The sequence below is a fragment of the Aquila chrysaetos genome, chromosome 6 (assembly GCF_900496995.4).
Source record: "Aquila chrysaetos chrysaetos chromosome 6, bAquChr1.4, whole genome shotgun sequence".
Lineage (NCBI taxonomy): Eukaryota > Metazoa > Chordata > Aves > Accipitriformes > Accipitridae > Aquila > Aquila chrysaetos.
In genome coordinates this window covers 44,453,044-45,331,222 of record NC_044009.1, presented here as the reverse complement: position 1 = coordinate 45,331,222, position 878,179 = coordinate 44,453,044, and the positions used below count along the sequence as shown (strand labels likewise).

At 39.2% G+C, this 878,179-nt stretch overlaps 3 protein-coding genes and 1 long non-coding RNA gene across 11 annotated transcripts; 2 read left to right on the top strand and 2 right to left on the bottom strand.

The window, feature by feature from the left end:
• Positions 1 to 19,402: 19,402 nt before the first annotated feature.
• Positions 19,403 to 58,731, bottom strand: SLC35F5 (solute carrier family 35 member F5). Of its 6 annotated transcripts, none has more exons than XM_030017371.2 (18): positions 58,630 to 58,712; positions 57,328 to 57,891; positions 55,800 to 55,870; positions 53,549 to 53,630; positions 49,394 to 49,535; positions 48,104 to 48,247; positions 45,169 to 45,231; positions 43,538 to 43,619; positions 42,051 to 42,241; positions 40,300 to 40,381; positions 39,414 to 39,501; positions 38,765 to 38,829; positions 38,293 to 38,397; positions 37,666 to 37,825; positions 34,283 to 34,373; positions 28,834 to 28,988; positions 28,286 to 28,374; positions 19,403 to 27,338 (listed from the first exon to the last, which is right to left on the bottom strand). In XM_030017371.2, exons 5-17 carry the CDS (start codon positions 49,526 to 49,528, stop codon positions 28,293 to 28,295), a joined length of 1,443 nt encoding a protein of 480 aa, XP_029873231.1. In that variant the 5' UTR covers positions 49,529 to 49,535; positions 53,549 to 53,630; positions 55,800 to 55,870; positions 57,328 to 57,891; positions 58,630 to 58,712; the 3' UTR covers positions 19,403 to 27,338; positions 28,286 to 28,292. The 6 variants fall into 6 exon arrangements, with proteins under 6 accessions (XP_029873231.1, XP_029873232.1, XP_029873230.1 ...); XM_030017372.2 differs by having other exon boundaries at positions 57,328 to 57,812; positions 58,630 to 58,690; XM_030017370.2 differs by lacking the exon at positions 58,630 to 58,712 and adding an exon at positions 58,045 to 58,419.
• A 15,543-nt stretch (positions 58,732 to 74,274) lies between these two features.
• On the top strand, positions 74,275 to 105,693 carry ACTR3 (actin related protein 3). The gene is made up of 12 exons (XM_030018051.2): positions 74,275 to 74,478; positions 91,208 to 91,263; positions 95,465 to 95,589; positions 96,151 to 96,261; positions 97,834 to 97,929; positions 98,482 to 98,589; positions 99,756 to 99,899; positions 100,630 to 100,803; positions 101,622 to 101,714; positions 102,186 to 102,311; positions 104,289 to 104,372; positions 104,777 to 105,693. The coding sequence occupies exons 1-12, from the start codon at positions 74,435 to 74,437 to the stop codon at positions 104,870 to 104,872; spliced, it is 1,257 nt and encodes a 418-aa protein (XP_029873911.1). The 5' UTR covers positions 74,275 to 74,434; the 3' UTR covers positions 104,873 to 105,693.
• A 128,291-nt stretch (positions 105,694 to 233,984) lies between these two features.
• DPP10 (dipeptidyl peptidase like 10) lies at positions 233,985 to 799,406 on the top strand. 2 transcript variants are annotated; one of them, XM_030018079.2, is made up of 26 exons: positions 233,985 to 234,224; positions 558,158 to 558,272; positions 565,493 to 565,588; positions 643,678 to 643,772; positions 654,497 to 654,571; positions 718,868 to 718,920; positions 719,020 to 719,101; positions 742,342 to 742,462; positions 746,921 to 747,075; positions 750,445 to 750,542; positions 760,515 to 760,638; positions 762,765 to 762,803; positions 764,119 to 764,226; positions 768,570 to 768,661; positions 770,182 to 770,229; positions 770,948 to 771,069; positions 774,961 to 775,008; positions 777,092 to 777,190; positions 777,299 to 777,368; positions 786,783 to 786,977; positions 788,554 to 788,608; positions 792,829 to 792,928; positions 793,691 to 793,749; positions 793,838 to 793,910; positions 795,547 to 795,620; positions 797,146 to 799,406. In XM_030018079.2, the coding sequence occupies exons 1-26, from the start codon at positions 234,165 to 234,167 to the stop codon at positions 797,281 to 797,283; spliced, it is 2,394 nt and encodes a 797-aa protein (XP_029873939.1). In that variant the 5' UTR covers positions 233,985 to 234,164; the 3' UTR covers positions 797,284 to 799,406. The 2 variants fall into 2 exon arrangements, with proteins under 2 accessions (XP_029873939.1, XP_029873938.1); XM_030018078.2 differs by lacking the exon at positions 233,985 to 234,224 and adding an exon at positions 502,049 to 502,359.
• On the bottom strand, positions 608,235 to 669,278 carry LOC115342881. 2 transcript variants are annotated; one of them, XR_003923943.1, is made up of 5 exons: positions 669,199 to 669,278; positions 664,530 to 664,639; positions 638,035 to 638,146; positions 636,313 to 636,437; positions 608,235 to 608,307 (listed from the first exon to the last, which is right to left on the bottom strand). It is a non-coding gene; the product is annotated as an uncharacterized LOC115342881 (long non-coding RNA). The 2 variants fall into 2 exon arrangements; XR_003923942.1 differs by lacking the exon at positions 608,235 to 608,307 and adding an exon at positions 620,868 to 621,204.
• Positions 799,407 to 878,179: the final 78,773 nt, after the last annotated feature.

Here is an 878,179-nt window from a genome sequence, read left to right as displayed (position 1 = left end):
ATGAACTAGAAAAGCAATGGAACAAAGATGATATGCCAAGATTAAAAATAGAATCTTGAAAAAATATAGTGGTGGTAGTTAGTTATTTACCAATCCCTTTGGGGTAGCCATAAAAGATTTTTGTTAGGCACCCATATAAAGACAAACTCAAGCCAATTTGCTGCTTCTCCTGACTTTCATCCTCAAGAGGTCCTGAGATAGTACAACACTATCCAGATCTCATCGACCTATATTTGCAGAAATCCTGACCAGGCACAGAAGATGAAATAATCTGAAATATTATCTCCATGAGCTTGAGCAACCCACATACTACCAGGTAAATGGATTTTTAATTCCTGATATTGTCCTCTCCCTGATGTGTATCCTTTTCCTTCTGTAAACTACTCTCCTGTTATCCCTTTTCTCTAATGAGAATCTGGCTTAGGCTGCTAAGCCTGTGTCTTTGGCAGCTGTAGGCCAGGAAAGAAGCTTTGAAAAGCAAGAATTTAAAGCAGCCTAGCTCTCATGCAAACTTGCAGTCTCTGAGTGGCTCAGACTATCTGCTCCCTCTGTAATTCTTCAGCTGTGAGGCTGCTAGCAAGAATTACCTCTAGACAAATTCTTATTTTGCTGTTCTATTCTATGTTTGTTTTATTTAGTTTTCAAGAAAGATAATTTTTGGAGCAACAGCAACTCTGGCCATTTGAATTCATTTCCTTTTTTATGTAGAAGAGCAGTTTATACTACTGCTAATCCTATCTGAAAGACTATCATATGTGATGGACACGTTCTTTCTTGGTAAAAAAAGACTACAGAAAGATGTATGTCATTGCTAAATTATTTTGTATTTAAAACTTTATAGTTCAGGTCCTTTAGCTCCTCCCTTTATATCTTCAAAAATTTTTACTAAAGTAAAAACTTGTTGCATTTGAACAAAGAAGCCAATCTCGCTTCCTCAGAAGATCATGATCCATGGATCATGGACTCCTTCCACTGGAGCCATTAGGTTTGTTTCACTTTCAGAGTCTACTTACGCAATCAAAAATTACAAAATCCTATCATGTTCAGTCACCTCAGGCCTGGCTTGCAAGACAACACAATGTCCTGCGAGAAAGGATGAGAAAGAGGCTTTGAATTTTAAAATTCAGTACGCATTTGTACATTAATCTTCTGTCCTAGTTTCAGCTGGGATAGAGTTAACTGTCTTCCTAGTAGCTGGTACGGTACTATGTTTTGAGTTCAGTATGAGAAGAATGTTGATAACACTGATGTTTTCAGTTGCTGCTAGTAGTGTTTAGACTAATGTCAAGGATTTTTCAGCTTCTCATACCCAGCCAGCGAGAAAGCTGGAGGGGCACAAGAAGTTGACACAAGACACAGCCGGGACACCTGACCCGAACTGGCCAGCAGGGTATTCCATACCATATGACGTCCCATCTAGTGTAGGAACTGGGAAGTGGGGGCGGGGAATCGCCGCTCGGGGACTAGCTGGGTGCCGGTCGGCGGGTGGTGAGCAATTGCACTGCGCATCATTTATACATTCCAATCCTTTCATTATTGCTGTTGTCATTTTATTAGTGTTATCATTATCATTATCCGTTTCTTCTTTTCTGTTCTATTAAACTGTTCTTATCTCAACCCGTGGGTTTTGTTTCTTTTTCCCGATTTTCTCCCCCATCCCACTGGGTGGGGGGGGAGTGAGTGAGCGGCTGCGTGGTGCTTAGTTGCTGGCTGGGGTTAAACCACGACAGTCCATTTTGGCGCCCAACGTGGGGCCCGAAGGGTTGAGATAACGACAAACCTGACCAGAGCTCGTTAAAACAAATTTGTTATAAGCATTCATTATATTGGTCTTATAGTCACTGGTCATTATGTTGATTTATGTGTTCTTAGAGTTGTTGCTCTGGTTTTTAAAGTTCTGTTATGTATCACCTCGCTTGCTGTATGTAGTCCCTCTTCTGCTGCTTATCATCCGTGGGAGGTGGATTAAGGTTTTTGCTTTGATGTATTGTATAACACTGGTTTATGGTATGATAAAGTCATCAGTTGTGGAATTAATCCGGTATTTGCACTCAGCATTGTCACCTTTATACTGCGGGAGCCATCTGTGGGAAACTATTAATAATTATACCATTTACCTTTCCTCCTTGGAAAACCAGTCTATGAGTGGGATACCTTTTTTCCCCTCTCCTTTCCCCTTCAGTCCAGTTACAATGGTGTTTGGGAATTTTGGAAAATTTGAATACTCTTGGGATGTTGACACCAGCACGGTCCTAGCTCTACTGCTGGGAATTAGCATGCTTCTGAATGTGGTTCAGCTCTTGTTTAAGGTTAAACAACTATTTAAGAAGATCACCCAGAGGTCTGCCCCGAGGCTGGATAATTATGAGTGGCAGGGTGTGTGGGGTAGTATGGGCAAGTACCTAGAAAAGTGGGCACCTCCAGTGTTTTGGAAATTCACCCCTGAACAAATGCAGAATCCAGAAGAACTAGTAAAATATTTGGAAAAGGTATGCTGTCACCCCGGCAGCTCCAGAGAGATACAAATCACTGCAACGTGCTGGGGCCTGGCCCATGCCTATCGAGCCCTGTTCGACACAACTCAGCACCCCCAAGGGGAAGAGAAGGTCTCTGGACCTAACAACAAAGCAATGAGCACTGCGGTCACCCAAACCCCGGCAATGGGCGCTGTGGCCCCTCCAGCCCCGGCGACGAGCATTGCGGCCACCCAGACCTTGGTGACAGGTACCGTGACCCCTCCAGCCCTGGCAATGAGAACTGTGGCTACCCAAACCTCAGCAACAGGCACTGCAGCCCCTCCAGCCGCAGCAACGAGCACAGCAGCTACCCAAACCCTGGCAACAGGCACTGCGGTCCCTCCAGCCCCAGCGACGAGCACTGCTGCTACCCAAACCTTGGCGACAGATGCTGCTACCCAAACCTTGGTGACAGACGCTGCGGATATCCAAAACCCGGCGAGTGATACTGCAACTGAACCAGCGGATCAACCTGCACCAGTATCAGTTGCCCCCGTACAGAAAAAGAAATATAAAAAATCAGCTCGCTTAGCAAAGGATGAAAGTGAACCAGGGCCATCACGGGAACAGGAGGAAGAGGCAGAACCAGAGGTAATAACCCGGTCCCTATCCTTGAGTGAGCTGCGAGATATGCGAAAAGATTTTGGCCGCCGTATAGGTGAGCATATTATCACCTGGCTTCTCCGATGCTGGGACAATGGGGCTAATAGCTTGGAATTAGAAGGTAGGGAAACCAAGCAGCTGGGATCGCTTGCCAGGGAAGGTGGCATTGACAAGGCAATTGGAAGAGGAACACAAGCCATCAGCCTCTGGAGGCGACTCTTGTCAAGTGTGAAGGAAAGGTACCCCTTTAAGGAAGATGTTATATGTCAATCAAGCAAGTGGACCACCATGGAAAAAGGTATCCAATATCTGAGGGAATTAGCTGTGCTAGAGACGATTCATCATGACCCGGACAACCCACAATTACCCAAAGATCCAGACGAAGTCCAATGCACACGACCCATGTGGCGGAAATTTGTACGGAGCGCACCATCGTCCTATGCCAACTCACTGGCAATAATGACCTAGAAAGACGAAGAGGCACCGACAGTGGATGAAGTGGCTCGCCAACTCCGTCAATACGAAGAAAATCTCTCCTCCTCCCTACAAGCCTGCATTTCGGCTGTGGAGAAGCTGTCCGAGGATTTCCAACAATTCAAAGAAGATATGTCCTATTGCCCACCTGTAAGGACCAATGTCTCAGCTATTAGGAGTGAGCGCTCCTCTGCCCAAGAGAGAGAATATAGAAGGTACACACCGCGAGGTGCCCTGTGGTTTTACCTATGTGATCATGGAGAGGACATGAGGAAATGGGATGGAAAACCTACCTCGGTCCTAAATGCACGGGTACGTGAGCTGCGAGGAAAAACCACCACAAAAGGAGATTCTACTAGGAAAAATGCCGCTCCAGTTTCCAAACAGAGCAGAAGGGCTGATCTTATTTCTGATCCTCTTGAAGGGACTTCTGAACCAATTTTACGAGAAGTGAATACCGGATACTCTGGCCAGAATTAGAGGGGCCCTGCCTCCAGCCAGGTGGAGGAAAGGGATAACCGGGTCTATTGGACTGTGTGGATTCGATGGCCTGGCACGTTAAACCCACAGGAGTATAAGGCTCTAGTAGACACCGGCGCACAGTGCACTCTAATGCCATCAAGTTATAAAGGGGCAGAACCCATCTGTATTTCTGGTGTGACAGGAGGATCCCAAGAGTTAACTGTATTGGAAGCTGAAGTAAGCCTAACTGGGAATGAATGGCAGAAACACCCCATTGTGACTGGTCCGGAGGCTCCGTGTATCCTTGGCATAGACTATCTCAGGAGAGGGTATTTTAAGGATCCGAAGGGGTATCGATGGGCTTTTGGTATAGCTGCCTTGGAGACGGAGGGCACTGAACAGCTGTCTACCCTGCCTGGTCTCTCTCAAGACCCTTCGATTGTGGGGTTGCTGAGGGTTGAAGAACAACAAGTGCCAATTGCTACCACGACGGTGCACCGGCGGCAATATCGCACCAACCGAGACTCTCTGATTCCCATCCACAAGTTGATTCGCCAACTGGAGAGCCAAGGAGTAATCAACAAAACTCGCTCACCCTTTAATAGTCCCATATGGCCAGTGCGAAAGTCTAATGGGGAGTGGAGACTAACAGTTGACTATCGTGGCCTGAATGAAGTTACGCCACCGCTGAGTGCTGCCGTTCCAGATATGCTAGAACTTCAATACGAACTAGAGTCAAAGGCAGCCAAGTGGTATGCTACAATTGACATTGCTAATGCGTTTTTCTCAATCCCTCTGGCAGCAGAGTGTCGTCCACAGTTTGCCTTTACTTGGAGGGGTGTCCAGTACACTTGGAATCGATTGCCCCAGGGGTGGAAACACAGCCCCACCATTTGCCATGGACTAATCCAGACTACACTGAAAAAAGGTGAAGCTCCGGAACACCTGCAATACATTGATGACATCATTGTATGGGGCAACACGGCAGAAGAAGTCTTTGAGAAAGGGAAGAAGATAATCCAAATCCTTCTGAAAGCCGGTTTTGCCATAAAAGAAAGTAAGGTCAAGAGACCTGCACAGGAGATCCAGTTTTTAGGAATAAAATGGCAAGATGGACGTCGTCAGATCCCAATGGATGTGATCAACAAAATAGCAGCTATGTCTCCACCGACTAATAAAAAGGAAACACAGGCTTTCTTAGGTGTTGTGGGTTTTTGGAGAATACATATTCCAAATTACAGTCTGATTGTAAGCCCTCTCTATCAAGTGACCCGGAAGAAGAATGATTTTAAATGGGGCCCTGAGCAACAGCAAGCCTTTGAACAAATTAAACGGGAGATTGTTCATGCAGTAGCCCTTGGACCAGTCCGGGCAGGACAAGATGTTAAAAATGTGCTTTATACTGCAGCCGGGGAGAATGGCCCTACCTGGAGCCTCTGGCAGAAAGCACCCGGGGAGACCCGAGGTCGACCCCTGGGGTTTTGGAGTCGAGGATATCGAGGATCCGAGGCTCGCTATACTCCAACTGAAAAAGAGATATTGGCAGCATATGAAGGAGTTCGAGCTGCCTCAGAAGTGGTTGGTACTGAAACACAACTCCTCTTAGCACCCCGACTGCCAGTGCTGGGCTGGATGTTCAAAGGGAGGGTCTCCTCTACACATCACGCGACTGATGCCACGTGGAGTAAGTGGATTGCACTGATCACACAACGGGCTCGCATAGGAAACCCCAGTCGCCCAGGAATTTTAGAAGTGATCACGGACTGGCCAGAAGGCAAAGATTTTGGAATGTCGCCAGAGGAGGAGGTAACGCGTGCTGAAGAAGCCCCGCTGTATAATAAACTGCCAGAAAATGAAAAGCAATATGCTCTGTTCACTGATGGGTCCTGTCGCATTGTGGGAAAGCATCGGAGGTGGAAGGCTGCTGTATGGAGTCCTACACGACAAGTCGCAGAAACTGCTGAAGGAGAAGGTGAATCGAGTCAGTTTGCAGAGGTGAAAGCCATCCAGCTAGCGTTAGACATTGCTGAAAGAGAAAAGTGGCCAGTGCTCTATCTCTATACTGACTCATAGATGGTGGCAAATGCCCTGTGGGGGTGGTTACAGCAGTGGAAGCAGAGCAACTGGCAGCGCAGAGGTAAACCCATTTGGGCTGCCGCACTGTGGCAAGATATCGCATCCCGGCTAGAGAATCTGGTTGTAAAAGTACGTCACGTAGATGCTCACGTACCCAAGAGTCGGGCCACTGAAGAACATCAAAATAACCAACAGGTGGATCAGGCTGCCAAGATTGAAGTGGCTCAGGTGGACTTGGACTGGCAACATAAGGGTGAGCTATTTATGGCTCGATGAGCCCATGATGCTTCAGGCCATCAGGGAAGAGATGCAACATATAGATGGGCTCGTGACCGAGGGGTGGACTTGAGCATGGACACTATTGCACAGGTTATCCATGAATGTGAAACATGTGCTGCAATTAAGCAAGCCAAACGGTTAAAACCCCTGTGGTATGGAGGACGATGGCTGAAATATAAATTTGGGGAAGCCTGGCAGATTGACTATATCACACTTCCACAAACTCGCCAAGGCAAGCGCTATGTGCTCACAATGGTGGAAACAACCACCGGATGGCTGGAAACATATTCTGTACCCCATGCCACTGCCCGGAACACTATCCTAGGCCTTGAAAAGCAGGTCTTGTGGCGACATGGCACCCCAGAGAGAATTGAGTCAGACAACGGGACTCATTTCCGAAACAACCTCATAGACACCTGGGCCAAAGAGCATGGCATTGAGTGGGTGTATCACATCCCCTATCATGCACCAGCCTCTGGGAAAATTGAGCGATACAATGGACTGTTAAAGACTACATTGAGAGCAATGGGGGGTGGAACTTTCAAACATTGGGATACACATTTAGCAAAAGCCACCTGGTTAGTCAACACCAGAGGATCTGCCAATCGGGGTAGCCCTGCCCAGTCAGAATTTTTACGTACTGTAGAAGGGGATAAAGTCCCTGTAGTGCACACAAAAAATATGTTAGGGAAGACAGTCTGGGTTACTCCTGCCTCAGGCAAAGGTAAACCCATTCGTGGAATTGCTTTTGCTCAAGGGCCTGGGTGCACTTAGTGGGTGATGCGAAAAGATGGGGAAGTCCGATGTGTGCCTCAAGGGGATTTAATTTTAGGTGAGAATAGCCAGAATTAAACTGTATGATACTAGTTGCTATATAACCCTGCTACTGTATGTTATCATTACTATAATTGTTATATGCTATATCCATAGTACTATAGTAAGAATCACTTAGATCAAGCAAGAAAAACTGTGATAAAACTGAGCGAAGCGCAATAGTGATGGAACCAGAACTGACTCCAGCATGCAACAATCCAACGGTACACACCATCCTCCTGCTGCGTCCAATGTCAACTGCTCGTCATACTGCACTGAAGCCCAACTCTGCTCTACCGACTGAGAGGACTTTGCACCATCCCTCCTGCCCAGAAAGACTGGTATGACGGATAGAGCCCAGAGTCAGGAACTAAATGAACTCAATGAACATAACCCATAAACTAAAGGAATGATATCTCTGTGTATGTATATATATATATATATATATATCATTGTTCATATGTCTCAAAGTGATAGATAAGGTGTTGATGATTGACCAGGATGTAACTAAAGGTATGGGAACTGAGCATGACGTCAATGGTATAGAATAAGGGGTGGATACTGTCCTAGTTTCAGCTGGGATAGAGTTAACTGTCTTCCTAGTAGCTGGTACGGTACTATGTTTTGAGTTCAGTATGAGAAGAATGTTGATAACACTGATGTTTTCAGTTGCTGCTAGTAGTGTTTAGACTAATGTCAAGGATTTTTCAGCTTCTCATACCCAGCCAGCGAGAAAGCTGGAGGGGCACAAGAAGTTGACACAAGACACAGCCGGGACACCTGACCCGAACTGGCCAGCAGGGTATTCCATACCATATGACGTCCCATCTAGTGTAGGAACTGGGAAGTGGGGGCGGGGAATCGCCGCTCGGGGACTAGCTGGGTGCCGGTCGGCGGGTGGTGAGCAATTGCACTGCGCATCATTTATACATTCCAATCCTTTCATTATTGCTGTTGTCATTTTATTAGTGTTATCATTATCATTATCCGTTTCTTCTTTTCTGTTCTATTAAACTGTTCTTATCTCAACCCGTGGGTTTTGTTTCTTTTTCCCGATTTTCTCCCCCATCCCACTGGGTGGGGGGGAGTGAGTGAGCGGCTGCGTGGTGCTTAGTTGCTGGCTGGGGTTAAACCACGACATCTTCAAATCAGAGAACACAGCAGACAAAAATTCATTTTTTGCTGTTACAAAAAGGCATGGTTTGGGACACTGAGCTCTACCCAGGCAGTCAGAGAACATGAGTAGGAGCAAGTGTGCAGGATGGAGAGAGATCTGTCACCCATTTGTCTCTGCTCTGAACCTCAGGCTGGATTGCTAGCGAGGGAGCAGACAGGGCATACCTCGTCCAGGGAATGCCTTTCTTCTTACATCCCTGTGCAAGAGCTTAACCCAGTGAGGTGCTGTTGACTGAACCCAGATTCAGATTTATGTGTTTAGGGACAAAGGCAATCTCTCTACCTGCAACTTTCAGCCTGAGCCTTAAAATCTTCCCAGCGCAGGGCCAAGCTCGATTCTGCCAGCAACCTGCTGCCCACCAAAATCTGACCAAGCCAAGCGAATACATGCTGCTGTCACCAGAGTAATAGGTATTGGGGGTGAATTCTCAGGCTTCGTAAAGAAAGCACGTACTTGCAAACTCCCCCGTGCAACGAAACCATGCCAAGCCAAAGGCACCGCAGGGCATATGGGAGGAATATAGCTCCCAGTCTATGAAAGCACACACATACTAAGTAAGCAAACTAGTAATTTCTGTAGTGTTTTTCTGAGCTTATTTACATGATCACAGCATGTCAGCTGTGTGGGATGGTATCCTGCTAAAGCCAGTGGTAAAATAAATTTAGTAGGCATTTATGTAGGCCACACTGTAATGTCCAGACGAAACAAAGACAATGTTAAAGCAAGTCTGTAGAGACCGCATAAGTAGATCAAAATGAAACAGCACCAATATGAGCTTATGTTAATAAGATTATGATTTCAAGGCCATATTTTGGCAGGTCCTTGAGAACCACTTCATGTCATTTAGGCAACAGGCAAAACACTTTGTCCATGAGAACCCGTGGGTGTGCGGTCGTGACTACAAGGCCACTGAAGGACAAGGTTATGGAAAGACACAGGGAAAGAAGTTTCCTCATGGGGAAGGAATAAACTAACTGAGCCAGATACCTATTCAATGGCTTAGCCAGCTGCTTAACTGCAAACTGCACCATAAACCCCCCATACCCCCCCCCACGGGCCCGTGATAGGAGCCTCTGGAGTTTACCTGGCTCTCCTGGCGTCTGGAAGCCGAGGCGCAGCCGCTGGGGCTCCCTCTCCACAGCCGTCAACACCAAAATCCTCCAGAAACGTACCAGACTCGAGACCACAACCCAGAAATCCTGCTGCGCTGGGTCTGCGTCCCCAGGTGCTGGCTGCGGGAGCTCCTCTGTGAGGAGAGGCCGGGGCTGCCCCATCCCGGACCCAGCCGGTTCCGGCCGGTTCCAGCCGGTTCCAGCCGGCTGTGCCACGGCCCCGCCGCAGGGCACAGCTGAGCCCGTCAGCGACGCCGGTGGCACCTCTGGGAAAATGTATTTAAGAAAGGGCAAAACGCCACAGAGGCAGTGAGGTGTGAGGAAAAAAGTTTGAGAAACAGTCCAGTGAGTGCCCGGGTCTGGGAAGGAGGAGAGGGAGGAGGCGCTCCCGGTACCCGAGCAATAAGTTAAATTCATTTTCCCCAAGCTGAGTCTGTTTTGCCTATGAGGGTGACTGGTAAGCGATCTCCCTGTCTTTATCACGACCCGTGAGCTTTTTCCTCTTATTTTGTACCCTGGTCCTGTTGAGGAGGGGGAGCAAGAGAGGGTCTGGGCGGGCGCATGGCCCTCAGCCCAGGCCGACCCACCACACCTGCCTTGTGATGCATGCAGGCACCTCTGGCTTTACATGTGGACAACGAATTTTCCCTTCATTAGGCAGAACTTAAAACAGTGGTTATGAACTCCCAGAAGCCTCTTCATCCACACAGGTCACTGGCAATGAACTGCAGCTTCTCACTCACTCGCCTCCGTCTGACATTTAAACCCGGGAGGCTGAGCACAGCCGTAAGGATCTTGCTCCCTCCTCAACTTTCTGGAGTGCTGGGTGCGGCACAGCTGGCTTGCCAGTGTGCACACTCCACCTACCATCTCCAAGAAAACAATAAAAAAAAAATCAGCCAGGATATGAAAGTGGGACTAAGATACAAGGACATACATTTATGTAAATTTAGCGAAACAGTCCTCTGAACTCAGTGCTTGAAGTGATTAGAAAAGATGACGGGGTCTAACAGCAAAGGCTCTTCTTCTTGTTTCTTGATGGAGAGAACATTTGGTGGCACTACTTAGACTAGCATCACAACGGTCAACAAGAGTACCACGTTAGTACTCCTGCCTGGGTGAGCTCACTTAGTGATAAACTCTACGACACTGGCACAAACTCTGTGGGCTGGAAACCATGAGGGCTGTATGGAATACCTATACAAATATACCCACTTGGGTCTGTCTTTGTCATAGTATTTTTACTTAATTTCTATTACACCATGTAGAATTGCAAATTCTATGCATTTAAGCCCTTCAATGTCAGTCAATATTACATATGATTACTTCATTATTGCACCTTACATACCTAGACCCGTTTCCTAAAGTGAATTTGAATGACACACTTCAGTATGATGATCCATTAATGCAACACATGCGTCTTCTCCCTTTCTGACTGGCCATGTCTTGCTATCTATAAGGCCAAGGAGGAATACTAAGCTGAACACCAGGTGTTGTGTCAGCTATCAAGCTAGGCTTCCTGCATTTATCTTGAATATTTTAGAAACTGTGCATAATACAATATTACTATTTAGATAAATCAACTCATACAATGTATATTTGATAATGTGATCTCTGGTTGATAACTAAACACCTGAAGAGTGAATCAGCTTCCTAATTCTTGCAGCATACTTCACTACAAGGTGTCTTCACCTTTCTTTCACTTGGGACAAATGATAATTGAACTAAGTGAATAAAACTAGACTCAATACCGGACCAGCCCGCTAGCCTGGAAAATCCTATACTGCTGTTCGAGCAAGATGGACATTTACCAGCCATCGACTAGAGCCAAGGGGCTCATTTAGTTGTATACCTTTCTCTCAAGCAACTGCAGGCATGGAAATTTTGCCAGCCCTGGATTTAAAATTAAAGAACAGACTACCAGTAAGAGATCATCAATAGCCACGAATAAAACTAGCACGTTAATTAAGAGTAAATAATGATGCCAGTGTACGCAACTGATTCTTAGAAGAATGCTCTGCAGACAGAAGAGTTAAAATAGTAGCAAGTACCTACCTACTTTACAAAAGGTTCAAGACTAGTGACATAAGAACCAGTCCCTACAGCAAAACCAACAATATTAATAACGGTAAGGGGCAGCCTCCCCTTCTGCTCTCCTGGCATATTGTGTTAAGCCACATCCAAAAATTTATAACAAGCCTGTAGCCATGAAACTACTAAAACCAAGAAGCTATGCACTTCAGTTACTACATGATTAGGAATAATATAATTACTGTAACATGAATATAATTAATAAAAAACTATTTTTTTGAAATAATATTAAAAGACACCACTCCAAGTACAGTACAGAGAAGAACTGAGGCAGTAATTAAGATAGAAATGGAAGGATAAAATTTCAAACTCTGTTACTTTTGGGGGTGTGGGCAACAAAGAAAACACCCTAAGTTAAAGAATTAACTCAAGTGATCCACATTGCCTCATGCAATCATCAAGGAGGAAGACAAATCTCTGTTCCTCCTCCTACTCTCACTTTGCTGTAACAATGAGCCCCAGGTATATCTCCCTCTTCCAGTCATATAATTTTTAATTTGCTACAAAAAAAAAATATACAGAAAAGTTACAAAATCAAATTAACAGAAAATAAGTACCATAATGGCCACATTTGGAGGCAGTTACTTACCCACTGTAGGGCTTAACTGTGGATTATCCTTTAAAACTGGCTTTTTTAATTGATGTAAATTAGCACAGCTCCAATCAAATAAATGGGGCCATGCCTTTTTGTCCCAGTTGATGATCCAGCCTGTAATGTGGAAGAAGTGGGATTGTGTTCACCTGAACAGAGACTCAGTGGGATGCCTGTGAGCTCAAAAGTTGTAAGTCAGTGTTCACAGCAAGCAGAGTTTCACACCACACCTGCTGAGATATTTCAGCTATCCTGAATTCTCCAAAAGTCCACTTTGTCTGCAAAAGAAAGTAAAAAAACCCTCCCAATACAGCAGCAAATTAAGAAGGAGGGAGGGACACCCTATTTTTAAAGCCCATAAAGTGCAGAGAAATCTCAGCTCGGTGGGAAGGTGAATATGTGGGCGAGGGGTAATTTTTGAGATATCTTCAGAGAACTACAATTTACATGTAAGTAATTATCCCTTTAGTAAAAGACACACATTTCAGACTCCCCCAACTTCTGGAAGCTAGACTATCTCCGAGGAGCAAGTTTGTGCATACAAAGATGGGGGAGAAGAAAAACACAGTAGGTTTGTGGGACTACCACGTGATTAAAAAAAAGAGACAAAATCCACACCAGGGTACCACTGTAATCAGTCCATTTACCAGCGGAGGAATTTCTCCTACCTAACCTGAGCTTGGTGATTTGCAGAGTGCAGCAAAAGCATTTTTAGAGGCACATGAATAGGTTTAGAGGGAATAAGGTGGCTCAGAGGAAGCAAACATTCAGTCTCAATAGATTGTGGGTGGAGAGTGATGAAATATTATTGCTACCAGGATGTTTTCAAGAGGTTTTTTACTATATGCAGATTTTTCCAAGACAGAAAAATAAATATGCAGACACCTCTTGGGTGTTTTAATACTGCAAGGTGCATCTGAGCTAAGGGGATGCTGACCATAAAAATTACTTCACTGCTTTAAAAAGGAATAGCTCATAGAATAATTAAACATGGAAAACACTGCGTCTAGACTGGGCCTGGTTTTGTCACATTCTCTGTGAGTTATCTCCTGGCTATGAAAGCAGCTAAGTAGGTGGGACTCATACTAGGATAAATCTGTTGTTGAGGTCCAACATTGCAACATTAAAGGCATAGCTGTGCAGAAGGGGATGCTGAGGCGACTCTCCAGAATGAGACATATCTCTGCACGTAGATAAACCTAAAATCAAAAGTGCCATGTTCAACACAGTCCAACTGGTATTACAGCATTTGGCTAACTCCAGAACCTGAAGATCAGGCTCTGCTTTACTGCACTTTGACGGGGACTGCTGCTCAGCATACCATGGAGTGCCTTGACTTCATCTAAACATTGCACCATGACCTGTTCAGTTCCTGTGCATTTGATGTAAATGTTATGTCCTCTCCATATATTGATATCTCCAGGGATCACCTCGTCAAAGTCAAGTTAATCTACAGAGATGTCCTGTATGAAGGAGCTTTCAGACTTGGGCTTGATCTGATCCATCTCTTACAGCTTCAGGAGCTACTGATAACTACCTTAAGAGGCAGAATTAGAGATAGGCAGATGGACAGGACTTGCACAGCCTTCACTTTGCATTTGTGCCACCGTATTTACCTCTCTCTCCTCCTTGGCGTATTCCTTTTCCTAGTCTCCTACAGATGTGTTTTTCTGGGAGCCTAGGTCAGTTCCTCAAGCACTGTGAACCTCAGCCGCAGCTTCTAACTTTTCTACATCTCCACTGCTGTGGCTCTGCTACACTGGTCCCTTTGATACAGGCATAGCTTCTGTAGCAGCAGCAATCGAGATAAACTGGCATTTGTTACATTGAAGAAATAAGTCTTTTAGCTGTTTGGAGCAATCCCTACTCTCTTTTTAAACAGCTAAAAGACTTCCTTTAAAAATCTAACAAATAGTAGTTAATCTTCATTGGTGTCTCTCTAGCGGCATCTGTATTAAAGGTCCTGGCCCAGCACTGGCAATAGCACTGATCTATTAGTGTTGGCATCTCTAGTGAGGACTGATTAAGGACTTTGGGAAGTGGACTGACTGCCCAAGTAGCACAGGGCAGGGAGGGCAGGAGGAATTAGGGAGATTTAAGGGAATATGAGAGAAAGATGGCAATGTTGCTGCGGGGCTTGGTCTGAAAGCTGTAGTTATTACTTCCTTAAGAACTGAGGCATTCTTAAGGAAGTATGAACTACAGCTTTCTGCCCAAGCCCCGCAGCAGCATTGCCAACAATTGGTTATCACATTTTTACCTCATGAAAATAGAAAATTATAATCACTACCATAATTTTAGGACGGGGAAAACCCAAACCACTGAAAGGTGAAGGGACTTTCCCAAGTATAATCAGTAATGATAGGGAAGGGGAAGAGGTAGTATTGTGTCCACTCTCAACATTCAAAGCATTGCAGAAAAGATCCAGTCCTTGGTACAGGTCACATTCAGAAGGAACAGTATGGAGTTGACTGTAAGATGGCAGACTTTCTTTAGAGTCCATTTTGTGCTGAGTTTACACACAGCAACCTTTACCTTGAAACTATTGTCCTCTACTGGAAACAAAAGTAAACAAAAAATACAATGTTCTCTAAATGTAGAATAGCAAGCTCCCAAATATTGTTATGCAAAACAAGAAGCTTTGTTAAGAGCTTTCTTGAAGATACACTTCAAGGCCAACATACACTTTCATATTTAAACAGTCTAGTATGTGAGGAGAAATATGCAAAGCCAGTATTCTCAACTCCTCTGTACTTGTGCCTCTTCATTATACTGCTAGGACACCTCTGTTGCCAATTTTGCAAACAATTTAGAACTGAACAGTCTTTTTTTAAACCTGTGAGGGGAAAAAAAGAACAAAGGGAAAAAGGAAGAATTTAAAGGGAGACATAAATGTGCCAGGTTTAGAAATCATCTGCAAAGGGAGGAGGTAGATTGGCAGGTATAATGGCAGACCAGAGCCAGAAAGCAAAGATGCATCATCAAAAGCATTAACTAGATGTTTTGAGGAAATACTTTGGCAGAGAGCCAATACAACATTAGTATTATTTTATGACAGACTCTATGTGTTACCAAACCTTTATATCAGTTAGACCCCTAAAAGCAAATGAGTGTTTTTTAAAATAATGAAACACTTCTACCATTTAAGTTCTTGGGTGTTTTGAAACTTTTAATCCATGAGAATTTGAAGCTTATTCATCCACTATTAACAGAGCAGTTGAGATTCTCACAAAATTGTTCTGTCTTGAAGCTTTATCAAGAGCTCCACCTCTTACCCTACTCTCAAGTACAAAACAGACAAGGATAGAAATAATTTCAACTCAGGCTGACTCCTTTTGCAAGAGCTCAGGTATACCTCATTTACTGGAAATCCATTATGCATCTCCCAGGTCCAAAGGGCTCTTCATTCCCTTACCATAGCTCTCCATCAGCTCCTGGTAGATGATCACTTTGTTCTTTTTCTTCTTTAGGTTAGGCTGGTCCTGACCGCCCCTTGGCATCTCAGAAAGGACACTGGCTTAGTCCATAACCATTTCCTTGAGAAAAATACTTTGGTAAGACTCTCTTTTACCCTATTCTAGAACATGTTATTCAGGAGCATCTCTTCCTACACTTGAAATTCACTATGGCCTACAAAGTCCTGTATGAACAGTAATGAATCCAACTTCATTTTAAGCACTTCTTGCTTACAAGAATGAGCCACTTCAATTAAACAGCACCAGCTACTTAAGTGAAGACATATTTCCATTCACTGGTGGCTGATCATATGCAAATTATGGGGAAAAAGTCCCATGCAGAAGAGTGACAGATGGAGATAGAGCAGCTTCTACCCAACAGTGAAGAGGGGAGGCAGAAGTCAGTGTCAGCACTTTTGTCAAAATGTGTTTTCAAAAAAAGACTTTTGTTAAATTACTAATACACTTCCATAATATTCTTTAAATATTTATACTATGAACTAATGATGTCCTCTCGATTAGTGAAAAGAGTTTCTGTACTTTCCTTTGGGAGTAAGGAAATACATAAAAAGGCAAGGAGGACTTGGGGAAAGGTATGCACAAGACGAAACTCCATTCATCAGTGGTCCTTGCATCAGACTTCTTCCTCATCTCCCATTCCTCTCACATCACCACACACCCCATGGTCAGAAACCACTCTTCGGGCATTGCTTGCCTGTTGGCCTGCAACACCACAGCCACAAAAGCCATCTGCTTATAACCTGAATTTTTAAAAATTTTATTATTTTTTCCTTCCAATGGGATTTAAAAAAAAAAAACCCAAAACAGATCTACTGGCAGATGAGCTTCTTTCTAAATGGGAACACTGTTACAGATAGACAGAATGCGCCTTTATGTTTATGAGGCTTCCTTCGCACTGTGTAAATGCACACTTGCAGGGTAATCATCAGTTTTCCGTCATCATTAGCAGCATGATCCTAGTAGTTAAATCAAAAAATCCTAGTAAATGACAGAACACTGGAATGTTCCCACAAAGAAGAGCCTATTTAGATAATTAAGGAATCTTTATGGTATGAACATCTTCATGTCACAGCAAATTGTAACACTATAGATAACACCACCAAAAGAAGTCCTGAAAGCCTGCAAACCCACAAATTAGAACTGGGTTTTCTTTTACATAAGCTTGCAGTAGGGGTTGAGAGCAGAGAAGGGAAAATGAGGGGAAGAAAGGAAGACAAGTTCACATTGAGGTAATAAACCATTGTTTCTTTGGAAACCTTAAGCTTTGTCAAGTTTTTTTAAAATCAATATAAATGGGATATACTTGGGTTCCAGATATAAATAAAACCCAAGAATGTCTCCCACATACATACTATTGATAGAAGAAGAAAAAGTTTGAAAACAGGGTTTAAATCATCTTTCTCAGAAGCTTTAAACCTCACCTTCTAGCAAGTGACATTGAGCTTCTGGCAAGAGACAGTTTCATGTAGATGTGTCTCCTAAAACTGAGTAGTATACAGAGTAGAATAAGATAATATGCCAACAAATTACATCCTAGAGATTGAAAGCAATCTAGCTAGCCTGCACTAGCTTATCCCATTGTATACAGAAAGAACTAGGTGCCAAGATATCACAGAAAATAGTTTAGATCTTACTAGCCTAACAAAATAAAAAGACATTGATTGATGTTTTGGATAAGAAAAATAAAAAAACCCAACAAAAAACAAACACCCCCCCCCCCCCCCCAAACCAACAAAACAAACCACAAAACAACTTGTCATCTCAGTCATTTACCCAGTAGCTCCCGCGCTCTCAGGGCTAGTGAACAATGGCAAACCATTGTCGACTCCCAGCATTCCTTATGGGCCTCCACACATCTTTATCAAAACTTCCACTGAAAAGCCTATTTCATATGGTTTTCTGACCACTTGCCCTGGCCATTTATGCAGCCAGTTGTCCACTTGGCATAACTCATGAAGTACTGATATAGCCTAAGAAAGTGATAAATTTTAGGTTAAGTTTATGTTTTAAGGAGAGAACTTGCCAAAAATAGAAAATTATTCCACATTTTACATATCTCTATGACTTAAAATGGAGGGATCACACAATGACTGGGATTCTAGCCATCAGTTAGGACACTAGAAAGAAGAACAGGCATGTTATTGCCAAGTGGCCTTTGCAAGCATATAGAAATTTTTTAAGCCAAGTTGCTTCAAATTCTTAATTTGAGTTCCAGAATTCCTGTTGCTTGTCATGGAACACTATGACATGAACTCCATGTTAATTAGTTAAAACATCACCCCAAAACTGTAAGTACTGAAATGCACTATAGCCTTGACTAAATTTTACTACATTAAATGTCTCTCAAAGTTCTTGCCCAAGTAAGATAGAACAAAGACCTTTCGACATTGCAAAAACAGGGGCACATATGATACTCTTCCGTTTGGTGTCAAGAGTAAATTCTTGCATAAGTGACAATTTCAGTGGATTTTTATAAACACTTTTTAGAGTAGAAATGTTTTTGAAAGCAGTTAAGCAAGCAAGTTTCTTACAATTTATTAGTCTACTGTAAAAAAAAAAAAAAAAAGTCACAGGCCTATTATTCTTCGATTTTAATAGTTCTTCCCGGTCCTGGAACACTCACAAGACAGTGCGGTCACTGTAAGAGCAGCTTCCATGAAATAACTGTTCTGATTACATCATCCTTGTTCATTACAAGTTTTCATATTAGACATTGGCACACAGCAGTTGCAGGTAAACCCATGGCTCTTCCCAGTGGATTTGTGTAGGTGAAGATGGCTCAGACAGGAATCCTCCCTGCCTTACACCCTCCCAAGTCCTCAGCTAAAATGCCATTTGTTTCATGCACACTCTTGCTTCTCCACATTGTGATTTATATTTGGCAGGATGTCTTTATGCCTATGCTTATCATTTTTCTAAGAAACTTGGTCTAAAACTTAAGATTCATCTATTTGCTACCTGCATTGTCAGTAACATCATATTGCATTTTTGCATATTTTAGATATGGCACAGCAAGTATCCCCTTGTTTTTGTGTAAAAATCTGCTTCTTGCTACAGCTGTGCAGCAACATTGATTATATCAGTAAACAGAATTCAGCTGTAGGTAATCCAGAAAACTCAGAAAAGCCTATGAGGAAAACACTTTTTCTAATTTTTCTATTCAGCATTGAGATAAATGTCTATCAGCCCCAAGAGATTTTTAATTATTAAAGACACTGAAAGTTCAGCTGCATGAAGGAAGGTCAACATCTAGTTCTGGTTAACTCCAAGAATCAGGGATGATAAACAGATAAGTTAATTGTCTTTTTACTGCTTATATAATTTCTTACACTGGAGTTCAGGAATGCAATAGATAGATGGATACTACAGTAGCTCCCCCTGCTGATGAAACAATCTTCTTGTATATTTTATAATTCATGTATTAGCAAGTAAAAATCACCTGCAGCCATGAAAATGGATTAAAACTTGGTATTTTACTACTTAAATTACCAGACCAATCTGAGAACAAATTATAACCTTTTGGCATCCTAGCTGACTTCCGGTAAAACGAGACATCCTGAGACTCACTTTTAAGGGCAGAAGAGGGGAATTAAGTGGGTCAGTTGAAGACCTTTTTACCACTATGCTATTCTCCCGCAGCAGCCCACCCTTAGTGACCATTCGTTTTTTCTTGATAGTATAAAATACATTAAGCATTAACCCCAACCAAATACTAATTCCTGTTAAGAAAATAAGATTTATAATTTTTATTGTTTACTTACATATAATAAATATAATACAGAACAAAAACATCACACCCATTGATTGTATTACACAGGCTGTTCATCAGAATACATTACATTTTCTTTTCATTAGCCCTTTTATAGGGTTTTGGTATTGGATCTTAAGAATTTCAGTTTATAAACCTATCAACACAAGAACAATCCTCCAATTTTCACCTTTACGCATGTTTCAAATTTTCATATATATATACTTTGTTAAAAATATATAAGCATTGTTCAATATTTGCAATACAGGCCTTTAATTTCCATTCATTAAATCTCTATTAATATAGAGAATTTCAAAATAATTAATAGTTTAAATTTGATTTTAATTAAAAATACTTATTCTATATTTCTCATTCAAGTGATCCCCCTCAGAAAATGAAGTGACAGGACAAAGACACTCCAGGCAAAAGCCAATGTTCACTTTTAAAAAACAAAGGGTAAAAGTTCTGGTCCTTGCTTCACCTGTATAATTCTGGAATAATGGAGACATGAATTTGGTATAAAGAGGGAAGGAAGAAACTAGAAGCCAGAGTTTCTGAAGAGACATGCATCTTCATTTCAGATTTACTACTGCCATCCTGCTGTTTTCTTGGCTTAAAATCACTGCATCAAGCCATAATTATATGTTTTTCTCTGCATGAATATACTTATCATTAAATGGAAATTAGATAAAAATGCTACATTTCTTTTTTATCAAAAATAGATCAAGGTTTAACACACTCTGAAATCAGGTATTTAAGTGCAAATGCAATACACATCACCAATCCACGTTCTGGTCTCACTAAGGAAAATGGTTAAGATTATACATAAAGATGTTTCATAGAGGATATACCTGGAACTAGCTGTGCACTCAGAACATCTGAATTATCAGCAAACCGTACAGACTTCATGCAAACAACAGTTTTCTTCACTTGAAAGTTCTTCAGTTAAAGCAGCTTCTGCTTTAAAAGTGTTATTCAGAATTCACTGAAATTTAGTACAAAATGTAATGCCAAAAAGACCATCAAAACTACTAACTATTGGTTTTGTGCATCTTTTAATGCACACAAGCTTTAGAAGTTTCAAAAATCAATCTGTATAAACTAAGAAAAAATTTCATAAACCATTTTGTTTTACTAATACCCACTCCAAAGAGAACTTACACAAATTTTAAATCATTACAAGGACCCCTTCAGCTGTACAATGCTGAAGTTGTATCACATACATTATACTTCTCTAATTCCATTCAGATAACACCAACTTGAACAAATGGCTAAGCTTTCAATATAGCTTTGTGTATATATCCTCTCATGATTTTCAATTAATAGAGCATTTATTTGTAACTGGATTGTATGTGGGACTTTTTAACACTTCACAAAAAAAGCCCCTAAAAACCCCAAAACACAGAGAAGAAAACTCCTTAGTATGTAGTCTCCAAATATAATTTTTTCCCATTTTTTTTTTCTTACAATCACAGGGCTTAATTTAAGCATTCAGCTTCAATATGAAATGATTATTTAAAATACCTACATTCTATATTGAATCAAGATCAACCAGAGAGAGATCAATCCAATACACCATTGCCTAAGCAATTCCTATGTATAATTGGGCTATGTAAGAAATTACCCTGATGATTTTACAGCTGATCCTATATGCTGCCCAGTAAGATTGTTTATTTTCAATTAAGATTAAGTTTTATTTTTTAATTTTTTTTTCTTCTCCAATAGGAAAGGGATACTGTTTGGCTGGAAAGCTCCTGCTGTTCCCCTAGCTAGAGGAAGAAGGTGGTGATTCTAAAAATATTTTAGAAATTACTCATTCTGGTAGAGAAACTAGTTTAATTGGCATGCAAAAGGTCCGATTTTAGGTAAAAGAGAAGCATCACTTATAACACAGACAACTGGGCTGGCAACATCAGTAATATATTGAAGGATATCTCTAATGAAAACACAGTAATTTGCATATTATAAAATTAGTTCTATGCTAAATGGCTAATTCCCCTCAGCTTGATAAATGTGGGGTTTTGTTTGGTTTTGGTTGGTTGGTTTTTTTAAAAAACTGTTGAAAAACTTCAGGAACATATGTAAAGAACTATAGAAACACCCCTGAATTATTATTTCTGAGGCCGTTCCGGTATCCAGTCCTATTTCTTCTGTGGAACATACACAAAATTTGTGCACCTTCCCTGACAAAACAGTCAAAAGTTCATTAAAAAATAAAAATAAAATTGGATGCAACTTTATGAACTGAGATGCACTTAAAGAACTCTGCACTTGTAGAACTAAACAGCAGCTTTCTACAAAAATCCTCAGAGAAAAGTCTTTTATACTTTTAAAAAGTAGGAACTGAAAACTACATGAAATTCTGGATGTGTTCCACATCACAGTAGGCATTCCAGAAAAAGTCTGGTTAACTACTAATACCAGATGTAATGATGCAAAACTTTACCTTGGAGGAGAGTGAGAACACAGATAACTAAGCGGTCACATTTATATATTAGATTTATGTTAGATTTCTAACAATACAGAGAACTGGGACAGTCAAAATACAATTAATAGTAGCTTACCTAGAGAGGAAATGCCCTGTTGCATTCTTTGCAAAGTGAATGTAAATGGAAATGTCAAATCAGAAATCATCAAGAGGAAGTTGATCCTCAAGGCTATGATGACTATGATCACATATTCTCACTATTGACAAAAAATTCTCCTACAAGTATACAACTAAGTGAAGTGGTTAACGTTTCTTATACTGCCGATTTTAAAGGAAATTCATGTAGCAAGACAAATTCACCTTCTAAATAATTAAGCTGCGTGCTGGCTATAGGGAAATATTTTTGTGACTAGTTACAGTAGTATGTTTACCATTTTTACCAGCACTAAAATCCCTCAAATTTATATTACTGAAGTCTTAAAGCAAACCACTTCAAATGTATGCTGCAGACAGAAATACTGCAAAGGCATAAAGGTCAACCTGACTGTGGAGTTTATTTTCAATAAAGTTTTACTTTATTAATGCTGTCTATGACTCCCATGGGCTTTGGATCAAATCCCAGTCTAGCCAAAGTAACTTTACTGGAAGAACAAACAAAAATCCCCAAAGTGAACAGACTTTGTAAAAATTTAATTATATAAATGAATATATATATATATATATATGTTAGAAGATTTATACCGGTACTCTACCCCAGAATCAGATTATGTATTACTATAGCATTGCCTAACCCTGAAATTTAATGTCACTGTCATGCCGTAAGTGCAGCTTCAAAATCAGCAGTGCAGCTATTAATTTATATAGTGCACAGTACAATAAAGTAGAAAAAAACATACATAACTTGCAGCATCAGTTTAGAATGGATGTTTGTCCAAAAAGTAAAAAAGTGTTGGGCAGAGTGTATTTTACTGACACCTTTAAATGCTGTTAACGTTCTCATCATGATTTACCTGACAAGCCTAAGGAAGTTCAACATGAAAGTTACGTGATGTGAAATGTTTGAAGTGAAACCTGAAAATATTTGTAACAATTTTAAATGCAGGAATTAGTTATCTGCTCTCACAATACATGGTATCATCCGTATTTCCCTGAGAAATCATGCCTTGCAATAATCATGTAAAACAAAATACAGCGTTAATGCAATCCTGGATTAGATAGGAAAAAAAATAATCATGCATACAACTGTTTGTGAGCCAACACTTAAATGCTACTGCAGTTATAACTATTAAATTGCAGACACTACATAAGACATAACAGAAATTGTAACTAACTCAAAACTTAACCCAAATAAAGAAAACTGATTAAAAGTACCATCCTATAGTTAGCCATATAACTCAACGTTGTGATATTAACATTAGTTTCTGTTTCTTGATTTTTGAGTATGCCACTTCTTCATTTACAAACATACAAACACTCTGCCTCACCGAAGCCTATTTTCATAAGAAATACGAAAGTGTGTCTATAAACTCAACCTATGTCTAAAATTTAACTTGTTTTCCCCCTCCTCTGATAGCTTGGTTTAGCTCAGTAACTTCATTTCCCTAAGACAGGAGGATCTTTTAGTAGGCAGTAGGAATGATAACATTCAACACAGAGAGAGATGGAACCAAGAATTACAAAGAAATCGTTTTGCCACCTTATTTAAAGCAATCATAGTTGTGAATAACAGTACCTAGGCACAATGGGGATTGTGAAAGAGAATGACAATTACAACACCACACACCAAGAAAAGTAATTTGCAGACTCTCCTATTTTTGCTAGTACATTACAAGGAGGTATGCAATGCGTATACCAGCATACCAGGTCAAGTATCACATGGAGCACCATGGTTTGTCATTCCTACAATACCATTACTTAACACTGTATTTCTGCAAAATACTTTAGCATTTGCAACACCACAGTGAGATAACCAAGCAGTGCCTTAGCTTCTGAGTTTCAGTGTGCGGTCCGCTTTAGCCCAACGCCATGACAAGCCAAATCAGTCACATACTACAGCCCCCACCCCCTTACATGCATTTCCACAGGCAAAAAGCCAACAAGCAAGATGCAGTGCACACTGGGCAACAGAAACATTGGGCCCTCAGTGTCTTCAGTGGCATTCATGTACCCCATGCTTTCTAAGTAATTGTTGAGTACTGATGTTGCATGTATTTCAGTCCTTTGCTGAATCAGTGTCACATCTACGGCAGCCCCTCATAGTGAACACATTTTCACCACAACTGAAACCTAACAGAAAAGTAGCCAGAAAAACTGAAATCCTTTTTTCCCTTTGTTCTGGAGTACAGTACACAGGACATCAAACTACGCAAGACTCACCAAAACCCTGAAAGCGAAGGCATGCTACGTGGCATTTGGCAAATTATCATAATTTCCTCCACATATAAAACCCAAACAGCTCCAAAACCTCAATCACACACAGAAGAAATTGTTGGTTGTCTCATAGGATTACAGTAATTAGTTCAACTGTTTGAGAGAGCAACACATGTAGTATTCATTTTCCATTTTGAAGGCATGGGAAATCACTGTTCCTTAAGCATCTAATGACATTCAAAGAAACGCTTGAGATAAAAATTCCGTTATTTTTTTCAAAGTGTATGTGCTTCCTACAAGAAATAAATCGAAATAAAGGCATTCCTAAATTGAAACAGTAAGAGCAATGACAATTTATGCTAGCACACAGAGGTAAAGCATTTATGAGAGAGCTCCTTCACATTCCAGTTGTGTCATGAGGAAGAAAAACCCAGCATGTCTCCATTACGTCAGAGGTACCTGAGAATCAAAGCTAAATCTCTTGTGCATTTACCAAGCACCCATTAGAGAGCTACACAATTTACATTTCAAATTAGATAATATATTTATAAAACATTATTGTACTAAAAAATCACATGACTTCATAGAAAAAGCTCATCACATTCTATTAAATGCAGGAACAATGTTACATGTCATAGCTTCTGTAATTAAAACGGTAACACATTTCTTGTAACTACAGAGGCAGCACTGTTTAAAAATCCTTTCAGGAAGGACAGTTTGCTTATTCTTTAATGAACTGTAATTTAATGCAAAAAGACTGCTCAAGCTACCTAGTGTCATGAGACTAAAATATTTAGTATTTAAAAAAAAAAAAATTAACACATTTTTTTAAAAACAAAAACAGTGGGAAGGCCCTAACTTTGAGTTTACCGAACAAAAACATTGTTCAACATTCCTGGGGTCAGAGACAGAAGAATATTCCCCTAGTACCTGGGGACTATGATGATCTTTCGCTTCAAGCCATGAACATAAGGGCAAATATGAATAGCAATTGCCTATTATACATTACAGCTCCAATTCTATCAGTATGACCAATTTCAAAAGACAGTATTAGAATATTTCACTAAAAATACTGTAATTGCCCATCCGAAAGCATACTCAGTATTCCCAGGCTTAGTTTGCTGGTGCCACAAGTCTCAGCTGATTCAAATTTCTAGTTAATGCCTGGTATTATATATTCGGTATGATTTCATTGAAACATATCATTAATTGAAAACAGACATTAGCTTTTTATTGCCAGTAGGCCTTAACATTACTTCTTGGAAAAAAAGTTGAAGCTAACATCCTCTAATTTGTCATAATTTAGAAGAAAAAAAAAAAAATCCTTAAAAACCAACTAAGGAAACTCCACTTCCCAAAAAATCCCTGAAAGTTCTACCGAAGTCAAATGTAAAATTAGTTCTACATACTGGATTTTTAACCCCTCTACTTGTGGGGTTTGGGAATTGAAATGTGAAGTTTCTCAAAATGCCTACATTAATTTAATAAACTTTTTGTTTGTTTTGGTTTTGTGGTGGGTTTGGTTTTTTTTAATTCCTATTTCAGGTGTCCAAAGAAGGACTTACTATCTCATCTCAGAGAGATGCCTCAGATCACTGAAACTTGTAGTGTAATCCAGTATTAAAAACTGGAAGGAAAAATTTGAGAAAGGTGCAATATTTGACCAGAATAGCCCCCAGGTTCATTTTTTTTTTCCTTCTCTACTTACAGATTTTTACATGAAATTCTAGCTGCTGGCTAATCAATCCTTCTAAATGTATAGCTAAGCACGTTGCTTTCCTGCATTCCCTCTCATCTAACAGCTGTATCACCAAACTACCAAAATTTCTTTTGGAAGGATCATTACTGAGTGTCAAAACATGAAAAGGCATTTGTGTTATGTCATCCTTCTGTATTTTTGTGGAAGGATTATTATTAATAAACTTGTTATGTGGAAGAGAATACTGTTGGCCGAAAATCCATCCTACATTCATTATTTAAAAAAAAAATCCATCAAAACCCAAAATTAACTTTAATATAAGTGTCTTATAAGCTAGAAGTTGGAAAATGGCACTGACTAATTTCAAATATTCCTGAATATAATTATTCATGACTTTTCAGAATCACATAGGACAGAAGCACTGCACTGGAAGGAAGATACAAGTTATACAGAAAATGATCAATTTTAGGATAAATTTATTAATGCAACTGGAAAAAAAAAATCAATGCAAACACCTTTATCTTTCAGACTGTTTAGCAGATTACTGTAGTGCCAACCCATTGACTGAAAACTTTCTCAATTAATTTGATCTCTTTTATAACTTGGCAGCTATACATGTGAAAATTTTCAAATTTAGTTTTCCATGTGAGATAACTGGGAATAAGAATGGGTTACAGAATCAGTCTGTTTAAAACAAATATTGATTTTGAGAATGTATACCCAAATGTACTGTAATTAGAAATATTTTGCCATTCACTAAAATTTTAAACATTCCAGATTGTTAGGTAACAAAAGATTTTTAAACATCGGCACCCATTACAAGGCTTCTCAAAACGGCATAAGACAATATATATGTAGTGTTCCAGGACCATACAAAGATCCTGCCTCAATAATTACAAGAATGTACTTAATAAATTATTTTTCAATTTTCTTCTATTAATATGCAAATAGTTTATACAACATAAAAAAGTTAACTTGTACCTATTACAGGTAACACATCTATTTAGCTTTTCATCTGAAAGCCTGTAAGACTTGATGACCTGCAAACTTATTTACATAACTCATTTGAAAGTATTTTTTAAAAATAATATTTTCCAGCATTTAACAAAATTGTGAGTTCAAAAAAGAAAGAAATCACTTAACAGCATTTGTTTTGTTGATTTTGTCAAGTAACTTCACAAGCTCAGTGTTATAAGGCAGGTTGGTTGCTCAGATGGGCTAAGACTCCCTATGGTGATAGGCATGTAGTAAATTTGTTCATTTATAAAACCAGATGAAAGCAAGAAAGAGGAAAAGTTTAGAGTTTCAAAAGAACTGAAACTTCTTATTTTTACTACAAATTCAGAATAGGCACTGAAACATGATTCCTTAGGGACTCTTCCAGAAGATTGTCTCTTCGCTGGGCATTATTCCATTTTTAAACTAAGAAAAAAAAAAAAATTATCAGGGCTACATAATTAAAGATTACAAAAAAGGAATCGCCATATGTATTGCTTCCATCTTATTAATAAAGGAAATAACTTGTGTCTGTTAAGCTTAAGACAACACAATTACTGTTTTGCTTAGAATATTTTTAATTTCATTATTAGATCGAGGCAACATTGGAAAATAAAAATATACTTCTCATCATGTAATTCTGCATGCATTATTTGAAAACTAAGCCCTGAAGCATAGGGCTAAGAGAGTCCTAAACTATGTCTATCTTTATGCTCCAAGACAGTATCAATAAATCATGTAATCTTCCTGTTAGATGTTTGTGTAACCTCCTCTTAGAGAGGGATATTTTGCAAACAGCCTAGCTATTCTACTCTAGTTTCCCTATCCTTACCACGAGAAATATTTTCCCTAATATTTAATGCAACTTAATAATGTAATTCTTGTCAACCACAAACACAAGGACTCCTTCCCATTTTCTAGATCCATAATAATAAAGTCTGGTCATGTCCTCTACTTCTTTAAATGGTCGATGTTTTTCATGAACTGCAGTAGCCCAAACTAAGACTTCAGCAGCATTAAAAAGAGTGAAATAATTACTTCAGATCTCTTCCACACATATCATACATACCAAGAAGTTGTATGCCTCTTCTGGTTTATTGACTTATGCCCAATTTTTGATGAACGTTGTAATAGTCTTAAGTAAAAAACTACTCTACATTTCAAAACCACTGACCAAGAACTGTATCAAGGTGAGAATAATGCTTGGTAATGAATAATAATAATTTTGAAGATACCCTTCAAAACTCTACCCATCAATACAGAACAAGATTAATTGTATGCTCTGTAAAAATGTGTGCTTATACAACCACAAATGCCATCACGAAAACCAATCCTTACTTTTCTCTGTATTGTTTGAAGTTTATTAAGCATACCTTTTGCCTACGAACAGCAACTGTCTCCATCTTGTGAAACACTATGCATAGGAATGAGACTTTCACACTGCTCACTTTCTTCTGGCATTCTTAAAAGAAACAAATTTATTTATTTAAAGTTATACAGTAATACTAAATTGGTTGTTATGAAGCCAACATAAGCACTAAGTATGCTAGTTGTTTGAACTGCAGCCATTAAAAACATACAAAGACCCCTTAACTTCATAAAGTATACTCCAGTTTGCACAATTTTCACTGCATGTTCTGGGTACAGCAACTATCACAGAGGCATTAAGGGAAGGAAAAGAGAACTGTGACAGTCACTAAGAAACTTTTTTTAAAAGGTAAACAGACTTCACATCTTTCCATTTTCTGAGCATTACATAGGTTAATAAATGGATTGGCAACTACTACTATTAAGAAATTAGTACACCTGAATATAAAATTTGATTAGAATAAACACAGTATGAGTACTGTGGCTTATAATAGAGTATAGGATATTGGAAAGGCTAAAGAAGAGACAGGATAAAACTTTGTGACTGCCCTACCTCTGAATTCGATGTTTTCTACAAATAAAGGCAAAAATTCTTCTGATTCCCACCATCACTGGATCCCAGTTGTTATAGTGACATAAGAGAGTTGCAATGAAAAAAGAAAAAAATACAGGGACTGCCCCTGCAAAAAATAACCAGGAAAACTGCACCTGGAATTAAAACAGAAGCATCATTCACTCAAGAGACAAAAAAAAAAAAATTGGCATACTGTATATTTGTAACAATTATTTTAAGTTTGAGATGAAGTTTCAGTTCTTTTAAATTGGGTGAAATATTACAAATATTTTTGTAAGTTATATGGTACAATTTCTATAGCCACTGCTACTTCTAATAAATGAATAACCTTTCTTCACTGTTCCCTTCTTTACAATGGCACATACTGATTGCGCGGTGGTGTGGATGAAGACTGCTATTTCCAAATAGTCTCATTTTCAGGTTTTAGATGTCTGACTGCTACCAGTGAGAAAGTCCCCTAGACACTTCAAAAATTCCTAGTAAAAGATCTCACCTGAAAGATTTGTGCACCTGTTTATTCACTATGAATATACTGTCACTGAATGGCAACTGCTGAAATCAATGCAAACAGAAAGACTATGCTACAGGGAATTTGCAATAATTCTCTTTTCCATTTAAAGAAAAGACAGGGTGCATTATTTGCTCAATTTAAACTAAATTCTACTTGCATCTGTACTACTACTTGTATCTATCTACTACTACCCTCAGAAGCGATCATCTGAGGCTGTTTAAAACTTAAAATTACAGAAGGTTAGAGAAACCAAGGGTGCAAGAACAACAACTGGACTCCGAACTGCCTGCAAGGCTAACAGAGCCATGGACCGTGAGCGCGGCTCCCCCTTGTGGAGAAAACTCCCAAAGTTCAAGACTTGGGAGAAAAAAGGTAGTTCTGGTACCTAGCACTGAGGTTCACTCTCAAAAATCTAATAAAATGCAAATGTTAGAGCCTTATGTAATCCTTACTGATTTCTAACGGAAATTCATAAACACCTAAGTTACCAAAAGGATTATTTCACTAGTGTTAAAAATTTGGTTGTAATTTCTTAAGAATCAGATTTATGTCAGATTATTACAGAATAATAAAGACTCAGGAAGCCAGTAATTACACATATTGTGCAGTTAACATACCATTTGACAGTCATATGAAGACTGCATATAGTCATATTTTAATATTTACATTATTAGCCATGCCAGTGGCATTGTTATGTAGGTTCCTTTTAAGAAAACTGAAATGTGGTGTAAAGACAAGGCTGGCCAGAAGCACCAACTGGAAAGCTTGAAGTTGGAAGCTTAAATTTCTATCAGCCTAACTTGGACACCTGAGGCTTCCGTGAGCGTAGGGCTTGGCTTAGGATATTTTGATGTTTGTATTACAGAGACATACTTGCACAAATCATAGAATCATAGAATGCCAGGTTGGAAGGGACCTCAAGGATCAGCTGGTCCAACCTTTCTCGGCAAAAGCACAGTCTAGACAAGATGGCCCAGCACCCCGTCCAGCTGAATCTTCAAAGTGTCCAATGTTGGGGAATCCACCACTTCCCTGGGGAGATTGTTCCAATGGCCGATTGTTCTCACTGTGAAAAATTTTCCTCTTGTGTCCCATCGGAATCTCCCCAGGAGTAACTTGTACCCATTAACCCTCATCTTTTCCATGTGACACCTTGTAAAAAGGGAGTATCCATCTTTTCAGCCACTCTTTAAATACTGGAACATGGTGATAGGGTCTCCCCTAAGCCTTCTTTTCTCAAGGCTGAACAAACCCAGTATTCTCAGACTTTCCTCATATGGCAGTTTACCCAGTGCACTGATCATCTTTGCGGCCCTTCTCTGGACCCTCTCCAGCCTGTCCACATCTTTTTTGCATAGCAGGGACCAAAACTGAACATGATATTCCAGGTGTGGCCTGACAAGTGCTGAGTAAAGTGGGATAATGACTTCTTTATCTCTGCTGGCGATGCCCTTGTTGATGCAAACCAGCATCCTGTTGGCTTTCTTTGCCACAGCAGCACACTGTTCACTCATATTGAGCTTGTCCACTAGGATCCCCATGTCACTTTCCAAAGAGCTGCTCCCCAGCCGGGTAGATCCCAGCACGTGCTGCACTCCTGGGTTATGTTTTCCAAGGTGCAAGACCTTATGCTTGTCCTTGTTGAACTTCATAAAGTTCTGGTTAGTCCACTCTTTCAGCCTATCCAGGTCTTCCTGCAGGGTGGCTCTCCCTTCTGAAGTGTCTGCTTCCCCATGCAATTTTGTATCATCAGCAAACTTCATCATAGTACACTTGATCCCATCATCCAGATCACTTATGAAGATATCGAACAGGGTTGGGCCCAATATCAATCCCTGGGGAACCCCACTTGTGACAGGTTGCCAGGTTGAAAAGGAGCTATTTACCACCACCCTCTGGGTGCAGCCTGTCAGCCCGCCCCCCACCCACCACACAGACCACTTATCAAGACTGTAACACATCAGTTTCTCTAGGAGGAGGCTGTGGGAAACGGTTATCGAAAGCCTTGGAGAAATCCAGGTAGGCAAGGTCCACTGCTCACCCCACCTCAACCAAGCAGGTTACTTTGTATACTTGTACAACCAACCTCAAAGTCTACAGGAGGTTGCCTTTAATTAGGGTCACTCATCCATGCTTCTAATACTAGCAATTTATTTTAAAAAAATGAGACATGTAACTTGCTCTTGTGTTACCAACACCAACTGCAAGTCATCCAACAGAACCTTAAAGATGTTTCTGCTTTTTCAAATGCCTCAATATTGCATGAGTACATGAAGAATAAATTAATTTTAAAGATCTGGACTCTGTGTTTACTCAGATTAAATAGCCTAGGGATGAAGTTGTTTACTGAGAATTAGAAAAGCATACTCCATTTTTCAAGGTATTCCAGAAGAAAGTTTAGATGAATCACTTCAGAAGACAACCTAAGCTTTTCATATATTGATAGATGTAACTATATATATACACATATCTAAAAATGTATTTGCACACACACACATAAAATATATATAGATGCACACATATACACATACAAAATTTTTATTTTTTGCTACCAGCATTAGCTCACATATAAACCTAATTCCACCTCTCTAAAGTGAATTTTTGGGGGAGAAATCTACAGATTTGTTTTCCTTGTTTACTTAATAGCTATCATTAGTTATTTACTTTCTTGTTACAATTTATGTCCCAAGTGTATATTGCAGATACTTTAAGAGCAACAGAAACACAGTTATCTTACCAATGAATGCTTTATTATTGTTGGAATCACTGCAAGGTTTTGCTGTATTTCCATGTTGAAATATTCAGCTAATACTAATATGAAACGTACTGTATCTCACATGTTCGTTACACAAGTATTTATTCAGGGTCTGACTCTCCTTTTATTTTCCAATTTGACTTCCCTTTTTTTATTTTTATCCTTTTATTTTTCCACTTTATTTTCCAAAATCCACACTGACGTTAAGTAAAAGTGAAACACAAGTTGTTTTTTTTCCCCATTTTGACATGCCTGCCAGCTAATTTCAGAAGTCAAAAGGTTCTCATTAAAATTTACACTTTGCTTGTGAAAACACTGAGCAGTAACTCCTGCAGCTTCTCCATACCACATGACTATATGCACTTTTAACATCAATGAAATACAGGTGTCACCAATTGTCAAAATGCACTGTCCTGGTTTCAGCTGGGATAGAGTTAACTGTCTTCCTAGTAGCTGGTACGGTGCTATGTTTTGAGTTCAGTATGAGAAGAATGTTGATAACACTGATGTTTTCAGTTGTTGCTAAGTAGTGTTTAGTCTAAAGTCAAGGATTTTTCAGCTTCTCATGCCCAGCCAGCGAGAAAGGTTGGGGGGCACAAGAAGTTGGCACAGGACACAGCCAGGGCACCTGACCCAAACTGGCCAACGGGGTATTCCAGACCATGGGACATCACATCTAGTATAGGAACTGGGGAGTGGGAGCGGGGGATCGCCGCTGGGGGACTAGCTGGGCGCCGGTCGGCGGGTGGTGAGCAATTGCACTGCGCATCATTTGTACATTCCAATCCTTTCATTATTGCTGTTGTCATTTTATTAGTGTTATCATTTTCATTATTAGTTTCTTCTTTTCTGTTCTATTAAACCGTTCTTATCTCAACCCACGGGTTTTGCTTCTTTTCCCGATTTTCTCCCCCATCCCACTGGGTGGGGGGGGAGTGAGTGAGCGGCTGCGTGGTGCTTAGTTGCTGGCTGGGGTTAAACCACAACATGCACACAAGCATGTGATGGGAAATGCTTATATTTTAGCCAAGTGACAAATACACCTGTGTCTACACTGAGAAGTGTCAAAAGGCATAGCCATAGTGGACTATGTGGGGATGCCCTGCCAAAAAAGAAGGGCATTATCACTGTAAGAAAAATTAAGCTTGCTTTAACAATAGATGCATTATAAAATCAGGTTGAAAACCATTTCAAAGAGTTAAACAGGTGGTTTAACTTTCAAATTAAAATTTTAGCAGTAGGGATTATTTCAATCCAAAATAAAGAACAGAAACAAGTGATCCTGCCTTCAGGAAATAGGAACAGTTATGTGACTTTGATTTAAAGGAAAAAAAAAAACCCAAACCCAAAAAAACAATAATTGCATGCTTGCAATATATGCTAAATAACCATTATTCACATGAAATTAAGAATCTGATATTCCTTGCCACTGATTAAATATTAAATTCAAATATTAAAAGTTAGAGTTGAAGTTCATAGATAATTAAATATTTAAAACTGAGAATTCTACCCCACCAGCATGAAAAGTATCTATACAGCTTGAAGAGTAATATAAACTAGCTTCATATAGTTCCTATTCTAAACTCGTATTATCAGATTCTTTTCTTTCTTTATATGCAAGGTTCTTCCACAGCTATCAGGGAAACCAGACTAACTTAAAGGAAGACAGTTAAATGGAAGTCTAACGTCCACATGAATCTAATAATGTACAATTAAGCCTTGTAGCTGCTACATTCCTTTGTGGTAAACCTGCAGATTTTTGGTTTTGTCACTAATTGAATATTTTCAAGACAGGCAGTCTGTAACAATTCTATAATTGTAAAGATAATAATTTAAGGTGTGCTGTACTTGCAGTTGTTGTTTAATTCTGGAAAGTGCCTGTTCAAGCTAAAGCATTTGACCAGGCATTGCTGATGACTTTGGGTACTTTTCATACAAGCTGCATCTTAATCAAATATATTTAAGTGTGCAAGTGCACACTTGCAAGTGCAAAATTACTGTAACTGTCAATATCAAGAGAGGATTAATTATGACACAGTTCAGCAATTATTGACAAGTGACAGAAGTAAAATACTCTTCATTGTATACATTGTTAAAAATAACACTGCCATTTAATCCAAAGAAATTCTGTTAATAATGCTCAAAACTTAGTAGTACATTACCTTTTGCATGCACATGTCAGCTATTATAGACAGAGGTATTGTAAGGCTTAGCGCAAGTGTGCCTATCAGTGATGAGGTAAGAAAGCAGCCCCTAAAAATAACAAATAATAATAATAATTAATAATAATAATTAATAATAATAATAAAGAGGGCTTATTTAGATGTTAAAAGACAACTAAAGTAATACATCAAACTGCAGAAGACATTTGATCAAGCTTAACCGTTAGTCATTGTTTGGTTTAATAAAAAACTGAGATACCCACAATCGGTCATAAATCTGTTTAAGAATTTTATGCAGTTTTACAGACTATTGAAGTCTTCTGGAGTGGGGTTTAATTCCCATACAAACCTTTTGAGATGACAGAAAATTCACTACATCCCATGTAGTGACTTCACCTAGAAAAATCCGCATTTTGTTTCCATTTTGAAATAGTTTAATACCAGCTTATAGCAATTAAATGTGTTTTGCCCCAGTCTGGTTAATTAAAAAAGAAAGGTTACCGATGTCTAGAAATCCTACCCAAAAAGAAAAGTATTTTTTACAAACAGACAATTCTTAAATTAACAGACTCTGCTTTTTAAACCTCACTCTAAAACACACCCTTGAAATCATTCTTTGGAGTCTCAGCAAGACTTCTCTGCATTCTACAAGTGGTCTCATCATATTTCCTAAGCAGGAACACAGTCGTTAGACTTCTCTAAATCATTGAGTCAGAGAAAGCCATTACAATTTATGTAAGTGGCAGAACAACGAAACTACATGCATGTCAGAGTAGTACTCATTAACAGCCATATTTAGTTTGCAAATGACTGATTCACTGAATTAAGTTTTTTTAAAAAATAGTAATAAGAGAACCGTAAAGTATATGTAGGACAGACCTAAGAGAACACATAAGCTCTTGAGATCTTTGGCATTTCAATATAAATATAAGGCTCTATAAATAAAACATGACTAGCCTGAGCCATTTTGATACCAAGTGAAGTGCATAACATCCAATATATGCAATTCCCATTCTGTGATCGACCAAGACAAAAGTTACCAAGCATAGTGAGGCTTGTTAGCAAATACTCCTCTATGAAATAGCCTATTCTGCCATATGAAGAAAAGAAATAAAAAGGGGTATCTACCCAATTCAAATCAGTAATGCCCACTACTGAGTCAGCCTCTTATTTCAAAGGCACCCAGAATTTATTTATTAACAAAAAGGCAATTCTCATCCTTGGCAAGTACTGAAAACGGTACCAGCTATGCCTTTTTGTGGAACTGCAATCAGTTCCACACACAACTAATTTTAAAGAAGCAAATATCTTATAGGTGCAATTTTTGCTAAGAATTCTGAAATTTGTTTATTACCTACTCAATCTTTATTCTGATTACTGTAAAAATTAAACAGATGCAGCATCACTGAAACTATATTAATGAAATGTGATTCACTGAAGATGATGCTATTTTAATTCACCTCACAGAAGTTTGTTAACACCTTTTAAACACAAAGATTTGAACACACATTTGGAAAACATTTTCTAGAACATGACTTCATGCATGTATTTCTCTAATTAAACTAGAAGAGTACTCCCAAACCAAGCCATTAGGTCCTCCCATAAGACTGACTTTCAGCCAAGCAAAAATGACCATCTTGGATATTTGTAATCACTTTCTGTTGTTCTGTGTCTTTAAAACAAAGAAAAACATATGCAGATGAGACAGGAACAGAAACGAAACAAAGCATTTTAGATACTCTGCATTTTTGCAAACTTCCTCCCCAGTATTCTAAATCCCCTTCTATACCATAAGAGAATACTTCTGTATCTCTGCACTGACTACTTCTGAATTAGAACCAATCTGTCCACCAGCACACCATAAATGAGTAAATGGTACAGAATCCAATGAAAACTTTTCAGCAGGTTTAAAAAAAAAAAAAAAAAAAAAAAAAATTAATTAAGAGTCACATCTACCACTACATTATTTAGTTGGCATTATGTGGAATAAACAAGTAGGTTAAATGATATTATTTACTTCCAAAGAAAGAGTTCTCTGGGTTTTGTTTTGGGGTTTTTTTTTGTTTATTATTTTGCCTATGCTGAAATTGCACTTAACCTTTTTACCAGCTGATACTGAACTGTAGTGTAATCTTACAAGATGGCATTAACATCACAAAACTATTCCACCAATAAACAAATTAAATTACAAAGGAACATATGCTGCAATGCATTTGTAACTAGGACTGGTCTAAGAGTTTGCCAATAAACAAAAAATGTCATGATTAAATTTCCTAAATAACTTTAAACTTGTCTGAAAACAAACAACAACAAAACCAAACCAAACCAAACAAATGAACAAAAAACACCAAAAAAATGTTTTCATGGAACTTCACCTAGATCTTTTGTTGTACTATTGTCACAGAACTTAGGTCCTAGGATTACAGACATCTCCATTTCAGAGTAGCTATCCCATGAGGTTTTCCAGTCTCTCTACCACAGAGTTGAGAGGCTGAACACCAAGGGTTCTCAGGCCCTAACTGCCTGAGAAACTCACTAACTGCCACACCTATTCAAAATATTGCACTAAAACTGACATCATTCACTGAGCAACTGTATGGCATTGGAAGCATGTCTCTTTTTGGAAACTCTTCCTCAGTGTTTCCAGAATAAAATAGGACTTCTCAACTTGTAGAATTTTCTGTTACACCCCTATTTTAACCTAATGCTGGCCCAGAAGAAACTCAGACTCCCTGAATTCTCTCAAGCTGGGAACCCTGACTTACCAAACAGTTCTCGAACAACACTGGCCTTCTAACAGCTACACAAAGGTTTAAGTCTGCTACAGCTTTTGAGCCATTCATGTAGAAGTCACATGTTCAATCCTCTGTTGCCAGACTATCATAAAATTAAATTACTAAACAAAAGCTAGGCTAATTTATGAATTGCTGTATCTTCATGATTAATGCATTCTGATGAGATATAGCTCGTTAAGTCTCTGAAGATTTAAACAAATGTCAACTATAGAATACTGGATTCTGACTCATATATATCCAACATGCACAAGGCCTTGGAAACTGAAGAACTGTTAATTACTACTGCAATTCTGTATCACAAAGTCTTTTCATCTCAAAATGTTAATTGTAGAATGAGCTAAGCACACAGTATCTTAATGAATATTACAAGATCACATCACCTGCTTTTTAAAGTTAGCTGTTGCTCTTAAACAGGACATTATGACGTGATGGATAACTTCCTCTAACTCAAACTGCATATGTGGACGGGGTGGGGGGGGGGTGGGGGGGAAAGGCAAAACCCCCTACCTGGACAATTTGACATCTCAACATTTGAGAACACAGGCAAGACAATTTATGTGAAATATATACAAAGCATGTAGTACATACCACAGCCAGAGGAACTCTGACAGAACTGTTCCGATAAGGCCATTAATGACAATGCACATCCATATCAGTTTATTGGGAAACTCAAATGCTTCAAACCCAGTATAGTGAAGCAGGAAAAACCCTGGCCACAGCAGCAACAGATTAAACAGCCCTACAAAACCTGAGTATAAAAACAGTATTAAGTAAATCACAATAAATATCCTTGAACATAACTAGAATCTCAGCTAAACTCTGCTATTTTGACAATATGCATAGATAAAAGCAGCAACAAAGCCATATTTTAAATCTTTCAGAGGAAAGGAATATAAGAAACTACCTGAAAGCCACAAACAATTACACCAGATATTTACAGGTTTGCAGGAAAAAAAAAAAAAAAAATATCCATTGAGTCAAAGGGGCTGTCTGCATTCGAATGTTAGTGTTATCTTTCACTGTTAAGACTGTAAACAGGAAACAATTCACACAACCAGTCTCTAAAGTACTCATAACCACGGGAACAATAGGCTTTCTCTACTTCCTTGGCTTTTCTGAGCCCCTTTACCACTCATACACAATTCAGTGCCTGAAAGAAAACAATTTAATCACACACTGAATTAAAACTGTCAATAGATTTATTTTTAGTCTTACCAAAGAACATTGGTATGTCAAGTTTATCTTCTCTATCTACTTTCCTTTTTATCATCACTATGTACACAGCATACAGCATTGCTCCTACAAGAGACCAAAGGGAACCTGTAAAGATGAAAAAAACACTCACTTAAGACATGCCAAACGTGTCATGCACACTAGGATCAACTCTCCTAAACATACACCTATTATAAAACTGTCAGAGCTAAATTGTTTATTACAGAATCCATTACTGTATGAAAATGCAAAAAGCTCAAAAATGTAAATAGTTTCCCAATTAAGCTATATACATGGGGGAAAAAAACCATCATAAATGTCCAGTTTCAGAAGTTGAAACTAAAAAGCCAGATTGTGAAATGTTACATGAGTAAGAAATATATAGCTTGCTAGATTACCTACTGAGTATTGTCAAAAGACCAAAAGATAGTACTCATCACTGCATATTCTAGGATTAAAAAAAATAAGTAAATACCTATTGTATCTTTTCCAGCAGATTTCTCAGATCCAGAAAGGTTAACAAGTACCACACCACCAATGCTAGCAAAAAAAGAAGAAATGCAAAACACTACTTGAACCCAAGAATGTTTTTACAAAGACAGAAAAAAAGGGGGAGAAAAATACAAAAATACAGTTCTATCTTTAGGTATCTTTAGTTAATCAAAACCCACTTTTGGAAAAGCCAAAAGGAGTTCTCTATTGCTAAGGCCTGATCCTAAGCTAAAAACAAACAAACAAACAAACCCCACTTTTAACTTCCCTGAACAATGCACAAGGCATTTAATGAAACAGGCCAACAACATTGAATGTCAAGTCTCTTCCTTTTTCCCATCTACACAAAAACAAAGAAACCGTAAGTAAATAACAAGAAAATAAGTTCACATATTTCCAACAGAAACCTGATTAATCTAATTTCCTACAGGAGCATGAGATTAGGTAATTGTTCATGATATGAAGTATTTTAAAAGACTTAATTCACTTGCTCAATTTATCTGTGAAACAAGGATTTTTGAAAAAGTGAAGTCTATCATATATTGTCACAGATACCATAGGTATAGTAGGTATAGTTGTCCTCTCACTGTATCAGGGAGTTTTTGAACAAATGTTCCATCCCGTTACCTTACCTTAAAATAACAGCTAATAATTTCGACAGGGTAAACCTATCTCCACTGTTACTGGGAAAGACTGCAGCTAAGATTAAAGTAAAAAGCCCTGCAAGAGAAATCAAGAAGAGTTTATACAGTCAAGTTTTGCTACTAGTTTGTTCAGAAAACTGCACAGACATTTCCTCCTTTATATTTCACATACTTGTTTTAACTACTTGATCTTAGCATCCCTAATATTAATCAGAAGTATTTTGAAACTATCACCTTGTGATGTGAATCCTCAGATGAGCAAATACATGCTCAACTTCGAGAAAGGCTAGCCATACTAACAAAATAAACTGCAATAAGCCTGAAAAGTCAGTGAAAAATCATGTAATTGTGCTTTTAAAACTGATTTTATAAAACAACAAAAGTTATTCCTCAAAACATGGACTGTCACATAGTTTATATACTTTAAAGCTCATATTACAGCCTTGCATAAAACCTGTAAAGCAAGTGATATGCATGATATTTAGGTGGTTTAAGTTCTTTACACCTAAAAGCATTTTTTAAAAAAATGGTACTTAGCAAGAAGACTTTACTCTGAATTTATCTATTTTGATAAAAAGTTATACCACCTTTCCTTCAAAAGCACTACACTCCCAATATATCTCTTTAATACACAGACATAACCGCAGAAGTACACACACAAACTTGAAAAGCAAAAAGCAGGGGAAGCATGAAGATAGCCTAAACCCCTGCAAATACATAATGAAATTTTTAAATGCATATATTCAGTGGCTTTAAGCCCTACTATTCCCCCCAAACCACAGGTGAATCATTACACAAGTCCATTGTAACAAAAAAGATTTTTATGTTATAAACAGCCTTATAATGCACACCTGGTGCTGTAAATAAAACTTACCAGAGGTTGATGACAAAATATTAACTATAGCAACTTGGGTATCTGACAGAGCTTCTTGGTAAGAGAAATTTGCCAAGAACCACTGGGGGAAAAGAAAAATAATGTTGTGATCATATGGATAGCAATGACAGAGTTTAAGTTTCTCAGTGCAATAAAATCCTACTTAAAGGAAAAAAAAACCCACCTATTTATCCAAAAATAAAATCAGAAGACTTTTACCTCAAATATATTCCTAACTTCCATTAAAGTGGCAGATATATTAAATGACAGGGAAAATTAGAACTGGCACAAACCAACCACATTCAACTACGTGTTTAATAATGAAATAACACTTCAGAACTTAAAAATAATTAAATAATTAAAATGACATTATAATAGCTATTCTATAGTAACTAAAGGTACTTTTAACTTGTTTTGCAAGTGCTTCAAGACCCTAACTGCACAAGGGCTGCAAAGAAATTTCACAGATAGAGATACATGGGACATTAGTCAGTCTAAGGAGGTTTTTTTAGAGTACCTAAAACTGGCACACATCTCCACCCTAAAAAACAAGCATCACTTACATTCAATACCTCAAAAATATTCTGGAAAGATTCATGTCTGTTAATTCCTCCATAAAGGAATCAAATGGCAAGTGTTTTATCATTTCTTGATTGAGATCTCATTAATAAGATCTCAGATATATCCTCAGGGAAGTTACCACTCTCTAAACTCTTAGGTGGAAGTATTCATACAGTCCAAGAAGAAATACATATACATGCCAGTAGTAGCATCATCCATGAAAAGCATAAACAGGACTTGTTTTGAACATCAGGACTCTAGCCTAAAAATCCGCATGTATATATATAAATACTCAAACACACAGAATTTTAAATCATTTTTAAAAAAGCTATTTTGTCCGTCCAAAAATCACTAATGAGTGCCTTATTATTCTCTTGCTGCTGTGTGCAGGTTCTTTATGTATACACACAGAAAATTACATCACTGTTTTCTGGCCCATGCATCAACAATACTAATACTAATACTAATTATTGTTGTTGTTGTTGTTATTATTATTATTAAACATTTAAAGAGCACTACTTCCCGAGGAAAAGCTGTGCTGGGTCCACATTACATATAACGTATTCGGCAGTACCAGTGAAGCTACTTCTGGAAAAGATATCACTGACCTGCTCTCTACTTTTTTACTGTCTCTCAAAAATCATGCTACCACTACATCTCTCTCCCTGTAGAACAGAGGCATGATGCAGAAACACCAGCAACCAACAAATTCATAAGTAAATCTTGCAGCCCTCAATGGAGCTGAAGGACAATCAACTATCTTCTCTCCATACTGCTGGAAGGCACAATGCCACGGTGAGGCATAAGATGGCACTCTGTGATGGCCCAGAAAGAAGTCATAGTGATATTTACCCATTTCATGCAGTCTCACTGCAGCTATTAACAGCCTGTATACATCTGATCCCAGATTTTGCTGTACCAAACATACCCAACACTGGACAACATGGCACAGAAGCATGGCGTATCTTACAACTGACATCACAGTTAACTACACACCCAGGATCTCTTTTTATTACCCTCCCTTTAAAAAGTTGCATCTTCACGTCCAGCACGAGGAAAGTTTTACTTCTTATAGTATATTTATAAAAAAAGGCATAAAGAATACAAGTCATCTCGATACTGTTTCACTATTATTATACAAGTTTTAATTGCATCTATACTTAAGTTTTCTGAAAGAATGGAGAACATACCACAAAGCAAAAGAAAAAGCTAATTTTTGCTACTTGAGTTGCAGTGAGTTTTCCTACAGTTTTTAATATTGATTCCTGCTCCTTAACCGTTGGATATGACATGCGAGACAACTTTGCTTCCAATGCATGGCTCGATGGGAGTTGTCGAATCTCCATAATATTACTGAACCTTACACGAGGCTTTTTGGGAGCTTAAGAAGAAAAGAGAAGAAAAGAAAGAAAGAAAGAAAAAAAAAGCTGCATGTTATCATGAAACTTTTCAAGCCAACACAATATGCAAATAAAACTATGATGATTATGATGTTCTAATACAGCATTGATTATAATACTTCACAAATAATAGGTTTTTATACAAATAGAAGACATGCCATTATTTTTATTTATTAAACTAGTATTTTGTTATTTGATAGGCCACTAACAAGACAAAGCACAATTACTGTTTTCAAGCAGTACAGTTGTCCACCCACAAAAACCTCACTGAAAAGCACCATCCCCTTCCGTGTCAAAAAAATCCACACAAGGCAACAACAAATTTTTAGGTAGGAATTAGTCTGTATTGATAAATATTACATGTAAGATTTTATTTAATTGTTTAATAGTCAAACCGCCAAAAACTGCACACAACTATACCTAACTGCAAGGACAGCGTTTAATTCAGAGGATGAGTGTCCAACAGACCTCAAAGCTTAGCAGAGATCATAAGGTCACTTACTCATTTGAAATCCACCCTCTAACTAATCTCACAAACCAGGATCAGATTTTTTATTATTTTATTTATGAGCCTAAGTCAATATGAAACAATACCTAAGTTCCTAAAAAAAGTGAAGGGAAAAGCTACAGCTCAAACAACCCTGAAGTGATTGGTGCATGTTATCACAGGACAGCAGAGCCTACCAAAGTGGTTCTTAACACGTGTCATCTAGAAATTAGCAGAGACTTTCCCTTTTATAAGCAGGGATTCTTTTGCTGAGGATCAGATAATTGGATTCTTTGACAGTCAACTTTTCTATAATGGTCTGGGACAGCTAGGCCTGTTTCAGCTACTATCACAAGATAGTGAGGCTTCAATAAAAATCAGAATGCACATAGACTTAAAATTCTTACTTTGACTGCTTTGCTCCTGCTCTAAAAAGGACAATAGCTTGTTTTTCCAGAGGCTGACTCACTGCTGCTGGTCATACAAGCCCAGAAGGAAAGAATCACAAGTACTGAACCCAGTTGGTCCCTTGAGATAAACATAGGCTGGATCTGTAGTGACCAAGAAAGGTAAACTGAACGATAGGCCTATGTTTTCTCCACTTGAAAGTAAATACATGAAACTGCAATTCATGCAATAAGAGATTTAAAGAAGGAAAAAAAAGAGAAAAAAAAAGGGGGTGGGGATAAAAGGCAAGTCCTGCAACATGACAGCAGTTATACCAACAAAGAGGAAAGTAATTCCTTCACGAAAGAACTAGTATTTCAGCATTCCAAAAGTCTTTACTCACTTTTCTCTGCATCACTATTATTACTGCCATTTTTTTCAGTTGGCAAATCGTGAAACTTTACAGGAACATATAAAGGTTCACTCTGAAATGAATCAGTATAAGTAAAAATATAGTTAAACAGGATATTTAAATTATAAGCAGTAGAATTAATTTAGCGAATTACAAAACTAAATAAAGAAAAGCTTGGTGAATATTAAAAGAATCAAACAAAGTGGTTTTGCACACAGTGGATAGGCTTGTCAAAAATGCTCATACATAATCTATATTTTATGTTAAACATATTGGTAAAATGCAGTACTCAAAAATAACTGTGTGCTTTTGTGTATATCCTCATGAACACAAAACTCATCCCCAGAAAATTCAAACCTACTGATCCAGAATTAAAAAATAACTCAACAAAATCACAGACATTTCATTAGATCTATAGCTTCTGTCCAAACGAAAAACTAGAAACATAAAATACAGAATATATATACAAAAATGAATACATACTCATTTTCCTCTCATGACCCTAAAAGCTTGTGAACTAGAACTAAAAGTCAAAAAACTTTGGGAAAGGAACTCCAATACATAAAGCACTTAGCAGAAGCTTTAATTGCTTAAAATACTTCTAACAAGACAAGTTTTCAGCTGCTTGTTTACATTAAATTAATAAACTGTAAGAGTGAAGTAATGAAAAAGATCTGGTAGCTGCATTTTCATTAGGCTCCTTGTTTAGGACCAGAATTTTTGTGGATGTTTAAATTAGTGCAAAATTGTCCAAGTTTAACAATGAATCCTGATTCTAGAGTCAGATGACCTTAATGAATTGAGCAGACTAAGAAGATTTTATTCTTAAATGTAGATAAATAAAGTTGGAAAAAACCCAAAGAATGAAATGAAGACTACTTCTGAAAAATCTCTCTTCAACTCCCTATTCAGTATAAAATACCCATATGGTACTTCATCAACAATCAGTTGCCTCCCCCTACTCTATTACAGAGATGGGGCAAACCTTCAAAGTTTTGTGTTTTGGATACATTTCTGCATGTGACCTCTGATTTAGGTATGCAGATTAAGCAGCAATCTGTGATCAACAGGGGCAAAACAAACTGCCATTTATGGATTATGAAAATCACTACAAAAAAGCCATCTGACAATGCAGCTTATCAGCAGAATACCAGTACTGATATTTGATTCAGTAAACAGTAGTTACTCCACCCACTGGAAGGAAGAAGGCAGTCCATTTCTCTGTCAAAATGCAATGCAGGATCACAGTACACAAGACACTCAACTAACTGAATGATTCCATTGTGGATTTTAGTCTTGAAAACTGTTTGGCTTTACCACTAGCTCTGCACATTTTGCTTTGGCAACTACTGAGCTGAATATGTAAAGGTTTCCTTTGTACAACATAAGTATTTATTTCACAAACTACTACAGAAACTTTCAAGTTTTTTATTGAGCTGAGAACCTGTATTTTTCATAATAAGCAATGTCATTATTTGCAGCACTTATTAGCAACATACAAGTTACCAATCCCTTTTGGAAAAACTATTGCATTTAAGACCACCATATTTTAAAAACAGTAAGTCAGGATAATGGTGTCATGTTACTGTAAAGTACTGACCTTCACAAATTAAGGCACTTACCAGAGAACTGTTTACAGTGTTATCTGTTGTACAAGGAGCAAAATAACCTTCAGCATCTGCAAACTAATTACAGAACCTTAAATGTAATAATCTATCAAGGCAGAGTTATTAATAACTGAAATTTATTTAGAATAAGTTTTTTAATGCCTTTTTCCATAATTCTATCACAATTCCCTCCCTCCCTCCAGCCCTTCTCCCCAATAAACAAGAGGGCTTACAAGTTCAGTAAATAATTTCAGTAATTCTTTGTACCTCTTGGAGAACCCCACTTTAACTCAACTACCCAGATATCAATGCAGGATCAGGCTGTTAGAATGCCAAAACCTGTGAAGTTCAGACTTCACTAAATTATTGTGCATGTATTAACAACAAACCTCGTTTCTTCATTTTACTGAGGCAAAGTTCCTTTGCATAAAAACCTGGAACTCTGCCTTAGTTTTAACAAGGCTTAAATTAGGATGAGGTCAAGTATCATTTTTCCTCTTTCTTTCTGCATCTCAGCAAGCACCACTACCCCTGTTCCCTGACCTGGAGCTTGCTGTTCTACCATGCTGGTAAGAAGTCTATTAAACAAAGCCTCTAACGTGGAAGCGGGCCTAAAAGTAAGGTATGAGTGTTTACCTAAGCAATCATTATCAAAATAAAAATCTATAGATGTATAATTTTTGTTCCAGATTAATAAACACAAGACATTTTAAAGACATTTGTAATAATTATACAGTTGAATATTTAACTAAACTCCTTGGCGGGGGCAGGGGGGGAATCTTCTAACTGTACACTACAGTCCTGTCTCTGCACTGTTCTTTTGAAATATGCTGTGCTGGTTTTGGCTGGGATGGAGTTAATTTCTTCATAGTAGCTAGCATGGGGCTATGTTTTGGATTTGTGCTGGAAACAGTGTTGATAACACAGGGATGTTTTCCTTACTGCTGAGCAGTGCTTACACAGAGCCAAGGGCTTTTCTGCTTCTCATCGCACCCCACCAGCGAGGAGGCTGGGGGGGGCACAAGAAGTTGGGAGCGGACACAGCCGGGACAGCTGACCCCAACTGACCCAAGGGATATCCCAGACCATAGGACGTCATGCTCAGCACATAAAACTGGCGGAAGAAGGAGGAAGGGGGGACGTTTGGAGTGATGGCATTTGTCTTCCCAAGTCACCATTAGGCATGACGGAGCCCTGCTGTCCTCGAGATGGCTGAACAGCTGCCTGCCCATGGGAAGTGCTGAATGAATTCCTTGGTTTGTTTTGCTTGCATTTGCGGCTTTTGCTTTACCTATTCAACTCTCTTTACCTCAACCCATGATTTTTCTCATTTTTACTCTTCTGATTCTCTCCCCCATCCCACCATCTGGGGACTGAGCAAGTGGCTGTGTGCTGCTTACCTGCCAGCTGGGGTTAAACCAAGACACATGCTAATATCAAAAGTAATGGCTATTTGCTACAAATTACTGTAAAAATTACTTTTTATAGGGTTAATAAGAAAAAATAATGAGATTCCAGTAGTGGTGCCAGAGTGCCACACACAAAATGTGACAGACTGAGCAGTCTTACTCTTTGCTGTCCAGTTCATATAATCTCTTTCTTTGACATAGCACTGCACGAGATTCAGTTGGTCAATATAACCACCACAATTCACACTAGGTAATAGCCCCTTACTCTACTCATCTGCTCAGATTAATACATTTGTTCAGTACAATTGCCCTATACAGCTAATCATCCTTTAGTGCTTTCATCATCTTTATTTGTCATTACTGCCAGTAAAAAATCTGTAAATTCTGTTTATTTCCCGATTATCTTATGAAGATCCTGAATGGCATTAAGTCTAACATGTGCCATACTATACACAGACACTTGGTATTAAAGGCTGATCTAGCAAAAACTATTTCAAGGTATCAGTCAACTCTAAATGTTTTATGTGTTTAACACAAGATTTTTTTATTTTTTTTTTAACAAAAGGTTTAGTTGTTTGGGTTTTGGTTTTTGGGGGCTTTTTTGTGGTGTTTTGGGTTTTTTTTTAAATAAAAATAATTTGGCTTAATGTCATGTAACACTTCAATTCCAGTATGTTACGCCTACAACTGTCGCTATCAGTGAAGTCTAATATATCCAGAAGAACTGAAGTCAGTTCCTTTCATACAAGCTATTTTCTATAAAGACATGTTGATTAACAGCATGTTCTTGGATCACATTTTCTGTTATTTTAATGTGAGATTAATATCAGGCCACATGCCTTACTGCTTCCTGAGTCCTGCTGTTCAGCATTCTGAAACACTGGCACAGAACAAGTGCTCTTCCCAGCATCTCTTAATTTCCTTGGAAAAAAGTACATATTTCTGTAATATGACAATAATTTTAGACTCTAGCACAAACTATGCCTAGTTCTAGAATGGGCAACATAAGGTCACTCATGCATAAAGGCTGTAAGAATACAATATTAACAACAACAAAAACATAATTCTACCATCTTTCCTAAATGTAACTTTAAAAATCTCAAAACCTCTTAGCAAACAGCTCACAGTTCTACCAGAGACAAAAAGAGCCAGTAATAAAAATCAACTACAATACTGATTCCATTGGTTACAGGGAACTAACAGCCAACTGTGGTGAGGCTCATAAGCTCTTCTTAGAAAGAATTATCCTCTGCAACTCTCCAAGATAAAACACCAGGCTAGATGTGCCAATGGTCTGGCTCATTAGAGCATTTCTTATGATTCCTGATACAGTTCATATTGCTTTTTCCTTTCTTTTCTTCCTCTCACAAGGCCACTATTATGATTGCCATGTCTTCCTGTGCCATGAATCAGTTTATACTTGCTTTTCTGAAAGCACTACTTCACAAATATGTAAACTTTGCTTTTCTCTAGTCCCTATTTTAAGTTTTCTATACAAACTTCCACAAATACCAAAACATTTACAGAGTTAAAATACTTACAAAAGTTGCATGCCTTCCACGAAACCCACGAGTACACTGTTGCCTCCATGGTTTCCAAACAATAAATCCCAAGAGGTATAGAACAAACATGGATGTTTTTGCAAACGTACTGAAAAAAGGTTTGTTGTACTTTGTAAAAACATACTGTGGAAAGAAAATAATTGCAGTATCCAAAATTACCAATTAGGTGAGAATTCACAAAAAGAATGCACAGGTTTAAGTATATAGTCTAGAACAGTCGGGTTCCCAAAATGACAGTGCTGTAAGCATTGGCATGTATGACCAAAAGACACAAGTGGCCATACCTGTTCTGGGGGTACCCTCTCCTAAGCTATCCTAAATGCCGACAAGAAGGCACTGAGCCATTTTGTAAGATACAATGGCACCGGAGAAAAGCTACTCATTACTTGTATCTAACCAAGCAACTTATTGATATGCCACTGACCTCAAGTAGGACTGAACATACATTTACGTACAAATATTTCCTAAATTAAAGACCCCTTTTATAAGCAATAGCAGAGTTATCACAAATTAGAGAAGATTACTTTGTTTAAGTAACATTCCAGTATCCACAGTGATCCCACCAGCTCATTGGAGAAAACGTTTTATTAATATAATAGCATGTTAAGCACAAACATTTTTATATGCTTAGTTTTGAAACTGATATAGAACATAACAACTTAATGACAGTTCAGAAACCTGAATTTGACAAGAATTTATTAAAAACTCTATTTCCATTGCGAAAGCTCTGCTTTAAGTCCTAAAACTTAAGATGAAGTAAATACCAGATCAGTTTCAAGATGGTGAATATATGAACTAGATTATGACAAACTTGTCTGCAATTATAGGGCTTAAACTCCATGACCCGAGCCCTTTCATCCCAGACTTCTAGATGTTCTGAACTATAAAAATCTATCCTACCACCTAGCCTGCAATGTTACAGCTCATTTACTGCTTCTTGGGAAATATATGGGCATTATTTTAATCAATATGGCAACAAACAAAATGAACTCCCTAATTACAGTACATAGTTATGAGCTTTTGTTGTTTAATTTGAAAGTCATCTGTAACACCTTCTGTCTTGAAAGCAACAGTCACCGAGTTGTTTGTAACTTCTAGTGGATACAGGTTAGTTCACTAACCCAAAGGGTACCATCTTCCCCATACTGAAAAGGTGGTTAAACATTATACTAGAACACTCACCGAGTGTTTGAGTGACTATGTTTCTGCTGCATCTTTCTCCTACATAGGCTTTTATTTTCCTTTTAAGATGCATGGAACAATACTTACAGAAGTGAGTTCTGAAGAGGCAACCCATATCACGTCAACGAGGAGAAGAATGACAATTCCTAGAGCCATTCGCCTACGCTGAGTGGATGAACTGCTCTGGGAGCTCATTCGGTTCATGATAAAAACCCACACCATTTGTAACCTATTCAAGATTGATAAAGACATAAAACCCAAAAGATTACAAACAGTGACAAAAACAAAAAAAAAAAGCACCCAAAACCAAACCAAACAGTGGGGACAAGTGTTTCATGTATATGAAATGGACCCAATATGCCAGGGAACACGTGCTTGTCTGTTAAAAAGCAGATCTTTGACAGATCTGGCATGAGATTTTCCGAGACATTAGGGGCAATTAGAAAGTAAATATTGACTTTTCAAGAATTTATCAACTGTTCTACCACTGAAGTAAGCAAAAGTAGGTAACACATACAATACCTTTTTGGAATTTCTATGCTACGAATTCTGCAAAATTTGAAACCACTACGTTTTGGTAAATTCAGATACTCTAAGCCAAAAGCAGAAATTAGTTTGATGTGTTGCATCAAATACAATTCTACTAAAGGTAGTCAGAAACATGTTTAAACTTAAGCATTCAACAAACATTCCCAAAAACATAGCAACACATTTGGGTAAATCATGATCCCTTAATGCATAAAGTGATTCAAGAAAAAACTGCAAAGAATATTTAATTGTGAACTTTCAAAATCAGATTACACATGCACTTGAACTCTAAAGATTTATATATCTATGAAATACAGGCATGCACCAATTCTAGTGAAAACCTATCAAACTAAGAGTAAGCATACAATATACGCAACAGAAAGCTTTGCCTATTGCAAAAAAACCAAAACATTGATAATGATTTTGACTGTGGCCTGGTATGTTACACATCAGAATAATCAATTCAGAACACTTCATATTCTGAGAAATCAAAACTACAGCAGTAAACTAGCTTTAAGCTTGCCATCTAGTACAAAAGTCATGCAGACTTGCCAGAAATTACAGCATAAACAAGTTCAGATTTTGACCCATACAAACCTATTTTCCTTTTCCTATACACACCTCAGAGCTCCTAGAAGTCTTTGTTCAAGGTAATAATAGAAACGTGTCAATTTAAGCAATTCTAGTGAATTATCTGAAAAGCACTGCTGGGTTTAATGCTTATAGCCAACTGCTTTTACATACTGGAAGAGTAAGAGTACACCGCTCAACAGAAAATTCTGACGATATGGCTTGAGCTGCAAAAATTAGTATTAGGAAGGAGACTATCTGCAGTTAAAACATTAACATTTATGCAGGAGATGAGTACTACAGCAGTGTGTAAATAGATCATGACCAACCTTCTTTCCTTTTCCTTCAGTAGGCAGAGTACTTCTGCTTTATTCAATGCACAGAGTAAACACAAGAGAACAGAACTGATATTGTTTGGGTTGGCCAAAAAAGTGGTACATTGTGATTTTTAGAGGGCTCGACTTTGCACAACTTGCACTAAAAATAAGTATTAACATTACTGAAAACACTAAAGTTACGTTAAAAGCTCACTAAAGTACTTTCCAAAAAATAAGAAAGCAAGGCAAACAAGATTTTTAAAAATGTTTCTTGTGTTTTAACTCAAAAAAATTACAAGATCTGCTGGACCTACTGCAAACAAGTGCTAATCATGAGCATACCAGACCTACATGGTCTTATATCCACTAGTGCTACTAGAAGGGGATTCAGATTTGTGATACAGCTTTATGACTGCCCATTAGAAGACCTAAATTTAGGAAAACCTTCAATTTTATTATTAAAAAGCTTCAAATACAAGTGACAGAGACTGATGTCTCATTCATCGGTCTATTTGTATTAGAATTTTTTACATACTCTCTAATGAACCTCAGTAAGATATGTATATGGTAGTTCTATGATTAACACTAACTTATTTATGTAGGTATTTTAAGAAACAATTTACTAAGAGTTAATTCGCTACAGATTACATAACATACCTTGCTATTTATCATCATAAACTCAAACACTCACTATATTTGAGAGAACTCCTCAAGGAACTGAAATCTAATTCACCTTTATGGAGCAACTCCTGACTCTCCCATTAAATAGAGGTGATATGCTTTGCTAATACAGTTCAGTAAATTTAAATTATACTTTGTCTTTTCCACACGTGTCAACATACAAACACATACTGTCTTTTAATTATTTACAAATTATTTATGAAAGAGACAGTGCCACAATGACTTCAGTGGCTACATTTTTTTTTTCCAGACTAGCCTATTCCTCAGATTAATGATTTAAATGCCTAGATATGCACAAGTGCATTTGAGATCACTACACCGTTTCCTGCCTTTGACTCATGCATCTCCTTTGCACTACGGCCTCTGCCATGTTCAGATCTTGACCCTTCTTCCTTCATTTCTCACGGGGCTTCTTTCCAAAGAAAAATCAACAGGCAAAGTTCCTGAAGTATAATTATACCACTAGATCTATGCTGATGTATTCCATGTGTGGGCATCAGTTCAGGATAATTATTCTGCTTTTCTGATAAAATGGTGGCATTGACAAAAGAAAGTAGAAGTCTGTAAGTAAGGCGGGGCAAAGTTATAAAAGACTCAGCAAGGAATTGCAGTTCTTATTTGATATGGAATAAAGGAGAAAACATTTGTTCTCAAAGAGAGAATAAATAGGGATATTATCTTAAACTTGAATAAGCTAACAGAAAGGTTTTCATGCTTGAAAGCTTATAAGAGTTTTTCCATTTTTTTATGAATTGGTCTAATAGATACTACGTATTATACTCTACCAACTTTGTCTTCATTTTATTATGACTAATAGCCTACAAGCCATTATATTAAGTTATATTATATACAGCCTACAAATTGCTCATGTGTTTGCACAACATGCAGCAAAAATAGAAGCTGGGCATAAAAGAGTTCCAAAGGAGCTAGAAGGAGGAAATCTCATTCCTTGTCAGGCTACAGCACGGCACATTGTCAGGTATTGGAACTGGCTGCCCAGGGAAGTGGTTGAGTCACCATCCCTGGAAGTATTCAAAAAGCGTGTAGACAAGGCACTTCAGGACGTGGTTTAGTGGGCATGGTTGGACTCGATGATCTTAAAGGTCTTTTCCAACCTAAATGATTCTATGATTCTATTTTATGATTCTACAAACAGTGGTAAGGTATACCAGAAATGGAAGCCACTCCAGCCTTCCACCAGTTACATGCTGCAGGTAGGAGGGGGAGAGGCAGCTGGAGACAGGAAGGAATTGCAGTAGCCTGATCAATTTGACATCTCTACATCAGATGCTCGCATCCCTAGCTCTTCTGTCCTCACCATGAACTGCTTCAAAGCATATAGCACATATACACTGTGTGTAGAGATCATGCAGATATTGTGCATATTCTGTAGTTGCTTAATATTGTACTGAACTTGTCTACATTAGGCTTGTACAAATCCCTTGCTTTAAGATCCCTCAGCAGGATGGAAGTAAAGGATGATAGAATATCTAGTACTTCTTAGATAAGAGGTTACATATGAAGTTATTCAGAGTGTAAGTACACATTGTACCATTTCTTTTCTACCTCTGATAAGTAGATTTTAAAATTCTAATTAAGGAGCCCATACTTATGTCTTGAAGTTAAAGTTTTTTATAAGTTACAGTAATAGCAGCTATTACTTTCTCACCTGACTACAAAGTGTCTGTTTAACATTTCTGTGTGCCTAATATAGCCCTTTGCTTGGTTCTTCCATAACAAGGAAAAAAAACTTAACAAGAAAGGGTGACAACAAACTCTTCATCATGCAGCACGATACACCTTCAAGCTAGTAGTTGAATAAAAAAATTACAAAGCGGCAATACTAAAATGCCTGTAATGTTCAGCAGAAAAACAGAACCCTATTGAAACTTACATATTAAGTTTTAGGACAGAATTAAAGCCTGTAAAACTTCACACAGAATGCAAAGACAGATAGAAACTACTACTTTGAGAAGTTTTAGACAAGACACATTATCCCATTTATTAACAAAGTACCAGTATTCATGAACTTGTAATGAGATACAATTCCACACATTTCTTTATATTTGGCATCTGTACATTGATGGCAATATGCTCTGATAAAAATGAACACAGAAAGAACAAGATTTACTTTTCTCATACATACCTTTCACAATAACTGTAAAAAAAACAAACAAAAAATGCTGACTAACAAACTTCACACATCATGTCAAAGTGAAGATAGTCTCCTAAAAAGAAAAAAAAAAAAAGCAAAGTTTGAAAAATTGCACGTGTGTGTATACTATGCACTTATCTTTGCAAAACATTTTCTAAAATTCCAAGTTCCACAAGTGTCTGCTGCAGCTCAAGTCCTAAATGTTGGGGACATACAGATATAGAACCTTAAGAATTCATCCACATCAAAAATGCTAGCCGGACAGCACTGATATTTCAAAGAACATGATCCCTTCCTTATTAATTGAATGTAAGAGGTTCACATGAGAAAGAAGAACCTGATGATGTTAAGTTCTAACTTTTTAAGCTATGCAGAGAAAGGCCCTGTTTCTTAACCCAACATTCCTAGGGAAAGAATTTAAACATTAGAATTAGGAAGGTAATGGAAAAGCATATAGGCTTTTGGACCTTAAAATAATCTAGAAAGGTAAGACACCGCCATGCTATTTCTTATGGAAGCCCAGTATCTTTCCTTAATTTGATACAGCATTATTACTGTATCAAAAAAAAAAAAAAAAAAAGAAAACCACAACACCCTTACATAAAACTTTTTTTTTATTTTAAACTCAGATCCTATAAAGACATTCAATAAAATCCACTTTAAATTGTTATATAGGGAAAGAAACATTATACATAAAGGACTTTGGAAAAAATGTTATACTAGACCCATCAGAAGCCCATCTAATCTGCAACTCTTTGCAAATCCAGATGTTGGCAAGTATATGGCGCTCCAAGAGAAGGCACAACAAAACTGGAACTGACAACCAAGAATAATAAAGCCGTAAGTTTTATTGCCTGGAAGCGCTGGAATTTTTTCTTTTCTTATTCATGTGAAACCTTGCTAAGCTCTGTTTTACGGATATCCTGTATCAACAGGAGCCATACCCTATATTAATGAGTCACAAATTAGTGCGCAGAACACAGGTAACAGTAAGGACAAAACTAAATATTTACCCTAATTTTGCCTTTGATTACCTGTCAATCATGGTGGAAAGTTTATAAACTGTGAATAGGAGGCAAAAGTTAAACTGATGCTTTTCATCTACTGCAAATTAGATTAAGAGGTAGACTATAAAGATGGACCACACAAGCCTGTGATTCAGCCCCCACTGAACTCATCAAGACTTACACACTGCTTAGCATCCAGCAAGTTCAAGCCCTTTACCACACAGTTTACCAAATCACTCTAGCTGGTTAAAAAAAAAAAAAAAAAAATTGAAGATGTAGTTTTAAGACACAGGCATGTGGTTGTCCATCTTCTCTACCACAAAGCCTATGCTCGCTGTAGATCCTGAACACCTATTTAGTTCAGTACCCTCACATACAAACAGTAGCTGCTGGTCATATTTTTCTTACACTACCAACCTAGAGATTAAGATCAGTATCTCAGACAACCAAAACTTAAACCAGAAGACTTTTATCCATACAAAGCTCGAACAGTTTGTGCATGCCTAATTTATGCACCCAAAAGAACTGAATATAAGAATAACAAATACAATTAGAAAGCAAAAAAGATGCTTAAAAATTCTTCCCTCCATTGGGAAGTATCACTATGAGAAAGATACTATTCAGTTGCTTACTTTCAGCCCCCACTTAATCCATATTAGCTATACTCAAGTAACCAGGTGCAGAACTTGCACCTAAATTCGGTTATTACGCAAGACATATACCTCACCCTCTATCAGCATGCAAGATCTGCTGTGGGCTGTAATCCTGACTGAGGCTGATCACAGAGAACCCTGTTTAATGCTTATTACCAATAATTAACCCATTGCAGAATAAGGATAAAAGTTTAGCATATTAATATAACATCTGACACCTAAAATGAGAACTGTACAAGACACTTCTCTCTAAGAACATGGTTTTAACCTTAAAAAACATTTAATTCATCAAGTACACAGAGTTATGATAAATTCAAGACATACAGGCTGAAATAGAAATTATGGTTTAAAAGTAAATGCCATTTTCTACTCTATTAAATACAGTAGAAAGTTCAGCATATGTTTGCCTTTTGTTTCCACTATTAGGAAATAAATATGCCTTCCACATGGTGTAACTTTAAATATTCCAGTTGAAATATGACATTTGAAGGAACATTAATTTAAAAGGCACTTCTTAATATCATAATTTTCAGCAAATAGCATGGAGATCTTTTTAAGACTTTTTTTTTTAATTGTATTTACCATTTTAACAGCGTTAGAGTTGGTGCTGTCATCTTGCAGAACCATTTTTCAGCCAGTTACATGAAGATCTTCTGCAAAAAAACATGAAAAAAATATACTTAACTTTCCTTGTCATGACGCTATTTTGTTTTTAAAATGTTAAGGTATCCTAGATCACTTAAGCTGAGTCACCACTTTAATTTATGATATAGAAAAAAGATAAAAATTGGTCTCACTATGTAGTCTACAGTGTATGTTCACGTAGCTGATTACACTAAAGCCAACAGGCTCAATAGCCTGTCCAACTCTAGTGTTCTGAACATGCAATAAGTGACTTCTGAGGACAGGATGTATAACTCCACCATTGATACTTAATGCACAATCTTATTTCTATTAGCACTAAGTGTTTCTTTGTGCAGATTATCACTTTTTTCATATTACAAGTTCCACCCTAAAAGAGGAAATCATATGAAGTTCGCAAAATATGAAATAACTTTTATTGTGTTGGCAGTTAGGGAAGAGAACATTAAAAGAACGGCCAAACCATTGCAAAACAGGGGTATTGCTTCTAACTGCTCTGTGAAGAAAATACACACACTCCAAAAAAAAAGTATGTAATAACAAGAATAACAAGAGACCAGAACAGCACCTCAGTCACAAACCATGGTGCAAGCAACTCAACTTGAAATTCTTCCTTGTATTTACTCAAGATTATTTCATACACAATTTGAAAGACAACATACCAAGATAAGGTTTGCACACAGAAGAAATTGTTTTAGTTTTTCCAGTTATACCGGCTGCTCCAATAATACAAGTTCTGGGATATAACCCCTCCCCCCCTTAATATGTAATGTCATCAGGTGACTCTCATTTCATATTCGATTACTTTCGAGATAAGATAAAGCAAGACACTGCTTCGACTCTAACCAGAAAAAAGCCGAAAGTAAACTGACAGACATTTTACACCCATCCTTCTAAATCTGGAAATGTGCATTAAAGACACGTTAATTTAACACAACTTTGACCTCCACTCAACTTCCAAGGGTTATCATAGGATAAGAGCAAAAGCAAGAATCTTCAGAAGGCATGGAAAGGTGAGCCCTATGCAACATGACAATGATATTCACTACAGCCCTGTAATCTTTACTCAGGGAAAGTTTCCTGTAGAATCTGTAGAATATAGTGAAGCAAAAGACACAAAAATAGAAACTGAGGCGAAGCTTTCCATGCCAGTACTGAGTACTGCAAGTAGAGATCACTGTTCCTAGCTAAATAAAAAGTTATACAAGACCAAAGTTTGCACAGAAAACACATTTATTTTAGTACCAAAATAAGAGAATTTAGCTTAGCATAAAGGGATGTTTTAGGGATCTGGCAGTGCACAATATAAGTCATACTTACAAACTTGAAAAAGTTTCCTATTCAGCACTTACTCAAAATTCATGAAACAAAGCTTCAAACAAATTTTCTTATATAGGAATAGTATACCAGCTACCACACTAACCACATACTTCTCAGGTCCATTCACACAGCACCCCAGCATCAGTACCTTGTTGGACATGAACATCTATGACCACATCCAGCTAGAAACATAGTAGTTTCAGGTTAGCAAAGCGAAAGTTGACAAGTGGAACTGACATCGCCCTCCTTCTTGTGCTCTCCCAATAGGATTAGAAGAAAGAACTTCATGTCAAGCTGCCAATGCCTCTAAGCGTTACCACGTACACAGCGACCTCTTAGCCACCAGTAGCTGTACATTTAATATTAGCTAAGAATTACAAGTGACATCCTACATCCACATGCTACCCATCTGATCTTGTCTAGTGCAAGATCTAAACATATCATGCTTTGTCACAGGATAAACAGCCCCAGATCTCCGATAAGAACAAGCACAGCAGCCTTCAAAACTATGAGTCACTCTTGCATTTGAAAGCCGAGCCTTCCAGGCACGCTAGAAATCGGCAAAATCACCGCATTCAGAAACGTGCTTTCAGAGTGCATGGGGTCTTCTCCTTCCTTCCTGCCGACAGGTATCTTTGCGGAAAAGCAGCAGCGACACAGAAGAGAAGGTAATCAGTAAATCTCCTTAACACACTCAGAAAAAAGTGGATGCCTGAGGAGAAAGAAATATGGCTCAAGCCCTGGGGATGACAGAGGAGGAAGAACGAGTATCCGTCCTGCACTCGCACGTAAAACAAACACTGGAGATCGGGGGGGGGGGGGGGGGGGGCAGAGAGACGCGGCCCAAGCCGGGGGAAGCACGAACCTCCTCGCACCGCAGGCGGGACACGACAGAGAACTCGTCACCTGCCAGCTCGCTCCCGGGAAAGCGGAATCCCTCCACACACACACATCCCCTCCTTCCGCGGGCAGGGCGGGCACCCTCGGCTGACAGGCGTGGAGAGGAAAGCGCTCTCTCCGACACCGCTGGCACAAACGTGCGTGGGACGGGGCCGAGGTCCGGCAGACGGAGCGGAGGGGACGACACACGCTGCCTCCGACCACCGCCGGACGCCGGCAAGGGCCGGCGGGAGACGGGTCACACACACGGGCGCACGGCCGCGGCACTCCCCGGCCCGCCACGGGCAGGCGCGGCCCACCCGCCCACGCGCGACGTGAGGGGGCAAAGTTCCCCGCCCGAGGCGAGGCGGGGCCCGGTCTCGTCCCCCCCCCCCCGCCTCAGCCCTGCGGGCCGGGGACGGGGCGGGCAAGGCCTCCTGCCCGCGACACCCCCGGCGACAGCTGACAGGCGCGGCGGGGCTGAGGGGGCAGCAGCCGGCGAAACCCGCGGCCCGCCGCGCACAGCCGCTTGCGGCTCGCCGCAGCCCCGTCCCCGCGACGGCGGCGGTACCTGAGGCCGCGAAGGGGCCCGGAGCTCCGTCCGGCGGCGGCACCGCCCGCTTCGCTTCGCTTCCCTCCCCTCCCTCCCCGCCCGCCCTCTAAGATGGTGGCGTGCGCGAGCGGCGGCGGCTGCTGCGCCGAGAATCCATCCCCGAGGCCGCGAGCGAGCGCCGGCCCCGCCCCGCCCGCAGGTCGGCCCCATCGAGCCGCTCGGCCAGCCGCTCGCCACCCCTGCCGGCCGCCCCCCGTCCCTCAGCGGGCGCGGGCGGGAGGGCGGCGGGTGTTCCCGCTCGGCGGCCTGGCACCGGAGAGCGGTTTTTTTGGGGTTTTTTTTGGGGGGGGCGGGGGGCGCCTCCCCCTCCCCATCCCTTCTGCCCGTTCAGACACGGAGCCGAAAGGTTTCGGCGCGCAAAGGCCTGAGGTGCCGGTGCCCGCGCTGCGGTGTAGCCGGCCGCCGGCCCCTGGGGGACGGGCAGCAGGCAGGGCCGCGGGACGCAGCTTTCCTTCAGGGCTGACTTGGAAAGCCTGAGCGTTCGCCCCGCGGCCGCGCCGGTGCCGGGCTCGGCTCCGGAGGGGTGGCAGCGGAGGGCCCCGCCCGGCAGAGGCGGCCGCGGGGTCCTGCCCGGAGCCGGCTGGGAGGCGGCGGGGCCGCCGGGCGCTCTCCTGAGCGGCGGGAGTGAGGAACGCGGAGCCGCTGCTTCTTAGAAGGGCGAGAAGGCGCCAGCGGGCTGAGCGTAAAGGGTGGTGAACGCGGGGTTTTGCTCGTATCGTCAGAAGCACGGGTCATCGCCCTGCGGCTGGGGAGTTCCGCCTCGGCTGCGGGGAGCGGTGCTGGCTGCCGTCCGCTGCCGCAGCAGCACCGGCTGTGCTGTCCGGGTTGGCCGTCTTTAACGAGAGAACGGGTAGAATAGGTCTGACGGAGGAGAGCTGCCTTCGGACAGACGAGCCGTTACCTAGCATTTGTACAGTCTTTTTCAAAGCCGCGAGGTAAGCAGGTAAAAAAAAAGAAACCAAAAGATGGAGGAACAGAGAAGGCAGAGGAAGGGAGCCCGAACTGAAGAACTGGAGATGGAGAAGTGGGATGGAGCTTGAAACTAGTCCGTCAAAAAGAAGGAAGGAGTAAAAACCAAAGCGAGCAAGACCCTTGAGAAATGTCCTAAAATGCAGAGACGGTGGAATCTTGGTTTCACAGTTACCGTAATCTTTACGCTCTGTGATACAAAATCTCACAGGACCGGGAATTAGTGGCAACTAATTAAATTCTTAAAATAGATGTCTGCTTCGCTTTCAACACACTTTTAATAGCGTAAAAAAAAGTGAAACTGTATAGACGTATAAGCTACATTAAAGCACAGTTACCTTAAATTTAATTTTGAGATGCATAAGTTATTGGCTAACCAAGCTGTAAAAGGAAATATTAGGCAAAGTTAAAATCTACAAAAAAATAGTGGGTAAAATAAACTAGCATAGGCTTAGATGAAATGACAAAATCAGGTTCTGGTCTTGTTTGTGTTGGTTTTGTAGTCCACTTTACCTCCTTGTAGTCTATGTTGATTAGTATTTATGAATTGAGCTCATAATACCAACCTAAAGATAACCAATGGTCTATGTAATGTGTTGCAGATTATTCAGTAAATGCATCTTTTTGCGAAATTCAACTCTTAACATATTTTGGGAATTTTAGAGTAAAAACTGGTAGGAAATAATAGTAAGCGATCTATACAGATGAGTGGAACGGTAAATGATATTTAATTGTAATTAGGTGATACATACGATATAGCTGTGAAATTGTGCTATTCACACTTGCAAACTGTTGAAATAAAACACGATATTTAACCCTTCCTACAAGTTAGTGATTGAAGAGATCCATTATCTCTCATATAAAAATGTTATGTCTTATCATCATATGTCTGGATGAATGTTACTGTTGGACTTGAATTATTTCCTGTATATAAATAAAAGTTACTTCTTGAAAAGAAAAACCTTTTAAGAACTTTTAGTCTGAAACTGGTTTGGGTTTTTTTGTGAGCCTTCATTTCTTAATATAGCTGTATTTTTATTTGCATATAGTAGCGCTAAAAGACTTCCAACAAGCTTGATGCCTCATTAAACTGGTTGTTAGAAGTAGTAAGATACAATCCCTACCCTGAAGCATTTATAGTCTAAACGACACAAGGAAATGTGGTGAATTATGGTCTTGGTTCAAGCTGTCTTTTTTGGATGTATTCTGAGTATATATTATAAATGATACTGTATTGATTTGTTGTGCTTCTGTCCTCACTGTCTTCTGCCTTGAAGCCAAAATTGCCAAAATATGCAATACATATTTTATACTTTACTTTTTTTAAATTTTTACTTTACAACTTTGGAAAGAGATTTTAGGTAAAATTAATTTCTTAGACAAAACTGCCGGAAAATAGCAGTCCTCTTGAAATGGTGCTTTCTGTGGAATTTGGAGGAGCTGAAAATTATATAAAATATAATTACAAAAATATGTATAAATCTCACAGCATTTAATTTTCTTAGGTCTTGCACATCTAGGTATTTATACTGAGATTCAGTAAACTTACATGGCTTATCCAAGGTCAGTTAGTTAATAAGCAGCAAAACATGAGAAGACAACCAAAGAGTTACGACTACAGTACTCTGACAGAGAAACTAAACATAATACTTTTTTATAGCTAATAGTGCTTTTACTAACTAATATCTTGAAAATAATTATGCATAATTTATATTAAAATGGAGTGAATGTTTTATATTTATAAAAAAGCTGCATGTGTTCTTGTGAACAGGGAGAATAAATAAGGCAACAGGGAAGGTGCAGATTCTCAGCCTCTTCTGTCTTACCTGATCACACAGTGATAGAAAAGCTCTGGAAAAGGAGAATTCACCTCTGAGACCTAGCATAATAAAGCTCAGCTTGGTTTGCTTCCCCTGCCAAGTGCTGTCCCACAGTGAGTGGCAGTAGCTGGTGCTAGGGATGGCAAAATACCTGGAGATGCACAGATTTTATATCTTTTTTTTTTTTTCCCTTCAGTCTCCTTTGACAGTGGAAAGCACATGAAATCCCAACTGTGAATTAAAACCATCTTTCTGAGTGTAGCTCCACAAGTCCTCTCTTGCATGTGAGTTTTCTTGTTTATTTTTTATAAGGCTGTGCAGCTTGCATCTCAGTGCGGTCACACAGCTAAATCCAACTTGTTAATGCTTTGATTTTAAACATTTTGACTGAGGCAGGCAAACGGGAGAAAACTGCAGTTCTTGAGGTGGAGTGCCAGGCTTCTCTTTGTCACAGGATGAGGCACTTATGCAGTGGTTCCTGAGGCATTTGAAGAAAAATGGGTCAACATTGTCAGAAGCCCAGAAGTTTGTACTTTTCACACTTAGAAATATCACAGGACTCCTGTATTTTTAGCTCTTGACTAAGTAATTTACTTCCTATTGTAAAAGTTCACATTATGATCTTGTGTCTTCTCTGAAAGAAACTATTACAAGAATGATTTCTTTTCCCCTTTTTTTTACTGTTCCTTTTTTAGGAATTAGAGTTTCAGTAATCATGTGTAATAAAACTATATGTATCTTGCAAATATACACATATTGTATATTTATCTTTCTTGCTGTGAATATTTTAGTTACATGAATAGCACTTCTATAGGCAAAGCAAAATTATATCTACTTCCCAGCAGCACTGTAATATTTTCATAAGAGAAAACATCCTGAATTTTATTTTACACACCTGCTAAATTGCACTTATAAAGAAAATCTGAATTTAGTTTCTCCTCATGTATGTTCTACTTAGGAAGACATAATAGCTGATTTGGATAAATAGATCAGATCCCAAGAAGGAAATTTAATACTCTGTAGATCCCATAATAGATCTCTACAAAGGAATTGAATCTACTTATTTTAGAGAAATGCTTCCTTCGGAAGGATTTGGATCAGTTCTTTGATGAACAAGAGACTTATGTTGATGAACAAGACAAAGCAGCAGAAGAAACTATTAAAATTTAAACTGACAAACTCAGTTTTGATCAACTTCTGTCCTCCTTAGGGGAAGGAGGTAGTCTAACTGTTCAGGACTAGACTTTGCATAGGATGCATGACAGCACAGTTTTCCCCTGTTCTGTTAGGTTAGACCAAAAGTTCATGTAGCTCAGAACCGTGTCTCCACGATGACTCGCAATGGATGCCTGGGAAAAGGGTACTGGAAACAAGGCACTTACAGGGTAGTTGTTTCCATGGTTCATCCTTGTAGTTTTTAGAAATAAATGGTTTACAGGATCCTTATCTGGAAGTCTGTAATTCAGCCAATATATTGAATAGCTCTTGATGGACCTATGAACTTGTCTAATCCCACCTGTGAACCCAGTTGTACTGTAAAACATTAGCTGTTAAGGGTTTATTTAGGTAGAGTCTTGTGGTGTAAAAGAAAATGCTTTGCCCACTGGTTAATAATCTTATCACATAACTTGTAATAGTTATTCCACTTCACCTTCTTTGCACCATTTGAGTTTTCATGTGTCTTACAGTTGTCTTCAACTGCCCTTGGAGGGTCCTTGCACCCCAAGTCCCACTTTGCAGGAAGCCGTTTGTGATGGAAGGGACAGTTCTATTGCTCAACTATCTTCACTGCTTTCCCCTGCTCCCAATCCAATTCTTGAGATGCTGAAATGAAAACATCGAAATTTGGGTATATTATGACTTCAACTGTGATAGTTACAATTTCTGTTTTGTTCTCAGTCCTCTTTTGTGTATTTACAAACATTTTGTATTTTTGACCCTTGCTGAGCTGTTACACGGCTGTTTTCTTCACTGTTTTACCTTATGACAAGGCTCTAAGAAACTTGAATGCTTAAAACTGTACTATTTTGAATAAAATTTATGCTGATTACTATGAAAACTACCAGTACTTACAGGAAAAAATGTTATGCTGCAGATGTATTAGAAGCAAAAACCACAAATATTTTTGCCGTGTAGCTTTTTATCAACTACTACTTTTAATAGCTGTAGAAAATGAACTAGAATCGAGAGGTTTTTCTGCTTCCTACTGAACATTACTTGCAAATTTTAGCTAGTAATAAGATTACAGATTAGTAAAAACAACTCATTTGGGAAACTTGTCATCACCTATTTCAGTCTTTTTACTTTGCTGATTTATAATAGTAAAGAAAACAGGAATCTTAATTGGCAATGGGATTTCCCAGACTGAAAATTACTAAATTGCTATCACTAAATTATTTTCAGTAGATTAACTATGATCATAATTTGTTAAAAAAAGACGATTTTAAAAACCATTTGGAAGCTTATCCAAGCAAAACAAAAAGTAAATGGAAAGTAAACCTTCAGAAGTGTTCCAAATTACAAAATTACCATGCCACTGAGAAAAACCATATGCAGGAGGGGACCACATGCATAACCTTCATGTGTGTTGACAAGTAGAGAGTCATTTGAATGCTGTAGCTAGCAGAAATGCATGTGTGAGCACAAGTACCTGTTCTGTCAGGAGATGCAATCCAAAAAAACAAATAGGCCTTAACATAGAGTCAAATGTAATTTTTACTTACACTGAATATTCCCATAAAAGCAACTTTCTAAAGGTCAAGTCAGGCAGTTTTCCCAGCACAAGGCTGAACAGTTGGAACTGCATGTAATCTGACCCTGTATGTTCAGGAGAACACAGAACAGATTTTGATATTTGTGCTTTTTGCACATTCCTGTATGAATAATCCCAATGATTCACTAAGGCTCATTGCAACATAAGGTACTATTCAAAGTTAATTGCAGTATTGCCCAATATGGTAATAGTTAACTGATCCCTTGCTGGGCATGCGTAATATTCAAGATAAGTCAGGTATACTCATAAGAAGGGCCTAAATCAAAGGAACAAATGTCCCATATGATGAGAAACGTACTGTGTATATATAGGTTCTACACATAGAGCATGCAACTGGATTAAACTGGAAGTTATTCTGCAGGGAAATACAGGAGGGAAAGTTTCTGGTTTTTACGTCTTGTAATGTTAACAAGTACCTTGTTACAATGTTAACAAGTCTTTCCAATGCAGATGCTCTTAAACTGCACCAAAAATGAAAGTTTATCAGATGAAAAATTGCACTGGCAGAGCTACTGATTTGGGGCTTTGCCAGTGCATTGTTTTCAGATAGTAAGGTTTCAAAATATGTTGTCCTTAAAGGTCAAGTTGGTTGTCTTGTTAGGATGGGACCCCAACTTGAAAAGGCATGTAGTGCTCCAAATAGGTATTTAAATGCCCCTATTCTTACAATAAGGGCTAACATAATTCATGTAATCTGTTTGTCTATAAGATTTTGCCTGATTTACGTATTCATTAGCATTGTTTGCCACAGTGTTTGCTTTTAGTAGTTTTTCAAAGAGGCAGAGTGAGTGAAATACTTGGATAAAATGTTTCTGTTAGTTTTGATGTATTTCTGATACTAGATATGTGAGGAGCACATTCTTACAAATTGACTGTAGTCTTCTTCAAAGACATGCATATAACCCTTACAGTGGCTGACACAGCACTGTAGAATTGCAAATCAGCTTTTATACTTTTTGATGATCCATTAAGGTATTATTTCAGGAAAATTTCCTACAGTCTTTCAGCAGGACAAGCAAGAAACCCCAACTTTACAGAAATTAGTTAACAGTTTCTTTCTCTATATATTATCAAACAGCCTGAATAAATCTAGTGTGGAGGTACCCAGCATTCAGAAATAGTGTTTTGAAATTGTTTCCATATTTTATGCATGCAGCATTGTCACTAGGAAGATATTTATTTATTTATTTATCTATTAAGGAACACAGTATTTTTTTCCACTGTTGACTAATTTGACTATTATTTTTCATTGTTTCTATTAATTCATGCATTTTAACAAGTAACTTGAGCTCCAGATAGCTGTGATAATTGAAAAAGATACTGCACAAGCTGTTCATTGCTGTCCCCCAGCACTGCTGGAGAAAGCATGTTCCTTATTCGGCTAGAGAGAACATTCCTCATCCTGCTAGAAAGAAGGCAGCCAAATTATTTAACCCATCAGAGAGGATATTTTTAGTTATGTCTCATTTTGTCTGGAGACAATTAGGGAGTGCTTATTCATGCTTCTGCCAATAGAACTGTGGATGCTATAATATCCAGCTGATTGGAAAGGCTGGTACCATTTTCAAGCAGCACACTGCTGCTTCCAGAGAAGGACATCTGTCTATGCGAGTTCCAATTTCTCCTCCTAGTTCTCCTCTCCTTCCTACATTATCTTGAAGTACAATAAGAGTAATATGGCACAATGACCGTAGTTGTGATATAGTAGCCTTTAACATTGTCTTCTAAAAGCTAATCCGAGGAATCAACAGTTTGGATCAATGGAAGAAAATGTATTTTTTTCAAAAGTCACAAAACAAGGAAAAACCCCAACAGGTATAATACACGTGTTTCTAAACAATCCTCTTATGACAAGCCATTTAGAGTGAGAGGTCAAATATTAGCAGCAAAACCCTCTCAAAGGTTAGTTAACATCTGTTAAAGACTGAACAAGTGTCTCAGAACAGAAACTGATTTGTTTACCTGTCATACATTCATTGCTTGCAGTTTCAAATGTTTGAATAGCTCAAAAATCCATGGTGCTGTTGCATGCTCTATGACTCTTCATGCTACTACTTTTGTGAAATGACCCACTTAGGGTCATCTTGATCCTCTTTTCTAAGTGTTGATGATCTGGCACTTTTCTTGCTCTTATACTTGCCACTTTTTTAAGGCTTGGTTTTACCCCAGTGAGCTTCATCGCTCTGCTGGAAGCCTCACCGGTTACAGATACCTGCAATGGCTGCTAAACTGCAAACTAGTGACATACTGATTTGATTTAGCACATGGATGACATCTTTGAATAAAAAATAAAAGATCACTAAATTAAAAATGGTGGTTTTACATATGTTTGCAAGTTATCTTGGGTTTTACTCAAATTAATGGTGCATGACATGGTGAACATGAAAGTTGATGCCTAAAGTACAACTGCTAAGGCAGGTCAGATACTTACAGCTGCGATTGATTTAGGTTCTCAGTTCTGTTGAAGTATACAATAAGTCATACAAAAAAGGTAGCAATACACATTTGTTCCAGCCAAGGAAGTAAATAGGTACAACTGTGAACACATAATACTGTTTCAATTACACAGGAAAGCACAGATTTTCTGATCACGGCCAAGCTATGTATTACTGTTACTTGGCTCCCAGGTGTGACCGTGTGGAGCCTGTGCAGTATAGATACAACACAAAGGCAGAGGTTTGTATCCTGCTTTGCTGTTGTAGGAATCCTGCTGCCATCGTCCTGCTAATTCACTACAGAAGCTTTATAAAGGAACAAGATGTATTTGTTATGAGAAAGCACAGAATAGCAACATAAACAATTTTAAATGGAAAAGCAAGCTGTAAATAGGAATGCAGTGCTTCTCTGAACAGCATGACTTTTGCAGATTTTGTCTCTGCCCAGAACATCAAGTTCCTATTTAAGTCATCACATTTTTAGTCAAACTCTTCCTTTATATTCTCTAGATTTATCTTTTGACACACATTTTGCTATTATTCCTAGCAAATATAATGGGCAATGGTGGTGATATCATCGTAATAGTCCAAGGATATAAACAAGCCCCAGTTTATAAGTTTCTCTCTCTCCTTACATAACTTGTTTTAGTGTACAAAGAATCATAATTGGGTTTTTTTAATTTGTTATTTAAAAAAATAAATATGGTTGGACTAATTATATTTTGGAAGTTAATTGTTTTAGTTGCTCTAAGTCAGAACTCTTGGAGAGTAGCCACATCAAATGAGATCCTGGTAATTTGCCATGACTTCACCATGTGCAGCTCCATGAAATTACATGCCTCCCATATGGCTGTTGCTATAGCTATGCAAAAATCAACCAATAACACTATAATTTTGCTTGTGGCCCTTCCTGGAAGAAATCTACATACAACTTATATCAGGGTAGATAAAACGTTTTCTTCCTTAGCTCTCTGTAGTATTCCACCAACTATTGGTAAAACGTACTTATATTGAAACACTCAGAACATGACGGTTAAATGATCAAGCAATGTACTTTATTATAAATACTTACATTAAAGTGAATATTGTCTAACGGGTAACCTAGACCTGATTTTCCTTGGCTGTTTCTCTAGCTTTCATTGTCAGCTATACCTGGGCTTAAGGGATGTTCATTGTGATGTACTGGATATTAACCTGCCTTTAAATTCAGTTTATACCGACCTAAATGGCAACATGCTGACCAGGGCAAGATTGGATTCTCAGCCATCATAGGCATTTCCAAAATCCCTTCTGTGAGAGACTGAAAGAGTTAATGTCTCAAACATTGTGGTGGGGCAAGTTCTGCTTAAAGACAAACCCTGCACAGCAAGGAACCAAGGTGAAAAGCCCATCAGCTCAGACATCAGCAACAGGAGGGGGAGGGCATGCTGGAGGGTGTGCAGCTCCCTCTTCTGATAAGCTGTTCTGATACAAAGATCAAACAATGGCCCTGTCTGCAGGGAAGGAGAAGTTACTCCACAAACAACCCCCAAGCCCAAAGGCTCACAAACTGTTCATTAACCTGACGAGTTCGGGTGCCCGCCCGAAGGAGGGGCAAGGATGATAAAAGGACACCAACTGAAGCCCCGGGTGTGCAAGCCCACCAGGACTGGACCCCTCGGCTGACTGAACCAACGCTGGACCCAGGACCAGTGAAATCTTTCTCTCTTCCTTTCTCTCTCTGTCTTCTTCTCACTTTCCTTTTCCTTTTCCACAATCCCTACACCTCATCTGTTTCAAGGTATAAACCGTTGACCAAGTGTGAGACTAAGCGTAGATCCAGCCGCCCCTAGACCCTTCTCTGAGGAGGAGTCTGGAAAGCAAGGGGGTCTGCTCTGAACCTCTTGACTCAACTTTATTCCCTGAAGTGGTGTATATTGTCACCCTGGGTTACACGGTTTACAGAAGTAGTCTTATGCCAATTGCTGTTGTGAGAAAACCCTGCCACCTACTACCATGCCTCCCCAGTTCAGCTTGCTTCTGTCATGAATAAAATCTTTAACTGATCGTTTGGTGTCATTTCACCTTAATTTAGCCCGAGTGACTTTCGAATTAAACATGACTCCCTGGTCTGTCCAGTCTGGGTCCTGACACCTTCTCCGCTGCAACTTCTACTTCCTTTTGTTTTTTCTTGTTCCTTGCACTTTACTGTACTTCCCAGGCCTTGATCTATATATGGATTCACAGAGTTCTTTCTGCATGCTCAAGGGCAGGCTATTAACTGCATGAAAACGATCCAGAATGAGCAGGATGCTGAAAAGCTTCCCACATAGCTTAGCAAGTGATTTGTAATGCTTTTATCTAGGTATGCACTCGTTCAGGCTGAAGGACTTGTGAAATTTTAATATGTAGTATTGCTGGAGCTAGTAAATCATACCTCCATCACAGAAAAGTTTGGAGCCCCAAGACTTATTTATATAAAAATTGCAGAAAGTTGTCTGAAAATTCCCTCCATCCGAATCAAACTGTTAGACTGCTCCTGTATTTACTTGTTGACTAATAGAAGTACTTTCCTTCTGAACTTTTATCTTCTCATACCTTATGCATTTGTATTCATCTGCATTCTCTTGTTTTATATTTACATTCTAAACTGCCTGGAGGCAGACAGCAACAGAAGGAGGATGCTCTGCAATGGTAATTACTTCTGTTATCATGGATATTCAGGAAAAGATCACCTGCAACCCAACTGTGTTTATAAAAGCTGGACTGTGATGCATCTTAGAATGATGATATTGCTGGATTATGTGTGCTGTATAGGATGGTACCAGATAAAGGCAATTTAGGGTTTTATTCACTCCCATTCCATTGGTAAGATTGAGAACATGCTAAGACACTGCCTCTACACATTAGAAATTTGATTTCTGCTACACCCTGAAACAGTGAAAAGCTTTGCATAAGTTTGGAACTGAGATCTGGCCAAATGAGGATAAAAAGATTCAGAAGATTACACTATGAAAACAGACTGGGCTTTTCCTACTGTTCCTGTACTGAAGAAGTACAGAAGGGTTGGAAAACATCTGAATGCAAGAAAGTTTTGAAATATATCAATCAGCACTGCAATCCTGCTGGATCTAGCTGAATTTTAGCTTTATAAGCTCAATTTTGTAATTTGAGTACAAGACTTCTACACTGAAAATATCCATCAGGATAATCTAGATGTCAATGCACGAAACTACAAAGGGTCTATTGAGGAAGCAGTATGGAAATTTAGATTGATCTATCTGAATTTTGATGAGTAATATGCCAAACTTGTGTTTATGGTACAACAACGTGAGATAATATTGCTTAAAGAGGAATCTTGCACCTTCATTTTATTGGACTGATGCCTGGGTCCACAGCCATCTGAAGAACTGCATCTGGCAAGACTAATAAAATGAAACATGAGATCTCATGGCCAGGGAGTTCAGTCTTTCAACTCCTTCCCTTGCAAAACTGTGATTGACTTGGCACCTTGATATTGACAGAAATCCTATGCTTTTTGGTCCTGAAATGTAAATTCCACTGTAATTCAGTAAACCAAAATGCACCAGCACTGATCTTTTTCAATGTCATTCTTAATGCAGACTCAGGAAGAACACAAACGGATAGCAAGAGATCACAATGGAGTTAGTTACTTAACAGATTTGTTTCACTTTCCATATGAACTGCAGTTTTGTTTTTTTGCTGCTGAGTGTCCTACCATTTCGCAGAAAACACTAGTACTCACAAGGAGGAAAAAAATAAATCCAGCTATGGGAAATTTTCTGTAGAGTGCATTACAGTAAGTGCTTGTGGGTATGATTTAATGTTTTATAGTGAAGTGATGCTTCTATTAGCAAAGAGTCATCAGCATACTTTTATAGCAGTTCTACTATCTGTCTTTTGACTTTGCTATTAAAGCTTAGCTAGACTAATCAGGAGCATTATTTGGAAATATTAAGTAATAAAGAACAGTCAGCTATGGTACAGTACTGATTACACTCTTCAAACCTCATTGCCTGCTGGACATACTAACTTGGTGGTGCTGATCCCCTCTGTGCCAGCTCTATGAGCTGTGTAGCCAGGACAAGACCTGCCAGCTCCATGCTTTCTGCATGCCACAGTTTTTTGGCCCTTCTCTCATGGTCCTCTGAGGGGGTTACTTCGACTTCTGCAACTGGAGCGCTAAGCCACTTTCTCATTCCAGGACTCCATCTGCCAGATGCAGATGCAGATGCAGAACCTGCTGCATGTATAACCCCGAATACCAGGTAATATAACCAAGAAGAAAGTGAAAAGTCCACATGCTACTTTATATACTAACTGTATTTATTTTAGATAAATATGTACCTATGTACACACACAGGCATGTGCATTAAAAAAAGTTTCTCTGAGAAGCTTTCAGAGATACTCATCTTTCATATTCTAGCACAGCATGTCTCACAGGCTACACAATATCCTGCAGAAATCCCTTTCATTATCTGTAAACTGCCTCATAATGTTCTATTCATAATTTGCTTTGACATTAAAATAAAAATGTTAATATTCTCAGTATCTCCTTTCCTTATGTTCCTCAGGAGGATCTGGCAGTCCCCAGAAGCCAGATGGTGGCTTGAACTTCACAACTGAACTGTCTAGCTGCTGCTACAAAAAGGGATGGTTTTGCTCCCTTGCATCTCAACCCGAAGGGCGTGTACCTAGCCCTTCCTTTGCACTGACACTGACTCTTGTCTAACCTTACAGTGAACTCAGGGAATGAACCTATTAATTAGAGATAGCTTAAATTAAGTGAGGAGGACTAATGCTTGAAGAAGGAAGCAAGACCACTGTGAGGATAGCTCGAGGGCTGGCAGCTCCCTAAGGGACATGGAGCCACTCCAGTAACACGGCCAGCAGGGCTGGGGACTCACCAGCTTGGGCACATCCCACAGGACACAGTTGAGGCAAGGCGGGCAGACCCAAAGATAGCGGCCAGGTTCAACCAAGAGTCCAGGTCATTAGACAAGTTCATGGTGGTTGTATTGGCTTTGCGTGGTCAGGTTTTGGTAGCCAGGGGGCTACAGGGGTGGCTTCTGTGAGAAGCTGCTAGAAGCTTCCCCCATGTCCAACAGAGCCAATGCCAGCCGGCTCCAAGACGGACCCGCCGCTGGCCAAGGCCAAGCCCATCAGCAATGGTGGTAGCGCCTCTGGGATAACAGATTTAAGAAGGGAAAAAAGTTGCTGCGGCACAGAAAGTGCAGCCGGAGAGAGGAGTGAGAATATGTGAGAGAAACAGCCCTGCAGACCCTCAGGTCAGTGAAGAAGGAGGGGGAGGAGGTGGTCCAGGTGCCAGAGCAGAGATTCCCATGCTGCCCGTGGGGAAGACCATGGTGAGGCAGGCTGTCCCCCTGCAGCCCAGGGAGGTCCACGGTGGAGCAGATATCCACCTGCAGCCTGGGGAGGACCCCACACCGGAGCAGGGGGATGCCCAAAGGAGGCTGTGACCCTGTGGGAAGCCTGCACTGGCAGGACCTGTGAGCCCGTGGAGAGAAGAGCCCATGCTGGAGCAGGTTTTCTGGCAGGACTTGTGACCCCGCGGGGGACCCACACTGGAGCAGTCTGTGCCTGAAGGACTGCAGCCCGGGGGAAGGACTCACATTGGAGAAGTTCATGAAGGACTGTCTCCCATAGGAGGGACCCCACGCTGGAGCAGGGGAAGTGTGTGAGGAGTCCTGCCCCTGAGGAGGAAGGAGCGGCAGAGACAACGTGTGATGAACTGACCGCAACCTCCATTCCCCGTCCCCCTGTACTGCTGGAGGGGAGGAGGGAGAGAAAATTGGGAGTGCAGCTGTGCTCGGGAAGAAGGGAGGGGTGGGGGGAAGGTGTTTTAAGATTGGGTTTTATTTCTCATTACCCTACTGTGGTTGATTGGCAATAAATTAAATTAATTTTCCCCAAGTCAAGTGTGTTTTGCCCGTGATAGTAATTGGTGAGTGATCTCTCCCTGTCCTTATCTCGACCCACAAGCCTTTTGTTATATTTTCTCTCCCCTGTCCAGCTGAGAGGGGGAGTGATAGAGCAGCTGCGCAGTGCTTAGTTGCTGGCTGGGGTTAAACTACAACAGCGGTGAAACAGGTCCAAGGTGAAGCCAGGATGCCAGTCTGCAGACCAGGACTAGGGCCACTGATGGTAACCAAGGAGGCCCATAGCGACAAGGCAAGTCTAATATCAAGCCAGAAAGCAAGGCTAAGACAACACACACCTACAGCATAATTTAGACAAAAACTGAGGGCCCAGGGCTGAGCTTAAATGGGTCTCCTGTGTCCTTGGGCAGGGAGTGTGGGGTGGAGGCCCCAGGTGAGGCTGATTATGGCCATTAAGGCCCATTAGTGCAGGCTGAACCCTGGCAATTACTCTTTTTGATGGACTACCAAATTTGTCCTCAGTGTGACATTGGATTGTACCACGAAGCTTTCATTTCATCCTCACATTGCTAAAGCGTAGCAGCAAGCAAAGGACTGAAAATACCTGAAAGCCCCAATACCAGGACTGTTAAGACATCAAAATACTTTGAAAACAAAGAAAAAATAGCGTGTGGCTACAGTACACCATGGGGCAAGAACTGGGCCAGGCCTGGTGGACACAGCAATCTGTCCTTCAAAGCCTGAAGGGCTGTGAAAGGTGGAAAGAGAGAGAAAGAAAAGAGCAAGCCCTTGAACAGTTTTTTTTTTTTTTTTTTTACTTTATCCAGCTGAATGCCAGAGCCCCAACAGCACACACCCTTGCCCCCTTTGGAACCAAAAATCCTCCAAAAGGAGGACGGGGGCCTATGGCTAAACCCAAGCAGCGATGGATGCCACCGATCCCATCGGTGGGTGTGCTGGGACAGCCGATCGGGGCAGGGCCACACGGGTTTCCTCCATTTATGTGGGAGCGTGGCACAGAGATGGTGGCACAGGCAGCGTTCGGGCGGGCGGCCAGCGCTGGCGGGAGGCTGGGAAAAGCCTTTTGCTCGGCTGGCCTGGCAGCAGCACACCACCCCGCCTCAGGCTGCAGGATTTTAAAGGGTGGGGAGCGTGGGGTGTGGGTTCAGTGCTCCTGTGGAGATCTATGGCTGAGACGGGCTGGAGGGTTTCCCTTCAATGCAGCTGAGGGGAACCGGGTTTCCAGGGAGGCTGGGCTGCCCAGGGCTGGTGCTGTGGGGTGCCTTCCCCAGCAGGCGTTTCGTTCGCCAGCTCAACTAGTGTCTGGCAAAGCCAACGAGCACCAGGAGGAGCGTGGCCTCCTGCGTCTCCCCCTCGGTGACAGGTTTTCTGGGGAGGGCTTTCGGCCCCTCAGCGGCAGGGCCTGCAGGAAGTCGTCCCCTCGTCACGTTCAGCACCCTCCTGGCACCTCACAGCCCCTCGCCCCGTCTTCCCTCAGGTTTTCAGCGTTACAATACTACCCCAGCCAGCCGCGCTCGCTCGCCGCCCCTGAGGAGGCCGGCGGCTGGCGGGGCGGGGGTTGGGCAGGAACCCGCCCTCCCGCCCGCTCCGCTTCTGCACCGCCTCGCAGGGGCGAGGCCGCGAGATCGGACGTCACCGAGGGCTGGGGTTGTCGCGCCCGCCCTCGCCGCCGCGCGCAGGGAGGGGCGGGTCAGCCATCTTGGGCTCGCCGGGCCGTGCCTGCGAGGGAGCGGGCGGGGGAGGGAGCGCCCGCCTTGCGGAAGTGCCCTCACTCCCCGCCGCCGAGCCCAGCCGGAGCGCGCCCAGGGCTGCCCGCCGTCCCCAGCACCGCCGCTACCGAGGAGCATGGCAGGGCGGCTTCCGGCCTGTGTGGTGGACTGCGGCACGGGGTGAGCGACGGCCGGGGCGGCCGCTGACAGCTCGGTGCCGCCCGGGGCGGGGCCGGGCCGGGCCGAGCCGGGCGGGTTCCGCTGCTGCAGATGGCGGCGGGGGTCGCGCTGCCCGCGGCGGGGCCGGAGCCGGGCAGGGCAGGGCAGCCGCGCCCGGGTCGCCGCGGTGCCGGTAGCGGGAGGGCCGGGCCGGGTCGTGGGGAGCAGCCGGCAGCCTTCCCTTCCCCTCCCCTCGCTCTCTCCGTCGGGCCCTTCGCGGCCGCCCGGCGGGGCGGGGTGTCCCGGCGCGGCCCCGCTCCCCCGCCGTCAGTCCGCGCCTCCGGCAGCCGGGTCGCACCGGCGCCGCGCCGGTCGCTCCCCCCCCCGGCTCGCCCTCGCCGAGCCCTCGGGCCGCCCCGCCGGCCGGGGCCGCTCGGAGCAGCCGCCTTCGGTTCCTCGGCCGGGGCGCGGGGGGACCCTGCGCGGCTGCCGGAGCCGGGGGCGGCGAGCGGGGAAATCATCGTGCGGCTGCCGGCGAGCTCCTGAAATGCCCTCGCGTGGAGGAGTCACCGCTCCGTCGGGTGCCGTCTGGGGGGGGCTCTTATGCGTTTATTTTTAATTTTTTTTTTAATATGCGGATAATGTCATTTATTCTGTGTTACTTCTCTCTGTGGAAGGAAAAAACCCCTCCCCCTCCATGGAGCAAGCGCAGAGGAACTTCCTTAGTTTTGTCAAAGCCTCTTCCTGCTTTCGGGCTTTTATACCTTATAAGGCAGTTTTCAGTGTCAAACCTGAACCAAATCCGTTTTAGAAACTCTTCTTTTTGTTTAGCAGCTACCAGATGATGAAGAGAATGCGGTGCCAGTGACACATGGCATAAAAAGTGATTCGGGAGAAGGCCCTCGGGATTCAGACTCCCTTTTCCGCCGTGGCATGGCTCCTGGAGGCTTTGGGTTGGGGAGCGAGCCCTTAGAGGTGTCTGTAGGAAGCCGACCTGGAAGGGTTCCGTGGTACCGCTTGCAGGAGCACGCTCAGGAAGTGAAAACCGCTCTGTGACCTGCTGTCTGCGGTGTGATTTTTAAGACGAAATATTTCATTTTAGGCATTATGTATCAGTTTTTCATTGGAAAGTACTGGTGTATTTTCAAGGCCCTTCCTCTTTAGCTACTGCTGATGGCGTGCAGATTCTTTAACTCATCTTTTGGTTTCACTTCTTGTCCATCTTGCTAAAAGTAATCAAAGAAATTTCTCAATGAATGCGCTATATGTACAGGTATTTACAGTACTCTTCTGAAAGGGCATGTTCTTTTGAAATCCAGGCACTTGTTTTTTTGAAAGCACATGCTCATCTTCCCTTCAAGAGAATCTATTTGGTGTAGGACATTAATAAATTGGTCTTTCGGAAGAGCAGGTATATATGTGTCTATAATGTCTGCATGTTTAACAGTTGTATGAAGAAGTCATACCTGTAGTTAGAGCAAGAACTAAAACCTTGAATTTTGTGGGATGAAGGAAGGTTAGTACAGCAGGAGTGAGAGTGTGTAGCTGAGTGTAATGGAAGCATACGTGAGTTTAACATGATGTGTATATGCACTGTTAATCTTTCAAAACAAAAGATCTGTAATGTAATCTGCTGCATGCCACTAGAGGCTTTTTCCCATCCCACATGTTTGTGCATTGCAGGTAGTCCCATTAAAGACATAATTACTGACTTTATAGGTTTGCAAAATATAGGTTGTGACCACTGGAGTAGAGAGATTCATTTAGAGATTTCAGTGATGCCAAGCAGGAACAGCATGCTAGCATGTAGCTGTGTAAGAAACAACTTAGTCTTTTTAGTGTGAGAGGCATACAGAGGGACCTGAGTGTTAAATGTTCTTGGGGAAGATCTGTGTGCAAGTTCTCCATTAATCAAGTTCAGTGCACAGGGCATACTCTGTAAGGTTCTTGAATATGATGTTAACCAACTCTTGCTCCCGTTTTATTTATTTATTTCCCTCTGGTCTTCAAAGATCTCTCTAAGATACTGTTTTATTGTACACCTGTATTTTTTTTTTTTTTTTTTTTTTTTAAAACACAGTCCAACCTATTCTGCTCTCCAGGCTTTTTTCTTTCCGTGCACTTCATAGTCCGAGGTTGTTCTTCCCTGAAGTTCTGCTTCAGGAAACTGGGGGCAAAGATTTTTAGCATTGGAAACATTACAGAGCGTTGGTGTTGGAATTCATTGATTTCAGTAGGCAAAGGTATAAAGTGGTGAATTTACAAAGGGGAAAACCTAATACTTGAGATAAGGAGCAGGTGGGTAGTAATGCAGTGGGATGTGATAGCATAATCATGTTCATAGCTGCTTTTTTTTTTTTTTTAATTGGTGCAGCCCTGCCAGCCCATCTCATTTTGTGTATATAAGTGAGAACATGGCACATAAATTATGTCAGCCTTGTGCTCCATGCAGATCAGTTGAGGTCTCACCTAGGGTACTGTCTTGTCTACCAAAATGAAAGCAAGCAGACAAATTAAAGATAGCCCCTGAAAAGAGGAAAAGAGAGGTTTCGAAAATACAACCAAAGCAGAAAGCTTGAAAGGAACTGCCTTGTTTAGAACAGGCAAGGCTTTAAAACTGCACAAACTTTCCAGTAAGTAGGGTTTTTTTAGAGGGAGAGGATGATAATTAATTTACAGTCCGAGGAGAATTTACCTTAATCAGCAAAAGGGCAGATGTAGGAGAGGTATTAAGGGTGTCTTCCTACATGTCTTGTGCCTGTAGCCACAGGTTCAGTTTGTTAATCTGAGTGGGGTTTTTTTGTGTGTGTGTTCCTTTTTGCCAGCTGAGATCGAGGGGGAAGAGATGGGTGGGAAAGGTGGCGGAGTTGTGCTTTTTCAGCATCAGCCTGCACAGATTAGATAAATTTTAAGAACCCCTTTCAAAGCATAGAGAGACCAAAGCACAGAAGAGGTTGGGGAGATCATGTGATCCCTGTCATTTGAGGTTTTAACAGGTTAGTCAAACATTTTTGGGGTCATCCAAGTACCTGTCATACAGCTGGAGCTGGCAAATGGGTGAAGTCAGTGACATGGCAATCAGATTATGGGTGCAGCAAAAATTCTTCCAGTGTTACATTTGTTATCTTGAAATTTGAATTCTTTGCTTAAGCAAATGTGGTATCTGGAAAGTAAGGTAACTGATACCTAGTAAGAGCAGGTAGATACTTAATTGTGGTTTAAAAAAGCTACTTGTCTGAAGCAGTGTCCTCTTAATTACACTACACACATGGAAATGAAAAATCTGAAAAGCTCAGTTAATTTAACACGATTGTTAAAACCAGGATTATTCCTTTTTCTAATTGATAGCATTGTTTGGTTTAGTTTTAAGTATATTGTTGTTTTATTGGGAAATTTATAAAACAGCATTGTGGACCTTATTGTCAGGAAATCTTCGTCTATGTTAATACTGAATTCGATTTCACTTGGCTGCTGAGCCCCTTTCCTTCCCTTCTTTCCAGAAAATGTGGGTACCATGTCCCTCAACAATGAGCTATGAAGTAGCACCTGTGTGCTGTTTTCTTCATATCTTTCAAACACTGGTAGATTTTTATGATGTTCGCTAACTTAGTATGTATGCTGTGAATGAGACTTACTTCAGACTGTGGTGTATCTAAGGATTACATGCATTTTAAAATAAAAATACAAAAAATAAAAATAACATGGAATTATTTCCATAAAGTATATGAACAACAGACCAAAGAAAGAAAAATGCCCTTACTCATTTTTTAATCTCCGTAGGCTGCAGTCTTTTGCTCTGTGCCTTTTGGGTATTTGAATAGTTCTTGCTGCCTGTTCTACAGGCGAGCACAGTACAGCCTGCAAGTCATGATTAAAAGCTCTTCCTACGCCACTTCAGAATTTAGCTTGATTAGGTTGACAAGTAGATTTTAGCTGTGTCTTTCTGTGTGAATGCGTTTTTTGTTTTTTTTTTTTTTTCTTAGTATAAACTTGTATAACACTGAATTAACTCTTCTGGGTTGGCACATAATTGCAAGTGTTCAAATTAATGGCTCTTCAGCTGAGCTGAAGTAAGTGGCTGTGTAACCTACTGCAGTTCCAAAATGAGAACTTAATTTTAGCGATGAAAGTGATTTAAAGAAAATTATTTGTATTTTCTACACCTAGGCTTTCTGTTTCTATAGGCTTGCGTGCCATTTTTCTGTGGCTTTCAGGTGGATCCGTTCAATACTTGAGTGTCACTGGTGATGAGATTCTCTAATGTACCTGAGTCTTTTCTTGGTAGGATCATGTATGTTGGTTAGCCTTTTCTTGAGTAAATTGGTTATGTGATTGTGTGGAAAAACTGTTGTCTCGCATCTTGCTTTCTTATATCTCCTCTCATATGCCAAGCGAGGCCCCTTTTTCACTTCCCTTACAAAGGTTACAAGAATGGATGTGTTTGGGTTGTGGTTTTTTTTTTTTTTTAACTACTTCTTTCCTGAATACTAGGGGAGAATTAAGGGTTTCACAGTTGGCTGGAGAAAGACTTGCTGTTTGTGATGGGAGCACAAGAGTCCCTCGACACCTCCCGGCAGTCTGGGTTTCCTCTGAGCTGAGAGCCTGGAAAATTGAGGCTGCTCAGGATTTCCAAGCTTTCTCGGCATGAAGTTGCAAGCTGGACTCTTTGGAATGAGTCACATATATCTCTGAGAGTTTCTTGGCTGTTCAATTTCTATAACCAGTTCTGCTGTAAAAGAAGGAAGGATAAACTTGGGCAAGTGAAACCTCGGGAGAAGCTGAAGTTGGCTGGTGCTCAGGTGGTGTGCACAGTGGAGTGAGCTTTGCGTTGGGGGACTTCTATACAAACCCTACTTCTCTAGTTAATCTTCATGCAACACCTGTATAGCTTCATGCTCTTAAGTAGAGCAAAGTATTTATGGACTGAGTGTCTTCTGATGTGAGAAGTTATGACAGGATTACGTTGTTCTGTTTCTCTTGTGGGTTTTGATGTGTAGTGTAAGTAAGTACAAGATCCATGAAAAGCTAATAGTTTTCAATAGACAGCAAAGATATGTGAGATGAGAAATCCAGTGCTATAAAAACAGGGTAAGGGGAAGTAACAGCCTCTATTTTGTTTGCTCTGCAACTTTTTAGTATCTTATACTGGACCTTGAAATGATTTTTCTTTCCTAATGTTCCAGACATGGGTTATTTCCACAGACTTTCAAATCGTAACTTCCATTTAGTATAAATATTTCAGTCCTGTGATGTTCTTGCAGTTAATATTTAAACTGGATATCTTGTCATGACCTTTTCTGGGTTCCAGCGTTCATGAAAATGTTCTCTTTTGGGATGAATTTCCTCTATGTTGTGTCATCCCAGAAGGAATTTTTCAGTATGGAAAGCATGAACAAAATAATTCCTTGATGGAATATGGAAAAAATACTCTTCCAGGATTTTAAGAGTATCTTTGGCTTGCCAGTAGCTGAATTGGTTAGGGAGGGAGGGGGAAATACTTCATCCTTAACGTGGAAAAAGGAGTTGTGCTAGATTGAGAATTGTGGTTTACTAAATTTTTAAAATCATTGCAAATAGTTTCTGAAGACCCATGATGGTCTGTGGTATCTTGTGTCTTTTAAATGATTCTAATACATCACAGTCCATGTTGTAACACTAAACGCACAAAGCATACAATATAATGAGGAATAATAGGAATTCAATTAGGAATATATATATATATTCCTATGCACACACACATATATGTGTATTTTGGAATTCCACTATAGGAATCAGTTTATATCTTATTTGAATGCACGTCAGAAGCCATCCAAGATGCACGGCACCTTCCAGTCCTTCTGTTTCTGCTTTTCTTTTCCCGTGTCCCACTTACACTTGACATCAGTTCCTGCTGAAGTGTGCATGGGAAGCTTGCGCAGTCACTGAGGCCAGGGAACGGCCTTGGTAGTGAGGAAAGGTTTGAGGGAGGGTAGGGGTTGCGGGTGTGCGTGGGTGGGACAGGGCAGGTTCCCTTCTTGTTTCTTGGTCGGTGTTAAGTACCTGGCTTCAACGTTCTGCCCAGAAAGTACGTCGATTGCACGAGTCTGGTGGACATTTGCTTGTCTAAATTAGTTGAAAATACAGTTTCTAGGAGTTCAGAAATACTGTACAAGTTCCTGTGTACTAATCCATCCTCTGTATTATTTTATAGGCACATGTAAGAAAGTTTGCAGTTGGTCTTTTAGTTCATGCAATTTAAAAGTTTCAACATGATGTTTCAACATTTAGTTTCATCATTGTAGTCTTTCTTTGGGAAATGCAAAAAGGCTTTGACAATTTCAAACAAACTTTTTTTTTAACTTTAATTTTGGACAAACATTCTTAATTTAAAGACTTTAAGGAGAAAACATTAAATTCAAAGGTAAAATAATGAAAAACATATTTCAGTTTGTCCCTAATGAAATTCACGAGTTCTTTTCTGCTCTGTGTAGGAAAAGGAACCTCTATTGCTTTAATTTTTTAGTTTTAGTCACTGAACTAAAATATATTTAGGTGTACCAATCTAACAAAAATCATCCTTGGGTAGATGCTTAAAAATACCAATTTAACTGCGAACTTGTTAGTGTCCATAGCAGGATTATTTTAACCATCAAGATGAAGCATCTGACCTTTCCAAGTGCTAGTGCTGATATATTGCTTTTTTTTTTTTTTTTTTTTAAATCAGTTGTCAAGGAGGATTGTATCCAAAATGGAAAAAGTCATCATTTCATCCACTGACTTAATGTAGGGTATAACATAATTAAATTTTTTCTCTTTTTGTTCAGATTGTGAGTTTGCATTTTTAAGACTAGACATGGAAAAACTCTGGATAAATTTAGGTTTGGTTTTTTTTTTTCTTTTTTTTTCCCCTGGTGTTTCCTTTTTCTCTTTATTATTCTCTTGTGGTCATTGCAAGTGGTTGCAGCTGTGCACAGGATGTGTTTTGGCATGCTCAGTCTGTAGAGAGCAAGATGCAGACAGGAGGTTGTCTGTTGATACTTTATTTTGATTGTACCCTGCTATCAATGAATGAATCCAAATTTTAATTCTTTAGTTGATGCAGTGTCTGTTACCTATTTTTTCAGTATTAGCATTTTATTTGTCATGACTTGCCTTAGATTTATCATGCTGTTTATCATCTGCAAGAGCTTTCACAACATGACTGCTTGCATATTTGTAGTCAGACTTCAAAATCTCTGTGATCTTATTAAATGAGACCTGCTTTTTATACTAAACAAAATTCAGTGGTATGGTATTGTCCACAGCTTTGTGGGGCATTTTTTTCTACAAGACAACTGTTTCTAATTGGAAGCTGTCTTTTATTAGAAACATGGTGTAAAATGATAAATAAATAAACTGGTGTTTTAATGCAAGCCTGCTCTTGATGGAAGACATTTGGTTACCTACTGAACTGCTGGAGTGGTAACCAGTGCGCTGGACAGATTGGAAGTGTGCTGAGAGTCTCCTGCAGTGCCTGCTGCGTGCTCCTTCTCTCCTGTCCATGCTCTGTCTATTCGGTTTCGTCTTACCCTCTGCTCAGATTGGTGTGGTCGGGACGATAGCATACTAGCTATTGGTTCAGAGCTGGAGCTCTCAAGTGCTGAAATTGTGCAAATAGTAAGGGCAAACGCTCAACTTTTTTAATGTGGAATAACTTAGTTTTAGCCACTGTATTGCATTTGTTTGGAAAAACTTCCAAGTTAAGTCACGTTTATATCAGCTATGGCTCTGCATCATATGACTCAGATTTTGCCTATTTCATTTCTTCAAGTGAAAGATTTTGTTTATTTGGAAATTATGTATTTGTTGATTCAATTGATCCCTCCTTGTTTTATCTGTTGAAATGTATGTATAGTTAATCTATTCTCCTGGGTTTTTTCTTCCTGTTAAATGTCTGTGCAATGTTCACCTTATTTTGGGCAAATGATGTAGAAGGTTGCCAGATTAATCTCCCCCTCATAATAAGTAATTTATACTATTAAATAATTAGTCATGCAGACTTCCAAACTTTTGGGGCATTCTTTTCTCATTATTTGGAAATATCACATGGAGTAGTCAGGATGTGGAAAATGCTCAGAAAACTTGCATAAAAATTTATATTTAATTTATTAAAAAAACCTAGCAGTGTAGGTTAGTATTGTGTGGGTGTGGTGTAACACAGAGGCGCTGTTAAGACACTTGTTAAAAGGAATTAGTCTAGAAGTCTCAAAGGAAGCAGTAAGTAAAAAGAGAGCATTCTGCTTTTGCCAACACAAACTACTTTTCATTATACAAAGATAATATCCAAAGCTGTTTGCTCTTCTTACTTTGAGGAAGATGTAGTCAAAGGAAGGCTAACTTTATTTTCTGTGTTAAAGTACGTCAGCATTAAATATTTGAAATGGATTTTACAAATACAAAATTGACTAGGATTACAAATTTAGATGGTAATTTAATCAGGATGCCTGAACTGGATTTTGTTAGTCTTGAAAACCAGCCTGTGTTTAATTGTTTAAGTACGCTTTTCATGACTCAATCATATGCTAGAGTCTTTTGGTAATAAATGCATCTTATCTTCCTGTTTACTTATAGGAGAAGAGAACTTTACCAGAGTAAAGCTATCAGTGCTGCTGTTTATTTATTTATTTTTTGAAAGTTTTGATGCAAGTAAACATAGAGCAAATTTGAAAGTAGAGTCTCTTCTACTCCATCCAGATGTTAGTAAAATTAGAAGCTGCACAATGTGGTAGCTTCCTCTGTTCTCCAGACTGGTGTAAAAACTGTCACTTGGCGACTGTTATTACAATGCGTGTTAATTTATTCTGAATGCTGTGTAGCAGAGGCTGCTATTGCCTCTATGTTCCTCTTAGTCACGCACTTGGAGGCTTCTGGTCTGGCTATTTGTGACCATGACTTTGCGTTTTTTTGCCACCCATTTTAGCTAGATTTTAGTAGCAAGCATTACAGTCATGTCTGTGCTTTGAGTTGTAGATGTAGCTGCTGATAAAAAGCAGCACTGGATAAATATTCTAGAGAACAATATAGATACTTTTAAAGATAAGTTAACTTTTTATAGAGGGCTTTTTTTCCCTATTTGGGAAATAAATGTTAGAAGCATTTGTCTTCCAAGCTGCTTTTGAGCTCATTTTTCAAATTGCATGGCACTTCAGTCTGCTTATGGTTTGTTTTACTGTGACAGTTATAGTATGTGGCAAAGAAGTATTTGTTGTCAAGGTGAAAGTTCTTGTTGGAGTGGACTGATATTTTTCGGGGGAAATATTGTAAGAAAATAGTTTCAGATACATAGTAATGCAGTTATTTCCAAGGCCAAGGTTGCAGACTGCCAGATTTGTAACATCTCTGGTGTCTAGGGGTCCCGTATGTCATTGAAATATTTGCTTTTTACTATCCCTTCACGTGTTTCATCTACAGTTTAACAAGATTCTTCATCTGAGACCACTTCTAATCTCGTGTGCTTTTTCCATTTATAGAGCTAATTCTTTGGCTTTCACTATTGATGACTTAAAACATTTTTGATCAACAAGTGTTTTAAAACTTGACAGAAGCAGTTGCTATTTAAAAATGCAAACTAGTGATGGGTAAAAGGTAATATATATATTAGCTAAAGATAGAAAAATATGAAAAGCATGACTCATTTCAAAGTCTTTTGCTATCTTATGTTTTATCAAGGACGTTTGAAAAGAGATAGTAAACTAATTTATTAATACAAGTCCCATTTTCCTAATATAATCAGTTCCTTTGGGGACTTCTGCTGCTGCTTAACCAGTTTGCACCTGATGCTAGAGCTGGGACCTTTTTTAAAGGGGCAGGATGGCTTTCCTCTCACCATTTTCTTATTATTTCGCTTTATGGGGATTTGAAAAGTAAATACTCCCTAGGCTTTTCAGTCTCATCCGTTGTACAAGAAAGATTATAGAAGAAAAGCAACAAATAAAAACAAAGGTCTGTTCAGATTTTCAGTAGCATGAGGCTCTGTGTGAAGACTAAGGGCTGATCCATCTTTCAGAAGTTTTCCACTTCTTTTTAAAGCAGTTTTATTATCTTAAGACATCAGACAGTAAAACCACTGTATGTATCTTATAAATTCTGTCTATGTAGAATTTATTCAGTTAAAACAGGAAAGGATATTAAGTGCTTTTTGATGAAGCATTTGATGGACAGACCATCTGTAAGGAGCTGGGAATTGAAGAGCAGAATCCCTTTCCATTCTGTTTAAAAACTTGAAGTTTTTCCCATTTGATTTATTTCATGTCCTTTTGAATATATTACCACATGTGTGTGTCCTCCTTAGAATCTTCCCACTTTCTGAGCTTCTCTGTAGTGCCTTCTACAACCTGCTCACTTAATTACAATTTTCCTAGAGTTATGGTAGCTTAGCCAGCAATGAATTTTGCTGCTGTATGCACACCTGTAACAAAAAATTTACATGCTTCAATGAACTTAAGTTGCATCTGCATTACCTTGCATGCCTTCACACAGGCGCCTGCTGTGAAACTGTGAAATTGTGAAATTGTAAAATAACCTTTCTTGGTTTTGTATCTCTTATCTTGAGCCATTCATAATAATGTTAGTTACTTAGTAATTTATAAGTAATGCTTGAAATGTCATAAATGGAAATATTAAAGAGAAGTACTCTTTTGTGCAATCATTTTAACTGTTTCTCTGTAAAACTTGTTATGTAGCAAAGTGTCAAGCTATGATGGAGGAGATCTGCATAGATAAAGTTTATTTTAGCAAGCAGATTCACTTACAAATATTGTAACAGTCCTTGCTGGTGTCCAAGTAGTATATATGGAGAATACACTGCTGTGTTGTCTTGAGAGAAATGAGGTTATGAGATTGGATTTAAATGGCGAGATGGTTTGCAGACCATGCAAATGAAGGCGATTGATGCGCAAAGGCAACAGACTTAATAAGATTCTTCACTATTCTTTGTTTTACATAATTGAGGCCTCTGTTTCTGGAGTTTCTCTTTGCTCTTGGTTGTTCTGAAGAAATGGCCCCATGCAGCCTTTTTCTCAGTTGAATTCTTTGGGTTAGACCCATGAAGGAGCTTCAGAAAGCTGTGGAATGAAATCCAGGTTGGTGCATTTGGCTGCTCAGCACAGGATTTGGAGACGCTAGTGTGAGTGGGAATTGTCTAAGGAAGACAACAGAAATGCCAGGGTGCATTTAAAATTTCCACGTCATGGGCATCTGATTTCAAACTGTAGGAAAATAGTTTAATCAAATAATGATTTCCAGGCCTGAAACTCCTGGGCTCTGGTATCAGTATTGCATTCAGAAATTAGCAGGAATTACTTCTTTTAAACCACTCAACTGTTACTGTTTCTTTTAAATGGCCGGTGTGCCATTGTGTGCAGCTGTTAATGTGTGGTGATAATTTTTGACTCCTCTTGGCACAATATCACTTGGAAAACTCAGAATTTCTTCCAGGAAGCAGTACATAGCATGTCTTTAATGTATCTACATCCATGCCTGTACGGTCATGGAATAAAATAATTAAGCAGTCTTTGGAGTAGGGATCTAAACTCTAATCGTACCTCTTTTAAGATGTGTGTTCTGGTTACTGGGTAATGAGCTTGCTTTTTGTCTTTGGCCCTCGTTTCTTGGAGTCTTTTCCACATGGTTTCAGGAAAGAAATGCAAAGCACTCTTGCCTCAGGAGAGTTTATAAGCAAATGGCAAGAGGCTCTTACGGAATACAGGAGATTGGCTCTAAACCCATTTGGATGGAAGAGAATACGGACTGCAGATCTCCTGCTGCCTGGGCAAGTGTGGCACCTTGCAAAAAGGCAGCATCAGTTTACTTCTAAGAATAAATGCAGTTTAACTTTGTAAAGCCTAATCTCATCACTGAATGTTAGACCTGCTTGGAGCATGACCCCTTGAATGGGTTCTGCATAGATAGGACTTATGCAGAGGTGTGTTTAGTTAGAGAAACCTTGCTGGGCTTGGTGCACAGGCTGTGGTATGTGCCAAAGCAGAATTTTAGGACTTAACACACACAAGCTAACATGTATGCTGTACAGGTTATTGTATTTGGGAAGCCCATTGCATCTGCAAGGTAAGATACAAGGCAATGGATGTGTTGCATTTTGAGTGAGAGCTTGCACAGCATTGCTGTGGCTCAGATGATATACAGTAATTCAGAACGGTCATGAAGAGACAGCAGTTGGATGAGCAAAAATGACAAAAAAAGCCCCCTGAAAAAAATATCCCTCTACATATATATTTGGGTTTTTAACTTTATGCACCTTGAAAGTAAACCAGAAAGAGACCATTTTGATTTCAGTGTAGTCCTGACTTTCTTTCCAGAGAGTTTCAGGTTTGTTACTCCCACTCCCATAACTCTTCTCTCCCCACAGAAAAGTGGTTCTTCTTTGTATGTTTGCTTTTAAAGTTGCAGTGCGTCTTTCCAGTGGGGCCAGTGTTGGAGGTACATCTTATTCCTGTTTGTGTGTACATTTAAAAAAAAGTGTCCTATGCATGAAATTGCTTTTAGTCCAGGTCATTAGGAGTAGCTGAGGGGTAGGCTGTAACCTGAATTTGCCCTACAGAAGTTGAAGATGAGGTGACATTTGTCCTCTAGTGCTTTTCTCTGTTTGTGCTTGGCTAACTCGTGTCTTTGCATGGATCTGTCAGCACAATTACAAGGATACAACTCGTGTTGGGCCATCCCATTTCTGTTGTACTTCTCAGAGCACCTAAACAAATGGATTGCCCGTGAAACAGTCGTCCCCCTATTCGTCACCCTTTCGTTAAAATTGCAGTTGTGCTAGAACTAGGGTGTATAACTTGGGAGAATATGTACAGAATGACATCTGTTGTGGACAGGAAAGAAGTAGAGCAAAGGCGCATGGTCATGGTTTGTGGTTTGCAGGCGGGGTTCTGTTAATGACATTCTCATTAGAAGTTCTTATCCTAAGTGCTGTTTCCTTTTGGCTTTAAAATTGTCTGCATGACTAGTACGTAAATAACCTTCAAGTGACATTGCTTTCATGTCATAGCCTCAGAAACATCTATTCTAGGTGAGAGAGCACATACAAGAAATCCCATTAGTGCAGTTGAGAACATTGTGGAAGGCCTTTTGGCTGTCCTTCCCGAGATGTTTCGGGCAGATCAGTGCGCAGCCACTTTGCAATTTCAGGGTGTGAGTTTGAGGGTGTGACACTAGAGATATTTCTCCATTGATAGTTGACATGTGGATTAGTAGAGTTATCTTAGAAGGAACCTTCATTAGTTGCTCCCGCCGCCCCATTTGTGGTATGAATGGCCCCTACAAAAAAAATCGTGTTTTGTTTGTCACATCGTTACATCTGCATAGGCCAGAGGATGGTGTGTGAGACCCCATTGCCTTTTGAAGAAGTTGCGGGGAAGTCACTGGGGAATACCAGCACCATATATATGTATATTGATAGATAGTATGGGGGGGTATGTATATGGTTCTCTATATACCTATATGCACACATTTATTGAGACTCTATGGACTGCTTTTGGATACTTTGTAGCTTATATTCTAAAGTAAATCTGAAGGTCCTGGTTATCCAACAAAATTTTTTGCCATGCTTGTTTTTTGGGTGTTTTTTTTCTCCTTTTCTACTTAAATGAGCTAATAGGCTTACAGAAACACTTCAGGTAGCTGAATGTGGAGAAATAAAGGAAAACATCTGAATGATCAAGGTTGAATTCAGGTTTTCACCTTTGGGATTTTGTAAATCAGTTCTGTGTTACAGATTTTAATAGAAATCTGCTTATACTTTTATACCCATTTGTGCAGTGCCTTGCTCTCTTACTGCTGAGTGCCCCAAATTCAGTGTGGGAAAGCTGAGTTCATGTCTCATTAAATGACACGTGCCTGCCTGTCTCCATGGAAGTCCCTCCTGCCACTCTTCAGTGCTATCTAGCAAGCAAGACAAGCTGTGATTTAGTGGAAAACTGTGATCCAGTATTAGTACTGCCTTATGATATCTTTAATATCAGGATTTTTTCCTGTAGTGGCAGTGATTGCTGCTCTGAAGAAGACAGGGTGTGCCTCGTTCCCCTGTGAATCATACATTAGTCAGACATGCTTTGCCCTGTATGAACTGCTTGTGGAAACTGTATACTTGTGAAATCTAGCTTGCCCACGGTATCGTTTTTTTCGTGTGTGACTTAAATATTTGCTTCAAGTGACAATGGTAGAATAGATCTGATCAGTCTGAATAAAGCCTCACCTTTGCAAAAGTTAATTTTTAAAAAACCCTACTGTTATTAGATTGTGCATTTGGAGAACTGACGGTTTTTATCAACTTTTATTCATTTTTTAACTTACTTTTTTGTCTCACCTATCACATTTTTAAACTCCATTTTAACTGACCAATGGGCAAGCAGTGGTGGCATTCCTGATGCAGAAGGGAGAGTGTGGCAAGGAGGTCTTGGTACACTAGAGATGTGAAGCATTGTGTTGGAGACTACATTGCAGACTTGCTGATATAATACTTTAATATTCAGAGACCAGAAGCCATGTGGGGTTCCCCCCCCTTTTTTGGAAGCCTAAAAATGTGACTTTTTTTTTTTTTTTCATGACTCAGGAAACTTCTTGCTGAGTAGGCCACAGTATTTTTATATATGCTGATTTTATGTCTGAATATGGTCTTTTTATGTAAAATGCATCTTTCATTTGACTGTTTTTGTTTCAGTCTGCTGGCTGCGTGTGTGTGCTGGGCAGTCTCCCACACCACAAGCAGCTAAGCAGCCTGTTATGTGCAACAGTTTAGCTTTTGTTTTCTTTGAAATACTGAGTTTCATAATCAAACAGTTTTAACTTTTTTGCTTGTTAAGGCACTTCTGATCTAGTTGTAGGTTTATGTAGCCTTCGGGCTCTGAAGTTCCTGTGTAGATTTAGCTTTAAAATCTACGTGCCACAGTTCCTGATTTGCAGGGGAAGGTAGAGGGAGTAGAGGGAGTGAGTCAGTACTTGCTGGTTTTCTTAGTAATTTTCTTGTGGCACTAAAAGCCTCTTAAAACAATATAGATACAGTGAACAGTTTTATTCTGCATGACAGGTTATAGAAGCACCAGTTTGTGGAATTTTTGATATTTCTTTTAGGAACTATTTAAGAAGAAAATAAAAAAACCCTTGTAGCTTGAGTCTGCAGAATCAGAGTTGCGTGTCCTCAGTTCAGGCACATACAGTGCATAATGCTGATCTCTTCATGATGTGTGGATTTCTTTCTCATATTTAGTTTCTTTTTTCCATATTTATCTTACTTTGCCTGTGAAGCTTTCTTTTTCAGTAAACATTCCTGTTGATCAACATGAAGTCAAGTTTTTTTTTGTATGGTTACTGTCAACTGCTACAGTGTGTTACAGACAAGATCAGATTTACAGCTTCAAAAATGCTTTGCAAGAGAAGTATTTTTGGTGTTAGATGAGGTCCTGTGCTGACTGCTTTGTTATTTAGAGAGAAATATACCTTCCTTTTGAGGATACGTTTCTCTTGGCCCAGCACTAATGTGTGTAATTAATGTCAGCGATAGAAATTGTGTAGGCGTTAGCGGACATGTGAGCAACTTGTGAACCGCTGCATCAGTAGCATCACAGCAAAACCTACTGCAGCAGCACTCCTCTTCTAGCCTGTAAAAACCACCCTCTTCCTATATTTATTGCCAGGCATTTTGCTGTGTTATTGACATAAATTTATGGATTGTTAAAGTTAGTACTGCCTTATACCGCCTAAGATCTTTCAGGTTTATATCAGAGTGCTGAAATTCTAGAGGTGCTACTACAGTGTTTCATGCTTTTGCTGATGGTGCTAATTTAGTTAGTACAGCTGTCTGACTGTATAAAGAAAATGAGAACTTTGTCATGTCTGTGTTAACAACTTGTGCATAGGCTGTATCTCTTTAATGTAGTGTGTGGTTTGGTCTACATGTTTTAGAATTTGCCTATGCTGCTGTTAACTATTTTGTAGCAACATTTCTAGCAGCTGGATAGTTTTGGTACTGTGAGTTTTGTAGTTATTTTTCATGAACACATTGGTAATTTCTTAGGTTTTCTTACATCATGACAATGAAAATGCTGTATATATCCATAGTACGTTCTGGAAGTTGGGTGAGTGAAGGTGTGTAGTTCTCCTCCTCTTGCTTTCCTTAGTCTTATTAAACACATTTTCAAGACTGTTTTCTGTTTGTTAAATGGAATTTCTTTTGCTATCACTGTCATTATCAGAAGTCAGTACCTGCCACCTACAATAGTACATCTTGAGAAATGCTTGTGAAGTAATGATGGCCAGCCCTGCCACATGCCCGGTTGGCAGTCCGAGGGCAAGGGAATTTTTTCCCCTGTAGATAGCAGTTACAAAAACACTTCTACCACTAACACTTATATGAAAATATTTCTATAGAAATGCTAACTGCTGAGCAGGGGAGAACTATTTTGACTCTAAATTGCACTCCTAAGCTTTGATAAATTGAACTACATACTATGTGTTCTGTAGTAAAATTTTACTTGAGTAGAAGTTACAATGATGCTTGATTTGTGGTAGGGAGCATTGTTTTATCTTTTTAAAAAAAGAGAAGTTCTTTAAGGGTTTTTTTTGTTTGTTTGGGTTTTTTTTTTGTTTGCTTTTTTTAAAGGAAAGTCGGTGGGTCTTTTTGATATGGGAAGAGAGGTATATTCATTAAAAGAGGGAGATGTCTTTGGTATTTGTAGTATTAAATCTTATAACATAACCTTTTTTGTCTCAATAGGTATACAAAGCTTGGATATGCCGGTAATACTGAACCCCAGTTCATTATTCCTTCATGTAAGTATTTGTTACTTGTGTATGAGTGCTGAAGTTACACTTAAGAGTTTCTATAACATGCTGTGTAAAAAAAGCAGTTAAAAACGAGTAACTTGAAAAAACCTGAGTGATGACAGAGTGATACCATGGTTCTGTTCTGTTTTGCTATGGATGCTTAATTTAGAAAGATACATTCATTAAAATAGTATACTAATATTTGAAGTGTCGTTAATTTGTTGGAAATTGAAAACATATTAAAATACAGTAGCATGACTATATTTACTTTTTAGAAGGTTCTTCCCCTATTAGTGATTTATCAGGTAAAACTTTAGTTGATTATAACTAGAAAAAAAAAAATTGGATGGTTTGTTTTCAGGGTTTAAAACGTTATACTTGCCAGGTATTTTTCACTATTACAGCTATGTTAATTTACTGTGTTTTGCAAATAGAACAAGAAAACATTTAATTTTTTTTTTCCCATGTAAAATTGCTTATTTATTTGCTTCCTGTGTTCTGAACTGTTTCTCCCAGTTAAAGTGATATGGCTCTACTCTAGAGAGTGGAACTCATTCAGCTTCCTTTAGAAATGCTTCACCTTTTGACCTCCTACACCACTTTGCATTTTGTCATTGTTCATCTGTGCCAAAGTAATCACGTATTACATCCTGGTAAAAAGGAGTAATTAGTACACCCAGTTTTCCTTGTAAATGCCACAGGAAAAGAGCTAGAACTAATAATACTTAAGCACAGTCAATGTAAAATAAAACTTGGTAGTTCAGGCTCTATGTTAATTTTTCCAGAAAACATGGTTCAAAAAGCAATTTTCATGGAAAGCTAAGGTTAATTCACTTAATGCATTCTCCTGTTTTCATAGAAGTGAGAGAATCCTTTCAATCTCTTCTATATTGGCTTCTAATATGTAGCTCTTAATTTGTTTAGTTTTCCAAAAGAACTTCATTTCATTTATCTTAGTGGCATATAAAATATACTCCTCAGTTTTGTTTTTCACGCAAAAACTGGTTTTAAAATTAGATTTAGAGAGTTACTGAACCATTGGAAAACAACTTAACATTGCTTTTTAAACTTCGTAGCAGTATTTAAATTAAAAATGGGCAAATGGTTATTTTATTTAATTTCAGATAGATGGAGTTTACATACTTTTTCTACATCTTCAGATTTTGTTTATTTATTTTTAAAATCACTTTCTTCTTCCAAAAAAAGAGAAGAGATATCATGATGCTTTAAACAAATTCTGGGAATGAAATGACCTGTCAGATCATTAAGCAGAGAAATTTATACAACAGGGCTGCTATTAAAGTAGAAGAGAAAGGGGGGAAATGAGATTTTTTGACAGCTTTTTGATATAGTGTGGTGTATTTAAAAAAACAAACAAACACTCTAGTCTAGATGCTCCTACAGCTGAAATGGTCCTTGACTGCAATTCTCTTAATGAAAAAGGCATTTTTCTCATTTGTAGTGTAATTCAAGTTAGATAATTACACTAACTGCATGAGTTTGCATTAATCCTCAGCCTCAAATGAAATAAAATAGTACTGGTGTAATCTACATTAGAGAAATTAAAATAGAGTATAGCAGTACCTAGTTTCAAAGTAAAATGTTACAAAAAACTGTGGATCTTTTCAAAACACTTTGGTGTCTTTAGTTTCCTTAATATTATCCCCAGTGGAAAAATTGGTTTGGTTTCTCCTTTGACTTCTAGCAATGGTGGTTGCATTTTTATCAATTTGATTCTCTGAAAAATGTTTGCTGTTAAAACAGGTTCGAGCAGCATTCCTTCTGCCTTGTTCACTTGCTGCTTATCTTATTCACTCCTGCTCTTAACAAATTTTTATCTCCTTATGTTGTGTTCTTGAGTTTATTCTGAATATGCTTCTGTAGAGATGCTAAATGCTTGCTTGAAAAATGAAGTAAATAAGAATATATTGGGCCAATTTTTTGAAGAGATGTGGGTTCACTGCTTTCTTCCCTGGCTGCTTTTTAGATCTTAGCAGATCATTAATTTTGCCTGATTTTTATTCACTTAATCCTTTTTTTCTGTCTGTATGTTAAAATAGGAGTCAACTTCTTTCCATTATGCAGTAGTACTGTTGATTTGTCATCTATTTCAGTTTATCTTTGTTAGTTTACGTGTTAGGTGGCCCTTTCTTTACCTTTAAAAGAAGAAAAAATGGGTTGAGTAATTGATTTGATGCAAGTATGTCCTCTGTTTTCTAAAAGCTCTTAATTCTCGTGCCAAGCAAACCAAAGGCAAGTGCTCTGAGATACCACTGGAGTGCTGCCCATCTTCAGCCTAGCTCTGGTTTCAGCAAGATTTATTTTCCCATTTGTGTTTTCAGGATATGATGCTTGATTCAGGTTGTTTCCTTCTCATTTCTGACTTTCAAAACCAGGACTGAACAGGCTAGTGTTAAGGTCAGCAAAATATTGAGAGCTCTTGTTTTAGGCTTTTAACAGGGTGGAACCACTTTGACTTGAAAGTTTCTATAATCCTCTGACAAGAAATAGTATTTTAGTTGAAAATTCTTGAAGATAACACCCATCTGGACAGAAAAATTTCCCAAAATGTGTAAGCTCTGTAATGATGACTTGAAAAATATTCGGCAAGATTCTTGTTTTCACTTGCAGCAAACGCTGGCCTTGCGACATCTCCTTCCCCACGATTTTAGCTTCTACTTCCTATTTACCCCCCCCCATGGTATTTGGCTTCCTCCAGCCTTTTGCTTCCTCTCTGCTGTCCTGTAAGCTGCTACAGAAGTTACAGTATGATTCAGTTTTCTTCCTGAAGAGCTCAAAATAATGTCTCCTGTTTTAATCCTGTTCAGTCTTTCACAACGCTTAACTTTTTAGTTTCTCTGGCTGCACAGCTCTGCTTTTGTTGCTCTTTATGGGAAGAGAAGGGGGAACTATGAGGAGCATCAGTGAACTAACGGTGCTTTACCCTAGCATGCTATTGATTTCCAAATGCGATACCTGTGCTGCCCCGTGTCCGGTGGGCTTGAGGCTGCAGCAGCTGTTTTCATCACTTTTTTTAATCTTAGTTGTGAGCAAACAGAACTTCTTACTGAAGGTGAAAATAATTCTGCCTTTGAAAGAGCTTGTGGATTACATCCTTTGAATAATTGAGGCTGATATTAATGCTTCTTATATATATGAATTTCGTCGTTTGTGTAAAGGATTGCATTTAAAGGCAATTAGTAAGACTTGAAAAAATACAGCAGGTATTGCTGGCGCTGCAACCCTGGTAGCCAGGAGGCTGATGCAAAAGATGAGAAAAGGGAACATCTGTGTTCCTGTGATATCTAATCACTGATCGTGTGTTTAGCCTTAGCCAGTATTTTTCTGATAAAAATTTTCTTCTTTATTTATGATGAGTAATTATCCTGGAAGGAATAAATTGTCAAGATAAAGCTCTTAACTTTTGCCAGTTATTCCCTGAAGTGAAGGAAGAGATTTATAGTCTTTCTTAAATGAAATTCTCCATCCTATTCTTAATGATAAGATAGGAGTAGGATTTAAAGGGAGAAGTTAAACATAGGCTTTGTGAAAATCTGTTTTGAAGCTTCTAAAGGTGCATCATGTGGCCATACAAATTTCTGTCCTTTTAAAAATACTCCTTTTATTTCTGTCTGATTTTCTTTTTCTGTATGCCTTACGTTTTCTCCTACTTCTTCCTTCCTGCCTTCTTTTGTACATGTTATTTACTTACTTAGTTGCTATTTAGTCCCTTTTGTGTGCCATATCTCACTTTCATAATATGTCCAGAAATCAAATTGGTGCAAGTGAAGTAAAACATCTGTTTATATAATGGCAACATGTTTTCTTTCTTGTTCTTTATACGACTTCTATGACTGCATTCTTCTTTTTTATTAGCTGAGTGTGCAGAAGATTAGCACACTTTTGAATAAGATGAGATCTGTAGGGATACCCTAGCTTATTGATTCTTTTTATATTTTATCTCCCTGATTGCATGTTGAGTGTCTAACAATTAAATCTGTATTTGGGTCTGTACTTTATAAATCCTAATTCTGTTTACCTATGATTGGAATTCAAATTATCTGTGTTTTATTTAGCTCTTCTGTGCTTATGCCTGAAACAAAGGATGAATACAATTACCTTGTGTTCCTATTTTTGAATGTTGGGGTTTTCTCCTTTTTAGTGCAGGATATATGATCTACGCTATTGTGTTTGTTCTCTGTTAAAGGTATTGCTATCAAAGAATCAGCAAAAGTGGTCGATCAAGCACAAAGGAGGGTTTTGAAAGGTGTTGATGATTTAGACTTCTTTATCGGGGATGAAGCAATAGAAAAACCAACTTATGCAACCAAGGTATTAAGAGAAATGTTTTAAAATAATTTTCCAATACTCTTCAGAAAGCATCAGCTATACAGTAAACAGCTTCTTAACAATGCTTTTTGGTTAACTTTAATCTTATTTTCTTATTAACTCTGTTTTAATGGAAAATAAGGTTTGGTATTAGTTTTGTTGACCTTCTGGAGCCTGTGGGAATTTGCAAAACAGTACATGAATGTGTATTTCTTCTGAAGTGAAGGGAGGCTAGGACAGTGTTAAGCAGAAATAACCACATTCTTTCATGTTCCTTGGGATCCGCTATCAACAGTGTCAGAGTCGGGATACTGGGCTAGGGGGAACCTTTGGTTTATCCTAGTGCCACCATTCTGTTGTACTGAGAAAAGCGCAGTGTATTGTCTCTGCTATTCAAGGTTGGAATCTGAATCTTGAATAGGTGTCAGATCAGAACAGGGAAAACCTAATGCAAGGTTTCTTGCATCTGTAGAAAATATGCTTTTACTGCAGTTGAAAACACTGATTTTTATTTTTTTTTTTTTCTTATGTTTCCAATTCTATTTTGATATTCTTCTGCAACAGTGGCCCATCCGCCATGGTATAGTTGAAGACTGGGACTTGATGGAGAGGTTTATGGAGCAAGTAATCTTTAAGTATCTAAGGGCAGAACCCGAGGATCATTATTTTCTTTTGGTAGGTAAAACTGTGTTACTTATGAAATTGCGTATGATTAGTAAGAATATTTGTGCTGCTTTATGTAATAATTCTTAAATATAAATATGCTTATTTTGAAAACTAAAGTAAATATGAATTACCTGGAACTTTCCTGATCTGGCTTATCCCATCCAGGTTCTTTAATTTTCTAAAGATGTCAGAGTGTCTGAACTGCAAACTTTTTCCTGTTCTCTACTTGTTTCCCTCCAAACTGTGTCTGCTTCATCACTTTTTTTCTATTGCTTATCCACTGAATTCAATGATCAAGTTTACATTTTTGAGGCAAAAAAGTACTTGTATGTTTTGACTTTAAAAACAAAATAATTGCAATTATGTACAACGCTGCCACCTGGATGATGTGTCTAGAGTGAATTTTTTGGTGAAATCCATAAGATTGATTGTCATATTTGGGCAGATTAACATTGACCTTAATTCAGTTCTATTGTGAAGCATCTGCTATTCCTTAGTATTTTATCTGAGGCCATTGAAATAGACAATTTGTTTTAGTGTGACATTTGTAGAGCAAGTTTGGAATTAGAGGTGTTGGCCATACTTGTTAAAAAACATCTAATGCAATGATCTTCTCGAAGCAGGTCTAATGAGGTCCAGTTGCTCAAGGCTGTGTCCAGCTAAGCTTTGAATATCAACAAGGATCAAGATGCCATAACAACTCTGGGCCCCTTTTCCAATATTTGACCACCCTCATGTTACCTTTTTTCCCTCTTAGTACCTACTTAGGATTTTGCATGTTGTAGTTTGTCTTCATGGCCCCTTGTCCTGTCACCTTTGTGAAGAGTGTGGCTTCCTCCTCTTATTACCCTCCTATTACATAGTTGATGCAATGCAAGAGTGGTAATTTTTTTTTTCCTCAAATATTCTGTAGCACTAACCAAAATCCTCTTTCAGAGGAGAGACTTAATATTAAGTGTGTTCGGTATTTTAATGGAAATTATAGCATAGTATTGTAGCGTATTGTATGTTATTGTTAGCTTCTCTCAGTTGGGTACATTTCTACAGCTGATCATGTCAACTTGTTTTATAGTGATTGCTATCTGAAGAAAAACAGCTTTTTTTCTTTGAGTCACTGAAATATTTTTTAAAACAACTGTCATTCTTTAAATGTGCTAAACTTCATCCTTTGACCTGTTTAGATTGATAGTCCTTGGTTCTTTCAAGTGAAATCAAAAGTTGTAATGGGCTAACCAACCCACAAAGGGGACCTTCGATGTAAATTCTTAAGCAGTAATTACTATAAAGTTTTTATTGCACTTCTGTTTTTCTGTTTTCACTCAAACCATCATGTTTTTGCAATGCAGTTTGCATAAATTCTGTTATTGTCAGACGAGTTTCTAGATTTTCTTAATTGCACCATTTGCCTTTAAATGCACCCTTTTCACATTACTATTTTTACATGCTATTGTTGTTGAATGACTCATCTTTCAAAACTTAGGATTTGGTGATTTTTTTTTTTTTTAAAGTCAAGTGTTTGATTTGAATGTAAGTAAAACTTGGCTTTTTTTTTTTTTTTTTTTTTTTTTTTGTGTCTCGCAGACTGAGCCTCCATTAAATACTCCAGAAAATAGAGAATATACTGCTGAAATCATGTTCGAGTCTTTCAATGTTCCAGGGCTATATATTGCTGTTCAGGTAAGGGAAAGGCTGTTGAAAGTTAGAGCCTACAGTATTTCTCCTTGAGCTAAAACGAATTTCACTATGAAAATTATATGACTGGTGTTTGGAATACTTTTATGTACTTTTGGTTAGCAGTTTCACCACTATGTTTGACACGCATTGATTCTGTGGTACTGTTCTTCTGTTACCTGTATAGAAGGCCTCTAAGCAGTAGAGTATAATATCTGTTGCATCATAAATAAATAATAATAAAAAACCAAGCAAGCAACACACCACATCATAATAATGGTATTAGGCCAAGAATTGAATCCCTCTCATTATGAAGTAGCAAAAAAGGTGTTTGAACATGGCTAAAAAAGCATCAGGCAGGAGTCAAAAAACTACATTTATCCAGCCTCTTTTTCATAAGCTCTTGTTTACCATATATAATAATACTATATCAGTTTCCATGCTGTAAATGACCATGAGGGTGTCAGTCTGGGTATTCTTTGGAGGGGTAGTAGAAGGTGGAATCTGCAATGCAGTGCTTTTATTAAGATCTGTTTTCTGTGTGTGTTCTTTTATAAGGCTGTCCTTGCCTTAGCTGCATCTTGGACGTCAAGACAAGTAGGAGAACGAACGCTGACTGGCACAGTTATAGACAGTGGTGATGGTGTCACTCATGTTATTCCTGTGGTAAGTATACATCAGAACTATAGAAACAATTTAACTTGTGAACAGTTTGTCCTGTGACTTCTCTGAAGTTTACACCTACACAGACTGAAGTATAGCTAGGAATGTCAATAAGATGTAGGAAACAATTGATAAGTTAAACCTTCTATAGGTAACTTTTTTTAATTGTACTTAGTAGTTCAAATTGCTGTTTAAAACGGTTGAACTTTTCCTGATTTGTGTTTTTTTTTTTTTTTTTTAACTGAAGTTAAGAGTAGGTATTCTATATCACTTGAACCATTAAGCTCCTTTGTAGAGTGACATTCACTTGACTTCTGGAATTTTTAAACATGTTGAACAAATTGACAGCAATAGCATATCACTTTATAATGAAATAGATAAAGAGGAATTAACAAACACCTCTGTAGTGAAGCTAACAATAGTGGTACATTTTTACTGACTTTATTGTTTTCTGTGTTAGAAAGAACTTTTTATAGGAATGTAAGTTGTATATAGGAAATTCTAAGCATTTAATATTAGTGTGATATCTGGATTTATCTGTTTGAATGTAGCAGGTCTGGTGAGGTTGAAGGCCAGTCTTGAACACTTTTGGTTTCTGCATTTAGACAAGATATTTTTAATGCCCCCAGGATGAGTGTGACTTAAAGGGTAGACTGATGGATGAATACGGGCCAGTCTGATGTTCTAAGCAGTCTCAATGTGCTGAAATGATGCATTTTCTCCCTGCTTTCAGAAAATTAATTTTGGTTCATGTGGATTGTAACGTCTTACATCAGTGGCTGTGACTGCAGAGCCACATCATTTATTCTAAAATAATATTTCGCGATACAAGGTTCCTTGACCTTTTTGGTAAGAGTAACCTCATTTTGAAGAGAAAATAAAGGCCAAGGAACAGTGAGTATAGCTATTTGTCTGCCTTATGTACTAGTGACCTTTCTGTTCCTCCTAACCTTGTAAGAACAATGAACCAATGCAAAGCAAAATACTTTAATAAGTAAAATAAGGCTACTGAAGAATTGGATTTCTGGTAATTAAATGAGCCAGTCTTAAAAGGCTTCAATCTCACAATCACAGGTAGTGAATAGGAGTTTAGACTCCATGTCTTTCTCTCTCCTAAGCTTTGGAGGAGTTCTTGTCAGTATCTTTCTCCCAATTAATTTTATTTATAGGCTGAAGGATACGTGATTGGCAGCTGTATCAAACACATTCCAATTGCTGGGCGAGATATAACATACTTCATTCAGCAGTTGCTGAGGGAGCGAGAAGTAGGAATTCCTCCTGAACAATCCTTGGAAACAGCTAAAGCAGTGAAGGTAATGTGAACATTGCAGGAGTTAATGTTATTTTAGACCAGAGCTTGATATCTATTTTTAAAATACAATAATCTCTTAAAATCATCATCCTTCCAAGTAATGGTGCTCTGTTTCTAAATAATATAAAAATGTCTAGATAATAAAGTAACGTGAAATACCTTAAACTTAAGATTGGGTTATACTCAATTTGGCCTAGAATTTCACTCTTTAGTCTTTCACTCTTCACTTCTCCCTTTTTTCCTCCCCTCCCTTATTATTACTATTGTAACATTCAGTAGGAAGTGTTCTTGGTGGGATGTGTAATGTAAAGAGCTGTAATTACTTTTTTATACTTTCTGAATGTTGATATGTTCTTTTTTGTAATGCAAAGCTATTCTGAAAGACATTCAGCTTAAAGTACACTTAAACTTGTTTCTATGCAAGTTCTTCAATATACTTTAGAACTCATTTCTCGCTGTTGTAGAAGTTTAGAGGAAAAATAGAAGAAAAGTAATTTAGCTCAGCAAGCTGTGCTGCTTTCAGTGCTGCACAGAAATGATTTGTAGTAGCAGAGCCATTATCGAACTGTATACAGTAAGTGTCAGTTCACCCATTTTTGAGGCCTAGTCTGTATCTGCCAATTTAAAAATCTTATTTTTTAAAAAGTGTAGTTATTTAAACTTTAAAGTTCATACCATCTTCCCTGCTCTACTTAAGAAGATACTTCTAACTGTACATATTCAATTTTCAGGAACGCTTTAGTTATGTTTGCCCTGACTTAGTAAAAGAATTTAACAAGTATGACACAGATGGTACAAAGTGGATTAAACAGTATACTGGAATTAATGCTATCTCAAAGAAAGAATTTACCATTGATGTTGGCTATGAGAGATTCCTGGGGCCAGAGATTTTCTTCCATCCTGAGGTAAGTTGATTTGAATTGTCTACACATTTTGTTTTAGGTGCATTTTAGATGATAGCACATAAATAGTATTTACAAACTTGTAAAGAAGGGGTTATCCTGACTTATATTTCTCCTTATTTGTAAATAGATATCAGCTATTGTTGTAAGTCAGTGTGTTTTTGATCCTTGATTGCTAGTAATCTTTATACAAATTCAGGTTGATACCTAAACAAAGCACTATATTTTAAATTTTTAAAGTAAATGGATTACTAACCCCATATTTTCTTCTTGCAATTTTTAATAGAATATCCAGGTCTCACCACATAGTACCCTGTTTTCTTACCTGTCTGTTGAAAAGTCAAGTTTCTAAATATTCTGTTTTCTTGCCTTTATACCCTCAGTCTCTCTTCCAGTGTTGGGAAAAATTAAAAGTGAATAAAGCCTTTTTTTTTTTTTTCTTCTTTCTCCCCCTCTTCCTGCCCCGAATCCCTGTACCTTCTTCTGTTGCAGTTTTTTTCACGTTACACTGTTTTGCCTTGGTGCTCAGCATCTGAGAAGGGCATATATTCTTTGACCTATTACAGCTAACAAAAACTATCTAAGAGAACAGCTTATAGAGCTTATATAAAACCTAAAGAGATACTTTAGGTTTATTATTCTATAAAATCTTTTATAAATGGCAGCAAAAATAGCTAACATAAGTAATTCTATTATTAGTTTTCATGATGTCTCTAGTATAATAGGATGGTTCTTTCCATTCCCTTTTTCTCTCTGCTCCCTTTCTTTTGCAATACATGGTCCTACAAGTTGACTTGTCTTGATTTTATTCTTGATTGTAGTTTGCTAATCCTGACTTTACGCAACCAATCTCAGAAGTAGTAGATGAAGTTATTCAGAATTGTCCCATTGATGTTAGACGTCCTCTGTATAAGGTCAGTAGCTATAATGATTTTTTTAATACATGTTTTAGAAAGATTGTGTTTTTTATTGAAATATGTATTTGAAACTCTATTTAAAAAAAACAAACCCCAAATGAACCATTTTTCTAGAAATAAGTCCAATATGCAGAAGGCTTTATGTTGTTCACTTACACTTTTTCAGAATGTGATGTTTCATTACTCAAAGTCTCATTTAAAAGAAAAAGAAATAAGGGAAACATAAATCTGAGCGCAGAGAGTGAGATGTATTTAGGTATAAATGGATTTTAAAGCACAGCCAATTTTGATGTGACAACCTCTTTGTGAATTCGTATTCTGTCTGCTGAAGTGTTAGATAATTTAAAACAAAGTAAAAGCATACCTGCTAACTGTAGTTTTAAAAACTATGTTTAGAATTTAAGAAGTGGGTAAAGTTGAAGACTTGTGTTTTTGGAAGTGATTAATAAGTTTTGTTACTCAAAACAGAATATTGTCCTCTCTGGAGGCTCAACCATGTTCAGGGACTTTGGTCGCCGTTTACAGCGAGACTTGAAAAGGACTGTTGATGCCAGACTGAAACTTAGTGAAGAGCTTAGTGGTGGCAGACTGAAGGTTAGTTCTTGTAGCTAATGCATTTAACGAGCATCTTTCTCTCCCTTGTTACCTGGAAAATGCAAAAATAAGATATTGCAATGATGTTCTTGTTTGTTGAAATGTCTTTATTTTCATTTAAAGTTCTTATAGAAGCTTTTCAGAGATTTGTATGTTGTAGAGAAATGTAGACTGGTATTGGAAAATATTTATATAATCCTTTCGTTGTAGGAAGCTACAGTACTATTTCCCCAGCTATGCACTTGTGCTGCCTGTCCCTTATTGAACTGAATCAGTCTCACCTAATGAAAGGATGGGACTTACACCTGTTATGTAAAAGCAGTTGGTCGCTCCCCAGCTTTTTTTGTGCTTAGTGCTTATTGATTACTTGCAAATCATTGTCCTCAGTCTTTTGAACTTAATAAGAGAGATGGAGCAAGCTCATTGTCAAGCCACCAGGGTAGTCAGAGGGCTGGAGCACTTGCCCTGTGAAGAAAGGCTGAGGGAACTGCCTTGTTTAGAGAAGAGAAGGCTTTGGGAGTCCTAATAGCAGCCCCTCGGTATATTGTGGGAAGATTATGGAGAAAGCGGGACCAGGCCCTTGACAGTGTTGAGTGGTGGGTGCATGAGAGGCAAAAAGGTATAAATTGAAACAAAGGAGGTCCAGCTTGGATAAAATGAAAAACTTTTTTACTGTAGGGATAATCAGGCATTGGAACAGACTGCCCAGAGAGGTTGTGTAGTCTCTGTCCTTGGAGGTTTTTGAGATTCAGTTGGATAAAACTCTGAATAACTTCCTCTGACCTCGTAGCTGACTCTGCTTTGAGCAGGAGGCTGAACTAGAGACATTCTGAGGTCCCTTCCCACCTAAATTATCCTATGATTCTATGAAATGACTTAATATTTTCACTAAACTGCGTGATCCTTAATTTATGTTCTTTCCACGTTTGTCCTCTGATCTAACTTTTCTGTTTTTATGTATGCAGAGTCAACAGAAAAAGATACCAGCAGAGCTAAAATTTTGTGTTTTTTTCCTTTTAAGGCAAGATTGAAGTTATTTTCCTCATTTATTTTTTTTAGTAGTAATCTAGCTAGATGAGCTCAAACAATCCTTAAAACCCCCAGTATAGCTTCATAACATGCCATGTAAACAACTCTGAAATTTCAGTTATATACAGCTCTCTGCTTGAGGTAACCTAGTTTATTCTCAGTTCCCCTTACTAGACTTTTACCACTGAGTAAGGAAGCAGGGTATGAATAAGGAAATCTGATGCGATTTTTCCTTGTTCAGCTTACTAGGCATTGCAAGTAATCACCGGCTTGAATTTTGAAAAGGTATTAAAAAAGATTTTTAAATACTGTTTCAAATTGTTCAGATTTCAGCAGGTTGTACTGGAACAAACAAATTATTTCTGAAACTGTTACATACGCTGCCATTTTTGATAAGCACAAGTAAGGAATGAAGGTTTGTGTGGATATGGAGGGAAAGGGGCTAACTGGAATGAGTGTTGTAGTTTTGAAAAGCATGACTGTGTTGGTCCTAGATAAACTTTCAATCTGCAACTGATGCTTTATTAAAATAATGATATGAAACTTAAAAATTAGCTTTCTAAAGTGTTTTTTTGCAAGGACTAAGTAGTATGGTTCTATTCTTACAACTGCATAAACAAACAGTCCCTCAAGAAATTCAGCAGAAAAAGAATGTGGATAATTGGAGAGGAACACTGTAGTGGAGCTCTTGGGAGAAAATTGGGGTGAATGCAAGTATCTCTTAATGTCTGATAAAGTAGGTAACTGGCGATGTATAAGCAAGAGCTATTTCTTAGTCTGGGCCGTACAAGAGAAAATCTGATGCTATAGTTGTAAATTTACATACCCAGCATTTAAGAAAATACAAATTTGTGAAAAGCAAGCTTGGAATATACGCTCCTTTTTTAAAAGATCTAATTTTTACCAGCAAAAGTGACTTTTAATGTGTTCCTTTTTTTCCTTTTATAGCCTAAGCCCATTGATGTACAAGTCATTACACACCATATGCAAAGATACGCTGTTTGGTTTGGAGGATCAATGCTGGCTTCCACAGTAAGTTAGCTATAAAGCTGAGCATGTTTTAGTCATTCTGGCTATGCTTTTGGAGTTCTCATCTCTCCTTTACTTCATATTAAATGTAGTTGGGGGGTTTTTGATAAGCCTCAAATAGGAAATATACCCTCCCTGCCCCCTTTGAAGTTTTTGCATTAGACTTTAAAGATTTGAAAGAGCAAATGAGAGCTGAATTACAGATTTGAGTTGTTAAATAGTGCATTTTAGTTTTGTGGCAAAATACACTGTTTGCATTGGTGTTTAGCCATGTGTGATGTAAAGTTAATTTCACGATTTCCAAGTTATCTGTATTTGGTTTTTTCCACTTGCTACATAAATGTTAATATTGTTAAAATAAGGTGTAGTACTGTTGACTAATTTTTTTTTTTTCCTTCCCTTTACAGCCTGAATTCTACCAAGTATGCCATACCAAAAAAGATTATGAAGAGATTGGTCCTAGCATCTGTCGTCACAACCCTGTGTTTGGAGTCATGTCCTAAAACTGACCTTGGAAGGGTCAGGGATAGGGAGGTGGGGAGGAGGAGGAGGAGTAGGAGTCTTTCTGATTACTTGTTTGTCTGATGGCTGGTATTAAGATAACAAACATGACTTGACAATAAGAAAAAGACCAAACACAATTAAGCAGGATTATTTTAATAAGTGTCTCAACATGCGGATGTAGTGGAAAGCCAAAATGATCACGTTTTTTCTTTAGATTGATTATTTGAACCTGTGCGTAACAAAACAAAAAAGTGGATTTTAGTTCTTTCTGTGCCCTGATATTTTGTATATTAATGAATTATCCAAGATTTGATGGGATTTGATGGTGTGTAGATAGTCAGCTCTCTAATGCTTCCGTTGTACCCTTTCATGGGTGCAATGCAGGAGCTTGTTTATATTTCATACTTTTTTATACTTTGAGGAAAAATATGAATTAAAGAAACTGTAATATTTGAGGTAAAAAATTTACCAGTGACCAACTTGAAAGTAAATTAAAAGAAAAAAAAGTCATGACTCATGCAACTAGTTCTTGCAAATCATGACCAGTCTAAATCCTGGGTTCCATACAATGCGAGTGCTTTTGGAACTAAGAAGCTAGTATCTTGGATTAACCGATGCCTGCTAGTGCTTTCTGATTACTTGGTGCATTTTCATACTATCTCTTGCTTTAAAAAAAAAAAAAAAAAAGTAAAGACAAGACTGTTGGACCAGTATTGCAGTTCTGTAGTGTCATTTCTAATTAAACCAAATAATCAGGTTATCAAAATTGGTGTATTTAAAGCCTAACACCATTCCAATAAAGGCACAAAATTTCTTTTTATGTTTGTGTCAGACTTGTTAATCTCATTACATGGGAAATTGTGAGCATGGGTTCCTACATATCCGCTATGATTTTTGAAGAGTAAGATTGGTCTGTAAGGTAGAGATCATTATGTGCGTTGTGTAAACTGAAGTGTGAGCATTTTAGAACTGCAGTTTATATGTTCATCTAGATAGCACTTACCTATATAAACCTAACATCTCCTCCATTGTTAGGTTTGTTCATCTACTTTGTTCTGTAACTTCCCCCCCACATACTTTCTTTCAAGTGGTGGTATACAGGAGACAGCACTGCGTTTTAAATCTCTGGTTTTTCTGCAAGAAAATACCATGTAGATAAAAATAAAGTGAAAACAATCTCTTTCTCATTCTTTCTAGGAAGAATGCTTCATATATTGAGTGGAATTACTTACAATTTCTGTTAATATTTGGTGAAAGAAAACTTAGACACTTCTGAACTCACAAACGTAGTTAAGGTTGTTTACATAGAAGACCACAAGAGGGAGATCTCTGGGTTTCTACTGGGTTGTAAAGATGCCTCAGATTTTTTTTCAGAGAAGTTTATCAATTGCCAGAGCTTCTAGTTGCTTCAAAGCATGATAAATGAGACTCCAAAACAAGGATAAATATGGGAAGGTATTTTTACAGCAAGCATTATAAAACTTCACATGCTGGAATCAAATAGAATCTTAGTGCAAACAAGAAAATGTTAAATAATTGTATTACAAAACTGTATTATTAACATCTCCCTCTCAAGGATACAATTTTTTAGAGTTTTTCAAATAGTGACTTTTTGAGTCATAACTGCTGACTGATTCATGTGGTAAGAAAGACTGATAGGCAAATATATGTAAAATAAAGAAGTTAATTTAAGCTGTGCTTTTCCAACAGTCCTCTGGTTCTGCAACTGTATCGTGCTCTAGTGACTGGATTTCTTGATACACTGCAATGGCCTGAAGATAAGACAAGGTTGTGTTTTTCCCCTCTAGGAGGTAGAGTCTTAAAAATTCACTTGAAAAACTCAAAAATTCCTGATACATAGATACAAAGCATAGTGAGAAAATGTAAAGAAACAGAGTGAATACCTGTTCCTGTCCCCCACAGCTATATGTAGATCTCTATAATTATGTGCAAAGATGCACAGAATGTATAGGTACGGAGATGCACTGTTAGCTGAAGGACAGGGCTGGTGTGTATTAGCTGAAAGTTGTACTGCAGCTAGACCTAGATATAATCATAGCTCTGGCTTGTGGATCTTTTGGAACCCAGATTGGATGTGGTTTTCCCCCATTTCGTTTTGCTGTCATGTTCAGGGCTCTGCTGCTGCATCTTGGAGGAGCTGAGGCAGCCAGTGAAAAGGCACCAGCAGAATTCAGTTATGTGCAAGGAGCCTGAGGGATGGGAGCTGGGGGTGCAGGCGCTGAGTGAGTGGTCGTGGATGACTTGGGGAGGCTCCGAGAGGCGCTCCGAGTGAGGCTTTCTAAGCAAATCTGGTTTCTTACAGATCCTTTAAATTGTTGAGATGCCCTGGGCTTGGGTGCTGGGTGGATCTGCTTTGCAAACAGCTGTCTGGATTAGAGAGGGGTGGTGTCCACAAATACAATTTGGCTGTTCTTGGGTATGGTGGGTAACAAGGAGAGACAGGCAATTCTCATGTACTGTTTCAGCAGCTGGGCTCTTGCAGGAGCGGGGAGGGGGAATAGGAAGAAAATGGGCTGCACCAGGAGGGGACGGTGTCCGACGGACTTGCTGCTTCAGGCAGGTCTGTTAGGTTGGTGTTTTATAGAAATAGGCACTGCCTAGCGGTGGGGAGCCCTCTAGAGCTGGACTGTGTGTATCTGGTGCAATCATAACTGGGTTAGCAAATAGTTGGTATGTCAAGGAAACAAGCCAGCTCATATATGAGCTCTTTAATGGGGGGAAGAGTTGACCTTTGAGCGTGAAAGCTGTCAGACTGAGAGCAGGAGTTGCTGCCAAGTGTAAAATAAGATGGGTTTTGCATTCCAGCTGTATTCAGTGGGGAAGCGTAGGTACTACTTGGGGTTTTTGTTATGAATTCAGTATGTTCGGGAGTAAGGCCAGGAGCTGCTCTTCCTAGGTTGAGGGATCCCTGCTGCCAAAACTGAATAAAAATAGCTAAGCAGCCCAGGACAGTGTGGTTTTAGGCACGTTCTGTACCAAACTCTCAATCCTGTGTATAGAACTGGAAGTCTCATGCTCCGAAGAGAAGTTGTGTTGTCTCACTGATGGGCCTCAGCTGTCAGAAGAGGTGGTGTGTGTGCCTGAAGTGCTGCAGAGCAGCCTGTATGTTGCTTGACTTGCTCAGGTGAGACACGTACAATTTTATCTAGCTACCTGCACATTAATTACAAAATCAGGGATGTAGGAGCTTAGTCTTCCATTATACTTAAATGTTCCAATAAGTGTTCATCTTCCTGTGGGTCCAGGAAAGTTGCTTTAAACTTCTATTAGTCATTTGTGTAGAAAAGAAAGGATGGGAAAGTACATGTACCCTTACACAACAGTAATTTTCTTGTAGCTGTAATTTAAAATGATGTTAAGCTTCTCATAGAATGAAGTAAGTGGGAGTTTTTTGCAATGTGTTTTCTATATTTTTATGCTGTAGAGATCATTTTGGAGAAGGTATACAGCCATGGCTGATTTCTGATGCGTTAGGAAACTAAAAATTTATGAGCAGCTCCCATTAATGACTTGGACTGAACGGGGAGTCATCAATACTTAAACATACCAGATCTAATACTCAATTACAGTCTTGTATGCTGGGAGTAACTCTTTGGGAATGGTTCTCATCAGTGTTCTGCACCTGTAACACCAGATCTGGATCTGAGGTGTCGTTGCTGGTGGAGGGGCTGAGCAGCCTGTGGGCAGGTCATCTCAGGGCTCATGTAAGACACCGTACAATGTGAATAAAAGGCAATTTCAGAAAAACCCTTTGCTCTCCCTAAACTTGTACCTCCCGTTGTTGTTCTGTGTTGGGTTGGGTTTAAAGCATCCAAGAGGTTAATTACAAAGGCAAGTGTTTTAAAAAACAAAACAAAATCAAACCACAAAAAAAAAAGGAAAAATAAGAGGTTAGTGCTAAATGATATTTTTTTTCTTCTAAGGCTCATCATTCGGGAGATTACATAAAGGCAGCAATTACAATTTGCACCCATGTACACATTTAACTTTTTTTTAAATGTCTTTGTTTCTAAATCCTGTTGTGTTGGTAATTAACATCCCAAGAATACACAAAATCCTCTACCTAGTCTCTCCATGTTTCTTTGATAAAGAAGCACAAATGGACAACCTGGCTGGAGATGGATGCAGCGTGCAGCTCTAACTCCCTTCCCCTCCCAGTGCCGAGCTGGGTGCAGCCAAGGGCAGAGCTGTGGCTGTGGGACACGGTGGGTGACTAAGCTGGAAGCATCCAAAACACACGGAGAAACATGAGGTGGTAAAAAAACCTATGTTGGTGTTTCTTCTTAATCATCAAATGTGCCACACAGTCACTATGCTTATTGTGTAATGGAGGATTTAATGGGACTGATGTTACGAAGCAGCATAAAGGAGACTCGTACTTTCATTGTCCCGGTGACTGCTGGGTGACCCGAAGCAGTGCTGTTTCTGCACAGAAAATTGCAAGGAGCACTAAAAAGTTGCAGACTGGCCGGCCTGAACTTGGCTTGGTTTTCTGATCTCCAGGAGTTCGATTTTTTTTCTGCTAAACAAAGTAGGACTCTAGGTTGAATTGGCTCTGCATGGTTAAAAGCTTGTATTTTCATGCAGCTGAACTTAGAATAAATCCAAGGTCACTGCCAACTCAGTTTAAGCTCATCTCTTCATTTTGTGAAAACATTTATGACCAAACATTAAGGTACTGTTGGGATGAATGAGTTATTGAAAAGCTGACCACGGGCAACTGCTGGGCATGCTGAGCTGCGTCTGCTCCTGCTGCCAGCTGGTGGGATAGTACTGTTTGTTTGCCGCCTGATAACCGTGTCATTTTTTGTGTAGGATGAAAATTTTTTTGCGAAACTTTTGTGGCAGTAAAATTAAGAGAAATACACGAGTTGTTATTGTCACTTAATTCATTTTTTGTTATTTTCCCCTGCAGAAGCAAGTGCTGGAATAATAGGCTCCCAGTGCCAGTCACCCTCCCTGTTCTAGTATAAGCCTTTGAGTTTCCTCTTTTAAACAGCACAGAGCTGCCCAGCTCCTATGTGGATACAGCAGATGTCACTTTCGTCTCTTAAAATTTTTATCAAAAACTTGATTACCAAAGGCAGGGCACAGCCTGACCTGTGCTAGCTGTAGGTGTGTTTGGGTGTACTGCTTTCTTGTGAATCCCCATACCAGCGGATAGGTGGCAATTTCTGGAATTTTGCTCTCGCTCCCCTACCTGCTTTTTCCCTTATTGTATAGATGATATAAATTTTCTGGTAATTGTATTGTGCGTTGCTCGGGTGTCTTTCATAGATATCTTTCATGAGTGATGTTACTCCGACTGGCAAACACCTTTCTGTATCTTTCCTGAAGCTGGACTAGAGGGAGATCTGTGAATTATGTTTTGGATGAAGGTTCAAGATGTTTCCTGGGTTTTCTGTTTTACCCCAGTGGCTTGGAAAGCCACCTTGTCTGCTCTTATTCACAGTAACGTGCAGAGTGGCTGCAGGTTTTGTCCCCAAACTTGCAGGGTTTTTAGTGCAAATGTATTTAATGCTGGAGAGACACCCAGACAATACAATAATGAGTTTATAGCAACTGAAGATGGGCTTGATATAGAACACGTAACACTGATGCTTGAGAAAAGAAAAGTTGTGTGGGGTTTGTTTTGTTTTGTTTTGTTTCTTCTTTTCATGAATTAAAAGATCAGGAAAGGTGTATCATTTGAAAGGCAGACCAGCACAGAAGAAGCCATTTTCACTTTTCCAAAGCCTGGAAGATGCCCTGCTTCGTGGGCATCCAGGATGAATCTTTAACATCTTGTTGAAGTTGTTCCAATTTTTGTAAATAAACATTAACTGGAGCAGGGGCTTAAATGCATCTCTCCTTCCCAGCTAAATGCCCTGGCTACCAAGCTATATGGTAAGTTTTCTCCCTGGTCCTGCTTGTTTGGGTGACTAATCCTGGGAGAAAGCTTACACCTCACGATTTGGAGTCCAGGCTTGCATCTCCCTCGGTTTTGAATTGGGTGCTTAATCCCTTTTCACCAGTGAACCGGGGGACCGGCTGTTCCTTCTGCCCTTCCCCGGCTGCCGGGGGTGAGTGGCTCCCTGCTCTGCTTGCTGCCTTCAGTGGGGCTCGGCTTGGCACTGCCCGCGGGGACGGGTCCTCAGGGACCCAAAGTCCCCCGCAAGGCAGAATCTAAAAACTTGGGAGTGCAAGAGCAGTAACAACCCACAGCTACTGCATTCACCGCTGCTGCCATTCTGCTTGAGGCGTGAAATGCGTGGATGGCAGGGGCGGCTCTGCAGCCCTACCTGCATCTGCTGCTGGGACGTCAGCCTCGGCTCCCACCCCTGAGCTGCAGAGCCCTGTGTAGACCTCCTCCTGCTTGCGCAGCTGCACCCTGCTCCTCCCGCACCCTCCCGGCTAACCTCCACCCTCTTTTGGTCACATACACTGAATGCTGGCTCTCTCTGCCGTAAAGTGTTGCTGGAAAATTCGTGTTTTGGCGAGTCCTGGCAGCCTCAGATAGAGGCTTTGCCGAATCCTGGTGTGTCTGTGCTGTTGGTTGTTCTTGTGGTTTAGTGCGTTTTACCTGTTGAAATGTTCCAAGCGTAGGTAGCTTCAAGGTTTAAATAAACATGGAGGTCAGATTAAGATGTTCTCTTGATCTCCTTTCAGATGGAAATCCTGTAGATGTGGGCTCAATACTCTGCAGCAGCGTAGAGGTGTCGTGTCTTATGAGAGGTATTTCTGATGTACCGATACCTAAAATTTAGTGATTCGAGGCGATGACAGTCCAGCTCTTCTGAAGATGAGGTATTTCCTGAGCTGTGCTGGGTGCCCAGGGGAGGAGGAGTTTCTAAATTGTCTTGAGTTGGGAAGGCAAAAATGTGTCTAGCTTTGCATATCTGGGCAGGCATACCAGAATTGTCCCCATCCCTGCCTTGCGGCAGAACCCTGAGGCTGGCTGCTACTGCCCGTGGTGTGGCAAGGGGTCTGTCGGCAGCGGCTCTGCTCTGAGATGAAAATCCCTGAAGCCCTCCATTCGGCAAGGCGGTGTTTAGTTTTGGTTTGTTTTTATTGTTTTCTCCAACTTCCAAACTCTGGGATTTAGCCAGACCCTGTTAATGGTGAAAATAACAAAAACTGTGGCCTAAAGAATACTAACTAACAGATAACAAATACGAAGCATCCAGTAAAACTCCCAGGAAGCCAGAAAATAAGGAAGGTGCACGAGTCTGTTATATTGCAGATTTGCTGCTGAAACACTGTGGGGGTGGAAGGTGGGCAATTGGCCTTATTGCAGCATGGCTGTGCTTGAGGATATATTTACTAGTTATATTATAGGTGTCTGAGGAAGCTTTGCCTGGCGTGAGTTTGCAGGCACAATGCAGGCAGGGTTTCACACTTAGCCACGGGATGGCACTTTCCAACAAGAAATCCTGCATCGCTGCAGCCTGGAAAACCCTTTGGCACAACCTGCCTTGAAAAAAGCATCTAACTAAAAGCATCTGATGGCAAACCTTCATGGAAAGGCTGACGCCTTCTAGTCACATCAAAGTGAGGAAGATTAGAGCCTTGTCTTCCTATCCGGAGCCAAAAAATCAGCATCTCCATGCAGATGTGGGTGCTCAGAAGCCTGCACAATGCTCCAGTCAACAGAAGTGGTGTGAGATCACCTATGGATGCTGCGCTGGACCGAGTCCCTCAGCACAGGGAATGTCAGGGATGCATTGGAGGGGAATCAATGTGTGGGGAGATGTCACATGCAGTACATGAAGCCACTTCAGGAAACAACTATGAGGAAGTTTTTGTGCTCTCATTGCAATTCACATCTGAATTAATTCAACCTTTCTTGTACCTGGTCATAGGGAGTGCACAGGAGACAGCCTGGGGATGCTGTGGGCAATGCCAATGTCTTGTAAGACCTGATCCACCCACAAGCAGAGATAAAGTAGGCAGAGCTCTGCTCTATCAGAGTCTTGATAGAGATTTGTTGTAACTAGGTGCCATTAGCACGTTGTACTTGTCATCCACAAAGTGTAGATAATGATAATATTACCCTAATGTGATGATACTTGCTGCATGGATGTCACAGCAACATTGTCAGTATAGCTCGTCAGGCGTTTCTGAGCAAAACGTGGTTTTACCTGAGAGCTGGTTTGTAAAAGAGGAATGTTTTTGCAGGCATTTACCATCAGCATGATGTTTTCATCAGGAAGGTTTTTCTGGTGCTCGATCAAATGTCCTGCCAGCATCCAACCCCAGTGCAGCCCCCGGCCCGGATCCTGACCCTATGCTTCTTAATTCAGGTTGACGAGTGATGGTGGGGAACCTGTCATTTCTACTTTTGTTCTGTTTCTGACTAAATATCTTCTCTGAATGCCTGAGAAATGTTCTGGGACAGCTGTAAGGCTTCCCAGTTTTGCGTAGGCTGCAGAGAACCTCCCGTGGGCTGGGAAGCACCAGCCCGCCTGCCTGCACGCTCATCCCGCCGGCAAGGTGGGACGCTCAAACCCTGGGGCGGGTGGGCAGCGGGGACGGGGCTGAGCCTCCCCCAAATGCAAACAGCATTGTGCGGCATAAATACGTCCAAACTGTGCCAGCCTAAGCCGGCTCAGTTGTTTTTGCTGGAAAGGGCGTCGTGAGCGGGATGGGGAGGTATCTCCCTGCCCATCGCTTTTGAATCTGTTCTAGGCTCTTGCTGCCATAGCTGCTGCAAAGCCACAGCTAAACGTCACGGTCCTGGTGGGTGCAGGGAGGAGACACGGTGCGGGGGGAGCCGGTGGTGGTGGCCCCCACGCAGCTGAGCTTGCCCGGCTGCGGTCACGCAAGCCTGGGAGCCAACCTGGAGCAAAGGCACTGGAGTCGCAGGGGAGGGTCAGAGGTCTACAAAAATACATTAGGACTTGCTCAGCAAGAAATGCGGCATTAAGGAGCCATGTGGCAAAACAGTCTTCACCCTGCAGCCGTCTTTTGGGGAGCTGAGCCATAACCAGGCTGTTTGGGTGTAGTTACAGTGCTCAGCCTGAGCAGACGCCCTGGAAGTGGTCCTGGGCTGGGGCTGGGCAGCAGCCGTGTGTGCCTCTTGCCTTTAATAGACCTCTGAGTATTTTTAGAACTCCTCCTCTAATTATTGCCTAATGCACTTTGATTTTATTAAAGTCATGACCTGACAACCTTCTGCTCCTCTCTCACCTCCATTAACTCGTCTGACTTACAAAATGTTAAACGTGGCTTATTTGCCAAACCGTGCAAGCTGACAGCAAGGTTCAAAACTGGAAAATACACGTTCCCTCAGCTATGAAGCACCTTGAGGCGGGGTATGATTTTGCTACATCTGTGCCATTGCATCCAATCGATTGTCCTTCAGCTCCCCTTTCACGTTCTGTAGGACACAGCTCTCTGCAGAACCCTGGAAGTTGCTGAAATCTGTCAAAGTGAGACGAACGGGGGCCTGTCTCTGTGGTTAGGGGGAGAGTGCCTGATGCCTTGGGAGCTGAGCTGGAGGGGCTGAACGTGGGTTATGGAGTGGGCAAATGGGAGCTGCAGGGATGTGGTGCCGACAAAGCTGCAGCCCGTGCGTTTCCCTGGGCAATACCGCTGGTTCTGGGTGCCCACAGGGGTTTCTCCGGTGGACTCGGTCACTTGGTAATTCAGGTCCTCACTGCACGGATGTGCTGCACTGGCAAAAGCAACTGAGCTCGTGCATTGGGAAACTGCAGTAACGGCAGCTCTCTGATGGCACAAGTACTGCCTGTTAAATACCTACAGTCCCTCGCTCCCTCTCCTTCTTCTGTAGTACCTAGGGAAAGGCTTTCTCATTTATCATCTTTGCCCTACAGAGCTAAATAGGTCAAAATTAATGATCGAAGGGATGATAGGAGACGATGCTCTACAACCTGTGGGTTGGATGTCTCATTTTGTAGCACTCTGCAAATGCCTTTTTTCTGTGTTTTCCTTTTTTTTTCTTTTTCCTGTATGCCCATCAGTCCCTTAATGAGCAGGGTGGATTTGCTGTGGCAATGGCATCAGAGCAGAGCACCAGGCTGAGAAACTGGAGACAGTGCTGAGGACCAGGGGGCTCTGTGTCGTTTGTGGTGAGGTCCAGGCCACGGTCACCGGCCAGGCACACTGGCTGTATGCAATGTTCCCTGTCACGTCCGCTCCCCACCTCCTATCCCGGCTGAAAATCCTGCTGAATAGCAGGGCTATTTAAATACTTTCTCCAGGTAGTGGCTGTCAGAGATCACATGCTGTGACCCAGTCCAACCTTAATGAGAAATGCAGCGGAGGCTCTTCCAGTCTCTAAAAGACAGAGAAACCGAATGTCACGGTGTTTTCCAATGCTCTGAAAGTTTAAACATGTAAAAGGGGGTGTTAGAAGGACAGATAAAATATACCTAGGGCTTGTGTAGATAGAGAGGTTGGTATGCAGTGAAATGGAATTTGAATCGACAAGCTGCACGGCTCCAGTGCTCCCTGTTTCAGCATGGCAGCTGGGCTTTTCACGGTTTTCCCAGCCACAGCCCCCATGTGCAGCCTGGATCCCTGGCTTTCACCCAAAAGGTTAAATATGCTTTAAATGAGAAAACTGTTTGCCCCCCCCCCAGCAGTCAGAGCAAGATTAAGAAGTTGCATGGGGCTGAATCCTGCAGATCGATGCAGGCGGGTGCCCAGGGCCAGCCTGGGAAGAAGGGGCAGATTTACTTGCTCACTCCTCAGCCCATCCCAGCATCTCACCTGCCAGCTTTCCTGACCAAAGACATGCTTTCTGCTATGTACGCAGGCTGTTGGTTGTTAGGAGTGGAATTTAATTTTTTTAAATGCATAGCCAAGTAACAATTCATTAATTTTCATGCAATTCTCGGTCTTTTGGACAGGTTGGTGTTAGGAAATCACTTAAGTGAGCTGGAGTAGCTTAAATAAAAACTGAGGGAATATTCACAGGAAAAAAAATAATTGCTGTTAAAAGTTTCATTCAAAACATACTGGAAATCTGAAATGCTGTTGGCAGAAAACACTTGCACCTGTCTGATTATAGCTGCAAGATTTTTCTCTCTCTGGTGGGCAGCGCTGGCTGCTCCCAGCAGATTCAGCCCTGATCTAGCCAGAGGAGGTGCTGCTGCTGCTGCAGCAGGACCGTGGGCTGTAGGGCTGCCACGAGTCCCCCGAGGCTCCTTGTAAGCGTGACCCCTGCCTTCCTGCTAGGGCGGCTAAAGCGAAAAAGTAATGAAAGTCACTTTGCTTCTTTTTTTGCTCTCTTTTCCCCAAGGAAAAATTATTTTATTGTTTTATAGTTGGAAAACTTCAGGGGAATTAATGAAAATGCAGGATTTATTTTCCTCCATTGTGAAAACTTTTTTTTTAGGGATGGATGATGTTTGAAATCAGAGAATTTCCTTCTCTGGGAGCAAGGCACGTGCATATATCTGCCACAGGGCTTCAGAAAGTGGTGTCTGTGCAAACTGCGAGGGGCACTTAAAAGGATTTTAAAGATGCCAGCTGAGCAATCAGCTTGGGTTTGGCTGCAGGGGCAGCAGCATACACCAGGAGCTGGAGACTCTCTGTAGGTGACTTGACTTACCCCTGATCCGGGGCAGAGACAGCCCCTCTCTCTTTTGGCAGAGTGGATGGGAGCCCCCAGGATTGTCTCTTTTCACCTTTAAGCCCTGATTCACATCGGGTACTAGGTAGTTTTTTTTTTTTTTTTTCTGCCTCAGCTCAGAGATAACTTCACATACTTTGTTTTGGGTGCATTTAGCAGTGGAGGAGAGGAGGGGGGACTGGGAATTCCCAGAGACCGTCCTGAGGGTGGGGAACAAATGCCCACACATAAAGAGGAAGGTAATAATGGTACAGGGGCTCCTGCTCACCCGATTGGGATGGTAGGGTCGAGAAAGGCACTTTTCCAACACCTGGGAAGTGATCAATACCCGCTGAGGAAGCAGAAGGCAGGGGCTGCACATCCAGGAGACTCCTTGCTTCAAACCACATGCCTCCAGCTTTCGGACAGCCAGTTAGTGTGGCACCACTGGCCCAGCCCGGTGACTTCCATCTCCGGCCACCCTTTCGCCCAGCGCTTTGCTAGTGAGATCCAGAGCCACCTTCTTGGGGCTTTTGCCTTTTCCACTGCAGTGAGGTTATAATTGGAAGTGTCAGTATTTCAGCAGAGGAATGGTGCTCGACACTTCACATGGGGAATAAAAAAGGAGCAGGAGAGCATAAAATAAGACGCAACTGCAAAGACATAAAAACTGAATTAAGTTTTTCTATAGTACTTGTCTTAATAACAGCTTTGGCTTGCCTCTGAAATAGTGTGCTGGCTTAAGTGAGCATATAAAATGCGCGTGTTAACTGAGTAAACAAAACTGACTTTTCAATATTGTCTTTATATTGATATGAAAACAAAACTGTGTACAGGCAGTATTGAAGTGAAAGGACATTTTACTCATTCATGGCTGGATCGTGCACCATGAAGCTAATCATATATATTAGACTTTAGATAGCAGTGACTCTAATAACTCTATATCAGCCCTTTTAAACTAAAAAATTAAGATGTGATGGAAAAGACCATTTAACAGCCAAGTCTTTACATGACGAGCGCAAGTCTTGTATGACTTGCTGCATAATGTTTATTTGCATGCTGCCTCTCTACCATAATTTTTTAGCTATTACATAGAAATAAGGTGATAATTAAAATCCAGTATGGTTTTTGAGTAAGTCACGCGATAGAGGACTGGGTCATTTATGGCACTAAGATGCCTGAGCTCTTTATACATGAGTGGGGATGCTAATTCTGCAGTGTGGACAGCTCTTAGCCCGGGAGCTTCATCCCACACGCATGACAGCTGAGACCTGCTCCCTGCTTCGGCGTGTGTCCTGGCCCTGCTATCAAACAGCACCTTGAGGTCTTTTGGGAGGAAATGCTGAGAAAAGCCAGCAATTGGGGAAAAGCCCAAACCAGGTCATTGGTTCTTTCTGAGGTTTTTCAGTAGGATTTATGGTTGACTTTTTTGGTTTGTTTTACATTTTGGTCGTTCAGTGCAGAGGCTGGATAGTGGCACTGCATATCTTCAGGGGTCCCAAGAAATTCATATTTCTCCAATAATAGCAGCATGTTTTCCCACGGCCCAGCAGCACTGCTAGAAATTTCTGTAGTATCTCATATGCTGCATCACAACCAGGTTTTAGATTGTTACAAAGCAGATCTGCCTAAGGAGAATGCATCGCTGGCACCAGCACTTCATCTGTTTTCATACTGTTGCTTTTGACGAAAATTTTAACTAAAAAACTAGGGAACCTTGCCAGTGACGTGTGCCAGTGATAAAGGAGAGCTCCCCCGTGTCCCTCACGCTTGCTGCTCTGCTCTCCCACCAGTGGGTAAGACGCAGCTTCCAGACATGAAGCAGACGAGTAACTCACCTGAGGTACCAAAACAGCCCAAGGTACTCCTGGGTCAGCTGAATTTGAGAGGGAGTTTCAGTTAAGCAGCTCCACAGTAAAACCGTGAAGGTTTTCACGGTTTTTCAATACTGCCTGTACACACACACAATCAGGAGGAAAGGAGGGGAGGGAACTGGCTGTCATTGTTCTTAGTGGCTATAAAATAATAACAGTAAATAGAAATTTAAATTAGATTGCTGCCCAAGATTACTACACAATAATTGGTCAAGGAGCCGCATAACTTAGAGAAATCTAATTTTTATCTTTTATGTCTATAAAATATCTCTTGATGCATCTTCTCTCTACTCTTACCTTGCAGGAGCACAGACTATTTTATCTGTTAAGTCTTATGTCAGATACAAACGCTAATACCACTTGGGTCGTTTGTCTGTATGTGTTCATTGTGCAGCACTGTTTTGGGGAAGACCACAAAGCCTTCAGGATACAATGTACTGCAACAGCAAAACTTCCTCATCCCTTCCTTGGCTCACCTGAGTTTAAAGTACAATCTTCTCTTAAAACAACCCTGTAGACAGCTGGGTGTAATTCAGCCCAAAGCTTGTACTGCCGTAATTCACAAAGATCAATTTACAGAGCCCAAGCCTACAGCTAACGTATTTCAGGTGGTGGCTTCCTGGGGCGGGGGGTGACAAATACAAGTGGCCTGAAACAAATCAAAGGATAATGCTATGCTGCAGAACAATGTCGGATGCCTTCTGTCTGCGGGTATCTAATACAGCTAATAAGCAGCTAACGTAACTGCCTGATCTGGCAGGAATTATTACCTGCTGAATAACTTAATAGATTTCTAGTCCCTATGTGTATAATTTTCACTAGTCCCCAAAGGAAAGCTATATAACGTTTGCCACAGTTGTTTGTAGAATTGTGATGCACCACGGGTGGACTTTGAACTTCATAAACTGCACTAGATTACAGCCCATTACGCCTCTTGTGGGGCTGTAATTACTGTGAGCTCTTCTGGGGCAGCAGTGGCTACTTGCGATGTGATTTTCCAAAGCAGGACCTTAATCTGCCTGGCCTCTCTTTGTCCCTGCAGTATTTGTGTTGATTAGCTGTAATGCATGGGCATTATTATATCAGCCCAAATAACTCCTGGACAGCTTTGAAATATGTTTAGTGTTTTCATTCAGAGGTTTTTATGAGGGCTATGCTTTTAAATAAAGCAGGATCTTGAAAAATGGTCTTGAAGAGCTGTGGACCTTTTTCAATAGCTTTAAAAAATAATATACTTAAATAAACAACATGGTCACAGATTTAATCATTTAGGTAGCCTACCTTATAGGAAAATAATTCACTATTTTAGATTCTAGCTCAAGAAGAAGAAATAGATTTTAGCATTTCATAGAAATCATAAATTAGATTCTGACAAGATGCCGTATATATCTGTCCCTATATTAAAGGGGGAATGGTGTGATGTGGGTGTGAAATGAAGAGAAGGACCCAGTCATTGAACAAGGAGGGGTCCTGCTCACATTCATTAATCAAGATGATTGCAGCAGCCAAATATTTGATTAAAAGAATGTATAAAAATAGACATTGAAGAAAATAAGCCTGCTTGGGTCTTTGGCTGCGGTGTCTGGGAACACCATAACCCTGGAACTGCGGCGTGCAAAGCAAGTGAGGACTCTCTTAAGTGCCCACCTCAGGGACCAGTGAAAATTAACGGCACAGCAGAAAAGCTCTTTAAAGGTCAGCCAGAATTACATGTGGAGGCTTGCATTTGAAAGTAGTCGTTTAGCACAGGACTGCCTATTGCAATTGTTTTTCATCAAAGGGGTTTTAATTACAGTAACACTTTGCTCATCTGATAGAGCTTTTTGTCCGAGGAGCTCGAGGAACTCTCCACCTAACGAATCATCCCCACTCACTGCCTGCTCCACATCAGTGCATTGCTGCTATTTACCGGCGGTTAAACAAAATTGTATTAGGACTCATTGACCTGTGTAGCCTCATGCACTGTGAAGGAGGGTATGGTTGCATCGAAGGGGATGCAATGGGGGGGATTTGTCTGCTCCATCGTCACCCTCTGCAGCGGGGCTGGGACATTGGGGTGCCCCATGCCAGCTCCCTTTGCAGGCAAGGGAGAGAAACGGGGCATAACTCATCTGATCCTAAAGGAGCCATCTTACACTGCACCTGCAAAGCGACCGTAAGGGAGGGTGAGGGGCTTGGTTTGTGAGGGTACCCTGGCTGCTGCCCACTGAGCGCTGATGATGGCACATATGAATCCTACATCTCGCATCTGACCGCTCTGGCCAGGCTGTCATTCCTGTACCCCAGATGGTACCCCCCAGTACCTGGGGTACTACCAGGTACAGACAAAACTATACTTGTACAAAATGGATACTGCCATGACCTGGAGATGTTGCTTGTGAGATGACTCCTTAAAACATACCAGAAGTAGTCCTGAAAAATACTGCCTTGAAAAAACAAGCAAGCAAAAACATTGATGCTCTAAGGGCAGGAATGAGGAAAATCAAAGAGCTGTAAAGGGTCTTTTAAAGCTTATTTTTGTTACAACTGCTACTATCATTGCTAGAGCTAGCTTAAAAAAAAAAAAAGCCCACATCCAATGGTTTTTGCAAGTAAGAAACATAATGAAAACCCAAACAGCCATTTAATGGTGAGGACAATCACTATTTCTTGTGAGGAAAAGCATGTTTTCTTGCTATGGAAAAAAAGTAGAAATGCCTAAGATGTCATTTCTGTAAGGGTTTTTCATGCTGAAGCTTCACCAAAACTGTGGAAAAGGGCAAACAAGAATGTTTTCATTTTATCTTGAGATAAGTGGGAAACTGCCAGAGCAACATTGGCTTGGGAGGGCAGGAGGTTATCTTTGTGGCAGCCTGGAGGAGGTGGCTGGGCCAGGGCTGTGGCTGTGCCTGGGTACCAGTGCCCATGGGGAGATGGCTCGCGCTGGCCCAAAATGAGTGCATGATGCTCCCATCCCGCCTCTTGGAAGCTGCAGGACTTCAAAGACAAATTGATCTGGCTGTCAGGGAGGTTTTCCTGCTCTTCCAGCTGGCTATTTTACATTCCCTCCACACATAGCTATATTGAAACCTGCTGGCATTTCTTTGGATACTCCCATTTTGCAAAATCTTCAAGCATGTAGCTGTCATGTCTCCTGCCTAGCCCCTCCAAGACCATTCTTGCTGCCCCTCAACAGTCCTTGCCATCCTCCTCCCTAATCCTACCAGTGTATCCATGCAGTGTTTGTACCGCCCGCCTGTATTTCTAGTGGGACAGCAGAGCCTGCAGCTATTCCATGGAACAGCCCGGAGGCACGGTCATGTTTTGGTGACATCTACCATTTTCTGCTTACACTTACTTTATTTATTGTCCATTCTTGTTCTTGCACTACTTCTCTGTTACTGCTTTCCAAGTTTCACTTTCTTTCTGAATAAAAATACCACATTTTGGATTATACTTCCTATATATACAAGGCGGCCTTTTTCCTTTCTCATTTACCTGATATCTGTCTAACTTCATTATCCTCTCTGGACTTCTCAGCCTCTGAATTAGTCTCTTCTACAAATGTCATGAATCTGCCACTAACTCCACTAGCCGCATGGCGAGGGAATGTATTAAATAATGCTGGTCCTAAGCAGTCCCATTGCTGTCCCGCTAATGCTTTAGCCAGTACTATTGCATTAAATAAGAGGCAATGAAGCAACCCAGGGATGTCTTGCCCTCCATGGGAACTCGGCAGGTGCTGGAGATGCGATGAGAGCAGCAACTTTTTCTTTTTGGGGCCGGGGGAGGAGGCAGCGTATTGATGTAGCTCATCCTGCCAGCCCTTTTCCTTTTCTTAAATAGGTAACTGAGGTCTAAAACCCACACTCTGCTCAGAGACGTGGAGCAGGGTGCTGGGGAGCTGCTGCCCTGGACTACGTGTACAGCATTGCTTCACGAAACCTGGTGTGCAGTGTGCTGCCTTGCAGCTCTGTCCCCACTGCTGGGTGATGCTCCCTCTGAGCATTGCCATCAGAAGGGAAAGCCAGATTTCATTTGCATCTTTTCGTGGTTTAACCCCAGCCAGCAACTAAGCAGCACACCGCTGCTCACTCACTCCCCCGCATGGTGGGATGGGGGAGAGAATCAGAAGAGTAAAAATGAGAAAACTCATAGGTTGAGATACAGACAGTTTAGTAAGTAAAGCAAAAGCCGTGCACGCCAGCAAAGCAAACCAAGGAATTCATTCAGCACTTCCCATGGGCAGGCAGGTGTTCAGCCATCTCCAGGAAAGCAGGGCTCCATCACATGAAATGGTTACTTGGGAAGACAAATGCCATCACTCCAAACGTCCCCCTTTCCTTCTTCTTCCCCCAGCTTTATATGCAGAGCATGAGGTTGTATGGCATGGAATATCCCTTGGGTCAGTTGGGGTCAGCTGTCCCGGCTGTGTCCCCTCCCAACTTCTTGTGCCCCCCCCAGCCTCCTCGCTGCTGGGGTGGGGTGAGAAGCAGAAAAGCCCTTGGCTCTGGGTAAGCGCTGCTCAGCAGTAAGGAAAACATCCCTGAATTATCAACACTGTTTCCAGCAAAAATCCAAAACATAGCCCCATACCAGCTACTATGAAGAAAATTAACTCTACCCCAGCCAAAACCAGCACACACCTTTAACCTCTAGGTCATTGTTTCTTGCTTTTCTCTGATCATTTCTAAAGATTCCTTTGTTTATCCCAGGCGAAAAGAATGGGAGCTCCTGAAGCCTCATTAATTCCCTCAGAGGAAAATGCCAAATCTGTCCTGCAAGAGAGAAAGGACGTGAAGGGGAGATTATAGCATTCGGATGAGGTTAAGAGATGGGATATCTGAGACTCATGGGGGGTGGACTGCTTTTCTCTGCATCTATTAACTGACTGCATTTCACATGTAGTTGAGCTAGAGGAGAAACCTTAAGTCTAAATAATAATAATAATAATAATAAAAACCCAATAATTCAACAAGGAATACAAATCATGGGAGCATGAGTAAAATGTAAAGCCTTTTTGCTAGATGGACTGCAGAGCCTCAGTGTATCCTGGAGAATTTCATAAATCTAATGAAGCTTTCACACCTTCGGGGACAGAGCTTAAGCTGCCAGGCTTCCTATCCATCTTGGGATCAATAGCGCAGTTAAGTAAAAATCACCTGCAAATAAAGAACACAGAGCTGGGAGTGCAGCTCATCTCTCACAGAGGAAACAGAATAATAATCAAAAAGCCCAAGCCAGTGATTTTCAAATTCGCAGCTTCATCTGTGATGGTTCTTTTTCTGGGATGACCCAACAATAAATCAGGAAGATGATTGTGGGGGTGCAGGTAATTTCACATGTGGTAGGACCCTCTACTGACACACGAAAAAAAACAAGTGTGAAGATGTGTAGGAAACACAAAGGCAGTTTGCAAACTCCCCTGTTCTCCCCTCTCACCTGCTGCTCGCTGCAGCCTGCTGATCCTGCAGTCCTCTCTGTGCAACTGCTCGTGGGGCTGCCTTGGAAACAGGCTCCTGAAATTGCTTAAATGAAGATCAATTCTTGCTTTCTCATTTTGCAGAAATGGGGAGTCAGAGCTCTCCGCCCCTGTGGTCTTGCCCACCTGGTGACCACCTGCTCTGGGAAGTCCAGGGCTTAGCTCCGGTTTAGGGATGGGATTTGGCTCACAAGTCACGTTTACCCAGTCCCAGGTGTGCTTGCAAAAAGGTGCTTACTTTGCTAAGGTGTTTGCATGGTAGCCTTGCCTAGTCCCTGGCTTTCAGGCTCAGCTGCTTTTCCTTGGGGTCGCAAGCCCTGTACACCCACCTGCTTGGGCAAAGCTGGCAGCTACAGCCCCATCCCCAGAGAGGGAGGCCGTGAAGGTGTCGGACCATGGAAACCCTCTGAGGTGGGACATGGCAGCGGAGGGATTGCTGGTGGGTGTTTAGGGGCAAGTTTCCTTCTGCTCGCCCATCTCCCTGTTGGCACGTCAACTTTGGGGGCTACAACTTCAAGGCACTTGGTAAAGAGCAAGGTCTCAATCGAGTCACCAAGCCTGGCAGAGCCGGTGGGGAAGTGAGAGACACGGGCTTGTGTTTGTTGTTACCTGTGTAGGTGCTAGGCGTGAACCTTAACGGTGAAATGTCTGCAGGCACGGGCAACAAATCTGTGGTACACCAACATTCAGATCTTATTGAGGTAGGACTCATCCTTCCATTCCAGCCCAAACACAAAAATAACTCAGATTAATTACCTAATGACCAAGGTACCTTACAGCACAAATTATTTTATTTCCTGTGACTCTGGAATTGCTTTTCTTTCTCTCACACCATGCAGTGTGGCCCTGACAGTGGGTAAGTGCTAACATAATGGAGTGGGAAGAGTCCTGCTTTAGGAAAGCAAATTAAATTTTTGCTTTTGCCTTGCAGGGGCAGGAGAGCTATAAATTAACTGATCTCTAAGAGGTCATCACATGCCAATGTTCTGCCTTCTGCTGAAAAGAAAAAATAAAAGTTATGTTCTAGAGGGTGAATAGTAAGGGAGCCGACTGTACTGGTTAAATATATCATGTGTCCCTGGGTTATCTAGTTGACATGAAACTGTGTGATGCCCAGAAGTGAAATCACAAGATCCTGTTAAGGGAGAAATCAGCAGAAAAAGGGACAGCAAAGTAGAGGACAGGGGCGGTCAGCTTTGGGGGGCAGGTAACCATGGGGAGGACATCAGTGAGGATGCAGGGACCTCCCGCTGGGCCACCTGGTTTTCTCCTCTGGGCTGGCAGCCCCAATGAAAGGGGATGTTAAGCTTCGACCGTGCTGGTGTCGGGGAAGAGGGAGGGAGAGCTGGTTGTCAGCCCACTCGCATGGGCTTTCAGGGAAGCAGGTATGCTGCAGGAATGACAGTCCTGTGTCTCCTGGCCAGAGGTAAGAGCTAGCTGGGCTGGGGAGAGTGCAGACAGCTTGAAAAGGAGACAGAGGTGTGAGAGGGCCCTGCTCAGGGACCTTGGAGGTCTCACTCTTTCCTCTGCATGCTTTACACCTCGCAGGGAATGAATATCTTCATGCTTTCTGCCCGAGTAATAATCTTGTGTTGCTTTAATCATCTCTCAGGTCCTGAATCTCTGTAGAAAAAGAGCAGATGGGTAAAAAATTGGCCTTTTTCTGTTAACACTGGCTTTGTTTCTGTTTGCTAACTGCAAAACCTGTCCTTTATGAATTATGTCTATCTGGAACTGGAGTGAAGGATGGGAAATTAAATGTATCATTGATACAGGCTCAAATTTCATGGACCATCAGCGTCCCTTGGTGCGTAGGGCTGCATGTCTAAGGTTGTCAGTGAAGTGGCTGTTCACAGAAGGAAATGGGGCTTAGCCATCACGCCTTCTGCCAGGCTGGGTCTGTCTGCAGGCAGGATTTTATCTGAAGACACACAGATTTAAAGATAACTTTTCCCCCCTCCTTTTTTTTTCTTTTGCTTTGGCTTTCAGTCTGGCACCAAAGCTAGAACATCTATAGCTTGTCACAACATACAGGGAGAGCTTGTAGAAGACTAATGACCGAAGAGCACAAGATCTGCTGGTAACTGCTTAATAACAGAGTGTTTTAAAATGCTTCTGTGACGCTTCCATTTTTTATTTATAGAATGCAGAGTACATGCAAATAGAGTGTCTTTGAGATTGCATGCTGAGCCCTGGGGCATTCACAGATCCCAGCTATAAATCTGGAATAAGGCAACACATACCGACTGTGGTATCATTACTGTTGTAATAAACATGATGTGTTTGTTCTTTTCATTCTTTTTCTCATTCATGATACTGCAGATTTCTACTGCCCAGTCCAGTACAGGCACCCTTTGAAGACTTCAGGGCTCCCAAACTGGCAGGTCAGCCCTGAGCTGCTTATTTCCCCTTAAAACTGGTGGAGATTAGGGCTCAAGTTCTCAAAGGTACATGGTCACCTAACCCATGTTAATAGCAGGTGGTGGCAGCAGGAATTATTTGGTGAATTGACACCAAAACCTTGCCAGCAAAATAAGTTAAAATGTAAAATATAAGAACTGGGGAAAGCAGAAGGTGAAATATAATCAGTGGGAAGATCATATAGTCGTCAGGAGGATAATGTAAAAAATGGGACTAACAGAAATGGCAACTGCCTGGAAATACAAAAAAAATGATGTGAAATAAAATGAGAGGAGATGTGTAGGACTGTGTAAGGTATGATAAAGTCCTGCCTAACAAACTTAAAGAGACAATAACATGTAGCCTGGTGTAGACATGATAAAGAAAAGTGATGGTGGAAGATTTAAAGTGAGGATTTCTTGGGCTGCAGTCATAATTAAGAGAGATGCTGTAGCTGACAGAATGAGATAGAAAAATTATATAATGCAGAATTATACAGAAAGCGGTATATTATTCTGCCCTCTCCCAACTATGAAACAGACTCAAACTTCACACCTGATCACCTCCAGAATTTGAAAAACTTGTCTCTGAACTCCCCTCTCTACAGCCAGCTGAAATAACATCCAGAAAATCCCAAGAAGTGACTGTAGCATTTGATATCACTGCCCACAGCATGGACTAAGGTGCAGGTAGGAGCAATGGGCAAGGTGTGGCATTTTTAATAATCCTTATTGTGCCTTTAGGTTTTTCTCTAAGCAGTTTCATTGGTTTTTCCCACTTGAAAAGGTGATCTCGAAAGCAACGCATGACAAGAAATCTTTGCTCAAGGAAGACCTCAACTGGGACCACGTGTCTTGGCTAAGTCCCCTTTTCCTTATTATGTGCCTCTTTCCCAGCTCCACACTGACCAAGTGCAGTGCTGGTGATTAGAGACAGCTAGTGAAGGCTTTTGGCTTTTAGTCACTCAGACATACCCTCTTATGGATATCTCCTCACCCTTACAGAATAAGTGAGTTGGTCCGTGTTACAAAGAAGCTGCATGTATTTCGTGTATTTTATAGCAGCAGGGAACAGGTCGCAGGACATCTGTGCCATTTATTCATCCTAAGCAAATGGATATCAGGAAAGTTAACAGTGAAATTAATTTGGAGTTTAAGCAATTAGGAAAAAACCCCACAATTCAACAGGAAGATTTTCTTAAGTAGTGAAAATTTTTCCATCTAATAAAAAAACTTCAAGACGTAGAATATGTTCAGGGATCTGTTTAAATAATATGTCCAAAAATAGCAATAAACTGTATATCATGTCGTAGTTCTGGCTGTTTTCCTTCAGAAATGAAACTGCCAACAACATTTCAGAGAAAAGGAGGGTTGTGTCTTTGAATGGATTACTGTTCATGCCTTCACAGGGTGGCTTGGATCATCAGAGAATGCCTCAGCTTAGAAAAAAGTGCTCAGAAATGTCACTTGGCAGCCAGGTCCATTGCTGAAATCCTAAAAGAAATGTCTTGCAGGCAGTAACCAGACCAGGCCTTAATTGGCCCAGCTGAAAGATCTTGCCTGGGAATAGTGACAGGCAAAGTCATCACTTGGATCTGTAATTTGTATCCCGGGATGACTGTTGAATGATGTTAAGGTACGAAATGTGCATTTTTGGAAACTGTGCTCCCCTGTTACAGTGCCAGTGGGGCAGCAGACATCTGCAAGGTGGCTGCCCAGGTCAGCTGCTTCAACACGGGTATCTGCTGCATTTTGAGATGGCCCACGGAGCACCCTGCTACACCTTCAGCAGGGTGGGTATCCCTGGCTCTTGTGCCACATCTGCCTTGAGGATGTCTCAGATGCCCTCGAATAACCCCACAGATGGCACTAGCCCTTCAGGCAGCTGAAGGAGCCCTTGATATCATTGCCACAGGGAGTAGGCTCTTAAGATGACAAGACACCAGTGCATGATACGCCGAATCTGTTCACACCGAAACAAGAGCGGTGAGTTACTGGCAGAACTGAAGAAAGCAGGTCCAAGCCTCTCTGTACCACCTTCCCAGGACGCTCCCTGTTTGACATCACTCTGGCTGTCCCCAGCACTGGGTGTTGAGCCTTTGTGCTTGGCCCCTCTTCATCGCCAAACCATCCTGCTATCAACCAGGGAAGTGTTAAACCTGCCTCTGCCCCTCACCTTGAGGGAGAAAACAGAGGAGAAAGACCATTTGAAATGGAAATGGCACACACAAGGTTGCTGTCTTGCTTGCTGTAAGCTGTGCATTATTAAAGGCCCAAGTAGTGTTTGTCCCAGGGCTCTTTGCTGGAGCGGCAACATGGATAGACACAGGAATGAGGGCACAAGAAACCCTTCCCTGAGGCAGCCCTGGGGCTGTGCGTCATCTCTCCTCAGTCAGCCTGTGCCCCAGCACTGACAGTATGTTGAATTTCTCTAGTGCTTTCCAGGCAAGTCTTGCAAAACTTTTGTTTGAGGCTCACAAACACGCCCACGGGGGTAAGAAAACCCCCTTCATTTTCCAGTGCTCCGTGACAGATGTGTCCGAGGAGCAGGGAAGGCAGCAGGGGGGAAACACAGGGGCAAAGCCTCTTTTCTGCTGCCTGGGCCACCTTCAGCAGCTTTCAACGGCCAAAAACATTTCTTCATGCGATTTCTGAATACTCAGAGATAAACTCTTAAGTAGGAAGAAGCTGATGTCTGTCCAACTGCTGCCCTGGGGCCTCTCCTTCACTGTGCTCTGGCCCTTGCGAATGGGTCTGGGAAGTGTAACTGAGGAGAGAAGGGGAAGCTATTTACCTTTTTCAGGTGTAGACACCTGCCCATGGCTCTAAGTTAGACAGAGAGTCCTGGGGCTCTGGGGCTTGTGGTTGGAGGCATGTTTTGGAGCCAGGACCCTCCAGGTGATCATTCAGAGCCCCTCATTTGGTTTCAGCTTGGAAGTGCTCACCTGCCTAGAAACCTACAGAAAGCTTAAGCACAAACGTATATTTAGTGATAAAACACAATTAAGACAATATGCCCTATAGCCCATCCAAAATGTTCCATCTGAGTCAATGGCAATGTGGGGCTCAAGGGCAGCAAAATGGGAACATAAATGAAGAAGTTGCCATGCCCAAGCTGACCTGTGCCTATGGTTTGTGTGCATGGTCTGAGCCCGCAGGAAATACCAGATAGCTGGACTTTGCTCATCTTTCCCTCTTGTAGACAAAACTAAATCAATATCCTCCTGTTTGACTCATGCTAAAAGCATGGACATGGACAGTTCCTGCAGCCAAGCTGCTCTTTGTAAACTTTCCAAGCCAGGGTACCTTGTTTTTGTATCTGAACCCCTATTTAAAGTCTGATGTTTTCCGCTTACTTCTATTTCTCTAAATCTCAGCATGCTGTGTGAAAGGAATCAGTCTACTTATCTATAACTGAGGTCTACAGAGTGAATTAAATGTGCTGTGTACTGATTGGTGATCTTGCTGAAAGAAAAAGCAGAAAAACATAGAGAGGATAAAGAATGATCAGGCTTGGTATTTTAAACAATTAACATTTTGAGGCCCTTTAAAATGGAAGAGAACATCTGTTAATAAAAGAAGAAAATGAGAAAACCAAAACCCCTAAAAACAATTATGTGAATCAGCAGCGAAGACTCAGATCTGTCATATGTTGCTTTGAATTTTCTAGTAACTTTTAAAATCCTGAATGCGGAGCCACAAATCGATTTATTTGCATCTAAAGCAATTTCCAAAATGTGAAAGGTGACCAGCATGCACAGAGGCAGAAGAATAAATGGGAGCTAGACAGGAGAAAACAGGCAGCGTTTGGAGAGGCAGCGCTCTGGCCACATTAAAAAACAAAAAAAAGGAGAAACTCCAAGCTCATCAGTCCAGCAGAACTGATGGAAAATGGAAATTTCCATCCCAAATGGAAATCAGATTTTCAAGGAAAATCTGAACTGTACTGGGTTAAAATAAAAATAAAAAAAAAAAGAAGTGGAACTACCTGCCCGAACACAGCAAAGTATTGACCTAATCATTGTATCCAAAGGGAAATCACAGCAAATTATTGTCTCTGCAGTGTGGCTGCACCTTTAGAGACCCATTTTCCCCTCACTACAGCCATCTTCCCCCATACCAGGGAGCTCCCTGAGTTTTGGCCCGATTAGCTACAAACAGACGAGCTGCCCCAAAACACAGTAGTGGGGCACCGGTGCACTCCCGAGGCTTTCTGCCAGGGCTTCGCTTAATGCCACTTTTTGCTTTTCTGCTGCTCAAGATATGCATTTCTTGTAACCGCTGCTCTTCTGGCAGCAAAGAGAGCTAATTTCTATAGCTGCAAAATGAAAAATATGTTCCAAACTTGAGAAGGCAGAAATGTAATGGCTGCACCTCTCAAGCTGACAGGATGACCTAGAGGTGGAGTAATTTGAATTAAAAATCAATTCCAGTAAGTACCAGACAGAAGAGTCCTTGTCCGGGAAAAAGAATAAAACCAGAAAGAAGTTTCAAAACTGTTAAAAAAATATGTTTCATTTGTATTTGAAAGATTAAAACTGTTCAGACTTTTATTGCAAAGTGATAGGGAAAAGGAAAATATATTATCTGTCAGCCCACACGTTTCTAGCCGTGGATGTCAAGTTCACTGCACAGGTAACTAACAGAAAGACCGACCTGACTTTCAGCGCTCCCCCGTGCTGTTTCACACACTCAGCGCTCCAAGGGAGGTGCATTTCATCGAGCATTAAAGCTGCTGCTCTTGGTTGCTTTAACTCCATTAGCAAATAAAACAGTAAAATTATTACAGATGTGTGGTTGGAGGGGGAGGGAAGGAAAGAAAGAGAGTTAAAATATGTTAATACTGTACAGTACTTTAGACCATCTGCTTTAAAATTGCTTGCCACACTGAGGGCTGAGTTGGCTGTATCATGTATCCTCCGGCGCTGTACCAGCGCTTTCCCTGCACGGTGGAAGGGGTGGACCCCGCGCCTGCTGTGCTGTGCCACATAGTAGTCACACCAGCCAGCAAAGAGGCAAGGAAGAAAACTTGGCATTTGGCAAGGGTTTCTCCGATACTAAGTTTGCCTCCAAAAAAATAACTCCTAAAGCATTAACTCCCCCCTCCCAGAAGGTCAGGTGAAGCTTTCTATCATCTTTAGTTATAAAAACCTAAATATTAACTCAGACTTTTCTTAGTGTCGACCCCTGTGCACCACTAAGGAGGCTGTGTGTGGCCAGAATCCAGCCACCGCTGCCCATTTTCACACTTGCTGTTTACCTGCTTCTCTGCCAGCCACTCGGCTCTGCACACACGATCCTTTATTCGCCAAATTATAAGCTATGATAGGTCCCTGAGTAATGGCTGACCTAACTTAAGACAACATGAGAAACAAGGAGCTGTAGAGAGCTTCCTACAGAGGCTGTTTCCCAGATGATTTCAGTGATGGAAAGATGCTGTCCTGTTATTTCCCTGAGGAAACCCAGCAGGCTCTGCCTGGCACTCCCATTTACAGGAGCTGCCTTCTGCTTAGAATGGCAATAGTGTCTTTCTGGCACTTGTTTTATTTTTATTATTTATTTTGGCTGTGGTTTCTAATTCTGCAGCTGCAGATCCCATAAAATGTAGAAGCTAAATCACATTGCTCACTCCTGACTCAAGGAATGCATAAAGGTGAATCCTGGGAGGGATTTCACAGGGCACATTCTGAAAATATAAACAAATCTTTCATTGTAATCCCATTTTCCTTAATTCCCCCAGAGACAATCAAAACTCCATTGAATTATAAATACAAGCCACAGCGGGATTGTGGCTGCAGCCCTAGAGACATTAGGGTGTGGAATCCACGTTTCCTCTTTTACATAGTTGGAAGTCCAGAAGGTCAGGCGTGTAGCCATCGCCAGCACTGGGTCTGCAAAAACCACGGCCGCAGGTGCAGCTGGTGGGATTGCACGAGGTGGTGGAGGTGAAGGAGAGATGGCAGAGGCAGAGAGCAACGCTTTTGCTGCCACCCCTCTGCCATCCCCCAGTCTTTGTTTTCTTGGTGTCACTCTTGTGTGGTAAATAGCAATTTTAGCTAAGCTATTAAAATTAATCAAGGAGCTATTTCTGAGCCTTTAATCTTGAACGAGCTGGACACACCAACACTACTGGAAAGAAAAAAAGATAAGGCAGCTGTAAAGGTACTGTGATGAAAAAAATATGATACCTATGGTGGTTTAAAAAAGGAGATCTCTAAAATGTTGAACAGCTGAAGTTGGTCTCAGCTTTACAATTGCTCATTTCACATCTCCTCACGGGTGAAGCGGTATTGGTATACAGCAATGTGAGCTCTGACTGCACCAAAGACCTATCAGCAAAAACGCTGTGTAGCGTGCCTTGCTTGTTTTGTTTATTATGCTGCCTGCATAGAAAATACCTCGACAAATGTAGAGGAATGTAAATACCATTGTACTACATACATCTAATGGCTTTTGTGAGGCAGGAGGGATGGCTGGAGCTGATCCAGAGGGGTGCAGGGGCCGCAGCTCACGCGACCCAGCCAGCTGCACTCTGCAGGGTCAGGTACAACCCCAGGCAGTCCCTCAGCTCACTGTCATGGGAGGGATAAGTCACAGCTTTGCAGAATCAGGCTGGGAAAAAGGCAGATGTCACGTGGGATCTTATTAAACGTGCAATGCTGCAGCGCTGCATGCAGAGCTGCCACCTGCCCCAGGTGGCTCTGGGGTCAGCGGAGAGGAGCAGCCCCCCAGCACTACCGCACTTCATCAAAGTAAATATCAGAGCATGATATAATATAAGCCACATAAACCTGTGGCTGGTGCAAAGCGAGAACTAACATGAGGAATGGGAAATCTATTACAGTCTTGCAGATCACTTGGGAGGCAGGGCTTATTTGGGCAAAAAGCATTTTAATCTGATTTTAATGAGACTGATATTTTAAAAAGGATGTTGAAGAACACTATTGGGGATATAGAAAAAAAAGCTGTACACAGAATTTCAGGCTGCAGAATTGTTTAGGCTCCATCTGAAAGTGGCAGCCTTAAAGAGTTTGAATTGTTTAGAGTATCAAAAAGGAGATGGAGAGGTAATTTGATTACGGTGGAAATCCACAGGGAAAAAATAATGGTTACTATAGAGTTAAGTGGCTCAGGGAAAAAAAAGGTATAAAAAGAACGAATAGCTGAAAGCTGAAGCCAAATAAATTCAAATGAGAAATCCAGCACAGTTTTTAGCAGTGAGGATGATTAATCACTGGAACAAATTACCAAGTGAAGCAGCTGATTCAGACTCTCAATGCTTTCAAATCGAAACCAGTTGTCTTAAGCCCAGAGTGGACATCTTCAGTTAAACAAAAAGTATGGGGCTTAATAGAGAGGTAACAGAGTGCTATTTAATTACTCACAGCATGAGTGGTCAGGCTGGACCTGCAGGCTTTTGTAATCAGATGCGAAACCACTCTTGCCTCCATCCTTCATCCCAGCACTGAACTCTGCACGCACCCAGCCACACTGCTGACCAGGGATGGCAGGACCAGGCTGCCCTCCCCGTTCCTGCGAGGGGTCCGGGGATGGGGGCTGGCACTGAGACCAACAGTGTTGGAAGCAGGCACAGAGGCTGCCAAAACTCCCCTTAAACCTTGCCTCTTGCAGTCCCTGTTCCTGCCAGGGCCCTGCTCACCTCCTGCAGCCATCTCACGGCTCTCCGTGACACCCCATCCTGCTGGACGCGTCGTCGGGCACCTCTTGAGAGCTGCCTGGCTCAACTAGTCCAGGGCTTGTTTGGAAACAAGTCTGGGCTTTACCTCACTGTTGCATTGCTTGCCACTTTTTGCTGGGTTTGTTAAACACAATTATGTTTTAAATATTACACAGAAATTTGGACTGGAGCTCTCTCTGGCAGGAAACCCACCCAAATGCACTGAAAAAGAGAGATTCTCACATCCAAGGCAATAAGAGACAACTTCCATCCTTCCTCAGCTGCATTGCTACATTTATAATGTTAGGTGAAGCTATGCGAGGAAATAAATGCCAGAGCCATCCTGCCACAGCCCAGCATAGAGTCCATTAAGAAATCCCGTTGGCTCTCTGGAGAACACTCAAAGCACAGGCACTAAGATGCTGCTTTTAGAAAGATAATGGGTAAAGATGAAATCAGTTTTTCAGATGAGTCTTCCCTTTCCATAGGGGCCGTCTTTATGGTTTCAATGATGTAGAATAAAAAGAAAGAGTATTCACTTCCTAATGAAATGAAAAATTTCATTAATTTTGGGATATTCATTCCTTTAAGAGCTTCACTCCTTGAGTTCATTAACTCTGCGGATGTGGCTTGCGCTGATGCTGCCCTGCAGTCCTTGCCAGCATTTGCTTTCTCTTCTCTGGTCTTGGCCAAGATGTACAGTTTGCCAAGCCCCAACATAATGCCTGTGGTTACCCAGCAGATACACAGAGATATCTCCTATTGAACGATGAGAGAAAAATCCTCTGATATCCTCAACTGCTGTCAATCTCAACAGTTCGATCTGGCTGACTTCTGCAGCAATTACAGAGCTCCTCCTGGTCTTGCAAACTGTCCAGAGCTTGGTAATTCATGAAACTTTCAAGGAAAGTTTTGTAAGCTCGTTTGCTGTGAACCATGCAAGGTGTGGCAGCAGTCTCAGCCGAGCAGCCCGGGAAGCCTGTGTGCAAGTGCTCTGCAGATCTGGGGAGCAGCTCCGTGGGGCTCCTGGAGACTCTCAGTCACGCAGAGCCCCATAGCAACACTGAGCAGTGGCTTTTGGGTTATTTGATGTAAGTAGCCTTCAGTGTGTGTAAGGTTTCAGCAGCAGCATGAGATTTGGAGAGTTTTTCTGTTTTCAGCATCAGGGCTGGGCCATAGGATAAGCATAAATATTTCAATTACAAAAAATGGTATGTGAAACTGTTTTCTATGTAGTTGAAATGATGAATAAAAAACTGGTGAAGAAGAAGGTGTTATGGAGGCTTAAAAGTTAACTTCTGATCATCACATTCCTCTCTCTTTTTTGTCCCCCATTTCTCTTAAAACACTTAGCATTCTTGGGGTTGCATGGTGCTTTCTTAGCATTAGTTAAACAATTTTTTTCTTACTTGCCTTCAAGGGATAACAGATTTTCTGTGATAGAGATGTGTCCACCTGTAAGTTGATTAACATGCTTGCATAGCTTTGCATTGCGGAAATCTTCACGGTAAGATTCTGCAGTAAAAAATCTCTAAATATCAAAACAAATACCATTCTGGACTGAAACCTGCTATTCTTTCTTAAGCAAAAATATAACTTCATTGAGTGGGTGTTCTACTGCTGCAAGATCAGCAGCATTTGGTCTTTTGTATTCAAAGTAAGTGTCATGTGATATGTATGTGATGTTTTGTAGTATTTTTGGATTTTGTTTTCTAAAACTAATAAATTATGAAAATGTGCTTCCAGGAAGCTAGACTTTGATCTAAAGAAAGGCCATCTATAATAAAGCCAAAGGAAAATGCACTAGAGGGAATAGATTCTGATGATGAACAATTTTTTTTATTTATAAATGTATAACTCTCTGTTTACCTCTGTCTATACATACACACAAATCTCTCTATATACATATAGATAAGTGTTTTCTGTTCTTGTTCCATCAATGTTAAAAAACCAGGAATTACTAAAGTATGTTCTTCTGGTTCCAAAATACTGTGATTATTTGCTTCTCGCTAAACAACAGTTTTGTGAGAACCTGCCCTCTTAAACATCTAGAGTAGAGTGATTCAGCCTATGGAAAAAAAGGTGATGTGAAAATCAAAAGATGGTCTAAAATCTAAATGTTGGAAAGAGTATCTTTGGTTGTAAAGTTGCTAACAAGTAAATGAGATTTGGGACTGACAAGCTGATCCTTGGACAAAGACATGAGAGGAAGAGGGGTGGTGATGTGAATTTGCATAGTCAGGGTACAGCATTGGGAAGGACAAGAAGAAAAACTGAGGTTCATTTTTACAAGCACCTTAGGAGTGTGCATACTACCCTGGGGGTTGAGGAATGAGGAAGAACCAAGAAAGGAGCTGTATAACTACTTTGAGGTCCAGAAAGTAGTAGGCAATAAAGCCACTTAAAGTCCTTGGTTAAATGTGAAAGGAATGAAGGATAAGGGTGTCAGTGGTAGGGGCCAAGGTAAGCGTATCAGGTGGATGGGACCTCAACAAAACGAAATAGCGTCATCTGAAGGGAGGACTGGGATTGATGAGGCACTTTATGGGAGGGAACAGACTGCTCAGGGACACAGACTGAGGTTCCACAAGTAAGCTGGAGACAACTTTGGACAGAGAAGCTGAGAAAGCAGGGAGAAGGGCTCGGCTAGCTTTGAACTGATCAGCACAGGGGACTTATTAAGAATAGGATGGTGAAAGGCACTTTTGTGATCATGAAATGATAGTGATAGTGTTCTTGGGAAGGCAAAGAGGGAGAAAATAATAAAGAGGATGAATACAAGACAGCACACTTTGATTCCCTCCAATAACTGGTAAGATTTCCACATGGGAAACAAATCTACAGAGAAAAGGTACTCAGGAGGCTTGGCTGTTCCTTAAGGAATTTAAGAGCAAAGTATCCTGCTGTGGAGAAGGGGTAGGATGTTAAACTGTGAGCTTTTTAGTGACCTGAAATTTAAAAAGGAATTATTATAGAAAGTGGAAAGCAGGTGACAAATGGTGCTTCTAAAAAGGATCTTTGACCCACACTGAGTTATCTTCCAGCTGTTCTGCTATGTCAGGGAAATCACAAACATCATACTTTTGCACCTCCTCTTCTCCACCCCAAAATAGCAAATACAGCAATATTTAAGGAGGAGTGTGGCATTTAAGATGTCTGAAGTAGTGTGGACACAGCGCTCTGGGAAGGTCTCACTGGTGTACTTAGTGCTGTCCTTAGTAATATGAAGTGGACCTGTCCAAGGGAGTTCAGAGCTACCGAAAGTGAGATGTATGAGCAAAGACTGAGGTGCTGTATCTGTGTCCTATAGAGGAGAGAGGATCGATGGAAGATCTCAGCCCTGAAATATAGCTGAGAAAAATATTGCAAAGAGAAAGAAACTGTTTCCAGGGATATGACAACTAAAGGAAGAAGAGTGGGACTTTTAAATTGTAGCAAGGGGGACATAGGCATTAGCAAGATGTTTGTACTTCTGGGCTAGCTAACCTAAGCACAAGGGCACTCTGATTCTGTCAGGATGCTCAAAATACATCACGGTGTGCTAAATATAGCCCAAGTCAACACTTCTCAGACTGGCAACTGGCTAGTCTGTCAGTTGTCCCTGGGAAGTGTTCATGGGCAAGGATTTTCTTCTTTTTTCATGTCTCTTTTTTATTTGAACTGCAGTGAAAAAGGCTATAGGATTTCCACTGCTGAGGTTTAAAGGACAGATTAGGCAGAGATTTGCCAGGATTTTTTCTGCCTGTGTGGGTTTGATATGTAGTTTCAATCCCAAGTGAAGAAAACCTGCAAACTTTCAAAATTTCCTACCAACTGGAAATTCTAAGAAAAAACCCAAACACCCAAGTAAAGGAGGCTCCTTTTCAGCCTCAGTCCCACCCTGCAGCAAGAATTTGGAAGCTGTCGGAGCCCAACTCCATTCAGCACTCGTGGGGCTTCTAACCTGCAGAGCTGGAAGGCCATTTTCCTGAGTGTATGGCAGAAATTAAAGTCTTGGAAAGGCTGACAGGACTAGGAGATAACATCCCTCTTCAGAGGAAGTCTGCCTTGTGGCAGATCTGCCTTAGGTCTAAGGATCCTGGCAAGGTTTGCCTGGAAATCAGCCCTGCTCCGGGTGCCAGGCCAAAGATTCAGCAAAAGTCCCCTGAGCTAAAGATGTTTAGAGAGAAATATTTCAGCCTCTGTGACCGTAGCTATCTTCTGATGAATGCTTCTGATTAAATTTGACTAGTTTATGGCATGAGCTGTTTCTCACCTCTAATCTCAGAAATGCATCATTTAACAGCACTGAATTCCCTAGAAATCTGCCGGGTTTTTTGATACGAGGAAAGACTCCTATCCCCCGAAGCGCTACGACGCACGTGTGCCTCGGCCGTTTGCCATACAAGCACGTTCTGAGCTGGCTCCCGTCCATTTTGAATTGTGCCAGAACCACAGCCTGCGGTGCAGTGAATAAAGGCCCGCTGTAAAGACAGAAGGGCCAATAATCCTAAACGGTGTGTCTCTAACGGCGGGGAGGAGGGGTACAAGACAAATCTTGCTGTAAATAATTCAGTCAATGGGTTGAAGTAAGATATCCACCATTTTGGCACATTGAAGTCGTACTTTGCACACGTCGGCTGTTGCAGCCAGCCCAGGACAGCTCCGCTCTGCTGCTCCTTCCTCCTGACACGTTTCCCCCGCTCCAGCGTGGGCTCTCCACGGCCTCAGCTCCTCTGGGGAACGTTCACCCGCTCTGGCACGGCGTCCTCCATGGGCTGCAGTGTGGGTGCCTGCTCCCCCGTGCTCCCTTCACGGGCTGCAGGGAAATACCTGTCCCCTCCTCCTCCCCAGACCCGGGCACTCGCTGGGCTGTTTCTCACACTTTTTTCCTCACTCCTCACCGCCTCCGTGGCGTTTTGCCCTTTCTGAAGGGCCGCCTGCGTCGCTGACGGGCTCAGCTGTGCCCTGTAGTGGGACCATGGCACAGCCGGCCGGAACCGGCTGGAACCGGCTGGAACCGGCTGGGTCTGGCACGGGGCAGCCCTGCCTCTCCTCACAAGAAGCCCCTGCAGCCAGCACCTGGACATGCACACCTGGTACAAGGCTTGACTGAAAACACTCAAACTTTTAGTCACAAGTGTAAAAAGAGAGGGTGATAGGCGAGCATGGGAGAGCTGGCAGCCCAGCTGGCTGCCCCAGGAGCTGCCCTCCAGCAGGTCACTACCTCCCCATCATCTGCTGTAAGTTGATATTTATTTTTTTTTTTACTTTTCCTTCCTTTTTTTCCAGTTCTTTGATTATTCTCAGACATCTCCTTTCTTCAGGAGCTAAGTTTAGGAAAGCAGTGCTTCTTTTGCAGCCATGCCTGCGGCTGTGACTAGCTTGGGGCTCTTTCCCTGGTTATCCCTAAAGAGGTGCTGCCATCTACCACCCTGCTGGGGTTATGGCTGCCCCCTCAGGGCTGACCCCATCTGGGTCGTTACCCATCGCCAGCAGCACCGGGGCTTGCCGGGGTGGCACAGGCGAGGGGAGCTTCGGGAGGGAGGGACGGGGGGTTTCTGAGTCCCTCTCAGGCAGCTTTGTGTGGTCAGGCCTTGGGAAGTCGGCAGCAGGGGCTGAGCCAAGCCTGGAAAGGCAGCGCTGCCTCAAAATGGAGAGATAAAGGTATGTGCGTGTGCTCTGGGTGCCTCTGTCCCCCTCTCAAAGCCTCTGAACAAATGTTGAACTGTGCCACTCCCGAGATTTCCATTGTCAGCGGTCAGTGACCTGCTGGTGTCAGAAAGGTTCTGGGAGAGAAAGATGTATATCTGCAGCCAATATCTGCAGCCACCTGTGCGGTGGACAACCAAATTCCTGCCCACAGACGGTGGCGGAGAGAGAAGCACACCAGAGGGGCCGTGTGGTGCGGTGACCGGAGAGGCGTGGGGGGGACTGGGGGCAGCTGGCCCTGGCACAGCCAGCACGCCCAGTTGCCGATAGCGATCTCTTTCATTTCTACCCCTTCCTTCGAGTGGATCTCTGCATTATAGCAAAGGGAAAGAGCTTGCAAGTTGTGGAAGAGGCGACTACTTCAGGCACGCTCAACTTGTTTCAAACTCGTATGCGCTGCAGCGTTTCTCACTGATGCTAATGCCATATTCCCAACAAAATAAGGCCACAAAAATGATTAGAGAATATCTTTGTGAATCAAATATGCTTGTCCATAATTATAAAAGATACACAGTTAAAATGACTGTGGAGCAAATACGGCTGAAAGGTAGCAATTAAGACTTTTAAACTTTAAATTTGTATTAAAAATTGTCTATGGAAAAAATTGAACCTTAATTTATTTCATTAGCTGTATGGAATCAAAAGTTTCAGATATTTCCAGTTTTCTCATGGAGAAGATGGTACCGTTGAATGCAAGGAACTGGCATGATGTCACAGCTAGTCTAATTAAACTTGTCGTTTCTTCTAATGTTAGATGTGGTCTAGCATCCAGACCGAGTGTTGTAACAATTTATCATCAGTGTAGGCATTTCCAGTAAAATAGAAAATCTAATAAACCATAATTACTTCTTGGCATTGGAATTGCTATGCTGAAACTCATTATAGTAGTCATTGATTTCTGTCTTTAAAAACTTGTAGTATTTGTTTAAAAAATAAAAACATTGGCAAAACAATTTACCTGAAAAATGTTAGATTTTTTTTCTATGAAAGCGTGTCAATTGTGGTACAAGAAGTTGTGGGTCTGAGTGTCTGCAGCGTGGCCCCAGTTCTGCATAGGCCGGGGCAGCAATTCATTTCATAAAGCTGAAAAAAACAGGATGCCATCCAAATAGAAAATACTATAACTGGTAACAACTTTCTAGCTTATACATTTTTGTTTTCTTTAATTGGGTAACTTTATTCTTTCTTAAATGCTTTAATTCTTTAAGTGTTCTTGTCATTGTCTACAAAACACCTTCAACTTTGATCAAGCGTTTGCTTTAGCTTCAGTTGTGATCTTATGCAGTAGGGCGGTAAATAAGCTGTTCTAAACAAAAGCCAGTGTGAAGATGCATAATAATAAAATGAAGTTTCAGAATGCATGAATGTAAATATGCAAGCTATAAATTCCAATTTCACTGGTTGAAGGGAAGCAGAGATTTTATGTTTAAGGTATCAGAATTTTTTTACATATTATCCTAAAATGAATAGACATGTTTAAGGTCTGCTACCATTTGAATGCTATTGTACTGAGAACCTCAATTCAGCAAACACTTACCACTACCTGCCACCGAGTACTGCAGGATTTAAGCACTTACTGATAGCTAGCAGATCTTTGGCACCTGTTCTGAGCCTTAACAGCCTGGGATTGCCTTTCTGTCAGTAACATGGCAATTAAGTTACCCATACCAAAATTCCCTCTTGACCATATCTTAACAGATAAATATGTATTGTGTGCTAGCCAGGTGCGATAGCAACAGTACTTTTTCCTGTAAGACTCTTCTTCCTTCAGTGAAAATGGTGTATTCATCCAAAAGCAGTTCTGGATAGAAAAGCTTCTGACATTTCCGCTTTGTGCTTTCAGAGACTGCTGATAAATGGAGTTGTAAATGGTTTTATTTTGTGATTTTAATGAAAGTGATGGCCTAGGTGTCTATACTCTCTGACAAGCTCTGTAGTTCCTTCTGGCTGGTGAAGCAGTTAGCATTTCCCTGGTGGTGCAGCAGCCTTGGGAAGACACGACGCTAATGGGATTGCAATGGGAAAAGGGGTTTACTGGATTGCTGCAGCAAAACACTTTTCCTTCTGAAATTATTCACCAAGTGCCACAGCAGAGATTGAGAGGACCCTACTTATCCCCTGGGGACATGGACAGCAGCTGCTCTGTTTTCCAGTTGTGTGTGGGGGGTGCGTGCACATATGGGTCGGCTTCTCAGTCTGGCTGGATGCAGCAACGAGGAGCGCTGAGTCATCTGAAGAGACTTTCTCCAAGTTTCTTTAAAAATAGAAAGGGAGGGGGAGAAAAATATTGTTCCTAAGTGGTTGCTTGGAATTACTTCTGGTAGGGGCCAGATTGCAATTACAGATGTGCTGAACGCAGTGTCAGCTCTCTTGACAAATTCAGTATTTGTGCTGCTGTCCACAGTATCTATTTCAGACAGCTTGAGCCATAAAGTGTTCTGCCTGTAAGACTGAGTGTGAGCAGAGCTTGCAGATGCTGACAGAGCCTCGGGTTTGTGTTCCTCGCGTACATTCACACTGATTGCTGTAATGAGGGGACCAAGCAATTTTAAAATCAGGGCACCATCAATTTGCACTTTTTTCTGCAAGCTCTATGCCTTCATGTAGACTGAATAAAAACTGAAGCTTAAAACTTCACCTTTCTTTGCAGCTAGACTGTTCAGTCTTTATATTCTGAAAGAGTAATATTGATCTGATACATTATTCTAATTTCAGGATTTTCTGTCACATTTTCTAGGCATCCAAGTGTTTGATTAGTTTTTTTTGACCATTGCTGTAGCCTGGAGCAGGGATTTTTATTGAGCTACTCAGGAAGATGCTTTGTGAATTTAGAGTTATGCAACATGTACAGGTAGCTCTTGCAAATGTATCACCTGCATTAGCCAACACCAATACTTATCTGCCCTATGTGAATAAAGAGGGTAGCTAAAAAATTGAAACCTAGCTTCCTAACAGTGAATGGTCGTAAGTGTATGATTTTCATATATGTTAGAGATAAGGAAAGCTGATGCTTCATAAAAGCCACTTCAAGAATTTTAACTAATCTTAACCCTGCAGATACCACTTTTTTGATGTCTTCACTTCTTATCGCTTTATGAGAACCTTGTCTTCCAATTATAGTTGATCCATCCATGGCAGAAAAAACATAGCTGGCTTCGTGAAACATTGCATGTTGTAATTTTTTCCTGAAAGCAGATTTTAAATGTTAATATGCTTGGAGCGGGAATTCTTTCTGAAAGATCCCTCAACACTGTGCAGGTTTTTCAGGCCTCCAGAAAACAACCCTCTAAGACCAATTCTTCTAGCTATGAACTGATTTCTTATGAGGAGCTGTGCATTCAGACTTGGTTTGATCATTGTTTCATTTCCAAACACAAAGTAAATGAGAGCCAAGATGCTCTGCTATGCAATAGCACCCTTTCCGCACTCCTTTCTGTGTTACTCTTGAAATGGTTTATACAGACTGCGAGAATAACAAACAGATGAGACTGCATTTGGTGTCAGCCAATAGTCAATAACTCACCTGTTGTTAAGTGAATTGTTGCTGAGCAATAAATAACAACCTAGACCAAATGCAGCCTCAGCTGAACTGCAATTGGGAAAAGGGAATGATTGGAAAGGAAATATCCATCAGAGGTCAAATAGGCCTTTCATCAAAACATTTATTTTTTAATGTACTCGGAACCTCTAGGTGAGCTGATGCTGCTTCAGAAGTAAAGGGAAAGATATGAAATACAGAGAAGTGTTTTATGTTCTGGGACATGGAGAAGGATGGAAAACTTATCTTTCACTGCCTTGGGTTTCATAGGTGCAAAATGGATCTCAGGATAGCTCAGTGCTGACTGGAAATACCCTATGCTTTGGGTGGGTGAGGGCCAGCTGCCTGAGTCTGAGGATGCAGATTCAAGAGATGAGGAGGTGCAATGACTCCACACCACCAGGAAAGGGGAGTTTGGCTTCTGGTGGTGTGCTCTCCTCACCTGCCTTGTACCTGCTCTGGTCCTCGCTGCATTGGTTTCTGCAGAAAGGCAAAACCAGCACAGGGAAGCGGCTAGTGGTCTGTTACTTTAAATGGTTTGGTGAAGGGTGAAGCTCTGGAGCTGGCAAAGGGAGGAGGGAGGATCTGCACAACTGTCATGAAGAAGAGGGAGGTTAGAGAGTGTGGAGAGCAATGTTGCCCTGCCATGTCAGGGTCATAAACTGCTAAATGAGCTCTACTGCCTGTGAAACCTTTGCTAAGCACCTAGTATGTGCAACTCAACAGGTCAGAATAACATGGAGGAGCAAGGAAAATGTTCTTGTTTCCTTATTAAGTCCAGTCAAACATGTGGCAATTAAAAGCACTGAATTTAGCCAGATGGGTAATGCTGAATACCAAGGAGGTCTGTTTCTATGTCTTCTGGAGGAGTTGGACTTGGTCTTGGTACCTAGTGGCAGCAGTTTGGTGCAAGGCAGTGGGCTTCTCGCTTCTCGATGGTTCCTGACAGCCTCAAGGCGCTGAAGGGGGACTCTCCCTCATGATCATTTTCAGTATTTACTTAACAATGCTATTGTAACAGAGAGGAAATTTTCTGCTAAGTTTGTATGTGGGTTTTTTCTAATTACAAGAGATAACAGACACCCACCACATTAGACATGAGCTCTCTGTGAAAAACAGCTTTTGGACTTGTATGCATTACTTCTTTTATGGCTGTGTTGATGTTTTTCTCAGCCACTCGTACTTGACAAAGAGGTAAAAAGCGATTCTAATTTAAAAATAAGTGTCTCTGAAGCTTAAAACTACTGAAACACTGTTTTTCCCCACCTTTTTTGTTAAGGACCATTTGCAAGTTTCATTGCACTGTTATCCTCAGGTTTTTCATGGTTTACAGCCTGGATTGAGTTGAAATTTTTGATATATTGGAGCTGAAATTTCTAAGTCTGTCTTCCTAAAGTGTCTGTCTTACTTTTAAAGTATCATTTGTATTAGCACTTCAACTAAAGTCAGAACATTGTTATTCAAGACACTTAGATATTTAGGACATAATTAGAAATATGTGCTCATGTTTAGCTGTCAGTGACTAGTTATAATCATCTGTTCCATATATGGGTAAAGATGTGAAATATAACATGCAGACCTAAAATTTTAAAAACTGTCTTGCAAACAACAGTAAGTTATGAGCATTTTGTTAATTCCTCATTTTCCCATAAAGCTACTTCACTTCGATCTTGTCCTCCTCTGCTGTTCTACTGGCACTGTGAAATATCTTTCAGTCAAGTTGCCCTCTGCTTATAACAGTCAATATAGAAATGAACGACATTACTGAATTGTGTCTACATGGATACCTTTTCTGCTCCTCTAGCCCTTGTGTGATGTGTGAGGTTAGCCTTGAGGAAATGCTTACAGAAATGCTTACAACACAAAGGCTTGTCAAAAGAAAGACGTGTTGACTGCAGGCATGTGTCCTGGGGACCTACCTTTAGGGATCAGAGTATGAGAGACATACAATCCTGTTTTGTCATCAGAAAGCCTACAGTGAAGTTTCATATGAGTAATTCAAAGTTGTTGAAGTGTTTTACCTTGATACAATCTTTCATATGACCTTGTAAATATCTGCTAAATGCCACTAGTGAAGACACAGAACAAAATATTCATAATAAAGCCAGTGCTGGGTCTGGCTGGGATGGAGTTAATTTTTTTCATAGGAACCTGTATGGTGCTGAGCTTTGGATTTGTGACTAAAACAGTGTTGATAACACACCAGTGTTTTCGCTGTTGTTGAACAGCGCTTGCACAGCATCAAGGCCTTCTGTTTCTCACAGTCCTTTTTGGTGCTCAGTGTAGAGTACAAGGGGTTTGAGTTAATGATGAATTGACTGGAGTGGGCTCAGCTGAATCTGTAGTTGTTATACCTGTTCAGCTGGATCCCACAATCAGGAATGAGAGGCTGAGGAAGCCCAGCAGCTGGGATCTCTCACTAGGGCCTGGAGGACTGGCAGAGGGATCGGCAGAGGGGCAGCAGTCTGCAGCCTCTGGAGGTGGCTCCTGCTGAGCGTGAAGGCAAGGTATCCCCTTGTGAACTACTGAGGCAAGTGGACCTCCACTGAGGGAGGTATCCAGTGTCTGAGGGAACTAGTGGTGGTGAAGATGTTCCACAGTGACCTGGATGACATCAGCACAGGTCTGTGCGGCAGAGGCCTGTGACAGCACACAATGATGTCGTAGACCATGCTTCAGAATGGGGCAGGCTGGAGGCAGTAGCTGTGGGCAGACCAGCCTGCCAGCTCTGGCGAATCTCCCCAGTCTGCAGGCCTGTGTCTGGCTGAGGACAAACTATCCCAACAGGTCCAGTGACTCAAAGAGAATGGCAGTTATTTGGGCAGGGGACAGGGGATGCTGCAGTTAATTTGTGAGGGAGTGCCACATCAGTTTTTGGGTGTGGGTGGGACACAGTTAGTTGTGTCTAGCAACTCAGAGAATGTTTTCCTCCCCTCCCTGCAAGCTGCCATCTCATCTGTCAAGAGCAGCAGATGCAGTTGGCCTTTCTCTGCTCAAGGGAAAGGGGACCATGGTTGCGGGCCTGTGTGGTTCTGTCGGTGCCACTGCAGGGAAGACATGAGGAAGTGGATGGTACACCTGCCTCAAACCTAGAAGCCTGCGTGTGGGAATTGCGATGAAAGAGTTCATCCAGGAAGATTAGTATTCTGGTTGCCATCGAGCAGTTCCCCAGACGCAGTGGGAGGGTTGATTCTGCTTCTGATCCTGCTGAAGGTACTTCTGGTTTGCAATTACAGGAGTCAGGTAATGAATGCTCCAACCAGGAATAGGGGGTTCTACCTCCAGCCAGGTGGAGGAAATGGGCAACTGGGTTTACTGGATTGCATGGATTTGATGGCCTGACACTTCAGACCCAGGAGAGTCCAAAGCCCTGGTGGACACCAGTGCACAGCGTACCCTAATGCCATTAGGATATGAGGGGGCAGAACCCATCTGGATTTTGGGAAAGACAGAGGAATCCCAACAGTTATCTGTTTTGGAATCTGAAGTAAGCCAAACAGGGGACAAGTGGTAGAAGTATCCTGTTGTGGCCAGCCCAGAGGCCCTGTGCATCCCTGCAATGGACTGTCTAAAGAGGGGGGTACTTCCAGGACCCAAAGTGGTACCAATGGGCTTTTGGTGTAGTTTAATTTGCTCTGTATCCACAGCAGGTGCCAGCTGCTACCATGATGGTGTGCTGGGGGCAATATGGCACCAGTCCAGACTCCCTGGCTCCATCTGTGGCCTGGGTCCTTGACTGGACTGGCCAGCAGACAGATGTTCTGGAGCATTGCCAGAGGAGGCAACTCATGCTGAAGAGGCTCCATTGCATTACCAGAATTAACAGAAAGTGAGAAGCAATATGCTGTTTACAGATGGGTCCTGTTGTATTGTGGGGAATCATTGGCAGTGGAAAGCTGCTGTATGAAGTTGTACTTGACAAGTCACAGAAAATATTGAAGGAAAATGCAAATTGAGTCAGCAGAAGTGAAAGCCATCCAGCTGACCCTAGAGACTGTGGAGAGAGAACGTGGCCAGTACTCACTCTCTATACTGACTCCTGGATGGTGGCAAATGCCCTGCGGGGCAGGCTACAGCAATGGAAGCAGACCCACTGGCAGTGCAGAGGTAACCCCATCTGGGCTGCTGCATTGTGGCTGGATGCTGTCCTGGTAGAGAACCTTGTTGTGAAGGTACATCATATAGATGCTTGCACGCCCAAGAGCCGTGTCACTGATGAACACAGAAACGATGAGCAGGTAAACCAGGCTGCCAGAATTGAAGTGGTTGAGGTGGACCTTGACTGAGAACGAGTGAGCTATTCATAGCTCGGTAGGCACATGACACATCAGGACATGTAGGGGACAATGCAAGGTACAGCTGGGCTTGTGATGCAGAGGTGGAATTGACCACTGACACAGTTACACGAGTTATCCGTGAATGCGAAACGTATGCCATAATCAAGAAAGCTGAGCATGTAAAGCCTCTCTGGTATGGAAGATGGTGGCTGGGATATCATTATGGAGGGCCTGGCAGATCAATTACATCATACTACCACAAACATCACATGTTTACCATGCGGGAGGTGACCAGCAGATGCTTGGAAACATCCCCTGTAACCCATACCATCACCTGAAACACCATCCAAGGCCTTGAAAAGCAAGTGCTGTGCCAACATGGCACCTCAGAGAGAACTGAATCAAAAAATGGGGCTCACTTCTGAAACAGCCTCAGACACCTGGGCCAAGGAATATGGCATTGGTTGTGTGTATCATCACATCCCCCCTCAGGCATCAGCCTCTGTGAAGATTGAAAGATGCAATGGACTGTTAGAGACTACACTGAGAGCAATGAGTGCTGGGACAGGCAAGAACTAGGATGAAAACTTAGCAGAAGCCAGGTGTCTGGTTAACACTAGAAGCTGTGCTAACTGACCTGGCCATGCCTAAACCAACCCACTATGTATGTAGTGCATGGAGGTGAGGTCCTGGCACCTGCTGGGAATGACCATGTGGGTTCCTTCTTCCTTGGGAAAGAAGGATTGCTTTTACTCAAGGGATTGCTTTTACTCAAGGACCAAGGTACACTTGGTGGGTAATGCAGAATGATGGGGAAATTTGATGTAAACCTCAAGGGGGTGTAATCTTGGGGAAAAAGAACTTGTGATCTGAGTGAGGGCCCACGGTCATCTGGGGCTGTGAGGGGCTAGATGTGAGTACAGTTGTTGGGGTCCAAGACTGGCCCCAAAAGTATTTGGGTTCAGGGACTGGTCCCTCAGTCATATGGTACTGGTGAGGGCAGCGACAAAATTGTTGGGGTTGGGGTTGTGTCATGAGATTATACTAGGGTTGGGGTTCTGTTAGGAGATTTCATTGGGGTCAAGGAGGTGGGATGCAACTTGTTTGAGCCAGGACCTGGCCCCAAAGTTTTTGGGGTTGGAGCTGGCTCCAAAAGTATTGGGAGTCAGGGGGATGGCCCCACAGCCATTTAGGGATGGAGGGGGGATGGCTCTTCAACTATCTGGGGCCAAAGGGAGCGGCCCCACAAACTTTGGTGTCAGGGTTGTGTCATGAGATTGTATTGGGGTCAGTGGGGTGGGATCCAACCTGTTGGAGTTGTGGGGAGGGATGGCCCCACTGTTGCTGGGGTTGGGAGACAGCCCCAAAAGTAGGTGCAGCATGTGTTTGGCAAATGGGCATAAACGCCGTGTCCCCAAAGCCTGTCATTGGTCACCAGGGGACTCCTGGGTTGGGTGGGTGTGAGGACTTTGTTGTCCTGCAGCACTGATGATGCCGTCTTCCTGGTCCTTGCTCACTCTTGGCTCTCATGTGACTGAGAAACAGATACCAGATTTTCCCCAGAAGCTTTGTTACACATGTGTTCACACACTTCCTTATCTCTAAGTATTAATCTGAATTTTGAATATCTTTTAAAGGCAAAATGCAGTTCTTCATATGGCGCCTCTTAAAAGTTGGTGCCTTTGTTAACAAAGCATTGAAATAGGATCATAGGGCTGCAGAGGTGCACAATGAACATACCAAAGCTTGGTGCAAAGTGGATGCTTGTGAGAGACAAGTCATGCTGTTGGAAGTATATTTTAAAACGTGTTTGTTATTTCCTTGAAGAAACCTGGTATGAATTGTCTTCTCATTGATATTCTAATGGACTTACATGGTACAAATATTCTGATTAAATCAGAACAAGCACAATGACTTCATTATCAGATACATTTTTGTTCTATTTAAATTCATCCATCTATCAGAAATACTTGGTGAAATACTAGAAGGGCACTCACTAGTTGCAAAATAGATTAATTTCAAATTCTAATGGAGAGGAATAGATCTAATCATCACTCCAGGATTCTTGGAGAATTAAAAAAGCAACCAAAACCCCCTCAGAAGTCAAATGTTTTAATTTTTGGACACTGATAAAGGTCAATAACTACAAAATATGGAGAAAAATCTTTTCCCTTGCACTGATTTTAAGATATTTGTCTACGTATGAATTGTCTACATGAAAAAACCCAGCTTCTTCCTTGTAATAAAATTGTAGAATATTTTTTTCTAGTTAGATAGAAAAAACAAGCATCATAGAAACTATGTAATTCCAGCTGAAGCTAGATCAAACGTGAGACTGTGGCTTGTCTTGGATGAATGCAGAATTTCAGAGCATGAAGGCTGATTTGTGCACTGAATCAAGGGTTCACTGGGGAACCCCTAGGACCTGGGTTTCAGTCCCTGGACCTGTGACTGCTGCAGAAGTACTCTGTGAATGGGAAATGCCTGGGAGATGTCTGTGAAGGTAAGACCAGGAGAAGTTTTTGTCTGTGGAGAAGCACCTCAAAATGTGCAGCGAACCTCGTGAAGGGCTGGGATTGTGGGCACAGCTCCTTTGCTGGTGGCAAGCTGGAGGGGAAATGTACCTCTTAGGTTTCTTCTTTGTGGTACACCTGTGAGGTACACAATCCTCTCCAGTAGGTTTGGCTTTGATCATGTGAACTTAATCCATACTGCTAAATTTTAATGGTCTTCAATGGTCTTCACCCTGTTTTCAACAGGGTGGTCTGATTTTTGGAAACCTCCTCTCCTTCCTTCCCTGCTCTCTGGTCTGTCTCAGCCTCAAACCACCTTATCCTGTTTCCCCAACTCAAAAATATTTTGCATTCCTGTGAGTTGGTCTTGGGTCCCTCAAACCCTTTCCTCCTGCCAACCAATTTCTCCCACGGAAATTCTCGCACCTTTTCAAATCCTTCCTTGTTGCCTAGAACCCACTCTAGGCAGGGACCCCACAAGCTCAGGTTCCAGTAGGTCCTTCCCACTCCTGGCAAAACGCTCCTAACCTGCCCAGGTAGAGAATTGCTGGTGGACCTGCCTTGTCCTGCAGACAAGTTGCAGAGTGGCCTCCTGGTGAGCCAGCTCCTCTCTTGGGAGACATTCAGGCTTGCTGCCAACAAGCCAAGCTGGAGTGAAGGGGGAGATCTCCAGCATGTGTGTGCATGAACGGCAGTGGAAAGGAAAATGGGCAGTCAGCAGTTGAATCAAATTTGTCTGACGCTCTTTGCAGTTCCCTTCTCACATCTGAGAATGTCTCAAAATATCACTGAACTTTATTCCCTTATGGGACTATTACACAGCAGTTAACAAAATCTGTTTGCATTTTTCTAGTTGCTCTTTTAAATGTTGTGGACAACAGATAACTGCTGTATGGTCGGCATCATCCATTCTGCTACACTTTGGTAACTGCTTAGCCATGGCATGGTTACATGTCCAGTAAGAACTAATAGAAGTTCCCATTTCTACCTCATAAGTAAATGCATGAAGTTCACCTGTGTAGTTGCAGGCTTTTACTCTTGTTACTCTTATCTCCCACCCCTACTTCAATGCCTGTTACGCTCATTTGCAATTACATTGCATAGACTCAATATGATTACTTTGCACAACTGATCAATATCTAACACCTGCTGTACTTCTAATTTAAATAACCACGTTAAAATTATTCATGAGAACAGTATTTTGCTGATGCTTCTCTTAGGGCTAATCTTTCCTTTGGCAGTACAGGTAACAGTGCCTGGCTGTATGTTTGTTTCTGTCCTTAGGACCATGCTTTCTGTTGCTTATAACTTTGTCCAACTACCAGTCCTTTAGTGTGTCACAAGACATGCTTTTCTTAGGAACGCTTTAACTGAAATTGTTGAATCAGAACAAAGTTAAAGGAAAAAAATCTTATTTTGTTCATGCTAAAGGTGTTCTTATAAAAATTTTCAGCAGTGTTGGTAGGCTTCTTGGTCATATGCAGGCAACAGAGCACTGAAAAAGTCAACCTTTTATATGAAGAGATCTAACCTCAGTCAGTAGCAGGGGAGATGTTAAAGCAAACCCCAGTGCAATCATAAACTTTCCCAGAATTTCAGAGCTTAGGCCATTTCAAATGACATTTCACAGGTAGCACGGGGACAAATCATCAGCAGGGCAGTCATGTTTAGCTGCTCATTAATGAAATCAGTGTTGTGAAGCATGGATTGGCAGAATGAACAAAGCTAAAGCAATTACTAAACTCTCTGCAGAAATGTGTAGAAAATTGAGGGTCTCATTTAAATTGTTAACATCTTACCAGTATTAGGTTTGAACCCAGAAACAATTAATTTGATCATCTGCCATCCATATTAATTATAATGATGCTGAAACAATTGAGAAGAGCCTTATCTTCTCATTTGGTGGGAAAAGGAGGTAGGAAAATAATGTAATATGTAGTTGGTAGGGCTGCTCTTAAACTGGGAAAAGTGTATTGAATAATTTTCTCTCCTGTGCATCAATTTCCCCTCCTGGTGGGAGGGAGAGCACACAGTGGAGGAGCAAAGGGAGGACACACAGAAGATGCCACTATGCTGCACTTTGCTGCCTGTGTCTCAATTACTGTCACTCCTGGTGATCTCTGAGCAGCAGGGTTTGCTCATCAGAGCTAGCTAATCACCAGCAAAGAGCCTTTCTCAGGTGCGGGAGTTGCGTGCCCACCAGTTGCTAATCTGAAGTCCCTTGCAGGAGACCAGGGTAGGCATTACTAATGTCTCACACCACACCAGCCAAGTCATTAATTTTCTGATTAACAGCAGTTCTTACAAAAAGAGACTAAACTGTGCATTACTCTAAACATAAATCTATTGCAGTGCCACTAAATTGGGTAGGAGCGAGTGAAACAACCCAAATGAAGCTCATACCTTGCTAACAGGCCAGTTAGATAGACAGGCCATAACTTTTGAACAGCCTGGAACAAATCTGTGGCATATATAGTTTCCAAAATGCCTACATTATCTATTGCTTAATCAGTAGTTGTGTAAGAAATCACTGTGGTTATTGGAGCATAGGAAACAGCTTTACTGCTTCCATTAAGAAGTACCATTATGCTATAGCGACGCGTTATCTTCATAAATCATTTGTACTGGGAATATATTTGTCAGGTTTCAAACAGATTGTGTAATTATCACGTAATTTTATTTCAAGGGTTCATAACAGGGAATTAGATATGACATTTGGTAATATAAACAGTACACTTGACTCGCATAGCAGTTAGCCATAAATGTTTAAAGAACTTGGCTCTAAAGAATTTTCATAATGCTGTTTGACAGCAGGTTCTCAGGATTCATATTGTACATATAACATATACAAGAGCAGCTTGTGAGTCATTGGATAAGCAATGATATGTTCTGAGTGTTGTAAGGTGAGCACGAGTGCTTTGCAGTGTGTCGGAGCTGCCAACGTGGTGTCCACAGTACTTCTGGTGTAAAAATTTAAAGGAAAAAAAGAAACCTAGGAAAGGTTAGAACTCTAAAACTTCTTACATTTGTTACAGAGAACCACTTAAATGTGGAAGGTTCAGAAATATGGGAGGACGAGAGGAAATGTCTTCAGGTTGTGCCAGGGGAGGTTTAGATTGGATATTAGAAAAAATTTCTTTACTGAAAGGGTTGTCAGGCATTGGAACAGGCTGCCCAGGGAAGTGGTGGTGTCACCATCCCTGGAGGTGTTCAAAAAACGTGCAGATGTGGCTCTTCAGGACATGGTTTAGTGGGCATGGTGGTGTTGGGTTACGGTTGGACTCGATGATCTTGAAGGTCTTTTCCAACCTAAACGATTCTGATTCTATGATTCTATAATGGACCAGTAGTACTTACAGTGTTAATGAGATCTACCAACATGTTAATATTACTTTGTATGTTAGACGTGTTTATGCAGTGTTTTGCAGAAATACATAGACTGATATAGCAAAAGAACCAGTGATTTTTCATGTCTACCTGTATGTCACGTGCTGCTGAAACTAAACAATGTCCAGAATCTTTTTTTCCTGGGAGTAATAGGGTTTTTCATTTACTGTACCCTCAGTATCTTAAGGAGCTCTAATATGGCATATGGGGTCCCATAATGTCACTTATTTGCTGAAGTGTCGCAAAATATCCTTTAGCAAGTTTCTTGATTTAATGATTACTCAGTTTGTTCTTCTGTAAAACGAATGTGAAATATTTTGCCTCCTGCAGGTGCCCAGAGAAGCTAAACTAAGTGAAGTCTTCAGATAACTACAGTGCAATGTAGTCTTGTTTTCACAAAGCAACAAGGCTATATGGCAAGTTGACAAAGGGAAAAGTTAATGTCTGGAAACAGTAAGCATTTTCCCCAGCTCTTAGGCCAACGATAAAGCTGGATATCCACACTCATTACTGAGCACATCCTGCTTTCTGATTATTGTATTACATTGCTAAGTCTGAATGTATGATCTTTCCAAAGTAACAGTTTCCCCATCTTACTCTCCTGGTAGCCCTTTAAATCTGTGATCCACAACCAGGGAGCTGGTAGCTCTGAAATTGTTATGTTTTTCTGAAATGTTATGATGAATTGGTTATTTTTTTAATAATCCTAAAGTAAGGATTGATGTCAAAATGGACATCTGTTGTTGGACTGCACTCACTGGCGTGACAGCAGGGTGCAAATAAAAATGACCATTATTAAGCTTTTTTCTAGATAAGTTTTGCTTGGAAATCCTGGCCTTCACTGCTTCCGCATCACATGGTAAGGGCTAGATGTTTCATACTTCTCAGCATTTACAAATTAAATACCAGTGACTTCAATTATTGTTACAGCTTTGAGTAATACAACTTCAACACAAAAGGCGTTTCCTCCTTTACATTTAGGTAGATGTTTTAATACCTTAAGTTATGATAAAAGGGTAGTGCATTGTATAGCTGAATATTCGAAATACAGACTTTTGAGGAGAGGATACTCTGGCAGTGGTGCTCTGGACAGTTTGCTTTTCACCTGGGTCCCACCTGATCTTACCTGGTCTTAACTTGTAGGACAGGAGTGGTTCCCTGCTATATATTGCATCTGGCACAATGCATCTCATGACACTGAAGCATAATAGTACCATTGTAATACAAATAAACAATAAAACTTCTTACTTTGTTTAAAGCAGGTGCACAGATTTCCAGGTAATGTTCTTCACTGCTCATGTTGTTAGTAGACTATAAGGGGAGGGCAGCTCTTAAAGGGGTAGTCGTGGATGGTTTCTCCAGGCTAGCCATGTGTGCAGATACAGCCCATACTGTATATCCAGATACACACCAGAGCCATGCAGCGGCACTTAGGATCAAGTGCAGTTTGATATTTTAGGCCTTACCCACACAAACATGGCTGTGTTGCTTTGGGTTCAGTGGGCTGGAGGCAGTACAGTCCCCAGACAGGTAAGCCTGCCTCGGCCTCAGTTACATCCAGGCTGCGCTGGCTCTGATGTTTTCAGCTGTGCTCTCCTCCTGGTAGCACTGAGGAGAGCTGGCCCCATCACTCTGTGGTTTGGATTAACTTTGGGTTAACTGGGTCCTTGTGGCCACAAGCTGGCAGTGGCATGGTTGCAGGGAGGGTGTCTGCTGTGGTCACCCTGTGCCCAGCTTTGTTTTGAAGTCGGTAAATTCCTGGGTGTGGGGGACCAGGTGCAGATTTTTGGCCAGGTCTGAGCTGATTGGGATGAGTTTACTCTGTTTCTTGCTCTACCTATATTCTGAGGCTTTCAATTTCCTGAGATATCTCAGTCCCCTGTTGCTCTGGATAAAATTACCAATGGAACGTGATGGCTCAAGAAATACTGGGAAGCGTGCACATCTCTCACTGCCACTTACTTTCAGCATTATTTGTGCAGCTTTTATTTCAGAAATGCAGATCATAGCTGGCTGCTGCTGAAGCTTTTGCTAGTTCATTGTTTACCCAAGGCAATTTGTTTTTACTTCTGTCACTGTCAATTACAGCAAAATCCATTATCCTCATGATTAACAAGTGGGCTTTATTTCCATCTAAAGGCTGCAGCAAGGAACTTGGGAGCTTAGCAAATTGGGTTGATTGCAGGAGTGACACATGGGTGATGTCCTTGACACCAACATACAGATGGTGATACTGCCAAACTCTTTATGTCTGATTAATTGAGCAAAGGCCTTTTGATAAACAGTGTGTCCTGAAGGCACTACAACTTGCATCTTTAATATATTGTTCCAATCACCTCTCTGGAAAGATGGTTAGTATTTTATTTTTAAAAAGGCAAGTAGTAGACAACTCAATGGCAGAAGTTTTAAGTGAAATTGCTGCAGGCTAATAAGAAACAAGCTGTAGCTGCTAACTGGTCTTTCTATTTTTTCAAACATATTTCATTTAATTTTACATAAAATCACATAATAGTTGGTAAGCCTCTGTCTTCCATCAATAACCAGTGGCCAAAAGCAATTCAGGAAACCAAGAATCCTAATTAAGGAAAACAACATATAAAACTACTGTAATAAAAATGCATAGTAACATACAAACAAGAACAGAAACAGCATCTGTCCTGGGAATGTAAAACGTGAAGAAACTCTAGTGGTTGGCCAGCCTCACCCAATCTCATTCCGTAATAATGGTGAGATAAACCTCACCCAATCTCATTCCGTAATAATGGTGAGATAAACCTCACCCAATCTCATTGAAAATCTTTATTCATTGCACTCCAGCTGAACAGGAGTTTGGGGTCAGGGGAAAGGATTGCAACGCCGAACCCTTCCTTCGTTATCTAACCAGTGAGGTAGCACTTTGGTTACATAACCAGTTGTGCGTAAGGCAGACCCACCTAATCCTGTCCCTGTTTCCAGATGTCCCAGGTCTTGTTTCAGACTGCCCTTGCTACCCCCCAAATGCCCGAACTGTGCCGATCCCATCCCTTGGATGAAACCAGCTTGGTCAGGTATGAGATGCTCACCTGTGTCTGAAGCTGCTTGACTGTGAAAGGGGCTTTTCCCCAGCATCTTCCTGTTCTTCTGCTAAAGGCTTTAATCTACATTGAATTGTGTTCTTATAAACCATGGTAAGGCCTTCTGAATGGCGTACAGAAGTCTGTTTCCATTACTGCATCGCCACTGGTCTTTCCATATACTTTCTGCTTGCTTGGGATGGTTTGGCTCTCTATTTGCACAGCACCCAGGACAAGGGGCCCAGACTCAGAGTCAGCCACTGCTGAAAAGTTCACAGGTCCTCTGTGCAATGTTAATGTGAGCAGCACTTTGCTTGTGAGGGTGAGTGAAAATAACTAGTTTTCATGCCAGCTTCAGCTACATTAGGTCACTTATAGGGATGTACCTCTTCTGTGTGAGATACGTGTGGAATTGTAACACCCCACATTCTGCAGCACTTCTTATCTTGCATTACTTCCAGGTATTTAGCAAACCATGGGTAGAATTTTGTGGTGTGTAGGAGGCAAAGTACAGAAGGGGCAGCTCAGGGAGAGAGGGATTAAAATGGCTTTGACTGCTCTGCCACCCTCTGATTATCCACTGCCCTGGAGCTGTGCCATTTGGGCCACCGCTGCCCACCGACAGCAGAGCTGTGTGAAGCTGCTCGATCCCGACGTGGCCTTTCCAGCAGTTGCATTCCTGGCACATCCCTGGGTTACGGTTTGCAAGAGAGTGGCCTGTGAAGAGCCTCTGTTAGGGCTCCTCTGTGCAACCCAGCACTTTTATGTGTTGTTCAGAGACTACTTGAGCATGGCAAAGATCTTGCCTTTTCTAAGTATGTGCAGTGCATAAATAATGCATGTCTCTGTGCAGCAGCAGCTGGCAAAAATGTTTGCAGGACATCAGGAGCTAAAGGATATTGGTGTGGAAGATGCAAACCTAAACATTTAATTGTAGCATTTTGCTTTATTTTTTGCTTATTTTGATGTGCATTGAGGGTAGAGAACCTTAACTTCTGCATTATTTTGGCCTTGTCAGACAAGATCAACATTTTATACATTTATTTGGATTATTTTTTTAAAGATACAACACCATGCATGTCTTGGAAAAATCTCTGAAATCCAATATAGAGCAGGTCTTTATAAATTCTTCCCCAACCCTACCCCAGATCAAATAACCCACTAATAATGTATGCACCAAAATAATTCCCAGTATTGCTGTTCAGTTTCCCACCACTGTAGTCTGTTTTAGGGCAGTGGTGTAAAGCTACGTTTGGCAAGAGTGACTTGAAGGTTTATTGGTCTCTGGTTCATAGGGGACTGGGTAGATAGGAATTTCAAAGGTCAAGGACTCTAAAGGAGAATGTCTTTTTTCATACTGACAATGCTCAGCTCATGAGCTCGACTACAGCCCCAGCAGTTGTGTTGCTAGGAAATAGAGAGGTGTGAGGGTAATTTAGGGCTTTCTCTGATAAAACCAACATCTTGAGTCATTTGGGAACCTGCAGGAAGCAGGCTTATACTGCTTACCACATGGGCTACCAAGTTCTTCAAGATTACTCCTAAAGCATTTAATATAGACTGTTTTTAAGATGCTAAAGTCCTAGGTGTTTATTACTTGGTTTTCCTTTGTGAGAAGAGGTGCCAAGCGTTCAGGTGACCTTAGCTAGGAATAGGTTGCCTTGGCTGTGGTATCTTCTTGGTCCTTCAGCAGCAACTGAAAGCATATCAGAAGCCCAGGAGGCATGTCTTTAATTAGGCCCTTAGAAATATGCAGTGTCTGGTTTTCCCTTATTACCAGGATAAGGTCATCTAGCAGCCTGTCTGTGCCATAGAAAAGCTATTAACTGGATAAGCAAGGGTGGGGGAAGTACTGGACCTCACTACAACCTTTACAATATTCTTAATCAAAACCAGAGTATACTCAGCCTAATCTTATCTCATATTTACTTTGGTGCTTTCGTTTAGAGGGATAATGAAAGAGATGTGCAGGAATATTTAGTTTGCAAAGAGGAGTGATTGGCGTTGTAACAGCAACGACAGCACTGGGGAATAGCAAGGGAATAGGAACATACTGTCTGAGTGGCAGATGATGCTCTAGAGGAACAAGGTTTTCTGGTCTCTAACTGGGGGTGAATGCTTGAGCCTAAATTTGCTGAGCATCCAAACTGTTTTCAGCAAGTGCTGGAAGAAAAAACTTGAGGTTGCGCTTCCACATTTGCAGCCTGCAGAAGGCTGTGTACCTGTGCCTGTTCAGCCCAAGGCGGCTGCTGTGCACTCCCAGCGTCTTGGTAGGTGTAATGTGTGGTTAACACTGGACAGACAAGCTGGCCTGGACTATTGCTGCTCTCTCATTACGTGCAGCAAGCAGCAAACGACCAAGGGATGTACAAGTTCCTGCGTTACCCATGTGTAAGGCAATGGGGAGGGGTAGAGGGCAAGCTTTGGTGTCCCTGCTCCCTGGCCTCCACTCTCCCAACAGCAGAGATGTAAAATCACGTCTTGTCTCTTAGCCTGCCTCTTAAAGTAAGGGAAGTTATTGCAGATAAGCCCTCATGAAGGCTCTGTCAACAAACATATGGGGAGTTAAACCAAAATCCCCTTCCTCTAGGGAAAATTCAGTACAAAATGAATGTTACTAAATAATTCCTGCCAGAGATGATTTTGCCCTGGTAAATCATAAAGTTGACAAAGAACAAGTTTTTGTCAGATTGTACAGGATTATAATCTCAGTTTTTTAACAGGATATTTTGTACATAATTCCAAACTATCATCTACCCCATTACTCCCAATTGTGTTTAAAGACACAAATTGGACCTGGGGCTTACTCATGTCCTTGGCACATGGGCTTTCTTTTAAAATGAACATTTTTGGCAAATTTTACTCTAATTTCAGTGTGGTCCTGGTGACGGAGGAAGTTCTTTGGAGTGAGAAATTGGAGGAATAGGTTCCCCCATTTCTTGCTGTACCTTCACCCAAGCACATCAAACTCTGTCAGAGACCAAGGAGGGTTTTACAGAAGTACCTTGTAACTCAGTAAAAACTACCGCAACACTTTGTTCTGGATACCTCGCACAGGACTTTAGGCATTGAATGTAAATGTTGAAAATCTGAAATGTCTATGGGCAATGACCAGACTGCAATATTTGCTGTCACTGTAAAGGCATTATTCCATGAATTTCCATATGCAACAAGTGGACAGAGAAGCACCTGCTTCATAATATAATAAGCATATTTCAGTTCTTGTATTACATGTTAAAGCAGGAAAAAAAATTAAAGTGTCCTAATTTGCTGTGGAGCTGTCAGTGCTAGACACGTTAGAAAGCTGTTCTCAATTTTAAAATTAGGCCTTAAGTTCCCCTAGTTTGCGTAGCCAATATCACGTCTCAGTCATGTTTTAATATACTGACCTGCTGTCTACGCAACAGCTGTTTCCAAATCCCAAATAAAAGAAAAAGCTCCACACAGTGTCTCAGTGCCATTCTTTCCCTGAATTTGAAAACTACCTCCAATATGGGCTAAAATCTGGATGGGGCGAGAGGAGGGTGCCGGGGAAGGAACAGTCAGAGGAGGAATGGGCAGTAATGGGAGATGTGGAGCTGCCTTCCCCCCTCTTTTTCAGCACTCACTCACCCTGCCCTTGGCTGAGGCTTTGCCCTGTCACCATGGGCATGGGTGCCAGGCTTGCACCCAGCCTCACGGGGGGAAGTGGGTGCTCCTGGGAACGGGCGGCTGCTGGTTGGTGGTGATGCTGAGGGACCCTAGTGCAACGGGGAGGAACACCTTTGCTTTGTGGGACCTGATAGGGCTTTTAAAGGACAATTTTTTGCAGGGACAATCTTATGCCATATATCCAAACAATACAATGTGAGCTGCCGGCTTGTAGGGTTTTCTTTCTTTTACATAGTAATATGTATTTAGAAGCAATTGTTTTAGTGAAGGTAGGACATTATTGTTCAAATCTGTTTATGGAAATAACGTATATAGATAAAAGTAACTTGAGTATTGCCTATAACTACATTTACTCAAAAAAAAAAGTTTTTAAATGTATTTGTTTCTAAGTAGATAGCATTAAACAGACTAAAAGCCTATATTTAGCTCAGTCTATACAATGAGTTGCTACCCCCAAAAATTGACTGAACAGATTACTCAGGGACATATAATACAATAAATTAATGTGTAAAATACTTCTTGAGGAGACACAGGAGCAAAGAAATATAATTATGTGTGAAGATGAAACTTTAAATGATGGCAACCTTTTACAAGAAGCAGCTTATGCTGAATTTCCATTCTTCTAATGGAGTCCTGGTGGATGGCAATAAACACTGTCAAGATCTATTTGTGTAGCAAAATCACAGCAAGTGAAGCTATTCAGAAATTTTATGTCAGAATATACCAATTTGTTTCTTTGTCAGAATATACCAATTTGTCATAAATGAAACTTTTCATGGAAACGTATTGAACTGGATTCATCTTTCAATGCAGCACAGGCTTTGTTGGAAACCCACCCAGTGTCACGCCAGTAGACACACCAGGCTGCTGCTCTGAGCCAGGACCTGGCAAGTGCCCGGAGCTGGCCCAGGCTGCACAGGGCGCTCCTAGGAATGTATTGTAGTTGGAAAGATACTTGCTTGAGAAGATATTTTCTTTCTTTGAGAAATGTAATTTTCTTTCTGGAAATGCTGAAATATCACAGAACTAAATTTTTGGGGGTTTTATCTCAATTTCGTTTTCTAGACAGTTCTAACATAGAGCTTCTTGGAGAAAACAGATTTGGGGATTAGTCTGACCCATGCAGCAGACGACCAGAGAGGCAGTCTCTGGATGTAGATATTCTCCCATTTGATTATCTGTTTTGCACTGCCTGTACTGTGGAGCAGTATTTACTATTGCTGGAATTTAAGCCCTTCCACAAACATTGGGAGGGGAAGAAACATAATTATGAGATTCAGATTAATTACGCCAAAGAACTTATAGAAACACTCATTAGATTTGGCAATGAATCAGGTTTGTCAAGGGTTGCATAACTTTAGAATTTATTTTCTAAAATCATCCCTAACATTTAGTTTATTGGCAAGATGGTGTTTGACAGCAGTTCCAGGTTTCAAAGTTGTATGTTTGACTCCGGCAAAGTGGCAACAACAATGCATGTTTACAATTGAAGAGAAAACATTAGTGTATTTATCCAGTCAAATGTTTCATCTGATTAGTGTTAATCAAGCCAGCAAGGGTGAACTAGTAAGATGTGGTTAAAAGGTTATAAAGTTTCATTTAGAATAAAATGTAACCAGCAAATACATTAAAAGAAATACTGAGATTTAATTTGGCAAATAGCTTGCAGGAAATAATTAATCTTTTATGGTTACATTTATTGTTCTCCTTCTATAATAGCATCTCTCAAAACGTCATTGTACAATCCTTGTCTCTGTCAGCTTACTGAATTAAGCTGTATTTTGGAAAATAAGCACTGTGTTATTACTGCTTTCTGCTTGGTAGCTGCTCACAGACATGCTGGGGGGAGGCTTGGCTCTCACCAGCCTGTGTCTGTCATCTGTTAGTCACTGTATGTGTTGGTGACACTGTGTATCTGATGCCACCTCATGCCAGTCAGCTCAGTAACACAAGAATATCAAACAATACAAAAAGCCACTCAGAGAATGACAGTTTGGCCCAACAACAAGTCGTTAGCTTGGCTTATCCATTTAGCCATGTTTTCCCATTTTCCCTTGCTGCAAAGAACAAGGTGGAGGCAGCTGTACAGGGGCACCCATGTAGCACCCGCCAGTGCTGCTGGAGGAGGCTGCTGCCTGCCCGATCCCCACAGCACATCTCAGCCTCAGACGTGCCGTGAAACAGCAAAATTCAGTCTTGCCTCCTCTTCCCTTTGAAACTGCTGGAACTGGAAGGTTAGCAAAAATTAGAGAGAAATGAGGGATTCAGTCCAAGCTTTTTAAATGCGTGGTGACAGTCAGAAACCACTCACTACCTCCCAAGAGTTTATGATTACGTGCTTTTAGGAATGAGGCCATATGAAACTTTCAGAAACTCACAGTGAGTGGAGCTTTGCCTTCAGGAGCCTTAGAAACCCCTTGTCTCTGTGTTTTGAGTTATGCCCCTCAACTGCCAGGGTGCAATGTGTGAACTATAAACTGGTGCCAACCCTGTGTGCACCTGGGACATGTCAATATGATGTGTGATCGGTGTGTGCACAGTTGCCACGGCATTGCTCGGTGAGTGAGACTCAGCGTGGGGAAAATAGTCTCCAAACAGATTTATCTTTGTCTGTGGCTGACAGGTATGTCCTGCAGAAAACATGGGTTGTGGTCCTACGCCTCAAAGTAATTGTCCAAAAGTTTTCTAGGAGCATTCAGATGAGGGTTGTACATGAGAGCAAAGGCTTTCAGGGAACAGCTGTATCACTGGGGCTTTTCTTCTGGCAAAGGAGTTCATTTGCCTTTTGGGTTGTTGCTTTCTGTATCCAGGAATATCACAGCTTTGTAAAAGTTGGAGGAGCCCCTCCTGCACTCCTGTGCAGATTGACTCCCCTGTAAGTAGCTGCGTTGCTGAATGCCTCAATCTTTGAAAACGGTGGATTTTTTGGTAAACATTTCTTAAATTACCTGGCAAAACGTGTAGACTAATAAGAGGTGAGTAAGGCATGTACTCTTTACTCCTGCAGTGAAACCAGCTGGTTATAGATTTAAGAAAATGAGTTGTTGTGTTCTGTGTCTTAATCCTTGTTATTACTGTGTAAATGACTCTATCCAATTAAACTGTAATGTGTTGACTTTATTATGTGATGGCAGATTGTGCTTATGCTCTAACAACCACTGTAGCTCACTAGAAAATAGGTGTGCTCAAAGCATGATAATGCTTTGTTCAAACCAACGGTGCAAGTAAAATTGCTTTCTCACTGTGCATATTATGGGGAAGATCTTAAAAGCCTCTTCCCATTGGCTTGCCTGTGCTCGTACTGCCATCAGTAGGAGCTTTGCCATTGACTTTAAAGGGAGCAGGCAGAGGTCAACAGTAAACACTTCTCGAAAGCGGCACTCTGCATGACACCAAGGGGCACTTTGAGTAAGGACAGTTTTACTACCAAGGCCTTGGATGGGGCTTGGTAAGGAGCTGGCTCAGGTCCCTGCTCTGGGGGAGACTTCCCTCCTGGACCTTGCTCGGAGATTAAATTCTCTGTCAAGTGGGCTTAAGGCTTTTTCCTCTCATTTGTTTGTCTCTATTTAGACCATGCTCTGAAGTGGTCTTACTGTGTCTATGTGAGCTGCTTGATCTTTTTTCCCAGGTGTGAGGGAGGCTTGGTTGTAACATACATTGCTCTTAAGCCCAACTAATCAAAGCATCTTCAGAAATTTCTAGAGCTAAAGTTATCCAGATATTAGCCTATGCCCCTATAGTATACATTAAAATTTGAAGAGTCATGAAAGCTGTTCATAAATATATGCTCAGTTAATGTATAAATGTGTCACTTCCTGAATTTGACAACATGCACTGTACTTAATCAGATAATGAAGTTGCAACTGCAATTTATAAAAATGAGTACTTGAAAGTAATTTCTGCAGTTGTTGAAATACAAATTAATTTTGATCTGCTAATTTGCTTAAAAAAGTAGCTCTTGGAGTTAGCATGTGAGTCCAAGTGGATACTCACTCATCCAAATCTCTGCAACACCCAGTAGAAACTTCAGATCAGAAACTTCTGTGTGTTAAGATTGTATCCAGCTACTTGAACTTGCAAATATTTCCCAAATTCATTGGATATTTACATGAAGTTGGAAGAGAATATCTTCAATAGAACAGTTTCAAAGCTGGATTTTTCCTTTCTCTTGCTGATCAATACACAAGCTTGTTCTCAAATCAGATCTAAAACCCCAGTAGAAGTTCAAAAGGAATAGTTGTGGTGTGTAGAAGAAGGGTTCATCCCTGTGAGAGGCTGAGAGGCTTTGATGGGGACTGTGGAAACACTGCTGCAAAATATTACCTTTTCTCATGTTTGTTTTAAACTGCTCATGCTTCTTCACAAAGCAGGCCATCCCCCTGTCAGGTGCAGGCGTTTTAACTCTGTCAGCAAGTAGTACAGTGGAATCTGAATATTAGGCAAAACTGGGTGATTTGAAACTTTTCTGTTAAGATGCAGGTTGGGAGCTTTGGCTGTCACTTATGCTTGCCTGAGTGTCATCTCCAGTGCTCGTGGCTGTCTGCTACGGGAAGGTCTTGTCTGAATGAATAATTTTCATGGACTGCGTGGGCCAGTAAAGACTGGGTAAATATTCCGGCAGCCGATGGAGATGCTGGTTTAGCTCAGAGGCTGAACCCGTTTGCTGCAGGTGTGAGTTAGCCTGGAATGGGAGGGCGCTGCAGGCGACAGTGAGGCCAGTGTCATCACCTGGGACCGCACATGACTGATCTCTCTGTACCTCTGCATGGCTGTTTTTCACAAAGCTTTCTAGAAATCTAGGCCACTATCTTCAAATAGGGCTGATGAAGACAAATGTTTAGATTCTATTTGGTTTTTAGACTTACTGCAGACTGATTTACATGTGTTTTCTTATGTAGGGAAGCAAGCTTTTTAGAAACTGTCTTCTCAGTGGTGTAACTGATATTCATTAAGCTGGACAAATCTGGGAATCTAGTTTTTAATGTAAGTTCATGCCACTATTTTCTGTAAACTCTTTAAAAAAAAAAAAATCAAGTGTTGTATTTGAAAAAGAGCTGTAAGATGTAAATGATCATAACTCCAATTCAAAAACAAAGTCTGAAGTTCATTTATTATATGTCCTGGTCCTAGGTGGTTTAGTTAAGTAAACTTTCATCATTTTACCTATTGTAATATTTGAATGGGACTTGTAAGGCATTATTTATGCATGACTTTGCTTTAAATATATAACCAGCAACTTATTAATATTTCTTAGTTCAAATGTACTTAATCACTTGTGTTGCATTATGAATCACCCTGTTCTTTCCTGTAAGTTTCCATGGCAGAGAGGGATGCTCAGGGACTACTAATGGTACTAAGAGATGCAGAAAATCGGAGTACGGAGCAGTTCTCCAAATTTTGCACAGATTCAAATGAAATATTCCCTATTCCTTCTAGGTCATTAGTTTAAAAGGTCCTTAAGTTAGGATAACTGTGTTAGTCAAGAGAAGGCTGTATTAAGCAACTTGAAAATTGAATTTATTATCAGTTTTATGAAGATTGCTTCAAGGGTGTGGAATTTTTAATAACTTTCTTTTATGTTGATCTGCCTGCTGCAGCCTTCTTGGGGAGAGAAGGAGCTGAAGATTAAATGAATGCTAACGTGTCTGCTTCCCAGCTTTACCTTAGCAATTTTATAACTGGCAAGAAACACAAAATCCCTTTTCTGCTGTAAATCAGTGTCTTTGAAAAAAAGCCTGGGATGGTACAATGGGTTACAGTTATTCTGTACTGCACTAATGGAAAACAGAACACCAAGTTAATTGAAAGAGCAATCACACCGTATTTCTGAAAAGTGAAGATAAAATCATTTTTCATAATGAAAGAGGAAATAAGGAACATTTCTGGCATTCGACACAGTCAAGCTTTTATCTAGGTTTCTGCTGACATTAATCTTTGCGCACAGGCTACTAAGGTTGAAATGTCTATCACAACTTACCCGCAGCCCTGCATTTCCCACAGAGAGAGGTTTCCGAGCTCGAAAGGGACCTTGCTGGGAAGGAGTATGGGGGAGGCAGCTAAGGAAAGCAGCAGTTTTGCTCATCAGCCCAGGCTGGTGCAGGCGCAATCGCAGGAATCTCTGAGGCTGTGCTGCAGCACACAGTGCCGGGCACAGGAAAAGTGTCCAGTGCCCAGAGGTGCCCTGTAGCCAGCACCAAAACATACAGGCCGTGTGTTTGGGGGCTGATAAATAACTGTGAAAGAAGCATTTTTTACATTACTGAAAAATTTTGTTTCTTGTTTCTTCCAAAATATATTGTTGGGTTTCAGTTATTGTGAGTTTTCTGTTTAATTCTTCCCCCTGCTTTTTCTTTTTGTGCGTGTTGGTTTTCTTCCATGTGACCTTAGCTTATGCAAAGTCTTAGAAATCAGTGCTCAAGGAGCTACTGTTCCCTTCCGTGCTGGCTTCATAGCATTAGTTTGAGAACTGGCACTACAGAATTTGCAGGGGTAATATAGCATAATATTTAATGGTTGCAGATCTATTGCTGGTGCATTTTGATGTATTCCTGCTTTAAACCCATCATATTAAGGGCTTTGAATAACAAAGTGGGGCAGGATTCATATACAATTTAGGAAGTAGTGATGCTGAATGTTTTCTTGGACTCAGAACAAAGCAAGCTCTCTTCCTTTCATGGTCGGCTCTCACTGATTCTTCACTCTTGACACAACGTCAGATTCACTCTGAGAATGCTAAATACAGCTCAGACAAATGCTGTTTCTCAATTCTGACAGCTTTCTATATGAAGCACTTCTGTGTTATATACAGGCTTATGATGCCTGACATATCTGAAGTGTGTTCAGAGTTTTCAGAGTTTGCTTAATTAAATGTGGTGGTATGAATGTTGAGAGAGAATCCAGGCAGAAATAAAACTAACAGTGCCTTAAAAAAAAAAGAGAGAGAGAGAGATGTAATATGAGAGTAACCACAGAATTGAAAATATTTGCTTAGTAGCAGTAACTGTTAAAATTTTCAAGGCCGTTCGTGCAATTTGAACATTTTAAGCATTGTGCAAGTAGTTGCAACTGCAAATCTAAATCCTCTGTCCAGCTTTGAGAATCTCAGCCCTTTGGTTGTCACAGAGGTGTGGCTCACAGAGGAGAGGTAACTACAATTTTTTTCCCCCCTTTCTGATATTTAAATAATGAAATGGTTGGTTTTGCTACTGACATCTGGTAAATACATCCTATTAGGTTTCTTAATGAAAATACGGTTTGGGTGGAAATCTTCATGTATTTATGGGAGAACTCTTCTCAATGCTGGGCAATAATGTACTCAGACTCATTTCTCTATGTGGATAACAGGCTTCTTTGCTCTGTTTGTGACACTGCAGTTGTCTGTCAGTGCGGGGACTTGTGTGTGCCTGCCCACTGCACCTGCTGCCATTTTGTTTTCCTCTTCCAAGGCTAGTTGGGAAGCATCAAGAGCTAATTCATATTAAAGTTTGAGGAAAGCCACAGTGAAGACCCTGATGGCATGTATAGCTTAAATTTTAAAGGTTGACTGTAAACAGCCATCCAACAAATTCCAAACATCACTTTGAAAATGGTTGTTAAGGTAGCGTTAATGTTTCCTGATGGTTTCTGGATGAGTTTTCATGTGAGCTCATTAAACCTACTGTTTTCTTGGTATTGCTACCTGTGGATTTAACCTCTGATTTCAAAGACTTTCCTACTTAACCCTGAGGAATTTTTCTTTCCTCCTTGAACAGGAGTTGCAAGAGCAGGAACACTAGGTGTTTTCTTCAGACAAAACAGATTCAAGCAAGAAAATAAAGTACAAAACCTGCACTTATTTAAAAGGGGTTCTCTGACATGGTCTAACAGATGAGTGTACATGACATATTTTTATATCTAGAATACATATATTTATATACTTGTATACCACTGCAGGTGTACAACACTAAATTGGGGCTTTGGAAGTACAAATCTTTAAAAGTATAATTACAGAAAAATAGTCTTGATATGCAGCTATTCTATCTGTTTCTGACAAGGGAATCTCTCTGAAGTGCCAGAATAGCATGCAGGTTTATACTGGCCCACTTTAATGCTATGTATAATACACATGCACGCATACATAGGTATATAGTCATGTTGCTATATATGCAGTGTGTACTCACACTTGCAGGTTAGTAGATGACAGCCCTTCCTTGGGCTGGATTTCCACATCTGCCTTCAGGGTGCAGTTGCTCAAAGTCAGAATTTGCTTGGAAAAGTACAGTAAGTAAAACAGGTGACTGAAGATGAAAAACCATTTCGTAGCTTCAGAATTTTCTCAGATTTTCTACCCTACTTTTAGTGTGATCTTCAGTGATCTATGACAGAAATGCCTGATGTCTGGTTTTTTCACAATCCACAATACTTATTAAATGCTCTTAACTTTAAGATTCAAGCTGAAGAAAATCCCCCAGTACAGAAATCTGATAAGAGACTGCTGATCCATGAAGTCCGTGATGCCAAAGGGCAGCATTTGATCACAGGTTTCTCCTTTGTGGTGGTTATTGGCTCACATTGAATAAATACTCTGCATGTGCAGTTTGCAGCTCAACGGTAGATTAATGTGCAGAGCAGTGAAAATTTAACTAGGAAGAGAATTTGATCTCTCATCCTACAAGAGACATCCCACTGCTAGAGCTAAATGCAGCCTGAATTACTATCAGTTTAGATTTGAAAACCATTACTCCTTTCCAGGACTCTCATTTAGTTTTATCCCCTCTCCATGCCAGTTTAACCAGTCTTTTCTACTCTAAGGTTGGCAAGCAGAAAAAGAGAAGTTAGAAGTCAGCTGTCTAGTTACTACCAGCAGAGAAAAAATATGGGACTACTGAAGTTCTTGTGAGAAATATGATCTTGGAAGGTTTTCACTTACTGTTTAAGTCTCAAAGGATTTGGATAACAAGAAGAGAAACAAAATTCTTAGTGAATCAAGACTTGAAACTTTAATGCTTGTTTCATACTGTTAAGTGAGGAACTCAAATGACATTTGAGTGTTTGTTGCTCGATACACATGCTTAGGATACTAGCTGGGAAGAAAAGAGGTGGAAAATTTTGGATTAACTGAAGAAAGATGCAATATTAACAAATCATTGAAAGCTATTATACAGCTTTTCTATCCTCTCCTTGGAGAGGTCCTGCTACTTTTCTAGTTTAAAAAGCATTGGAGACATGGATTTATAGTTCCTTCCTATCCCAAACTAGCTTATATTTTTAAGCCATTTGACACAAAAGCAAAGATTTTGGGGACTATTGAAAATAACTTTGTTGCATACTTTGTAGTTGAGACTTTGATACCTTTCAGTAAGGCTGCTGGATTTTTCTTTTTCTTGGACTTCTCAGTCAAAGAAACAGAAAGCACTTAGAATGTGAAACAGCCTGGAAATGTTTTCTCTTCCATCAAGAAACACAACATGTCCTTTCAAAGCTTAATTGAGCAGCACAAAGCTAATTAGCTGTCCGAAGACATGCCATTTAATTCACGATCCAGCATTAATTTGTTCTACACACTGAGCTTATCTCATATATAAATGCCTTTGCCCTGTGGCTTTCCAAACAGCTGCAATATACAAAAAAGACTGATAACTCTGTCATTTAAATGTTGCTTGCTTCCTTCACTGGTGCATAAAATACTGAACCGCATGTGAATTGTAACTGGAAAGTTTTCATGGTCACAATGAAAAAATAATTTGTATTTTTATTTCCTTCTAGCTGGGAATAATGTTATCACTCTGGGATGCAAAAGCCATCATTTGAGGTTTGCGCTAGATTATCATTTACAACCTGCTAATCTAATGTGTAATTTTGATGGTATGTTGAATAAATAGTTTCAAAGCTTTTTGTGGGTAGTAACTAATTGCCTTATCACTTTCTCTTTATTGTAAAAATCCAAAGTATATTTGTTAAGCTATTATAGCACAGAAGAATTGCTACAGTTAATATGAAAGAAGTTTTATGTTGCTAATCTTTGAAGCATATAGCATCATTTTCAGAGACTATTTAACAAATTCTCTCCCTTCTCCATCTTCAGTAAGAAAGTCATGATTTTCTTAGGGTATGTAATGAGTGAGTTCATGAAGTATGACTTCTCATGCCCAAATACTAAAGCCTATAATGTTACACTGGGTGTCTTGCTGAACTCATTGTTCTAGCAAATGTTTGCAATTAACTTCCCCTCATCTTAGTACCAGTTGATGCCTTTGTACATTATACAATTTCTGTAAAGTCCCATTAGGAAAGTAGTTTGGCGCCTTTTTCTCTTTGCAGAGGCCAAATGATACACTTGATCCTTAAAACATGTTTGCAGTAAGGATTTTTTTTTCTCCTACAAATTTTTCTTTGAACATCCACGTCAAAGAATTTGGAGGTGCTCATATGGGACCCTAGGCTTCTCCCAGGCTCTCATGCATTCTCAGGAACCAGCCTCCAGCAGAACTTCCCTTTTAGGATGAGCCCTAAAGGCCAAAGGGACAGAGCTGCTGCCTACCTGGGCTGCCAGGGACTGGGACTAGGGAAGGAGAATGTGAAAGAGGGGAGGAATGAGAGAAAAAATTTATTACAGAATGAGATGGAAAAGACGACTGTGTTAGTAACAGTACTTTTGCCAGTGTAAGAGAACTTTTGCCAGTGAAGTGAGATGTAACTTCCCCAAATTTAACCCTAATCCGTATCAAGTGACTAGGTGTAGGAAATAAATATTTATCTCTTCTATCAACATTTTTTCGTGCAACCCTTTCTCACAGATGGCTTGTTCTAATGGTCCATTCTGGTTGGTGACTGAGAAGGAGTGAATATTAATCTGCTGCCACCTGTGACCATGCTACACTGCAGTTGACTGTCCCATGTATCCTCACTGGCATCCTCTCTGGCCCATGTGTCTTTATCCTCTACTCTGTGGAGTCCCTCATCTGCATCTTCCTTGGCCTCAAGTTGGTCAGCTCTGTGAGGAAATAAAAAGTAATGAAATCACATTATTATTTGCTCATATAAATTGGTTTCCTAGTGTAGACTAATGGAGTGCCAGTGATTTATAAAGCTTATATATCAAGAAAAGAGATAATGGAAAGATATTTTCCATTTTTAAACATTAAGCAAAAAAAAAAAAAAAAAAAAAGGCATCCCTATGAATTTTATTGCTGGGTCATAATGCATCTTTCCTGTAGTTAACTTATTTCTATATTTAGAGAAGCCAGTATTGAATTTCAGGATTTATAGGAAGCTGTGGGCACTGTCCTCCCAACCTCAGCTTGCAGCTGCATGCCTGGATGAGGTTTCTGGGGCAGGCAGAATTCATCCAGTGACTGCTCCTCAGCATTGTCTGGTCCTGCGCTCTGCTTCCTCCATCCCCTTACCAACCCAAGGTGAAGGAGCTTCCTGTGGGGTTGTGGTCCCCTCTCTGCCATTCTGCAAGTGGAGAAGTGGCTCCCTCTCTCCTGAAGGACAGAAGTGATGATCCAGCTGCCAGCTGGCCATTATGCAAATGGAAAAGAGTATTTTTACCTAGCTGAAAGATAGAGGATGAATAATCACCTTCCCAGTATAACAGGTGGGAAGACAATCAGTCCATCCACAGATCAGTTTTCCTGGGAAGATGATCTCCTGCTCATACATGTTGTTATTGTTGGTTTATTGAGCTCCTGATCACCCTTTGCTGCTGCAGGGACTGTGGCAGCTCTGAGTGCAAGGCATGGGGTGAGTAGCTGGGAAAGGGCTTTTCTGCTGCTGGTGTAAGGAGTGCTTTGGGACAGTTGTACACACTGTGCACTTTGTCTTGTTTCACAAAAAAGAAATGTGATGAGAAAATGTGAAATATTTATAGAATCCTGATATATTACAAACAAATATGGCACTCATGTCACTTTGAGATGTTAAAGTTTGAAAGTGGTTAAGCAATGCACAAAGGTCCTTTAGTTGTGGAGAAACTCAGGGGTGGTCTATGCCAGGACAGAACGCTGAAAGGGGTGACCTGGCTGGAGTGAGAGGTGAAACAGTGATTTTGGTTAAGACATTTCATTTTGGTTGTCCTGGCTATTCCTAGAGACTGCGTGCATGTTTTTCTGAGTAAGTGCTTGATCACTCCATCTAAATACAAACCATGTCTTGCAGAGAGATTAATATCCAATAGTTCTTGCTGACTGTGTTTGAAAGCCTGGCTTTTCAGACTTCTGTTGAATTTTTTCAGCTACTCAAGACAGTAACTTTTTATCTGGTATGTGATTTTAAAAATGTGGTGCATATCTGGCTGTGGTCGCAAGATTTGCAGACTTTTATGAAGTAGCAATCTCCAGTTGGTTGTTTAAAGTTGACATTGAGCTCAGCAGTAGATTGAAAAAATCCAGAAAGAGCGAACTCTGGCAACAGCCTGATGGTCTGAGCTAAGCAGGACAGGACTGAAAGAGGAATGCTTCTTTGGAGATCCTCAGGGTTTCCTGGGTGAACAGCTTATAGCTATTTTGCAGGTGAAGTATGAAGAACATTCAGCCTTGATTTTGTTGGATTTTTTTTTTAAATTTAATTTGTGTTTCTGACTAATTTTTTGTCTTTGAAATACTTGGAGAATGAGTTAGGATTATTACTATTTATAGCTATTTATATTTCAGAAAAGTTTGGATTATCTATTTTGTTACAACTGAATTAGTTCCTTTTTGTTGCCAAACTGTGTTATCTACACAAATAACTTCACTGCACATCCTCAGTTGCAGCAATCCTTCATACTGGCACCAACTTTAATATTTTTTATTCTTATCTATTATGTTGCATGTGAGATTAAGGAAAGGTTTATTTTTTTATTAAATGGCAACAGTTATTGTTGATGGATGATAATTTACAACTCTGCTACCAGTAAGAAAGAAATAAACCTTTTGTTTTTATTATGCTCTTGGAACTGATTACTAGTATAAAAGAAATAAAACAACTCATACATCCAGGAAAGCTTATTGCATTATCAGGCAATACACCTGCCTAACTGATGAATAGGACTCAGTCTTGCAGTTAATAAAAAGCTGGAGTTATTTCAGGCTGAAATATAGTAGAGTAAAACAACGCAAATATTGTTCATGACAATTTCACCAACACAAGAAAATCGGAGGTCTTAGCTGTGAGTTGAAGGAAGTCAGTGTTCTGCTCTAAGTCTAGGCTTCTGGCTTTTCAGATTAATCTTTTGTATTGTTTTTTAAATGTCAAAATGGCCACTTTATCTTTAAAATATGTCCAGTTTGAAGCTGAAAATGTCTCCCTACTAATGTAAGCATTGTAAATATATAAAATCCTATGAATTTTTCATTTAGCTTTTTCTAAAAAAAAAAAAAAAAAAAAAAAGTCTGGATAACAGACGCCAGTCTTCCTAACAATAGCTAATTAACAATTACAAAATTTTGCTCAGCAGTATTTCACAGTCCACCATTAGACTACCATCTTGTGAAAACAAATATCCCAGCAGAAGCAAATTGAACTATTCCCCTTCCAGGCCTCCACCTTTGCCCACAGCAGCAGCACTGTGAAATAGGCTAAACAAATTCCACAGATGAGAAGAAAGGACAGGGGAGCAGAATGGAGAGAGTTCATAAAGAAGAAAGCAACCCAAACCAACTGCCTTCCCCTCCTCCAAGCTCCAAAGCATCTTTTCTCTAAGACAGAAATGCTCCAACTCCTTATGATACTTACTGACTTTACTGACCTTTTGGCAAGACATCTGTGCCTTGGCCAGGACCTGAGTTTTGCAGCTTGTCAGTGCTCCAGGACAAGCTTTGCATGCCCTCCTTGTCTTCCTCCCTGCTGACTTCTTTGCCTGGTTCTTCAGTAACTGAAGATAGGACTAGACTCATGAGGTGCGGTTTGAAATTATCCAAGTGTCTGGTCTCATTTAAATTTTGAGGGAAGACCAGGCATGTGGCAGTGTGTGTCATACTATTAATGGGAAACACAAAGCATTTTGTTATGCTAGTCTACACATATTTTATAAATGATAATTCTCAGCTCATGGTTTCCACAATTGTTTGAATTAAATTTGAGGGAGAAGCTGACATTACAATTTTTAGGTAGGAGAAATTTATAAAGGCTTTTTGTCCTTGTGTGCCTAGAGCCAGATTTCTTGGATGATGTTGCAAAGGAGAGTTGGACTTGGCAGCTTACAAGTGCAATGAAAGTGTTTCTTAGTTTTTTGCCTCAGATACATACACCTTCAAAATAAATTTTAAGTAATCTTTTGAGCTTTCCATGCCAATTATTCTTGTCTCCTTCTGCATACAGAAAACCTTAAAAGTATAAATTAACTGTGCCTTCTTTACCTCCATCTTGTTTCATTAGATTTTATGCTGACTTTTCATGATTCCCATTGGAGACTACATTCTAATTCCTGTCCCCTTTGCATGGGTGAAAACACATTTACTTGGTAAATAGATGCTTTTCTCAGTTTAATGTAATTCAGGTCTTTCAGGTCACAGCAAGTCAGCTCAGTGAAAGAACTGCTAGGTGACTTCTGAACCTTTTAAAAATGAACTAAAGAAATTATTGGGAAGTAGCTGTCAGATTCAAAGGTATTTGGCACTACATGGTATGTTTGCAGCCTTCCCAGAAGCTAAACAAATTGGTGGTTATCAGAAAAAGAAAACTAGGTCTCAACTCCCATTTTCTTTACATCATTCTGAAACATTAACACATAAATAATTGTGGAAAACAACCAGATTGACTATTCAATGAAACAGAATAATTATCCTCCGGAAAGAGCATAAAAATTACAAATCTTTTAATCACTTTTTTCTAAGACCCAGTCCCATTACTCTACCTGACACATTCTGGCTTCTCTTTCAGTCTCCCTTAATAAAGAAAACATCCAAGAATGCCAAATACTAATGTGTACATGGTGTTCTTGGTATATTTGGGGAGCATGGTGCCCTCACAAATCAAATGCCTGAATTACTGAAGTAGGATTGTGGTGGGTTGACTTTGGCTGGCTGCCAGACTTCCACCCAGCTGCTCTGTCACTCTCCCTCCTCAGCTGGCTGTGGGGAGAAAATAGGATGAAAAAGCTTGTGGGCTGAGATAAAGATGCGGGGATCATTCACCAATTACTGACATTGGCAAACAGACTCAACTTGTGGAAAATGATTTAATTTGGAGCTGGGCTGCAGTTCCTGTCAGGAGCACCTGCTCCAACATGGGCTCTCCACAGCTGCCATTGCTTCAGGGAATATCCACCTGCTCTGGCCTGGGGTCCTCAGTGGGCTGCAGTGTGGATATCTGCTCCAGTGTGGTCCTTTCCACAGGTTGTAGGGAAATACCAGCTCCAGTGCCTGGAGCTCCTCCTCCCTCTCCTTCTCTGACCTTGGTGTATGAAGCATTGACCTTGGTGCTTCTGACTTCTACGCAGAAGGTTCAGCACAGGGAGCCTCTCTGTGAGAAGAGGCTACCCCTGCAGCCTTCCTACTGCCAAAACCTTGCTACCTATACTCAGTGTGACTACAAAAATAACTGTATATTCAAAGCAGTTCTCTGTTCACAGGACTTTGCTGTATGAAGACTACTATAGTGTTTCAGGGCTTGTAGGGATCTGTAGAGAGCCTTCATGGGTCAGTTTGGTGGAACCTGAGAACCGGACACGTTCACAACTGAAACTCAGGCAAGTTTTAATGCTTTTGACACTAAAACATGTTTATTGAAGGTAACATTGACTCTCTTACAAGGCTTTGTAGAAAACTGTCAATTGAAAAAGCTGTTAGTTTGTATCCTGTCTTCTGGATGGCGTCTAAATTGTCCTTGTGTTGAACTCCCATCGCCATCAATGAGGCACACCAAAGGTGAGCACAAAGAGAAGCTGTTTGTTTTATACAGTTGATGCTGCAGAGTTCAGACACAAGGCTGTATATCATTTCAACATGCAGTTCCTCTCAATTTACATTAAATAGGGTTCACTGGAGAGTATTCTGTCTCTTGTCATTCTTATAATGGACACTGAGTTTTCTAAAAGAAGTCTGACCTAATTCTCTTGGCACTTGCGATGGTCTTTCTAAGGCAATCAAAAGAGTATAAATGAATCTATCTCCTCTGATCATAAAAATCAAAGCAAGTACCACTCATTAACAGCAGACTGTGACCCCAAAGTTTCGGTAATCTAAGAACAGTGTGCATCAGCCAGGTTTTTCATGTTCAAAGTCTTCAGCCAAGCCATAAGGCCTTGAGTAGGGTCTTATGTTCTTTGTGAAGAACTGACACTTAGATTTGACAGAGTAGGATACTGAGGATTAGGAAAGTCCAGCTTTTCCTGGTTCAATACCACAACGAGCAGCATCAACACAATACTTGTCAAACGTTCAGCTGCTTTTGTGTAAGGCCTTCTCTTGTTTCCTTTTAGCTCCTCATGGTACTGCATGTTGACATATTTATTCTTGAGAGACTGTGATGAAGTTTCCTCCATAAAAAGAGATTTTCAGCATCTTCAGATGGTTCCAAAGAAATAAAACAGCTTCTGCTAAGGCTTGGGCTGTCAAACAGAATAGAGGGGAATGTACTTTCTTGTAACACCTTCCTCCTGTAAAGATCAAAGCAGATGAGTTTTTTTAATCATTAAGCTCATGAGGAGGTTTCTCTTCCCTTGTTTTGGAATTGCAAATTTTCTTTGATCAGAGGGAAAGAGATTTTCTGAAAGATGCCTGTTTTGTACAATGGTTAACATGTGATAACTTCATTTGTTCCTAGCATGACATTTCTTAAAATAATAGTAGCAGCTTTAACACTCACCAGTTTGACCTTTCCTTATTGCTTTATGGAATATATTTATAAAAGAACATGCTAGAAATGATTGCGTGTTTAAAACACTGCTTAGATAAGTGCAAGTACAAGTTTTAAAATCGGCAATATATTGAAAATTCTGGAATTGCAATGAAGTTATTTCATAAACTTGGGGAGAATCCTAAGCATCAACCTGTACATAAGAGTAGTCCTACAGTAATAAATCATTCGCATGCACATAATAAAATGCAAGAAATACTATAGTATTTTTTTTAGGCTAGGGAAGCAACTAACTTCCAGAGGGTTTTAGAAATAAGACTGGGAGAAAAAGAAAATGGTTTTAAAAATGAGGAAATACATAGCACCTTGACAGTGTTATTGAAAACCTAGCAGAAGAAAAGCTGACTATACGTGTTATCAGTGAGTGCTCCCCAAACAATACAGTAAATTTACTGGTTTTTTCATTTCAGTAGGCAGTCTCTAGCAAGGTACATTGCTACAGTTTTTTTCAGATGTGATATCATTTGGTCCTAATGCTCAGTCATGAGGTCATTTTACTGTATGTAAGAGTGAATGTTCTGAGAATAAGAAATTCAAGTAATTAAATCAGAAATCAATTTCAACCGCTTAATCAGCTGAACGTTCTTTGCCAAGTACAGAAAATGGCATGTGGTAGCTTTTTGTGAGATCTATTTATTTAAAGAATTCTCCTATGGAGTTGCATTTACCCGTTCTTGTGGTCTTGTATCTGCAACAAGCTCTTTCTGAACTACTAACATACTGCATGCGTCTCCAGATAAAATTATGCAATTGGTTACAGATTTCTTTTTCTCATGACTTATTATTTCTCCTCATATAAAGTTTTAGATTTCCTTAAAATTTTGCAGCTCCTGAATGAGAACATTTCTTCCAGGGAATTTGTAATGTCTTTTACCTGCACAATGAGTTAAGGTTTACCAGCCCTCTGGACTTTGCTAGTTTGTCTTTGCCCACTAAGATTTCACTGCAAGCCAAAATATTGCCTGAAAAAGATCTGCGTTTTTTTTTTAGCTTGGTACATTTCTGTGATGTTGTTATTCAGTAATGTGCTTGTCGGCACAGGAGCACTCCTACTGGAGCCTCAAGGGGACTATACACATGCTTAAATGTTTTGTTGAACAAAATGAGGAGTGGATTTGTATTACATATGTGCTTTTCTGTTCTAGAAATTGCTGTAAGTATTAACACCTACTCACATTCAGGACTTATTGAACTAGAGTAAGTTTTACCCAGGGGCACTAAACCCACCAGTTGTGAAGGGGTTACATTTTGTTTCCGTGGCTCTTGCAATGCAGTAATGCACAGCTCAGCAGCAAACTCAGCTCTTTGCTTAACACCCCTATTAAAAGGCAAAAAATTCTCAATATGTGCTAGAAGTATGTTTGGTTTAACCTTTTTTGAGTGATTGGTTGGATCCTTCCTGCCTTTTATACAATGATACTGTTATTAGCTCCTCAAGTTTTATATTGTACATTTAAAAATGTGTTAGAAATTATGATTGTGCAATGGATCTTAAGCTAATATTTTTAAAGTGGGCCTGGCAGTCAGATTTTGTTGACTTTCCATGGGATCCTAGCTATGTAATCATTTTTAGCCCATTGCAAGTGTAAGGTAAAACATATCAATGTAAAATCATGCATAAGGACACGAAGTCTGTGAAGGGCAAAACTCAGAGTGCAGCTTGCCTAGTGAGACCAAAGACAGCATCTTTGTCTGGCAGCAATATAACCATGACAGCCCGGGCGGGGGTCAGAAACCCACACAGGATTTAGTGCAAGTTTTCCCAGCTGGCACCTGTGCTGTGGCAGGAGTATCAGTATCAGTACCTTGCACAGTTATCTAGTGCAGAGATGCCTATCTGAATTACAATCATATCTTTGACTGAACTGAAGACAAGTTCTGAGCATTGAAGTCACTTTTGAAAATGAGATTTAGCCGAGTTCGAAAATTGGATTTCCCTAGTCTATTGACAGGCTTCTAAAGGACCAGCCAAGTGGGACGGAAAACAGGTTTATAAATGAAATATGTTATTTACTGGCGGAACATTAGGGATGCCTCTGGTGAAGTGTTTTGAATAAGTTTTCCACTGAAATTATTAGTGAGCTGAATTCAGAAAAAAGTAATGGCTTCATTAGTTGCTATGATACAAAGTAAAGCAAAAATTCTCACACTGTTATTACTGTAACATGGTGTTGTAAAATAAAATGCTCTGCATCTTATGGATACTGCATGTTTAACCCATATTTGCAAAACTTCCTGGAATATATAAACAACTATTCTGTATTCCCACATTGGGTGCTTGAAAAGCTTATTAGAGCCTGTTTCTGGGGTTTAGCAGCTTCTCTATAGTACAGTGACTGGTGTTTGATATATGAATAAATCAGACAAGACTCACCACAGAATATAAAAGGATCAAAAAGGGAATGCTCCTCATTACCCCTGGTATGTGCTCTCAGAGATGTAACAAATACCTGACTAGTACTGGAAATATATGCAAAATTTCATGCATCAATAGGTTTCTATGACTCTCACCAGTGAAGTGTTTAAACTAAAGCAATTCTTTTGTACAAGCATATAGATCCCTGAAAGTGTTTGTATCTTAATCTGAAATGAGAAATTCTCACATGATTGGAGAAATGCCCAGTGTCCTAAAAAATGACACATCTTCATGAGGAAAATGAATTTATTATTTGCATGGCAAAGCACTCAAGGCCTCATCTGAGATCAGAGGCCCCATTGTGCTAAGCTGTTTATAAGCAAAATTATAGACATTTCCTTCTCCCAGTTGAATGTGTTTTCCTCTAAATGATGTTTCCTACCTCAGCAGAATTTCTAGACAAGATGCAAGAGCCATTTGGTGAAGTTCTGCTTTGGGTGTTGGACCCACCTTACCTTGAGCCAGGTGAAGATGACCTGGAGGAGGAAAACAGTAAAAGTAGTTGTTAGCAGAGAAATCTTAGAAAAATGCTATGTTCCTCCTTCAGATGAAAAAAACAATTATTTACTGCATTCATATTTTAATTCATAATTGTTATTTTCCCTATTGCATTTGTCTGAGACTGAGACATCCTTACATAAAAGACAATGGCACCATAAAATGTGTGTTAGCCTGTGGAAGACCTTAGTGGAATTTCCTGTATTTTAGCTGTGTTTAGGAAACCAAAGACAGTTTTTCAATGGATCTGCTGAGAGGGGCTTCAAGGAACTGCATAGGAAAAAAAAGAATATTTTTAGGTGTATATTACACTTCGATCATTCTCTCCACTGAATTTCAGAGTGCTAACCTTTGTTGGACTGTTTCTAAGAAGACTGGAAACAAGTATTTAGCTAACCTGAAAGGTAGAGGGGAAGATAAACTCTTTAACCTTCTTAAACTGCCCTCTTTAACACAGGGCAGTCAGACTTTGATCTCTCTTACCCTGGTATAACTGCACAGCATCACCACTGATATATGGAGTGATACTGTGATACCAGGTGTTGTAACCTGGCTCAACATATTAAGTTTGGTACAACAAAATCAGCCTGTACTTGAAAGCAAGTAAATCTGTTAGTGTGTTCAGGACTTGAAAAACATCGTATCCGAGGTGAATTTCCCTTGAACACTTGAAATCCTTGAAGACATGGATGGTGGTGTGAAAACAATGGGCGAGGCCTAGATCACACCTGCTTTATAAACCCAGCTTTTATACTTTAGAAAATGTAATAGCACAGAGTGACTCTGGTACATGAAAAAGTTTCTCCGCTCCTCCCCCGCCTCATATTTTTCAGATAGTGAATCTATACAAAAAGTGGTCAAAAAGTCATCAGTTTCCAGATGAATTCATATCTTCCCGGTTTATAGGTTATTCAGCTACAGGTTTTGATGTGTACTGGAGATACTACACTTTCAAACAGCCTTATGGACTCATGTTACTGATGTGCTGTGCCTGAGTGCTCTCTACTGATGCCAGGTTACTAGGGGTGATTATTTGCTGGATTGTGCTTGTCTCTCTTTTAATTGATCACTTGAAAAATACTGAACAGGAACAGATGGAGTGATTAGATGGATTGCTCCCCTCTGAAATGTGTCAACTAGTCAGCTTGGATGTCCCACACCACTGAAGGTGAAGATTTTTAGTCTGTTGGTCAGTAAGTGATTCAGTCTTCATTTTCCCAGGATTTTCTGTAGCCAGAGAGTAATTTTGGAAAACTGGTGGCATCTTGTACCAGAGGCTGCCTTGTCTGTTCCTCCACAGGTTGGCTCCCATAGTATCAGGGAGTAGGTTGACTCACGCAGGGTAGGACAAGCTTTCTGGAAAATTTGTGGCTGGTAGCAGCAAATCCTCCTGCCTCCTGGTGGGTTCTTCCAAGGGCTCTAGGAATGGAAAACAGTGCAAAAGTAATCAGAATCCTTTGTATAGAAGGAGGGAAAACGTCCACTTAGTTGTGTGGGTGCTGATGATGATCTGCACATTATTTCATTGAGATGTCTCTTTGTGTCTTGAAACGTAGATTCATCTTTCTCTTATGAGTTCTCTCAGAAATTACTCTTCAAAAAAGTGTCAAGCCATGTAATAGATTTGTGTGGCTATGACAAATTACAGAAAGGAACAAAAACATTTTTTTTCTTCTTACTAAAAAATAGGTCAATTTGAGACACTTTTCAACAGGAATAGTTCTAATTTAATGGCATCTCAGTAGTCAGATCTTTTCAAAGTGTATTCCATGACAAAACACGCAACCATTTGCAGTGGCCTTTGTGGCATTAAAGAAATTGAACATATTTAGTCTTCCTGATGAATGCTCCTAAAATCATTTTTCACTGCTTCTAAGACTGCAACAATTTTCAAAGCAGTTACCTAGGATTTCATTTCAGAGAACACTGAAGTTCTTCACTGTTACTTCAATGTGCCCAAAGATTTCAGCAGTTTATGGCATTCTTCTCAAATCTGTGCTCACTGAGAGATGCCCATAGAAGTGCAAACATTATGGTCTCGGTGCAAAGAGGTGTTCAAACACTTCGGATGGTACCATCCAGTAGAAAATTACCCTAAACCCAATGGATGATATCCCAGAGGACATCAGGGGTGCAGCCTCTGTGGCTGCTGGACTGGAGCAATTGTATTCAGTTTTGTGCTGCTGTCTGTGGGTGGTGTCAGGAGAGCGTCCATGACTTCTCCGAACTTCTGAACATCTTTGGACTGGAGGTACCTCTGGTGATGAGAGATGCTATGGCTGTTCCACCTGCTTCTGGGGAGATCTTGCTTATGTACCTGAGGAAATGGGATTTTGTAGGTGGTGTTAGCAGTACTGTTTTCATCTGTTACATGAACCAGCGTCTAGGATTGCTTCTATCCCTGCATGACCCATCTTCTGATTAGGGTGGACAAGGGGAACCTCTTCTGGAGTTGCTGATATCTGCACATTTATATCTGTCCTCTGTGTGACAGCATGTTGGGCAGGGGACATGGGCACACTGATATTTCTCCAGGGGCATGACACTAGACCCAGATGGTGTGAGCAGAGTCTACTTGCCCGTGCTGGGTTAGCAATGAGGCAGACAACCAGGAGGCAAGAGGCCTGAAACAAGTAGTAGATGCCTACAGGGTCACTCACAGGGTATCAAGGGGATGCCACGGATCTCCCATGAAACAGGGCAGCAAGAAGCAAGGCCAGAACTGCCTTCAGTCCCCTCTTTGCCTGCAGCCCTGGGGAGAAGCAGGCTTCAGGAAAGTACATGATCGCTATGGGTCAGTCCCTGCCCATGGGCCGTGTGGGGCAGCTCCCTCCTCCGACAAATGCACAAGCAGACAATTATATTTAAAAGGACTTTCCAAAACTGACTTTCCCCTCCTTGCTACCCTGTTCACCTCAGGTCCTGCAAATGGAGGGAATTGTTATTCAGCTATTGGCCAGCACACTGCTGATATGCTGCAGGGAATATTAATTGGGTGAGGAAACACAAATTTTTCCTGGGGATGAATAAATTTCTTCTGGTCTTTTCCTGCTACTGCTGGTACTTGTAGGAGAGCATTGACCAAGAGTGAAGTATTTCTGGTGGAAATACTGATACTCAGGTGGGCCGAATGACCCCCTCCCGTGCAGGTGTGAGCACATCTCAGGTTACAGGACCTTCCTCTGGTCCAAGGTCTGATCGAACTCAGACTTTGACCTGACTCCAGTGAGTCCATTTGCTTTTTTTCTGAGAAGAAAGCGTGTGACGAAGCTTTGTGGTTCTTTTGAAGGAAATGGAGAGACCACAATCCAATGAAGTTAATTTAAAAATGAACAGACTTGCTGGAAAGGAAATTGCTGGTGTCAGAAGAGCAGCTTGTGGAAAATCCTGAGGGTAAAACCATACTAATTTTGAGAATATGCACATTCACAAGCTAAGGTGGTTCTTGCCAGCTGAAGACTTCATCTTAGAAATACCTTCCTCCTACCTGACAAAGGGAAGAATTGCTCACACAATGATAAAAATTTCCCTCTTAGCCCCTCAAAAGATCATATGTATTTGTTAAAATGTCAGTATGGCCACTATCACTCCAGTTTTAAGAACTTTTTATGAAGGCTGCAACTAAAACATCCTAAACTTAAAGAAAGAAATATGAGATGGTACCCTCCGGTCCTTTATTCCTGAGAAAACTGAAAATCTTTGATACTGTTTTCTGGTTTGGGAAAGACGAGAATAAAGGTTAGGCATGTTCTGCTCTCTCTATGCTATTTGTAAGCCTAAGCATGTCAGTGTCAAAGGATTTTGAAGGTTTTTTCCTCTTGATTTTCAGTATATTCTTGAAAAAAGCAAAGCTAAAAGTAAAGGATCACTGAGGCAAGCTTCGACACATATACATTCTTACTAAAATTTCTGTGTCTTGAATACTGATTTATTAGTACAGGTTTGCTTATAATCCTGTACTTGTCATTGAAATGTTTTGCTTATCAGAAACATGACAGAGAAAATGAGTCTTCTTTAAAAGAAAACACAAAAAATAAATCGGTAAATGTTTGCATCATGAATTCTGAGAGCTTTCTTCTTAAATTTTTTTTTTTTTTTTTAACCGCTGAACTCAAATAAGAACTCTTAATTTCACATCATTAGCTTCTGAAATCTCTTTGGTAATCCTGGCTAGTTGTTGGTGCTGCCACTTATCCAGCCTGATTTACAAAGGCTGTCAATGCCTTCAGCTCCCTGTGACTTAAATGGGACTTGCAGATGCTCAGCAGTTTTAAATATCAAGCCAATAATTTTTTCAGCAATTTATTTTACCCTTTGATTTTTCTAGTCTTTTGTGAAATAGTATTTTGGCTGAAGATCTTCACTGTTGGCTTGGATCCCCTTTCCCCCATGGGAAAGAACTGGCTTTGTAGCCAACTTCAGTTATCTCATCCAAAAGGTATATTTTAGTGCTAAGAATAAATTAACTTAATCATCATAATAAGCAAAAAATCTATCAGCAGCACTCAGTTCGTTATTCCATGAGTGTCGTTCTTTTCTTCTTTATTTTTGTTCTTCTTTTCTTTTAAATCCCAGTTCTTTTAGTTATTTTTTGCTTTTGGACTGTTTTTACTACTACACAAAAGTGTGATTGGAAGATGTCCGGAAACCATACAATGTCATACTTAATGCTGTATTTAGTATGTGACACTAGTTTATTTAATATCAGGGTTGTAGATTTTGATACACCTAAAAAGGCAGATGAGTCTCTGGTGGATTTTTGAACTGTAGTTATCTGGATCCCTACACCCCTAAATAGTTACAAAATTATGACCCTCGAGTTGTAACTTTTTACAAAAAATGACTGAAGTCACTGGAGCCCTGTTCATGTTACACCAGCCCAGGAGCTGCCTTGAAGTGCAGAGGTGTGCAGTCAGTTAATAGCTCTCTCAAATTTTGTTTCTTGATAGAAACTTTTCTGTCTCAGCCTGAGTAGCAGTAGGAGCAGACTGTCTGCTTGCTAGGATTTCTTCTAGACGAGTACTGGGTGCCCCAAACTGTCATTTGCACCCATTGCTTACGCTGTTTTGTCCTTTCCCATGAATGGTGCAGATGTGCTCATCATTGGAGGAGTAAAAGAAACATTGCTTTTTATTTCCTTCTTGAAATACCCCAGTTGAAAAGCAAGCTTTGCATTTTCAAGACTTGTTCTCTATATACCCTTCTACAGACCAGCGTGTCCATGACAGACTTGTTTCTGTGTCATGACAGACATGTTTCTTATATCAGGACAGTATCAGTGGGGTGAGCTCAGATCTGCATGCAACCACCATTATCAACTCACCCACAATCACTTTGCTGCTCCTTGGATTTTATCTTGACTTAGGTTTTTTTACTTTGTATGCAGATTCTTAAATTGTCTCTTCTTATCCCAAATTATTCAGCTTCAGAAGTGTATTATTGAGTTTTTGCAAAATGCTTGGGGGTGCAGTTTTAATGAAAGGTATATTAGAAAGCTTTGTGGGATTGTTCAAGTAATGATCTCCCTGAAGTGATATTCAATTCACTCTGTGTCTACTTTGCTAATGATGGTCTGAGATACTGGTAATTAGATCTGTGTCTGTTTAGTTTTTTGGCTTTTAAGAAGAGGAAACCAGGAGAAGCTGACCTGAGAAAAAGAAAAGGCTACATGATGGCCCTAGATTTGAAGTTTTTCAAAGTGTATATAGACAAAGGTCCCTGTCTTGCTGGTCTGTAATGCAGACACAGGAGTAACAGGAAATCTTCAGAAGCACATTTAGTGGGACGTAAAAAAGCCTCAGTCAGAGCTCAGCAACTGCAAGGTATTAATAAACACCCAATTTTCATTGCATATGCATTCACGTCAATAACAGATACTTTTATGCATGTATGTAGCAAAAGGAGAATGTGTGAAATGTATGCTGAAAGGTCTCAATTCAGATACGACAGTGAACTGAAAAATTGGAGATGAGAGAAGCAGCGAGGGAAAATGAGGAGAAGTCAGGAAAGAAAGATCAACTCAGATATGGGTGTAAAGAGGCAGAACTGGGAATAGGAAGCTTAAAGTACAAGAAAGGTAGAAAAGGAAAATAACAGTAGAGGAAATGAAAGAAAGAAAAATTGTAAAGAAAGTGGAAAGAAAATAATGGGAAAGAAGAAAGATAGGAGAAAATAGGGCATATTTGTGTTGCTGCCAAAAAGCTATGCACTGGCACACTACAAAGATTTAAAAAAAAAAAAAAAAAAAAAAAAAAAATCCCTTTTTTCTTCTGCAAGGAACAGCTTTGTGAGGCTGAGGCTGGAAAATGCTGTTCCAAGCAGTGATTTTGGGCACAGTGAAAATGATTATTTGGCCCTAAAAATTTAGACATGAGCAGGAGTGACACGGTGGAAAAGTCTGGTGGGAGAGTGTGGTCCTAGTAATGCAGTTGTTGCTCTGAGTAGCCGTGTTGCCTGTAAATTAATTTCATTTATGAACAGATAAAACACCAAACTCTTATTTAGTGTTGCACATGGGATTGAATGATCAAACCTGCTAATGCTTTTATTTATCTATTCAGGATTTAGTTTTGGCTAGGCATCAGCTCCCAAACCCTCTCTAGCACTTTTGGCAGCCCCAGCTGCACTATGTGGCAGCACAGGCTTTTGGCAGGTAGCACTTGCATAAAGCAGGTTCCAGCTCCAGAGCCGAAGTACAGAAGATGCTGCTGGAGCCCATCTCTGTGGGAGAGTGACAGGAACCAGACACATTAGACTGCAGGTGAGATTTCCTGTTTTGGGCTTCCAGGAACTGCATTTTGGGACACATCAGGAAGCTGCATCGTTTATATGGCAGTTGTCCATCAAGAGCAATTGGGGCATGGATGTGTGCCTATCTTTGGTGGCTGCTTTGATATTGGGATCTTATAAACTACTACTTGGTTTTCCAGCTGTAGGTTTAAATCTGATCAATCTTTCTGAGGTTCAGATAGCACCATATGCTCAAATGGAAGGTCACCTCTATGAAGGTGTCAAGGATTTTCTAATTTTTATCAAAACTGTATTTGTCTTGGGTTTGTTTTGAAACTCACTTATTCATGATAGAATTTATTTTTTTCTTCCTAACATGTTCTAGAATTGGAAAGGACTGTTTCTTTTAGCTTTATTAAGATATGGAAATCTACTTGTGACAACTGGCATGTAAACAGTCTGCCTGGAAAGGCATGTAGGAAGGGAGCATGTGAGGAGTTAACACACTTAACAATTTCTGTGGTTGTCAGAATAATTAATGCTTCCAATAAACATGCTAATTAGTTGACATGGAGAAAAATCTTCCTGTGTACATGTTGGACTTTTTCATATTATCCTGAATGCAAACACCACCTTATCATATCCTTACCTTTGAACACTACCTCTACATCATTTCCTGGGTTTAGACACTTGTTATTGACTATACAAAGAGCAGCAAAAAGACTTAATAAAATCTGACAGCAGGCAGCTTTTCCTGCCTGGAAAGATTAAGCGCTTAGCACTTTGCATTTCAATTACCTAAAACTAATGGAAAAAATATTTTACATTTTAGCCCCTTATTTGGCAAATTGCTCGAAGGAAAAAATATTTCTGATCTAGAATTACGTTATTCTTTTAAAAGTGGTTGAAAAGTGGATTAATCTATTGGCTGCAGTATATAACACTGCTTTTTTAATTAAGCAGATATTATGCAAATTTTAATCAATACTATTGTGTGTCTTCTCTTTGCTAATGCAGCCACTGCCAGAATTTTAGCATTTTCCTGATCTAAAAGTATATTTTAGAACTGCTTATATAAATTGTTTCCTATAAGTCAGGACTATTCCAATCTTCATAAATTAGCTAAAATAGTTTCTTATCCTTACCAAGGCCCATAAATGAGTGTAATCAGTAGAGATTTTTCTATTTGAATGGTCATTGTATGGAATAAAACACCAACTTGAATTCCAGTTCTTCATTTGTTGTTTGAACTCAGATTTTTTCATGCAGAAGGATGGTAATTTAAAGCAGCACATACAAACGACTTGAATCAAACTGTTTACTGAATACTCTCCATAAATTATAATTATATCCTTCTTTTTCAGTATGGCATATTTCAGTTTTAACAAGTGCAATGAATCTCTTGGATTATGGATAAAGGACTTGCCAATTTCAATATTTGAAATGTTCTCTTGCAGGGCAATCGTGTATTTCCCTGCAGGTACATCATAGTTTAAATATTGTTAGTAAGAGTAAAAATATCATTTTTAATCATGAAATGAATGATGCAGAACATGGCTTGAAATTATGTATGAAGTATAGTGTAATTTTAAAGGCAGAGGCCTTGATGCTTCTGAGTTACTTACTCAGTCAAATGTTCCCACTGTAGCTGATGATGGTATCTCTTGAGTGATATTGCCCTTTTAGCCTGGGCAGTTGCAAGTCTTACTCTCATTTATTCTTATCCTTTGGGAGAAGAATTAATAATACGGGTCAAGTACGCCTCTGGAGCAGCCATATTTATTAACACAGATTCCACAAAAATCTGTATCTCTGAATGCAGTGGAAATGGACTGGTTTTAGTGATGCCTCTGCAGCAAGTCCTACATGAGAAGGGACAAAATTTACTCTGCCCCACACTTACTACTGCCTCTTTCTTACTTTGTTTTTGGCATGTTCTTCCTGCAGAGGTGAGGTTATCTCACAAGCGGTGAGCAAAGGCTATGACTTTGGGAACCCGCTAGACAATCACCTAAACAACGGCCAGACAGAGATGTTGGGGTTTAAACTGATTTTCTCAGTAAGAGAAAACTGGCTTTTAAGAAACAGAAATTTGAGAGAATTTGATTATTTTGGAAACATTTCTGCATAACAATGAAACTTTTCTTTACATGAAAAATGATTGAGACAAACATCCAGTCCAATGTGCCTGTTATCTGTGTGGTTATGGAGCTTGTTGAGGATGGGAGAAAAGGCTCCAAATCCCCTCGGTTCCCTGGTGAGAGTACTGTCTTCAGGTCACCCTTGTACAGCTCTTGTGAGTCTGCAACCCTGGGGTCATCTTGAGTGTCTCCCCACATCTCTGCTCATAGCCATCCCACTTCTCATAGGTACGTTGTTCACCAAGAACGTCTTGAGACAAGATTTCTCTTTCAAAGATGAGCTGGTCTTCCTGTGTCCAAATGAATAGTTGTGTGCAGAGTCCTCCTCTCCAAGAGGACAGATCAGCTCTGGTGCAACAGTGAGGATCCCGGTGATAGGGGAGATCTGGGAGCAACTCCTTGCCCTTAACTCGGGCAGCACAGGAACACAAACCAGTTTCTTCTGCCTCCTGGTTTCCAAGTGCAAGGCATGTCCAGCTGCCAGCAATTCATGCACTGAACCAAAAGATGTTTCCTTTAAAAATTCCTGCCTAGCTTTGTTTTAAGTTTTCTGCAGAAAAACTGCAGATGTATTTTTATAGCTCAGAATAATAAAATTATGACAGAAGGTAAAATAGGACAGTTTTGATATGTTCTGGTTCTGTACAGAGGAGAATCAAGACCTCCCCTCCATGGAGCCAGCTTTTCATTAAACCTTCTTGAATCAAAATTTTCAAGTTAATGATATGCAGTTTAAATAATGTCTGGTACCTCCAGATTATTTCATGAAATAGAAGAGTTACTTCATACATAAACAGTAATAAATGAAGATTTTATAAACTGCCTCACAAGGATCCAAGCAGTAGTCTGTCAGATGACAAGGCACAGTGGCTCGTGAATAGCTCTGTGCCTAGGAAATGGATGATGGATCACCCAGTCACCAACTCCCTGAACTATCGGGCTATCTGCTACTATATATATTTGAGTAATTTTCAGTTAGGGAGCATGTAATCTGATGATCATGATTGTTCTGAAAAAAAAATAGCATAGCACCAAGTGAGAGATCCATCCCAGAAAGAGGCATTTCCTTGTGGTGCGGCTGAATACAGGTTTTGATCAGTTAATGACTAAGTGGACTTCCACTGTAGCGAAGAGTCAGTTAACATTTTGTAGCATTGGTTGAAGTGAATGGTGTGAAAATTATAAAGAGGGATTTTGTGAGTAGAAAGCTTCTCATTCCTGAGTTTGCGTTCTGTTTAAACTGGAGATATACACTTATAACTCAATGGACTGTACTTCATGCAAACATTTTATACCAGTTGAACCTCTCTCTACCTCTTCTACTTCACTGCACAGTCTAACACAAAATACTCATTTTCAACCCTAAGATTTTAATCAGAAAGGCAAAGACATTTAATTAATACTTCAGTAGATACATTACTCTTCAATGGAAAGGGCTGCATGCAAATTTATTAGGCAGTGTTTGCTATACATTTCCCACTTGTTCCCATGTATTTACTTCAGAGCCTGCATAATAATCGATAGTTAGCAATCTGCAGCATGGAAAAGATAATGGAGTGGTTTGGGATTGCTGTTTTTGACAGGATTCCATTCTCTTATCATCTTTAAATACCTCTACGGAGATAGGGATGGTAATAGGGAAAAAGGGGTGTTCCTCAGGCGGAAGAGCTGTGGGCAGAAGCCAGCTGATAATCTCCAGTATCTCATAAAATGCTCTCACTACTGACAAACAAAATGGGCAGAGAGTACTGTGTAAGTGAATTACGGCTGCTATCACCTACTTGTCATGGCAACACGCAAGTGTCACCTCTGAGACCACAGCCTTGAAGCAAATAGATAGTTTCAATTATCTAATTTTCACAATGAATGAGGCCTGTTTATTGGAAATCTATAGGTCGTTGGCAATGGCAAATGGTAACTGTGAATGTATCCAGTTCAGTGCTAGTTAATTTACAACCTCTTCTGAACTCCAGAGTAGCAATGTTATTTCTTGAAATGAACAGAGGCAGTATAAGTACCTGGGGCAGAATAAGCAAACTTTGTCTTTCTCCTTAATAACTTTAAGTTGTTTGAGTTTGTATTTATTTATAAGTGTGCAGTGGCTGGAGATCCTCATCTGGGGGACAGGACCTTTTGTGCCACAATGAATAACTGGAGATAATAACTGTTTTTCTGAAAGTTTGGTTGAAGTTTATAACAAGATGCCACATGTGAAACACAAGCAAGTAAGGGTGACATTTGCCACAGTAACAGCTTAATAGAATCAAACAAATAAGCTGTCAGTAGCTCATGACAGCTTTACTATGAATTGTTCTCAAATATGCAGTGACATTTCACTATTAAACAGCTCATTGTTTTCTTCAGTTTTGCATGTGGATTTGTGCTATAATCCCTAAGTATCTCCCAGTTTGTTTTAGAATTATGTGCGCGAAAAGGATGGCCAAAACCTTATTTTGGCCTCTATTTGGCACAGAGGCTTTTATGCAGTGAAATATCTAGCTCAAGTCAGTGGGGAAGTGCTGCCCCTTGCCCGGGAAGCCCTTGTGACAAGAAGTGTCTTCTAACCTGTGAAACAGATTTTGAGCATGGCCTTGATCCTGAAGCTATGGGAAATCTCTGAGATACGCGAAGGCATTGATAACTTGAGGGTTAGGACAGGGACACTTTCTGGGAAGCCACTGGAGAATGGAGGACATCCAGGATGGCTCATAACAGCCTGTGTCCTGTACTCCCCTCCTGCATATCGATGGCTCCATGTCCAGATAAATTGCCGCACTGTTGTACAGACAGGAACACACCTAAGAAAGGGATGCAGATTGGTGCTAAACCACTATCCAATAAAATGAAATCTTCTAGTCTACAGGGGTTTATAGAAACAATTAGTCACTGTTGATGCTGTCTGACAGGAATGGGGGACTATTTGTTGTCTGTGCTGGTCTGGGTGACCATGACAGGCATCAACCACAGAAGGGACCAAGCTATGTCTGCAAATGTTTCACAATCCTTTTTCCTGCCCAGTGGTGTAACTCCCTAATGGTGTGGATTCAGCTTTAACTGTTTGATCCTTACTGGTGGATTGATCTTCCGTGGCTCCTTGCAGGACTAGAGGGTGTATCATCCACGTCTTGCTGGCAGGGGAATTCAGGTAATGTCAAATTTGCTTTTGGTGGAGATATTGGATAGGACTCCATAAACCAAGCAAGTGTGGTGTAAGCGTGGTTTCCCTTCACCACTCCTACAAAACATCTTTAAGGTTAGGAAACAGTTAAAGAAATTAGCCTATTACGTTGAAATTGAGCTCAGGGAGACCTGCAGCATCTCCTGACCAGCAGCACAGGTAGGTAAAGGATAAGCCTTAATGCACTGTGGTCTGACAAATGCTGTGGGTCTGGCTTGCTACCTGCAGAAACTTAAACCCTTAACTAGCAAGAGAGTGAAGTGTTTGGGACTGTGGCTCGTTGTGAGACTTAACGTGGACATGGCTTTATATCTTGTGTGTCCCTGTAGACTTAGGGACTTAAAACAGCTCAGGCAAAAGGCATTTTCTTATTTTCAAAGTAGTTGCTTCCTTTCATGTGAGATCTTGCCAATATAAGTGCTGAAATCTCCCAGGATGAGTCTGGGTATTTCACCAGCAAGGCTGACAGTGCATCCCTGAATGTCTTCTGTGGATTTGTTTACTCTTTGGTCTATAAATGAACATCAAATAAGTGTGGTACTCTTGTAGGAGACTCTCAACTTCACATCCCCTGAGTAGCTATTATTAAAGCCTGTCAAGAAACCTATGTGAGCTTTGGTAAAAAAATACAAAGGTGGTCAAATTCTTTGAGAAAAATATTAGAAAGGCAGATGAATAAAATTCTGTCTGAGCAAGACAGAAAACCTAGTGTAGGGTCTACAAGAGTGACGAAAATCTTTGCAGAGCCTACACAGGTACCTGCATCTTTGGGAGCAGCACATTCACACAGTGAGCACAAACCAGCTACACACAAATTTTCTCCTGTGTACAGCAAAGGACCACCAGTATTTCTGATTGCCTTTGCAGAGTGGCTAGAAGACTATGTCTTCTGCCCTTTGTGGGGCCTTTTCTTCATGTCAGCTGCACAGCTTAGACATGATGAACGCACAGCTAAAGCAAGTATGCTGGTTTTTGTTTTTCTGATTATTTTTAACCTCAAAGTGTATAACTCTCAGGACATTAAAAGGAACTTCATACATAAATCAAAACCAAAGGCAGAGATTAGACATGGGCACTTCTGGTACACTGATGGCAGAGGGCAGTTAGAAGAACTAGGGTTGCTTATTTTGTTGAACAATTAAAAAGAAGACCCTAGAAGCTGCATTTAATCTCCAGTTTCAGTTATGACACTCCATGTATTTGATTTCAGATGTATTGATCTAAAACTGATCATCTTTTTTTTAATGGCAGATAATGACTTAAAGAACAGTGAGGGAAGTGATGTCTCTGCTAATGGTCAACATACTACCCCTAAAATAGGAGCTGCCTGCATTTGTGCTAAGTATAGGAAGTTTCTTATTGATATCTTCTGTCAGTTTAGATACAAAGATAATCAGTCTTTCTTTCAATAAAATGGCAGTCTAACGTCCGGATCAATAACTGTGTCCCTCTCCGTTTGGAAGACAGAACAGATTCAACCTTTTGCTGATATTTTGTTTACAGATATAGAAAATGCCATCCAAAGGATTGCATCTGCCCGACTTTTACTGAATACTGATCAAAGGAGATCTAGTGTTTGTTAACCAGGGAAATGGGCTTGAAAAGAAAGAGAAATGTAAATGTGTTCAAGGCAGCAGAAGGTTCAGAAGTGAATCAGTCAGCAGCAAGTGAATATTGCTCCTTTACTGGGGGCACTGGTGGCACAGGTCAGCCCTGCTACATTTCCCTGGGTCCTGCTGCCTGCCCAGAGTGGGGGGTGTGATGGGACATGGATCCTCTTTACATGAAAAGTTGACAATGTCCCCTGTATAGCACTCATCATCTACGGGCACTTAGATCATAGAAAACTGTGTTCTCCCCTTCTGCGTGCAGTACAGAAAAGAAGAGATGCTGGGAATTATTTTTTCAAATGTAAAATGTGGGGGAATCCTTCTGTTCAGCAGCAGCTTGTCCATGAAAATGACCTCAGAGGGACATAGTGACTAATGTATTTTCTCTAAGGATTAGCCCAAGCTTTAACGTAGCAGTCAAGCTGCAAACTTTGCAGTGCTTGGATCTGTTATTTCTGGCTTTGCCTTTTTTCTGCCTTATACAGGTCACAAAATTTATTAGAATTTGATATAATTACACCTTTGACCCATGAAAATCTTCATGGATAATTTTAAAGTCAAGGATGGTGCAGCCCTGAGATAAAATCTTTAAAGCTGGCTGTGAATTACATCAGTTATAAATCTTCATGGGATTGATATATGATGGAAGAGTGTAGTCTGTCATAGCACAGTGTGAGATTTGCCACTCTTACTCAAATTTAGTAAGTACTATTGCATTCAGAGTCTGCTCACTGAAAGCAGACAGATGACGAAACATGGTCCTTTCCAAAGAGCATCCCAGAAAGGTGCATAAGTAAGTACTGGAACCCACTGGAAAATAGTTGGGTGTAGGTAATGCTTAAAGGTTTATGCTGTATCCTGCCAAAACACTGGATACTTTAAGATAACATGAGGGAAGAGTGGTCTGTGCTATTATGCATTTAGTTTCATTTTTATGGCACAGTTTTTCATACTGTACATGATAACTGAATGCAGCAGCTGGATTAAAAACATTTATGTCTTGTTTCCTATGGAGGGAAATCAATCCTTTCCTTTCCTTGATGTATTTCCTATGGAAGAGAATCAATTTAATGTATTTTCTTTTATGTGAGTTGGTTAGTGATTGTAGGAGGGGGAAAATGCTATGCTTTACGTGAGTGTAATGAAAGCAAATTCTTATGGCTGGCAATTAAAATAATTACATTTAGAATGAAAACAAATATCTTTTTGAGAAGTATCCAGGAATACAGTTTCTCTGACATCTGAAATGAACTTCGTGGTGAGCCAGGACAGTCATGTGTCAGCCAACAGAATTAATTCAAGGAGACTGCAAGGAAATGAGTTTTAGTGAAAGCCAAATTTGACAGGTGCCCAAATGCCAGTTCAGCCTCTTGAGGATGTTCCTCTGGTTCTAAGTAAGGGATAAGAATAAAACCCAGCCTCTCTGACAAACATCCAGAAGATCTTTATAAAAAAAGATGCTGCTGTCCCTGCAGTGTGATTGCCTTGTTTTCTTTTCCCCCAAAGAACAGATGATTGAAAACAGGGACATAACTCGTCGTGGTCCAGTTCAAGGCAAGAAGAGGGGATCATGCAGCAATGAAAAAAATATAATACAAAATAAAAATAGCCTGATCAAAGCTAGCTTGATCTTCGATGAAAACAGAAACTGCACCATGCTGAAGGAAATGAAGTATGGAAATTCAAACACCCCAATTGCAACTGTGGCCTCCCTCTCTTACCCTATGCTGGCGAGCGTCCAGCTCTGGGCGTGCACATAAAAACCAAGAAGCTGCAGCGAGGTGCCTTCCTATGGGGGACACTTAGCACAGTAAATTGTTTCATTCTGCAGCAAACTGCTTAGAAGTAATACTGTTAATGGCTAGTAAACTGCAAAGAGAAATTTGTGTCTATGATGATTTAATAAACATATGGCAGAGGCTAGAGACAGCCTTGACTTCTGTGAGTAACCATTTCTTTCAATGGAAACTGATTTGAAATGGAAACTTTCTGTTGAGAAACTAAGTTTTTTCAGGAGAAGTTTCCCTGGACAAATTTCAGTATTCTGAAACAACCAAACAAAAAATGGGTTTCACTGGAGTATTCCTCTAAGGCAAAAGCAGACAGATACACTCTCTTTATCTATGGTGTCGACAACAGTGATTTTTCAGGCATTCACAGCCACATTGCTGCTTTTTCCACTGGTAATTATTCAGTTTTAAACAGCAAAGTATTATTTATGTAGTGAGGTAATGTTCTTTAAAGTAGTTCTCATAAAATGGCATTAAACTTTTCTAGGCTTTAATATCTTTTAATTTCTTTGTAGCAAATCTGCTGAGTTTATGAGTAAACATTTTAAACGGTTTTCTTCGCAAATCCACAAATCAAGATGCATTCTGCCTGACAGTACCTCATTTGTAAAGATGTTGTCAGTCAGATCTTGTCTTCAGCAACATCTCTCTTATAAAGCTGTCATTTGGGGGAGTTTTCAGTCAAGAGGAGAAGAGACACTAGAAATTAGAGTTCGGGATCTGCATGTAATATGCAGATGGAAATATAATGATAGCCAGGAGTGCTCAGCACCCACGACTGGGGCATGGTAGCACCTCCTGTTAAGATAAGGCACGGTCACAGGTTTCCCTTTGCTTTCTTAGAGCTGCTTTTGTTACTCCCAGCACTGCTGAGGCTGGGGTGATGGGGCCAGCCTTGAGTGGGCAAGGGGAGGGGGAGAGGGCACCTGGAGGGGTCTCACTTCTGGACAGGACACCTTCTCCCAGTGTGTCTCCAGGAGAAAGTCTCTCTCAGGCCTATGCCCTGTAACCGTTGCTCACTGCTTCTCAGGGCAAAGCTTCAAATACCTCCACTGCTGTGTTTCCCAAGGAGCTGGGAGCTGTGCCGGCCTTTGAGTGCCCGCTGCATGCTGCTTGCTCGGGGTGCATTGATGATACACTGCCCTCATCAGCTTAAATCTAAAATACCAGTGTGACAGAGGTCGGGAAGACTCGATAGGCTTTGGCTCAAAGTTCACAGGAGAAAATAGCACTTATGGTGCTTTATATGCCTCGGGGCAGTATTTAGCCAGGAAACCTCTGTCTTCTGGGTCCATCCATTCTCTCAGCTGAAAAAAAATTGCTGATGTTCATGTCTTGAAGTGCTGTAAAAGCCACCCAGCGTTTAGACATCAAGCTTCAGAATTGAGGTCAGGCAGTTCATGAGGGGGATTTAGCAGGCGTGATGTCCTGTGCTGCCTTTTGGTCCTGCTTTGGGCAGGGCCTGCGGTGTCCCCACTGCTGCAAGACCCAGGTACATCCCTGGGAAGGAGTCCTCCTCTTCCCACCATCAGTAGCTGGAGTGAAACCTGGTAACTGCAGTGATCTCTTCCCTCCCTGCCAAGTGAGTGTATGGACAAAGGGAAAATCCTATCTGTGACTTGATTTATGAGAAAAAAGTTATTAAAAGAGACAGTATAGAAAAGAGGAGATTGTGTGATTTCCTTTATATCGTTTTCCCTGTGACTTGATGCTTGTGCCTTCTGCAGAGAACAGCCTACAGGGTGCAAAGTCCCCCAGATTTTTGTGGACAGGAGGAGGAAATAGAGAAAATACTGCACTATCCATGAATTTAGTGGCAAAATTTTACCGTTCTCCTTCCCTCTCAGACCACAGGATTTTTTTTTCAGTACTCAGACACTTTATTTAAGTAATTACACTAAAGCAGATTTGGTCCTCAGTGTTTCCACTGGAAAGTTTTAATTTATCTGGGACTAATGTTTCACATGGTGTATAGAAAATAATGAGGGCTTTTTTCCTAGCTAAATTAAAAAAGGAGCTAGCGTTAAATAACTGTGTTGGGTGATATGAAAATTTTGGTTTGTGTCAAGGTTATTGTTTCTCTACAGTGATAACAGAAATTAAATAACCTGCAGAATTCATATTTTGGGAAAAAACTCATTCACACCTAACTTATTATTAATGACATAGTTCAGATCATTGATTTTACATCCCATGCGGTTAGCTAATGATTACAGAAAGGCCTTCAAAGAATGTATATTAATGACATCAATTATCGCAAATGATAGACTTTATGGATTGTCATGAATATCAAGTGACACTTAGGATAGGAACAACAATAGCATGTGACGTATGAAGTTATGTGAAGCAATTAAGGTCATGAAAACTTAGCTTAGTAACTCTTTTTAAAAAAGGTTACTCGATTATAATAATGGTCAATTCTCAGCAGACAAAAAAAAATCCTTCATCTGGTTTCCTCCTGGGCATTTAATAATGGAGCTCCCACCTGCTGTTTAACATTTTATCACGTCATTACCAGTGAAAACAATTTGCACTGGCAGCACTAATTGAGTAGAAGCTTTCACACATTATTTTTATAGGAATAGGTACCCTGAGTTTTGCATGCAACCACATTCTTTGCTGTCAAATTCCTCACTTGTAATAAGATTTTTTAAAAGTCTAATTTTACTCATTTTTTAAAAGACCAAAACCCAGGCAATAGCTGATAAGGGAGTATGTGATGCTGCTCCATGACCCCATTGTGCTGGGCTATGTATTTTGCTTGTGTTTGGCCCTGACACACCACTGCTGTGGTGGCCTGGCTTTGCTTGGACGAGCTGAATTTCACAGCATGTGTGTGCAACAACATTGTACAGGGACCGTCACGCTGCATTTTGCAGCGGAGGCAGAGTGAGAATTAGCGCTCATGATTAATTGTCCAATAATAAACGTTTGCAGTGAACCTGCAATCAGTCAAATTTCCCAGCTCCCTGTCATCTGCCCAGGGACCTGCCTCGTGGCATCTCCGCAGTGGTGGCAGAACGTGATGTGGCTGCCTCAAGGCTAAGGGCTGAGCAACTTGCTGCCCTTCTTGTCGGGCAGCGGTGGGGTTTGGGTTGCAGTAGGACAGTCGTGGGGGGCACTGAGCTGGGCAAAGGCGGGGGGGGGCCGCCACCCACGGGGGCTGCTCTTCCTTTGGGGGCTGCTGCAGGCTTCCTTGCAACAGGACAGGCTGCTTCCACTGGCAGCGGAACTGTGCGGGCATAATCCATCTGCCTCCTCCTGGGTGAGCAAATGGTTTCTATGTACCCCTGAAAAGCAGTGTAAGAGAAATAAGGCGATGTGGTGTGTGAACTGGTTCGGGTTGTCCTCAGCGCTGAACTCTGTGCATGGGAGTGACCAAGATACCTGAGTTATCTTCACTGTGGGCTTTAGATAGCGCACAGCTATTATGGTATTTCGGTGCAAAAAAAGAAGCTAAAACTGAGTCTTTTTTTAGCTGAGAAGATGAACCGTAAGGGTTTTGCTCTTAGGAGGCTTATAAATGCTTATGAGCCCCATGGATCTGTTTGATGCTCCATTCCACTGCGGTTTCCCTTTGAAGTGAGAGACTTTTGATAAAAGTGATGTACTTTATGCTTGGAGCAAGTGTGATATTTGTGGTAAGATGTGAAATGCCTTGGCCATGGATATGGAGCTCGCTGTACAAGTTCTTGTGGACAGACAGATACAGGCTCTGTCCTGAGGAACACCCAGGCTATGCCAATTGTTATAAACCTTCTGCTCAACTGAAAAAAACCCAAACTGTGGTTAAGGGCTATTACACTTCCAAAGAGCTCTTGAAAAGTGGAGTTCATCTATTCCTATGCCTTTTCTCCACGGCCTAATAAGAACCCCAGCAAATACATCAAATGGGAGGTAAAGGGAGCTGCTGTGGCAAAAGCAGGGTTTGCTCCAGCTGGGAGAGATAGACTGAAACCAGATTGGTTTGGGGATTAAGGGATTCATACCCCCTCACATGTGTGTTGTTAAAATCATGTGCAGAGATGAACTGCACTGCCTTTCTTGGCATTACATCATTACTAACATTTGCCTACAGTTTCTGCCTTGGATCAATCCATTGGCTCTGCGTATGCCTGTAGGGATGCTAGTCTAGAGAACATTTTGCCAGAGCTAAGTATCTACAGAATTGCACCGGCCAAGTTCCCATGGATGGCTCTGCCGTGAGGATGTTTGTTCGCTTCTACAGACTTTCAAAAGAGTGATTTAAAGTGTTTGCTGACTTTGTGCCCAGTGACACTCCTCATGAGGAGTCACTGCCACTGCTCAGTTTATAAAAGCACAGAAGTTAAATCACATTTTGGGCTCTGGGACAGTTGCTCTGTGGTTTCAGGAAAGATGCTTTGCTGCTGTCTGTCTCCTTATTTGAGGAATGGAGGGCAGTGATGTTTGCCAGCTTCACATAGAGTTTATGGTAATTAACGTTTGAAGATGAAGAGCTACTTGATTTTGTAACAGGATTTTGGCTTATGTGTCTGCTGATGGGAGACAAGAAGAGCAATAGATGAAATTGTGCAAAGACAAAATCCAAATAACTTCAAACTCCACTGAGGTTTAAATAAAGCCACTGTAGCACATTCATTTTTCTTAGGGATATGTAATAACTTAGAAAAAGTATTATAATGGACAAATATAGATTTTAAGTCTCACTCAGCACTGCACTGCCTCTTTTCCTGTGCAATGAAGCTATGAATTTTCACTTCAGGCTGCCAACCACCGATTCATCTTCACATCATCTCTCGCCATTAAACTCTGGGTGAGTTCAGTTTTAAGGCAAAACTCTGAAGCAGGGGTTATAAAGGAGATGGACCTCTTGAATTTTGTCTTTGAACTCTGGTTGTCCCACTTATCTTTTTAATGTTTATTTCAACCGCAAACTCTTTTTTGTGCCCGATGGTCCAGTATATCACCTTGGATCCAAATTAACAAAAGTACCCAAGCCATCTCTAGCTCCCTGGCTTTGACATTTTGGCACTGCCTCATTCCTCATCTGAACTTACTCTGTGGCTAAAAATTGTAGTGTCATCCACAACGGTGAAAAATAATTTGGTTCAAACAGATTTTGGTCCCTTCAATGATCAAAAGCATAATAGATGAAAACACAGTAAGTTAGAGGGTTTGAGTGTTGATTTGAAACACGTCAGACTCAAATTACCTGCTTCTTTCTTAGAATTAAAATGAAACACAAAAGATACACCAAGCAGAATTTGAAGTAAAATAAAGGGTCTTCCAACCATGCTGGTAGAAATATTGTGTTCTCTGATCCCTTCCCCTGAGCTTGTGCTGATAGTTACTTAACACTTTTAGAAATGCTTTCTTTTGTGTGCATGCAGCTAATATGGACTAGCCTATAAGAGAAATCTGAGCATTTGAAGGTGTATGCCTTGACACAGCATGACGGTGCTCGTGCAGAAAGACATGAAGCAATTTAATGTTATTAATTGCTAGCTGGCTGATTAGATTTACAAGAAATTGTCAAACCTTAAAACCCCAAATAATCATTTCTCACAAAAAAAGAATTTATTATGCCATTAACTTTGTTCCTAGCAGGTTTTCCAAAGTGAAATCACTAACTGCTATAAAACTTTTATTGCACATTTTAATTTATTTCTCCCTCCAGTTAGGAAATGTCTTAAAGACTTATTTTGGTGTTCGCTACTGTCATTATTTTTCATACATAAAGAAAAATATTTGTAGCTACTTATTCCATCTTGTGATTTTGAAACCTGTGTCACTCTCATCTCCTTTCTGGTCCTGGAAGGTCAGAGATGATAGAAATCAATGAAGAGTTTAGTTTTTAGAGGACTGAATGGGAAGGACCAGATGCCTTCTGCACATCTGCGGCAATACAAAGGAAGAGGATGAACGTGAAGGTAAGACAGTAGCAACTCAGGGCATTTTAGTGCTAAGACTACATTAAAGGAGTATGGATTTACCTCACCTGAGGCATCCAGATTAGGAAAGTAATTGTACTGGGATCTCTGCATAGTCAGTGGAGAGACAGAGGTGCTTCCAGGGGAAATGATCATCTTCTGTGGATTACATGGGGTCATCAGCAACTACATTTCTACCTAAGTACTCTGAGTGCCCAAAGCTAGGTATTCTTGGTGCTCGATATGTTACTATAAGTCGTATATGCTCTGCTTAACTGAAGCAGCTGAGGGCTTAGGTGCCTGTGCCTGAGTGCCCACTTTCAGGAACTCCACAATACAAATTTTCACTGGGGTAAAAATTTCCTCTGAGTGAAAACCATCTGTGAGAATTACATGGGCTTAAAATATAGTACTGGGCTTGCTTCTTTAGTGTTACGTGGATAACTATGCAAGGGACCTGGGGAAAGGGATCAAATACTTTAGAGTGAGACCAACTGCTTTTTGACCTCAGCATAGGTTTAATACTTGGTAAAAGATGCAGCAGTGGTGAATCAACTCCAGTACAGGGGGGCTGCAAGCTATTGGAAGACTAAATTTTCAGTAAGGATGTGAAATTTCAGCATCAAAAGCAGGCTCTGATACTTACAAGAGAAATGTAAAAGCTTTTGACGGAGAAGTACATAAACAGAGACCTGAGAGTGGTTTTTAGTTGTATAAATAATGAATATTTCCCAAGTGCTTAGTGAAGGGTTCTTATTTCCTACAGTATAAGGAGCATCTCTGTGGATAAAATATCTCAGGTTTTGTCAAACCATTTATCGTTTGCAATATTCCTGGAAGATTTCCATCCAGTTGCAAGTAGTAGTTGATGTAAGAGAATACAAAAAGGATCAATATTAAAACCATCTTCATAGCTCAGAAAATCTAGTCTTGGAGTCAGATTAATCTGAGCTTCAGAAATATTGAAACAGTGAAATGCTGGTTGCCTCTCAGTGCATTTGGCAAATGGACATTTCCACTCTATCGACCAGGCTGCCAAACCCTTGAAGCTTTTCCCCCATTAATCTGAGTTTGCCAGCCCCTGGGCAACCATCCCAGGTCACTCTGGTCCCAGGCACCCAGGTATTTTGGCCCGTGTGGCTGTGGGCAATTTCTGCTGAAAGTTTCTGCTTTTCACTTCAGGTTCACTCATAAGGCTAAACCACAGGGCTATATGGCTGGTCATGTGCTTGTCAGAGCTGTTACATGCTCCTGTGTTCTTCTGATAAAGATATGATTTAGTGGGCTACAGGAATTGCTGCCAGAGCTAGGGGTTTTTGAAAAGGGGCGAGCATGTCCAACAGCTGGCATTGTTAGACTCCAGCCTTGCCGAGGAGAGTTTACAGGATTGCCTTTGAAACTTACTGCATGGGTCAAATTCAGCCTGCTTTCTCTTTCATTCCTGTCAAAAACTGACAGACTGTGTTTTCCCTGCAGCTGATTGTCGGTATGAGATACCAAAATAGGAAGAGTACACTTTCATTATTTACATGTCAGACAGAGGGATGCGTAGCAAAAGGAGATGATGGGAAGTATTAAATCCTTTGAGCTAGATGCTTAGGAAAGCATTAAGGCACTGCTAAAAGCAGCTGAGTGCTACGCCTTAGTGCACCAGCTCTGCACCCACACTGCAGGCAGAAGGTGTTTTTGTAAGAGAGGATAACGCATATGCGGGCATGGTGTTAAAGAGTGACTCGTTCTCTAAACTGTCACATTCTTCATCCCGTAATGGATTATATATAAAACAATGTTTTACAAAGTGTAGCGTTGCACTGCATTACCGGTGTGCCCAGTCTTGGCCCATAATGCTCTGCTGCTCCTCTGCTTTCGCTGCATCGGCTCACGTCTGGCAGTGCCACTGCCCAGGGTTACTCTCGCTGTTGGGCTGGCAGTACTGAGTGGGACATGGGTGGAGAAGGAGGAAAGGTAGAAATTGTGGCTTTTACAGATAATGATCCTTTAATGCTGCATAATTTTTCCTTTATGTATGTTAGTGTAAAGTGAAATTCAAGCAAAGTGATGATTTAAGAACTGTATAATAGCCCTTGTGGAGAAAAAGATTGATCAAAGCTGCCTTGTGCAAAGGTACGTCTGTAGCTGCTGCACCTCTGCCTTGCATTTCAATGTCCCTCAGAGGTGACAAACCCAAGTGACACACAAATTGCACAGCAGGAGACAACTGCAAATAGGTTAAAGCCCTCAAACTGCTCTGCTTGCAGGTTTGATTTCTGTCTTGGTAAACTTTCATTCTGACCAGCAGAAATGTGTTGTGTGGGTGGATGGGTAGAAGATGGCAAAGTCCCCAGACTTTGCATATGTAGCACATAGGTGCATCCGGCGTTTTCTGAATGGCCCCTCGGGCTGTGGAAATGCATCCAAATCTGGCTGGACTATAGGTTGCAGCGTGAGAGTAGTTCTGGAGCCCAAACCCATAAGACCTCACTTTTGTACCCGTGCCTGGTGTTACTGTATGCTGGGGAAGAACTGCGATGCTGGCATGTATTCATTCCTTTGCTGCAACCATTTTTTAAAATTGCTTTGTTGCTATCTAGAGCTGCGTTTTTTTGAGGGGACAGACTCAGAGCATGCTGTGCTGCCTGTGCACTGCAGTGTGACAGGTACCGCTGTGTCCCCTCCTCCGACATGTTCTTCTGGTTCCTTTTATAAGCAGATGAATTCTGAATGGATTTCAGTTGTCAAAAAAAACCCAAGAAAAACATGACATTGAACATCATGCAACTCATGGCATCCAGAAGTTATTTGAAATTTAATGGAAGATTATTTCCCACACAGCCCACACAGACATCCGAATCTGGGTACTGTCAACTACTGCAATGTTTTACATGAGAGCGTGTGCAGAATGTTTTTAAAAGAAGAAAAATCTTTCCGGCTTTTTTCTTTTTAAATCTTTATGCAGTTGCACAATTAGCAGTTTCAGCACTGAATCTGCAGTTCATGAGTACAAATGTTTAATGTGCAAATGTGCAAATACTATGAATTCACTGAAAGCTAATATAATAACATGATAGGAGCAATACATATATTCTTTAGCAAGAATGAACACATGTTTAATTTTCTCTCATCATGAGAGCTCTTTTTAATGTCATTAATCCTTTTCTAAAGATGAAGTGTTGACAACTGTTATATTATTTGCTATAAGAATAAATGAATATTGATTAATGTGGGTGACTTAACTGAAACTGAATTGTCGTGTCATACCATTTAGATTTCTTCTGAGTGATTTTAAAAGCAAGACCAACTTCAGTGTTACACAAATACGTGGCTATTTATATTTATTTTAAATTCTTTCTTGGAGCTGTCTTCTTCAAGGCTTTCTTCATCTGTATGCATGAACCTTTGAGCCTTGGTAAAACTCTCACGTAGTAGCTTTTACCCAACTAAACTTGTCCTTAGTGCAACACAGTAGAACATGTCATTATAAATATTATTCCTTCCTTTCTATATGTGTCCATATTTTAATCATTGCATTAACCTTGGCCAGACACTACAAGGCTTTCTGGGGGTAGGGTGGTAAATGTTTAGTTAAATTTAAAAACCTTTATGGTTTTGATATGTCCAAAGAATTTAAAAATTTGTATTTGCAATGCCTGCACTAAAGTTGTTATAATGTGATTCTCTCAATTCCTTCTTCACCTGTGTTTATGTAAATGAAAAAGTTCTTTATTTATGTCATATCTTAACATTTTCCTGTCTCTTCTCACACATATGAAAGAAAATAGCATGCTATGTCATTTAAAAAAAAAAGTGTTCTAAGGTGTAGACACTGTGAATGTAGTGTGAACCATTGGTTTGTTTGGGTTGTTTTGAATTAGTCCTTTGTGGTGTCAGGTAATACTTGAAGGAGAGCACAAAAATGAGTCAGTGTTTTTTAGGATTTTTAGAAAACTGTTATAAATACTACCATGGGGGAGAAGGTTCTGAATCTCTCCCGAGTTTGAAAGCAGAAAGATTAGAAGGGATGGTGTAGGGAATGTTGTATAATTTCTCCATTTCCAGGGCAAAACTGGCAAGAATGAGAGTATAAGTAGAATAAGAAATCTTAGTGTTGCCGTGTGATAGGCACAGACTGTGTCGTGGTGCTCTGTAAATCTGCCATGACAATGACTTCCTACTTTTTGGGTTACATTTTCCAGATCCCAAATCAGCTAAGGAGCGTAATCACATGCTAAGTCTGTCTTTATTGAAGATGCTCTTGAGGATGCTTATCTTTCAGAGACTTCAGCGGGACCGAGCATATATTCAAAGATGAGCACATATTTAAGTGTTTTTCCAAAGGGTGATGCTTTCCTGAATCAGAGCGATGCAGTGAAACTGTTTTGGAGAAGGATAGAACTCCCTGCTATCTGCGTCTGCTTGATCACATCCTTTTTGATCTGCAGCTGTTCGTACTTTTTAATGGACTCCTTTCCAAATACGCCAGTGAAATGTTGCTTGTCACTGCTGAAGAGCAGTGCAGTTTGGCATTGTGGGGAAAGCACTAGTTTGGGAAACAGAAGGTCTGGGTGCCCCTGCATAGCTGTGCCTGGGAGGCATTGTGTGGCTCGGTGTAACCCAGTTGCCTACAGCTCTGATTCCTTTCCAAGCACTGTAACACAAATAACTAATAATAACAGAGCTGCTGTTGGGGGAAGGAATCACCCTTGTATGGGTAAATTCACATCAGATTGAGTGGGATGCTTGCAAAGTTGAAAATTAGACTGGGGAGAACAAAGCGGAAACCATAAGCTTATTAGATTTGCAGAGGCAGTTTTGTATGAGTTTTTCCAGCTTCCTGTGAGAAGAAATATTTTCAAAATGGGTTTGATTGCTAATCTGATTATGGCAGCTCGGAAGTTAAATTGAAACATGAAATAAATGAAGGCTTTTGGAGTTATGAATTAATTAGAAAACTAATTAGGACAGATAAAAGAAATGCAAGTCGGTGAATTGTTTTTCTTATCTTGGAATAAGAACATTTAAATTGAAAAGATTATATTAAACAAAGCCTACAAACAACTGGAAATCATGTTAGTGGAAAGATAAGTACTAATCGGGGATTTTTTTTTTTACATCATGATATGGCTTTTCAAAAATTATTTCCAAAGAGGGAACAGCAGCTTAGAGGAGCGGATGTCTATAGGCCCTGGGACAGCTGGAAGAGAAATGCTGAATGGAGACTGAGTAGATGGGGAGAGAGATTGGGTTGGTGAGTCTCAGCAAGTACTCCACTGACATCTGTTAAAGGAGTGCCCGTGGGCTGGCCGTGGTTGCACACTCCAGGATTTCAGGGCAGGAGCATTTCAGTGTGCATCGTGTGGTCCTGGCACCCAGCTGGGTGGTGGGGCAAGCCCTGGCCCTGGGCCATCCCTGCCTGCACCAGGGACTGGTCCTGCGCCACCGGTGGCTGCAGGCACTCGGGCTGCCTCTTGCACCAAGAGAAAGAGGGGGATGTTTTCTAAGTCACTAGGTTGGAAAAGTTGCCTTAAGACTTTTTGTCTTGGAGCAAGTCCTACAGGAATGTACTGTAATTGCCTGAACTGCCTGTCCGTAACACCTTTGGTACGAAAATGTTACTGGGCTGTTTCACATATGGTAAGACTGACTATAAACTGCAATGAATGATGAAATATCAGTGCGCTGACTGGAGGAATCAGAGATAACTTTCAGAAATCAGATGAGAAAAAACTTGTTGCTCTCAAGCACTGGAAAGCAGCTAGAGGGGAACAGCCAGGACACAACACACTGAAACCTCGCTGAGACCCATGGTCACCGCATCTCCCACGCTGCTGTTGGCACTGTTAGCATGGGTAATAAATTATGAAGGAGGGCCACTGGTGGTACTTGCAGCCTCACATGGTGAGGACCACAGGATAGGGCAGCAGTGCTACGGCCCCGACGGGCGCAGCCAGGCTCTGGAGAGCATCCCTGGCATGGTGCTGGGGGCAGAGAGGCAGTCACGCTGTGCCACCCTGCCCTGCGGGGTCCTTTGGGTGCTCACCAGCTTGAAAACTCCGTGAATGCCTCACAGACCCTGGGCACCCCAAATTTATACTGCTTTAGACAGGTTACTAAATCCATTACCACTGCTCCCTTAAAATACAAGGACTGTCACTGTAATATGTTTTAAAACCAGAATGAGCTTTAAGCCCAAATGGTCTAACCAGTAAGAAAGAGTCCCTCCTCTGAAAAGCTGGAAGCAGGGTAAGTATTAAGGAAGTATAAAGTGATCATTAACATTAACATATTTCTCTCATCGCCTACATGAACATGAGAAAGAGAACCATAGAGGTGATGTATAATATTCATATTGCTTAATGCATTACAGGAAAGTGTTCAGACACTGCAGTGAAAAGACAGATAAAAGGACCTGTACAGGAGAGTAAATGAATATGCCCCTGAAATGTGTTGCAGTATTGGGTGATCACTCAGCCTGGAAGACAGAGACTGTGTGGCAGCTACCTGGCTCTTATTTATTGAATTACCTGGCTAGTAGCTTGCAATTCCTTGTTGAATTATATGTTGGTAAGCAACTTTAAAAAAAAATAAAAAAGGGAAGAAAAATAATTTCCTGAAGTAGTTTCAAAGATCACAGTGAACAGCTTACAAACAACATATTCAGGGAATTATGAATAGCCCATAGATTATAGCTTCTAACAGGTGAAACTGTTGCAATGGTTTCTGCAAACAGATAACCTGTTCGTATGGTCTATCAAGGGTTTAACAATGATTTAAGCCCAGGCAAGAAATTGTGATTAGGGTGGGAGTCAGATGTTTAAATAGCTTTGAGGACTGGCACTTCAGCCTTTCAGCCAAGCCCATGCATTCAGCTAACCTAGATGATATGAGCCTTTGTGGGTTTTGTATGTGTGTTCTCCAGCTTGGTGATCTGGGTTTATACTTACCAAAATACACATTTCTGCTGCAGGTTCCCTACACAGAAAGGCAAGCGCCGTTTTCATGATTTGGATGTTGCTGGAGAAGTGACAGAAACTATCTGTGCTAATTCTTGTGAGAATGTTTCCATTTGTTAATTATTTTTCTTGGTGTTCGCCTGTACCTGCTGCCCCTTTACCCTTGTGTGTAGAGGAAGTTGCTGATTCTCTCTATTATCTCCTCTCAGCAGCGTCTGCTCTCCTGATTTCCACCAGTGACTGCTCTCTTGCATGCCAGAACTGGTGACCGCAGCTTCTTGTCAAGGCAAGAGTCACCCTCCCCTCTACATAGTGCTGACAAATAGCTTATTTTAATCAAGAAGAAAAATGTTGTTTTTCAGATAGTCATTTTGTGGAACTTACTGCCTTGGGACTGTGTGGGACGCTAACATTTTATTAAATATATTTAAGGAGTATAGGTCCACAGTGGCTGTTAAAACACGGAGGTTTTTATGCAGACATGGACTCAAGAAGGTTTTCTCCTGAGGCTGTAAAATAGAGAAATAGTCTATGTATGTCCTGACCCCTTGCTGCCAGCATTTGTCAGATGGCCTAGTCACTGATCACTGGTGGTCACTGGTCTCACTGGTCTCACCCACATCTTAGGAAAGCAGTGTTCGGTGATAGTTCAGGTTATATACATGTACATACATGTGTGTACACATCCATCCACTGCCTCAGCTCCTCTCACCCTGGCTCCTCCACCTCCATGCACAAGGCCATTATCTACCTCTCTTCCCCATAATGTTTTGTAGTGCCTCAGAATCACAGTGCAACACGTGCAGGAGTGTTTTGCAGGCTTTAAAGGCCATTGGTAGAACAAATCAAGGATACAAGTCAAGTAGGTTTTTTTGGATTACTGCTTGGATTTAGATAGGATCAGGAGAGAAGATGGAAGGCTGAACTGTGCAAATGGTAAATGTTGCAAAGATAAGTGCTGTTATACAGAGACTGAGCTTCCTGAGTCCACCGAAGAACTTAAAAATGGATGTCCTTATGCCTTTTGTTTTTTCCTGAAAATGCTATATGTGTATAAAGGGAAAATTCTATACCAGTACAGTACTTAGTCTTCATTATTGTTAACTCATTATTAATTTTTCATCAGTAGATTCATATGTCTTGAGTTATTCCAAATGCCTTGTGCATTAGTGAACTCCAGCAAATTTTTAAATTAAAACTCTTCTGGGTTTAGGAAACAAAAAACATCTTTAAAGTTCTATAAATAACTGGGGTTGCAGGTGCATGGGCCAGTAACGGGCATGATCCTGATCTCTGGGTAAATCACTTAATGTGTTTTCTGTTTCATTTTCTGATGTGTGAACAAGGGACAGAGCTGAGAAGCTACCAGTAGCTATTCAGACAGACAAGCCAAGCTGCCGGCAACTGGCTGCTGCACTTTTTGCTTTGCGTTTGCTGGATAAGCAGTTGTACAATCAAAAGCTGCATCTGCTCCAGTTTCACTATACTCTGAAGTGCCTCTCTTCTGCATTTCAAGTGCTATAAATGAATTATAGACAATAGTAAGAGGATCCTAATAATTCTCTCTGAGTTAACAGTCGACTTATTTTTGAGTGTGCTCAAAATGTTATGGTATCGTAGGGGAGTAATTTCTGACATACAGCCCAAAAGGAGAGAGGAGTCCCATTCCCCAGCACCTTGTGCCTGCCCATGCCTTCAATCTGTGCGTCCTAGCGGAGCACTTTGGGAGGCTAACTCTGGTACGAACGGCCCGGGAAGGAGACAGGCACACTATCCTGGCATGGTCTTTGCCTTGCTACAAGTGAAAAATGGGACATGGTATCTTGCCTGAGCTTGCAACATCACTCTGGGGACTTGCTTTTGGAGAGGGCTGCTGTGCTGTGCTCCCTGTGTGGCTTCCTCATTACTTGTGATTGCAGGTTCTTTGGCAGCAACTGCTTCAGTTGAAAATCTCAGCAGCCCCAATGAATGTCTGTAAGGGAGGAATGTACCAGGGAGTCACCGGGGAAATCAAGAGGTGCTCTGGAATAATAAATGTATAAATGTTTTTCTTTTTTTCTTATATTTTGCCTGTGATGGGGAAAGTTATCCTTCCCCTGAACAGCATCATTAATAAATACTGTCTCAAACATGCCCACAAAACCCGTCTTTCCCAGCAGCTTGAAGTTAATCCTCTTCTTTTGTTGCTCTCTTTTTCCTTCAAAATAGTGAGTTGGTAGCTACCACCCACCATAGTTTACCTAGCACCAACATGACGCTGAGTCAGTGGCATTTTGCAGGAGGGTTTGAATTTAGTTTCACTGAAAACGGAGGCAAGTGGTGTAGCCAACTCTTTAAAGGCAGGTGCAGTCAGCACTGTCACACGAAGGCATCTGAGGTAGCTTCAGAAGGGCTAGGCTGGATACTGGAGCATGGCTATAAAGTTCAGAGCTAATGTAACCCCTTCTCTTGCAGGGCAGCTGATTTTAACCTTAGCTTGGATATCTCTCAGTTATGCTGTAGCTGTGTGGAAGGCACATGAAATGCTAGTGGCTATATGAAACAAGGTAGTGGCTTTGAGACAATAGGTTTCCATGCCAAAATAGGCAAAACACCCTCAAATCAAGAGTTGTGGCACACCTGAGGGAACTGGCAATGCTGGATCAGTACTGAAAAGAGGGTTTAATAAGGAGATCATGCCAACACTGCAGTTTAAAAAATAACCCTGAAAGAAATTCTGAAGAAGAAATTTCTGACTGGTTGGAGAGGAAAACGATGTAAGGACCTGGTACCATGAGAATATCCATCCCTTTTCTTTTGTCACTGGTACTGCTCGCAGGTACCAGCTAGCATCTGAGTCAGGAGGTAGCATGGAGAAATTAGTAAAATAAGCCCCTCATCACCCATCAGCCCCAGATCTGTTATATGTGGCTGCAAGGGGAAATTGCTCCAACCTGGTCCTGATTTAGGAGGATCATGTGTCCTTGTCCTTGCAGCCACTCAGGCTGCCCCACCGCTGCTACCCACCACAGAGGAGCTGGAGCAATTCCAGTTCTGCCATACGCCTTGCAGATAATAATATATAATTAATAATACAGCTATAATGCCCTTGCTTGCCTCCAGCAGATGCTGAGGAGTGACCTGAAGACTGCTGAGCCTGTGGTGCTGGTGCAGAGGGATGTGGCACTAAATAGCACTGACCAGCAGGAAGGGACTCCTGCAATGAGAATACGGAGTTAATAGTGTTTTCTGGCTAGCTGTGAGAAAAAGCATGAATGGACTTGTTTTGGGAAGGGAAAGGGAAAAAGGTCTGTCTGAGGAAAATCCCATGCATCCCTGAGGTAGAAGATCATGGAGAAAACTCCTTCTTGCAGAGTTTTTATAAAATGGTGTTATTAAACTACAGAGCCTTATGAAGCAGTCTACCTCGGTGATCTAGGAGTTTTAAAAAAAACAGACAAACTTGAAGGAGAAATGCAACAAGAAGAATTACCATAATAAAATATACTGTAACAAGCCTGAGAAACTGAAACTTGGCTTAATTGACAAAAAGGGTTAGTGAATAAATAACATGGTTCAATAATTGATCTTCTCACATTTTAATATTTTAGTCCTAGTCAGATATTGCGGAAACTGGAGATAGCGAAATACTTTTTTTAAACTCTCTGTTTCTTTTAAGTTTATGATAGGTTCATAGTTGCTGTTCAAAACATTTTTTTTCATCGTTATAACCCCCAGAAAGTAACACAACTTCATTTGGTTTTAGGAGTTTCATGGAGAATTCAGACAACTATCAGATTGGTAAGTTATGCATCGTGTCTAAATGAAGTAAATCCTGCGACTCTACAAAGATATTGCAGGAAAATGTGATCGGAAACTACCTAGATCAGTAGGAACAGTAATGGCAGTCAATGTCAGCTTTTCAACAGTAGAAGTTCTGTTCAAGTTAAGCTCACTTATGCTTTGTGGAAGAATTCAAATGCTGTGCATATTGATTGGATCAAACAAAATGGGAAAAAGGAGGATTTCACTTCTGAGTTTATATTTTTAGCCCATGCAAACCAGTCTTTTCTGAACATAATCTACACAATAAGTTCACCACTGCTGGAACTTCAAGCTCAAAAGCATGTAGAAGTGCAGTATGGAGATTAGTCAGGTTTTTAAAAATCCCTACAGCTCCCAAAACTTTCTCAAATGTTAATCTCCAAAGGGCCTTTCTAAGTTGCATTCACTTAGTCTTGTTTTTTAAAGTTAAAATACTGAAATAGCAAAAGAAAGAGCATTTTTCTTACATTTACAGCTATTGCCTCCAAAATAGATTTTGGTTTTGCATTGGCTATGGGCTAGCCTATTTTATGTCTCTTTTAGAGTGTTTATACCCTCTGGGTGACCAAAACATGTGACTGGAGCAGCTATACGTGGTATTTTTAACACATATTGTCAAAAATATTTAGAAGGCCTTTTTCTTTTTGGCCAAAGTTATGGCCAGCAAGGCTAGGTTTGTTGTCTGATAAGGGGTAAAATGAAAAAGGCTCTGCCCAGAACCTCTGATTTGCCTTCCTGTCCAATACTGTAATATTTATTTCAAAGATATTTAGAATACTATTAAAGAAGACTTAGAATACAATGCAGAGTAGCACAATAATGCTACAGCCACAAATACAGTTTGGAAATAGTCTCAAGTGCAACTGGAGATAATATAAATTACCTCTGTATCCTGAGAGAGTTTATGAGTGTAGCTGGAAGAGCAGTATAGCTATATTAGGGGAGCAGAGACATTGCACAGCACTGGCGAAGCCACTGGGCAGCTTGAATATGCTCTTGAACTCAAAAAAGTGTCTTTGGTTGCCTTGTCTGAGCATATGAAAAGAAACCAGGACATGGACATGCTACGTGAGCTCCTGCCCTGCAAAAGCACCGAGTAAGAGTCACAGTCGATGGTCCACGGTCCTGGTCTAGGGCTACCTGGATGTTAAATAAATAATTAGCCAGAGCATGAGCTCCAAGGCTTGCTGAGTTTGTGCCGAGCAAGACAGGCAAATCCTTGCTGCACACAGCTTCCTGCAGGCAGGGGTTAAGCTGTGCTGCAGTGGTGCCTCTGCCATGCCAGGACTAGCGCTGGGGAAAGTGCCTGCCGAACAGCACACCTGTGCACCGCACAATTCATGCGCCATAACGATGCTGCAAGCTCTATTTTGTTTAAAAGGACATTGTTTTAATTTTTTATGAATTTTTAATTTTTTTTATATAGAACTATTTTCTGCTTTTTTAAGATCAACAGGGAGACTCGTCATCATTTTACCATGGAGACAGAAAAGGAGAAGGGAACTGGGTTTTGAAGCACTAGACCGTCACCTGCCATTTGCTGAGGCTTACCACATAGTAAGATGCAATATTCGGATACAATTTTGTGAAGGGTGTGCTGCATAGATGTAGCATGCATTTTCAAATTGATTTTTTGACACTGTAGAATTATAATACAGGAAATAGCCTTATTCCACTCCACAGATCATTATGCCTTATGTTGAATATATGTGTATATATAAGTATGTATAAACATAAACTGTGTTTGAATAAACTAACTTATGCTAGAAATCAATGCTAAATCTACTTAGTGTCAAAATAGTGAAAGTGATATTAAACCATCAGCAATTTTCATTCATTAACCTGATTTAATGCAGTACCAGAGGACAGAAACAAGCTCTAACTGGATAGCAAACACGTTTAAAGTATCTGTGCTAAATTGCCACAAGCAGAAAACACGTCCTGGCCTTTTAACTCTGAATCACTCCTGGCTCCTTAGAAGTTTTTCAGAAACAGTTTTCTGATTATCATGCAAGGATAAAATACAACAGATATGCACTGTTCTGGAATGATTTGTTTGATAAGCCAGATAATCTACCTCTCATAAAACTTTGAGAATTCAGAGTGATCTTTTTGTAAAGTATAATTTAGCTAATCAGCACATGCCATCCTGGTAAGCAATGAATTGAATCACTTGTATTACAGATGATACTAACAAAACCTGTACTAGTTAATAAAACAGAATAGTTTGCTTACTCACCTTTAAAAAGCAGAATGACTGGTAGTTAGCAACTGCTTTACTGAAAGTGCTGTATAATGCTTATGAATAAAATAGGACTCAATTTAGGAGACTGTTGCCAACTTGAGAAGGAGTGATAGTAGAGAAACAAATTAGCTTCCATGTGTTTTGTGTCTCCAAAGTGAAGAGCATTTTGCACAGTCACATTTACTTTTATTTCTAATAGTTCTATGCAGCAGATTAGTGTGATTGCTAATGATACGGGGCCTTTTCTATATTTATGTGTTATGTGCATTACACCCATTAAGTAATTTTGAAGAAAGAGGTCATACAATTAAGATTAAAACAATCCAGCAAGCATTATTTAGCCCTATACGTGGTTCATGCCCTTTGCAATTTACATTGAGTGAGTAAAGGATCAAAGCTATTTCTAGGATCAGCTCCAAAGGAATAACAAATCTATCAGTCAAAGTGTGCTGTGCATGGTCCTAACTCCAGAACCACGTTCATGAAAATTCTTGCTCAACTGTTGCCTTGCAATGGTGACATCTAAACTGCATGCAGCCTTTCCCCCAGTTAGCTACACTGAATTCATCAGGAAATGTCATAAACAATGTACCATATTTAAATATTTAGAAAGAGCATTAAAGACAAGTGACCTCATAAAGTCTGTGTTCATTTCCCATGGTAATCCTGGAGGTGCTTTAAAAGCTACCCAGAGGTGTGAGAAGACCTGGGGTCTGAAATGGGCCAGGGGGAGGGCCCTGTATGAGCACACTTGCCAATGGGCGCTCTGGAGTAAAATATGCCGCGCGCTTTTCACCAGAAATCCCACCAGAAAGTAAAAATTGCCTCTGGTAAATCAAAACTGACATGTTGCAAGACAAGAATTAATTTCTACAGACTGGCATTTTTTTATGGATAGCTGTTTTGTTGGAAACTTTATGACCAGCTGCAACAACAATCCTTTAGCCTCTTTGGACGAGGTGCAAGGGCGCTAACTCTGCATGGACACTCGGGGGAAATACATCATCAAAAGCACATGCCGTCCCTGTAACTGGGGGGCAAGTATTGTACAGATGGATCTGACAGCATCTATCCAAGAGGAGGTAATCCATGCCACTGAGATGTTTGGAAATCCTTCTAATTACAGATGTTTCTGACAACAACATCACTTGTAGCTGGATTCTTCACCAGAAATAAAACTGCGGTATTAAGCAGCTGATCACTTTGCAAATTACCATCTTTTTGTCATCTAGTTTGGGTATGTTATTTGATAATGGATAAGTGACTCATACCTTACTTTTTGCTTTCAGAACAGGTACTGAAGTTTGAGGCAGAACGTCCCCAGTGGGACTGTGATAAAGTACATCATTTCTGAACATTCCACAGGCTCAGCCCAGTCCCAGTGCTTGTGAGTCCTTCTTTAAGGATGCAGCCTAAGAGAAAATGCAATGATAAAGGACTTGTTTCTGCTGGCTCATTTTATATCCAACCTTTTGTTGGCCTTTTGAAATGTAGCATTGTGCCAGAACTTAATTGCAGCGCTGTTAATTGCATGCAGAGCCATAAACACTGAGTTAATATATTGCATATGATTGTGCGCAAATGTCAATCACAGATTACTTAGCTACCTTTTCAGACATTTAAATTTGTGAATGTTTCTTAGGAAAGAAACCTTCGACAATATGAAGTCTTTCAAGCTACAGTGAGGTTTAAACGATGCAGAGAGCTTACTTCCCCCACTGCAAACAAATTAACATTGGCATGGAAAAGTTTAACACATCAGTCAAAGATAGCTAATCTCTGGGTAAGATTCAAATATATGTACCTGTCAAAATTAATGAGGAATATCTCTTACTGGTTAGCAGTAATATTTTAAGAATGCTGACAGAAATAATTTCACAGAAGAGGTGTGCTGAGCTACTCCAAATCATGGCCAGATTTAAATATAGCATTCACAGATGTTTGCTTCTCCTGCAATTTTTACTTCTGTCATCTTTGTAATGTGTTAGCGTCATTCATTCAGCATGCTCATCTGATCATTGTATTTTCAAACATAACAGCAGTGTCGTACGTTGCACTGCCCCAACCCAGCACAGTTTCTAGAGATGGTGTTCACATCCTGAGTACCAAACTGAATATGCTGTGCATGGGGCAAAGGGAAATTTGCTTCACCCTGTTGGTGTTGTAGGATTTTTAAAATCCATTTTCATTATGCATGAAGCCAGGTAGGGTGTGTCAACTTTTTCTGTCAGAATTGTCTTTTACTGGGGAATTGGTTTGCTAGTTAAACCTTTTTTTTTTTTTTTTTTTTTTTTTGGTGAGAAGTGTCTGCTTTCTGCCAAACCCGAGGTCTTTTGTTTGCTTTTTTTGTTTTAAATCTAGAATTGAAATATAAAACATTGAAAATGAAAACATTTAATCCAAAACCTGGAATATTTTTATTTAGAAATGCTTCATTTTGGAACAGCAGCACCACCAGTTTAGGACTGTCTGTTACTACCTCCTGTTATTTTAGCACAGGTTTGTTTTCAGCAGCTGCTGCTGCTCTGCCTCCATGCTGGCCTCTGGCTGGCTGCCAGGCTGCATTCCCGGATTCCCCCAAAACTACTACCTTTCTGCAACAGGGGTTTGCTAGGGGTTCCCTTCCTTTTTGAACCAGAAAGGGGCCAGGTGTTTCCTGGGCTCTTTGCTGAATTGTCACCTTCCAGCAATGCCTTGTTTAGGGAGGTGCTTTCTAAATTATACACTGTACACAGTTTTAAGTACTTGTGTGCATAGAGCTTACAAGCATTTATGCATCTGGCTTTCCTCAAAACAAAATGTTATCTCTTGGGATAGAATTGAATACATTCCACTTCAAGTAATTTGTCAGAGAATTTTTCATGCAAAGGAAGGATGCATTTTAATAGTCTTCTGCATGCATTCGGATCATTCCCATGGAAAGATAGAGCCAAACCAATAAAGCAAAACCCTGCTCTCAAATTTCTCAAACATTCTCAAATATTTTTTCATAATTCACTTTGATCATTTTCCTGGCTTATTTAAGAGCATTCAAATTTTGTCTGGGAAGTGAATTTTAAAGTTAAAACTAACAAACAAGATTAGATATTTGTGCATGCACACATTCTTACTATAAATCCTTATGCTTGTCTAATATGGGAACAAAAATACAGAAAGGAGGCCAAAATACACCCAATTATAAATTTCTTATTATTCAGGGGAATTCATACTACGGAAGCTGGTCTAGAACATGTAGTGAATTTGGTAAAATACATAAGTAAAGTGGACAGAAATAGGAGAGAGTTGTTTTTCTCAGGTTCATCATAACAAATTTTATTTATTTGGCTGCTATATCATTTGCCAGTAAAACTCAGGGCTAATAAGGCATCTTTAAGGCAACCGCTTGCTAAGTATTGGAGTCTTCTGTTACGGTCAAGACAGGCCTGGACTTCAGAAAAAGAGAAATCAGTCTTTCAATCATAAAGACATCCACAGGCGCAAGATGTCCACAGGGAAGGATCAGTCAAAATAGCTGAAAAATTAATTGTTCCGTATTCCAAGGTGTAGATCTGTGGTGCAGGTTAGGAGAGCATCAGAGGCGTGGGCAGCTCATGGGAGCCCATCACAGTGCTCTGTCTGCAGCCAGAGCGGCAGCCTCCTGAGGCTGTAAAACACACAGTAAAGGGACGGCGCAAAATGCACTTGGTGGGTCAAGCCCAGAAGGCACGATGCCCAGACGGCACGATCAAGCTTCGAACACGCCAGCCCTCGCATCCCTGTGTGGTGCCTTGCAAAATGTCCTAAAGCAAAAACCAGCCGCGCTGGGGCAGTGCCAGAGTGACAGCACAGCAGTGGTGCAGCTCTAAATGTGAGAATAATTTAGCATATAGATTAGATAATTTTGTTGAAACAGAATGGTGGTGCCAAGAAAGCTGCCGCTTCTTGGAGGGAGCTGAGAGCTTTCTTCTCTTCCGACAAAAGTCCCGTGGTATTTAGGTGCAGGAAGTTATTACGGTATTTGGAGAAAGGGGATTTGACAATAATATCAATTATGCTTTGTTTTGTGAGCAATTTCAGGAGCATAGTAAGGGTCAGAGAAGAGGACACGTCTTCTTCCATTGTATGTTTAGTATGGTGTTGCAGAAATACTTTCCTCTTTCCCTGCCCTCCCCTCAGTTAAAACAAAAATGCGTCATTAAAACCAGTAAAAGACACTGAATTTTTTATGCACCCATAAATTTGCCATTGCTTTCTGTCTTCCTTGTGAGAGCTCTGACACACTGTAATGATTCAAATCTGTCCTTTATGTAACTCTATTTTCTTCAGTTAAATTAAAACAGGGGGGAATTAGCCCCTTTGATATTTCTCTTCCAAAGCTGGTTGGAAGTGTTGTACATGTGGAAAATGAGCTTTTAAATGGAAGGAGAATGACTCATATTAATTTAAAACCCAAACTAAAGAGATAATTGCATATACTATAACTTCTGTTATAATGAGGAATTAGTCATAAGTGATTACATAAATTTTAGAGTTCAAATGCTTTTTAAAAACATGTTTAGGGTTAAATCCTGTCCTGGCTGGAACAGAAAACAAAGAGGCATCCTGCCTTTTTGGCAGAGACATTGCTGCTGGCCAGACTAAAATTTATTGGGGTGGGCTCAGGGATTTGTTGAGGAAACATTTTGTTGTTTACCCCAGTCTGCTCACTTATCCAGCCAGTCTCACTGCTTTTTGGCCAATATGGTAATTATTCCTTACTCCTTAGAGCTTCCTGGGCTTTGTGTTCAGATTTGCCCTCTGAAAGCCAAAAGTATTGGAATTTCCCTATTATCTGCCCCTCTCCTTTTTGACCAAAGGTTATCTCTTAGTTTTTTAAAAAAGAAATTCCTAATGTGGAATAGCAATATTCACTGTAAATACTTTTTCTGTATGAACTGTGGAAGAGAGGCCTCGTTCTGTGGACATCCAGCTCCTTATTCAAATAGACTTACTGAATTGATTCGAATTAAAGTGGTAGGCTTAATGAGCAATAACTGAGGAAAAAAACGTTATGCTTTGTATCAGCAAGCCTATATTCCAAATGCCTTGGCAAAAACTTATAGGTGGCTAAACCATCATATGGGTATGAATCATGCAGATGGCTGGCAAAATCATAGCAATGCTATGTGTTAGTATTTATTTTGAAATGTTATATACGTTGGAGTCTCATCTCATCTTAACACAAATCAGTCTTGCCAGTACTGATGAACGAAGCTTTTTTTCAAATTTAATGTTTTTTTGAATGCTTATACTTAGATCTTACCAAATTCCAAATTCTTAAAATAAAACAACAAAGAAACATCTCTCCCCAACCCAAAGCCTGATGTTTTGTATGTACCAGAGTAATTTTGTTTTAAAAGCACAGCTTAGATTTGAAATGTCTCAGTAGAGGGGCATTTTCTTTTACGGTCTTTACAAAGCTTAGTGTAACAGCAGCTCTGATATTTTCTCAGGTCTTACTCATATTATTAGAAGTATTTCAGTGCTCTTTACTAAGTTATCCTGTCTTCAGTCTTGGCTCTTCTTGTTTGTGACACATACCTCAAGGAACGAAACAACTAAAAATGTTTCAGTAACTTAGAAGGGCATGTTCCCACCATTTGGCATTCAGACCTTCCCCTGACATAAAAAGAAATTTTGCTTTTAGGAAGATGTCAGTGTGACAGCTCTTACAAAATAAAACTGATAGGCTGCTGCTGTGTGATTTTTTTTCCGTAATAGAAAGATTTAGTTCAAATAAGTGGCCCTGCATGGAATCACATTGCTCATCTGGGCGTTAGGATGAGGACTCACAAATTTTTCTAGTGAGGGACATTATGGTGCCACATGTGTCCTATCTCCTTCTGAATAAGGTTTTCTTCCTCCTGTGATGCCACAAGAGGTGCCTTCATCCTCCTGGCCCAGCGTGATGCTGAGCCGAATGCCACTCGCTGGCACCTGCGCTCAGGAGGGCGTCCGGGACCTCAGAGGCCATTGCTCTCTTTTTCAGCCTTTTCTTGGATCTGGGGCAAATGATGAGGCTCCTCTATTCTTCTGTTTCTGGATTTTGTTTTTAGGAGGTGGGATGGAAACAGTAATGTCCTGGGTTGTGATGGAAATACCAGTTTGTTTGACCAGGCGGGGAAGTTCCTTAGAACTAATGAGTTGTGTCACCATTACCAAAAATGAGCAGCACCTGAGCTCTGATAGGGATGCTTTTATACAGTCGAACAGTAAATAGATACATATGTTCATCTCAGACATTTCTGTTTTCTCTTACAATTTGTTATACACTAAATCGATTTTTCTTGCTTCTTTTTCTTGCAAATTCTCTCATTAAATTAAATAGTCTAAGAGGAATAGCCGTTAAACATTCATTCCTTATTAATTAAGTGGTTTAAAATCTAGGTCTTTGAACACTTAACTAATTAATTGTGTAAAGCTGGATACAAAGTTAACAGGGAATGAAAGAGTATTACTTTAGGGAAGTGCTTTACAATAAACTAGCAAGCTATCTACCAAGTAGTGCAGAAGCTGTAAGACATTAGCATTCTTACAGGCTGGAGGTGGAGAAGTCTCCTTCCAACAGTAGCTGTGACGGGAGTGAAACCTCTCACATTTATGTCCTGATTATAAACCTATGTGATACCAGGTGAGCTCCAAGTTATTAAATGCTGATAATATCTCTGTGTCCATCACACAACTCCTGTGTCTTGTCCTGCCCTGTTCTGCCTTCAGCCTCCTCTTCTTCCCTTCCACTTCTCCAGCATTTTCAAGAGCTCCTTTAAAAAATGTGAAAAAAATTCCTCTTGGACATTTTGGGTTCTGCTTCTCCTGCAGCCAAATATTTGGTCTGCCCTCTCTCTTGCACCTTCTCAGTTGCGGATGTCACGTTTCATTGGGGATTTTCTATGACGAGTCCCTTTCATTGCCAGCGTGTCCAGCTATTCTATTTCCTACCTTTCAAGAAACTTTAATACTTGACATTTTTCAGTTTTAAAATCTATGTTACTCTGCCAATTGATTTACATAATCCAGCAGTTCCCAATATTATTGACTACCTCACTAGTTTTTAATGTTACTATGAATTTTATTAATGATCACTTATATCTGCTTCTAAATGCAATGTACAGCAGCACTGAACTAAGGCAGATACTTACATTTAAATTTATGCTTTAAGATCTACCAGTTCTATAATTTTAATCCATTTAGCATGAACTTTGTTGTGTAGTGTCATAGTGCTCTTTTCAGTTAGACCATCTTCTGGAAGCAAATCAAATGAGATACAGAATTTTATTCCATCAGCACAGCTACTTTTACAGCCAAGTTTGTACTTTAATGGTAGGACAACTTGCATTTTGTTTGAGAAGGCCTATTTTCCATACAGCCATGTACACTGTAAATAAGTATATTCCTAAATCCTAATTCTTCATTGATTGCATGTCATTGGATATTTTTTGATACTGAGATGCTTGTTCTTTCCCAGAGCCGTGGAGCTCCATGTGTTTCACAGGCTGCTATGATGCATGGGAAACACACAAACTCTGTCTCTCGAAGATCCCAGTGCATGGGAGAACATGCACAACCGCCTGGCCCGAGCACAGCACGCCATGGTGCACAGATGTGTTTTGGAGGTGAGTTTGCACTCATGCCACTGCCCAGGCACCACCCAGGGTCAGGCAGTAAACACACACAGCCACTGAGGCAAAGCAGTCTCCAGTTATATCAGGATGTGAAAGGTGCAGATCTGTGTTAGGTGTATATGAAGGATTAATTTTTTCCCCTGTTTAGCTGATGTGAGAACTTGTGTAGATTTGCTGTTCAGAAATGGGGCAAGGGGAAAACGGTGCTTCTGAATTTTGAAGAATTCAGCTCCTTCTAAACAACCTTTTCTCTTAAGGGAACCTAATACAGTAAAGTTGTGGCTGAGCTTAAGGATCGTATTTGGGCCTGTCTCTTTTCTCCTTCCTTCCTTCCTAATACTTTAATATCCCGAGACTGTAAAAGACACTTCCATCAAGAGTATGCCTGGTACTGACTGAAAGTTTCTGTAACTAGAAATAAAACTACAGGACATGAAATGTCTTATGACAGAACAAAGCAATCCATCAGTTTATAAAATGGATTTTATTATCTGGTCACCTGCAATAGCAAGGGACTGGACTGAATACCCCAGAATGTCTTCCCAGTCCAGTGTACTATGATTAGAAACATAGGAAGCAGCAAATATGTACTCCCTGTTATCAGGTCTCTGCAATGATTCTTTATTGAACTCCAAAATTGGTGCAAGACCTATTGTGTTGGTAATCAAAATCCCTGCTATTGCCAGACTAACTTCTCACAGCAGCTGCACTCCATGAGAGCAGTGAAACCACAGATGAAGATTCGTGGGACCATTAGGGTCATCTAATACACTCCCTCGCAGTTACAAGCTGCATGTTATAAATCATTTTCATAAATATATGAACACAGAAGATAAAACTGAACTATGGTATTAATTCCCGTCTGCAGTAAAGGCAATGACAGCCTGTTCTATCCAGAATTTACTACAGAATCTTACTCCTTCAGTCCAATTTTTTTTTTGCCCTTGCCTCCACTTGCTTTCACAAATCCAGTTGTGAAGTGTGTTCTGGCTTAGATGCTCTGGAGAGAATGGGAGAGAAAGAGACAGCGTTACTGGTGACACTTGGCTAATACATTTCCAGATCCAGGCTAGTCCCTTGGCAGTTATATGTCAAGAAATGGGGATGAATGAAGCAGATTAGCACAGGGCGAGATTCCCAGGTGGTATAAACTGGCATAGCTTTTTTGGTCAGCTTTTCTACTAAATGAAATTGTTTTTCACTTCTTGAAGATGTGAACCCCAAATTGAAGCAGTATGAAGATTGAAAAATAAATAAACCCTATATATTTGCTGTTTTAGTTTCAGAGTTTAGCCCAAACCAGTCTCATTATGAGGTCTGCTATTTATTCACCTCTTTTTCTTTGGCATCTGTCTCTTAACAGATGAGAGTGAATTCTTGCAATTTCTAAGGACTCTCTAATTAAAGATGTTCATTTTGTTGCCTCTTTGCCCCCTAAAAAAGTAATAAGGAAAAGAAATCCAGTGTGAGGCAATGCAATCAACCATCTCCAGCATCCCATTATGAAAACTGCTTGAATAATTCACTTGTCTCGAGTGTCGTTAGTGGATCAGCTGTCAGCCCAGCGATCATGAGGAAGAGCAAAAAAATTCCCACCCAATCACTTCTCTCTCTGTACTTTCACAGCAAACTCCCGTCTCCCTGCTGAGAGAAGCTGCAGCTGCCACCCGGGAGTGAAACAGAAACGTGGTGCCATGCGGGCAGCAAAAATGGTAAGATTTCCCCCAATGTTATTTTATTAAAACAAAACACCTCCCCTCCCCAACATAGCTTTTCCTCCTTCCTAAGCCAGTAACACTCCTGATGACGAGCAGTGAGGCCAATCCTTTTCACTGATCAGATTGGCTGCAGATACAGTAGCCATGCCGATGAGATGCTGCAGTCCTGTTGTATGTATTGTTCTCATTCAATCCACTAAAGATCCTGTATTTCCCTGACAGGCCTATATACATGTTTTAGTAGAGAAACATGTTACAGAGGGCTGAGCAAGGGAAAAGAGTAAGTTTCCTACCCTTGAGACCGAAGTGTCCTGTGGCATTAAGGTATTTTGATTCAATTTCCCAATTTTAAAATGTGGTAAAAATACATAGCTGTCCCTAAAAACGCTGGGGTTTGCAATGATCTCTTTGGATCTGAAGACTGCCAGGGAGCTTTGCTGTTGCTGGTGTCCATAACTCACATTGCAAAAGAGATTTTGTTGTCCCCAAATTTGCCTTTTGGGGATCCTACAAAGTGAACAGCTAACACTCTCAAAGTTTGTGTGTCTGCATTTTGAAGACCGAGGAAAGCCAATGCAAAATCCATGTTTTATAATATAGAAAGTAATAATATAGTCAGTAGCCCTTCTCCATGTGAAAATTGCCTTGAAAATGTAAATGGATTACCAGTTAATTTTGAGAAATACATATCCATTCAGTTCCCCAAGCTTCCTTTCACCCAGCGTCCCAGGGGTGCAGTTTGAGGATTAAGGAACCAGCAGCTATTTCATAGCTATGTTTGAAGACCAATTTGTACTTGCGTGGCCTGGTGCTATTGACAGTGTTAGGACTCCAGCAAGCACCTGTAGACTGTCTGCTTTAATTTGCTGAGCAGCTGGTAGGTAAATGATGATATTTCAGAGCTAGCACAGAAACAGCAAAGCTCTGCCTGTATGCCAGTATTTACCCAGAGCCTGGATGGATCAGAAAGAAATTTGATAAAGGAAAAGGGAAGTCAGCATTGAAATTGAGACCTTTTTCCTCTCCAGAAGGATGTGTTAACCATGGTAGTGCTTCAGACAAAAGCCTCCTGAAGCTGCGTATGTCTGATGGGCAGTGTTTTATCAAGTCCTTTCCTCTCTTAATTTCTCAAAATCATCAACTGAAATTAAAGAAAGGTTCAGAACATGCCTGTCAATGCCTAGACTATTCCCAAGCTTCAGGACAGAAGGTTGTAATAGATTTGGTTCACACTGCTAGCAGGATAATGGGCATGTGTAAAAGTTTTGGACTGCAAAGATCCGCACGGTTTAGAGAATCCCTCAATTCCCAAGTAGCTCCTTGGCATTATTGTTTTCATATCAGCCACATCTATATTGCGTATAAATTGCTTTGGGTTTCTTGGGGTGAAGGGCTTTAGATAAGCGTAAATTACTGCGTTGCCTGTAATTATTTTGAAGTGGTGATTGCTGGTCCATGCATTTTATTTGTATTGTGGGGGGTTATGATTCTAGTATAGAGATATGGCAGCTTCGGAATTGGAGAAGAAATATGTTCTGAGACTTTGATTTATGTTTTTCTATTCTGCTCTTTGAACATAAGTAGGAGGGCAAGAAGGAGAGCACGAACATCTAGTGAACGTGCTCCTGCGGTGTAATTCATCTTTGAGACTGAAACAGCAGGTTTATAAACTTGGTTAAGCAAGCTCCAATTTCTCTGCTCTTTTTCTTACACCTGCTGGAAGCACTTTTGACAAATCATGGACTTTAATAAAACCATATTTTCAAAATGATTTGGAAAATATACTGCAATCAAAATAATGGTTGGATTATGTGTTTGGAGCTCGTGTCCTTTTATTGTGTGTGCAGGATGGCTATGTTACATTTGTCTCCGAAGTTATAAGCAGATGTAATGAACAGCGCTTGCCTACAGGTACTGTAGCTGTTAGTGAAGCCTGCATTTGAGGCCTTCAGCATCCCAATAAGCATAAATTGTAGTATTTTACCTAAGCTGAGAGCAGGATAATATAATTTCTGGATTTAGTTATTAGAAGATTGCACAATTGCTGGAGAATATGTAACTGCACATGAGACTTAGTTGTTCTTGACAAATTCCTCCCAACACTGTGAGTCCCACAGGTCCTCAACAGCTCTCTGGGATTTACTAAAAGGCTCACAGCCCAACAGAAAGAAGAAATCATTCTAATCTCCTATCTTCTTCCTTGATTAGTTTGAGCATTGCGACACTGAATGTAATTTCCATTGAAACAGTCCTTGGTTCATTGCAAAGTACAAGAGTGGAAGATCCACACTGTTTTTCCTCTTGTAATGTTCTACTTCTTTATAACCAGAATATGAAAAGGATGCTAAAATATAAGGAAATGATTTCTATGCATGTTTAAGTGATATTGGAATGAGCAGCTGGCAGTAACGTTGCATCTCATTAGCAAGGTAGTATTTCCTAACTAGTTGGATATGATACTTGATGTCACTAAAACTCACTGATGTGTATGTGTGAAGGTACATTGGTACATGGCAATGAGATGCAAACACCTCATAATTCTAACAAAAGGAAGTAAAACTGTTCACAATGATTTTGGGCAGCCAAAACTTTCACAGCTTGTCAGCTGAAACGCAGCAGCAATCATGGTGGCTGAGTAGTGTGGGCTTATGACTGACACACTTGCGATTGAAAAGAAAGAGAGAGATAAGGGTGATTTCAGATGTTTTCTTATTGAAAAAGTATCACAAATCTGAAGAGACTGAGAAATGTTACACATGGAAGAAGAGGACTGTCTTCCAGGAACATGCTAAACAGCAGCATTTATGGCTATAAGCAATAGCAGTCTAGGGCATAGCATGGCCAATTCTGGTCCTGGACTGCAACCGCACCATCATCTTTATATGTAGGGATTATATCTAAACTGTAAGGTTTATTGCCTCTTTCGTTACTGATGCTTTGGCCAGGCTCTTCCTTCAAGTTCCTGTGGTCTGTCTTCTCCCACCTTCATTAAAGTAGTGGTTTAAGCTTTTTCCCCACCAGCGCCTTCCTTGTACCATCTTGCATTTTCATTTACTGAAGCAACGGTTAGAGACTGTGCAGAATCCTTAGTTTACCAGGTAGGTTCACTCTCAGATATCAACACTACCAAAACAACTGCTAGCAGCTTGCGTGACGCTGCTGCTGTTCTCAGGTTGCTCTCTCTTGCCCCAGAGGTGGGGAGACACAGCAATGTCCTTGTAACAGCCACCTTGGAAATCCAAGCTGCAGTGCTTCTAACTGCGTTGTTTGCTATCCCATCTTTCACCTTGTTCAATTAAAATGATGGCTTTTGCCATGACAGACACATGTATACAAACTATGCCCAACCAATAAATTAATACTGTGAAGAAAGAATAAACCAGAAGATTAATCACTAACCTGCTATTTTATACATGTGGCAATGAGTTAGAGCTTTCTTCAGCATCCTGGGAATCTTATAAAAATATCTTTAAAGTGAGGAGACAGAAATGCATGTCTTGTAGGGAAAAGAGACTTTGGATTGGCTTGAGGAGCAGAAAAAGCATCTTTTCATTTCTGATGGCAACCACTCCTTGTTGCTCCTCGAGCAAACTACTCTGCAGTGTTTTAGGAAAAGTACTCATTTGATTGGAAATTATCTTTCATCTGTAAAACCCCATCATGTTATGTGCTATTAGATTTACACTGAGTGAAGGAAGGGAGTTTTGGTCTGTTATTCAGTAACATTGAAGCATAATGTTGGGAATAATTATGGTTTCAAGTATTATTCTTCTAAAGTAGGTTTTTTTTTTCTTACGCCCACAGGTGTTAGCATGCCTCTAAATTTTTGCTTAGGTTTGTAGTAACCCAGATAGATGAAGGAAAAAGGTCTACAGTAGCCAATTTGCTTTCTCTTTTTTTGCTGTTGTCATTGAACTTTTCTGTTTTGTTTAATCTGGAAAGCGTCTTTCTTTCCTGCAGCCTCTGAGATCTAACATAAAAACCCCTACTCCCCCACTTCAGTCTCCGTAGCTACAAACTATTAATTAAAACTTCAAACCCTTTAAATATGTGAACTTTCCTTTTTTTTCATTCGGGCTGATTTCAAGATGCTACCTCGACACACAAACAGCTCGGGGTAAAATTTCTTAGCCCAACACAATGGCTCAGAATGAATTTTGCTTGCATGTGATATCTAGTGCAGATATCCCAGATGCAGCAGAAATTGCGGGGTAACTTCTTCATGTTGAGGGAACAAAGAATTTGATCAGATCAAGTTCTGTCATAGTAAGCTTGGCAAAGTCTTAACAACTTTGCAGGACTACCTATTAGGTACATAAATACTTGGAAAGCTGGACTGACTGTCAGTGTAGGAATTCTTATAGTGTTTCAGAAGTTTAGCTACCAGCTGGGGTCTGATCTTTAAAAAGGGGGGGTTGCTTCTAAGTGGCTTGTTATATATACTGAAAAGAAAGGAGAGGATCCTGCTTAGACAGAGTACCCTCGGTCTTGCTTGACATTTCACTCAAGCTTGTGTCCTAATCTTGAACCTTCAATAAAACCCCTCTGGACTATGGATTTTGGATATGATCTCAACCCAGAAATACGATGCTCAGGCCTATCTTCAGTGAGCAAAAATGTCCCTGGAGGATCAGGGCTGTGATGTTCTTGCAGACTAATTGTTCTGCATGGGGTTCAGTGTTTTCCATGGCAAGCAAGATTGTAAGGCTTAAAGAAGAATAAACTTGTACAGAAAACCACTTCACACTACTTTTGGCATGCCTCCAGTATTTTGTGACAGTTCCTGGGTGCTGTGCTATGAGACTGGGAACATGGCTAAGCTCATAGGTAGGGAGATGGTTAGCTGTGTTCCTCTAAGTCTTCACGTGTGCAAAAACATTACTAATCCTGTAGCTCTCACATGGTAGAAATATTGAATCCTGTTAGCAGTGTGAGTAATAGTTATGCATGAAATTAAATCTACTTCTCAAATCAGCCAGGTTCGCCTTTTTCTTTTCAGAATGCAATAGCTCCTGCAGATAGAAGGCTAAATGAATACAGTAAGATGGAGCATAGTGCTCCTGGGCTCTACTATGGACTTCATGTGAGATTGAAGAAAAAGGATTTGTTCTTCTTTCCTGAAGCTCCTCATGTGTAAAGTATGTGTATCTGTCAATTTCTTTTTTTTCTATTTCCTACATTTTTGAGCATTTTCTGGCTAGTTTGTAAACGCTATGCGAGTGGTACATTCACACTGCGCAGAGTATAACTTTGGTCTCTGATGTTTAAGGAATGACCGCAATGTAAATACTTGTTCTTTCCTCATTCCCTGTCTGAGTCTGGTAACAGGCATACACACAACAGACTGAAGGGATCCTAAAGATACTCTTTGCTTCTGCCACTGCTTGTGATTCATCAGAATTCATTCAGCAGTCTAGAGAGACCTGCTAAGAGGTGCCCTGCGAAGTACCACTCATAAAGTCACCTACTGTCTGTGCAGGTTTTTGCAGGCAACACGTTCAGTTCATTCAGGCACAGACCATTTTCTCTTGCCTCTGCTTACAGCTTCCTATCTCAAAAGCCGCTGGCTTCTCTTCCCTGGTAACAAGGCAGTTGTATGCAGGCTGTTTTTCACTTCCATCACTTCTCACAACATAGTCCCCGTACTGAGCCAGTGATATGTAGACATTACTGATCCTATTTTCATGACAGCCCGTGTTTGCAGGCAAAATCTTGTCAGAACAATTCATTGTTATTGTAACAGGGAGGATTTTTTCATCTTCTGGCTGTAACTTAATACAACTCACCTTCACTTTTACAGAAAATTAATTGAAGGAATCATTGTGCATGTACCAGAGTATTTTAGAACACCTTTTGTTTCTAAAAAGAGGTACAAATATTTAATCTAAACAATTTCTATTAAAGTAAATGTAGTGAATAAGAGCAGCAAGTAATCATAACAAATGTACCCATATACCTCTGCGGATATTGGCTTGTAAAAATGAGGAAGATCTATACTTGTTTCTTCATCAGTTTCCATATATTGGACTGGATATTATGAGTTTTGAGCATGTCTTTAAGCAATGGTGTGAATTCTCCTTGGTTTTGTTCAAAATATCAATTACTGAACCACACTGGGCTGTTCAGAAAACACCCCTCAAAACCTGAAGACAGTAAGCTGTGAGGGAATTTTCGGCTAGTAAAAGGACTGGAAATACATTCAGTGAGTAGGACAACACATTGCAGAGGTAACGCAGTGCTTTCTCAGTGGGAGAACTGTCCACCCTGAGGAATCCCTCATTCCAGTAACCAAACATTGACATTGTGGGCTAACAGAGCAGCAGCAGTTCCTGGCACTGCAGCCAGACTGAAGCCTGGCATCCCCGCTGATTTATTGAGTCTGTCTGAAGTTACGCTTTACTTCAGGGATTTCTCCTTCACGTTGCCTCCCTCAGCTGCAGCCAGACCGCCAGCTGCAGGGGACGTGGGGGTGGGCACATATGCACGCACGTGTGTGCATATGGCCTCGTTGCCATCCTCCAGAACAGCTTTTCCTGGGGTACCTTGAGCTGCGTGTGAACTTGCTGGCCACGACCAGCACTGTACGATAGCTTCTGGCCTTTCCATTGACAGCTGTGTGGGGTAAGAGGAAAGAAATAGAGGATTTTTGCACAGTTGACTGGAGGGAGGCTATTGCCCTGTCTTTGTTTCACGCAAGCCCAGTGTCGACGCACAGTGCAGCTCCCTGTAGTTAATAATTCTGAGGAAGCCGGCAGCCTAGCAGTGATCCCGAGTCAGCCTTCCTTGCAGTATAAAACTTCTTCGTCCATAAACAGAGAAGTCTGTAATCTGATTATGAACGGTTGTGAATTAGAAATTGAGTTCACTCATGTCAATAGCTGCCAATGTATGCGAGTGCAGAATTATGCCCTAGGTATGTGGAACAGCAGTAAGAGTAATGTTATGTACTTGCATAAAACAGAAAAGAAACAGCTATAGAAAAACAAGTTGTCATGAAGTATATATAATTACCAATATACACTTTAATTTTTTATTTCTCAGAATGGTGATTATACAATGTAATTCATGAAACGTGACTTAAAAAATGAAGAAAGGGTTGTGGGGATTTTTTTAAAGAACATAAGGCTTAGAAAGCAAGCGAGCAAGCAAGAGGCAGGAAAATGTGTGGCCAGGGAACTATATTGGGAGTTACTAACAGCAGGTTACTGCAGGACTTGAATAGTGATCAGGAACCTTTGGGAAACGCCGTCTCCAGCAGCAGTTCGGTTGCCCATGGCCACTCATGGTGTTTGGACAGTGGGGCAGGCAGGGTTTTCTGTCAGAAACAGGGATTCTCTTTTCATTTAAAGTTTCTGGAGAACTTAATCAATTTTCCTGGCTGATCATGTTGATTTCTTACTCATTTTAAATATTCAGGAAGGAGGTTTGTTCAGTGCGCTGAGGGGCTGCTCCGACACCAGCAGGTACCACCTGCTCTATTGCAATATGTAAGAGAGGCATCTGCTCACAGCTTTAATATTCTCCAGCATATTTTGGTTATCACTCAGTTATTTAATTGCACCCTAAAGGCACTGAAATTTTTGAAAACCTCCTTGCAGGGCTAACGTGCATACTCACATTAGCAGTCAACATCCAGGGTGAACTGCATCTTGCTAAGCAGCCAGTTCCCAAAGAAGATTACACACTACGGAGGATTAACGGCTGCGTCGAGGAACCAGAGGGATGGCAGTGAATGACATTACTGGAGAAGTAAACAGCAGAGAGGTGCTCTGGAGGATTTCAGTCGGCATGTTGTGGAATCCCACTCTATTGATCTAACTTGTTTCTGAGATATTATGTAATGACAAATGATGCGCTTACAGAGTCATTACAACTGCTGATCACCCTTCTTAGGTTCATACTCTAATTAGGTTCCACCTTCCGAGAGCAGGAGGTTAATCAGCAAAATTTATGCTTTCTAGGAATAGATATGCTAAAATTTGTGAAAGTTCATTTAAAAACAATGCCAGCAGATTATTGATCTTTTCTCTGTCTTTGGCAGCCTTTTTACCCAAGCTGCTTTTTCTTTGTTATTATAAGGAAGAGATTTCTATGTTAGCTTAAAGCTGGTTTGGGGGCTTGCATGGAAGGTCAGCCACTGTGAAGCATAAAATCAAGCATAAAAACTTGACGCAAAGTTCTCATAGGAGCTTATAAAAATCCACAGATACTTAGTCCAACTAAAAATATTGTGAGTTCATTCTTTTGGCTTAAAGTAGTTCCCATCTGAGATTGTTAAACACAAATATATTTCAAGATGAAGAAGAAGAATGTCTTTGAATCCTGCAGGTTGCCTCTGCTTGCTTGAGCTCCCGGTGCCAGTAACTCGAAGTCATCATTTTCTTTTCAGAACAAATGTTTGGGCACAAGGCAGAGTATGGGGAAAGTTAGATGGTTAGCCCTTTTCTCAAACAGTCGTTTACTCATTCCCTTCTTCTCGATACCAACCGAAGAACCTTCAAGTCGAATCATAAGTCTCCTTTTTCTGTGAGTTCTTTTTCCCATCTGTATCTATTAAGTTTCACTCCTGCCTGCATACGAGGGAGGAAGGTGAAAGAGCTCTGCTGAGCCCCTGATATGCTTGCTAAATGTGTTTTTTATTGCTCAAAATCCAATAAATCTGATAAGGTGAAGGAGGGTAATGCGAGCAAGTCCTGCAGGCTAGAGGCCAGCCCGGATGCCGCACTTGTGGTACCTGGAGGTGACCGTGTCTGGGCCAGGAGGGACCCTCTTGCTGCGCCTTTACTCTGCATTCAGCTTCCATCGGAAATGACATTTTTCTGGGTATTACTGGAGTAAACACTGTCTGACTGCTCTCCCCTCTCTGGAGGGGATGTTTCTACCCAGGGCTGGTTCCCGTACTGGGCTTCCTCGGCAGCTTTCTGCAGACTGAGCAGAAGACCAGTCTTTTCCTCACCAGCTCAATCTTTTTTGCCGTCCGCTTGCAGCAGTACCTGTCTTTGAGTTAAGATGTGCAAAATGAATTTTTACTTTGGAGATATCAGATTTGAGATGATTTAAAGCAGATTTCCTTCCAGGAAATTCAAATCTTCTGAAAATGAACCCCACTTAAAAGAGCTCAGGTGGACATCTGAAGTCATGACAAGATTTACAAGCACAGCTCAGGGTCCCTGTAGTCCTCCTGGAGTACACGTTGAGCTGCGAGCACAGCAAGCTCTCAGCCTTCTCCCTTTGCCTGTTTCTCCCTCGCAGAGCGAGATGGACCTTCGCTGAACGCAGGTGCCTCTGGGCAGGTGCTCGGAGGAGATGAGTGGCTGCCTGGCAGTTCTTCATGCCGCTCTAAGCACAGCTTGAAGTCTTTAGCAAAAGTTTTGTTTTCTTGCATCCCTACCTTTTTGGACATGTTTTGTACAGTTTCTTCAAATTACTTAAAAAAAAAGGGGGGGTAGGGAGGAAAACCAAGAGACAGAACCTGATAATGAGCTCAACCTGGGGCCTGAATTTTTAAAAGTCATTTTATTTTTGAGCAATAGCTTCCTGCGCTGGGAGTGTAGCTTTTGATACGGTATCAAATAGTGCTCAACAGCCTCCCTCTTGAAAGAACAGATGCTTCAGAGATGCCTGAAGCTGGAGTCTCACGCAGCGAGAGACTCCAAATCAGCAGTTTCTTTGGGAGATTTGTGCCATGGCTTCTGGCTCTAGTCTGTCCTTTTTCTTCTTTGCTTCCTCCTGAACCGACTTTACCTGCCCTGGCTGCAGTTTCATGCACCCCTCAAAGACGTCCCTGGAACGCCTTGGTTTGTGGCACACTCTGTCTTGTTTTACTGGGAGGTTTCTCTAAAGTAAGAGATCATTTAAGAATGTTATCTATACACAAAATATTGCTTGCTCATTATCAGCCTGAGGTGTCACAATCTGCTCACAGAGCTTACCAGCTTCCATCCCCAAATCCTCTGGCTTTGATACCAGCTCTGGGCTGGTGGAAAGAGCATTTCGTAGGATTCTGGCAAGTCCTGCTCATGAGACTGGAGAGGATGGTTTTTTAGACTGCACCACGAACAAACCCGCAAAAAGTTATTTGGGTAAAAGTCTAATCAGAGCGGCATTTCTTCTGATCTATGGGGAAGCGTGGAGCCGTTGCAGTACTTAACAAAGCCCAGAGATTTCGGGAATCCCCGTGTGTGCTGAGGCTTGTGCCTCGTACCTGTGTTACACAATAACTCCTGTCTCCCGCTACCGCAGTGGGCTGGAGTCGGTTTAGAACCGAAGGAAGAGGCGGCAGAAGGGAAAGGAGAAAGTGCCGGGCAACAAGCAGGAAAGAGCAGCCAGCATAAACTTTCTGTTGCAATCTTACTGATTTCAGCCACGACCACTGCGGGCTTCGGCTTTCACGGAGTTGGGGCTGATCTCGCCCAGCCTCTGCTGCCCGGCCCCGGGGGCGAGGGCGGCGCTCATCGGCTGGGCGACCCCCGGCCCCGGCTCGGCTCGGCTCAGCCCCGGGCCCGGCGGGCGGTGCGGGGCGGTGCCGGGCGGGGCGGAGCGGGCGGGCGGGCGGCCCCCGCCGGGCGGAGCTGTCGCGGCGCCCCGGGGTGCGGAGCCGCCGGAGCCGCAGCCGGACCCGGATTCCACCGCCCCCCCCCCACCCCCGCCCCGGTCGCTCCGGAGGCGCCGGGAGCCGCGGGCGCCCCGTGCCCTCCCGGCGCCGCAGCCCGCAGCCCGCCGGAGCCGGCGGCGGCAACAACATGAACCAGACGGCGACCGTGTCCCACCACGTCCAGTGCCAGTCCTCCCGGGCCGTCAAGGTAGGGTCGGAGCCCGGGCACCGCCGGGCTCGGGCGGGCGGCAGCGGGGCTCGCCCGGTCCCTCGGCGGGAGCGGGGCTGCCGCCTCGGCGCCCTCTTGCCTGGCGGCGTAGCGGGGGAGGAACCGTGCGGGGCACGGGGAAAGTTTGCTCAGGGTCAGGGCGAAACGCCGCAGGGGCGGGGGGGGGGGGGGGGGGGGTGTTGTTGCTGACAACTTTGCCCGCCGGTTCCACCGTGGCCCCCCCGGCCCCGTCTCCCGTGGGGCCGGCGCTCCGCTGCTGTCGGCTGCGCCGCCGCCGGCTCCCTCGGCGGGTCTCTTCCCGAAGTTTGCCCCGGGGGAGGTGGCTACTGGGCACGGAGCTGTTGTGGCCTCCCTAATCGTTACTCTGTAGTGACGGTGCGGTTAAGGGCTGGGGTTGAAGAATGCCGTGTGAAATCGACTCGGGAGTCCCGATTTTGCCGTTGCCCGCTCGGAACGATCCTGGAAGATGGGAGGTTGGGCGTTTGCTGGTTTTGTTGCCCTCAGGTGTGAGAGATGGGTGTGGGTGCGGTGGCTGGACAGGGGGGAGGATGGGGGGGGAGACCCCAGGGGAACAGAGGGCTCTCTCCTTCACTGCCTTCTTCCCCAGCCTCGGGCACGATCCTGCCGCAGCATTGATCGAAAACTACTTTCTAGCCGAGTTCCTGCTCTCTACAGTGGTAAAATGAAATCCCTAAACAGATTTGTATTCACTAGGCAGTATCTCTGCACAAGTAAGTGGGGCTTTTCCTGAAATAAAATAACAGTGCGATCAGTGACACTATTTGATTATTGATTCTCCGTTCTGAAAAAACAACAACAAGAAATTTTACACCAGCTATTTTGTTTCATAAAACGACGAGGAAGCCTGAAAAGTTCACTTCAGCGCTTTGCCGTCGGTGACTCAGGATCGCCCAGTGCGAGGCTGGCTCCATTTGCTGGCAAAGTTGGAGGGTTTGGGCTTTGTTTGTCTTCTCAGAAGGAGCAGCTGAACTGCCCATCGTGTTAGAAAACTGTCAGTTGGGCTTTATCCAGTTAGTGCTGGGAAAAAAAGTCATGACTTAGAGCTGAGGCAGGAGGGGATTAGAGGTATAAATCTTCTATTAGCACTGTCATTTTTATATAGGCTGCATTACGCTTCGCAGTGTATAATCAGTAATGCAGAATGTCTGTATGCTCGGGGACGAGGTGGGGGTTGACCTGTGGCTCTAATGACCAGTTGTGTAACGTGTAACTGCATCCATCACACCATAAACGGCCACTTAGTTCATGCTCAAATGGGCAAGGTCACAGGAAGTGATGAATTACAATTGCCCTGGCCCACTTCAAAGAGTCAGCGTATATAATATTAAATTGCTTAAAACCATTTCATCCTCTCTAGGTCTATCTCTGAAAGTACAGGAGAACGGAGAGCAGTGTGGTACTTGCTCTGGGAAGTATTCTCCTCTTACATTTGGGACAGCCAATGCTAATTTTTCACTGACAGCAACATTTATAAAATTCATTTGACTGGCCTTCCAAACCAAAACAACAACCGATATCAATATGCCATTAAAAAAAAAAAAAAAAGACCCAGATGAGTCAATAGTCTTCAAAAAGAGAGAACATGAATCAGAGCCTTCCAGACATGAGTCCATTTTACAACCGACACAGTAATACTGGCACCATTAGAAAACTGTCTCATTTTTCTGCTCTTAATTCAATGTGTCAGGTGTAAAATGTGCTTTATAAATAGTTGCAAGTGCTTCCATGCTAGGCAAATAGATACTCCATGAGAAAGTATTTATGACCATAGATGAGCAGTAACTGCCATATGGTAGTGAGGACCTTGTCTTGGAAATCACTTCAAAAATACGTCGTTAGTGACCAGACAAATGTAAACTGTGTATTAATCATAACTTGCCAAGAAACAGTACTAGTTCCAGCAATTACGGAGATTCAAGAAAAAAGGTTACAGGAAAACTTCACACCTGCTGGAACGAGATCTATAAAACCGCTTCTTTTTTGTCTTTTTGTTATACTTTATGTTTCTCTGCAACCCACTAACCCATGACATCTTGGCTCCTGTGCGTTACGATCAATGTAATGTTACTTCTCAATGTTTTTTGGCTCAGCTACTCACTGCTCTGTAACACAGCATAAACTTTTGAATCCGTGTAAAAAAGAGTAGAATGATCCACTTGTCCAGTAAATTGAATTGTGCAAACTTTATCCGTGACAGCTCCTGCTCTGAATCACCCTGGGGCTGCAGGAGGGCCAGTGCTCGGATGTAGGGACATCCCGTCCCTTTCTCATATCCTTCTTTGTTGAGGGAAGGGTGCAACTTTTTACATCCATGAGCACTTAGAACTGAGTGTACTGCATCCGAAGTAGCGTTGGTGATGGAGGAACAAGCTGACAGAGGAAATCTAATAAAAAGCAAGAAAAAAAGCCCAAAGATACCAAGCCCCCTGGATAAAATGCAAAATCTCCTAATAAAGCCTTCTTTTACCTCTAAGCCTTTTTACAGCTTTTCTGAAATGATTGCAAATCTTACCACCTTGCTGGCACTACTGTGAATAATGATCTTTCACTCAGATCTGTAAGAAAAACTTTTAGGGTCTAGCTGGGAATGCTAAAAACCTGCCTTATTTCTGTATCATTACAGCCTCAACTTCAGGAGTCCCCCCCCAGGGCAATGATCCTGGTTTTATTCTTCACACTCTTGGCTCATCTTGTCAACACGACAAGTAAATTAGGTCTTCCAGGGGAATCACTCTGTTGTTGTGCACTTTCATGTTGCACTGATGGCCAAATGATTTTTTAATTTTTTTTTTTTTTTACCCTGACAGAGAAAAAGTCTGTTAAAGCATTGTTTTCCTTGTTAGGAGGAAAAAAGAAAAAAAACCACAACCCAGAAATAGAAAAGAATTATTATCTTGGCTGGCTAGGGTCTGCCTTTATAAATTCTTTCAAACCAAACATTTGTACTGAAATTACAGGGACCATGAAACAGAAATACTTATGTCTTGCTCTTAACACAGTCAGGACTACAATTTGCACTTAAAAAAAAAAAAAGAGGAGTTAAGCTAATATTTCTGTGGCTTTCTACATTCTTTAATAATAAAACATTCTCTACCAGATCATGACTCTCTGCTGTTATCAACCTAATATTGATCTGACTGTGAGCTGGATTATGGAAGGAGTTACTAATTGGCATTTCAGAAGCACATAATTACTGTGTAATATAATATGTATGTTATACCCTTTTATTCTACTCTTCCTTCTTCCCTGCCTTCCTTTCACTTTTATTTATTCATTAGCTTTTAGATTGTAAACTATAAAAGGCTAGTACAGATACGTCCTTAGCAAAAATTCTGCAGCAAGTTTCATCAGTACCCAGGGACAGTATCAGGAATTTTTACATGTCAGGTTTATTGTAGTAGTGTTTTAACACTCACTAATTGATGAATAGTGGTGTACTAATAGTTTTCTTATTTACAATTAAGTTTTCTTATTTACAGTTAGGTCAAGGAGCACATATTTAAAGGGGGTTTGTTGTGTTCCCTGTGGACTTAGATGTGTCTTTACAGCAACTAAGATTTTTACACCAAACCTGCACCTGAGCAGGAAACATCTGCCTGCTCCTGCAAACTGCTATACACGCACCTACTCCTAAAGGGAGTGAGATACTAATATGTAGCTGTTCCTGTTCATAAAGGCTGCTCGGTAATACTTTTCAGGTTGAAACTTCAGGTAGTTCGATCTTTAAATGCCTGCAGGATGTGCACAAAACAGGCTTTGTGCAGGTATGGGAATCATTCAAATCTACCAGCTGTTTAGGAAATAAATCCCTATAAAATGAGAACAGCATTTCTGAAATCCATTACATCAAAAGCAAGTCACTAACAGATAATCTCAGTGAGTGTTCAATTGTGAATTATCCAGGATAATACGTAACAAAGGGCAGAAGTAATACAGGGCTGTGTCATTGTTGGGAAGGCAGTCTATGGCAGCATACTAATGCAAAAAACCCAAGAAAAAGTGATACATTTAAAACTAATAGGTTTGCGTGGTATTTTGTTTAAGGCATTAGATGATGAGAGCGCTGCCGTGCCCTGTGGAAACACGTTTATGTTGCCGCGTGAGGAGCCACAGCTCTGGGGAAGCGCAGTGCGGAGGTGGCAGTGGAGGCTGGAGGCAGGCTGGCGGTGGGGAGGGCAGGTCGCTGTCACGCCTCTGGACCTGGCCATCTCAAAGTGCATGTTTAGAACAAAGTAAATGTTTTTATTTTTGTAAATGCTGAGCAGATGTACGATGCCCTTGTGTTTATCGTGTTCTTGACACTCAAGTGATATAGCACTAATCAAAGAGGCTGGCTTGGAGCATGATAGAAATGCCTTGAGTCTTGATCCCTAAAAGCATTTTGGGCTCTTTTGCATCCTCATCGTCTGCAGTTGCTTTTCTTCTGTTCTGGCAAACTGGTTTTGATCACATTCGGGTTGAGTGGAGTTGCTGGTGTGATTTATTAGTATTTTGCAGACCAAAAATACAGCCATGATGACACATACGTATGTATGGGGAGAACAAGCTGGAGGTCTCTAGATGGAAATTTGAAGAACTAATCACAACTTGTAAATCTTCCCATTTCCATGTATTACCTTTGTGTATTGTTTCAGTCTCCTTGCCAACATCTGTACTACCAGAGAATAACCAGTGCGTTTTCCTTTTAAAAACAACCCTTCCTTCATCGTAAGAAGATGCACAGTTACAAATAAGAAGCCGCAGGAATGAGTTAAAAAGCATTTGAAATACTTATCTTTTCCCCTTCCAGTCTATGAAGACACAGTTGCTCTTTGTCAAAGGTAACATCAAGATTCGTTTTATTTAGGTAACTTCCAATGGGTACTGTTGTCCTAAAAGCGGATTCGTTTACCCGGTGTACAAGCCAATAATACACAGAGTCGAGGTATTTTCAAATTAATTTCATTGATGCGCATGAATGGGTGCCTGTCTCAAGACAGCACACCTTTGTCTCAAAAACTCGCACATTTATATACATAAGTAATACATATTCATTATTATTTCCCTTAATGATTGGTTTTCTTCTTCACCTTTCATGTAAATTAGTGCACAAACTCCGTCTTCTTCCTTCATTGTCTTCTTTTGAGTAGGTGGTATCATCTGAGTAGGTGGTCAATGAGTCGGTGGTCGCGATCTCCCCCTGTAGGAATTACCTTTTACCTACTTCTTCCCTAATCTCAGGAGTTCCAAGCGGTTCTTCAGGGTTTATTGGCCAGACCACAATCCATTACCTTTTCTGACATAAAGCCCCATTGTCTAATAGTTAGTTCCTAAACCCTAAATCATGCCTAGTTATTGTTTCCCTATTTTAAATATTAACTGATGGGGGCTGTACGCAGGACTTCAGCAGTTTCCTGGTTATTTCAATCATGTTATACATATTAACTCATAACAGTACCAGCTGGAACAAAACCAATACTAGTAAAAAAACCCCCACAGTACTAGTTAAAAAAAAGAAAAGAGAAAGGGAAAGAGATGCCATCAAATCCCAAGTTCATGCTGTAAGGCGTGGTACAGCGTCAGCGTAGTTCTGACGCTCAGGCACAGCGGATCCCGGCAGCAATTGCTCAGCGCTCCTCAGCAGAGATGGAGGTGGCCGGGGTCGTTCCTCGCAGGGGAACGCGGTTCCATTGCCTGCTGTGAACTTGCTGGTGGGTTACATTTGTTGGCTCTTCCTTGCATGTACAAATTGTTAATATGCTTTCAAAACTTTCCGTTCTTAATTCCCCGTTCTTTTCATAAAACTTAAAAGCAATTAGCAAAAAGTGTAAATGTTGGATATTTCTATATGTTTAAGTACATATACCGATTCTGTGGTATAGATTTGATATATATATAATATATATAGCCACACACACCAGTGTATTCTAATACATATACAATTTATAGCTTTCAATTTAATGATAATGCTAGGAATTTAGAAGGCAGTCATTTTAAAACTAATATACACAAATATACATGAATATTACGATAAACTATATTTAATATTAGGTTAGTACTTTCCTGGCTTGTAATCATATAAAAATTTTCCTACTTCATATCATTACTTTAAGAAATATGGCATTAAGTTTGATTCTCTTTGAAGCCACTTGAGATATGGGTCTGTGAGTGTTAGATAACACTTTTCTGAAAGGATACCACATCATGAGGAATTTAATCTTTCTCATTCTTAATCCAAAACTGTTTTACTAAACATATGTAAAGATAATTTAGTCATTATTTTGTTCAGTATTTCATTCTTAAACTTAGCATGGTAAGACTTGCATGCTGTCTACCAACTGAACATTGTTTTGGAATTTATTTAGGACCTTTCATGTTTAAAGATTTTTATCTGAGGTCCTCAAATTGAATTATAAATGTTAAATTATGCAACATCCAGGTTAGTGATTGTGTTGTGTTAATCGTTTGACAGTTTTTTGGATCAGTGACTTCAACTTCTCACGTGTTGACAACACCCAGTGTACTGGCATATGTGCCAGAAGCAAAGAATCATCTTGGGGGCCTACAAATTAACCTCTACAGTTCTTAAAAATGAGGCACCTGATAATGGCAGAATGCCTCAGGGGCTTTTTGTTTCAAAGAAAGAGAATTAGACATGCAGGTTCCTTAGACTGTGAATGGAGTTAAGAGTGATTCACAGCAATATACGCCAACCCAAGGTACCAAAGGGAAGGCAACAGCTAGAATCAGAGTCATCAGCTTAATTAAAGAGTCTCCAAAGTCCTAAGCTGTGAAGTTAATGCAAGTGCTGCAGATGAGGGTGTGATTTATTTCATATTAAATTTAACCGGTAAAATAGTTTGAGTGAATTGTGCTTTAAAATGCTAATTTCTCAGTGTTGACAGCAAAGGGAGCACCAGCTAACAAGCTGAATGGTGGGCGGGTGCTGTGAGCATCTAATGGGTCTCATCCCCACATCAGAAGTGCCAGAAGGAGGGAGGATGCTGGTGCCATCCAGGGGCCTCAAGGGAAATGGGATAGAGTCCAGAGATGTTTAAAGCTTAGTGTTAATGATGCTGGTCTTGAGCTGGTGACCTCTTCCCTGAGGATATATCAGAAAAATAATCTGAAATTTTAGTTTGGAAAGAGGGAGACTGGTACTGAACCGGTTTGTGACTCTACAACACAGAGAAGGCTGTTCAGTTTGAGTCTGTGTGTGACCTTACAGAGGGAAAAGGATGTGGAGGGCGAGCCCTGTGGAAGTTTTACAGAAAGTTGAGAAGGAAACAGAGGTGATATCTGAAGGACACCTCGAGGTGGTGACAGCGGCTTGGCAGGAGAATGCAGAGACACAGGAGTCGCAGGAAGATGGGATCTCAGAATGCGACTGACTTAAAAGGCAGCTGGCAAGTCAGGAAAGATCAGGTTGTAGTATTGTATTTTAGCTTCAGCTAAAAGACGTTACTAGGGGTATTGGCTGTTAGATTAGATTACGTTGCTAGATCTGGCCAGTCACGGTAAAATTGTTACAGAAAGTCATGGCCTTAAAGAGAAACCAAGAGACAGAGATAATGTACTTTTATTGAGAAGTGTCAGAGGTGAGGTTTGCAATGTTATCTCAGCGTGGCCCCTAGAAGCAAGGTAGCACAGTGTCCACAAACTTCATGCTGGGGAAAAAAAAAATTAAATAGACTTTCTACACCTAGTTTTATTTACTTTACACATATATATATATATATATATATTCTCTCTCTCTCTGTATATATTTGGAAGAGTTAGGCAATAGGGGGAAGAAACCTAGAAAAATATAAACATAGGGTTAGTTACAGTTAGGTCCCTTGATTTGTGTAGTAACATAGAAACATTAACAAAAAGAAGCCAAAACCATGAGTTTGTTGAAAAAGTTATGACAATAATTATGCAAATTTTTGCCCTTAAAAAAATGTTTTGGAAGCATACAAAGATAACATTTTAGTAATCTTTCTCCAAGTTTAGCTGCCTGTGCAATAATAGTTTAGCACTATGAGAGGCAATGACAGTACGTAGGTGTTAAATTCTTAGTCTTTTCAAAATTATAAGTGGTTTTAAACTTATTCTGTAATGTTTTAATTGATGTAGCTTATAAAAATGAATATTCCAATAATAATAATAATAACAATAATAAGCCTATTATTTCCTCTAAAACCTGAGCTACCTTTGTAAGTAAGAGATGTCAGGTATAGTAATCCAGTGACATTTCTGCTCACAGATTTCTAAGAATTTTTACGTTGACACAATTGTGGAGAAATCAAAATTAAAGCTATTTATGTAACAAAGGTGTGCAAGCTCCTGTGATTTACAGTAGCGAACATCAGAAGTGCTTAGCAACTTGCTAAGCATGGAAAAATTGATGCTATTGTATTAAAGGACGACACTTAGGATGTTTTATTTTCCTATAGCTTGAGAAAGTTACGACATGCTAGCACTTAATATCAGATTTGCTTTAAAGTTTGTATTATTAAAAAGATGAACTTTGTCTTCAAAGGTGGGCCTGTTCTTTAAGGTGGTAATCCTGTTCCTCCTCCTGCTGCTGACTCCTGGGCAAGCGCTGTGTTTGAGCCCTTCAGTGATCCTAATTCTCCTTTGTGCTAATTGTGCTTTGCCGGAGGAGGAGTCCCTGTCTGGCAATGTGTCCTGTGGTTGTTCATCAGAGAGCCCTGGTTTTCATCAGTAGACGCGGTAGGTAGAGACTTTTCTCACCTTGTGGATAAGTGAGATGCAAACATTTTCGGTGCTGACAAAACCAAGACCTGCTGAAGGTTTTTTGTGGGGGAAGGAGGAAGCAGGGGCAGACGCCTGTGCCCAGTGGTCGCACTGGTGACAGTAAATGCTCCATTCATGCTCCTGCCTAAGGTGGGGGAATTTCCTGGGCAGGGGAAGGTACTGGAGCTTTGCTCTGAGATCTCCAGTGCTGTGCGATTCAATACACCAAAGTCCATCAAGCTTAAGGGAAGCTGACCTCCAAAACCGTTAGATGTCAGTGGTGAGGGCTGAGTGCCCCTCTGGGGACCCCATTTCCTCATCGTCTGCCATTGGGGAAATGATCAGTCAGTGATCTGGCAACTCAGTGCGCTCGGTGCTGGATTTACTCTTCAGTACAACTGTCAAGGCATGAAGAAACTTTATTTAAATAATCTTGGTTTATGCGCCTTATTTATGTTTTTAAAGTTGTGGTTTCAGCAATGTAAAGGTGAATGTCTATCCCTTGGCTTAGTTTTCCCTGGATGTTATAGATGAATAGCAGGTTTACATTTTGAAATAAACTTTTTTTCTTTTGTAGAATCAATTGCTTAGGCAGGAGAATTCCTGACTTCCCAATTAAGCAATTTATCTAAAAGAAATCTTTTTTTCCCTTCCCTTTAGAGCATTAAACACTTACTGAGCTTGAAAGCCGCATCAGTCTGCCAGTGTGGGATTAATGCCACAAACATTTCTCTTCATATTTGCTGCAGAGATGACCTGCAGACATGAACATCATGTTAAAAAATAGCTTTTATAATTCTTTGTGCGTGATAACTGAGAGCCAAAACCTGCCTCTGTTTTCCTTTACTTCTTTCTACCGGCTAGAGGAGGGGAGCAGGCGTGAGACCCGGTGCCCCCTCCCTGATGGCCCATCCATCCCCCCGCCCAGCCCCGTGCCTCCTCGGGCTCGGGCGGTTGCTGGCACTGCTTTCTGGCTGCGGTGGGTCTGCCTTTGCCGTGTCCCCGTCCCTGCGTGCACCGTGGGAGCATGGGCACACGCGGTCCCCTCCGCGTTCAACCTTACGGGCTGCTTATGAGCACACACAACCTGGCGTTCTAAAACCTGAACGGAGGCTGGTCCCACTGAACAGCAGGGAAGAGTTTGGGCTCACTTTAGCTTTTTGGAGAAATGTAGGGAAGGGAGGAGACTTTTTATTTTTTCTTTAACCTGCTTGCCCGTTGTCGGTATGAATAAGTTTGGACATGTTCTGAGATTACCCTTGCAGCTCCTGAATGCTGAAAGGAATCAACCCCCAAGCTTTTGAGCTTTCCCATCACTCACTTTTTACCTGTACAAGCAAATCCGTGTGTGGCGCTGAGCAGCATGATAGTCTGTTTATTCAATCTCTGTCCTAACCTTGCTCCTCTGTGAGGTTGGAAGGAAATTGCTGTGCTTCTGCATTGGCCCCTTGTGGGACGTATTAGTTTCTGTTGCTTGTAAGGATCCTTCCCCTCGCCGCTAATCCGAACCCATAAAAGCATTTTAGCAGTGCTGGAATGATTGCCTAAAGGTTTTTCTTGCTGTAATTTATACACATATCAATAATTACTTAGTTGACGTTTTTCTGTCCAGGACACAGTGTCTAACGGCTGGAGCTAAAAACTGGAAAATTGGAATTTGGGGTAGGCTGAAAAGCTGTGTTACCTCTGGCAGTAACAGTCTTCATCCAGGGAGAGATCCTGCACCTGTTTATTTAGGGTGAGCTTTTCCACATAATTAAGGCAAACTCTTTGGGTTAACTGCTTCTCTTTTGGAGGTGGGAGGAAACTTTCTGCTCACTTACCTCTCTGACCCAGCTTGCCCGAAGGTCAGAGTAGCCTTGGCACTGTGGCAAGGGGAGCTGAGACCTCTCGCTTTCTTTTCCTTTGCACTATAGTGTGAGGGGTTTGTGGCTTTGTGTTTCCTCCTGGGTGCGAGTATTTGTAGGTTGTTTGCAGGGAGAGTCATGAGCAAGTGAACGACTGTGGCATAAAATGAGATTATGCCAGCCACTGGACAGACTGGAGGGAATCGACTCTGGCTTGGTCCCTGTGTCGCTCTGTTCAGCCAAGCCTGGGCAGCACTATGTTTTGGGGGAAAGGGAGGAAAGCGAGAAAGGATGACAAGTGGCAGGAAAAGACTGAATAACAAGAAGAGGAAGAAAAGTGAATCCCTCAGAGCTGCTCTGGTGACCTCAGGAGGCATGTCCGTTGATGGCACATCATACATACCTTGCTCATGTGTGCACCTGTTAGACTTCGTTTGATTTTTGCTTTCAACCCTGAGGTGATAGGATTATGCTCATACAAGAAATATTTTCAACTAATTTTTCACACAATAGTATATCTGACTTCTGGCAGTCAATACAACCAAGGATTTATCTGTTTAAAAACCAAATATATGCTACCCATGACTCTCTTTCCCTGTGATAATTTTTGAGCTGTGAATTCCCCACAGTTGCCTTCAGTAAAATCTCAATTTACATCCATGAGTACATATTTTTTGTATAGATTTAGTCTTGAGTTTGAAAAATCTCAGTTTTATAATTCAACAGCTGTAATATGTTTTCTGGGAACATTAATGTCTTTGAAACTTGATTATGCAAATATTTGCAGAGGGCAAACAAAAGCTCAGCAAAAACAAATCCATAAAATAATTAAGGAAACATCGGTGGTTTTCTATTTTTATAGTATTTGCTCCTCTCTAAACATTTCCCAAACTTTCTGGATGCTTCTTTCCCCTCAGTGATTTAGAAGTCTCTGGTGACACTAGTTGCATCCTAAGTGAGGTCACGTTTACTGGAGAAACCCACGAAGCAGCTGATGCCATTTTAAGATATTTTTAAGATATCTTTGGCAATATTTTATAGTTTCAGATAACCTTACCAGCATCATCAGAATTATGACACTAAGTACTGTTCAGATTTGAGGACTCTTAAGGAATGAAGAAAAAGAATTTTAGATGGCCACTGAATTTATCCCCTTGGTTATTGGTGGGCAGCTGGGGTTTCCAACAACTAGTACTTAAATACCAAGTCATTGACTTGGTGGTTATTTTGGATTTTTCAGTTGTTTCTTGTCATACATGTTGGCTTGAAATTCTGTAGGGTCACTGTAGCAGTCCGGAGGCAGACAAGTTAAATTTGGATTGAGCTTCAGACACATTGAATCAAGCTGTTTGTGTAGCCAAAGCACTGGCTGAAGCCCCAGGTAGGGCTGCCGTTGCGGTGGTCTGAGTCAAGGACTCAGCTGGGCACTGCCAACTTGTGAAAGTCAGTTGGTGGGGAACCGTGTCAGGTTGTAAGAGATAACATGGGAGCTCTTCTCTATTTTATGTGATAGCTTTGGAAGTAAGAGACTTATTCTTACCTGGCCTTGTGTTCCTAGCACCGCTGTGTAATTTTTGTTCTGGGCTGGAGCTGCACAAAATAAATGTATTTATAGTCTCAGGCAGTGTTCAGAATGAGTGTTATGCATAAAATTGCTTGCTGAAGTAACTCTCCTGATGCCGCAAGAGAGCCGGGCCAATAGAGAATTTGGGTCACCATACCTAAGAAGATTTCTGTAATTAAAACAGCTTTTATAGAGCATATTTGCATTTTTACATGGAATAGTTGAAAAAGCTTTTAAGTTTCAACCAATCTACCCCCTTTCCTCCTGAAACTATTTTTATAGCTCCAGATCTAAATCATTTAGCACGAAATTCTGATAAAGAAAAAAATCATCACTGCAGGATTTTCAAAAACTTATTTCTTGGGTTGAGAAAGATTTATAAACATGTTTTTTTCTGCATGTGTCATCCTCTGAGTACTCTATGTACAAAGCCCTACAGAATGAAGCTGGCATGGGTTACATGCCATGGAAATAAAAAAGAACGAGTTTGAATGAAAAAAACATTTGAGACTCAAGATTTTTATGTTTCATTTTTAAACTGTAATCAAAAAAGTACTGTATACTCTCATTTGATGAATGCTGCACACACTGCAGAAAAAATGCATTGCAAGATTTTGGAAAAGTGCCTGCAACTGATACAGTTGTTTTGGACAGAATTTTGTTTTTTATGGTACAGTATTTTTAAAAACACTAACAATTCTCAAGCCTTCTTCTTGCTCAGCTCAATTATTTTTTGAAGAGCATTGCAATGTGCTCATTATTTTCCAGTATTTCTTCTAGCAGAAAGCAGACAGTACATATCTGAAACCTCACAGATCAGTCTTTAATTATTTCTAGATTTAGAGCAAAGGGATGAAACGACTAACATTACAGTTCAGCACAAATTTTGGCTTCTACTTAATAACTGCTTCTAATGATGACCTGTATGATCATGCACACTTACACAATTAGCATTTATATTTTAAATTCTTAAATTAAAATGTTGAATACCTACCAGTATGGAATATATAGAGTAGTATGTGATAATGTAAGAGTTCTCCAGAATAGTACTATGAATGTTTGACAAAGTCTCATAATGTCAAAGTTTAAATTATTGAATAGCTACAGTTCTGCTGTAGGAAGTGCAATGTAGATTAATAGACATAAAAGGAAACATGTTCCAGATGAAGTAGCTGAGTAAATATATCATCTAAGTGGTTGATAAAGTAGCTAAATTACTGTAAACAAACAATAAAACATCTTAGAGGAAATATCTCAGAGAAGTTGCATATTGGAAGAGTAAAAAGATAAATGCAAATTGTAAATATATAAAGGGAAAAGGCTGGATGGCAGGTTTTCAGTATAATATGTAGGTTCTCTTGGCTATCTGTCTAATAAAGTTGGTGTTCTTGAACGCTAATGACTATTCCCTCTGACACAGAGTAACGCATAGCAGATGACAGTCAATATAAGATGGATACAATCTATTTCTGCCATTAAAGACTTCTAATGGAAATATTTCTGGGCATTGTAATATGAAAATGTTCAGTAAAAGTAAAATGTTGAGACTGTATACATCATTAATCAATTATAAACAATCTTAATGCATAATGGAGTGAGAAATTGGAGTCCCTAGATATTTGTTTTATTAGTGAGCCCAGTCCTGCAGAGTATCAATTCACTGTATACCATGCAAACAGTTTTTGGTTTTTTTTTTTTTTTTCCCTTTATCATTATCTTTGATAGTTCTAGTTTCCAAGAAAATATCCAGGCTGGAACTGATCACCCACTACCCCTAAGGCTGAAGATGTCAAATACATGGTTTTATGCCAAAGGTATTTGTGGAAGCATCAAAGTTCTTGTCTGCCAACCAGTGGCTTCAATGCCATCAGCAGCAGAGAGGGCTGGGAGTTTTCAAGATGTAGCTAAGGTAGAGCTGTGTTGTAAAGTAGTCTTACTTACTTCACAGGGTACACCTGGAGTACTGCATCCAGCTCTGGAGTCGTCAGTACAGAAAAGACATGGACCTGTTGGAACAAGTCCAGAGGAGGGCCACAAAAATGATGCAGAAGGCTGGAACATCTCTCCTATGAAGACAGGCTGAGAGAGTTGGGGTTGTTCAGGCTGGAGAAGAGAAGGCTCTGGAGAGACCTTAGAGCAGCCTTCCAGTACTTAAAGGGGGCTTATAAGAAAGATGGGGACAGACTTTTTAGTAGGGCCTGTTGTGATAGGACAAGGGGTAATGGCTTTAAACTAAAATAGGGTAGATTTAGACTAGATGTAAGGAAGAAATTTTTTACGATGAGGGTGGTGAGACACTGAACGAACAGGTTGCCCAGAGAGGTTGTGGATGCCCCATCCCTGGCAGTGTTCAAGGCCAGGTTGGATGGGGCTTTGAGCAACCTGGTCTAGTGGAAGGTGTCCCTGCCCATGGCAGGGGGGTTGGACTAGGTGACCTTTAAAGGTCCCTTCCAACCAAACTATTCTATGATTCTATGAAAAAGGTGAAAATTAAAAGTACTAGCAATGGCAGCAGAGTTGTCAATAATATCCCCTCCCAGCTAACAACAGGCATCCTGAAAGAGATGGAATAATTTGTGTCTTGTGGGATTGTACCTTAATTTGTGCTAAGTTTTTCTCTTTTTACTGTATTTTTCATCCTACTTCCAGTGGAGAACTCTCATGTAGATCAAAAGGTAGTGGTAATGAGCTGAGCTGGTGAAGCTTTCGGAAGAAAAGGGGAGCAAAAGAGATAAAATACTGTAACTGTTTTCAGTAAGGGGGCTTGCTTGAAAATATTAAATTTCTGATTCTCAGTGTTTTCTCAAAATGATGCTTAAAAAAAGATGATAAAAAGTTTCTAAGAAAATTAAGATAGTAAGAAGTAATACTAAAATTACACTGATAACTCTTCTAAATTCAGTATTATTTTATGTAACTAATTTATTCATTATGATTTATGGAGAACATTGATGGCTACAAAAGCTAGATAATAGACTGGTTTTATCTTTTTAATAACAGACCTAATCCCACAATCATTATTTAATCAGAAGTTCTTCTTTTCAGAGGTTTTCTTGCATTTGTTTTCCTGAGTCAGGTCTGCGATATGTAAAATTTTCTGTAGGTGACAATTTACATTTTCAAAAAACACATGAAGAAATGGTCAAATTCTTGCCACATGCCAACATGATGAACAATTAAGCACTATTAATTCCCTTTTACGATGGGCATTGAGGCGAAGGAAACTTAAATGTCTTGCACAAAGCTGCTGAGGAATGAGTGTTAAAGATGATGAGACCTTGAGGATTCCTGTCTCTTTTCAATACCCAGCTGAGATACAACAATATTCAACAGGAAAAGTACTGACATAACAGTCTGTAAAAATCCTAAGAAAAAAGAGAATCAGAAGATGGAAACTCAGCAAAATGAAGGAGCGCCCCATTTTGACCCATCCTTTCCACCAAATGCCAACTCCCTGGTCAGCAGAGACTCATCAGGTGTCTCATCTGGGTGGAGAGTGTTTTAATCCTTAGCATAATTGCTCATTCATCCCAGTTATCTGTTGGGTATATTACCCAATAAATAATGACTTTGTCCTCTTACACTGTGTATATCTGACTTATAGTCTCCTTGCTCACAGGAAAAGTTGCCTGAACAATGAGACCCAGAGAAGGAGCGTTGCACATCTTTATATGATCAGTCTCTGAAACCCCAGTCTTGCTCCTTTTTAAGAGAAAGTGGCAAAAGTCCCATTGATTTGTGACAGGACAGAGTCACTGGATAGGTGAGTTCTAAATTCTCCTATTAAAATACAATTATGTTATTTAAGTAAGGCAACGGCCTCTAAGATAAATCATACCTGAACATGGAAGGACCATTGGTGGGCAAAGTATATAAAAAAATCTCCGAAGTCTGAACTTGAATGGCCTCTAAAGCTTCATCTAGAATTCAACATTTGCTGCCAAATTTTCAGGTATCTGATGAGCTATAGGTCAGTCTTAGGCTTTCAGACAAGGTGTAGAATAATGCTGCTAATGTATTTCTCCCTGTTGCTGTTTCCCGCAATGTCACCAGATATGTCTGTTTGCCAGTGGCACAGCACCCACGAGGGAAGAGTCGCTCCTGGCCTGGTTTCCTCCTATTTGCATTCCTTAGCAAGAGCCGAGAGCTCTGCTGGGGCAGCGATGGAAGTGCAGTATTTGTGCATGAGAGAAGCTGAAACAAATGCCCTTTGGGATCACATACTTCTCATTTGCTACTGTGTTGAGAATTGCTTATAAACGTTCCACTTTCAAATTACCACTTCCTTCTAATTTCCCATTTTAATTTATTTTTGGTCTTCATCAATAATGGTTTTGGCAATCCAGACTATTTCACTTTATTTCCCTAGATACTTTTTATGGCTTGCATTTTTAGAAAACAATATCCCATTGAATAAAGTTTAGCATTTGTGCCTAGTTTTCTTGAAGATGAACAACAAAAATTACTGTGGCACTCCTATGTTCAAAGTACTGTTTGTTTTTTTGTCTTTCAGCCAGGATTTATATTACTCGTATTCACCTTTCCTAAAGAGATAGAATGATATAAAATTTCGAGGAAATATATTCTGTAAATAAGGAATAGTGGTATGAATAATTTTTAATTATCTTTGCATTGCCAAAGTAATGAACTATGTAGTTATGATCTTCATTGCTGTGTGAAGAACAGAGTACAGATTCAAAAAATAAGCAAGACATCTAATGAAAGTCTTCCCTGTCCAACCACATTTGATTGATGTGCTTGTCTTTCAGTAAGAAATGCCACAGTGCTGGAAAATCTGTCTGACTCTGTCTCTGCTGAAGGAGTTTGAGTTATGTTTCGTAATAATGTAGCTTTATATTTAGTGGCGATGTAGAAAGATTTTGCCCCTTCTTTCCCTGAAGGCAAGATATGATCCAAGTTGCCTGATCAAATGAAAGCTGGTGTTGAGTGTAATCAACGTGTGTTCAAATGATCTTATTAGGCAACTTGATAGTACAACTTTCTTGAGGCTGACTCTAGGGCTTATTGGATATATCCTTTCTCTCTAGAATACCGAACATGCTGGAGGAATATACAGCATGTATAATGCATGCCATAGTAGCATGTTGATGAAATGTGGATGGAATGAAATAGTAAAACTGAAGTAATTGTTGAAATCTGCTGCAGATCCTGAGTCCATTTGATAAATAACTGATAACCAGAGTAGTAACAGTTTTGTTACACAAAGATTCAGTAGAAGTTTATGTTCTAAAGGGAAGTTCAAGTATGTGTGGTGGTGTGCTGCCTGCCCCCAACCTGACCTTTGCGGTCATAATGGATGCATCTGGTTGTGATGGCTGCATCCAGCTCAAAGTGGATTCGGGGGAGACAGACAACACCACAATAGCCAAGGGCTAATTTGAACAACGTGCCCACCTAACCACGGTGCAGGATGGATGCCGGATGCAAGCCAAACTTGGAAGGAACTAACACCTGTAGTTGGTATGTAAATATGACTAGTCAATTATCTTAGTCCATAAATAGTGGACAGCCCAGCGCCCGTTGAACTCGCCTGCATGGCAGCGCGCTGCACGCCAGGATCGCCCCTTGAGTAGGGACACCTCTCAAGGTTACTCCTCGAGGTTGAGAGAATCCTTGCCACAACAGAGTCTCGGTAAGTGATTAATAGTATGCTAAACTTTGAAATCCTAACTAAGTGATATAAAGGATTAATTGTGCACATATAATCCTTTAGACATAAACTGCTGACCAAGTCTGAGACTAAGTTTAGATCCAGCTGCACCTGAACTCCCCTTGGAGAAGGAGTTTAGAACGCAAGGGGGTTCTTTCTGAACCTCATGACTCAACGGGAGGGAGGGCCTCCCTGACAATTTCATCTGACCCTGTCCTCTGTGCAGTAAATATCAAGTGTATCTTGCCATTGAATCTTGTTAAACCACTGTCACATTTATTATCAAACTTTGTTAAATCACTGTTTTATATCAATAAATATATTGCTACTTCTATCTTATAAGAGAAGTGCGTCACTCCATCTGCAACAGTATGTCTGGATTTTTCTCAGGTTTCAATAGCAAGGCTGCACTGCAGCTGCTCTGCGTTGCCTTTTTGCTGCACAGCAGCCTCACGGAGCCATGCTGGGAAGGGGAACATGCTGCACAGCGACTTTTTTGCGCTCTGGTGAACTCGGTTAATCAGGGCTGGGTAGGAACACACAGAAGGTTACACTGGCTCAGCTGATGTGTGGTGACTCTGTCGGCTGCCAGAATGGGATCACATCTGACCGTGGGTTTGTGCCCTTTGTTACTTGATTGCAAAATGGTTTTGAAAACATGTGATTGCACTGTTAATGACTACACTGAGAGCAAGCTTAGGTGGTCTCTCCACTATGGCAGAAAGACTTCTTGAATGTTTAAGCACATTAAGTTCACACAAAGTAATGGGTGACTTTATGATTTAGTGTGATGATAAGCAACTCCCACTGATCTTCTTCTTAATCCCATTTGAGTAGGTGGCTCTTGGACAATTAAGACTAGTAGCCTGCCAATGATTACGTCAATTTGAATGCCAGCTTCTAAATTTTATTTAATTACTGTGAGATTCACTTTAGGTTTCCGATCCAATAACATTTTAGTAATTAGTGACTTAACAGGCATACAATACTGCAACATTTTGATGATTTTCTTGGTTAAAAGATCAGGCACTTTTGCTATAATTAAGTGTGACTATGAAAATGGAGGACCAGCACAGGCAGGGGAAGAGAGAAGATCTTGCTTCTGTAGATGTGTGCTGGTAGGGCAACCAGGCCTGTCAGCCAGAGGGCCAGGCAGCTAGTGAGGTGTCTAAGGAGAAGGGGTAATTACCACAAGCTATCAAGACCTTCAGCTCCTTAAAGAGCAGCTGATGAGATTTACCTGTCCTCTGGCTGAGGTCTCCTCTGGAGATCTCCTAGGGCTAGAAGGGACTCAAGATAGGTCTTTTGAGAGAGTTGGAAGGGGCATTTGCACCTGCAGCTAAAACTGCAGTCCTAAAAGAGGTGTTTGTGTGGGCAGGGGGTGATAAAGCTGGACCCTCCCTATGGACTCCTGGCCCCCGAGGACGTTTCTTACACAGCAGGAAAAGGCCGCCTTGAAGTCTGGGATAGCAATGGGGCAGGGCTGAAGGTGTAGCCACAAGCTCTGGGAAGGAACCACTGGAGTCAAATGTCATGTCATGTGTTGCTAAACTGGAAATTTGCAGAAGCCTTTCTAAAACAGAGGTTTATATTAAATCCCCCCCTATCTGTGAGAATTAAGAAGTTGCTAGTTTTCAATGAGTAGTTTTGTTCCAAAGAAATTCCTTGGGGAATAAAATGAAGGAGATTTTCTCATTTTTTTATTAATACTTCAGTGAAATATTTATAAATAGAAGCTTCTGTGTTGTACTTTGAAGCCAGACTGTTTCCTAGATAAGTGTTAGTGTCCAAATCTGTCACTGTAACATCCTAAATCCTTTAATTAGGTTTGCCAGTTCATAAGCAAAATAAAGTTTCTACATCAGATGTTTCTTTGAGACACAGAGGATGTTTCCTTGATGTTTTGGGTTATTTAAATTTTCTGCAATGCAAATTCTACACATAGTCTTACAGAAGGCTAAATCAGCTTGAAAAATAGAGGTCATGTCAAAGCTGGTGTAGAGCTGTGGCTTGCTGGTTTTGGCTTTTTGTTGTTTCTAAATAAAAAATCTTGCGAAATGAAAACTCCTCCTTCAGCTCAAGAGTTCATACAGTAGAAATTGCTATGAGACTTCTCTCATATGTGGCAATAGGCTTCCTTTCTTTCTTTCTTTCTCCTTCCCTTCAAAATTTTTACCCAGCTACTACAATATAAAATTCCCTATAAATTAACAATACAGGAATATACTTAATTGATACACCTCTCTACATTTTCCAGAAGGAGCTGTAGCATTTTATAGCAAGACCATCTTCTCTGTGGATGGGAAGCTTTTCAGATTCAGGGTTGTTGGCTGTGGTACGAAACAGCATAGCTAATGCGATGGAACAGTCAGAGAGTCAGCATGTGGCATGGCTTCCTACTCCTGACAGGGCATATGCCAAAAAAATATAAAAAATTTAAAGAATGATGCAAGCTTTTACACTGCATGTGAGCAAGTACTATTCCACTGGGTTCTACCAGGTATGTTGTTCCAAGAAACAACATTTGAAAGAAAAAATGCTGGTTTGGCTCATCTGAGGGTCCTGAAGCTCCAAAGAATAAGCAGTATTTTTCAATTTGTCTAGATGTAAAAGATATTTAAGCGGGAGGGCGGGGGGGGCAAGTTTAAGAAAGATTTTAATGAAAAATATTTTCAGAGCACTTGTCTATTTTGCATTTAGTCTTACCTTTAGAACTGCAACTCTTCTATTTTTTCTCTAAAATAGAAATGGAACTTTAAGTAGAAGTACTTGGGCTTTGCACAACAATACACTGTCATATTTTGCAAGTTCTTTGTGTTGAACTGAAGTCAAATTTCATGTGCTGATAATGATACAAAGATTCAGATTGTGGAGTAAAGTTGATGATCAGTAACGGCGGATTTTGGTAACCAAGTGAAGACTTCAGAAAATGTTATTATTTGAGAATAGTTCCAGCTCACATTTAAGAATAATTTAACCAATTCTTGGAACAAAACCCCAAACCAACAAATGAAAAATAATTTGGCAAAGAATTTGTTGTTAATGTACAGTCTTATACATAGGAATTAAATGCAACAGTATTTGTCTTGAGTCTAAAACACTTTACATGATTCAACTGAAATGTTCGATACTGCCTTCTCTTCTAGTCTTTAAGCTGATACAAGCTCAGGGAAGACTGACGAGCATTTACTTCATTAGTGATCCCCCATGTGCTTCTCACTGCTAAGTTTCAGAATAATGTGACTCCAAAAAAATTATGCTTATCTGTTGACCTGGAAGAAGGATAAAATACAATGTAAATATAGCTATGCAGAGAAAATCACATGGGAGAAAACCAGCATTTGTTTTGAGCATGGATTATTCTAATAAGACTTTAATTGTAATAAGACTTATATTTTTGAAGACTTAGAGATTAAAATTCTGTAAAAATTAAACTTTTTGCTCTATAAGGAATAAGTAATCTCAAAGCTGGTTTTGTAAGTCAAACTTAACAGCCTGCCCCCCCAACTTAAAGCAATGGGGGATGTTGAGACATTTTAAGAGTAAACAAATAAATATTTATTCTCTTTCCATCCCCTTAATTTCTTAGTTTGTAGGATTAAACAGGTGAGCAGCAGAAGGCTTACAGGCCTTTCCAGAAGAGGAGCAGAAGGGTTGCAGGCAAAAACCCCTTTGGAACTTTGAAAATGCCAAGTACCTTTTAAAGAAAAGGCAGTCTTACTAAAGTTTATTTTACTCAAAATGGTGATAAAACACCTAATGTGCAGTGTGTGAAGCAGATCTTTCGACATTAAAGATTCAAAACAAATTCAAAATACCATAAAATTGTAGTGCTTTACAAAGTGTTAAAAGACTGACATTTTCCTTCCTCTGCCTGGGACTGTCAGGAGTTTCTGAATCTGACTTCTAAAACTCTTGTTACTGCCTTACAGCACTGTTCACAAATACAGTCAGCTCATGGGAGCCTCTCTGAGGATTTTTCTTGGAGATAAAAATGATGTTTTCTTTCGATTCAATCCCATGGCAGCCCTGAAGATATTTTTGGTTAGTTTCTTATCGGAAACTGGAGACTTAAAAAGGTAGAAACAACACTTAGCGTTTCTCTTCTAAAAATGACATGATTTCCAGCTTCCAATGAAGATTTAGCATCAGTATTGGATGAATTTGGTCTAATTTTTTCCCTTCAGCTGGCTACTCAAGATGGCCCAAGTAGGTTTATGACAGGAGCAGTTGCTGCTGCTCCAGCTCCAGCTATATCAACTTCAGCCAACCCATCAGGCTGCAACCATGTGCAGCCACGTGTTGTCTGTCTGTTGGGTGTCAATTGAAGAGGCTTGGTCTAATTCTTGGTGTACAGTAAATTAATTAATTAATTTGAGAAGTAAATAAAGTTTAAGAAAAATTGAAAAAATGAGCACCTGTGCATTGATCTGGAGTTTGCTCTTCTGTGGTAAGAAAATTCATGTAAGATAGTTTTGGAAAAGGACGAATCCCCTATGCTGCCTAGCACTGTATCAGTATATGCAGTGAAATGCAGATGGTTGAAATATTCCATCAGAAGTAGCAAAAATCTTCAACAGCAACAGGATTTGTATAGAAGCAGCTAATACAGCTATGGCTGTAATGGACATATTTTTGGGCAGTCCTGTGTTACTTATGACTAGCTGTCCAGGGAGGCAAAATTGAAGGCACATTTCTTAAGCTGATTAATAATGACATATGCGTAATCTTTAATAAGCTATTAATTAGAAAGGTGCCTGCATTTACAGCTTCAACAGATACTGCAAAACTGCTCTGGAATATCTGCTTATGCATGAGTAGCATAGACAGGCTGAGCCGGAGGCAGACAGAAACCGTGGGCACACAAATCCCCTCAGCATTTGAATATATGCAAATAATGCATTAGCTTTCCATGTGGATTTTGTGGTGGAATTAGCATCCAGGTCACCAAACTGCATTTTTTTTGTCCCAGGCTGATCTGCTCACGGAGAAGAGAGGTGCCTTGCGCCATTGCCACTCCCATGCCGCTCTGTGGAAGACTGTCATTAGTGATTACAACTTTCATGTCTTTAATTACTGAGATACTTTAATTCAATCTGATACAAAATGAACTTAAGGCTCTGTGGATTCTTATTTGAGCTTTTTTTAAAACAGGGTTTCATAATGGAGCCTGAAATTTAGTTCACTGTGAACTTTCTAGAGGTTGCCAACTGTCAGTGAGTTTGGGCCTGGTTGTGACCAAGACAGTTTATGACTTTCAGGGAAAACACTTGAAAATTTCAGGGTTTGGAGGAGTTTCCTCATTCTCATTATTTCATGTCAGAAGGGAAAGCCCAGGATATTAATTTTTTCAGGTACTGTTGTTTTTTAGCCCAAGTCAGTAATTGCTTCTGCCCACAAGGACCCTCCAAAACAGACAGTCTGTATCTTCATGCTAAACAGAAAAAAATGGCAAAGAAAATATACATACGAAAAGTGATTTATGAAGATCATAAGTTGATCAATGGTGAGGCCAGAAATACTACTGAGCTACATACACTACTTTTTCTCCTTCTCTGTCTCCTCCAGTCCAAAGCCTTCACTGAGCCTGGCTGTCTCTTGACTCAGATGGGTTTAAGCGGTACTGATGTTTATTATATAGAAATACATATGTAATATAACAGTATTATATTGACAGCTGTCTAATTTAAATAGGACTCACTGGTTAGTGTGCCTTACTGTAGAAACACATGTATATGTCATTCAAGTTAGATACAGGACTCCACAGTAACAGGCACTGCACATAAAAAAGGAAAGAGAGGATCCCTGCACCTGAAGAACTTGCCATCAAAGACAAGAGGGGTAGGATTGAGCTTCCTACATATGGGTATTCAGTGTCATTTAAGATAACCCTGGGTATCTGAAATACCTCTTTGGTTGGCACGTATGACACAGTGCCTACAGGAGACCCCTGTCCTTCTGGGGCATCAGCTGGAGGCCAACCGTGAAACCCTGAAGCATATAAAATGACCCTACAGACATACATTTAAGCACCAGGTTTAGTCCAGGGATGTCCTGTGTATACACTCAGAGGGAAGTGTTTGCAAGAAAACAGACATCATCTAAGTATAGAAGTAGCTCAACTATTGTCAAGTAGTAGGTGTCACTACAGGGTAAAGTTTTAAAGAACGTGTCCTTCAAACATAGCTGTGTAGATGTTTATAGGGAGCTGTCTAGCAAGGGAGGCAGTACTAATTTATGTGCAGAGTCGTAATGCATATAAGCAAAAAGATTTTCCTAAATGCAGTTGAATGGCATTATCATATAGGCCAACTAATGCAAAATAGCAATCTGATTATCTTCCTTTTGTCTTGTGGCATTCAGTATTGATCTAACAGAAAAGTAGGAGCCAGATAAAGAACAGCACTGAGTTAAGTGACTAGTGTAACTCATCATCTTTTAGTTAAGTATTTCAAGAAAGAAAGAAGTGCTTATTGGGAATCAAAGCTCCAACCGTCTGTAAACTGCTTAAAGAAATGCCCTTGGTGCAGTGCTTAGAAGCATGTTCTTAATTTTGCTTAAAATATGGATGCTTTGCTTTGAAATGCAAAGAACATAGCATAAAAGTAATTTTAGAACAACATAATTAAAGGTACCCAGATATTCTTTATTTTGCTGTGGACAACAATAATGATATACTCTGCAACCCTATTGCACCTGCCAGGCAAAATGGAGAAACAGTGATGGATGGGCTTGCTGAAAAATGTCAAGAAATGGATGTATAAATTACTGAGGGTATTTTCTGTGCTCTCCTTTGAGGGTCTTGCTTCAGGAGGGACCTGTGCTTGGAGTGAGGGACTACCTACAGCTAGCTAATGGAGTATATTACAAAAAAAGGGTTTTCCTTGAACTTTTGCTATCCGTTTAGAGCTTGTAGGAAGAAGCATTCAGTTGCCACTTGGAGACCTGAGGAGCAGCCGGACCAGCATGTTTTCTCAGCAAATGAGTTTTGAAGAGGAAACACCTACAACTTCATTTTGAGGAGCTGAAAACCTATTTTGTGAATGATGCGCCATGCTGGGTGTGCGCCATGACATGAAGACCATTCCCTGTGGCGTGGGGCAGCAGGGCTACATCCCTGCTGTACCCCATGTTGCTCCTCAAACTGGTCTGTCTCTTTGGGCTCTCAGTTTGTCCCAGTTAAGCCATTTTCTTGCTATGCTCCTAGAGTAGCCAAAGTTGAAGCCCAAAGACAAGTAATACAGACACATAACACATATGGGGAATCCTTTAATGATTGTGTATCACCAGAGACTACTGTTTCATGATAACTAACCAGGATTATCAATATACAAGATTTTTTACTCTCTGCACATACATGTCAGTACCATATAGGAATCAGTACAACATTTTCTGAAACTAGAACCTAAGAAAACTGTCTGGCACTGCATCTTTTTGTTCCTGTCAGCAGCAACAGCAGAAAAAGCAGGAGAGCATGAAAAATGTGGTCTGTGAGCCTTTTGAGGAGAGATGAAGTGGGAGAGGAGGTGCCAAACCTCAGGTGTAGATAAGGTATTTCTACAAGGGTCAGCTGACAGCCTGGCACTACAACATACTATAAATCATTCCTGCCTATAAGTTAGCTACTGTTTTCAGCTGCTTCTGGTGAAAGCAAAAAGTGCAAGTTACCTTACCATTTGCAAATACATAATGAGTTTTTCTGCAGAAATTGACATTTTTGTTGCTTTCATTCTGCAATGAGGAACAATACAGTACAATGCAGTTTTCTATTTTTAATCTTTTATTTTGCTCTGATATTATGCCAGAATCTGCTGGGAAATGAAATATAAATCTCTGTGCTCTAACATATAGTCAAATAGGATTTTTGAATATGTAAATTGTAAATCTAGGTGGAACTGGAAGTTCATTAGCTCAGTTAAAGGTTCTTTTCAAGAAATCTTTAATATACTGTAACCACTAATCTTATCACTGGGTTGCACTTGCTACATGTATCAGTGAAATTTAGGAAGGCTGAATAGGAGGAATGTGTCTTGGGTTGACAAGAGCAGTACTGCACTGAAAAAGAGAAGATGCAGTTTATAACTAACTGCTGCTTACAAGGCAGAGGAGAAGATAACCTCAGTATAGTCAACTAAAATCACCTGAAACCTTTTGAGGAAAGATGTCAGGTTTCCGTAGCAGGTTGGCCAGTCTCCCTGTGTTACAAGGCCTTTTCCATACAGCCGTTACTGTTTCTTGCTGGGGCAGATTGACACTAATGGTGCTGGGAGGCTGATTTGCTGCTTCTCTGGTCTGTGGCAACTATTTTTATATTCTGAGAGGGGATGAGTAAAACTACCCAACTTAAATTTTCAGCAATCTTCATTATTTTATCTGTCTTCACCTTTTCAAAACCAACTATTCCTGTTATTCTGATTTTTCCTTGTGTAGTGTCATAAATTTTATGCTTGGAGGCTCATCCCGTCCCATCTCCTGTAGATAGCAGGCTTTGAAATGTGTTTAATTACTTTTGTGTTATGTCTGGTAACTTAGGTCGGGCTGCACCACAGAGGTTCTTGGGAGTGTAAATGCTCAGTTTGGTCTGCACCAACAGCGATGCAGAGAGACCCCCATGTCCCTGCCCCTCTGACCTCACATCAGTCAACTGAAATTTTGGTCTGCTTTAGCCGACATGGTTCACCCATCCAATGTCTGTCCACTCCTGTTGTGTTGGGTAGGAGTGGACGTGTGTGGTGAAAAACAGAGGCAAAGGAGTTTACCAAGCAGGCTGTTAACTGAGAGATGAAAATAGTATCTGTACTTTGTCATCTAAAATGAAACTGTTGAACATCCCTGGACCAAGATGTTTAATTTTATCTCAGTTGTATAGTAATCTATGCTCTCCAAGACACGTTAAGGCACCATGAAATCTTTAATTTTGATGCCACCAGCCTGAAGTCTTTCCTAAGGGCTGGGTTCCTAGACTGTGCTATAAAGAAGAAGAGAGGGAGAAAGAAAGAGAGGTTTAAAACACTTTAAGACTGCTATCCTGTGAAACTTTAAGGGATTATAAACCATATCAGTAGCTACTGAAATCTTTAGTCACAAGTATTTTTTACAGAAAATGTCAGAAAAACATCACAGAATATGCTAACTGTGGCTTTCTCTTACCGCATGATCCTGAGTGTACGTGCAAGTGTTAAAAAATGAGTATTTTAAAAGAAAAATTGGCAGCAGAACATCTAGCATTTTCATGAGAAAATGCATATTTCTTTTCATGTGGATCATGTGTTGGCAAGGAGGGATAATGAGAAAATATATTCACTCAATATCATATCATATGTAATTCTTTATAAATAATTTTCATCAGATAGATAGACTAACACACTTTGTTGGCATTACCTGTTGCTGCTATGGGGTATGCTTGCAGCTGTAATTTCAGGTCCTTAATGTTTGTTCTGTTACCCTCTGTTTTGACGTTATTAAATCTTGCCTGATTGTTTCAAAAGTTCTCCAAAATTTTTTATTCCCATATACATACTCTTCCTGGTTTTGCACAGTTTATTAAAAGCTCATATAATATTACATGTTAAATCATAAAGCATTTGTGGTTTTGCTAAAAATTGTGCCAGTAATCGTGTCCAGTACTTCAAATATAGATCCCTTGTCTAGCAGGAATGTGACTAGACTAGGGATGTAAAAGCTTACTATCTTTGTGTTAGAAGAAGAGCATTCAAAAGTCATTTGGGCAAAACACTTTGCAGAGAGCACAAGCCATTGTACAGGTGAGCACTCCATAAAAGCACTCTCTATATGTAAGCTGAGACACTAAAGAAACACTCAAGAAAAATTTGAATTATTTATTTCCACACGTTATCCTTTAAAAGCACTTTTAAGATCACTCCAAAACACTCTTGTCAGCACATAGTAATCTCAGAAACAGGAGGAGATGAAAGACATACTGCTTGGGAGAGGCTTTGGAGAATGGAAGTGCAGATAACTATCGCTTAAATGAGCCAGCACTGTCTTTCTCTAGTTCTTTAGACACTGTGATAGGACCGAGACATTTATTTTAATTCTGCTTTTGCAAACAGTTTTGCCTTCAAAATCCCTAGGCCTTAGTGATCACCACATGACACTGCCTAGCTTTGATCCACACAGAGAACTTGTCCGTCCTCAAAATGGGGCTCAGCTGTGCAGTTAGCCCCAAACCTTTCTTCCTGGTTGGACGAGCTAAGAGAGAGTGGGTGTACAGGCCCCAAGTGGATGTGAAAGTGCATGGCTCATCCCCCATTTTCTTCGAGGAGAGACAGGATGGGCAGCATCACAGACCCTGAAATGAAAGAAGTTCTTTCACTGCCTAGCGCAGGCAGCCCCTTGTTCCCTCATGCCATTTTCAGTTCGGCCTCCTTACTGAGTAACTTAAAACAATTCTCTGAAAAATGTGAAAACAAACCTGAAGTTTTACTCCCCTCTAGGTGTCTGCTGGGGCCATGCAATGTTCCCTCTGGATCTGGCAATCAGGCTTGAAAGGTAATGAAACAGTATGTCAAAGGCGATCCTGAAGGGTCATTTTTGCAGTTTGTTGTGTTGGTGGTCAAGATTTGTGGCAGCATTTATTGGCATAAGTACAGTCCCTTACCTTGCTTTTGTGTGCTCACCTTGCTACCAATGTGTGAGGGCGTGCTCAGGTCTCTGTCACCAAGCTGTCTTCATGGCTTCTTCATTCCTTTTCATCTGCTTTGTATTAACATTTATTTTCTTCCTTAGAAAGATAAAAGGAGTAGATCAGACAATTTATTCCTACCATATTTTTAGATTTCTTCTGTCTGTTATTTTAAATAAAAAAGAAGTGAAGAGGATGAAATTGTGGGAGAGTAAGTTGGGTGTAAATGTTTATTGCTAACAAGTGTGAAATTCTACAATTCTAGTTTACAGTGATGCATTAACCCTAAGATTATGTTTTTTTAAATTGGCTTTTTCATAGTGCAGAGAGACTGCTGTCAAAACAATTATTTATGTGGAGTTTCAAAAATCATAGACATGACTTACACTCTATTGAAAATCAGTGGGATACGTTTAAAGTACTGTTGTGCTTTTTAAAATCCCACCAAGGAGGTGGGCTTCCAAGGATGCCAAAGTACTAATTCAGCTACTTTGAACTACAGCATTGTTTTGAGGTGAATATCTTGCTTGCTCTATGGGAAAGGAAACACATCTGTCTGTTATTGACAATCCCCACTGCAGATCTGAAGGCACGGCTGAGACTGCTGATTACACTTATGTCTGTCTGGTGTTCAAATGGAGTCTGTGGCTGGTTTGCCTTTTCTGTCAGAGCATAGTTTTATGTTAGGTGATATTGCCAAGGTCACAGGAGAGAATACCATAAAAGTTGTATAGTTTTGCATGGTGATTGAAGCCATCTTTTTTCTTAAGTGGCAAAGCCATTCCAGGAGTATAATTGAACCACTGATAACCTAATTTGACCTGATTTTAACTGTCTGAATTTCCCATTAAACTCTATGGCATTTAGTACTATTGAAAATCGGAGAAAATATGTGTTACAAGAGGTCCTCATTGGAAAATACCAATTTGTCAAAATGGGAAAGGCTTCTTTTCAGTGTGTTGCCTTGCTCATGAAATACGAGAAAAAAACTTTGAAATTGTGGGAGTATTTTATTTAAATAATTTTATGAAAAAAATCATAATTAGTATCCTCTCATAATTCAATTTGGTGATTAATATATTTCTAAAAATAAACTGAAGTCAAATAAAGCATTTATGAATTATTGAAAAGGAACACTTGCCTATTTCACAACTTTTTTTTTGTATTTTAAAAACTTCTCACCCTGGTTCAGAATGAGAAAAAAAATTGTCTCCCTTAGCTCTGCCAGACCTCTTAAAATGTAGGTGATTCAGTACATAGATAATATCTGAAAGCCCTTGAGTTTGTCAAGTTACAATATGCAGAAACATAAAGTCTTACCACAAAATAAGAACAGAATATGGATTTCCTAGAAATGCAGTTGAGCTAAAAAAAGCAACTCTCCTCCTCCCACCAAAGAACCCCGTGCAAGTCTCTTACATTGCTAATTCAACAGTGCACTGTAATTTTTTAGAGATGACCTTACAAGGATTTCATTTCCCCAGGTTTTCCAGTAACCTCTGCTCATAGGTTAAATGAGCTTTTCTCTTCTGTAATGGAAATATCCGGAAGACAAACCTGCGATATTTATTGCACTTTACTGAACAAAATCTGTATTTCCCTCCTGAAAAGAAGCAGCTGAAATTATTGCTTGCAGGATGGTTTACAGACTATAAAAGATCAGTTGTGGAGAAGGCTCTGTCCCCTTTTAGGTGAACAAATTTTCATTTGAAAGGAAAGCTATACAAGTAGGTAATAAACTAAAATAAAATGCAGTTTGCTTAGTTAGAACTTTATTTTCCAGATGTACCACACATCATGTTTACAAAATTTAACATTAAACTGGGTGCAAAAATTTTAAATATGCATTAATATTTAAAAGTTATGGTAAGTAGCCCAACAGTTGTGCATTTGTCTAACAAGTTAATGAACTACCGTTGTCCTTACCTGCTCTGATGGAACTTCATAATTGAAAAACTAGATAAACAAAACCTTCCGATGTTTTGGGAATTACTCATCGGGTTGCACTCTTTTTTTTTTATTTTTTTCTACATAGAATTTAGTCATACCTAGATTGGTATAAAAAATGGTAAAGGTCTTTGTGTATCACTGTCATCTTCCCTACATGTGGGTGATTAAATTTTAACTCTTCCGGAAATAGAAATAGCATTTACCAAGCAGTGGAAAAAAACTAAAGAAATGGTACTGCATCTACTCTTGGTTTAAACTGGGGCTGCTGAGCTCAGTGAAGAGTCCTGTGATTTAACAAGATGAAAATTAGACTCACTGAATTTCATTTTTTGCCTTGAATTCTACCTGTGTCATTCACCAATTTTTAAATATGGAAAACCTATGGTTCTTTATGGTTTTCCTGAGAAACAAAGCTTTTTAATTCTCATAGCTTGCAAGATGGTCATTCTGTCAGCGAGTTTAAATCCAATGGACAGAAAATGCCCCCAGAGAAAGAAAAATGTCAGTGAGCTCAGTCCTCATTAAACAACACTGAGTCCCCAAGGAAGAAATTTTTTTGCTATGATGCCATGGAGGAGCATGAGACTGGGCCTCCATTCCCTTGGATCCAGCAATATGACCATGCTCAAAAAAGTCTGAAAACCCCTTTCATCAGTTTTGCTGCTCCGGGAACTACCTAATTACCTATAAAAATGGTATGATTAAAGCATATTATGAACACCTGTAAATACAGTCACTTCATTTTGGGGCCAAAGAGGGACCTGAGTTCTTCTGATAGTCTTAAAAATTACTCTCTGACATGTTGCTGTGCATTTACCCATAATCCATGTGTTATGTTTCTGACAAGGGGTGCCAACATAATAGCCCATGATGTGGCTGCTGCTGTCATCCTGTGTTGTTACTGTGAAGCTACAGGATTAACCTCTGTTCAAGACATTTGTAGTTCATACTACAACATGTCCTTTTCTCTCTAGAAAGTTAATTTGAAATTCGAGTCATTTGCGTGGATTCAATATACCATTGATCAAAGAAGCACTGGATACTACCATATGTCTTACTAGAGACATGACAGTCTTGTCTTATCTGTGTGTCTTGTTAGGGCAGGTAGATGCCTTTTCTTTTTATCCGGCTATCTTCAACTTTACAGTGGTATATTCGGAAGCTGAATAAACTAAAATTAAGTTATACCACCCCCCCCCACCAACTTGCCCTCAAAACTTGCTGGCAAAATAAGGGCAATGGTGTCATTAAATAGATCTACATAAACCCAATTTGTACTTGCTCATGAATCATAGAATCATAGAATCATTTAGGTTGGAAAAGACCTTTAAGATAAGAGAGTCCGACTGTAAACCTAACACTGCCAAGTCCACCAAACCATGAAGGTCATTTTGTCAAGGCAAAGGAGAGCAAAATAACAGTGGCAGTCATTATCTACAGAACCACCAGTCCTGTTTTCCGATAATTTAAAACACTTTTACTGATGTTAGATACTATGGTACCAAATATTCCATTGCATTTTGCAGCGCATGTTAGGAAATGCAAATTGAATTTACTTTAAAAAGTGCAGTTATCAGTACAGAATGAAATGGTAAGTCATCCAGTCAGAGAGATGAGGATAGGTATATTCTTAGGATCTCTGTCTGAATTTAGTTTGAGGAATAGGGTTAATGAGTCAAGTAAAAATCAGGGAATTACCCCTGGGCTAAAAGGATTCCAGTTCCCAAGATAAAATTCTCATGCATTCACCTGTTCTAGCAAAATTACTTTAGAATAGGCCTTTCTGGGTTTTGATTTGATTTAAAGCCAACATAATTCAAAAAGGCAGAGGTGTGGATTCACTTTCTCCCTCTTCTAATATATAACATTTCGTTCTTGTTGCAGAAACTGCAAATGCTAATTTTGACCGGTTTTTCATGGGGGCTCATGGTTAATGTTTGATACTGAAAGTCTAGCATGCCAGCATGTTGTCTTGCCATTCTGAGGTTGAGACAGACTCTGTGATCAGGCTAAGATTAATTTCAAAGTGATAGATGGATATTTTAGTATAAAGTATCTGATTTATTAATACTTAGAACATCCACTAGACTTAAGTTGGTAAATGACCATTTCCAGCTTGCAAATGCTGTCGAGATTTTGATTTAGTGAAATATCAGTAAAAGTAAAGTAGGTATTTGTAATGGATAGAAGGAGACTTGAGTGAAGTCAAGAGACATCATGAAAGGCTGGGCTTTAAATCAGAACGGGAGTTGAAAAAATGAAATACTGTGCGATTCACTTTCCATACTTCCTTATGATAACTCCTTGAGCTATTTTACCATTATATGACATAAAGAGTTATTCTCTATTAGCTAAAAAAGCCTATCCTTTTAAAAAGCAAGAGAAGAGTTTATTATAACTTGCTGTAATTATTATGTTTCTTCACTATATATGGATGGGGCAAAGAAGAGTGTAATAAGGAGATTAGCCTGGCAGATGAGAGCAAAGCCTCTGCTGGGCAGAAGGGGTGCGGAGGAGAAAGCCCATGCTGGTTACCCACCTACCTGGGAGCTGCAGATAATCCTCCTCCATGAATACCCCGACAGATCTGCACTCCTCTACTGCATTAGACATCTCTAGCTGAGAAGCGTGACTCATTGCCCATGAATTGTACAGATGGGCAGGAATTTTCTGGAAAGCGTACTTCACTCCCTGAGAAATGCCAGGAGGAATTCTCACCTTCCAGTCTCCTGCCAGGCTACCTGGTCCTCGGGCAGCCCGTTAGAGCAGGTAAGTGTTTGCTGGAGAAACACCTTCATGCCCTCTCCAAATTTCAGACTACGGGGCCCTGTTCTCCCTGCCTGACAGTGTGGACACTGTTAGTTTTCTTCCAAAAATTAACAGAAATCACATGGGAGTTTATTTTTCATTAGAAAATGCAACATTTTCTACAAAAAGGAAAGTTTGATTGCCATGTCAGGCATGTTGCATCAGGTCTCCTTATTGGCAGTTGTGGAGCACTGTAGGAAACACACGGCATCTCCCTGGCCCTGCAGCAGCTCCTCTCTGGCTGACAGCTTCAGGGGAGGCACCAACAATGAAATTCATATGCTCAGTATTTTTTGAGAAGAGCAACAGGCTCTGCTTGAGTCGCAACAGGCTCTGCTTGAGTCTCAACAGGCCAGAGATTGCTTAAGTGGGCTTCTCTGCAGGCAATTTTTACCCTTGTATGAAAATCTGTAAATCTTTAATGGCAGCTATGCTCCTTTGCTTTTGCTGCCCAATTATTTTTCATGTATTTGGGTGTGCCTGTTGATTCTGTGAAATTATTTTCACGTGTTAGTTTAGGAAATAATGCTTTGAAAGATAAGCTTTTGCTCTGTTAGCTGGAGCATTTCTTTCTTCCCGTGCAGGACAGCATTTGCTGTTTTATAGATGTGTCTGTAGTTCAATCCCCTGGAAAAAAAAGGAGCAGGGAAGACCATTTAATAGTCTTACCACTTGCTCACCCACCTTTGAACACACATCAAAGAAGCAGTTCAAGGGGGAAGGAATAACTTTCATTTTTGTAGAATAAGTTTGTAAGGGCAACTTAGTAGTCTGGTAACTGTGGCAACAAGGGAGTATGTTTGCTACTTGCTTTCACGTAGACTAAAAAAAGGAAGTAATTTCTTCTAATAAAAATGTGGGTTTTTTCTGTTGACAAAATTATGGAAATTGTGCAAACAGATTTAGAGCTGCTAAAAATGTTTTAATGCATTGTACCACATTGTAACTGGTACCTTCATGCAATGTTTTCTTTAATTCTTTTTAATTTCCCAAGTAATTTCTACCTGGAAATTTAGAGGGATGCCCTGATTAACTTGCACTAGAATGCTCTAAAAGGTGAAAAAATAATATTGCCCTTTTATGCTATACTGTGAATAAATATGACAGATTAAGGTCAAAACAATTAGCCTAAGACTGCCAAACAAGCATGCTAAATTTGGTCACTTTACTCAGGTTAATTTTCAGTGCAGAGTACAGGCTTTGATTTAAGCAGTTAAAAAGAATCTGATGGCCAAAAATTATAGTTCAAATCCATGCATGGCCAAATGATAAAAATAATACCAGTGACTGAAATTTCAGTGGTGTGGCTATAAGATTTGTCTCATTGTTAAGTTTTTAGTTAACCTTTTGTCCGTGATTATTGGCAGAAAAAGTATGCCTTTAGGAGACTTGACTATGTTTTGAAAAATACATTAGTCAAATGGCAGGCTAAAAAGTGACTGAAAGAGTACTTTTGGTCTGCAAAGAATACCTATATACTTCTTTCACAACAAGTGTTTTATCTTCCACCCTGTTCAAATATCAATAAAATAATAGTTAACTTCTGATTACATAACATTTGCAGTATTGAGGTGTTAGTACCATGCTTCAGGTGTTAGCACTCAGTATCTCCTTCTCTACCTAATCAGGGAGTGCCCATAAGAAAATTGCTCACTGCCTTGTTTCACATTATCAGTTTAATTAGCTAAGGAGGATCACCTTGCAAACCATGCAATATAACCACCTTCTAAGAGTATGTTGCTTTTTGCCATTCCTCTCCAGACTTTACTGAGGGCAGACTTTCTCCTGGTAGGGAGATTTGCTAATACAGTTGCTACTGTTTACAGCTATCTGGCTGGTAATTAGACAATTTGGTGCAAAAAACCAGGTTCTATCATCGCTGTCCCTGAACCAGAAACTTCCTTGGAAGTCTGATCCTTGCTGCTGCCTGCATTTGACCTGCTTGTGAGTGAGCAATTATGATCTTCTAAGGTACAGAACAAAAGTACATAGGATGCAATTTGGTTTTCGTATTGTATTATTCTGTGCTGTAGCTTAGCTGGTACTGGTGAAAGTACCTGATTCGTAGCACTGCATGTAGGACCAGATTCAGATTTTTTTTGACTTGCAGGCTCCGCTCTCCCAAAATTATTCTACGTTTATTTTTCATTTGTGTTCAAGCAAAATAATCTACAAAAGGCAGCCTAAGCAATCCAGTGTTTCTTGAAAGATTTTGTTCTCTAGCTGTTTGAAATTTTTCAGTGTGGACCTGCTTGAGGTACGTGCTACTGTAGTGCAGAGCAGGCAGGAAGGACATTGTAATTATGATACTGAGGGCTTGTTTGGTTGATATTCCTTGTCATTTGATACTGTACTGGAAAAGGGATTAAATTAGCCAATTTAAATGCAACTATGCAAATAATTTTTAGTGTATATGTGGTTAGAATTCTGTGAATGCAGCTTGTGGAGTCTGGGTGTTGTTTAAATATGCTGTGATAGGGGAATATAGTTTCTTGTAGCTAAGCCAAACTTCTGTCTCTAATATTGATGTATTTAAAATGCAATGGGAAAAATCCAGTTATCTGTGGTATCTCATGGAGGCCTAGGGTAAGGAAGATAAAGGCAAGTATGAACTTGATGCTTTCAGCTCAGAAAAAAAATGCTTGTAAAAGCAAGCAATATTATTTAGCTGCTGAAGAGATAGGGTGCCTGGTTTTTGGTTGTGGGTCATATAACAGAATTGAATGTTAGAGCTACTGAAAACTCTAACTTTTGCTTTAGTTTTGAAGGTGAAAGCTTCTATTTAATTATTTTTTCTCACCAGAGTGCATGGTTTAACCTATAATACGATGTTAATTTTGCTCTAAACTGTGAGATAATTTGGAATGAAATGTAACATCTTAAAATAGGAAGATATTGTTTAAGTATTTATAGTGTCTAAGTGATGTAGCTGCTTGTGAATTTATGTCCACTTTGAAAATGAGAGGTAGTTTTAGAATTAGGATTTTTTAAAATATTCTTTTTCTGGTCTGGAATATTTTCCAGAAATAAAATATTTTTCCTTAGTTCAGAGCTCAAAAGCCAAATCAAGATGGCGTATCTGTCAAAGGCTTGGACTTTGGTTAAATATGCTCTCTATATAAGTTTCAATGCATGTACACAATCCACTTTCAGAATATTTTTTTCATGTTTAATCTAAAGGACAGGAACACATCCCCACTGCTGAAGAAAGCAGAAAAGGAGACTCCCTTTTGGCAGGCACAGGTGCTTGCTCTTTGGGCTCCTGGTATAGCTTGTGACCTGACTCTGCCAGTCCAGATACCAGTAAATTTATCTGCAGCTCTTTCTGTCTGAAGCTAAAAATCTAAGTTTTTTATGAGTGATCCTTGCCAGGAGCTAAGGAAAAAAAAAAAAGCTCCCCTGTAGCACTGTAGTAATAGCTATGGTCTGGAACAATTTCAGTGTAGTTCTGTAGGAAGATCTATACTGGTATACCATGTTGTTGTGGTTTAACCCCAGCCAGCAACTAAGCACCATGCAGCGGCTCACTCACTTCTTTCACAGTGGGATAGGGGAGAGAATCAGAAGGGTAAAAGTGAGAAAAAAATCGTGGGTTGAGATAAAGTCAGTTTAATAGGTAAAGCAAAAGCTGGGCATGCAAGCAAAGCAAAACAATTAATTTAACATGTCCCATGGGCAGGCAGGTATTCAGCCATCTCTGGGATAGCAGGGCTCCATCATGCCTAAAGTTTACTTGGGAAGACAAATGCCATCAGTCTGAACATCCCTCCCTTACTCCTTCTTCCCCCAGTTTTATGTGCTGAGCATGACATCTTATGGTCTGGGATATCCCTTGGGTCAGTTGGGGTCAGCTGTCCCGGCTGTGTCCCCTCCCAACTCCTTGTGCCCCCCCAGCCTCCTCGCTGGTGGGGTGGGGTGAGAAGCAGAAAAGCCCTTGGCTCTCTGTAAGTGCTGCTCAGCAGTAAGGAAAACATCCCTGAACTATCAACACTGTTTCCAGCACAAATCCAAAACATAGCCCCATACTAGCTACTGTGAAGAAAATTAACTCTACCCCAGCCAAAACCAGCACACATATGTGTGTTGTCTTATTCAGAATTGAGTGGATTGTAAAGAATGAGCTCAGTGAAAGTATGTTAAAAATGGTTGAATAGATTTTAAAATTCCTGAAGTTTTCCTTACTTTAAGTTGAATCTAACAAATCTCGGAGAAAGCTTGGAGGAAAGGTTTAGTAAAGATTAGGAAAGTTTAAAGAATGGAGTTCAGCATTTTCAGAGAACACCATTTTCGGTTTTGATTTGTTCATGGAAAATAAGTTTAATTCCTATATGGACTGAGTTCACAATTGCTGGAAGACCTCACCAAAGTCAGAGTGTAAATAATATTGTAGCCAGCACCGATAACTTTATAGGTGCATAGTAAACCAGATCAATGAGCTAAGGCGGCATTGGAAACTAATGTGGCTGAAAAACCCAGATGATGGTGCAGTGCAGGAGACCTCAGGAACCATTAGTTTGTGGTGGAGCTATGGCAGCTGGTTATGGGGACACAGCAACTGGCAATAGCAGTTTTTTTGATGGAGCTTCCCGTAGATTGGTTTGGGGATCAAACATGTTTCATACATTTATTAATGACTTTGGCACAGATATGAGTATGCTTCCGTGATTTGCTGAAGATGCAAAGCTCAGAGGGATTGCCAATAAGGCTCGAGATGCCCTACAGGGAGAATTGTATGACCTTGATTATAGTAATAGAAATGAAATGAAATTCAATAGTACAAAGTGAAAGGTCCTTCCCCTGGGCGTTAATAGTAATAATAGTAGGTATCTGCTGGGAGCTAATTTTGCTGTGGGATATAGGCTTTTAAGGTACAGTAGGTGCAGTCAAGCCTTTTTATTCTTACACGGGTCATCTTTTAAGCTTATGAAGCAAGTTTTGTGATTATGAAAGAGTTAATGCATGTTGTGTTTTTAATACTTTTCCTTATGACAACTGTTAGTTGTGTGGCTTATCTGATTTGTAAGCTATTAGGTGCATATGTAAGTATGTAAACCTGATGGGGTGAATGACAGAAGAACCTATAAGCTATTAGGTGTATATGTAAGTATGTAAACCTGATGGGGTGAATGACAGAAGAACCTATCTCCTTGTATTTACCTGAGAGAGTGAGGGGAAAGAAAGGGAGAAGCAGCATGGAAATAAAATTCAGCATTCTTAATCTTGATCAGCAGCTCATTTACACATTAACTGAATGTGTTCCCCCCCCCCCCTCCCCCAAGATCAGAGGGCTCCTGTAAGAGCTCGAGGAAAGCTTTGAAGCTTCACTTCAATGCTCTCATCCCCAAACACTTCATGTGCATAAACACTGGGGCAGCACTGAAAGGTCAACGTAGCCCGTGGGTGTATGGTTTAACTCACCAGCGTGGGCTCTCCACAGGCCACAGCGCTTCGGGAAACATCCACCTGCTCCCCCGTGGTCTCTCCAATGGGCTGCAGCAAAATACCCACCCCAGTGCCTGGAGCTGCTCCCCCCCCGCCCGACCTTGGAGCTACAAGGCTGTTTTTCACACTTTTTTCCTCACTACTGGGCAGCGTTTTGCCTGTTCTTAAATACCTTTTCCCTGAGGTGCTACTGGTCTCACTGAGGTGGGGTGTCCGGCAGGGGCAGCCCCGCCCTTCTCCTCACAGAGCCCCACAGCCCCCGCTGCCGACACACGCGCACCGGGGAGAGTGGTAATGAATGTCAGGAATTTGGGAAATCCTCGGTCCCGAGGTGTGTGCCTTACACCCTTTTTGGCAGAGCACAAGAGGAGATAGAAAATGGTCCGTGACTCGGGAAACGCCGTCCTCCTCTCAGCTTCGAGGTGGGAGATGGCGGAAAGGGAGAGCGTGGGTCCACTGCCTGTTGGGGGACAGCTGATCCTGATGTTGCTGGAGGCGAAAAGGCAAATGCAAGCCCAGCTCACATTTGGTGGAAAACCTAACAAGATAGGTATGTAACTAAAGTTGCAGTGATATGTGTAGTGTTACCGGTATGGCGCATATTCAGAAGACCCCACCCTTCACCACCACCACCAGTAATGCTCCTCTGGCTGTTTGGTGAGCTGGTTTGGTGGACCAATCCAGGTGATAAGGTAGAGACATTTTATCAGGACAGGACAAGGGGTAATGGTTTTAAACTGAAAGAACATAGATTTAAACTGTGTACAAGGAAGAAATTTTTTTACGATGAGGGTGGTGAGATGTCAGAACAGGTTGCCCAGAGAGGCTGTGGATGCCTGAACCCTGGCAGTGTTCAAGGCCAGGTTGGATGGGGCTTTGAGCAACCTGGTCTAGTGGAAGGTGTCCCTGCCCATGGCAGGGGGGTTGGACTAGGTGACCTTTAACAGGTGTCTTCCAACCTAAACCATTCTATGATAATGAATGTGTCAGGAAAAATCGGGGTGGTTATGCTTCAGACTTGTTTAATGTATTTGTTAATGGCCTTGACATAAATATTATGAGCATACTTACAAAATTTGCTGAAAATGCAAAACCAAGAAGCTCTAGAGGAGTAAACCTGCTGGCCTGGAGGCCTTGCTCAGTTTGGGATGACCTGAAATTAATTTTTCATCTTTTTTGGTCGTTGAAGTGAAACTCTATTTTTCACACTGTCCTAGTAAGAATAGCATTTATTTGCAACACACTTTCCTGCCTTTGATATAGTGCTGCTAGCAGGAGCAGAGAGGAACTATGAACACAAATGTTTGTCTATTTCTGGAAGAAAGCATAAGACCAAAAGAAACCTAATGGGGAGAAAGCATGTTCAAGCTAGTAAATAGTAAACACCATGGGGGGAAAAAAATGTGATGTATTTTGCTAAAGCATCCCCACATTGATTTATCACAGTGGAGAATTTCTTCAGGAGCAAAAGTCAGGTTTCTTAAGTTTCTATCAAGGTCTTTAAAAACACATATAGTTGCTACTGTAATAATTTCAGATATCCAGTGGAAATTTTGAAATTACTCAAGTGTAAAACTGTGTGGTGTGAGTATAATTCCTCACCAACAGTGACCTGTGATTATCCTGCTTCACCTTGGATATGCTGGCTCGCAAGGGGGGATTAAAGTCAAAGCTCTGTCCTCACTATTTGCTTAATAAGGCAAAGGAAGTTAGTGAACACGTAAATACACTATTTTCTCCCAAAATAGATACAGGGATGAATAGTCTCTAGATGATGGGGGCTCCTGCTCGTTCTTGAATTTGACTCCTTCAGCAGTCCAGGATCTACCATAAGACATGGTAGATGGATAATAAAGCACTGATTTATCTTGAAAAACTTGGCATGAATGGCAGGGGAGAAAGGAAGGGGTTGCTTCTGGCAGGTTATTGGACCCCTGTGAGGTGTTTTATCTTTTTGCAGTTTTGACCGCTGCAGGCATAGCCACAGGTAGGAACCAGCTGAGCAGATGAAAACCCCAAAGGGGTGCAAAGAGAAATGGAAGAGCAATGAGGGAAAGGGCAGGGAGGTTCAGAAGTAACCTCCATAGCAGGTTCATACTCATGCTGAGGTGTTGATCTGTGTGGTTTTTTTTGTTTTGGTTTTTTTTTGTTTGTTTGTTTGGTAAGTGTGCTTACCAGTGTGATCCTGGGCATGGTATGGAAGGTCTGATTGGGGTTGTAGCATACTTCATGGCTTTGGGTTTGAGTTTCAGCATACTTCTGGCTCTGCAGTCACCTGAGCTAGCAAGCAGGATATATTTTGCTGGACTGCTTTAGGATCAGCAGAGGTGACCCATGTTGGTCACCATGGTAAGAACTACTTAAGGGCACCCTAAAATAGTATTATAACCTTTATGGAATTTCCACTTAAAAAAAAATATCTTACCAAGGGAAGGTTTCAGTACTGTGCAACAGGTGTGCTTTGGTAAGTGTGGGCTTGTATCTGATGGCTTTCAAGGTCATTTTTCTTTACTGTACATTTATAGCAACTGTGTAACAATTATTGAATAATGGATATCTGCTTTCTCTAGAGTATGCAGAATTGATTTTTTTGGTGAATTACTGATTGGATTGATTTTATGCTTAGAACAGTATTGGACAATTAAGTGTGTAAGTTACTTTGATCTCAGACACTTTGCTTGATCTATTGTGGCAAGCTAAAGCTTTAGGCATATTTATCATGACAATTACAGAATCTAGAAATGGAAAAGGCCTCTTCACTCATAGTCCTTCTGACTGGACAGGAAATTTGCTACTATATGTTTATTACTGGTTTCCTCCTTCCCCCCTACCACCAGTCCTAGAATTAACTTGTCAAGGGATGTGATTATTTTTTTTTCTTCTCTCAGTAGATTTTTTTTTTTTTAACAAGATATCAGTAAGTGGATTATGTTAAGCACTTAGGTGAAAATTTCATTGGAGTTTTCTCTGCTTCCTTTGGGACTAAACTTCATCTTTAGTCAGGATGATTTTCCTGATACTCAGATTCAAGTCTCTGTTACAGTTTTGTTTGTTGCCTTTTAGGTACTCCCAGAGGATGGTGGTGAGGTGGGGTGGCCCTGACAGTTATTACTGTTAGTGGGATGGAGAGCTTGTTATTAGATTGGAAAAGAATTATACAGATGCTAAAGCAAAAGACAAGAAGCTTGAATCCATAGAAAAGATAAGGAGGAATTCTCAACAGATTTGTCACAGTGTGAAGGGTACTGAAGTGTCTGTATTTTCTTTGTGTGTTCATGAAAAGGGACAGGAGGTGACCTCCTAGGTATGGTATCCTACCTTCTGAGGGTGGATTTTTCACATGCTGATTTCGTATAAATAAGTAGACAGCCTTCTGTTCTAAGTTGCTAAATACTTCTGTGTTTACCTTCTGGACTCTTTCTCTCACTCTGGTACTTGCACAATCATGGTGGTGTGTTGTATTATTGATAGCACCCTAACATCCAGTTGCTTCTTTGCCATCAGTCTGTCCTTCCTCCATGGTATTTATAAACTATTACTGCAATATCCAAACACCGCACAGTCTTTATTGTTTTTTCCAGTTCCCCTACGAATTAGGCAAATGCAGTTATTCTCAGCTGAGAAGTACAGGACTGAGGCACTTGAAAACTAAAGGCCATAAACTGGAAGATATTTAGGCACCTAAATGTGTAAAGTGCCTAATGTGATTTTCTAAAGCATCCAAATACATTAAGCAACTAACTCCTGCTGACTGCGATGGAAATTAAGTACCTAACTCATCTGGATGTTGTCAAAAAGTGTGGATGGCTGCCAATCTGTCTGTCTTCATATTTAGTTACATAAATATTTGAAAATACAAGTCTAGATGACTTGCTCTATGCTACACAGCAAGACCCCCAGCTGATAACCTATTACATTAACATTTTTTTCTTCAGCTTTTCAGTTTTATATCAATTGGTTATTCTACTTATAAGATCATTTGTAATACTTTATCCTAAAATATTATAAACATGGTACTTTAGCTATCAAGTTTCTTAGCAATTCAGCAACCATACCAAACTTAGATTGAATCATATTTAGATGATATCGCTCCTAAACCAGCTATTTTCTTAATGGCATTTATCAAAGCATTTTTGAATCTGTTATGTCTAAATGCAGAGTGTACTTTTTCAGTTAGTAGGTGAGTAGGTAGGAAGGAGATTGTGTACTGACACTTAGGTTTCTGGATAAAAGCTATGGTTCATATTTCTGTTTTTTAAACCTCAATGGTATTTGATAAAGTGATAAAATATAACAGCTGCATTTTACACTCCTGAATTAAATCACGTAAGTCTGGGACACTGCATTATTGCATCTTTATTGCAAAGTTTCTGGAAGCCTTCAGAGAGCCATGGGTGTGACATGTATCTGAAGGCTGTGTGAAGCTCCTGCCAGAGTCCCCTGTGCACTTGTGTACTCTAGCAGCTGCTCCATTTGCACTTCAGACATTCTCCATGAAGTTTCTGTCCTTACTTTTGTCATCATCCTCCTGCCTCAAGGCAGAGCAGGAATGAGAAGCAGACCCCAGACCCTGGGCACATCTGTTCTCTGGTATGTACTTGCATTTTGGAGGTCGATATCTGACCCCACTGGACCAGCTCACCCCAATGCAAGCATTCAACCTGCAAACTCCATGGCTGCAACAAATCAATGCCTGGCACTGGCCTCCTGCCGTCATCTATCTTCATGGTGCATGGCCTCTGTTTTAGACGAAGATCAGTCTTGGGCCTTAAAACCTTCACCCCCCTTTGTGTCCCCAGAGCAATTGAAAAGCTCCTGGGCAAAGACTAGCCTGACTTCTGGGATATCCTGAAATGAGGCATTTAGCTGTGCCTGAGTCATGTCTGGGCTATCTGAGCCTGGGGTGAGGGCTCTGGGCAGAAAAGGGACAGGGTCAGGAAATGGCACTGGCACTTGGCTTGCTCTCTCCAAATTACCCCCAAGAAACTGTTGGATTGGGTTTCTGCACTATTATTTATAGAACATTAGCTGTATCAACTATTAGATCCGTTTAGCTGTAAGGGCCTTACATTCAGGTGGTTAAGGGCCTAAAAAGCAGTTACAGGTGTTACATCAGTACCACTTAATGGTAACTTTACTTTAGACTGAACTCCACCATCTAGTAGCTTGGAAGCAGAAAGCTACACCTGTCCCCTTTGCTGCAGGTACTGGTCTCTGCGCACCCAGTGGGGCTTGTTTGGTGCTGGCTTTCTGATCTACCACAAAGATAATGCAATTAAAAATTACCTGCATATGTTTAATATCGTATCTTCCTTTTGTAAAAAACAGTTCGCTCGAGATGAGAGATTCCTGAGGGTGCTCTGATTTTTGTTATTTCATACTCAAACATTTAAAAAATTTCTTCCTCCTCTGTATCACACTGTGGAAGGGACTTGCACTGAAAGATTAATATTAAAGGGGCTGCCACTTGCTAAAAGAAGTACCAAGTCACTTTATCAAGCAATAATTTGGTTTCCAAGTGGCTAAAACATGATTGAAGTCAAAATAATTTACAGCACCAAGCAACACTTCTGCCATTGAATTCAGATCTATTTATAGCCTACAGCATTAAAATTGCAATTAAAACCCCCATGCTTTCTTTTAGTGAAATAATTATTCATCTTCCACTCTCCAATTAATAGAATATCATTGTGGTTTTTTTACTAAGAAAATTTCTTTATACACTACTGGAATTAGTTAATGCTGTATTTGATTTTAGCCACCTATAGGATACGATAAAAAAAATCTATCTTAAAAATAATTTTGTGGGTAGCCCCTTCATATTGAATTGAAGTCACACTTCAACTTGAAATAGCAAAAATCTACTCTGGCAGTGGATTGCTTGCATATTTTTATGTGGATAGAATTTAGGAATTTTTTGTAATGATTGAATAACTTTTTCATGTTTTCTGCTGCTGGACTAAAACTGAATATATCTTTTAGCCAAATTCTTAAGACAGGCTATTCCTGAAATAAAGAAATGAAGAAAATCGAAACTGTAAAAACTGACTGTGCCTCCCGGTGGCAGTACGGTGCAATTCAACTTTCCTGTCTACTGGAAGGCATATGACTAACTCAAGTAATAGATTATGGAGAGTACATTTTGCTGCATGCAACTCAGATTTTATTTTTTTTTTTTTCTTAACTCTGAAAGCAATCGCCACCACTTCCAATAGATAATCAGCATATTTTGAATTTTGCATGTGGCTTTCATATTTAATGATGTCATCTTTATACTCATGAAAATAACTTCATTCTTTTGTCTTTTGGAATTCAAGTCTGTTTTTATTCTAAAATATGGCATCTGCATGTGAGAGTATATTAAATGTGTCTTGGCTCTGTATGTTGCTGGAAATCAATGCCTATGATGCTGAAAGGAGATGGTCACAAATATTTAGCTGCAGTTACGCTGCCATTTTACTCTGACATAGTGCAGAACAGCCCCATGCCCCTCCCAGAGGAGAGAGGGTCCATGTGGTCATCCAGTAGGACCAGGGCATGGTTTGGCAGAAGATTGATCTGTCAAAAAAGCCTAGATTTCTGCTGGGGTGGGAGAAGGAGAGGGGAGAGGTGTCTCTTGGCAACAGTGGCAGAGTTCTTTTCTATGGTGAAAGGCTGATGCCACTCGCCATGCCATGGACCTGGTGAGTCCCATGGTGTGGGACACTGCTGCTGCCCTCAGGAGACAAGACCTGCTCCTCCAAAAGGCAGTTTTTATGAATGAAATGAGACTTCTACTTTGAAGTGCCAGTGGAGCCTGTACATCTTTTCCCACTGACTGTAGATTAACCATTTTGCAGACTCGATCCAGGTTTTCAAATATCCTCCTGGAAGTTCATGGAGACTTTGAGATACTAAGGCAGATATAAGAAGGCTGGAGCAGAGGGAGTTTGTGCACATAGTTTTCATAATATTTTACAGGAAGAAACCTGCCTTCAGCATGCACTGTGGCTACTTTCTTCCCTGAGCACATTTCACAGCATTGTTCCCGTGTCATGTTCACACAATACTGCACCAGGTACCAAAAGACAGTACATCTTTCTGTAGGTTGTTTTCTATCATGAAAAAATCTATGCTTAAAATAGAGGGTCCAAGAGAGATTCTGGAGATAGAAGCAGAGAGGCTGCACATACCTCTTCTTAGGACGAAGTCTGGTTTGAGTTGCATTTTAGTGTCATCTGATTTGCCTGAAGCATTTCTAAAGCAAGTAGAAAGACTAGGTCGTAGCAGCTGTTGTTTAGCATTTACCATAAACAACATCATGCTGTAATATCCAAGGTAATGGAAGTGTTTCTTACTATGTAATGAAGCTTGATATAGTGCAAGGTCTCTAACTGCTCCTGAAGCCTTCAATGCAAAGACCTGTTTTGCTGTACTGATCTTGCTGATTCCTGCGCTTTAATTCTTTTACAGTTGAATAGTCTGTAGCTCGTGAAGAGATGAGATTCATATTTAATTGTAGAATGAAAAGATTGTTCTTGGCAACAGTTGGGAGGCTCACAGCAAATGTGGAAAAGCATGCACCAAGAGCTTGCTTTGGAAAGTACTTAAAATTTAGAATTTCACTCTTGTAGTAGGGATGTGTTAAATAGCTAAAATTTCTTTTTTCATTTGTTGTTCTTTCTCTGAATATGAAACTGTCATTCCAATCCCAGTGGCTAAAACTTACTTGCCTGGAGATTTCCAAGTTGTTTCAAGTAACTGTTACGTGTCATCTATAAACCTAAACCACTTCACAGTTTTTATTCCTCCTTTTCCAAAATAGGCCATGTTTCTAAGGTCAAAATGCATAAAGTATACATAAATGAAGAGGACTACCAAAATATACTTACCCTGTTAAATATTAAGTTTTCTTCCACTAATTCAGTAGATCTTTAATTTCATCCATAGGAAACTTAATGTGAAAAGATAGGCAAGATGCTTTTTTCTTGAATTGTGTGGCAGACTTTCTGTCTGTTCATAGCTTTTCGGATATGTTGCAAGTAAAGCAACAGGAAAATTGTTCTATGGAAATAAGTTGCACACACGGATGTGTAACCATGCTGCTATGGCAGATAAACACTTACATTTGACTTTCTCAACTATCCAGTACTATTTGGAAATAAGTCAAGACCATTTCCTGTGGAAGAACATACAGGTAGGGCAGACATATTTGGTTTTTTTAATGCTACCTCATTAACTGAGGTTTTTCAGCTGAAAGGTGTGCTTTGTGAAACAGCAGTTACTTATGAGGCATAGCTGATGTGGTAGAAGTTTGACTTCTGTAGTTGTGACATCAGTTGTTGGAGATGGCTAAGATGGTGCTCACCACACCTATAATGATATTTTTTTTTTTCCCAGAGCAAGTTTTCAATTATGTTTAAATCATCCCTATTTGAAAAAATAAAGCCTTCCATATCTAAAGTATATCATGCTCTGGGGATGAGAAGTACTTGCTACTCTTCAACCGATCGAAGTTTGTTATATTGTATGTTCATAGAATTACTGTGGCTGCTCAGCTGTGTCTCTTACCTACTTGCCTTGAAAAGGGAAAAAAGAGGAGAGCTGTTTTTCTCTTGGGAGTGCATCACTGAGTTTCTCAGTGGGCAGCTAATACAGACTGTGAGATGGTTGTCTTGTGGAGAAATGGTTCAGTGCGTTCTGGTGAGAAGTGCTGGACCAGGTTTGGGTAATAAACTGCTGTTAAGGAGTATTTTTGCCTAGCTCTGAAAGTTGATGCTGGGGCTGCTGTTGGATCAGTAAGTGAAGAGGCGCATAGGTTTGCTTTGTTGTTAGTGGTCCTCACCTGTCTCTTAGTTTCTCTCATGTATTTGTCAGATTCCAGATGAATTTTTTTTTGTTGTTGGTCTCTAGTTAATTTATATCAGTTAAATTATGAAACATACTGCCCGTGGAGGCAAAAAAGCATCCAGAAGTTACTGTTTTAAGTTTAAAAATATATACACATTTCTTATTCTGTGACAGCAGTTTTGTCATAAGTTGACTGAACTACCCAGAGGGGGAAAAATTGCAGGGTGGTTGCTAATGCATCTTCCTTGAAAGGCTGTTGGAATGTCCTGACCTGTTGGAGATCCTGTCTGGTTATGTAGTAGGGAAAAAAAAACTTGGAAAGGGAAAAAACCAAAAACATTTCTTTTAACTATTTTGAAGAGTCTTTGTATTCCCTGAAATTGAGAGGACTACAGGTTTGTCTCAGTATTTCTGAGTAAATAAAAAACAGCCAGCTGTTTGCATTTCTTGAGCAGATTCATCCTGCTACATCATAAAATGCTTTTAATCTATGTTCGTATGTGGTGTGAAAATTACTGTTGCTTTTGTCTTTTTTGAAGATTAGAGGTGAAGATTAAGTTTTCCAGGGAACAGTAGAGTAACTTCAAGGTCATAGAAATTTCAGATCAGATTGGGAATTATTCTTAGCACTCCTGGAATGTGAGGTAGTGAGGGGCATATTCCCAGACATTCACACTTTCATTTTGTGGGTGTGGTTGGATTGAGAGGCAACCTGAATACTTGTAGCTCCGTCTGATTGTGAGAGCATCAGACAATTAGAGTAGGAAAATTTCCATATGTGCCATCAATCGGCTCTGTCATTGCAAAAATGTGAATGTAGGCATTGCCTTTGACGTTTGATGCAATGGCTGTTGCTGTCACGAGGAATCTTTTCTTTCGGCTTATGTTACTGGATTTTGGGTCAGAGCCAGGGCCTTCTCTAGTTAAAAGTGTACCTTTATTTGTGAATGATCAGAAATAATCCCAGTCTTCCATGTATATCTAATACTATTGGCAGTAGTCTTATGTAGCATGTTGGGTCTTTCCCTTTAACATCTAGAGTTAGATTTGTACTTCAGTGGCAATAAATCAGGCTCTGTATCCATAACCTAAGCTTATGGAGCATACATCAAAGTTTCTTTTCTGTTCTGCAAAGCCTTTTTGCTTTTTTAATATCTCTTCTCACTATACGTTTCCTGCTGGTTATATCTTGCCAACTCTCAATCAGCTGTTCTCATATACACTTTTCATCACATCTCATCATTACATCCTTTGTCATCTTGTCTTCAGTTGAGGTATTTTATCTACTATATTCATCTGCTGCTTAAATTCTTCAGAGATGTGAATGACTGTATGGCCCTCACTTCATTTCTAGAATGACATCTCTTTGCCCAACCTTCCAGATATGTTTTGTTTGTCTTAGATGGGATGAAGGGCTACCCCTTCCTCACAGTACATGCTCTTTTGGTTTTTTTCACGTCCAAAGTCAGTTAATTATCTCCTTCCTGTAGTTGTCACAGATCAGTTCCAGGCAAAATCTTACGTATAGAAATTATAGCTTTGACTGCAGCTACAATCTCTTGGTTTTGTTGGCACACTGTGTTCATGGGGAGATGCAGTAGAGGAAAATGACAGATTTCTAGTGACTGGAGTCATAAAATAGCATTCCTGATGGCAAGTATTTGTGTGAGTTGTCTTTGGGCTGTGTGATTTTGTAGTCTTCCTGGGAACAGACCAGAATTTGTGGAGAATGACTGAAGCTTGTTGCTATGAGAAATATTGACAATGGGGAAAAAAAAAGGTGGTGTTTTCTTTATTTTAAAATGAGATGTTGAGGGAACTTAGTCAAAATTATGAAATACTGAGGTAACTGTACTACATTGCAAAGCTGATTCGTGTAGAGCATCCCAAACCTGAAGGTGCTGTTCCCTGGCTTCACCCTTCTGATTTCATGCTAATATGGCCCTGTGTAATTCTTTCAGGAGAGGTGCTGTTGCTGTGTTTTGTTCTTTTGGCAATCTTTGTCCCACAGAGATCCCCACTTGTACTCCTCTTTTTCTTCCACTTCTGTCTGTATTCCCTCATTTAATCTTTCTACTCCCTATTTCTGTTGTCCCCCTTATTCTCTTAGTCCCTTCCTAATGCTCCTAATACCCTCCTGTCACTTCTGGCAAGTGGTGTCCCATGGGGTGATGTCCTTGTGCATGTCTCCTCTACGTGGCTCAGACTTGCCTTTTTTTCTACCTGCCCTATGGCACTATCAGGAAGTTGCAGGTGACTCTCTGGAAACCTATTTCAGACATCCTAATAATCTCTGAAGAACTCCACATCAACAAGAAAGCAGAAGGCAAAACAAGGGCATGGTCATTTAAATGGAAATGCTGAACAACTAGCGAGTTGGAGAAATGCGCTTTAAAGTGCTGCAGTTAATCTGAATTCCTCTTTACCTAGATGTACAAAAATGTATTTAGAAGCAACTGTTTGAAGATGCATGTAATATTTAATGATATGCATTTAGTCCTTGTGAAAGTTAATTATCAGAGCAGCCATTATAGCCAAGAACAACATATGTTTCCTCTGGAGTGCCTTTCTGAACTTGTCTAAATATTTTTATTCTAAGAAAGTCATGCAGGAAAGTCTGTCTAGTGTGTGATGTCTCCAGAGAACTGTGGGCTAATCTTCCCTTGCTCAGACGGAACCCAGTGCTGTTGGGTGTGCATTATTAGGGTTTATCACCTTCATCTGTATGGGGCCACTTGCTTCTTCCTTTCTCAATTTGGTAATTGAGCAAGGTGATTTTGTAATTATCGTTGTTAGCATGAGAAGAAGACAATAAAATCTTATTTGGTGTCAGAATGGTTCCTTTCTGAGCTCTAGGTATTTTTGCTTTTTGCTGATACTTTACTTTCTTGATGTGCAATGTGCTATTTCAAATAAAAACAAGAGAAACAGTTTGTTTTCAAGGAAAACAGTCTAATGGTTGCACTGGTCTGTGCTGTCACTTACAGATGCCTGAAAGTAGATGCATCCCAGCCCTGAGCATCACGAAGTGCTTCCTAGGCACAGAGGTGTGATACAGAGTTTATAAGAGTAACTTGCTGTATTGCTACCAAAAAAAAAAAAAAATCACCCCAAATAGAGCAGTATTAGCTTGCAGCGAGGCCAGTGAATACATGCTAGGTATTTATATCTTTGTTATGACTTTTTCAGGGAAAGGAAGTGTGCTATTAAATAGATTATGAAACCTTTTCTGTGGGGTTGTAATCATCTATGGATATTTGGCAGGCCTACAAGTTTCTGTTGAACTCCTTAGGTAACATAGGTTTTTCCTAATAAAATTTTGATTATTTGTCTAGAGCCTCATTGGTTTCATTCTTACTACAATCTAAAGGATTTTTCCCACAAAAGTGACCCTCTGGTATACTTATGAAGTGAAAAAGGGCTCACAAGTTTGAGATTACTGAACCATCAAAGTAGTTGGAAAGAAATATCCAGTCTTTACTTAGAGTGACTGAACTGTAAATTTACTACTAAAGGATAGTTTTCTTGGGAATTAATTTCTTTAGAAACTCTGAGATTCAGAACCTCCTATACAGACTTTTAATTGTGGCTAATTTTACCTTCTGAATGAGAATCTGTTTGGAAATGAAATTTGGTTGCCTGTTGCTGGCAGTAGCGCACTCCTGTTGAAATGTTTTCTGGAAAGTTATGTTCTTTCAGCAGTCTTTGCAGTTACTTGCACTAGTCCAGTGCAATGAGATGTTCTGAATTTAATTTGATTAAATATTTGTCTTGAATATAACGGTTAGAATCGGGAAGTAAATGAAGCTTCCATAGACACACACTGTTGAAGGATGTTTTATTTATTCAGTTTATAAATCAGCCCTGTTTTGTGCTGCTGAATACAATCCAAACATTGGCAAAGAAAAATAATGATAACATACATCATTGCTGCATAATTTTAAGGCATTTTATAGCCTGGAAAATGTGGTGGATTCTATAAAAGTGACAAATGACACAACACTAATAAATAGCCATAGTTTATGCATTGTGAATTGGAGTTTAGATTCAAATGGAAATTCTTTTTCAGCAGATTGGATATGAATTCAATCTCAACCTCTCTACACAAATTATTTTGATTTCCATATATTTTTCTGTATTCTAATCAACAATGCTATGCACATTCTATTAGATATACAGTAAAACTTATTCATATTTAAAAGGTATATGAAATAGGTTGCTGTGAATATAATACATGAAAATGTATCTTACATGTGTATATCTCCAACAATAGGACAAACTGTCTTGACTTAATACATAATGACTTTGATTCATTGCCTGTTTAGAATGTTGGGCTCTTATTGAGTTTGTAAGTGAATGATTCAGGTATGTGCTGCAACTTTGTCATGATAATTAAATCCGTCTTACCGGAAAAAATCCTATTTCTACTTTCACTTAACATATAATATAAATATTTACAAGAATAAAGGTGTTTGAAACTCTTAAACTTATTGAAATGTAGGATGACTCTTCTGGAAAACAGTGTTCCAGTGGTAGTCTTATTAACATTGGACAGATGGATTACAGTTGGAATATTTGCAGTTGATTTTTTTTTTTATTAAATGCAAATACATTGGTAAGTATTTTTTTGGCTGCAAAGAATTGTTAGGGGGTAGAAAACTGTGAACCAATATTAGACTTGATACCTCATGGCTAATTAAGCAATGTAATAAGTAATCATAAGGTTCAAATAAAATCTGTGGGCTTTGCTAAATTATTCCATGGGTAGCTTGACTTATACAATATCACCTAATTATAGTTTGTGTGGAATATTTTCATGACTGCATAGTTCTTCCCAAATGAAAAGTAAACTTTGGCTGCAATTATATTACTGTTTACCAGACTAGAACAGATTCTACTCAGCCTTGAACAAAATTAACTTCTAATGGTACATTGCGTTCGGGTTCAAAACCTCACCATTGTGGCTGAATCAACTTGAGTTGGTGTTAGTGGCACAAAAGTCTTTCAGGTAGGCTCCATTTAAGGGGAATATGGCAAGTCTGCATAATGCTGATACACTCCATGAAAGATAGGAAAAATACACAATACTAAAAGAAAAAGGTTTCTAAGCATATCAGTAACCAGTATGGTTGGGTCACAACATCTGTTTGCAAGACTGCAATGTAATGTATCTGAAAATGAAATACGCTTTTTGGAGAATGTTTTGCATAGGAGTTGTCATATCAGGCTGGGCTGTACCAGATCTAATCGGGTGTTTTGCTGGTGCCTGTTGTGAGCAACACGTCGGTCAAGAGAAAGGTACAAATAATCCTGTTATAGAAACTGTAAACTTGCCTTTGGAAAACTGGTCCCATCTCCCAGAGGTTACCTTAAACTATGAATCATTAGTGTTTGTAAACTTCAAAATTTTTTATTAAATCCTTAGTTGTAATTCTAGATGTTTCAGTAAGCTTGCTACTGTTCTAACCCCCCCTTCTGCCATGTAGGCTGCTCAAAATTCCATCTACACATTGAGGAATGAAGTTGAGGAAAAGATCCAGTATCAGCAAAATAATTACTCATATGGACTGGAGAACTAATATTTTGGATAAAGTAGTAAAACTAACATTGAAATGACTGAGAAAATACATCGGAATGTTTAAAGTCTGCCTTTCAAATGTTTGTAAATTAAGAACCTATGCAACTGTAGTGATGTGTGGTTTTAAGAGTTTTTTGTTTTACTGTAGCATGTGTAAATATGGGGGAAATTGCCAAAGGATTAAAGATGTGTAAATCAGGTTACTGCAGGATATAGGGAATAAACCACCAAAATGAAATCTGCAAAAGAATGGTACGAAACATACTGGAGAGTGTCCTGATCCAATGTCAGGGAAGGTTTCGATATGATCCCAAGAGTGAGATTAAGACACAAATGAGGTCCAATGCCGTATAGTCAAAAGAGCTTTTATTATCAAAAGTATCAAAAGTGGAAAATGGTGGCAATAGGATAGAATGGAAGAAAAGCTAGAAATTAAGCAAGCGGTTGGAGGATAGTCACCACCACGGATCCAGCGGTGTCCCGTTGGTCCTCAGGCAAGCAGTCGGTGGTGGGAGTTGCAAGGACGGTCACCACCACCGATCCAGCGGCGTCCCGTTGGTCCTCAATCTTCAATTCTTTGGTGGTGAAAAAGGCTGCCACAGCTTGTCTCTACGGGTTTTTATAGGGCATATTTCGATGATGTCATGCGCTGCAGGTTTCGTCTGTCACATGACCTTTGTGTGATCGACACCAGAAACCAATGTCTTACCAGCTCCAGCCCTGTTTCCTCCCCTGGATGCCTCAATGGCCTGGTAATCGTCCTTATGGACAGAGGAGTGTCCCGCTTAAACCGGCCATCTTGGAGACAAAGGGCTCACGATGAGCAGTTCACAGTTCCTTGATGACAGCCCAGTCCCTCATACCTAACAATCTTTGAGGCAAATGGTTCGAGATAACAATTCAGTCTCTTACAGAGAGCACAAAATTAATATGAAATTCTCCTGTACTAGTGCTCTGTATCTTAGGAAGTTTGAAGTAGCACAGTGCTCTACTAAGAAGGTTACTACAGGTTTTCAATATAGCAGTGTTTAGAAGCCAGTAAGTGTCCTTTAAAGATGTAAAGCTTCCTGTGATTTGAATGCATAAATCCTTAAGGACATGCTATTCCAAGTTTTGTGACTGTTTAAGCTCCAGGTCAGTAAGTCACTTGATCTTGTGGTTCATTCATTTTAAGAGGGCTTATTTGAATGTAAGTAGAGCACTTTGACTCAAGGCAGAGTATGTGCTCAAATGTTCCCTGAAATCAATGTAATTTGTTTGACGTCAAATCGCTGTACTTTAAGAATTTTTTCCTTTAAAGGCAGTGTAGTTCTGCACTTTGAGTGCTCAGAGCCTCAATTTCTAAGCAAAAGTATCCAACCCATGTAATAGTGTCCAATGCTTCCCTGATACAGGAAAGTGAAAACAGTACCTAAAGCAGAATCTTTTGGACTTGAAACTCCAGGGGCTGTTAAAGTATATTTTTCACTCAAGCATATTTTTGACCTATTGCACTTATTCTAGAACGCCAAAGCACCAATAATTTTAATTTTTAACTGTCCATAACAACCATGAACGGAAACTAAAAATGTGAATAAATGTATTGACTCTAAATGGCCAATTAAAAAGTGCTGTAGAAATGGCATGTTTCTTCGTGTAAATAACTAACCTGGTAGATTGAGCCAATAATCTGCAAGCTTCAGAGCCAGCTGATGTGGTGTAGCTCAGTGGCCTTGCACACTGTTTCCTGGCAGTTCTGAAGCTGGATTTCAGAGCTGATTGAGGATGCTAAAGTCCTGCTGGATCTGCAGGAGGGCTCTGGCTCTGCTGCCATCTGCTAACACTGGTAGCCAGTACTGCTCCATAGTTTGAGACAAAACTGCAAGAACAACCTGGGTAGCAGAGCAACGGTGATTTTTTTTTTAAGCTTTTATGGTAAGTGTTGTATATGATACTATATTATATATTTAGATGTTCTTTTGCATACCATTTTTCTCTCTAGAAGAGCAATATGTTTCTCAATACATGCTAATAGTTTTGCTTCCTGTATCCAAACCTGGAAGGATGACCTCAGTCTAGAGGCAGTTGGGAGATTTTTAGAGTACTTCATGTTGCATTTCTACAACTAAGAGGTAAGAAGGAGCTATGTATCTTGTGTTCCTCCTCATGTTACTGGCAGAAAGTAATATAAAGTAATGCGTCCTGAAAGCTCAACTGGTTTTTGTGCTATGTGCAACTGCAATACTGAGGTGCTTATATCTTCTTTTATGTTTTTGAAGATTTATTGCAAAATTAAATTCATGCGGGTTGAGACTTAAAGATAGCTTTTATTCTTGTAGCTGTAAGTAGTTGGTGAAATGAAAGTTCACTCATAGTGAACTTTCTTGAAGACTTTGCTATTTTTCCTTCTAGGAGGCTTGCTTGGTGTAAAGTAAGCTATTTTAGAATGTAAGTGTATAGTTGTTCATTAAGTATGAAAAAAGAACATCTTCAAATGTTGACATTACAGGGTTTTTTTGAAGTAAAGGGAAATTCACCCTGCTGTTCTCTTGCTTATACACTCATAATTTGTCTTGAATAAATGATCAAATGTATTTAAATATGTAATGAATTATTTTGCTTCAAGAAGAGTCTTCATGGAATTATTAGCTGCTTTTATTTTTGCTGCTATTTTAAAATCTTTTATTTTATCAACTGGCAAAGATGTCACTGTGCCCAGATCTTGCAGCTGTGTTTCTCTTGATGGCAATTCTCATTTCAGTTTTTCAAAGCAATCTTGACAAGTAAAAATGCATTCTAGTACTTTACTTTTTCATAAGAAGCAGTTATCTAAAATGTCCATTAGTGAAAAGCTTTTCAGTTCCTTAACAAACCCCTTAGCTGAGCATCACTAGGGATCTGATGGGGGACGGTAAGGAGGAAGGTGGCATTTAGATTTCAGGGGGGCTAATATCTACTTCCAGAGCAAACAGTCACAGGGCAAGAAGTGGGGGAGACCCCACCTGACACTTCAGGTTTAACTGATCTCCAGGCTATATCTAGCCAGGATTGTGCAAGAGCAATCAGTCACTTGTCTCGCCTTCAGGCATATTGCAAATCAGCTTTTTTCACAAGAACACTAGTTTCATCAGCCTTGAATATACAAATGAAATTTTAACACTGAGTTAAGGTGTTGAAGCAGTTGTTTTTAAAAGGACACAAAGAGCTGGTATAATTAAGAGTTGAAACTGCTGTTCTCTTATCTAACTTTGGAAATCTTGATGCTGTTAAGGGCATTACTGCCCCTGTGAAGTAGCACATAAGACAACACATGCACTGCTGAGATTCAAAAACATCCACGTAAGTGACAGTAAATACCCTACCTTGTGTCGGAGGGATTTATGGGTGGAGGCCAGTGGGAGTGGAAATTATTTAATGCATAGCTGACATGAAGGACAACCAGAGGTTGAAAGAAAGGGCAGAGAGGAGGACTTAGGTTAAAAAGAAAAGGCCTATGGGAAATAGGAGGTGATAGTGTGTTGAACTTCTTTGATTTAGTTGCTGCATTCCTGGCAGTAATGGACTTATCTCCAGTGTATTCTCTGGGGGGATAGGTACAAAGCATGGATCTTCTACTGTTTTCTAAAGTGGCTTTTTGTGACTGGACAGTAAATTTAACAGCAGAGTTTAGGAGAAAGTTAGAAATCGTGAAGTTGAGATGCAATTCAAGATGAGACACGTGAAGGAGGAGTGGGGCAGGTCCTGGTGTAGCTAACGCTGGCGGCACTGGCCGTGTCTTCCCAAGGAAGTGGTGCAGCTGCATAGCAGTAGGTCTTTACAGTGGGAAGAGGGTGGTACTGGCATCCACGCGGGACACCTTTTGTGGGCCGTGGTTGCGGTCTGGTTGTGGGACTGAGCACCCATCAGCAGCCTGATGTCTGCCTTTGGGGTGCCCTGGGAGTGTGCCAGCCTGCCTACTTGGTGCTGGAACCCCAACTTGTTGAGCCAGGTGGCGGGCAATGGGATTCCCTGAAAAATGCATTCCAAGCCCAAGCTGAAATGTTAGTGTAGACTTATCCGTTAAAGCTGTAACACAAAAATTTTGCCTTTGTGACCTCGTCTTGTTTTTTCCCCCCTCTTGGCATCTCTGTTGAGACTGGAACTTTGGCCTTAGCAGTGGGTCTAGAAGATCAGGGCAAGGCAATAATGTTTTTGTTTCACCACTTTCTGAATCCCTTTACTTCTATGTAGTGAATCAGTGGATCTAATCAATTGAGTAATGGCTTGCTGATGTATACAAACACAATTTGTATGTGTATCTCTATATGCAATATAGATATATTTGGAAAATCAATTTTAAATTTTATTGCAGCAAATTTTTACTGTACCAAAATATCTCCTTTCTTGAAAAGTATTAATATCATGAACTATATTAGTCATCTGTATAATCATTGCTTTTGCAAGATGAACCACTATAAAAATATATATTCTAATAATTTGTTGAATTCTTAAAATGTAAATTGACTAAAAAGGCCTTGGGCAAAATTAAAGATGATTGCTGAATTCTTGTAATTAATTTTTAATTGTACAAAAAAAATAGTACCTGGGCCTTTGCCTTATTATGCTGAGGGATTAGAGCTGCACAACAAAGCCCTGGAAGTAAATTTGACATCAGTTTTGGATGATGTCCTACACGAGCACTGCTAATGCAGTTCTTATGATTAATTCTGCTTTCTTAAACTCTTTCTTATAGCTCAGTAACAGGAGTTTTGAAAGAAATTCTACAGCAGGCTGTGTGCTGTACTTCATGTACAAACTGTATTTCAGGTCATAACAGGCCAGAAATGTCTTGTCCTGAAGCGGGGGAAGCCATGGGAAGGTGCCTGTTTTAATTGAAAGAATTAATGTCAGAAAATCAGGACTTTATCACAGTGTCTTTCAGGTAGGTTCAGGTGTCAGCATCCTCCCTACAGGAAAGCTGCTGCTTTGTGTAGAGCCACTAATGGGGTACCTGGGGAAAGAAGCTTGCTCTTGTGCTTTTTATTAAAACCACTTAGTAGCCTGCTTATTAAGCCAACAAGAATGTTAGATAAAGGACTGTCATTAACAGTGAACATATACCTGAAAGGAACTAAGAGGTCAAATGAATAAGGCCTGAATCTAAGACAGTGGGCAAAGTTCAATAAAATGTCTGAAAGACCTAAAAAGAGATTCCCCACCTCCACAATGAGAAGAGGGCAGGGAGATCTGGCCCCGGTGTTTGGGAGTGGTGGTAGCCCTCCAGTGTGGCTTGCTGTGTGGCACGGTCATGTACCTCTGCTATTCAGGGGCACCTATTCTTCCTCAGTGAATTTTCTTGTAGAAGGATATAAGCCGAAGTATATAAGTCAAATTATACACATGCTAGACTTTTGCCAGGCTTGGTGATTTTGGGAGAATTCCCTCTTCATGCGAGAATGGCATGATCACCAAAAACTGTGGAGGAGCATAGAAAGAATTGCTTCTTATCCAGTAGTAAGAATAAAAGAATAGTTACTATTTCTCAAAGGTATAAAATATCTTTACTTGGCTATTGAGATTCTGCCTACCCTTCCACTTGGCTCCTTGTTAGACATTTAACACACAACCTCAGAAGTAAGTGGTTATTTAAAAATAATGTGAAAACAAGCTGATAACTATGATACTTCATTATTATAAGTTCATTGGACTAAACTTGTGCTTATGAGTTTGATGTAGTTCTGACATATACAAAACTGTATCCTCAGCTTGCTGTAAATCTGGGCAGGATTTGGGATCATGTACCTCAATATTCCAAACAGTTTTAAAATGTTTCACACCTCCATTTTGTCACAGAAAAGTGAGCTTTGGTAGTTTCTGCACAGTCGTGTGACAAAACAGTGGGGAGGGTGTTGGGCAGAGGCATGTGTCTCTCTGCTCTCCTACCACATTCCCAGTCCCTTTGCAGTTATGGAAAAGGACAGGATGGAGGTGGGTGGTGCTCACAGGTATATATGGTCAGAGGAACAGGAGTAACTTTACCAGTATGAACTCTTCCTGGCAGGGAGTAAAAAGGGTCAGAGCAGGCATGACTCTTATTCTCTGACTGCTGCTCCTGCACTTCCCTAAGTAGAAATCCAGTCCTATGAAGACCAAATTGCTCCATAGACCTTTATTTTAGATACTGCCAGATGGCTTAACCTTGTACTTATTTATCCAGATAATTTAAATAGTTTTCCTTATAAGCAACTTGACTGGTTAGAAGAATGTGTCCTGTTCAGAAATGACATCTTTATGCACACTTTGGCATCTGTTGTACAGGATGACAAATTCTCCGTGGACATCATTCCAATAGGCAACAATGGAGAATCAAAACAGCAGGAAATATGTTTTAATTTTTATAGCTGGTCTAAGATGTAGTTGTACAAGTCAAGTAATGTTAGGCCAGCCAGAAGTGACAGATCCACTAATGCATTTATGATTTTATGTTGAGGAGATGTTGAAGGTTAGATATTGCTAAAGCAAATGTATGCATATATGTTTTTGGCTAATAGGGTCTATTTAGATGGATTTGTTGGTGGAATGCAAGATTTTCCCTTTTAAATGTTACTTTAACTAAATTGCCTGTGGTAGCATGGGAATGAAAAATCTTATTTGTTACCCACGCTTAAGAGTCAGATAACGTTTAATAATTCTAAATTGCCAGTAAATTTATACTGGCTTGAATTGTAAGGATGAGATTAAAATAATCTCCTATAATGACAGAAGGTAGTTCAACATTTATAGGGCCTCAATCATTCTGCCATATGAGGAAAATGCGTTTTATCAATTTGCTTTTTTTTAAACTTTGATGTGATGGAGTTTGGTTTGGCTGATTCATTTTGGTTCTCATGTTTCACATGAAGGAGAGAATCACCATGATAAATCGATATATTATGGATTTGATGAATGGTTACTTCCTATTCTGTATAATTATCAGGGAATAGTTTCAATGAAAGATGCTGGGGAATGAAACTTTTCACTTCAGATAGCCATCCACCCTGTCTGGTAAGAAAAATGAATCTCTATTTTCAACATATTGCTGTGGATCAAGGCCAACAGAGGGAGGGCAACTGTTTGTAAGTTGTGAAGGATAGGATGGATTTGAAAAAGTGCCTGTCTAAATGAAGTTGTGAAAGAAATTCTGATGACAAATATGTGTACATGCAATGTTGAGAAACCTGATTATTTAAGAAAGCTGGTTTTAATTCATATCTGGCAGGGAAGGGATTAACCATTTATAAAAGGCACCCAAATGTAATGGTAGCCATTACCTCTTATCTATATGATCAAAAATGTATCTCATCCATTAAGAAATGGGTAGGCTCTTAGAGGGGTGCCAAAGGGATTCTGCGTGTCTTTCAGAGGGCTCTTTACAGCCTGTGGTTCTCACAAATAAAGGCATCATCTGTGCCATCTCACAGTGCTCACAGAAGTTGCTCTGATGCTACTTTTAGGGTTATTTGATCCAGAATGTGCAGATGGTATGCTTGGAAGAGCACACACTGTTTTTCCAGATTTTGAGAGATGGTTGTGGGGAAACATGGTGCAAATGGAGCAAATAGAAATACCAGGACTCAGTCTGCTTTCTCTAAATGGTACTCAGCCACTACATTTGTGTTTGTATTTTCAGATTTGCAAGTGCTTGGATAACAACGGAGGATTTTGGAGAACGTGACTGTTCTTAGAGACATTTTGGTCTTATTACTGTAGTGGGTTTGTATGCAACTAGCATATCTAATAGTAGCACATGAACTGAGTTTACTGTGAATGAAAGTAGGATAAGAGGTGGTTATATTCAGGTGAAGCCTACGATAACATTAAGTTGTTTGTTTCTAATGACTCCAAGTCTCAAGGACAGTTTCCCCTGTTAGCAGAAAGCAAAATTTGTCATCTTCAGTGAGAAAAAAGGAATTCCTAAGTGTTAAATATGTCAGGAAATGTTTATAAGGATTAGTTCAGGAGGAATAAAATTAATATTTTGTCCTGGATTAGTTTAGAAACAGTCATCTATGATTTTACTATTTTAGCTTCATGTTTCTAATTTTCAGTTTGTTTCTAAAAAGGCTTGTGTTGTAATGTCAATTGGCTATTATATTGCATTAAAAGCAGGAGAAATAGCAGACCAGGTAACAGCTTTGCCAGTGTTTACTTCACTTCTTGTTATAAATCCTGTTAGAGTTATAATTTTGCAATGTTTTAGGGAACAGGTTTTTTTCTGCAGCATTGTGCCAAGACTTACAGGAGTTGATTTTGCCCTTTCCTATGTTAAGAACCATTACAAAAGATAAAATATTCAATTTGTACAAAAATGTTTCTCTTCAAATGCTATCTTATGAATTAAGATATGGCAACGTTCTGCACTATAAAAATAATTTTGGGAAAATGTGTTCATCTATCAATTTGTGAGGACTGAGATAAGTTCTGTGTTGAGCTCCACCAATTGAGTTATGGTGAATGGGAATGGGTGCTCAGTGTCTTTGGCATTATCTAGTCGTTTCCCTATAGATCTTCATTTTAAACTACCTCTAGATTTTATTGCAGCTTAAAAAAATAATAATTTTTATCTTTTCAATTTGTCTCCTTGTTCTTTTAAAGCATATTTAGAGCAAATCCAGTAGAACAAAAAAATCACTTTTTTCTTTTCAATTTTTCTTAGCCTTATAAAAGCAATTAAATGGAGGGGGGGAATATTTCTTCTTTTCAATTTGTCTTTTCATTCTTTTAAGCCTTATATATAGAAAAACTTAGAAAATAATCTATCCTTGATAGTATTCTACTTCTTTAAAGGACCACCCATTCTGTGGAGTGTACATATACGTAAGCAGAGAGATGAGTAGTGAAAAGTGTTTTAAGATTGTATGTGAAAGTTATTTTTAAAATGTTTTTCTTAGTGACTGATATTTAGAAACATAAAAAAATCTTTCCTCATAAATTCTACTGACTCATGTGAAAGTTGTATGTGTGTGAAGGAAGGTTTAATGCATGGCAGCTAAGTGAGACAGTTACCACAGTGGGGTTTCTTCTATGATTAGGTAGAACGGAACTGGTTGGGTTAACAGCTGTGCTGTCATGTAGTAAATCTTTATTCAGGACTTGCAGGTAAACTTTTGTGGTTTAAAAATATCTAACTATGAGAACTTAGTAATTTGTACCATGGAAGAGCTTACAGTTTATCAGTAATAGATGGTCAAGAAAAACCCGTAATCAGACTAACTATTTATAATCATATTTGTCTAGCAGTCCCCAGATCTGGGCTGTGGTGATCATTTAGCAAGTGTTTCCACTAGCAGTGACACCACAGAGGCCTGTTATTCTGTGATTTTATAGCCTGAGGATGAGTTTATATGTTGATTTCCTCATCTATAGTGAAGTGTGAACCTAAGATGCAGCCTTTCAGCAGGAGCATTTTCTCTGCTCTTTCCTACAGAAGATGGGAAATTTGTTGCCAGATTTAGTTGAGACTTGTATAGGTCCAAAATACGTTGGGGTAAGGAGAAAATGACTGATGGACATCATAGGCACCATGCCCATGTGCAGAATTTAAGCCTGATTTTCAAGCTGCTCCTATGCTTTTAAGAATAGATGGAACAGGAAACTCCACACTGAAATGTTGAAAAGGAATTATTACCTTATGGTGTGATGTTCCAGTAAACTGAAATTTATGACAGCTGTTCTATTAGAGGAGAAAAATAAAGGACGATCAACTACAATATCTGTACTAGAGATATAGTACTGCAGGTGAAGCTTAAGGATATAATAACAACATGGAATTATTAAAAAAAAAATTGCAGTTATTATGAAACAATAATTCTCTTAATACAAGGATTTGGTTAAACTTCAGTTTGAGTAAACTAAATGAGGCATATCATATTTTAACTATATGGTAGTATAAAATACATATTAGGACAAGAGTGAATTTGTTTAAAAAATAATAACAATTACATAAAAACCAGAAAAACCCTACCTACTCTTACCTTCTTTATAGAGCAGTGTAAGAACTGAGGAGAATTGCCGTTGCAGAACTTGTTATTGTGATGTGTGTTTTGATAGAAAAGTATAGAAAAGAGTTTTTTTTCAACTTGAAACTATCTTTGTGTTTCTTTTGTAATGAATAACAAATGTTCTGTAACTCAGTTTGAATGAAAACTGAGTGACTAATTATCTGAATTCCTGTTAGTATTAATTTATATTTTTACAGGAATTCTATTACGTAGGACTTTTGCTTTCAGGGAACATAGTGGTAGATTATTTTACTCGCATAAGTATATGTTATTTTCATGTTCTGTGGATTTTGAGGAAATGAAGCAACAAACTGCAGTGATGAAGAAAGAGAAATGGCTATATTGGCCATACGATCAGAAATATCATGCTGCATACTGAGTAGCACATTTTCTGCAGCCTTTGTAGGAGATGTAAGAAAGAGGGATTTAAAGGATGACAATTATGCGTGTTTTCAAATGTAAATTAATGTCACTGTCTTTGTAGACTTTGCTGCTTTCTCAAGTCGCACACTTTTTTGAATTCCACAGACTCTGGGCCTCATTTCACAGAAATCAGTTCACCACAATTTGGATATTAAAGGTCTGATGTTGCAGGTCTGCCTCAGTCGTTATTTTGCTTCATTCTATGGTTCGTATCATACCCTTAATATTCTATTTATTAACAGAACAGCTGCTTATTCCGTAGGGTTTCTCTGGAAGCGTGCACTGGTCACCTTTCTCCACTAGGGTGTAGAAACAGCCTGTGCAACTCCAGGCAGTGGGATAAACATGATCTTAATTCTGCATAAATTTCAATAGTAACAAGCCAGCCCAAATTAATCATTATTCTCTAAAACAAGCAAGCAGATGGGAAGATGTTGATTTCTGAAGCAGAAATTTCTCAAACAAAATCCAGAATATGTTGCATTTCAGAGTAAATTAAAAGCATATATTTCAGTCTCTACAGCCCCTGGAAACTTGACGTATTGTGAATGTTACCATGCATTTCAAAGCTCTTGAAAGCTACCGTCTATTATGCCAAGATTAAAGGACAGAGAGCATCATTTGAGTAAATCTCATACAAATCTATTTTGAGTGGATCCCTCAAACATGTTGAGTAGGATAGTTAAAAAGTAGATATCTGTCTATACATATAGGAGTACCAATCTTTATTCCTCTACTGGAATTAACCTGAATATTTTGATGATAAATAGGATAAGAACCATAGCTAGAATGTGTAAAAGCAAAGTCCTCACAAGTGACTACTGATTTGATGACTTGAATTTTTATTTCCTCAGCTTAAGTTACCTTTAAAGGCTTATTTCCCAGAGGATCCTTATTTTACAGTTTGATTTGAACCACTAGCTGCTTTAGTATATACTACTGAAATGGTAGCCCACTGCATGCTGTGTTCCTCTATTCTTTATTCAGGGAGGCTGTGCCTTCTAGTTGTCTTCCCCGTACTCTCGCACTTGCTAGCTTTACTGGGGAGCTTGTAGACAGTCTGCTGTTGCTGGGAAAACTCATTTACTGCTCCCATTTAGTGCCCAGAGCCTGGTACTTATATGCTGTGTCTGAAGCGTGGCTGTCTTGGGCAGGGAAATTGAGATGTGTGCTATAAGATATTCAGGAGAAGCGGGGTGTGTGGGGAATATGGGGCCTGAGCTGATGAGAAAGTGGTGTCCTGGATTAGGAGGAAAGGGAATGCAAGTGCAACTCAGTGTTGGTCAGTTCAGCCTTTTTGGACCACTTGCCTGCTTGAGTTAAGATGTTTTTATGCACAAGACCTGCATTTTCTGTGCCCTATACCCAGACCTACTGTGGGGTGGTTTTTGTTCTGTTTTGGTTTTTTTTCTCCTGATGTAGCATTTTATGCATCTAGACTGAGAACTTTAATGAATTAAGGATATCTGTCTTTCCTGTTGCGTTGCCTAATTTGGCATATTCAAATTCAACACCAGTGTGTGGCCCACACACTTGAAAGCTATTTAGAAGCAAGAATACTGAAACATAATACATCTGCTTTTCTGTCAGAAAACTTGTAATTAGTCATACGGAGACACTTGAACATTAAGGCCAGTCTTTAGGATTTGAGGAGGAACGTGAGTTCAGAGTCCAGTGTAATGGTTCTGGCTGCACATTTTTTTGGAATTCATTATCAGCTCATTATTTTAAGCTGATAACTGATATTTCAGCTGAAAAATGAAGTTAAGAGGATGCAAAAGGCATACATAAAATTGTGGGAAATACCAGTTTGCACTGTTTTATTTCCTAGCTGAAAGGAGTAGCTTGTGCTTACTTGGAGCAGTGTTGTATGCTTACTTGGAGCATACTTGGGTGAGCAGGAATTAGTTAAATAATGTGATGGAGAAGTCAGGAAAGAAGTGAAATAGTCATTCTCAAACTTTAAAGTTTTTTCCTCATTTTGGGAAGGTGCTCGGAGAGGACAAAAGATGAAGTATCATATTTTATTTGAATCTAGGTATTACATTTTCAGAGCATATGTACCTTCATTACACATACATGGGGCTATTAGCAAGCTTACATAGTGGCTAAGCTGTGCTGACCAGTCTGTTAATAATTTGAAATGGAAGCAGTGCAGGTGAAAGGGGACTATTGGGCTTCATTCTAGCCTCTGGCTAAGTGGCTGAGATGATGCAGGTTTTTATGTATTATTGAAACACATTTATTGTGTCTTATTTTAATAGTTTTCTCAACTTCAGCATGACAATGATTTTTTCCTCAACCAAGGAAAAATACTGGGGGGGTGGTGGTGTAGCCCAGGGTCAGGTTGGGCAGCACTCCTCAAGCAGTGATGAGTATGTACCTGATGGGTGAAATAAAACCCGTTAAACGTGGGTCATGTGTGTCTCACAGCATGTCAGTCTTAGCCCACCCTTCCTCATTGCTCAGCTCTACCAAGACAATGGTTCCTCTTCTGGGGCAGTGCATTTGGTTGCTGTTGTAGAAACATGTTCTCACAGATACTAAGGACAGCTTAACAAGCAGCAACACATATTACTTCATGTTATATTGGATGATTGTGGGTTTAGTTTTCCACCTGAAGACTGTGGCCCATAGTGTCATGAGTCCTTTCCACCTCTCCCCATCATTGCTGTGCTGGGGAAGAGGTAGCAACAGAGGGCTGGTGCTGCCCCTTCTCCCTGGGAAAGGGCATGGCTGTCTGAGCCTCTATCAAAGGCAGGAGTAATAGCTGTTAAGCTGGAAAGCATTAAGTGTATTGTAGAGAATGGAGGAAATAAGACTCATAAGGGGAGAGATGCACAGCATGTGTTTGTTCAGCTAATTTCAACACTACCTTTTTTCCAAGGGAGAAAGAAAGTTGTAATCAATTAATTTAATTATAGATGCTCAGAGCATTAATATTCTTAGTTTAACTTTTCATCTAAAAGCTCTAATACAATGTCATAAAAGTAGAGAAATTGTCAAAAAACAACTCTTGAATTCTTTATGCTAAAATATATAGCTAAATAGTCTGATTTCTGACATGGGTCACAGCAAATTGTTTTACACTGATATATGGAAGACACATGGGTTTTGGAGAAACAGGTAGTTTGCTTGTATGTCCATCCACGTTAGCAACTGTAAGGGAAATAAAAGACTCATGATACCAAGGTGGTTTTGTCACCCCTTTCTAATCCATTTTTATGACTTCAGGTGGTTCTGTGCTTTTTGTAGTGTATTATAAAAAATGAAACATGAAAGACAGTCTTGGCTAAATTTGAGGTAAGATCAAAGCCCCTATTTTTTCAGTAATACTTTATTTTCTAAAATGTGATTTAGACAAAAATAGAATGAAGCGTCCCTTCAATGAAAATATAAAATAAGTTATATTCATAATAAAATATTGAAATAATCTACTCTGCACTCCTTTCTCAAGATGTTTCCAAATGCTAGTAACAAATACAGTTTATTATTAAATTAGAACTGAAGATTAAGGCAGCTGTCTGTAGTGCACTCTACTTGTGAATACATGAGTGCATGTATGATGATGTGGTTTTCAAGAAGACACTAGTAGATTTGCCACATTCTTCATTTGAGATATGTTCATATGCAGTGTTTAATGTGTCAGAGTAATGTATTTTTGATCAATACTCTTGATCTGTGAGGAATTTTTCCATATAGGATTATGTGAGTACTTTTACGCTATACTTTATAAGCAACTCTACCTTCTTAGAAGTAGAAAATAGATTAGAAGGATAAGCATATTTCTTGGAGAATTAGTTACCTACTTCTACCTCAGCAGAAGAACAAAAACTTTATGCCATCAATTTCTTCTCAAAAAATGTCTTCCGTTATTTCTACTTTTGTAATGCCTTTCACAGGGATAGAGAACTGCTGTCAGTTACTCATTAAGTAGGGTCAGTTTGGATTAAATTGTAGATATTTCTTGAATTTAAAATTAAATAAAAAATAGAAGGGTGCGTCTCAGCTTCCATTTTATAAGGGTACAGCTCTAATGTGTAACTGGAAGCAAACTAATCCTTTTGCAATGCTGTTCTAACCAAAACTACTTTTTTAATTGTGGCCTGTAGGCACAAAATATATTTAAAATATACAAAGACACATTTGGACATGTAATAAGTGTAAAAATAAGTGTTTTCAAATTATTTTTTAAATGTTAAAATAGTACTTCTGAAAGTAAATGAATACAGTGAACAGTAGAAGTATTAATCTTTTACAGCATAAAGATTGTTTTGAAATAGTATCTTCTAAAACACATAGCACTTGCTTTTTCCTGAAATTATTATGTTGGTAAGTAATAACTTCATAGCTGTTCTACCAAAAAAATTCTGTCTTATTTGTGACTTGGACTATAAACCTGCAGACATATATGGGATGCACTTAGCTTTTAAGCCCATTCATGTGAATCCGTTGCCCCACTAAATGGGGAAAATGATCCAAATCATACCTTTTTAAGCAAAATCACTTTTCCCCTGATGTATATCTCCTATATATTGAGTAATTTTTAGGCTGGAAAACAGCATGGTGGAAGCTGTTGCCTTCCTTTACATAGTGTTATGGCATAGAGTTGTGAACAGCTTGCTGTTGGGATGGCTCTGTGCTAACAGTGGAAATAAAAGGAAGTAGGAACTGGAGAGGAGCGTTTCTGACTGATTGCAGATACAGTTCTTCCTTCTGCATTTGTTCTGCACCACTGTCTTGTCCAGTCATGCTTTGCTTCATACAGAGCTTATAAACTCTTGGGGAAAAAGACCATCTGCCTCTTCTGTATTTGGAAAGTACTTAACACAACAGGGTCTCTGGGTAAATAATGGATACTTTCTCCCTTCTCAAGCTTTCTTGTCATCCTTGTTTGCATGCTATGGTTCAGCTGGCTGTGTGGGAGATGTACATTAATCAGATGGATGAGAAGGAACTGAGCACTAGCATTTGGGGGTAGATTCCAGGTTGCAATACTGTAAGAGGCTGACTCTGGGAATTGAAGAAAGCATAGCCAGCACCAGACATGCTGGCTGAACTTGCTTATGCACTCATTTCGCCATGGCTACCAGTGTAAGACCAGAATTTAAGTCTGGTCTCGTACTCTCTGGGAAGTATTTTTAGGTGCTTATGCAGTGATTTTTTTTTTTTCTCTTGTTGACATTTTTTTGGAATTTCCTAGCTAAATTTATGCACTTTATTTTAAACTTTAACTGCTACTTATTCAGCATATAAGCTGGAAATGAAATACTGGAGAATTTTAAGAATCCATATCTTCAATATTGCAGGTCACCCTGTTGGGTGGATCATGAGAAGGGTCTCTGAAGTGGTAGGATGGGTTTAACAAAGAAATCCTGTTACTTGCTGAGATCTGAAAGTATGTGTTACTTGGACCACAGGATTTTATAACAGCAAGCACAACAAGGATGCTACACACTCAGAATTAATTCAGTCAGCAGAGAGGAAGAATTTTATTTTCTCATCAGTCACTCTTAGTAACTGTAATAGAGAGTAAATGAAGTATGGTCTGAAGGTTAAAATGCTGTCTGGTGAATTGGATTCCATCCTCTGCTCTGAGTGACACTGAAGTCAAATTTTGTCTTGTCTCCCTGTTCTAGGAGACCACAGAGGTGACTTGTGTATGTGAATAGTGAAGTGAAAAGCGTGAATTAGAGCTCTTAAAGATTTCGATTTACTATGCTATCTTGAAACCCTTTCTTTGAAACTCTTCAGTGAGTGCTGTAAGCATTTTTCATTAGGCTAATATGTACCTAAACTTAAGGCAGTGTCCTGGTTTCGGCTGGGGTAGAGTTGATTTTCTTCCTAGTGACTGGTACAGTGTGTTTTGGATTTAGTGTGAGAATAATGTTGGTAACACACTGATGTTTTAGTTGTTACTCAGTAGTGCTTTTCCTAAGTTAAGGATTGTTCAGTTTCCTATGCTCGGCAAGCAAGCAGGTGCACAAGAAGCTGGGAGGGCCCATAGCCAGGACAGTTGATCCAAACTAGCCAAAGGCTAGCCAAAGGGATATTCCATACCATAGAATGTCGAGCTCAGTATATAAACTGGAGGGAGTTGGCCGGGAGGGGTGGATCACTGTTTGGGCATCAGTCAGTGGGCAGTGAGGAATTGCAGTCTTTCTCTTGAGTTTTATTTTTTAATTTTATTTTATTATATTCCTTTTCATTACTATTAGTATTATACTTTTATTATTATTGTTAGTATTACATTTTATTTTACTTCAGTTATCAAATCATTCTTGTCTTAACCTGCGAGTTTTACTTTGTTTTCTCTGATTCTCCTCCCCATCCCACCCGGAGGCAGAGAGTGAGCGAGTGGCTGCATAGTGCCTAGTTGCTGGCTGGGCTTAAATTACAACAGGCAGTTACACTTCTTGTTTTTAGTGTCATGGGAATTTCTTGATTCTATATTTTTATTCTAGTCATATTGCGAGCAAGTGAGAATTCTGATATATTTGTACTCAAAGATGTGGAAAATTCAGCACTTGTGGAGTTTGCCTAGAAATTCTTGTAAATGAGAATTATCTCTCTACTTTGCAAAGTGCTGCTAACTACATATTCATGATAGTCACAGGTTCTCAAATCACCTGTAAACCTTAGTTTAAACAGCCTTTTTCTTCATCAGGAATCTTATCTGTTAGTGGAATGAGCTGTCTCAAAGGCCATATTTATTGTCCTATTTTTCCCTTATGCCCACTCTTCTTCCCTACACAAATACTCTTGTATCCGGATTATCACCTAGCAATGAGGATGAAGTAGTGGACCATAAACAGGTTTTGTAGTATGTTTCACTTAATTGTTAAAATAATGCTAAAATATTTAACATTACAGGATACCAGAGTGATCAGGTCTCCGTTTCTGATCCTCAAGCACTGGTCACCATGCAACTAATGTTTGTGGGGTTTTTTTGGGGGGGGGGGGGCTGGGGGTTGGGTTTGGTTTTTTTTTTTTTGGTGGGTTCTTTTTTTTTCTGACAGCCTAAAGACATCTCTGCCTAAGCTGTTAATGGGCAGCTTTAAGAGGTTTGTAGTATTCTGTAGGTAGGTTGTTTGGCCCCTTTACAATGGCTGATGGTCTCCTATTAGGAGACTCCTGTTTTTTTCTTAATTAAGATAGTTTCCTGATAATGCTTTCCAGATGTGGCTTCCTAGTGTTTTTCTTTAATTGCCCTCAAGATAGAGTTTTCTGATTGTGCTTCTCAGGTATGGTTCCCTAATTGCTTTTCCTTAATCACACAGTATGCATGCAACAGTAAGGTTGCTTGAATAGGTCATGTCTGGCCAGGGATGTCAAGGGCAATAAGAAAAGCTTCTATAGGTATATCAGTGATAAAAGGAAGACTGGGGAAAACGTGGGCCCTCTCCAGAAGGAAACAAGAGACCTGGTTACCCAGGACACGGAGAAGGTTGACGTACTCTGTGACTTTTTTGCCTCAGTGTTCACCAGCAAGTGCTCCAGCCACACCACCCAAGTCGCAGAAGGCAAAGGCAGGGACTGGGAGAATGAAGAACTGCCCACTGTAGGAGAAGATCAGGTTCAAGACTATCTAAGGAACCTGAGGGTACGCAAGTCTGTGGGACCTGATGAGATGCATCCACGAGTCCTGAGGGAACTGGTGGATGAAGTGGCTAAGCCACTATCCATCGTATTGCAGGAGTTGTGGCAGTCCAGTGAAGTTCCCACTGACTAGAAAAGGGGCAACATAACCCCCATTTTTAACAAGGGAAAAAAGGAAGATCCAGGGAACTACAGGCCAATCGGTCTCACCTCTGTACCCGGCAAGATCATGGAGCAGATCCTCCTGGAAACTATGCGAAGGCACATGGAAAATAAGGAGGTGATTGGTGACAGCTAACATGGCTTCACTAAGGGTGAATTGTGCCTGACAAATTTGGTGGCCAACTACAATGGGGTTACAGAGTTGGTGGATAAGGGAAGAGCAACTGATGTTACCTGCTTAGACTTGTGCAAAGCATTTGACACTGTCCTACATGACAGCTGTGTCTCTAACTTGGAGAGACATGGATTTGACAGATGGACTACTTGGTGGATAAGGAATTGGCTGAATGGTCACACTCAAAGAGTTGCAGTCAACAGCTTGATGTCCAAGTGGAGACCAGTGATGAGTGGCGTTCGTCAGGGGTTGGTGTTGGGACTGGCACCATCTAACATCTTTGTTGGCAACACGGACAGTGGGATTGAGTGCACCCTCAGCAGGTTTGCTGATGACACCAACCTGTGTGGTGGGCCTGGAGGGAAGGGATGCCATCCAGAGGGACCTTGACAGGCTTGAGAGGTGGGCGTGTGTGAACCTCTTGAAGTTCAACAAGGCCAAGTGCAAGGTCCTGCACATGAGTCGGGGCAATCCCAAGCACAAATACAGGCTGGGCGATGAGTGGATTGAGAGCAGCCCTGCGGAGAGGGACTTGGGGGTGTTGGTTGATGAGAAGCTCAACATGACCCGGCAATGTGCGTTTGCAGCTCAGAAAGCCAACTGTATCCTGGGCTGCATCAAAAGCAGCATGACCAGAAGGTTGAGGGAGGTGATTCTCTCCCTCTACTCCGCTCTTGTGAAGCCCCACCTGGAGTACTGCATTCAGCTCTGGGGCCCCCAACATAAGAAAGACACGGACCTGCTCAAGCAGGTCCAGAGGAGGGCCATGAAGATGATCAGAGGGCTGGAGCACCTCTCCTATGAAGACAGGCTGAGAGAGTTGGGGTTGTTGAGCCTGGAGAAGAGCAGGCTCCGGGGAGACCCTATAGCAGCCTTGCAGTACCTAAAGGGGGCCTACAGGAAGGCTGGAGAGGGACTTCTTACAAGGACATGTAGTGAAAGGATGAGGAGTAATGGCTTTGAACTGAGAGAGGGTAGGTTTAGATTAGATGTAGGGAAGAAGTTCTTCACTGTGAGGGTGGTGAGGCACTGGAACAGGTTGCCCAGAGAGGTTGTGGATGCCTGAACCCTGGCAGTGTTCAAGGCCAGGTTGGATGGGGCTTTGAGCAACCTGGTCTAGTGGAAGGTGTTCCTGCCCATGGTGGGGGGGTTGGAACTAGATGATCTTTAAGGTCCCTTCCAACCCAAACCATTCTATGATTCTATGTATACATTTTTTGGTTTAATTTCTTCAGAATTCATTTTACATTACCATGATTCATTAAAATAAGAAATATATAGAAGTAGTTTTTAATTTATTAATATCTAGATAATCATGGTATTGTTTCTAATGTTAGCAATTTTTTTACTTAAGTTCATTAATTCTTTTCAGGTTCAAACAATACCTGAACCTGTATTTTTACTGTAATGTAAGCAAAGGTGTTGAGAGTCTACAAAACAAGGTCATGACATTAATTACCAGAGGGATGTCTTTATTTCCTGTCTCCTGTCAGAAGGTCAGAGTTGCAGGTGTTAGCTGTGGTTAACATGGCCAGGATCTGTGGATAATATTATTAGTTTTTGGCAAATTTTTACAGACGTTAGATGAAAAAAATACAGTATGGATGAGAGGAAAGGGTCATATGAACTCTCAGAATGAGATATCTGTCCATATCTAAACAGCTAATAAATAAGTAGTTAATATAATAAATGGTTATTCAGAAGGTGTTTCTGGTTTTGTCAGACTAGTAGAATTTATCCTTTGCACATGTATAATTCATCATGTCTCCAAAAATACATTATCTTTTGCTGTTTCCCTTGTGAGATAGGCAATTTGAAGCCCCTGGGGCAAGATCAGGAGAATATCACTTTATTACTTCTTATTCTAGTGGCAAGAGAAAAAGACAGACTGCTTCAGATTCATTTTTCTTGCCAACAGGTCAAGCAAGAAATATGTTTTTGCTTATTTGTTTTTGTTAGATTTAAGTTTTGGATGCAGAATTATTTCATTGCTAAGCACTAATAAGAAATAAGCATTACAGCCTTGATAAATACGCTTAGGACTAAGGATCACACCAAGAAAACTCCTTTCTTGAACAATAGTGGATGGAGACACATGTACAGAGGCAGCACATGGGTTTTCTCATGCTGTGGCATGGAGTGTAGCTGAGTAAGGCAGGGACCTGCCTGGGGCATCAGCAGGCTCTAAAGTCCTTAGCCCCATCCCCAGCTCTCTGTGGTAGCAGCTAAGATCTGAGTGCAGGTCCAGCCAGATACGAGTATCAGCACTTGCAAGTACTCACTCACTAGTCTCAGGAGAACAGGGCTCAACCAAATGATTGAAGTTTGGAAGAGATGGGGACTCTTTCGTCTAGGCAGAAAGTCGATAAAATACTTCAAGAGTTCACAAACTGGCTAAGCTGTCACAGATCTGCAAAGCATCTGAGAGGAACTTAACATTGTGAATGTAGTGCAAGACTGGGAAGGAATCAGAATTCTTGAAAAAGTGTTAAAAAAGCCACTACTTCCCCGTGCCCGCCCCCCCGCATTTGACTAGCCCATATCCATGGGTGCAGCATAGCCTGGATTAATCTCCCAAATTTCAAGAAGCTATCTGGGGTGACTACAGCTTTCCTGTATCTTTGATACCCAGAGATCTATGGCTGAATTGTTCTCTAAAAGTGCATTGCTCGCTCTATGGGAAGAAACTATAAGCAATTTGCTTCCTAATTCAGTTGCTTTAGAGATGAGCCTGGTGACAGGTGGGAGAAGTCTGGGCCTTGTTGTCCCATAGCAGTCAAAGGCCATTGGCAAAATGCCCTTCAATACCTGCCTTTTTCCCATTGCTGTCAGGAAATGACTTACAGCTTGTTGATGCTCTGCATCAGCTGGTTCCCAAATAGGTGCCTGCACTGATGACAGTGGTGCCTTCCTGCTTCCTTGTGCTGTTTGAAATGGCTCATGTCTGTCCTCCCCATCTCCAATGTGCTGCCTGTCCCAGTTTGTCTTCAGAGCAGCTGTAGCTCCAGTGTACAGATGGGATATACTTTCTTCCAGAAGAAATCTCTATAAAAGTGTTTGCTGCAAAATTGTGCCTGTGTTCTATTATTTTTGTGCTGAGAATGAGCACAGACTATCTTGCTCTAACTGTAGTAGAATTTATTGAAAAACACCTTTTGGCTTCAGCGTTGCCCCTCTTGGTGCCAACTGGATGGTCTTGTGGATTTATTTACACGTGATAAGCACTTTGCCCTGATGTTATTTAACTTATGCTCTGACTTGAAAGAACAGCTGTTGAAATATAGGCCTGCTTTTATGTCTGTATCTCAAAGGAATATGTTCTTTAATTCAGCAGTGAAAAGGTTTAATAAACTGCCATTGATCAGAATCTAATTGAATTTGCTCAATTAGAAAAAAAGCATTGAATGGGTTTAAAATAAATTATATAATATTGAAAAATTAAGCTTTCAGAAATAAATTTTAAACTAGACACCAAAGAACACTTTTATCATCTTCCCATTATTACTTAAAAAGGGAATTGGGAAAAAGGGAGTTGGATTTAAATGGGTTACATGAATGAGCTGAATGTGGAAAGCCTACTGCTCTGGCCCCGTGCCTACAGGAAGGGAGCAGCAGGGACAGTCAACAGGTGGGTCCGGTAGGTATGTAGCTTATGTTGAACTGCACAAGTTGCAGTTGTGCTAAAGCTATTCTTGATCATTATGCCTTTGTACAAAGTGCCTTTTTGTTTTTTACACTCCCACCTTTTTCATGAATAGTAGGAATATACTGGCAGGGTTATACTGGATAGACTCTGTTATGAAGTTTTCCCTTAATAGGTATGCACAAAAGGTCAGAATATGCAGGGTTTGATTTTTATTGGTTTAAAATGCTTTTAATAGCATTGCCTAATTGATATATTAATTACATTCATGTGGTGCTAATTTAATTGGAGGGAAAAAAAAAAAATCTAATAGAACACTTCCGGATTTCTTGTCAACATAAAATAGATGGCCTAAATAGAAGTTGTGCTAAGAATACATGACTGAAAATTAGGTCTAATTTTATTTATGGAATTATTGATTTTGCATGGTTAAACATGGTATTTATACATGAATTTTAAGTTATGTTAATATATAATTGAGTATGGGTATGAAGACTTGCATTCTTTAGGTAAAATGGGATAGACAATAAATGAATCGCCTATAATAGCTTTAGTAACTTGACAAATTAGTATGGCATAGTTAGCCGTACTTGTAAACGGGCATGCCATGACTGTTAAGTCTACTAGTGAGAGTACTGTGACTTAGCTGGTACTGTTCCTAAGCCTCTTGACTGAGGCACTGAATGATGTTAACAAATGTAGAAATGAACTCTGCCTCTTGATACTTTTGCTATCATCACAACAAATTCTTTATACACATGCCTAACTTTAGGAATGAGTGGTTCCCTTGAAGATTTTTTTTTTTAATGCTTTGCTAGATTAACAAATCTACATGCTGTTCCAGATGTGCCTTATTTTCAAATGCTGAATCTTGTTTGGTGTGGATTGACAATTACTAGTCTTTAAAATAACAGAAGGTGCAAATTGATAGCAGTACAGGGTAAGCCTCGAACCTGTGTGAACTAGTGCAACAAGCCATAGTATCTGTAGTTCGTAACATTTCGCTGTTGTTTGTAATGTTTTGCTGCTGTTACTGGTTGAGAATAGATTTAAGCCTCTGTTTTGGAGGGTAGACATTTAAATCATTCAATGCCTAAGTCCTTGTGGATGTTGTATAATGTAAGTTGGTATGTTGGGTAAGATGCATGAAGGATTCTTGCTATATTCAGCAGTGATAAGAGGCTGCATTCAGTTCTGAGCATCATGTTTTGTGAAATAGGGAAATGGAGAATTCACACGAGGCCAACAACGAGAAGTTTTGTAAACCATGAAAGAACTGTAGCTTATAAGGGGGTGTGGGGGAGGGGGGTGGGAGGGGGAGTAAAGCAAGACACATCTCTAGTCCTAAGACATACAACATGGAAAGAAATAAGCTACGTACACTGTGGATGAGACAGAGGGTAATGGGATTAAATTTAAGTGTGGGAGACTTAGATTTGATGCTCTGAAAAACTTTCAATCAACAATGAGGATAGTGAAGTGTGAATAGGTTACATGGGGAGGCCTTAAAGTCTGTCACTATGGACTGTTAGAAATCACATAGGTATGATAGCAGGGGTTGGACTAAGTGGCCTCTTTTTTAATTATTTGCAGATACTGAACTGTGAACATTGCTATATTGCTATGGGGATGCCTATGGGTTAGAGTATGATCTCAGCATGCAGCACAGAGTTAGGGGCCACTGAATTTTACTACTATTTGGTGTATCCTTTGGGTTTCTAAATTCTGTCTCTGCTGCTCAGTGCAAAGCTGCCCTAGCTGTATTTGGTGAGAAGATGCTGGGAAGAACAGGGAATATCACTGTCAGAATGTGATCCTGCTGAAAATGCTTTTATATTTGCCAAACAATTGATCAACAGCACAAAGTTATATAATGATTTGCAGAGATCTGAACACTTTAACAAAAAAACTTGCATGCAAATGAGTGGGGCCTTTTAAAAGTCAGTGAATTGCCAACCCATTCAAAAGATCCAAATATTTTTTTTCTCTTAGTTCTGTATCACTTTTCACAATTGCATTGATGCCACTGTTTCAGAGGATAGCTGTATCTCATGTCAGGAGTCCTGACATGTATTTGAACCTTCAGGTTTTTGAGTGCTCTTACCTCCTGTGCTCTTGTGCTAGTGGCACCTTTGTAAAACCTGCTCTGTCACTAATAGTTCTAACTCTGGATGGATAAGATGATCCCACTGCTAGTGAGTGCTTTTAATAAGGATACCCATATGCCATAAAAGAATCTGAATAGAACAGACACAGGCAAATCTGAATTTGCTTCAGTGATAATCCTGTTTGACCCTTCCTCTGACAGCTATTTATTAACATTTAGTTAGATTAGTCCCATGTGAATGTGGAGATTTGCTGTGGTTTCACAGAAAAGGAGACACTTAATCTCCTCAAGATTTAACCTGGAATCTGCCTGAATGTTATGATTTTGAGGACTGCATTGGCATTGAGTTTCCTGGTTACTAGAAAGCTGGTGGTTTAGTACGACTTTTGTCAGGTCTGTGATAAGGCTTGCATATTTATATAAATGTGTGAGTTCTTCAAAGACTGTTTAGACATTTTTAAATTCTTTAAAGAGAAATTGCATTTAAATCTGTAGTTGTGATACATAACTGATGAAAGCAAAACTTGTGTTTTAATTTGGCCGGAAATAAATCCTGATTCCCATGAAATGCTTATGTTGGGTGGTTCTCAACTGAAACTTATGTCTGTGGCCTGAAGTTTTGGGTCAGAAGCGTGGCACTGTTCTGCATTGACTTGAGTCTGCTCTCGCTGAAGATGCTGAAAGTAGAAACAGCCCAGGGCTGCTGCTTTTCAAAATCTACCAAACTTTGGGCTTGTCCATGCTGTACTTTGGAGTGCAATGCATAGATTTCTGAGCTAGTTAGTAACCTAGCTTTGGAGCTGAAATTGGTCCTAGTGAAGCAGTGACTGAGCTGCTTCTGGGAGATAGGCTAATTACCTTAAGTGTAGTACTGAGAAAATATAGTCATATAGCCTTCAGGTCCTGAACTGATAACAACACAGTACTCCATTGAGCCGCATGGTTGTACTGTAATAAGTTTGAATTCCTGTTGGGATCTTGGCACCTTGCTCTATTGCATGTTGTAAATTCTCCCTTTATTCTCTTCTGTTTGAAGATGACCTAAAGTTTTAGTACTTTCTGTTTTTACCCGGGGAGTTTTTCTGCCAAAAGGAAAAGCATCATTAAAATAAAACACAATTATAGCTCTTTCACTTCTCTTTGGTCTATGAAACACTAAATACAAAACTAAAAACCAGCTAGTCCTCCTTAACAATAAAATACAATTTTTTTCTGAGATATATATTGTGTATTAACAATAATGTTTGGAATATTTAATTTTAATGTGAACTGTAACTGTGATTTGCAATCTCATCTGGTGCAATTTTTCTTTGTTAATATTTATTCATTACAGCCAGCTAGTGTGTGATGTATACTATGACACGAACTTTAAAATAAAATATACGTGCAGGTGTTTCAAGTTGCAGTTATTCTGGAGCCTCTGTATTTGGTTATTATTAGTTTCACTTACTTGTAACAGCAAAACCTTATGGCTGTATAAAAATTTTGAACATTGTAAAACTGACCTCCTCAGTGGATAATGCATGAATTGCAGTTTATGAATTGGGGATAAGTAGTAAAACTCAACTTAGAGTGAATTTGGAGATGAACAAGTTGCTGTAGGTCACGTGTAGAGGTGTATTTAACCCTTGTGAGAATCAAACAATTTAGAGGTGGCAAACGATTTAATGAAAGGGAGGAATTAAGCTATTAAGATTGTCTTAGTCTTGTTTCTTGGCAGGTTACCATTTCCCTGGTGGGTACAGTAGGTTAGTGTTGCTGCAGCAGAAACATAGTAATTGGAGCCTTGGAGTTGATTTGTGAGAGCTGTGAAGATGATGGGTGTGCAAGTTTGTATCTTTGCTCAACTACAAATATAACTCTGGAATTTATGATCATGTAACCTCAATGTGTGCCACTTCCACAGCTGTCTATCCAAAGTGAACATACTGACTGAAATCCTTTTAAACTTTTGTTCTCTTTCCAAATACCTGTATTGCTAAGGGTGGGAGAAGGAAAGAAGTTTGCATGTTCTACATCTCTAAGCGTTGCTGGATCTTTTATTTTCTCCCATGTGCTTTGCCTGCCAGAGTCTCGCTCTTCTCTCTTGCTCTGCAGTTGGAAACCCCATGAAGGCTGCTCCATTATCGCAGAGAAAAGATTATTTAAGATGCTTTTACCTTCTGGTTACTTCTTCCTTGTTTTCTTTTTCCCTACTACCCGTAGCATAAACATTTACCTCTGTAGCCTGAAGCTCTGTTTACTTCCTTGCAAGGGAAGACAGAATTGTCTTTCTCTTCCTAACATGCTGTCAATCTTTATCTTCTTCCAAGGTCTTTCACTTGATCTTTTTTCCTCACAGATCTTGCTTTTTCTTTCAGCTGCCCAAAGTTTCTTTCTTTATTGCAATGCTCGTAGGTTCCTTTAATCTCTGCTCTTTTTGCTTTAAAGCCTCAGGGAACCTGTCTCTGCTTTGCCTCTGTGTCCTCTGTGCAGCGCTACTGCAAGGGCCTTGAGCTGTCTAATGACATCCCCTCCCTCTGGTGCCAGTGGGCATCTTGGAAACTCTCTGCAACCACTTCTGGGAGTTGGGTGAGTATGTACATAACTTGATGTACTCAGGGCTGTAGCTAAGCTAGGCACAGCCTGACATAGAAGTACAGGAAACACATGAAAGCATTAAAATCTTGGAGCACATTTAAAAGTTTTGGATACATAAGGGTCACAATCTGAGGCTTCTTTCATTCTGTGTTGTAATGAATATGTATGTGGTGGTAACACACTGATTTTTATTTCAAAAAATTTTAATATTTCAATTACTACAAAAAAGTGAGCTCTGCCACCCAATCCACGGTAAATGTTGTAGAACATTTTTATAAGGCTTTCTGGCTAAAGCAAAAGTCTATTTGAAAGTTATTAAAGTTCTATAATAAGCTACCTTTCTAAGCTCACCGATAAAAGTATAATATTCTGTGGCTTAATATAATAATTCAGTGAAATTAAGCAAGTAAGTGGTCAATGAAGCAAATGATTAAAAAGCAGAAGATTGAAAAATGAAGATTAAGAAGGGATAAAATTGCATTTTCTATTACTGTACATTTTGTAGATCATAATTAAAGTCCACTGCATAAAGAGTAAAACCACCCTTTTAAAATGTGCAAAAGTACGTAGGGGTGCTCACATTTTTGCCTACTGTATCAAACTATGTATGTGTTGCTAACTTTATGCAGTGTATGTAATAGGAGTTAAAATCTTACATTCATTTCTGCTTCCACTGCTACAAAACAGATGTTCAGCTGTATTCATTGGTGACTTCAGTGTTTTATATTTCTGATAAGCACTTTTATTTTAAATTAAGTATACAAATTGTCAAAACGGAGAGTACATTAGCTAGAACACCTGCTCGTGTTTCATGCTCATATGTAAAGAGAATTACAAGGTTTAAAACGTTTGCAAGAGAATCTGCAAACCAGGAAAAAAGTGAATAAATTAGTGAAATGGTCTTAAGCAGCTGTTCCAGCTTTCCTGCCTTTCTACTGGTTTTTGCTAAATATCTTTAGCTGGGGTATACTGGCACTGTAGGGTATAAGGATGGCCAATATACTTGAGGACAGAACACTTTATTCAATTGCTCATATGAATATTTAGGAAGATTATTTTATTGGCCCACGCTATAAGATCTCTTCCTTCTTATTCAAGCACTGAGGAATGATTGTTGTAAAACTACTTAGTGGTTTGGAGAGTTGCATCACATTATTTTGTGCAGTGGGACAGGTTTATCTTAAAATCAGCAGGCTGCAGAATAGTGACTGAGATAATTCTAATTCCTACATCGCTTATGTCAAGGGTTATTTCAGGAACATGTCATGGCTATCTCATGGCCTTTCCTCCCCCCACCCTGGGAGTCTTGATGTGCTGAGGGCGTGTACCTGGAGACATGAAGAGTCCCACAGTTCAGGTGGACATTGTAGGCTACATTTCAATAACAGACATCTTAACGTCTGGGTTCTTCTGAACATACTAACAGGTCCTTTAGCACTAGCACCCTCTGATGCAGAGTGCACTGTGTGCAGCACAATTTAACACCAGCTACGTTGCCTTTTCCTGATCTTGTCACAACTGCATGTATTCACAGTACTATTGAGCTTTAAGTGTGAAAATAGCATCAGTATGTTTCTTCCTAAGTCTTCATAGAATATCTACCAATAAGCTTGGCACTAATTTGCAGCTTTGGTGATCCCAGAATAAATGCTAGGATGTTAGAGGTAATCTATTCTGATCAGTTTTTATTTGATAGGATTCTGTCTCTGGGAGTGCTAATTCATTATTTTATGCATTAAAAAAATATTTACAGCTGGGTTCATAGGCCATTTTAAGGCCATGTTCAGCCCTGATATTTTACATAGAGACAGGATATTTGAAGAAGCAATGGGGACACACAAAAAATAACGCCCCCCCCCCCCCTCCAAAACCACCCCAAGCAACCTCCAAATTCTTTGCAGCATTGGTTTGATACGAAGCAAGGGTGGTGGGTGTGCTTGTGTGAATGGAGCAGCTAAAGGGAAGGAAGAGACTCAGGGTTAGAGATCTTGCCAGAGGGGATGTCAGTGGAGATGTGTTTGGAAGTCAGCAGGAGCTGTAACTTGACAGGCTGGGCTAATTCTTTTAAGAGGTAGCTGCTCTTAAATACTATTAATTGTCACTCAGAAAATTCCTTTTTCACTTCACAATGCTGGTGGTGATAAGCAGCAGCTCAGAGACTCTCAGATGTGCATTACTGTCATTTTTTGGCTGTGCTACTTGGTTGACCTCATGCAAAGACACTGGTGTACAGGCTTGGTGTACATCGTCTTTGGATAGTGCCTCCTTGCATTGATACATATATCTGGACCTTTGCTTTTGTCCTATGACTGGAATTTTTTTAACTTTGTGTACTTGGCACCAAGAGTGATTTTTAGTTCTGTGCATAAATTAATGGCCTGGATTTTATCAATGTCAGACTTCCTCAATTCCTGCTAGTGTCAGTGGAAATCATTTGAGCTTAACATGCTGAACTTCAAGCAATTAACTTTAAATATGTAAACAATTGTCCTCAGGCAATTGGGTGTAAATGTAATGGCTTGAGGCTTGTAACAATAGCTCTATAACCAATTAAGGACTATTACTCAATAATTTTGGCATTATTAATTTTTTTAACTAATATTTACCAATATTTCAACACTATAGGTATTACATGGGAGTCTTTGAAAGTCTCAGTCTATTCAGTTTTCATACTTAATTATGATTTTTGTGGTTACCTTTAATATCCCAACTTGGGGACCTCAATTGAATCTAATTATGATTCAATTGAAAATAAGATATTCTACAGACTGAAGCTGTAGATCAGGGCTCATTACTAAAGCAGCTCATTATTTTTAATGAGCAACTTCATTATATCTGATTCTGCAGAGAACAAGACATAATTCTGTCGATGCAGAGAAGCTTGTTAAACTGTGGTAGCCAGCGGCATATGACTAACAGCCTGAATTGGGCAACAAAGATTAGTAGGGTTAAAGAAATTACCTCGTAGGATTGTAGCCTATCCCCACAGGTGAGTTATAACAGTCTGCAAAATAATTTTCTGTTTCTTTTCTGTTGGTGTGAACTTTGTTAGGCTGGAATAGTTTTATACTGCTTCTTAAGTGGTCTGTTTTAGAAAAGGAATTGCAAGGAAAATTCACGATAAAACATATTTTTCAGGGAAGTTCTACTCTAAAGAAGGTGGTAATAACATCTTTCTGCCAATCTGAGTGCCTGCTGGGAGTGTTACAATATGCATACTGTTCCCTAATGTAGTATTTTGTGTTTGGTCTCTGAATTAGCTTACAAATGTGTAAAATCATGTTACCTGACAACTGTCTGGGGAGGGTACAAATTAGCAAGGTATCTCAGGTAAACATACTGTTAACACAGCATGATGCAGGTATTTGTGTGCCTCCTGGCAGGGAGCTCCATGCTCTTCTGCTGCATGGAATCTGTCAGGGATCCACTGTGAAGGCACAGGAGTTTTGTCCTCTGCGCTGAGAGGAAGAGTCTGTGGGTCTGCAGATCTGCTCCTGGATTTCCATAAAGCATTCTTAAAAAGGAACAGGTATTATTAAACAGTGAGGATATAGCCAGAAAATGGGCTTACCTATAAGTCTGATCAACCTTTTTATTGTCTTGGACACACAAGCTATTTGGTGAAAAATTTGAACTGAATTTATTAGGGTCTTCTAGCTTAGACTTGTTAGAGTCTACAACAGTTGATGTTGTAGCATCTCTGGCTTTCATGTTCCAGCCCTGTGTGGGTAGTTGTCCAGGGTGTAGAGAGCTCGGCATCAGTTTGCTCCCCTTTCTGCCCAGGCAGAGTGGAGCTAGCGCCAGCCCAGACCTGCTGATACTAGGTGATTGGGCTTGCCTTTGTGCTCTCATACCTGTACTTAAAGAAATATTTGAAGACCTGGGTGATAAAAGCAAACTGAAATTCTGTAAACTGATTTTTTGTGAAGTTTTTAATTTGGGCCAGTCTGAGCACTGGTTAGCTGCAGGCGATTAAGACAGATGGTCTCTTCTCCTTGTGCTGTGCATCCTTCCTGCCCCAGTGGTGGTAACATAAAGTATTTCTGCAGAAGTTAGAGCTGCAGATGTGTGCTGACTGCTCAGTCAGGGGGACTAGGAGAGACTAGAATAGGGATATTAAGTTTTCAAAGAAAAATAATAAACACCATAATTCATATTTCTTCATCTTGTTCTGGGAAACAGTTGAATTATTTGTGAATGAGACTATAACACCCTGAAGCAGACATAGTGCATACATTTTAATGCGGTCACTTTGGCAAAGTTTTATAAGCAAATGAAAGCAGGGCTTTATAATAGGAAGTGCCTTAGCAGACAGTCCTATCAGCCCTGTCCATAATCTTTGTAATGATTCAGATTCTACAGAAGAATGGCTAGGTTATTACACACTCAGATGGCCATCTTATTTAAAACTCAGTCCTGTTTTGTTTTTTTTTTTTTTAAATAAAATCTATACCTATATAAGGAACTGGGACAGCTGCAATAACAGGTAATGCAGAAATGGGCTGGTAATACCAAAACAGCTGCCTTTCTGCAGAGAAAAGATTAATTATGACCAGATCCTTTAATAATTTAATTCCAAGAAGGGGAAGAAAACATAGATGTGAACAGGAAAAGAAGTTAAACTCTGCTTCTATAAAAGAAATTTCAGATTGACAATTCTTGATGAAAGTTTCCACAGAAGAAGGAAGCAAGCAAGCTGGAATTTTAGAATCACTAATCGTTATTTTATTATCTACAGATTATGTGTGTGGGGGTAAGGAAGATAAGGGAGGTCTCTGAAGATTCAAGAAAGCAAACAATATCCATCTGAAGTGGAGAAGAAAAGGACTAAGGAAATTGTGTGCAAGGTAGCCCTTATGTTGAATCTCTAGAAAGACTCTGGAGTAATTCTAAAACTGTCAATATATAAGCAGACAGGGAATGACAAAATGGTTAAAAAAAAAAAAATCAACAGTGTGGCTCAGGAAGGTGGTACATCAAACCTGTGTTTACTGCCTTTGTGGTTTGTGGTTAAGGTCGAAGCAGTATGTGATATGGCAATGCTATTAGTTGACTTGGCAGATATAATCTAGATGAAATCACTGTAAGGAGATCTCAGAGGATTATGAAGAACCACTGTAATACTGTTTGCCAACTGAGAGTTTTGGTCCCCCAGGGATTTCTGAATCCAGCCCTATTCATAATTTCATTATTTCATAAGAATTTGGCTAGTGGAGTAGAGAATACATTTAGTAAATTTGTAGGTAGTATTTGAACTGAATTCACTTATGTTGGAAGAATCTCCTGACAAATCAGAGAGAATATAAAATAACCTTGATAAAATAGTGACACGGTCTAAAATCAGCAAGATGAGAAACACAGTAAACACAGTTGTGTACTGTATCTGGAAAGGTGAAGTTAAATGCCCAAATAGAAGATGAGGAGAGCTTACTAGGCAGCAATAGAGTGGAAATTTATTTGGGTGTTAGCAGAAAACAAACTAAATATACATCAACAGTTTAATGATGGTTCAAAAAAAGAGACCTGATACTGGTCAAGCTCTTTTATTAATAAATGAAATCACTTTTCCATGTTTGGGTAGAAGTTTTGTGTACTTTTCCGTGAAATAGGCGCAAAGATTTGTGCCTCCCACTTCTCATGTCTCTTCTTTTTACATGTCATCTTAAGTTACTGGAATCAGTAACTAAAAGAAAAACAGAAAATAGAGGGCTTTCCTTACTACTGTGAGTGGACTTTCTAAAACATCTGACTCATACCCCTACTTATGTGGGTGATAAAGCAAAATACAAAGTATTTAATGTGCAATGTGTTTAGTATTCTATTTTTTCCCCATTTTAGGGATGTTTTCTGTTGCAGAGGTGTTAATGCAGCGTGTATAAGCATACCAAAATCAGTTAATCTTGCAGTACAGATAATTACAACACTGAAACCACTGTGTTACAACTTACATGAAGGGCAGTATAACATTTGTCTGAACTCTCGAGTGCTCCTTAGGCATTGAGCTTAAGTCCCACCTAATCTAGCAAAATTCTGCTTTGGTGTCACTGAAGTTGATATAATTATCATTGTAATTATTATTATTTCTTCCCATCTGCAACTTTAGACATCAGTTAAGACTCTGAAGTGCTTTGGGATCTCGTTGATTTTTAACAACAGAATCAAGCCCTAATTACATTGGCTGCACTGTCTGTCTCAAATCAGTTTTGTGATTTGGTTTCTGTGACTGGAATTAATATCACTGACCACTGGTATCACAGTGTTTGTATTTTGCGTACATGAAATTTTTATGCAAATCCCTCAAAGCGGGTAAAGACCAACAGGAGAACTACAGGAGTATGTTTTTTACATAAAAAGGAAACAGATTTATTTCTTACCTCACAGGTATGTTTTCACTTTCTTTGAACTTCAAGTACATTTTTACTATCTCTTAAGCTCATGATAAAACCTTCTTTCCTGTATATCTATTCTATTTATTAATTTCTCTCCTTATGACATAATAGAGCAATTCTACAACATATAATCCTCAAAGTCATTTCTTCTCAACCTAAAGCTGACTGCACACAATTTCCATTTTGTTGGAAAGGTTCGTTCAAATTTTTTTCCAAATCAGAACATGTCAGAACCAGAATTGAACAGAAGTGATGCTGTCCATTCAAGTCATAAGCAGTTATCAGTAGACTCAAAAGATAACAGTATCTGCAGAACAACGGCAGCTGGTAATGAGTCTGAAATTACATTTAAAAGGTGTACTTCATGCACTGTTTTGATATGCTATAAAATGCAGCGAATACATGTACTGGCTTTGTAACAACACCTGGTAATGTAAAATTTCTGATCTCTAATAAAATTTCTGATCTCTAAAATTCTTGTTATTTTGGCTACACTCCTTGAAAATCAACCTATAACCTTGGAAAAAGTTGGCTCTTGAAATGAAACAGACCAATACAGAAGTCTGCATAATACAGATACTTCTCAAAACCTATAAATGTGATAAAACAGAAGTCAGGCATAATAAAAGCTAGTCTTTTCTGTCTGTTTTTAATTATATCTATTTATTTCTGTATGGAAATAGAAGTTGCATGAGTCTTGAGGAATGCTATAAAACTGTGTAACAAGAATTGGCAAGTTACTTGGGAAAGAAAATGTGGAGAAGAATAGTTCACTGCTCCAAATATGGAGCTTCTGCTTCCTTGATCCAGCCATAGGGTCTGTAACAGGAATGCTTTAGTCTTAGTTTTGACACATCTCTGAATTGTTCCCACTTACCAGTATGGAGTGTCCTCAGATCTCAGACTGGATTCCTTTCTGATTAAATGGCTTGAATACATGCTCTCCAGGCGTGGAGCTATGGTTCTAACTCCTGAATGACATGCACAGCAACACTAGACCAAAAGAAGTCCCTGAAATGCCTATACTGTGGATGTTGGCTTCTCAACATTTTACTCTACAGAAGTGTAGACATTGACTGTCACCCTTCAGTGCTTCTTGTCTGAATAGATGAGCATTACAGACAAGTGTTGTTGATACCTTGTGATTATTTTAACAATGAAAAGTTCATGCTCCAGAATTCTCTTGCCTCTGTGCAAACCCTACTAAATATTGTGCAACACAGTTTTAACTTTTCAATCTTAATTATTCCTTTCGTTACCCAAAATAAGTATTAATGGCAATGAACAAATTAAATGACAACTATTTGATGTGTAATCAAATAACAGTTCCATCTTAAAATCTGAATCTTTAATATATTTTTCATGCAAACCGGGATTATTTTTTCCTTGTCTTCGGTAAGACTGCTATTGAACAATAACTACACTTCATTTGCTATGTTTATGTGATTTAATTTCTTTACCTTGCCTCAATCTAATAGTCTTTTGGAGTAGACTATACTTACAATGTTTTATAAATGGTAAAACCCCCCTTATATATTAAAAAAGCAACTTTGGTAGTGCTTGTATAAGAAAAATTTCTGACTTCACTTTCACCATCCTTCCCTTTTGTGATATAAAACCCCTTTTCCTGGATTCTGAACAGGAGATGGAGGAAGGTTTGGTTTATTCTATTACTTTAATACTAATGAACACGCAATCACCAGTTTGATCATTAAGCTTCCATTTTAATACACATTCCTGTGTTAAGGTACACTATTTTGAAGTATTTACAGTTAAAGATTTGCATGGAAAGCAATGCATTTTGGAATTCATTCTCAGATTTTAAGAAACAGAGTAAATAAGCCTGTATACTCCAAGGTAATACTGTGCTATTAATGATGCCCAGTTCCTACTGGTATTTCCATGCTAGCCTTTAATCTCAGCATGGATATGCTATAGGAAAGAGATGATCAAGTTTGGAAACCTGGGGAGTTATATATTTGAGAGGGTGTTTGTGTAGTAATCTACTGAAAAGAATTAATTTCTCTCTTGGTCTTCGTGTGACTTGGTGTAGGAGCCACAACTATATATACAGCTACGAAAATGAATGTCTCAAATGAGACATGCATATAAGAAAAATACAGTTTGAGTAAGAATGATTGTTTTAATTCATTTCAGGGCAGGTCAGTTGAGCTATAGTTGGCTCTAATTAACATTTTTGTAAGCTCTCTGTGCTTTCATTAGAATGGCAATCAAATACCTGAGGCTTCATTTACTTGCCTTCAGAATCATTTAATGGAGGGGGAAAAAAAAAAAAAAAAATTCACCCTCGTTCTGACAAGCAACAGTCTTTCCAGTCATCAACAAGTACCCAGACCCACCAAAACTCTGTATTTGGAATGCTGAAGTGAAATAATCCATACTACCCAGAATCAGGTATTATATGATTGTCCTAGTTTCAGCTGGGATAGAGTTAACTGTCTTCCTAGTAGCTGGTACGGTGCTATGTTTTGAGTTCAGTATGAGAAGAATGTTGATAACACTGATGTTTTCAGTTGTTGCTAAGTAGTGTTTAGTCTAAAGTCAAGGATTTTTCAGCTTCTCATGCCCAGCCAGCGAGAAAGGTTGGGGGGCACAAGAAATTGTTGGCACAGGACACAGCCAGGGCAGCTGACCCAAACTGGCCAACAGGGTATTCCAGACTATGGGACACCGCATTTAGTATAGGAACTGGGAAGTCGGGGTGGGGAATCGCCGCTGGGGGACTAGCTGGGTGTCGATCGGCAGGTGGTGGGCAATTGTGCTGCGCATCATTTGTACATTCCAATGATTTTATTATTACTCTTGTCATTTTATTAGTGTTATCATTATCGCTATTAGTTTCTTCTGTTCTATTAAACCGTTCTTATCTCAAGCCACGAGTTTTACTTCTTTTCCTGATTTTCTCCCCTATCCCACTGGGTGGTGGGGGGGGGGAGTGAGTGAGCGGCTGCGTGGTGCTTAGTTGCTGGCTGGGGTTAAACCACGACAATGATGTATGTAGTTTAACTTAAAAAGCATAGTTAGTTATCAATTCTGTTCTAAGTGGGGTGAAAAGAAATAAAATAGTATTAATTTTTAATTTTAATGACTAATCTGCCTGAGAAATAGAAAGTATAGAATGTCAATATGATTTTATGTTTTGAAACATTTGTATAAATCAGTCCCCAGAAAAGTGGGGAATGTAGTTGGATGGGTGACAGTCTAGGAAGAAGAAAATGTTGTTGTGGGTCCCCTTCCATAGTTCTGCTGTCGTTCACTTGTTCTGAAGGTACTGTCCTTTTGAGTGAGAAATATATGAAAAAAATTCCAATGAGTTTAATTTTTTGAAATTTATCAGAAAGGAAGAACTATAGTTTAGAAAACATGGACACAATCTTTTACAAAAATTTTAGGAGGAAGATCTTTATAGGCAGTTCATAGATTTGGAGGGTAGTTTGTTTGCTTAATTGAAATGGAAGTCATTAATAGCTATCTAACCTCAAAACCAAACAAAAAGCAAAAAAACCCCCACCCACTACCAAACCCCACAAAAAACCATGTAAAAGCCCCCAAAACAAGGCCCCCAACTGCAGCAACCTCAAACAGAAAACACATTTGAACATTATTTTTAGTGTAATATCTGGTATGCAGCAAGGTATAGAAAAAGCAGATAAAATTAGTATAGGAAATCTTAAAGGACCAACTCCCCGCTTGTTTGCATATTGTTCATGTTTTTGTCAGTGAGTTACTTAATGTGAGAGTTTCAAGACCAGGCCATTAAAGTGGGACTCATGGAAAGAATCAGTATTATCCTTGCAAGTGTTTTTCTAATATGGCCTAAATGAATTCTGAGAATTCAGTGGGAAAATTCTTACCAAAAAAATTATTAGGATGGTGTGAGACGTGTTTTAAAAATACATTGCTAAACCAATATGTCTTTATTTGTCTTTTGCAGTTCTGTGGTAGGATTCACGCTCCTGGAGTCAGAAAGGGCTTATGTATGGTGTGTGTTGAAAATTGTAAAATACATGCATTTTATTCATAGTACTAATCTGGAGAGGTGGTGCTCCATATTCAGTATCCTCTATAAATATATACTGCATACATATGTGTTTGTGCAAGAACATTAACAACATTTGTGCTTACCTGATTGCTGACAGTTGCCTGACAGATGTGTAGCACTTGGAATATTTAACCTGAAGTGTTTTACTGTGATTTTTGTGCATGAATATATAAATATTTTTTACCATTTGTTTTCAGATATAAGCGGACACTTCATCATGATTGTAATGTGAATAGATATTAGTTTTTAAATGTGGTGGAAAGGGTTTGATTCAGTACAATCATGAAGTATGTACATGCTGAAATTGTATGAAAGACTTATCTATGTGGTCTATGAATACTGTTGCTTTGTTTTGAATGGCCCTGTTCCAAATATTCCAAACATCTATGGGTGTTTAAATCAAAGGATCATAATAAAATGAAGACCAAAAATTCAACTAAGCGTATCAGACTTAAAGTTGGGTGGAAATATGGGTTTCTGTTTAATGAAATAAATTGGTTTCTGTCAAATGATAGCAGAAGGCTCCTCTTCTAATTTGTTGCAAATTACCTGTAACATTTTTTAAACATGGACTTGATTATAAAAGAAATGGATTGGCATTTGACTTTCAAATGCATAGTCCATCGAACTATCAAATGAATATTAAGTAAAATTAAGCTTCATGTTTTGAAAATGCTTCTATATGCAAAAATCAGAATTATACAGCTATGACAAAATGAAATGAGCAATTTCTGTTAAATGCAGGTATGTGAAAGATGTGGTGAGCTATCACTAGCAAACTTCAGTGACAACGTTATACATAATGCACCTGATCTACTCAAAAAATTTAATTAAAGCTTGAGAAAAGCAGGAAAAAAGTTCCTAAATCTGCTTGTAAAGGTGATTTTTGAATGTGTTTATACTCTGAAATGTATAAAATGGTTATTACTTATCAGTAACATGAATTACATTAATTCATATTAGAGAGGTTTTTATTTCATAGTTATATTAAAAAAAGATAATTCATTCCAATTTCAAATGCCAACTTGTGATTTTATGTATGCAACACTTCTTCTGGATACCTCATACTTTTCATATCAGCTTTTCTTGTTTTGTGCTAAGATTCCTCTTCCTGAGAAGTTCCTTCAAATATCTTTAAAGAGATCAGAAGTAAATTAAATCTAGGGGGAATAATTATAACTGATTCAACCTTTCAGGCTGATTTTGCCCTTTCTTCATGTGACTGTGATCCGTATTGTTCAATGATAGTGAATCCACTAATCTATATCTAAGTGAGCTGCAAGAAGAGACTATTGACCTAATGCTTTTCCCGCCATGTCCCCTAGGTTGTAGCTTCTTCAGGGGGCTAGGTACCCTGAAGAATCACTTAAACTGCAAAAGCAGGCAGATCTGGACTGACAAGCATTTCTCCTGTGACTTAGAAGTCCTCAGAAACTTAAGCTTTTCTTTGAAGAAATTATATTGGCAACTTTCTCTTACACCTAATGTAAGACTGGCTCATCAGAATTTCTGTTGGCAGCCCTGCAGGTTTCTTGTTTGGACCAACAGGTTGTCCTTGGCACTAGCCTACTTACAGTTTGTCTTGCATATATTGACAATTTTAAGACGATGCTTCAGTACAAGATACTACTGTGCTTGTTTGAAAGGTTTTCTTCAGATTTTCCTTCTTTTTTGTAGCAATAATTTATTGCCACAGAATGTTGATATAGGTTGCTGACAAAAAGGAAGATCTGGGTATTCTACATATGTATATTAAAAATTAACAACAAATTGCTGTTTCCAATAATAGTGAAGTCAATGAACTAGACAATTCCTAACCACCTTATAGAATACTTGTGCTCAGTAAATACTGGTTTGTGTACTATTATTCTCTAAGTAGAACTCAATGGGTGTTAAGTAAATGCTGTAGCTGAGGTGATAAGAGATCACTCAAGAAAATAAATGCGCAAACAAATGGTGTGCATTTTTGAGGAAGACAGTTATGTCATTGTTAAGAATAAAACAAACTTCTTGACCAGAATTTTTGGAAAAAAGAAGCATACTACTTTTTCAGGTGTGCTGTTTAGTGTTTCTCAGAAAAAAAATTATATCAGTTGAGTAGTAAGAAGGGGTTTTTTTTGCTTAAATTAATATGCTTTTACAGGTAGTTTATGTTAACAACCAATCAAGTAAGTAATTTAAAGAAATCTAAGGGAAGGGAGCCTAAAGCAAAAATTGAGAAAAAGCAGAGATTTTTCTTAAAGCAGGTTTTGAAAAGAAGTGCTACTGTACCAAACATATTATTCTGAACTTCAAGAACACAGGTTGTCATGCAGAAACCTGAATTCAAGAGCTAGCTCATGACTGGCAGTAGGACAAACTTTATGGGAAAAAGTTAAAATTTGTGGTTAAGTTAGTAGTGACCTTGTGCTATGCTGTGCCATGTAGAATTGCGTACTGAAACACAAGCACTGCAGGGGCTTTTGCAGACAGAAACGATTAAAATAGGTGCCTGAGTGGCATCTGGCCACGGAAATCCAAAGGAAAAAGGGAGCTAATCATTATCGGATTAGAGTTTCTTAATGTAGTCTATGGATTACTGCAGCTGTAAATATTCTTTGTGAAAGAGCCATGCTGCCAGGGTCTTGGTGATGAATAGCTGCCCTTGGAGTTCTCCTCCAGGGAGTATTTAGAAACTGTGAAGGTAGAAATAGCATAAATAGAGCACACTCCCTTTTCAATAACTTATCCTGGCTTCACATACTGAGTTTTTTATTGTTTTGGGTTTTTTTCAGTAGGGAAAAGCTAGAAGAGTCCAAATAACCTTCAGCCTTGCAGTATCCTGTGCTTACAGCTTCTTTTTGACTCGAGTCTCATGGAGGGTTTGAAGAAGGGTGCCACTGGGTCAAAGAATATCATAGTTCTGGTGGCTCCTTCACCAGAGATACCCTGAGAACAACCTGGCATTTTCATTTTTTACTTTTCTCAAAAGTTATCGTTTTGGTAGAGGAAAGTTTGTATTCAGAATTAAATAAGTACCAGAGCTGAGAAGTCTCTAGATTCTTTTAATGAGCTGTATTGGGTAATACCACGCATTTAGGAATTGCGTAGATTCCTATGGACTCTTGGATAATCTCTAGATATATCTCAGGAAGATAGCAGTAGGCATCATTTGAATTTACATAATCTCCATTTGCTCAGAGTAGTAATGTTAGTAACTTTTTAGAGTTAGCAACAGCAGATAGCTGAAGATTTATTTTTCTTGGCAGAAACTGTGGTACATAAAAATCAAAATTTATTTTAAATAATATATGGAGATCAATAAAAGCATGTATTTCTATAAGCTGCATGTTTATATTTTTATTATCAACTTTACATTTCTTTAAACATTACTGGAAAAATAACTCTGACAAAGGAAATATGAAATGGTTTTGTGCTTACCACATGATACATGTGATTTATGGAATTAATATCAATTAAGTTCTCAGAGGTCATTGGCTTTAAAAAGCAAAACTATGTACTAAAACTCTTCTAAACTTTTTATATTTAGAGATTAGGATTTTTTTTCTGCCTTGCTCTTGATAAAAACCTTCCTGTAGTTCTACCAGTTTTCTATTTTTGTCTCTTTTTATATAATTTCAGAACTTTGGTGTTCTCAGCAGGGTTAGCTTTAACCATTGTAGGTAAAGCAGTATGACTTTTTTTGCAAACGTGGACCACATACTGACTGTAACTCCTGTAGCAAGAATATGCTGTAGGGTGATTTATAGAGGCATACTCTCAGGAATTTTGACAGCCTGGATGGGACTGCAGGCCACTGTCACCAAGCTGGCAGTTAGCAATTTAAACCTCTCCCTATATAAGGGCTTACTACCTGCCTGTATAGCAGTTGCACAGAGGAACAAAGTACCAACTGATTGCAGCTGGTCAACAAAGAGAAAGTAATGTTTTTTTTAAAACATGAAACTATTTCAGAAATGTCACTTGCCCTTCTCTTTTCCTCTTAATAAAATGTTCAATTAAAACTCAGAAAGGTCCATGATAAATAGGTGACTTCATCAGAGATGTACGTTACAAGGGAGATCAATGTTCCAAGTCTTCATTCTCAGCAGAGTAGAGACTTTCTGCATAAATGCAGTCCAAGCTGGATAGCCTGGAACGAGTACTTTCTAGTGTACTTCCTCTGGTCAGTCTCTGATCTCACTTTTTTCTGGAATTATGCTAAAACTGTTTATATCTCTTTTCCTAATTTAGAATGAAAACATGTCAAAAGCTCAACATTTTTGTGTGAAATAAAATCTTGGTTTCTGGTCACCCCTCTGCTGATACATGTGGCAATTGCTTAGTATTTACTTTGTGCAGTGTCATGGTTTAACCCCAGCTGGCAACTAAGCACCACACAGCCACTTGCTCCTTCCCTCCTGGTGGGATGGGGGAGAGATTCAGAAGGGTAAAAGAGAAAACTTGTGGGTTGAGGTAAAGACAGTTTAATAGGGAAGGCAAAAGCTGCATGCGCAAGCAAAGCAAACCAAGGAATTCATTCAGCACTTCCCATGGGCAGGCAGGTGTTCAGCCATCTCCAGGAAAGCAGGGCTCCATCATGTGTAATGGTTTCTTGGGAAGACAAATGCCATCGCTCTGAATGTCGTCCCCCCCCTTCCTTCTTCTTTCTCCAGCTTTATACGCTGAGCATGAGGTCATATAACATGGAATATCCCTTGGGTCAGTTGGGGTCAGCTGTCCCAGCTGTGTCCCCTCCCAACTCCTTGTGCCCCCCCCCCCCCCCCCCCCAGCCTCCTTGCTGGTGGGGTGGTGTGAGAAGCAGAAAAGGCCTTGGGTCTGCGTAAGCGCTGCTCAGCAGTAAGGAAAACATCCCTGAACTATCAACACTGTTTCCAGCACAAATTCAAAACACAGCTTCAGGCTAGCTGCTATGAAGAAAATTAACTCTACCCCAGCCAAAACCAGTATATGCAGTAAAACCTGATCCAGAGAAGCTATTAAGGATGTGTGTAATATTAATTGAGTAGTCCTTTTGATTTAAATGGGGTAATCTTAAAGTGTAGCCATTTAACTACTACTTGTACTGAGACTAGTTCAGGGAATCTAAATACATACCAGCAGCTATTTATGAATCTGCTCTGTGAGCAGTAATTAGTGTCTTCTTAACTGATACATCATGAAAGGATAGACAAACCCCAAATGTATTCCCATGTGGATTTCGGTATTTCTGAAACTTCTTTAGCATCTATAGCAACATCTCTTGTCTTAACATCACCCTGTTCCATGCAGCACTTTGAAATCTGGTTGCAAGATTGTTCTGCAGTGGGAATGCACATACAGCCAAGAAGTTGCATTTTGTTGCCTGTGTTGTGGCCCTGTAATTTAATTGATGTACTGCAGCCTGTTAGCTGACCCTGTAACTCTCAAGTTCTTTTCTTCCCTTATATAATTAGTTCACGATGTGTACATGATTTAAATGTCTACTCCGTTTCCAAAACATCTAATGCCTCTTTTGCTACCCTGCCTGTTAAGTTTGGTGCCTGTGGTGGTTTTTCTCTTGTATATGCTTTGCTGGCTTATCATACTCCTATTTTTGTTCACCAGCATAAATATAAATAAAGGCCTGGCTGTGTTTTCCATTTTAGATACATTTTAAAACTTTGTATCTTTAGCACAGAAGTTCTATGCAACCTGAAATTTGATAAAGATTGCCTATGAGAATAAAAATACTCTAAAAATTCAAATAACCGAAAGCCTCAAACTACTGCATTTGTCCTGAATTTTCAAAATAGGAATACATCAGCTTCTGAAAGTCTAAACTGAGGTTCCTTCAGATTATGAATTTTAATGATCAGTGTGTTCTGAGAAACAGTACCTGTCTCTGAGCATCTGAAAGCACTGAAACTACTAGTAGAATAAAGTATCACGCATGGAAATGTGAGTGGCAGAATTAGATTAGCTAATCTGCCTCTTAAATTGATTGCTGTAGCATTTTTGTTGCTATTCATTGCAACTTTTTGTCATATATATTCAGAAAGTTATATGATCTTTAAAAGGGAATGGCACATTAATGTCAATATTGCGCTTCAAGCTTGTGTTATGGTTTAACCCTAGCTAGCAACTAAGCGCTACACAGCTGCTTGCTCACTTCTACCCCCCAGTGGGATGGGGAGGAGAATTGGAGAAAAAAAGTAAAACTTGTGGGTTGGGATAAGAACAGTTGAATAACTAAAATAATTAAAAAAATAGAATAATAATTGTAATGAAAAGGAATATAACAAAAAGAGAGAAATAAAACCCAAGAAAAGACAAGTGAGGCACAATGCAATTGCTCACCACCCCCTGACTGATGCCCAAACAGCGATCCGACCCTCCTGGCCAACTCCCGCCAGTTTATCTGCTGAGCCTGATGTTCTATGGTATGGAATATCCCTTTGGCTAGTTTGGGTCAACTGTCCTGGCTATGGTCCCTTCCAGCTTCTTGTGCACCTGCTTGCTGGCCGAGCATGGAAACTGAACAATCCTTAACTTAGGATAAGTGCTACCTAGTAATGACTAAAACATCAGTGTGTTACCAACATTATTCTCACACTCAATCCAAAAGACACTGTACCAGTTACTAGGAAGAAAATTAACTGTATCCCTGCTGAAACCAGGACAGCTGGGAATTACAGAATCACAGAATGGTTTGGGGTGGGAGGGGCTTTAAAGATCATCTAGTTCCAATGCCCCTGCCATCGGGAGGGACGCCAAGATTATTTAACTGGTCCAGTTTACCTAGTTGACAGTGAATTTTACATTTGACTTCTGTAAGAAATTAGGTAATAATAATGATCAGGCTGGGAAATAGCTATTGGGACTTGAAAATATATATATCTACATGAATAATATATACATACATATATATTTATGCGTAGGTATATACATATTTTAAACACATACAACTATCACTAAATACTAACCTGAATATGATTATTTGTTTTTTCCCTTGGGGAAAATAATTATAATAGCTGTAGCGTTAACAAGATATGTGTATTTGTCGGTTTTGTTTATTCCTGCAGAACTCATTAAAATGAGATTTCTAGCCTGACTAGGATGTTCCATTTTAATATAATACTTAAAGAAAAAAAATAGCTAAACTACTCTAATAATATGCTGTGTCTTGCTATCCATCTTCCTGTTTGGTTCCCTGGGTTGCAAACATTTTAGGCCAATGACTATCATTATCTGCTTTTACAATGCCTGAAACAATGTAGCACTTAAAAAGAATTATAGATAAAATAATAATCACTTTATAACTCAAAACTATGACTCTGTTTGTGGGTCTGTCATTTCCAACTTGCATCTAATTGTTTTTCATCTGCTTTTATGTTTTGGCATTAGGACTGGTATCAGTATTTCTGCTTTGAGGGTCAAAATGAAAGTACTCCTGGAATCATTGAAGAGCATCAGATTAAATTAAAAATGAGGCTTTCTCTGTACACACTATAGGTTTTGCTTTTGTCTTGGAGTAATTTATAAACCCTACTATTTAGGACCTAATGTTAATTAGGCTCCTTGCTCACTTGGTCTTTTCCAGCCTACCTGCCCTAGCCTTATTCTAAGCCACTGTCAGTTTGGGCAGGCAAGGTGCCTGTTCCCTTCCTCCCGCCAGCACCACCTGGTATGCAGCAGACAGGTCTCCTTGGCTGAGAACAGGACCCTGCTTTAAAAAAAAAAAAAAAAAAAAAAAAAAAGGAGAGACTCCTTCCCCTTGGGAATGACCAGGACTGCCCTTCAGACCTGGCTGATTCTTGAGGAGATGCAGGGGAACAAAGTTACTGGTATCCACACAGTTGGTTACTGGTAAGAGATGCGAGCAGTTATGAGCTGCTACCCCTGAGACATTGAGGTAATCTAGCATGTGCACCATCATCTTCCCTGCCTCCCAAAGCAGGCCATGTTTTTATCAAGTATATGGACTTGACAGTCCTGACTAAGTGCCCTCAGAAAAGAGAAAAGAAGCAGGTATTTCTTTCCCTCTCAGAGCTGAGCCAGCTATCAATGTGAAGGTGTGTAAGCAATAGCAGGGAAGGTTCACTCCAATTGCTATATTTTAGTTTTTACTCTCTGTTTGAGGATCTTATGGCACTCTATAACCCTCTCAAATTTAACATGACGTTCCCTGAGGTAATATTTGTGCCCCTACGTGTTATGCTGTGGAATTTAGGTATGTTTCAGCTGCTTTAAGGTAGTTAGATCTGATTGTGGCTTCAGGAGATGAAACTTAATAAAGGTTTATATACCCTGTTTTCTACGATCTAATGTGTAGACTTACCTACGACGTCCTCTCAGCTGCTCGGTGGTGCTGCAGGTGCAGGAGTTTGCTGTTCTGGGGCAGAGAGGTGAGAGCTAGGCTGTTACAGGAGGAGGAAGAAAATGGTAATAGAGAGGGGATGGATGGAGAGAACTGGAAATTCAGACTGACAGCTCTCGTACCACACGCTTTCAGATAGACACTGACCTCCTCCATGGCACCCCATGCCCCCAGGAGGGAGGAGCACCCTTCAGCCCAGCGCTCTGGCACAGACAGAGTGGGCAGCTGTGCTGTGCTCATTTTGCTGCCCTCAGCAATCCACGGTCCCAGGCATCTGCCCACTTTTTGCACAGAGAGAACTTTGAACATAATTTTAAAAGAGAATTGGAAAAAAACCCCAATAACAAAAAAACAATGGATCATATAAAGCCCAAATTTTGAAAATTAAGTTTTTTAGGAGTTCTGAGTAAATCAAAAGGTATTATCAAGACATTCTTTAGTGCAGAATCCTTTAATTCATATATAATGTTTTGCAAACACGAACACCAAAAAACCCCCAAACCCTTTCTCAGACAAGAGTAGCAGTAATTAGTGGTGTTGCTTTTGTAGCCTGACAGTAAACATACTGGCTGTTTTATTTGCTCTGTAACATGTAATGAGTATTCCATTTGGATTATAAAGCAACGTGATGAATGAATTGGGCTGTATCGATTGAACTTCTGTACCAGTCAGTAATCATTTTGTTTCTCAAGCTTTTATGCCCTTAGAGTGGGAATTAAAAAATGGTTTAATTAGAACATAGGGAACTATCCCCTTCAGTCAGCATCTGCTAACAATAAAGGGCTTAAAGCAGTAAGGCCCAATGACTTGTTAAAGAAGTGAGAAGTCATGAAAGATGGCGGTGGTTGTTTCTTAATCAGACTCTAAAAAACAATCATAATCTCTTTTACTTTTTTAGATTTTCCTCATTTAATTATAGTGTCATCTATTTAAACAACCTACTATTTTTCAATAATTGGCCATTTTTTAAAGACTTTTAATGAAATTGTCGGTATTTAATTTAAACAAAAATATTTGGAACATCTAGTAATAGAGCATTAAGAAAATGAGTTCAAAACTAAAAATCTTTTACCGGTAATCTCTATGACTAGCCTGTATCTAATGTTCCTGTTTCTTCTACAAGTTAAAAAAACCAAACCAAAATACAGCTGAATCCTTTAGAAGTTAATGGGATGTCCTTTCTAGTACTTTTTCTTACCATTGGCTTTTCCATAGAGCTGTTGACTAACAAAAACATGTTTTTATCAAACTTAATTCCAACAGAGAGTGTTCATTATAGGACTAAAATAATTAGATTGTTTTAGTTTTGCATGGTCTGGTGATTTTGTGTCCTAGCAATCAGGAAGTGCCTTCTACTGTGTGTGCTAATGACATGCACATGGAGGGATACTGGATTTGCCCTATGCACAATGATCTATCTCTGCAGCACCTGCAGTTCAAATTCAAGAGAGATTCAAAGCTTTTATTTTGGAATCAGCATATTTTAAAATACATTAACTTGGAGCTGATGAAAAAATCAGCAGTGAAATTTAGTCTGCTATGGGACACCTCACCTTCTGTAGCATCATGGGTCTTTTGAAGACCATTTGTTAGAGGTGAAAGTCACCCTAAGAGAGGAAGAGCTGTGAAATATAGCAGCTGAATTTTTGGTGTGGAAAACTCACCTAGTGACAAAAATGAGTAGCAGGTTGTTCACTTTTCTCTGTAATAGAATTCAGAAATAGCTATTTAATACCCCCATTCTGCTTTTGTTGAAATGACATTGGCTTTCTGTGCTTTGAGTTCATTCTGGTCTGCAATAGCACTGGTGATTTTTCTTTTAAAAAAACTGCAACACAATACCCCCTCAAAAGCCCCACTCTCAAATTGGATTGGAAGTGATTTCACAAAAAACAATAAATTCAGAAGTATATGACTGAAATATGGTTTTCTCTAGGTTATAACCTAGCTGAGGACAGTAGGTGGGAATTAAGACTCAGTGAAGAGCACAAGGGGAGCAGAGGTTCAGCTGGTGGCAGCCAGAGGTTATTTTGTGTTGTGCATTTTGGGGCCTCCTGCTCCAAGGAGCCCTCGGCGCTGTTGCCACTGCAGGAAGGCTAACAAGGCAGGCCTGCGGTTTGGGGTACAAGGAAAGGAGAAAACCAGCAGGGTTTTAAGAAAGGTTGAATCAAGAAGGTTAGGTCTGTTTTACTCCAGGATGATACTTGTTCAGTATCAATTCTGGCTGCTGGGGGGATGGTTGGAAAAGAGAAGAGAGGGACACGTGCTCAAGTAATGAAATTTAAGATGAAGCAATAGCGATTTTCAGTAGACTTTGTTGAACAGCCTGGGATGGGGATGCAGCGATGGCAGAGTATGTTACCTAGCAACTGCTGGAAGGTGATTAACTCTTTGGTACCCATACTTTCTGCCTCTCCAATAAACTATGTGTAGAAGCTGAATTTCTACAGTGAAAGATTGGGAAGGTTTCAACTATTTGCAGTGTAATGTTTCATAGAGGCTGTAATTAAAATGTTAGTAAATAAAAATAAAATAGCCCTGAAGTGTTGTAGTTCCTGTTTAAACTACCGTAAGTATTTCAGGGTTTATGAGTAGGTTGTTCATAACCATGATTGATACGTCTATCACCAGCTATACCACTCCTGTCCTGCATTTCTGCATTCACACCGCACATGTACATTCCCACTGCACATGTAACAAGTAACGTGCAACATGCATGAGATGTCAGTCATTTACTGACCTTCTGTAAATGTGAAACTCTTGAAGATCAGAGATTTTTTTGCTACAAATAAAAAGTATAGAATACATGAGCTCTATATTGTAGATCAGACTCCCAGCAGGAGTCAAGATTCTCCAGTCAAGAACAACGGTTGTTGCTCCAGTTAAATCCATTAAATCCAGTTAAATCGAAGTACCTAAACCAGCTGAGGATGTGACTGATAGTATGGCATTACTGGGTAACAGAACTGTTGTTGAGATGAAAACTCCTTTTAGATGCTATGGTTTTAGCAGGTTGCGAAGTAAGATTATATGAAATGTGCAGAAAGATGGAGGTTGTTTAGAAGGCAGTAGAGAATATCAGATGAGACTCAATTATGAGTATTGTAAACTAAAATACAGAGAAGTTGATCTTAAATTACTACTAGTGTAGGTTTTTTTGCCTAGTCTGCATAGCGATCAATATCTTTGTCAGGGTGCTTGTGGATATGTGATATTTTTTAGGTATTCCAATTGCCGTATGTTTTTTTAATTGCATAGAATGCATCTGCAAAGAGGTACCACACAGGGCAGTCCATCGATTCCCCTGTCAACAATGGGGGAAGGAATTCCACTGTCCGGTGGGTAGATACGTATATATTCTTACATATTTACGTATAAAGGTGAAATAAGAGGGAGTCGTACACAAATGAACATACAAAAATTTCTCCTAGTAGCATTCCCACATAACTGTATCACCTGCAAATTTATAGTATTGAGTTGCAGGCAGTGTGTCTTAGCAGTCTGTTACTAGTAGGCAGTCATCAGAGCTGTTGGTTTGGGAGCCTCCATTCTTTTAAATGTTCTCATGAAAACTGAGATGCAGAAAGTTAAATGGTTTCTCTTGGTGTTTTTTTTTTTTTTTTTTGCTTTCTTGCCTTTTGTTAAACTTGTTTAACCTCTTACAATTTTCTCGTATCTACTAGGTGAGCAGGGATTTAATAATAGTAGACTTTATTATGCAAAAGCAAAGATTGGCTGAAAACAGGGATGAAAACTCCAAAGAATAACAGGAATACGATGTGCTAATAGCTGCATAGACAACTTTAAATTACATCAACAAACTGTAATGTTGTTACCGTCTGTATAACTGAATATTGACTTTGATTTTGATTGTGTGAGCTAATATTTTGTTACAATTTCTCGTATGAGAAACGTAGCTGAAATTCTAACTTCTGGCATGTCAAGCATTATTCATCTTTTAGGTGACAGTTTAGGAATCTCAAACAAGAATATTTTTCCTTTTTTTCTTTATTATTCATGATTCTGTCTGACCTGGCTGGCTCTGCACTCAAGCAGAGTAAAAGTGTTCACCTGAAACCTCAATTACAGTTTACTGTGTCTATAATGGAGGTAGCCCAGTCTTTCAGGTGAGATGAAAAAGTTCTGAGAGAGTAAGAGCAAAAAGAACTTTGTGTTCATCTTGTGTTTGCTGTAGCTGATGATGACAAGGAGATTGTGGGGTGGTCATTGAGATAATTGCCTCTGTTTTTCATTTTAATTTTGAACATAAATATAAAGCTTTGCAATATGTAATTTTCTTTGCATTGTAGCATTAACAGGGAGCTATTTTCAAGAAATGTACGCGTGTGAAAGGATGGGCGTAGTAGTTCTACAGGGGTTACAAAAACTCAAAACTAGAGGACTGCAGGAGCTATAGAAGTGTAACCACTTCACCTTCAGTTACATTGTGCAAGCCCTGCAGAAACATAAGCCTAACAGAGTTGGCAATGTTTCTGTCTGAAGCATGGCATAATAAAATGTCTTGTCTGGATTTATGGCCATCTGTAATTCCAGTACTGGGAAAGGGGCACATCTGAAAGGTGGAGCAGTTGGGGTGCTGGCTATAACATGTCCACTTTCAAACTGTATTTCTCCAAATTTGTTAATTCCTCTGAGCAATTTGACTGTGGAAAGAATACCCCTTTGAAAAGAACCACAGTGCCGTCATAGGGTCCAGCAGAACTCCTTTAGGCTGAACTGGGGACTTGTCCTGCGCTTTTGTGGATTCCACCTCCTACATCACTTCAACTCCAGTACTGCAATACCAGTAGGGTATATCCAACCTTTCCTATGATTTTTCCTCTGCAACTGAGACAGGTATTGGAATTCTGTTATTAGTTGTTGACATAGGCTTTTGTTGCACTCTAATTATTTTTTCTGACTTCATGGAATGCATTTAATAAGTTTAAAATTGGACATTTATTGTACACAGTTTTAGCAAACTTGAAATTTGTCTTATTTGACATTTCCCATTTTGCATGGTGAGCTGTAGTGAATAATATCTTACTCTCCAAGTGTCTCCTGCTTTTCCTTCCCACACAGAACGGACTGACAGTTCTGGATTTACACCTTACAATTCCTAATTTTCCCACAAAACTCAAAGATGTCCAAGGTGAAAAGAAAGTAGAGAGTCCTGTAAGATGATACATGCCACTCTGGCTGCTTAATTTCTGTTCTTCCAAGTCTTTTGTTTGAGGAATATTCTTTCTTTGATGTATTTTATATAGTACTTTCAGATAGTGATCTTTTTAAATTATTGAGGTGTCATAGCCAAATAAAGCAAAACATTGTAATCCATTTCCTTTCTATCTTATTGACATGGGACTGGCATCTTCTCTCCACCATTCTTTTTTACTCACATGAGCATCTTGGGACACTGTCCGCTGTTATTCCCCACTCTGTGAATAACCCAGAGCGAACCTACTCCACCAGGCAGTTGTGCAAACACCACCATTCTTTGTTTTGAATAGCTTTCACTATGGTGTGACTGCCTTCAATAGCAAAATCGTTCTAGAAATAATTTCAACAGAGGAAGAAATAGTATAAACCCTGGAAAGAGAAAGCAAATCTTTCTTCACATCCATCAGGACAGCATTTGTGTCACTGTGACTATAATCTTTCCAGTTCCTTTCTCTCATGTTTCAGGACTGTCTCTCTTACCACAAGTGGAAATCTGTAGATGAATTTTTAGAGGCATATATATCTATAGATGAATTTTTTAATGATTCAGTTATATTCAGAGACTATCTAAATGTCTGTTTATGCCATCCTTTCTCTTTTCAAGACCATTTCTTGGAAACAACTATTAAAATTGGAGATGATCTACCTAAAACTATCAGACATTACAGAAGAGTCTCATAAATAGATTTACTGAATACTTCCTAATTTTAAATTAAAACATATGGGATTTTGAGATGAATTATTCAATAAGGATCTACTTATATTTACTGTCACTGTATGGATTTTTAAAAATAGTCAAACAAGACTGAAGTCATAAAACATTTCTCAAACATAAATTTGAAAGGCATCAGTGGTTACTGAAGACAGTCATGGAGACAAATTTCAGTTTTTAGGTGATGTAGATGAACTTACTTGCCTCCAGCTGCATCATGCTTTTTTGTTTAAATACAGTGAAAGTTAGTTTTTGAAGATTTACTGATAAAGTGGAATCAGGATGTTCTTGATGTTCTTCCTTCTCTTTCTGCTGAATCAGTAATAAACAAGATATAGAAGGACGGAACAAAGCCGATATTAATTGCTCCTGTTTAGGAGCAGTTTAGGATGGCTGCAAACAAATGCAGCTATCCAGGGACATCCTTCATTCTCTAAGTTGGAAATACTCAATCAGGAAAGATGCGTCGACTAACCCAATCTTAAGCTGCTTCATCTTACAGTACAGATAATAGGACTTTAAAGACAAATTTTTAATTGTGAATCCTTGCGTGAAGCAGCTACGTTCCAGGGTAGCAAAACCTGCATTTGTGTGATTTCTATGAATCAATCATCCTCATCCTGGTGGAAGACTGGAGGCTGATAGAGATCAAAAACAGAGAGGAAAATAACAGTGTTTTATTTCTCACTCTATTTGCTCTGCTTTGGGCTCTGTTTAGACAATATAGGAATTGCCAATGAAAGTGATCAGTGGTTAGTTTTTGAGTTGTGACTTGTTGGCTTTTGGGAAACTGTGATGCTTCCTTCTGATCCTGAAAGGCAAACAGTAGGAAATTCACACTTACCCTGTGCCTGGCAGCTGGGTGCAATGAGTGCTGTTGGCTCTGCTCCAACTTCCTGGGCATTCACCTTTTTGATCCTGCATTGAGACTGGTACAGTAGGACCTTTCTTCTGAGAACCAGGGGGACGGTCCTCAAACAAGGAAATCAATCAGATAAATACTCCTAATATTTTGTCTAAAATGGCATTTCAAATTTGAGGTCTTGCTTCCCAGTTCAGTCCTGCTGGGTTCAAACCTTTAGGGCCATACCTACAATCACACATAGGAAATGTACCAAGTGATATTTATTTCACAGAACTAATCAATAATATAGATAATTGGCATATATGTGATGAGTAAAATGGAAATATATGTTTTTGCCTTGTCATGATCCCGCCAGCAGCTAAGCACCACACAGCTGCTCACTCCTTCCACCCAGTGGGATGGGGGAGAGTATTGGGGGAAAAAACGGTAAGGCTCCTGGGTTGAGATATGAACAGTTTAATAGAACAGAAATGAAGAAACTAATAATAATAACAATACTAAAATGACAATAATAATAATAATCAAAGAATTGGAATATACAAAAAAAGTGATGCACAATGCAATTGCTCACCACTCGCCAAACAATGCCCAGTTAGTTCCTGAGCAGCGATCCCTGTCCTGGCCAACTCCCCCCAGTGTATATACTGGGCATGACGTCACATGGTACGGAATAGCCCTTTGGCCAGTTTGGGGCAGCTCTCCTGGCTGTGTCCCTTCCCAACTTCTTGTGCCCCTCCAGCCTTCTCGCTGGCTGGGCATGAGAAGCTGAAAAATCCTTGCCTTAGTCTAAACGCTACTTAGCAACAATTGAAAACATCAGTGTGTTATCAACATTCTTCTCATACTGAATCCAAGACATAACTCTATACCAGCTACTAGAAAGAAAATCAACTCTATCCCAGCCAAAACCAGGACATCCCTGTACAATAAGGCTTTGTTGGGTGGTTAATTTGAAGAAATCATAAAGGTCCATGAATTTTAATAGTAATTTGTTCAGCTCAGACTAAAATTTTTGCTTTATATTTCATTTAATGGTTCAAATTTAATTAGAGACATGCTTTGGAGTTGACCAGGAAAAGCATGGACAGATGTGACAAAGCTATCTTTGTACATGCCTCTCTGATTGTGCTGTAGACTGGTCTTCTACAGAAGCAGATCTCTCCAGATTGTCTGTGGATGTGTAGTGTTGAACAGTTTTGGTTTTTTCTGTGGCTTTTCAGTATCTGTTGTAGGCTTAGTGTTTTTGTTAATGTGAAATGCTCAAAATAAGATACAATTTTCACAACAGTAATGTAAAGAAAAATTTCCGTTACCCACTGTATGGTATCAGACTAAAGACTAGGTTTTTGCTCTCCCTCCTTACAGTGTTCAGTGAAATGATAATTATTGATGATTCTGTCAACATCCTACCAAGTAACTATTGCATTTCAAAGGCACATCCCAATGTAGGATATTAAATCACAATAGGACAACAGCGAATGTTTTTTGGTGACTATTTGAAATGCTAAGCTACACAGATTTCGTTCCTTTCTGATTTTTCTCATTGTCCTTTCACAGACATTAACACAACACAGGCTTAGAATATAACATGACATGAGGCAACAGCAATATAAAAGAGGTCTTTGAAGCTGTTTCTTTTTATCATGCTTTACCCTTAACAGGGTTTCTCTGGTCTAATTCCTTTGCAGTTCTAAAGAGAATTACATTTCAAGTTCCATAATTGCACCAGGGAATTGAAACCTTGTTTAAAAAAAAAAATTGTTAAAGTATTCTGTCCAAGATTGATTTTATTATCAGCTAGTGTCGATGGTGATGTATCACAAGAAAATGTTTTGAGCGTTATTAAAAAAATCCTGCTTGTTATGAATGTCCATGAAAAGTACAAGAAACATTTATTTAACTACTTTTGATACACACTTTTTGACCTCACTGGAATGTATTTGAGAAGTTACATGCTAGCACAAACACCACAAACTTTGTAATCCTAATATTTTTACTGAAACTGAATTATGACATTCATTGCTTATTATCTAAAATGCGATGTTTGTGTTGCTGCTTTGTCTATGTATTGTTATAGTATTTATGCACTTATCAATTTACATTTACTACTAGTTAGCTTTATAAGTACAGATGGATATTCACGGTTTTTATGAGCTTCGTGCTGAATTGAGTGTGACTTTGCAATAATAAATATTTCACTACATTACCTGTTTTTTTGTAAACAATTGACCATGAAAACGTATCTGTTTGTGCTTTTTGGAGTTTTTAGGAGAAACTACTTGAAATGGGCTTGTCGTATTTGGATTTCCAGAAGAGCATATGGGGTTTGTATTTCCTCAGAATCCTTAGCTGATACAATCTCCTTTTGGTTGTCCTCACAAAAAGGCTTGGTGAGGCTCTGCTGTATTCAGTCAATTTACATATATAGCTGCTTTACAGATGTTGTAGGTCTTCTTTATCTCTCCTGAAAGTATGCAAATAATGTTTTATGGGTTTTTTTTGTCATAACTGGAAAAACCTTGTGTAGGTCAATCCAAATATAAATTTCTTGAGAAAATGAAAAACCTTCCTGCAGCTGAAGCACATGATATAGGGGACTATATTTGAAGCTTTTTTCTTTTTTAAGGGGAGAGCTTTTTTGTCTCCTGAGTAACAGTTGTGGAACTGAAATTTATTTATGGTGCTAAAAAAGTGTGTGTTCATTCTTTGCTTATTTTATCATACAAATGGCATCAGAAGACTTGCTTCTCTTAAGGAATACAATAGAGATTATATTACAGCCTCTAGTGTCAGTTTTGAAAACTCAGGCTGATCTCTGGCCAAAGAAAACCATGACAAATTATTCTCCCCAATTTACAGCTATGTTGTTTTCAACAAAAGAATAGCCAGGTATACTGCAGGTCATTTGGCTGCCACTCTTAATTTAAAAATGCAACTAAAAAATCAGGATATTATCTGTCCTGTTTAACAATAAGGTCTGTTTGTTTTGAAAGGTGATACTTCAATACTTCAGTTCTTTGAGAACACATTAATTTACATCTATACTAGAAAGTTTATTTAAACAGTTGGTAAATATAAACAGGTGGTAATTCACTAATTAGAGTTTCATTTCAATGAAAAAGGAATAAATATTGGAAAACTACAGATGGTCAAACTATTCCAGATACCTTGTTACATAGTATTATAACAGAGGTACTGAAAATTTAATTTTGCTTAAATGAAAATTACTTATAGCTGCATGAACTATGAAAGGTTAAGTCTTGATGTCTTGGTGTATAAGAAGCAAACTATGTACCTTCCATAGAAATATTTCCATTCATCAGCAGAAAATCCTGCATATTTTACTTCAGCTTCAAAGGGAGAACTCCTATAGACATACTCTGAGTGGTAGATACTGTCAGAAATAGATGCTTTGTTTTAGGGATGTCGTGGTTTAACCCCAGCCAGGAGCTAAGCACCACGCAGCCGCTCACTCACTCCCCCCCACCCAGTGGGATGGGGGAGAAAATCGGGAAAAAGAAGCAAAACCCGTGGGTTGAGATAAGAACAGTTTAATAGAACAGAAAAGAAGAAACTAATAATGATAATGATAACACTAATAAAATGACAACAGCAATAATGAAAGGATTGGAATGTACAAACGATGCGCAGTGCAATTGCTCACCACCCGCCGACCGGCACCCAGCTAGTCCCCGAGCGGCGATCCCCCGCCCCCACTCCCCAGTTCCTATACTAGATGGGACGTCATATGGTATGGAATACCCTGTTGGCCAGTTTGGGTCAGGTGCCCTGGCTGTGTCCTGTGCCAACTTCTTGTGCCCCCCAACCTTTCTCGCTGGCTGGGCATGAGAAGCTGAAAAATCATTGACTTTAGACTAAACACTACTGAGCAACAACTGAAAACATCAGTGTTATCAACATTCTTCACATACTGAACTCAGAACATAGCACCATACCAGCTACTAGGAAGACAGTTAACTCTATCCCAGCTGAAACCAGGACAGGGATAATATGACAAAACCCCAAGTTTTCTAGGTAACATCTTTTTCTTTGCTTTTAAAAATAATTCCATTTCCATGTGCTGTGAGTGAGGAAGGATACTTCAATGCAAATAAACACACGGCTCCTTATTACCCTGTGGGTATCTAAATAGACACCAAGCTATATAGAAGTGGCAAACTATATTAGAACATGAAATTCTTTTTAAATATTATACTGCAAAAAAAAAATTTTAAATGTTGCAATACTGTTAACAGAATTAATTGTAGAGATGCATGGCTGAATGCCATGTGAGTCTGCATTATTGTTCCAACACAGGGATACAGCAAATTACTTAGGTAAGTATTTTTGTCCTTAAATGGGGCTGTTGAAGCCCGTGGCATTCATTATTCACCAGCTAAAAGCATACATGAGCTTAAATTTTTACATGAATTAGAGCTATATGGATCAGTATTTCTGATTTTATGTAACACATTTGTTCCAGTATTCACTAAAGGTATTACTTCTTGAAAAAGTAATAATGAAGTGTTGTTTTTTCTCTATCTGTATGCGTTTAAGTGCAGTCTCTTAGTTTACACTAAGATTGCATATGCTGGGATGTTTTGGCCTGCAGTGCATAGGCCCCATTACATTAGTTCCGAAGTCTGTAATTACAGCTTTTATGTGATCACAATTCATGTAACTGTGTTCATTTTGGGGAAGGACACTTAGATGTAGTTGCATACATCCTTGCCTCCCTAAACCTACCTAGAATGATATTTTTGCCAGAATCCCTCAAACAAATTGAATATTTGATGGTTTCATACCAAAAGTGCTACATCTTGTTGCATCCTGTCTGTTACTGACCTACTTGTTCCTTTCTTCCTATATTATGAATATGTTATTTTCACCCATTTTCCTGATTTCACTGTAAATGGCTAATTTCTGATGTCTCTCCTAAGTTGCTGGTTCCCTCTTTGATAAATAAAAATTATTTGTAGATGACCTGTGCATCCAGCAATAGAGCTCCATTCAGATTATTGGAGAAATGACTGAAAACCAGCAGAGCTGTGTACTGCCGTAGCACCTTTTCTGAGCACAGGTGCAGGTATTGTGCCCAGCTTCCCCGCTTACACCAGGCAGCTTCACTGCTCTGAAGGAAACATCAGTTCCTGAACTGATCATGCTGACAATTCAGTGCAGTAACAGAATTGCCCCTTTTGTGATTTGGATGTGAAGTTAGCCTACAGCCCTTTTAAAAATCAATTATATACAGTATATTTGAATAAAAGACTATAGTCACAGGAGAAAAATTTGAATTGCTCATAATGTTTTCTGTAGAACTCAGGATTTTTTATTATCTTCCATGCAAATCTCTACACTTAGTGTTTGGCTTTTTTCTTTAGAAGCATTAAGCTCTTGCCTGTACCAGGAACCCAGTGTCTGCAAGCACTGAGACTCTAAAATAGAGCATCTTATTTTATTTAACAGTGGGAAAAATCCATTGAGTAAGATTATTCTGAGAAACAGTGGATGGCACTGTTGGTTTGCAGCTATGAATCTGCAAAAATGAAGCAGGACAGGGCAACCTTAACAAAAACAAAACCAAACCAAAAAACCAAAAACCAAACTCCCCAAAAAACTAAAAAAATACCCCCCCCACCCCCCCCCAAACCCAAACTAAACCATAAAGCAGCATCTTCTTAAAATGAATGGAGTCATTCTCAGACGCTGCGTCAGTGCTCAGAAATTCTCAGACAGATGAAGATTCATAAATTTAAACAAAAAAAATTAGTAAATTGGGTTATTGCTGTCTGTTAGCTTGACATTGTGGTGTCACAGGAGAAAAAAAGCCCAGCTGGCTCATGTCGGAGTTAATGGTGGTAAATTAATTTGGTAAAAGCACTGGAAGAGCAATGCCTTCTTCACTCAAGGCAGGTTTGTTAGTATTTGTGGGTTTCGAGGCTTACTGCAGCAAGATCACACCTATGCAGAGGAGCAAAGGGAATGTGTTCAGTCATTTGGAAACTACTTACAGATGTTGTCTAGGAAATAGGTTGCAGTTATCAAGTCTGGTTATTGGGGGTGTGTGAAGGAGTGATGTGGGCTTGAAGTTTATGAAGAAATAGGCAGCCTGGGTTTTAAGACCCCCGTCAAAAGCAAAATGAGACCTGTGAGATTCCTCTCATTGATTGTAGTGAGCTTTGCATCAAGAGGTTAGATGCATTTGAATGTTTGGTTCCTTGTTTTTGAAAAGATCAAATGCATGTAGATTTTGTCTAATTTTATTTTAAAATGCGTGGTACACATTTGACCAATGTGCCCTGGAGAAGTCAGGAATGGGCATGGCCAGTCTCCTCATGAATGTGCAGTAATCAGTCCAAATCATATACACAAAAAATCTAATACTGAGCAAAGAACTTGCTATGTATCAGCTCAATGCCTTTACACTTGGTTATCAAACAGTGAAATTTAATTTAATTCCTATCATGTAAATGTCATTTAAAGAGAGAGTGAATCTATTAAGGGGAAGTATCACCAAAAGATGAATATGACTGTCATTATCACTAATCCTTTATTTCTGATAATAGCAGCATCTCCAAAGAGAGAGAAAATGTATTTGCAAAAGTTTTACTCGATTTTAAAATGATGAATTTAACGTTACAACATTTCTACAATCCATGAAATATCTAAGCCCTTGAGAATCATATAGATGCTCAGTAGCTAACATGCAGTGCTGTCAGTCTTTTATACTTTTTTAGAAAAAAGATGCCTGTTGTAGTTTGTAGCAGTGATGGTAAGAGCCCATTTAAAATTATGAGAAACTATTGGTTGACTAATTCACCACAAAAATAAACCCAATGGCTGGAAAGAGAAGTACCACCCTTGTGAATAATACCAAATAATTGAATTCTGCCTGGTATAAATAACCCTACAGCACTTCTTGTGGAGGATGAAAGACAGGATATGAAGTATGAAGTTATCATTCAGAAGTGCTTTTTATAATTTGTGTTTTTAAGAGGATTAGCATCAAATCAAGTTCAATATTAATGAATTTGAAATTCAACCTTTTCCTAATTTTGTCAAAGAGAAAGACACAGTGGATTTAATGAGGCAAACTGTTTACTTCTTGCCTAAATGAGACATTTCAGTGAAGTGTATGTATGTGTATGGCAGTTTTGCTCTTCAGTTCAGTGTCCACCTTGCTGCTGACAATGCATAGAGACCCAATGAATGCAAAGAGAAATGGCTTAACTCACTGTGAGTTCTTAATTTTTTTTTAAATGAAGGCACTGAATAAATCCCATAACATGACAGGTGGTGACTGTGCAGTACTCTGCAGTCAGCACATTGCATATGGATGTAAGAGTTGCTGCTCTTCATCCATTGCTCCATGTTGACTAGAGGTAGGAAGCTTAAGATGTGAGGAGTAACAGGCAGGCATTGTATGTTACTTTGTTCTGTTCTTGTGAAAACTTCTGGTCATGATTGTATTTCTTCCTGTAATTAGATCTAGATAGTTCCACAGTAGTGGTGGAAAGACTGACTTAGCTAGTTATAGGTAAACAGTATTTTGACCAAAGGTAGCAGTGTTAACTATCAACCCATTGATAAGAGACTCCTTCCTGCTATATGCACACACTGACTCCTTCCTCCTATATGCACACACTTCTATGAAAGCTATACCTCAAAAGTGATAAAACCATTCATATAGGTTGATAAATTTGTATTTTAAAAGGAATTAGGTAGTTATCATTGGACAAAAGTTATATTTTCAAAAAAAGTACTGGTGCATCATTTGTGTTTGCATTCTCTTTTAAGGTTGCACGTGGTTTAAGAAGGGTGGGCCTTGTCCTAAATTAACACCTTTTAACACTGGAGTAGTACATAATATTCATTCCATAGCTATTTAATCTGCATCCTGTAATCATCAGGAAAGACAGTTTTTATTTACCTAAACACATTCATAGTCTAATAATACATTGCGTTTAGGAGATGGTAATGAAATTATACCACTCTCAGTGTTAATTTTCCATATCTGAATTCCCTACAACATCTCTCTAGCATTTGTGCTAACTCCAGAAATATCACACACACCAGTCATCCTAGCTGCTTCTGGAGCATGTTTTTAATGTGCTGTGGGGTGACAAGGGATGCTTATGCTTCACCTGCCAAGGGGACAGTGCCACTTTTGCATACTCAGGCCATGATGTGAGCAGTTCAACCTACTTTTGATCATTTGTATGGATCCTTATTGCTTGTATAAGAATAAAAATTACTGATCTGTTTGAACTAGTAAAACCTTATCTTTTCCAGCCTGGATGCATGTGGAACAGACTTCTTTGGCTACACGAACATAATTCAGGATTAGGTGCTAGGGAGCATTGTAACAGCCAAAGAAATCTTACACTGATGTTTGTTTTTCTACTTGGTTAACTGTAAGTAAATACCCACCCCAGGAAAAAAAATGTATTTGCACTTTTAGTGTTGTGTAGGAACTTTGGCTAATATGTTACCTTTGGCTTTCCTTTTACTTTGTTTTTGTACTACATAAAACCAAAATGGTTTCTAATGCACAAACTAAGGTTTCTTATTTTCAGAGTGACATGCCTTAGATGAGAATCCTTTGAGATGATGAATATGGTTGCTAATTAAAAGACTATGGAAGGAAATGAAACAATTTAGTCATGGAGGAGGATAAGAAAAGTGCAGTGGTGCAATTCAAAGAAAGGAGAAAAAAAAAAAGATAATGATGAAATAGCTAGCTGAAACTAGCTTCAAAATTTAAGAAGAATGCCGAGCCAATCCCCTTTTCTGCTCAAACTCCCGGAGAGGAAATTGAATGCAGCCCTCTGAAATGCTAGGGGAAATAGGCTGTGCTAATAGAAAAACCTCAACATGGATATCAGCCAGCAGTAAAGTAGAAAAATATGGGTTTGTGCCAAAAAATCAGGCTAGAGATATTGAGTAAAAATGCAACTTCAGTGTTGCACTTGTCCAGCTTATAGATCCTGATACATCTTGTTTCTAAATATGCTTTTTTACACTAATTTGCAAATATGCTGTGATTTATGTTGTTTGTTATTTAATTTGTTAGAAGTGTAATATCTTCAGGAGTAGCTATGATGAAGGCAGAAACTCTAAAAAAAAGTCTGGTTAGACTGAGAAGTGGCATTACACAATTTATTGATTCCAGATTATGAAATATGTATTATTATATGCTACATATGTATGATTACATAATATGATCTATCTGGGTAGATGAAGTGTTTCCATTACATGAGTGAAATCTTACTCCAAAGAGGGAGTCTGTTTAAAAGCCTGGTTGCACCAAACCAGTACTTGGTTAATATTCTGGGTATCACTTTTAGTTAAATCCACAAAATCCTCACTTCAGAGTTGATACAGATAAATAGGGCTTTCCAGGAGGTGGTATCCACAGCAGAATACACCGGTCAAGTAGAGGTTCCAGAGCTGAAACCATTGTTTGCTTTCTGCATGGCTATGTTGAAGTGTCTATTTCGTCTAATGATAACAGTAATTTTAGGGAAGAAGAAAAAAAAAGTCAGCAATGATACAAGTAACAAACCTTGAAAAGGATGCAACAAGTAAATGGTAAGTGTGCCCTATTGGCAATAGGAAGACCTAAATGTTGTAACAGTTTTTCAAGTATAATTCCTGTTTGCATATTAGCAGTCACTCTGCAGATATCACCAAACTTATGTTGGGGTAAATTTGTTATAAGCAAAACTAGATCTTATGATTTATTTGTTAAAGCCATGTTTGGTTTGGGAATTTCTGAAGTCTAGGTTGTGGTTGGCTAATACATAGGGCTCCATAGAGGCGTGACCCTGAAGAAGACTCTAGTATATAGTCTGATCTGGTAAGCAGTTAATTATAGTCTTAAACCAGATGAGCAGTTGTGCTGAAGGCTGCAGGGCTAGTTATGCTATTAAATCTTTGGAACGTGATGATGAGATCTGTGCGAGCCAGGAAAGGTAAATCCAGTTGCCTTCCACTGAGGTCAATGCTTCTTACTATTGATGGCCTTTTCCTTTCATTATATTTTTTTCCCTTTCCTCCCATCTTTTCCAAAGTACTTTAAGAGTCCTGGGATAGTCTCTCCTTTACTGTACTAGTTTCCAGACAGGGAGATGTGGTTCAACAGTGTGATTCTATCCAGAACTGGTCCTCTGGGCTATGCTTTCATAGCCCAGTATTCATTTTTACTTTTTCCCTGTTCAGACCTATGTCTCTATTATGAGAACTGTTTGAAAATTTTATAATTAGATGATTCTTGAAATACATCAGTGTGTTAAAATAAATGTTATGTTGGAAGGGTCTAGCGTACTTCTGTCAAGAAAGGTTTTTTGGGCCTTGGCTGGCCTTCCTGGTTAAAATGTGAGATTCACCTGTGTTAGCCAACAAGCTGACAGGTCAGATGGGTAGGAGATATAAAGCCTAATAAATCTCTCCTACAGGAGCTGTCCTGCTTAGTGGAACTCTATTTTTATTGAAGCAATGACCTGAATCCTGGTTATGCACATTTGCCACATTCCTAATCACTGAAGAGTCTCTTCTCTTTCTCTTCTTTCTCTCTGCTTTCCTGTGTATATAATTTACTTAATAGGCTAGAGGAGAAACTGCAAAATAGACACAATGAATTGGGATTTCTGATCTGTGATCGGGACTACCACGTTGGGAGCTCTGGTGACCTTTAAGATCCCATCTCTAAAGAGCATGTTGCTTCTTCTGGTTAATCCTCTTTTTGTTTTGAAAAATTGGGAAATTTTATGCTTGTTACAGTGCAAGATGGAATATTTTTAATGGTTTGAAAGCTAAGGAATACTGTTCGTGTCTAGATGAGAAACGTTAGTGGTGGTTTTTAGGACCAAATGCATTATGTGTCAGATTGACCCCAGCCAAAGGAGTGGTGTTTGTGGTAAAATGACTTCATGTGAAGATAAAACCCATTATATCATTAAGATAACATCAGTGTCAATGATATGAGAAAAATGGGGATGGGGAGGAATTACATCATAAAGAAAGAAAACCTTTTAGAATTACAGAAATAGAGTCAACGTACTAGAAAAATAGATTTCAAAAAGCTAACAGCAAATGGCTGAGTCATTGAACATTAAGTTCTAGAGAGCTTTAACAACACTTCTACAAAATGTTAAGATGTATTTTGATATATACAGCTGAACATCAGGAGATGGCAGTAGTGCTTGCTGAATTGCAAAATAAGAATATTGGGGAAAAACCCCTAGAAACTAAAATAAGCCATTTTATAAGTTTGCCAAAGCAGAGAACAGTATTCTAATTTATTAGATCTGTGTACAATCATCCTATTTTAATTGCAAGTTTTATTGACTATTTGGTATGCTTAGTGTATAATTTATTATTTTTTATTTAAAATCATTGAAAACTGCCATGTATGTTTATTGATAACATATTAATATTAGGATTTTGAAAGACTTTCTGGAACAAATGTCTCATTTTATCCTTGGCCAATTTTGTCATTTATGTCTCTTGAAAGGTTAAAACATCAGTCTTATTCAGATTAGCAGCTTTTAGCAGGTACTACATAAAATAGTAATCGCTCCTTCCTAGATGCAAAACTATACTGCTTTATATACAGTCATTTAATTTTACTGAGTATGTGTGTGACTCAGAAATATGTACTTGAACTCATTCTATAAAATAAGAAAAAGGGAAGCTCTTCTTTTGTGTGCAGAGTCCGCATGTGATCTTTGCATTGTAAAGTACCTTTGGTTTTCTTCAGCATGTATCCGATACTTAAAATTTATTTTGGAGGCTAATCACAGTTTAAATGCTTTGAAATGCCCCAAAGGGGAAAAAAATATTTTTATGAAGTTAAAGGAATCAAATTTCAGAGGAAGTGGAGTTATGTTTTATTAGTGAGTTATAATTCAACAATAAATGTTGAAGAGTAGCATATAATGTGTCAGTAATGAATAAATGAGGCTATGCAGTTTCTTTGCATTTATGGAGGAGAAAATACTGAAATGCTCAAAGTATTGTGACTTTATGTGGAGAAAGTATGTTTGTAATTGCTCATTACTCTAAGAATATTATCTTTATCCTTAAGACCATGAACAGCTTTGGATTTTTAAAGAAAAACATATCCATACATTAAGAAGTTAGCAGTATTAAATAACAGTCCCTGCAAAATACACCTTGGTATTACCGAGCGGGAGGATAGGATATGGAAGGTAGCCTTTTGGTAAAACGTGTGCACCAGTCCAGGGCAGAGCCACCAGCAGAAGTTGTTCAAGCTGCCACATGGTCGGGTCAAACTTGTCTGTGCTTGATCCTGTGGCTGCATAGCAATCCAGACCAGGGATATGGATCCTAGAAAACTGAACATCTGTTTGTTTTTTTTTTCTAGGGTAGGACATGGAGACAAGGGTGGGACCTTCTCTTTTGGAGGCAGGCTGCACTTGGGTTGGTTTAAGTCCATCAACAAGGCTTACACAGCTATGGCAGATCTAAAAACTTGTGGGCTGAGCCCTTTGTGCTGTTCTTTCCTCCCAGGCCTCAAGCTGGTTGCTCTTCCATTTGTGCTGATTCAGCTATTTAGAGACCATACTTGAAACTGTATCGTGGAAAGTTCAAAGGTTAGAAAGGAATATCAGAAAAAAATAGCAGTCAAAACACAAAATATCACACAACTTTTAGCAGGCTGCAGCGTATGGGCTTTCTAAACTGGAGGAAGTTGCATTCAGCCTATTATTTTAATCACTGTTGAATTTGTATAATCAGTTTTTAAATCCATCTCCATCATTGGCTGTGGGAATCAATCCAATAATTTATTTACATGTGTGTGAAAAAGATTTTCCTTTTGTTCTAAACCTGCTGCCTGAAAAATTCATTTGGTGTCCATTAGTTCTTGTTTTATGAGAAGTAGTGACTAATCATTCTCTATTCATTCTTTCTGACTTGAAATTTTTCCTCAGTTGAGGAGTATGACTCTATTTAAACTCTCCTCATATTGAAGCCTTTATGTATCTCTGATGATCCTTGTTGCTCTTCTCTTTTATCATGTCCTTCCTGAGATGGAACAATCAGAACTACATGTGCTGTTCAGGATGCAGGAACAACATGAATTTATGTAGTGGAATAATGGTATTATTTTTGTCCTTTTCTCTATTCCTTCACGAAGAATTTCTGGCATTCTGATTGTCATCTTGCTGGCTTGTGAATGATGTGCTGATGTTTCAGGGAACTATCCATGAGATACCCTTCCTGAGTAGTATGAGCCAAATACTGTATGGGTGTAGTATGGTTACTTTTTTCTCCGTTTACAGTGTTTTGTATTTGTCAACACTAAATTTCATTTGGTATTTTATCATCCAGTCTCTCAATATTATGAAATCCTCTTGCAATTCTTTGTAGTCTATTTTAGGTTTTACTACCCTGAATAATTTTGTATCATCACTGGATATTATCACCTCTCTATTCATCCTCTTCCCAAAGCACTTATTTGTGTCTCAAATAGCACAGGTTCCTGTACAAAGCTGTGAATGTGACCTCCATGTTTTGAAACATCTTTTACTCCTGCTGTTCCTCTACAGCTCTGTCGTTTATCCCTTTCAGCTTTTGGGGGGATAATGAAGTAGGAAAAAGGCTTTTAAAGTCACAGCTGTTAAAGTAGTTTGTTTACTCTCTCTGTTGTGTTTTAGTTCACAATGTTTTAGTCTTCTGGCTATTTGTAATTTTCTTTTGGTGAGTTTTGACGCTGTCATGCACTTTCTCTTTTTGAAATGAAACTTTTTTTAGTAGGTGTTTTTTTTTTTTTTCCCTTTCTTTTCATTTCAAGGATGTTGAATTTGAATACCATGTAAGAATACAGTATCAGAGTGGTTACTTCCTGAGACATGTCTTGCACAATATTTGTGCATAAATCAAGAACTCTTGGGATTTTCCAACTAGTTGCTTCAAAAGAATCATTATTTATGTGTTTAAAGATATTTTTTTAAGATTTTTTTTTTCTGTGATCTCGCTTAACATTTCAGACTCAGTGCATTAGTTGGTCGTATTTCACTTGCACAATCCTTTTTTTCTTTATGCAGGTAACAAAAATCTATGGGAGTACTGCAGTACTCGTTACACTGAATTTATTATATTTGGCTGTAGGCTTTCTTTCACAATAAGGCATTTCTCTGGCACAACCAATGCCGTCATTCCTACCAAGTCAGTTTTGAAATATTAGTGTTCCAGTTGTTTTCAGAGAAAACAATTTTGCAGTATTTTTGTCATTAGATTATAACATAGTTGCTGAAAGCGTTATTAATTTTGTAGTGTGAAGACCTGACATCATGTCAGTATTATATCTCTTTATAACTGGACATTTGGAAAGATATATGTGGTGACTGAAAGCTGTTATATCTGTCCATTCTTGGCTTCTCTCTGTCAGGGGTTTATTGACTTATCAGGAGAACTGGAAAAAATTTTTGATCTAACTGTATAACACTGGTAATTTTTTTTTTCCTTAGGAGAAAATATTTCTATGTCCAATCCTGCTATTAACTACAAGACTGAAGGATTTTTTTTCCCTAGCTTAATTCTTCCTTTTTTAATACTTCTTTTTACAGCAGGTGTAGCTGGAAGAGTTTGGAGAATGGCAGATGATGTGTGTTGGGCTGTGTTTGACAGCGCAGCTAAGGAAGGCAGCCAACAGACATGGCAATTGGCTGTGCACACAGAGGGGGGACAAAATCTTGGCCAAGGACACTATACACACGTTCAACAATGGTGGTGACAGACCACAGAGCATACGTGTCAGGGGCCTTGACTCAGTGAGCTACTGGTCTGTCCTGCCCAGGATGCAGCTCTTTAGGCTGGGGTGCAGGGAGTGCCTGGGGCCTGTCACTGAGCCTGGGCAGGGGGAGGTGGTCTTCTCGTGTGCTTACAAGGTTGGGGAACTGGAAGAGTCCTGTGACAGCGAAGGCTGGAAGCTGGTGTTTTCTTGCACCAGGAGGAAGTCTGCCCCTCTGCCAGCAGATTGGCAACTAGAGAGTAGGTTCAGTGCTAAAACAGCAGGTGGGGGCCTAGGATGTCAATCCATCAAAGTGTCTATGCTGGCTTAGCGCGAGCCATGCATGACATCTGTGAGGAAGAGGTGAGTTATCATTCTGGGAGACTTTCTGCTGTGTGGGAGAGAGGAACCCATCTGTTGACCTGACCAGCTGTCTCGGGATGTTTGTGGCTTGCCCCAGGGCCTTGGATCTGGGATGTTGTGGAAAGACTGTGGAGACTTTTCTGGACCTTGGACTATTATCCCCTACCATTCTTCCATGTGGGCACCAACAGTACTGCCAGAGGAGACATGGAGCATATCAACTGTGACTGCATGGCTCTAGGGGTGATGGTCAACAAACAGCATAGGGGCCCATCTGGCTTTCTCCTCAATCCTGCCCGTGAAGAGAAAGGGTTTGGGGAGGAGTAGATGGATTCTGCAGGTCAACAAATGGTTGCACAGCTGATGTCAACAACAGGGATTAGGCTTTTATGAACATGGGACCCTCTTTGAGAATCAAGGGCTGCTAGAAAGAGGGACAGGATCCATCTGACAAAGTGGATCCACTCCACTAAGGAGTAGAATAATATCCTTTCATGCCCCAGGTATCTATAAAACCATATCTTGCTGTGAGAAGCAGGATCAGAGCTTTCAGGAAAGGAAGAATTTCCTACCTACTTCATGGGATGGCCTGCTCAGGTTTGGGAGTGTTTTGGTACTCACTAGAAGTAGACTTTGACAACAGCAAGGTATATTTTCTACCAGGTTCCACTAATGAGGTGTTTAGTGCTATAAGGGGATCTCTCGTAATGCAAAGCTTTAACCTTTGTAGATTGTTAAATACACGACAATGTTATCAATCTGTCAATGGGTAAGAATTTTTTTTTTTAGAAATTGGGAGTTATATTCCTTGGAATGAACAGTTGTTAGTTCCTAACAAAAAAAAAAAAAAAAAAAAATTATAATTGTTACTTTATGCTGATAGTAATGTCAAATATTGTCTTGCCTGTGATTTTCTTTTAGGGAACACTTGAAAAAAACATGGCAAAATGTTATACAGAAGTCTGGTTTCCTGGAATCTTTTCAATTTTAGTCTAATTTTTAATTGTGACAAGATTTGGGTCTGTTTAAGCACTGCATTGCTCAATAATCTTCTCAGGCCAATGACAGATAATGTTAGATATTCCTGCTGAGTAGTATTATTGGACATGTTCTCCTACCAGTAAACATATTGCTCTGCTAAACTAATTATAATGCTGCCTTCATGTGGACGGCTTCTAACACAACAATCATTAACTAATGGTTCTGCATCTAAGTTACAATCCAGTAAACTAAATATTGGAAAACTATTTTCACGAAAGTATTAGGACACTCTTAAAACCTGAATAAAAGTTAAGAGTGTGTCTGAGTACAGAGTACATCTTTAGCAGGCTTTTTTTTCTTCTTTTCTGATCTCATTTCACAATTGCTTACCACTGAGATTTACTTAGAAAGTTCCTCGTTCTCTGTATCTGAAGTGAATTTTGGTACAGAAAGCTAAGCAGGTTGGTTTGGTTCTCTCCTCTGTGTCAAGACTTGCAAGCTCTCAACAGAGAAGACCATTAAATGAAGATTGCATTTTTCCTTTCTGTTCCATATTACCACATTACCATCATCCATAGATGATGCTGAAAGTCTGAAGTAAGAATTGACATAGAAGATGGGTGGAGAACCAACCCCCCAGCCTAACAGGAAAAGAGGGAATCAAAAAAAGAAGGTGAGGCTTAAAAAAGCAAAATAAATATACAAAAGAATTTTTTAAAAAAGTGTACCTTTTTCATAAGACCTCTCAAGTCTGCTGCTCTTAATGCTGTGGTCCTCAGCTGCCATGTCCTACCACAGAGGTGTCTGACTGCATGCTCTCATTCTCACTGTTCAGTCTGTTACCTTCTCTCTTTGAGCTATAAAGAAGGAATGGCAAATGATAGATTGATCTGTAGACTAACTGATGCTTTTGCAACATGTCAGAAGTACTATGGTTTTGCTCCAGACCTTGCTTACATCAGCATTACTTCACTTAAAAAAATGAAGATAGTCATGGCAACACATTTTCTTAATAGGTGTCATGGTGAGTAGTGAGCACTTCATTTATATAGTTAGACAAATCAGGCTCTGCATAATCTCTATTAGTGCCAAGTGCCTTTGGAGTGGTCATTTTCTGTGCTGACCTGATTAGGAGACTTTCTCTTTCTCTTGGTAGAGATGAATCCATTTGTTGTACAGTCCATAACAATGCTTACATTCATACGTAAAGGAGCACTCTCTGGGCAAGAACAGAAATGTTTATTTATATGATATGCCACTAAGGCAGGTAAGAAAAATTTTATCACTAGTCATAGTTTAATAAAGATTGCTGAATGCTTTCTCACGTATCCTTTTCTGTACAGGCACTGAATTCATGTTCAGCCTTGATTGAGTGAAATCTTTAAAGATCTAACATCTTTCTCATAGCATTTTCATGAATATGAAAATGTGGAATACATTTCAAATGATGAGTAACAGTGAAACTATTAAGAATAATAGTGTGACTGCATTGTATGTGCAGGGACATTGTCAAAGTGAGTAAAATCTGTTTTACTATATTGACTTGATTGGCACGTAACCATGGTTTCTGCCTTCTTCCTGCTCTCCATTCACACACTTTCATTTACTGGATAAATAACCCGGACTACAGGAAAGAAATTGTTTTTACACTTTTAAGGAAAGAGAATCAAAGCATAGCATTCCCAGAGACTGAATGGCTAGAATCATGAAAAAGTTGCAAAAAATACTGTATAATTATTCTAAGGAGTTTTTGTCACAGCTGGTTGGAGTGACATTACCAATGGCAAGACTGGCAAGCACGTAGTCATGTGTCATTAAAATGGTGCCAGAAAGCTAAAGCTTTAAGCTCAAACTTGAGCTTTAGGCCAACTATCAAGGGCTACATGTATGCCCCAGAGGCAGCTATTATTCAAAATTCCTTTCTATTCTCTTGTTGAATTGTGGCTAGTGAAAAGAGAAGTTTCGCTTTTAATTTCTAAATAAGACCTCAACAAATACAATGATCTGAGTAGCAAATATCCAAGTCGTATGTTAAGGGTCTACTTTACATTAAGTAACAAGGAATTTTGTAGAGCTTTGTATTACTAGGTGCTGTTTTTCCTTTTTTGTCTATGAAGTATAGCTAAAGATCTGATTAATTTTAATTTTAAATGAGAATAAAAATAAAATCTACACAAAAAAATCCTACCTTTAACTAAGACTCTGAAGTATGCACAGTTCTCAGAATTCAACCCCACAGCTTTCAAAGTCTGTGATAAACTTCCCCTTGGCTTTGATAGGATTTTTTCAGGCACTTACAGTTACATTTTAACTTTGCATTAAGACATTTCATGGCATAATACATATTGGCCAGTTATTTTTCATGTGCTGTCTACTGGTTTTCTCATTTTTTTTAACTTTGCTAGACAAAATAATTCTTGATTTCATCTGATTCCTTTGTCATAACAATTATTAATATGGAAAAAGTGCAATAGCAGTCTCAATAGCAAAGCTAGACTTTTCAATCAGTAATTAAAATTGATCTGATTAACATTCATTTTAAGTTCAGATCTTCACAATAGAAATAATTGGCTGTATTTAATATTCTTTTTTAGATATTAGCCTTTGAGATGTTGGTTGAAGTAATCTAAACATTCAGAGCTTTAAAGTTGATTCTTTCAACAAGATAAAGCAAAGATCTGGCATCTAGAAAGAAACATTTCTTTGGGGTATACTGAGCTTCGTCTGTCTCAAACCTCTTGAAAATGTTAATTAGCACCAAATAAAGAACAATGAAAAATGTCTGCAATCTTCCTTGGAGACTAAGATTTGGGACAAATAATTTTGCACATGAGTTGAATATACAAGTGTAAAGAGATTTAAATAACTGGTTTTAATAGGTTTCATCCCACTGGAAGAGACACTTTTGATTATCTATGACCTATGCCAATTATTGTGATTCTCCCTGTAGGCTAGCCATAATTTTAATAACTAATCAAACTGAGCCTGAAGGTTCTGTAAAATGCCAAATATGTACTTGCACTCTTGCTAGTTACAGAGCTCACACTTGCTACCTGACCTTGTTTCAGTTTCTTAAGCTACTTATTCTCTATCCATTGAAATATTTACCTTTTAAAGCAGGATTTCTTGGAAAGCAAAATAAAATTGATAACAAATAGTTACTTTTTCATTTTGGTTTCAAATCAAGCATAGTCATAAAATAGTGTTAGATTCTCCGTTTAAATGAATGTTGGCTTGATGGGTGCTGAGGCATGAAGTGGGTCAGTAGTGCAATGGTACAAACTAAGTGAAATTCTAAAGCAGTAGCCCCATTAAAATCGGTATGCAGTTGACAGTACTGAGCTCACCTTGTTTTTTAGGTCAGTAGCATGTCTTGTCTATTAGTATATACACTAAGAGGACTTTCTTCTGCAAAGTGGCCTTCAGTAAGCTCCCTAGAATCAGAACTGAAAATAGTGCTCTGCTGAGGCAAGAGTCAGGACTGCTCTTCTGAAAATACATTGGCTGAGCTGAAACAGGAAATTTTGCATTTATTCATCACAGTGCTCAATTCAGGAAAAGTTATTGGGAAGCTTTAGGCAGTCTGTTTCTCTGTTCAATCTCTGTGGCCCTGTGTCTTGGTAGTATGAATTGGAGGAGATTTTAACATCATCCCGTAAGAGACAGCGTGTTGAGCTTATGCTGGTGTAGGTCTGGATAAATTTATAGAAGCGCAGTATAGTAAACAGTTTCAGCTGTGTGTACAGTGTTGCATATATATCCTGGAGTCAAACCCATTTCTTGAGGTAAAACATTTTTAGAAAGTCCCGGTTGAAATACTGTTCACAGTTGTATATAAGGTGAATGCTTGTCAAAGCTCTTCACATAAGTTAGTAGAGTTATATATAGTGAAAACTAGCATTTAAATGAAAGGAAATATTGTCCTTCTTATTCTACTAAGCTTTGTGCATATGTAAGAACACCTGAAATATATGTATTTATAAGCATGCGTAAATGTAGGGGTGAAGAAGAAAATTCGGGGTTAACAGAAATAACAGGAAAAAAGACTATTGAAGGGAAAGATGATGAAATCAAGGAAATGAACAATGGCTAATATTCATCTGTCTCACATATGGCTATAAATACCAATTCTGTACATTTCAGTTGATCTCTGAGCTCCAGACTCACCTGGTGGGTGAGCTCAATGTGAAGATGTATGACTACACATCATATTAAAGGTGGAACTAAGCCACACCTGACGTTGTGTCTGTTTGACACCTTAATTGTGTCATTGTAACAATGGAACAGAAAAATCAGGATGATCAATTACTGGGTTTCAGTTGCTCAAGGTGCTCCTCATGTTTTTCTGTTTCCTGTATCTCTTTTTACTTTTGTATCTCCTACATACAGGGTTCATAGCTCATCTGTGGTTGCTAGTGCTCTTTCCTCCAGCATGGCTGTACAACACAAAATGCAGAGACTTTCTGATTTTAAATTATCTCCAATTCAAGTCCTAGTGTTTGGCCATGGTAGTGGCCATGACATTCATATTCTTTGTCCAGAAATGAAAGAGGAATTGGTTTAGGTCTCCCTGGACTGCCAGAATTTCTGCAACAGCCCCAAGGAGAGGAATTTCCAAACCTGGCAGCTTGCTTGTGTGTGCACTTGTCTTTATCTCTTTCCTGTGCAGACTGTGTGGTGTTTGGGTATGATGGAAGATGAAAGGAGCTCCATTTTTCTCTGTCATTCCAGGACAGTTGTGTATTTGGTTTGACTGGAGACTGTGGTAAGTTGAGTGCTGGAGAGCTGACGCTAAATGCCTCGTCTTTTACACCCAGTGCCTCTTGGTGTAGAATACATAATCCATAGTAATCAGTAGCTTTGTAGGAATCTTTTCACAATTATAGTTTCTCCATGTTTGCAGTTTGTCTGGGTCTTTAATCTTACCTTGACTAGGTTACAAGATTCTTTGTATAAATTACATCACTTTTTTTCTGTTCCTCTGCTTCTGTCTCTTCTACATGCTTCTCAGCCCTTTCTGTAGATGCCACTCCTGTTTGTGTCTTCCTGTCAGCTCTCTTCTACTCCTATCACAGGAGCCTGTTGTCTCTTTACTGTGTTGCTACAGACTGTGCTTATGGCTGTTACAGCTAATGCTTCATGGCTACCTCTTAGAGCCCTTTTGGTCTTTTCTACCTGTTCTTTTCAAGCTACAGCTTTTCATGGCCCATTCTGCATTCTATTCTATTCTATTCTATTCTATTCTATTGTTATGCATGACTATAGCAGCACCAGACTGTGTCCTGTTGCAATACACTTGTTACCAAAAATCATGGTTATTGCACTCAGAGAATGCAGACCTTGAAAGGAGGTTTAGCTCCATAAAAATAAAAATCAAGCCCATAAAGTTTTACAGATTTCAAATTTACTTTCATGCATGCTCCCATCCATAAAAAAGTAACACTTCTATCTCAGAATAATTAGAGGTGTTTAGGAGTGTAGCATTTTTAAATGTTAGTATTTCAGGCAGTAAAGTTATGCTAGCTACTTTCTGTTCTCTATGGTAGATTTCAACACATTCTATACTGACGTTCAAGGCTGATACAGTCTTGAAAGTTGGGGAGGGACCACTGAGACTTTTTTCCCCTCCCTGTACACAAGGCTGCTCAGCATTTCAAAATGTAATCCATGTCCTTTTCTGTCAAATGCGTGTCCTCTGCTTGCTCAGGGGCCCATGAATAAATGGTAGTTTTAAGACTTGCTTTTCAGGAACAGTAAGGTCTACTAGTGCTGGAGTGAATAATATATCTTAACTTTGATTTTAACTTTACAGGACTCAGGGTGGGGACCTTAGGTTTAGATTCAGTCTTTATCTGCCAGAAAAAACGCCAACAAAATGGCTTGAAATTCGTTCCTTTTTCTTTCATTTTCCTGTTGAAATAGTGTTGCTGGATTTACATGGATTCTGTGTATATCTAGATATATTTATTCATGTGAATAGCACCATTGATAAAATCCAGCACAACTCGCAGTAAAACCAGTGAAAACCAGCTTAATAGTGGCATTTTCAGAACACCAACCTACAAAGTGCTCCAGTGACACTCCTAATGCATTGCTGGCTTGCTACTGATCAACTTGACCTACAGGCAAAGGAACTCCAACCTTTCTGCCCGTCCTTGTATATGTACTACTGTAAATTCTGCATTAATTGCTACATTCTATAGTTCAAAATATTTCCCAGGTGATGCCCTATAAAATACTGTCCTGAAATCCAGGGAGATTATATCTACTGTATGCTTTTTATCAAGCAAGTCAATTATCCTTCAAAGAAGATATCAAGTTTATCTGGCAAATCTACATTTGCTAAATCTACATTGGCTTTTATCTCATTTTCTGTTTACTTTCTTGTCTTCCGTTGCACATTCCTTTAAAATGTTTTCTAAATTCTATGTGTTAACAAAGTCAGACTAATGGATGTGCAGCTGGATGATCATCCCCTCCTCTTTTGAAAACTCAGGTACTTACTCCCTGTGCAACATTTGCCTGCTTTACCTGCAGCTGGCTTGGTCAACTCCCTTTAGGGTCAGACTGCTCCAAGTGTCAGACTGCTCCAAGGTCATAAATCAGAGTTTCTAGACTTTTTGCTGCTATGCCTCAAGCATCAGAATTCAGTCTCTGAGACAGAGTTGTGTATCGGTAAAACAAAACATTTCAATTGCTGAGAAAAGTTTTTTCATCCTTTCAAAAGAAACTTAAAAATGTTTATTCCTTAATGGAGAACAGAACATAGTGCTTTGGGTTCTCCCTCTCCCTCCCCCACCTCCCTGAAGGTGTTCCTGATTAATAGAAAATGCAGAAAGGTTCTCTGACTGAGAAGGTGTGAGTTTTCTCTTAACTGTTTCAGGCAACAGGATGGCTGTCATACGCAAAGTTAGTCCAGAATTTGAATTACTGTGGCCCAATGATGCTTGTGCACAAGTGCACTTTGAACAAAGAAAGTATATAGCCTGTTAGCTGAGACTCAGACTCTGACTGAATTTCATGTCTCACCCTTAATGGAAATAAACATTCCCTAATTAGAAAGCTTTGGCTATACCAGCACATGCTTTTGGGCTGCTATTTGATTCACTTTTCGGTGTGTCAGCCAAGGCAGTACGTACAAAAATTACTTCACTTCTCCATTAATAATTTATAAATCTTAAATGCACACACAGATTTTACTAACAAGATTGTTGGGTTATTAAATCATTTGGCCAAAGCTTGAAGTCTTCATTGCTTCCTGAATCATGATTTCAGAATTTGGCCCATTGATTGGCATATTTAATCAACCATTGAAGAACAGGAGCAATTTGAAAAATAGTATACACTAGAGGTTTAAATTGTCGTCATCTTTGCTTACATTAGTGTACGTTAGTTTTTATCTTAAGAGTAATTTAAAATGCTCTTTCCAATTATGATTGTGTTTCAATTAACAATCTTAATTTTGCATACATTTTGTGTAGCATTTCATATTAACTTAGTTTTGTTTGACCTTAGGGCATTCAGTGAGAAGTATGCCTAGTTAAATGATATTTCATGGAATATTTATAGATAAGCCTTTTTTTAAAGAACAAATAATATGCCATTAAAGTGCATTAAGCACCATATAAAAATATATTTAAACTAAGAAAAGTTTCTTTGTTTTATGGGACATTGATTATAATATATTGTAAATATTTTGGTAAAATGGAACAAAAAGAAATAGGATATGGAGTTATGTGGAAGGATATACGTGGAAGGATATATGCAAGAAGTGGTATAATAGATTTTACTAGACCAACTAAGGTAATTGGAAAAGACTTGCTGCCACTGAGAATCAGGCTGACATTTTGAGAACAATGCACAATGACTTTATTGCTCAGTTACTCATTATCGTGATGCTCTTTGCATTTTTTTTTACAGTTAGTTCTAGTTTTGACTATCAAGAATAACTTTTACATTGTTCCAACACTTTGTATATGACAAGAGACGAACTTTCTTCCTATCCTGGTTTACCTGGTTTACTTTCTTCAAAAATACAGGACAGAGTTTCTCAAAAGATCTCAACAATTCAAGATATTTACACATAAATGTAAGAGAACTAATTTTAAAATAGCAGAGTCAATAGGGGAAGAGTGTAAAAGGAACTCTTACACAAAGAGTTAAACATCCAGCTGAGCACTTCACTCCTGAAGTGATTTGAGGTAAATATTTAGCTAAGAGCAGTAGTAATATCACTTAATCTGGAAGGAAAATAATGTTTTTAATGTTCAGAAACCAGTTTGATTTGAAAACCCAAGAGAACATAAGTTGTTTTTTCAAACTCTTAGTAATTTCTGAGTGTTACTGGTTTTACTCCAAATATTTGGTCACAGGGTGAGCATTATGTTGCCTATGTCTATATAATTAGTGCTTCAAAGTCAGCATAAAGTAGAATTGTCTAATATTTATAAAATCCATTGAGTAGATTTTGAATATATTTAGGTACTTATGTATTTTAATCCTGATCATCATAAGTAAGATATTGGAGTTTTAGCTCTAAAACTAACCCAACACAACCCATAACAATGTCATGGTTATCGTAAATGGGGCACACTGATGGTTATAAATTGAATACTACATTTCTGAAATTTTGTAAGAGTTTTGGAATGATTTGGCTACACATCATTTGTAATAATATTAATTTTTCACCAAGCCTTGTAGCAACAATGCAGTGGGATGCTGAAGTGCTATTCCTTAGTGAGAATGTATTGAGCAGGGTATTTCTGAAACTGAGTCACCAAAGCTGAACAAGAGCCAGTATCAGCTGCCATCACTCCATGAAGCCAATCAATAGCCTTACTGCTTATCTTCATTTTACCAGACAGTCAGAATCAAAAATGTATCAGTTCTTCATTGCTCCTGAACAGCTCAGTTTCAGTAATGTGGAATAAAATGATATGTAGAGCTGTAGTGTGGGGTTGGTTTGGTGTCATGTTATCAGTGTCATGTTATCCAGAATAGACAGTGATGAGACTCAAACATAATATCAGCAGTTTCTGTATAAGGGTCCACTCCCTTTAACAAATCTCTTCTGCTCTCTTTTGCTATATTTGTACTGCTAAATGGAAGAGGACTGGGGACTGATTGCGGAAACTAAGTGGCATGGCCTCATCATTCCCGTACTATTTAGGGCTGTCCCTCTTTGGAGCAGATTTGTATTGGAAAGAGAGAACTGGACCTGTCAAAACTGAATTAGGGAGTAAGCTAAGAATTAAGCAGTATGGATGATCAGAGATCCAGTGTTTTAAGTTTTTCAGCAGAAACCTTTTTTTATTTATCAATGCAGATATAGCTTATGGCATCACCTGAGTGTTGAGTAAATAGTAAATATATTTCATCCAGTAATCATAGTCATATTTTCATAATCTTGTTTTGGGACTAGTTAGTACTGAGCTAGTCATGCTCTGGAGTTGTAGGCTGCTTCGTGTTTATGGCAAGGACTTTGTTTCTTCATTTTGTCTGATAATGAACCTTTCTCTTTGTGTGCGTGTGTAAATATGACACAGGAGACAGGGCTGTAGAAGTAGCCCACCATGCTGCTGACACCTACATAGCTCTCCAGCCCATTTTAGAGCTCTTCTGTCAATAATGCTATCCTTTCAAGGACACCTGATCAGATACTTTAAGTTGTTCAATACACTGAATCAGAGACCTGCCAGAAATCTATAAAATGTGCTGTGCAGAGCTTATGAAATCCAGTTATTTTCTCAAAAAGCTGTCTCAAGGTGAAGTGTAGGTCAATACTGGAATGACCAGGTTTAAAACTGCCCTGAATATCCCAACTTTTGGCACAGAGTGCATCATTGATTTGAGACGGTACTTCAGGAAAAAAGACAACTGTCTTCTCAGGAACCAAGAGCAAAGTATCACCACTTAGGTTGCCGTATGTGACATTATCAACCAGGGCTGCTTGGGACCGATGATAGATTGCCATATGGTCTCCTACTCAAGAATGTACTTGTATACCAACAGAGATAATCCTACAGTAAATAGATTGTGTATCTCGTGTAAGCAGTAGCCTCACATAAGAATAGTTGACTCCCTGTGCAATTACCCAAACACCTCAATACAGTTAGGACTGTGTTAAAGAAATGTGTGATCTAGCATTGGCATAGTCGATACCGAGTTAGGGCTAGACCTGACAAACAAGGTAAATTCCGGAGTTTTTGTATGTAGTGACTGTTACCATTGGGTGCAAACAGAACATTTTTCAAATGGAATTATTTTAAGAGAAAAAGGGGAGGGGAACAGAAACCAGTCAATCTTTCAGTACATATTAGCAAGGAACAGTGAAATTCTCTCATCATAAGTAATTTTTAACTAAAATATGCTAATTACTGATTTTAAAAGGCTATCTGTTGACTATTCCTTGTAAGTGAGGATGTGGGTTTTTCCATAGTGAAATAACAGAAGTTCTAATATTTGTAACCCTAATTGTAACACTAACTTGATTTGGGGGAGGATGTGTATGTATAGATCAGGTATTTTCCAGAACAAAATAGTGTTTACAGTAATCACTGTAACACCTGCATACTTGAATTTTTGTTCTAGAATTGACCCTGCAAAACAGGCCTTGTTGCATAATTGAAGGAAAGAAGCATTTTTCCTGTTTGCTAAGGCTGTCCTTGATTTGCTGCTTTATGTGAGAGGCAAAGGTCTGCGGTTTATGCAAGTTGTTTTCTTGAATGCTATTTGAAATTCTTTTCTCTGAGTTATGGTCTCTCATTAAGCCTTTTTGCACTGAAGACATAAATTGTGAATGATACTTCATTTAACTTAAAAAGATTTGTATTTCCACATAATTGTCACTATAGTGCTTGAAATATCTGACTGTTTGGTTTTGGTTTTCATTTCCTTCCAAGCTCTTAAATACACGTGTCACTTAAACATCTTTTCAAATTTTAAGATGACTGCGAGTGCTGCTCTGGCCTTTTCAACCTCATCACTGTGAATCTTTCCATTGAAAAATACAGATTTTTATTTTCTCTACTTAAAGAAGAAGAGAGAATCTCCCAAACAAAAACAATGGTTGAATGTCTCAATGTACCATGTAGTGTGCACCTATGTCTATGTGAATGCTTCACAATAGGACATAATGCAAAATCCTCAATCTAGTTTTGTAACTGAGAATCGTATAACCATGTTTACTCTTGGATGTCTGCATATGCATATCTTGGCTCAAGGTTACATATTTATTTAGCTTTGAATTATTTGGGATTGAAATAAATGCCCAAACAGTTGACTTGTGTTGTGCCCAATTCAGTAATTAATCGTATTAGGGAATAACTAGTGAATTATACAGCAGTCAATGTTTCTACATTAGAAATAAAAAAGAGTAGATTTGTCCAATATATGAGCCCAAGAAGCAACTTAGTTATTCTGGCCCCAAATCAGCCAACTTCCATCACTTCATCAGCAGTGTGAATTTAGGAATCTTGTAACTCTCAGGACACTATGCTCTCCATGGGACAACTTATGTCATAGATGTCACCAGAGGATGAGTGAGATGGATTTCTGAACTCTTTCTGAGGTCTGTGTCTCTGTATCTCATGTATATAGAAGCTCTTAACTTGTGTACCTTAATCAAAAACCTGAAGTTAAGTGGGTATCTGTTTTAAGCTTAAACCATTATCCATAATCTGTTTTGTTATGTGTCTATTTAAATTAATACATGTGATAAATAGAAATAATAAACTTATAAATATTCTAGAGCTGTTTGGTTCCAGGATAAGAATTTCAAGCAATTTCCTGCATTGTTTTCTTACTATATGGCCTTGACGTTGATGGGTTGCATTTGTTCACAGTGACAAGCTAACTCGGTGGAGGCTAGCAGTCTAGTTCTTGAAACAGAATGAATGGTAAGTGTGCCTTAAATTGTTTGAAATGATAGATACCTGCCACTGTATGGTAAATTCAATTTGAAATTACATTGTGGATAGCACATGCACGTTTTGATTTTGAACTTAGAAATGCACAAAGACCCAGTGCCTCCAAACGCTTCTTGTGTCAAGTGTTGTAATAAAGGTAACTAGATCCTGCTCTAGTAGAATGGCATAAATCTAAAATAATTGTCCTCAAGTTGGTGGAGTTGCACTTCAGTAACTGCATTCCAGTTTTGGTGTAAAGTTATTGTTCCCCTCTGCTTCTTAAATTAGAATGACCATTCTTTTGTAAGGTTACTGTATTCACATGGTGTCATGTAGAAAAGTAGAATCGATGAATAGGACTTTACTAGTGCAGTTGAATATAATGGAAGATGTTTCTCTTTGTAGTAATGGGCAGTTGTATAGAATTATATGTTCAATTAAAAAAAAAAAATCCTCGAGTTGGGCTATTCAGGTCTAATTAATTCTTTTTTCCTTCTCCACTGACTTATCATGTAAGTCATCTCTTATTCAGAAACTTTTTTTTTTTCTAAATTCCAATTAAAAAAGCTGCATTATTATATTAAATGCAGATGCAAGTTCTAACTTTGATTTGTCAGCAATCAAGGTGAGTCAAGGTCCAGCTACCTGATGGTTATCCCAGGCAATCAGATAATAAATCACTAATTCACCACGTTTCCCCCAAGACACATAATGAGAAAGAGGGTGAACTACTTAGTATTCCAGTATGTGCAGGGCAATTTAGGTTGAATGGGACAAAATCCATTTGTGCATTTTGGAACTTATTGGAATGAAGAGTCCCAAAGGAGTTGCTACGTAAGAAACTTGTTTACTTTGTTGGCAGTTAAAACTGATGCTATGTCCTTGAATTTGTGGGTTTTTTTATTTTTGGGCTTGCTAACTGCAAACCCCTAGCCCTTTGTTGTGAATGACAGTATTTCACAGTGCTTAGTTTATTTTGTAATACCTGGTATACCTAGTGTACATGTAGGCCCACAGGAAGCAAGATAGAATCTGTGAATTAGCACATGCTATTATATTGAGTCCATATAAGTAAACTTGCTGCAGAGCAAGTAAGCCTGTCATTTAAGTACAGATAAGTAATATATCTGAGTAATGTATAAGTAATAAGTATCATATCGAAATGAAAATTTATTAAAGTTGGCTTTAGTGATTAAACAGTTATGGCTTCAGTCATCTCCTGCAGTTGTGAAAGGGCTACCATGAATATTTATGAAGTAAGGCATGCATTTAGCTGGTGTTTCACTGAAAACCATGAGCAGAAAAAGACAAAGGCATAGGAACTTTTAAAGATTACTATGCTTTGAAGCAAAATGTGGATTTTGGATGCACACAGAAGACATACCTGCCTTACTGGAATGCTTTATTATAGTGGAAGTAGTTGTTAAAAATGTGCCTTTTTGCAGTAGGACTTTATCTTTCTGTATTCAATATGAAATGCAGAGAGTGAGGATGGTATCTCAGTAGTGCCACAAACAGCCCAGAATGTACACACACAGTCAAAGCCTTCAGTAGTACCTGCGTATGTTTCCATAATGTAAACTTGTGTTGAAACTGGTTGAAAAATGCGCGTTTTCTACAGTCTACAGTTCTCACATATTTTTACTGCAGAAGATTGTAGAAAGTATGCATTTTCAGAAATATTTCCTCAAAAAATCCTTTAGTTCTCTCCAGGATTGTATAGGGACTCTGTGCAAATTCCCCCCAGTAAAATTTGCTTTTCAGCCTCTCTGTTTTACTTAGGGGCATTATCCTCAAAATACCAATCTGCATTTCATTGCACTACTACACTGTACTGCTGCATGAAAGAATACAAAACTTTTCTTATTTCTCAGCCTCACATCATGACTGCTTTCAGCAGTAATCCGTGGTTACAATATAAAAGGAAAATACATGATTGCAGAGGAAAGTTTTTATAGCGTTTCAGATATACCAAATTGTCCAGATAAGAGAAGCATAATGTGCATTTGTGCCCAAATGCTTGCTAAATATACTATAATTGTGGTAAGGAAATGTCACTTGCCACCTCCTTCTGCTTAGAAAAATTCAGAAGAAGAATTAGAAAGGCAATGAGGATTACTGAACTATTAAACTTTCATAAAAAGATCAACTGTATGTGCAATGAATATAAACAATTGATCACTGGAAATTTGGAATACCTTTGTTATGTCAGTTAAGATGATAATAACATATGAAATAAATATGAACACTTATGATAGGCTGTTTGATTTATGCTATATTCAGGTGTTGTTCATCAGTCACTTCTGGCATGTAGATGGAGGCTTGTCTCTGGGGATTTCCATGGCAGAGAAAGATGTCTGACTATAGCTCATTGTTTTGCTCATCAGGTCTCTGTCACTGCTTTCAAATTCACTTGCAGGAATCCTCTCAGGATGGCCCATCCCCATAATAGCAATTGACTTGATAAAGATGACTGACTATCTGTAGCTTCATTCTATATTTCAAGACAAGATTTAAAATTTAAAAGTTGATTCAGTAAGTGAAATAGCATTATATTACAGTGCATGTGATGTCACCTATACCTCAGTGCATATATGAGCATATGACATAAATTAAAAAAATCTAAACTTGCTTCAATTTGATCCCACAAAGGTAAAAAATCTCACTAGCTTTGTGTTGTGATGTTACCGCATCACTAATACTGAATGTCTTCTTTTGATTGTCGTCTTTTCAGTGTTATATGTGCAAGATAAGTATCATGAAGAAGTTAACACTCTCTCTGTCATTGGTCTCATGAACTACTTAAAAATCCTAAAATAAATTATTCAGCAGATTCAAGTATTTTTGGATTTAAATATAGATTATTTATTTACTAGTTCAGTAGTCATTGGGTTTCAAGGCTGGTAGATCCCCAGGGAGGCTTACTCAAAGCTGCAGCACTGAGCTCTCAGGTGTCTTTGATCCAAGTTGCCTACATTTTCAGTAAAATAGTTAATACGAGTTAGCCTAAGAACGAGACTTGCAAAGGTCTAGATGCTTGGTAGGGAACCAGCAAACAACTAGCTGTTAACTAATCAACACAACTAATTCCATCTTCTTTTGTAATATGGATGTTTAACTTCACTGGAGATACTTAATTCTTTTCTACTCAGATGCACTTTCAATTCCTTTGCATGTACAAGGAGAAGAAGAAGCTGGAGGAAGATTTCCTTAAGGAGGGCCAGGTGAAATGTCTGCAGTCATGATCAAATTTTGAATAAAATAGCCCAGTCTGCACCATCTCAAATAGTACAGAGGTGGGATTTGTTATTGTTCTCAGTACTACAGGGTACTTAAGTTATAACAGCAATGTGTCTATTCATATTGTGGGAAATGAGTGAACTTTTCACCCTTTTAATACTAGTAGAGATCTTTGAACATTCCTTTTCTGCCAGAGTAATTCGGCACAATTATAATTGCAATCAATAAAATTACTCGTTTATAATTAAAAAAAGGCAGTTAAGAAAAATAGAAATAGACTGATTTACAACTTGAAATGTATTTGATGTTTTTGGGGTAAAGTAATTTTATGGTGGTGAATAAAATTCAGCATTTTAAAACCTAGTTTCATTGTGTTAGGCCTTAGTCATAAACAGGAAGCCAAGAACAGTAAATATTTAATTGGCTTATCTATATCAAGTGAACACGGAGATTTTGGTGTATAGTATAATATTTCAGAGCTGTTATTGAACTTTCTTTTTAGTAAGAAGAGTTTCTGTTGAATTTCTGTTTCAATACTGGATTTTTAATATCTACTTCAGTAGGTAAAATGTTCCCTTCGGTGAAATACACAGTAAATCAAGAAAGCTTGGTTCAACTGCTTGAGTGTGCTATAAGCACGGTAATCAAAGAAATAAGGAGGTAATATTTCTGGTACTAACAGTAATATTTCTTTTGAAACAGATAGGACTACAATACATGGTGGTATTTTTGCTTTTCAGAATTTCAAATACACTGCTACCTCACTAGCAGGTTTTCTCTAGCAGGATTTCTTCTGAGAATGAATTTTCAGAGCTGTTGAATATTATGGGGAAGAAAGCATCTCTTGCAGTGTCATTTTTGTTTCTGAATATGGTCTTCTTGGACAAAATGTCTTCCTACCTCCCTTGCGTTTGATATACTGTGTAATGTTTGATTCTGATCATAGCATCAAAGAGATGCAACTCCTACGCTTTCCTATGACTGTAAAGTCTTTGTTTTGCATTGGGACTTTGTCTTCAACCTGAAATATACCATATATGTATACAGTAGTGATAGGTATCATTAAAGATGAGGTACTGAGATAAGTCACTGTTACCCATGTCTGTATTAACCTACCTGGGTTACGTTTTATTTCTTTAAAACTGGAATGAAAAATCCCCAGCATTTAACATCTATAAGAATAGCTAATCAAAACCTAGTAGATTTTTTTTTGTCTGGGAGAGCATGGCTGGTAATGGATAAGAATACAATTCCAGCAGCTGACTAGTTCAGTACCAACTTCTAGAGAAAGCATGAGCACTGAAAGCTTAACAAAGGGAAAATAATATTTGAAGGGACTGATGATGGAATGCTGTGGGCAGCTCAGATGTCTGACTGTATTAAGCAATCATGGTTGGAATCACTGACTATCCTTTCAATAAGCTCAGATGCCAAGGCAAGTAAGGGGGCTTATTATGAAAAAAATCCAAAAGGATTTAACCTGATTCTGATCTCTAACTATTAGAAAAATGTTCTTATTCCTGTAATCAACAGCAAATTTGTGTGATAAGGAACTAATGTCTAGTCTTTTGAGGAAAAAAATATTATATAATGGAATATTAGTTCACTGAAGATATGGGGGTAAAATCCTATGAATCTTCTCTGGGAGACATGTTAATTTTTCTAACCTCATGCTTTAAGAGGTGGACATTTTGTGATGTAAGACTCCTCTTGAGACTGTAAGTTAAAATAAAACAGTACTTGATAACTAATGCAAATAGGAGACTAAACTAACTTTAAGATGGAAATATTCTGTCTTCATCCTCGTTCATGCAGTGAAAATAAAGACCATCTTTGAATTTACCTTTTGAATACTTCAGATTCACTTCTGAAACAGTGTACATGATAAATTACAAAATTTTAGCCTAAAAAGTCTTACTGTCTTGCTCTTCCACTAAGAAGCTTGAAGGTTAGTTTAATTGCTTGAATTACACTAACCTCAAATATTCTGAAAGTTAGAAATAATTTTTCCTGCATGCCCTGGAGATCTGAAGACAATTCTTAGGTCAGTTTCACGAAAAGAAATTAGATTTGATTACCATTAAATGTCACGCTAGCCATGGTGCACTAATATGTGAAATATTCTGCTACATAACACTCCTGAGGAGATAATGCGGTAAGACTGATTAACTCGCTTCAGTACTGCACTATGCCTGATGAAGGAACTGAACGATAAAACGAAATAGGTGCACACAAACTGTGAACCTTAGATGCTGAAGTACAATAGATGAAGTTGCTACATGCAAAAATTCAGATACCCAAAGCCTGAAAATACTAAATATTGCCTGTATGTTTTGTAGCTGTGCTGCATATTAATAGCTAAACGTAAGTAGAACTTAGTTTCCTTTTTGCATTGGTTATTAAATTAGAACGGACAATGTTCTCTGAATCAGAAGAGACTGAATACTCTGGTTTAGATTTGGGAAGATCACAGTTTATACCTGAATAGTCATCTTGCTATAGTCTTGGTCACTTTGTTCAAAACTCATGACTGATCAGTTCTCTTCCAATGTTCTTACATTTGGTAGGTATTGGATAAGTTCATGTTGTTACAAAAATGTCATGGTATTTTAGTTTCTTTAGTTATTGTTCATATTGTGATCTATAAAGCAACATAAAAATGTGGAAAACAAAAATTATAAATAAAACCTCCTTAGCATAGAACTTTTGAGAGTCATAAACAGGAGCCTTATGGAAATTGATGTTGAATGAATTAGGAACACCAAATGAATCAAAATTAAATTTTCTCTCATTTATAAGACACTTAAGTTTTGTTTTCATTTCACCTTACTGCATGCACTTGCCTGAGATCTCGAAGTTGAGTCTAGCCTCTCAGTAGCTCTTCTATAATCCAGAGAGAGGTAAGCACTTGTTCAACTTAGATAAGAAAGACAAGAGGAGGATCTCCTTACTTATCTGTCATTCTTCCCAGAATTGAAGGGGCAACAAAGGTGACTAAGTGGCCTGTTAGATTACACAGGACTTCCTGCACTGTCAGACCCCATTGGGTACCTGCAGTTGTTATGTTCTGCTCTGTGTATTTAACTTTTTGTTTGTTTGGTGTTTTTTGTTTGGTTTTCCCCTGAGGAAATTGCGGCACATGGTTGGAAAAAGGGGAACAGCATTCTTGCAGATCTCTTGATTCAGAGCTGGCATGCAAGGTGCAAACCTGGGAAGCGCTCCCAATTTCCAGAGCTTACAATTGCCTCAGTTTTTTTGACTGTTGTTGTGACGTGATTCATAGAATGATTCTATACTTGTAATTTAAAATTCTTTGCTTGCTTTGGTTTTTTGAGATTGTTGGGTGTCGTGGTTTAACCCCAGCCAGCAACTAAGCACCACGCAGCCGCTCACTCACTTCCCCCCACCCGCAGTGGGATGGGGGAGAGAATTGGAAAAAAACCATAAAACTCGTAAGTTGAGATAAGAACAGTTTAATAGAAGAGAAAGGAAGAAACTAATAATGATAATAAAAACAATAATAAAATGACAATAATAATAATAAAAGGATTCGAATATACAAAACAAGTGATGCACAATGCAATTGGTCACCACTCGCCAACTGATGCCCAGTTAGTTCCTGAGCAGCGATCTGGCCCCGCCCCCGCCCCCCAGCCAACTCCCCCCAGTTTATGCACTGGGCATGACGTCACATGGTATGGAATACCCCTTTGGCCAGTTTGGGTCAGCTGCCCTGGCTGTGTCCCCTCCCAACTTCTTGTGCCCCTCCAGCCTTCTCGCTGGCTGGGCATGAGAAGCTGAAAAATCCTTGCCTTAGTCTAAATACGTCTTAGCAACAATTGAAAACATCAGTGTGTTATCAACATTCTTCTCATACTGAATCCAAGACATAACACTATACCAGCTACTAGAAAGAAAATTAACTCTATCCCAGCCAAAACCAGGACTTTGGGGTAAAACTAGAGGTGGACAAATATTTTCCATTAACAACCTTAGACTTACGTGTAATGTAATAGAAACATGCTTAATTAAAAAATGATTAAGTACTAAAGATGAAAGAAAAAGCACTAAATATTTGGATTGGTTCAAAGTATGTAAAAAGGAATTTAATAAACAGGCTTCTCATTCTGAATTCCTATTTAAAAAAGGAAAATCTTGGAAACTGTATTTATTGTACATGCAAAATGTATAATAGCTAAAATTTGATGATATAAAAAAGTACGTCATCTTTATGGCAAGTTCCTAAAAGCTTTTGGAGATTTTTTTAATGCTGGAAATGTATCTTTATTTGTGGTACTCCAATTTACATGAGTTTACAATGGGTGAGATTAGCATAGAAAACTGTTCCTGGTGAACACCTTTGTGTACTCTTAGTGCCAGAATCATATGCTGAACCATACAAATAGACATACTTTACTTATACTTTATAAGTCTGTTTTTACATAGGGTCTTAGGAGATGTTAGTATAATTATGCTGCTCTTATGTTTGATTTCAGTGGATTTTTGAAAAGTTTAAACACTTTGTTATGTAAAATCCCATTCCTTCACTCAAAGTACCTTAATTCATTGCCTTCTTGCTATGATAGTTTAATTGAGTGTAGGGTATAAAGCTAATTTATTTCTCTTTTGCCATCGTAATAGTTCTCACTTTCTTTATTGAAAAAGTAATTACTGCCTTTCGATACAATAACTGGGAAATTACTTCTTCTAATAACTCAGGTTATCATATCATCATCATCATCATCATAGTAAAAATCATTGATGCACCAAAAAGAGGGTTTTGTGACTTCAGAGCAGTTTAAAATAGCTGATATTGCTATAAAAAGTTATATTTGTATGGTCACCATTTAACCTTCTGCAACAGACTTCAGTGTTCTGTACAGAAGGTCACAGACTGGGGAAATATTGACAAGTTTACTTTTCTGATATTTTACCTACTATTTTTATGTGTTAAGGAATGTATCCAATTCTTTTAGACTAGATTTGCTGTTTTCACAGAATTTATCCCTCCATCAAACATGTCTGAATGATACAAGTTAAAGAAGGATTTAGTGATCTAAAAGCAGATCTCTTCTGCAATTACATAGATATATGCCATAAAAGAAGGTTTAAGTGTTAAAAAAGAACAATACAGTGTTGATAATGGCTTAAGATGATTATGTGAGGTCTATGTTAACTACTTTAAAAAATGAGAAAACTGACACTTTTAAAATGTGTATCAGAAGAATTACTATGTAAGCACTTACACACTAGATATGGGAGCAATTAAAGCTGATGCAAGAAGTTTTTGATTGCTCAGCTTTTGCAAATTGAAGGCCCAATAAGTAGTATAGAAAATAAAATTGTGACTTCTAGTGTATATAGAACATACAACTGAATTTTCCTCTTGCACTTGCTTAATTAAGTAATTCAGTGTAATGCATTTTTATTAACATGTTCATCAGGCAAAATGAGCATAAATTGGATTGTTTTCCTCCCTTTGGTTCTGTTGTCAATAATTATTTTGCATGTAATAATTAAATGTCTTCCTTTAGAGGACTGTATGTCTTAGGGTAAGCTAGAAGGAGTCATTACACAGCCAAATGGGAAAGGGCTGTGCAGGACAGGTAGAGTGTGACAGGCTCCAGGTGTCAGATCTGAGGAACTTTGTAGCAAGGTGTATTAAATGGAGGGAACTAGGTGATGATAAAATTCTATAAATAATAAAGAAAAAATTCTGTCATCTATGTTTAGGACTCATTGCCTGATCTAGTATTCAGTCTTTCCGTGATTTCCACTGGGCTAGAGTCCAAAAGACTCAAGTTTTTAGGTTTGCAAAGAATAATATACAAGTACATGTTCCTACACCAGGCATCCTATGAGTGCTCTTCTCTAGAAAGACAGCCATGAATTTTCAAGGGAAAACTCCGCAACACAGTATAATTTCATCTGATAATTATAGACCATTAGCAAGCTTGCTTTATTAATGGTTATTACTGTCATTTGGCAGAATGAGGTCACCTGACTGATACTTAGGCACTGTTTTAACAATAGCTGTATTAATAATAACAAGAAAAGTGATGTCCCACCAGGGAGCTGGAATGAGTTTAGGGTCTCATTATTGAAATTATTCATAATCTAAAATTAATAACAAAAAACCCCCAACTCTGAATCTTCTGGGTGACAAAAGTGGTCATCCTCTTTTTTGTTCAGAAAGGTAACTGATTAGATTTTCTTTCACTCTAAATTAGTCTCAGTCATGAAACTTGTTCCTTTTGGGGACGGTTCCTAATATGAGTTTTGAGGGTGCTGTGCCGTTGTTGTGAGTCTCTGTAAATCTCCAGCTTAACATTTGTATCTCGAGCAGCTGCTATCTCAGTTGCTTTTCCAATGTGTGCACAGTCTAATAGTCCCACTGGACATGTTGAGGAGAAAGTTTCCAAACAACATACAGTGTATGTGTTGTCTGAGTCATTGCAGTTCAGGTACATGACATTGTCCTTCAGTCTGTACTGAACCTCAGTTCCTGTGACAGTATTAGCCACTATTTCAGTGGTGCTCTCTCTTAGCACAGGCAGAAAACTTAGTTCTTGGTGCTTCTTATCATCAAGGATCTCCTCATGGCTTTCCACAAGTGTTGATTTGATCTCATACCCTTTACTGCCATTTATAATCTGATATCCAGCGTGAGATGCATCTGTTTTAAAACCTGGGGCTCGGTACTGAATGCACTCTGTGTCTCTCTTGTGTACATATTCGTTGGCTTCCTATGCAATCCATTGCATAGAAAGACTCAGGGCAGATGCAATGTGAACACAGGCCACATTTCCTGCTGGTCTGAGCTCTGAAATCTGTAGTCTCAGTCACCCTTGATTGGCCTCAACATAAAGGATCCTCTGTGCCAGGAATGGAGAAGTCGGAAGAGAAGTCTTGTGACTTGAAGTTGCCCCATGCCAGTTCGAAATATCCACTTCCTAATGCTCAGTTAATACCACGTGTCTGTTACTAATCAGAAAACCCAATTTATTTGAGATACGGCAGCACTGGGCCAGTGGGTCCAAGCCTGTGTTATGATACCGTTATAGCGTCATGCAGTTGCTGTGTTTTGTCCCAGAAGTCGGTGGATTTCAGTGGCAAGGAACTGATCTATTTAAAGCACATTAGAATGGGAGGTAATGTGAACCTTCAGTAGCTTTTGTAAAACAAAGTACCTTGGATGTTGCTTTGTGTCGGGGATCCTAAATTAGTCTCTGTCTTTGTATGTGGCAAGATTAATAGAACTGAACAAAAGATTATAGAGTAGTTTTGTTGTCATATGGCCACCTAAGACCTAACTTTTCTCTATATTGTGGTCTCTTACAAAATACCAAAAGAAAGTAAAATCACAGCATATCCCTTCTTTCTGACAGCGTTTCATCTCTTTGGAGACATAAATTTAGTAGTATGATCTTTATTTGTAGTATGGCTTCTCAAGACTTAAGCTGATCATAATCAATGGTTTGCACAGAAAGATGTACAATTATCCATTGCTATTTCGTGATACAATTTTAATTAATATCATGTAACGTGTAATTGCTTGTCCTCATCTTTTTGTATTTTTACTCTTAAATCCTAGACTTTCTGTTCTTCCTACCCTTCTCTGCAGCAGTGCACACATCAATACTAGTGGTAGAAGAATTATGATGCCACTACATGCTTCCCAGGAGCTTTGGCTTAGTTAATGCTGGAAGTGTATATTTCTCTTCTATTGTGCAAGGTCATTCTCTCTTCTTTTAGTGGTAAAAGCCACCAAATGCTATGTGCTGCTTTTTGCCTAGCATATTGGCTAGGAAATATGACACATCTCAGCTCACAAATTTCCCAGTAATAAACTGTATGTTTTCAGTACTTCCTAAGTGAAGAAGATGGCAATATCTTTGAATCAAAGACACTGCAAATAGAGGTCTTTCCCTAAAGACATACATATCAAACATTTAAAACGGAATGGGAAAAGACAGTAGAGTCCTATCTGAAACATTTTGCAATGAACGCAGTTTACTTCTCTAAAGAACATTGCACTGTGTGTCACAGAGACAAGCTAAAGCTTGTGTTCTAATGACTTCAAATTGTAAAACATCACCAGGGTAGTTTATCCATGGCATAACTCTGTTGACTTCAATAGCCTTATGTATTTTGCACCAAAGCTCTAATTTGCCAGAAAGAAAGGAGTGCATATTGTGACAGTTATTTTATTCCAGGATATTGCTGGCTTCAAAACATAAAGAATAATGGCAGGGATGAAAGAAAGAAGCTTTGATGCTGTTCATTACTGTCCTAGTTTCAGCTGGGATAGAGTTAACTGTCTTCCTAGTAGCTGGTACGGTGCTATGTTTTGAGTTCAGTATGAGAAGAATGTTGATAACACTGATGTTTTCAGTTGCTGCTAGTAGTGTTTAGACTAATGTCAAGGATTTTTCAGCTTCTCATGCCCAGCCAGCGAGAAAGCTGGAGGGGCACAAGAAGTTGGCACAGGACACAGCCAGGGCACCTGACCCAAACTGGCCAACAGGGTATTCCATACCATGTGACGTCCCATCTAGTATAGGAACTGGGAAGTGGGGGCGGGGAATCGCCGCTCGGGGGACTAGCTGGGTGCCGGTCGGCGGGTGGTGAGCAATTGCACTGCGCATCATTTGTACATTCCAATCCTTTCATTATTGCTGTTGTCATTTTATTAGTGTTATCATTATCATTATCCGTTTCTTCTTTTCTGTTCTATTAAACTGTTCTTATCTCAACCCGTGGGTTTTGCTTCTTTTTCCCGATTTTCTCCCCCATCCCACTGGGTGGGGGGGGGAGTGAGTGAGCGGCTGCGTGGTGCTTAGTTGCTGGCTGGGGTTAAACCACGACAATTACAAGTAACAGGAAAACAGTTGACTGCATGAACAATGTAGTTCTTACTATGAGATTCAGCCAGTAAGAACGTTTATAACTTTATTAGGCACCTTTAAGAACAAGCGTAGAAAGGTGTGTGGTCTCTGCACATTCATTTCAGAGGTGCTTCAGCGCTGAGAAGAGTTTGTGTGTCAACACCCTACAAGCAGAGGTCTGAGTGGGTTGAATTCTCAGATCTCTTGAGGAATGGAACGAGACTCTCTGGGGAGCTGCAGATATAAAAAACTTAAACACCTGTTGCAAACTTGCTCATTCATTTGAATGTGTGTTGGATTAAGTCTTAGTAGCTCAATAAGGATTTTTTTCCCCATGTTAATATACTGCGAAATTCATGTTCTGCAGGACATTGTTTCGTAATTGTGAGATTTTAACCAACACCATTACTTTCTTAAGGAGCATGTGGGAAAACACATCAGAGAACCATGCTTGCTTCTGAGTTTATTGATGGGATCATCTGGAGATGTATAGCTGCTTTGAAGTAAAAACTCTGACTGACTTTTTTCACACTGTTTTTACTGCTGTTTAACTGAATGTATGTGTACAATTTAGTAAATCTGTTGGCTTTTAAATTTGGTGGGCTGATCTGGTTTTAGAATGAGGTTTCTGATGATGAGAGCTGTTACAGCATTGCTTTATCAGTATTCGTAATAGTGTGGAATGTAATTGCTCCAGACATACTAATCGAGATCCAGCCTCTGTTATGCTCAACAGAAAACAGGCTCTGACCAGCATTTTTAACCAGCTAAGGTAGTTTTTGAGGTTGACTTACTGTCTGAAAAAAACATGAAAGATCCATAAGGCCAGAGAGAACGTAACAGGCATCTTAAGACCATAGCCTAACATCTGCTTGAAAAAGTCCTGGGCACTACCTATGCATATTTCATTCAGGACCTCAGCAACCGCATCTACCTTTGAAGTTAGCCCTGCTTTGAGCAGGAGGTTGGACAAGGTGACCTCCAGAGGTCCACTCCAATCTAGATTTTTCTGTGATTTTGTGATTTTATGTTTAAACAGTTGTTAAATTAGATTATTTTCTAATTCCTTTCTTTGGTGCTCTGACCTGAGTTACTGGAGTATGCTATGCAGCTAATACTATTAATAACCAGGGATGCAAGCTGGGAGAGTAGAACAAATTACTTTGATTTGATGTTTTTATAATAAAGGTTCCCAGTCTCTCTTGCATGTTCTACATAAGCAAAAAGGTTTTAAATGTTTAAAAATTGTAAAAACCTGGAAAGTTCATTAAGTACTAAGCCTGAAAATATAATTATATCATACTACAGTAGTACATCCTTTTAAAGGCCAAGTCACAGTTCAGCATTTAGCAGAGTGTGTCTTTGAAGCTGCCAGCCTAAACATTTGAGCTATGGTGCAGGCTCATTTGGTTCTGAAGTACAAAAGAGGATGACAAGAAATAAGGGCAAATAAATCTCAGTCATGGGCTAAGTGGAGTGTCTGGAACAAGAAATCCTGCCTCTGAGATTTGGCTGCAAAACACACAGATAACTATTTCACCTGCTGTGGCTCTATAGACAGGAAAGAAATGATAAAGCTGGCATGTTACATCATCAAACACAATATTCTTTATGGTTATATTCGTGATTTTTTTTCCCCATAGGGAAGTTTTCATGATGTAGAGGCATAAACTCAAACCACTTGGAAAGTGTATGCTCTGTATGTACAAACTGACCTTTAATCACCAAAGATAGTGGAATATAAAATCTACATTTGTATGAGGATTGTCACGCTGGCAGAAAAGGAGTCCCTTTGTAGCTTATGTCCTTTCTGACTTAAAATTTTATAACCAGCTTTAATGCTACTGCTGTGTCAAAGATGAAAGTGCATGGTTTAATGTTAATGAAAAGCTGGACGTTAGGTATTCCCCAGATAACTATTCTGAGAATTTTAACTGTATTAAAAATCGAAGTAGTTTTAGGTACATTTGCTATTGAATCTCACTGTTTCCTTCAGTTCTAAATTTTAAAGAAATGATCTTATGCAAAATATTTTCCATGTTTGCCTCAGTCAAAGTGGACTTGCAATACGTGCTGCTCCTGCAAATGTCTTTCTCACAGTGTACTGCAGCCACTACTTTTTTTTTTTTTCTCTAATTGTTTTGCAAAACATTTTTCTGTTGTGACACACAAGAAGTGGGTTGAATGGCGATGGGTAGGGTGAGCCACAGTTTGGTGTAGTTGGTATTATTAATTTATTGAGTTACAAAAATAAAAACTATAAATGCTATGAAAATAACTGGAGTGATCAAAGGCTTGATACGATGCCCATTCAAGCAGCGGGAATATTCCTGCTGATTTCTGTCAGCTTTTGATCAGGCTCCTCACTACCTGTTGGGACCTTGTATTTATATCGTCTTTACAGTTGTTACTGCCATCTGCTCCATTCACTTGTCATGTCATGTTTAACATTAGATTGTAAATTCTTAGGGTGAAGGTGACCATGTCTTCCTTTGCTTCTACAATAGCAAATATGATGGTTCCTTAATCTTGACTAACAAATTTAGGTCCTACAGGGATACAAATAATAATAATTTAATTAACATAATTTTATACATCCAAGTGTGCTTGTTCACGTCTGCTACATATACTTTAAACTTATATCTGTATCTGTTCAGGCTTGTACAGGCCACATGCAATTGCTTGTCGAAACAGGAGGTGATGATATGATGAAATTGTGTATATCCTTAGAAATATAACTGGTGTCATTCAACTTCATCCCTTTGCCCAGTTCTGTTGAATATAAGCAGAACTTGTTGACAGGAATTCAGTATGTAGTATCCTAAATTAAGCCATGTAACCAGTCTTAGCAAAGACTTAACAAAGGTTGCAGTTGTGCATTTTCCAGTTTGGGTACAAATATTGTCATGGAAATGGATTAATGTCCTGCCATTTTCTGTCCTTGTTATAATCTTTTTTTCCCACAGAATGTCATATCAGAATTTTAATGTCTTGTATAATCTGTGAATTATATCATTGTGCTCTACTGCTTTGACCTTTTCTACACGCTGTAATTTGATTGAGTAGCCATTCCACTGCTCTCTTTTTTAACTGCTTTATTATCCCATAGGGAATGTGTAGACTGGGCAGACATTCAGAATACACTCCACCCTCATTTTGACATCAACTGTCAGCCTTTTCATCGCTTTACAGGGCTGTTACTCAGGCTTCATATTCACTAATTGGTATCTAAAAGGGAAGTAGGCTTATCAAGGAACATTATAAAGAGAGGAGCTTTGAAGGAACGACGTGTACCAGAATACTGAAAAGTCAAAGTAGTGTTGCATAGGTAACATATTTCTTAAAGTAGTGTAACTATATATGTTCCCAGATGACATAGAATTAATCTGTGCTATGACAAAGGTGATATCAAAGTGGAAAAAGAAATAATTTTCACCAGTTCTCATTATGATCTGGAGATAGTACACTTGTGGCCTTAAAGCTGTAATAATAGCAAAAGGTATGATGAATGGGGAGATAGCACCAGACATTACATTTTGAAAGGATATGGAAATAATGTTACAATGTTGTGAATGCCATATCTGTGGCTGAACGACATCTAAGTATTAAAACTGTAAGAACAATGATTCGATTTCACACTGTTTTCATTTGAAGGTTCATCATGAGAGTGAATTATTTCACTTCGATGCCTTTACAGAGTGATGTCAGTATGCTGTGCAAATGCTTGCTCTCTGGCATGTGTCAAGAGTGCTTTAGGTGTATTTTGTTCTATTTTGTTCAATTTACTCTAGCTTGTTTACTGTACAAAAGAGTTTCATGAGCTCTTGTACTTACTGTACACTTTGAAACTGAAGAAAATCATAGAGTTCACTGACTCTGAAACATGGTTTGAAAAGAAGAATCAGTTATGGCTAAGGAGAAACTATTTTTGAAAAGTAGAGAGAGATTATGAACACAAGTTATTTGTAGTGTACACATAAAAGTTTATCAGTGGAGTTGACTCAGAATCAAAATTCTTAAATCTTACCGTTACTGTGCTTTCATCACTTAAAAAGTTTGAAACAACTTTTAAGTAATAGGAAAAAGTGTGTATATACTATTGAAAGTAAGCCAAGATATTTCAAAGTTTGGGAATGTAGTTCTGACTCTTCATGCTACTTCAGAAGAGCAAATATTTTGAATTGCCAGCAACAGAAGTATTCATAATACAGAGAAACATCTCCCTTTCGCATCTGTTGCTGAGTGACTTCAGGAAAATCTCAACCTCTAGGCTTTTTCTTCCCTTTGTGCTTTGTATCATTCCTTTCTTACCTTGGAAGCCCTTGAGTGCAATGTTTTCTTGTGTGAAAGAGAGGGCATAAAGAGACTCTGATTTAGGTGTGCCTTTAGGCTGTACCATAATACATACAATTAATCTAGTCAAAATTTACTTAGACTTCTGTGTGAAAACAACTTTGATATGGAAGCCTTTTCTTGAGAATTGGTATATCACAATATATGTGGGACACAATAGTGTTCAAATACATTGTGCATATAGTCATACTTCCTATCAAGTGCATCGCATGAACTAGTTGCTTTTCTGTAGCTAACTACACAAAAGTTGACAACTTTGCTGTGTTATGTAAGAATTCATGATTAAACATATTTGGTAACATCAGAGTCTGTTGAAGCTTTACCATGTGACGCTGTCCTTGTTCTAAGTAATATACAATTTTTTGTGAAAACACAATTGCTACTCTGAAAATTTTGCAAACTAAATACATATACAAGTAAAACTAAAAAGCAAACCTGATTAGGTTACTGAGGTTAATTTTTAGGTAATTGGTAAAAAAATATTTATAAATTGCAAGAAATATACTTTTGATTTTAAGGAGAGTTGGAAAATAAAGCTTCTGTTGCCAAATTCAGTCTGTTTTAAGGGATTATGTCTTTCTCTTCTGACCATACTCTTCTCACTCTAATGAAACTTGCATGTACTGTATATGAGCCAGAAGCCAGTTAAATTCAGATTAATTTGGTTAAAATCATTGTCCTGTTAAATTTCAGTGACAATCCTGTGATATAAAGACCATGATAAAGCTATGCATTAGTAAATCAAAATATGAAATGTGATGATGCAAAGAGGGATTTGAGGAGAAATGAAGACAGTAAAAATGAAAGGGAAGTTCAATACAGGAATATAAATGCAGGAGAATGCTTACAATTAAGAAACCATCCATCTTAACTCTTCCTATCAAACCCCAAAGATTTTCAGCTACTTTGCAATAAATATTTTGGTAGCACTCCTTTTGCAGATAAGAAGCAGTAACAAGGGTTACAGAGCTGCCATTGTCCATATACATTGGCATTGTAAAATAATTGGTTTTTGTCTTTTAGGCTAGCAGCCCTGGCTCTAAGCTGGAGCATCTACAAAGCCTCTTCTGTCTTGCTGTTTAATAATACGCAAAGGAAGCTGAAAGTCTGTGTAGGAACCAGGCCTAAGGCTGAGCTCCCTACACACTGTGTCCAAATGTGCTTCACTATATAGATGCTGTGACCTGGCTTTTTGAGAATTGATCACCCTTCAGTTACTCTTTGGTGCCTCTGAACACAGATAATTATTCCCATGTTTACATGTTTCCATGGGGTTAACGGTTACAGACACAGAGGGTTTGAAAAAGAGACGACCTACTTGGTGGATGCACAAGGACTTTCCTTGCAGTCACCAGGACTCTTTCCATTGTTTTGACTGGGAATTTTGTTCAGCACTGTTCTTTGCAGAGACCAAATCAGAGGAGAGGGAAAGATTGTTTTTTTACTTGTAACTAGAAAACAAAAAATGTGTTCCTGGGCTAAGAAGGATGTCTTACAGTTTCACTCACTTCTTAGGATTAATGTTAAACAAAAGAAACTTTAGGAGCTTCTTTGTCTGACTTCAGTTTGTTCTTCTTTAATGTATTCCTTCTCTTTATTGCTATCCATTTTCTGTCTTTTCCTCATCTTTTGTACACTTACTAACCAATCAATGTCTCTCTAAAAACTTCCCTAGAAGATTGTCTTTTACAATAATTTGCTATAATCACCTATCTTAGTGATACACTGTGGAAGGCACAATAGCTCCAAAAACAGACAGACAATTGGTGCTTATTTTCAGACCATTTTCATTTATGTGATTTTTCTTTTTTTTTTGTTCTTTCAAATGCCCATAACTACTTGACTCTTTCAAGGTCTTTTCGATGTGACTCTGCCTTAGGAAGATGAATCATTGTTCTGACCTTCAGTTCTCTCTCCTCATTTTGATGAGGGAACTTTCCATTTTGTAAAACAGAAAGCTGTTTTCACTTGCAAAATCATTTTATTGTGCCAGTCAAATTGCACAAGTCATAGCAGGATGAATCTCTCTGATTTACCATGAAGGCTAAGGGAACATTTAAAGAATCTTGCTTTGTGTGCATGTGTATTGGGCTTTTCTTGTTTGTTTTTGAGAGCCAACTCAAAACATTTGCAACAAAAATTCTTTTTTGTTTTGGTTTGGGTTTGTATTTTTTTCATTAACTAGTTGAGTAATTTTGGTGCAGATAGCTTTTAGCGAGCATTTGAAAGTCCTGAATATGCACAATCATTTCCCTTTGGTAAGAATCAAGTGTTCTGACAAATAGACATGTAAGATTTTCTTGATTTAAGATTAAGAGAAACTACAGTTAACATTGAAAAAAATGGTCCTTCTCTTCATGGAGCCTACTAGAAAGCACACATATTCCACACAGAGGATTCTGTAAAATTGCTAATGTTAATTGTACGTGTTATTGTGTTGAACTTCTAGCTGTAAAAGGAAGAAAAGTATTTATTAGAATAAACTTCAGATAAATTTGGAGGAAAGAAATGCATCTGTCCTTATAGTTCAAGTAGTATTTCAAGAACAGTTTCTTACAGACTTCTGTGCTTCCTAATATTTTTATTTTCCATTCAAAGACCTTAGAAAAATGTATTTAAGCATCCACTGCTATTTTAAACTTTACAGAAATGAAGAAGCTGGGGTACTTTACTCTGATCCTTTTAACCTTTCTGTAATTGCAGACTTACACTGTCCCATAAAAAACTATCTGAATTATCAAATTTTTATAGTGATTGCCATTGCCAGTACCACTGTGTTTTGCTTGTTACAGTGCTAACAAATTTTGTGCTGTATGGCTGATCAGAGACATATCTTTGTCAGTGCACATAGGTAAATGTACTTGACTTGATTTTTGGCCATCTTTAATCAGGGAGCACCTGAATTATGCTGAATTGTTTGGGCAGACTTCAGGTATTTTTCTATCTGGGGAAAAGATGAAAAAGAGTAAGAGCATCTCACTTGCAGGAACCAATACTCGTCTGGCCAGTGATGTGACTCCAAGCCAGAATAACAGTAATTGCAAGTCAGTTCCATTTGAGGATTTTTATAAGTCTTATTCCGGTTTCGTGCAGTTTCCATGTAAAGCTGTATCAGTTATATATTTTGTGACAAGAGTGAAGCAAAGTATTGATCTGGCAATGTTTAGTTGACAAAAATCTAGAATGGTTTCAAGGTGAGTTGTAATGAGGAATTAAGTTTTTCCACAGAGAGTACTACATTAAGCATGTGTGTTGAGACAGTATCATCTATATGTGCACACTCTATTTCCTGTGGGTTGTCTCAGCCTGACAGATCAGGTCTACAGGGTCCAAGAGGGACGTGTGTGACATGGGTTGCTGCAATACCAGAAATATGAAGACACTCTGTACACATGCCCTAATGGTGATGGCACAAAAATAGCACCAGGAGGAAAAAGATTGCCTTTGGGATGTCTTCTCAGATGACATTCACAGTGACCGCTTTTAGGATATTATCATGTGTTTTATGATATTTTGTGCTTTTCATGAAGTACTTTTTGATTGTACCCACAGACTTCAAAATGTGAATCTCAGATTTATTCAAATTAAAAGCCAAAGTGAATGAATTACAAGTTAGTGTTAAATCTGAAGAATTTTAAGTAATTTTCATGATCCTTTGAAGCATGTTTCTTGATACTTTGAATTGTAATTATGGTAAATTGTTATGTAAGTTTTGTTTCTTCTGAACTTCCTGTTCCTCTGCAAATTATTTCTCACTTGCACAAGTGAGAAACTACTTCTCTCTTCTCTTTTCTCCCCTTCTCTCCTCTTTTGAAGAGGAATGGTAAGTTCTTTAATTAGGGTATAATACTGGAGAGAGAGACAAACAAAATTAGCAAATTGTATTCTATTAAATCATCATCACTGTTTTTTTGATTGCAGTGGGTTCAAGACATTTGCTGTTGAAAACCATCACCCTCATTTATTAGAGAGATCTCCCATAGTGCCTTGTTTCCCATATTATTTTCTTTCTTCACTTTCCTCATAGGGAGCTATTTGTAGTGCATTTTATTAGCTGTATGATACGTAATAAACACAAATGCAGATACCATTCTTTCTCACATACACGGTATTCCAGTATTTCAAATTTACGAAACTGGCTTTAAACTGGCTTTTTTGTTTTCATACTTAGATTGCCCTAATTTATAGTTCTGTTGAGACCTATGTAATAGGCACCTAGTGTGAAGAAAACTGTGTTCTTCTGAATCCTGTAGAGCATTTCACATTTTCAGAGAATTCTTCTCATACGCTTAGTTTTAATTGTTGTCCCCATGTTCCTGACAGAAAGAGCACTGTTGTTATTTGAGTGCATTTTATAATTTTTAAAGTTGGGGGGAAGACTCTGGAAGATTATAAGAAACAGAAAATGTATTAGTTATTTTGTGCATATGCTTTTTCCAGCAATGTGAAGGCACAAGGTTTCATCAAAGAACAAAATCAGAATGCTACTTAATGAAGGAGGAAATGAAGTTACAGAGAGATATAAAGTCATTAAAATACTAAATAACACTTTAAATGATTTTTTAGAGAAAACTCTGAAATTGGGCTAATGGTATATCTTGATAAGGTTTTTAGAATAATATGTTATTCATATCTTATAGAAAACTTCAATAACAAGAAGGGTTCTGTGTCCTTTATGCTTTTCCTCTGTTGAATGCTTTACTTCTCATTGTCTATTGCATTTTTGGATTCTTTAGCTTTTTAAAAAGCAGCTGCACGAGAAACTCATTTTAGATGCCTTTCTAGTTTAAAATCGTTGCTGTCTTATGCTTTAATAATTGTTGGTGGTAATTTATTTGCTGTTTGCACATAGACCCTCTGGATTTGGTAGTTTATGAATGTTTTGAAAGTTAAATGGATCGATTTTATCTTTTTTTTCATTATTTTAATTAGATTATATGAACTCCCTTCCTTCTATGGACCATAATCTTTGCACACGCTGGTTTTTTTCTGTTTTCTCAGTTCGGGAGTATAAATCCAGATGCTAGCATACACCACATCATTAAAAACTGACTTAATGATCATTGCCTTTCAGACCCAGATGACAGGACATTAAGAGAAGATGGAGCATCTTACTACTTCACGCCCTTCCTTCCCCTTCAAACACTTCAGCTGATGGCACTCTGTTTGCATAACAGAGTCACCACATCTCGGAAGGAGATTGTAGCTCCCCTGTTTTATCTGCCAGTAACATCACTGTACCTGATCCCAATCTAATATCAAAGAAAGAATCAGATCTGTTGCACTCTCTGTCCTGATTGCTGCACCAGACTGTGGTTACTTGTTTGGGAAGATGCTGGACACGCTAGGCTCTTGAACTGATGTAGGAATCCCAATACCTTTCAAGTGTAGATTAGAAGTGAACATGCACAATACTTAGTTTAATTTCTTAAACAATATAACACCTTGCAACATGGTTGTCTGTGTCTGAAGCTGACTCTGAGGAGTTGTTAGAGCCTACTGTGAAAGGAGCCACATCACTAGGTTTGAGAGAGAAACTGCTTTTCCCCACTCGCCCATTTCTTCGGGGGGGAAGGCTTTTCTTGCATGTTGAAAAGTATCGGCTGTGCAGCCACTCTCTTTTCTTTTCTAGTATGCTTGCTATATATATATGAATGCTTGCTAAATGGAAAAATAATGATGTGAATTATTAGACTGTTAAACTGGTTTGACCTGGTACAACATACTATGTTTAGTGTACTATCTCTTATGAGCTCTGAAGAAGGACATCTTTGTATTTCTGCAGTGGATTTTATTGGTTATCTCTAAAACTCTTCAATTTCTGCAGTATCCCTAGCATGGTTTTCTAAGGAGCTAAGACACTTATGGTTGCACTCTGTGTCCTATACTCCCAAAGCTTTTAAACCTGTCGGCTAATTCCATCTGAATTTGACAGAAGTTTTGATGACATTCAGTCCCCATATGTTCTGTGAAAAAATTGGTGGTTGGTCAGAGAGAGGGTAAAGACTGAATGAGTGCTGCAGTGGGAAAGGCAGGCAGAACTCAGTTTGTGCGGGGGCTGTAACTGTGGGCTGGCAGCCAGTGTGTCCGCAGCCCTGTCTGCGTGCTGTAGGGTGGCTGCTGCCAGCTGTGTCTTCAACTTGTAGTAGTATCTGTGGAAACGTTAATTAATTGGGAGTCTTCACAAATCAGGTGTTAACTTGAAGCTTCTAGAAGAGTGTGTTTCTTTTTGAGTGTTCAGGTCTGTATTTCAATTGTGGACCTGTTGTGAGTGTGTATAATGAAATCGTACTTTTTTCAGTGTTACCTAGATCACTGATTTTCTTCCAAATTCAGTAGCCATTCCATTCATTTTATTTTTTCTGTGCTACTTGGAGGCATAGATGCACGGATAGTTACATGTGTCTCAACCTGTGTGAACACTGAAATGCTCATACTGTATCATTACGGGCGAGTAAGAAAGTCAGCAGTATCTTCCCTTGGAGATTGTGTGATCCTTGCAGTAAGATTAGACTTTTTCTATTAGAGTTTCTGACTGAACTAATAGTTATCCTGAGCTGAATCCTTACCTCTTGCTAAATATACCCTCCCTTGAAAAATTGTAAGGACAAAATCTATAGGAGTATGTCTTTCCTTTCTTTTGTCCAAATTATCTCAGGGAAGGGGATTTCCTTGGGATTTAGGTATAGTCAAACCAACAGTCTTGGGAGGAGCTCTTGATACCTGGGTATCTCATTAGGTGATCCTTGCCTGGCACAGGAGATTTGCTTCCAATATTTCCTTTCTTCTGAAACTGATGACCATCTTTTGTCATTGATTTTGGTAGGAACAAGGTTCCAATCTTAAAAAAAAGTAATATAAGAAAAGTATATAAAGTTGTGCAAAGCTAAAGAAAGAATGTTGGAAAATGTTGGGATGTTTTTACATCCTTTTCCATGACCGTCTTCATGAAAACTACTTTTCTGACATCCAGATTTTTTTTCCAATGGACAAAAATCCCCAGTAAAAATCTGAAAATCTGTGCAAAGTGGATGGACCCTCCCTCTGGTGTCCTGTCAGAGTGAAGTTTCTGTGCAAAAATTTCACCCAGAGCCCTAAAAACTCCCACAAGGAGTTAGGTATAGAAGTCTCATATTTTTCTAGTAAATTGCTGTCTGTCTACTGTCTGATTTTTTTATGAATCTATATTTTTCATTCTTCCTGCTGTGAAACTAAGCCCACTAAAATCTGGAGGGAAGGAGGGGAACCGTAGCAGATGGTAGATAATGTTGAAGACAATAAAGCCCCTTTCATTTCTTCTGTATTACTTAGCCATCCATCATTAGATGCGTTCTGTTTGGATTTAGGAAATACAGTTTGTGCTTTGTTAAATCATTACTTGATCACAGCCCAGAGACATAACTTTTAATGTTTCATTTGGTGCAATTCCAGTTGAAAGGGAGGTAACTTGGTTTAAGTGGAAGCTGAGAGGTGAAAACCCCCAATAGTTAGAGGTAGTAATTACTGAAAACTGCTCTTTTCCTGCAAGAACATTGGAAGGTACCCCGAGTATGCAAAAAAAGGTTTCAAAATGTGGTGCTTCTAATGCATTGCAGTGTTCCTGATCTTGGTACTGACCATAAATCTGTCAGGTTGCATAGATATTTATAGGACTAATATCACTGCCTGACCTGTGATGAATATTGCATCTAATAATATTTGTGAAAAAAATCAATGAATACTTTTGTTTTACACCTGATGACTCATCATTTCTGGGGTTCCAAGCAGCAATGCTGGTTGCTAATCTTACACCCATTTTCTATCAAGAGAAGTGTAAAAATAGCTAAAATAAAATAATTCCCCCAGTTCTGGTTCAAATCACACATATTTGCCGAGGTAAGAAAGAGAACCATTTGCAGTAGCAGAAACTCCGGCTTCCAGTGAAGTTTAGTTGTCGAGCTACATCTAGCCTTTTAGAAAAGGTATTCTAAAAAGAAGTATGACTTACTGTGGAGCATCCTTATCTTCTTAAGGCATTGTCCTGCCATTAGGTGATCTGGGTGCAGTGTCTAACCTTGGAAAGGTTTGAGGATGATGTAACATGTTTTAGATCACAGTTTGACCTTATCTACCAAGCTTCAGGAATGAAGGGTCTCCTAAATAGCACTATTTGTTGAATGCTGAATGTATTTGAAGAATGCCTTACCCAATGGGCTAATACCTACATTAACATGTGCAGCTTAATGAAAGTAGTAATATAAGTCAAATAGCAAACCATAAGAAGATATGAGCTATATGGATGAAACACTTTCCTCCTGTGTATTTGAAATTCAGGCTCTATAAAGTCACTTATAATTTGAATTAATCATGTGCTTCCTTACTTGCAGTTTAGTTCTAGCTCAGTCTGTTAAGGCGCCTCAACTTTTTCTTCTTTGAGCAAAGACAACTGAAAACAGTTTTGAAGGTAAAAGTGAAATTCTGTTGGAGTGGTATGTAACTGAGTTTCTTGTATGTTTGCTTCCAGTTCCTTTTGACAGTCCTTTTAAGCGTAAAAGACAGTTGCATGTCTGCCATGAGTCTGATGTAAGGAAAATGATCCTTTCTATCTGGGATTATTCATTACTACCTTGTGGAGTTGCATCAAAAAAATCCTGCCTTTTCCTCCCATGGTGTGCATCTGAAAAGGAAGGTGCTGTAATTTGAGGGAGTGGAGACCATTATTTGCTTAGATGCTGTGCTGATGGGGCCACAGAAATATTTCATGGATATTTAGATATCTTTGATTGTTACAGTTTATTGGAAAAAAAGTATTAGGGGAGATCTCAGAGGCTTATTCTTAATGTTGCTTTTATTTAATTTGAATTCTGATGGAGGAAGCAAGTGTAAAGAATTGAATTCTAATGATGCCAAACTCCTCCCTCTGTAAAACAGACACAGCACTGAGCTCACGTCTGGTAGCAGTGATGTTTAGAAGAAATGTACTTTATAGGCTGTGCTGGGACCTTCACTATTGGCTGTGTGGAAAGAAATTAGTAACTTACTTGAAATGCGTTAGCTTCTTGAATGTTGATATGCAGAGTGCTTGATATGGAGAACTACATTTTCTGTCCACACTCACAGAGCCTGTCAAACCAAGCTGGGTAATGTCATGATTCTGTAGAGGCATGGGACTGTGTCCCCTGCTGACTTACTAGGCAAGAAGAAGGGCAGTGAAATTTATTCCCAGCACTCTGCCAGAGTCTTTGTCCAAAGTCATGCTCTGGTCCTATCAGTAGTGGTGTTCTTATGTGGACACATACATTTATGAAATCTAGACTCACCTGCTCCTCCGGTCAGAGGTTATGTTTTCAAGTCTCCTTTTGGGAAAGTTTGATTCCAGTTGGGGATTAAAATTTGATAAATAGAAAATACATGGCCTCTACCCTGAGTTTTATGCATTAAAATCCCGTGAGTTGTTTGTGTAATGAACATTTCAAGTTAAACATGTTCTTTCTTTCCCATTTTTAATGTACTTCAGTTTGTTAGGAATCAGTAAAGGAAAAGGTGTGCAATGCTGTGCATATAATGTGAGTGTGTATTTGCCATGATGATGTGCTGGACCTCCCTCTTGAAGTAATAGGGTATACATGAATTTGGTGCACAATTAAACATGAATTTTTGATGTTCCTCTAAGCAGCCATTTTAATTTTTGTACTGTTTTAAACTACTGCTTAAATTAGCAACATTTGGTGGGACTGGTGTAACAATAGTTTGAAGATGATGAAGTCAGCCCTCCTGGGTATTCTCTCTAGTTTGGGTATTGGCTTACTGTGTGAAATTTTAAACTGCTTAATCTCTCTTACATACTCATTTTTCTGATTCTAAAGTGAGGGACCCAATACTCACCTCTGTGGAAAAGCTGTGCTTCTCTAATGAGTGTTATTCCAACAGTTATTAAAGGCTTTTGGTATGCACTGAATATTTTTATGCCTACTTAAATAGCCAAGCATTGACTGGTTTTTCTCTTTATTTTCACAAGTTAAAAATTCTCACTCAAAAATCCCATGGGTTCTCCCCTGCACAAAATATTAGCTATATGAAGAAGCAGTACAGAACAAAACTGTAAAAGCAGCATAACAGCTTGGCAATATGCACCAATACATCTCTTCTTAATGGCATCAGCATACAGTTTGTGAAGTGTCCTGAGTTTCACTAGCTTCTTTCTTTGTGGTCTTAGTCTTTCAGATACTGTGATAACACTTGAAGAAGTTGTTGAAGCATGTCAGAGCCTCATCTCCCTTTTCTACCTTCCTGAAGTTCCTTGGCTCAAATTAAAACAGAGAATCTGGGAGAACATTAGAGGCTCAGGAAGAAATCTGTTGGCTCATTTAAGCCTATTGTTTTTCCCTGCTTTAAAAGCAATTTTATTTTTTTTATTTTTATTAGTCCCTGGTCTTTTTTTTCTTGAATAGTACAAATCCAGAGAAGAGACACTCAGAAAAACAGAACCTGTTTGTCACTTTTGGGACCCAATGTTCATGTGAGTGTCAAAGCATTTAATACATTGGTTGCAAGTGTTAGTTAAGACAGAAGATTGCTTTGATTAAACAAGTTTTCAGACTGCTGCTCTTTGTAGCCCTGCTGGTGATAAATGATGGGAACAGTGTTTGATAAAAATATCAAAGAACTAATTTATTGATTTCTGCTAAATCCTGCTGAGGCAGAGAGATGTACAGACTTGGTGGGAATAATACAATCAGGCCTTCGGTGACTTGAAGGTCAGCCCTTGAGGACTTAGTGATACTATTCCTTGAACAACAGCTGTAGTTAAAAATATTGTGTATGTTTGTAGTAATACAATAATTTTTATTGTTTCAGAAACTTTCCTTTGGTTATTAAGATGCATAAAAATCCAGAATATCGTCAGGAAACCCAGATCTTGGACATTATAGGAACTGGAGCCCATTTTCCTACCTAGAGAAGAGGGAAGAATTCATTTTTCTCTTCTTGGTCCAAATAAATTTTCCTGGCACTTTCTTATAGCCCCATCAGATACACGGCATATCCCCCAAAGGGCTACCCTGTAGTTGCATAACATTGCACAACCTTTAAGTCACCTTGACAGAATAAAGGAGTAGCAAAACATGCCAGAAAAGTCCCAAAGCCACTTTTATGGTATATATGCCCTTACCTGGAAGGGCTGTGCTATTGCCTGCTTGCAGCTGCTGCCGCAGGACTGAGCAATATCATCCTATTCCACTTCCTAGGAGCCTCCGCTGGTACTTTCTGCAGAATTAAGTCAAGAGAAGAATAAAAGTAAATTAGAAAGGGAAGGAATATATGGTCATTTTAATCCAAAATGTTCTATCTTTATATCCTTGTTAAACACCTTTAATCACCCAGTGCAGGTTTATGAGCAGTCACACAACTGTGGAAGAGGCTATCTAGATCAGGATTTTTAAGGCAGCTGCTCCACAAACGTTTACTTTGTTCCTTTTCTTGCGTGGAACTGAAACTACTTGATTTGATGACAGTTGCCAGGTTTTCTCTGGGAAATTCTCTTTATTTCAAGTGGTTGATACTGGCATTTGTAGACGAGGATTTACATTCAGTCATTGATATCTTGGTGAAATTCCAAGTGGCCATGGTGTGATAAATGTGAAATCTTGCGTGTCCACAGCTGTTGCCCTGTATAAAACTAAATACATATCCCAAGAGCTTACAGTCTGCTGAGCAATTGTGGAGTGTGCAGACATTTGCAAAAGTACAGCAATTGCACCTAAGTCAATTAAAGGTGGTTAATTTTAAATGAGTTTTACATGGTTGCATTGATTGGTTACATTCACCTAAATCACAGGAAAAAAACCCAACCCAGCCACAGTTAGCATTTTATGCTTAACTGCAATAAATAGTCATTTTACTTTTATTTAGAATGGCTGATGTTGTTCAGTGTAGAAAAATTATTTGACTACAAAGAGATCAGTCAAATGAGGACAGGACCCCAGTGTAAGAAAATAAAGTGATATTGGAGAACATCAGGACAGTATGAGTTTTATCCTGGATGCCTTTTACTTTTTCTGGCTCTCTAGGTTTAGAGTTAATCTATAAAAGGATAGCTTTTTTGCATTAATTAGGTTGCCATCTAGAGCTCTGTCGTGAAATTTGCAGAGCAATTGAAGTTAATGAGTTTTCTTACAAATGCAGCTGTGTCCTCCTTTACACTACCATTGGTACAGTCAGCCACAAGCAGGCACTGGAATCAGAAGCCAAGGGAATTACTTCCTTTGTAGTAAATAAGTAATGGCAGGTGCTTATATATAAAATATGTGATACATGTGTATATATACATGTATGTATATATATTTATATATACACTGAAATGACTATTTTATATATATATAAACCAATATACCTATATTTTAAGCATTTGCCAGTACTAATTTATATATAAATATGTATACCTGCACAGTGAATCAGAGAAAATGACATTTTATTCATTCAGTAGATGCACTCAAGTAATAAAGCAATTTTGTGGGTCAAGAACAGTATTATGTAGATACCAGTTTTGCCTTCTGGCCTCATCACTATTGTCATCTTGTTAAAATGACAGAACTTTTGTTTTTTTGCTAAAACTGTCTTATCAGAATGTTTCAGAAGATTCCATGGTTTAATTGCAGCTTTTCTAGCCACTTTTAATAATAGCGTGTAAAATGAAGCATGTAAATATTTTTGTTCAGTACTGGACTCTACATTTTCAAGGAAAAGAAATTAGCTGCCACATGAGATAGTATTACAAATACAAGCTGTTTCTATAATAAGTTATATAAAGGACAGGTATCTTATTCTAAATATTGTAGGCATTCTAATAACCATGTGAAATCATTGTAATTCTTTTATTACCTTAGCTCATTCATTGGAAAACAAGTAATATAAAAAAAAAAAAAGAAATAGAATTTAGTGTAAAACAAAGGACAGGAAATTTAAGAGCTCAGAAAGGGAGTTCTACTTAAACAAAGCAAGTATAATTCTAGAACATGCAATTGAAAGGGAAGAACACAGGTTTAATTATAGGATTAGCTGTCTCTGGTAATAGTTCACTTTAGAATATATCAGCATATTACAAAAATATCTTGTAGTACTTCAAAAATGGAAAGAATGGTAATTACACTGATCCCAGATTTTAAAAAGGAAAAAGGAGGTGTGTGTTAGGGAGGCTACAAAATGTAGTCAGTTTAGGAAAGTTAAATTACATGACATCTTAAATGTTATAGGTAATGTCTTTTCAAGTTAGTGTTTCCAGCCTAATGCAGATAATAGGATAATGAGGCATTTATGGAGATTATATTTTAAAAGTTACAAATGTACTACTTTCTAGCCAGCAAGATTGCACACAAAAACAGTGGGGTCATTCAGGAAATAATTAGATATGTTCATAGTGTAGAAGAGAAGAAATTGAACTTTGTTGGGCTTAATGGCTTTTCCTTGTGTCCTAAAGGCTTATGTCCTCTTTAAAAATAGTTCTCCCTTCTATAGTGCAGTTACACTGTGGTTTTAAAATGTGTTCTTCATCTCCTCTGTCACAGGGACCAAAATTTCAGACATTTTCAAATCCTTCTTAGTCCTGTAGATCCTTTTGAAAGACAGGGTTATTTGACATGCCTAATCAGCTGCAGAGAGGCAGGGGTTTGCCAGGTAAGATTTTTGCCATCAGCTGGTACCTCAAGTGGTATAACCTGGCATGAAGTCCTTCATGTGTGGGAGCCCTGCCTTGTCACACAAACTCATCTAGGCCCTCTGACTTGTTTATTTAGCTCTGCAAACACATTATGCAGTTTTAATTTCCCATCAGAAAGTTATTGCGTGACTTAGAAAACTGAATTTCTTTCAAAAAACCCAAGAGGTCAGAGTTAGAAAAGTTTGTTAGTGTTCTTCCTCAATAGACTGGAGAAAAAAAGTTGATGCAGAGAATATAAAGAGTAAAGAGAGATGTTGTAATACATCCGAATGTGTAAGAGCTGCACTTTCCATTGACTTAGTATTTGGATCTGGTCATATGTGAAGATTATGGAGATAATGGTACATGACACAGAAGGAAAAATAGAGAAAAGATGAGGAAGTTAAGAAAGGAAAGCATCAGACAAGAACAGAAAAAGCACCTATTGCAGCAAATAGAGATACGTTTGAAGAGGATGCTAGTAACCGTGCCTCTTGTTGTGTGATTGTCAGTGAAGGACTTAAACCAGAATTGGACCAGACCTTAGATTGTGACTGATCATGGCACAGGTTAGGTTTTGATGAGGGCAGGGGGAAGCACTTATTGCACAATAACATGGAAGTCGTCTTTTTAGTTTCATTAATTTTGCAGTTACCTTTAAAGTAAAATAGTAGCTTCAAAAATGCAACAAGGCATGTGGATAGGGGTTTTTTGGTGTTTTAAAATATTTTTTAATAATTTTTTTTCTCTTGACATTAACTAGGAGTAGCTACCTATATCACTGAGGTGAAAGGTATATACAAATTCTCCTAGATCATGAAGAGGGTATAAAGAATACTACCTTCTCACTTGCTGTCCCTTACTGCTAGGATGGGACTTTTCAACCCCACCATTTGCCATCAGTTCAAAGGGCTTATTTATCTTGAACCCTGCTTTTTCTTCTATGTATCTTGAAGATTTCACTTTCTCCAGTTCGCTTCGTCTTATTTCCTCTTACAAATGTATTATCAATTTTCCACTATTTTCCGCAAATAGACCCTCAAAACCCATTTGTTGTTCTCCTCTGGATCTTGTCCTTGCTCATGGCACCTTGTCCACGGCTATTCTTAGGAGACTGTTTTTAACTTGGAAGAAAGTGGCTTAATGCTGCCTTTCAGATGATTTCTTAACTCCTCCTGACCTCACTTAGAGTTGAGCTCTTACACATCTGTAGTGATGGAGCCCAAACTGTCCTCTTTGATCATCTTACCTGACCTTCAGTATGTCACAAACCATTACATTTCACCCTGTTTTAACTGAATATCCTTCCCCCCATACCCACCTAAGCATATCTTCTCAAAAAAACATTCAGTTTAGATTCACAAACATCCTGTACGTTTTCTTGACCACTTGCACTTTGGCTTTTAAAAATGTGTTTTCATTTTCCAAGATGAATTTATCTGAATATATCTTGCTGTCACGGTTTCTCTGTAATGCGCTGTTCCATTTGGTAAGTAAGACATAGCCCCTGACCCCATGCACCAGGGGAGGTTTAGATTGGATATTAGGAAAAAATTCTTCAGTGAACAGGTTATCAAGCATTGGAACAGGATGCCCAGGGGAGTAGCTGAATCACGATCCCTGGAGGTATTTAAGAGACATGTAGATGTGGCACTTAGGCACATGGTTTAGTGGTGGACTTGGCAGTGTTAGGTTTACAGTTGGACTCGATGATCTTAAAGGTCTTTTCCAACCTAATTGATTCTATGATTCTGTTCTAAGATCTCTGAAAAACGTCTGCTTGACCTTTAGAGGTGGAATAGTGCGGTAATGGGTGTATGATCAGGTACTTAAAACATGAACTTTAAAAAAACAAAACTGGCAAAAACCTATTTTCTTTTAGCTCATCCATGTTGACACTAGAGACAGTCTCTAATTGTTATGTAGAGGAATTATTCATTCCTTGCAGTCTACAGCAAGCTATAGGAATTAAATGCAGTATTTCTCTTCTATGTTTTCTCTTTCAAGAACAAATATTAAGACATTTAAGGAGATAGCTGCATCTTTAAAATTGTTTTCTATGGTGACTTCATTTCAAGTGTAGGTTTTTACTTTCTAAACCTCTCAACTGATGGTGCACTGATATTAATGTTCAGAGTATCATTAAGGACATATTGTTACAATAATATATTAAGTGTAATATTACCAATGTAATGTTCTTCTGATCATATATCAATGAATTAATCATTACTCTGAATTATTTGGTGTATCAACGAAATGCATCATTACCTTGAACCATCTGTATTTTTTGCAGTGTAATACATCATTGGTAAGGTGAAGCCCTAATGATAAACTAGCATGCAACCAGGCTTCATTATGTTAAATTATCTAAAGCAAGATTCTTTAGCTTGATAAATATATCATGTAAGCCACCTCATCAGCTGGGAGACTGAGAGATAGAAAAGATTGGTGAATTACCATATGTCTGAATGTAACAGGAGAGCAAACAGCACAATTTGATGTGTTTTGGAAATAAAATATAAGCCTAACATGGCTGTGGAAATAATTGGATAAACCACCACTTACTTCAGTCATGAAACTTGTTGCTCTGTAATTAGCTCTTGAGTTTAGCATTATCATGTTGGTCTGTCAAATAAGAAATGTGGAATGGTAACTGAAAATGAATATATGAAAAAGTCAGTATTTCTCTATACAGACATGGTCATTAAGAAGAGTAAAGACTCTGAAGGTACAGTCTCCTGTATTTGCAAGAAAACAGATGACATTTTAGTCACAGAGAAAAGAGAAATTCTGTCATTTACATTAAACCAGAATATAATATATCTACTTCCCTCACAGATAATCTCCAGTAGCTGAAAGTGGCCAACTTCCATACACATTGAAACATTATCTGATTGATATGGAAAATAAACCATGTCTATGTGCCTGTAACTTTGCTACATTATAAAATGATACCATGAATTCTGACATTTCTCGCATCGAAAGCATAACTCCATCTGTCATTGAGTTAAGAAAATCTCAGGTGGTACTTTAAAAAGTAGCAAATTGAAATAGTTGCTGTCAGAAGACTATTAAGAGAGGGACAAGCAAGTACTTTTAGTCATGTATTTAAAGAGAAATCATTGCTTATCTAAATATATAAAGCAAAAATTTTCCCATTAAAACCTATTTTAGTAAAAAATGTAATTTTTCACAGGAAAGGTGATTTTAACTTTTATGGGAAATAATGACATTTTTATTTTTCACATCGATTTTTGATGAGACAAAACGATTACAATCGGAACAAAATGCAAACAGTGACTTGTTTTTTTTACTTCAAAAATCTATTGTGAAGAATTGAAATTTTGAATAAAAAAAAAGAGAAGAATTTCCCTTTTAATTATTTTGTAGAATAAGGAAGCATTTTTGAATCAGCCCTAAACAAAAATAACGATGGTATTTTATTTACATAAACCTGTTGGAGTACAATAAGGTTAGGACTAGATTCAGTCATTGCTGATGAAATGTATTCTCCTCTAAAACTGGCAACACCTTCTTTTTTCCTGTTTAATTGTTTTCACATAAATATTTGTCAGACTATATGAAACAGCAGTGTGATCTTGGAGAGGTAGACAGTTTATTTCAGTGGGACTTACCTACAAGAACATGGATCTATTTGCAAAGGGAAAACTTAATTCTGAAGATTGAGCACATGCTTCTTTGTAAACATTGTCTGATACTTCAAAATGCTTATTGACATAGATAAAGCATGCGAATAATCATTTGGGAGATCAGTAGTCAACGTACTACTCACGATGTGAAAAGGTGAAAAATCTGGCCTTTTAGCAAGTATCGTTTCCTGAATTTTAAGTTACAAACTTTGCAAAAAAATTCATGCAGTGGTGTTCTGTATGGAACAACCATACAGGGATTCCTTTCTCAATTCATTTTTGTTAGGAAAGAATTTTTCTTATGTAAGAATATCTCAAATAGCCTTTTGTGGTGTTTAGAGATTTGAAAATTGGTATGTATCCTTCAGAAAATGTTGGACGGCAAGGTAGCATCAAACAAAATGCATCATTTTGAGTCAGTATCTTTATTCATGTCCTGAATTTAAATTTGAATATTAATAAGGTTTGCAGAAAGTAGTTAACTAAAAAAATCAAATCTAATTTAAAAATTCATAGGCTGCATAAGTAAAAGGGTTTGTGGAATATCGTTAAAGAGTCAAACCTAATTAAAAATACCATATGACATTAAAAATGAGGGAAATGTTTTCATGATAAGTATACTCCTGCAAATAAATTAGCTTTTCCATTAATACTATGTGTTTAATGTTCTCCATTAAGCTAATGAAATGCTGAGAGATAATTTGGGATACATAGTTTTGTGAATTTTTCTTTTTAGCCTAATCCTATGTGTGTTTTAAGGTCCCACACTGGTTATTTTTCAGTAGGCTGTGAGGCTTATATCCAGTAAAAAGCCCCACAAAAGATGATCTGAATCAGCTATCTAAATATATTTGAAATTTAGCTCTGTTAAAAAAAAAAAATGTTACAGGTCTCAACAATGACTGTTGGCATTTATTTATTTCTACAATATTTCTACATATACAAGCAAACAAAAGTTATCATTCAGAACTGGTAAGCAAAGTGTGTGTGTGCGTGCATGTGTTTTGTGTCTACAAATATATGTGTATGTATTTTAAAAAAAGCATATTTGCCACGTCCTGATGTTTCTCTTACTCCTCAGGCTACTGCCAATGAGAACAGAGAGGTAAGAGTTGATGGAAAGGATCACACTTGAAATCTGGTTCCATGGACACCTGGGCAATTAAACACCTTTACAATTCTCTTCCTTTTCTATTTCTTCTATTACCATTTGTTTACAACAGGACCCAGAAACTTTAAGCAAAGATCATTATTTCTTTTAGACTGGCATAGGCAGGATTTATTGTAAAGAAAACCTATGCCTGATGCCACATCTATCTCTCACCTTCATCATCTTCTAAAGAAAAAAAACAAACCCAAACCAGCTCAGTGGTTCAGACCTGAAGAGCTGAATCCAGGATATAACTTTGACCAGTCATAATAATATACCTTTTTTTCTCACGAGGAAGCAGACTGTCTTAAATGGAAAAAGCCCAGTACAGACAAAGAGGCCACTAATGTTTTAGCTATCCCACGTTAAATTAGGGTTGTTAGGCAAGAGTTTAATTACAAATATGTAAGCTATTATTTGAACTATCAAGCAAATAAGCATTAGAAACATTAGACAAATTCTGTGTGATTATGAGCTATGCAAGCTGTTGGTTAGGTGGTTAACATTAAGCTGAAAAAGGCAGCCAGAGAATTGTTTTGACATTTTTTTACCCTCTTCCTGTCACTTATTGATACTTTTTTAAAGTTTCCACAAAATAAAAATAGTTAGCACCCCAAAAAAAGAACCAAGGCACTGTTTTAAAAAAAAACTGCAAATCCTATAAAAAGCCCACATTTCTGGTATCGCAGAACACATCTAGCTGTGAAAAATGTATTGTTTGTATGCAATGGATTAGTAGTACTACATAACTCTTTCTGAATATCAACAGTCTAAACAGTCTAAAAATCTACATATCAAAAAATCAATAGAACGGAAAGTTAGAGCTTGGTGTCCTGTAGCATCATCCCTATTTGTTTGCTTTGGTAGTATCTGAAGAATGAAATGGCAGAAGGAGGAAATGTGGAGGGTGAGTGAAGAGCCACAAGGGCTTTGTCTCTATATGGTATGTGTGTATGTATGTCTGTATGCACACAGATACACACAGAGAAGGAGCCAGTATGCACTGTGGAGAAGAGCTTTTGTGCTTAAATTGCATCATTGAATTTTTCTTTTCTATGCCATTTTGCCCCTTTACTTAATTTCTTTCTTTTCTCTCTGGAATCTCATCAAGAAACTAATCGACAGCGTAAAAGAGCATTGGCTTAGAGTACCTTTCATACAGCTATTTTAATCAATCTTCACTAGTGTATATGGATTCATATAAGACCTTCAATTAACTTGCACATTAACACTGGTAAAACAATTTTAGATCCTTAACTTATCAGGAAAGCTGTATGCAAGGGATTTGAATAGCTGAGCAGAATTTGTCATCAGACATATTTCATCACTGTGCTCATATTCTGCTGGTCACCAAACAGAAAAGGAAAGAAATGAACTGAGAATGTTGCTTTTCTGAGATTTTCCATTCTTTAAGCATAAATGGTATCTGCATATTACTGTCTCCCAAGTTCAAGCAGGTTTTCTAAAGGGAGAAGTACTTACTGTGCTGTTGACCTCATTCAGAATTGAGGGTATTCTCTAAGTGAAGAAGCCCACCTCATTTGGTTTTGTAGTGGTTTGTAACGTTTGGTTTCCTCTTAATGTTGCACATTATCATATCTCTTACTAGTAGCTATCAGGAAACTTCAGTTCTAAAACAGTGCTTAACTTTACCCATTTGAACAGCATTACAAAAGTCAATGGAACAACTCATACAGAAAACCTCTACCTGCATTGAGTCACTTGCTCTCTTGGGAGTAGAAGTTGTTGCCTAGACGTGCACATAAAATGGCTAATGCATCTCATCTCACTTTTCACAACAGTTAACTGATGAGATTAGATGCACTGATTGCTATTCAGCACTTAGACATTTATTTTAAAATTTAATATGTCAGAAAAATCTACTAGAAAAAATGAGCTATTTTTGTGCTTTCCTACTTATTTTAATCACTGTATTAAAAATATTTATATGTCTTACGCTTGTTTCTAGGGCCTGATAAGAAACAGGAACCTGCTATAGTATAGACCGTAAAAATGCATAGTACCCACTAGTCCTCACCATGAAGGACCTGGATCATTTTACAGTCTGGTTTAGTCTTTTGATGTCAAATTCTGCTTGCAGAAACTGCAAAGTAAATCCAAATCCCATGAATTAAGAGTATTTTACTGCACTGAATATGAGCTAATGCTTCTAATTATTCAAAGGTGCCTACAGTATTTTAACCTTTAGTGCATTAATTTCTCTAAATTATTTTGTGTCCAGTCTAAAATGACCTAATAGTCCTTTTCCTAGTCAGAAAGATAACAATGAGTGAGTTTCAAATCTAATTATTCTGTTATCTGCTCAAAATTTCTAATGACTGGATGACATTATTATTATGGAAGTTTGCAAGGGTACCTGTTGGGGTTGCTGTCATTGTAGCAATGGAAGATAATTGTTTGTTATTTTGGAGGTATGGCAAGGACCTTCATGTAATACTCATTGGTGACCCTGTTGGTTTTGAAACTAATTCAGCTCTGAGTGGGTGTGATCAGGTCCACTCAAGTGAAGTGTGTTAGACACAGATTTGGCCCCTGAGGTTGGAGCAAATCTTTTTTGCATTTAACTTATTGGAGCGATTCTGTGACACAATAGCCATATGCTCATACAATGAAGACCAATGAACTTTAATGGAGTTTATAAATTTATGAGAAAACTGCACAGCATCACAAAGCACCTTTTGGTGGAACTGTATGAGATTTATTTCTTGACTATACTCCCTACAGAACTCAGGAAATACAAGCTTGATAAAATCTTTGCACTGGTTTACTGATGGTTTTCAGTCAGGTATGATGAACTATGTATAAAACTGAATCCCTGTCACACATGTAACTAGGAAGCTTGAAAACTGTATGCAGTTACCAGATACAAAAAGAAGGAAATTAAAGTAGTGCATTCTCAACAGAGAAATGCATAATGTGCTAGAGACTAATTAAAGATGTGAGCACACAGATCACTAGGAATTGCCCAAGAATAAAAGTTCACTTGAAAATAAGGTAATTAAGTTAATCTTCTGATAGTGGAATTTTGCAGTAAGTGCATGTATCAAATATGAAAGTAAGGAACTTAAGAGGTAATTAAAAATAATTCAGGCATTAAATTAAGCTTCTAGCTATATGAAGTGGTAGTAATTACAGACATCAAAATTAGAACCATATTGTAATCAGAGTAACTACAGTGTTATTAATGTACCTACATCACAAACTATCTACAAAAGTAAAATACAAGGTGTCGGTTTCACAGAAAACCTTACTGTTTTAACTGGAGAGCAAGTCTGTCAAAACTCGGAGCAGACATCAGTACCCAAAATACAAAGCAAGCTGTCTGCGCTGAGGATATGTACCATTTTCCAAGTGCTGAACCAAAACTCTGCCCTTGAGTTTCCAGGAAGTCTGTAAAAGATTGGCATCCTCACCTGATTTCACTGTCTGGAGGTATACTTGTACTGTGCATGAGCTTTGCAGACCACCTGGCGAATCAGGAGTTGCAGCTCTGTCTCAGGCAGGCAGAGCCTCTACAGTTGCTTTCTGCAATTAGGCTTGTCAACATCTCTCTCAGGAAAGCACTACTGGCTCATTAAGGCTAATTGCTGGCAGACACCTGATTCCCTTAGAGGACCAGGAGAGGAGCCAGGCTGTGGGGAGGGCTGTGATGGGTGAGGTTAGGAGTGCCTACCAGGCAGGTGGATGCACCTTTAATCATTCCTACAATTGACTTACAGCTACAGGAAACTTGACCTTTTCTTTGATTAGAATCTGAGCTGATGAAATTCCCCTTCTTCTCTGCAATCAGTTGCCACATGAATTAGGCCATTAGATATGTGCATCTACCTGTCTGCTCTAGGCATGTTGTTAATGCTGCTGTGATTAAAGTAATTTATTACAAATTATTGTGTGTGAAAAGGGATCTGATACTATAAAGTAGTATTTTAAAGTAGACATTCTAAAAGGTACGGTCAGTGTCATGCTTTGTTTTCAATTGTTTTATACGGCAATCTTGATGTTTGTATCGCTGGCACAAATGGTAGATTACCCACTACAGGCCTTATGTTACAGGGCAACTTGTACATGATCTGTGAAGCAAATGGAACTAAAAAAAATCTGATTACATCTCAGTCTTAGCAGAGACTGTACCATTTTCCTATGCTGTAGAAGCAGATTAAGCACTATAAGCCTCCTGGAAACTATGCTAAGGTACATGGAAAATAAGGAGGTGATTGGTGACAGCCAGCATAGCTTCACTAAGGGTGAATTGTGCCTGACAAATTTGGTGGCCATCTACGACGGGGTTATAACGTTGGGAAGAGCAACTGACGTCATCTACTTGGACTTGGGCAAAGCATTTGACACTGTCTCGCACAACATCGTGGTCTTTAAATCGGAGAGACATGGATTTGATGGATGGACCACCTGGTGGATACAGAATTGGCTGGGTGGTCGCACTCAAAGAGTTGTGGTCAACGGCTTGATGTCCAAGTGGAGACCAGTGATGAGTGCTGTTCGTCAGGGGTCAGTATTGGGACCGGCACCATTTAAAATCCTTGTCAGCGACACAGTGGGATTGAATGCACCCTCAGCAAGTTTGCTGACAACACCAAGCTGTGTGGTGGGCCTGGAGGGAAGGGATGCCATCCAGAGGGACCCTGACAGGCTTGAGAGGTGGGCGTGTGTGAACCTCTTGAAGTTCAACAAGGCCAAGTGCAAGGTCCTGCACATGAGTCGGGGCAATCCCAAGCACAAATACAGGCTGGGCAATGAGTGGATTGAGAGCAGCCCTGCGGAGAAGGACTTGGGGGTGTTGGTTGATGAGAAGCTCAACAGGACCCGGCAATGTGCGTTTGCAGCTCAGAAAGCCAACTGTATCCTGGGCTGCATCAAAAGCAGCATGACCAGAAGGTTGAGGGAGGTGATTCTCTCCCTCTACTCCGCTCTTGTGAAGCCCCACCTGGAGTACTGCATTCAGCTCTGGGAGCCCCCAACATAAGAAGGACGTGGACCCATTGGAGTGGGTCCAGAGGAGGGCCACGGAGATGACCAGGGGGCTGGAGCACCTCTCCTATGAAGGCAGGCTGAGAGAGTTGGGGTTGTTGAGCCTGGAGAAGAGCAGGCTCTGGGGAGACCTTATAGCAGCCTTGCAGTACCTAAAGGGGGCCTCCAGGAAAGCTGGAGAGGGAATTCTTACAAGGACATGTAGTGAAAGGATGAGGAGTAATGGCTTTGAACTGAGAGAGGGTAGGTTTAGATTAGATGTAGGGGAGAAGTTCTTCACTGTGAGGGTGGTGAGACGCTGGAACAGGTTGCCCAGAGAGGTTGTGGATGCCCCATCCCTGGCAGTGTTCAAGGCCAGGTTGGATGGGGCTTTGAGCAACCTGGTCTAGTGGAAGGTGTTCCTGCCCATGGCGGGGGGGTTGGAACTAGATGATCTTTAAGGTCCCTTCCAACCCAAACCTTTCTATGATTCTGTGATTCTATGAAGTTTGATTTCTATGTATTCCTTTATTCTAGAGTTAAGTATAAGCTGTTTTGAGTTTCAGGAAAGGTTTCTTGCAGGGTATTCCTCTCTCTTCCTTTTTTTTCTGTGTCCTAATTTATTTCATGTATTTGCCTGGAAAATATTCAAGTTTCATTTTATTATTGAGCGTTTAGCTGCATCTATTTACATGTGAGCAAGAAGTCCAGCACTTGTCCCACCATATTCATTTCAAGGATTTTTACTGTAGAGCTGGCAAATATTTGGCCCAAGGCTGTTACCATGCAGCTAGACACACTGAAAGCACTGGGGTGGTGCAGGTGTACATGAGTCTTCATAGTGTCAGTCATACATCTGAAGGTTGATTTTTCAAGCTCCAAGTGTTTTGAATGGTTTGGAGATCTCTAAGGATATGTTCAAGCACAGCTCTGTTTTGCTCTCTGTAAGGGGTCAAAGACGCTGTGAGCCACTGTAATGCTTTTGTGTTTCTAGGACTACTCTACAGTTTGTTATTGACTCTAGCTGAAAAGATGCGAATTGCTTTGTGTAATTACCCAGCTGAACTACTGGAATTGCCTGAAGGATAGATTGTACATCACATTCATGGCTTTATTACTTCTTTATCTGAGTGAAAAAAGCAGCAGATTACTGTATAAGTCTGATCAAAAATAAGCACAAAACTGTATTTATGTCATGAGTTAACACATAGCATAAACAAGATTCATTGAAAAGTCTGAATTTTACCTTAAAACTTGTTTGATTACTGCACTGTGGTGTGTCAATGAAAAAATATTGCTGTTTTTGTAATTGTGGATTAAAGTAACAGGATAATGAATGTATGAGCAAAGAATCTGAGAAGAAAGAGATATATCTTTGATTTAAAGATGTGGTTAATTCAGTAAAGTGTGACCCTTCCATATTTTCTAAAAGATAGCTATTTTTGTACTTGGACTGTAAGCTTTTATGAGTTGGACACCTGTCCAACAAAACTGGAAAGAAGTTATTAACTCTTCTCCTGAAGGATTTCTTTCCTAGTTCCTGTAAAATTGTTAGACATCTTAACAAAACAATCTATTGTTATTTTTTGATGATTTAGGGAGCCACTTTTTTTGTGAATGAAAATCAGAAATAATACAGGCTTATAGTTATTGTTTTGCATGCTTTGATCATAAGGACTGAATTTTTTCTGTTTCTGATCTGAAAATGTGTATATGTTACTAATATAGGAATTCTATCTGAATACTTCAATTCTACTTCTCTTTCTAATTTTGTTGGTGAGGAGAATGTAGTGGTTTAAGACTTGGAAGAAAGCATAACATCTTTTCATAGTCAAAGGCTGTATGTTTTCTCACTATTTTATTCAAAACTACAAGAAATTGACTCCATATTGAAGAGCAGTGAGGAAAAACATCTGGGTTGCAGGATTGTTGCAAGACTGGACGTTGCCAGAATTAGTGGCACTGAAGTTCTTGCAATGGTTCAGAGGCATGTAGCTCTTACAGAGCCCTGGAGCTATAGGAAATACACATGTCCCTAAGTTCAAAATACCCTTACTCTGCATCATAGTTGGACAAAGTTGTAAACAGTGGGGGCAAGCCAGGGCTTTGAACCTGCAATACCTATAGGTGTGACCCATCTGCTTTGAATTAGAGCATGATAGAAATTGCTGTTCATTGCACGGGTTGCACAAAATATAAATTAATAATTTTTCTAAAAAGCTTGACTGACCATTACAGTTTTTATTTCCAAGGGCTGCAACCTGGCTTGTAGGATTGTGGCCCAAATATTGTGAGTGCAATGAATTGCAGGCACACAAACCAGACATTGGATCTGCAGGCATAAAGGGCAACAGAATTTATATGTGCAACTGAGTGCTTTTGCAATATTGCAGGTACTAAGTGAAAAGGAGGTTGAAGACTCTGGAAAATGTGGTACTAGCTACAGGTGTCACCATGGAATAGGAACTGAGATTTGTGGGCAGTGGTACTGTCTCTACGGTGGATTAGTGCTGTGTAAGGGTTTGGAAATGCCATTAGTGTGTTTCACTCTTATGCTTTAGTACGTGTATCTGGGAAGTTGCAAGAGGTTAGGGATAATTTGCTGCTTTTGCTATTCTCATCTTTTTCCGGGAGTTTGTTCCAAAAAAATTTTAAGTATAGTTCCACTTGCCGGTATTCTAGAGTTTACTAAGCAGGCAGTTAAAGCTGTATGAAAAAAAGGTCCCTTTGATCTGATTCTAGGGAGTCTAATATGCTGTACAGAAGACTTCAACAGGTTAAACAGAAGCAGGTAACATCATTTATTTACAAAAGAGCATAAGCAGTGGCTTAGCCTTTCTCCTTTATTTTCTATATTGCCTTATTACAATACTAAAGAAAACCTTAGTGCATCTGTGTGCTGTAATTTGGAGTGATGGATACAAAATTTTTGAGAAACCTAATTTTTGCACTGGAGGTAACACAACTGGACATTCCAGGCCATGTGCTTCTAAGGAACAGCTGCTCCCACTAGGAATTAGATTATTTCCTGTATGTCCATGGAAGCACTGGTGGGTACCTGGAAAAGTTGTGGAGCAAGGAGGCAAATTGTGTGACAAGGGCTTTTAGGAAGAGCACCTGAGCATGTCTGCTGTTGTACCCTGTACAGCAGACAGTTCTGTTAGAGAATATATGGATGAATGTTTGGAGTTGAGTTCTGAATAACAAGAAAACAAACTTAATGGGTTTTTCATTTTTAGGGACTTTAAGGTCTGCAATTCAAACTTTTCCTCAAAATTATGATAGCGTAAAAGATCTAGTGGATTTTTTGTAGTTCTGGTATTTTCAATCAGCTGATGCCATAAATCAGATTTAAATTTTCAAAATCAGAAACATTGCATAAGGCTTTTCACTTCCATCTTAGATCTAGCTGATGCACAAGGAGCGAAGCTGTGGGAGCATGGGCTGCATCTAACTCGAGGTGCAGGAATGGTTTCAAAGTCAGACCCGAAGCCAGATTTGCTAATTGTCTGCTCTGGGTCCTTAACATTGTCCTCACGGTTCCAGAGCAAACAAGCCAGTACTTCAGAGGTTGCTTCAGAGCACGTTTGTCTGCAGTGTGGGCAACCTCTCATATAACCCATCTCAGTCTTGTGGTGATGACATGTGTATGGTATTGGGCAGAAGATCCACAAAAGCCCCAAAATCACCTGCCACGAGGAACAATGAAATTTATGAACAGTCTGATGCTCTGAGTTTAGACTGCCTAGGTGGACAATGTGGATACACAGAACAAAATTTTATGACTGCTCTGGGCTAGTGGCTACTTCAGGCCAGTGCAGTTCAGTCTGGATTATCTCTTTCTTCTGCCTGACTCAGACACCTCCGCCCTAGCTGGAACACGATGCAATAGGGCACCTGGGGGCACTTTTTGCCTGATACATGAAATTGAATTGAATACCTTCCCTTCATACAGTAATGAATAGTAATTTCATTCCTAAATCTTACCACATGTACGTTTGATAAGTGAGCCCCACTTCATACAAATAAGGTAGCAATCACTGATCCACCCCCAATCTCTTTCATTTTAACGTTGTATGGTATGAATTAAAGTGTCTCTAGAGTAAGAGCTTTGGATGCCACGTTAGACTGCTGTAAGGTTTCTTTTCTGCTTCCCATTCCAGCCTGAACGGCTGGCTCTTGTACGGCATGACCTGATCACCAGGACAGGTCAGCCAGAATAGAACTTCAAATTGGGTTGGATGTATCTTGAATTTAATTAACTCCTGCTGTTTAGGCCACTTAGACCTCACTTTCTGAGCTGAATGGTTTATTCCTCCACTTTCATCTCTTCAGGATGAGAAGCTGGGTCCAAAGACCAGTGAATTGAAAGGACTTCAGGAAACTTTGTAGCCTGTTACATTAATACTGGGGGGAGGGATGGCAGAAACTACCTTTTGAGCAGCTACGCACCAGGTGAGAGCAAAGTCTCTAAAGCGGAGGGCAAGACTACTGGAGTGCGCCATTCCTTAACTTTTGTTCCTGGAGCTGGAGATGAATAAGGCCAGCTTCTGCTCTCTGCTCCACGTGCAGCCAAGACTTTCCAGTAGTGAGCAGAGGAATGGACTAAAATGAATGACAGGCTCCCAGGTTAGTTAAGGTCTTCTTGATTCATCTTTGTTTTGTTCCTTACTACAGTCACAACTCAACAAACCTGTGTAACCAGTGGTGCTTTTAAAGTCTCAAACAGTAGAAGGCCGCTCTCCTGCCCCCAAATAAAAGGCTGTGTTGGATCTTTAGAAGGGGTATTCATATGTATTTGGAGGACAATACTTGCAGTTCACTCTGTCATTGACCTGTCATTTGTAATGCTATCAGTTGTATTTGGAGGGTGTCCACGACTGCTCTTGCAAGATGTTAGGGGCCACACTGATGCAAATAGAAGAGAGGGCCATGTGTAGGATATATGTAGCTATTTTCTTCCCCGGACTGGGCTGTTATTAACGTGTTATCTTTGCTAATAAGCAGAGTTAAACCCACAGAACTGTCTCCCCAGGTTCTAAGGAGCTACTCTGTGGGTGAGGTGATGACTGAGTGGCTCTGCAGCAGCTGAGGCTTCTGATTCCTGTACAACCATGCATCTTCATGAAATGGGACAGACTAGGGGTAGCCTGTTTCCCTTCACAATCTAAGGCTACTTTGGACAGATCATTCAAAATTTTCCCCTTTCAAACCCAACTTTCAGCATCCATATTCCTAATCAAGGAAGGATTTAGGCTTGGATAGAGGCTGAATGCTCTCACCTGCCCAGAGGGGTTAGTCCCATGTTTGAGCTTATATTAAGCTGATAATTTATTGTAAGGGATGGTGTTCCTTCTGAGTGAATAAATAGATGTCCACATTATACCTTCACAGTTATGTGAGGTGTCTTCCTTTTTCATAGATCTTTTTACGTATTTTGTGTGATTTTTTTGCCCCACAAATTTTGTGCCATATGTCTATTTCTTTCTCAGAATAAATGTTTCAATAGTCACTTAAAAGTACAAAAAAATAGTGTCTGCAGCTGAGCTCTCAAGGGCAATAATCTAATAACAAATGTGTGGGTGAAAGGGAAAAAGAGACTTGATTATGCATTTCTAAACCATTATGACAGACAACAACAGTGAGGAAATGTTTTTAACCTATGAAACTTAATTAAATTTTATCTTCCACTGTAAAATACTCTGGCTGTGATCCAGAAAGGACTTGAGCACAAATGCCTCTTTCCTCAGTCCCTGGCTTCTCAAGTGGGTTGCATGACCCTGTGTTAAGCAGTTTGGCTCCCTAAGCACATCATGAGAAAGGGCTTGGAAGCATCAGGCTGTAATTTGAACACTGCTTTCAAATGTTGCGCTGGTTTAAGCAGCCCTGTTGATACTGTTTGCTCCTGCCCCTCTCTCTATTACCTTTAATCTGCATCAGCTCCTGACAAGGTCTATGATGTGGCTATATGCAACGTTGTACACTTGCATCTCTGAGGTGATGGGGGCATGAACAGAAGAAGGGCAGAGAGCAAAGGGCCACTGAAACCAGCTCTGCTTCTCAAAGGCAAGCCTAAGCAGGGCTTTCTCCTTGCTTTTATATGGAGCTGGAGAAAGAAGACAAAGTGCTCTTCCTCATGAAAAGGGTCTCCTAGCCATTTTTTTTTCCCCTATTTTACATAAAATAAATAATTTACTTTGAACCATCACTAAATAAAACATGGAAGTATCCTTGAAGCAGGACCTGGATTGCCCTTCCTAGCTATCAGGGAGACCTTTCTCCCTCCGTGCTCCTGCTTGGGCACTTTTGCGCATGATGTCTTTTCCACTACGTGGAACAGCTTAAGGGGGACACGTAAGGAAGTTGAAGCTAGAAAATAAAGTACCATGGAATTTGGGTGAAGTAGAAACTGACATCGTAGCTATGTGATTTTGGTGTTAGGTCCCCATGTTCTACCCAACTCCTGCTGTGGATGTGTAACTTCCTTTGTTAAACAATTGTCTGGGTTTTTTTCTTGTTGTTGTTAAAAATACAACTCTAAACTCAGTTTCTCAGCGGTATTTTTCTAGTCGATGGTGGTCTTCAGGAAGAAATGGTGAATTTTTAGAATTACTTAAAAACCTGTGATTCAAACTTTGGTCTGAGTGTCCTTTTGGTGAAACACTGATGTGGTGATGGACTATTTATATGATTTGAGGGCCAAATGTCCTCCTCTTTGTTGCTTTGAAATTCTCTATTGGTAATCAGCAATTCATTAAAATCCTCTATCTATGACTGTGTAATGTATATTTAGGTCTCACACCTTTCATGTTTTGCATTTGACTGATGGTATCATAGTAACATAGATACGGGCAATAGCAAAAAAAAGTTAATGATAATATTTTTCTAATGGAATTCCGATGCTACAGCAGGTGTGGGTAGGAAACCAAAAGGGTGGATGAATGGTATTTCAGACTTAATGGAAGGAGATTTAGGCTCAGCATCTAAATATGATAATGTTTTGTTAAGTAGTCCTCCTGACAGCCAATGTTACATTGGAGCACTGAATAGAGGAAAAAGAAGCCCTTGGGAATGCTTCCTTGCATAAGACAAGTATCATCTTATAGAAATAAAAGACAAGAATAGATACTCTGATATAAATTAGAGCAGATGGGAACTGACTAGGCTTAACTGTGTTCTCCCAACATTATAAACCACTTAAATTATTTTTCTAGTTGTTTTATGATTACTGAAGCTCTTTAATGACAATGTGCTTATGTAGGTGTAGTATCTTAAATGATTAGGCATAGTAAATTTTACCTTTTCTTTCAGTTCTATTATTTAGACAGTGAGTGGGAAATCTGATAAACATTCTTGTAGGATGCTCAGAGAAAAATGTTTGCCACTTGCTATATGTTACATACCTAATACTATAGTAAAAGAACCTGAACAGTGTCCATCATTGAAGAGAGATATGATAGGCAGTCTACTCACAGCATACTAACCCTGCATTTTATTGACTTTGGGGCTTGTAAGCTTTGTAAAAGTGTCTTCCTATACAAAATCCATTTTCCACAAAATATTATTTCTACATTTTTTCCCTCTGTGTGAGATACCCAGACAAGACAGTGAAAATGTAAATAAAATAATGATGGTGTGGCAATTGTATTGTGTGATTTTTCAAGGACATGTAAAGGGTTACTTCTGTCATCTGAATTTAAATTAGTCTCACTGCAAAATCCATGCCATGTACATTGCCAGCCACAATTTTTAATAAGTTCTCTGGTTGGTGGGTAAGGACTGTTATCCTCACTTTATACCCATGCCCTAAAGAGAGGAAATGAGTTTAGTCAGACAGTGAGTCAGTGGCAGAACCAGATCCAGAACACAATTTTTGTGCATTTAGGTTCCTCATTTGGATACAGCTGCTGAAGCTTTTCCAAAGCTCCAAGATGCTTCTACCACTAGTGCTGTTGCAAGCGTACCACTGAGATGATCTCTGCAATACAGAGTATTGTACTTTATAGGTAATTTAACTGTTAAGTGAACAGAAGTGTTGCAGTAGAGAAGGAAAACTTTAAAGAAGTTAAATAAAAATAGGACAGAAATCTGCTACATGGGGAACTTCCTGTAAATCTTGAGCCCCATTGAAATACTGCCATGTATGTGCAGTGCACATAGCACGTAAAGGAAGTTAGTCTTAAAATAATTTTGTGTCTGCCAAAAGTAGGTTCTGAAATATGTTCCAAGGCCAGTTCAGGGAAAGGGAGAATAACATGAAAACTGTATTACAGAAATTTGAGGCAAAGTCTGCTCTGCATTGGAATGGAATATCTAATGGATGTTTGTAATACAAGTGTGTAAGTGGAAACCTAAACTGCACAAGAATTTTTGACAGATCAAATGTGGAGAGGCCTCACAACTTATGCCATTAGGAGAAACTTTTTCCACAAAACCGGGATTTAAAAAAATAAGTGGAGAAACCTTTTCCACAAAAACAGGATTTAAAAAAACAAGTTACAAGAATTGTTGCTACAGCAATTGGATATCACAGTATAGAAGGACTAGAAGAGCAAATGAACTCACAGATCTCTCTCCTTTGATTTGCAAGATTAAATGCATGTGAGAAAAGCATTATTTCCCATACAGGGGATGAAATAGAGGAGGCTGTCTGATGCTAAGCAAGTTTATTTAATGCTAAATACTTGTCTGTACCAGGGACCTCAAAAGATTGTCAGAGCTGTTAGAAGAAGAAGCGCGTGTGGTTTGTGCATTTTTATTCCTTTGGGAAACTTCTTCTGGAAACCACTACTTTGGTTGCATGTAGCCTAGGAGGTGTCACCAAAAAGTAAAATGTGATTTTAATGATTCCAAGGTTACTAAGGCTTCTATGTATGATCATTTAATCTGAGATAGAAAAGTGTAAGTGGTTAATTAAATTCTCCATGCAATTTTAGAAAGAGTACCCATGTAGTGGGTAAGGCAAACCAAACCTGCCCAGGTCCAGAATTAGGTACAAGTGCTTAGGTATCACAAACAGTAACATTATACTGGTGTGATGGGTTGACCCTGGCTGGTTGCCAGGTGCCCACCAAAGCCGTTCTATCACTCCCCCTCCTCAGCTGGACAGGGGAGAGAAAATATAACAAAGAGCTTGTGGGTCGAGATAAGGACAGGAGAGATCACTCATCACTTACCGTCACGGGCAAAACAGACTCAACTTGGGGAAATTAACTCACTTTATTACAAATCAACCAGAGTAGGGTAATGAGAAATAAAACCGAATCTCAGAACACCTTCCCTCCACCCCTCCCTTCTTCCCGGGCACAACTTCACTCCCGGCTTCTCTACCAACCCCCCCAGCGGCACAGGGGGAACGGGGATGGGGTTTACGGTCAGTTCATCACATGTTGTTTTCTGCCGCTTCATCCTCCTCAGGGGGAGGACTCATCACACTCTTCCCTGCTCCAACGTGGGGTCCCACCCACGGGAGACAGTCCTCCACGAACTTCTCCAACGTGGGCCCTTCCCACGGGCTGCAGTTCTTCGCGAACTGCTCCAGCATGGGTCCTTTCCACGGTGTGCAGTCCTTCGGGAGCACACTGCTCCAGCGTGGGTCCCCCACGGGGTCACAAGTCCTGCCAGAAAACCTGCTCCGTGGGCTCCTCTCTCCACAGATCCGCAGGTCCTGCCAGGAACCTGCTCCAGCGCAGGGTTCCCACGGTGTCACAGGCCTCCTTCGGGAAACCCACCTGCTCCGGCGTGGGGTCCTCCACGGGCTACAGGTGGATATCTGCTCCACCGTGGACCTCCATGGACTGCAGGGGGACAGCCTGCCTCACCATGGTCTTCACCACGGGCCGCAGGGGAATCTCTGCTCCGGCGCCTGGAGCATCTCCTCCCCCTCCTTCTTCACTGACCTTGGTGTCCGCAGAGTTGTTTCTCTTACATGTTCTCACTCCTCTCTCCGGCTGCCGAATCTGCCTGTCCCAACTTTTTTTTCCTTCTTAAAAATGTTATCACAGAGGCGTTACCACTATCGCTGATTGGCTCGGCCTTGGCCGGCGGCAGGTCCATCTTAGAGCCGGCTGGTATTGGCTCTCTCTCGAACACAGGGGAAACTTCCAGCAACTTCTTACAGAAGCCACCCCTGTAACCCCCCCCGCTACCAAAACCTTGCCAGCAAAACCAATACAACTGGTCTGTGAATTCAAATGGAGGTGGTGACTTGGAGAAGTGATCATTGGGCTCAACGTGAAGTGTGAAGTTTTTTCTTTTTGTCATTTCTCTTTCCTAAGCTGTTTATTGCTTATCTTGGCTGTGTTCTTCTGGAAATGATCTAAGAATGCTAGGAGCACTTTTCAGGTTAGAGAGGTGCAGATTGTAACTCTGGAACAAACTCGGAAGCAATTTGATAGCAGTAGGTACATTTTAAAGAATACTTTAACTTCCAGCAAGTTTTGTTTAGCATTATGTAGTCAGCTAAAGACAGAACAAGTGCACATTAGATTTAATTTTATATCTTGGTTGCTGAATTGAAAGATTCAGAAAAGGTTTTAGATGAAACAGTGTTGTCTATTTTTTAGGGTTTGCATTTGATTCTCATCAGACAGTACCAAATTTTATTGTTGCTTACTTTAGAGACACAGTAGCTAGGCATATTTTTCAGTTCAAGCAAAAGCTTGTGTTTTGCACAAACTGATGGAACTGCATAAAAAATGCAAATAATCTGGTTTTGTAGGTCTTCCATTGATACACTAAATTTCAGTCTCTGGGAGTTAAGTTGTACTGCATAAGGCATGGCAAGAACACAGAAAATAAATGCAACAAGCAATGAAGGAACAGCTGTTGCAGAAGATGGATGTTTTGCTGTAATGATGTTGCTAAGATTATTAATTTATTTAATAGAATTCAGAAAGGATTCATCTGTTAGCTGTCATGATTTTATCACTGGGAGTTTGCGAGTTGCCATAGGCTATGGGCATGCTGTTTGCCTGTTAACAACATCCAAGGGGGGTCAACTGACAAATAGCTTTGTTTATTACCATTTGGTTTATAGTTCAGGATTGATTTGGAATGTCCCAGCTAACATTTGGTCCCTCGGTTTCCTAATATTGCTGACACCAGCTGTAACAGCAGCCTTTCTCTCCTGGAAAATCTTTCTTCCTTTGATGAGCTTGTTCCCATAATTAGTTAGGTTGCTTTTTTCCTCCCTAGATTTTATTAATGTTTGTATTGCAGGGGTACCTGCAGGCCAGTTAGAAAACATGATCTTGCTATTCTAGCTGGAGCCTGTACACATCACAAACACATATGTTGTTCTTCAAATGTCTTATGTTTAAGATGAGACAATAGGTAGATAAAAACAGGAGATGCAAGGGGCACAAGGTAACAGTGAGATGATAGCAATTAACATAATAAGCTCTTTGCTTTTAGTCACTATCAAGCAGTTTAATAAGAATAACTTATTATCAAACATTTTGAGAAAAAATGATGAAAATTTTTCTTAAATACTGGGTGAAGTTTATGGGATGCCATGGTTTTGTTCACTGCTCCTTTGCTGTTATTTTTGGGTTTTATCTTTTTGTCAGTCTTTCAATGCCATGTAGTAAATTGAACTTTTTCCACCATAGCAACATGTGCCTTAAAGTATGCTGGTATCATTTGCAGGCAGAGGTGTGAAGGTCACAGTAATTTATCCTGATATGTGTACTGATGGCATCCATATAACCTCAGTCGCCAGCAGTTATTGATTGTAATCTGGGGCTGTAATTCAAGTGGTCTGATTGAATATGAGGGGTGATAATGCTAGGCCTCATTATTATTATGGAGAAAAAATACCAGCAAGTGACCATGTAGTCATGATTCCCTCATCATCTGAAAACTGTGTGAACCAACACTCTCTGATTTGATTTCTGGGAAGCTAATGGAAGAAATTGTGGAAATTTCTTGTTCTTTATTTCTCTTTTTATTTCTTGTTCTATGTTTAAAAAAAAAATATAGGAACCTTGAATGTCCATCCTTTATCTATAGTATCAGAAATCTGACATAGCTTTAGGAACTAATTTTACTTTAATTTCAAGTGATTTGTTTGTAAATTGTCTAAGGAGGGATGTAAATAACGTAGCAATTTGAGCCATATCATTAGGATCAACTTCTTACGGCAACTCAGGCAGATAACCCAGTTGAATTATCTCTGTGCTTGTTGAAATATGGCACAGTGATTCATAAAACTAAAGAAAAGCCACAAGTTACAGGAATTACAAATACGTAAATACTTGGCAAATAAGGAAGAGAATAGAACCTAAGTTTATCAAGTTGATGAAAGAAAAACAAAGAAAGTGGGAGTGCTGGAAAAAAACCAAACCCAACAGCTTCATATTTGGAAAAGGAAACATTTTAGGCAGTGTTTCTAAATTTCATATCCATGTCCTTACAAGGTTCAAACACATCATCATCAGTCCCAAGACCAGGCTGAATAATGCAAGCTCTATAGCTTGAGCTTGCATTATTGGGCTGCTCTGCTAATGTCCTTGTCATTGCTCACCTTGTCTTCCATCTTCCCACGTTCCCTGGCAAGCGAATAGCACAAAACTGTGACAAAGGAATTTATTACTTCTCTGACTTACATATTGCAAACAAGTGAAAGGAATTTATCAGAATTTTAAAAGTACTGTGAAGTGACAAGTACTGTGTCAGCCTGAAAAATAGCTGTACCCACAAAAATTAATCAGAACTCAAGTGACCTCTTATCAATGTGCCTTGAACAGTGGAGCAGGATCTGTCAAGTCTTTCCCTGAAACTCATCTAAGGTGGCTGGCAAGTCAGATGGTCATATCCCAGTGATTAAGGTGGTACTCACCAGCTTCATCTGGTTAATTATTAATTGAAAGTGCAAACAGTTTGTTATTATTTGGTGCTATTCTTCTGAGATATAAAAGCCATGAGCTTCAAGTCTTTGGTCTTTCTGCACCAATAACTATGCTGAACACTGGGAGACTGGGGAAGGATGGTCTTTTGTCATCTCTTTGCTTATTTCAGCAAAGCATAAGCCCAGCTTTCTGGAGACCCCTAAGTGTGGAAAGGTAGGCTTGCAGAAAATGGCAGCCAGTTTGTCAGTAGGGTCAAAGAACTTAATTTAGCTATTCAAAGCTATTATTACAAATACACAAAGAAGAAATAAATGCATTCAAGTAATGGTTCCATATATTACAATATTTTTACCGTTACTGGTTTGAGTAAATGGATTTTCCTTATAAATATTGTGTGGATACTAATTGCATAGCTAAAATACAACCTGCTGTGGTGGGTTGATCCTGGCTGGGTGCCAGGTGCCCCCCAAGGCTGCTCTATTACTCCCCCCCCCCCCCCCTCAGCTGGACAGGGGAGAGAAAATATAATCAAAGGCTCATGGGTCGAGATAAGGACAGGGAGAGATCACTTGGCAATTACTGTCCCTGGGAAAACAGACTTGACTTGGGGAAATTAATTTATTACCAACCAAATCAGAGTAGGAAAATGAGAAATAAAAACAAATCTTAAAAAAACACCTTCCCCACACCCCCCTTCCTTCCTGGGCTCAACTCCACTCCCAATTTTCCCTACCTCCTCCCCACCAGCAGCGCAGGGGGACAGGGAATGGGGGTTAGGGTCAGTTCATCACACGTTGTCTCTGCCGCTCCTTCCTCCTCAGGGGGAGGACTCCTCACTCGTCCCCTGCTCCAGCGTGGGGTCCCTCCCATGGGAGACAGTCCTCCATGAACTGCTCCAGCGTGGGTCCCTTCCCCCGGGCTGCAGTCCTTCATGAACTGCTCCAGCGTGGGTCCCCTCCATGGGCTGCAATCCTTCAGGCACAGACTGCTCCAGTGTGGGTCCCCTGCGGGGTCACAAGTCCTGCCAGCAAACCTGCTCCAGCGTGGCCCTTCCACAGCAGCACAGTGAGGAAAGGTGACTGGCTAGGCTGAAACTTTTTTTTTTACCTCCTTCATCTCTTCTAAGGCATTATGTATTTATTGGGTTATGAAGTAACTTAGGACGCATGGGGTTTGTTTCTTCTCAAAAAAATAAAAGTAAATTTGAAAAAAAATTAAATTAAAATGAATAAGTCTAAATGATTGGGGTGGAAAAGCCACACTGATTAACAGAGTAAGAAACATGACACATATTTGGACATAAATTGTATTTTAGAGGATCTTTCATAAGATACTCCCCTTAAGTGAATAGCCCTATCTTTATATATGTATGCATAAGCACAAAAATGTGGACCCATATTTCACTATTGTATCTTTTTATGTGAAATAGCAGTATTCTGTTCAAGTGATATAGAATACCTGACAGTTATGATAATATAAATTGTATTTCTAAGGATTTTCTAACGGATATATGAAACTCAGAAGAGCTGAAACATAAAGGTTTGGTGGTGAATATGTTCTGCCTTCTGTGTCTTTTAAAAAGGGAGATTTAGAGACCCCTTTGAACTTCTGGAATATTGGGGTATAGTTTAAAAGAATATTGGAGAGAATTTAGCTCTCATGGTATTGAGAGACGTAGGATTATAACGTGCACCTGGCATGGTGGAGGTGGACAGAGTCAGCTCCACACATGGATTTCTGGTGGTGCTCCTCAGGCCTGACCTGTGCCATGGTTTTTATTGCAATCTGAGTGTTTCTGAATAAGGTAAATGTCTCTTATTTTGTAATGTATTTGGTATAATAACTTCAATATATTAAATCTTACTCTGAATTTGCCAAAACATCATGGATGTTTAGGTCCTGTGTTTCAGTTTGGGCTTGTTTCTGCTTGTGATGCTGCAAGAAGATCTGGCTAATTTTCTGGAGAGAGGATGGGGGAGAAAGCATGAGGGGATGCTTAATGAAAGATTGGGGATGGAGAGAAGAAAAATCTATGTCATCAAACCAGGGCATCATTAGTATTAGTCTATTTCTTATTTGTTTTGTCTTCAAGATCTGTACCTAGATTAACAAAATTATAATATCTGAAGAAAGTTTTTGTGAAGGATGAGGGAAGAGGACACATCTACATAAATGTCATCTGTAATGTAATAGAGCAAAGCCTAATTTAAGTGTTAATCATGTTTTTGTATTTTTTGTAAAATTTTGTCTGAGACAAAATAAAGAATATTGTCTCATTAAGAAATCTGGCAGTATTACTGTGACAGTAATCACATTTTCATTCTATTTTCATAACCGAAGCTTCAAAGCAGCTTGAGAAATACTCATTACTGATGCAAGCTTGAACATGCAAGTGAATAGCTGTATCAGCACTGTCATATATAATTTCAGCAACACTATCAAGCACAAGAGAAGTTTAGCTAACTGCAAGATAAAAACAATGGACTGCTGGGTAAGATTAATGCAAAAGCTTCTTTAGAAGAAAATAAGCATCTTGAAAACAACAAAACAAAGCAAATGGTAATTTTTTATTAAAGTAGTAAATGCTGCTGTTTTATTGTTTGCTATTGATAAATTCTTTCCTCAAGGAATGTGGTCTCCTGGATCTTAAAGATATATTTTTATATATTTTTGCTCTGAGGGGAAACAATGCAAAGAAAACAATAATTCAATAATTTGATTACACCTTTTATGTTTAAAATCAAATGTGGATTCTATCTTTATTTCTGTTTTTCCTTTAGAATTTTTTGTCATTACTAGGTGAAAACTCTGAACTCCTCTAAAACCTTTGCCTACAGTAGAAGGTCCTCCATGAGAGTCTTTTTACTTTGCTGCCACTTTCCCCTATGCCTTTTCATACCTAAACTTCACCCTTCGCAACATTTTTGTTTGCCTGGCTCTGTGCTCTCAGCTTAAGGAATAAGCAATAATCCTCCATGTTAGTTTTGGATCTTGTCTGGGTTTATTTAAGTTTTTTGTCATATATTCTTTATATACTTATGTTTGTAAGTCTTATTCATTCATTACATAAAAAAATATAAGGTGGTTGCAAAAAGTTTGCTTCAAAGTTCACTACCCAAAAGTCCTTAATGTAAAATGAAAACTGAGTGTGCAATAGGCTGATGTTGCTCCCTGTGTAATGTATAGTTGGTTGCTCACACCCTTTTGTATTATTTCTACTTAACTATGGTAAATAGAACTTTAAAAAATGCGACTAGAGAATAATTTTCTTCAGTTAAAAAAGGAAACGTATGAATACTTTGTGGTTATGCAAAAGCTCAGAATATTTATAATTACTAGGACTAACACAATCTCCTTGGTTCTGGGCTGTATTCAAAAGTAATCCTGATTACTTATAAATGGAAAAGACCATTGCACTTGAGCTCTGAAAACGCAGAGCTCTGCTCTGTTTCTACCGAGTCAAGGTGTCAGCTTTGAGACATACATATATATATGTGTATATACATATTGTTGGTTTTTTCTTAGTAGTTTCATCCTGAGTGCAACAGAGCATGATCCTTACAAAGTTTTGTTGGTTTCGACTACACAATAAGTGTTTTTAAAGTAATTTATCTTCTTTTGATCCACTTTCATCGATTTAGGTGACCTTGTTCACCTTCCCCTCATCATCCCTGTTGGTCTGATAGGATCAGCAGTTAGGTGATGAGCAGTTGGTTAAACATGTGATACAGTCTACCTTTTCCTTGTGTTAATTAGAGAAAATAAGGCAGAAACTACAGTCCCAGCTGTAAAAATCTATTTTTATCCATTAGCAAAGGGCAAACTTCAAAGGGGTTAGAGGTTTTGCCAATTCAGGAAAAGAAATGTGATGCTCCAGGATACTACAGGTTTGTGGTGTGCTCTGTGGCAAAGGCACAGAATAACACACCGCTTCAGATTGAGAAGCATAATGCAGGGGTGACCACGGTCACCTGTGAGGGGCTGGGGAAGGATACAGCTGCCCTGGGAGGGGAGTACCCCGGCACTCTGAGATGTGCTAGTAGATGTTGGTGAGATGTGGTGATGGTGAACATCTTGATTTGGCTCAGGCAGTGGGAAAGGTCAAGGGAGAGTTTGTTTTTCCTTCTACAGTACCACCGGGTTTTTTTGGCTGGTTTTCAATTTCCTTCATTAACCTAGAAGCAGGAATTAGGCTACTGAAGTTAGACATACAATTTTAAAATTATCAGGTGCTGTGGAGTTGCAAAGAGAAGGAAGGAAAATGGGAGATGAGTACTATTCTTTTAATTTACATACCCAAAGGATCCAAGGGATGCACAAGAAAGAAGGTAAAATTAATCCCCACCATGGAGTCACCCTCTACCCATTCAGGGTTGCACAGTTGTAGTTGGACAAATCTAATGCTAAAACTGGTGGTGATGTAAAACTATGATTTAAATCACATTTGCCTCTGAGCCTGCCTCCTGGCTTAAGTTAAAACAGTTTTAACGCTGCTGTAACCAACATTTGACTCCATGTAGCTAGAAAGGCTTGTTTAGAAATGGGTAGTACCTAAAAACGAGCAACATTTTGGCTGTGGCTCTAGTATTCTACCTTTTCCTGAATCTATGATGCAGAGGTGGGAAGTAAAGTGGGAATGGCACCACTACAGGAGCTCATTTGCACAGGATGCATCCTAAAGTGTGCTGCCACTTTGGCATATTGTTCCATCTTTTCAGGGATATTTTTCTGAAGGTGGAAATTAACCTTAAATTACAGGGTTGGAATTCTCTAAACTGCTTGAAAGGGGGAAAACCAGTAAATTTGTCCTATTTGTTTTCTGTTGGAATTACTAAATAAAGGAGGTGGAATTCGTAGTACTATATTTTTAAAACTTGAGACTAAATATAGTTCCATAAAAAGTAGTTCAGAAAATTTGCAGGGGTTTTTAAACCAAATAATTTTCCTGGTATTGTTCCAAGTGAAGCTTTGCTGTCACTTCAATCGTCCGCATCAATGCAAACCAACATACAACACTGTGAACGTGAATGAGAGGAGCAATGTTTTCTAAATCATATTTATCGCTGTCAAAGATCGTAACAATTAGTGTAGCTATACCCATTTCTGTAAATCTGTTATGCAAGCTAAAGCTACAGCTCTGATTTATTAACTTTGAGGTCAACATGTTTTACTTTGGAATGCAGTAACTTTTAGGAATTTTGGCTTTAAAACACAACACCGTGGTATGTCCTGGTGGCAACCTTGTCTGGCAAAAAGCAATTACAACACATTCTTGCTTTTTCTTCTGTAGTTGTCACCAGAGTCTGATGTGATGTGATGTCATTAGCATCTGATTGTGCAGCCTAAAGACCTGGTGGTCTTCCAACGAACATGTACAAATTTCCTATGACACTCCATTTCTCTGCTGTTTTCCCTCTGGGACCTTAGTCTTCTGCGGGCTGTGGTTTCAAGGTTTTTGTCTCCTTAATATTTAATGATAGTTATAGCAAATGGGAAAACAAACTTGTGACATTCATACTTGTTACTGAAGAAATGGTTGCAGATTTACAACTGTGTATGTTTAAGGGTACCTAGTGAGGTAGTGTTTAGAAGTGCTAATAAAAATTTAACTGCTTTTGTCCTTTAAATCAGTTTTTCATGGTGACTGCAATTCTGCTTCTATTACAAATATTTAAAGAAGTCAAATTAAACAGGTGGAGTGGGAAGCAGATATAGTGATGTGGGGTTAAGAAAACCCAGCCTTGACATACTGGAGATTTCATAAATAGTACTGTATGCTTTCTGCTCAGCTGTTCACTGTAGCAAAATTGTCCTGTGTCCTGGGCTGAAATAGATATTAAAGGGATCTGTAAAGCAATGAAATATAAGAAACTGTTATAAGCAGTTTTCTCAAAGAGTAACCCTGAACAGATTACCCTACATAGGGACTGTATTTAGAAAGGGATTGTGTAAATGAAAAGAAGGTAGGAAGGATTTTCAGTCAAAATTAATTGCGGTGGGGTGTTTTTTGCATGAAAAGCTTCACTCCTTTGAGTTAAATTATTTTACTTTAGCACCAGCTTATTTTTCAGACATTTTTTCCAAAATTGTAGTAAGCAGCAGACTCTGTGAAGCAGCGGTTTTTATATAACATTCTCCACATATCAGAGATTGCTGTGGTCCCACACAAACTGCCTTGTCACATTTTACATTACTTCCCAGCTCATTACTAATAGATACAGTAGGTGCTTTCCCAATATTTAAGTTTTTTGGAAGTTACTGCATACGTTGCACAAGAAAGCTGGATCTCTGATATTCAAATGCTGTACATGATTATGACTGGGAAGTATGAAATAAATGAGAGCCTCTATTCAGTTGCAGATGTACTGCAGCTCTCGGGATGGGTTGCTATGTAGGAAAGGACTTTCCACTGGTGTAGGAGATAATGGAAAATCCTTTCATTTGGATCAGGACTTGGAAACTGCACATTGGGTGACTTCTGCTAAAAAAAAAATTGAGACCTCATTTATTCTACAGCAGCTGTGCTGAATATTGCCGAATGTTTTTCTTTGGATGTTTTTGCTTCTTTTTAAGTTCTCTCTTCAACAGTTGCCAGACCCCGCTGAGCACCTCCACAGCACTCCTTGGGTCTCCTGTGGGGTGTGCATGGCTCGCGCTGTGCTTGCACACTCGTGTGGGTGAGAAAGACAAAGCTGCACGTGCTTGTCTATGCTGCTGCAAAGGGCTTAGTGCTCTGCCCTGCCAGAAGTGGGCACAGCATGAACTGCTCTAATAAATGCCATATTTGGGGCATTAGCATGCATAGTTTCCTGAACCAATAATCAAATGTTACTTTCCTATTGTGTTAGTGTTGCCTTCCCTGGGCCTGGAAATAACAACCAGCTCTGAGCTTGAAAACTTTTTTTTTTCCTTTCTAAATTTAGTTCACTCATCTCAGTTCTCTGAGAGTCTGTGTTGTGCCATTTCTGTACGCTGACTGTAGCAATGTTTCTCTATGTCTACCAGTTACTGAGCTACTTTTGTTTTGAAGCCGACCTCTAGCAAGGAACAGATCCTACTTCACTCCTCAACAGTATTTTAAACGTTTTAGAGAAGAGTGAACATTATTTTGCCTCCTGAGTCTTCTGCAAAGTCTTGCTACTGCCAGTCACTCCTAAGTTTTCTTACTCTTAATTCCTTTCCTTTCCTTTCCTTACTTCTGGGCTTTCCAAAACAGTGCAAGATTCATGATGTTTCCCAGAATTATTTTTTAAAGAAGTGTATAAGATATGATGACTGTCTAGGGCTGATTTGAACTTGCAGGGTTTACTGAGAAACATTTGTAGAGAAAAGATGTTCTGGCTCTTAGCTGTTTCCAAAGAAAGCCCTGTTTTTCTTGTGCTTAACCTGTGGGTTTTTTATAGACTTTATCTGCAAAATATTTTATAGTGGTCCCTTAAAATTTGTCTGGTCATAAGAGAAGAAGAACGGATTAAACAAAATTAAGTAGGATCTTAGTTAAGACTTGGACAGGTTAGAACAGCAAAATATCAAAACAAGTGAATTCTAATCTAGCTGACAGTTTTAACTGCACAGGAAGACAGATGAATGGTTGGTGTTTATGTGTGCATGTATATATATATATGACTTTCTAGTACATTTGTCACTAGTACTGAAAATCAAACATTGCTGAAAAGGAAGCAGACTCATTTAATAAATGAAGAAAGATGAGACTAACATGGCTTGCAAATAGCTGTATGAATAAATTGCACCAAAAATACAGGAAAGAGACATTGGTGATTCTGGAGTAATGAGAACCTTGGTAACCCTGAGAGAACTGAGAAACTGAGAAGTGTGTATTTGCATGTAAACATAAGAGCAACAATGATGAGAGCGTATCAGTGGTCGGGCCCAGTAGGAAATCATCTAGCCATGCTGTTGATTTTCTTTTTTTTTTTGGTAATTCTGTTTCTAAAATTGGGAGGTATTTAAGTCCCTATGCATTTGATTAAACGGACAAAAAAAAAGTGGAACTAGCTAGAAAGGGATCAATCTGTTACCTAGTAAGATCCTATGTTACGTATTAAAATAGTGGAATGCATGTCAGAAAATAAGGTCTGGAATAACGTAGGAAAAATATACTCGTGAGGAACAAACAGTTCGAGTACAGTGATTTGAGCTCCCATGTCCCATTAAGCATAACATAATACTGGCCATACTCAACAACTGTCTTGGCTAGTATAGCTGTTACTGGCTATGCTGACATTATTTCAAGCCAGTGAAATGAATACTTGTATTGCCTTCTTGTATTCCCAGCATCCTCCCGTCATTTAAAACTTATCTGGACACTTGTCACGTGGTGTAGTTCAGTTCTAGAAGTGATGGAGGATGGCCTAGGTGACCTAAATATGCCTATTGTATCTCAAACTTTTATAATTCCATTAAAAGTTTTTTTCTCTCTGTGATTGAGCAATGTAGAGATGTCTCTAATCTGTGTTCTTCCATCTTGTTCTGAATGAAGTGTAGATGCTATCTGGGAAGTAACTACCCTCGTGGTTTTGCTCCCTCACTGTAGTTCTATTTCTGAGACCTCCAGTTAGTTTTTCCCAATATCATTTGTTCAAACATGAGATTTGTCTGCTATCTCCAGAGCCCAGCTTTCACATTTACAGAGAGTTTAGCATTAAGGACTAAGCCCAGGCTCATATCATTCTGATTTTGTGCTTATCAACACACTCCATCCCTTTGCCATGAATGTAAACTGTTGCGGATGTCTGGCACACACTGGAACAATCTTGAAATATTACCAGGTAAAGGCACTTTTATCTGCTTGCTTTATACATTTTCTGATAAACAGACAGGATTTGTCACTGTATTATTTTAACTAATTATACTGCATTTATATCAGAAAGTACAGTCATGCATTAGAGGGTGAATACTGTATTGCATTAGCAAATAATTTATGCTGTTCCTTCAGCATCAGGAATGTTACATCTCCTCAGATTTAACAGTGAACTTATTCACCTTCTGATTTTATTTGATTATTCTGAGTAATGCTTTTATCAGAACTTTACTGTCGTCAACTTTCTGGCATCCTGTTCTCTGGCTTTTCTTTTTAAATTCAGTAACCCTGCACTTCTAGTTACAGCAATAAATGCAGCACAAAAATTACACTTGATAAGTGTGTAGGTAGGCAGGGCAGAATTTTGGCCAAATTGTCCAGTTTTGGTTTGAAGTGTCATGCTTCTTCAGGCTTTGTCATAACAAAACTACAAAATTCTCAGTTGCTGTTGCCACGATGACCTTAACGTTCATTATTGATGTAATAATTATTGACTTCTCTGAGGTGCAGGTTAAATGCTGTAAACAGTAGAAATAACAGCCAATATTAGCATTGACACATGTTTATAGCATCGATTTTACATCTCCTCAGCCCAGCTTGCAATATATTTGTTTGCAGAGCATTTAACCTGGCAAGGCGTAAGTATTTCTTTTTGGCCATAATGTTGAGATAAAAGGTTAGTGGGAAACTCACTGAGAAGCTTCTCTTTTTAGCTGACCTTCCTACATCATTTTCCTCCTTTCCTTTCTAATCTGCAGTCTTTCTTTTACTGCCTACTTCTTCCCTGCTGACTCTGAGTACAGGCACACTGGAACAGACTAATGGTCCATCAAGTCTATTATCCACCTCTGGTGGTGACCTGTACCTGGGATCTTGTGTACTTTGTGATATTTTTGTTTTGGTTTTGGCCTTGATGTTTGCCAGAGAATCATCTTGTTACACAAATGCATTAAGCAGTCTTAGCTTTCAGTTAAAAAAAAAGGTGTTTGGACCTTTCAGTTATGTAGAAATCATTTTGAATACAAATGGAAGGTGAATTGTAGCAGCTCTGCGTGCATGGGTTTGCTAGTATTTTAAAGCAACAAAAATGTCTTTACACTTCAGGGAGGTTTGACTTCAAAATGTAATGGTTGCATTATAAATATCACCATGACCACAGCATCCAAGTTTTTCCTTTGACTTTTAATACCTAATTTATCCTATTCAAAAATCTCACACCTACTGTAGTGATAGTGGCCAACAGACAGGAATCCCTTGACTTTTTTGTTTCACCTGCAAATAATCTGTGTGCAGGACCTTGCAAGCTCTTGCTGACAAGCCTTTCTGCTTCCCTATTGGACGTGCTTGGTTGTGTTGCATCTCACAAAGGGAGCTAAATGTGGAGAATTTTCTAAACTTTATTGAGATTGCTCATTTTATGACCTTCTGTCTGTTGAGGGCAGATGTCTTAGTCACCACAGGACCTTTCTAAAGAACGTGAGGTATGGGTATGAAATAAATAAATACAAGACTGTGTCCTCAACCTCTTAAAATGTAATGATTATAAGGAACAATGTCTCTTGTTTCCCTGTGAGGAATCTCATGTAGGGTTCCTGGGGTTCCTCAATATAATTTGGTTCTTGAGAAGCTCTTAAATACAGCTCTTTAACTCTGTGTGACACTGCTGTCTGCTTGAAAGCCTCTTCTCCCCGAAAGGTGTGTGCCATTAAATAAGATCTTGTTGCAAGCCACATCATGCCAGGAAAGCTGTCCTAGAGGTTGCATGATTTTACTCAAAGGTGCAGAGAATGAAGCCTGCTCCCCCCCCCCAACAGCTGATGTGAGCATTTGGGTGTGTTGGTGTGGACTGTGAAAGAGTAATTTCAGACTTGGTTCTCTTTTCTAGAGGTATGAAAAAGGAATAGTTTCTGCTGTTCTCCAAAGACAGTAAGTTGCGTGTGCATGTTTGAGAGATATGTATATACAAAAAGCAGAAAATAATGCTTTTTATACTTTTCTGCTATGTACTTTTGTGCCAAAGCAAGGCACAGTCTGCTTATAGCACACAAAGTCAATCACTTTGCTGCCTTTTATTGCAAAGTGTTTCTTTCTGCTTAGGATGATGTATGCTGAGTCCTGAATGGATTGTCCCTTTTCTTGATGAAACAAATGGAGATTGTCAATAAGTGAAGCAGAGATAAGATAGATAGTAGCTTGTTAGTGATTTGGGAGTGAAGTGATATGGCACAATAGATTAATGCTTTGCCTTCATTTGTTGACATTTAATCTCTAGACTTTGGTTTGTATTCAGTACACAAAGTAACTGAAAATCTCTCCCATTTGGTACTTGTGAAGTTGATACTAGATTCACAACCAGTTTGTTTGCTCCTTAGTATTTCCTTTTTTTAATACGTGTTTTAATCTGTGTTTCTGAAAACTGGCATAATTTCACCATTTTCTCCTCAGGGGATTCAGTAATTATGACTCCGTAGTATACCTTTTCTTTTTCGACCTCCTTCCTCCTTTCTCCCACCAGTCTGGTCAGAGGCTTGTAGTTTTGCTGTATTACTCACTGCACTGCCTGCATTTCCCTCATAACCACTTGTCCTTCCTTGCACGACTCCTGCATCTAACGAGGCAAGGACCCTGAGGCAGAGGAGGCTGTTCCATTTCTGGACATAGAATGGATGATGGTGCCAGCCTACTGCCTTTCCATCTGGATGGAGCAAAACTTCTAGGCATTATTTCTGTCTCAGAAAATCCTGAAGCCCTCTTAAAGAGAAATATTCTTATTATTCATTGATACCTTGGTATATCTGTTGAGTCCGAGGACTTCCTGGTTTCCAGGTGCCCACATGAAGGAATGAAGGTAAGTCCTATGAAATAGAGCCTTTCTGTGCAGATATCCCACCGCACCCCACCCCTAGCTCTGAAAGATATAGAAGCATGCATAAGAGCAAAATTATATCTTTGTATATGAATCTCATGACGATACAGGGTTGTACTCTTTTTCTGAAATGCTATTAATAACAGTCTGATGCTGAGCTGATCATGAATTCAAGTTGGGAGACATAGAACCTCTACTTAGAACTCCTGCTGAAAGCATACATGGCATTCTCTTTTTAAAAGATGACCATTACAGGTGCATTTGAGAGAGAAGCCATCTTAAGATCACTGGTGATCAAAGTTGCATTTTACTCAAAGAATCTGTGCAGTCTGGGCAGTAATAACTGTATGAGTGCAGCCTGCTCATTCCTGTACCAACAGACTTCATTAAGCTCTAGAGAGTTGTGGTGGGTTGACCCTGGCTGAAGGCCAGCTGCCCACCAAAGCTGCTCTGTCACTCCCCACCTCAGCTGGACAGGGGAGAGAAAATATAATCAAAGGGCTCCTGGGTCGAGATAAGGACAGGGAGAGATCACTCAACCAATTACCATCACGGGCAAAACAGACTCGACTTGAGGGAAATTAACTTAATTTATTGCCAATCAAACCAGAGTAGGGTAATGAGAAATAAAACCCAATCTTAAAACACCTTTCCCCCACCCCTCCCTTCTTCCCAGGCTTAACATCACTCCTGATTTTCTCTACCTCCTCCCTGCCAGCGGTACAGGGGGACGGGGAATGGGGGTGGCAGTCAGTTCGTCACACGTTGTCTCTGCCGCTCCTTCCTCCTCAGAGGGAGGACTCCTCACTCTTCCCCTGCTCCAGCGTGGGGTCCCTCCCATGGGAGAGAGTCCTCCATGAACTGCTCCAGCATGGGTCCCTCCCCCGGGCTGCAGTCCTTCAGGCACAGACTGCTCCAGCGTGGGTCCCCTGCGGGGTCACAAGTCCTGCCAGCAAACCTGCTCCAGCCTGGGCTCCTCTCTCCACGGGGCCGCAGGTCCTGCCAGGAGCCTGCTCCAGTGCAGGCTTTCCCATGGAGTCATGGTCTTCTTTGGGCGCAGCCACCTGCTCTGGCGTGGGGTCCTCCCCGGGCTGCAGGTGGAGATCTGCTCCCCCGTGGACCTCCCTGGGCTGCAGGGGGACAGCCTGCCTCACCATGGTCTTCCCCACGGGCTGCAGGGGAATCTCTGCTCCGGCGCCTGGAGCACCTCCTCCCCCTCCTTCTGCACTGACCTGGGGGTCTGCAGGGTTCTTTCTCTCACATGTTCTCATTCCCCTCTCCAGCTGTAGTTGCTGTTGTGCAGGTTTTCCCCCCCCCTTCTCAAATGTGTTCTCCCAGAGGCACTACCACTATCGCTGATGGGCTTGGCCTTGGCCAGCGGCGGGTCCGTCTTGGAGCCGGCTGGCATTGGCTCTGTCGGACATGGGGGAAGCTTCTAGCACCTTCTCACAGAAGCCACCCCTGTAGCCCCTCCACTACCAAAACCTTGCCACACAGACCCAATATAAGAGTTTACATCAAATACTGAACTAGAGAGAACAATTAACTCTGCAGGTCTACTGAAGGGTGCTAGCCCTGTTGATGGATCTGATGACGACCCTCCTCTTCTGGGAACTGCCCCCACCATCAAGAGGTTTCTTACTTGGCAGTGACTAGGTGACCTATTCCACCACAGGAGAGACTGGATAGCAGAGAGCAGGGCTGAGAAGGGGCTCTGTGACAGAATGCAAAGAGAGAGAGGGAGCTGTATAGTGCTTCCTCTTCCCATAATATCTTTCTCACACAAATGATGATGATAGTCACAACTGTTCCTATCCAGCACACAATTGTCTTTACCATTGCCAAGATTCTACAGGCACAACAGATCCCTAAGAAAATAAATGAGATGGCAAAATCAGGAAACCGATTTTCTCTGCTGGCACAGAAGAGCGTACAGAAGAACCTTGTGCAGCATGCTGCTGCAATGTGTCTTGCTTAGAGCTAATGCTCTTATTCATTTAGAAAATATCAGTTGAGGCAAAAAGCCAGTTCATTCATATATTTGCTAGTGATGGAAACAGACCCCCAGATATTATCTTGTCTTAATACAAAATAAAGGAATGACGATCACATGCTCTGGATCAACAGAAAAATAACATTTTGCAAGGATGATCCCTTTTCTTTGAAAACAACTAGTACTTGACTCTTTTTATTTTAACCAAACTTTCTCAACTATGTCTGTACCTTCTATAGTAGATTTTTCTGTAGCTAATATGCATTACCATATTTGATTATTAATTCATCTAGTGTCTCCTAAATCAACCTTTTGTGTGCAGAAGAATGCTAATAGATTTTGTTTCTAAATCTTTTAATGTACCGTGAAAAAGTCTGCTACATGGCTGGCTTCTGCCTCTTAAATATTTAAATTAATGTACTTCTGTCTGCACAACTGCTTTGCATGACCATTGTTTGGATATGTAGCTACATGGCTATTGTAAATACTGCAAAATCCCATAATCACCTGAAAGAGCCTGCAAAATCTTTTGAGAGACAAGTTAAAATAAAACTTCATGAGGTTTCCACTCAGTTCTGCTTGACTTTTTTTAAAAAAAACATAGTTCACATTCTTTTTTGTTTATAGAAGTATATATTCGCCATATCCTCAATGGCCTCAGGTTTATCTTGACCTCCATGAGATCAGAATGTATTGTAGTTCTCCAAGGCAGCATTTCCTCTAGTTTCTCGGAAGGTCAGTTAGGATACTTGTTTCCATAGTTCACCCCTCAGGACTTTGTTAGGTTTTAAGCTCAGCACTGTTTCTTCCATTCCCAGAACTAATTGTAATGATGATTTCCACAGAGTATCTGAAAAATTATGCAGAGAGCAGTTTTCTCCTTCTTAAGCTGTTTGCTGCTATATGCTATATTCTCTCTTCTCCAGCCTCTTCTCGGGTGCCCACCATGCCTTAGGAGCTCACCTGCGGAGAGGTTGGGGTAGAGTGGCTCTGACATCCTCCTGCTGCCGCCTCGGTGGTTTCCTCAGGTTAATGAATATGTTTGTCGTTTTGGTACTGATAATGTTCCCCGGTACCTGCTGTTAGGAGGGAAGTGGAGGGCACCACTTGGCTGCCAAGTACTGCTCTTTTCCTCTGCACTTCCCCGATCCAGCATCAAGATTTCATCTGAGTTGATAGAATGAGTTACCTGTTTCTAGTCTCAAAACAACCCTTGTTGCCTTTGACACTACCAGTTTACTTATAGTGGCTGATACACAGTATTTTAAGTAATGACATTAGAGGGGTTGTGTGTAGCTGCTCAAACTCCCCAATAACAGAAGCACCAGCTCAACCTTAGATGCAGAGACCTTGAGTTGTTATGTGCTTTTGTGCTATGCCAAGAGTAGATATGAAACCTTAAACAGTATGATTTAGCAGTATGTGTTTAACACCCTGAAGAGGATCCTTCTTTGAGGACTTCCTTTCTCTGTTAGCCACAGTACAATCTGGAAAGCAGGATAAGCAGAGATGTGGTGCTTTTCATGTATTCTGCATCATCATTTTTATTTCTATTCTAGCTTTTTTTAACAGCACTACCTGCAAAAATTCTACATTAAATTACTTTTATACAGAAGTTCTTTAATTGTCTCTTTTGGATTTTGGGTTGAGTTTCACACCCCACCCTCCCCCCCCCCCCGCCCCTATTTTTACACTCTATTCCTTAAATCTTGTTTTATTTATTTTTTCTGCAATCCTTGCCCCAGTCTGATTAGATGGACTAACTTGGGTTAGATGGCTGTATACAGTTTGAATCAGAGCACACAGCTATTAGAGGCTAGACACCTATAACACTATTGCATTTCCTGCAGAAGAGCCAAACTACGAAGAAAACAGCATTCTAAAATAGATTTTGCTCCAGTGCAGATTCGATAAACAAACTCTGCCAAAATATTTGTGATGCTGATTACAGGAAGGCTTGCAAAAATGAACAAAAAAGGTCACTTGCTGCTGCCTTGTGATGTTCATGACTCATTAATCAGAATGCAGAGTTTGCATTTGTAATTGCTGTAATCAGACAGTGAAGTCTTGAAGGAGCAGGGACCGTTGGAGTATATAACAGATTTAATACTAAAATGGTTAAACACATGTCAATTCAGTGTAAATCAGAGATTTGTGGAGGTCATGCTTTCCTCTGGCTGGGTAGAGAGGCAGTACTCCCATACACTCCCTAGCAGTTGATTTAAAGTTGAATTACTGCTTTAGCAAAAACTGTTAGTCCTTTGACCTTTGAGGTCAGTGCTGTGATGCAGCAGAATATAGATAAGGAAGAGAGGAAAAACTTAAAGGAATATGGGTATTCTTTTAAAGTTTCAAATCATCCATTCTGCAAAAGAAGGTAAATCCCATGCAGATGACTTTTTTTTTGTTTAAAGACTTAGTTCACTAATTGAGGCTTTGCAAGTCCCTTAGAGGATGCCTTACTAGGTCCTTTGACATGGAGAAGTAGCTGGCTACAATGTGCTTTTGGACATGCAGAGAATAGATACAGAAATCCAAGTTTATATTAGGGTTTGGTTTGTGGTTTTTATGTCTTCTGTGGCCATGTTGGCTGTATTGGCTTCTTAGCCTATCAAGCCTCTGAGCAACCTTCAGAGGTTCATGCCAACCAGATTATTCTATGATTCCGTGACAATGTTTTTATTTCACCTTAAAGTGGGGCAAGAAGTTTAGGAAAAGAAGGAGGTGGTTATGAAATGTGAATTTGTTAAGGATTCATGTTTGAGCAAAAGACTTTACAGGGAATTAACTCTGTTGACCTGTTAACGTAAGCCCTCTGTTCCCTACCGTGAGTTCAGAGTGTACGTTTAGTAGGCTATACGTCTCTAATGCAGTTCAGTAATTGTATGGCTGCATGGATAAAACAACACTGATATGGTTTTAGGGGATCTTTGTGAGGACCAACTTCATGTGTCTGCTGCCAATTTTAATTTATATAATACGTTCTCTTATATATATTGGCATAAATATAGATCTACATTTGTTATTCCTCATTATTTTGAATAGAAAATTCTCCTTGCTTTTATAGTGGGGAGAGTCCATGAGGACCTGTTGGACTTCTAGTCTATTGTAAGATTATGGGTTGAGAGGCTGTTAGTGAAGATGCTATTGTGTGTTGACATTTGTACATGTTTTCCTATCTTAGTTTGGCCTGTTCCTTTAATTTTACTGCTTGCTGTTCTAAATGTCTTTGCACAGATCCTTTCAAAGAAATATTTAAATCCAGCTAGCTTAGATCCAAAGATGGCAGCAGCCTGCTGCTGTTCCAATATATTTGCTTCAATACTATAGGAATAAGATAAATAATGTAAAAGGTATGTTAAACTGATTTTACATTCATGAACATCTACATACACAGTCTGAAGAAAGAAATCTAGATCGCAGGAGAGGTATCAGTATGTCCCTCTTCTTTTACCTTGCCTACCGCCTTACATTTCATGAGTATACAGTGAACTTTGCTGACCGTGGAGGGGAGGCTGCTAATTCCCTCGGGAGATATGCCTACAGAGCTCACTGCTTGTCCACTTCTGGGCTGCTTTTTCAACTGCAGATAATGTGTGAATGTGTGCAGCTGCTATCTTCCTCCCTTTCTGACACCGGGTTGAACGAGGGCAATTTTTCTGAAGAAACCCGAGTGACTGGGAAGTTTGCAGATGTTAGGTCTGTGCGTGGAGAGCGAGCTCCCGGTTGCAGGCCACCTTGGAAGCCCAGAGCCTGGTGTCCGTATTTCCCCCACTGAGCGCGTGGAGTACAGTCTGCTAACAGGTCCCCTCTTGCAGCAGGCAGTATTGTATGCATTTTGTAAGATTTGTTTAAAATGGAGAAAAAAAAAAATTTCCGATGAAGCTTCTGATAGCTGCGAAGATGGTATGCAAGCTTTCCAGAAACAGTTGACAAGCTATTGTAGCTGTTACATGCATCATTTTAACCCAATACTGTTTATACCTAGTAGATAAAATTCAGCATTTCATTATAATGAATATTTAGAGTATCTGCTGTATGTGTTTTATGAAAGAATTGTTTTTTCTTTACAATACTGCAAAGGAATGGATACTGTTTTCAAGAGTAATTACTAAACTTAGTCTTTTGCGTGAAGGAATTTATAGAAATTTATAGAAATCAATTTAATAAATGAAAATGACATTTGGAACTAATTTTAAAAAATTATCTTTTGCTCTATCTTTCACTCTGATTCTGGTCTCAGATTTTATCATAGCTGCATTCTTATTTCAGAAATAATTATTCTCAACTCTACGCAGTACATAAAGGTTTGGAACCAGATTTGAGTTCTGTAAGCTAAACCAAAATGCCAGTCTGAAATCTAGGTCCTTTTCTCAGGATCAAGCAGTAATACTTCTCTTCTAGTATAAGTAAATCTAGGTATTCAGTCTAAGCAGAATAGGAACGCTATGTTAAGTACTTTTTAAATGTGTGGGTTTTTCAGTGTTCACCAGGGATGCCCAACCCAGTGCCCTTTGTTGGTGACTATTCTGAGCAATAACTTTCAGAGAGGAATCCCTGGCATGAGCACGGCAGGGTGCTGTGCTGCACAACCATGAACTATGAAGAGATCTATGTGGTGAAGAGCCACTGCTGTGCAGGCTGACTTAATGTCTTTTATCTTTATATAGTTATTGCAAAGATTTGTGGTTTTTTTAAATTGTAAGCATAATATTTTTACGTTTCTGTGTATGTCTAAGAACTGATTCTTAGTTAAGGTAATAGAAATTACTTAGAAAAGCTAGGATGGTAAAGTTTTGACGTACATAAAACACGAGAATTTCATCGACCAAGATGCATATCTGGACCACTTACATACACTAATTATGGAAGATGCAAGGCATCGACTACCTCCTCCAGCTCCATCCTTCTGCAGTTGTGAGGTTTTACCAAATCAAATTCATTTCACAAAGCTGCTTAAAGTTCTCTTTGATGTGCAAACCTTTGGAAACAGTGACTATCTTGTTATGTTCTCATTGATGCACTAATCAGCTAAAGGACAGACACATGTTTTATTATAAGAACAAACAAAGTGCATCTGCTTGAGGGATCAGAGAGAAAGATGCGAGGTTTGACAGCTGTAGACTTCTAAAACAGGCTGGACTAAAATGAAATTTTACAGAACAAGAGCTGTTACTGTTGTGATAATCCGTTTTCATCTACATAACAACATTTGCACCAAAGACATCTCTGAAACAGTGACATTTTAATAAGATATCTGCATGTTCGCGTTTGCGCAGTAATATAGTAGAGCTACAAATGCTCTATCAAGATCTAAAAATTGATTTTGTTGTATGTCAGGAGAATGTAAAGGAGATAAAAAAGAAATTAAAATGCCAAGGTTAAATAATAAAAAATAATAAGTGGAAGCACAGTCGTGAGAAAGCCATCACGGTATGATATTTACCTTACATTGACTTGGGTTAAGCTCCACAAGGTTAAAATGTTAATCTTTTTCAGGTGTCCCAGTAAATTTATTAAATCCATATTTCAAGAGACATGATTTTTACACTAAATATGTTCTTCAAAGTAAATAACACTTTCTTTTTTTGTAAAATTCTTATTCCTGAGGTAATTAACTCCACTTTTAATGCAAACTTCGCCGTGGTTCACAGAGCCACTGGGATTTAGTGGTGCCACTGAGCTACAAAACACATCTGTAGGCCAGCATTTGGACAATAATGCTATATAGCAACTGACCTTTTGAGAAAAAGAACAATAAATTTATTCTTTTGTAGTCTCAAAACCTCTTTATAGTGTGTGAGACTTGGCATTTCTGATGGAATCTGGCAGAACAGAGGATAAACTTCTGCATTTCCGTGCAGTGTACTCATTCAACTTAAGTACAATATGGCATTTTGGGTTTTTTTTTCCCCCAAAAAGAGTAAGTTTGAATACATCGTTCTTCAGTATAAAATTTTTTAAAACATTCTATGTATTTCTGAAATACGCTGTCAATCACTTCACGCACAGCCAGAAAAAGAGAGACCTAATAAAAAGTGGCAGCTGAAAACTAATATTCCAAACTGTCACCAACTAATTAATTTTCTCATTCGTATTCTAACTACACTCCCAACTCACATGGACTGCTGCCAGGGAACTCGACAATAAAATGTTCATTTAAAATTCCTAACAATAAGAAAATATTGAAAGACTGGGAATAAACAGACTAACCTTCGATGAAGCAGTCTGAAAATTCTATATTTGCAAATATACAAGAGACTCGCCACCACTTTGAAATAATGGTAAAACTATAGCAACTGAGATTGCCTTATATTTTAAGACAAATGGAGTTGCACCATGTTAGCGTAATTTTAGACTTGCAGAATTTATTGGGTTTTTTTTCCCCCAAGTCTTTAAGAATATCAGACAAACCAATTGTTCATCATGCTTTTAAAATTTAATATTGCTTACATTAAATGATTTATACGGAGACTGATCTGCAAACTTGGTATCCACCTACAAGTCATTATTTTAATCTGCAGATATTGAATTCAGTAACAAGATTTTTTTTATGTACTGACGTACCTAAAGGTGCAACTAATGAGATGTTTCAGAAAACATCTAAGGACCTAATTCCCTAAACACTGAAGTACTTTAGAAACTCCTTGAGATATTACCTGCATCACTAAATATCTGTAAAACTCCAGCACTACAACCCATATAATCGTAGATTGCCAGGGCCTGGCTGTGTTCTTACTTTCCCCTGTGAAATCCCATTCATTTAATTATGCAGTGTATGAAATTTATACTCATTTATGTATATGATACCTGGAATTATGCACTGGTGTTCATCAGGAAACCTGTCTGTAGAATTTCTGCATTGGTAACTTTTGCGTAGTGGTTTCTCGTGGTGTTTTGCTGTCTGGTTAAACAATGTATTTGTGAGAGCAGCATTGTGCTGGGATCTTGTGTGACACCATAAAAATATACCAACAAACAATATATTTTCTGACATAGCAAGGAAAAAAAATCACCTAACTTTTTCTAAGATGATGCTTGGTTTGGAAATTGAAAAATTGCTTGAAACTATGCTAAGAATTGAAAGTAAATGAAATGGAAATACAATATATTATAATGAGACAGATGTGAGCTCATTTTCCCTAGTGCAGGTTCATGGACTGTGCATTCACTTGGTCCGCCTGACATTTAAATTTGAGTAAATTCAGTGGTTTATAAGAAAAGCATCTGTTGTTAGAATGACAATAGCAAGATACAATACCAAGGAAAAGAAATCTAATTGTTATTAGATATTACACCAGAATGTCAATGAAGGGGCTTTCATTGTGTTGAGATTCTGGCATCAGCCTGGATATTAAATTGGCCAGCTCATCAGGGAATATAGCACATTAGTGAGTGATTCAGCTGTGACTGAGTGTGTGCATCAAAATGCGTGACTTAGAAAGTTTCTAATGCCATAAATCAAGAAGAGACTTAATACACAACACATTAATGAAGGGAATATAATATGAATTACTGTGCTTTATGTCTACTAAGTTTAACCTTTAATCACATTAGGCTCAACATTTAATTTTTTATAATGATCTTCGTTTTATTGTCATGTTTGCTGTCCACTCTATAGCACAGGTAAAACCTTGAATTTTGCCATATATTCAACCTGAGCAAGCTGTAAAGCCTGCAGTTTATAGCTTCTCATTTAAGATCTCTATTTGGGCATGTTCAGCAACTGAATAGTGGGGGTTGCTGTTAATGACTTCTAATTAAATCAAAAAGCTCTGAGATCATAAACCTGCTGACTTCATTTCCTTTTTCCAGTGCACTTCAAAAAAGTAATTACTGTACTGCACATACAGGCAAATCTTGTAAAATGCCCTGAAGATGCAACTCAAAATTAAGACTTCTGGTAATGAACAAAGTCAGTAATGTTTTTCAGTAAAGAAATGAACCAAAAGTTAGTATATTCTTCACAGCACACTTGGGAATTATTTTATTTCTGTTGTATTTTTAAATAAAAATTCACAAGAGCCTGAATTTTCAGGCTTGGAGAAGGTTAAATGTAAATCTAATTTTCTTTTTTTTCATGATTACGTTCTAATCACTGCAGCAAATGTAGGGTCTGTAGTGTTGTTTGAGTCTTTACATTTATTATTCTTTTCTTCATTACTAAAATTAGACCAAGAGCCTTGACAGAAAATATTGAGAAAGTATAGAAAATAAACAGAACTTTGGTCACAGGGGTGTCACAAGAGTGAAAGACCACAAAGGTGAGGAACAACAACAGCAAAAGGATAGAATATTTTATTTTACCCCAAATATTTAAAACTAGTTATCAGGTAATTTAATATCATTGCCATCATATTGTGTGTCTCCCCCTCCCCAACTTTGTTTTTTTTTAAAAAACTTTTTGGGCCAAGAGGGCATTTTGAAGTAAAACATGTGAAAAGTTAAAATACCAAACAAATTTTCTTTTCTGAGTAAAATTTTTTCCTGATTACACTATCTTCTGAATTTGGGAAGCAGATACATCCATTGAAAGCCTGCATTTTGGGGCAGGGAAAGGAAGTATTTATTGAAAAAATTACAAGCTTTGTATTTTCTTGTGGAATAATTCTTAGTACAAATTACTATGCCCTGTGTTTTCTGTCATACTTCCATTTTTTTCTCATATTGCAGTGATGGGTGCAGGGCATATGGCAGTGCCCTGTCAGCCTGGTTCAGCTTATGTACTTTTATCTCCCATGCATAGGATTCTTATTTTTAATTAATCTTAGTACATTTTTCATTATTTTACCTGCTTTTCAGCAGGATTTCTTGTGCCCTTTATTCCTTTGACACAAGCAACAAGTACATGCCCAATTTTTTTTGGTAACCCTCTTCTTAACAGTAAACAAGTTGATACTTTCTACCCTCTGGCTCTCTTGTACCAAAGTTTTGCACCCAAACTCATACAGAATGAAGAAACGTGACATTTTCTTTTGAATTTTAAGAATGTGACAAAGTGCTTAATCCGTGAAGTCGAGGTACAATGAAGTCTGATAGCTGAATGTCCACTCTAATTGTATATCACTTTCTTCCACTCCTCCTTGAATATCCAATAGATAAAATTACCTTAGCAGTTAAAAACTGTTGTTCTAATACATTGTTTTAATCTACATATATACTGCTTTCTGGATTTCTATAAAGCTAACACATCTTGAACGTTAATTTGAATTGGAGGAACAGGTTTGTGTGTGGTAGCTTTTGAATTAAGACAATACTATTTTGGAGGCAGAGGTGAGAAATACTTTTTTAGTACATAGCAACTAAAAAGCAATGTCAAGAACCAGGACAGTCGTTGCATGAAAGGCTAAACACTTTTTTTACTCCTATGCTTTTTTTACCGTTTGTATCTTTACAAGTAGCCCAGAGCAAATGTGTTAAAAGCCATAAAACATGCAATACTGACTGCTCCTTCCCAGATCCACCAGCCTCTAACATTGGTGGCTTCCTGAGGCAGGGGTTGCTTTTATGTCTTTAGAAACCTGAGAGGATTTCTCTTCCCTGACCTGGCCACCTTCTCTGTGAACCACTATAAAGCATCAGCAACTACGGTATCCTGTGGCAAGGACTTCCACAGCCTAACTACGTCTGCATGAAGGACAAAACCTCCTTTTATTTGTTTATAGCCTTCCCCTCACCTGTGTATTGGAAGAGACAGTGAACAGGGGCCATTCGACCTCTTCCTCCTGCTCATGAAGGGCTCCATGCAATATTTCTAGGCTGCATCTACATCTGAGATACAGACACGTAAGAGAGAGACGTGTCTGGTAGACAAATGTATGACAGGGCAAGGTTTGCAGGATGGGCTTTGATGAGCACTGCCCACTCATGAGAATCTGGTCAGGAGTCTTACAACAGCTAGAGACGGTCCTTTAGAAACATTACCCAACCCCCCATCTTCAATATGTACACCTTCCTGGATGTTTTTTTGTAGGAATCAGGATAGCGAGTCTTGAAAGAAAACTAGTTCTTTGAAGATAGTCTCAAGGTCAGCATTATGGATCACTTCAAGATGATCATTCCATGCATAGGAAGTAGCACTGAGGAATGCTCAAAGGCTGTTTTTCACGGTGCAGACAGCTTTTCTAACCCCTAGACTATGCTATCTGCTCACACCAGTAAGATGTAGTATCTTTAGCTGTAAGAAATTCTGCGCCGCACAGAAGAAATTCTGTTTGCTTCATTGGAATTCCAAAATATAATTATCTGGAAAGAACAGCCACTGTGTCCCAGTATTACACCTTCCATTTGCACAGATGAATATAAATGTGAATGTCTTGTACCTTGCAGTACCCTGCTAAGTTTGGCAGCCACTTGAGGTTTTATTTTGTTTTGGTTTTTTCTGTGTTTTTTAAAAGAACTGAATTAGTTATTCATCTAAAATGCAAGTGAGGAGGTAAAAGATGCAGCTATGCAGTTAATATTCATTTTATAATATCAGCCAGTTTGTGAGGAGATTAATAATTTGGTTGGGATTCAAAAGGCACTATAACATCCAAAAGTACAAAGCATATTTAGAAAATAACAACATACATGGATTGTACTGATGTTTATTATTTATGTTCTTGTTTCTTCAATTCTTACTCTTTAAATCAGTTGAGAACGTGTATCCTCACATGAAGGGGTCATCTGTAGACTGGTGCTGTTGCATTGCATCACAGTGTAACCTACTATGATGGAGGAATTTGGAAATATGTTTTAGAAAACTAAAACGTCTTCATTTTCTTCTAATGTAACTGACAGAGTCAGTGTATACTTCAGCAATGCAGGCCGTGGAGAGGAGGCAGCATACACAGGAACTCTCTGCTCTGGGATTGCATGCTGCTGGCCATCTGGGATGCTGGTCCATGGCTGGGGACTAGGGAAATGAATATAATTTATTTTAATTGCTACCTGAGTAATACAGCTAACTTCTAAGGCTGCTTCTTGTCTTCTCCTCAGCAATAGTTCTGATAACCACACTTCATCTTTCATCTAAGTCTTGATTTATTGAAAATATTCAGATGGTATTGGACTTCAGTTAGGCAGCAATTACTAGAAGAATACTGATCCCATTTAAAAGACATTTAAATATAAGAATTTTATATTAGATTACTCATCGTTACCTTTTGAACTGAATAGCAAGCAAACCTGAAGACCTTTACTAGACCAGACCAGGAGGGGTTATCTGAAAATTTAAATATTCTAATTAGCAAAAATATATATTGTATGTTTTTTTTTTTTAAATTGTGATGATGTTTCAATTAATTGCTCAAACGTAGACTCTCACCTGCTCATGGTCTACGGAAATGATTTTTTTTTTTCCCTGGGATTTTCAAAATTTTTATTAAATTAGATTTTTGGTTTTACTCTAAACATATGGTTTTGGCATTGTTACCAAGGAGTACTTTTTAACTTTTGGTACCTTTCTTTTCTGTCTCAACCCCATCCCAAGAAATCATAGAGAGCCAGGAGAGGCTGCAAAAATAATGTTTACTATCTGTACAGCTTGTGGGGTTTTTTTGTCTAGTGAAAATAGTTGAGTAGAAATATTTTAGTGAAGATATTGGGATCCTTTTATCTTTCTGTGTTGAAAACATTTTGCTCAGCTGGACTACATTTTTAAAAATTTGAAACGCATGATGCACACTATATATATCATTGCTACATATGAGGACTAATCTGAGCTCTCCAGAAATGTATGCATACTACTCTAGTAATATCTAAGGAATAAATATATCATTGTCAATTATTTAAAATCGATAGTAATAGTAAAGATTTATAAACATCTTTGAAAGAACATGAGAGTGCCTAGGACCAGTTTTAGAAAGTGCAGCCTTAACTTTCCAGTAGTAAGTGTCATAGACCAAAAGTGACTTACATAAACGTCACACCTTAGCAGGCATTTTGGCTGCAGCTGTCTCTAGGAACTTCCAGTTTTCAGAAGGTAATGTGACTGACAACAAATTATTGCCATTTAAATGATAAAAAAAAAAAAAAAAAAGAGGCTGTATTCTTTAGGAGGAATGCAAATGTTAAAACTGGCTTTTTGTATTTAAATATTTTCATGGAAATTCAGTAATAATTCTGGCCTTGTAAAATGCAAACTTCTCTACACTGGACTTGCCCACACGGGTGATGGTGAGAGGAGTTTCTATGTAATCCGGTTGCAGTGAACCCCATCTCTCACTAGTATAGGCCATCTATTTTTGTTGATAAAGAAACTTACACTTTTCTTACTGTATCCTTGGTCTTTCTGGGGACCTGCCAACCAGGGAGGCGTTTTTGTATGGAAGAATGCACAGAGACCAGCAAGGTGGTGCTTATATCTAGCTACTGTATAGCTAGTTGCTGTTTCACAGGGCTAATGCTATGTAGAAGTGAAGCAACATCTCTTTAAATGGGCATCATGAAAGCATCCTTTCAGAGCAGCAGTGTGCATATAGCTAGGACTTCCCAGTGCTGGCAAAATCTTGATTTTTTTAATGTATTTCAAGTGACTTCTATAATAATTTAAACCACAGGATTAGTCTGCTCAGTTGTACCATTAGCCTGCAACAAGTGGGATCAACAAATAGTAAAGAAGAATGGAGTTTATACATGAATAGTCATTTATGCATTTGGCATATAACCTTTGCATATTAAGGTTTTTTACGCACTTATTCCCAAACATACAGAATTCAGTATTTCCAAGTAAATTATGCAGTGCTCAGTCTCATTAACTATTCACTCCCTGCTTTGCTTCCATGGAAAGCAAGCTCCATTAAACACTTAATAGCATTCATGGGAAGCAGAGGTAAAAACAGGCTGATAGGAGGTGTTCTCTTCTTGACTGCACAAACTATATTAGGTTCAATGCATATAATAACGTTGGCTAGGGTCAGATTAAAAAAATATATATTCTATTTACTCTATCTGTTTTAAGCAATGACTTTATGGTGCTATTCGGTAAGAAATGAGTATCTGTAACATATCAATAAGTGGTCTGCATCTATCTGTAAGATAAGGGGTGTAATTACTGGAGAAGTTGGATCACCTGTCTATAACATCATTTTCTAGTTTTACATGCAATAAGGGAGAAGCACTATTTATAGCTGTCCTTTAAGAAAACAAAACAGTTGCAAGTGAGTAGTCAGGTACAATATTAGTTGGGATGTTAAGGAAAGGGGAGAAGGTACCACATAATGTTAGCTTATATTCTCCCAACTGTTTTTTAAAGGGATTTATAAATGGGTAAAAGACTGAAACAGTAAGTTTCAAATTACTTTGCTAAAATGAAAATACTGGGTTTAGCAGTGATATAGTAGCAAAACTGTATTGCTTCATGCATTCAAGAGCAAGTTGGGAGAGAAGATATTTTAGGAAAGCATGCTAGGTTTGAAACAGTGGAGCACCATGGACAATATTCTGATTTTAAAAGTAATTAGGAAAGACAATAATAATTGCAAATAAAATTTTACTGAGTATGGGTATTGTTTTGGGGAGGTTTTTTGAAAAGGTGACACCTTGGATAAATAATTGACTAAACGAGAAATTTGCAGCTTGAAAGTGTAAAATGTGAATGTCAGTTCAATAAAGGGAAAAAAACCAAAACAAAACATAACCATCAGAACATGTTTACTGGCATGGTTGTTCCAGACATCAGCAAGGTACTGAATCTAGTGTCTTTAGCCGAACAGTAGACTGGAGCTAAAAGAAGATCTCGTTGTCCTTTGCTGGAAACATAACTAAGTACAAGTGAAAATCACTGAATCAGAGACTTGACTTGACTTGAAAGCTGTTAACCAACCTGCCAAAGAATGTGGCCTTTCATACTCTCCGATCCCCAGAAGTCCCATGAAATGGCACAGTATTTATAGCTAGTGAAAGCTGAGAACAAAACAGTTATTACTGTTCCCCTCTTTTCCCAGTAATAGAAATAAGTGGTGCCTTCTCCAGGACAAGGCAGGAAATGGTGCCAGCTATCCCTTGACAAATGCTAATGCAGCCAAATCCTGAGTATTAAACAGTACCCACCACCACCTCAGTGCTTTTTAACTGGGCAGTGCCTCGGGTACAGAGTGGAGGCAGCATGTATAGTCCTAAACTGAGTTATTTCTGGTAGTGGCAGTGAAATGATTTTCTAGTTCCCTAAGATGTAAATGGCCAGAAATAGGAGCAGGGCTCTTTCAACTGGTGAGAAGCTGGGAAGGGAACAGATGGAGGTGCCTGCTAGGGCTCCCATGTTCTGTAGTTGCTGGGTGGCTGGGGATCAGGTAAAACCAGCTGAATCCTTCTCACCATTGTTCGTTTGGGTAAAATGGACACCTTCACCCTGTGCCTTGGCAGCATGAAGGTATGCAGCTGTGCGCGCTTAGCCGCAACCAGAGCTAAGGAGAGAAAGCACGTAGGGAAGAAGGTGGGAGAGCAGGACATCAGAAAGAAACCTGAGATTGCGAATTTGAACAGCAGGGAAAATAGCATAATTTCCAGTTGTGACGAAGGGGAGAGAGAGCAAGGAAGCTTTTAGAAGAAGAGATTGGAAAATTTTGAGGTTTTGACATGCTGATGACAAGCTGGAAGTGGCTGATGCTGAGACTGGAGGATATCTGGGATCAGACAGAAAGAAAAGTGCCTGAGAGTTGGACTTGTGAGTGTGCTATAATTATGCTAGTACTGTAAATAAAAACCTGTGTGTGAGTAAAGATACCAAGTTAATGAGGAGGGGTGAAGTATCAAAAATTGAGCACTGAAGAATATTAGAACGGACTCTAGGTAAGGTGGGAGACAGCAATAAACATTAAAGGACTGTTGAGATGGAGGAGAAGAGGAATAGATAATGAGGTGAAAGCCAGACCAGGGGAAGTTTCAATAGTAAGGACACTCCAGAAAAAGGTCAATTTTAGAGACACACAGAAGAATGAGCCCCCAAAATTGCTTCATTGCACCAGACTCTAGTTATGGCCAGTAGATTGTGTTCGGGTGATACTGCATGTTCTATTTCTAGTGAATGAGGCGTGATTGCACAGCTTGCAATAAATTATCAGTACTTGCATAATACAAATACAAAATTCCTCAATAATCTGATTGAGGGTCTCTGGGCACCTAACACAGCTTTCAAGAAATCATAGAAAAGGAGCAGATCTAAGGTCTCCTCCTGTCCCTGCTCTGTGCTCTCTTCACAGAAAACTTGAACAGAGGTTGAATTTGCTGCATTATCTTTGTTGTTTGTTCTAGGATCCAACTATTTATTTCACCAAATTAATGTTTAAATTCCAATCAGTTACTAATGCAGAAAGCATTTCATAGTCATAATTATACAAACATGTAGCTTAATTTATATCTTGATATTTTGTCCACATAATGATTCATCTGGTAAGCGCTTTCTTGCTATTTTGTAAAATAAGCAAAATAAAAATGAAGTAAAAATACACAGGTCCTCCCTTTTGTTTCAGCAGTATAATCAAAGGTCAATAGATAAAGACTAATACCATATCCCGGTGGCCGAGAGGTGAATAGGTGTTTTATTGCTATGCTAATTTGACTTGCCTATGCCAAGAAATATGGTATTGCTTGGTAAATGTTACCTTAGTTATAACAGTTATGGACAGCTGTATTTTCTCAGGAAATATACGGAGAAGAATCTCTGGTTTTGAGACATTGATTAAATGGAAGTTTTGTGCTGAAAATCCTGTGAAGACTTTTGAAAAAAAAGTATTTTGGAAAATAAAATGTTGCTTTCTATGATTCCTTGTTGGGAGTGTGATTTCTGTGGACAATATATGGATATTTCAGGCTGCTACTGCCACTGCTCCACTGAGATACTCCATACATTGCGAAGCAACAAATATATGTGAAACTATGGGGAAAAAGAAGAAATTTTTTTTCTTGTTTGTTTAGTATAAAATTAAACCTACTAAGTGATTCAATTTTCCCCTTTGGAGGCATTTAATTAGACATATTTGTTGGGATCTCTGACACAGTTTTTACACGCTTGATAGTTAAGATTGTGTTATAATTAGGTGTACATTATGAAAGCTCTTCTGCCATAGACTTTGACTGTTATTACCAGATTTCAAAATTAATTTACAGAAACTAATGCTAACCAGGCTGTTGAATACTCTTAAAATTCCAAAGAGTAAACAATTCTCATTATAACATTTCTGTTGTCATAATATTAATTAATTTTTAAGCAATATACAACATGTTGCAACATAAAAAGATGATCTCGTGTTGTAAAGAACATAAATACAGGCTTGAAACACGTTGCAGATAGTGTATATTTTAAGTAACTCGACTCTTCTACAAATGGCATATTTGGGTTATGATGCTTGTCATCGAAAGAAACTCAGATTTAGCAGGTGGACACAATGCAATTAAAATGAGAAAACAGATTTTTAAGTAAATGGTAGCATTTGCAGGCGATTGGGAAGTTGACACTTAATCTGCAAGCCTTGATCCTTATTGTCAGATCAGCTGAAGAGATACTGTATGAAGTGGCTGTCAAATTACATGCTTTAGCAGTCTTTGTAATTGAAATGGTTGCACATAATAACTGTATCATGTCTGGGTAGTCTGTATCTAATGCAGTGTTGGAATGAATTTTGATTTTTCCTGTGTATTTCTTGTTCTTTGCTTGAATGCTAGAGTAATTGCAAAGAAGTTGAATATTACACCTCCAATAAGTGTCAGAAAGTTTTGTTGTTGTTGTTACTGTTATTTGATTGGCTTTGGTGGTTTTTTTTAGTAATTTAGTATTGTTTCAAGTCTTGAAAAATTTATTCCAAAATACCAAAAGAAAGACTATTGTGGTGGATCTGGGGCAGCTGTGATGAATAGCTAAAATAAATAATTTCTACTGGGTAATCCTTGATCTGTACTGGGAAATGGAACATTGTAATTAAATATAAAAATTTATAACTACCTAAGCAGTCCCTATAACTTCAGTGTGGACTCCAGTGCTGGGGTGTGTCAGATTTTGTGGACAGAGGAAAACCTCTGAGCTGCCACATGGAAATAGATATGAGGCAGAACAGCCGAGGAGGAGATGGGCTTCATTCATCTGTATGACAAAGTAGTTTTTGTGTGTGTGTTTTAACCTGTTTATCCGTATCTCTGGTTCTATCCTAATATCTCAGTTTTGTACAACATATAAGGAGCAAGTAAGATGTTAATCACAAGCATGAGCAACGAGGTGAAATCTTTCCCAGCTTGGTAGAGCTACAGGCTGATGCTGCAGTTTATCAGGCTGCATGGTGCTCAGGTTTTCATAAACACATCTTGTATTATCAAAAGAATCAGTCTGCTCCAGAGATGCTGCAGTCTAAAGAAATGGGACTTGTGGACTGTTATGTTCTCGGCTCTGATGCCTTTTTTTTTTTTTTTTTTTTACAATATTCTCTCTTTATTCTTATTTCTATTGATTGCACCTTGCTGCGTTACACTTTACCTGCTTTTTGTTTCTCTCCCATATCTACATTTTTCAGTTGACATCAGTGGTTTTGAAACAAACTCTTTGTATGCTTCTGCATCGGTGCAAAATGGAAAATTGGAGCAAAGCAGAGAACATGCACAGGGCTTTATTTTCACTTAATTTGTGTACTATAGCACTAAATAGTTGGTATGTACTTGTTGGATCCTGTAGGCTGATTTGGGTCTGTGGCTGTCAGAGCAAAGTGATGGCACACAATTACCAAAATTTCCCTGTGAAATTGTGTCCCAGGGACTAACTGTGAAACCTCATATGTTTTACATTATTTGTTGAACTCATAATCCCAGCATTAGTTATTATCTTTTCAAAAATATAACAAAGGCAGAGATCAGCATCACTATACTGAAACTCTGCTTGACGGTATAACTATGCATCAGCCTTTGAAGAGTCTTTCTAGTATTACATTTCTGTCCTTAAATTATTTTTTCCATTTTCTAAGAAATAAATTATTTTAGCAGGGAAGATGTCTAACCTGGTAGTGTGGATGTGCATTGCATGTTAGCACATCTGGTTGTAGTGGATTATTTGGCATTGTCAGGGAAAAGTGAATGTTAACTTCAGAGTGACATAGGAGCAACCGTGTTTAGACACCTGCAAATCACCCTGTCATATTGCCTTATAGGTTGGGTGGACTCTTAGTTGAGGCAAATAGATGATCCAGGATGTGCTTTTTATTTTCTACACTCTGAAGTTGTAATTGTTTGTCTGATCAAGTCACAATGAGAGCTCTTTATTAATGAAGACCTGTAAGATCGCTGTAGTGGCATCACCTGATCAGACCAGCATAGACAGAATGGGAGATATGAATGAACTATGATAACCCCCATACATATCTGTGCTATTAACATGATCTGTGCTATGTTTTTTACAAATATCTTACATATTTTTTCTGCATCTAGAGAAGTCCTCTGAAGACAACAGGCAATGTTGTCCTGAAATTTCTTTTGAAGTAAAAAGACACCGTGAAGCTTTTTGGGGTCAACTAGCTTTAATTTTATGTGTTAATTCCTTTCATTTGTGGTTATTCCGTTCATATGTAAATATAAATGTAAATTGAATGGAAATTCAATTATTCAAAATGAAAGCTGAAATAGAACCTTTCTGCCTTCTTCAGTTAACAAGATCAAAATTATTCATTTTCTACATTTCCACTGCAAGATGTTTTTGATTTGATCAGACTGCATTCTTTTATGGAAAATTATTCCATTCATTTTTTTCTAACTGTAGTCTCTTCTATGAATACTGCAAAAATACTGAAAAACTCCAGTATATGAAATCTCTTCTGTCTCTAACACTGTTTTAATATGATGGAATATTAGGGCTGGAAAATGGTTGTTTTGAATGGTTGAGCAAGAATAGAAGAGGTATATAAAGTGACAGGTAAAGCTCTTCCAAATCAGAAATTAATACACAATTCTGTTGGAAAACCATGAAGTTAAGGCTAATTTAGATGTATTGTTATGTAATGTAGTTAGGGTTATTGTGCAATGTGTGTGGTTCTTTGGTTTGTTCATCTCATGAATACACGTTTCCTCAGGTCATCCATACAGAATGAATTTAGAAGTTCAGAACAGAGGCATGTATTGTATTTCTTGAACAAAAAGAGCAGCACATAAGCTGGTAATACTAGTTGGTTGTTATCTTCGGAGTGTAGGGTATATGGCACAGGTATTTATATATTTTTGTGGTTTTTATAAACAGTTCTGTGCTTAACTTTGGGGAAACTTGTATATAGCACAAACCCTGACTTGATTAATGCTGGTTAGGAACTTTTTGAATAAACTCTTTCCACTGGAAAATAAAGATTTATCGAGTAATTTCCTAGTTCCAGAGTGGAATTTGTGGTTAGAGAGAAAAAACCTCCCAGAATAACAGACAGTCCAATAGTTACTGACAGAGAACCAGTCATCCTCAGTTTGCTCTACTGGCTAATCTCTCACTTTTGAAACATATGCATCATTCCAATTTGCCTGGCTTAGCTTCCAAGCACTGGTTATTACACTGGCTTCACAACTGGATTAAGCAGCCTTTTAGTACCAACAGTTTTTCTTCTTGAGGAGTACATACACTCTCTAATCAAGTCTCCTTCCAGTCGTCTTTCTGATGAGCTTAAAAAGCTCTGCCTTCAACTGTAAGGCATTCTTTCTTGCCTGCAGTATAATCTATAGTTCCTAATATTTTTAATGAAAAATAGTAGATACTAGATCTATACCCAGTTTCACCAGAGTGAAAAATACCTCCTTATTAATATACATTTAGTAACCATCATTTTTAACCACATTATCATGGTGGTAGCTCACTCATTAACACACTATAACCCCTTCCCCTTTCAGGGACATAGTCTCTCATTTTGTGAGGATATTCAGTGTATATGGCACAATTTTGCATTTGGCTATGTTAAGATACATCTTACTTGAATACTGCTGGCTTATCAAGCAGTCTGTATTTACTCCTATGACTGCTGTGTCCTTGATGTTTATCACCTGGTCATTCTTTGCATCATCTGTGGATTTTATCAGTGTTGACTTTACGTTTGTTTCTAAATCATTTAAGGGTATCTTGGTTAGGACCATCTACTGCTTTTTGTTACAGAACCTCTTTTCAATTCCCCCCAAATCTACTTCTGGTAGATAACTTCTTTTTGAGTTTTATCAGATAGCCAGCCAGTTCTTTGTCTTTGGAATATTTCCTAGTAAGAATGTTTAGGTCAAATATGTTACAACTACACAATTTTCCAGTCTTCTGGAGCATATGTGAAGCCCCAAGATTTATTAAGCTACGAATCTTGGATACAAGTGGCTTACAAGTCATCCCAAGTAGATGTTGTCTGCTGTGGACTTCGATTACTAGTGAAGGGAGAGGTATCCACATCATCTTTCCAAATACTGATGGGAAACAATTACTGAACTCTTCTTCCCTGTCACTGATACTACTAAAAGCGTTACCGTCCTGCCTCATCATAGACCTGTATTATTGCAATGTGTTTAGAAAATAAACAAAAGCAAGTCCCAGCCCTTCTCTCTCTGCATTGCCCTGCCGTTCCTCCCCCCTCCCTGCCATGCCTTCAGTTTCTCTTCTCTTATTGGTTTTCTACATTTAGAAATTTCTATTTCCTATTGATTGCTACTTCTTTTTGTCTAAAACAGCTCCTCCATCTTTCAAAAATGTGCTACTGTCTTTACATCAATCCAGTGGATTAGGAAGATTGTGGTCCTGCTCTTGTGCATTAGGACTGAACAAATAGCATCAATGGCAGCTCAGCGCAGTACAAAATCTGATTCCCAGCCAGATTTTTTTTTCAACCCTGCACAAGGATGAAAATGGAAAGGAAACTGGCTTTGTTCACGTCCTTACTTTTATACTCCTTCCTTCAAAGTTTGTCTGTGGGTTCATTAGAAAAAAGTATATATTAAAAAAAAAAACCAACCAACAAAAAACCTTTGTGTGGAAAGAATCTGATCTAGAGTTCTTGGCATCTTCAAAGTACTACCGGTCAACAGTACTGCCCTTTTTATGTACACAAGGTTAGATCTACCTAATATTTAATTCCTAGGATACAAAGGTTTTTGCATAATGGATAAGACAAATGTATTGCTTATGATATTCATATCCTCTGAAAAAAAACCTAAAAGAAGTTAAAACTATACTTTGTCTCTTCATACTATGTTGAAGTAATTTATGATCTAGGATTCTGGTGTGTGTATAAATCAAGTAAAAAATAAATAAATAACCAAACAAATGAAAAAAAAAAAAAACAAAAAACCAACCAAACAACAGAAACCATAGTTTTAATTTAAAAGGTTTCCTTCATTTCTCATATCTTTGATTCTGTTGTTTCTTTTCCCAATGACAATGATGTGGAAGTGTTGTGGGAAAAGTATTTACAAAGACAGTTTTATCAAATGGTAAAAGTATGCTATCAGCAATATGTATGAACACATTTCTTAAACTTTGCTGCTCACAGCTGCTTCTCTCCTGCTTTACACATGGACTCCATGCAGTCTGCTAGAAGGGATCTGCTGTGAACTGGCATCGGCACGCAGCCCTGTCTGAGGGTCTGGGGAGGTGCAGCCTATGTGGAAAAGCTATGATCATGGCTGGAGGGATCTTGTCTTATCGGTTAGTGAGTATGAGTATCAGTGGCCTGGTAAAAGACTCAATGTTCAGAACAGGTTTGTGTCAACTGTTGTACTCTAGCAAACATACTATGTAGTAGGAAGCAAAATTTTCTAAAAGTTCAGATGAAAGGCCAAATCACCAGAGCAAACAACTCAGGCAAGCCTGGCTTTTGGTCCTGCCTTGGTATTTTCACCTGCAGAGTTAGGTCTTGAACCATCACATCTTGTCTATGTTCCCATCACACATGACACTTGGAGGCTACCTTATGAGGTGTGGGGTTATCGACACTGTACCTTCTCTCAGCATTCCTGCCTCAGCAGGCCCTGAAAACTGGTGGCCCGTTTCATTGGCTTGCTCTCTTATGAGATCTCACCCAAATTTTGATCCATTGTGGTTAATAAAGAAAGGACTAGGGGTTCCTCACCCATACCTTGATCACCTCTTTTAGACAATGGTGTCTTAAAAACAGGGCTTCTGCAAAAAGGGGTTTTCTCATTGGTGGAGATGATTGTAAAGGAGCATTTCCCATCATCTTCATTTGCTCCAACCATTCTGGGAGGGGAAAAAAGCTGTTTCAGGATGAGTAGTGGTTCAAGACTTTGGTGGTGGTTTGGACTGAAAGGATGAGGATGAGTCAGAAGGGTTTACTTTCTGGGAGTGCTGTTGGAATTTCTTGTTCTGTTTGTCCACACTGTCCTGCTGAGCCAGACAGTGTTTACAGTGCGTGACTTTTAATATTGGCATACCAGTCCTGCTGACACAGGGCAGCTCCCAGAGCTAAGGTGTCATATAACCAAAAAAACCAGCCAAGGCTGTAATGAAGGGGTCGTACTGTTATTATCGCACTGCTCTTTGGACCACACATACTCTGTGCTGGCCAATGGTTGTCCACACAAAATCCACGAAGAATCAGCCATTCTAAGTGATCATTTGACCGGGAAGTAGGCTGCGCTTGGAAATGCTTTCACACAGTAATGTCGACAGGCTGAACTATGCTGTAGGTAGCACTAAATGCCATTTTTTTCTTTACTTCTTTGGAGACAAAATGGCAGGAGAAGGTAATATGTGATAGATAATTATGTTTTCCGCCTCTGAGGAAACTGATTCGGTGGGGGAGGACCCCAGCACGGGCCAACAACTGGAGGGGACAGAAAGACCCCATGCATTTGTGCATATAAAAGGACTGTGCAGTTCCATGTCTCACACATGGAAGACCAGGATATTTTATTCATCTCTGGTTATTTTACTCTTGCTCAAAGAAGAGAGGGAGCCCTGATGCACTTGCTCCCCTCCCTGTGGGTGAGTTATTTCCTATGCTCTCCTTTCCTAAACCTCGCTACCGGTGTCAGATGTCCGCGTGACCTCTAACAGATGGCTGCGCACAAACTGCGCCTCTTGGGCTCTAGTGCACTTTCTTCAATATCTGAAGTGCATTTCTTAATATGCTGTGTCATAATTTTAGGGTTGCTTTTTTCTTTCCTTCTTAAAACCAGAAAGCAAGTGCATTTAACCGTGAAAGCAGGTACAAATGTATTCCTGTTAGTGGATAATAATGAAAAGTCAGAGAGATTAATGTGCTGTTACTGTTTATTCAGTACCGCATTGCTTGTGACTAACTACAATGGATGAGACCTTCTTTCTGCCTCATTAAATAAGTTAATCATGTAAATCAGGAGAAAAAACATTTTGGATAGTGTGAGTGCAGGTTGAGCATCAGATAAGCACTTTTTACCACCATGTATTAAAGGAGATTTGACAACATACAGGTGTCCCAGCTACAAAACATTAACATCAGTCTTCTGTTATCTCTAAAGTAAATGAAAACAAAATTAAAAGGTCACACTGGTGCATGTTTTAATCAGGACTACATGGCCACTGACTGGAATTTCTTTCAGAGAAAGAGAGAAGCTCTAAAGGGAATGGAAGTTCTTGAAGAAGACAAATTATAATGGACATTCCAATATAGTCAGAAAAAAAAGCATTTATGGCTTTTAAATTGTAAATAAAAAGTATAAATCATTTTCTATAAAGTAGGATTTGCTAAACCTTCTAGGCATTGGGTTTTTGGCTTACCAAAAAACATGCACAAATTTGTACTATAGGTTAGAAGCCAAAAGCATGAAAATGTAAATTAGGACATAATCTTGACAACCTGGGAAGGAATAGGAATAAAACTTTTTAGATGAAACTAGCAATACAGTGATAAAGAAATGTAAGTCTCAGGATTACAAGACAGAATAAGGAAAAAAAACCCACTTTATCTGAACATTTGTCCAAAACACTTTTTAAGCCAAAGCTGAGCTGCTGAGACTCAAGAAACTTCAGGTTCTGATATGTGATTTTTAATAAGATTGAGTGCTTGCATTTTGTAGATTGCAGATGGAATGGAAGAAAAGATTCCAAACATCACTTTTTTCAACTCAGGAACTGCTAAAATTCTCATTTGTGTCATCACAGGATTTTTAATCCAGAGACTTCAGATAAAAAAATTGTAATGACTGGACAATTTAACTCCAACACAAGAATAAAGTGGCCATGTAGGTAATTGTCAGAAGTTGGACTGAAGGATATAGAAGTATTGCAAAAGTCTTTCTTCCTTTGTTTTCAATTAAAAAATAAAGTAAAATCCATTATCTTTTTTTAGAGATGGTGGCGATCACAGGGAAGCAAACAAGGAAGCCTGCAAAAGGATATTGAGAAAATGCCAACACTATATTGGTTGGAAGGAAATGAGTATGGATCTAATGCAAAACTTACTGAAATCAATGGAAGGTACTCATTGGTTTCAGTGACATTTGGGTAAGGCTCAAAGTGAGCTTGAGTTAATGTTACATAATTAGGCTCCTGACTGCTATTTAACCCAACAAATTGTACTTAATTGTTGGGACAAAACAGAGATTTAAAACAAAGTATTAAGTTAAAAAAATAGCTTATGCCTTTGCAATAGACTTAATCTACATTTCAAATTAGAAACACCTATTTTTAGGATCAAAACCTATTCTTCTGCTTCTGAATGACACTACAGCAGCTAGTGTTTTTAACCCACATTTTCATGCCTTTCAATTTCATAACTATAATAGATCTAAATGAATTGTGCAAGTGGGTAATAATGAGAAAATTATAATTGTTTTAAAGTTGCATCCTAGATTCAAGTTGGTAAATCCCTGGAGGCTTTGTTATAACTGTCGCAGTTTGGCCTGTATGCATTGGGCTTGGGGAAGTTTTTATTTTGTAGCATTCAGCTGCAATGTGGGAAAAGTCAAAAGCAGCAACAGAAAGTGCCAGCTGGGGCCAAGCAAGCATCAGCTCACCTTCCGTTTTGGCTGTGATCAAATAAATCCTTTTTTCTTAATCTAATTTTGCTGGGGTTTGGATTTGTCCTAGAAGAAGACCTATAATCAAAATAAATATGAGGTGAGATTGTGCAAGAACTGCTGTCGTGATGACATTTCTATTCGAGGTGATAGAAAACTGGCCAGAATGCCTCAACTTATGACATTTATACTGTTGTATGCAGAAATATTTTCAGAACTGTTACTGACATTTTGACATTCCTGAAACTAATCCTTAGCTTTATTTCATCCCTAGTGACATTCATTTTACTGATAATTAAATAATATACAACTTTATTTTTTTACAGTAAAAATAGGTATAGATTTGATTTTCTTTTTTCTATTGCTACCCTGTAGCAGTGCGAGCTGTAATACATTATATGGGTTACAATGACAAAAAATTATGTTTTCAATTTGGTAAGTCGTTTTCAATTGAAAATACAATGCATTCCTGCATAAGACATATTGTAGTGTGGCAGACTGTAAGTATTAGGGAAGACCTACTATATTTGAAACAACATAATTAACACTCTTTGTTCATGATAGGCAAATAAACAACCAAGGCAGGTCTTTTTCAGTGATGGATAACATCTTTATTAAAGAATTAATCTAGATCTCAAACCAGGATCTATCTAGTACATAAATCAGGGTCTTGTGGTTCCATTTACGGTTCCTTTTACAACCTAAGTGTTAAGTTTATTGCCGTATAGTCCAATAATTCATTGTTGAGGGATGCCAAGCCCCATTCTCCCTTCTGTCTATTCTCACTGCAAATGGAGACACATTTAGTTCACAATACCATCACCAATTGTCTGTATTCTTAGCAAGTAGCTTAAGTTCTGACTGTCTAATGTTAATTACATACTTTTATTAAGAATGTTGAAGCTCTGCCGATAAAATGTATTTATACATGCTAAGTATTTAGTTTCTTCAACTCATATGCAAAGTCAAGGTTGCCCTGCCAGAGAGCTCCTATGCCAGGGACCTCTACACTTGTTCTCCTGAGATGGTCAAGTTTGGAATAACAGAGGGACTGCATAAAAGCTGTAGTGATTTATTAGCTCATGTTTGGACATGATGGGCCTAAATAATCTATTCCAGCTCTTTGTTGGATGCCAGATCTGTGAAAACTTACATGAGCATCTGTGGCCAACATCTTTTTTTTTTTTTCCTAGTCAATAGTTCCCTGTGCATATCGCAGATGCCTGGGACCCCCAAAGGCTTTTTCCTTACCTGACTCAATTGCAAGATGAGCAGTTAGAACACAGAGCATGTATATTCAAAGCTGAACTTCACCTTTCATTGATTAATAGCAGACCAAACTAAGGGACTGTGTCAGATCATTGTATACATGCATGTATGGTGAAGTATAATCAGTAGATAGCTTGCAAAATCCTTTGGGACACTCATAAAAGCTCTTAGATGCCTCACTTCAAAGTTTAGAATGTTGCTCGGGGTGAGGTTTGTAGGTTGTTTGGACTTTATTGTATTTATTATATTTGGCTGTGAGCAGACTATTAGATTAATTACTTAAGAACTTAGTGATGTTTTTATGCTTTGAGGTGCAATGGATTAGCTGCTGATGTTGTTTAAAGAATCATCAGAGATATGGGAGATAGCTGCTACTGAAAGGTCACATCAACTGTCGTTTCAGATTTTCAGCAACTGCACATAGATATATCTGCAGGGATTACACTCCTCAGATTGAAAATTTCCAGGACAAGCATAGCACAGTTCTAATATTTAAAAATTTTATCAGTAGTAGAATTTTAGAGAAAACTGAGGTTTTAGAAGGCATTTGAGAAGCTTATTTACAAGATTCTCAGACAGATGCTTCTGCTCATTAGGAAATTCCAATGTAGAAGTTCTGTATATTGGTCTATAAAGGTTGCGGGTACATCAAGGAGAAGGAGGTGGATTGTGTAAGCATTAACAGGAGTGGAAAATCTGCAGTCTGCAGAATTACTTCAAAATACATACCATCTTCCACTTATTCTGTTTGGGACCTTGAAAGAAGGAAGGTCTAAAAAAAGATAAAATCCTTTTTATGGAGAAATTTTTTGTTATATTTAGTTTCTGGAAGGCAGTGAGCTAGTGAGGAGTGTAACTAATCTGGCAACTGTGAAGTAAATTGTAAAATAAGGTGTTTTTCAGCAAAGATAAGGAAATAAGAATTTGATTCTTTATAGGCATGCTATGTACTTTCCAAGAATATGGACATAAGATACTGTTAATATTTTTAATTTGAAAAGGCTTATGGTTCTTAAAAAACAATGGCTTTCATGATTTTATATCTTGACATCAAACAAAATGAGGCTCAGTTTTCTGAAATTAATAAATGGATTCTGGGATAATCCAAGTTTGTCATGTTTTAACCCCAGCTCGCAACTAAGTAGCACACAGCCACTTGCTCACTCCCTACCTGGATGGGATGGGGGAGAGAATCGGAAAACTAAAAGTAAGAAAACTCATGGGTTGAGATAAAGACAGATTAATAGGGAAAGCAAAAGCCGTGCGCGCATGCAAAGCAAACCAAGGAATTCATTCAGCACTTCCCATGGGCAGGCAGGTGTTCAGCCATCTCCAGGAAAGCAGGGCTCCTTCCCATGGAATGGTTAGTTGGGGAGACAAACGCCATCACTCTGAACATCCCCACCTTCCTTCTTCTTCCTCCCCCAGCTTTATACACTGAGCGTGACGTCCTATGGTCTGGAACATCCCTTGGGTCAGTTGGGGTCAGCTGTCCCGGCTGTGTCCCCTCCCAACTCCTTGTGCCCCCCCCAGCCTCCTCGCTGGTGGGGTGGGGTGAGAAGCAGAAAAGCCCTTGGCTCTGGGTAAGCGCTGCTCAGCAGTAACAAAAACATCCCTGAATTATCAACACTGTTTCCAGGCCAAATCCAGAACACAGCCCCATGCTAGCTACTGTAATGAAAATTAACTCTACCCCACGCCAAACCAGCCCGAAGTAAAGGTCATTTGTGACCTGAGTAAAAACGTGCAGTAGTATGTTATTTTTAAACCACACCTTTCTGGTTTTTATGCATCTTTCCAAGACAGAGCGTTGGTCAGATTTCTTGCAGCTCAGAGACATTTCTATGGTCATTTCCTCATCTTCTGGATCATCCTACACCTTCTCCAGGAATTATAAAAATACAGTGACCCAGATCCTCTGCTGCAGCCAAGGTAGCAGCAAAGGCAACTCCTGTTGCCGTGATACTGGGTTTGATTTTGAACAGGGGATATCAGAATCTTCATACAAAAGTCTCAAGTAACACCAGTGTCAGTGAGCTGATTTTGCAGCTCAGTATTACCATAGTAAAACAAATTCATAGTCATGCATTTTTCCTTATGCACTGCCATTTTTTCCAGTTGCTACATATGAAGTAGCTTAGGGACCATTATAGGGCTTGTATATGTTCCTCCTAATTATTTTCATATTGGTTTTGTGGTTATGGGGCTGTTAATGCCATTAAGTAGCACTGGATAAAGCTGTGACAGTGTAGATGTGAGGAGAAATCTTCTAATGATGAGGATGGCAAAGCACTGGAAGAGATTGCCTGAAGAGGCTCTGGAGTATTCCTCACTGGAGATCTTTAAAGACAGATTAGGCAGGAATTACGTGCATATAGTTGATCATGCTGCAACTCTGATGTGTGTCCTAGATCAATGTTTTCTACTTTTGATCTGTGATTTTTTTTCCCCATCAATTCTTTCATGGGTTTATAACTGAAGTCATTACCCTTTAATGATTTCCTCTAATCAGCTTAATCTTATTCTAATATTTATTTAACTAGATGATGATGTTAGTGTATATTTTTTAGCCTTGGGAACTCAGAAATAATAAATCATTGCAGGATAGGTGCTGGTGGAGTTCTAAGGGGACTATCACCACTGCTAGCATTCTTAGCCCAAGAACATCCTTGCAGATTCAGTCATAAAAGCACCTTACAGAGAGGAAAAATTCTACTCTGGAAAGGAGGAATACAACTGGAAAACAATGTCCAAAGAAAAAAAGAAAGATAACAATAACCACTAATAAGACCAAAAACTTGGGGTGTCATTAGGGCAGCATGGTGGGAGAACAGGAAAAATGAAAGTGGTGCAATAACTACATCTTCGGTAGAGATCAGCTGTGGGAGAGAACAGCTTCTTCCTTTGTCCTTAATCAGAGATTTTATAAATTTAGAGAGAAAGTAAGTGAGAGATTGCACACATGGACCTACTGAACTGGAATGCAGGAGTAGTGGCTAAATATAACACACCTCCGACTGGCAAAAGGAAGAAAACCAAAGAGCTGTGGGAGGCAGCTATGGAAATGATACACTGTGTCTCTACTATGCAAGTCTTGGTTTACAAGGTTCCTTTGATGTAAGACCTCTCTGCAGTGACATCTAGTTTCACTGAAGTTCATTATAGAGTAAATAGATGCTACTGTTATAACTCACCTCCCAACAGAATATGCAAATTTCATAATTTCCAGGAACATGCTGTGAGAGTGTGCTGAACTCTAAAGTATCAGATTTTTCTGATAGATAACCTAGAAAATCCAGCAGTTTGAAAAAATATGATTCTTTCTTTCTGTGCATACTTTTTTTCCCAGTTAGTTGTCACAGGACCTTCCTTTACTTGCAGCATGATGATGAAAAGCAGTGGGGAGGAGGTCAAAAGAAAATAACACCAGGTATAACATAGCAACATTAATATTTGAATGGCTCTATTTTTCTCTGTTGCTACGTCCTGCTTGATGCAAAGGAAGGAGACGTGGGTCTCTGGGGTACTGCCATGTTTCCCTGGCTGCCATCAGTGAGCTGAGTGTGTTCATCAGGACTAATTGGCGTGGTGGGGAGTGTGCTTTGTCATATGCTCTTCCCTGAACTCATTCTGGAGTGCGTGTCTCTGTGGCAGTGGGATTGGAGAGTACATCCATCCACTATGCCTTAGAAGAGCCAAAAAAGGCGGAAGAAACCCCTGTCAAACAAAACACTAGAGGAGCTATTAGCTCATCCAGTCATACGGAGCATCTGAACTGCGGACACAGAATTTCATTGTGCTCTGTAGTCAGGGAGCTGCCAGGTTTGAGAGGCAGTAGCACATCTCCCACACTGCTCCTCAGACACGACACTGTCTCCAGAATCAGTCGTGGTTTTCGGTGTGGTCTCACTCCTACGGGCCATGATCTGGAGCAATCCAGAAGAAAAAATGTAATGTATAGTGTAAATGATCTTTGGGAAGTAAGTAGGATGTTGTCTATTGTGAGCTAATTTGTTTCCTTTGGCTGTTGTCTCCTGAAACCATCAAATCTTTTCCCACTGTGCTTCTATACCACTGGGTGCACAAAAATATCTTGTTCCTTTCCTTTGGAGATTATTCCTCAAAACAAGCTCCTCTTTATCGGTCTGACTCTTTTACCTTCTCTTTCTACCCCTTTGGGTCTTTGTGTCACTTATTAAAAAAATCCTTTTTCTCCCTGATAGCACGTGGGACAGGTAACTTTCAAATTCATGTCTAGAATATCACAAGTCTTCTGAGTTCACATCTGCTGAGTGAGCATCAGGAGTTTTTCTACTTCACCTTGATTTTGCAATAGCATTGACCAAATTCAGTTGGCTTCTGTTTCACATGCCTCACCTGGATGAGATAATGCCTTACGCACTTACTTAGTGAGTATTTGTATCGCAACATCTCTGCTTCCTGGTGATGAATTATTTCAGTGTATTGAAATATAGGTAAATTTGAAAAATAATGAACCTCCTGTTTTCTGAGAACTTGGAATTTTAATGAAAGACTGTATGGTACAAAAGTGATATGCTGTACAACCTTGCTGTACTGAAACTAGAGAGCACTGAAGCTGGAATAAGATCACCCTCATGGGTATTTTTAATAACTTCAGCAGTGTGTTTCCCTGCCTGTTTGAGAAAATAAATCTCTTGCTTTCAGAGCACCTTGCTTATATTACTTGGAATAAGGTATGTCATAGCTCAAGCAACATTATCTTCAATCAAGGAAGCAATAGCCTTTTTTTTCTTCTAAATTTAAAAAAATTACTAATGTAAAAGCATTCCTGATGAAAACCGGTGCAGCTAAACTGGAATCAGCAAATCACACCTGTCCAAAGTGGTGTTTAAAATGTTATATGCCCAAATTATGGTTCACCCAGATCATCATTCTGCAACAGGTTTTTTCTCAGTTAACCTCGTGTGCAGGCAATGTCCCTTTGCTATTGCAGTAGGGTTTTGCAGAAGCACAGGATCCATCTGCTTGAGACTAACTGTAGCAGCAAGGCTATACATAATGTTAGTGCAAAGTGTAAATAATACATTAGTATGCAACATAACAGGCATTAACGGTGGGACTGGACAAGCCAGGTGGTGTAAAGTCCAAAGGAGGAAGAAAACTTTAGTAGTGGTGAAGGCTAGTAAATAATAGTTTCTTTCAGATTAGCATTTTTAAAAAAGCATTACATTCTTTGGATTAAATAAAATGACTACAATTCTTTTATAAGAAGCTCCTTTAATTGCTATTTTGTTTCTATAAGTCACTGCATAAATTATATCTTCTCTACAAATTCTCTTTGTTTTTGGCTTTGCCGCCTGGGGTTTTAATTTATCAGACTTGTCATTTCTTGAATATTATCACAGATTGAAGTGTACAGTAGACACCTGGAGGCTTTTACTTTTTTCCATCCTTGGGCTTTGTAGAAATAGGACCATCTGGCCTGTAGGTCTGGAAGCATCAACATTCACTCATTAAATGTGTCTGAAGCCCTCACTTTCAATCTGCCTCATTTAGCTACCTTAGGACTGTAGTTAGGTGGTCTGTTGTTTTCACCTGTTGTTTACAAGCAGTTTAAGCGTGTGCTCCGTACTAGAGGCAAACATCTCCTACACCCATCTCCATCTTCGTGTTTTGTTACCACTTGCCTATTCCTGGAATAAGAATCTGGGGTAAAGAATGGTGATATTTCTAAAATTTCTGTTACCGCTTCAGAAATGGTTATCAGATATGAAGCCTAAAGAGGACCCTGCTGGGTTATCTAGCGGGTGCTCCTCATAACACAAACAGCAGTGAAGGGTCTACTTCCAGTAACAACTGCTCCTAAAAATCCCTGAGGAATGAGCGGTGCAAACCTTTGCCGTGTGAAACAGGGCTGAGGTGCCCCTGCGTTACCTGCCGGGCTTGGAAAGAGAGTTCAAAGGAGACAGCTCAGCTCTCTGGTTGTTTCTGGGAAGGAGCACAATTTTCACGCTGGGAGGGAAAACATGTTCTAGTTGTGAGCTAACTGAAGACTGTCATCTTGCAGAGTATCCCTGGGAGAAGTTAGACCCCAGAAAGGAGCCTTGTTTTGATTATTAGCGGTGACTTACCTGCCTGTCAGGAGATGGTGACAGGCTGTAAAACCCTCTTCTATTTTGCACGCGCTGAAAGAGTTGACAGCAGCTTATTGTGAACTCAGCAATGATGTAATTGCGCTGTCTTGCTATTCTAGTTCTTCTTCTTCTCTCTGTAGTTAATAAATACCTTTTAAAACTTTTTAATAAGAATGGAGAATATAAAATTCCAAACAGAATACCAAAATGATTAGCTTTGTCGTGTGAATGTATCCCCTCATGAGAACGACTTTGTGTTCACTGAGTCTAGTTACAAGGGCAATCATTATAGGCATTTGGGCCAACCTTGCTTCTACTGAAGATGGTAAAAAAAATCTCCAACATGAAAAAAAAGCCTGAAAATGTGCTGCTGTGATGTAAGCATGAATAACGATTTAGCTTAATCTGGAGACCCTCAGGTTCAATGAGAAGTTTCAGTAGGAGCTGCTCTAGAACATAGATCAGAGCACATTTACCGAGGTGAGGTTTGTTTTCAGGGCAGTTAGACTGCTGAAGATGCCCAGTGCTACATCTTGAGCCCAACCTGTACGCAAGATGTTGGGACGTGAGGAGACACACTGAAGTGCATGCAGCTGAAGTTACACATGTGTATATGTCTGTGAAGGACTGAGCTGATCCTTTCTAATTAGCATTTGCAGACTTTCACTTTTACTGCCTATGATTAAAAGTCACGCTCACCCTGCACAGATTGCTTTCCACAGCGACTCCAGCAGTCCATTGGCTTCTTTCTGTATCACTCCACCTTATTGGTGCTTTCAAAGTTTAATTTATCATAGGTAAAGCAGATTTATCAATGTAAATTTACACAAATAAGATTTGAATGCCGTGATTCACAACCACAGTAGTAACTTTAATAACTAGGAATACTTAGAGAGTCAAAATAAACATTGATGTTCTATTCCTTTCCTCATTTTGCCTGAAATATATGCAGATCTATCATTTACTCAGAATAAAAGTAGATCTGCCAAAGCTTTGGAACGCACAAACCATTCCTGTCTGTTTGCATAGTTCAGGTCTGTTTTGATATCATTTCTCGTTGATTATCCCATTTCACTGTAGGGAGATAGCTCTCAAAATTAACATTCCATGAGATTGTTCCAGCAAAAGGTAAAACGCACCGTGACTGTATATAGTAAGTATTACTGGTTTTCGTTTTTAAGTTGTCAGCAAGCGTGGGCCTAAATCATGCACCTTTTGCTGTAAAACTCAGAGGAAGTGGGGGAGAAGGTAAAGGAAGTTTTACCTTCATCTCCAGATACCCCTCAGCAATAGCATGAAGTGCCCTACGGGTCAGCTCTGTAGGCTCTGCCCGGGCAGGTCCCACCTGTGTTCCTCAAGAGCATGTACTGCACCAGCCATTCTCAACATGGCGCCTGGTGCTCATCAGCCCCTCTGAAAACATCTGTGCCCTCTACAGAGAGATTTGACTCCTCCGTCCTCTAAAGAAGGCCACAAGCAAAGAGGGTGCTGTGCCCTCCAGCCTCACACGATCAGGCTGACTGTGGTTCGTGCCGATTTTCGCGTGAGGAGAGAAAGTAGGAAAGTGCGGTGGGGCGAGTTTATCAGTTTACCTAGAAATATTATTTGGGAGTAAATTGTGTAGCCTGAGTCAACAGTCTCTTCCTTATAGTTCTGCCTTTTGCTGTTGTTGTACAGCTACTTTTTTCTCTGGTGTAACCTGTTTCCAGTGCAAGAATGTGTACGACACCTCACGTCCAAGTGCTCGGCGGAGAGGGCACTGGGGGATGTGTAGGGGAGGGTGGTGGTGAAAAGGTGTTACTCCTCCTGGTGCACCAGATGTCAAAAGCCTCTGCCCTTTACTTCCAGCTTCAGTGAAGTCTATCTTTAAGCTGCCTCCAGCTCCATCAGCCATAACCACTGTGCGTGGGATGTACAGAGTTTGTTCTGCTGGCCTGTGCAAGTGCTGTATCTGAAGGGTTCGAGGTGTGAGGGACTGGGGTAAACTCAGTGTTGAGTCAATTTGCATGTGAGCAGTCACATTTCCAAATACCCCAAAGCTGACAGATCACTACTAAAATAGCAAACTTGCCTTGTTGAGCCTGTGAGGTTGGAGATTTAGCTGGAAAGCCTAAAAAAAATTGAACCTTTTGAATTTTGCGTGTTCTTCTTCTGCATCAGACTTGAATCTGCTGTCTCATAGTTATTCCAGGAAGACTGTACCAAAATCATTTTAATTACATCAGTGTGCAACTAGTGTGAGAACAGAAGTGGGATTCTTAAAAAGAAAGCCTTGGTTTAGTTTTAAATCAATTCAAAATTAACAGTAATACGTAGTAATACACAATCCATCTTTTATTGCAGCTTGTTACTGTAAATGTGCATGAGTTTAATGCATGCTTTTACCAGCTGCTTAGATTACCATATATAAACAAACAAGGTTAAATCAGTACAAACACTATCTGAACTTCTATACTTACTATAGGAAATATCTGAAATACAGTAAACAACTGTATTGGGCTCATTTGTCTTCCAGGCAATAACGAAGGCTGACTGCTGAAACCATTCATTATATTGCAAACTGTTTTGTGTACGCTTCATCCAGCTTCAGCTGAGAAAAATCCCAGAACTTGGTACCCTACTTCCAGTACAAAAGGGTAAGTTAGAAGTTACTGTACTAGTGCCAAGTTACACCAGCCTGAACCTGGTGAGGGTGGACAGAATAGAGCCCTCTCTGTTCACTCATGCTTTATGAATGTGAGCAAGTATCTTGCTCTGTTTTCAAACAGCGAAAGAAAAATGTCCTGTTCACTGTGAATCCGCAAAACCGTATGAAGTAAAAACTGCCAGTTTCTCTTTGCAGTATCAGATGAGATAAAACTCCAATGAACGTAAGCCTGAGAAGTCAAGTAATAACATGACTGCTCATTGCTATACGGGAAAAACTAAGCCAAAATATAACATTAATTAGCATTAATCACAGACAGATCATTCTGTCTGATACAAATGTGAGTAGCAAATAGCAAATACCAGAAGCTCTCATTAAAAGTTAAATCTTTTCACAGTGGTTTTTAACGACACTTTGCAGTATATAGGTAAAGATGATGCAGGGTTAGACACCTGCTAGTCCTCCGGACTATGAATCGGTATTCAAAAGTTGCCCTACAGCACAGATGCAATTATAATGGATTAAGTAGGCTTAGTAGCATCTAACATTTCCAATTTCAGATCAAACTTTTCCATACTATACAAAGTTGTTGTCATGAATGTTTTAAAATGGGACACACCTTATTGTAGCGTGTATAAATGCTGATAGCACTGATTTATATCCTATGCAATGTGAAATGTGATTAACATTTTAAGCTAATATCCAAATCAAATTGTTATTTTTATAACCTATCAAATGAAAATTATGAGGCTCTTAAAAAAACTCTCAACAACAGACTCATAAAGGGGATAATGAGAGACATTAGCTGTTTATAAAAGATAATATCTCATGCAAATTTGACATTACATGTCTTACTGCATGTTATTAGATATTCAATGGCTATGCAAATATTATTAACTTTTTGTAAATGTCTGCTCTCCAGTCAGCATAAGGAAACATGCGCTTCAGTGCTATGGTTTAGCATTTTTCAATGAAAATATAAAAGAGCTAGACTACACTCTTGTCTTTGATCAATGGTTAGAATAAAAGGAAAATATTAATCCTTATTTCCAATGAACTTCTTTAAGGTGGCAATTGTTGGTTTAATGCCTGCTAAACTATATAAAATGCTTTAAATTATAATAAGAATGCATGATAGGGTTGGTTCATATTTTATAAAATTGTTGTCTATTCATATTTATCATATCAATAGCAAAAATATATCAGAAACTTAAAGTACCTGTAGATTGGCATGAGGAAGACCTAACACTGACATCTTTCATTTAGTGAGATTCAACAAGGCAATGCATTTAAGGATAGCTTTCAATAGTATTTTTCAGCTGTAGTAAATATACAGTGTGCCATTCTTTTTACATGAGAATTGACACTGCTGGATAGCATGGTCTGGAAGAGAATCAGACATGAATTTTCTTAAGACTGAATAGACCTTGCTTAAATTTAAGTCCTGATCTCAAATACAGTTGCCAGTGTACAGGGGAGGCAGGATTCCCAGAGCTTCTGGGTCATCAAAAGCAGTCTTCTGCTGTGGTGTGTGAATATATCATATAATCGTTTTAATAAACTAAATAAATCCCATCTACAAACGGTTCTGGTTTTTTTGGCCCAGCTAATCCCCCTGGGAGGTTGTTCTACTACTTCTCTCTTCTGATCGAAATCATCCTCTAATGTCCTGCCTAAATATATTCAAGGCAATTTATACCCATTTGCTCCTGTGCCAGTATTTTCCTTTAGCTTAAAAAAAAGTCTTTTCCCTTCCAGGTGTGTCCTTGAAGTCTTTTCTAAGAGCAATCATACTTCTTCCCAGCCCTTGTTTAGTTAGGCGAAAGAAGGCAGGCTGTTTTAGCCTTTTCTCTTAGGATTGAAGACTTTCCCCTGATTATCATGCCTCTCTGCTCTCTTCAGGTTTTGATTCTTCTTTATATTTTAACACAGATAAACAGAATCGTTCAGAGCCTTCAAGACAAGAACTAGCGCTTGTACAGTTCTGGTGTGTACTTGCCGTATCTTCTTGGCAATAGCTCTCTGCCCACACAAGAAATTACTTTTTTGCCTTTTCACTACTTCCTCCACAGCTGCCAAGTGCTTGATCCCTTGCCTCCTATGCAGTTTCTAACTTTAGGATGCTCAGTTTAACTGAAATTCTTGCTAGTCACTAAATGTGTGGCCTCGTACTTGGTGGTATTAAATTACCTGGAGTACCCATTGCTTCCATTTTCAGTCATACCATTCTTCTTGTGCGATATCCCAATTCACTTACGTACCAACGGCATTGCACAATTTCTGTCATCAGCAGACTCCGTGAGGACTTTTCTACCTGTGCTAACTGCGCACCTGCTTGTGCTACCGCTGCGTTCGCTGTACGGCCGTCCCCAGGGCTCTGCCGTACGCAGCTGCCCTTCAGCAACGCCACTGCGCCGTCGAAAGCCAATTTTAACAAGTGCGTTGCTTTGTGTTTGTCCCGGAGTGAGCAGAAACTCCAGATCAGAATGCTCTCGGTCTGTTCCTCCACAAATAAAAGAACACTGCAAACACTGACACGTACTCTTGGGGTAAATTAGTGGGATGTTGTAACACAGGACAATGTGACGGGCTTTGGTGAAGTTACAGAGCACTGGAAATCTGCGTGCGAGTTTGGGCTGGGTCTTGTCCTTCTTGTGCGTACCTTGCCAGCCTGCTTGCAGGAGGGGGGCTCCTGCTTGAGACATGGTTTTGTAAATCCAGTGCTCCTGCAGTTCCAGCTACACTTCACCCAAGCACTATACTCTAAAGAGCCCTAATCTGCACGGTAGCTATACTGAGCAAGACCCAATTAACTGAAAGAAAAGCAAATGTGTTAACTAGTACAGAACATAGGCTGTGCCCAGTCACCGGGTATTTCAGACCATAGCACAGTTCCCTTTCTTTAAGAAACAGCCTTGTATTATATTTTATTCATAGAGACATTCCCTACGCCATTGCCTTGCATGACTCCTGTTGCGTACAGATGTGAAAATAGTGTCTTTAAATTCACCTGACTGCTGCATATGTCCTTGAATCAGCAGTCTGCAGTGCACTTAGCAGCATTACGATAGCTATTATTTTCCTGCTTCCCAGTGGGCTACCATTCATTCCAATCCTGTCAAAGCCTCCAAGTGCCAAATCCAGAAATTTAACATCCAATTAACACTCTGTTTTGTTCAGGAAGCATTTTACAATGGCAATATGCTGCTTGTGTATCATTATAAGATAGTAGTCCTTCTTTGCTAACACCTTGCTGTAATCTGTGTCACAAAGGACAGCTAAAATAGAGCTATAATAATATATCTTAATAAAGCACAACCCTGTTAGTAGTTTACCTTAAATTTCAGCATTTCATGATTTAAAGCAATCTATCTCTTGAAACATGTTATTTTTCTTATACAGTACTTATACATGAGAGAATTTTTTCTTTGCTTTTTTTTTTTGTTGTTGTTGGTAAGAGAGCTGCTATTACAATCTGCTCATGAGTTTGTATGATTCGTATGTCTTGGCCTTTGCACCAACCACTATTTTTTGTGGCAAACTCCCTCTTCCTGTGGGAGGATTTAGGATACCTGATATATGTGTCTAAAATATAAAGGATGTTGGTGTCTTTGAACTAAAAAGAGCTTCAGAAAGTCTCAGAGAAGAACTTCAGCAGCTGTCCGAAGTTGAATTACAGGCTATATGAGGTTCATATGTATTAGTAACAAGCATAAGAAGTTCCAAGGTAGACGATGAATTTGGGCTTACTCAGGGTGTGAGTAACTCTGAGCAGATCAATTCAAGATGGAGTTTCATTGTTTATTTTCTGATACCTGATTTGCATTTCCTCAGCCTGATTTGGTCACTTAAAAGTTTAAAAAATGTCAAGTAAGTTATTTGAGGAAGATGGAGTTCTCAGCTGGGGAGAGCAAACGAGGAGAGAAATCAGGTAATTAACAGGCCTACAGAAGTGTAGGACTACCAAATTATTTTCCTGTCTAGTCTTGCACGAGAGAGTTATGCGTGGATATGCAAAACTGCTGCAGTGCTACAGGGGCTGGTGCAGACTGATGGGGGATTTATTATCTGTTCAGCACAGCTGATTGGGCTGTGGGTGTAGGAGAAAAAGGACTTCAGAAAACGATCGCAACATTTCACCTGAGGTTTCACATTTGCTAGAAGCTTAAATTCAACTCTGTTAAAAACATTACCATTTTTCCACCTATTCAGTCAGAATCTGTCAGTGCCTGTGTAGGCTTTTACTGTTCTCCGTCTTGCTAGGTAGTCAGCTAAGAAGATGATTGAAGTTTATTAGCTGGCACTGGCAAAATAAATATGATGAGCATGTAGTAAAGAATGTTGTAAGTATTGTGAGCTGTACAAGAGTGGGTGGTAGGAAAATGCCCAGAAAGTCCATCAATTTTTCTTTCCCCACCACTTCTCATCTGTCCCTGGATCCTACAAGCAGATAAATGGACCCAGAACACCCAAATGCCTTTCTGAAGTCTTTGAAAAGGAGTAGGATTTACTCTGCCTCTTACGATAGCGGTGACTCACCAGGAGTGTTCTCATTTGAAAGGTCTCTTTCCTTCTCCTCTTACTCCTACACCTTGTCTAATACTTGAAGAGGGATAATCCTTCCCCATCGAAATAAAGCAACTCAAATGGCATGTTTGTATGAAGATGTTCAGCTCAGTATTCTTGTGAATTCTTGTCTTTCAAATGCCTCCTCGTATTTCTGGCCAAAATTGAGTAACTGAGCATTTTTATTGTTCAATGTTCTTTATATCAGATAATGGAAATTACCCGATTGGCTTACTCAAAATGCAAATTATATTGAAAAAAGGAATTTGGCATTAGGTTTGATGCACAAATAATTTTTCTGTCATTTTTCAGTACATTTGCATGTAACTGTTAGACCTTGGGAAGTTGAGAGGTACGTGTGCTTCCTGGCAGGTGACAGGAGATTGGGAAAGTGGTATTAGGGGATTTCCGTAAAGGAGAAGAGCAGGAATAGCTACTATGCTTCTAAATTTGAAAAGAAACTGTCCCTCCCTCTGTCTTAGGTTTCTGCTGATCTTCTCTCTTTTCCACTGAGTTTCCTGTTGTGGATAAAAAATATATGTATTAAACACATTAAAAGATATTTAAAATTTTCCTAAGTCTGAATGCTATAGACTAAGTGAGATAACATTGTATTGAATTGTTTTGTGTCCAAAGTACTTCGGTATCAGCTGATGGCAATTGCCCACTAGCTACATACCTAAATTTGACTTTGAGTTTTAAATGGGTTACCAATTTTCAGGAGTTAAGCATATTAGCCAGTGAAAGTTTGTGGTTGAAACCCATCTCTAGTGAGAAACTGAGCAGTAATACTTACTGGTGGCCAGGAACTAAGGAAAAGAGAATTATTATAATAAAAATGCAAAACAAACCTTACAGAACAAGGAAGTGGATTGTGAATGTACTCATTCTGGGCTTAATGATTCTTCCTGATAGGATGAATGTGTTTACACACGTAAGACTCTTTGGCTGCACAACTATGCAAACACTAAAGCTATAGAGTCCCCGTGAGATACATCTTTATCTTTGTGTCGTGGTTTAATCCCAGCCAGCAACTAAGCACCAGGCAGCCACTCGCTCACTTCCCCCCCCCCCCCCCCCCCAGTGGGATGGGGGAGAGGATCGAAAAGAAGAGGTAAAACTCATAGGTTGAGATAAGAACAGTTTAATAGAACAGAAAGAAACTAATAATGATAATAATAACAATACTAAAATGACAATAATAATAATAATAAAAGGATTGGAATATACAAATGATGCACAATGCAATTGCTCACCACCTGCTGACCAAAGCCCAGTTAGTCCCCGAGCGGCGATCCATCCGTCCCCACTCCCCCCAGTTTATATACTGGACATGACATCACGTGGTCTGGAATACCCCTTTGGCCAGTTTGGGTCAGCTGTCCTGGCTGTGTCCCCTCCCAACTTCTTGTGCCCCTCCAGCCTTCTTGCTGGCTGGGCATCAGAAGCTGAAAAATCCTTGACTTAGTCTAAACACTACTTAGCAACAACTGAAAACATCAGTGTTATCAACATTCTTCTCATACTGAACTCAAAAACATAGCCCTATACCAGCTACTAGGAAGACAGTTAACTCTATCCCAGCTGAAACCAGGACACTTCGTTTAAAAAAATATTAAAAATCCTCCTCTCTGTAGTATCCTAGAATATTACAAAACTTCTGTGGGTGCCCAGCAGAGTGCTATTTTACAAAATGTGCATATCTAAGAGATTTTCCAAATCCACGTGTCAGTATAAGGTAATAGGTCTGGCAAACATTACACTAAATGAAAGATTTAGGTATATAAATATATATATCTATTTGAAAAAACTCCATTACTGCAAAGATCTGCATTGTGTTACCTGCATACTGGACCTCTGAAAACACAAGTCCAGATTATAACCAAATAATGCTGTTAATATAATGTTGCTGAGAGAAATTCATTGTAATGGAGATCTTGAATAATGAAATCATGCATGAAGTATAGATTTTTGTTTCTTTTGCGTTTTAATTCCAATAAGAAGCCTTATTGTAATTTTCATTTAACACTGTCCTAATACAACAAAGCAGGTAGTTCTTGACTGAAGGTATAACTACAGGTATAGTCTGATCATTTCATGGAAATGTATCTTCAATATTTAATTGAACTGACTCATGCTGAACTATTTTGTGTGAATTAAAAAAGAGTGATTCCAACTATGATTGGATTTATCCAAATTATAATATTTCACTAGTCTCTGTTTTCCTGAGGGAAAATCAAGTATTCTGAACTTCTTACAGTTGTATATTGTTTTTAACAGTTAGCATAAATATATTAAGTTATTGTATTGTAATTGAAAGTTATTGAATTGTAAGATGGAACAAATAAACTAGAAACTAGTCTAGAAGAAGCAAGAAAAACATACAAAGCACTAGAACAATGAACAGAAACTTCATGCTGTTTTCACTAGAAACAGGCATAATTCTAATCTGTGTTTTTAACAAATATTTTTAAATTGAGAATGAAGGACAGAAAGTTCAAGGTAGGTGACTAGAAGATGGAAAATACTGCAGAGAAAGAATGAAAATGGTGAATGGTCCCTAGGGACTCTGTAAATTATTCTTATCCAGCGGGGAGGACCGAATGCTACTTTATTCTGAATAGAAGTGTTGGGATTCCTTAACTCCTGAGAGCACTTCCCATGCGAAGCAGTCCAAGAGTATGCTGATTTACACAAATGAGCATTGATAGGCTGTAGCAGTGAAAGGCATGCCAATGCTGGGGTTTTTAACCCATTTAGTAGGATATCAGATATGAAGATATGCTGGTACAGATTTCAGCTCTATCTGTGCAGGTGGCTGGAGCTTCTGGATTTCAGCATGGACGAGCAATCTATGGCAGAAGGTCTTCACAGTCGTTGGTTCTTGTGCTGTCTACATCAAAACTGTGTCTTGATACAGGAGCTACAAGTGCACCTACATTTCTGTGTATGCAAGGTCGATGTTTATTTAGCATCCACCTGGGTTGTGTTATAGTCATTTGGGGTTAGATTCATCTAGCACTGTGGGTTGTTTAAAATAAGGAGAACAGATAGGAAGGAAAGGATGTGGAACAATTCTGGAAAGGAGTATTAAAGCAGAGTATAACTACAGAAGTGCTGGATATGAGCACAGAATCATGATCAGAGTGTATTTACAAACACAGGAGTCACGCTTTCAAATAACATTAAGATTCCGCAGCAAACTAAATCATTACCATTGTCTCCTCTCTTTAGAGTAAAGTACCTCTGTGTGCCAAAAGGCTGAACAAGACCATCAGAAAGAATCCAACTCACATTATTCTTCCCTTAAAGTCTCATTTTGAAAACAGGAGGAATCAAGGGCATAAGCATTACTTCAGTATTTCTTTTTACTTTCATAAGGCAAAGAGCAAAATGTATTCAATGCAGTATTTTCCAACGCCTAACACATCGTGTTAAAACTCAAAGACAAGGAAAGATGGTTTTAAATAGCTAAATCATTAGTTATATTAGGTGTGGGCTATGTTCCCAAGTAAAGGCAAAAAAGATGATCTGAAGATTCAAAATCACCATAAACATGGCAGTGTGAGAAAGATCTGGAACCTTTTAGATTTTATCTGTTCATAGATTCCAGACTCCTTACTCAGATGAGTCTGATTTTTTTTTTTTATTTTTAAAAACAAGCAAATAAGCAAACAGGTGCACCATTAACCTATCCTTTTTACCAGCAATTTATTCTCCCCAAGTACTGAAAGAGAATTGTACCCAGAGGAATGAGATTCAATATTTTATCCACACCCTCATCATTTATGTACTAGAATGGATTAAATGTTAATCTCTTAATAATCCTTAATGAAGCAAGAAAGATCTTCAGAAATTAGCACTGTTTAATTGTCAGATGCCACCTCGAAGGAAATGCTATTTGTTAGTCAGGGCATGTCCCAGTCATTGCTGGGTTTGAAAACAGATTGTTTATTTCTCCAGGACAAAGCACTGCTGCACCAGCTGGAAACTATATGGTTTAATGCCTGCAGATAAATGATACGAGTGGTATAAGGCTGTCTATCAGAGACAGGTAAATCAGCAGTTTGGAAGCTGTTGATAAGCGGTCTTCCTCATTTGAAGAGTGAGGTCAAGGGAAAAACAACACATGGGATTCATAAAAGCAGTGAAATTAGAGTACAGGAGCAGGACTGGGTGCATAAATCAAAGCCTCTGTGCTGTGGAGTCCTCAGGTACATGGTGTAAGTGAATGAAGGAAGGGTAGTGATGAGCTTTTGCTCAAGAGCGGTAAGATCTTCAAGAGCAACAGGGATTTAGCAATTAAAAATAAATCAGCAAAGATTTTTGTGGTTTTCAGTGAACCATTTACTATTTCTGTTAAAATGCAGTAAGCTTGAGCTGTCTGAGCTCTGAAGTTACAAAAAAACATATCTGGAAGTAGCAGACTTGCCAAAGTATATGGAATTGCCTAAAAACTTTTTGATAAGTAATAGGAAAAATTCTTAGAGGTGCTCCTAGCAGAAGGAAAAAACTTGTGACTGAGATGTCCATGGTCTCCTTCATTTTCCTTATCAGCCATGGAGCCTTTTGCACACAGAATAAGGAATAATAAATCTGTCACAGAAATAGTCTTGAAGGAACACATCAAAAAGAGTCTGTTATGTTTATCTTATTTTTATCTAACCCTGAACAATTTTTTAAAGTTGTTATCTAAAAAAAGTGTCTGTCTTCAGACTAATTCACGTCGAAACTGAAGTGTTAGCTCTATGTTTGCCTGACTTGAAGAAGCTGTTTTCCCAAATATGTTTTGGTAAAAACGGGCAAAAGCTTTTTGTATTTATAACTGAAAAGGAATTGGAGTCCCTTGGAGTTGCCTATGCCACTTCATTATTTAGAAAAAATAAAGCAACAGCCAGAGGAATATTTAGTGAAGGATGTTTTTATTATTCCAGTCTTCTGTCTTCTCAGCTTAACTGTAGTAGGAATACTGAAAATATTGCTAGAACTTGGTAGGAATAAGAATAATGAAAAATCTCCAAAGTGCAAATGTAAACACAATGTCCATCTTTAAAACTTACATCATTTTATGCCACCTAAATAGGCACATGAAAACCAGGCACACACAGCAGGGCCTACCTAATACTGAGCATCCCTTATTGTTGTTCTGTTCTCTTCTGTTCCAGTGATATATTATTTTCCTTTCTTGGGGTTGCATAATGCAAATAGTTAAGTCTTTAACTGAAACCCTTCTGTCATAACGACAAGTTTCAAAGACTAGACAGCAGTGGGATATATACAACTGGCTGCCTGTTCATCTCCATCTCTAGAAATACCATGGGCAACTTGGTCTCCCTTTTCTCCATTTCCTTCCAGCTACACTTCTTACATCTGAACTTTTCATACAGCTAAGTTTAATAGACAGAATGGTCTCTGTCATAAATAGCATTTGCTAATATATTTTCAAAAAGATAGTAAGTACAGTCGTGTGACTTCTAGTATTTTCATATCTGTTATTTATGAGCCTGAACTTCCTAACTAAACCTGACTAGAAAATAATGCAGTTCTGGAGGTAAAGGAACAGAAGCTAATCAAGTAGCAGATAGGACAGTTCGAATTACTTATGTTGGAAAAGGTAGAGGTAAGGAAGGAAAAGCAAGTGAAGCAGGAAAGTTTCTTGTGAGTAATACTGGTAAAAAAAAAGTCTATGGTAAATGTTATTTGCAAAGGAAAAAAAAAAGTGGGTTTTGTTTGTTCCTCAGGTTACTAAATTGAACAAAATACTGTTTGTTATCTCAGAAACTTTCCCACACTGTGGTTTAAAAAATCCATTGCAGAATGAGTTATATATTCATAAACAGAGTTCATGGGCTTGTTCTGCCGCTCAGTCAGATCAGTCAGTTTTTCACCCTTCCAAGACCTAATAACGTCAGGATCATTTTTCTTCAGTGGCAGTGTGTCTGTGAAGGCACAGCAGATATAATTTAAGCCAGAAGAGAAGTGTGTTTATTTCAGTGCAGGAGACGTAGAATGCCAGTGTTTTACCATTGGATAATGCGCCATATAAATCTTCGCGTGTGCCAAAGCTGGAAAGGAGCAGTTGTCTTGCAGAACCTGAGGTGAGGGAAGGGCTTTGCACCAGGCGCTGCTTACTCAGATGAACCCTTATGTATGCAGATGTTCGCTGCAGACTACTTACTGTTTGTTTTCTGTAGTGGACAAGGAGAACAAGAACTTCTCTCATTTCACTAATAAATTCAGGGGCTTTACTTCTGTAGTAGATATTTATAATAAAAAGTCTCCATGTCTTGGCTTATATTATAAAATGTATAAATAATAAATCTTAAAGACTCTTTCCATGGAACTCAAAATTTCAGCTGCAAAGTTGACTTTTTCATTCTCATATATGATATAGTAGATGAATAGAATTTTATTCTGATTGAGCTGTAGGTTTCTTTTAAAATGTTCATCAATACATGGGCCTTGTCTTTGCACTAAAAATTTGTTGGGCAACGAACTCTATTTCAAACTTAAATGAGAAAATTAAGATTTAAAAAGTTATGTCTATCTGCAGATGTAATTAATGATCAAAGATGCAATTAAACATTAAAGAAGTTTTAAACTTCATTGAATAGTTTCCTTAATGAGTTCCTAATAATAAGAGATATTAAATAACTTTGAGAAATAGTTTAAGTAGGCAGTTGCTTTTGGCAAATGTAATGCTTTAACACATTTTATTTTAAATCAGAGAATAAAAAGTATATACTAATGGAAGATGTCCAAGACTGATCAATGGCATATTTTCAATATCTGTTAGCTATTGCTAAGCTGCTAGAATTAGAAATATATAGGTGATATTGGCATGAATACCAACACTTTGTCATTATAATAGGCATGATAAATTAATTCCCCATTTTGTTGCTTTGGAATATTCCCAGGATAAACTTTGCTCAATAAAATAGTGCTTTAACTCAATAAGTAGACTAAACATTTAGAAGATAGTGAAGTAGAAGCTACTCTCTTTGAGCTGGAGATGATTGATTGAAATGTTTCCAAATGACAGTTTTTAATCAGAAAATGCAGTTTTGTTGGAACTGAATCATTTCAATAGAAATATGTCCATTTCAAGAACAACCTTAGAGTATTTTTTTTCAGATTTAATTATTTATTTCAGTTAAGGAAAAAAAAATGCTAAAGATAATGGGTTTTTATTTTTATTTTTTAGCTCCTTGTCTTTTGCTTTTACATTTACAGAGTCCTGTTATATTTCTTACTTTAAAAACTTCATAGTAAGATTGCATTTTGTCATTCTTTTGAAATATTTTTTGAGAGAACTCTATCACTGAATTTAGCACCTTTTCCCATTTGTTTAAAAAAAAATTAGTGAGGATCAACACTTTTCAAGGAAGAAATGTGTGTGGTAAATTTAGTTAAAAAATGAAAAGAGTTTTTGGTGAATTTTCTGATGAATTTTGAAACCCATTACAGCAAAGATGACTGAAAGACTGTCAATGCAGAAGATGCAGAGAGGATGGTAAGCTTTATCCCCATCTCTATTACCTCATGTTATCCTGTTTCTTAAAATGTTGGATCTGAATTTTCATGTTATAATAGGTATTAAAACCTTGTTTTTGAAAATCCTCGCCCCCCTCCCACCCCCAAGAAAAGTGTGTTAGATTGAGGGCTTGTGCTGTATCATATAAGAGAGAAAAAAAGAAGAGAGAGAATAGGAAAGAAACATGTGCAAATCAGGATTTGTTTTCTGAGGGCTATCTGCATGGTTTCAGGGCTGTGATGTCTGTTTTGATGTCACAACTGATTTTGAAAAACTAGGGTTTGGCTAGTTTAAATTTGTTACCCTCACCTTTGCTCTAAATGTTTTCCTTGAAAAGTAAAATTTGTGAGATAGTTGTTCGTTTTTATAGCATCACCTTGGATAAACCATCCTATTCTGAACTGAGAAACCTTAATCACCTGATCGAGATTATGACTCTTGAAAAGGGAATAGATATTTTATAACGTTAATGGCTACTTCAGAATGACTTTGTGAATAGAGTGTTTCAGGCTTCTTTTTGAATCTTTGTTTTCACCATATGACATCAGAACTATATCTGATGGAAATATAATGTGAAAGTAGTTTTATTTGTGATGCTGGGTTCATGGGGACGTTCTATTTAACCTCTTATTAAATGATCTCTGATGTCTTCTTTCCTTTCACATTGAGATGATGTAAATTACTGTGGTTTGTTTATATGCTTACCTAATCTATCTGGAGATAAATACTGAACATTATTTAATGAAACAAAACTAAAAACTTTACACACACAATTAGCTGTTTCCTGTAACTTTAATAAGTACATTAAATTATACTGAAGAATAATTGCAATGTGTTTATGACTAACCTATATAGTGATAATTTGGGGGAAAACAGTTGCTTTCCTTTTCTCTTTAATAAATGGAGCCTACATGTAATAGTAGCCAGTGCCATGCGTCCTGGAGGGGCTTACCCAGAGTAAAAGAGAAAGCAAAGGTTTGTGGACTTGTCACTTTGTGTTCATGCACAAAAGGGCACAGTACGTAACTCAGGCTCTTTCATCGCTTGCATCGTTCACAAATCTGCAATGTTTAAGGCGTGGGCTTTTTCTGATCAATTTTTGTATTTTGGTATGATTAGCTGAGATTTCTTCTGAGGGGAATGACGTTTACCATCTGTGATCAGCCATACATATGAACATGCCATTTCACTGAGAAGATGGTATAGCACAGATGCAACAAATATTTTTGGTTGTGTCTGAAGAAATGCAATGTGTTGTGATTTTTTTCTCCCTTAGTCTAAAAAATGCTCAGAAATTATTCCTGGTATCGGTAGTTCTATTAATGGTGATTTTTGCCCATCGCTACAAAACCTTAGAATGTATCTGTTTGTTTAGCCATATGAAACAGAGTATTTTCTTTCATAAAAGGAAAATCTACTTGCATGTCTATATGATGGATATCATATATATCCAACGCGATATGCCATATCTTCAGGGCTTAGAGCAAGAAAACTAAACGCAATTTTTTATTTCTTTTCCCATGATTTGAGCATTCAGTAACTCATTAAAGAGTCACTATCAATAAATGCAGAATTCTTTTTTTTTGGCCGTAGACAAGCTCTGTTAGCTTTTTGTGCCAACAGTGGTAGTTATAGGCTGATTTCCTGCAGTAGCTTCATTGATCCAGAAGTCCACTATTGTCAGTATTTTGAAATGAAATAATGGCTCATCAGATATATTGTTTTATCTAGTGTTCTAGCTTTCAATTTCTGTTTTCTCTTTTCTACCCCAGTCTGTTGAGAATTGCCATGAAAATGTGAGAATATTAACCTTTTTTCAGAACTGAAAGGAAGGTTAAAACCCACACTGTTTCGGGGCCTGATGTGTAACACCTCATTGTCCATAATGATGTCCGCAGAGAGTGCTGTTTCCATTAAAATCAAGGAAAAAATAATGCTCACCATATACATCCCTAAAGGCATTTTTCCTACAATAATACTAGAACCTTGTGATTGTTTGGCAGGTTTATTTAAAGGTTGTGGTACATAGTACTCACTTCATCTTATTGTCAAATGCCTATTTATTAAATATTCTCTAGGAAGTTCGAATTGCTTTCAAATGAAGTGTTTTGGCGCTGTCATTTTTTTTTTTTAGGATTTAATGGCGTTGTAATGTTCTGTTGTAATGAGTGACTCATATTGACTCATCGCTTCATTGTTTTCACACACGTTACCTCTGCTGATGCTTTGCAAATTTTCAAGGTCTTTAGAGATTAATGCATTCAATTTGGTTGTACCCAGTCTTGGAGGGATCAGTTCCTCTGCTACTATGATTTTAGGGACTAATTATTAGTCAAATTCACTGGTGAAGACAAAAACCAGGAGCAGAAACCTTTATAAAACACAGGCTGTGCTACGACGGATAAAGCAAGCATGAGCCAGGAGCAGCGGCAGCACACGTTATGAAGTGCTGCTTCAGAGCTGTGCCCCGTTCTACTCAGTATTTAAGGCTCAGTGCGAGGGGTCGTAAGAACCACTTGGTGCAAACCCTACATCGTGCAATGAGAGAGGACCCAAATGCAACGCCGCAGGTCCATCCCAGCATGGCTTTGAGCCTGTGCGGAGGCTCACACACAGTTTTTGGCAGCGCTGTGGAGCAGCTTTTCTTGTGCTTCAGCATCCCGTGTGCCAGCCGCAGGGGCAGACACCTGCGTCTGTCCCGGAGCCGGAGAAAAACCTTGAGTTGCGTTGGCTGTGGGCGCTGGGTTAGGCTAACATGACTGGGGAACAGATGTGTGACAGTCACCCATTAAAGGTGAGAATTGACATTATTAAAATAGTTAAGCAGGCAAATGCAACAATGCCAGCTTACTCCAGCTCTCCTATTTTTACGAGGACAGCGTGTCAGCCTGGATGCTGCTCCTTGCTGCAAACACACCTATGCTGCAAAGTCCCAGGCTGAAGTCAGAGGTGCACAAACTACTGGCAGGCTTTTAAGCAATGAAAACATGTATAAAATAAGTGTAAAAGATATGAAAAAATGTGGACTAGGTTATTAATGTTTGTATTGGCTTTGTGTGGCAAGGTTTGGGGGGGGGGGGCTACATGGGTGGCTTCTGTGAGAAGCTGCTGGAAGCTTCCCCTGTGTCCGATGATAGAGCCAATGCCAGCCGGCTCCAAGACGGACCCGCCGCTGGCCAAGGCCAAGCCCATCAGCGATAGTGGTAACGCCTCTGGGATAACAGATTTAAGAAGGAAAAAAAGTTGCTGGGACACAGAAATGGCAGCTGGAGAGTGAAAACTTGTAAGAGAACCAGCCCCGCAGACCCGCAGGTCAGTGCAGAAGGAGGGGAGGAGGTGCTCCAGGCGCCAGAGCAGAGATTCCCCTGCAGCCCGTGGGGAAGACCATGGTGAGGCAGGCTGTCCCCCTGCAGCCCAGGGAGGTCCACGGGGGAGCAGATCTCCACCTGCAGCCCGGGGAGAGAGGACCCCACGCCGGAGCAGGGGGATGCCCGAAGGAGGCTGTGACCCTGTGGGAAACCTGTGCTGGAGCAGGCTCCTGGCAGGACCTGTGGCCCCGTGGGGAGAGGAGCCCACGCTGGAGCAGGTTTTCTGGCAGGACTTGTGACGCCGTGTGGGACCGACGCTGGAGCAGTCTGTGCCTGAAGGACTGCAGCCTGGGGGAGGGACCCATGCTGGAGCAGTTCATGAAGAACTGCAGCCCGTGGGAAGGACCCACGTTGGAGAAGTTCATGGAGGACTGTCTCCCATGGGAGGGACCCCACGCTGGAGCAGGGGAAGAGTGTGAGGAGTCCCGCCCCTGAGGATGATGAAGCAGCAGAAATAATGTGTGATGAACTGACCGTAAACCCCATTCCCCGTCCCCCTGTGCCGCTGGGGGGGGTAGGTAGAGAATTTGGGAGTGAAGTTGTACCTGGGAAGAAGGGAGGGGTGGAGGGAAGGTGTTCTGAGATTTGGTTTTATTTCTCATTACCCTACTCTGGTTGATTTGTAATAAATTGAGTTAATTTTCCCCAAGCTGAGTCTGTTTTGCCCGTGATGGTAATTGGTGAGTGATCTCTCCTGTCCTTATCTCGACCCACAAGCCCTTTGTTATATTTTCTCTCCCCTGTCCAGCTGAGGAGGGGGGAGTGATAGAGCAGCTTTGGTGGGCACCTGGCATCCAGCCAGGGTCAACCCACCACGATGTTAATGATAAAAAATGAAGCAGATAATGGAATTAGTTAAAAAATGGTAAAATGGGAAAGCTATTGCAGTATAATCAAATTTTTGAAGTCTTGTTTAGTGGTACTAACAAGTACCATGTTTTTCTTCAGAGGAGGGGTTGCTCTAGTAACATGGCACACACTGAAATGTTAGAGAGAGAAAAACTTGCTCTTACGCCAGTCTTCAGAACAGCTTCTGCACCCACAGCTGGTTCTATAACATCTTCAGTTTTTCTAAAAATCTAGTGAAATTGTTTACTGTTTTGTGGAACACAGGTTCAGGTACAGGAGTAAAGGCACATGTGACTGTTTTCTGATTTCTCTTTTAAAAGTAAGCATGTCCAACATCCAAAGCTATTAGGTATTCAAAACTATGGTGGTCAATGTATATACACAAAATTCATGATCTTTTAAGACTCAACACCTTTAGAGATGTTTTTCTGAACATAAAGATTTTAAGTTTTTATCCCATAGTCCACTTTTAGTTTCACCTGATTTAAGTGATCAGTTACTGGGTGATGGTTACTGCTATTACAAGGTGTTTTAAGTGCTCACTGAAATTCACAGAAGATTTTGTTTTTAGAAGGTGAACGTTATTTCCAATATTACAGTTGCAACTTGGGAGAGGTTTTTCTTATTAAAGAATATGTAGGAAAATTAATTTAGAAATACTCCCAGGGCAGAAAAGGTGTCTCATTTACTGTATTTGTGTACTTTGGAGTGTCAACCCTGAGAGTAGGGAGAATGAACAGTGATTTTTTTAAGGGAACTCAGACAACTCTGAAGGAGGTTTGGCATGTTGCATATCCAGTAGATAAAAATCCATAGCATGCATCTGTCATGGACAACCCTTCCAAACTTACTGAGACCATATCATTATTGCTATATGGCAATACATTGGGACTGCTGTCAATCAGCAGATAAAAGGTATTTTTTACAATGATGTGGAAGGGCTTCATCCACCTGATGCTGCTTGTTTGTTGCCTTTTGGCTTGGCTATTGCTTAGAAAATAAATGTTCCTTTTTGTACACCCTATAATATGTCCTGTATTCAAGTTATTAGCTGCACTCAGTATTAGGATTTGCTATTCTTCTTGCGGTAGATACTGATTTCTCCAAGGCAAGCATACTTTCATAAAGCTTGAGTTATGTTAATCAGTTCTTTATATGGAAGTATAAAATGATTGACCTTTTTTGACATGCTACTGAAAGAATGGCTTGCTTCTCTTTTGTTCTTCTTTTTCAATTTGGAAATGACATTGTCTACCAGCAAGCAATAATCTTCAAGGATAGAAAAAGTTAGGAGTTAACAGAGCAATTTGGAAAGAATAATAACCATAGGTTGTGGGTTTGATTATCCACTGTTTTTCACTTTCTGTAATTCGCAGAATGAGTTAGCATATATATATATATATATATTATATATATATATATAATTCAATATATATATGTTGCTTGGTTTACAGAGATGTAAATGATTGCAAAAATTACAGAAGAACAGTAAAGTAGGCTCAATATTTGGCATTTGTAATACTACAGAATGACTAGAGGTGTTCATTCACTGGAATATTCACTAGAAAGATAGCTTGAAGAGTTAGCATAACTTGTTTTCTTTATTCTCTGGAAATGAGAAGTAATCGAGTTTTAGCAAAAGTGGGCTACCTTCTGCTACCACAGAGGCAAACCCAGCAGACAACTTGTCATGTTAGAACAGAACAAAAATGGAACAGTTGCTCCTGAAATGTGCAGCCTCATTTTCTAATTTGATTATTGCTCTAGTTGACAAGCTCTTAAGAAGGGTTTGAAATGTTAGTGCTCTTTCAGGAGCACTAACAGGAGGAAAAGATGGAAATTCAGAATGTTTTTTTCCCCCTCTTTTTTTCTCCACTTCTTATGAAGGATGGATTGTGTTATGTTAAGATTAAGAAGACAAAACAGCTTCACAGCTATTCTGTCCTTAGGTATAGAAGTCAAAGATTAGGTGCAAAGAGGTGGCTGGTATGCAATAGTTTTGCAACTGTAACTGTATGTTAAGGCTGTGAAATGGTATCAGTGTCCCAGAGATACCAGTGCTGCAAGAGGGCATGAAGCCAGTTCTGTCTCCCATGCTTAATGACTGCTGAGCTTCACTTGAAGGCTGAGCCTAAAGTCTTATTTTCTGCTTTAAATAATCCACATATTGCACGTTTGCCATGTACTTCATGTCAAATAGTTTGAGATTAAGCACTATAAGTTAATGCTTCGGTCATGTACTTTGAAATACTGAATTGTTTCACCAAACCTATGGAGAGCTGGAGGCCCCTTTAACCTGAATAGTTTCAGTCAATTAACATTCATAGTCTTACAATTTCTGTTGGAACGAGGTACCTAATTCTGCATTTGGAAGCTAAGATCAGCACCGATGCAGCAAAATAGCCATTGCTGGCGGGATTCGGAGATTATCTTTGGGTGTCAGTCTCTGACACCCTATTTACCTGTTGCTTCCAGAGTCGTCCTGGCTGAGGCTGGAGCTAACCGAGTTACTCTGAAGAAATGCAGGAGTCTGGAAAAAGCTTTAACTTCGGTGAATATTGTCCAGAGTAGACACTAGGAACAAAATTATTTTGGAATGTCGAAGTGTTCACAATTTTCTTTCTCTGTTAAGGGGTAAATGTTATAGAACGTTGTGGCTACTGGATAAGATAGTGTAAACCCTACTGAAACTGTTTCAAATGTGCATTCAAGCTGTTCTTTTTTAATGAAGCAGTGGATAGTTACTTCCATTTTCTTCAGTTAGAGCTGTGATTTTTTTTTTTTTTTTTTAATTAAAGGGCAAGAAATGGCAAACAAGGACAAGTTCTCAGTGGGAAAGAAGTCACATTTTGGATGTGTTATCAAACACTTATTTTTAATCACTAAATGTCATTAATGTATTAAGAAAGATGTCAAATTATGACCTGCCCCCAGTGGTTAAGTGCCATTTTAGACTATTTAATACATGAACATACATAGAATTTCTATCACTTAAAGCTATCATGGCATCATTGTGATGGCCTACTGTACTTTTGCAAATTACTTTGTCTTCTTTGTGGCTTTGCAATTCTTCTTCTTGATGACACATCACTGATAATGCCACTTTCAACAGTGACTGTATGAACACTAAGAATTACTAATAATTTTCTGATGATCTGTTTTTTAGATAAAGAGTTTCTTGTCCTCCTTTCTACTTCCTATCTTTTTTCCATGAAGGTCCAATGGTGACAGATTTTCTGAGAAATAGTGTTTAAATCTTTGTGTTTAAATATGATTTTCTTTACATGGTAGACTGTGCTTCAAGATTAGGAAGATACTAAGACATCTCATTCTTTAAAGTCAAGTTGAAAGATGCAATACGGAATACCCTTGTAAAGATTTCATTCTGCAGCAAGTAATTAAGTACAGTTTAAGCATATCATAAAATATGCAATTAAAAAAAAAGATTGTGCACTCTGACAGGTAATATAGTAAATTGCTATGCTGCAGTTTCTTTTGCTTGCTACCATATAAGAAAACACAGATATTGACTTTTGTTGAAGGTCTTTTGATCAGACAGCTAAATATTGACTAAACCAAAGTAACTGTCAATGTTCAAACCCAAGGGTCAAAATAAGTATATGTTTAGTAGGAGTGAAAGAGGGAGCCAATAAAAAAAAAAAAAAAAAAAAAAGATGAAAAGCATATGGATTGTCATAGATCTTTTTCCCCCAAAAGTCATTATGAGACCAGCCATGTTTGGTAGCATTAAAGTAGCCATCTAATTATTTTTTTTTTAGGTTCAAAACCCTCAAATGTTCAGAGAACCCCCCTTTCCTTCTGCTTTAAAATTATATTTGAGTTTATTGCATAAAGCTGCTTTGAGCAGGTGTACACAACTTGTTCTTAAATTCATGTATGTGTAGTGGAGTACTACAGCCTGCAGTCACCTGTATCTTAGGTGAAGGTTATTGAACCTAAAATTTGCATGGCAATTGATTTCAGAAAATACCTCTCTAAGAACAGGACTATGCAGAAGACTATCGGTTTCATCAGTTTGCTCTGAAAAAAATATGAACATAGAAAATAAAGATTAGCAGTCTTCTTTTGCATTCTTCTTCCCTTTTTCTAGGTCTCTTTCTTACAGCAGGCAATTACATTCCGGTGTAGCAATAATTTAGACCCATGTCACTGTTGTAATGACTTTGGGAAGCTATAAAGACACAGTTTGCAGAGTTTTAAAGTATGTGCTTAAAGTATATTGCTGTTGAGCAAAGCACTTAAGCATGTGCTTAATTTCAGGTATGTGGTAAAGTGTCATTGGATTTATTTATACAGCAATCTAAGGATGGATGAAAAGTTAATTCAGGACCATATTCAGCTACCATGCAGAGAGGATTGCGGGAGGGAAGGGAAGGGGACGCTGGGAATCATGGAAATTGAAGGTTTGAAGGAACTCCTCAGATTCCTCTTGTCCATTCCTGAAGTGCCTGTAAACCACCTCTGACAGTACCTGGTCAATTAAGATCCGGTCGGTAATGAGGGAAATTCCTTGTCATCAGAAACACGCTCTTGAACCATTCCTGTGGTTCCTGCACTGAAAATGCTTGTCTTTCCCCATAACAGGCTTTTGAAAAAACAGGCATCCACCATCTTTTAACACTTTTCCCCCTACTGGGAGATTTACCAAATCTAGGCAAATCAAATCTAATCATGTTTTCTCTAGATTAAACAAATCCCATTTCTTTAACTGCTCCTCAGATCTCACACCTTCTTAACTACTTGTCTTGTTGCTCCCCATCTTGTTTTTTGTAGTGCAGTGACCAAAATCAACCACAGACCCACAAGATTGATATTAAGCAGATCAAATAATTTTTTTGCTGGCACATATATAAGCCCTTCTGTTCATCTGTCCCAGGACCTACGTGTGCTTTTTGGGGAACAGCATCAGACTGCCGAGTCGTATTTAGCTCACGGCTCACTGCAACATGGAGCACAGAACAATGTTTCTCTTCTACTGTTGGACTGCAGTTTGTCCTTGTGTTGCTTTTGTGCATCTGATTTCAGCTCTGCACGGGTAGCACTTCACACACTTTTTGATTGAATTTCACATTGTTGATTTTGGATCATTTCTCTAGCCTGTTTTCAATTTTGATCCTGTTCTTGACATTGTTTGTAATCCACCTTTATGCACATTCCCACGTCTGAGTTTTGTACTTAGAAATGTCCGTAAGAACACTCTCTAATAACTGAAATAATGATGAATAATGACGGACTTGCACAAAAGTCCCTGAAAGCTCCTAATTGAAAATACTTCCCCTTTTGGCAATTAAATATTAAGAATTGACATTTCACATAGTTTGTCAACCAGCTGACATTTTCTTATGAGAAAATCATATGGTATTGTTCTTGAAGTCTTAACAGCACTTTCTCCTGATTATCCACAGTTTGTTAAAGAGCAAAACTAGATTGGCTGGATATTACCTGGTCTGGATAAATTAATGCTGGCTGTTCTTTTTATCACCTTATCTTCTATAAACTTAAGTTCTGTATTTATATTTCTTTCTGAGAACTAAAGAATAAGCTGCTTGTGTATACTTAATTCTCCTCTTCCTTGTTAAAGGCAAGCAGAGTTTTTGTCATTCTCCAATCCACCAGAATTACCCTGTCTTTTTGAACTTCTCAGAGATTTCTCTTAAATGGTTCGACGATAGCTGAAGCTTCAAATATTTCTGAGTGAGACTGATTTGTTGATTTGAATGTTGGTTTATTTAATTATTTAATTACCTTAGTTATTTATTTATTTTCATGTTCTGGCCTTCATAATTAGTGAGCACATCGTTAACTAAGTATCTGGTCTCAATTTTTTGTGTGTGACAAAAGTATTAGAAACATGAGCCTTATTCCTTTTCTCTTTCTTCTTTTGAAGTCTGCCTTTGCTTAAGACTTCTATCTTCTTTCACCTTTTTCTCATTTTTCCTAATCACCTCATCGGAATAACTTTCCAACTTTAGATTCTTAACCAGTTTTTTACGTTCCTTCTATTTCCCTGGTGGTTTCTCCTTTCTTTTGGAAAATACTGTCTCCAGCGTATTCAGAAAATTGACATATCTTTGTCAGCCTGTATTGCTTTTCCATCAGACATTTGTGTAATAAAAATCCTCCTTGCCGCCTGATCCTTCCCTAGGATGTTTCTGCCTATTACTCCCTTCAATACAAAGACATGAATCTCAGCATATTTGTGAAGACTAAGGCTTGTGCTTGATTTTCAAGGTTGAATAGGGAAAGAATGAGTCCCTACAGTATAGCACCCTTATTCGTGGTCCCTTTTATCTTTACGCAGAGTCATTCAAGAAGACAGTAATTCCTTCTGACTTGTTGAACTGCAGACTTCAGAACCAGGATACGTCTTATTGATACAGAGGCAAGGCCGCCTTTTTTCTCTCCTCCTGCTGCTCTTGAACAATTTATTACCCTTCTACAGCAAAATCCCAATTCCGCAGTGCATCCCATTAATGCTATAGTGCTGCTTGTGTTGTTGACTGTGTGCTAAAACTTCAGCTTCTTGCAGCTGTTTTTCATTTTCATGGCATTTACATATCACTTCCTTAGATACTTAATTGGGGGCTCCGTTATTTCCTTTCCTATAATTCTGTTTCAATTTCGCAATCAAATAGCTGGCCTGAGAGTTTCAGACTTTCATAATATCCACTTTTTTGCTCATCTGTGTGATTTTTTTCACTGTATCAGCCTAGCTTAGGGGAGTGATGTGAAGGATAGCTCTTCTCCTTAATAGCATTTTTTTCTCAAACTTACTGGATTCTCCAGGGTTAGAAGCATCAGCAATTCTTTATCCACCTCTCCTGCCCGATAGCCTGTCAAAATCCTCAAGAGGGTTTCTGAATGTAGCTCCCAGATGAGTAATGATGCTGAGGCCAGGTTTTAGATAGTTATTTAGAATCAAAGTACCGGTGTGGCAGTATGTGGTCCTCTGTAAGTCTCCTGAGAGGGCACTATCAACACAGTTGGGAAGTCTGAGGTTTGTGTCCAATTCTCAAGGTTAAAAATAGTCCCAAAGTTTCTGTAACACTTCTTAATGTGTCCTCCGAAGTCTCCAACTATATTAACTTTCCCACCGTCTGTGTTTTTCTTACACATTTTGCTTCTAATTAGAGATTCTTGGTAATTATATTGAAAGGGAAAGAGCTCTTTTCTGCCTCAAATCACACTGTATGACTTCTTCAAGTACCCTTAAGTATCTCTGCCACCTTCTTTATTGAGCAAAAGCGCTAAAATGACTGCCAAGCTGAAAACGCTGTGAAAAATCACAGAATATTATCCAAATGAAATGTCCGGTCACCAGCATCAGAACTAGGACTGAAATGAGAGTTCGGCCACATGCAATCCAAACGGCAATGTTGAATTGGGGTGATATTTTTTATTTTGCAAACACTTGGTTGCATAAACTTGTGCCGACAGAAATTGAGTAGACTATTGCTGAGTGAAGTGCTGTATTCATTTAATTATTCCTTTTTAGCTTTTCTAGATACTTCTGTTTCTGGGATAAATTGCATCAACGTAACTTTTTTTTTTTTTTAATGTGACACCAGTATTTTGCAACATGAATGAACACATACAATAAACTAGTCTCAGAACGGCAAAAAGTACATATTAGAAAGTTTTCCAGGAAAACTATGTGAAAAGATGCTTGGATAAGCCCTCTAGTAGGTATAGCTTATTCAAGCCATTAATCAGTGTTTGACTTCTCAGTCATTGTGTTGACTTTCCTTGCTTTTGATCCCCAAATGTGGTCTGTTTCCTATTCTGTCAGGAGGCACTGGCATGCTTCTTTCTAAGCCAGTCCTCTAGTATGAGGCTGGATATATTGCATTGCTGTGTTTTAATAATTATTAATTCTTAATATTTAATTTTATACATACTTAAGATTATACCTAGCATTCTTATTAGTATACTTAATATACTTAAGCATTTACTTTCAGCTAATGTTGTGATTGCCAATGTTCAAGAGACATCCTACTGCATTCTATTCTAGAATCAGGATTATAAAAGCAAGGTTCTTCCTAAATCCTGTGTATTTACATACTGTATACTTAACATCTTCCTCACGGTCTTGACTGGAGAATACTTCCTTCATTTACTAAAGGTTTTTGTGTGTACTTATATAGTTGTTCTGCTTTGCCTTGGGCTGTAGTTGTGTTTCCTTGATGGATGAATAGCTTTCTGCATGGATAATTTGTATATCAGTTTGTAAAACATTTTTCAGATCCTTTGGGAAAGAAAAGGTACTATACAAATCGTGGATAATATGTGTGTGTGTTATTATACAAATGTTTGATACCTTTCATTATATAACGTCTGCTATGGATGAATAGGCTCTTATCATATACTTCTGTGACAGTTCCATTTCATATTGTAATAACATCATGGAAAAAAGCTCAGTGGTATAATTTTACACAAAATCTCTTTTCCTTCCCTTTGATGTAGGAATAAGTCTTTTGGGATGCTAAGACCTACTCTTATCCACTGACTGCTAGTCAGAATTAAGAGTATTGAATAGAGAACAGGCACCGCTGTTCTCCACCTTTTCCCCGCAATGTTTTAAGGCATCCTAGAATTATGGTGGCCAACAGAGTTACCGTTTTTAAAGCCAAACTGTCCAGTGTTAGATGGTTTTTATAATTTTCAGCATAAAGTAAGTGCACAGTCATATGTCTATTTCAAAGCAAAATAAAAATCCTAATAGAAAATTGGGTTTTAATCATTGCTAGCATCATAAGGCTTGTTGGTTTAGTTGTAGAGTGAATTAGAGCTGGATGGAAAATGTTTCACAGGACAACCATCCTGCAAGAATGAAGTCTGATCAAGAGGGTCTGGGGGATTATACAGATTTTTACAAAATTTTAGAAAAGAGGCAGAGAATAATTTGTATTGGTATTAAAACATTTTCTTTAACTTTCTGGCTTAAATTAATTTTGATTTTTGCAATGTAGTAAAATTAACATAATATTACTTCCGTGTAATACAAATAATGAAACTAAATTAGATAACATAATAGGGAAAATGTATCATTTTGCTTCAGCAGCAAGAAAATACTTCAATGCTATTAAAACATTTCACTTAGGTTTTTCCCCAAATTTAATTTTATTGTAGATTATGGCATTTTATTACAATTCTATTCTGATTTTTAACTCCCTTCATTCTCTCTCTTTTTTTTTCTTTTTCATCCTACTCTTCCTCCTCCCCACCCCACAAATTAGCAAATGAAATTTGGGCTTCCTATTGATTTATGTAATGTATAAGGGCAACATTTTCAAAACTGCTCAATTAAATTAAGCATTCAATATGGGCAATTTTTAGTAATGAAGATGTGCCTAATCTATTGAGGCTCTTTTTAATATCCCACTTACTTCCTAGTTGCATGCCTCATGGTTAAATATCTGTGAATCTGACAAGTCTTCCAGAGTAACAGGTAGATCTTAGATTCCTGAATGTGCCAATTTCATTTTTGTAAACTGTGGTCTAGGTCATAAAATGGGTTTGAATATTAGGCTGAATGCTTTATCAATTATTTACCATTGATAGGAGATCCTCAATGAACCATTTAATGTTACTGTACATGCATGCCGTATGAAGTTCGTCAAAAAATAGCTGTATGGCAACCACTAAGGAGAAAAAAAATCAGTCTCGCCACTTGTGGTTTTAACCATGAGGTTACACTAGTAATCTTTTTGCTTTTTCTAGACACACTTCTGATTTGTACCTATGTCAATATGAGACTTCTGAGTTCCCGGGCCAGTCATCTGTTGACCAAATTTAACCTGATTTAATCTGTAAAAAGTTGACAGATTTGTCGATATATGATTACAATACATTTATATTTCTGGATTCATACATTTTACTACAAATACGCATCAAGAGAATTTTAAAGATCTGAACCTTAAAATTTGTCTGCTATGCAGGTCCATCCTCAATACAAATTGTACTATTTTCCCCCTCAATTTCAGGTGTGTCTTCTTAAGAATTAAAAAGTAAGCTGAAAGTTATTATATGCAAACTCTGCTATAACAGATCTTCATGGGCGAGGGGTTCCTAGAGTAACTTTCGCCAGGTTAGAGATACGGTGCAATGGCTAGGGAAGGGGAAATACATGTTTCAGAGTCTAAGATCTAGTTTTGCCTCTTCCCCACCTAATCCGTAACTTTTATAACTGCTTTCTTGAGTAAAAATAGTTTTAGTGACGAGCACGAGTGGTGCTGTTTCATATTAGTGAACTGCTTGTGAAATACGAATCAGGATCTTTTGCTGTGAGCTAGCTGCCATTAGGACTTAAAATCTACTAATACATTTGTATAGAGATTTCTGGAGTAGGGCATGCCCTCCCTTTGAACTTTGAACAACTACTATTGTCAGAATATACTTATTACTTTGTTTTTCACTTTGTAGTTAAGTTTTGCAGATTTTCTCCCTGCAACATTGGTAAGAAGGAATATTTTATAAATATAATCAAGCTGGTCAGAATCGCAGCAACCGAAAAGCTTTCCTCTGAATGCATGAAATTCCTCCCCGTAGCCATAAAGACATCGTATAAAAGCACGCCTGGCTTCTGGCTACTGCTCACAAAGAGGTGGGGGAGGAAGGTCCTGCAGGACCCTCTGCCAGGTCAGCGCAGGTGGTTTGGATACCTCAGGACATCGACGGTGGCACCCGGCCACGGCAGTAGCCACCCCAGTCCCAGCTTCGGGCTGTGGCATCGGCCGCACGTGTTTGTATATCTCTGTTTCTCTTGGAAACTGTTGTGATTTATGACTCCGTACGTTGTTAGGTAATCAGGAGGGGGTGCCATAGATCTGAAATCACAGCTCCTGTGTTCTTCTGTTACGAACTATTCCTTCAAACGCTCTTGAATGCTGGCCTTGCATTTTATTGGTTAGCGAGAGGTATTTTTTAGAAATGCAGTCCTGTTCTGTATACTTTTGCTGAAATATTTGCACGTGTATTTTAATAAGTCCTGTAACTTTCTTGCTGGAATATATTTGCATTTATTTGTATTAACTCGGTGTTTGCATTGATTGTTTTTCTAAAACAAGACAAGGAGAGAAAAACATGCGTACAATTTATTCACAAAGAAAATAGCCTTTCACTGAAGCAGGTATTAGAATACAATGTGTTTCTCAATGCAGAAGGTGCCTGGAATTTTCCCTCTATCAAAGAAATTCTTAAGAAGCAAAGTTCAAATATTCTGTCATTTTAAAACCATAATTTAAAAAGCACTCTGTACAAAACCACATTCTGTCTGTTTTTCAGGTTTGCGTGACTCAGGGTGGTTCTCCTTGGGAGAAGTATTTTTAGTTTTTGCAAGCCCACAGATCCACTTAAAACACCAGTGAAGAACAATCATCTGAACTTTGCTTGGTTTTTGGTCACATTAGTTTGATTTTTAAATTCACCTTTATAATTTCAAGGATTTTTTTAGCCCAGTTGCTAGAGCTTTAAAAGGAATTAGAAATCCATAATCAGAGTATATTCATAAGACCTGATTTTAAAAAGCCACCGACAAGCTCTCAAGCCATGACCTTACAAGCTTTCATAAATTCTTTGGTGTTGGGCTGCATAGAGGCCGTGGGTGATATGACGGGAGACTTTTTTCCTCAGGTAATAAGAGCCTGAACGGTAACACTGCTATTAAGAGAGATACAAACTTGAAGTTCTAGGCTAGAATCTTTTGATCTCAGTCAGTTGACTTCATGGCAAAAAACCAGACACTGTCTGTAGGAGTGGGTCGACCAGATGTAAAAGGTGTAATGGGCTTCTTATTTCTAGGGGAATGCTTATAATTAGCAATCAAGTAGTATTTACATCTTCACTGGTCTGTACAGTTATTAATTACACAGTGATGAGGGCCATATAAAATATACAGAAAACAAACTCACCTGTTCCACCCGTTCCAGTTTTGTTCTTTGAAACTCCCCTGCTGGAGCAGCAGCAGACTTACCAAACATAAAACTCACTCCCAAAGGAAGGGACAAGAACTTCACTGTGCTAGTAACGACTGTGTCTCTTCCTGGTGATCTCTACAGCGGCAGCATCTGCGTGACACAAGGCAGTTAAATCACTTGATAACCGGGACTTTATTGAAAGCGAGGTTTTATATCTTTACTTCAGTTCAGACACTGCACCTCCCAGCCCACCTCCCAAGGGCACTGGGGTGATTAACTGGGGTGATTAACACGTGGCACATGTGCAGCTTTTTGTGCCTAGGGGTGCTCTCAGTAACTGCTCTAGCCTGAAGTGGTAGCTGGCCAGGAGAGTAGTAAACCCCCAGGGTTTCTTCAGAGGGAAAAGGGACAATTCCCCTCACTTGTGGCATCCTCCACTATATTCTTTTTGCACATATGTCCAGCCCTTTAACTCCCCTAAGGGTTTTCTGCTGCCTGTCCAAAATTGGCACTACATATTAGTCTCCTATGTCAACAAAACATATACGTTATTAAGTCATCGTGCGAAACAAGCTGTAATGATCGAATAATACAGTGACGGAGTTGGTACTCAGTTTATGTAGGAGATAAAACCATCATGTTGTCTTGACTCATGCACCCAGACCTTGTGTGTGGTGAGGAAGATGGAGGAAATTACAAGGAGTCTGTAACATAGCATTTCAGTTGTCAGATAGAAGAATTAATGTAATGACTCTGAAGAACTGATCAAGAACATAATTCCATTTCTTTCTGCAGCTATTTCCCCCAAGCCTTAAGTGCTTTCCCTGCTGATGCTACGAGGTGTTTTGGTAAAAATGGCACAAGAAACTACCGTAAATACTGTACATCTTAATTGCTTTTACCCATATGGCATCATTTTTAGTACCAGGCTCCAGCTTCAAAGATGTGTCCTATTAATGGCTGTAAACCAACTGTTCTTTTAAACAACTAAGTCAAATGACTTTTGAACAGTGAGTTACTAAAAAAGACCCACATAAAAGTTCGTGTGGGCAGTAGTGAAAACTGGTGAATTAATTTAATATCCCCAAAGCATCAATACTATGAACCAACGAACCAGCAGCATTCAAAAGTAACGATAAAAGGGATGATCGAGTGCTATTAATAAGAGTTTTGGTATTGATTTTAAGAAGCTTCAGATAAGACTCAGTGTGTATAGAGCCAATCCCCAAGCTCCTACCCCCAAAATACATTTCCAATAATTCTAATTGATTTATGAATACCCAACAACCAGCATGCATGACCTTTATGAAACTTCTGCTCCATATCTCAATCCATTATAGTGATGAAGCCTCACAGGGAATATATTGTGAACAAATAACGAAGCTTCAGCTAAACGGACTGCTAATGTCTTTTTCCTTCTTGATTAATAGTGCAACTCCATCACAATGGATCTCATCAAAAACAAGCTTAAAGTAATCTCTATTGAAACATGCCCATTCAAGCCCTAAATCATTAGAATTCTTCAGCTCTGATGGGGGCTCAGTAATTAGTGGAGTTGCAATAGACCTGTGCCATAAACAGCATGAATCAGAACACGTCTGCTTCTAAGACTTATTATTTGTATTACTGTAGCACCTAGAGGCCACAGGCAAAATCTAAGTCTCCCCATGTTATCCATTGCTCAGAAAAAAAATAAGATCCCGAGCCTTACGGGACGCAGCCAACATGAAGGATTGGCAGTAAAGGCTGCTCTGCGGAAGTAAAGCAAAGCTATAGGTATTGGCGTACAGAAGTTGCCATCTTGCTTGCCCTTTTTGCTTTTTCTTTGTGCAGCACGATTATTATATGAAAAGAAACAGCGGCAGAAGGCAAGACGGTAAAGGGACAGGGCTGACGGCAGGAAGGGTACAGAAGTTAGGGAAATAATGAATTATAGGAAAGAAAATAGGCGTATGAAATGGAGAGGTAAGGGCAGAGATGGTGTGAAGAGAAGCGCAGGAACGGCTGATTCCTGAGCTGAGAGAAAGCAACTGTGCAGACTGACACCCGGGGTGAGCAATGCAAGTCCTCACCGCAGGCTCTTGCAGCTGGGTCTCAGGCAGGGGGCTGCGGGTGGTGCTTGGTGTCATGCTGGAAAGGAATCATAAAGTCAGCAACAAAAAGAGATTGAGTCAGTTAATTTAGACAATTCTCCTACCCTAGGCAGCACCAGCTACACTCGTATCGCTCCAGACAGACATTTATCTGGCTTCCAGGGCTGGAGGCCCCCAAACCTCCTAAGGCAACCCAGTCCATGGCTTTGCCCTCCCCCAGCCTTTGGAAATAAGGTTGTTTTTTTTTCCCCTAATGTTTAACCTGAATCTTTCTTCCTGCTTTTTAAACCTATTGCTGTTTGTCCGATCCACCATGTACACAAGAGATTATTTTCATTCTTTTGTAGCACGTTTTAAGCATCTGAACGTTGTTTCCATATCTGTCTCCAGTTTTCTCTCCTTTAGACTGATTGATCCCAGCGATTTTTAGTTCTTCTTCAGAGTGCACGCTTGCCAGACCTCCGATTCTCCTTGTTACATGTCTGTGGCTGTGCATTCCCTGACCTTGGCCCCTGTATTCAACGGATGCCCTGCCACTACTGACACGGGCAGCATTTCTCCATACGTTGTGACAGCTGTAGCCCCGCTTGTCTGTCACAGCGCACTATTTGTCCGCTTCAGCGTAGCAGGACGCTGCCTTACGTGCAGTTTTGAGATCCTCTGCGATGTCCTGTTCCTCATTTGAAAATGTCATCTAACCTGTTGTTCTCCAACCCTCACGCAGTCCCTCACACACGTCCTTACTGAACTGCTCACAAGTCTTTAAGTCTGTCAAGATCACATTTAACTCCGATGGTGTCCTCCAGCATTCTTGGCATCCTCCCCAGCTTCACGCTGTTTGTGAATCTGATGAGCGTCGTGTTGCTGATGGAAACATGGGCAAACCCCAGCAGGGCGGACCACCGAGGGACGAACGCGCTGCAGCCTTGCGCTGTGCCTGGGAGCCCCTGGAAATGGTGCGGTGGAGACGGTTTTGTAGATATTTGTTTTAGTTTTATTCAGATTGTGTTTCTCTCTGCCTCACGAAACCGTCCTGGAAGAGAGTGCTGGAAGCCCTTCTGAATCAAGATAGATGACTTTTATTGCTCTCCTATCCACACGCCTGTTACCCTATTAAAGAAAGAAAATTGGATTTGTTTGACATGATCTGCTCTTGACAAATTAATGGTAGCTATTAGTCGTCATCTAGTTTTCGTCTAGGTGCTTGCAAAGTTCATTTGATTATTTTTTCTATAACTTTTATTGGGACTTCAAGAGAAATTGTGTGTGTTGATTGGTGGAGTCAACACAGCGACGGGTGACACAGGAAGATGGAAATACTCAATACTCTGTATTCCATGGCTGGCTGGTCTGTAATTCCTCAGTCCCTTGTCATCTTCCTGTTCCCTTCTAACCTGTTCCCACTGTAGGCTGAAATCTTAGATCTTTGTCACTGCTATTAATTACGCTCACCGTCTGGTCAGAACTGATCTTTCTTGTGGGGTTTGATGCAAAAAATATTAAAAAGATCAAACACTTCTCTCAGTATGTGCTGACAGCTTTCCTTCTACCCTGCAGTCTCTTGAGACCCAGGCTGGCTAAGAGAGCCCTGGGGCTGCTCCTGTCAGCCATACATTCCCGTCCCGGTGCACCTTCTCCTCCACAGTGACAATCCTGCATTCTGCGAGCCTACGGAGAGCTGGGTCATGAAACTGATCTGAATTAACAAACAGCCCAACCCAAGCCTAAATATTTCGCTTGCTTGTGTTTGAGGTTCTTCTTCCTTACAAAGGCTCATGTTCACCGTCCCTTGGGTTACCACCTACCTTCTGCATTTTCGACTGTTCCTTCTTGCTGGTTAGAAACAAATTTCAGGTGCTCTCCTTTATTGGTCTTTATAAAAAAACCCTTGTCAGCAACTGATGATACGGCTTTAGGACACATGGCAAATGGTGTCCCTAAAGTCTTCCCTGAAGTTCTCCTTTTTCCTAGCTCCATCTAAGGGCCTCCTATGCCGAGTTCAGCTAAAACAGGTACTTGAGACCCCTTTTACAGCCACGGGCTTCCTAAGGCGAGGGCCTTCCTGAAAACAAGGGCTGTGATGCCCCGTGCTGAGCTCCTCAGCCTAGGGGACACTCCCGTACAGCTCGGGAGACCCACCTTTGGCTGGTGGGTCACTCGCTGCTGAAACGCCAGAGCAGCGCAGGGCAGAGCAGGGCAGGCTACCCTGCCCCTGGGGGCAAGAGACGTTTCATAAAAGCAAACAGCACAACTGCGCTTCGTTCCCCCCCCCCCCCCTCCTTTTTTTTTTCCTTTCCTCCCCCCCCCGTGGTTTCTCTCTGCCGGCGGCGGGGCAGCAGCAGCCGGGGGGGCTCGGGGGAAGCCCCCGCCGGGCCGGGGCCGGTCCCTGCGGGGCGGTAGCGGCAGCGGGGGCGGGCAGAGCGGCCCCGCCGCAGCCGGCAGCGACGCCCCCGTGGCGGGGGCGCGGATGGTCTCTCCCGGGCCGGCGGGAACCGCTGTGACACCTGCTGGCGGCGGCGGGCCGAGGCGGGCCGGCCCACGGCGGGCGGAGCGGAGGGGAGCGGGGCGGGCAGAGCGTGCCCGCCGCGGGGCGCTCCGCGGCCGGCGCCCGGCGGTGATGCGCGGCCGTCCCCCGGCGCGGGGCACGGCGGCGGCGGCGGTGGCGGCGGGCACCGCGGGGCCGGGCGCCCCCTGAGCACCGGCGCGGCGGGGCACTGCGGTAGCGGCGCTGCCGCGGCGGCGGCTCCGCGCCCCCCGCCCGTCCTCCCCTTTCTCCTCCTCCTCCTCCTCCTCCGCCGCGCCACTTCCAGGGGAGGCTGGTGTCATGCGGCTGGCGCCGAGGGAGGGGTGCCCGGGGCCGCAGCGGCAGTGAGAGGCGGCGAGCCGAGCCGAGCCGAGCCGAGCCCCCTGCGATGACAGCCATGAAGGAGCAGCCGGCGCACCCGGGCGGCAGGGGGAACCCGCCGCCGCCGCAGCCCGACCAGGTGGGACCCGCGGCGGGAGGCGCCGAGGGGCCGGGGGATGGAGGGGCCGGGGGAGGGGAGGCGGCCGCCGTCCCGGCGAAGTTGTGCGGAGCGGGGGTAAAAGTCCGGGGGGAGCGGGCGCCCTCGGGGCGGCTCGGCCGGGGGAAGCGGGAGCCCCGCGGAGCCGTCTCGGGGGATACGGGGGGGAACGGTGGGGCCGCCCGGAGGGGCCCCAGCCTCGTCCGGCCCCGCCTCGGGGGCTGGGGTGCCGGTCAGCCCCGGCCCCCGGCGGCAGCGGGTCCCGCAGGAGTTTGCGCTCCGCTTCCCCGCGAGTTGCGCCGCCTGGGGGGGGGGGGAGACGCAGGGGCGGCGGGGGGGGGGATCCCGCCCTGCCGGCAGGCGCCAGCGGCGCCGAGACGGGGCCGCCGGCCGCGGGGACCGGGGGAGCAGCGGTGGCACCGGGGCAGCGGGCCGGGGGTGCCGGCGGCGGTGCGGGGCGCGGAGGGCGCCCCGTGCCCGCGGCGGAGCTGCCCGGGGCGGCGCGGGGCCGCGCTCCGCATCGGCGCCCGCTCCGCGGCCGGGCGGGGGCGGGAGCGGCCCCGCGGGGCCGGGGAGGTTTCCCGGAGGGGTTTTGGCGGCGCCCGGGCGGCGGTGACGTCCCTCGGCCCGACGGGTGCCTCCCCGCGGGCTGGCGGGGGTGAGGCCGGCCGGGGTACCGGCGTCCGTCTCTCGGTCTCTCGGTACCGGTTCGCTATCGAAACGGGCGAGTCTGGGGCGGCTTAGGCGTGTGAAGGAATGGTGCCGGGGGAGCAGCGGAACTTGGCTGTCAGCATCACAAAATCGAAGTTTTCATTACCAAACCGCCCTATCTGCTGCTCCGGGGCGATAGCGCTGACGCATCAGGAGGGATGGGGCTGTGCGCCTTCCCACCGAAAGTCCCCGGGGGGGGGACCGCAGGGGCGGCGGTGCGGGGCCGAGCCGGAGCCGCAGCCGCAGCCGGAGCCGGAGCCGCGCACCTGCCCTCGCCGCCCGGCGGGTGAGGCCCCCGCGGCGCTGTTCGCCCTCGCCTGCAAACACCTAAAAATGTGCTAACTTCAACGGTATTCCGAGATTGAGGCTCGTTTTGGGTTTTTTTTCGCACCTTAGCGGGACTCGCCACTCCTATTTGGAACTCCGGCGTGCTGAACGGGGCTTGCAGGACGTGGGGAGGCGCGTTTCACATTTTCTTTCTCCGTTTTGTGCACCTACAGAGCTTAATTTTCCTCCGATACGCTAACATTGGGTGAAAAACGCCAACAGTGACAGCAGCTGTGCACAGTTAGGTTTTAGAAAGGCAGTATCCGAGTACCCAGTCCTGCATGCGCTCCCAGGCTGCACGTTAAGCTTCTGGGTAGTCCTTCCAATATCAGGGGACCCACTCATTTAAATAAATTTAAAGATGTATGCTTTTTGCTGAGAAGTGTATGCATTATCGCACATTCTCATGTAGTACTGGTAAAATAATACGTTTGAGTTTGAGGAGCCTTCTTGAATAAATTAACTGCATAAGTTTCATTATCTGAAAAAGATGGGTAACTTCCATCAGTACTTACATTTCATGCGAATTGTAGAATTTACAGAAAAGTCAAGATCATTTTAAATAGCCTCAGAGCTCGTAAATTTCAGGGACATTCTTTTGCTTTAGAGGGATACTGCTTTTAGATACAATGAAAAGTACTTGAACTTAACCAATCTTTATTTCTTTCTATTCATTTCAGACACGTTGAATTGCCAGAATTGCTTTATGTTGTTGGAGGTGGAAATCTTTTCAAAGCAGGCTTAATATTATATGCCAAAAATTAACAGTTTGACTGTTCCTTTAGGTCGTAGTGAGGAACAGCAGTAGGTTCTCAATTTAAAACACGCTAAATATTAGAAAGTTATCCTAAATATAGAAATATTATTACCCAAGTGCTCTGGAGTTCTCAGCCTCCCTTGGTGGTGCATGGGGATCCACTGGTCTATCTGCTGTGCCTGGCTGCACGAAGCGTAAATTCGAAGTCCCGTATATTTGCATCAGGTTTTTTCAGACCAAGTTTGGTTTTCTTGGTTAAAGTTGCTATTGAATCAACTTTGTTTGCCTATTCTCTTAGGTGCTAGGGACGTCATGCGGTATATAACAGCGTCGCATACAAAATGTTGCTGTTAAGGGATGGCAAGTCTTTCTATGGCTTTAAATGCTAATAATAAGGATGCAGGCCTAAATCCCGCAGTGAGCTCCGTACAGAGCGAGGCCGCGGTCGGTGGATCTCTCTGAACACCAAGGCCACTCGTGCACCTTTGCAGCAGCCAAGATCCACACGATCGTAGCTCAGCCCTGCCCGGGGCTTGGCCACGGGCCGTGTCTGACTCTGGGTTTCTGCGGCAACGTGATGTGGCTGGGATCTTAACAGAGGGATATTACGGGTTTTAAGCTTTTTGTTGGCTTTTTGTGGTCGCAGTTACGGAGCTGCAGCTGTGGTGGGTGCTGTGGTGGGCATGGGGAGAAGAACGAACGGGCTCGTACGTTCACCCTGGTTTTCTGTACCCCGTAGCACTGTCACGGGCTGGCCCGTGGGGGAAACGGAGCCTTCTTAGGGCCTTCAAGAAAGCCGTCTCTGTCTGGGTCCTCTCGTCTAACATTGCATTTTGCTTGGTGAGCTTGTATAAACCTGTAGTGTCACTACAAGTGACACCTGTAGTTTATTTTTAACGAGAAGCCACATCTGCACTGAGAGGGTTTCCTGAAGTAGCAGGAGCAGCAAATGTTTTATGGTAGAGAAGTGGTTGGACCTGTGGGAAGTCCAAGAAGGAACGAGGAATTACACCAAGATTTTCTAAGTGTAAATCTCATTCCTGACTTCAAAGTCTGTTTTTACAGATGCCTCTGAGAACATACATACTGAAGTTGATGCATTTGTGGTAAATTTATAGGCTTGGGACCTGAGCTGTAATTTCAAATTATAGCAGGCTAATGCTGGGACTCTCCACTTAACTAAAAGCTTGCATCGACTGACTGAAGCATCCATAGCCATCAGCTTATAAATAAATAGGATACAACTTCATATCCAACACTTCCCCTGATGGTATTTTTAAACCAAGCCTCCCCTGGGCCAAGGTGTCTAATAACAACTTCCATTAAGAGTGCTATTGATGTTTTGGCGATCGGTTTGATAAATTAGCCAGATTTATTCTCAACTCTTTACTAAATTATGACTCATATTTATTGCCAAAATTACAGTTTTATGTTCAGATGATATATCTGTAGAAAGGTAAATTACTTGTATTTCTGCTCATTTCTGGAAAGCTCTATCAAAGTGCTCAGACTTCTGTCACTTGAGCGCTTGTGCCGGGAGTGAATGTGGCTCCCTCAGTTGCTCTTAGAGTACAAAAATAGTGTTTTTCATCTCGTAGCTTTTAAGAGCCGTCCTGGGGTCTTGGACAATGATGTTTAGTGATCGTTTTTAGAAGGCACAACCATTCGCTAGTCAGTGGACCCAACATATTTGAAAAATATAATGTACCTGTATGACTTGCTGGTTGATGAATGTTGCTGTCTTTGCAGATGAAAAACTAAGATAATTCCTCTAGGTATTACCTTTGTGAGGCTTCAGTCTGTTTACAAAAAAACCAGATGATCTACACCACCTGGTGCTACTTGCTGTTCTTTGTGTGTATAGAAGACAGACCTTTGAAATTTATAATCATTCTCTCCAGAGCCTCTCTCACTCTTCCAACTTAAGGTCTTTTAAAAATTGATTTTAAAATAGGAAAAAAAAAAGCCCAGATTTTTTTTTTTTCTTTACTGTATGTCATTTTAGAATCTACTTCATTATTCTGCTTAGAAACAGGTAAGGAAAAATGAAATCAGACTGTATTGTGTTGCACTAAATGGGGAAATTATTTGGTAAGCATTTAAATTACATGTTTAGTATACATACAAGGACAACTGACTACTGTTTGCTTCAGTGCCTCGATTTAAGGAGTTGAATTTTCTCTGTCTCAGGACCAGTTTCTGTGGTCACCAAACAAAGGGCGTATTCTAGAAGTACATCTGAACAAAAGAGAACAATCTGTGTTTTATTTTTCAGTGACTAAAGCCAAAATGGTTTATATTCTTATGTCGTCCTTCATTGCTTTACTTCTTTTTCCCAAAGATAGACTGATCTTGCAGTGGGAAAAACGTTGATGGATAGCTGTGTCTGTCCAGAGCACTATTCATCTTAATGGGGTTTTATCAAGGTAAAAGGGCTCTCCCTTGCCCCACGCAGGTCATTTTGAGCTTGATGGGTCAGGGAGAAACTTGAACTCTTAATCGTATACGTACCACAGTTCCCGTAACTTGAAAGATTTACTTAGGTAGTCAAGTCCATGTCCCCTGCTCTTGGTTGTGTTCAGAGTTAGCTTCAGGCTGAAATAAGAAATTCTGTTCTAGTACATAATCCAAAGTGACTTTGTATTTTTCCTTCTTGCCAACCTAGCAGAACTTTTTACTTGTTTTATTGCGGCAATGTATCAAACCTTCTGGTTTGCAAGGTTCAACATAAGGTCAGAAACATCAGGTAAAAAAGCCAATAAAAGTGGAGAAATAAGGTTATATTATTATGCCCAGAATATTTCACAAAGAGTTAACATCTAAATCTTAGCTTTAACTTTTAAATTCTGTTTCATACACTATATATATGCCATACTATATCCTTGCTGGATCCAGAAAGAAGTATTACAGGCTTGCAGTATCTGTTGAATATATGACCAGCAGCACAAGAAGCTTATGTGAAAATGTGTTAACTGTGGTGGTTTGGAATATCATTCAGGATTCAAGTTCTAGGGGAAGGCACGGGACATGTCATCTTTTAAACACTGCATGTGGCCGTGATTCACCTTCTCTTTGCCGTGTGGCCGTTCGGATGTAGTTCAGTCACGTACCCGATTGCGGTGATGAGCACAAAAAGCCTGAAGCTCATCTTCCATCTTCATTGTGTTTCTAGTCTTCTGGTCTGAGCTCCATGGAGCAGGGGCAAGTAGGATCTCTTTTTTGGTGAAATGCTTTTCATGTTAATTGAGAAGCATACTTTTATATGACATCTTGTAAATAGTCTGTGTACATATAGAATCTTGGGTAGCTTGAGCGAGCAGTCACAGGAGTTTCTTAAAGTGGCTGTATAGCACATAAGTGTGCTTCTCTGTACATTCCAAATTTAGAAGTGATGGGTTTCTCTTCAGAAACTCAGTTTCCTAACACAGAGAACTTCACAGAGAACTTTCCAGGGCTTGATCCACCACCCTCTGCCCTGGGAACCTGCCAGAAGCACAACCCTGAAGAGGTCTCTGTCAGTGGACGCAGGGCAAGGCAATCGTGCCTGTGCTCTCTTGCTCCTTGTACCCTCCCTCATGGCTCCCATGCTTTTTTGCAGGTTCTCCGTGTCTTGCTTTGAAAACAACATGTGGGAACCTGTGCAGCATAACACAGCACCTGACTTTTCAGCATTTAGAGCCCTCCGCTTTGCAGGTGGATTAAAGGGATTACTTGATGCAGTAAATCAAAACCTGTGAAACATGGCAATCTTTTTGGCTTTTCTGTGTTAAAGTGAATTGCAGGCACGCTGTAGGTTACATAGTAGCCTCAGATATTTGAACATACATATTGTATCAGCTATTTTAAAACCTACTTTCTATATTTCCTTCCAGTATCTTCCAACTGAAGGTATTGCCTCAGGCAAGCTATTTTGATAATTAACAAGAGGGAGGAACTCTTTAAGCAAACTGAGATGTTGTTTGATGTTATTCTAGAATTTGAAAGCTATCATCTTAGCATTTTTTAATAACTTGAGGGCATTCAGAGATTACACGCATGTGTTACTGACTCACAAATGTGAATACAGACTTTCTTCCCCTGGTGGTAATAAGGATGAACGTAACATGTGATCCCTAGAGAATTATCTTAGGTTTTGTTGTTATTGTTGTTGTTAGGTTTCTTTTCTCTCTCTCTCTCTTTCTTTTTTTTTTTTTTAACCTAATAGAGCTTCGAAATGTGCCTGACCTATGGAAAAACATTTAGGTAGTTCACATGTTATACTTTCTTTAACATTGCACTGGAAGACATAGGCAGACTCATCCGCTGCTACAAATGCCTGGGTCCTGCCAGCAGGTAGGTGTAATTTGTTGACACTGTCTTTGTAACTCTTGTAAGACCTGTGTCGTATTTCAAGTCCAAGCATTAGCCACGAAATCTCGACTGTCTCAAACTCCGTCCCTTTCTACTTTAATCATACGCTTCTTTTACGCTCCACTCAGCTGCATCGAATAATGTTCATGAATATATGATAGTAAAAAGAATAATGCTGATGGTGACTGATGATGATAAATTACTGTATTTATCCATTAGGAAGGACACTGGATGACCTACAGATCTGAGGCTGAAGCTAAAAGACCTTTTCTAATCGTTCTTAACACTGCTGGCAACAGCCACATAACTTATTACGTGTTATTTATGTGGAGAATCTGTAAATAGTTTTGAACAATTCTAAACCAAGATAAAAGCCCTCTGACGCTTGGAGGATGTTGTCTAAGAAAATCAATTAGAAAGTATTAAACAATGTGATAATTTAAGGAAAATAAAGATTCTTTAAATGCTTTGGGAGGTTATTTTAGACTGCCTGGGGCAATATTTGCAATATACATTCCTTCAGGGAGGAAAAAACCCCAACATTTTGTTGCCCAGAAAACAAGCTGGGCAAATGTTAAAGAGTTTTCTTTTTGGAAATATGCAGGGAATTCCAAATGCTAGTAGGAAAACCATTACACTTGTTTGAAATGCTGGGCGAGTGCAAGAAACTAAATCAAACACTGCCAGTGCGACTGATCATTCATCCTCCGTGTTTGTTCTTTCTGCTCCTGACGGTGCAGAGGCTGCTGACTTCCTTTCCCCCTTTCCCATCCTAAGGCTTCAGAGGCTGGTGAAATCAAAGCATTTAATATATATTAGGGGAGTCTTTCAGAGTAAGGATTTGAGCTTAAGTACACTTAATTAGGAGTAATGATGTGCTGTGGTTTTGAGTCTTACAGAAGAACTGTTTAAATCAGATGGTCTAATGACAGTTCTAAATAAACACAAAATGGCTATAAAAATTGAGTGGCTTTAGTAAGAAAAAGTGCAGTTCAAGAAGATCTTCTTGGTAGTCCCTGCTGGAAATCTCATTTTAGGAATTTCTACCTTATTTGGGAAGATTTCTGCAATATCTCGGTGCAAATAGCAACATAACAAAGATCCTACTGAAAAGTTTAGTCAAGGGCTTTCTTGTTCTAGGGCGCAGATGATTGTATCGGGTAATTGGATGTCATCAAGCATAAATACAAGTTTAAATCTTCTTGAGGTAATAAGCCCACAAAGTCAGAAGACTTTGAAATGAGTGGGTAGCTGCAATGCAAGGAAATTAGTTAGAGAAGGTTCCTTTTTATTTTTAGTTCAAAGGTTCATTGTATTGTGGTGCATTGAATATATGTTACCTTTCAGTCCCTGAGATGGCTAAAAATATTTCTATATCCTAGCCCATTCCTAACGTGCTTATTTACATGGATTTCCCCACTGAAGTCAGTGGGACTACTTATGTGAATGTCTGCAGGACTAATCATACGATTTGCACCGTAGTAATTTTCATTGTATGTTGAGAAAGTCCTTTGGTATACAGTAAGATGGATTGAGCTGCAGTACTCAAGCTATATGAAAGGTCGTTATCAAAATGTTATCACTGGCATTCTCCGAGGTTTTTTGGTAGTAAATGTTCAGTGTTGTGGCATGTTTTCAAATTCAAAAGGACAGAACTACACTTCTAGTATTATGTGCCAGCCTCTGAAAAGGTTCCTGAAGGCAGCTGTCAGTTTATGCAAGTTGTTTGCTTACCCAAGAAAGACAGGGTTTATACCTATATCTAGTATATACATTTTCTTGTATGCCTTGCAGGGTCCCTACATGCAATTCTATACTGAAGAGGGGATTTGCCCCTTTTGGGGACCTGTTACTGTAGGTAGAAATGAACTTGATGTTACAGTCCTAAGTAGCAGTGTTAAGACCCTCCATTTCTGATTTCATTATGGCATAGCTAGCGACAACTGAAGGAAAGAGGGTGAAAACTCATCTGGATGGGTTCGTGAAGACTCTAGTAAAGTCTTTTTGTTGGTGGTGTCTGTTTGGACTGCGTACTTAGCTATTTTCTGATTCCGTAAAATGCTGTGTTCTGCGTGAGCAGTTCTCGGTGCTCTCTCGCTTCTTTTTCCCTTCAGTTTGGTTACATCTCCATGTGATTCTCTCCTGTACCATACTTTCCCCCCCAGCTTCCCATCTTTAATCTTCTGTACACAGAGTTTTCCTAATAATTTTCTTCCAGCCGCCGTTCTGCCTTTCCCAGTGTCATATTTCTCTTCGTAAGCTAAGCAACATCTTTGTCATCTTTGTTTCCTTACTTTTATTTCCCCATTGCTAGTCATTTGGAGAATGTTGTCTCACTTAAGTGTACTGCTAGCTTTCACTGACAGTGTAAGAGGAGTCTCAGAACAGAGGACAGTAAAGTGTATATATATAATGAATTGATGTGTTTTGATGCTTCCATTATGATCCAGTGATTTCATTAGGTACTGGGAAACTATTAGCTTTGAGGGCATGGAAGAGAATAGACTCATGGTAAACCAGAGCGTCATTGTGGTAACCTTTCTCAGCTGCCCGAATGGTGTCTTTAGTGGAAGCAGTGGAGGACAGACAGACATTTGATAGAATTTTATTCTGTTAGAATAACTGCACACTCCTAATTTCCTATCCCATAACATTAATGACATTAATATACAGTAAGCTTGTAGTTTAAAGAATGCACTGGTCAGCAAATGAAAATGGAGTAATCCTTGTGGAACATATATTGATACGTCAGAGGAAATCTGAATTCTTCTCATTTCTGGTCTCTGCTGTATTTATGTGTATATAGTAAACAGACACTAGCAGAATGTTCTGGCTTTTGCGGTAGGTGGTATCATCTTCGTACAAGAATTAGGAAAAGGAGGTTCCTTCCTTTCTTCCTCATGGTATAACTAGCTGTAGCATTGAAAACCCTGCTTATTCAAGAAAAGGAAAAACTTGAGAAAAGGCTTTTGTGTACTAATTCTGTGGGCAGCACAGCCCTGTGTATCAGTGCAGGGGATATCTTTTTACTGTATTTACATCCTGTACACCAAACAGAAGAATCTGTTATAGCAGTCTCATACCGTACAACCCATATGGTGAGATGATAGATAATTTCTGAAAGAAGCACATGCAAGGCCATATATCATATCAGCAAGGGAATATATTCAGTGTGTAAAGAAAAAGTAAGCTTCTTCACTGAAAATGTCCTTTTCTTGAGGTCTGTTTACCTCCCTCATTCTGGTCACCTCCCTGCATTATTTTTACTTGGGGTTATGGTACCCAGCCCAGCTGGGGATCCAAATCAGGCTGGATCTTTTTATTCTAAAAACCAGCCACCCAACCAACCAAAACAACAACAATAACAACAAAACACCCCAAACCTAGAACAACTCTCCCCCTCAAAACCAGCTTTGAGAATTTTCCCCTTTATCCTTTGCTTCATTCAGGTTATACTTTATTAAGGGTGTTATTCATATCTAGGAAACTGTCAATTATATTATTCACAAATCTTGCCTCATTTCTGAGTAGGTAAAGATTCCTTTCTGAAATGTAAGCTAGGCAAGTGCAATGCAATGCAATGCAATGCCATGCCAGCTTTTGCTTTAGTTCATCTCACTGTTGCCATCCTAAGTGGGCATAATAACACTTCTTTCCTGGGATGAAATGGTGCTTCAGTAAAGGACTTTTTCTCTTACCTCTAAAAAGGAAGAACAGTTTCTGCCAAAGTAATGCATTGAAAGTGTAAAGTAAATAAATGTCCTTTCCTGCTACTGTTAATATCTTTTAAACTACTATAACTTACAAAGGTGTAATTCTCTTTACTCTTAATTACCTATTCCATTTCTTTTTGTCAGGCATCCTTCTCCCATCTCCCCTGCAGTGGGGCGGGGGAGATGCTGAATGTGTTTGCTCATTGCTCACCTCTAGATGAGGAAATACTTCCACTAAAATAATATTCTCTGAGTGGTTGCATGCCAGCTTGCCCTTCGGCGTTCCTTTGGTCTGCAGTAAATTTCGGTATTGCAGTGCAATAACTCTTGGGTAAGCCCACGGTAGCATTTTAGTTTGGATCAAAAACGTACCAGTGAAACAAATCCTGATCGTACTTACTGAACTTTTTGGCTTGCTACCCAGAGCAGTTTCCGAGTGTGAACTGGATTCCTTTAGGATGAAATTAAGCAAGCTGACGTGCTCCAGGAGCACGCTTGGAGTGCTCCAGTTGCTAACGGGTGTTTGGTCCCCAGGATCAGACTAGAGCTGGTCCATGTAACCCCCAGAAACACACAGGTTGTGGACGTCAGGTCCTTAACACAAATGCTTTCTCTCTCCAGTTCTGCTCCCCTCTCCTTGCTAATATACACATAGCTTTAACAAACAGAGAAGGTGGTGCGTAAGTGTATATATTTAAAAGTAATAGTCTGCTTTTGTTTTGTTTTTCACTTGATTGTAGGCCTGATGCAGCTGCCTTGTAAGACCGTAAGACTTTAAGACTTTATTGCAAGACTGGATTTTTTTCTTACATGTCTGGAGGTATTTGTTTGCTACTTTTCAAACATACCAGTGTTTGTTGCCTCCCCAGTTAAGATGGAAATACACTGGCATAAATGCAAGGGTTGCAGGTGGTGAAGAGGTCTCAGTTTTACTAAAGAGATGCCTGTGAGGACCGCTCAGAATCTGAGTCTGGGAGAGAGAATAGGCACAAGGAAAGAAAATGAGTACGAGTCCTGCTGGAGGTTTATAGGTCATACGATCTTTTGTAACTGAGATTTTTCCATGGTGCTACGTAGGTGGGTGTTTGTGAAAGAGTTCTTCTAACTTGGAAGAGGGTGGAGAATAGGAAATCAGAGATTCAGAGCCCTTGTTGTCTTCTTAGCTGGTTGCAGAATTTCTATATAACTTGGGTGGGTCCTTGAAGGCTGCAATTTCAGAAGCATCTGCAGAGTTTGAGGTATGTTCTTATTCTGGGAATTTGAAATGTCAGTTACCTGTGTTGGACAAAAAGACCTCCAGTGCATTCAAGACTAGTTAACATTTGGGAAAACTTGATTGCCTTTTTCAAGTGTTATTGAGCAATAAAATAGAGAAGGTATGTCATATATGGGAAGTGGTCTATTGGTAAGACAGTGGTTAGTAGTTAGCGTGAGTCTAAACTCGCTGATATTTGTGTACTTATTTGAGAACAACACAAATATTTAGACTTAGGAGTATGCTCAAAATCCAAATGAGTTGCAGGAAGGTGGCGTTATTGGTAGGGTGGCTAAGGCTGTGGATTTCTGCCCTGAAGACAAGAACTTGAGATGCTATTAAATGTAGAGATCGCAGTGGTTGTCATTTAAGGTGCAGTTACTGCTACCAAAGCGTCGCGCTTCCATAAGGTTGTGTTTGCTGTGTCACTGGAGCAGCTCCGTGGGTGGCTGTGATAAAGCGTGTGCTGCTTCTGCCGAGGGATTATGGCAGAGTTTGTTAATAGCCGCCCTCAAAACCATCTCTGCGGGCTGATCCTGGAAATGCCATGTGCAAGGCTTTCCGTTTGTTTCAGTACAGATTGCTTCTGCGCGTGGAGTTTCACATGAGAAAATTTGTCAAGTCCTGAAAAAAGACTATTAAAAATACACTGATGGGAAGGAAAATTAGTTTAATCTGATTTTCTTGTACTGTCCATTCTCCATCTGTTATTCTAGGAAAATACTCCTACATGGTAAATAACGAGGATACTTTTGAACTTCAGGTATGATCCAGTATATCTTTCAATGATTGGCTATAAAGTGGTTAATAGGGCAAACTTTACAGCAGCATTTTATGTGAATAATTCTGTGGTTTTGGGTAGAATTAGTACTCCTTGTTTGTCTAAACCCAGCAGATAAGGGCTGTAAGTTCCTGGTCTGTTCTGGCTGTCAGCACAATCCCAGGTGACTCAGTTGAGCAGGATGGAATCTTAACCACTCACCTATTTTTCAGTAATCTGTAGCCACTGAGGACCCAGTACTAAGTGTTGCTTTCACATCAGTGTGAGTCTTTCCATCATTTCTAGGAACTTGCACTGCTAATAAGGACAAGAGGAGCAACACACAAAATTGTCAGCAAATTGCAAAATACCTAAGAAAACCAGCTTTTTTTTTTTTTGTCTGTCTGTCTGCGTTGCACTCGGACAGTGTGCTCAATACAGAATAATGAGCCATAGTCACATTTACATGGAAACCATTTCCCTTAATGAGGGGAATGGCCTTGTCTATTTTACTGTGGATTTCCATCTGAAACGTGTGCTGGGCCCAGCTTGGAAACAAGGTGTGTATATAGGAGGGATGGATGAGACTGAAATCCCTCACTTTGACTAGTTAAGAGAGGAAACAGATCCACAGTAAGAAGTGCCTTCCACGTGCCAGTCTGTGGTAGATTCAGGTGCCCCCATCTTGCAGAAATCATAACGAGAACCAATAGGTACATAAAAGAAAAAAAGGAAAGTGAAATAAGAAGTGTATTTTTTAAGTGAGGCCATTTAATCCTTGGAAGAGAAATGCTGGGATAAGTTTTGAACTCTGCCTTTTGATGCATTTGAGCTAAAAATGGCTTCCAGAAAGATGCAAAGCAAAAATTCTATGCCCCCGGGCAGAGGTGTCCGAGTGAAATGTAATGGGTTGCAGTCTACAGGAGGTGAAATGATGGGGGTCCCTTTTGATGCCTTGGTGAATCAGTGAGTTATTAGTGGTTTTACCATTGTTGATAGTCGATATAAATGAACTCCTACAAGAAAAAAATAATAACTTCTTTACCAGTCATCTCTCTTTTTTTTTTCCCCTTCTGCTGCTTGACAATGATAGAAAGTTCCTCCTTCCCTTTTTATATGCTAGTGTAAATCTTTGTCGTAATAGCAAAGGAATAATAGGCTATCTTATATATGAGCTAAAGAGAACTTTTCCTGAAGAGCTGCAGTCTGAAATATTAAATCCTACTGTTAGGAAAGTTACCATGCAGCACTTGACAAAACTTAAGACGCATTTACTCTTGGGTCTGAAAGCTGCAGCTGTGACTATGAGAAGGATTCCAAAGTCTGCACTTCTGCTGCATGTGGTCAGTATTGATCCATGGCCTGGTGTTAACTGTGGTTCTAGAACCCCAATCTGGCTGTCAGTACTATGCAAACTTCTTTCTTACTTCTTTTTTCTTTTCTTTTTTCTCCTTGGCAGCTCAAGAATTTTAATTATACTGCATCTCACTTGCTATATAAATTTTGAGGAAAATAGTTCTTTCTTTTCTGCTTTTTATTGCATGGACTGTTGCAGTGAAAGAGACTTAATGTGTGTCTTCCTTGTGAATATATGCACAGTGGTGGTTCAGTTAAAGGAGGCCCAAAAATAGGTTACCACTTGTTTTGTGGCTTTAGCAGGTACATGTTTGGCCGTGCAAATGAGTAATGTCCACCTAGCTCTAGTGGAGTGACTCCATCTGTTTGGTGTATCAGTTATTCCGTACCTCAGGGAGGTATTTTCCTCCCAACAAGAAAAGTCTTGTTTTACGTCTGGTATATTTGGGCTTGGTTTTGAGACTGGGCCAAATCTAAAATGTTGTTTTGCTGTATTGTACCTCTCTTCCTGACATTGCATATGATATGTAGACAAAGTCTCTATTTAAAAGTATTTGTAGAAGTAGTGTTTAGTCATTGAGAATGAGTTAACTGTTTCTACGAAGGCTCTCGGATTTAGCTGATAGATTACTGGGAGGATTTTGCCCTTAAGGACTTTCTCGAGGTTCCTGGTATGGAGAAAACTGTGCTTTGAGATTAAATTATTCAACAAGTGTTTTTCAAAGTAATTAAAGCTTCTAGCAGTTAATGTTTTATGTATGCAGATTAAAAATGAAGGTTGATTAAATCACGACAAAGGGAAGTTTATTCACAAACGGCAGACGGTAATGCCTCTTCTGTGACTGGTGGAGCACTGTTGAGCCTACTTCATTACATTGAATATTGAGCCATTATATTAGTGCAGTTTTTTCTAAGTGATGGCATAGTTAAAAAGTGGGCAGTAGAATTTGATGCACTACAGCCCTCACTTTGCTAAGTAGTGCAGAATACTTCTTTTTCTGTCGAGTACCTGATTTATAGGCAATTTTTCAGCTTGTGTTTTTGAAATGGCCAGGTGAGCTATACAAAACTCAACAAGATCGAGAGGCAGGCTAAAGTAATGATTTTCTTGTTGGAAAGTAATAGACATGCCAGTATAGCATGTAATAACAGCACGTTTTACAGCATGGTGCAGAACAGTAGGAATGTGAAACACATATGTTACATAAATTATCTGTGCACACATTTCTGCTGAGTTCTGGGCTACAGTAACTCGTCTGTGCTTGCTTGGTTTTTTTTTCTCCCTTCTTTTTTCCAGTCACTTAGAGTTTCAATGCATGAACTCCTTCAGCCCTTTAAAAATTTTACTTGGCTATTATTTCCTTTGGATTGAGTACCTCATCCTTGGAATACATATACTTGCTGTTCAGGAATCAGTGAATGGTCATCTTTGAAATCTAACAGCAAATCAACCTCATTGTTGCAGGTGCCTGTGTACATGACATGCACACTCGTGTGCACACCGGAAGATCTATTGACTCACTGAGGAATGGCATATTTTCATATTGGGTGAAAATTCTTCTCAAAGTTGCTACACAAAAACATTTTCTTTCATCATCCTAAGGAAACAAGGCATGTATGATCACATGAAAGTGAAGGTAGTCATTAAAACCATCACATCAAATGAAAATGTTTATTGTACGGTAGGTTTTGTGACTCTGTGGAATTCCCAGTGGTTTCCCTGGCAGGATCTTTCTGCTATCCAGCGGGTGCATCTTCTGATATAACAGAGGGATGAGGGTTTGTCCTTTATCCAAAGAGCGAGAGACCCTCACCTTCCTATGCGGTTGGGCAGGCTGCCCAGGACTGCTTGGTGCTGTGTTTCCTAGAGATAAGAAATGCCTTCATCTGATCGAGACCATATATCCTTAACTTGGGTCAGCCAAGTCTGTTCCCATCATCATGGCAGAAATAACCGCCAGCGGAATTACCTGCATACTCTTGTGGTGTGCTTAGCAGGTATTGTTGAGAGAAGATACTTCTTATGCCAATATATCCATAGCTATGGCTTGACTAGCGTGCAGTATTTCTCATACATCTGTGGGTGTTTTTTCCTTTCTACGATCTCATTAAGGACATAAGATTTCCGTTCAGTAAATGGAACTTTCTGTATAATTAAATTTTCCCATAATGCTTGCTTACAGCACCAACAGTTCATCAAAAGAAACAATGAAAGTTATTTTTATTTTTCAAAAGAGGTAATTTAGTTCTAGGTGGCTGATCAAGTTAAATCCCGGATCAAATGACTGGCCTTTAAATGACAGCCTCTGTGTGGCTTGTTCCACATACACTGCAATTAAACATAATCTGAATTCTTAGTCTTAGCACAGAGGTTGGTTGGACTCCAGGCTGTACAAGATATAAAACTTTTTTTTTTTTTCTGGGGGGAAGTAAGTTCTTGCATTTTAGGAACTACAATCTCAGCTCCAAATGTTAACATTGAAAACAAGTTGTGGTGGAGCAAATGCAGAGGGGGAATGTTCTTCAGCACATTTGGGCATTTCATAGTTACTCTGAAGTCAGATCAGAGAGGACAGGAAAGACTGGCTGGGATGAGGAGTGGGCAGAAAGTGAGGTCTGGCCAGGAGAGGCACCACACCGACTGCGTTGTGAACTTCTGAAATAGGACAGCAAGCCAAGACTGGCTTGGCTTCTCCAGCTGGAAGTTCATGTGAAGTGACTGTGCTGGACTCAGAAGCCTGTGCAGAGAGGGAGCCTGGTGGCTTCGTAGAGCTCTCTGTAGCCTTGGGTGCCAGCTTGAGCTTTATCTCCCATTCATTTGGGGTTCCTCCAGCACTTATAACATTTTTTCCCTTCCCTCTCTCCTGTTATGATAGCTGTATTTTTACTGAATGCCTGCAGTGTCTAGAGAGTCACATATGTATCTGTGTGTACACATGCAGATCATGGTGGGATTCATCAGTGTTGCTGTGGAAACTTCTCAAGTTCCAATTTCCTCTCCTTATCCTCTTTCCTATTAGGGAAAAGAAAAACAACAAAGAAACACCCAGTACGTAAATTTAGAATATCCACCACATGCTGTGTGAGTGTGAGATAACTTATCTGTCCAAATATTTCTTAATTGTTCTGTGTCTGCTTTCTTGGGTGCTTTTGTAAGGGCTACTGCCATAGTAATACTGGGGTTTATACTCTTCTGATAGTGTTCCCTGGTCATGGTGAAGATCTGGAGGTGTGTTTTGAAGTATAGCAACAGAGATGGTTGCCTTCATTTGCACTGTGTGGTGGGTTGACCCTGGCTGGACACCAGCTGCCCACCAAAGCTGCTCTATAACTGCCCCCCTCAGCTGGACAGGGGAGAGAAAATATAATCAAAGGCTCGTGGGTTGAGATAAGGACAGGGAGAGATCACTCACCAATTACTGGCATGGGCAAAACACACTTGACTTGGGGAGAATTAACTTAATTTAGTACCAATCAGATCAGAGTAGGGTAATGAGAAATAAAACCAAATCTTAAAACACCTTCCCACCACCCCTCCCTTCTTCCCGGGCAGAGCTTCACTCCCGAATTTTCTACCTCCTCCCCGCCAGCAGTGCAGGGGGACGGGGAATGGGGGCTGGGGTCAGTTCATCACACGTTGTCTCTGCCGCTCCTTCCTCCTCAGGGGCAGGACTCCTCACTCTTCCCCTGCTCCAGCGTGGGGTCCCTCCCATGGGAGACAGTCCTCCATGAACTTCTCCAACGTGGGTCCCTTCCATGGGCTGCAGTTCTTCACGAACTGCTCCAGCGTGGGTCCCTCCCGTGGGCTGCAGTCCTTCAGGCACAGACTGCTCCAGCGTGGGTCCCCCACGGGGTCACAAGTCCTGCCAGCAAACCTGCTCCAGCGTGGGCTCCTCTCCCCACGGGTCCGCAGGTCCTGCCAGGAGCCTGCTCCAGCGGGGGCTTCCCACGGGGTCACAGCCTCCTTCGGGCATCCCCCTGCTCCGGCGTGGGGTCCTCCCCGGGCTGCAGGTGGAGATCTGCTCCCCCGTGGACCTCCCTGGGCTGCAGGGGGACAGCCTGCCTCACCGTGGTCTTCCCCACGGGCTGCAGGGGAATCTCTGCTCCGGCGCCTGGAGCACCTCCTCCCCTCCTTCTGCACTGACCTGCGGGTCTGCAGGGCTGGTGCTCTTACGTGTTCTCACTCTCTCTCTAGCTGCCGTTTCTGTGTCCCAGCAACTTTTTTTTCTTCTTAGATATGTTATCACAGAGGCACTATCACTATTGCTGATTGGCTGAGCCTTGGCCATCGGCAGGTCCATCTTGGAGCCGGCTGGCATTGGCTCTGTTGGACATGGGGGAAGCTTCTGGCACATTCTCACCAAAGCCACACCTGTAGTCCCCCCACTACCAAAACCTTGCCACACAAACCCAATACACAGCCCTGCAACACTGTTTTCTCCTGAGACAAGTCAGACTTGTTTCAGTTCCTCTAATAACTCATAATTCTGATTTATAGTTGTCCCTAAGTTTTGTAAATTTTATATAAAAACACACACACATTGGCCTGCATGTCTTGTGTTTTCATTTCTGTACTCATCAGTCTATATAATGCATTTTAACAGCTCGCCCCTCTGTCTGTATTTCCTCCACAGTTTCTCTCTCTCACAGCATCCATGGAGGTGCAGTGCCATCTCCTAATGATTTCTGCAAAAAGCAAAGTCACCAGAGAGCATTGCTCACAAATAATCTGTGCAAAGCTTAGAACATGTGATGTGTAGTTTCAGGCTGGAAGTAAGAGTCCTAATTGTTGGAGAGAGACATATGAAGAGTGTAAATCCTTAAAATTTCATGGGCATTTGAGGGATTTGCAAACCTCATCAAATAAACTAGTGAGCTCTGTGAAAATCTTGAGGGACCCTTCATTGGTTTCCACCAGTCCTGTAGAAAACACAGGAATAGCTGTCTCTTAACCAGCAAAGGTTTCACATTTTTGTTCCACTGAGATAGAAACTTCCAGATGATATTAGCAGATTTTTGTGCATGGGAAAAGAATCTGCCTTTCGAATGGTTTTGTCCTGCCTTGCAGAAAGGCTTTTTTGATCAGGTTACGTCGGAGAAAGGGAAAATCATGATGGAGATAATCTTTTCATGTTATGAAGGTATTTTCAATATTAAGTCTCTTGCAAATCTAGCTTGATAAACCAGCCTTACCACAAAGCACTTTCTGGGGGTTTTTTTTGTTTGTTTGTTTTTGCTGTGTGCTCTATTTCATGGCTATCCCTTTCCCTGTGACTCTTTGTGCTACCAAAAAGTTCCTTACCTGTTATCATCTGAGGCCTTCATGCGTTTACGGATTAAGTTTTTAAGTAATACTTAGGAAAAATACATCTACTTTCTGATCATGGTACAGTCCTCTTCTGAGACTTAGAGGTGTCTGCACCTCCCATTGAAGTGTTTGAAAACAACTCTGTTATCAAGATTTAACATCACTTGGGAAAAATCACAAGTTAGTTGGCTTTTAACATACTGCCCAAAGGCAATGCATTCAGGATGCAGCCTTCTCTGATGTTGGTGAAGCATGAAATTTAAGACTCTCCAGAAGTTCACCTTGAGTATAAAACTTCTAAGTAAAAACAGGATTTGGAGGCTGCCAGGAGGTTAATCTGGGTGAGGGTGAGTTGTTTTCACCAAGAAAAGCCTGTTCCTTTATGGATCTCTGAACCAGGGCTTTTGGTACAGAGGCACACAGCTCTGAATCTGTCAAAGTTGCTGAAATATCCCATCTTTTGCAGTGAGCAATGAAAGATTTTTGTAGAAGGTTGTAGGACCTTTCATTATTTCTCTTCAAAGCAGCTGCTGTTGTTTTGAGGGCTCAGTTCTTCAGCTACATGGCACCAAAGACTTTATTTCTGTGGTTTTGTACTTCAACAGTTCCGGTTTAATTCTGAGAGAGCAGATGGTTGATCAGCGTTTCTGAAAGTTTTATTTACATTGTGACAAGGCTTCAATCCTCATCCAAGACTGGACTGCTCTTCGAACATCAAGGGAAACAAAAGCATTTTTCTGAAATCTAAATAGATAGGATAAGTATCAAGTGGATGAAAGAGAATACTGTTATCCCCATTTTCCATTTTTCTGCTTAAAATGGAAGTGAATTGCTGTGGTCTGACAAACCTACCAGCAGCTTCCGTTGGCTGTCTCTGAAATGGGGATGCTGTCTTTCCAAATAGAGGAAGAGTATGGAGGGGAGAGTATTTAATTCTCTTGAAGCGATTAGATTTTAAAAAATCACTACATAAACAGAATATTGGCAGACAAGCCCATCAAATTGGAAAAAGAGGCAAGAAGTTTGTATATTGGGAAAAGAAATAGCTGCAGGGTAGCAGTGTGGCTTGGTTGGAACCTTTAACTAGAACTTAGGATCATTTTCATGGCGACCTTTCTTGCTCAGGGACTTTTGGTGAATATTAATAATTTTATGCATGTAAGGAATGAATTTAAATGAGCATCTTTAGCATACCATATAGTGTTAACTTAGATCTACTGCAAACTGTGTTATAATTATTTGTTTATACTGACTTGGAGAGTTCACTCTGTACCCACGGCTGGTATCTTGAACCCCGGGTGAGTTCCTGCCGTTTGGGCCATGCCAAGTGTTGAGCTGTTCTGGTCCTGCTTGGCTGTAGTGCCCCAAAACCTTGGGGGTCGGGTGCCCGAGCATGAACCACTGAAGCTGGAGGCTGCAAAAAGCCTCTGGAAACAGTCCTTGGAAGATAAACCAGCTGTCACTTCTGAAAAGGATCGTGAGTGCATTCATCGCATTTCACAGCTGTAACGCTGACTTTCTCTCCTCCTTTTTGGGTGTGTGCCCCTCGTCGGTCCTTTCAAAGAGTCTAAACATAATTTCTGGAAGAAACAATATGGTTTATTCTGAGTTCTATTGTTCTGTCACTGACCAGGACTAGCCTTTTTCTGCCTGGATTTATGATACCTAACATGTATTAAAGCTGTTGTCTGCCCTTCCCCTCCTGATTATTCTTCTTTCTCTTTCAAAATACACTCACGTCCCTGGAAGATGTCCTAGTCCTTGCAGTTGAGTTTGGAAGTTTGGAGGCACCAAATCATTTGTGATAGTAAACCAAGCTGTAATTGAATGTAAATGATACCTGCTTCCCAGGGCAGTATACGTTTTGGGTAGTTAACATTTGTGAAGCAGTTTGAAATGCTACAATGATAGGTGCTTTGAAAATGCAAAATGTTGTTATTATTCCCCAAAATACAGGGCTTCCCACTAGAAGTGCTCATAAACACGTAGCTGTTACTGTTGAGATTTACTTAAGTCTTCATCTTGGGATATGTGCTGTGTAAATTCAGTTGGAGATTTTATTGATATTTTTCTTAGAAATTAATGAAGCTACAAGTAGCCCTGCTGCTCAGAGAATAGCCGTATTCTAATTCACCGTGCTACGGCTTTGAAAAAACCAGCCTCACAGAAGTTTCTCCGTTCTTACAAGATATTGAACTGGTAAAACTGGATGTGATCTGTATGAACCCTTGACTCCAAGCGATACACCTCAGAGCAAATAACCCTTTCCTCTAAGCAACACCCCTTCTCCTCCGCAGTATAAACCAATCTTGAGAGGAGTAACAGAACAGTGAATAAAAAGCTTTAATCCAGTCATCCAATCCCTGAACATTAAGCTAAAGCTCCAAATCCCATTTTCCTGTTCAGAAGTCTTACATAATAAAACCACCAGTTATCCAGATGTAATCTGCCTCTTGCTCCCCTGCTGCTGGCCGGATCATGATACAACCTTGTACTGTAACAGTTTGTGGTATTTTTATGTTGTTATAATTGCAGATTTCAGACAAGGTTTTGGTAGTTTAAATGCCAGAAGAGGGGCGTGGTGTGGGTGGGCCACCCATTGCGCACCACGGCACAGCCCAGTGCACAAAGAACGTGTCTCCGGTCCCACGAAATCGGGGTTGTACCAGCACCCAGCGGTGCTGCTGTCCTTTGGACCGCGCGCGTTTTGAACCGTCGTAACGGAAAAGGCCGGGGAAGGAGACGGACGCGTGGCAGCAGCCTGTGCAACTGGGGCAGCGCAGCAGGAGTGTCGTGTCACAGATGCTGCAGCGTTCAGCTTCTGGTAATTTTGGCATCATCTGGTCCAGCGTGCAGTTGGGATGCTGTGGCGGTGTCAACACGTTACCTGTCACCAGCATATTGCTGGCACAGCGTTTTCTCACTCCGCCTGTTTCTGGGTATGAATAGGATGTTTTGGCACCGTTGGGAGCTGAAGAGCCTGCAGTGTGCTTTCACCTCTCTCTGCCGTTGGCAGGCCTGAGAAGAAAGTCACAGACTGATTTTGCAAAATCATTTCTCTGGAGTGGAACGTGACCGATCAATATTCAGAAATGCCAAATGCTGACAACATCCAGCCTGGAGTACTTAGGCTCCTGAAAACACACTCTAAGGCAGAAACGATTACAAACCGGTAGACAGTAACTAATTTTCACGCCACTGTGACAAAGCCTTTTCAAATAATTGCTTGAAAATACAACTTTGAAACATTTATTTTCTGTATTCCTAGTGCTATTTATCAGATGAGCATCAAGTTATTAAAATTAATCTTCATTTACAAATTACTTTGAAGCAAAACACTACAGCTCTGACTGTATTGTTATTAATCCCTTGAGTTTACCAACATGCGGACATCAGAAGGGATGTTGTTTTGCTTTGATTGGGCTCTTGTGCATAGAAAACAGCACATGCTCTGCCCATCTGCTTCATTAAACTGTAAAACCGATTCAATTTTTTAACATATTTTAATGCATAGGCATTAAATATTTTGTGGACCTTGAGTAGCCGTCTGGTTTTTGTATTTTTAAAGCAGACTTAATCTCCTGTTCTAGGTTTCTGGGTTGCTTTTTATTCTTTGGGGTTTATTTTAATTTCTTTGTAATTTGAAAGTCTTCTTACCTGACTTTAAGCCTTTAGATGATGTTCTTAAATCAGCAGGGAGGATGAGACAAATTTTAGGTATTTCAACAGAACAATTCAGGTCGTCAGTCTTTTGCTGTTAATTATAGGCGGAAGCCTGCGTGACTTTGCTCTTAAATTAGAAGTCTGCAGTGATGGTGAAATGAGTCTGGATCTTAGCATGGCGAAATGATTTCAGATCCCAGTATAAGTGGGTTAAATCTGAAATACAAAAATTCTTCTTTTTATTTTTTTTTCTTCATTGCTATTAAAAATGCATTCTCTGAGTCAATTTTTGTGAACATTTCCTATGCATAAAACATAGCAATGTCTGAGCTGGATTTTCTTCAGATGTTTCTCTGCATTTCCTTTTGAAATGGGGAGCCAGCAGAAGAAACTTCAGTGCAAGGAGGAATTAGGCAAGACGGTCACTGCCAGTGAAGAAAGGGGGCTTGGTCTGCAATACCTTTGAACCACTGCTGTGATGGTGTAAGACTGCTGACTAAAAATCATAGGATCTACTTCAGGACTCATTTATACCCAAACAGTGCTGGCATAATTCTAGGGATTTATTAGAGTTATGTCATGATTTCAGAGTTGGCTCAAGCTGCTGGTTCCCAAGAGAGAAAGTGGCATTGTGTCAGTGTGTTCTGGTGTCACAAAATAGAAACCTTCAACAAAGGTGATTGACAAAGATTAATGTTTTGTAATTGTGTACAAGAAGAAGAAGCTGAAGACCTTTGTACTGTGTATTTTTTAAAAACAACCAGCAAGCTGTTCAGAAAAGGGTATGTGTGGATCTGCATAAAAATTCACTTTTCTGTGTAACGAGAGCCTTAGTGTTGAGTAAGAACACCGCTTTGCTTTGAGTTGTTTACTGGCCTTGTTCATGAGAGAGTTTTGCTATCTTGAGTGCGGGGAACATACAGCATACTGACATCTCTGAGGCTTATGCCAAGTCCTTGAACATGCTCTGAGATCCACAGTTAAATTTTGTAGTACAAATATTACATTTTTCATTACTGAGATGTTTTCCCCCTGAAATTTAAAGGAATAATTTGTTCCTTATGCAACATTGCCCAAGCTGTTAACAGTCTTGTTTTACATTTTTGCTGAGAAGAGAGTGGAAATCATCATCATAGCAACTCTGTGGCTTTAGAAGGGAAAGACAAAAGTGTTACTGTTCTCCCTGAAGCATCAGCTACAGGACAGGTGTTTTTTCCCAAAGTGTTTTCATCAACTTGTAGTAGAAAGCTCTTCTCCGTTACATTTGTGTGCTCTCTGTTGGGGTTCAAAGCCAGGTCCACCCTTAGGTGGCTGAAGTCGGAAAAACTGGTCCGTAGAGACCATGGCAAAGCATAACCCCAACAAGGAGGGAAAGAGGATTAAAATACTATTTATCAGTGAAGATATCTGACCCCATTGCCCTGAGCTCTGACACTGCCTGAATGGCCTCACTTGTTGGCATCAGGGTGCTCTGTGCTTGACTGAAACTGTTCGGCTCTTTACAGGCTTCGTTGTGCTTAGCTGCCTCTGGCTTTGCATTACAGCACAGGAAATTCGCTGCAGCCCTTGAAGGAAGGAGGTGACAGAGGTGAATTATTTTTGACCAGAGATCAAATAGACAGTATTTTCAATGGAAGAGAAGAGCAAAGAGAACAGGCTGTATTGCAACGTCCCCCCGATTTCCCCTTTCCTTCCACACCGTGTCTCCCTGCGTCTTGCCGTGCTGGAAAATAGTTTGTGCCTTGCTTCCCTGGTGCTCCGGCGCAGGCAGGCTGCTGCCCGCGCGCTGCCTGCCAGCCTCGCTGCGGGCTGCCCCACATCCATGTACAAGCACATGATGAAAATTTGTTTGAAGAAAAACGGGCAGTGTAAAGGTGAATATTTCTGCTACATGTAGGTCTGTGGACCGAGCAGGGACATCATGGGATAAAACCTGGCAGAGAACGTAGCTCAGATACTGCTGACAGCAGGAAGAAGTTCAGGAGTGATTTCTTCTTCTTCCCAGCGATGTGGTTTTTTATCTTTGTTCATCTGTGGTGTGAGTACATCTTCAAGATGCAATCTCTATATTTTTCCCACGAAAGAAGAACAAAAAGAAAATTTATGTCAGATAAATGCTTGATTACTTTTCAAGATTTATAGTCTTACCACCCTTTTCATAGTACAAGATTCTCTAATAAAGAGCAGTAATAATCATGCAGTCTTCCTTTATAATAATGGTGTTGGGACTTTTTTGAAAAATGTCTCACAGAGCACTCTAGATGTCAGCTAGTCAAACCAAAAGTCATTTCACCACAATAGTGCTTTTATCATTATGTGAGATAAAGGAGATTCTGATGGAAGTTATTTGTAAAAGATACGTTTCTAAAACCTTTCTCAAGAGTGGAGCCTTTAGGATACTCTCAGCTGGTACAGCATGTTGTTGAGCTTCAGACCAAAGCTCTGTTCAAGTTGATCTTGTTTCACGAACTGCTCTTTCTAAGGTCCTGGTTACGTACTGCTCCCCACCTGTCTGCGTTCTGGATTAGTGTTAAGAAGATGAAAGGCTCCAGATACTGTATTTTGGAAATAAAATGTTCTCAAGCATCTTACGTTTGAGCTATTTTTGATTTGTCTCTGGAAAAATTTACATCTTCTCCATGTATCAGTTTTGGTTTCCCCAGTCTCTTTCTTTTTTTTCTTCTTCTTGAAAGTAGACAGCAGCATCTCCTTCACTCATAACCAGCTCTCAGGAATTACAGGTACCATAGGGCAGGCTTGGCTAGCGTGCCTTCAGGCTATATATAGCCGTCTTCATAAAGGCAAGAGCCCTAAAACACAGATAGTATGCCACTGAAAAGCAGGACATTTTGGGAATGACTGACAATGCATGGCTGGGTTAGTCTTTGCTCTCACTAGTGAAGAGGACTATTTGCATGTACGGTCCCTGGCTTCTTTGCTTCGTTTTTGCAGGCTGCTCTTTGCCGACGCAGCCCAGCTGTGTCAAGGCGAGTGCTGGTGTCATTGTCTCTTCCCATGTGTTTTAGGGAGTCGCGAGGTGTCTTGTTAAGCGGACGGGAAGCTCTGGACTGTTGGATGTGGTTTGGATACGGTGCAGATCACGTGCCCCTCCACGCTCTGCACATCAGACCCTTGTCGGGACGCAGTCGTGGCAGCTGTGGCACTTTGTGCGTGACTCAGAACCCCAGGGCTCCTGTAAACTGCAGCATTTTCCTGCAATGTCTCAAAATTTACATGAATGTCTGAAGGCAGGCAGGGATCCTGTACGTGCCCATTTATATGTGTCTATATAATTCTCTATCAAGGAGTAAATGAGAAGGAGGGTAGAAGGACATGCTATTTGAAAATGCTTTTGTGCACTGCTGGTACTAAACTGCCTGGCAGTGACTTTGCGCGGCTCACCTGTGTGCGGAGTGTTTACGGCAGGCCCTGTGGCTCGGGAAAACCCGCTGGCTTTATGCCGCAGCAGTCCCGGAGGGGGTGAGCAAGCTGTGGAGTGAGAGCCCGAGACCCCAGGCAAGCCCAGGTGCCCGGCTCTGGGCTGAGCTGTGGGCTGTATTTGCAGGTCGAGGATGGAGCTGGGTCTCTGAAGAGGAGCCTGTGATCATGTGCAAGGACAGATACCCCAGAAATGCAGACCCTCCCCTGGCTAAGCACAGCCCCTGTCAGGATGCATGAGCAGCCGTCCAGGAAACAGCATTTTAAGAAACTGTTAAATTAGCAGTTGGAAATAATTGCATTGTATCTTGTGTATTACTTCTGTCAGGGTCTCCTGGATTTAAGTTGTTCAGTTATTAAAAGAAGGAAAAGCCCGAGAGCTCTCCTGTCTGCAAAAGTGTCAGGCAGGGTGTTGCCGCATCCACAGGGTGCTTGCTGCCTGGAAGGTCCCGGTGCCGTACAGCAATCTGCATTCACATGCTGCACTTTCATCATAAAATCACAGAAGAAATAGGATCATTACTGTATATTAAAGAATTAAGTATGTGGCTTAGTTTATTGGAAAAACTGTATATTGATAGTAGAGAGCATTATCTTGCAGGTAGCAGAGTTGCGTGACCTAAGTCATGAAGTTCATTTCTACAGTCGATCCCGCACCCCACCAGAACATCCTTCACCTCTGAAATCCCACCTGTGCCCACGTCGGGGGTGGTCCAGAGCTGCGACCCCCAGCAAGGAGCCCTGGGTATGTATCATATCCATGGGGTTTTCCAAGGGAGGAAGATGTTAATTCTCCCAGGTAATAGACAGCACCTTCTGGTCCTGATCTGAGGTGGGAAGTGAGGAGCAGGGCTCTGTCCCTGTGTGTCTCTTTGGAGGTGTCCGCTTCAAAGCCGTAGGGTGGATCCGGCAGTGGCGGGCTCTTTTCCCCAAAGGCTTGTCAAAGCATCCTCAGTTATCTCTGCAATATTCTTATCTATTTATATATAAGCAGTATTTAAAGGGAACAAATGGCCTGTGTGATCATTCTTGTGTTCATTTTTTTATGCATTTAATTCCTGATGCTGACACTTTGTTTTTCAAAGGGGGTTTAGAATTGCTGAGGATAAAAACTGCCAACATTACATATGGCAGTAGTGGGGACCTGTGTAAAGCTCAGCCAGGGTTTCTTATTGACAAAGCCTAATTAAAAATGGATAAAGTTAAAGATTTTTTTTGTTGTTAGTCAAATGTCCTGGCATGAACTATCTCGTGCAGCTATTCTTTTTGTGGTAACACAAGGAGATTTAAACCACGAGTTGGTAGAAGGCTTTGATGCCAGTATCTGTGGTCCCTGGGGACTCAGAAAAGCCATGGGCTGGAACATGCCATTTCCATGAGCAACACTTCTAAACCCTTCAGCACAGCTGCCTTCTCTGTATGTATTCTATTTAAAAGTCTTAAATTCATTTCCTGGAGCAGTTCCTCAATGCAGCCAGATTGAGCATCAAAGGATTGCCCAAAGCCCTGGGGTAGACCTATTTATTAAGGCTGATTAACGCGCTGAACGCGCTGCATATGAATTAATGGCCGCCTATAAATATTGGACCTCCAAGAGGTTGTAGCATGTCTCTAGAGAAGCTGGTTAGGAAGCGGTTCTACAGCCATTGCTTTGCATTTATTTTAGGGCTTTTTTTTTTTTTTTGAGTAGAACCTGATTACCTTGAAGTTACTTTTAAATTTTATGTTTTATTCAGTGGTTAAAAGAATATCACGTGTATAATAGTAAGGGGTGTACAGGATGTGTTTGAGAATTAAAAGCAATTTTTTTGTTTGTTTGTTTGTTTGTTTTTGGAGGGGATGAGTAATGACTTACGAACAGCTTTGTGGTATAGTGTGTTTTGCTTTAGGTTTACTGACGAATGGTGTTTTCTTCAACTAGCAAGCTGGCAGGGAATTGCAAACAGTGACCTCATTTATCCTACTAGAGCTCACTCTTCTTGACGGTTTCATCAGCCAGTGGGAAGACATTTACTGTTCAACTGCTGCCAGCAAAGGCTGCGCTTATTTTTATCTCGGCAAACTCAGTGAATATTCTGAACATTGTGTCAGCTTAAACGGTGTTACACTCATCTTACAGGGTACCGAATGTTGTTGTTGAGATAGGAACAGAAGCAGGCCCACAGTGACTGAAGCAGGTTAGTTCAGTGATGTATTTTATTCTAGATTCATGCAGCATGTGCTGTAAGGTTGTATATAATTTGAACGTCACTCCCTGGAAACTATTTGCAAAAATAATGGAGCATACTGGTTTAGTGAAACTGATACTTTTCCTCTTTCATAAAAGATGGAGGAAAATCTACACATATGTAATATTATTGCCTTGATTTTTAGGAAAGAAGTTACTGAACCTACTGCAGATTCATCATTTTCATAACTATTTTCAACTTTTAGCATGGAACTCACAAGAATGTTTTGCAAAATTAAAGGTCAGTAGATGAAGTAATAATGAAATGAAATTGATAAAAGAAAAAAAAATATTCCTGCTTTCCTAGAAACAGTAGAAACTCCAGATTAGTTGTTTTCATTTTGTAAACCCACACTTCTTAGACTTGAACAACACACGAATTGTGTAAAGTGCAAAGTACAATGTAGCGTAAATCAACGTTATGCTGGATAGCAGATACTCACGTATTTCTTTTTGCATTGTTACCTGGTATTGGCAATGCATACATCATCTCTACAGTGTTTGTTGTGGTAGTGAAGGACAAAAGCGTCCTTGCTGCAAGCTGGCAAACGCAGGCTTGTTGATTGCAGATTGGCAGGTTTCTTTTGTACGTCTTGGCAGTGATTTGACGTGTATCTCATTTAATGGAACTTCTCAGGACATTTTGAAGAGTTAATTAGTGCTGTGAGAGTTCTTGTCAATAATATTTACTTAATACTGTTTAGTTTAAACAAAGGAATACCTATAATTATAGATAATGGTTATTATCAATAATTTCAGGAAGTTTTCAGACTTTTAGAAGTCAGAATTAATATACATAGTGCCTTTTCTGCCCCATTTTGCACTAAGTTTCAGCAGGATGTGAATGTTCAGAGGCAGATGTGATGGTTCAGAGCTGACTGGGGTACCTGCAGCTTGTTTTGTGTTATTGGAATAGTTTGGTTTGACAAACTGAAGATGCTTTTTAGACAACTCCTCCATAAGAAGAGATACTTCTCGGTCTTTTTTGTAGAAAGATGCTGGGTATAATATTCAGCATGTATCCGTTCATATTTGAACGTTTTGGATACATCACTCATGAAAACATTTTTCTTTTCTAGTGGCTTTTAAAAGACAAAATGGCTTCATTTGTCTTTTCTTCTGTGATTCTGGAGAAAGAAACGTGTTCACAGAACGAGAAGCCAGGCAGCCTGCCTGTGTGCTCAAATGCTTAGGGAGAGCTTTGATCTTGAGAGTGGAGGACAGAAAAGGAATATTATTCCAGTTGTATGATGCCAAAGCTGCTTGATGAATAGGTGAGACATCTTTGGAGATGGTTCACTGGCGGGTCATATGTGAAAGAGAAAAAAGCAATAGTAAACTAAATGTAGGGGCCAAGAACTGACAGATCACCAGGTGCTGGTGAGCAGAGCGCCAGAAGAGACCTTCCCAGGGATACTTTTGCCGTAACAGCATGTGGGGAGGATGACACCCCCCAAAATTTGGAACAGCCTTTGGCCAGTGTCTAAAGCATGTATCTTACTGTGTCATACAGAAGTCATTTGTTTTCTACTACCAAGTTTTGTCTTTGGGAGCTATTTAGGTATCTTCCAGAAACGTTTTCTAGCTTAGCTGAGAAACAGCGCAGTGGATGCACTGCACAAAATAAATTATTTAAACTGCATAGGATAGATGAATTAGTAGGTTCGTGTCACATCTTTGGTATATTTGAGTAGATTTTTACAGACCTTGAGGTTAAAGAAAGGCAGACTACTAATAGGTTTTTTGAGTAACTGAAATCTCATGGAGTTTACTAGCAAGACTTTTCTTAATTGTGTAATTAATTAATAGTAAATACATTTGGAAACTGCTGCTATTCAGATTACCTTTCCTGACTTCAGATGCTTCTGGAATAGGTTGAACTGATATTAGCTCTACAGCATGCAACTGAGAGCAAATACATCCAACCTAAAGACAAGACTAGCTAGTTTGCTGTGGAAGCGTAATGAACTCAGACTGAATACTCATTTATTCAGTATCTGTTGTCCGTATCACTGTATCGGTGTTTAATCCTTAACAAAGCTGCTTGTTACTGGTCTTATTTCCTGATTCTAGACCAAGATGCAGACACCATAAAGTTCCCATACTGTCATTGTGCTGGACTTATAAAATCATTTGCTTTGCTGTCCTGAATTTAAAAAAAAACCCCATACTTTCATATAATTGAAGCTATTTTGATGAGCTGCTTTGTCATCTGCCTCAGGAAATGGTAGTTGCGTCTTTGACATATGAATTATATCCTGTGTTATATTCTTATGAAAAAACCTATCATTATTTTCTAATTTTAGCTGCTGCTTGTCCATAGTCACCGCAACATAATTTTTATAAACAATGTTCTAAATATCCAGTTATATATTCTCTTTTTTTTCAAGATACTTAAATATGACTGCAAATGTAGGTAAGTGTTGGTATTTAAAATGCATGTGAATATTTTTTATAGACAAATACAGATATTTAAGAATGAAAAACAAGGCTTGCAATAATATATATGTGATGAGTATGTGTCCTTTCACCATGAATATTCTGGGCACAGAGTACATTGCAAAGATACTTTACTCCCTGCTTCACCCTGAGGTCCTGTTCCCAGTCACCCAAACTGCCTTCATGTTTGGTCACTCCTGGCTTCTCCTTGGAGAGGCCCAGCTCTTTCTTTTGAAGGCAAAACCCAGATGTGTTTCTGGGTTTAGTTTGGTGCAGGAGCTGCTCATTGTAGGTGCTGTGGTTGAGACCGCATCGAGTTTCCTTCCCTCCCCGTCCCTTCCCCAGGCTCCATATATTTCTGCAATACTACTCCGGAAAGCTTGGCGCACACCATGGGGACAGGCTTTCAGGACTTGCCGTGTATCTCCTCGGTGCTGTGTGCTGTTAAAACAGGCTTTTAATAAAGCAACACATGCCTTGTTTTATTTTGGGCATGTTGAACCAGAAAAGTCCCACACAAATAAATAACTATGCCTTAAGGCAACAAAGATGCCCCATGGGGCCCAAAGGAGACCTGTATCAAGTGCTGTGCAGCACGGACGCAGCGAGCAGAGCTCTGAGCAGTGTGGGCAAAGCTTTTCTCTGCAAGATTTTTTATGGACTAGAGAGATTGGTAGGGTCAATAATTTAATATGCATTTTAAACACTTAGAATCATTTAGTGTATTATATAAGTGGGAGGGGAAAAAGCTGTATCTATTTTTTCCAATTTGTTGTTCATGATGATAAAAGGAGTTTTATTAACTTCACAGTTGGTGGTACTCTGTTGATGCTCTTAATTTTTACTGTGTTTTGTTTTAATCCATTTTAAAAGAACAGGATTATACTGGGTTTTCTTGGTGGTTTGGATTCTGCTTCCCACCTCCCCCCCCCCCGCCTTTCTGGTCTTGCGTGTCTTATTAGAAAGCTGCAATTCTTCATAAAACTGGCAGGTGCAATTTTGGCTGAGTATCCAAACCTGAACGGGGCCTTCCATAACAAGCATGCCCAATACAGACACTGAAGCACGTAGGAAGGAGAGTCAGAGGCTCTTCATCTGGGGCTAGAAAAACATGTATTCTTTGTTAGTTTGAAGGCTGAGAATGCCATATAAAACACATTTTCCAGTAAGTAATAATACATTACTAAAACATTAAGAGAGGGGAAGAGGTAAACATTCATTACAGAAATTATGGACAAGTAATACAGCTGAAGAAAAGAGTTCAGAAGACATCCTTGTCACTTTTACCTTTGCCTATGAAGTGTTGTATGTCTACAGTGGAGTAAGGCAAAGTTTTTGGTTTCCTATACTCTGTGGTGTGGAAGCTCCGCTGGAACAGGCACAGGCTGGTTGTGCACATTTGCTTGGTCTGTAAAGCAGAGAACATTAACAATTTTTATTTGTATTTTACTTCTGTGATACTTGTTTTGCTTTGCAGGGTCCTTAGCAGATGACCAACAATTCATGAAGGTCTGGAGATGTTTGTTATGATTTATAAACACTGATAGCATGAGCAGTAGAAAATCCTGTAAGGAGGTAGGAAAGGTAAAACCTGAATAGGAAATCAGAGTATATTCAAGAGTTTGAATGAAGATGGCATGTTCATAGGAAAAATAACTCAATTAGGCAGTTCTTTAAGACAGGTTTAGGGATATTTGGTGGACAAGAACAGCAACAATTTGCCACAAAAGTGTATTAAGATACAGGAAAAAGTAGGAAGTAAAGTAAAGGATAGGGAAAGAGCAGGGGGAGATTAGAATAAGAAAACGTGTAAGGAGTGCAGGCAGACACTACTGTCGGAGGGCTTTCTCTGCATGATGTCTGCAGACAGTCCTTTTTGGAAAGGAGAGTTCTTTGTGGTCCAAACAATAGCCATAGAAACCTTTAGAGGTGATTACCAAGGCAACTTTGTAGGATGCTGTGTAGCAGGTAGATTATCACTTAAAATTACTGAAACGTGGTGAGTGTAAACATTGCAAGTAATAGTTCATCTTTGTGGTATGTGCATGGAAAGCATCGTTGAATGAGCATTTAACAAGAGGCTTTGGAGCTACATTCATGCCCTAAGCAAAGTTTGAATGCAGAAGGATTCAGATGAAGCACTGAAGCTTAGCCAAACTATATTAGAAAAAAACCCTACATTTTGAAAATAGATTATTGGTATTGAGTAATGCTCAGTTCATTGTTGTGATGGACACCTAGTAATCCAGATCCAGGTTTACCACACAATAACAGTTATTTGTTCAAATAAGGATGCATCAATTCTCAGAAGGATCAAAGGAATTGTAAGGCATTTTCTATTGTCTAAATTCCAGAAGGGTGGTTCATTTATCTTGAGAGATCCACAAAATTTAAGAGAGCATTTCAGGATGTGTGGAGAAGTCGATAAAGAATTGTCTGCTTCAAAACCTTTCTTTGTTCAAGTACTGTATGAAAAGAGCTTACAGAAGTAAAGGTCTTCAGTCCTAGAATGTTTCAGGGCTTACTCAACCAAAGCAATGGCAGCTTTGAGGGATCATCAAGGGCACAGCTTCAAAAGATGAATTATATAGAGCCCTACCTTTGGATTCAATCCTCATCTTCTCTGCCTGAGGTAGTTGGTGTGCCTCACCGCCAGCAAAGCCCTCGTCGAGGAGGGGAGCCTTTTGTAACGATCCCTTCAGTAGGGCCTGTTCTACCTTTTCTTTACAGTGTGCTGGTTTCAGTCTGCAAATCCTTGATATGGTTTATGAGGTGTGCTGCTGAAGGGGAACTTGTCATTGTCTTGGAAATTTATATTTGGGTGACTCCCATACCTTAACCCAGTGAGATACATCGTGCACCACTGTGCTCTGCCTAAGAAAACAATGGGCTCGGTCTGGGTTTCATCTACGCTGGAATCATCTCCTGTGATTTTGGTACTGCTGCTCCAGAGTTGTAGTCGAAATCAGGATCTGGCCTACTGTGTTGTTTAAGAAGCTGTAAAAAAAATAGCCCAAACCTGGTTAATATTCCTGTGAAGATGTACGCTGTAACATACAGCTTTCTGAAGCAGGATAAACCCTAATCTTCAACTCTGTCTTTTTGTCTTCATTTTCTGTCAAGAAGTGGCTGTTAACCCTGAAATAGGGGACTGATTTATAGTATCCTGCAAAAAGAGAATTATTTCCAGGAAATTACAAGAACATTTGCAGATGCTGAAATGGGAAGAAAAAAAAGCCTTGCATATCTCATTTTTCTGCAGTCAGAAAATGAAAGAGACTGTTGTGAAAACTCATACTGTTCATAATCTTTCTCAAAAGTCGTCGTCTTCTTAATGATTGGCAATACATAAAATCTTAGGCATGTGTGTGGAATACTAATTGAGACAGTTTTTAAATTAATGTTACCTCAAACATTTTTTGAATCAGCTTCCTGTGTCTTTAATTAATCACTACTTTGCTGGCAGTTCAAATTTACATACTTTTAAGGCTGGCTCTGATCCATGTTGGCATCTGAAGTACAGAGATCAGAACTCTCCTGAGTAATAGAGTGAGGCACCAAACAAATACTGAAACTTGAAATGCCGTGTGAATTGTTACCTTCTGCCTAATAATAAAACCCATGGATTTAGCAGGCTGAAGAGAGAGTGCGCAGCCACCGAAAAGTATTTCATTTTAAAACGTGCTGCGCGCCCTAGCAAAGGCAGCACTCCTGGGCGCCTGTTTGCACTGGAATCCATAGTCATGGGGAACACCCAGAAAGTTTTCTTGAAACTCACCAATTCAAATTGTTTGGAAAGCAATACATGACCATTTTTCTAATATTATCTTATCTCTGTCATGAACAGTCCAAGGAAAATGTATCTTTTAGATAAGAACAATGAAGAAAAAAATTAATAAAAATATCTGTTCAGGATAGATATGTCATGATGGACATGTAGCGGATGAGTAGTAGTAGTAGTATCTCTTGTTAAACTGAAGTTAAAGAAATATTTATAAAAAGAGCTGTCTTAGTGGGAGAAAGGTTTGAGAGCGCTGAATTTTATTATACTGTCTTCAGTGATGTGCACGCAAGCGTGATGTGAGGTAGATAATTTTACTGGCTTAGCTGTAGAAGAGCATTTGTAGTTATGAATTGTCTCTTCCGCTGCTGCCATCAAGAGCAGAAGGAAAAAGAGACTTTCCTCCAGTAGAAACTTCTGGGGAAGATGAAAGATCATTCTTCCTGGTAGACTGCTTAGTACGTACACAGGTTTAGGATTGGAAGTGGCCTCACTGTCTGTGTAGAGACGATGGAAATTCCCCCATCTCTGGGTGAACATCAAAGGAAAGTGAGCTGCTGGCATGCAGGTTTTCTGCAGGACTACTTAGCAGATACAGCGTGTGTGCACCTCAACCTCTGCTAGAAAAGCACAGTTTTCCGCTTTCCCATCCAGTCGCCTGGCTCCACGTGGTGGGAGTTCAATGACGACAAGGGAGCAGAGCTCATCTCGCGTTTCTGTAGTTGCTGCTGTTTTATTTGTTCTTGCTCGATAGTGCTTTCTGTCAGGAGGAGTGCAGAAATAGTGACGTTTCCAGGAGGAAACTGTTATTTGCAAAGCATCCAGCATCAGTGAAGAGGCAGATGCTCTTGTTTTGTCCAAGACCGCACAGCCTCTGTTCATGCAGTCTCTGGTGACACTAGTTGCATCCTAAGTGAGGTCACGTTTACTGGAGAAACCCGTGAAGCAGCTGATGCCATTTTAAGATATTTTTAAGATATCTTTGGCAATATTTGTTTCCATTCATAATACCATCTGTTGCTTATTAACTAACATCTCATCCCAGCACCTCAAATCTGATCTGTCTTTTGAGAAAGGTTGCTGTGACAGTTTTTGAGTCAAAATGTGGAGCCTTAGCAGATTTGCCTCCTGGCTGATCTGCATTAGCTGAACTCTTATCTATCTAGCTTGCTCTTCAAGCAGCTTTGATTGCTCACTTAAATCTTTTCTGAGCAGTGTGTTTCATACCCCTGCTCTGAGCCGGGCACAGAGGATGCTCCGTGGTCCTACGTTTAGGATGATGCTCCAGCTGTAACAGTGAAAACACCACCACTCTGTTTTCTGACTGTAGTCCTCCTTCTTCCAAAAGTCATTAAAAGCTGTTTCATGAATGCAGCCTGCATATGTGTGTGCGTTTGTGCTGATGGAAACTGAAGGTTCTGCTGTCTACCGTTTCCACTTGTGCCTCTGTGCCCAAGTTCAGTATAAAATGAGTCAGTGTAATTGTGATATCCTGTGTCCTCCACTCACTTTGCAAATAGTACTAGTTATCTCTTGAGAATGAAAATGTCTGTAACTTTGGCCACTAGTTCTCTCTTTTATAGAGTTTTAAGAGAATTGTATTTTCAGCGTTCTCAACTGTTGAAATAATTTTTTTAAATGATCTGTTATATTTTAATTAAAAGGTCATATTTGAAGACTGAAGTCTATTTTTGTGTGTAATAGATCTGCTTCTGGAGTGTCTTTGTTCATTAAAATTAGAAAATTAAAATAGAAAAAATAGACAAGGGAAGTGAGGCATATTATACTATTACTTTCATGTTTGGTTTTGAAGGTAAAACTATGTCAAAATGATAATTAGGTTTTGTCCTCAAAATGGCCTTGCTAGAGTACATACATTGAGGGAAGCAACTCTAGTACTTCTTCCTTTCTGGAGCTAGACAATTCCCAGCTGAGTAGGCTCAGAGTGCCTCCAACCACTCCACTAAAAGAAAATTATCATACCTAAATCCAGGATGCCTCTAAGCTGGAGATTCATGTGCAAGGAGTAGAAGGATCATTCTGAAGACACAGACTCTAGAATTGATTTTGCCTTAGAAAAATGTTTACTAAGAAAAACTGCTATATGTGTTAAAACTCAGGACTCAAGCCTCTTGGTAAAACGGCATCCTTGCTAAACCCATTTTGTTTCAATGGTTTTACACCGATTTTTAAGTTGTTTTTTGGGGGGGGGACGACTTAATGATACATATTTCTATTTGATATGCAAAAAGTATTTATATGTCTGTTAAATCCGTTAAATCAGATTCATTAAATAACAAAATATACTTCCTCTGGTGGAAGAAATTATATAATTGGATAACTTGGCACTGTGTTAAGGCACTTTTCATCCTTTAGGTAGGTTGCTGTTCTTTGTATGAGCCCATTTTCAGGATGAATCAGCATTTCATCACTTGGGCATACAGCTCTTGCTGGCTGCTTTGGGGCCCTGTGGGCTTCCCGGTTAAGAGGTTGTCTCCCATTGCTGTGTCCATGCCTGCATAAGTTAAGTTTTCTGCACTGTGATTTAATTACTGATTCCCAGATACTTGGAATGGCTGATCCTCTTTAATGTCTCAGCTAAGCTTTGTAGATAAGGAATGATTCTAGATAGATTTCCTCTGATTATACACTGGGATAATAAAAACAGAAATTAGTGTGTTAGCTCAAAACCAATTTTCAGCTGATGCTTACGTTTGCTTTTATGCTTTCTTTTTGTTTTTGAAAGGAGAATGTCCAGGTGGTATAGGGTAGGTTTACATTCTGCTGTGTGCAAATACTAAAATACAGGGAAATGAAAATGCAATGCTTTTCATAGTACTTTAACTTGATTAGGACTTTAGTGGAACTGTTTGTACTAAGGGGAAAGTAAGTCATCTCCATTGAAATAAAGAGACTTAATTTAGGTGCTATTAAAAGCCTGGCCCTGAGAGACTGCTGAGGACTTTAGATCAGGTCTGAGGCCCATCCATGCTTCTGCATGATCCATTCATAATGAACGAACCCTTACAAAGTACGTAGAATCGAAATACAATTACAGAGTATACACTCAAAGTTAGTAATTCACATTAAAAAAAAGAGCTGATTGTCTCTAAACATGAATTGTTTTACCTCATCCCTTCTAGATTATAAAGTGAAGCACTCTGAAGTTTCTGTGAAGCTCTCATTTTTGGGGGAGAGTTTTTCTGAATTCTTAAACCTCAAATTTTAAATCTTAATTTAGAAAAAAAGCATAATTTTTCTCACTCTAACTCAGAACTGGCATAATAATATAATACTTCCTTCCATCTACCTCTCAAAAATAAAACTTAAATTTATACAATCTTAGGTTACATTAGTGGATTACAGCAGAGTCCACACCCAAACCTGATATTCAAAATTAATTTAATTTCAAAAACTAATGACTTTTATTCAGGTGTAATTTATACTTTTAATTTGTACCCTATGGCATCTGCTCAAGGTTGATCCACTATCTCTTTACATTTTTTTTAAGTTCCTCATTTTCATTTCTAGCATTCTGAAGTTTTGCTTGTTGCTATGGGAAGGCATAGGAGTATCATTGTCCTTCTAGGTTTGGTGTGCTGTATTTTAGTTATGCAGATGTTTATTGTGTATGCGTAAACTTTTAGTATAATGTAGTATTTCCTTGTACATACTGCAAAGACACATCATGTGCTACCTTCATTCAAAAATACAACGTTAGCTCAAAAGAAAGAATCGACAGAAAAGGTTTTGGTCTACAACAGCAAAGAATTGTGTGGATTTTATTTGATTGGCAGTGCTACTTATTTTTGACAAATCCTTTTTGATGTGAGTTAATAAATATTGCAGCATTAAATCCTGGAGATTACCAGGTGTTTGGAGAGAATGTAAATTGTCTTTGCATTGTGCATGGTATGCTCAAAGCACTGCAGAAATACAGGAGCTACTGAAGGCTATGTAAGAACTTTGATTAATTAACACAGCGAGCACTGCAGATGCATCACTGTGAACTAACCGGGGGGGTTCCCTTCCATATGTCCTAACATTCACAGGGAGTGTAGAGGTAAAAGTCAGCCTTGCCTCTCTGCTGGAGTAGTTGAAACAATCTTGCCAGATTCATAGGCAGTAAAACTTTGAAGAGTGTTAAAATGATGCCTAGATATTAAAGATTTTTGGATAAAATATGAATTAGCTTCACAATGCAACATTGCTCATAAACAGAGTTTTTACTTAAATCTTATTTAGTATTGTTCTTTTCAAAGAAAGCCCAATGTGCTTATATGCATTAAAAAATGTTAGACGTTGCTCTTATGACCAAGAACATTTGATAGAGCAGAGTGATTTGGCTTTACCTTTCATCTTCTTAATGGTCACACTAGATAACAGGACTACTTATACTTCGAGATAGTAAAACTGTAATGTAGAGAAAATGAGAATTGTGGAAGGGGAAAGATAGAGTTATATGGTGTCTGTAAAATGTGGAAAGGTAAAGATGAGATGGAGTGGAGAGCTTTTGAAGAAATGGAGATAATTTAAACTCTCTTCTATCAGCGTTACGGGTAACAAAAACAAGAGTAAGTGTAGAATAATGGGCTAAATGGGGACAGGAATGAATTTTCAATCACCTGCTACAGCAACTGTTCTCTGCTTGTACTTCCAGTTTTACCAAACAGAATAAGGAAAATGATTTTCTGAATGAATTTAATGTTAACGAGAATTTTAGTAATTTAAAGAGAAGTCTTAAAACAGTAGTGGCAAAGTTCAAAAGGTTTGAGTAGATACACCTGAAGACTGAATTTGGCTAATGTATTGTAAAGCAGCAAGCCAGATGGTATGAATCCAAGACTCCTGGAAGTAATTGCACCTCAGGTGGTCATTTTTAACATCTCATTTGTGAACAACTGAGTAGACCAGGGTTGTGATTTTCCTCAGTCCTTCAGCTGGATGATTTCTTCTGTGGCACAATGACAAAAAGAAAAAACCTTCTGAGGACTTAGGAAATGAGTCAAAAAAAGATTTCACATACTGCCTAATGAATTTTGTTCTATTGGTTTTATTCTGCTGAAATGGACAAGCACTCAATGTTCAAATAAAAATCTTACAGTACTCTGAAATACACTACAAGGATGTTGCTGTTCTCAGTCTACTGAAAACTTCACTGGTATTAAGATAGTTGTATAATTTTATTTTTCTTTCTAAGCTTACTAAGATTTTCTAATTGCATTAATTAACTATGCTAAATGCTATGCTTTCATGAAGCTTTAGGCACCTAGATTTACCAGTCTTACAAAATTTTGAATTTCTGAATTTATGTGTTTTGTCTTCTAAGGTTTTTTTTCCACAGAATTTTCCATTCGTTTGGTATAACAAACCCATGATACCAGTTTGAATATAAACTTAGATGGAGAGTTGACAACTGAGATAGAAGACTTGTAAATTAGGAGAAAAATAAAAGTGGAAATGAGCTACATAGTCATATTTTAGGCAGCTCTTCAGGTTTAGATAATCGTGGGGTTTCTGTAATGGAAAATTTCCATACTCATTTTGAGTAATATTTTATTTTCCTTTGACCTTGTATCATCTATGTTACCTTGTATATTAAACTGCAGTCAGGCTCAGAACCCCTTATAACTGATGAAATACTTCAGTTTTGGCAAATTTTGTGGAGTGATTTTGGTAGAAGGCAAAATAAACCGAGGGGAAACGAGCATAGCTGATGTTTTGGCTACTGCTGGTGCCTGTGTTTCTCTTTGGGTTAGCATAAGCAAAACATTTTTTACTGTTTTGTACAATGGGCCACCATTTACAGTACTTAATGAAGTTTTACCCATCCTGTGATTATCAATCTAAACTAGGTCTAAAAATTACTGTTGTAATCTCAGAAGACAGTGACCCATAAAAGATGTATGATTGAAAATCAGATATATAATTGAAAATGTGATCATTGTTTCTTTAAATACACATTTATGTGTTAGTGCTATCTGGCAATATCTAACTGTGCCCTTAATTTAGCTGTCATTAACTGGCTGATCAGGTACAGGTATCAGGATAGATGTGGGTCATGAAGATATTCTCCTCTGAGATGAGAGTGGCCTTACTATAATTTATTTTTCTCCTAAGAACGAGTCTTTTGGAAACCCAGTCACAGAGGAAGGAATCACTGGGGAGGCAGAGCCATGCACAGTTGCTTGTGCTGTTTGAGCTGAGTGAATTTCCACTTGCTTTTCCTTATGCTTATCAGTTCCTATCTGACAAGGATTTTCAGAAGCTGTCTTCTACACTTGAGCCGCAATTAGTTGTACCGATGATTTCTTCCATTCATGTGCCTAATTACCTGATGGAGCCTGCAAATCAACTTGGCTGCAGTCAGAGCACAAGTAATTGCACCTTCAATTTAGAGCACAAGTGGAGGACTAGTGAAGATTTGCAGCCTTAATGCGTGGTCATGAAGGGAACTGCCAAGTATTGTTTGTGGACATTTCCTGATAAAGCGGCTGTAGTTAAGGCATTGATTTGATTCTTCTCCTTTGTCCTATAACAATAGCTTGACTTGTAATCTGAATTGTATGTTTTTCTTTTCTTTGTATCCTTCGCATTAACACAGTAATTATTGGGTGGCTGGCATATTACAGAACAAGAATGGGTCTCATTTTTTTAAACAGTTTATGCCTTTTTCTTCCTTGGTATGCTTAAATATTTGAAATTGCAGCCTTAAAATAAATTACTTGACAAGAGCACCAAGGGTTTCTTTCATTGCTCACTTGCAGGGTTACCTAAATATGCAACTAATAACCTCAGGGAATCCATAGAAAACAGAAAATAAAACATTCTTATTGCGGTGTCTTGCAGTGCATTGACTACTGACACAGATATATTCAGAGAGAGGAGGTTAAGGGGAGGGGAGGTACATTTCTTGGTAGATGCTGAGAGGTAGGTATATAGACAGCCTTTGGGTAAACTAATTTTTGATTGCCTCTTTGGTAAAGGCACCCAGAAGAATTAATGTATATATTTTTAGTAGCTTCTTGTTTCACAAGCTGACATAAACAATTACTGTTGGTGCAGTTGTGTTTTGCAAAACTTTTTGTTATTCTCTTGGATGTTTCCAGATGTCTATTTTTAATTCAGTTTTTCCGTTCTTTCTTAAAGAACAATCTAGCTTTCTGCTTGTAGTAAGAGGTAAATACTCCTCGTAACTGCACAGGATAAAAATACTCAGGTAATAAAATTACCAAGTCAAAATGTCCTAGTTCAATTTTGTTGCAAAATCCTGTTTGCAGTATGCTTTCAGATTGTATTAGAATCATATGAAGTATAATTAAAATAATGTATATATACTCCTCTTCCAGGGGAAATAATGGCATAGTTACCACCAACATCTGTTTTGCTAGGTCGGAAAAAAGACTCATAAAAATGCCCCAGCTTACTACATTCCAACTATGTTACAGAAGCAGCCGTTTTGATATATTTGAATTAAGAATAACATCACCAATGTGGATATGCAGTTGTTGTTATACTGGATTAGAAACTTCAAATACTTTTCCTATAAGATGTATTGTTTCAATTTCTTCTGCTGCATCATGTTGAAACATCATGTGATTAAAATATCATGTTGTTTTGCAAATGATTCTGTTGTAGACAGGTAGTCTTGATGAACAGATGAGATTAATGTTTTTATTTCACTTTCAAATGGGTGATAAGACATGCTTTTTACCCTCAAAGACTTCTGTAGAAAAACATTAAAAGGAAATGGGACTCCAGGTTACTGACTGATGTGATTTTAGAAGCTGAGCTTTTTTAGTGACACTAGTTTTAATGAAAAAAAACTTCACTGTGTATTGTCCACATTCACACCCAAGAAAGCCTAGGTGAGAAGGCTATGCACAGAAAAATGTCTTGAGGTGTTCTGTCACTAAGAGGTATGATGGGGCTATTTGCGAGGCTTGTGAGCACCAATACAGCTGGGGGAAGGGGGGAAGAAATGTCAAGTTTTGAACTAGCTGGTCCATCAGACCAAGTTGTGTCAGAGTCAGTTTTCTTAGAGCCACGTCTGGTTTTGCCCCCGTTTTTTTTTTTCTTTTTTTCCTATCTTCTGACTGTCTTGGTGGGGAAGTTAGAAAGAACGGAGTTCAGTCTCTGGGCTTTGTTTTCCCACTCAATGTGCTGCACAAGAGCTACTTCAGCAGTTGGTTTGTGTTTTCAATGTCACGTACCCAGCAGAGAGACATGGGGTTTGGCTGCGTGTTTCCATAATCTTTGACTTCAGGAGTTGCTTCCTCCAAGAGCCACTGTAGCCAGAAATCATGGGTGCAGCATGTAGCCACCTGCTCGCTTCGTCACTTGGTGTGCGTCAGCTCTGCTTCAAGGATCTTTGGGCTAGTTTTAACGTAATTAAAAAATTTGATCCTGTGGGAACAGCTAGAGCTGCCTAAAGTTGTAACCTCATCAGTTGCAATACAGCTGCTCCCAGAAAACTTAATAAATTGTTTACACAAAGGAGACAAGGATATAAAGGATTATTCAGTTATTCAACGGGGAATAAGGAGCATACGGTATTGTGAGCTGTAGAAACCAGGAAGAAACCCCACAGGTGTAGAATCAACAGAAAATGTGAAGAAGGAAATCTTCCTGCAAAAGTCAGATATTAACTACACCAGCACTTTTGATACCATTCTCTTTTTGTGAATTAGCTAAAAAATAATTCTTGGCAGGTTTTGACAAATTTGAAAAGATACTTGTTAATCATTGCCACTTATGTCCAGAAACATTACTGTAATGTAATGTCCAGAGTCATTACTCTGGAGAAAACGAAAGGCGCCACTCATTTCTTGCTCTAAGTCAAAATTCCCAGTATGGATGGATTTCTGCCAAAATTTCTAAGGTATTCAGTGATATGCTCTCACCTTTATTAGTACAAATATTAAAGCATGTATGAGGTGCATGACAAAATCATTGCTTTTCATGGCACTAGCTACTCTTGTTAAGAGTATCAGAGCCCCTAAAAATATTCTTCATTTAGTACTGCCCCATCTCCCTTTTAATCACAGTGTTCTTCTGTTACATTTATTTTACAAAAATACACTAAACCTGATTTCTCTGATTTTTGTTGCTTCTGCTTGTCACCCATATTGTAACAGTTATGCAGGAATGTGTCTCAGGAATGGTTTTGTTCTGGCAGTCATAGTACTTGCATGGGTCAGTAAGAAATGAGTGTATTACAATACATGTAACTTTGGTTAAAAAATAACTGTACATTTCAGAAGAAGCTGTGATTGCTACAGCAATTACTAATTCCATATTTGTTTTGCCTGTTCTAATAATCTATATCCCCCCCCCCCCCCCCCCCCCCCCCCGTGTGGTGAAACACAAGTGGATTATTACCTCCTCTTTTTGTGCGGTGCAGACTTACCCTTCTTGATTTAACAAAAAGTGTAAATTAGCCACAAGACATAACTGAACTATTGCTATTTCATACTGCTTGAAATAACAGTACCTAACCCTCAGCCAGTAAAGGTTTTGGGCTTTGGGCACTATTCCATAAGTTGCAATAATACAGTTTATTGCTCTTCTGTATTCTTTATGCTGCCATGCTAAACAAAGAGCTATATGTAAAGTTGGAACTCCGTGTAGAGTAACAAAGTGTCTGGTTCTTCTGATCATCCTCTGGTTTTCCTCTCCATCCTGCTTTATCTCTGTTAACTCTGCAAATACCAAATCTAAGCACCTTCTGTGCTTAATTCTTTATGTCCGTTATAGGGCAAGAATTTCCCAGCTGTTGCAGCAAACGGAGTTTTAACTGAGAGTCAGAAGGTCAGAAGGGATTATTTATCCCTACAAGCAAAGGTTCATTTGAGTTGTTTCTCAGAATGTCCAAGCTTTGCTAGAGCAGACGTTAGTGTATCTACTTCTGTCTTTGGCTTTCAATAAAAACAGCATCTGGAAAAGCTTGCCAATAGGAGCATCTTGAGTCTTAATCTGCTCTGTGTTTGAGAGAGACTGGAGTTTCCTGCTACACTGAGGGTGGCTATGATGTAATGTCACTGAAAGGAAATAAAAGATAATTTGGTGTCATCGTTAAACGTAGATGCAAGAGAGCGTTGTGGTAAGAGGGCGTACGTGCCTGTGGTGGGTTGATCTGCCCAGCAGCTGAGCACTGCACAGCCACTAGCTCATTCCCCTCACAGTGGGACCAGGGAGAGAATAGGAAGAGCAAAAGCGAGAAAACTTGTAGGTCCAGATAAGGACAGTTTGATAAGTGGAGGAAAGAAAAAACCAGAACAGGTGATGCAAAGGCAATCACTCACCACCTCCCACAAGCAGACCCATGCCCAGCCAGTCTCTGAGCAATGGCCACTTGGAAGACACCCCCCGCCCCTCTTCACCCTCTGTCCCCAGTTTGATTTTCGAGTATGGCAAGCTCAGGTATGCTATGGAGTACATGGTATGGAGTATTTCTTTGGCTGGTTCATTTCAGCTGATCCAGCTGTGTCACCTCCCAGCTTCTGTCCCACGCCCTCAGCCTACCTATCGTGGGGTTAAGAAAAAAAAAGAGAAAGCTTTGATGCTGTGCAAGCATTGTTCAGCAATATCCAAAACGTTGGTTTGTTATCAACACTGGTTTAGCTACAAATGCAAAACACAGCACCATAGGGGCTGCTCTGGAGAAAGTTAACTCCAGCGCAGCCAGACCCAGTACAGTACGCTGGTCTGAAAGTCCGCCTCCGTGCATTAACAAACTGGCAGCAGAGGTGAACCTGGCAGGATCACAGTTCAACACTTCAAAATCTTTCAACTGAAGCAAGTAAGATCTGAATCAATACTGAGAGAAATCACATGGTTAGTTGGAAAAATGTGTTGATGAAACAAATCTCAAAATCTTAAGTGATGGACTACTTTAACTTACTCCAGTTGAGCCAAAAATAATATTTTAAAGATATTAATTTTTTTTATTTATTTATTGCCTTTGATGAAGTTTGCCCTTGGCTAGGTGCTGATGGGAATGCCCATGTGGCAGAGCTGTCTTAACACCTAGAAAAGAAGAGAGTGCTCTGTCCCACCAAGAGGCATTCCCATTTTCCATAAATCAGCTAAGAGCTACTACATTATTGGGTGGCTCACATTTCCCCATGAACCATAATGGATAAAGGGCCTTTGAAATGTTTTATGTAGATAGTATTGGCCATTAAGGTAAGAAGAATTTGCAGGGGGGAAAAAAAAAAAGCTGGATTTTTTACATTATCTTGAAGTATACTGTTGAAATCAATGAATCCTGTAAAACAGCCAAGAAATTCCTGAGAATTTTTTTTTCTCCTAGTACTGCATTTGCTTTTTAATTGAGTGGAGTATATGTAAGGAGATGATTTGGTGACCCATAGTCTTTCTATAAATGCTTTTTTATAAGCTCTCATATGTGTGTGTGAAAAATGTAATGTCGTTAGTGCTGTGGGGACTTGCATTGTTTTTAAGTGAACTGTGATCTTGGTTCTGCTGGGTTATTGTATATATTATCTCTATGTAACATGGTATATAGTATCCAATCTACAAATTTCCTGATCACCTCTCTGGTCTTTTTCCCCTAACAAAATGCAGGAGAAAACCATATCTTTATTTCTGATGAATCATAGTATTCTACTGTTATAAATAAAATTCCATTTTTGGGAAAAGCAGGTAACTTAATCATGAAGAGAACTGTGAAAGACTAAATGATAAATTCCTGATCAGAGCCCAGTGATACTGGCCAAATAATTTTTTTTGCTACTGTTTTGTTCACAAATATTTACATAAAGAGATTCTGGTTTACTATTCTCACGTGACCTCAGGAAACTCATCTAACTTTCTGCTACCTTAGATCCCCCTAAACACAGAGATTACAGTGTTCCCTTTCCTGGTACTGATGCTCTTTGGCTTATTTACATTTTAATTTATTTATAGGAATGTTGCCTTGAATAATATTTATCTATATATATATTCATTGGTACGTGTATGTGTGTACATATATATGTGCACACAGAGCTTGTCAAGTCATATTTGGATTTAAATTACTTGTTGTATTTGCAAGTAACTTCTGTGTAAATCTGAAAACAAATAGAAAAATATTTATGTAAATTTGCAAAATAACCTTTACAAATTTGTTCCATTTTTTGACAATTCCTGATTTAATATCACTCATCTAAAAAAAGTATTTTTGTCAAATCCATTCTCCAGGACTCTTAAATGGCATAAAATTGAGGGTGTGTACAAATACCTGAACAATGAGAAACTCCAAAAGGCGATTTTTGTTCTTCTAATCTAACAGTGGTCTTAATTTAAAGTTATGCTCCAGTGCAGAGCTCAGCGTTATACCACTAAATATAGGGGCACTGTATTCAATTGAAATTGTAAAATTATGTGGCATAAACCTGAATTTGACTCATGTGACATTACTGCACCTTCCCTGTTTTCCTAACCTTCAGTGAAGTGTAATGTTATGTTGTCAAACAGATCTGCTCATTAATGCCAAAATCAACTATGTCAGTTTTAAAAGTCGTCTGTTATGGGACCTTGCAAATATATTGAGAAATAAAAATACATTTAAAAGCTTTTTTTTTTTAAAGAAAATCAGGCAGAGTATAATTTAGTTTCTGAGTAATGAAAAGGACAAATTCTAGCAAACAACTTTGTTATATCTGTACAAAGATCTGTAGGTATGCAACATGTATAGCCTGTATTCATCCATTTTTTAATGTCTTTTCATTTGAGATATATTTTTTTACTTGATTGGGGGATTTTTCTTCAACATAATAAGAATGGAAGAAATATGTTACTATCTTGTGACATTTCATTAAAATTTGGATCAATAGGAATATGTGAAAATACATTTTTGGCCATAAATGACTGTGCCAGTATTCATATAGACTTCTTCCTTTACATCATAGTAACGTGAATAAAATCATGTTTGTGCCTGCTGCTTTGCCATCTTTTTCTGCCCTTGGCATTACTTGCTTTAGTAAAATACATTAAGAATTTTCTTTAATTATGGCAAATGAATTGTTGATTTCCTCTACATACTAATGACGCATGGGCTCACTGGAAATGAGTCCCTTGCTTTATTTCCGTGTAATCTTGCAGGCAGTCTTCAAGATACAGAGATAGCTTTTCCTATTCAGACAAAAATCTCATTAGCTTCAAGATGAGATTTGTGTGAGGAAGAGAAGATGTAGCACAGTGTGAATATTGGAGCTTTGGTCCGATGAGGACACTGGGGAACATAAGCTGGAGTCACACCAGCGCTAGCAGTGAGCCTCAGACCCCCAAAAGGGTGTGTGACTCCGCCTGACAACCGTCTGGAGGTGAGATTTGCAGGGGAGATTGGATGAGTGTTGCAAATAGACCTATTTAATAAAGCAGCTGTTCAGTAGCTGTTCTACTTAGGAACTTGCAAAAATCCCTATAGGTGGCTAGCTGTAGCTTTCATGTGCATAAGTACTTTTGAGACTCAAGATACTTACATCTTGCCAGAACATCGTTATTCTCCTTAATTCTACAGGTATTTCTGCTGGACTAGAAAAAGAGTACAGTATTTTTACTTATGAAACTTTGTTAGAAATAAACTGTAAAAGATTGCGGACACAGGATAAAAAGGGATAACAACTTAGAAATACTGAGTCTCAATGAAGTTGCCTCTGATGCTGCAATAACTCTATGTGGCATTACACCTCTTCATGGAAGTGTGTTACATTCAACTCGGCTCCCAAAAGCCAAAGGAATTCCCTCGCCTGCTGTAGCTTGTCTCTACATCATGACTGGTTTTTATTTCAAATATAAACCAGTTTTGTCATCCATTGTTATTTTATCCAAGTCTCCCTCTGCCCCAGCTACTCTACAGTCCTTATGGCAGTATTTTCCATGACCTGCATTTTACATATTTTTTTTTTAACATTGTGCACCATTATAGTTTGCTTTTTTCCCCTTGCTTTTCTAGGCTGCAAATGTGAATACTATTGTGTTCATAAAAAAGAAGTGGATGGCCACAAATTCTGACTTGTGCATGTGCCATGCTGTTTTGATCAGTTGTGCTGACCCCATTTTCTCCCTGCTTTTGTATTTATTGCAGGTATAAGTAATGACCAAAATTTTAAACTCATCTACTGTGATTAGACCTTGAACAGGGATTTCAGTAGAATACTTTAGAAGTTAGGCTTTTACTTGTTTGTCTAGTGTAATAGCTAGCTCATTGTGTTTGAGTAAATGTTAGAAGGTACACTGCAAAATGAGTTGGAAGATGTGAAATGCATTCTTAATGCTAGCCATAGTACATTAAGTAGATTCTATAACTGTTGTTGATCTTTTTTGTGAGTAGTCAGAACTAAGGGTGTTGACAAAGCTGTTCCAAAATACCAAAAATTACCAAAATTCAGTTTGTGAATGGGCACCTGCATGTCCAGGAACAAAATCTGTCTGCTTAGAACAAAAATGACCAAGGCTGAAAAAAAGCACAAAATGTTTTGCAAGGTTAAGAAAATACATAACCAGTGTGGATGATTAACACTTCTCAGAATGACTTACATGTGCACATTTATTCTTTTAGTTTATTTTTACTGAGACAAGGATGGGTTTTGTTTTGTTTTATTTGTTTTGGATTGGGCTGGTTTTTTTTTAGTTTGGCTCTGCAAAAGGAGGGGTTTCTCTTAACCAGCGCAGCCCAGCGAAATAAAAATATGAAGACAGATTGTTCCCATATCCAAATCCCGCACCTGTTCTAAGAAGGGTAATTGCTAACAAGCTGCTCTCTTTTTAAAATGCTCGTTATCCACAGAGCTGACGGAGAGTCATGCATTCCTGTGAAAGTGGCATTTTACAATGACTCTGAAAAGAAGGGCCAACATTTTGATGAATAAAGATATTGACCGGGGAAAGTAATTGTATGACCATAATCATTCAGACAAGAACTGGAGCAATAGGATCTTATAATGCGGTGAGTTGTAAAGGGAGCATGAGGAATGAAAATGGTAGGTACTTATGCAAATGGATTATAACTATCCTGTGCCACTTTGTGGATCTGTCTTTTAGTTTCTCTTGCTATCTAGGCCATGGGATTACTCAAAAACAGCTGGAAAGGAATGGATGCAATCATTTCATCACAAATTCTAAATGCTTGCTGCGGTAATTTTGCTGCAAATAGTACACTGCAAAATCAAGGCAGGTAGTATTTAATATCAGTTGCAGGACCAGCTATATAAGTAACTCTGGAAAGACTGCAGTCTTTATTATAAGTATCCTCGGTCTGTTTTTTAGAACACCTGAGATGCAACATGAAACTGTCTTTTTACATTTATCACCTTTTCTTCATGTTTGGGGAATGCAAATGGTGGAGTTTAATGAAGTAGATGCTGGAGGAGTCATTAAGTGATATTGTCTTGATAACATCTAAGCTACAGGGTGAGACTCATTCTCATTCCTACTGCAAAGCAAATTACATTTGCTTTTCCTACTCTAAATGCACTTTGCCCCTGAAATTCTTGCCAAAATAAGGGAAGGCTGTGATTCTTCTTAGACCTTTCCTCTGTAGGCTTTGTCCCGGTGACAGTACAGGAACAGTTTAAAAAAAAACCAAAAAGGACAAAAGAAAGAAGACGATTCACTTAAGGCTTCAGAAGATGCTATGCTGGCAGAAACTGCTACAGCCTGTGGCTTCTCTAAGATCCTTCATCTGCTGTTAGTGCCTCAGCACAAAATCAGGCAACTACCAGACACTGCTGCAGCTCAGTGCTGATGGGTTTTCTGTTTCACATACCCACAGTCTAGTGGTAAACACCAGCGTACATCTGCACACTTGTACCACTGAGTATGTCAGCCTGGTAAAGTTCACTCCAGACTGCAGAAATAATGGCAGAATCTCCGCTTTCCTTTGAGCTGTACCCAGCTGTACGCAGCAGAAATAGTTAAAGCTGGTGGAATTCTTAATTTTTATAGATAAATGCATATTTTCTATATTTGGCTCATCGCACCATTCATCAGCTAGGTTGATTGTGGCATGGGCAGGTCGTTCTATGAGAAAAAGCAGTGTAGTTAAAACACCAGCTCTCAGGGTTAGCTTGTCTCTAAAAGTTTGTTTTTCATTTCTTCTCCCAAAGGGGATGCTGCATTTTAACTAACCTGCCTCTTCTGGAGAAGCCTGGCAGAGGCACTCTTTAGTCTCCGGGCTTTAGCCAGTGCCCTTCAACGTGCCTGCTTGCACCGGGCAATCTCCTACTGCTTCTGTCATTATTTCCATGGTAGAAATTGTATGGTGGTTTACATAAATAGTTTTCCAAGAAATCAGGAAAATGCTATTATGATAATTCAAAAACCTGACTTATTAATGCAGCATGTTACGGCAATATTTTCTGACCTTTTGTTGTCTCCTTAGTTGTACATGCTTGCTAGAAAAATTATGTCTTAAAGGCTTTTTATCCTCATTGATTAACAATAAAACTGTGCAACTCGATAAGCTTTAGGAAGCTGTGATTTTTTTTCTTTTTTTCTGGTTATGTCTCTTACAAGAAAGATTGTAAGTTTATTCAGCTAAAAATATGAAAATACTTGAGGGTTTTTTGCCTTTTTTTTTTTTTTAAGGTACTACATCTATTAATTTCAAGTGATTCTTTTTTCCAAATAGATATCCCCAATACTACTTAAAAGGAAACAGCACTGTTAAATTATAAGCACTTGCATTTCTGTGTCAAGGGATAAAAAATATTTCTATATGAAATAAATTTAATGGAAATTAGTTTCATGTTCTTATTTCTATTGTAATAGGAACTTGGGTTATATCTTCTTGCTACATTCAGGTGTAACACAGCCCTTATAGAGGTAATTTTGTAGTTTTTTTATTTTCTAGATGAAATAGCCACGTCAGATTCTGTATTTTGTTCAAAAATAGAGAAGAACTCTTCAGAACTCCTGGATGAGGTTATGTGCCATAGATTGTGAAATTCAAAGCCATGTCCTGCTAGTGCTTAAAAGATTTTCATGCTTGTAGTGAATCAGTTCATCATCAGTCAGTAAATTGTGTTTGGAGAGGGAGTATATATTTAGAAATCAGCCTAGAAAAGGCGAGAGAAAAATGCTTCAGCATATTTGATTTATATTTGCTTTTTGTATTTGCTGGATATAGTTTTTCAGCATTTCCCTCTGAAATATCTTTCTTTTGCAGTGGCAAGTGGGATTTAGCATGCAGGGATGCTGAAGGGTTGAAATGATTCATGCTTTCCTTTGACAGCCTCAACCCGTCATCCCTCTCATGTCCAGTCTCTGCAGATTTTTGTTTTAGCCTTTCTTTTGGTTACTATTGCAAAATTTTGGTGAGATCGCTTAATTACACTATTTGCAACCTCTGTAATGCCATATAAAACCTGTTTTTGTAAAATCAGTCTGACAGCAAGCTACACGTTTTCTTTTAGGGGTCTTTTCAACAGAGATTAAATTGAGATAATCACAGAGCAGAAAGTTTAGGCTCTTAGGCTAGAACCTCCCTTTGGTTGCATATGTTGAGTTCACTGATGGTAGTGATTAAAAGCTCATGGTAAAATGTGGTCTTTAGCATTTGGCAGGAATAGGCCAAAAGCATTAGGTTCTGTAACATTGGTGTACAGTTTTCTGTGTATGCAGTATAATGGATTTTTCACTCTGTAGCTGTGTTTTAGTAAGGTATTACTCAATCACAAATTACATTCAGAAATATGTATATTACTTAAGGATTGTTTTTGGCAACAATGGAATTAAATGGTTTGTGAAAAAGCTACTTTAAATAATGAGAAAACTTGCAGTTGTATTATGCTTTGAGCAGCCATTTTCTGATTCATTAGAGTTAGATTGTAAAATCTATAATAATATTAGAGATAGTATTATATAGTATTATATATAAAACACCATATTCAAAAGTTGGTATTTTTTCAAACCACATTAATAGAACGGCCTGTTTAGAAGATTAGATCCTTAAATCTCCATCTGCGTGTTCATTGTTGTTATGTGCCAGTTAGCAGTTAGTTATGGGAAAACTGTATGATAACAAAAGCTTCTCATTGTATGGCTCTTTACGATGTGTCCTCTTGAATGCCTCTATCTTCTTGTCATACTCAAAAATGACAGCTTCTGTCTTGCTGATGATACATGGTCTAAAAATCTATTTAACTGCCTTTTGCTTATGACCATTTTGAAAAGCAGTGCAAGGCTAAAAATATATTATTGTTGAAGAACAGCAGCTTACTCTATTTTAAAACTTTGTAGGGTATAGTCCAAGACTTGCACTGGTTAACATCAAGGAAGTTGATTGGATGTCCTTGATACTGGTTGTACTATGAATTCACCTTATTATAGTAATTTTTCTAATATTTCATCAAATCTTTTTTGTTAGTGTACATTAACTTCACAAATGTCTTACCAGAATGTTGTCACTCAGTATCGAAACATCATCATGACCTTTTAATAACTTCTAATAATTTGGAACAACTCATAAATTTTATCAAAATATTAAAACCAAGTACTTCATTCTTAGTCAGAGATAAGTCCTTCTTTCTATGCCAGTCTCCAAGATTTGCAGCTAGCTGGAAGCCCCCTTCTTTCTCGCTGTGGGTACCAGTAAGCTTTGTATGCTCAGTACTAGATTTACCCGTTTGATATTCTCCTTGCAAAAATTTGCAGAAGTATTTAAAATGGAGCTTTATTTTTAGAAACTGAATATTCATGGCTGCAGAGAAGAACCTTCTGAATAATGAGGACTTGGTACATTTTTTTGTAGGCTGCGGTACATTCATGAAGTTGTCCAGCTTCTGTTGTTTTAAGTCAGTCCTTTGGAATAGGGTTTCACAATTCTCTGAGGGTAACTACTGTTTTCTCACCACCACTTGCTTATATGAGCTGCTAGTTCTTCTGTTACAATTGGACTCTGTTAAGTGTCATACGAATAAAGTTTATACTGTTATGTTTAGGATAAGTTTATATTTTCTAGACTGTGCTATTAATATTAAAATAATTCTTATTTAAGGGAAAAAATAGTTTGGATCTGAGTTTACATGCAGGAGATAGAAGTTTTGTATTTCTGTGAAAAGGCTGGGGATCCTTGCGATGTCAGTGTGGCCAGGGCTGTCCAGAAGGGATTGAACCATGCAATCCTCATATCCTAGGGATCACTAAAGGCGCTTGTGAAGCCATCGTGCAGGCCTTGAAGACCAACCATCTTTAAGGCTGGTCAGGAAGTTGCTGTGGTAATCAGTATTTAATGAGGTGGGAGTGAAGCAGAAGGAGCTGGAGAAAATGAGGGGAGCAGGTAGGTTTGCAAGGGGTTGGAGAACAGGGGCAATGGGATAGGGAAAGGAGGCAGACGCCAGGAGTTCCTGCTTACGCCATTTTTTTCCCTCTGCCTGTGGAAGACAGGAGTCCTAAGCGTTAATAAAAAAATTACAGGCATCAAAGATGCGTTGTTGGTTATGGTAATCGGGCTTCTCCTGCATGGTGATCCCCAGGAAAGCTGCACAGAGTTCAGTCTGAGAGGGGCTGCCCGCTAACGCTGTGCTGCAACTGTCCTCAGTAATTTCCTTCTATGTGCTATAATTGAACATCATCCATTATCTGCCATTCAGTCAGTATCAACACCAAAGGGGAGATTTGTGTAATAATAAGAAAGTACAATTACTCTTACAGTCACCGGGAGGGAAGGATGGAGAGCAGCCCAGGCTGGCTGGTGGCCATTTACCACTAGGCCCGAGCTGGCTTCAGCTGTGGGGAAGGGAAGGCTAACACCTGGCAGGTGAGGGAGCTGGTCCTGTGAAGACCAGCTGTGGCCTAGGGTTTAAACTGAGTAGACAGACTGGCTACTTTTCCCCTTCGGTGAGGCTAAAAGTCTCTAAAATGAGCAAGGTCAGCTGGGCCCAGGCCAGGCAGGAGGATGGCGTCCAGCGGGCAGCAGCCATGTTGGGCTGGCAGGGGGCTCCTTGCTGGGAGCTGTGGCCGGCTGAGGGCTCCTGTGGGACTTCCCCTGTGGGATTGCTTAGAGAGCGCGTAGGGGAATTCGCCTTACATTTCCTGGAGAGAAACTGTCTTTTACAGGTGGTAATGAACAGGTGAGGTGTTAAAAAAAAAATAAAAAATTAAAGACACTGTTAGAGATGCTGTTCTGGGTGGTGTCTGGTGTTGAGCTGAGAAAGCACAAGAACATTATCATCTTCTGTTGTTAAAACATCTCCATTTCTCACTCATTTATAATTCAGAAAACCAAAATGAAATAATCTGTATGTGAAAAAATATTAATATGCCTTGGGAAGCTTATAAAACATAGTGGGAGGTGCTTTCCTGTGCCTTAGTCCTCCCCATAGAACAAGATGTCTGAGGTGGCAGTATTGCTCCCATCCCTCTGCCCTTTGGTCTGGCAGAAAGGGGAGAGATAGAAGAATATCCTTGCTATATACTTGAAAGATTAACAAACCCAGGATTGCAAATCAAATAGGAGACACTCCAAGTAATCTCTCATCTTTTGTGGCAGTCGCTCCCTATGTATTCAGTGGAGAGGTGGCCTTGGAGGGCTTTGCTGAGGCACATTATGGCAGCAGGTCCTGGGAGGGGGAGAGAGGCTTTTATGTGGTGGTGTCTTCAAGGGCAAGTGTGGGCTAAAGCCCATATTTTTTTACCCCACCCGGTATTTAGCTGGAGCTTAGTGAAAGCTTGTGCAGACCATGAAGCACTTGTGTAACGTAACTCCACTTTGTAAGCAGGCTGAAGTGGGATCTTCTGAGAAGTCCCTCCCAGGTTTCTTTTCACAGAGAGTCTTGCCACAGCAATTTAATTCTGAGGTAGTAAAGGCATGGGTAATTGTGGCAGGGAAACATTTATGCTTGCCAGCTATAGATAGAAAAAATAATGTTTTCTGTGAGACAAAGTTAGGATTGTATGAAACAATTGTACCGTTTTTGTCATTCTGTTGTTAGATGTTTTTGTGTTGCTTGGGTCACACTGTACCATGAACGCAGGCAATGCATTGCTACTATTGACAAACCTCAATGGCGTCTGGCTGGAGTTAATAGGAGTTAAACATGTAACCACAGAGAATGCAGGTTTAAGTGTACTAGTAGTTACAGAAGCATTCGTTTAACATTTGTTATAAGCTACTGTTTGTTTTTTATGAGTAATAGGGGAGCAGTTTACAGTTGAACTACTGTGTAGAAAAGAAGAGCTGTGCGGCTTCGGATGGAATACTTGGAGCCTCAGGCAGTTTTGTAAATGTTTTCTATTACAAATAAGTTTAATAGTGTACATTAAAAAAGATGTGTATTTAAACCTTTATCGTCCAAACCACGTTAGGTGGAATTACAGTAAATTGCTACATTTCATTTCTGTAATTATCTTACAAACTGCTAGTTGATATTGTCCTGAAGTTTATGCTCAGCACATTTTAACACCAGTCGTATTTTGGACAGCTTGTATAAGCTCATTTGATTGTCTCTTAGGGGTATAAAATTACATATATATTTAAAAAAAAAAAAAGAGATCTATTAAAAAAGCATAAGAATTAACACACCTTTGGATGACTGTGTGTACTATTGAGAGGGGAGGGATCATGATCACCTCCCATACTGTGATTATGAGTATGCACAGAGCAATTTTCCTATCACTAATAGTTCTAGAAATATATGATTATGAAACATGGTCTTTTCCTTTTATTTTATTTTTTTCCATTCCTGTAGGAACTTGGAAGTAACAGCCCTCCGCAGAGGAACTGGAAGGGAATTGCTATTGCGCTGCTGGTGATTCTAGTTGTTTGTTCACTCATCACTATGTCTGTCATTCTTTTAACCCCAGGTAACCTACTTCTTTATTTTATCTTACTGAAGGTGTATGATTCATAATGCAGTTATTAAAATTACATATAAATGTTAAAGTAAGCATTTTTAACTTCTGGCCACTATAAATTTGGTGCCTGTAGGGACTCAGGAGTTACCAGAGGCCTTGTGGAGCAGAAGCGTTTGGCTTTGGCAGTAGGTCCTTAGGATTCTGTCAGCCTTGAGATGGCTACAAGCAATCCTCATTAGCCTCAGCAGGTGTGAGCTGACTTTAAGATTTTGTCACTTGTGTCTTGGTGTAATTTTAGATTCACAGATGAGCTAAGAGAAAGCTGTATGTCAAGGAAAACTAATACTGAGAATGAAACTTCTCACTGAACCAGAAGCATGCATCTTTCATATGTACATGCATGAGCATCTTCCCTTTTATTTCTCTCAAAAACAAAGAGAGGGGAAATTACTTAATGCTTCATTTGCAAGAAAAAGGGGGGGGGAGGGCAAGTAGAAGACAAGAAAAGCAATTGAACGTATAAAATAATTATGCTTAATTTTTTTTTTTTCCTAATTTGATCTGAGTTATTTTTCTAAAGATTTTCTTTTTACTGCTGGGGTAGCAACCATTTAATCATGTCTAGGAACCTAAGAGAAGGAAACACTGTATAACTTTTAAAGAAAAAATATATTTGAATTATTTTTGTCAGATTTGAAGTTATAATGTAAAGTACCTGATTTGGATGGCATGCCTACATAGTAAATATTCGTCTGCAGATGTTCTGCCCTGTAAGTGGCCAGTTTGTGTAAACCAAAACATTAACAAAGTACTTTTTAGTTAAATAATGGTTCCAGACAATTTGGCCACTGGATGAAATTATCAAGGGAAGCTGGGTGGGTCTGTGCATGAGCAAGTACGGTAGTAGACTGCTGCTGCTTGAAAGGAAGATGGTGAGCCTGAATGGAAAAGGATCAAAAAGCTTTGCTTGTCAGAGGGAACAAGACAGCTGGAGAGCACGTATGTAGGAATACTACAAACTATTCTGCTTCCTCTGTTTTGTGTAAATATCTACTGCATATACATGGTGCTGTCCAAGGAATGATAAAGAAATGACTGTTTGCTTATTTCCACTTAGAGCATTTTGAGAAAAATAAAAGCAAAGTTGTGCTGCTGTAGTCTCAGTGTATAGGAGTTTCTTCAGGGACTAATAAAAACAGACGTTGAGGGCAAATGGTGGTGTATCCTGATACAGTTTAAGACAGAAGACTGTTTTTCTTTTCAAGGAGAGGTAACTCTCTTTTTAAGGCTTGTAAAATCTCAAAAGTGTTATGCTGGAACTCACAATAATAAACATCAGTTCTGGCTCTTATATCTGTATAGAATTATTAATGATGTAAAAATGTAAATTGAAGTCTTTGAAGGCACTCGTGGAAAAAAGAATAGGCAACCTAGGGAAATGTTAATTTTTTTTTTAATATGTTAAAAAAGCTCAGTGAATTACAACATCTCTGAGGCTGTTTCAAAATCCAGAAAGCTTGCTTGAAAACCTGATGTAAGCTGGGACCTACATTTCAGTTCAAGTCATGCGAGTGAAAACTAGTTCTGTCAGCTCAGATGCTCTAAGATACCCCATAGAGACTGCAGAGCTTGATATAAATAAAAACCTTTTTCCCAAAATGATCTAGGTGTGTAAAACTGGGGTTTCTTGCAGGTTGGAAATGCTTACCAAAGCAAGCTTTGGAGGTCCATTGTAGGACAGCTACTTCCCCTATTTTGATCCTAATCAGTGCTGTTCCCCCTTCACTTACATGATTAGTTAATATGTTTTTGGAAGAAAATATTCTGATACTCTGCTGCTTTGCTGGCAGGTACTAAGCACTGTAGCTATCTATCTGGTCTTGAAGATATGTAAGATCACTTTGGGATGTCTAGCATTTGAGGGGAGGAAAAACTTGGAGACGCTCTCACCGGTCTGGCTATTGCGAGGTGCTCAGTTCTAAGGTGCTACCAATCTGTTGTTATAAATGCTTGGGTTTGCAAATTCTTTTCACAAAATATAATAGAGCTGAATTAAGATGTTCAGTGCAGTAGTGAGAATTTTTTCCTACTTTACCTTGGGAGAGTTCAGAGTGCACTGCTTTTCATTTCTAACACTACTTTGAGCATCAGAGACTTCTCTCCTTATTTAGTTCTGCCTGTACTGAAGGGTGCTTTTTAGTTTTCATATGAATTCCCCTAAACACTGTACATCATGCTGCTTCTTTTTATGGAGATGATAATAATTTCAGCTAGTGGTTGCTCAGAATCCTGATTGTTTTGTTGAAAGTTTTGTGGAGGCAAAAGTGTATTTACTGATAAAGACAAATCCAACAGAAATGATCTCTTTTGCCTACAGTTATTTATACATTGCTTCGTCCACAATATGAGAAAGTCTTAGGTCTGTGTACACTTTAACAGTTGTCATTTGACTTCCCTCAAACTTTGAGCAACAGTTTTCATGCCTTGAATAATAGAGGGATCAATGCTTCTGTATGAGAAAACATGCTTTTAAAAGAAAATCTTCTATGTAAGTTACATGCAAAAGGCTTCAAAGAGGCTTTAGCTTCTGCTTAAAGATACAAGTGGTATTAAAACTAAATGGAAATTCTTGATATATTTTTAGTGTTTTTTATTGCATGAAATATGACTTGAATATACAATGCTAAGCAGGAACTGTGTTGAAATACGAGATGTATTTTGACCTACTAATATCTTGGGTTCTGTTAAAATATGAAATATCTGTGTTGCAATTATGATTGTTGTTTTTGTAAATTGTACCAACAATATTGGTAATATTTTGCTCCCTTTTATATTACGTTTCATCTATGCTAATACTCAGAAACTATAAATGTATTAGTGTTCTCAACAAAGAGATGGAAAAATGGAAGACCAGACCATTTAGTAATCTGAGACATTAGTGGTAGAGTCTGAATGGACTCCTAGTCCAGTAACCTCTTGCTGGAGCTCACCAGCTCTCTGCGAACCTCTGTGGACTAAGGAGTACGTGGGGAAAAAACCCCTGTTGTGCCCACTGAGTACAAATTGCTACACTGCTCTGTAGCTGGGAGTAAAAGGCTTGCAGGCAAGTATCCCTGCTAGTTTTCTTCGCAGTTAGATAAGTGCAATGATAAAGAAAGCGCATGAAGATACCAAAGAATGAGGTTACTCCTGTTAAAGGACTGGATTGTGGAAAAACTTCGGAGTTTCGGAGTAGGAGCCTGTCTGTCCTTTGGGGCAATTTAATTATGAATCTAGTGATTTTTGCGTAATATTTGGAGATGATTACTGGAGAAGTATTTAAGAGAGAACAAAAGATGAAAATACCCTGGGTATAATCTTACATATATAGCTTTCTTTATATTGGGAATTAATGGCCAGTGCAGAGAAAGAAATAGCTGTTTATGAGATGACATCATTTGGTTTGTATGTCAGTATAAACATAACACAGGTATCTTTCTTGTTCTGCTTCTTTTCTATTTCATGTTTTTGAAGTTTCATCACATACCTGCACATACTGAAATATCCATAGGTAGATTTTCTGGGATAAGTGCCTCACTCCTGCCTTTAAATCAGCATGTTTTTGTGCTTTGCGTCATGATAGTATGTTCCACATTGTAGGAATTATCTGAAGACCTATCTGATCAACCACTGTTGATCTATATTTCAAAACTGAGGAATGCTCAATTAGAAGTACTAGCAGCTGAAAGCTTTTATATGAAAAATCACCTAAGAACAGCCTAAGAGTTGTACAGATGTTGCCACCTTTGTACAGGTGTTTTGCCACAACACTTAAGGCTGTTTTTCATTTTGGGAATGACAGTAGTTCTACCTTCATGTTAACTTACAGTTTCTGAAGGTGTGGCAGACTCGAATGCTTTATGTGGGACTCCGTTACTGAGATATTGATGTTAGCATTAAAACCATGCATGCTGATATATGGTAATTACTGTTGAGCAAAGTAGCATGTAACTCTAATCATAGACTCAAAGCAAACTCAGAGTTTGCTTTGCTATCTCTTGATGCAAAAAAAAAAAGAGAGCTTTGCAGAAAAAATTCCTTTAGGGAACATTTAGGACAGCCAAACTGACAGAAAATGCTTTTTTGAAATTGGTTTGAATAAAATCAAGCTCTCGGAAGAGGATCCATTTGGATTATGTCCAATAGATAAATATTCTGTTTAGAATATTAGGGTTGTGCCTGACCCCTCCATACCATCTCTCATACTACTCTTCTACTCCTAAATAAATGGAAAGCAAACTAAAAGTTATTTTTGCTGAAGTGGATATTCATTACTAGAAGATTCAGGTTTCTGTTCAATGCTGTATAGGCTCCCTGTAACTACTGTAAATTGGCAAACAAGTTCTGATATCTGACTACTTTCTGGCAAGTTGTTTTTCCTTTTTCATGCAAACATAATACAAACTATACTAATTCCCAGTTATTGATATACCTGTTAGCTTGCATACAGTTTACTAGTGGTTTTTTTTCCACTTTTCAGGCAGCATTTAACATCAAGCCTTCATCCTAATTTCTAGTGTTAAAACATTTTTTTCTACAGAAAAGTCAGTAAGGAGTTTGAGTTAATAATATACTACACTACATCATTATGAGTTTTATTTGCTAAGTTAGAAGGTAAATTTTGAGGTGTTTAGACTACTTTTAACCTGCAAAAATAATATTCTATAAACTCATGAAAAGTAATGAGACTATTTATTTCTACTTTTGCAGTCTTCTAGTTTAGCAAGCACAAACAGGTTTGTCATTTTGAATAAATACATACCAGTTGTTGAACTGTTGTTAGTTTGATGTGTAGTTTAAAAGTAGCCATTTAGTTTTTAACATTTGATTTTGTTTGTATCTTTTGTAATCTGTGTTCATTTTCTATACATAATATATATAATTTCAGACTGAAATATAGAAATCCATGGGAAATAGTGTGAGGACATTGGAAATATGATTCCTTCAAGGAATAATTCAATAAAATTTAAAATGGAAATGAAAAAGAGATAGTAGGCTATTTGGTAATGTGGTAATAAACATGAAGTGGAAAAAGGCAGTCTTTAAAATAAAACAAGTACTTCCTGAAGTACATACTAATTTGTGCTTGTCCTCAAGAAAGATTAACCCAATATAGTGTTTTGAGAGTTCACATGATGTGTTATTCATCTTGCTATATATAAACTAGGCATTTTAGAAACTTAAATTACTATTTTAGAGTCTTTTGGTGTCAGATCAACATTTTTCTTATAAATTATACAATATGAGATATTGACAGAGTGGAAAGCTAGTGTCAAGGATTACAAACAAGGCTCTATTTTGGTAATGACTTAGCATTAGAAAAAAAATTACTTTTCAAATATCTAGTAAAGTTGCTTGAAGATGCTTCAAGCAAGATTTTCAGTTTAGAAATGCTAACGGCAATTTAAAAAGTTACTTTAAAATCCAATTTATATTGAGATTACTTGGCAGGCATGTGAATTAAAAGACAGAGAACAGAGCCGGTGTACCTTTCTTCTCCAGTAGTCTTTCTGTACACAGTTGATATATTGTTTTAGTGATTTTTATTAAAGGAGTTAATAAAAAAACCCCCACAACCTGTCAAAACTAAACTGTCTTGGGTAAGACAATTTTTGGCAACATAACGGCTTGTGTGAGCTCGATTGATACTTGGCAAACTGGCAGGATATAAGGGGTCACAATAAATAGAAACAGACTCAAGAAAGGTTAGAAGGGGAATCCTTTTGGGATCACAAACAGCATCAGGACCAGGGTATGTTGAATCAAAACAGGTGATGAAAAACAGCTTGTTGAGGGTAGGTGGTCAGCGAGGTTATGGAGGAAGGGGTAAACGGGCATATGAAGAGCCCAGTATTTGATGCTGTTAAGTTAGAAGTAGTGTTTTGAAGACAGGGAGTGTATTTGTGGAGCTGAGTAGAGCATATATAACAACATGTGCTTACTTTGAAGATAAAAACTCAGTGTGTGGCAGGAACGAGAGCTAACAATGTCCCATGATGTGTAAACAGAGGGATTAGGTATAAATCAAGAGAGATAATGTTACTCTGCTGTAAAGCTCTAGTAAGACTGCAAGTGGAATATTGTGTCCCATGCTGGACTTGGAGACTAAAAAAAACCCCAAACAGGCTGTTTTGATCCCTGGAAGGTAGGAAGAGGGCAAAAAGCTTATTTAAGGATTAGAACGTTTGTCTTATGAGAGCGGATTTGAACAACTCTGCATGCTTAGTCTTATAAGACATCAAGTGCAAGAAGAGTTGATTACGGTGAGTAAGGGCTTACCAGGGCCCTGCTGAGACCTGGGAGGGAGGCACGTGCAAAATGCAGCAGCGCCGTGGAGTGAGCAGCTGTGATGGCCTTGAATCTATTGTAAATTTATGATGTGCATTAAAAAGGAGTTTCTTTTCAATACAGCAAGGATGTACCTTATTAATACTAACTGAAGTGACCGCAGCAGGCAGTGCTGACATTTAAAGTAAAAAAAAATAATCATATTGTTGTTGATTCCAGTAAGCTTTCAGCTGGGCCTCTAATTGAGAAATTTGGCTGAATAAAGACCAATAACGAAACTATGATTGACTTTATTCACTGGGAAGGGGTTGCATTTTCATCTGAAATGTATTACAGGATACGACCTTTACAAAGCACATTTCTTTGTTAAAAATGTGCTGGTAACATATTGGGTTGATATCAAGATAACAAGATTGCTCCTTGACTGCTGTGATTCTAAATACTATTTTTCTGTGGGTCTGTCATCAGTGGTGCTGTTTAATATCAGCAATCTGTAAGGACAAAATCTGACTGACAAAAAGATCCTCTCATAGAGAAGGTGGATGCCTGACACGCTGGAAGGAAAAGCTCCAGTTGTATTGGTTCGTAATCAGACTTTTCTTATGGCGTAGGGCTGTGGGAAGGAGCTTTGCCACTACGGTCCCAGTATAATAAATAGTCAAACACTATATCCTTCAGTTGGCCTGTCCATAAGGTACCAGTGCCTTGTTTTCTGAAGCTTTACTGAAGAAAAATGAAACATTTTCTTGTAGTGAAAAAAAGTAAGAGCAAGGTACTGTTATTGATTTTGACAGGACCTTTGAACTATGTATTCTGGTTCTGTAATTCTAATGTTTTGCAAGCTATACTGAATATATTGTTTTTAATAACTATCTAAATTGATCTTGTTATGTTTATTTTAGATGAACTTGCAAATTCATCAGAAACTAGATTGTCCTTGGAAGATCTCTTCAGAAAAGAGTTCATAGTTCATAATCCAGAAGCCAAATGGATTAATGGTAAGTGTATAATCTCTTATGTAATTTGGAAGTAGGTAATAATTTTGAGTATTGAATGATATCACTATCCAGGCACTGAGAAAGAATCAGTTAAAATTTCAAACTCTCTTGAAATTGGCCAGTGTCCCAGTTTTCCTTGTAGTTCTGAATCATGTCTGTTTCATGAATTTTTGAAGTGGCTTTCTAATTTTAAAGCTCCATCTAGTAGACACTCACTAAAATTTTCTGTTTATGCTACTGTCTCAGTTGGAAGCAGTGAAGAATTGTTTTTAAGAACTGGATCTTGTTTATGGATTCATAAAACGATCAATTCAGAAAATTAAATTGTTCTATTAATATCTGAACTTTGGGATTTGAGAACTGGTTCTAACTCTCGTCTGGAATGGATTCTTAAATATTTCAATATACTTGTACAGCTTAGTCATTTTCTGATGTCTACAAATTGTATTTAATATTCTACTTTATTAAATGATTTATAAATGGTATGCAGATTCCCAAAGAATTACGCAGTTTTAATGTAAAAAAGAAAACAGATTCAAACTTTTTTCAACTCATTGAACTCCTTTTCTCTTGATTGCATGGGTTGTTCACATTCTTTCTGTTTGCAAGCAATGTACAAGTAACACAATAGTGACCATCTGTTTTGTGCCATTATAGTTGGATCTTTGTATTATTCCAGGTGTTATAATCAAAGGAATAACAATAGGCGTTGTGCAAAATAGAGTATTGTTAAGGAGTGCTCTATGGAAGGTAGGAGTTCGGAAGTCTGGTGACTGAGTATGTAAATTCAGAATAACTTTGCATGGGGAATAATGATTTAATTACATTAATCAACTTTGGCATTCAGTAATAACTAGAACTGGTTTTCATTTGTAGGAAGCTATATTATTGAATTGAATTGTTGCTTTATGATATACTCTAAAGAATGAAATGGACATAACAAGGGTAAGTGTGTGTCAAAAAAAAAAAAGGATTAAAAGGGAGAAAAGTATGGTCAGTCTTTTTTTCCAGGACCAGCTCTGGTGTTGAGTTACTTGTTATCCTGTAGTTTAGGGGTAAGAGAGGGGTGTTTGTTATCCAGTCAGTAGTTTAGGGGTAATGAGAGGGGAGGCTCAATTTAGTTTCCTGCCACTCCCGTTCCCCCAGCTACTCCAATGACCATACAGTTGCTGAGATGCTCTTACTGTCTTCTTTGGACTGGTTTCTGACTGCAGTCAGTGCCAAAAACTGGTACTGGGTAAGGCCAGAACAGTGCTGTTGCCAAGAGGAACAGTTTCCTGTGTTTGGGAGAAACCTTTTTTCCAGTTAAGACTGTTTGGCTAATTAAAACCTAAAGCAGTTTTTGATGAATTTGTTGTTATCCGTTAAATTCACAAAGCAACTGCCTTCGACCCCACCCTACTTGAAAAATATTGCTCCTAAATTGTCAGTGGATTTGTCAACTCTTATGGATTGAGTTATGGTAAATATTGTTGATACTATAAAACATGTAGTTTATTGTAATTTTTAACTCTGTTTTACAAGCTGTGATAAGATAAAAGCTTCTTTCAAGAGTTTTCCAGATGTGGTAAGAAGAAACGTAGAATTTGGTGCTAAACACTTGGTTGGATACAGGTTTCTTTTGTGGTCTTCAAAGTCCATCTTAAGAAACTCATACAATGGAAGATAATTTTACTAGTATCATGCAAAAAAACGGAAGTTGTAAACGATCTAGTCTAAAAGCTATGAGATTGTATAGTTATGAACTTTTCCATCCATTGAAAATAATACTACAAATACTATTTAATAAAGAAAGGCCCTCTGTTTTAATAGCAGTATAGTTGTACTGATATCCAGTCTTTCTGCAGTGACGGTTTTCTCAGCCAATACAGGAACTCCTAAGCTTGCAGTTAGGTGTTTTCCTGTGTGTATTTGCCAAAGAAGCAATGAAGTCCAGTAGTACCAAAAAAGGGAAAGAATGGACTTTTTTCTTATTAGAGTATGTGTGTGTATGGGAATTGAGGAAATAGTGGGGATAATTAAGGATTTTACTAATTGTTTAGTATTTCTGATAAACACAGAAAAATTATGTATAGGTTTTCTTTTTTTTTTTTTAATCCATTTTCTTTGAAAATTCCCAGTATGGTCAATGAAATCAGTATCTTAGATAATAAACAAAATGAGGAGGAGTCTTGCAAAGCAGCATTTCTGCTTCCTGCTTCTGTTTTATTTTTAAGACCTAGGATAAGATTATGTTTTCCTTTTTGGCATGGTAACATTGCAGTGGTGGCATTATATGCATGGAGAATGAAATATAGAACTTAATATTCAGCATTCATTACTCTGGAGCTGGAGGGGAGCATTTGGCACTTTCTTTGGATATTGGCAGGGTAAGTGCTTCTGGACTCTGCACAGGAAGATTTTAGCAGAAAATAAGTAGCTACATACTACTAGTTTTGCTCCTCTTGGGATAGAATAATTTGTATCCATCTGAAAGTTTTATCATCTTGACCGCCTGGGAAGGGATGGGAATAGAGATTGAAAAAGTGATTCCTGCTGTAAGCAGTTTCTGCAGGGTCTAGAGCATGTTTTGTAGAAAAATGTCTGATTTAAGGATTTCAAGTGCTAGATGAATCACTGTGTTCTTAGGTAAGGTCTAGTATTTAACTGCTGCCACTTAATGAAACTTTCCATACTGATGTTTGAATATGTCCTTATTTCTTCCTTGTTTGCAAGTTCTTCCACTACAAAAATCATCCCTATGTGGTTATTTCTAGTCTACTCTTTAAAAAGAAAAGCTCCTACATACGGAAGTTTTTACAGTCCATTTCCTTTTCTGCTTGAAACTGAGTCCACAATTTTATGTGCTTGCCACCAAAGTTAATAATTATGCAAATGTTTAAAGCTGCAGAGGAAGTGTTCTTTATCTGAGATAATCAGCTCTTGCCAAAGAAAATAAAAGAAAAATTTTGAGCTAGTTTTAAAAGTAACAAAATATGTTCACATTTAATGTAATTTGAAGATGTACCTATGCAGGTATCTTTCAGATTTCCCCCTCCTTTCCTTTTTTTCTTCTTTTTTTGTTTTACTTCAAAGGCAAATTTTTTTAAACCTGACTTGGATTTTTGTCTTTTTTTGATAAGAATTTATAAAGGAAAGAAAATATGGATGATGGCTAGTATTCTTCTTGAAAATAATAGTTTACTAAGCTTTTTCAATTATAAACCTGATCACTTCAACTGGGTTTAAAAGGACATGGTGGAGAGCATACACAACCATCAATCAGTTCAGTCTGTGTTATCTGAAAGGGTGTTTGGTTTCAGAAAGCCTTCCAGTTGCTTGGCATAGTTTTGAAGATGTTAAATGTGAGTACATCTTCCTGTAGCATTATCGATCTTCAGGTTTTCTAATAGGAAGTGAGAATTTAAAATGCTGCCATGAATAATAAAAGTACTTAAATCTGACAGCACATTGCTACTGATAAGGGCTTTGCATTAGATAGCAAAATGGCTTGGTTTACTTAAGTCTAAGTACAAAACTGCAATGTAGTTTAAAATATCCAGAGTAATTAAATTTAAGAAAGCACTGCCGTTAAACTTGCCCTATGCTTTCCCGTGCCAAAAAACTTGTTAAGACACTTCATGTATCTCACATTGCTTCTCTCTTGGATTCTAACCATTTTGCAACAGGGACCAGTCTCTGCTTCAGGCTGGGCGTAGCCTCTTGTTTCATGACCACAGTTTGTTTTAGGAACATGTCTCCTGGGTGTTAGTACAGTACATTTAATGGAAGGTCATGATATGTGATGTATTAGGGCATAGTTCTAAACTAGCTGTATCAGTGACAACAACTCTATCATTGCTCTATTAGTTGTTCATAAACCAGTATATGAATCATTGCTTATTTGCCAATATCGGCAGTATGCAGCTGGATCTTTGAACCATACTGAAGCATTTTTTTCAGGATATTTTCTTAATTTCTCTTAAGTTACTTAGAAACATATATGCTGGCCTGTGAGAAATACTGAGGACTGTAAAGGTTTGCAGTCTAATCCTTAGATCTTTGGTGGTGTACTTGCATCTCTTATTATCAGGGACTCTGGCTGTTAATGACCATGAAATTCAGAATCTTTGCCTTTATTCCTTCTGTGAATATGGGAGTTGCTCGCATTTTTGCTGTTTAGATAATCTTTGCCAACCTTTCGTATATGTGATAAGAGTGCGTTGACTCCTTGCTTGTATTCTGTCAGATGGGTGTATATAGTCAGCCCAGTTATGATATTTTTCATATATCTGTATGAAGAGTGTCAGAGAAGGACCTGAAGTTTGAATGATGGCCTGCAGCAGGCTGTGACCTGAAATCCTGTCTTGTGCTAAAGCTCAGCAAATCACCTGAGTATGTGTGTGTGTGCTTTATGGAGCTGGGAGGGATGTAAGCATCTGCTTAGGATAAAACTTCTGTAAGGTGCTTTGCTGAAATTGTGAGGTGATAAAATAAATATTTCTCTCTTTCTGTCTTGCTTGCCTCTGGAGAAGCTCTTTCTGTATTCAGTAACCCTTGCAACACTGTGTCACAGGAAGAGTGTAGTGTAAGGTGTATGGCAGGGCAGCATCACATCTCTGCAGGCAAACACAGTCCTGCTGATGCAAAAGCATAGATTCTGGAGTAGTGAGGGAGAGGACTGGGGAGGTGGCAGAGACTCCCTCCTGTAGCACCCCACACTTTATTGAAAACAGACTTATCTCACAAGCAGCAGCCCTCTCTGTCTTTGGGAGGAAGAGAGAAAATAAGGAAGTCATGGGTAGTTGGAAGCAATATGGGAAGGAAGACTTTGACACTTGTGGAAAGGGAAAAGACCTGGAGGGGATGAGGTGGCAATTTGTGTTTCAAGAAGGGTTTCCTGCCTCATTGAGAAGCTGCATTTTCTCCACATATCAACCTTCTCCTTGCCTTCAGCCCTCATAAACTCCTGTGCCATGTCAGACAGGAGCTGCTGATCAACACTCTGTGCCTCGAGCAGGCGGCTGCCGGGGCGGGCAGCCATACCTGGCAAACTGCTGCACTGCCGCCTGCCAAACTGGTGGCTGCTGGAGATGGGCGGCCACTGCCCTGTCCCATCCCTGCAGAGGAACAGCAGCTCCCTGCTAAAGCAGGGCTCTGCGTGTCTGTGGAGTGGTGGCAGACGCAGGGAGGTGGTTGGTGCTCACATCCTCTGCTGCAGATGATACAGAAAACCCTAAAATAGTTGGGGATAGTTTTGTCCCTTGGTGTCATCCTGGTGAACACAGTCCTTTTCTTTAACTAATCCGGGTGAGTATAAATGCACCATTTTGATGAGAGATTTCTGGAGAAAACATGTATTTGTACCTCCTTCTTTTGTTGTAAAACCCTGTTTTTGGAATGGGGTTTATCAGTTTGCCCAGCATAAAATTTTAGGTTGTGCCAGCAATCTCAGCAGGTATAACCTGTTTGGATTTAATTTCTAAAGCAAGTAATTTTTTCATGCACATGTTTTCAAGGCAAAGACTCTTCAACACTTCACCCCTCCCCCTTTTACAGTTTTAATGTGTTTCTTTGGAGATGATAATAAACCGGTCTGTCCCAAGTCAGAAATATTTTCACTCAGCCTTGAGAACAGTATCAAGGCAATAGATGTCTGGTTTTGTTTTAACTGAAGCTCTTGTATTTATTTGTTTTATTTTTGTCTTTATATTGTTTCCAGTTTTCCTGTATTAGCTTCAGCAGAGGCATGGCTTTCATTTTCTGAGTAATATTTACAGGTTCTGATGTGGGCATCTTTAATTAGTTTCACACATCAATTTTATCAGCATTGAGGAAAAAAAATGAATGGGGGATGTCCACCCTTTTGAACATCAGTGAAACCAAGGGATTGGTTTATGGAGGAAATCCCTGTCCCCACTTCACATTTTATTTTGCAAACATATATTGTGTTTAGTAGAGTCTCTCTTTTCCGTTTTTTAAAAAAATAAAATAATATTAAACCACTTTTGCTTTACAGCAGTCATTTCACTGCAATATTTTGTAGACTCTGTATTGAAGTTAGCATGGAAAGATGTTACCTGGCTGAAGAAGTATTATTGCTTCTCCTAACATGTTTGGTTTCCTTAAGGTGCAAATGAGACAGTGGCTTCCCATAGATTTATTTGTTGTTGTCCCTAGCACCTTTCTCATGCTGTACACTGCCTTTATCATGAGTTAAATTTGTAGATGGTGGCCTTTGCTTGAGCTGGTGCTTTCTTTGAGTCTCTGTTGGCTCTTGTCTATCCTGAAAAATTAAATAAAAAGTGAGTCTGGGGAAACCTGTCACAAAGATGGTTGAAATTGCTTAAAAAATTGTGGATGATAAAAATGGAAGTGGTTTGGGAAGCACAGCACACAGATTCCACGGTACCACCTGTGCCAACTTTATGCAGGAAACTATGGTTTAAAGCATTTGGCACTTTTTAAAGGAAGCTTTTCCTGTGCATGAGGCAAATATGAACTTTATTTATCAGAGCTGAGCATGTTGTGGTGTTTGCCAATGGATATGGGTCAAGTACAAGAAATCAGTCCACCACTGAGCAATGAAAGAAGACAGATTCTGCTCCAGAAAGTCATTGCTGAGTTGGAATCAATAAACAGATAAATATCTCTATTGGAATTACATATCTATGTGTATTGGTATTACTCTTGCAATTTATGATGGATATTAAGAGTGAACTCCTATATTGTTTTTTTTCCTGTTCCTTAAATTAGATGAGTGCCTGAAGTGGCCAGGCTGGAATGCAGCCATTGTGCACAAGTGCATTTTCAGTGTCGCAGGAGCTGTGTTTGGCATTCAGATATTTAGGCTGTGATAGGATGCATTAATGCTCTGTCAGCGACTTGGGCAGAAGTGAAGAGAGGTGTGTACAGTGGTGCGCTTCCCAGCTCTGCATATAGCTTTCATGATTTATCTGAATCTGTCTGTGCAGACCCTGAAGCTGGAAGCCAGGCCAGGGAGTTGTTTTGTTGCCTGTGGTTCAGCGTGAAGGGTTTATTGCTGAAAGGCAGCAGAGGGTGCTTGGACTTTGATTCCTCGTGCAGGGAAAAGCAGCATGGAGAAAGGCAAGTAAAAAAATCCTAGACAGCGCTGCGATCTTTGGAGGCTTTTAGCTAAAACTCTTCTTTCATAAAAATCTAGCAATGTGTCCCGATCCAATGTCAGGGAAGGTTTCGATATGATCCCAAGAGCGAGATTAAGACACAAATGAGGTCAAATGCCGTATAGTCAAAAGAGTTTTTATTATCAAAAGTGGAAAATGGTAGCGATAGGATAGAATGGAAGAAAAGCTAGAAATTAAGCAAGCAGTCGGGATAGAGTTGCAAGGATAGTCACCACCATGGATCCAGCGGCGTCCCGTCGGCCCTCAGGCAAGCAGTCGGTGGTGGGAGTTGCAAGGACGGTCACCAGCACGGATCCAGCGGCGTCCCGTTGGTCCTCAATCTTCAATTCTTTGGTGAGGGAAGAAAAGGCCCCCACACCACTTGTTTCTAGGGGTTCTTTATAGGGCATATTTCGATGATGTCATGCGCTGCAGGTTTCATTCATCACACAACCTTCGCGTGATCGATACCAGAAACCAATATCTTATCAGCTCCAGCCCAGTTTCCTCCCCTGGATGCCTCAATGGCCTGGTAATCGTCCTTATGGACAGAGGAGTGTCCCGCTTAAACCGGCCATCTTGGAGACAAAGGGCTCACGATGAGCAGTTCACAGTTCCTTGATGACAGCCCAGTCCCTCATACCTAACAATCTTTGAGGCAAATGGTTCGAGATAACAATTCAGCCTCTTACACAGTGGTGTGAATTACACACCCAATTTTTGCCAAGTCTGAAGACTATGCTTTGGAAAATCCCCAGAAATTTTGAAATGATACATAGAGTGTCTCCAGGCTGGCTGATGTTTCTCTCAGAAACTGCTAAAAAGGGGAGTAAAAGTTTTGATTGATACTGTTCCACTGATTAATTAAAATAACTTGTTAAAGAAAAGAATTTAAACAATGTTTTTTGTGAAATGGATTGAATGATTCAAGTCTCTCATTAGGGAATTGAATGGAGGAGTTTGGGGCTGTATTTGCGCTGATGCTGAAGACATCCCTAAGAGCCAGCTGTAGATGGGTAATTGGTCATTCAGGCTAAGGTTGTGGACGTAACCACCCCTGGTATCAGGCACAACGTGCCTTGTGTTCCTTGATGCAGGAATTTTGGCTTCTCAAACAATGACCAATCTTGGTTTAGGAAGAATTTAGATTTTCTTTGTTTGGTTTTTTGGAGGTTTTTTTGTTTTGTTTTGTTTTGTTTTGTTTTGTTTTTTTTTAAGTTTAGGTGCAGTAGTTCTTTGGTTTTCTCTGCATTTCTCTTGTTAGAAAATGAATTTATTAAATATTGCACATGAAGAATGCATGTAAAGCAAAGGATAAATAATGTGAGGTGCATAAAGCTACAAAAGTGTTAATGTGAACAGGAAACAAACTGAAACAAATTGTTTTATGCAGTATTGTGAGTACAATTGCAAATAAGAAAGCATGAAATAATTTGGGTTGCAGCTGTACATGAATGTAACACGCACCCTTAAAAACCAGGATGGGGAAAATCCTAAACTTTTTTTCTGCATGGAAGTGGAGATTTCATTTCATTTCTGTAGGGATTTATCAGAAAAAAAGATGGTCTTTTTCATCAATAATCATTATCACAAAGCAAATATTAATTTTCTTCCATGAAGCAGAGTTGCTTTTGTGCTTCAGATTCAGAGACTTGTCCTTGTGAGTGGATCTTGCCTGTTTAGATGTTGTGGCTCTGCAGCTGTGGGATGCTCACTGGGCTGGCAGCAGAGCTCTCCCCTGTGAGCAGAAGGCCAGAGGGTTAGTGTTCCTCTCATCCTCTGATTCTCCGTCCTGAGGATGAGCAGTTGTATAGCCTATTGCTCAGGAAGGTGTTTTGTCCTCCTTATTAAAATTCTTTGTTTCATGGATTGTAACACAATAGAGTTTTTCCTTCAGTTATTTTTTCCTCTAGACTATATGCAGTCTAGTCTTTAAATAATGTTACTTAGTAGCAAATTTTAGCTGATCTTCCCTGCCCGACCACACTATCAGGATATGCTGCATGCACTACTTTCTGCTCTCGTATTATTGATATCTCTAAGGTGCCACATGACTTGCTTGCTTAGAAGTAGATCTGGGGTAATTTCTGCTCAGATCAACTATGTTAAGCCCCATTGCTACATTGATACTGGTGCCAGTGTTAATGATCGTTAACAAGCATTAAATAGTGCTATGTATTCAGGGCCATTAACTTGTGTCACCATTGTATTTTGTAAATGACTTCTCACTGCGCCTCTTTAGAAATCTCCCTTCCTTCACCAATATTCTTTGTACACTAATACAACATTGTATTAGTCATGACCTCTACACTGTCTGGTAGCTCTCTTCTTCACTTGAGCATTACTGTTATTGATTGCAAAAGTTTTTTCCTGGGTGTTTGTTTTCTGACTGTTTGTTTTTGTTTTGGTTTTTGTTTTGGTTTTTGTTTTGGTTTTTGTTTTTTTCACTAGGCACGTTATACTTCCTCCACAGAGTACCTGAAATTTATTTTCCTGAAGAGGCTTTACTTCTTGTAACAACTGACTTCTAGTTGTATTCATTCAGATGTAGACTGATGCCATGCTTGTTGAAATCTATGGGTATGGGACAAAATCCACAGATTGAGATATAAATTAGGAAAAATGAAATCAAGTATTCCAACTAGTGGAAGATCAAACTTTATCCTAAAATACAGCTAATCATTGCAATCCTTCTTAAAATTTATGTCCCTATTGATTTTTTAGTTATTCCACAACACAAAGCATTATGAATTTAACAGAGAGATCAATATACTTACTTAGAAAATACTTACACAGGCAGAGTGTATCTGTTGTATAAGGTATTGTATTTCAAAAGAGTTTAGCGGAATGGTTTACGTTTTTCAAGCAATATTTATAGATAGCAACCTAATGTTGAAGGGTTAAGTACAATAATTCTGTATGTGAACCCCTATGAAAGTGGACCAGACACATAAATCTTAGTTCTCCCTGTTTGTTGAAGCAAAAGTCTCCTGAGTGTAGTGCACTGATTAGGGTTACTATTCTGGTTACCATAGCAATGTCCATGAAAGGGGGAGACTTTTTCTCAGTAACACGTTTTTGACTAAGAAAGCAGTCCTTAATATGATGAACAAGTATAAACTGGATGTGCTACATCATTATTCTTAGGATGCTGCCCTCTAGGACAAATATTTTTGCTACATGAGCAAACCTGGACAGTAGATTGAGAGTTTTGGAATGATAATAGACGGTGGCTGCTATACAACAGATTTGTGAGTTCCCTCCAGAATGTCACACTTTTTTCTGTTATACATAAAGACTTCAGAGATGTATGTGTTCATGCATTAGTAGGTTTATATACATGTGAAGAGTATTCTTTTCATCATGTGCTTCCTTGTTCTGTTTTCCCCACTTATCATCACTGCTCCTGAGCAGAAGGGTACCTGTTGCCCAGCTGGAGCTGTAGTCCTTTCCCCATGGGTTGGATTTGTAGTGACCTGTTAGTTTTTCCTTTGGAAGCTGCTGTTTATATGTGCAACTGGTTTTATGGTCTTTCTTACAGGCTCATTTCAGTCAGCTCTAATTTGCTCATCAGCAATTCAACTCTCTTCAAAGGAATGCTGCATGGGAATGGGATATACCTTCAGTCGTAGCTGCATGCAGCAGCACTGTTGGCTGATTCTGCCTTGTTCCCATTTGCCTAAAACAAATCCTTTTAATATTCTTCAGTTTTCTTACTTATTTGTCTAAATAGACAGTCCTTTAACAAATGCTCAGTTGTGTTTTGTGGCAGATTAGTAAGCTATACAGTGTTTAAATTAGTTATCTTTAAAAACAAAAGTTTTACATTTCTAATCCTTATGTTTTCTTGTCTGTTCATTTTCTTCTTGAATTAAGAGGTAGTAAACCAGTGCTTTGTATACCATACTGTATTGCTCAAATGCTTACATAATGGATCCATAAAAATTGCATTTTTTAATCTATGGACATATATGTAAGTTTATTACACTTTTAGTCCTTTTTTTCTTTTCTCTCTTTAGTTGATTCCATTGTGTATTCTTTGATTTTTCTTTTCTCTTTCAAATGGCAGATTTCAGAGACACTGACTCATATTTGCCATTCATTCATCCATTTCCCTGGTCTATTTTGCTTTCTGTGCCATGCATTCTTTTTCTTAAATGCATGAAGTGATCTTCTACCTCTGGCGTGGCAAGGCAGTTCAGACGCACAGAAATGGGTACCACGCCAAGTTTATTCTTCAAATGAAAATGTGGTTGGTACTTGAACAATTTTGCTTGTTATCTCTTTCAGTGTGATGGAGAAGGACTTCTGTTTTTAGTATGTGTGGAAAAGTGGATCTATCTATCTATATATACTTGGGTCATATATTTAGGATTCTTGCAAGGGTCTATTCAGTGCATCAGTTCTGTTAAATTTTTCCATGAAGTGTTTGTGTTGAGCAGGAGGAGATGGCACAAGTGTTATACGATTTTGATCCAAACTGCATCTTGTTGCAGGCACTGGAGGGAGAACTCTACCGAGTAAAAGCATAGAACAAGTAACAACAAAAACGTAATGAGAAAAAAGGACAGCAATTGGGTACAGAGAAAGCAGAGACAGGAGGAGGAGAGAGAAGTGAAGGGACAGTCCAAGGGAGAGCACAAAGGCCTGTGTTAGCACTTCATCAGTGCCACAGGACACATGTGTTTCCTATTAAGGACATCTCTTTATTCTGTAACTCCAGGCAGCTTCTGGGAGGACACGTATAGGTGGTGAGAACTTCCACTTAGTCATAGTGTTTCTGATCTTTGAGAGATGAGAGCTGTCCCAGTGATGAGCAGGAGACATAATGCTGGTGCTAAAGGCACTCATGTGATGTGTCAGTCATGCGGCCAACCCCAAAACTGGACCAAAGCCATACTATTGCCCTGACCCTACTGACACAGTGCCTGAGGAGCATCTGGTGGCATGACCTGCCTGCCATTTCATCTGGCCAAAAGTTGTACTTTACAATTGTAGCTATGTCTTCATTTGGGGATGTGTGAAGTGCAGTGAGAACAAAAGTGCTATAAATTTTAAATTATTACATTTTTGATAACCTGATTTAATTACATTTTTAATTTACTGTTGCAGAAATCAAATGTGGCCCCCATACTGTCTGTATGAGACTGTAGAGTTGAGATGAACCAGAGGCAACTTGGAATTTGCTTGTTTATCGAGTCTGACAAAGTTTCTATGCAATTTGTGTGAGATATTTGCCAACTAGTAATCATCATAGCAACGATGTATCATTTTATCAAATCTGTAAACATAAATTAATTTTGACCCATTAATAGGGCTATACAAACCCATAGCCTCTCTAGTGAGATAATTAACAAATTCTTTGTTAAAATAAAATTATTAAAACATGGGACTGGGAGAAACAATTGGGTTTTTGACAGAATTTAGATATTGGCTTCCCATGCTGAGAGTGATTCAACTTTAACCCAGTTTTGGCTGAGTTTTTCCACGATGTTTTTCTCCTCAGGGAAAAAGCACATCTTTAGTTTTGAGAGGGTTTTTTATCCGTAGTTGAGAACTTACTTGATGAATGAAGACCATCTTACGTGACAAGTGCTTCAAACGGAAATGTAGAGTGTGCTTTCTGTACTTGTAGCCTACTTTAGGCATATGGCTGACAAAATTTCTTCAGTATGTGAAATACTGATTTTTAAGTTCAGCCAAACCTACTTGGAAGCCTAAAGATCTGTGAATTGCAATTTGAAAGTAAAAATTGAAAGTACTTGAAACTTAAAAAATGTGGCTATGAAAACCCAGGAGTTTAGAGTCCTCATTGTAAGTAATAGCAAAATAAACATCAAGCAGTTAAGTTAATCTATTTTATTGCAGGACAGGCACTACCTGAGAAGTAGTTGTAATAGCTTCAAAAGTAATGGTTATTGACCCCATCCTAGAGCAACCATCTCTAGGATAAGAAGGCAGCCTCTTTTCTTCTTAGACATGGAGTTACATGGAGTTTGGCAGTCTTGTCTGCCAAAATGGGTCTGTTAATTCTGTAATGATGATTCAGGTATTTATGTATTTGTTACTGGGATCTCGACTGAGAGACTTCATCTGTAAAGGTCACTAAGCAGCTGTCAGGTGATGATAACTTTTCAGGTGCTACTGGCATGAGTTAGATTCAAAGTGACAGTTATGGTTGGCTGAAGATAATTTTGTCAGAAAAGTTTTCTGACAATTTCTTGTCTTTTTTTAGTTTTCACTTGCAAGTTTTATATGAAGGAATGTTTCTGTAAAAGCTTTGTGAAAAAGGTTTAAGTAGTTCACTTTAGCTTTCTCACATTTTGGATAATGTGATTTCTTTTTTGTTTAAATGTTGAAATCTTCTCTTTGGTATAATCATTTCATTTTGACATTTGTCTGTTATATTAATGTATTTTATACTACTTGTGCACACTATTCATGCAAAAATGCTGTATTTTGGTATTATCAGAGTGAATAGTTCAACATTTAAAAACAAGTATTTCAATATATTCTATCTGAAATTCTGAGGAATATTTTCTTAAAGAAAGAGGATAAGAGTTTCAATTTATTCTAATTTGGAATAAAAATGCTTGCACTCTCCAATATTTTGTTTTCTAGTCATCTCTATGGGCAGTTTAGAGAGGGAGGCTCTAAGCCATATTGTCAATTACAGCTCCAAACCACATTATAAATTACCTAAACTATGATGTCATGTTCCATTCATGGAAGTCAGTTGCAGAGTTAATATTATAACCTGCAGCATTTTCATTGATTTCTGATGGATTCCAGATGTATAGAGATATGGAAATGGGCTCTCCTGTTACGAGATGTTTCAAAGGTGGTTGCTAGTTCTTTGCTTTCTGGGTAACTGCACATGTAATGAATTTTATGTAAGTTATAAATTCTTATCTTTTTTTTCCATTTTCATACCTAGCGTTGTACCTTGTCCTCCTAGAGGCAAGGACTTGCTGTTCTAGGAAGTTAGTCCTTTCTTTTTTTAGCAATTTAAAATGATCATATAAAGTGTTACATAAATGTTCCTCTCTGTTTTAATACTCTGTTCTCTTTTCCAGCTATTTCTTGAGCTCCTATTGTGGTAAATTGTTAGTTGAAAACAATTTGGCCTCAAAACTCTATTTTTGAAGACCTTGATTAGCCCATGCATGTTACTATAATGGAAATAATAACAATAGTTCTACTGTATTATTCCAGTAGAAGTTATAAAGTTAAATTATATTTTAACTATTTAGCTAATGTCTGACAGGAAAGACTATTGAGTATTGAAAAAGCTGCACAAAGGTGCACAAATTTTTTGCTTGAGGTACTGTCGTTGGGCTCCCCCCTCCCCAAGCACCTCCCCCACCCCCCCATTTGCTATATAGTATGTGGAAGTAGAGGCAGACAATATGTCTTTCAGGACTAAATGCTTTCTGTCTCATTACCATCTTCAGAGCGATCTTTTACTAATTTTAACAAAACTTTTTTTAGTATAGGATGTGTCTATCCTGAGTACTACAACACACAGCCATTGATTGCCTCACCACTAGATTAAAATATACCCTGAAATAACAGTATCTGTTATTCTGTTCCTTGTTATGAAAATGAACAAGTCTGAGTGTTCAAAAAATTGAATTCGTGTGCCTGCTTGGTGATTTTTTTGGATTAGGTAAGGCTAAACTCTGAGGAAATGAAATTACCTTTGAAATATAGTTTGTTTTTATCTGAGAATAAGATTTTCCAGACATGAGAGCAAGAAAACAGTATTATGAATAGCCTGACTCCTGGCTGGTCTGTGGGAGTTTCTGAACACCATGTTGAAGACAGATACTTTGTTGAAAACCATGAATTTTCCTAATTCTCAACTGTGTTGGATGAAAGTTATTTTAGTTCTTAGTAAGGGTATTTGTGGAGATTGACTTAGTATCCATCTTATTCTCTGCTTCCTGTTTTTGTTTAATAAACACAGAAAGCTTCAGAGCAAAACTTCTCAAACAATTTTGTTCAATAACCTGAACTGGGTACATTGATTTATCTGTAGATACTCAATACCTGTTCTTTTAATACCTAGTATTGAACTTCAGTACATTATCATAATGAAATATATTTTTAAATTATTATGGAGATCCAAAAAAGGATATTTCAGTTTAAATGAAGTCAGAATATATGGATATTAATTTTGAACTACAATTTCAAAAAGACTTGGGAGTTTCTGCTATTTCTAGTAAATGTAATGCCTCTGCTGAATAACAGTTTATAATGTTTTATTTGTGGAATAGAAGAAAAGACATATTTGCATAATAACACAAAACTTGATTTTTTTTGGCGTGCTGACCACCCACAACTCACTGTGATGCTCTTATATATACTAATTTAAACGTAAGACTTTGCAAAATAGCATTTTTTCTTTCTTAGGTGTGAAAGAATTTGGGGAGTTCCTTGTTTGGGAGTTACCTAACTATGTGTTAGTGGATGTTCAGACAAGTGTGAAGAGCTCAGGTTTCAGGAAAAACATTTGGTCTTCTAGCAAATAGGGAACCTGATACTGAGAAACTATTAACAGTCACTGACTTTGACAGTGCGACCAAGTGCACAGTGCTGAGCATAGGGAAACTGGTTTGATAGGGCAGGCAAAGATGGTTTGTTGCATGCCTTTTCAGGAAGGTTTTTTATTATGTTTTGTTGTGTTCTTTCTTTAAACAGTGTTGAAGCTTGTGCTGGAATAAGAACTGGGCTCTAATCTTTTTGGGGGTGGTTAGTCTTAATGAACAAGTAGCATCAGAAAAGAGAGATAGGCATCTATAAGATTTCTTGTGCTTTCCTTGAGAGTTGATCATGGCCTCCCTCTTTCCCACTCCTCAAGAAGGGATAAAGCTTACTGCTTTGTCAGAGTATTTACTGAATAAATGAAAAAAGTAAATACGAGCTTGTTTTTTATTTTAGAAATACCATCAGTTCACTGTCTTTATTAAGACATGAGTAACTGCATGTTCATAGAATAGTTTGGGTTGGAAAGGACCTTTAAAAGTCATCTAGTCCAACCCCCCTGCAATGAGCAGGGACATCTTCAACTAGATCAGGTTGCTCAGAGCCCTGTCCAACCTGACCTTGAGTGTTTCCAGGGATGGGGCATCTACCACCTCTCTGGGCAACCTGTTCCAGTGTTCCCCCACCCTCATCGTAAAAAAAATGTATTCCTTATATATAGTCCAAATCTACCTTCTTTTAGTTTAAAACCATTATACCTTGTCCTATCGCAACAGGCCCTACTAGAAGGTCTGTCCCCAAATAGATAATCTAGATATACCAAAACAGTTTGCTGGTGGACAAAATCGTAATGATTCCTTGGGAGAGTATTAAATAAAGCACCATAGACAGGAATCACCTGATTACATCTTTACCAGAACAGCAGTCAAAAGTTCTTTCAATAATGGGATTTTAAAAAGCGTTTTACAATGACAACCTTTAATTATAAGGGTAAGTATTTTTATTGCATTTTGCGATGTATTTTTTTAATATAATAGCAAACTGATTTCCTGCATTCAGTCCTTCCAGTGAAGGAAAAATCTTTTCTAAGTGCATAATTTGAATTTAAATGAATGCAAACCTTTGTACTCAGCTTGCGTAGCATGCGAGTTGTAACTTAAGAAAAATACAGCTTTGACACACTGATTACTTTTTGTAAAGATAGAAGTATATTCTCCCTTTGATGAGTGTGTCTAACTTCCATTAGTGCTAATGGGAGTTATGCATTTACGCTTTGAAGAGTCTACACTCCAATTAATTATAACACTTTAAAGAAAATGTGAGATGTTATTGAAAGTAGAGATTCTTTGGTGTTGAAATGTTTTTTCTGAATTTCTATCCTGTTCCCTCTTCTGTGAATGCTTTGACGTTGACTGACATATTGTCATGAAATCTTGTAAATACTAGTATCGTGTTTAGTTGAAATTACATTGTGACATATCGATAGTTAAAGTCATCTCACATCCAGTTCTTAGATATTTAGCCTACCTCCTGTCGGTCTCTTTTTTTGCCTGTTTACCTTTAGCTGACAGCTGAATAACTGTTCCATTAAGTTATCAATTCCAAGGTTAACCTAAGATCAAGTTTTATCTGACTGAAGTTCAGATAGGAGAGTGAGCTGTGTTCCTTGTGCCTTTTCTTAATTTTCCTGTTGTGAGCAGAAAACAATAAGCATCAGAAAACAGATAAATTGTCCCTGGATCCTGCGCTTCAAATCCTATTGCAAACAAGAAACAGCACTCCAGAAAAGGCTGAATGGCTTTGAGGAAAACAAGGATGAGTTGTTGCTAGTAGTCAGACATATTGAAGGTGATGCAGATGCGATAGGTTCATCTGGAAACTAAAAGCAGTTAAGCAATTTACTCTTTAAACAGATAGGTAAATGTAGAAGATCAGCACAAAGTGAAAGATGATGAATCAGTTTGACCAAAGAGACCTAATTATGTCTTTTTCCCAAAAGCAGCTTATTAATGTTAGTCTTTGTTGCTTTTCCGTGATGTATGACTTTAGAGCTGCCTAGGCATCTGACAAATCCACTGTAAGATTGAAATCTTGAAGCTATTTTGGGGGTGGAAGAATAAAAATTGCATTCAAACTCTGATTCATGGATCTCAGGCCTGAGCAAGATTGATAAAGATGTAATGATACTTTTTGTATTTATTCTTGTTCACCCACAATGTAAAATTTGCAGCTCAACTTTGCTGCAAGCTGGAGTTGAGTCCTCAGATGTCTTTTTTGCTCTTGGCCTGAGGGACTGTGGTGGTGGCAAATGCATCACCTAAAATATCTGCCACAAAGAGGGTGAAAGTTTATGGTATTTGCAAAGCAGAAGACTAACTATTGAATCCAGAATATAGAAATAGACAGAGGATGTACAAAGAGATGCAGACAAGAAAGTAGAATTTCTGCTAGGGTGAGAGAAAGAGAGAAAAGACTTTTCTGGCTAAGCCATAGCAAATTCAAATCAAACCACACCAAGCTCACAACTCTAAAATGTGCAAGAGAGTGGCAGGGCAAAAAGACAAAACCCCACATATTTCTCCTCAGGCTTTCATTTGGTGGAGAATACACAATATGGTCGGTATCAGGACTGGCACTGTTTAACATCTTTGTCGGTGACACGGACAGTGAGATTGAGTGCACCCTCAGCAAGTTCGCCAGCGACACCAAACTGTGTGGTGTGGTTGACTCGCTGGAGGGAAGGGATGCCATCCAGAGGGACCTTGACAGGCTTGAGAGGTGGGCGTGTGTGAACCTCGTGAAGTTCAACAAGGCCAAGTGCAAGGTCCTGCACATGAGTCGGGGCAATCCCAAGCACAAATACAGGCTGGGCGATGAGTGGATTGAGAACAGCCCTGCAGAGAAGGACTTGGGGATGTTGGTTGATGAGAAGCTCGACATGATCTGGCAATGTGCTCTTGCAACCCAGAAAGCCAACCGTATCCTGGGCTGCATCAAAAGAAGTGTAACCAGTGGGTCAAGGGAGGTGATTCTCCCCCTCTGCTCTGCTCTTGTGAGACCCCACCTGGAGTACCGCGTCCAGCTCTGGGGCCCCCAACATAAGAAAGACACGGACCTGCTCAAGCAGGTCCAGAGGAGGGCCATGAAGATGACCAGGGGGCTGGAGCACCTCTCCTATGAAGGCAGGCTGAGAGAGTTGGGGCTGTTCAGCCTAGAGAAGAGAAGGCTCGGGAGACACCTTATAGCAGCCTTCCAGTACCTAAAGGGGGCCTCCAGGAAAGCTGGGGAGGGACTTTTTCGAAGGGCATGTGGTGGTAGGACAAGGGATAATGTTTTTAAACTAAAGGAGGGTAAATTTAGATTAGATGTAAGGAAGAAGTTCTTCACTGTGAGGGTGGTGAGACAGTGAACAGGTTGCCCAGAGAAGTGGTGGATGCCCCATCCCTGGCAGTGTTCAAGGCCAGGTTGGATGGGGCTTTGAGCAACCTGGTCTAGTGGAAGGTGTTCCTGCCCATGGCGGGGGGGTTGGAACTAGATGATCTTTAAGGTCCCTTCCAACCCAAACCTTTCTATGATTCTATGATTTACCTTCTAGTTGTCGTAGTTGTTTGGATGCAGCTTCCATTGAGCAGAAGAACAGATTTTATGGATCCAGATTACCCAGAGGTGGTCAGAATTGATCTTACTTGACAGCTAGAAGACAGTCACTGCCTCCACTGATGTGAAAGGAGCAGAAGGAAAGGCTATTACGCATTCCAGAAGCCTTTAATAGCAGCCTTGGTGAAACAGTGCACAGCTGAGGCTAGATGGGACAGGTACTTCATGCTTTCCTGAAGTGAAGTATGTGGAACTAGAAAGCTGCCAGTTGCGGAGGAGAGAGTGAGTCTGCATAGTTTCCTACCTGCTCTTCATGACCTTTTTGAATATGGCAGCTACAGGCAGGTGAATGAGAAGTCACCAAAGACAGACTTGGGAATGAGGATTATGAAACTGCCAGACTGCAAGGTCAGTTTTTTGCTGCAAGGGCAAAATCCTCAGTCTGTTGAAATGCAATTGCAAGGAACCATCAGAGTAATCGCCATGACTGACAAACCTCTGGCTTGAACAGTTATCAGGACTGAAGTTTTTCTTCGTTATGTTATATGCCTAGAGCCATAATATTTTGTGTGTCCTACCATGACTGTTATTTATTCTTACTTTATATTTAATGCTAAACTCTTCTACAATATTAGAGTTTTCTAAAGAGAGTTTAGGCTGAAATTATGATGCTTCATTATTAAATTAATTCCACTTGTTTATTCTAACATTAAATGAGGACTACATTTTAGTAGTAGATGTTTTGTCTTTTCCTGACATGTTGAACTCCATTTATGGATACTGTTTCTTTTTTGTCTCCAGTTTTTTATTATCTAGTACACATATTTTCTACATTTAGAGAGATGTCTTTTATTTTTATATTTGTATATTGAGTTGCATGAGAGAAATATTTTCTCTAACTGGCTCAAGTCAAGCTATTACTTGACTACAGCGCTGATGATGAAAATTCTTGCATCCTTCACCACGGCAGTGTGAATGTGCCAATATGATAGTTTAGTTTGAAAACATGTAATTATCATAATGGTAAAAGAGCAAGTCTCTATGGGGACTTAGATTTCCTTCCATAATGCAAACAAAAGACACTCTCAAAATGTAAGTTCTGTTGTTTCATCTATTATAATGGGCAATTAATCAAGATGCAGTGAGAAAACTATGCTGATAATGGTAAAAGCTGGCACGTATCTTCCTAATTTGTATTGAAACAAATTGAGAGATGTAATCGCAACAGAGGAGGATGTTTAAATAAAATTAGAGCTGTGATATGAAATGACAAAGGGAAGAAACTGAGAGTTAAGGATGACATTTTGTCTTATTTTAAAGCAGCTGTGAAATGGAAAAAGACCATCTCAGTGGCATGAGTTCTGCTGAAACAGATGAACTGTCAGCCCTAACCACAGATTTCTGGCTTGGTATTTGGTTAAGATATATCAATTGCACTAATAGGATATAGTTTGGTCTGTGATTTTCTTGCTTTTATTGTGCTTCAACATAACTGGAGAATGGATTAAAATGCTTTTATTTAAAATGGGAACAAGCTGGCAAATCTTATTTTCTAACCTGCATTGAGACTGATTTATTAATATATGTATAATGTATTAATTACTTTCATATATACCTGTCCTTGCTTACAGATAGTATGTTTGATTAAGCTTAAACTATTTTTGATTTTTGTGTCAGAAAGTAAGATTGCTACCTATGGTTATGGGTATATTAGAACTGTAACATAAACAGAAATACCTTTTTTCTTCTACAAAATCAACTATCATACCTGAGTTTAGAGATAAGCCAGTCTTTTTTCCTGTGCATGTAAACTAAAACTTTCTCTTAAATGGAAGAATGGAGCATGATGTAAATCTCTGTTTGGCTCTTCATTGAGTGCCATATGCTACTATAATCCTTAGTTTTTAAAGAGCACTTGGGTGTTACAATGCCTATTTTCATAATAAAAAATCTTCTGTGAAACAAAGTTTATGTGAACTAGTAAGTCATTACCTAGTAGTAAGCTACAGTTCCTCCCTTTTCATCAGTGCAAAAAGAGCTGCTTCCTTTGAGCAGGAGTCTCTTATTTCTGGAACCATGGAAATAATGACCTCAATGAAGATACGCATCATCTCGATAACACATTTTCCTCCATAGATACTCACATGCTTTATCAATGAGAAGCACAATCACTATCCCTGGTCTGATGTGAGGAAATTAAGGCATAGCACTGAAGAAATGAAAATGGTAGTTGAAGAGAAGAAAATTATCAACTCTCTACTTCCAGGGTTGAGATGGCAAGAGATGATTGATTTAGGCTGTGTCTGTGTTAGTCAGTAGTGTGGGCCTGTAGGAGAGGACTTTCAAAGTGAATCAGCTGGTGCTGAGACCAGCTTCTGCCCCATATGCTAACAGAGATGTTTTATTTCAGACCAGCTGCAGTCTGGTCCTGTAAATGGAAGGATAACTGCTGCTGAAATGCATCAGGTGGCCTCCCGGAGAAGTTCAGTTTCACCATGCAGGACTCCAGTTTGTGTGCTCCGAGATTGCTCTGTGATGTGAAACAAAGCATGGTTAAAGGGAGAGAAATCAGATGATGAGACAAGCATCTGCCAGCAGTGGTTTAGATATAGCTGTTTCTAAGCAGGGCAGGGGAAGTTGCAGGAGGAGGAGATCAGGGGAAGAAGGAATTTGAGGGAGGGGAATAAGTGCCACCTTGGCAACTTTTCTAGGCTTTCTTCTCTGATTTTTAAGTTCAGAGGCTTTTCCTAGCATCACAGGGGAAGTGAGTGTTCCTAGGAAGTGAATTCAGCTTTCTTCACTCCCTTTCCTGTGTTTCCATTATTGTGGGACATTCCTCTCCATCAGGGATATTGATTAGCCTATGACATCCATCATGAACCTTGTTATGGTGATTTATCGCTATACTTCTTGCACATTATAGTAGATGACTACCTTCCAATACCAAATCGTGAGAGAAATACGTTCCACGGTTGAAAAACTTTTTCACAAAACAATAGAATGACTGTACCCAAAGCTCTTGGGGAGCAATTAAGGGTAAAGTTTAATTAAAAAATAAAAAAAAAAATCTGCTGGTGTAATTTACATAACGTGTATATTGAATCCAAAAGGATATGCCTACAGTGCTGGTCTGTTTTAATTGGACTTAATTGATTACCAAGAGTAATCCATGAATGTTTGTGGTATATCTAGACTAACATTTACAGTTGTGTGCTTAACTCAGTGTAATGGCTATTTAATTAATTTGAATTGAAAGGAGAACTTGTGCTGAATGGTCTTTTCCCATTTCATCTCATGATGGCTCAGAGGTGCCAAGGTGTTTAATCTGAAGCCATGCAGTTAATCACACAGTCACTCAGAGTGGATGACTTTCATGAAATGGGGTGAAAAATCTGTGCTGCGTACCTTCTCTGATAAAGCCCAAATATTCTGAATTACAGTACATACCACAAAGCATATTTTTCTCTGTGCTTTTTTTTCAGGATCGGATGTAAAGAAGAGGGATACTCAATGGCCTAATGGCAATTGTATGTTTGTTAGGTTTTGTTTTTTAGGTACTGAACACTGTGTGTACTTTTTTTAATGCATGTGCCCAACACTGCTCATGAAACTGATTTTTATTTAATAAGGTTACTTTAAGCCAACATTTAAGTAGAAAGTTATTTTTTTAAAGTACATAGTAATTGACAGACATTTTAAACTTGAATTTCTTGAAAAGTGCTGATTATTATGATGCTTTTACAAAGACATTATGATGCTTTTACAGAGAAACTCATGTTTCTATTGAATGAAGCTCTATAAAGATTAAATACATGTTACTGGAAGGGAGCCACCTCTTACCCTAGCCTCAATACATAGTAATTTCTTTGTTGTGAGGCATTTTTAAATGAGCAGTTCCCCAAAAAGCTAAAAGCAAAAAAAAATCAAGTCAGTATAAAAAAAAAAATAAAAATTGTGGAATCTTTGAATAATAATAGCTTACAACACTATGTAGACCTGCAATTCTTTTTTGGTATCAAATTATCTTTTCAATGGCCAATGACCTTTTTTTCACATACACCTATCTGTCAGTGTCTAAATGCCAGTATTTAGCACTTAATGCAAAAAAATGTGATTGTGCTCTAACCACTGGCAAAAATATTGAGGGAATTCAAATCAAGCTGCTTGAAGGGAGTTGCTGTAACAAATGCATATCAGTAGCTTTACTGAGCCTCCATATTTTCCTCTGCCCCAATGTGGTGCCTTACAAGTGAATGGTGAAATTTAGATCAAACAAAGAAATGTGCTGAAGCTGGAGAAATCAGTAAAAGCCACAGGAGTTTGGAGTCCTTGTGTGTTATTCAAAAAAGGGGGCTTATTCCTGAAAAGCTAGATGTGTCCATGCCCATCAGCACCCAATGAGGCAGAGCTGCTAAAACAAACCAAAGAATAAGTAGAACAATGTCAGAATGCACACTGCCTGTGCCCTGCTCCCTGCTATACCTGCCAAGGTAAGCACTATTTCCAGGAAATGTGTTAAATCTTTAAATGATTCTGTGAAGTAATTCCAAGAGGATTGCTCTGCAGAAAATGCTTCTTGCACACAGGGAGGTAATATGAGGCAAACCCCTTACTCTGTAGTTGGTGAGCGATCACAAATTTAGAGCAGTCTAATTTTAGATGACAGCGTATCCACACAGAAAAAAGTGCAAACTTGAAACCCAAGGATAAAATATTTGAAACTGGGGTTTCTTTTATTTTACAACTCCGTTAAACAACTCTGTTAATAGATTTTGGTGATATGTATATTTTGCCTCACATTGGTTTCATAGCAGTGCATCTCCAGGGATTTCAAGTGTTACTTTATTGTTTTCTGTAGCAATAAACTTTGACTGAAATATTCTTCATCTACAGGCTCACTCTTGCCTGCTGACGGTGTGACAGTGAGCCTAACCAAGTCAGACTGGCATTTTTTAATTACAAAGCTATGTGAAGAAGTGAAATATCCAAGAAAGAGTCCTGTATTCCACCATGCACTTGAAACACTAGGTGTGCAGGAATTACCTTTTTCCAACAGTGTAAACGTTAATAATTTAGGTTCTTTACTTAGAAACTGTGATGTCACCTTATGAATTGGGAAGAAAAGCATAATTTCATGAATGCTGACTTCTTCAAGCAGGCTATGTGTATGGAAATGACCGAAATCATAGGAGTCCCATTTCTTTTCTTCCTGGAAGCTCGTGTCACATCTAACTGCAACCTGAGTATAAATCTGCTTCCTTAGGTTTTGTTAGGTTTTCTCTATGGAGAAGTCCGTTCCAGTTCGTTCAGGTGTACCCAAAATGCAGCAGGTGGAAATCCTTGTTAGTTGTGTAGAGCTGCAGGGTAAGAACTGTGTTAGTGCACACAGGTCAAACAGATAAGAGAGGTCAGCCCTTACAGCTCTTACGACTCATTGTGAGAAGCTTGAATCTGTTCCTCAAAGCATAATAAGACATGCTACACGCTTGCCTATTGAAAACTACTGCGTTGACAGCCTCACTCCGTTATATTTAATGTGGCAGGGATAAGTGCAGAAAACCCTTAGGTGAGTATCCTTTTCAGATACAGGATTAGTGATGTGTTTCATGGTAGGTGATTCTCCCAGAGGTTATTTGTTTTTTAGGCTTACTCTTTACACTGGGAATCTTTAAATATTATTTAGCTGGGGAGATAATAGTATTTTCTGACAGAAGGAAACAAGTTGATTAAATGGCTAAAGTAAAACTGTTAGCGCTGTGGTAAATTTTTAATTCAGAAATTCATGTGTGCTGCATGTGGCCTTGCGCTGTAGAGATTTTGCATTCTGTATGCTCAGATCAGCCATCTCATTTATGTGTTGGTGTTGTAGGATGTTGGTCATAGCTGGAGAAGAAATGACTGTAAATCAGATTACAAAAATTTATTTGTATTGATTATCTTACTTTTCCCCATCACATGAAGTGTGAGGAGGTGGTTGTAATCTTTGTTACCTAAAGATCTGAGAACAAAGAAGGAGCACCTCCTTAATAAACTGGAAAGTGGGTGGACTGAATGCACATGTAGTGCTACTGACACCAGTTACATTGTTGAATCCAAACCAGTAGGCACCTGAACAATCAGGGGTTTCCAAAAAAAAAAAAAACAATCTCTTTTTTACTTTTCTTCCTGCAGGATAATTTTAGGGAAAATGTATAACACTAAGAAGCATGAAGAGTGGAAGAAAATTCAGTTATCAACTAACACACTTATTTTTACAGGACGTGTAATGGGCAGCATCTTGTAGGGACACCTGCGAAAACAGACCTTTCATAAAAGCCTTGCAGCCTAAATTTAGGTGAAGGAAAGATGTGATTGATCTCAGGAGCACTAACGAGTAAGACGCATGGTTACTTAGGCAGTGGGCATTAGGAGGGAGAATACTAGGCTGTGCAAAGAAAAATACCAGTAAATAATTCTACATTTGTGAATTACATCAGTCTGAGCATAGTTAGAAATGTGACAGGTTGTACAGCTTGATTTCTGGAGTACTACTCAGTTTTCTGATAGAAGTGCAGCTTCCCTTATTAAGAACAGGTCCTCTGTGACGTGAGGCACAACACGTGCCTGATAGTTTTGTTTTGCAAATTTTTTAATTGGTATTTCAGCTCTCTGTGGACAGATTGTTGAAGGACTTCTGGGCAAGCATTTTGTATTTCCTCTGAAAGTCTGATGATTATATAGTAAGGCATTTTTTAGAAGCCACTCATAAGTCAGAGTCCTACAAAAAAGTGTTTCTAGCTTTTGTCAGGATACCTCAGACTTGAAAGTTGTGGTATTTAGTCCAGACTAAAACCTTCAGTGAAACCTAAACAGAGCTTAGTTCTAGTCACTCGAAGCATAATGATTGTCTTACACGAACAGTTAGTACTATAAAAGCCATTGTTAAGCAAATACATTTTATTTAATTAAAAAAAAGCTATACATATTACATGGTATTTATTATAAGATATGCATGTGTAATAGGTAATATAAAATATGATGTAATATATCAAATATATGGGTTAATGCGGTCAGTTAAAAATCACATCACTGGTGCTCTAATACAAATGACTGACAATTATAAGAAGGGAAAGAAGTGGGCTCTGTCCTTTTGCCCCTAGATACAGACTTGCTGTATTTATTCCCAGTGGGGTGGAGGATGGTGACAGTGAAGCTTGTGGGCGTCCTGCCTCACTTCACAGCACAGATGTGACAGAAGGATAAGCTCTTCCAGAAGTGCGTAGTGTCATGTTTGGAATTACAGCCTTTCCATAAGACAAATACTTAAAAAGTATGTGCAAAGTGCATGCCAGCTTAAAAAAAAAAAAATTTACAGAGAGCATGAAGGTAGGCATGTAGTAGTCTGATCTACCAGAAATCCAAAACTAGGTAAGCTCCCTTGTTTCTGGAAAATACTGTTTCATTCTGATCCTGAGACTACTAGACTATTACTATTAAAATCAGTAGGACTTCTGCCATTTTACTCGAGGTTATGCTTTCACCATAAATCTCACTTTGCTCTGTCAAAGCTTTGCTCAGTCTAATTACCACTTGCCTCAAGATCTCCTATGACAGCAAGATCAAAAGGTTCATTATATGTTCTGAGAAAATCTTTATTCTATCCATATTATGTCTCCATTTTAATGTAATCAAGGAAACACTTCTTTCAGAGAAGGAAAACAATATAAATGTTGTTTGTTACTGTACTTGAGGCGTTATCTATCTTTTTTTTTCTTGAATTGAGTATATTGTCTGTAAATATTTTTTGGAAGTGGAAATTTGTGTTCCTAACTGTATTCTTTTGCTTTCCATGGATTCTTTTGTGTCATAGGTATAGAAAATGAATTGAAGATGTACCTCTATGAAATGGCTATGATTTTAACATGTCGTTTTCAACACATCCCTTTTCCTTATGCAGTTTGATTGTCACAGTCAGATCCTGTACTGCATTGAAAACACAATATATCTGGTTTTCTTCTGTTCTCTTTTCCTAAGAAATTACAGTTAATTCAGAACTCACTCTTGTAAACAAATTCTTCAAAACGTTCTTCCCAGTGTCCGGTTGCTTGTGCTTGTCTCTGCTGATAGCATTTTGTTCCTGGTTTTATGGGCTATTGCACTTTACTGGAAAATAGAAGGGGGAGCATTGAAATGCACTGTGAACGTTGTAATATAATCTGTTGTCTGGACAGAACTGTCAGGTGGTAGGATATAAAGTTGCTCTTCACAGCACAAACTTGGACTCAGATTTGTGGTTCTGCCTGAAGACCAGCCCCAAGCCCAATTTCATATGCAGATGTAGGCTGGGTCGGCTACCTGACACCAATGCAAAGATTCTGGAATGGTCCCCATTTAAAATAGAAGGAGTCTGTGATTTTTCCAAAGCCACTGCATGAATTGCAGATAGCAGCACTTGTGAACCGAAACTGTCTCTTTCCTTACTGTGTTGTACCTACTTCTTCTGGCATACATTCCCTTCAATGACAGAATAGTTTCAAAAATCTTTCAGAGGCACTAATGCCTCTTTGTTTGTCTTTACTTCATTCATTTTGTTGTCTGACGTGTTGAACTGTTCTCCAGTCACCTTGGGGGAAGAGGCTTACTCTAGTGTAGTCAACGAAATGATGAACTGTTTTCATGCTAAATGCTTTTCTGATTTTCGTGATGTTTCCCTGGTGGGCCTCTTGCTGCTCTTGGGGGATAAGCAAACTAACACTGCCTCTTTGACTCTGCTGCCACTGATGCATCTGGCAAAAGCACATTTCTTACTGGTACACGTAAGCTTTAGTGGCGGCATCGCAGAGGCTTATCATCATCAAAGCATATGCTTTGGACTGTGTGAGAAGGAATCACACTTATGATGGAGTTTTGGGAGTGGGTTCGGGCAACTTACTCTCTTCCATGTATAGAGTAACAGCAGAAGAAATAGTTGAGAAATGGGGGTTGAGATAAGGGTAGTAAACAGAGGAAAGTGGGACAAGTCTTGATGTGATCATCTGTAGGCAACTACCTCCCCTGTGCATAGCACTTATACGCTCTGGCACTGAGAAGGAAAACCTTTTACAACGTATTTTCCTTTATTCTTGAAAAATCCAAACTAAGTCCGGTCTGCCCTGTGGGAACTGCTGAGTATCTAACTCCCAGGTGAACAAAGCCAAGGGAATTCTGAAAGCCTGCTAGGGTTTTCTCTATGTCAGACTAATTCAGATTGATATTGAATATTGCAGTGATAAGCAGAGACACAAAACTCATAAACAGCTGAATTAACTATTTAGAAAAAAAAATTCACAAATTATATTTCTGGGTTAAAAAATGAGATTCAAGAAATCTAGGCTCTGTTCTTGAACTTAATGTTGATTTTGTTTATTTAATTACTAAAATAATCACTATTACGAAAGACCAAGTGGTGTAATATTGGTGATGATGGACTGTCACCTTGGTTCATCCATCATTAGTCCTTGGAGTTTGACTTTTAAAAATGAAATGTTGTCAGTGGTTAAGTCTGCATAAATATGGTTTGCTAAAGGTTGTAGTACTAAAAGATCTGAATTAATAAATATAGGAAGGTCGCTTCACTATGGTTGTGAAGGTCAGTCTCATCTTTTTAATTGTATTATCTTTATATCTTTCTATCTGCAACTGTATCTGCTTCATTATTTTATTTTGGCAATGTCAGATCTATAACTCTTCTCATGTACTTTGGATAAATAATTATTATGTTGCAGAATTCAAGAAAAGATCAGGCAGTCCTGAATCTTTGAGCATCCTCTGTCCAAGATGATGCAAATAATTTCCATTCATTGTCATTAACATTAAACTTCTGAATTTCTTCCAGGGCTTCTCAGCCCTTACTCCAGCCATTTGTCAGGAGGAAATAGCAGGAACTTTTGATTAACATTCAGATGACTCCTCTTTTGTTTTATTGATAGTTTCTACGATCATTCACCCTCATCACCTTTGCATAGGCCCAATATCTTGCCCTTCTTTGGAAACTGCAAAATCAATTTGGTTCAAAGTTGTATCTAGTGCTGTGCTGTTCAGAGGTGGAACACTTGTTCGGCATGTAATATGCAGCGAAGAGTTCATCCTCTACAATTTTATATAGAGTTTCTTCTTTTTTTTTCCTTAGGCTCCAGTGTGACTGTGGTATCATGAAGGTTGTAGGGCATGTACTTGAATCCTCAGATAGCCAAGGAACCTCTCTTTCTGTTGGGATTTGAAACTGACTTTTGTTTCCCGGATGAATGACAAAAGTACCACCATCTGGTATGTTCTGGAGCAGGGATTTTTCAGCGCTTTGTGCTGCAGTGGTTTCTTTTTGGATAGAATGGTTAAATGTTCATTGATCCTGAGTGCTGCACAGATGATAATAGGCAAAGTACTTGACTAGGAGTAAGGTAGTTGACTCCCAGACTGGATGTCAGAAGTCTGCAATATATTCTATGCAACCTGCTGCTGCATAGCTCAAAATTATGTAATGATACAATTTCGGGAGGGATCCTAATACCAGTTTTTTGATCATCTTAAGTAACAATTCAGTAAGCACGGATAAGAAGAGATCTTTGAGAGTTTTTAAATAGATTGAGAATGATACTGAAGGTGAGACTGAGAGCCTGTTTGTTTCCACATTTCAGGTAAGTGACAACAAAATGCTGTTGAGCTGCAAGAGGAACGAGAGGAAAACAATTCATAAAAAAAATACTGAAAGAAGAAAAGTCTTCATAACTGTGGCTCTGAAAAATGCTCTTTTCTTTTTTTCTTGTTTTCCTAAATTCTGGTTAGCTAAGTGCCTGCATGCTGGAATAGAAAGTGGTTATTAAGAAGCTTTTATGTAATTTAATAAAAAAAGACAGCAATGTAGTGCTGAAGTAGAAAACGCTTCCAAGGTTTCTTTTTGCTGGAATGTTTGATTACAGCACTGTTGTACAGTATTATCACACTGTAATTACAGGTACATGAAATACCCTGTACGTGATAACACAGTCCTTTCATACAATATAATTTCTGTTCTAAAAAGGTTTCTGTTTTGTAAAGCTCTTAAATACCTATTCTGTTTTCAGACCGGAAGTTTCAAAGGTGGGCTGTTTGACTTATGGCCTAGTTCCCACTAAATTTAGTTGTTTGCAAGACAAATGGTGACATCTAGTCATAAGAACTTAAAATTTATTTTTAATGTTGCTGACAGACGAATGCTGATTAGCTGCGATTGTTAGTTCCTTTCAGTTAGCTATTTCTATACATTTGTGGGATGACTGTTCTGTAAATTGATGACAAGTGTGTCATCACAAGGTTTCTTCACCTAGGCAAGGTTGTGCCAGATGCCTCCAAAATAGTCTTGTGGGGTTTTTTTTTTGCTTTCAGTGTTAAAGTATCACTGTATGGGATGTCAGGGAGTTTTAAAAGGGAGAAGAAAAGGATTGTCTTGGAGGCTAATGTTGAAAGTGTTGAGATTAATCGCTTTAGCTTTGTGCTTTCTGCTCAAATGAAAGAAAGAGGCTCTTCCAGCCCGCGATCTGGGGTGCTCTGAGCTGGTTGCTGAAGGGGCTAATTTATTTGGATTTCACTTCAGATGGCATCTCGAGATATAAACCCTCATATACTAAAAATAAGTTTTTAGATAGCCTCCTAAATCCTTTGGTGTGTCTGTGGTTCATAATCACAAATTTTAAGCTTTTAGCTTTTCCAATTTGATGCTAGGAAAAGGAGACATTGCAAATCTGAGTTAGTGTGCTTTGGAGGGAGGCTTTGTGCCTGATTCGTATGGAGTATGACCATAGCAGAGAGAACCTGTGAGAGATAAGGTAAAGACAAAAATCTACTTTCTGCTGTTCAACAGACCACTTACAACAACATTAATGTATCAGAATCCCAAGACTGAGTGGAAATTGCAACACCAAAGAATAATGTCTGATAGCCTTTGGCAGATCTCCACAACTGCAGGGTTTCTAATGGCAAAAAAAAGCTGTGTCCCCCAGTCATCCTAGTCCTAGATTATTTTTCCTGGGTTATCTACTTACTTGCAAGAGCAGAGAGTCTGTACACATTTTTGTATCTACTTCGGTATTTTTATTTTAATCCCTTTTAATGGTTGTGTGTAAGCCCATATAAGCAGCAGTAAAATCCATAGAAATATTAGGGGAGGGAAATATTCTACAGGTTGAAACACCTCTGAAACTTGGCTTAGGTAATACGCTCCTCAGTGTCTGCTGTACTGTTTGCGTTTGAGTCCTGAAGAATCTAACATAATCGAATGTTAACTAACTGTACATTTTGGTGTACAGAAATTTTATGACTTTAATTCATTAGAATTTTTTATTTAAGGCTGCATGACAGTTTCTTAATTGCTGGAAGAAGAAATGACTGTAATGTGTGAGATCTATTGGGAAAAAAGTGATGGTCCTAAGGCATCAGTTCAGACTTTACATAGGAATTTTGGTATTAAAATATTTATTTGGCTCTAAATTAAAGACTTGATTATGTTGTGTTGTAAGTCTTTAGTTGTGGCTTATAATTCAACTGACAGAAGCCTCCTTAGATCTTTCTTAAGATTTAAAAGGATTTATTGTCTTTGTATTAATCTAACAATTTAACTAATTTGATTATTCGATTCGAATACAATATTGAAGTCAGCTTGCTGGTTTGACCTTGATTTGATTGCTATGCTGCTTTATTCATGGTTTAATTTACAGTTATTGATAGTAGTTCTTGGGGTTTTATTTTTGTTTTGTTTTTTTCCACTTCCTCTACTGATTTTTTAAAAAATAATATTTATAATACTGGGTTATATTTCTTTCAAGTAAAGTGGAATTTCTGGTGACCTGGTTAAAACCCTGAACCAGTTTTGTTTTATCAGACATATGCTTTCTAATACTCAGTAACAAAACCCTGGGACAATTCAGCAGCAATTTTAGACACAGTTCCACTGAGTAGCAAGTACGTCACAGCTTATAAATATTAAAGAATTTACATCCCCTGGTGTTCACTGAGCCTGCAGATGTCAAAAATTCTGCCATTGACTTCATTGTAATGGAAGCTTCATCCACTCATAAGTCAATCCATTTCTATTTAGGTGCTTATTTACTCATACCTATTTGGTGTTTTTTTTTTTTTTTTTTTTTTTTTTTTCATTTTCTTTTTTCTTCAATAGAAAATTACTGTCATATTCATGTATTTATATATGATAATGGTTACCTGTAGCATAGAGGTATATAGAAATTTAATGTCAAAGATAAAGAAACAACTTTAACCATATAAAAAAAATTATATTACAAATATAAACTCATTTTTAATGTTAAAAAAAAAGTTCCATTTGCCCTTCTGGAAAAAAAAAAAGTTTGTGGAGTGCTCTGGTTGCTTCCTTTTAGATCTATTGATTTTCACCAATTGTGATTTAGAGAAATTATACTTTGTGAGCATCCTTCCCTTCTGACCACTTTCATATTTTTTTTTTAATTTATTTTATTTTTCTGTGTTGCAGAAAGTGGAAGTGACTGAAACAACCCACATTTTGCAATTTTAAGCATATATTGCACTTTGCCTTCAGTAAAAATAGTACATTTTCGTATGGTTACCAGGGTGGAAAGAGTGGCTTTTTTTTTTTAATCTAGTTTTTTCTGTCAGAACAAAGCTATAAAGAAGAAGTCCTTCTGGTGACATTTTTTATTTTATTCATTGTAGTTTTATTTATGGTTAGCTTTAAAAAAGTCTCGATTTCAAATTCCACACACCCCAAGTATTTTTCTAGCCTGAATTTGTCCTCAGTATACATTATCATGGCTAAAATTAAAAATTCACATTTCCTTTTTTTTTCCCTTATTCTGACAATCACTAGAAATTTGTTTATTTAACAAATACTGGAGAGTTCTGTATCAGGCTATCTTTGTCTATGTCTAATGGGATCCAGATAATTTTCTCATCCTACAAGACATCGCAGACAGTGTAGCATTGCATCATTGGCATTTTGACTAAGAAGGACTGACAGGGAGGGAATTTACCTGTATCCAAGGAATCTGAGCAACAGAATGGCCTTGGGACTCATGAACTGCTTCAGAAATTAGGATAATGCTTGTTTTACGCTGTCCTTGCTGATAATCTAATGGCTTGTTCATGTGTACTGAGAAATAAAAATGGCTCTTCATTGATGTGTGAAACTTCTGCTTTTTCCAGTGGTTTACTCAGTTACTAAAACGAGTTGCTGAAGGAACCACAAGAAGGATAAAACAAGACAATGTTATAAAGAAATCATGCGTGTGCACTGGTGTCTCCAAAACAATTCCTAGATGGCTTTGTTCTTCCCAAGACTAAACCTAGGATATTGAGGAATATACTAAGCTGGAAGGTTACATCAGCCTCAGTGGGCAAGACATTTAGAATGGAGGATGTGGTGAAATCTCTAAAAATTGAGCACTGCTACACTTAAAAGCTTTTTTTGGGTTTTCCTTTTTTAACCAGGTAGATAAGAACTAGGATGAGATGGAGAAAGAGGTGAAAATTACAGTAGAAACGTTCAGGTTCTCAAAACCTGCAAATGGAAATAACTGGGATGGCTGAAATGTTACAGGTGATGGTTGAGGGAAACTGGGATGGGAACTGCAGATTTGAGGGAGAGGAAGAATTAACTCCCCAGCTGTTGATCACCAGCAGTCTTGAATGTGTCCATGACTCTGGTTTAGGTGATGTATTCAACCTAAGAGGAAAACGTACATTTATTGTTCTTCCTGTTGTACGTGGTTTATATGAGTCGATATGTAAGAATTTGTTTAGAAAGAATATTTACAAGTGGTTTTACTTATCTTTTGAATCACAAGTCATGCAACTGAAAGAGGCAGTAAATGCAAACAAATTTGGGTCTGTTCACCCAACATTGCTTGGGAAGTGCTTTGATGTCTGAATTCCAAATAGTCTTACTGTTTTTAGTCATCTTTGGGACTCTGTTGCTGCACTGCATCTGTGTTCCATGAGGGCAGGACTTTGCTCAAGAAATGTGATTGTGATGCAGTACTGCTCATAAAGGGGGAAAGGAATCTAATAGCCATGAGTCCTATTTCTTACATCATGCTGCTAGTTTTTCCGAGTCTTTTAGTATTCACTGTAACATTGAAAATGGATCAAGAATATTCAGGTTCAGACGAGAAATTTTACAGCCAACTCTGTTCATAGATCTGGAAGAATCTGGCAAGAGAAATAATTTGCTGAACAGTTTTCTGCATTGAGCATTCTGTAATATAAACTTTCTTCCCTCTGACCCGCAGAGGAAGGTTTAGAGGAGTGTGATTCTAGCTGACGTGGCATTATGTCAATGTGACTTCCTTTCTGTTGCTTGTGCAGTGGCACTTAGAAGTTATGTACTGCCCTCACCAGAATGGTCCAGAATAAATAACCAATTCACTGAAGAAAGAACATTGTACAGAGTTGAATATTTGAGCGTACGATGCTAACATCTCGTCAGTGTTTCTTCTTTGAGAGATAATTTTTGGTTACTATTGCTAATGACAGTGAGTTATAAATACTGGATGCTCTATAAATATTGCCAATTCAATCCTAGGCTGGGGGAGTGGTTTTTTTGATGCGTTGAGAGCTTTGTGACTATTAGTTTGAAGGTTGCATGTCCTAACATCAGTGAGAAAACAGACTGTATGGGCATATGGATTGAGAGAATTTCAGAAGGCTCTGATGAAATGTTTTGTTCTCAGATTCTTCAGCCCAGTAGTAATTATTTTCTGAGTGAAACAAGTGTTTATGATTCAGTAGCATTTTATACTACTGTATTTTATTATGTGGCTTCATTGCAAGCAAGGCAGCTGAAAATTGAACTTTTGTTAAATTAAAGCAGAAACATCTGAAAGGTAATGAAGATTTTGTTCCCTTAAAGCTTGTCATTTTTTTTCCCCAGCCAGAACAAAGATGAAACATACTAATGAAACATACTCTTTCTTGGTGTAGAAATTGTTTCTTTTATACTCTTTCACTATTATGTCTCCAGCTATAGGACACTGACTTCAACACAAGAATTAAAATTCTCAAAGAAAGCATAGTGGACCTTCTTTTGCATGGTTAGAATGCTTTAAGATACTAGTCAGTGAAATGCTAATGAATGTTTAATGCAAAAACTTGAAAAGATGCATCTCAAGAGATAGAAGGAGGTCCTTCAGCTGCAGTCTTTGAATTAGTTCCATTGATGTCAATGGTAGTACATTGATTTATGTCAGCTAAGGTTCTTTCTTATATTCAGCACTCAATCTCTAAAACATTAACTGTTGTTTTTCCAAGAAAGTAGGGTACTAGTACTTGAAAGCCAAACCCACACTATGAAACAACAAAGAGAGACAAGTGCTGTTGATCTGTAAGACTTTGGAATTCAGAATCACAGCATTGCTGAGATTGGAAGGCACCTCTGCAGGTGATCTAGTCCGACCACCATTCTCAAAACAGTTTCATCTACAGTAGATTGCTCAGGGCTGTCGACAGTCAGGTTTTGAATATCTCTGAGGATGGAGACTCTACAGCCTGTCTGGGCAACCTGTTCAAGCGTTTGACCATTGTCACAGTAAAAGGCTGTTGATGCTTATGGGTCCCTTCCAACTCGAGATACCCTATGATTCTACGATACCTTTGTGAATCTATGTCAACTGCTCCCAATCATCATCATCTCCTTCATAGTTCTGGAAATGGTTACCAGGATTAGTGGTTCCATCACCTTCTCAGGGATCCAAGGTGAGCTGACTGGCTCATGGTTATCTGTGTCTTCCTTCTTGCCCTTCTTGAAGATGGAAATGGCATTTGCTTTTTTCCAGTTTTCAGGAACCTTCTGCAACTGCCATGACCTTTCACAAGAATGTGAATTTTCTTTAAAATATGTTAAAAAAAAAAAAAAAAAGACATTTCACTTTCTACCTTTTAGAACATGTTTCCTTAAATCAGTTGTTTGTCTCCAAGGTATAGTAGCATATGCAGTATGTATCTAAGAGGTAGCTATAGTAAGGACTATTCAAAAATCGTATAACACGGCAACTAGTTTAAAATGGGTAGGACTGCACACGATGTCTGTGATGGTTGAAGAGGAGTTTAGAAAAATAATTTATAAAGAAAAATAATTGTATTTACCTGTTGTAAAGTAGTACTTCTGTGAGTGGTTGAGTTTTATAATTGGTTTTATTATCTTTTTTTAGCAGAAAAACTACTCTTTGCATTTGCTAACCAGTAGCTAAGTAAAATAATTGATTCAAATTTGTTTTCTAATTAAAGATGATAATCTCTTTTTACCTTATTACTTACTAAAGTCATTTAATATACTGCCTCATAATTTGGTGCTTTAAGCAATTGGGAATGTATTTTTCCTTCAATATTGTTTTCAGACATTTTTAGGGAAGAAATGGAAAAAAATGGGATCAGATGTCTGTGAATTCCCTTGGCAGAGTTTACTTTAGACAGAAAGAAACATTCAATTTGGCAGTGGGCAATATAGTATTTTTCAGTATTAGAGCCAGCTGAAGGAGAAGTTCACCTTCAAGAAGTTTGCTACCAGAACCTTCTTGATTGCACACCCAGTCAGTTCAGCAAATAGCATTCACTGCGATGGAGTTTCTGTAGTACTTTTAGAGGTATGGGCAACCTAGGCAGACAGAGGGGACTAAAAAGTTTGTAAGAGCCATCTCTAGGCAGTAATTGCATTGAGTATCATGGATATAGCCGGGGTTTTCATCCAGGGGTGAAGGGCCACGCTTGCCGTTCTGGTTTTTGTGTTCTGGCCTGTCCACAGAGCTTGGCTTGCACAGGTAGAACCATTGCAGAGGTTTTGTCGGGAGTCGCATGTGTTCACCCTGCCTGGGAAAGAAGATGGCTCTTCTCTGCTGCTCTGTCGAATTGTGCTTGCGGTTGTATTGGGGGTTAGTTCAGACGGTAGGAAGGTCGCCTCGGGAAGTGTTGCTTTTGGTCTTGTTTGCCGATTCAGGGAAGTACAACACCACAAATGTTTGGGTTTTTTTAATTTTATCTTATTTTTCATGCCCAGTCTTATTCCAGAGTACAAGAGATTGAAACAAATTAAAGAAACCCTCAAAAAACAACTCCTGGATAAATAAAGAAAAAAAAAATTAAAAAACATGCTTGGAGCCCATCACTAACAATAAGAAATACAAAACCCATAGAAAAGAGCCGTCTAGTTTATATTTCAGAACATTTTCTTTTCCTGTAGTTTAAATGTTAGAATGCAACACTGATGAGGAGGGAGAACAGGTTTTGAACAACTGGGTGAATGAGTTCTTTATTAACATTAGTGAATTTTACATCATTTAGTAAAATGCTGTGATAAACCCACATTATTAAATATTATGCTACATAAATGCAATGAAAAACTATTCATGTGATTAGCATTTTCTTATTGCATACCGAGTGCTACTTTATTTTACTGAAAAATCTCTACTATTATAGAACAATTTTCATTTTTTAAGAATACATCCATCAGAAGAAAAACGCTATAAAGGTTAGATATGACTAAATGGCTTGAAATTTAGAAGCTCATTATGTACAGAAGAAAGGACAGTGGGAGATAAAAGACAGGAAAGGGCAAAGTGATTTGTATACATGAAGGCCTAAACAAAGTGCTTCTAGAACGCCGGACAGAATGTGAAATACTTAAAAGTCGGCACACCTGCATTTCTCCTCCTAGCCATTTTAAATTTGTTGAAATGATTTCATGAATAAATGCTTCCTTTATTATTTCTCAATTAATTCTGTGGAGCTGTGGTTATTAAAATACTTCATATGAGATTGTTTTAATGCTTTTAGTTGCATCATCAGACTGTTAATGCTGTGTTACATCAGCAGTTAATGCCATATTGAAAGCACAGGCATTAAAGGTTTCTGGGGGGGAAGAAAAACTGTAACAAAGTGCCATTTTTGAAATTGATGAATGAATGTGCCAGTCAGCTTCTGACAATTTCATATCAGGGGAGCCCTGCCTGGTTTGGCAAAAATATACGGATTTATGGGATGTGCATAGAGAGCTAACAGACCGAGTCTTCTAGAAATTCTAGACTCAAACAGAAGGTAAGGAAAATACTGGCATCAAATGCAAATGTAATTACAATTGTGTTTTTTTTTTTTCTGAGATGAAAAATGAGGATGGATTTTCCTGTTGCATGAATTCTGCATCTGCTGAGACAATGCAGGAAATAGGGTAGTAAATACGCATACACACAGAAATTACAGTATAGGACATTGGAGCTATAGGCCACCTGAACTTTTTTATCTTCAGCTCTATCTCAGTGGTTAGGTATTAGTAGAGACAAAGTACAGTTCCTCGTCTCTTCCTCTCCTACTTCCCATACTACCAGGGCTTGGAAAATACCACAATATTTGGGGGAGGAGTGTACACATTACAGATGTTGCTGTGCTTGCAACTGCTGACAGTGGCACCAGTGGCATCTTTGAGTTGCCTCTGCTTTGTTTCGTGCTTCTCACTGGCCGTTGTGCTTCTGCTCAGCCAAGGCACAGCAGTAAGCTGTGTGCCTTTTGTTACTGGAGGCACGGGCATAATCAGCTCTGGAAAAATCCACTAGCTCAAACAGTGTCCTATGTTTATAACTATAGAGTATATATATTTATCTTTTTCTGCCAGTAAAAGTAGACCTGGGTGGAAAATCCATAACTATGCAAAACCGAATTAAAACAAAGTAGATTAAGAGGAATCATAAAATGGGGATACCACTCTATTTTTAATAAGAGTTGCTCTTCATCCTAATTCAGTTTTCTGAAAGCAATGGTGGAACAGCTATCAGGCTGAATGGTGGTTGTTTTAACCCTGGAAAATGACAGCTCCAGTACAGTGGTCCTATCTGTGCGCTGGGGGGACCATTAGTTATTAGGTTATTGGAGTAATCTCCTGTAGGAAGCAATTTGGAATGACTGCAATCTGTCTGCCTGTCTGTTTTAATTTTTAAATAACATTATTTTATGTAAGCTGCATGAAATCATTGCATGCATAGTAAGCTGCTTACTGAAAAAGCCTTATAAAAAATAGATGCTGTGAATTTGCAGTAGGCATGCAAACATTTTCACATTTTTCACTCATTTAAACTCATTTGATAAAAATAATTTGCTTACCAACTGGGAGACCATAGAGAGCAAGTTTCAGTGACACTGATGACTTTTAAATGCTTAAAACCAGGTTAAATTATAAAAATATTGTTCCTGGCTATTTGGGGTCCTCATGGCCCTTGTAGCTTAGTGCCATCATACAGCAGTTCCTTTGCCGTGTCCGTGCAATGAAGCAACAGGATGAAGAACAACTTTACCATGTAACTAGCTTTATGTTTTCATGTAAACTCAACTGTCATATTACTGGATTGCCTTACAACTGTGAGTATTATGGAGGAATTAAAATGCTTTTTCACTTTTAATAACTGAGGAAATGAGTCAGGATTTGAGTGATACATCTGCCATCAGGCAAGACCTCTACATTAGTATAAGAGACTGAACCATGTTTTTTTACATCCCAGACTCGTATGTTTACCTAGGCATAATGCACCCCTTGAATTGACTCACTCTCCTAAACCAGGAACAGCAAAGATGTGGTACATGACTTAATACACCCCACTCTCCCTCCCAACCCTGCTAAGGAACAAATAAACTACAAATGCCAGGTAGACTGTATTGCTTATCTATCCCATATGTCCCTATAGGAAAAAATGTCCAACCAGGATAAAATTCCTGGTTGGCATGCATAGACAGTATGGCTTTACTGTTCTTCTTTCTGATCTTGTCTCAGTGACACATTACCAGCAATGATAAGGCTGTAGAGAACCAAGACTTGAGAAATATTACTTAACTCTTTATGAGGATTGCATTTATCGCAAAGCTGCTTCTGAAAAAGTGTTACGTATCTATAGTACTAGTGGTGCAAAAGTTACTACAGAGAACTGTTTGTCATAGATTTCAAAGGGGTTAAAAAAAAAAAAAAGGGTGGGGGTGCGTGAAGGTAATCAAAGATCAGTTCCCAGAACTATTAGCGTTGGCTCTGACCACAGAGGTCACTGCAATATCAGTTTTCTTTCTTCATCATCTCTGAATCAGGTCTGTATTTACCTTTACAAGAAGAGTGAGTTGTGTAAACCACACTGTAAGATAAGTCTAAAATCTGGAAGCCTTTTAATTTAATGACAGCCTCTTTTTTCCGTTAGGTGACAAGGTTAAAGGGCAGTCTCAAAACTCCAATAATTTACTTCCCTTTCCTTCCTGTTAACTGAAAGGCCATTATTTAGGAATCAAGTGGTTGACCCACATAACAAAGCTTATTAATAACCTTTTTGTGCACAGGACTGTATCATAAGAGTTAAAACATTTTTGCGAGGTATCAGAAATTCATTTGATACTGATTATGTGATTCCAAGGTCATAGTAAAATCTTTTGTTTGTGTATAATTAGCATTTCTTTCTACCGCTAGGGACAAGAAAAAAGATACAGCAAAGCAAGACTTCTACAGCTTGATTTGTATTCACTCCTACCAGCTCTAGCCCTGTTTGATGTTAGCGGAGTTACTGTTGATGAGTAATAGTGTATATTATACATTGCAAAGCTCCTATGAGCAAATTTGTGGCCATTCTAATCCAGCACTTTGCAAACATCTGGACTAAAGGCTCAGGCTTGCAAACTCTTAAGCAGAACTGTAACTTTTCCTGTGAATCACCATATTGGTATTGTGAGCCAATGTAGATGAAACATTACAGCCCTTTCGCAACACTCACGATCATAATACAAGTGCTGTTGGAAAGGACCTTTTTGTTATGGTGGAAGTCTCCAGACACTTCCTCAATGAGGATCACTTGTTGAATATTCTTGGGAGAGGTGGGGCACTATGATCTAAGTTAGCCTCATTCTGTGAAGGTAACAGGGACAGTCCTGGGCTTCCCAGTTACATCGATCTATGGGATTTTCCTCAGGATGGTGGTATCTTTTGGGTGCCTCTACATCCAGCTTTTTGCTTGCACTTTCAAAGAAATGAGTTACCCCATTGCCCCCAGTTACTGTGCTTTAGTTTGCATTCTGGGTTGGTTGCAAACTACATGAAATGGATTCCTTTCAGATGAAGCTTGCTTAGTTGGTGGGATCCAGGAGTACTCCACATGCGCTTCAGTCCCTGAGGGAAGTTCAGTCCATGGGGCCACTCTAGAGCGGGTCTGAAGTAAAAGCCCTGAGATAGAGTTATATGGATGGATGTCAGATCTGCAGCACTCTTCCTATCTCCAGATCAGCTCCTGCTGGACCGCAGCACTTCCTAATATACATACAGCTTTCATCTGTTTTCTTTTCTGCAGAAGAGTAATAAGCTAGTAAGAGAGAGAGATTTCCATTTTTTTCCTTTAGAGAAGCATGGTAGGAGACTTTATGGGAATTTCAGGCTTAGCCTGAAAGCTCTTACACCAGTGGAATGACAATCTTTTAGCTGGGATTTCCTGAACTGATTTTGTGTTATAGCTCAGGACGTTAGCAATGTGCAAAGGATTACACCTTAATTTTGAGTAACCATTATGTGAACAGTCCTTACAAAGAAACATTGAATTTAGTGGTATTACTTGCATGAGGAGGGATTCTTACAATCAAATCTTGTTTGTTGATTATTTTGTGTCCTCAGTTTGAAATTCTTGGGATGCTTAGCGAGTGACCTGATCCAAACTGCCCAGAGGGTTACTTTGAATTACTTTGAATATAGTACTGTTGAATTCAGCTGGCTTTGGATCAGGGCTCTTGTCAGGATTAACAGCCATATCTTGTTTAAAAAGCAAGCAAACAAAACAAGAAATACAGATTTCTAGAAAGGTAACCTTTTTTAATATCTTTTTGGCAGCTCCTGGGTTCTAGGGATTTAACTGAAAGACCTCCCTTCCTTTTTCTTCCTTGCTCTCTTTTCTATTTGTTTTGTGATCATGAGAACATTTTATTCATTCTGTGCCTTTCCAGAAATCGTGAAGACCCTGGGCCATGTGATGATGGTTCATTTGATGTTTTCTTACCACATGAACATGGCTTCTCACTGGTTCTTTTATTAACAGTCCACTTGACTCAGCTTATGTTGCTTCAAGAGATATGCCCTCACCTAACATTTAAAATTTACATTTAAAGTAAAACTTTCATATAAGCCACTGTACTATATCTGATTGTAATACATATTCTGGAGAGGGGCATGCATAGCAAAGATTGTCCAGGGAATTAATTGAAACAGTTGACTGCTCTGTGTTTATCATTGTGATCTAATATTTGCAAGTAGTGTTGGATTAAAAACAATACAGCAAACAAACTCCTCTTTTCGTCACCTCAAAAAAGCTGCACAAACCCAAATTACATTTGTTATTTGATGAAAGACCATTATCAGCCAAAATGGATCAATTTATTTTGGAAAAACAGTATTTTGATCCCTATTTGATGAAAAAGGTATTAAAGATTCTGAAAAGCAGAGTCGTCTTTTCTTCCCTGGATATGTGTTTGTCAGTGCCATATCTATGGAAGAACAGAACACAGTGAATGATACGCTGTTGCAATTGTAAAAATGCTTATTACATGATACTGGCTCTTACAAGTTTTATTGTAGTATGTTCGTTATACCAATAAAGCTATTATAGAATAGAATGTATGAACCAGATGCTAATACAGAATTCAATGGCAACTCTGAAATTAAAATATAATCCAGAACTCCTACATTTTTTTTTTTTTTCCTTTAGAAGATTCACTAGTTTGGTACTGAGGAGTCTAGACTTGATAGATTTGGAGGAACAAAATGTACAGACAGGTGTGCACTTGCTTCATTGAAATTTAAATTAGTTACAAATTTTCAGGAATGAAGTCAGCTTTTTCCATCAGGAGTATCTTGTGGAATTTCATACAGAAATGCAGTTGTAATTGCCTGTGGTTATGTGTGTGTTTGTTTTGTGTTGTGAAAGAACTGAAATCAAATCCTAACACAGTCAGAAGGTTTGCTGTGATGTATATTTAATTGGGATCGTGAACGCCAATTTTCTTTTTATGTATTTGGGGGCATATTTGATGGTTAATTTGTTTCTAAGTGTACAGAAATTCCAAGCGTTGCCTTCCCAGTCCCCACATAAAATCATTGATGAGATGGTGCACAGGGAGCTCCTTAGAGGTCAGGAAGAAATCAGTCTGCCTCCTCTGTGGGCCACTGCCTTGAGTGGCCAGTATTTCATGTTCAGGGCTATTGAAGCCTCCAGGAGCACAATTTCTTCCCAGCCTCTCTGTCAAGGATGTCTAATTCTGGGCAGCCATTCAGCCACATACTGTTATTTTTCATTTCAAAGAGCTTTTCCAACCATCCTGTCTTGCTCTGTTTCACACATTTCTGTAACCTGTACTTGAGATGGAGGATTTTGGCTATAGTTCTTAGACTTTAGCTCTGAGAGAGTAAGACACAAACTTCCATTAGCTTTAAAGGCTTGTTGTCTCTTAAGACATGTTTTTAAAAACTTAAATTCCACCCAGTTTCTGGAGGCTAATCTGTTCCACAGTAGAAAAGGTAGATGCAAACGGGAGACTTCAGCCTATGACTACTTTTCAGTGAAATACTGTCCTTTAGAATTGTGCAAGTTATTTCACCTACCACATTAAACAGAATGGCAGTACAGAATAGCAGTAGAGTGCATTTTAAATGGATTAAGAATTGGCTGATTGACAGGTCTTAAAATGTAGTTGTCAGTGGGAAGTTACAATGTCATGAGGATGGTTTGAATGAGGTTCCCCATGGGTGAGCTGTGGGTCCCATGCTACCTGGTATGTTCATTAGTGAACTCAAAGTAAATCACTGCTGCTAAAATTTGCTGTAAATGATGCTGAGATCCTCATGTGAGTAAAAATAATCTGTACGTCTGTCTGTGTCATATATGGCAACAATATGGACCTATGTGCACTCAAGATGATTTTATATTTCTTCTAAGACAGTAAAATAAATACACTCCCCCTGCCTCCAATACCTGTATTCATAGGAAAGAAATGATTGTGGTACAGTCATACCACTGTTGTGATGCAATTGTATTTTAGAAAGCGGTGACCCTGAGAAAGGTTTAGCTGTCATGATGAGCAAGTACATGTGAGTTCCCAGTGTGATGGTCTGGCAGAAAATGGCTGGGGAAGTGGTACCATCACATAGCTCCTGCAACTGTTAAAGCAGAAGTAGAAGCAGAGAGGTAACTTTTAGCTCAGGATGTGGAACTGGCAGGATCAGTACAGGAACACTGTTTCCAGTTGAGAGGTCCCCAGGTTTGAAAGCATATTGCAGAATTTTAGATGATGAAGGGAGAACCCACACATAGATTTGAAAGACTTGAGAAAATGCCTTTGGGTAGTTACAGTCATAGAGGAAGCTGTGTTTGTGTTGGACAGCTTTTGGTTAAAAAACATAAATGAACCTTTGCTTCAGTCTCTCCTCCAAGGAATCTCACAATCCCAGATGAAAGTCTGAACCACTAAGCTGCAGAACTGTGCCCCTACTAGTCCTGCTCACTTACCTAATGAATTGTCATTTATTTTATATAATTTCAGTAAATAAGGAGGAATGTGCTTCCTAAAAATAATCTAAAACCTGATGCATTGGCAGCATTTTCGAGGGGAGATAGGTGATGGAATGTAAAACCTTTTAAGAGAAGTTTGATTAAAAATGTGTTTTCCATATCCTGGCTGAATATTACTCAGTTACTAGAAGAAAAGTATTTCTACCAAGCTGACTGTGAACAGAAGCTCTCAGTCCAGTTTCTGTCTGTTTTTAAATGCTTGGATTGAGACCCACAGAGGACTTCAGCTGTAGGACAGCTAATTTATTGATCTGGACTGGGGCTTGAATGCAGGTGGGCATCAGGATGCTCAGCTGTGGTTGTGTAATGAATGCACAGAAGCAGGAGTTAAAGCACCTGGAGAAAGGTGACATTAAAAAGTAAAGTTCTTTGCCATTTAGGAGTCCCTGTGTTTAGGCAGTAATTGGGGGGCTTTCAGGATCACAATTTTGGCTTCAGGCTCTCAAGAATTTTATTTGGAAGACTGAAGGCTCAGTGTTTCATTCTGATGGCCCAAAAGAAGTTGACTGTACTCTCCTGATTATTCATCCATATCTGCCACCAAGTGAAGCCTTTTTTATTGCTTTATTGTGTCACATTTTGACAACTGAATGATTCTGAACACTATTCTCCCAGAGAAGTAGAAAAGAAAGTGTCTCAGAATGATTGGCACCTCTCTATCTACTAACTGCAGAGCACGTTAAAATGATACATGACTTTTCCACAAGCTACAGAAGGTGGAATGTTCATTCAGGGAATGTGGCCAGTAGCATAAAGTGGTGAAAGGCCAGGGTCTTATATGTGCTTTACAGCTAGTAAAGCTGTTCAGGAGCACAGCCTAGCCTATGTGATCTGCCATGGACTTTGTGTTCTTGGAAAAAAGACAATAAAAAAGCAAGCACATGTGCATTGTGTTGTCCTTATTATTGTTATAATTCACGTGCTGATTTTTTTTTCAAAATTACTAAAGAAATCATAGTTTAATGCAGGATGTGTAAGTACCAAGGTGCATTTTGCGGTTGCCAGAGTACATCCTATTCATTTTACATGTTTACGGTGCTGCGCTTACACAAGCTTGTGCAGTAAATGTATCATTCTCTGAATGACTGAAGGAGAATGAGGAGGAGAAACTGGTAACCTGACTTTATATTCAGGTTCTTCATATCTGTGAACTTCTTTTTTAAGACAAGGAACAATTGTATTGTTTTTACTTCCTCTGAAATGTGGTGTCATGGTTTAACCTGGCAGGCAGCTAAACACCACACAGCTGTTTGCTCGTTTCCTCCCCTGCAGTGGGATGGGGGACAGAATTGGAAAAAAAAAAGTAAAATTCATGGGTTGAGATAAAGGCAGTTTAATAGGACAGAAAAGGAAGGAATAATAACAGAATTAGAATATACAAAACAAGTGATGCACAATGCAGTTGCTCACCACCTGCAGATCGATACCCAGTCCCTGGCCAGCTTTCCCCCTAATTTGTGTACTGAGCATGACATCACATGGTCTGGAATACCCCTTTGGCCAGTTTGGGTCAGCTGCCCTGGCTGTGTCCCCTCCCAGCTTCTTGTGCCCTGCCCCCCCCCCCCCCCCCCCCCCCCAAATTCTCACTGACAGGGCAGTATGAGAAGCTGGAAAGTCCTTGACTTAGTGTAAACATTGCTTAGCAACAACTAAAGCATCAGTGTGTTATCAACATTATTCTCATCCTAAATCCAAAACATAGCACTATACCAGCTACTAGGAAGACAATTAACTTTATCCCAGCTGAAATCAGGACACTTGGCTACTCTTAGCAATGCTCACAGAAAATTGCAACTTGTGTTTTTGTTACTGAGATATCTGGGTTGTTGAATAGCTGTCAGACTTGCTTTTATCCTATTACATGTTCTCAGGGAGTTGAAGGTGCAGTTTGACATTTAGGGGGAAAAAACTAAAACTTCACTCTCAAGTGTTTCTATCTTTCATGTTCCCAGAATGACTTTTTTTTTATTTTTTTCCTTAAATCGTAACACCCATGTAGAGTGTATTTCTGTTTAGGCTAAATCTCTGTATATTTGTGTGCTAAAGTTTTGCAGTGATAGTAAGCAGCCAGTCTAAAGGTGGCTGTGGACACCAGTCAAATCACAAAAAAAAAGTGTGGTCACTTGTCAGTGAACACACTGGAACTCATGGCTGCTTGGCTGAAAGATTGTGTCATTGCTCCTAATGCTGCTGGGAGAAAGCACCTTTTCATCTTGCATGTTTGCAGCTATGTTGTTCCTCACAGGTCTCTTGGTTTTGTCAATTAACCTTGAGACCTAATGCACTGTCTGAGAGCTGGAAACACAGCATGGATTAGCAATACTCTCTTGAAGACTGAAGGTTTCTAAAGAAATTAGAAAAAAACCCAAACACTTTCATCTGCAGTAGACTCTGGTGTTGTACTGGCATGTGAAAATTTTTCTTCGGACTAACTTTAGTGCTGGACTTTAAAGATGAGAGTGGACATCTTAGCAGAGATCAAGAATTCCCACAGTTGGTATGTTATTTAAAATTTGAATTTGGTTCTAATATCAGTCTGCAATGTATAGAGGCTGAGCTGAAATCTGATTATTGGAAGCTTCCTGGTTGCAAACTTCTCCCTCCTCTGTGGTGTTGCACACTGAAGAGACAGGCTTATATAGGCTTGCCTCTTGGAAGGAAGGAACAATTGTACAAGAAGTACCTGTAAGTATGACTAAGCTGAGACATAAACATGAGAATTCAGCACCACTGCTTATAAAATATTCTGCTCTAAAGAGTGAAATTCACTTTTAGAGGAATTAGGCAGCCAGCAAAAGCACTGCTTAAACTGTATTTAGAAGATGCTTATAAATTCTGCATAGCTTTTCTGCCAGCTCCTAGCACATATGTAAACATCACCTGTATTTCAAAGGAAAGTACTGGCAATTTTTCACCAGGTTCTTTTTTTAAAGTACATCTTGTAGTTTTAATTGATTGATTAAACCCACTCAAACTGCAAGATATATTCTGCTGTGGTTACTGTTTGTATCTTAAAAATAAAAAGCCTATAAATAAAAGGCATATCCAGAGCTAATGTAAATTTGCCTAGTGTCAATTAAGTTAATGATAGCATTATAGTGAATTATATCACTGATCTAATTCTGTAATTTATTTTTATCTTTGTGCCTTTATTTTTAAGTTGGCAGAGGGAGGGATTTTTTTAACTATGATTGGAAAAGTTATTAAATGCCAGTGGAACTAGTAACATCAGATCGTTATCTTAGACTATCATAGACATTTAAATGTGACAAAATTTAGAGCTCTAAACATGCCAATTACAGAAATGTTTGGAAGCAACTACGTTTACACTTACTTTTTTAAAAATCCAGGGTCAAATCAATAACTATATTGAGCTTCAACTTGAATCAGTCTTTGTTGGTTAACTGAAATTACCATAGCATTGAAACCAATTCCAAATGCTGAAAACTCTGTTTTGTTCTTCTGTTGGTTGCTATCACAAGTCCATGTCAATGGCTTCTGTCAGAATTCAAGAGTATCACCACTAGTGATGATAAAGTAGATTTCACTGCCAGTGAGAGACTAAGTGATTAATATTTAGTAGTGAAGCGTGCTCTGATAACTCATGCCTTTTCCCTTCTCAAGCTTGGAATACATCATTTGGGGAGAACTGAAATAGAATGAGGCATAAAATTGTAGGAGAGATACATATTGGGAAGAAAGAAATTTGCCGTACTTTTTTTTGAGCCTCTGGAGCTGATACAGTAAATTATTTATTATTCATGACAATTCTGCAAACAAAGCTGACAGCAGTAAAATATGTGATTAATAGACTGTTCTTTAAGAAGATTACCAAAATGAATAAATAGATAATACCTAGGTAGTATTCCCATTTGCACATAGGTATTAAATATTATTGCAAATTACTTTTTTCTTTGTCTCTGCCTTGATTGCATCACAAATAATAAAACTTAGCCCTCCGCTTGAGCTCCCATCTCAAGTTTTCCTATTTCTATGCGTGCACTTGATCACTGCAATACTATTATTATTGCTTGATACTGAGCTTTGTGTAATTCATCTCAGCCCACTTATTCCTATTGATCAGAGTGAACAGGATTTCAACTGTGTTCAGAATAATTGTATTCCCTCCCAGTTTGGGATTTCATGTATGTTTGAGTGACATAATAACTGCATTATGCAAGCACACTGTAGTTCTGCAGACATTATCATGGATGGATCATAATGGGTTTGCATCTTAGTTTTGTGACATAAAACTAGTAGGGAGAAACATAACAAGAGTAGTCATTGTGAGCAACTGCTGTGCTCTTCTGGAAACAAATAGCAAGAAACACCACGGTTCCTTACTCTTCCATATTACAGCACTGGTATAAATCACTGCAGTGATTGGGATAATCGCTGGTGTGCATGATGGCCCAAACCTACTCCCATTATAAGACCCTGAGATTTCAAGTCTCCCACCGTTTTTTGGAAGATAAAAATAATTCTGCAGATAACTCAGAAAAGGTATTCTTCCCTGCCTGTTCTGGTAGCCGAACCTGCGCATGATAATTATGCTTAAGAATCCATGCATAAAACTATGTTACCTTTTTAATGTCCTAAAATTGTCTGTTTTAATAGCTATAAGCTTGTAACTGATTTTTTACAGCTCTATCACAGCTAGTATGCTGTAGGATACAACAATACTATGTTATCTTCTATAGGAAGATCTTTTTCAGAATGAAAGTTAAAACCTGCTAAATAATAATCTTTGTGAAATAATTGCCTTCCCTGTAGCAAGTCAGAAAGTGGCATATAGAGAGACATTTTTTGAGAAGGAGAGCATCAGTGCTTGCAGACTTTCTCCTTGCAAAGTATAAGAGATAAGCATATATACAGGAGACACAAACGTCATTTCAAATCGTTCTGTGCTCTTCCTCATTATAGTGGGACTGTACTTGGAAATACTGAGTGTTCAGTTCTCACTATCTGTCTACTTAAAGAAATATTCCATCATTTATGGTGACTGTGTATCTAATATACAGATACCAACTTTACTTTTCCATGTTCATGGCCATTTTCATATATTAGAGCTGAAGCTGTGTCTGAAAAGCTTCATCGCTATTCATTCTTCTTTGTTCATACTCAAAAAAAGGTGATGATCACTTCTGGTAGTGGAATTAAGTGATGTACTTTCAGACCGCACAGTCTGAAAGTCCAGGGAAAGAGCCCAGCATACTGTGCAGCTGGCATTTCTGAGAATGCATCATTGCTAGAAACAAAAGTAGCATGAATTATTTACCTAGAAATATTAAACTGGCTTGAGAACATGGCTGGAAATAGAGGAAATTCTGGGTCTTGTGAATCATTCATGAAGCTTTATTTAACACAGACTTCTTTTTGTCTTCACAGACCAGCGAATCATATTGTACAACTTTTAGGATGTTTCTGTGTGTTCCATTCTACTCATAAATAGGTGGGGTTTTTTCAATGCCTTCTAAGGAAGCACTGATCAGTAAAGTTATAATTTTATGTTGACTCCCGAGTACCTGTTTGCTTTTTTCACAAGTGAGCAGGTATTGAAAGAGGTGAAGTGGTGTGGTGAAAGAAAAGGAGGTGTGTTATATTTTCTGTTTAATCGTATACTTTGTCCTATTTTTGTGGATACTGGAAGCTGTGGCGCGCCAGTAACTTAACCTCTGGGTAGTATGGTCTTTAGCTACTTTGAAGATTTGCTCAGCAGCTCCCACAAGTAGGCCATTGTCTTCTCTCCTTCTTTTTCACAATTCTAAAATAAAGTTACTATTTATATGTAAGGATTTTATTAAGCAGCCCATTAAACCCTATCTCATCTCCTTCAGTGACAATGAAAAGCTATTTGGGTCAACAGTCTTTCCTTTATAAGGCCATTCCAGAGGTTATCCCAAACAGGGGTGAGGATCATTGCACACTCAGGACAATAAAGTTTTAGCACTAGTGATACTCTTCTTTTCTTGTAAATAACATGTCTGAGCTACATAAATACTTTCTTAGGACATGTGGTGAAATATCTTATTTTAGTGATCCATGTCTCCAAATGAGAACAAAAAGAGTCTTTCCATTAATTTATAGACAATCCAGATTAAACTTTTAGAGCCACGTTCACACCACAACTGTTATTTATATGTAGACATTAGAACTACCGACAAGAAAAATGTTGCAGGCTAGTCCTCAATCCTTATTACAAAAAAACCCACAAGCCAAACAACCCTGAAGTGCTCTAATGTTTACTTATTTGTCAGGAGATTTTATTAAAAATACTGCTTAATGTGATGTGTGTGAGTGTTTACACTGTTAACATTTGGAGATGCATCAGCTACTGCTGATTTGGTAAATTTCAAATGTGAGCTTCTAATAATCTGCTTGGGACTTTTAAATGTTTAATAATTTCAAAGTCTGAAAGTTACATTGATGTAAGAATGAAAGGAAAAACAATGAGTTGGCTTGGAACCCCCATGCAAACGCTGGGTGTTTGATATGGTATCATTGGGGGCAGTGGGGCTTTTCCTTATAAATCAGTGCTCCCTTCAGGAATCCTGTTTGTTCAGATATGTGCCAGCAGGTATCAAGACTTCATCTTTCCTTACTAAGGAGATGCAAGTGAGGGCCCATGGGACTGAATCAAAGTCCCCTAAGGTTTCTGGAAGTACTTCTGAAGGCTGTGCTTTGGCCCCGTGACTTCCAGAGATAGTGTCAATGCCTGTTTTTATGTGTGTGAGCCTATGAGGCCTGCAGGCTAGGATAATATCCTATCTCATGTTTGTTTGACTGCCATTATGAATCAAAGAAAGATGCTGTTTCATTTACATGAATAGTGGCCCTTTCGTCATACTCTTCTAAAGGAAATGTGGCAATACAAGGAAAAGAAAAAAAGAAGGAATCATTGCTGGATTTGAGGAAAAGAAGATAAATGCTAGAAATATCAAAACCTCTCAATTTTCAGTAGAAGTCCTCCTCTTCTTCCTGATCAAAGAAGAGTTATGACTGCTGTTTACCATGAGAAGCAGAGGTAGTGGAGATCACAATGACATCCTGAGTCCTGCTTGTGGACCTATGGTATATATGAATGTCCTAGTTTCAGCTGGGATAGAGTTAACTGTCTTCCTAGTAGCTGGTACGGTGCTATGTTTTGAGTTCAGTATGAGAAGAATGTTGATAACACTGATGTTTTCAGTCGCTGCTAGTAGTGTTTAGACTAATGTCAAGGATTTTTCAGCTTCTCATGCCCAGCCAGCGAGAAAGCTGGAGGGGCACAAGAAGTTGGCACAGGACACAGCCAGGGCACCTGACCCAAACTGGCCAACAGGGTATTCCAGACCATGGGACGTCCCATCTAGTATCGGAACTGGGGAGTGGGGGCGGGGGATCGCCGCTGGGGGACTAGCTGGGTGTCGATCGGCGGGTGGTGAGCAGTTGCACTGCGCATCGTTTGTACATTCCAATCCTTTCATTATTGCTGTTGTCATTTTATTAGTGTTATCATTATCGTTATTAGTTTCTTCTTTTCTGTTCTATTAAACTGTTCTTATCTCAACCCGTGGGTTTTGCTTCTTTTTCCCGATTTTCTCCCCCATCCCACTGGGTGGGGGGGAGTGAGTGAGCGGCTGCATGGTGCTTAGCTGCTGGCTGGGGTTAAACCACGACAATGAAAAAGCAGCATGCTGAAAAACACTTGAATCTATTTAAAGGCAGTCTAATTTCAGAACAGCTCATCCTGTGAAAGATATACAATCCAGTAGATATGATTACACAATGTTTCTTTACATTGCATTTTCTTATAAAAGCTCTGGGGGTAAGATTTCTGAGGAATATTGCTCTTTTAAAATATACATTTAATAAAAAAACATGCAACAACCAATAACTGTTGGTGGCTTTCAGATGATCTGTTTGTACAGGTCTGATAGTATTTGTAACTAATCTGACTTCTTGGTGCTGGAAATCACACATTTGTAAAGAAAATTTTAACTAATGAATAAGGTGGATTTTTCTGCTGGGTAGGTTTTCTCTACTTTGTGGCCAAGACTTTTCCACTCCATGTCAGGACCAGTCAATCAATTTGGTTTATAGGAAGAGGGGAGTAGAAGAAGTGACCTGTAGTCCCAGCATCCCAGGGAGAGAATGGAGAAAAATCTAAACAGTAATTGATTTCTACTGATAGCCTTAATTTTTTCTACTCCCATGAGGACCCTCCAGAGCAGTGAGAAAAGACTTGCTCTTCTTTCTCTGCTGCTTACACAGTTGTTGTTCCTTAGGCTTGTCAAGGCAAATGTCACTGAAGCAAGAGGCTTTTAATAATCCAAATTAGCAAGGGAGTATAGTCACCTATATGACTCCCTCTAACAGAAACTTGTAAGTCTCAAGTATATATACAATACCATATGTATACATGGTGCCCATGGAAATACACTGGTTTTATCCTAAAGCTGATATTAGATTTCACCATGGGTTTTGTTCTGGTGCCTCTCCAGAGAAGCATATACATTGTATTTTTGCGTTCACTTTAGGTACGGTGTTGCCATCTCTATGAATTAATTGTTCATCTTGAATAAAATTGAGCAAATTAGGGTGAAAAGTATGAGAGCACCTGTATGACTGGACCCTATCTGGAAGTCCTTTCTGGCTCTTCTTTCACAGGACTGATTGATTCAAGGCATAATAGCCGTTCTCAGTTCTTTTTCAAGAGAAATGTGCAGTTAAAGAAAGGTTTGGCGGTTGTGAGTGCTGAAGTGACTGTGTTTTGTCCTTTCTGATACTAATATGAAGGTTGCTCATTTTCAGCTGAAAAACTGACTGCAGTGAATGAATGTTTTGCTATAGCAGCTGAGCTGATGAAAGAGAGGGATGTGTGTGTGTGTGTAAAATGCTCATTGTGGATCAGCTCAAAGATCAAGATGCATAAGGATTTTCATCAAAGGGGAAACTTTATTTGAGGTAAATGAGGCTTTTAGTTATTTTGAGCAAATGTAAAGGTCTGACTGACAAACGGTTTTAGGAGCAATTCGTGAAGCAGGAGAGGAGACACAGTTCTTTTGTATCTTGTCGGGTTTGGGACATTTGTTAGAGATCTGGTAAACATCTTTTAAATCTTTTCAGATCAATCAGTCTGAAGAGTTAGGACCAACCCACTCAAAGATTGAGGGAGGGACAGATTATAGATAAGGTCAGTTGTATCCTACTTTCTACAAATTGACTTAAAGCAATGGCAGTTGACAGTGAGGTTATTTGAACCTGAATTTCATGCTTACTGTTCTACCTGTTATGTCAGAAGGCATAGTATTAAAACGTTTCCAGCTGAAGCAAACAGCTTGAACTCTTTATTTTCAAAAAGCTAATTTAAGTGATGGTTTTTTCCTCTTTCCTGTCTGCAAAATATTTACTCTCCTAATGATCAAACTCTAAACACGGTGCTCCCAGTTCCAGCATGCCTCTAGCTTCTGCCACTGAGATAACTTTTCTTCTCTTTTAGAACGACAAAGTAATCCTTTGGGGAAATTTATGAAGGCTTCTAACTCTGTAAATTTGTGATATACCACGTTCTTTTTTTTTTTTTTCTTCCACCTTGTAGTCACCGTTATACCATTTGCGTGGTTTTTTCAGACTTCTGTCTTCAACCTCTCAGTCAATATTGATAGAAGTTGAAGGTGCAGGAATCTTCAGTCATTACTACATGTCTAGGGAAAAGTCAGGTATCTCCTGTGTCTCAGTAAAAACATCATTAAAAATAGGGCATCATTAAAATAAAGACAGGAGTTTAAAGTACATTATAATGGCGCTGCTTCTGTTATACTCAGTGCTAAGATAGCTGTTTTTCAGACCTGGGGAAAAAGTGATAACAGTATATCTGCTATATATGTCATAAAATACATAACTTCACATTAAAAGAAATACTACAGGCTAGCATGTGAATGATATGCAAATTACAGTATACAATGTGAAGAGAGGTAAACTGATTCTGTGGATCACCGGAAGGTTTCAGATAATGTCCTCAGCATTTCAGAATTCCAAAGCTGAATTGCAAGCTGTAAGCACTTACTTTCTCTCTCTTGGACTACCACTGTTACCTGCAGGCGTTGTTGACATGGGTACTTAGTTAAGCTGGATGTAGTATTTTGTTTCAAAGCAAGTTTAATCTCAATTCCCTGTGCCTTTTACTTAAATAATTATAGGCTGTGCTGCTACCTTACATCAATATTGGGGTAATCTGTGCTAAGAAATACTATGCGCAGTTAAGAACTAGACACCAAGTGATAAAGACATGTATTAAAACCCTCCAAATGTCCTTACTTAATGGGAAGTCTGCCTGGTGATATCATACACCATATTAAGTTGATTAGTATGTAGCTTTAAAAGACAAAAGTACAATGGAGATATTACATGTAGCACTATATAAAGTGCTGTGCACAGAAAATAATGAGGCTGAAGTCGTTGGAAAATTACAAAAAGCCAGTGATGAAAGTCACACAGTTGATGTGTTGCTGCTTCAGCAGGAAATGCACATTTTTATTTTCTAGCCATAGCAGCGCAGAAGTCACCATATTTCCCTTCCTGTCATTTGCCACCATAATTCTATCAAAGTGACTGTTACATGATTCAAGAGAGAACATCACTCCCCCACCATTTATTTATACTCCACGTACAAATGCTGTCCTTGTGCAGACACCCACTGTAATGTGTTTATGACCGAGTCCTTGATTTTGCATGCAGACTCCAACACCTTCATCTTCGCTGAAGGTTTGCTGGGATCTGTTCCAGGATCACTCCTTACGAATGTCTAGGGGAGCCATTCAGATATCTTTTCCATCTATTGAAAAATAGCAGTATGAGGAAGGAAAGGTTTGTCAGCTCATTTTGTCTCCTTTAGATTTGAAGAGACTGTGAAATATTTGCCTGTAAGTATGTATTTGCTTTTGAAATTGAGTGTACTGACTTTTTAGTTTAGTGCCTTCTATTTGCTGTCCATGAATTTCCTCTAACACTCAAACATTACTTGCATGGATCATCCATGAATAGCAATAACTCTTAATGTTGACTGAATGCAAAATTTAAGTGTTACATTTTACAGAAATATTTTGAATTTGTATGTCTCTCTGTGTTACAGGAATCACCAGTTGGTGAACTGAAACAATCTCTTATGTCTTCTGTAATGAGAGGAAAATTCTTTCTTAGTGTTAGTAGGGAAAAGATTTATTTAAGGAATTCACTTGTGAACTTTACAACCAAATGTATGTAAGAATTTTACCATGGTGCTTATATAAGGAAGTAAATACAAAACTTTTATTTTTTGATCTAGATTGTAAATGTCCATTCTAGTTCTATCACAGGCAATGCTAATTATCTTCTGCAACAGAGTCCCCAAATCTTTTCCAGTCTGCATATAAATAAGAGGGTTCATCCATTGCTTCCTGTAGAAGATGTTCCCACCAAGGCGAAGCACATTTGGAAATGCATTTTGTGCACTGAATGTCCTTCACTGTAAGGGCATCTCCTTCTTCTTCTGTTTTATGGTTCTATAACATTACACAGCTACTGAATCTCGACTTTGGATATCATATATCTGACAACTGGTTGTTTTTGGTTTTTTTTTTCCTTCATTTGATTGTAATTTTTTTCCTTCCAGCTATAAGCTTTAGAGAGAAATTAAAAACTTACTCAAATTTTTCCTTTGTTACTATATCTACCAAACCCTGATTAAAATTTTTCCTTATCAGTTCTTGTCTCATCTTTAATGAGTTCATATGATCTTCTCTAAAAAAAATTGAATCTATGAATACCTTCATAGTATTAATGAGGTACTGGGGTATAGAAACATGTCCACCTTTTATTACTCTTAAATATGTTCCTGTAAAGTACTCTCTGCTTTGTGTATGTACGTCTTCTAACTTGTTACTGCCTTTTTAAAAGATTTTCTGGCTTTTTGATAGTTTATTTTATTAATATGCTGTGTAAGAGGTCAGGCTAGGTGACTTTAACATTCCTTTTTGGCATCAGTGTCAGTGTCTCTGGTCTCTGACTGTATGAGTTGCTCTGGAATTTTCTGTTACCCATTTAGCTTCCAGCCTTCAGTTTAGCTGGAAAAAGTTTGATGTAAATAGAACCTAACCTGGTGAAAAAAAGAACAAAATAATAATAAAAAAGAAGTGATCCAAGGGTTAGACTAATAGTAAATGCTTTAACTTTCTGCTTCGTGAAACCTAGGGCTATTGGTAAGAGCATCTCTTACAGCAAAAACGTCTGCAGAAGGAAAACTGGCAAGATGTTTTCCTATGCAGTCTTCTAGACTTCACAACAATTTCTCCCATGAAATGCAATGCAGAATCCCTCTTCTAGTGGCCTTTTCCTGGGAAGGAATGACTCCCTCAGCTGGCTATCTGAGCTCAAGTATTTTGCGTGTATCAGTTCAATCTTTGTTACAGTCTATTACCAACATAAGGATGCAGAGGCATAAGTAAACCCGTCATAATAACTGAATTAGAAATATTGGTCATCTTATTTGCTGTCTGTATGAAAAATATGACTTGTTTTAATCCTTCTGGCCACCAGGATTTTTGCTACCATCTAATGAAGATGTCAGAGAGCACTTCTATCACTGCCAATGGCACCACGAGCAATTGTAAAGTACTATGTAGAGAACTCTGTTTCTGTACCCAAGTTGTTGAGGGAAATTTTTTCTAACTCAAAGGATGCAAAGCTAGGCAGGGTGCTTTTATAGCTGAAATTGCTCTGGGTGACAGGCAAAATACTCTGGATGTGAGTGCAGTGTAAGTGATGTAGAAAGCACTGCCCTTGTCTGTGTTGGCATTTACTCTTAGTGTTTTGCTTCTATGACTTATCAGTCAGAAGTTGCCCCGATATATTAAGCTTTTAAATATTTCAACATTTCCTCTAAGCCCACATATTATTGAAATGATTCATTTAACATTTACAAAAAAAATCATTAAAATATAATTATAAAAGAAAAACCTATTTATAGGAAAAAACCCACTATTTTTGCACTTTCTGAAACATTATATTATATTCAATTATATTGATTAATTTTAGATTACCTTGGCCAGCATCTCTAGTGCACAAGTAAATCCATCTGAATTCATGATCTAGATTAAGTGACCTGTGCTGCACCAGCTGAGTGTAGGTTCAGGATCTGGTCTGAGAGATGAGCCCTTCCCGGACACACGTGCCTGGGCCACTGCGACTGCTGTCCTTCTCCTCCCTCCCTGCGAGCCCGTGCTCGTGCCTCTGCTTGGCCAGCCATCTCAGCGGCTGCTTAGTCTTGTAACGGTTAATACTGCCCTGGCTTCTTTTGCATAAGAATCATGATTTTAGTAGGCATTACATTTTTAAATTGCTACTTAGAAGAGAATCATTCACTTGACGTTATGTTATGTGAACTGTGGGGTTTTTTTAAATAACCCATATATGAAGTTGTGGAATTGATATTATTTTATTGGTATGTGATCTATATTCACATTATTATATGATGTGATTGATGTTAATTGGACATACTGAATAGCTAAGTGTATGGGTACTATCTTATCAGGCAGACAGTACAACATCTTCACAACAGGATAAGTATCCTCTTAAAGAGGATGAGTATTATATTACCTCTTCTACAGGGATATAAGAAATCCTGATGTGGTCTATACAATGTAGCTAATATTTACCATTTGGTAGTTACTTGTAGAACTTTTTATTTGAATTTTTAATAGTGTATGTAAATTGTCTGATCAAATATGTAAAAATAAATATTGTATAGTGTTAGATGCCACATCACTTTAACTGTTAGGATGTGCTAGCATTGTACTGTTTATCCCCCCCTCAAGTATATATATATATAACCAGCCCTCTATTTTACAAGCAAAAAATAAATGCAATGGAATCTCAGATACTAATTAGAAGTAGTACCTAGAAACACAGTACTTGGAAACAATTCTGTGCTGAAAGACTTCAAAGGCTTTTTGTCTTAAAAAGCTGTCATGTTAGAAAAAACAAAATACAGGTTATTTATTACATCACAATTTTTTCCATTGCCTTGTGGTATTTCAGAAGAAGAGTGTTTAATGGGCTTTAAGCCTGCAGAAGCATGGATGAGAGCTTTTTGCCTGTTTTTTCATAGCTAAAAATAAAATTATGTTTTATAGATACTCCTTTAATTATTGCTTATTTAGTGAAAATAATTAATATATTTTTCTTTGCATTATTTGGTGTATACCCCCAATATTTTTCCTAGAGATAGGAAGAACAGTGATTAAGTCCTGCAGTAAGAGCCAGAGCCAAGCTATGCCAAACTTTGTCAGTGATGAGTTTCAAATATTTTGAAAGTTACAGTTTTCTCCCAGCTGCTTTCCTTGCTGTACGGAATAAGTAACCTGCTCTTGCCAAGAGCTAGCTACTTTCTTTTTTTTCTTCTTTTTTTTTTTTTTGTTTAGTTTTTAAGTGAGAATTAAGGCACTTCTCTCTCCTCTCCTCTCCACCAAAACAAGCCTGCCAAGCTCGTCCTCATCACTGAGTACAGACTCATAGTGATGATATTTCACTCCAGGGAGCTTGGAAGCTTTCTTCTTCTGCCCTTCTGCTGAGTAGGAAATGTGAAAAGTCTTTCTTAGAGTCATTGGTATTAGGCCAAGGGTTCTTGGCCCAAATTAGGCATCTGCTTGGAACAAGACATCCATCCTCAAATGTAGTAGCTATTTTCTTCCTAGGAAGTAGTTTCCTTCCTAGGAAACTCCATTTTGGGGTTCTTTTCTTGGAGGAAGAAAAGTGGAATACCTCTGTTGCCAGTGCAGGGCTGTGCCTTTAAAGCTGATCCAATGCTTTTTTTCTTTAAGCTGAAAATAAGTGTTACAGTAACAGTAATGATGTCACTGTTTATTGGGTGTCATATTTAGGGAAGATGCCACTGCAGAAAAAGGAATGTTTGCTCTCTGTGCAGATGGAATATGTGTGAGCTTGTATGGGGCATAGGAATTTCTATGCACATCTTAATTAAATTAAGTAATAGAAATTGGGTGATCGGTCTTTAGATTCATCATTGTATCACATTACCTGTGACTTCCAGTGGCCCAAGTACAAAATGTATTTTCAGAGTCAAAATGAACCATCTCTAAGTATTCAGAATATGTTTAGCCCTGAAAACTTCAATAGTGTCACTAAATGGAGCCTTGCTAATAGGTACTGCTCCTGAAAATGTGTGGGGCTGAAAAAGGATGCTGGGAAACTGGATGTGAGTTTACAACTTATGCTGCCCTTTTTGTCTCTCTACATAGAGAAAATTTTCCAGTATGTTATGAAAACTTGTTTTTGGTATTGTGCATGTCTATGCCTTTGGCACGGGTCCATTTTAAAAAGTGTAGTGTGATAGTTTTAGTATAGAATACAAAGGATTCTTGAAGTCCGACCTACAGTGGTGGAGGAGGCCTCTGCATTGTTCCTGTAGGCTGTTTTGATGGGAGACATGAGGCAATAGGGAAGCGCTGGACATTTTTATTTATAAGATTCCTTTTTTTGTAGGCAATTGATGTTCTTACGCCGTCCCTTGCAGCCTCCCTGGGTCTGTGCTGTCAGCAGTACGTGCTGTACAGCTGTGAGATGCAGCCCGTCCCTACAGGTGGTTACAGCCCTGTTAGCTGGATCTGTATTTAGTGGCAGTTGTGAGTGCAAAACCCTCCCACAGCTCTGAGCAGGGCAGCAATAGCTGAACATGTAAGCCTCTGTTGTCATTGCTGTATAGGGATTTTTAAGGAAAACCTGCTTCCATAATTTTTTAAGCTGTATTTCTCTAAGCTCTTTACTGTTTTGGACAGCACAGATCCTGATGGATTTGCAAATATAACCATTTGCTTCTTCATATGTGTAATACATAACACAAATACGTTTCCTCTGTGCAAAGCTATAATAATCAAAGGGCAGTATTTGAGGCTGTTTCCTATAATGGATGAGGAGGAGATAGTTGAAGTGGTTGTGCTATGACCTTGAATGGCAAAGTGCTGAAGCAACGGTGTAGGGCCAGTCCCCACAGGTATGTTTGCAGTATGCTGTGTAAGTTTAGATATAATCTTGTATTTTTACCCTAATAGTGAATTGTTTCAGTGACACAAACTGGATTCAGACAGCACAAGTGGTGCGCTCCACAGAACAGAGCAGAACAGGCTCTAAGTTCTGGCATTTGCTTAGTGTGTTTCACGTTACACTGTAAAATTAAATGGATTTCTTTTATTGATAGTTCCCACAGGCATTATTATAGTGAAAGGTCTTTCTTCAGGTAAGGTGTTAATGGCATCATGGTAGGATTTGTTTTTCTCCTTTGTCAGCTCATATTATAATATCAAGAGATACAGTGGTTTCTGCATTAAAGTGTTTAAAGCAAGTCTGCATGCTTTTTATAAAAGAAAACCCAACAGGAAATTACAGGCCTGGTGCCAGAATTGCAGGTCAAAATCCTGTAATCTGTGCTCTGAAAGAATTTAAGATAGAAGGCCATGATGGGCCCTTTTGGCCTTGAAATCTCTGAATCTACTGTGTATAATGAATGCAGTTTATTCTATTTACATCAATTCTGACTGTCCGGCCTTTATGTAGTTGGAATATGTAATTTGGAAGATAAAATCCACTTCATGTACTGCAGATGAGTAGTGGAACTGCTAAGTAGCTTCCCTGCAGTGACTTCAATTTCAACCTGTAAACTAGAATAAAGTTTGTGTTTAGAACTAATAAAAGTGACTGGCATTTGGAAAAAATTGGAACATCTCTGTCTATGTTCTAGTTTGGTGCATGAAGTTTTTTTTTTAATTGCACGGAAAATGAAAATAATAGAACAAAATCTGCTTGATGAATTCAGCGTCAGGAAAATGTTTAATAAAGATGATAAAAATGAATAAATGTAAACAAATTTAAGATCTCTCATTTTGCAAGGTATTTAATAGTCTTCCAAAACAATATATTTAGGTTTGAAAACATGGATGTTCTGCCAAAGGCACAGTTACACCAAACCAAATTTCATTTCTGTTAATATTTATGGATCAGCCCTTCTTGCATGCTCTGTAATACATCCTTGGTAATGGAGTAGAGGAGAAAAAGGAAGAATGTTTCTGTTCAGGGTTTCCTCATGACATAATGATGCTTATTCTGGATCCAATTATTTTAATAATTATAGATTTTGAGCACTGGGTATATATTTTTCACCTTTTATCCTCTAGCTTATTCAATCCTTCCAGTTATTTTCCTGGGTTTTTTTTGATGCAAAAATAAAAAATCTTAGAATAATTTCTAAGTTTCTAAAGCAGTTATTGAGCAAGTATAGACATACTAATGAAGTTAGCATTTCAATGAAAAAATGACACTTTTACTTAAGGAAAACCAGAAACTAATAAAATCAATAACAATGTTAATCTGAAAGGGCAGCATAATTCAAATGGAAAATAAAAGGTGAATTGCTTGAATTATCTGATCCGAAGCAGTTAAGCACTGTAGTTCCCTGGAATAATGAGTAGGATAAATTTGGAACCATAATTTAAATATTTATTCTTTGAAACTAATGTATGACTAAAGTGTGGAGAAAAGTTCTATTATTTCACTTGCACATCACACCTGGAGCAGATCTGTGCTCCTCCTTTTGTGGGTAACATGCGGTCAAATCACCACTAGATGTTCATGCTGCTAAAGAACAGTTGTTGGCTTGCCAAGAGTGCCCTTGTGCAACCTTTCCTTGATTTTCTTCTTGTTGTAATATTACCATTCAGCTACATTTTATTTTAAATTAATTGCATAGATGGGCTGCACAAAATGTCCCTAGCTGTCGCCTTTGTAATTTTGAAAGAAGTAAAATAAAGCACATGAAGATAATGTTAAGATAGAAACTTAATTGCTTGTGTCTCTTTCGCTTTAGAACTAAGACTTCATCTTTGAGCCAAATAAAATCTGTTGCTAGTGCTCCAAAATACAATCAGAATCCTTTCCAGGCCAGTATGAGGGGCTTTAGTTGATCTGTTTCTATCAATCAGAAGGGTTGTTTGTATGACTTCAGGCTTACATCTGAGTTTTCTGTTTGCATCCTGAGGATAAGACTGTTCCCTAGGTCATTTAATCCTCCAGACCCTCTTCCTGCTCTTACGGAGCTTGCACTGAGTGTGCCATGTGGGACAGAACCCGCTGGATCAGGATAAGCACCGTCCTGGTGTTCCTGCACAGTCAGTGGCACTGCCTGTCTAATTCCCTGTGTTTCAGCAGACCAGTGGAATTACATGTACAGACTAGACAATGATATCCAAAATAAATTAATGCCAAAGGAAATTCTGCCAGTGTTTTCAAACGTTGGTGCCAAGTCTGTGTTTCCATATCTATGTTGATTAGAGACCTACACACTCACCATTTAATTTTCAAATTATCTAGCATGGGTATTTCCCAAGAACTCCACTAGTATGGTAGGTAGTGAACACATACGAAAACAAGACCTCTTAAGTGCTTTCATTTCATAAGGTAAATTTAGATACATAGGATTCAATACTTCTGGGCAAAAATTTTAATGGCACGTCTGACTTTTGAGTGTCTAATTCTATTCAAAATCCAGATGACTGATTAGTAGAAATAATTTAATATAGACTGGTATTTTAGGTTCATAAAAAGATACAAATAAAAACACAAAACAGTGCCTTGATGTGGTTTATGTATTACTGGTTGCATGGTAATTCTCAAGAGGTAATCATCTTCATTTAATCAACATGTTTTTCTCGTAAATCGGAATGAGACACCTGCTATTTTGGAAAGAGCAGGTTAAATAATTAAATGTGAACAGAAAACTGCCTACCTTTGTTTATTTTCATAATAACTTAGAATATTTTGTTTATCCTTTGGTAGTATAAAATGTAAAAACCAAGTCCTGTCAATCGTGTTTCTGTGACATTTAGCTACACCTGCTAAATTGTGGGTCCACTGCACTGTGAAGCAAAACTCTCATTAACTCCAGTACAGTCAGGATTTTAACAAAGATGTCTAAATTCTAGCAAAGCTGTTGGATTCAGTGCAATGAAATTGAAGCACATGGTAAATATCTTGCTGAAAAGGGCTGAGAGTAAATGGACTAGTGGCTTACTGAATTTTTTGTACCTACTGCCATAATGATGAGTATTTATTACAATAAGCATTTCTATTGCACACAGATACTTTAAGTTATTATTCAGCATCATATTTTTAAATTTAATTTCATTCTCAGTGGCAGAAAATTGATAGCTGCGAAATATGTCTTACTGTTATCTATAAGTCAGAATTTCAGAGTAAATTTAAACTATATATCTAAGATCACAAACTTTTACCTTTTGCTACTCAATAGTTAGCAGATACTCTCAGACCTACGCACAAAGTAATAAATAATAAAGAGGATTGGTTTTCACAGACAATTAGCAATCCTTTCTACCGCATGTTCCACATCTCAAATGGTGTACATTATCAACATCCAGTTGATGATGACATAACTGTTTCTAGAGGTAGAGGCTCAGACTTTGAGCTGTGGAGATACCTTGTTCACTCCTAGCCAAAATAGCAGCTGTGTTGGCAAGCGTTTAAACAAAGTGGCAGTGTCTTTGTGGCACTGGAGGGCGCTTGCATCCACATCTGCAGAGCGTCAAGGAAGAGACCGTGTGTACATAAAGGAACCATCTCTATTTGAGTTACTAATATTTTTTCATATTAGTAAATAAATCCAAAGCATTTTTTGTCTTTTGAGTGATTTCCTGGTTTTGATGAGGACTGAAGATTCAGTACCATTTGTGAATGGGGATGCACTCTGTGGTGTACTACTCATGGGAAAGGCAGTAGAGAGCCATTCAGATTAGGCTGCATAGAATTAAATGTTTTCCTGGTCGTTGAATATTATGGCATACTCCAAATAATCAACATTATTTTCACTCTTAGATTATTCTCTCCCTGTACTGACTATGGGCCAAGGTTCAAGACAGTCAATCCATTCATTACAGAGGAGAGTTTTTGTAACGGCTAATGAGGTAATTTTTCTGTGTGTGTGATGCAGTCTTATAATAGCAGTGCCAGCCGTGGTAAATTTGGTGATTGTTGTTTTCATTACAGTAGAAAGCTTATTCTGAAGAAGTGAATAGTCATTAAAAATTAAGGAAAATGGAGCAATGAATGGGAATGTTATTTGCCACTGTCATACTCTGAAAATTGTTATTTAATGGGATCGATATGCATATTTTCTTTGGGGACATAATATGTTGTCCTCTGATTTCATTGACTGAAGCTGGAGAGTTAGGATACATTTGTAGAAGGTGGTCCCATCCTGACTGAAACATATGATAAGATCTGGGTAAAACTAATCTGATAGTATACATATATTTATTTCACCTTTCAAGTGCCTGTGAATATTTATTTTCCACAAAACAATCTGCAAGTTTTTTCAGTAGCAAATAATCTGACTCCAGACTATCCTTGCTCTCACTTGGGGTTTAGATGTTACATTGCATAATCACGTGCTCTGTATCCTCTATTTTGATTATAATTTCTTCAAGATGAAGTTTACTAGAGCCTATACTGGATTTAGCACAATTTCCACGTACTACAGAAATTAGCTGGAAAGTGGTAAATAATAAGCATCAACATTGTCAGTGTAAACCTGGAAATCCTATGCCGTGACCTCGTTTGCCTTTGATGTGCTCTGCTGGGAGTGCCAGATTCTCAAGAGCTACATTACACAGCTTGTTAAGGACAGCCCTGAGGCCACTTCGATATTGTACTTGCAGTCGTTTCACTGCAAGCCCACAGCCTGAGCCTGATGGTAGGTATTGAGCCATCAGCTCTGGCTGAACCAGCTTGCTGAGACACCTTCATGTGGACAAAAGGGGGTGAGCAAACTGCAGCCCTATGGCTGCTCCAGAGACTGCTCTTTTACTGTGATATGTACATAGCCATTGAATTTTAATTTTCTCACTTGTTGGGCTTGTCTGTGAATGCCAGTTGCATGTAGAGCACCACAGAAGTAGGAGCGGTGGTGGGCTCTCAGGAGTGTTTGAAAGGCACAGGAAGCTCACGTTTCTATTGCAGGTTGAAATACCCAGGTTTTTTTGAGAATTGTAATTATATAAGTGTAGAGAAGCATATAAATCTTCCTTCCTTGAAATCACTGCATCTTTTCTAAGTGTAGCCTTGCCAATTCAGTATCTGTGTGAAATCCAGCCTGGGCCACGCTGCCCACTCCAGAGCAGAGCTGTGCGTGTCCTGTCTGCCTAGTCGTCTTGACAGTCTCAGCAGAAAGGTCAACTCCCGAGGCCGTCGGAGAAGTGCTGCTCTATTGAGATACCTTATTATCTCTCTGGGGAAGAGGCTGGGGTAGGATGTGAGACTGAGACTGATAATTTGTTCCCTAATTTTCTCAATAGTCCAGGGACATGTACATTATTTGGGCAACAGCTGGCTGAGTCCATTGCTAAGCTGGCTCAGTAATGGTCCTTGGTGCAATGCAAGAAAGCAAGCAGAGATTATTTTTTTTATTCCTAACCAAAAATGATTCCATGTAGTTGGGAAAGCTGAACAGTTTTTGGGGAAATTTAGGAAAAGGTGGAATGTTCTGGGCTGGCAAAATTACATCTACAACAATGTGTGATGTTTCACCATCACTGCGCAATGGGGAGTGAGAAAACCAAAGTGCTGGTATAACTTTCCCTACTCTTCTTCTTTAAATTTTTTAGCACCTTAAGTACAGTACGTCTTCTAATGTGAAGTCCCTATATATATATATATTTTTTTTTGTTTTACAGAGAGGACAGCTAGGTAAAAGTATAGGTACCAGAAGGTACCCAGGAGTAATAATCTGGTGGACCTTACTAGAGCTGCATGGCACATGAAAAGTGATGTAGCCTATTAGGAAGGCTCCCTGTCTGCTGTGAATACTGCCCCTTCCCCTCCTCTTTCTCTTCGTGCTGATTTACTGTTAATTGCATTTCAAACAAATTGGAATGGACTAATAGACTCAAGTCTATTATCCTAGCTTTTAACACCATGAAATCATGTTTAGTGCTTTGCTCTAGAGGGGGAAATTAATATCCCTAACATTTCCTCCTAGTAATGACAGAAATACAGATGGAGATTTCTGCATTAAAAAAAGTGGAATGGGGAAAGTGTGAGGAGGAATGGCAGAAATAGTAAAATCTTCTGCTTTAGTCCATCAACTGATTGCTCTTTGGGTTAGAGAACTGCCTCCCGTTTATGCTAGTACACACTTAGATCTTCGCATTTTCATTTATTTTTATTCATTTGCTTTGTAGTGCTTTGTCCAGTTGTGTTCTAAAAGTGAAGGAGACTTACTACTTCTGATAGGAGAGTAATTATGGCATAACTCCTATTTTCTTTCAACTTTTTGTAATTGTTAGACAAGACAGCTTCTTAAACGATGTAAGTTACCATCTTGCTGTCACATGGTGTATTGACCATTTCAGAAAGCTGTAGCTCAGCTGTAGCTGTGTTGTTCTGAGTCTTCTCTTTAAACGGAGAAAATGAGACAGACCCTGCTGGGGTAGCCTTGATTTGGGAAGTCTGAGTGAGCAGATCTATGTAGAGGTTCTATGCTCACTCCCAAGCAGAGTTCCAGGGGAGTAGAAGAGAACTGCAGGAAAATTTCTCCATCCAGGAAGACTGGAGAAGAAATAGCTCCAGCAAGCTATTTCTGCTGTCTGCCACGGATGGCAGGACCAAAGCCCTCAAGGGGTTGCAGTTTAAGTTACCAGTTAATAAACTGGTAAAACCGAGGGAAAAACTTGGAAATTTCTAAATTAGAACAGCTTTGTGTTATCATGGCAGTCATAAAAGAGGAATGTATCTTTCAAAACCTGGGTGTGATGGTTTAGTTTTGCTGTGAAAACTAAGCTGACAGTGCACCTGGATTCCATAGCATGTCTGGATAGAGCCCCAGTGCAGTCATGGGAACTTTATTCAGCTACATTCCCTGTGATGACATGCATTTCAATCTATGTAGCTATATCTTTGTTGTCTTTATGAAGTAATTCAGCTCCTTCCCTCGTGTTTACATCTTTTCAACATGTACAGAAGTGACTTGCTTGGGCAGCAGACAGTCATGTTCTTCCAGCTGAGCTTGTCACAGGCATCACTACCTGTGGCTGATGGTCACTGTCCACCTTACTGTCTCCCACAGCTCTGCAGTGAATATTTCCTCACCTGCTTCAGTTCAAACTCAAGAAGGCTTGGTTTAACTGCACTGTATATTTCACTATTGTATTTTTTTTCTTGTAAATCAACCCCCCAGTGGATTTGTTAATATTCAAGAGCTGTCTACTTCCTCTGTCCAGTCTGAAGTGCTGGCATGGGGATATCAGCAGTTGTAATAATGACGCACGATCCTGTGCAATTGCATGATAGGGATGAAATCTGCGTTTTTATAAATGACTAGTGACTGTTGAGAAGAGTTGAAGATTTTCATACACTGATACACTAAAGTAATCGGGACCACTGAAAATCGGCACGAGTTGAGCATGACTTGATCTGATACCCAACAACAAGATTAGAAAGAGAGAAAGATACATTGATTATGGATGGAGATTTGAATTTTCCAGGCCAATCCAGTGTGCCTGGTCACTTTATTCTGGAATTGAAGAAAGTAGGATAGGTTCTGTGCAAATGCCTGCATTCACGGTTTGTGCTACTTACCCCTTTCTGCACAAATATGCAAAATGCAATAAACATAATTAAAAAAAAAAATCCAGGTTGTTCTTGATTAGGCTGATCAATCCATCAATATCAGCATAACAGTCGAGATCTGCTCTCTGAGGCTCTATCTTCACATTAATATAGCTCTGTGTAATAACTGAGAAATCTACCTTCTCAGCAGAGCAAATTTGCTTGTGTCTGGCGGGATGCCTCTCTGACTATGCTGCTTCCATTTCTGTTGCTACTCTGCCATAAGATCTCCACCTGGTTTTTTGTTAGTTTGTGTTGGGCATAGAAGGGAAAGGGAAGTAGAAGAACTGTAGAAGTCAGAAAGTACAGGAATTACCTGTGTCTACAACTTTGCAAGCTGTTTTGAATAGGGAATCTTCTACAGAATGAAGGATTATCTGGAAGAGTCACAGTTTTACATTGCACTGTGCAATGCAATTCTGCAACTAGCGCAGAATAAATGTTTCCTTGACAGCACTACTAAGAAGAGCCTAAACTTTTAGAAGAGCAGTGGAAATCTTGCTCAGCTGACACGTGACTTATCTGGCATATTGAAATTTGGTCTGTATCTGTAATATCTTTGTAAATGACTTTTATTTAATCAGCAAACACTTAATTAGACAAAGATTTGTCTAGCACCTCCTGTTCATTAAATCAGAAAGCATTCTCTATTTTAATTAGCATGACATTTTCTATAATCAATTTAATGAAATGCCATCTGCAGGTCTAATAATACTGTGTACAGCAGAGGCTGATTGACATATGTGTTGACAGCAAGGTATCAACCTTCTTTTGTGTTTGTTTTTTTAAAAAAATGTAAAATATAAGGAAAAGGAGGACCCTGACTTACCAATGCTGCTGTTTGTGGGGCAAAGCAGAATTTTATTTAAACAACCCCAAACTTAGTAAATATTTTCAATGGGGAAACAAGCATTTACAGTCTTCAGGTTAACACTATCAATAATTTCAGAAGACTGCCCTGAGGCCTCCTATTTCTAGATATTGTGGAGCAGATTTTCAGCATTGCTTGGATGTCTCTCCTCTTTCCTTCACTTTTTAGATGCTAGTTACGCTCTCAAGACTGTTTGATAGATTGCCTTAATATCAGGTGGTTTCTAACTGCCTGAGTACTGATGCTGTTGTATCGCCAGCAAATTCCTTGCACCCTGCCCTCGAGCAGGAGCCCCAGGGCTCATCAGCTGGGCCACCTCCCGCTGAGCGAAAGGCACACTCTGGTAGAGGGATGGGAGGTTGTATGTGTTCCTCTTGCTATGGTACTCACTGGATAGGGAAAAGCCCCAGATTTGGGTCCCTGTTCTGTATTATCATGAGAACAGAGAAAACAAAGTGGACAAAAGCCCATCAGATTTCTGTAACGCTCATCATTTGTAAGTGAGGGGAGGTTAGGATGTGAATACTTAAAGAATGTTAGTGCCTAGTACTTCTGGACTTCTTTAGGCAACTAGGCTAGGCTAAGATTTACAGTGCTATGTACAAATTAGCCAGCAATTAGCTGTCTATGCTCTGTGTACCTTCTTTATAAATCATTTTTTTCTTCAAACTATTCAATATCAGTATTAGTAAATTCTAAAACAGTATTGAGCCAGGGCCTAGCAAGTTGGACTTGGCTTGTCTCCATTGAAATTGATGGATCCACACAAGTTTATCTCAGGAGTTACCATGAAATAAACCTTATTATCAACAAATAATCCAAATCTAACAAATATTCTACCAAAGTACTTTTGTTTGCCAAACAAAATTTACATTAACAGTACTGTGAATTTAGTAGGATTTTTTTTTTTCCCCAAAGGAGTACTATTGATTCTGTTAATCCTTGTCGCTATTAGCATCTGCAGAGATTATTCAATTTAATCTTAGTGAACATGGTGGCCATGTTGATTTACAAGCTAGGCAGCTTTTAGTTTTATAATAAGCTTGGATTGCTATGATGATTGTTAAAGGCTAGAGGAGAAACACAATGTCTATTCACAGGTTAAAATTCACAGCTTAAAAACTCTATAAATAGAATAGAATAATATTCAATAAAATAAACCCACTGGTAGCAACACAACTCTTGCATGACTAAGATGAAGCATGCACAGAATTTTGGAGGCTCAGACTGAGAAATCTCTTAACTCCTGTGGCTTTAGTGAGCCTAAACTGTCTCTATAAGTTTTCATAAATTCTCAGAGTCCATGAAGGGCAGGGTTCCTGCTTTTATGCTTTATCAGGGAAACCTCACCTGTTCCTGAAGCTGTTGGATCTTTCCAAGTACAACGCTGATGACTCTTAGTACTTAGTTGACTGGTCATGTCTCATATCTCTATTGTTCTGTGATCTCTTGTAATATATACCAGATTTAGAGACCTACAGAAATGGCAAAACATTTCACATCACCCTTGTTCATTACACATAGGACATGACTAGTTTTCTCTTGACTCTTACAGCTGAAATAGGCAGTTAATAAGTGTGTCAACAGTTTAAGGCACACAGGGAGTCTCTTGGAGTGACTCTGTGGGAGAAAAAAATAATTATGTGATAAGTAGCTTGGAGTTTTTTTGTGTCACGTACAGGTCTGAATATGCAGATACCCCCAACAAAAGAAGAAAATTTCCAAGTACTAAAAAGTTGGATCAATACTGAGGTGAAAGTGAATAGGGCACTGGATTAAAAATCAAGAGACTTAAGTTCCTCAGTGTGCTATTGATGGGCTGTGTGACCTGCAGCAAATCACTTCAGCTCTTTGTGTATCTCTTTATCTATTACCTTTTGTATTGTCTATTCTAATTCTTTGGAGCAGGAAACTGATGATGTGTAATAAAGTTTCTAACACAACAGACTTGTGCATCTGTAAACAAGGAAAAGGTTGATTTCTGAGGAAATAGTTGCCGTACTTAATATTAATTGTATCCTTGTGAAGTAAGGTGCAATGGCTCTCTGTAAGTAAATCTTGTTTTTCAAGTTGGTGAAAGAACAATTAATGTTCATTTGGGGAACACTAGTGAAAGAGAATAAAGAAACAGCTCAGTGGACTAACGTTGTACCACAGTTGTTTGAAATAATTAGATGATTTATTTGGCAACGGAATTGCAGTCTAGATACCACTTCCCATAGCATTGCTTACAAGTACAGTAATTTTGAGTGAAGATAATACTGGCTCTAAACAATAGCAAGTTTTTAAGTGTTTGGGATGTGGAAGTTTAGTCACAATTTAGGTTTGCTTCAAAGTATATAGTAATTTGCCCTTTCAACCCAGTCTGTGTAATTTAAGTTACAGAATGAGTTGCTTAATTTCAGTGACATGTGAAATCAGAGTTTATACTCATCAAATAAACTAACATTCACTGTCCTGCTTTCAGGAAGCTAAATCGTTAAAGGCCATATAGACCCTGGGCCAAATTCTTACACTGGCAGAATTCAGGGCTTGATTTTCAGTGATGGTGATGTAATTAAGGATGGGAGTTAGTCCATTTTTTCCCCCAAATAATACATAATTTTTCATTAGAATTTAAAAGGGCCTGAATTTTTTAGATAATGTGACCATGTATGATGCCATGTGAAGCTACTTGGAACACTGAGTGCTGCAAATGAATTCTATAGCATTTAGGATATGGGAGAGTGTTGTCAATTCAATAAATGAGGGCAAATCCAATAAATGAGGGTAAAGAAGTTACTGCAGAATTGATGGGGGTCAAGCTTCTTGTCAAATACGAAAAGTTTTGCATCGATTTCTTTGCATTTTATGATATTTTGCCTGTAGTTTGACATTCCCTGGAACAATATATATCTTAGGCCAGGCACAGTATAGAGCTGCATCTCCTGCCAACAACACATATCCTGATCTTGAGCAGAACCTTTACCAGTGTTGAACCTAAACCAGGAACAATAGTCTTAGTGAAATTATTTATATGAAATGCTGCTTTCATTTTAAAAACACCTGAGATTATGATGATGCCATACTTACGTAATAGTTGCATCACTGAGGGTTATATTTATGATTGATATATACATCCAAAGTATGATTTAAATTGTATGGATTAATCATTTCAGCTGAACATGTGTTCCACATTCTTTGCCTAGAGATAAAGCACATGATGAAAAGATTTACTTTTAAAAACATATAATAGCATAAGAATTTGGACACTTAGCCTCATAATGATAAATTATTGTTGGTTCTACAGCTAATATAATTCTGTGAGAGATTGTAATATTTATGTTGCTGACTCAGGTGAAGTTATCATGCTGTGATAATCACAGAATAATTTTGTTTTTAGAGTTTGTTTTCATGTAACATTTTATTTGATGTTGTGTTCTTTCTGGAAGCCAAATAAGTTGTAGAGAACCTGTTCAGCAGCAGGTTTGGTTTACAGAGCTGTATGTCCACTATGCAGCGTCCCTCAGAGTCGTCTTTAGAAATAAGCTCAAAATCAACATGGAATAAATTCTTCCCAAAGATAGTTATCTACAATAACAGCTGAGCCTACAATACCTTTTTCTGTCTATCATCAGAGTGACTGCTGAATCACCAATTTTGTTAACTTATTCAGACAGACATTAAGTTTGTCTTCTAATAAACCCAATGAATTTAATTAAACTAGTGTCATGGTTTAACTCCAGCCAGCAGCTAAGCACCACGCAGCTGGTCACTCACTTCCCCCCTACCCAGTGTCATGGGGGAGACAATCGGAAAAAAAAAAAGGTAAAACTTGTGGGTTGAGATAAGAACAGTTTAATGGAACAGAAAGGGAGAAACTAATAATGATAATAATAATAAAATGACAATAATAATAAAAGGATGGGAATATACAAAACAAGTGATGCACAATGCAATTGCTTACCACTTGCTGACCAATGCCCAGTTAGTTCCCGAGCAGTGATCCCTCCATCCCCAGCCAACTGCCCCCAGTTTATATACTGGGCATGACGTCACATAGTATGGAATATCCCTTTGGCCAGTTTGGGTCACTGTGTCCCCTGCCAACTTCTTGTGCCCCTCCAGCCTTCTTGCTGGCTGAGCATGAGAAGCTGAAAAATCCTTGACTTAGTCTAAACGCTACTTAGCAACAACTAAAAACATCAGTGTGTTATCAACATTACTCTCACACTAAATCCAAAACACAACATTATACCAACTACTAGAAAGAAAATTAACTCTATCCCAGCTAAAACCAGGACAACTAGACACTGCAGTTCTGATGAGAAACCTTAAATATGCAAGACAGAGAACAAGAAAGATATTTATGGCACTCTTTGTTCAACCCCCTGCAATTGAGCAATCAATTTGGTAAGCCGTACCAGAACCATCTCAGCAGGTGAACTAAACCACCTGCTGCAGGGTAAGGCAGGGCAGGGAAGAAAGAGTCGTAGTCCATTTTGTCCACCTGGGAAATATTTGTCTTCTGAGATTTGTGGAATTTGCATGCTGTGCCTTTGAGCATCATAGCAGGCATACACCCCAACTGATTCTCTATATGAGGCTGCAGCACTAGCCAACCCCAGTATCCCATCTGCAGCTGAGATCAATATTTGATCATTTGTAGGAAAGTGGAGTACAAGGCAGAAACAGGACACAAATTATGCATCAGAAGGAAAAAAAAATATCCCTTGATCCCACAGGGAGTCAACTAAAGAAACCCAAACTTTGAGATTTTTATTAAAATTGTCTTAGCACAGAGCTACAAACTTGAGTTATATTGTGCAGACAGTCCTGTATTCCCAAAGATTCATTGCAGAAGGGGATGAGAAAATCAACAGAGGGAGTTAAATCCACAGATTCCAGGCCAGAAGAGATCGCAACAGCCATCCAAACTCAACCCTTTATATTTTTACCCACATTCAGACTAAACTAATTCTTGACTTAAAGATCTAAAGCATATCGTTAAGAAAAACTGTCCCAGGGTGCTGATTCTGTCATCTCCTTTGCTGACCTCTTCCATACATCCCAACCTCCATACCTGTCCTCAACTTTTCCCTAACTATGTATACATGACCTAGATGTCTCTGAACTTTCTCTTTGTTAACCTGAATAAGTTTAGCCATTTCAACCTTGCATTTTTATGTTTGTCTTCTGATCCAGAGTTACACTGACAATTTCTTAGCATTCCTCTTTACTCATTTCCCATTCTCACAGCGTGCATTCCAGGAACTGGACATTTTACAGTAGTGTCAATCTCACCAGTGGAGTGAGCAGAGGCAAGTTCACCCTAGGACTTTTACTTGTGATCCCCTTATGCTGAAGAATTGCATCAACTCTTTTTGCCATGGTATTGCATTGAGAACACATAGTACAGTATTTATCTGTATAAGCCCATAAGCTTTTCTTTCCATCACTGCTCTTCAATTCCAGTCTCCCATCAACAATAATGACCAGTTAACCAGGTGAGACAGATCACTTGGTAGGAGTACCCTGTCTTCCTCTGTTATTTTTCTTAGTGATACTATTTTTAATCCTCCTGGTGTGTTTCCCGTTAATTCTGTATAATGTAAGCTTTGGAATCATGATGTCATAAAATAAATCAAATACCTTGAAGGAAACCCAATATACAGTTTCAGCATAGTTGCCTCTATCAAACATAACCCTGTCAAACTTTGTTTAACATCTATGTTCCGTAAAATGCTATCAGATATTAATTATATTGCTAGCCAGTATTTTGTAGGAAGAATCTGGATTTATTGTGCCACTATTTTATTTGGGACTGATGTCAGGATAACTTATGTACGGACCCTTGGTTGTCTGTCTTCACCTTTTAGTAGCACAGAATAAACTTAGCAGTCATCCAATGCTCTGGAGTTTCCAGAGTTTTCAGAAATTTGAGAACTATTATAAGTAGGAAATTTCCAATGAGTTGTTTTAAAGACTGTTTTGTGTACATCATCCAGGGCTGGTGTCTTGATAACACATGTTCTTTATAGAGGCTTCCTCACATTCTCCTTTGCTCAAGACAGAATGCTTTCTACTTTAGTGATGTCCTTGGATAATGTGGCCCTTCAGTGCTGCGATTTGTGACTAGCCAAGAGGTTTTTACATGATACTACTCTTTGTTTTAGATTAAATGAGAATTTCTTTGAAGTAGGAACTGTACTTCTCTGAAGAGCTTTGTGAAGTGTCAGGGATCCCTGAACTTCTTTGTGGTGAAGACACTGAGATAATAAACAAAATGAATCAATCAGTTGTGTAAATGGACAATGTTAAGGACTAGGTATTATTTTCTTTTGTAGACTTTTTGACTCTAGTTAACAAAAATTTCAAAACAAATGTACGTTTATGGCTCTTATTTACATTAGAGCTATCAATGAAAAAAATCATCATTATATTGTGTGACCATCAACTGCCACATTATCCAGCCTGACAAGCTATTGATTGGAATGAGACATCCTCATAAATTAATATGATTACTTTTGAAGACTGTATTTATGCTCAGCGCTATTTGGTATTTTGATACAATCTTTTATCTGAGAATCTCTATGCATTTTGCAAGCGTTCATTTAATTTATGCACTTCAGGAGTTAACTACTGAATCCAATATAGAGATGAAAGCCCAAGTTCAGTCAGAGGTATAATTACTGTCCAGTAAATTCTGCCTTTTGAAGAAGTCTGACTCTCAGTTTTCCATTCTGATCATTTAAATAAATTTTCTTCTACCTTGAGAACAAAGGCTTTAATTTATGTCATTCACAGTATTTGCTATTCCAGATGCTTTTTCACACCACGTATGTGACTTGCAAGAAGAGCCCTAGGACTGCATATTTTACTTGTGGTCCTGTTAGCAATTTTAAGGGAAAGTTCTTTGTTTGGGTGAAATGTTCTTGGTAGGATTAATGAGGCATGATGCTATAAATCCTGTTGGCCAAATGTACATGGCATGTAGAAAAGTAGATAACTGAGAAGGAGTTACATTCTGATACTGTTGTTTGGATTTGGGTGGCATATTAGTCTCACCTATGGACCAAAAGTGCATTGTTCAGAGCATTGCTCAAGCAGGGGGTATGAACGTGGGTAGTTGTTGACAGCTGTTCAATGTCTCTGGGTTATATGAGCCACTTCTGATGTTATGGTTCACTCATAATTGGGGACAGCTCTTTGGCCAGACAACTTTATTTTTTCTATAATACTGCTTAGCACCATGGTACAACATCATTGGGGATTTTCAGTGCTAGGGTACCTAAAAGAATACATGCAAAAAACCCTAAAAGAAGTTGCAAAAACTTTAATGTTCTGTAGTATCCGGTAACCTGAAACCAAAATAGTTTTCTACAAAGTGTTACTTTTTTAAATTCAAAATTAATATTGAAATCTTTTTCTTTATAAGAAGTTGCTATTAATTCCACACTTCACAATCTAATTTTCCTTCCTAAACAACAGCTCTGATAATACTGTCCTAAACTCCATCAATCTCACCCCACTTCCCAGCCATGATCCTGAAATAGCTTTGTAAGCTCTTCAAATGAGGCTTCATTAATTTTACAGAACATACCAGAGGACATTCACTAGTGCTGTATATCTAGAGTTTCTGTGGAGTCAATTAAAATACAGCTACATTTTTCTGAATAAGTGAAGCATATTTTTTATGATGGCATAACCTTTTTCTCCAGTCATGTTTACTTCCCAATTCATAAAATTTGGGGATCTGTAATGAATTTCTCAGACATTACTGAGGATTACTAAAGTTCTCTTGTTTTTTTTAGGCTTAATTTAGAACTTTTCTTATGCTTTCTACATTTTTATAAAAAATAGTTTCATTTTATTAAATATAAATCTCTTACATGGATTTTAAATAACATGAAAGAATCAGCACTCAACCTATTCAATCTCTTATTAGAAATAGTGGGAAATTTGAAATTAATCTTTTTTTTTTTAAATCAAGGCTTATGTAGTTATTGTGTATTTCTTGCTAATTTTGCAGGTATTGATACAAACAGATACAAAGCCTTATAAATCAAGTAAGTGGTAGAAGGAAGAAATTACAACAGTTCATTCCACAGTGTTTTAAATCTTCAAAGGGACATATTTAGCTTTAACCCTCCTTGCTAACATTCAGCTTATGTGACAATCTGGTGTTCTGTGGCACAGCACTAATCATACAGGACGTGGGCAGTCTTAAAGATATAGTACATATCATTGTCATTTGAGTTACCAGAGATACAGAATAGTACAAAAGTTTTGTTAGAATCACTTCTGAGGAGATATATGAATATGCTGTCCAACAAAAGCTTTTTTCTTTGCAAAACTTGACTTTGGTATATATGGCCCTTTTCATAGTGAATATGGTTGGACCTTAAAGTGTCAGAGTGACAGTGATACCTAGGTGAGAGCAGTTTTACGTTCAAGATGTCACTTTGTTCGCAGCAATTCCATTGTATATGTTTCTGCCACAGAAAATATTTCCATTTAAATTGAAGTGAACATGCTATAGGGCATAAACTGGTATTTTTGAAGCTCATGAGGCAAATCAACAAAACTAGATATTATGAGTGCAATTGCTCTCTTAATCTTGTTTGCATATTGTAATAAAGATATTCTAATGACTTTAATACGCTGGTTTCCTCTACAGATGTTGTATTAAATACTCAATGTGTTTGCTAACTGTTAATGCCTTTGTTGTTGCAGATACAGCAGTGGTATATAAAAATAGGAATGGACATGTTGTTGAACTGAATGTAGAAACAAATACAACTACATTATTGTTGGAAAATACAACTTTTGTAAGTAATACATATTATTTACTTATTTCTTAGTGGAAGTCTGCTAACATTTTTTCCTGCAATAGGAGTGAGAGATTTCTGGCTGAAGTTATTTGTTGTTTTAGTCAACCTATGTGTAAATAACCAAGATGTTGGAGGATAATGTCGTTGGCTGTAGTCCATGCTTTGTTCAGGCCATTTGAAGGATCATGCCTGGCATATGTGCTGGTGAATCTGCCTGATGTCTATTATAATAAAAGATTTCATAAAATGGGGGAATGCTACTCAAAATGTTGAGAGCTTTTCACTAGTAGAAAAGAGGAAAAGTGTTCAAAAATCATATGAGGGTTTTCCTTTAAGCAATTAAATATGCAAAGAAAAATGTATTTCCTGCTCTGTTAATCTCTGGTTTACTTGTTCCTTGTGCTTTAATGGCAAACTAGATGATTGGGGATTATTCCTCTTGACCAGTAAATAATATCTACATGAGTGGTTTGCATATGTTTCTGACTAGCAGTAATTGCTAAGAAATGCTTTAATGCCTTAGTCTACATTTTCTTTTGCTTTGCTCGGTGCTGTTATTCTCAGTGATACTACTTATGTCCTACCCTGTAGTTCTTGTTTATCAGGGTTTTGCAGCATAAACGCATGGTTTGTCAATCTTTCCTCATAAATACTCCATACAGACCACTGGCTGTTATTGTTAATCCCTGTATTTTTAATTTGGTAAAATCTTTTGCACCTGCAGACCCAAAAGGATGACTCATTTTCATCAGCCGTCTTTGGCAAAGGCTGATTTTATTCCTGGTCTATTCCTGGCCTTTGCTGATACAGATTCCTCCTTTCAAAGCATAAAGCCTCTGGTGACCTTTTCTTCTAACTCCTCGAACTAGAAAGAGGAGAGTAGAAGTTCAGGGAAAAGAACTTGACGCTGCCTTCCTAGGTCAATGTAAGGATGAAGGAGAAGGGAGGAGAGAATCCTATTTTAATGGCATGTGTGTGAGGCTCCCTTTCTGTAAGCTGCACCCTTCCATATGCTGGGATGTACCTGAGGGTACCTCTTAGCCCCAGAAAGGCTGGCAGACACAATTAAATGTGGGTGAAAAGGTGAACTTCTGTAAAGTACAAACTACAAAGTATTGCAGAAGCATGTTCCCTCTTACCTGTGTACATGTGTGCGAGTGCTTGCCTCGCTAAGTAGAGGATTAACTGTGTCAGGCCTATGTATTGCCTTTGGTGTATAACTTGAATGCAAGCAGCTGCTTGGGCATCCCTGGCTATAAAACTTGACTTTAATGACAGGACTTGAGTTTCCTCACAGATGAATTCATACCCTTTTGGCTGCAAGTATTTGGCTCATCTCGTTAAGTGTAATGCCAGCCTGACAAACTATTCAGGCCATTATGCTAAACCAGTCTTGCCAAGTAATGATGGATCAGTATGGACAGGCTGCTTCGCACTGCGAGCGTTGCCTCTTTTCACAGAGTTGCTCTTCTCTGGGCTTTTTATGGAACTGATTTATCCTTAAGTCACACAGACTGAGAGAGCTCTAGACACTAGATATCTACTCTTAATTAGAAATGTGGGAAAGTGATTGAAAATGGATAATATTCAAGCAAGCATTTAACAAGTATGTATGGAACAGAGACAAATAAAAACATAAGTGTGTTTTTTCCTGCAAAGCTCCTCTCTGTACACAGCCAAAAGCTAAGAGTGTTAGAGGTAAATAAAGTGAATTCCAGCAATGATTATTCATATGGAAGTAGAATAAAAAGCTGAAAACAGAGCAAAAGACTCAGTAAGTTTCTTGGGGTATGTTTGGCAGAGAGCAATGGGAAATGTTGCTGTGCCGAGTTAGCTGTTGACAAGGTGGCCAGCGATCCTAACAGGAGATCATAACATTACAGTGGCTGACTGTATGGCTGAAATCAAAAGCTGTCCTGTTTTAAGCTCCGCTGTCCACAGATTCACACTGCTAAATGTATTTTTCTAAAGTTAGACACCTGGATCGTTAATCAAACATTTTCCTCGCTCAATGTCACATCTGCTTAATCACTGGTGAATAATTAGAATGGTGCTGGTTTAATGACTCTGCAGAGATGTCTTATATTAATAAAAAATACAGCACAGATCCAACATAGGCAGTGGCAATGCAAGTTCCCTCATTCTTCCCTATCAAAGGGTTTTAGTCATGGAAGAGTCACCTTTCGATGGGAGTTATTAGTCTGCTTTCAGTCTGCGTTCCCTCTCCTGTTTGCCTCTCTCCTCAAGAAGCCCACAGAAGTGGCAGGTTTTTCTTAGTAATGTTGATAATTGTCCATTGAAAATTGAACTGCCATGATAAGCTCATTGCGCAGAGGCAAGGGGCTAGTAATGACTCTTTGTCACTACTGATTGGGTTGTATTTGAACCAGCAGCTCAGAAGAGATTTTCTTTTTTCCTCATTACTAATCCCCGAAGCAGTCTTCCACTGTGTACAGGTCACTGGCTCTCCTTTTGCATCTTAAAGACTGCCATTTTCGTGCAATGTACATTTCTTCTATCCTTCTTCATGTTGCCTATTGTCTAAAAGTCAAATAGCCCTACTGAAGAGCTGCTATGCTGACTATGCATGTGTATCAGCAAAAAAGCAGACCGCATATTTTTAAAAACATATGTTACATGCATAAAAGATTAAAAAAAAAACAACTTAAAAAATACCTTTTAAAATAGCCATGCACCTGGAAAGAAGAAAGGCTAGTGTTTTGTCATTCTAAGATGCCCGTTTCTCCTCCATAGGGAAGTATCTAGCCAAAGTTCCTGAATTAAAGTATTTTTTTTCCAGTTTCATTAGGTTTTATTCAGAAGTAGAAGAAATTACTGCACTTCATTTGTTCTTTTCAAATGGAATCCTTTTCTATAATCAATCTATTAGTAAAAGAATCTGGCCTTTATATAATTAAACTATCAGCAAAGCAGTATTATGGATAACAAATACAGTGACATAAGTGAAAAGAGTAGCTTGTAAAGCACAAAGAATATCTATTAGCATCTCTGGGTATCGTAATTTAAAGACGTTTTCTAATACGTATTTGTCCTCTGAGTGTATTAGTGTAGTGCACCCTGTTTAAGCTGTCTAATAAACAGTTAATATTCTGAGCCAGCGGCATATAAATGTTAACAGCTGGAGGCTGGGCAAGTCTTCTATTAAATGGAGCCAAAAAAAGCCCTCGACATTAATCACTGTGTGGCATCCTGATGTTTGCGATGCTGCCTCGATATGTGATTACAATATGTTCTCTGTCATCTATCTGAGGTGCCTATCACCATGATCGTTAAGTGACATGCTTACCAGTTTTTCAGCATTTAGCGATACTTTATTATACATTACAGTTCAAAAATAAGTAATATTATGCCACATTTATCTAAGCAATTTCAGTGTTAGCAAGCATTTTATTTATTCCTTTTGCCGTCAACTATTACATGAAGTCATTAGGAGCTGGTTACCAGTTCACACACAACCCAGCCACAAGATCTGTGAGAGAGGAGAGCATGGAGGACCACATGGATTCTTTTGCTCAGGGGAGGTTGTCCATCTGGTCCTTTATCACTCTTCTAGCTCAGCCTCTCTAGTCTGTTTTACAAGCCTTAAACCCAAACCAAAATGAAAAAAGCAAACACAGAGATGAGAGAAAACACGTGTAGGGACTGTGTGTTCTGTTACGGTAATTTCCAAATGTATTGAATCCTCTGAAAGAAACCTTTGCCTTCATTTCTCCCTCTTAAAAAAAAAGCTGCAATAATTATGAAAGTAGCAAGACTGTTATTTGTTAGCCCTCAGTTCCACTGCTTTTGTGGTGGATGTATGCAAAATTATTTGGATACCATGCATACACCTGAACAAATACTCAGTCCAGGATCCTGGGTCAGAAGTTACTCTAGAGTGACTCCTTAAGCCTTTTGAGTGTAGATGATGGGATATATTTTGAATCATCAAATAAGAGGCTGTTGGTTTGTTTGCAATGCCCAGCGATACACGTATAATTGTTTTCAGTGTGGAAACTCTAGAATAGGGTCTTGTAATTACAACAGCTTCTCCCCAGCTGTATGCTTCGGACTCTTCTAAAACCCAGCAGTTCCTGACTTGCTCTCCCCCTTGATTTTGGTGCCTTTCCACAACTCTTTTCAAGCTCAAGGTGAAACTGCATCCTGGTGCACAGCAAAAAAATATTACCGAGTTGCAAACCAGTTTCCAGGGGCTTGCCGGGAGTATACCCTAGAGTATGTTGTATTGTCGTATTACTGTGGACCGTCTTTTACACAGGGATGGAGAGAGAAGGATTACTTCCTGCTGCCTGCTAATTAGGGGATGGCATCAGAAGGGTGAGCAGAGCAGGAGTAGTCTTGGTTCATGAATCATGAGTAGGCAGTGGCAGCCCAGCTGTGAAAACCCTGTGGAGGCCTTGCAGCCAAAAGCAGAGAATGAGAGTTTTAGTCCGAGCAGAGCTTTTGGCAGGGACTGTTTTGTGGTGTTTTACAGAGCGTTGTTCATAAACAGCCCCTCTTGTTGATAGTTCTCTTCTTTTTGATTTTTTTTTTTTTTTTTTTTTTTTTTTTTTTGGTTTGTGTTCCCCACCACCACACCCCCTTCCTCTTTTGACAGGAAACTCAGGAAGACTCAGCATCTTAATGCAATTACAGTGCCTTTGTTGATTAATGTAGATTTAATTGCAAGAGAAGTTTACATGCTTATATTTTAAGAGCCTTCTGTAAGAGATTAATGAGAGGGTGAATAATGGTAAATACATTAAACAACATTGTATAACCACATAAATATTAGTAATTGTTGCAACAGTGGACATTTTAATGACCCACACATGCTGTAAATAGGTGGTTATGAACATTGTAACATTATCTCTGTTCTCCCATGCTCCTCTAAATGTTAAATAACCCCCTCAGCAAAACCTTTTCAGTAGAGGGGTTTTTATGAGTTAGGGTTTATTGTTGCAGTGCACCACTGTGCATAGAGATGGGAAGCCTGACAGATGGAAGGGTTTGTAGTCACTGTGGTTTGGTGGTGGCCATCGGTTTTTATCCAAGTGAAGGAGGTTTCAACTTACAAAGTGCAGGGGGGACAGTACTCCAAACTGTCAGGTTAGGGTAGCTCTGTGTGGGATCTCTCTAAATAATAGTTGTGATGAGATCAGTCCTTGATATAGAAAATAGTTAAGGGTTAACTATATCAAAGAGGAGGAATGAAAGGGAGAAAATTCTGTGATTTACTGGTTAGAAGTTATTTTCTACTAAGGAGGCAATGGTGTGAGCCTCCTGTGAGCTGCACAGGTCTGCTCATGTCTTTTTTATGCCCTACAATCACCTCCTCCTGTGTGTGAAAGTATCTTGGAACTACATGAAGAGTTTCAGGTGGGTTTGGGGCATTTGGTTTGTGTTTTTGAGAACCACCAGTCCAGAATGGCCTCCATCCATAGGATAGAGTTCAGGCTTAGATCATGTTTTAAGGCACATTCTTTTTTACACAGGATAGGAAGCCTGAGTGTTAACAGTTACAACACATAGCTTTGCAGCATTTTTGGATCTAGATTAAATGCTCAGGTGACACAAGAAATAGTGCATTATGAAATATAACCTTGGAAAACCAAGTTTTTCAACATTCTAATTATCATGCATTTTCCTAATTATAACCTCTCTTCTCAGAGGTGCGCTGTTTTTACTGCTGCTAGGCATGCCCTTCTGCTAGGCTCCACTCTCAGCTACTCTTTCATCTAACCTCCCCATGGTCCATCTTCTCCTTTCAGTTGCAGCAGTGGTAATGGAAGGAAAATCCTGTTGTTCCCTTGATTGCTGGTACCACCCAAGGAAACTGCTACATGCCAAATGCCTTCTCATTTTGCAGCTAGTGTAATTCTGTCCCATCTGATTCATCTTATGCATTGCCATTTGGTCAATGCCTGTCTGATAAGTTGAGCTGAATACCTATGAATGCTAATGAACTCCCATACATCGATATTCAGTTATACCATTAAGTTAAAATTCTGATACACATGTAGGTATGTGATAGAGAGATGTCTAATTTCGTATGCAGTAGTATTGCCACAAGGCTTTAAAGTAACATTCTAGAGGTCTTGAAATATTTTATCTTGGATGAATAACGAAAATTTTTAAAGCCTAAATGTGTGTAAAGTGAGCACTAAACAACAATTGGAGGAGGATAATAATAGGAGTGTGGAAGATGTAAGTTTCTGGCAAAAGTAGAAGTATGAGAAACTGAAACAGAAGGAAGAGCAAAACTAAAGGAAAAAACCCAACAACAACAACAAAGTAAACACAAAAGTGAAAATTTCCTCTAATCGGTTTTAACTGTGATGTATTATTTCACTTAAAACTATCCAACTGAAACTATGAAAAAAGAGTACTGTAAAGTGTTTGACAGATGTTAAGAATACATTCTTACAGCTCTGGGCTAGACTATGTTATAGGTAACTTCCATCTGTCTGCTCTATAGCATATTTTTGATGAATATGAATAAGGCACTGATTTAAATGTTATAGTAGTTAAAATCCACAAAAATAGTAAAATCAACATTTTACAGTAGTTGAAAGAATAGAGCAAAGATGAAGGGAGTAGCCAGTACATCAATAACTCAGAACCAGGCTTTAAGAAAACAGAATAAATAAAAGGGAGCATGTTACTGAGGGGCCTTTGCTGAGGATGCACAACCTAAGCCCAGCCTAAAACTTCTCTTAAACACAGTCATAACAAGCATTTCTATTCACAGCAAAACACACATAAAATGCAAAATGAAAAAAAAAATCATCAATGCAAAACATTGATATTGGAAATCAAACTTGATCATACATTGTTCATCGGAATTTTGTTTTCCATTTTAATCATCCATATGGAAAGGTGGAAGAAAAGCCAATTATGTGTGTGTAGCAGGGGGTTGTTCCTTACATTTATTTGTTGCAGAATTGTTTTTCCTTTTGCTTTCACTTTTACAGTCTCAAGCTGTTCTCATCTTCTTTTTTTTCCATGCAAAACTATGTTTAGCAAGACATATTTGGAATGTGGATGAGAGAAGGAAGCTGGAAAGCTGAAGGGCAAAAGACTGTTTAAATGCACTGTGTCCTTTTGCCTCCATTTGACTTTTACCCTTGCAGTCTATGGTGACAGTGAGACTAGCAGTCATTGCTTTTCCGTGGGATCGTCACATTATGCATCACTGTCAGGAGAAGAATTAAAACTCTTATCTCATGCGGTATTTCAGTGCAATGTTTAATATGGTTAGGCCTAATTATACAGTCAGTGGAGGTTTTGGTAGGGTGAGGAATGCAAGATCAGATATAGGATCATTCTTTCACGTCTGAAGTGAAATTATGTCAAATTCAGCAATATAGGAAAAACGGATGACAGATTTGTGAGTTAAGAAGTGAAGACAGTGTACAGGTGTTTAAAACCAATTTTTGGCTCAGAATTATGCAACAGTGTGAAATGTAACTAATTTAGGGATTCCAGCAATTTATCTAGTTAAAGTGTTTTCTAGTTGCATACAGCTGATGGTTTCTGTAGGGATTTTAAGTCTTGAAGTGGCTAGGTAGAACTGACAAATATTAGGGACATAAGGAAATTACCTTCCCTTTTTCCTTCTCTTCTGCCTTTCCTCTGTTGGGGTTTGGAAAGGGGATAGGGGTATATATGGAGTGCACAGTGCAGCACTGCGTTGAATTACCCCCAGTCTCCTAACTAGCTGATACTGTGCAGTGATGCAAGGGAAACTAGCCCTGCTTCTGCATCCAGGGACCGTGCCTAATTAGCCAGCTATATTTCTCCCTGTTTCAGAGCTTATTTGTCCAGAGCTACATTTCCTGGAGATCAAGCAGAGCTAAACCATAGAGGGATAGTCATAAGGGGCAGCATTTAGGTCTGTCTTCCTGAACGAAGGCAAAAGAGCTCCTGACAAAGCAAGAAGCTTGAAAAGTTGCAGATATGCAGACATGATAGTGGAACAAGCATCCTCCAGATTTTTGATAACAAGACACCCGAGGTTTTTTAATTCCCAATGTTTCCAATATGGTATTTTTCAACCACTTTCTTTAAAACTCAAAAATATATTCTCCTGAGAAGAGAACAAACCCTTGGGGTCAGAGTCTTCACAAACTTCTTTTTAATGAATAAATGTATCTAATCCCTGTAGTGAATGTCCCAATAGACAATCTCCCAAAGGCTTGATTGGCATACATCTCACCTCCTACAGCAGGGTCTCAAACTTCCTTTTAAGCCTATCACCAGCTGATCTTATCTCCTTAGTCATGAAGTCAGGTATCTGTTGGTTGATAAAATACCTTAGACATGTTTATGGGGAAAAACCCCAATCTGTCTTCTCTTTCAGTGAACTCACAGATTGTGAGCTTACTTGCCAGGTAAGGCAGGAGGAATGAGTCAGGTGATTTTTTTTTTTTTTTTTCCTGTTGTTAATCTAGGAGGGCTTCTTCTGTGCATACAAGTAGACAGTTTCTGAATTTAGTGCCGAAATTGTGCTTGTCTGTAACAAAAAAAACCAAAAGAGAACTCTAAGGAAATCTAAATCACTTTAAGTGACTGTAAGTCACTTCAATCTCTCTGAAATTCTATTGGAATTAAACATATATTTTCTTAAAGGCTTGATTGTAAATCCAACTTAATAAAAATGGGCTAATTATGTTTTTATGATAATTTAAAGAAATCGGCATTGCTATCATCTTTGGCAATGAACACATGATTTCTGCTGGTCTAATTTTTATTTTCTGGTTTCTTAAGTGAAACATTAAAAAGTATGAAACAGCTTTATGCTCCTTTTAACAAGAATAATGCCATTATACCAACAAAAAGAAAACTATTTTGCCAAAACCATTACTTGCAATCAAGACATTCTAGCTTATTGGCATTGCATATACACCATGTGTCTGAGACATTTCTGGAGGCAAACAGAATTTTGCAGGTGAGTGCAAGGTGAATGAACAAGGTCATCTTCAGTAGGATTCAAATGATTTTAAATCCCAAATCCACAAGACTCTATACTTGGATATAGAATATGTGAGTACCTTTTGCTGGTGTTGCCTCAGACTGCCAATAGTTTGCAGCTGAGCTACTCAGGTGTTTGCATTAAGTGTATCATTACTTTTGTGGTGGCATAATCAGTGACTGAAGATTCTTACTAAATGCCTGAAATGGTAAGTACCACACTCCCTGAGAATAAATTTGGAAAGCTGCCTGGGTTGTATATTGCTGAAGACTGAGGTAGTGGGGCAATAATTAATAAACTGCTAGAAAGCAGAGAAATTTCACATCTAAAAATGTTTACAGTGATGTGCCAAAAAAAGTGAATGTTACTCATAGATTAACATAGTCTCTGCTTAGGATGGTTAACTCATAAAAGCTAGTTTGAGCATAGTAGAAATCTGTTCTGAATGCTTTGTAGGATACAAAAGGATACTTTTACTTTTTCTTTTTTTTCCTCTTCTTTCCTCAAGGCTGCAGATTTATCCTTGAACTGTTGATACTGTCATGCTCTTTCATAAAACTAATATGCAGTTTATCTTCAAAACTAATTTTTTCTCTTTGATTTCTTTGGGTAGCTTGATTCTAATTATATTAACTAGGAACCTGAGTTTAATCTGTATATCAAAACACAGCATCTTCTTAGTTTAATGGAAGATTAGCTTTTTTTTTTTTTTTTTTTTTTTTTTTTAGGAATAACTTCTTAGCTACTCTGAATGTATTAGTTTGTGACTTCTGGTTTGTGTAGCTTAAACTCCTGTTGAATTCATTAGTTAGCAGTGGGATTAGGCTAACCAGAACAGGATGCTTAAGAAGTAAAAGAAGGGAAAGCCTTCCTTTGAATAGTGGATAGATCTTGTTCTGCATAGGTATTCGTTTATTTTCTTTCATCTTCTACCATTGTGGTTCCATTATTTTTTCTATCCTACATTTTCTATTCTTATCTTCATTTTTCACTTCTTCTCACTTTTCCTTTCATTCTGCAAATAGATGTCTTGAGATTCATTTAAATTATTTCCTTCAGTGCCCTTTAAAGCATGTTCTTATCTTACTCATACATTAGATGCATTAAATTCTTTCTGACATCAACATTACCCCTTGATTAAATTACAGCCCTGAATTCAATTGGGTGTCATGTAGTCTTGGATAGATGTAAAGCAATATTAGTTTTATACTGCTACCTTATGTTTCACTTTGCTCCCCACTAAGTATTTTCTTTCTTGTAAGAAAGAGTTTTTCTTTAGTGCAAGTTGTCTAGCAAAATGTTTATGTATGTGGTGTTAAAAGAAAAGCAATAGAGACATAGTGCACGCCTATTCTTTTTCTTGTATGTTATCTTTAAGCCTAACCTAGTGATGAATCTCCCTTATAATCATTCCTGAAGTACACACCAACCAAAGTGTCTTCCTTCATCCTCTGTAAGTGAATTGGTTATAGTTGTTATCCATAAGCTTAGTGCTTGCAATCATGATAAAAATCTCATCAGCTTCTTAACTGGTATTTAGTGTTGAAGACAGATTCATCTGTTGCCATTGTACTGATACCAGCAAATTAGACTAAGAATTATTTGATTCCTTCTTTTGTGAAAATTACATAAGTGTCCTAAACCAGATTTGTCTTACGAATGGGAAGTTCTTAAATTAGCTGTAAGAAAATTTTGAAAAAATGATCCTTCTTATTGCAAACTCACTTTTATTATTACTTCATTTTAGGTAACGTTCAAAGCATCAAGATACTCTGTTTCACCAGACTTAAGATTTGTTCTTCTTGCATATGATGTTAAACAGGTAAGCCATTCATAATCAAAGAGCCTCTGAACTAAAACTCTGACACCCTTGTTGTTTTGTATAGTTCATCTGTGACTCCACATAATATAATTTGATTCATTCACTTGATTTCTCTTGCCAAAACCTTCTGATGCAGTGATGGTGAAGTATGTATTTAAGTGTGTACAGGCATACTGCAAGGTTCTCAGTTGAGGTAAACTGCCATGGCTCGTCTGGAGTGTCATGCCGGTTTTGTGGTAGAGGTTTCATAACCCTTAAACTGTTCTGTTACTAGGTGATTATGTGAAAGCCTATCTTTTGATATTCCTTCTGTTTTAAGCAGCTGAACATGTCATTTATGGGCTATACTAAAAAAAAAAAAAAAATCTAGGCTGATTCATGTCATGGAAGTTTTATTGTTGGCTTCAGTAGTCTGAAACCTGATAGTCTGAAAGTCTCTTGGACTAGATAATGGAGTGTATTCTTTGTTTCTCATAGTATTTAGCGATTTTGTAGGCTATTATGTTGTCAAAAGAGTTTCAGTCAATAATGCCGTAGAGAGTTTTCTAAAATAAATCTTTGAACACAAACAAAAATGAAAATGGTCTTATGAATTTCCTCTATGCATATTAGTGTTTGCATAAAAAGTACTATTAAAGTATGAACTGCTTTTCATTACAGAATAGCTCTGGATTGATAGACTTAGTGGTTATTCAAGCAAGTTTGGGTTGTGGGTTTTTTGTTTTGTTTTTTTTTTTTTTTATTTTGAAACAGTAAAATTTAGAAATACCTGTTAATACCTGTGACCTTAATATCAGAAGTCAATGTTCAGGAATGACAAAAGATTACTATTGTTTATCACATTATACTACAGTACAGTAGTTTATTTATTTTGTGTTGGGAACTGATAATACAATAGCTGTGTGTTGTGGACTGAAATTCTTAGAACAATAAAATATTCATTTCCAGGTCAGTATACAAACCTTTCCAGCCTTCTGGTAACATTGTTGTATTGATCTGTATACCCGCAGCTTTAATTACATCTGCAAACTGTAAAATGTGCTGAAAGCTGATCTGAAATATTCTAAAGGTGTTGATATAAAATGATTCATTTACTTGGTACTAGATCCAAGTAGGGTTTTCTTCTACCAATTCTAGTGGCTTCTGGATCAAGCTCTTTTTATGATACTCATGTATGAATAAACTACAAAAGAGCTGTTGTTCAGTTCGCTATTTTTGTTGTGAAGGGTTCCAGTTTGATTCCTGTCTGAAAAATACTTGCTCCTTGCTGTTTCCCTTCTTGATTGCTTCTTACTGTGTGAAAGAGTTTAATAATCCTTCATACTGACTTGATTTCCTCATATGATCTATTGAAATTTTCGTTTTGGATGGGTTGGTTCGTTTGGGATTTTCTTAGTAATAGCATATATAGCTGCTGTAGAAAAATAAGGAAAACGTGATAGTATCCATCACACTTTATTACATCTAAATGTAGTAACATCAGGGATGAATGCCTGCCCCACAATAAAGATGGTCCATTGACATGCAAATTGCTCTCAATGCATGCTGAATATATCCCTTTGCAGTAGAACTCCCTTTCTGTATTTCATTCTTGGTTTTGTTGCAAAAAGAAGCTTTGCCTTCATTTTACAGTCCAGTTGCTGGAAGTTACTTAGAGGGATGAGGTTTGCAGCATTTAGATTTTGCATCTAGCCATTTCCTTTGCTCAAGTATATTGACAAGAAGTAATTAAAATGAGAAATGAACAGGATTTAGCAAGCAATTTGTGGTGGTAGTCCTGGATGGCTTTGGATGAGGCTTGTGATACTTACTCTCAATGTGCTCCAGCTAGGCTCATGGCTTTCAAACCAGAAACATACTGTGATTGTTGTGTCCTCTAGAAGTGGTGGTGACGGTGCTAAAATTGGTTAATAACTGGATGTTGTCAGTCAGATGTAAATAATAAAAATGCCATTGAAGTCTGTTAACCTCCTGAGAAGAATCTGTTGCTTTGGGTGGAAGGGAAAATAACCAAAAAGAGGCTAAGCCAATTCTTTTAGAAGTTACAGAAAAATATTATTGTGAATATGTGCTAAAAAGCCTTTTTTCCTCCAAATCTTTTGATTCTCGGGACATTTGTTAGGCTGGTGAGACACTTCTGTTTTCTCAAATCTGTTGGGGAAAAGGTGTGCAATGCCTTGGAAAGCCTCTTTATTTCTGCGTAACTAATGCTTCCGAATAACACAAAGGGTTAAGTTAGTGTTCATTCTTCTTGGGCCTTCTCTTTTTTTTTTTTTTCTTCTTTTTTTTTCTCAGTCAGAGCCAGACTTATTGGGTCTGGATGAGAGGAAATCTGCCTGTCTACCTTACTCCTTCCCCTGGCTGTTAACTATAAATTATTAAATTTATTGCCTATAAAATTAAATTAAAATTAAACGGTATAACTTAATTAGAGATTTTCAAATTAGTTTCCGTAGAATCAGGCCAGATTCTTTCTTCATATCTCATGTGAATGTAACTTTTTACAAAACTGAGGATTTGCTTATTGTAATTTGTTACAACACATGGTTGAGTCTTTAATAATACCCAGTTCAAGGACCTGCAAGTAACTTATTGTAAGTATTTAGTTGATCTCACCATCTGCTACAAATTACCACAGACCCCTGGATGTTACTACCTATGTTTGCCCCTTATTTTTCCTTCTTTGTTAAGATTTAGGTGTATAATTACACTGTAATGTATTTGATGGGATTTCTGCTTCTGCAGACTGTCAAGACTTTGGGTTTTTAAAATTATAATGGTTGTTTACATACATTAATCTGTGTTCTTTGTAACATACAGTAATACAGCTGGAACAGATTTATTAATCAACAGTTTTATAAATAAGCTAGTGTGTTTCAGCTGAACAGATTGGAGAAAAATAGAGACAAATGTTTCTTCAAGACATTTTGTCATGAAATTGTAATTAGAAACAAGGTTATTTTGATGTTTGGATTAAAAATAAATGTTGAGTTAAATTAAATAGTTGAATATTTAGTTTACTGTTGTCAGCATTTTCTTTAATCTATTTTATGCTTGGAATGGCAAACTTTAATTAAATTTGCAGTTGTTTCAGCACAATTAAGAATGTCCTCTATGCATAACGGGACATAAATCTGCATGAAAATAAGCCATCTTTGAATACAAAAGTAATAATTGAATGAATCATTTAAATCATGCTTAATAGAAGGAACAAAACTATTTCATGTGGCATAGCAGTTGTTTTGGTATAGCTCTAAAAAATTCATATGGAAGAAAATTCCTTTGCTAAGCAATTCAAAGTGTTGTAAATTGATTTCTGGACATCAAATTCCCTCCATCTATATCATAGCAGGTCACAGAATGTAAGCCAGTATTACTGGCATAAGCACTGTGGCTGTCTGGCTTTTCTTTTTTAACAGAAGGCTGTGGCAATTTTAGAGGTGCTTTCTGTGTGTTCTTTGCTGCAGTACTCCATAGTTCTTCATGCTTTGGAAATGCTTTCATCAATTCTCCAAGTTTTTTGACTTTGCCAAAACTTGCATGGATCAACTGTATGTAGGTCAGACTTTCTTTCTGTCACTCATGGTAATTTGGTCGGCACCACTGAAAAAGTCTCACTTTGCAAGGCGACAGATCAGTAAGTAGGAACTAATTTGAGAAATGAACACATACATTTTTGCTGAATGTCCTGCCATCCTGATTCTTCTGGGACAGTGTGAACGCCGCAGCAGGGAAACCATTGTACGTATTGTATGCAGAGAGGGGACAGTTTTGCAGTGCTGTATCTTTTTGATTTTCCTTTGAAGATTGTCAAGGGATGAGCAAAGAATGTGATGCTCTGCGAGGCAGAGCATCTAAGGCAGTTGAGATTTCCAGAGGAAAGGTTATTTCGCTATTGCTTTCAATAAGGACTGTGTTAAAATGACATTTAAAATTTTTCTTACTCTGCTTGTGGTGTTATTCACAACTACCAAAACCTGATTTATAGTTTTGATTAGGAAATGGAAATCAGACGCTCTGTTCTTGCATTAATGATAAAGATTGGGGCAGTAAATTTGCAATTTGCAGTGCAGTGAGCATTGAGGTCCTAAGAAGTTCTTTTGCCATTGGGGAATTTTGGTGTCCCTCAGCAGAAGATGAGTTGTCCCTGGAGTCCACGTGAAATGAAAATAAGCTTTATTCTGGATATTAGTGGGTTTTTTGCTCAGACATCATAGGCATGTTCTCCCCATGCTCTTGCTGGAATATAATATGCCACAGAAGAGCAAGTGAAGAAGTAAATGAGATCAGTTCCTCTTTTTCTTTGCAAGTCCCCTTTTTTTCCTCACTTGATTTAATAAACCCTTGCTTGTGATTTTGGTTTTTTTCCTACAAACTGTCCTTTCCTTCTCCCTGCTTTCAAATCACTTTTGAATACCAACTTTAAGTATTTTTTCCTACTTTATTCTCTTTACTATTACTAATGCGTCACTTTCTGCTTTCAATGCAAAATGAATTATGCGCAGGGTTTTTTAGCTCTTGGTTCAGAAATGTGTTTAAAAAAGAGATTAAAGTTCAGCTCTAGTTTAGAAGCATAAGCATTTATACACTCTCTAAAAAAGGAAATGTTTTCCTGAATTAGGGTTTCAAACCGTAATGTTTTTTAGCTAGAGAATTTTAATCAAACAATGTATTTATCTTAAAACACCGTGAAAATAGCTTCTAATAATTCTTATGGTAAGATCAGGATGAAGAATAATCCAATCCTCTTCAGAAAGGTAGGAGAAAAATAGTTTTAGATCTAAAAGTCACTCATGGAATGGGTGGAATGAAAAATATTTCAAAAGTGTTTCTGAATATTTGTAGTTTAATGTATTGAAGTAAAGATGAGAGTCCAATACAGTGTCTGAAGCAAAGAAACCCCAAGAGAAAGAAGTAACTTCATCTGCCGTGTGCTGATGCCTGTCATACCTTTGCTGCTATAATACCTATTTTTAGAGGATAATGATAGGGACTACTGACCACCATCTATAGCGAATGGAGGGTGAACAGCAACAAGTGACATGCTCATCAAACTCTTAGATTGCCTCTGATACTGGCTTACTCGAGTGTACTGAAAGGATCTTCAGGAGTTTGTCTGCAGATTAGAAGAATCCATGAGGGGAAAAATTCAATTAAGTCTTAAATTATGATTATCTATTCTGCATTAGGAGATTATCTTTCTACCAAGTAGGGGGAAACTAAATGTTCAATTCTCAGTAATCTTCTTGTTCAGTGAAATTAATTATTGCTTTTTTTTCTGCAAAAATTCAAGGATAAAGAAATCACCTCGCATTATGTCTTATTTTTAATCAAGACACTGTTTGGTGTTAACATCTGCAGGTGTTTTCAACAAGATAGTTTATACAGTGCTTATGAAAATCTGACTTTGATGAGAATTATCTGGAGTACCAGCTAATGGTTGGAAACACACGCAACAAGGATGAAATGAAATCTGTCTTCTAACACGTGGAAACAATGTTTTCTCAACAAGATTGTTCCATACAAAAGAATAACAAAAGACTTCCTAAACAAGCAGTGATCTGGACAATGACATTTTATGTAGAGCTGTCTATGAAGTAAAGATCTGATATAAAATTCATACTATCAACTTTTTTCTCCAGAAATGCATGCTTCTTTAGATAAACCTGTTTTTCATGTGTATTTATTTAGGTTCTGAGGGTGATCTTTCATCTTTCATTTGTTCATTTTGAGATAAGTCCAGAAGCAAATCATGCATGTGCATACTCCTGAACTTAGGAGATCATAAATAAAAGTCTGATCCAGACATGACTTTCCCATTCATCTTTATCTGTCGTCAAGAACATGAAAGACCAATTTTTATCAGCTTAGGGCAGTGAGAAAAAAAAAAAGAAGGAAATTTTAAGTAAGATCCTTCCCCAAAATTTGAAGTTATTTCTTGCAAATATTTTTGTGATATATTTTATTCCTCTCTTAGGTAGAACAAGATTAGGTGTTTAAAAGGTCAGATATTGAGCAATTAATGGAAGAGGGCTCCTCAAATTTTCCCCTTTTAAAGGCTGTTGTTTTACTTTGAGTCAAAGTTTTAGCTGGATAGATTAGAATTAGTTAACATAATAGCTAGGCTGTAGGTGATCCTGGCATACTACTCATCTATTACATATATCTGACTTTATTTTATATAGCTCCACAGATATGAAAGGCATTTTAAAGATATAAAAAGACAAGGTCTTTGCCTGAGATGATGTGCTTTGTAGTAAAACATGGCAAAATGAATTTAGTGACACTGTGCTATTGTGAATTATCCCATAGGAGTGAGTATTCATATGAATACATAGTGTCCCACTTCTATCCAGGGTTTTGTCTAAATTATGTGGCAAAACATAATAACCACCAGTCCCCATAAATAGAAGATGAGGAAGAATAGAAAGAGTGCATTTTATGTTGAGAATCTTGGGCATTGATGTTTGTTTAGTATTCGTCTGATAAACAGCCTCTTCACATTTCATCCATGTTTAATTGCAGTCCTGTTAAGTACTTGCATTCAATTCATCAGACAGCTTACTAGCTCACTACTTATTAGAAGTAGCAGAGTTATACCTGGAGTATCTGCATATCTTTTGTATTATTTGTCTTTGCATATGCATTATTATAGTTACATTATTGGCATATTTGTGATGGGATGATGGGGCTGCTCTCTGCCAGGGCGTTACAATGATCATCTGCAGAACGGGGTGAATTGTCACAATCTTTTCCTTTCAAAAAATTTGGAACTAAAAAGGTAGGGAAACAGGGGTACTATTTGGATGCTTCCACTGTTTTTTAGAATCTAATGTGAAAGCTATCATGTCCAATATATGTCCATATGCATCCATTTACTTATTTTTCAGAAGGGGATTTTAATTTCTTCTAGAAAGTGCTTGCTTTCATCAGCTGAAGTGTTCATATACGCAGATTCAGCCTTGTGTAACAGTTAAAAAAAATAGAACACCCTTCACTTTTCATAGGAAACGACGTGAGACAAGGTATTGCTGTTTTTCAAATAACTTACTGGGTCTCTCTGTTCCATTTATACTTACAGGGTTGCTGTTCAACCTCAAGTTTTATAAGTAAACAAAATAAATAATTCTAATTTAGGTAGAAGATGGCTCTTTTTTCTCATTCAGAATTGCCAGAGTTGAAAAATCAGAATTCATGTTTTCAACTTATTGTTCAAAGACTGTATTGAAAAAAGAACATTGTGCTTTGCTATTGTTCAGTAAAAATTGATTCTAGGGCATTGAGCTTTTCAAACAAAATGTTTATTGACAGAGAAAGTATTTATTTTCAATAATATTGTAATTCTTATAAAGTATGAATACTGTTATTTCAGGAAGACTTAGGTAGGGTCCAGTTCAGTTACCAAGACCCAGCAGTTTAGAAACAGTCTTAACAAAACTCTGATTTTCACGTGGTCATATTCCTACATCACATAATAATCCAGGAGGACTGGAATCCCTGTGGGCTAATGCTATATAAATAAGCAATATTACACTATTTAAGTCAGCAGCTCCCTTTAACAACTTATTTTATACAGCATAAGGTCTAGCTTCTGCTGTGAAACTGCCAACCCTATCACATCCTCCCCATTTCTCTTCTGTGCATTGATAATATGCAGAAATGTCCCAGAAATGTCCATTGTAAGTGAAGGGTTTGTCCATCACAGCCTATAGACAAAAAACCACTGTGTTTAAAAGGTGGGGTTTTTAAAATTCCACTTATTTCTTGCTACTATCTGTTTTGCATACTAATGATGTTACCAGAAATAGTGTAGAATTGAAAGTTAGTTTTACAATTCTGTTGTCATGTATTTTTTTAGAAGATGAGGTACTAGTGACATTTTTATCAAGTATCTGTGAGAATAAGTCTTCCTCAGCAATACTGAATGGAAAAATAAGTTTGGGGGTTTTTTTTGGTTTTGTTTTGTTGTTGTTGTTTTGTTTTTTTTTTTAAATAAAAATACTGCAAGGACAGCCTGAATAAATAACAGGGCAAGGACTCTTAGGAGTCCTAATTGGAGACTGTATTAGTAACTGTTAGAGTCTGGAAAAGCTGAACAGAGCTTTAATTTGGATTAAGATCTGCCAGAGTTCACCACAAGCAATTAGAATCAACTGATACACCCATCTGTTTTTAAAAATTGTTTCTTCCATGCTCCCAAGAAATAATGATTCCCTTCCTTGTTACCAAAAGAATATGGACTAAAAGAATATTTTACACACATCTCAGTTTTGACAGGTTTTACCCTGAGCGTGAATCATTGTTAGTTCAACTGCTACACTTATTGATTTCTCAAATACAAGAGCTGGCTCACATCTTCAAATACAGTGAATAAATGACTTCTGAGGAGCAAAATCACTTCATGGATCTGACTGACCCATATGTTAAAACATTTTACTGAAAATGCCATGTATGTTTTTTATGATATAGGCATCAGCATGTTCCATAATGACTCATATCAGATCTAACTTAAAAGACACATTCTTTCTATATGTACTGAAAATAAACAAGATTGAATTACTTAAAGAATAGCCCTCTTAACAAATGCCTACAGTCAGTTCATATGTTCAATACACTTAGAAAATCAGTTTTAAACAATGGGGTTTTTTTGCTTTTGTTTCATTTTTCATAATAGCCTCTATCTGAAATTCAATAATAATGTATCTTACTGAGAAATGTGATATGCATTATAGCTTTCTCATTAAACTTTTAAATAAAATACCATTAGTATTGATGAATGTAATCCCAAATGGTCACTTAATCTTAAAATAGTCATTGATCACGCATTCAGAATTTTAGTCTTGCAGCCAAACTAGTATATGTTGTTAGTGGTCATGAATTTTATACCAAAAGGAATTAACATCTTTCTCTGGCTGCAGTGTTATGAATTAGATTTACAAAGTAGGGATGACTTAGTGAGTTTCTGTTTTTTTCTAAATGCAACATTTGATAAAAAAATCTTTTCAGATACATGTGATATCTGAAATAGAAAGCTTAAGCACAGTCCAGAAGGCCAAAGTTTTCATCTTTTGAAATACTTTGATTGTTAAAAATCATGTTTAAAATAGAAATTAAGAGGCAGAGTTATTCCACAGTATTGATTGATCTGCTAGCATGTGGTTGAAGTCACATTAATAGCAGAGGTACTAGGCGTTTTTTTTAATATCTTTAGGAAAGCTAAACCAAATCTCTGTAGAGGAGCCCTGCTGTTTTTCACATTTTAAATGTATATAAGGATGCATTTAAATATGTGTATATATAAATATATGTATATATTTAAATAAATATGGATTGAAATATTTATTTTAAAATAACCTAGAATTTAAATAACAATACGGACAAAGTAGAAGCATATACAAAACAAAAAAGTTAATACTTCTCTAGTTTCATCAGTGTTGCCATACACCTTTTGACTGAGTTCTGTCAGTGACGCTATCTTGGAATCAAAACCCCCAAGCATTATATGCATATCCTATTTAATTTGTTAAATGCAATCTTCGTTTGTTAAATGCAATCAAGCTTAATTTAACTTTGCCCAGAGGGGCTGTGCACTTTCAGGACCCGTCTGGACCAAGCCCTGTGCCACCTGGTCTGGATTCAGTGTTGGTCGTGCTTTGTGCAGAAAGTTGGACTAATGACTTCCTAAGATCCTTTCAGTCTGGGTGAGTCTGTGAGTCAGTATTGTCCTGTCAGCAGTATTCCCCCTTTAGATGAAGATTCCCAAGGTTAAAAAAAAAAAAAAATTCTATTTTTTGGAACAGTTCCCAAGAAAGAAAACAAATGTCAAATGTCTACCTACATGTCCAGTTTCATAAAGTGCCAAATGGTACATAAATATTCCTTAAACCATTCTCAGTAGTTTTATTCATCCTTTTCTTTTATGTTCACTTAGGTTCTTAATGTCCAAATGTTTCCATACCTTTGTGTATATGAGAAATCTCATCCTCTGCCCTCCAGATACATGAACAGATATAATTCTCACTGCAGCAATCAGATTTGGGGTGGAAGAAGTTCTGAAATGTTTGTGGTCTGCAAAACAAGGAAAATCAGATGAAGGAAAAACCTAAGCTCAGACTGAAGGTTCACAATTACTTCTTATTATGATTAAATAGTCAAACAGGCTGGCCAGATCGGGAAAGCAATTATTCTAAAATGTGAGAGGGAAAAAAAAGAAATCTGCTTTTTCAGTTATTCTGCATAATTCTGTCTCTATCAGCAGCGCGCATTGAATAATAATTAAATTTTGCTTAAAATAGACAAGTTGGAAAAAAAATTAGTGACTTAAACCAAAAGAAAATTCACAGCAGCGGGTAAGGCTTGCAACTGCCTTTTAATTCCAAATTGCAAGTTCCTGGTCAGAAGAATCTAATGCACAAACTAAAAGTGTAACTGTAACATTCTTAATCAATACATGTTTTTAGTCTTGAAGGAGAGACTTTCCGTATTGTGCATTCACTCAAATTGCTGGGGGGGGGTGGGGTGGCTTTTTTTGTTTGCTTGTTTTCATAACGAGAAATAAACCAAGTAGGTTGAAATCTTAAAATCCTGGCACCTTTTTGGAAGAAATCAGTCACTCCAAAGACAAGTTCAAGTGTCAGTACCTGTGGTAGGGACAACCTGTAGCAATGGCAAATGGCCTGGAACACGAGCAAACATGTTTAAAAGCTGTCCCATAGAGAATATTTGCTCTTCCCAAATGCCTATACAAAAATGATCTTGAAGCTGGAGGGTGTTGTGTGCCACAGGAGCTCCAAAACTGCTTGTCACGTTTCAGAGAACCAGTGTAAATGCATCAGAATTTAATTTTCTTCCACAGTCTTTCACTGTGCAGGCCATATCATTAACTTTAAGTAGCAACCTGTATTTAGCAGGCACCAAAACTTCTTACCACTTCTGAACTTGATGAAAATGCCATTAAAGTCAGTGGAACTTTTTCCATTGACTTTAAAATGGACTTTTGGATCAGCTCTTGTCTACCTATCACACAAACGTAATAAAGTCATCTCCATAATGTGACACCATGAGCCAGGTGGACAATGAATAAGGCACAGTGTGCCGCTAGGATTTTCAGCAGGATCTTGTAGAGGATAGATTTATCAATGTTTTCAGAGGCTCATTGTGCCGTAAGTCAGCCTTTACGTCTGTGGGTTGTTTGCACCTTTTTGAACATTAGTCATCTTGCTTCCCGTGGTGTTCCCTCTCCTTAGGGACAGCCATGACAGAGACTTTTGACAGCTCGCTATCATCATTGTCATTTTCTGTAGTATTTTGGGTGCAAGTCACTTGGTCCTGATGCAATGTCAGCTTGTAGTGGTTCTAATTGCTGTCTTCAGTGTCATTATCTTAAAGATATTTTAAGACTACATTTTCCTCCAGTGGAAAGCTTCCTGAATGTGACTGTCAGCTGCTTCTTGTAGATGTTGAGACGAGAATTGATTCAAGTTCTTGTCATGGTCAACTTCATCTGTCCATGGTTTCTTTTAAGACCCTTCCTTCATTGTACTGACACGTATATGAACATACTGTGTTTAATGTGTTTAAAACTAAGAGGCTGCGTAGGGGAGTGAGAGCAAGTTTAGTCTTCTGCTTCTCCTTCTCCCTTATGGGGAGTTGGGATTGGATTGGTACCATTCCTACTCGCATCAGCTGTTCTCTCTTTGGGATTTTGATCAAGGAGTAATTAGAAGATGAACAGGGCCTTTGCATCCCTCCCTGGTCTTCACCGGCCATGCTGGACAGATTCGCAGAGTACAGCAAATAAGTTACCGATCCTCTGTGCTGAGCGCATCTGAATCTCGGTGTTCCCTGTGATAATTCCTTGTCTCTGTACTGTCCCCTGAGGATGGCTGTGTCTGTGATCTAACAAATTCTGCTCAACGGCTTGAACTCCCATTCAAGTTCTGATGGAGGATTTATGACTTTATATAGTTTATTCCTGCAAAAATTCACCTTTTCCTAAACTTAGCTTGGAGGAGGGTTAGTAGGAAGAGGCTATACCTATTATTAGATCAGCTGAGAAAAGATTCTGGTTTTCATGCTGTATCATTTAGTAACATAAGCTGTTATACAAGTTGATTGTTTATTTGTTTATACATTTAGATAATTTGCACTGCAATCGACCTACTAGCTCTAGTCCTTACTGATACCGTGTAATACTCATGTGTTCTAAAGATGCATCTGGCTTTCTCAGTTTCCTTTAAAACTTTGATTTTCAGTCCTCAGTAAGATACAGAAGATCAAGCTGGCAGAAGTAACTTTGTGTCTCTCTTTAGCACATGATGCTAGTGCTACTTTATTTTTTGTCTCAAGTGCCTTCTTGAGTCAGCAACACTAACAGTAATGGAAGTTTTGGTACAGAGGTATAATGAAGATCTTAAAGGACATGGTGTTAAATGTGCTTTTAGCTCATCAAAATGTCCTTGAGGTTAAGGGCAGATCATTGGTACTAATGTAACCTTTTTTTGGAGGCTTCTTTCAGATAGTGGATTGCGTAAATAGTTTAATTTGCTGTATAGGCCTTTACACTTTGTTGCGAGGTTTATATTTGTCATGTAATGATGTCTGTGAATGTTGGTCAAAGCTGAAGAGTCTCTTCTCAAAAAATGTGCTATCTGAACCTGGCATTGTACCAGGAAGTCTCAGGTTACCATAGTGGTTGAAGAACTTACTTGAAATAGTATAAATATACTGTAGTTAGACTTAAATTAGCAAATTGAAGTGCTACTTATCATTTTAGTAGGGAGTGTACGGCTATTTCTTTGTTAATTTTTCTGTAACCTGATCTCATATCTTTTAAGTTAAATAAGACTTTTGTATGAATGTTAGAGAACTTCAATCACCTCAAAAATAAGACTGATCTTTCTTTTTTCCATGTGCCTCAGTCTCAACCTACATGTGATCCCATAATGCTGTGCTTGAGGTTCTGGAGTCTCAATGACGTGAAAAAAAGATGTTACTCTGATCATAGAAATACTCTGCATGGTAGCTTTCGTTGAGAGATCCCCAAGTGACGTGAAAGCATTCATGAGTCATACCTCTCAAGAGTCCTACAAAGGTGGTTTTAAATTTGAATATATTATATATTTATAAACTTAATTTTTTTAATATTTTAAATGATACAGGAAAGTTGTTCTCTACTAGCAATATAACCATATTTTATTAAAAAAATTTGAATATTAAAAAAAGCTCAGTTGGATGCTTTCATGAAAAAGTTCTGAGCTATTTCATCATGTACTGTTAGGCCTAATTATTCAGTTCGTTAAAAGATTAGGAGCGTTTGAAGTGGACAGTTGGTAAGACTTCAACATAGGAAGCTTAAAAACAATTAAGCTAATATATATAAACATAAAAGAAAAATATAGCAATTCAATTCAAAGTCTGGTTTGCAACACCTTGAGACACTTAAAAACCAGTCCTCCCCAAAAGGGCAGACTGTCAAATTGAGAAAGGAAACTTCTATATTAATAGTACTTCTCATCAGCAGAATTTCACTGTGACTCTCAGCTGTCGTATTCATTACAGCAGCCATCTGCTTTGGCAGTGCCGTAATTTCTTTTTTCAGTATCTCAGATGAAATTAAAATCATCATACAGTGAACACTGCTAGGAAACTAAAAAATCTGAATATAATCTTGGTATTAAAGTTATTGTAGATCATTGCAATTTATGTTCTATTTGTATAGTATTCCAAGAATAGAACAACAACATTAACTGTTTTGAATATTCAGGGGAAGGCTGTCTATTTCGGTGTTTTTGCTTTTATTAGTGTTCCAGTAATTTTTTGCAACCTTACAGTGAAATAGGATTGTAGAACTTGTTGTAAATGTGACAAGCAAGTGAATGGGGAGAAATCTGCCAGGGTCACAGTGAGGAACAGATTGCTCTTCTCTCCCACTCTCTTCCCTATTACTGACATCCAATCTTATGTCATTCTTAACTCTTTTTTTACTACATAGCTTACTAGTCTTAAGCTTCCAGGTATTTGCATTTATCCTAGTAATTTGTTGTTATGCTCTCCCAGGGAGGATTCCCAAATGCTTGCTGTGTTTTCTGTCTATGCTTCCATAATCAGAACCAGAACCGTTTAATACCAAGCTATCTCACCCCTCCTTTTTTTCCTTTTCTACTTCTCTGGCTTTTCTCTTCTTGCCTCTCTTTCCTCTAGCTTGTTTAGTGTTCATGAGACTTTAACTTTTTGTTTCTTAATCCCATCCCCTCCCAGACACAGTTATGCACTCTCTTACTCCCTTCTCCTTCTTCATTCTCCTTTTCTTTCTGCCTTTCCCTAAGAGAAAGTTCCCTTTTCAAATATATTTCTTGATCTCAAAAAATCCTCACTTAATCCATATTCTGTCTACTCTATTATTTTACCTCTTCTCACAATTAGTAATATCTACTTTCCTTGTTACTTGTCTTATATTTGATACTTTTATAGATAAATCAGTCATAACAATCTTAGGAAATGTGAGGTAAGTATGTTCCAGCAAAAAATGGGAATTCAGAGCACACAGTCTCTCTGCAATTTCTTATGATTTGGCTACACTGTGAGACTGGAGCATGCTTAGGAAGTGATTAAATGTAAGAGAATACCTGATTCCAGAACTTCTTCGCTCATTTTGCTGGTTGTATCTTAGGCTCAGAGGTGTTACATGACCGAGACTGGATCTGTCTTCTGATGAAGTGAGCAGATGGTCTTGTTCATGCCAAGTGCAGCTAGATAGCCTGAACTAGAAGGGTCGCCCAGTTCATTCAATTTCCTATACAGTGCTTACCATTGTAACGGTTTATCAAAAAAGTCTGAGACTACAAAAAGTTCCCATGTATAGAAATAAGTTTAAATAAGATGCAAAGCAAAAAATGAATACAGTAGATGATAAATGCTGGCACCTAAATTTGGTCCTCATTTCTACTTTTTTATATCAGATAAAGTACTCCAAATGGATAATTATTACCAATAGTGGCTAGCATATCTATCAATCAATACATTTACCTATCTTAAATAATGGAAATGAAAGTAAATTCATGAGCTATATCTCTTTCAGAAATGTTTGAGACTTTTTTTTTTTCCTTTTTAACCTTGAGATGATATGTATGGTAGTATATTAAATTAGCATAAAATGTTATGATCATTGAGAGTGATATATGGTCATGTGTTCTCTTACAATGCATCAAGAATAACGAGTGGTAATTGGTTCAGGACTTTGATTAAAGAGCTATTGAGTAAATTGGAGATGTAGTTTACTACACAAATGGCATATCAAGTTTCATCTCTGTTGTACTTGCTACTTTATTACTCTAAACTGAAAATATTTCATGAAAGTATGGCTGGACATACATATAGCACTTTATATAGTTATTCAGTCAAACTGTGGAAAAAATCCTTTGTTCAGAGGGATTGTTTAAAGGGATTATTCTAACATCTCCAGAAGAATTGTCTATGGATGATTTTAGTGAAACTAGATCTTTAGCTGTCATGTCTTTAATTGTGGAGGGTCGTGGAGAGCACATACTAGTCACAGAAAGCCTTAATGAACAGAATTCATTAAGCTTACCTATTTGGTGTTAAGACATTACCACCAAAATGAGGCTAAAATAAAGGAAAATTGGAAATGTCACACTAGTCCTTTGTAAGTTTTAAAATAGTTTGGAAATAATGACATTGTTGTTAGCTGACAAAAATATATAGAACACACTGTACATGAACAGACTCTCAGAAATTTGTTTTTCTGACAAGTTTCTCATTTACACAGTCTTTTTTTTTCCTGTGTTATCCCTACAAGGTATAAATTCCAATATGCCAAAGGAAAAACATAATTCACTGAGAAACTTTTATCTTGGAAATGTTCTCACATGTTAGAAAATGATATCTTCAACTTAATAATTTAAATTTTTGGAATAAAATGCTTTGCCAGCTAGCCTTCTGCATATATAAGAACAACACAGTTGTCTTGAATAACATTTCCCTTGCATTGTTTTTGAGCAGCATATTAAATGACACTACTGTATTAGAGGGGGTTTGCTCTAAAAACTATCATGGAAAAAGGAGAAATCATTCTTTATCCATACTTACTAGAAAATTACATGAACGTATCTTAAGGAAGGTGGAAAAAGATGGATTACCCTAAACTCTTTGCACACGTCTGCACTAAATCGATATGGCACGGGGATCCGCAAGTCAGTTGATGTGACCTTGCGCAGCAGGGTGCAGAAGTAGTAGTCAAGATCCTGAAAGAAAGGGATAGTTGTGTCAATGTGTCTTTCTCCTGACAGTTAGTCTGCATTGGATATTTTACACTTTTCATGACTTCTTTAAAATTTTCTGAGCAATTTTGCTCACCTTTGCTCAAGACATGTAAAGGAAGACCCTGAAAAGATCCAGGGAGATTGATATGCTATCTCGTAAGAAGAGCTAAAAATGCTTGATTTGTTTTATAAAAGGATGGGGTAAGAAAGTGCTTTATATGCTAAAGGACAGTGCTGCCATGAGATCAAATAAATGAATGTAAGCTACAGAGTAGAAGAATAAGTAAAAAGTGTTGACCTCTAGAGCAGCGGGGTCTTGGGCCCATCTTCCAATAGTAGAGTGGAGGCAAAAGCCTACTCAGTTTGAGGGGGAAGTTTGATCAGTCTGTGCGTGAGATTCTGGGAGAGTGTTGATATGTTGTGTATGATAGCCATGGGATACATTTGATAGAGGAGAAGTCTCTTAAAATTTTCTTACTCAGTAGTTATGGTGCAGTTTACAAGCAGTGGTTCCAGTGATCAAAAAAAAAAAACAAAAACAAACAACTTTGTAGAATTTTTAAAAATTGGAGAAGTTGATCATTAAATACTTTCAGAACCAAAGTGAACATAATTCAAAGGAAAAAAAAAAACCATAATGGAAGTAGAAAAATTCTATACTATGAAGTAGGTGGACTGGGTGATATATGAGAAGATTTCCATGTCTAATTGCATTTGATCCCTTTGATCTTCAAACTGTGATGTATTTCTCCCTGATGATTTCCTGCTTTCAACTGACTTGCATTAATTTATTTCCAGTCCTACACAAAACACTCTTGCCCACCTCTGCACCGTTCATCTATAATCTATTTAACTTTCCTTTTTCCTTTTTTTTTTTCCTTTTTTTTTCCTTAAAACATTTACTGTAAAAGATTTATCACCCAGAACCATTCACCATCAAAGTGAGTTAACACGGAAATGTTTGTGAGCAAACTTTTCTGATAGTGGAATAAATTTTCTGGAGCTCTCTGGTGTAGTGAATTCCTGCCCTATCCCACTGTTATGACTGACATAGAGGATAACCTCTCACTTCCAGGGAATTGCAGACAAAAAAAATTCTCCAGTTCTTTTCAACTTGACTGTGTTAGTCAAGACAGTTAGTCTCTTAAATGAGACAAAAATAACAAATAGTACTGTGAAGTCTGTACTAAGGATTTTTTTCCTCCATCTCAGGTTTTGGCAGTGGATGAAGTAGACTATGTAAGAGTGAGTTGAATCCTGTCAATAGATTCAAAATACATGAAGATACCTAAGCAGGTTAAGTTTGAAATCAAAGCTGACTCAGTAACAAACTTCAGTGTAGACAGTGAAATGCCATATCTGTAAGAAGACACTGAAAACTGCTACTTAGATCTTATCTTGGATAAGAAAAGACATTCATCTACAGATAGGAGTAGAATTAGGAGGAGTCTCCTCTCATTCTAAATATTTAATCACTTGTAAAGATTGCATTTGCTATAGTGTCTTCCAATCATGAATGTCAAAGCATTTTAAGAATATACAGAAGTGTATATATGTCAAGGTTTTGGTGTACTGTTTTTGTTCTCTCTGAGAACTATTTCTCTGATATCCTACTTTCTCATGCTAGTTTGTACCCAGTCACTGCTTTGGCATAAAGTGAGAAAAATCAGTTGCTGGGAAAGGGTAGTCATGAGTGCAGGATAGTGCATGTCATGGTCCTTACATTTAGTGTGGATGTGACCAGTGAAAACTTACTTGACAAGCAGTGAATGTTGTTGTGACCCCTTTGCATTACTACTAGATTTTTAGCTCTCTTTGGTCAAGTTAAGGGTGACCTGTAAAATTTCTGCTTCTCTAGCAGCTACCGTTATTCTGTTGAGGCGTGTGATTAGCTGCGCTTCTGCAACATGGGCCGCGACTTCTTGTGCAAAGGCGTGCTGGGCAGAGACCCTTGACTAAGCACTGGAAGCAGTAGGGAGGTTCAATGTCATGGCCAAACTGTTTCACGGTATGAAGAGGCAGGGATTAACCGCTTGGGTCAGTGTGCATCTTGCACAGGTGGGCTGTCTTGAAGGCTGTCTCCACAAGGGCTGCACTGCATTGTGCTCCTGCCCGATTCCCCTGCTCCTCTCTCATACATTATTAGGTATTATTGCGGGCTCCATTAAGTGTTATTGCAAAGTGCTGTAGGTCTTTGGATTGATCTGGGTATTTTTTAACACCCCCCCCTTCAGTTCCTGCTTATTGCTTAAATGTGGTATCTCTAGTTCCATACATGGCAACTAAAACTTGTAGTGGCACAGTAATTTTAACAATATAAGAGCTTCTTAATGCACTGCTGCACAGTATCTGTTTTGCCTTTTGTTCACTTGCTTTGGAGTAGCAAATATAATATTCTAGAGGACAATATTTTGTATTGATTTTACTTACAAAATCAATAAATAAAAATAACTTGGCACAAGAGGGAATTCTATTCTTCTTCATGGAAATTGTTGGAAGACATAGTAGAACCTTAAAATGAAGTAATATGTATAAGTAATCAAACAGTGTTTACTACCTCTTTATGAATGACAAGCTTGTGATATAAAGTACTTTCTCAGTACCAAAGGTCTATTTTTATTTGTGACTCTCTTCCTATTCTCATGGGCATAGGACATAAAAATGATCTATATTGTTTAGAGAAGTGTCAGAAAGGCAGAATCTCTCAGGGAAGTCCTAAAATATGCTCTTCATTTCTCTTCTGCTTAGTCTTCTAGTCATTGTACTTCCCAGCTCTTACTGATTCAGTGGATGCAGTAAAAACTATTGTACTGAGCTAATTGATAGTGGGTTTTGCTAGAGGTGTTCTGTGGTATTTGGTTCAAGTGAAGCCACTATTAAATAAGTTGAAACAGCTACTATGCATAGTACTGGCAAAAATTAAGATCTACAGATCTAGACTAGCATAAGTGAAGGCAGGATTAGGTAAAGAAGACTACAGCTGCAACAGCTGACTCACTGTGAAGCCATTGTGGGGCCCTTTTAGCCAATGTAGTAGTAGACTAGAAATCAGGAAATCGCCTGCAGAATTTTTGTCCATTTTTACCCTTTTTTTTTTTTTTACCTCACCCCTTAGTTATTACTTATTACATGTTTATTATAGCTGCTTACATAAAGAGGAAAACACATTTCTCAGTTCCATATTACAGATGAAACAAAAAGATCATGTTACTTTTGAATGTTCTCCTGTCTCTGAAAGTGTGGAGGATCAATAAACATGTGTAAAGGTTGGAAGAATTGAAGAACAGAATATAAAGAGTTATACTCTCCGTTGTGTATCTGTGGAACATGCTCCCTAAATTTTTTCTATAAGACTAAAATTGCATGTCTCTTATTTAACTATTTTAAAGGACAAGTCGGTTAATACATTACATAAATCAGGAATTTACATTTGATTGAAGATTATATGGTATACTGAAGTTTCCAGCTTAAGATCTTTATGATTTTGCAATCAGGCTTCCTGAGAACTCCTTTATACTGAAAGAGAAATATTATTATGTAGTGACAGCCAAAGAAGTTCATGTAGGTAGCACCAGTTTATTGTTGACCTCATTTATTTCTGGTTTTCCTGAAGGTCAGCATCACTTATGATGCACAGAGCTAAAACAAAACCCTTTCAAAACTGGGTTTTGAATAAGGTTTGAGGATGGAAGACTTTACCTGCTTTTGAACAGCTCTCCCTGCTACTCCAAAGGGTCAGTTCGGAGTGAATCATGGAGTGAATAAATGAGAAACCTATAAGCATATTTTTGGGGCTTATTGCTGTTGTTTTACTACAAAGCAGGAGAAGCTAGCAAGACCCTTCCTCTCATTGACAACTTGATTTATCTTTCTTTTATCTCTAACAAGCATATATGGCCCCTGATATTTGAAACGTGCTTATTGGTTACATCAGGAGTGCATTTTTTCCCTTCCCTTCCTTATGTAAGTTATTAGATTGATGCATATTTAAAGAAAATGTTTTATGTAGGCTCTTATTTTATTCCTGATTGAGGAATAATTTATTGTGTCCCTGCACATAATAATTTCCCCTTTGGGAATCCAGCCATTTTGACAGGAAGGAAGAAAGGGGGAAAAGATATCTGAAGAGTGGACATATTGCAGCTTCTGTCACTGGATCCAGACATCCAGTTTTACAGTGGTTTACTATCTGGATCAAAAGAACAGGGACAGGGGTGTGGAAACAGGCAAATAAGGGATGAAAACATAAAGAACAATTAAATGATTCAGCATTATAGTTTTTGCAATATTAGGCACTGTGTTGCATGCTCTACACAGCAAACACAGTAATTAGATCCACAGAGATCTTAACCGCAACTATACTGAACGTGTAAAGCTGTCAGAGAGCATAGTCATTCAAGCACACACTGCTAATGCTTACTCAGTCAGAAAATAATGCAAAACGTAAGAAGAAATGCCAAGAGTCGCGAATTAAAAACCAAGACAAGAGAGTATGAAGTTCTCTTATGTTACAATCTTTCACTTAAAGTCTTGTCCTAATGGTTTAAATGTACATTTAATGAGAACAAGAGCATTTTTAAAAGGAACCTGTTAATAAAATGTAAGTTGGATTTAATATAATGAATTTTATTTTTCCTTTTCTCTAAATAAAAAAGCAAAGCACCTAAAAGGTTAAATCTATGTCTGATCTGGCATATCAACTGATGACCTTATCCTCTGAAATTTGATTTGTGATCTGCAGATTGAGGTAGTCAAGCTGAGTGTGTGGATTGAAAACATCTTCCTCTTTATTTGGAAATTGTAACATACTAGTCCTTAAATTAGTTGTTGGTTGAGGATTGTGGTTATGAAAGAAAGCATAGGATTCCCAAATGTACATGAAACTTAAAGCTTCTAATTATTCCTGAATAGGAATAGATGGAAGCATTTGTAATAAACCCATGTTTGCAGGGTTTTTCTCACTTCTTACAGAGTCTCCCACATACGACGTTACCCTTGCATCCTATTACAGTTGTCCTCTTTCAGTTTTGGCTTAAATAATGTATTTGTTAGGTTCTTAATATCTTACCTTTTAGTAAAAAAAAAAGTTATTTTGAGAATTGTACTAATTTCTTATCAACCCCTTCAAGAGTGAAATTCACATAAAAAAGGAGTCTTTAAAAACTCTTCTCAGTTGTACTGCGTAAACCAAATGGGTCTGACTGAACAACTGAAATCAGCTAACCATGCTTACATAACCAAAGTCAGGTAATTGAAGTGAAGCACCAACATTTTTTTTATTTTATTGTTCTTTAACTTAGAAATGGATGGGTAAAAACTACCTCTAGTGGATTGATATAAATTACCATCGTAGTGACATTTGAAAAAAAATTGTGTTGCTAGTTCAAACAGAAAGCAGTTGTGAGGACAGATAAACTTTTCAGTAAACTGTTAATTCTTTGGGTTAATTGTATGCCTGTAAGTAAATTAGAGAATCTTTAGAAACATCCAAATTCTGGACAGTAGATACGGTAAAGTTACATATTTTTGTATGCATTTACATAAAATTTTAATAAAGTGAAACCATGCAAATGTATGCATAACTTGTGTTCAAAAATCTGGATAGCCTTTTGAGGAAAAAAGTGCTGAAATTGTGAAGTTCTTATGCGATCAGGAAACTGTATTTCTAATCTACTGCTTTTTTTTTAGGTTATCTACCATGCCAGAAAGACTTTTGTTTGCTTTAATTACAACTGAAATCACGCTATCTCTGCTGGCTGCAGAGCTTTCAGGAACTGTCACTCTCATTTTCCAATTTATAGATGTGCCAAGAAAGTATCTCCATTTCCCTCCTCTCTCTAAATTCAGAGCATTATCAGACTTTCATGCAGAGAGTACTTTGCTTTTGAACACGGCTGTTCTCCATGATCGCACGTTCTTTTTCAGAGTGCACTTCCACATAGCTCTGCAAGAAAATTATATTAATTAGAAGTAAACCTCAGGAAGATTCAGAGTTTAGTTCCAAGGTACATTTGAGCCTTCTTTCGTCTATGGAATAGGTAGGAGCTTTCAGATGACCAAGGTTTATTTGGTTGTTTTTTAAATATTTTGCACCTTCTTTCCCATTTTACCACTGCTTGCAAAGTCATAAGAATTTTCAAGCATCACAAAATGCTTTTCCGTTTTCAAGAGTGAGGAGGTGGTGCTTTTATTCTGTGTCTTTTTTTATTAATCCAAATCATATATTTAGAAATAAACCTGTAGTCCTCATGTGCTTGTCACGAAATGAGCTGTGATGCTGACAAGCAGAGGAGAATTAGTAGTGGTGAAAATTGGAAGAATTAAGCTGCACAGAAGTGGAAAGAGGGGCCATTACAGCTGTGATAGTTTTGCAGTTTTGAGAGCTGCAGTTGTCAGATTTCTTTTTCCTTGATTGAAAATTAAAAAAAAAAAAAAAAAAAAAGAAAACATTGATTTCTGGCTAAGACATTCAAACTCCAAAGCATTCCAGTTTCAAGGTAGCTCCAGCCATGTAATACGTCTGTAAAGGCATGCAGTGGAGCTTTTTTGGTTTTGTTGTTCTGGTAATAGACATGAGTACATATTCAAGGGTGGAGAGGCCTTATCGAGGGGGCTAATGCGGGAAGCTGGGAGCCCTGAGCACAGTCAGCTCTCGCAGTATGAGACTGAAATGAAAATCTGTTGCAGCTCTCCAGCCTTGTTGTGTTTTACTGGTAGACACTGAATGAAAATGTGGGTTGAAGGAATATTCAAAATGGGGTTTTGGTGGCTTTCATGTTTCCTTTGACTACTAAACCAAGCCATGACTCCATCATGTGTGCGTACCACGTAAGGATGCTGTCAGTTCATGGGAGCACAGCAAACCGTTGTCTCAAGTCCTCTGCTTCTCTCCCCTCCCCAACTCCAGAGAAACGTGTACTGCAGAGAAAGGAGTTCATAATAAAGAAACTAGTGCTAAAACGTGTTTGATAAACATCAGAATTAGAAAAAAAAAGAGTACGCAATAAAATGTATTGATTTGTTTTTAAAGCAATGTAAACCAGCATAGGCTAATTACACCCTTATGTCTGTGGTACTTACACAGATATTTGTTCAACAGAATACATGTGTTGTTGCTATGGCAATCATTTTGTTTGTCAAATGTTAAGTAAACTTCAAAAAAAAAAAAAAAAGCCTTGAAATGTTTTTTTCTGTTGTGACTAGTATCTCCAACCCACACACAGCTGTTCTAAAATAGCTAATAGTCTCCTAGTATACAGGATTCATACTCTGAAGTGGCAGTAGCATCACTGCTGTCAGAGGTGATCTCTGCATTGCTAGGTATCTGTACGCTTGTCTGCAAGCATGAAGCAGACAGAACACCTTCCTCCGCCCACGCTGTTTTGTCGCGTGCTAGGCACTGGTTGCTCGCGCTGCGTGGTACTTACCTGCCTGGTTTCCGAGGGCAGAGCCCGTCTTCCCCACGTGCCTAAGATCCCTTTAAGAGCCCTGTGGGATAATTCACTTTTCCTTATGGCCTCAATGAAAAGGATGTTCTAGCCTGTCATCATACACGGCTACAGAAAAAGCACAGTTTTGTGAATTTATGGTTCAGGGATGAAAGTGTAGTTTCTTTGGAGAAGCTCCTATTGTCTGGCTCCGCTGTTTACATGGTAGGGAGGGTGTTCAGGTTGATGTATTGCCTACGTTCCCCTCCAGGAGTAGAGAAACCCTGAAAAGATCCAGAAGTGCTGTTCACCCATAGCCATTACTGACATCATCTCTCCTCAGAGAGCTACTGCAGTGGGAAAGGATGAAAACTAATGCTTTGCTCTTTGCCTGATATTTTCTCAGAATCTGTGAATACTAGTGGTATGGATTTTTTTCCGCTGCTGTCCAGGGCAATGGTTTGCAAGGACATACCTGACAAATGCTGTCCATAGAAAGGACCTTCTTTTTCAAAGAAAATGTTACAACTCCATTTTTATGAGTGCTCTCTTAAATTTTCATCTGTGAACAACATGCTTTTATAACCTGTGACAACACATTGAGAGAAAGACACACTTTGACTATTTATAAGAACTTCTGGTGGATGTATAATGACAGCACAGTTAACTATTTGCCTTTTTCAAATTCATGCATTTGAATACAATTCTTTTTTTCTTCTGCATCACAGCCATTTTGAGATGTGTGAGTGTGATGGTATTTTAAGAAGGAAGAAGTAGGAAGCTGCAGCATAAATCCCTTAAAGGGATTCTGCCCTTAATGGATCATATCCAGAATCCTCCTTAATTTGCTGACTACCCAGAAAACACTCCAGTACTTTCGCTCCTTTTAAAATAATAGGAACTATGTCAGCACTTACTTGGTTGCAGCATCATTTTTGACACTTCCATCTCAATGGCTGTCCCCATAATTTCACAACTTAGTTCTGAATTCTTTGGGAGGTGAAAGCTTTGTCTCATATGGAGGAAAGATCCTGCCAAGAAGTGGCTCAACTGCAAAAAGAGGAGTTCATATGTCTTACTTGGGCATAACTTGGACACCTGCCCCTCTCTGCTCCTGAAGATTGCAGTCCTTGCTCCAGACTGCCAGAACTGTGCAGAGAGCAGCTCTTGCCTGGATCTTGCATCTCTGAGAAATACCATCTTTGTCGGGGTTCCTGCAAGCCCTGGGAGCACAGCCTGAAGCAAAAAGGGACGATGCTCATGGCTGGGAATAGCTGCTGAGGAAAATGAGGGTTAAGTGCAAAGACAGATACTGTTCTTGAGCTGGAGGAAGACTAAAGAGGAGGTAGGTAGAAAGGCAGGGAGATGGAAAAAAAGAAGAGTAGAAAATTGTCTGTGTTTGACTTCTGCAACTCCCAATTTATGTTGTAACCTCACTGCATGGAGGTGAATAGTGATTGAGGTGGGCACAAACCCAGAACAGGAACAGACCAGCCAGCTTTGACAAAAATGATGTATGTTTTGTATGTGGGTGGTAAGGTTGTATGGGCAAGAATTCATATTAAGATATCTTGAAGTTTAGGCATATTATAAGGATTGCTTTAAGCTGTAATTTTAAGAGGAAGATATCTTGGGATAAGAAAGGTTGCTCTGGAGGAGACTTAATTGATGTGTTGGTTAAAAAGAAAAGTTAAACACATTTATATAGTGTACATGAGAAGCAAACAAAATTGTATTGCTCAAAAAAAGACATAAATGATCACTGTTTTCTTGCATCTTCCCTTAATTGAACTGCTCCGGAAGCTGAATTTAGAAAAGCACATTTTGCATTGTGCTCTAAAAAAGAAATGTACATAGTTTGATTGGGCAAGGAAACCTTGTAAAATTTATATATGGTGAGAATTAGCAAACTCTCAGCCTTATAATCTCCATTAACATCAGTATTGTCTGTGAAGTCAAAGAGAAAACAGAAGAGGCGAGAGCTTTGCTTTAGCTAGGCTTAGCTAGCCTTTGGCCTATGCCTACTGAAATCTTGATCCTGCTCAAGCAAAATGCCATACAATTCAGCAAGGTGATCATTTTACTTTTAAAGCTTTGAATATGAAGGCAGGTCTAATGCGTGCTTACAATTTGTGGAGGGGAAAAAAAACCAAACCCACAAACCACCCTGACTATCAGGCCCTCTCTGATTCGTTTTACCAAGGAGATCATGCTGGATGGAATTTCAGCAGAGATTGTTACCTAGCTTTCATGGTCACACACGAGTACAGCCTATTTCTGTTGTCAGCCTTGACCTGACATGTTTACATTTGAGAGGGAAGCGGTTGTTGGCTGGTTGCTGCCCAGGGCAGTAGAAGAACCTTTCTGGTGGCTGATTTTTAAGGGTTCTGATTCAGGCTTCAATAAGATTAACAGAAAAATTCCTTCAGCACCAAAGCAGGCGTGATTCAAGGATTTGATGGTGTTAGGCAGGGCACTGAAGAGACCTTAGTGTTTTTACCAGAATGGAATTTTTAAATTTGTATGCTAATAATAGTAGTTTTCTCTATAGTGTCTTTCATTTTTAGACATTTCAGATGTTTGGACTTTTTTCCTCCTAACTGCTGTGATTTTGTTGCTGGTCAGATAGTTGCGGTTCTGAGACGCTCTAGGTAGTCGTATCACACTTGCAAATCCAATGAGAAGCAGGAATAGTCAGTAGCAGATTACCCGCAGCTTCTGGGCTTTGGAGAGACGAAATTAGTACGGAGGAACTTTCCTATTCCTCATATCAGCTGAGTTGCCCAGGGGAACTGCAGACATCCCCAGCTTACAGGTCAAATCTCTGTGTCTGCTGCAGTTTGAAGGCTGTTGCCCTTCATCTTCCTTTCTCTTGTCTCCCCCTTCATTCCAAGAAATTCTGCTAGGAAGACTATACAATATGTTGGCAGTAAAGATTTGAATTAAATGTGGTATTTCTCTGATCCATTAGTCATTCAGTCTACTTTATAAGTATCATTTTAATTTGGGAGCCTGAAGATTTTCTAAACAACACCTGAAATCCTCTTTTACAGGACAGGGAATAAGAACAACAAAAAAAAGTTTTCATAGGTTTAGTGTTGCTTAATGTTAGTATGATAGTATGTGTTTTTCTTTTACTGAATTTTATTGTTTTTAATTGGTAGCTCTGGTTTTGGTGCATGTTTAGTGAAACGCATTGTTCCTAGGTTTTATTAAAAAAAAAAATTAAAAAATCAGGAGCACACTGTAATTATAAGAACTGCCCCTTTCTTCGTTCAAAGCACTCCCTCTGCCTCTAAACTCTGAGTGAACACGGTGGTTGAACTTCAAAGAGAAATACTGCGTCCCTCCATCCAGGCCAACTGCTGCCTTTAGCCACTCTAGAAAATATTGGAGTGACTTTCAATTTTCATTACTTAAAATGCTGAACTGGAATTGCTTCTGATTAGTTCACAATTTAAATATAACTTTTTTTTCTTCTTTTTTTTTTTACTTTTTTGAGCTAAGACTTCAGAATCATTTCTAAAGCACAGTTATATGCAAGCAAGGCAGACCTGTTGAGGAAAAAAAAGAGTCATTGGGAAATGTGGCTTGACAGTTTACTTCTTGCTGAAACCTCAAATATTTATGATAAACATGTTTTCAGTACTGGTAAATAAATTTTGCACTTTTTTTTTTTTTTAGTGAATTTTTTCATCCAGCCCATTTATGTCTGTCTATGCTATGATATATGTAAGGGAAATGGACTGATGACACATGACCTGCATTTAATCTGAACGTGCAACAGCAATAAGACTGTGACAGCATGTATTTACTCTGAATCATAGAGCAGGCAGCAGATACAACCGAATGACGGAGACCGCATATGGGCTTTTCTCTTCCCTGTTAAATTTAAACCAACAGCATTATTAAATTCACTTGGGGGGTTGTTATTCTCCGATCTCCTTGTTCTGTTTTTGTTTCGCAGTAACGTTGCAGGTTTTTTGGGTACTTAACATAACTGGCAAAATTTCAAATGTCATACAGGAGGCTTTATCAGACAAGCTATTAGCTGTGAAGTTGAAGACTTTGAATGCACTTATGTGCACAAATAAATGGAGACTAAAACAAGAAAGATGTCCGTATAAAAAGATGGGTGCGGTGTGTTTCAGCTGTTTATGTGCGAATACAGCTTGCACTTGGTAAAGATTTCAAGTTGGCAAAGCTTTTATTTCTTTCACTACTATTTCCAATTAAGATCATCAGCCGCAATACAGCACTGCAGGAAAGCTTTTTACATTTATCTTCTGAACTAACTAACTCATGGACACTTACAGCCTGTTTATATGTGGTATTCATTCTTATGCATAATATCTGCAGGTGTGGTGGGTGCATTGTAACATGAAACACTATTCCATATTGCTCAATTGTTGCTTACAAAGTACCTTTGAAGAGGGTAGACTGAGCGTAGACCACAGGACTGGGTAAAGTTCTTGCACAACATGTTACGTATTTTACCACATAATTAGTGCATTAATCTTTTAAAGCTTGTAACTTGTTTCAAAGCTCTCAGTTGGAGGAAACCAGTGTATACTGGGAAATGAGCTCGAAGTAACACAAAGAGAATCGATTCTGCATTTCAGTGAGCTAGTTGTCAGTTGTCTGTGTTTCTTTAATGGTCGTCTAGTCAGGTTTTCTTTTTTGGCATCAAAAATTGCTATTCATCTGGTATTTCTTTTTTAAATTAGTGCCTGCATAATCTGCTGTGGATAGTGGATTCTGGCTTTCAGGCTAAAATATAACGTAAATATCCTTGACTTGAGCAGAGATTATTCTTCTCAGTACCTCATCCAGTTCCACACTGTGATGATGTCCTTGAAATCTGGGATTGTTTCAGTGCTTGACTTTTAGCTTCTAAGCTCTTAAGAAATAATGTGATTAAGAGCTGACTCCTGATTCCATTGTCTTCATTGACTTGATTCAGTGGTGATGGATCAAGCTTTTCACATACAACATACAAGAGTGAAATAAAGACTTTAAAACCATTATTTCTACTCAGTTAATGGGGATCATTCTGAGACTAAATTTTCTTGAGGGGAAGCTTGATGGACAAGAATTTGAAGAAAGCTAAATAGGAATAGCTAACAAACCTGCTAATATAGCAGGTTTGAATATGTCAGTAATACTCTAGTCTGCTATGAAAACCTTTTGGAGCCAGCTTGCAGGTTATAAATTACTATGTGAGGTGAAAGTAATTTATTTTAAATGGCAATGGCACTGTTTATAATCTGTCTTCTCCCAGTGTGATAGCAAATATTGGAGAGCTGTTGGATTCCAAAATTCCAGCGAACTGACACCATCCATGGTCTTCTACTCCGCAGAAGGCCTGGCGAGAGCAGAAGCTGCAAGTGTTGCCCTCTAGAGGATTTGGGAATCCACATTTCCCACGCGCTGTAGGGTTGTGTAATGCAACACTGAGTTATTCTAAGGGCTGAACATAGTGGAGCTTGTGTACTAGAATAACGTGTAGTTGTAGGGGAAATTTTTCTATTAAATGTTTTTCATCAGACGATTGTTCACGGGACACTTGTTGCTTTCATTTCCAGGGTACTAGAATCTTATTACAGAACAAAGAATCTTAAATGAAATCTTAATTTGAAAACCCTTGGCTTATCAACCAGTAATAAGTGCAGGTCCTCAGAGTTAAAATTTTAGAGATATTTTGCCAGAACTGGAAACTAAAAAATGATACTACATACAATTCTTTTAAGCTAACTATGCAACAGAAACACCATGTAGTGCTCAATATGTAAGAATTTAAAACACGGTAAGGTTTTGTAATGGAAAGCTTGTGTCAGTGTGATTCGTCAGGTTCCTTGAGGGATCTGTCCTGACTCCCAAAAGCAGGTGTTGACAAAATGGAATAAATAAATACAATTAATCAAGACACCTAGGTGGTAGTCTTCATTTTGATTAACAGTGGTCTTTGGCATAAATAAATTTTGATGATGATTTACTTTAAAATTATATAGTTTGTAACTGAACAAAACCAAAATATCTAAGGTGGGTAAAGTGTAAATGATTATAAATCTTAGGACAGATATCTAAGGTGGGTAAAGTGTAAATGATTATAAATCTTACTGGACAGAACTTCACCCATGGTTTTGTTAAATATGCATAAGCAGTTCAGATAAATTGGTCTTGGTGAAGGCTTCTAAGTATTTTGAATCCTACTTTGTAACCTGGACAGGTAAAGTCCTTGCTGCAGGGCTGCTCTGAAGAAGAAGGTAGAGGTTCATCTGCCTTATGTCTTGCATCTTTCTCCCTTCTGAGAAGTCTGAACACTCAGTCTTCCCTTCTTTTAGTGAAGTTTTCCAGACTGTCAGTTCCATGGGATTTGAGGGTTTTCATGAAGGAAAAGTGTTTTATAGATTATAAGGCTGAACGTCTAAAAAGGCGAAACAAAAAGCTGTCCCTTTCTGTCCCTAAAAATGTTCAAGGAAACAAATCACACTCATCAGTGGAAATGAGCAGAACAAGAGCAAGACCTATCAGCAGAGACATGGAAAGGATCCTAATCCACAGTTTATATGTGTAAATTATGAGATTTACCTCTCTGGTGTCTCACTATTTTCCATGGAGAAAGAAGAACTTCTCCAGGGGTGATTCAGAGCAGAACCTTAGCTTAGAATGGTAGGCTAGTAAAGTTAACTTTGTGATATTTCCAGTTACTGATTAAATACTGATTTTTAAAAAGATTTTGTAATTATAAATGCTTAAAGAGATCCTTCCAGTTTTGTCAAACTTCACTAGAGAAAATTAAGAATGTTGATTATTAACTGCTTTCTGTGAGAATAGCAGAATGCAAATGTCAGGTGTGGGTTTTTTACTTGGAAACTTCTTGGGTTTTGGGTTGGTTTTTGTTTGTTTTAATGTCATGTTAAACAGCATGATGTAAAGGACTGTAGAACATTTTCAGGTTTCATTCAGTTTGAAAATTCAGATTCAAATGCTTGAAGGTCTTTATAGAACAGGAAGTGTCTGGTTTTTAAGAACTTTACCATATCTCCTGCTGCATTAGATATCTTGCAACATTGTAGCTGTAAATGCCCCTTTGTAGTAATTAAAGCTGAATATGAATCTGGTTACCTGGGCTATTCTGTAAATTCTCCAGGGGAGGCTGCTTATCTTTTTCATGCAATGACTTAGTAATTCTGTACAACTCCATCAAAACTTGAAATAGTACACCTGAGAAATATTTATAGCTCTTATTTTTTTGGTAATAGCTTGTAATCATATGGCAGTCGTCTTTTTTCCCTGACATCTTTTTTTTTGTATTTCTGTGGTACTGTGCTCTGATTGTTGTTTCTTTCCTTCCTTCCCTCCTTCCCTCCTTTTTTTCTGATGTAGTGCTACTAAAACCAATTGCAATATTCAAGAAATGTTTTATAGTCATTTCACCTGTTTTATTTTTCCTGCTGAAATTCAAGAGCTTATCAAAGTGGTCAACATTTCAGTTTTTTAGACTGGTTTCTTAAAATAATCATGTTTCTGGGAGTTGACCATGAGTTATTCCTCCTCCTCCTCTCCCATCTCTCATCAAAACTTTAGCATTCCTTATCCAGCATATATGAAATAAATTAGGAGGAGTAGAAGTGTCAAGGTTACAAACATTCCTCAAGTTTTCCTCTACTTATCTTCTCATTTTTACCAAGGAATCTAAATTAATGAGTGATAGAAACTCTTTCCTTAAAGAAATTAGGAAAAAAAATTGTATGAGAGGTTAAATCAAAATTTAAAAATGGTTAATCTCTTTTAATTCTGGGGGATCCCGAGCTGACTCCTCTTCTATATTTGACTTTCTTTGCATTCCTAATCCTCAAGAGTTTGCAGGATTCATATCATTCCCGTTGTCTGTGCTTGGAACGTCCGCTCCACCCTCTCACCTTCTCCCACTGTTTTCAGGATGCACTTCAGTTTTTGTATGGCATTAGCAAGCTACCATTACTGAGTGTAATGGGTTCACAAATACTGTCATCCAGACAGGATGAGAGGCCATTAGATAGTTACAGGTTATACATTCAATGCACTTGCCAATTCAGCCTCTTGTGTTCTTACCTCTTTCACACAGGGTCTCTTTTCAAGCACTGTTTTATATCGATTGTTCTCAGCTTTCTCACCAGCTGTTGCCAAATCAATTTTCCTGTTTCTTTGTGTGTAGTATCTATTCTTTCTTTTACTTTAGCACCTTACCTGTGTTTTGTTCACCTGCCATCTTGATCAATGTATTTGAATTGTATGTGTGTATTTCTTAGGAACCCGTATGTGCTGAAGGCAGATGTTACTTAGTGGTGCAGGATTGAATCAGTATAAGACAATGGAGGTGGGGTTTATTTAACCAGTCTATTTAACATTATATCTCTGGTACGAATTGCAGCATTGACAAGTTAGAGAACATCATGTTATCCCACAGTGGGCAGAAGGGGCGATTTTTTTCATTGTTTCTTTAGTTAATGAAACTTAATCTGGCTTAGAGTGAGTTAGTCTTAGAAACCTGAAGATCTGCCTTGCCTTTGCAGTCCAGAATGTAAAAAAGACAAAATCTCCCTGATGGAATCACTGTTTAGAAAAGTTATTTATTTGACCTAACACCTTGACTGTATCCTGTTAAGCCAGGGAACCAATTTATTTATTTTTCCTAGGTTATGGGAGGTTTTAACTGGCTCTTTGCAGTTTCCTGAACACCTATGCTTTTTTCATGCATACATTTTATAGTTCATTGAACTAGCCCTACAAGTTCATCATCTTTGGTGCTACTGTAGTATTCTCTGAATGTTCTTGTGTATGTCAAGCAGTCAGTGTTGCTTTGATGTGGTTAGAAGTTATATCCTGTAGCAGAGACTGTGACCTGTTTGATTGATGTGAATAGTTCATGTAACTAACAATAAATGCGTCCACAAATTAATGATAAAGTTTAATTAATTTGTAAGGTTCTATTAAGCTACACAGTACTTAACAAAGTACATATGAAGTCCCAAGAGCAAGGGCCTTTGGGTTAAAATTTTAGAGGTGTTGAGGACATATCATAAAACAAATTATGTTCTGCTACAGTACTAATTATACCTTGGTTGTAGGCATAATTTGGTATAATAAAACCATGCACCTTGTTTTTCTTGAATGCAGGTTAGAATACACCTGGATGAATTGACTTGCAGAGATACTCAAAGTGAATTAAAGATAAAACTCTGTGTGAGTTTTAATAGTAATTTTGTACAAGTTCTGCTCTCATTATTCTTTATGAGCTGTATATGCTTAGACATTTCTACCTGACTTTTTTTCAGTGTTTCTATATGTTTATGTATTTTTAATGTCTTCTGGTTTAAATGTTTCAAATAATCTGTTTCATCATCACCTGTTATGGGAAAAGAATATGTGCTTGATTGAATTTGAGCTAGAGTTCAGCCAAATTTAAATTATTTTAAGATTCTACAGCCTATAACCATCATGTACAAAGACAGAATTTCTAATTTGTAGGAGATACTAACTTTGAAGCTGACATTTCTTTTCTCTAGCAGTGATTGCAACTGCAGATTCTGCGTAAATGGCATATTACGTAAAGTGAAAGTTTAATTATAAGGGGAAACTTAATTGAATATTTCTGTTTGATTAATAATAAAGAAGCAGGAACATCACATTTGATTTTAGACAAGCCATGTAAAGGATGTTGAAATACTGCCGTCAGTGAATTAAATGTGGTACAATGCTAAGATGTGCTTTCTTTCGCTGTGTTTCTCATGACTGAGCATGGGCTGTGACCTTGCTGCTTTGATTTCTGCTGTATGTGGTATTAAGAGCGTAGTCCAAGACAGAGAAGATATAGGTCACAAGGCTTTTACTACAAACTCTCTCCATTGGTTGTCGATATACTATCTTCACTTTAGTGAATGTAGCACTATTGCCTAAAGGAGCAATACAATAGCTTTATTTAACTAAGTGAAAACATACTGAAATGATGAAGAGGCTGAGTATAGTCCTTTCCTCAAACTACCTGAAGAATAAAAGATCCAGCAGTTTCAAAATCAGTGGGCCCAATTCACATCTTACGTAAAACAATGTGAATCCAAAGTAACCACAGAGAGCTCACTAAAATCACCCCGTGAGGAAGCACCAACAAGAAACAAGCTGATGAACAGAACTGTGATTTTTTTTTTTTTTTTAATATATCAGATTTTCAGCTTTCTTAATTTATTTAAAATTGGAGGTACTTAAAGCATATTTTTTTCCTGTTGGTCATTACGGATTACTGAAAACTGCCCGTGTTCTTTCAGCCATAGTTACATCTCCAATGCCTCCTTGCTGGGCTTTCTAACCAATAAACTATCAACTTCAGAGGAAGCTTGATCCGCTGCCAGAGATAAGTACTTTTCTCTGGGCAGACCATTTATGGCATGTAGTTCCCAGATGATTATCATATCACTCAGCAAACAGTTGTTCCTGAACACGCACGTTTAGTGTATGTATGTGCAGGATTTTTTTTACTAATAAAGAGACTTTACCTAATATTTTGATGAACAGGAATTAAAATACAAAATGCTACTGAAAATTCAAATGGGTGTTAATTGACAAAATATGCCCAAGTAGTTACTTCACTGAGCAAGGAACTTAAACCTCCTCCTTCTAACAAAACAACTGTACTGTCTAACTTTTAAATGGAAGTAATCAATGTCAAGCTTTACGTGTTGTATAAGATGTGGATCTCCAAACATTGTTATGGGATATTGTTTCAATAATTAAGATAAAATACTTCTGAGTAACCAGAACCACTTTTAAGTGCTTTAGTTTTCCTTAGGAGTTTCTGTCCAAAAAATTATTTAACTTAGTACTTGGGGCTAGCATCTCCCACAGTTACAGATGTAGATGTGGTGTGATGGGATTATATCTTATACCCAACGCAGGCCTTTGTGATCTTTTTTTTTTTTTTTTTTGGACTCATTAAGTACAAAAAATGAATGGGTTCCAATTTCTAACACTGAAAATAAAAAAAGGCACATAAGAAAACCATGTTTGATTTTCAGAATACTATTCAGCTTCACAGGCTGGTGCTTGTAAATGGATACTAGTTTTCCTACAAAGTTTAAGTATTTCTGGAAATAACCATATTTAGTAGAGCATTAGCACTGCTTGATATTTTGATAAATGAAACTGCCCTTATGATGATGCTTTTGAATCTGCACCTTAGGAAACTTGTATTTGCTAGCATATCTAACCCATATATCTAACCCATACCTTTTTTGCTGTAAAATTTGAAATAGAAGCCTCATAATTCATCTGAAATGTATGCCAGGACTCGTGGTGCATAAGAATAGCCTGATGGTGCTGCATGTGGAGGAGGAGAAGCTTCTGAACTTTTCAGTAGGGGATTGAATGTATATTATGGCAAATAGATCATTTTAAATTAGTGTTCTGTACATTTAGGATAGAGTGTATTTTTACTCGTGAATAAATTGCCTCTGAACACAATTCAAAAACCCAATCATAGGCTTAGCAATGAACATTTCAAAAAAGTAAATTAATATCTTCATGGGGAAGAAATATAGTTTATTATAGAATCACCTACTATTGCCACTATAATTACAGCTTTGTCAGTATTTCTGTGAAAACTCTATTTTTTTGAGGGATTTTGGAAAAAAACTCTTTCATAATAAGATGTAGCACAGCCTGCAGCTTGGCAGGCAGCGCCTGAGCCCGAGGTCTGTCCTGCACTTAGTGCTCTGAATAGACAAATTTGACTTTTCTCCTGTGTGTGAAAGATCACACAGGGGTTGTTGGGAGATTCCCAGATATGCTGGCTTTTATTTTTAAGAAAAACTTCTTCAATCTGCAATCAGGTAGGCAAATTTTAGTGAGCCAAGAGTGTTTGTCAGGATAAAAATAGGTACAGATTAAAAATTATATTGATTGTAGGATTTGTAAAAAGAGAAAACCAATCAGGGAATTCTGAATAATCAACTAATCCAAATGTTATTTTGCTTCATTTAATAATTGCTAAACCTCCTGTTGCTGGGATTTGGTCTCATTGAAGGGCCTAAACTAAATGGGAAAATTGTATAGAGCTATCCTTCATCTCTAACAGAATGTTTTCATGTGGCTGCCTAAGCAGGGAATTAATGTCTGTTCATGTCTAATTCATGTCTATTTCCTGCCAGGAAATCCCATTTGGAGCGAAGGTCTGGGGAATTCTAATACAGAATGGAAATCTTTCATCCTCACCCACACTGCTGTATCCTAGTTAATTTTCTCACAATTTCTACATTGGCCAAAAATTGCATGGGATCATCTTGTTGATAAGATGCCAAATTAAAGATATCAGGACATTTCCTTTGTTTTCCTGTGAAACCATGCCCTGGTAGAGTACCTGAGTCTGAAACATGTTACCCACAGGCTTGTTCAGAAGGGAGGCTGAGTAAGCTCAGAAATTTCTAGAAATTGTTTTTCACTCTCAGCAGGCCTGCATTTCAGTGCAGAAGCAGCCTACCTTCTGTAGAAACTGCTAAAGAAGGGAGAAGGGAAGGAAGGAGTTAGGAGGAAGGAAAAAAGGGACGGAAAAATAAAAAAGGGAAAAGGTGCAACAAGCATCAACTTTCTGTGGATAGTGTGGGCAGTGACTAAGAGGAAAAAAGACAAAACTGAAAGAAAGAAAAGAAGAAAGGAACCTAAGCATGAGAAACCAAGATAAGTACAAAAAATGAAACTATGAAAGGGTAGGGCTTAGAAGTAAGAAGGGTATAGTGCAGAAAATTCAGAGAGTCTAAAAAATGTAATCAATGAACTTAATTTCCAAGTCGTGTAATTTAGTAGAACTTATAATAAGGCAATCAGACGGCAGCATCTTGGAGTTATCATCATGACGTATATTTTATTCTAACCACAATACTAATGTGAGTGGATAAGGTGATAGAGAAGACTGCCTTCAATGTCTCTTTTCATGGTTTCCTAAAGACTTCGAAACAGTGCTTTCAAGAAAACAGAATGACCGTAATTACGTTATTGTTTGATGAGTGTAATCCCCAATGAGATAGGCATTTCAGGCAAGATGCACGTCCCACTCAGTCCCTCCACATCTGGCTGCACGCTGTGTGGTGCCGCGGGGATGCAGATGGGCTGCCGGTCGTGTCCAGGAGGCATCATCCACAAAGCCGATGGCAAAGCCTGGGGCAACCAGTGGATGGGGGAATGCGGAATTGCAACACGGCAGTGTCTGGAAGAGTCTCTCAGGAAAAGAAAGCTTAAATAATAATGTTTGTTTGTTCTTAATTTAATATTCTTTTTATTATTACAATTGTTTTCATTAAATCCAGGAAAGGCTCTATGTTAGCATGCAGGGAGGCGAAGATGCAGAGTTGCTTTGAGAGTGAACATACTCTGTCCTGTCCTCGGGTCAGAGGGTTAGGGCAGGGAGAAGTGCCTCTTCTCCTGCTCTTGTGAGCTTTGGTTCAGGGAATGAAGAAGGAGGAATAAAAATTCTTCCACCCCTCCATCAGAGATCATTACCTGTCAGACATCCCAATAAAGCAATTCTTTCTTTCCAGAGAGCTAAATGTGAAGTTATAAAGACATTCATAAGTATAATTTTCCTCAACTGATAATGGCATTTGAGTGTTACCAAAAAGAGTGTTAATTAGTGATTAAAAATGGGCATACTTTAGCTTTTAAAAGTCCTACTCACTCTTCACAATTTGCAGCGTGTGTTTAGGTATTAGTAAAGCTTACTCAGATCATGAGGAAAGGGTTTTAACTCAGAGGAAAGGAAATCCTGGGGAAGATTTTTCAAAACAGAGATGTGAATGTACATGCTTTATTTTAGTGATTGCCTAAAGAAGACAGGACTTGTTGATGCTGTAACTCTGGCTATAGAAGGAAGATGGGCTGGCTGTAGATTATGACGGTGACTTGATGGTTTCCTTAAAGGGATGTTCAAAATCACACAGAAATTGTGGGCATGATGTGTCAGTCGTGGAGTGATGTCTGCCATTAGCACGAGGTTGGCAAGAGCTCAAAATATACGATTTTAGTGGTCACTTTTGGCCTTAAAAATAGAAAAGTATAATACTGTTCTCTGTATTCATTATCTGGCACAGAAACTAATTTCTGAGCTCTATTTAGTCCTCTAAAATACCAGAAACTAGATACCTTTTCCAGTTCTATTTATTGCCCGAGAAGTATGTTTTCTAACACCTTAGTAGTACATCTTGAGATCACAAATAATCAGTTTGTACAGCTTATCTTTACTTCTAATCCTTAAATTATACTCACTCTAACTAAAATCATTGAAAGTGGCTTTCAGCAGTACAGGAGGGCACAGCTCTGTATAATGGCATTGCAATTTATGAAGAAAGCACTTGGGAGACAAAAAGTACACTGTAAATGGCCAATGCTACTTCCCCATTCTGTATATATGAGGAGTAGGTTTATTCTCTGGTAATGACAGCTAAATAAGCAGAATTAGTAGTTAATTAAGATACTATTAAATATGAATAAGGCTGCCATAACCTGAACTTGTAACAGAATAAATGGAAGACAGAAAATGTTGGTTGAAAATGTAACATTAAAACTTCTAGGGCTAATACTTCAGTGTTTAATAGCTTGTGCTGCCTTTTATCACAGATTAAATAAAGACTGATACCACATCCGAATAGTAGTATTTTATACTCATTTTTATGAAGTGAAGCTTTTTTAGTAATCCTGCCCTAACTTACAATGTAATCAGAATATTTTATGAATATAGCTTTAATTTCTACATGCTTCAATCATCTCCAAATTTATTTCAAGTAATGAAGCAATGCCAGAATCCCATACCTTCTGTCATGGTAACTACAAACTAGTAAGAGAGATGCATAAAGTGAGCATTTAAAAAGTGGAATACAGAATAATAAAAATGCAGCACTGCTTTTAAAAGATGTTTTAAATATAGGAAAATTGGTTTTTAATACAAAATGATTTAAAAATTTCTGTTTTATTTACACGTTCTGGCAGGTTATAAGAATAAAAGTGAATCATCCAGGGCTTCTGTCATGCATGTGAGGACAACAGTTTTTGTAGTAGTGCTAGGATAAGAAAAACCTACAAGTATTTTAAAGTAGCATTTCCCAACATTTTTCTAATTTTCAAATTAGCTGAGATCACTGAAATCATTACCATGAAGTTGTTGGTATTGGCAATTATGTATAGACTGTTAGTAAACATTTGAACAAAAAAAGGGGTGTTCGGGCAGCTCACAGAAGACAGAGGAGGCAGACTTTTCTCAAAACAACCTTAACGCAGGTTCCATTTTAATCCCAGGTGTGCCATTGAAATGACTTGCGCAGGAGGTTATGTGCGGCTGTGGGTATGCGTAAAGGAGTATATCTGGTAAAACATAAGATGTGTCAGGCAAATGCTACTGCTTTTCTCTATTCCTGCTGCAGGGGAGAGTTAGGCCATACCTGAGACTACATTCTTAGTAAAATTGTGTAATTCTCTTCTTCCAGGAATTCATTATTGCATTTAAGATATTTCGTTTCACAACAAAGGCAAAGAAGCATCTTAGGCATGGTTATCACAGTAATACTTTAAAACACAGAACGACATTTGCATTTTTTGCATATTCCTTTCATCTTCTGCAAAATGGGGCATATCCTATATTACTTTGGGTACCTACAGCAATTCCACATCTTTCTCTTTGATTTTCTAAGATCATAAGAATATGCAGAGACTGGTTTATATAATGGTTGGTTTAGTGAGTATGGTGTCATCAAAGATGAAGCTTCAATTTCAATTTCTCTGCAACTACTAAGGTTTCACTCTTAGAAGATGGAACATTAAATACATATATACGTATTCAGTTTTCCCATTTTTCTTTCTTTCTTTATATAACTTCTTTATATAACTGTTTATATCATTATTTTCAGATGTGCCCAAAATAAAATGGAAGCTTTAGAAAAAGAAATGAAATCATTTCAGTAAAAGTCGGACCAGTTAGTAGCAGATTGTGTCCAGTGAAGAACTGCAGAACATGTAATGATATGAGTGTATGCATATATATATATATATATATGTGTAGGGAGCCCTCCTTTCTCCACACCATCCTTTCCTTGAGAATAGGATTCATAAATACAGTTCCTTCTTTCCTGTGTAGAAAAAAGGTTGAGTTTCTTACTCGAACCCAGGTAAATCTGGAACCTCGTTTTGCTAGGCTCAGAGCCACAGGCTCGCAGGCGTGTGTGGGCTTTTAACAGGGGTTCAGCTAACCCCGAGGAACTGGTGCTGCTGGTGGTGCTTTGAGAAGTCTTTTGCTGCTGTGCCACACGCTGTCAGCTGTCCTCCTCCTCCGCTTCAGCAAGAGTTTCCTAGATTTGTTCTTAGAAATGGCAGAACTGTTTTTCTTGAAGCCTTCAACAATAAGGAAAAGCAAATCCAGTGTATTTTGCTGGAAGGCATCTGTGCTGAAAAAAGGGTCAATGAAAATATTAATGTTCAAGGTCTGCCAGTCCTAAGCATGCAAAGCAATATTTCAAGAGGTACCAGCAAACTGTTGCTACAGGCAAATATTATATAAAGCAACTTCTACACCTTTGTAAAATATTTCAGTATGTTTGAAATGAAGTTGTTCCTCCTAATGAAGAATAAGTAGTCAACATACCTGCTTTGCTTTACTTTTTTAAGTTTGAAGGGTCTTTTAATTTGAAATCAGATGCAGATTGTTTCTTGTCTCAGTGGAAAAAAAAAAAAAAAATCAAACATGGGCAAACCCGTAGACCTTATCCTGTTCTTAGAGTATTTTCTCCACTTCCCTTTCAGCTCTTTGTACAAAACTTCACACTTTGAGTGGATTTAATTCTGGAAAGTTATCAACTTTATTGTGTAAGTGTGGGAGATGTTTCTCTAAATGTCAGGTATTATCAGAGCACAGCACATTTAGAAGAACTCGAACTGTATAACCCCAAGGTTATATGTATTTAAATCCGACTTCATTATATTTTATACAAGACAGAATATCTCTGTCTAAAAAGGTCTGTCATTTTTTTTCTCCCATTAGTTGCCATACTTTAAAAACAGTAGAAAAAAACCTCAAAAGCAGAGCCATGAGGGCCAGAGCTGCACAAAGCATCGACACATTAAGGTTGTATGTGATTACTTAACAGTGAGATACAATATTGTGTTATTATGCCAAAAAATACCTCTTTGAGAACAGACTAATTTCTTCTCTGCTAAGGACTGACAAAACAAGATTTAGTTATTTATTAATGTAAAGTATTTCCATTTAGTATTGTAAGTTGCCTGGCTTGAAAGTAAATTTGCACAGAAGGATGTCCCTATGAGTCCAATTTAGAATTACTTGGATCTTTGAACTGTACCTGAAATGACTCAGGAAGTTCTCCTGAGGTTGGCTTTGAAAGCAGGGAGAACTAAATTCAAAACAGGCTGGAGGAGGCATATCTGAACCACATCCCTGGTGCCCAGACTAATCATTGCATGAGCTGCTTCTGCCTGCGGTCTCCAGCTGAGGACCCTGCTGTACACTGTCTTTTTGCTGCAGCCGGTTGTGAACCACAGCAGGAGCCCTTGAAGTCCTTGTCCCGTTGGATGCATGAGCAGCGGTCTCTGGGGCGGGCACGTCTCTGGTGCAGCGCATCTTCAGATCTCGGTGGGCAGGGAGAGAGTGTCTGATGGAAGCACGGAGAAAACACCCCTTCCTGGACACCCCGGTGCTCATGGGAGCCGGCGGGTATGGCACGACGGTTGCCACCTTCTTGAGCAGGGTTTAAAAGGGCAGCAGTGATTGCCAGGGCACGGCACGTGAAGGTGCAGTGAATAGTGGTCTGAGGATGTTCAATAGAGAAGAGCAAAGAGTTCAGCTGTTGGGGATATCAACTGTATTTTATGTGTGATAGCAGAGCAATTTAGCACCTGTTTCAAAACTGTGATTTTTTTTTTTTTTTTTCCCCTCTCTGTGTGAAGAATTTTAATGTAAAAAGGACACCTCTAGGAGCAGCGAATAACTGAGTTTCTTCCAGGGATTCTTTTTCCCCCAGGGCTGCAATATTAGGTTGCAGCCTAAATATTGCCCGTGATCCACTTTACAAACCTGAGTTCTATTTTACATCTGGCTCTTAAATGATACTGAAAAATGCATCCTGTATTCACATAGGATTCCAGCTGAAATTAATAAACACTTGACCACATGATGCAGTTAAATATTTAACTTCCATTTGAATCTTGATGCACGGGTGCTTAGCTGAGCCACAGCACAGGCAGCGCAGTTGCTATAAGCTGCCTGACTAGCCTATAGTTGTAGAGCAATAGCTGATTCTGTTTCTCCCCTTGTTCTTTTTGCAGTTTATTGGAGCAGTAGAAATCAGGAGAAATCCTGTTTTCGCATGTCATCTCCTTTGTTTGTTTTTGCATGGGCCTTGCTGGGAGTCTGGAGAAAATGTATGACCCAAAGAAACAAATGCCTTACGCTGAACTTTGTACAGAAACAGAATAATGGGAGCAAGTAGAGAAAAACAGTCAAATACCATAGCCAGGGATGTGAAAGCTGTGTATGAATTGCACTGCAGATGGTGGTCCTCTGGGAAGTGTAGAGGATGCTTAGGAAAGCATCCCACCTCCCCACCTGGCACCATGGCTGGTTCTCCCACAGTGCACAATGAAAGTATAAGAGAGGAGGAGGAAGACAGGACTTGTCGTTCCCTGTCATTTGTGTCTGTGTAGTTATGGCATGGCCAGGACGTATAGGACCTAGCACCTGGGAAGTCCCCCTGGGGTGACTAAGTGAAGGTAAAGAGTCATTAGAAAGTACTTCAACAATAATGAAAGGAAAAATGAGGAATAAGTCAATCTATCTCAGAGAGAGAAGGAACTGCTAATCAACACTTTAGTTGATTGTCTCTTTTGCTCCAGTGTTCAAAAGCAAGGTTAGCTGTGACCTCGTGGTTAATGCATTTAATGTCAGCAACAAATGGATAAGAACTTAGCTTAAGAGAGTGGTGTGGTTTAACGCCAGCCAGCAACTAAGCACCATGCAGCTGCTCACTCACTCTTCCCCCCCGCCCCTGGTGGGATGGTGAGAAGAATCGAAAACAAGTAAAACCCATTGGTTGAGATAAGAACAGTTTAATAATTTAAATAATAAAAAAAATATAACAAAGAGAGTGAAATACAACCCAAGAAAGACAAGTGATGCACAATGGAATTGCTCACCACCCGCCGACCGATGCCCAGTTAGTTCCCGAGCAGCGATCCCCTCCCCGGCCAACTCCCCCCAGTTTATATACTGGGCATGACGTCACATGGTCTGGAATACCCCTTTGGCCAGTTTGGGTCAGCTGCCCTGGCTGTGTCCCCTCCCAACTTCTTGTGCCCCTCCAGCCTTCTTGCTGGCTGGGCATGAGAAGCTGAAAAATCCTTGACTTAGTCTAAACGCTACTTAGCAACAGCTAAAAACATCAGTGTGTTCTCAACATTCTTCTCATACTATATCCAAAGCAGAACATTATTCTGGCTACTAGGAGGAAAATTCATTCTATCCCAGCTGAAACCAGGACAGATAGTGAAATAAAAGCTTAGAATTGCTCTCCTGGCCCTGATAAAAATTGCTGTAGGGAAGTAGCTAAGGTAATGTAATTGTGATTATTTGTTATCTGTGAAGACATATGGCAGATAGACAAGATCCATAATACTGAAAAGGACAAACAGTGGTCTTCCCCCAAAAGAGACCAAACAGGAGGTTCTGGGGAATTTTGGTACAGAAACAGAGGAAGATTGATTTGGGGGGAGGAGTTAAACTGCTTGAAAGTGCCTAGAAGTTAACAAGGCAGTAGGTAACTGCCAGCGTCCATCTGTAAAGTTCAAAGTGTAACAAATCAGTCTAATTTCTCTCTGTAATTGTACAAAAAGCCTGGTGAGTAGATAAAGAGCGGCCATGGTGTTGTCATTAGGGAGCTGAGGAAACATGGTCTAAATGGGGCCACCATAAGTAAAAGCAGATTGCAGTTCTGTGCTTGGAATGAATGCTGGTAAATAAATGGTTCACGGTCAAAAAAGGTGGATTTATGGTTTATAGGGCTCTGGCCAGAGACCAGTGATATTCAGCATTTCCCTTAATGATTTGGATAATAGAACATGGAGTAAATTTATTTAAATTTGCAGATTATATCAAACTGGGTTACCAGCAACCTTGGGGACAAGGCTAGAATTGAAAGCTATATGAACAAATTGGAGAAGTGATTTGAGTATGTGGGTTATAATTCAATAGCTACAAGGCAAGCTCTTACACTTAGTTGGGAATAAATCTAGTAAACAAATACAAAATAGGCAGAGTATTATAGACAGTAGTATTGTAGAAAAAGATACGGGGATATGGGGCAGGATGCAAATTGAACACATAAAAATAACGTCCTACTGTTTAGGGAAAAAAAAGGTAGTATCACACTTCATTGTTTAAGCATGTGGTTTTTGTAGGACATGTGAAGACTTGAAAATATTACTTAGGTTAAAGAAGAATTGAGTTTCCCTAGCCTCAACAAGAGAAGGCTGGAGATGTAAGTCTTCAAATATGTAAAAGGTTCCTTTGAATAGTGAGATGATAAACTTTTTACTTTTATATGCTCTTATGGTAGGAGAAGGAATAGGATTAATTGTAGCCAAGGAGATTTAGGTTGAAATGAAGAGAAACCTTTCTAACGCTAAAGATGGTTAAGACCTGAAATAAATTTCTTGGGAAGCTTGTAGAGTTTCCACCCTTGGACACTTTTTGTAACCTGGTTAAACCAGTATCTTCTGTATGCTTTAGGGGCAGCTCATTCTGTCCTGAGGTGAGACTGTGGCTGGTTCTCAGTCAGATTTTTCATTTTTGCAACAAGCACTGATATTTTGGATACTTAATCTGATACTGTTTGGTATTACAGTCCCCTACTCACTCTGTTTCAGAGCAGAGGATAATCCAATAACAGAGAAAGTCTATTTACGCACATCTTTGAGACTTAACAAATTCCCTTTTCCTATTGATTGCAAAACCTGTTTAAGTTGCATTAAGTATGATCAGAATGTTGATCAGCTCTTCTGCATTAGCGGACCAGGTTGTAAGATTCCAGTTTCTTTACTACACCGAGCTCTCCTCTTGCAATAACATGTTAGAGAAATGCATATTAAGCCAAATCTGATATAGCATGGAGAAAAAACACATCATGATTGGGAAAATCAGGTGAATAGGAGGAATAAAAAAATTGCCAAAAGAAGTAATTCAGAAGATCATGAAGTAAACACTCTTTGCCTTCAGATATAAATGGAAAACTGAATTTCAACTTAATATTCTGTAATGACAGTTCTAAAATTTATTGGTGTCTGTCCTACTGAAAAGTAATGTAATTTGCTATATTGATAGAACATTTGTATTTGTGAATTATGATAAGTTGGTTTTAGTTGGCTCTTTTTTTTTATTAGCAAATATTTAATTAAAGTGAAATGAAGTTGCACTTGAGAAGTCCACTGAAGAATGTCAAGTTACAGGCATTTTTTTAATTTTTTTTTTTCCAAAGAAGGGTGTTTTTGTCAGTTTGCACACAGCAGTTTAGTACTCAGAATTAATTGCATGCTAATTTAATTAGACAACGAATCATCTGTCAGTGTTAGAAAGTTAATGATAACTTGTAACTTACTGCTAAATCGCTGTGGACAGAGCGCTCTACACTCAAACCACTTTATTTCTTCAAATGTATTTATGGAATATAGTGCAACACTTTGCTGTGTGATAAAAATCTTTGAGAAGATGTTAAAGAAGTAAATGTGTTATTATTAGTATGGAATGAAATGGATAGCCTTGTTAGATAGTCTTGCTGTACAAAGCATTACAATGTCTTTATCTCATCTTTGTATTTCAGAGTTACAGTCACCAGAAGGGTAATTGCTCGAGAAGCTCAGTGGTCAGATTAGCTGCAGTAGCCATAATGGGAAGACTAGAGAATTTTAGTGTTACATTTTACAGCTAATGGTGGTCTAATAGAGATTCATTCAGGCAGGAGCTATGCCAGAAATGTAAATGGAAATTTAAAAGGGTGTGCTTGGGAATACTGGAAAATGCAGGTTCTCCTAGATAAAAATAGTAATAGGCTCCTGAGTGTGAAACCTGTTAGATCAGCTCTACCAGAATAATACATATGTAAAGAAAGCAGTCTTCTGTAGGAAGCCCCATCAGTTAATAACTGGAATGGACGATGAGAGAGTTAAAATTTCTTTTGTCAAAGCAGATCATTAGCTGCCTGACTAACTTTACCTGCTTCCTAAGTACTGGTAGAGAAGTGCCTGCTAACAGAAAGATCTCAGTAGCATTCAGTTATATATATCTTAGCTGTCAGGTACCACTGACCTAATTTGAACAAAAAAAAAAAAAAAAAAAAAAAAAAGTTGAGAAAAAAGTTGACACATCTAATAAAGAATAAAGTTCTTAATAGACCCTTATAAATTCCTAACCCACTAAATGAATATGCAATTAATCATATAGTTTGCACCCATATATAAACCAGCAGTAGGCTACAGAGACCTGTGGGTGTCCTGTATTACATCAGTAGTGCTGTGCTTGTAGGGTGCGCTGCTCTTACTGATTATCATTCTTTAATATTGAAAGAGAGAAGAAGGAATGATCAGCTTTTTAACAAGTACTAATTCTTAGGGTCACATTTAATCTCATTCCTAAAGCATTCACATGTAATCCATATATGTCTGTGCTCATTTAATATTAGCTGGAATGGGAACAGTGTGTAGTAAGGTCACTCCACAGACTTATGAAACATTTATCTGTTTAATGGCAAACTGAGGTCTACACATGAAATAGATGGGTGAAATGGCTCTTTATGTTCATGAGGATAGCTGTGCTCTGTACCACTGAGGACTGTGAAATTTTGTTATTGAATTCAATCAGAGAAGGTCTGGACTTTGAGACAGAGTGCTGGACCGGTTACACCACTCAGTGTTGGGCCACAGAAACAGATTTAGAATAAATCTGCACCCTGTGAGAGGGTGGATTTACTATGAACCCTATCCCTCCTCCTCACCATCTACAAAGGTTTGCTGCCTGTATTAATGTAGCACATGGTTCTTATCTTTGAAAGAAGCTTGGATCATCATATATGTTTCTGTGTATTTTTTTTTTTTTAATTTCAGCTTCCATGTTGAATGTATAGATCTTATAAGTAAACCATAATTAAAGGGAGTTGAGTAAGAGTCATTCAAACTGCTACACCATTATTAGTAACAGAGATTCTGTAATGTGTAATGACTTTGCTAAATTGACAATAAATTTCTGTAAGGGAAGAGAAACTTTCAGGGAACTTGATGGTCAAGATACAGACCAAACAGAAATGGCTGTTCTCCCTCTTAAGTATGTGGCCTATTGTGTATCTCTTATGACAAATAAACCACATTTTAAAAAACAAAAGACAAAATCAAGTATTTTAAAAGAAGACGTAGATGTTCAAAATGGACATAGCTCAATAGAGTCCAGAGAGTTAGACAACAGTACAGCAATTGAGAATCTGGCCAGTGGATTATAATAAAATAGCCACTGCTTACTTAGAAATCTAAGAAGCTTAATTTGATTAAAGTCCCATTATTATTTTTAAAAGGACACAAATGTGAATTTTACTAGGTAGTTCCTCATATTAAAGGTGCTTAAACATTTTTATAACCCCCACTACTGAAATTAAAAAAAAGATTGATCTGTTTTTACTCATTATGTACATAATCACTTTAGGTTTAATCATTTAATTCTGCCCATTGAATTACAAGGAAGATGAATTAAATGTCAAATAAGTGGTTATATTATGGAATTTGCTCCACTTGAGTATGTGAGAGGAATATAAGCACTTTACATCAGGTATCACTTTACATCAGGTATTTGATGTGAAGTCACTTGGATTTCTTTATGTTTTGATTATGATGGCTTTAGTGCATGTGGAAAGGGTAAGGGTAACAATTTCCAAGGGCTTACATGTCAGATTTATGGAGGTATTTGAGTGCCTAAAGGTGCAGATAAGCACCAAAGATGGTCTTTAAGAGTGTCGTGGTTTAACGCCAGCCAGCAACTAAGCACCACACAGCCGCTCACTCGCTCCTCCACCCCCCCCCCAGTGGGATGGGGGAGAAAATTGGGAAAAGAAGCAAAACCCACGGGTTGAGATAAGAACAGTTTAATAGAACAGAAAAGAAGAAACTAATAACGATAATGATAACACTAATAAAATGACAACAGCAATAATGAAAGGATTGGAATGTACAAATGATGCGCAGTGCAATTGCTCACCACCCGCCGATCGACACCCAGCTAGTCCCCCAGCGGCGATTCCCCGCCCCCACTCCCCAGTTCCTATACTAGATGGGACGTCCCATGGTCTGGAATACCCTGTTGGCCAGTTTGGGGCAGCTGCCCTGGCTGTGTCCTGTGCCAACTTCTTGTGCCCCTCCAGCTTTCTCGCTGGCTGGGCATGAGAAGCTGAAAATTCCTTGACTTTAGACTAAACACTACTTAGCAACAACTGAAAACATCAGTGTTATCAACATTCTTCTCATACTGAACTCAGAACATAGCACCGTACCAGCTACTAGGAAGACAGTTAACTCTATCCCAGCTGAAACCAGGACAAAGAGTCATGCATCTCATTGACTTATTGACATCTCATTGACTTCATCTGACACCTAAATGCATCCATCTTTAGAAATTTTAGAATTCTATTCCCCACATATGTTTTATGCAGAAGCAGCATTGAAAATGATGTCAAATACAGCCATGAGAGAACCCTGGTATTACTGTTGTCCCTGCAAGAGAGCTCCAACATAGAATAAATAATCTGTTGAAGTTATAACTTATCCCCGTGGGTTGCTGACTACTTAGTTCATCTCCATCAACAAATAATTCTTTAGGGTTTCAATTGTACAAATAACTGAAAATCTGCAGTTGTCATTTCTTTTATATGTATCTATCTATCTATACATATATATCTGAGTGAACTACTGTGAGCATATATGTCAATTTAATAATAGTGCATATTTAAATGTACTACTTGCTTCTGGATACAAATCACACGTTAATGAACTAACCAAAGTTTACAGAGATCAATAAAAAGATTTTCATCGGAGACAGAGGTTTCCTATAGCCATCTCTTTTCCCACATCACAGGTGGGAATGGTTAACAGGATCAGGCAGTAAACTATTTTTACCAATACCTAGATTTGAAAGGCCTATAGTGAGCACAGGCTTCCCTAACAGAGGATTTCTTTTGTCAAGAATCTTTTCCTTTCAACTTTTCTTTGTCAGGTGAGCTGTCAAAATCTGAATCTAGATTATTTGCTTCAAAATGTAATCTGAAACGTTTATGTTGGGTTTTACAAACATATTTGAATTCACTTCTCACAGAGTTGGCTGTTGAGCTTCTTAATCTTTGCTATAGCAAACCCCACCAGAACCTTTACTTGTTTCTTGAACTATATTCCTTTTCTAATTATTATGGGGTTGGCAGGGGGTTTATGTACAATTTAACGTTTCTGTTTATATAAGTTTCATCCAAAAGTTACAGTTCCTATGTGAAGCTCATAGGCACAGCTTTATAAAAAAAATAGTTTTGGTCACTAGGGCAGAGGCTCACAAAAGAAAAAATAGTCCCTCTGATGATCACATTCATAATCACGTTCAACTCAGTATATACAATGATAAATACATTTGAAATTAAGCGTGCTTACCAATAGAACACTGCAAAAAGAATGTCCTCTGTAATAAATCATAGAAGATCCGGTTTGTTTATCGAACTTTATTATTATTATTATTATTATTATTATTATTATTATTATTATTATTATTATTATTATTATTATTATTATTATTATTATTATTATTTAGCTGAAATCACTAGCTTTCTCACAAACATTTTGGGGTCAGAATAGAAGCTCAGAAAATACGCAAGCATCCTGTCAGAAGGTTTTGAAAATTGACTTGTAGCCCATGCAGTGGTGTTACAAGAGCAACTCCAGCTGGGTCCTTAACTTGGTGTAGTGAAGCTGGATCATGGAAACGTTTAATCGTGTACAAGAAAATACATAGTGTTATTGATACTTGCTTAGCTGGTGACTGATGTGAAAGAATTTGAGCACAGTTACTGCAGCTTTTACTTGGAGATTATTCAAGAAATATTTTTAAAGTGTAATCAGTGGTGCAACTTTGTACTTGAGATAGCAACCTGAGATTGCATCTCATAGTAAAAGGTGTCCTACGACAGCTCGAAACCAATAACTGTTCACTGTTCACATGCCTAGCAACCACCATGAAATGCAGTCAGTTTGTAAGCATGATGCACTACCTTGTAAATCTTGTTTGCACAGATTATCAGAACAGGGCTTTAATAAAATACTTGGAACTGATGTCTCTGGATGGAAATAGGGAAGCTAGTGAGTTGACAGATGGGGAAATCTATAAATACAATCAACACAATTATGAAATGTTGAAAGACAGCGAGGAAAGGTCTACCATCACAACAAAATTAATTCTCAGGGGAGCGATGTTAATACAAGCAATGCCATCTGTACTATCAGTTATGCAGAAATGTCTGTGACCCATACTTTTGCTATGTTCTGTACCAACCAACATAGATGAATAAAATATAGACAGTTCTTCTATTCTTCTGAATTCATTCTTGAAGTTGAAGTTGCCCTTCTCTGCTTTGACAAGGCAGTAGGTGAAGATGATGAATGGCATAGTTGCCAGCACCCTTTCAAACATCTTGGCAAAAGCACAGTGCAAACAGAAAGCAAACTGTACTGCATTTTATCAGATATGTTAACACAAGAGGAACCAAAGCCGTTGGAGGTTTGGAGGTAATGGAAGGAGGATGTGTGGCAGTAATGAAGAAATTTTGCCAGTAGCCATTGCTATGTACACCGTTAACGGTGATCTTATGTGAGCGAATTAAAAAAAGACAAAAAAAGCTGTTTTGCCATTCCTTACCAAGAGCTAGTATCTAATGCAGTTTAACAAGGGGTCTGATATGTTCTGTGACTGTGCAATCAGAGCAGAAAATAGTTCTCTGGGAAATACTTAACATCAAGAACAAAATAAGTAAAAAGTTCTATTTTTAAAATAGAACAGAAGATGTGGTAAGAACATTCTACAAAGGAAAAGGAGGAAAATATATTTTAAAAAACCAAAACCCAAAACCCACCACCACTCTACCAGTCATTTCCCAGAGAACAAAAAAACTAGAGAAATAAGGCAGTGAAGTATCAAGCTAGCTCCTTTATCATTGGAATCTGGAACTTGCTGCTTCTTCATTGAAGCAGGGACAAGTAACTTTCATGGAAAGCCTGCGTCTTTCTAGTAATATAGAATTACTTAGCTTGAAGGAAAAGGGTCAGCCTGACCCAGGTCATTGCTTAAAATATGCTAAGGCAGAGCCTCCTTCCACTAGAAGAACCATTGCAACAACATAATTGAATCCACCATGCAAATGGATATAAATGGGGATGGTTGGCACTGCTTTGGCTTTTAAGAAGTAATACATAATCCTGTAATTGAAAACTTTGTCCCAGAGCAAATGCCCACAGACAGAAAAGGTCTGTGTGTTTTTCAAACATTTTAACCGTCCTGTCTCACAATTCACTTATTGTAGCTCATTGTATGGCAAGGGTATCTCCCATCTACATTATGCATGAGGAACCCATCCCAAATTTCTCAGAAGAGGCATTGGCTGCATTCCTGGCTCCTTGATCAAAGAGAAATTGGCTGACTGTCTCTTCTCTGACTAGGCCAACAGGTCAGTCAGGAAAGCAGATAAATCTGCTGGCATTTGCATCTCTCAACAGTGTTGAAAGGAGGAGTGTTGAATAAGTGAATTCCTGCAAAATGAGAGTTAGCAGTTACTTTGGTACAGATAGAATGAAAGATCTTTTAAAATACATAGACAGAGTTGAAATACCTTGAAGTAGATGGCAAAGACTAGACCTTTATGTAACTGTCCCAGAGAAATGTTTTAAGCACATCTTTGCAAAGCTGTCTTTGTTGCACATCATGCTTTAAACCAAGCTTCGGTCTCATGCTCTGAGGAACACTGATAGTGTGACAAACCTAACAGATCAAATGGTTGGGTCCGCTTTTTAGAGAAATATTAAGATGTGGCCCTTTTATTATCCAATTTTTGTGTTCTTTTTAAGTAAGGACAAGTCTTTTTTGGGTATTTGAGCATGAAAGGTTGTTAGCCTGGGGTCTTAGGCAATAAATTAATGTTTCAGTGAAGGCAGTCAACCACCTGCACAAATTTAACCTTTTTAATTCTATTTATTGTCTGCAAATATAGCACCAGATTAGATGTTTCCTGGAGAGCCGAGTTTGGTGTGAGGTATTCGTCACTTTGTTATAGCTTCTTTGAGATCACCGTGAAGTAGTCCCTTGTACTAAATGAATAGCTCTCTTATCATGACCTTTTAATCGCTTCATCATGAAGAGGTCTTTTATTTGCTACAAGAGTGTACTTCATGTTACCCCCGTCAAAGGAACTTTAATATCATAAAACGGCCACAACAGAGACTAATACAGAAACATGGTACAATAAGAGAAAATTAGTGAAGGTAGGCCTAGTTGACTACAAGCAGCATCATGGCTTGCTAATGGGAAGTTCTGGAGTGGATAACTAGCTGTGAGCTCAATTGTTGGAAACTGCATATGGAGGTGATATTTTGCTCAGTTTTGAAACAAGGCAGTGGAACAGAAGGGGAACAATGTAAGGCAGCTAGCAGGACCCGCAGCACCAAAGAAATCATAGAGTTAAGGGAGATGAATAGGGCATGACCAAAAAGGAAGTTTAAAACTAAAGATGAAATTTAGCCGGAGTGATGCTTGTGGAACTTACTCCTATGGACAAGATTTTCTTTTCATGCTGTCTTAACATAGGTATAGTTTATTGAAGATACTGGAGTTCGCACTCCAGTGCCGAACTGATTTAAGAAGGGGAGAAATCTAAATTGCAGTGTTTAAATCATTTGAAGAGTTTAAACAGGGTTTCTAGGGAATGGTTTGGAGGGATGGAGTCCTGGCCATGTTGGTTGGCTGAGTCATAAAGGTCTTATTGCGGTACAAAAGCATGTAACCACGTGGATTTCAAAAGTAGTTGGGAAACCTGTTCATAGTTCAACCTACAGGCAGATAAATACTCAAAGTCAAGACAGACAAACAGTCATTTTCTCACAAAAACTCCAGAAAAGACTAAATAAGGAATTGAATACTATTGGGAAAAAAAACCAAACAGTGGCATACAAAAAATTCCCTGGACAGTCTAGCACCCAGAGATACCATTAAAGGTGTCTTGGTTATCACTGTGGGAGACCCCCAGAGAAGATGACTTATTACATGAGAAACACCCACTGCATTCCTGGTCTTGCAGGTGGCATATCCACGCTAAGCAATTAGTGATGATGGTAAGCAAGGCAGCGTAAGGCAGGAGGTTCCTGTATTCAAGTACTGAACTGTCAGACTCCTGAGAAAACCGTTTGCCTTTTTCACTCACGTCTTCTGTCCTCCAAAAGAAGGCGGCTCTAAATGCCAGTCTGCTCTGCATAAATCTCCTTCATCAGCCCCAAGAGCCTGTGTTTTCCAGCCACCATGCCCACACACCGCAGATCTGCTTACTGCTTTCCCTCCCTGCTGCCTGTTCTCTTTTGATCTGATTCCTTTCATTTTCAGCCCTTTAAAGGACTGAGTTCTCTCTTGTTCTGAACTTATTCTGTATTTTTATTATTTCTCTTTTTTCCTATTCTGATATTTTTAGCCCTATCTTTTTGTCTTCCATCTTGCATTCTTGCTGGTTTACCCATCTGCTTCCCCCAGCCCAGTTTTCTTTTCCATTTTCCCTTTGCATTTCTTCACACCCACAGGCCACTTACCTCATTGCTTGTCCTTTCTCCAGCTCCACAGGGTCTTTTCATCTCCTCATGTCATTTGTAAGCAAACAGCAGAGGAGCATCCCGTATCTGTTTTCTTACTGCTGCCTGAGTGAGTCAGATTGTCTAGAGAAGAAAAAGAGATATTGAGACTGTGGTCTTTACTTCAAAATTGTCCCATTGTATGCCTTGATTTTCTTTTGCATCCTCATCATTTCAGGGCATCTTGAGTTCAGTTTTGTGCTCTGAACCTGGACATTTCATTTTATATGGAGTGTGATTTTAGAAAATATTTTCTCAACAACTTTTTTTACCCGTTTCTTTGTACATAATGTTTCGCTTGAATCAGCTTATGCACATTTTTGTAAGTATCACCACATGTAGAAGGGTGTCTCTTCAAAACAAGGTGGTATTTTTTCTGCGTTTGCCAATTTTCTCTTTAGCAATCTGTTTGAATAAATACAATATGTGAGAAACATATTACCTTGGAAAAACTGAGAAGAAAACCAAGTCTTGGCTCGTTTCTTTCTTCCACAGTATCCCAAAGAGCAAACTGAATTAAACCATCACAAAACACTCTAAGGAGACTTGAAGTAGCTCTGCCTTCAAGAATTAGTGATTTAAAACATATTTGGGTTTCAATTAGCAGTTTTCAATATGCGTGGGGATACTCAGTCCAACTTTCCCATAAAGGATGCCTCTCGTATGGGATTCAGGTTATACTGGAAGGACCCTGTAAAGAGATCAAACTGTTCAAAGTATCAGGCAGTATTAAAGCACTTAAGTACACATTTTTCTAAGACAGATCTAGTATCGTCAGCTGCAGTGACCAGAAGCAAGCACCCTCACCAGCCTCATATTTCTTAGCTGCTAAAGTTCTGGTTGTGTTGTCAGAATTGTTACCTTCTGTTTCTCCTTGCGCTAGTCCAGATCAAAATATGCATGCACATTGTGAAGCTGCCTGCAAATCATTTCAGGAAAAGATAGGTTTCTATAAATCCTGAAATATTTGTAAAGTCAAAATTTTAATCATACTGAATACAAGTGTGAGCATAAACTTGAGAATGATGTGCATATACATGTGTATCAATGTAAAAAATGCACACATTATGCTTGAGGCTTGAGACTTACCAGCTTCGCTGTCATGTAACAATGATTTCAGTGAAGTCATACCTGGTTTTTAATGCTGAAGGTGAATAAGCCAGAAAAAATTCATATAAATTTTTGTCGTAAGTCATCTCATACAAGACTCAAGAAACATATCTTACGTGATAGTGTAACTAATAGAATTTCAAGTGACAGTGATATATGAGGCTTTCAGAAGTAGCAATGCAGAACATTCTTTTTTGAATAATTCACTCATCTGAAGTTATTATATATTCAAAAATGATGGAGTTGCATATCCAAATATAGGGTGGTCTATCTCAGCTCTTCATGTAGGAGAAGAAAAAGAAGTTTCTGCAGTTATTCTGAACTGTGGTTTGTATTACATTTCTGTTGGTTAGATGAACTGGGTTTAATTGATTGTGAATTAATTAACATTCTGCAGTGGATGTCTTTTTCTTGAGATAATTAATCTTATTGAAAAATTATATGTGGAACAGTTGAAGCTTTAGCAGATTTTCTAGAGGCGCTTTTTTGTTTAGGCTTCCTTGACAGCCTTTTTTCTTACAGATAAATTACGTGTCTAGAAATGTCTTGCCTTTATATTTATTTTGGTTTGGCAGCATATAGTTGTTATGGCTGGCAATATTTCATACCCTAAAGTATTAATGCTAACCATAAATTATTACCAATGATATGCAGTGGTTCTTATCAATCATGACGAGTAATTGATGTTGATTGAAACAAATAAATATGATGCTTTGCAAAGTTATAACCTTGTCATTTAACTTCAGTGCTCAAATGCATCAAGCTATCTTAGATTAAGTCTTTGCAATTAGATACAGAGCTTTCATATTCCACCTATAAAGGCCAAAAATTATGCAAAACTATATAGAGATTTAGACATCCACATTGGCAAAATTTACCTTTAGTTTTTTGCTTCCAGAATTGGATAGAAACAACAGGATTCAAAGATGCATGGAAATTCATCATCTCATTATTATAGACTCTTTGGTTGGTTGTTTCTCAGGGTTTACTCTGAAACCCATTGAAGAGCACATTGGGAATCTGTTTGTGTATCATACTATTTAAAATGAGAAGTCCCATAAACTTTGTTTCAGATGTAGGTGGTCAGGCACGATGATCATAGTAGTCCTTTCTAGCTGTATGAACTATGAATTAATGTATCATTAACTGCAGTTTAAAATTAAGGTAAGCTGAAAAGATTTACTGGATTGTGGTACAAATCCACAATTCATGAAGGAGTTAAATTCTGTGCCTCTCTCTATCCCAGATATAATCCATATGAAATGAGTCATTAACTCATGTGATTAAATTCTTGCTGAATCTAGGACCAGGAAAATGACAGCCAAACACTACACCTCCCAAGAACAAAAGGTACCACTTTACTGAAGCACACTGTACTTCATTTTTGGCCTCTACCCTTAAGTGAGTTGAGCTTTGGTATAAATACACAGTCTGAGGTTTCACTGTATTTGTTGCCATGGCATGAAATCAACAGAATTCTAAACTTTAACCGATATTATTTTCATAAACACACAGAGTCAGTCCCTTATTGATATAGTGTGTATTTTATTCAAACTCTTCATTTGTAGTGTAAGTGTTACATAGTGTTTTCATGTGTCTGTGGCTTGGAATTTAATGCTGCAGACATCTCTCTTCACTTTTTACACTCTCAAGCAGCCAATGAAAACCAAACATGACCATGCCATATTTAGTTGATTAATCCCCTTTAGAAGCAGTTCCTATGCTGGCGAACACATGGAGTCAGACTGGACAGGCAAATGGGGAACATTTGAAGTGAACGATAATGGAGTTTTAAAGAAAGGTAGATTTCACCTAATAATGTTATTGATAACATTAACATTATTAATTTATTTAGCACATAAATTGCAAAATGGATGGAGGATCCAGCAGCTGTACCTTGCCTTTGGCAGTAGTCATGCTGCTACTAATTTCATCTTATTAACTCCATCATGGGTTTTACTAACAGGGGTGTCACACATCACATAATACAAAGGGAAGAAAAGAATATATCATTTTTATTGTTTTGTGAAAGTTCTGGCTCAGCACATTAGATACTGATTCCATTCGCTTTGCACTGCAGTCCTAGCAAAGTCACATGTCTTAAAGCTCATGAAAAGGAAATGAAGAACAGAAGTTTGTTATGTGAATGTTGATCCATTTTTTTGGAGAGCAAGAAGTTGCTGCTTGGAATCCTGATGGCATAAAGCAAAGACTAACACCCTCCCACTGTAACTCATTTGCTTTCAGCAGACTACCACAAAGGATGAAATCTGGTCACAAATAATTTGGTGTTCTCCAAATGTGTAGCAGAATAAAGAGTTTGTATATGACATTAACGACCTGCTCAAAGTCTTTTCTCATTTTCATTGCTGGAAATCTGAATTACACCAGTGTACACTGAGCAAAACTGAGTAAAATGTCACTAGCTAGAGGAGAAATAACTTAGATATAATTTGCATAATTTATATAGCTAAAATGTATAGACTTTGTATAATTTTGTATAATTTGTATAGGCTGTGATTTTGTATAGAGAGTGAATTTGAATATATAGTAACTTGGCTTACTGAAAATACATAACACTATTATTTGTTTTGGCTGGCTCATTTCATGCTAGCTGAAAATTAAGTAACAGAAGTCAGATCTCTACCATACAACGGAATGTTATAGAGCCATCCAACCTCCTTTTAGTCTTAATTTGTATGTTGTCGCACTGGGTGTAGATACTAATTGCGGTCTGAAAATGCTGTGGCTGGATCAGTGCAGTATCATGCTTGAGAAGCCGTGCCAAAGCCCTCTGTCACGAGCTCATGCACAACTAGCTCAGCATTGCACTTCGTTGCGCTCCCAGTTAACTGGGGTTAAATCATGTGGAGTTAGATGGGTTGTGTGCACCTGTGGGATAGACTTACCCAAAGTCATCAACACAGTCTCATATTGGCTGCTATGTCACGTGCTTTTGATGTGACTGTGTCGCAAGCATTGTGCATTAATTTCAGTAATCCCTTCAAAAGGTCTCGGTAACCATCCTGTGTGTCTGTATTTCATTATGTTCCCCTCATATTCTCTCCCCTCTGTGTCTGGTGCTTCCTTATTATTTGTAGTTCATAGCATGTTCTGCAGCTTCCATTTTTCTTCTAAGACACTTTTATCCCAAAGGCAAGAAAGGAAGCATATATGTTTGCATTTCTTTTTCTAAATTGAATTTTTGAGTCTTTAGTGAAGGCTTATTGAAGGTTTGATCCTGGAGCTGTGAATGAGATTCCATGTGTCATTGTGTGGGAGTACTTCCTTGCATGAATGATGGATGAATGATTGGTTACCTTTTATCTTGGCCCTGTAATCGCTTTACCATGGCAAAGTCTTTTGGTTGGGTTTTGAGCATAAGTAGGTTTTTCAGTAATTCTTCAAATGCTTAATTCAATTGTAGAAAAGAGGATGAAGGCAAAATCCCACTCATGTTGCTGTTCTTCAGGCTGTGTATAACAGCCAGTAGTCCCTGCGTCTGGCACCCACCGAGGCAGTTTGAAAACATGCTGAACCATTTCACTAATGTATTATGAAAGATTTTAAAAAGTGAGAAGGGCCATGGATAAATGAAGAAGTGAGTGTCCTTGGCAACATGTATTCCTGTTTATTTCCCTGCTTCAGTGTGTCCTTTTCCTTGATTTCTCGTTTCAGGTGCATTTGGTGATATATGCTATTACATAGATTATTAATTAGGAAGGATCATCTTTAGTTTTAGGTAGTCCTTTTTTCAGCTGGGCTCAGGAGTGTTTGTTTCTCGGTAACATTGTCGTTACAGATGTGAGGCCTGAAGAGATAAATGAGACAAGATTTGTGGAAAGAAGCAATATCTTTTATTAGACCACCTGATGTAGCTGGAAAAAATAGAAGAGCTTTCAGGCACACAAAACCTTTTCCAGGTCGGGTTGTCTTAGCTTTGAACTGCCTAATAACTGACTTGTGCCTGTGAAGCAACAAAAGCAGCTTCTTGATCTTTCCTTTTTTATGAATAATACTATTTGGGAGGTATACATATATTGCAGCAGTTAAAACTTTCCACAGCTAAGGTTGATTATTCTGTTTTTAATTCTGATTAAATTAACTCATAGAATTATAGTATAATCATTTTTCATTCAGACTAGTAGTCTTGTGATCGGAAGTGTAAATTAACCTATAAAAGACCTGATACCCCACTGATGAATCATAAAGATCTGTACGGTTTTGAACCTTATCTGAGAAACTGCCTCTCTTTCCAAGTCAATGTATGTGTCTTGAGATAAGTGGGATGGGCATGGTGGCATATTCTGCAACTTCAGTTATTTAGTGATACTCTGCTGCATTTTTTAACTAATGGGAAGGGCATGGCTTTTAAATAGTCTCTTTGTTATTTGTTAGGTACAAGACAAATAAATAGATACCTACCGTAGGAATATTGTGTGTGAGAGATATACCTCATTTGGCTGCTTAACATTTATGTCAGTCTTTATCGTTCTTGCTCAGACTGAGTGCTGTTATGCCCTGTGAGATGTCTTATCTGAACCTGAAAGGAGAATTTACAGAGTCTAGCAGCACTGAGAACCACAGAGATGAGTTCAGAGTATGGGTGACTGCATGGGTAAAAATTAAAATACAGACAGTTGGTTCACAACCTTGCAAAAAGCCGTGCTAGCAAGGAGGCATCATTATTGCTCTAAATAAATAACATGTGAAAGAATGTTGTTTATAATATAGGAAATGGATAAAGGATGTGTCAAGGTGTTTGGCATGCCCGAGCATTTTGTGATTATAGCGCTGCGAGGTTCTAATGTCATCAGCTCTCCTCCATTTCCCTGGAGCTGAGGGTCCTCATCATCCTGTAGAAATACTGCTGGTGAGGTTTTCTTGGCAGCTTTTTAGCACAAACACTGTTCTGCTGAGGGATGTTTTCCAAATTACCCAAGGACAGCGAACTGAATATTTCCTGGTGTATATTACAGAGTTAGTGGAGTGTATTTGGCTAAGTGTATAGGGCACATTGTTTTCCTGCATCTTGCTGTGCATTGAGTTCCATGACAGTATTTCATTTTTAGAAACCTTAGAAAAACAGACATTCCTTGAAAGGTAGAAAATAAAGGACATATAAAACCCAAAACAATATGTCATCTAAAAGTTCAGATCGTGATTGATAAGTGTGGTTTTTTTATTGTTGGCTGTTAGCTGAATAATAGATCGTTATTTCAGTAAGTTTTGACTGGAGCAATTTGTCTTGAAATACTTTTTTCACCTTTTTCTTTTAGGTCCTTTGTAATATAGTTCTGTAATTTTATTTTTTTCCATATACAAATGCAGCTAACTTTTTCAATGTTGAGCAGCATCACATGAAAGCCTGTCTTCAGTTTATGAATTGATGAAAGACTGAATTCAGAAGAAGTATATGATATGCAACAGTTGTTACCTACTGCGTTCTGTGGCAAAAGAAAAATTAAATAAATTATACTGAGGGGAAGGTATGCTGTCTGTCTGATCTAAAAAGCCATTTTCATGGTTCTTAACACTGTGGGGAACATTTTCCAGCTTATCATAGTAGAAACAGGCAAGTTACTTAATTGTCAGAAAGGCCTGAACCCTAGCAAGCATACATGCCACTTGTGGAGGTAAGGCTCCTCACAGTGTCCCACCTTAACATGTATAGCTATATTAAGAAATTCTACCAGGCCTTTTTCCTCTCTTCATTTTCCTCCACTGATATGACAGTGCAGAAATTACTGTAATGCGTTTAATATTTTAAAAGGCTTTGCTCTCCTACATTGCTTCACTTCTTAGAGATGTTCCCTGTGTCCATATTCATTAATTGATTCTCCTCTTTGTACCTGGAAGATGAGTCTTTTTTCAATACAATCTTTCTCTCTTTTCCTCAGTTTCACAGTACTTAAATATGTCTTTTTTTTTTTTTTTTTTTTTTTTTTTGCCAGCTGGAGTAATTTACTGTCCATGTTTAAATATTAGCCTTAGTTCAGTCTTTCGGTACCGCCCCAGTTAGAAGGCATGGAGTACAAGAAATGTTTGAAAACATTTCGCAATAGGAATGATAGCACTTCGGATTTAAATGGTGAAGACAGTGACCAGCCTTCACTGTAAATACACCGTGAGAGGGGTCAGTGCAGCCCAAGCTTTACCTCTGTGAGCGCTCAGTCTGTTTATTTGCAAACTCCATCATAAATTACCAGATTTTTTTCTGATTAGTGAACATCCCACAAAACAATAGTTGCAGGGTAGAATCCCCCAGGCCTCTTCCAAAGGGAATGCAGCTGGTGGCCGTGCGGAAGGTTTGATCTTGGTATTTTGAGGGTTGCTGATACTCCCTGTGGTTAGTGTCAGGCTTGGTACCTTCAGCTGGGCTCCTCTTGTGTGATGCCAGACATGGTACGTCAGGGATCAAGAGATGTGTGGTCCCAGCCACTGACATCTGCTTTATGCAAAGAAAGCCAAACAGATAAGCTTTTATACAAAAGCTTCCTTTTATATGAGAACTTCCTAGACCCTTACTGTATAAGCCAGACTTGGAAAAGAAAGATTTTCTACGTCCTCTTTTTTTTGTTTAATTTCGATAATGATTGTGTTTCAGTATGTGGCTATTGCAAGCAGGATGAATTAGGACACTTCCTATTTGTAATTTATACATGGCCTTCCTATTAAGAAATGAAACTAACGTGACTAATTTGACAAAAGTGTTGGCATCCTGTCTGAAAGTGACTTCATTGTAATGTCGGTCTCCTCTGGTTGTGGAGCCCTTTCAAAGGTCTTAATACTTTTAACACAAAGACATTAATACTTCTACGTAAACTTTTAGACAGAAGTTTTACCACAAGGCAAGAGGAGAGTTTCCACATGAAATATGAAGTGTTCTTGTTGTTATAACATATATTCTGTTAAAGCTGTCAAAATGACTTATAACTTTAGCATTTCTTGTTGAAATATATTCTGTCTAATAATTTACTTTTTAAATATTTCTATTCTAAATACTTACCAGCCCTCCACACATTATGTGTGATATACTTCTCCCCTTTCCTGGAAGGGTGAGACACATTCTTCTTCGCTGTAACTGGCTGTATGAGACTGTCCACTTTAACAGCTGCCAGCAAGTGCCCCTCTGGGTAACCTCTGGCAATGTACGCCCTATGCAGAAACCACCGTGATTTAACCGTTTAAGTCCCTTTGATCTGCTGTCTCTTACCTCTAGCAATATAAGATTTATAAAAGAAAGCAGGAGCTTTGAAGCCAATGGTTTGTCTCATTCTCTTGCCAGCAGTACTTTAATAACTATCTTGATAGGCCCTCAATCGTGTTATTACCAAGTTAATTTTTCCCAGAAACCCCACTGAACTTTAAACATTATGGTATGTAAGCAAGTAGTCTCCTTCTACTATGTGTATAATTAGATATATACGTATATATAGTATAGAGACATGGCAGTAGATATGTTTATGATAGCTATCTAGAGAAAATCAATCAAATTACTTAGAATATTCTTCTTGGTGTCTTTGTACCTCCTACAGCAATCATAATATTATTATAATTTGTCTCTATTTCTGTCACACTTGGCACTTCTGAGAAGAGGCTGGTACCTTGCATGACCAAACACTTTTTCATAAGCTGTAATATAAAAAAACCTAACAGTTTGGGGCATATTTATTAACATATGTGTGATTCTTCTCACTGAAGCAACACTTTTGAGGTTAATGATCATAGGCTGGGAAAACTGAAGTGATTCTTGTCTAAAAGGGAAATTTTATGGAGGGGAAATTCAACTTGCATGAAGTACAGTTACTAATCTTACAGACCTTTGTGGTGCTTCTTGCTGCATCAGCCAGCAAGGATTTAGGACATGCTAAATTCTTGGGGTGAGTTGACAGGGAGCTAATAATGGAAACAGATTCAGTGGAAGGATGTTTCAGATGGTTCTGTTACTGAATGACCTCCAGACAAAATAACAACCTCTGAAACCCCTCTCATGGGCGGTAGCGGCAAATTCCGATGGCTCTGTTCTTGTGTGATCCTCCTTTGTCTCTTCTCTTTGGAGGAGGTACTGAAAGATTCTTGTTGCAGGAATAAACTGAAGAGTTCCCAACACATGTATCTATATCAAGGTTTCGGCTTGACAGCTGTATCTGTTTCCATCTAACTGGAACTAGCGTGACACTGTCCAGGAATAAGTCCTTCATGTGCCAAGCAGAGATACTGTCGCTCTGTAGACATGAAGCTACAGTAAGTCTAGTGGATGTCATGTTTCTTTCTGACAGTGGTTTACATTAAAAAGAAGAGTTTCTCTTACTACATTAATAATTAGTCACAAATGTATTTTATATTCCAAAACCATGAAGTAATTTCAATTCATAATAAAACTAATTAATACTATGGAATTATTCTATTTTCATAATGTAAGACATAGTGGTAGAGAAATGAGCTAGGTTAAAAGCAATCACCCAAGCCTGGAAGACAGCAAAATGTCTGTTATTCACTGTGTGTATACAGACTAATGTTTGACTTTAGAGAAAACCTATAACAGTTTGCTTGGATTTTAGCCCTTTGGTGTGGTGGTACATCTCATTATACACTGCACCATGCTGTTGCCCACCATGGATCTTCTGGGTCCACATACATCAGGCCTTGAGATTTTGCACTTAAATGACAATTCTGTCAATTCTAGTCGACTTCAACAAAATTTTCAACAAATAAAGACAGCAGCATAAGACTCTACGTTAGATTTGCTTTTCTCTCCCATCCGGAGCATCTTGGGGTTTCTGAGACCAGAAGTCACTGGTAACTTCCTGATGAATTAGGAAGATTTAATGACAAATGGCTCTTTGTTTTACCCAAAATACTGCATATGAAAAATCTCAGATAAAACAAACTTTCCCTGAATTTCAGAGAAAGTCAGTCAAAATCAGACTGAAACACATTTAAGGAAAGCCACACCAAACAAAGCCCCGGTAAGCACTCAGTTTTTCTATTCTGTTCTGTGAGCCATAGCCCAGAAGGTCATTCAGGCTGTACGTAGCAGATGGTCAGAAAAATATCATATGAACCTGTATCTGTCGGCATTTCAAGTAAAATAACTGTGATGCCTGTACAATCATTTTGACTATACTTTGATGAAGAAATACAGGAAAAAGTGATATATTTTCCTAATGTATGTTCTTGGGGTTTTTTGTTTGGTTTTGGTTTGGTTTTTAAAATCCTTTTGTTAAACAGGAACATAGATTTTTCTGATTGGGACCATTTCTGTGCAGTTGTGCAGGTTAAATGTCTGGTTAAATAAATAGATGAGTATGTGTGTCCTTCATACAGCATTCAATCTCTGGTTCAAGTCTATTGATTATAATTAATTCAACAAAATCTTTCTTTCAGTAATAAAGATATTGGTGTTTACAGGGATTGAAAGACTGTGACTATCATAATGGTAGTCTGTATTTAATCCAGTATTTGTTTTTTGTAATTCTTATGCTTTCTTCTTTTTGTCACAGGTTTTTCATTATTCTTATACAGCTTCATATGTGATTTATAACATACACACAAGGTAGGTCACATTGTTTTTTCAATATGATGTCATTGTCAGTGGTTCTATACATAAGGTGATGCCAGTGTGTTCAAGTAAAAATATTTACATTTTTTCAAGGGAAGTTTGGGAGTTAAACCCTCCAGAAGTAGAGGATTCAGTTTTACAGTATGCAGCCTGGGGCGTCCAAGGACAGCAACTGGTAAGCACAGTCATTAAAAATGCTATAGTTTAATAACGTATTTACTCCAGCAAGACTGAAGTGAAAAAAAAAAAAAAAAAAAAAAAAAAAGCCTTAAGGTAAGTTTTGTTGTATATTTCTGCATGATGCTAGCATGATCCTGTTACAGCTTTTAGGGGATCTATTTATTTATTTATTTATTATTAAAAACATGTGAACATTTTTTTCCAGTCTATTCCCAATAAGGAAATTGTACAATTGTTGAAAGAATCACATCCTTAATTGTACAATTATTGAAAGAATGACATCTTCATCTAAATATGCACTCAAGTAATTTTCAGAATAACCATCTTTATGGCTACTACTATGAGAGAAGGAAAGTTGAAGGTGAAGAGAAGTTTTCAAGTGCAAGATCAACAAAAACTGTGGGCAAAAGCAAAAGCTTAACATCCAAAACTGGATGTGATGGATTCAATGAAAAGTGGTGTTTTCATTTCAGTATGAAAATTACTTCCAAGGTCAGTTGTGCTATGAATTCATAATAATAAAAACAGAAATGCTATGTTTCATATATTGTTTTCTGCCAAAAGTTTTACCATTTTTTATGAACATAAATCATCCATGATCTTCATGACCAATCTCAATATGAGAAGAAAAAAATTGTTTTACCCCAGTGATTTTAAACTGACCTGTGTTGGTAGTTGAAGGCAAGAGACTTAAAAAAGCATCAACTCTCTGAATAAGAAATTCAGATAATCCTTGTTACAGTGTTCTAATAAGCTCATGAATGCCTGCAGGCATGATCCCAAAGCCTCTTTGCATGTCTGACTTGTTGATGCAGAGAGGCTGGAAGTTGAATGTCTAGAGAATATACCCCATTGCTTATATCATTCATCAAGATGGTGAGAATGTAAAAAATGTTTCTGGTTAGAATGTATTGCGCTAATCAAGTGGAGGAAGGAAGGAAAAAGTAATTGGAACATGGTTGGTACGTTTTAATAATTAGCCACATCAATTTATTAATAATGATGAGCATGGTGACAGGGTTCACGGTAACAAATACGTAGGTTATTTACCAGGCAGTATTATGGAACGTGGCAACCTATGTAGGTTCTAACAGAAGGGTGATGCATTTGCAAAACTGAACAGAATTAAAAAATATTTTAAATTAAATTGCAGTTCATAAGATTTGTCTGTGCTGTACCTCTGATTAGTAATCTAAAGTACAACTAAAAATACATGCAGGGATTACTCAGAAATGAATTTTTTGTTTTCCTGAGATGTATCTTAAGAACAGGAGTAGACTTACCAATCATAAACTTCAGAAAAATAATATATAAATCAGAATAATGCTATCTTTATCAGTTTTGCCTAGATTGTCATTCTGGAAATAGGTATGAATACTTTCAGATATGGGCACAGGTGGACTCCTATTAAGTCTCAGAACTGCAAAAAAATAGGTGGTCGTTTTAGGTACAACCTTAATCATGCAAATTTGAAAACGTTGGCATAATTCATACTTCAGTGAGGATAACATTACTCATCTTTGTTAATGTCCCTAGTAAATTTGATGTCATGCTTTAAAAATATCTGCTCTGCTGTGGGCTTTATGGTGCCATATGGTCTGCAGAATTAGGAAATAACAACTTTGATTAAAACACAAAATCTTCTGTGCACTCTGAATGATACCAAGTGTCATCGTATAGAAGTACACCTGCAATGATAATATACTGAAGGTCACTTCCATAAGAATTGCTGATAAGAAGGATGTCCTCTTGAAGCTGTTTATGTGGTGAAAGGAGATTTCTAAAGTGACAGAACACCTTGCTACATTACCCTCCCACTTCAGCAGCAAGCCAAAAATGTAGAAGGAACATGAATGAGTGAAGACTGTTGTCAATAATGGTTGTTGCTACTGTCCAAAAGAACAGCTGCCTCTAGAAGAAACAGGACAGTAGAGATCATTCCAGCAGAATAGGTTAGGCAGAGAAAAGATGTGTGACTGAGGACACATTGCCATAATGGTTCTCAGTTACAAAATTTGTCATTAGAACACATGCTTTATCAGTGAGTTTTGAATAAAGATAGTACATGAAGCAATCTGCAGTGAGACTGGGTAAAGAGGAATTCGTAAAGGGAGAGATCTAAAGCATAGTAATCCGTCAGCAGTAGCTATCAATAGCATGTATCTGGGTTCAAAGAAAGATGCAGTCTCACGGTTCCATGTTGCCAAACACATTATGATTGGTTTACCAAAGTCCCTTAAACAATGTTTATGTGTCTTTTCTGTATAAAAAGGAAATAGTAATAATTCATAATAAGTAAAACAAGCAGTGGAATACATACGCTGAACAAAATAATCATAGTGTATTAACCCGAGTAACCTCCAAGAGCCATTCATTACAACTGAAGACCAAGCGGAGAACAAATTAACCTTATAGATAAAAATTTCATCTAGAAAGACCCATGCCCACATACCCTGTGCCATCACATAAACAAAGTATATGTGGATCTCTAAAATGAAGAGGAATTGAACTCTTCCAGGTGCAGTGCAGAAGAGAATAGCAATACTGTAGCCATGACTCATCAGCAAAATTAACACAAGATATGAAACACAAGGCACAGGTATGTCTGACTGAGCCAAAGATCCTAACTTTATGCTGTAACTATTTGGAAGGTCCTGGATTAAATCCAAATGATGGGGGATAACACATAGACTTGGATCAACAATTTTCAATAAATAGGCTATAGTGTAAAATAAGATGTTTCCAATCCTTAGTTCTGCAGAAGACCTAAGTAACAACATAGCCTGCACAGGAATCTTAATCTGAGTTCTTCAAATGAGGGAGAATTGTCAAGAGTTTCAAATAGATAATGTAAGAAGATGAAGAGAAAAAAAATAGAAATGTTTGAGCAGGAAAATTTGTATGAATCCAGGAACTGCTTATTGCACGTAGGAGGGAATGTGACTGCAGTGAAATCAAGTATACAGTAATGCTTTACATCCTTGTGAAAATCATGCATCAGTCTAAGTTGTCTACAGTTATGAATAATTTCTAGGGCTGTCTAATGGGTCAGCAGGCCACATGTGGCTAGTGAAGAACAACAGTTAGGTTTATATGAGATACCAGGTGACTGGGCCCTGATACCATTGTTTTCAAACTACCATGGTGGTTGCAAGTTATTTCAGTTTCTTGCTATTTACCTAGAGTAGAGGATTTTGTAAAGATTAAGAGAAAAGCTCAGAGAAACATCTGCTGTTTGAGTCATGACATTTTGGTGGTGAAATTGAAAATGTTTGCCGTTGGGGAGAAGAAACTTTTATCTAATGAATTAATGTATTTTAAGGTCACATAGCTGTTATTTTTGAGAACTGTTTTCAAGGTCGCACTCTTTAAATTGCTATCTTTTAACTGTGTTAGAACTGTGCCAGATCTAAAATACCATTTCTGTGTGTCTTAGCATGTTAGGGAGCTGTTTATGTATTTGCTATGTATTTCTCATATTTGCTCATATTTGATTAAAATTTTGAAAGAGATCAGTTTATTATCTCTTTGTCGCCTTTATAGAAGCAGCATTAAGTATTTCCAGGGAAAAAAACCAGCACAACAAGATACCTAATTGGTTTCATCAACATTTTTCTGCCTCCAGTTTACTTGATTAGAGACCTCATTGCACGTGTCTGAGAAAGAGATATCCTGTACCTGGTAGGAAGGCTTTACTGAGGAGGAGAATGCTTTGGGGAGTTTTAAAGGGCCTCTGGTGTTGAAATACCCGTTTTTTTATCCACTGTTCTCTCTTCTTTGGTCTTGTCTTCTCCAGTAGTTTGTAGCAAAGGTTTTCATGTTTCTGTGCTGGACCTGGCTTGTATCTGACACAGGGGAGACAGCCCTTTCTGTCTGGATCTGTCTACGGAGATGTATTGCAGTAGAAGCCTGAATATAAAAACTGACCTCTGGGCTCCAGTGTATGCAGAGTTTTCTATTAAAGACATAGTGTTTCTCTACAGTGCTTCTTGCATTATGGATAATTGTTCTGATTAGTTATCGGATGGATTACTTCAAGTAGTGGTGTGAAGTGAAGTGTGGTTAGAAGTTGTTCAGTTTGACATAGCTTTTTCTTAAAAGTTTTACATGAAGCTTCTTCTGCCTGGGTGGTCACATGTCAGTTATTTTGCATGAAATACTTTATTTTCACTTTATTCTATGAACATATATCCATGCAAGTCACTTTGTATTTATAATAGGTATTTTATGTTATTTATTGCATTGAGCTCATTTTTCTTTTGATATATTAAGTGTTTTTGAAGGGAGCTTGGGTTATATATTTGGATGGATCAGCATAAGTAATGATTGATTGACTTACGTATGAATGTCTATACATAAATAAATGCCTATATTAACAAAGCAGAAATCAAGAAAATGGTAAAGCTATCCAGAATACTAAAAAGATCATTGTCTAGAAGCATGATGGCTTTCTCTGTCAAAATTTGATGCCATCAACAAAACATAGCATTATCAAATGGTAGGACTGAAGATGAGCTTTTACTACACTTTAATGTAATTTAGGTCATCATTGTGTAGAATTACCTATTATCCTGTATACACAAAGAACAATTTGTTGACTGTAGCTGAATTGTGGATTCAGGCCACTCTCATCAATTTTTAGAAAATATTTGAAATATTAGGAAACAAGAAATTGCCCTTTTGTTCCAAAAAATGGAACAGGGTACTCACAGATAATAGGGCTTAGCAGCTTAATCCTTTACAAAAAGAATAATTAAAAAAAAAAAAAAAATCCAGTGAAAAAGTACCTCAAAACAAGCATACAAACAGAAACCCAGAAACAAAACAGAACAAAAACTGCTTTGATTGTTATTAATGAACGTACCACTTCAAGACCTCTCTACCCCTCTGCTTTGTGATCAGTCATCTTTATCCTGGTTGTCTTGTTTGGAGGTTCATTTTACCTTCCCCCCCCTCAACACCTGTTGCCCCACAAAAATGCAAGTATCTGTCAGACTGTTGAATTGCTGTATTAACATGACATTTCCTTACAATTGCCTTCTCTTCAAAATTTTAGCTTTTTTCTATGGCTTTCAAAGACTGTCTTAGAAAATGGAAATACCGCAGCAGAAAAGTTCTTTGATGTTATATTATTTGTCAAGTACCCAGATAAGCACTAGACTAATTTTAGTAAATGAGAAATTAGCAGGACTATGCTAGACACATACCTTGCTCAACAGATGCTTTAACAGCCAGTAGTTACTGAAAGCTTCATTTACTATTTGCTCTATCAAGGTTCAAAGTACAACAATTATAAAAATCGGTAACTTATCTTTCTGTAAAATACTTGCCATGTGTTTTCTTTTTGCGTAATTAATGCTGTGGGTACTTGGCACCCCCTCCTGACAAAAACACTTCCATTTGCAAATTAAGAAGAAAAGATCTCTCAGGGTTCATGAGCCAAGTAGAAGCTTAATTAATGCTAATGAAGTAAGTCCTAAATAAATATATTTAATCTGCTGTTTTTATTTTCAAAGTCTTTTGCTCTTTTGACTTGCTGTATTTTTATATGAGTAACTTAAAATCACATATGGAAATGTCAAGGCTTTATTTCATCTTTCCTTTTAATCATGATGCTAATGAGGCAAATGGCAGTAAAACTGAGGAAAATGTCTGCTTGAATTTATTCTGAAAACCAGAAATAAACAAGAACATTTTAATGTGACATTAACCTCAGGTATGATTTCTTTTTTAAAATCTATGAGGGATTCCTTACAGAACTTCTGTACTTCAAAGCATATTTGGAGATCCTTTGTCTTGCTGAGGATGTTTCTATGAGGAAAGGGAAAGTGTATGGTTGAGCATTGCCCACCTAGTTGAGTCTTTAAGGGATTTGACCATAATTCTAGCAAATGCTAAAGTGATGTCTTTCTAAAGGCAGGGAGAAATTAAGGAGGCTACTAAAGCTTTTTTATTTTCTGTTCCAAATGTTTTTATTACATTTCTAGATTCCGGCTGGGAAACTTACTGTGTCAGAGGCTGAAGATTCCAACCAAAAAGTGAAAATATTTACAGAAAAAAGGCACACAAAAAGACTGTTTTAATAGCAACTTTTGACCAGCAGCTAAAGTTAGATTGTATATTATTTTGCAGGACTTACTAGCATACTTGCAAAAGCTTTCTGCTACTTTATTTTTGATACAAGAACTGCTTTTTGTCAGGCTCATGGTGAGCATGGGCAACGTAATATTTTTCTTCACGTAAGAATGTTACCTAAAAGTCTTAGATAAAGCTGTATTCCTCCTAAGCTCCTGCTACACATTGGATTTCCTCTTGGTTTTCTCAAACTAGCATTGTAAAATGTAAATGTTTTTTTGCCTTTCCATCTAAATAATTCAATTCAAACTATTCTTCAAAGAAAAAAGGAAATTATTAGTTTCTCTGAAGGTATTCTACTGAACTAATTTCCATTTTCAATTATTAATTTCTAGGTGCCCCCTCCACTTAAATATAGATGAAATTGGAGGAGAAGATAAGCATTAAATGCATGTTCTCTAGTTTCAAAAGTGATACTCAATATGAAAGCAGTTTTTTCCATCTCAGAAAAAAGTAATGGAGAATGCAGTTAGAAAACACAGGCAGTTTTGGAAAACAGGGAAAAATACATTTTTACATATCAAGGTTGGAGATATTCAGTAAAAGTTTTGTGAGCTCTAGAGAGCAGGAACATTTATAAATGGAAGCAAGGCTAAGTTGAGCATAAAAGAAGTTGCTTCATCATTTTGCTTACTGAAATGCAATGAATGTGTCCTGGTATCAAAGGTAACTTAAAAATATTAACTATTAAGGATTAGATATTGCTAGCCCTTTGTAAGAATAGCTACTTCGCTGTATCTGAAAGATGTGAAGAAATAATGAGAAAATTATATGTTTTATAGATGCATTATTCCTCCACTACTGTTTTTCATGTGGAACAATAAAAGGCCCAGCAGCTTTATAGTGAATAAATTGAGAGGGGAGATAAAAGATGTTTCCTTTCCCCTCATTCTATTATCATGATTTTCATTCTATTACCACTGCTCTAGCATGCAGCTAATATTTGAATCAGTATGTAAGCTGTGCACACAGGTAGTGCACTTTCCTATCCAGTTCATATCAATAACTCTTTTGTAAACAATATATTGGAAATTTGACATATCATTGTGCTAGAAAGCAAATAATTTTTTCACATAGAAATTTGTGTGTGTGTGTGTATATATGTATTTACACACAGTCCCACAAAGACACATGCAAAAAAGCATAGACACACGTTTGATAAGAGCAATCATCAGGACTTTTCTGTGCAGCAGCCTGCAGGGAGCAGTGAAAATAACAATACACGCCTCTCATCTACAGTATCATGTTGTTCAACATGTGTATGTGTAACAAAGCATATCTGAATATTCACACTTCCGTCTGTTAGCTAATACTAACTGCAAGTCCAATGGCTCATAAAATAGGACTGCTGTGCTTTGTGTGTGAAAATTGCATAGCTTTATGTAATGCAGAAACAAGAAAATTATACTTCAGAAGTCTAAAATTCTTTAGAAATAGCCACCCATAAAAACTAAATACACAGTCAATGAGAAGAGAGGTCAAAGTCTGATTGAACCTTTTGCTAAATCAGAGTTGGGAAAGATTAGGTAACAAGTTTTATTATGGACTCTATTTTCATATAACTCCAAAATCCTGCCCCAAAACATTGCAGGCTTAGCTATGTCCATGGATCATATAATCACTTAGTCACTTCATATTTGATATTAAAAAAAAAAAAGATATGATATACCACAGGATGGGGTGGAAAATTTGCCTGTACTCATCTTTTGGTAAAGTAATGTAATGTAAATGTCAGTTCTGTCTATGAGATAAGAAAAACAGATATATTCTATTCTCTATTACCTCCTTACCACCTAGGGAAGAGGAAGGGGAAAATTTGCTATGGTAAGGCACCAAAATGTCAAAACAGAAGAGTCTGAAGAACTGACATTTCTAGTGCCTTTGTAGTTCAGGTTCTAAGACAGAGCTTGTTTTAGCCAATGGTAAACACAAATTTTATTTACCTTTTGTAAAATTTTTGCAAAAGACTTCTGAGTCTCTGCGATGGTACCAGTGCCTACAGAGTTCAGCTAGGAACAAGCTAAAGGGATAAAACCAACTTGGCAGCAGAACCCCCTGGACTCTTGCTGTGTGGCAAAGTTCCTCTGGCTCTTCTATTGATAGGTTCTGTTTGCTGTATGTTAACATTTATTTTCTCATTTGGCACATAGCGTCCATCAAAGATATAGACAGGTTTCTGTCAGTGGAAGTGACAGTGACTCCCTTCTTCAGCAGGGTTGAACCTTCTTTTCCCTTTTTCTTTTTCAGTTGTTCCAGTGGTCAAAATAGGACACCCTGGCCCAGTTTAGATGAATGGGCTCTTTATATCAGTCAACCAGGATTTTACCCATTGCATATGGATGAAGATAGAGTACATGGTCCTAGTTATTTAAAAAAAAAACAACCTAAAAGCTGTATATGCTTCATGGATGATGATGTCATGACTCCCTGTTGAATCTCTATCAGCAAGACAGCTGTGGTGAGGAGAAAAAAAAAACAGATTATGACCACACAACTTTGGGCATGTTCAACACTCTTGTAGGCTCTTTCTCTCTATTTTAGCCAAGTCCTTCTTGAAAAAGAGACATTAAATTCCGTCATCACCAACCCGTAAATGTCCTTGCATATTTTTTTTCCTTACAGTGGGGTTACGAGTTCCCCACCGTGTTTGTGCTGAAGGATCAGAGCAGATTAAACTCCTGCCACACTGTGTTAAAGTGACTTAGGCTTTCATGTTGACTCAGCCTGAGCCAGACAGTGAAATACAGAGGACTGCTTGCAGATGTGTAATTGTGGTGAGTGTATATTCACTGACAGCTTCAAGGCCAGGACAGCCCTGGAGAATAAGGATTAAAAAGTCTGGTATACTGTTGATTTGTAAGACAAAACGTAGCATTGATTGGCAGGGAGGAAAGAAGGCTGAAGGACCCAGCAATCAGCCAGTGCTCAAAACTCTCAATTTTGTGGAGACAAACTGGTATTAGAAAGGTCAGTTTTAAGCTGGTGGAAACAGCATTAATGAGGAAAACAGAAACCTGTGCAGATCAAAGTATTTATCACTTTAGTTGGGGGCTGGGGTGTGGTGAAGAACTAATACACTGATAGTATTCATGTGCTCATATAAACATGTTATATATATGAACAGGGCTTGATCAATAGGGACTAATAGGTATTGGTCATATAAATAGTATTGCAGAACACTACACATTTTTACTTCACCTTTTACGGCAGGTGCCAGTGCATTTACAGAAATAGGAGAGAGAAGTTTTGTGTGGAAAGCAAGCAAACAGTTATTTTCAAGTGTTGCTTCACAGACTCTGAACTGTCTCGAACAGAAATGCTATTATGAGAGTTAGTCAGAATTTTCTCATTCCTATTTGTCTCATTCCTAATGAGATATTTTAAGACAAACGGTCTTTCTTGCATTGAATGCCTGATCTGTGTGAAGTAGTAAATGGCCGTGAAGTCTGTACAGGTAGATGTCATCCACTGCAAGACAACTGGCAACTTGAACACTGTGCACAGTGGGGAGACGAAGGCACACGTACCATACGACAAGATAGGCTGGGTCAGCAATAGTAACTGAAAGGATAAAGCTTTTTGTTAAACCCTGCTTGGGTTTCTTATGTAGAAGATGCTGAGAGGCATCCCGTTCTACTTCAGCATTTGAATAATGTACAAAGTTCTCAAAGATTGTCTACCACTGTAAGAATAGTAGAAAATGCAAGTACGACTTTACAGCGCAGCATTCTCAATTTTGTCTTTTTTGACTTTGGTGCTTGCTGTTAGAATGCTACTTTCTTACATTTTGTCAAAACAGAGAAAATTCCTCCTCTGACACCCAGTCCACACAGTTATCTTGGATATTTTCCCATCTCCCAACATTGCCTTTTTTCTTCCGGAGTAACTAGGTTGAAGATTTTTCATTTTAGCTTCTGTTACGGGTTGATCAGTCTGGGCATAATTGAATGCTTGATATCAGTGTGAGATGAGCCTTCGAAATACCAGAGATCATTTTAAAAGATTTTATGGTAAGGGCAGATTATGGTTGTATTATAAGTCTGTAGGAGCAACCCAGGCATGTAAGAGTGACATTTCTGTCCACGCTCTTCCATGCTGGTTCATTAGTCAGAAGCTATCAGTAAATGCAAGGAACAAGGAGTGTGAGTTCCTGAGCAGACACTGTTTATAGATAAGTCTGTTATACACATTGCTTACACAGATGAAGATCAAAGGGCTGAGCAGTCCAATCCCTCAAAGACATTTTGCACAGTGCTGCAGCCAGCGTAGTTCTTCAGCCAGCTCCACGGGGAGGAAGCAGTAGATCCAGACGATGAGCTTGGGGGCAAGGCAGTCTTACTGTGATCTTCTGTGCAATCACAAAGATTTATAAGTAGCTTTTCGCGTAGGTCATAGTTCAGATATTGTATGTGATTTTGTTTATGTCATATACAGCACAATGTTTGCACTCATGAGTAAGTTATCATGGGATGAGGCAGGGTGTGAATTTAGTGAACGTCATGATCCAATATCATTGGAAAGGAAACGTAATTAGTGTGTGTCTAAACAAAAGAGGGCAATGCTTCCTCACTTTTATTGGAAATCAAGGACATAAACATCATGGATTTGCTGATACTCTGTGAGTTCATGGCCTGGTTTATTTCATGGCATTAGTAACTTATAGCTGCATTATGAGTGCATCCTCGCTATTGTTTACAGTAGATTTATAAACTATCTAAATAGCAATTAAATATAATAGCCTTGTAGATTGTTTGCAGTTGTTCAGAAACGATTGTGCTAACACATTACTGTGATGCAGTGGCATTAATCTAGACAGCAGAAAAGTGGTGCTTCAGTGTTCTGTTGTTCATGCTGTGTCTGGCAGTTTGATGACTGCAAAAATAGAATTAACATATTGTAACTGACAAAAAAAAAAAAGGTGGTATATGACATTGGGATGTATGTGCTTTGAGGTCTCCATGTTTCAGACTGATCAACAGCTACTTCCTCTCTGCCTTAATTACAACATAATCAAAAGGTTTGAAAGCTTCCTCTGAGAAAATTCCTATCTAGGTCAATCACATCCTTTAGAAAATAGGACCTTTAAGAGTGAATATATTTATTATTGCTTACAATTATAATAATTTTGTTACTATGTATTATTTGTTTTCTGCCTCATTTGCAATGTGTCTGATGATTTGGAAACATAGATCATGTAAGGGTAGATTTTTGTCTACTGCCATGCTTTGCTGGTAGTACCTGCTGTGCCCAGTATCTGCATAATTTAGTGGTCTGTGGTACACATGGAACTATGGGGTAAGAGCTGGAGCAAGACTGAGCTGAACAGCTCTAAAAATTTTATGCCAGTATAGATTGACCTGCAAAAGAAAAAAATCTGCAGAGAGGAGATCAGAGCCATTCTGTACTACTGGAGACTTGGAAAGCAACTGTATTGCAAACTGTATCAGACATTTTAGCCTGCAATCCCTGTCCATGGGAGCTCACGATCTAAACAGAGCACAGATACAATGTAGAGGAAATGGATATAACATAAAGATGCTTTGCAATACAATTCCATAAAACTTTCCTTGAAATTGTCATCCTGCAAGATACATGATCTGGAAAGAAAATCTGTAAGATGTGAACAAAAAAAACATTTTGGAAAAAGTCTGTGTAATTGTAACTGACAAAGTCACTAATGAATACTCTAGCCATCCAAAATTCACACTTATAAAAGTTTTATAAGCCACTTGCCTGTATTTTATATTACCCAAAATATAGTAATTCTCTTTGGTTCTGGAGATCGCTGCAGGACCTGTAAGAAAGACATCAGCAGAATAATCAGTTGCACCAGTGAAATGCATTATAACTGTTCTGGGTAATAGTTTGCCACCTTGCATTTTACTTGCCTCTCAATGTGTGAGTGTCCCAGTTCATTACCATGGAGCTTCTTCTGCAGCTTATTACCGTGGGCAAGAATGGCAGATACTGACCCTTTATCTTGCTACTTTTCCAACGTGTGCAAAGTACCCCCTAGAAATTTGTTTTGTCTATGTGGTTTTGTATACAGTGGATCTCAGTTTCACATGTATGGAACAATAAATCAACACCTAACTTGGAAACACCAATGTGTAGAGCATTGTCACAGGAAGATTGGTGGTGTACCCATCATCCTTAACATGCGTGCAGCCCATGAGACCCCTGTGCCAGCACTTTATTCAGTAGAGTTATGTTGAAGACGGGTATTGAGTCTCAAGCTGTAGGTAGAAACAAGCCAAATGGCATTACAACGCCAGTTCATCACAGAACGCAGCCACCTCTTTCCTGCAACCACATAGAGACCTGAAGGATTTCTGTGGCTCACTGCAGCATGTGCCCTGTGGCTCTTGGCCATAGGTGAGCTTTGATACAGACCAGGAGGTTTGGATTGCCATCAGGAACTTCTAACTGGGTATATAAACAACTGTTCCTGTATAACGCTATATGTCCAGTTCTTCTGGGTGATGAGAGAAAGCATTTTCTTCCCAAAATGAGCATTATTTTTTTTCTGTGAGAGGGAAAATGAAAACAGCAGTTATACTGTTGTTGCATTGATGCACAAACCACATAATCTTAAGTACACCTTGTTCTTCAGTGGAAAGCTGCTTCAAGTAAATCAGATTTGGCAAAGGAAAAGGGCAGAAGGGGGTACTCCTCTTCTGTAGCAGTGGGTATAATAATGGTCTGGTGATCTCAATTTAAGCCTGCAAGTCCCAGGGGTATAGTAAGTGAAATCATAGATGACAAGAAAATGTTTGTTCAGTTTGGACTTGAAGAAGAGAACAGACATTACGCTGTGACTATGAATAATGTAATCAGTGGCTCTATTAGAAAAAAATGTGTCTATCAGAGCTTTGGAGGGTGCTGAACAGTGGTGGAGAAGATGCCAAGCCAGGTATTTATTTGTAATGGTAATGCATTGACAAATATTGTGGCTGATTTGCAATATTTTTTAAATTGGTGAAAACTAATTGTAACTTTCTGAAGTGGAGCTATTTGTATAATTTTTCAGATCTGTGAACCAGAAAGTGGTAACAAATATGTGAAGTACTTAAATGAAAACCAGACTTGTTACGTTGACGGCAAGCGTTGAAAAACCGCAACCAAATGTTTTCCGTGTGCATGCAGGGGTTTGATTTTAATTTCTTCCTGTAATCCAAAGTTAGTTCCAATATTATTTACAAATCAAAGTAAGTGCATAGATATCTGCATTTTCCATAATTGTGGTGAAAACAGCAGGAATTAAACCACTTTTTTTTTTTTTTTTAAAAATCACTCAAAAATAATTTTAAGATTAATTTTCATTTATGATACCACTTATTTGTTTATTTAAGATCACTTGTTGTGGTGGGTTGACCCTGGCTGGATGCCAGGTGCCCACCAAAGCCATTCTATCACTCCCCCTCCTCAGCTGGACAGGGGAGAGAAAATATAACAAAGAGCTTGTGGGTCTAGATAAGGACAGGAGAGATCACTCACCAATTACTGTCACGGGCTAAACAGACTCAGCTTGGGGAAAATTAACTCAATTTATTACAAATCAACCAGAGTAGGGTAATGAGAAATAAAACCAAATCTCAAAACACCTTCCCTCCACCCCTCCCTTCTTCCCAGGTACAACTTCACTCCCAAATTCTCTACCTACCCCCCCCAGCGGCACAGGGGGACGGGGAATGGGGTTTATGGTCAGTTCATCACACGTTATTTTCTGCCGCTTCATCCTCCTCAGGGGCAGGACTCCTCACACTCTTCCCCTGCTCCAGCGTGGGGTCCCTCCCACGGGAGACAGTCCTCCATGAACTTCTCCAGCGTGGGTCCCTCCACTGGGCTGCAGTCCTTCAGGCACAGACTGCTCCAGTGTGGGTCCCCCACGGGGTCACAAGTCCTGTCAGCAAACCTGCTCCGTGGGCTCCTCTCCCCACGGGTCCGCAGGTCCTGCCAGGAGCCTGCTCCAGCGTGGGCTTCCCACGGGGTCACAGCCTCCTTCGGGCATCCCCCTGCTCCGGCGTGGGGTCCTCTCTCCCCGGGCTGCAGGTGGAGATCTGCTCCCCCGTGGACCTCCCTGTGCTGCAGGGGGACAGCCTGCCTCACCATGGTCTTCCCCACGGGCTGCAGGGGAATCTCTGCTCCGGCGCCTGGAGCACCTCCTCCCCTCCTTCTGCACTGACCTGGGGGTCTGCAGGGCTGGTTCTCTTACGTGTTCTCACTCCTCTCTCCGGCTGCCGTTTCTGTCTGTTCCAACTTTTTTTTTTGCTTCTTAAATATGTTGTCACAGAGGCGTTACCACTATCGCTGATTGGCTCGGCCTTGGCCGGCGCTGGGTCCGTCTCTAGAGCCGGCTGGTATTGGCTCTCTCATCGGACACAGGGGAAGCTTCCAGCAGCTTCTTACAGAAGCCACCCCTGTAAACCCCCCCCCCGCTACCAAAACCTTGCCACACAAAACCAATACACTTGTTTGTACTGAACTTTGCATATGGAGCAGCATGTTGTTCAAGAAGCAAAGAACATCGACTCTTTGGATATACATAATATGTATGTATGCATACATATTATCATGTAGTATAAATACCACCAAGAAAGTTTTGATCAGTCTATTTAGCTTCAAGCTAATTTTTCCTCATAACATTTATGTGTGAGGGCTCTGTGCCAGTATCTTCGACTCTAGGTTTTAACTGCTAGTTAACTGCTGGTTTAACTGGCTATATGAAAGCTATTTAGACTGTACTTACATGTTGCACTCCTTTAGCTGTGGTCTAGGTAGCATAACAAGTTATTCTCATTCATAGGGACATGGTTTAGTGGTAGACATGGCAGTGTTAGGTTAACGGTTGGACTTGATGATCTTAAGGGTCTTTTCCAACCTAAGTGATTCTATGATTCTATTCTACGATTCCGCCACTGCTGTGTGTTTTGTTCCACCCCATGCTCCAACGTGAACTTGACTAGGAGAAATACAGCTGCTGTGCACGTCGTGGGATCTTCTTTCTCTTCACAGTATGAGGTTAAACTGCAAAACAGTGCTGTGCCAACTTAGTATTGTACCTGAAACTGGAGAAGTCATGATTTGATCTCTGAAGAGCAAAGTACAAAATTGGCTGAGTGACTAAGAAAGTATTCTTTATTTGACTTGATTCTGTCTAATATATAGCTGATCTTATTTGTATTAACAGTTGTTAGCAAGAAAACATACTTCATCTGGAAATTTTAGTTACTGATCTAACTAAGGGCAGTTGGATTTGGCCCTGGTTAATGTATGGTAAGACAGGAGACACAACAAATGGTAAGAGGCGAGCCCAGATGGAAAAACATCTTGAAGCTTTTGAAGAATTAATTATCCAACTAATTAGCTGGCAGTCTCACAAGAAGAAAGGATGGAATTTTGCCGTATGCTTAGGAAATGAAGAAATCTGATAGTTCCTATGCTGAGATGTAGCTATCAGCCATGGTGATGGTGGAGACAGCTGGTTAGCCAGTCTATCTATGTGGGTGCACAGAACGACACTTGTTTCTGCATCAGTAAAAATACTTACCCCTCTGCATAGAGCAAAAAGTGCAGTTACGTGGTCTGTTACATAGAACGTTGGGCTCTGAAGACACATGTCCTAGTCCAAAGAGTGGAGAACGGTGTGTTCTCGCCAAGGTCACACAGGAATATAGCCAGAGATGAGCTGCCTGAAGGTGCTTTAGGTCGGCATCTGTAGCACTGTCATTAGCAACTGGCAGAGTTCAGCAGTGGAAGCATTTCCTGAATGCCTGAAGGTCTCCTTCTGGGCATAATCAGAAATTCCTCTGTGTTGTCGTAGCTCATATTCCCTATGTGAAACGTGAGGAAGACTGTCGTGTTCTCTGGGGTATTAAGAGGGAGCGCTGAAGTTGTTCCAGGCTGGAATAGTTAGCTGCTCAGTAGCTTCAGAGTTTGGTTGGCATCTTCCGTGAACTAGGGGTTTGTCCTGATGAATCCATGTAATGACAAACCATGCCATTAGTCACACTCCACCATTTCTTTCCTTCAAGGCAAGATGCTGGATTCTGGGTATTACCTTTTCATCTTGAAAAGTTAATTTCAGGAGCTGTTAAAACTTATGTAAGGGTAAATCGTGGCCCACCGAGACTTGCAGTTTACATGACATATTTCTATTATCATTGATGGCAAAATGTAGTTCTGATGATGGTATCAATCAGGAAGTCAAACAAATCTGCTATGCTCAAACTCTGGAGGATTCATTAGAAAGATTCACTCATTAAGTTAGGAAAATAAGTCCCTGGTATATTAACCATTATGGGATAGGTGTCCAAGTTTTCCCTATGATAAATATCAAGACAATTTTAAAGGCTGTGCTAACTAACTTTCTTCTGTTTTATTTGTTAGCTGTTAGTGACTTCTGCTATCATTTCACATCAGGTAATGTGGAAATATTAGACTGGGATCTGCACACTTGTGCCTTATAGGGCGGCTGTACCTTCTCATGGCTTTTAAACGGTGGCCACACTAAGCTAAGAAGCGTGACACAGGCCAGCAAGTACCAGGTTGTGGTACAGAGTGGGGAGACATACCTTCAGCTTGGGTGAAGCATGACATGAGTGAGTAATGTTGCTTCTAGACCCAAGATGGTTCCATGTCGTATTGGGGAACAGCAATGGCAATACGTTATACCTATACGGTTAGCGTTTGTATAATCTGTTTTAAGAACTTGTCGCATGGTAAACTAACTTACCATATTCATATAAAAATAAGTTTATCCATGTGTAAGTTAGAGAAAGGACTAAGGATAGATTGTTAAGTCTCCCTCCTTAACATCAGCTTTGAAAGAAATTTGCCTCTCTCAGTTTGGCAGCTTTTCTCTGAAAGTGAAACTGATGGCTGCTTCCAGGGAAGGAGATAGGTTTTGTCAGCAAGGGCTGCAGCTCTGTTTCTCTTCCACCTGAAGAAAACTGGGCTTCTGGATATAAGTACAAGTCTGAACTTCGGTGTCTGGATGAATTTCTAGGGCACGTGCAAATATCCGATAGTGGCTCTGTCTCAACTGCCGGGGCTAGCCAGCTGCTGGCAGCCTCTGGTAGAGAAGCCGCCCCTGCTTTGGTAGCGAGCTCAAAGCCCTGCTCGGCGCACACTCGCTGCTTCTGTGCACGGTAAGCGATCGCGTGGTGACCTCCACGCAGCTCCAGGCAAACTGCTGCTGCTGCCCAACTGGTGAGTAAAAAGCTTGAACTGTTGCCGATACGCTACCCTGCAATCAGAGGAGTGATTGAGTGGGGATATGCCCATGCAGAAGGCTTCAGTGGAGCACCTAAAGGGAAAAAGTGGAGTATTTTTCTGTAATTTAGTGGCTTTTCTCTGCCTGTAGTGTTTGAAATGATTAAAGACACACAGGGGGCCTCTCCAGCTCTTGGCACTGGGTTTGCCGTTCAGCTGTGGGATTAGATGTCTCTATGTTTTCACAGCTGTCTGCCATCTGGATCTAACTGCTCGGACTGGGTGCTCCGCTTAAGACCTCAGCCTGAAATAAAATCATGTAATTGTGAAACACGTTGCAAACAATAAATGTTTCGGAAGAAATTAATTTAGGACAAGGTTTATGAAAAAATATTTTAGAGGCTGACGTGGAAGAAGGAGAAGGATTAGTGCTGTAGGTAGAACATTAGAGCAAGCAGAGCCTCAAATTCTTCGCAGTCAGTTGAAATAAATGTGATCATTATCAAGAATTAATCTCTCACTAATCCAAAAAATTCTTGCAGAAGTTTTTCATTAACTGGAAAATACTTAATAAAATAATTAAAGAAATGCCGTGGTTTTTTCTTCACTTGGTTTAAGACTTGATGTGATTAGCTGTGCAAAATCGATAAGAAAATAAGTAGTCAAATAATTTTGAAGGCCATAGATTTTGATATTTATTCCCATTTACAGCATTATTAGCTAAGGGTCTTAGCTAAAAAAGAATTTTAAATACTTTAAAAATACTTAGGAAATAGGTGGTAAAGAGAAGAGGTTAAAAAAGGCGCAATAATAATTTTCATATAAGATAGCATAGCCTGGTTCCACTTTGTGCCTTTTTCAATTTATTTTCTTATCGTCACGCCTGAAAGCTGTGAAAGCATTTTGGGCACAAAGCCACTGGTGTATTCATGAGAATACCTGTCTGATACACAGTTAGCAACTCCTCGTTTAGTAGTTTTGGAAGATTCAGTAGTTACAGTCAACGTTTTAGTACTCATGATGTAGTAATTAGACCCACGTGTATACTAAGAAAAGCCCTTTTACTTTTACTTGCTCCCAAATACCTGAGTGGAGATAGACTAGCAAGGGAAATTTGTGGTTTATGTGACATTGCTCAAAACACACTATACAAAGTGATGAAGTATGTGAAGTCCCCACCCTGGAAACCTTCAGGCACATGTTTAGTTTTACTTACTGGAGTCAGGATTTTAGGCGCATGTATTTGCAAGATTCTGCTCCAAGAATGATTTGCTTTGATGAACAATTCTTATCCCAGTGTCGTGACTTGCTATCTGCTTTGCAGTATTTGAGAGTTTAAGTCTCTGTTGTAGGAAAAGTTGTAGTCCGAGTTCTCTCCCAGCCACTTGCTCTCTCTTTCACTCAATTTTAAAGACCAAATTGTGGCTCATAAATTCAACTTCTATGTATCGCTCTACTGTAATTAAGCAGCAGCAGCAGCCGCCACCTAAAAAATAAAATTTCCATCTAGTCTTTGTGTTTTTCAAATAAAAGCTTGGAAATATATTTTAGTGCAGATTAAGTAGAACTGTAAGGAGTTTTCTAGAGATACTGTTTTCACCAGAAAGCATTGGTGGCAATATTTAAATTGAGCAAGAAAGCTAAAAATGTATGAACCAAAGAAAAGGAACTTAGGTATTATGCAGGGAGGGGAGAGCTTGACCATGATATTTGAGGACTTCCTCTGCTTCTGAGGCCTGCTGTAGGATTTTTCGCATGTTTCAGCCGAGGAATAGTTCCATTTCTACTCTTAGTTGGTGGGCTCGTGACAACCAACGTAAAATAAAACCAGTGTCCATTTTCCTCCTAAAGTCACTTCACATTTGATAGCACCTCTTGCAGCAGGAGGAGCAGGGAGTGGTGTTGTGGCTACAGCAGGCAAACGGGAGCTGAGGACTAACCAGGCAGAAAAAGCCGACTTCACTGCTCTCTGGTAAAACCATAGCTCTTGTGCACATGCTGCTTCTAGTCACGGCTATTTCAGAGGCACATGAAACCAAGATGCTTAGCTGCTGCTTGGTGTTGTATGTGCAGACGCTAGACAGAAGCGAGCAAGATCAGTTCACAATCTTGTGAACAAAATTAATTTCAAGCGGTGCTCTATTAAAATGTCAGTATTTTTAGAGTTATATATGAGATATGTTTGTAGCATATAAATATTACACTGGGAAGAAGAATTCACAATGAGTATGCCTTTTAGAAATGTCCGTCTTGGCTGCATTGCTCTGGCAGTAATGATGTCAGATGGAAGATTGGGTTTTGTGGCTGCACAAAGTACTTGCGCTTAATTGAATCCACAGCCTGGATTTACAGAAAGCAAAGCAAAGCAAAGAGCCTCTTAGGCGACTACTACCAGCAGCCTTCACGATAATGTTGTCACTCCCTTTACAGCTCTGCTGCCTGCTTTGCTGTGGCAATCAACATTTTAACTCCCAAGTCCTTATTTCCAAGAGGTGTATGAGTTAACTAATTACAGATGAGCGCTTTGGCATGTTCAGGAATGGAGGGGCACGCAGACCTGATTGCAGGGGTTAGGCAGCATCATTGTTAAGAAGTGTGCACAAAGCCATTCCTGTCGGTACAAACAGTAGTTTGTGGGCTTCGTGTGGAAATATATCAAATATTCAAAATTACAGATGAAATTAAATGACTAACCATAACGGTGAATCTTTCTAAGATGTTTTTACAAGCTCAAGCATGGGGGTATTGATCTTTTGAAATGCTGCAGGCAGTGCAGAGCGATACTTGCCAGTGCACCAACCCTAAATCATCAATGTGCATTTTACATGCTCTTTAGTTATATGGAGGAGCACAAACGGTTGTGTTTCATAAATGTTGTGCAAAGGAACATAAATTCATCATTTTTAATGCTAAATTCAAGTAAGGAATGAGCTCGAGGCTTGCTAGGCAGAGAGCCGCTGGATGGCTTTGAAGTTTTTCAAGAACTTTAAAATGTTCCAGTCTATATGCTCAAGAAAAAAACCTGTTCTTCGGGGTAGATTTCAAAGTTGAAAGAACACGTGTCACGAGCGATGAAGAGAGAAGGGAAACTTCAGATGACAGAGTAGACTAAGAGGATTGTGGGGATATTCAGAGGGTGGCTGAGAACTGGTTGAGGGTGGAGAGAAAGCTGCTTTATGAAAGGAATGGGGGATAAAGCCGAGGAAGCCGGCAATCAGTGGCACAACAGTGAGTATTCCTTCTGAGATATTTACTTATCTGAAATGTGTCAAATGGAATTAGCAATGCCTGCTAACTAGTAATAACAGGATTAAAGACCTTTTCATGGTGCAGTCATAAAACAAGTAGTTCTTAATCCTGTATTTTGACTGGCAATGATGGCTTTAAATGAAAGTTTTTCATTGCAGAGACTAGACACTACGGGTATCTTCACCAATAAAAATACAAACGGCCTGAAAAGAGGGGAGAGAAGCAAAAATTATACTTCTGATCTTCAAAAATGAATTAGATTGAGCTCATTTAATTAAAGAAGCTTAAATAAAATAGAATCACTTGATCAAGTAGGCTTTTTTGGTAATCTCCTGAAAGCAGTTATTTATATAAGAGATTGTCAGCTGTAAGAAATGGCTCCTTACTAAACAACAGTCAATAGAGTGCTTCCCACTACTTACGCTGTCTGTAATTTAGTAGGATAGGAATATTTATAGTTCACTTAAGTAGCAAGTATTTGGCTAAATTATTTTGTTTTTCTGGGTTAAGCAATTAACCATGCCATGTTATTACTTGTATTTGTTTCTTTTACCTTAGAAAAAAAAGTACATTTTTACTGTGGAAATATACATTGACAAGAAGTGTTGGTCGATATTATTTCAAAAGCTTGATATGTCCAGAATTCTCTAATCCTTGTTTTCTTTTGGTGTTAATGCTGGGTCATATGTCAGCTTCCCATAAATTCTCAACCATATCAAATATTATTTGTAAAACTATAAAGGTCATTACTGGTCAGTACATTTTAGATTATTCAAACGCCATCAACAATTTTTACTTCAGTTTTGAACTCACTGCTGAGTTTTGAGTTTCTGACCATAAAGAACTTTGTTCCAAGTCACCCTTGATTCCCAGTAATGGTTAAAATCATTGCATTGCTCATGGTATGTAAAAAACTCAGCTTTATTGCTTTCTGCAGCAGAAATCATGAAGGGGCTATTGTTAAAAATCAAAAAATGCCATTAGTTTGGGGACTCATAGGGAAATCTATTTCAGATGGTAATTTAGAAGCAAAGAGAACAGCAGTAATAGTGATAATAAAACTTTGCGCTCTGGTTAGTATTTTCCCATAAGTCGTTTATCATAGAAGAATGAGAGAATGATAAACAACTAGGCTTTTAAAATGGTCTTTGGTGGAAATATATTTACTTCATGTTAGCAGTCCGTGAGACTCTGTATATCGGTGTACACTGATGAAATAATGTAACAAAAATTTCTATTGTGTGTTGCTTCTCTAGTGCTGTTAGCTACATTTTCTTAGTGTGTGAATCAAGATGGTGCATAATATTGATATTAGTTTGATTCTATTGTTAAGCTGTGCAAGCACATATGTGGCCATTGTAATTTAACAAAAAAGTGAAGAAAAAAGCTACTACTCTGCGATGATTATAGCTGAAATACGAGTCTAGTCACGGGCATTGACAACTCAGGAAAATGAGGAATGCAGGAGTACGGACAAAAAGGATTAGAAGCATTATTACAGGAAATGCTAGTAGCTGTGGTTCTGCTTTTTATACCAGTCTGTAGCTTTTGGCTTGTTAGTATCTCAGATATTTGTTTCTTATTAACCCGGACTGGGAAGGATAGGGCCAGTGAAGAAGTTTGGGACAACAGTAATCTAAATTGTGTTGCAGTGAAGTGCTCGAAGGTCTCCGGGCTGATAGGAGAAAGGCAGACATACAGCCTGTTGTGGCATACATCAGAGTACATAAGAACTGCCACGTTATAAACCTTCCTCATCATCACTGTATTTGTCTCCTGCCCTTTTTGCCATCCCCATACTCCTCCAAAGTTTTTTATTATTATTTTTTTTCCCTCTTTTTTTTTCTTTGGTTTTTTGGCCTTTATCTTTCTTTTATTGCACTATGTCATGGAGCCTGGAGCTCAGTCTCACAAAATGAGCGAACTTGAACTCCTTTGCAGCAAAGTGAACAGCGAAAGAAAAGCAGACAAGGCTGGGAAGTGGCAGTGAAGAAGGAAAGGACTGTCTGTCTAGTCTGTTACTCACAAGGAAAAGGAGGAGGAGCCTAGACTTGAAAATAAAGGGCATTTATGTAGCACACTTGAGGTAAAATGTTTGTGTGTCAGAGTCAGAAAGAGTGTCAGCAAGCAGAGAAAAGTTAACGGCAGCCTGCTAGCTATTTTTGCTTTTCCAGTATGTTCTCACACCATGATATAAAGCTGTAACTTACATTTATGATGTATGTACTGTGCTGTATGTACTTGCAGAAGTGTGTCTAATTTCACAGCTAGAAAAACAGATGATTTTATTAGATAGAATGGAATTAATGGAAAATTTCTTCATCTATTCAACTGTTATAAAACTTGTCTCCTGTATGATTCTGAGGAATGTAATAGTCTTTCTTAAAGTGAATAGAAACATTTCAACTGGGAAGACAATTTCAAAGGAAGAATTTGGCTTGGCATAAGTATTAAAAGTTTGCTTAGTTTGTCAAAATTGATAATAAAAGGAAATACGAAGCCAATGTTGGTGAAAACTCATGCTGAATTATTCTGTAGACTGTTCTGAGCCTGAGGAAATTATGCATTCATTGCTGAACATCCATTTATATCTACCAAAATGTTCTTTTTTCTCTCCATCCCTCTTACCTCATCCAGATTTATATTTTTGAAAATAACATCTACTATCAGCCTGATGTAAAGAGTAGCTCATTGCGCCTGACATCTTCGGGAAAAGAAGGAATTATTTTTAATGGAATTGCAGACTGGTTATATGAAGGTAAGCTGGACAAATATATCTGTTTATTAAAACAGATGAGAGGTTCTTGTACAGACCCAACAGCACAAATCTATTCATTTCAGAAAATGCTATCTAAGGTTGTTTTTGCTTCTTTGCCTTCTCATTTTCTTGCAAGATTGCCTTTGTATCTATTCATACTTTGTATTGACTGCTGTTTTGCATATAACAATATTTTCTGAGAAAGAGGAATTTCTTTTCAACCAGAATGTATCAAATGTATTATGAACACTAGGTAGCATGTAAAAAAATGCTACAGTAGTGAAATCTTGATGTGGGATTTTACTGCCAACTTCAGTGGGGAGGGCATTTCAAATAGGGCTATTCAAATAAAACTAAACACCCTGTATGTTTTGCTTATCTAGAATAACTCCATTCATACCTTTGGAGCTATTCTGGGTTTACAATGCAAGTGAAGAGGGAAAGGACTCAGTTTGTTGCTTGTGTGAACAACAGTGCCAATCTATTTACAGTTAAAACATCCTCATAGAGGAAGACACAGAAGAATCATAGCGTAGAAGCAGTGTTAGCTGCGTTTTCCTTTTTACTACTGGATACATAGCACAAAGTGATCAAAGATGATACTGCCTGGTGCCTCACTTTTTTTTTTAATCAGTGTCTCTCCTTCAGCCTCAATGATGGTTGGTGTGCTGTGTGTTAGCATGAGAGACTCCAGCCCCTCAAGCCAGGCAGTAACATTGTGCTTGACTTTAAGAACATGCTTGAATCCAGTTTGAGTGTTTTGAGTAGATCTAAAAGTGTCATACTGTTACCTCAACGGTGGCTGCTATTTTTGCTTAAATCAGCCTGGACTAGACTCCTGGAAAACTTGCTGTTGCTGGCAAGCAGTGCCAAAATGGAGTGGAGGACAGCTCAGTCTGTGATATCCTCTGGCTTCTGAAGCCGCCTTCTGTGTAGTTCCACAGAATGTTTCTCTCTACACCCAAAATGCTTTTAACATAATAATAAAAAAAAAAAGGCGGGGGGGAGAGCAGATTATCCAGCTTGGTACAAGAGCTTAAAATTAATACACATTTCAGTTATTCTTTCTATGGGACTCATGAATGTTATAGTTAAATAGCTCAGTGTTAAATATTCAGTTACGTGAAGTATATAATTTGTCGTATGTAGAGTTTTCAGGGCAGAGTGTTTTTTAGGAATGCTGTTAAGCCATACAGCGAGGAACTTCAGTGTGGTCCTTAGAAATGGTCTATCCATACCTCTTGGCATTTCAATAGTGAGCTATCTGCTCATAACATTGGGATTTTTTAAAAACTCTGCCCACGTGAACTCTGAAATTAGGATGGTAGTTTGCATCCCTTAGCCATGTAAATGCCTGTGTCTGATAGTTACCCGCTTCCAAGGTTTCTATTAATGTTTTGAAATGTTTTAATGTGGCAGCATATTTCAAAACTTAAGGACAAAGGACATCTTTGGAATGGAATATAGTTTTATATGTGCTTCATATTCTTCAAATCGAACATGACTGCATGCAAATAGAAGAATTTAAGCATATATAGCTCATTGAAGTTGATATAGCATATCAAGTTTTTGCTAAACTAAAGTGAAGTGAGTAAGAGTCAGTCATGGACGCAGCAAGGCAATTCTGGCTCCAATTCTGCAAGCATTTTGAGGACACCCATTCAGAAGAGAGCAGTCTGTGTTTCTTTTCTCTTTGGGGTGCAGCTGGGTGCAGCATGGAGCTGCAGTGAATGACATGTAATGAAGGATCATTATACAACTCTACTCCACAGAACAAAATGTAATATGAGATTCTTTAAAAAACATTCCTTCCTAGTCTGCAAAGGATCGTAAGGATATCATAGGATAATTCAGGCTGGAAGGGACCCCAAAAGATTGCCTAATGCAACGGATCAGTTCTGGTATTTGCCAGGCATTTTATCTGAGCTGTCTGGAAGGGATGGAGTATACCCAGTCTAAGAATTATACAGATAGAAGTTTAAGACATTTTAATGGAAGAAATGTGGGATTTTTTATATGATTTGGACCTCTGCATTCATGAGACCTACATTTAAGAACTAAAGAGAATAAAAAATAATCTCTTTTATTTGAAACATGCCAATATGCTTTATTTATTTTGTATTTCAGCTTACCTATGTATCTCAGAAACAGTATCTGAAAGAGGCTGATGTGGATTTTTTGTAACTTCATTTGTTTTAAAGATCAACAAAGCTGTTGATAAAACAAATGACTTATCCTTTAAAGTGCAAATATTTCATAATGAAAAGAAAAAGAAAAGGGGGTAACTTGGAAAGAACAGGAACAACTAGCACAGTAAAGGCAATGATGCTTGTCCGAGGTTGTGCTCCTGCTTCTCTGTGTGTGCCCATCATTCCTACAGGCACCTTTTATTAATTAATATTTAAGGACTGAAAGGCTTTAAAACTTCACAGGACTTGTTTAGCTGACAACAAAACACAGACCTCTTCATATGTGCTGTGGGTGATTTTTGCCTGTGAATGCATGGATACATAAGTCTCATACCTGGCTGATTTTCAAAAAGGCCATGAGTCTGCTTCTCCTTTTTTGAAAAGGAGGCCAGGTGTATTCATCCAAATATCTTATACCTCCACATCAGTTACCACCCCAGTTTGTTCTTCTTATTCCCTGTCTCTACAGCTATACACATACCTCTGTCATGAGAAGGAAAAGCAAAAGGTGTCTAGTCTGGGATGTGGTGAATGGTCTGAAACGGTGTGGGAGGTGATACGCATCCCAAAGCCTTCTTCCTGATGCATGTCCTAAATCCTTCCTTAAGTGATTTTGCCCATTCTTTTCCAAGTTTTTAATCCCTGGCCCAAATAGCTGTTGCATTTCCTGACTTATAGAGAACTCTTTGGGTTCCCAGGGATGCAGGCAGGCAGTGGGCTTTTCTCCACAATATACATAATTAAAGTCAGGGTAAAAGGGAATTCTGTCTACACGGTGGAGGACCACAGTCTGTGTCTGTTGGCATGAATTAATATGTTGCATCTTTCCCATTAACCATTGTTTAACTTAGAGCAGTCCTCTACTTTCAGTAGTGTTTTTAATAGCATCAGAAGCTGAGCAGGCTCAATATTGTCCAGATGAAGTTAAGAGATTTTCAGTTGAATTGAGAACTGTTCCTCCTTTCGACCTCATTTGTTTTCTTTTATCGTTTGCGTGAGTTTGTTATTAGCATTTTACCTTACGGAGCATTTGGGAATAGTTTTCTTTGTGTGAATAACCTTGTTTGAATGCAAACAGTAATATTTTAAAACAAACACAATTGTGATTTTTGCTATCTGATATTCAGCATTCATTCTCGGCTGTTCTGTGTAGAAGTTTTTAGTTATCCAGCCAGGGAGAGAAGCATGACCCAGAATATATGACTTTGAATATAGGTCCCAGCTTCATTGCACCTAACCTTAGATAATTAAACCCATTAAGCCACCTCAAAACTTTCAGAATCTGATTAGCATCTTGGAGAGTGTCCATTGATAATTTAAGTAGTTTTGTGGGTAAGCTCTTAAATTAGGTATGCAGTCAGGCCTTTGTTCCCGGTAGTACACTATTCTCGATTAGTTTTCCAGCCAGATTCGTCAAACTTAAATACAAAATTCTCACCCAACCAAGTCAATATATCAAATCCGTAATGAAAAAAATCTAAGTCTTTTCACAAGTGGAAGACAGAAGACCTGTACAGGGTGAATTTGGAATTGGTCAGGAGCTGCTTTACTGGGGTTCCAGGAGCTTGGGTGCTGCTTCTATTGTTGCTTCTCTTCTGTTTCTTTCAAATATGAAATACATTGACAATAAATGTAAGAAAACATTGCATGACATTTTGGAGAACTACTTTTATTTGGAAGTCAAATAAAATTTGGATAAAAAGAAAAAGTTTTGTTTGGATTTTCAAAAAATTACACTGCAGAAAACTGAACTTTCTATGAATTAAAGCTGACCATTAGACTGAGATAAGAAAGTCAAAATATTGCACTCCAAAAATGATTACATAATATTACTGTGTGAGGATCTGCATGTTACCAGGTGCCACAGCTCAAAGAAATCAGGTATACTGAAGTTTTATATTAAAAGAAAAAAAAAAAGATTGACAATCCTAAAAAACCTGTCTATTAAAATAGTCCAAATCGTTTAAAAATTAATTAAAGACATCTAATGGAATACTCTAGAACTAAACGTGTGGCAGTTACAATCGTCTTTCACATTTAGATGATGTAATGATGTCAGTGTAAGTATTCATTTGAGAAAAACGGTTAAAGTTTGGTCTTCTGATATGCCTTGTTATCCAAACATTCAACCCAGAATAATGTGAAATTACTGAAATTACAACAGACACATTTCAAGTAGGCAGAGAAAGAACAAACCAGTGCCAAGTGAATGAGCTGGAAACTATGTGACAGTTATTTTTATGGACCCTAAGGAAATCTGGTTTTGCAGAGGAACTTCTTCATTCTCACGTTGCCCACTGGTGGTCTCCAGACGGTGAAAGACTGGCATTCCTGACCATAAATGACTCTCTGGTACCGAACATGGTTATTCCCCGGTTTACTGGAGGTCTATATCCAAAAGGAAAGCAGTATCCATATCCTAAGGTAAGATGTGTGAGAGTGCAGTCCCCACCTCCTCTTCCTTGTTCAGTGATAGTATTCAACCATATGGAAGGTGTTTCTGGAAAGTAACAGAGACTGATTTTCTTCATGTTGCTTATTAATAACATTTTTTTTCAGTGGACTGTAACACCTTTTGCTGGAAAGAAACTATCGGGTGAGAGACCAGCAGACAAACTAATTTGTAGTGATTTCATCATTGATATATAGCTTGGTAAAATCAATCCACCACTTCTGAGAGAAGGGTAATATGTTTGAAGGACTGCACAGAAAAAAAGATACTGTCACAACTGCACTGGAGTCATACACGCTGTGTGCAGAGCACAGGGCATGTTCCACTGCAGTTATATCGATCTCAGTAAATGATGCTGTTATTAATAAATGGGACAGACTGGCCTTGAATAAGATAAGCCACAGTAAAATCTTTTCCTGGACATCAAAATGAGAAAAAAAAGTAACATAAAAAATAGAGCTATCACCGCGTTTGAGAAGATTTAGAGAAGGGGTTTTAGATTTGTGTTGAAAAGTGAAAGAACAGCCCAGACAGGGATAATGTCTGAAATCGCTCCTTACTTTCTGGGGATTTCCTGATGAGGTGCCTCCCTAGCCGTCATTCTTGTGCTGAGCTCCAGCACTGGTATTATCTTCCAACTTACTAGTTTATCCATCCCTCGCGTGCAATTTCAAAGAGTCTGAGTTCCCTTCTGATGGGATATTTAGGTCCATGTATGTGGTACTCCTTTGGCATTTCAATGCAAGTTCATTGAGGGCTTTAGAAAATATTACTGTTACCCTATTTCTGCTACTGTTTTTTGGTGGTGACCCTTTATTCTTGGTAGGCGGACAGTTAGACTGTACCAGGTACTATGAAACAATAATATGCATAATATAAATATAATGTATTTGTGCTATGAAATAATACTCTAAAATAATGAAGTGTTTTCAGAGGTAGTTTACATACTTGCATTGGCAAAAGGCCTTGAGTGACAGAGCAAAGAAAAAACTAAGGAATATTTTTAAAAGTCAGCTTTGTAAACAAGAAATGAGTAATTCCCTTTCATTAGCGATTCGGCATAAAAGTGATACACAATACTACTTCGGTAATCTCATTAATGAAGAAACATTATCTTTATTTAATGTCTCCATTTAATGCCAATTTAGCTACCCGTTAAACATCATTAATTGGTAATGAAGCTTGTGGTATAGCAACAGAGATGAAAAAAAAAGGGTTGGTCTTTATTGTAGAACGAAACCATCGGAGAAAATTATATCTATGATTAAAAAATAAAATTAAACCATATGTGTTTGTGAATACTGGAACATGGGCATCGGTGTACGTCATACGCAGACCGTATTCTTCCAAAAAACCCATGAAAAAGGGAGTTTGTTAAATTTTGTTAAATACATTAAGAACAAAGTAGGATTTCAATGTAAAGACTTCTTGCTCTACTGAACAAATGTTTTGGGTATTATACAAAATTTATGCTATTTAAAGTGTCACGAGGAGACGCTGAGTGGTTAGAGGTGTTGAGGCTAGTCACTGTGGAGGGAGAGATGCGGATGTGAGAGTTTTCTACTCAGGTAGAAAAACCACCTTCAGCCGCCTGAGTCCACTGCAGGCTGCGGGGGGGGCTCGGCGTTCGCCCCGCTGACCACCGCACCTCCCCAGCCCCGGGGAGCAGCAGAGTAGGGCGCACCGTTAGCAGAGAGAGTAGCTCTTCGTAGCGGAGACGGTGTTTTTGGGGCAGTACGGCCCCGAACGGAGAGCAGCTCGGGCCGGCAGCCCGCGTCGGGCAGTGCCGTGCCACAGAGCCCTCGGCCGCGGCCAGAGCGGGGCTGGCGATGGCAGAGCTGGCGGAGCTGGGGCTGGCACGGGTCTGGCCGTGCCCGCCGTGAAGGCGTGCTTTAGAGCGTCTCTCTACAGCTCGTACTCGTGCTGGAGAGTAATTACTCACGGCAGCCCTCCCATTGAGAGTACTTGGATATGATTGACCGCTGTGCAGTCAATGTAAGGTTCAAAGGTTATAAGGAGACGGCAGTTGTGTCCTAAGGACTTGATCTCTCAGCGGTTTTCTTCCGCAGTTTTGCATTTGTGTAAGCTGTGTTCACGCCTTTGAAAGACCACATTTCTTTTGAGGCAAATGTAGAAGTTTTTAACGGGGGAAAAGAAAAAAAATAATTCCAGGAGTCTAATTAAATCCATTTTCAAAACTTTTTTTTAGCACGAGTAAAAATACACAAATACCGCTTTCTTGTCCCCCATACCACTCAGAAATGAGTGGATACAGCATTCGGACTATATTTTGAGATAAGTCAAATTTCCGAAGGGAACTTGTGGGTGTATTTCAGCCAAGCTATTCTGTATTTCTAAACATACCGGTGAAAAGCCAGATATACAACTTTGTCGTTTATTATGATTAAATCTGTAGAATCAGTGGTTTTACCTTGTCCATACAATATTTAACAGGAGTCAGTCCCATTCAGAGACACACTTTTCATCCTCCGTATCCCAAGGACGCTATATAGTGTTGCATGACTCCTGTGACTTACATGAAAAAGAAGCTTGAATATAACATGTCTAGGACAGGGACATGGAACTAGTAGCATCTCCTTGCAGCTCTGCAGAGCCTTGCTTTCTATCACCAGTCCTTTCTTTTCATCTCGGGAACATCCTTTAGTAACAAGCCGTGTTACCGGGAGAAGGACGAGTCCCACCTCTCTATAGATCCTCAGGATTTATCAGACTCTTCCCAGTGGATATGTAACAAACTGCCATTTTATTCCCCTTTAGCAGCAAGAAGCATTTTGTTTTGCTTAGAGCTGCCCTGCCAAAGCAGCTGGGTCCGGAACAGGGCCAAAAATAGAGATTTCCACCTCAGCAAACCAGGGAAGGAAGAGTAGGGGAAAATGGTAAAGAAAGAGAAGGGAGAAGAAGAAGAGGAGGAATGCTATCCCAGATATAGGTAGTGCAGATTTTTGGAAGAAGGAACAATAGTGTCTGGAAAAGACTTTGCTGGAGGCTGGATTTAACTGCTGGTTTAGGAACCTGACTGTGTTTTTGCAGCTGACTTTACTGAACTGGGCCAAGCCACTTCTAGCGTTGGTCACTTGCTCAGCACAGGAAGGTCTGCCGTCAGTAAAGGGCAGTGAGGGAATTACTCAATTAATACTTCATATTTTTATCTGTGTAATTCATATGGCTGTGAAATTCATTTTTAAAACTTAAGATTTTTAAATTTTAATAACTTCTCGTTATTATAAAGATACTGAATTATGTTAATGAGTGAGTCTACCTGTCACTGATTCAGTGCCTCTAAAGCTCCTTTTTTTTTTTTTTTTTTTTTTCCTTCAAAGGCAGGTCAAACAAACCCAGCAATAAAGCTGTTTGTAGTTAATCTGTATGGACCAGCACATACACTGGAACTGATGCCACCTGACAGCTTTAAATCAAGGTATATAATTTCATTGTTTTGAAATTCGTGTCTAATTTAACCTGACTGTCTCTCAGGCTAATCGTTGCCTTTTTACATCAACACAACACTTATCTTTGACTGGAGTGCACTTGATCTCTGTCCCCATGGCAGAACATAATGATGATAAAATAAAATACAGCTGTATTGGATTGATGCTCCTCTTAAAAATCACAGGGATCTGGTATTTGCTCATGTCTGATGTCCTGAGAAGCTCCAATTTACTTGAAATATACAAAATTAAGAGTCTTATGCTATGGTTAAAGGGGCTGAACACTGCCCTGTTTCTGAGGCTGTTACTGCATTCGCTCCCAGCCTTTCCTTGCTGTGTGCCAGCTTGTTGCTTTCAGTTTTTTGAAATGAGATTGCAGAATATACAAGTGTATTCCAAATGCACAGAACATGTAATCAGTGTGTTCCCTCATTTAGACAGAAATACTCTGTTCAAATCCAGTAGGTTACAGGAAGTTTTGTTTCTCATCACGGCTGACACAGGCAGTGAGGTGACAGAAGGTGAGATGCGATGTCACCAGATCACGTAGACCAAGGAGGGCGGTGCTGTGTTTTTCAGGAGAAACTGCTTCAGAACCACTGAGCTAATTTAACAGTCCCGTTGACTCTGGAGCTTAAGAAATGACGTCTGGCTGCAAATGGTGAATCTCCTGCTAAAGTTAATACCTTAAGCTGAGCTCCTGATTACCTGTCCACACTTTGAGAGGCCATGAAACTTTTGTTTAAGGGCAAGAAAATTTTCATCCCTTCCCATACGCATATTCCAGTTTGTTGAATTGCAGTTGTATTGATTCAATTCCCATTGTCGCTTCAGTGCTAATGATCTTCTAACTCTAAATTATTATATAATATAAGTAATAATAACAATAAAAGAGTTACCACAGTCCAGATCTGGCTGCAGTCTAAGGGCCAGGGAAGTGAAACTTCCTCTCTTCACTCACAGCATTTTCACATGGGGAAAGACATGGAAAGGATTGGCAACCATAAAGCTACTACCTCTAGCTAAAAAAAGCACTCTGAATTTAGTTGCTGGTTTTGCAGTTCCCACAAAACCCAAAAGATTTTTTGGTAATTGTTCCCAAAACAATCAGGATGTTAACAGTGGGCACTGATTTACAACCATTGCAACCAGTTTTAAGCTGATGTAGCTCTCTACACAAATTGAGGTACCCTAATTTAGTGCAGGAATAATTTAATAGTGAGTTATGCCTTGCAATTATTTATGTCAGCTGGAATGCTTACTGATTGTGTTAGTGAAATGAATGATTTTGCGCTTTTTGAAGTATTTTCTTTCAGTTGATGGACCACTACTGAAAAACATAATAAAATCTCCTGCTGCTTCCTAACCCTTCATTAATTTAAGTGATAGTATAAAATCTGAAAGAGATCCTTGCCATCAAAATTAGCATCTTAACTCTCTTAAACAGCATTAAAATTTTCCTTTAAATGTCAGAAGGCACAAAGAAGTGGAATGAGAAAGCAATGTGTAAATCCCCAAGGAAAAAAAAAATCTTGAAAATGTTGTTCAGATGTTATGGTTTCACTCTAGATTTTTCAGATTCATTCCCTCTAGATTTTTCAGATTCATTCTTCCTCCCCAGCAGATTGAAAATAAAAGTAGAATCAAATGAATGAATACTGGTATCTTAAAATCTTTTTGCATCTTGAAGCGGAAGGCTAGCACTAGCTCAATTTGTGGAATTTCTTTTGTGAGCCTTAAGGGGCATCTTTGCCAAATTTTTGAGTCCTTGATAAAGATACTGTTGCTGTTTAATTGAAATAATATTCATGTTTAAATTTCTGTTTTGCTGCTGTATCAGAAGACAGAGTAAAACTATTTAAACCTGGAAAAAACTTAGTTTAATCTTAATTTTAGCTATTAAGGTATAATGTCTATGCTATAAAATTTAGAAAAATTATATAGTTGTCAGCCAAGTATACTCTAAATCTTGCATTCTGACTCTGGATTTGAGTAGCAGTCAGTCATCACAGTGGTCATCAATCCATATATATCCATATATCTATATATACAGGTATGAAGCATAAGCTTTGAACAGGCCTTTCTAGAGTGGAAATCTTTGGAGTTTGTAAAGGTTGGGAGGTTTTTTTAATAAAAGTAGTAGCTACTTTTAGTGGTCATGGTTTTTTCGGTACCTTTCTAATCAATTCATCATGGGGTTGTTAGTAAATAGGTAATGGGACTCAGAATTAAATGGCATGGGACACTATCCTATATAGTTCTATGGATCTTTCAAGGCAGAAGCATTTTGGAAATACATATTGTACAAGTCATAACCAACTGCTGTTATGGGAGAGATTCGGTCCTACGCAGAGAAACCACACAAATGGGTAGGGAATGAGGTTTCTGTTATTTATAACCGTAAAAAGTAACATTCAGATTCTCAAGTCTCCCCAAATTGTGTGCGGTGCAGGACCTCTGAAGACAGAAAACTGTTTCCCTGATTTTAAGGGCATCTGGGAACTTGATGTAAGAGTAAATTCAATGTTCCACCTTCATTTACTGCTTGCAGTGATTCTATAAAGGTGCTTGCTAGTATTTCCCAAGTTTTGTTCAGGTTATTCTGATATAAAGATAGCAATAACATTTGTAAATTTACTCCTGAAAGTTTTATTCTGTGGAAAAATTTACCATCTGCTGTGCATTGCTAATGCCACAAAAAGACTGACAGTCTTCCTTTAAACATGTGGTTATATTCTGTGCAATTCCTGTTTCCCCCTGCATGTTTCTATTCCATGTGTACAATTACATTATGTTTTCTTCAGTGGCAAACATGGTTTGCTACTGCAGGGTTTTTTCCTCATTAGTCCTAGAAAGCCAATATACATGTAAGATGAAATATGTGTGCATTCGTACACTGCCAGCTCCTGAAGTTCAGCTGGAAAGGTAATACTCGCCTCCTGCTGCATATCTTGAAGAAGCAATATGGTGTGCAAGCGGTCAGTTCAAACCACTGTAACTTAGGACATCTGAAGAATCCTTGTAACTGCTGATATTTAGATATAAGATATTAATATGATATTAAGAAATTATGGAGGCTGATTTTTCAAAACCTATGCTTGAATTTAGACCTGTCGGGCAGAAAAATTTCATTTCTTTTCCAAAGTGGAAATCGCTAAGACAGAGAAAAAATGAGATAACACATAAAAGAAGTTGCACTTGAGTTATTTAGAGTAGAGCTGTGCTTCCATACATGAAGAAAACATTTTTCTGCTAGTACTGTGTATTAGCTCTTGAAAGTCTCTGCGTGGGGGTCATCCACTGCTTGCTTTCCCCGTTCCCAGCCATAGTGAGCAAGCTGCATTGGCTCTGCACTGCTCCCAGCCACTGCTGACCAGGTAGTTTTAAAATGCACTATAAGAAATTAAGTCAGTCCTTTTTCTTACTTTTTCCAATAGTATTTAAATGCCTGAAAAAATGCTAGATGTCACATTCTCATTTCATATATACCTGCTTTTAAAGAGACTGAAATAAACAGTCAGACCCTTCTGACTTTGTCTGACAGATTTAAATCATTTTCATTGTTTTTAATTAATCTTTTGTAATGGAACTGAAAACGCTTAAGAAATGGAGTTTGCGTAAATTCAAGTAATGCACTTACAAGCCTCACCAATGTTTTTATTTATCCACGCGTTTCCAAATAAAAAAAAATAATTTGGATATTTGTGTACTTCTAGTTGGAAATCACCTTTTGAATCTAGAAGGGTTAGTTTTATACTTCTGGCAGCCAGTTTATCTGAGCCTTGCTTTGGAATAGAAAGCTTATTTGATTCTAACTAGAAATGGGAAAGATGGGGCGTGTGCAATTTTCTATTAAGAAAACTGGGGTTTACTTTCAGCTTTTCTTAGATATGCTGTGTCTAGTCGCTTCTTTCACGCTTCTGCCCCTCCCCTCTTCTGTAACTTGGCAATAACAATACCTATCTCACAAGGTTAATGTAAAGGATTAATTCACTATCATACCTTATAGCAAATGGCTGTAATCTATTCAGCCAAAGCCTACAGGATAAAAATATATTCAGACTTTATTTTATTGAAGCTTTCCCACACAATGCCAAGGTATTATTGATTATTCCCTTCCCTGTTCAGTGGGAAGAAATGCGAGTTCTGCACGTGGGCCAGGAGAAGCCCCTGGGTCGGCAGGGGCTGGGACGCGGCTGCCTGCCCAGCCGTCGTGCCGAGGGATTCGTGGTTGGGGCTGAACAGGAGACGACAGCGCGCGCTTGTTGTCGCCACGGCTGGACCGCTCTAGGAGGACTGTGGCCAGCAGGCGGAGGGACGTTGCTCTGCCCATCTCCGGTAAAGGCAGAGCATCGCCCACACCAGTTTGGGGATTCGGGGGGGGCGATGAGAGTCCGTCAGTGGGCTACCAAGATGGTCGTGGCCAGGGCCCATGGCTGTGAGGAAATGGGGAGCAGAGCCTGTTAGCCGGGCTAGGATGGTGGCCACCAGCACCCATGGGAAGGGGAGCTAGAAAAGCTCCTTCCAACCAAATACCTGTGGCTTAGTCTCAGAAGAAAACTGCAGTACAGCCATCAATGTACGCATAAAGTCATGCAAAGTATACCAAAATACTAACAAACTGTAGTTACCTTAGCTACCTTGCAGGTCATGTCTCAATTTGTGGTGTTCTCCATGTGTGTTTCTGAGAATGACATTTTCTATTAGTATCTGTAAATTGTCATACGCTTTCCAATATACAACAATATAAATAATTTAAGAATATAGTAAATATTCTAGAGCATTGTGCATGGGGCGAGTTTCTGTTGTTTACCTTCTTGGATAACAACCTGCCAGCAAACTGGTAGAGCATATTAGGTTGGCTTTCTTTAGCTGAACCCTGTTGTATTTATTATACTAATCCAAATCTATTAAAACCATCAACAAAAGTAAGGTTCCTTTTTCCATTGCCATAAATGTTGAATGTCTTCCAGCTATTCTTATAAGCAGATTTCTCTCATAATCAGTTCATTGGCTTAAAGTTAGAGCAGATTTCTTCCTTATAGTGAATGATATGAAGTTACAAAGTTTGACTCTTTTTCTTGAACAGTTTCTTACTTTTAAGTTTAATACTGTGGGTTATTTTTCCGTCATGTTAGTCTGTCTATTTCAAATCTAAGTATCTAATGTTCAAATTGAATTACGATTGTAAGTATGCTTCCAGTGTAATGCAGTGCAAATCCCTTTCCTTTGTTCAGTTTATTGTCTCTGTTGACTTTGCTAAGCACTTACAATCACAGCCAGCAAGATACACATACATATCTTTCCAGTCATAAGCATCCCAAAACTTACAAGTGAAACAAGACGTGCTGGACATTCTTGAGTGATGATAAATATATTAGCAAAATGTTAAACTACCTCCATAGAACTGTGTATCAGTTGAGATAATCAAAATAAAGGAAAACATTCTGTAAGAAAGAAACATAAAAAAAATTGGGTCTTCCAGCTTGGCAAAGAATGATAAACACCTCTGATATTTAACATGTTTTTTATCAGCAGTGAAAAATGAATCCAGATTTCATCAAGTTCCAGGTCTCTGGAAAAAAGTTAATTGCCATATGCTCAGGAAAGTCATTTGCTTTCTTAACCCCTACAGTTGGAAATTTTTTTCTCACTGAATATCCTCCATCCCTCTTAGGCCCCGAGACCTGACCTTTCTCGGTGTGCAGCACCTCCTTGGCACACGTGAGGTGTTCCAGCTCCTGCTGTTGAGCTGACGTATACGTGTCATGTTCCTGGTTCACAGGCCTAAGGGAAAGCTGTACCTTCTTTATAGTGATTACCTTATATAATTGCCTTTGGCCAATTTGAAGCCAAGCAACAGATTGAAATACTGAATGTGGAATCAGAAGTAGCTCTCTGTCTGGTCAAGGAGCTTGAAGCTCTTGTTTCTGTGCATTGCCTGGTTGAATCCAGCTTAGAATAAAGTGAGTCACATACAAGCTCCTTCAGTAGTGACTGATCATGGGATGCTGTGGAAGAGAGACTGCCTTCTCAGTGTGTTCCATGTTTTCTGTCTGCTTTTATACAGAGTAAACAAGAAAGCTAACTCTTGGGAATTCTGAAAGGAAAAAATCCCAGGGCAGATGAGAGGGAAGAGACTCTAAAAAGTCTCAGATGAAAACTTGCTTAGACCATGAAATGGGGACTGGCTAAAAAAAAAACAAAAAGGCAAGTTGATAAGGCAGGAATTGAATGAGGTTTTCTTGACAATCGGGGATTTCAGTGGGAACCCTGAGCGCTGGTGAGATGGTGGGGATAGAGGAGATGGGTATCAACAAATGGGTTTTATGGTTCCCATGATCATCTTGCAGTGCCCCTACTGTAAGAAAAGGGATCCATAAGGAGAAACCTGGAACTGGCTACACAAAGTGTAGGAAAAAGAAAGTTAGGAGTGGGGTGAGGAGACGCAGCTTGAATAAAAGAGAGAAAAGTCCACTCTTATTAGGCCAATTGAATGCTACAAGTAGATTCTGTCTCTGCCACACAGCCCCTGTGGGATGCAGTGAGTTTAAACTAACATTGCACAGGTGATCAGTAATTGTGTTTGTTACTCTTTGGACATGCAGTAAATTAATCCACTGTCTGATTTAAGAAATGTTCCTGAACAAGGATGAAAGTTGTGCTCTGAACATGCAAAGTGCTGTAGAGCACCTAATTAAATGGGTATCAAATTGAGGATCTAAAATGAGTGTAAATTTTTAATTAATATCTTGCTTCAGTCCTTTGTCCAGAAAGCAATCATCGTCTTTCCTCTTTAAAGTGATGTTGTGAGGAAACTTAATGTATGTACAGATGCAGAGGGTCTAGTAATCCCAATACATTTGTGGGTTTGGGTCTGGAGGGAAAGAGGGAGTGCTTATTTTCATTACTGGAACAATAGATTAGTTGCAAAAAAAGCCTGATAAGTTTGGAGACACAAACTGACAGCAGCTTTCTCAGAACTAAAACAGTTTTTGCCCTGCAGCCTTCTTTGTTTTTATTCAACTGTATCAGCAAATCTAATAAAACATACAATTTTCTTCTACAAACTTTGACTTGGTTATATCTGTTGACCTGCAACAATGCTAGTACTCTGTATGTGTGTATGTGCACTGTATATGTGAAACAATAGATTAACTGCAAAACTGTGAATTAGAAAGGAACATTACCTGGAGACAGTATTTCATTTCAGAACAGTGTGTCTTTCTACATATATATATGTATATACGCTATATTACACTTCTGATAAACAAGTTATAATGTAGTGAAATTTTTAAATGATCTTTTGCTTTCACTTCAATGATCAAGGAGTTTATGTCAGTGATGGAAGATGATGTTATGGTTTGATTTGGACTATTAATTACTATATCGGCTGGACTCTGACTGATTAAATCTCCTGTTCCCATCCCTCACTGAAGACTTTTTCAAATGGAACAGCTCAGGTTCTATTTTGTAGAATTTAGTTCTGGGGTAATTGGGGCTTTGTTGTCAGTGGATGCTGTCTTACCTTGGTGTCTAAGTACTGGCAGAGGGAAGCAGTCCCTATATACATGTTTTCAACATATCATTTTGTCTATCTTCAGGCTTCTGTATGCACAGTTGCAGTGGTTTTGGATGGCCTTATGAAGGCACGACTGCAGAGGGAGAAGTTTTCGACTCTTGTTTCTTGAGTTCTGCTGTGGGGAACCAGTTATTTGTGATTTGGTGTTGCACTCTTTGGCTTGTTTGTTGGATCATTGCTTTATTGGCTGTGTCACCTGGGCTTGTGTTAGATCTTGTGTTACCTTTGGCATACATTTTTGCTCCTCAGTAAGTTAAAAAGCTTTTTAAACTGAAAACCATGTTATCATAGAATCGTTTCAGTTGGAAAAGACCTTTAAGATTATCAAGTCCAACCGTCAACTTAACACTACCAAGTCCACCACTAAACCATGTCCCTAAGTGCCACATCTACACGTCTTTTAAACACCTCCAAGGATGGCGACTCAACCACTTCCCTGGGCATCCTGTTCCAGTGCTTGATAACCCTTTCAATGAAGAAATTTTTCCTAATATCCAATCTAAACCTCCCCTGGCACAACTTGAGGCCATTTCCTCTCGTCCTATCACTAGTTACTCGATAGAAGAGACCAGTACCCACTTCACTACAACCTCCTTTCAGGTAGCTGTAGAGAGCAATAAGGTCTCCCCTCAGCCTCCTCTTCTCTAGACTGAACAGCCCCAGTTCCCTCAGCTGCTCCTCATGAGGCTTGTGCTCCAGGCCCCTCACCACCTTGGTTGCTCTTCTCTGGACACGCTCCAGCACCTCAATGTCTTTCCTGTAGTGAGGCGCCCAAAACTGAACACAGTACTCGAGGTGCGGCCTCACCAGTGCCGAGTAGAGGGGAACGATCACTTCCCTGCTCCTGCTGGCCACACTGTTTCTGATACAGGCCAGGATGCTGTTGGCCTTCTTGGCCACCTGGGCACACTGCTGGCTCATATTCAGCCGGCTGTCGACCAGCGCCCCCGGGTCTTTCTCTGCCGGGCAGCTTTCCAGCCACTCTTCCCCAAGCCTGTAGCGCTACACGGGGTTGCCGTGACCCAAGTGCAGGATCCGGCACTTGGCCTTGCTGAACCTCATACGATTGGCCTCAGCCCATTGATCCAGCCTCTCCAGATCCCTCTGTAGAGCCTTCCTACCCTCAAGCAGATCAATAGAATATACCTGAAGTCACTGTTTCTAGTCATCATTCTGGTGTCCACTTGTGAAAATACCTGTCTTACTAAAAGTCAAACATAAAAGCCAAAAGAAAGTTCTGCGTATTGGGTTGTTCAGCTGTGTTCTTCAAATATAGCACCAGACTGAGGCTGGGTGAAGCTGCAGTGAATTGCTGTCTCCTGCATCTCCTGTGTGCAGCATCAGAGTTGTACACAGCTTTGCTGTTGGCGCTGCTTAGCATCTTTGGTCTAGTAAGAAGTCTTTTGAATGTATAATTAAATATGTGTTGTCAAAGAGTAATGAGAAGTCCATCAGTATTAGATTAAAAGCTTAATTATATGCAAGCTAAGACCCTTGTTTTAAAAGGGAGATGAGTTTCCAGACAAGTTTGCTCCACTGTTGCCATAACTCAGCTGGAATGTGAAAGCTGCCAGCTGCCACCAGAAGAGAAGAGAAGCAAATAGCCTGGCTGGGATGACAAGCTGCAACAGGTCTTCCTCTGTAACATCCTCAGTCTGACAGCCTAGCAGGATTTTGGGAGGAGGGAGGCAGATACTCCATACCATGAGTCTGTGCCTAGGAAGCCCCTCTTGCTCAGCCAGGGTCAGTGACGGACAGACAATTTGACCAACATTATGAGCTACTTGTTTAAAACGGAAGCTGGCACGCACTGATACTGTGTGTGACTTCCCTTTTATGCAGAAGTCCCATTATAAAATACTTGTTATTTTATAACAAGTGACATTTTAAAGTGGTCTCTCCTGCATTCTAACATTACAGACTTACAGACCTTTTTTTTTTGTTTGGCAGTAGGGCTGGATTCTTTTGCAAAAATGTGTGTCTTCTGAAGGTATTTGGTAGAGGAAGATACTGGCTTCTGTTGGAATTTAGCGTTTGTTTTTAAGCTGGCTGGCAAGTACATGGTTCACGTGTATTCGCAAACATATGTTTCACAAGTATACGTTTCGCAGTTGGTAAAGTTTATGTATTACAAATGGCTGAGAAGGAGGTGCCAATGGAGTACGGATTTCCCGGGGGAACAGCGCACTAGGACTGAGCCTTCCCACTTGCAGGAACACAGTTGCTGGGCGTTTGGGGTTATTTTCTCCATCCCTCAGTACTGATACTGTCTTGCAGTACAAATCCAGCATTTGATGAACTATATATATATTTTTTTTTAAAAGTCTAATCTGAAATAGGAATGATCTGAACATCATTGTGTTTTCAAATGTTTACTTAGGGAATATTACATCACCATGGTGAAATGGGTAAGCAACACCAAGGCTGTGGTGAGATGGTTAAACAGACCTCAGAATATCTCCATCCTTACAGTTTGTGAAACCACAACTGGGGCTTGCAGCAGGGTAAGTTGGATTTTTTCCTAAGCTCTCTTCTCAAGGTTTCTTCCTGCATTTTGTTTTCATATTCAGAAAAAGATTTTTGGAAATCAGTTTGCAGATGCAGTAGTTATAAGCTGAAGATAATTAGTCAACAGGGAGGAAATGGATGTGAGAAAATTCTAAATCTGGTGAAATTATTTCATGCAATTAGCAACTTTGAGTGACATTTTCAGAATTACTAAGCTTTGTTCATTCATTAACTTCAGTGGAAACTGCAGTTGCTGAACATCATGCACTTTGGATATAGCTAGCGCAGTGACAAGCTTGTCTTCCGTCAGATATTTTCAGCTGTCTGGTTTTTCCTCTCTCCCTCCACAGAGTTTCATTTCAGATCTTTCTGTCTCTCACAGCTTACATATGTTTAAGGAAAAGGTGTAAAATTCTGGTAATTCCTGCAAATTCAATAGCAGAATTAAATAACTTTACAAAAAAATAAAATTGAAAGGCAACAGGGATATTTCATTTTGAGTGTAAGCCAGGCTGAAATACATTTTTCTATTTGAATCCAGCCACATCCCATCCCTTGACCCAGACTTTGACTTCTGACACTCCTGCATTACATCTCTTCATTTTCACAGTCAATCTTGCATCTTGAATGCAGTTGGCCACTTTCCCAATTCTGAGTCACACTCTCTTCCCAGAACCGGCTAAAAGTATAAATATTTTCTATACATGCTAATATCAGTACCAACAGATGCTCCAAAGTAGAGGGTATAATTTGGCAGTGTAAATGGTTATGAGTGATTAATGTGGGTCTAAGTTTGGCCTCTGAGTCAAAAGGCTCCCATCAGTGTCTGCAACTGAAGTCAGTCATGTTAAAGTGTTAGGGAATATTTCCAAGCTCGTCTGCTTCTTTTGCTACATAGTGCAGGTTGCTCTTCCTGGCTCAGAAACTGCGAATAAGTCCCCGAACTATGGATTAAGATTGTGAACATGGAGATTTGTTGATTGGGTTGCTTTTCACCTGGTTCCTGCAAACCTTGTGCCCTTTTATTAAGAAAGTCTGTCATGAACCACTGTGAGCAGTTGCTTCTGAAGGGAAACCCTTATGTGCTCCAAGGTCGGTTGGACTTGTCTAAAGTAGGTATCCAGGGAGCTGTAATCCAGAACATAATATAACAGAGAGAGACTGAGAAGTCTCACTCAGAAGATTTAAAGTGCAGCAAAGGACCTTTGTAGATGGAAGGATAGCAATGCAGTGTCACCATAGTGAGCGCAGCTCAGACTGGGCTCATGCTTGTAACCCTGGATGGTTCCTATGCTGCATCTGCTGCGATAGGTGATGCTTTTGAATTCAATAATGGATGAAGAAAGGCCTTATTGTGAGAATTTAACTTAGTATCACACCATTTGATTTCAACTGTAAACTTTTTTTTTTTTTTTAGCATTTTGCACATGTTCTCAATTCCAAAAAGTGCTGTATAAAACCAGCTGCTGTAGTAGCTACAGATTTCTCATTTTTCAGGCCATATATGTACAGATGCTTCTATAGCTAATAAATTTTCATGACTTCAGCGTGACTGTGACAATTTACAACAGTTGATGTATATTCTATATTTTTTCCCAACAATATGTGCATGGTATTTGGAGGGTTTTTTTAGATGGCATGATGTGAAATATGAGTGTGGCCAATAAACCACAATCATTTGCATTTATTTTTTCTCTTCACTAATGCCACACTACAACCCATTAAAGCAAGGGATTGTGATTTGAAAAGGTCTCACAATTTGAGCTTGATGCTGGCTGTTTGCCCAGTGTTGATGAAGGACCTAAAATATCCAGTTGTCAGATGATGCCTAGAGGTAAAAAACAAATAGAACTGCCTGTGTAAAGCTTCTTGATAGCTAATCAGAAAGAACTGAAAAAGGCATTCTTAGGTCCCCTGTGGTGTTCTACCAAAAAGCTCTGAATAAAGCAGCTGACTTCGTAATTAAATTATCGTTTGTTTCAATGTAAGTGGCAATGAAGAGATGTGAAGACTGTAACACAGTAGAAAAAAAAAACCACGAAATAGCTAGAGACCTTTTGCTGAATGTGGGAAATATTTTTGATCTATAGCTATTCCATAAAAGCAATTTTTTCTTTTTTAGAAATACGAAATGCAGTCAGACCTGTGGCTTCCTAAACAGGTATAGTATAAATGCTGTTTGTGGGTATATAACGTGTAATTGCTTAGTTGTCATTTTTATTTAATTATATGGTTTTTATAAGCTATTAAAATCCATTCCTTTTAAAATTGAATACTTTTTAGGATCCTAAATTAATTTAACAGCTGAGGATTATAGCAGTGTCTGTGTAAACATGCAGCTTGTTTCTGTGGTAGTGGGAATCCTGTCACTTAGCATCACGCAGAGGACATTTTGCAATCTAGCTGACCGGGTCAGTGGTGGAAAGAGATACGTACTTCCAGCGAGCAATTCAGCCCTTCGAACTGAGACATGTGTCTGGGTTTCGGAGGCAATATTCCCTTCAGTTTCTGATCTCTCTGCATTCAGTTAAGTAAGCACTTACATGACCAGCTGATTAACTCCCTAACTCTTGGACGGTTAAAGATGCATCAGATGAATCCCATTCCAAGCATGTCCTATATACTGTGCTGATTTTTTTCTGATTAAAAAATAACCTCACCAAATTAAACCCAAAGGAGTTCAAAGATCTGAGGTCATACGGGCTATAATTGGAATGCATAAGAATAATATTTCTAAATTCATACCCAGAACAATATGTTGAACTAATATGTCAGCAGATGATTCCATTTTCATAGCTTCAGAAGAGCTGTCCAATAAATGGATGAAACACATTCTGTTTAAAATACATTTCAGGCTTCATTTTGCAATGTGCAAATGAGAAATCATTTTTAAAAAAATTATGCTTTTATAGCAAGCTGTTTAATATTTCTGTGTAAAGTTAGACATGAAGAGATGGTATCACATCAGGCTACAATTTATGTTAAGAACATGATTCAAAATATCACTTCAACGTACTTATTTTTTCCATACAACTTTATCAAAATCAGTGCATGTTAAGCATGTACTTGGTAATGTTTCATTGAGTCCAGGCCATGGAAACATTTGTTCTCCTCATCACTAGTAGGACTTAACTCTGTCATTAATTGTATGTCTGTAAAGGAACATATCCCAGAAAGTCCTGCTGCATTAGGGATGAGACTACCAGACCTTTCATTGGGAGGGAGAGTTTTGCAAGGGCTGTAACCCGTGCTTTAGGACAAGGTTGCACAATGGTAACTACTGGTGTGAACTACATTTAGCTTTAGCCACCACATTTTTGTTAATCTTAGCAGAATATATTTAAAATCTAAGCTTTTTTCTCCAATTGTCTTATGAGCACAGCAACTACCAAAACCACGGAGACAAAAAACCTAAGCTGTTTTGTTAAGAACTTTAATGGAAAGGGTGACAAACTAACACAACCTTACATTTATAGAACGAAGAACCAGTTTTCTCCAAGGATGGCAGTAAGTTCTTCATGACTGTGCCAGTGAAGCAGGGAGGCCGGGGCGAATTTCACCACATAGCCATGTTTATTGTCCAGGTAAGGTTTTGGTTCAGGCTATTCTTAATATCCTGGTGGTCATCTAGGACTTTTACTGAAGACACATGACCCAAGCAGAGGCTTTCACTTCAAAAGAACCTGAACACTTGTGTTGTGGTCATTTGTCCTGTCCAGGTTGTCACTCGGTGCGGAGGGACATATTTATAACTTCTTCCAGAATAAGTGGAATTCTCTCTCTTTTCTTAGACCTCTCCTGTGGTGCCATGTAAAGTCTGTAAATGAAAAGTACTTCCAAAATACTCTCTTTGGAAGATTTCATGTTTTCTTTGTACCTCTATAGACAAGCAGAGATGTTTTCTTGTTAAATGCTTCTATCAATAATAATGTTTTATAGCCACAGAAATTCAAGAGACCTGCAGGAACACTGATTTTACCCTCTTTGTATACACTATATATGCATAAGTATAATTTTAAATGTCAATTCAGAACATTCAGAATCTGGTCTTACAACAGTAAAGGGAGGCAATACCCAAAACTTAAAATTTTGTGAAAAGTAGGACTCTTTTATTACCCTTTGCAACATTTTCCAGTGGCTTCCATTTCCCAGGGTCATTACTTTTTCCAAAGAAGAATCTGAAAGAAGATAAATTTGCACTGTGACTTTGAAGGTCACCAGTATGAAGTTGTGATGAACTAATAAAGTAAATTATGCCCTGGAACGGAACACTCCAAGGCATCTATTTAAATCAGCAAAGCATTAATCCAGGTACTTTAGCAGAGCCATATGACATAGGAGGGATTATCAAGGTACCCAAAACATCAAAATAGCAGACTTGGCACCAGGCAACTCTATTATCTCCCTTTATGACAGTGTTCTGGTATGAACATTATTAAGTCTGAAATATGTTCACAGGGTACTGCAGACAAAACAAGAGCAAAAGAACTTTAATGAAAATTTAACCTGAAGAAGCAAGAACAAGATACTCATTCCCTAGAGTAAATATATCAAGAAAGAATCAGAGAAGAAAAAAGGGATCAAAGTCATGTCAAATTCTGTCTTCTAAAGAAAACACTAACTCAGATGACAATCTGGTAAAGGTGTATTAATAGAGTAACCACACAAAAATTCACACCGGAGCAAAACCGTTTAGTCAATCAAATCTTATTTTGATTTCTTTCCCAATATGAATAAGTATCTTTAAAATACGTGAAATGATAATGATGTAGATCTGGAAATTAACTTGCAACATTCCCAAGGATGTTACGATCAAATTTGCCTTAAACCTGTAGGCTCTGATATTTCTCACTGCTAAAGAACCCAGGAAACTTGATCCTAATTCAAGAAAATATTTAAGCAAAAGATGAAGACCACTCCTATTCCATAAGATGATTAAATATATACCTACTTTTAAATACATTTTTTTATTCTACCAGAATAATGTTTAAAGTCAAGCTTAGGATTAAGAGTTTGGTATTCTATCCCTTTTAGGCAGAATTAGAGCCCTCGGTACTGCACAGCTCCAAAAATCAAAAATACTTCTATTTTGACCACCATCACCATGACTAAACAAGTCTGAATGGTATCATCAATGACAAATTTGGCTTTAAGTATATAGCTGCTCCTGAGAGGAAGAGGAAATGTGATATCCTATGTATCAACCATTATTCATCAATAAGCAACATTCTTTGTGGTAATGGGGCTGATACAGAGCAATAAAGGACAGGAAATGTGTTTATATGATGTGTTTTACACACTGCATTAATCTGATTGTCCATTATTTCTAAAGCAAACATGGAGGCATAAAAATTATATTAACCGTTGCACATAAAGTCTTTTGTCACATCAGATGTTTGTCACACCTTGTGAGAGCCACAGTGGCATAACAGGTGCCCTGCAGAATTTAAAGCAGTTAGCACGTCGCCAGTACCCAGATGATCACATTTTTTTCATGATGGAGCTCGGTTAATGTTGGAATTTGGCATTCAGATTCTCATTACTTCTCTATACTACTCCATACAGATATCAGCTCATTAATAGAAATCAGCCTTCAAGTGCAGGAAAGTTAAAACAGAGAACCAATGTGAGCATACAGTGACAAAGCAGCAAATTTTAATGGCTCAATTTCGATTAATTTAATCATTGAGGCTTATTTGTCAATCTTACAACAAGTGCTGACAAATGATGGTCGGTCTTGGGCTGCATTTCCTTGACTGTACTTTAGAAAAGCATGTGTCAATGATATAATCAAAGCAGGTTAGCAGAAGCATCTGATTAAATCTTCTTGCAAGGGGAGGTTACTGTTTAAAAGGTTACTGTCTATCATATATTATTTACTGTCTGAATGGCTAGATGTGTGTTTTATTGTTTTCAAATGCTTTTAGTAACTTATGAAATATTTAAAAGACACTAATCTCAAAATGGGATTGAATCATGTGTTATGTATCTAAAGATTTCTTACTTAGGGTTTTGCAACTCTAGAAAATCTCTTTTTTCCAACCACAAAATAAGAATTATAAAGTAACTTTAATGGATCAAGGCAAGAACTTCCTGCAAGCTTCATAAATTATGTATTATGGCTGTAACCTTGAAGAATAACCATGTTTATTAACGCTTGGCTGGGCTTTTTATTGCTGTTTCTTGTTAGATTCTGTGATCTCAGTATTTAAATATCTCTTTCAATAGTTGCAGCTTCTCTTTCTCTAGAGGAGAAATAGTCACTTATAATAAATCCTTAATTTGTATTTTAATAATTCCTGGAGACAGCACTGAATATCAGAACCTGCCTGAACAAGGGAACCCTCATCATAAACATATACACAGCATCTCGCACAACGTCCTGATTTCAGCTGGTACTTGCAACACTTGTCGTAGAGTTACTACATCATTCTTTCCTTGTGGATCTGTTAGAAAACAGATCAGTTCTAAGGGACTTGTTTCTGCTTTGCCATTTCAAGACATGTCTCCTAGATGTCCTTGAGCATTTTCTGCTTTCTAGTTACTACTGCTGTTGCTGTAGAGCTCAGAGTTTACAAGGTACGGTTCAAAAATACAGGGATTAAAAAAAAACCTCTTTGCCTTTATGAATTTTTGTAGGCCACAACCACCGAGGCCACTGTGATTAGGTATGGGCTGGTGCTCCGGATTCACAGGGCGCAAGGCCAGAAAGCGCCATTAAATCCTCCCTCTGACCTCCTTTGTAACTCCAGCTGCTCAGTTTCACCCACTAAAGCTGAAATATAAGCTGAAGTATCACTTCTTTTCTTTACAACATTTGTCCTGAATTTGAAAACCAGGTTTTTTTATGTCCAGGCCAGGGATCACAGCCCTAGTACAGAAAAAACACTCTTCAAGTATGTCCATGGTTGAAGTTTTAATCTTCAGAAGCCTAAGCAAGAATTTTACCTTTTGCACTAGGAAGCAGTCTCAGATGAGCTTCTCACTCTTCAGGTTTCAATTTCTTTAACCTGTGTCTGATGAGGAGTCTGCTGCAGCTTCCAGCCAAAGAGTTTGGTTTTGCGTGAAGGTAGATACGCAGTGCATCCTGATGTTTCCTAATTCAGTCCCTGGTGCATTGGCTGACAAAACTGCCAGCACTTTCTTTGAGAGAGATTTTGAATTTCCCCTTGCAGCAGTTATTTTTCTAGGCTCGCACTAGGTTTGAAACAATTTATGAGAGAGAGCAAGGGGTGCTCCCCAACTTGTAAGCATTTGGTTCAGTTGCCAAAATTTGGAGCTACTCTTAGTCTTTCCTTATAGACCCTGGACAAAGAGAGACTTCTCCAGAGTGCCTGATGGAGCAGGGGCTTTACATAGGTTTAGGTCCTATGGACTTCTATGTCTCAGTTTGTGCAGTGCATTCCTCATAGAGGTTTGCCTCCTTCCTCTGATGAGGGCGGTGTTGATGTCCCGTCTTGGCACAGCATCTTTGCAGTAATCTTGGCTCAGCACAAGTGTGTGAGAAACGTGAAAATTTGGTGAGCACGCTCTGGTGCAGAGTTTTGGTTACAGGGGTCTGAGTCAGATTCTCCTGCCATGCCACTGTAAAGGAAAAGAAACACTAAGAGAAACAAAATACGTGTAATGACAAGATCCTTATCTTGAAGTATATGACTTCTATTGTTTGTTGGCATGTGGGCAACTGAAAGAGAAGTCGTGATGAAAACTGAGATGATTTTAATGACTTTGAAAAGTTTATATATGGGAGGGAAAGGATAGTTGAAGTTCAGGGCTGTCAAAATGTGAGGTTTGTGATTTAAAGATGTTATGTTGCATATTAAAGTTTAAAAAGCTGTAATCAGTAGCGACATGTGCAGACAATCCTGCCAGGCAAAGAAAAATGTAACAAGTAAGGTGAAAGTTAATGTTTTCCATCTCTCTCCAGGCTAAAAGTGAACAAATCAGTGTGAGACACCTGACATCGGGAAACTGGGAAGTTGTCAAAATCCTGGCATACGATGAAAATACTCAAAAGATGTAAGCACTATTCTCTTTGTTTATGAAAATATCTGAGTTATTAAAGTGGAATCCATTTAACTGGAAATAGCATATCTAAAACTAAGCAACAATATTTCTTTCATTTTTGAGCATTGCCATAAATTTTATACTCCTGAGTACATAAAGTGCAGTTGTAAGACGATTTGTCTGCCAGTGTACTACTGCGTGCGCTTTTATGCAGATGGAAAAGGAGTGTACCGTGACATCAGTTGACTCACTGTATTTTTTTAAATAAATCAGCACACAATGCAGCAGTAATAACATTTTGGTGCCTTCTTTCCTGGATTCCAGAGAAGTAGTCATAGTAAATTTTTAGTACTTGATAAAACCCCAAATCTTCAGTTCTCATGCTTACTTCGTTACTGCATGAGGTCTCTGGACTTCGGGGATCTGATTCAACCTCATAAATTCAAATTATATAGAGAGATTATCCAAACCCCTGATTCTTGCCCAGCTCACTCAGAGAGAAATCTTTCCAAAGCCCATCTTAGCGCTATAGTGGGAAGGAAATGCAGCACATACTTGGTGATTCTTGGGAGTACAGAACTGACACAAAACATCTGAAAGCTCCACATAACTTAAGTGGATCTTGGTTATTCTTCACACGTATCTGCACATGGCAAAAAATAAGCAGATCTGTCTAATCCTGATTTTCTTTAAATGATATTTCAGCAAGGACCTTTTTGAGTCTGCAACAGTGCCTGCCATCTCCACTGGTATTGGAGAAACACCCTTTCTGACCAGTCCTTCCACAGGTTTTGAAAATATATCCATAGAGAATTTCTTGCTACTTCTCTAAGGTTCAGATGAAAAAATGAGGTCTGGATGCACTCAGCCTGCAGAGAGGTGGCGGAGTGCATGTGGGTTGTCTCAGTCCTTGCCCTCTTTCTGCCAATTCAAGCAGAAACTTTGTGGGGATCTCATCTGGGAAACACTAAGGACTTGTCTGGATATTCTTGCAGCAGCTCTACTAAGCCTTTTTCCACCCACGCAACCTTGTCTGTAAACCATTGCCTAGTGCTAGATTATGTCTCTAGATAGAAGAAAAAGTTGTTCGACAGCTCAAAAAGGCTTTCAGGTATCATAAGGCATATTGTAATTTATGATATAATTTCATTGTGACCTTTTTCTACTCCTTGGATTTATATTGCAAACTCTTGGAGTGAAGGAGAAACTTTCTCTTCTGTATTTGTAATATGCAGAAAGGGGTCCTGGTTGCTACTGGAGCTCCTGGGCATTACAGGAATGAAACTGAAACCATGAAATGCTGTGTTTGTCACTGGCTTAGTATGAAATCATATAGCATCTGAAATAACTGCTCTGTATACTGGGTCTACGTTTAATCTTGGAGCTTAGGTTTATATATAAGTATTTGATCTTTATGTATATTTGGGAACTTAATTTTAAAAAATCTTATGACATCTCACCCTTCTCTAAACACCACCCAAATCAGACAGTTTACCAAACTGAGTTTAACTTTGTTCATCTTTTGGGCACAGTTATTTCTTAAGCACTGAAGAATCCCCAAGAGGAAGACAGCTACATAGGTAAGAAGTACATGGGGCTGTGTTAACAGCTTCTTCATCCCAAGCCGTAAGTGCTATGATGACGTTCTGTGAGCTTAATTGCTGCTTTGGGGCTTGGGTAATCATTTATATAGTGTAAAAATTAGTACGCTTGAGCTGTAACAAGGAAGGAATCACAGTTTTTCAAAACTAAAAATGCTGATGATACTTTACATTTTTTAAAAAATGGAAAAGATTTTAACACAAAATATTTTTACCACTTCTGTCTTCATTAGCCCTTTACAAGCATCTAAAACACTAAACCTAAATGCAAGCATGGAATATGACTGTATTTTAAAAAGTAGTTAAAATCTTCTAAATAAAGATAATATTTGTGGGGTTTAATCATGCCATTTAAAGTGTATGGGCAAAGCACCCCCTCTTTACACAAACCTCAGTGCTGAAATCTGAAGTTAATGAGGCTTTTCATGGTGTCCTACTAACACTGTTACCGCACAGCACTGCTATTGGAACCCCAGTCCTGCTTCGGGCGGGTTTTGGATCCTGTGCACATTGCCCAGTTTACAGAACAGTAGGGCACTGAGTCATCTGAAAACAGTTTGCATCAGGCGCAAAATAAGACAGTGGTATTTTGGCAAGTTTAGGGACTGAAACAAATTTTATCACTCTGTTGAGCTATTTCTTGGTTTATTTTATTTTATTCCAATGGAAAACGTTTCTGATAATATTTTTTCTCCAGTGTATCAACAGTGGGATCATTGAATCGTCAGTGTCTCTCATGTAACTTCCTGAAAGACGAGTGCACATACTTCAGTGCAAAGTTTAGCCCCATGAATAGGCATTTTTTACTGCACTGTAAAGGTAAGTCAAATGCACAGCATGTAAAAGTACTGTGTTTGCTTCTGAATTAATGTATTCCTTTGGGAAGTGCATTAGGCTGGAGTCTAACATTTAGCTCAGTAGTAGATTACTCAAAGTTCTGTACAGAGCTTATTGCAAGACTGTAAGTAAAGATGTTCTGTGTAAAAGCTAAATAACAAATGATATCAGAAAGCTGCTCCAATCCTAACCCTTCAGTCCTAGTAAATGCCATTGACTTTTAAATTTACCCTAAATAAAAATCCTTCACCAAAAAATGTGGAATTTATAGTGATAGTACTGTGGTTCATAACAGCTTCATTATATTATGTATTGGCATTGATCTTGTGCAACTCTACCTAGTTAAAAAATGAGGGCCTGCCTTCGGTAACACTGTGTCTCTCATGCATGTGTATACATGCATGCACGCAGTATATCTATACACACTCACCCACATATGTATGTGTGTATCTACCAAAAACCAGGTATGGTTTAATCCACATAGACAGATCCTCTTTATCAATACAATCGCAATAAGTAATTTCTGGCTTTTTATTGTTAGCTGCATTCCAGTAGCACTGAATGGCACCAGTTGGGTTCAGAGTTTCTGTATAAACAGAAAACTAGACTCATCCCACACTGAGAAATTTATAACCTACACCCCGGAAATAAACACTGATAACTAGGTAAGAGTATAAAAACAGATTCAGAAAAGCATGAGACAATCAATAATAAACTGTATAGCTAGACCTGTTGACCTTGAAACTTGCAGTATTTTGCAGACAACATCCTCCCAGTATTTTTGCTCAACTAGCATCAGATGGAAAAGAGTAGAACACAATTCATCTGAAATACACGTGAATAGCCTATTCTATTTGCATACATTTTTTCTGTTTCTTTTGCAACTGTACATTTTTTTTGCACGAAAATAAAATATCTGCCGTCTTGAGAATTGAATCTATTCAAACAAACAAACTATGAATATATATTGGCTAAAATAAGGTTGATTTGTTGGGGGTTTTTTTGTGGAAGTGCACCTATAATACATAGCTGATGAGAAAAAAAAATACCAACTGTATGGTTTATACATGGTTAAAGCTGCAGCAGAAGTTATGGAGCTAATCCTGAGACCCTTATCTGAGTAAAGACTGCACTAGTAATGAGCTCCTCGTGGTTTAAGCAGAGTTTTCCCTTGTGCTTGACATAGTCCCTATGGGGAAAGTCTCAGATTCCTGCAGGAGGGAGGGTTGGTAAATTGGGAAGTTTTTTGCCTTGAATCAGCAATGTGCTAGGGCCCAAAACCATAGCTGCTTGTTATTGTTTTAGCAAAGTATATTCAGCCTGTAATTTTTAACGTGTTCCTTTGATACAAAACCGTAAATGTCAGTAGGAGGTTGCACAGGAAATTGCTCACAAGCTCGTGACTTTCAGTGACTTTGGAGATGGCAGTTCTCTGTTTGAGCTGGTAAGACTGTAGATCATCCTCCCAGGATTAAACCTACACTCCACTGAGTTGCAACTAGTAGACTGCCCTAAGCTGCAGGTGTTGGGCAGGGATGATAAAACACTGTCATTAAGTTTTTCCTACCTCTAACATTAATGTATAGTTGTCAGCTTGGGGTTATTCAGAGGTCTTCTCTTGTGTTTCATCAGAGCTTGACAATTACAGCAGCAGTGTGGCCCCCATGTACTGCCGTACTGCCACAGCTCTGCAAAATGCCTGTGGTGGGTTGGATATTTGACAGTATCAAAGTTGATGGCAACATCACCATAGAGCAGGTATTAAAACTCTTCTGCAGGGAACTGCTTGTAAGAGTACGACGTGAACTGCTTTGAGGAGACAGATGACACCACATCTATGTGCATACACACTCGTTTTCCCACAACAAAAAGCCTGACTGAATTGTTACAAAAGCAATTTGCCCAGAAAAATCCTTGGGGGACTCTGGGCTGGTTTGATTTATACAAGTTTCAATTCTTCCACCTCTTGTTTACCCATGAGCACCTTTATTAGGATAGTTTTTCCTTCTTAGTTACCCTCAGCCAGGAGATCTGTCTCAGCGTACCGTACCAGCTGTATCCATCTCCAGAGACTCTCCTGAGTGAGGCATTATTTCTAGCCCGGTAGATGGAGGACCAGCTCTACAGCCTCTCTCTCGGTTTTGGCAAGCGGGTCCTTTTTTACACTTACTTTCCTCACTGCTTGTGGATTTTTCCTTTAGCGCTTCATAAACACTAACAGATGTTAATCTCTTCATTCAAATAAGATACTTCACAAAGGGACTAATTGTTTTTCCCATTTTATACAGCAGGAAATAAGTTGTGTATTTAGTGCTAGTTATAGGAGGTCAATGGGAAATCCAAGTGCTGTGCTTAGTTCTGATGAGCTGTAACACAATGCCTGTAACACAAGCCTGCCTTTCTCTTTTCTGATCGGCTTTTTAATCTACTGTAATCTCCCTTTTTCAAAATCTGTCATCATCCTTCCATCTTCTAGTACGATAAATAGAGCTGGCCTGGAAAATGCCAATGCTTTCCCCTCCAAAAATGGTCTTACTTAAATCGGAATTCAAAGCAAAATGACAAATTCAGAAGAAGAAAAAAGAGCTAGAAAAAACAAACCAAAACAAAAAGAGACAGTTGAAGAAATATCCTCTTGAAGAGCTAAGGCAGAAAGCTTTGATTTGTCAGCAATTTACCTGTAAGATTTTTGTCAATATTATCCCTTGAGGCAGAGAATGAAATTGATAAAAATCTTCAGTGGAGGCTGTCAGAGGCTGTGAATGGCATCATGCTTTTTATTTCAGGTATTTGAGTTTTCCTAGGCTCATGCCATAATTAATTGAGAGAGGCAACCTCTCAGGATGACTCAAAACACATAAATTAAGCTCTGTCTCTGAACTGCTCTCAAAGGGAATCTTTTTTTCTCCAAAAAAGAGGAGTCTTAACTCCTAATTTCAGAGGGTCCGTGCCTTCGTCTGCCATGGGGTCCTCAGGGGCTTCGGCTTTTCTGCATCATCCTTCCTAGCCCAACAGCGACTACCTGCGTGTAATTTAAAGTCTTGTCTCACCAAGATAAAACTAAGTTTCCCATGCACAAAATCCATGTTAGGGGTGGGGACACAATATTTTCTTTTGCAAGTTTGCACTGGGGGGGTCCTCAGAGCAGGTACAGCAATCAGCTGTGCTTCTGAGTGTGCTGAATGTTTGGTCACCCCAGTTTTACCTGCCATCTTGTGCATTTGCACAGTACATGTTGACATGGAGAGTTATTCCTGGTGCTTTTAGTTTCTTAGGGGTACAGTAAAAATATAGTATCTGACATTACCATGAAATAAGATTAGATTACATTACACCTAGATTTAACCGTGATGCTGTTGGTCTTGCAGAGTTGGCATGCCAAAGGACCTTCTTAAACAGATAATTAAGTGAAACGTGATAATTTTTCAAATCCTCTGTAGTTTTTTCCATAGAAAATATAAGTGAATACTATAATTAATTCACTTCCCAGCCAACCTAAAGTTACTGTTTCTGAATGTCAAACTGCTGTATATCAGACAGTGCCATTAAGTGCCTCTGTAATTTTTTTATTCTTCACTTACAGCTAAAACATCGAAATTATAAAAAAATGCACCTTCTGGGTGCAGGGGTCTAGACTGCTTGCTGAACAGGCAGAAGGCAGTCTTCGTTTCACGCTTTGGTGGTACCTAGTCTAACTTGTGTCTTTCCCAAGAGACACCAGTGGAGTTACTGCTGTGTTTGAAGGGAAGTATGTGTATGGAGCTTCCAGGATCTGGTCTTACGTGATGACTGGTGCTCTCATTCTTTGTTACTGAAATCCTGATTACTAACTACCCTACACTTCCTCTATTTTTTATTCTCTCCTCAAAACAGGGCCAGGCGTTCCAGTTGTTAGCGTGCACAGTACAAGTAATACTGCAAGTGAGTATTCCTTATGGAGTAGGTATATTTTATTATCGTCCTTGATTGGTTTGGGGAGTGTGGGGGAGGGGAAAGGCAGTTACAAGTAAATGAGAACTAAAAGATGGCTCATTCATATAATGTTCTATTAATTACCTTTTAGCAACATCCACATCTGCAAATGACAAGGAAAGAAGTTAATCAAATGACTAAAACTTTCCCAGGCTTTTCGGATATGTTTTATGCTAAGTGCATATCATTCATCTTCTATTTACACTTGAGTTAATTAGATGGCAGGTTGGTCTTATCCATTTCACTTTCTATGTAAATTATGCTGCCATTACGATACCTCTTCTGTATTTTTAGACATGTTTTTAAAGTTACAATCCAATTATCTTGAAGTAAGGTACAGTCCATGGACGATTGATCATAAAATCTGACCTACATACGATGAACTTAGTCATTCTCTTATATTTCTCAAACCAGAGCCACTCTGCTGACATTTTCAATGGTGACAAACCCAAGAATAAAGAATTTTTAGGAGGGTATTCAATTTTCAAGTTTTACTCATTGTTTTCTGTGTATTGGCACCAAATCTGTTGCTGTTTCCTGGCTGCTTGAGGTGCTTTGTAATGGAAGAGTGTCCTTCAGCAGCAGAATTTTCCTCACTTGGGTATTTCTCTGGTGCAGTAGAGGTAACAACTCTGCTACCTCCAACTCCACTGTGGCTCCACGTAGCATGAAGGTGTGGATTAGAGGAAAGGGGACATCTTTCCATTCAAAACCACTAAACCAATCCTTACATATCCTCATTTCATGCAATAGTTTATCCCCAGAATTTTTCCCAGAATTCAGCAGTCCTGAACTGTACTCGTCTGCATCCCGTTTGTCATGGGCCAGCCACTATTCAGCCGTAACAGTGGACCTAATCTTGCATGTTGAAGTAGCATACTGATCAATAGTATCACACTGTGAAGTGTTATGTAAGGTCTGCACTTCGGCTTTTTTTTTTTTTTTTAACGTCACTGTTAGTATTTGCAAAGCTCAGTGCCATAGCACACCAAGGGGAGGGAGTTTTATCCAACTCAATAACGGATAGCTACTCCTCAAAGTAAATCCATTGACTTCTGTAGAGCTACTCAATCCTGTGAAGGCAGACTTTTGCTCTTTATTACTTGCATCTAAAATACTGTTGATAGTGAATTATTGTAAAAGAGATTTATGTACAGCATCATAGAGGAAAACAAAGCAAGTCAGGATAGAGGGACGTTGTTTGTTGTAACAACAAGAAACCAAATAATAAGAGAGATAATTTCGCATTAATGTTTCAGTGCAAGATTAGATTATCCTCTTCAATTCATAAAAGAATGATTAAGGATTACTTCAATTATTCCATCCTCAGACTATAATTATACCATTTTGGTTGACCGCCCAGAACAAACATTCTCCTTAGATTATCCGTTTTGGCCCTAAGTGGAGGGTTTATTGTTTAATAAAAAAATCTACATTTTGGAAGCAAGATCGGTAATTTGAGTAAAAGAGAAAAGAAAAAAAAAAAAAAAAAGAAAGAACTAATCATTCTTTCATGTGTAAAAGGATTGCTTCAAATCTGTCTGCAGCTTTAAACCAAACTGAAGTCTTGCTCTTGGTTGAAGTGCAGAAGACAGAGAAGGACATCCAGTGAACAAGTAGAGCTGTGCTGGCTAAATATTGACTTGGAATATGTAGCTTGAAAAGGATGCCTGCTTGAGGCTTAGGATATCGCCCAGCAGACTAGCCTTCCCCTGCATCAGCGGCTGTGTTAGTATTTGTCAGGGATACTAGTACTTATGTTGTTCATCAGCAATTTCATTGTTAGTGCTTAACGAAAACAAAGCCTACTGAAGCCAGAAAATGAAATAGATGTATATGTTTTGAATTAAGCTGATTGCTCCGTTCCTGAATTGCAAAGCAGTTGCATTATAAAAAAGTATTTACAGAAGGAATTCATTTACAAGATTTATCATTGCCCATTTGTCTCTTTATCTTTTTTGAATCTTGATTTATCTCTGATGTGATGATTCTCCATACCTTTCAGCTTGCTTTTTCTTCCTATTTTCTGTAGAGTTTTATATTTTGGAAAATAATGCTGTGTTGAAAGAAGCTGTTTTTAAGAAAAAGAATTCCAGGACTGAACTTAAAATGCTTCACATTGAGGATTACGGTAAATTTGGCAAAATGTTATTTTACCAAACCAAAAGCTTTCTTACAATGTTACTATTTTTCATCTGTGTAACTACCAGCCTTTAATGTTTTGCTCTTTTCTTAAAAGAACTCCCTTTACAGTTGTCACTGCCAAAAGATTTCACGGATCGAAACCAGTATGCCCTTCTATTAATAATGTAAGTATCTGTGTAGAATCAGTCAAAATAATAAAAAAGGACTTCATAGAAAACTTCTAACTCTGTAATTAGAAAATGGTTTTTTACCTTGTGTAGGAAAAGTACCTCATGGATTTAAGTTGATAAATCAAAAGGCTTGTTCTTGGGAAGATTTTGTTATAGGTGCTGTCTGGTAGAGATGCCTGGGGTTTTTTGAGCTCGTCAAACCTAGCTCTGCTTCGTTGTACTTTTATGTACGTGAGGCACTGGCCCTTCTGATGGTGTAGCTGTGAGTAGTTCTGCAGTCTTTCCTAGACCCATACTGATCCCTACCCACAGAGGATCTCATTCAGAGCATATGCTCCTTTTTATCCCTGATAGAAATGGGTAGAGCTTCTAAGAGGGGCTCAGTTAAGATGCATAAAGCAAAACTGCTTTTAGGAACACTGGAAAGAAGACAAAATTATTTTTGAGCATCGATGGCTGAAGGCATTATAGGCATTATCCAAAGTCTGTTGATGTTTGTAGAAAACCTCTATGGGAGGAAGGAGGTACTCCCTGGCAACCTGCACTGTTCTTTTGAAAAGAAATAGTGTGTATATTTCTTTCGGAGACAGTCAGCCTTGAAGTTTCATGTCTACAGAATGTATAGCAGAGGAAGAGAGCAGAGCCATGAGGCGTACCTGCAGCCTGCCTAGGTGATGGCCAGCTCAGGGCACCTTTCGTTGCTCTCCAGCTGAGCTCAGCGTGGGTCTGCCATGGGTGTAGAGGACTTTACAGAGCTGCTTCTGAATTGGTGTGAATGTCACTAACACAGGTGTAGGATTGCACTGCTAAATTCATGAAAATTACCATGTTAGCTGAGCTGAATCACCTGGAGTAAACCTCCCCTTAGTGACAGCAGAGATCCTTATTGTTGTATGTGGGGTCAAATTTACAAGCTTGAGCTGCCGAATGATCCCAAATTCCTCTACTCAGATCAGATCTTAGATAATAGGTCAGAGAGGCATAAAACTGCTTATTTCTAAGTCCAGTTTGTGTTTAAAACTCAGGTTTTTCACTTGTATTTATTTGCAGTTGTGGAGGCTCTCTGCTTTTAGTGGCTCATGAACATGTTTTTCTTTTCTCGTGGAGAAACAGGACACATGGATTATTTTATCTTTGCAGTATTTGCTAGCATGATCTTGAAACATGGTTATATTTTAAGCAGCTCTTTTAAGTGTACCAAAGGCAAACTGACTCTGTGAATTGACACAAGCAGCATTACAGGGAGTTGCAAAAACTTGCGCTTACTCTTATTTCCGAGAGTAAGGAAACACCAAGGTGTTAGCAGTGTAATGCTTTCCCTTTTAAGTATCCTAGTAAATACGTAATTTGCCATATACAGTTATGGTAGAACATGAGGTTACATACTCATGTAACAGGAGGGAAGGATCAGAAACCTGGAGAAGGCCAAGGCCAAAAATGACAGGAAAAGGAAAAAAAAGCTAAGGAAAAAAAGCTAAGGAAATACTATTATGAAATGGTTTTAGATATCAAGAGTTGAAATAGCTGTGAACAGTATTGAGGCCAGGTCTGAATTTAAACTTACCAAAGTTGTCAGTACCCAGTGAGCGAATAATGTGGCCAAGTCGTAACATATGGATGTTTTATAATTGTTTTATTTTTTTATGATGTGCATGTGGAATAAAAGGGAAATTCATCCAGTTATGAATACAGATTGTGGTATCTACATTTATAATATGGAGACTTAGCTTCTTTTTAGTCAAATCCTGACTTTTGTAATACTGAATTGTCAATGTTAGCTTTAAAAGGAGTTATTTGTAGAAATCCCTATGCACTAATGAAAGTATGAAACTGAAAATTTGAAATCTGTCCTGGCTCATGTAATGTTGCATGTTTTGTGTCCCTCTCTTCCCTAGAAGAGAAAGAAGTTATATTTCTTCAGCAGCTTTTCACAGACTTTAAACTAAGGTTGCCAGCAATCCTTTTTTTGACTTAAAGATGTCCCTGAATGAGATATAAAACTGAAAACTGTCACTGAAGTTATGGGAGGTTCCCTTGTGGGGTGATTATTTGAGCCTAATAAATTCTGCCTAGCTCTTGAGAAAGAACAGTTAGAAATCTGTGTGCGTGCAGAGGGTAATTTGTTGACCCACACAACTCCAAATTGACATCTTAAGGTTTATTTCATTATCAGAAGTACTACTTTAAAAAAAAAAAAAAAGTATTCAGGTCCAAGAAGAACATGTAGCTTTTACAGGAAACACTGCTTAGTTGTATATATGGTATCATTTCCCAGATATTTGACTTTCCTGAGTCCCAGAGTGGTACTGTTGGGACTGATTGAGAAACACTCTGTTCCTGCTGCTAGAAGTGTTAGACAAGAATTGTATTAGTGGCTGATAACAAGCGCCGCCTTTCATATTGTTCAGCTGTACCTCTTGCTTGCTTACATTCTCAGCCATGATAAAATTATCGTTTTGTTCCAGCTATTCAAAGTTTGAAAAAGAATACTTACCAATGTCCTTGGTAAGAATGTTCGTTTAATTGTATATCCATTTTTTGGAAAGGAGATTCTATATAAAATCTTGATCCAGGCAACATACCCTTAGATGTATGTATATAAAGAGAAGATATATGTCTGGAAAAGCAGAGTATTAGCAGATATGAAGTGGCTTTTGCTTTCCATCTCAGTAGCACTGCAATTTGACAAGGACTTAAGAGAGGGAGGGAAGAAGGAAGGAAGGTGAGGAAAACAGAATGTGAGTTTAAACCTGAAATTCACCTAATATGTCTCTGCAGTGCAAATTAAATGCCTGGTTAAGTGCATATATGCTTCTAAGTGCATATTGACTTTGTCCCCTAAGCTGGAGGGTAAATATGGCGTATAAAATCTAACAGGCGCTGACTGGCTGTTTGGCTGCAGTCGTTGCTTCAGAGTCACTCCAAGCCTCTGGTGAAGATTCATCTTCCCTGTGTCTTACATTTTGCCAGGATCTGGTTTGCCTGTGTGGTCTCATCTCTGTCTGCAGAATTTTTGTGCTGGTGACTGGTTTCGCTGGCTCAGAATAAAGTGGTTTTTTTGATGGCTGAGGTTCATAATTTTACTGTACATTTCCATCAGCAGCGACTACTTCTGTGTGCTGTTAATGTGCTCTCTGGATCAATAGGGTTACAATTACAATAACAGAATTTGGAAATAGATAAAGGGGAGACAGTTTGGTATTATTTGGTAATTTTTTTTCAAATCACTGAAAGCTAGTAGCCATTTCAAAGGTGCATGAGTATAAGGCGGCTCCTGTATTCATGCAAGGATGCCTACAGATAAATTTGAGCTTTCAGCACATGGCACCCAAGTGTCTGAGTGTTAAGGCTGAATCCTGGAAGGCAGCCTGTACCAGTGGATTCTGGTCCTGGTGTGAAACCTGGGCGTGATCTCAGTACAGCTCCATGTAGACACAAGCTCAACTTAAGGACCGGGCTCTGAATATCCTGTAACCTTCATCATAAGGATTTTGTGAAGATTTATCCATTAGCAGTTGCAAAGCATGCTACAATGCTCAAATAGGAGATCATTGTATTGCTATGTTAAAGTTATTGCTATGTTAAGGTCCATCTGTATGGCTGGGCTATCTAACAGATAGGTCTCACGTAGAAACCAGTTATGTTGGCTAGCACTATTTTTCTTTCCAGAATTGTGATGCATAGGCCATAAAATGCTAAATAGATGATAACACTTTCCTTTCTTCCATTTGTTCTCCTAAACCACTAATACATTTCACACTCAGTTTCCTTCTGATATAATACATACAGTGTAGCTATAGATTAGAGAGGTGTACAGTAATTGCCTGAAAGAGTGATTATCATCTCTTTTCTATATAATTAAGATCAAAGTTTAAATTTCAGATCCTTGATTTTCTCATTATGGATCACCTTACTCATTAAAAAAGTTGGAAGATACACTCCTTGGTAACACACAGGAAATGATTAAGTAAAGACTCTGGCATTTAATCTGGGTAATAAAATGAGAGGTGATAATCATTCTTTATTTTTTTCTTGAACATAATTAACCTCATTCCTTCAAAATCTGTAGATAATGTATCTTAAATGTCAGCATTTATTATTTAACGCCATTTAAATTTGTCCAATATGTAAGTGGATATTGTAAAACTGAATCAGTGGAGGGATGGTTCTGATTTTTGAGGGAAAAAAAAATAATGGGTATTCTCCAAAGTAACAGTGAATTGTCTGCAAGAGGTTTCTGTTTGTTTGTTTGTTTGTTTGTTTGTTTTCTTATATTTTGGTAATAAACAGGAATCTCTTCACCTGTTATTGAAATTATGAAAGTTTTATGCCTTGCACAGGCAATCAACCCTGTTTATGCCTCCAGTTAATACACTCTTGGGACTGATAGCAAGATAAGACAGTAGGGTTGGAAGTGAAGATTTTTTTTTACAGCGTCAGGAATAACTCATTAAAAGACTAGAAGAAATGTAGAGAGGCGTAATGCAAGTATTGGGAAATATTCGAGATCTGAGGTACGGTAACACTTTGCCTGTTAATAGCCGTCTTGCATACCTTTCATTTGTTGTGAAGGGTATTACTCGTTTTAACTGGCAGCTGTTGCAAGTGAAGGAATGATGCTTGGCTACTTGGTGAAGTGTAAAAATATGTGGTGGATTCCACTACTTTGATTGCAATACATTTGCAAGGGGGACATCCCTGAAGGCCTTTTTGTTTGGCCAGTTCTTCCTCTGTAGAACAGCTGCAAAGTTTGCTTTTTGGGGGATCCCCGAGACGTGTGAATGATTCACTAATTGCTTTGCAAGCCATCAATTTCATGCCTGTATTCATCCTGCCTCTGCTGAGTGTGGCAGTATTTCACTGCTCTGTTGTGTTTCTCTTACATCAAAGTATTTGGTGGAGAGTCTTTTCTTTTTTACTCTTAGGTTTTATTCCGCATTCTTTGAACTTTGTAATATTTCTCAAGGCCTAGGGGGAGAATTCATTTAGCGTAGGCTAAAAGAGGGATAGACTGGAGGCTCACTCCAGCTGTTTCATTTGCGGTAGCCGTCCTGGTGCTATGGGCAGCGATGGATCTCATCACTCCCTTTCTCTTCGGTCTTGTCCCCACAAAAGGCTTGGGGAATCGCTGAGCTAAGATCCATCCTCTTTCAGCCTCCCCTAGTCCCACTTCCCTCACAGCAGTACATATCTTACTATGTGAATAAAATGCTCATTTAATCTTCCTTAGAAAAACACAAGAGGAGATTCAAAACTTCACCTCCTTTTCTTATGACACAGAACAGTGTTACATCTCTTGTTCTCAAAATTGCATTTTTAAAGTCTTCAGCCTCAAGGGTTCCAGAAAGATATTTAAAGGATAACAGTTTTATTTTTTGCACTATGCTGTCCACTTCAGTCCTGTCTATCACATGATTATACCCTAGTAATGGAATCGCTTCTGGTGATGTGTTTTAATTTGTTTGGCCATATCTGCAGGGAGGAGTTGTAAACACACTGTCTGGTTTTAGTTGCAGTTTGCTATATCTAAACAAGGTGTATGAAAAGAGAGGAAATACTTGGGATTTTTTGTCCTCAATGTTTAAGGCTATTCAGGTTCCCTGATTTTTGAGCAGTAATGGCGGGTGTGCTTGAAAGCTGATGCTTGTGAAAGAGATGCTGATGAAATCTGAAAATGAAGTGGAATTTTCTATTACACCAGTTTTGCAAAATGATCTTCTTTCCCCACTCAGTTTCACCACAAGCAAAAGATGACTTTTATGCTCGGAGTTGTAGTCTTTCTCACATATTTGCTATCAAGTTACCTTTTCCCTATGCTGCATCAAATCCACTGTTTTGCAGAAATAGAAAGAGATGTACTTGAAATTAAGCAGTGATGATAGCAGTTATTTCCCATGTATCTTTTAAAATTGTCTCCTCTCCCTGCTTGGTCAGCCCTATAACTTCTAAAATTCCTATTTAACGTCTTGCCACTTAGTTTTTAAATGGTGCAAAACCTGGAACAAATTTTGCCGCAGTCGTGATAGCAGAGTGGCAGAGGAGTACTGCTCAGAGTACACCAGCAACAGCCTCTCTGGTAACGCTGTTTTATTCCCTGTAGACTGCAACTCAAGTCATGAACAGAGACTTTAGTTTAAGCTTTTGGTTATAGAATCTGAAAGAACAGATTCTTATCTTTTCAGCAATATATGAACTTATGATGAGCTGCCTCTTTTTCCAGACAGTCTAAGATGTATGTGACTGCCTTGCAAGAAGTGTACAAATTACCCACTAAGGTCAATGATATTGGTATATTATTGATGGCTTCTGTCTATTTAAATGGTACCTCACTGGTGAACTTCAGTGGTATGCCCAAGTCGTCAGCAGTTGAACTGCCATGGTGGACTCATAATCTGAGTGTAGTCACTGTCGAAAACACACACTAGGCAGCTCTGAACCTTGAAAGTCAGGAGCAAAAATAAAAAAGGGGAGGTGCAAGTGCTGTCACTTACAAGGAAAAAAAATGAACTGGGAAGAATTAGGCATAGTCTTCCTTTGAATCATCCTGCTCTTGTTGTTTGACTCTGGAGATGATGCTCCTTAAGGAACCCTTGAGGGATGTTGAAGAGCCTGTAGCTTCGCGTAGCCCTTGTGGTGCTGGCTTCAGTTTTGCTGCAGTGCTTTGGCTAGTCCGTGTTTCCCTTATGGTCATCCGTAGTCAGGTGGGAAGACGAGTTCTGCCTTTGTATTACACCCAAGCATAAATGGCACGGACTTTCTTCCAGGCTTACTAGTGGGGTCAAGGAATAATAATTCTATGAAGAGAGTACCACTGAACAGTAGTTAATTATAATTGGGCTGTAAGTAGTGATGAGCATAAAACAAAACCTGACCTTTGAGATAGCTGTAATACCAGGACAAACTTCACAAATCAGTGTATCTATTACTGCACTGTAGTGACAAACTTGCTTCGTTACAGAGCCCTCAGGGTGATGTTCAAACTTGCATAAAGGATTAATACCTTGCAGAAGCCCCATTTAAAAGGTTAAAAGTGGGGCCTAAATGGTGCATAGAATAAATGCTGTCTCTCTGTGGAGGACAGAAGCACACCTCAGATAATCAGTATCATTTTATAGTAGCAGCTGAAGAGTAAAGAGACCTTTTGATGGTGATGGAAATTTTGACACGTACCTCAATGGAAATGTCTTTAAATGCCTGTCACAGACTACTTATATGGACATTCTTGGAATAAATTAGCCACCGGAAAATTGCTTCCAAAAGCAATACATTGAACAACCCATCATGCAAGAGTGTTTAAAGTCTGAGCCTAAAAGTAGCCCAGCTATGCCCTCCAGAGAAGGAGCTTGGGAAAACACCACTGTCAGTTCTCACTCACTGAGGATCTTGCTGAGGTTCTGTCTGTTGTTCCTTTCTTAATACAAGAAATTATCTGAGGCTATCATCTTTCATTTAAAACCCTTTTTGGTTTTAAGCACTTTCTGGTATAGAGAAAGGCTTACAAATGTAATGGTTCTTCCCCTGTTCCCAAGTGTCTAGATATATATCATATACATATATATATGTACACACACACAGACGTATATATAACCTAGATATATAACATGTATAAAAAGAATGTGAACACTGTATTTGTTCTGTTGTTATATTAGGTGGGAGGGAAGCAGGCTGACTCATGATATTTTCTCTTGTGTGGGGTCCATTAAACTGTTGGAAAGACACCTAGCCAAACAAGGATATTTCTGACATATTATCTTATTGTGGAAAGCTGGAAGAATTTAAAAAAAAAAATTATAACTGGTCTGAGGCTGCTACCATTGGAAGTAGTGGTAAAAGCTCTGTGACAACATCTATGTCAATGTAGAGTGTTTCTGAAAACCTTGCTCTGTACAATAAGTAGAAATTGAAAGAATCGTTCTGCTCCTCCTCCTATTGTAAATAATAATGATAATATACTTCTGAATCGTGTGTTTTCTGCAGAGCTCACGTGGCAATCAGTATTTCCAAATTCATTGGTCTGCATTGTTAGCAGTTAGCGTAATCACAACTGAACAGGCTAAACAAACAAAAAAAATGCCCCTCCTTTCTTTTTATAAAGCCAAGTATAAACTTGATGCACAAGATAATGGTGAATGGAGCATAACATGTGGCTGAGTCTATAACCAAGTAATCCTGATTTCAGTGCATGATATAGCTACTACATAGGTAGGTCTGACTGAATTTGAGAACATGTGTATTCATCGTATGCTTGCTAATTAATAGAGTGATTGACTTGAAGATGGTCTATGTTATCCACAGCCAAAACCAGATACTGAATCAGCACATTATTGTACATATAAGACAGTAGTTATTGTAGGAGATTTTTATCTCTCTTTCCTCCCCCCAGGTTTATATAAGTCTCTTTGGCAAAATAATAATTTCTGTCTTCATCTTTCTTTCACCTTAGACAGGATATTCCCACAGACGCTGTCCAATCTAATTTCCATACAGCCAGCACAGACACTTTTACATTTTCATTTGCATTCAACTGGCAGATGCAGCCTGTATAGAAGTATTTTGCATTTTGTACAACTTCATGGTAGCCTGCTTTCTTATTCTGTGTTTATCTTGGGGGAAAAATAATGACAAGCTTCCCTTTTAAAACTGACATTTTATTTTCTTTGGAAGGAAAATAGTATATTTGGCTTCAATGGAAAATGCTTATTGTTCCTTTAGAAACTGCATTCTCCCATTCTATTCCACCTTTTCTGCTGTAAACCACCTTTTTTTTTTTTTTTTGGTCATAAAATAAACTTATAACTCCTGCCTGCATCCATTTCTTGCTATGAATTTGGATGGAGAAAATATAATTTTCTCCAGTGTGTACTTTAGTCTTCTTTGTACCCTATTTCAAAAAATCCATTCAATGATACAATAATGCAATTATTTTTGTTTTCTAAGATTACATCCTTCTTAATAGTATTATATATCCTACAAAATCATAACCAGGGTACTGCATGAATTTTCCTTTTTGTCTGTTTAGTGTGACTTAACAAATTCTACATGAGCCTTCTCAGAACTGAGCTAGCCGTTAGTGATTATGGTTTTGGATTTTGGGGGTTTTTTTCACTTTATTAACCTGTAAGCAGCACTATGTGCTTGATTTTCCTGTTTCTTTCTATAAAATATATTCAGATATGGACAACATGGCAACATAGCGGTTATAAAGTTAAAGATATTATTTTGCTTACTACTGCTGGAGGGATACCAGCACTAGCTAATGTGATGGTATTGATGGAAGTGACAATAATTCAACAGGATTGCATAACCGACTGAACTCTGCCATCTAGGTTAAATAAAATATCGGAGAACGGCAAAGTGCATCACATTGTCAATAGTCTTCGTTTGTGTCTGGTGTGTTGGTATTTGCAGTGATGAAGCTCCAGGCAGCCAGTTGGTTACAGATAAGTTTCACATTGACTGGGACTCAGTGCTTGTCAACTCTGATAATGTCATCGTAGCTCGATTTGATGGCAGAGGGAGTGGATTTCAAGGCCTTAAGATTCTACAGGAGGTCCACCGATGCTTAGGATCAGTGGAAGTGAAGGACCAAATAGCAGCCATAGAGTACGTATGTGCAAACTTTTCTTCTTTTTTACCCTGCTTCCACCTTGATGAATGAGCATTTTTAACTGAAACTGCCCAGAATGTTTTCTTTGCATAGTGAATACTGTTAATGTTCATTTTTAATGCAGTTGCAAATTTTGAAACAACAATCTTTTCATTACAAACAGCAAATAAAAGATCAAGAGGTGTTTGCTTTTTGTATTGGTGCTTCTCTTTGATAAAGCTGTCCTTCCACGTGCAATCTAAATATGCCATCTGAGCTAATTTGTATTTGTCTATATTCCTTAGGAAAATTTCTCGCAGTGCACATGTTAATGTTTAACTGCATTTGTGTTACAATATTTTAGGCCTATACGATAGGATACTGCTCTCATTTCCATCACAGAGTTCTGGAGTAATCGTACAAAGCAAATGGAGGTATAATGGTGTAGATGAGAGCAAAATTTGGGCAAATGCCTGTTATTTCTCATTTCCATTATCATTCTTAGACTGATATAAATCCACCAGCTGCAGAAAAGAGTCATTTCCATCTGTGGAGTAATCACGCGTGGCTTTGACAACACTCTTTACTCAAGGTGCACGTGTCAAAATGGCTAATATCAAGGTCTGGATGGACTTTTTCTAGGGTTTCGCAAGGAAAGCCAGATTTTAAGCCAGATTTTTTTTTTTTTCTTTTGAAAGGAGTTGATGCTTCAACCATTGCATGAGTAGGCAACTGTCTCTGACATGACATACCTGAGCAATAGGGTTCCTAGCATTCATGTTGGTCAGGAATGGGCTGCACTGAGCAGAGCAATTCAAGGTGACCCTTGCAAAAGGGCCATCAGAAGCAGGCCATAAGCTGTGCCGTGAGAACTGAGCTCTCTGCTCAAATACTAAGGTGTTTCAGGCTAAATTATATCTGGCCTCTTTTTGGACGCACTGCGTGGGAAAAAGGGAGGGTGCCCTTGGCTGAGAGGAGGTCCGACGGCTGGTTTTGTCTCAAAAGCGGTTGGATTTTGCCCTCAGGTTATTCTGTCTTTTCTGTATAAAATTCACCATTGCTGATTAATGGCCTTGATGAGAGAATTAATTATTTGGATAATTACCTAGATTCAAGAAGTTGCATTCATCTTACCTTCCTTTATCTATCGAAAAACTAGGCACCTGGTCAAAGCCAGTCATTTAAGCTCTAGTCGGTGGAAAATCCTGGCATTTCTGGAGGGTGATTCTCCCCAGACTGAGAGAGGTTTCCAACATGGGTGGGAAGGAACGGCTGTTTGAGGGTCTCTCTCTTCTGTCCTTTAACTGAAGAGCAGATGTAAATGGGCAATTTAGACAAGATGCTCAAATTCAGATATCTAAAGTTAGGTGAGATGAGCCCAACACCAACTGTTTGCCATCTAGAGTAGGAATTAGAAAGCAAATCACATTTCCCAGTGCAATAATACTTTTATTGGTGTAATTTGTTCTTCCACCTGATCTGCATGTATGACAATTTCTTACTGTACAAATAATTTTCTTTACATACTGGATTCAACAAGTAAAATTCACCATTTTACTTTACCAAAGTAAAAAAACCTTTTTTTCCTTTCAGATCACTATTGAAACAGCCCTTCGTTGATCCTAAGAGACTGAGTATATTCGGAAAGGTAATGTGCAAAAATAGCAGGATGTATCATCGTGATTCTTTAAGAAAGTACTATCAGTTCATAAACAAACATATTTATCTATTTTCCTAAGACAATTTCAGTTATTAAAAGAGGGAAAAAACCTTCCATAATTTATTGTATGTTCAGTATATTCATTTTTTCTCAGAATGCGTATTTGCGATCAATCGGTTCAGTTTTATGGTACTGCAGTATTTGTGTTTCAGAATCTTCAGGAGAAAGTATTTGTTAAAAACCATCTGCTTTCTTTAGACATTTTTAATATGGGCTTAGGTTTTGTGAAAGCTTGTTTCTTACACTTTTATATTTGGGTTGTAGTTAAACTGACAACGTCCCTCTAAGACAACTTTTATATCTGAATGTTTTACTGACCCTTGAAGTTAGCTGAGTAACATCCCCATGGTACTGTCGTCAACTTCCTTTTTGTGCCATCTGGAAACCTCACCTTTGCTATTTCGTCAGCTGGCTTCACTGTGTCGCATGTCATTGCCCCTAGCATGAGACAGAACAAGGCAAAGGCTTAACCTTTAGTAACAAAATAGCATTTTACTGATGTCTAGTTAAAAAAAGGCAATTGGAAACACCACATAATTGCTGTTGTTTATGTGAACTAGATGTGCAACCTTTTTTTTTTTTTTAAAGTGTTTTCTTAAAAATGAAGGAGTTTTATGCCTTTGACATGAAAGCAACAACAAACCACGACAGAGTACGTAGACAAAGCCCCCAGTCATCAGTTATAAGAGCAGCATGTGTGCCAGTATGAAACTCCTTAGTTCCCATCCCCACTCTGCTACTGACTTGCGGCATGGCCTCGGGCAAGGCATTTAACCTGCATGTCTCTGAATGCGAGATGAGGATATTGATATTTGCCTCCTGCGCTGTAGCATTCTGAGGACTAGTTAATGTTTGTGACTATTATTAGTGTTCCATGTGAAGATGACCTTCCTCAAAGATTTGAGCTCCTGCCACACTCCTTGAGCTAAAGAAACGGTCGTTGCAAGAATTCCGGCAGCATCAAAAACAGTATTTGGTTTGTAGGGCAGCAGCCAAAGATTTTTTGGCTGAGGATGTATAAGCAGGGCTGATTCCATCCACCAGATGATCGTGGCACACATTTCTATTCAGGTTTTAGTGCCTGTTACCGATTTATCTGAAAGTACACATGCATAGAAGCATCTACATTTCTCCATATCCTATTCCCACAAATGACTGAAAATGTTATTTCTGAAATGAAACCACTAAGCACCCCGAGTTGCTCGCTTGTTTCTTGACTTCAGAAATTCTTTTCATTGCTACTTGAAAATTTCCACTTGTTTTCTGTAGGAGATTCAGCAGTATCTTGTTTCCTAACAGTGATGTGATGAGACAGTTACCATAGAGCATACATGTAAACATGGTTTTACATACCTGCCAAAGCCCACCCCCAAATTTTTTTTTCTTTCACCAAGTATTATTGATGATGATATTCCTGCATTTATATTCTGAAAGAAAGATTGAGGAATGAAAAGTGGAAATGTGAGAAAGCAAAGAGCAAAATCTGGGAAATTCGATAAGCTTCAACGTTGCTTTGAATTCAAGGAAATTTACCCTTTCCAAGTTAACCTCTCAGAGTTGTTTTCTAATGTCAAAAATTCATAAAATTTAAAAGTCAGTTTTAGAATTAGGGAAAAAAAAATCTATTTAGCAACTTCCTAGGGTTAATTGTATTTTCCTCCACTTTGCTTATTTTAGAGTCAATTAAAAATCTTCTTTAAAACTCATTTCCTTTTTACTATGTGCAGCGTGATAGGAAAACTCTTTTTTTTCTTTCTATGCATTAAATTGGGCTTACTGATGGAAACAGAAGGGACACTTTGCTTGAAAATAAGATGACTGGAATTGCTTAATGCTGATCTCATAAAAGCTGGACTCACGCACACTGTCGGGGAGCTCTTTAAGAGGTTTTAGAACTACACAGAAATAAAATTCTTGTCTCAATCAGTAATGTAAACTAGGCAGAAGAGTAACAAGATTGTCCAGAAGGGCACAGTGTGGAAAATACCTACTTCTGACTGCCAGGCAATCTGCCAATGCCACCTTGCTTATCTCTGTGAGGGGTACAAGCCCAAGTGATTCACGATCCAAAGGCCTTTCTGAACCGTTAGACAGCAAATTGCGTTTCCGTGCAGTTTGCATTTTTATTCATGGAAGTAGAAAGAGAGCTTGAAAATAAGTTGCAACTTCACAGCCAACCAGCTTCTTGAAAATACGGCAATTAGGTTGTAACCACAGAAATCCAGCTGATGAGTGAGGCACCATGTATTCCTTGCATCAGGATGTATGAACTATTTTCTGCGTTGTCATTGTGAAGTGCTTCTAAAAATGTGATCTCACTGTGTAATGTTTTTGTCCTGGAAAGCCTGGCTGGAAGCAAGGGCACAAGCACAAAGGAAAGAAATTCCCAGGAGAACTAAGCCAAGCTCTTAATGAATACATGGCATAAATAATAAATAACCTGGCAATAGCTATCCTAGGATTAAAATTGTGCTGTAGAGCTACTGGGAAAGACACAAACAGAATATTAAACAAAAGCAGAAGTAGAGAACCCAGAGGCAGAGGAAAGTTGCTATTCTCTTAAACTCTTTGAATTATACAAGTTACCGGTGCCCACTCAGAAATTCTTTCTTAGGTGAAATCTACTCCTGCACGTGGACAATTCTGGGCGGCTCTTGGCCTCCTGGGCTGCAATTTCTGTGGGAAAGGGATAAGTCAGTTCCTCACACTCCCTGGAAAATCCAGCTCTTACTCAGTATTTCCTTTAGTGTGTCTGTTCACATTTACTATAGGTTGATTCCAAAGAACACTCTCCTTTGCTTATTTTTCTTAACTAAGGTTAAAGGATTTTCAAATATTCTTGTTCTTCCACAGAAATCATCTATTCATTAAATATTTAGACATGAAGAACAGGAGCAGGCAGGATTCAAAAAAGTCCATGAGAAAACTCTGTGAGCATTTGACACACAGTATTCTTTTTTGGCTTGGCTGGTGTTTTACATTTTTCTTTTCCCTGCCGTGGGATAATTTCTTCTTCCTGAAGTGTGTTGTGCCAAACACAAAGCAACAGCAACAACAAAATAACTGCTAAAATCAATTTTCCAGCACTGATGAAGGGAAAACAAAGATGGCAAATAGAGAAATTTGAAGAGCCTATAATATACAAGAAAATCCTTGATCCCAGACTCCACAGTTCAGAATTTCATTTTCTGTGGGTCTAGAGTGATTATAGGTGTACAGACATGGATTGCCAGTGTCATTCCAAGGAAATCTGTGGTCTCAAATTAAATCTTTCATGTTTTCATGCAAAGCGAAGCTTTCAGGACTCTCTTTTGTGTCACAACTCTTCCCAGGGAGGTGTATTGTAGACTTTGCAGGGGAGATGATGAAGAAATGTGCCATAAGGACAGATAAATGTGGTGAGGCAAGGAGAGCGCTCCCCACCTTCTGGCCCATCTCTCCCGGCTTCTTCATGCTGTCCTCCCTGCTTTGTAACAACGCAGCCTGATGGATGCCCTTGTAGCCAGAAAGTGCATCCAGAGATTAACATAATATTGAGCAATGTGGCTGTGTACAGCTCTTATTTCTGCAAAACAGTGCAGGGTCTGTACATCTCTGTGGGATATTTGACAACGCTGTAGCAGAAGCCACTTTAATAGCATAGGATTCAATCTGTGAAGGTTCAAGTGTCGGGGGGAGGACATACTGCAATCAATTCACAGGTTTCCCCCATTCTAGTACTCTGTCGTGTCAGCAAAATGCTCAGTGTATCTTGGTAATTAGCAAATATTTACATCAAATATATTAAAAACTGAGTACAAATCTTCCTGTCTAGACTGTGTTCCCAAAAGCCTTACTGTTGTTTTTTGGTTTGGTTTTGTTTTTTCTGTAATTTTCAAATCTTTTACTAACTATAGCTTAGTCTGCCATGATGGAGTTACGGAACTTAAACTGAAATAGACTCATTATTAATTGCACAGTTTAAAGATCACGACCAGGTCAAATGAGATCTTTATTTACTCTTAACTGTAGGTTTACATTTCCTTTAAAAGCAACTTGCAGATATAAATACATGCTGTAAAATTATACCACTGGATTAGCACCATGACCTCTATTGTTGCTAAAAAGAAACACATCAACAAAAATCTCAATATAATTTCCGTTGTTAGGGATACGGTGGCTACATTACATCAATGATCCTGAAATCCAGTGAACGGCTCTTCAAGTGTGGAGCTGTGGTGGCACCAATTACAGATATGAAGTTGTATGGTGAGTATTCCCTGCCCTACACCAGTGAGATAGTCTATTCAAAATACCTTTTATTCGTGGAGCTACTATTCATTTTAACTACGGGCAGGTAACATAACCATATCAACAAGATTTCACCTCACTGTCTCCTTCTCTCCTTTAAACGAAAGGGCAGCTAACACTGTGAGGGTTTGCCAAAACACTCAACAGATACAATATTATTAACACCACTGATTTTTGCAAAGGAGTTGTGTTTCCCATTTTCCACTGAAATTCAGTCAAGTACCCCATTTCCTAAGAATCCTTTAGGTATATCAGCCTGAATCAAGACTTATAATACAAGTGAATCTTCTAAGGTTAGTGGTGAATTCTTTATGGTATCGTGTCGTCGTTCAGTCACAGGATATTTGGTTCTGTATGTGAAGTTTTGGGCACAGGCTATGGACCATGCACTGTGATACACAGGAAAACAGGTTATTTTAATGGTCTGTTAGTCTTTTCTTTGGTTTTTGGTTTTTTGGTTTGCTTTGGTTTGGGGTTTGGGTTTTTTGTGGGTTGTTTTTTGTTGTTGTTGTTTGGGGTTTGGATTTGGTTGGGTTTTTTTAAAACGTTTAAAAATGGTTTTAAGTGGTACATTTAAACGGTACATACTGGTTTTAAATTAACATCTCTTTGATGATTTCATGGCTTAAACAGCTTCTCCTGACTCTAGGTCAGAACTGATGAATTTTAAAATAGAATTAATTTTGATGAATTCACAAGTTTTTGTTTTTACTTTCACAGCATCAGCTTTTTCAGAAAGATACCTTGGTATTCCATCAAAAGAGGAAAATACCTATCAGGTAAGTTAGCATAAACAAGAAACTTAAAATGATTGTTTTACTCTTAAAATGCAATTCAGTTCCAACTTTGTGTGTGTTTGTTTACTAGGCATCCAGCGTATTACACAATCTTCATGGTTTAAAAGAAGCAAATTTGCTAATAGTTCATGGGACAGCTGATGGTAAGTATTTACAGATGCAATTACATTTGGAGTCAGAAGTTCCAACAGGCAGGTATTCAAAGACTGATTAGGCATACACCTAGCAAGTACATTTTTAGGTTCATTATCCCTTCGATAGGATTTCTCATTTTATTTCAATTGTCACTTCTAACTCTAAGCTGATCATGCTTTTCTTTGCTGAGTATTTGTACCTTTTAGGTGCTGTTAGTTCTAATTTGTTTAAGTCTTGTGGACCACTGACTTGCTAGTGAAAGGTATTATATGAATTATTAATAGAACAACATACATTTTTAATGGTATTTTAAATTAATAGAGATTCTGCAATTGAAGAAAGAATTATCAGTACAGTTGGTGAAGTACAGCACCAAATGGGAAGTTAAACTTTTCAGCTAATTAATTACAAGGTAGTGCCAAAGCATCTGAAGCTGAAGCTGTAGGGAACCTTTTAATAGTACCAATACTTTTAGCAGCACTTTAAGACAGAGAATGAGTAAAACAGAGAAAGTTCTAGCACTTCAAATGGAATCATAAGATGTGTCAATCAAGAGATAATTTGTAATTACAGATTTAAATTTAACTGCAGTATATTTTTCCGAACTTTCTTAACTGATGCAGGCCTAAAAACCGAGGTTTGATGCAGGCACAAATCACAGTGCTGCAACAAGCTCCTCTGAACAGCTTCGCATGCATACTTCTTCCCCTGGCATTTCCCTGGTGAATGTGGGCTAGTACAAGGCTTCGTAGTCTGGAGGCGTAAATACCTCGCACTGACAATGGCTGAGGTGAGAGTGCCCACACGCGCGCTTGGGCACCCACCAGCCTGTCGTCCTGGCCTAACTTGTCAAACCCACGTTACGGATCCGAAGCGCAGAGGGGTGCAAACGCTGCCCGGTGTTTCTTCCCGGAGCAGGAGGGAGAGGGACAGAGAAGATACGCCGGGTGACTGGGCAGGCATGAGGGTCTCAGACTTTGCTGGCTGTAAAAGGCAGAAGCAATTCCTACCCCTCTGAACACGGTGCTAGAGGGAATTGGAACTCTGATGGATGTCTGAGCAATACAGTGGGTTCAAGACTAGGACTCTGATTGCTCGCTGCCCTTGCTTAATATCACATCTAGTGACACCGCCCAGACCACTTGCAGCCTGAGCTCTGCAGCGTTAGGTCACGGTAATAAAGTCGCCTGTTTTTACCACAGAAAGATTAAGTTACCGATATGTTGCAGACAGTCCATTACCTAAAGAAGTGTGGGCTGTAATAACCCTGTGCAAGCAGTAGAAAATCCAATGTGCTTTCCTCTAACACAATTATAAATTGTCGTGATGTTCAAACAGAACGGTTTTACACACCTCTAAACTATCACAGTGTGGGTAAATCACGGGTGGAGAGAGGGGTCCTCGCAGAGTGCCTGGAAAGCATGCCTTCCCTTGGGGCTTCCAGCTCCTTCTCCAGAACCTCCGCTGTTACACCCCGCGTGGCTCTTACCGGTGGGGCTGTGCACTTCTGACGAGAAAGATAGTCAACTTCAGATCTGGTAATTACAGAGGCTGGAAATGTTTTCAGTCAAAGCTGTTTAACAGATAAGGATTTCACAGTAGCATAGCTTTTTCTAATAATACCCAAATGTTGTTGTCTTGCAGCTAAAGTCCACTTCCAACATTCAGCAGAACTAATTAAACATCTAATAAAAGCTGGAGTTAATTACACTATGCAGGTATGTGCACCTGTGACGTTTCCTATAAACTTAGTTCAACATTTAACCTCATATTGGTATTTCTTCCCTGAGAAGGACCCTCCGTACCACAACGCACCAGTATTACCTCAATTTGCAGTCAGAACTCAGTTTAATCCCATTTTCTTCACTGTTACTATGGATGTCAAGAACCATATCTTCTTGTCGTTCTTCTGGGCTCTTTCTCCTCTCTCTCATCTTTCTGTTTTCCACCTGTTTATCCCACAATGCTATACAAAGTGCTTTAGAGTCTGGATGCACTCTTTGTAATATGGAGATATCACTACTTTAGTCCCTTTTTACCTAAAAAAGTATTGGGTCACATGAAACTGATTTCTCCTTATTTTCAACGTTTAAATTTATTAAAAGGCAGCTGAAAGGCGAGAGTGCTGTTCCCCCTCTCCATAGCTGTACGGAGGGTGAGGGTGCCGTGAGGGCCAGGCTGGGGAGAGCAGGACAGGGCGTGCTGCTGTTGTAGAGACTTGCACGGGACCCACCGCGGAGTACGTGGATGTTGCTGGCCGAGGGTTCTGACCGCATTAAACCTTCTTAAATATCTTAGACGATGTGGTTTTGGGTCACTCCTCCAAATATCTCTGATGTTACACGTTGCAAACCTCAACCTTGCTGAACCGCAGGTGAACCTGTAGTTTCCACTGAAGCGCGTGCGCTCACATCGGGGAGGAGGCGGTAGCAAGGGGGTTAGCGTTACTTACGAAGGGAAAAGGACTTTATGTGTGAAATCTGAGTGGGGTAGGATCCGTTCCAGCTGTCCCTGTGATTTCAGCTGAGGTGATGTGAAGGCCGGTGGAGAGAGGAAGAAGCAGGAATGACAGAGGTCTCTCAGAAGAGCCCCGTTGAACCGTTCTCGTGCAACCTCGTGATAACCTGAGTTTGAGGAAGCAGCTGAAGCTTTTTGCCTCAGGCCACCGCAAGTCTCTTGTCCTAAACCCTGTGGCCTGGATTTCTTCATTCAGCCTGCAGATTTTTGTTCAGCCTCACTTGGGAGAAATTTCCAGTGGAATTTAAGTTAAGAAATAAAAATGCCCACATCCACCCTAGGAGAGAGACATGATGGGCTTTAGATAAGATAGGAAGATAGTTAAAAATGTGAATAAAAAGGTTTTTCGCTGAACACTTTAGAAGCTGGGATATTGAGAGGTCCCTAAAAGCATGAGGTAATTAATCCTCGTTGACGTTAATGGGATTTGGATGCCTAGACACTATTGAAAATGCCAGCTAAGTAAACTGTTGTAAGCTCAATGACTGGGAATATAAATTTTTTCCCTGCTGCAGATCCCACTGCAGTGGTTGTTTGATGTAAGTTCAAATTCCAAGAGAATGAGTTTTACTTTGAGTTTTATTAGCTTTCCTTGATGCCATAAAACTAATGTTATCATCCTGTTGTCATCTAAACATTTTGAAGATCGGAGAAAGAAAATTAGAGCCCTAAATATTTGAAAAGCCTTTAAAAAACTATTTACTATTGTCCTTTCTCCTCTGCTAGATCTACCCGGATGAAGGTCATAACATTGCTTCTGAGAAAAGCAAATATCACCTTTACAGCACAATCCTTGGGTTTTTTAGTGCTTGTTTAAAGGAGGAGACACCAATTTTACCACAGGAACCTGAAGAGGATGAATAAGGAAGCCTACTTGTGTAGTACTGAAGGGGACTTACTTTGCGGCTCAATAAAACCTTAAATAAAAGTGACTGTGAGATTGCAGATTCTGCAGAAGCTCAAGGGCAGCTAAAGGATATCACAGTGGAACAGCACATTTACAGACAATGAGCTAATAAACTGGAATTCGACTACAAAGTCCAAACATATTACCAAGGGACAAAACCTTTACCTTTGTGGAAGGTCAACAGTTGGTTACAGTTTCCTGGAAGAACTTAGTTTTGCATAAGTGTAGGGTTAGTGCATGTTTGTTATGTTAAGCCTCACTGTTGGTTCTGTAAGTGGTTGCTCGTTTTTTAATTTAAATGCACATCTTTATTCATCTTTGCATAATGCACAACCTATCATAAGTATTATGGCCACTAATATTTTAAAAGGTGAGCTGCAATCTAACACTTTACTGTAACGTTACAATAAGTGCAATTCTTTCGCTGTCTATTACACATAAGAAACCACAGAGATAATAAAGGGCACGATATTTTCTCTAGTTTCTGCTCAAAGGGGATATATTGTCTAGTGCATCATATGACATTGATACTGAAAATGATTTTTTTTTCCCCCCAATTTCAGCATTTACTATTGTTACTGTACCTACTAGTAACCAATAAGGGACTTTTTGGTAGTGTACTCTTGGTCTTTATGTATATACCCAGGACTCCCTAAGCAGAAAACCTTTCTCAGCTTGAAGAATTTTTTTCAAGACGTAATTAACAGCTGTATTTAAAACAATATCTGCAATTGAAATCTTTCCCCAGTCCAAAATGTATCTATTGTTTCCTTAAAATATGTTTGAGTTGTGTTTTGGTATTGTTTATAGTAGTTAATAGTTTGCTGGTTACACTCTAATTTTAGAATATGCTACTTTGTCACATGTAAATTAGATACATAAATATTAAATTATAGTTTCAGATAAAGAAAATTTATTAACAATGTATAATGCCACTGAGTAATACTTTACTCCTCAAATGAAGACATATTTTGTATAGCGCATCTTCCTTTTCTTCCATCTGGTCTCAGATGTAATTCTAGTATTCATCAAGGTGGCCACGTAGCTGGAACACACCATTAGTTTTTATTCCAGGGCTGCTCATTAAGTCTCTTGCAACAGGATTTAGCTTCAACAGCACGACAAAGAAATGAAATGTTTTTCATTCAAGGCAAAGGAAGCTCCTGACAAGTTAAATTTTATTATTTATTCAGAGGGCGAGCCCCTCATACATCCATTTATTTGCCAAGGTGAATTACAGCAATAGAAATTGAAACTATGAAATAAACAAGGCAGCCAGTTTGGGTTTGCAGAATATTAACTCTGATCACTGAAATCAAGTACAATGTTGACTTAATTTGAGATATCTTCCTGAAGGTATGTGAAAACTCTTGACAGATGCTGTGCCGCTTACATGAGAATAGCTGTACTTTTTTTCTTTCTGGATATATTCCAAATACTTTCCTACCCAATTAAGGTTTAATTTCTTCCAAGATTAAAAAGAAAGTAATTTTTTGAAGGTAACTATACTATTTAAGATGCAAAGTTCTGCATATTTTATGGAGAATGGGAATTGTTTTTAATGTAATCAAAAATCACCTAAAGCTTTTTAGTCATTACTTTTTTCTGGAGTATTTTCTTTCACAGTTAGCATTTTTTTATGATGCAAATAATTAATTTGTCTGAAAGGGGCAGTTTTATGGAACACTGGAAAGTCTCTGTCTTTTAATGTTTAGTATTTATCTTGTTTTATTAGCAATGTTTAACTATTTTTCAATTATTTTAATACAATTTTAATGTGCAATGATATCTTGTTTGGGTCCCGGTGTCGCCACAAAGTATGGCTTTGCTTTGTGGTATTTATAGTCCATATGGAGTACATATGTATAGTATTAGGTACGGTATATATGTATGGAGGCTACTATGTGCACTACAATAAGACCATACAAAACAACAAAAATAGTAAGAGAATTCAAACAAGGTTTTGCAAATCCTGTTTTCTATAGAGGAGCAACATTTTGAAGTCTTCTATTGGCTGGGCCTTCTAGATTGTCATTTTATAAATTACACCCATTACTTAATAAAAGCTCACCTGACAATACCGATGCTTTTCCTAACCAAACATGGTAAATGAGGTCCTAATCCAGTTGAATTCAATGGGACATTTTTCCCGATTTGAGCCAAATGCAGACGAAGAAACCACAGGCTGGGCGCACGCGTTGAGCGTACCGCATGGACTCGGCGTGCGGAGGCTACGTGAAAAGGCGAATTCTTCTCAGTATGCGCTGGCTGTTTCTCTGCGAGACAGCCACTATGTGCTCATATTTACTACGTTTCACATGTATAGCCTTTAGTTACCTGCAAAAGAAAACAAACAAGGCTTGTGTCTCAGCAACAGCGTTGTGCATGTGCTCAGGAAATACGTTATCCCAGATCTGTGGAACCCACACCCGGTCTCCTCCTTTCCCTGTTCAACTCACTGTTTCAGGCCCCCATTCCCTACTCTTTCTATCCCAGCATCTCGCCTCCAATTTTGATCAACTTACCTGAATATGAAGGTGGCATGAGGACATGGCTTCTGTAAGAGTGCTTTTGCCAGGACTGGTGTGTTTAAAAAGCGTGTTGCCTGAAATGTGGGTTATCTGTGTGGAAATGTGGTATGCTTTTAATGTTTTTCATATTTCTCCCACTGTCCTATATATACAGGTATTTTTACATAAATGTGTATATGAGGGTGAGCATCAGGCCCAGATTAATTGGTCTTTCGGAAATTTTTATGTATGAGTTAAATTCAGATACTGCAAAAGTATTTGCAGATGCAGCCTCTGATTCTAGTTAGACTAAAGAATTTGGTGTACAGGGTATCTCTACTCTTGCTAACTTGTTCAAATATTTCTTCCCCTTACAGCACAACTGAATATTGTTATATATCAGGTCCTACATACACAGCTAATGGCAATCACTCCTTAATTGGTCTATGTGATCTACAGTATTGCTCAAGAGTTAGTACGCCTTGCACAGAAATGGCATGAAAAACATAGGGGGTTTGTAACTTATCCATTGTTAAGCACGGTGATGACATTTTAGGTCTGAAAAATGACTGTTTGATTCAGCTGTCCTTAAAATATGACACTTACTAGACTAGACCCATTAATTTAAGGAAAGCTAGGGAATCAGCACATCCATTTACTGCTTGCTAGAGCTTATCTCTACCTTCTTGATTTCCTCTCTCCTTTTTCTGCTATTAGGAGTTGCAAAATCTATGAAACCTGTAGGTCATATTGAAATTTCAATTATATTACAACATCGGGAGTAACTGCATGTCAATTGGAATATTTTTTCCAGATTGTTGAGTACAAAGAAAGGCTGATTATTTTAAAATTCTTTTTTTTAATCTTTTTACAGTGAGGACAGAATTATTTATGACCTGGTTTGATCAACATCTGCTATGATTTACTATAACCAAGTGCTCATTGTTCCTATGGTTTTGGCATATGTAGATCTACCCGTGTCTGAAAATGAAGATGATTGCCTCTGTTCTCTCAGTTCTGGCACTTAGTTTGAGTATGGAGTCAGTTAGGTTCATTTAGTTGAGAAATTGTGCCTTTTAAGACAGAAGAGCTGTATTTGATCTGAAGCCAAAGATTCTCCATGGAAACTTGGGAGCGTTGAGTGTTGGCTCCTTTAGTGAAATGCAGAGGATACAAGGTGTAACCTAGTATCCCTCCTTGCAGGCTTATTAGATGTTACTGAAGAAACTGAAGCAAGAGGAAGACTGGCCCAAAGAGACTGAATACCAGTTTCTTTTACACAGCCTAAAAACACATAGGCAAGGTGCAGTGGTCGTAGCGTTTTATATTTACTTCAAGTTAACTCCTGCTATCGAGTCAGTTGCCTCTGGGGAAGGAAGAAGCTCACTGGTATTGATTACTGGTGCATCTTCTGCAAAACATCTTTCAGCACCGTTCAGATCCCTTCTCTTTTTCCTTTGAACAATTTCAAGAGTGCTTCAGAGAACGGGGAGCTCGTGGGATGTGGCTAAGGAGAGTCACAACTTCCAAGGTGCCTGGAGCTTTGAAAAGAAAAGAAAGGATTTAGTTAAACTTCTATCTGTTGCATTTCATACATGAAAGTCGAGAAGGAGCCTGGCTTCAAGGACGTAGGTGGATGACGATTGTTGGTGATTCAGTCACCAGGGAGGTAACACAACATGCTTCCTACAAACCTAGTACCAAAATGTGCAGTGGTAAGTAAAAGAAATGCCTGTTTTCCAGTGCCTGAAAATTACAGTGCTGGTAGATGAAGTTGATCGGGTATTTGGATAGAATTAAGGAAATTAAACCACCTGAGTGTACGCAGTCCAAAGTTTCCATTAAACTTGGGACTAGACTTCTTGCCTGTATAATTAGTTTAGAAATCCAATATCCTGCCTTTACATAAGTCTAACTCAACAACAACAAAATTGATTTAATAATGGCTATACCCCATGAGGACACAAATGATATGTACAATTCTTTTTAATTAAAATATCCCATGAAGTGCTAACAGCCCATTTTTAGATTTCATGACCAAAGGAAAAAAAAAGCTTCTGATTGATAAAACCAGCAGCGGGAATGTAATTGGTAGGAAGATACTCAGGAGATACTTCCCTAAGGAAAGTGATTAGAAAAATGTTTTCTGCTAAAACGTATTTTGTGTCATAAGTGAGCTCAGAGCACAGCTGTCGGGGGTGCTTCTAAGAGAATTTAGACGTTGACGTACAGGTGATGTCTAGAGGGCTCAGGTAGGGGCAGGTACCTGTACTGGCAGGCGGTCCCGTCCTCCGCCCAGCGCAGAGCCTTTGCAGCTCTCTGCCAAGGAGGGTTTTACGCCGAGTTTAGTCTGTCAAAGTCCCTGCTGGATCCGGCAGGGATCCAGAACACTGGAACGGGAGCGCAATCGATAAGCAAAGACAGGGAATTGTTACATCAGGAATAAGAAAAGTATTTTATAAAATGACTAAGCAGTGTGGTTGTCTTGCTGTTCTCGTTAGTCAGAGGTGAGGGTGGGGAGCTTGGGCCGGGCACTCGGTGATCCACTCAAACGCACTCCAGCTGAGCGGCCAGCTGGCAGAAATTACAGCTCCGGCAGTGTCTAAATGCTCTAACATCACTGTGAAAAAGAGGAAAGAGAATATATGCATGGACAGAATGTTTCGTCTCTGGTAATATCGCAGAAGAGTTGCTTTATAAAATAAGCGAATCCTTCCAAAATCTTTGAACAGAGCAGAACAAGCCTGAAGAAGTGCGCTGGTTTGTCCCAGCAGCGGCACCTGTCAGCCTTTTCCCGGCGTATACATTTGACAAATAAACTAATGTCTAGGATCCATTCTTCAGAAGGTTTTCAGCACCATTAGGAGAGAGGTAAGAAAGAAGAGTATTGTGAGGAGACAAGCAAAGAGATGTTTTATTGCAGTATGTTGCTCTATTCAGAGCTTTCGCTCTAAAATAAAGTGGTTTAGCGTGTACCACAAAACCCGGTAACCTTAGAGACAAATGTAGCCAACGCTTGATTCAATAAACTTTAAACTAATGCAGGAGAGCCAGAATGTTCAGTTATTTTCACAACAAAAGAATGATTAATTACATGGTTTCTTACGGATTTTTAGTCCTGTGCTTAATTTATATCCTACGTTTCAGATAGTCATTATAAGATAGGAATTGTTAAATATAATTCCACATTTGAAATAAGCAGTTACGGTGAAATCTTTTGTTTTGCAAAACAGTGCAAATTGTTACATTTAAAGCTATTTACATTGTCAAGTTAACTGTTCTTCCTTTTGGGTTGTACTAGACAGTACATATGTTGGACTGATGGGTTGACATATTTTTTTAATTGGAATGGAAATTGTACTGAACTTGGACAGAGGGACTTACCTGTTTTTGTAAGAATCGCTTGTGGAAATACAGTGAATCTGAATACCAGTGAAATATTTGAAGGAGGTTTTGTAGAACGTCATATGAAAAATACACATTACCCTAGGAAGCTGAGGACCACAAATGAAGGAACAAGTACGATCATTTGGCAGTGTAATTGGAATTAAGCAAGACAAAAGAAAAGGAAGTGTAGAAAATTGATTTAGGCAGAACTTTCAGGCTTAAAAGGAGCACAGTGAGTGTATCAAATTTTGTAGCTTTGCTTTGTCCTGCATATTTGGGTTCAAGAACTTGTTTCTGAGATGGGGCTGGAAGCAAGGTTGTGGTCAGATTTTTCCAACAAGGACCTGAGTGACTATCGGTACATTTTCTTTACTAAAAAAACAAAATCAAAGCCCAGAGTGTAAGCTAAGAGCTTAGCAATAACAAGTTGGAAGAGCAGGAGATTCAGCTAATTGCAATGAGCGGCACAGTGCTTCATTAAGAAGACTCACCACAGTAGGAAAACAGAGCAAGGTGCTATTTACCCTGAGTGAAGAAATTGAAATGTGGTTCATAAACAGCATTAGGACAAGACTCTTCTCTGTCTTAATATGATGTAATGAGAATAGGATGAGAAGGTTTAATTCCGTTGGTATGCTAATGAGTATTCATTAATTATAGCAGAGACTAAACTTGTGGGGCTGAGTGCCAAATGCGTCCGGTGCAATGTAGATGCACAACACGACACCTGACAAGACTACGTCAGGGTCTTCTCTTAATGGTTGACTTGCTTTCCCGTGCCACTAGAGAAGAGAGAGTTGAAGAGCACCCATGGGGAGGGGGAGCAGCAGCCCAAAGGCCTCCTTGGGAAAGCAGGGAGAGAAAGGGAGCTGCGTGGTTGAAAGGAGAGCCTCCTCCTCTGCTTGCCCTCCTTGGGGAACAGGGATTCTTTCAAGGGAAGGGTTTGGGGTGATATTTGAGGTTGGAGGAAGCTGGTTCTCGGATCTCCTCTTGTGTCACTGCGGGGCTGTTCTGGAGAGGGTGGGTGATGAAATCCTGCTCTTTGGGGGAGAAAGGAGAGTGGAGGTTCCTGAAGTGGGCCTGGGGATGTGCTCGTGACCCTGAAGTGTTTGGGAAGTAGGTGGTGGTGCTTGATTTTGAGAGTTCTTCCCTTCACTCACCGTGTGCTCGGCAGGGCAAGAAACCTTGGTGGAAACCACACAGGACCAGCGCTTCTCTGCCCTGCGTTGTGAGCCAGCTGGAGGCAGAGTGCTGTGAGGGAGCTACTGCTTGTCTAACCATGGATGGGTTACGATTTTTTTTCCTCGTTCTTAATACTATTTTATGTTTTCAATAATTACGTTTTTTCTCTGAGTCTTAAGATGCATCACAACTTTACGCGTATCAGACTAGTTCTGCATTTTAACTGGATCAGTGAGTGTGTGAAAGCAAGTAGTAGCAATTTAAAATGCAATAGGTGGGGTTGTGAAAATCTACAAATGCAGAAACCTGTGTAAAGTAGAAGAACAGGATGTCTGCTACCCAGTATAGGAACAAATAGGGCTGATTGGAAGGAGGAAGCTTAAAAATTGCCAGGAAAGAAAATTTCGACTCTTCCTTTTATTCCAAACAGGACAAAACTGAAGGAGGGAATAAAATAAAGGCAGGAAACCTTCAAGTCTGATTTAAATAGGATTTTAAACACCAAGAAATGGAGTTAAAATGAAAATGCTCCTGAAAAAAAGGGGGATTATGGGTTGTTTCTACCCCCCACCCCCCAACACTTGTTTTAAAACAGGAAGAGGCCAGCAATCTGCTGTCAAGCTGGTCTATGACAAATCCAGCCTGCTATTCTTTGGCAAAGTATCAAAGAAATGCTTTGGTGAGGCGGGAAGCAGAGTCCTTAAATGCAAGCTGTCATGGTTGGACTAAGCAATAGTGAATTCTCAGTGAGGGACCTTCATGTGGAGTATCTGAAAAGTTCAAAACCTCAAAAACCCTACTCGGAGGGTAGTAAAAGAGAGCTACAGCTGAACTGAGCCATCCCCGAACAGAAGGCTTCCCCTTCCTCTCTTTTAAAAAAAAGCTTTGATTGGGATATTTGACAACTAAATCTCTGTTCAAACATAAGGACTTAAATTGTGACTCAGGATTGCTCATGGAAGATATTTCCGGGTTGTTACTATTCTACAGTTAACTCTTAATACTATTATGCCCACCAAAAGTGGGTAATGGGCAGAGGCAGCAGATATTTTGGCTCTTGCTATCTAACAGGGATGCATTGCAGCCTTGAGTGTCACCCCCTGCGTGTTACTGATGGTACCCACAACCGGTGACACGTGCAGTGCTGGAGACCACGCTTAAGATTTTTGACTTAGTTCTTAGATTTTTCCCTCTGTATAACCGTTATACAGAAGCATTCTGGGTCTGGTGGTGAGAGGGGGGTATGGCAGGGAAGGTCCATGCTGTGGTCTTCTGTTGAGGTGAGCAGATCACTTAAATGCTGGCTGAAGCCCCTCCTTTCTCCTCTAGAAAAGCTGCTACCAGGCTCAGAAGGATATGCTGCAATAGGCAGTTCAATAATTTATATAAGCAGTATTTGAAATATGGTGATGGCAAGGCAGAGAAATGTGCGGTGCATCTTTTACACGTGATTCTTAAGACAGCAGAGCCATCTGAGCTAAACGTGTGTTTTGGAAAAACAGCTTCCATGTTTAAATGGCATACGGTGCTTTGACTAGAAACGTTGCTGTGGCTAAGTCTCATAAATATAGTGCATTTTAGAAATGTTTCAGGTTTAGAAATGATAACTTTTCTGTTAGGGATTGTTTTCCTATCATATTCAAAGTCTGTGTACATACCATTATAGCTAGACTCTCCGTCTTCCCAAAGAAACCCTACTGCTGCTCTGCTCAAATCTCGTTTAAGCGCAAGGAGGAAACACCTCACGTACAAAGACGAGAACTTCTTGTTGGTATACCGGTAATACACGCTTCCTCCTGATCACGACACTTATTAAGCATTCGGGACTGTGGCATCCTCACCTGGGTACAACCAGAGCTAGAGCAAAACCGGTCTGCAGGGATGACGTCCGGGGGGAAGAGGGGATGCGATTTTGATGGGGGGCTGGGGCGATTTTGATGGGGGGCTGGGGATGCATTTGCTGGTGCTGCCAGGCGCAGGGAGCTGAGGGGGGGTCAGGCTCTCGCCTCTCCTGCCTCTGCCCCTTCGCTTCCTTGGGGTCCTGCAGCACCCCTCAGGTGTCCCGGGTGCTGCAAATTAAGAGCTTCTCCCCATTCCGCACCCGCTCCAAACACACCTTTTTGCTCTCCTGAGACACTCGTGTGCAATGCCTGCCTCTTGCGCGGCGTCGGTGGGTCTGCTCCAAGGGCAGAGCCTCTATGGGGACACTCAAAAGCTCAGCAAAGCCCTCGGCTGCGTAACGCCCAGGGCTTATGCCACGTGCGTGCCGGCCGTGAGCTGGTGAGATGCCTTTGGTGGACACGGGTTGAATCTCTGTTGCGCTCTCTACTGCTGTAGGCACGGGCACTTGAGCTATGCCTGCGGATTAGTTACTATAAGCAATGCCTTCCTGCCTATGTAACGCTTATCTTCCCTGCCACAGCTCATTGCGTTTTTCCTTAATTCAATTTGTAAACCTTCTGGGGTGGTTTGCACACAAACACCAGGTGTTGCTGCATCTCACTTTGAATTGGGCCGAGCGTGCTGCTGAGGTGCATATTAATAATTAATGTAAATCTGCAGTAGCCCTATGGGGTAACGATATCTAGTGTGTTTGTGCAGAGGGTGGCGGATACTCTGCACATGTTCTAGTTATCCACTGTTGGACATGATACAAATCCCGTAGCTCTTACTCATTTATTTATTTTTAGTGCCTTCAGAGAATGCAAATTGTAAATTTATTTTGGAGGACTGTAGTATTTCAAAGCCCCCATGAGATAGGCAGTTGACCTTGTTGCGAATGAGTGGTTCGGACCACTTAAAGAATCACCGTCAAGGGTATTGGCAAAAGTGATTTAATAGGAATTTATAAAAGCACAACTTCACAAAGTTCGATGGCAAGGTTCACTCTATTACTTAATACATGGATGAAGTGTACAAGGAAAAATCAAGTTGGAATCAAACTAGAATGATTTATACAGAGACTGAAGATGCAAAAGTGTAAGGGAGAAACATATAAAGGGAAATTGGGTTTTAATTGATTTTTCATGATTTGCACAGAAATCGGAGATGTAAAAAGTTAGGGGAGACCCTCCCATTGAGTCATGAGGTTCAGAGAAGACCCCCTTGCTTTCTGAACTCCTGATGGAGCTTAGGTGCGGCTGGATCCACTCCTAGTCCTAGACTTGGTCAACGGTTTATGTCCAAAGGGATTACGTGTATAGCAGCAGTCTGAGGTTCATTCACAGTTTGAGGTGAATATGAGATTTAGCAGAGTTTGATCATTTTAACATTTATAAAGAGATGCAATAAAATTTACTACAATCACAATGGTGACTTAGTTATAGATTCGAAGGGGCAATATTTATACTATACTTCCTATTGGATACCCGGGTCAATTCACACCTGCGTGCGCACAGACACTAAGATATATATGTAAACAAAGATATACCTGTTAAAAATTCCCCTCGAGTTCAGTGCAATATTCACATCAAATGTCTCGGCATTTTCTCAATGGGCAGAGGGTTGAGCCTCCGATTTTCGCAAACTGGAGAGTTTGTGAGCTCTGAGAGGCGTCCCACTCAGAGGGAGATGCTGGTCGCAGCCCGCTGTGGTCCAGGAGAGCTCAAAGGACCTCACCGAGGACCCCTGTTTATACGTTCAAGAGATGATTGTCTTTAGTCACCAGCAAATTACTGGAATTCCAGTAACACTGGTACCGTTTCACTCAAGCTACAATCCAGGAGAGGGATGTTCCAAGTCTCACAGGGGATGACTAATTGTTCCTGCTCTCATTCCCCACCTCAGCCAGGCAACAGGAATTCTTGGTAGGGTCAGTGCTGCTCCCCACCTTAGCCATTCAAGAGTTGCTGGTGCGCTCAAGAGATGCTTAATCACCCAGTTCGTTACACAAAGGCTAAGGCCTAAGGGGAATTCCTGAGATGGTGGAGCAGCCGGGGCCGTGGAACCCACCACCACAGACCTGCAAGCAGGGTTGTGGCGTATGCCCTGCATGAGGTATTGCCAGCCAAAGTGGTACAAAGTAGAGAGTCCTCAGCCCCTGCTGGTAAGGACCTGTCTTTGTCAGCTGCTTGATACTGGAGAGGATGATCCACTCGCTCCTCGTGCTTTGCTTCTGCTGAGGTGATGGATTAGGCTATCTGCCATATCTAGCCCCTTCAGTCCATGAAAGATGGATGACAAAAAGCAAACCCAGCTATTCTGGTAACTGAATTTAGGATTATGGTTTTGATAAAAAAAACAATCCGGTCAACCTGAGCATGTTAAAAGTTAATTCAGTGATAAGTATCCACTGTTTGGCAAAACAGTATCTTTTATAGTTCAATCCATCTGCAGAGCTAACTTTGACTGTCAATTAGCATTTTTCAGCATATCAGTCTTGGTTCCTCTGTAACTGTCACAGTGTGAGTACAGCACCCTGGGAAGGTAAGAGAGCATCTCTCAGAAATACTGATACGCAAACTGCGTTATAAAATACAGCTAGCGATAAATTTGAAAGCTTTAAGAGCACTTTTCTAGATTCCTAGCTGAAGCTTGCAATTTCTACAGGTAAACGTTGCTGCTGTTGCCATAGGAGCCTTCAGTTCTTCATCAGCTCCTGTTTTGGGTTTTGCTCTGTGGCAAACTTTGGGGTGGGGGGAAATACATGAGTATACATTAGCTGAAAACCAAGGAACACTGTAACACACACTTATGATGTGTCACACTGTGCAGTGTTACCCCTCCAATACTGGTTCCAGCTTCCATTAGTTTAAATTTTTCTTGAACCAACTCTTGAATCCGGGCAAGCTATATCATTAACCTGCACTTCATCCAGCTACTGCAATAGGAGTCTGGAGCTACAAACATTTTGTTTGCAGAGGAAGAAAACCAACTTGTTGCCTGCTGCAATCTCTTACTATATTTTCATATAAATGTATAAAAACATCTTGGTACTAATTCAAGATATCAGCTTATTCTGAATGTTAGTTTGCGAGGGGATGTCTGGAAGGAGTGGAAAGAGGTTTTTAGTTCTTTTTCCCTTCTTTAGATCACTGGTACAGGCTGCTTATTATGGATGCTGTACTGCATTTGTGTTTTGTTCCAATTAACCTGCCACCTTCTCTAAATGAAGCTTGTACAAACGTTGCTGTGCATGACCACCAAATGTCACTGCAGCTCAGCACACTCAACAGTTGGCTGTTTTATGTTTTCTTTATTATAGCATTAAATTGAGTATTTATACATTGATTATTAGAGCAAGTTCATCAATTTAATGCTGTAATAAACTTGGTACTGAGCATAGTTTAAGACATGTCAAAGTATAGAAAAAAGCATATGGCTGGACATTTCTGAATTGCAGGAATGTGAACCGGACAGAGAGCAAAAACTGAAAGCTATTTCTGACATTTAATGACCGTATTAACATCCCTAATAGTAAATGACAAGGTAATTAAGGTGGAAAAAATATCCCAACAAAAGCGGTTTAAGCAATTACAATAATGTCATGAAAGTAAAAGAGCACATCCAACTTGAGGAGGGGGATCTCAGATTGTTCAAGTAAATTGATTATTCAGATTATCAATGTCTCATTTAAGTATCTCTAACTGTGTAATGTAATATATGAACTGGCACATATGACTGTTTTAAGAGATGCAGAGAATTACAAACTCCACTGGGTGATGCAGAAATGTATCTACAGATGATGCAGGTACCACAGGTACAGAATAGATTAACATGGTTGAGAAAAAAAAGGGAATGAGGTTTTATACAGTTGCTGCTCTGTGGGAAATCTGTGCTGGACCTAGATTACTGGAGAATCTAAACCCAAACCTAAGGGGTTTATGTATAGAGAGGAAGATTACGTTTGATGTAATAGTATATTTATAAGAACTATCAGTTTGCAGTACAAAAGGTTGGATGATCTTGTAGCAAAGTTGATTGATAAGAAGCCAGAGATATGGAGATCTAGTTCTGCTACTGTGTTGTGATGTCTTTAGATAAAAATAAGAAAGAAGCTCCCGTGTCATGGTATCTGCTGTATCTGCATGTGCCTTCTCTGTGTCTTGATTTTTCCAGTTAATTCTGGCCATAATATATCCCTGTGATGTAGGTGTACAGGACATAACATGCTCAGGTACCAGGGGCAGGATGGTAAGACGGAGGTGGTGAAACTGGAAAGATACATTTCTTTCTGAAGTAATATATCTCCTCTTGTGAAAAAGGGCAAAAATCTGGGAAGTGAGGCTTCTGGAGGGTGACTCTGACAACATCAGCACTTTTCCTTCCTTCAGAGCACACGACACCTTTGTGTTCAGTTCTGCACGCTGCTAATCACTGTTTGCAAAGGAGGGAGAAGTGGTAAGACCTGCCCTGTACTTGCTTCCAAGGAACCGAGCCCCAAAATACACAGTTGTAGAAGGGGTTTCTTTTAGGCTTCCAGCCACATTTCTGCCTGAAAAGGAGAAATTCTATGGTTGCACTGAGTAGAGCTGAAATGCTGGTGCTAAAAATGGGTTTGAGGACCAAAGGTAAGGGATGCAACTGATTTGGGGTGGGCTACAATGCCTTGGCTATCGGAAAGAAGGATTCCAAATCCTGTGTTCATACCTGGATGAAAAAGCCAAGTGGCCAGACCTAATATACAAATAAGGCAGCTATGCCAGCTGTTTTCAGCTTCTATCGCCCAGCTTTCAAATGACAAGCTGTTGAAAGGCTGCAAGAAAAGCAGCATGTCAGCTGAAGTCAAAGGCAGTGTTCAGTGCTGTAGGGATGTGAAACTGCAGCATGGGTGCCCAAACCATCTTGATTTCTTGATTTGAAGCTGGAGCCTGAGCCAGGGGACCTGAAGGCAGCAAAAGCCTCAGCTAAGTAGGTGGGGAACAAGTCTGCAAGCCAAAGAGCCTTCTCCTAAAATTTTGTGTTATCTACGCCCCCCAAAAAGGGACTTGGTTCCTACATCCCTTAAAACTTGCGGCTCAGAGGTTTATTTCTGTAGTAACTTTGACACCACGGGGCTCACTCAGAGCTTACATCCTGCCCTTGGCCCCCTTAAATTCGCTGACCGTACTTAGGCAGGTCCTGTTGTAGTCTTCTCTGTACCAAGACGAAAATGCTACCTCACCCCGTGGGAAACAGACCCAAGATCCCAGTTTCCTGTACTCTTCACAAACACCCTGTTTATCCACCCCCGCCTCGTTCCTCTGCTCCTTGAATTCCTCTGTGAAAACGTGCATAATACTCCTGTCTTGTCTTCTCCTTTTTTGTCACATGCGGTTTTGTTTTGCAGCTCTGGAACAAGATTATCTCTTGCTAAATAGCTGAAAAAATACTTAGGAGTTGTTTATGCCACTCACCTCCCTGACAGTCCCCCTTCTCAGTTTTCTTTCTGTATTTTAATTATCCTGTTATTTGACATGCGTGTTTTTCCTTAACATGCATCCTACTCCTTTTCAGACAGATGGAAACTGAACTTTTATCTTTATGGGTGAAAGCATTTTCACAAAGTTTTTCAAAAGAACATGGCTAAACCAAACTTCTAACTCTCTCCAGGTGAACGCAATAACACTTTATTACACATCTCAAATTTCTACAACATGAAGCTAAAATTCTGCTGGAGATCATAAACAGTAAAAACCCTACTTTTATGATGAAGTACAGTGCCCAAAGAAAAATACCTGGAGAATTGGCCTGTTCTGTTCCTCCTCCCTCCCTGCACACATACAGGACTCCTTTTGTCCTTCAAAACCATTAGAGAGGGCTCTGACATGAGCTCCTTAGCCTGTTACAATGCAAGAAATATATAGCACAGAGGCTTTTGATGGATAATTCGGGGAAGAGATAATCTGACAACTTAATTTGTTTCTATAGCAATTAGTTAAAAAAATGCACAAAACATTAAGGCTAAATTTTTCTCAATATAATTGCACTTAAAACACATTCAAGCAAAAGATTATCCTGCCTAACTGATTGTCTTGACATCTTTGCAGTTGGATTGCTGCACGTTAATAATAGCTAGGTTTCCTTTCCAAGTCTCTCATTCAGCATGACGCTTAAATTTAGAGCAGCTAATGGGAGGAGTATGAAAATTCTCCTCTCGCTCTCTCTCTGTTAACCCTACTTAGCGCCGTGCTTGTGCTTTCTGCTGGGATGGTCAACCTTGCTGCACCCCACCATCAGCTCTGCAGCAGGGAGCTCTGTGGTGGTGTTTTAGCAGGCATAAATCCTGCTATGCTTGAGGCAGGTGGCTTTTTAAGAAGCCTTGTAACAGTGTCGGTGATTCTCAAAGGGTTGCATTCAGAGCCCCATGAAGTCAGCAGGTACCTTTCAGTTGCCTTCAATGGGTTCGGATCAGACCTGTCCTGCTCTCTCGTCCTAATGTCTCTACCCTAGTCTGGTGCAGGTCGTGCAGTGACAACACAGAAGGAACCACGTTGGTCTTACTACAAAATACTGAGCAAATACTACGGAGTTCTTCTATTTCCTTTGAGAGGAGAAAATCACCTATTATATTTGCTAAGGGACTTTTCTCAGCATCTGAATGTGCTAGAGGAGACTAGAGATTCAGGATTTGTGAGCTGCACTCGAATGAAGCGAGTGCAAACGCTGATGGGGATTTTGGGCATTGATGGACACAGTATTGTTCTCTCACTGCAGATACTTTATGTGAGACAATAACTTCTTATATGGTTTATTCTGTTCTGAAACTGGGGAGATCTCTTTTGCTGCATGCTATGCGCACACTTTTTCTGCCAGAATGAAAATATAAAGCATGGGAATCCAAGTCTTGCTAACCCGTTTGTAAATAACCTCTCTAAAGAAGAATGATAAGGGTTACTAGGCTTCAAGCCAATTTTGTCTGACTTGTGTTAACAGTCTCCCTAATCCATTTCTGGCCATAGTGAAGCACAGCTCTTCCAACCTGAAAGACCAAGCTACTGTATCCAGTGAAATTGCAAAGATAGCTTAGCTCGGAAGAACAGTTTACATCATAAATTTCCAAAGGTATCACAGATTTACTTTTGACATTTTACATTCTAACACAATAAGAAGAGCACTTAACTACTAGGACTTCTGTTTCCCCATATATGAAGCAGAGGAATAGGCACAAAGTGCTATGAGAAAGCACAAAAAAGGAGTGATTTATTTACCTTATACTCAACTCTAATGCATTGTCATATTACCCATTTATGCTGTATGAACAGAGTTTTTTGTGGGGGCAAGGGCAAAGGGTTTAAGCAAAATAAACTGTCTGCATTATATGTATGGTTAAATCGTTATTTGTATTGATTCTTAGAGCATTTATGTCCAGCAGAAGTGCAGTGCATTACCACTGTTGATTGCACTCTGTTTTGTCAGAAGGTGGGAATAAAAAGCAGGAGAAACTTACTACTGCCTTGCTACTCCCAGCTGAGCATCTCCTCCTGGATGCCTGGTGAGACTGGAGTATGGGATGGAAGATAAACACACTGACGTGGGCTTCTCCTGATTGATGGCCGTCCTTACTGATGACAAGGTTGAGTGCTGTGTGCTATAGTAAATGTTTAGCAAGAGAAGAGAAGGCAGAATAAGCACCTATCGTGGTAATTAAGTGGCCCAGAGAAAGCTTCCCAGAAAAAATACCCTTTTCCTTCAGTGGCTGCGGTGTCTCATCCTGTGCCTGTTGTGGTTGTTGCCTCTTTCTTTCCTCTTTGTTTTAACATAGTTTTGAAATTTTACCATAGACTCACTGGAAAAGAAAAATAACTGCTTAACTTCCCTCCCTCCTGCTGTTGCCCACATTTCCCCCCTCCTGTTTACTAGTGAGGAGTCAGGTCCTTTAAATTTCCCTTTGCCATCCTGATGGGGTAGGTAGGACATGGCTAACTCACAGTGCTAGCTTCTGTGTAACTGCTTTGATTTTCCACCTCCATCCTCCCCAACCCCTTTGGGTTTTTTTGTGAGAAACTGTACTTGCCAGCTGTCATGGGTGGGAGGTGACCAGGAAGAATAATCAGGAGTGCAAATGCCTAAATGCTGTGGATAACGTGCTCCTGCACTTTTCTCATTACCCATGGACAGAAATGACTTCTAGTATCTCTGATGCTGAATCACATAGGCTGTTTAAATGAATCCATTTTGCAGGCTACCTGTGGCAGCACCACTGCCATGTAAATGGAGAACTTGGCTCCGTCTGCTATGTGTAATCAGTGACTGGTTTTAAACAGTCTCGATGGAACCGAACTATCCTCCTCCTTGGCAGTGTTAGGGCTGCTGGCACCTACCTGGTGCGGAAAGGCATGCGGGATCCAGAGGTGAAGCATCCCTGAGCGGGATGTCTCCTGCTGTGTAACGTACTTGAAGTGTGGCTGTCGTTGTGCATCAGTGTGTTCCTGATCTGGCAGTGAAATTACCAGAGATTTAATCTGTTTGGTTTTGGTTATGTGGAGTACTTTTCATGTTCTGTGCAGGTGGAGGCCTTAGTTGGTGTTTCTGAGGACGGTTCTTCAGAATGAGTAGGAAAAACTTTTCTGGATTCATTGGGGTAAACTGGTGTTTCATCTCCAAACTCAAGAAAACCCCTTTCCTTGTTATTTATATGGACAATTCTACCTGTACAAGAGATGGGAACCCTGCCTCTTCAAGAGATCGAAGGTTTCTGACACCAGTAATCAGTGGTATAAAACATGAAGTATGGTTTTCAAGACCTGTTCATCCTTAAACTTCTCTCAGTGACATCCCTGCTGTCTGTTTAGGAAGCATCTCTTGATGAACACATTTTTTTCTCCTGCTGTTGACATCTCTGTTTCCTGCCAAAAATTTATTTTCAGGAAACACACTTGTGTAATATTTTGAGCTCTTTATCCTGATGAAAACTAATGAGATACGCTGATGCTCCCTCATTTGTATTTGATGGGCATTCAAAACTTGTAGGCTCCTGCTGTATTCATTTATAGTCCCCCCAGCAATCACTACCATGAGCCAAATTCCCTGGGAATTATGGCCACTTTGTACTGTGCTTCTACCACAATCTTGTCCTAAAGCCTGCTTAACTTTGGTGGATCAGCTGCGCTGATTTGCCAGAGCCACAGGGGCTCGGGGTAAGCCACCTCTCTTCTCATGATACTGGTCGATCCAGGAAAGCAAAATAGCCAGAATACCGGTGGGGTCACATGGATTTTCAGCTGTGCTGGGGACCCTATGGGGCTCTGTGTCCTGCTGCCTTGGAGAGATGTCCTCAGAGAGTCGGTGGAGGGAGGGCAGTGACAGGGTTTGTTCTGCCTGTAATGGCTTTGAGTAGAGATCCTTGAAGACACTCTAGTTTGCCTGTTAATCTAGAATTGGCCTACCGTTTTAATGGCTTAGGCTTGTACTCACGCGACCACAGGTACTCAGAGGTGAGTGAGGTCTTATGTACAACAGGGATGTGTAAATACAGCTTGGTAAAAGCTGTAGTAAAAAGAATATAAAATGATGAGTCAGTAGCTATTTTAATAATGAAAGTGGCAGAGGCCCTTGGGGGCAAATTCACCTACTCTTCTTTGAATGATCCATTTATCAGCTTTTGATATCTCATTCGTTCTGCATCTGCTGTGCGCAGTTCAATTATATACGCAGGTTCTTCTGTCTCACTGACGAGGGCTTGATAGAAAGGGGGATAACAGACTCGCTTCTATGAAAATTAGTAATAGCCCTATGGATTTCCTTTAGATTCCCTCTTTTCAAAGTCTCATTCAGTGTTTTGCATGGACGTGAATTAGCACTATAGCCAGCGAAAGGAGGAAGTCAGAGGCACAGTCCAGCTGCTTCTACACATTCTGTCCTCCACTGACACAGTCCCTTCTCAACTGGTTTATGGGGTGCAATTGCTCAGCTTCTACCTGCAGGTCTGTTTACAGTATGAGTCTTGGGAAGATAGCCTGTTATTACCGGGTAAATAAAAAGTCTAACCATGCGTTATGCACAGTTATGCTGATTGATGAAGTGACACAAATCTTGTTACTCGCAGTCAATAGCAATAGTCAATGTGATGGCTCTGAGTTGGATTCTCTGCTTTCTACCATCTGCTGTAGGTATTTCAGGATGCAAAATCCTGAAAGCAGAAACTGCTTCACCCGAAATGTCTACAATGCGTTAGTGGTGCTGTGTTATACTCTGCAGGAATCTAAATTAGCTTTCAGATGGAATATATGGGAAATCCTCCAAAAAAGCAGAATTCTTTCCAATACCTCATGAGAATCACTGCTTTAGGGTGGATTTGTGAATTTAGGCTGCTAAACACTAATGCCTATGTGTAACATACTGATCCTGTTACTAGTTTGCCTAGTGTAATTTTTCCATTTAGTTCCCTTGTTACTCAATTTGCAAATGTAAAGCCCCATTTGGGAAAGCAGTGGGAATAATGGAGAGAAGAGCTCACTTTGAACATGCACACCCATGGTTTATATGTGCAAAATGATTATCCTTTGTAAATTAGGTCCTGGATCTCTTGAATATGACTTTCATCTTAGGATATATAGATCTGCAGTTCATTCCAGCATCCAGAAGCAACACAGTTGATTGTACCCCGAGGTTTTGCTTTGCTGAGTAAGTTTCAAGAGCACACCAGCATGTGTGACACTTCGGCAAGCAATGTAAACTCTCAAAGTTTAATGTAGGAGGAACTATTAATTTGGCCTTCTTTTTATTCCCATTCCTTGTCTTACATCCATTTACCAAATAAGCAGACTTTAATCCAAATAACTTGGGGTTATTTAAAATATAAGACTGTCTAGAGAATATGCTTCTGGAAGGAAATCAGCCTTGATTTGCAAGAGTCAGGAGATACTTTCTGTTCCACTTTTCCCTAAGCAAAGAGGATAAGTAGCTTACAGGATTTGGTGAAGAGGTGACATTTTTAGAGATGTTAATGCTTCTTTCTTGGACCAAGTAGTCAGGGAAGCCCAAGAAAGAAAATCAGCTGGTGATTTAGTTGTGAGTAGTTCATCGAACCTTGCAAATGATGTAACCGTAGAAGAGGCTATCGATATCAGCAAACATACTACTTTTCTATTCAACATCCTCAGAGATAAAAATATACACACTAACACCCCAATACAGTAACTTTTACCTTTTGTAGGGGGAACAACATAAAATGAAGAAAACCAATTAAAGGAGCACCTTGCAGGGGTATGGAGGTTGTTTAAAGATGCTCTATTAGATGCCTGGAGTAAATGTAAATACCTTGTATAAAAAAAAAAAGTTTAGAAGGGGAAAAAAAGCTGTCCAGGTAAAACAGCAGTGTGAAAAATGTTATTAGGAGCAATGAAGACACCTTTTAAAACATGACTGATACGTAAGAATGGGAAAAGTAGAAAAAAACCTGAGTTCCGGTAGCTGAAATGTATAACCACAGTAGATGGATCAGAAAAGATTTTGAGGCATGGCTTCCTGAAGGCCTAAAAGCTGATGATAGAAACCTTCACAAAACCTGACGGGGCAGAGAGCCTGCAGGACGCCTGCGAGGCTGGGCTGGAGGTGGAGGAAAGGCTGTGAGGGACCATCGCGGACAAGTGCAATGAATCTCTGCCCAAGAGTTCACAGCAGAGGTGGGACCCACGCTGGGCTGAGTCTGAGGAACCATCCCACGCTGAGACCTCAGTAAAAATGTTTTTAAAGCAAATCAATAAAATTTACAGTTACAAATTGCCAGGCCCAGATGCTTTTGCCCTAAAGCTCTCTGAGGATCTTTAGTGTAAAACTGATGAAGTATTACTGGCAGTATGTAATGTTTAAATATATCTTAGTAGAGTGGCAAACAATGCCAATCTCTAAAAGCCCGCAGGAGCGGTGGCTGCATTGCAGGAAGCCTGATTTCTGTATCCGACACGGAAATAGGAGCTATGGAAAGAAAGTGATGGAAAGACTCGTGGATAGGGATGAAACAGTGGGGAATGGGTGCCATGAATTTTGGAGAAATCCCTATTGCAGTAAGAGCCAAAGTATGTGCATGGGACTGTTTGGTTAGCGCCACGTGCATGGATTTTTACCAAGGCCCTTCACCAAATTTTCTTACTGACTTGAAGGTTTATGTCATAGAAGAGTAATAAAACTAGTTAAAAGATGAGAAACAAAGGTGAGGATGAATTATCAGGTTTTAGTTATCCCAGGAAAAACTCTGTTGGGATCTGTTCTACTCAAGGTATTCATAAATGATCAGAAAAAGAGACAAATATGAAGCCAAGAAAACAACTAGGCTGATGATACAAAATTGCTTTGTTCTGACAAATCCAAAGCTGACTGCCAACACGTCCAGAAGGATACTGCAATCCTGGATGACTGGGCAATAAAATTGCAGATGAAATTCAGTGGCAATAATGCAAATTAATGCATAGAGGGGGAAAATTGTTCTATTTCTGTGCATGGTAGGCTCTTACTGCACTATTACTATGCAAGGGAAAGATCTTGAAGCTGTTCTGGATTGTTCTCTGGATACTGTGTGAAGTTCAACGGCAAGAAGGGCAAGTAAAGCACTGGAGATTATAGAGGAGGCATAAAGGATAAGAAGGAAAACATTATTATGCAGTTGTAGAAATAAGGTTTTCAGAAAGCCATCCTGAAATCTTGAATACCATGTGTATTGTTATCCTCCCTCAAAAAAGATGTGATAGAACTAGAAAAACTGGTAGTCAGAAATTTTGAATATTTACTTTATAAATATGATGCACGGTGCAAGTAAATATGTATGTTCTGAACATCTAAATCTCGAGACCTTACTCAATAAAGATTTGCTAGAAATGTTTCCCAGAAAGTATATTCGTCAGAATTGGCCAACATTGTGAGTAAATAATAGTCAATTGCTATGACTGTTACTAAACCAAGTGGAAATTCGGAGAAATTTGGTCTAATGAGGTTGATCATTGCTCCAGATAGACTTCATACATTTTTAGCCAAAATGCATTTATCGGTTTGTGCATTTTTATCCAATATTTTATACAAAACAGGCATGAAGGATCTGCTGTCTGAGAGGTGATACACAATAGATAAATGGAGAGAACTGGCATATCTGGCATTACCTGAAAAGTTAACAATATGTTAAGGATTAAAGGGAAAACTTGATTTGAGAAAAGTTCTAACCTAAAGACTGTGGCATTTTTGCATTACTTTCTAATGGTCTAGCGCTGTTTTCCTTGCTGTTTATTTCCACAAATACTGTCTTTCAACCCCTGCTAGGTCAGGCACATGCCAAGTGGTACAATGCTGCTCCCTGGAGTGTCACTGTTAAGAGGGTCTAGTCCCTTGTGTAACATCACAGTAAATGTCAAACTACTTCACCGATACCCAAGGATGTTCGCCGTGCTTTATATTCTCCTGTAATTTCCATACCTTTCAGCACTGTACCGTGCAAAAGTCTTACTTTTATATCAAAATAAAACAGAAATACAAAACAAGCAGCAGAGTAGTCATTTTGCTATACAATGGCAGATAAGCTAACTAAAATGCATTAAACTTAACTTTAATTAAAGTTTATATAAGCCAATAAAAATCTAGGTTATGAAACATTTAATACTATGATTTGTTTGATTTCATTTTATTGATTTGCATGTTTTGATTTATAAGGAATCCCCAGTTCTGGCATGGAATCATATGATAAATCGCAGCTAGATGACGCAAATTAGAAGTTAATACAACATTAAATAATTGGAAATGTTTTCCATTCCATAAAAATAGAATGGAGAAATGCTAAAGCATGCTCTAAACTGCCTCTTTCATCATGCTGTTACATAGTGTAAATACATTATTAAAGTGGTAATTTTTCAAGTACTTTACTGACTAGCACCTATCTGTTATGGACCAAAAAATGAATTGAGGAAAACGAGATATAGAAGCAAAGACTTTTTAAATGAACAATAAAAGGTCAGTTTATACTGCAAGTAAAAGTAAAATAGACATGGTCTGTGGCATTTAGACAAAATATATACACCTAGAAAGGTGAAGTGTCATTCATTTGCTAGGACTCTTGAACTGAAGCCCTGTTGATGCAGAAGTAGGAAAGAATTGCTATTCAGCATCCTCTAAGGGAAGACCGGGCTGTGCAAAACCCCTGACAGAAATGTCTCAGACCAGGTGACCTTACAGCTAGGGAGCTCGAGGACAACGCTTGTAACCTCAGCAGCTCAGCAAATCCTCATGACAAAGCGATTATTGCCATTCCGCAGTTTAGGACCAGAGTATCTTAAATGTATTTAAGGACGTATTTACTTCTTGAAGTAAAAAGGTACCTGAAGTTTTCTAGATACCACAGGTATTTCCATCGTTTCAGTTCAGTTGCTGCTTCTCTAGTGTGCAGGAATTTGATTGTTTCTTGTTCTAGTGGTGTCTATTGTCTCTTTTTCTAGTGGTATCTTCCTGATACGTGACTTGCTGAATCATGGCAAGATGGGATTGACTTGGAAGTGCAACATGGGTCAGAATTCAGTTTCTCATTAAGAAAACAGTTGGTTAGGTGACTGGGCATTTCTGTCCAGTTGAAAATGTATATAAATTTAAGACACTTGTGGTAAAAAGCACTATATGACATAATTTATTTCTTACTGCTGCCAAAATGAAGGAGAGGTGCCCTGTTTACCCTTTACCTCGATCCTAAGAATGAAAGTTGAAAAATTACTGAAGTTGAAAGACAAAAAGAAGGCAACTTAACAGTTTTATTTTTACATATGCTTAAAAACAACTAGCTGTTGAAAGATTTTGCTCTTGAAACCAGATTTCTTTTTCTTCATACTCTATGTTCCTTCAGAGATAAAGAGTAACAGCAGTTTTTTGGCTTGGATCATTTCCTGAGGACTAAAGGGATCCAGAAAAAGTTATTTAAAAGACTTTTTCAAAAGGGCTCAGCTTTGGACTGGGTAAAGGCAGTTCTACAAAAGAAACGTTCCTAAAATCACGCTAAATGAAATAATGATGAAAGAAGGCGCTCAGGAATATATATCGTTATTCACAGGTGTTTAGACACAAGCAAAATTGTGGGTAGTGTACAGCAGGAATGGCTTGTGGCAGCAGAAGACCGTGGGGCTAATTCTGCTCCTGGCAAAGTGCACTTAGCCTTCTCTGGGAGCACTTCGGCCAACTCTGCAGTGGGTTTGCAGCTCCCACTGTGAGACAAACAGTATATACGATGCTCTCTGAAGCAGCAGCAGGCTTAAACTAACGTGTCTCAGCTGTCAAATCGGTTTGTTGGGGCATTTTAAGACGTAGGACATGCGCTTATTGTTACAGTGTACATAGCTTGTTGTCCTTCGCCTGAGCTTCACAAGAAAGAACCAGCCTCCTTTCTGCTGAAAACACCCCCATGGTTGCTTAATTAAAGTAGATGACAAGCTAAAACCTTAGAGAAAATGCATCTTCGATGTGTGTTCTCCTTCTGATTTGTACTCAAGGACAAGGTAGGACTGAAACCTGCATTAGAGTACGGAAACAGTTCTTTAGGTGAGTGGGTAACTTAAACTGCCTACACAAAAGGGGAGAGATGCTGTTGAATTGCTACCTTTAGATACATATTTATACATGTCAAGAAAGAGAGAAATGCATTTCGTGAGAGGTACTTTAAGGAAAATGGAGTTTGGTATTTTGTAGCTTGTAAGGCAGAAACATGCCAGGTAGTGTTATTACTACTAGATAGCTGATAGTAAATCAAGGATTTCATTAATGGATCGAAAGTGAAAAATACACCTTAGATCAAGACATTAAAAAAAAAATCATTAAAAAGTCTTATTTTGTGACAATGGGAGAATAGTTCTAGTTTCTTCATGCCTGTGTCATGAGAAAATTCTACCGCTTCTTGCAGAAATTCAAGGCATGATTACAAAACTTTTGACTTTTGTCCTCTTCTCAGCTTCTCAGGGAAAGGCCTGGCTATAAAAGCAGTGAAAATCACCATGTTTTGTTGTTGGCTTCCTATCTAATGACAGTTTGGTGGCTGAGATTAGGCTGCCTGAAGATATGACCCCAGCTCAAGATCTGTATGAATCATTGAAAATAGCTTCCTTTTTTTTTTTTTTTTTTTTTGTCCCCAGACACAGGATAGAAGTCTTTGATTATGTAAAATTTTAGAATGATTCTTGTAGTGCAGGGTTGCAATCTGTAGTGAAATGTTTGTGCTTCAGAAATCCCCTCCCTCCTTAAAAAGCAGCTAAGGAGGTTCCGCGACCCTGCTTGCTCTCTGCTCAACTGAGGAACATTCAGCTAAATTAAACATTGCGTTTTGTAAGAGTAACTCAAGAATGCAGACAAGGGATAAATCTGAAATTGCCTAACAAAACTGGAAAGTGACAGCACTAGAGGCAATTGAACCTCGAAAAGATGACGTGGATACAATAAATTGTTCAAACTTCTGGTTTTCTGTATAGAGCCATCCTCGGAGATCTGTATCTCAACCTGCATCTAGCACAAATAACAAAACCAAACCCCAGTAAATAAGATTTTAATTTTTTAAAGGTTTTAGATACCCTTAGGAATCTTTGTAAGAATAAAGTTTGTGTGTGGAAAACCAAATTCTGTCCTCAGCAGTATGTCTCTGGCACCTACTGCATCCAGTTCTTGCACATTTTTTTCATATGCACCCTTAGGGACATTTCTAGTGCAGAAACTGCAAACACTTGTGAATTAGGAATATTTCCTTTATTCTCCTGCTCATTTAAAATATTCTCTCAAGCAGTTAATAATGTTTATTTGTTTTTGTTTTGATTATTAAAGTTTATAACATTTGAATACTTTAGAGAATGGGTAAAGCTGTTTTCTCAGTGCAGTGAAGAATGGAAACATAATAGCATAAATTAAATGAGATGTGGAAAGTTTATCTTTTGTTTTGTGAATCTGTTCATTTGCAATGGCTGAATTAGTTCATTTTGCATGTTGATAGAATGTCTTATTCAATCTTGGAAACCACGTACAGTACATTTTTTTTCTTTATTAAAGATGTCTTGTGCAGTACACACCAGTAGTTTGAGTGGAAGATGGTATTGTCAAAGGGAAAGGTCCAGGGACAGATTCTGATTTGACGTTGCTTTAGATTATATATTTGTATACATCTGTCTGGGGAATTGCTCTGGATTTTTACTGTAATTTGTGAAGTCAAACTGCAGTGAATCTGTTTGCTGATTTTGTACGAGCTCATTAATACCTTGCTGAATGTTTCTTACATATGTAAGTACTGCAGGTCATTATCTGGCCCATCATGCCTGGCTATTCTGATTTTATTTTGCACCAGATGATTGAACTCTTATGACTATATTCCTACTCAGGATCCTCTACAAATACATCTCTTCACATTTTCCTTAAGTTTGATTGAGTCAGTTGTTACGAAGGTAGACAATATTTCCAGTTCTGGATGTTTGAAGGGTCTCTGAGAACTGTGATGTATGAAACATTCTTAGAAAGAAAAAAACAAAATTACTTCATTAAGTAAGTGACATGTTTGACGTAGTTGTGTTATTATCCTAGGGTTTTTAATATGTCTATATATCTATATCTATCTATCTGTATATATCTCCTGTATAAAAATATAGTATATCTATCTGTCTATTTATCTTCTAGTTATTTGATCTAGTTGGTGCTGTTATCTGTGTTCAGTATGGACAACTGTAGTTGAGGATGTAGCAAACAAAGTATTTTATAGTTTTCCTGATGTCCTTTGCCTTTTTATTTTTGGCTGGTTTCCGTCCTTTGAAGCTGGGAACTGTGTCATCCCTTCTGACCTGCTGACACAGAATTTATTGACAGCCTACCTAAAGGAAAGGGTGGTGGATTACAAGAATAGGAGGAGGAGTAAGTTTGATGGATGGCTTGGATCTCAAAAGTCTGTGATCGGTCCAGCAATCCTCTTTGTCCATTATTTGCATTATTCAGAAATTGCGTTAGTCCTTTCCTTTTCCCATAACTAATAAATCAGATGCACTGGGACAAATGTGCATCCAGGTAGCGTGCTGCACAGCCTGCTGGAAGGCGGGACTCTGGCTGGAAGGCTATGTCATGGAAAGAAAAAGGTATCCTTCTCAGGTTTCGGTCTGCAGCCTCATGCTTCCCCTTATGTGCTTTCATAGTTGTGATAAGCATTTTACACAGGCATTGAAGACAAATCGTATGTGCCACAACTCTTTCTAGAAGATGGTTCTGATGGAGGTTTGTGCCAGTTCTAACAGGAATACTCATGAAATCTTTTTTTTTTTTTTTTAAATGGAATTTAATTCTAATTTTCCAGCTTAAATATCTAAAGCAACCACTCAATAATTTAAGGCAGCATGAGGGAACAAACCCTCTGATTTCTGTCTTTCTGAGGGATCTCTCCTCACCAGCATGTATGGCCTCTTGCTCCTTATTCACCTTTCTTTCCCACCGACTCTTGAATCACTTTTTGGCTGTTGGCCTATCTTTATGGCAATACCTGGAATTTGTTCATAGGGATGGCCCCTGCGGCTGGCCACGCAGGGCACCGGGAAGGAGCCGGGGAGCGCAGAGGAGCATCTCTGGCTGCCATGGGGACTTCTGAATTGGCTGATGAGGCTCAGGGGCTGACGCCGAGGCCTGGGGCGCAGGGTCCCTGCTTTGGTTCAGCATTAGGTTTTACTGGGTAGTTTTCTTTCAGCTTTTCATAGACCCACAAGTGCTGAAAAGTTTATTTTATCAGTATGCAGGCAAATCAGCTGATTTATTTGCTGCACTGAGGTTTGCCTAATAAGAAATTTCAGGAATTGGCCCATTTTAATGCAGCTGGCAGATTTGCAATTCAGCAATACAATTTGGATGTGGTGTAGCTTGCTTTGCATAAACACCAGCACATCCTTCTTTTTTTTTTTTTTTTTTTTTTTGGGGGGGGGGGGGGGGGGGAAGGTCACAGATTTCCAGAAACTTCTTAATCTTTAATTTATCCTAACAGATCTTACAGAGTTATGTTGTTTAAAGCCTGATATGCAGTGGGATATTTATTTTTAAAATATTCCTAAATCATATTAGCTCACAGAGCAGAGAAAAGAGAAGATTCTCACACAAGCAAGAAAAAAATTCATAAAATCTCTCCTTTCTTCTTGGTGCTTGCTGTAAGTTTTATAGCTATGCATATTTTGTAACATCATCTATAATTTAGCTGTTGGTGACTGCTAGCTGTTGGGGACTGTGTGAGTGAATAAGACACAGGAATAAATGAGCCAGAGGAATACAAGGTCCTTGTTTCTTAGGAAGGTCCAAGTGTAGATCACAGTCTTTTAACTGGTTTTCTTTTCCCTCCCTGAGCGGTTAATGGGCATTGTCGTGGTTTAACCCCAGCCGTCAACTAATCCCCACATAGCTGCTCGCTCACTCCCCCCGGGTGGGATGGGGAAGAGAATCACAAGAGTAGAAGTGACAAAACTCTTTGGTTGAGATAAAGACAGTTTAACAAGCAAATCAAAAGCCGCGCACGCCAGCAAAGCAAACCAAGGAATTCATTCAGCACTTGCCATGGGCAGGCAGGTGTTCAGCCATCTCCAGGACAGCAGGGCTCCATCATGTGTAACAGTTTCTTGGGAAGACAAATGCCATCGCTCTGAATGTCCCCCCTCCATTCTTCTTCCGCCAGTTTTATGTGCTGAGCGTGAGGTGGTATGGTCTGGAACATCCCTTGGGTCAGTTGGGGTCAGCTGTCCCGGCTGTGTCCCCTCCCAACTTCTTGTGCCCCCCCCAGCCTCCTCGCTGGTGGGGTGGGGTGAGAAGCAGAAAAGCCCTTGGCTCTGGGTAAGCACTGCTCAGCAATAGCTAAAACATCCCTGAATTATCAACACTGTTTCCAGCACAAATCCAAAACACAGCCCCATGCTAGCTACTGTGAAGAAAATTAACTCTACTCCAGCCAAAACCAGCACAGACATAAAAGAAAATCCAGGTATAGTGCTCAGCTGTGAACACTGAAATAAGTTCGCAATCACTGACTGGAGGAACTTCCAGTTCAAACATACCAGGTGAAAAGATCTGGCCAAGCATAGAAGCGGGAGGTCTTGTTGTTTGTAAGAGGCACACTGGTAACCTGTGGGGCACCTTGGGCTATAGCAGAGATGCTGGAAACGCTTCAGGGTAGGTAAATCCAGGCTTAGGACAATGGTGGTGAGGAGTTGCAAGGATACTAATATTGTGTATGTATGTGAACACAAGGAGCTGGAGGGACAGGGCTGCCCAACTCTTCTGGGCTTGCTGACAGCGTGCACCTACCCTTCCTCTGCCCACCACAGCTAAAAGGATCCCATCAGTGAAGTACGCCTGTAGCAGCCCGAAAGCAAGCCACCAGTGATCGCTGACCGGTATGATTGACGTTGTGCACGTAACTGAGGTGCGCCGTGGCCCTTCTGGTGTGTGCGAGGATATGAGGAGGTGTTTGAGGTGGAAGGAATTCACCTGGTCAGGACGGAGGTGCCACATAGGGCTCTGTGCTGCTCACGCTTGGTGTGGTGTGCAAGATCCCTTTGGAGACGCCTTGTACTTTTGCCTTCCTGAGCAGCGTGGTGAGCTTACGGGGCTCATTATCGGTGTTTGTACAGAACATCAGGTTCTTTCCTGAAAGCCAAATATACTGTTTGTGCATACGTTATAGAAATAAAACTTCCTGCCTTACCTTTACTGAAATTTATTTATGCTAAAAATGGGGGCACATCCGTTGCTGGGCATGGTTCAAATCTCTAGAAGCATAAGACAAATTAAAATATTACTTTGGCAGAAGGCAGCCAGCAAAACCAGGCTGGAAGGGGAAGGGTAGAGGCAGGGGCAGGGAGTGTGCAACTTAGAGCTCCTTCTTTGACTGAAAAACTCAGTTTCTCACCCCAGAAATCCCTTGTGCGTCTCCCTGACCCTCCTGACAAGTAACGGAGGATGCTCTGTGCAGACCTATTATTTCCTCTGACACAAGCAACATGGAGTGAATGCGATTCTTTCCCCATTCTTTTCATCAGAGGAAGAATTCCCCATCCGAGCACCCTGCCTCTGCACCTGAGCCTGTTCTTGCACTCAGTGACCCAAACGCTCGTGGCTTGTGACCCCCTTGCTGTTGGGGGTCCAAGATCGAGGATTGCACTCCTGAAATAGCCTAGCTCGTCCGAGAGCTGTCGTACTGCCAGGGAAGTGCCAGGGGCTTTATTGTGATCTTCAATATTGCTTACAATAAATGACGACAAAAATAAGTGTCATTACTTGTACCCAGGTGCTTCTGTAATAAGATTCCAATGTATTCCCTGGGGATCTAGTGTAGTCCTCTCTCTGTGACCAAGGCCACTTGCACTTCTCTTCCTGAAATGTCCCTCAACACCCTGTTTGCCTGAATGCAATCAGCCACCCTGGGTCTGTACAGCTCGTTTGCTCTCCCGTTACAAAAGCAAAGCTTGATGCTGGGGCCACATGACACCCCATTATCTTCTTCCCTTGGGGTAATGATAAGCCCCTCAACCACATCAACTGAGGTAGCAGGAAACATAAAAAATGTTTCTTTCCATTTTTTCCCTTTCTCAGCCCCCCTCCCTTGTCTGCGGTACTCATCCTCATCTCTGGGGAAAAGGACTAATTCAAAGGTGGTTGTGCGCAAAAGGCAGGCTGGAAGATGTGTGTGACAGTGTGACGGTCTCTGGTCATGACAGTGCCAGCCACACTGGAGGAAAATGAGAGAAACCCAGGCTCCAGAGTCAAAGAGATGTTTCACAGTACTTCTTAAGGCTGCATGGTAGAAATGCGATAGGAAAGGCAAGCATGTGCTGGACAGATGCAGCCTTTCTCCCCAGCCTGCGTGAAGTCGTTGCTGAATCTGGGGAGTGCTTAGAGAATTCAAAGCACCATCCATCACAGGAGAGCGAGAGTGCAGGGCTCTGTGCCGAGCAAAGTGCTCTGGGTGGTAGCTGAGAATAGGCTGAGGTTTCTGTCAGGTGAGATGAATATACAGGAATTCAGACTTTACTGGTATACAGCTCGTCCCTCCTCTTTTCATAATTCCACGTGTGCTTTCTGTGTTCAGACTAAAATTTTCTTTCCTTAAATACAATAACAAAGCAATTGTTATTTCCATTCCTACAAAGGCAGATAATTTATGCAATGGTGAAAATATGTCTAAGTTAACAAGCTGACTTCTTCTGCTGTCTGCATTACACTCTGCTTGGGAGTGGAGGAGTGTGAGCGCTACCATTGCTCAGTTTGCTGTGAACCCTTCTCAAATCGAAAGTCATGTCAGGAGTTGAACTTTGGCAATTATTTTTCCTTTGGCCTCTTATTTTTGGTGGTTCAAAATGAATCACCTTCTGCCACTGTGTCATTTATGACAATGGCACAGGATCCCAGAAAATCACTTTCTGCTATAAAACTGACCCAAGAAATTTATTAGAAAAAGGGAAACATATTAGCCCTACAGCTACTTTCCCTCTTTTCTTTTCCTTTTTCTGAACAAAAAAAAAAATTCATGGTATTTTTCTCTGTTTCACTTCACTTGGCTCTCTTGCACAGGTTTAAAGAAACAGCCATACTCCAGAATCTAGCTTAAGTAAGCTAAATGCAGAAACCACACCTTTAATCATATATGTTCTTTCTGATGAGCCAGTCAAGGATTATACTTCCAAAGATACCATTCCATTTTTTTGGCCTTCCCACCTAACGTCTTTTTTAAAAATGGAAATTTTAGAGGTCAGTAGTTGAAGCCTTTCTTAACTAGCCTCCCTAAATCCCCAGTGCCTTAGATGACCTTCAAGCCCTAAGACATGTTTGAAAAGGAGATGTCAAACACTAATTTAGCCTTTGAAACACACTTGCTGACAGTAAGCCAACAGTTAACCTCGATACAAGTTTTGAAAGTTGTTATTCTGTTTGAATTATTTTACTAATGGGCAAAATAATTTAACTGGAAAATGTGGAGGGGGTATTTTTCATCCCAAGGGTGGCTGGACATGGGAACAGGATGCCAAAGAGCTGGTGGAGTCTCCATCCCTGGAGATGCTTAAGACTTGACTGGAGAAGGCCCTGAGCAAGCTGCTCTGCTTGTCCTGCTTCAAGCAGGAGAACTTCTAGGTGTCATTTCCAATCAAAGTTATTCTGTGTTTCTGTCATACCTAAGAGGCGTAAGGTGAACAAGCTGTTAAAATTTTTTGTCTCCTTCATCCCCTTAGACAAGTCTGTGTATTACTAGAGCCAACAGATGACAAAACCAAAGCAAGACAAATCCTGTGGCAGTTCCACTGTGATTTAATGAGCTACTTTCAGCCCACTGATGATAAGACAGTATTTCTTGTTTCCAGTTTCACTGAGGAGGAACGAAGAAAAATATTATTATATCTGTGACTTGGAGAACACTGTTTTAGCAACCAAAGGGCAGCAGAAGAGGTTGTTTATAGTCATCTTGAAAAGCAGTTCTCCAAGGGTAGGCAAAAAGCTGCCATTGGAAAATGATTTAACTGCTGTAGCTGGGCCATGCATATAGTTGGTTTAGTGATCAAAATAGGTGTACGTATGTGCCAACCACACATCCTTCCTACTGTAGCAAAGGGAAAAGGTGCCACACAGCCAGTCAATACAGATGAAGCAATAAAGCATGTGGCCGCTGCACCTTTGGGGGTACTGGAAGAATCAGTGCAGCCCAAATAGCAGTGTTATGATGACATGATCGTTAGTATTTCCCTATCATATGGGATTTTAGAAGTGAGTTGTATCTTTTATAGTGTTATACTGTCGAATCTAAAACCTCCGTCACTCTCCAGTATGTTAAAGACCACATTGTGGCTTCTGCTGTTTGCAAGGACGATTAGTTGAGGGCTCATAAACACTGATAGGTACTGTAGGAAATGTATAGATACTAAAATCTCTTGAGATGGTGTAACTTAGCCTTCTGATAAGTCCACAAACTGAAAGCTTTTGCATGCCAGAACCAGCTGACTGCATTATGTATCACGCGATGACTGGTAAGAATCCCCTTTCTCGCTCAGTACTTGGTGGAAAACTTTTCTGTGGGATGAATGGCTGAGATACTGCAGAGAGAGAGTCAGGGAGCTTTGCCACCCATCCTGGGGAGAGGCTGGTGTGACGGCTCTTGTCTCTCCCAGGCTCTGCTAGTGGCCTTGCTACATGGCTCCATTGGCATTGGTGGTGACTTGGGTCACTTCTGCCACCTGGAGCTTAGATTTCCTAGTGTGAAATGGGATGGATAATATCCTCTGCCCATCTGTAAAGCATGCTGATATCTGGAAGACAAACAAAAAAAGAGTAGTCAAATAAAGAAAATGTATGTGATCAATACAAGGTCATCAGTTGCTCTGCAGGCAAAAAAAGCAATCCATGTTCTTTTGCAGAAATACAGAAATTAGTTCAAACTGCACAGTTTTTGGATTGAGGTTTCTTCAGTGAGTGCTGTGTTTGACTGACGGGTGTAATTTAAAAGAAGAAAGGATGCTATAAATATTTTTAAAGCTAACATAACTCCATCTCTGAGTATCCAGGTCTTTCTGCCTCACAAACAACGTATAAAGATGTATGTCCTTAGGAGACAGTAAGTAAAGTAGTAGTGAAGCTTTTATCTCTCCAACCCATAAAATATGATGACAAAAACAAGGGTTATTCACATAATATCTTACAAATGGAAAATGGAGGACCACTTAAAATGATGCTGTGAAATGTATGCATCCTCTATGCTAAACCTATGACATTAAATTTACCACTTTTTTGATTGCTAAATTAATCAATTAGATGTAATCATTTTAATTATCAGGAATACCTGAAATGTTTTAGTGGTTTTGTTGATTGATGTGACGAATGATATTTTTCAAAGGTTGGCTCGTTAACGTTAAAGATGTTCTCACCTAGCGTCTCTGGTTGAACTACTTGTTTTGTGCTTTACAATGGTGAGGTCAATCTGTCCCAGACAGCTTTATCACCTTAGAGTTTCTAAAGTAGGCAATAGATGCTCACGTGATGAAAAACAGAGCTTGCCAGGGAAAAGATATTGTAATTTACCATGTGAACAACCAAGTTCATTCGCTCTCACAGTGAACCTGCTTATAACTGATTCTCGTAGAAAATCCTCCCAACACTTTTGGACTATTATACAACTTGTTTGAAAGGGTCAGTCCAAGGAATGGGATCACACAAACGTAAGCTTGCCTTTCATAAACTGAACTGACAGCTGTTGGGCAATTTTAGGCTAGTTTGTTATGAACCCCTAAAAGCCCACTGTGGCTAACCTGTTACTCACCAGCAGATGGTCTGTGTATGGTATAGTCCCCCCTGATAAAAGATTAAGGAAGACCGATAGATTTCACCAATTGAAATTTAATGAGGCGTGAAAAGAACTAGGTACAGATTTGAAAGATGCTTGCCTGATTTTTTCCATTTTCAAAATGAGCTTGCATTTTTAATGGCTGTAGATTAACACCAGTTATGAATCCCAAGTGCCTAATGCACATATAGGCTGGGTTCAGAAAACATTAAGGGATACCTAGGAAGAGTCATAGATTTTACACAGAGTATAGTAATGATCTTGCAGACAAAAAGTTAATTATTTAAGAAAAACCAGAAATGTTCTCATTCCCAAGGTTAAGGAAAATAAATCAGAAGTGGTTGCTTGCCCCAATTGCTTGTTTTGGGATAAGAAATTTGAGATAATTTTAATGATAAAACATGGAAGGACTCAGGACTTGCATCAACACTCATGAAATTCAATGACTGCTGGCTTATGCCATATCTTACAAATGGAAAATGGAGGACCACTCCATGTTTCTCCATTGGAAACAGAGATGTTGTGATGAAACAGTACTCTTCAATGTCCACTGAACAAAATACTTTCATTTCAGAGGAGGAAGAGGTAGACATGGGAGAGGAACCATCCATTGGAACATGTGAGTACAGCTGTTTGAGGAGTTTCCCACAGGCGAGAGGGAGCTGTGACTCCAGCGTCTCAGTCTTGGTCTGTCACTTACGAAGCTGTGATAGCTGCAAAACATTTCTTACAACCTCTCACAACAAATGAGTGGTGCCTCGTAGACTAGTAAAGGAAATGAACTGAGGCTTTGGAAGACCTATTTGCTTGCAGCTACTTGTATCTTCTTCTTCTCACCCCTTCCTAAATTAGAGATTGACTCTGAAAATTTTCCTGCTTGGGGGCAGTCACAAACATATGTGTCTTTCAGACCAAATCCTACAAAATGCTGAGTAACAGAGCTAGTGGAGGCTAGAAAATGCTCAGGCTTTGATGCCAACTGAAACGGACAGGAGTTAACACACGGCTGTTCACGAAGAGCTCAATTTGAATGTGCTGATACCCGACAAAATGAGATGGAAGGATGCTCATTAGAACTGACGGCGTTAGCAGGAAACCCAATCAAGCCAAATGAAGACAGAGGTGATAACTGAAAGGAAAATGGCCAAAAAGCAGCTTTAGAAACCTTGGGAAGTGTCACTCAAAGAATATTTTTTCAAATTCAGAGGAGAGATTCTTTAGAAGCCCAAAAGAAAGATTTGTTCGGAACAAACAAGTTTAAAGAAAAATAAACCATGTTGCTGTGAAAATTATAGACATATAAGAAAGCTGGTGAGAGAGATAATAGAGTAGTGCGATATGATTTGATCATATTTGACCAGAAAATGCTTGAGATCCCACCTTGTTGGCTTTATTAAATTGTTAAAAGTAAAATATTTCAGGAAATGCTATAATTTGTAATGAAACGATATATTCTATCTATAATTGGAAGTAAAATGAAGTCCTTCTTTGGGCAAATTTTGAAGAATGTGAATATCAATTGATAGGCCTGATCCTATCCACACCTATGGAGGACTGAGTCTCCTGTTTCTAAAGCAGTAAAAGTTGCCTTCCTTGGCAAGTTTGTTACGCAAAAGTTTCAAAACATTACAGCATTGAAAAGTTGTGTTGTACGAAGTCTTGGCGCAGCTACAAAATTTTCCTTGAAGTGCCATAAAAACAGGGTGTTGTTACACAGAGTCTGATGCTTTCTCAAACTTCAATTACAGCTGCTAGTCGGGCTGGGAGTGCTGGAGGAGCAGTCAAGCTGGGATGAAAGATGACTGAAACAGGACTCTGCTCCTAAAGGGATTTCTTCTGCTTGCCTCAAAGCCATAATGATCTGGAATTTTTTTTTTTTCCTGTGGGAGCTTTGGCTTATCCACGCTGTGGAAGAGAGGGGATTTCCTCGGCAAGTCTCTCAGCCCTGCGCCGTCTGGGAAACCGTGAGGGCACATCACAAGCGATCTCGAGGTTGTGCACCCTGGTTTCTGTTGCGTGGAGTGGCTGGGAGAAGGTGCGGGGCCAGGTCCCACAGCATCCCAGGTGGGTCAGTGCATTGCCACTGCCTGCAAACATCATTTCTGTGAGCTGAAGAGACAAGAGCTGTGCTTCTACCAGGCTGTGAGTTTTTAGTTACAATATGTTCAATGTTTACTCAAGCCCATTCTTCTTCCCATCAAATGAGACACCTTTTCCCATTCTCTGGGAAATGTTGTATTTTATTAAATGTTGTGTTCAGAGGTTGTCTGTGATCTAGTTTAAAGCACCACAGAGTCTTCTGTGAGGCATTGCTGCAGTTTCTGTGGGGCTGATAGTGAGACCAGACATGTAACCTGGGGAAAGTGAAAATGTGATTTTTGGTTGGAAATAACTTGTATACTGCTGGGATCAATGATTGGGAGGAAAAAAACCCTTATATTTGTTGCCATGCGCTCCAGATATATAGCCAATATGATGTTAAAGCAGTCAAATATGCAATTTATTTATTTTTTTAAATATGAAGGGAAAAGTTCAAATTCTAATTCACTGTGCAAAAATCAGAGATGCTTTTATCTAGGAGATAAGCTGTTTCAGTCTATACAAACACAAAGTGAGAAGAAACTTGCTAGCCATTGAAGGTGAGGCTCTGGGACAGCCAATATGAGCAAGGAGAACTCAAGCTAGTTTAAAACCAGACTTTGATCAGTGTATGAAAGGGGATTACAGGGTGTGCATTTATGTGACAACTAAAGACCAGGTGTGGGGCCCAAGGACAACTTTCTAATCCAGTTCCTGGGCTGACCCTCAGCTGGGCAGGGAAGAGATTTAGGGAGAACTGCAGATTTGTCAGAATTCAAAGGTAGCATCAGAGACCAGAGCTTGAAAGTCCATTTTATGATAGCAGTGTTTCATGAAGCGTTGGAAGCAAAGCGCTGTGAATTACACAGCTTCAACAGCTGTACTTTGTTACACAGATGAAATAATTTAGCAGCTTTTCTTCATCTCTACTAAATACGTTGGAAAACTTCAATCCAACAATGTGCTGCTGTTTGCACATTTGTTAAAGTTAACAGGAAAGCTGGAAGGCGCTGCCGCTCCGGCTGGTCTTTATCCTGCTGCGTAGGGAAATTGTTCGGTAACTGGGATCTTCATACTGAACAGCTTATTAATTTTTGCCTTGCGATTGCTATTGCTATTCACCTTGCAGAAATCTTTCAGCACACTCATCGCCTATCAACATGGCCTGTCCTGGCACCGAGCGAGCTATCAACCAGTTTTCAGGTTAACACTTGGTCTGTACGTAGGAGAGGTTCTTGCTCAGACACCTTCGTGCTGCAGAAAGCCTGTAACTCCTGCTCACCCTGGGGCTCTTGCAGGCTGAGACCTGCCAGGGGCTGCAGCTGGTGAGGGATCCTGACCCCCATTCACCAGCCCCTTCAGGGTCTGCCTGCTGCTCCCAGGTCATTTTTTTTTCACCCAGGAGCCAGGTTCAGGCTCTAAACCAAACAAATCCGGAGGCTTTTTTATTGAGACCTCTGTGTTACGTGGCCAATATATATATATACTATGTATATGTGTATAATATATATGCATTTGAAATATGGCAAGTGTTCAACTGACCCCTCAGCACAGTGTGCCTGTCTGTGGCTGAGTGGAAAGAGTTTAAGCTAGAATTTCACTTCATGTAGATTTAACCAGTTTCTTATATATTGTTTCATATATGTTCCTACTGGTTATCATCTTGTATCATTCTTTTTGGCCAGGAAATTTCTTTTTCCATATGGGTCCAGTTATTAGCAGCACCATGTGTTCGGTCCATGCTATACATCATAGAATCATAGACTGGTTTAGGTTGGAAGGGACCTTAAAGATCATCTAGTTCCAACCCCCCCTCCGTGGGCAGGGACACCTTCCACTAGACCAGGTTGCTCAAAGCCCCATCCAACCTGGCCTTGAATGTTTCCAGGAATGGGACATCCACAGCCTCTCTGGGCAACCTGTTCCAGTGCCTCACCACCCTCACAGTGAAGAACTTCCCTACATCTAATCTAAACCTACCCTCTCTCAGTTCAAAGCCATTACTCCTTGTCCTATCACTACATGCCCTTGGAAAAAGTCCCTCCCCAGCTTTCCTGTAGGCCCCCTTTAGGTACTGGAAGGCTGCTATAAGGACTCCCTGGAGCCTTCTCTTCTCCAGGCTGAACAACCCCAACTCTCTCAGCCTATTACACTGCATTTGCATGCTTCCTAATCTGTGCATCTTCCTCCATACAATACCACCTCTGCATCTATAGACCTTCATTAACATTATGGTGGACTATAATATCTTGTTCTTTAGTGTTTAAACTGCTTTTCTGCCTCTCAGTTTCCTCATTACTGCAGTTACACAGCAATAATAGTTGGGTTTGGCATTTTTCATAACAATACTTAAGCACAAAGTGAATCTCAAGCAGCCTTAGATAGGCGATAAACTTAATTTTATTTTTTTGTGTGTACTAAAAGAATACGTATGAAACGGTAATTCTCAGCAACAGGATACTGAACTATACGGGTTTCTGGTCTTGCCCAGGAGGACTATTCTTATGTATCATAGACATGAAAAGGGATGCAGATGCCCAGTCCCAAACTTACATTCATGAAAATCCCATTTAGCTCTCTAGCCTGATCAAGATGGCATGAATTGTTTGAACCGTTCTTGCACATAATCTTATGTCACTCAAGAAAGACGCTAAAACCTGTGTTTGTAGCTGGTGGAATATGTTGGATGAAAACCTTTTAGTATACTTTTTAGAGATTTTTTTTTTTGTCAGCTGCAGTTTACACTTTACTCATCAGTGTCATAACTGAGGAAATGTTAATTCAGATTGTATTGCCAGTACTTGGTAGTGTCCTCATTCTTTCTCATGGTCCCTTCCCTAAAGACCTGTCATCATATTCTTTATGTAAGGCATTGAATGAATAATAATAATAAAAAAAAATATCCTAGGACAGGTACAGTTAAAAGATTAGGAACCACTAGCATTTTACATAGGCAAAAATAAGTTATTGAGGCTGATGTATAATCATATTGGAAAAGACTCATTTTCTGCCAATTTAATGTAGTAATAACAGATAGTAATGCAGCTTAGATAGAGTTCTCAAGTACAGCAGGAGGTTGTTTATTCTTTTGTGGCAGGCCGTGTCATGCCCGAGCCCCGGTATATTGCTTAAATGTTGTTAGCATCAAACATATCTCAGAGGAACAGCTAGATGATGAATCATCCAGTTGGAGAGGTCCCAAGCCACTGTTTATCTTTATTTACCTGCATTTTTTTACAGACATTTGGTGCTTTTGCCTCTGCAGAGAAAACTTTATTATGTGTAAACTGTCTTTTTTTTTCTTCTTCTTCTTTTCTTAATATGTTAAGAGGAAAAAGACTTGGCAGAGATTGGAAAGGGCATGACAGGCATGGGGAAATAGACATCTCCAAGACAGAAATTCTGTTCTACAGGCAGAGTTAGAGAAATTGCCCCCCGCTCCCACCCCCCCAAAAAAAGTAAATGTAATTCTTTTAAGGCATGGGGGATAATAATTTAGAATCTTTCTAGTTTGTGTTATTTCCTTGTTCAGATCCTGAGAGAGTTCTGGAGAGTAACTGAATTTGATAACTATAGAAAGCCATACATACTTATCTAAATTTATTAGCATCATTGCCTGGACAGTTTGATATAGGCATTGGGAAACACCCTGTGTGACAAGGGATCTGATAAGTTGCCTAATGTCGTGGAGCACCAAATTAAGACAGGGAAAGACATTTTGTCTGTAAAAAACCCCCAGTTGTAATCCCAAATAGGTCATCATGGGTTTATGAATGGCAGCAGGAGGTGGTAGGTGCTCAGTAAGAGGAAGATGCGGTTACGTTTCCTTCCCGTGAATCAGGAAGAGCCTCGTGGTCCCCAGGGGACTGCTTGTGAAGTGAGGTGCCATTCATTGTGAATAAAAGTACTGCCGTGACTTCTACATCAGCCTGACTTCCAAAATTTAAAATGACATCCCAGCATAAAAGTGTTCAAAAGCCGGATTATAAAATTAACTGTTTCTGAGGCAAAAGCCTTCATTGGACTGATATGGAGAAAAGCTTCTGGAATGTTAGTCAAGAGAGGAAATGATAACTTAAGCTCCTCTCATAGTGTTTAATCCTAAATTTAAACAGACTGATTCATCTGAACAATGAAAGACTTAAGACATAGCTAAGAGTATGATACTGTAGCCTACATTTAAGAAAGATGCAAGAAGGAAGGAAATCTGTTTTTTCAAGGGTTGTCTCTCTTTTTGTGGGAACAAAAGTGATTTCTTGAGAAAATAATCAGCTGCTCTTTCCTTACCTTTATACCTATCTTAGACCATGATCTTGGGGTATCTTTTATGTTATTCCCTGCCACCTTCTTTATGTAAACAACTGAAGATATGGGAAGTGGAGACATTTTCACTTGTTCAGGCATGCAAAGATGGAAGCAGAATTAAACCAGAAAAAAGTCAATTGTTTGTCTGAGGACAAAATACCATCAAAGCAGAACTTTTGGCTCCCTTGCTCCTTATGGTATTTCTGGAATTAAAATATCTCACAGTACAGCTCATGGGCTAAGTCCTTCTTTCAGTACTATCACCGTGAATGCAGAGCACCTCTTTGTAGATCAATTCAGTTATTCTGAGAGCAGAATATATCCCTTTAGGAACAATTTTAATAAAACTGAAATAATATTTTTTTCCTTTTTAGCTGACAGCGCTTCATTCCCTTAAGGTACAACTGAAGTCAAGAAAGTCTCTTGTTCCTAGCCCTCAAACTCCAGAAGATTATCATTAAAATGCAGCACATCATCTTCTAAATCTGTAATTGAAAGAACTTTTGATGCACTAAAAATGGAGCTCAGGCGGATGAAGAAATCTGAGGGGAATTGGCAGTATAATCCCTTCACAATGCAAAAAGGCCGGTCTGTCTCCTGCCTGTTGCTTAAACCCAGAGTAAAGACAGTTGGTATTAGGTGAGTGCACTAATGATGACTGATTTAGATTGGGTCCTGAGCTGTGTACAAGATGATTGGCAATGTGCAGGTAGTCATGAGTCAAGCAGTTCTGGGCAAAACCATCCTGATGAAATCAAGTCCAACAACTAAGCAACAACCGCTCATGTCACTTTTGGAGTCAGATGTTCAATGACAGAGTTAAGTCCTTCATTCACTGTGGTGTGCAGAGACTCATCTCTGTCTTTAAATATGTGTTTTGATGCACTGAATGAAAACAAGTACTTCACAGACTGTGTTAATGACAGTGCTAAGCCTATTCTGCCTCAGAAATTATCTAGAAAAGAGGCTGCACTTGTCCCAGCACACTTTTTAGTTTTAGAAGATGATATGCTTTCCTCTGCTCTTTTACCATTTGATGAGCTAATCAATATTCATTGATTAAGATGACTGATTTTATGTGCAGAAAATGTAATACATATAAGGATTTAAAGTTTGTTTTCTGCTCTTGCTAAACGACAGATGACTTTCTATCATTGCATTTAGGTCTATGTTCCCAACAGATTTACTTGCTGATGGAGTGACTGTTGCAGCATGCATTTTTTAGGTCTTTATCGCTCAGAGCTGAACACAGAAACCAGCTTTAAGTAGCTGTACACTCTGGATAGTACATGAGAGGAGCTAAACTCTTCAGTGTGGGATCCAGAGCCATCAGGTTGAACTAGCCATAATGAAACATGCAGTATGAGAGAAGGTCCTTGCCTTTCTCCTGGCCTTATGTGTCTTATGAACGATGAAACTCAGTCTCCCATGTCCTGGATGAGTGTTCAAAACATTGATCTTCTCCCAAAGTAGTGGCTTTTCTGAATGCTGTGGTCAGAGCTGTGTTTTGTGTCAGGGTCATTCATGCTAGGCATGCAGAGGGCAGATCTGACAGATCAGCTCCTTAGGGAAAATAGGAAGAGAAATTCCAGATTTTTGGATCTTGGACTTCTCAACCATGAGCTGAATTGTACCAATTCTAAAAAAAAAAAAAAAAAAAAAAAAAAAAAAGAGAGAGAGAGAGAGAGAGAGAGAAAACAAGTAGCATTTTCAGGTTTTGTGGCTTGATTTCCAGAACTGTAGGGAGATAAAAGTAATACTTGTTTATGTCTGTGCAATACCATGCCATATAAAAGTGTGTGTCCAAGCTGTCCTCCTGTTCCTGCAGAGCCCTGCTGGCTTTACATGGGGGAAGATGAGTACTCACATTTTTAAAGGCAGCTGGGAGACTGCAGTGAATCACAGCATCTGACAGCTGGCCTGGTCATAGCCTTTCTGTCTAAAGTGGTTCAATTTTTAGTATAAACTGCACAGACTTCTGCATACAGCACACATTTTTTAAACGCTGCTGAAAAATGGAGAGGTGGCACAGAAGAGCCACAAAGACATTATTTGCGATGTCTGGCAGCCAGAGACAAAAAGAAGCCAATCTGTTGTACTGACTACACTACTACTTGGTAGTGAAAGGCAGAAAAAACCTACATTTATAGGGTAAACATAAATTAGACATTAGGCAAAGATGTAAACCCTAAATTTGACATAAGGGTTTTTTGGGGGCGGTGTTTGCAGAGATGGAGGGAAAGAAGAGGCAAATAATTTTATATGTGTGGAGGGAATTAACCACCAGAAGAAGCTATTATAGGCAATGGTGAGTAGCAGAGCCCTCCGTCTCCTCAGATGACAACTGGATAACTCCCTGGAAGGTGTACGTTAACCAAGAACGGGTTACACTTTGACCAAAAGCAAGTTATTGTGCTCAATGCACAGCTGGTACGTAATGGTTAGTCTAACACAGAAGGTCATCTCTGGTGATTTTATTGTCCTATCAGGCCTTAAATTCCATAGATATATTTATCTGTGAGAAGCTCTGCCCCCCCATTACTCCCTTGGCAGAAGCAGCCCCTTACTTCTGCCAGCACAGTCTTCTTCTGGTAGAGTTTCTGCCCCAAAGGCCCCGTGCCAGGATTTCTTCCAGTGAAAGCAAACACAAAACAAAGCTCAATCTATCTGAGGCTGTGCAAATTAAAAAAAAAAAAACCAACCCCAAAAGTAGCCACGTATTAAGGACTTAGCACTACGTATCAGTAATAGGCATCAGAGTATCTGAGTACAGATCTTGAAATGAAGGAGGAGGTACTAATTCTAAATATCCCTGAGGAGCGTAGCCCTCATTCTGCCTGGTAAGCAAGAAAGTAAACCACTGTAACTGAGACTAGGCTGCACTCTGGTCTGAAGAGAAGGGAGAGACAAGCAGAAGTGAATGCAGAAATTTCCAGCTTCCACCCTCACTTTCCTCTTATTTTTTGGATGTACAAGGCACCCTCCATAGCTGCTTAAGAGCTTCAGGGTTTGGGCTTTTTACCATGCCCATGAGGCAATCAGTAATTTTTCCTCTGCCCGATATAGCTCTATTGCAACACTAAATATGGAAAAATTGGTGCCAGCCAGCCTAATACCATCAAACCTTAATCACAAAGAAAACCTAGAGAGAGTCACCTTTTATTGTACTGCAACAAAGAAACCTCTGAGCCCGATTTATGGTCAAGGAGGTCAAAAGAAATATTCCTATTGTGTCTTGGGGCTAGGAGACAATTCGGTCTTCCCGTAAGGTCAGGTTCTCTCCCATGTCAGCAGGCATAACACAAATGAAGTTGGTATCAAAGATGTTGCACAAGCCTTAAGCAGAATAAATATTTTTCTTGTATGTAAGAGAGAAAATCAAATCTGTCACCTGGTATTTCTATAGAAAGTACTTTATACATTAGAATCTGTCAGCCTTTATTACGTCTCTTTGAGTTGGTTTGTGCAAACCCTTAAGCTAAATATTGACTTTTTACATAAAGCGTGTGGTGATATATGTAGAAGATAGGTCAACAGGCCAAGAAGGAATGCAGTCTGGGCGGCAAATCAATGGTGAGCTTCAGTTCTTCAGGGCATAGGATGAATCCAGGCATTTTGCTTGTGTAATTATTCGCCTTGCAGTTTAGAGATGTACGGAAATTCACTATTTCTCCAAACGCAGCCATCCCATTTGAGTGTTGTTGATTCACCTCCTTTAATGCCCATTACCCCAGACTGCTGAAATCAATGCATTTTAATTTCAAGGAAAGAAAGATTAAGCCTTTAGATGAAAAGTATTCCCCCACTTTTTTTTTTCCTCCTCAGCAATACATATACTTTTAAGCAGCTAATACATTTCTTCTCACATTCTTGGATCCTTTTCATATTCCCATCCAGTCTCTGCTTGGAAAATAATGTGATCTTAACTTGCCTTGAAACAATCTTTATTCAGCTATAGGTATGTGTGCATACGTACGTGTGAGTATATATTATATCTATTTATATTTGTATGAAAAATTCTTAATCCTCTAAAGTAGTATCTCATACTAAAAACCCTCTCTGGGTATTTGCCTAATGTGCTATAACAATAGAAATGGATAAGGATAATGCATTTATAGACAGTATTGCTAAAGGCCAATTACAGACCTTTATCTTGAGAATAGCAACCTGAAAAATTTTTCTTTGTTGATATATGTCCTTGATTTTGACAGAACTGCACAAAATGTGCATTGTGTCTGCGGGAGTCAGAGCTCATCACTTGAGTTTAGCCCAGATTCTTTAATTCCTCGTTACAGCTTTCTCTTTTATCAACCCCAAAAGCTGTGCCATTTCTTGCTTTCAGGCTGTGAGGAATTCGAGCATTGTCCCTTTCCATTTTTGATGCTCAGATGGAAAACCGCCCCTTGACATCATACATTTTAGTTCATCCTACTTAAAAAATCTAAGGTAACTGCAAAAATCAACTCAATTTGTTTTCCCGATGCACTAACGGGAGAATAATAAACACTCCAAACACTACTTTTTCCCCAGGGATCTGTGGGAAAGGAAGAGCTGAAGGAGAAAGAGCAAGACTTGATCCTTTTGCAGGGTTTCAGTCCTGCAGCAGCTACGGTGCACAGCAATCTCTCCTACGCAGAGGCTGGGAGTGCGGTGCCCAGCCACAGGTAGGCTTCGGAGAGGAATAATTCCTCCTCTCCCAGGGACAGCAGGAAAGACAGAGATACCTGATTGCTAAACAAGGTGGCTAAATGTCCCTGTAGTTGCTACATCTGCACCCTTTCAAACAAATGACTCGATTTTGGTGTTAATGGTCCTACGCACGACAAGCGGCTGAGCAAGCACCCGATGGATGAGAATCTGCACCTCACCACCAATCTCCCGTAGCACAACCTCCCGTGGAAGAAACGTCCCAGGCCGTGGTGGTGCTGCTGATTTAGCAATACATGGAGCTTTTCCTGACTCCTGGGCTGCTGAAACCCACCTGAGCCTGGGGGTGGGTACTGGAGGTGCCAGGGCGGTGGGTGAGCGGGTGCCTGGGGTTTTTTCTAGCTGGGCAGGTTGGGAGGAGCACACGTACCTTCGTGCATCCTGGAGTCGGTGCCAGTCCTGGATGTGCCGGGGAGGCTGAAGGCACGGCCACAGGAGCGTGTGGCTCTGGTCGCTGGCCCCATAGCTGCAGAAGGAGGTCTGAGCCACTGTCACCACGCTGGAGGCTCAGCTGCCGAGTGGTGAGGCTGGGAAGTCAGCCTGAAGCCAGGAGGTGAGTTAGAGGCAGGTATTTCATCACCTTCCAGCCCACAAAGACCCTCAATATTCAGGCTTTATGAACCTGTTACTGCTTTCCACTCAGAAATGGGGGAAAGTAATTTTGACAGATATGCACAGCCCAGGGAAGTAATTAAGCGACAGCCTCCTTTTAATCAATGTGCTTAAGTAGCTTTCTTACTCAAAATCATAATAGCCATCTACATATGCAAACTAAGCATTACTTCCATTTTCATGGAGTAGTTATAAGTTCAGGAATTGTTATTGCAGCCTTTTTTCATAATCATGTTTATTTTATTTTGAATCAGTTGTTGCCTTGTATCCCACTAATTTTGAATCACCCAACTGTAAATACATGGGAATAATACTGCAATTGCAAAGTAAATTCACTGTGGTTATCCTTCTTGATAATTAATTAAACTAAAGAATTTCTTAACGTGGATTCATATTTTATAAGTATAATTTTTAGGAGTGGGACTCATTATCTATATTTTATTTAAGCTGTGATAATTTTCAGTCAGTAGTTAACCTTCCAATTACCTGATTTAGTTAAAATTATAACCATCAAAAATCATATGTGGTATAATTAGAGACATTCTAGAGTTATTGCAAAGAGAGGGTAATAAATTATTCTCCATGTCCACTTAGAACAGTGTAAGAAATAACAGGATTAATCTTCATCAAGTGAGATTTAGGTTAGGCTTTAAAAGAACTTTGGAATACTGAGCCTAGTTAGCAGTAAAAAAAAAAAAAAACCCCTCTGGACTCTCCATCACTGGAGATGCCAGTTTAGACAAACATCTGTCCTTAGTAGTTTAGATGTAGCACAACCTCTCTTAAGGGGTGGCACCTTACACCTCTAGAAATCCCTTTCGCCCCACATTTAGTGCTTTTCTATTTTTGCTTTGAATTTTCAGTGTAGTTTTCATCTTTTGTACGGTTGTTTTTTAAAGATGTTTTAGGAAGGTTCATTGTGCTTTTCCTTTATTAAGCATTTTCTCAAAACATGTATTTATGACTAGCAACAGCTTCTTGAGAACAGGGCAGCTGATGTTTTGGTTTCATTTATATGGAAATTTTGAGATTGTAAATTTTCAGTGGTGTTCCTGCTTAGTGAAAAATGTTTCCTAGAAATGTTATTTTAATGGAGAGTTTCAGTGGATCTTTTAGTCTCTTTACCTCAGTGATGTGCAAAGAATATGGAGAGATTTTTTGCCCTTAATACAGTTTATGTTTTGTTTACTCAGGAGCTTCCTAATGACACCAAGAGCCTCAGAGTGAGAGCACTTAAAGAATAAGGCAGTGACCGAAATATGTGCACATTATTATTAAAGACACTCGTATGTTCAGAACATCACTTCCCAGGTTGCTTGTTGCTTATTTTCCCCAGGCAGTATTTTTCACAAGTAATAGATTGTCCTATCATTTCTTTTCTGTTCCCTTAAATGGGTATTACAGTGTTTAGGATGTAATTATAGAACAGGAGCAACAGGGAAAAAAAGGGAGACGAATTTCCACTTAGGTAAATTGTAGTTCTTTGGCGGTTTTCTGAAAGCTTTTCAGGTTTTGCATTATGTAGGTAATTCAGGAAAAAACAGGACTTGATAAGCTTTCTTTTGTGCAGCACTAACAATGCAGCTATTCGCTGCAGTTACCAACATGTGCCAAAACTTGTTGCAATAAATAGTTGCCTTCTCATAAGACAAAATGTAAGAATAGGATTGTATTAGTATGCAAAGTGCTTTCCATTTATTCATTATACACTTTCTGAGATTTGTGCCCCTAGAGATTCTTTTGTGTTTAGGCCAGAAGAAACTCAGATACTTAAAAGATATGCAAATTCTTTATGAAGTGGACTCAAAACACTAAGTGACTTCTGAAATATCATGTAGTATATTAGAAGCCTGTAAGTATGGGATTATACTGCATCTATTACAGGAAGTAATGTAGATGTCAAAAAAACTTGTGTTCTTTAAAAAAAACCCCAACAAATCAGGATTTCAAAATACCTTCCCTATAAATAAGCTATTTATGATTAAGTCTAGAATCTCCCAGGGCTTGTAGTGTACCAGCGCATTAATCAAGACAGCTATAAACACACAGAAACATTCAAAGGCTGATAGTCATGGGTTTCCATATTGCTGGCAAACTACAAGAAAAGGGTAATAAGAAGAAATACTATGAGCTTTTGTAATTATGGTTAGAGCCTAACAATATTTTAAAATAATAATAATTTTAATCCAAGGTTAAAAAAAAAATCCTACAGAACTGTATTTTTTCTTAGCTAACATTTACCATAGGATACATTTTCAGCGTAATTAGGACTGTTTCTAATTGCAAGATGGCCTCTCATTTGTTATTAGAGTGGGAAGGCTGAGAAGCAAATTTTACTCCTTGATGTGGCTGATGGAGAAATACAATGATTAAAAAAATCCCACCGAACTTAGGCTGAACAAGTCTTGTCTTCTTCAAGGCCCAACAGGGTCTGAGGCACTAATGTTCAGTGATACTAAGCAACATCTTGTTACACAAATTTTGGATTCAATGCAAAGCAGCACATCCAGCTCTGGCCTACTGCATAATTTGCCCTGTATTTGTTTGCTTTTTCACTGGGTTTTGCTGTGTTTCAGTGCTCCAAATCCTATTTAACCTAATTGCTCTTAAATTCTTTTTGATCCTGAGAAAGCCTCAGCTACAAAGATACCAAAATAATGTTATTAGGGGTGTGTTCGTAAGGAAATGGGTGTAATTGCATTACTTGAGTCATATGAAACAAGACTGCTCAAAGTAATAGACTGCATTAGAGGAAACAGATCTCTCGTGATCAATCTCCCCATCTATTTTATTATGCTTTTTTTCCATTGCGAGTACACAGGCAGGAAGAATCAAAGCACGAGAGGCCAGGAAAATAGCACCATTTGTTTGATTTTCCGTACAAATAGCGGAGATCTTCTCCCTCGGTGCTGCGTCAGCCACGCGGGGAGCGGCGAGGAGGTCGGAGCAGCCACGGCCGCCTCGGTGGCTGTGGCAGGTACATTAGGAAGGCAGCGCGTGATATCCCGGCACTTTCCTGCCACAGCCCCGCTGCTTTCAGATCAAACATTGCTCCTCTACGGCCGTATGAACCCTGCCCCTGTTGCTCGATCATTTCGCGTTTGGGAGAGGGGCTCAGAAGAAGAGCACAGCTACATCCCAGTGCGTCCCAATGCTTAGCTTCCCACAGAGATGTCGTCTTGCCCGTTTCTTGCAGGTTTTTAGCAATGCTCCCCTATTTGTCACTTTCCAAAAGACAAATTTATCTTTTTTTTTTTCCCCCCCTCTTTGAGTTATCTGGTTTTGTCCTTTTCTCCTTTCACATCTGTCTTGCTCAGCTCACAGCAGCACAGCTCTGTCTGCGGGTTCTTCCTCGCTGAAGCCCTGCAAGAGCTATTTTTTCCCTAAACGAAGCTTCACTGAATCTGGCAAATTGCTGCAGAGTGTTTCTGTTTATGAACTGACATTTGCTGCTCAGAAAATACTTCACTGTAAAATCTCCACTCGGATATAGATACGATAGTCCTTTAGATTTTGTTTTAAATCTCTGATCCCTCTTCCAGGCCTTTGTGTGAGCAGGCTAGGGGAGAGAAAGAAAAACGACAAAGTTATCTTTGTTATTTATTTTTTTGCTAACAGAGAAAAATCTAACAAAGGCGAAAGAAACCCCGTTGAGACCATTTTCACAGCCATGTATCATTGTAGGGCAATACATCCCTAGCTGGTGTAAATAAAGGAGGAAATTGTGAACTGATCTGTATGGCATGGTTCCAATTTTCAACAAAGCAACTTCTGCAACATTAATGAAAATTATTTCTAGGAATGTTTACCTGTTATGAAAATTAATCCCGTGCAAGGTTAGTCTTTTATAAGACTAAGCCATGCTAAACAAGCTGCCAGAAGGCTTATCACAGTTATATGGGATGGGCTTTTAAAGTTAGCGTCTACTGTCTTCCTTCAAATGCTGCGTAGTGTGAAAAATCAAAACTTTACCATCAGCTGCAGGAAACTATATTCCTTGAGATGAGCTGAGTAACTTTAAAATCATGAGGATAATCTCAATTGACATGCAAATTATGCAGCCTAAACAAGGAAAAAGCTACTCCTTCATTTACTCTTGGAAAATGCAATTTGGTCTGCTGTAACTGGCGCTTTCCAAGAGATAAATTTCTCAAAATGATTAATATCTCTGGCAGAAAATTATATCAGTAATATATGTAGAGCACAAAGGAGGCTTAGAGTAATGTAATTCTGTTCAATTTTTTTTTTTTTTTTTTTCATAAAAGAGAAGGGTAGATTATGCCATCTAGTTAAGCCTTTATATATTCTAATGTGAAGCAGTATATTCAAATTCTACACGCTGCTTAAAAAGGAATATAAATTTGTATCTGCAGGTTTGTAAACCCTCAAGGTAGTGATTTAAATGAAAAAGTGACATTTTGGAATGGGGTGAAATTTTAAAATCCTGGCAAAAGGAAGATTCTGAGTTCTTAAAGTTGCGTTTTGCCCTGAAAAACTTACCAATATTGCCAAAAGCCTAGACAAAAGACATTGATGGTTCCCTTCATTTTATTTTTTTCAAAGGACAGACTTTGTTAGTCCTAAACTTTTAATACTAGTGTAAAGGATTAGAGGAAATTGCTGAAATGATATTTTATTAAATAACATGACTAGTTCAAAACAAACTCCCCTGAAATGGTGCATAGATCTATCTCAGCACTTATTCAGAGTGGAGCTTCTCCTGAATCCAGACAGATGACCTGGACCTTAGGATTTTTTTATATGTTTTTAAATGAGCAAAAGGATTATTGCATCAGACATGTGAGGCTGAAGGTCAGGTGCCTGAGGGATACTCTCTGTTTTACCTGAGTTAATTAGCTACAATACATATTTGTCAAAGAGCAGGTAGATACCCTTTGCCAATAAGTTAACACCATTAACAAATTATGAGATAATAGGGCTATATCACTTTCTTCCACGTTATTGTTCTTTCTTAATAATTAATTATAGAAATGCAAATTCAAAAGAGGGTACACACCGCATAATCATGTCTCCCATACATCAGAAACATAAAACTAAGCAATACCATGTGCTCTGAAGAGACATTTATGTCTTGATTCATGTGCTGGCTGAAGGGAAACTTTCCCATTGTCCGTGAACCAGGTAACCAGGAATTTTGGCTGGCACCGAAGGAGACTGTCCCTCCGCTCAGTTTCATTTATTGGCTGGATTTTTTTGTGCTATACATAAAATGAAAAAAAAAAAAAAAATCAAAATTTGTGTTGCTGTGAGGCACTCACTGCTTCACTGAGATCCGCCTGCAGGAATGTGATGGGAGGTGGCTTACCCATGTCCTGCTCCGGGAGGAGGATTTGCAGCGTTGGGTTACCTCTGGCCTCGCCTGGGTTGGAATAACCACATGCTCTCCCTCCTCCTCCTGAACACAACTGGAAGTGGCGATCACAATCCGCAGCTAGTGTTACATGTGTTAGGTTTGTGTTGCCTTCCACTTTGTGCCCAAAATAACTGATTCGACTGGCAAAACTACTGAGAAAAGATTGTTTAAGTTAAGGGGCAGACAAGTGATGCAGACGAATACTGCTCTTCATGTGTGTCGTTCCAAAACCCACTCCTTTACACAGAAGGATAGCAGCTATCGACGCACACAAACACACACACAAAGGATTTTTCAGTTGCCTGAGCTTACACCGAGTACTTTTTTCCCCTAAACTGAGATGCCTGGCACTTAGCAGGTATCCTCCAGCGGGAAGGCCCCCAGTCCCCGTCCCTCTTTGTCCTCCCATCCCGGCGGAGCGGGGTTTCCCTGCGGATCCGTGCTGCAGTGAGAGGTGAGCAGCCAGCACCCGTGGCCAGCGCACTGGTCCAGCCTGCTCTTCTTGGGAACAGAGCTCCCAGCCGCTCCTGACATCCGTGCCAACAGGTGTATTTCCAAATTTTTTTAGCTGGGGAAACCTTTTGTAGCTTGTTTTAGTCATGGGCCTGTCTCGCCTGGGGGTGATGGAAAGTTGTGGGGAAGGACTGGAGACTCATCAGCATTTACCCCGAATTTGGGCAGGCTCATAAGGAACTGAAGGTTTATCCAATTATTTCATTCATGTGAAATTCTGTTAGTGTTTGCTACTAGATGCATCTTCTGAACGCCGTTTCCATGCAGTTTTCACAAGGGCAGTGTCTGCCCTGCAAGAGGAGGGAAAGCGTCAGACCAGTTGTCCCCAGAGCTGCTGCTGATCTGGTGTCCCCCCAGTAGAACGGAGCCCAGGACCAGCTCTTCACTTTCCAAGGAGTGACTGCTATTTATTTGCTCCCCTTCAGCAAAGTTACTCCAGGTAAAAACTGCTGAGATTCTGTCTTGTCACACAGTGGAAGACCCAAATATTTGCAGCCACATGCCAAAGGGAGATTGAAATGAGAAACCTGTGACTCAAAGCATGTAAATGCCCAAACGTGAAACCTGGCTGTTTTCTGAAGGATCATTCTCGGGTGGTGCAGCAGGCAGCATTGCTGCAGGGCCACCAGAAATGCTGGTGTACTGTGTTTTTAAAGTCACTGAAAAATAGAAAAGAAAAGAAAAAAATTAATCTTCTCGTCATCTTTTGCTGTGCACGTCTCCTCATTTCACTAAATCCAGTGCAGATGTGCAAATTAATATTGGATCAAAACCTTAACAACTGTTTAATTTTTAAGTTTTCTCTATTCCTTCCTTGAATGTTTTTTGCCATTAAGCATTCTAGATGAAGCAGCTGTTACCAGGTACTGTAGTAATTATTTGGGTTATGATGTATTTGATGTGGATTTTGGAGACAATTATGTGTTTAAGCACTGAACTGCAGAGAGGACCGTTTCGCTATTTGATAGTAGGGGAAGAAACGGGCTCTCACCTGGTTTTCTGCAGCACAGAGGGTCACAGCCTGGCCCCGGTACCAAGGCGAACGGCCACACTGCTGAGGTGTTTCTGAAGGGCTGGAGACAGAAATTTGTTCGCCCTGGGCTACAGCAGAGAGGCAGAGCTCCTCTGCGGCTCCTCTGCCCCAACGCCGGAGCGCATCAGCTGTGCTCTGGGTACAACAAACTCATGAGGACCCGTGGGATCTGTCTCAGTTACTCCTCGGAAAGGGTGATGCCTGTGATTTCATTACTCTCTATACCTTTAGCATCCACCTGCTGTTACATCTTTCCTCTTTAAAAGCCAGCCTTTCCGGGTAAGAGCTATATTCATTATGAACAGCACTTGGCGCAACAGGATTTAGCCTGACTCACCACTGGCAGCTACCACAATGTCATGGTGATATGCTATTCGGTAAGACATAACAGCCAGTGAGTCTTTTTAAATCTGCAACTGGTCCATACATCCCAGCAGAGTGGTATAGGAGTCTGCAGACTCCTTTCCCCTTCACAGTCCCTCTACAGCCAGCGGGGTGATGCTTCTGCAGGGCCATGCTGCACGGAGCAGAATTTGGCATGGGCCAAGCGAGGATCATGTTTGTGAAGGTATTCATGATTCTTGATATGCAGAGATTTGCAATGTAGATAAGCAGATGTTATGGTAAATGCTCTCAAAGAGGAATCTTGGAAACTGCCAGGTTAATCCTAAAATGCATGGGATTAAATAAACAAGTGTTTTGTAACATCTTTATACATGACCAGAGAGGTGACATGTTTTTAGGGGCAGTCTCACTTCTTTCAGGGCTGATGAGATTTCTACCTGTTCAAAACTGAAATAAAACTAAAATAGAAGCTCTCTAAAAAACTGGCATCCTCATTACCTTGCATGCCCAGTTTTTGCTACATGCACAAAATTGCAGTGTAAATCCTTCTCCAGAGTGATTCTGATTTATATTGGTGGGCGAGCGAGGAGAATCAGGCCTGAGACTGGGTTGCTGAGCTGCATTGCTTTCACTCCTTTCATCCAGAGAGTGCTTCAAAGTGCTTATAATAAAAAGCCAGCTCCCTTTTCACAGATCAGTGCTCTGATTTACTACGTCAAGCATCCTGGAGAAACCTGGGATGACAAATGTAATGGTTGTGGTCCTTCTCTGCCATAGGCCTGGTTGATCTCCTCTTTCTTCTTATTTCCCCTCAAGGGGCTTTGGGAACTATTCTACATTTTCTAACAAAATTGCTTTTGTAAATGGTAACATTATAGCATCTTTAAACGGTGCTTAATTACTAAAAACTAAGTCCAGGACAGATGCCAAGCAGGTGTACATCCACCTGACTGCTTATGTCCATTTATTCCACTCTAACAAGTTAAGGAATGGAGAAAGGACAGAAACCACCGTATCTTCATGTCTGCCTGTCTGATTGCAACACAGTGATTTCTGCTCGCAGCTATCTGCACAACAAGTTCCAATTTTAGACAAGCAGAGCCTAATGAGCTGAGTGTGAGATTGGTCGTTAAAGCTTATAAGTAATTGGCTAGTTTTTTCTGCTGGTGTAATTTGTCCCAGCTCTATCTAATTTATATCATCTTCAGTGCACCAAATGAAGTATAGAGCTGTAATTCCCCTGAACCTTTAGCACAAAAATCTGTACGAACCATGGAAATTCTGGACAAAAAGATTTACCATTGGGAAAAAGGCATGGAGTTAAGAAACTGAGATATTGCAATAGAGTATTGTGATTGCACCTTCAACCACAGACAACCAGCTTACTAATAGAAATAACCTTTGTCCGCGTGGAGAAAGGGTATGTTCATATTTCCACCTGGCTCATGTGACCAGTCATTAGTCAGTGTATGTCTTCTTCATCTGCAAATTTTGCTCCCTGTGCGTTAGGCTGTTCTGAAGAGCAGAATCTCCTGCAACCTCTCAGATTGAATTGCAAAGTATGGCAGTACAGTTGTGTTGACTGGAATGACCCCTGCTTTGAAAGGGAAAGAGGTAATTGGGTTTCCAAATTCAAAGCTGCATCTGGCATCAGTCAGTTGTCAAATTTCAATAACACTCACACTCTGGGTTCCAGGAAGATTGACTGTACATGCCTTTGTGGTTGGGAAAGCACTGAAACCCTGACAAGCCTTGATAACCAAGGTTGCTCAAGAGAATGTCTTTAGTAAATGCTGGTTTACTTTTCTGTATGGCCCAGATTTCTTCAAGTAAAGGCTATTACCCCAAGTTATAAATATGTATATATATAAAATAAATATATGTACGTATATGTGGAGAGATATATATCACTCTCTAGATATATATATTTTTATATACACGCACACATATACATTCATATATATATAAAAACATTTTAAAAATTGCCTAGACATTCAAAGTACCCCCTGAAAGGGAAGCCTCTTATAACTTGCTAGAGGAATGGACCCACCACACTGATTCCATCATGGAGCAGCAATGCCCAGGTGCTTCTGCTTTACTGTCATTCTAATGAGGAAATTCTTCCACCTTTAACTGTTTAACCTGTGCAAGAGATCTAATTGGAGCATATGCATAAATTACTCTGATCTGGTAACATTTCCTACTTGCTATATTGGTTTGTTACCAGGGACTGCTTAAAAAAAAATCCTGGAGATGTTTTACACTGGGGTGAGCAAACGGCTTGAGTAGATTTGCCCATAATGAAAAGAGCAGTAATGGTGACTCTAAGGTGACATTTGCCACTGTGTTTTTCTAAGCTGTGCTGAATGCTGCCAGGCATCTATTAAAATGAAGTGGATTGCCCGGTCTTCTCTTGTGTACCAGACTTAAGGATGACCTCTGCTTGTGATGTTAACGTAGCAAGGTCTTTTATCAATAGGAAAGTCTTTATCAGGTTCCTTATTACTAACTGTTCCAATATAATTCCTATTTCCATAATAGGTGCAAGACTTTTTACATAGTGTATACAGTGAAATGTATTTTCTAGACGCACACCTTGTTTCCCCTGAAATTATGGAATGAGATACCTTGGGCCAGAAATAAAAATAATTCAGGATTTAGGAATGAGAACACTAATGCCAGCTTCAGAATCTGGATTAATTACCATGTTTCTAACAGTGTAAGTAATCCGTTGTCATGAACCTGAAGATGTCTTTATTTTCTGAAGCAGATAATCAGAACAAAAATTTAGTAAAGGGTATATATTATCAAAGAAAACAAACGACAGGATGGTTTCAGTTTCCTACTGCCTCAGTGCTGCTATCCAAATACGGATAGCTCTGTTCTCGGAAGAGTGCTGGGCGCCAGCAAGAGATATTCACCACTGATGCTGGACATCTATGATCCTCAAAGAACTGCTGAAGTTCTGGGCGTGGAAATCAGGTGAGCAGAAAATATGTCTTTTAATTTTCTAAACCAAGAATTACCCAATTAAGCAACCTTAGTCCCTGTTCACTATCCTTGCATAATTTTGGGGGAATCTAAAAATTGTAGTATACATTTGTGGACTTAGTAGCCTATAAAAATTCACACTAGAAGGAAATGCAATGATTCCCAGCTTTGTCTGATGTGATAAATAAGATCACTAGATCTTTGGTAAAGATCTGACTTCCTCTATTTTTTATTAATATCTTATCTTCATATTCTTATCTCAAGAATTAATTTCATTCACTATTATACCAACCACAGCAGTTGCTTGTTCATGCTCCTTCACCTCCCTATAGCTCCCACAAGAAGCTAAAGTCAACCAGCCTGTCACAGATCTACTTAACTTAAGTAGCTGGTTGGAACAGCAGATCTATAATTTTTATGTGCTCCATTTATGTCACCAAAATTCTTAGAAACTCAGTTGTATACATTGTATACATGTCAGCACCCTGGAACTCATTTTAAATTATAGTTATTTATGCTTATTTATGGCAATGACTGCCTTTTTTTCCCCTCCTGTCATCCATTCTTCCCTCAAAATTGTGATTCCATTTTTGACGTCCTGGTTGTTGCTTATAGAAATATTTTGAAGATTCGTGTAACCTAGAGTACATTTGAAACAATCAGTCCAGTTAAAAACGTGGCAAGTAGCATTTTTCTAGTAACTGCTGTACTGCATTACCTTTCTCCTTTAGCCTTTTAAATCCCAAGATCTTCTTACAAGAAAAAAGTCAGAACTTGAAATAAAGTAGGTTCATGATTAAGATATTCATTATAAATTCCATACACATTGGTTGTTTGCAATGATTTTTTTTTTCCCGCTTGTTCCTCAGGCAGTAACAGTAAATTAATGTGTTTGTGACACTTCTGCAATTCTAACTTTGAATGAGACTCATACCATATATTGCATTATAAATACTGACTTACATTAAGTCCCATGTGTGCCTCTCATGTAGAAATGAAATAGACAGTATAGTCATGATTCAACTTAATTTGCAATATTTATTACCCTTGGTGGATATGAATGTATTCGTTACATTCACAATAAATGACCTCTGGGTTTCAGAGATATGTATTATGTTAGGAAAAACTTGCAAGGAGTAAATAATACCTTTCCTTTCTCTCTATGAAGCTTCTATTTCTACAGTGTGGCTATTGTGTCCTGTATCTAAATTTAATTTAAGCTAAGCTGAAGGAAATCTTGCTCATGCTACAGTGTGAAACAAAGGTATTTGTGTAAATGCGGTGAAAAAAATGTGACCATGTGACTTGCCCTGTGACATTCAGAGAAAAATGCCTGTAAGGACCGGCTGTAGAGTAAATATGACATAATCTTGGGTAGTGTAAAAACTGACTTGTCCTTAGGATAAGAAAGAAGCAAAGGAGTTCATTATCACTCACAGCTGGGTGGTTAGTCTATACCATTGGCTGGTACTCAGAACAAAGCGCTCTGCATAGGCATGGCCATAAAATCAGACTATCAGGTCCTTTATCATCACGGATTGGAAACCATGGGAAAAGCAGAAGCAGCAGTAGAGTGACAGTTACACACCTGAAATATTCGGCAACTTTCCTAGTGTTTTCCTGTTATTGAAAGCTGTGTACTGGTAGTGGTCAGAGCTAAATCATCCTACCTGAAGTTTTAGACCAAAAATGTCAGGTGATTAGATTACGTGTAAAACTTTGTATTCAAAGTTCATAATCCACAGACTGCCAGTGATCATTCTGAGAAACTTGTAGGTTCAGTCTGAACTTCCATAATCTAAATGGCTCCATCTGTGGTCCTGCCCCAAAGGCCACCGATGCCAGCACAAGGATTTTGCAATGGTTTCACTGGGCAGAGGAGAAGCTCTTCCCGTCCCCCACAGCAGGTATGCAGCACTGCGGGTGCAGCCCTGTCTCTTCACCGAGGAGACCCAACTCAGTTGTGTTCGTGAATTCCAGCAGGAATTACAACCTTTACATCTCTTCCAACTGATGAAGGACTAGTACTAAGCTTCCCAATAAATGTCAAGAGAAAGATTATTTTCATTTTACAGCTGAAAATGAAGTGATAAAGTGACTCACCCGAGGTCCCATGGGAAGACTGTGGCAGAGTGAGGAAGCAGACCAAAATCTTTGATGGGGCATCTCTAGTGTCCCCATTACTAGAATAAGATTTCCTCTTGGACTGAGTATTAGCCTGAGTGAAATAAAATTTTACTTACATTACCTGCGTTTTGCTGATGAGAAAACTAAGGTGAAGAGCACAGGAGTTATTACAAGATCATCGGTGCACTAGTTGCACATCTGGCACTCACACTGAAAACTGCCAATTCCCTGCCAGTGCACCAAACGCCAGTGAAAAGCTTGTCTCCAGTCCAGAGCCGCAGCTTATCCAAAATTGCTTTGGGAAGGCTTACAATTCATCATTACAGGAGTATATCATTGGCAAAGCAAATTTTCTTGAGACACCACCTTCCAGAATTGCTTTAAAACTCTTTATGCAGTGAATTGGCCTGCTTGAGAGTGGGATGTAATGAACTAAGTGCTGAATATATGTCATCCTTGCATAAATACTCTGGACCAAGACTAATACTTCCTTAAAGCACTGTGAATTTTTCCAACAGTATCATAGAATTTCGAATAGGACTCTGAGTTAGCAGCTTTTGGTTTTATCAGCTGCTTCTTTTCTTTTATTAATAAATCTCACATAGAAGTGTTTGTATTCTACAAAGCAGCTGAGCTCTCTTATGCTGTTGATCTGTACAGCCAGAGCTGATGTGAGTGGAAGGACCCTCCTCCTTTCCCCCCTAATTCACCTCCTATGCGGTTAGTGCAGGAATTGCTTTAATCTTCTAAATGTCTTCTTTACACCACTTTTGAACACTCTAGTGCTCGTTCTATAACTACGTCTCATAGCAAATTATTGCATTCCTAACTAACCTGGATACACCATTGGAAACCTTTAATCATGTGCACTGTAGTTGCAATGCACCTACCCTTAATTTCTTGTCATTACTGCATACTAAAGTACAATCAGGGTAGTTTAAATAGCCTTTATCCTTTTTTGAAATGCCTGCCCACATGCATATTCTCTCTGAACTATCCATGCTAATTTTCCCCCCATTTCTCCAGAGCAAGCTTAATTTTTATACTTTTCCTCACCCTTTAAAACTCCTTCCTTTTAAAACCTCTCCTTCCTCGATTGTCTTCTGTGCACTTCGCTCTGGTTTTACAGTGGATTATACAATGTATCTGGCTGAAAAAATTTCTAGTATTATTCAGAAAGCTCATGCTTTTGTCTAGCCTGTCAAACAAAACGTAATGACGTCCCCAGGTGCTTGTTGCTGAAGACTTGGAAAAGTTCCCTTCTTGCTGGATGCTCTGCATCTGTGCAGACTTCATCTTCCCCTTGGATCCCTTGCTGCTGTTGTTGGCTCATAGGAAAAGTATTGTATCCTCCTATGAAATACCGTGGTCTTTCTAGGTAAGAATACCTTGTGCAAGAAAGGCACAAGAAGTCATCCCCATCTCTGATTGTTTTCTTAACCTCAAGCTCAAACGCTTTTTTGTTAGTTTTTATGATATGTAGCAAATTTTGTTCCTTGTTCTGGAGATATTTACAGCGTCACATAATTTAGGTATTTAAAATGCAGAAATCTATGTAATCTGGTGTTGAAAAAGGAAGTTTCCTTAAACCAAGATGTTTTGGCCTACAAAAGTTAAAAATTGCAAAATGCAGTTGGATTTTACTGTCTTTAAGGAGTTTAAACTGAATTTATTCATAACATTTTTTTCTTGTGTCCAGTAAAGACAACTGTCTAGGATGTCAAAAAACACTCAGTGATGCAAGCTGAATCAATTATTTATTTATTTTGCCCCGCAGAGCCTGCCAGAGCACTTGCTGAATGATCAGCCTTTTACGCAAGGTTATACATCTGGATAATGGTCAGCTCAGTTTGTAGTCAGTAATTCCCAACTAAACTACTGCTTCCTCGTAATTTATAAGTCAATGGTGATATCATTAAAGGTGTGTCTTTCAAATGCTATGGACTGAATGGGAAACAAATCCCACATTTCAGAATACTCCTGCTCATCACAAGCTCACAGTCTTACCAGTGGCTGATAGCAATTGCAATCGCTGCGGGAGAAAAACTACAGCATTGGGCATGGGCAAAAGAGGTTGGTACAGTCAGCATTGAGTTCTCCCAAAGATCCTTTTCCCTTTGAAAGAGGATGCCTGGCAGATTTTGGAAGAGAAGTTTCAGAGAGATGGTGACGTATGATGCCTTTGTTATCATACTGCTCATCAGCTTGCCAGGGCACTAATTTCCACTCCAGTGAGTTCTGCCCATGCGGTATGTTAGTCTTGGTTTATACCAACAAGGAAAAGGTTAAGGCGTAAGGATGTATTAGCTATATAAGTGATATGTAAACATACTGTATAATCAACACCGAAGTTGCCTTTCCAAATGTTGGACATTACTCTTAGTCCCTTATTTACTGTATTATATACTTATTATTTTTGTTGTAAAAAAATCCAGAGTATGGTATGATCACAACAAGGAAACTATTGGTGTATGTGAAAAAATCTGTGATTATTCATCAATGAATTAAAAGATTTTTTGGCTGCCATAATTAATTTCCATTTTGAAGTGGAGAATTTTTATATGAAACATGACCCTGGGAAATACACAAATGAATAATGAAGAATGGTTTATGGTCAATATTATTTTGGTATTTAGGTACTCTTTTAAATCTTCCATCTAAGCGTTTTTCAAAAAGAAAGTGAAATGTTATTAGATGTATTTTAAAAACAGTAATGTTTCAAAAAATTGCCTGTATAACAAAGGTAATCTGTGTCATAAACTGATAAGGAAATCACAAATCCTAATTCATTTCTTATTTGTGTTTTCATAGCGATTTCACACAATAAACATATACCTGGAGCCCATTTTATTGTATTTTACAGGCACTATACAAACAGGGAAAAGGCGTCTTTGTTCTGATCCTAAATGAGCAAACCTCAAGAATGCAGAGAGTAATAATGAAAGAGCTTTATGGTAGAACATAAAGTAATTTAGACTAACGTTTTAGTAGATATGACAACAGATCCATTTACTTATAGGTTGATGGTTTTTTTTCTTTTTCTGTTTTGATCAGTGCTAGAAATGAAGCCAAAAGAGTTTTTAGTGAAATGTGAAATGTGTTGAAGCTGTAAACATGAACAAGTTTTGTTTGGTAGGGAGTTTTTTTTAAAGTTTTTAGACTTGGTGCCTGTTTTACTTGAGCACTATCCCCAGATGTAGCTGTTCTGGCTCTAGCAAGATAATAACCCTGTACAAAGAATGTAAATTTTGGGATCCAAAGACAGTAAAGGAGAGAAAAGTAATCTTTGGTTTTGTCTGCAGGGAGCTAAAACCCAAAATTGCTTCCAGTCCAGGCTACCTACAGTTTTAGATAATAAAATAAAAGGGGACAATATAAAATAAAAGCTCCACTAAATTAAAATTATCTTTTGCTTTCAGTGACACGGATGTCTCTCGTGGCTGTGGAAGGATTCAGCACTGACTTTGCATCTTGCTCATTCTTTAGGAAAGGCCTGGCCCAAAACCATTTTTTTCAAAAATGCAACAGCCCCGAATATGCCCTGTTTACTTAAACAAACACATTGAGAGTGAGCCTGCAAGCAATGGCACCGACCTAAAGGAGACTCTACAAGAAAGCGCAGCTTCTCCTTGAGGTCCTTCCCAGAGAACTTGCGGTCTCACATCCATCACCGTGTAAAACACTTTATAAAGCTGTTCTAGTAAAACTCTCAAGTATCTAGGTGCAGAAGACGTGTTAACGCTGAGCTGGACACAAATGTTTTGTTTTCTATTTGTTTAATCCTCTGTTGTGTGTGACTTGCTACACGGGGAGGCTCTTCGCTCTGTTGGGAAAGGAACTCAACTGCAGAGGTAACTAAACCAGGAACACACATAAGTAAAAACTTCTTATGCTATTGATATGACTTTTGATGGAAGATATTGCAAAATACACAACTATGGCTGCTGCCTGTGGCCTAAAATTACAGCACATGGGATGTTGTATTCAAGATATGTTAGAGAGCAAACAGTCTGAGACAGAAATGCATGGCACCATATACTATTAAAGGAATAATTTAGCCCGTTTTGTCATATTCTGCAATTACAGTAAGCGATATATATTTACATTACCTAGAAAATTATGGAAAAGAAGTGTTTAACATGGGGAAAGGTCCAGAGACATCTCTTGCGCATAGTTGATTCCTTAAAGTTACTGATATATACCTTGATTTCCAAGTCAGGATACCATCCACAGATGTCAGTGATGCCAGTAAGAGCTCTTATGCCTTAGAAAAAATAAACTGTCAATTCACTGAGTTCTGACTAAACAAGATGATGGCTCAGAGGAGAGAAACTGAAAAGGCCAAAAGAGTCCTATGATAAAACTCTGGCTTTAAATCCCACTTAAATGAATCAGAATTTTGCTGTCCATTTTAATCTGGCAATGAAAGACTTACAGTCCAAGGGTATGAAAGGGCAAGTATCAGTTATGGGGACAGACATCAGAAGGTACAGTCCCCTTTGAATATTTTGTGCTTACTAATACAGGGCAAAGATTTTGGTAAACAGGGTTACTAATTAAATGATCTACAAAGGAGGCTGGTTTGAGAACTGACAGAGAATTTGGATTTGAGATTTTAAGATTATTTTAAACTAAACATTAATAAGCTGGAAGTCAAGAGAGGATGGGAAAAGAAAGTTTCTGTTTTAAATACAGAATAGGAAAAAAGTGTCATTCTTGGAAGAAATATGTTAGGATACACTTCATAACTCCTGATGTTTTTCAGCAGAAAAGAAAATCCCCGTCTCAGAGAAATTCATGTTGCAGAAGGTAATTTTATTCAATTCATAAATCCTTATACCAAAGATTTTTGCTTTCCCAATTATCCAGATATTCGTTTCACAGGAGATAATGAAGTATGTGGTAAATGTTTCAACTGATCTTATTTTAACATTTCACCATCCATGTGACAAAATGCCATACATAAAATCTTGTATCAAATTTTTTATTGGTGTAAAAAAATGATACCTCAAAACATTATGCATGCTCATGGATGAGAGTCTAAAATGTGTTATTGGAGGTTGTGTTTTTCATAAATGGCCGCTGTGCTCTCCTCCCATAATGTCACTGCCAAAGCAAAGCGAGATAAGAAAACTCATTTGTCTTTGGCTTATTCTCTTTATAAATTATATAAAACCAAGTCATATATTTATTGCCTTATGGAAGTGTTTTTTAACATTTGATACTTACAAAGAACTACAAAACATCCTTTCTGTCTAAGACTCACAGTGGCTTACTGAAATGAATCTGTAGGATTGTCTGCTTGTTAGACCGGACTCTTTGCTTTTAATTCAAAATATGGATATTGTAATTATCCGAGGACACTGTAACGGTGTGTAGTACATTATTGTCTAGTTCCTGCTCTAAAGCAGTTATGCAGCATAACTTAAAAAGCAGCAGAGCAAAGCCCTATAATTCTAAATAGCGCAGTCATACTACAGTTACATTCAGAGATAAAAAACATTGCTTTATCAAAAAAAATCAATGTATAAAATAAAAAGGAAAATGAGTGAGAAGTGTCTGTTAAATCAGCTTGAGAATAGTTAAATAAAACTAGCTTCTCTGACTTTGAATTGCCAATAGAAAGCTTTGCAGAATGTAGACAAAAATCCTGCAAGCTCTGGCTCACCTGACTGCATTTTGGAGCACACTCAGTGCTATATTTTCTATTTCTGTACTATCACATAAAAATAGAAATTTTGTTTAAACTCTCGCAAGTCCTAACTGTTTCTTTCTGATGAAATTTTATTTAGTGGGAAATGCCCTACCGAGAAGCAACTTCCCCAGCGTTTGTAACTCATGAAGTTTGTGTGTTCTCACTCCAGAGAAATAACCAACTCCTGCTTCACTGTGGCCAAGAGTAAAAACTCATTGAGCTTATTGTGGAGCTCAACAGAGCTCGTTGTAGAGAGGGTCAAGTTCAGAGCAAGGAATCCTACTATGTTTATATAGTAAGTATAGATACAGACATCATCTTACACTAGTGTGCTTTGCTGAAGGGACTTATTCCTGGCAGCTCTTCACTTTCTTACCGTTCTCCTTTTCAGCTTTTCTGACCTGGTTTTCACTCTTTTATGGTCCCATTCTTCTCTTTCCTGGAGCAGACTACGGCTGCAGAAAGATTGAGCACTGGATGGGAACTGCATTAACAACAATGACAGAGTTATTGCACGGCTGTCTCTGCACATGTCTTTTTTTGATCTTTACTAACAAACAAACTCACTTAAACTAACTTTTTTTGATCTTTACTAACAAACAAACTCACTTAAGTTTATGTTCGCATTTCTAGTGGGCTGAAGCAGCTGCATAGTGAAAAGGCCAGCCTTGTCCTCCGATATCATCTAAGCGATACTTGAAATGTGCACACGCATAAGATCAAGGATTCCTTTTGCTAGTTTAGAAATCCACCCAAAAGCCATCTCAGGACTTATACAGCTTTAAAGCAGTATCAAAGATGTCGTAAACTATGGCCACCTGGAGAAACCTGAGAAAGCTGCTTCGGTCTCTAGGCGTAAACAGAAAGTAGCATCATCACTCTCACCACTGCATTTTGTTATGAATTAGCTCTTTTTTCCCTAATTTTCTGAAGATGGCATTTTTTAATGGTCCAAATTCATTCCTAGGTTGCAAAGTTGCTGTCTTGCAAAGAAGCTAGGAAGTTCCACAACTTTCTCGTCAGCTCTAGCTCCTGACAGCAGAAAATGTTGTGCCATCCCAAGATACACTCTTACTTTTGCTGAGGTCTGCCCAGGGTCAAACCTTTAAAGAGTTCTCTGAGATATTAGTGAAAGCTATGAACTAAGAGTCAGAGATTTATAAAGAACAGTAAATGCAACAGATCACTCCTTGATCCTTGACTCTTGCTGAGATTTGCCTGTGCATCTCCTTCCCCTTCCTGTAGATGTATCTTTGCAAGATTTTTCTGTGGTAAGTCAAGAAACAGGTGTGAAAGCAATGTATGCAGAAGGATTGGACATGCAGAACAGGGTTTAGGTTGAAAAGGTTTGAATAGTTTTTGCAGTTTTGGAGAAATGCTTGATTTGGAAATCATAGTTAAAAGAAGTCTGCAGATACAGCATTACGTAACGGTAATTAAATCCTTAAAAATCCTTAAAAAAAAAAAAGAGACCTGATAGCTACCATGTAACTTTTCCAGCTATCGAACCAGAATTATTTTATGTTGTCATTTGGGAGAATCTATACAGACATGGTCAGTGGATGTGAGCCTTGTCATGACCCTCTGTATTTCATTCTGTTTTAAGCAAGCAGAAAAACAGTCAGAAATATCTTTACAGTCCAGCTAGTCTGCACCTAAAGAATTGTTAGAAATCAGATTTTACCAGCTATGGAACACTCAAAACAAAGAGCATATAAACTGATTTCTGTGGGTAAAACATTGTACCTTTCTTGATGTTGAAAAACTCTGGGGCTTTGATTTCATGCTGTCTTGTTTCCACCAAAATTTTTGGAAGCTGAAAAGAGGAGAGCTTCTTCAGTTTGCAAAATGTGTCAACTGCAGGTACTTCTTATGGAGTCTGAGAAATGAGAATTTGAGGCAATGACTTAATGATGGTAACATTTCATTTGTAATCAAACCCAAACCCATTGAACATTTCTCATTGAACTGGTTAATTTTTTTTTTTTTTTTCTAGCAGAAGGCTTTGCACAGGTTCCGAGGACTGTATTTTCCATCATAAACTTTTACTGAAATTCCCAATTTAAAAATTTCTTATTTTTACTTGCTGCTTTTGCAGTCCTTGGTTTTTTTCCGTCATCAATGCATGAGGTTCCAGTAATGTGATGGTGCCTTGAAAATGAAATGCACAGGACGTGGATTTTGAAGATGTTGCCCTGAGGTAGGTAAGTTGTGAAGGTGAAATGCCTTTGTGCCCTACAGAGAAGTCTTAGGGGCAGAAGAGTCAGAGACCACTTGATGTGGTCAGCTATTATGATACCAAGTATTCCTCTCAAAGCCTTGAGGCATGGACTTATGCTGAAAAAATGAATAACCTCAGTTAACTTCACTTATATGTTGTGTACATGTGGGTAAAAGGGAGCTTATACGTTTGACCTGTCTTCTCCAGTAAACTCAAAAACATTGAGATAAATAAAAAGGTCTCCAGATTTACTATTACATAAAAACTGATTTTAGAGGCCAGATTCCTGAATTTTGAAAGCCTGGTTTTGGTAGTATTTCACCCTTCTCCACTGAGTTTCCTGATGTGTAACAGCACCAACAGTGTACCAGTTCTTGGGCATCACAGAAATTAAAGTTTACATCAGCCTCCAGGCCTGGGCCCCTAATTAGAGAGCTGAAATGGTGCTTCCCATGATTCGTCCTGCTCAGCCAAACTGCTGGGCCTTTGTCTGTTTTTTAAGAAACTTAATTTCTTTCATTAAACCTTTTAACTGTAAAATGAACTGGATTTATAAAGCACTCATTACTCGTGATTCTGGGTTGAATGCCTTGTGTTACAGCATTCTTTATATGGTATTGAAACAGCCTTGGGCAAGATTGTAAGGCAGCAGTCCTAGTGAGCCCCTCGTAAAGATGAGATGTTCATCTCATCTGGCAATTGCTGAGAACAAAAAATGATAGATAAATTATTTTAATGGTACCTGGAAATGCTACTCACTAACAATAGAAGCGTAAACCCTCTCTCTCGCCTCCCTTCTGTGCTTCCTCCATAACATCCTCAGCAATAACCTTGGGGGGGAGCAGACTTTGAAGTGCAATTGTGGTAATGCTGGCAGAAGCAATCGTTGCATTTGCTGTTCCTTTCAGGAACAAATATGCTTTGTTTATTTGAGCTGCATATTGGGACTATTTGTAGAATGTCTTAAAACTTTCTAGAGAGACCTTCCCCATCTAAACCAACCATAATAGAGCAACTGTTAAATTTAATTTCTGCTGAAAGAGTGAGTTACCTTTTACTTTACTACAGTAGTAAAATGGATGCTAAACATATGTTGAAAGATCACAGCTGGATATGAAGGAAGTTTTTTTAATCACTTGAGTCTCAAAAATTGAAAGTTTTCTGCATTTGTGGATAAAGGCATTGATTTTTTTTTTTCTTTCTACAGGGTTGTTAGGTGTCACATTTCTATAAAATTCAGCACTGTAGCTTTACGTTGTTGTTATACAAGTATATAGCTATAAAATAAATACAGACTGAGAATTTTAATGCAGGCTTAGGTACCAGATGCCACAGAAAGAACATAAACCTCAGTGAGAATGAAATCAAAAGTTAACCCAGCTGCCACTAGACACCTTCTGCTCTCCCACAGCTTGTGTGTGTCAAAGACTGCACACCGAAAGCTTTCACCGTACCAAGAGCAGATCCCCACCAGGGCTTTGTGAAACTGTGCCACCAAATGGCTCTGCTTGCCCGGACTTTCTCTGCAGAGATCCTGCTCCCATGGTAATTGTAGATGGTGTGTTTTAAGACCCCTTCCGTTAAGAAGCAAGGCTAGTATTACAGCTTATAACTGGAGTTTGGTGTAACTGAACTCCTTGCTGTCAGATAAGAAGAGAGTGACTAAGGTGATCGCCTATATGAAATGCCCCGAACATAATGGATGGCTGCGTGAGCCACAGAGATATTTCACACCAAGCAGTGAAGGTGAAAATTAATTTGGAGTTGATTGATCTGAATAGTTAGTCAAGACAGAGCAGCGAAGAGGAGATAAGAAGCAAAAAGATTTAAGACTTAATCAGCCCACTGAAGGCACCAGGTTTTGTACCTCTAAAAATGCAATAGTTAGTAATTCACTTTCAGATCTGTACTGAATTAATAACTAAGTTAATCTCTAGCCTTTTTTTGGCTGGCAACAATGAAAAATCAGCAACAAATACAAAATTTGAGTGTAGGAAAAGGTAAAATTTAGAAGAGGACCTTGATATTTAACAGTCAAGGCAGTTTCAACTGATGAGGGCAGAGTATTGGTAGATGCTTTCAGGAGAAAAAAAAATAATTAAGCCGAAAATATGATGGATTTGGTGAGGCACACTGCAATAAAAATAGTATACAACAAAATTACTTATGAAAATAAACTTTCACAAAGGTTTTAATTTTCAGCTTTGGAGAAGTTCCTATGAGATATAGAAAACACAAGGGGAAAAAAATCACCTTTTCAGGAAGATTTGAGATGACAGAGGAGAAGAAAGAATGTGTCCTTCAAGAATGTTGGTCCTTAGCTGAAGAGAGCAAACAGGAAGGTATTTTCTTAAAATACCCTTTGTAAAAGCAGTGGTTGGATTCAGAAATATGATAATTTGTGTGGGAAGAAGGAGGAAAAGTTAATAAGTTTTTAGCTTCCTCCACAAAGACTTAGTATTCAAAGGTCATTTGACTATATATCTTACAGTAATTAACGTGAAATGAGAGCAATTAGTGATCCTTCATTAATGTGTCTGTTACATTAGATTAGTCAGTTTCTGTTTTTGTCAGATGCTATTTAGCGTGCCTTAAGAAAGGCTTTTTTTATTTTCAGGCTTCAATCTTCATAAAAATTCCAGCTGGGAAAGGTGTGGAAATAGGAATTAGAGTTGATCAAGTTTTCCCAGTCTTTTAAAGTGAAGGCTTCCTTACTGACTTTGCTGAATCAGATGTCTACTGAATTATTTTGATTTTAGCTAGTTTCTAAGGTTCAAAGGCAATCAGGTAGCCGCATATCAGCAAATCAATGAGTGTTCAACTCCCACTTGTGCCTTTCAGATTTTTACTTCCATTGCTAAATATCTGCTGGGAAAAGAAGTTCAAAGTCCCCACTCTAAGCTATTCTTACTTCAGGATATTTTAAAAATGTTAATCATCTAGGACACTTTGTGAATCATTGTTATACAGAGTCTGTGCTTGCTCACGGAGAGAGAGTGCAAGCGAGGATTCACCAATCTGCTTGTGAACTTCACCAATTCTCTGCTCACTGTTTTCCAGCTGCTTCCTATGTCCTACCTGCTACACTGGGTGTTGTGAAGCTTAGCTACTGTTTGAAAAGATTTATTATAATGTTTGTAAAGGACTTTGAAATCCTCAGATGAAAAATGAAATACAAGTGCAAATTATAATTATCACTATTCCAAGCTGTTTAGTATAAACACCCAGTTAAAGCAAATTACTCATCAACTGACTATTTTCATGTTCTTACTGAATCTTGAAATTCAGTTACTCTTTCCATTACTGGAAGCTAAATTGGAGTAGGATCTCTAATGTGAAATTTGACCCTTTCATCTCAGGTGATGTGAAAGGTCTTTTTCAAAAATCAGGAAAGATGTACTTGCATATGCATTAGTGGTAATGATTTACCAAACCAGACACTAATTTTCTCCATAAACATCTTGTTCTTTTGCATAGTCCAGATTTTGAAATTCTGCTGTTAGCTGCTTCTATTCCTGAGTGCAAAGCAGATGCAGACTCTGGTTTTCCTTGCATACAAAAAACCCCCAACCTTATAGGAAACTCCTATTTCATTCAAATATTGCTGACAATAAAGAGACAGCCCACATGTGAGGATTAGTGAATTTCCCACTGTTTTTAATCCTGATGACTTGTAGCAAAAACACATACATGAAAACTTTATCTCAAATAACTCTGTCATAGATGGCATTGCTGCGATGTGCCAAGAGTGTAATCATCGAAGCTGTATGTCAAATGAACACTGATGTGTTTAAGCTTCACTATTCCATAAAATACTAGGTCACTTTGTTTTACTCAAGTCAATTAAGCTTAAGTACATACTTAGTTGTTTTGTTAACTCAGGGACCAAATAGACTCAGTTCTTATGGCAAACTGAGCAGTTGTACCCCATAGTCCCAGCAACAGAAGAACAAAGGATCAATGATTAGGAGAAAAATACCCCTTTTATAGACCCAAGAGTACTGTCAGCTGTTAAAATAGAGAAATTAAAAAACAGTGAAGCATTAAAGATTTGGAAATGCCAAGCTGAAGAAAAATTTCTGCTGTACTTCACTGTTGACAGGGATACTGCTCCAACCAAAGATGTACGCACCAAACAAATCCTCCAAGAAATGTTCTAATGAAGTTCTTACTCATTCTGCAGTCAGGCTCAGTCCAAAGAGGTGTTGAATGTTGGCAGGTAACCAGAGGAAAGGGAACAGTAGTATTGTACAACACGAGAAACAGACGAGCTCAAGGCTGAAAATACAAGCCCGCAAAAATTGTCCTTTGATGAAAATACTGCTTCTATAGCCCAGAAAACCTGTGAATAAAAACAAGTCTGAGGTTGGAGTTTTATTTGAAGTCAACAGTTGATTACCTTCTTCTAAACTATTGGCTTATGCACTTTATCAGTCTAAATGTCAGAAGGCATTACAAAACCCTCAGAAAGATGACTTTTTAATTTCCCAGAGGGCCCCGATACTTTCATTGAAAAGGAAATTTAATATTGAAATCATGCAAATTCTTTAAGGCCTGTTATATAAGGTTTTAGGATACATTTTCTTTGTTTCTCCTTCCATCTGTTTCTATAAACTTTAACATATAAAATAATGTACCAAAATGCCAGATTTAAAGGGAGAAGATGTCAGGTCTACTATTACAGCTGCCAGACTTCAGAATTCATCTGAACTGTTTGTTCTGTGATAACCTACAATGCTACCTCTTCAAAGATGTTATTCTTTTTATTCCTGAACACTACCAGTTCTGACTTTTTATATCTGTTCAAATTTTTTTAAACTTGTATATTTATCTTCTACATGCAATATGAATAGGAAGTATGTATTTGATTTTGTTTGTTTGTTTGTTTGTTTTTATTGATGTAATGGTATTTGCTTACTTATTTTCGGATTATTTTTAGTAACAATATTTTTAATAGCATAAATTGCAGTATGGATGTGTTTCTTGCTGGGAAGATACATTTCAACAACATTCTAGACAGTATATTTTGCAATAGCAGACTTTAATGATGTGAAGATGAGTTGTTTTATTGGAAAAAAAATTGATTTTGGGTCTCTTTTTTGCCCCATTGCCTGGGCAACACAACCAGAACGACAAGATGTTTAGAGAGACAATTTGTTGATGCTGAGGAAAAAAAAGAATAGCATCTGAAGTAATTCTGTCCAAAATAGCAATACAGTCTATTTTACACCACTCTTCATCGGGTCAGCTAAGCAACAGTAAATAATGCCTTCTTAATTTCCTTAATGGCTATATGATTATCAGCAATTCTTATATAAAGAGGCAAAATAGTGAAGAGAATAAGTCATCTTTTAGAATTCAGGGGACATCAACAGGCAAGAAATGAGAGCAATTCTGCTTTTATCACCTAATAATGGAAGATAATCACCTGTGCTAGAAAAGCCTGTTCTGTTTGGGCTCCCCAGGAACTGATGCTTGGCCTTGAATCACCCCTAAAAATGACCTAACTCCTCTGTAACTGATACCTCTTTTATATTTTGTAAAGCCTGTTTCACTTGAAGTTGTTAAAATGTTTGCTTGGTAACAATTATTCATTCGGTTTATTTGAATGAAGCTCATAGAAATCCAGCCATGACATTTCCAAAGCACTACCCATCTAATCAAGGCCCAAACAGCCGCCTCTCAGCTGTAAATTGCTTGGCAACGTCATGTTGTGTGTATAAACAGATGTCCTCTAAATTGTGTTAACCTGCAATTATAGAAATAAAAATGCAAAAATGAAACCTATGAGCATTCCAGTTGCTGTGTAGAGCAGGTACTTATGTCTACATGGATATTCGATTAATATTTAATATTAATTATGCCAATAATTAAAAACATGTGTAATGCAAGTCATTATTATATTCAGTTACTGAAATAAGTTCTGAAATATTTCACTCTTAGTCCTGAAACTTTTTATTATAGATAATATCTATTGTTTGATTCACTTTCTAATCCAGATAATATCTATTGTTTGACTTGCCTTCTAAATCTAATCATACACAATCAAACAGAAAACTCCTAAAACACACACAGACACAAAAAGAAAAACCGTGATGCAAATTTTCCTTTTGTTGCAATAACAAAACCCTCTCTAAAGAAAAAAAACACTACAGGTTTGTGCCAGAAGACAACTGAATAATTTGTATTTCATAGGCAAAATGCATTTCTTTGTTTCATTCACTCTTGAATAATTAAATAATTCTTGGCATTTTCCAGATACTAGTTTGCTTTGCACTTTCCTGGGATGTTCACATGTGGTGACAACCTTATGAAAAACTACATGGCCATTAAATATTGGGACAAACCTTGTGGTCTGATAAGCAAGTGGATTGTAGCATGTCTATCTCACAGTACTTTCTTGAGACACACAGGACTAATATAGAATTCTTAAATCCCTAAATCCAGACAACCCTGTGATATAATCCCTTTTATAAACAGCTCAAGCAGTCTCTGAAAAGTAGAACTTGTTTACTTTTACTCCAATGGGAAGACTGTGACATACTGTTGCTGCTTTGATCTTTAGGTCGGGTTTTTTTACTAATTTCCAGATTAAATATAGTAAGAAAAATAGTATTAATTTGTTCATTTACCAGCATGGTTTTTTTAGGTTAGTAGTTGTTTTTTGGTTTTGTTTTTTTTTCCTTAAAGTTTATGTTAGTTTTTATGTAGACAATAATCACATCCTCTTTCAGTCTGAATTTTCGTAAGCTAAACAAGTGGAAGGAGGTGCTTTTGTCCTGCATTTTCAGACGAGTTCTTAATCCCTCGGATCATTCTAATAACTCTTTCTGTACAATTTCCTGTGAAAACTCACCTTTACTCTCAGCCTGTGTTGCAGAGGACATACCCCCTGTGCTTCTCTGTCACTTCACCCTCTGATAGGTGACACTTTTGTGGCTGATGGAGTTGAGGCTCACAGTCATCCTATAATCCACTAATACTGCAGACCTTCCTTGAGCTAGTGTTGCCAGATCTTTATCACTTTTGTCATTTCCAAGTGATAAAGTCCATTTTACAGCAGAAATGCGTTCTGTTGAGCACCATGCTCTTGAACTTGCACTTTAATCTCCAAATCTATGATCTCATTCCTCAGGGCTGTGCAGTCAGTATAGTACAGTGATTATTATCAGTGTTGACGATGCCTCCCACCTTTGTATCATCAGCAAATCTCAGACTCTTATTTTTGTGCTGATGAAGTAAATGGAGTTTAGGGAAAGGCATAGTATGACCAGATCTTCATGGAACCAGTACTTGGCAAATTCACTTTCAACCTTTCCTCTCATCTGATACTTTTGCTTTACTACCTTATCTTTTGCTGTTCTTTCAACTATCTCCCATAGTCTCCAACCGAAAAGCCGTCATGTAGAATCACATCAAATGCTCCATGAAATTCAGATGTGGATGAGTTACTCTATTTCCTTCAGACAGTTAACATACTGAAAAAAAAAAGATTCTGGTTCATCTAGCTGTATCTTTCTGTCCAGTTCTGTTGCTTTTTCTTGTATTATTTGCTATTTATCTTCATGTTTTTAATTATTCTTTCAGAGTAATGGATCAAAGTCACACTAATAGACAAAGGTCAGAAGTGATTTCCTGAACCGCTTTCCTCGCTCATCTCTCTTTTTAAATGCAGGTACTTTATTTGCTGGTTTTGACTCCCACAGTGCCACTCTCATTGTCTCACATCTGTTATAGAAACATAACAGCAGACCGGTGGTCCCCTCATCCTGCAGAAGAGCAGGAATGGGAACGTTGTCCTCGTTCTGCAGATGTTGCGCTGCTCCAGCGTTCCTCTTTCCATGTTTGCCGTTCACCTGGTTTGCCACTTGCGTGAGTAAAGTCTCAAAGTAGCGAGGATTTCAGCACAAACCTTCAGCGGTTCTGTACAAACCTGAAGGAAAATCCACTGATTTCAATAGTATTACTCAGGTGTCTACAGGTTAATGAGGCTTAAGTGCTTTTCTGGACGGGGACCTAAGGAAGTCACAAGTTATCTTTGTGCGTCCCCAGTACCTGTGCCGGTCTCTCAGCCCCGAACACGTCTCGTAAGTGCTGCTGTGACCACGAACACCCCATGAGCTCAGATATTTCTTTTGCCTCCAGATCTTCAGCTTCCTTGTGCAGCCAATGGACACAGCGAGAGCCCCAGCCCCTGCATGGACACCAGAACAGGCAGAGTCAGGTCTTCTGCAGTTGTAAATTCTGCATAGATTCGATATTAAGAGAGTGCTTTTGTACCGCATTGTGCGAATACATGACTGACAGCCGTACTGGCAAGGTAGAAGGGAATCAATAAGTGGTGAAGACCAGAGCTTCTGTGGGTTGGCTTAAGAAGGAATTTAAACATATGCACAAGTGCCTGTATTTAAGGTATACTAAGTATACCAGCTTGAATACTTCATTACAAACCTGGTTAATAGGACATGAAACTTAATTTTTACACGTTAAAATAAGAAAAACATTTTTACAGAACTATCCATTCATCTGAATAGTTACCATTTCCTTTATGCATTCGTTGGAAGATGTTTCACCGTTTCCTTTGTGATTTATTTCTGTGAATCTTGTCTGATTAAACACTGTAAGATTTATTTCTTCAATATTATATTCCTCATAGAATTTTAATTGTAGAACAGTGGGAAAAGAGCTGGAGCAGAATAAAAACATATTGATTTAATTCAATTTTTAGACCCATTTCAAGTTATTTTACCGTTGGGGGTAAGTGTGTTTGGGGATGGTGAGGGGAATACAAGCTATAAATTCTACTTGATTGATCAGTAATGAAAATAAAATATCTCATTTAAAAATTTACAATTAAGCAATGAAAAGTTGAATGGCCATATTAGTTTGACAATAGGTGCCATGGGGCATATATAAAAGGGAGTACTGACAGAGCAGCAAAAAAATAATTTTAGTCAAAGAACATTCTCCATTATCTCTAGAAAATATGGCTTTTTTAGCATACTTTTGGATTCATCTTCTTGCAAATGGAGCTTTGAAATCAATACATATTACCAACAGAGGTCTTTTCTAACAGCACAGTTGTAACAGGCTGAAGAAATCAGAGGATTTTCGTGCCAGGATTTGCCCATCTTGAGGTATTTACAGTAAAAATTTTTGATACAGAAGTATTTCTTAATAGTTTAACTTGAAAGTGTGATGAAACCCTTTCATATTGGATAAGGTGCTACTCCAATGGGTGGTGTATCACACAGGGTAAGTCATTAAAGCGAGACATTCTGGAATGATGTGAAGAGATCTGGAAATCTCATGGCTTCTTGCCTTCCTTCCACCTGCCCACTTCAGCACATTTATTTTTGGCTGGGTGAAGTTCACTATAAATAATTCTTGGTAATTTTATTACCGAAGCATGTGGAGTCCTTAGGCATGGCCTAGGTCCCTGGGCTTCTTGGTGCTGTACAGAGCAGATTAAAAAGTTGGAGCACAACAAAAAATAGTGCTCTATTATTGATGAGCTTGCCAACTCTACCACCCCAGCAGCCCACGGTCTTTTTCTTTGGCTTCTCAGCAAGGAGAGTTCCAAAGAGAAACCTGATGGACGTTTGCTCCTGCTGGGATGAGCTGTGATGCTGAAGACATCAGGGACATGCTCCACAGCAGTTGCAGTGACCCTCTCATCGCAGGCTGCTGCCAGGGAAAGCGTCCTCCCCCAGGCAGGTATGATGAGTAAAAGGAAGACAACTTGTGAAGTCTTTGAAAGTGGGAGTTATATTTGAAGTATCAAGACTGGGGAGCTGGCAGGGTCACACCTGGCGAGAGGTGACGTACCAAAACCAACACGGTAACTCTTCAGGAGGCTAATGGAGAAGAGAAGAAGAAAGTCTATTTGAAGAGGCCAAAGCCAAGTGCCGTTTCAAGTGAGACATAAAATTGCAAGTCTAGACAAGAATACTCATCTCTATTGAGAGCCAAGCAGTATAAATGGCAGAACAACTGAAATCTCAGTCTCATGAAAGAAAAAATGTTCCTTCTGTTGGAAAGGGAATGTTTTAGTGTGTGTATTCAGCTAGTGCCTTAAGCTGGTACAAGTGAGATGAACTTTCCCAGAGCTGATGTATCTGAGCCAGGCTAATGCATTCACTCTCTTGTTTTGATCTGAAATAATGTCCTGCACCTAGCAAAATATATGACACAATATTTCACACAGTTATATTTTTTAGTAGGAGAGAATAGTTGTGTTTTACATTTTTTCTTTTACTTTTCACTTGGAAAGATTCCTCTCTGTGTCTGGTTTCTTTTATATTTCAACTCTTCCATCTGTTAAATGGCAAAGAAAATACTTATTTATGTTAAGAGGCAATGGGTGGGTCTGCTAAATAGTTTGAAAATAAGCAGTACCATGGATTTGATTTTCAGGCAAGCCAAATAGCTCTGATTCCAAATGGCATTAATAGAACCAGTAGACATTCAACACTAAACATGGAGGTCTTTAAGTGTTTTTTTTCCTGGGTTAATACCTGTGGAAGAAAGCAGATAATTTTAATTTTATAATTCCAAGTGTCTTCCCACATCTTTTAGCCATATTACAATTTTCAGACTCCTCATCTGAGTTACAGACCTGTGGATCAAGATGTAGCCTGCATCCCAAGAAGTAACCCTTGTTCCTGCACTTTAATCTGGGGCTGTGGGAGTTTTACCAGTGACTTCACAGGTATTGTTTCCATTCATAATTAATAAGCAAACATTTCATACAGTGTTGTCAGTGGATAATATTATTGTATTGTACATCATGTGTTTAAATCAAAATAGACAAAGACTAATCCTTACTAGTGTCTTAGGAGATTTTGCAGACATCAAGCAGGCTGGAAGATATATGAACATTATTTCTAAGGAAAAGATGAAAGTGTTTCTCAGCATATCGATCTGTACCTGAACATGAATGATTAATATACTTTTGGTCCAGCTTCAGCTGGACTTCTTTAGATAACAGCCAAGAAGCAGCCTATGATTTCATATCTCTTATCTATCAATAGATCGATAGACAGAGATATATATATATATATATATTTACCTTTATCATATGTCAGGTCTTGCATTATAAAGCAAGCCTTGGCAAAAACGAAGGTATAGAGGTGCCAGATTTCTAAAGTATGTGTTTTAGTATTTAATAATTTTTATTTTCAGTGTGAATCTCTTTCCATCCTTTCTCATTTCTGACAGAATCACTTGATAGATACCATCATTTCCCGAGTTTTCCTCTGTATTGAAAAACTGTCAATGCTACCTGAGATGTATTATGGAAAGAATGCCAACTCCCCGTTACTCTGCTTAAAATAGGCCCTTATTAATGTGTTGATTTTTAAAAATCTTTTCCTTCTAATGTAAGTCAAAACAAATAAAAACTTGAAGTTGACTTGGAAGTTGAAATGAGGAAAAAAATGGGGACAAAGGATGATTAATTCTTGCAAAGCAACAAGGACTTGTCTCAGTGTCTTAACTGAGCATTGGAGACTTCATGTTTCTGGGGAGAAGGAATAGTAAAATCAGTACATCTCTGTCCTGGTTTTGGCTGGGGTAGAGTTAATTTTCTTCCTAGTAGCTGGTATAATGTTGTGGTTTGGATTTAATATGAGAAGAATGTTGATAACACACCGATGTTTTCAGTTGTTGCTAAGCAGTGTTTAGACTAAGTCAAGGATTTTTCAGCTTCTCATGCCCAGCCAGCAAGAAGGCTGGAGGGGCGCAAGAAGTTGGGAGGGGACACAGCCAGGACAGCTGACCCAAACTGCCCGAAGGGGTATTCCAGACTATGTGACATCACGTCCAGTATATAAACTGGGGGGAGTGGGGCTGGGAGGGATCGCTGCTCGGGAACTAACTGGGCATCAGTCAGTGAGTGGTGAGCAATTGCATTGTACATCACTTGTTTCGTACATGCCAATCCTTTTATTATTATTATTGTCATTTTAGTATTGTTATTATTATCATTATTAGTGTCTTCCTTTCTGTTCTATTAAACTGTTCTTATCTCAGCTCACGAGTTTTACTTTTTTTTTTCCCCCGATTCTCTCCCCATCCCACTGGGTGGGGGGAAGTGAGCGAGCAGCTGCGTGGTGCTTAGTTGCTGGCTGGGGTTAAACCACAACAATCATCTCAAACAGCGTCACTTAAAATTGATGTGTTAAGTAAGTAATGATGTAAGTTGCTACATTAATAATCTTTTCTGGCAATTTGCATGGGAATTTCATATTTATTTCCTCATAGTGTATCATCTTCCAAAGAATCCTTTTCCCTATGCTATCATTTCTGACAAGTGAACCTCACTATGACAACAGAATAATTCTGCTTTCATTGCCGTGCACAATAGATTGCTTTTAATGCCTAGATTATGTTGCCAGTCTAATACCTAGGAAAATAAGAACTGTTTTGAGAAGCTTTCAAAATAAGTTTGAAGTCTCATAACCAACTCAAACTGCAAAGAGTGTGTTGGTGTTTTTTTTAAGGAATGACACTTAGCAACTGACTACTCTTATAGGTGCCCAGAAGTCTTGCACATAATTCTACATCCTGCTTCATGTTGGTGGTGGGAAAACATTAACTCAAAATTATGGTAAATATGTAATCTGTGTAATTTGATATGTCAGTTTGAAACATTACTTGACTGTCATATCCTGGATGAAGCTGCTGCTTTTTTGGAGTACTTACATTTCTATTGCAATAATCCACTGCGAACCAATAACAAAAGGCAAGTAAATATGGAAATTATATTGCTTGAGGAAAACCTGCCATATTCAGTACAGTGATAACCAGCTCAGACAAGAGGAATTCAAGTGAAGAAAAAGCTAATTCTGTTTTAAAAAGGGAGATAGAAAAAGATGACAACTGTCTTGGTTTAGTGACATACCTCACATATGCACAAAAATCCTATGGTGCAAAGGGATGGAGGACCCAAAGGCTGCCCTCTTACTGGGATTTGCAGTACCTTTAGGATGCTGCGGAGTAAATTCAACCTACATGTTACATCAGTAAAGTTATGGTAAGTTACCAGGGAGATCTGGGCCTGCTACAAACCTGTGGCTGGGCTATTTTTCTGCTGCAAGCTCTCCCTGTCTGCACTCCAAGCTGGCCAGTCCCAAACTAGCTTCATTTCAGAAATCATTAGCCGTGACTGTCCTTAAATGAATCTATCTCTGCTCCAGTGGTGGCTCAGAGAGGCCCTTCCACACACACAGATCATGGGAATTTGGTTCTGTGGTTTGTTTTTCCCCAGGTCCCACCAGTGCGAACACATCCAGCTGCTGCACTGGTCCTCTTCACCTGAGCCCCTGCTTCAACAAGTGACATCGCTTTGATTTTCTTCCTCTGCTTCAGGCCTCATGACAGAAGAAATTGTATTGCCTGGATTTAAGAAGGTCCAGGACAATTGCATGGCTCATACTGTGAAGATGAAAGCACTCTCTGCTCTTTCTGGTGCATCCTTGCTTTGATCTGCAAGGTGCTCAAAACTGAGCCCCTACCTAGCAAAATGCTTCAAGGCTGCTGGCTTGCTGGGGGTCTTTGGGACAGAGAGACAAAAAGTTAAGCTTATTCACGGTAATATCATTCATGTTCACCATACCTACAATCTCAAATGGGAATTTATCACTTTTTTTCATGGTTGCGTGTCATGCATCAGAATAAACCTAATGTGAAGTGAGGCAGCTGACAGCTTGATGGCAGTATAGCAAATAAGGCTGCAGATGCATCCAGTTTAAAATGCTGGGATTTCTTTTAATCAGTCAGAGGTATTTGAGTTTAATTCTCAAGAAAATGAAATTAAAATTATTCCCCAGCATCACTGATCAGTTTAATAACAAGACAAGGCATGAATTACCTGTATTTTCTTCCAGGGCTTTCTGTCAGATCAAATGGTTAAACTTGGGCTCTGCCTAGCTATCTGTCTGTCTGTCTGTCTATCTATCAGTCCTTTGGCCTGTTTCATAAAGCAACAAGGTGGACATTTCTTGAACATTTCTTGGACAAATGCACACAATAATTCATGAGTTCTAGTTTCTCAAGACAGAGATTGCTCCTAGAGACAATTACAGAAAGAGAAACCGAGCCACAAGGGACGTGTGGAGTAAACAGACATTTCACAGAAGTGACTGTCTCTTGTCTTCCTTGAGATTCTTCAGCTGGAAACAGGAATCCACTGGGATTATATAATTTCATAGCTCAGAAATTAATGTGCCACATTTCATTAGGGCCTATGGCTGCTTCACTGCAGAATATTTCTCTCGCCTTCATTACATCTGTGACTTGCAGTTGGAAATCCAGAATGGATTAATCTGGGACCCCACAACAGCACAATACCATCTGACAAACCTCTTAATAAATGTTATGAAGAAGTGACATACAGCCTGCTCCTAAATAGCCTTTCGCCAGACACCAACAAAACTATCTGCATCTCCCTGATAATAGGAAACCATGATGATTTCCTTGTCATGTAGCTTGTGGATATGGAGTGAAATCTTTTCCTTCACCGAGCTGAACATGGCTGTGTGTATGTTGATGAATGACTGTTATACTATTACAGTATTAGC

Bases quoted from the DNA above. Each gene is read 5' to 3' on its own strand.
- ACTR3 (XM_030018051.2), top strand. From the start codon at position 74,435: ATGGCAGGGCGGCTTCCGGCCTGTGTGGTGGACTGCGGCACGGG. The intron at 91,264-95,464 runs GTAAGTATTTGT...TCTCTGTTAAAG, and splicing joins CCAGTTCATTATTCCTTCAT to GTATTGCTATCAAAGAATCA. The intron at 99,900-100,629 runs GTAATGTGAACA...TTCAATTTTCAG, and splicing joins AAACAGCTAAAGCAGTGAAG to GAACGCTTTAGTTATGTTTG.
- DPP10 (XM_030018078.2), top strand. From the start codon at position 502,288: ATGACAGCCATGAAGGAGCAGCCGGCGCACCCGGGCGGCAGGGGGAAC. The intron at 654,572-718,867 runs GTAAGCCATTCA...TTTTTGTCACAG, and splicing joins TTGCATATGATGTTAAACAG to GTTTTTCATTATTCTTATAC. The intron at 764,227-768,569 runs GTAAGGTTTTGG...ATCTCTCTCCAG, and splicing joins TAGCCATGTTTATTGTCCAG to GCTAAAAGTGAACAAATCAG.
- SLC35F5 (XM_030017368.2), bottom strand. From the start codon at position 49,528: ATGGTGTGGGTTTTTATCATGAACCGAATGAGCTCCCAGAGCAGTTCA. The intron at 37,826-38,292 runs GTAAGACTAAAA...TTTTATACTCAG, and splicing joins TGACATACCAATGTTCTTTG to GTTTTGTAGGGCTGTTTAAT. The intron at 34,374-37,665 runs GTATGTACTACA...TGTTATTTTTAG, and splicing joins TCAGAGTTCCTCTGGCTGTG to GGGCTGCTTTCTTACCTCAT.